The sequence below is a fragment of the Ornithorhynchus anatinus genome, chromosome 10, assembly GCF_004115215.2.
Source record: "Ornithorhynchus anatinus isolate Pmale09 chromosome 10, mOrnAna1.pri.v4, whole genome shotgun sequence".
Lineage (NCBI taxonomy): Eukaryota > Metazoa > Chordata > Mammalia > Monotremata > Ornithorhynchidae > Ornithorhynchus > Ornithorhynchus anatinus.
In genome coordinates this window covers 20485097-21638529 of record NC_041737.1, presented here as the reverse complement: position 1 = coordinate 21638529, position 1153433 = coordinate 20485097, and the positions used below count along the sequence as shown (strand labels likewise).

The window sequence follows — 1153433 nt, the reverse complement described above, 5'->3', positions numbered from 1 at the left end:
TGAAGTCTTAGAATTTCTAAATGGAAATGAAATGAACAAGGCATGTTTTCTGGATGATCAAGTTGTAACCAGATGGTATAAGCCATATTTCATAGAGCCTATTTTATTTTTTTAAATCTAGTCTTTAAAGAAAAGACCAAAAACATGTATTCTAAAAGTTACTAATTTGCTATTGATTTTGATAAATTGAACATTAAAATAGAGATGTTTGTTTAACTTTCAAAATAGAGCATGGTTTTGAATGTGGTCTCAAACTTTTCTGTAATTATGAACTTTGCCAAGTTTCAACAGTATGTGGAAATGTCATCTTTTGTTCAATGGCAGGATAAGATTGGATCAAAAAATGACTGTGAGAGGGCACTGTTTGAGGGGGAAGATTACTAATTGTACCCTTGTAGTAATCCATAACTTGTTCTAGGAAAATCTGTATATATTTACTCCCATTTAGTTCTTGCAGTTAGGTAAGACTGAGTGCACCCTGAAGCTTTGCTGATTTGTTGATAATATCCATAACAGTTATGTTTCTATCTTTACTGCCATTTAGTCTATTACTCAAGGGATCAATTTTTTATAGTTACAAAGCCTAGGTTGCTATACTTTTTTTATCCTATTTAACATGCTTTGACTTGGTTTAGTGATTTTTATTTTCCAAAGTACTCTCATGTCAACCATCACTTATCCATGCAATATCCCTATGCGGAAGGTGTTGTATTATTCACGCATTGTATGTGAGACACCAAGAGGAAAAGTGCATTTCCTAAGGTCACACAGTAGTCTAGTAGCAGAAGTGGAACTAAATCCCAGTTCTCTTAGCTCCCAGATCCATGCTCTTTCCACTTTCCCTATGATTTTATCACTGCCTAATGTTTTGGGAATTGAAGGGATAAAAGAGGCTTTGGAAAGTTATATAATCTAACCATTGCCTGCCTATTGCACCCTGCTGGATGAGAATCTCTTCTGTTTGAAATTTCTTCTTGAGAGATACCACAATGCCCCATAATAAGTCCATTTGAAAATAATTAAACAACAATTTGTGATATTTAAGTGCTTCCTGTGCTGGACACTGTATTAAGCACTGGGGTGGATACAAGCAAATAGGGTTATACACAGTCCCTGTCTCACATGGGGCTTAGCGTCTCAATCCACATTTTACAGATGGGGCAGCTGAGGCCCAGAGAAGTGAAGTGACTTGCTTAAATCACAGACAAGTGGCAGAACTAAAATTAGAACCCATGACCTTCTGAATCCCAGTCTATGCTCTATCCACAATACCATGCTGATTCTCATTTCAGTGTCTAACAAGCCATCACTGTCCAAAGTCCTTCATTGGCCAGATTAAAAAAAAACACACCAAAAAACACTCATGTGATGGATCTGCTCTGTCTGCTTACATTAGTTCTATTTTAAGTGGAGCAGAGAAGAGTTGGTCACTATTTTTAAATTAAGGACAATTTATACACATAATCCTTCCATTCTTTAATTACAATTCCTTTAACAGCAATGATAATAATTGTAGTAATCATGGGATGCCAAACATCATGCTAATCACTGTGGTTAATCAGTTAATCAGTTTGGGCATGATACCAGCTCCACATAGGCTTTACCATCTAATAGGATTGAGACCAGGTGGCATTTAACCTATTTATAGCTGAGGAGACTTAGGCACAGATGTGACATGGCTAGCTCCAGGTCACCCAGAAAACAAGTAATGGGGCTGGAATTTGGACACAGATTTGCTGACTCCAGTCCTAGTCTTAATCATGTTGTTTAACTATCAGTCTATAATCTTTCTTTTTGCATCTTAATTCTAGAAATTATTCATCACATTGTAAAAAGAAAAAATGATCCCTTTGAAAAGAGTATGATTTATGGTTAACTTGTTCTCACTGTAATTCTATTGTAAATGTTTTGATCAAAAAAAGCAACTTATGAAACTGAATTGTCAATTCAGATTGACTTGAGTTGGTTTAATGAATGGTGTTCCGTGCTGAGATTAAAATGTTTATTTTTGTAACTAATGTAAGGTGATTAGAAACTGGGCTGGTTGATGATTGCACTTAGGAGGGCAGCTTAAAAAGCATCTTTATTCACAGTTCCTTGAAATTGTTAGCTTGCTCTCAAATTTTCATCTTATCCATATTTACTAAAATTACTAAATTGCACTCACAATTCAGTGTCAGCTAAACTAACTTCTTTTGCTTATTTTTTTATACACTTTTGTATTGTAACTGCATATGAAATATATTGAAACTGGTCGTATGGTCTCATGTAAAAACATTACTTTTTGCTGCATATGACAGACCATGCACCCTCTTACTCTTTTATTTAGCGTAATGCAACCAATAATGCATTTTTAAAGTGCTCTGCATATTTTGAGAAAATGTTCTTGAAGTCTATTTTTAACACTTAATTAACATTTATTGAGAAAATGGCGCTTAGCACTGTTCTGGACACCATGGGGTTTTCAGAGTGCAGAGTAAACATGAACCCTATCATCAAGTGGCTTGGGCAGATGCTTTACTAAGTGAAATGTGGACCTCAAAATTTTCATTTGCTTTATTAGGCCATTTAATTGGTGAGGGCATGCATGTGGCACCTATATCATTATTGTGGAATTGCTTTCATGTTGTTACCTCATCACTGCTTTGTAATAACCTTGCTAAAAAATATTTCATGGTATTATGACTAAGTGCCTGCTGGTCTTTAACAAAAATAAAAGTGATTTGAGGATTAGAAGCAAAATGAATGTGAAAAAAAGTCTACATATTGCCTGTCTTCCTGTGAAAGGCTCCTGGGGTTTAGATGCAGAAAAGGCAGCTAGAATAACTGCTTCTGGTATTTCAATTTGAGCAAATGTTCCTAACATTAATAATTACTCAAAAAGTACCCCATCTAGCATAAGCATATGCTTTTATTTTTTAGATGTAGTAATTGGAGTATTTGAGTGTTGATTTAGGGCAATAAACTGTACTACATGCTTGGGAAGTGAAAAACAAGTGCTATGTTTTTAAATACTGATGTGGGAGGCATAATAAAGGTTGTGGCATTGAAGTGGTTACTATGTAGTTGCCTGCACTGTATTAAGCAATATGGTTATAAGCAAGAAAATGTTTACAAATAGAATGGTGAAGATGAATGCAATATTTTATAAATTTACACAGAATAATTCTGAGAATGGGGAGAATTAAGTTCTTTATGGTGTAGAAAAGGCTATTTGTGTGGTTTAAATGGCTGGAAATTGAGAGGATTGCTGGAAGAGTTGCGATTTTTAAAAAAGCTTTAAATGTGAAAGCTCGGGGTCAAGGGAGGGAGTTTCAAGTTAGGGCAAGAGTGTGCAGTGTGATGGTCAGGAAACTCAAGAATAAGGTATAGATAGAAAATTAGTATAGGAGGATTGAAAAGAACAAGCTGGGGAAATTAACAAAGCAGAGAGGTGAGGTGATGGACAGTTAATGGTGAGGGTATCTTATGTGATGCCAAGATACACGGGAAGCTGCTGGAGGGTTTTGAGGTGAGATGTAATCTGAGTGACACTTCATGAAGATGTATGCATGAATGGATTGGAAGGGGGAGATGCTAGAGGCAGCAAGACAATTTCTGTAGTTAGATTAATAATTTATAATTTTGATTATCAGGTCTCTATTCAGGAACCAATTAACTATTTGTAACACAAGGTTATTCTAACTTAGAGGTGTTTATTCACCTCCATTTAAGAACCATTTGTGTCCTATGTCAGAGGACTGTTTAACTTTACCAATATGCATATTTTGCATATCTATTTTTTCAATATTAAACAAGAGTATGCTCTGTTCAGAGTTACCTTAAAGTTAGACCGCTAGGATATATGTAGTTCATTTACAGAGAATTCTATCTTTTTTTCAAGGGCTATACAGACATAATTTTATTGGTCTTGAAATGCAATAACAAATAATTGGATATGATTGGTTCTAATTAAATAACTTTTACATTCAGTATGTATACCACATTGAAGATCATAAGCCTGGGTGTCACTGGGTTTCAAACCCAGGTCTGCCTCTTCATGCTATTTGCCCATAAGTCACTTAACTTCTCCATGCATCAGTTTCCTTATCTGTAAAATGGCGAATGCAATACCATTCTCCTTCCTACTTAGTTTGTGAGCCCTCTGATTGTTTACCTTGTAGCTACCCCAGCATTTATTACTGCACAGGGCTTAGTGGAAAGAGCACAGGTTTAGGAGTCAGAGGTCACGGGTTCTAATCCCGGCTCTGCCATCTGTCAGCTGTGTGACTTTGGGCAAGTCACAACTTCTCTGGGCCCCAATTACCTCATCTGTAAAATGTAGATTAAGATGGTGAGCCTCGTGTGGGACAACCTGATTACCCTGTATCCACCCCAGTGCTTAGAACAATGCTTGGAACATAGTGCTTAATGAATACCAACACTATTATTACTCTCCATGTAGTAATTGCTCAACAAGCAGTACAACTGTCATCATTATTAGTAATTGGGAATAATCCTGATCCTTCTAAATTTCCTAATTCAAATGTCAGAACTGAAATGGAATGCTGCTATTAATTATTCAGACATCTCATTAATGTAAATTTATCGTGCCTTATACTCTTCCATCATGATGCTCCCACTAGGGCCATGGATGTAACAAGCGAGTAGATGAGGAGGAATGTGGTACATTGTGAAGTGTGCATCAGAAATTACAAACAAAACATACTTCTGGCCAGAATGGCCACAGCATAATACTGATACTCCTGAATATTTTTTTTAACAAAAACACCTGAACTAGCCCTTCTCTACAAGATTAGAACCTGTATTATTCCACTAACTTCTTAACTATAGGCAGACTATCAGTCTTTGAGGCATGACTATGGTCTTAATGAATATTTTTAGAGTACCTTTTTAAATGATGTGGATTTTTGTTTTAGATACATAAAAAATATGCTTGTTGCTTGCATTGTCTCATACCACTCTCTCAGGCCATTATCCTCTTGTTTGGGTTCAAGGTTGGTCAAATGTAGTTGAGTCTAGTTAGTAGGGGAAGAGATTGAAGAGACAATGGTTCAATAAAACAGGAGGTATTTCCTTTACTAGCATTTAGGATGACAGATGGGAAGCCTGATTTTTTTTTCCCCCCCCATTAAACCAAGATGATTAAATAACTAGATTTACTTAGTTCATTTAATTTTGTAGATGATCCTCTTTGTTCCTAGCACAGGTGAAATTGAGTCAAGATCATTCTTTTTTGTGTGTGTGAAAAGGTGGTAGAGTCAGATTCTAATTTAAAATAATGCACTTAAATTGAAAATTCCTAAAGGAATACTCACAACATAGGGTGAGTAAAGAACCTTTAGCGAGAACTGTTTGGAATCATGAGATAATTTTTAAGGTGACTCCCAGAATTGGACTTTGACTTCAGCCTAAAATATAACTTCCAGTGTGTGATACCTAATTCTTCATTCTGATTAAGGCTAGAAAATAGAATAGATGAATTGGGAAATAAGACTGAAGTAATATGTAACAAATGTGAAAATTGAGAGAATTTGAAGAATTTGGATTGGGAAATTTAAATACTTGTTTTACTAAATTTGTCTCATATTTTGAGGTTGACTGAATTCTGGAATGGGATTACTTTGTTATATTTAGAGGTTAGCTCTGGGTAAAACCTATTGAAAATTGCTCTCAGTTGAGTTTTAATGCAACCTTCACAATAAATCAATTTTTAAAAAATAACCAGATTTATTGAGAGCCTTAAAACCAAACCAAATAACCTGGCTTTATTCGGGTCATGTATAGATATGAAGCTAGAAATAGGTTTTTAGAATAATCACAAATCAGCCACTGAACACAAATAAGGTTTTCACCATATGTGTTTTATTGAACTAGTGATGGATTTCCATGGTCACTTTTAACAAATTTAAGATTTTCAAAATACTACACTGATTAAAATTAGGCATAGTCAGGAGCATGATCTGACCTGTCATGCACCTTAGTTCTCTTAAAATTGATGTAAACAATTTGCCAATGTATATTTCCAGTCACTCTATTGAATGAAGATTGATTTTTTTCATTCTGAAATGATTTCATTCATATAAATGGCTGAACATTTGCAGTTCCTTAAGGTATGCTGCAAATTAAAAGCTTATAAATGCACATGACAATGCGGAGGAATCATTTTATAGTGTAGGAGGAAATAGTACTTATGTAGATTCCATTTCCTAAAGAGCTCTTTGAATAGCTAATGTTTTTTCAAAGGTTGAAGTGGTTCTTGGATTCTGATGCAGCAGATTGGTGTTGGATATCAAATAGATTTCCTTCCATATCTTGAATGACTGACTACTTAAAGATATTTAAGTGCTCATTATGTCAAACAGTATTCGAAGCGCCAGGGTAAGTGCAAGCCAATCACATCAGTCACAGTCCCTGTCATACATACCTGTTTTGCAGATGAAATAACTGTGGCACAGAGAAGTGAAGTGACTTGTACAAGATCACACAGCAAACTGATGGAGCTGGGATTAGATCCCAAATCCTTCTGACTCCTAGGCCTGTGCTGTACCCACAAGATCACACTGCTTCATAGATTGAAGATATTAGTCCTTCTAGTGCCAGTGTATTTTCGGTACAGATTAGTTTGGGATTTTTTTTGTCTCTGAATGATGTATGAACAAAATTCTTACCATAAAGTATACAAAGTGTGAGGGACTATTGGACCACTCACTCAGTCTAATTTTATAGTTCTGATATTGCAAATGTGTTCTCCCCTGTTACAATACAAGCAGGTTTTTTTTCCTCTTCTAAGTCATGTCATGGCTTTGAAATTATCAGGATCTTATAAAACTACAGTTAGAAAAATATTTTTTAAAATCTTAACTGAAGATTAACAGGTTCCTCCCAGTTGAATGATGACCTAGATTTCAAAGTCCATTTGGAAAAGCAGGCCAGTTAACATAATTTAGTCACTTTCATTTTTTAAAATTGCTTCCTTTATTATAATTAAGAATTATTGAGTATCACCTATGCAAAGAGCACTCTACCAGTTGGATGAGAACATACAATAAAAGTAAAAAATGCAGTCCCTGTCCTGAAAGAGTTTATGGGGGAGCAAATAAATACTACACAAGTAGTATATATTGGACATTCAAGGGAAACCTAGATACGACTAGCAACAACATAAGTAAAGAAAAAATGAAGTAAATGCAATAAAGTCAACATATTCATTTATTCAAATATATTTATCGAGCCTTACTGTGTGCAGAGAACTGTACTAAGCGCTTGGAAAGTACAATTCAGCAATAGAATGTTATGTGTTAACTACATTATATGAGGTGACAGTTTTCAAAACCTTATAGTGTGCTAGTTGCTGCCACAAACCTACAGAAAACCTAGCCCACTTCATTAATCAGTACTCTGTTAGAAGTTTAAAATGTTTTTCCAAGAATGGGAAGGGTACATAAGTCACATTAATGGAATAATATTTGCCAGAAGCTGAATAAATGTTTAGTCCTATGTTTAGCTATGTGGTGACTTAGCTCTGGGATGGAACAAATGGCAGAATTGATTTGTGGGTTAAATCTCCTTTTACCCTTTACAAACCTTAGAATTTATGTATTTGACCCCCTTCTTATTGAGCTATGGAAAACTAGTCCTACCTCCAAACCCATTCTTTCCCTTTTGTCACCTCATCTTAGGTTAGTCCTCTAACTTCTGCTGTTGCTTCCACCATAGATGGGGGGAGAAACCCTTTATAACTCACTCAAACACACACACCCCCCAACACCCACCCACATCCCAACACCCACCTACCCACACACCCCACCTTTCTTTGAGAACTAAGTTTTCAAAATGTATGGAAATTGACAAACGATACCAATTTCTATAAAACTTCAAATTAAGCCCTGGAAAGGAATTTGTATTTGCATTGTTTTGTTTTCTGAGTTTTCATATAGTTCCACCCAGAGTTAGTTCATTCTGTGTCTTACAGTCAGGGGAAAGAAGTTGGTAATGAAGTGCATTTTACAAGGCAAGTAGAGGAGACTGAGCTTTGCACAGAAAAAATAGAAAATGGTTAAGTCATACAGATAATATGGAGAAGGTGTATATAAACTAGATTTATAATCAAAATATATAACTTAAAAAATCACAACCTATGTCATAGACATTTTAAATAATTCATGTGAGGGATCAGAGTGAAGCAACTCCAATTTGCTGTAGTCTTATTCTTGTATAATGTTGGGGAGTGATTCAGTTAGTGGTCTCATAAATATTCATCTATTTTATTACTGTCAAAATGAGTCTCTGAATAGACATTGGCCACAGAAGCTCAAGTCTGTCTTGCAGTGTCCCTCCTATTGATATTCCAACTTCATGGCAGAAGTTGACAGTACAGAAAAATGAAATGCACAGTCCTTTCTCCTAGAATCTGGAGGTTGTGTTTTTTGATGAATTACACGGGAAAGAAAATTCACAGTTTAGTACTCAACCCATGTCTGACTCTCTGCATGTATGTACAGAACATTTTTTTTCCAACAAGGTGTTGCATTCTATCTAGTCAGAAGTGCATTGTTAGAATAACATTTCCATCTTGTGGCATGCTGTTCTATCGGTACATGCTGTGAAAGCATACATTATGGAATTATAGACAGTGTGTAACCAGAGAGGGGGATAGTTTTGTGTGAAGCAGGTGAGGAAAGAGAAGCAGATTTCTAAGAGTTTATTTTGAGCAAAGGATTATGCAAATACTGTTGTGAAATAAATGTTTACCAGAACCTATGTAATGTCCCAAAGACTGGGACAGAATCAATGAAAGATTGTAGGGAAAGACAATGTTTACTGACAAATTTCTGGAAATTAGTATTCTGAAATGCAGTTGTAAAAAAATACCCTGGAAAGACATGTCAATAGAGTTGCCTAGTGTTAGTTGAGGGGGTGGGGGAACAATAACACAGCTTTTTCATGTGAGTCTTCCAATCAGTCATATTTACTAATTGCTTACTGTTTTCAGAGCATTGTATTAAGCTCTTGGGAGAATACAATATAATAGAGTTAGTAGACAGGTTCCCTGTCCAAAGCAAAAGTGATGATATTAAATGCATCTGAAATCACATCAAGGCTAGGTAAAACAAGGATAATGGGAAATGGATGAAACACTTCATGATAATTAGCCCTAGTGTAGTAACAAATACTTGGAATGCTTTTCTAAGTATTCAAAACATCATAATCCTTCACTAGTCAACCTAGTAATCTCAAAATGTCAATTTTTGCACAAGACTTGAAGTAGGACTTTCCTTAAAGACTGTCAGGGAAAAATTGCAGAAATAAAGTAATTGTGACATTGTTATTCAGGCTACATAGGACTGTTTAAAACTGAAACATAAAATCATCACAAGATTTTAGAGTTTCCCTGACCTCTATATCAGCCTTGCTCCTGCTCTGCCCTTGTTCCATCCATGACACCTGGCCGGGCTGCTCTTGCCTTATTTGCATTCCAGTCAGATTTTTACCCCAACCTTAGTCTGCAGTGTGGGTTGATTTTTCCCCAGTAGTGCTCTGCCCATTATTTGAATCCATCAACTTCCCTTTTCTTTTCTGTGATCCTAAACTGTGAGTTGATCTTTTTCTTTAGTCCCTGCTCCTAGGCTGCACACAATATTGTCCTCCTCCTCAAGGTGGACTATTCCCACCCTGGCCAGTTCCTTGGAGGGTAATGTTTTTGTTCTACTTTTCTAACTGTCTCTATTTTGGTCCCACTTGCTGACTCTATACCAACAGAGGGTGTGTGAGGATGCTCATGCATCAGAGCATAATAACCCAAGACCAGAAATTGTGTGCATTTATCATGACAGGTAATGATAGTCTGGTATTCATATAGTTTAGTGTTTTCAGTGGACTAAACTGTTTTAGTAATCTGTAAATGTTAATGTAATTTACAATATTGTTTAAGCAATAAGCAGGAAATGTTGAATACAATCCAACCAAATTCATAAGAGGGTCTCTCTCTACCTTAGCTATCTTGAAGGCCTGCAAAAATTTATGGTTTTATATGTAAATTGGTCTGCAGATTTTAATCCAATCAATTCAAGAAAAGACTTACTCTATGTTCACACAAAATGAGAGTTCTAAAAAAATATGCACAATGCATCCATTTTTCTTAAATTTTTCACTTCACAAGTAGCGCAGAGGACAGTTCTGTGCTGTAAAACTGAATAGTTGTTTTTTGAGAATATAGGAACTTAATATGTTCAAATTTGACAGATTTCTTACTGAATTTTCATTCCATTAATTTGCTGTCCCAAACTTATCATCATCAATTTATCCATTGCTCATGTACACTTGGCATTATTAGTTCAAAATAAATTTAACCTGAAATTCATTTGATCATATTTATTGAGCACTTACTGTGTGTGTGTGTGTGGAGCAGTGTACTAAACACTTGGGAGAATTCAGTACAATAATAAAATGGCACATTCCCTGTCCACAAGGAGCTTACAGTCTGCATTCTCTGACCAGTTTATATTCTAAATGTAAGCCACTTGCAATACAGATAAACACACATGGTAACACTTTTGATCCCAGAACACAGAGAAGTAGAAAGGGAAGACACTTTTAAAACATTAAGAACAATCTTCCAATTTTGCACTTATTTTCTATCAGTCATATGGAGTTGGTTGTGGTTGGAGGGAAGAATAGATGAGCTTCTAGGCAATTTGGTAAATCTGTGAGCATCTAAGTGAGATTGATTGGCATGTAAAGATCATCACACTCTGGGAAAAGAAAAGCAGCTGGAAGAAGCAAAGATTTGAGGATATAAGGAAAAGGAAAAAAACCAGTAAAGAAGAACTGTTAATGACTTTACTCATTTATACTCTGAAATCAACACTACTGAAAGCATCGCTTCTTCTCAATAGCTGAAACTTATGGCTTTTTGATTTACAATTCTGCAAAATTAAGATTGGAAAATAATCGCAAAAGAATAGAAATGGATAATTTGCAAATCATTCATTCATTCAATAGTACTGAGCGCTTACTTTGTGCAGAGCACTGTACTAAGTGCTTGTAGTACAAATCGGTAACAGACAGAGACAGTCCCTGCTCTTTGACGGGCTTACAGTCTAATTGGGGATAACAGACAGACCAAAACAATAGCAATAAATAGAATCAAGGGGATGAACATCTCATTAAAACAATAGCAAATAAATAGAATCAAGGTGATGTACATTCATTAACAAAATAGGGTAATGAAAATATATACTGTTGAGTGGATGAGTACAGTGCTGAGGGGAGGGGAAAGGGGGGACAAGGCTTAGCTGAGGGGAGGTGAAGGGGGGGTAGAGCGGGAGCAGAGGGAGCAGAGGGAAAAGGGGGAGCTCAGTCTTGGACGGCCTCTTGGAGGAGGTGAGCTCTAAGTAGGGTTTTGAAGAGGGGAAGAGAGTTAGTTTGGCGGAGGTGAGGAGGGAGGGCATTCCAGGAGAGTGGGAGGACATGGCCCAGGGGTCGATGGCGGGATAGGCGAGAACGGGGGATGGTGAGGAGGTGAGCAGCAGAGGAGCGGAGCATGCGGGGTGGGCAGTGGAAAGAGAGAAGGGAGGAGAGGTAGGAAGGGGCAAGGTGATGGAGAGCCTTGAAGCCTAGAGTGAGAAGTTTTTTGTTTCGTGCGAAAGTTGATTGGCAACCACTGGAGGTTTTTAAGAAGGGGAGTGACATGCCCAGGGCATTTCTGCAGGAAGATGAGCCGGGCAGCGGAGTGAAGAATAGACTAGAGCGGGCGAGAGAGGAAGAAGGGAGATCAGAGAGAAGGCTGACACAGTAATCCGGCCGGGATATTACGAGAGCCTGTAACAGTAAGATAGCTGTTTGGGTGGAGAGGAAAGGGCGGATCTTGGGGATATTATAAAGGTGAGACTTCGTCCATTCCAGTCGAATGGAAATGGAAAGAAATGGAATTTCTTCCATTCCAGTAATGGAATGGAAGAAATGGGACTGATTCGAAGTGGAGTAAAATACTTTACTGGTGTGTTAATTCTGGATCCCCTTGTAGCTTCTGATAAGATGAAAGATGGATGATAGTATTTGAATCTGCTGTCTATCAGGAATCCAGCAACTAGACTAATTAGACAACAGAAGCTTTTTAGAATAAATGCTAAATACATATATCCCTGCCCTTCATTTTAAAAGATGTTACTAACAGCAAAATCCTATCCATTCATGTAAATATAACTGAAAAGGCCTATGAATTACCAATGCTCTTTTCTACTATACATGTACAAAGATAGATCCTTGTTGTGCTAATCAGTTTGTCCCATATAAAGTAGGTTCCCATTACTTGGAACACCAATCTCCATAGAACCTCTCCTCAAGGAGGAAAACCAAATTAGTCCATTCTTGACATTTACTGAGAACCTGTGTGCATCTAGGTCACCAGACTGAAAACTTGAGTGAATTAATATAAATTAATATTCATGATTCCAGGCATCAAGGAACTTAAAATCTAGCATGGAGACAGGCACTTAAATAATTTACATATAGGAGGAAGTAAGAGTGGCTGCAGTCGGGAAAGATCAAGTGGGGAGATAAGAGGTTAATTAGAGAAGACATCCTAGAGGAGATGTAATTTCAAGATGACTTCAGAGTTGGGGAGAACTGTAACTTCCCAGATGAGAAGGGGGATGGAACTCAAGGCAGGAAGCAGACAAAAGCAAAAGATTGGTGGTGGGAGAGATGAAGGGGAGCACAATGAGTAGGGTATCTTGAGAGGAACAAGAGTCCCAGCTGGGGTATATTAGGAAAAGAGAATGGTTAGCTAGGAGGTAGAAAACATATTGAGTGTCTAAAACCTGGGGGTCTGAAGTTTCAGCTTTAATTGTAGATCAATAGATAACCACTGAGATTTGAGGAATGGGGATATGTGGCTAGACTGTAAGCTTGCTGTGGGCAGGGAATGTCTGTCAGTTGTATTCTCCCAAGCAGTTACTATAGTGCTTTGCACACAACACTCAAATGTGATTGAATGAACAGCCTTTTATAAAGATAATTTGTTCAACACGTAGAAATATGGACTAGGCAGTAAGGAGACTAAGGCAGTGATCAAGCCAGAGTGGTGGCTGTTTGGGGAGGAGAGGAAGAAAAGAGCTCTGGAAATGTGGAAACTGACAGGATTTGCAAGTAGGAGGGCTCAAAGGCAAAGACAAAGATAATTCCAAGGTTTGGGGCTTGAGAGATTGGGAAGATGGTAGTATTGTTGGAAAGAAGATTGGGGCAAGTTTTTTTTTGTTTAAGTTAAGGGATCGGGTAGAATGTGCAGGTGAATAGATTTTTTTTTTTTCTTTTGGCAGTGGGTGGGAGCTCTCTGAAGTTTTTCAAGGAAGAGAGAGTGAATATGGGGGTAGCAGAAAAGAGTTTAAATTGTAAGATTTTAACAGGCTTATGCCTGTTGACAAAATTAAAACCATCAAAGTAGTTGTAGATAGGTTATCAGTGTTGAAAAGAGGGAAGAGGAGGAAATGGGTAATTGGGAATTTCAGAAAGAAGTTAAAGGTCAATCAGTGGCACTTACTAAGATTCACTGAGTGCAGAGCACTCTACTGACAATAGTGAGAGCAGTGGGCATAGGAGTTGATGAGGGAGTAGAATCCCTTTCCCAATTGTGGCCTGCCAAGACATTCTGTCTTGTATGGTGTTCTCCCAACTAACCACAGCTAAGTGGCCTTATTTGAGTTTGATTCACTACTTCTATAAAGCATTTGTTGGAAATGATTTATGGAATTTGCTCAAAAAGAAAGATGCAGACTGACAGAATGAATGGCTATCGAGACAGAATTCAGCATTTACTGCTTTTTCCATGTCTTCCATGTCTTCCTTGCTCCTCTAATGCCAAACTATATACTTTACCTTGCTCTCATATATCTTGCTGTCAATCTCTCTACCACATCATGCCTTTGGCCTGGAACACCCTCTCTCTTCACATCTGATAGACAATCACTCTCCCCATCTTCCAAACCTTATTAAAGACATTTCCAAGAAGTCTTCCCTGATTAAACTCTCATTTCCTCATCTGCCACTCCCTTCTGCCTCTCTTGCACTTAGATTTGCACCTTTATTGACCTCTTTCTCAGCCCCACAGCACTTATGTGCATATATATATATGCAATTTATATTAGTCTGTCTCTCTTGATGTAGACTCCTTGTAGATGGTGAATGTGTCTACCAATGTTATTATATTTCACTCTCCTAAGCACTTAATACAATGCTCTGCAAACAGTAAGTGTTTAAAAAATAAGATTGATTTAGTTGATATAATCTGTTCCCACAAGGAACTTATGGTCTAGTGAGGGAGACAAATGAAATGAATAACAGGCAGAGTATAAGGATACGTACACAACACAAGGGCTGAAGGTGGAGTGACTATAAAGTAAGTTTATCCTCTTGATTTAAGCTCTTTGGTGGAAAACATTACTAGTTATAGTCTATAGCTTACTAGTTACTGTAGTAAGCATGCAATAAATATGACTGAAGTACAAAGAAGATGCAAAAGTGAGAGTGAATATGGAAAAATGAAGGTTTAGTCAATGTAGCCTTTTGGAGATGACCTTTTAGAGTATAGAGGATGGTAACCTGTTGGATGTGAAGAGGAAGAGAGTTGCAGGCCAGAAGGAAGGCATCGGTAGTGAGACAAATGAGTTTGAGAAATAGTGAATAGTTTGGAGTAAAATGTATGGGTGAGGTTGTAGAGAGTGAGGTGAGAAAGGAGGAGGGAGAACTAATTGAATGCTATAATCGAATGGAAGAAAGTTCAGTTTGGTGCAGAGGTGGATGCCCAAGCTGGACGTTTTTGAGATTGAGATACAAAGAGTAAAGTTTTTTTTATAGAAATATGACCTGACCTTCAGAATGAGTGGGGAGGAACAAAATGCAGGAAGATCTGTCACTGGCATATAAGTGCTTGGATCATCAACTTTTATGAAGAGGAAAACGTTAATTCTAGAGATATGAAGATGGAATTGACAGGTTTTGGTGACACTGAATATGTGGATTGAAAGAGAGAGTTCGGGGAAACAGTGTGGCTAAGTGGAAAGAGCAAGAGCCTTGGAGTCAGAAGACCTGGGTTCTAATCCAAGCTCTAACACTTGCCTGGTGGCTGACCTTAGTGCTTCATTTGCCTCTTTTGTAAATGGGGATCCAATACCTGTTTTCTACTTAATCTGAGCCCACTGTGGATGGCAAATGTTACTGACTTGATTGTTTTGGATCTTTTTCAGTGCTTGATACAGTATTTGGCTCATGGTGATTATCAAATACCAAAATATTAATATTAAATGATGGCTTTAAGGAATTTAAACAAAACGGAAACAGGAAAAGGCCTGCTTTAACATTTTAACACTTTTCTCTATTCCAAGTTAGTTGTCCCTCTTTTTTTTTTTTTTTTTGCTTCTGTTCTTGCTCCTGAGTTAGAACAAAGAAGGACCTGTTCACTTGTCTGAAAATTATTAGGTGACTTGTGTTCATTCATAAAAATTTGACCAAATTAATTTTCCTGAGGGGGCAGGAAAGAATCTAAATTTTTTGGAAGAAAAATGACATGGAACTTTTATGCTATTTAGTGAATGGTTTGGAAACATTTATTCATAAAAATATTCTACACACAACAAAGATGAAAACATTGGCATAGTGAAATATTCTACACACAACAAAGATTAAAACATTGGCATAGTAACACAGTTTATATAATTTTATAATTTTAAAAATCATGACTCAGATCCCAGGTTTGGATGTCATGAGAATTTTGAGATTAGTAAAAGCCGAAGTGGGACACTCATAAATCGCATATTTTCAAATCCAGGGTAAGTAAAGATCTTATTTCTGCTTCAAAACCAGTTGAAAAGGCATATTTCCAGGGGGAGAAAAAAACACATACACTATTGCTAATCATAGATACTTCATGGAGAGTGAGAAAAAAGCATCATTTTTGTATTAATAATAAAATTCATATTCAGAGCATCATTTGAACCCAAGAAAGTAATGACCTCATGATTATATTCCTGCTACATGGTGTTGCAGTATATTAAAGCCTTCCTTATAAATATATCTGTTTGGAGGAATGTTCCTTTCTATGTAACCTTTTTTGCAGGTGATGAAGGAATTGGGTAAAAAACAAGAAGTATATGTAATCACAATACACCTGTTCCAAAATGTTGATTAGGATATTCAATCCCACTGATTTCTTGTTCTTCTATTAGTGTTTAATCAGACAAAGTATTGAAAAAAACCGCCACTGAGAGCACAGTCTGATTGCAGGGTAACATGTCCAAAAAAGGATGTTATGCTATAACTATCCTATCTCCTTGATTGAGGACAGTATTTGAGGTCAAAGTAGTTATCATCTAAAAATGATTCAGTTAAAAATCTAATGGGAGCTATGTGAAATGAAGATGTTTCCCACAGGCCTCAGTATTTCCAAAGTTGTAATCTATAAAAGACTTCTAGTCTCCAAAGTAAAATGATAAAGGCACAAAATTGCCAAAAAGATTTGGATATATTCTCCTGAGGCCAGCATTTCAACTGACATTACCTTTTTAAATCAATCAATTCTATTTATTGAACACTTGGAAGAATACACTGTAACAGAGTTGGTAGACCTGCCTACCACATGGTTACAGTCTAGTGTTGAATAGGAACCTGTTGCTTTTTATAAGCAACAGTATAAAATTTGAACTTCACTTAGTTGACCTTAGCCTCAAAATATGAGACCCATGTGTCCCAAAATATCCAGGACCTGGAAGTAGGCAATAATCTGTATGAAGTTTATTATTTATTTCCTTCAAAGTTTTATTGTTGGCACTTCACCTCCAGGAGGCTTTCATTTCCTCCTTTTCCACTCCCTTCTGTGTCACCCTGACTTAATCCCTTTATTCACCACCTACCCTTCCCAACAAGCCACACATCCCTTATGTACATATCTGTAACTTTATTATATTAATGTCTGTGTCCTCCTCTAGACTGTAATCTTGTTGTAGGCAGGGAATGTGTCTGTTGTTGGGTTGGACTCTCCCAAGTGCTCAGTACAGTGAGCTCAATAAAGGCAATTGACTGATTCAACATGACCCTAAAAAACTATGCACAGTTAGGTCCTTACACCCTCTTGTTAGTCGATATTAGTTGTTTTCCAGGAATATCAAGTTCATTTCCCTTAATATTACAGTCTCTGAATGCTGGGTACTGATATTGTAATATGACAACCTCTAAACCTAGGTTTATCCTTGACTCAGTACCACCTTCACAATCTCACTAAAATCCACCCTTTACTTTCCATCCAAAAATACTACCACATTAATACAATCACTCATCCTATTCCTCCTGGATTACTGCATAAAACTCCTTGCTGACCTCCCAGCCTTCTGTCTCTCCCCACTCCAGTAATTCTGCTGCCCGGATCATTTTTCAACAAAAGCATTCAGGACATGTCATCCCACTCCTCACAAAACTCCAGTGGTTGCCCATACAACTCTGCATCAAAGAAAAAACTCCTCACCAATGGCTTTAAAGCACTCAATCAATTTGCCCCTGTTTACCTCACCTTGTCACTTTCCTATTACAACTCAGCCTGCATGCTTTGCTCCTTTAATGCAAACTTGCGCTCCTCTAATGCAAACTTTCTCACCGTGCTTCTATATCACCATCGACCCCTCATCCACATCCTGTGTCTAGCCTGGAATGCTCTTCCTCCTCAAATCTGACAATTACCACCACCCACCGATTCCCCCCTCCCTCAGCCCACCCCATCTTCAAAGCCTTATTGAAGGCACATCTCCTCCAAGAGGCCTTCCTTGCCTAAGTCCTCACTTTGCTGTTTTCCCACTCCCTCCTGCATTGTCCTCACATGTTCCCTTTGTTCTTCTCCCCCCACCCAATCCAATAGCACTTAGATTTATAGCTGTAATTTATCTATAATAATGTCTGTTTTTCCCCCTCTGCATTGTAAACTCATTGTGGGTAAGGAATATGTCTGTTTATTGCTGTACCATGCTCTCCCAAGCGCTTAGAGTGCTCTGCACACAGTAATTGCTCAATAATTGCTCAATGAATACTGTCCATTTAGTCACAGTAATTTTTAAAATTTCATATTTATCTTAATGACTTTATAGTTTTTATTACTCCAACTAGCAGTATCATGATTCAAAGAACCAATTCTGAAGAAATAAATCTACTTAAAACTACTCAAACTTAGAAACTGGAGCAAGAAATTAACCTCATTGTGGAAGTTAAACTGAATATTTAAGATAAACATCAATACCTTATTTTACCTTCTTTTATTAACGCTTTGAAAAGTCACTTGGGAAATATAGATCATTTATGCAAACCAAAATATGTTTTCCTCATCATCTAAAACTCATATGATAAAATGAAATCAGGTATTTATTTTCTTTCTTTGCTGTCTGCTTGGCCAAGATCAAGAATAAATTGGTTTGAAAACGAGAGGCTTGAAAAGACAAACATATCTGAAACCCTTTATAGATGACATTTTCCCCCAACAACATATATTTTGTAGCAAGCATATTGATAAAATTGTCACTTTAAAAAGACTCATTTTAAATAGTTATATTTTACACCTTTCCAGTATGCTTTATAAATTTCTGATTGTGTTTTGCTACTGAAGAGAGAAATATGATTCTAGGGAACAGAGTACTGGACCAACTGCAATTGTAAATTTCATTTCTGGTGTTTTTATTCAACACAGTATCATCTTTGCCCCTTAAAAAAGCATGTGATAACATGTGTGGACTCCCAACTTGAAAGACATTTTAGAAATTAATGTGATCAAATGGCTGAAAAGCTTTCAACCTCCTTGGGGAGCGGGGGGTGGGGGGAAGCATATATTTAAAAAAAATTTAAAAAATCATTATTACTTGACTCCAGTCCATTATTACTTGGATTTAAATTTACAAAGAGTTTTATTGATTTGGAATACAAACTGTGTAAACCCATGAAAATCTGTACTGTGGGACACAACCAAAATAACTTTCTGAGTTACTCTGGGAAACTCCTATTGTAAATCATCAGCTTAGACCTCCCTCACTGATTTTAGGTTCCTATGGTGATAACTTCTCTGTGCCTCAGTTACCTTATCTGTAAAATGGGGATTAAGACTTTGAGCCCCACATGGGACAATCTGAGTTCCCTGTGTCTACCCCAGCACTTAGAACAGTGCTCTGCACATAGTAAGTGCTTAACAAATACCAACATTATTATTATAATACTAGTGCTAATAATAATAATGGTGTCTTTTAAGGCTTTATTAGGTGCCAAGCACTGTTCTAAATGCTGAAGTAAATACAAGTTAATTGGGTTGGACACAGTCCTTATCCCACTTGGGGCTCACAGGGAGAATAAATATGGAATCCCTATTTAACAGTTGAGGAAATTGAGACCCAGAGAAGTTGTGATTTACCTGAGGTCACACACAGGTAAAGATCAGAGATGTGATTATAAACTGGGTCTTATTCTCAGGCTTTCATCTTGTCCTTAAGCCACACTGCTCCTCAGTGAAATCTTTATGACCCTTAGTACATTTAGGAATGAATATTTGTCCTTCAGTGGAATCCTATTATTTAGTTGTTTGTTTCATGCACATTATGTAGTAATAATAAAGACTCAAAACCCAGTGAGCATGTAGGTAATTTCCATTTTAGAGCTTCATAATTGGTATGAAGAAAAAACTTTCCTGTTTATACTGTGACTGAAATTTATTGGCTTCATACAGATTATAAACATATTTAAGATAACCTAATTCAGTGTTTTCATACCTGTGCTGAAATAAAATTCATACATTCAGTTGTATTTATTGAGTGCTTACTGTTTGCAGAGCAGGTGCTAAGTGCTTGGAAAGTCCAATTCAGCAACAAATAGAGTCAATTCTTGCCCACAAGGGGCTCAAAGTCTAGAAGGGGGGAGACAGGCATCAACATGAGTTATACAGGCATCAATAGCATCAATATAAATAAATGGAATTATAGATATGTACATATGCACAAGTGCTGTGGAGGGGAAGAGGGGAGTAGAACAAAGAGCAAGTCGGGGCACTGGGGAGGGGAGCAAAGAAAAAGGGGGCTTAGTCTGGGAAGACCTCTTGGAGGAGATGAGCCTTCAGTAGGACTGTGAAGGCGGGGAAGTGTGATTGGCAGATTTGAGGAAGGAGGGCATTCCAGGCCAGGGCCAGAGATCGATGTCGGGAAGGGTGAGAATGAGGCACAGTGAGAAGGTTAGCACCAGAGGAGCAGAGTATGCGGCTGGAATGTAGAAGGACAGAAGGGAGATGAGGTAAGAAGGGATAATGTAATGGAGAGCTCTGAAGCCAATAGTGAGGAGTTTTTGCTTGTTACGGAGGTTGATAGTCAACCACTGGAGATGTTTGAGGATGGGGATGACATGTCCAGAACATTTCTGTACATAGATAATCCGGCAGCATAGTGAAGCATAGACTGAGGGGGTAAAAGATAGGAGGGTTCAATAAATTTCAATAAAATTTGTAATTCTAGTTAGAGACCAATTAATCAATGGAGTCACATTATGTATTAATACAAAAATGGGTGAATCTATCAAGGAAAGAAATAGCTGACCCATTGAATTGGGATATTGGGAGGAGAAAATTCTTCCGGGGCTAGTAACATTGCAGTTATAAGTAATTTTAATTGGACACTAAGACTAAGCCAACTTCAAATCCTGTGTATGTCTTACAAATAGGGTTTATTATGGCCTTTACATTTCCTCTGAATCTTATGGAGATTTATACTAGTAGTTAGCTGCTTTGTCTGAGCTATAGAGAATATTTAATGGTTTTACCAGGATTAATGAGCAGAAATGTCTCAACACATGATCTTCAGTAATATATATGCTGTAATCATTTAAATTTATATTTCTAACTCTGAGAAAAAGAACAAAAGCATATTCCCCCAGTATTTTGTGCCTCATATTTTTTGTGAAATCGTTATCTGATCTACCATTTTAGCATAAGATGAAAAAATCAATCAGTGGTATTTATTAATGGTCTGCTGTGTGCACAATAATGACCAAAGTACCTGGGAGTATATAATAGAGAAGAAAATATGATCCTTCTTCTGAAGGAGTTTATACTTATATTTGCTTGCTTCATGGTATTTTCACATAGTACCATAACTTCAAAATAATTTTTAAAGCTTTTAAGCATCTTTTATACTTAGAACACTTGATTCAATCTATTTGTATGCTCTCTATAAATCTATATAAATCTGTAAATCATGTGAGGTTTTTTCCCATTAGTTCTCCATGTTGAAAAAGAGCTTATGGAGACCACTTTGCAGACATCCCCTCCATACTTGTATCCATAGACAGGGATACTGTCTAATAGGCCACTCTTCTTGGTTTAAACTGAGAGATGACCTTTTTTATGGTATTTGTTAAGGACTTACTTTGTACCAGGAACTGTACTAAGCACTGGGGTAGATACAAGCTAATCATGTTGGGCACAGTCCATGTTCTACATGGGATATACTTTACAGATGAGATAAATGAGGACCAGAGAATTCAAGTGACTTTCTCAAGGGCACACAGCAGACAAGTGGTGGACCAGGGATTAGAGCCCAAGTCCTTCTGACTTCCAGGACAGTGCACTATTCACTAGATCTTGCTGCTCTCTAAGACCACAGGCCTGGGAGTTAGAAGACTTAGGTTGTAATAACAGCTCTCCACTTGCCTGCTGTGTGATACTGGGGAAAGTCACTTAACTTCTCTGGTCCTCATTTTCATTCAATCAGTCAATAGTATTTACTGAGTGCTTACTATGTGCAGAGCACTGTACTAAGTGCTTGGAATGTACAATTCGCAACAGATAGAGACAACCCCTGCCCATTGACAGGCTTACTGTCTCATCATCCTCATCTCTCCTCCCCACTGTGAGACCCATGTAGGACAGCAACTGTGTCTGACTTAACTTGTATCTACCCCTGCTTTGTTTTGGCACATATGAAACACTCTATTACTAATAATGAAGGAAAAGGACTTAGTGTCATAGACTGGAAAGTTCTGTCACCTGTCTTTTTTTTTTTTCATAGCCTCTGTATTTTCTCCAGTCTTCCAAGATGTCATAGTGGGGATAAAGGCAGGATGTTTCTGGACACTTGCTGTAAACTTGGTCATATTTCATGAAGTCCACTGAGAAACAAGGGATAACTCATAGCCTTAGTCCCTTTTGGAATTGGGATTTCAGAAGGTGGGCATGCATAGGAGTGTCTTCCCAATCAATATCATATGAGAACTTACAGTCATACACTCATGGTTCTTTGTGGTAAATCAAGCAGTGTTTCACTTCATTTTTATAGAAATAAAAAGGGCTGAAGAATATGCCTACCATAATATTGCCTGGCAGCTAAAGGAAGACCTATTTGAGAGAGTTTTTGAATTGAAGAACTATATATATAATTATATAGGAATGCTATATGCATACATGAAAGAATATTGTGCAGAATTAAATGGAGGAAACGTTTCAGAAGATCAGAAAGTATTATGGTTGAAATACTTCACATACAGATTCCAAATGAAAAGATGAAGCAAACTAAGTACAGTAATAGATGCTGATGTCCATGTATTGACATTAATTCATGAGTTTAAATGGTACCATATTGCTTTGGTGACCCCATATTGTTACTAATTAATAGCTTTTCAATGCCTAATTACCACTTAATGCAGGCATGATTATTTGAATACTGAATTTGCAAAAGATAACAGTAGTACATTGCCTTGTTACAATACACATAGGAAAAAATCTAATTGAAAAACTATTTCAAAAGGTAATGTTTCTTAAGAAAGAAGTGTCCTTGGTCATTATTTTGGGTCACTTTTAGAACCTGGTGCTCTTGCCCAATCATCTAAGAGAATCAGAACATGACTTTCTTTCAACCTCTCACTTTATATCAGTGCTGTTTTCTGAGAGGAAAAAAAAATCTTAAGCATATTAAAGTAAAACAAATCAAGTGCCAAATTTCTTCCAAAATATTTATTTTCTACTGTGTACAGAGCAGTGTATTGGTAACTTGGAGCCCAACTGTTGATGTAATGGAAAGAGCTGTTTGCTGGGAATCAGAAGACAAGGGATTCTAGTCTCAGTTGTTCATATAGCTAGCTGACATGGGTGAAGAGCATGCATTTTCTTTGCAGTATGTTGTATGTTGTGCCCTTGACTACCTACTTACTGCACTCCATTTCCCACTGGGACTGTAAAAGAGGAGATTGCCAGGGTGGGGGCAGGTGTTGGGTAGAGCAAGGGGGAGAGAGACTGCACTCTCCAGTTAGAATCACTGCAATATATTTTGTCCATGCAGATATCAGTCCTGAGGTCTCAGAACAGGGTCCTGCCCTTAATTCCTGATGGAAACCACAGTTATTAGTGATCAGAAGTTTCTACTACTACTTATCTGTTTTCTTCCTCCTTCTCCCACTATTTAGAAATAATTTTATTTAGAAATAATTTTTGTTAGTCTGTCTCCCTTGTTAGCATATAAATACCTTGAGGACTAGGAATATGTGCCCAGCTTTTACTTTGCTCTCCCAAATGCGTAGTTCAGTGCAGTTGGGCCTGTACAGATCGATACAAGAAAAAGAATGTATGGCATTATGGGGTGTAAATTTGTATTCACATATGTCCACACATCATTCCTTCTGTTCAGGTCCCAGAAGGGTGTAGCAGGGTTACTGTGTCAGAGTCATTTGTGAAGGAAAACCTAGCATTCTGTCAAACTCTATCTGATAAAGATAGGCAGGAGTCAACCAGGGAGTCAAAATGAGGGTAGAGTAGGAAACACTTATCTCTAGAACAAATACAGATAACTCTATGGCAAATAAGAGGGAACCCCTAGGGATAAGACTGTCCTTAATTTAACAACTGGATGAAAGATTCTGTGGTAACCTTGAATTTCTGATATCCCCAAACTTTGGTCAAAATAAGTCCAAATCTATTTAGAAAATAAAAGTGCAATGCAAGGATGATTGTATATTCAGTAGTATCTATTGAGCACTTACTATGTGCAGAGCACTGTACTAAGTGCTTGGAATGAACAATTTGGCAACAGATAGAGACAATCCCTGCCCAATGACGGGCTCACATTTTGTACCTCATAATACCTAGATAAAATCTGACTAATTTACCCTGCTGAAATTTGCCAGTATATACAGAAAGGTTTTATTTGGCTGCTCTTCAAAACCGCAGGCACTGTTGCTCTGTATATTCTAATTCAATTGTGTCATAATCTACTTTTAAAGTAAGTCATTGATACCCTTCTCATTTTTGAAAGAACAAGAGGTGATCTGTTTTATATGAAAATGTGTTGATAAGTGCTTTGATTATATTCTTTAGAGACAGTTACATTTTCACTGCTGTACAGAACGTATATTTGAAATGGGAAGATTCAATGCTGATAAAATAATCTCAATATTCCATTTCTAAGTAGCATGGTCTCATTTTCATGTTTACAATATCACAATTTGGTGTTTAAAAATTGAACAGTGACATAGGTTACCTTCACTTATGGAGGGGTGGCTAAAATTTTCATATTGTTCAGTCTGCCCTCACCTTCAAATTTAGCTGGAAGTAAATCTGAGGCCATATGTAGTTGTGCATAATTATTTATTGAATTTGCAGGGATTAAGGGCAAATCTGTCTGATTATCCAAATGACTGCTCAATATAAAATTTTCTCCTGAGGTTCATTCAAAATAATAATAGGAAAACCAAACTCTGACTACAACAATATTTACTGAGAGCTTACTTTAGAAACAGCATGGCCTAGTGGAAAGGTCACAGGTCTGGGAGAGGACCTGGGTTCTAATCCCAGCTTCACCCCCATATACTTGCTGTATCACCATGGGTAAGTGACTTATTTTTCTATGCTTCACTTCTCTCATCTGCAAAAGAGGGATTCAACACCTGTTCTCCTTCTCCCTTAAACTCCATGTAAGACTTCATGAGTTCCATGTAAGACATGATTATCTTTTATCTATGATATCTACTCCAGCACTTAGTACAATACTTGGCACTTAGTAAGCACTTAACCAATAATACAATTGTTATGTGCAGAATACTATACTAATTGCCTAAGAGATTACAGTAGAACTGGTATTCAGGATCCCTTCTCTCAAGGAGTTTACAGTCTAGCTGGGAAAACTGTTACTAAAACAAATTATAAGTAATGGGAAACAACAGAGTTTAAAAATATGTAAATAAGTGCTGTGACAGAAAGTGTATAGCAGATAGGGAAATTTAGGACTAGGTGTTCAGGTGACTTGTCCTGAAGTGGCAATAAGAGGAGGGAAATAAGTTGAGGAAATGAGAGATTTATGCATTCAATCATATTTGTGGAGCGCTTACTGTGTGCAGAGCACTGTACTAAGCATTTGGAAAGTATAATTCAGCAATAGAGACAATCCATGCCCACATAGCCTTACAGTCGAGAGGTGGGGAAGGACAGATATGAAAACAAACAGGTATCAATATAAATAAATACATACATATGTGCTGTGGGGGAGGGAGGGAGAAAAGGAAAGGAGCGATTCTAGGTGACATGGAAATGAGGGGGAGCTGAGGAAAAGGGAGGCTTAGTCTGGGAAGGCCTCTTGGAGGAAAAGTGCCTTCAGTAGGGTTTTGAAGCGGGGAAAAATGATTGTTTCGCAGACTTGAGGTGGAAGGGTGTTCCAGGCCAGAGGTAGAACATGGGCCAGGGGTCAACAATGGTACGGTAAGATGGAGGCACAGTGAGAAAGTTAGCACCAGAGGAGCTATTAGACTGTAAGCCTGTTGATTAGACTGTAACCCCGTTAAAGGGGACTGTCTCTATCTGTTGCCGACTACTTCATTCCAAGCACTTAGTACAGTGCTCTGCACATAGTAAGCGCTCAATAAATACTATTTAATGAATGAATGAGCAGAATATGTGGGCTGGGCTGTAGAAGGAGAGAAGGGAGGTGAGATAAGAAGGGGCAAGGTGATGGAGAGCTTTGAAGCCAATAGTGAGGAGTTTTTGTTTGATAATCAGGGAAGGCCTCCTAGAGGAGATATGATTTCAGAGGGCTTTGAAGATGGGAAGTAGTGATCTGCTGGATCTGAAGTGGGAGGGAGCTTCATGACAAGGGGAAGGCATGAGCAAGAGGTCACTGGCAAAAGAGATGAAGACAAGGCCTAGTAAATAGAATGGCTTGACAAGAGCAAAGCATGCAACCTGGGGTATAATGGCAGAGGAACCCCTGTAAATAGGGGGAAGCTGGGTACCTTGATACTGTGTGCCTTGGTCAGAAGATTTTCCTGGATGTGAAGAGAAATGGGCAATATTAGATGATATTGAGGAGTAGAGAGAGAGAGACATGCCAAATAATGATTTTAAAAAATGATCTGAGCAGGAACATGAGATATAGACTGGGGATTCATTCATTCATTCATTCATATTTATTGAGCGCTTACTTTGTGCAGAGCACTGTATTAAGTGCTTGGAAAGGTACAACTAAGCAATGGAGAGAGACAATCCCTGCTCAGTCTAAAAGTGGAGACAGACATCAATACATATATCAATATATACATCAATACATCAATATACATCATACATCAATATATTTATGTCTGATATAAATATAAATAAACATATAGATAAGCATACATATAAATAAACTTACAGATATACATTAGTGCTGTGGGCTGGGGAGAGGGGGGAAGAGCGAGTCAGAGTGATTCAGAAGGGAGTGGGAGATGAGGAAAAGTGGGGCTCAGTCTGGGAAGGCTAAAGGAGTAGATGTGCCTTCAGTAAGGTTTTGAAGGTGGGGGAGAGTGAGTGGTGGATTTGAGGAGGCATTCCACAACAGAAGTAGGATGTGGACCAATGGTCAATGCAAGACAGGAGTGGTCAAGGTACAGTGAGAAGGTTAACACCAGAGAAGTGAAGTGTACAGGCTGGGTTGTAGAAAGAAGTGATAGGGGTGTGGGGGAGGGAGGCAAAGTGATGGAGAGCTTTAAAGTCAATGGTGAGGAGTTTTTGTTTGATACAGAGGTGGATAGGGAACAACTGGAGATTTTTGAGGAGCCGATGAGAGAAACAGGAGACACGAAGGTCTGTGAGAGGCTGATGTAGTAGTTGGTGAGTGTTTGGACCAATGGAGTGGCAGTTTTGATGGAGAGGAAGGGGCAGATTTTGGAAATGTTAAGATAGAACTATCACTATTGCTCCCTGGATGAAATGCAACAAACATTTCTTGAAATAAAATATGCTGGAGATGGGGCACATCAAATTAGAACTATTTCCATAGTCTTAGAGAATTTTGAAATGAACCATGCAACCATTGCATATACTGCTATTAAAAGGCAAAAATGATGAAGGAAGTATTGATTGAGACAGTGAATGTGGAGGAGATAAGGGGAGAGTAGGGAGATGTTAGAAAAACCATCAATTTTAAGGTAATAAGCAATATGCTAGATATCTCACTTAAATATTGTTTGCAGTTCCTCAGAAAATGTTATGCAAATTTTCATCTTTAATATATGAATATCTCATTTCTACAGCGACAATAAAGAGCACAATGGGCTCCTTCACCAGTCTGGAGATAGTTCAGTGCTGATTAAGTGCCTTTCAAGCCATGCTGCTGTGCACCACGGCATGCTGCTCACTGCTGTGAGAATGTAACATAACCTTGGCGAGTCATTCATTTCATTACCTTGAATGGAATGAAAGTCATAGAAACCATACTGATTCCATGTTAACCTCATCACAGTACATGGATATTCAGGAAGCTATGTGACATTATAGTGTCACTATTCATTATGCTACAAATAGTGTCTGTCAGCAATGCCTATATTTATAGATTTATAACTTGGCTATGAAGCATCAGCTTAGGTAGAAAAATTGTATTCAGGAATAATTTTGCTTTCTTCAAAGTTCTGTGTGAAACAAAGCAGATCGTTCTCATTTTTAAGAATTCTATTCAGGCTTCCAGTTAAATTTGCCCTTGGGGAAACATTCATACTAAGTACATTTTCAAAACAAAGGCTGTCTCCAAATGCACAAGGATATTCTATGCCCTTTCCACACCTAGCTTCTTGTAGGTGACTCCGGTTCCTAATCACTGATCAATCAAAGCAATGTGGTTTTTGTGTGGTTGTGTGATGATACCAAACAAAAGATTGGTTTGGAGAGTATCGGGTCTCATTGCTTCAATTTGCAGCCCCACAACATATACTCTTGCAGCCAGCAAGACATAAAGAATAAGCTAATGTTGTCCATATTCTACTTTCCCAATAACAGTGAAGCTCAGGGTGTGGAAAAAATGTGTAGTCTCTCCTAGAATCAGCAGCACTGAGGATCATGTCTGTTCTTTATCCCGCATTGCCAAAGTGCTCCAGTGGATCCCATGGCACAGCTGAGTTATGTTTCTTGAAAATGTCAATCATATTTATTGAGCACTTACAGTGTGCAGAGCACTGTGCTAAATGCTTGGGAGAGTACAGTATAACAATGTGGTTATATTGTGGAGTATATCTTAAGCAACTGAGTCATGGGTCTGGTAGGAGCACTGCAGGGAAAGGAGCAAAAGAACCCTGCCCCATCTGTCTAAAGCAACTGGAATATTATGTAGCACAACCTTACCCCCTCCTTCAGAAGCTTTGGGAACAGTTTGGGAAGAAACTGGCTCTTCCAGTCCTGGGGAAGCCTCACTCTCACATACGTATGGCTGAGTTCTCCTGAAGCAGAAGCTAGAAGAATTTAGTACTTAATTTCCTTGGGTTATGTACTTCAGATTAGCTCCTAGTTGTAACCACACTCTCAATTTCCATCTAGTAAATTACTTATATCTTAGGTTATTCCCCAGAACAAGAGGGAAGTTAGGGAGAGTTAATTTTAAAGTTACTTTAGACTAAACTCTTCTTCCAACCACTTCCTCTCCATTCAAACTGCTACTCCATTGGTCCAAACACTCACCAACTACTATATAAGCCTCTCACAGACCTTTCTGTCTCCTGTGTCTCTCATCCCCTCCTCAAAAATCCCCAGTGGTTGCCTATCCACCTCTGTATCAAACAAAAACTCCTCACCATTGACTTTAAAGCTCTCGAGCCAAACACTCACCAACTACTATGTCAGCCTCTCACAAACCTTTCTGTCAAAGTCTTCAGGCAGCCTCATGGCTGAGGCACTTGATTTCTTCAAATAATATCACCAAGACTGGCCCATGAAGCTTTGAGCCATAGTGACTGTGCATAGAAATGCTATGGCAAGATAATAGATGACAACTGCTTCCCTATCACAATGGGTCCTCTGGTCATTTTCAGTTGATACCAGCAAGTCTGTTTCAGTATTGTCTCAAAGACCTGTCCATCTTTGCATACAATCCTACTATTATCTTGGGGAGCAGGTACTCCTAGAATTGAAATGCATCGTGGCCTAGTGGGGAGAGTATGGGCTTGGAAGTTGTAAGGACCTGGGTTCTAATTCCGCTTTGCCACTTGTCTGCTGTGTGACCTTGGGCAAGTCACTTAACTTCTCTGCACCTCAGTTACCTCATCTGGAAAATGGGAATTAAGGCTGTTAGCCCCAGGTGGGACAGTGACTGTGTCCAACCTAATTTGCTGGAAAGGGATTGTCTCTATTGCCGAATTGTACTTTCCAAGTGCTTAGTACAGTGCTCTGCACACAGTAAACCCTCAATACAATTGAATGAATGGATCCACCCCAGGGCTTAGTACATTGTCTGACACATAGTAAGTGCTTACCAAATACCATAAAAAAATTTAAATGGTGTCCCATCAAATATTCCTTAACACTAACTATTCCTTTCCCAAAGTAGTATGAATATACATTTTCATAGTATTCTCCAGATGAGCCATTTCCCTTACATGAAGTGTTTTCTCACTCCCTTTGCTCCACTCTTACTTGCTCCTTCATTCATCCTCCCTCCCATCCCCACAGCACACACATATCAGTATATATCTGTAAGTTATTTACTTGTATATTCATATTAATGTCTGTTTCGCCCTCTAGACTGTGAACTCATTGTAGAAAGGAATGTCTGTTGTACTCTTCCAAGTGCTTTAAACTCAATAAATACAATTGAATGAATGAATGAATGTTTAAATGTTACACCAGTTTGGTGTATAAAATAATATATATTATATCCCTAAAATAGTTGTACTGAAGCATGTCTGTATCCAGTGGGGAAATAAATACCATCTGAGTTCCTAAAACACAGAGATCAACTTCATGTTGTTTTGCATGGGATTTATTCTTGACATTTTGCAGCCATACCTGATCCTTTTTTTAAAAAAACAACAACATTAAGGCTTAATTTGCTCATTCATTCAGTGGTATTTTTTGAACATCAACTAGATGCAGAGCCCAGCAGTTGGGAAAAGTAAAATTAAAGATATGGTACCTACTCTCAAGAAGTTTGCAATCTAACGGAGGAAACAGAGACACAAATAGTATAAACCAGTGGGAGCTGGAATAAATTTGTAGATTGCATTTCCTTTAGCCTTTCATGTTATTGCACAACTTTGTCATAAACTATTATAATATTCAGGAAATAACCATAAAGCTTTTTGCTTTTAGAAAAAAAACTATTCCCTTAAAGTGAAAGAACCCGATTTGCCTTTATCCACCCCAGCACTTAATACAGTGCTTGGCACATAGTAAGCACATAACAAATACCACTATTATTATTATTATCATCATTATTAAGTGATAAGTATAACTGCTCTGAACAGAGAGTCCGTGAGAGGCAACGAGAATGGAGGGGGAGAGGCTGAGTGCCTGGAGTGATGTTTTCATCCACTTTACTGTTGCTGAACTGATGCCCATAATCACAGACCTAGATGACATAAGCACAGAAACCAAATGAGGAGGGTGTGTAATTCAGTAGTGTCAGACACATCAAACTTAAGTCAGGCTAATTAAGTCAAGCTACCCAAAGTGTAAAGTGTCATAGATATCCTCTCATTTTTAAATGAATAGAAATGAGAAGCTTGGGTGATGATGTCATATACGATACTGTGGGAAAATCGGCCGAGTCTGCTTGGACCTAAGAACTTTTCCCTGGTGGTCCATTGATACCCACCAATTTACTCTAGAGCCCTTATGTACCCTTCCCAGTACCCTTTGAACTTGTATACTGCTTCCTGGCTATAGGATGCAGTAACAGGAACCAAGGGAGGAGTGGTGCGGACTAACAACCTAAAAATACTGCCGCCATATCTACTCCATACAGGCAACTCACCAGTAGAATATGGACATTTCTTTGACTTTTTCCATTACCTCTAGGCAGCAGCATCATCCTCCCTGCCTGACAAGCCAGAAAACTTGGTCTTGTCTTTGCCTCATATCTTTCATTCAACCCACATATTCAATTTGTCAACAAATCCTGTGGGTTTGTCCTTCACAACATAGCTAAAATCCACCCTTTCCTCTCCATCCAAACTGCTACATGTTAATCCAAGTACTTATCCTAACCTGCCCTGATTACTGCATCAATCTTCTTGCTAACTTCCCCGTCTTTCCCCACTTCAATCCATACATACTTCCTCAGCATTTATGTGCATATAAATCCATGATTTATTTATATTAATGTCTGTCTCTCCCTCTAGACTGTAAACTTTGTGGCCAAGGTAATGTGTTCACTTACTCTTGTATATTGCACTTTTCCAAATACTTAGTATGTTGCTGTGTACACAGTAAGTGCTCTGTAAATAAGATTGATTGCATCATTCATTCTGCAGCTCAGATCATCTAGCTTCAAAAAGTTCAATACATGTTTCTCCACTGGTCAAGAACCTCCAGTGGTTGCCCATCCACATGTGAATCTAACAGAAATTCCTTATTGTAGGCTTTAAAGCATTCAATCACTTTGCCTCTTACCGCACTACTTTCCTACTACAACCCACCCCTACACTTTTCTCCTCTAATGCCAATTTACTCACTCTACCTTCATCTCATCTATCTCACCATCGATCTTTCTCATCCCACTTCTGGCCTGGAACACCATCCCTCTTCATATCCAAAAGACAATCACTCTCTCCACATTCAAAACCTTATTGAAAGGACATCTCCTCCCAGAGGTTTTCCCCAACTAAGCCCTTATCTCCTCTTCTCTCACTTGCCTCTAGATCACCTTTGCACTTGTGCTTGCACCGTTTTTTAATCCCTCCTTCAGCCCCCCAGCACTTATGTATGTATCTGTAATTTATATTAATGTTTGTATACATTTCTAGAATGTGAGCTCATTGTAAACAGGGAATGTGTCTACCAACTCTGTTATAATGTACTCTTCCAAGAACTTAGTACAGTGCTCTGCACTGTGGTAAGTGCTCAATACATACGATTGACTCTGACACAAAACTAGATAAATGGTCACCCTCCACTTCTAAACCTTCCTTCCCAAGTGTTCAGTTACTTCTACTACTTTTCAGACCCCAGTCCTTACTCATTACTCATACATACCCTAGTATTTATACCTTTTCTCCTCTGGTCTGACTCATTTGCATTCTAGAGTTTGAAACATCACAGTCACTCTAAATTATTCCTCATTTATAGAAGATAACTTATGGACAGGAAAACTTGGACTAATATTCCAATAGTTTTTCATTTTCACCTTTTTTTTTTTACCACAGGGTCTTTGAACAAGTGGTGAAATGATATACAGTTTTCCATTATGGCATTACTTGAATGGCTTTTTGGAAAGGGGGAAGAAAATCCTGATTTATTATTATAAAATCCCCAAATATGCAGTCAGCAACAACAGTATTAACTTAGTGAAAGCAGGCTTCTCCAATGAAATTCCACAAAGACTCTTAGGATCATAATTTGGAGCAAGACACAGAAATGCGTAACTGTCTCAGTGAAAGATCTCACCTACAGAAGATTTAGAGCAGTCATCACTGGAAGGTTGCACAGTTTTAGGAAATGAGTCACAGTTTAGCTCCCCTATGACTCAGAGTTTAAAGTGAAAGAAAAATGCAGAGTTTACAATTGATTTTCTTCATGAAGTATCTAACATTTTCATGGAATAACGTAAGCAGCCAAGATAATGGATGGTAGAAATTAAAAATATGTTTTGGGCATTTATTTCCACAATTATTCCATAAAATAGGTCTTAATCACAACATACAATCAAAATTGCATTATAATAATTGCATGATAGACTGGTATAGAGAAGCAACATGGCTCAGTGGAAAGAGCACGGTTTAGGGAGTCAGAGATTATGGGTTTAAATCCTGACTCCACCACTTGTCAGCTGTGTGACTTTGGGCAAGTCACTTAACTTCTCTGAGCCTCAGTTATCTCATCTGTAAAATGGGCATTAAGAATGTGAGCCCCACGTGGGACAACCTAATCACCTTGTATCCTCCCCTGCATTTAGAACAGTGCTTTGCATATAGTAAGTGCTTAACAAATGCCAACATTATTATTATTAAGAGGCCTTCCCAGCCCGAGCCCCTCTCTCCCTCTACTTCCCCTCCACACTGTGCTCATTTGTATATTTTATTACCCTATTTATTTTGTTAATGAGGTGTTCATCTCCTTGATTCTATTTATCTTGATGATGTCTTGTTTTTTTGTTCTGTTTTGCTGTGCTGTCTGTCTCCCCCGTTTAGACTGTGAGCCCGACATTGGGCAGGGATTGTCTTTATCTGTTGCCGAATTGTACATTCTAAGCACTTAGTACAGTGCTCTGCACATAGCACTCAAATACTATTGAATGAAGGAATGATTATGTTATGGCCTTCTATATAAATGAGACAGTATATTCAAAAATGTACCACCGTGCATTTAACAGAAAAGTATACTTTTCATATTATTGGATATATTAAAAGGGACTCAGTAGTGTAAATATGTAATTAAACATTTAAATATTGAATTTAACATGTTTCTATTTCCACAGAGAAATAGAATCCACAGAGAATATTTTAAATGCCTACATTTATACAACTTGACAAAATTCAGAACTGGAGTGGTTTCCTTTCACTTGCACTAGATTTGATTCAGTGGTTTTCTCTAAATTACCACAGGACCAAGAGATAGTGTACAAAGTAATTTGTAATAAGCACCTAAAAATACACCAGTTCAGCACAAATAGGCTAAGCATCTCATGATGTATCTGACTGGTTTTATAAATTTCTTTTGAGGCAGGCAGGGGATGTGGTACTCTTAATATAAACACTATATCATTCTGGTAAAAAAAAAAAAGTCTACTGATGATGCAATTTCCATGACAGTCCAACTGACCTGTGTGACCTATAATGAACCACAATATCAGATAATATTACTTGGAGCACATTTAATTTTTGAGTGAATCTATTTCATAATTATAGAACTGGGAAAAAACAGTGCTGATCACATTTTAGATAAATTATCATGTTTTTCTCAATCACAAACTGCTTTATTATTTTTTATGGTTTCCCATTCTTTTTGACTAGAGCCTACACTTGCATAAAATGTTTGCTTTAGGGAAACTGAGGCACCAAGGGCTAGAATTTTACTTGACTTCCTGCAGGCATGAGAAGAAATTATTTGTTCACATAAATGTCTATCTCCCTCTCTAGACTGTAAGCTCATTATGGGCAAGAAATATGTCTGCTAATTTTGTCATATTATATTCTCCCAAATGCTTAGTACAGTGTTCTATGCATAGTAGATGCACAATCAAGGCTATGGATTGATTGAAGAGGGGAATTTATATATGCTCCAAGTGTCCTGAGCCTCCCAGTTTCCAAAATCAGTGACTGACTGCACATGCTCAGCATAATTTCTAAATATGGTAGAATTCTGAAACCATAAGCTTCAGAAACACATCGTTTCTAAACTGAGTATAGATATGCTTTGCCATATCTGGAGAGTTGTGCGGTGATGAGCATTGCCTCAGTGAGCATTTCTTGCTTTGTCTTCTTTCCATGTGAGTTAAATATTAAGGTATATCTTTATGAAGCAAACTATTATTTGGCTTTAAACATTTTTCTGCCCAAGAGAAGAACATATGCATACACAAAAATGCAAAGAAATATAGTAAATAATGTGTTTTCAACCAAAAAATATGAGATGAGAGATTAAAACTTCTGCCACATCCTTAACATGCTGGTCCAGGCTTAGGTTTTTGTCTGCAGTCTGTGACTTTATGCATCAAATTCTAAAATGACCATTGACTGCTCACCCAATATTCAAGATATAGGGCTAATGAACCATCTGGGATATAAACCTTCCTTGTAGACTATGTAATACTGAACCAATGTATCACTAGAAACTTTTACTATGTGCCAAGCACTCTTCTAAGCACTGGGGTAGATACAAGGTAATCAGATTGTCCCGCTTGGGGCTCACAGTCTTAATCTCCATTTTAGAGATGAGGTAACTGAGGCACAGAGAAGCTAAGTGATTTGCCAAAGTCACACAGCTGACAAGTGGCAGAGCTGGGATTAGAACCCGTGACCTCTGACTCCAAAACCTGTGCTTTTTCCACTAAGCCCTGCTGCTTTAGTAGCAGCAGTAATATTTGAGTACCAACTAGTACCATACTCATCACTAGGTGTTTGGAAAGTACTGAATAATGAAGTGATGTCTTTCTTGCCCACATTATAGAAAAAAGTAAAAATAGTAGCATTTATTAAGTGCCCATTTAGTGTGGTGCACCTTATGTACTAGGTGCTTGAGAATTACTGAGTATGTTCCTTGGCCATATTAGAAACATAAAAATATTTCAACCCGAAAGATCAAAAGTCACTTTGTAAAGTGGACATATATACATGAGTGTCAAGGAGAAGGTAAATTAGATCTTAAGTGTTGGAAATGACTCAAAGGAAATTAACTGGGGAAAGGTTATTGAAGGAAATAGGATGTGAAGGTGGGAGAGCTGTCTTATTGCCTTCTCTGTTATGTTGCACTCTTATGAGTACTTAGTTCAGTGTTGGTTACATAAGTAAATGCTCAATAAATACCACCGGTTGATGAAACTACTACCTAAAAGCTATATTGATGAGAAAACTAGTCTTACTCCTTGTCTCTTTGCATTCAACAAAACTCTTCACCCTTGTCTTTAAGGCTCTCCATCTACTGGCCCCAGATTTATCATCTTTCCCTTCACCTACTATTACCCATCTCATTGTCTTCATTTCTTCCAATCCAACCATCTCATGGTACTCTACTCCTGACTCTCCTACCTCCAACTCCACATTGTTTCCCCAGTTTAGAACTTGTTCCCTCCCAAAATCAGAAATAGGTGAATATCACTGTTTGAATGTGTACAGTACAACAATAATCATATTTATTGAGTGCTTATTATGTGCAAAGCACTATACTAAGCCCTTGGAAAGTACAATACAGCAATAAAGAGAGGCAATTCCTGCCCACAACAGGCTTACAGTCTAGAGGTGGGGAGATGGACATCAACACAAGTAAACAGGCATCAATATAAATAGAATTATATATATATATATATATACATAAGTACTGTACTGTATTTTCCCAAACACTTAGTACAGTGTTCTGCACACAGTAATCACTTCAATATGATTGAATAAATGACTGAAAAAATTCCCAGGTGGAAATTAATCTCAGTCCCTACCCCTTGGGGACCACATTCTAGGAATTTAAGTGAGAAGAAAGGGTTGGAGACAAGTATATCAGGACTGATTAACCATTAAAATACAAAAGGAATACACAAAATAGTCTCCAAGCCTCAGCAATGATGGAAGATTCTTAGAGCACACAGAAACAGCTGTATTCCCATTCTGGTGGTAAAAGGACATGCTGGAAGCAGGTATCCTCAGTGGGAGGAAGAAAGTGATGGTTGTCAAAGTGCTTTTCTCGATGGAGCAGCTCTATCCCCATTCTGTTGGTACTCTTTGTACTACTAAGACAAATAATGGAAATAACCTGACTATGTAGGCAGCCTAGCCTAGCATAGAATTGGGAATCAGGAGATCTGGGTTTGAATCCCAGCTTTGCCACTGGTATGTTGTGTAACTTAGACAGGTTACTTAAGTTCTTTAGACATGTTTGCTTATTCATAGTATGGGATACAATAGTTGGTCTCACTACTTTAGACTGTTATCCCTATGTGACTGAGGGACTGTTTTCAATCTGATTATCTTGATCTAACTCTGGTGCTTAACACAGTGCTTGATTTGGACTAACTGGTCAATCACTACCATAACTACCAAACATATCCATTTTGCTCATTTTTAAATAAGATGCTCTGTTGAAAACTTTTTATGTTTTTAGCTCAACCAAATATGGAATCCTGAAATTTCATGTAAAGACATTTTATTTTGTGACATCCAAAAATAAGATAAAATATTTACTTGAGATATTAACAATGCTTGTCTATTAAACATTATTGTCCATAAGTTTCAATAGAAGAAGAAAGTAAAATTTTTAAGTCAATTTTAAACTAGAATAAACAGTTTGAAGAAAGTAATGGAATAACCCAATAAAAAATAATCATTAGGATTTTTGTATTCAATGATTTTTTTGTACATGCTATCTCAGTTAGTGTTTATAACTTTTAGAAATATTTATAGTACCAGAAACAATTTAGAATTATAGTTTCACTTTGGAGTTGTATCCTTTTCTCTTCTTAAACTCTAAATTACACGTAATTAATATTATCAGCCAGAAGAGATCAAGTACAGTTCTTCAAGGTCTAAATTAATCACATGAATAGTTATTCTCTAAGCAGATATTGCATCATACATGTCCAACAGCCTCTTAAAGTTCTCAAAATTAATAAAGCAGAGAAGACATTAATCAGAGATGGTGAAATACTGATTTGCATAAATTAATTATATTAACAGTTACTGCACCAAACTACACCTGAGGAAAGTAATCCTTGCGCAGAAATGAAGTAGCAGGCTAATACAGCTAAGAGGGAGATCATCTCTAAATACACATCAAGGTCATCACTTGCCTAACCTAAGTGACTCCACACATCCAAATCAGTATGATTCATAGCCTATACAGAGAGAAGCACACCAGGAAAGCACAAAGAAAAGAACTGCAATATGTCTTTCTCTTCGTATGGTCTCTCAGTGCTTCATTTCATAAAGTGATATTGATAGAAGAAGCTTCCACTTTGGGTCCAGAAAATTATTTATATTTATGTCAGTTCACATCACCTTTTATTATTATATTTTTTAGTTAAGAAATTAGGAAAAATGTAGAGTTTATTTTGTACAAGATGATGGAACAGAGATTATGCTAGAGTGAGAAAAATTGATGGATAAGGTTTCCCTGTATAAGAGAAATACAAAAATCACCAATTCTACTGTGCCAAAAAATTTCTGACTGTGGTTTTGCTGTGATAAAAATACCAGATTTGCCATCTTGGCCACTGGATTGCAGTCCTGCTTCCCCCTCCCTCTCACCATATAATCTTTTGGGGTTTTGGTGTGATTTAGAGAAAGAAATTATAATGACCCCCATGATGGGTAGGGACTGGTCACTCCCCTTTTGGAGTGAGCAGCTCTAATTCTAGTCCCCCTAGGTTTAGGGCATCCTAGGAAGGAATCTGTGCACATCCCCCTTAGGCCATTAGAGATCAGCAGTCTCTGGCACTCTCCCAGATGATTGAGGAAGGAATGGCCTGCCTAGGAATGGACTTTAAATCACCTCCGACAGTGGACACCATGGGGCTGTACCTAACCTTGTGCGAAGCTTCTAGAAAGACAAGTATGGACATTCAGAGTAGCCCAGGAAGGCAAAGTAAAACTCAATTTTGATTCTCTGTGTGATGATTTGCATGTGGGTCATGTGGTCATGTTGCCAGTAGTCCCAGTGGCTGGAAGAGATTATTGGAATTTACATTGTCCTAAATCTAGACAGAACCGGGAAAAGAGATGGATGATTTCTCTTGCCTAGTCTTAGAGGATCAATTTTTTAATACATCATCTTTGTGCACCTTCCTGGATATATTGCAACACAGCCAAAATGAGGCGGTGTAAAGAACAATTTTTCGGGACTCTGGGACTGTAGTATAGGGGCACTGAGTATAGTAATGGCAATGTGCAGTAGTGAAATAGTCCAATAAAGAGGCATGAGGGCTCACAGAGATTGTAACGCTATAAACATTGCCTCAAGCTACAGAGATAACTACCTGCAGTTAGGTGTGACCTCTAAAGGAGACCTGTATCTTTAACATAGAAATGTGTTATCTCTGGGGCTTTAAGATAACCATCTGCAGATTTGGCTCATGGACATTCAATATGTAGTCTGGCATTTGGACTTTGGAATATTCTGGGGCCTTGAATTTTTCATATTCACCCACAATATATATTTTCTTCACCCACTTGGCTAGTGGATTAAGATTTTTAGATTCCATCAGGAAAGTTTGAGGATGCTTCTTCAGAAGGATAATAATACTAGTAGTAAAACAGTAGTATTTGTTAAGTGCTTACTATGTTCCAAGCACTGTTCTAAACATTGGGGGAAATACAAGGTAATCAGATTTTCCCATGTGGGGCTCACAGTCTTAATCCCCATATTATAGATGAGGTAACTGAGGCACAGAGAAGTTAAGTGACTCACCCACGGTCAACAGCAGACAAGTGGTGGTCGGGATTAGAACCCATGACCTTATGACTCTCAGGGCTGTGCTCTATTCACTATGCCATGATGCTTCACTATCAGAACTATCGCTAGGCGCCTCTTGAATTGTGCTGAAATTCCATTTGTTTTGGATTCTAATTGAGTGGGCTTGATTGAGTATGTAAATACAGAGAGTTTCCTAAGTGGACAATTTAGGGGAAATAATTTGAGGAGCTACTTTGAATTTTCTAATCATTTCCTGTAATGGAAAATTTATTAATTCTCTAAAAAATTAGGTTAGAAAATGATTAAGCTACATTATCATCACTCTACTTTTAGAAAAACTATTTTCCAAAAGAATGTGGTAATGTGGAATACCTTTTATGACTTGTGGAATGTTGCTATTTTAAAGATTAAAAATTTATATGAAAATGAATAATTAATACATCCAAAACTTCTAAAACTAGATCAGCTATTAGGTTTGCTAGAAGTTTATTGTTTTGCAGCCAATAATAAATATGGTAGGTAGGTAGTTCTCGTTCACCCCACACATCCTATCCGTTACCAAGACCTGCCGGTTTCACCTTTACAGTATCACCAAGATCCGCCCTTTCCTCTCCATCCAAACGGCTACCTTACTACTACGGGCTCTCGTTATATCCCAGCTAGACTACTGTGTCAGCCTTCTCTCTGATCTCCCTTCCTCCTCTCTCGCCCCGCTCCAGTCTATTCTTCACTCCGCTGCCCAGCTCATCTTCCTGCAGAAACGATCTGGGCATGTCACTCCCCTTCTTAAACAACTCCAGTGGTTGCCTATCAACCTCCGCTCCAAACAAAACCTCCTCACTCTAGGCTTCGAGGCTCTACATCACCTTTCCCCTTCCTACCTCTCCTCCCTTCTCTCTTTCTACCGCCCACCCTGCACACTCCGCTCCTCTGCCACCCACCTCCTCACCGTCCCTCGGTCTCTCCTATCCCGCTGTCGACCCCTGAGCCACGTCCTCCCGTGGTCCTGGAACGCCCTCCCTCCTCACCTCCGCCAAACTGATTCTCTTCTCCTCTTCAAAACCCTACTTAAAACTCACCTCCTCCAAGAGGCCTTGCCAGACTGAGCTCCTCTTCTCCCTCTACTCCCTCTACCTCTCCCCCTTCACCTCTCCGCAGCTTAACCCTCTTTTCCCCCCATTTCCCTCTGCTCCTCCCCCTCTCCCTTCCCATCCCCTCAGCACTGTACTCGTCTGCTCAACTGTATATATTTTAATTACCCTATTTATTTTGTTAATGAAATGTACATCGCCTTGATTCTATTTAGTTGCCATTGTTTTTACGAGATGTTCTTCCCCTTGACTCTATTGCCATTGTTCTTGTCTGTCTGTCTCCCCCGATTAGACTGTAAGCCCCTCAAACGGCAGGGACTGTATCTGTTGCCGACTTAATTCCAAGCGCTTACTTAGTACAGTGCTCTGCACATAGTAAGCGCTCAATAAAATACTATTGAATGATTAGCTATATTCTGTTGACCACTTTCTCCTATAAAGGATTTGAGAGTAGCTAAACAGCTCATTCCATAGATCTTTCTACCCAAATCTAAAATGATAAACTACCAGACCTGATTTGCTTGAAATTCTGCCATATAAAAACTAAGCTACTAGTTGATAATATTGTATTACCTTGTAACGCTACAAATGTCTCTAGAAGTCTGTTTCCAAATGATGAGATTATGGAACTATGGACTTGTTTGTTTAGTACAATAAAAGAATTAAATATTAAGGGAAGTGACAGATACCTTCAGTTATATTAAGCACCAACACTGCACAGAACACTACTCAATTCTAGGGACAAAAAAATACCATATTCTAATTAGACATGGTTCCTATCCCTCAGAGAATACACAACCTAAGAGTAACAGAAGAAGGAATTGGCAATGAACACCTAAGGAAAAATAAAATTCAAATGATAAAATCAGCAAAACAGGGTTGGAGAAACCATGGCCATGTGCTGATGCTTTTGAGTTTTGCTGCCTGCTTCCAGGAGAATGGTCTGAAGCCCTCATCATTAATGATACTTTGAATTTACTGTGTGTAAAGAGCATGCATGGTATTGGGAAAGTGCATGGGAGAGCACTATATGACAGAGTTGGTAGGCACAGTCCCTGCCCACAACAAGGTAACAGTTAGAAGGGGACATAGATATTAATACCAAAATTTCTAATACATAGTTTGTAGATATGTGTACATAAGTGCTGTGGGGTTGTGATTGGGGAGAATATCAAATGACCAAAGGTCACAGTTCCAAGTGCAAAGGGGAGCTGGAACAGAGTAAAAGATGACAATTGGAGAAGACCTCCTGGAAGAGATAAAACCATATATTAAGGCTTTGAAGGTGGGAAGAGTTATTATCTGGCATATGTGGAAGGGAAGAGAGTTTTAGGCTAGAAGGAGAATGTGGGAAAGGGGTCAACAGCGAGATATACGAGATCGGGATGGAGTGAGTCAACTGGTGCTAGAAGAACAAAATGTGATGGATGGGCTTTTAAGCACTTAATATGTGCCAGGTACTGTATGCACCTCTAGGATAGCTACAAGATAATCAGGTTGAACACATTCTTTCCCCACATAGACTCACTGCCAAAGTATTTGGGATTTAGGTGGAAGATGTTGGGGGATAGCTCTTTGTGTGGTCTGTCTCGGCACTTGGTGGGGAAGTCGAACAGTTGAGACAGAGTTCTATCCTGATTACTTTTTGTCACGCTGCACCTCTTTTATATTAAGTTTGCCAGCTCTGAGTTAATCAGGATTCTAAGATTATTCTACTCTGATATACATGTATTGTTATTAGAATGGCTCTAGTCCGATCTTTTCTCAGTCCTGGAATTAATCAGGCCTTTGAACCAGGTCCACTTCTGTTAAATCTATTATATGCAGTGCTATGCTTATTAAAATGCCCAGTTTGGGTAAGTCTTCCAATTTAACATTCTAAGAATTCCTTGAATCACTCATGCAGGAGTGGCTCAGTGGAAAGAGCACGGGCTTTGGAGTCAGGGCTCGTGAGTTCGAATCCCAGCTCTGCCACTTGTCGGCTGTGTGACTGTGGGCAAGTCACTTAACTTCTCTGGGCCTCAGTTCCCTCATCTGTAAAATGGGGATTAAGACTGTGAGCCCCACGTGGGACAACCTGATTCCCCTATGTCTACCCCAGCGCTTAGAACAGTGCTCGGCACATAGTAAGCGCTTAACAAATACCAACATTATATGCTGTACTCTGGTATACATACCTGGATGATTAGAGACTGCTTTTCAAAATCTGCAAAGGCCTGTTGCCAGACAATAATTCTGAAGGTTATGTACTAGTTTACCCTTGTCAAATTCTACACAGCCAAGTGTATTTCCAGCAGCAGAGAGCTTGTAATTGTCACTGAACTATGCTAGGTAGACAGATATCTTGGCAGTTAGAATAGAAAGCGAAGTCAAAATGGAATCAATAAAATCAGAATGCTTTTAGAAAACTAACAGTGGAGTCAGGATGGAGTCAAGATTCAGATTAAATTTATACTCTATAGATCAAAGATAGTTTTACCTTCTGTAAGATCTGTATCTACCATGGATGGAACCTACGGTTTCAACAGTTCTTCCGTGAATTTTACCTATGTGTTCTATTTAGAACCAAATGGCAAGACAGAATCATAAGTAGTGATTATAGTGATAGTAAGTCAAACAATCAGGGATATTTGTGGAGTGCTTACTGTGTGCAGAACTCTGAACTAAGTGCTTGGGAGAGGACAATGCAATAGAGTTGGTAGACATGATCCCTGCCCTCAAGGATCTTAGTTGGATGTTCAGACCATCCACATCGAAGCAATGCTTAGCAAATTAAGCCTTTGCTCAGGAAATTTAGAGGGTAATGAGTGGCAGTAGGATCCCCATATCACTGCTGAATGGTGATATGAATTAAGGCAATTGAAATAGCCAGGTGATGAGCCAGAGCAGTGGATACTTGAGAAAAAACAGCACAGCAGTAGGGTCTTCAGCAAATGCTGTCTTAGAACAGGCATTTTGGAAACACACTGATCCAAAGAAAGAAAAAAATGAGTGATGCCATTACTGTGGTAGCAAATGAAAAAGCAGCAAGAAGCAAAGTTTGTGTGGTGTTTGGAAAAAATTGTTAATCTTTACTATACACACTAGTAAACCTATTTTGCCACATGAACATAAGCATCTCTATCAACTCAAGTTTTTTTCCCAAGCAGCTAGTACAGCGCTCGGCATGGAGTGAGCACTCAATAAATACCATTGATGAGTAAGGAGTTACATCATGAGCCTATAGGAAAGAGGCCATGTATAATTGTTTCTTTGTTCATTGACCACATGTTACTTTTGCTCCATGAATCATTAATAATATTGATCCCAATGAAGCACTACAATTGTTAGCTCCTTAGCAGGGAACATGTATTTTGCTCTTGTTGTATTTTCACAAACACTTAGCACAGAGTACTGAATTGCCTTTGAAGCAGAAATAGTTCGTTTCAACTGGTAAAATCTCACTTTGGTGTCAGTTCCCTATGGTTGGATGTAGATGGCAGAGAAGAGTAAAATCAGTGGCCATGAAGGTAGTCTGTCACACCCACACTCTGCCTTCTCAGTATGTCAACTAAGTGTTTCTATAAATTATTGTTGTTCACAATAGGAAATGGATGCATTTACTCTTTTTAACCAAAGTTGGTTTCTCTACAGATGTGTCAAACTCCAGCTTCCCACACACAGAGGGAAAGTAGGGCTTATAAACTTTAATGGTAATTATAAAGAGAAAAATTCATTTGAATGACTTTGTATGTGCTAAATTTGGCCCAATTCCAAAATTATGTTAATACCAGTGCCCTAGATAAGTTTATAATACTGTTAAGTAGTCATTTTTATAAAATTAGGCTAGCTGAGAAACTAGGGAGATTCTACTGTTGAATTGCATTTCATTATCAAAATATGACATTTAAATTTGAAATATTTCCTTTTTATCTGAAATACTGGTGATTAGTTTCTTTTAATTGATGATCTTATTTTCTGTATATATGTCTGTATATTTTTTTTTTAATGGTGGACATGTTTCCTATATTTATGTTGACTTGAAATAGCCCAAACCTATCTATTTTATAATTTACTATGAAGGAAGGTTATACTTATCTTCAGATGCAGCTTTTTTACATTTTGGGAGTAATTTTTCATGGAGAAAATAATCGACTTTCAAAGTTAATGTGTACTAGAAGTGGCTCCAATGGAAATTTATACTCTGATGAACTTTGTAAAGTTTTACTTATCCATATTGCAGTGTATATTACAAATAGAAAAAAATGAGTGCCTGAGGCAATCTTGCTGGAATTATCCAATAGTGTTGACTGTGCTGCAAAAAGGGACTACCATTCTGCACACTATTTAGGTATGAAATCTAGAATAGAATCCTAACTCCAGTCCTTGATGCTTTCTGCTTCCCGGTGACATCCATTAATATACAGACTAATTGTGCAAAATAGCAACCACTCCAGGATTTCCAGAAACAAAAATTAACCAGCATCCACAGAGATTAGATGTTTTCTAGAAACTGAGTTGATCAGGTCTGCAGAATTTTGAGGAAACTCCCCTCAACAGTCACTTATTAAATACATGTTAACAAAGCAACTTTATGGAAACTTCTCATCCAAAGAGTCAGAGGACCTGGGTTCTAATCTCGGCTCCACCACTTGTCTGCTGTATGACCTTGGACAAATCACCTAATTTATCTGTGCCTCAGTTACCTCATCAGTAAAATGGGGGTTAAGACTGTGAGCCCCACGTGGGACAACCTGATTACCCTCTATCTACCCAGTGCAGAACAATGCCAAGCACATAATAAGTACTTAACAAGTACCATCATTATTATTATAGCTTTCAATTCAAATAGAAAAATTAAAGTCCAGGTAGGCTATTGACCCCTATCTATCCATTATTTCTTTCTAGTAAGTTTTTCACATAGCTATGAATCATTCATTCATTCATTCAATAGTATTTATTGAGCGCTTACTATGTGCAGAGCACTGTACTAAGCGCTTGGGATGAACAAGTCGGCAACAGATAGAGACAGTCCCTGCCATTTGATGGGCTTACAGTCTAATCGGGGGAGACGGACAGACAAGAACAATGGCAATAAACAGAGTCGAGGGGAAGAACATCTCGTAAAAACAATGGCAACTAAATAGAATCGAGGCGATGTACAATTCATTAACAAAATAAATAGGGTAACGAAAATATATACAGTTGAGCAGACGAGTACAGTGCTGTGGGGATGGGAAGGGAGAGGTGGAGGAGCAGAGGGAAAAGGGGAAAATGAGGGTTTAGCTGCGGAGAGATAAAGGGGGGATGGCAGAGGGAGTAGAGGGAGAAGAGGAGCTCAGTCTGGGAACGCCTCTTGGAGGAGGTGAGTTTTAAGTAGGGTTTTGAAGAGGGAAAGAGAATCAGTTTGGCGGAGGTGAGGAGGGAGGGCGTTCCAGGACCGCGGGAGGACGTGACCCAGGGGTCGACGGCGGGATAGGCGAGACCGAGGGACGGTGAGGAGGTGGGCGGCAGAGGAGCGGAGCGTGCGGGGTGGGCGGTAGAAAGAGAGAAGGGAGGAGAGGTAAGAAGGGAGGAGAGGTAGGAATCGAGTTTAACAGATTAGTTCCTTATAATAACAATCAACCTTAGAGAGAGTAACAAAGGCCAAAGAAACTGCTTGAAAATAGATAGAAGTCACAGAAGAATGGTAAACGTATTACAATATTTTTGAAAGAATGAGCAGTAAAACTAAGATCATGTTTGTATTTTTTTTATATAAATGAATGTCAATTGACAATATTACCGCAAGTTCATTTGAGATGTCATTTTGATTTGGAGTATGCCTTTTTCTAAACACAAATATCTGGATAATTTGCATTTACCATATAGGGAGAAAGCATTACACACAATTCTGGTTTCATGCTTTCATTATATGAGTGGATATAAGTAGGTAGAAGAATAGAGAACATTCCTCATAAGCCCGTGTGTCTGTTTTGATTTAAGACATTCTACAAGTTGCTGCATGTACAGTTTATATAGAAAGAGACGATTGTATGTGATGTTGGTAAAGGCTTGATGCTGCTGCAATTCCCACTCTCTTCCTCAGCTTTCTCTACTATGGGGTATTTGTAATAAATAATAATGTTGGTATTTGTTAAGCGCTTACTATGTGCCAAGCACTGTTCTAAGCACTGGAGAAGATATAAGGTCATCAGGTTGTCCCCCGAGGGGCTCACAGTCTTCATCCCCGTTTTACAGATGAGGTAACTGAGGCCCAGAGAAGTAAAGTGACTTGCCCAAAGTCACACAGCTGACAAGTGGCAGAGCTGGGATAAGAGCCCAGACCTCTGACTCTCAAGTCTGCGCTCTTTCCACTGAACCATGCTGCTTCTCTCAATAATAATGATGGCATCCGTTAAGCGCTTACTATGTGCAAAACACTGTTAATAATAATAATGTTGGTATTTGTTAAGTGCTTACTATGTGCCGAGCACTGTTCTAAGCGCTGGGGTAGACGTAGGGGAATCAGGTTGTCCCACATGAGGCTCACAGTCTTAATCCCCATTTTACAGATGAGGGAACTGAGGCACAGAGAAGTTAAGTGACTTGCCCACAGTCACACAGCCGACAAGTGGCAGAGCTGGGATTCGAACTCATGAGCCCTGACTCCAAAGCCCATGCTCTTTCCACTGAGCCACGCTGCTTCTCAGCGTTGGGGGGATATAAGATGATCAGTTTGTCCCATGTGGGACTCACTGTCTTCATCCCCATTTTACAGATGAGGTAACTGAGGCCTAGAGAAGTGAAGTGATCTGCCCAATGTCACACAGCTGACAAGCGGTGGAGCCTGGATTTGAACCCATGACCTCTGATTCACCAGCCCGTGTTCTTTCCACTGGGCCAAGCTGCTTCTCTAATGCGTACTTCATGTATACTTGTGCTTTTTTCAAGTTTACAGCATCTAATACAAAGAAGTAACAAATGAAAAGCAGCATGACAGAATGGATAGAACATGGACCTCAGAGTCAGAAAGACCTGACTCTGACTTTCAGGACAGTCACTTGTCTACCACTTGTCTGCATTGTTTCCTTGGGCAAGTCACTTAATTTATATGTGGCTCTTTTACCTCTTCTGTAAAATTGGAGATTGACTGTGAGTCCTATGTGGAAATGGACTGTGTCCAACCTGATTAGTTTGACTACCCTAATTAGTACAGTCCTGGCACATAGTAAGTGCTTAATAAATATCATTAAAAAAATGGCAAAGGATGTGCCATTCTGCTAGTGGTTTGTAGAAAAATACTATAGGTATGTGTACAAAAAAAAGTCAAGATGGTAACTTTTAAACGCCCTGACATTAATTCCCACTTAAAAAAGCAGGAAATTCTTCAAGAACACAACTCTTTGTATTGCCAACTCTCTGAACTAAATTGGGTGGATCCCAATTTTCTTCTTCTATTGTTTTCAGTTCCGTTGAAAGAGTAACCATTCGTTCTGACTGATTTGAACCATTTCCTTTTGACTGGCATTTCATTCTCGTTTTCCTTGCCTGTTGTACTTTTCCCATTATCAGTTTACTCAGTAGGGTTGATTTGTCTTGAAATGGAAGTCCCAATCATCCTCTCACCACCCAAGCAGGAGGTCATAATCTGAAAGTAATTTTCTTGAGAAAAGATTTTTGGATGAATGAGGGATTTCCTATATAACTTCTAGGGAATTTTCCCCAGGGACAACAAATACTGCAAAGGTTACGTTTTGTTTTTACAAGCTACTGTTACTGCCTTAGATTTTCAACTTTCTTTTTCTCTTGAATATAAATGTGCTTAATTTTTAGACTCTAGTGATTAAGTTGACAAGGTCTGAAATCCTTCCATCATTTGATAGTAATTTTTTTATCTTATCTGATATCCTGCTTCAAGTCCTCAAATCAATATCTTTCACTGAAGCTGTTTATTAGAGAGAAATTCATTGTGAGTAGTACATCAATTAAATGAAGGGTAATTTGGTTATTTGAGCTTATTGAAATTCTTTAGTAGGTTAAATTACTGCATTCATTTTCTTGCATGAATAAATCAGTCTTACTCTTGGCTACCTAACCCTAACTGACTTAACCATAGATGAGTTGATTTGTTGATACTTGAACATTGAATATGATTTTAGATGATTCGTCATAGTATTTTGCAATTATAGCACTGCAACTACTAATTCATTCAATGCAAAATATAATATTTCAGGAATGAAGGACAAGGAAAGAGACTGGGAAAGCCTGTCACTATCTTTTCACATTTTTTTTATTTTGGAAATTTTATTTTTCCCTTATTTAACCAAAATCAGCCAACATATGGTTGTCTGAAACCAACACCTAATTAGCAATTTCATCCTATATTGTGAAAGGATATATCCTCAAATTGTTGGTATATTTTTATTTCGATGAGTGCGTTTTTTTCCAGTTTCTTAGCCTCAGAAAATCTTTTTTATTGCCACATTGGATTTGGGGAATTGCTTTTATTTTCATCACGATCTCCAATATCTTCCATGAAATTTTAATTTCTCTCTCGCTCTCCGTGTGTATGTGTGTATTATATATGTTTTATTCCTCTGAAACTGCTGGGGTTATTTTCTGGCAGCCAGTTATAGAAAAATTCCTCTCTGATCTATGTAATGGACTGTGTTCCAACTTAGAATGTCAAGTATATTTAAATCAACTAATTAATGATTATTGCACACTTACTATGTGCAGAGCATTGTACTAAGCAAACACTAAACATTTACTAGAAGAAACTATGAGCTTCATTAAATAGTTTTAGGTAGTTCATACTTATAAATGGAAACCAATAACCAGTTTTATAACTTCAGGGAAATGTGAGGGAGATTTTTTAAGTATTAAAAAGTCACTTTTGCATTTATAACAATCTACCTATACACTGCTTTTCCCATATAGTGTACACATGCAGACACATGCACATATATGTATATATACATATAGTTACATACATACTCCAGAAGTACTATGCATTTATGATGTAGACACTGCCGTGAAATCTAAAGTTCTTTAAATTTTTAGACATGCTTAGTAATTGCCAAAGAGCATTGTCACAAAGAATAATGGAATATATTGATGTCATTTTATCAAAATTAATAAATTTTGAAGATTAAAGAAATTAGGTAAAACATTTTAAAAGCATTTTATTTTGCTTAAATATAGAAATATCTATTTTCAGACTGTTCAAATATTGCTTTTGGGGAAGAGCAATTTAATTGCTTTTGAAAATACAAATGTTAAAATATTCAGGAATATGGGAAAAACAAAAAACAATGCTATGTACTGTGTTCAACACAACAGAGTTGGTAGATACGTTCCTTACCCATAATGAAGTTACAGTCTAGAGAAGCTTACAGTCAGCTTCTCTAATCTTATATTTTGTCCTCTAGATCACAGTGTGTAATCTATTATATTTCAGAATATCTGAGAACCTGGCAGCAGTTCCTGCTCATTTTGAACATTAGCATTTAAAGTTTTGCAAACATGATTAGTCTCTTAGTGACCGAATAAAAGGGGAAGTTTAGATGAATAAAATGATAATTAACATTCTACTTTAAAATCATCTTGGATTGATCAGTATTAGGAGTTACTTATAAATATAGCTCATATATTGCACTTTTTTAGAATCCATAATCATCGGCATTTGTGGAGAGCCTACTGTATCCAGGCCAGTGGGGATCATCCAAAAGAGATTCCTGCCCCAGCCATTCCACAATCTGAAAGAAAGTGTAGCAAAAATTGACTAATATGTTAGACATACAGCCAGGATAGGAAATCTACCCCTCATCTCTTGCCCACCATTAGAGCACAGGCCTGGGAGTGGGAAAGTCAAGAGTTGTAATCCCTGCTCCAGAATTAATCTGCTGTATGACCTTGGGAAAGTCACTTAATTTCTCTGTGCCTCAGTTTACTTCATCTATAAAAAAATGAGGATTAAGAGATGAGCCCAATGTGGATTAAGGACTGTGTCCAACCTTATTAATTTATATCTATCCTGGTGCTTAGACAGTACTTGGAATATAGTAAGCCCACTTAACAAATACCGTAATCATTATTAAAATTAACTTTACTGGGTAGAATACCTATCCCACTCCCTCAGAGTGGGAGGAAGCCTTAAACACAAAGCTCTCATAACATTCAGAGGAGACAACTAAAGAACATGTCTTCCCATCAGTGAAAGGTTGTGGAAGTTTGGATTTCAACATCTGCCTTTTGAGAATGGTTCTCCCTTTGTTTGTATTTTGAGACCTCTGTTGCCCAAACAAGACAATGGATGGATTAATATTCTTGCATGTGCTTCCTGTTCTTGGTGCAGTCTTTGAGTACCTGGCTCAATATACATTTTTTATGAGTGCTATGAATCCATTTATGGCCAGCACCTACAGATTTTGGGATACTTACACATTACTTCTAACATTTACTTGGAGGTGAAATTGTTCCCAGGTGCTTGGTGGTAGAGATTTGTTGACACATTTATTTATTATTATAGGACTCCCATTTTTATATGGACCACTTATACAGTATTTTCTGTCACCTTTGGGATAAAACTGTACCCATGTGCCTTTAGAAAATTTTGAAATAAATTCACAATTATGTCTTGGTGATATATGAAAAAAAGCCTGAAAATTTATTTTTTTCCATAGATAATATTTATAAAGGTGCTCTCACAGGCACTACATATCTATTTTAAGTGACTTAGAGAATAGAAATAAAAGTATATTTATAAGTCACTGACAGATTAAATAAGTGAATGCTGAAATACCCAGAAAATAACCAGAAAGGTAGCAAGATATGTCAGGCAATGTACCTGGAGGAAGTAGCTTCTTTAGAAGAGGCTGAAAGGAAAGAAGGATGTGTTTTGGGAAGGTGTAGAGTAAATGGGGAAAAAAAGATATGAGCAATGAGCTGAAAGTAAAAATTGATACCAAAAGATAAACAGGGAATAATAAAAAATTAATAGCAGTAGCTGGGATGTAGTGAGAGAACAACTGATGTTCACTCTCCCCACCTTTAAAATCTTAACAAAAACACATGTCCTCTGGGAGGCCTTCCTTAGCTGTGCCCTTATTTCCACTTTTTACATTCCTTCTCTGTCACCCTTGCATTAGGATTTGCAACCTTTATTCATCTCTTCCTCAGCCAATAGCAGTTTTTTGCAATTAAATGTAGTTATATTAATATCTGTCTCCCCTCTAGAATGAGAACTCACTATGAGCAAGGAATGTGTCTACCAACTCAGTTGTATTGTACTCTCTCAAGTGCTGGACTGCTCTGTTCAATAAATATGTAAAAAGGAGATGGAAGATGGAGACCTTTGTAGTTAATTCTGAGTTTCATTTCATGCAAGCAGCAAAGATGAACCATCAGTGTATTGTGAAAAAGGTTCAAATAAAATGTTATTGATAATGAGAAGTTATCAGTGCATGTTGGTGTGGCTGATATAAGTAATGCATGAATGATAATCCTTTCTACATTTCATGCACATAAAGATCACCTTTAGTCATTGATTTACTGACTCCCTGCAGGGTATAACTCTGTTTCATTTCTATTAATGGGTGTCATAGATTTTTTTCAAAGCCTCTAGTCTCAAATATTCACTCCATTTCTAACTGCCACAATCTGATACTCTTCCAGCTATGCAAAACTGTCACACTTTCTGAAGTTTTCCTCATTTCTTTAAAAAAAATTCCCTCTGTCCACAGTGTTCATAGTTCTTCCTACCACAACTAATGATACAGAAGTTATTTACCTCAATGTCATTTCCTCACATTCCAGCAAAGGTGTGATGTGAGAAACAATGCTATTAGGATGATTGCATTCAGTGCCTTGTTGTTTCTGATCCTGTCTTATTTGATATTAGCTGTGACACATGGATAAGACTTGTGAAACTAGATGGTGACATTTGTGGTGAGTAAAGCTCTCCTAGTTACCTAGAAGACTGAGCACAAAAATTGCTCTTAGAGTCTCACTTTGGAAGCTTGATGATATGCTACTGTCACAGTCTGTCAATCTCCCAAAATACATCAAGTTACAGTTTTATAATTTTTAAATAAATTCTTCTTGTCTCTGTGGATCATGATCTGTCTCACCTTGCAGAATTCATCCTATCATCAATGTCACCAATGATTGGTAAACCATAGCAGGTTCCAGATTCTGAAGCAAGTTTTACAATCATCCTCTAGGGAAAATTACTTTATGGTACATTCATAATCTTCTTGAAGTCCTTCTAGGCTGTGATTATAAATTCAGGAAGGAGTGTGGCCTAGTGAAATAGCACAGGCCTGGCAATCATATGACCTGGGTTCTAATCCAGAATCTGCTACTTGTGTTGAGTGACCTTGGGCAACCTCACTTTACACATTGGGAAGCAGCATGGCATAGTGGATAGGGCCTGGAATCCAGAAGGTCATAGGTTCTAATCCCTGCTCTGCCACTTGCCTGCTGTGTGACCTTGGGCAAATCACTACATTTCTCAGTGCCTCAGTTCCCTCATCTGTCAAATAGGGATTGACACCGTAAATCCCACATGGGACTGGGACTGTGTCCAACCTGATTAGCTTGTATCCACCTATTGCTTAGTACAGTACCAGGCACATAGTAAGTGTAATAGTAGTATGGTAGTAGCAATACCATAATTATTATTTACTTCTGTGTGCTTCAGTTTCCTCAAATGTAAAATTGGGATTAAATACCTATTATTTAGACTGAGCCCCTTGTGGGATACAGACAGTGTCCACCATGATCACCTTGTACCTACCCCAGCGCTTAGGATAGTCCCTTAACAAATACATTAAAGAAACAATAAAAAAAAAACCAGTCCATGACTGTGGAACTGAATATTTCTGTGTAATTTAACTTGTTAATGTTGATGTGGCCAAAAACCACTGGGGTCTTCACTAGTTACAGTCTCCGTTAAACTCCTTTATATTGTAACAAACAAATTAAGATGACATAAATCCCAGGAATAGTTCTTCTAAGATTAAGTTTTTAAATGAGTTATCTCATACTAATAAAGAAAGAAATAAACATGAACAAGTTCCACTTTAAGAAACCCTACAGTTTTTATACTCTGGAAATAACTGGAAAGGAAGCTATACGCAGAGTTATGAAAGTCCACAGAGATTTAAATGCCAATTTACTGAAGCAGAGGAGAAATTTGCAGACTATTAAGTGTGCCTTTATTTTTTATTTTACTTGTGAATCATCCCGTTATTGTAGCGTTTAAAATTCATCCCTTCTTTATATGTCCTTAGACTACTAGGAGAAAAGTCCTGCTTGGAAATCAGCCTACATTCCCTTATCAAAAAAAGATTAAATCTACATTTTGGTACAGTTGCTATGACTTTTGATATTTTACTCCATAATTATCTGCATTTTTTTTTCTCTTGATTAAGCAAAGGATACTTTCAAATCATTTCAATCTTCTCTGAGCTTACGTCATAATACAAATTGATGCCTTACTATTTTTCACTGGCATATTTGAAATACAAATATTCCCCGAAAATTTAGTAAAACATACTTTTAGATAAATTGTTCAGATGAATTTCTTTTGCTTGAAATATCCAGATTATTTACTACAAATATGATTTGTGGCCTAAGTTATCTGGATATCCTTGTTTAGATCTACATTCTCCTTTTGAAAGCATAAATCTAGATAGAATTGTGTTTGCAGCTAGTGAACAAACCATCCTAAATATGAATGTCTGTAGAATATGAATTTGTGCACATATATGGACAGCACTTTGAGGATTAGAGTGACTTTTGTAGCTGGTGTTCTGCTGATACAAAGTAACATAGAACAAATAAAGGTAACTTGAAGTTGGATCACATTCTACTTCAATTATATTTGTGGAACACTATTCTTAATAGCTGTTTAAGTCAAATTTTATATTGTTTACTGTTCCGTCAATTAGCAATAAATTGTATTTATTAAGCACTTACTGTGTGCATAGCACTGTACTAAGCTCTTTGGAAAATACAATATAGTTAGTTGACACATCCCTGCCCTCAAAATCTAGCAGAAGAGGTGAAAAAAATAAATGTAAAGAACAAATCCTGTAAGAAATAACAAAGTGTATATGTGAATGGAATTATTTCATTTCACTTTTTCCTTCTAAGGTAAATTTCTTCATCACTTTGATCTATTTCACCTCTTGTTCCTCATGACTCTCCTCCTTTCCATATTCTACTATCTCTCCCTATCTCTCTCTCTCTCTCTCTCTCTCTCTCTCTCTCTCACACACACACACACACACACACACACGGGATTGGAATAGATGATAAGGAAAGTTTTAGCATGACACCATCTACACTTCATTACAATTATGGAATTCAGTCTTGTGTGGTCCCCAGTGAATGCTAGTTATATTTTGAAAACTACTTGTCTCACCTAAAAAAAAAAAAAACACTATACATCCTACATCTGCTCCACCCTATTTATGGTTCCCTTTTGAGGGAAGCACAGTATATTTTGTGGATAAATTGGCAATGGATAGCTTTTCTTGTGACCTGAATCTACATGGAGCAAAGTTCACTCTGCACTAAGCTTTTCCCTTGAGATGCTAACTGAAACCTATATGCTGCTTATATTAAATCTGGGAATAATCGGTAAAAATTCTGGTCACAAATAAGATACTTTCAGATCACTGGAAAGAGCTAGTTAAATTTCTGCTTACATGTGTTTGTAATTTTCAGCTATTAGATATTCTCTTACTGTCATATTGTATATGAAGTATAAACAAAGTAGTAATTCTAATATTAGTCATTGTTTTTAGATATACAACATGATTTCAAAGTTATAGAACCAAAGCCTCACTCAAAATCCTCCAAAAGTCAGACATTTATCCTAAGTGATTGTATTTTTAGAGATAAAATGATTTGGGGAATTTAAATAAGTTTAGTTACATTGGGCCAGTTGTATAACCTGAATAGTTCTTAATGATAGGTTAATTCAGTGAAGCTTCATTCTGCTTTTAAAATACATGCCAAAATAGTTCTCCGTGACAATTTTATTCACTTAATAATGTTATCTACTTTTTATTTTATAGCATAAAAAAATTGAAAATGACCATTGTCATCAATTAAAAGGTAACACCTTATTTAAGCCAAACCATGATTTCATTACTAGTATTAATTATTAACACTAAGGAAATAGAAATATTAATTTCTTAAAATTAAAGCAGCTATTAAATAGTGTAAATAATTGTTTTCAGAATGGTAAATTTTTTTTTCTACCATCAAGAGAATCTCAGGTAATTGTAAGAGAAAATTATCCCAAATAATGCCTAGAGTCAATGTCTTCTTCTTTTCTTTTTTTAACAGCTATTTGATGATCTAATTTTCCTTCATCCTTATTTTCCCTTTACGGCACATCACATTCAATCCCTCAGCCGGATGTAATTAGTCATGAATGCCCTTCATTCTCATGTATCCTTAGCTCAATAGTCCAATATGTGTCATTCTTAGACCTTATAAAATTCCTTTGTGAAATTGACCTTCCTCTTGAGAACTTTATAATAGGCGAATGTTAACCAACTTCTTGCTATGTCAGGTTAAAAGAAGAAAGAAATGAGCCTTTATTTCAGTCAAAAAGGAAAGAAGTTTTCCTCACACTATCAACACACTTGACTCATTGCTCACAGGTTTCTTGGATATTGTATTATGCCAATCATGTATTCCTTTCATTAGCTCTCCTTTCATTTTTTTTCTCTATAGATATGTGGACTTAATTAAGTAGAGACAGCCCTCTCACATTTTCCCTACTTTTGCTAAAAATTCAATCTGTTTCTCACACATATTCATTCTCCTCTGGACCTGCTGTTTTCAAAAAAGAGGAGAAATTTAGTAATTCTTGGGGAACTGGATTAATGATCACTTAATTTTCAGTTTTTATTATACTACCAAGTAGGACTCTCTGTGAGGGCAATGCTGTGACTGGTATACCTTAACCTTTATTTAATTTGAAGAGAAACAGGTTTCCTTTTGTCCAAGCAAAATTCTCTATTGGTTCCAACAGATTGTCTGGAGGAAGGAGATCGCCTGTTGTGTATGGAGTAACCTAAAATTTTGAAATCGTTGCCTAACTTTTTTTCCTCCTGTTGTAAATTCAGATTTGTACTTTAGTTTTTCAAGACTGACTAGGTGCCATTTGGTTATATGATAAGAGCATTTGCTGTTTAAGAGATTTGAGTATTTTTTGAGGGAATTTTTTATGCAGAATGAGAGAAGTCTAATGATAAAATATGAAAAGAATATTTATTGTTAATCCTTTTGGTCAAACATTTTATTTCCTTCAGCAAACATGTGCATCATCCCAAAAGTTCAACTATTACTTTGTGCCTACAGATTATTGGGTAGAATAGCTTGGATATTTGTGATGGATGTGAAGGAGATGAAGAAAATTCTTATATTTTGGAAATACTTGATAAGCTTACTCTTCTGATATGTGGATGAAAAGAACACTTTAAACTCATAGATTTTTTAAAATGAATTTAAGGGATCAGAATTAAAGTATATAAATCATGTATAAGCATTTCTGGTTAGTTTGATAATGCTAATGTAATTCTATTGCATTGTATTCTCACAGAAAGCACTGATACCACTGACTGGTGAAAAAAATATTTCATTGAGTATTGAAATGGAGTTGTAACCTTTGGACATTTGGTATTCACCTCATCCTATCTAGCTCCACCCCACTTATCAATCAATTGTATTTACTGAGCACTTACAGGGTGCAGAGAGCTAAGTGCATGGGAGAGTATAACTTAATAGACTTAGTGGACATATTCCCTACTTACAGTCTAGAGAGGGGAGACAAACATTAATATAAATAAATAAAAGATATGTACATAAGTGCTGTGGGTCTGAAGGAGTGATGAATAAAGAGTGCAAATTAAAGTGCAAAGGTAATACAGGGGAAGAGGAAATGAGGGCCTAATCTGGTAAAATTTATTGCATGCCTTTGAAAAGACTTTGGAGGTGGGTGGAGTGATCATTTTGGATATAAAAAGGGAGGAAACTCCAGAGGTAGGATGTGAGATAGAGGTCCAGTGAGTAGATTGGCATTATAGGAGTGAAATGTGCTTGCTAGTTTGTATTTACAAAATGTACTTAGCTGTAAACTATATTAATGTCTGTCTCCATCTAGATTTTAAACTCAATCTACCACTCTCTTATTCTGTATTGTCCCAAAGATTTAGCTCAGTGTTCTGCATACAGTAAGCACTCAATCAATACCATTGATTGATTATTTGCCTTGTTGTAACACATTTCATCTAAAGAAATTGAAAAGCTTTCTAAAATCCAGTCAAGAAGATATCACTGAAACTATTCAATCTTATAGGCCTAGACTGTCAGCTACATTTAGTGAATATTGAGTGAATTAAGATGATATGGAAGGGGGAAATGATACTTAACTGGCTTTAACCTTGGGCACTCATATTCCGATAGAACAGTTACAAGAACAAAACATTATAAACATGCAACTATTCCTCTTTGATTCAGTGTAGACTTCTTCTGTGGTAGTTCTTTGAATTTTAATTTTGGGATAACTTGCAATGTCCTTTTTTTGAGTTATCATTGTATAGTGTATGGCCTTGGCAATTAATTCCTTCTTCTCCCTTAGAAATGATTGACTACCTTGAATACAGTACTTATAATTAAATCTATTTAGCATAGATTGACATATTTGTTTTTATGGGGTGCCTTTTGATGAATAGGATATCAAAAAGCAACATTTTAAATTTAATTTTTCACATTGTAGAAAAATGCAATTGAGAATATTTTGTTACCGCTGAATATTTAAATTGATATATCGTGGACTTTTATCGTGGTTTTGTCACCAATTTGAAATATATTTTTACTGTTTTGGTCACCTTTTGGGATCTTAGAAACACAGCAACATAATTTATTTTTCCTCCGTTTAAACACTCGGTCCCTATTCAATTGAATTAATTGAGTGCTCTCTGGGATACATGAATGCACCAGGTTAATACCATCCTAAGGATAGAAGCAGCATTAGTTGATGCCTTATCCTGAATGACAGTCATACAGTGATACAACCATCTCAGGGTGGCTTTCAACTTGCACTGTTCCAGTGGCATAACTTACTGTCTATACTCAGCCCATGAAATGGCAGGAGAGGATCAAAAACACTGAAGTTCTAGAACAAAGTCAGTCTCTTAATATTAAAGTTATGCTTACAACAACAATCTCACCGCATATAACACATGAGGACAATGAACAACATCAGTCAGAGGGACAACTTTCCCTTTTGAGCATGGGAGAAAGAAAGGGGATAGGGATTCTTGGGACTCTGAAGATGAGGCCTGGGAGGAGACAGGCCTCCAGAGCTAGTAAGTCAGAAAGCAATGAGCTTGTGTGGCTTTCAGCCAATACTGGAAACTCTCAGGTCTTACCTGAAACCTGGGATGAGCAAGTCAGTTCAGAGTACAGTGGAGGTTATTGCTCCAGTTGCCTCTGTGGAGTGGGCATCTATGACAGCAGGCTACTTGTGAAGCTAATGTATGGTGAAATAGAGAAACCAAAGGAAGGAGGATAAAGAGGTGATCTAAGGATGCAGTAATCATTAGCAGATTTTGCATCCCATCCAAAATCTGGGAGTCAATTGCTGCAGATAGATCAACATGGCACACTGAAATGAGGGAAAGACTGTTGGAACAGACACTCCTTAAGGACTGTGAAACAAGGTAACAAAAGCATAAGAACAACAGGTTTTGCGAAGAATGAATGGACAGCACAACAAAGTAACACAGTAAGTGCAGAGGGTTCTGCATGGACCCTTTTGCTCATTCCTATCCAGAATGGTTTTAATATTTATTGTGCTGTTCTTTTCTTGCAAATTTTCTATTTTTATCAACATGTTAGTGTCATTTAGGTCCACTCAAAATGTTGCTTTCTGTGCAATATTATGCCATATTACAAATCACAGTAAAATAAAAACGTTAAACTTATAACCTTTCAGAAGTTTTTTGTTTTTTTGCAGGGGGGTTGGGGGTTTTTTGTTTGTTTTTCAGAGTTATTGTTAGAGTGTACAATGACTTACTAAAACTAGCATGGCCCAAATGCAGCATGGGTCATAGAATGCACATGTTCTTAAGGGAAATACATTTTTATTCCCAAGTGCAAGGATTGTATGTGTGTGTGAATATATATATACATATATATATATGTATATATATATATGTATATATGTGTATGTGTATGCTTGTGTATATATATATATAAAGATAAGCTATATATGTATTTTCCTGGTTTGGGCCAGATAAAAGGCATCCAGTTTCTGGCTTTGACAGAGAAAGCAGTAGGGGTGATTCAGTATACACCAAGCTCTGGATTACAGTTCTATACAAAGTTCCAGAACAGAAACACTATTTCTAGAGTTGAAAGAGCATGCAACAGTTACTACAGTAAATTAAAGATGCTACTGATGAAAGTTGAGCCAATACAAGTATGTGAAGGACAGATAGAGAAAGTTATGTGTGTGTTTGTGTAAAATGGCATAACACAAAGTTATCAATAATCCCTGAGGTAAGTCAATAGTCTAGCCCAATATTCACTCTCTAAGTGGCAACAAAATGCTTGAAGGGGACAAGTGGGGAGTAGGACATCCTGAACTTCTGCCCACTGTTTAGGAATGAACCTTCTAAATTCCCAAACATTTCCTTTTTATATCCCTGTATTTCCTTCTAATTTATGTAACTTGTCCATTATTTAGGTAAAAACTCTTCAATTCACTGAATCATTATTATTTTTTTGCCTTCACACCTTTCAATTGCAACACTTGAGATGGCTATCCAAGGAGTATTCAGTCTTGCCCCAGGGATTGTTGAAGCCAGGTCTAGGGAAAGTGAGGAAAAAAGCATGTATACTAAGCATCCACATTCTCAAAAACACTTGGAAAAGCTGTCCCTCTAGCACCCACATGAAAATATCTTGTGTTGATTTGACTGTTGTTGATTGCCTGGGGAATGAAGAACTAAAATTTGACAGCCTGCCTGTGTCCAAATTTATTCATTTTTAAGAATCAGTTTTTATACGCCAGCCCATAAAATGAGAGGTGTGGGAAGGTGCAAAGAGAATATCAATTATCCTTTTAAAGAACTTGTTTCCATTGGAGAAGTCCTACACATTAATTTGTGCCTTGCAGGTAGAATACAGAACTAACAGTTCCTGAATCTTTCAGAAATATTGTATAATTTTCTATTAATATTCTGGGCATTTACATGGAACTGAAAAATATGGATGATTTTATTCTTTGAATGTTTATCATGAACAACCTGACCTGGGAAGGTAAACATTCATTTTTTTCCCCCTAATTCCTAAGTAGCTCTAATTCCCATATGGTTTTCAGAGAGCAAGAAATGTCTTCCAAATCACACTAAAATGTGAAACAATTTACCCCTCCACTCACATTTAACTAATCTTTAAGGAATTTAGTCATTATTTGCATTATTGTGTGTGTTTTCTGATCTGAGAATTGTCTATGAACTAACATGACCAGATACTTGTTAGTTCAATGTGACCCTGGGAAGGCAATGTAAAAGAAGCAGAGCGTGGTGATTATTAATAATAATCATAATAGTAGCATTTCATAAATGCTTACTATGTATCCTAGCACTTTCTACTAAGCACTGTATAGGGTACAGTAAAGTAGTATCAAACACAGTACTTGTCCTACATTGGCTTAAAGTTTAAGGGAGAGTTACAGGTATTTAGGACACCATTTATAGATGAGGGGACTAATGAACAGAGAAATTAAGTGACTCATATCAGGTCACTGAGTAGGTATATCTGCAAACTAATCCAAGTGTCCTGCTTCACTGTTCTCTCCAATGACCACACTGCTTTTCATCAACACCCTTCAGTGTCTAAGACTGAAAAGGTAGGAAAATTGTTGAACCAGGGATACAGATGAGAAAAAGATATTGAAAGAGACAGATATAGAAAATTACAGAGAGTGGTAGAGACGAGAGCAAAAGACAAGGGGATGAGAGAAGGATGAAACAAAGTATGGTCTACTGGAAAGGGCATGGAAGAGTTGGGTTCTAAACCTAGCTCCACTACTTGCTACCTTGGACAACTTCTGTGTACCTCAGTTTCCCCATCTGTAAAATGGGGACTCAATAACTGTTCTCCCTCCTACTTAGATTGTGAACCCCTTGAGGGGCAGGTGCCTGTTTTTTCAACTTCAGTACTTTGCACATATTAAGCACTTAATAAATTCCACATTTATTAGAGAGCAGAGGACAAGAGGGAGATAATACAGTAGGAAGGACAAACAAAAGACAAAGACTGTGAGATAGAGACAAAAGGGAAGACAAATAAAATGGGTTTGGAGGAGGAAAGTAGCAATAAGGCATACTCAGGGTTCCAACTCACAGACACAGATGCATATACTGAAGCAGCCCATGCAAACACAGATACACAGATTCATATAATGTATCCAAATGAAATATTCTTTCCCATTACTCATGCCAGAGCACAGCCTGAGACCTTACTCACATAAACAGGGCAGGAGCAGAGAGAGGTATAATGAAGGAAAAGAAAGAAGTGATGATGTCTGAAGAATACATTGGCCAGTGTTATTATTATCATGTGCCTGGTAGTGGTGCAGGTCTTGGGGTCATAGAAAAGGTTGGACATCTCTAAAGCTCCATAGACCTTTAGTTTATCCTAGAACCTGTTTCCTACTGCCATCATTCAGTTGGAAAATCTCTGATATAATGTGCCGTCCTTCTTGATTCAGTTATTTACTTCCTTGTCTCTCAGCGCATCATTGGTCAGTTTTTTGTGTTTTGGTCTGTGTTGTCAAAATGGATTTTTGGTTGTGTTTACAGTTTTCCTGTGGCAAGCTGATATATCACCTCTGTGGCTATAAAGACCTGGATGATTTGATGAAAGAGTTTACAATCACTTTGCAAGTCTTGGTGTGTGTGGGCCTCTCAGAAGACATCTGCATACAGTCACTCAAAACAGAATTCTTTAGGACTTTAGAAAGTGCATGAAATCTGTTGTGCTAGAAGAAGTGTAGAAGCAAAGTCTAACACCTGCATCTCTTGTTATCTCCTAGCATAGCTGCATAGAATTAATTGAACGGGAATAGGTCAGTCAATTGTATTTACTGAAAGCTTTCTGTGTGCAGAGCACTGTACTAAGCACATGGGATAGTATAATAAATGCAACAAACAGACCTATTCCCTACTCGCAATGAGCTTTGTCTAGATGGGGAGACAGACATTAATATAAATAAATTATGGAGTTGTACATAAATGCTGTGGGTCTGAGAAGGGGGACGAATAAAGGGAGCAAGTCAGGGTGATGCCAAAAGGAGAAGAGAAATGGAGGGTTTAGTCAGGGAAGGTTCACTATGCCTTCCTGTTTTATCAGATTAGCAATTGGGAATGGATCAGACATGGCATCCTCAGTCTTAACCTGAATAGCCTTGCTGTGCTGAAGTAACTCATTATCTTGGTGGTAGTGGTAGACCAAATTCCAGGGTGGTTAAATTTATTCTGTAATTTCTCAGATATACCGATGGTTTCAGTGCTTTGGTAAGACCTCTGAAAATTGTAAAGAAGTCTTCTTGCTGCTCCCTGCCATTTCTTCTGTATCTGAGGTGTAGCAAAAATCAGGCCCACTTTGCCATGTTATGATATGAAACCACACTGTGACTCCAAGTGTCTTCAATCGAGGAATTGTCTCTATTTGTTGCCGAATTGTACTTTCCAAGCGTTTAGTACAGTGCCCTGCATACAGTAAGTGCACAGTAAATATGATTGAATGAATGACAATATCTTAGCAGCTGATCAAGGAACACTTTGGCTAGGAACTTTCTAGCAATGAAAAATAATAAGATACCTTGATAATTCCAGCAATCTGATCTTTTGCCTTTCTTCTTGAGGGTGGCGATGGCATCTTTGAGATACTGCAGCATTTTCTCAGTGATCCACAAGTTGAGGAAGATTTTGTGCAAGTGCATAATTGTAGTAGAAATAATAATATGTATTATATGCTTACTGTGTGCGGAGCACTGTAAGCACTGGGAGAGTGGGAATTATTTTTATATTGTGAGTCCTGTAAGGGACAGAGACAGTGTCTAAGTGGGGAGAATGATTGGAGACAGGCATAAGGAGTGATAAAACATTAAAAGACAAAAAATACTCCAAGTAGCTTAAAGAAATAAGAAGAAGGACCTTCATTGGAGGGGAGGAAAGACCATCTGTTACCATGGTCCTTTACTCGATGGTGAAGGAGTAGTCTTGGAGCATGCAGAGATGGCTTTTATATCTGTCCCATACTCCTGGATTATAAAAGAGGCAGGGACCCTGAGTGTCAAGAGGAAAGAAAGCAGTACAATGGTGCTTTTATAGGTAGGGATGGAGTGGGCTGAGACAGTGGGATCAACCCTTATCCTCAACCCAACACGCCCAGAACATGCAGGATTGGAAGGAAGGCAGTGGGTTAAATGTTGCTTTTCTCAGTGGGAGACAAGAGTATGAGGTATGCAAGAGCAGTTTCATCCCTAACGCAACATTTCCCAGAGGATTCCTAGAGCAGAGAACCTAAGGGATGAAATGGTTACCATCATGCTTTTCTTGGCAGAAATGGAGGAGTTTAAGAGCATGTGGGAGCTCCCTAATTGTAGATTTAGCAGGTAGGACATTGGGTCCCATAGCTTTTCCATTTTTCATGGCTCTGATTGCTGCAGTGACCTCAGTAGTTGGTCAAGTGCCTTGTGCTCATCTCCAGTAGTAGAAAGTGTGTTGAGAATAGCAAAATATTCTTGCCATCTTTTTTAGTATTCTCTACTTGCCTTCTGATAAGACTAGAGATATCTTCAATCTTCAACAGTACCGTATGTACAGGTCATATAATGTCTTCATTGATGTGTAAAGGATTTTGAATTCTGGCACCTGCATAGCCCTGGATCTCCTCTGCCTTAATTTGGTTTGCAAGCCACAATGCAGATTTCTGAAAGCTTCTTTATATATGAGTTCAGGTCCTGGAAGATGCCGCTGGTGTGATTGTTATATTGTTTGTAGCACACAAGATTTTTACTTCGGAGTCATTTTTTGTTGAACCAGTTATGGGGCCTTCTCTTGGTCGTGTCCAATGTATGTACATTTTGTAAAATATAATATTTCCAAGAGTAACATTTGAAGCTGGATTGATATATATTTGTCATTAAATTTATTATCTTGCTGTTATCTATTTGAACATTTTGTTTTTACAAAGTACACTAAAGTTCAACCTGTTCATAGGCAGAACCAAATTTGTTGGGTGACTTGGGTATGGAGATGGTATTTTTCTGAATTAATTTAAGGGTAAGAAATAACTCATTTGAAGGAATTGACACAGTCTTGAAGAGCAGGTGGTAGTAGTAATAGTATATATTAAGCACTTACTATATTCAGAGCACTGTACTAAATGCTGGGAAAGTTTATTCAGGTGGGAATTTGGACTCACCATCTGCATAGTTGGTGGGGGCAGAATGAGAGGTCTGGAAGAAGACATGCTGGGAGCAATGACATACAAAAAAATCAAAATGGCATTAAATGACAAGGAAAGATACACACAATGAAAACACAAGTCATTAGGAAGCTGTGGCTAGAGGAGTTGAATTGTTCCTCGTGATCCAGACAAAGTCCAGAGCAATGGCTGCACTTTCCTGAAGTTATATGAGGCCTCGAGTTACAGGTGTTGATCTTATTCCTGCCAAAGCGGTGGAAATCAAGATGGATTGTTGTCATCCCGATGGTGCAGACGGTAGCTGGTGTCGGGCCTGAGGCAGAGTGGAAAGGCATTTTGCTCGGCCACAATGAGGGAGCGCCGAGAGTATGCAGGGAGAAAAGGCTGCAAATGCCAGATGTTTTGTTCTGCTCCTTAGCTTCTTGGCACAGAGAAGTCAAGGTGGAGCCACAGCTTTTAGACTGGGCCTGGCATGCACAGAGTATGCTGGGGAGAGGCAGAATGTTCTTTATCCATGATGGGTAGGCTGAGGGTGTACAGTGCATGCATTTTGTTGATGGAAGGGAAGCAGAGTGGCCGAGTGGAAAGAGCCCGTGCTTGGGAGTCAGAGAACCTGGGTTCTAATTGCCACGCTGCCCATTGCTTGCTGTGTGACCTTGGACAAGTCACTGTACTTGGGCAAGTCACTAGAGAAGAAGTGTGGCTTAGTGGAAAGAGCCCAGACTTGGGAGTCAGGAGTCATGGGTTCTAATCCTGGCTCTGTCACATAGCTGCGTGACTTTGGGCAAATCCCTTAACTTCTCTGTGCCTCAGTTACTTCAGCTGTCAAAGGGGGATGAAGACTGTGAGCCCCACGTGGGACAACCTGATTATCTTGTATCTACCCCAGTGCTTAGAACAGTGCTTGGCATATAGTAAGCACTTAACAAATATCATCATTATTATTATTATTATACTACTTTGTGCCTCAATTGCCTTATCTGCAAAATAGGGATTAAATCAGACAGTGAGCTTTATGAGAGACTGTGTCCAACCTAATTAGCTTTTATCTACCCCACTTAGAAGGGTGTTTGACAGATAGTAGCACTTAACAAATTCCATAAAAAAAGACCAAGGAGGCATAACAGCAGGTGAAATGGTGTATTCTAGTGATGAGTACTATTAGGGATTGTCCACACTGTTTATTCCTGCATGTAAAACTAGTAGTACTAGTAGAAATAGTAGTTTTTAGTGAGTTCCCACTGGTTTGCAGTGCTCTGAAAGTACAAACCAAGCAGGTAACATATTTCCTGTCCACGAGGGGTTTACACTCAAATGCGAAAGACAGATATAAAGTATTTACAGTGTAACCAAACTAAATCATGGAATGTAAATTGAATAAACATATAAGTGTGGAGGATGGTTAAAAGTAGGTAGTAGAAGGTAGCTGAGTGCTAGAGGTGGTGGATGGATTTATTATATGATTTGGAATTCTGGGAATTGCTTCAGAAAAGCTTGTTGGAGGCAGTAGACTATCAGCTGGGTTTAGATTATTTAGATTATTTAGATTATTAGGTCATTCTCGGTCTCCTTCGCTGGAGCCTCCTCCCCCTCCCATCCTTTAACTGTTGGAGTTCCTCAAGGGTCAGTTCTTGGCCCTCTTCTGTTCTCCATTTACACTCACTCCCTCGGTGAACTCATTTGCTCTCACGGCTTTGACTACCATCTTTATGCAGATGACACGCAGATCTACATCTCCGCCCCGTCCTCTCCCCCTCCCTTCAGGCTCGCATCTCCTCCTGCCTCCAGGACGTCTCCACCTGGATGTCGGCCCGCCACCTAAAACTCAACATGAGCAAGACTGAACTCCTCATCTTTCCTCCCAAACCCGGTCCTCTCCCAGACTTCTCTATCGCCGTGGATGGCACGACCATCCTTCCCATCTCTCAGGCCCGCAATCTCGGTGTCATCCTTGACTCGTCTCTCTCGTTCACCCCACACGTCCTATCCGTTACCAAGACCTGCCGGTTTCACCTCTACAATATCGCCAAGATCCGCCCTTTCCTCTCCACCCAAGCGGCTACCTTACTGTTACAGGCTCTCGTTATATCCCGGCTAGACTACTGTGTCAGCCTTCTCTCTGACCTCCCTTCCTCCTCTCTCACCCCGCTCCAGTCTATTCTTCACTCCGCTGCCCGGCTCATCTTCCTGCAGAAACGATCTGGGCATGTCACTCCCCTTCTTAAACAACTCCAGTGGTTGCCTATCAACCTCTGCTCCAAACAAAAACTCCTCACTCTAGGCTTCAAGGTTCTCCATCACCTTGCCACTTCCTACCTCTCCTCCCTTCTCTCTTTCTACCGCCCACCCCGCACGCTCCGCTCCTCTGCCGCCCACCTCCTCACCGTCCCTCGGTCTCGCCTATCCCGCCGTCGACCCCTGGGTCACGTCCTCCCGTGGTCCTGGAACGCCCTCCCTCCTCACCTCCGCCAAACTGATTCTCTTTCCCTCTTCAAAACCCTACTTAAAACTCACCTCCTCCAAGAGGCCTTCCCAGACTGAGCTCCTCTTCTCCCTCTACTCCCTCTGCCACCCCCCCTTTACCTCTCCTCAGCTAAACCTTCTTTTTCCCCTTTTCCCTCTGCTCCTCCACCTCTCCCTTCCCATCCCCACAGCACTGTACTCATCTGCTCAACTGTATATATTTTCATTACCCTATTTATTTTGTTAATGAACTGTACATCGCCTTGATTCTATTTAGTTGCCATTGTTTTTACGAGATGTTCTTCCCCTTGACTCTATTTATTGCCATTGTTCTTGTCTGTCCGTCTCCCCCGATTAGACTGTAAGCCCGTCAAATGGCAGGGGCTGTCTCTATCTGTTGCCGACTTGTTCATCCCAAGCGCTTAGTACAGTGCTCTGCACATAGTAAGCGCTCAATAAATATTATTGAATTAATGAATGAATGAAAGACTATGATAAAGACAGTCTTCTGGCAGGTTGGGGAGGGAAGGAGTTTGGTTCTGGAGGGATAAGTATGTGGGAGGGGTCAGATATGGGAGAGGTGAGGTGCAATTACCAGGTGAACTGAGAGAAATTCAGAGAGTAGATTTATAAAGTGGAGTGAACTGGTTGAGAGATAGAGGCCAAATGTTACAATCAATCAGTGGTCGTTTTTGAGCACTTATTGTATACAGAGTACTACTCTAAGGACCTGGAAGAGTACAGTACAACAGAGTGGGTAGGCACATTGCCTGCCCACTAGGAGTTTACACTCTAAAAGTAGAAACAGATATTATTATATAAATTACTATATTATATAACAAAGTAATTTACATAAATTACATATATGTACACAAGTGTTCTGGTACTGAGAGTAAAGTGAATATCAAGAGCTTATAAGGTACAGAAACTTTTGCTTAATGAGTGTTCCTGAAAAGAGAGCCAGTGTAGTGTTTTAAGGAGCAGAGGGATGGATGCCAAGCAGTGTTTTAGAAAGATAATCCTTGCTGCTGTGTATGATATAGATTAGAGAGGGTGAGGCTTGAAGCAGAAAACCACAAAACACAAGACTTAATCCAGCCACCATTTTGTCGGGTTGGGTTGCAACTAAAAGTTTAAAAAGTTTTTCCTTGCTGTTATAGTAACATGTAAAATGATAAATCTTTTAACACCTTAGCCTGCAGCAAGAAATGCAGTTGCCTGGAGGAAATCTTAAAAGCACTTTTAAAGTGCAACTTTGCTAGTAAATTGAGATTTCCAAATTTCAAACTCTGAAGCTCTGTCAGAAATATGTATCAGTTAAAGTGTGATGCTCCCCTGGAAATAACTGAGATTCTGCAAAGAAACTAACTGGGGGATTCAGGCAGAAAATGTTAGGCTTTTGAGAAAAAATGCAAGCTCCAAAAAAATCCCTTTCAAAGGAAAAGAAAAATATTCCTTCTCAGCTCTGAAAAGTTTTGCGGTTCACCCATGCAATTTTGCATTCCCTAAAATGTTGGTTCCTTTGTCTGGCCATCTTGATTTGCCTTCATTTTCTGTTTTTGTTGTTTTTCAGAAGAAATCCTGACTCTCAGCCCAATAATATAGTAATCTAAATTTAAAACTGTACAGTCAATTGTCTCAGAAAGGCTGACAAAGCCATGGTCAACTTGAATCTTTTCAGAGACTAGGTACACTGTGTTGTTTCTCTTTTGATAAAAAATAGAAATAAATGTAGACCCTTGTTTGTTTTCTATTTTTAATCTATTTCTGTCATGTTCTTTGTATACAAAGTGAATTCACCACATATAGGATTTCCTAGAGAAAATTTATTATTGTAATTTGAAATAATGAAAGTGGGTGAACTGCCATTAAATTGGTGGTAATTGCTTCACTATTCCACCACAGGTGTTTCCGGAACTCCAAGACTGTCCCACTGTCCCTATCCCACTGCTCACCTTCACCAAATACAAGTCTTACCCCCTGCAGAAACAGACAATGGACTAAATAGAATCCTTCCACCTCTGGGCCTTCAGAGTCGCAGCAGCCTGTAGCCTGAGGTTTCCCAAAACTTTCATGCAGCACTAGGAAAGAAGTCCTGTCCCTCACATCCTGAACACTGGGAAGGTTTTGACGCTTGACTTGAGCAATGAGGATCCTGGGGAGTTAATACAACAACAATAACGATATTTAAGTAAAGTGCTTACTATGTGCCAAGCAGTGTATTTGGTTCCAGGATACATATATATATATATATGTATATATTAGAGAGCTAGGTTGGCCCCAGTCACTGTCCCATATTGGGCTTACAGGCTAAGGCTAAGAGCTCATGGGCTAAGACTAAGAGCACAGGTATTAAATCCCCATTTTACAAATTAAGGAACCGAGGCACAGAGAAGTTAAATGACTTGTCCAAGGCCACACACTAAACTTGTGGTAGAGCTGAAATTAGAACCCAGGTCCTCTGACTTCCAGGTCCATGCTCTTTCCACTAGGTCATGCTTCTGAGAAATGAACTGTAATTTGTTGTTTTACTGCTTTTTAATTGTTTAATTTATTCTGGATTTTCCCTTTCTACATTTCTCATTTCATGGGCCATTTTTGCCACGGCCCATTATAAAATTAAAATCCATTAATTAATTCTCCCCTTTACTTAGTACAGTTTTTTTGCAAGTTGTGAGTACACAATACATTTTAAATGATGCATTATTATTGACAACACTTACTTGACACTGGGATTAACAATGAAATGGATTATAAGGCAAAGAAGTGATGGGAGAAGCAGCACGCATGGGGTATTGGATAGAGCACAGGCCTGGGAGTCAGATGGTCATGGGTTCTAATCCTGCCTCTGACATTTGACTGCTGTGTGACCTTGGGTAAGTCACTTAACTTCTCTGTGTTTCAGTTACCTCATTTGTAAAATGGGGATGAAGACTGGGTCCCATGTGGGAAAACCTGATTACCTTGCATCTATCCCAGTGGTTAGAACAGTGCTTGGCACGTAGTAAATGCTTAAATACCATTATTATTATTAAAGGTTGGTCTCAGCCTTTGTATGTATTAAACTCCATATTAGCAATGTAGAAATATGAATTCTTGTATGAAAGAAATAAACTGAATTTTCAAATATTCACCCATTAATAGCAACAGGGCTGTGTCTCAGTAGTATTATAATTTTAGGGTTAGAAGTGATTACAGGCTGTGGTGTGTGTGTGTGTGTGTGTCTGTCTGTGTATGAGAAAAAGAGAGAAACTTTAATAATGGTTTGATCTTATCCTGTCAAGTCATCTCCGACCCATAACAACGCCATGGACACATCTCTCCCAGAATGCCCTACTTCCAACTGCAATCATTCTGGTATTGTAGCTATAGTTTTCTTGGTAAAAATATGGAAGTGGTTCACCATTACCTTCTTCAACATAGAAACCTTGAGTCTCTGCCCTCGACTATCCCACGCTACTTCTGCCCAGCACAGATAAGTTTTGACTTGTAGCAGATTGCCTTCCACTTGCTAGCCACTGTCCAAGCTAGGAATAATAATAATAATAATGTTGGTATTTGTTAAGCGCTTACTATGTGCAGAGCACTGTTCTAAGCACTGGGGTGGACACAGGGGAGTCAGGTTGTCCCACGTGGGGCTCACAGTCTTAATCCCCATTTTACAGATGAGGGAACTGAGGCACAGAGAAGTTAAGTGACTCGCCCACAGTCACACAGCTGACAAGTGGCAGAGCTGGGAGAATGGGTATGCCTCAGCTTGATAATGATAGTATTTGTTAGACATTATGCACCAAGCACTGAACTAAGCAATGTGATAGGTTCAAGATAATCAGTTTGTACAGTGTCCAAAACTTAATCAAAGTATTTAATTCTCATTTTACAAATGAAAAAATGGAGACACCTAGTGGCAAGAGCACAAGCTTGGGAGTGCGAGGACGTGGATTCTAATCCTGGCTCTACCACTCTATAACCTTGGGCAAGTCACTTCAATTCTATGTGCCTCTGTTCCCTCAACTGTAAAATGGGGATAAGGATTGTGAGTCCCACACTGGACAAACAGATGACTATCCCAGTGCTTACAGCAGTGCTTGGCAGGCTCTTGGTAAGTGCTTAACAAATACCATCATTATTATTAAGTGACTTGCCCGTGGTTTAAACTGAGGCACAGAGAATTAAGTGACTTTTCCAGGTAGCAAAACTGGGCTTAGAAACTAGGAGCTCTGACTCCCAAGCCTGTGCTCTCTCCACTAGACCATGCAACTACTCAACTTGTGACCTATATGACCATAGACTAAAGGTCACATCTATTTGTTTATGGTCATAGTGACAAACTATTCTTGACCTTATGCTCCTGCCAAATATTGTCACTATCCAGTCTAATAATAATTATGGTATTTAAAGATTTACTATGTTCAAAGCACTGTTCTAAATTCAGGGATAGATACAAAGAAATCAGGTTGGATGGAGTCCCTGTCCCACATGGGGCTTACAGTTTCAGTCCCCATTTGACAGATGAGGTAACTGAGGCAAAGAGAAGTTAAGTGATTTGCCTAAGATCACATAGCAGTTGAGCCGGGATGAGAACCCTCAACGTCTGACTCCTAAGCCTGTGCTCTTTGCCACTAGGTCATGATGACTGAATACTCCATTTTGGACACCATTTGAATCTTTGTTACTCGCATGGTATCGTTAAATTAATGTACAAGACAAACCTCTCTTTCTTGGGGCTAATTACTGGGTACTCCCCAACACCTCTCTTGGTCTGAGAGCATGCTTTGTGGAAGACCCCATTCTGTCTTCTGGGTCTCGCCAAGATTGGCCCAACACCAAAATACTGGAGAATCTTAAGGAAACTATGTTTGGGAACAACTACAGTGCCTTCAATGCAAACCTTTAAAATCTCCATTTGGAAGTAATATTTAAAGCTTTGTACTTCTCAATTCTTCTCTAATTCTCTGCTATGTCAATATGCCCAAATACTCCTCTAAGTGGTTGACTCTTCTAAGTGTATCAATTATTTCATATAGAGCTAACAGAGTTTCAAGAGCTCATTCTCTTGAAGTGAAAATGGTTAGTTGTAACTAGCCCTATTGGAATGCATTCATTATCAACATTTTCTTGAGTAGTTCCTGGGAGTAAAGAACAGAAACACTGTAGACAAGCAAGAGGCATGGTCCCTGCCCTCGGGGTACTTACAATTTATTGGCATAATAATTTCTTAAATCTAAAGTGACCTAATAGAGTTTGTGCATGCTGGATTGTTACTTCTGTACTCTACTAGGATCCAGGGAAAAATTGTTTATGAATTTTACCAGGAAAATCTTAGCAGCTTGGCTTAGTGGATAGAGCATGGGCCTGGGAGTTTAATCCTGTCTCTGCCACATGTCTGTGTGTGATCTTGGGCAAGTCAGTTAACTTCTCTGGGCCTCACATATCTCATCTATAAAATGGAAATTAAGAGTAGGATCTCCATGTGGAGCAGGGACTGTGTCCAACCTTATTAACTTGCATCTACCCCAGTTCTTGGCACATAGTGAGTGTTTAACATAGATGATTATTATTATTTAATAAGTGGAGAATTAGGGAGGAAAGAGGGAAATTTAGAAAGAGCTCCATCCCCTGACTGCTCCCAAATCTGATTCATCCTCCATTGGTCAGTAATGCAGTATGGGAGGATCCCACAGCCCCACTGGGTTAGTTTGGTCCAGGAGGATAATTCCTGACAAGTTAACAATGCAATTTCTTCAGTGAATATCTCACTCGGTTAGTATATATTTGAAGTTTATTCAGACAGTTTTCTCATGAGGTATGTTTTCACTACAGTTTTTGGTCAGAGAATATGATGGAGGAATTGGAAACATTCTTATTGAAGTTCTATATGGATACAGATTGACCTGAAGAAATGGCTAGACTATCTCATGTGACATTAGACACAGTCTAAGTCCTAAAAGGCACGTTTTCCATGGCACAAGTTTCGGAGAGAACCCAACCCCATATTGTAGGATAAATGATTGTATTTAAAAATAAAACATCCAAATGGGTCTGTACTTGCCCAAAATATGAACAGATTTTATTGACATTAAATTACCTTACTGTAGGACTTTTTGATCTCATTTGTAAGCATCTTGCTATGGAATTATTGAAACTCAAACTAAATGCATGACTAGATAGTGAATATGCCTGGCCTAGACTAGTGGCAACACTTTACATTAAAGCTTAATCCTAACACTAATTGTATTGTTTAAATCGAAATTGCATTTTTAAGACTTTCTGATCTAAGTTTTAAATCATCTTGCTCTAGAATTATTGAATCAAAAACCCAATACATGAATAAACATGGCCTAGACTAGAGGCAACACTTCCAGTAAAGGCCTAATTATTAGTAATTCCTTCAGAATTTCTTATTATAACATTAATCATGAGGTATTCATTTGGGATTAATTTGAAAGCAAAAAACAATATTAAAGTCTTAATTAACTGGACCATTATTCTGAAGTGTCACCCTGTTAATGTTAAACTCAAGTACAGTAAAAGACACGCATTTTTAAAAACTCAAGGGGTTTTGTATGTGAATGCTTGTAAATTTGGTGAATTTCAGTCATCCAGAAACAACATTAGCACAGTGATAAAGCGTATGGAGCCTCTGAAGGATCTACTTGTGATGATTGATTGATCATTCTAAGAAAGTGACTTTTCATTATACATTTAGAAGAATTCTAAAAGTGAAGAGGTCACCAGAAACAATTTTAGAGGAAAAAGGTCTATGGTCCTTTTAAGAGTAGAAGTGAGAAAATGACTATTCCATGAGGAGTACCTCTTAAGTAGGTTACTTTAAAAATAAATTCTGGCTTTTTCCTAATGTCTCATGTCAATTTTCAAGGGTTTTCTTTCTGGATCAATATTATTTGATCAAATTAATTTTTCATTCGACCCTGATCATGGAATCTAGTTAGCCTTCTTGGAATTTTTCTAGACTGGAGTTTGCCCTGGGCTGACGCCTAAGCGAACATATTTGACCTTGGACATAGAGGGTTAAATTCTCATTTTCTCTAACATTCCATGTAGAAGGGGACTCCCCTTTCCCTAGAGATTATCAGGGTCCAGTGGATACCATGACAATTGAACTGATTTCTTGAAAGCGATTGTCCTGTCAAGCTAATTTTCAGAAGAAAATTGGCTTCTGGCCTCCTTTTCAAAGCTACATGAGATTGGCTTCAAATCTTCTTACTAACTGCAGGTGGGTTGGGGCAGAGGCAAATAAAAAAAAAGGAGTCTCTTGAAATGGATATCACATTCTGTCCTTGTACACCAGGGCTATCCCTCACTCTCCTGGGTCATATTGATTCTCTAATTTAAGGACTCTTCTGTTGCTGCTCCCTTCTCTCACTTCTCTCTCAACCCTGGTCTTTCCCAGAGACCTTATAGTTGTTAACAGTTCTCCCGTCTCTTCTGGCTGGGGCTGGGGCTGAAGCTGGAAGGGGTCTGGGACTCTGGAACTGTGTTTGGAGCTGGGAAAGGGGTTGTGTTGGGGCTGTGGATACACTTGGGAGTAGATCTCTGGCTAGGGTCAAGGACTTTGGCTGGGGCTTTGACTGAGACTGTGATTGGCTCTCGGACTGAATTTGGGGCTAGGATCGACACTTCCCATGAAGGCCACAGGTAGTCCGAGCCACTTGCTCAGCCATAACCATGCTCCCACTCCCACCCCCCAACTACTGAACTGTGACTCGGTACCGGCCTGGATGAAAGCTGCCGTCAGGCCCTGGGTGGTCGGTGGTTAATATTGACAGCCGGGTTTCTACCCTCAGTATAAAATGGGAAAGGCAAGGCAGAGGAAATCTATCCCCTCAGAAAAGGGTAGCAGTTGAAGAGGGAAACTGCCAATGTGATGGAGCCAGCGACCCCCTGACCCATCTGCGTGACGTCACCTCCAGGTCTGAATGTTTTCCTTCCTTTTTCCCCATCTGATTATTCCTGATTCCAGGGCCCTGTAGCCAATAAATGAACAATTTTACCATAGACTTAACCAGGCTCTCTCAGGGCTGATAGTCCTCAGGGTATTTGATCCCCATCCCTAATCTCCTTCACTGTCTTCCTCAGACCTAGTCAGGCCTCTGGGGTCAGCAGAGGGCTAGAGAGCCCGTGTTCATCGTCCTCAGCACCATAAGCTATTGAGGGTCTGATATGCAAAGTAGTGTTAACAAAGTGGGTATTTACCCCTGTCCCAAAGTGCCTCAGGAGGTAACCACACAGGACTGTTTTCCCTAGAGCCAAAGGGTCTAGCCTGGGGAACTGATCAGAGAAGGGGGGAACAGAGAGAGAGAGAGAGAGAGAGGAAAGTCCGCCATATAAAATAAGCATGTTTGGCCACCAACCAGATAGGCCAATGGCAAATGAAAAGTCCTAGATGATGTGGATCACAAACCAGTGTTTTTCCTTAGTATCTTTTCACAAAAGGCAACAAAAAAGTCTTTTATTTCCCAGGGAATCAACATTTTTTTAAGATGCCAGGCTTGTGCATATATGCCCAGTATATACTGAAAATTCTGGGCTGTAAGTATTCATTTCTGCTTAGCCACATTGGGTGGGTGTACATTATTCAGAGACTGCACCATGACCTCAAGTACCTAAAATTTTCATCAGTAAAAAAGGCCTGAGTGCAATCTAGAACTGAATAATGAACTTAACTTGCTTCTACTTTTGTGCTGATGATGAGGATCAAATATTCATCACTTTTTCATTACATACAATGGCACTTTTTTGTGGGTTTCCTTTGCCTTAATTTTGTTTAATTGGATTGTTCTTTGGCATATATGACCAATTAGGTGAAACTAAAGTTCATTTTCATGTCAGATGATGAAGCTCCATCTTTTATTAATGGGAAGCCAGTGTGGCCTAGTGGAAAAACATGGGACTAAGAGTCAAGAACAGGTTGGATTCTCAGCTCTGGCACTGACCTATTACATGACCTTGGACAAGTCCCCTAATTTGTCTGATCCTCAAATTCCTAATCTATAAAATTAAGATAATACAAATTATAAGCCCATTATGGGATGGAACTATGTAGAATCTCATAATTTTTTATATGCATTAGCACTGGGGGCAGACCATCATTATTGCTATATGGAAAATTTTGTTTGGGTTTTTGTATATTTGACTTTTAATGTATTTCAAATGGACTTACCTATTAGCTGAGGAAATTTTAAATATTCCAGAGCACCAAGTGGGACAGGGACTATTTCTAATTTGTTTGAATTGCCTCTACCCCAGCATTTAGTACATGTTTGGCTCATAGCAAGCACTTTACAAATGCTATTATTTTATTATTGTAATTATTATTATTATAATTATCATGACATTTGATTTTTTGTGGAAATAGTGTAACTCTTTGAGAGTACAGTTTAGTGTGGCTCAGTGGAAAGAGCCCAGGCTTGGGAGTCCTAGCTCTGCCGCTTGTAAGCTGTGTGATGTATGACAAGTCATTTAACTTCTCTGTGCCTCAGTTACTCATCTGTAAAATGGGGATGAAGACTGTGAGCCCTATGTGGGACAACCTGATTACCTTGAATCTACCCCAGTGCTTAGAACAGTGCTTGGCATGTAGTAAGTGCCTAACAAATGCCAACATTATTATTATCAAAATTAGATTAAATGGATTTTACTTACATTTGCTGGTAAAACTAATCTTGCATTCTGCATGGGATTTAAAGGAATTTTAGCAGTCAGCCCTTATGTTAGCATATAAATGGCTTAAGTTAGCATGCCTTTCTTTGATGGCATTTCTACTGGATTGTGTAGTACTGGAAGGGGAAAATCTTTTCAGAATATTGGAAGGGACACTGTCACTTTTTCTTGCTAGATTCTAAACACACTTCACATTTCCTCTTGCTGCAAATGTCTCTAATATTCCTCATTAGTGTTTTCTTACTATTTTACTAAAGCAAGACTTATTCCTTCAGACTACCAAGAGTTCGGAATTTCAACCAGAACTCCAAAATTAATCAAGCTAGAATTAGAGAGACCAATTATTTATGAAAGTGATATCCTCCTATAATTTCTGAAAAGGTAGTGTGCATTTGTCCATCCTCTCTTCAAGGATTAGCCTTTGAATTCAGAACAATGAGATCAAACAAAATGCTATTTTCATTTAAGAAATTATTCAGTTTTAGAGGTAAAAGAACACTTTTTATGGCATTTAAAGGCTTACTACACTCAGGTAGATATAAGCTTATAAACTAAGATATAAACTAAGAGAAGCAGCATGGTCTAGTGGCAAGAGCATGGGCTCGGAGTTGGAGGTCATAGGTTCTAATCCAAGCTCTTCCACTTGTCTGCTCTGTGACCTTGGGCAAGTCACTTAACTTCTCTGTGCCTCAGTTACCTCTTCTGTAAAATGGGGATTCAGACTGTGAATCCCATGTGGGACAACCTGATTACCTTGTATCTACCCCAGCGCTTAGACCAGTGCTTGGCACATAGTGAGCACTTAACAAATACCATCATTATTATAAGCTTATCGGGTTGGACACAGTCCCTGTCCCACATGGCGCCCAAATTCTTAATTCACATTTTACATATGGGGGGGGAGGGGCAGAAAAGTTGAGTAAGTTGTCCAAGGTCACACAGCAGACTGTCAAGCCAGGATGAGACTACAGGTCCTTCTGACTCCCAGGCCTGTGATCTATCCATTAGGCCATGATGCTTCTCGATTAACTTAAACATGTAGGCAGGTTATTTTTGCCCAAGTCCAAATCTTACTGAAAATAGTTGTTTGGTGTTACTAGCAGAATTTTCGATGGCAATAAAATGCCTATTCAAAGGAATCAGTACCATTTGAACAGCAAGACCTTCGGATTGTCCTCTTTGGTGGTGAGGACAATCCATATGAAACCATTTCAACATCACTCAGCTTAATAGCACAGTCTTTCATTGCTTTTTTAACAAGCGGTTCTAGTGCCAGAAACTATTCACGCTGACAAATATTGTCAAAATCCCTTGGAAAGAAAGAATTTCTCGTATACTTAACATGATTACGTTAGTTTTAGTGATGCCAAGACACATGCTGATTGTTGTTTATTCATCATATACTATATTCCCAGGAGTGATTCCATAAGATATAATATGTCTCATTGAAATAATGCAAGAATGTGAATTGAAGACATCTTCAACTAAAACTTATTTATCATGAACCATTTGCTTTCCCTTCAATATTTATTGAGCAATAACTGTGTGTAGAGCACTGTACTAAGCACTTGGCAGAAAGTACAACACAACAATATAACAGATACATTCCCTGCCCAAAACAAGCATACAGTCTAGTAGAAGATTTCATATCCTTGCTCAAAGGACAGATAAGGGTGGGTATGAACACAAGTCCATAATTCCCACCCAAATTTCATATATTTTACATTGTTCATGATCATATATCATACTAGCAAAGTTAATATAGTGGCAAATACCTGAATCCTAAGTTGATCGAAATCTCTTGAAGCAAATACTAAATTCTATCAAAACCAGTGTCAATTGGAATTCAAGATGTTTTGAAGCTACTAAAAGTCCTGTTTTGGAAATATATGTAGTTTTAATATTTAATATTTTCCCTATGGTGCTGCCATTCTGGGTGGACAAAATAAGTTGGAACTTTATAAATAAAAGGGGTAAGAATTTGGAGAGAGTAACGCAAGCATTTATCACTTTGAGTGACTGCTCTGCCCTTCATCTCTCCCTTCCCAATCACCTTTCCTTATATAATTTCCGGGGCTCCCAGTGCTAATGGAATTTACCTGGAGAAACAAAGTGCTACAGAATTATAACCCTGATTTCCAGATGTAGGATTCTGCTATTATCAGCTTTCAATTTTTGAACTTTTTTTCTTTCCAGATGTTAACCTGGCATATGATTCCATAAACATTTTAATCTGGCGAGGATTATTAGCTTGAAGAGTATGATAAATTCATTCTTGGCAAATCTACTTCAGCAACTCTTGAAAGCAGGACTGATGGTGACTGGAAAGGAAAAACAGTATCTCCATTGAGTTAAATACTAGTATCATAATTCATTAATACCTGATAGAAGATTGGTATTATACTAGTGTGCTAAAAAAAATTCAGAGAATAAGCTTTTAAACAGTAGGAATTTTTGTAAAATATGCAGAAAACTAAATAATATATTCTATCTGAAATTCTTGATAACACCAGGCCAGAAAATCAGAAAGTGGATTTATTCACTTTTGCATCTCTTTTACAAACCAAATCAGATACTTGTCTTTTCTTTTTCATTTTCTACTTCATCATTCTCACCGAAAAGTTTTAGATTTCCATGCTTGTTAAAAACAGTTCAAACAACTTATTTTTGAAGAAAATATCCTGGGGAAAACTCTTTATTAACTATCAGCTCAACTCTCTACAGGAGCAAGATAATGAGTCTCATTTGAAATTTATTGAGGATTGTGCCAGTTGGGAAGCACTAGCACTTCTGAAACCAATGACCCACCCTGGAAACTGGGATCACCTGTATCTTCACCTGTTTGCCAGAGAAACTTGTGCTGCCCATCAAAAAAACATTATTTCTCTCCAAAAAAAAATCTGGGTAAGCAGGTATGTAAAGAGGAAGGGTGGTTTTTTTTTTCAGGTTTCTGAATTAACTCTTTGTATTATATCCCCCTAAGCATTTAGTACAGTGTTATGCACACTGAGCATCGTGCTCACTAAATACAATTGATTGATTAATTAATCAAACCGTGTGCAAATAGGTCACATTCCTGGCTTTCTATTTTATTATAATTGTGAGTGACAAAATGTACATACATCTTCTAACAAATGGAGCCAAAGGAAAAAGAAAATATTGTCCATTAATTTTCATGCTGCTTTGTGCACTCTTTGGTGCACAGTACTCTTTAGATCCTTCTCTTCTGTATCTTACATTTTGGAACATTAGACACAAGTTAAGTAATTGGTCAATCAATCAATTAATGATATTGAGCCCTTACTGTATGCACAATGCTGTACTAAAAGCTTGGGAGAGTACAGTACATTTGGTAGACATGATCCCTGCCCACAAAAATCTCACAGTCTAACCAGTGAGAAGATCTTTTTTTGGTTGTTGTCAGCAATCAAATATGTTACCTAAATCCAAGCATATTAAATTTTCTTTGGAAAACTCCTCCTCTCATTCCAAGCTTCAGACATTCTTTTTTGCTGAAACTCCAATTGATTTAAGATCATTTCAACACTCGTGTTTTCTAGTTGCATGGTTTTGTCAATAGAGAATGCATATCTTCTTTGAGGTCCATTACCTTCTTCTAAACTTCACTCTTGATCCACACTGTCTGTTGTTACTCTTTATTTAACCTGCCCTATCTTTCCTAGAAATGTTCCAATTCTGTGTAATTCCCCCACTGCATAATGTGGAGTTCAAAAACTCAGTTCAATTCGAAGTTCACTGAATTCAAAAACTCTGATATTTTGAAAGGCTATCTAATCCTAACTTCCTCTCACACTGCCCCTATTTTATTTTATAAGAGCTCTGCTTAAACAGACATCAAAAAGGACACACAAACTTTGAGAACTTGAAATTATGATCCCATATATAATCAGCAGATATTATAAACAAGTAAGCAATTAATGATGGCCATGTCATTTTGGAGGAATTTGGGAAAGCTGTTCATTTCAGAATATATTTTCTGGAAAATATTTAGGGTGCAACTCATGTTTTGAATCATCAGTATGTCTCAAAGCAAAACTTCTGCAGTGAGACCACTGAAAAGTGTAGAAATTATTTTTAATTTGTAGTTGTAATTTAATTGCAGTAGAATTTTTGAGATTTTGAGATTTTTTCAAAGGTTAAAGTCAATTTGAGATTGTGCTCTATTTTATCCGATTTCAACATGTAGGGTTTTTTTTTCCCCCATATAACCAGTTGTAAAAGGTTAAGGAAAGTAAGAAGTAGTTTTTTTAAAGAAAAACATCTATTACTAATTTCTATGTTTACAATAGTCCAGTGGTGTCCCTATCAAGGAGACTTTTGAATATGGCAAAAGTTTAAGACATCATACCAGACTGATTCATAATTATTCATGATTTGTGAAGAAATTACTAACATGCTCTTTTAAAATTCTTTTGTCTCGTTATTAAGGACAGCTGGGCTTGTTGATTAAGAAAGCCTTGTGGGATGACTCTTTTCAATGTCATACAAATGAAGCTGTATGTTTCCCAATAAATCTCTATAGATCAAAGAACTTTGTGGTCAGCAAGGCTGCAGTTAATTCTTTTTTCATTGTTTTAAAGGGAAGCTTAAATGTTGAAGGGTGAGACACTTGCTTATGTTGGAAATTGTAATGTACATTTTCTTTCCTTTTACTACTTCAAATAATGGATTTGTACTGCTGTTGAAGCAATAAAGCTAGGTGATTCAGAAAAGGCAATTGTGAATAAAACTTTCTCTATCCAAATCAGGGATTATTAAAATTTCCAAGGCAAATTTCCAATACAAATGTTATGGAATTATATTTAAAGAAAATCTATCTTAATTGCTGTCTCTATTTCTAGAACAGTACTTTTGACTCATTTTAAAATAGCCCTCTTGAAGTATCAGACATCAATCAAAATGTCTGGAGCAATTACTGAAGTCTAAAATTAACATTTTTGTGAAGAGCTTGATTTAGGAATAATAGTAAGCATTCTGAGCAACATACCAAAAATGTATAGAGTTGTTGCACTCAAAAAATTTGGCCATTACAAATTAAATAAAAAGACTTGTGGGTCAGTAAGAATTTTAAACAACCTTTGGAGGAGGTTTGCATAAGAAATACTAATATCATTCACCTAATAATTATCTCAAAAGAGATCTCATTTTTTCCCATTGGCTTTCCTCTCAGTGTAGACAATACCACTATCTCATAACTATGGTACTATCCTTGACTCATTTTTCTCATTCAATCCCCATATTCAGTGTGTCACTAAATCCTGTTCTATTTTCACATCTCTCTCTGCTCTTTAACCAAACTGCTATCAAAGAGTTCAAGCACGTATCATATCCAGCCTAGACTTCTGCATCAGCTTCTTGCTTACTCCTGACTACAATTTATCCAAATTCCACTCCAAATTTCACTCTGCTGTCCAGATTATTTTTGTAAACAAATATCATTTGGCATGAATATCCCCACTCTTCAAAAACCTTCAAACATTTACCTGTGCTTCAAAGAGAAACTCCTTTTCATTAGTTTTAAGGCACTCAATAGCCCTTCCCATCCTACCTAACCATGCTATTGTCCCACTGCAATCAATCAATCAGTGATATTTATTGAGCACTTACCATGTACAGAGTATAATACACAGAAGTGTATTGGAAGAGTACAACAGAGCTGAGACACATTCTCTGTCCATTGTGAGTTTACAGTCAAACTCAGATTAGAAAGACACTGATGTAAATAAAGAATATTTATGTACATTTAAAAATACAGACCAAACTATTGGGGGGCTGAGAGTGGGGTGAATATCAAGTACCCCAAGTCACAGATCCAAGTGCTATCAAGTACCCCAAGTCACAGATCCAAGTGCCTGCCAATGCAGAAGGGAGAGGGAGCCAGGGAAAAGACGGCTTAATCGGGGAAGCCCTCTTGGAGAATATGTGACCTTAATAATGCTTTAAGGAGGTGAAAGTGATGGTGTGGCATATATGGATTGCGGAGGAAGGAGTTCCAAGCTGAGGGGAGTACAAGGGAAAGGGGTTGGTGGCAAAATAGAAAAGATTGGCACACAGTGAGTAGACTGCCATTAGAGGACTGGAGTGTAAAGGTTGGGATGTAATAGGAGATGAGTGAAGTGAGATAGAATGGGTGAGATGATTGAATGCTCTAAAGCAGGTAGTAAGGAGTTTCTGTTTGATGCGGAGAGGTGGATGGGTAGCCACTGGAGGTTCTTGAAGAAGGGGAAACATGGACTGGATGTTTTTGTTTAAAAATGATCTGCACAGCAGGATTAAGTATGGTTTGGAGTGGGAAGAGAAAGGAAGTCGGGAATCAAAGAGGAAGCAGGTGCAGTGGTGAAGGAAGGATAAGGGTTTGGATCAGCAGGGTAACAGTTTGAAAGGAGAGGGTGAATATTACCATCGCTGCGAAGGTAAAATTGACAGGATTTGGTGACAAGGGGAATGAGAGAGATGAGTAGAGGACAATTTCAAGGTTGTGGGCTTGTGACAAGTACAGTGCTCTGCACACAGTAAGCACTCAATAAATACAATTGAATGAATGAATGAATGAAAAAGCATAGTAGTATCGTATACAGTGATACAGGGAGAGGACAGGAATTGGGTGGTAAGGTTAATTCATTTTTGGACTTGTTTAATTTAAGGTGTCGATGGAACATCCAGATAAAGATATCCTGAAGTCAGGAGGAAATACAAGATTGAAAGAAAGGCAGGATTCATTCATTCAATCGTATTTATTGAGCGCTTACTGTATGAAGAGCACTGTACTAAGCGCTTGGAATGTACAATTCGGCAGCAGATTGAAAATCTCTGCCCAACAAGGGGCTCACAGACTAAAAGGGGGAATCAGACAGCAAAACAAAACAAGTAGTCAGGCATTCAAACCATCAAAATAGATAAAAAAACATAGCTATATACACATCATTAATAAAATAGAGTAATAACTAATATATGCAAAAATACGCAAGTGCTCGGGGGAGGGGAAGTGGGTAGAGAAGAGGGAGGGAGTAGGGGGAATGGGGAGGGGAGGAGGGGCAGAAGGAAAGGGAGGGCTCAATCTGGAAAGGCAGGATCCTGTGTTCGGCGTGGACGATGCGAGGGGTGGGAAAGCGGTTGGATGGAAGTGAGCTGGTGGGGGCCAGTGAGGTGGAAGAGGGATAGGGGATAGGGCTGGGTCAGGGTGACATGGGGCTGGGGCGGAAAAAAGGAAAAGTCCGGAGCTGCGGTAGTTGATCTGCAGAGCAAGGGGCCTAGGCAGCTTCCACAAGTACTTGCGACTCCGCCCTTCCCAGCTAGGGGCAAACCGCAGACCACAACCTCTGACCTGCGATTAGCAAATCATTCAAGCATCTGTCCGGAGGGAATGGGCGAGTGCTATCAAGTCATTAGTTGTGATGGCTGATTGTTTACACATACTTATCTCTTCTAACACCAAGTTATTTACTGAACTTCAGTCTGGTCTTTCTTGCCACTGACTCTTGCTCATTACCACACCGGACTGAAACTCCTTCTCCCTTAATTATCTGACATTCAAAGTGTACTAAAATCATATCTCCTCCAAAAAACCTGCCCTGACCAACCTCTCAAATACCACCATTATTATTAGAAACGCAGCGTGGCCTAGTGGAAAGAGCTCGAGCTTGAGAGTTAGAAGTCTTGGGTTCTAATTCCTACTTTGCCATTTATTAGCTGTGTGACTTTGGGTTAAGTCGTTTAACTTCTCTGTGCCTCAGTTACCTCCTCCGTAAAATGGGGTTTAAGACTGTGAGCCCCATGTGGGACAACCTGATTACCTTGTATTAACCCAAGTGCTTAGAGCAGTGCTTGACACATAGTAAGCGCTTAACAAATACCATTATTATTAGAGAAGCAGCGTGGCTTAGTGGAAAGAACACGGGCTTGGGAGTCAGAATTCGTGGGTTCTAATCCTGGCTCTGCCACTTATAAGCTGTGTGACCTTGGGCAAGTCACTTAATTTCTCTGGGCCTCAGTTACCTCATCTGTAAAATGGGGATCGAGACTGCGAAGCCCACCTGGGACAGGGACTGTGTCCAATCCGATTTGCTGGTATCCACCCCAGCGTTTAGAACAGTGTTTGGCACATAGTAAGCGCTTAAATACACAGTGCTCTGAACACAGTAAGTGCTCAATAAACACATTTGATTGATAATAACTGTGGTGTTTGCTAAGAGCTTACTATGTGACAAGTCCTCTACTATGCTCTGGATGGATACCAGCAAATCGGATTGGACTCAGTCCCTTCCCAGGTGGGGCTCGCAGTCTCGATCCCCATTTTACTGATGAGGTAACTGAGGCACAGAGAAGTGAAGCGACTTGTCCAAGTTCACACAGCAGACGTGTCAAAACGGGATTAGAACCCATGACTTTCCGACTCCCAAGCCCGTGCTCTATCCTGTACGCCATCTTGCTTCTCCGATTAAAATGGATATAACTATTGGCTCCTCATTAAGTGGGCTACTACAAGTTTAGCAAAGAGAATCTGATTGAGCTAACTTCTGAGAACAAATATTGCATACATTGTTTAATATTATCCCCAATTTCTCTGAAATGATTCTATCTTCTGACCTAGTTCCTAGCACACATTACTGTACCACCACTGCTTCTGCTGTTTTGAGGCACACGCCACTAATCATAACCTGCTGTTTGCACCAAGTGGAAAAAGGCCAGTTCTGGGAATAGGAGTTCTTTATCTAATCCTGGTCTCCATAAATAGGACATGCCTGGCAGGGGACACTATCAGTGGTGAGGTTACTGACCATAGAATGACCTAGGATAATCTATGAGATGGCCAAGCCTAAAAGAAATCCTGAAAAATTAATAATAATAATAATAATGTTGGTATTTGTTAAGCGCTTACTATGTGCAGAGCACTGTTCTAAGCACTGGGGGAGACACGGGGGAATCAGGTTGTCCCACATGGGGCTCACAATCTTAATCCCCATTTTACAGATGAGGTAACTGAGGCCCAGAGAAGTTAAGTGACTTGCCCACAGTCACACAGCTGACAAGTGGCAGAGCTGGGATTCAAACTCATGACCTCTGACTCCAAAGACCATGCTCTTTCCACTGAGCCACGCTGCTTCTCTAACTGCTAACCTCGGTGGAAAGGTCGGTAGCAGCTACCACATTCATTCATTCAATAGTATTTATTGAACGCTTACTATGTGCAGAGCACTGTACTAAGCGCTTAGAATTTACAATTCGGCAACAGATAGAGAATCCCTGCCCAAAGACGGGCTCACAGTTTAAACCGGGGAGACAGCAAAGCAAAACAGAACAAAACAAAAACGAGACAACATCATCAAGATAAATAGAATCAAGGAGATATACCACAGCTTGCTGCGTTATGGCACCAGGACGCAGAATAGCACTACTATAAAGTTATGTCAGGCGTAAGTGGGTCTTGTCTGGAAAAATCCTTGACCTGTACTATTGGAATATATTTTTGTTTACCTACTTGCTTGTTTTACTCCCTGCTTCAGCAGGAATGGGCTTGGGAGAAATGAAGAAGTTGGAGTAATGCTGTGTATATCACTGTAACTATAATGAATTCCTCCAAGCAATTCCTCTATCTTGATGCCTCTAACCTAAAGCTCATCTGTTGTTCTTGATAGGGAAAGGATCACTATCACCATCATCTTGTGTAAAAGGAGGTTTTTGTTTTCAGTTGGCATTTGTACTCAATGATGTAACCATACTTTTTACCTGAAATTCAGTTCCATCTTGCTCATGACCTGCACATTCATCATTTGATGAATTGATCAATCAGTGGTTTTTACTGAGTGCTTACTCTATGAACAGCATTGTACTAAGTGAGTACATGCTTTCTGTCCATAAGGAGCTTACCTTCCAGAGCAGAAAACAGTCAGTAATATAAATTATGGCTTTTCATTCATTCAATCATATTTGAGCGCTTACTGTCTTCAGAGCACTCTTCTAGGGTATGTATGCACATAAGTGCTGTGGGGCTGAGAAGGATTAATGTCAACATCTACTAAATGCACAGAGCACTTGGGTTCTAGAGAAGCAGCATCGCTCAGAGGAAAGAGGTCATGGGTTCAAATCCGGGCTCTGCCACTTGGCAGCTGTGTGACTGTGGGCAAGTCACTTAACTTCTCTGTGCCTCAGTTACCTCATCTGTAAAATGGGGATTAAAACTGTGAGCCTCATGTGGGACAACCTGATTACCCTGTATCTACCCCAGTGCTTAGACCAGTGCTCTGCATATAGTAAGCGCTTAACAAATACCAACAATATTATTATTCCCAGCTCTGCCAATTGCTTGCTTTGTGACCTTAAGCAGGTCATTCAACTTCTGTGTCTGTTTCTTCATCTATGAAATGGGGATTAAGTGTCTATTTTCCCTCCTACTTAGCCCCTGTCCAGCATGGAGCTCACAATTGTGTGTCCAATCTGATTGACTTATATCTGCCCCAATGCTTAGGACAACATTTGACACAGAATATGTACTTAACAAATGCCATAATTTAAAAAATGAGTGATATTCAATATGGGTGAATTGACTGATTTAAAGTTGATGGTAGAAATTTCTGTTTGATGTGGAAAAGTGTGAGCAACCACTGGAAGTCCTTGAGGAGTGAAGAGCTGTGGAATGAACTTTTTTTTTTTAAATGATCCAAGTATCAGAGTGAAGTATTCACTGGAGTTGGTAGAGAGAATGCAGAGAGGTCAACGAGGAAGTGGATATAGTAGTCAGGCAGGATATTATCAGCTTAACAGCAATTTGGACTAAGAGGAACAGGAAGATATGGTGATGTTGTTAAGGTTGAAACAACAGATTTGATGACAGATTGACTATGTGGGTTGAAATGAGTGGGGGATAATTCCAAAGTTATGGGGTTGTCAGAGAAGGAGGACAGTGAGTGATGTTGTCTATAATGATGGGAAATACAGGTGAGAATAGGCTACCCATTCCTAAAGTCCCCATTCTTTTTTACTCCTCCTTCACCACTCACTTCAGCAGACCTGGCATTCTCATGAGGGAGTTCCAAAACTTATTTTCCAAGGAAAAAAAAAATCACCAGGGGCAATGATAAAGATATTTGAAGCATCCAGAAATTTTAAGTGATATATATATGGAAATTACCTCTCCCAGGAAATAGCTTTGAATTCCAAGCAGGTATTAGTGTTTAAAGGCTTTAGAGCTTTGAATTTAACAAGTAATGGGTAGCTGCTCAGGATTTCCTTCTCTTTCAAATGCATGTGTGCTTGAGGCTAAGACCACTAAATAGAACAAAAGAAATGCTTGGGTCACTGTCTCTATTCAGTAATCTCTCATCTTTTTTCTTATTGCTCCAGCAGGGACAACAACAAAAAAAAGATCTAAACATTGTCATTTTTTCTAATTCATGAAAATGTAATATTTTCCATTCAATCCACTTGTAGACCTTGTTGCAGGAGGTAATTAATTGAAAAGGAAAATTGTATTTATTGAGATTCCCTCCTGCATATCAATACTATTTATTTATTGGGCAGGCAGATAGCAGTGACTAATTTTCTTAGGCACCCATGTATGCAACTTCTGACCTGACCTGGGGAACTCTGAGGTTCTGAGTCCTCACCGGGCTGGTCAGTGAGCCACTGCTACTCTTGCACAGTGCCCCAGCATCCACTGGGGTGAGTCATCCTCTTCTGTGGAGGAGAGTTGCTCCTCAGCTCTTCTCCCACCCTGTGTTTTACCTGTCCCTCTTCCACCACAGGGCAAGCAGGAATGACAGGCAGGGTAACATAAGTGCAAGGACTGAGAGCAGGTTCCCGGTCTTGTGCTGTATCTACTGGACAGGCATCTGCATGCCAGGCTGGGTAAATACAGATGCTAACCACTGCCTCCTCATGCATTGGGTCTGTCTGCAAGACCAGCTTCTGTCTTTCAATACTGATGCTCAGCTATAGTGAGCTAAGTGACAACAACACAGCCAGTAGGATAAGGTTTCATCCAATCAATACTTATATCCCCTGTGTAGAGAAAATTCAACTAGACAAATGGTGTCTGGTAATAGTGATGCAGTGCCCTTTTGAAAATAGGTGATTCTCAATGCTGTAGAAGGCTTGAGAACTGAGAATTCATGCAAAAGAATTGGCTATTAAAGAAATGAGACTTAAATTCAATTTTATTTTACCTTCACTCCTCTTTTTTTCCTTATTTCTTTGTCTTTATCTTCCTTTCTATCTTTTTCTCCCCCTTATTTTTCTATCCTACTTTTTTCTCTGTTCCACTTGCCTTTCCCTTAATTCTTCCATCTTCTCACCATTTTTCACCTTCTACCAGCCTTTTTTATTTTGCTCAACTCACCCCTCAAAGATCACCCATTCAGTGTTACATCCAAAGTTCATGTTCCTCTAAAAATGAAAAGTGGGCATCCTTGGTTGTATTAGGCATTTATTGCACATACGAAAGAAATAAAAGTTGCAATCTCTGATCTCAGGAAATTTAATCTTAAACGCAGAAACTAAAAGGCAATAATTGACTAACATTTCTTAATTTAGAGATTATTATAGTGTATACTGTATCACAATGATTACAACATTTAAGTGCTTACTATATATTAAGTAGTAATGTAGACATAATCTATGCTGATCAGTCAGTCAACTGTGTTTTCTGAGAACTTACTTTATGCAGGCCACTCTCCTAAATGCTTCGGAGAGTACAATATAACAAATGGACATAATCCCAGCCCACAACGAGTTTATAGTCTAGAGGGGGAGACAGACAATAATATAAATAAATTACAGTTATGTACAGAAGAGCTGTGGGGCTGGGAGTGGGGAATGAATAAAGACAGCAAGTAAGGGCTACACAGAAGAGACTGTAAGTAAAGGAAAAGAGAGATTAATCAGGGAACGCCTCTTGGAGGAGATGTATTTTGGGGTATGAGGAGGGAGGGCAGAGGTAGGAGTGGGTGAAAGGTCAGCGATGAGATAGGTGAGATTGCACAGTATTAAAGGGGAGAGAGACATGGTACTTAAATCTGTATTTTGTAGATGAAGAAACTGAGGCACAGAGAAGTTAAGTGATTGACCTAAGGACATGCAGCATGTAAGTACTGGAGCCAGGTTTAGAACACAGGTGCTCTGAACTTTATCCACTTGCTCTAATAATTTCACTGCATGAGTTATAAAAATACATCAAATCTTTCTCTGCAAGATTGTCAGAAGTAGTTTTTCATGAATTTTGCTTGTCTTATATTAAACTACCAAATGCTTGTTATATGTATTTATAAAGAAGATACAATCATTCATCATATCCCAACTGGATTACTGCATCAGCATCCTTTCTGATCTCCCAACCAGACAGGAATCCCTCCCCATTTCAGTCTATGCTTCACTCTGCTGCCCGGATTATCTTTCTACAGAAACGTACTGGGCATGTCACCCCACCTCATCAAAAATCTCCTGTAGTTGCTTATCAACCTCCATATCAAGCAAAAGCTCTTCACTAAAACTCCTTCAAAGCTCTTCATCACCTTGCCCACTCCTACCTTACCTCCCTTCTCGCCTTCTAGAAGCAGCCCAGAAGCTGCTCAGAAGCAGTGCGGCTTAGTGGGAAGAGCACGGGCTTGGGAGTTAAAGGTCTTGGGTTCTAATTCCGACTCTGCCACATCATCTGTGTGACTTTGGGTAAGTCACTTAACTTCTCTGTGCCTCAGTTACCTCATCTGTAAAAAGGGATAAAGACTGAGCTCCACATGGGACAACCTGATTACCTTCTATCTAACCCAGTGCTTAGAACAGTGTTTGGCACACAGTAAGCACTTAACAAATACCATCATCATTATTCTACAGCCCAGCCTGCACACTCTGCTCCTCTGGTGCTAACCTTCTCACTGTGACTCGTTCTCGCCTGTCCCCATCAACCTCTGGCTCACATCCTACCTCTGGGAGATTTGAGGAGGGAGGGCAATCCAGGCCAAACTAGCTCATTTCCCCACTTCAAAGCCCTACTAAAAGCTCATCTCCTCCTGGAGGCCTTCCAGGACTAAGCTCGTCTTTTCATCTGCTCCCCCTCCCCACCCCACAGCACTTGATTATATATGTACATATTTATAACTCTATTTTATTAATAATAATAATGTTGGTATTTGTTAAGCGCTTACTATGTGCCGAGCACTGTTCTAAGCGCTGGGGTAGACATAGGGGAATCAGGTTGTCCCACATGAGGCTCACAGTCTTAATCCCCATTTTACAGATGAGGGAACTGAGGCACAGAGAAGTTAAGTGACTTGCCCACAGTCACACAGCCGACAAGTGGAAGAGCTGGGATTCGAACTCATGAGCCCTGACTCCAAAGCCCATGCTCTTTCCACTGAGCCACGCTGCTTCTCCAATTATTATTATTAATGATATGTATATCTATAATTCTATTTATATTAATGCTATTGATGCCTGTTTACTTGTTTTGATGTCTGTCTCCCCTCTTAGACAGTGAGCCCATTGTGGGCAGGGAATGACTCTCTTTGTTGCTGAATTGTACTTTCCAAGCAAATAGTATAGTGCTCTGACCAAAGTAAGTGCTCAATAAATAAGATTGAATGAATGAATGAATGTATGAAATGTAACTCACAAATGAACTTTACTGAATTACACTTAATTCTAAGGACTCTCTCTTTTTGTATGGGTGTATGTGTATGGGTGAAATCAGTGTAACAAAAAGCCACTCTACCACCTTTAACAGCTAATTTTTTTTTTCAGTTGAGCACTTACAGTTTGCAGAGTACTGTGCTTTGTGTTTGGGAGAGTACAGTATAATAGAATAAGACATTAAATGTAACAATTAATCACTCATATTTATTGAGCACCTCCTTTGTGTTTAGTACAGATCTAAGCATTTGGGAGACTACAATATAACCTTCTTAGCAGACAGGTTCCCTGCACACAAGAGGCTTAGAGTCTAGAGAGGAGACAGACTTCAATATAAATAAATTACGGATATATATATAAGTGCTGTGGAACTGAGGGTGGAGTCAACAAATTGTGGAAATCCACCTGTAAGGGTGATGCAGATGGGAGTGGGGGGAAGAGGAAATGAGAATTTAGGGAAGGCCTCTAGGAGGAGTATTTTAATGGGTTGTCCTCAAGGAACTTCCAATCAAGAGGAGGAATTTACAATCTAGCCTTTAATAGACTCTCAGGTAGACAATAATTAATTGCTGCTTGACCTTGACAACTGACACTGAACAGATTATCTCCAGGCAGTGTCTACAAGTGGAATAAACTGAGCTCTCACAAACCTTCCCTATCTGGTAGTTTTACGAGTGCCATCTGGGACTCCAGAAATCTACAACCTCCTACGTCTGTTGCAGGTTGCTGCAGTTTATAAGGGAATGCTAGTTATTGTCACTATGTAACCAGAGTTTTGGTGACTATGTTAATAATTGGGATTGTTATAAAATAAAACTCACTGTCCAAGTAAATTAAGCTGCAGTGAAGTCTTTATATTTTCCAAATCATCTGTAATTGTATTGGAGAGGTGAAGTGGCTGTATAGGGACCTTGTTAAATGTGCTTCATCTTTGCCAATCAGAGATGACATTGAGAACAGACTCACGGTGGTCCCAGACAAGACAGAGATAGCTGGCAGCCATGGAGTAGTAGATTGTTCTAAGCATCAGAGCAGAACTGGCTAAAGAAATAAGGTTGTCTATGGCTCAGAGGAAAAACACAGAAAGGATCTTAACTGGAGTTAAGTGAACGTGATAATAGTGGGAGATGAGCTGGGGCTCTGGGGAGAACATGACAGTCTGGAACGTTCTAACCGTGCCATCTGCAAGTGAGATTAAGAAAGGATTGAATGAGGAGACAAAGAGACTACTAAGGAGGATCATGTATATTATTTTCCTTTCATATAAATATGGGAGACATAAATGATGTCATATAAAATATGGGACAGATAAATATATGCCTCTATTCATATATATATATATATATACACACATATATATCTTTTTAAGATCATTCACTCTAAGCAGCGTGGTTTAGTGGATAGAGCAGGGGCCTGGGAGTCAGAAGGACTTAGGTTCTACTCCTAGATCCACCATAGGTTTGCTGTGTGACCTTCAGCAAGTCATTTAACTTCTCTGGGCCTGTTACCTCATCTATAAAATATGGGGATGAGAGTGTGAGCCCCATATGGGACAGGGACTGTGACCAACCTAATGGACTTGTATCTACCCCAGAGCTTACTTAGAACAATGCTTGGGACATAGTAAGTGCTTAACAAATACCATTATTGTTATAATTGTGGCCTAAGAGAGAACAGACCTGGGAGTCAGAGGACCTGGATTTTAATCCCAGCCCTATACCTTCCCCCCCACCCCACTGCTATTTGTTAAGCATTTACTATGTGCCAAACAATATATTCAGCTCTGGGGTATGATGCAAGCTAATCAGGTTGGACATAGTTTATGTCCCACGTGAAGCTCAGAGTCTTAATTCTTATTTTACTGATGAGGTAACTGAGACACAAAGAAGTTAAGTGACTTGTCCAAGGTCACATAGCAGACAAGTGGCAGAATAGGACTAGAATCCAGATTCTCTAACTCCCAGGTCCATGATCTTTCCACAAGACCATACTGCATTTTTTATTCATTCATTCAATTGTATTTATTCAGTGCTTGCTGTGTGCAAAGTACTGTACTAAGAACTTGGGAGTGTACAATGCAACAACAGGCACATTCCCTGCCCACAATGGGCTCACAGTTTCTGCTCAATTGTCTGCTATGTGACCTTGGGCAAGTCCCTTAAAATGGTATAATGGGTAGAGCACAGGCCTGGGAGTCAGAAAGTAATGGGTTCTAATTCCTGGGCTGCCACATGTGCTGTGGGACCTTGGAAATGCCACTTCACTTCTCTGTGCTTTGGTTACCTCCTTCGTAAAATAGGGATTGGGACTGTAAGCCTTATGTGGAACAGGGACTGTGTCCAACCTGTTTTGTTTGTAGCAATCCCAGCACTTAATGTAGTTCTTGGCACATAGTAAGAGCTTAATCAATACCATGATTATTACTATTATTATTCTCTGTGCCTCTGTTTCCTCATCTGTAAAACTGTGATTCACCCCGTGTTGCTCCTGCTACTTAAATTATGGAACAAGGAAGGACTGTGTCCAACCTATCTAATCCAGAGCTAGATAGATAGTAAGCACATAATATAATAATAATAATACCTATTATTTCTATATACATAAATATATACAAATGTTACAGATATAACATATATAAAGAAAATCTAATACCTGTCAATTAGATTTATGGAGCTTGTACTGTCTCAGAATATTGTACTAAGTGTCTGGGAGAGTATAGTGTAACAGAGTAGGCAACAATGTTTCCAGCCATTTACTCTAGAGTCTACTTTCATATATATATGTATAGTATGTATACATAATTGTATTAATACACATAAATATAAATCCATATAATCATGGTATTAACCACTTACAATATGCCAAACACTGTACTAAATACAGCACTGGAATACATACAAATTAATCAGGTTGGGCCCAGACCCTGTCCCACAAGGGATTTATATAGTTTGAGAAGAGAGAACAGGTGTTTTTGGATAAGGGACTGGGTTACATAGAAGTGGAGTGAAGGGAACACAGCAAGCTAGTGGTTTTAATCAGAATCAGAACCAACATTCCCTAATATCTAGTCCCGTTTGCATTCAGCTAAGCAAGGCTGCTTCTCTTATATACAAACACACACAGCTTCAGGCAAGGCCCCTTCACTAATTCAAGACAAACTTATTTAGCAAGCATTTTCAGATGCTCTGGTCTGGGACTAAAGGTATTAAAGGTAAATTTTGATTTTGTGTGTATGTAAAAGATGAGCATAACTAGGTCTAGAATTTTTTATCTAATTTTCCCATTCTTATGAAGACTAGTTAGGTTTATGATATGCTATTTAGTGCTTCAAGGGCATCTCTTAGTTGAGGCTCTCAAAATGCCTACGCACCAGAATGCATTTTCATAATACTGATGTAAATTGCTTGGAAATAGTAGCTGTGATTTTCACATTGCAAAATTGATAAATGTAGATTAAGTGATATTCAAAGTTACAGTAGGAGGCAGCGGTAAAGACACAAATGTAATTTTCAGTGCCTTTCTTCTAATCAGCATTAACCTCCAGGGTATTTCACATGGCAGTGTTACTGATAACTCTTCTTGATATAAGGTTGAGAAAATAGCACTATCTCATAGCTCTGTCATTCAGACTCTCCATTTGTATATTATTTTCCTGGAGTCACAGAGTAATGATGTTGCCCTAAAGTTTATTTGTTTGTTTTATCTGTTATCAGTTGAATTGTATTTTTCCAAGTGTTTAGTTATTCTCTGCACACAGTAAGTGTAAAGTAAGTGTAAATTTCACTGATTGATTGTTTCTCTAAAGTACCATTCAAATGATCTAGTAATAGAAAATGAAAGGGCTTAATATAGATATCAGAAGTGATTACTTTTCTACAGTTCCTTTTCAACATGTGTGGTGGGGCACTTATGAAAGCATTTTATGATTCTATGAGAACTTACTCTACATCAGTTGTGATTTTTCAAACAGTGATCCCTTCCATTACTGCTTTCTGGTATTACTATTCATAAGGAGAGAGAATTGGCTACTAGGTTGAGAAGGCAGAAGAGATGTAGCTTATCTTGAACTGGAAGTGAATTTGAGAGTGTTTCCAGACACTAGGCAACAACTGGATCAGAAAGAAAACATTTCATTTTTTGGTTAAATTGCTTTAAATTCACCCTTTTCCTGAGATTTCTTACATTTTGGGCGTGTTTCCAATCATTCCCAGGCATGATTATATTCCACATGCTTGGTCCAAATAGGAATCAAACAATTCAGTATTTTACTAATGACCTCGAGGAAAGAGCATGGGCCTGGAAATCAGAAAAATAATAATAATGGTATTTGTTAAGCACTTACTATGTGCCAAGCACTAAGCACTGGAGTGGATACAGGCAAATCAGGTTGGATATAGTCCCTTTCCCCTGTGGGACACAGTTTCAATCCCCATTTTAAAGATGAGTGACGGAGGTACAGAGAAATGAAGTGATTTTCCAAGGTCACATAGCTGATGTGGCGGGCCAGAGATTAGAACCCATGATCTCTGACTCCCGGGCTCATACTCTATCCACTACACCAGGCTATTTGAGACCTGGGTTCTAACCTTGGAACTTCCACTTGCCTGCTATGTAACCTTGGGCAAGTCACTTTTCTAGACTTCAATTTTCTTATCTGTAAAATCGGATTTATTACTCTTTCTCCCTCCTACCAAAAAAGTGTGTGCCTTGAAATTTTGTATCTGCCCCAGCACTTAGTATAGTAAGTACTGAACAAATATGACTAAGTTCATTGTTATTACCTCCTTTAAATATGGAAGATCACCTATCACATCTTGTGAAATCTTAGTGTACAGATGCTAGAATTTGCGACTTTAAAATATTTTCTTTGGCTTTAGACTTAGAGCAGATTGGTAGTGTCACAAGCAGAGAAGAAATGTATTTACCCTAGTAAGAATGTGTGGGTCACCAGAGCCCCCATTTCATAACTATAGTACTTCTACTTAAATGTCATTCTAGTCTCTTCTTTTTCAAAGCATAGTTCCTATTTTGCAATTTTAACTGTGATATATGAAGTCTCTGCTTAATAATGCATTTCAATGTTCAATTTGTTAACCTCACCAAACAATCTAAGATATGAAGAGTGAATCAACCTACACATTATGGCACAGCAGTAAAAACTGTGGTGATACTGGACAGACCACAGTTAAGAAGAGGATTAAATGAAGTCCTGTTTAACTACACTGATTGTTCCCAAATTTTGTTGGGGGTGATATGCTCTTTCAGTAAAATCTCTAAATATGCTGCCTGAAATTATGGGGGTAAACTGATCTTAGTAGTTTCTCGTAGGTTTTTTTTTAAAGTTATTAACTGTGCCATTGAAGAGATTTTCAAGACTCTATCCAGTTTGATATGCTAATTTGTTACAGAAAATTTGATTTAGCTTTGTGCACAAACTCTTAGGGCCCTATTCATTAAACAGTTAGGCTATTTCCTGGATGCATTGAATTTTGCTTATGAAAATGTGCAGTGCCCCAGAAACTAGAAGTCTGGGATAATTATATTCACATAAACTCTGTAAATGGCTAATTTACCAGGGCAGACTAAGGAGTGCATAAAGCATTTTATCTGGAATACTACTGAAATAGAGAGCATTTAGTGAACAATTTATGTAATATGCAATTAAAATCATTCTATGACAATTCTATTCTCCCAGCATATTCATACTGCTACTAAAAGCCATCTATTTGCTATTTTACAGAGAGCTAAATCCCATAGTACAAATGCTTCTATCATTTTTTGACATGTCAGAGGAATAAAGTTCTTTGGAAATTTTTGAAATATTTGACCTTTTCATGCTATATACCTGTTTTATTTTATCCTTTTCTAATATTTTTCAACTGAAAGTATTTTTTTTAATAGCAGGAAGGTTTTTCTTCTCCTCTTTTGTATGGAGAAGAAAAGCTACATATTGCATGGAGAAAATAGACTCTTGGTATAAACAATAAAATAGGGGATATGCTTAGAAAAGTAGCTTTCTGAATATGGCATCAATTTTCAAATGAAGCAGAACAGCTGTTTGTTTAGGTCTGTTCCAAATCTTTGCTTGTAAATGAGCTTAAATTCCCCATTGTACCATTATTATTGACAGTTGAAAATGGTTTAGAGAGCACAATTTTTTGAAAAATTTTAAGTTTCCTTCCTTCCTCTTTTTGCATAATAGTTTATATCCTTCTTGAATATTTTATGCTTTCACATTTTCAATAATAAGAATGACTAGAATCTCACCAAAGACATTTGACCAATTTCTGATTTTATGACATAAAAACAGTAATTTAAAGGCAAGGTTCAGAACCCCTAGTAGGAATCCAAGATTTACTTTAATTTCAAATAAAATGCTTCTCTTTCAAATGAATGGATCTAGTCAAATCCTAAATGTATTTTGCATAAAGATGACCTGTCTTTGTTTCAGAAGACTTTCTTTTTGCCTTTGGTCACAGTCCTTCTCTGCCCCACCTTGGTAAAAGATAAAAAGTTCACTTTAATGGATTTATGATATTTTTCAGTATATTTACAAAGGATTTTCAAAATAAGAATACCTATTTGGTGTTATTTAATGCTTTAACATATTTTAATTTTGTACAATTGAAGAATTAACTTAGATTTTATGCCCTAAGTGGGACAGGAACTGCATCCAACCTGATTGTTATATCTAGCCTGATGCATAGAACAGTGCCTTACACATAAGTGCTTAACAAATCCCATAATACTTATTAGTAGTATTTTATTATCAACCAATCTGGCATCAGTTGAGCATTTACAGTGTTCAGAGAACATATAACCTCAACGGTCAACTCGATGCTGATGACACCCAAATCTACATCTCCAGCCCTGATATCTCTCCCTCTCTGCAGTCTCACATTTTCTTCTCCCTTCAAGACATCTCTACTTGGATGTACTCTAATCACCTCAAACTTAATATGCCTAACAGTGAACGTCTTACCATCCAAACCCCAAACAACCAACATTTAAGCTTCAGTGAAATGTGTGATCTCCCAACATTTTTTGAAAAAACACAGCCACTAAGAAAAGTTTGAATACCACATAGTGCATTATGAGACAGATGTAGTGATAATGTGAACCAGTAAAAAGAAATACAAAGTAAATTCTGGCACAGTATTTTACTTATCCAATGCACAATCCAAAATTTTCCTTGCAAGGGCATTGAAGGTTTGTAAGTCCAACCACTGTATTACTAAACACCCTCTGAATACTAAATCATTAAAACATTAGAAATGTTTCAAAGAAACTGACACCTCCTTTATGAAAGATGCCTAAATTAGAAGGGACTTCTAGAGTACCTGGAAGGAAAATATGAAAAGACTCAACAGCATTTTAGGTAGTGAAAGGAATCTTACCAAGAGAAGAAAGGGAGAAAGGATTCCAGGTTGAGGAATAAATAATAGTCATGGGTAAGGGACAGGAAGCAATCAATTAATATTTATGGAACACTCAGTCTGTGCAGAGACTATACTAAGTACTTGGGAGAACTAAGTGACACCAACTCCACTCTCTAAGAGCTTCCAGACTAGTGGAGCACACCTTGTTGATTTGACCACTCTAGTCAAGCTTGGCTAAGTGTGAAGAAGGAAGCACTACAAGATAACTGGCTAAATTGGTCATGATCAATGGCTGCTAATAGAAAACTGGAAAATGTAGATTCTACCATCGTTTCATTTTCAAGTTCTTAATGATGGCATTTTTTAAGCATTTACTATTTGCAAAGCACTGTTCTAAGCATTGGGGGGTGGATACAAGGTGATCAGGTGTCACATTCCTAATCCCCACTTTACAGATGAGGGAACTGAGGCACAGAGAAGTTGTGACTTGCCAAAAGTCAGTTGATAAATTGCAGAGTAGGGATTAGAACCCATGATCTTTGACCCGTGTTCTTTTCACTGAGCCACACTCACCTCATTAACAGGCTTCAGAATTGGGAAATTCTGAAGCTTGTTCCTGTGGAAAAGGTATCCAAAAGCACAAGCATGTTTTAACTATGGTAAAAATCCCCTTCTGTTGACTGAGTGAAGTCCATTAACACAGAGGCACATCAAGCTAGCTCTGGATAAATAATGCAGAGAGCACTGGAATTCAGGACTTATTGGCACTCATCAGTGAAATCCCTGTCTCCTATGCAAGGTGTATCTTTTTATCTTTTCAAAAAGATATAGAAAATTGGATGGTATTTGCAAGAGTCTCTCCACTGAAAACTGTCAATAATGTAATCATGTTGAGACAGAACATGGAATTGACTTGTTGGGGGTTGGTTACAGCTGCAGGATAAAATGTGTATCTGATTATTATATATCACTGAGTTCACAGAGGAGGAATTGCAAATGCAGCCCAGAGTCACCAGGTCATGCAAGAAAACAGCATCCAGAGAAATGGATAAATTCCGCAGGTAGATTTCGAAACTAAAACTCCAAATCCTATATATTTAGGCAAAAACAAGCAATAAAAAATAAAGTTTTCCCAGGCTATTTGCATTTGCTGATTTCCCTTTAACCCAATTTCCTCCTCCCAGTGTATAATGAGAATGCTGAGAGATCAAGGCAGGTCATCCTGCTTCCTCTAAACAGTGGATCACCTTCATTGTACACTGAATTTCTGCAAACTCAGCAAGTTAGAGACTCATTCCAAGTGCTTGATGCCTGCTAGGGAAGCTTCATTATGCTGCAGGTTTCTCCTGCCTTGTTTCTAGGCTATAAATCCAAACTGTACAGCTTTGATAAATAAGATCATTTTTCACATTAGTTTTTCCTCACTTTGTGACTCTACTGTAACACTCAGTGTACCCTCATGAGTCACATGTTCTTGTTCAAATTACTTAAAACAATTATGAAATATCCTTCTATTAGAAATTTGGATATATTATAAGGATATTATTATGACACCCAAATCTACATCTCCTCCCCTGTTCTCTCCCCCTCCTTTCAGGCTCGTATCTTCACCTGCCTCCAGAATGTCTCCACCTGGATGTCTGCCCACCACCTAAATCTCAACATGTCCAAAACTGAGTTCCTTATCTTCCCTCTCAAACCCTGTCCCCTTCCTGACTTCCCTGTCACTGTGGAGGGTACGTCCATCCTTCCCGTCTCTCAAGGCTGCAACCTTGGTGTCATCCTTGACCCCGCTCTCTCATTTATCCCACTCATCCAATCGGTCACCAATGCCTGCTGGTCTCACCTTTACAATATCGCCAAGATCTGCCCTTTCCTCTCCATCCAAACGGCTATCGTAATGGTACAAGTTCTCATAATATCCCAGCTGGATTATTGTGTCAGTCTTCTCTCTGACCTCCCTTCCTCCTGTCTCTCCCTGCTCTAGTCTATTCTTCATTCCACTGCTCGGATCATCTTCCTGCAGAAACGTTCTCAGCATGTCACTCCCCTCCTTAAAAATCTCCAGTGGTTGCCCATCAACCTCCGCACTTAACAAAAACTTCTCACTCTGGGCTTCAAGGCTCTCCATCACCTTGCCCCCCTCCTACCTCTCCTCCCTTCTCTCTTTCTACTGCCCACCCCATGCACTCTGCTCCTCTGCCATCACATCTTCACCGTCTCCTGTTCACGCCTATCCCGCCATCAACCTCTGGCCCACGTCCTACCTCTGTCCTGTAATGCCCTCCCTCCTCACCTCTGCCAAACTAATGCTCTTCCCCACTTCTAAGCCCTACTGAAAGCTCACCTCCTCCAAGAGGCCTTCCTGCCTGAACTTACCCTTTTCTCTCTGCTCACTCTCTGCTCCCCCTCCACCCTCTGCTCTTTCCCTCTTCCCCCTTTCACTTCCTCTCAGCTAAACCCCCTTTCCCTCTGCTCCTCCACCCTCCCTTCCCCTCTCCACAGCACTGTGTTCATTTGTATATATTTTTATTACCCTATTTATTTTGTTAATGAGGTGTACATCCCCACGATTCTATTTATCGTGATTATGTTGTCTTGTTTCTGTCCGTCTGTCTCCCCAATTTGACTGTAAGCCTGTCATTGGGCAGGGATTGTCTCTATCTGTTTCCGAATTGTATATTCCAAGCACTTAGTACAGTGCTCTGCACATAGTAAGTGCTCAATAAATACTTTGAATGAATGAAAAATGGGGATTAACAGTGAGCCTCACGTGGGACAACCTGATTACCCTGTATCTACCCCAGTGCTTAGAACAGTGCTCTGCACATAGTAAGCGCTTAACAAATACCAACGTTATTCTTATTATGAAAGACATCACTGACAACACTAGCAGTTATTTTATTAGTTCATCTCCAAAATGGGTTTCTTGAGTGTATGTTACAAATAGGGAAAGGGATTAGAGCCTAGATTTACTTAAAAATGAAATCCTTTCTTTAGCAGTATTTTTCCTATCACAGTAGTAATAATAATGATGGCATTTGTTAAGCGCTTACCATGTGCAAAGCACTGTTCTAAGCATGGGGATAGATACAAGGTTATCAGGTTGTTCCATGTGGGACTCACAGTCTTAACCCCCATTTTATAGATGAGGTCACTGAGACTCAGAGAAGTTAAGTGACTTGCCCAAAGTCACACAGCTGACAAGTGGTGGAGCCAGAATTAGAACCCATCACCTCTGACTCCCAAGCCCGGGCTATGTCCACTAAGCCACGCTGCTTCTCAGTAGATTTTGATATATTCAAATGTTTCTTGAACTGTTCTTTTTTATGCATTTCAATCATTTATCAATCAGTGCTAATTATTGAGAATTTACTCTCTTGCACTTGGGGAGTGCAATAGAATAAGTGATCTCAAGGGACCTTGGGCTGTGTGACCTTGGGCAAGTCGCTTAACTTTTCTGTGCCCCAGTTTCCTCAGCTGTAAATGAGGATTAAATAACTGTTATGCCTAATTCTTAGGCTATGAGTCCCCTATGGACAGGGACTTTGTCTGACCTAATTAACATGAATCTACCCCAGTGCTTAGAAGAGTGTCTGATACTCAGTAAGCACTTATTTAACAAATACCATAAAATAAAACAATAAAACCAACAGCAGGAGAGATAGTATTATTGTTGTTATTGTTAAGTAGCATTCTAAGAACTGGGTTAGAGACAAGTTAAGCAGGTCAGACACAGACCCTGTCTCTCAAGAAGCTCAGAGTCTAAGTAGGAAGGAGAGCTGACATTAAATCCCCATTTTCTAGATGAGGAAATTGAGGCACAGAGAAGTTAAGGACTTGCTCAAGATTATACAGCAGACATCTAGTAAAGCAGGGACTAGAACCCAAATTCTTTGACTTCTAGGCCCATTACTCTGTCCATTAAGGCACACTGCTCCTCTTGTAAACTCATTGTGGGCGGGGAATATGTTTACCAACTTCGCTGTACTATACTTTCCCAAGCGCTTAATACTGGGCTCTGTATACTGTAAACACTCAATAAATACAATTGAGAAATGTAAACAATTAAAGTGAATTGCAGGCATATTTGAATGAAGACTTTAAAATATAATTATTCAAAATAAGTCTTGTAACCATATATACATTTTCATTATTGAATTTTTTTTAAACTCTGAAAATGTGGCATGATTTTCCAAAGTGTATATATTCAATTAGTTACTGGGAAGGAAAGATGCTGTGTGATGTGGTGAGTCCACAACAAACTGCCTTATCAGTGACAGATTGTGATTCTGCGAACAACAAGGAAGAGACTGGCAAAGGCACTGATGGGCTCTACTCAAGGCAGGTGATCGCTGGCCTGTGAGGGCAGAGCATGGAGGGAGACATGGCTTTCTCTCTCCTTTCTACCGAATTATGGGCTTGGACCAATCAGTGACTGCTACCCGCTACATAAAGCCACAGCTGCGACACCTAAGGCAGATCAAAGGTGCTAGTTTTGAATCACAGGGAGGCAGTAAGAGAAGAAGAGGCATACAGGAAGCATGCTGAAGCATGCAGAGGGATGCACCTGGATGCACCTGGAGCAGAGGTAACACAGAGAAGCAAGCATTGAAGAAGTGAGCAGAAGCAGCAGCTGGAGACCAGCACTCAAAAGCAGCAGAAGGTAGCAGCACTTGGGAATCAGAAAGAAACATTGGCAGAACTGGTTTCCTTGACCAGCAGACTGGTACTGGACCCTCGGTGGAGTGGAATGAGTGAGTGAGAATGTGTATGTGTCACTCCCTTGCACAGTGGTAAAACTAAGTGAAAAAGAAAAACTTTCCACAGAAACCTTGGTGATCAGAGGTGTGGTTTTGACTCTACTATGTGTTACTGAGGCTCCCCAGTCCAGGAAGGTCCTGGATGGTACAAGCTGAGAGGGCTCGTAACATATTATAATCTGATCTGAAATGCCTGTTCAATAGGTCTTATGCAGGATAAAACATGGGAGAAGTTGACCTTGCAATGTGGCCTGGATTAAGATAATGGGGAGAGCTGCGATAATAATTATCTTCATGAATTTTCTTATAAGATTAGGAACCAACAAGGATATCTGGTAGGAATGTAAAGTATTCCACTTCCTTTAATGGAAGATACAAATTGGAGTTATCATGAGGATCGGTCATAAGTTTTAGACCTCTACTCTAACTGAAGTTTAGAACTTGTGCCTACTTGTCACCATTCTGATCTGTTTTCACAACTGCTTGTGAGTATGGGCAGATTCTTAGAGTTTGAAAAGAATTTGGTGTAGTTATTCTTTTGTATTTTTTTTAAATGGACATTTAAATTTTTTAAAATGTGGGTGACTTTCTTGGCTTTTGATTCACATTCAATAATATCTTCATAGCACTTCTTCAGCAATAGCACACCCAATTTTTCAAACCAATAGTCAAATGAAGGCTTAATATTAGAGGTACCTGTTCATCTGCATCCTAATTTTAAGACAACTTTGTTTAAATGAACGTCAGATCCATTATCAATCCAAAATGTTACCCTATTGGAATGTTGGTTTGAAATGAAGATGCTATATTAACGGGGAGACAGACAGCAAAACAATACAGAATCCCTCCCTACCACTGCTCTACCCTCTTCCACTTCCCCTCCCTAAAGCAATTGTGTACATTTGTACATGTTATTTATTAATGATGTGTATATGTCTATGATTGTATTCATTTTGATGGCATTTATGCCTGATGACTTGTTTTGCTGTCTCCCCCTTTTAGACTGTGGGCCTGTTGTTGGGAAGGGATTGTCTCTGTTGCCGAATTGCACATTTTAAGCATGTAGTACAGTGCTCTGCCCACAGTAAGAACTCAGTAAATACAACTGAATGAAGAGAAATGTAAAAATGTACCAAGAATCTCCAGATTCTTGACAAGATGGAGAGAATAATAATAATAATGTTGGTATTTGTTAAGCGCTTACTATGGGCCGAGCACTGTTCTAAGCGCTGGGGTAGACACAGGGGAATCAGGTTGTCCCACTTGGGGCTCACAATCTTAATCCCCATTTTACAGATGAGGTAACTGAGGCACCGAGAAGTTAAGTGACTTGCCCAAAGTCACACAGCTGACAAGTGGCTGAGCCGGGATTTGAACCCATGACCTCTGACTCCAAATCCCGTGCTCTTTCCACTGAGCCACGCTGCTTCCCTAGGAACATTTCTATTTAAAGATACCCTTACCTTCCAGATAATTACATTATATTACATTATGATAGGCATTATCATCAATGACATTTATTGAGCACTTACTATGCGCACAGTATTTATGGGAGAGTACAATACAACAGAGTGGGCAGCACATTCCCTGCTCACAGTGAGCTTACAATCTAGCTGGGGAGACATAAATATAAATGGCAAAGATATTAACACTTCATATCTCAAATGGACTAATTTATGTTCAGTTTTTGCAGTGAAATACCAACAGAACCCTTACCAAAGCATTAATTTGGGAAAGGTTTAACCTGAATTTTTTTTAAAAAAATGGAGGATAGCTAATTATGCAGATGCCTAAAAATACCACAGCTATAATTATGATGATCAGTATCCTATTTTCCTATACAATATTCTATAAAGTAAAACTGTAGCACTCGAATGAATGAGAAAAATCTTCCAATGGCTCTGTGTTACATTTTCAGCTTCATTTCAGTTCAAGGTCTCCTTATCCGACAAGTTTTTTGCCACAACTGTGAGACTGATTTAGTCTAATTGACCTATTTTATAGTGGACTTGCGTTGCATGCCGACTACACAGGCTTCTGCTGATTATACTCCAAACCCCAAATCTGGTCCAGGTCCATAAAAATTGGGATTCCTGGGATTCAAGGGTATGAACACATAATGATCAGTGACCTATATAAAACTATCCAGGAAAAATCAGCAGAAATTAAAGCAAATGCGAGCTAAAGGCATAAAATCACAGGAATACACAGAAGGACTTTTCAAATTGATCATTTTAAAATCTCCGTTTATTCCAGAATTAATTCATGAACTATTTCTAGTTGGTCATGAAATAACTTTTTAACAAAACATCTTTGCAAATTTATTATTGTTACACACACTGATGTGATATTTAGGAATTTTTTCACTCAGATTAGAAGGTAGGGAGATCCTTGATATGTGAGATTTATTTTAAACCAGTGAATTTTTTCTGACTTCATTTCATTTCATACATTATTTCCCTTGTTGGCCCATTAAGTATGCAATTGAGCCAGGAAACTGTATATGTGTATATATGTATATATATTTCCATGACCTTGTCTCGGATATGATACCTGGATATTTTTACATTTTAGGGATTGTTAATCAGTGTGTATAATTTTGTCTAAAATTTCTTTTTTTTTCATCTTGAAAAGGATTTGGCACTAATAAATGCAAATTATGATAAAATAGTTTTTTAGCCAAATGTATCATCGTGCAACCAGATTCAAATACTTATACCTGCCAACACTCTCCATAAGCCTCTGTTTCTTACAAAGCCATTTGAATTGAAAAGCTATTCTAGCATAAATTCAACACATTTAAATGCTGATATTCAGATGACTTTGTTCTACCTTCCAGGATAATTTAGAGAATATGAATGTGTACAAAAAATAGGGTTTTAAATTATGAAGTATTGTCATTTTTTAGGTCCCTACAAAAGTGAATTTTATAAGAAAGTTCTACATTATAACTCAAGCTTCATTGGGCTTGCAAAAGCTGAGTAAAGCATTCCCTAATGGGCCTAGCTCATAGGTCTGATATATTGTGGTGCTACCTTAAGCATTTATGTTTATATTTAGGAAGCTCTTGCTTAAAAAAATATTTCTTGAAACCTTTATGCCCCTTAAAACAGTTTGTCTCTTTCACCCATTCCCACCCATAACCTTCATATTATGGATAATATTATGGATACCAAAATAATATAATGTGATGCAAACCATGTGTATGTATTTCCCTTCATGTTTGAAGATGTCCCTATTAATGGTGCAAGCCAATCCATGTATCCAAGTGGGATTAGAGAAACAGATGTGGCCAATATTTCCTTCTTAAATGTTACGCTTTGTTGTTCCATTTAATTTGACCAATACAGATCTTATCTTTTGTATACATTTGTGTGTGCAGATATATGTACATATATGTATATATATGTGAGCATGTATATAGTACAGTGCTAAGTGGTTAGTACAGTACTCTGCACACAGCAAATGCTCAAAAACAATTGAATGAATATATATAATGTTGGTATTTGTTAAGCGCTTACTATGTGCAGAGCACTGATCTAAGCGCCAGGGGATACAAGGTGATCAGGTTGTCCCACGTGGGGCTCACAGTTTTCATCCCCATTTTACAGATGAGGTCACTAAGGCAGAGAGAAGTTATGTGACTTGCCCAAAGTCACACAGCTGGGGTGTGTGTGTGTGTGTGTGTGTATATATATATATATATAGAGAGAGAGAGAGAGAGTAGTATATATATATATATATATATATATATATATATATATATATAGTGTGTGTATATATTTAGGATTTAAGTATTAAGTTGTACAAAGTACATGTCCCACATGGATCTTACAGTCTTAATCTCCATTTTCCAGGTGAAATAACTGAGGCATTGAGAAATTAAGTGTGTGCTTCAATGTCCTTCAGTGTGCTTCATTTTCATTGCTGTTATTGTTAATGCTTTGTAAGATTAAAATTTATCAGGGATAGTCTCTTGTTTAATCAGTGTTATTTTGGTGAGGTAGGCAAATTTTTAGGAGCTTCTCTTTTTTTAGTCTCTTTCCCACTTGAGAGTAGATGCTCACATCCATATTGTCACCAAATATTGCTCTTGTCCTATCAATACTATCAGGTAATATCCTGATATCAATCTTCCCTCCTTATTTTGTAAGTGGTTAAGGAATTTATTTTTATGCTTAAATTTCTGTATACTCTATCACTTGGACTTAGGCAACACATTGCATTTATAGTATTTTGGATATATGCATGACCGAGTTTAGCTAAGTAGATAAGCATTTGAGGAAGTTGAATCTAGAAAGTACCCCCGAGATGTCTTAGTTAATTGTTGAGCTTAAAAAACCCAAACAAGCAAAGAAAGAAAAAAAAAAGGGCTTCCAGAACCTGATATAGCAGCATGTCATTAGCGATGACATTTCCAAACTTGATGTTACTGATTGGGGTTTTATTAGTTAATTAAGTGTGGATAAATTACATGCACTGTTGCGAATAATGTAGAAGAGGACACTGCATGGTTCACTGCAGCTCAATTTCCTTTCCAGAAATAATCAATTCCAACATGCTTAACTTTAAGTAGACCACCTTCATGTTTCATAGATTTTTATGCTTTATGACAATTCTTCAAAAATTATCATTATTGTCAGTATTGTACAAAGAATTATGAATCCTCTAACTTTTTTTTTCATTTCACTAAAATATAACAGAATCAAGTTTCCTTTAAGCTAGTATATGAACTTGCAAATAAGTAATAGTTTATACAAAATCTCACTGGGCTCTTGCCTCTCTTTAAAATGTTCACGTGACCTTTTGCTCAGATAAAAGTAGATGTTTGGATGACAAGAATGATTCCATTGGACCATTATGGAACCAGCTTAAACACTATCCTACTGTTTGAATGATAAATTATTATATAATTTCATTAACCATTCATTCAAACCAGCTGTTCCCTACATACCAGATGTTATATTATTAATTTAAACTATTGGTTATTCTCAATTTGGTTAATTGAAGCTCCATATTTTATGATCCCTGACTTTCCAAATTAAGGGATTTTCTGTAGACACAGAAGGGCCAGACATTTTATTTTGCTATGGAATCTAGCTGGTACCTAGAGGTTAGATCAAGTCTTTACCTATTGTCTCCCTACATTTAAGGGATGGTCAATAAGAGTTTGTACTAGCCAACAATCTGTTGTACTCCATTTCTTTATCATTTAAGCAGAGTTGGAAACCCTAAGAATTTGTTCTAGTTTCCTTCAATCGGTGACATTAGAAGTCCACATTCAAACATTATTGTCACTAGAGATAATTGACAGTACTTTAGAATATGAAAGTGTCAGCCTTATAAAAGCTAATATTCAAAAGCTTCAATCAATCTTTTTTCTTAATATTTCAAGCATTTAAATTATCATCATTAAACACCTATCTTCCAAGACAGGGTATTTCCAGGATATTTCAAACAACCTTTACTCATAACCTCCTCTACTGATATTGATTGATAGATGATTATGAAAATTGTTGTAATTATATTTTTAACAATACTGTAGATATTACCCTAAAACCAGCAGAGAACTTCTTTTCAAATTATCTTAAATGACACACATTATTTTGTCTTTCTCTGGCAGTCCTTCAATCGTACATGTAGTCTCATCTACAGTTGCTTGAAAATTATGGAAGAGACCATGTAGCATTCATTGTTTAAGAAAGTTGTGACTTCAGCGAAATGAAAACTCTTTACAACCACCAATGCATAGTATTTATTGAACACCTATCATGTGCCAAGGACTGCATGAAAAACAATGTGGCTCGGTGGAAAGAGCTTGGGCTTGGGAGTCAGAAGATGTGGGTTCTAATTCCGGCCCTGCCACTTATCAGCTATGTGATTTGAGCAAGTCACTTCACTTCTCTGTGCCTCAATTACCTTATCTGTAAAGTGGGAATTAATATCATGAGCCCCATATGGGACAAAGACTGTACTTCTCTTCTCAAGCTCACTCCTGGACTTCATTTCCATCTCAATGTGGGTTACTCACAGATTTATCCTGATGGCCTTGTCCTTTCTCTTTCTCTGCAATCTCATGTCTCTCCCCTGGGTCACGTCCTCCCGCGGTCCTGGAACGCCCTCCCTCCTCACCTCCGCCAAACTGATTCTCTTTCCCTCTTCAAAACCTTACTACTTAAAAATCACCTCCTCCAAGAGGCCTTCCCAGACTGAGCTCCTCTTCCCCCTCTACTCCCTCTGCCATCCCCCCTTTACCTCTCCGCAGCTAAAGCCTCATTTTCCCCTTTTCCCTCTGCTCCTCCACCTCTCCCTTCCCATCCCCACAGCACTGTACCCGTCCGCTCAACTGTATATATTTTCGTTACCCTATTTATTTTGTTAATGAATTGTACATCGCCTTGATTCTATTTAGTTGCCATTGTTTTTACGAGCCCTTGACGCTGTTTAGTGCCATTGTTCTTGTCTGTCCGTCTCCCCCGATTAGACTGTAAGCCCGTCAAACGGCAGGGACTGTCTCTATCTGTTGCCGACTTGTTCATCCCAAGCGCTTAGTACAGTGCTCTGCACATAGTAAGCGCTCAATAAATACTATTGAATGAATGAATGTCTACTTCTGCCTCCAGGACATCTTTACATGGATGTCCCACCAGCAATTTAAGAGCAATCATTATGCCCAAAACTGACCACCTCATCTTCCCTCTCAATTCCTCTCCTCTTCCTAACATTCTATCCATGTTGACAACATCACCACCCACTCCATTTTTCAAGCCTGTAACCTTGACATTATCCTTTTTTACAAATTCTTTTTCAACTACCATATTCAAGTTGCCACCAAATTCAATAACTTCTTCCTTCACAATAATCCAGGATCAGCCTCTTCCTTTCAGTCTGAGCAAGTACCATGATGATCAATGTTCTTGTCATATCTCTGCATGACTACTGTATCAGCCTCTTTGGTTATCTCCCTGCTCCTAGCCTCTTCAGACCATAAGTCGCTCTGCTGCCTGGATCATTTTTCTAAAATGTTATTCTGCACACATTTTGCTACTCCTCCAAAACCTTTAATTCCAATGTCCATTTCTGTACTTATCAAGCTGAAACAACTGATAATAGACATTAAGGCACTCAACTCTTCCACTCCTTCCTATTCAATCCATTTTTTTCTTTCCATTCATTTCAATTCTCACTCAACTCAATCTAAATAATTCCCTGTCCTCCATTGTTTTATCTTGTGCTGCCCTCTTCCCGACACTTTCTTCCTGCCTTGACTTCCCTCCTCATCTTCAAAACCCTTCTGAAGTCACATCTTCTCCAGGAGGTCTTTCCTGATTAATTCATAATATCCCCAGGTTATATTGCCCAACTGTCACATCAGCATTTCTGCGCCACTTAGAACTGAAGTATGCACAAGCTTCTTTAGGACTTTCTGAAATATCATGTACATGTTCTATTTATTTTCTCTCATCTATAATTTATTCAAGTGTATGGCTCTTACTAGATTGTGAATTCTTCGAGGGTAGGAATCTTACCTTTTAATTTTGCTGTACACACAGCAGGCAAGTGTTGTAGGTGTGATTAGAACCCAAGTCCATTTGACTCCGAGGCCCATGCTCTAACCATTAGACCACACTGCTTCTAAGAAGGAAATGGTCCACAGTTCCAAAGGCCGCCAAGAGGATTGAGAAGATTAGAATATAATGCATTAGATTTGGCATAAAGAGATCATTGGTGACCTTGACAAGAAAGTAAACTTTGTGAAGCAAAGGTATGGAAACCATAATGAGAAGGGTAAAAAAGGGAGAAGGAAGACAATGAAGTAGTTTTAGGCAACATATTTAAGGAGTTTGTTCAAATATTGGTGGAGGGAGATGGGCTGATAAGTAGATGTTGAGGTTCAGATTTTTTTTTTAAGAATATGGTAAACATCAATTTGAAGGTGGAAGAGAAGAAGCCATCAGAGTCAGAGAATTTTGCACTTGCATTAAAATCCCAAACTTGCATTGTCCTCCATGTTCCTAGAAAAAATGATAGAATGGTTGCTATAAACTCCTGTAGAGTATTTGAGATCACTAAAATTTGTGTATAAACAGTATACTCCTTAGAGAGCACTATTCCCTGTTTCACTGCCCTCTGAATTATAAATAGTTACCTAGTAGCGTTCCATGGTTAAAGTGTTCTCCGATATAAATATAGATTGAAGTCAGGCCTGCTGTCGACATTTCTGTTTGACAAAACATAAAGTTATCTTTTTATTTTTATTCCTTGAGCAAGCAGAAGTTGAAGACAACCTGCTAATTTGACCCTTTCTTGTTTAATTAGAAAACATGGTTGGGATGTACTATAGCATGTATTCATTCAGGGAAAAGAACAAATTAACTCGAAAGGATTGTGAATTACATTAAATTGATTTCTGCTGCCAAATTTGATTATTATGGATTGTGAATGCACCTTTAACACAATGAGAGAGAAATTAAATCTGTATTGGTATTATCAATTTGTAAATCTTACTTTACATTTCCCTCACTAATATTAGATGTAACAGAATGTTGAAATTCAGGCCATTCCATCTTCATAACCTTTCTGAAACCTTATTTGCCCCAGTAAGCCTCTCCTGATTAATCTCTAATTTCCCCCACTTGACTAAATTTATTGTATTTTCCCAATTGTTAAGTACAGTGTTCTTGAATGCAGTGGGTGTTCACTAGGTGTTATTGTTTTTTTCCATTTTCATTAATAGATGATCATTTGTGCCAGCTACTTTTTCCAGAGATGTTTTCTTTTTAATAATTTGGAAGGGTTCACTCAGTGCAAAATCTAATTCAAGAAAGATCACATAAATTATCTAGTGAAGCTTGCATAGGATAAAGGATATGTGGTTTCTATGACATACAAAAGACAGTTTTCAACCACGTGGAAGATGCAGAATACAGTTTTGTTGAATGTGGCACATTCCCTGGGAGTTCCAGGAAATTTTGTCTAATGTGCTTATCCAAATTCTTAGCATAGGAACAAAATCGATCTACCAATCAAGGGGTTTGTTGAGCGCTTGCTGTGTGCAGAGTACGATTCTCAGCACTATGGAGAGTATAGTATGACAGACTTGGTATATTTTCTTTCCACAATGAGCTTACAGTCTAGAGGGGGAAGCAGACATTCATATAAATGAATAATTTATAATAAATTTATAGATGACACAAAAGGGGGGGAGCTAGGGAAAAAATGGGCATAATCAGGAAAGAACTTTTGGAGATGTGACCTTAAGGTTTTGAAAACAAAGAGTATTGACCTGGCATATATGGAGGGTAAGGGAATTCCAGGATAGAAGGGGAATTTGGGAAAGACAAAATTAGGACACATTGAGAGTAAGCTGGTGCTAGAGAGCAAAGTGTGCAGACTGGGCTGTAGTAGGAGATCCTTGTAATAATAATCTAGGAAGGGAGGAGCTGATTGGGTGCATTAAACCTATGGTAAGGAGTTTCTGTTTGATGCAGAGATAGACAGCAAAAATAATAATTGAATCATCAGACCTACGTAGAATCTGAAAATTTGGGTTGGTTTTATTGGATAATGGTATTTTTTTAAAGCAGGTGAGATGGAGGAGTTGTTAAAAACTGGAATAAAAATAATACATCAAGTTCTCTTAGAGAAGCAGTGTGGCATACTGGATAGAGCACAGACCTGGAAGACAGAAGGTCATGGATTCTAATCCAGGCTCTGCCACTCTTCTGCTGTGTGACCATAGACAAGTCACTTCACTTCTCTGGGCCTTAGTTATCTCATCTGTAAAATGGGAATTGAGACTGTGAGCATGGGACAGGGACTGTGTCCAACCCTATTTGCTTGTATCCACCCAGTACTTAGTACAGTACCTGACACACAAGTGCTTAACAAATACCACAGTTATTATATGAAGCTTGCTTTCTGCAGAAGAAAATTTCATGCTATAACTCATTTCAAATGCTTAGTATTATGTGCCCTAAACATATTAAATCCTCAACACATACCATTGTATTTGACTGATTTTGTGCCTTTTATGGCATGCATACTAAGACAACTGTTTCTTCTCTCACCACATTGCGAATGTACGAGGACTTCTATAATTTCTACTCTAGGACTTCCACTGCTTAAAGGGTACCCACTTCATGTCAAGCTCAGGACAAATCCTGAAGGCAATATCTTCTGTGCTCCATCTTGAAAGTGGGGGCTAAAGGAGCTGATCTACTAGAGTGGTAGGTAGTTCTGGTGCTAAATTCCTCTACCTCCCAAGTAGGATAGTTTAGCCCAGAAATATGCTGTTACTGAAAATTGTATGCTGTGCTAGCTGAAGAGTATATAGAATAGTAAGTATTATATAGAATAGTAAGTATGCATGCTCAAAAAATCTGCTTGGAAAATACTGGTTGAAGAGGGAAAGCCTGTACTATTTATGTCCAACAAATTGTTTTCAACCATTGGATGTTAAGGTATGAATAATAATCGGTACCTAAGAGTAATAAGTAATAAATATAATTGGAATGAATTTCATATAATAGATGCTACATAAATTGCTTAATAATGCATAGCAATGCCCAAATGGCTTATCCCTAGCCTGTATGTGGTAGGGACAGGTATATAATTATGAGTCAGTGTAATTTGAATCACTTATTTCATTTCATTATAGCTGATTTTCCACAGTTGCTTTGCTTTATTAATGACACTGGCTGTTTCAGCTCCAATGATAGCATTTCTGTCCAAAGATTCCAAATAAATTTCTCCAGTTCAAGGTCATGAGAACCAATCAAGTGAGAGAAATGTATAAAATAAATATCTAAGGCAAAATTCAGCATTCAGAAATCCACTGGTCAAATTTCCTTGCTGGAAATTGAATTTCTTAGTTTGACACACATTGAATTCTTCCATGATGTTATTTACCTTCAGAGAATATGGTAATGAGGTTTCCATTGACTGAAATATGAGATGAATAGGAATAGTTCAATTTTAACTGAATAATATGTCAATTATTTTGTTTGTGGCAACAGGATTATTGAATAGCTTATGCCATAGTATAGCTGAAAAGCCAAGTGTTGAAATATGGAAAAAAATGAGTAACATAATCCTGTTTGCACATTATTGCAACATAGCATGATCTAGTTAGTCAATGATGTACATAAACTTGATAATTGCTTCAATAAGAAATAGGATGGAGATGTGCTTTATTTCCTGTTGGGTGTTTTTTTCTCTCTGCAGCTGCAGGGTATGATGACTTCTTGCACTCTAATTTCAAATGATTGTTCATTTTATGGAATCTGTTATAATTATGGAATACAGATTTCATACCAAAATGTAAGTGATTTTATCATACTACTGGAAAATGATAAATCAGCAAGGAGCAATATGGCCTACTAAGATGGATAATGGGCCTGTGAGTCAGAAGGACCTGGCTTTTAAACCCTGCTCTACCACTTGCCTGTTGTGTGATATTGGTCAAGTCACTTTTGTGCCTGTTGCCTCATCTGTTAAATGGAGATTAGAACTGTGCACCCGCTGTGGGACATGCCTCTAACCTGATCATCTGTATCTACCCAGTACTTAGTACGGTGTCTGGCACATAGTAAGTGCTTAAATATGATAAAAAAATAAAATGAGCTTACCAAATTTGAAGGGTCTGGGCATTAGGGAACCTGGTTTTGCTTATTTCTGCTAGCAATTATACTGTGAGTGACAAATAATAATAATAGTGGTATTAAGTGCTTATTATGTGAAAGCTGTATACTAAGCTTTGGAGTCGATAATAATAGCCTTAATAATGAGGTTGGACAGAGTCCCTTTCTCACACAGGTCCTTCATCCTCATTTTACAAAGGAGGAAAGTGAGGTACAGAGAAGTTAAGTAACTTTCCCAAGATCACACAGTATGCAAGTGGTGGATCCAGGAGTAGAACTTAGGTCCTCCCACTCCCAAATCAGGCCCATACACTTTCCACTAGGTTTCCCTTGGGGGTGTTATGTCATTCTTAATATTGGAGGCTGTTTGGGGTACTCTATTATAAGATCCAATTTATTGAGAATAGGAAATAGTCCCGACAGTTTATGACTAGATGGCCTGTAAATAGGAATAAATATACTGATCTTTAAAATATATTTCCAAACAATGATCAGGAAAGGAAATCAGCACATTTAATTTCCAGGTAGAGATGCTGGAAATGTTTTTTTCCCACAATGTATCTAAAAAGGGAGTTACAGGCTGGTAGTCAACTCATAACTAGAAAATCATTCCTGAAGGACACAAACTGTGACTTTTACTCATGTGTAATTCTGCTGTGACCAGACAGATGGGTTACTATAAACAAAGAATCGTCTTATTCCCTTCTGAGACATATGCAGCAGTAGCTTTCCTCCGATATACTGCCATGGCAATGCACACAATTAGCTACAGAATATTAACTACCCTGCTGAATGCACCAACATCTTTCCATATAGTATATAGTGGTGCAAACGTGACATTAAATCTATCTAGCATTGTATCCAGGCAGTGTAGCATCATGCAAACCCAGCTGTTATTGACTTTGTTTTGCACCGGATGAGAATTTTTGTGGGGGTGCAGTGAGTGGACTGACTTAGGTTTCTTAGTAATGAACCACAAGTTAATGTTTCTATTTTTTTATCTTCCCATATAAATGCAAAAGCAGGCATTTTAGGTTTTAATGATCCCTTCATATTGACCAATTTTCCTGACACTTCAATCTAGTCTGCCTCTGGATGTAATAGTTTCGCAGTGGATTTTGTTTGAAATTGAAGGTTAGCATCAGAGATACAACTCAGTTTTTTTTCCCCATCAATCAATCAAAAGTATTTGATGAACACTTACTATGTGCAGAGTACTGTACTAAGCGCCTTGGAAAGTACAATATAACAGAGTTGCTACATGGGTTCCCTGTACACAAGGAGCTTGCAGTCTAGAGGGGTCATGGACATTAAAATAAATTTTTGGATATATACATAAACTCTGTGTGATTGAGAGTGAGGAGAATAAAGGGTACAAAACCAAGAGCAAAAGTACTGCATAAGAGAGGGGGGGTAGGGAAAATGAGGGCTTAGATAGCTAAGGCCTCTTGGAGTAGATGCAATTCTAAGAAGGACTAGAAATTGTTCTTGTACTCACTTGTTAAACTTGAAGAGGAAATGAAAAGAGAATTTTACAAAGAAAAACAATCAACCATCGGTATTTGAGTGCGTAACAAGTTCAGAACAATGTTTTGTCAGAACATGACTCCTGTCCTCAAATTTATAATTATAAGAGGTTGATAGATTCTCAAAGGTAGTTTAGGCGATCGTTCTTTTGTGAAAATGTTATTTTTATATCTAATAAGCAAGTAGGTAAGCTTAAATGAATAAAAATGCTATTTACAAAGAATATTAAAATCAGACATGTGGTAGTGGAGAAATATTAGTAGAGATTTCCAGTTATTTAAATAAATCATTACTTTCAAAATTATGATAGAGGTGCATGCTGGTTTGAGATTTAAGTGGATTGTAAATCTGAACCAGGAATAAAATATGTAATTATCCAAGAAATTCATAAAAATTCTACTTTTGTGTCTATCAAATATTTTTTTATAAATTCTATATGGTTATTAAAGTTAGATTTACAGAACTATCCATACAGAAATGTTTGGTTGTTTTCCCTTCTCTCTTACCCAGCCCAATGATATGAACTAATCCAATCAGGAAACCAGGTTTTGGCTGGAAAACATCCTCAGGATAACAGAAACAAATATTTTAAAATAAGGTGGCAAATTAGTAGAAACAGCTGCTCTGTGGCTATGGATAGTGTGATGAATTGCCCTTAGTGCTGTAGCATGGTAGACATGGGTGGTTGTTCCTATAGGTGGGCAGCTGGGTCCAGTCAAGGACCCCTATCCCCACTTAGCCTCAGTGCAGCTCTACCTAATTGGGCATCACACACTAAAAAGAGGAGACGAAAAATAACAACAAGCAAAGGGATGAATTCATAGCTAAACACAAAATGCAGTGCTCCACTCATGTCAGAACTGCCTTTCTAATGCTCCTTGCTAAACATAGGATGCAATGTTGTGAATTTGCTTGTGTTACAGGCATGAAAGTCCTTCTCATAAAAGGTTGACTTCTGGCCTGCCACTCAAAAGAAAACTGGCAAGACTTTGAATTTTGGCTGATGTGGAGAGAAGGAATTTGACACCCAAAGGAGGCAGATGAAGTTGTTTGGGGGAGAATTTGCCCATTTCTTCAATTCTTGCAGTGTGCAAAGTACAGTACTAAGCACTAAATCTGGATGGAAAGTGAGAAGGGAGTTCCAGGCTAGCATGCTCCTTTTCGACAGCAACAGCTCTTCCTGGCCATGTAGACAAAGGAAGCAGTAATTGAATGTGCCCCCTCTTTCTATCATCTTCACTCCCTTTTCATTTAATTAAATTAATCAGTAGAATTTATTGAGCATTCACTAGGTGTAGAGCATTCATTCAATCTTACTGTGTGCAGAGCTCTGTGCTGAGTACTTGGGATAGTAAAACAATGACCTTCCCTGCCCACAATGAGCTTAAAGTGTAATTGGGATGGGAGTGTGGTGGGATGGAAGGGAGCAATCTTCAGCCCCTGGAAAGTGGGGTGGTCTAGGATTAGATCATTAAAGCCACCAAATGAAAGATGTAGTTTATGCATAAAGAGGGAAGAAAGGAGTGAGAAAAACTGGCCAACATAATCAGACAATGCTGTGGAGATGTGATTCATGGGTGTGGGTGTGACTGAAAACCTTTTTGCACAACTAGCTGGGCCTTACCACCCGGTGCTTGATGGGGTGCAGATTGATTTTGCTGTTGCAGTTTGCTCTTTCCAGATCCTTTGGGAACCCATCCCTAGTAGTACAAACAGGATTTGGCCTGTCTAAGGGCACTTTTTTTTTTTTTGAAGTTTCTAAGTGGCTTTGATTTCTCTCTAAATTAATAATAACTGTGGTATTTGTTTAGCCCTTATTATATACTGAATGCTTAGTAGAGTTTGATATTAGTCAAAGACCTAGTTCCTATCCTTATGGAATTTATAATCTAATGGGGTTACAGGCATAACTTAGTAGGAGGCAAAAAGAAAAAATACAGCTGGTAATAACAAAAGAAAGGACATATGGGTGGGTGAACAACAAATAGAGTACATAGATGAATTTTCAGTAATTTCTGCTATAACATATTACACAATTTTGGATATACTGTGTAGAAAAAGAGGACAGGTTACTATACTTTGGTTACTATAATGTAGCTAACTTGCTGTGTGAATTGGCTGGAAATTTGTTTCCTCAGTTACCTAGTTTCAATCATTTGGCAGGACTGTGTGGAAGCATTATGATTAGTTCTTCATCAGTACTTAAAAGGGAATTAATTTCGAGTCTTTAAAAATTGTTGTTTACTAATTAAGCAGTGTAAATTGGTTTCCTAAGGGGATGCTAATAACTGTCAGATAAATGTCAGAGAAGCAAGTGAAATATGGTTTAAGTTTTAAAAGGCTAAACCTTGAGGTGAAATGACCTTTTTCATTTATCACAATCTTGCTGAAGTTCACCCGTTGTGATAAAAGCCATGTATTTCAATTGTCTTAGAACCATCTACCTCTAGATCCTCATTTCCCATTGTATAGTTGTCTTCTGTATTAAAAGAAGACACCATTGATGGTAAAGTTCACTCACAGGTGAACTATGAGGGAGAGTATTTGTGTGGCTGACAAGGCCAAAGCAGGAACCACAGTCTAGGCCATATAGAAAATATACAAGATTGTGCCTTGTTGTGTTATTCTGCTTATAGTTTGCAGCACCTGACACTTTTACCCACTGAAACAATTGTTAACCCAGCCCAGTTTTGGGATAATGCATCTACAGTATCTTAGGAGAAATACATGCATTACTGAAACTAGAGTCTATGAGGAATTCAGAGTCATCCAGCAGGAATGAAAAATGCAACTTGCTGGTGAGACTTCAAGACTTAGAACCTGCTTTTAGGAATTTTTTATAGTGTTAATGGCTAGTGCAGCTCCACTTGCGCTCTCTCATCCCTGCCATTCACTATGGGGAACAGAGGTCAAGAAGCAGTAGAGGTGGAGCACATTGAAAAGTATATATGCAATCTTTGCCCATGTCAATTCATTCAGTTGCATTTATTGAGCGCTTACTGTATGTAGAGCACTGTAATAACTGTTGGAAAGTACAATTTGGCAACAGAGAGAGACAATCCCTACTCAACAATGGGCTCACAATCTAGAAGGGGTCAATCAGCATCAGGACCAGAATCTGGCCTCCTGATTCCCACAGCAGGATGCTGACCAGTGAACTAATACAGGATTTTGGCATATAAACATAAATGGTTAAGATCACATGTCCAGAACAATAGATTTGCTTTCACATAAACCTAGTGGAAATCTCCTCATTTTTAATTGCCTCTTGGGTTTCTAATAATTATAGTAATAATAATGGTGTTTGGTATGCACTTGAGATGTGCCAAGCACTGTACTAAATTATTAGGTAGAGCCAAGATAATCACAGTGGTCACAATCTCTGTCCCACATGGCATTTACAGTCTAAGGGGGAAGGAGAATAGTTATTTCACACCTTTTTAACAAAAGAGGAAACTGAGGCACTGAGAAGTGACTTGTCCAATATCACTTTTGCCCATCTACCTCCACATCCAACAGAAACTCGTAAGAAGCAGCGTGGCACAGTGGAAAGAGCATGGGCTTTGGAGTCAGGGCTCATGAGTTCGAATCCCAGCTCTGCCACTTGTCAGCTGTGTGACTGTGGGCAAGTCACTTAACTTCTCTGTGCCTCAGTTCCCTCATCTGTAAAATGGGGATTAAGACTGTGAGCCCCACGTGGGACAACCTGATTCCCCTGTGTCTACCCCAGCGCTTAGAACAGTGCTTGGCCCATAGTAAGCACTTAACAAATACCAACATTATTATTATTATTATTATTAACATTATTAAACTCCTTACCCATTGACTTTTAATCAACTTGCCCCCGCTTACCTCACCTCATTGATTTCCTGTTATAATTCAGCATGCTCACTTCACTTTCTTTAATGCCAAACTACTCACTGTACCTCCATCTCTTTTTATTTTTCCATCAACAAATTGCTCACATCCTGCCTCTGGCGTGGAAATCCCTCCCAGCTTCATATTCAACAAACCAGCACTTTTCACTTTCCAAGTCTTATTAAAATCATCTTTTTGCAAGAGTCCTTCCCCAACTAAGCCCTCATTTCCCCTACTTTTCCTGCCTCTGTCACCCTTGCAATTGGAATTGTACGCTATATTCACCACACCCTCAATCCCAAAGCATTTATGTATATATCTGTAGTTCATCTTAATGTCTGTCTCCTCCTCTAGATTGTAAGCAGGGAACATGTTTACTAACTCTCTTGTACTCTCCTCAGTCCTCAGTTTAGCTCTGCTCACAGTGAGTGTTCAAGAAATATGGTGGATTAATTGTTCAATCAAAAGGCAGCCAGAAGAGCCAGAATTAGACCACTAGTCTTCTAACTTTGCAGAAGGCCACACTTCTTCTCAGTTCCCTTCTGCCAACCTCCTCAGATTACAGTCCTATCCCTTCATCCTGAACTCAAGACCTGTCTTCCAGAATCTGTGGATCCTGTCCCAGTTCTCTCTCATTCCTTTAACTATTATTTTTCTTCTACAGTTGCAATTACTAGTGGGTTCCAGCAGGAACCTCATTGCAGCCACTGCCATTACTTCTTCATTCCATGGCTTATGGCCTCAATCCACAAAGCCTGGAAGTTGGATCTAAGCTGGGGAAGGATGTAATCAGTCAGCCTGTGGATGAGAGGGTGAGGAGACAAGGTCTGAGGCAACAGTGAAGGAATAGGAAAGGACTGCAGAAGGAATAGATTTGAGGAAGGGGAAATAAACATTTAAATAATCAAATACACATCTCCATTAAGTCTTTGAAAATGTAATGATCTAAATTATTTAATCAGTACCACTTCGGGACAATAAAGCAGAATGATAGTGACTGAGAATATAGGTAAAGGTGTGAAATTTCAGCATAGAACAAAATAATTTGAATAAAAGTCAATGTAAGTGGGCAGTGACAATGCTATGCAGATTCTACATGAGACATCCAATTACTAAAACTGTACTAAGTGCTTGGGAGAATATAACAGACACATTCCCTGCCCACAAAGAGTGTACAGTCTAATGGGAGAGAAAAACCCTAATATGAATAAATGTTTTGTATATGTACATGAGTACTGTGGGGATGGGAGGCAAAATGAATAAAGGGAACATGTTAGGGCAATGCAGAAGTGAGTGGCAGGGAAAAGGAAATGAAGGTTTTAGTAAGGGAAGGCTTTTTGGAGGAGATGTCCTTCAATAAGGCTTTGAAGATGGGGAGGATAATTGTATACCTACAAGGAAGGTTTGTTTTGGTTCAGATACCAAGAATTCAGGAGTATAATGATGTAGCTCACTACAGAAAAATCAGGAAAAAGTTGGAATTTGGGTTCTTTAATTTTGTAACATTGAGCAGTAGATCATCTCCCCACGATGCAGCCCCTGTCACCCTTATGTACCCTACAATTTTTTGGGTAATTTATTTTAGTGCTTATCCACCTTGCTGGATTGTTAGTTCCTTGAAGGCAGGGATCATAACTACTAACTCTACTGAACTTTCCAAAGACCTTAGAAAAGTGTGCTGCCCAGAATAAGCACTTATTAAATTCCTTTGATTTAATTGATTATCATCAGCAGCAGCATTTATTGAGCATATTTTGGGTGCTGAGTTTTATCTCCAGCAATTGGCAGCACACAACAAAAGCCAAAGAAACAGTTCCTGCACTTATAGGCCTGGAAATTAATATGATAAAAGCTATTAAATATCAGTGGACAACAGTTGCTTAATAATACAGCATCCCCATTCAATTTTGCATACATTGATTTCCCCTTACTCCTGTTTAAATATGGTTTTATTACTGGTTCCCAGAAAAAAGTTACATTATGATACCAAATCATTAGGAATCTTTATATAAACATTCATCTTTGTATTCATGTCTCAGTGGAAAGAGCATGGGCTTTGGAGTCAGGGCTCATGAGTTCGAATCCCAGCTCTGCCACTTGTCAGCTGTGTGACTGTGGGCAAGTCACTTCACTTCTCTGCGCCTCAGTTCCCTCATCTGTAAAATGGGGATTAAGACTGTGAGCCCCACATGGGACAACCTGATTCCCCTATGTCTACCCCAGCGCTTAGAACAGTGCTCAGCACATAGCGCTTAACAAATACCAACATTATTATTATTATTATTATGAGACTAGAACACACAAACATAAAATAGAGGATTTGACTTAAGCCATCTCTTGTAAGGAAGAAAAGAATCCCCCTCCATTTCTTAATTTTGATAGTTTTTTGGCTAATTCTTGCTGAGACATTGATCACATTACAGTTTTTGAAGTCACTTTTGAGTTACAGTCTTCTGTGGGGAAGCAGCGTGACTCAGTGGAAAGAGTCTGCGCTTCGGAGTCAGAGGTCATGGATTCGACTCCCAGCTCTGCCACTTGTCAGCTGTGTGACTGTGGGCAAGTCACTTAACTTCTCTGTGCCTCAGTTACTCATCTGTAAAATGGGGATTAAGACTGTGAGCCTCATGTGGGACAACCTGATGACCCTGTATCTCCCCCCAGCACTTAGAACAGTGCTCTGCACATAGTAAGCGCTTAATAAATACCAACCTTATTATTATTATTTTGAGAACAAATACAGTGGACTGGATCTGTGAGTGGACTACACAACCTTCCATTCATAAGCAGTTTGTCAGTTAGTGAATCCTTTTTAATTTGTTTCTTACTCCTTCTCACACTAAAGATTTTTTTTTCTGGCCCCCATAAATTTAGAATACCTTTCTAATGTGCTAACAGACCTAATTATTCATAAATTATTGTTTTGAGATCATTATTTTGACTCAAATGAATGAACTTTAAAGCCTGGGCTCTATATTTGGAACACATAATGGCAAATAAGCAGTGTGCTTAGGCTTAAGTGAACAGAGCATTTAAAATTTTTAAAGGACATTAATATGACATCAGAGAGTAAAATCTAGGGAGAAGAAAAAGCAAGTACTTTTACTTCCAAGGAATGTTATTTTGGGGGACAAACACTAAAATGTATATTATTAAATGAACTAGTGAAATCTCTATTACATTTCTTGTGACCAAATAAATGCATCAACTATAGGAAGTATTATGAAGCAGCATGAGCTTAGCTATGGAAAAGGGTACAGGTCTGGGAGTCAGAGACCTGGGTTCTAATCTCAGTTGTGCCACTAGCCTCATGCTTGACTTTGGGCAAGCCACATAATTTGTCTGTGCCTCAGTTTCCTGATTTGCACAATGTGTATTTAATACCTGTTGTCCCTACTACATAGATTGTTAGTCTGATAAAGGACGAGTCCATGTCTGACTCGTTTGTCTTATCTACCCCACTGCTTGACAAATAAGTGCTTAACAGATATTATTCTTATTATTAAGTTAATTCTCTGAAGAAGAAAAGCTAAAGTGTTATATTCACCGAGTCCTACCAGAATATAGGTTTACAACATATACAACATTCTTCTAATAATGTGTCGATTGATGAATAATGTATGGAATGATTAATGGCATCAAAGTACTATAATATAATTTTTCCCTTACTCAAAGTTCTTCAAAAGCACTCTAGGCTTCAAGGCTCTCAATCACCTTGCCCCTTCCTACCTCTCCTCCCTTCTCTCTTTCTACTGCCCACCCCGCACGCTCCGCTCCTCTGCCGCCCACTTCCTCACCATCCCTTGTTCTCGCCTATCCCGCCGCCGACCCCTGAGCCACGTCCTTTTGCGGTCCTGGAATGCTCTCCCTCCTCACCTCCACCAAACTAATTCTCTTCCCCTCTTCAAAACCCTACTTACAGCTCACCTCCTCCAAGAGGCCTTCCCAGACTGAGTTCCCCTTTTCCTTCTTTCCCTCTACCCCCCTTTCAGCTCTCCGCAGCTAAACCCTCTTCTCCCCCCTTTCCCTCTGCTCCTCCCCCTCTCCCTTCCCATCCCCTCAGCACTGTACTCATCCTCTCAACTGTATATATCTTCATTACCCTATTTATTTTGTTAATGAGATGTACATCACCTTGATTCTATTTATTTCCTATTGTTTTAATGAGATGTTCTTCCCCTTGATTCTATTTATTGCCATTGTTCTTTTCTGTCTGTCTCCCCCGATTAGACTGTAAGCCCATCAAAGGGCAGGGACTGTCTCCATCTGTTACCGATTTGTACATTCTAAGCACTTAGTACAGTGCTCTGCACATAGTAAGCGCTCAATAAATACTATTGAATGAATGAAGAGCACAACTACCATATTACAGGGTATTTGACTTTTATATAGTCAGAATTAGAATCTGGTATCCTAGAACTCACTGAGCAAAAAAAAAATATTTTTGTCTCACAAGAAGTACTACAGAAAATAATACTGCTGGTTTTATTAAATGTATCCCTATGATTAGACAAAAGAAACCCCAGAATATTTATACATATACATGATAGAATATGAAAAGCAATATGCATATCAATCCTACAAGTGGTTGTGACCACATATGTGTTCAAAGTGGTTCAAAAGGCTAAGAAAAAGGAGGTGGGATTTCAGAAGGACTTTGAAGATGAAGAGAACTGTAGCCTGGCAGATCTGAAGGGAGAGAGACTTCAAGACAGAGGGATAGGCATAAGCAAGGTCAGCGGCGGGAGACTCAAGAATGAGGCACGATTTCAGTAAATTAGCTTGGGACTAATGAAAAGAGTGATCTGGAATGTATGAGAAGAGAATGGATAAGTGAAAAGGAAAAGATCTAAAAGAGTGTTTAAAGCCACTGTTTTGGAATTTCTGCTTGTGGAGAGGAATGGGTAACAATTGAAGGTTTTTGAGGTATGGGGAGATGTGTGCAAGATAATTTTTCTGAATCATGATCTGGTCAGCAAACTGTGTGGATTGGGTAGGGTGGGAACTCATTCACTTCCACAGCTTCAACTACTATCTCTATATGGATGACCCAAATCTACATTTCCAGGGCTGACCCCTCTCCTTCTATGTAGTCTCACAGTTCCTCCTGCCTTCAGGACATCTCTATTTGGATGTCCTGCCAACAAATCAAACTTGTACAAAACAGAATTCCTCATCTTCCTACCCAGACCCTATCCAATCATTATAGACAGCATCAGTATCCTCCCTGTAACACAAGTCCGAGACTGGTAAGCTCATTGTGGGCAGTCCATATGCCTGTTATATTGTACTTTCCCAACTGCAGTGTTCTGCACACTAAGTGCATAAATAAATTGATTGGCTGACTGGCAAACCCTAAAGTTGCTATAATCTTACAGTCATCTCTTATTTAAACCACATTCTCAATGCCACCAGTTCTTATTGGTTCTACCTGCACAACATTACTAAAAACCTTAATTATCTCTCCATTGAAACTGCTACTATGATCCAAGCACTTATGCTATCCCACTTTCTTGCTGATCCCTGTCTCCTGTCTCTCCACCTCAGTCCTTGTTTCACTGGAAGGCCCCGATCATTTTTCTCAAAAAACAAAAACAAACAAACAAAAACAGGCCATGTTTCCTTAGTCAAAACCTCACTAAAGTGGTTGTCCATCCATCAAGCAGAAACTTCTAACAATTGGTTTTAAAGCACACAATCAACTCTCCCCCACTACCGTACCTTGCTTATTTCCTACTACAACCCAGCCAAAGCACTTCACCTTCTAGTGCCGATTTACCCACCTCCATCTCTTCTATATCATTGGTGGCCGCTTACTTCTTTCTTCTGGCCTGGAGAAGAAAGAGAGAGTTCTCTCTCCCTTCAAAACCAACAAATCCACCTTTAAAGCCTTTCTACATGTATACCTCCACTAAGCCTTTACTTCACCTACTCCCTCTCCCTTCTGCATCACCTATGTATTTGAATCAATTAATCATATTTATTGAGTGCTCACTGTTCTAGAAGCTTGGGAGAGTGCAATATAACAGAGTTGGTATCTCATTCCCTTCCCACAAAGAGTTTACAATTTAGAGGGGGGACACAGATATTAAATTATAGATTTCATCTGGTCTAATATGATGCATTGGTTTTAAAATTCTAATATGTTTAAATACCTAAAGAGCTATGTAGCTGTAAAACCTTTGAAAATGAGATAGTAAGCAAATTAAAAATAGCAACGCATGGTAATTATTGTTCAAAGTAAAAGGTTGTACATAATTGAAGATTTCTTTTAATCTGAAATGGGCATAGAAGATATTCTATTTCCCTCAATATAACAGAAACATAACATAAATGAAACAACTCTGAGGAGATAACAAAGACTTTCATTCTAGGCCAAACTGTAGGTCCAAGTAGCCTCCAACATGTTAGATCCCAGTAGATGATATTTCAGAGCAAATAAATATTCAATATATACAGAATCCTCTTCTGACTCTACTACAATTAAGCTACAGGCTGTAGGCTTCTATCTGGGCCAGGTTCCTACCAATATGCAACTTGGCCCCATGGGCCTGCAAGCTACCAGCAATCTCTATAGCTCAAGGGCATTGCTGTTCCTTATCAGAAATCCCAGACCTGAGATATAGGGATTTCTGATGACAGCGCTTTGGATATGGAATTGGAAGCCAGATTCACCTTCCTCCCACAGGAGTATGTGTATTACATTGTGGGGTTCTCCCCAGATCCTCGACCAAGACCTGAATGGACTTATTACTATAAAAAATGTCACAACTTTGGTGAGTGATGAGCATTTCAATCACTGGAGTTTACCTTGGGACTTGGCAGAACATTCAGAAGAATGTCCAGTTCCTGTATCCTTCTTGTCTTCCACAGTCAGTGCTGCTGCTTCTGGGGTAAATTGGTGGTATCTGCTCTGGTTGGAAGATCGTGATAGACTCAGTATCCCAACCCCAACTTACTGGAATGGATGTGATCTCCCAGTAGCTAAAACCTTTTATAGGAAGGAAGTCATCAATTTACGGATATTTCCTGGACCTAAAGAATTTGATCGTGTTCAGATTTTTGTAATTGCTGCTTCAGAAGTCATTCAAGCTACCCATCCCCACCCTGGAGAGATGGCATTAACCATTACTAGATTCCTAGACAGACAATTGTGAGAAGAGTCGGAATACTTTAGCCATGGGGCTAGGGCACCCACAACAACTACAGGGGCTATTCCTCTAGCACTGGGCTTCAGGTCCTGAGATATTCTTGTGGGGCCTGGCCTCTCAGAGATACAGTAACTCCAGAAATACAGGAAATATGGAATATTATGAAATTCTTCTCTTGGGATCAACTGTATTTGAGTGCTTACTGTGTGCAGAACACTGTACTAAGCACTTGGGAGAGTACAGCACAACAATGCAACAGACATACTCCCTGCCCACAATGAGCTTACAGTCTAGAGAGGGAGACAGTGATCAATTTCGTGCTGATAGGGATGGACAGGTGAACTGCTGATGTTTTCTTTTTCTCTCATCTGTATGCAGTTAAATTCATTTAGGATACTTTCTGCTACTATGGTTGCTGAAGTTTCAGACCTAAGGCAATGGGTTCCAATAAGATATATTAGGTAATAATAATGTTGGTATTTATGAGCCAAGAATTATACTAAATTCTTGGTGAGACATAAGATAATCAGGGTGAACACAGTCCGTCTCATGAGGAGCTTGTAGCCAAATGGGTATTTAGACATAAAGAAACTGAAGCACAGATAAATTACAGTGACTTGTCCAAGATAATACAGAAGGCAAGTGGAGGAGCAGAGTTAGAATTCAGGTCTTCCGATTCCAAAGTTCTCTTTCCATGAGGCCAAGGAACCCCTTTAAAAGGTGGGAGAGACTTAAATAGGTTTTGCACTGAGCTACAATTTAATCTAGTAGGTGTTCCTACTGAGACATCATGTTTTCATGATCCACTGTTTCAAATTCAGTACATGTTAATAGAAAACAAGAAAATCTTTCAGAAGAAATTATCACCAGTTGTGAATGAGTGATGGTCTTTAAAATATATGCAGTCATTTTTATTTATGTTCTCTCTCATTTAAACTCCACAGAACACTTGCTTGGGTATTTTAGACTGTGACTACTTACACTGTGACCCAAAATGGGACAGAGACAGAGTCCGAAGTGATTATCTTGAGTCATCCCAGGGCTTACTATGGTATTTGGAACACAATAATCACTCAACAAACACCATTATTATTGTTATCCTGATAATAATAATGGTATTTGTTAAATGCTTACTTTGTGCCAGGCAATGTACTAAGCGCTGGGGTGGATACAAGCAAATTGAGTTGGAAATGGCCTCTGTCCCATGTGAGGCTCACAGTCTCCATCCTCATTTTAACAGATGAGGTAACTGAGGCCCAGAGAAGTGAAGTGACTTGCCCACAGTCACACAGCAGACAAGTGATGGAGCTGGAATTAGACCCCATGACCTTCTGACTCCCAGGCCCGGACTCTAGCCATCGCTCCATTTTGCTTCTCATATCAATCAATGAATTGATAACAATCAATTATATTTATCAAACACTTGTATGAAAACCACTGTATTCAGTGCTTGGGAGAGCACAAATATAACAGAGTTGGTAAACATGTTCCCTAATGACAATGGGTTTGCAGTCTGTCGTCTATTCCGTTCATATGTCTCAGGATGGCCTAGTGAATAGATCATGGGCCTGTGAGTCAGAAGGACCTGGGTTCTAATCCCAGCCCCTTCACTTGTCTCCTTGGGCAAGTCACTTAACTTCTCTGCATCTCCATTACCTCCTCTGCAAAACAGGGATTAAGACTGTGAACCCCATGTGGGACAGGGACTCTGTCCAAAACAATTTGCTTGTAATCACCCTAGCACTTAGTATAGGGCCTGGCAAATAGTAAGTGCTTAACAAATATAATTATTAGTATAAGTCCTACACGGCATGGATAAGGATTTCTTCAATGCTATTGAAGTGACTGCATTCCAGATCCTCATTTTTTGTCTTGACTTTGATAAGAAGTAGAGAACATAGGATGCATCAGTGGAAGTGCTCTAGAAGGCAGAAACCACACTGCCTGAGGTTTGTCCAGACATCTTAGTCATTCAGAAGATTAGGTACTACGATTATTTCACTTTGGCAGCTTGATGTTTCATTGCAGTGTCATGTTGCAAGTTTCTAAGAACAGATTGTCTTTCTTGGTTGATTTTAAAAAATGCTTTTATTTTGTTTCATTTGAAAACAGTCTGAATAGGTAGCAGCTTTCCGTGACAGTACCCAACTTTGTGTCAGCAGTGGAAAATTTAGGTGGAAAGTAAGACATGAGAGATCAACTTAAGTATGGTTGGACTAATTATCAGTTCATAGAGGTTCCCTCATTCTAAAGGGGGTTCATAATCATCTCATTATTTTCTTGCAAGGTGCTTCTCAACCATATACATCAGAGCATAAAACTCACTTTTATATGATGGTGGCCTAAGTCTGCTGATTTTTGAAATAGTTTACCATGGAGATGGAATTGTTTCTAGATCACTGTCTATAAATTCCTACTGCATCCTTAAGTGTGGCTGCATAGAATGGGTTGAGCTAGAGTTGACCTTTAAAAGGGGAGGAAAACATCAGACAGGGCCTCTTCAAATTTAATACAAGAAATCATCATGGAACAATTTGAGAATTAGCGCCTCAGAAATAGCAAATATTGTTAGAATTAATTTATACCATTAATTGCATGAAAAGTATCTTATATTACAATATAAATAAGGATCAAACTTGTATCCTATATACAGTATTCGATTTTATAATTTATGCACTACAATAAATAAGAATAGTACATATACTTATTTAAATATATAAAATATGTTATGCTGGTAATACACTATGAATATAAAATATGAATAGGGATTGTATTTATGCTTCTTCTGTAAAAAGCACCTCGCATCTACTAAAATGTTCTGCATATTGTAGACATCCAAAAAATGTCCTTGTTGACAAGGATAATGATGCAATAAATTTTTTAAATATTGGAGTACCATGTTTCCAAAACTGGCAAGTTAGCTGTGCTTCATAATAATAGTGGTATTTATTAAATGCTATCTGCTAAGCACTATACTAAGCCCCATGGTAGACATAAGATAATTGAGGGAGAACAGGAATTGAATCTCTATTTTGTAGATGAGGGAACTGTCCATCCCGGGCTCTTTCCTTTAGGCCATGTTGCTTCTTGCTACTTCATAAAAACACATCCTGCATTTTCAAAGATGAAAGATGTTCCAATAGCTAATACAGTATTTATATGGGATTTCCATTATTCAATCAATCAGTGGTATTTATGGAGTGCTTACTGTATGCAGAGCACAGTAGTAAGTATTTGGAAGTGTATAATATAACGGAGTTGGTAAATGCATTCCCTGTCCACCAAGAGCTCACAATCTAGAGAGGGAAGAGATTATTACCTAAAAGGAATTACTTTTTTTAATATATGTTGTAATTTTAAGCTACTTAATGAAGATGAAATGCTACAATTCTGAATCCTATGAAATTCACTTGTACAGACTGAGGAAAAAAGTCATATAAATGAAAAATTGGAATAGAAGTGAATTAGAATGAATACATGAGAATTGAATTAATAAGCATATGAATCCTTATAAAACACATTTAAAAACAAAGTAATAATGTAGCAATATTCTTTGCTATAGAAGTGAAATAATCTCCATTAGATTATATTTTGAGAGGGCACAGTAAGTGCTCAATAAAAATGACTTATTCGTTGAATATCAATATGAAAATTGAAATAGGTGGTAATTGGGTCAAAATTGAATTCTCTGGTAATGTGAACTTTAGCTTTGCAGGTTTTAGAACACATAATATTGTTAATGTGCTATATTGTACTCTCCCAAGCACTTAGTTCAGTGCTTTGCACACAGTAAGAGCTCGCTATATGCGATTGAATTGAATGAATGAATAAATGAAAAAGAGAGCCTGAGATTTATAGAGATAATTAATTGAAAGATTTGGCATTAACTGCCTCTGGATAGTAATTTATCAAGAGTTCTGTCTTTGCCTCATTTTATCCTGCAACAGGCTCAGACAGTTTACCAGCAGCTGCAGACTGTAAATCCGTTATGTAAGAGTCACAGCTCATCTACTCTTCTGTAAATGCTTCTTTCATTAGATGTTGGTGCTCATTTTGTTGACATGCGGAGAAAAAAGCAAGAATGAACAGAAAGTTGGTGTATAGGCCTGTTTCTTTGGCTTAGTCCCTCTACAAAAAGACAAACTGACTTCTCTGTTTCTACTCTGGAAGTGTTACAAAGCTACAAAGAATCTGGAAACGGTGTTTCTGGCTTTGAACATTTCCTAAAAGCCTGAGGAAAAAATGTTTCTGACTCTGGCCACAAAAGCTTTCAGGAAGCTACTATTAGACTAAATAATTCATTCAACCAACTTTCCAAGAGTAGTTTTCGGAGGTAGCAAAAATTCAAACAATTTAAACTATTTCTGTCCTTATTCTATAAAAAATAAGTCCTGGAAATACCATCTTCACTGAGGACACAATATGAATAATACTTTACATGCAGCATAGTAATATGAAGAATAGTAATCACATAAAATATAAGGTGATTGTGGTGGTGAATGATCAGAAGGGCCCAAAGTTTTATGTGTTTGTGAAACAGATTCTCTAGAAGAATGGTTGACTGCCACCTTATGGCTCACAGATTAGTTAATTCTTTTTTGCTGGTGTAATACCATAATTGGTAACGTCCTTTTAACGGACTCATAGGGTAAATAATAATAATTTAGACATTGTTATTTTGAAGCTCCAAGTTCACTAATGCTTATTGTGGAAGAAGATTGGGGAAAAATGCCTTAAATAATTTTAAAGTAAAGGCATTTTTGAAGGTGGATATATATGTGGTAGTTTTAATTTCAAGTGTGAATTTTAAACATTAGCATATAGTGAATAATTATAATGCCCATTGAAGGATGGAAGAAATAGCAATTCATCATCATTTCTTCAGTTGAAGATATTAGACAACAATGCACTTGAGGTTTGATTTTCATTTCATTGGAAACGAATGCACAATGATGCCAACTTCAGTTATGAATCTGATCATCCAGTGTTAAAGCTTAGTCAAAATATTACTTGAGTAACTGTCTAGTGCTCGCATTCTGAAGTTCTGAGAGCAGAACCATGCACTTTCATTCTGACTTTTGAAAATGGAGGTTATTTACTGATTTCTAAGAGGTGGGAAAAGGTATTGAAAATATAGGCAAGATAAATGTGGAAGTAGAGACCCATTCCCAAGGTTCTTCCTTCAGAATAAAGTACTTGGTGATTTCACTGGAGAGATCTTAGCTCGTTACAAAGACTAAATCATTAATCATCACAGTTTCCCTGAGAGGAAGAGTTATTTACCCTCCATCTTAGAGATGGAGAAACCCAAGCTGAGGGGAAATGAGTTGCCCAAGGACATTTTATGAATCACTGGTAGAGCTGAGGATAGGACATGGGTTTTTCCTTCTACCACTAAAATATTTTGTTCTTTCTCCAATACAAAGCAGAACGTCTGTGAAAATCATTTTTCAAAATTAAGATAAATTAAGAATTTAGTTCCTGATCTTTTAGATTATGACATTCTCATGGTTCTTCTTTATCCACACATTTTTCAATCAGAGTAAATAGTGCAGTACCAGCTCCCATTACCATAAACATGCCTGCATGTGGGAATTGTGGAATGGGCAGTGACACTATCAATTTTTAATATACAAGAAGAAAGGGAAAGTTAAGCAGAAAGAGAGAACATGACAATACATTGGCCAATGGAAAGAGCATGGGCCTGGTAATCAGGGGGCTTAAGTTCTAAATCTGTTCTGCCACTTGCCTTCAGTGTGACCTGGGGGCAATTCACTTAACTTCCGTTTGCCTTAGTTTCCTCATCTGTAAAATGAGGATGAAATGTCTGTTCTCTCTTCTCTTTAGACATGTGAGCCATATGTGGGATAGTTTCTGTGCCCAATCTGATTTGATTTCATCTACCATAGAGCTAGGCTCATGGTAAGCACTTAACAATGGCATAATTCATAACATGTTCCATATGTGGAAATGATGCTTCTGGTCGTCAGAGCCTATATATGTGTGTGGGTAGAGCTAGATGAGTTCAGCAATCCATTCCTTAGTGAGTACATATCATAGAAGTCATTTTGCTATACTGAAACTTTGGCCACTTGCTTTGCCCATCACTAATTTCAAGCCTCCTATAGACATCCCAAAGCTTCTGTTCAAGGAAGCCTTGTGAAATTATGCCTCATATTATGTTTTAAAAATCATTTGCTTGTCCCCTTAGTTCATATTACCCCATATTACCCCATGTGGATGTTTCTGCCATCCTCTTATTTTACCTCACTGTTTTTCTACTACAGTGTAGTAATGTAATAATATTAATGTTGGTATTTGTTAAGCACTTACTATGTGCAGAGCACTGTTCTAAGTGCTGGGGTAGATACAGGGTAATCAGGTTGTCCACATGAAGCTCACAGTCTTAATCCCCATTTTACAGATGAGGTAACTGAGGTACAGAGAAGTTAAGTGACTTGCCCACACTCACACAGCTGGCTAGTGGCAGAGCCAGGATTCGAACCCCTGACCTCTGACTCCCAAGCCCGTGCTGTTTCCACTGAGCCACGATGCTCCTCTGCGTACACACTTCGCTTCTCTAGCACCAGCTTACTTACTGTGCCCCAATCTCATCTATCTCACAGTAGTCCCTTTTCCCATGTCCTCCTTCTAGCCTGGAACTCCCTCCTCCTTCATATATGCCAGATCACCACTCTAACACTTTGAAAGCCTTATTAAGGTCACATCTCCCTAGCTCCCTTTACTTTTTGGGCCATCTGTGCCATTGGATCTGTGATATTTGCCCCATTGTTAACTCCACAGCGTTTATGCACATATCTATAAATTATATATTATACATTACATTAATTTTTGTCACCCCTCTATACTGTAAGCTCACTGTGGGCAAGGAACATGTCTACCAACTCTGTTGCATTGTCCACCTCTAAGCACATATTTCAGTGGTCTGTACACAGAGAGCACTCAAATACAATTGATGATCCACCATTCTCCTCTGAATGAAACTATTAGAATGAGCATTGCCTCAGGGCTTTTACCTTTCTTCTCAACGATAGTGATCACAGTGACATCAATAGCATGTTTTCATCATTTTATATAATGACAGGAGCCTTTTCTGATTTATAAGTGTTAGATCTTTCCCTGCTTATAGATTTATAAGTGTTAGATCTTTCCTTGCTTATAGATTTCTGAGAATCTATATGGATTTGCTGTGGCAGTAGTTTTTTCAAAAATTGAAGTTAGGGTTATGCCTTTATGTTTTACAGATTCTCTGTCTTTATGGCTGTCTCATTTTTTAGGGTGGAAGGCTCATTTAGAAGATGATAGAACTATTGTTTTTAGTTCTGCTGGATTGCCTCCTGGGGTCTGATAAAGGGTGGAGCAATCTCTATTGGTCATGGTGCTGTTTCAGAGATGCTGAGCTGGGATGCACATGTGCACAGACAAAATAGATTAATTTGTTTTCTGGAGATCAGCCTACCCTACCTCCGTTCATCTTTGGCATAGTTCCTCATACCTGTTCTTTTAGCTGAATATACATATCATAACACGGACCTCTGAAGACCTCCCTGATAAAATCCTGAGGAGCTAAAAGATGTTGATGATGATTTCCCACCTTGCTATAAAGTTGTACTTTCTAAGTTACTTTTAATAACTCTTAGGATTGTGACCTTGATATGCCCTTTGTCCTGAGGTTTCCTTGTTAAGTAGTCTCTCAGTGAAATTTTTCTTCACTATTCCTGTTGAATTTCCTGCTGTAAGAGGGCTGTTTTATGACACTGAACTTCTTGAGCCTTTATTCTGCAGAATATCAACATCCATAGTTTATTTGTGTTATATTTGGATTATCTTGAAAGAGACAAAGTCCTAATTTATCTGAGAGACACTAAAAATTGTAGTGCTAATATCAAGCTTGATGTGCAGCGTGGTGCAGTGGAAAGAGCAAGGGCTTTGGAGTCAGGGCTCATGAGTTCGAATCCCAGCTCTGCCACTTGTCAGCTGTGTGACTGTGGGCAAGTCACTTAACTTCTCTGTGCCTCAGTTCCCTCATCTGTAAAATGGGGATTAAGACTGTGAGCCCCACGTGGCACAACCTGATTCCCCTAAGTGTTTACCCCAGCACTTAGAACAGTGCTCTGCACATAGTAAGCGCTTAACAAGTACCAACATTATTATTATGTGGGTAGGGAATATATCTGTTTATTGTTATACTGAACACTTCCAAATGCTTAGTACATTGCTTTGCACACAGTAAGCACTCAATAAAAACAATCGAATGAAAGAATGAATCATCATCAGTGGTATTTATTTAGGGCTTACTATGTAAAGAGCAGTTTACTAAGCTCTTGGGAGAGTATAATGCAGCAAGAGATAGTAGGCACATTCCCCAAAGGGGGAGACAGACATTAATATAAATAAATTATTTCTAATATATAACTTGCATGTACATAGCAATATAATTAATAGATATTAATGTCTGTGTGACCTGGGGCAAGTCACTTAACTTCTCTGTGCCTCATCTGTAAAATGGACATTAAAACTGTGAGCCCCATATAGGTCATAGACTGATTATATTTAGGGCTTAATATAGTGCCTGGCAGATAGTAAGTGCTTAACAAATATCACTGGAAAACAGATAGACTAGTACTTATTTGAGACCTGTTGAGAGCCATTTGAATCATCACAAAGCTACTTCAATCAAACATTTTGAGAGGAAACTCACAGATAGAATATTTACCAAAAATTCTTTTTCTTAGAGGATCGACATTCAGATGAAAAACCAGAAGCTCAATTCTCAAATTGTAGATATGTATTTGCCCAATTTAAGCCTTTACCACAAAGCATTAATGTGGTAAATGGACGACTTTACCACCACATCACTCTGGGTCCTCCACCTCATCCTGACTTGCTCCAATCTGGCAGGAAGTATAGTATAACATCTTTACTGCATACTACTATATTCATTCGGCTGTATTTATTGAACGATTACTGTGTGCAGAGCACTGTATTAAGTATGTATCATCTTCTTAAAATATTGCTCAAAATACATCTTTCCACTCTTCAAAAACCTCCATTGGTTTCCTACATCACAAGACTTTGTCTTGCTTCTTCTTAGACCTGTTCTCTTTACCATCTCCTCTGCAGCACACTCTCAAGCTAAAGAGTTGCACCTCTCAAGCTAAACTAACTGTACCTCATCTTTTTCTTTCTCCATTATCTCCTTTCCCACAACGTTCTCCTGTTATTGGACTCCTTTCCCAAATTTTATAGCCCACAATGCTCCACATATTCAATTCCCTCTTAAAATCCCACTTCCTCCAACAGTCTTTCTCCAATTTTTCTCCAATTTGGGGTGTTGGAGAAATCATATAAATCATATAAATCCACCAGTCATTTTGCAGCACATATGAATGTATTTTTCCACCCTGAACACTTCTGTATGTATGCTATTCAATTGCTTTAGTTGCTGCATTTTAAAATATTTTCTTGACTGTCTCCCCCATTTAGAGTATAAATTCCTTATGGTTAGGGAATTGGATTGTACCTCAAACAAGTGCTTAGAAGTCTACACTGCAACCGGTGTGTAATCCATAGAAGCTATTAATATTGCTGCTCTAGCTACTACTATTGCTAAAACAGCTTTTAAAAATGTAGGGGAGGCTGTGGTCATTCAAGTTTAGAACTGAAGACTGAACCCTGAAAATTGCAGCCCAGCTATTTATTTTAATATTGTGAATGATTGTTCAATCTTCAATTTACTCTTATTGTAAAATGTATTTGCTTCCAATTTGTGCTTAGTTTTCTATGTTTCTATTTCCCATGTTTGGATTATGCTCCTTTTGGGGCAGGAAATGTGTCTAATATGCCTGTATTTCACCCAAGTACTTAGTACATTGCTTGGCGCATAGGAAGCTTATAAGAAACTATTCTCCAAAAGGCCTTCTTGACAGCCCTCTTTTCTTTTTCTTTCACTCTCTTCTTTGTCACCCTGACCTGCTCCCTTTATTCATCTCCCCACCCAGCCCCACAAATTTCATATGTGTAATTTTATTTATATTGTCTATCTCCCCTTCTAGACTATAAGCTTGTTGTGGGCAGGGAAGCTTGTGGGTTTCAAGCAGTGTTGATAATGATAACAGGAAGAATATTTAAAATATTGATGATAATGATAATTGAAGTATAGCTTTTTGGGGTTGTCATCCCTCTATCTCTGCCTACATTCTGTTGCTGATTTGTCATCCCTGTCTATCTGCCTACATTCTGCTGCTGATGAGTGATCAATCAATCATAATATTCATTGAGCACGTATTGTGTGCAGAGAGCTGTACTAACTGCTTGAGAAAGTACCATACAATAGAGTTGGTAGAAGGTAACCTCTGCCCACAAGGAGCTTGCTTTCAGAGTAGAGAAGGGCATTATCATGGAGGAGGGCAAATTTGTCATGTTTTCCTCGCAACAAGTCAATTGTGTGGTCTCTAAATCTTTCAGAAAGAAAGCATGATTAAGCGCAAGAAATGATGAGGTACTAGAATCAGTATGGTCTAATGAAGAGAACATTGGTCTAGGAGTCAGAAGACCTGGTTTCTTATCCCAACTCCACCACAGTTCTGCTGTGTGACCTGGGGGAAGTCAATTAACTTCTCTGTGCCTCAGTTACCTCATCTGTAAAATGGGGTTTAAGACTTTTGAGCCCTATAAGTGCTTAAAAATAAGAGAACTATTCATTCATTCAATAGTATTTATTGAGCGCTTAGTATGTGCAGAGCACTGTACTAAGCGCTTGGAATGAACAAGTTGGCAACAGATAGAGACATTCCCTGCAGTTTGATGGGCTTACAGTCTAATCGGGGGAGACGGACAGACAAGAACAATGGCAATAAATAGAGTCAAGGGGAAGAACATCTCGTAAAAACAATGGCAACTAAATAGAATCAAGGCGATGTACATTTCATTAACAAAATAAATATGGTAATGAAAATATATACAGTTGAGCGGACGAGTACAGTGCTGAGGGGATGGGAGAGGGAGGGGGGAGGAGCAGAGGGAAATGGGGGAAAAAGAGGGTTAAGCTGCGGAGAGGTGAAGGGGGGGGTGGAGTAGAGGGAGAAGAAGAGCTCAGTCTGGGAAGGCCTCTTGGAGGAGGTGAGTTTTAAGTAGGGTTTTGAAGTGGGGAAGAGAATAGTTTGGCAGAGGTGAGGAGGGAGGGCGTTCCAGGACCGCAGGAGGACGTGGCCCAGGGGTCGATGGCGGGATAGGCGAGACCGAGGGACGGTGAGGATGTGGGTGGCAGAGGAGCAGAGCATGCTGGGTGGGCAGTAGAAAGAGAGAAGGGAGGAGAGGTAGGAGGGGGCAAGGTGATGTAGAGCCTTGAAGCCTAGAGTAAGGAGTTTTTGTTTGGAGCGGAGGTTGATAGGCAACCACTGGAGTTGTTTAAGAAAGGGAGTGACATGCCCAGATCGTTTCTGCAGGAAGATGAGCCGGGCAGCGGAGTGAAGAATAGACCGGAGCGGGGCGAGAGAGGAGGTAGGGAGGTCAGAGAGAAGGCTGACACAGTAGTCTAGCCGGGATATAACGAGAGCCCGTAGCAGTAAGGTAGCCATTTGGGTGGAGAGGAAAGGGCGGATCTTGGCGATATTGTAAAGGTGAAACCGGCAGGTCTTGGTAACGGATAGGATGTGTGGGGTGAACGAGAGAGACGAGTCAAGGGTGACACGGAGATTGCGGGCCTGAGAGACGGGAAGGATGGTCGTGCCATCCACGGTGATAGGGAAGTCTGGGAGAGGACCGGGTTTGGGAGGGAAGATGAGGAGCTCAGTCTTGCTCATGTTGAGTTTTAGGTGGCGGGCCGACATCCAGGTGGAGACATCCTGGAGGCAGGAGGAGATGTGAGCCTGAAGGGAGGGGGAGAGGACAGGGGCGGAGATGTAGATCTGCGTGTCATCTGCGTAGAGATGGTAGTCAAAGCCGTGAGAGCGAATGAGTTCACCAAGGGAGTGAGTGTAAAACTATTGCCTTGGTTGCATTAGTCAGTAAATGAGTTATTATAGTTATTAATCCCTACTTTATTAATATGGTGATCAGGCTGTTATGTTCACCTTGTGAACTTTTGTAATTGTGCTGCCACTTTTATCATTAAATGCATTTTTTTCCTCTCATAACTCCATGAGCTCAAATCCTACTCTGTTGGCCCTATTTGAAGAGAGAGTTCCCATGAAATGAAAACTTAACCTTTGAATTTATAGTGTTGAATAGTTTTCCTATCTACTAAGTAAATAGTTTGCTTGAAGTATCTTTCTCATGTTTTTATCACTTCATATCTTGATGTGCCCTTTCTAGAGCAATTTTAGATAGAGGACTCTTAAATTCCTTTTTAACTTTTTCCATTTCCATGATTTAAAGAATAAAATTCCATCCTTCTTTAGGCTTGTGCAAGGAAGTGTTGCCCAAGACTTACTCATAGGCTTACCAATGATTGGTGGCAGCTAGAAAATACTTATATTGATGGCTCTCTGAAGAAATGGAGGAGCCCTTGTGAGTGAATTCTCAAAATTTAGAATGATAAGGCCATCATGGAGAAGTAAAGATGAAATTGCATTAGACATTTAAGCCACTTGAAATAGCTTCATGTTTGGAAACCCTTTTATAAAGAAATGAACTGCCATACTGTGTCCTTAAAAATCTATACTGGTGTGATTTGTAGAACTTATCTACGTATCTTTTAGCAGACAAAGATAATCTTTTTCTTTCACTTGGTTTCTAGGAATTCTGACCATGGAAATCAGAAAATCTGGAATATGCTGATGGGTGCAATTTATATACACTTAAAAAAAACCTTCTTAGGGGGACTTCTTCTCCCCTCAGAGTAATATAATTTAGAAAAACATGTTCTAAAGAGATGTGTTCTCTTGCATCTATGTCCTCATAGAAATCCCTTGTTGTAATTACATTTAGAGTAGCAGATGGCTGAACCACTATTTTATAGAAACAAGGGATTTATTATTCCTCCTTAACCTTATGCTTTACTTCTTTTTCTTTAAAAGCAGTCTCCCATTCTGGGGTGTGTTTTGTGAGCCAGAGCCATGAATTTGTGTTTGAGTTGATTCATATGTATGAAATTCTTTGTTGCTGTTTGGCACCCTGAACTAGGTAATACTTTCAGTCCCAGCAAAGGGAAGGAATTAAATGGTTACTTTATTGGGAGGATCCATCCCCTCATTTAGTCAGTCAACTCCTATTATCCTTTTATTATCCTGTAATTTTCAGGGCAAGTTAAGAGAATAACTGTAGAGGCTATTAAGAGCTGTCAAGGAAAATTTATCTGTCATTAAATAGAAGGTAGGAGTGAATCTCCTTCAGTGCAGATAATTCTTCTTTTTTAAGCTTTAAAAACTCTGTTTATTGTTTCCCTGAATGTCTCCCTAGACTATTCAAACACTAGCACAGATGATTCTGACTTTTCTGCTGTAGTCAGGAATACAATTTATAGAAGTGTGGCCCATGGGAACCAATCTTGTCTAGTGTTAGAGTCTACACTAATAGTCTACAGCTAGGGTCAATAGTAACTTGCAGAAAACATGGTTAAAAACCACCCGGCTCTGCAAAGGGTAAAAGGTCTGGAATTTTTTTCTCCCCAAAAGAGAAATACCTTTACTCATGAAAGAGATAGAGTAGGCAGATGGGAGTTGAAAAGGTGTCTGTCTGGAGATGATAATGATGCCTGGAGGTGACATAATTCCTCAGACAGTGGGAGTGTGGTCCAGCAAGGTAGGCAAAAACTGGTGATTCAGGTGATTTGATTTTCTAATACCATTTTTGCTTCTATTCTGCTGTAAAACCTTTTTTTTTGTGGCCACAGAAGGGATTATAAAACATCATTTATGGGTTATTGTATGAATAAACAATAACTAGGTTCACTATAAAATCTTTTATAAGCACTTTTAATTTATCCACAAATGTAGGTACAATTTAATTCTAATCAGAGAATGCTTTATTTGGGTATGTTTAATTTGGATCTGTATATGTGTGTGTGGAATACATTTTTCTTTCTAGGTTTTACTATCTAAACTCTATCACAGAAAAGATATTGATATCTTTATATAATTTTTTGTTTTGCCCTGATAGGAGCAAGTATTTGGATAAGGTATGAAGGGATGGGGTCGGATGCACAGGTGGAGGGGGTCGATTTTGCAAGAAGGCAGGAGATCTCCTCTTGATATACTGCTGGATAGGATGGGAGGGTTGAAGAAGGGACAGGATGGGGAGAGGGGGAGGGGAGATTTTAGGAAGATCATGTCTGATAGTTTCAATTTTCTCAATAAAGTAGGTGGCCAAGTCATTAAGGGCATGGAATGGGGTAGTTGGGGAGGCAGGGAGTTTGAGGAAGAAGTTAAACATCTAGGAAGGAGTTAAGTGTATTAATATTGCATCTTTATTAAGTCACTCTCAGTCCTCAAAACCTAACCTAGGACTTAGAGGTATCAATCAATCAGTCATAGTTATTGAGAACTTACTGTGTGCAGAGCATTGTACTAAACACTTGGAAGAGTACAATATAACAGAGTTGGTAGTCGCGTCCTCTGCCCATCAGGTCTCTAAAGAGTGCATATAAAACATCATATTTAGCTCCACTGGAGGGTATCTATAGATGGGCAACACTTTCATCACAAAGGGAAAAGAAATGCAAGAGATGGAAACATGGATCTACCTACTCAACAGCCTACCACTATTAATAATAATAATAATGCTATTTAAGCACTTACTTTGTGCCAAGCACTGTTCCAGGTGCTAGGGTAGATACAAGGTAATTAGATTGTCCCACATAGGGCTCAAGTCTTAATCCCCACTTTATACATGAGGTAACTGAGGCACAGAGCCATAAGTGACTTGCCCAAAGTCCCACAGCTGACAAGTGGCAGAGACAGGATTAGAACCCACGACCTCTGACTCCCAAGCCAGTTCTCTTTCCACTAAGCCTCTCTGCTTATCACTATTTAGCATGTTGCTCTAAAATAATAATTTCCTTGCTAACCTGTGAAGACAGAGCTTGAACTCCAACACTTGATGAAGACACCACTGCAGACAGAGTCATGAAGACTGGCAAGCTCCTAGGTTTAATATTTTATCAGTTGTTATGTAAAAGCAATGAGGTATCATGTTGCTTAGTCACTTTACATAGGAAACGTTGAGGAAATTCTACAAGGCTGCAAGAATACTCCTTCATCGTTACTGTATTCAGAAATAAGGGGAAAAAGCAGGGTGAGAAAAATATTGTGGGATATCCCTATTCTCTGCTGCTGGTGAGAATAAAAAAAGCTAGAGTCGTCTTTGACCAACAATTAAAAACCAAACCTTCCGCCAATACACGGTGGAACACTGCACACATGATCTTTTCTTCCAGGTCAGATAACGATGGAATCTTCCATCCTAAACAATAGATAAGCCTTGGTCTTGTCACATCCAGCATGTTTTGAGAATCACAAGGAGGCCAAAGCACAAACAACATGGATGACCACAGACTGCTTACATAATTCTAATTTTTTGCATAGTGCATTTCTCCATGGCTGTAGCATTGCTTGTGTTCTCAAATGACTGAGCAGCCAAGTGGCTTATTGATAGTAGTATTTGTTAAAAGCTTACAGTGTGCCAGACACTGTTCTAAGCACTGGGATGGTGGATACAAGCCACATGGAACTCACAGTCTTCACCCTCATTTTACAGATGAGGTAACTGACAGAGAAGTTAAGCAACCTGCCCAAGGTCTCATAGCAAGCAAGTTGTAAAGCAGGGTTCAGAATCCAGGTCCTTTAGGTTCCAGTTCTCTGCTTTATCAGCTAGGCCATAGTGCTTGCTGGTGGCCCACCCTGCCTCCCGTGAAACAAAGTTGATAGGTAGATGTTGATTGGTTAATGTGGTGTGGTTCATGTTGATTGGTTGATGTGACCAGTACTGTTAAGTACTACAGAAACATTCTGAATACTTCTCTGAATATCTTTCCCATTAGAAGGCTAGAATAGAAACTACACATCTGATTGCACACTTAGTCTGGCAATGGCAACTGACTTTATTAATTGATCCCTTTGAGCTTCTAATTGCTTTTTTTTTTTTTTACCCCTGTGTCACCCTGGACTTATTCTGAAATAATGGAAATCTGTTCCAGGCTCTTAAAAGATATTTGCACAGGGTGCAATTGTTTCTCCTTCTATTAACTCATCAATTTTGTCTCAAGGATCCTCTTGACTATTGATTTTTCTCATTTAACTAATAGTTCTCCTAATTTGCTGAAATCCCCAATGCAAGAGTTAAACAATTCAGAAATGATTATATGAACTGCTAAGGGAGTCCCAGCTTATACACATTCTACTGGATCAGAGAAAGAGCTTTTTGGTATGGCCAAGCTAAAGTCCTGGATGGAAGGCAGGAATTAGGAGGGGGTAGGGTTGGCGATATCTGTATCTGAGAGAGTATTTAATATTTACTAGACTGGAAAGTGGTCTAGGTATGAAAGCAGTTTAAGAACTGTAAAATCTCCTTCCACGGATTTTGAAAGGACACAAAATGACAATCATATTAAGGTTCCACTGTGTCTGAGATTTCCTTCTGCCGAGGTGTCTCAGCTGGCCAGGATATCGAACATCAGAAATGCTGCTTACAGTACACCTGCCAGTACAGGTAGATCTCACTCCCGAATTGTTGTGGCTGAGAAGTGGCCATTCCTTCATTTTCCCTCTTTCTGCAGTCAAGCCTGATATTCAGTGGTGAACACAAAACAAAAGTGGCTGTCTTGCACCCTGCTGATGACTGTATTTTTATATATCAACAGCTGCTTGCCTTCACATAGTAATAATAACTGTGGTATTTGTTAAACACGTACTGTGTGTGCCAGCCACTGTACTAAGCTCTGGAGTGGATACAAGTAAATCAGGTTTACACAGTCCCTGTCCCATGTGGGCCTCACAGTCTCAGTTCCCATTTTACAGATGAGGTAGTTTAACACAGCCCTCTGTCCACTCTTAAATAATTTAACTCTTCATTCTCAAGTACTCAAGGACCAGCATTCATTTCAACAACTTAATCATTGATCTATCAGATTAAGCAGTTATTGCTGTTGACAGCCTCACTTACCCTTAAACTTCTCTGACCCCATCGTGTAACCCGAGTCACTGTTCCCCCTCATCATTCCTGAAACCCGGCTGTCCCCATATGACACTGTCTTTCCTGTTGCTCTCTCCACTGGGAGCCTCATCTTCTCCCATTCCCCAGACTCACTGGGAAAGGGGGAGGAGTCAGCTTCCTCCTCACTTCCCAGCACCACTTTCACATCATTCCATCTGCCCATACCTTTTTCCCTTCCTTTGGGTCTTACATCCTCTACCTCTACCACCCACTCCAGATACTAGTCACAGTCATCTACCACTCCCAGGCTCTACCTCTAACTTTCTGAACCATTTCAATCCCTTCTCACTTTTCTTTTTCTCCACACCTTAATTAATTCTGAGGGATGTTCCTGATGACTCTTCCACTGCCTTTCTGTCACTGCTCAACTTCACTGACCTCCTCCTCCACTTTGCCTCACACGTTCATCAACTTGGACACACATTCAATCTCATCCCCTCTAGTCACTGAATAATATCTACCCTTACCAACTCTGAAATCCCTCTTTTCAACCCCAGCCTCCTCACCTGCCTTCTCTCCCACACATTCCAACCTGTACATTTGTCCTTTTCTCCCAAGGACCACTTTTTCTAACTCATCATGACTCATTTAGTCTCCATGCCCAAAATACCTTCCTTTGATGTTTAAGTTAACATCCTCAACACCACCCTCCCTACTGAATTCAACTTCTCTGTCACTTAGATGATATTGTACCACTAACCTTCAGCCCAGGACACCTGAAGGTTCTGCTTCTTTCGCTCCTGTGCACAAGTCACAGAACATTACTGGCAGAAATCAGATATCAGAGAGATCTCATCCACTCAAAGTTCATCCTTGCGTGTTTTAGCTCTACCATCTCTGTTTGGTGACATTACTTTTCCATCCTAGGAAACACCCATAACCATTGCCCTCTGCAGTTGTTTCAGATGTTTACCTCACTCCTCAAACATCTGCCACCACTTTTAAAGCATTCAATCACTTAGCCCTGTTGTACCTTAGGTCACTGATTTCCTACTACAATCTAGCCCACACACTTAGCTCCTCTAATGCCAACCTACTCACTGTATCTCGATTTCATCCATCTTGTTGTCAACCTCTCACCCACATCCTGCCTCTGGCCCTGAATGCCCTCCCTCTTTATATCTGACAGTTGATCACTTTCCCCATCTTCAAAATCTCGTTAAAAGCACATTTCGTCCAGGAGGTCTTCCCTGACAAAGCCATCATTCCATTTTATTATTTTTTTTTTTATTTAGCGCTATGTGCCAGGCACTGTAGTAGGTCTTGGGGAAAATGCAAGCTAATCAGGTGGGACACAATCCATTTCCTACATCAGGCTCACAATATCAACCCCTGTTTTATAGATGAGGTCATTGAAGCACAGAGAAATGAAGGGCCTTGCCCAAGGTAACACAGATGACAAGGATTAGACTACAGGTCCTTCTAGGTCCCAGGCCCGTGCTCTATCCACTAGGCCACACTGCTTCTGCCTTCTCCCAATTCCTTCCGTGTTGCCCTAGCACTTGGTTTGCAGCCTTTATTTACCTTTCCATCACCCCACAGCAAATATATACATATCTGTAAAATTATTCATTTATTTTAATATTTGTTTCCCCTTCTAGACTGTAAACATATTGTTGGCATGGAATGGGTCTATCAACTCTGTTATATTGTACTCTACCAAGTACTTAGTACAGTATTCTGCACTCAATATATGGTCAATTAATCTTATTGATATCTGAATTAATTTCAGTTGTTGCTGTTTAGTTCAGTAGCTCACTATCAATATTCCATAGTAGGTCTGTGGTATTTGGAAATTCATCATAGTGCTCTGATCTATTTGATTTCTTGGTGCTGGTAAATGTATGCAATTAAATCAAAGATAGGAACATGCCCTGGCAGGTGAGATGCATTCTGAAATGATGTTACCTAATTTGGTAAACTTGCAGTTACATACTGCCAGAGGTCTGGAAGCAAATACACTCAACCTCAACTCTCCTTAGGAGTTTTTTTGTTTTTGTTGTATGTTATGAATTACCTAACACAGTACTCTGAATCCAGTAGGTGTTCGATAAATGCGGTAGGTGTTGATTATTGATTGACTTCTGCAATTCCTTTTTAGGACATTATCAACTTGATGAAAGGATATATACTCTTACTGCTTAGTAGATCCAAACCAAAGCAGGTATTTTAATTACCAGGATTATTGGTACAAACAACTGACTAGATTTGAAAAATAGAACTTCAGTTAGTGTATTTTCCCTGCCCTTTTGTGATTTATTTTCTTGATTAAAATCACCATACATTTGATCTTCTGACAAACAACAGGAAAGCCTATAAATTTATTTCTCATTGGATTAGAGAGTAAATGCCTTTGCTCCTGTCTACTGTGTTCTTAGGGCAAGTTGTTTACTGTTGTGCTGTCTCTTCTCCCAGTGGGTGCATTACAGCTGTATCAATCTATGCAGTATGGCTCCAGGAATGCTTCAAGATGTGTTGAAAACATGCATCCTCTAATACTACAATGGGGACTGAAATAGAGATAGTTGGCAGCTAAAGAAAAGCAAGCTTACCACTTATAGACAAGATACTAGATTCAAAGTGTTGGCTCTTTATAGTTTTGGAATATTCTTCTTAATAAATATTGGTCACGTTGTAGTTCTAGAGAACATTGTCTAAAACATTAAGAATATGTTTCATACCTCATACAAAGATGTAATTATGCTATGTTTTAATGGGCGCTTTGGCTTCCTTTCCCAGGATTAATTATTTAAACTTTCCATGGAGGTGTATCATAGAGTCTGACAGCAGTCAGACCTAACTACGATTTTGTGAATTTTCTCAGTAAATATAGATCTGGATTTTCTCTCAGTTAGGAGATCACTACTAAGCTACCTCAGAATTCAGTGCTGGTTTTCAAGTGGATGATTTCAATTTTTATATAATTAAACACAAATCTATCTTGGTATTGACTGAATGCTGTATGCATATAATTATACTAAGGAGTACAACAGAGTTTGGTAGACACCTTTCTTGATCACTTATCACTTTCCAGATCACATCAGATCACATCTTCTGATCTGGAGACTGTGTGTACAAATGGATAAATTATAAAGTACATATTTTTGAGTATATATATATAGCTAACACTTTTTTAGACTTGGGTAGCAGTATTGAATTTTAATAATCACATTTATTGAGCATCTTCCATTTGGAAAGCACTGTACTAAAACTGGCAAAAAGTGCATGGATGAGGCCTAGACACAGCCCCTGGTCTTCGTGGTGCTCTGCTTATTGATTAGGGTGGAGGGAGTACTGAGAACGGATATGTAAGAAAATATAAAGCAATAAAAAATAGAACAACATAAAAGTATAAGAAAAAAATAACTACAGTGCATGTACAAAAATGTTTGGCTAAAAGAGAAGTTCTGTGTTCCTCACTACTCAGCAGTTACAGCCCTTCCAGCACCAGTCCAGTGTCCTAAATGTTTGGAGACTTCAGGCTGCTATAGAGTCCTTATTCTGCTGGACCAACTGCCATAAAGCATAGCTTCTGAGCATTATGAAAGTGGAACTCAATCAATGGTGGTACTTACTGAGTGCTTAGCTGACGAGGAGCACCCTAATAAACACTTTGGAGAGTTGAGTAAAATGGACATGATTCTTACCCTCAAGCTGCCAACCTAAGACGAGAGACAGACATTAAAATAGAATTCAAATTATGGAGTTTCACTTTAGGGTTGGGCAATTTGCAGCCTAGGTTTTGAAGCTAAAAGTGGAATAGGGGACAGGGGTAGGGCTGAAAGGCCTGAAAGAGCTGACATGACAGGCAGAGAGAAATAAAAAGAAGAAATTAAAAGAAAGAAAATGGGGAAAAAAAGGAAAAAGAGAGGGAGGAAATTGGACAGAAATCTAGATCAGGAAGACTATCCTGAAATCTGGACATGCTTAGTCCTTGGCTCCAGCAGCAAAATCCTCCTTCCAGTCTTCATTTCTCTTTCCTCTTACCTACTCTGTATGAAGCGATATTCATGATCACAAATTTCCAGCCCAATTTGTTTTCTTCCCTCTAGATATCTGACCTTGATCGCTTTTTTTCCTCTGGATTTATTGGACCGTTAATGTTTCTTAAAACACCTATATCAGGAAGCAAAACGGTTCCAAAATTTTGAACTATTTTACTTAAATGAGGACATCTGATCACGTTCTGAAGTGGTGATGGTAGTGGTTGTGGCTGCTATGCAGTGAGGAGCATAGAAACTTCTCCTGTAGCCAATCTTATCTGTATACCATTGTCCTTATTTGTTTTCCTGACTTTTCATGTTGCTCTTCTATATTTATTGTTTTACATTTTCTTATGTTTCCATTGTCAATACTCCCTCCACCCTTATTCATAGAGTTTGAATCACTGAGGCTTCAGTCATTATAGTTTTTGGGGTTTTTTTTTATCTTGGGGGAACTAATCAATGCTTAATAAGAAATCAATTTTGTAAAATAAGCAGAGTTAATTTAAGCTTAGTCATCCTTAATGTTCCATTCTTGTTAACTGTAGGAGCTTTATTTTCTCCTGCTTCTATGATCTCTTAGGCTGAATGTTAATGAATCTTTGAAACTGATATACTTATGTAAAGATAGATAAGCACAAATATGTACTCTTTTTTTGGAACCACAGTTTTAAAAGTTCATTTTAGTATATGCTTAATTCTTCCATTTTTTAAAATATATGACATTCCATTTTCTGTGTGAATTCATTTAGCTAACAGCTATCGTTGACCATTTGGTTCATATCTGTTTTGTGATTTTTATATTTCATTTTTATTAAGTGGAGTTTTTCTTAATGTAACATTTTCATTGTTGAGTATTTAATAAATTATACAGAAGAAATGCTTTGGACCCCACAGAGTAGTACTTACATAATGAAGTTGGCTGCATTTCTAATTGTGACTTGAATATGTTCCTAAGAGACAGCACAACTGCTGCCATGGAAGTCTTTATCTTGGATAAAACTTGTAAACATCATTTGGCCACAAATAACTTCAAATTTGTAGCAAATGTTACACTTTGTAGCAATGGAATTCTTCTGTCCCTCTTAGAAAACAATCCGAATTTTTGCATCCCAATTTTTAGCAGTTATTCAAGCAGAAGGTTAAAGAAGAAAAGAGCAAGCAATGTTCACTCTGCTGCCTGGATCATTTTTCTACCAAAACGTTCAGGACATGTCATCCCATTCCTTAAAATCTACAGTGGTTGCCCCTCCACCTCCACATCCAACAGAAACTCCTCACCATTGGCTTTTAAGTCTCTATCATCTTCCCCCTTCTACCTCACCTCACTTCTCTTCTTCTACAACCCAGCCCACACACTTTGCTCCTCTAGTGCTACCTTCTCACTGTGCCTCGGTCTCACCCGTCTTGCTGCCAACACTTAGCCCATGTTCTGCCTTGGTCCTGGAATGCTCTCCATCCTCAAGTAATGCAGACAATTACTATCCCCCCTTTCAAAGCCTAATTGAAGACACATTTCCTCCAGGAGGCTTTCCTCGACTAAGCCCTACTCTTCCTTATCTCCCACTTCCTTCTGCATCACCCTGATTTGGTCCATTTGCTCTTTCCCCATCTCAGCCCCACAGCACTTATGTATATATCTGTGATTTTATTTATTTGCATTGATGTTTGTCTCCCCCCCTAGAATGTAAGCTTATTGTGGGCAGGGAATGTCACACTGTTTATTGTTGTATTGTACTTTCCTAAGTGCTTAGTACAGTGCTCTGCACACAGTAAGCACTCAATAAATGCAAATAAATGAATGAATGGAGTTCTTGCAGTAAGCAGAGTGCAGCTTGGACACTACAGCACAATAGAGTTGGTAGACATGATTCCTGACCTCAAGGAGCTTAAATCAGATAAACCCTGGAAGACCTGAGATCCTGAGATATTTTGGGATCAGAGGCTAGGAGCAGGCACTTGAATACACCTAGAAAGAAAGATAGAATATAAGCTATGCCCACCTGCATAATCTCCCATTTATAAATGGAGAGGTGGCTCAAGTAAAGGACTCAGTATCACTATTTTCAGCATAATTATTTCATAATTACGTCACTAAAAAGTGATATCATTTCTGTATTAATGTTTTGGCTGAACTGTTTGTGCTGGGTTGGCCTTTCCCATTGCTACTTGGAAAAGAAATTTAAATGAAGTTGTAAGTAAATTTGGACTTGGATAACAGATGGTTGTCGGATGGTATGCTCCTTTATGTATTATAGATATAAAATTTGAACATTTTAAAAAATTTTCTATGGGCAATGGATTTTATCAACCTTTCCCAAAATACAGAAAGCAGTCTCCAAGAACTTCATGAGTTTTCAGTTAGCTTCTAGAGAAGCTCTGCTTGGTAAATTGTTTTCAAACATCTGGATTGTAAAAATTTCCAATTTTTAGCCCTCAGATTTTCATCCAGAATCTAACTCCCAATTATAGTGTTGCCTAGTCTCCTTTTCATCAACATGACCTTGTAGTTCTCCCCTTAAATGGCTAAAAATACAACACCTGCTTATGGTGACCAAGAGTCCCATTAAAAGAAATAAAAACAAAAATAATAGGAAGAGGATTATTTTTATTGATTTAGCTATACTTTAGGGCCACTGCCTGATTTGAATTGGGTCTTTGAGTCATGATTTATATTTTCAAGCTCGAAGGACTTAGTTTGGGAATTGGGAGTATGTTCCTGACAACAAAACCTATGTTGATTCACGATATTTTGAATCATGCACAGCATTTCCTCTTGTGGCCATGCACTGACTTGGCCCTGATTCACAGAGCCCAGAATGAATCCTTAGCATTATTGCTTCAGTTTCGAGTCTGTGGCAGTGACTAATGCCGACACCTTTGTTGGACTCTTTCCCAAAAGATCACTCTTCAAGTGATCATTTTCCAGGTGGTGTCGCTCAACCTCCTTGCCTCATCATTACCCACATTGACAAGCCAATGTCCCACAGCAGTAAGGACATATGGATTACTACAACATTATCTGACTACATCCATTAGCTCCTTGGCTTGGAAACTATCTCGTCTGTAGCACTGCCTGTCAATGTGATTTTTTTCCAGTGGGTGGATACACGTGAAGCATGATGAGCTGTTGATTGAGGAATGCCCGTTTTATTGCAGACTGGCACAAAGCAGCAGGTTGCAAGATCATAAGCAATAGAAGTTAAGCCCTGCCTCTCAGACAACTGTATAGGGTATTCAGCATTTTTGATCAATGTGAATTCCCTGCACACAAGACTGGCCTTTTCAGATATCTTTGGTATATATGTTGGAGAAAAAAATGAATAAAAAACTACTGATGCTCAGAGAAGGAAACCTATCCTAAAATCAGGAATCAACATCTATATTTATTGAGCCCATACCCTGGCTAAGGATTCCAGTTTCACCTTTACAATATTGCCAAGATCTGCCCTTTCCTCTCCACCCAAACGGCTACCTTACTGCTACGGGCTCTCGTTATATCCCGGCTAGACTACTGTGTCAGCCTTCTCTCTGATCTCCCTTCCTCCTCTCTCGCCCTGCTCCAGTCTATTGTTCACTCCGCTGCCCGGCTCATCTTCCTGCAGAAACGATCTGGGCATGTCACTCCCCTTCTTAAACAACTCCAGTGGTTGCCTATCAACCTCCGCTCCAAACAAAAATTCCTCACTCTAGGCTTCAAGGCTCTAAATCACCTTGCCCTTTCCTACCTCTCCTCCCTTCTCTCTTTCTACTGCCCACCCCACATGCTCTGCTCCTCTGCCGCCCACATCCTCACCGTCCCTCGGTCTCGCCTATCCCGCCATCGACCCCTGGGCCACGTCCTCCTGCGGTCCTGGAACGCCCTCCCTCCTCACCTCTGCCAAACTATTCTCTTCCCCTCTTCAAAACCCTACTTAAAACTCACCTCCTCCAAGAGGCCTTCCCAGACTGAGCTCCCCTTCTCCCTCTACTCCCTCTACCACCCCCCTTTACCTCTCCGCAGCTTAGCCCTTTTTTCCCCCCATTTCCCTCTGCTCCTCCCCCTCTCCCTTCCCATCCCCTCAGCACTGTACTTGTCTGCTCAACTGTATATATTTTCATTACCCTATTTATTTTGTTAATGAAATGTACATCGCCTTGATTATTTAGTTGCCATTGTTTTTACGAGATGTTCTTCCCTTTGACTCTATTTATTGCCATTGTTCTTGTCTGTCTGTCTCCCCCGCTTAGACTGTAAGCCAGTCAGACGGCAGGGACTGTCTCTATCTGTTGCCGACTTGTTCATATCAAGTGCTTAGTACAGTGCTCTGCACATAGGAAGCACTCGATAAATACTCTTGAATGAATGAATGAATGAATGATTTGAAAACATGCAATAGAAGTTAAAGTTATGCATGGTTTTTGTCCTTGATAAGCTGACAATCTATCAAAGGATTTGAGGCAAAGCATATTGCAAATGCAAGGCAGAAAACAAGAGTAAGAGCATAGATAAGAAGGCTAAAAAAAAGCAGGAACTTACATAAATACATAAATTAAATGTATGGGTACATTGCTAAGGGTAAGGTGAGTAAGACTTGGTGGATTTGAAGAAAGAGAGAATTACATCTTTGGGGAAAGACATGAGCATGGGTTGGAGATGGGCTAGTAGCCAGACTGAGGAATAATCATGAAGTAATTTCAGGAGTGAAGAATTTAAACTACAGTGTAGCATGAGAAGAGAGCAGGAAGGGAAAAAAAGGAAAGTCTTAAATCCACGTTTAGGAGTTTTGTTTAATGTAGAAATTTCAGAAGATGAGGGGGATACACTCTGAACAGTAATTTAGGAAGATGACCAAAGAAATAGGCCAAAGAAAGGAGAGTTGAGTATAGAAAGTCTTGTAAAGGAGGCTAATGCAGTAATTTAGTTAGGAAGGGATGGAGCTTGAACAGTGGTGTCGACTATAAGAATGAAGAGAAAGGAGAAGATCCAGAAAATGTTATGAGGGAACCAGCAAGATAGAGGTAGTGTGAATGTGATAGAAAAAAAAAGGCAAAGATGATTCATTCGTTTATTTAGTTGTATTGATTGAGCATTTACTGTGTGCAGAGCACTTGACTAAGCACTTGGGAAAGTACAACAATAAACAGTGATATTCCCTGCCCATAGTGAGGTTACAGTCTAGATGTGGTGGTGCGTCTGGGGGAGATAGACATCAATACAAATAAATAAAACTACAGTTATGTACATATGTGTTGTGTGGCTAGGAGGGGGAAAGAGCAAAGGGAGCAAGTTAGGGGGATGCAGCAGGAAGTGAGAGGTGAGGAAAAATGGGACTTAGGGAAGACCTCTTCGAGGAGATGTGCCTTCAGTAAGGTTTTGAAGGAGGGAGAGTAATTGATGGATTTGAGGAGGAAGGTCGTGGGCTAGAGGTTGGCAGTGAGACAGTCAAGATTGAGGCACAGTGAGAAGGTTAGCACTAGAGGAGTGAAATGTGCTGTCTGGGTTGTACAAGGAGTGAAACTAGGTGAGGTGAGAAGGGGCAAGATGATGGAGTGCTTTAAAGCCAGCGGTGAGGCTTTGATGAGGAGGTGGATGGGCAACAACTGGAGTTTTTTGAGGAGTGGGATGACATGTTCTGAATGCTTTTACAGAAAAATGATCTAGACAACTGAGTGAAATATGGACTGGAGTAGGGAGAGACAGAAGGCTAGAAGGAGAGCAAGGAGGCTGATGCGGAAATCCAGCTGGGATAAGGTAAGTGATTGTATTAATGTGGTAGCAGTTTGGATGGAGATGAAAGGGCAGATTTTAGTGATGTGAAGATGGGACTGATATAAATTAGTGACGGATTGGATATGTGAGTTGAATGACGGAGAGAAGTTCATTCAGTTGCATTTATTGAGGTCCTACTCTATGCAAAGCACTGTACTAAGGACTTGGAGGAGAACAATATAACATCAGACCCATTCCCTGCCCACAACAAGCTCACAGTTTAGAGGGGGAGATGGACATTAATGCATATAAACAAATATATTACAGATAGATACATATATGCTGTGGGGAAGGGAGGGAGGATGAATGAAGGAACAAGTAAGGGAAGGCTTCCTGGAGGTGATGTGCCTTCAATAAGGTTTTGAAGTGGGGGAAAGCAGTTATCTGTCTGATATGAAGAGAGAAGGCATTCCAGGCCAGAAGTAGGATGTGGGTAAGAGTTTGGCCACAAGATAGATGAGATCGAGGTACAGTGAGAAGGTTAGCATCAGATGAACGATAGTATTTGGTTGGGTTGTAGTAGAAAAGTCATGAGGTGAGGTAGAAGGGGGCAAGGTGATTAAGTGCTTTAAAGCCAATGAGGAGCTTTTGCTCGATGCGGAGTTGGATGGACAACCACTGGAGTTTTTTGAGGAGTGGGGAAACATGGTCTGAATGTTTATGAAGGAAAATGATTTGGGCAGCAGAATGGAGTGTGGACTGGAGTCGAAAGAGACTGGAGTCAGGGATGTCAGCAAGGAGGCTGATACAGTAATCAAGTTAGGAGAGGATAAGTGCTTGCGTTAATGTGGTAGCAATTTGGATGGAGAGGAAGGGGCAAATTTTGGGCATGTTGTGAAGGTAGAACTGACGGGATTTGGGATGTCTTGAATATGTGGGTGGAATGAGAGCGGAGTCAAGGATAATACCAACGTTATGAGCCTGTGAGGCAGGAAAGGTGGTGGTGCCATCTACATTGATGAGAAAGTCAGGGGAAGTACAGGGTGATACCAGGGTGGCAATCTTTTGGAACAGGATAAATGAATGGTATTAGTTTTGAGAGTGATGGAAAAATTAAAAGAAATAGAAGTACAGCTTTTGACAATTTACTTTAAAATGATAGTGAGTTTTGCATAAGATATCCTAAGGCCGGAGGAAAATTTAAGTGGTAAGATGTTGAGGTTGGTGAAATAGATTTGGGAGACACCCAACGATTGGGTGGATAGAACAACACCACTCAGTGGGAATAGATGTGTAAAGAAACACACAAAGCAATGGGAAAAAAGAGGCCAAGAGAAGGGACAATAGTAACAGTAGTAGTATTTAAGTGCTCAATGTGTAGAGAACACTGTACTTATGAGAAGCAGCATGGCTCAGTGGAAAGAGCCCGGGCTTGGGAGAGGTCATGGCTTCGAATCCTGCCTCTGCCACTTGTCAGCTGTGTGACTGTGGGCAAGTCACTTAACTTCTCTGTGCCTCAGTTACCTCATCTGTAAAATGGGGATTAAGACTGTGAGCCTCACATGGGACAACCTGATGACCCTGTATCTCCTCCAGCGCTTAGAAAAGTGCTCTGCATATAGTAAGCACTTAACAAATACCAACATTATTGTTACTATTATTACTAAGCACTGGGAGATAATATAGAGGTGGGAATTAGACATAGTCCCTTCCCCCCAGGGCTCACAATTAAGGAGTATTAAATTTGGAGAAGGGGCTGGAGATGCAGCGTGGCTTAATGGAAAGACCCCGGGCTTTGGAGTCAGAGGTCATGGGTTTGAATCCTGGCTCTGCCACTTGTCAGCTATGTGACTTTGGGCAAATCACTTAACTTCTCTGTGCCTCAGTTACCTCATTTGTATAATGCATACTAAGGCTAAGAGCCCCACGTGGGACAACCTGATTACCCCAGTATCTACCCCAATATTTAGAACAGTGCTTGGCACATAATGCTTAACAAATCCCCCCAAAAAGACATCAGGATTGATAAATCAATAAAATACTAAAACAGCATATAATACAAAGACAAATACACAGATCAAATTTGTCACTCCCATTGGAGTGTAAATGACTTGTGGGCAGGCATCTATGTTGTCTATCATTTAGCTGTGCATCCCTTGGCACTTTGATAAGTCAGCCACATAGTATTTATGTAAATATTCCCAACTCTACTATTTCCATTATCCCTAACCCAGTTTAATGTCTGTCTACTACCATAGACTGTAAACTAAATGGAAAGCTTTATATGTAGATGGCTTGGGGCTATTTCCTGCATTTTTCCCATATATTTTTATGACTTGGAGTCAAGACCATGAATGCTGTACCATATTATGATCTGAAGCCAGATTGTGATCACAGAATGTAGTATAGAGGTTTTTGGATTCGTGGCAGCTTTCATATCACTGGATTTCTCTGACTTGTTTAACAATCAGTGAGCATTCAATCTGTAGTATAATTGGGACCTTTCTTTTGTCAACTTCTGTGTAGAGAATATATTTAAAACTTTACTGCGGTATTTCTTATCCTAGAAGCAGTTTGGCATTTAGTATTTGGAGACAGTTATTCTACATTGCCATCTATACAGCTTTGTTTCAATTTTTATGGATGTTGCAAACAGTAGAATTGTCCTGCTAAACTCAGTAGTCATTGTCCTTAATTTGATTTACCTATTGTGAGGCAAGCTTCTGAAATCCATTGTCAAGCAGTACATTGATGGCGCATGATATGACGGTTATTTTCTTTCTATTCTTTTGTTTTCCATTCAATATTGCACCGCAAGATTGAAGGTCACCAGGCTTGGTTATTGAGTGAGTCGATTTGAGGAAGGCACTGTTTAGGCCACCTTTTCTAACCCCTTAGGGTGAAAAGTGCATTACTAAATAGGACTGCTCAGGCACTACCCAAACGCATTTGTTACCTCATCAACTATTGATGTAATTGACATAGGGAAAAGAGTATCCCAACATCAACAGAACTTGAATTTAAGATATTTTCCCAATAGCTATGTTGATTTGCGTTAAGCCACCACACTCTTTTACCCAGTCCCCTTACATCGAATGGTAAGCCTTGAAAAAGGTTGGTTAGAGAAAACACCTGGGCTATTGAACAGAATATCATCAGGACCTAGTGGAAGAGCACAGCCCTGGAAGTCACGAAACCTGGATTCTAATCCCAGCTCTGCCAAGTGTTTGCTGTGTTACCTCGGCAAGTCATTTTACTTCTCTCTGTCTCAGTTTCCTCAACTGTAAAATGTGGATTAAATATCTGTTCTCCCTCTTACTTAGACTGTGAGCCCCATGTGGGTTGGGGACTCTGCCTAGCCTGATTAACTTAATAACCCAACATTTAGAAAAGTTCTTGACACATAGTAACACACTTAACAAGTACCATAAAAAAAGAAAAAAAATGTGTCCTCTGCAGCAACAGATACTGTTTAATTGAGTGAGAAATACAGCTTTTCCATAAAAACTGTTTGGATCTTTTCTGATCTCCCACTGAAAATGACAGTTGTCCTTCAACCCTATCACAAAGGCAAGTGGACTGAGATCCTGTGCAAAGAAAAAGCTTTTGTGTATTCATATTCTCAGATCCCTTCCAGTCAGGTTCCAATGGGCCATAGAACACGACAAATAAGTAGAAGGCAAGGGTGCACTGCAAAAACTTTGAGTAGAACCTATTTATGGCAAAGGTGACTATAGTGTACTGTCCATGCTGTGCCATAACACCATGAATTAGGGTTTTTCTACTTACCAAAGGATTATAACTAACAAGACTCTTATCTGTGTTTGTATATACCAGATAAGACACAAATTACACTATGCGTAACTGGAAAAAAATTGTTTTCTGAAAAACTGAAGATGTTTAGAAAGGGTGGGAGGGGACTGAGAGGAAGAAAGATGGGCAGTTAGCAAGAGACTGATATTCTCAAGTTGGGATAGGATAAGTGTTTGGATTAGCATGATAGTAATTTTGATGGAGAGGAAAGGACAGATTTTAGGGATGTTGTGAAGTTTGAACCAATGTTGAATGAGAGATTTGTGGAGGATAACACCAAGGTTACAAAGAGGGTGGTCTAGCTGTCTACAGTTATGGGAAAGTCAGGGGGAGGGAATGGTATGGGTGGAAATCTGAAGAGGTCTGTTTAGTTTGAGATGTTGACTGGATATCCAAGGCATAATAAATAGTGTCTTGAATGAAAAAAATGTAAGATATATTATAATAATAATCATTAATTGTTAAGCATTTGCTGTGTCAAGCACTTACCAAGTGCTGGAGCAGATGCAAGATAATCAGGTTGGACACAGTCTCTGTTGCATGTGGGGCTTATAGACCAAGGGGAAGGAGAACAGATATTAAATTTCCATTTTACAGTTGAGGAAATTGAGGCCGGAGAAGTTCAGTGACTCTCTTATATAAATATATATTGCTGCTTTATTGGTTTCTTCTTATATTTGGCAGTTGCAATAAAAGTTTCAAATATTTAATTTTTTGTCGTGCAATCTTCACAACTGTGTTTGTGTTTATACATTTGCATCATGCTGCATACAAACTGACAAGCCTGTAATATACTTCTTGTTTATCCTTGAAATTTTGGCTTTAGTAAAGAACTTGGTAATATTGATTTGCATATATTTTAGTGCCTGTAAAATTTGGCCAATTCTTCTCCCTTGGCTCAGATGAAAAACACTTCCCTAGTTATAAATTTAATATATGGCAAATGTACATCCAGAGTAAATCACAGCAAGTCAGTATATGCTTTTCAGATTTTGATATTGATGGAGGAGACTTATTAGGTTATTTTTCTCAAATACCCAGATTCCACTTTATTTGAGAAGTTACATTCACTGCTGAATAACACCACATAGAGGTGGTGTTATATTTGTTAAATGCTCATTATGGACCTAGGAATTTACCAAGCACTGGAATAAATATAACTCAGTAAATTTAGACATAGTCCCTGGTTGGCCTGCTATCTAAGTGGGTGAAGCAAGACACATTTAACCATAAGGTATATATGATATATTCAATAATGAGCAAGGTAAATTGCAACAATCCAAGATATCATCATTAAAATTGGTAAATTTAACATTACTTTGAGTAGGCATTGCTTGGTGACTTCCAGGACTTAGCAGATAATCCTCAGTGAGATACCTGCAACCTGCAGCAAGTGTTATGCCTTAGTTACTAAAGCAAGCATGACTCCTGCAGACTGTAAATCAGTGTATTTGTTCTGTGCAGAGCACTGTACTCAAGTCCTTGGAAGATTACAATTAAACAGTTAGTAGAGACACTTTCCCTGCCTATAATGAGCCTAGAGTCTATTAATGTTGACATCTTTTGTACTCTCCCAAGCGCTTAGTACGGAGCTTTGTACATAGTGCTCCATAAATACCATTGCCAGTTTGTTTGAGAAGAATGAATACATTAAGGATATATACATGAAGCCTTGTGCATGAGGTTGGGGTGAATACCAAGTGTCCAAAGGGTACAGATTCAAGGGCAGCCAAAATTATGGCAGATCAGTAGATCTGTAAGGATACCATATGGAAGCCCAGATGAGTCCTCAAACTAAAGCAGTTTGTGTAGGAGAAACCCCCACCTATCCCTATTCCTTCACAGCTATTGCATTCTCTTTCCAAGTCCCAGTTAACACAGGTGCTGCTTTGACTCTGGTCACATTCTTTCAGTTTTTAGCTGGTGCCCTCTGCCATTTCCTGAGGTGGATGCTTACATCCCGTTTCTGCCTAGAAGCCCTCAGTGCCCTGTTCTTCACTTTAAGAATCAGTCATTTGCTGGGCCAGTTACCTTGGAGAATGAAAAATATGCATCTTATACCTGTTCATCATTTGCAACTCTCCCAACATTTATTCTGGGCCTAGAACACTTTGGCTTTTCCCCAAACCATTACCTAGTCACTTAATTCATAAAACATTCAAATAAGTAACAGTTACTCTCCATTCATCACTGAAGCGGTTCCTGAAAACACATGCTTCTGCACCTTTGGCAGACAAATGGGAAAGGAGTGAAGCTCTGGTGGAATTCAAAACATGAAAGAGAGGATAATGCAAAAGATGCATGCTACACTGTTCTACTGACTCATTGTAGAGACATGTTTGCATATCATAGTCTAGAATTTATTATGTAAAATAGTGCTTGCAATCATAGTACAGAAAGCAGAAAACAATGGCATGAGGAAATGTTTATTTTATTTAATACGTATTTTTTTTCCAAGGGCCTGATTCAATTTTGGTTGATTTTGCTAGATTTTTGTTTTTGTTGTTGTTACATAGCCCTGAGGGTAATGTCAAGTTACTCATAAAGAAGAGGATTTTAATGAATACCCTTGAAAGATTTTTTCTTTCTTATTTATTTTGGTGTCTTCCTTTCACTAATTACATTCCACATAGTAAGTCTCTGGAGTACAACATGATACTGAATCAGTTTTTTATTGCTTTTCAATTCTTCCTTGACTTCTCATACTAAGAACTGTCATGCAGAAGATCAATGTCCTTGCAGCGCAATGCATTTGTTCAATGAGCTTCTGTTTCAGGTTGAATTCCATTTTTGTTGAACTACTTCCTTTCTGAAATAAAAATCTGAAGTGAAAACTAGACCACTTTTCCAAGATATTATTTGAAGAGTCATTGACAAATGAAATAGAATCTGGAAAGCTAGTAGTTTGCCAGGCTACTGAGAGGAGAGGATGAGATTTGGTTTGAATTAGACTATTTACATATGATGAAGTAAGGTATGAATAATTGCACACTCTCTTTTTCAAGGCTTATAGCTAATTTCTAGAGTTTGTGCAGAGGTACCAAAACTTTATAAACAGAGACAGATACATGACTCTTTACCCCTATCAACATATGTACATTTATTCAAATACAAAATGTTGATTAACTTTCTCAAAGGAGAGGTGTAACTCATTCTTTATGCTTCTCCCCTGGACATTATCCAGTGTTTACTTATTTTACTTGTAAATATAAACTACTCAGAAAGTCTTTCCTGACTACAAAAAGGCCTTTGCCTACTGTAGTGTAGTATGGGAAAATGAAAGGTGACTAAAATGTGGGTGGGAAAGAATTTATCATTTTAGGTATGAGATAGAATTTAATACTGGAGAGTGAGATGAAGGAGAACTAAAAAAAAACCTTGAGAACATATTGCTCATATTGTTCATAATTATGGGAGATTCAGCTTTTTCCCAGGGTTTGAGGAGGCCTGGATTTGTTTGCCCAGAGGTCCTGCTTGCAATCTGACTGACCTTGAATTGATTTGAGCTTTCTGGGTTTTCATTACTGTACTTGTAAAGGAAGGCTAGCAATAATAATGCCCTTGTTTATGTATGTGCAATCTTGTGGTGATTAATCGAGTTATATCTAAAAGTAATTTGAGTTTCTTAGAGAAGGTTGCAACAATGAAAAAAGGCAATTAATCATAACAAACTAATGTGAATATTAAATTGGACCAATTTGTATAGCAAATATGTATTCCTTTTGAGGAGAGAAAATGAATTGCAATATAGACATATGGCCTATACTTAGAAAAAACAGTAGCTATAAAATACTTTGGGACAAACAACAGTCTCCATCTTAAAATCCATTTTATTATCAAGTAATTTTAATTAGAAGTTCCTCACTATATTGTAAAATCCTCAAGGGAAGGGTCTGTGTTCTGTACTTGTACTATATGCTCCCAAGTGCTTAATGGAAAGCTTCACACAGAGTAGACTGTCAATAAATACAGATGATGTATTGTACTCTCTCAAGTACTTAGGACAGTGCTCTGCACACAGTAAGCACTCAAATACAATCAATTGATTGATGATATGATGAGGTAGTACCCCTCATAATTATTTCTGTGACATAGCATTCAGGAATCTGGTAAAACTCCTATTGTGCTCTTGACCTCAGTGACCATAACTCAACACCTTCTTTTAATAAAGAAATGACCACGATCTTTCCTGTTCTGGATTAGCTTGTTAAAGCTCCTAAACACTTAGTTACAATGCTCTACAAATAGTGGGTGCTCTATAAATACTACTGATTGATTGATTGGTTCCATGAAAATAGAGTAAAGAGTGCTAAATCAAGTAAAGTTTCCTCTACAAAATTATTCAAACCAATTCTTGCATTTCAATTATCCAAAAGATACAGAATAACATTGATATACATTTAATAAAGTGTTAAAAGCCCACAGGCTCCAATACATATCAATTTACATGATCAAGTAGTAATAAATTAATTTCCAATATATTTTAGCTTATGTAATCAAATAGCAATGTATATTTGTTTCAAAAATGGAACTTTTAAATGATTATGAATTGAAACATGTTATAATTGTCCTCACCTTTGATCTTGCATTGATCCATTCACTTTCTGAGTATAGGGACTTCAACACAACTATTTTAATTGCCAGGTTTTATCTGTTTTATGTGCAACACCTGATTCTGGTTTCAATTCTTCAGAGTGGTATCCTTCCTTTTCCACCCAGCTATCTGCCTGGGCAAACCAGGCTACATATCCCAGTTGCTGTCCAACAGGCAGCTACTATGTGGACTCATTCCAGAAATTGTATTGGTCCACCACTATAGGAAATGATAAAGGAAATTGACTTTGGTACCTTAAGCTGTGTGTAGTGAAGAAAGTTTTTCTAGGTTTGATATAAATCAAAGGAAACCAAAATTAATCGTGACCTTGTTTCTTACTGAAGATTTCCAAAAGCATTTTTAGGAGTAAGAAAAAGGAAGTTAGATAAATATACTGCCCTTACAGACATTGGGCCTTACGGGTTGTGGTCACTCTGGTGACACTTGTGGCTTAGAAGTAAGGCATCACCCCAGAAACAGTTACCATACCATCCTGATCATCCCTATCATTTGGGCAAATATACCTCTCTAACCATCTGAAGCTGTGCTTTCTAACATTTACGGAGACTTTTGGTGCTCTGGAAGTGACTTTGTTTGAAAAGGCATGGCTCTTAAGAAGAATGCTCCATCACACTGCAGCTGGAGGTGAGTGGCTGTTTCCTAAAGATCCAGAAGAGGAAACAAGGTCCAATGTTAACTTATGAATAACTTTCCAGTACCACAATACTCAGGGATGAGATACAGAAATGTAAATTACTCTTTTATGATTGTTGATTATGTCTTGAATACCCATTTCAATATCCACAAGTACAGGGCCATTCAGGAAAAAGGGGAAATCAGAAGTAAGAACAGTTTCAAGTTGACTTTTAAGCACCACTAGGCCAGAATGTTTTTGGAAGAGTCATTCCTCTCACTATAAGAGCACCCTCATTGAAGCCTAATTTGATCAAAATTCTTGAGTTAAGGCTCATTTAATTTCCAATTCTTAAACAATATGTTCACAAATAAATAGCTGATAAATTAACTGAGAAAATGATAGCCTAGATGGAAATTTACAAATAAATTCACTTTTAAGGAATATGGAAAAATTTAAAATTATTTCTAGTAGTATAATTTGATCACCTGTATTTGTGTGACTTTTCAGCTTCTTATATATGTCTTTCCTTAGTCATATTAAAATTGGACTCCTAATTATCAAAATCAAATTATATCCTCACTTGGACATATAATAGAAATGAATGTGAAAACAAATGTTAACTTCAGACTACCCCTCAACTTTCTCATTATATTTTTTCTCCCACAACAAATCCATAGTTTTCCCACCTATCACTAGCCTTAATAACATGATTACTAATGGAAGGAAGCATCATTAATCATCATCTAATATGTGCTATATGTCTTGTATGTTCAAAGTTCTATATGGCACTAGTGCAACAGCCAGTTTCAAGAAATTGTATGAATGATCTTCACATTCATGATTATAGCATATAAATCAGTAAGAAAACTCCAGTGCACTTTGAGACCAGCTCTTACCTGCCATTTTGTGGAATTGATTAACTTGCTCTTTTTCTTTTCAGAGCCCAAACTGTCTTTTTTTCTTCATTTTATGACCTCCTTAAATTCATATCACTCAATTCTTAAGTCTTAAGCTTTTACAAGCAAGATTATTGTATGTGGTAAGCCTGCTCAATCAATACTTCTATTTCAAAATATCAGAGAGCTCTCATCAAGATTCATATGGTTACCATAAAGAGTAACAGGAAGACAGTCAATGTTACACCTGCATTGTAAAAGAAATATTTTGAGGTTTGGGATTTCAAGTTTAAAGAAGAATGGACCTTGAGGCTTAATTGAGGCTAGTCATATAATAGTTGTACTTAAACCAAATTACTCTATCAGCTTCTTGACAGAGGTACCTGTTACAATATCTGACGTGCATCCTAGGGGGTAACATATTTCTCCTTTCTGTAGAGTTTCATTTTGGAAAGCAGTGGATGAGGGAAATCAGTGTGTATTCTCCTTTTTGGGTGTTGCATCATGTTGTGGAATACCAATTCAATGCCACTGGTATCTATAATTTTGAAAAGTAACACTAAATCAAAATTGCTTGCAGGTTGATTTTACCTATTGCTAAATTAGATTTTAAAATGAACATAGAGTGAAATTGGTTTGCTGTTAGGAGGAAGATGGAGAATTAAATAATTTAGGAGCATCCCCTGCCCTTCGCTTGGAGTGGTGTTCTTTGAATAATAAGGCATTCAATGATGTATTTTAAAATCCCTGATGAGAAAATTTATTTGGATTTATCCTGGTGTCTAGTTCACTCCAGTTAATTGCCTATTGAATGGAAACTAATTGTCTATTGAATAAGAGCAAATGAAGAGCAAAGAAAACTGGTAAGTTAACATGGCTGTCTATTATTGTCGGATAAATGCTGTTGTCAGGCTAAAAAAAGTGAACATTATTGGTGGAGAAAGTGGTTATACATTAGCTCAAGCACCTGATGCAGAACAGTTATTGAAGTGGATGTTTAATGAGGTTTGTTCAGATTACTTCATATACGTTGAAGATGATTGATTTTCACGGTCTAGCTAGTATAACATTTTTATACAGACCTACAGATGCAATTACATTACCATTCCAATATGCTTAATTTTTTCAACATTACATTGTAATGTAATCATTGAGCCTCTTACGACTGATAAAATTAGATTTAATTGCATCTTGAAGTGTCTGTTCTGGGAAATTCACTCTTATTACTATTTTAGGAAAGAAAAGCCCTTTGGCCTTTCTTCATCTCCCTTTCTCTCATTTGAGGGACCTGAAGAAAACAATGAAATTTTTGCCACTTGCAGAGAGTTCAAGAAGGGCATTAAATAGAAAATTTATACCATAATTCATTTATCAGAAAATCTACAACTAGCAAAATTATCAAGCCTATTTAGTTTAATAATCGATAATCAACATCTCTGAATGCATAATATCAAAGTTGCATTTATGATTTGAATTTTATAAATTCAAATTGAATGTACATGAGAAATTTGACAGTTTTAAAAGATGCTTTATGCTTCATGTACTTTCTGTATATCTGTTGCAACAAATGATTAATTAAAAATAATTATTTACATATATATATATATATATATATATATATATACATGCCTATATACCCATAGCAATTCTTCATATTTGAAAATGAGTTCATATTGAACTGTGCTTCTGTCACTATGTTGTTGCTCAACTTTTATAACGTAGTTGTGTTTATGCCTTATAATAACTAATCCTGTTTTCCAATCTGCCTTCTGGTGTCCTAATCTTCCAGAAGATGCTGCTTACAATGTGTGGGCCCTCTTGTGATTGCTAAATATTAATTAGGCAAGTGTGTCGGCAGAAATTGGCTAAAAACATTTAATCATATTTATTGAGCACCTACCTTTTGTAGAGTAATATACTAAATGCTTGAGAGAGAATACAGCATAACAGAGTTGGTAGATATGCTCTTTGACCACAAAGAGCTTATGTTCTAGAGGGAAGGCAGACAGTAAGGTCAATTACAGAAGTGTACATATGTTTTGTGCGACTGAGAGTAGGTTGAATGAAAGGTACGAATCTGAATACAAGGTTGATGCAGAAAGGAGAGGTAGTCAGTGAAATGAAGGTGTTGTCAGGAAAGGCCTTCTGAAGGAGATGTGATTTTTAATAAGGTTTTGAAGGTGGTGTGTTGTATATGAGAATTTCAGGAGAGAGGCAGGACATGGATGAGGGGTTTGTGGTGAGGTAGATGAGCTCGAGATACAGTGAGTAGTCAGGGGTTAGGAGAGATAAGTGAGAATGCTAGGTTGTAGTAGGAAATAAATGAGGTAAGAATAGAAGGGGCCAAGTTGATTAAGTGCTTTAAAGCCAATTAAAAAATTTCCTTCTGATATGTAGGTGGATGGGCAACTACTTGAGATTCTTAAGGAGTGTGGAAACATGGACTGAACATTTTTGTACAAAAATGATTTGGGGAGCAGAGTGAAGTATGAAATGGAGTGGACACTGTAATTCATTACGACTATATATTGTTTCCTATACTTCAAATATTTTTTACCCAACCTCCTTCAATAATTGACCTTTAGTAAACATTGCTGATGCTAATTCCCCATTCCCTACTTATTTCCCCTCTACAAAAACTGGAAATTCTGAAAATCCTGGTACCATTCATTCACACCCAGGAGTAAATATTGCCTCATTTCTGGATGACTACATTATAAATTCCTCGAGGGTAGGGATCATGTCTACTACCAATTCTATTCTATTGTACTCTCTCAAGGGCTATGTACCATACGTAGTAACTGCTGAATAAATACCATTATTGATTGATTATATTTCAGGACATAATTTTGCATTTAGTATACATTATATATGTGGAACCAATTAAACTTTCCAGGAGCCAAATGGTAAATCCAGTTCTTAACACCATATATGAGGTAAAGACACTTCCACGGCTTTGTAGATCTTTAGTTTGTAGGATCCTTGTCACTACGGTTTGTCAATCTTCCCACTTATTGGATAGAGAACCACATGAGAAGATGAATTTGATGACCACTTCAGACCTTGTGGTCAAGCAAAACTTCTCACTGATGTAAGATTTTCCTGTTGCAGACTATTGCATAACCGTGGTCGTCTGGATTTACAAAGACTCAGACTTCTTCTATGTCTTGAAAGTCATTTTCAAAGTCTTTCTGCGTAAGTGCTTCCTTAGTAAGATTGTCAGCATACATCTGTTCCTTAAGGATTACCTCAAAGTCTGTCAATGCAGTCCAAAGCTTGTTGATTTGGAAGATTTTCTCAGTGGATCATAGCATACTAAAATAGTCTCTAATTCACAAGCTTGGCAGCACAGAAAAGGTTAAGCAGGTTTAACGCCCAATCTATAAGATGGAGGAGCTTTTATAAGGGTGAGAGAGAAGACATTTTCAACTCTAACTTGTTGAGAAACTCTATCATGATCAGCCAAACCTTAAGATATTGACCTATTCAAAATATCATATTTGTTTAATAAATAGACCAAGCATGTGTTCATACTTTTGTAATACCTTTGTATACAATATAGAGGACTAGTGTTGCTCCCTTCACTTTTCCTGGATCTATTTCCCTCAAATATTGACCATTCATACTTAGTATTGTAAATGTAATTTTGGTTACCATGGTATACTTCAAAGTAACCAAACACTTAGTACAGTGTTTAGTACATGAATTATTAGAGTGATATGCTCAGCAAGTGCCATTGATTGATAAGCGGGTAGAAGAATTGGAGGGTTTTTTCTGGACTTTGTTTTATGATAAGTTAATGAGTGTGATGCTTTGAGATGATCCCATTAAGCAGTGGTTTATGGTATCACCCCACCAAACCTTAGCAAATTTGAATTATAAGGTTGCTGGACTTTCCAAGCAGGGACCACTGTCGGGAAAGAGGGAGGCTGGGCTTTGAGCTGAAAGTCATGTGGTACAATCCAGGCCATCTGTCATAGCAGTTCCTATGTTTGGGTGGTGAGCTGGGATCCTAGAGGAAGAGTTTCACACTGGAGATAAGATGGAGGTGAAGAAATAAGTGTGAGATAGTAGGGAAGTGGAGAAAATAATTGAAGTAGTTTTTTCTTTGTTTTTCTGGATTTTTTCATTATTCTGAAGGTCTTCTGATTGCCTTAGTGAGCAAAATGGAGGCTGAAGTTGTTTGTGTGAGAGAGAATTAACAAATACAATATGCCTGTCTCCCATTTTCAGTTATTTAGGATTTGCCTTCTTTGGACTCTCTCTTTCATCTCTCTGAAGCATGAGTCACTCAAACATCAATTTGTGCTGCATACTGTCCCAGGAGCTGGAGAAGATGGCTGTGAATTGTAATGTCCTACTCAAACAGTATGAATTCAAGTAGTTGTTTTTTTTCTGGACCTGTTCATTATTCTGACCATCTACTGTCATGCCTGAACTTGATTTATTTGCTTTAAGCCAAATCTGGCTGCTATACATAAAATTGTTTCCTTTAAGCACTTGATATTCCACACCTCCACAGCATTCTGCACTTATGTACATATCTGTGAAGTATCTCTGTGTCTGTCTCCCCTCTTAGACAAACTCCTTGCCTCTTTCTTGCCCCTTGATTTTATCTCACTGCACCCCAACTAGCGACCCCACTGCCACATCCACCCACTGACTACTTAGGATATATTCTCCTCTATATAGCTGGAGGTGTTGGATGCAAATGTTTAATTGTCTAAAGTTACTTCCCACCAGCTGCAGAATTTTCAGCATCCCAACATTCCTAGCTATACAGAGAGGCACAATCACTGGTAGGTCACTTGGTAATTTTGTTTACCATTGAGAAGGAACATTGTATGTCCTAATTAATTCTCTCAAACTTTCCAGAAATTATTTTCAGGGTTTTTAAAAACTTCTGGGATGTAAATATAGGTGACCCTCTTCACAATAAATATGATTCAGAGTTCTGGAAGAGGCAGGGAAGGTCCATTATCATGGAAAGTGCATTGCCCTGCATCTGAACTGCTACCAAGTATTCATCATTTCCTGCCTTGACTGTTCCTCTTCTCTTTATACTTCGCACTGCTGCCTGGATCATTTTTATGAAAAAAACACCCAGTCCATATCTCCTTACTCCTCAGAAACCTTAAATACCAGCGAATGTAAGTGGCTGCACATCCCTATTAAACAAAAACTCCTTGCTATTGGTCTAAGGCACTATTAGTCAGCTCTCTCCCTTCTATCTAATCTTGCTGATCTCCTACTACAATCCACACATTCTGCTTATCTACACCAACCTATTCTCTCTACCTCAGCTTTGTCTATCCCATCACAGACACCTATGCCATCTTCTCCCTTGGGTTTGGAACTCTCTTCACTTTATATCTGATAGTCCACTATAGTCTCTACCACTCAAATCCTCCCAAAAACACCTCCAAATGGATTTCCCAAATTGAGGACTACATTTCCCTAATTCAGCCTCCCCTCAGTGTCCACTATGCCTTTGGCTGTGTACTCATTACCAATACTCACGCCAGTTCCATGCTTTTACTCTTCTAGTTCACCTATCTGTAATCTCTTTAAATGTCTGTCCTGTAGACCATAAACGTCTTATAGGCAGGGATCATTTCTGCCAAACTTGTTGTATTGTGCTCTCCCAAGCACTCCCAAGAACTCTGCACACAGTAAGAACTCAACAAAAACCACAACACGAGCCTTCCTTGTGTCTTGCTTTCCCCAAAACACAGCTGAACTCCCTTTCCTCCAAGAGTAAATCCCTTCTCTCTGATTAGCTCAGCTAAGCATTTTCTCTTCCCCACTGAGTGTGGGGGTCAGCTGAACTGGCTGTCACAGTATATGTTAGGAAAACACTTGAAGTATTGTCATCATTTTTCTAGGATTCCCCCATTTTCTGCAATAAGTACCATGGGACTGTGGCAGAATGGATAGAGCATGGGCCTGGAAATCATAAAGTCACTCATACGTTCTAATCCTGGTTTGTCTGCTTTGTGACCTTGGGTAAGTCACTTCATTTCTCTGTGCCTCAGTTACCTTATCTGTAAAATAAGAATTGAGACTGTGTGTCCCACATGGAACAGGGATTGTTCCAACCCAATTTGCTTGTATCCATCCCAGTGCTTAGTACAGTGCCTGGCACATAGTAAACACGTAACAAAGACCATAATTATTATTGGTAAAGAGTAAATGAGTGCACTGTAAGTTGGTGTGGGAAGCATAGTTCTAGGTATTTTAAGCATTGAAAGAACAGGTTCCTTAGCTTGAGCAGCCTGCTATATTACAGGTTTTTGAACATCTTCCTAGTTGTGAGAAGGTGCAAAATGTTTATAAATTTCTGATTTATAGAAAGTAGTTTTAAGTTTGTTTTAAGTTTTGTCAGTTTAACCAATCTAATCTGTATCATGTCTCTTGCCATGAATGTGTACTATTGATTGTGCCCCTGAAACTTGATGATTCTTTTAGATACTATCTCTGAGAAGTATCCATCTTTTTTTTTTTTAAATGGAATTGCTGCTGGAATTCCTCAGACAATGAATTTCTTTGTGTTCACAACGTCCCATGTAGATCATTTTCAGTATGATTGATATTGAACTGCTGTAAAAGTCTGAATACTATTCTTTGTTTCATTTGCTTTATTTTTGCCACAAATGTAGAGGCCTTGGTCAGTCCAGGACTCAGCACTTGTAATCTTTTAAGTCCTGTTGCCAAATAATGATATAATCGGTAGGCCATGTGTGCTTCCATGATGTCTTCTTGCATGTTAGAGTTGAGTTTGGTAGTTGGTAATTGCAACCTGATGTTTGGTAACATTAGGATGTAATTAACTTCTTTAACAAACAGTAAATGTCTGTGACTTGGTGTTGAACAGAGTAGTCCTGGATATCATCAACCTTGGTATTTTACCAACTAGTAGCACATGTTCCTGAGTTTTAGGATGTATTATGTTTTTGTTTTGTGTTGTCCTCCCTTTGGTTTTCATTGTGAACAAACTGCAAGCTGTAGACTACTGTTGTTTATCTTTTCATTGTGAACAAACTGCAAGGTTTAAGTTACTGCTATTTATCTTTTCACTTCTGTGAGCACTAATAATATAACTTAGTATTCAATGAGTGGAGAAAAAAGGCATTTTTTATATCATTTTTCCTCTCACTTTTCACATTCTCATCCATCTCTCCACTTTTTTTTACTTTTTTTTTGTTTTGATTCTCTTCGGGTTCCTCCGTACTTATGTTCAAGCTGTTGGCTCTCTATGCCTTCTGTCATATCTCTTCTAATGTCATCCCTACTTATATTACCTCAGCTTTTATCCTTTCTGAATCCTACCATAGTGGCATTGCCATGTCTAACCCCCTCTACCTTTGTTTCTATATTTCCAAAGCTTAACTTAAAAAAATGCTCTTGAATTATCTCTGTCTCTAAAATATGTCTGTTTGGCTTTGATTTCCCTTTTATATTACTGATTCATAAGTTGTGTATTGATTTTATTAGATTCAAGGAAGAAAGAATGATCTAAATCAATTTTCGGACAAGAACTCCTCTTTGGTTCCTAAATTCCATGATACTTTTTGTACTTCTTGGCTCTCACCTGGTATTTCACATTGTTTCTTTCCCTTCTCAGTATCTTAAGAAACCTGCTGGTTTCCAATCTCCTTCATTGTAGTGTTACTCACTAGGGACAGTTGTAACATCTGAGAACTGTTTTTTGGTGGAAAATTACTTTTCTGACAAGAATCAGGAAAGGTGAATTTCAACTCTTGTGCCAATATTGTATTTCCAAATTCTCATAATGGGCTATAAAGTTAAATTAAGTTAAATAAAGTCACTATATTTCATTTCCAGAAACATACAAAGTTGTACATTCATTGTAATGAGTTATGTATTAACAATCTTAAAATTAAATCTTGAGGGAGAGAACTCTATACTAAAAAAAATTGTAACCTATCTTACTCTTTCAAAAAAGTATTTGGTACTGGTGTTAGATACAAGGAAATTAAGTTGGACACAGTCCTTATACCACATGGGGCTCACAGTCTAGGAGGGGGTAGGAATTCATTGCCATTTTGCAGGTGATGCAACTGAGGCATAGTAAAGTTAAGCAACGTGCCCAATATAACACCGCAGATAAGTAGCAGAGCCCAGATTAGAACCCAGGTCCTCTGACTCCCAGGCCTGTGCTCTTTCCACTAGGCCATTCTGGTTCCCTAGGTAGCTTTCCTATAGGAAATGGCCGTCTGAGAGAAAATTTGATTCCTTTCTTTCTGAAAGGAAGCTTTCTCATACTCCTAATGGAAAGATAACATTTTGGTGTTTTGACACAGGTTTATATGGGCATGTCACTCCCCTTCTTAAACACCTCCAGTGGTTGCCTACCAACCTCCGCTCCAAACAAAAACTCCTCACTCTAGACTTCAAGGCTCTACATCACCTTGCCCCGTTCTACCTCTCCTCCCTTCTCTCTTTCTACTGCCCACCCCGCATGCTCCGCTCCTCTGCCGCCCACCTCCTCACCATCCCTCGGTCTCACCTATCCCGCCATCGATCCCTGGGCCACGTCCTCCCGCGGTCCTGGAACGCCCTTCCTCCTCACCTCCGCCAAACTAATTCTCTTCCCCTCTTCAAAACCCTACTTAAAACTCACCTCCTCCAAGAGGCCTTCCCAGACTGAACTCCCCTTCTCCCTCTACTCCCTCTATCACCCCCCTTCACCTCTCCGCAGCTTAACCCTCTTTTCCCCCCATTTCCCTCTGCTCCTCCCCCTTTCCCTTGCCATCCCGTCAGCACTGTACTCGTCTGCTCAGCTGTATATATTTTCATTACCCTATTTATTTTGTTAATTTTGTTAATGAAATGTACATCGCCTTGATTCTATTTAGTTGCCATTGTTTTTATGAGATGTTCTTCCCCTTGACTCTATTTATTGCCATTGTTCTTGTCTGTCTGTCTCCCCCAATTAGGCTGTAAGCCCGTCAAATGGCAGGGACTGTCTCTATCTGTTGCCGACTTGTTCATTCCAAGCACTTAGTACAGTGCTCTGCACATAGTAAGCGCTCAATAAATACTATTGAATTAATGAATTATATGGCAGCACAAATGGAACCTACACTTTAAAGATAATGGGTTTCTCTTTTAAAGTCTAGTTAGGATCCAGGAGCTTATTTTAGGCTGTTTTCATCAATATTATCTTTTTTGGTTTTAATTAAATTTGTTTATAATGCAATCTCACGTGTACACATAGACACGTTCATGGATATGTGGCTGTATGCGTGCCACACACAGTCGCATATAGCATCCCATTATTTTGAAGATGATGTTATGGACTGTGAATACTGTATATGTGTACAGGGATGGGATTGTGGAAGAGTCTGATGCACAGCCAACATTCCTTTCTATATCATGTCCTTTATATATTATATAAGACAGTTCTTCCTAAAATGATGCCTTTACCCTCCAGAAGTTTCATATAGCTATGATAAGCTGCAGGGCACTCAGTTACTTATTTTCTCTCTATCCTCACCCTAGTCCTTTCCTACTATGATGAAACCTAGACACTTCTCTTCCCTAATATCAGACTACTTCCTGAGACTCACTCTTGTCTCTCATGCTGTCAACCATTTCCTGATACTACCTTCCACTTTGTAACCAATAGGCCATGACTCAATTGATCTTCAAAGGCCTACTAAAATCACATCTCTTCCAGAGATTCTTTCCTTGCTAATTTCTTCTCGCTCCACTCCATTTTCTTGACCAACTGCTTCAACAGTGTACTCAAGTCTGTACCATCTAACACTTTGGTACTCACCACATTTGGCCCCTCTGCACTTATTTACATATCCTTATACTAGGTTGATTTATTTTAATGTAATCGATTTTGACTGTCTCCTTCACCAGATTGTAAGGTCCTTGGGAACAGGTATCAAGGCTACTAATTCTATTATACTCTCTCAAGCATTTAGTAGAATGCTCTGCACAGTGTAAATGCTCAAGAAATTTATGGATAGCAGGAACATCACATGTGTTCAGTAATGGTGAATTAGCTCCACTTTTGTCCAAGTCTAGCTTTTGTATTTTCACTTTCCATTATTACTATCATTTCTGGGATAGTAATTCAATGATAGCTTGTTCTAAACACTCATCCGCATATAGGTTGCTAAGAACAACAATCTATTAACGCCTTATGTAAAGATGAAAGTTTGAATAGATCCTGATTTTAATCTAATATAGTCTTTTGGGCAGTTTTTAAAGTAACATTACTGTTCTCGTATTTAGGATGATTAGAAATACCTTGCACTCTGAACCACAAGTGGCCTGAAATTCTGCTCACCTACCCACAGTACCCTACTGATTTTTGCTTTTTTCAGTGTGATAATAATTTATGGTACTAGTAAGTGCTTAACAAATACCATCATTATTATTAATTAAGCTCTTACTATGTGGCAAACACTCTTGTAAGCTCTGGGATAGATGCAAGGTAATCAGGTTGTCCCACGTGGGACTCACAGTCTTAATCCCCATTTTACACATGTGGTAACTGAGGCAGAGAGATGTGAAGTGTCTCTCTCAAGGTCACATAGATAAGTAGCGGAGCCTGGATTAGAACCTATGTCCTCTGACTCCCAAGCCCAGGCTCTTTCCACTAAACCACACTGCTTCTCTAAGTTTGAATCAGTGTATATGTCCTTATCTTTTATGTTACATTAGTATTTCATTGTTTCACTGCTCCTCAGTGTCTTTCTCCAGGTTCCCTCATCCTGACTTATATTCATAGGTTGTAAGCCCCTTGAGGGACAGGGACCATGTCTAATTCCCACTGGTGCTTAGTACAGTGTTGTGCACTCAATAAGCACTACTACTACTATCTGGATGGCAGTGGAAACCTTTCAATCAAAATAGGGATAACCATCCTCATCAGTCTTTCTAAACTGTTGAGTGAGCACCAGATTGTTTTCTCTGACTTCTAAAATTAGAGCAGAGTGAAACGACAAAATGAAAGTGAGAGGAGAGATTTGAGTTACCCAAATCTGTGGCCCCTCAAGCCAGAGGTGGGTGTTTGATCAATTTGTATTGACCCTCCCTTATAGTGCTACATATTTTCTCGGGACTGATATATACTTGCTTGCAAATTGACAGGTTCTATTAATCTTATTTTCTGTATTTCCTCTTCCTGGCTCCCTCCCCACATCCAAATTTGACTGCTTTCTCAGGGGCCAGGAGCATCAGTGGATGAAGCAGCAATGTTAAGTGAGAAAAGAATCAATGGAATACATGAGTTATGTATGGAACTTTAATTTGGGTAATTATGCACAAACACCAGGCATCCATGTTTCCTCCCTACCCCACCAATATTCCAGGATGTTGGGTTTAATCTGTTTCCAACAAGGCACTGGAGTTTTATTAAATATATATATATATATAATTTGAGACTTGTATTAGTCAGAAAAGAAAATCATCCAAAATGTATTTCTAGGTGTGTCTGCGGCAAAATATTTGAGATTTTGAAAATTATTTAATCCTGTTGTTGAAATGCTGAATAGCAAATTAATTCTTCAACCATTATTTGAGAAAAGATTTTATAGTTGTCTTTATTAAGTGATATTTGGAATCTTCATAAATGAAGTAAAGTAGAAATTCCAGCAATATATTAAAAAAAAATTTAGAAGCTTGAAGATCATTTAAATGTGTGGGAAATTCAAGGGATAGATATAGACTGCTATTTAGCATTTACTCTGAAGATCATGAAACTATGTGTTTTTAAGAATACAGTAGAATAGGTAGATAATAATAATACCAATAATACTAATAAATGTCATATTTAAGTGCTTTCTATGTGTCAGGCACTGTACTAAATGCTGGGGTATGCGCAAGCAAATCAGGTTGGACGCAGTCCCTGTCGCGCATGGGACTCACATTATTAATCCTCATTTTACAGATGAGGTAACTGAGACACAGAGAATTAAGTGACTTGTCCATGGTCACACAAGAGATAAGTGGCGAAGCTGGGATTAGAACCCATGACCTTCCGACTCCCAGGCCCATGCTCTATTCACTGCAAGATGCTGCTTCCCAAGGTAGATATGATCCCTGCCCTCAAATATTTTATAGTCTAATGAGGGATAATAATATTAATAATAATATTGGTATTTGTTAAGCGCTTACTATGTGCAGAACACTGTTCTAAGCGCTGGGGTAAACACAGGGGAATCAGGTTGTCCCACGTGGGGCTCACAGTCTTCATCCCCATTTTACAGATGAGGGAACTGAGGCACAGAGAAGTTAAGTGACTTGCCCACAGTCACACAGCTGACAAGTGGCAGAGCTGGGATTCGAACTCATGAGCCCTGACTCCAAAGCCCGTGCTCTTTCCACTGCGCCACGGTACAAAGATACAAAGATTAAAATAAGTTACAGATAGGAGAAGCAACTGAGAGTAAGACTGTGTATATAAATGTGCAAGGATGGGGTGAGTGGCAAGTGCTTAGTGGGATACAGACTCAAATGCAGAGGTGATGCAGAAAGAAATAAAAATAGGTTTGGGGATGAGATATTGATTAGCTAGGGAGGGGCTTCTTAGAGGAAATTCAATTTATTCCTTGAGTTTCTAGATCCCCAAATTTGCATATGTTTCAAAAAATAGAAGTTGGGTTAGTTATAATGATTTGGATAGTTTTAACTGAGGGAACAATTTGAAGTTGACCTAACTATAAGAAATATCGTAGACTAAAAGAATACCTGTACAGTTCCCAGTTAAGGAGCTGGTTGGTAATTCCTTATGGTTTGCTCTACCATAAATTGCCAACATACTACACTGAGGTAGAAACTCTTACTAAATGACACCGTAGACTCCTGCAAGTCACTACATCATCCAAAATGTTCTTCTCTTACTTTCAGTGAATAGTTTAAGTGATGGGCAAATCAGGTCCATCCTTTATCATTCTAACTTAAGAAATAAATCAGCTGTTCTTGAGTACAGTGCTTTGCAAACAGTAAGCTCTCAATAAATATGTTTGAATGAATAAATGCTCTGTAAAGTGCTGGAGAGTGACAAATACTTGTAGAACGGAAATACATTTTATTCTTCCATCTTTTTTTCTTGTTAATGTGCAAAGAAGAGGATTTGCTAGGTCTAATGTGCTCCTTGGATTTGGTAGTTTTGCAGTTACATTGACTTTTTTCAGGGCACAAAGATACCATTAAATCTTTGCAGCAGTAATTCAAACCAAATTGCCAAAGGAAAGTCATTTTAATGGAAAACAAATCTTCCTGAGGAAGAAAGCTATCCAATAAGTTAGTTCAAGTTAATGAGTATTGGCCAGGACCTCTAAGAAAAACTTAGGAATGCTATCAGAGTGTTCCTTTTTTTAAACAATTTTGATCCTTGGTGTGTTAATAATTTAGTGCTTTGGAGAGGTGCATATGTGATCGAAAAAATATGGCAATACTCTTTAAAATGGATTTTGAATATTTAGTCCCTGGAAGAAAAAACATTTGGAATCTTTCAGGCTAACTGCATATTTAGCAATATTAAGACCTCATTTTTAAATCATGATTCCAACTTCTACCAGCCCTTAGAAATTCAGACTCCTTCAAATTCAAACTGTTTTGAGAATCTCAAAATCAAATTTTCATTTTTTGATCAGGAGCAACAATTTGTATTATTTGGAAGATAATCAAAAGCACAATTTTTACTGTAGATTTAAACATATGATAGAACTCTGGTAAATTCATCCTTTCAACTACCTTGTTACAACTGTAAAGTAGCATTATAGAAAATGGAGCTTTTTCTTTTGAGAAAAATCAGGTGCCAGAGTATAGATGTGTAAGAGGAAGAGCACTGTCAGATAGAGTTCATCAAACAAACAGCAATTCCCTTCCTGCTGCTTCACTCTACCAGGCATCTCAAGCTCCAATTTTTCTTTCTGTCTCCTTAGAGACAGATCTAAATCCTTTTTACTGTAATATTGTTAAAAATACTATCCTAGATTTAAAGCTCCTTTACGGCATACACCAAATAGTTTTCTGCTTAGACCCAAGTAGAGAATAGAAACATAACTTTTATCACCTAAAGCTTTCCCCCCCCCCCACCATATGAGCTTTAGTTCATATTGTTAGCTTCTTTTTATTAGTACCCTGTGCAGTTCAATAATCCTGTTCCTACTAAACATAAGTGAATAATTTGTTTACTGTATGGGACAAGTCTATCTCACAAAACCGTAATAGAAAATAATGTATCATATCTTTCTGAGAAGATTTAGTAAAACATAAGTATAATTAATATGGCAATGGTTTTTTAAATATTCCACAGTCATAGCCTCTTTTCTAACTCATGGGGGGTCTTATGGAGTTCTTTAAAACTGATGATAAAATGAAGAGTCTTTCTCTCCCCTGAAAACTATTAATGTCAATTTCTTAAACCTCTTCAAATCCTGTGGGCAGCAAACAAGATTGATCTATAATGTTTGATGTTGGTCAATCAATTATATTTGAGCAATTACTGAGTACAAAGCACTGTAGGAAGTGGTTGGGAGAATATAACACAACAATATAGTAGAACATTTCCTTCCCACGATGAGCTTACAATCTAAGCAACAGACACTAATGTAAATAAATGAATTATGGATATATACATAAGAGCTGTGGGGCAGGAAGTGAAGGATGAATAAGAGGAGCAAGTCGGGGAGACACAGAAAGGGGTGGGAAAAGAGGAAATGAGGTTTTAGGGAGGGCCTCTTAAAGGAGATATGCCTTCAGTAAAGCTTTGAAGGTGGATAGAGTAATTGTCTATCAGATATGAAGAGAGAGGGCATCTCAGGCTAGAGGCTGGATGTGGGTGAGAGGTTGGCAGTGAGATAGACAAGATCGAGGTACACAGTGAGTAAATATGTATGATAGGACCAAAATGTTCAGAATGGGTTGTAGTAGGGGAGTTCTGAGGTTGGAGGGAACAAGGTGATTGAGTGCTTTAAAGCCAAGGGTAGGGAGTTTCTATTTGATGTGGAGGTGAATGGGAAATCACTGGAGATTCTTGATGAATGTGGAAACATGGATTGAATGTTTTTATATATAAAAAAATGATCCAGGAAGTAGAGTGAAGTGTAGACTTAAGTGGGGAGAGGCAGTAGGCAGGGCAGCCAACAAGGAGGCTAATCAAGGCAAGATAGGATAAGTGCTTGGATTAACATAGTAGCAGTTTGGATAGAGAGGAAAGGGAAGATTTTAGAGATGTTGTGAAGGTTGAAACAAAAGGCTTGAAGGGATGGATCGAATATGTGGGTTGAATACATTCTTTCAATAGTAAGAGGAGTCAAGGATAACATCAAGATTACGGGCTATGAGACAGGATGGATGGTGGTGCTGTCTACAGTGATGGGAAAAGCAGGGGAAGGACAGAGTTTGGGTGGGAAGATAGTTCTTATTTAGACTTGTTTGAGGTGATAGCAGGACATCCAAGTAGGGATGTCTTGAAGACAGGAGGAAATGAGAGACTTCAGAAAGGGAGAGAGATCAGGGCTGGAGATGTAGATTTAGGAATTTTTTGCCTTAAGGTGGTATTTGAACCTATGGGAGAGGATATAGATGGAGAATAGAAGGAAACCCAGAACTGTCAAGTAGGAAGTTACTTTGTTGGCAGTTCAATGATGCAGGATCCTAAGTTACACTTTCACTGTTGGCCCATTTTGGAGAATAATAATAATAATGATGGTGATGGTATTTGTTAAGCGCTTACTATGTGCCAAGAACTGTTCTAAGTGCTGGGGTAGATACAAGGTAATCATGTTTTCCACGTGGGGCTCACAGTCTTTATCGCCATTTTACAGAAGAGGTAACTGAGACACAGAGAAGTCAAGGGACTTGCTCAAAGTCACACAGCTGGTCAGTGGCAGAGCCAGGATTAGAACCCACAACATCTGACTCCCAAACCCAGTCTCTTTCCACTAAGCTATGCTGCTTCTCTAAGCTTTGATCAGGTAACCCAACAAGGATTTTGTGATTCAATCTGCAGTGGTTGGACTCTGGAACATTCAGTCTGATGATCTGAACTGCTTTCAAAAGTAAGCTCGAGCAGTATGCTAAGAGCTCAGAAATCATATCTGAAACAAGTATTCTCCAGTCATATCATTCTTAAGGGTGACATGAAGATTTTGATGTGTTTACAGTGATAATATTTTAAGGAAAACTTCATAAAATTGAGATATCACCAAATGGAAACACCAATATGTTTTCACAAACAATTCTGTTTAGTTGGAAATTTCTTAAAGGATTCAAAAGGGATTTCAAAGGCCCACTTTATAAAGTTGTCAGATTCTATGAGAATAGTGTTCCTTTGGAGGGGACATATTTAACCATTTTAAGGGTAGTATTTCACTTTGAAACTTTTACATTTTAGTTAAACATTTTCAAAGTAAAGGCATAAAAGTTAACAAAAAACCAACTCAGATCCTGTGTGTGCTGTGTCTTTTATGTTTTTTTTTAATGTTAGTATGTGTGAAGAGGTTGCATTTATGGAAACTAACTATAAAGGAGATTCTTTGAACTTTGAGAGTTTTTGAAGTGCAAAAAGGGAGCAGGAGAAAAAGTTGTTAGGCTAGAGTTGACAACAGGTTTGATAATGGGGCAAGAAGAGAATTAATGATGCCAGCACTGTCCCAGAGATGATAAGAAATTACTGGGGAAGCTCTTCCACTGGAAAGCAAAAAGAAGGCAGAGATGAGAGACTAAAGACAAGATAGAATGATATCATTAGCACAGATTTGAGGCTGTAAATGTGAATGTAGATTGGGACTCTCCAGAGCGTATTATGTGTAATAGCACAGTGTGACACTTAGTCATGATGGGCACAGTCAGTATGAAGTCAGTAAGAATTGTACCTTACAGTGTCAAAAATAACTTAAATTTAGTATGTCACAAAGTACTATAGGAAAAATGTGAAGCTTCCTTTGAAAGAAGTTAGCTATTTATACAATTTTATGGTTTATATCAAGCAGCTACAAAACACTGAATCATTTCACTTATGAAAATAGCCTAAGGAACAGCTTTATTAAACTCTGAATGGGAAATATGATTGTCAGAGGGAAACAAAGTATTGTACTGTAGTTCAGGAAGTAATAAGGGAAATGTGTCCAACTCTTAAAAATGCTGTAGGACTTGTGACACTATAGGTGTAGGTCTTGTGCAACATGGGCTTTAGAATTGGGGTATAAATTGGAACTCTTTGAACTCTTTGAACTCTTTTCCTAGTCCAGCCATTCTACCCTCAAAATATATGATGGGGAGAATACCAAGTGCCAGAGTGCATTGCATTAATCTGTTCTGCAAATAGAAAATATAGAAATGCAATACAGCAATATTCACTGTAAAAAAATTCCCATAATAATTTCCCTCCCTGTTCATAACACTCTTCTAGTTCAAACTTCTAATATGCAATTTTTTCAGTTGCACTCTTGTGATCCCAAAGATCAAGTATTTTCTTAATGCCTAACTGAAACTATATAATGTTATGTCACCAAATGAATCTCCCCAAATATTTATTTGCACTCAAATTGTGCATTCTTGAGTTTGCATCTCATCCTTTATAGCCTTTCATCATGTGACCTGATTAATGTGGCCACATCATACTGTTGGTTAATTGATCAAATCGCTCTCTCTCCTCCAGGAGTTTACAATCAAATTAGAGAACAATATATCAAGCGAAATCACAAAACGTACCTATGACTTAGAAGTGTTTCATTGCCTAACATAAGAGATTTTTACTGTATAGTCTTGGCTTTGTATTGGTCCTTAAAGGCAAGAAGGGAGGCTGTTTGGCAAAAAAGAACTTAGCCCTTCCAGGTGTGTGAAACTTTCAAATGAAGTCTCAGCACTGGAAAAAAATGTAGAAAGATGGTTACCATGAAGGATGAGCTTCACCTATATACACCTATTGTCAGAGACAGAATACTAAGCTTGACTGTTGGTCTGATTTAGTGTGTTGATATTATGCTCTTGAGGTTTGCTCAGGTTCATGATAGGCTAGATACATTAATTAATCTCTGACATCCAAAAAAATGAAAGACTTGGAGTAACCTATCTTTGGATTTCTTCATTTAGAACACTGCACTATCCCACCACACCCAAATACACAATTACAGTGTATATTTGTGTCACAAATGCAAACTGATTTGTATTCAACTCTCCTGATTTTTGAACTCGAAAGGGTGGGTACAGTGAACACTCATCACCCACTGCAACTTATTTCTCATGGCAGCATTCCATTTCTCAGTGGTTATGACTCTGCTCCTATGCTTTTTTTGTAGCCAAAGCAAAAATTCTGAAAAAGGGAATGTCAAACTGGGGAGGGAGAGGTGGAGGTGGAAGAGGAAGAGTCTAAATGTTATTGCTGAAGTTAAAGGTGGAAGGGGAGAGTGTGTTTTTCTCTCCTTACAAGTCTGGCAGAGTTTCAGTATCTGCAAGTACCTGGGAGAGGGAAAAAAAACTTTCCAGACCCCGTCCAAGGATTCGAATGGGGTACTTTTCTCCTATTTCCCTGTGAAAAACCCACAGCTTTCATCCTTGTTGGAGATAGAGTGGCAGTGGAAAGATGAGCAGTCAGGATTCAGGCTTCCAACTACAGAAATGTTGAAGAAAATTGGTGGACACTGTTCCCATGAAACTGGGGATAAATATGTGGTCTCTGCCCCAGTAGACCAAGGGTTTTATCCTGCGTCCATCTTCCCTAGCAATTCTGAGCCTTAGTAAACTTGAAAAAGGGATGAACTACTTTGTAAAGCCACCTATAAAATTATCAATATTGTTGAATTTTCTAATATTTCATTAGCCTGCCTATACAGTCAAAAAACTTTATGATATGGTTTGCTACTTGAATAGAGCATAGCTTTGGGAATCAGATGACCAGTGTTCTAAGCTTGTCCTGGCCACACGTCTACTGTATGACCTTGGACAAGTCTCTTAACTTCTGTGTTCCTCACTTTCCTCATCTGCAGAATGGCAATTCAATACCTGTTATCCCACCTACTTACACTGCGAGCCTCATGTGGGGGCTGAGGATTTTGTATCTATCCCAGCACTTAGTATGGTGTTCGGCACATAGTAAGCGCTTAATAAATAACACAGTTGTTACCGTCATTATTATTGGAAGAATAATAGTAGTTGGCACACAGTTGTAACAACAGTCATCATCAATTAATGATATTTTTTGAACATTGCTCTGTGTAGAGCTCTATACCAAGAGTTTAGAGGAGTACAATGATCAATAGACAATCTAGTATTAATTGAACACTAATTGTGGGCAAAGCACTGCACTAACCAGTTGGGAGAATATGATACAGTAGAATTGGTAGACATGTTATCTACAAGATCCCAAACCTTGAGATGGGGAGACCAACAAAACTACAACTAGGAGAAAGCAACAAAGTTTAAGTAGATATACATGCAAACACACTACACAGAAGAGTTGGGGGAAGAGTGAGCTGGTGCATGTGTTGAAGTGGTAATAGGAAGGGGAAATAAGGTGGGATGAATAATTAGGGAAGGCCTCTTAAAGGAAAGGGGGTTTCAGAAGATCTTTGAGATGGGAACAGCCTTTTATGAAGAGGAATGAGTTAAACAAGAAGTTTGTGGCAAGAGATGAAAAACAGACCCATCAAGTTGATTGGCTTGAATTACACACTTATTATGTAGAAAGATATAAGGGTAAGAATTAGACGTGGGGTCTGGCCTTCTAGGGGCTCACAGTATAAGAATTTAAATAGAATGATGCTAAGTCCGCAGAAGTCTTAAGGCTCTCTGCATTGTCCCTAGTTTTTTAAAATCTGAAAGGATAATTGTACATTCACATTTAAGTATTTTTGAGATGAAAAAGAAAAATTTCCAGGTGGCTAAGGAGGAAATAGACTATGTTGTGCTTAGTATAGGGTTTACCCCAGAGATTTATATAAGAAATGTTGTTAAAATGTAATTGGACACAAAGTATGGATATGGGCAAACTTTAATGATATAACTTTAATTTGTGTTAACTGATTAAAGTGTTTAAATACATACCATTACATAATGCAGCTTCAGTAAACCCGTAGCTTGTCAGGATGGCAATATTAATTTTTTAAATGATTCCCTTGCTAAAAGATATATTAATTTACTACCTAGCAGGAACTAGCAGTAAATAAAAGCAAGGCACAGCTTGTCAGTATTTTGTGGAAACAAAATGAGGTAGAAAATTAAAGATATTTATCTCCATTATTCTCCTTTTAAATTTCTTATTAACTAATCTGCAAACCAAAGGAGAGTGATAAACTATTGTTCAAATTCTTTGAGTAATAACTACAAAAACAAAGAACATCTTTTTTTATCTTTCTGTTGGACACCAACTACAAAAGGAAAAGTTGTTAATAGATATTGCTCTTTATCATTTAGACAGAAAGAGAAGTTTACAGTGCATCTTTTTTTCGCATAAAATTCTCAAAGTGCCAAAGACCATGGGAGAAATTCATGGATGCCCCCAAATATTTTGGATAAAAATTATTGTAACCCCCATCCTGCACCATTTCTGGCTTCTAGCCCTTACCTGAGGATCTTTTCAAGGCTTAGAAAGAGTCTCCACCCAAAAATGTGGATGAAGACTATATCCCATGTGGTTCAGGGATTGGGTCTATCCTGATATGTTGGAATGTACCTTGGGGTATATACAGAGCTTGGAGCATTGCTTGACACATAATAATCACTTAACTAATTGCATAAACAATTGGATAAGAAATTAATACAGAATAGGACCAATCAGAATCCTCAGAAATTCAGTCTGTCATAAGAGGATTGTTAGGGACGTTACCCAGATCTCCAACATAACATCACCGAAAAGATTGGATAGTTTCCCATACATATGTTCATACATAGAAGAGCTAAAAAAGGTTTTCCAGATATTTCCAAATGTTTGTCCAGGAAAATGCAAATGGTTTTGGTTGTGCAGCTATGAGGCAAAGGGTCAACAGCATGATGAAGCCTTCTCAACTTTCAGAGCATTGGGAAGGATGTGCCTTGTATTGTTTCTGTGAATGTTGGACTTTGAACCAATAGGAAACTGATACTCAGATCCACTACCCACAGTGCCCTCTTACTTTTGTGGTACATTATTGTTTTTTCCTATTGCTTTTATGGTTTTACTGTTTATCCTTCTTAATATGGCTGCAACCCATCCTGTCTCTCCTTCCATATTTTTAGATTTTGAGCACCATGAGGAATAATTTTCACCTGTTTGCATTGTTTTTCCAGCACTTTGTCCTCATAGTTTAGCTAACTCCTTGAGAGAAGGAGAACCACTGCAGCTCTTAGTTTGTGAATTAGGAACAAGTTTTCCTGTTGTCATTTTGGTGGGCCTCCTTTAGTCGCTTCTTTGTTCCTGAAGGAAAAACCTATTCTTCCCAATCTGCCCTAAGTGTTCACCTTCATTCATTTAGAATAGGCAGTTTACTCGACTCATTAACCACTCAAAATTACTAGTTTGCCCTGACTCTATTCTACCCACATACTTTAGTAATGTAGGTGGGTTAATACAGTACAGAACTTTATGCAGTTAACTGCTGCTCAGTACAGCCACTGAAAAATTTATTACAAAATGCTAAAAATGTCATGATTGGGGAAAATGGCAGCAGTATAGAAAGGATAGATCAAGGCAGAAGGTGGAGGTATGTATATAGTAGACGGTACTCTTGGTATTGGTCATTCATGGTCCTTTTGAATAGACTTCTATTGTATATTACTGATACTTGGGAACTTTGGAGTGAAATAGATTGAGGTGAGTTTTTATAAACCTGGAACGTATCATTCTCCCTTCAAATGAATTTTGACTTGTTATTGGAGGTGGGAAAATAATACAATTTTCTGCTATTGCATATTTGTATGAAAAATAAATTTGTTGACACTTGAGTGTATAGGTGATCTATCTTAAAAACATAGTTTAATTTTTATAGTTTACCTTTCAAACAGTCCAGAAGGTGTTCACTTCAAGTTTCTTTTTTTCTAAGCACTGAGGTTATAACCTTATGTATAATCAATACATTTAGTATATTCAATAGTGGCTTATAAAACTGCTGTGGGAACAGGTGAGTCCTGCTATAAAAACTGAAAAAGATTTTCTATTCATTATCAGTATGAATTCCTGCCAGGCATCTCACCATGCATGTCCTCATTTATGTTGATTAGGCAAGCGGCTTAGCTTGAAGTTGGCTCATTACAACCTTCCAACAGTTGCAAGCACTGTAGGATAATTCCACATCTCACTTTCTTCCTGGACATTACACTGAAGTCTAACACAAATAAACTTAAATAGACATAAATAGGGTGCCCCAGAGTTGCTGTTGCTTGCTGAAGAGACAATGACACTGAAAGAATTATGGAGATAGATAAAATACTCTTTATCCTTGTCCAGTATGGAAGACATTGACCAGTATTGACCCTTGAAAATCACCATCAGCTGTGTTGTCTTTGAAAACACAGCGTAAGAAGCATTTTGTCCTGAATAATGATTTCTTCTACATCTGTCCCCAAGCACAAGGTCACAATTACGTGTGAAGGGCTCTTCAGTGAAAATGTTAACTGTACATGATCAATTGCATTCAGAATAATTTTACATGAACATAATCTCTAAATCAAGAATTAATTATTCCAATTCCATAGGATATTAATGAGACCTAATCCAAAATAAGCACGGCAGCTATTCTTTAAAGTAGGAAGAGGTTTGCAGAAATCTAGAAAACATTCCTTAAGGATAAAACTCTTGTTAGTGATTGAAATGTAAAATAAAGTTTTGGAAAATATTTTGTAAAGTTATGATAAAGTGTTTGCTAGATATTTTTTCCTGTAGATATTTTTCCTCTAATATTTAATGCTTTAGTAAGACACTGTTTAGAACATTAAATGCAATCCTGAGTACCAAAAACAGAGCAATAGGTCTGTGAATCATGGTTCTCTGAATTTAACTTTTTTCCATGGGGTTGCAAGATAATATAAAGAGCAATTAAACTCAAACTAGGCCTCTGCAATCTAGTGGGGATGAAAGAGTCAACTAAGGACCTTGTCAAAGAGATTTAAAAGAGCCTGAATAGAAAGGAAGAAACCAAAGAGAGGCTGCCAAATAGATGCTTCACAGGCTATGTGAATTCATTTGAACATTAGAGATCCCAGGCAGGAGTTGAAAGGGGAACTAATCAATTCAGGAAATGCATATAAAGGCTGGAATGGATGTGGCTCACTTCACTAAGATAAAATTCAAGTGTAAAAAACATTTGTGCATCATTTCAAATGGAGCCAGGGTACAGTTGGGTAGGAACTATTCATCCTCTATCTACTGTTGGAAATTGGACTCACAGGTTAATACATATGTAATCACCACATTGTAGGAACCAGTTCTCAGCATTATATTAGCATATCAATTTAAACTGAGAGTTAAGCTGTATGCATGGTAAATATAGAAGGTGACACTTGAATGAATTATTTCACACTGCAGCAAGCCCCGTAGAAACTTCTGTAATTGTTGTACAGTGAAAGGATAATTGTATAAATGGTACTTAAGCATCATTACAACATTAACACTAAAAAAGACTTCTAATAATCTCATTCTTAGAATTAATATTGATTTTACTTCCATGCTATATTTTTGTCTTCATAATATATAATAGTCTTCTTACAGAGAGCTAGAATTTCCTGGGTGGTCCAAATTTAGTGAAAATGTATCCAAACTTCATTGGAGAGCTGTATATCGGTGAGTCTCAAGAATGAAGCGGCGTTTTAGGGCAGTGATGAATTATATGTGGGTCTCAGCGGTCTACCCCCATCAACAGTGAATAATGATAAATTCAGCAGGAGTGGAAAACAAGGATATACTAGCTTGTGTCACTTTTGCCTGCCCACTACCATTATCCACAACCTGTTTGGCGCTGAAACCAGTCAGAATAGCCCTTGTGAGGCTCTGCTTAGGCTTCAGTCACCCCAAGGGATAGGAAGCAGGAGGTTTAGTCAAAATAACATGGGCCTGGGAGTCAGAGGACCTGAGTTCTAATCCTGGACTCTGTGTGATGTTGGGCAAAAAATTTAACTTCTCTGTGCTTGTTTCCTCTTCTGTAATGGGGATTCAATACCTACTTTACCTAACACCCACAAAGAACGTAGCCCCACGTAGGACAGTGGCTGTGTCTGACATGATTGTGTCTATTCCTCCAGCACTTGGTACAGTAGTTGGTAAATAATAAACACTTCCTTTTCCTTGTCCAAAAGGCACTTAACTTTACTCACAATTACAAGTCCATGGGGATAATGGTTTTCTTCAACTCCACTCCTGTAAAGTTGGCAGTAAGATGGCTCATAGATACTTCTACTCTCATAAATTTTGCCAATTTTGTCATTTCTGTTTACCACATATTTTAAGAATAAATTGAAGCTATTGGCTAAATCAAATTGTTAGCTAAATCTAGCATAGCACTGGCAGACTCAGAAATGACCACAAGATAGTTCCAAAGAATGTGTCTGGCAAAAGCTGATAAGGATAATTTGGATGCTTCTGTAAATATTAGAAAGCATTAGTCTGATTATCCATCTCCATGGAGAACAGAACAAGGGAAAACTGAGTTAAGTTGTGGCAGAGTAGCTTTGGGTTATAAATAAAAAAGATATTTTGCAAGTGTTTCAAAGCAGTAGAAAGTAACTTTCTTTTCTGAATTACACTGTAAAGGTAATAGCTATCTATTGATTCAGCATGGCAATAGAATTCAAGTGTAAACAACTCCCATGGTTGGCTAGTCAGTCCCTTAACCCAGGAGGTGCTGGGCAAAATCTGGCATGGAGTCAGCCTGGATGGTTGTCACCAGTCATTGTGGCATGGCTTCAAGTATTCTCCCTTGAGAAAGAGGGCTAAAGTGAATTAAATCGCATGTTTTTACTAGCCTTATCCTAAAATTTTTTGGCTATTTAATGTAATTTCCAGAAATTTCCTTGGACTTCAATTATTCAGCACCTCTAGATATTCTGATTCAATTCTGAGACTTACTTTGATATTGTCAGGTGCTATGTATAACCTGATAACGTTTGATTTTCATTAACTGTCAATTAAAAATTCCTTTATTAATGAACATGGTTCTATAGATTAAAAAAGAGAGGCTTAATACCATCGCTAAAAGAAGTTTAAAATCTTGGATGAAAGATTTCAAACCAGAAGTATCATTACTGCACTGTTCTTTGGCATTTGTTAATAAGTTGAAATTTGATTTCAGCTAATGGTATTATGAGCTGTTCCATTCATGATTTTTTCCATCCTCAGAGAAAATTACGGATGGATTTAGGTACATAGATGCTTACCCCTCAAAATTCCTAGCTATTGCATGTAATTATGAGCACTAATTTGCCATAGTAAATATTTGTGTTTTTGTAAAAAGTAAAGTAATGACAGACATTGGCAGTAGACTGAAAGACACTGTTTTCTTTCCATTTCTGAACCATTTGGTTATTTCAAGAGATAATTAAATATAAAATAGTGACTTCTCAAGACTAATGATTCTGGTAAATCAATATTATTTTGCAATGGTCTGCAGCTCCTGAAAATGCCAGATTGGCACTTTTTTTGGTTTTTGTTAAGGAGTCACAGTATTTCTGATGACACATAGTGTGTGCATTTCATACTAGTCATTTAAGGAAAATCTGAAAGGTGTAAAAGGTGACACATCATCAAATATTGTACAATCTAATAAGAGAGACAAAATGTATGAATTAATGAACTTAAGGGTTAGTGAATAGAGATGATAATTATGAATTATTTGCCTAATTATAAACTGTTTCTCCAATTATGCCTCATTTGCATAATTATCCCTATAGAAACTCAGCACTGTACTTTGAACAGATATTAGGTTTGAAAAATATGGAAATTGTGTAAGAGTTTACACTTGGGAAACCTTCTCACAACCAGTTATATTCATTAACAACAGAGAGTACCATATTGTCAGAAAATTTGGCTACTTCATAGTGGTAATGGAGGCTCCTATGATGATGATGATGGGCATTGGTTAAGCACTTCTACTAACAGCTAGACACTGAAGTAAATGCTAGTGAAGATGCAAAATGATCTGATTGGCCATAGTCCTTGTTCCACAAGGGATTCACAGTCTAAAAATTCCCCATCAAGAATGACAGAATTTTGTTTTGAATCATACTCAGGATCAAGAGCTTGTGCTAATAAATTGATTACAATTCTGATGATTTGTGCGGTGCCAATGAACTCTCTGGTGCCTGCCTGTTTTGTTTTCTCCTTCTGGGGAACAGTGTGTAGTAAGAAGGTAGATGTACAGGATGCTGCACGTTATGAACTGTATGCAAGATTTCTAATATACAGAATCCAAAATGACTAGGACGTATATTGATGCCATACTTCAGAGAAGTATAAGAATATGTACACAAGAAATGTGGGGCTGGGTTGGAGAGAAAATTAAAGTCTAAATGGGTACAGACAGATTCAAGTGCACAGACAACACAGAAAGGTGGGGAAATGGTTTGGGAAAAGAAGTATTAGGGAAGGCCTCTTGGAGGAGGTATAAATTTACTAAGGGATTTCTAAGGGCTTGAAAGTGGAGAGATCGGTGGCTTGTTGGATATGAATGGTGTGGGAGTTACAGGCTATAAGAAGGGCATGAGCAAGGGGTTATTGACAAGACAAAAGACATTTAGATACAGTGAGCAGGTTGGTAATGGAATAGCAAAGCACATGGCCTGGGTTGTGGTGGGAGCTGATCAAGTGCTTTAAAACTGATGGTGAGAAGTTTCTGCTTGGTGAGGTGAATAGGCAAGCATTGGAGTTTTTTGAGACATAGGGAGACGTAGACTGAACCTTTCTTTTTTTTTTAAGAAAGTGTCCCTGAAGCAGTTTGAAGTATGGATTATGTGGAAAAACACTGTTTGCAGGGTGGTCATAGAGGAAGATATTGCAGTAGATGAAGCAGGATACAGTGGTAAAGTTTGAATGGAGAAGAAGGAATGAATTACAAAGAAGAAAGAAATGACACAATTCAATGAAAGAGATGAGACAAGAACAATGAAGGATACAGCCTTATATAGGGAGGATGATGGTGTTGTCTACAGTAATAGGATAGTTGGATTTAGGTTTGAAGATGAGGAATTCTGTTTATGGTGTGCTAGGTAGAGGTGTCTGAGAGATATTCAAGACAAGCTATCCTGAAGGCAGGAGCAAATTTGAGGTTGCAGAGAATGAGAGAGGTCAGGGCTGGAGAAGTAGATTTGGGAATCAGCTGCGTAGAGAGGGCAGTTGAAGCTATATGAGTGAATGAGTTCTCAAAAACAATGGGTGTAAATGGAGAATATAAGACCCAGAATGAACCTACAGATACTCTCACATTAAGGGGGTGGGAGACCAAGGAGGAGTCAATAAAATAGACTGCAAAGAAGCTGCCAGGGAGAGAACCAGAAATGGTAATGTGAGTGAAGCCAAGGTTAGTTAGTATTTCCAAGAGAAGGGGCTGGTAGGAAATGTTGAAGGCAGCTGCAATTTCAAGGAAGACCAGGATAGAGTAGAGGTCATTTTCTTAGGTAAGGTGGTCAGTGATGAAAGTAGGATAATTTCTGTGGAGTGAAAAGGGTGGAAGCCAAAATTCAGGGGAATCAGCACTGGGTAAGTAGCATTAGAGAGTGAGCGATTGATGGTGGTGGTCAGTGAGGGAAGAGGTAGGGGACTTGAATTTGAGAGATGGTGGAAAATTTTCTTCTGAGATACTGCTGGGAAGAATAAGAGTTGAAAAGGCAGCAGGAAGTGGGAAGGGCTGGAAAGGTGGAGGGTAGTATTTAAAGAAGTCTACACTGATGGTTTCAATGGCATTGTCATCAAGAAAGGACAAGAGATGCGGAGGAAGGGAATTGGGATTTAAGGAGGGATTTAAAAGTTTGAAACAGCTGGTGCAGGCAATGGCCTTGGGAGTCAATAAGGATGGAGAAATATTGCTGCTTAGGAGGAGGAGGAGAGGGCAGAGTTATAGCAGATGAGAATGGGTTTGTCCAAGTTAGGTGAAGTGGAGCAGGAGGTCAGAGTTGAGATATCAGAAGGTCATGGGGAACATTCAAGTGGATATTGAAGTCCCCAGGTATCACTGTTGGTACAGAGAAGGAGAAAAAGAATATGAGAGAGGGATTGAAGGGCTGAGAAAGTTGCAAGTGGGAGGTTACAGCTACCGGTAATAGATGGTAAAGATGGAAGATAGCTTCAAAGAATGCAAAAGAGTGTATTGGCAGGTTGATAACACCATTGGGTGGGAGGAGGCGGATGTAAGAAGAAAGTTCACTCCTCTCTCTTTCCCTGTGAGTCTTGCAGAGTGGGAGCAGATAAATCCGTCTAAACAAAGAGAAGCCACACAAGAAGCGAAAGATGCATGACTTTAAGGACTCTTCAAGTTGAATGCAAGGATATCTCATTTTCCTCCCAAATCATAGTTGCAGTGAGAATTTGGCTTTCTCGTTGAGTTTTCTACTAGTCCCATGTTGAACTATTTTCATATCCAGGCTGTGCCATCACAGGACTAGGTGTTTGGACAATACTACTGTTTTGAAGTTTTTCAATTTAACATAAATGTGATTGGCTTGATCAGAGGAAGTTTGACTTTCCATAGACATATTGGATTTATTAAATGTCTTTTGAGGATGTCATCAAGGAAAATAAGACATCAGAAGGTATCTTAAGGTAAGATATCATAAGAGTCACAGACACATTGAGCTGTGTGTTGCTGTGTGTAGAGATAGATAATACTCTATCTGAAGAAAGGTTTCGCTGATGGAGATTAACACTTAAACTCTGTCTACTTGAATTTTACTCAGTCCATAATATTATTTGACTTAAGCAGATTAATCTATTTTTTTTCTACATATGTCTTAAGACAAGTGGACATTATCCAGCTATAGATTAACAGTATAGTTAAACAGTGTACAGTCAAGAAAATAGCTGAATGAAATATGATACTGGCATGTGTCTCTGTATTAAAAGCCTCTAAAATATATTTATTTATTGAAGATTTAAAAATATTATTCACTGTAGCATCATTCCATAAATAGTTCATAGTTTATGGGTTTTCATTCTGGATTTGGATTCTTATATTTTAATGCAGCCAACTAATTTGTGTAAAAATAAGAATTATACAATGTGATGACTCCAATTTAACAAATGGCATGCCCTTTTCCAGGACAAACAAATTTGTTTTGCACATGTAATTTATAAACTGAGTATTGTAGATGTTCCATGGATAATTTATAATATTTAGCTTAAGTAGCAATAACCAATTTCCCTCAGTTCAATATTCTTATTGATTGATTGCTTTATAATCTTTCTTCAGTGTTACCTATGAAAATGAATACTCTTTTGGATCATGCATCAAAAAACTATGGAAAAAAAATAAAATGAGTTCTTAAATTAGAGTTTCCTAAAAGCATGGCCTAATGGAAAGAGCATGGGTCTAGGAGTCAGAGGACCAGGGTTCTAATCCTGCCTCTGCCATTTTCTGCTGGGTAACCATGGGCAAGTCACTAAACTTCTCAGTATCTCTTGTATCAACTGAACAGTGGAGATTGAAGCTGTGAGCCCATAAGGGACATGGACTGTGTCCAACCTGATTTCTTTGTATATACCCCAGTGCTTAGTACAGTGCTTAACATGTAGTATAAGCACCACAATTATTATTATTAATCTGTAGTATTTATTGAATGTTTTATCTGTGCAGAGCACTGTACTAAGAACATAACTGGGAAAGTACTGTAGATTTAGTAACCATAATCTCTGACCTCAAGTAGTTTACATTTTAAATGAGAAAATGAGGAAAGAAGACACTCAGAGTTCTAGGACATAGGCATAGTAATAAATCAAGTTACAGTACTCCACTTGATTTGTCGCTGAAGTTTAAAATAGCAAGTGATATGATAAAGTGTACACAATGCTGCACATCTCTTTCTGTATTCAGATTGAGAGAATTACATCTATTAGCCTTGGCATTAGTGAATGATCTAAAAATAGAACTAATCAAGGATGTACATTCCTATGTAAGTGTATCCATTTAACTCTCAAATCAAATTTTATTATGCAGATTTTGAGTTTGAACCAAGGAAAGTAATTATTTCTCTGGATCTATGTGAATGTGACTTTTGTTCCCACAATTTGCTGTTAGTGCTTCATCCATCCTCAAAGTGATTTCAGAAACACTGACTCACAACAATGCCATGAGACTCAATAGATGAATGTTTATTAAATAAATTTGAGCTTCTCTACAAGGCATTATTTAGAAAAAAGTACTCAAGTTCCTCTGAGTGGCCCTTTTTATGGTATTTAAGTGCTGCCTATGTGACATGTGCTGTTCTATTAAATGCTAGGATAGATAAACAAGGTTGGACAAAGTCCATACCCCAACTGGGGTTTACAGTCTTAATCCCTATTTTGCAGATGAGGTAACTGAGGCACAGAAGTTGTGACTTGCCTAAGGTCAAACAGCAGACAAGTGGCAGAGCTAGAATTAGAATCCAGGTGCTTCTGACTCCCAGACCTGTGCTCTAACCATTAGCCATGCTGCTTTTATTCTGATACATGGAAATGTATCAATCACGATGTTTAACAATATTCTCTGTCTCAATATTTAAATTATACTATCATCTGAGCTTTCTCAGATAGCTAACTAATTTTGATTGCCCCAAATTATATACTGGATTATGACAATAGTGCCATATATGTATTGTTTTAGGAAAATGGCATTTAAAAAAGATCTAATGGTCTGTTATGGTGTTCTGTTTTTAAGAGACAAGCAATTTGGGATTGGAAATGCAAGAAGAATGGGTAGAATGAGTTTAGTAGAATAGAGAGAAGCCAAAGACAAAATTTGGGAAGCTTATTCCTGATAGTCTCAATTTTACTGACAGAGTGGTTGGCAAGATCATCAGGTGTCAGGGCTCCTCAGGAGGGAGTAAAAGGTCAGTAATGCACTTGAATTTGGATTTGTACTTGGGCTTTTACCTTTTATTCACCTCTCCCTCAGCTCCATAGCACTTACGTGCATATCTACAATTTATATTAACCTCAGTCTTTCCGTGCAGACTGTAAACTCATTGTGAGCAGGGAATATGTCTACCAAATCCATTATATGGCACTCTCTCAAGCAGTGCTCTGCACAGAGTAAGTGCTCAGTAAATGTGATTAATTGCTCTGTACACAGTAAACTTTCAATAAATATGTCTGATTGTTATTGTTTGCTGGGGATTATGAGTTCTGGAGTCAATAAGGGACACCCAGCAAGATCTATATGCAGGAAAGCAACTATCACAATGTTCCTCCAAGAGTCTTCTAATCTCTCTTAGATACAGAAGGAAGGGGTTGAAGGAACATTGTTCTTACCCTATAAAGGTTTCCTTAGGTTCTTAGTACCCATAATATTATTTCCAACTATTTTAAACATTGGGTAAATGGGATTACCTTGTCCCACAACTTCAGAGTGGAAATTTAGGGAGAATTTAGGGAAATATTGACTTCCTTTAGTTCTCATATTGTTCCATCATCCACTCTCACCATCTCTTTTGTGTTCCCCTTGGTTTTGTTCTTATCTTCTCAGGGAAATTGTTTGAGTATCTTAAGATCCAAATAGCTACAATATAGTATAAGCCAAAAAAAGAATGTGAAATGTTTAGAATTCTTCATAGGAGCTTGCCTAAAAGCTTCTCATTGGAAACTAAAAAGAAGCCTTTCTTATTTTCTTTGTCTAAACATACAGCAAATATGGGATCAAGAAGCAAAAATAGTAATACCTTAGGGCAAAATCATCATTTGTCTCTCATTTAAGGCTGAAAGTTGGTGTAAGTAGCATTCTAGGTCCTACAGGAGTGCCAGTGAAAGAGATCTCCTTGAATCATCACTGTACTTCACTGTTGTTAAATTCTTGAAAGTTTGTAACCCTGCAGAAATCGAAGGGGCACTACCTCCATTTCTTGTACCTCTTCATATTTCCTCTGTAGAAAACTGTAGCACCATTAAAATGCAGAAGTTCTGGACCTATAAAATCTTTCCTCCTTTGCTTCACTAAACCCTTTAGGCAGAAAATACATAATTCCATCTTTAACTGGGAGGTAGTCAGTACTTAACTGACCTGTTCCTTCTCTGCAGTCTCTCAGTTTCTTCATCTGTGAAATGGGGATAAAAAACTCTTCCCTCCCTCTTAAACTGTGAGCCTGCTGCAGTATTTAATATATCTGACCTGCTAATACTGTGTTACTCCAGTATATAGTGTGTGGTATATAGCAAGCCTTTAATATTATTAAGAATTGAATTGTGTATACGTTAATTCTGTAGGACAAGAGTGCAGCAGAAAAGAAAGAACAAAGAGCTAGCCTATACATCATAAGATCCTAGTGGAGAAATGATTTCCCGCTGATCTAGTTTTGGTAGTAAAGCAATGTGTCAAATACCAGATGCTCCAGCACAAAACTTATTAATGCATTTAATTATTATTGACCTTTTCCAGTATTCATAATGAAGCTTCAAATGAAAGTGTGCTTCAGAGAGAGTACAGTTAATCCTGCAGAAAAATAGACTATCTCAGCTGGGTTTATCTTTATGCTAATATTAAAAAAAGTAAATGCTTTTCTCTGGACAGCTTCAAGTAGTGATATCATTAACCAAACAGCAATATTTCATGTTACAAGAAACTTCATTAGGCTGTGTTTGGTCTGAGGTGATGACTATTGTTACATGGTTGCTGTTATAACAGAAATTGCTTTTTCAGTCATGCCCCAACCTATTTATTTACCAGAAAAAAAGATTTTTTCCAACCAAGCATAGTAATAACTACTTTTCAGATATCACTAAATACTTTTTCTGGATGTTATACTCAAGAAGAGGATGCAAGTAGGTTTTTCCTGTGGTTAAATGAACAATGACACACTTGTATTTTTCAATTTCCTTGATTATACACAACAGAGGTGTACCCCATGATACAAGCTTGATGTGTTCTTCTTAAAACAATGATAGGGAATGGGTCTGCTAATTCTGTTGTACAGTACTCTCCACAAAGTAATCTCTCACCACTGATTGATTGACTGACTGAAAAACACTGATGTATTAGGAACAGCAGTGTAGTAGGGCATGTTCTCTCTTTTTTATGGAACTTTTATGGTACTTTCACTCCCTGTAAGTGCTCAAGGAATACTACTGCTTGACTGATATGCTAGGCACTGTATTAAATACTGAGTAGATACAAGGTAATCAATCAAGTTGGACAACACTGTCCTTGTCCCACATAGGGCTTATAGTCTAAGCTTAAAAGCGATAAATTGGGATCTATTCTAAAGCCTCTGGAAAAATATGCAGTTCCATGATATGCTGTATATACTGTTACATTACTCATTAAAGCTATTTTAAATTTTTGTCAAATTTATTGAACAACCCATTACTATCTAAGAAAAGACAGTAATACAATTATGAAATTTTGTAGGAATCAGCAGAGGTAGACGCGTATTCTGCTGATTGCATTGTTTATTTAATATAATATTTATTGCATTTACTACATATTATGCACTGTTCTAAGCTCTGGGATAAATACACATTAATCAGGTCTGAGAGTTTCTGTCCCACCTGAGGATCACAGTTTAAGTGGGAAATGAATTACCATTTTACTGATGAGAAAATTGAGGCACAGAGAAATTAAGTGACTTGTTCACGATCACCCAGCAGCCAGTTGACAGGGCCTGGATTAGAACCCAGGTCCTCTTAGTCTCAGGCCTGGGCTCTTTCCATTAGCTATGCTGCTCCTGTGGTGATTTTTTTCTACTTTATTGAACTTTTTTTTCCCCCACTTCATAAGGTTGAAACAGTCATTTCCTTCTGAAGATATCACACCTGTGAACACCTCTCTAGGTTATGGTCTCCAGTAATTTGTAGTTTTCATATATTCAAGTGTTCTTAACACCAAAATCTTAGCTGATAGAGGAAAAAACTAACTCTATTATATTGTATACTTCCAAGTGCTTAGTACAGTACTCTGTACATAGTAAGTGCCCAATAAATATGGTTGATTGGTAATGGAGCTTATTCCAGCTGACATGGTTAGTAGAGGGATAAGGGCTAAGAATGCATAATAGTTCCTTGGCCAACCATATTCAGATCTGTGGAATTTTAGCTTGTGGCATTACTTACTCTCCTCCTGAAAATAAATATTCCAGTAACAGCACCATTGATCATTTGTAACCAAGTGTGCTTAATTTTCCACTGCTAAAAATGTTCATTTATAAAACTGAGTGGCACACGTAGAACACAACTTGAAAGTGGGAACAATGGGACCTTTAATAAATGTTTACTCTGTTTCTATATTAGAAGAAATGAGCATGCAGTGGTTTCAAATTGGCAAAATTAATCAACATAATATCATCTTTGTGGAGAAAAATTAGGTTGCAGGAATATTTCCCATGCAAAACCAACTACACGAACAAGAAAGAGATGGAAAAAGTCTGAATAACCAGTTAAGTTATGGAGATTTCTACTTCTATTTGAAGAAGATTTGCTTTATATTAAGTCACTGTCATTAAAATTTCCCCAGAGAAATGGAGTCTTGCCCTAAGTTTTATTAGGTAGCTGAAAAGCTGAAATTTAGCAGACCATCTACTTTTTAAAAAAGAAAATAGCAGTTCAGAGAAGCATAATGGCCTCGTGGAAAAAGCATGGGCCTGCTACGAGTATAGGAGACCTTGGTTTTAATTCTGGCTCTGCAACTGTATGTTTGCTGGCTGACTTTGAGTAAGTGACTTAACTTCTCTGTGCCTCAATATCCTCACCAATAAAGTGGGAATAAATAGTTTTTTCTCTCCTACTTAAAAGGTGAACCCCATGTGGTACAGGGACTGCATCCAACCAGATTATCTTCTATCTGTCCCAGTGCTTTTTTCAGTGCATGACACATAGTGCTTAACAAATGCCATTATTATTGTTAATATTCTACTTCTTATTGTTTCTATTATTACAACTAAGTCTTGAATTCTGCTTTACTGATTTTCCCCCCTCTTCTAAATTTCAGGAAGTTTGGAGTTGGCTGTAGATACTGGTGAATTTTTAGGAAGGAAGTAGGGAAAAAAGAGAGTGCTATGGGTTCGAGGTCCCAGGCCTGAAGTCCACTCTTGGAGGGATCCTTTGGGGACCACTTTTAACAATCACTATGGGATCCCTTGAATGACACTGGTCATGAAAACCTCCTGACTATAGGGGATGACTACAGTTAGCCATCTCCTCATCATAGAGCAGAAAATCCAACTCATAATTACTGTACTCTACTGATGCCAAACTCAGCAATTGATGTCACTCAGATGCCATTTGTAGAGAATTCAGTTTGACCTGTAGGCTTCCCACGATAAGCCCTAAACAAACTTCAGCACCAGCTAACCCTAAGACACTTTCCCTCTTTGCTCACACCCCGTGCTTTGTTGGCATTAGCACTGAGATCAGAATTGAGGATATTTCTCCATGGTCCTAATATCTGGTCACATTATTACCTGTTAGATCTTGAAGGTTAGGAAGAAATCAATTAAGTCTTCTTCATTTAGGTGGTAAAGGGACAGAAAACATTTCTCTTGAAATTGTGTTTTGTTTTTCTCCCACCGAGGGGTTGATTTCCTCAAATAAAAAAAGATTCGTAACTTATCAGGTGCAGAATGTGTCAATCAACTCCATTTATTGAAAGACACTGTGTGGACAATCTTGAGTGATGTACTCTAAAAGACCTATACATAATAAAGGAGATCAAACTTGAAAAGTTCTTAGGTAACTTATAAATTGAAGAAAGTTTTTTTGAGAAATCTTGATCACAAAAAACATACTGTTTTATAGTAGATACAACATATAAAGAGTTCTCTTTGGCAAAAGTATTGCAGAAAAGACTAGTAAGAAAGAACGAGAGTATGATTGCATCAACAGAAGAATTATCACATTTGAGAAAATGGCTGGAAAAAATGATACACTAAAAAGGTTATTTTTCTTCTCTAGATTCAAATATTTTTCAGTTGTAACAATGTATTTGTTGTGAAATTTGACTTATTCTTGTCTTCTTCAAAGTAATACCTTTAGTATTTAGAGTATTATGTTGATGCTGAAAGAATTATTTTATATGCAGATATTAAATGATGTGATTTCCTTGGTAATTACTTAAGGTCAAGTGCCAAATTCATTTTAATAATATTTTTCAGCACACTTTTTGAAATAAAATTCTCAAATTAAAAAAATGCATAACTACTGAAATTGTTGAAAGAGTGACTGCCTAAAAAAGAATTTATAAAAAGTTATTTTTGAAATTATAAGTAAATTGCATAGTTGTTTGATCCTTGAAATTGAAACAATTAAGTAAAGCCTTGTAAATTGGTCATAGGAAAAAGCAAGGAAGTGCAGGATGCAGCTGTGGTCCAAAAGCAGCACAGGTCTATGCCACACAGTGTTTGCTTTGTTTATCTCAGCTCATGTGGGGAAATGATTATATTAGGGACTTTGTTAATCTCTTTTTGTGGTTTTCCCTAGTTGATATTTTACCCAAATGTGTGATTCAACATAGATCTCACTCAGAGTTTGGTCTACAATATGTTATGCATATTCTATTTCAGAATAGACTTCCCAAAGATTTCTAAATATGTACTTATCTCTCTTAGTTATGGTAATCATGATCAGAACATGTGAGGAATGAAAGAAGCTTTTTCCATAAAATTAATGTGCTTATTTAATAATAGAGATTGTTTAGCTCCAGTCATTTTATCCTTCAGGACCTTATAGAATGCTAATTTCTTCTCTATTGTAGAATTTAAATTTAAAGTTAATGGACACTCTAACATGTAAGTACATGACCTTAATTTTTCAATCTTGGGATCCTAAGCAAGATTATATTTAATTTAGAGCCAAATTATGTTGGTCTTTATGGCAGAATCCTCATCTGAAATAGTAGAATAACTTTCAGTGGGTCCCCAATGGCACCTTTTTCTAAAACGCACAAATCTGTGTGACTTTTTTTTTTTTAACCAAAGAGTGTCTTTGTTTCTTATTCATTTAAATCACTCTAACAGGCTTTCAGCTATGAGTTGCTGTCATTTTGATGGATTTCCCAACCTTGAGAGGCTACAGTGGTTGAGCTGATGTCATTCTGTGCCTGTTCTTTTTTTTCTTTTTCCTTCTTAGCAAGGTACCTCAACCCTGAATGAAAACACCAGCAGTACTGTCATTTTCGAAACTATGAATTTTCAGTTGCTGTTATGTCCTGTCCTTTAGTGAACTAGAGGTTCAAGTATGAGATCCTATAATGTAACATTTAATCAGCCATATAAGTTTCTTCATTCTTTCTTCAAAATTCCCCATAATATTAATTTTGAGCTCTATCTAGTTATCTATTTTTAAATTGGGTTTTCCAATCTTTACACTTGTTTATTGGAACATCCTAGTTGCTCTATGTTTTCCTTTGTTTTCATGTAGTCTATCATCATAAATGTTCCTGAATAGTTGAATAATTAGGTTGAAGTTGTTAATAATAATGGTATTTATTATAAGTGCTTACTAGACCCCAAGCATTGTGTTTATCACTGGTTAGATATTAGATAAGCAAATCAAAGACAATCCCTGTCCCACAAGAAACTCACAGTCTAAGAGGGAAGGAGAAAAAATTTTACTCCCATTCTATAGGTAAGGATACTGAGATGCAGAAAGAAATTAAGTGACTATCCCAAGGTCATTCAGCTAGCGTAAAAGGAGACAGGGCTAGTTGCTGCATTTCCTGATTCCTAGTCCAGAACTCTCTCCACTATGCACAAACTCTACAATATCATTTTGTGTAAATAAACACAATATGATTTTTGTTGGGCATAATGACTTCTGAAAACTGACTAGCTTTGTGCTCTAAGATGAATCTTTATCCGTGTGATTGTCAAACTGGCAAGTCATGAATGACTCAATTAGTTCCTGTGGTCCAGTCAATTCTCTGAAACCATATCACTTTTTTTTTTTTAATGAATGATCAAGTTTTTCAGATCCTAGTTATTTGTTCATTTTTCTCCTAGTTCATTTGTGGCCAGTGACAGTGTCTGTCTTGAAATACGGGTTAAAAGACCCTGGGTTGTTTGGATTCTGAAGTACTGCAGATGTGAGATGGAGATGCAAAGACCATAATGCACACATTATGGTTAAGCATTTGGCATTATAATAGTACTGCCACAAGGATGCTAGAGGGATTCGGTGGGGTAAATGCAGTCAATCCATATACACATAGTTAAGAAAATAGATCACAAAGGGATAGGTATAATACCATAGTGTCCTTTTAGCTTGAGGGAGACCCAAGTTCTCAAGCAGACTTTATGCTGTCACACTGCCTTAGGTTGCCATGGTGTCAGCTTCAGCTTTTCTGGACCCAAGGCTGAGGCTCACTTCCTAGGTTTTCTGCGGTCACTCTGATATACCCTATGACTGTCTGACATATGTTCATTCAAACATATTTATTGAGTGCTTACTGTGTGTAGAGCACTGTACAAAGAGCTTGGAAAGTACAATTCAGCAACAGATAGAGACAATCCCAACCCAACAATGGGCTCACAGTCTAGAAGGGGGAGACAGACAACAAAGCAAAACAAGTAGACATCTTGGCCTCCAAGGCTTATCAGTTGATAAACATCTCTTCTTTCTTGGACCCATTGACTATATGCAGAAGTGGTAAGTGTTTTTGTTTACATCCACAAATCAAAGTCTTATGTAAACTGTGTTTTGGGCACCCAGGATGTGTAGCACAGCACCTCACATTCCTATGGTTAACCCAATATTTTCCTCCTCATTTGCACTGCTCTTGTGAGAGGGTGTCACCTACATAGAGTGTACAATAAAACACAGTAATGTATTGATTCAGATTTATTGTTAGTTCCTTGAAACTGGGATTGCATGTCCTTACAAGTGCCTAATTCAGTGCTCTGTGCATATTAGGCACCACTAAAAATGCTTGATTCAAAATCTTAAGACTGCTTTGAAATAGGTTTATTGCAAAATGTATATTTTTGTTTTGTTTTTATGGTATTTCTTAAGTGCTTACTATTTGCCAGGCACTATACTAAGAGCTCAGATAGATACAATTAATTAGGTTGGACACAATCCCAGTCCCACATAGGGCTCACAGTCTTAATCCCGATTTTATAGTTGAAGTAACCAAGGTCCAGGGAGGTTGTGACTTGCCCAAGTTCACACAGCAGACAAATGGTGGAGCTGGGATTAGAACCCAGCCTTTTGACTCCCAGACCTATGCTGTAACCACTAGGCAAAGCTGCTTCTCACACTGCTTCTTAATATTGTAAGAGTGATAAATCATCATAAAATGAAACCATTGTCAATCTGAGGTTGACCATCAAAGGCTCTTGAATTTACCAAGAAGGAGAAATTGAACACATTCCATGAGTTCAGCAAGCCATAATTGTGTAATGTAATGATGTCCTATGTGTCATTTTTGTGGAAGTATACTTTTAGACAACTTTGACCTATAGATTAATTCTGGGATGGCCCTGGCCCCAAAACCGCTTCAGAGTCTCGTTGTCTGTCTCAAGTTCCTCTGATCATGGGTGTCATTTCTGATCTGTGATACGCAGTGGTAGATGCAAGATGGCCGAAAGCTGGGCACTAAAAAAAAAAAAAATCCTAGACATAAAGGCGTCTGAGTCAGACTCTATGCCACATAGGAGATGGGCCAGATGTAAACCAAACTACGCAATATCATCATCATCATCATTATTAGGTTCACACTATGTGCAGAGCACTACACTTAGAGTTGGTAGACATATTCCTTGGGGAGAGGGACATTAGTATGTAAATAATTCATAATACATAATATAAATATATGTATGTAATTGCTGTGGGATTGAGAGTGTGGTGAATATCAAATGCCCAAAAGTCACAGATCCAAGAGCAAAGATGACAGAACAGAGAGGAAATGAGGCAAAAATGGGCTTAATCACAGAAGGCCTGTTGGAGATGTAAACTAGTAATGTTTTGAAGGTGGTAGTCTGGTTGTGTGGTACATATGGAGGGGAAAGGAATTCCAGGCTAGGGGAGATATGGAAAAGATATAGTTGATGAAATAGACAAGATTGGAAAACAGTCAATGTGATGCTTTCTTGAGAATAGTATTTTGCAGTCTCTGTTGAGACTTTTATTGCCAGTTGTATTTCAGGTAATCTTGTGACAGTTTGTTTAAGGCACACTAGGCCAGTAATGTTTTAGTTTGAAATCACCATCAGAGTCAAAGCTTTTAAAAATAGTATATGGAAGGTTACTGTTCAAGACAAAGCTAGAAGGCAAAAGTTCTTTGTGTGTTGGAAAGGTTTTCAGTTGTAGGGAAGTGTATCTTTCTACTGATTTCCTCAACTCTTAGCTCAGTCTTACTCACAGTTTTCTTTATTTATCATGAGTGGTACAGAATTCTCCCAAATTCTCAAACTCTAGGGAGAGGCTTCAAGCCACTTTCTGAGCAGGCTACATTTAGAACAGAGGCTTGCAGAAGCCATCCTGTTTTAAAAATAATGTTGGAAATATCCCAGAGATGGATGGATGCTGAGAACAGGCGTAGGAGCAGAGGGAAACTCTTTAAGGAAGAGGAAAAATCACAAATGGTTGGACGTGGCTTTGGGATATTCATCTTTCAAAGAGATTATTTTGGAGGATGATAATTATAATCAGTGTGGGTTTAGATCATGGATTTGACCAGGCAGAATTCATTTTTCAGAAATGATTAAAGTTCAACTCTCTGCTTTAGTTAGTATGCCCAAGAATGATCACTGCTCCCTTCTTCATCATTTAGCCTTCTGAGTTTCTGCAATGAAGCCATTGAAACTGGGTGCTTACAGCACATGCACAGCACTGTACTAACTGCTTGGAAGAGTAAAATACATATTGGAGATAAAAATGGGGAGAGGAGGCTTACACCGAGTGTGGCCAGGGCTTCTGCTACTGCTCCTGCTCTGGTGGTCAGTGGGACTGTGGTAACAGCTCTTTTAAATCCCTGTCCTACCACAATTAGAATTGATTTTTATCTTCACTACAGAAGGTCATCTGAGAAATTTTCTATTAGAAAAGTATTTTCCTAGAGAAAACTAACTATTTTCAGCAAAATACTAAAAAAAAAAAAAGAAAAAGAAAATCTTGTTTTTGTTTTTTTGTTGTCAGTTTTACTTTTGGTGAGTATCAGTCTTCAAAGTGCATTAAAATAAGCTACTCGTAATTTAGTTGATACAAATACCCACTGTAGACGTATTGAATTGACCAACCTATTCTGGACTTCCATATGGGAGGACCTTAACCTCTCAAGTTACATTATTTGGAAGCTCTATCTGCCAAGAGAAGGATATCATACCTACAGACATATACTTTGTCAGCACATTATGTCAGTAAGCAAAGTATTGCACCAAGCTTTTTAATACTGTTAGACTTGTTGGATCACCGTTAATCTCATGTTGTTTTGATGACTGATTAAATGTTAACATCTTGGTTGATTTCTACTTCACTGAGTGTTCACAGACTGAGGAAGGAGTCTACATTTGTGAGCTTAATGTCAATTTTCAGCTTGATTCTTATATTTATTAAATACATCACCTTGTAACAATTGTTCTCACATTGGAAAGCTGACCTTGAAAGCATAACGCTTTCATACAATTCATTTCTTTTCTAAAACTGCTAATATATCAGACTAATTCCATGCACTGAGTTGTAAATTGTCTTTTCACCTCTATCAATTTTTACTGTTAGATTTAAACAAGTTCTCTGGGTTAAACTCATGCAGTTAGTTATATCTTGGAACTGGTTTCAAATTCAGAGAAGCTGCTTAATTGATTTTGTTATTAAAATTAATTTCAATTCTCTTTACATTTCTATTGGGGCATACCAGCTTGAGAAAGAAATTTTAGGCATAACTTGAAACAGTAAGTATTCAAGTAACAATAATTGTCTCTTTTAAACTTGGCAATACTGTATAATACTGCACAAAGGAAAATAAAAACCCAAACACTTCCCAACCATATAAAGAACCTCATTCCAGCTGGATGTGGGCACAGCAGTTATGTAAGAGTTTTCCTTTGCTTTGAAGGTAATCCTGCTGATGGGGAAATTGTATCCATTGTTATATTTTTCCCACTGAAAATCTCATGAAGTTAAGCATTGGGTTCATAGAAATGGAGTAGTGCATCTTTCCTAGTCTCTTGTTTTTTTTAAAAAACATCAAAAGCAACATCCTACCTCCATTTGAGATATGTCAGTCAATTGTATTTATTGAGCACTTATTATGTGCAGAGTACTGTACTGAGCACTGGGGAGAGTACAATCTAACAGAAACACGCACATACACTGTAATGACCTTACAGTCTAGAGGGAAGGCAGATGTTAATATAAAAAAAAAAAATTACAAGATGTGTACATATGTGCTTATGGGGCTAGGAGGGGGGGATGAATAAAGATTGCAAGTCAAGGCAGAGCAGAAGGGAGTGGGAAAAGATAAAGGAGGGCTAAATAAGGGAAGGGGTCTTGGAGGAGATGTGCCTTCATTAAGGCTTTGAAGGTGGGGAGAATAATTATTGGGGATAAAGAGAGAAGGCATTCCAGGCCAGAAACAGAATGTGGCTGAGATTAGCAGAGAGAGAGACTAGATTGAGATACAGTTAGAAGGTTGGCATTAGAGGAGTGAGGTGTGAGATCTGGGTTGTAGTAGGATAGTGACAAGGTGAGTTAGAAGGGGGCAAGGTGATTGAGTACTTTAAAGCAGAGGCTAAGAAGTTTCTGTTTGTTTAAGAGGCAGTTGGGAAATTACTGGAAGTTCTTGAGGAGTGAGGAAACATGGCCTGAACGTTTTTGTAGGAAAATATTCCAGGCAGCAGGGTAAAGAATGGATTGGAGTGGGGAGATACAGGAGGCAGGGAGATCAGTAAGGAGACTGGTAGAGTAATCAAGGTGGGATAGGATAAGAGCTGGGATTAACATGGTAGCAGATCGAGAGCAAAGGGCAGATTTTAACATTGTGAAAGTTGAACCAATAGGATTTAATAATGGATTGGATATGTGGGTTGAATGAGAGAGAAGAGTCAAGGTTAGTGCTTAGGTTTGGGGTTGTGAGACAGGAAGTATGGTGTAGTCTTCTAAAGTGATGGGAAAGTCAGAGAAGGACAGAGTTTGTGTGGGTAGATAAGCTGTTCTTTTTAGACATATTAAAATTAAGGTGATGGTGGAACATCCAAGTAGAGATGTTTTGAAGACAGGAAGAAATGAGAGACTGTAGAGAGGGAGCGAGATCGGGGCAGGAGATGTAAATTTGGGAGTCATCCTCATAGAGATGGTAGTTGAAATCATATGAGTACTTGAGCTCTTGAAGTGAGTGATGTAGATGAAGAATAAAAGTGGGGACCCAGAATTGTAAGTGAAGCTGGGTTCGGTTAATGTTTTCAGGAGAAGGGGATGGTAGACAGTATCCACAACAGCTGAGAGAACAGGGAGGATTAGGATGGAGTAAATACCATTGGATTTGACAAGAAGGATATCATTGGTGACTTTTAAGAGAGGGTTTCTTTGGAGTGAAGAGGATGGAAGACAGATTGGAGGGGTCAATGGGAGAAGTGGAGGAGAGAAACTTGAGACAGCAGGTGTAGGCAACTCGTTCAAGCAGTTTGGAGGGGAATGGTAAGAGGGAGATGGGGTGGTAAATGGAGGGAGCAGTGGGTGTTTTTTTTAAGATGGGGAGACATGGGCATGTTTGAAAGCATTGGGGAAAAAGCCATTTGAGAGCAAGCAGTTGAAGATGGAGGATAGGGAGGGGGCAAGAGTTTTGATAACGTGCAAAGTGATGGTTAGATGCGCAAGTGGAGGGCATGGATTTTGAGAGAAGGTAGAAAATCTCCTCTTGAGATACTGCTGGGAAAGGTGGGAGACTTGAAAAAGGGTTAGGAGGGGAGAGGGACAGGGGAATTTTAGGGAGATCATGCCAGATGTTTTCAACTTTCTCAATAAAATAAGTAGCCCAGTCATTAGGGGCAAGAGATAGGGGAAGCAGGGGGCCTAGGGGCTTGAGGAGGGAGTTAAACATCTGGACAACTAGTGAGAACAATGGGCATGGGTGTCAAGAAACATGGAGAAATAATTTTGCAGGGCAGAGTTAAAGCACGCAAGGAAAGACTTGATGTGGATGAGGTCTACCTGAGAAGCAGCATGGCATATGTGAAAAGACCACGAACCTGGGAGTCAGAAGGTCATGGGATCTAATCCTGGCTCTGCCACTTGTTTGCTGTGTGGCCTTGGGCAAGTTACTTCACTTCTCTGGGCCTCAATTATCTCATCTGTAAAATGGAAATTTAGACTTCGAGCACCTTGCGGGACAGGGACTGTATGCAACACAATTTGCTTGTATTCATTCCAGCTCTTATTTCAGTGACTGGCACAGTGTAATAAGCACTTAACAAATACCGCAATTATTATTATATCCAGATTTCTGCCCCAGTGTTCTGCGGCTCATGTGCAAGGAAGCTGATTTGTGGAAGTGATCCAGGACTGTGGGTTGGTGGTATGAGATCGAAGGGAGAGGGGAGCTATTGAGTTGAGTTCATTACAATGGGTGGTATGGAGAGCATCAAATTGATTATCACGCGAAGGTAGTTTGGATATGGAGGCTAAATGGGGCCTGATGACTTGAGAAAATTGGATGGGGTCAAAAGGACAGAGGTTACTGTAGGGAAGCAGCACAGATTTGCAGGGAGGAGGTGTGTAGGTGAGAAAGCAGATGAGGAAGTTGTGGTCAGATAAAGTGATTTAAAGTCTGGTGAGGGTAGAGATTGGGTTTTTCTTGTTGTCGTAGTAGTGTCTGATAGTTTGAACAGAACCATCCCACTCTCTAATTCAGTCCCCTTATGACCACTGGGACACATTGTGAAATGTTGAAATGGGTGATAAGGACAAGAGCTATGGTCTGTTGTAACAGAAAAAACATATCTTTGATACCTCAAGAGTAGCAGACAACATAGAGTCCTCATTCAATAGTTATTTTTTCCAGATATTTCTCTCTTTTTTTAATTCAGATTTTATTACGGTACTTATTTTGAGTTTTCAATTTGTGACTGTTCTATATATTTTTAATTTTGCTTGCCAGCCTTTATATTTATTGGTTGAAATATCTTAGTTTCTCTGTAGGTTCCTTAAATTTGATTGTTCTCTACTACTCATTCAATAGTATTTATTGAGCGCTTACTATGTGCAGAGCACTGTACTAAGCGCTTGGGATGAACAAGTCGGCAACAGATAGAGACGGTCCCTGCCGTTTGACGGGCTTACAGTCTAATTATGAGTAGTTCATCTTCTAATCCTAATGGAGTGACGTTTATATAATTACACTGGCTAAGAACTTAAACTGTAGTAAGTGTTTGGGAGAGGAAGTAGAGTGGTATTTTAGATATATTTCCTTGCTCCCAGGATGCCTATAATTGAAAAGCTATGAATGGTAGTTACTGTCAGGGGAAACAGGAACCCTGGAGGAAAAAAAAAACATGGTAAATTAGGAAAAATGAAGGCAGCATAAAAGATACAGTCTTAAGATATTCCTGCCATAACCGTGTGGATATTCTAATCACAGAGAAGGTTTATTTTTAGGGTTCTACTCAGAAAGCAAACCACTGTCCCCAGGGTTGGCTTGGAAGTGAAGGTTTTTCTTCCTCTTCAATACTGATATAGTTTCTATTTCCCTGGACTGTATATTTCCAACCAATAATAATAATAATGATATTTGTAAACCACTTACTATGTGTCAGACACGCTGGGTTGGTACAAGCAAATAAAGTTGGACAAGTCCCTGTCCCAGCTGGAGCTCACAGTCTCAATTACCTCATCTGTAAAAATGGGGGTTAAGACTGTGAGCCCTATGTGACTACCTGACTACCTTGTATCTACCCCAGTGCTTAGTACAATGCTTGGCACAGAATAAGCACTTAACAAATAACATAATTATTATTATTACAGTGGGGGATACAGACGTCAATATAAATAAATTACAGATATGTACATAAGTGCTGTGGGGCTGGGAAGGGGGGAAGAACAAAGGGAGCAAGTCAGAGTGACAGAGAAGGGAGTGGGAGAAGAGGAAAGGGGGATTTAGTCTGGGAAGGCCTCTAGGAGAAGATGTGCCTTCAATTAGGCTTTGAAGAGGGGGAAAGTAATTGTCAGATTTGAGGAGGGAGGACATTCCAGGACAGGGACAGGATGTGGGCTTGGGGTTGGCAGTAAGCTAGGTGAGATCGAGGCACAGTCAGAAGGTTAGCATTAGAGGCCGAAGTGTGCAGGCAGGGTTGTTTGTAGAAGGAGAGAAGCAAAGTGAGGTAGAAGGGTCAAGGTGGTGGAGTGCTTTAGAGCCAATGGTGAGAACTTTTTGTTTGATGTGAATGGGCAACCACTGGAGCTTTTAGATGAGTAGTGTGACATGCCCTGAACATTTTTATAGAAAAATGATTCAGGCACAGTGAAGTATGGACTGCTTTATCACTACAAAACAAACATACTCCATTACCTATATAGCTTATGTTGAGGGTAGTTCTTCTGACTTGGACCTTAAAATAGCCACACATTTTTGCAGATAAGGCAATAAACTATTCCAATCATAGCACATCTAGAACTGTTCAACCTTTTGATTTTATGAAAAGTTAAGATAGGACAACTGAAAGTAACTTATGAAACAGGTCCTAGTTTTCCTGTTATTTGAAAATGAAACTTAGAAGAAGGCAAGTCAGAGAAATAGGGTAAAGTGTGTGTTTAAACTAAAATGCCTAATGTCAATTTATCATCATATTTCTGCACATGGCACATGATTAGATAATCTGGCTCTTTATCCTTATATATTAGCGTGATTAGGTAACAAAATTCAAGGACAGTTTTTTGTAAACCTTTGGTTCAATGTATGGATTACCTATATAGTGCTGTGATAACTATAACTATGGTATTTAAGCACTTACTATGTGCCAGGCTCTGTACCAAGAACCAGGATAAATACAATATAAGAAAATCAGAACTTCAGAGAGATGAAAAAGGCTAGCATTGATTTTGGCAGATGTCATAACAGAGTATGAGAAAAATTGAGTCAACAAATTCCATGCCATGTTAAAAGTCTAGAAGTTGGTGTCCAATTTCCAATTTGAGACTTGGACCTGCTACAGAAGACACATCAATCTTTTATATCAGTTTTACCAGTGGCACTTTTTGTCCTTACTCAATAACAAATGGCAGGACATACAAGATTGCCAACAATGAAATCTTGGGTACAGTCACATCACCGGCATTAAAGCAATACTCCTAGTAAAACACAACTTGTGAAAATAAATTTGCCCAACAGCCACTTAAGTACCCTCACCTAAACTCATCTTTTCCCTGATTCCTTGTCCCCTAGCACTTATACACATATATTTGTGCTCTGTGACTTCCATCTACTTGTAATTTGTTTTGGTTATACTCTTCTACTAGATTGCAAGTTTGCAGCATGGCCTAGTGACAAGAGCACGGGCTTGGGAGTCAAGGTCTAATTCCAGCTATGTCTGGGTTCTAATTCCAGCTCTGCCACTTCTCTGCTGTGTGACCTTGGGCAAGTCACTTCACTTCTGTGTGCCTCAGTTACCTCATTTGTAAAATGGGGAGTAAAAGTGTGAGCCTTCATGTGGGACAGGGACTGTGTCCAGCCTGATTGCCTTGAATTTACCCCAGTGCTTAGAAAAGTGCTTGACACATAGTAAACAGTTAACAAATACAATTATTATTATTGAAGGCAGGGATTGCATTAATTAATTTTCTTGTATTCGTGCAAGTGCTTAGTAGAGGTGGAGCATGGCCCAGTGGCAAGAACACAGGCTTGGGAGTCAGAGGTCATGGGTACTAATCCTGTTTTTGCCACTTGTCTGCTGTGTGACCTTGGGCAAGTCACTTAAATTCTCTGTGCCTCAGTTACCTCATCTGTAAAATGGGGCTTGAGACTGTGAACCCCACGGGGAACAATCTGATTACCTTGTATTTACCCCAACGCTTAGAACAGTGCTTGGCACATATTAAGTGCTTAAAAGTATTATAATTATTATTAGTATTATTATTAGAGTGCTCTGCACTATTCACTGAAGGGTTAAGTTGTTGCTGTGTGGAAAACTGAAAGAGGGACTTGCAAGTCAGAAAAAAGAATGATATGAAGATGTAATAAAACAAATAATAGGCAACCTGGTGTTTGGGTAGCCATCAGGAGAGGGAATCCCCTTCATCAAAGGCTTTAAAAAGATTAAGATACAAAGAAGAAGACTTAAAAACAGGGCCGGTCCCTGAATAGAAAAGCCCATTATCCCAGCATTGGACTATCCTTTGGACAAAGAGGGAGACAGGGTGTGTTGCTAAAGCATCCATTTCTTTTAAATCTTCTAGCATGCATGCTCTTGTATCTTCTTCAAAGATAGAGAGCTATACTGAATAGGTGATCCAAGCAAGTCAGAACAGACAGTTCCAGTCGTCTTACATCCTAAAAGGAATAACTAATAATGTAGACATACACAATACCTAGTGCACAAAATATTTCTATTAGGTGAAATAGGGCTTGTAGTCTTTGGATTGGGATCATAATCAGGGAGCAGAATGAAAGATGTGAAATGAGTATTCCTGAAAGACCAATGGATAAGCCTACCCTAAGTTAACCTTAATGAACAATTGAGTTTGGGAAGGGATGACCATATTTGATAAAACTATGCATAAAACTACGTTGGTTTCCAAAGTTAATTTGCCTTTAGACCATGTTTTTTCTGCAGCAAGTAGCTTGAGAGAAAATGAAAACTGTCTTCCTTGTCTGAGAAAATAAGGGCAAAGGGCAAATTATCACCTGCTATGTAGTTGAATATTTTTTAAAAGCTGTAAACACCTTCCTTTGCCTTGAGGAGTTTTGACATATAGGTAGAAATGGCTAGAAGATGTATTGTCATCTCTTTGGATGAAATTCAAACTACTATTTAATAAGAATCCCATTGCTCATCAGTTGGAGAAAAAAATCTTTCAGGAATTGCTGTACCTATGGACAGAAGAAAGAGAATGATAGTATTAAGAGCTCTGAAAATACCTGTTCCAATCCAGGCTGCATAAAAAGCAAATGTTACTGACATAGCCTCTTTTAAATTGACATTTCATTCACATTCATTCATTCAATAGTATTGAGCACTTACTATGTGCAGAGCACTGTACTAAGCACTTGGAATGTACAATTCAGCAACAGATAGAGACAATCCCTGCCACATAAAGAAGCCAGTAAATAAAGATTATATCTTTAAATTAGTCACTGTACCTTTTTGAATGCTTGTGAAAGAATTTAAAAAGTCATATTTAAAACATTGTTATCTTATTTTAAAAAGACTAAACTTCAAACAAAATAGTTAATTAACATATGTTTGGATTAGAAACCCACTTTTTAAAAGACTGAAGAAAGTGTCCTTCATTTTAATGTTATAAAAGGTTAAAGAAAGAAATCTTGGGAAATAGAAAATGAAAGACATTAATGAAAGACATTAAGACCTACCTGAGCACAAGCTTATGGTACAGAAAAAGGATGGTATCACAGTAGAAAATTTCTGCAACTCTACCTTACCAGATCTAGTCAATTCTTCCACAATGGCTTTTTTTCTTTATGTCTTTTGAATAGTACACAGTTAAGAAATTAGGGAATATTCTTCCAACAGCGTTCATCTGTCTGCAAAGAATGTGATGAAATGCAGAAGACATTACTTGTGTGTTATCAGTTAAAGCTTCCCTAGTAGAACGTGAGATTTTCTTTAATGGGGTGAGGGGTCAATGTAAAAGAACCCCCAGCCCTGTGTTATGCAAGAAGACATTACTTGTGTGTTATCAGTTAAAGCTTCCCTAGTAGAACGTGAGATTTTCTTAATGGGGGTGAGGGGTCAATGTATAAGAACCCCCAGCCCTATGTTATAGGAAAAGTGATTGTATCTGTGAATTCAGATGAAATGAGATCATTCTAATTCTTCTTTTTCTCACTCTTTCTGGTGAAGCCATGTTTCACTTGTGATCTTGCCTCACCTTTCACCCCTATCAGGTAAATATCCCATTCATGATAATTCAACATGTCGCTGATTACTAAGCATATCACTGCTCTCAGAGTTTGCAAAGTGTCACCCACTCATGGCAACAGGTGCTTATTTAGTTCCATTTACAGTGTGCATTAGAGCCATCTAATAAATAAATAATAAATAAATTGATTTCATTTAGCATAGTCATCGAAACTCTTTAAACTCTCATGAAACTTTCCAGGAAAAAATAATCAGATGATGATGGTATTTGTTAAGCGCTTTGTATGTGCCAAGCACTGTTCTAAGTACTGGGTTAGATACAAGGTAATCAGATTGTCCCACAAGGGGCTCACAGCCTTAATCTTCATTTTCCAGGTGAGGTAACTGAGGCTTGCCCTAGGTCACACAGTCGACAAGTGGTGGAGCTGGGATTAGAACCCACATTCTCTGACTCCCAAGCCCGTGTTCTTCCCACTAAACCAGGCTGCTTCTCTGTTATCAGTTCCACTGCATTTTTAAAATAACTTTAATTTCACTTTAGAAACAAAAATACTTTGTAAAAATCTGTATTCTGTAATGTTACAGCTGTGAATTTTTTATCAAAAACCTGGAATAGGAATCACCTATGCTTGGATCCGTAGTTACAAAAGGGTGAGGTTGGGAGGTGGGAAGAGGAGTTGTTGCCAGAAACAATGGAATCAAATGTTTTCCAGAATATAGTGTCGCTGTCTCAGAATCATTGCAGCAGCAGAAGCCAATCATTAACAGTAGGAAATCTATGAAATTAAATATGCTAATGACACTTATTTGGGTTATGATGCTTGTTTGATTTAGTTGAGGCAAGTAAGGCTATGTGACTCAAATACTACCCCAATTAAGTGGAAAGGATAGTCAGTCACCTATGCAACTCTGAGGTTGTGGTGGCCTTAGTATATTGGATTTTCTTTCTTGACCGTGAAGCTTTATAGCAGTTCATTGTTGCAATCTCATTAGTAATTGATTTGGGGCATGACAATCTATACCAGTGTTGAGCTTTGTATATTAAACCAGAGTCTATCTGAGGTCCTGAAATGGTGACAGCAGTAATTAATTGAATCACATGCTAGAACATTACTTTTATAACATACTTTAAAAAAACAATAAAAAACTGGTCAATTAGTGGTTTGCTTTATTCATAATCACAGCTACACCTTTTAAAATAATTGTTGAGATGAAAGTCACAGCATTTACTGGGGACATTTATCAGGGATATTCACTGTCCCTCCCACCAAAAACATAGAAAAGTCAACTGCACAGAATCTATCGCCAAATGGAGCAATTTTGTACATTCACCACACATTGTCAAAACACTGTTTATTTCCTTTACTTCTATATTTAACCTTGTCAGAAAAATGTTTCTCTAGCTAAGCGAAGCATGTGGGCATGTTTATGAATGAATCTTATGAATCATATTAAATAATATTATCTTTGTCCTTTGAACTATAACAGAGGATATACATAATTTAGCAATACATTCAAGTTATCCTAACTGAAGGTAAGTTTTTAAATAGAAATTCTTCAGGTCTTATCACTGGGCTCAGGAGAGGATGATTACAATAGACTTACACTTTTGAAAAATACTTCTAAATATCAAAATATCGTGAACACCAACAGAGTGAAAGGATATTGAATCTTAGTTTGGAAAACATTTCACAGCTTAAATTTCAAAGATGGGACATAAATGTTTTGGAAACAATTATATAGAAATCTCCTTCTTAAAGATGGATTTTTTTTAGTCTCCTAGTGAAATTGTGCTCTAAGGTTAAGGTGGTACCATCCACTTTCAAAGTACGTAACACAACCTCTAAATGAGAATAATTAAAGCACTAATGGAGTAAGCTCTTTAATGCATACACTGGCAGAGTGACTGAGAGAATACTGAATATCCCATGAGGCACAAGGGAGAAAATGCATTTAAGATGCTAATGTTTGTCAGTTGAGTTCAAAGTAAACTAAACCAACATTTGTTAAATAAGCACCCCATATATGGGAAGGGCTTTGGATTAGTTTAAACTAAAAATGAATTTTGGTTTGATTCACTGTTTCGTTTGTACCAGAATAGGGTTCAGAGCTTTTGTTGCCCACATTTCTTCTGTTTTCATCAATTTAGGAATGGTAACCCGGATAGGTGGTGTGGAGAGGTTTGAAGAGCAGAAGAAACAGGGAGCTGTACTCTCTTAGCACTAATCTTCCTGATCTGGTACAAGGTCCTAGAATATGCCTAGGATATACCTAGATAAATGGAGTCATTCATTCAATAATTCATTCAGTCATTTATTGAGCACTTAGGTGTGCACAGAGCTTGGAGAGTACAATACAACAATAAACAGATAAATTTCCTGCCCACACCAAGCTTACAGTCTATAGCTGGGGAAGCAGACATCAATACAAATAAATGAAATTACAGATATGAACATAAATGCTGTGGGGTAAGAATAAAGGGAGCAAGTCATGGTGACCCAGAAGGAGTGGGAGATGAGGAAAAGTAGTGCTTAGTCTGGGAAGGCCTCTTGGAGGAGATGTGCTTTCAATAAGGCTTTGAAGTGGGGAGAGTAATTGTCTGTTGGACTTGAGGAGGGAGAGAGTTCCAGGCCAGATGCAGGATGTGAGCTAGGGGTCTGTGGCAAGACAGGTGAGATCGAGGCATAGTGAGCTTTGCACTTAAGATGTGAAGTGTGTGGCCTGGGTTGTAGAAGGAGAGAAGTGAGGTAGGTGGGGGCAAGGTGGTGGAGTGCTTCAAAGCCAATGGTGAGGAATATTTGTTTGATGTGGAGGTGGATGGGCAATAACTGGAGTTTTTTGAGTAGTGGGGTATCTTGTCCTGAACGTTTTTGTAGAAAAATGATCTAGACAAGCAGAGTGAAGTATGGACTGGAGTAGGGAGACACAGGAGGCTGGGAGCTCAGCAAGGAGTCTGATACAGTAATGCAGGTGTAATAGGGTGAGTGATTGTATAACTGCTAGCACTTTGAATGCAAAGAAAAGGGCAGATGTTACCGATGTTGTGAAGGTGGAACCAACAGGATTTAGTTGACATCTTGAATATTTGGGTTGAATGAGAGAAAGGAGTCAAGAATAGCACCAAAGTTATGGGTTTATGAGACACGAAGGATCGTGGCACCATCTACAGTGATAGGAAAGTCAGGGGGAGGACAGGGTTTGAGTGGGAAGATAAGAAGCTCTATTTTAGACGTGCTAAGTTTAAGGTGACAGAAGAACAACAATGTAGAAATGTCTTCAAGGCAGGGAGAGATGTTAGCCCGGAGAGAGGGACAGAGATCAGGGGTGGAGACATAAATTTGGGTATCATTAGCATAGAGGTGGTAGTTGAACCCATTGGAATGAATGAGTTCTTCAGTGGAGTAGTTGTAGATGGAGAATAGAAGGGGACCCAGAACTGAACCTTGAGGAAATGTATCAGCAACTCTATTATTTTGGACTTTTCCAAGTACAGTGCTCTGCTCTGCACACAGTAAGTGCTCAATAAATATGAGTGACTGACTAACACTGTTTTCCTAACATTGTTGTATATTTGTGTGGGGGGTGCACACATACAAACATGAATGTGTATATGTACATATTGATATGTGTATGAATGTTTTAAAGAGGTTTCTATTGATGGTGAAATACTATCCATAATTGTAGATGAGAAGGCCAGTACATTATAGACAATCCATTGCACAATTTGTGCACAAAGCTTGTTCTCATTAGTCTTGACATGGAGGTTGTGTTTCTATAGAACCTGGCTTTACTGAAAAGGTGGGCTACAGTATTCACTTTGACCTGTAGGCACAAAGCTGTTTCCTCCAACTCCACTCTGCATTACAACAGGCATTCTGGGCAAGAGTAGTCAATCATTAGTATATACTGAGCACTTACTGTGTGCAGTGTACTAAGCTCTTGGGAAAGTCCAAAATAATAGAGCTAGTAGATACATTCCCTGCCCACAAAGTGAGATAGTGTGGTCTAGTGTATAGAGTAGGGACCTGGCAGTCAAAAGGACCTGACTTCTAATCCTGGCTCCTCCACTTTTCTGCTGTGACACCTTGGGCAAGTTACCATTTGCCTCAGTTACCTTATCTGTAAATCTGGGATTAATACTGTGAGCCCCATGTGAGACATGGACCGTGTCCAGCTTTATTAGCTTGTGTCTACCCCAGCTCTTGGTATGTAATCAGTGCTTATCAAATAATACCATAAAAAAGAACATACAAACTACAGGCAGAGACAAACATTCAAATAAATTGCAGATAGGGAAAATTGTAAACTATAAGAATATTTATATAAGTACTGTGACACTGGTGTATCAAAATAATTCCGTAGTATTCTATCCAACACATAAAAATGGAGTGTTTTCTAACTTTCTAACTTCTAGCTTTTCTAACTTGCCTTGCCTGTTAAAATTTTAAAATCTGCTTCCTGTATAAACATCTTTCTCATCCTCTGCTTCAGGAGCACTGCCCTTTTCCCCCATTTGTGAAAGAAAACAGGCTTATCTATCTGTGACACCTATCTCTCAACAGTGCCCTCTTGCTGCTTGATATTGTTTCAATATAATGTTCTGTTCCACTTCTCCAGAATTAAATCCCAGCAGGTGATAATTCTCCTAAGAGCTATTAATGGATGAATGAAGTATGAATTTCAGGGTACTTTTCTAGTGTTATCCTAAGTAGAAATGTTCACATACCAGAGTAAGTACAAATGCTGCTTTTGCTGTCAATTACTGCAAAACTCGTATCCAGGACAGTGAAATATATAGGGACTTTTCTTAGGGTTAGACAAACTATTCTTTTCAGTTTAGCTGAGATACACTACAGTTGTGTAGGGTGCCCTAGATGGTTTTAGAAAAATCTAAATATTCCATAACTGGGATTATTTGACTAAGACTAGCCAACCAATTTGGAGTGACCTGTAACAGGCAAGAGCATTCCCAGTATATGCTAGCTTTCAGTCTCAGAGAATTTTGGAATTTGCAGGGATAACACAGTATACCTGTGGAAGACTATACTGCTGCCTGGCCTGTTTTCTCAGGCTTCTACAATAAGGGGGACAGCCTAGTAATCTTCTGTTAGTGTCCTATTGTCCTTCATAATCAAAGAATGAGGTCATAGTCCAGCGTCACAGATTTTAACAAATGTCATATAGATATTCTAGTGTTCAGGAAATAAGTATAATGGGAACATACTGAGTTGTCTTACATTTGAATTGTCAGGAGTCCAAATTATACTCAATTATCTAGCCTTCTAATGGCTTTTAGAACATGTTGCCATGTTAACATGTTATTAATGATTTTTTGCCTTTTGTTAAGCACTTACTGTGTGTCAAACATTGTTCTAAATGGTTATTAAGTTGTATGCAGTCCCTGCATGAGAATTTCATTCATTCATTCAATAGTATTTATTGAGCGCTTACTATGAGCAGAGCACTGTACTAAGCGCTTGGAATGTACAAATCGGTAACAGATAGAGACAGTCCCTGCCCTTTGTTGGGTTTACAGTCTAATCGGGGGAGACGGACAGACAAAAACAATAGCAATAAATAGAATCAAGGGGATGAACATCTCATTAAAACAATAGCAAATAAATAGAATCAAGGTGATGTACATTTCATTAACAAAATAAATAGGGTAATGAAAATATATACAGTTGAGCAGACGAGTACAGTGCTGAGGGGATGGGGGGTGGGGACGAGCAGAGGGAAATGAGGGGAAAAGAGGGTTTAACTGCGGAGAGGTGAAGGGGGGCAGTAGAGGGAGTAGAGGGAGGAGGGAAGCTCAGTCTGGGAAGGCCTCTTGGAGGAGGTGAGCTGTAAGTAGGGTTTTGAAGAGGGGAAGAGTATTAGTTTGGCAGAGGTGAGAAGGGAAGGCATTCCAGGACCGCAGGAGGGCATGGCCCAGGGGTCGACGGCGGGATAGGCGAGAACGGGGGAAGGTGAGGAGGTGGGCGGCAGAGGAGCAGAGCGTTCGGGGTAGGCAGTGGAAAGAGAGAAGAGAGGAGAGGTAGGAGGGGGCAAGGTGATGGAGACCCTTGAAACCTAGAGTGAGAATCACAGACTAAGTAGTGGGGAGGACAGGTATCCACATTTTACAGTTGAGAGAACTAAGACACAGAGTAGTAAATGACTCACCTAAGGTCACGTTGCAGACAAGTGGCAGAATCAGGATTAGAATCCAGGTTCTTGTGACTCTCAGGCCCGTGCTCTCTCCACTAAGCCACGCTGCTTCCCATGGTTATTGACTAGCATATGTCTCTGCTCAGCATTCTTAGCAGCGGACACCACTGTGACTTCATTTGCTTCATATATTGTTGTTGGATGTCTCTCTCAATGCTCATTTTACAAACTGATGCTTTTTTTCCACATTTTTTTTAACTGATACTGGTTAACAGAAAACTGGGAAAGTGACCAGCAGAAGGATGGAGAAAATTGGGGGTTAGGAGGAAATAAGTTGGAAAATAAAGGAGGGGGAGTAGTAAATGCCAGTGATTTCCCCAATAAGAATTGTTCGTGGTGGAAAAGTCACTGCAGACTTCCAACACAGCATAGAAAGCCACATACTATAGAAAAAAACACACCAGTGAAAGTGACAGAGAGGCATAGTAAAAAAGTTGGTAATAAAGGAGTGAAGTTAGTGGCCTGAGTTATAGTGGGAAAGAGCTAATTGAACAGCTTGAATATGATGGTGAGGAATTTCTGCTTGATGTGGAGATGATGAACAACTATAGGCCATTTTATAGGTAGTTCAACCTATTTATACTCAGGGAAGACATAAATCTATTAATCTATTGATAAATCTATTTTATCTATTTAGAATATTTGTAAATTTTTTTAAATTTCTGTACAGTATTTTATATTGTTTTCCCCATTCATACTTCCCAAGCCCTTCTCCAAATAACAAAGGAATCTCCCTCAGGTTTCCAGATATCACTATGTTGAGCATAGTGATTTCTACTTGGAAGACAAAGAAAAATGTTATGTGATCTAAACAAATTGTAGAAATAATCACCCATAAAGGTTGCAATGCAACTTGGTGGTGCAGTTAAGGCAAAAACAATTAGAGGAAAGACTATGTAGTTGGACATATAATAGAAATAATGACTATGAATCAGCAATTTTGTGCCACTAAATTGCATGGACTGAAGTAAAAATAAGATGCACTAACAAATAATTATTTTACTACTCCCTGCACTGGACAATCTTTTAATTAGAATTCAGGGAATTGCTTTTGTCACCCAACTTTCAAAAATATGTGAATAAACTCTGAAGAATATGAGAAGACAAAAGAAATGAGCAAAGTGTTGAAACATAAGGAAAAGAGATTCATAAGAAGAGTATAAAAAGTTAGGATTCATTTCCAAGAGAAGAGAACAGGTAGCTGAATATTTCCTTCCTCTTATCCACCCACAGTCAAATAAGGGAAAATGGGCTTAGATTGAAGTGGGAGATAATTTGATTTAGCAAATACAATTTCTTGACTCAAAGGGATCCTACCTTAGAACAAACTACTGCCAAGACAATGGACTCTCCATCTGTGGAAAATCTTTAGAAAACAATAGACAATTGTCTTGGATGTTTTGCTACTCACTTGACAAAGGGCATGAGATTTGTTCAAGTGACCTTGACATCAAGAAAAAATTTTTTCTGAGGCATTGCTTTTTAACCCAGTTTACAAAAGATAGATGATCTTGAAATCCAAGAAGACTGTATGGTTTTTCTAGTTGACAGATTATGTGAACATAGTAAAAGAATAAAAAAGATTTAATGGTTATTTCTAGATCTCTCATTGAATTTGTATTTTCAAACATGTTATTTTTAATCATGCTTAAATATTTACAAGTGTGTTTACTACAGTGTCAGTGAATATCAACTGTCCATACTCCTATTTTCAGTTCTAGCCTAGATAAAAAGAATTGTAAGTGCATGGTTATCAATCAATTTAAATCAAAGACTGATCTCCTTCATATGTTTTTGCTCTTTTCAGTTTTTTTGGAAATATCTCAACTGTTGAGATTTAATATAATTAAAACTTTTTGCTATTCATTTGTAACTGACTAAATTATTGTTGATGGTCAATTTATATTTAGCTACAGCTACAGCTCAATTCAATGAATAATATATTTACTATTGTTTCATCTTGAGCTATTGAGAAAAATAATTGGTATCTGTGCTCAGAACTGTATGGAGCTGGTTGGAGACCCAAGGAAGTGATGACGTTCCATTCCCAAAGATAATATTATGACATTACTACGCTGTGGAATAGAGTGGTTCCAGATCTTGAATCTGCTTTCTTCACAAGCTACTTTCAACAGAGTTGAGTTCTTCTAAGGAGGTTGTTTTGCCTGAGACTGGGGACACCAGGAGGCCATGGCAGAAACTTTGGTTTAGGTGGGGGTAGCATCTGAAAACATACAGGATTTCTCCCCCCAACCCCAACTCAAGGACAGAAACCCCAACCTGGGTATGATTAATTGACTGTGGGAAATGGTCTCAACAGAAAACAAAATAGTCAAGGACGAGGAAGCATCTTACTAATGAGTGAGCGCAAGCCTGGGAAATAGAGGACCTGAGTTCTAATCTCGGCCATAATGCTTGACTGTTGTGTGTGACTTTGGGCAAATCATTTAAGATCTCTGTGTCTCAGTGTTCAATATTTGCATAATGGGGATTAAATATTTATGCTTCCTCCCTACTTAGATGGTGAGACCTGTGTGAGAGAGGGACTGTGTCCAACCTGGCTATTTTGTATCTACCTAGTGCTTGACCCACAGTAAGTGCATACAGCTACCACAGTCACTATTATTAGATGATTAAAGCCTTTTTAAACCACTATAATTTCCCACGTCAGGATGAAAAATGCATGAGGAGAAAGTTGAAGCAGCATGACCTAATGGATAGAGCATAGGCCTGGGACTCAGAAGGACCTGGGTTCTAATCCCTGCTCTGCCACTTGTTTGCTGTGTGACCTTGGTCAAGTCACTTCACTTTTCTGTGCCCCTATTACCTCATCTGTATAATGGGGATTGAGACTGTGAGCCCTATGTGGGAAAGATACTGTGTCCAATATGATTAACTTGTATCTACCTCATTGCTTAGTGCAGTGCCTGGCACATAGCACTTAACAAATACTACTACTATCATTATTACTTTTATAATCATTAAATAGTAGGCTATCCATACAACCAAAAGGAGAGAATGCAGGACTCAGTGTTTTTAAAGATACAGTGAATAAAGTGTCAGTGTGTGTTATGGAGTTATACTCCTGGAAAGTAACAGAAACAGACAGCTCAGCCTTACCAGAAAAAACAGCAGTCCAACAACATCATCTAGGTCTGCAATTGTAAAAACAGGATCATAGTAAGCAGCCTAGCCTTCATCGTCTACCTGAGGAACTAGATTGTTGAAAACCTCCCTTGTATAGCATCAACTTGTAAACAAAAGGTGCGAGTTAAATTTATTTACTAAATAAGCCAGTCATATTCCTCTCTGAGTTATTACAACTTCAGTATTTAATATCTCCACATCATTTTGCTTATTTCAACACCATAATTTCAATGGTGTCTCATTTAGGGCAGATATTATGTCCAACCTGATTATCATTCAACTTTTCCTAGTGTTTGATAAATACAATAAGCATTAAATACCACTCATATTCAATCAACATGAAGCAATTTAACACACAAAATATATAGTGTGATCATAATTTATTAGCAAAATTAGTGACTGAAGTTCATCCTGCTTAGACTGTGAGCCTGTTATTGGCCAGGGATTGTCCCTATCTGTAGCCAAATTGAACATTCCAAGTGCTTAGTACAGTGCTCTGAACATAGCGCTCAATAAATACTAATGAAGGAATGAATCTTTTGAACTGAAAAACAGCCTGCTTTGTTGAACAAATGAAACAAACTGAGTATAAATGAAAGTGAACTTGTAAAGGATTTTAAAACCATCCCAAGGTTTTGTTTCAAAAAGATCAAATGCTTAGCAGGGAAGAAATTAAAATGCTTTCATTTTGAGGAAATAACCAAATTCTTTCTTTCCTCACGTTTAGATACAGTACTTTCAAATCTTATTTTTCATATTTAGTCAATAGAATTCAACAAAAATCTATTTTTTATTTTAGGATAGAATCACTAGGTTTATGAGCTTTGAGTTAACTCAAACTGAGACAGTTTCCCTTAAAACCACAAGTATAAGGTTAGGTGCAAATCTATAATGATCTTCAAAAAGTATGAGTAACCTATTGAACTTTCTCTTTTGTAGTGTTCAAAACACTACTTACGGAGAAAGATTAATTCATTTTTAATGTTGGAAAATATGGTTGGTCATTAAAAAGCCCATAATCTAAAATGCCAAAAATGCTTTTAACATTACAAGAAGCCTACTTCTTGACTAAATGGCTCACTACTTTAGGAGATGTAGAGGTTCTGGAGTATTAAATATTAAAATAAAGGTTGCTTTTAAAAATGCAGTGTTTTTATCAGAAAAAAGCAGTTTGAACAAGTAGTGCTGATGTATAATACATAAGGTTGCTAATAAGGTAGTCTTAGGAGAAGCACTTCTTATGCTTTGAAAATGACTAGCATTTTGTAAAACAATCACTGTTTCCTTCATCACATTCCTCTAAATGTATGAAGGAACTGTTAGGTCATGTGCATCTGTAGAAAACTGCAAATAATACTTTAAGGCTATTTCTGTCAAAAAAAATTAGACTAAATTTAGAGCTTTATTTGTAATGTTTGCCTCTTGACTTACTCTGAGTGCAAATATGTGAGTGGAACCAGTAAAACACAAACAAAAAAATGGCCATTATTTGTGTAGCAGTGGCCACTACTTTCTGTGGCAAGAAAATGACCAGATACATAGGAAAATAGAAGCTTTAGAAGTGAACTATTCACTTCTTTCTTTCATCTTAGCACAGTGCTATTTTGTTTTGACAGTGTAGAAAGTAGCAACAAATAATTCTGTATACAGTCAACCCAGAAGCTAAAAATGAAAGTTTTCCCAGGTGATTTTTTTTTCTCAATAATAGGCAACATTTGTGTAGGAAGGTTTTCAATTTGTTCAAGTCTGCTGAATGCAGGAAATTTGCAAAACCCTGCCCTATCCAACCTTGCTGTAAAACACTTGCCAAATGTGCTCATGAACATCTCAGAAGAAGGTCTAGTTCAGTAAAAGTGTGGTGTATAATCAGATTATCTTGGAGAATCAATCATCCATATATATTGAGTGGTTACTGTGAGCAAAACTCTCTACTAAATGCTCTATACTAAATGAGTTGAAGGAAACGTTCCCTGGCCACACTGAGCTTACAGTCTGGAAGGGGATAAAGACATTAATATAAATAATTGAATTACAGATTTGTACGTAAGTGTTGTAGGGCTGAGGGAAGTGTGAATAGAAGGTGCAAATCGAAGTGCAAGAGTGAGGCAGAAGGGAGTAGCAGAAGAGGACATGAGGGCATGAGGGCTTAGCTGGAGAAGGCCTTTTGGAGGAGATGTGCTTGACTATAGGAAACGTGATCATCTGTCAGATATGAAGAGGTAGGGCATTCCAGGACAGAGGCAAGATATGAGCTTTGGGTTGGCAGTGAGATAGATGAGATTAAGGAACAGTGAATACGTTGGTATATTGTATTCTCCCAAGCACTTAGTAAAATGTTCTACCCAAAATAAGTGCTCAGTAAATGCAATTGATTGATTGAAGCTCATGTTTGAAAGCAGTGGGGAAAAAGCCACTGGAGAGTGAACAGTTGAAGATGGTGATCAGGGAGGGAAGAAGATGGGGAGACATCCGTGATGGGTAGGGTTCAAGAGGTGCAGGTGCAGCAGGTAGATTTGTGAGGAAGCAGGAGAGCTGCTCTTGATATACTGCTGGGAAAGATTGGGATAGTTGAAAGACAAGAGGAGGGAGGGACTGGACAGGAGATGGGATTTTAGGGAGGGCATGCCTGATGGTTTCAATTTTTTCAATAAAGTATGTGTCTAGGTCACTGGGGCAAGAGAAGGGAAGGGGGAACCAGGGAACAGGGGATTTAGGAGGGAGTTAAACTTCTGAGGGCAGTGGGCAGAGGGAGTCAATTAGAAATAGAGAAATAATGTTGCCAGGTGGAGAAGAGGTCAGAGTTAAATCAAGTAAGAATGAAGTTGAGTGATGAGGTTGGCCTGATATTTTAATTTCTGTCAGCACTCTGCATTCACAGGGGAGAAGGAGGTGGACTGTGGTGATGATCCAGGGCTGTGATGAGATTGGTGAAGGGATAGGGAAGTGAGTTGATTTCAGTAGAGAAGGTGGTGTTGAGGACATTCAGTTCGGTCATCAAGGGAAGGTAGTATGAGTATGGAAAATAAATGGGGCATGATGACTTGAAGAAGGAGAAGGTTGCTAAATATCATTGCTGCCCATAAATATGGCACTGTTTTGTGGAACTAACACAGAGATGGATGGATAGGCAACCACTGGAGATTTTTGAAGAGTGGGGAGATAGAAAGGACTAGACATTTTTTGGAGAAAGCATCAGAGAGGCGGAGTTAAGTATGGACTAGAGAGAGGAGAGAGAAGAGGTGGAGCGGTCATAGAGAGATCTAATTCCCTCCGTCTCAATTCTAATCCTATAGTCCCTTCCTTTTTTATTGCTTCTCAGACACTGAATCTCTTTCTGCTCCACCAGCTCTAGAGTAAGAGCAGAGGTGTAGGGATCCCGGGAATGAAACTGATTCTCTTAACTCTGATTAGAGAGGGGTTAGGAATTATGGAACTCTACCTGTCCTTCAAGAAGGGATCTTGTTTAATAGTTCTCCTGGGTCCATATGGTTAGTCACATTTTGCTCTGAACTATTATTCAAAGTCCTTAAAGATGAGATGTTGTTAATTGGCATTTTTTAATGGCTAGTGATCTATCAATCTCATAGTTTGAATTAGTAGATCTCCCAGTCCTCAGACCAGGAAGTGACACTGGGGAAGAGGGAGTCAGGACATTCCATGAAGCCCAGGAGGAAGAAGCTATTGCAACTGCCCATATATTTTTCTCCACTGTCCCAGTTCATTTGCCTGGGCTCTGAAGTGGAAAAGAAAATTCCTCCACTGTCCCAGATCAATTCACATCACATTTAAAATGCTCATATATGTTTTGATGTTCTCAAAAAATGCTAGAAAAGCCATGAATATTTGCAAAATTCAATCTGGAGCCCACTGAGGAACCACAGTAGAACTGTGCAGTCTGTCAATCACAAATTGAAATTATTTCTGCCTCTGATTTGTAACTACAAAAATAAATTTGTCAGCATGTCTTTGGAAATGACACAAATCAGATTTCACATTTAAAGTACCTGAATTACAGGCACTGGAGGGTTTAGGTAAAATGAAATGAATTTGATTCAGCATCATACCTGTTTTGTCAACCAGTGGTCTTATTTTGAAAGATTTCTTAATTGTTTCTAAACAGCATATTATGCAACTGGTAAATGATGAAAAGAGATACACTTATGTGTTTTTAATACCATGTTTTTGTGGAACACAATTGCAGTATTAATTAGAGAAGTTTCCTTTTGAAAACCTGTGACTTTTTGGGTTCAGCCCTCTGCTTTACCTAAGAAACTGTTTTTATCTACACATTATGACTTCCCATATTGTTTCAGCCTCCTACCAAAAGTGGCATAAATGGCGAGGAGTGTTAATGATAATAATAATAATGTTGGTATTTGTTAAAGTGCTTACTATGTGCAGAGCACTGTTCAAAGTGCTTCGGGTAGACAACAGGGGAATCAGCGTTGTCCCACATGAGGGTCAACAGTCTTCATCCCCATTTTACAGATGAGGGAACTAAAGCACAGAGAAGTTAAGTGACTTGGCCCATTAGTCACACACCTGACCAAGTGGCAGAGCTGGGATTCGAATCCATGACTCTGACTCCCAAGCCAGTGCTCTTTCCACTGAGCCATGCTGCTTCCATTGCCATCTTGAGTCACCTAAACTCCTAGGGTTAACATCAGGTTCTCTGCTTATATTGACTAGAGCAGAAGCCATTGTTGCTTCTATACAATTGTGGGAAGTTTCTTACTCATTTTTTATTCTAGCACCTCATGTTGTCTAGTGTTAGATTAGAAATACTTCGTCATAACTGTGAGCCTGTTGTGGGGAGGGATTGTCTCTGTTGTTGAATTGCACTTCCCAAGAAATTAGTACAGTGCTCTTCACACAGTAAGTGCTCAATAAATATGACTGAATAATTGTCATCTCCTTTTTAGTGGGTCTAATGCTAAATTTCTTTTCTAGATATATCCCCCTAGCATCTAGTGTTCAATAAATACTTTGGATGATGTGTATGTTGGTCTTAAAGGCTAGGTTTCCTGCCACCTTGGGTATATTTCTAAAGATAGATAACACAGTATGTAAATTTGATCTGAAATGTGCAAAATGGTACAGCTTTATACAGTGAAAAGTTGCCATTTATAAGACTGTCATGGTGGATATAATTAGAAACAATGATGGGAGAACAGGTGAGCTGAAAGAGAAAACATTCTAAGAGATGTGATCCTTAAACCACAATTTTTAGGGTGCATGAGATGATGTTTAATGCAAAATGGGAGGAAATTGTTTCTTGAATGTAGAGAACTGCAGTCTTGGAGATTCTAGAGAGGAGAAGGACCAGGTGTTTTGGGGAGACAGTGATTGATCATAGGTGTGAGAGAGTTTGCAAATTGAAGAGAAAGAACTGAGTGATCTATTATACTACAGCCTTGTCCTTTGGGTTAAAAATTGTGATTTATTTTTGCAAGAAAAGTTAGCTCAGACAACACTTTTTGGGATGCATCCAGTTGATCAAGAGAAATAAATGAGACATATGAATAAAGGATAAGTCTATGAAGTCATTACTGGAAAATGTAATTTACAATGCCAGCCAGATAAGAGTTGCTTTTTTGAAACATTGATATGTGAATGTCAAATCATACATTTCTGAGACAATTTGTTTTCTTTGGCAACACGGACATTATTAGTCATGTCTGATAAGCAAAGTTCTTTTCATTACCACCTGTGGCTTTTGTCATCTGTCTCCTAGGAATGTGAACGTATTTTGAAAACTAATTAGCATTTTGCATGTAAAGAAGATAGATTAGTGAGTATCTTTCCACATGTCTTACGTTTTAATTTCAATGAAAATATTTCATAATGTTTAGTTTCCCTTTTTTTCCAATGGAGACATTTAGAATTTTAAAAATATTTATTTTACTTTTATTAGTATTTTGGTTTTATATTTGTATGAATTTTATTCAACTACAAGTGAAGTTTAAATTTGTGTTGGATAGTGCCTTGAAGCTTAGCATTCCCCCTGAGAGTGAATTTTGATGGAGGGATAAAAAAAATTAAAGATTATGATATTCTTTTAGTTTTTCAATACTCACATCATCATAACATAATGTGACTGCAGTGAAAAATCCAGTTGTGACTTTTTTACAGGATTAATGAGAAAACAAGTATGATTTACATTTTAAAAGTCAGAGTTAATCTGACTCTATGGGAGGGAATTTTGAATTTCCCAGATGTAGCAGTTTGAAAGCATTAGATTTATTGTAAATGTAAGCTTGAATTAATGGATGTAAAAGTAGCTAAAATATATAAAACACAACAGGAATTTTTTTTAAAAATAGAACAATCAGTTTCAAAAGCAAGCCAGCTGATCAAGGAACAGAAAACTGAGGAAGATTTATAGATTATCTGGAAGATAAAACTGAGGAAGATTATGTGGAGATGATTTTCTGTGTTTAGGAGATGGAAATACACTTGCATAAAGGTAGGCTCTCTTATGGCCGGTGTTCTTGTGGCCCTATTTCATTTGAACATGTAAGTGTTCAGCACTGGTTGCATATCATATCTTTTCCACATTCAAACTATAACCACTTGTTACTTTAATTGAATTTATAGCATAGGGGATGGTAGAGAAAAAACAAAAGAGAATTGGAACAAAGGGAGGAAGAGGGAAGAACTGAAAGAAAAAAGAAAGAATATAAGATCAACTGTAAAGAACTTGGAGAAAAGGAAGAGGAACATAGAAGCTATATCAGGGAATATATAATATAATGGGACCAAAGCCAGGAAGATAGGAAAGATAGCAAGCAACTTTTCTGTTAAAAAAAAAAAAGGAGGGGGGAGAAACTAGAGGACTGGAGACAATGAGGTCACCACAGTTGAGTAAAATAGGGGCCCAAAAAGAGAGTGGTGTTGGGTATACGGTATTGTCCTTTGTTATGTTAGCTCTAAGCACAAATTTATTACAATTACTAAGTACTTGCTTTGGCCAGGGCACTGACTGTAAGCTTGTTGTGCGGAGAGAATGTGTCTAGTATATTTTTATATTATACTCTCCCAACAGCTTAGTACAGTGGTCTGTACACAATAAGCACTCAATAAATATTGATTAAATGATTAAGTGCTGGGAAAGTACAAAGATGTGGAAATTACATAATTGCTGGCACTCAAGGAACTCATGATCTATGATTACATAGGGAGGTTAGTTAAAAACCATAAACACTGCCATCGTGGGTCAGACCTGTATTTCACAGGGAAACACCATCACCTAGTGAAAAGAAAACAGCCCTGAGAGTCAGGAATGTTTCTGCCAACTCTTTTGTATACTGTACTCTCCCAAACTCTTACTTCAGTACTCTGCATACAGTAAGTGCTCAATAAAAGTGCTCAATAAATATGATTGACCTGGTTTCTAATTCCATCTCTGACATTTGCCAGCTCTGTGATCCAGGGCAAGCCATTTCACCTCTGTACCCTCTCCAATCTATAAATGGGCATAATATATCTTTTATCCCTTCAATTTAGACTGTATTCAACCCAATATCTTGTATATACCCCAGCACTTAATTACAGTGCCTGGAACCCAGTAAGTGCCTAACAAATATCACTATTATTATTATTATTACTATGAGGGGCTGAGGGACTGTGTCTGACCAAATTATCTTATATCTTCCCTAGTGCTTAGTAAGTGCTTATGAAGTACCGCAATTATTCCCATTATGTTCATTCTGCCTACTGTTCTGTCTTTGATAGTGATGGTAAATGATGCTTGGGGAAATAATGTAAGGTATTTGGAAAATAGTGAGTCCACAACCTGGTAAACTATTCATTCCACAGTTTAGAAATACCTGCAATTGTTTGAGCAAGCAAGACTGGAGACCACACTATTCTTTTTTGGTTTTTAAAAAAAAACAGCCAGCCAACCATTTATTTTTATGAATACGTATTAAATTTCTTAACTCGAGGCATTTTTTATCTGGTAATTTTTGCCACTTATCTAGTAACTGATTTTGTTTTATATTCCAAAGAGACTGGGGAAAATACTCAGGGTAAATTGGTTAATTAGCCATGAATATTTTGTAAACATTTTGATTGGTCACATGAAACTAAGTTGGTACCAAATACTTGCTTCATTCTTTCCGAATAACTATATATAGTTAACTTATTCATTCAGTGTTTTCAAGGCTACCACACCATAGGCAATCCATATATTTTTAAATAGCTCTGGTATCTAGTAGTACTCTAGGTTCCATTTGTAAGAACTGATCTCATAGACAATTTCTTCTGACTGAGAAGCCTATGAAGTGAATTGGTTCTGACTTATGGAACTTTCTGCACTTGCAGGCTCAGTATTTGTACTGAGGAAAACTTTATGTAAACAGAGTTGTCAGTGAAATCCATCATCAAAGTGCTTTGCTGTATATTTTCAAAAAATATTTTGGTGGCATAATCAATCAGTGGTATTTATTGGGTGCTTACTGTATGCAGAACACTGTACTAGGCACTTGGTTAACATTGAACTATTCTGAAATCTATCAGCCATATCTGAAACTCAATTCTGAGTTGCTGTAGAGAACATTGTTTTTATTGGCAATAATAAATGTGAAGATTAATCCTACAACTTGCTATTTTCTGATTAGTTTTTTTGAAGTTATATGGCTACTACAATAATATGTTACTCTGGTCTGAGAAGAGCTTTGATGAATAACCACCCCCTTGAAATTCAAATTGTTGCTGATTTGCTGTTGCTAATTGCTGATTAGTGTATGTATCTGTTTGCATGTTTTAGCATTTGTGGGAAGAAGATAAATCTCTCTTTAGTCATCAGTAATGTTATGATGATTGTGATTATACTGGAAGCATTCAGTTTTCTACCTGGAAACAATGTTAGAGATATGTTAGGGTTAAGGTTAGGTGGTTAGGGTTCTAGGAGGTTATATAGGGTTATATGTTCTGACATGGATCTTTTGGTCCAAATCCAGTCTTCACAAAACATTTAAATAGTTTGTTAACAGAAACTGTATATTTTATCTATGTTGCCTATGGTTATCCTGTTTAGAAGCTTTGGTTCTGATTCTGCTTGTCTTGTTCAGCATTATCTCAATCTCACGTCCTCTTTCAAGTTAACAGGGTTGAGTATACTTTTGTCATTCTGGATAGAAAATGATGCTACTGATTGAAAGTTTTTTGGCTTGTGTAACTGAGGTTATCCCAGCATATGAGTGAGGTCAACTCAACATCTGTCTAACATTCCGTTCCATATCATGGGCTTGTAAAGATCACCCCTTGCTTGTTGCATTTGTTACCCATAGTATCCAGCATCAATTTTGTTTCTCCTTTTTGGAGTGAGAATCTTCTTAAAGTCTCAAAGACAAATCAATTCTTCTTTGATGCTTATTTGCTCCTATATCTCTTTTAAGGCTTGGCAGAAAACTTTGTTTTTATGGTATTTGTTAAGCACTTACTATATTTCAAACACTATTCTAAGTGCTGGGATAGGTATAAATGAGGTCAGACACAGTCTTTGTTCCTCATGAGGCTCACAGCTCAAATGGCAGGAAAAGGGCAACGTCAAGAATGTCCAGTCAACGTTCCATCATTGTTGCTGCCTCTGCTATTACTCCTATCTTGGAAATCACAAAGAGCTACATATTTCAGTTCCTTCAGTCATACTTACTGAACACTTACTGGGTGCAGAGCACTGTACCAAGTGCTTGGAAAATGCAAGACAGCAATAAAAAGAGACAAGACCTGCCCAGAATGGGCTTAATTTTTAGAGTCATCACTAAGTTTTCCTATTTTCTGAAGAACTAAAAATGCTATGTCAGATTTTTTGGAGCTTATATTCTTTATTTTAACTACATTTTATATTAGAGAATCAACCTGTTAAACAAGAAAACAAGTTTATGTTCAAGTTCTTAAGCTCTGTATTTTAGCACAATATTTTAAGGACTGAAATATAAGAATTGCAAATATGCACATAGGAATGAAAAGATTACAGTTTGGCTTAATGTAACCAATTGACAATAGTTCCTTATTCCTTTGAATATTATTGAAATGTATCATATTTTAAAACATAACAGGTTTATTATCTTTCAGCATTTTATAGTGTGATCACTATATAACGTACCCATACAATCCCATTTTACATGATGCTTCATAAAGTTACTTTTAATGCATTATAATAGGAATCACAGATATCCACAGGCAAAACTTCAATTCTCCTTTAAATGCAATGTTGCGTCTTTTTTAATGGTGTTTTAAAAATTACTTTGTAGTTAGAAGAAAGTTTCTAGGCAATGCTCAGGGAATAATAGCTTTCTATTTGTATTATAATAGTCTTAGGACTTTTTTCTTGAGCAGATTTTTCTCAGATTTCTAAAGGCTAAAATATGAATTTAATAATAATAAAAAATTAAGTGTTTTTTGTTAGATGAGTTGTAAACATACCCTTTGTTTATGTAACTGTAGTTTTTCCCACATGGGGAATGCACTTTGAACATATTATACTGACTTTTTTGACTGATATCAAGTTAAGTGCTGGTGTACCTTTGCAGACATGATCTAAGATTCTTGAAATGACAGAACTTAAAACTTCTACTTATGATTTTAAAAGTTGTGAACACTTTTCTTTTATATTGTGCTTTAGTTTACTCCCCCAAATAACTGTATACTTAATTTTTGCAAAATATATCATATGTCAGCAAATTTAGAACTGATTTTTTGCAACCACATTTGTTTCTTTAGCATGCCAGCTTAGGCGATAGCTTTTTGAGTTTGCTTAAAGACATAGGTGACCCAGCTTTACTAAAGACAACCTGCAGTGGCTAACATTAACCTTTGGGGTGGGTTTGGGTATGGTTCACAGATGGTAAAGACAAAATGGAAGTGGAGAAGGATGTGACAGTGGCAGTTTAGATTTATAACTATTTATTGATTCAGTTTGTTTACTCCAAATAAAATGAATTTAAGTATGAAAAAAATGAAAGCCTCTGGGACTGAAGAAACCCATATATGAGCGTTTAAGTAATTTCAGAGGATGCCGTAGTATTTATATAGAACCTTTTCATTCTTTATTTAAGTTCAGCTTACTGCCTTGTAAATCTCCCAAAATTTATTTCTGTCAAGCTAGTTTAGAACTAGATATCTTTCATTTTGAATGAGTGTGCTCTTTATTTTTCTCATTTCATCTATCCCTACTAAATCTCATTTGGTTAGTTTCTATTTCTATTTGTCAATATTTTCATTTCTAATATTATTCTGGACATTCCTCTCTTTCCCCTTGTTGTTATTTGCAAATGTAATTAGCATGGTAACAATTTGGGTGATTGCCTAAAATACAATAGTACTAGAAGTCACGCACAAAATAAATGTGTTCTCCTCAAGTGATGTGAACAGTTATAGAGCTTTTTGACTATATCCTTCCAACCATAAATGCTACTTCATAGTATGTAAATCATATCTTGTCAGTTTTTTGTCTATCATGCATGACAATCCAGAATCTTGGTAAACTGTCAATGAATGACCAAACTTGACCCTGTATTAGCTCTGTCAGTGTAGAGAAATCTAAACCTGGAATTCCTTTTAACGATTGCTTATAGTTTGGTGCCTTAGATTTAGAAGCCCATTACTTCCTTCACATATATGATGTGTATAATGCTACTATTGTGTGTCCGAATCCACATTATCCAGGTGAAGCTGGCAGCCTGGACCTTCTGATAAGCATGTTACAAACCTCAGAACCTAGGTGGTTTGTGAGGCAAAGGGAGTTTAGAGGTCAAGAGGTTAAGGATGCTGTAGCACTCCTCAATCAGGATCAAAACATAAAATAAGCATTTGAAGACTCTTCTGATGCTATAAAGCCAGAGGAAACACTTTGCCAACAGACACTGCAACCTGTACAACTGTCAAGTCTGGATTGCTACCTACAATAAATTCAGTCTGTGTATCCTGGCACACTGATCACATTGTCCCTCTTGCAGTTAATGTAGCTATAGTTAACTATTTGAGGAAAAGAAATGCTTAGCCTAGTTAAGTGCCTTACACTGTCACTGACCCCGTGTTACAAACTTGTATGTATATTGTTTTTTCTCATGAATGAATTCCCTTAGAATGTATGAATGCATGCAAGCAGCATGATGTAGTGGATAGACCACGGCCTTAAGATTCAGAAAGTCGTGGGTTCTAATCCTGACTCTGCTACTTGTCTGTTGTGTGACCTTGGGTAAGTCACTTCACTTCTCTGAGTCTCAGTTACCTCATTTGTAAGATAGGGATTGAGACTGTGAGCCTCACATGGGACAGGGACTATGTCTAACCCTATTTGGTTATATCTACCCCAGGGCTTAGTACAATACCTGGTACGTAGTAAAAAGCTTCACAAATACTACAGTTATTATTACTGAGTGAGAACAGTTATCCACCCAGCCTAGTAGTTTCTTCTAGAACAGTGGCACTAGGCTACTCTGAGGACAAATAAGATGGCTGCCTTTGAGGAACTGCATGATGGTTGCCTCCTAAACATCCTCCTTGCTATTTTGAGAATGTACCATTTAATATTCCACAACTTTGACCTATTCTCTCCTTAACCTTTCTACAACTAAGCCATTATAGGAGGCGTGGAGGTGGATGGGGCCCTCCACTGGTAAAGCTTGTAATCACATGAAACCTCTTCAGGATCCAGAGTCATACACCAGTTCTATGCCTCCAAAGGTTGCTGTAGCTCAGCCAGTAGTTGCCACTGGGAGGTATCATTCTTCTAACCAATCTAGAACCTGTTCCAGGTCAGGATTTCCACCAACAGGTGGAAATGTCCTGTTAGAATTGAACCTATATTTGTACTAGAATGGTCTGCAGTGATAGTACAGAGCTCTGGATGTGCCCTTCTCTGCAATAGATAATACATCCTGAAATAATTTCATAATAATAATAATGGAATTTGTTAAGCACTTACTATGTGCCAAGCACTGTTCTAAACTCTAAGGTAGATAAAAGGTAATCAGGTTGTCCCATGTGGGGCTTACAATCTCAATCCCCATTTTACAGATGAGGTAACTGAGACATAGAGAAGTTAAGTGATTTGTCCAAGCTCACACAGCAGACTACTGGTGAAGCTTGGATTAGAACTATGACCTCTGATTCCCAAGCCTGTGCTCTTGCCACTAGTCCATCCATGCTGCTTCCCCATGGTGACTTCATGGTGCCTCTCTGACTTCATGGTGCTCGAGTATTGTGGCATGCTGTAATCAGCCACCAAAAAACTAAGAGTTTCACAGTATTTTCCCCCAAAGAGTCTTCTTTTTGAATACCAGAGTCTGCCGTGGAAATTAGAAACTGTTATCTCTAATTCCACACTGACAAGCTGTCCAACAAAATTGCAAAAGGAAACTAAATGATGTTTTTGGTGACACATTTACTGTGAAGATTAAGACTTTGCATTAAAGAGATTGGGGCCATGGAAGCACGTAGACATAGTTTAACAGCATCCTAAACCTCATTGACAGAAGGTAAGCAAAAGGAATACTGATGTGGGTTTAATTACTGTGACCAAAGATGTGCAAAGACATCTGAATAACTACAGAAAAGCATAATGCAGCCAATGAAGGATAAAGCCTAATGCAGCCAATGAAGGATAAAATGGTGAAGTATTGTCAAAAACACCTTAATCCATGCATAGGAAAAACTTCCTGCTGCCTCTCTGACTACTTGTTTTAGCAAAGAGAGTGTATGAGATGAAAGAGGGTAGACAAATCTGGGTCCAAAAATAAAACTATTTTCCTCTTTCCCCATCAGGTGTGAATCAAATATGGAAACAGATGTAACTAGAATTGACAGTAGCATATCACTCAATTGGTCAATCAGTGGTATTTATTAAGCATTTACTATGTACAGAGTACTGTCTTAACTTCTTGGGATGGAGCAATATAGCAGAGTTTGCAATATAATAATGATAGCATTTGTTAAGCACTTATTACATGCCAAGCACTGCTCTAAACACTGGGAGGGGAGGGATACAGGGTAATCAGGTTGTCCCACATGGGGCTCACAGTCTTAATTCCCATTTTTCAGAAGAGGTAACTGAGGTACAAAGAAGTTAAGTGACTTGCCCAAAGTCACATATCTGACAAGTGGCAGAGCCACTTAGAACCCATAACCTTTGACTCCCAAGCCTGTGCTCTTTCCACTGAGCCTCGCTGCTTCTCTGATCCCTATATGATCCCTATCCCCAAGGAGCTTGTCTAGATGAGAATACAGGCATTAAGATAACTACAGATGGAGAAATGGCAGGATATGAGGATTCTTATAAGTGTTCTGCAGCTGAGGGTGGGATCTCAACTGAGATCTAAGTGAATAGTCAATGCAGAAGGAAGATCCACTAATCCAGGTGAGATATGAAAATCACTTGGATCAGTGAGGTAGCAGTTTGGATGTGGTGAAAAAGATTCTAGGGACATTCACCCAGAATTCTGACCAACTGCCAGCTTCATTTCTATTCTCCATGGTGTTTTTTTTAAAGAAATTAGAGCCTGGATTAAAATTTTCCAGCCAGCTAGTTAGATGTGATTGTGAAGATAAAAATAACTTAACTCCTCCACTTACGTGCAAACACCCATAGACAGGACTAGTTTAATAATTTTTATTTTATCATTATAATATATATTAATAATGATAAATTATCATTCATAATTTATAATCAGCTATTTTCCTGCCAACCTTTTGCCCATGTCCTGCCTCTGAACCAGAACACCCTCCTTCTTCATATCTGGCAGACAGTCACTCTCCCCTCATTTAAAGCCTTATAAAAGGCACATCTCTTCCAAGGGGCCTTGCCTGATTAGTCCTTCATTTCCTCTTCTCCCACTTCCATTTGCATTAGCCCTGCACCCTTTATTCATCCTCCCTCAGGGCCACAGCACTTATGTACATATCCATAATTTATGTAATTATATTACCGTCGGTCTCCCCACTCTAGAATGTAAGCTTGCTGTGGGCAGGGAATGTGTCTACCAATTCTCTTATACTTTCCCAAGCATTTAGTAAAGTAGTCTGTTGTACATTAAATGCTCAATAGCTATAAATTATTGATTATAATTTCCAAGTTGTTACTGCCTGTGGGAACATGTTATCTCACTGTTCCCCTTTCTTCTGAAAGATAAATCTCTCTGGTCCTTGAACCACATTATATTTATATTTTACATGATATATATTTTAATGAGTATATTCACACACAAGCACATATTTAATCAATCTGTCAATCAATCTTTGGTTCTGGCTCTGTCCTACCATGAGAAAAAGATAAAAAAAAATACAGGTTGTTTAATGTTGGAGGAAAAGGCATCATTTTACTTTCAATTTGCATTGAACAGTAGCCTAGAGAATCAGTATTCATATTGTGTATGAATGGCTCCTGTGAAAGCAAATGCAACACTATTGTCTTTGCTGTAATGCGATGGAACTTGTCACCATGCTTTATGAAGAGCAAAATTTTAGCTTAGGGAGCAGCCAGGGGCAGGCTATAAAATAAAGGATTATAGAGCAAAGGTATTAGTGGAAAAGAAGCATCAGCACTTCTTGCGGTATTTAAGTCAAAGATGATGAGATCTGCCTGGAGAGTTAGAGTATTTAAATGTTTGGGCCAAAGCCAGTAGGAAATTATGCTTCACAAAAGGACAGTCTAATGAGCTCTGCATTGGTTAATCCTCTCCATTTAATATGGAGTTTGTGGTGATTTTTTTAAGAGTGAAAAGAGACTAAGAATGAGGTTTAAGTTAAAGGCCACAACTGTAAGGTACTAGGCTCCAAAAGAGAATCAATAACAATACGTTACAAGAACTATTGAGGCTGCAGCACAGAATGTGTCTTTTCCACAGAATGTGTCTTAGTAGACAGCCATGCATCACAATCCACTTCTGCAGTATTTGTGAATGAAGAAAAAGAGGGATAAAAGCCACAGAGACATAGGTCATCAGACATTCATAGTGCAAACCAGTTAGGTTTGATCTTCTGGCATCGTTGTACACTCCTGCTGGCTTGCCCACTCCCTGTGATTCCTTTTCAGCCAAGATCCAAAACCAGGGAGAAAGTATCCTCTGTTAGGAGAAGCAGTGTAGCTCAGTGGAAAGAGCACAGGCTTGGGAGTGATTTGATTTGATGCCCCACTTGGGGCAACCTGATTACCTTGTATCTCCCCTAGCGCTCAGGAGAGTGCTTGGCACATAGTAAGCTCTTAAATGCCATTATTATTATTTTCTCTCTCCCTCCTCTGCGAGTCATGTACCCTCTGGGGTCTGAAGTGCATTGAGCAGACAGGCAACAGGCATCTCACAACTGTGAAGGACATGTGCAGGTTACATAGCTATGACCAGAACCAGAAACAAAACCTCAGTTCACTATTACTCAAAGCTGTACTCTTTCTACTTACTAGACTAGCTGCAGAGCAAGTTAGTAAAAATTATAACAGCTCATATATTAGTATTCAGGCAAATTGATAAATTGAACTCTAAGCATTATTGAGGAGTCATAATATGGTCAATAACTTCAAAAGGAGAAAAAAGGAAAGGCAACAATGCCAGATCAATTTCTAGTCTTTGCTGGTTTTTTGTTTGTTTTTTTTTAAAGCCTATCCCTCAAATGGATGGCAGATAGATTTTATTGGTAATATACCTACTCCATAATTCATTCTTTGATTTGAAGGACAATTGACTTAAAGGAATCAAAACATTTTAAATTCTGGTTACATTTTCGAAATAACTGTCACATTATTTTAAGGAAGGCTCAGAGTTTAACACTGTCAGATGTGTTTTAAATACGTTAAACAGTGTCTTCAGAAAATAGAGTGTAGTAAAGTACTGATGAAAGCAAAATAGGATTTTTTCTTCATGATTTCTTTTTGAATTCACTGTAATGCCCTGAATGTAATTTCATCAAGTCTTGATTAGCAGAGTGCAATGAGAAATATTTTAGATTTATTGTATATTTAAGATTGTGAATAGTGGTGAATGTGTTTTAATGCACATAAATATGGATATTTTCATTGAACATATGGCATTTGGAGGTCCAAAGACATGTTTATTGCTTTATGGTTGGTTTAGTGCAATCTATCAGGAAGAGGATAATCCTAGTCTTCACTGCAATATTAAAGGTTTTTACAAGGTAAAGATTGAAAGGATATGGGGAATTCTGATTTATATCACAGCTACATAACATAACATTCTGTCTTTTGATTTGACCTTTCATGAGTTTTTTCCAACTCTTGCCCTTGAGCAAGTAAATGATTTTGCCAAAGTCACTCTCTAGGAATCTAGGAATCTTCCTGATTCCATCTAAGGAAAGCAAGTATTTCATTATTAGGGAAAAATATCATTAGGGATAGTGTTTCTATCTCTTGATTAACATTATTTTAAGTAGCATAAAGGGCTTAGTTGTAATCATAGCAGTGGTGTTCCGTAAGCGGGTTGAAGGGCATATCATTTCTTTTCAAAAAATAGACTAATTTTCTTAGAAATAACATCTTTTTCACATTGTGTTTATTTTTGGCAATCTCTCATATACACACAGTTATTCATCTCAATCATCCAGATTACTTAAAATGATAGCAAATTAGTAAATATAAGGATACAAAAAGAAAACTCATGAAGGGATAAATTAAAAAACAATTTAAAGGGAATGTAGAGGGATCATCTTGGTGACTAACAAAAATAACAGAAAAAATGAGAGCAAGTACATTCACTTCTTCCAAAAGACTTTTTAACTCCTTGGATAGAATGCAAAGCATAAACGGGATGTTCTTCTAATGTTGCATAACTATTTGAATGTGGTGTGTGATATGGTGCCACAAATTATGTGACCATGTACATAGAATCCAACATCAAGGCAGACACTACAGTGTGAGTTCTCTTAATGCAAGGAGTTATAGGAGCTGAGCGTAGGAAATTTCTGAAATTTAATGAAGATGATAAGGTATTGAGATAGTTTGGTTAAACTTTGTAGAGTTTTGAGTGTGTGTTTTCCCACATTTGGGAAATCAAAAGTGTTCATGGCTTAAGTTAAACCTCACAATTAAATTCCACCCACACTAAGCATTCCTTAAACAACAACAAAAAACTCCTCTTGGAGACATTATCTGATTAATCCCACCATCCCATTAGCCAATCTTAGTACTTTCACATTTTGAGATTGATTTGTCCATTTATTCCTTTTTTGTTGACTTTGTTCCTTTTGATTACCAGTTGTGTCCATTTTTTCTTTCATTACTATTAGTTATGTACTATCTATGTATATTCTCTCCCCATTATATTTTAAGCTACTTGAGAACAACAGCTGTTTTATACTTTTCTTGTCTATTCTTCATTGCTAAGTATGCAACATGGCACATAACAGACACTCAATAAACACTGATAAGAATCAAGGATGTGTCTTCTTCATTCTTGATCACTAACTATCTCTATTGGATCAAATATTCCGTTTTTTCTGTGATCAGTAATGAGAAAAGCTTGAATTTACAGAGCACCTATATTAGTGAAAGCTTTCCAGTATGCATTTTGAATTCTGTACTGCTGTGTTTATGCAATATTTTTAACACTTTCTATTTAGGTAAGCACAAGCTGAAGTCTGAATAGATATTGCCTGTGATGGCACAATAAATTTTTACAGGAAATGAGTAATGATGGTTTTAGGTTAGATAATAAAGGTCTGACTAAATCCATTAGGCAAAGATGATTCTGAAAGTGATACTGACAGCCTTCTGAGATTCATTTTTGAAGGCTCTCTTGGCACCTAAAACTAACATATCAAAAACAGACTTCACTATCATTGATGCTACAGAAGCAAGCTACTATTGCAAATGACATTCAAAAAAGTAGATAAAACTTGGTAGTGTAGACATCACCTTATATGTCTTACTGAAGCAGTATGGCATAGAGATAGAGCTTGGACCTGGGAATCAGAAGGTCATAGGTTCTAATCCAAGCTCTTTCATTTGACTGTTGGATGACCTTGGGCAAGCCTCGTCACTTCTCTTTGCCTCAGTTACCTCATTTGTAAATTGGGGATTGAGACTGTGAGCTCCATGTGGGACAGGGACTGTGTCCAACCTGATTCGCATGTATCCACCCAGTGCTTAGTACAGTGCCTGGGGCACATTATAAGCTCTTAAATGCCATAATTATTATGTCCAAATTTTATCTATCATCTTTTTAATGACACTGAGCCACTTAATTACCAAGGCAGCAGAATGAAAATAAATGAAAATGAAGAGTGATTCTCTCAAACAGTTTTCAGCCTATCAAAGATAGCTTGCTAACCATATTTTTTTGTATGCTTTGAGCAGAAGCTCCTAGCCTGGGGTAATCCAGCCTTAAATGTTTCAATGTTATTGTTCCCAATTCATTTCACAATTGCTAGTAGTAAGATTCCCAATCCTTACCCATTGGAATTTGATGCTACTTGGAGAAGGATTATTAAGAGCCCAAAGCTCCTCTGAATAAGGATTACACTTTAAAGAGATAAGCTCTATTGACATAATTTACATATTTAGTTGAAACCAAACCAATCAAATACAGCTTGGGAATTGTGTTTATATTAAAGTGTTGATTGCCTACTGGCTATGTTCTCCACAACTATAAGTCATAGCTATCCATTAGTCTTTGCCTAGGAAATTGTCCTCTTCTCTTAACTGAACATTTAAACTCTTAATTTGAAATAAGCAACCTATAAACTTTGTTCCTATTCTGTTTCTTCTACCTGACATCTTCCTTCTCTTCCATTTGAAAATCTAACTCCTTCATGACACTTCCTGGATTGAATAGAAGGAAGATGAGATAGCACACAAACTCAACTCCTCATTCAGCAGAAATTTTCCCATATGAGAAATTATATAGGCATAAAATATAAATGACAAGTAGTCTAATATTTTTGAATTCTATTTTCATGAGTTTTTTTTAAATGAATTGGATACATCTTTAAAATATGAGTTTCAAAAAGACCGATTCCATACTTCTGGAATAAAATGATATGTTATTGGTACCTGGTCACGTTCAAAAGATTGATTAGAAAACCTTAGCAATACTGAAATAATTTCTAACCAATGCCACATGTTGTGGTGGTGTTATATATAAATGCACGCACACATAGCCATCCTTCATTTTCCAAGATAATGGACTGGCGGTAATATTCTATCTATATGTTCAAGTAAGACTTCACAGGCTGAGTGACTAGCACTCCCTGCTGCATTGTGTGCAAGTAAATATAGATTCTTGCTGGGTAAATGAATTTACTCTTCACAGAACTTGTCTCTGTTTTTGAGCCTGTCTTAACTCTTTGTTCTTGATCTTTGTAAAACCTATGCTCAAGAGAGCCACCCCGACTCTTAGTTACTTCAAACTAGGCTCATCTGTTTTTGGCAGTGGTCTCACAACAACTTACTGCTATTTTGCACTGTTTGAGACTGTGCTTTACTTTGTCCTTTCACAGTATTTATGGGCCCTCCAGGCTTGAAAGCATCCTCTCTCAATTCTCCATGTAAAAGCTGTTTGGATATTCCAGTAGAGCCATGCTGCTTGAAGCATTGCTATAGTAATAATAATAATAATGCCATTTTGTAAATGATTACTATGTGCCAAGCAATACACTAAGCACTGGACTGCCCTGCCCCACATTGGGTTTCACAATTATTTAGGACGACAGATATTGAGTCATTTTACAGATGAAGAAACTGAGTCACAAAGAAGTTAAGTAACCCATCCAAGGTCACACACAGCAGGCAAGTTTCGGAGTCACTTCCTCTGTCTTATAAGTTTGTGTTCTTTCCACTAGCTCATGCCTTTTAAGTGCTGGTGAGCTGACTGGTTCCAGGGCCTCACTGTGGTCACTTGACCTGCTATTTGATAGAGCTGCTATAGAAGCTGGATGTTTTGTCACTAATAGGTCCAGTTGTCACAGTGCTACTGCATAACCCAAACTAAAGGAAATCATGTGTTGTGAAATTTACCCTAAGCCAGACACCATGTGTATGCACACAACCCTTCCTGTATTCAGACAGATGCTTATTTTCAGAAGAACATTCCCTAATTCTGCTACACACTCTATCCAAAGTTCATAGTGAAAAAATATGTCTGGCAGAACTTGGTGTATCTGTTTCAATCATTTTTTATCAAGATCTGATTATACTGGTTTTTGAGTTCAATAAGTGTGTCCATCTCCTAAATTCTTTAGAGAAACCTGACATGGTATAGCTCTACTTTCACCAGAGTTCAGTGGAGTAACAGGTTTTCCTTTTGTTTGCCATTTCCTATTTCTTTAGTTGTTGTCATGTTGTATAATTTTAGCTGTCAGGCTTACTGTAAAGTATTTTAGGATTCAGTTCATTGTTGAGTTCTTGTTTCATTTCATTTTTCTTAGGATTAAAGTTAAACTTTGCTGACTTTTTCAAGGTAGAATTTTGAAATCTACATAATTCAATACTGGATTTGTGTGTGTGTGTAAAACACTTCACCTTATATGTGGCAAGCATATGGAATTTATTATTCCAAGAAACTACATGAACTAAACATGTTAGTACATTCAGTAGCTGTTTGGGTAAATTTGTGAACATGAGGTTTATAATATCTCACCTAAGGGAAAAGATAGGCAGATTAGAAGGTGAATATACTTAGTCATTAAGATGAATGTCAAGGGGGGCCAACCATTACACAGTTCCTCCAAACATCCTGTTGCCACCATTTAAGACAGAATACTTGCTTGGATGGACCAATGGTCTGAACCAGTATTTGCTTGATTATGTTTGTTTGCCCAGTGGTATCCACTTGAAACTCTCTGCTCCTTTCAGAAAACTGAGTCTGCATGGGATGCAGCAGGTGTCAAAATGCCTTTTTTGTACTAAGGTTTCCTCCTATTAAAGAATAAAAGACCATGTCCGTTTCACTCCATTGCTGTCCTGGATGAACAACAAGAGATTTTTCTGGATAGTCTCTTCCAAGATTTTGAATATTCATTCATTCATTCAATAGCATTTATTGAGCGCTTACTATGTGCAGAGCACTGTACTAAGCACTTGGAATGAACAAGTCGGCAACAGATAGAGACAGTCCCTGCCATTTGACGGGCTTACAGTCTAATCGGGGGAGACGGACAGACGAGAACAATGGTAATAAATAGAGTCAAGGGGAAGAACATCTCGTAAAAACAATGGCAACTAAATAGAATCAAGGCAATGTACAATTCATTAACAAAATAAATAGGGTAATTGAAATATATACAGTTGAGTGGACGAGTACAGTGCTGTGGGGATGGGAAGGGAGAGGTGGAGGAACAGAGGGAAAAGGGGAAAAAGAGGGTTTAGCTGCGGAGAGGTAAAGGGGGGGTGGTAGAGGGAGTAGAGGGAGAAGAGGAGCTCAGTCTGGGAAGGCCTCTTGGAGGAGGTGAGTTTTAAGTAGGGTTTTGAAGAGGGGAAGAGAATCAGTTTGGCGGAGGTGAGGAGGGAGGGCGTTCCAGGACCGTGGGAGGACGTGGCCCAGGGGTCGACGGCGGGATAGGCGAGACCGAGGGACGGTGAGGAGGTGGGCGGCAGAGGAGCGGAGCGTGCGGGGTGGGCGGTAGAAAGAGAGAAGGGAGGAGAGGTAGGAAGGGGCAAGGTGATGGAGAGCCTTGAAGCCTAGATTGAGGAGTTTTTGTTTGGAGCGGAGGTTCATTCATTCATTCATTCAATAGTATTTATTGAGCGCTTACTATGTGCAGAGCACTGTACTAAGCGCTTGGGATGAACAAGTCGGCAACAGATAGAGACAGTCCCTGCCGTTTGACGGGCTTACAGTCTAATCGGGGGAGACGGACAGACAAGAACAATGGCACTAAACAGCGTCAAGGGGAAGAACATCTCGTAAAAACAATGGCAACTAAATAGAATCAAGGCGATGTACAATTCATTAACAAAATAAATAGGGTAACGAAAATATATACAGTTGAGCGGACAAGTACAGTGCTGTGGGGATGGGAAGGGAGAGGTGGAGGAGCAGAGGGAAAAGGGGAAAATGAGGCTTTAGCTGCGGAGAGGTAAAGGGGGGATGGCAGAGGGAGTAGAGGGGGAAGAGGAGCTCAGTCTGGGAAGGCCTCTTGGAGGAGGTGATTTTTAAGTAAGGTTTTGAAGAGGGAAAGAGAATCAGTTTGGCGGAGGTGAGGAGGGAGGGCGTTCCAGGACCGCGGGAGGATGTGACCCAGGGGTCGACGGCGGGATAGGCGAGACCGAGGGACGGCGAGAAGGTGGGCGGCAGAAGAGCGGAGCGTGCGGGGTGGGCGGTAGAAAGAGAGAAGGGAGGAGAGGTAGGAAGGGGCAAGGTGATGGAGAGCCTTGAAGCCTAGAGTGAGGAGTTTTTGTTTGGAGCGGAGGTCGATAGGCAACCACTGGAGTTGTTTAAGAAAGGGAGTGACATGCCCAGATCGTTTCTGCAGGAAGATGAGCCGGGCAGCGGAGTGAAGAATAGACCGGAGCGGGGCGAGAGAGGAGGAAGGGAAGTCAGAGAGAAGGCTGACACAGTAGTCTAGCCGGGATATAACGAGAGCCCGCAATAGTAAGGTAGCCGTTTGGGTGGAGAGGAAATGGCGGATCTTGGCGATATTGTAGAGGTGAAACCGGCAGGTCTCGGTAACGGATAGGATGTGTGGGGTGAACGAGAGGGACGAGTCAAGGATGACACCGAGATTGCGGGCCTGCGGGACGGGAAGGATGGTCGTGCCATCCACGGTGATGGAGAAGTCTGGGAGCGGACCGGGCTTGGGAGGGAAGATGAGGAGCTCAGTCTTGCTCATGTTGAGTTTTAGGTGGCGGGCCGACATCCAGGTGGAGACGTCCCGGAGGCAGGAGGAGATGCGAGCCTGAAGGGAGGGGGAGAGGACAGGGGCGGAGATGTAGATCTGCGTGTCATCTGCGTAGAGATGGTAGTCAAAGCCGTGAGAGCGGATGAGTTCACCGAGGGAGTGAGTGTAAATGGAGAACAGAAGAGGGCCAAGAACTGACCCTTGAGGAACTCCAACAGTTAAAGGATGGGAGGGGGAGGAGGCTCCAGCGTAGGAGACCGAGAATGATCGGCCAGAGAGGTAAGAGGAGAACCAGGAGAGGACAGAGTCCGTGAAGCCAAGGTGAGATAAGGTATGGAGGAGGAGGGGATGGTCGACAGTGTCAAAGGCAGCAGAGAGGTCAAGGAGGATCAGAATGGAGTAGGAGCCATTGGATTTGGCAAGAAGGAGGTCACGGGTGACCTTAGAGACAGCAGTCTCGGTAGAGTGGAGGGGACGGAAGCCAGATTGGAGGGGGTCTAGGAGAGAATGGGAGTTAAGGAATTCTAGGCATCGATCGTAGACGACTCGTTCTAAGATTTTGGAAAGGAAGGGTAGTAGGGAGATAGGACGATAACTGGAGGGGGAAGTGGGGTCAAGAGCGGGTTTTTTTAGGATGGGGTAGACGTGGGCATGTTTGAAGGCAGAGGGGAAGGAGCCCTTGGAGATCGAGTGGTTAAAAATAGAAGTTAAGGAAGGGAGGAGGGCAGGGGCGATGGTTTTAAGAAGGTGAGAGGGAATGGGGTCCGAGGCGCAGGTGGAGGGGGTGGCACTTGCGAGGAGGGAGGAGATCTCCTCTGAGGATACTGCAGGGAAGGATGGGAAAGTAGGGGAGGGGGTTGTTGGGGGGGAGGGGAGAGGCAGAGGGGTGACTTTGGGGAGCTCAGACCTGATCGTGTTGATTTTCGTGAGGAAATAGGTGGCCAGATCATTAGGGGTGAGAGATGGGGGAGGGGGAAGAACAGGGGGCCTAAGGAGAGAGTTAAAGGTCCGGAACAATCGGCGGGGGTGACGGGCATGGGTGTCGATGAGGGAGGAGAAGAAGCTTTGCCTGGCGGAGGAGAGGGCAGAGTTAAGGCAGGAAAGGATAAATTTGAAGTGTGTGAGGTCGGCTCGGTGCTTGGACTTTCGCCAGCAGCGCTCAGCAGCTCGAGCATAGGAGCGTAGGAGGCGGACGGAGGAGGTGATCCAGGGCTGTGGGTTAGTGGAGCGAGAGCGGCGGAGGGAAAGGGGGGCGAGAGAGTCGAGATGAGTAGATAGGGTGGAGTTGAGAGCGGAGACCTGATCGTCGAGAGTGGGAAGAGCGGACAGGGTGGCAAGGTGAGGAGAGATGCTATTGGAAAGACGGATGGGATCGAGAGAGCGGAGGTCTCTGTGGGGCAGTAGCGAAGATTTGCAGGGGGAGGGAGTGTGAGAGATGAGGCAGGTGAGAAGGTTATGGTCAGAGAGAGGGATTTCAGAGTTGGTGAGTGAGGAGATAGTGCAGCGGTAGGAGATGACGAGATTGAGGGTGTGACCGAGTCGGTGAGTGGGGGCGGTATGGTGGAGGTTGATAGGCAACCACTGGAGTTTAACAAGGGGAGTGACATACCCAGATCGTTTCTGCAGGAAGATGAGCCGGGCAGCGGAGTGAAGAATAGACTGGAGCGGGGCGAGAGAGGAGGAAGGGAGGTCAGAGAGAAGGCTGACACAGTAGTCTAGCCGCGATATAACGAGAGCCTGTAGCAGTAAGGTAGCCGTTTGGGTGGAGAGGAAAGGGTGGATCTTGGCGATATTGTAGAGGTGAAACCGGCAGGTCTTGGTAACGGATAGGATGTGTGGGGTGAACGAGAGAGACGAGTCAAGGATGACACCGAGATTGCGGGCCTGAGAGACAGGAAGGATGGTCGTGCCATCAACGGTGATAGAGAAGTCTGGGAGAGGACCGGGTTTGGGAGGGAAGATGAGGAGCTCAGTCTTACTCATGTTGAGTTTTAGGTGGCGGGCCCACATCCAGGTGGAGACGTCCTGGAGGCAGGAGGACACGCGAGCCTGAAGGGAGGGGGAGAGGACAGGGGCGGAGATGTAGATCTGCGTGTCATCTGCGTAGAGATGGTAGTCAAAGCCGTGAGAGCGAATGAGTTCACCGAGGGAGTGAGTGTAAATGGAGAACAGAAGAGGGCCAAGAACTGACCCTTGAGGAGCTCCAACAGTTAAAGGATGGGAGGGGGAGGAGGCTCCAGCAAAGGAGACCGAGAATGACCGGCCATAGAGGTAAGAGGAGAACCAGGAGAGGACAGAGTCCGTGAAGCCAAGGTGAGATAAGGTATGGAGGAGGAGGGGATGGTCGACAGTGTCAAAGGCAGCAGAGAGGTCAAGGAGGATTAGAATGGAGTAGGAGCCATTGGATTTGGCAAGAAGGAGGTCATGGGTGACCTTAGAGAGAGCAGTCTCGGTAGAGTGGAGGGGACGGAAGCCAGATTGGAGGGAGTCTAGGAGAGAATGGGAGTTATGGAATTCTAAGCATCGATTGTAGACGACTCGTTCTAGGATTTTGGAAAGGAAGGGTAGTAGGGAGATAGGGCGATAACTGGAGGGGGAAGTGGGGTCAAGAGCGGGTTTTTTTAAGATAGGGGAGATGTGAGCATGTTTGAAGGCAGAGGGGAAGGAGCCATTGGAGATTGAGTGGTTAAAAATAGAAGTTAAGGAAGGGAGGAGGGCAGTGGCGATGGTTTTAATAAGGTGAGAGGGAATGGGGTCCGAGACGCAGGTGGAGGGGGTGGCACTTGCGAGGAGGGAGGAAATCTCCTCTGAGGATACTGCAGGGACAGTGTATATTCCATTTTAAGCAGTGTATATGTAGCAGTGTGGCTCAGTGGAAAGAGCACAGGCTTTGGAGGCAGAGGTCATGGGTTCGAATCCCGGGTCGGCCACTTGTCAGCTGTGTGACTTTGGGCAAGTCACTTAACTACTCGGTGCCTCAGTTACCTCATCTGTAAAATGGGGATTAAGACTGTGAGCCCCACGTGGGACAACCTGATTCCCCTGTGTCTACTCCAGTACTTAGAACAGTGCTCGGCACATAGTAAGCACTTAACAAATACCAACATTATTATTATTATATGTATGTTTAAAAAAGTCACCTTATTTTTGAGACATAGCCTTTCAGATGCTATAATTTTCTTCCACTGGTTCAGAGGAATTATTTTCCCAAGAATTCTCCAAACTTATTTTCTAGTAGCCAAGAAAAGTATCTTCACAGCTTAACTCTTAAAATTATATATTTAACAGGAGCATTAGTACATAATGATTCAGAAATTATTTTAAAATCATTTGATATTTAACCACATTCAGATTTCATTCTGGGGCTGAGAATTACCAGGTGTTTTTTTTTCAGCCAGCTTGTTCACACACACTTTAATTATTCTTCTGGCAGGTGTGGCCGTGTGTTTAATTTGCCACTGCTAGTCCCCACACTGAACAGTGACTTGGAAATATGTCACCTCTAGCACTGCCAAATGTAATACACTTTCTTATTAACCCTGCCCCCCCACTTTCATTTTGAACCTATTCCTTGCTATTTACTTTAATCAAAATCTATTTGAAATGAAAACAAATGAACTAACCATCATCACTTTAAGGGAGCAAGAAGTGGAACTAATATAGAAGACATGGGAGGGGGCAAAATAAACTGAAATAAAATCCTTTAATCCTGGAGATTTAAAACAGCGAGGAAGGCAATGTGATCAATCTGATAGTGTGTTAACTGTGAGCAGATTAAAGTGAGCTTGGCTCTACTGTGCAAATGCCAGAAGCCCAATCCAGACAAGATTTCCCTATTTATATTGCAAAAACCCCCAACCCTATTGGGGTTTTGCTTTCATTTTCTAGGTTATTATTGTTATGAAGACTGATGCTGGATAACATGATAAAATCACACGGTGGACTGCTGAGAACTTTCCAAATAACCAAGTAACTGCTGCTAATTTTCTCTGATATTCATTTTATTGAAACATGAAATGAGAGATGAGTGGGGCAATAAATCAAATGAAAGGAGTTTAGAACACATCTTACAGATCTTTCTTTTCATTTAACTGTAGTGTGAAACATGTAGCACCTACATTCTTCTTGTCAACCATAGCTATCCAAACTAGGGAAATTTTAAAATACTTCCTCCAAAAATACAGACAATATAGTCTAAACTTATCAATGAAATAACTGGTGATATTTAAGAGGTTGGGAGAGCACATAAGACCCATAAGGAGCTTACAGTTTTTAAATCTTTTTTGCTGACAATATCCTGCCCTTGTCTTCTCTCTGGTCTGAAACTTACAGTCCTTTTACATAAGATAAACCACTATTCTCCCCATCTTTAAAGCCTTACTAAAATTACAACTCCTCCAAGTGGCCTTGTCTGACCAAGCTTTCACTTCTTTGTCTTAGTCCTCCCTTCTGTGTCACCTATGCACTTGTCTGTCTAGGAGGCAGGGAATGTGTCTACCAACCACTAAATTTATTGTACATTCCCAAGCACATAGTACAATAATCTGCACACAATAATCACTCAATATATACCATTGATAGATTGAAAAACAGTGATAGCTGGATTAGTTGAATATCTAGTTAAAGGACAATGGATCAATTTAAGCAATAGAAGTCTGGAGACTAATCTCATGAACTGAAGAAATGGAGATTTTTTAAAAAGTCCCTTTACTAGAATGATGGACAGGTGTTTTGGAGACAGAGGAGGTGGTGGTGATGCAGCAGTGTTCACAGAACCGGACACCTTTCCAACCACAGATTGGGCTGGAGAACAGTACCCTGTATTCTGCTGCAGCAGTGAAAAGCAAGTCACAAAGTATATGATGCCCACCATGAGGAAGGGTTACATGTAACTTGTGAGCTGCAGTTTGACCACTCTTAGACTAGGTTATATTATATTATACTATATATATTGTATTATATTATATTATGCTATATTATACTAGGTTATAATAGGACTGGTCTTTTTTTCAAAAAAAAAAGAACAGGTTAAAATACATATCTGGATAATTTAAATTTAGGATTTAATAATCATATAGAAAAGTAAAATTAATTTTCAAAGTGATAACAGAAATTTACCTTTTTTTCCTCTTACCACAAGAGGTAAACTTTATCTGTGAGTGTGATTGAAAAGGCTAATGCAGAAACTCACAGTCCTGGCCACATTGGGCACACAGGCTTTTGGTGGCTGTGTTGTAATATTTAATGATTGCTGTACCTGGCACAGTTTCTTTTTTCTTCTTGTATCTTTGTTACAAAGTCTGTGCACCATTCTGGTCTGTCCTCAGCAGTTGTTCTAGTTTTCAGTTTTGATGCAGCATAGCCTGAGGCTTCGCTTAACCTTGCCATTAAAATATTTCCTCTGCTTTCCTTGTTTTGGTTTCCCAATTTCAGCTCACTAAACAACACCTGTTTGAGTATCTTGCTGTAGCTCCTTTTATTCACATATCCTATCCGGTATAGCTGTATTGAGGTGAACGTAGGTTGAAATATATGAAGAACTTCATTTTTTACTATCTTGCCTTGCCGGTTAATATTGAGTTTGGCCAATAAATGATGTTGGTGGAACTGCTCAAGGAGCCGGATGTGAATTCTGGTTCAGGTCTCATAGCTGAAGGGAAGATTAGAAAATGTTATAGCTCTAGAAACCTTTAGTTTGGTCTGAAGCCTGATAACTATGCTGCTGCAACTCTGTAACAGTCTTACCAAGTATGTGCTGACTTGATAGCTCCTCCTAGCCAACTCTGTTTTATTGTACTCTCTCCTGAGCACTTCATACTGTGCTCACACATAGATACTGCTAAAAAATTTGGTTCATTGACTCAGTTTTTTTGCTGTTTTCTTGCCTATCAGTACTCACTTGTCAGTTTGCTATCTAGGTAACAGAATTCTGTGATAGCATTTAGCTCTGTGTTGCCAACACAGAATTTTTGTTATATGGATGGCTTCTCTGGTTCCAGCTTTTATGTCACCAGGGTTCTCTTTTAATTTATCATTAGTTTGTAATGCCTGGCTAATTCAATCAGTCATATTTATTAAGCACTTACTTTGTTTAGAGTACTATACTAGGCACTTGGGGAAGGATAATATAACAGAGTTGGTAGACATATTGCCTGCCCACAGTGAGTTTACAATCTATGTCTCTGTGTGTGTGGACTGTCAGGGCAAGGCTATTGCATACAGAAGTACTTGAATGGACAATGCTAGGATTTGGGGTGAAGCACTAAGTGAGTTGATTTGGAAGAGTCCCAAAAAATGCTGAAGTGAGTTAATATCTGCAGTCAGGTGTCTTGTTGCATCTTCCATCGTAGCTGCCTGTTGGAATGCAGAAAAAGTTGATCATGATCTGTCCATCATGCATTCTTGCTACATTACATTGGCAGTGGGGCATAGATCAGACTGAACAACCTTGGGTCTGACCCTTCCAGCTATGCTAATTGTGGAATTTTGTCAAGTGCTTTCTATGTACCAGGCACTATACTAAATGCTGGGGTAGATACAAGCAAATGAGGTTGAACACAATCCCTGTTCCACATGGGGCTCACAGTATCAATCCCCATTTTACAGATGAGGTAACTGACGCCTAGAGAAGTGAAGTAACTTTCTTAAGGTCTCAGAGCAGACAGGTAACAGAGCTGGGATTAGAACCCACAACCTTCTGACTCCCAGGCCCATGTTCTACATATTATGCCATTAGCCCCATGTGGGGCTATTAAGAATCAGGCTCAAATTTCTGATGAAGTTTTCACGGTAGCCAAATTTACTATTAATTCATAGTTCATATCTACTGATCACATTGATAACACATATTGAGCATTTACACATGTGAAATTTATTTCCTATGTTATAATTGACCAATCTTCTGTAGTTCTACTTTGAACATTGTCATTACTATGAAATAAAAATATTTTCTAAAATCAGTGTCACATATTAAAAACCTAATCTTTCTTCCAAACTGTGCATTCCAACCTGGAAATATTGAATCCATTTGCATTGACTGAATATTGTCCAGTTAATAGTGTAAGTGAAACAAAAAATAACTCAATAGGAAATTTTATGTTTGGTATAGAGGTTATTCAGTTATAAGGGTTTTGTATAATTTGGACTTTGTCTTAACCAACCTTCTTAACCAACCTTTATTTCAATCTCATCTATCTCTCTGCCGACCTGTTTCCCACATCCTGCCTTTGACCTTTAATGCTCTCCCTCTTCATAGTCAATAGACAATTACTCTCCCCACTTTCAAAGCCTTATTAAGGGCACATCTTCTTCAAGTGGCCTTCTCTGACCAAGCCCTACTTTCCTCTTCTCCAACTCCTTTATATGTCATCTTGACTTGCTCCCTTTATTCGTTCCCCCACTCAGCTCCAAAGCACTTAAATACCTGTAATTTTATTTATTTATATTAATGTCATTCTCTTCCTTGAAACTATAAATTTATTGTGGGCAGGGAATGTCTCTGTTGGGTTTTTTTGGTATTTGTTAAGCGCTTACTACATGCAGAGCAATGTTCTAAGTGCTGGGAGGATACAGGGTCATCAGGTTGTCCCACATGAGGCTCACAGTCTTCATCCCCATTTGACAGATGAGGGAACTGAGGCCCAGAGAAGTGAAGTGACTTGCCCACAGTCACACAGCTGACAAGGGGCAGAGCTGGGATATATGCTCTGTTATATTGTACTCTCCCAAGCACTTAGTACAATGTTCTCCACACAGTAAGCACTCAAATATGATTTACTAACTGATTTACAGACATATTAGTAAAGAACATTCCACTTCCCCTATCTGAAATGGGTTGTGCAGTGTAGAGTATGAGTCTGAAGAAAATAACTAAAAGGATTTACCATGATTACTAGTCTTATGCATAGACGCTCTTCTCCAAAATGTTAAATTTAGGAGTTCTAAATAAGAAGTAAGCCATAATTCCTAAAGCACTCAGTGAGACAAATTCCTCCAATGCCTAAGTTATTTTCTCAAAGTAAATTAGGGATTTGGGAAATCTGCAGTAAATCTTTTGGGCCACCAAGGTGCCATTTTAGCAGCAATGTATTAAATTCTTCCCCAATGACCTCATAAACAAGACCTCTGGGCAGACAATTAAGAGTTCTGTGTTTCATTTATAAACTCGCTGTTTCAATTTAACTTTCTCGGCTCAAACCTTCCCTGTCCAAGGGAAGGAAGAGGTCCATGTGAAAAACTATGTTTTGTAGAGCAACACGTTCATTGTTCCCAAAGTGGTTTTTCTGCCAGAGAAAAGCACAGTAGTGATACTAAGCAGGCCATGACCATATTATTTGCTCTACCGGAGAAGTAGGATGCTCTGGATGTGGCAAGCAGCTTCCAGGCTTTCCATCCTGTTCCATGAACTTAGTCCTGCTCCATGAACTCAGGCAGCATAACTTCCTTATATTACCTGCGAACCATGGGGGCAACATGGCTGTAGAATCTTGTAGGGGATACATTTATGAAATGTTGTGAAACTGGCCAGAGTGAACTGGACAAGCACAAAGAACTAGACCTTCCTAGTGAACTCCAGGGCATAGGAAGAAGTTTGGTCTCATGGAAAGAGCCCAGATATGGGAGTCAGAGGATCTGAGTTCTAATCCTACCTCCACCACTTCTGTCCTGTGTTATTTTGGGTGAATCACAAGTTCTCAGTGCTTCAGTTCCTCATTTGTAAAATGGGGACAAAATACCTGTTCTACTTCCTGGTTATACTGTGAGACCCATGTGAGACTATGTCCAACCTGATTACATTGTATCTCCCTTAGTGCTTAATGTTTGGAACATAGTAAGTACTTAAATACAGAGTGATTAATCATTATTCTGAAAAACGGGGTCTATCTGCTTTGAAAGATAAACCGTCTCTGATTTGACTATCAGATCAAACTAAATATCTTCAGAGCTGTAATGTTGTCTAATCTTCTCTGTGGCTTTAATAATAACAATAGTAATAATTATGGTATTTGGAAATTGCTTACTGGTTGCCAAACTCTCTTCTAAGTGCTGGTGTGGTAATCAGGTTGTCCACATGAGGCTCACAGTCTTAATCCCCATTTTACAGATGAGATAACTGAGGCACAGAGAAGTGAAGTGACTTCCCAAGGTCACACAGCACACAAATGATGGATCTGGGATTCAAACCCATGCCCCCAGTCTCCAAAGCCCATTCTCTTGCCACTAAACCATCCTGCTTCTCATGACCTGAACCAGAAATCATATCTATTTCTTTGAGCAGTTCCAGCACCATCATTTACTGGCCAAACTCAATAACAAATTGCAAGACTCTTCACATAAAAAAATAAATTCTGGGGTATTGGTTGGGTGGACAAAGGCTATTGGCCAATAGTGATTGGTATGGGTTTGATAGAAAAGCTTCAATAAATCAATGAAAATAAAAAATTTGATCTCTACACATTCTTAACTCATTTATGAATCATTTAAATGGCAGAGTATCCCTAGGGGTTTCTAGCTTTGAGTGACAAGACTTGGAAGATTGCTTTGTCAGAGGACCTCACCAACTGCGTGGTATGTTTGCAGTGGGGCATGATAGTACAAAAACAAGTAGCTGACCTTCCTAGTTGGTCTAGTTATGCCACTAATGCCAGTCAGAATGTACTTTTTCTGCCATTCTGACATATGTAATTGCTTTTTATCATTCAGTTCACTCTATTCAATATTTTTCTATGTTAAAAAACATTTAAAAGCTCTTCATCTCTGAACTTTTGTACTATGATTTGCTATAATTCTGGGAAGAAGAGTAATAAGAAGTACCAATGAATGAAAAATACATAATATTCAAATGCAAAAGTTGAGTAGTTTTCAAATTGATTACAGAAACATATAGAATGATCCTTTGAATTTGAAGAAGGTACTACAGATGGCAAAATTAACTTGGGTGAGTGAAGCTGAAAAGCTTACCTTTTGACCCCAACTTTCACTATTCTGATCTCCTTGTTCGCAGGGCAAGTGTCTACCATCTTTATTGTGTTATTCCAAGTGCTTTAGTACAGTGATCTGAACACAATAAGCACTCAATAAATACAATTAATTGATTCATAGCATACACAAATACATGCAGAAGCATATCATAAGTTGTTGCTTAAAAGTGAATTCAGGTATTTACACTATTTTCAGTCTTTATTCAATTTGGCACAAAAAGGGTCCTGTAATTTTGAAGAAAATCTATCCATTTAATGAATCTCAGTTTGTACAGTACCTAGCATGTATCTGTTTAAATTAAAAAAAAAATGTAAATCAATGTCATAATAAGTAAATTATTAGAGATGCATGCAGCAAAGGGTCCAAAACATTAATGGCTATTGTTTATCAAGAAAGTCATCTTCTAAGGCAGTAAAATCATACTTAATTAAAGGATTTAATAAGTATATAAAATACAGTACATTAAAGGTTATCATAAGTGTGAAAACGTTTTAAATATTCAGTGGAAAATAGTTATGAATGAATAGTTGGAAGATAGAATAACTGGAAGATATTGTGGGTAAATATATCTAAGGGATGAGCATGGCTCAGTGGAAAGACATGAACCTGGGAGTCAGAAGGTCATGGCTTCTAATCCCGCTTCCGCCACTTGTCAGCTGTATGACTTTGGGCAAGTAACTTAACTTTTCTGGACCTCAGTTACTTCATCTTTAAAATGGGGATTAAGAATGTGAACCCCTCGAGGGACAACCTGATCACCTTGTATCCCCCCAAGGCTTGGAATATTGCTTTGCATATAGTAAGCGCTTAACAAATACCATTATTATCATTATTATGAGAGTACTACTGCAGAGCATAATTAGGCATTTGCTAGTGATCTAAGGGTAAAAAAAAGTCCTTTATTACACTTTTCCCAAGGAAGGCAAGGGAATAGCTCCTGGCGTTTCTTCTTAGAGACATCACACAGAACATCAGCAGCCTCAAATTCAAGAAGTTATATCAGGTAGTAAGTACTACCATGTGTGGCATTTGTTTTATTTTGCCATAAGGTAGTTGTTTACAGGGATTCATCCTTTTACCATTGGAATTCATTATCTGCCTGCTATTACACTGCCATATTTAACATAGCCAAGGAGAAAATCAACGCATTTCATTTAACTCCATGGCAGGTTTTTTACTACTAAAAATCTATCTAGAATATGAGTTAAAAAGGGGTATTTCATAGAGGTAAATAAAGCACTCAAATAATTTGTGCTTATTCATATAGATTATATTACAAACTCTCTGAAAAGATCTATTGAAAAACTCTGGCAACTTTGTTAATGTATAAATATACCCTTTATGTTACCAAGGCAATCTTCAAGTAAAGCTCTAGAGTGGCATCTTTGAAAAGCAAGACTAGTGAAAGACATGCAGGTGCTTGCCATTGAGGAAAAAAAGATCATCAAATATTCATGAAATGCCTGCTATTGCATTTTAATTTGCTTTTGGAAATTGCCTACTTTGTTATTCATTTTTGTTTTGCATAATAGTTCCGACAGCTCAGATTGGTTTCTGATTCTAAGGAGGATCTGCAGATGCAGATATTTCAGATTGCACAGCTACACACAGATTTTGTGTTGAATCATAAATTGGATTCTTTTCCTGACAAGGTAATTTACACTTGGGAAGCATATTTTTTGGCTAATAAACTGCATTCCTTTGAAAGTGTTCCCTCTCTGCTATCCTGAAATCATGAATGGAGCAAACCATATTTTTTTTTCTTTCTCTAAAATATTTCTGAATAATTTAGCTTGGGAAGGGGAGACATGCACTACTCATTTGGTGAGGTTATGTGGTTATTCTTAAGTGGATCAATTTTAGAAGGAAATTAAATTTGCAGCTAAATGGTAGGTTGTTTCAAAAACTGACATTATCCAGATGTCAGACAAAAACATCCTGGTATTTTCTTCAGAAAAAAACAAACAAACAGGTGTCTACAATATCAGACATATATTACCAAGTTAAGAACAGTGCATTTCCTTTTTTAAAAGCATATTTTTTAGAATTGGATTTTAAAAAGCTATTACAATGTAAAATGGCCACTTAGTTTGAGTAAATTAGCTGTAGTAGACTTTCATAGCTGATATCTTTCTTTTGATGCCAAGAAAACCTACATTGGTTAGCTATTACCCTTAGTGAGACTAGCTGTAATTCTAAATTAATGCACAGTGCTCTGAGGTAGTGGAAGACCATTCATTTTCAATTGGTCCCTCACTCACAGACTGACTGAGACAATTACAGGGAAATCAGGCCATGAGGACCTCAACCATATCTTCTATCTGGAAATTGTATTGCTTGCCCTTGTCAAACTTTTATATCTGGGCTTTGAAGAATTTGGACCTTAATTTTCTCTCAGCCAATCTTTGAAAAACTCTTCCTTGCACTCTCATTCAAGTGCAAGTTTTCTCATGTAGGGTTGATTTGTTTGGTTTTTTAATGGTATTTGTTAGGCTTGACTTTCCTAGAGTTGCAAGTTGAGGAAAAATAGATGCGTGATGATTTGAAGTGATCAAAGAAAAGAAGCAACTTAAACACAGATGTTCATGCCAAGTCAGGGGTGACTTGATTATTCAAAATATAATTCCATTTACATTACCTTAAGGAGGTTTGGATACTACAGGAGTTAGAGAATTTCCCAACTATCTCATTAAAACAACTACAGAAGGCACTCATTCACCTAAGCTAACCTTCAACATTGAGGAAATGGGTCTCCACTGAAATAGTATACCCAAATGTACTTACACTTCTAACTTCTCTGTGCCTCAGGTACCTCATTTGTAAAATGGGGATGAAGACTGTTAGCCCAACGTGGGACAACCTGATTACCTTGTATCTACCCCAGCACTTAGAACAGTGCTTGGCACATAGTAAAGGCTTAACAAATACCAACATTATTATTATCTTTCTAATTTCTTACAATTAGAATGATAATATATTTTGCTGAAAAAACACCATGAGAACATCATTTTAAGTTTATGCCCCTTTCCTCTCTTGGTTTCATAAAGAATAAGAGATAGTGGGAAAGGATTCTTGGATATTAGTGCCAGCCCTAATCATTCAGTCATCAATATTTATGGAGCACAGACTCTGTGCAAAGCCCAGTATGGAGTACTTGAGAGAGAACAACAGAAACAAAAACAAGACATATGTTCCCTGCCCTCAAGTACCTTAAAATATAATAGCAGAGATAGGGCCCTAAAGGAAATTTACAAGTAGGGAAACAGATACAAATAAATAGAAGTACATGAGTGTTGATGATGGGGAAAAAATAGTGGCTGTTGGGATGACATAATCAGGACACTGTGAATTGATTTGGTAATCAACTGAGTACAGAAAAGCTAATTAGAACAAGGTCATTTGGGTCTGTATTGGGTGGAAGTTGGAAGGCTCAGTGGAAAGAGCACGGGCTTGGGAGTCAGAGGTCATGGGTTCTAATCCCGGATCTTCTGCTTGTCAGCTGTGTGACTTTGGGCAAGTCACTTAACTTCTCTGTGCCTCAGTTACATCATCTGTAAAATGGGAATTAAGACTGTGAGCCCCACGTAGGACAACCTGATCATCTTGTATCCCCCCCCCCAGTACTTAGAACAGTGCTTCACACATAGTAAGCACTTAACAAATTCCATCATTATTATTTTTAATTATAACTGCCAGTCTCTGAGTTCATAGCCTGTTCAATATTTTCTGAATCACACACACTATTTTCTTGAATACAAATTTTGAGGTGAAAGCAAAGACTTATACTTCAACAAATTGCTCAAAAAAGCATGTGATTAGGTTAAATGTGTGAGAAATGGTGCCTTCAGGGCCTCAGAGATCAGTGCTTGGTCCAGTTAACTGCAGTAGCACTGATAGCTCCAAATTTCAGCATGACAGGCAGGGATTTAATCCCTGTAGAGTGTTTAAGTTGATATTTGCATTCCTGCTTGTTCAGTTAGCTCATTTTCTGCAGTTCATATTTACATCTGTCTCACACTCTGTTCCTCCAGATTAGGAGAAACAGAACCAATTAGTTAGATTTACTTGTTCATGTACTATATTACAAAGGAATGATTTCATAAAAATAATGAATTTCAGTAAATGCATTAGTTTTTGTTTTGCATTAAAAAGTTTATGAAATAGGCTTTTCTCATTAGGATTTAAGTTTAGCGATTATCCAGAAACATCAGTTATATTAATGCTGGGTTTTAAATTCTGTGTGGTAGTAGATCAGATTAATTTTTCCTTGTCTATAATTCATGGCAGAAGTGGTCACTCTGTCCTAAGTTTATTGGCTTTTTGGCCTAGTTTTTTTAGTTGTTTTTGTTTTTATGGTATTTATTGAGGGATCACTATGTGCCAGGCACCGTACAAGGTGCTGTAGTATTCATTCATTCATTCATTCATTCAATAGTATTTATTGAGCACTTACTATGTGCAGAGCACTGTACTAAGCGCTTGGGATGAACAAGTCGGCAACAGATAGAGACAGTCCCTGCCGTTTGATGGGCTTACAGTCTAATCGGGGGAGACGGACAGACAAGAACAATGGCAATAAACAGAGTCAAGGGGAAGAACATCTCGTAAAAACAATGGCAACTAAATAGAATCAAGGTGATGTACAATTCGTTAACAAAATAAATAGGGTAACGAAAATATATACAGTTGAGCGGGCGAGTACAGTGCTGTGGGGATGGGAAGGGAGAGGTGGAGGAGCAGAGGGAAAAGGGGAAAAAGAGGGTTTAGCTGCGGAGAGGTAAAGGGGGGATGGGAGAGGGAGTAGAGGGAGAAGAGGAGCTCAGTCTGGGAACACCTCTTGGAGGAGGTGATTTTTAAGTAGGGTTTTGAAGAGGGGAAGAGAATCAGTTTGGTGGAGGTGAGGAGGGAGGGCGTTCCAGGACCGCGGGAGGACGTGACCCAGGGGTCGACGGCGGGATAGGCGAGACCGAGGGACGGTGAGAAGGTGGGCGGCAGAGGAGCGGAGCGTGCGGGGTGGGCGGTAGAAAGAGAGAAGGGAGGAGAGGTAGGAAGGGGCAAGGTGATGGAGAGCCTTGAAGCCTAGAATGAGGAGTTTTTGTTTGGAGCGGAGGTTGATAGGCAACCACTGGAGTTGTTTAAGAAGGGGAGTGACATGCCCAGATAGTTTCTGCAGGAAGATGAGCCGGGAAGCGGAGTGAAGAATAGACTGGAGCGGGGCGAGAGAGGAGGAAGGGAGGTCAGAGAGAAGGCTGACACAGTAGTCTAGCCGGGATATAACGAGAGCCCATAGCAGTAAGGTAGCCGTTTGGGTGGAGAGGAAAGGGCGGATCTTGGCGATATTGTAGAGGTGAAACCGGCAGGTCTTGGTAACGGATAGGATGTGTGGGGTGAACGAGAGAGACGAGTCAAGGATGACACCAAGATTGTGGGCCTGAGAGACAGGAAGGATGGTCGTGCCATCAACGGTGATAGAGAAGTCTGGGAGAGGACCGGGTTTGGGAGGGAAGATGAGGAGCTCAGTCTTACTCATGTTGAGTTTTAGGTGGCGGGCCCACATCCAGGTGGAGACGTCCTGGAGGCAGGAGGAGATGCGAGCCTGAAGGGAGGGGGAGAGGACAGGGGCGGAGATGTAGATCTGCGTGTCATCTGCGTAGAGATGGTAGTCAAAGCCGTGAGACCGCTAGTAGATACAAGTGGTCATATTGGACAACGTCCTTGTCCTTCTAAAGCCCTGAAGGCACTATTTCTCACACATTCTACCTAATCATATGCTTTTTTGAGCTATTTGTCAAAGTATAATTTTTTGCTTTTACCCACATTAGGCTTACAGTTTTAATTCGCATTTTACAAATGAGATAACTGAGGTACATAGAAGTCACACAGCAGATTAGAGGCAGAGCTGGGATTAGAACCCAGGGCCTCCTGACTACCAGGAAACACTGCTTTCTTGGTATTTTCTCATAATAAAATGGGTGATTTTCCTAAGAGAATTCAATTCTTGGAAGAGTTGTAGATATTTAGATTGTGTGGCCTGCTGGATTCATGATGAGTTGGATGATAATTTGTCCATGCAGCAGGGTACTGCTGCTTTTATTACTAATTATTATTTTTTAACTATTGGTCTTGCCCTGAGTACATTTTCAGTTTCCCCCATTTTGAAAGTGACCCCTTATGGGTCAGAAACACTATCATTGTGCCTTTCCTAGTGCTTAGAATTATAATTTGCACAATTCAGCTGCTTAACAAAAATTATAAGTGATGATGATACTGGCATAAGGATCAGTAGAAAAAATGAAAGTAGATTTCTTATGACTTTTACTTAAATTTTCTAAGTAATTTTATCAAATTGCCAATAAACAGTGTAAAAAGTAAACCATTCATCTGCATTAATTATAATGCAGTGCTAAAAGAAATCTTAATTGCCAGGTCAGTAATTTTGTTTTAAACAGTTTACAATTTTGAGATCAATCTTTTGAGTGAAAGTTGAAACTGAGAACCATTTCCTTTCAGTTTTAGCTGATGAGCCCCATAAATTAAGTGTTTTTTGACATAGACAAATTTTCAAAGCATTTTCATTTGGGGAAAGCTCATTTAAAGACATTCTGAACTTTGCTTATATAAACATTTTTATCTAGGACTTTTGAGAATTAGATTATAAAGGTGTGACAGTCACATTGATGTAAAGGATTTTACAAAGTAGACGTGAATTCATTCAGTATCATAATTTATTGAATCCCTTCATTTCTGCTGTGGAATGAAAGGATCTACAGCAGGACCCGATTTCTAGAAATTGCTTTGTTTAATAAGATAGCAGAAAACAGTGACCATTTGATTCTCACAGGTCCTACTAAAGCATTCTGTACACAGTAGCTATTCAATAAATATTGAAGACTTGGCAATGATCATATACCATTCATTTGTGGCATTAGCATTTCAGGAATCTTTTAAAAACATAGATGATGAAGTAGAGTTTGCCTATTTGCAATTATTATTAGGAGCTCACCCAACTGATCCTATATTAGTTGAGAAGCAGCGTGGCTCAGTTGCAAGATCCCGAGCTTGGGAGTCAGAGCTCATGGGTTCAAATCGGAGTTCGTCAGCTGTGTGACTGTGGGCAAGTCACTTAACTTCTCTGTGCCTCAGTTACCTCATCTGTAAAATGGGGATGAAGACTGTGAGCCCCTCGTGGGACAACCTGATTACCCTGTATCTACCCCAGCGCTTAGAACAGTGCTCTGCACATAGTAAGTGCTTAGCAAATACCAACATTATTATTATTATTATTATTATTTTGCCATTTTATAGTTTCTATTAAAGCCACTTCAGTGATGATAGGAAATATGCTTTTAGCACCACTTTTCTGATAATGTTTATTATACATCTGAAAAGAGTTCTTTGATGTGGTATTAGTAAGAATATAAGATCACATTAAAATGAGAATGTGAGAAGCATAAGCAAAGTTCTTGGTCATTCAGACTTTGGTGGAGGCTTAGATGATCCTATCTTAACAAGTTTAATTGAATTCCTTAAAAAGGATGCAGTGAAAATTCTACTAAATAAAACTGAAAAAATAAAATCTTAAATTGCATTTAGAATTAGAATATATAAAAATCTAAACTCGCTCAGTGTTCTGCACACAGTAATTGCTCAATAAATACCATTAGTGATTGGAATAATGCTGATGATAATCATGGTATTCGTTAAACACTTTACTGTGTGCCAGATAGTCAGTCAATCATATTTATTGAGTGCTTACTGTGTGCAGGGCACTGTACTAAGCACTTGGGGGACAGTAGAGTATAACAATAAACAGAAACATTCCCTCCCCAAAATGAGCTTACATTTGTATTAAGCATTCAGGTAGATACAAGATATTCAGTTTGGACCCAGTTCTTGTCCCACATGGGCTCAGCCTGATATTAGAAGGGAGAATATCTTCAAACCCCATTTTACAGATGAGGAAACTGAAAGACAGGAGAAATTCAGTGACCTGAGCAGGGTCACACAATAGAAAAGTGGTGGAGCCGGTAGGCAAATCCATGTCCTTTGACTCAGGCCCATTCTCTTTCCACAAGGTCACACTTCTCTTCAGTCAAGGATAGATTAAAGTGATTTAAATATTGTTCCATAAATATTGAACCTCAGTATTTAAATTTATTAAAAATAACACCAGATCATCCAGGAAAAGTACAGTTTCCAGTTCCTTAAAGCTTTGACACAGAGCTTAAAGAAAAGAAAAAATCTACAGCTGAAGCATTTCTTACTAATGTGAAATATTACAGCATTGTCCATCCGAAAACAGATAGTTCAGCTAGTTCAGATTATTGGTTGCCTGCCAACTTGCAGCTCTGCCTTAGCTTTCTCTAGTGAACTTGATATGAGGGCTAAGGTCCTTGTAAGGTTACATATTGATCAATATGCTTAACTACAAGAAAACCCATGTAAATCATTTGTTCAGTATAAAAATTGTCATTTGAAGGTATTGCTTGACTACAAAGGGTACATACTATATAAATTAGAACATCTTCTCATGGATATCAGAGTTTTCAGAAACTTTCACTGGAAAATTTCCACCTCAGAAAAATAAATATGAGAAGGCTTTTATTGATGTTAAATTCGGGTTTTTCTCATATTCATTCAGTAGTATTTCATTTCAATAATATTTATTGAGCGCTTACTGTGTGCAGAGCACTATACTAATTGCCATAGTGGTATTTGTTAAGCATTTACTATGTACCAGTCACTGTACTAAGCGCTGGGGTGGATCACATTCTTATTCTCCATTCTACAGATGAGGTAACCGAGGCACAGAGAAGTGAAGTGACCTGCTTAAGGTCACACAACAGTCAAGTGGTGGAGTCGGGATTAAAACTCATGACCTTCTGACTTCCTAGCCTGTGGTCTACCCACGACGCCATTGCTTCCTGTGTGTAGATCACTGTACTAAGCACATGGGAAAGTACAATACGATAATGAACAGTGACATTCCCTGCCCCAAACCAGAAATGTCCAGGTGTATTTGATATCAAATTTTTCTACTTGAAGTAATTGGCATACAACATTTGTAGTATTTTTGCAGGGTCTCAAGCCAGAACATTTACGTACATAATTTGTTTGCATTTCCACCTAATTTCCCCAGGTGGCAAAATCAGGTTGATAATTAAAAGGGATGCAACAGAATGAAGGAGGGACATTCATTCTAGCTCCATGCAAGAGGCACAAAACTAGAGGTATTACTGATTCACAGAAACATAGACTCTTCATTCCCCAGGATTCTGATGTGTTGGAGATAAAAAAAAAAAAAACCTATGCACTTGAATCTGTGCCCTTTGGGCTTTTGATTCTCACCCCAACCTCACCCCATAGCTCTTATGTACATATCTTTAAATTATATTTAGTAAATAATTTATATTAAGGTTGCCTCACCCTGTAGACTGTATGTTTGTTATGGGCAAGGAACCTGTCTGCTAACTCTGTTGTACTCTTCCAAGTGCTTAGTACATTGCCCTGCACAGAGTTAAGTACTCAAATACCACTGATTGAGTCACTGACTGACTTTTTTCTCGATATGTAGATGTCTTCTAGTTTCAGGCTACTGCTGCTCAGTTGAGGTGAAGCTCTGTTTCACTCTATTCATGCTGGGAAAATGCCTCTTGCCATCAGTTAGTTCCTGATTGAAAATGTTCATCTAGCAATTTGCCTCAGAATGTGTGTGTTTTTCTACCCAGCTTTTGCTGCTGCATATTTTTCTGTCTCTCTCTAGTGGGATTTGTAAATTTTAAAAATTGAAAGGAACATTCTTATTTACATCCATTTCCATAGTCTATTATTTAACACCGGTGCAGTATTCTCTAGAAGATATCACTTTAGCAGTCTGTTCATATTTATATTTGTCTGAGTGGGAGATAAGTGGGAAATAATCCAGAAAGAAGGAATAACACCTAGGAACTGCTCAATAAATGTTGTTGATTCAGTATCAGATCGAATACCTTTGAAACCACAATTATAGTATTTTTAGTTAGTTAAATACAGAGTAATTCGTTATTTGATACTATCATACTATGAATAGAAAGACTAAATCCATTCATGCAAATTCAGATGAAAAGTCCAGTATTTCATCGTGAACATGAACGTGAAGGCAAATCTTTAATTCATGAATAGTGTTTTCCCATATAGGATGGGGCTCGATTCACTGTCTTCATCAAACTTTTACTCCTTTCCTCATATCTTTTCCTTTACTGATATCAAAACACTGGCCCAGGGCAGAAATCTGCCCGAGGACACCAAGACCTCTCAGCCAGACCAGTTTATTGAAACCACTGCTTACGTGAGCCTCACGTGGGACAACCTGATTACCTTGTGTCTACCTAAGCTCTTAGAACGGTTCTTGGCATACAATAAGCACTTAACAATTACCATTATCATCATTAACCCAGTGTGGGCTGTGGAACCCCCGGCTCTATCATGAGGAAGCTTCCTTCATCCTTTACCTGTTTGTGACACTGCGACCACTTGCTACACTGAAACCTGGCTCTCCCAGACAACATTGTTGTCTACAGGATAAGCATAGATGTTCTTGATGACCCTTCTGCTACCCACCTTCTCTCACTCCTCAATTCCTCTGACCTCTTGCTCCACCCCACCTCTGTACATCTTTCAAGTTTTGAGTTTCTCTGGTAAACAATGATATAACCCTTGAGATATCAGAAAATTAAACACTGTTTATCTCAGGTACTGTTTAGCAGAAATGAATGGTTCCAAATCATCTGCAAGGAAAGCTGGCAGGCAGTTCAAAGAGATTTAGAAATCAAATGAGAACATCTTTTACATCAGTTTTAGGCAGAGGAGTTCTTCAGGTTTCTGAAAATCTAGAAAGATTTATCAAGTGGAGGAAAAGATGTCAGAAAGTTCTATGTATGCTAAGTTTAATGTACTCAATTACAGAGATGTAAAAATCACCAAAGCATTTTGAACATGTTTGCATATTTAAATGTCAGCTACTTGGGCTTCAGGACTACTCCTATTTCTGCGCAATTAATGATTTTAGAGTCTAGGTGACTGAAATGGGCAAGTGCCTCTCTACAGACTGTTACTTTTAAGCCACTTATATAGGGAAGAAGATAATATAATAATGGCAATTACAGTACTCCTTAGCACTTACCATGTGCAAGCACTGAAGTAAATGCTGAGGTAGATACAGATAATCAGGTCCTACTTGGAGCTCAAAGTAAAATAGGAGGGAGAGCAGATATTGAATCCTTGTTTTTTAAATGAGGGAACTGAGGCATAGCAAAGTTAAGTGGTTAGCCTAAGGTCACATTGCAAGCAGGCAGATATGGGATTAGAATTTAGATGCTCTGACTCACAGTTCCATGCTGTTTCCACTAGTCTATACTGATTTTCACACCACTCCTTCGTTTATCTCCAATGGTATCATGGTGATTATGAATTACATTGCTTTACATTATATTAGTGAAGTCATAAAATACACAAAGATGTATTTCAAGTGGATGCCATTTTCTTCAGGATAGCTTCGGAATCTGAAGAAAGAGAACATCATCTTGGCAAATATAGTAGTTTACTTTTCTACCTCAACACTCCTGGGAATATTTTTCTCACCTTAGATTTACTGAATTGCTGTCAAAGCTAGGTTTTTGCAGTTATTTACTTTTTTAATCATACAAGGTGGAGACCCATTTTGTAAGCTGTGCTCATCGCTTTGTCCAGATTTTCAGCTGAACAGTCACTGAAAGATAAATACCCAGTGCTCCATCATTGACAAATCAACTATTAGATATTCATTTTTCCAGAGCTTAGTTGACAGTGAAACCAGTCAAATCAGTAGAGTAGAGGTTGAGAGAGGGGGCTATTTGGAGGGACACAACTCCCTCCATTCAATCATCTGAGCTGTTAATGTTTTTATAAGGTTTTTTAATCTTTTATTTAATTAAAGACATCAATATTCCTTTTCCTCCAAAGAGTCGCTTCTTTTGCAAAAGAAAAACAGACATCCTAATCAGCAAAAGCCTTTGTGTCCCATTGAGTTGAAAATTTACCAAAGTGGAATCTGATATGGTGAGTGACCTGATTTAAGACTGGGACCCTGCAACAGCAAAAGGGTAATGAGAGGCTTTTGAATAAAATGGAAAGGCAAAACCCATACTTGAATATATATATTGTCCTGAAAGAAGATCATATGCTAAAGGAATTGTTCTGATCAGAGAAGCAATTCCTTTTGAATGGATATATGCACCAGATATACATTTCCAGATGATATCAGTAATCTTTGAATATCCTGTTAGTTTCTAATGGAGCTTTCCCTTTGTCAGTTGTGAAAATAATGCTTCACCTCATAATGGAAGGTTGATGCTTAACTGTTAAATAAAGGTTAATACATATTTATCTGATGGAAAAAAGTGATATTGAAAGCAATCACCCTATTTTCCTTTATTTCAATTGAGAATAAAGGTGGCAGGAAATGATGGACTATACAGGGAAGGCCCAGTGGGAAAACATTTGCTATTCTCCAGATGACAAGATTCCAGATTGTTGCTAGAAGTAAAAAGCCACATAAACCAGAAATAATTTTGTTCTTGTTCCTTCACTCTGAAGCAATGAGGTTTAGCGAAATCATTTTTGTGAATACATGTGAAGTTACTAACGTGGATATAGAAAGAATACTAGTAGTACATACAGTTCCTGGTTTGATTCATGAAACAAATCTCAGCTGAAATATTTATTATACCATTTTCATGATGTGACCTGTGGCTGGGCATTGATTTTTAAATGTAAAATGGCTTTTAAGTTTTTAATTATTATTATTATTGTTACTCTGCAGCCTGGATCATTTTTCTACAAAAATGTTTAGGACATGTTTCTCCACTCAAGAACCTCCACTGGTTATCCATCCACTTCCACACCAAACAAAAACAACTCACCACTGGCTTTAAAGCAATCTATTAACTTGGCTCTTTCCAACCTCATCTCACTACTCTCTTACCACAACCCAGCCCACACACTTCGCTCTACTAATGCTAATGCTAACTGCTGCAGAAGTACAGGGGCAACCACTGGAGTTTTTTTTTAATGAGTGGGGTGACGTCCTGAACGTTTATGTAGAAAAATGATCCAGGCAGCAGAGTGAAGTATGGACTGGAGTAGGGAGAGGCAGGAAGCTGGGAGGTCCCCAAGGAGACTGAGGCAGTAATCCAGGTAGATAGGGTGAGGGATTATATTAAGTTGATTGTGGGTAGGGAATGTGTCTGTTATATTGTTATACTGTACTGTGTACAATGCTCTACACACAGTAAGCACTCAGTAAATACAATTGAGTATTATTCAAAAGAGGCGAATACTTTGGGGGGCATATTATTTGGAAAAGAGTGGTACTGTCAGAATAATAAGTGTCTTTCAAATCCATTTTAGGCATTCATTTGTTTGGAGGAGTGTGATTCAACTAAATGATCTCTTGTCTTACGGCCTCTCTTACTTCAAAGATGCACCAGTAGTTCTCATCAGAGTCAATTCTAAAATGCTACATCTAATGCAAGATTCTACAAATAATTCTCTTTAAAATATCATTGTGTATTCACATTAATTTTTTCCATGAAAAAAGATGAATGTATATATGAATATATGAGTCTTTTATCTAACGCAGATGTAGTCATAGGGACTTTATTGGCTAAGGCATTGATATTGACATTTTTAGGTGTGGGGTGAAGAAGAATCCAATTTTTCATATTTTTGTTAAACCTTTTAATGTCCTGACCCAAACCTGGAACAAAGATGTGGGTGACAATCAGTTTGTGTTAGATAATTCAAAGGAGTGAAGAATAGAAATACAGTTAAATTCCTGAATATTGACTTGAAAGCACTCTATCAGCATCTCTCACATTTGTCAATTCTGATCTACTCCATCCCACCTCTCACTTGCTAGCTCACCTAGCTCACTTTCTTACTGAGCTTTGCACCTGACTCTCCTATCTACAACCCCTGAATCATTCATTCCCTTACTCCTGCCTGTAACATCCTACCCTTTTAATTCTTCCAGCCCTCAGCTCTTTCTATCTTCAAAATCCTACCAGGAAGCTTTCCCTGTTTCATCATTCTTCTCCGCAGGTCACATGATCCCACCTATTATAGTCACACTTTAATGTCACCTCTGCACTTTTTTACTAACACCTCTTGGATGCCCTTTCCCATTTGTTGATTTACATACTTTCCTGTGTCAGCATCTATTCCTTCTATTTGTGCCTGTCTCCCCTGTTAGAACATAAGCTTCTTGTGGGTAGAAAGTGTCTTCTACTAACCTCTCCTAAGACACAGTGCTCATAGCGGGTGTTCAATTAAAAATATCCAATTTATTGTCAATTCATTTCAGTTATGAAATTAATTATAATTATTGAGCATGTACTGTCACTTTGTGCAAAACACGGTAATAAAAGCTTGGGTAAACACAATATAACAGAGTTGGTAGATACATTCCCTGACCCCAACAAGCCTACAGCCTATATTAAACATTAATGTAAATGAATAAATTACAGATATGTATATAAATCTTCTTGGTCAAATGGCTGGAGGGGTGAATAAAAGTTGCAAATCCAAGTACAAGGCCAATACGGAAGGGCTTGGGAGAAGAAACAATGAGGGTCTAGTAGGGGACAGGCCTTTTGGAAGAGAAGAGCCTTCAATAAGGCTTTGAAAGTGGTGACTTGTTTGTCTAGCTGATATGAAGGGGAAGGGCATTCTAGGCCAGAGGCAGGATATGGGTGAGAGGTCTGCACGGAGATAGATAATGTCAAGATACAATAAGTAGGTCAGCATTAGAGAAGTAAAGTGTTCAGGTTGGGTTGTAGTAGGAAAGCAGTGAGGTAAGGTAGAAAGGAGCAAGCAAGGTTATTTAGTGCTTTAAGGCCAACAGCAAGTATTTTCTGTTGGATGCAGAAGTGAGTAACCACTGGAGGTTCTTCAAGAGTGGAGAAACATAGTTTGAATGGTTTTGTATAAAAATGGTCCTTGCAGCAAAATGAAGTATGGACTGGAATGAGGAGATACGGAAGGCAGGAAGGTCTGCAAAGAGGCTGACAAGTGATCAAGGAGGGATAAGATAAATGCTTGAATTAACACAGTAGCACTTTGGATGGAGAGGATATGGTGGATTTTAGCAATGTGGAGATTGAACCAACAGAATTTAGGGACAGATTGAATATGTGGGTTGAATGAGAGAGATGAGTCAAGTATAAATCCCAAGGTTACATACTTGTAGGACAGGAGGGATGGCAATGCTGTCTACAGTGAAAGGAAAGTCAAGAAAAGTCAGCAGTTGGGTAGGAAGATAAAGAATTCTGTTTTGGATATGTTAAGTTTGGCTTGTCAGCAGGACATCTAAGTAGAGACTGCCGAGGATGAAAGAGATTAGGCCAGAGATTTAGTAAATCACCCACTTAGAGATAGTAGTTGAAATCATGGGAGTGATATGTGTTCTCCAAAGGAGTGGGAATAGATAGATGGAAAACAGAAGAGGACTTAGAACTGAAACTTGAATTCCTCCCACAGTTCTCTGTGGGTGGGAAGCAGAGAATGAACAGCCAGAAAGATAAGAGGAGAGCCAGGAGAAGACAGTGCCAGTGAAGGCAAGTTGGATAATGTTTTCAGGAGAAAGAGTTGGTTGACATTGTCTAAGATTTAGAATGGAACAGAAGCCATTGGGTTTTGCAAGAAGGAGATCATTGGTTGACCTTTGAGAGGGCCGTTTCTGTGGAGTGGTGGGGGCTGAAGCCAAATTGGAGTTGGTTAAGGAGAATTAGAGAAGAGGAAGTGGAGACAGTGGGTGCAGACAGGTCAAATGAGTTTGGAAGGGAATGGTAGAGGGGAAATAGAGCTGTAACTGAGAGAGTCATGGGGCAAAGGAAGGGATTTTTTAACTGATAATGTAAATTTGTAAAATTTGACACTATGGTGTATGAGAAGCAGCGTGGCTCATTGGAAAGAGCACGGGCTTTGGAGTCAGGGCTCATGAGTTCGAATCCCAGCTCTGCCACTTGTCAGCTGTGTGACTGTGGGCAAGTCACTTAACTTCTCTGTGCCTCAGTTCCCTCATCTGTAAAATGGGGATTAAGACTGTGAGCCCCACGTGGGACAACCTGATTCCCCTGTGGCTACCCCAGCGCTTAGAACAGTGCTCGGCACATAGTAAGCACTTAACAAATACCAACATTATTATTATTACACATATATCTGCAGACATCGAGAGTTAGGATTTGGCTGAGGAAGTGAGCTGAAACCCAACAGGACTTCAATTTTTATTAGAAGTTATGAAAAGAAGGAAAGCTTCCTAGAAATGAACAAAGAATTTAAGCTATTTCTATAGAAACGTGTTTTTGTAGTGGTCATTGTGCACTGTCAACTGATATGGAAGCTCTTTGAAACAGAAAGCATGGTTTCTGGTATTGGCTCTCTTAAAATTGAATGAGTGTCAATCTCTCTGTAGCTACTTCCATGATTTTATAAATATCTTTGTTTCTATTCAGCCCAGAAACCTTATCCCTCCTGAGATCTTATGGCTTAGAGGGCTCAAACTGCCTCATGTAGAAAAGAGCTACCTGCTAACTATTCTTATGTTAGACTTTCCTTAGTGTTGGCATCCATGCTACTTTTGACACTAGATATAGCTTTAACCAACATCTTAATTTGCAGAACAATACTGTTTCAGAAACCCAGTTTTGTCTAAAGTTAGAAATAAAGTTATGCAAATTACAATTTTTAGGAAAAAATCTACTAAGAAGCAAATAATGGGGCAATAAAGTTAAATTTCTAAGCAGCTAAACAGTTAATTATCTCTAAACACTGTCATTTAGTAGAAGGCAGTTTGGTGTGTGAACTTGCTTAGCATATAAACTGATGTTATTATATCTTGTGATTCAGCATAGCAACATGGAGCTTTTTGTACCAATATGCCCTATATTTAAAAGAATAATTACCACTCCACAAAACATGTATAAAGTGGAAAGGAGGTGGTAAGAAACATTTTAGGAAGTGTAAATATGAATGACATAGAACTTAAAGTACACATTTCTAGTACTTTAACTTTAGTCTACCCTGAACGGCTGCCAGTATTCATGTTAAAATTAATCCTTTGGATCCAGCCTTCAAAATTCCTGGATTGATTCCACTTTTTCCAGCACATACAACATCTTTCAGAGCATATTATCAAAATAAAAATTGATTTTGGAGGACAAAGGTGCAAGAATTTACTATAATCCCCAAGAGAAAGCAAACTAAAAAATACTACAAAGTACTCTAATAGGTAACGGAACTACACAATACTAAATCATGGCCCTGTTTGCTTTTTAAAGTGAATTAGGAAACGTGTCAGTAACACACCCTGAGAATAGCTAAAGATTCTTTTCACCTACTGTGCTGTCCAATTGTCTAATGTTCTGCACTAGGATAATAAAATCTGAGAAAGGGAGAGCCAGCCATCTTCCAGAGTTCATTCAATAGTATTTATTGAGCTCTTACTATGTGCAGAGCACTGTACCAAGCGCTTGGAATGTACAAATCGGTAACAGATTTATCTGGTTAATCCCCATTTTACAGATGAGGTAACTGAGGTAAAGAGAAGCTAAGTGACTTTCCCAAAGTCACATACCTGACAAGTGGCAGAGCCAGGATCAGAACCCAAAACCTCCAACTCCCAAGCCCGTGCAGCTAATCTGGTAAAGCTCAAAGAATGCACCCTTAATAATAAACAATTTTATATGAGTGTTTACTTCATGCAGGACACTGTACTGGTCACAGATGATAGGTTTGGTAGGCACTTCACTGAAGAAGTTTACAATCTAGAGGGGGAGACTGAAAGGGAAAGCAGCAGAGTTTAAAGACAAGTACCTATGTGCTATATGTGGGGATAACAGCTAAATTAAGAAGTACTAGCATGATTTAGAAATAGTGAGGAGACAGTAGGGAGTGGGTAATACTGAGAGGAAATAAGAGATTAATCAAGGAAGCCCTCTTGGAAAACATATGATTTCAGAGGGACCCTGAAGATGATAAGAGCTGTGGTCTGAAGTATATAAAGAAGGGAGAGAGTTCCAAATAAGAAGGAGGGAGTGGGCAAGAGGTTGGTGTCAAGAAAGATGAAAGGGAGTGGGAAGATTGGTTTGAAAGGAATTATCATGTGATTAGTGGTGTGATTGGAGAAAAAATGCTTAATTGTGCTATTTGTTAAGGTCACACAGCAGGCCAGGAGCAGAGCTGTGTTTAAAACTTCTGACTCCCAGGCAGGTGCTGTTATATGCTTAGAAAAACTGAATTTGTTGAGGAAAAAGACAATAGGATTTCCATAAGTGGAAGTAACACTACACAAATCTCCAGAGTTCTTCAAACAGTGAAGATGAACCAGAGGGACATGCTAAATTTAGATTTTCCAAAGACTTTTGACATGGTTCTGTATCAAAGGTTTTAAACTAATTGTGCATTCAGATAACTGGAGGAAATATTTGTCATGGATAGAGTGTCTAAGAAGAAAATAAAGGGTAAACTTATTAAGCACTTTTCTGAAAACATCTTAGGGAATAGGTCAAAGAACAATTAATTTAACATTTTCATTAATGATCTGGAAGAGAGAGGACACAGAGACAATTGCATATTTGTAGGAACTTTTCAATCTCTCAATTGGTAAAATGTGCCAGTGGGATAAGATGCAGGAAGCTCTCATGAAGCTAAGTTACAGGACAGTAGTCAAATGCTAATGACTTTCAATGTGAGCTATGATAAATTAATGAATTTGACATCATTGACATCAATCACAGATTAGCAAAGTAGTCTTGGAATCCTTGTTTTCTGTTCATTTGCATCTCTAATATTGAGATGTCCACTAAAGGGTCAGTGAAATGTTTATAATTATTAAGATATAGAAAATATGGTGAATCATGAATTTCTAGCTTTAAGGTAAAATCAAAGCATTTCCCAACTGATAATCTTCATGCAGTTCAGGTTGTTACATCTTGGAAAGGACAAGGGACATTCAGCAAGATGATTATATGACTGGAGAAACTTCCGTATCAAAAAGGTTGGGAAAGATTAGGATGATATCTGTGTGGGAACCTGATCGAAGTTTTCACAATTAGAACGGCCATGAACGGAATTAACAAAGAATTGTTTACCAGAACCCACAACAGAAGGGTAGGAGGCATTCTGTGAAGTTCAGAGCAGTAGGTTGAAATCTTTTCACCTAGAGTGTGTAAGCATATTGAATTCATTATAACTGGATGTTATGCTAATAATTTTAACTGTGGTATTGAAGTGCTTACTGTGTGCCAAACACTAGACTAAGATATAGAATAAAAACAAGATTATAAGATAAATTGCAATCTAACAGACTGTACTGACACAAAATATTAATAAGTTCAGAACAGGATTGTAAAATTGGGATGACGGGTAGACAATAGTATTTTAGAGGCAACATTTAAAGATCTTAATAGGTAAGCTCGTTATGAGCAGTAATGCGTCTACAACTCTTTTATATTGTTATATTCTCTGTCCTAACAGTGGAACCCATGTGATCCATAATAAAAAAGGCTACTCTTCTTGATATCCAATGTTTATTTATTGAGCAGTTACTCAAATGCTTAGGAGAATAAAATACAAAATATAACAGAGTTGGTAGACATGTTCCCTGCCCACAAAGAGCTTACAGTCTTGAGGGCAATATAGATACTAATACATTACAGATAAATGCACTAGTGCTGTGCAGCTGGGTAAGCTGAATAAAGAGTAAAAATCCAAGGGCAAGGGTGACACACGAGAGTGGGAGAAGAAGAAATTTAGGTTAGTTGGAGAAGGTATCTTGGAGGAGATATGTTTTTTAATAAGGCTTTGAAGATGGAGAGAGTGATTGCTTCTCGGGAATGAAGAGGAGAACATTTCAGGCCAGAGTTTGGCATGGATGAGTGGTAGGCAGCAAGATAGACAAGAGTGTAGTGTGCGGACTGGATTATAATAGGAAATCAAGGAGGTAAGGTAGGAAGGGTCAGGTTGACAGTACTTAGAAGCGTATGGTAAGGAATTTCTGTTTGAAGTTCAGGTGGATGGGTCATCACTGGCCATTCTTGGGGAATGGAGAAACACAGCTTAAACAGTTTTGTAGAAAAATGATGCAAGTAGCAGAGTGAAGTATAGACTGAAGTAGGGAGAGATGGAGTCAGGGAAGAGAGAAAGGAGGCTAATGCAGGAATCACTACAGGATAGGATAAGTAGTTGGATTAGCACTAGCACAGTTTAGATGGAGAAGAAAGGGTAGATTTTATCAGTGTTCTGAAGGTTGAACTGACAGGATTTGGTGAGAGATTGAATATGTGCGTTAAATGAGGGTGATGAATTACACCAAGCTTATGGAGCTTTTGAGACAGAGAGCATGGTGGTGCTGTCTTGAGTGATGGTAAAGTTGGGAAAGGACAGAATTTGACACATACTGAGCACTTAACAAATTCTATTAAAAAAAAAAGGAAAAGGTCTGTTTTGGAAATGTTAAATCAAAAGCCGTTGGCATGACATCCAAGTAAAGATGTTCTGAAGGCAGAGAAGGAAAGAGACCAGGACTAGAGATAAAGATTTGAGAGTCATCCACATAAAGATGGTAGCTGACGTTATGGGAGTTGAACAGATTCTTCAAGGATGTGGGTATATATAGAAGGGATGCAGAACAGATCCTTGAGAGACTCCCACAGTTAGAGAGTGGAAGACAGAGGGAGGAGCCTGTAAACGAGACTTAGAATTAGAGGCCAGAGAAATAGGAGGAGAAGAGGTCAAGGAAGATTAAAATGGAGTAGTGGCTGTTTGATTTGGCAAGAAGGAAATCACCGGTGACCTTTGAGAGTCCTCAAAGTTTCTCTGTAGAAAAGGAATGAAAGTCAGATTTGCCGCCTTCTAATCTGACGGCAAAGGCCGAATTGGAGGAAAGGAAGTAGAGCAGCAGGCATAGCCAACTTGCTCAAAGAGTTTGGAGTGAAATGGTTGGAGGGAGATAGTGTGATAACTAGAGAAATCAGTGGGGTCAAGGGAGGGTTTTTTAGGGATATGGGTGCATGAGCATCTTTGAAAGTAGTGGGGAAATAGCCACTGGAGCATAAACAGTTGAAGATGACAATCAGGAATGGAGAACAGAGGGGGTAAATGTTTTGGTAAGGTGCCGAGGAATGGTGTCAGAAACACGGATGAGAGAGGTAGATTTTGACAGAAGGAAGAAGATCTCCTCTTGAGATACTGCTGGAAAAGATGGGAGAATTAACTAAGGGGCAGGAGGGAAGGACTGGACAGCAGCAAAGAAGACTTTAGGGAAATCACACCTATGATTTCAATTTTTGCAATAATCACATGCCCCTGTCATTAGGGGCAAGTGATAGGGGAGGTGGGGTGACAGCGAGTTTGAACGTCTGAAACAACTGATGAGGGTAATGGATATGGGAGTCAATAAGAATGGACAAGTAAATATTGTTGCTGGGCAATTTGGTCAAGGATGAAGTTGAAGTGGATGAGGTCAGTCTAATTTCCACCAGCAGTGCTCTGCAGCTCATGCACAAGAGCGAAGGGGTTGGACTGTGGAGGTGATTCAGTGCTAAACACTTAGTAACTGTGCTCTGCACACAGTAAGCACTCAATAAATACGATTGAATGAATAAATCAAGAGTTGTGGATTAGTGGTGTGAGGTTGGTGACAGCATAGGGGAGCTAGTGAGTTGAGTTTAGTGCAGAGGGTAAAGTTGAGGATGCCAGTTTGGTCCTCAAGGAAGGGGGTAGGCGAACAGGACAGATTCGCAGGGAGGGAATGTGTGGGAGAGATGTCAGATGATGAGATTGTGGTCAGATAAAGAGATTTCAGAGTTGGTGAGGGTAGAGATTGTACAGTGATGAGAGATAATGAGATCAAGTGTCCAGGTTGGGGAGTGGATGAAGTGGGGTGGAGCAGGACATCAGTGGAGTTAAAGATTGTTAAAAAGTGGGCTGTGGAAGGATTGTCAGGAATATGCACTTGATTATTTTATTCCCCAAGGATAAATGTAAGAATGGAGAAAAAGAGAAGGAATGTGGAAAAGGGATCAAAATAGTTCATCAGGTTGGAGATAGGGCTCTTGAGGGTGAAAGATGACTGTAACTACTATCTGGAGTGGGTGGTAGTGGGTGTATGATTTGGGATTCTGACAGAGGGAAAGACAAGGATGAGAGAGGTGGAATAGTGCTAAAGCCAACTCCTTCCCTTTCCCCATCGAGTCGGGGGAAATGGGAGAAGATGAGACACCCTCCCCCCCCCCCCAGAGAGAGCAGCAGGGGAGACAGTATCATTTCAGGGGAGACAGTATCATTTGGGGAGAGCCAGTTGAGACTGGTCAGTAATAGTTCAGTGATGAAGGGAAGCTCTCCCATGATGGAGCAGGAATTTCACTGGCCACACTTGGGTGAAGTTGGGGGGTGGGAGGGGAGAAGGAACGGCATGGGGGCGGTGGCGATTTGGAGGGGTTGGATATGATTGAGTTGATGGAGGCCGGTGCAGGGACAAGAGAAGGAGTGGCACTGAGGCAGGAGAACAGGGTAAGTGTGTGAAAGGAGCTGGAAGTGGAACAAGGGATTATATAGAGGGGTGCAAGGGAAGGTTCTGGGTTAGAATGATATGGATGGGCTGAATGAAGGGAGGGGATTAAGGGGACCTGGTAACTTCAGAGAAATTTAAGGATTATAGTTGAGATAACGGTAGTAACCGGTTATTCCAGTTCTTCTGTATGAAATTGCTAAATTGAATGCAGGTCCTTTGGCCACTACACTGAAAAATCTTGGAAAAATATGTGATTATGTAGTAATGGTAAACTTTTATACTTGTATACTTGGAAACAAGTATATTAAGTGCTGTGTTTTAAGTAACAATTTTTATGGGAAAAGAAGATTAGTCACTCAAAGTTTCAGTGAGATTAGGATTAATTGCATGAGAAAATATAAATTATTTTCATCATTCAATTCTTTCAAAACAGCCCCACTGCAGTGTATTTGTTATAAAATCATTATATATGAAACCTCTATTTTGAATCCTACCAAAGATGAGGAAAAGGAATAAAACCCATAATCTTATTAGCCATTGATCCCAGAATTAATCAATAAATGGTATTTTTGGGTGCTTGCTTTTTGCAGAGCACTTTACTTAATGTCTGTAATATTATAGTACAAAAGAGTTGGCAGACATGTTCCCTGCCCACTAAGAGCTGAGATTAAATGACTATTTTTATGGAGATGGGTTGCGCCCAGAAAAAGTATTTTGGGGGGGGGGGGGTGGTTTCTGAAGAATTTGATTCTGTGCTCATTCATTCTTTTTGCCATTATTTTACTTGTAAATGGGATTATTTCTGTTAGAAGTAGGCCCCATTCTTTAATTTTCTTGCCTTTCAATTTCTTTCTCTTCGTTTTCTTTGTATCTTTTAATGTTTTCCATGTTCAATTCTTTCTTCTATATACCACTTCCTTTCTTAGTGACTCCATCCATGTATCATCATATATCACTGAAACTGAACCAGTGGTCACTGTTAACATTTTCAATCTCAAAGAAATGCAGGGCTTTACTACATAGTGGACTCCATACTATAAATATACTGGGATTGAATTGTTAGTTACAAATACTTAACACAGTGAGTTGGAGAAAACTGTGTTTATTTATGTACGTTTTCAAATGTTTTACTGAAAATTAATAGTTCTGCCATTCTAATTGTGTAGTATATTCAAAAACGTGGACTCTGGGTTTTGCTGTACTTGTGAAGGGGGAAATAAAATTATATATTTAATATTTCAATAATTTGCCAGCAATCCTTAATACTTTGAATTAAGTTTAAAGGAGGCCAATTGGTTAGACTTATACAACAGAGTCCCAAAGGCAAAAAATGCAAGTCAGCATTTGTGGTGAAAAACACAGTGCCTAGATGAATTAAGAGATCATGAATACTTAGATTATGAGCCCCGTGAGGGATAGGGACCATATATAATTCCCACCTGTGTAGTCTCTCCCAGTATTTATCGCAATGTTTTGTACACAGTGAGTGCTTAATAAATACTATTACTATTGCTGCTGCTCATCTAATGTTGGCTAAATCTGGAATGTGACTCTGAAAAATTATCTGTAATTTATTTATTATTTTCGTAATTTATTCATTATACCTGTAATTAATTAATTTAATGTGTGCCTTCCCCTTTAGAGTGTAAACTCATTGTGGGAGGGAATATCTCCATTTATTGTTATATTGTACTCTCCTGCATGCTTAGTTCAGTTCTCTGCAGACAGTAAGCACTCAATAAATACAATTGACTGACGATTGACCAACTGACTAGACATCTACACCGGTTTCTGGAAATGCCTAATGAAAAGAGGAAATTCTTAGTGTTTCATATACCGTACCATTCCTGATACATTGCCAATTAAAATGTCAAACATGCTGATAATCCCAAAGCAAGTAGTATCTTAAATATGAACACTGTTGCAACTAAAAAAACAGTTGGTTTGCAATATAGTTGTGAGACCCTGAGTAACTTGATACTGAGACAATATTACAAATTTCCAGTGGAAAGATAATGTCTAGGGAGTCTCATGGAGAACTTCAGCAATGCAACCAATGTGTAATTGCTTCCAATCTGGGCAGACTTGGTATCCTTGAGGAAAATGGGCCTAAAATCAGCAAAATTTAATGATATGAGTGTTTACAGTTTCACAAGAAAATACCAGCCAGCTGTTCAGTGCTTGCTGTAATATTGCTGCAGAAGCAAATATAGAATGGAATTGCTGAAATGAATAAAAATAAATAGATAAAATGATTAGGAATTACTCCCAAGTGTCTTTTTCTGGCTTTATAGTGGATCTCAGTATTAGGTTTTCCTTGCTCTTGACTTTTTTTAATCTCCAAGAGAAATTACACATGGCTTTCATCTCTCTTAGGCTATGCTTCCCCTCCTGCCCAGAAGTCCCTGCAGTCCAGTTTAAGAAGGACCAACAGAACTGGTGTCACTGTTGGAATCCCCAGCCTCACCACCCTCACTTTCCCAAGCAACAGCCACTCTAAAACCACACAAGATGTGACATACCCTTAGACTCATTTTATAAAATGTAATTTCCAGTACAGCAAGGCCAACATTTAGTCCTGGCTATATCCCAATTTCCCATTATGCTTGACCACAGAATGCACCATTTCATGCATAAATGCTGGATAAGGAGGAGGGGGAAGTAAAGGAGATTGGGTGACTTCCTTCTCTGTGATGTTGTTACCACCCTGTCTACCACAGCAGTAGGCTGATGGTGTTTCTTCTCACTGTTCCAGGCAAAGGCAGGGCCTATTGGCCTAGTGAGAGATGGCAAAATCCCAAAATTCCTGACCATTCCACTGATTTCAGGACATCTGGTCATATTACTCTGGGAAGCAGCTGCCTTAGTGGAAAAGGAGAGCGAGGCCTGGGAGTTAGAAGTTCTGGGTTTGAAAACCCAGATCAGCCACTACTTTGCTGAGTTATTTGGGGCAAGTTGTTTAATTGCTTTGTGCCTCTGTTTTCCCACTTGTAAAATAGGGATTCAATATCTGCTTTCCTTCCATTTAGACTATGAATCCCTTGAAGGACAGAGATATGTCTGACTGGTTACCTTGTAACTAATACAGTGTTTGACCCAAGTAATCACTTTACAAACACTGTTATTAGAACAGCTGACTCTTTTAGCCATCCTGCTTTTAGGTAACTGCAGTGAGCATCATTAACAGTAAAGCAAATGGTTCTTATGTTTTCTTCATGACCCATGGTTTGACAGATATTCTATTAGTTTCATGGGAGAAGTTTCTGTGGGGTGGTGGTTTTGAACAACTTTTTCAATTTTTACAAACGATAGTCATAAAAACATGGAAGTCACTGTTAGTACTTTGCTCCCAGTGAGTGATAAAAGTGATAGTGAAATAATGTTCCACTTTTGGTCCGTAGTGGCCTGTCCTTCAGGAAATGAATTGTAGCTTGGCTATAGAATATTTATTATTTCTAAACGATGGCATCTTTACCCATTGGGATTGTTGGAGATTAAGAAAACAAATTTATCAATTTGGGATCTGTTCTGATTCATGCTACTGGTTTTTATTTCTTCAGGTTGGGTCTAATCTGATTCCCTTACTCTAGTTAACATCTGGTTAACAAGAAGTTCTTACTATTTTAGAGGGGTACCTCAAATGAAAAAGACAATCTGGTACACATCACCTAGGAGATCCACAAAACCTAACCAGAAAAAGGTACTATCTCCATCTATTGAGCTGTGAGTCCTGTGTGGGGCAGGAACTGGGTCTGACCTGATTAAGTTGAATCATCCTAGCACTTATTATAGTGCTTGCCACAGAGTAAGCACTTAACAAATACTACAATTACTATTATTTTATTACCATTCATTATAGACTAGGCAGACGCCTAACATCAGCAGATGCCTGATATCAATTTGAATCTAGAAATTAATTTAATTTCTTTAAGTTGCTCTTTATGGTGAATCTTGCTGTTTTCCAATCTGAATCGGCAGTGTTCCTGCTAGGGAGAGATTCATAGATTAACCCAAATGGATTATAATCTAAATTGTAAAATGCTGTTTTTTACCTGCTATGTCATTTTTATTCTGAGAAGTTTAATAAAGTCCTTTTATAGGATTTCATTATAGCCTCATAATATACATAGGAATTAGGCAAATATTTGTACATGCCAGGCTGATTTAATGATACCTGCTATTACCTACCAGCAGATCTCCTCCTGGGCAGCAGTAAAATGAATCAGCATTCTAAGGTGCTGCACAAATTTAATAAATACATTTACCATTTGTTCAACATGAATCATTCTAGCCCCTGGTGAGTGGCTTGCATAAAACTGAAGTAAATAAAAATTAGTATTTTAACAGTGGCATATGAAATATTGAGAAGTGGTGGGAAAATTTCAATGGGCTAATGGTTGCTATTTTCCTTTCTGTTTTTTCTTTCTAAATTAATGAAAGGGTGTTTATGGCTAGCAGTGACTCTACAGTTATTTCACGTTTTAAGCAGCACTAAAATGAAAAAGAGCAGCATATATTTTGTTGTTTGAGAGAACCAAATAGGATAGAAAAAGAAAATAATAAGCTCTGCTTTGAAAAATAAGCTAACCAAGATAGCAGTAGTGAAAGAGTGGTTTTACATACATCGATTACAGTGAAAATTGCAGCACCTACATTAACATAGTCCTTTCCAAATTCAAAGTGTTACTTCTGCTTAAACAAACACTGACTCTTAACTAAACAGAGACATTTCACTACCAGACCTTTCAAACTGTGTGACTTGTAAATCAATAATACCACTGTCTAGGTCTTGTGATGAGAAAACCAGATGACACATTTCTCTCACTTTCCTCACCCTGGCATGTAGAGGCTCTTTGATGTGCCATTTTCACTGGTTTGAGTTATTCATGAACGGGAACAGATTTTAACAGGTTTGGCATAGAAACTTTAGGATCAAGTGATGGGATGACTCTGTCAATTGAATTCTTTTCTTTCCCCTTTGAGTATTTTCTGTTACAAAAGGCAATCCTTCTGCTTTGAACTGTTAAATGGAGTCTATATCTCATATATGATTGTAGATGATTTTCATCATTTCAATTCAATTTGTTCTTATCAAATTGTTTTTTATATAATTTATTTGATTCTCTCTGTCTCCCTGCCCTAATCTCCTGTAATTATGGAACAAGAAATTATTATTCATGTTTACAGTAATGAATAAGTAATTTGAGGTGTAAAGCTATTTGGGGACTTATTTCTCATACTTGGATGGTTGATTTTCCTTCCATAATAGAGCCTAACATTTCTTATAGAAACAGTGTTCTGCATCAAGGAGAAATTCACATTTCATATAACACAGCATTTTAATTTCATGAGTTAAAGAATTGGCTTCAACTTCCAGATTGCATTGAAAAAAGCAATTTTTTCAGAACTGCCAGGGAACATCAAAAGATAGATCTGTTGAATTAAATGAGACTTTCTTTACCTTTTACATTGCCTTTTTGTCCAACATAAGCTTTAATTAAACTCTTCAGTGCATTCTTCCATTCTGTAAAGCATTTTCTGGGTTTGACAAGAAATGTACACCAAGGGAAATGTGTGGCATCTGAGAACTGCTAAAAATGCCCCTGAGCAGAGAGCATTCAGTCAGAGCGAGAGCAAAAGCAAGGAAATATCTTCCTTTCCTACCCTTTCTGACTTACTAACTTTGGCAACACCACTGAAATACCTATTTATTCTGTTTGATGTTTTCAAGGACTAAGAGCAATAAAATATTACTAGTCTTGTCACCAAGTATAACTTGGTACATCTCAAATGAAACCAAAATAGCAATAATCTCTTGAACTCCTTAAGTATTCCTCCTGCCTGAATGGAGACTTGGAGAGAAATGCCAATTTTAGCTACATATAGCTGTGTCTTTCAATACATAAACCCAATAAATACATAAAACCAATACAGTGGAATTCTAAAACTGATGTAGCTCACAGAAGCAGTTAGCACCAAGGAGAATTTTAAGTTTAAGGAATTGTATTCTTTGAAAGACAATTGTGACCCTGAACATCTGCTTCATTATTTTTGATTATGTCTATCTTATTTTCTCATTCTAGGGGAACACTTGCGCATCTGTCCTCAGGAATATACATGCTGCACCACAGAAATGGAGGACAAATTGAGCCAGCAAAGCAAATTGGAATTTGAGACCCTCGTAGAAGAAACAAGCCATTTTGTGAGAACCACCTTTGTCTCCAGACACAAGAAGTTTGATGGTAGGTGGGGTAGTTTTTAGCTCATTCCTATGAATGTTGTTAAATGTTCAGTTTAAGCAAGTTCCCCAGATATTGGGAATAAAATAAAAAAACTTGAACAATGACATCAGATTTTCGAGTGGAGATGGGGAATACCCTTCATTTAGAAATTTGGTAGCAATAAGTAATGATATATTTCCAGAAGTGATAATAGCTTTTCCTGTGTAATACTTATTAAATGCTGATTCAATTTTTTAGGATTGCTTTTCAATCAATTCACACTGTGGGAAAAAAAGGAACTTTGAATGGCCACAGATAAATCATGGCCATAAGTAAATTCTGAGTAGTATGGCATTATTTTTCATTACCGTGGTAGTCTTGAGTAACATCTGAAGGAATGTCAGATATTTTGCATGGTAGACTCTGTGTAAGTTTCAAAAAAATGCTCTTCTATAGTATTCATTAAGCACTTACTTTGTGTCATTCATTCAATAGTATTTATTGAGCGCTTACTATGTGCAGAGCACTGTACTAAGCGCTTGGGATGAACAAGTCAGCAACAGATAGAGACAGTCCCTGCCGTTTGACGGGCTTACAGTCTAATCGGAGGAGACGGACAGACAAGAACAATGGCAATAAATAGAGTCAAGGGGAAGAATATCTCGTAAAAACAATGGCAACTAAATAGAATCAAGGCGATGTACAGTTCATTAACAAAATAAATAGGGTAACGAAAATATATACAGTTGAGCGGACGAGTACAGTGCTGTGGGGATGGGAAGGGAGAGGTGGAGGAGCAGAGGGAAAAGGGGAAAAAGAGGGTTTAGCTGCGGAGAGGTAAAGGGGGGATGGCAGAGGGAGTAGAGGGAGAAGAGGAGCTCAGTCTGGGAATGCCTCTTGGAGGAGGTGAGTTTTAAGTAGGGTTTTGAAGAGAGAAAATTACTATTACTATTTGTGTCAATTACAATTTGACACAATAGTGTCAATTACTATTTCTAAGCACTGGGATAGATTCAAGTTAATCAGGGTGGACAAAGCCCCTGTCCTACATGGGGCTCACGGTCTGAGAAGGAGACCAGGAGAACTGAGGCCCAGAGAGGTTAAGTGACTTAAGTGAGTTAAGTGACAAGTCACAGAGCCAGCAATTTGCTGAGCTGGGATTAGAACCCCAGTTCTCTGCATCCTACCTCTGTGTTCTTTCAACTAGGCCATGCTGCTTTTTGCAGCAGTTGATATAGTCTTATTCTCTTACTTATTAATCAATCAAAATTTATTCAGCACTTAATTTTTTCAGGCCACTGTACTAAGTGCTGTGGAAAGTACAATATAACAGAGTTGGTAGACATGTTCCCTGCCCACAGGGAGTTTACAGTCTATAGGAGGAAACAAAATTATCAGATAATTGCTGTCCATCACTTCAAAGCCTTATGGAAGGCACATCTCCTCCAGGGAGCCTTCACTGACTGAGTCCTCCTCTCTTCTCCCATTCCCTTATGGCATATATGGATCTATCTGTATTTGTCTTTAATTTACCTACTTATTTATATTAATGCCTGTCTCCCCCTTTAGACTGTGAGCTTGTTGTGGGCAGAGAATGTGTTTGATGTTATATTATACTCTTCCAAGTGCTTAGTAAAGTACTTTCACACATTAAGCACTCAATAAATATGATTATTAGTAATAATAAAATGGACATACATAAATAAATTATGGATATGGACATAAGTGCTATGAGACTGAGAGTGGAGGGAATAAAAAGTACAACTCCAAGTACAGATGTAATGCAGAAGGAGTGAGACGAGAGTCAAGGAAGGTCTCTTGGAAGAAATGTAATTTTAAGAGGTAAGCTCATCTCTAGACTGTAAGCTTGTTGTGGGCAGGAAATGTGTCTGTTGATTCTTATATTGTACTCTCCCTAGCACTTAGTACAGTGCTCTCCACACAGTAAGCACTCAATAAATATGACTGAATGAATGGATGAATAAATAAGGCCTTGAAGATGGAGAGCGTCATCATCTTCTGGTTATGAAAAAGGAGAAAGTTCTAGGGCAGAGCAAGGTTCTTGGTAAACGGTTGGATATAAGGTAGACAAGTTTGAGGTATAATGAATTTAGAGGAGTGAAATTTCATTAACAAATCAGAGAGATAAGGAGAAAGAGCATTGCCTAATGGGCCTGCGAGTCAGAAGAATCTGAATTCTAATCTCTGCCCCAGAACATGCCTGCTCTATGACCTTGGGTAAGTAGCTTCACTTTACTGTGCCTCAATTACCTCATCTGTAATTTGGGGATTGAGGCTGTGAGCCCCTGGTGAGACAGTGACTATGTCTAACCTAATTTGATTTTTTCCATGCCAGTGCTTAGTACAGTGCCTGGCAGACAATAAGTGCTTAACAGATACCACAATTATTGTTATTATTGTTATTACTATTAAGCTGATTGAATGCTTTAAAGCCTACAGTACAGACTTTGTCCTCGATGATGAAGTAGATGGGCAACCACGGGAAGTTCTTGAGGAGTGGTGAAACACGGAGTGAACATTTTGTAGAAAAATGATCCATGCAGCTAAGTGAAGTAGGAAGCATGGAGGTCAGCATGGAGGCTGACACAGTAGTGGTCAAGGTGGGATAGACTAAGTGCTTGTATCAACATAAAGAGCTTTTGATGGAGAGGAATGGGCAGATTTTAACAGTGTTGTGAAGGTTGAATCTACAAGATTTAGTGTCAGATTGAAAATGTATATTGAATAATATGTTTCAATAATCTGGTTCTCTAATCTGGCAATTGTAAGTAAGAAAGGGTCAATCACATACATGAGCACTCACATGCATATATGCATGTACACCCAACCCCACACCACTCATATTGAAAGTATTAAAGGGGACATACACACAAACACACATAAACACAGAGAAAAAAGAACTTTCCCTCATTTGTAAAGATATTACTCTGTCAGTGAGATCCTGTGAGTGGGCCTGAGCCAATACTCTCTTCCCCATTATTTGTATATAAAGATGAAGTCTCACTATTTTAATGGGGGTTTATCTGTTTTTGAGGCTGTCTCTTAGTATCCGGATCTTCACAAAGTCCTTTCTTGTGGAAAGCAATCCCTTTCCCAGACCTTTCTTTGCCTAATTCCTCTTTTCTCCATAAATACACCTATTCCAACTTTAATTGCTAATGAACATAGACTATTTTATAATGAAAATGCCAATAATGTTGTTTTCTTGAGGATTGGATGACATGGATTTCAAATAGACTGACAGCCACTTGTGGCTCTGATGTGGAGTTGAAATGGCAGCATAAGTTTGACTTAAATTATGCAAAACCAGTTAAGCCTTGTTAAGAGCTGCTGTTTTCAAGCTCTTGAAGAATTTGGAAAGTGTCATTTGTATATTTTATTAGCAGTATAAAAAATATGGATTATTACAATATCACAGAGGAGATGGTGTCAGGAATGTTCTTTTGTGAGATATGTTGTTTCTGGCTTTCCCTTCTTTCATTAATGCAAAAAGCAACTAATAAGATTTTTTTAAAGCTTAATAACCTTTGTGTTATTGTATGCAGGCCTTTTCACAATTCTATAATTAACATTTAGACCACTATATCAGTTTTGGAATTCTAAAGAATCAATTTTATTTATAACAAGCATTCTTTAAATCATATTTAGAGCACTTACAGATACTGTCAGTCAATTTAATGGGCCACTGATTTTGCTAACCTTCAAGATTCAATTGGATATCAAATGGGATGTGGTCTTTCTATTTGATCATCTCATCAAAATCACATTGGATTCAGGGCATAGTGGAGGGAGAGAAATTTAAAATTTTAAAGGGTTGGTATAAAATGGCATTTTTCATTTAAATCTGCTCAGGTAAATTTTAATTATAGACTCCTTCAGCTTCTCTTAAATGGCAGCTTCCTACAAGGGAAACAGGAAACTGATTTAAAGAGTCCAGAGGGACATAACCTAACCCATTGCTGAAGTGATCAAATGAAATCTTCCATTGCTAATATATCAAACAGGTCAATCACCAAAGACAGCCATATCTTCGAAAATAGAAGGCTCATTGGAAGATGAAGAGAAAAAGGCCATCAAAAGGAGCAAATTGGGTGTAATGGGACACTAAAAGTGCTATAATTACAAACTTATAGTTAGGTCTTTCTTTGATAACCTTATTAGGTACATAGCTAAGGAATCAGTGAGACCACTTGTTAATCATAGTGCAAAAGAGCCCTCATAGATTAAAAATCGAAAGCTTAATTTATTAGCCTATGCACACATATCATACATTTTATATAGTATTTTAATTGTGATCAGACTACCTGCGCTTGTATTGATTGTTTGCACAATCAGAGAGGTATTTTCTATCAGTTCCTTTCAAGGAAAGGATTAAGGGTTTATTTAAACATTCTTATTTTTTCAATCATCTGAAAGTTATTTCACTAAGGAATTTAATGCTGTGGCACCAATGCTTGTGAAAAAATCAACAAGTCATGGGCAGTGCTCAAAATCTTTGCCAACAGTTATATTGATCTCATTTTGGGATTAGTTAAATTTGTTCCAGACCTTCCAAATGCTGGAGTTATTATTATCTCTAACGCTGATATACTGGCAGATTGGACAGTCATTCCACTGCAAGTCTACAGTAGCCTATTTGATAAATTTCAGATGCTTCCTCTTACATGAGGAAAGTTTGCACAGAGTAAAATTGATTTGACCACTTTATATGTCTTGTCCCTGAAGCTTTGAGTGGGAATTATACTGGCCTCTATTGTCTAGGACTTAACCACTGTATGAGGAAGACAGGCCCAGTTGCAGGAAGAATGATGATGACAGATAGTGATAATTCAATTCTTGGTAAGAGGGAATCAGATATAGAACTAGGCTAGGGATCGGGGGTTGGTCTGCAGATTTTGATCCATGAAAATGACTACTTTGTAGCTTGTTCAGGATGATCTGCAAAGTGAACCTTTTAAGAAGACAAAATGTTATAATGTTTAAACCAGTTCATGCTTATAGTGTATGAGATGAGGAAATGAACATTCAGCTCACCTTTCAAATGGAAAGGGGTACTTAGAATTCATTCTTACTAGAAAATCATCAAGGCTGGTTAACTGAAACTGACTCAACTTAAATGAATACTCAAAGGAAATAGATCATTGCCAATACCCCAAAATGTTTCATGATCATTACAAAGCAGAGAGCTATACAAAACTTGTGATGGGATAGACAGTTTAAAATAAGGAACCTGGGACCTGGAATTCCAAACAGGGAGAGATTCAGCAATAGCTGACTACAGCCAATTTGAAGACTCATGAATCACAAAAGAAGTTCCATGGTGATATATATATACCATTTTAACAACATTGTAGGCTGTATATGGAACCACAATACATCACAAAAAGGAGGAGAGAATTCTATATACATGGAGAGAAGAATGTAAATGGAGTCCTTAACACATCTACCAATGTTCTTCTAGACCAACTGGCCGGGGTGTGGAGGCATGTCTTCAGTACTGTCAATGAAGAGGTAACTTCCATAATTAAAGCCATGAAAAATGGAAATGCTCCCAAACATAATGATATTCCCACATAAATACCCAATCACACAAGGGGCATAATGTTCATATGCCTGCATAAGCTTATTTGCAACATATTAAACACCAAGGATGCCACAAGACTTCAAAGATGCTATAAAAAAAATCATTCTTCTGAAGGAGTCATGGGAGAACCGACTGTGGAAGCTCTTCAGTTTCCATTACACATAAAACATTACCCAGATTTTGGTACAGTTTATTAAAATATGCATAGCAAATCATAATGTAGCTTCAGACCAAAGCCCAGCCACCAAAGCCCAGCCCAGCAGATTTGATTTCTTCAGCACAGAAGGAACAGGAAAAGTGCTGAAGACAAGTCTTCCCATCTAACCTAACCTTGCTAATTTCCCCATAAAACTCATCACTTCTCTAATGCCAACCTAACTGCCATACTTCCAACTTGTCTCTCTTACTACCAACTCCTAGCTCACATCCTCCCTCTGACCTAATACTCCCACCCCCTTTATATTCAACAGACCATCACTGTTCCTATTTTAAAGCCTTCCTAAACTCATGTCTCCTCCAAGAAGTCTTCTCTAACTAATCCCTCATTTCCTCACCCTATTCTCCTTCCTTTCAGCTTAGCCTGTGCATTTGAATCTATACCCCTGAGGAATTTTCACACTCACCCACAGTCCCGCAGCATTTTAGTCCATCCTTATACCCTGCTGCTTCCCCTGACTGTAAATTATCTCATGATCTATCACTCCACTAGATTGCAAGCACCCTGAAGGCAGGGATCATGACTATCAATTATATTGGATTTTTACTCTCCCAAATGTTTAATACTGTACTCTGCTCACAGTGAATGCCCAATAAATACCACTGATTGACTGACTGACCTCCAAGACTTCTATGACCTTTTTTGACCTTACCAAAGCATTTGATCCTATCAACAGTCCAGTGATCTGGAAAGTGCTAATTCTGTTCTACTGAAAATTAATCAAGATCCTTCTGATGAAATGATTGGTTGAGTTAAAATTACAGTTTGAAGGTGTCCAGTTTGATCCTTTTCCCATCACCAATGGAGTGGAACACTATTGTGTAGTAGGACTAATCCTGTTATATGCTGTCCTGCTTAAAGATGGAGGTATTTGCTAGATCAAATAAAAATACAGTTTCAATCCATTGGGGACCTCTTCCAGATGAATATTTTCTGATCATCTTTAGAAGTCTTTAAGACAGTGATTTAGGGAGTTGTTTTTTGCAGTTGACTGTGCTCTAGAGGCCTTCACACAGGAATAGTTAGATGGATGGATCTCACCTGGTCTCTTGGATAAAAGCGGTGTGCTCTTGAACTCTAATCTAACAAGAGAACTTAGTGAAGGAAAAGAAAAAAAAATCCCCTAAACACTGCAAAATTTAGAAACAAGTGTCTTTGCAAATGATTCATGGAGTCCACAGGGGCCTTCTGGGAGGAGTTTTTCTTCATTTCAAGAGGTGAAAAACTGAACCTATTATTGGAGTGGAACTGTGACAGAGCTGTTACCCAGAGGTACAAGCTCTTGTGCCCATCTAGCTGCCCATCTCTGCCAACTGCTTTTTGCTTGCTGCTCTCTGCTGGCTGGTTTCTCATCTATTCCTGCCTGCCCTAGAAAATGAAATTTCTGTGGTGTAGAGCCTGTCTGGAGGCATACTGAGGTTTTCTCTTTCTGTTTAATCGATAACTATGGTAAATTAGACTGTTTTTTTTCTTGCACAACATCTTTCAGATCCTTCTCTTCCTTTCCACCCAAACTGATGGTCTTGCCTTGAATAGACTACTAATTAGCTCTTTACCCAAGTCTTTTTCCCCTTTACGATCTATATACTGCCTGCTGCTGCGTATATCACTGGATACATTATAGTGCATTGGGTAGACGAGGGTTATAGTATTCCTTGTCCATTGTAGGTCAGTAAGGCAACAACAGTCTCACAAATCATAAGGGAGGCTAAGATAGCAAATTATTAAAGTTACTATGCAGATTCAGCAGAGCTCAATGAACTGACAATAAACTTGAAGAAAAAGAAAGTCAACTTGAAAGAAAAAGAAAGAACTCCTATAAATCCCTTTTTCATCAACAACACAAGTTGTCACCCAATTCTGCTACCTTGTCCCTACACTGTTTGACAATAGGAAACTAAATAAAGAGGCCATTGTGGCTTTTGGTAGACTGTGAGAATATGGTGATAATAGGGCAGAGAATTCCATAGCAATTGAAGTTCTTGAAAGTTATTTTGGCACCCAACTTCCGATTTGCTTGTGAAACCATGACCTAAGACAGAAAATACATCCGACTTTAAATTACTTACACTTTTGCCACATCCATACTCAATATTAAGTGGCAGAACAAGATTATCTACAATGAAGTCCTTGAATTCAGTCAGCTCACCAGCATTGAAATTGTCATGACAACATAGCTCCACGGGGCAGGTAACACAGTTCAAGTATTCTGCTGTATTGTGTTGTCACTCATGTGAGGAGAACAGACAATGGCAGGATACCAAGCAGCTGATGTCTGGTAAGCTGAAAGTTGGGAAAAATACAACCAGAAAGGCAGAAAAAAACATTATTGGCATACTGAACCATAGTCTCAAACAAGGTAAACTAACAGTGAACTGGGAGATATCACTGCAGTGAGCAGTCTGGCTTACAGACCAATGATCTTTGAGCTAAAGCTTCACAGAGATCTATGAGACAAACATATTAGGTAAAGAATCTTTAGTGCAAATAATGAGGTAGGGTATGTCAATGAGTGCTGACATAAAGAATGCAAAACATTTCCTAGTTAGATTTTTCCTTTGACAAGGCTACTTAAAATAAGCAGGCAAGATAATCACCAGATCTGATGGACTACCCATCCCATTCTAATTATTGAGCCCCTTACAGCACACCTCAGAGCAGCTTAAAATATATTTTGCTCCCAGACTAGTTGTAATATTATCATTTTATTATCACCAATTCCCGTGAATAGTGGTTTCAATGAACAGCTGTTTCATAGAGAAGCCAATTTCTTTTAAGTATTGCTCTATCAGCAGCCAAAACCAATCCTACTAGAAGGATTCTCTGTCATGAATGTTAACGAGCAGAAAAGAGTCTTTTCGGAAACATTGTCTGTCTCAATCCTTAGAGTGACTATAGGCAGAGTACAGAAAATCTTATTTCAATTAAATATGTTAATGATTAGAGAGAGTTGACATTCGTTCAGTACTCTGTGTAGCCTTAGGGATTGTGTAAACATGTTCACAGAGAAAATTGTACACATATAATCAGTTCTGAACAAGATGTCAGTAGATTTAGTTTTCGTCTTGAGCCTGCGACCTCTGTTAATTTCACCCCCACAAACTTTTCTCACCACTTCTTCTCTCTCTCAGACCCAAATTCTGAGTCTATAATCAATCAGTTAATGGTATATACTGAGTATTTAGAACACAGAGCTAAGAGATTGGGAGAACAGACTGCCTCAGATGATAAATTACATGTAGGGGAAAAGCAATAGAATTTAAAGGTATCTACATAAGTGCTGTGGGAATGGGAGTTGGGTGATTTTATAAGTGATTCAAGGCTGAGGACTCAAGTCCACAGATGATCCAGAAGGTAGGGAAATAAGGTGGAGAGAATCTCCTGGTCTGCCCTTGTCCTCTACCATTTGAAACAAACTAAGCTCTCACACACAAACTCATTTACAAGTGAGGAGATGCAGCAAGCTTTGAATGACTCACGGGCTTTTACTCTTCCCCGACAGAATCAGGACCTCTACGTTCTACTGACTTGGACACCTATCTTCATCCATCTTTTGGTGTCTTCCAACACCATGAGGGAAGTAAAGGGTAGGATGCCCACTGTGGCCTCTAAAAAAGCAGGGGATTGGTGAAACACACTGGATCTTATCATTCATTCAATCATATTTATTGAGCACTTACTGTCTGCAGAGCACTTGCTATCCTTCATCCCATCAATGCCTACCCCACCATAATTCCAACTTGAAAAAAATAAACTAATGAGAAGTAGAGTGGTCTAGTGTATAACAGTATAGAAGGACCTGGGTTCTAGTCCTGCTTCCGCTACTTGTCTGCTGTTTCACTTTGGGCAAGTCGGTTAACTTCTCTGTGCCTCAATTACATCCATCTGTAAAAATGGGGATTAACACTGCGAGTCCCATGTGCAACAGGGACTGTGTCCAACCAGATTACCTGGTATCTATCCCAGCTCTTAGGACAGTGTTGGGCACATAGTAGTAATAATAATAATGGTATTTGTTAAGAACTTAGTATGTGCCAAGAACTCTTCTAAGCTCTGGGGTAAGTACTAGGTAATCAGATTGTCCCACATGGGGCTCACAGACTCAATCCCCATTTTACAGATGAGGTAACAGAGGCACAGAGTGACTTTCCCAAGATCACACAGTAGACAAGTGGTGGAACCAGGTTAGAACCCATGACCTCTGACTCCCATGCCTGTGCTCTTGCCACTAGTCCATGCTGCTTCACAAATACTAGGAAGTAGGGAAAGGTAAATATGGGATGAGGCTCAGAGGAGAACGGCAGATTCGTCCATCTGAGTTTCTGGGTGCTGACTTGAAAAGGCCTGGAGCATCATAGCCTTACCCCCTGCATCTTCTCCATATCGCCTCTCCTTTCTGCACCATTCAGAGAGAGAGTGATTTGACAATAGGTAACATCTTTAGTTTTAGATTCAGGAGACAGAATGGGTGTCAAACTGGTCTGTGAGATTTGAAGAGAAGCAGACCAGTTCTCTCTTCAACATAGAAGGGAAAAATAGGGGAGTTTTTGTTCTTCAGACATGACTGATCTCAAATCTCCAAGTTTGGGAAGAGAACTTCACTTACCAGAAGAGATATGGGCAGATGATATTCTCCTGGGTCCCACTTTCACCTAGTGGTGGCCTGCTTTAGGCAATACCTGTGGCCTTGCACAGTGGGCTCAGATATCCAGTACTTTGAGGAAAATTTAGTTGATCCTAGTGTTTTTATTTTAGTTCTCAGTAGTAAGTTTTGCCATAGAACATTCAGTGAGAACAGTAGGACACTTTATGGAATCATTTCTCAAAAACATGAAAGTGTTTTTCTCATTTCAGATGTGAAAGCTTGGAGCAGGACACACTTTTTTATGGTATTTGTTAAGCACTTACTATATGCCAGGCATTATACTAAATGCTGAGGCTCAGTCCTAATCCCCATTTTACAAAAGAGGTAACTGAGGCATAGAGAAGTTGTGTGATTTGCCCAAGGTCACATAGCAGACAAGCGGCAGAACCCACATTAGAACCGAGGCCCTCCTGACTAGGCAATTGCTTTGTTCACTAGTCCATGCTGCTTCTCACGTTCTTCCCACTATATCTACTTTTTAAGACCTATTTCACATGTGTGCTCAAATATTAAATACCAATAGTGCAGGTTGAAGATGGCACTGGTAAAATGTCAATTTTAACATTCTTTGTACTTACTAAGAGATCTTGGCTCCTGACTTGAACCATTGTCTTCCAAAAACATAAACCTTAGGTGGACTAACTGTTAGAGTGGTGTAAGAATGGTCACATTACTATGTCTTGTCTATTTTCTTGGAGACCTCAGAATACCTAAATATGAGAACTTGGCTCCAGAGAAATGAGAAGAAACTCAATTTTGTGGCTATATATCTATTTAGTACCCATTTTGCTATGTGCTCACTCTTCTGAAAATTTTTACAGAGTCTCTATCATGTATCTGGGAGCATTGAAATAATAGAATTAAAAATCTACAAGAGCTTTTCAGTCCTTGAAAGACCACCAAACTCAGTCATGTACCTCTGGACAATTAATAAATCACCCAGGAGAACTGTGTATGTCTATTCTTTTCTTAAAGATTTTAGGGTATAGATCCCCTACAGAACTTCCTTGGGAGCTTCTTTAGGTCAGTTTTTCTCATGCTCTTTGGCTAGTTTTACCTCTGCCTCCCTTTCCAACCACGGGCATCCCTTAAAGCTTTCTTCTGGATTCCTTTCTTTCCTCAATTTACACTTGCTTTTGGAAGCTCAACTGCTCCCATTAATTTAAATACTTCCTCTGGGTTGATGAATCCCACATCTACCCAACTAGCCCTGACATTTTTCTTTCTCTGAAAATTTGCACTTTTTCCAGCCTACAGGACATCTCTTCGCAGATGTTCCATGGACATCTTTAATTTAATATTTCTGAAAATGAACTTATAATCAATGTTTTCACATCCTCTCCCTACCTAAAATTCCTATCACAGCTGACCACACCATCATCCTCCCCATCTCTCAAATTTGTAATTTGGGGTTATCCTAGATGGCTCCCTCTTTCAAACTTCAAACTCAGTTTTTTACCAAATGATGAAAAAAAGTGACAACTGTATTTAAGTACTTGCAGTATGCCATGCACTGAAATAAATGCTGGAGTAGTTAAAAGATAATCAGGTCAGATACAGTCCTGTCCCACAGTCAAAAGTAGGGGCAAACCAGTGCATAATACCCATTATAAGGATAAGGAAACTGGCACAAGAGAAGTAAAATGACTTGCTCAAGGTCACTCAGCAGGTAAGTGGCAGAACCACATGAGAAGCATATGGCTTTGTGGCTAGAAAATGGGTCTGGGAGTCAGAAGGACCTAGGTTCTAATCCCAGCTCCACCATTTGTTGTGTGACCTTTGTGACTTAATTACTACTTCATCTGCAAAAAAGGAATTAGGGCTGTTAGCCCCATGTGGGACATGAACTCTGAGCAACCTGATTAGCTTGTATCTAGCCTAGTGCTTAATTTATCTAGTGCCTGGCACATAGTGCTTAACAACAACAACAAAAAAAATTTAAATCAGGATTAGAATTTGGGTCCTCTGACTTCTAGGCTCATAATCCTTCTACTAGGCTATGTTGCTTCTCAAATCCTGTCAACTTGTCCTTCACATTTCAGAAACTGTCCTTTCCTCTCTATCCTTGCTGGTCCAGTTTGTCATATCCCAGTTAGAATAATTCATCAGCTTCCTCAGTGTTCTCTCTGCTTCCAGTATCACTCATCACCAGTCTATATTTTTACTCTGATGCCCAGATCATTTTTTTTTTCTGTCATTGTCTACTAGCTTCTCAAAAACCTCCAATTCCTTTCTGCATTAAGCAAAATCTCCTGACCACTGACCTCAAGGCCAAAGATGTGTTCTTTCCAACTTGTTCACTCTCTTCTCCTACTACACCCCAGATCTTGCTCTTCATTCCTCTCAGACTAACCATTCACTGAATTTCACATTTGTCTGGTCTACTGTTGATGTCTTGTTATGCCCTCCTTTCTTCCCAGAACTCCCTTTCCCTTTACATCTGATGGACTATTGCTGTTTTAAGTACATCTAAATCACATCTTCAAGGGTCCTTCCTGAATTATTTTTAATCTTCCTACTTAATATACTTCAATTCAATTCTATTATAGCTTCCTCTAATCAGTAATTTATTTTGGTTCCTGTCTTCTCTGATATATGGTTAACTCCTTTTAGAGAAGGTATCTTTTCTACTAATTCATTGTACACTCCAAAACAGCTACTAAGGGCTGAATAAATACTATTGATTCTTTAATCTCCTTGACAGATAGATAAATTCTTCCTTATGACAATTCAAGCACTCTCCTATTTTAAGTTAAGCCTATTCCACTTGTTTACCTCTCAGGAGACATGGTGAATAACTGGAGAGCATCTTGCTCTTATACTTGAAGTTAGTTATTAAATCACCCTTTAACCTTTTCTCCAGGCTAAGCAACCCCAATTCCTTGAACCTGTCCTTATCGGACCTATCATCCATCCCTTCAGTCATTTTTATCACTTTTCTCTAAACCGTGTTAGGAGTGAAGTATGGATTGCTATCATGAGGTCTTCATTGTGTAACTAAACAGATAGCCTTCTATTCAGTGAAAGGTCAAAGATGGCATTTCTAGCAATCTCTACTATCTGTGCTTCCAGTTTAAGCAATCTCCCTAACATTGACTCATAGGAGTGTTGTTCTATGCAACATACTAGGCTCAAAATAGAACACATTGTCATTAGAAGTTGGAGAGCAGTAGTCAGATCAAAAAATGGTGATACTATTGTATGATTTCAAAAATAAAACAACCCCAAATTAAAACAAACACATTTTTGTTCTTATTTCTGAGGGTCTCTTTAAATAGCTCATTATGCTCCCTGTTGGACAAATATTAATTTTGAAATTAACCTCTTTAGTAATAATAATAATAATGATATTTTAAGTGCTTATTTGCCAGGCACTGATCTAAGTGCTGAGGTAGATAGAAACTAATCAATTTGACACAGTCCATGTCCTACATGGAGTTATGGTCTTAGTCACCATTTTACAGATGAGGTAACTGAGGCAATAAAGAAATTAAATGTCTTGACCAAGGTCACATAGCAGACAAGTGGTGGAGCCAGAACTAGATGGCAGCACCCTCTGACTCCCAGGCCCGTGCTCTGACCACATTATCTTCTTATTATTGTGTCCTCCTGTAGTACTTTTACTTGTGCCTAAACAAGTTGTAAATAAAAAAATCAAAAATTTAAAATGAGAAATGGTGAATAAGGCCCAAAGTAGTTGAATATTGAAATATAACAAGAAACTTCCATGCTGGTCTCATTCTGAATAATCAATTTCCTGTGTGACTGTGTTCCTTTTTCAAACAATATTACTTACACAGGGCTTTCCTCCTTTGTTTCAGGCTACACGTAACTGTGTCAGTTATTTCTAAAGTAGGATCTCTGATGTAAAGGTCATCATAGTTCATACTGTGGGAACCTATGAACTCAGAATCTCTGGAAATGGAAACTAGGGAGACTGCAACAGGGTGAAGCCAAGGATTATGTCTGAAGTGGGAAAGATTGGCCAGACTGCCCTTCCAAGGAACATTTATTTGTTCAGATTTTTTCTTCGTTCATTCATATTTATTGAGTGCATACTGTGTGCAGAGCTCTGTACTAAGCACATGGGAGAGTACGATATAACAATATAGCAGACACATTTCCTGCCTACAGTGAACTTACAGGCTAGATGGGGGACAGACATTAGTATGAAGCAGTGTGGCTCAGTGGAAAGAGCACGGACTTGGGAGTCAGAGGTCATGAGTTCGAATCCCGGCTCTGCCACTTGTCAGCTGTGTGACTGTGGGCAAGTCACTTAACTTCTCTGTGCCTCAGTTACTTCATCTGTAAAATGGGGATTAACTGTGAGCCTCACGTGGGACAACCTGATTACCCTGTATCTGCCCCAGCGCTTAGAACAGTGCTCGGCATATAGTAAGCGCTTAACAAATACCAACATTATTATTATTATTATTATAAATAAATGCATTACAGATATGTATATAAGTGCTGTGGTATTGCTTGGGGTGTGAATAAAGGGAGCAAGTCAGGGCTGTTCTTCTGACCCTTGTTTACTAAGTGCCTCTACTGTCCCTGCACTATTATCTGTTGCTCTTTCCTAAATTTATATTCCTCTACGCCCCCACTTCCACAACAATTGTGAACCCTTTGTGAAAGGGAGACTGTCTAAATTTGCTAATATTGTACTCCTTCCAGATCTTGGCACCGTGCTCAGCAAAAAGTAGTTGCTCCATCAACACTGTTACTTCCAATATTCCTACTATCACTGTTATTATGACTGCATGAGATTTATTTAAGCAGTGATGGAATGGGGGCTTAGAAAAGGACTCTTGGATTCTTGTAACTTCTTCACCTCAGGGCCATTTCACTGCCAAACAGTGAGACGAATTGTACTTTCCAGTTGCTTAGTAAAGTGCTCTGCACACAATAAGCGTTCAATAATATGGTCAAATGAATGAATAATTGCCATCCTGTGTACACAATTAACTGTGTACTGTTAGATACTGTGATTGACTATATTTCAGGTATGGTAAAAATAAATCTTCAGTCCACTTTGTGTAGTTAGGTAAAAATATGAGATTTTAAATGTTAGTTGCTACTTGAAAAAAGGCTTGTGAAAAGTGATTTTCCTATTTTCTGGGGAATCCTCTTTTGAGATATTGTCATGGAATCTAAAACTTCCTATCTTTTTTACGGTTTAACTAATGTAGTGATAATACAGCTCTGGAGATGATTGTGATGTCATAGGGGATTGAGATTTATTGGGAAGAAAAATTAGAGGTTACAAATTACAAATAGAGTCTCCTGTGGAATGAAGATTCAATTTACATGGTGTGTTGTAAGTTCTTGTAGTTAAAACTAGAAGGGGAAAATATGTATTCTACAGAAGATTGTTTCTCAGAAAACAAAAATATACGACAAGGCCCCAGTTTCTTTTTTTACCTTTTTACCTTTTCTAAAATATTTCTCTTCCCCTGTTTCATGGACTATTGCCTGTCTTTAGACCGAGAGCATGGGATAGGTTCATTTTCTGATCTGTCTTGTTTCTATTCCAGTACTTAGTACAGCTCTGAAAGTATAGTAAGCATTTAACAAATACCATAATTATATTTTAGTGCAGGTTTTGTAGTGCTGCAAGCCAGAGGTTGGATATCAATTCCAATTCCACCCTTGAGGTGTTAGAAGGCCCAACATGTCAAGTTCTAGTTCCATTCCCATTTTCAGATTGGAATTCTTCTAGACCGTACTGGCGAGGAGGCAGGGTGAACTATGAGTGCCTAAAAAAGCCTAATAAGGCCAAGAGGTGAGTTACCTCCTATCACCAAGAGCTCCTCTCACCAGCCATCTGAAATGAACTCCAGATTATCTCTGAGCAGCAGTCTCTAAGAGAAGTGGCAGTTGGAAAGACTGAACAGTATGGAATGTTTCCAAGAAGGAAAACCATCTTTATGAATAAGAATCCTGCTATTTGGTGAAGTTCTGAACTCCATTTACCTTCCAATAAGGAGCTGGGATGAAGCCACTTCATTTTTCCCTCCTCCTTCTCTTTGTCCAGGGTGTGGTGAAGGTATGGGTTTATGGAAGGAAATTACAGTTTGTGCAGATACATTGGCTGTGGTAAGGGAGGTGGGGCAGGGGCTTATGGAAATGAATAGCAGTCAAGACCACCAAGCACAATGCTAAGACAATTCCCCTTAGCAGGTTTCTATATATTTTTAAAGGTCCTTATTTTTATATGAGCATAGTTTCAATGCAATTTTTCTTCTGAAATAATAAGTGTCCCTACAAGCTGTCAAGCTCAAGGAGTGCTGAAAGAAAGCATATTGACACACAAATACTTCCATTTCAGCCCAGGAGAGGCATATGCTGGAAAGCAGACCTATCCCTTCCTGTCTATACCATATTCAAGAGATCCAGGCTCCCCAAATTCTGTGTCAGATCTGGACCCAAATCCAGGACTCTCTATTGGATTGGTAATTAAGTTTGCCATCAAGCAATCCTCTTAACAGGTGAAGTATGCTCAAAGAAGGTCGCCTGGGAGCACCCGGGAAATAATCATGTGCATTTTAGCAAAGGCGTAGGTATCGTATACCCACTGGAACCATTTCTCTACTCCATAAAGAACACACAAATGATGTAATATGCTATAAATCACATACTTAATGTATTTTTTCTATATACTATTTTACAAAAATAATCCAGATTAATCATCACACAGAGTTTCCATAGGAAGAAATACATACCTAAAAATTATGAAATCAAGTAAACAACTTCATCATCATGATCACTAGTTAATATTGATTTACAGTTTTTAACCTGATACTATACTGAATCCTTCATGGTTTTTCTTTAATTTACTTCTCACTTAGGTAAGGGATTTTGGTGTCTCTAAATCAACTTCCGTGTAAACCTAATTTCAATTTTTATATCGATCTAGTTTTAGCGTGTTACTGATTAGACATCTGTGTGGTCATTTTCAATGAAAATCATCCTATGTAGTGCATTATGGGAAAGTATAATCTGTATTTTTTTACAGTATTTTAGGTCTAAACATCCTTTTATTTGTCTATCTATGTTAACAAGGCATTGATTGGCTTAGTTAACTGTAGTGCAGGGGCAGTGAGCACTGGCATAAGCATAACAGTAGGTGGCCATGTGGGAAACTGGTCTGAGCCTTTGCTATAGGCACTCTTTGTGGAATTTGTCATCACTGCAGAACTATATCATCATTCCATTGACCGCTTTTATTAAATTGATGTTGCTCTATCTTTAGAACAGCACCTGCCCTATGTTAGTATTTAATAAATGCCTTTGGATGATGATGAAATAGAGCAAGTCAATAATTTCCAGTAAAGCTCGTCATAAAAATCTCACATTCTATGAAATAGGTTTGCTTCTAACTGAATATGAGTAGCATACTAAGTTTCCCCTTGAGAAAAACATAATTGGATATTAGGAAATTTATTTTATAGTGCATGGAGCAGACTACATAGGAAAAGAATCTAAATGCAATCAATCAATTGATTTAAACCCTTATTCTCTGCCACTAGTATGAGAGCTCGGGAGAGTACAATAGGGTTATTAGACATAATCCCTGCAGTGGTCGTTAGGGAAAATCGGGGAACAGGACAAATTTGAGGAACCATCATAGTGAAAGGGGGATTTCAAAGGAGTGTGGAGAGTGGCCCTGGGGCAACTGGAGATGGAAAAGAGTGTATCCAATAAGCTGTAGACAACTGTGGTAGGAAAGGCTGCCAGAGAAAGGAGGAGGAGTCAGGGAACTATGGAACAGGCATAATGAAATGCACTGAGAGCACCAGGACAGGAAGCCAGAGAGAGCAGAGTTTATAATAATAATGTTGGTTTTTATTAAGCACTTACTATGTGCAGAGCACTGTTCTAAGCGCTGGGGTATACAAGGAGTTAGGTTGTCCCACATGAGGCTCACAGGCTTAATCCCCATTTTACAGATGAGGTAACTGAGACCCAGAGAAGTTAAGTGACTCGCCCACAGTCACACAGCTGACAAGTGGCAGATCCGGAATTCGAACCCATGACCTCTGACTCTCAATCCTGTGCTCTTTCCACTGATCCACGCTGCTTCCCATGACAACTGTGCAAATCCAATAAAGTTGGTGCATTTAGATAAGCTTCTGGATAACCTTCTTTTTAGTCTATCAATTGACAGAAATTTCTTTATGGTTTGCCCATAAGCTGTTTCTTTTGGTTTCATAGGCAGGATCTGATTGGCAAGAACATCTACCAATATGATCAATTTCTAGATCTGATTTATTAAGCTTGGGGTAGGACACACAGACAATATACTATTGGTGGACACAAATACTGTTCTGACTGCTGAAATGCAATTTTAATATCTGACTCAGAAAGTTGGGTGTTGGGAGGACACGGAAGCTTATAGGAGTTTGGGAAGAAGGCAAGTTAGAGAGAGGGCTAAAGGGAAGCCTCTTCTTGAGTCTTTCTGCCTGCCTCTCCCTTTCTACTAACTGTCTATGGTCATACCTAAGTGCTTAGTACAGTGCTCTGAACAAAGTAAATGCTCAATAAATACTATTGATTGAATATCTGTTCCCAGATTCTTTGCCACTTCTTGAAACTTCCCAGGGCTAAATTTTTCCCAGTGGGGAGCCTTATTAGGCAACTATATCTGCCTGTTTGTACGAGTTTCTCAAAATTAACTAATTTCTTTGCTGCAATAATGCAGTAGATATAAGCAGGAGTTGGATTCCTGTTACGATGGACAGCTGTGGGAAAACATGCTGCCCTTTCTAAACTGCAGTGTGTATTTGAGCTATAGTAGAGTTTATGTTCCTTTTTCTGATCCTCTGAGATTTAATGTAAAAAGGTCTCCATAAGTATATGACACTATGCATGGTTTATTACTATTTATTTCAATATAGTCATTTTTTCTTAACACTAAATCATTTCTGGAGACATTCAATTTTAAAGAGCCCATACAATCTTCAACAGTATAAGTATATTTGGATCAGTTCAGATACTACATAGTCAGTGCATTCACCTGGAATAATTAATCAGTCAATCACATTTATTGAGCACTTACTGTGTGCCAAGCACTGTACTAGTGCTTAGGAGAGTACAATATAATAGCGCTGGTAGATACCTTACCTGCCTACAGTGAGAAGCATCACTAAATATGCAATATTATTTTGATATCTTTAGGTTCTCTGACAGTGATTTAAATTGGTCCTAGTCAATTTATTCTGGGTCCTTGAAAGGCCAAGTTTTTTTAAATTCCTCAGATAGACACTGGCCATGCAAACTGAAAATCCTGAAAGACTAAATAGATTGCTTGCCACAGACTTTCGATGTGAAAATGTTTTTGTGCTCCCCAGTAAAGCCTGTTCTCCTTTGAGGTTACTGAGATTTTCTTGACTACAATCATTCATTAGTTCATCAACATAAAACGCACTCCAGGACTTCTGGCCCTCCCATGTTTTATTACCACTGGGGGCATTATGAGCAGGCACTATGTAGCTGGTTGAAAAAAATAAATTGCCCTAATTATTGATTTCCTTCATTGCTTCAGATTTTGTCAGTAACAGTGTTCTGGTCATGTCGGCACTTACTATTGAGAATAATACTGAAAGCCAAGCTGTTAATTACTGCCTTAATATTTGATGAGTTGAATTCTAGCAGTCTAGTGAGCTGTGTTCTCTGGCTATTTGTCTCTTAAGTTGGGGAGCAATCAGTTAATACTATTTACTGAGTAACTTCTCTGTGCAGAACACAGAACTAAGTGTTTGGGAGACAGTGAAGTTAGTAGGAATGATCTCTGCCCTCAAGAAATTTTCATACTTGTGGGTGGTTAAAATAACATTGTTATGAAATGTAATCTTATACACTGTTACCCTTTCTGCAGCTCAGAGGTCTCTCTAAATAATAATGACAATTGTAGTATTTATGAAGTGCTTACTGTGTGCTATGCACTGAGGTGGATACAAGCCAATCAGTTAGAATAAAGTCCTTGTCCACTTTGGGGCTCATAATCTCAATTCCCAATTTACAGATAAGGTGACTGAGGCACAGGGAAATGAAGTGATTTGCCCAAGGTTACATAGCAGACAAGTGGTAAAGCCAGTATTAGAACCCATGACCTTCTAAATCCCAGCCCCTTAATCTATCCATTAGGCCATTCTTCTTCTCATTTAGAAGAAATACATTTCAGTAACCTTTAGGAGAGTGCAGGAGATCCAAGGCTGATTTCTGGTGGCAATACTCTTGAATCTTAAGACATAAAATAGATGGAAGGTAGGGATGTTCCATAAGGCCTATGTTTTAAAATGGATTGACTTTTTCCAAGTACAGTATGTTAACCAAATCATCATTATTATTTAAGATAGATGTAAGGTAAGGGAAATATCTTTAGGAAATTAGGGTGAATTCTTCTGAATAAACATTTTAGATGAGTTATTCTCACATATATATAGCATTTTGATAGTACATGTATAGATGGGTATACTGAATGTAAGGTCATTGTAAAGTTGATATAAATCCACACATGGATTCTAGGAGGTTCCTGTTTTCTCACTAAGCACCTATAATTCTGTGGTCATTGTCAGATTAAATATTTAATTGATCCTGAATTACACTGCAGGCTTTTATTGTTCTTGTGTCAAACTGGCCTTTGGTAAAGATGAAAGCCTTGTAGCTCATTTTAACATCTTTTAAAAGGCCTTAATAGGATCCCTAATTGCAATTGCTCTCAATCTCAGATTTCCTAATAGACTGTTTATGGACAATTGTGGCAAGGTTTGTAACAGCTAAAAGGTTTTCTCTTCAGCCTTTGTTTGTACAAGATGCCTGGACTAATGGAGTATCATATTTGTGGTGCACACAGCTAGGTCATGCTATGTGCTTATTATATAACAGTGAAGGATGTCAATCTTGCTTCCTCCACGTTTTTGTTTTTTCTAATGGGAGAAAATTGCATGTTTCCCCAATTTAAATTCTCATTAAATTCCAGCTGGCAACTTTAACATCCTGCATTCCATTAAGGGGTAGAGGTCACAGTCTCCTGCATTAGCACCTTTGAATAAAGTATATGTCACTTACCCCCTGGAAGGTTGATATCTTTGAGTAACCAAGAAAGACTCGTAAGAGAGAATTGAGATGAGAAGGAGACCAAGGGAACGTTCAGTGCATTTACTGTTGTGTCTGAGGTCCAGATGCTGCTACTTCTGTCACTCTGTGGATCGGAATCCCACTGCAGTTGCTGGTCCTTTGTCGATTGAATTTTGAAATTTTGGATTTAATAGTATGAGATCTCCCGATCACTGAAGTCTTGAAGAAACTGCATTTTCTGAGCTGATTTATTTTGATCCTCTTATCACTAGTCAGTGTGTATAACCTGACTTTTCCATTGAAATGCATGTTCCTCTTTATAGACTGTAAGCTCATTGCTTGGTGCCGTGTTCTCCACACAGTAAGTGCTTAATAGAGATCATTGATTGATATAACTTTTTTTGCATATACTTTGGGCAAAAATGTCTTTTTTCCCAACAGAGCATCATTAAAAGTAAAGAAATTTCCAAGCCTGAGGTTGAGAGCTAGCTGAAGAGCTATCCAATTTGGGAAGCACAGGCACAAAAATGGAAATCCAGGAGTATAGAGACATTCCCCTTTGGGAAGGAGAGGTTAAGGCCAGAAGACACTCCTACAGAAAGGAAAATAAAATACAGCCAATGCTGGGAGAGGTAGCAGGGTAATCCAGTACAAGTTGCTTCATCTTTTAAAGCCTGTTAGAAAATGATGCTTGACTGAATTCCATACCTGGATCCTGATTTCCACTTCAGGAACTCAGAACAGACACCAGAGTTTCTACTCAGCTCCGTGTAAAATGTCAATCATATTTATTGAGTACTTAATGGGTGCAGAGCACTGTACTAAGCACTTGGGAGAATACAATACAGCAATAAACAGACACATTCCCTGCCTCCAACTAACTTACAGTCTAGAGGGGACTGTTGCTAGATGTGTTCCCTGACCACCCTTATAAAATCAGAGAGCATTTTTGAGAGTTATTTCCTTAAAATATTTGTGTATGTGTTTCTTGTAAATTCAGTTTTTAGATATATGAGATTCTCAATTACACATATTGAACATACTGACTACACCAGTATTACCTAGTTACTATAAAGCAATTAAACAAAGCAATTCAATTGCCTTATTATTTTCACGTAGTTGAAAAGTAATTATGTTCATATCTAATTCAAAGGTAAAACATCTAATCCAGAGATACTTGATCAAATTTGGCTAACACATACCCACATTGGTCCTCCCCCTTCTCTCCACCCTTCCAGAATGTTTTGAATAATCTGGGGGCAAACAAATTGGTGAAAACAGTTAAATGTATTGATCTCCCTAGCCTTAAGGATAGAGTGGAACGCTGAAGGGAAGAAGGGCTAAAGAGTTTGCTGTCTTTCATTGAGAGCTGCAGGTAATAAAATAATTGTAATAATAATAACAGCGATATTTGTCTAATGTCAAAGCATTGTACAAAGTATTGAGGTAGATTTTTAAAAATCAGGTTTTACATGGTCCCTGCCCTACATTAGACTCACAGTCCAATTAAGCAAGAGAACAATTATTAAATCCTCACTTTACAAATAAGGAAACTGATGCATGCCCATTTTCACACAGCCGACAGGTGGCAAAGCAAAGATTAGAACCCAGGTCCTCTGATTTTTAGGCCTGTGTTCTTTGTACTACTCCATACTGCTGAGGTTTTGATACCTATCTTGAGAAACTCCAGGACTTTGGTAATTCATTTGTCTCTCTCCAACATCTGGGGTGAAATGGGAAATTACTGTCAGTTAATTATATTATAAGCTTCGTTAGTGAATAATTTCAGTTTAATTTTAGATTTTCAGGAATCTCTCAAACCTCTTGGTCTTCAGTCCATGTCACCTATGGATTGACACTGAATCCTTGATAAAGAGTGTTAGTCCGAAAATCCTTTAAGAGTTATAGATAATTATAATAACAATAATGATAATGATAATGTTGGTATTTGTTAAGCACTTACTATGTGCAGAGCACTGTTCTAAGTGCTGGGCCAGATACAGGGTAATCAAGTGTCCCACGTGAGGCTCACAGTTAATCCCCATTTTACAGATGAGGTAACTGAGGCACAGAGAAGTTAAGTGACTTGTCCGCAGTCACAGAGCTGACAAGTCGTAGAGCTGGGATTCGAACCCATGACTTCTGACTCCCAAGCCCAGGCTCTTTCCACTGAGCCACGCTGCTTCTCAATTATCTTGTGATCCACCTCATTCAGTTCTCTGGGTTTGTTTATCTGTGTTCAACATCAAACCCTTCTTGAGTGTGACGTTCAAGCATGTTCTGTGGAATTTGTAGTGTTCTTAGTGTAATTATGGGTGAAATTTCATGGTTTACACCTTGGCAAGATGGCTGGGATTAGTCCTGAATGACAAATATATAATTATGTTAACTCCCCTATTCTATCCAAAGAAAGCCTCTAACTTTTCCTGAAACATTAACAGTTTTAAACCAAGTTTTAAAAGGAATTACCTACATACAAAAAAAATCACGAAGGAAATTCTAAAGTTGCAGTGAAAAGTGTGCTACCTACCTTTAGAAACAAATAGTGAAATAGATGATTGGCAAATTGTCAGTAGAGATCCTAATTATTAGAAGGTTATTAAAAATGGGAATTCAATTTTGTCACATGGAAAATTGATGGAATTAAAGTAACCTAAATCAGTTTATGTAAATGCAAATTTTAAAATATGAACTATTTTGAGAAAATACTGAAATAGTATTCTACAGTCTAGTAGAGAAGAAGCATGGCATAGTGGATAGAGCACAGGACCGGGAATCCGAATGTTGTGGGTTCTAAACCCACCTCTGCCATTTGTCTGCTGTGTGACTTGGTGCAAGTCACTTAACTTCTCTGTGCCTCAGTCCCTCTGTAAAATGTGGATGAAGACCATGAGCCCCACCTGGGACAACCTGACTACCTTGTATCTCTCCCAGTGTTTAGAATAGTGCTTGGCACATAGTAAGCATTTAACAAATGCCATCATCATCATTATTTTTACAATGCTCTGAACAAAGTAAGCACTTAATAAATAGCAGCCCCATTACAAAACTAAGTTGAAGAGACAGAAAATACCTATAGAACAAAAAATGTTAAAGGCTTCATGGCAAGAGCAGTTCATTAAGGGATGTTAATTAAAACATTAAGGATTCTGTAATGACCAAGAAGTAAGTGTTAAATAGACAACTTGGGGGAGTTGCTAGAGGGAACAGTTAGGGCCATAGGAAGATACCTCCCTAATCGTGAATATGTAGTTATGGGCAATCATTATACTCTTTCTCTACCATCCAAGCTGCTGCCATTTGTCCCCACATGACAGTAAGTTCGTTAGATCACCCACCTCCTCACCGTCCCCTGTTCTCGCCTATCCTGCCATCGACCCCTGGGCCACGTCCTCCCTCGGTCCTGGAATGTCCTTCCTCCTCACCTCCGCCAAACTAATTCTCTTCCCCTCTTCAAAACCCTACTTAATGCTCACCTCCTTCAAGAGGCCTTCCCAGACTGAGCTCTCTTTTTCCCTCTGCTCCCTCTACCCACCCCCCACCTCTCCGCAGCTAAACCCTGTTCTCCCCACTTTCCCTCTGCTCCTCCCCCTCTCCCGTCCCATCCCCTCAGCACTGTACTAGTCCGCTCAACTGTATATATCTTCATTACCCTATTTATTTTGTTAATGACATGTACATTGCCTTGATTCTATGTATTTACTATTGTTTTAATGAGATGTTCTTCCCCTAGATTCTATTTATTGCCATTGTTCTTGTCTGTCTGTCTCCCCCGATTAGACTGTTAAACCCGTCAAACGGCAGGGACTGTCTCTCTCTGTTACCTATTTGTACATTCCAAGCACTTAGTACAGTGCTCTGCACATAGTAAGCACTCAATAAATACGAATGAATGAATGAATGAATGAATGAATGAATAGATCTCTGGTCTGGCCCAATATGGTATTTCTCATTTTCTTCATGTGTATAAGCTCAGGGTTGTCTTTTTTAAAAAAATGCAGCTTCGTTAGGAAATAGGATCAAAGTTATGTGTAGCCTAGTTCCCTGATTGGTTCACAGTTGGGATTCCTAGGCTTTGAGAAAGCCAAGATCAAACAGGAAAAAAAGCATGGAAAATGAAAATAGGAGTTAACAGGATGGAGAATTGGAGAATCAGGAATTCCTGAATCTGTTGAGTCTGGGTCCTGAGGAACCTAACTCTAGCAAAGAGAGAGCATTGCTGGTTGTGTGGGTTGTTCAGAATCAACGCAGGTTAGTGAGACAGCAGAAAGCCCCACTGCAGACCAGATATTTACACTAAGGAGTGAATAACATTAAAATAACAAGGTGGGTTTGTGTTACGAGCCCTAGGCTACAGATTATTGTCAAGAGGAAATAAGCTCATGATTCATCACTTTTTTATGGTATGTGTTAAGCTCTTACTGCATGCCAGGCATTCTACTAAATACTGGGATAGATAAAAACTAATCAAATGGGACACAATCCATGTTCCACATGGGACTCACAATCTCAATCCCCATTGTACAGATGAGGTAACTGAGGCACAGAGAAGTGAAGTGGCTTGCCCAAGGTCACCCAGCAGAGAAGTGGTGGAGCTGGAAATTTAACCAAGATCCCTCTGACTTCCAAGATCCTGCTAGATCCACTAGGCTATGCGTACAAAATGTTTTTGCGTAACAAAATGTAGCATAGTCCATATACCTCTATCTAGATTGTAAGCTTGAACTCTTGATTATAAATTTGTGGTGGGCAGGGATCACGTCCATCTACTCTGTTATATTGAACTTTCCCCAGTCCTTAGAACAGTGCTCTGCACACAGTAAACACTCAATAAATATGATTGAATCACTGATTGAAATCCATCTGTATTTTAAAATAGTAATAATAATGATGGTATTTATTAAGTACGTACTATGTGCCAAGCACTGTTCTAAGCGCTGGGGTAAATACAAGATAATCAGGTTGTCTCATGTGGGCCTCACAGCCTTAATTCTCATTTTACAGATGAGGTAACTGAGGCACAGAGAAGTTAAGCAACTTGCCCGAAGTCACACAGTTGACAAGTGGCAGAGCTGGGAGTCGAACCCATGACCTCTGACTCCCAAACCTGTGTGCTTTCCACTAAGCCAGGCATTTTTATTGTAACAGGTGGTGATGACCATAAGCATTTTTCACTGTGTGTTCCCACTGACACAGCTGAGAGACACTTAACCATTGCCACTATTCTTGTCATGAAACATTTAGTTCTTGTGACTCCTTCAGTAGCTCTCATTATGCAAAATTCATACACCTTTCATTTGGAACTAGTAGTTTAACCTTTCTCGGAGCTGACAAGTAAATATTACATTATTATAAGGCTATAGCATTTAATGACTTATTTTTATATTTTCTAATCTCTGGAAACTGTATGAAATGTTTTAAATGATCATACTTGTCAGTCTTGTCTTGACTTTTGCTCTTACAGTTTTCCTAAATAACTTTCTGGGTTTTCTTTCGCTAGTATCTAATTATAAGTAACACAGGCCTGGCAGTCATAGACCCTAGATTCTAATACTGGCTCTGATAGTTGTTTTTGCTGTGTGACCTTGGGCAAGTTACTTAACTTCTCTGTGCCTCGGTTAACGTCACATGTAAATTGAGGATTAACACCTCCTTCCTCTAATTTAGACTCTGAGCTTCATTTGAGACAGGGATCGTGTCCAGCTACACATATTTGTATCCATTCATTCAATTGCATTTATTGAGCACTTACTGTGCACAGAGCACTCTACTGAGCGCTTTAGTAATAATAATAGTGGTATTTGTTAAGCGCTTACTATGTGCAAAGCACTGTTCTAAGTGCTGGGGGGATACAAGGTGATCAGGCTGTCCCACATGGGGCTCACAGTTTTAACCCCCATTTTACAGATGAGGTAACTGAGGCACAGAGAAGTTAAGTGACTTGCCCAAAGTCACACAGCTTGCAAACGGTGGAGCTGAGGTTAGAACCCATGACCTCCGACTCCCAAGCCTGTACTCTTTCCACTGAGCTACTCAAATATTAAAAAAAGGCATTTAACCTTTGTGGCTCATCTTTGAAATGAGCATTAAATATTAAATTAAATTCAATACTTCTAATCTTCATTTTAATTTTTAAATTACATTAAATTAAAATTTAAAATTTAAATTTAATTAAATGACATTAAGTTAAATTTACTATTTAACAGTTTTAAATATACATTTTTCCCTCCCAAGTGGGCAAGAACTATGATTAACCTGGTTATGTTGTATCTATCCCAGCACTTAGTATGCTTTGAAAAGAGTGAGAGCTGAACCAGTAGCACCATTATTCATTTGATAGTATTTATTGAGCGCTTGCTGTGTGCAGAGCACTGCACTAAGTGCTTGGAATGTACAATTTGGCAACAGAGACAATCCCTGCCCAACAATGAGCTCACAGTCTAAAATTGTCTCTAATATTATTACAGTTCCCTGATTAGATTGCAAATACCTGCGGCCTTAAATATGTATCTGTTGTTTCTCCTAAGTGCTTAGCTTAGTACTATGAAGTATATATTTTAAAGCATTTATTCATATTGATGTCTGTCTCCTCCTCTAAACTGTCAACTCACTGTGGGCAGAGAATGTTCAACCAACTCTATTGTACTGTACTCTTCCAAACATTTAATACACTAACACAGTAAGTGCTCGCTAAGTACAATTGATGATTAGAATGATGATAATGCTTTGTATTTGTTAGGGACTCAGTAAATAACATTGATTGGCTTAATTTATCCATATGGCTAGGTCTTTAGCTAACCAAATCACTTGAGTAGTTTACCCCCGCTGCCTCCAATTCCTCTCCTTCAGTTTTCTTCTTGATTCCATCTAGTCTTCCACCCCCTTCACTCCACAGAGACTATGCCCTCAAAGGTTTCTAATGTTCTCCTTGCCAAATCCAAAGGCCTCTCTCTACCCAATCCTAAACTTTCTTGATTTTCCTCCTGTCTCTCTGGCTGTCCATTCTCAGTCTCAGTCTCTTTTGAGGTCTCCTTCCTGTCTTCCACCCCTAAATGTGAGGGTCCTTCAAGTCTCAGTTCTGATTCCTCTTTTATTCATCTATACCAACTCCTTTGGAGAACTCATTCACTCCTATGGCTTCAACTACCCTTTCTATGTGTATGTTTCCAAAATCAATATGTCCAGTCCTGATCTCTCTCCTGCTGGATAATCTGACCTGGGATACATACACTGATACAGATCAAAGTACATAGGCAATGCAGAAGGGAGGGAGAGTCAGAAAATTTATGGCCTAGTTGGAGAAGGCCTCTTGGAAGAGATGTAATTTTAGAGGGAGGCTTCTGAAGTAGAGAAGTGTGGCTGGTCTCATGTATGAAGGGAGTGGGGATTCCAGGTGAGAGGGAGGTTTTGAACAAGGGGTCAATAGTGGGATAGATGAGACTGAAGCAAAGTGAATAAACTGATGTTAGAAGAGTGAAGTGTGCAGGCTGAGTTGTAGTAGGAGATTATTGAAGTGAGATACAAAGGAGGGAAGCTGCAAAGTGGTATTATGACATGCCAATTGCACTTTTCTATCATCAAGCCAGAAGTAATGGAATGCTACTACATTAGTAGCTTATTTGAACCGAGTTGGTAGGATCCTATCTGATTCCTACAGAAAAGTGTGCAGGTCCTAAACCCTTGTCTCAACTAACAGTGTTAGTATTTCTCATTAACCATCTCTTCAATACAAAGAATAAAATGGAAAGGAAGTTGAACTTTCTTCTCTTTTATGGTACTGATGTTTAATTTGTATTTTTACTTAAAAACCCAGAAAGCCTCAGTTTCCACGGATGTTATTTAGTATTTTTCTAAGTCATTAAGAATACAGAAAACATATTTTGTTGCTGCTGCTGCTGTTAGTAGTAGTCGTAGTAGTTGCTGTTAGAATAGTCAAAGTGTTAATATCGATAATAATACAGTGAATTTATATGATATTAAATTGTTTTCAGGTACTTTCATCATTATCTTATTTTGTGTCACAGTATCCCCATGAAGTTAAGAGAAGCAAGTGTTAAGTGTTTCCATTTTACAGATAAGAAACTGAAGTGTAGAGAAGTGATTTGGCTGATCTCTTAAAAGTCTAGAAGCAAAACTGGCACTATAGCCCAGGTCCCGTAACTCCCAATCTGGTCCCTTTCCACTAGACCATAAAAATATTGTTTTACAAATCCCCTTTCACATGATCAATTAGTACTAGGCATACTTGTTTTATGGTGATAAACAATCAATGGTATTTATCGATACATACAATACGGCAGAGATAGATAATAATAATGATGGTATTTGTTAATTGCTTACTTTGTGCCAAGCACTGTTCTAAGCGCTGGGGTAGATACAAGCGTGGCTCAGTGGAAAGAGCACGGGCTTTGGAGTCAGGGCTCATGAGTTCGAATCCCAGCTCTGCCACTTGCCGGCTGTGTGACTGTGGGCAAGTCACTTAACTTCTCTGTGCCTCAGTTCCCTCATCTGTAAAATGGGGATTAAGACTGTGAGCCCCACGTGGGACAACCTGATTCCCCTATGTCTACCCCAGCGCTTAGAACAGTGCTCGGCACATAGTAAGCGCTTAACAAATACCAACATTATTATTATTATTATTACAAGGTAATCGGGTTGTCCCTCGTGGGGCTCACAGTCTTAATACCTATTTTACAGATGAGGGAATTGAGGCACAGAGAAGTTGTGACTTGCCCAATGTCACACAGCTGACAAGTAGCAGAGCCAGAATTAGAACCCACGATCTCTGACTCCCAACCCCTGGTCTTTCCACTAAGCCATGCTGCTTCTCTAGATGTGATCCGCCCCACAAGGAACTTACAGTTTCCTCTAGTTTATTTCGATTCATGGAGAGAAATGTTTATTTGAAGAACTGTTAAACTAAGACATGGGAGTTTCACGGGTTATATTAGTTATTGCCAAATATTGGCTGGGATCTGTACTTATATTTCAGCTGTTCCCAGAAGAATGGTGTTTAGTAGGGCCTGCAGCTCTAACCAGATCGTTGCAGTTTCCATCAATTCATTGCTGGAAGAAGGAACCCATGGGATCTGATTATTGCAGTTACTTCTCTAACAGAGTTGCTCTTGCAGAATCCTGTATATGATATTGGCAGGGGTCTTTAGAGGTCTGAATTCAAAGACATGGTTTTCCCACCTTATATCTGAACTTAGGTTTCAGACTCAAGTCCTCATATATTTGAAAATGTGGGTTTTTTTGGCAGGCTGAATCCTGGTTGTACTTGCATTGTTCTTCAAATGAAATAACCCTGAAATTGGGATCTCAACCTTTGTCACTGAAGGGGAAAAAAGAAAAAAAAAGCTTGAATTCTTCTTTTAAAAACATTTTAGTTTAGAATTGGAGATGCAATGGCAATGTGTATGCGTGAGATGGCAATTCCTGTGTTTCCAGGCTTAAAAATCAGTTGACGGATTATTATCCTGGCACTTGTTAAATGCTAATTATTTGTTAAACACTGCTCTAAGTGCTGGGGTAGATACAAGTTAATCAGGTGCCAAAGTACACAATACCTTAAGGACCCCACCCTACTCAGTGCTAAACCTTAAACTAAAGTCTCCCTCTCTAGATTGTAGGTTGTATGTTCACTATGGGCAGGGAATGTGACTGTTTATTATGTTGAAATAATAATAATTATTATTATGGTATTTGTTAAGCACTTACTATGTGCCAGGTACTCTACTAAGATCTGGGGTGGATACAAACAAATTGGGCTGGATACATCCCCTGTCCCATATGGAGCTCACAGTTCTCAATCTCCATTTAACAGATGATGTAATAGAGGGTCAGGGAAGTCAAGTGACTTGACCAAGACTAGAAGCAGCGTGGCTCAGTGGAAAGAGCCTGGGTTTGAGAGTCAGAGATCATGGGTTCTAATCCCTGCTCCGCCACCTGCCAGCTTTGTGACTTTGGGCAACTCACTTAACTTCTCTGTGCCTCAGTTACCTCATCTGTAAAATGGGGATTAAAACTGTGAGCCCCACATGGGACAACCTGATCTCCTTGTATCCCCCCCAGCGCTTAGAACAGTGCTTTGCACATAGTAAGCACTTAACAAGTACCACCATTATTATTATCAAGTGGTCAAGCCAGGATTAGAACCCATGATCTGCCGACTCCCAGGCCGAAGCTGTATCCACCATACCATGCTGCTTCGCTTTCCCAAGTGCTTAGTATATACTGAAAGCCTAAACAGAGTGAATTTATAATTATAACTAAAGATTTCAAACATTCATTTCCTTCATTGTTCAAGTTTCCAGGCAAAGAAAGAAAAAAAAACATAAAATGAAATTGCCTTTTGTATATGTAAATTATCTTTTTGTAACAGTTTTTTTGTATTAAAGATGTATATTATTCAGACATATGGTCCTTATTTTCTCATGAATTCCCCTGTAAGAATTAGTAGGATTTTAATCATTGTTTTTTCTATGTGTTAGTTGTCTTTTCTACCAGTGGAATTTTAAATGACTGTTTTATGTAGTTGATTTACACTATTCAGAAGGACACAGTAAGAACAGGATAATTCAAACTACAACTGGAATATGATGAAATCAAGGTGCACAAAAAATGAATTAGAATATTTCAATGGTGGGCAAGATGAGAAACTGTTTATTTAGTGAATTTAGTGAATAGCAGCTATTCACTAAAGATATTATCAATATGTTAAGCTTTATAAACTTAGAACTTAGAGAAATTGTCAACCCTCCACTGTCAGTTTCAGAATGATATATCTTTGTCATGTATAATATCACTACAAAACCACAGGTTATTGTGTTCTCATTTAATCCTAGCATTTAGAAAAATGCAACTAATGTTTTTTTCTGCAAAATGTTGCCAATTGCAACTTTCTGATTTGGCCATCGCTGCTAAAACCAAACATTATTTTTTATGCTTTTTAATATAATATTTAGAGCCAGAAACACTTTTGAGGTAGTAAGACTATTAATTAAGTGGAAAGAACAGTGGTCTGTCAGTTATGAAATGGAAGGGAGTTCCAGGCATGAGGCAGGATGTGGACAAGGTGGGTCAGCAGTGGTAGGTTGGCATTGCAGAGAAGCAGCGTGGCTCAATGGAAAAGAGCCCGGGCTTGGGAGTCAGAGGTCATGAGTTTGAATCCCAGCTCTGCTACTTGTCAGCTGTGTGACTGTGGACAAGTCACTTAACTTCTCTGTGCCTCAGTTCCCTTACCTGTAAAATGGGGATGAAGATTGTGAGCCTCACGTGGGACAACCTGATTACCCTGTATCTACCCCAGCACTTAGAACAGTGCTCTGCACATAGTAAGCACTTAACAAATACCAACATTATTATTATTATTATTATTGCAAATTGTGAAGGCAGGGATGTAACAGAAGATCAGTGAGTGAGATAAGAGGAGAGAGCTGATTGAGTGCCTTAAAGGCAATGGTAAGGAGTTTTTGTTTGATGTGACATTCATTGAGCAACCAAAGGAAATTTTTGAAGAAGACATGGATTGATCATTTGTTTTAGAAAAATGTCCAGTCAACAGAGCGAAGTATGGACTTGAGAGAAGAGAGAGCTAAGGTGGGAAGGTCAACAAGAAGGCAGGATATGATTAGTTCTTGGATCAGCACCATCTTTCCTATCACCATAGACAGTACCACTATGCTCCCTATCTCACAAGTCCATAACCTTGGTGTCCGCAACTCATCTCACTTAGTCTAACATATATTCATTATGTCACCAAATCCTATTCATTCTACCTTCACAACACTGCTAAAATCTGTCCTTTCCTCTCCATCTAAACTGCTAACATGCTGATGCAAAATTTTATCCTATCCCACCTAAACTACTACATCTGCCTTCTCACTGACCTTCCTGTCTCCTATGTCTCGCCAGTCCAGCCCATTCTGCACTCTGCTGCGTGGATCATTTTTCTAAAAAAAGATTCAGTCTATGTCTCCCCAGTCCTCAAGAACCTCTAATGGCTGCCCATCCACCTCTGTATCAAATAGAAACTCCTTACCATTGATTTTAAATCAGCCCGCCCTATCCTATCTCACCTCTCTCATCTCATACTACAGTTAGCCTAACACTCCACTCCTCTAGTACCAGCTTACTCACTATGCCCCTATATCTTCTATCTCATCACTAAACACTTTCCCATATCCTCACCCTAGCCTGGAACTCCCTGTTCCTCCATATAAACATGGCATAGTGGATAGATCATGGGCCTTGGAGTCAGAAGTTCATGAGTTCTAATCCCAGCTCTGCTACTTGCCTGCTGTGTGACCTTGGGCAAGTCATTATACTTCTCTGGCCTCAGTTATCTCTAAAATGGGGACAGAGACAGTGAGCCCCACGTGGGACAGGGACTGTGTCCAACTTGATTTGCTCGTAACCACCTCAGTGCTTAGTATAGTGTCTGGCACATACTAAGTGCTTAACAATGCCATTATTATTATCACCACTCTCCCCACCTTCCAAACATTTTCCAAGAGGCTTTCCCCAATTAAGACCTCTTTTCCCTGGCTCCCTCTCCTTTCTGCGTTGTCATTGCACTTGGATCTGTGTGACATGTGGGCATTTGATATTCGACTCACTCTCAATCCCACAGTATTTATGTACTTATCTTTAAATTATATATTATAATTTATATTAATGTCTGTTTCCCCCTATAGACTGTAAGCTCGTGTGGACAGGGATGGTGTCTGCTAAGTCTGTTTCATAGTACTCTCCCAAGCACTTAGTGCTCTGCACATAGTAAGCGCTCAATGAATACCACCGATGGATTGATTGATCAGCATGGTAGCAGTTTAAATAATAATAATGTTGGTATTTGTTAAGCGCTTACTATGTGCAGAGCACTGTTCTAAGTGCTGGGGTAGACACAGGGGAATCAGGTTTTCCCACGTGGTGCTCACAGTCTTAATCCCCATTTTACAGATGAGGTAACTGAGGCCCAGAGAAGTTAAGTGACTTCCCCACAGTCACACAGCTGACAAGTGGCAGAGCCAGAATTCGAACCCATGACCTCTGACTCCAGAGCCTGTACTCTTTCCACTGAGCCATGCTGCTTCTCCAATGGAGGCAAAAGGGTGAATTCTTGAAATGTTACAAAAGAACTGGCAAGATTTTGTGACAGATTGATGGGTTGAATGAGAGACATGAATTGAAAATAATGCCAAGGTTATAAAACTTTTTAAACGGAGGACAGTGATGCTTTCAACATTTTGGTAAATTCAAGGGTGAGAACAGAGTCTAGATGGGAAATTGAAGAATTGACTCACACGTGTTAAATTTGAGATGTTGACAGTACATCCCAATGGAAATGTTCTAAAGGCAAGAGGAAATTACAAGAGGAATTGCCAAAGAGGAGAAAGTGGAAAAAACAGGATGAGGCCCAATATCATGGGAAAATGATGGCTGCAGAATGTCTTCCTGGCTGCAAGTCTTTTGCTCTGTTATTGGTAGCAGTCTGGCTTCGTGGAAAGAGCACAAGGTTGGGAATCAGATGAGCTGGGTTCTAATCCACAACTCCACCACTGTTGTGTGCCGTGTTAATTTGGGAAAGTCACAACTTCTCTGTGCCTGAGTTCCCTCATCTATGAAATGAAGATTGAATACTTCTTCTTCTTCTTCTTCTTCTTACTTAGACTTTCACTGGAATGTGATACAGAGCTTCTACCTGACCTGATTGCTTTAATCTATCCCAGCATTTAGTACAGAATGCTGCATGGCTCAGTGGAAAGAGCTCGGGCTTGGGAGTCAGTAACAAATACCAACGTTATTATTATTATTATTACATTGCTTGCCACAGAGTAAGCATAAAACAAATACTAGCATTGAGAAGCAGCATGGCTCAGTGGAAAGAGCACGGGCTTTAGAGTCAGAGGTCATGAGTTTGAATCCCGGCTCTGCCACTGGTCAGCTGGGTGACTGTGGGCAAGTCACTTCACTTCTCTGTGCCTCAGTTACCTCATCTGTAAAATGGGGATGAAGACTGTGAGCCCCACGTGGGACGACCTGATTCCCCTGTGTCTACCCCAGCGCTTAGAACAGTGCTCTGCACATAGTAAGCGCTTAACAAATACCAACATTGTTATTATTATTATTATTATTACTCTACTACAATTCAATGGAGAAAGGATGGGTCCAGTGTCATGAGGGATTGGCCACTGCGACATATCTTTTAGTCTGGAAAGTATGTGGACGTGACTTGTCTTCACCTTGCTATTGTGGAGTAGTCTTTATTTTCCCTTGCTTGTGAAGACACCTAACACCTGAAATGCTGGCTTTTTTAATGTTTTATATCAGTAATAAAATAGATGTGTTTACATATCCAAATAGTCCCTCTAAAATTAAAACACGAAGAATTATGTAATAAGTTTAATGAATGGATAAAATCCATCACAGAAAATTACAATTTTTAATTTCTTCTAAGTAAAAGATGATTGAAACAAGAAATGAGGGGAAAAATGGAATGTTTCTTCTCATCTTGGTTATGCATTTGACTATTTTAGAGTAGCCTGCCTAAAACAATGAGAGGAATAAAATGGAAAGGCATTGGGATATGGTATTTATTATATACTTGTATTCTGATTTGATTTTTCCACTGATATTTTCTGAAAACATTGAAACTTCTGACATTTTGGGGGAATTTAAAGGGAGAAATAGAGAAGACTGATCATCCCTATCCCAGTTGTTGAAGAACCGACTCTTGGGCGTTGACAGAAATTATGACAGATCCTCTCTTTCTATTTTGTGAGGTCTTCGCAAAGTTGGAAGAGGTACTTATGTAGATCCAATGACCTACATCTTGTGTAAGTCAATTTTAATATTACCCAAGCATAACTCTCCTTGAATCTTATAACCTTCCTGAACTTTCCTAATACTTCAATGTGAAACCTACACATAAATCATTCTAACTGTTTCTTCAAATTATTGATAATTCTGCTTACAAACTTTAAGGTAACAATATATTTCCTATTATGACCACACACTGTGTGAAGTAGCATCCTCTTCTGTTAGCCTTAAATCGACCATCTTGAATAAGTTCTCTCTTGCTATCACTGTGGGATTTGGCAAACAACCATTCTGTGATACTGAGTCTCACGGCCTTCATGATCTTGTAAACTTCAATCATGTCTCTTCTTAATCTTCCTCCACCCAGCCTGAAAAGCCTTAATCTTTTCAGTATATCCTCATACACCAGCTGTTCCATACCCCTGAGCTGTCTGCTCTGAGAGATCCTAATACATCGAGTATAAAATGTGTGGCGGCTTTATTCTCTTCATCCTCTTCACACATAGATACCGCTGACTGACAATATCAGGGTCCTCTTATTTCCATTTCCATCAGTTTTTGACTGATTTTCCCAGTGTATTATTGCAAGTTAAGGAGATTACCTGCTCTTAACCAAGAGTGGATTTTAGCTCAAGTTGAGCTTATCAAGGTTAAAGGTGTGATAATTATCTTTCTTGCCTTCAGTAAAATATGAAGCCACCAAGTAGCCTTGGGTTTCAGACACAGTTCAAATAGCAGCCAGCTTAATATCATCCATGGACCACTTTCTTTCTCTTGCCTGTGATTATTTTCTGGTCTATTGTACTGTTGTCTCAGGCTGCCTAAGCAGTCAAATGATGCTACTGAGCCTTGTTTCACAATAGCTTTAATTATTTCGGAAAAGGTCCAGAATGATTGGTGACCATGAAAAAACACCCCAGCCTATTATTATGGGCGATTTATTGTTACTATCATTGTTATTCTCCCTATGTATTGTGTTTGTGCTAAGGAATTGATAGATCATATATTTTGTGATTCAGTTTATAAGATGACTTAGCCAGCAGCTCAATCCTACTGTCATATCTTATCTCAGTGGTTATTATTGCTGGTGATACGATTCATTCCATTTTCTGAGAGGAGTGCTCTTCAATACAATACAGCTTGCAAAATGAACCACACTATTTATTCAAATGAGATCCTTAACACACATTTCCCTTTAGAAACTAGTTTGGAAGTTTCCATTCAATTATGTAGTTGAGAAGCAGCGCGGTCTAGTGGATAGAACTTGTGTTTTGGAGTCAGAAGGACCTGGGTTCTAACCCCGACTTTTCCACTTGTCTGCTGTGTGACCTTGGTCAAGTCATTTCACTTCTCTGTGTCTCAGTTACCTCATCTGTAAAATGGGGATGAAGACTATGAGTTCCATATGGAACAGTAATTGTATTCAACCTGGTTAGCTTGTATCTATCCCAATACTTAAAACAGTGCTCGACACATAGTAAGTGCTTAGCAAATGCCATCATTATTATTATTATTTGTCAGATAGTACATGCTTAACAAGTAGAGTCAACAATCATTAAACTCTAACAAGGCACAACCTCACCATTTATGAATCCCCAAGTAGGTAAGTCAAACTCTACTGTGAAATACCCAAAGCAGTGGCCTGCCTAATGTTGAACAGGCTATAACAACATTAGAAGTGGGCAGTGAGTTTTGGAAGACACTACCAAAATGGGAAGGGGATTTCTATTTCCCGATGGTGGAGTCCAACTCTGGATCTTTTGGTGACTAGATAGAAATTGTACTTTCCAAGCACTTAGTAGAGTGCTCTGCACTCAGCTCAATAAATGCAAGTGAATGAATAAATGAGTGAATGAACCTCAAAATTAGACTGTAAGCCTGTCACTGGGCAGGGATTGTCTCTATCTGTTGCCGAATTGTACATTCCAAGCGCTTAGTACAGTGCTGTGCACATAGTAAGCACTCAATAAATACTATTGAATGAAAATTGTGAACCAGCAAGGCAAATATGATGTGAGCTATTGTCCTAGAAACCGCTGAGATTGATTCCAGTAGGAACATCAGTCTCACTTGAGCTGACCTCACTACTTGACTTCCTGACACTCCCACCCTGATTTGGGCCAAGGCCCCTTCCATGGCTACTTCTAGGATAGTAGCTTATAGAAGAAACTGGTGCTCAAGAGTTTTGGTTTTTTTTCTCCAGAATGGTTGTGGGTTTTTTAGGGTTTTTTGCGGGAGGATTATTAAGGAGGGAGAGGTAGGGACTATTAAGAGAAAGCACATATAACCGTATCCATTCCTTTTGTACCTTTCATAATTCATTTTTGTAGTAATGATTTTTCTATTTGTGTTTTTTCAGTAGTTTTCCAATGTTAGAAATCAATGTCTATACTCACAAGGAATTCACTCGATTAGAAAGCATATCCTGAAAGTTCTCAAAGAGATATAATATATTCATATAAAGTTAAAAATAAGTAAAAAGTATGTTTCATTCTTTTTTAAGAAGCAGTGTGGCATAGTGGAAGAGCATAGGCCTAGAAGTCAGAAGATCTGGGTTCTAATTCTGACTCCACTGCTTGTCTGCTGTTTGATCTTGGACTAGTCAATTTCTCTGTGCCTGTTTTTTCACCTGTAAAAATTGAGATTCAAGACCTTTTCTCCCTACTACTTAGATTGTCAGATATGTGCGGGACAGAGACTGTGTCTTACCTGATTATCTTATATCTACACTAGTGCTTAATATTGTGCTTGTAAGATAGTACATGCCTAACAATTGGAGTTATTAATACCTTAAAGATGACAAACATCAAAAAATCAAATAATCAAAATATCAAATAATGAAATCATATAACCCTGAGCTTTATTATATATATTTCAAATCCTAAAGTAAATACAAAAAATGAAATTCTGAATCTGTTATAATAATTTCTAGATTGTATTTACTATTTAAAGATTTTATTTCATTTGACACACCAGTTAAGTAAATTTATAATCAACAGAAGAATACTGTAGTTACTCTATTTCTAGAACCTATTTCTACTCACCTAATCAGTCAAATAATTGAGGAGAATATTTTTCTAAAATAAGAAAAGTATAGAAAATGACAAAGTCTCTTTTTCTGGGAAATGTCAGGTTCTAACTTACCTGAGTCCTGTTACTTTGGTATTGCCCACCCTTCTCCTTCCCCACCAGTGGTGTCAACTTTTCATTTTGAGTGCAGACATACTTCTAGGTCTTCACATAGGGTGTTCATGGGAGGTGGAAAGGAAGGATCCAATGGAAGAAGAAGAAGAAGAAGAGTCAGAGAAGTTCACAAAAGCTGTCCGTCTTCTCAAAGGGCTTAAAAATAAAATCTATCAATATGAATTAAGGACAACAAGGGTAGATAAATGTTTTATTGAATTAATACAGAACTCTGATGGGCAAATGAGAATGCAAGGTTAGTCAAGAAGATTTAAGTAGCAAACCACAATTACATAGGAACAAGTTTTTTAAAAACTACAGATAGAAAGGAACTGTAAAGACAGCGTAGTGTCAAATGAAATGTTAACAAACATCAGTCAGTCAATGGTATTTCACCATGATTATTCTATATCTACCCCAGTGTTTGGTGCAGTGCTTGGGACATAATAAGCACTTAACAAATACCACATATGGCATAATTATTTAGTTCTTACAGTGTGCAGAACACTGCACTAGGCACTTAGGACATGGAAATGCAATAGTGTATATTCTCTCCCAACACTTAATAGAGAAATACTTTAAATACTACTGTTATTATTACTAATATAGTTTGTAGGCATTTGCACTTTAAATGGGGAGACAGATATTAAAATAAATGACAGATACAACTAAAGTCTTTCCAGTTTATTATACGAAAGATGACATCTTGGGAAAGAGCTGCCTTGGAAAGCCAGATATTTCCCTGAGTATTGGGAACTGGCATATGTTTTACAGATTGGTATGCTATTTATAAGTTGCAGGCTGGTAAACTTAACATTAGTACATAATCAGCACATAAATAAAAAATCAAACTGATTAAAAACCCCAGAACAAGCCAGGATTCTTCAAACTGCTTTAACTGAAATATTTCTTGGAACATACATGTGCTCTCAAAGAATTACCTTAACTCTTTATAAACTTATAGATAGCACACCACTATCCACACTAGAAGTATTAAAAATCAAAATTTTAGTTTTGATTCTGTTTCAATTTGGTAGGTGCCCTCTGCATCCACTCATTTTTTTTTAATAACTGCACTGTTTAACCAGTGCTCTTTTACACAACTACACCATCAGCACTCCAACTACACTTAGTGGAATAGTTCTCCCTTGCAAACACTAAAAAGCAAAGTAGTGCAGCCTAGTGGAAATATAAATAGTACTGGGCCTGGAAGCCAGAGGAACTGGGTTCTAATACTAGTTTCACCACATATCAGCTCTGAGGCCTTAGACAAGTCACTTAACTTTTCTGTGTCTCTGAGGGCAAGACTCTTGCTTACCAACTGCATTGCTCTCCCGAAGTGCTTAGTATAATATTCTGCACAGAGTAAGTGCTGAATAAAATACCACTGAATGATTCCTGGCCCCAGCCCCTTCTCCACCGGCCCCCATCCATCCGCCGGCCCCACCGGTCTCACCGACGATCTCAGTGGGCCTGGGAGGGATGGGGACCCAAGAGCTTGGTACAGTGTTCTGCATACAGTGAGCACTCAATAAATACTACTGGACAACTGACTGACTATCCAGGAAGGCTGGGAACAGCAGGGGTGGGATTTGGGAAGTGCAGGCACTGTGCTAATCGCTGAATGCTTCTCACGTGCTGAGCCCTGTACTATTCACTCAGGAGAGGGCAATACAACAGTATTAGTATTGAGTGAGCTCCGTGGGGGCAGTGCATTTGACTAAGCTCCCGGGAAGGCCAGAATGGAGCAGAGACAGGTTTTGACACCAGAGCTGGGCTGGGTGACTGTGGTCACCACCACTGCTAGGGCTGGTCGGGAGTTCACTCAGTCATATTTATTGAGCATTTACTGTGTGAAGAGCAGTGTGGCTCAGTGGAAAGAGCCAGGGCTTGGGAGTCAGAGGTCATGGGTTCTAATCCGGACACCGCCACATGTCCGCTGTGTGACCTTGGGCAAGTCACCTAACTTCTCTGGGCCTCAGTTCCCTTATCTTAATCTGGGGATTAAGACTGTGAACCCCTTGAGGATAACCTGATTACCTTGTATGTACTGAGCCACGCTGTGGAGAAGCAGCGTGGCTCAGTGGAAAGAGCATGGGCTTTGGAGTCAGGGCTCATGAGTTTGAATCCCAGCTCTGCCACTTGTCGGCTGTGTGACTGTGGGCAAGTCACTTAACTTCTCTGTGCCTCAGTTCCCTCATCTGTAAAATGGGGATTAAGACTGTGAGCCCCACGTGGGACAACCTGATTCCCCTGTGTCTACCCCAGCGCTTAGAACAGTGCTCGGCACATAGTAAGCGCTTAACAAATACCAACGTTGTTACCCTAGCACTTATAACAGTGCTTGGCACATAGTAAGCACCTGAGAAGCAAATTATGGAAAAAAAAGAAATTTCATAAGATTGTTGAGAAGAGATTCAAGAAAGCAGTGTGGCTCAGTGGAAAGAGCACGGGCTTGGGAGTCAGAGGTCATGGTTTCTAATCCCGACTCCACCGCTTGCCAGTTGTGTGAACTTGGGCAAGTCACTTAGCTTCTCTGTGCCTCAGTTACCTCATCTGTCAAATGGGGATTAAAACTGTGAGCCCCACGTGGGACAAACTGATCACCTTGTATCCCCCAGCGCTTAGAACAGTGCTTTGCACATAATAAGCGCTTAACAAATACCACAGTTTATTTAAGAAAGAAACCAGTTTGGTAGAGGAAGAGCAAATTATGATAGATACCTTAATTTCCTTTTGTGAGAGTGCCAGACCACTTAGTTGAGAAACAATTTAGCCAAAGAGCCATATCAGATGATTCCAAAAGTGTTCTGTGAAGTCTATTCTTCAATTTTGTATAACAGTTAACCCTAAACTGAAAGAAGAGTATTTTGGGAGAAACAGTGTTACCAAGTGGAAATAGTATGGGGCTGGGAGTCAGAGGATCTGGGTTCTAATCCTGACTCTGCAACTTATCTTCTGTGTGACCTTGGGCAAGTCACTTAACTTCTCTGTGCCTGTTACCACCTCTGTAAAATGGGGATTAAATCCCACTCCCTCCCACTTCAACTGAGCCACATGTGGGACAGGGAGGATATCTGTCCTGATTAGCATGTATCTATACCAGAGCTTAGAACAATACTTAATAGAATGTGCGTAAGTTTTGTCTGAAGCTGTCGAGTCATTTCCAACCTGTAGCGATGCCATGGACACATCTCTCCCAGAATACCCCATCTCCATTTGCAATTGTTTTGGTAGTGTATCCCTTTATAGGAAAGTGGTTTACCATATATTATCCTCTTCCATGCAGTAAACCTGAGTCTCTATCCTCAACTCTTTCCCATGCAGCTGCTGCCCAGCACAGGTAAGTTTTGACTTGTAGCAGATTGCCTTCCACTCACTAGTAATTGTCCAAGCTAGGAATGGAATGGGTATGCCTCTGCTTGACTCTCCCTCCCTTAGCCAAGACTAATAAAGTATTAGTAAAGTTTCCAATACTCTCCAGGTGAGATCCTGAGAGGGGACCTAAGAAGGACCATACTTATCATTATTATTGTTAAGCAGGTTCATCATAAATTGTGAGCTCATTGTGGGGAGGGAATGTATCTGTTGTTATACTGAGTTCTCCAAAGCACTTAATGCAGTGATTGCACACAGTAAATGCTCAATAAATATGATTGAATCTCTGAATCATAATGCATATCAGGCTATTCTACTCTTCAAATTGAAATAAGGTCTCTTAATTCTGAAGAACATGAGACCCGCCTAGGTTGGGCCAAGGTGAGGTATGAGAAGAAAGAAGCAGTGGACCTCTCTCTATTCTTTTTGGATCCATTCCACTCTGTGTCCCATTATCAGCTGTGTTGGCCATCTCGGGACAGCTTCTGAGGCTAGCATTGGCAGGGGAAGCTCATGGCCAAACTAAACAAGGTAATGGTGGAGAAAAGAAATAGGGATCATTCCCTTTTCTGAAAGTAAGCACATGAAAAGTAACAGTAATGAATGCATGTGACCCTGAAGTAGATTCCTTTTTTAATTGTATATATTATTTAAGATTTTTATTTCAACTCTAAATATTGAATGCCACACAAGCATCTCACACTTAGAGTCTAAATGGAAGTTTTCTTTAAGATTGATAATGTAATATTCATGGTGAATTGTGTGCTGTGGAAATGATTTAATTTAGCACCTAGTTTGAGTTTTCTGAGTAGTCTCTTGTCAAAAGTGGTTTACTAGGCACAGCTTCCTCATGATTTCCATGGACAGTCCATGATTTTGTGTTGATTTTTGTACTTACTGTACATGCACATGGTAGTCAACAGTTACTTTGTTTGCTTTCCTTTAAAATGAATCGTGATGGCATCATGTGGAGATAGCTAGAACATTTAAAGGGATAAAACACTTATGCCTTAAGGGTTCTTTGATTCAGACTCATTTCTACAAACTATTTGCTGCCTTCTTCAGTGAAATGGATTCTTGCTGTTACTAATGTAAAAACCTGCTGTTAAATGCTTAGATTGAACGTATTAGCCAGCTGGTGGTTGAATTCTTACCACTGAACAGCCCAGAATTGGAATAATTAATTTTCCTGTAGAAAGTACATTGTGTTGTACCTTTCTGAGTTTGTCACTATAATCTGTAATCACCAGGGAGTTTGTGGATTTGCAATTAAACTGGAGCTGGCAATTTATAGTAAAGATAGGTACTTGCTAAATAGAGACTGCATTGCTGCTAGTTTTCCATTAATAGGTTTCTGATCCTTTTTAAAGCACCCAAGTTGCTAGTAGCAAAACAGTTAGCTCAATAGTGTGTTCATGTTAATCTTATCTAGTGAAAGCAGGCCCTCATGAATTTACCTCCTGAGTTTTCTTTTTTCCTCCCCAAATGGTCTCCATTCATTTGTAGAGTGCATCTTATCTTAACAATGTAGGTTGTAAACAATGGTATTTACTAGTATATGCAAGCAAAGACATACACATGATTATAAACTTTTTTTCTGAGTCTGCATCTGCTCATTAACCTGAAAAAAGACTGAGATCACTTTCCAACTTTTTTTTTTATGTCCTGGGGCTTGACCAAAATTATTCATCAATTACAAGGGCTTCATTCATTCATTTATTCATTCAGTTGCATTTATTGAGCACTTACTATGTGGCAAGCACTGTACTAAGCACTTGGGAGACTACAATATAACAGTAACCAGCCACATTCCCTGCCCACAATGAACTTACAGTCTAGAAGGCTTAAATATTTTCACTCCATTCTGCCATTTTATGGAAAGTGTCCAATAATGAAAAGATAGACAAAGGAGTACAAAGGTGAATAAGAATGACAGACATTTTTTTCTGGCAGAACATGACATGTTTCAGACAAGCCTGCAGATTCATAGAATAGCTGTAGTGTCCCACCTGTATTTGCATGGAAGCCATGTCTTATCCTAGAAGAGTTCCAGCAGTATCACCTATGTGCTATACATAACACCAAAGAACAAGGAGGATCATGAATAATGAACTCTTGGAATAAAGAAAGACACAATATTGAAGGAATGCTTATCACATTGGCAGGACAAGTCAAAAGAATAATTAATAATAATAATAATGTTGGTATTTGTTAAGCGCTTACTATGTGCAAAGCACTGTTCTAAGCGGTGGGGTAGATACGGGGTAATCAGGATGTCCCATGTGAGACTCACAGTCTTAATCCCCATTTTACAGATGAGGGAACTGAGGCCCAGAGAAGTTAAGTGACTTGCCCACAGTCACACAGCTGAGTGCCGGAGCCAGGATTTGAACCCATGACCTCTGACTCCCAACCTGGGCTCTTTCCACTGAGCCATGCTGCTTCTCTAATTAACAACAGGATATCCAAATAACTCATGCATGGTGGCCTAAATAGGAAAAAAAAACCATAAATGAGAAGGATAAATAAAGGATTTTGAAAATATGATCAGGTAGACTTCAGATAATTTGGCAGCTTCTGGTAGGCAAGAGACTCCAACCAAGGACATATCATCCCAGTAGACAGAACTGGAAATGGAATAATTCTTTGAGTAAAGCTTTCAATAAGTTCTTCAGAACAATAGGTAGGAATTAAAGCAGCCAGAAATTGCATTTAACAAAAGTAATAACAGAACAGTGGCAGTGTCCTTATATATACTATACAGAAGAGAGGAGAATTATGCATCACTAAAGGCAATCACACACACATATATATACACAGAAAAAAAGTAACCATCAGTATCACTGTCTTTGAATTCCAAATTACAGTGGAGCCATCACAGTATGGAATTGGCTATCAAAAATATTCAAGGGACTGCTATCCTGATAAGTTACTTAGTCATATCTCAAGTCCATATAATAGATGCCAATAGAAATCTTCTGGAAGAAAATATTCATAAAAAGGAACACTGGATAAAATTTTTTTTTCCAAAATACAAGTCTAAGATAATGATGATATTGGAAAATCTTGGCATCTCTGGCATTATCCTTCTTGCATGTCTCTCATTCAATTCACATATTCAATCTGTCCTCCAAATCTTGTATCTAAATATGGCTAAAATCTGTCCTTTTCTCTCCAAACAGCTACTGCGCTAATCTGAGATTGACTTATCATAACCCTTCTTGACAACTGCATCAGCCTTCTCGCTGAACTCCCTGATTCCTGTTTCTTTCTTCCAGTCCTTATTGAGCACTACTTCCCCTATCATTTTCTAAAAAAATTAATCCTATGCCTCTGCACTCCTCAAGAATCTCTAATGGTTGCCCATCCACTTCCACAACCAACTCCTTACATCCAGCTTTACAGAACTTAACTCACTGCTTCCTTACTGACTTCCTACTACAACCCAACTCACATTTCATTCCTCTAACTCCAATTTACCTGTGGTACCTTAATCTTTTCTATGTCTGTGTTGTTAGTTTTTTAAATGGTATTTATTAAGCACTTACAATATGCCAGTTATTGCACTAAGCACTGGGTAGATACAAGCTAATGAGGTTGGACACAGTGCTTGTCCCTCATGGGACTCACAATCTTAATCCATTTTGCAGGTGAGGGAACTGAGCCACAGAGAAATTAAGTGACTCACCCAAGGTCATACAGTAGACATGTAGGGGAGGTCCTCTGACTCCTACCTAAGCCTGTGCTGCCAACCCTTTGCCCCTAACCCCCAGTGGCATGAAACTCCTTGTCCCTCTTTCCATCCTCTCCATCTTGAAACCATTATTAAAAATTACATCTCATTCAAGGAGTTATCCCAGATTTAGTCCTCTTCCATTACTCTCTCCTTTATTTGTAACATGTGCATTTGGATCTTTCCTTTAAAGCACTTGATTTCATCCCACCTTTGGCCCCACAGCACTTATACTTGTTCTGTTTTGGTTTGTTGTCTGTCTCTCCCTTTTAGACTGTGAGCCCATTTTTGGGCAGGGATTGTCTCTATCTTTTGCCAAATTGTACATTCCAAGTGCTTAATATAGTGCTCTGCACATAGTAAGTGCTCAATAAATACAATTGAATGAATGAATGAATTCATAATGTATCTATTTTACTATCTGGTTTTTCCCATAGCCTAGCTGCAAGTAAGCTACTTGCCAGCAGGGAACAAGTCTACCAACTCCGTTGTCTTGTACTTTCCCAAGGGCTTAGTATGTTGCTCTGCACACAATAAGCATTTAAAAAATACCATTGATTGACTGATAAAGCCAACAGTGGAAAAATTAGGATGGATTTACATATAGACAAGTCCGTCAGGGGAATCAAAACATTAATGAAAACCTAACAATTTTTTTTTTTAATTGGAGGTGAGTTTAACTCCAACTTAAAAAAAAAAATCAGTGGGTTAGAAATTCTAGAAAGTCAGGTAAAACCTAAATGTTTGTTTCTCTTTCTCTCTGGAAAAAGTTACTGGCTGTGAATTGTTTGTTGCATATGTTCTTAGGCATTGTATTAGGCTCCCAATTTAATCCTCACATTATGTCAACATTTTAATATTTGAAATTGAGAATTATTCAATAAAAAAATTAAACTTGCATGATGAAATGTAATATTTTTGGCACTAAAATCTCCTTAAAAATGTACTCATATCTGATACTTCATTAATAATATTTTATTTAGCTTCAATTAGGGTTGATTTTTATTTCAAATAATATGTCAAGCAGGGATTTTTTAAAGCATATGAACATATCTTGCTGAGATATTTTGGAAGGTCAAATTCAAGTGTTTGCTCTAAAGCTGATAGAGGAGTATTTTTAGTGTAAATAAAGCTGTTCAGGCAAGCATGAAATTGAGAGAATTCTGAAATCCAGTGGGAATAGAAAATACTAGCACTATAGCTCTTTTGACACTCTGTGTTTGGTGATTTGTCTAAAAAATGGAGAAGAGGAAAAGGAAATCAAGAAATGGCTATTATATAGACCTTTTCAAGTTCTCTGAACATTGCTGAGACGACTTGTGAAATATAGGGTCAAAGACATATTGATGAGGCAGAAAGCACTGTGGCAGAAAAAAGTTTCAGTCATGTGGACAGGATCCAGAAAATGCTTCCAAAAAGGTTTTTCTCGAGTGATAAAAATGAAAATGTCAGGATGACCAGTGGTTTTAATTAACAATTTCAGCTTATTTAGCAATCGTATCAGCTCAGTTCCATTTCAATTCTTTATGAGAATTAAGAATAAGAATAGAGGGGAAAATTAGCCCTTTTCAAATTGTCACATGCCAAGTAGAATCCATCCTTTATAGGAGCTATTTATTGTCTTCTGAAAATGTCAACTGTTTAGAGAAGCAGCGTGGCTGAGTGGAAAGAGCCTGGGCTTGGGAGTCAGAGGTCATGGGTTCGAATCCGGACTCTGCCACTTGTCAGCTGTGTGACTGTGGGCAAGTCACTTAACTTTTCTTGCCTCAGTTCCCTCATCTGTAAAATGAGGATGAAGACTGTGAGCCTCACATGGGGCAACCTTTGACCCTGTATTTACCCCAGCGCTTAGATCAGTGCTGTGCACATAGTAAGCGCTTAACAAATACCAACACTATTCTGTAAAAAAAAAAATTTTAGAAATGCCACCATTCATTCATTCAGTCATATTTATAGAACATTTACTGTTGCAGAGCACTGTACTAAGCACTTGGGAGAGTGCAGTATAACAATAAACAGACAAATTCCCTGCCCACAACAAACTTACCACAAAGCCTATCCCTGTGGGAAGAAGTAATACGGGAAAAATTTTAATAGACATAATGGTTTATGGTTCTTTTTATGTACCATTTCTGTTCATTTATGGAAATCTCTGGGTTACTAGATCAAGGGGCCAAACATATCTGCAGAAAGAACATTTGACAAAGATGAATGAGGAGCAGGCCTAGGAGTCAAAGGACCTGGATTTCAATCCCAGATCTACCAGTTGCTCACTGTGACCTTGGGCAAGGCATTTAACTGCTCTATGCCTCAGTTTCCTCATCTCTTAAATGAGGATATAATGCCTTTTTCCTTCTTACTTATACTGTAAGCCCCATGTGGGACAGGGACTATGGCCAATCCTATTAACTTGCATCTACCCAGTGCTTTGAACAGTACTTGACATAGTAAGTGCCTAACAAATAAAATAATAATGATGACTGCAGACTATAAGAGGTTTTTCTGCTTTCATTCCACTTCCATTTCCCTCTGTAATAGCCAAATCTGTGTTTCCTATCCCCACAAAAGGAGCTATTTCATCAAAAATTACCTATATCCTCTATCAATTTAAGCCCTGTGTACTTTTAGTAAATATACTTCAGTCTGTTTTCCCCACAGAAGCAAATGCTTTGTGAGCAGAGATTGGGTTTTGAACATTTTTTGTATTTTCTAAAGTACTGTGAATTGCACACAGTGGGCCTCAATAAACGCCATTTCTGCCAGGCAGTATTGCTACTCTGACCAGCAGTACTAATACTGGTACCACTACAAAATGGCAACATGAACCTGAGATTCTGACTTTGGACTAATTCATTTTAAAAATAATAGCAATAATAATGATAATTATGGTATTTGTTATAGTGGACTCCCTGCTGAACTTTGAAATATTTTTCTTTTTTTCTTTTCCAAGTTTAGAGATAGTAGCGGGTGGGGAGTTGTAAAATCTTAGCAAGTTGCAGCCATTATGAATGTTTTTTAGAATGAAATGCAACACTGAAGATTTTTCATTTTTTTTTATTTGGGAAGAAAATATACAATGAAATGATTTTTTTCCCCAAGAGCCATTAGAAATCAATTAAATCCTGTTTATAGTCTCCTATTTGAGAAAAATATACTATTCAGGATGAATGACTCCAAATGCTGAGACAAAACTACTCTTTTACAACCTACAAAGCTTCACATCAGCTCTGAAGAACAGTTTTAAATGTTCTTCATCAGAATCTGGCAAATAAAATTTTACGTCTGAGCTGCAAAATTGAATTGAGTATGAGGAACCTTCAGTTGAACTTAACTGAATCATGCAAATAAAATGACAGATTTGTTATTTGATTGTGTTCTTTGCTTCTTTTTAGTGTCACACCTATCAAATGAACTGTAATGAGACATAATGTTTGGGTTCATGTATTCTACCTAAAAATCCCCCCTTTTATGTAATATTTGCACTATATGTGCTATTTCATGCTATGTCATTTTAGAGGACTTACGTTAATGAGAAAAAGAGAAAAATAGCTTTCAACTGAAATGAATTGTCAATATAATAATGATGGTAATGATGGTATTTTTAAGTGCTTACTATGTGTCAATAACTAGTCTAAATAAAAGGATAGGTGTAAGTTTATCAGGTTGGACTCAGTCCCTGTCCCACATAGGGCTCACAGTCTTAAAGCCTATTTTACAGTTGAGGGAACTGAGACCCAAAGAAGTGAAGTGACTAGCCCAACATCACCCAGAAGACAAGTGGAGGAGCTGGGATTAGAACCCTAGGTCCTTTGACTCCCAGGCCCATGTTCCACCCAGTAGATCAAGCTGCTTGAAGCATGCTGGGTTTTATTCCTCTTCAATGTCAGATCAACAAAGAAATATTAAGGCATGCTATTTAAGTTGTATACTTCAGTCATTTTCCTGGCACATTTCTGGGAGTTGTCACTATTCTTCTTGCTCTAGAGTTCCATTTGGACTAACTCCCAACGTTCTCTGGACTCCTGCAATTCCACTTTGCCCACCTGTGCCTTCGATCATGTAGAAAGAGTGTAATTGTGTCATGAGAGTAAGGAGTGAAGGCCCATAGCTAGGAGGGTCAAATGCATCCCTGAGCCAGGAGAAATAATGGAGCTCTTTTACAAGCATAAAAAGCTGTCAATCCAGACCTGACCTGCACCTTTTCCTTTTCTCTGTTGAACCCTCCACAAAACGGTTTCAGAAACCTAAATGTAATTTTTTCAATGTCTCATTCTATTCACTTCTGTTACTTAGGTACACAGTGATCCCAGATGTCTTAAAATAAATGAACATGCCTCCTAGTTAATCTGGGAAGATATTCAGTCACAGGATGAAACTCCAGTTTGTTATATAGGAAATTATTGTTTTAACATTCCTTATGCAATATATCAATTTGGCATACAACCTAGCCTGTGATCTTTTCTTCTCTGATGAAACATCCAAACTGTACCTCAAATTTCTAGCTCTATGTCATCCTTTTTTTCTATTTCTCTTCCTCCTCTTCCGATCGTCATCTCTCTTCTCCTTCCATTTCCCCTCCTTTTCCTTCTGTCTCTGTCTCTCTTTACTTTACCATCTTCCACCATTCATCATTCTTTCTCCACATTTAAGACACTCTCCTGACCCCAAATAAAGTGTTCCCTGATTAACCCCCTTTAGCACACACCTTCTGATTCATTCCACCTTAACACTCCAGTATCTACTTTTGTTGTTATTTCCTCTGTGGGTGCACTCTGGTGTCTTTTTGTAGGCTCAATATTTGTAGATTTAGTTGGCTAAAATGTTGCTGGTTTTCTGAAGAGACCTCTGGATAACAGGCATGCATAGTATTCCACTGAGTATACTTTCCTTTAAAATATTGAGGTATTTCCCAGCCTTTTAAAGCAGTATGAATATTCTTTCTTTTGAGAAGACTATTGAATAGGGATGTATCTTTTAAAGACTGCTTTTTCCTACTGCTTTTTCTTATTCTTATTTCCTATGTCTATAGTTATGGAGAATAAATATTTATTGCATCAAAAAATGAAGGGAAAATAATCTGCAAATAATGAATAATATGAGGCAGCTACCTTGGCTGCACAAAGAAAATTAAAGTCCAAGTCTTGGTAACACCTTTCTCTCTTGTCAATGGATTCATAATATGACCTTTCCTTAATGCCTCTCCTTTTTTTTCCATCATTTCTCTCACAGATATAAGTTGCCGTTGGCTTCTGGTACTGCGACTTTCCTGACTTCAGGACTGTTCTGGGGTCTATGTTATTCGCAGTCACTCTGGAGCTTTCCAAAATTGGAATGCTTGAAACAAATGCCTTAACATACCATTATATGTTACATAAGCAGCGTGGCTCAGTGGAAAGAGCCTGGGCTTGGGAGTCAGAGTTCATGGGTTCGAATCCTGACTCTGCCACTTGTCAGCTGTGTGACTGTGGGCAAGTCACTTAACTTCTCTGTGCCTCAGTTCCCTCATCTGTAAAATGGGGGTCAACTGTGAGTCTCACGTGGGACAACCTGATTACCCTGTATCTACCCCATCGCTTAGAACAGTGCTCTGCACATAGTAAGCGCTTAACAAATACCAACATTATTATTACTTCCTGCAGTCTTCATGGCCAGAGGAGACAACAGAGCTAGTTGTCTGAACTTTACCTCTCACAATGCCATCCTCGCTTAATTCCCCACTCCTCAAAAGACCAGTCTATGGAATTTTTAATTATTTCTAATTTTTGGTTTTCTAATTGAGCAACAACATATGAACTTTGTACAATATTTAATATGGAAAGTCAGATTCTTGGTCTTCAGAAAATTCCCATTCAAAAAGAGTGCTAGAATGAAGGTGGAGGTCAAGAGCATGGTCTTATAAGTTCTGAAAGAATTAACACGCTTTGCAAACTTTGTAAACATAATCACTAGAAGATGAATATGGTCTATTTGTCCCAAAAGGAATCATGCATATTTTTCTGATAATAGAATTTTATTAAATAGTCTATAAGTTTCTATGTGTAAGTTCATGTGTGGACCTATGGATACTGTAAATTCCCATCTGCCTTTACTGATTTGTTATCAAATAGGTTTTACTGCTGAAATGAAACTGTCAATGTAAATTATTACAGGGTGCTATAATTTTGTCAAATGTAATCAACTGTAACTTTAATCTTTCTTTTTCACCTTAAAATCTGAAATGCATGCAAGTCAGAGACACATATGGCAGTGAACAGATCTTGTTACAATTTGTTAAAACAAAATGACAGATGTACCTAGAAATAGAGTTTCAGGTGCACCTGAAGGAAAATTATTACGTGGTATCAGACTATGTCCAGAGACAGCTGGTGCTATTTGGAATCTTTTCAAATGAGAGTTAACATTTTAATATTTTTTTTCATATTTGAAAACATTTTCTAACTAAAATTAATATAGACTCACTGTAAATTGCCTACAGAGAAATTATATGCCTTGGTTACATTAAAAAAAAATCTTTGTGTGTACTTAGTAGACCCTGAGATAGAAAGATAACAGTAGGATTATTCACTATGGAAGGGAATGTGTCCCTTATATTGTATTCTCCCAAGAGCTTACATACAGCTCTTTGTATGTAGTAAGCACTCAATAAATACAATTGATTGTTTGATTGTTTGACTGATTGACTGATCATTATTATTATTTTCCCAAGCATCTAGTATAGTGTTTTGCATTTAATAGGGGATCAGTTAATACTGATGATGATGATGATAATTATGATTCAGGGTCCAAAATCTCACCCTGGGATTCTTAGAGGTTTAGCAATGTTTTGTAATCCCTCCTTATTCAAAAAATTGAGGGCACCCCATGAGTCTTACCTGGGCTCCACTAGGAGACCTTCAGGACAAGGACTTCTCCATCTGCAGATCCTCTGAGGTGATGTGGCATAAGCTGGGCTAGTTTGAAGCTCAGAAGACTGGTTCAGCCCAGGTTAGATGTCTCTGTGGGCAGAACAGTAACAGATAGCACTTTCGACTCCTTGAAAAGTGGGATAACAAAAAACAAAGTCCAAGAATGAAGTTAGTCTACTAAAAATTAAGCTATACTCAAAACAAATGCACAAAGGGAACTGATAAAGAAAATAGACAATAGCAGGATATTCTTTCAGCAGATATGTGGTGGGCTAAAGTTTGAAAATCAAATGTTAAATTTACCCAAGATGATCCTAAAGTTAAAGAAGGCCCCTACATTCTAGCAATGAAGCTCTGTTAAATCTTTCCTAGGGCTGTCCATAGTCTTGTCTTATGCCGCCGAGTCATTTCTGACCTATAGGGACACCTCAGACACGTCTCTCCCAGAACTCCCCGCTCTCCATCTGTGATCATTCTGGTAGTGTATCCATAGAGTTTTCTTGGTAAAAGTATGGAAGTGCTTTATCCCTTCCACCTTCCATGCCATAAACTTAAGTCTCGGCTCTCGATTCTCTCCCATGCCGCTGCTGCCCAGCATGGATGATTTTTGACTTGTAGTAAATTGCCTTCCACTAGCTAGCCACTGCCCAAGCTAGGAATGGAATGGGTAGGCCTCTGCTTGACTTTCCCCAACTTAGCCATGGTTGGTAGAATACTGGAAACTCTCCAGGTGTGACCCTGAGAGGGGCTGTCCATAGTAACAAATAGATAATAGGTAGATTATCGATAAATGGACACTTTGGTTTTGAAGATGGAGCTCCTAGTGGTGGGACCCTATCAGTATTCAATTTTTTCTATAGTACGGACGTGGAAAGATATATTCATTTGTCCCATAGAGGGCCTGTTTCTGTTTTGAGCTTGATTCTTAATATCTTCATCTTTCCAAAGCCTCAACTCAAGGAGATCATCTACTATCTAGGTTGCTTTCCTCCATCTGCTGCATTAGGTTTCCAACATTCCACTATATCATTGCATGGTTTACATATTCTCCCTTTCATTTTAATGCATAGCAGTTGCTTGGGTATCCATTCTCCTGTATTTCAACCCAGGCAAGTTGTGTTGCTGTGAGCATCGCTGTTGACAACATTCCTAGTCCATACTGTTGCTTATTTTGTCCTGTCACTGAGTTTTGAGTATGATTTGTAGGTGATGTTAAAGAAATTGTTTAAAGGGTTGTGTCTTTAGTAGATCCCTCAACCACCTGGAATACCGGACCCCCATTCTGGTCTTTAGCTTGGTATGGAATTTAATTCCCTGTTTTTGCCACATACTGAGTCAATTGCTAAAAGTGACTGTCTTCCATTTTCTGTTTTCTGCTTCCACTTTTATGTACATTCATTATTGAATAGATACCCTGATCTTAATTTTTCCCAGTTCACTGAATGTAGATGAGAGATATGAACCTAAGAAGTTGATGGAAAAATCTCTATGCATTTGTATTAGAATGTGATACTAAATAAGAGGATCCTGGCCAAATAGTTCAGACATTTTGCTGACCGGAAACTAAAAAAGGAACACAGATCTTTATTGATGTTCCTGGTATCTTAATCAGAATTATTCCTAGAACATTTGCAAAAAAGTTAAATGATTATGGGGATCTGGCAGAGGAGGTGAAACAAATGTGGAAATTGAAGTACCAAAAGTCAATTTATCATCTCAGTTTCTAAAGTGATTCCACGTGTCCTTTTGAAACATATTAAGGGATATTTTGAACATGCTTTCAATTTAGAATATTGGTATTAGTCAACAAATTTACAATTACCTATCATGGTATGGTGGGTGGGAAGAATCTACGTCATATATGCTAAATTACTAGGAGATTTATTTTGAATGCTTAAGTCAATTTATCATCTCAGTTTCTAAAGTGATTCCACGTGTCCTTTTGAAACATATTAAGGGATATTTTGAACATGCTTTCAATTTAGAATATTGGTATTAGTCAACAAATTTACAATTACCTATCATGGTATGGTGGGTGGGAAGAATCTACGTCATATATGCTAAATTACTAGGAGATTTATTTTGAATGCTTAAATATGTAAGATAATTTTTATTTGAGAACTGAAGTCAAATTAAAACCAAAATCATTATAAATGTCTTAAGTTTCTATAGCCTCTTTCAACTTTCCTTAAATCTTACAATGGCACTCTGAAATAGGAGAAGCTGCTGACTGAGTTTTCAGAGCTGTTGCATAAACAATAAAAATTGAAATTGTTTTTCAGGTGAAAAAGTCATGTAAAAATATTCATACAGTACTAAAGAATATTGGGGGAATGTTCATTTAGAAGGAGATGTTGCAACTCTTCTCATGTCTTGGGTTATTTGTGCCATGAAAAGATATATAATGTTATTTCTCAGGAATAATAATGTCACAGCTGGAATAATGTGCTTTGATTAAATCTTACTTTGCACTGGCAAGAATACATATACTAGATAGACATCAGTGTGGTAGTCCTTTGATGTAAAGCAGATCTCTGCAGTTTCAAGATCTGCTTTGACTGCCATCTTCATAAACTAGGGATGCAAAATCCTTTTGTTGCTGCTATTGCAGTGAGAACCAAAATCATGAAGGTGTTTTTACACAATAAAGGAATCAAAATATATGTGTGTGAACTTTCTGGATGTACTTAAAACAGTAGTTTTTATTTTCAGACTCTTTTGTCAGCCTTTGTTTAACAGTGTGATAAATCTCAAGCATCCAAGGCTTTAGAGCTGTGAAAGAGAACAATCATTCAGAAATACTGGGGAAGTGATTTCTGCTATAAAATAGGGTGGCCTGAAAATTTTAAACATTACAGCTTTAGTTATATACCATGGTTTATCGAAGTTCCTGTGAAACTGTGTACATAATATTGGTTTAATGAATTTAATAATCCAGCAGGGTTCAGAGACTTTTTCTCAAATTAATCTTTGCTATTTTAGAGATTCAGAGACCCAGGTGTATACACACTCTCTCTCTTCAATCTCAAAGAAGACACAGTCACAATTTAAGTTCACCAGTGCATTTTACGTGGTAGGGAAGCCATGTGCAGGTCCAGATAATTTGTTTTGTCTTTGTTTCATTTCTTTTGGTAGTTGGAGACCACATTTCTCTGGGAAATTTCATCAGTGTCAACACCAACGTTAGTCATTGTTCTTGATGTCTCCAGTTAGACACTGATGAAAGATTTAAAATGACAACAATAAGATTCAAGTTCTTACCTTTATATCCCATTTGAGTCACTCAGTCATTCCAAATGTATGCTTTTAGCTTTCATTTTTCTCAACTTTTTGTAAAGTTAGACAAGACAAATACTTTGAAAATCAAAGCTGCAATGTCACTTCTCAATAGGCTCACCAAATTACATTTCAGAATCTCTTTACCCTCCTTCCCCTCCAAATAATGACCTGCCATGGAGCAATGTTTACCTGGTAGAAACAACAAAGCTGTTAGTAATATTTACCCTATGAATACAACAGGAAATGTTGTAGAGATGGTTTTTTATATTTTGCACTGCTTTATAATTCAACAAAAACTGTTTTGCATGCATGCTGGAAGTAGGCAGAAGACGAGTACTAATCCAATTTTTGATATTGCTGAATTTTTCTTGGAAAAATCAGATTTAGTTTCTGCCAGGTCTACAAGTGATTTGCAAGATCTTAAATTTTCAATGACTCTTCTAACTTTATACTTAGAGTTATTAATTATCAGTGTCAACAAATTCATGTTAAAGCTTTAAATATGATTGCTGTGAACAGGAAAGCACTGACTAAACTTTTAGAGGAGTCTAGTTTAGAAATGTTTTGAGGTGGGCATTAAAAGTGAATATGCTCAAATGATGCTGAGTTACAAACATATACCTTTTTCAATAATTGCCTGATTGTGGACTGACTACTCATTGGAAGTTAATTGCTACTTAATGCATAATTTATAGTAATTGTTCATGTCATCAAGCTCTTGGATGCAATCATAGAACTGAGTAATTGTAGAGTTAAATCTCTTTTATCTGGGCTGCCACAGGAGCAAGGTTCTACTTACTGAAAAATCTTCAATAACTAAATCAGGGATGAAAGCTCAGGGTTACATAGGTGAACCACTCCCAGGAGGGCCTTTACAATGAGCTAGAAGCCTAAGCAGAAGCACACTGTTAGAGACACAGTTCCATCTGAAACCTGTTAGGTGAATTCTGGCCATTCTGTGCAAGAAACTCTAGGCATTTACCAGGGCTGAAACTTGTGTTAGATCAAGAGCAGTTTGTAATCAGGTTAGCAGAATACTTAGTTCCCTTGTCTCCCCACCCCAGCATATGTTTGCCTAGGTAGGCCTTTCTAGGGAGACCTTTCACTCAAGGCTAGAGGACACCTGAACACAGTTCAATTTAATCAGCCTCTTCTCTTCCTCAGCCTAATTCTGAACATGATAAAGTCCCTTATTTTCACCTATCTGCTCAGTTCTCATCATTGACTATGCAGTTGTCTGAGTATCCCTAAGCACTTTGATGCTCATTCCACCCTGACAGCACTTATGTGCATATTCCTTACACTCTTATTTCCCCTATCTGCAATTTGTTTTCAAGTCTGTCTCCCCAGATTGTACAATGACTACAGATAATGAGATCTAGTCTGTGTTCAAATTGGTGAGTCATCAAGGGGAGTTGGAGTACAAGATCAGTGCAGTGAGTTGTGGAGTGATAGAAAATGGTCAGTGGGAGGGTCAACAGGAACATCTATATGTATACTGAAGTCCCCAAGGACCAGTGTTGGGGTTGGAGTAAGAGAGAAGGAATGTGAGAAAGGGATAAAAATTACTCAAAAAGTTTGAGATGGGGTCTAGGGGAGGATGCTAGATGACCATGACTAGTATCTGAAGTGGGTGGTAGAAGTGGATAATATGGGCTTCAGAGGAAGGGAAAGAGAGGGGTGGGGGAAGGGGGAAGAGAGTGAAAGCAGCCCGCGAGAGCGAGAAAGGAGCCAACTCCTCCCCCTTTCCCACTGAGTCTAGGGAAATGGGTGAAGATGAGGCTCTCTCTAGAAAGAGCAGCAGGGGACAGTGTCGTCTGGTTGTTTCAATGATGGCAAGAAAGAGCACTAACTGGATTAGAAACAGATCAAACCCTGTCCTGCACTTATTTTCCCATCACTCTTGATGGCACCACCATCCTTGCTGTCTCACAAACCCATAACCTTGACATTATCCTAAACTCCTCTCTCTCCTTCCATCCACCTATTAATACCATTACTAAATCTTGTCAGTTCTACTTTAACAACATCGGCAAAAACTGCCCCTCCCTTTCTATCCAAACTGCTACCATGTTATGGAAGCACTTATCCTTTCCTGCCTTGAATATTGTATCAACCTCCTTGCTGACCCTCCTGACTCCTGTCTCTCCCCACTCCAGTCCATACTCCATTCTCCTGCCCGAATTCATTTTCTTTCAAAAACATTAAGACCATGTTTCCCCACTCCTCAAAAAACTCCAGTGGTTGCTCATCCACTTCTACATAAAAAAACAAAAACCTCCTCACCATTGACTTTAAAACATTTAATCACCTTGACCCCTCCAACTTCACCTTGCTACTCTCCCACTACAACCCAGCCCACATTCTTTGTTCCTCTAATGCTAACCTTCTCACTGTACCTTGATCTTGCCTTCCTCTGGCCTCCCCCCCCCACTTCAAAACCTTATTGAAGGTACACCTCCTTCAAGAAGCCTTCCCTGACTAAACCCTCTTCTCCCACTCACTTCTGAGGTGCTCTTACTTGCTCCTTCATTCATCCTCCCTCCTATACCCACAGTGAATATGTATATACCTGTAATTAATTAATTAATTAATTAATTAATTTATATTACTGTCTGTCTTCCCCTCTGTGAGCTCACTGTGGGGAGGAATGTGTCTATTTGCTGTTATGCACCAAGCATTTAGTACAGTGCTTTGCACACAGTAAACAATCAATAAATATGATTCAATGAATGAATGAATCAATGAATCAATCAAGGATGAAGTGAAGCTTCCCCACAATGGAACAGGGATTCCACAGGTTGCACTTGGCTGAGATTGAGTTTGGGGGTCTAGGGGGAGGGGATCCCATGACAGGTGGGGAATGGTTGCATAGGAGTAAACTAATGGGGGCCAGGACAAGGGCTTGAGAGGAGTTGGGTGTATGGGGGAAAGGCACAGGTGCTGGGAAGAAAGGAAAAGGATAGGCTGATTAGGAGATGAGGATTGAGGGGGCTGATTAGAAGGTGAGGATTGAGGGGGTCATGGTTAGGGTCAGAGAAGTTTCAGGATTGTAGATAAGGTTATCAGTAGCAATGCTGGCTTAACATGGTGGTTCCATGATCAAATTACTAAATTGTAGGCATGTACTTGAGTCCTTTAACATGGAGATGTGAATATTTAGGAGTGAAAAGAGGGCTGTGTTGATGTTGCAGCAGGCATCTCTTGATAACAAAAAATCTGGATCATTGTCAGCAGGGTGTCAGACAGTCAAGCATGTTCTGTGTTCTCCACTATGTATTCAATCCTGGCTGTGTAGAGAGGGTAGGTGAAAGAATGGCCAAAATCATTAGGGGGAAATCTATATATCCTGGCAGGCAGACTGTAGGCAGTGGTTCTGATTTTCAATGACCTGGACCAACTGAAGCAGCTCAGCAAGGAAAGATTTCATTGCCTGCTGGCAGCTCTCTGAAATGTTTCAAGGAGAAAGAGGTGGTCCATGTTGTCAAAAGCAGCTAAGTGGTCTCTAAATATTAAAATGTAGTAGAAGCCATTGCACTGTGGGAAGGGAACATCTCTACTATATTTTTTTTTGTTACTCTCCCAAGACTTAGTACAGTGCTCTACAAACAGTAATTGCTCGATAAAAATGATTGATTGATTTAATAAATGATTGGATCTGAGGGAAGAATGTCATTGATGTTTCTGAGGAGTCACCGCTTTTCCACCCTTCCTATGCATTCCTCACATCCAAGACCCAATATCCCTCACCACTTTATCATTCTCTCCCCCTACACTTTTCACTCATTCTATGTGCTAGGTTTCCAGAATCTTACTCTGCCAAAGTACTCTTGGGGCATGGGATTGAGGGACTATCTCACTTGTGAGTGCCTTAAAGCTAATGGTCTGCAGGATCCATTTGATATGGAGAGTAATGGACAGCAATTTGAGATTTTTGAGGAGTTGGGGGACATGCTTAGAATGATGTTTTAGGATAATGATCTAAGTAACAGATTGAGAAGGGAGAAGCTGAAGGCTGAGATAAGGCTGAGATACCAATGAGGAAGCTGAGAAAGCAACCGGAGATGTGATGAGTATCAAATCAGGCTGTTGCCTAATTTAATTCAATAAGTCATATTTATTGAGTGCTTACTATGTCTCCTAGGTCCAGATTCCAAGAACCAACATGGAGGAATTGTACATTCTATCCTTCTCCTTTCTCCTCTTCTACTTTGAACTGTTTATTTTTAAAGTAGTAATTTTAAGAAGTTAGGTGCATCTAGATTGGGGACAGATAGACAAGCATATGAATCACTCTTCCTTACCTTAGCATTATAATAAATTTCAGTTTTTGTTTGTAGACCTGGTAAATGTGACCCAACAATCAGTAATGGCTGCAAAGCAGTGCATCTGAAGCAAATGGGAGGATATGGGAGAAAGGAAAAAGGAATTTCCAGATGGTTAGATGTATCTCAGCATACCATCAATGCTGTTCCAATCTGCAGCATATTTACCAGACTTACTTACTATCCACATAAACAGATTGCGTGTTTAACTAACCTTTTCCTGGAGCCTCTAAGCTCTGCTGAGCAGAGCTAAAAGACTACATCCAGCAAAGATGATGCAAATGGCTTCTTCTTTGTAAAAAGCAGTGTTTTTTTTAAGTAATTGTTTTAAGTCAGGATTCAAAGTTAAAAGCTCATTATATAAGTTATTATATAAGGGACATTTAGAAGGGAAGAATACCGCAAAGTTAAAGGTTTTCTGGTTCTCCTGCCTGTTTATTCTTTTTCTATAGCTGCACAACAATTAACCAGTCAGTAAATCAATCAGCCAGTGGTATTCACTGAGTGTTTACTATGTTCTGATCACTGTACCCAGCACTTGCCAGAGTAGAGAATTAGTGAATACGTTCCTTGCCCATAACAGATCTATGCTTGACACTCATTCTATTTCTTATAGGAGTGGATGCTGTGCCATCCCACTCATCTTTCCACATAGGAGTGTTTTCTAGATCAACTAGGCAGAAGCTACTGATTGATTGTATAGTGAGTTTTATTCATTATAATGGTAGGGATGGAAAAAAATTAAAATTGGGTTATGCAAAAATTAATATGAGGATAGTCATCTTTTTACTAAATATTAGAAAGGCAATACAACCCTCAAGTCAGTGTAGAGATATTCCCATCATCATTTCAAAATCTTTCCATGTTCATCAACTTTGCAACCTCATTTCATAATTTCAATGAGCCTGGACTGTCGTTACCACTATAGTGGTTTCCAACTTGATCCCTTATCTATCCACAACAAAGTCAAGCAAGGTTGTGCAATTCTCCCAGCTGAAATCACAATCCTGGTTGAGGTAGTAACAAGAATTCTGGGTGATAATTTTATAAAATGTTCCCATTCCCCTGGAAAATTATTTAATAATAAAGTTACAAGTTTCAAAGACAAATTCTTCCTTGAATTTTTAGCAGTAGTACACAAATAATAATAATGATGGTATTTGTTAAGTGCTTACTATGTGCCAAGCACTGTTCTAAGTGCTGATTCTCACTGAATTCTTCCATAGAGAAATTTTTAAAAAATCAAGAAAATTGCTTTGGAAGGCTGTCACAAAAGTGTGATTTTAATGTGGAATCAAAACCTAGTTCAGGCTACATGTTAGAGAATTATTGTTGTGTCCAACTTTCCATATAGCCATTAGACCCACCCACCTGATTTACTGACAGGAGGCTCCATGTAGGAAAGGAAAGTTCTCTCTTCTTGCCATTTGTAGATTCCACTTCAGGATATTTTGACATCAATCAATTTATGGTATTTATTGTGTGATTACTGTGGGTTGAACACCTTAGGGAGCGCTTGAGAGATAATGCAATAGAGGTGGTAGATATGTTCCCCATCCACAACAGACTAGAGTCTAGATATTGCCCTTATTTTAAGAATTTACTAACTTCAACTTATCTAATCACATTATGCCAGTTCTAAAACACCTCCAAATGTTCTCACATTTTTCAGGATCTCATAATAAGAAATTGTAAACCCCATTGTCAGCTATTTGGCACACTTTGCCAAGCACTGGTTATGAGATTCAAACTCCCTTTTGAAGTGATTTTTTTGGATTGACTATGGAAGTGGCATTGGTTTAGGATTGAAGTTTAAAAGCAGTCAATCTTTGCTTTTGAAATGTATATTAAAAATTCATTTGCATTGAAGTTTTTTTTAATTTTCCATTTTAATCAAGTACTGATGAATAAATTAAGAAATCACCTACTTAAATACACTTGGTTAACTTGTTTATGCTCATAACAGCTGGGGTTCAATTAATAAAATAGTAGTCATCATGTCTTAGCATTCATACAAATCATATGTGGCATAAGGAATGTAGTCTCAGCACAGATTCTGTTCTTTGATATTTCAAATCCTCAATAAAATAACATCTGTTTCATTAAAACTAGGTTATGCTTTATCCACATTGAGAACACCTAAGAGAAGTCCAGTGAATCCCTTCTCTACCTAATATAAAAGTATTTTGTCTTGCAAGTAAGAACAAAAATCACTTGTTTTTCCATATCACTTGTTTTTCCATTGGTTGACACCAGAGGTTTATATTGAGTTGTGAAAGCAAACGTAGAGCTGTCTTATTTAAAGATGCACAAAAATCTACCTCATATTCCACCTTCATCTCAATTTTTCACATTGAGTACCAGTAGTGGTTTTTTTCTTTGAGTTCACTTAATTACTATATGCTCTCATCTCACTGCATATAACATATTGATCAATCACTCAGTAGATCAGTTATACTTATTGAACATTTACTGTGAGCAGAGAATTCTACTGAGCTATTGGGAGAGTACAATACGACAAAGTTGGTAGACACATTCTACAGTCAAAGGGGGAGACAGACATTAATATAAATAAATGAATTATGGATATGTAGATAAGTGGTATGTTGCTCAGGGAGGAGTGAATAAAGAGTGCAAATCCAAATGCAAAGACAACTCAGAAGGTAATGGGAGAAGGAGGAAATGAGGGCCTAGTCAGGGAAGGTCTCTTGGTGCCTTTAATAAGGCTTATTGATTTGGTGCCTTTTCTATTTTGGGGGAATCACTTTACTATTAATATCCCATTTATTCCCATTGGAACTCCATTCTTCTAAGTGAAACAGTGATCCTTTGGTGCAATTCAAAACATCAATCTTGGACATTAACTTTCCCAGCTACCAGTAGATATTGGTGACCACATATGACAGTTTGTTCATATGAGCTCAATATAAGATAGAGAATCTAAGTTCCTGTCTGGGGCATGAAACCATGATTCTACAGGAGGCATAGATTTTAGTTTTTGGCTTTGCCACTCATGGTTTAGTGGAAAGAGCATGGGCTTTGGAGTCAGAGGTCCTGGGTTCTAATCCCAGCTCTGCTGCTTGCCAGGTGTGTGACTATAGGCAAGCCACTTAACTTCTCTGTGCCTCAGTTATCTCATATGTAAAATGGGGATTAAGACTGTGTGCCCGACGTGGGACAACCTTATTACCTTGTATCTACCATAGCACTTAGAACAGTGCTTGGGACATAGTAAGCACTTAACATATACCATCTTTATTATCATTATATTTTGTTACCTTATGTGGCAAATGTAACTACCTTTTACTTGAGTTTTCACCTTGAAAATGTCTGTAAAGTTTTCTTCTTCCTCAATCAAAAGTATTTTTGTGAAAATCAAATTAAATATTGTATACTTATATTATGAGAGCAGTACAGGATATTTGTTAGATTTGATCTTCCTGAAACATAGAACTTTTTTTTAATTTAGTAGGCAAAGCAGTTTATAACTATGGTATGTCACTAATTGTAACAGAATGGATAATGAGATTTTTATTAGTTCATAAGGGAGTGGCTAGTAAGATTTTTGAATGTCTGATCTTCCACGTAAAAAGACTGCCCTTTGCTGCTCCGATCTTTTACTAACCAGAGTCCCTGGTTCTGTTCTGATTTTCCCTTTGCATCAGAATTTTCCCTAAGCATTCATCCATACAAACCATTTTCTTATGGTATTTGCTAAGCACTTACTGTATGTTTAATCCCAATGCTGGGATAGATACAAGGTATCAAGTTAGACATAGTCCACATTCCAAATGGTGGTCACAGTCTTAATCCCATTTTACAGATGAGCTAACTGAGGCACAGTGAAGCTAAGTGACTTGTCCAAGGTGACACAGTGGACAAGTGGTGGAGCTGGGATTAGAACCCAGGTCCTCTGACTCCCAGCATGCTCTTTCCACTAAGCCATACTGCTTTTCTGTTAACCTTGAGGTGTTGACAGCCTATCCATGTAGAGATGTCCTGAAGGCTGGAGAAAATACATGACTGTAGAGAAGGAGAGAAATCAGGGCTGGGGCAATAGATTTAGGAATCATCTGCTTAGAGGTGATAGTTGAAGCCAAGGGAGTGATTAAGCAGGTAATCACTCTGAGCCTTGAGGGATTCCCACTATTATGGGATGGGAAGCAGAGGAGGATGCCATGGAAGCAACTGACAATGAGCAATCATAGAGATAGGAAGATAACCAGGATAGGACAGTGTCAGTGAAGCTATGGTTAATTAATGTTTCCAGGAGAAAGGCATGGTCCACAGAGTCAAAGACAGCTGAGAGGTAGAGAAACTCTCAGTGAAGTAAGTAGGATGTAGTACATGTCATTGGCTTTGGCCAGAAGGAGATCATTGGTGACTTTTGACAGAGCAATATCCATGGAGTGAATGCGATGGAAGCCATATTGGAGGGGGTACAGGAGAGAATTGGAAGACATGAAGTGGAAACAGCAGATGTAGACAACTTATTCAACAAGTTCAGAGAGGAATGGTAGAAGGTAGATAGGGCAAGAACTGGAGGGAGCTGTGGGGTCACATGAGCATTTTTATTTTATTATAGGGGATGTATGAGCATGTTTGAAAGCAGTGGGGAAGAAGCATTTGGCAAGTGCAAGGGGAAGCTAGGGAAGTAAGAAGTGTTGGGACAAATATTTTGATAAGGTGAGAGGGATGGGGTCAGAGATGCAGGTAGAAAAGGTAAATTTTGATCAGAGAAATGAGGTCTCCTTGAGATACTACTGAGCAAAATGGAAGAATTGAGGAGGGTTAGGAGGAGGGAGGGACCATAGATGAAGCATGGGGAACTTCAGCGAGATTACCCCTGATTATTTCAATTTTACTGATAAAGTACGTGGCCAGTTCCTTACGGGAAGAATATTGGAGGAATGGAACAAAAGGTCTGAGAAGGAAGTTAGAAGTCTCAATCTACTGATGAGGGCAGTGGCCATTGGAGTCAATAAAAGTCGACAAATAATGATTCCAAGAGTCAGAAGGTAGAGGTAAAGGAGACAAGGATGAAATTGAAGTAACAATGGTAGCCTGATATCTTGATTTTCACCAGCAAGGTAATATCTTGATTTCCATGACTTGTGCACAGGAACAAAGGAAGCTGGCTGTGGGCAAGTGGTACAAGATTGGCCAAAGGATAAAGGAGTGAATGAAATGAGTTCATTAGAGAGAGTAGGTTTGAGGGCATGCATCAATTATTCATCAAGGAGAGTAGTTTTGTGTATGGAGACTAAATGTGAAATGATGACTTCAGAAAATTGGGTGCAGGTTAAAAGATTAGAGATCTCTGTGAGGGAACAAGGCAGATATTCAGGAAGCGAGTATGTGGAGAAAAGGTGAGGAGGTTGTCATTGGATAGTGGGATTTCAGAGTTGGTGAGGGTAGAAATTATAGTGATGTGAAATGATGAAATTCAGTGTGTGTCCAGGTTGGGAAGTGGATGAGGTAGGTGGAGCAGTAGGTCATCAGAGTTTAGGAGTAGGATGAATTGAGCAATGAAAGCGTTGTCAGAAACATCCACTTAGATATCGAAGTTCCCGAGGAGCCATGTTGGTATGGAAAAAGAGAAAAGAAATGGGATAATGGCATCTAAGTGAGTAGAGTGCGGGGCAGTAGATGACCGTGACTCATAATGGTCAAATTCTTCCAATTCTGGCATGACCCACCATATCATTGTATCATAATATTGATAAATTATTAGGGTCTATAGTGGTTCAGATGCTTTTGTAAAGCTTATGAGTAACATATAAAGGTCTTTTTAATTAGTTTCTACTCATCAAAATGCAGCAGACCCTATATTTGCTTGATGCCACTGGGATTTTAAAATCATAAAGTCCCAGTGACATTTTAATCCATATTATTGATAACAATAATAATAATCATGTGGATTTGTTAAGCTCCTTTTGTGCACAAAGCAATGTCCTAAGCATAAAGGTTGACAAAGTAGATCTGAACAGTCCCTTGTTTCACATGGAAATCACAGTCTAAAAGGAAGGAAAAACAGGCATTTGAATCAGATCATGTAATTGAGGCACAGAAAAGTGATTTCCCATGTCTACACAGCAGGCAAGTGGCAGAGCTGAAATTAGAACCCAGTTCCTCTAACTCCCAAGTCTGTGCTCCTTCCATTAGGCTATACTACTTCTCACATTGAGAGTCTGGGAACTCATAGATAGGAATGTTCCTCATAAATTAATTTATTGGGTCCTTACTATGTACAGAGAATTACACTAAGTGCTTGGAAGAGTACAATACCACAGAGTTGGTAGGCACATTCCCTGTCTGAGTGATCTTACAGTCTACATGACATTGTCCAGGAAGACCCTGGCTAGGACTTGCCAGAAATTAATGAGATCCTACTACAGTTTATGTAATTAATCTATCAACCTTTTACCTTGAAGACAGTGATTATAGTAGTATCTTACAAACTCTGCTAATGTTTGGAACACTGGAGATTTTGAAATGATTATTGCTACTTTTATGAATACCGATATTCTCATCTACTTCTATAAGGTGGACAATTCAGGTAAGGAAACATATAGGAAACATACTAAGATGCACTGCATGATTCAAAGACTATTCCTTTGGCTTTTCTACTTTTCTTATTTAATTTAACAAAATGCATTGAGCCATAGATTGGTCATGTTTTATTTCCTTTCTTTTTATACTTTGCATGTCAGTTGTTTTCTGAAAGTGGACATTTTCCTCTTAGCCCTCTGGTGTTCACATTATTTTTCAAGTTGATTTTCTTCAGGTTTGAAAAAGAGAGGATGTTTTCTTTCTGTTGAATTTACTTTCAAGTTAAATGTTTTGGAACACACTACAGCAGATCCAAGATAGTATAAAGTGCTCAAAATCTGGCAAAAGAAAAAATGCTTTTCCAAATGAAAATATTCTTCAGCAACAGTAAGAGGAAACATCTTTACAATGTAGTTTAAAAGAAAGTTCTCCATGTCCTCCTAAGAAATATTTGAGAGCTTTCACATGTCCTATGGACAAGTTACTGGATTTTGCCATAGCTTGTTCAGTGACAGCAATTAGCAGCATCAGTAGAGTTGGTAGGCAATTTCAAAATTGCTGATCTCTCCATTTTTGAGCCTTCGGGGAGATTTTCACATTTCTTGTAGCTTTTGTAAAATAAAATCATTGAAGGTGAGTGATCTTCATATTCTCTCTCCTTATCTGGAACCATACAGGGTGTAAGTGTCCAGTTGTTTATTTAGCATTTAAAAGCCAATACTCCTTGTTTCACTTTAAGAAAAACCTACAAATAGAAGTGTTTGGTTTCTATTTTCAGTGTTGGTCTCTAGTGTCATGGAAACTGGAAGCAAAAATTAGAAGTAAAATGGGGAGCCTCGTTCATACCCTCATAGTTAAGATCATGAAAGACTCACCTGTTTCACAAAGATGGCATCAATCTATTGGTCGATGGTATTAAATGAATGCTTACTATGTGCAGAGCACTGTATTAGAGCTCAGGAGAGTGCAATACATCAGAAGTAGCAGACATGTTCCTTGCAATGGTTAATTAAACTATTTGGCTCACTGTAGGTATAATGTTCCTGAAAGATTTGCCTCAGATTTATATAAGCTTAGAAATATACCATTCCCAGGAAATTATAAACTAAAGACCTTAAACTCACAAATAGTCTTTGGAAGCTAAAGCAGTAGACATTACTGTTAGTATCCAAGTACAGTGAATCATAGAAGAGCTTAAGTGTGGAAAAGGGGTAAACAGATATGCAGTTCCACCTATTAAAATAGTGAGGATCATTTAGCAAAGTCCTTTTAATACAGCCTAAATTGGAAAAATATATAGGAAATTACTGGGAATCCAGAGCATGTATGTCAACTAAATGCACTGTAAAAGATGAATTTTTGGAGCCAAGTTTGGAAAGATTTTGATTGAGAAATGATTGATAAATATTTTGCTTGTAAAAGAATGATCTGAATTTGAGTGAGAATTTAAGGATAGATATTTTATAGAGTAAGGCTTGCCCAAAGTGACTGAGACACAAGCCTGTGAGGGAGGAAGAGAGGAAAGGAAAGATAAAAAAGTCTTGAGTGGACAGAGGAACCAGCACTCGAAGTTAAATCACTGTGCAATAAGGGTACATATGCCTGGCACACAGTAAGCACTTTACAAATTCCACAATTATTATTAATATAATCTCATTTCTTTACACAGTGAACAGAAATCTAATGATTACTCAAAGGATGATTTTTTGGGAGATTTGAATAGGAAGGAAGATCAGGGTGACAATAATATATTAATAATAATTATGGTATTTGTTAAGCGCTTACTATGTGCCAAGTACTGTTTTAAGCACTGGGATAGATAAGGGTAATCAGGATGTCCCATGTGGGGCTAACACTTTAATCCCCATTTTACTGATGAGGCACAGAAAAGTTAAATGACTTGCCTAAAGTCACAAAGCAGACAAGTGGCGGAGCTGGGATTAGAACCCATGTCCTTTTACTCTCAAGCCTGTGCTCTTTCCACTAAGCCACGCTGCAGTTAGGATTTCTAATCAGTATTGAGAAAGATTCTAGTAAATGATACTCACATAGACTGGAAAACAGTGTGGCCTAGTGGAAAGCTCACAGGATTGTGAGTCAGAGGATCTGGGTTCTAATTGCAGATCTGCCACTTGTCTGCTATGTGATCTTGTTCAACTTCTTGGTGCATCAGTTCCTTCATCTGCAAAATGGGGATTCAATACCAGTTCTCCCTCTAACACTGTGAGCCTAGGTACAAGATTATCTTGCATTTACCCCAGTGCTTGGTACAATGCTTGGCATATAGTAAGCACTTAACAAATATCAGAATTAATTTGTTAATGTCTGGTTCATCTTCTTGTTCTTAATTTCACAACCATTGAAATTAAAAAAACACAATTCAAAAAATGAGATAGTAGGAGAATGGTTACCTAAACTATTTACTTTTACCAGTGTCAGTTTCTGTGTTTCTCATAATAAGCATACAGTGACTACTCTCTGGATTTTCAGTAATCTGCAATCATTTTGGAAAGTCACAGCATTCTAAATCCCTTGCCAGTTTCTCAGTGTACGTATTTGGAATAGAGTGGTTTCCAGCACACAGCTTCAAATATTTGAGCTCCTAATGCTAAACCAGAAATGGACTTAATGGTAATTGGAAACATCTTTTTTAATCAATGAAAACACAATTTTCTCATTTACTTTCAAAAGACTTCTTATGTCTTAGACTATCATAGGTGGAGTTTAGAACATTTTCTAGGTATGAGAATAAACCCTGAATGGGAAACAAAAAACAAAGAAGGAAATTAACTGAAATGAATTAAATTGTGAAATTATTTCCAGTGTAAATTATATGAGCAATAGCTGTTTCATATGTATCTTTTCTTGACTTAGTGCCAAATAAGACCATCAAATTATCTTAAGTAAATTACAAATCAGCCATATGTTGCAGTGAGAACCATGTGTTAATCACTTAACATTGGTTCCGTAGCGAGAAATAAAATAGTTGCTTTATAGCTTTCTAGAGACTTGGATGTGTAAAATAGAAGAATATGAAGACAATTCATCTTGGTATAGGAAATCTTATTAACTGTTCTTTTGAAATTCCAGTAAGCTATAGAGCCTGGCAATATAGAGCACTCTGCATAAAAATGCAGGGTTTAAAGAGCTATTAAGACTTTCAGAATGACCTGATAATGTAAGTCAGCAGTTTAGGAAATTTGGAAATGATGAAGTTATCACTTTTTATGTGAGAATAAACTTGTCTCCTGATAATAACCTGCTCTATCTCCTAGATATATATAAACAATTTGAAATATTTTATATGAATATTTAATCTAAAGTCAAGCTTTGGATCTGTCGATGAATCATTCTGAAAAATAAGGATATTGTCAGACCCCATTTTAGGAAGACGGCATAAATAGTTTAATCTCATTGTATGCCAATACATGCTACTAGTAAATGGGTGCTAATGGAATTAATTGTATATTTACTGAGAATACTATATGGGCCAAGGATCTTTACAGAACCCACAAAAATTGCACCTGCAGGTAGGCCTTTGGAGACATGACCAAACGTATATAAAACTATCTATTTCCTATGTATGACAGGGGGATGATTTGGGGATGATCATTAGATTAATGTTGGTGTTTGGGGGAATTGGGTTCTTTCCTTGACACCAATTTGATTTTATGGAGAGCTCTGAATGAGGAAAAGAAGAATGTTTGCTGGATAGGAATTGGAAGGTTGCTTATGTGTAATGTTTCATTATCCTGTAACCGGAAAAGGATCCTTCACTGGAAACAAAGAGCTGTCACAAATTATTTTAGTTTGGTTTAAATGTTATATGTCATCCAAATTCAGAAAAGACAGAGAAACAATAAACATTTCCCTAGCTTAGCTGTTAGCAATTGGAACATAGATTTTAAGGTACTATTGTCCTTGAAAATTGCATTTTTTTGGTCAAAGTACTGTTAATTGGAACCAATTGACTCCTAAGAATGATGTTATAAAAATGTTGAATTGATTCCCGCACCCTTTTTGCATAATTGTCCAGCATTTCTGTATTAATTTAATTATAGATGCAATATATACCCACATTAATGTATTTATATTGAGTCAGAAGATTCTACAGTGATTTACCTCTCCTATACTTCATCAGAAGTCAGATCAATACGTTGTCTTCCTCTGGTTACTTGAACCCCCTAGTACATCTCCCACTTAAATACTCCTCAACTTTTGCTAAGCCTTCACCCCTTCTGGTGTGGTAAGATCAAAATTGATGTATTATAAAGTTAAAAAAGCAAGTTCAATTAGAAACATTTCAAGTGCCATTCATTATACCTCAAAATGTTTTTAGTGTGTATTTTATTACCTTGCCTATATTTTCATGTGTGGGAAGATAGATAATCCTTTTTACTTTTTATTGCCTTCAGAATAGTTTTCTATTATTAGAAATTATATTACAATATTATCATCTATAATATATGGTATTATTAAAATTAATATATTAATAGTTTGTTAACATCTAATTTCAGGGAAAAGAGAAATGTTTTCCAGCAATATTAAACTCCTAGATATGTATAAGATGCCCAAATGGATAGAAAAAAGGAAGTAAAATAAGTATGCAATTAAAAATAATCTGGAATTCAGAAGTGTAATGGTCTAGTGAACAGAGCATGGACCTGGGAGTCACAGACCTTGAGTTCTAATCCCAGGTCCGCTACTTGCCTGCTGTGGGAGTTTGAGCAAGTTGCTTAGCTTTTCTGTGCATCGGTTGCCTCATCTGTGAAATGGGAATTAAATCCTTCTCCCTCTGACAGCCTGTGAGCCCTGTATAAGACAAGACTGAGTCCCAGATATTTACCTCAGTGCTTAGAACAGTGTTTGTCACAGAGTAAGCACTTAATAAGTGGCACTAAAAATGATTGAATCATTCTGAATGCCTTTTCATATTCATTGTTGACTGTGATTAGTCTAGTGGAATAACCTGAACTTGACACTGGACTCTACAAGCAGGGATGTCTGCTGTGAAGGTTTCTATCCTCAGAACTATCTGAGGTATTCCATAAAGTGGACTAGTCTAGCAGAAATCCTGAAAAATGATTGGTTATTATGATTTAAAGGCAACCTGTTGGGTTATGGTACAATGTCATTGGCTCTATCCCGTGTATACTTGTATTTTTTAACAATATTTCTACACTTAGCTCAGGGCGGGACTGGGTGGATTGTACTTCAGTTGATCAATTGATCAATTATATTTACTGAGTGCCTACAGTCCCAGCCCTCAACAAGCTTACATTCTAGAAGAGGAGCATACCTATCCACATTGTGGACATTCAAATGCCGAAGGCAAAGAATGAAACAAATTTGAAACTATAAACTAACTGTGTTTATTTAATGGAACAGTACTAGATGATACAAAGCAGCACATATGAACCATAAACAATATTGCTGAAATAAGGACCAATTATTTTTTAATCTTACAGAGGTAATATAACCTAGAAGTACATTTCATTTTTAAAAAATTTATTCTGTAAGACTTAAAAATTTAACAAATCCAAAGAGGTGGTTAAAATGTGCAAACTATGTTAAATTTGTCTAATCATGTTAAGATTAAAGCTTACTTGTAAGTGTTGCCAACTATACATTTCCAAGTCATTTGAGCCAAAGTATAATTGGAGAAATTTAGGTTTATTAATGTTCCTTGGACATCTGTTGGTTAAGCTCTTGCTTTAAAGCCTGATCTTTGCCTCTATAATTACACCACACATCAAGGAATGTCCACCGCTATTCTTTAAGCCCCTGAAAAATTCAAGCCAATTCTTGTCCTGGAAAGTGAGAAAGTGTGTTTATGAGTGTAGGTTGATTTCCATCCCAGGGTATACATAAAGGCCTTATTAATTTATTTAATATTTAAAATGCCCTTTTAGAATTTTCAACCTTACTTTACATGAGCCTTAATCTTTATACATTAGTAAGATGAAAAAATGGAAAACTGTTTCATCTATTTAATTCTTAATACAAACATAAAGTTAGATTTACAACATACTAAAAAGGAAAATATGTTTATAAGTTGTATATAAAATGCCAGACTAAACAATTGAAAGTGCACTCAGAGTTGGACATGAAATCAAATTGTCTTAATAAACCCATTAAAAAAAGACTTCCTTATTTTCCACATAGAATATTTTTTATCTCATGGGGAATGTATACTTCCATGTACCCAGTTACTCACTAACTTTCAGACTGACAGGTACAGGACTTTCAAGAACTAGCTAGAGTTTCCATCGTTTTAACTTAACTCATAGTTCACATCTATTGTTTATAAATGATAGACTTCATCACTCATAGAGACAAACTGGGATTCTTGTTACTGATTTATAATTTAGATCTCAACTCTCTGACTGTGATCCTTCATTGTTTGTGAACTTTTGGGTGGCTCCATTCAGTAAAAGAACAATAAAATAAAATGGCAGCTTAGAAAATCTGGTAATGTAATGTTTCTCTATACACATTTATACCCATAGTCACACAAATCATTCATTCAATAGTATTTATTGAGCGCTTACTATGTGTAGAGCGCTGTACTAAGCACTTGGAATTAGTACATTGATGGGTTTACAGTCTAATCACAGAATATCTGGTCACTGCTCAGCGATGTGCTCACCTAGGCATAACCGATTACAAGGCTAGAGTTGATGAAAGCATTAAATATTTCAAGGACCCTTGCATGGCTGCCTGTATACACTTGGGAGCAGTGTGCCTTAGGAAAAGATTGCTAATGCTGCCACTTTAGGGAAGTAGCTTGGCTTGGTGGAAAGAACTAGGGCTTGGGAGTCAGAGGTCGTGGATTCTAATCCACTTCACTTATGTCACTTAACTTCTCTATGCCTCAATTACCTCAGCTATAAAATGGGGATTAAGATAGTGAACCCCATGTGAGACAGGGACTGTGTCCAACCTGATTTGTTTGTATCCAACCCAGAGCTTCATACAGTGCCTGGCACATAGTAAGCACTTAACAAATACCACAGTTATTATTATTATCCTCATTATTATTATTCTAGGCTGGAGGGAAGATCTGTGAATGGGGTTGGTGGCGAGATAGAAACGATCGAGGAACAGTGTGTTGGTTGATATTAGAGGAGTGGCGTGTGGACTGGGTTGAAGTAGGAAATCCGTAAGGTAAGATATATACATAGAATTGCACTTTATAATAATAGTAATAATAATAATGGTATTTATTAAGTGCTTACTATGTGCCAGGCAAAGTACTAAGCTCTGGGGTGGGTACAAGTAAATTGGGTTGGACACAGTCCCTGTCCCTCGTGGGGCTCACAGTCTCAATCCCCATTTTACAGATGAGGAAACTGAGGCCCAGAGAAGTGAAGTGACTTGCCCAAGGTCACACAGTAAACAAATGGTGGAGCCAGGATTAGAACTCATGACCTTCTGACTACCAGGCCCGTGCTTTATCCACTGAACAGTGCTCTGCACATAGGAAACGCTTAACAAATACCAACATTATTACACCATACTGCTTCCCCTGATGGAATACTTTAAAGCTGATGGTAAAGCATTTCTGTTTGATGTGAAGGTGACTAAGTAGCCAGTGGAAGTTCTTGAGGAGTATGGAGTCATGGACTGAATTTTTTTAGGAAAAGAATCCAGGCAGCATGCTGAAGTAAGACCTGGAGTGGGAAGAGGCTGGAGTTGATGTTATAGGAGGGAAGTGTGAGGGCTGGGTTGTAGTGGAAGAGGAGCGTGATTGGGCAGGGGGAAAGTTAATTGAGTGTTATTTGAGAGTCATTATTTTGAATTTACAGATACATAATTTGAAGGATAATCCAAGCCACTCTTTAATATATATGCTTAGTACAGTGCTCTGCACACAGTAAGAGCTCAATAAATATGATTGAATGAATAAATGCTTTATGAGTTAATTACATTAATCTGTTTGGCTCTGGTTATAAATGTTAGCTATCAATCTATTAGTTAATCCAGCTGGCAATCCCAAGTGCAGTCTAGACCTGTCTGGACCTGTATATAGGGCCATTTCTACATGGAAACATAATTTAGCCAGGGACATATCTGTTCAAATAGAATTAAATGGAATTTTCTTACTTAGGATTGACAAGACAGGTTGTTTAAAAACCCCACTCTCAATACTCTTTCAATTCTCTAGACAGGTAATGTAGACATCAATTTCAAATGTATTTTCATTGTGAAGATGGAATAATGATAATTTTTCCAATTTGCCAATACTGAGACATAAAAAAGAAAAACACCTGATCATTATTGAAATTAAAAATACCTTTTCTAAGTTCAGATGAGGCATTGTTTCCTTTTGTTATGTAATCATGAGCAATCAAATTTTTTTCTGTCCTTAATAAAATTAATGATTACCCAGAGTTAAAATATTTAATGGGAAAATGAAGTTAAATTAAAAGTCCTTACCATTTCCCACAATTCTTCATAAATCTACTTTCAGTTTGCTTGGAGAAATTGTGGTTTGTTTTTCTTCTACTCTACAGGGGTTCATAAAACAGATTTTAAGAAAACAGGTCTCATTTTAAAGAATGCCTAATATATGATTTAGTAGAAGCAGTGTGGCTCAGCGGAAAGAGCCCGGGCTTGGGAGTCAGAGGCCGTGGGTTCAAATCCCCGCTCCGCCACTTAACTGTGTGACTGTGGGCAAGTCACTTCACTTCTCTGGGCCTCAGTTACCTCATCTGTAAAAGGGGGATGAAGACTGTGACCCTCGCATGAGACAACCTGATTGCCCTTGTATCTACCCCAGTGCTTAGAACAGTGGTCGGCACATAGTAAGCGCTTAACAAATGCCAACATTATAGTTCCCTCTCCTGCATACGCTTTGTTGCATTGAAAGCAACGATTCTTTGTATATTATGACTGGTTATGCATTTTTAACTTGTTAGTGACAACTTGAACAAATGCTCAATTATCCAAACCAAAGTCAACTCACTGAAAACAGACTAATAGTGTTTTTACTCTTGCTCTTCTCTGATTTTTCATGGGAGAGAATTGCAGGAACCACTTAGCCCAGAAAGTGATTTGAGTAACCTCAATTTTTCTCTTGGGCAAATCATGCATGCGTGGTCACCTTCTGTGGTCCTCGCCCACAGATAAAAATTGCACTCAACTCTGGCATGCATGGACTTTGCAACTCCCAACTCAACTATAAAAAGCGTGATTATGTCATTGAGCTTATGGAATTGTCATGCTTTCCAATGACTACTAAGTACTAAATATCTTTAATCCAACCTTATTGGTTAACCCATCAATGCCCAGATCATCTTTCTACAAAACATTAAGGGCATGTCACCCCACTCCTCAAAAATTTCCAGAGGTTTCCTATCCACCTCTATATCAAACAAAAACTCCTCACTATTGGTTTTAAAGCACTCCATCACCTTGTCCCCTCCTACCTCACCTTCTCTCCTTCCACAACACAGCCTGCATTCTTCTCTCCTCTAGTGCTAACCTTCTGACTGTGCCTCAATCTCGCCTGTCTCACTGCCTGCCCCTGGCCCATGTGCTGCCTCTGTCCTGGAATGCCCTCCCTCCTAAAATTCGACAGACAATTACTCTTTCCCCCACCCCCTTCAAAGCCTTATTGTAATAATAATGATGGTATTATTTGTTAAGCGCTCATTATATGCTAAGCACTGTTCTAAGTGCTGGGGTAGATACAAGGTAATCAGGTTGTCCCATGTGGGGCTCACAGACTTAATCCCCATTTTAAAGATGAGGTAACTGAGGCACAAAGAAGTTAAGTGACTTTCCCAAATCACAAAACTGACAAGTGGCGGAGCCGATATTAGAACCCACTACCTCTGACTCCCAAGCCTGTGCTCTTTCCACTAAGCCACACATCTCTTCCAAGAGGCCTACCCAGACTAAGTGCCACTTTTCTTCATTCCCACTCCCTTCTGGGTCATCCTGACTTGCTCCCTTTGCTCTTCCCCTACCTACCAGCCCCACAGCACTAATGTATATATCTGTAATTTTATTTATTTATATTGATGTTTGTCTCCCCGCTCTACACTGTGAGCTTATTGTGACCAGGGAATGTAATTGTTTTTTGTTGCACTGTACTTTGCCAAGCACTTAGTACAGTGTTATCTACACAGTAAGTGTTTAATAAATATGATTGAATAAATGAGAGAATGAATATTATTTACTGAGCACTCACTTGCACTTAAACTGTGGGATGGGGGCTATGACTGACCTATCTTGTATCCATCCCAGGGCTTAGTACAGGGGTTGGCAGGTATAAAAACTATTATTATTATTATTTATCATTATTACTGAGCAGTGTAGTAAGTGTTTGGAATCATAAATAGAGTTAGAAGACATGATTACTTCACTCATGGAAGTTAACCTCTACCAGAGAAGACATATACAGATAAAGAAGAGAAATAAACCTGAGTATTTAGTTAAGTTCAGTTTGAAGTGGTAGATTGCATAAGTGCATACTTAGCACAGAGTGCTTAGACTGTTGAAGGGGGATTGGACCTGAGTTGAATAAAAATTAATCAGGAAAGGCCTTCTGCAAGATATGAGATTTCATAAGAGCTTTGAAGGAGGAAAAGGAGTGGACTGAAAGATATTAAGTGAAAGGTTATTCTAGGCAGGTGGAAAAGTATGAGCTAGGGAGAAACAAGAAGGAGGCACAGTGAAAAGAATAGCTGAGAGGAGCACAGAGTACAAGTAGTAGTATAGTGAGAGAAGATAGACAAGTGAAAAGGAGAAAGTTGATGGAGTGTCTTGGAACCATGGTTAGGAGTTTTTAATTAATGCAGAGAGGAATGGGTAATAATGAAGGTTTTTTAAGTCTGAGGAGATGTGCCCAGAACATTTTAGAAAGATAACTCAGATAGGGGAGTGAAGCATTGATGTTAGACATTAGGCAGGGAGACCAATGAGGAAAGTTATGTGTTCTTCAACTTGATGTGCACAGGTAATTGAAGGAAGTAACATTTTTCTGAGGCCTGACTAAGGGTAGGTTTTGTGGGTATAGATGAAACAATCAATAATCTCACTTAGCAAATAACTACAAAAAAATCACTTTCACTTCAATTTGTGTTTAGTAGTATCTTAGATGCAGACCTTTTAGTCAGTTAATAATTTGCCTTTAGTATATTTTTTGGTGACAATTTAGTCCCAAAGAGCCAGAAAATTATAGGGTTGTCTCATAATAATCAGATATCACTTTTGAGATACCTCCTGATGGACTGGTAGAGAAGCTCAGCTGATTGATAGCTACTCTTTTTGAATGCTGACAGTTCTACATTTTTTTACCTTTCTTCCTACCAACAATCTTCCTGAAATCTGAGTACCCTTATGAGGCTCCCCCTCACAGGATGAAAGGATGATTAGGAGGGACAGGCAAGTGATAAGTAAAAAAAAAATCCTAGAATGCAGTCTGTAAATATGGGGGATGGATTCATGTTAGGTTCCTGAGAAGGATCCTGAACAAAGACTAGAGGTTAGGAGCTTTAAAAACACTGACTCCATTTGGATATTCCAATCCCTTCTAATGTAAGGTTAGGGTTTAGGAGAGGTGTGCTTCAGTTCATACAGTGCTTAACCAACCCAAATCTTAATAATGTGGCTGTAACACCTTGGAATTAAATTATGATTTATTTCATTGTAATGTATGCTACTACCTTTGAGCCAATGGTGGGAGTAAACATGCATCTAATCTTATATCATGTTCCCTGAATTCTACATTCCTATATGGTGCTTCCAGTACTATATCATTGTCTAGAAGTGCAATTTGAGCTATGTATAGTTAAAATAGCTTAAATACATGTTCAAAAATGGCAGAGGTGGTGGAAAACATACAGCAAAAGATGGGATCATTCATTGACCAAATGCTGGAAATTCTGATGTCCTGCTGTCTTGTACTTCCTAAGGAGGCACTGGAGGAGAAGATAAGATGTGGGTAAGAGGACTGCCAGAAAAGGGAGCTGGGACAGAAACACTATGCAGCATAATAAATTATTTCACCTTTTAACTCCAAGAACTGGCCTGAAACAGATCAACTCTGAGCCTGCAGCTCACCTCCCTTTCTAAAACAGGGTCCAGATTGGTGTTTTATGTTGAAATGCAAAATGTCAAAAACTGAACTCTTCATCTTCCCTCCCTTTTCCTCCTCCAGACTTTCCTATTGCCGTTGAAGATGCCACCATCTTCCCTGCCTCACAAACTGACAACCTTGGAATTATCCTTGACTCAGCTCTTTCAGTGGCAAATTCATTCAGTCACTAAATCATGTTGGTTCTAGCTTCCTAATGCATAGAGAAATGTTATATTGAGATTTGTTCTTACTGCTTGACTTTTAAAATCCATGCATGCCACTGGGATTTAGATTTCCTCCATACAGAACTGGGACCCAAGTATGTTTTTTCATGAAAACATTCTCCTAACATGGCACTTATCCTTTGAGAAAGGCAATTGGTTTCTTACTAGTAATTGTAGGACTGGTCCTATAATTGGACCTAGATTGGATTTAAGCATAAGATAGATGAGTATAATTAGTTCTTTAATAACATATATGTTCACTGTTGGCTTTGAATAAAATGTTTTGGGGAAATTAAGTAATGATCTTTCAACAAGATGTGTGGATGTGCACAGAGTGAGCCAAAACATGAGTATCATAAGATGAGTTATGGTATACTAACCTAACACTACATTCTAGGATGATAAATTCCAAAAAAAACTTAAGGCAAGAAGACTTTTAGATGTATTTCTTATTCTTTGAAGCCATCTTCTTTCTCACTGAGGTTAAAATTAATTGAAATGTAAGAAGATAGTGGATATTGGAAGAGTAAAACTGGCCTGGGAAGATCAAATGCCATAATCATAGCTCTCGAGTTGTCAGCTAAAGATACTCGAGACTCCATTGAAGAATATAGATTCAGGTCAGACAATCTCTAGATGGTATTTGAAACTGTTTTGGTTCTGTAAGTTTAGTTGGGTAATTCCTTCTTCATATGTCTGAAGCAAATATATTATTTGTTTCAATATGAAAACAGAACTTTTCTAGTTGCTTCATTGGTTGCAGAGGGACTCTGGAGCAAATATGTTTGCCATTTTAAGAAATCAAGAATATAAAAAAGGGTCCTAGAGTGTATGAGAAGTTTCTCTAATTTCATGCATTTGTCAATACACAGTTTTTGCACATTTCATAATGATAAATGGAGTTGTTTGTGTGTGTGTAAATTTAAATGCAAAATCCTTGAAATCATTTTATTCAAGAATATGTAGATTAGCTCTGTTTTGTAACTTGGAAAATGTTTGCACTTTTTATGTAATTTGTAATATTGGTGGGAATATAAGGAATCCTCAAATAGAAGTTTTGGGGTTCAATGTACAAAGTGAATGAACAAGAGACAACATTTAATTTTATGAGGAAAATGCATTATAAGTTCATTATATTTCCAAATATATACCTGAACATATGCCCTCCAATTTTTTTTTATAGGACTGATAAAAAGTAGTGTGAGAAAAGGGCTTTCTATGTCCAGGCTTCTTTGGATCTGTCTCTGGTATTTCAGGATTTGATGTTTTTAAGAGTGTGTCCTACCAGATATATACACCACCTAATCATAAAGATAAATGAAAACCATGGTCCCTGCCACCAACTTACATAGGTCAGACACTGGACCAAACTTTGTCCTGGAAAGGCAATCAAAGACTCTGGAGACAGTGGGAAGAAAGGGTCTAATTACAGGAAGTATGTGTTCTTCTGGAAATGGCACCCAAGATTTCATGTTAGACTGTCCATAGAATGTGTATGATGTAATAAGTGCCCTTTTCTCCATATTTGAAGACAAACATCAGTGGTCATTCTAGATCTAGATACTCCAGTTCAGAAACTATACTTTCACCTTTAGGTCTCACCATTCGGGGTGACTACTTAAAAAAGAGAACGTTTGAGAGAGACCAGTTCCATTTGCCACCACACTTAAAGGAAGGCAGAGGAAGTCAGGAGAGTCACTCCATGGTCTTCCTTCCTGGAGGAAGTATAAATAAATATATAGCCAAGCCAATCAGAGGGAAGGATTGGGAAGCCTATAAAGGGGCTAGGTAATTGGACAAAATCTTTCACCATCTTGAGGTGAGCCATGGTAAGTCATTGTTTTGGAGAACAGAACTCAGGAAGAGCCCCTGATGTGCATCCTGATCAAGCAGATAGATATAGGGTACAGTATCAGATATGATCCTGGGTTAGGATTCAAAGCTTTGGAGGGTTGGTGTCCAGATTTAAGACTTCAGAAGAGCAAAGCTCCTTACCCTGAAGGGGAATAAAGATGCTAAGAGGTACTGTTTCCAAACAACTCAGAGGGTGTGACTGGATCCTAGGATGTCCTAGGGGAAAGGATCAGAGGACTATGAACTCCAAGATACCTAAAATACAGTACAGAAGGTTCATATTAGATCTGTGGAAAGACAGTTTGAACTGGATTTGCTTTCATTATTACAGAATTAAGAACCCATTAAACAATAATAATAATAATGTTGGTATTTGTTAAGTGCTTACTATGTGCAGAGCACTGTTCTAAGTGCTGGGGTAAACACAGGGGAATCAGGTTGTCCCACGTGGGGCTCATAGTCTTAATCCCCATTTTACAGATGAGGAAACTGAGGCACAGAGAAGTTAAGTGACTTGCCCACAGTCACACAGCTGACAAGTGGCAGAGCTGGGATTTGAACTCATGAGCCCTGACTCCAAAGCCTGTGCTCTTTCCACTGCGCCACGCGCAGTACTAGATTTCAGGTCTTGGTGCCTCCAGAGATGATGTAGGTAGAGCACAAGTTCCAGTTGCCTAGAGACATGTAGATCTGTGTGGAATAACTTTCTTTGTGAGCTTCCTGTCACCAGCCCTGGAGAAGGAATTTAGGCTAGTCCCTGATAATACCGCCATAGGATAGACACCTGGGCTTCATTCAGAAGGATGTGTAACCTTTTTATGGGCAGGGAATGTATCTGTTAATTCCATTATAGGCTTTGCACATAGTAAGCTGTCAATAAATACATTTTATTGATTGATTGATGTGGCAGTGATAGGTGTTTAGTAACTGAGTTACACTGAGACCAGCTCCAGCAGACTTGCATTAGAAGAATAGAAGACTAGGAATCTTTTGGACCCAGCAGATGCTGACTGGGGCCCAGTGCTCCTAAATTGATTTTGGAGGTATTTCTGCTGGGATTTGGGTGGGGCTGAAACCTCCCAGTAACGTGGCCGAAGTATAGATGGATATTCCGGAGGACACTGTATTTATATATGTGTGTTCCTTTCTTTATGCACTTGAAAGAGAAAGGAATTCAGTAAAGTAAAGGGAACAATGGGTGGAGGTGGTTGACGTTCACATTCATGGTGAAAAGCATCATTTGCATGTTTAATTATAGGAATGAAAAATGTACAGATGAATCAAGTAGGAAAATGGCTCACCATTCCTTTAATTTTGGGGATATTGAATCATTTCTGTTCAGGCTCATGAGATCTTTGCCATTTTTTCTTTGATTTGCACAGTGCAATTCTCTTATTATAATTTTGAAGAAAAATGAGCAAACCCATTTTTAATAATGTTTTTGAAATTTGTGATGGCATTAACTTTTAGTTTTCTAAGTTTAAATGTACCTATTTGCAATAATTCTTCAAATATACTGTATTTAAAATTAGCAGAAAGACAGGCATTTAGCAGTTGACCACTACTGCATTTCAGAATTACTGATTAGAGACTAATAATGTGAATTTCAACACTGGTGCTCACATTTTCAAGATATACTGCAGGCTATGGAGCTTAAACAGGTCACCATTAATTTTGCTGATTTGTGGAATGTTTTCTATTTAACACAACAGTAAATTTCCCATGTCATCATTTTAGTGTAGTTTTAGTTTGGCAGGGCTACTGAATGTTAGGCATAATCACAATTGAATTTAGGAGACCAAAAATGATCAAAACTGTAAAAAATTTGTGCTGAATAGTTAAGGTTCTAACAGACATACTGTATACCTCTTAGGGGTTTTAGTTGTGCCTTTCTTCCACTCTTCCTTCAATCCATCAAGGATTGATTGTATTCATCAAGTGTTTGCAGAGAACTGTACTAAGCACTTAAAAGAATGCACTATGAGTACAAATGAGCTTGCAGACTAGAGGGAAAGGCAGACAATGTAAATAAATTATGAAAATGTACATAAGTGCTCTGGGACCGAGGAAGGGGGTAAATAAAGAATGCAAATCCAAGTAGTAAATCCACGCAGAAGGGTTTGGGAGAGGTGGAAATGAGGGCTTAGTCTGGCAAGACATCTTGAAGGAGATGTGCTTTTCATAAGGCTTTGAAGATGGGAAGAGTGATTGCCTGTCAGATATGAAAAAGAGGGCATTCCAGGACAGGTGGGTAGGGGATGTGAGTAAAGGATTGGATACAGGATGAGATTGAGGGACAGTGATTAGGCTGGCATTACAGGAATCAAGAGGGTATGCAAGGTTGTTGTAGAAAATCAGGAAGATAAGGTAAGAGGTTGCAAGATGCTTTAAAGCCTCTTGTAAGGAGTTTATGTTGGACTTGGAGGTAGATGGGTAACCACTGGAGTTTCTTTTGGAGTGGGAAACATAGACTGAATGGCTTTGTAGAAAAATGATCTGTGCAACAGGATTGAAGTAGGGACTAGAGTGAGGAGATACAGGAGGCAGGGAGTTCAGCAAAGACACTGATGCAATAATCAAGTCAAGATAGAAGTTCTTGGATTAATGTGATAACAGTTTGACTGGATTGGTAATGTTGTAAAGGTTGAACTCACAGGATTTTGTGACAGATTGAATGTCTAAGTCCTGTTTTCCTTGCCTTGCACCCTTGGAGCTGGTCTAGGGGAGGTGTGGCAAGGATGGTGTTCACTTCTGTCTGTCTTCTGTCCAATAGTGCAATATTGCAGTAGTCAATGCAATAGTCAGGTAGCAGTGACAAGAATGGACTATGGGTCCCCTAACTCCTTGACTTGGGTTCTTTCCAATAGGCCATGTTGATCTTCATAGAAGAATCTATGACTTAGTAAGTAAATAAGGGTATAAAACATGTGGAAGTAATTGTGTAAGAACCATAAAACATTAAATAGGAAATCCAGCTAACTGAATGCTGTCGTCCTAGAAAAAGCTGTAAAAGGTAGTACAGTGGTTAGATCAATGTGAAATGATAGCTGGATAGAGCTCATGCTTGATAAAGGTCAAGGTTCTTAGCAAATTACATTAGGGGCCACATTTTCAATGCATTAGAGAATAATTCTGTTTACCATTTAGTCTCCATTTCATTAATGAGATGAATGTAAAAGTACTGTAGCCAAGAAGGCTTTCACTCCCACTCCCTTTTAAAACTGAAATAATCAGTAAGAATAGTTTTAAAGAAAGCCCCCAGAACTATACCCTTAAGACCACATGAATGAGAAATGGAATTGGACAAAATTATTCTACTTTCTTCAGAAAGTAGGTTGCTGTTGATTTGGGATTTCTTCAATAGTTTTTTTAAGCTGTCATTTAATATGGACTTCATCGAGCTCAGAGATTTATAAATTGTCTTAAATCAATTCATTCATTTATCAGTCGTATTTATTAAGCACTTACTGTGTGCAGAGAACTGTACTAAATGTTTGGAAAGCACAATTCAGGAACAGATAGAGAAAATCTTGCCCAAAATATATTCAAATATATTTATTAAGCACTTCTCTGTGCTTACCACAGTACTTGAGAGCATACAAAATAATAGATTTGGTAAACATTTTCCCTGCCCACAGTGAGCCTATGGTCTAGACTGTAAACTCACTTGGGGCAGGGCATGTGTTCATTATTTTATTGTACTCTCCCAAGCACTTATTACAGTGCTCTGCACACAGTAAGTACTCAATAAATATGACTTACTGACTGACTCTACAGAACTATAGAATGAGACTCCAGGCACTTTGTCAAAAAATTACTATTTAGAAAGGAGCCTAGAATGGATTTTAAATTATGCAGTCCTTCCATACAGAGTAAAATCTGCTTATATTCAGACTGATCAGCTGGCACAAGCTGGTTTTCTCTTCTTTCCCACTTCCATAGGGCTTTCCCTTCCTCAGAAGCTGGTTTTGGTTTGGATTACCTTGTGACTTAGTCAGTTTCCAGTGCATCTGAACCAAAGAATATGGGTGTGGAAATTAAGGATGCTTTCTCTTCTTTGTTTGGGAGAGTAGTCAGGAAGAGCCAAGTGACATTGACTTAGAAGTCAGAGACCTGGGGTTCTAATCCCAGTCCACTTTTTGCCTGCTGTTTGACCTTAGCAAGTCATTTAATATCTCTATGCCTCAGTTTCCTCATCTGTAAAATTGGGATCAAATATCTATTCTCCCTCTCGGTTAGCCTGTGACCCCTGTGTGGGGCAGAGATTATGTCTTAGTGTACTGAATTGCATTTACTCCAGCATGTCAAATGGTACTTGGCATGTAGTTAGTTCTAAACAGATACCACAGTTGTTGTTACGTTATTATTATTAGTGTTATTATTAGGTACCATTTTTATTAGGTCCAGGAGGGCTGTGCTGCCCTCCCACCTCCATATTAAATTATGGCTGTCCAGCTGGGCAGCAGGGCAGCAGCATAAAAGAACAGTTGGCAGATTTTGAGTCAGAGTGAAAATTCAAAGCTTTTTTGATACCTTCCTACAAGTGGATGTTATTAAAATGAACTTGTCAGGCTTCACATAGTGTCCCTCTTTCCTGACTCCTCCTCTACAGTTATGTAAGATTAATATAGATCACTGAGGCTTGACCTGAATGGCCATTTGTGTCCTAACTGGTGGGATGATAAACAAAGATAAAATGGGGATGATACTGCTTAAACCTGGCACAGGGGCAAATGGTATTTTGCTTGATGGGTAAAAACTCACTCCTGCAAGCCTGTGCATTGCTAAGGACATGAGGAAGGAAGATAGAACGACTAATTTGAATGCAGTGTTGAGGACTGTGGTGAGAAGAGTCCTAGGTTTTTTTTTCTTGTTGTTTGTGGGTGAGGCAGTAATATTCTAGGTAACTGAGAGAGTCATACAGGTTTGAACTGCTCATAACAAGGATGTAAATCATTAATTGATTGACTAGAGACCATTTATTGGATTTCCAAACTCTTCTCCCACAAAAACACATAGAAAAATAGTGCTTTCTTTACAATGTTAAAAGGGGTGTTTGTTGCCCAGTTGTGTTGTCTGCCATAGTCAAGCCTCCACAAAACCCAAAGAAGACTGGTTGGTGCCTAGGTGTGTCCTGAAGTCTGAGCCCTGAGGATTGTGAAAATCCACTCCTCTAGTCACAGCACCCTCCTGATTTTGTTTTAATTCTGATATTTGTCTGTGTTGTGTTAACTGTTTTGTCAATGCTGATTTGTCTGTCTCCAGTCCTCTCTGCCCACTAATACTCTTAGACTATGAGACCCTCAGAAGACAGGATATAATTATCTCCTGTCATTCTCTCCCAGCACTTAGGACAGTGTTATGCATACAGTAAGTGTTTAATGAATACACTAAATATCACTACTAGGAAAAATGAATACCTTTTAAGATTGGACAGTCTCTATCCCACATAGGCCTCACAATTTAAGCAAGAGGAAGAACAATTATTTAATTCCATTTTTACAGATGAGAAAACTGAGACAGATCATTTAAATGACTTGCCCGTAGTCCTACAGCAAGCAAGTAGTGAAAGCCAAATTTGAAACCAGGTTGTCTGACTCCAAGGTTCAAGCTCTTTCTATTGAGCCACAATATATCTCACGTACAGAAAGAATAATAGTGTCACCTTTAAAAGTGAAGATAAACTATGTGTATGTATTGATATAGTTATACATTTTTAAATGTATGTTCTTAGAATAAGATACCATATACAAATACCAAAATGAAAACTATTATTTTCTACTTCTGAAGTAGATTAATCCTTATTTTAACATCTGAAAAGAGAAGTAAGGTACGAGGTTATAACCAGGTATTTCAGTTGAATATTTTGAATAACTGGATTGCTGCTTAAGTGATTCTGAAAATAAAGCAGAACAAACTCAAGTACTATTTTTTCTTCAGCCTAAAGGAATGTCTGAACTACTAGAGTAGTCATGGTATTGTACCTGCTTAGGTAATGTGGAAGCTGACTCATGAATTTAACAATGTTACAGAAAAATAGTTCCATAAAAAAGAAACCCTCTTGTTAAGACTTTCATTCCTTCCCTATACACTAGGTTATGTCTGTGCTGGGTTTAACGTACAATTGGAGAAGCAGCGTGGCTCAGTGGAAAGAGCATGGGCTTTGGAGTCAGAGATCATGGGTTCGAATCCCGGCTCTGCCACTTGTCAGCTGTGTGACTGTGGGCAAGTCACTTAACTTCTCTGTGCTTCAGTTACCTCATCTGTAAAATGGGGATGAAGACTGTGAGCCCCACGTGGGACAACCTGATTCCCCTGTGTCTACACCAGCGCTTAGAACAGTGCTCTGCATATAGTAAGCGCTTAACAAATACCAACATTATTATTATTATTATTGTAGAATGGAAAATAGGTACCAAACACCTAAAATGTTATTTGATTTGAAATGTATATCAGATTTCATGATAAATTGCAAAAAGACTTTAATTTTTTTTAGAAATAAGACAAAGGGGCCTAGAAAATGATAGATTTTGCTTATCTTAGATAAACTGAAAGTTGATCAATCAGTGGTATTAACTGAGCACTGCCTGTGTGCAAAGTACTGCACTATAAAGTTCACGGCAGAATACAATGCAACAGATTTGCTAGACACATTCACTGCCCACAAGGAACTTACACTCTAGAGGATAACAATAATTTCTCACCTGTTGTTCACTTTCTTGCTACCCCTAGTAATTTTTAAGACTGGCTGAGATTCCTAGAGTGGTGAATTATGCTTCACTGATGGATAACAGCTAAATGTCATGGTAGTTACTACAGGCTATTTTCTCAGCTTATTGAAAATGATATATAACAACTCTTCAGTGTTCCATTGATTCATATATTGGTATATGCATTGCCTCTAAACTTCTAACTAAGGATACCAATATCATAAATTCCAGAAGGTATACCATTTGCTTTGACTGCAACCACTGTATTATTTCTTCAAAAAGCATTATTAGGTCTCTTCTTCCACAGTATAATCTATTTTGTATGAAGTAAGGGTTAGCTCAACATGAATTACAACATTACTACATCTTGAGGAGCACATACCAAGCAGAGGGTTTGCTCATCCTTATGGAAATTCTACTAAAAACTAAAGTTTCTTCCATTTATGCATTTCAGAGAATTTCATTATACTGTGAGGTCTTAAGTATTAAGGAATTTCTCCTTGGCATTCTTTTAAGAGTTCTCAAATTGTATTTTGGAATAGAAATGATGTGATACACATGTATTTAGTTAACTAGCAGAAATGTTTGAAGAATTGAAACCTATTTACTTGAGGAAATAGGAAACTTCTATATGTGGTTAAAATACAATATTTCAAATATCTTGAACTTTTGGTTACTAATTTACTACACAGTATGTTTCAATATCAACCATATAGTTGTGATAAAATGGAAGACCATTTCTAAAGACTTATAGAATGTCATCGTATTTTATCCAGTATTCAGGATTATATGATAATCTGCACTCTATGAATGATAGTAGAATTACTTGGAATTGAAATTTATGTCACCAGAATTCTGAGTCAAGTGATTGATTACATTTTATTTATTTGTTTTATTTAAGAAAAATAATTTCAGAGAAAAGTCTAAATTATTACTAACTTTAAAAATGAAATTTAAAAAAGTTTGTTTTTAGCAATTGCACTGTAATCAGCACCAGAGAAAATAACTGTTAGGAAAGTGGCAGAGGATACTGTTCCATAAGACCTTTGGAAAATGACTTTCCACATTCACACAAGAAATATAAAGTATACACAAAAAGCCTTGTAAAATGAAATCACTGTTCAATAAAATCCAAACCCTGTAGAATACCCAACAAATCCAATCCTGTTGACAGAGAATAGATTAGTTTGGGGTTGTTTCTCTAATAGGTAGATTCAATTACTAGAGTTTTTTATTATAATTATATTCATTGAAACCTCCCAGATTTGGACCCCAGTAAATCAGTTGAGGATTTAATGGCTGTTTGAAAAATGCAAACAAGAGGTTGCAGGAGATAGAAATGAGAATGAGGCAGCAAGTAGTTGGTTGGAGAGGAGCAAAACATGAGAACTAGGGTATAGTGGATAAGACCGACTGATGGTAATATCTTAGCTATAGTATTCCTAATCAGCTATTGAAGAATACTGTTGACTGCTGATTACTGGAATCACAGTGTAGCTTTAGATCACAATATGACACAGCTAACATGGCTGTGTAGCACTGAAAAAGCTTGAAAAATAAAAGAAATGGCCCTGAGCCATCTAGACAGTTTTCATCAACCTTATGACAACACTGTCACTATCAGTAGACATGGGGTCTGTTAACTGCTTAGAAAAATTGACACTACTGAGAAGTTTATTAAGATTTTGAGACTATTCACTGAAGACCTAATTGGTTGTACCAAGGCTGAACATTCATTCTCTGATTCATTCCCCACTATTCCAAAGATAAAATGGAGTCATACAAAATGTCTAGCCAAATTCCATTTATTTCCCTCAAACATGTCGGGGGGGATGCAACAAGGGATGGGGCACTGACACTGTGAGCTCCCTGTGGACAGGGAAAGTTTCTCTCAACTCTGTTGTTTTGTATTCTCCCAAGTACTTCGAACAACATTCCACACACAGTTAGCACTCAAAAATATGATTGATTCCAACCCTCTAGGTAAATCTTCCAACTCATCAGGCTACATACATCCATGAAAGCCATATAGATTAATATTCAAAAGTTGCTATATGCATATGACTATACCCTAAAGATAGATAATTGTGAACTCTGCAGGACCAGTCTAGGTGTGTAGACTGATGGTATAACTGAAAAAAGTGAGGTAAATACATCAACAGCACCAGGAAGACCTTATGTAAATACAGGATCATCAGTGGCAGTTGAAACCAAATGTAGTCACTGAATCCTTCCACTTAAGCAATAGAGTATCCATATTCAATAATCTACTGGATCTGTGAAACTGAAGTAGGCCAGGATATCCTTTGGCAGATTGTTAGAAAGAGGGACAATGTGGCATCAATATCTAAATATTGATCTATGATCATCAAAACTCCTTGGGCAGTTACATAATCACTCAATCATATTTATTGACTGCTTACTATGAGCAGAGCACTTTATTAAGTGCTTGGGAGATTCCAATACAATAGAGTTGGTAGACATTGTTCCCTGCCCACAAGGAGTTTATAGGCTAGACTAGGAGTTCATAGTTTTATAATCTAAAGTTACATAGTTTACAGACTGACAGAGCAACAAACTCCTCTGAAAAGTCTCTAATGACCCTCAGGAAATTAGGCAAACCAGCCTCTATATTCCCTGGGTCATGAAGTTCTGCTAGTCCTTCCCTCAGATTTTCTTTCCACCTTTAGGTCTGTTTTTAAAGGGTTGAAAGCACACACTTTAGCAGTGTTCCTGCCATCTAGCAGTAGTAAGTAAATGTACCATGTAAAGCAAGTGAAGTATAGCTTCTAAATGTTATTTCTTAGAGAAGAAATGTTTTCTCCATACATGTAGTATTAGAGATTCATTTGGACATCACTGGCAAAAAATAGGGAAGCAGCATGGCTTAGTGGAAAGAGCATGGGCTTGGGTGTCAGAGGATGGGGTTCTAATCCCAGCTTCTCCACTTGTCTGCTGGTGACCTTGGGCAAACCACTTCACTTCTCTGTGCCTCAGTTATCTCATTTGTAAAATGGGGATTAAAACTGTGAGCCCCACGTAGGACAACCTGATTACCCTGTATTTACCCCAGCACTTAGAACAGTGATTGGCACATAATAAATGTTTAACAAATACTATTATTATTATTATTAATAAACATCACTAGACAATCCAGATATTCAACTGCATTATAGATTCTAAGATCACCATTTAGAAAGAAAAGATCCAGTTTGTGAATTTTTTTTAGACTATGGTCTTTTAGACAGTCATTTTACTAGCTAAAATTATTTTCAGTTGTTTAGTTATATGATTAGACATGTTTGTAAAACTTCTTATTTAACTAAAAACTCAGAAAATGAAAACTGTGGCATTGGTTCTGTAGTCTTGGCCAGTTAGATGACTGAATTATGACTCATCTCAGGCATGCTGAGTTTAGCAGGGAAATTCTGCTGTTTCCAACAAGGGTAAAAATTGATGTCCCTCTTGAAACAAAGTGGTACAGATGGCAGTGCAGTATAACTGTCTGCAAATACCAAATGCCAAACTGCTTCTATGATAAGAAGGACCACAATAAAAATTTTAATATGTTCTCTACAACAGAAGTCAGCAGAAGACAGATCCCATTTATACTGCACATGGAATACTCACTGATTTGAAAAATTTTACACTCATAAATGTGAGCATTGCAAACCCAAGGAAAATATACAGGAAAGGAAAGAATGTGAAAAGCACCCATGAAGCAAGGGTGCATATTAATGAATATATAAACTCTATAAATTTGAATTAGGCCAGGATGTTGTTATTCTCCATTTAAAAAAGGTTTTGCTGTCAGCATCTGCTATAAGCACTTTACTTTTCTGTCTAAAAGTTTGTAGCCTATTGGCTTATGAGACTTTTAACTCACAAAATGGCATCAATTTTATTGAGAAAAGAGTTGAGGCCAAAGAATAAATTTAAAGACACGATACCAGCAACTTCAGGGGAGTAACAAATCATATGGCATATGGCAATATGCTTGTATCCACCCCAATGCTTGGTACAGTGCCTGGTAACAGTAGGCACTTAAAAAAACCACAGTTATTATAATTTTAAGATGCCCTGAGTGTGCAGTGGACATAGGATGGAACAAGACCCAGGAACATTCAGTCACCGTCACATAACTGTGATTTTCATTAGGTGCTTATTATATGCCAAGCACTGTACTAAGCACTGGAGTGGATACAATATCAGAAAGTACCAGATGAAGCTCACACTCTAAGTAGAAGGGAAACCAGGTATTGAATCCCCATTTTCCTGATGAAGGAACTGAGCCACAGAGAAGTTAAGTGTCTTGCCCAAGGTTACACATCAGGTAAGTGACGGAGCCAAGATTAGAACCCAGGTTTTCTGGATCCCAGACCTGTGGTCTTTCCACTAGACTATGATGCTTCTCTCTCACATAGATCCAATATGAATGTTACCATCAATAACATCACATTTTTCCTCTCCCTCCCCATCTCTCAGCCCTTATTCCTCCTCATCCCATCAATTTCTCCTCCTCCTTTTCCCTCCTCTTAAAGGGTTTCCCTTGAACCTCTTAAATAATCATCAAACATCTCTTGGTAGAAAGTATCATTCATAATTCAAAGCAATCTATGAGAATGTATTTCCATTCTGAGACACTTTATTTTAGTGAATCATTTTCATCATGTCAACAAGTAGCCCTTGGTGAGTTTTTCCATCATGGTTTCCTGAAGATATGTGTACTGACTCTTGGTTTTTAATGTTCCCTGATTTTTATATATGCCTAACTATAGAGAAAAAAGTTTTTCACTAATTTTCTGCAATAGCAATTTCTCAGCAAAGCTCCAGTATATCACAAAATATATTACTTTGTTCTGTAATTTCTATAATATATGCTTCCCTGAATATGTCCAACTCAAAACTACTTTCTTTGCAGACATCATTTAGTAAAAATCTTAATTCAGTTCCAAATTAGTATTTGTTGTGCTTTCACTCTGTACAAAACCCCAAATTTAGCACTTCAGACTGCAAACTTGTTATGGGCAGGGAATGTGTATGCTAGTTCTGTTATGTTGTATTCTACTCTCCCAAGTGCTTAGTACTGTACTCTTCCCATAGTAAGTACTCAATAAATATGATTGATTGATTTGGAGAATACGATAGAGTTAATGGGCATGATCCCTGTCTTCAAAGGGCTTTATTTTAGCAGTGGAGTCAAATATTAAAAGATGTTACATATAGTTGTTAGAAATAGAGTATGAAGATACATATATATGCGAAGGGGATGTGCGGAACATGAAAAATGATAGATGATGCAGAAGTGCTGAAGTTTCAGGATAGGAAGAATAATATGAGGAAATGAATCAGGAGAAGACCCCCTTGGAAAAGATATGATTTCATAAAGGTCTAGAAGATGGGGAGAAAAGTGGTCTGTCGTATATGAAGGGGGAGGGAGTCCCAGGCAGAAGGGAGACAGTGAGTAAGAGGTTGTGATAAGGGACAAGTGAAGTATAGTGACAAGGTTGGATGTGAGCTGGGATTTATTCCAAGAGGGGCAAGAATAAGTAAAGGGGAAAGAGCTAACTGATTGAATGAAAGTCAATGATCAGAAGTTTCTGCTTGGTTCAGAAATTAATGGATAATCATTCCCAGTTTGGGAGAATCAGTAAATGGTATTTATTGATTGCTGACTGCATGAAGAGTACTGTAGTAGGCACTTGTGTTAAAGCAATACAACAGAGTTGTAGATATGGTCCCGGCCTACCAAGAGCTTACAATCTAGGAGAGTGGGAAGATGTGTGGGGAAAAAAAAAGAGGTCATTCATATCCCTGATCCATGCATGGTTAAGAGAAGCCTCAATTTCTATCCTTCATTGCCTATGAATGCAGTAAACCTTTTTTGGTTGTTTGAAGTTCAAATCCTTAGAAAAGACCAATGAGCTATTCTATTAAAATGTTCATTGCTTCTTTTATGGGTCTGGTAATGATTAAGGTCTCTAATATGTATTATTCCATTCTCAGCTATCAGAAATGCGCAAATATTCCTTAAAAATTTACATTTTAAATGATCTTCATTTTTTATTTTTTATTGGAAAAATTTTCAAATTTTCCATGGGTATAATTTCTGTGATTTGCAAACAATTGCTGATCAAGAAGATCTACTCAGAATGCCACACATATTAAGAAAGATAGCAGATGGTATTATACTAGAGGGGGAGCTTTGTTTTGGATGTGGGAAGCACCAAAGTTTTGGATACAAATGGAACATCATCTGCTAGTGATTAATTCCAAAGTGTAAGGTTATTGGTGAGTTGAGTTGTAGTTCACATATTCTAAAAGACAAGAATCAATCAATCCACTGTATTCATCAAGCCCTTTGGGTGCAAAGCAGTGCCCTAAGCACTTGGAAAGTACAATAGAAGAACGAAACACAATCCTACCTCAAGGAGCTCACAATATAATGAGGGAGATAGACACAAAACAATTTATGGATAGGAGTATGAAGATGAGGATAATGGATTTGAGGTAGATATGGTCAAAATGGCAGATTTATTTTATGATTCTGTGGTAGTGCTTTCCAGTTGAAAACCTGCTACCTTGTGCCAGCGGAGGGCAAGGAAGGCCTAATTCAGTTTTGAAACTGAAACAGGCATAGAGTGCTCATCCATAATTTAAGTGTTGGTTTTTGAATAAGATGATAGGATTGGATCCTGGACAAGATAATTTTAAAATTACAGATAAATTTTACATGACTGTAAAAGGTTTTTACTGAATCTTTATATAAGGTTAATGGTTACATTACTGAAAAATGAATGGGAGTTATAAAGGTCTTTTTTAATGCATGCAAAATTATTTGTAAATCTGCTTTCTCACCAAGGTTCAAGTATGTTTCTCATTGTTTCATAAAAGTGTAACAAAGCAGGGCTAATCTTTCTTTTATAGAATTACTAAGGAATGCCATATGCTCATGTTGTTAGATAAAATATAATATTATGAACCCAGTTGAACATCAAATATTCAAATATACATTATCATTGAGCCCTTTCTCCTCCAAATATTGGAGGAAAATACAAGAGAAACATTGAGTAACAGGAGAGAAAAGAGATATTAATTATAGGCAAATAATGATTGTGTTTAAATTAGTTTTGCATATCCTTTTAGTCAAAATTTATACATGTGCCCTTGATAATGATTGGCTGTTACTTCAATATTCACCATTATGGTTTTGGGAATCATCATAAAAATATTTAGCTTGACAAATCTTATGGTTTCTGTGCACTGGTAAATGGATAAATGGATAAATGGATAAACCTTTGCCTTTTGCCATCTATTAAACTGGATTGAAATACTAAGGGAGGTTTTGATATGTACTAAAATAAATCTTATGACAAAAATAAAAGATCATTGTGGATCATATTTTTTTGGTAATGTATGTTCTATCACCTTGAAATAACTAAAATGACCACTGATTTTTTAAATGAATAAAATTTTCAAAGATAGGAATCTCAGCCCTCATGCTTAGACAAGACTTTGGCTGCTGAATGTGCACATGGACACATCTGCAGGTATTTGATTTGACGTGATTACTGAAAGTTGTTAAAGTCAGGGCCAGAACTCTACTATGAAGAAACTGACTGTGTGACTATCCCATACAGTGTTATTTTTATGAAATCAGTATCCTAAGGAAGAGAAAATAAGAATATTATTATAAGTATTGCTAGCTATTACTTCTGTTACTGTGGTTTATAGGGAATAACACAACTACAATTCCTCATAGATCCACTCCTGTTCCTGAATTTTCCCATTCTTCTTATGAAGTTGTCAGGAAAGAAGTTACTGGATTCAGGGTAGAGCAAACTTTCTTAAGGGCCTCTTACTGTTTAGAATTGACCCCAATATTTTGGGAATCTGAATTCTTTGTATTTTGTGAGCAGTTTAAAAAATAAGGTTAAAGTCTTGATCCCTCTTCCCAATTAACAATTAAGAAGAAAAATGTACTCATAACCTAGGAGGGGTATGGTCAGACTCCATGGAAAACATTTGGGCTAGCACTGTCAAGACTGACCCCCGCTCCATCCTGCCTCATTAATTGCACAGCACCGGCATAGTGCCAAACCCGGGTGGGAGGAAGCTGGACCTGCCGGAGGAAGGAGGCCCCACGGCAGAAACAAGACCATATGGTGAACAACTGCCAAGGACATACGCCTTGCGAATCTTGGAGCCCCAGAGATATCTGGAAGGGAACATCAAGCCAGGTCGTCGATGCCCCACCACCCCACCACCATACAGGGTCCCCTTTGTTCTTGGCACACCAGAGGGGATATAAGGCATTCCGGGGTGAGGGTACGGTGTGATGTCTCCAAGTCCACCGGCCACCATGGACTGTTCTGTGGGTAAGCCCCCCCCTTGATCCACTCTAAATTAGCTATCAACCTGGACTTATCCACCTCTTTCTTCGGTATTCCGTTATTATCAATATACAGGGGATGAGCAGTCTATGCAGACTCCAGTCCTGCCCTGTACAGGAGGGAAAGCACCATCCGTCCCCATCATGGAACAGGAAGGTCAAATTCAGAGCATGGAGAAGTTGCCTTTAATCTCCATTCTCATCAAAAGAGGGTTACTCTCAATGAAGGAGAACACCGTCTTTGCACTCTAAATAGTTCCTTCATGCACATTCTTCTTATTTTAAAAGAGAGAGTCCATCATTTATGTACCATATGTGGGATTTTCTTTACCACTTCTCACTATAAGAGAGGTGATTGATAATTACAAGATAGAACACAAATTCCTTGAATGTTATCTCAACTCCAGTTCAGAGACAGAGGTGCATTTAAATCTTTAGGGAACAATTGAGAACTGAATTACATTGTGGCTTAATGCTATACTATCTACTGACCTATGACTCAGTAGATTTAATTGTGGAAATATTGACTTTTAATTATTCATAATAATTTATTTGAATAATTGATGTTAAAAGAGTGAATACTTCAATATCTACTTTAGGGATAGTGAATATTATATTAAAGAATCTTGCAATTATTCATTTGGATTGTGAATTGATCAATTCATGCTATTTTCAATGCTTTTCATTCATATTCAAAATTTCTATAAAGTATGTTAACATTAAGATCATATTAAGGTCTGGACTTTTTGATGTGACCTTAATGATTTGTTCAAGTACTTGACTGATTTAACAAAAATGGAACACCAGATCCTTTCCTATACTGAGAAGCACTTTCATAGACTTACCTCTTTTATTTCTATGGCTCCCTATTGCATTAAAGATCCCAAGAGATTTCTTTCTAACTTCAGCTTTGTTTTAATGTGATGAAATGACTCACTAGGTGCAATATGACCCTCAGTTTGATATAATTTAGCATCATCGTTATTGAATGTGGCTGCAAGAAAAACTCTCATCAGGGAGCCTTCCTAAAGAAATCTATCAGTAGCATTTGAGTCTCTCCTGAGTGTTAGGTTCTCTACTATGCATTTGGGAAAGTACAATATTAGTAAGACACAGGTTCTTTGCCCTTAAGGATCTTATGCTTTTAATGGGAAAGACAGACTGAAAAAAAATACCTTACAGATAGTGAATGTAGAAGGAAGCACAAGGATAAAGGATGAGCAGAAAAATCATAGCATAATATAGTTGAATAAATTATTAAATGTGTGCCTGTCTGTGTGAGTATATGTGAGTGTGTGTGCTTATGTGCATACACCCAAACCCCAAGGATGGGAATGAAAAACACAAGTGTTGTAGTTGAAATGAGATGGCTGGAGTTATGTGAATTAATCAGTAAAACCTTCTAAGGTTGGACCTTAGAAGGGTCTTGAAAATGGAGAGAGCTGTTGTCTGGCAGATTTGGAACAGGGAGAGGTAGTGAGGAAGGTTGGAGTTTGTCTGGGAGAAAGTCATTAGGTACAGCATAAAAAGTGTAAAAGTTAAGAGAGAAGAAAAGATTGAAAGTGAGTTTGGAAAGAGAAAAGAAGCTAGCTGGAGAAGAGTAAGTGAAATCTGTACAAAACATGAACAAAAACTGCTGTTATTAACAGTATATGTTAAGGCCTTATTATGTGTGTTAAGTCCTGCATAGATACAAGATAAGCAGGTTGGACCCAGTCCCTATCCCTCGTGAACTAACAATGATATTGATAATTTTGGTCTTTGTTAAGTACTTACTGTGTGCTAAGTGCTAAAAGAAATAGAGTTCAATTGAATGGGGCTCACAGTTTTAGGAGGAGGGTGAACAGATATTGAATCCCCATTCCACAGGTGATGAGGCTGCATCATTCTCCCCCACAGCAACAACTTCTATCTCTACATAGGTAATTCCCAACTGAGAAGTCCTGTTTTGGACATGTTTAGTTTTGAGTTGTCAGTGAGGAATCCAGGTCACCAGCCCTGACCTCTCTCCTTCCCTGCAGTCTCTGTCTCCTTCTGCCTTCAAGAAATCTCTTCCTGGATTCCCCACTCACAACTCAAAACTAAACATGTCCAAAACAGGACTTCTCATTTTCCGACCCAAACCTTGTCCTCCCCCGTCATTTTAGGCAACACCACTGTCCTTCCTGTATCCTGAAACCTTGACATTATTCTTGAGTCATGTCTCTCTTGTTCAGCCCACATAATCATTCTCTCACTAAATCCAGTCAGATCTACCTTAACAGCATCACTAAAAGCTGCTCTGTCCTCACCATCCAAAATGCTAGTATTCTAATCTAAGCACTTATCGTATCCTCAACTACTGTGTCTGTCTCCTCACTGACATCCTTGCCTCCTGTCTCTCCCAAATCCAGTTCATACTTTAGTCTGCTGCCCAGATCATTTTTCTATAAAACATTCAGTCCACATTTCCCCACTTCTTAAGAATCTCCCTGTATTTGCCTATCCACCTCAACATAAACAAAAACTCCTTATCAAGCAGCGTGGCTCTCAGTGGAAAGAATATGGGCTTGGGAGTCAGAGGTCATGGGTTTGAATCCCAGCTCTGCCACTTGTCAGCTGTGTGACTATGGGCAAGTCACTTAATTACTCTGTGCCTCAGTTACCTCATCAGGAAAATGGGGATTAAGACTGTGAGCCTCACGTGGGACAACCTGATTACCCTTTATCTACCCCAGTGCTTAGAACAGTGCTCTGCACATAGTAAACGCGTAACAAATACCAACATTATTATTATTTTCATTGGCTTTAAGGCACTCAATCATCTTGTCTCGTCTTACGTCACCTCACTGAATTTCTACTACAACACAGTATGTGTATTTTCCTCCTATATCACCAACTTACTCACAGTACCTCAATCTCTTCTCTCTCACCATCAGCCACTGGCCCTCATTTTCCCTCTAGCCTCAAGCTCTCTCTCTTTATATATAAAACCCCACCTCATTTCCCATCTTTAAGCCTTATTAAAATCACATCTCCAAGAAGACTTTCCTGAATAAGTCCTCCTTTCCCTTCTCAGTAATCCTTCTCAGAAATACTCTGTCCTTTCTGCATCTCCTATGCACTTGGATCTGTTTTCTTTGAAGCACTTTATATTCACCCCACCGTCAGCCCCAGAGCACTTGTATATCTCACCATAATGTATGTGTCCCCTTTAAATTGTAATCTTACCAACATGCATATCAATTATGTTGTAGTTTACTCTTCTAAGTGTCTATTACAATATTCTGTACACAGTCAAAGCTCAATAAATACCACAATTGATATGGCAATTATTGTACAAAATAGCCTGCAGGATATTGTGACATTGAATGGGAGAAATAAAAGGTGATTAGAAATGAAAAATGACATCAAGATTTTGAGCTTTAGAGACTAGGAGGATGGTAGTGTTGTTAAATTTAGAGGGAAAAGTTAGGAGAAGAAGTAGTTACAGGAGGCTTTGGTGTTAGCGATATTGATTTTTTGGTGCCCGCAGGACATTCATGAGGATAATGTCCTGGAAGCAAGAAGGAAATGTCTATGTAGGTCTGGAGAGGGATTGAGTGAAAGAGATAAATATGGAAAGTTAAGTTTATACATGAGCATAACAAAACAGAATCTTCACTCCACATAATGTGGGCATAGATTGTTGCTCACACACCAGTCTATAAGACAATGGCTGCAAGCACGGATAGAATTAGCATAGCTATATGCCTCTATTATAGGCTACTGAGAGGTAGATATATTTTATTTCCAAATTTCAACCAAACTCTTTTCAATCAAAAAGGCATGGTTAGGAAAATAAAAGGAAACTTAAACTTTCAAAATGTTTTTCAGTTATAAAAATGATGTTTTTTTAACAATTGTTCCTATGACTTCTGGAAAGTAATATTTCTAATTTCTAAGATATCACATTATCTAAAAGGGTACTTTCTCTTCAAGTTCTCCATGAGCAGAAATCAGCCCCTACGTGGAGGAATGGGAAGGGGCTTTATCATTATTGGCATTGGAGCCATTCACCTTAATTCCACTTGCTTCCAGGAGTGGTGGGGTGGATGGAAGAGGGGAGAGGATGAGTTGTGCTTTAATACCCATCCTGCAGTTCTCCTGTCAGGCGTTGCCCAGTTGCCTAACAATCACTACAATAAATGACAAACATGACTGTTGATCTTAGGTGGATTTTAGTTTCTAATAGGAGATGTTTGGCTTTGATTACCTGTCCTTTTTATTATTCCCTTTATAGTTTGAGTCATAGTTGTTTACCAAAGCACACACTCTATCTAGGTATGAACCAAAATGTGTTCAGCAGGTGATCCATTAAGAGCCTGAGTGCAGTCAAGTCTTCCTTTGGGACATATACTTTTACAGCCAATAAAACTGGACTTACTGGCTTCTAGTCAGTCAGATTGCCAGCTAATAATAAAATCATGTAATGTAACGCAGTGATATCCAGTAGTGCTGTAACTTCACTGCCAGGATTGCCTCTGAGAAGAACTATTAAGGTGGTAGGGGATTAACTTTATAGTATATTTGCCCATTTCTAATTCAGTGAGAACTCTTACCCTAAAGGGTAGGGCTGTATTTTGAGGCCTATATGTCCAAATGACTTCATTTCTATAGCTATTTTTAGGATTTGAAAAAGAACATTTGGTGGTTTTGATATTTAATGTACAGAATATTAATATTATAGTATGGCTTACTTGCAAGCTCATCAAAAGTTATGTTTTCTAAAATATAATGCACCTCACTTTAAAACCAATTCAGTATTAAAAGAAGCATAACCATTTCTGAGTGACGATTTATAGTTGGATCAGTAGGTATAAGAAATTAGAGCAACCAAAACAAAAGAATATTGACTCAGTTAATTTGAAATAGAACAAAGTATTGATATTTTAAGTGGCTCCCACTTTAAAATTGCCCTTAGTGTAGTGATACTTGAATGCTCAGTGGAGGTCTTTTTGATCTCTGCTTCTCATTAGACAAATGGGCTGGGTAGTCTTTGGAGTCTTTCATGCTTTTGAGACTGATGCACTTGTAAGTAGTTGGATCAGTATTATTATAGAGTCTGACATATAAAGAAGTATTCATCTTGCACTCTTATATTTTTTGCTACTGGACAAAATTTTACCAGTGAAATCATGCTTATCTAGTATTTCCAGAACACTGGCTGGTATTCTGGATAATTGTGAAATGACTTGCCAACTTTACTGTTAAATAATTTAGGTCTTTATGATCTGTAATTTATTGAGGTGGTATCTTCCGAAGTTTGAGCCCAATTTCATGAAGAGAATCCTTCAGAAGCTTAAAGCTGCCTTCCATAAATCAATTAAAAATCATTGCCTATAGGTAGTTGTTCTTTATGCTTTCCTGAAAGTGTATTTTCTTTAAAAAGGAAATGATAATGATATTGGTAATCTTCATCATCAATTTTGTCATGATCTTTGAATTTATGCTCATCAATAGCTAGGGGTGGTTTCTTCTTTGAACACACTGAAGCAAGTACATGTACAAATCATGAGTCCTGTCTTTCAGTCTCTGATAATATGTCAGACATTTCAGGAGGAGCATTTAGCTTTTCAGATAACTTGTGGGTTGGGGTGTTTTAGTGACACATGGCACATTGTTGCTAAATTGTATTTTCCAATCCCTGTTGGTTTAAACAGAGTTAATATTCCTCCCAAGTGCTTAACGTTTAGCAATAATAACTGGGAATAAACTTTGGCATTAAGAGACCTAGGTCATTATTTGGTTAGAACTGTTCCATCTGCAGAATAGGAAGATATTTTACATAGTAAGCTATTTGTTTTTAGTCATACGTTTCTTATTCAGTGAAGTAAACTTATCATTCAGTAAGCAACAAACTAAAGTATGTTTTCTGGTGATATGGAGAGTTATAAAGCAAAGCAAGGATAGTGAAAATTGGATTTCTGCTCTAAGAGAACACCCAAGATGTTCCACGCCCGGATTTTCTATGCTAAATAAGATCCTCTAGTCAATGCATTGAAACATTTGATAAGAAATAATACAGGCCCTTTCTTAAATTTTCACATCTGAATATAAATGTACATTTTTCTCTACTCTATTTTGAAATAGCAAAATTAGAATATCATTCAAGTTAAGCAAGTATAGTCAAACTGTGTTTGTTTTTTAAAAAAAGTGGTTAGTGAGGAAAAAATGAAGATCTGGATCCTACTCTCTTAGAGGTAAAAAGAAGATATACAGGCTGAGCGAACCCACAACCTTGGTATTAGCCTTCGCTCACATCTTTTCTCCAATCCACATATTCAGTCAATCACTAAATCATGTCACCTCTACCTTCAAAAAATATCTAAAAATGCATCCCTTCCTCTCCATCCAAACAGCTAATACATTGGTCCAAGCCCTCATCTTATGCTTCATTCATTCATTCATATTTATTGAGCGATTGCTGTGTGTAGGGCACTGCACTAAACACTTGGGCAAATACAATATAATAATAAACAGTTACATATCCTGTCTCTACTACTCCAACAGCATCCTTGCAGAAGTCCCTGCCTTTGTGTATCCCCCTACCTCCAGACCACATGTCACTTCGCTGCCTCTATCATCGCCATACTCCTCAAAAACTTCAAAGATTTCCCTTCCTTCTCCACATCAGGCAGAGGTCCCGCCATCAGATTTTAAGACACTCAATCACACTTGATTTCTCCTACCTTCACTCTTCTCCTGGAATCTGTGAGCTCCACTGTTTGTACTGTACTCTCTCAAGCACTGAGCACACTATAAGCCAACAGTGAATTCCACTGATTAACCAATTCCCAATCACACTTGGTTCCTTTCCCCAACATACTCCCTGTCTATTGGTCTCTTGGTCAAACCCTTATTTACTCACCCCCTACTTCCCGGAATTCCCTTTCCCTTTATATCCAAAAGACCACCACTTGTCACATCTTCAAAGCCATATTTAGATCACAAGGAAGCCTTCCCTGACTAATTTCTCATCTCCCTTCCTTATTTTCCCTCTCTACTGAGTAACCCATGCCCTTGAGCTTTTCCAAGCACTTAAGTGCACAATCTCCTGCCACTCGCAGCACTTATATTCTGTGCTTTCCCTCGCTGTAATTTATTTTAATGTCTTTCTCCCCTGGTAGATTGTAAATTACCTGACGGCAAGTTTGTGTCTACTAGTTCTATTGTGCCAAGCATTTTTTATAGCACTCTGCTCACAGTAAGGAGCAAGAAATGGATGGATTGATTGAAGTATATGCATTGCTACAGATTATATACAGTTCAGTATATGAAGTATGAAGCATGTGGAAAGTGTATTCAGAGAATTCATTATTAAATTGTATTCACTGACTACCTACTCTTTGCAAAACACTCCCAAGCACGTGTTTGGGAGAGCACAACAGAAATGGGGCATATTTTCCCTACCCTCAAGGAGTTTACAGCATAAGAATTAGAAGACAGGTATAAATGATTCACAGTGAGAGTGTGAGGAAGACGAAGTCTATAACAGATGGAAGTACAGATGTACATAACAAATAGTGCAGAAGCAGTGGCATAGTGACCTGGGTTCTAATTCTGGTTCTGCCACATCTACTGTGTGATGTTGGACAAATCACTTAGCTTTCCGGTACCTCAGGTTTTCTCATTTGTAAAAAGGGCATTAAATATGAGTTTCCCCCATCTTAAAGTGAGCATCCCATTAGCAACAGGGTATATGTCAAACCTGATTCCTAACCCAGCACTTAATACAGTGCTTGGCACAAAATAAGCACTTAATAAATACAACTATTATTGTAATAATTATATTATCATTATTATTATTATTTTGTAGTAATTTAAGGGAATTCCTACTGGGAATTCCTATGCTATCAGGGGTAAAGATTTTGAACCAAAGATCTATCTAGGACATTATTCCTATTGGGCAAACTGCAAAGGAATCCTGGAAATAACAGGCTAACATGGTGGTGAAGATGACAGTGTTGCTGGTACACAACACAGAATCAGTACTATGCTTTAGTCACCTGGAGCCTGTTTACTCCCTTGTTGCACTCTGTTCCCCATCAGGAACATGGTTGTCAGGGATGTGAGTTTGAGGTTGGTCTACACAAAGTATAATTGATTCCCTTTTTTTCAGTATTTAATAAATGCTTCCTATTTGCCAGGCACTGTACTAAATTCTGGGTTAGATGCAAGCAAATCAAGTTGAATATAGTTCATGTTCCACATGGGATTCACGGTTTATATTATTCCTCATTTTTCACAGATGAGGTAACTGAGATACAGAGAAGTTAAGTGACTTCCCCAAGGTTGCACAGCAAACAAGTGGCAGAGCTGGGATTAGAACCCAGTTCCTTCTGACTCCCAGGCCTGAGCTCTCTACACTAGGACATGCTGCTTCTCAATTCCTTTATCCAGGTTCTGAAAAGCAGGACTGAGGTTCAGCCATTGTATTTTGATGGGAGACTCCATCAGCTCAAATGTGGCATGATGAAATAACTGAGTACTTAACTGAATGTGTATACACAATTAAATAGTCAATTATGGAAAACATTGAAGCCTAGTGAAATGATTATGGGCCTGGAAGTTAGAAGTGCTGGTTCTTATCCCAGTCCCACCACTTGTCTGGTGTATGACCTTGGGCACTTCTCTTTGCCTCGTCTATAAAATGATAATAAATCCTACTCCTTCCTACTTAGACTGTGAATCCCTTCTGGAACAGGATCTGTGTTCATCCCAGTGCTTAAAACAGTTCTGGACACATAGTAAGTACTTAAATACCACAATATTAACAATATTACATATAAAGATAGGTCCATATATGTATGTATATGCTAGAGAGGACTGAAATGGATAAGTGCCAAGAGTGGTTGTTGGATTGATGTCACCAGAGTGTTGTGACAATCAGCAGAGGCTCATTATTCAGTGCTTACTATAGTCTAATCCCTAGATACAAGGTTATCATTCCACATGGGGCTCACAAACCATTTTATCCCCATTTCACAGATGAGCAACCGAGGCTCAGAGTAGTTGTTACTTAGCAAAGTCATGCAGCAGGTTGGTGGCAGACTAGAAATTAGAACCTAGGTCCTCCTTGGTCCAGTGCACTTCCCACTAAACTTTCCTCCTCTGGGTTATTATAGTGTGGCTTTGAAAATGGGAATGATATGTTGGATTTGGTAGGGATGGCCAATAGATAGAAAAAGAGCTTTAAACTTTTATTTTATATAAAAATCTCCAAACACTTTAATGACTTTGCTTGCATTTATTTTCTATTCAGAATAAAAAGTTAAGATAATAATAATAATAATGGTATTTGCTAAGCACTTACTCTGTCAAACACTATTCTAAGTGCTAGATACAAACTAATCAGATTGGACAGAATCCCTGTCCCACATGGGGCTTACAGTATTAATATGTACTACTTCTTAATTTGGCAAATGTGTCATAGATATTGCTTCCATGGGAAAACATATCTCCTACTGTTATTTTGCTACACACAAACTGTATTCATTAACTTTAGGTATGGGCTCATTTTTAAAAATTTCATTTTTTGTTTTATTTTTATCATATGTGGAAGAGGGAAAGAATACAGTAATACCTTCTACAGGGTACTTACTAATTCTACAGACCCACTGGTCTGAAAATGAAGCACTAAATTGAAACCATCTTGGTTAAAAGCATTTACAAGGCACAATTCAGACGTTTCATTGTATTTCCATTCTTGTTTGTCAGCAAAAATTGTAGGCACAGTCCTCCTTGCTGTTTGATCATTCTATTATCGAGGGAATGAAGAGTGTTTGAGACATACATGCTGATTTAGTGTTGTGTTGATGAAACCATTCAGTTTGTGTGATGTGTCATTTTTCACTGCCTTCTTATCAAGGTGTTTCAGCTGTGCCTAAACCAGCCCTTGTAATTGCTTTAGATGCTCCTGGCAAAGTTATGTCAATGTCAGTTACTAAGTAACTTTTGACTGCTTCATGTCACAAACCTAAGTATAGAAAGTCATGGGAGTAAGATTTTTTTTTAAATGTGTATTGGGGTGTTTGTTTATCCTCCTCTGGACAAGAATACTTTTCCCCTGAACATAACAGTATATGAGGGCATATTATGTTGACAAGGAAAGAAAACAAGAACTATTTTAAAGTTATCTTTGAAATAATATCTTCCATTAGCACATTGATAACCTTTCTGCTGACTTTCCAGTTAAAGACGGGATTGTCACCTGAGTTAACTTTTGCCTCCATATACAATGAAAAATGAAATAGGAGGTATGATGTATTATGTACTTACCTTAGCTAAATGAGCAGTCAACAGAACATCTTAAAAAGAACTTAGTTGCCCCGGATTTTTTTGGTTTTCATTTTTCCCTTGTGCAATACTTTAAAATACAGTATACTCTATTTGAGAATTTGGCTGCCCTACAAAAATTGGCATTAAACAGCTCTTTAAAATGTATTGCTCCAAGTACTGAAATATGTTTCAATAAATACAATCAAAAGCATCTATATTTTCAAATCAGTATCACTGAATTATCTGGTTAGGTTGTCATCATGGAAGGAACAAGTCATCTAGGTAATTGCTCAACCCCTTTCTTGTGATTGATACAAGGTTTGGGAATCAGTATGATTGCCTTGGGACTCCTACAGAGCAGTAGATAAGCAACCAGAGAATCTAGAAGAATCCATTTACTCACTAGACTTTAAAATCTTCCACTAGACTGTACAACAGTACTGTAATCTCCCAAGTGTTAAGTGCTGTACTCTGCACACAGTAAGTGCTCCATAAATACCGCTGATTGCATGATTGATTACTGAGCGAAAACCAGGTCTTACCTGAAACCATTCTTTAGAGGACCTCACCTAATGATCTCACATAACAAGGACTACCACTCTTCCAAATCAACAGACAAACCTGGATGCATAGGATGAGATGTAAGGGGAGCCCTCCATCCCTTTCATTCATTCATTCAATCATTCAATTATATTTATGGAGTGCTTACTGTGTGCAGAGAACTCTACTAAGCACTTGGAAAGTACAATACAGCAATGAAGAGTGGGGAAAGCAAAGGGAGTTAGTTGAGGCTACATGAAAGGGTGGAGGAGTTGAAAAAGGGGCTTAGTCTGGGAAGGCCTCTCAGAGAAGGTGCACATTCAGTAGTACTTTGAAGGGGGGAAGAGCGATTGTTTGGTGAATTTTAGAAGGGAAGGCATTCCAGGCCAAAGGCAGGACCTGGGCCAGAAGCCAGTGGCGAGACAGGCGATATTGAGGCACATTGAGAAGGGCAGCACCAGAGGAGTAGAGTTTGCGGGCTGGGATGTAGAAGGAGAGAAGGAAGGAGGTAGGAAGGGGCAAGTTAATGGAGAGCTTTAAAACCAATAGTGAGGAATTTTCATTCAATACGGAGGTTGATAGGCAACCACTGGGGACTTTTGAAGAGGGGATAACATTCCCTGAATGTTTTTGTAGAAAGATAATCCGGGCAGTGCAGTGAAGTATGGACTGAACTGGGGAGAGGCAGAAGGTTGGGAGGTCAGAAAGGAGGCTGATACAGTAATCTAGTCGGGATAGGATGAGTGAGTGTACTATTGGAGAGCTTTGTATGGAGAAGAAAGGCTGATCTTGGCAATGTTGTGGTGAGACCGGCAGGCTTTGGTGATGGATTGATATGTGAGGTGAATGAGAAAGCGGAGTCAGGGATGACACCAAGGCTATGGGCTTGTGAGATGGGAAGGATGGTTATACCGTCTACAGTGGCAGGAAAGTTTGGGAAAAGGCAGGGTTTCGAGGGAAGATAAGCTCTGTCTTAGACGTATTGAGTTTGAGGTAGTGAGACAACATCCGACTAGAGCTGTCCTGAAGGCAGGAAGAGTTAAGAGCCTGGACGGAGGGAGAGAAAACAGGGTAGGGGGTATAGATTTGGTATCATCCACATAGAGATGATAGTTGAAGCTGTGAAAGCAGATGAGTCCTCCAAGACAGTATAGGTGGAGAATAGAAGGGTACCAAGAACCTACCTTTGAGGGACCCCTACAGTTAGGGGATGGGATGGAGAGGAGCCTGGGAAGGAGACTGAGAATGAAGGGCTAGAGAGATCAGAGGAGAACCAAGAGAGGATCAAGTCAGTGAAGCCAAGGATGGGCCAATTCAAACTGTTATAAGTCCATGTTTACATACCAATCTGCTCACTGTACCTTGATCTCATCTGTATGACCGTTGACCCCTCCACCATAACCTGCCTCTGTCCTGGAACTCCCTCCCCCTTAATATCTTCCTTCAAAGCCTTATAAAATCATATCTCTTCCCAGAGGTTGACCCTGTCTCCCTAACCTTCTGTGTTACCCTTCCACTTGGATCTGTACCCTGTATTCACCCCACCCTCAGCTCCATAGCACTTCTATGCTTATAGATTATTTTAATACCTGTTTCTCCTTCTAGCCTGCAAACCTCTTGATGAGAGGTTTACAACCTCTTTACAACATCAAGCGCTTAATATAGTGCTCAGCATATAGTAAGGACTCAATAAATTTGATTGATAGATTGAATAAACTGTTTTAGTCTGTCCAGTCCTGGTGAAAAACGAATGGGTGGATGTTCACAACTAATGAAATCTAGAAAGAAGTAACAACATATAAAATTCATTGCTGGTTAAATTCAGAATGAAAGCACAGTTAACATCACCTCTTTCTTTAAATGAAACCTTGCCAAAAAATCACATCCAGCATGCTCCTTATGCTGAATATGCACATCTGCGTTGTAACTGAGGTAGTCACTTCTACTAGAGCAAACTTAAGGACAGCAAACCTCAATCTGTTTGATTCAGAGGCTTGGATTTACACTGCTAATCTTAATATGTTGGCCTATTTTGTTATGATGATAACTACATATGGTGGGTTAAGAATTCTATATTCTGTTCGAGACTTACCCTCTGTTGATAATGCTCTTGAGTCAATTACTTAGCATCCCTGCAATTCCATATTGAAATATTTGTTTTGAAAGTTACCATTTATCTCAAATATTGAAAGAATTAACACAATAATGTTTCAACTGTTTGAGTCCCTGGCAAAGATCAGTCAGTGCCACTCTAAAAATTCCCATGCAGGAATAATCCAGAATTCTTAAGCAATCCCTTTCATCAGGATCCTCATCAAGATCCAAAACCATCCTGCCTTTTTATGTTTATTGCTACTCAGCTCATGCAGTATTTTAGTAGACTTTATTTTTGCCTACCACCTTAAATAACACAACTTTCATTTTCACCTATATACCTTTTTATTGGGTTTGATTTGAAGAAATGTTGCTTTTTTCATTGAATAAAATTGCAAATGAAGTAAAATATAGTATTGGATGAAAAATAAAGGCATAAGTAGTATTTAATAAGAAAGAGAAAGATAAACATATCCATAATTGTTATAAATTATAGAAGAGTATATTTTTTAGTCACTGCAGAGTAGGCATACATTAACAGTTATTCATTACAGAGTATTAAAATTGTCATGAAAAGGTGTTAGGCTGACAAAAGTGATAAAGGAAAGGATTCATTACAACATCTTACACTATATTTTAACGGGAATCCAAAGCTTTACAGGATTTTGCCGGGATTGGGAACTTAATGCATTCTTATAGAGATTTGACACTTTAAATGAGAGGTGACGGCAGTGATCCCCTTTTTTCTATTTTTAGTAATTCATTTCACGTATTCACAATCATGGTGATTTTAGAACTTCTAGGGAGAAGTTAATTGACTATACTTATGAGCAGATTCTTCATAGCACTACCAAGTTCAAAGTGTACGAAACACTTTTCCAGTCGAAGATGGATTGAAATAGCAGTGCCCAAACTAACTTCACTTTTCCTTTTTGGTAACTGGAAAAATATTAAATGAAATATGAGGTTTTGCAAATTAAAATTCTTTAGGAAAATAAGTAAACTCCATTTAAAAGAGTGTTTTCCAATGCAATTTGCTATCCTTGAATACCAGAGTTGCTTATTTTCATAAAGCAGGATGAAGCATCATCACATTCTGTGATCTCAGTTGAACTATTCATTTAAATTCTGAGCCTTTTCTGATATGTCATAAATTTAAATAGTTTAAGCATTTACATGTTGTGCTTCTCAGCTACTTTGACATTGTAAAGTGGTTCACCATTGCTGAAAGAAGAGGATAAGTGTGTCAGAGAATTTTGAAGATGCTCATATGTGGTTGAGTTGTAAGAATTTCCCAGATGATGGGAGGTTTATAAGGTCTTCAGCTTTAAGATCCTTTGAGTCAACCTCAAGCATGGCAACAGAGATCATATTGAACAAAACTGGACCTGACACCAGTCCTAATTCTTTCACAGTGGGGAAAGGATCAGAAAAGGAACCTTCAACTCAGGTACCAACCATTTGGTCATGACATGAGGATATTCTCATGACAGTCAAATTTGTTAATTTCCAGAGGTCTGTCCTATTTATGATTTCAAATAGTTTTGTAAGTTTAATGAAAACAGTAAAAAAAGTTTTGGTATTACTTTCTGCACTTTTCCTATATCTGTCACCCTGCAAAGATCATATCCACTTGGCTACCCTTAAGGTACATATCTTTATTGTTATTCATCCAGTTCCCTGATGGACTTCAAGGTTATTGTTTTCTGTTGGTTTTTTTTTTTATTTTATTGATTTTCTTCAAACCAATGTTAATGGGATCTCTTTGTCATACCCATACGTTGGTGGCTACCACACAGGATGATGTCTCTGAGATAGACCCAACTCAATGCTTGTCTTGCCTTCCTTGTTCCAATAGAGATGGATATTTAGCCTTCTACACTGTTTGGAAGTTGGTTGCAATAGCTATACTGATGGCTTGAGAATAGCCAGACCACAACTTGGCCCCTTAAATGGTAGCATCATCCAAACATCTACTGAGCCCACCTGTCCAAAAATAATGAAGTCTGTGGAGGTGGGAGCAACAGTCAGAAAGACCCCTGTCATGAGTAGGTGGCATTTCCTGAAGCTTTTCCCCTCTCCACTTCCTAAGTCTTGCACTTCTTTGAGCAAAGGTGACTGCAAGAAGGACAGGTGGAAGAAGAAAGTTCCTTTCTTCCATCCCAGTCATAGTGGCACTCCACAGCACAGTAGGGCAGCACCACAAGGAAGAAACACACACACATACACACATAGCAATCAATCACCATTTTATTGAGACCTTATTGTGTATGCAGCACACTTTAATGAACACTTGGGAGTACCATATTCATTCATTCATTCACTCAATAGTATTTATTGAGTGCTTACTATGTACAGAGCACTGTACTAAGCGCTTGGAATGTACAAATCGGCAACAGATAGAGACAGTCCCTACCCTTTGATAGACAGTCCCTACCCTTTGACGGGCTTACAGTCTAATCGGGGGAGACAGGCAGAGAAGAACAGTGGCAATAAATAGAGTCAAAGGGAAGAACATCTCATAAAAACAATGGCAAATAAATAGAATCAGGGTGATGTACATCTAATTAAACAAAATAAATAGGGTGATGAAGATATATACAGTTGAGTGGACAAGTACAGTGCTGAGGGGGTGGGACAGGAGAGGGGGAGGAGGAGAGGGAAAGGGGGGAGAAGAGGGTTTAGCTGTGGAGAGGTGAAGGGGGGGGGTAGAGGGAGCAGAGGGAAATAGTAGGGAGCTCAGTCTGGGAAGACCTCTTGGAGGAGGTGAGATTTGAAGAGGGGAAGAGAATTAGATTGTCGGAGGTGAGGAGAGAGGGCATTCCAGGACCGCGGGAGGACGTGGCCCAGGGGTCTACAGCGGGATAGGAGAGCCCGAGGGACGGTGAGGAGGTGGGCGGCAGAGGAGCGGAGCGTGCGGGGTGGGCAGTAGAAACAGAGAAGGGAGGAGAGGTAGGAAGGGGCAAGGTGATTGAGAGCCTTGAAGCCTAGAGTGAGGAGTTTTTGTTTTGAGCCGAGGTTGATAGGCAACCCCTGGAGGTTTTTAAGAAGGGGAGTGACATGCCCAGAGCGTTTCTGCAGGAAGATGAGCCGGGCAGCGGAGTGAAGAATAGACTGGAGCGGGGTGAGAGAGGAGGAAGGGAGATCAGAGAGAAGGCTGACACAGTAGTCTAGCCGGGATATTATGAGAGCCTGTAGCAGTAAGGTAGCCGTTTGGGTGGAGAGGATAGGGCGGATCTTGGTGATATTATAAAGCAGAGTTGGTAGACACATTCCCTATCCACGATGAGTTTACAGTCTAGAAGGAGAAGTAAACATTAATATAAATAAATGAATTAGATATATGTACTTATGTGCTGTGGAGAGGAGGGTGGGGTGAATAAAGGGTACCAATTCAAGTTCAAGGGTGATGCAGAAGGGAGAGGAAATAAAGGAAATGAGAATTTAGCTGTGGAGGAACTCTTGGCAGGAATATGATTTTGTAAGGCTTTTAAGGTGGATATAAAAGGGGAAGGAATTCCAGGACAAAGGCAAGATGTGGGTGAAGCATCAGCAGTGGTATGGAAAATATCAAGTTAAGCAGTGCTGGGATAACACAGTGACCAAGAGGACTGTAGTTCAGAGGCTTTGGGATTAGACTGGATTCTGCTACTCTCAAATTCTACACCCTCACTCCCCCCAGTGCCCACTCTCAACCTTATCAACATGGCCCCTGTTTGGGACGTTATGAAGATTGTGTCCTAGTAGACCTTCCTTAAATAGTCACCAGTCAGAAAGTAGCGGCATATCTGGGTCACTCCCCTTTAAGGTACAGGAAATGGATAGAACAAGAAATAATTCTCTATGTCCAAGAAATCATCGCAGGAGGATCTGCTTTAAAATCCCAATGCCTCCATCTCCTCCTCCAACCTTCAATTAATGCACAAATCGTTCATTATCCGCCACCCACCCCCCCCAAAAAAAGAAAAATCCTAGCTATTGTCTCGGTGTTTGAGAAAGGAGAGTTATAGATCTCCTGGTTATGAGAAACAGCTGAGCAGATAATGGAAGGAAGAGAGGTGGAAGGTGTGTTGGTATTTAAAAGGCAGTTTGGAGATTAGGTGAGCTGCCACGTCAAAAATTTGTCCAGAGCAGTGGTAACTTAAGCTGTGTTATCTACACCTGCTGCCGCCTCTTTCTCTCCCCTAATTTGCTTCATGATCACATCTAATCTGCCTTTCATCCCCTTCACTCTATGGAAACTGCCCTCTCAAAGGTAACCAATGAACATCTTCTTGCTAAATTGAATAGCCTCTACTCCAACCTAATTTTACTCAACCTCTCAACTGCCTTGTATAGTATGGACCACCCCCTTACCCTGGAAACATTATCCAACCTTGGATTCACTGATGTTGTACTCTTCCAATTTTCCTTCTTTTCTCTCTGGCCAATCATTCCTGTGTCTTTCAGGGGCTACTCTTCAGCCTCCCACCCCCTTAATGTGGAGGCCCTCAAGAGTCAGTTCTGGGTCCCACATTTTTGTCCACCTATACCCAATCTCTTTGAGAACTTATTATTTGAGGCTTAGACCTTATTCAGGTGTAAGTGCTCAAGGAAATCTTGTCTCTTATGTGGCAACCCAAACCTCACAGCCATAGAAAACGTTAGTCACCATTACAGCTTTGTAGAGCTTCAGTTTGGAATGATTTTTTTTTTAAATGGCATGTTGTTAAGCGCTTACAATGTGTCAGGCACTATACACTGGATAGATGAAAGCTAAGCAGGTTGGACATAGTCCATGACCCAAGGGTAGCTCACAGTCTTAATCTTCATTTTACAGATGAGATAACTGAGGCACAGAGAAGTTAAGTGGCTTGCCCAAGGTTGCATAGCAGACAGGTGGTGAAGCTGAGATTAGAACCCATATCCTCTGACTCCCAGGCCTGTCTCTTTCCACTAGACAACACTGCTTCTTATGGGTAAAGTCTCACTGATGCTAAATGCTGTCAATCTGTATTCACATAATTATTTATTTCAATACATTCTACTTTATATTGGGTAATGTATGGTGTAAGTTGCAGAATTCAGTAACAGCATTATGTTCTAGGGTGTGTTCTGGTACTTAACTTTAAGATTTATTGTTAGTCCATAGAGCTCAACTGCTACATGGAATAATTCATAATCATCTTCACATCTTCTTGTGCAAGCAGCTTAAAAGCACAGTCAATCACATGAAAGGTTTCTAAGGACTTCTGGTTAATTTCCTTTTTTTCTTAAGCCTCTTGAGTTGGAAAATTTTCTGCGTTTACTGCGTATAGTTTCAAGTCCTAATTTTGCATCATCAGACATGGCAGTATGACAAAATGACTCCAACTTTGGAAATTAAAATGCTTACGAAGAACTGTCTCTAGAAAATGATAAAACCTTAATTGGCTATCTTATTTTCTTTATATCTGTCACCTTTAACGTGCAGACCTAGGGTGTCTGAAAAGTTGTTTATGAGAATGAAATTGGTTGAGGATGACTAATGTAGTATGGGTTGTTTTCCCCATTATTAATAAGGAATCAAAGGCGCCAGTGAAAGGAAGCAAAGGTAGCAGTGTATAAAATTTGTTCCTACCACAAGTGAAAAACATTTTGTTGTGACAGTGACTTTCAATTGTTGTTTATCAATGTGGAATCAAAGCCTATGTGGTAAAATGCCATTGAAACTCTTTTTTTAATAAAGTTTCCTTTGGATTTCCTTTCATGAGAATCATGTGTTAATGTAATGTTTCTATAATATAAAGAGTGAAATACTTTTATTGACTCTATTGCTCTGGAAGTACAATCGTCTGTAAATTGTAACCTCTGGGTTTAATTCTTGAAGCACGTACCCTGCTTGCTAGAAGAGTAACCTCAAATGTACCTTTCTAAATTAACTGTATGGGGATTGTATTAAGTATATTACTAGGGCAATTAACAATATTTCAACTGAAGGAATCTGGAAATCCCCAAACTATAATTTAGAAGAGATCCTGCAGATCTTTTTATGGATTTTGGGGCTTTTTTTTGTTTATTTGTTTTTTTTGAGGGGTGTGGTGTTTGTGTGTTTTCTAATTGCACCAACCTATCACTTGGTTCACTTCTTGGGTAGCTGGAGATAAAAATTAATGTCAGATCAATCACTTAGAAATATTCTCATAACTCATAGACTGTTCATTCACAGATTTATTTTGTTTGTTATTTCCTAGTAGAATTCAAGCTGGTGGTGTGCTTTTTGTCAGATAATTTTCAGAATTATTTTCCTTACCTCTGTGAGATTGAAATCATGTTCATCTTAGGAATGAAGAAAGTAAACTTCTTTGTTTCTTAACTCTTCCAACACCCTTCCTGTTTTTCTTATTGATTCAAGTCCATTAATGTTTAACTTTTACAATTCATGCATAAAAGCCAAATGTGGTATAATATTTTTCTGCTTATTTGTACACACCCCAACATTTCTAAAAGGCCTAATAGGTCTGGTTGTGACCTATCTTGTGGAGGAGCATGATAGTTACCACCCGTTTCAACAATAATTTTTCAACTATTTTTTTCCTTATATTTCTGGAATTAAATCTGTTTTGGACTTTGATGTTATTCCATCCCATCCTATTCATTAATAATCCTGTTGAACCTCTGAAGCTTCTTTTCATTAGAAAGGGTGAAACATTATTTTCCTTTCTCTTCCACAGCAAAAAATACTTTTTGTGCTCTTTTGTCTTTTTTCCTTAATGAAAGTTATGTTTTAGTTAATATTATGTTTCTTCCATTTTCAACACAACTCCTAGTTTTAGCAGTTTCTAATAGTTTTCTGCAGTTTTTTATTCTTTACATTCTTCTTCTGAAGCGTTATTTGCATCTTTTGCCAAACCCCAATTTTTCCCACCATAGGTTTTAATATTCCTTTCAGAACTCGTTCTCTCATTTTCTCTATTCACAACTCTTCAGTAGCCATTCTTTAGCTCTCCACTGCCTATATTAGGTAAACATTGCCAATCGACAAGAGATGACTCATTATAATAGTTCACCAAGTAGTTCAACCATTTAATGGAGCCATCCAGTCATGTCCTCACAACTGGATACCAAAGACACAGACATAATGTATTTTCTAGCACAAGTTTTCCTTAATGTAGGGTTTGTCAGAACTGAGTAACACTGAATTACATATCCTTTTTGAACTTTCAAAAATTCATTACCTCTTCTTAAATTTTCTTAAATTGACACAAGTAAAAAATCAGTGGATGGCCACTGCAAACTGTTGAATTATAGTGACCCAAACCACCTGCTTTTTCCCATATGAAGACCTGGGAAACAAAAGAATCAGTTATTTTTTCGGAATATAGTGTTCTACTCTTGTAGCACAGACATCATCATCTTTGAAGATAGTGAGGAGTGTATGTTTGAAATGCTGATGCTATCCTGGATAATATTCTAATTATCTTGCCTATTATTCTAATTGGAATTTGGTGATTATTACAGTCTCCTTTCTTCTTTAATAGGTTAAAGGGTAGAATTAGAATGTTTCATGGAATTTGATTCACAAATCAGTGGAACACACATTTTTTTCAATATCACAACTTTCTTATATCACAAACTCCCATCCCTGTTTTTGATGGTCTACCAGGCCATCTGTAATCTTATACTATTTATAAAAGAGTAATGTTGAAGTGGGCCTGATTTTCCATTTTTTCCCTTTTCATTGTTAATTTCTTTGACTGGACAAGGCAATATTTTCTACTGAGGATTCAGTAAACCATGCAACAGTCTAAGTTACAGTGCAGAGCTCTTCATTTTAAAAAAATGTGACTTAGGTGGGATGTAAAGTTGATGAAAATACTTTTCAACACTATCTTCATTCGTGGATTTAATTTGCTTTGAGAGGTTTTTTTCTGTAAGGTATTAATCTGTGTAGATTTTAAAATTATTTGCCCAAGTCAAAACATATGCTCAAAAATATTTTAACATCTCCTAGTCACAAAAGCTCAGCACCCTTTCTGCGAACAAAGTCTTTCAAATTATATAATATTTTGATATTTCAGGCTAAAGGATGTCAAAGACATAAAAGCTAAAGTCCAAAACATCATCTTCAGAGTAAATTATAATTCTCACACAAATTATGGCCTGATTTTGAATTTAGAATTAGCAGTAAGAAGTGTGTATGTGTGTTCGTGTCTGTGTGTGTGTGAGAGAGAGAGAGAGAGAGAGAGAGAGAGAGAGCACATGGGTGTGTGTGTATTGGATATGTGCATGTATATGTAGTGGGATTGGGGAATTAAGTGGAGTGAGGAAGAAGAAATGTAAGACCAAAAATTACCAGCACACAGGATGACCAATCTACTAGTAAACCCCATACAATTTCTAGACAAGGCTTATGCTGAGCATTCTCAAGCCTGGATGTAAATTCACATGCATAAAGCCAAAGGGAGCAACTGGGGATTGGTGCAAAATATTTCAACCAGATTGGTTCAAATCCTTAAAGAATATCTACCTCTATTTCTGAAATTAAAAGAGATGGCTTCCAAAACCCCAGACCATCCCAGCCAAGCTGTGGGATAAATCGTGTAAAACTTTTCATGTTAAAAACATTTCAGGAGGGCAATAGTAAAACTATACTGATAAAAAAGAACTTTTAACTTTTGAAGAAATTAGAAGTGCCTTGACAAGATTCTCAGAATGATTAATCAAGCTAAAATTTTCAAAGCAATGAGGTGCCAAATAAGCATTACATACTCATCATTGTCCTAACTTCTAGTCACTGAAATGGAACTAATTTATTTCTAATTTGTGTGGAAAGGGAGTAGGACCCGATGACTCTTGGGATACCAAGAAAATTGGTAGGTCCAGACCCATGTATGTCTGGGTTTGGCTCCAAGCAGCTATTGACCTGTACAGAACTCAAAGCAAGCAAACCGTGTTAATTGGATCCGAATAGCTCCTTACTTGCTTGAAGCTCCAAGTTTTGAATAATCAGTCTCGGGCAGAATTATATTGTTGACTCTTAAAAAGCATGTCCATAGGGAATTTCAAATTAGAGGGAAACTGTTCTTTTTTTTAAAAAAAATGTTACTAAGCCTCCCTTTTTCTAAAAGCTCTAAAAAATATTGAATAAAGGAGACAATTTTGTGCTCTCACTATAATATTAACACAGACCTTTGTTATACTGTACTCTCCCAAGCTCTTAGTACAAAGCTCTGCACACAGTAAGCACTCAGTAAATATGATTTATTGATTAACAAATGAGGAATGAAGTTCTGTTCTAAGTTCAGGTAAGTGCCCAATAAATATGCCACTGAAATTTGCAGCTTTCACATATCTGTTTTGTTCAAGACAGGTGTTCCTCATTTGATGTAAAGTAGTTTACTTTTATTTCCTTCTTGCTTTTTGACATCCATTAATCCCTATGAATTAAATTGAATGTACAGTGAATTTGGGCACAGTGTTAATGGGTCTGCCAGATTCCTGGAGGAAAAGGAAGCATTCATTCTGAAATATTGCATTAACATGAGAAACATCAATCCCCTTAAAAAAGAAGGAAAAAACAAAATATTTTTGTATTTTCGGTGTTCTATAACCTTGAGTTTATACTTTTAGAAGGTTTGTGTTGAATTTTTATAAGCAAAGGTTGAAGAATGATTTAGGCATTTATAACCTTTCTCTAAAGAATGTTCAACAATTAAGCACTTTCCTAAAGTTGTACTACAGTTAATCATTTTATGATTCTCTACACTCCCCCATGCCCATCATTCTGATCTTTCAGGATATTTCCGAGCATAAGTAAGGATTTCCTTTGATTTCCATTGAGATGAATAAGAGTAGATGTAGTAGTAATAAATTCAATTATTGCTTTTAATAATGTTGGTATTATTAAATTATAATGTTAATTGGAACACTGTACTAAGTGCTGGAGTAGATACAAGATAATTAGGTTGGACACAGTCTCCTGAGCATGGAGCTCCCAATCTAAGTAGGAAGAAGAGCAGGTATTTAATCCCCATTTTACAGATGAGAAAACTGAAGCACAGAGAAATTAAGTGACTTGCTCAAGGTCACACAGCAGGCAAGTGGCAGAGCTAGAATTAGAACTTATGTCTTGAGTTCCCTTGCATATGTTCTTTCCACTAGGCCAAGCTACTGTACACTGTACCAAGCTCTTACTGAGAAACAGCATGACATACAAGATAGAACTTGGGTATGGGAGTTAGAGGAGATGGGTTCTGATCCTGGCTCTGCCACTTGTCTGCTGTGTGATCTTGGGCAAATCACTTCACTTCTTTGTGCCTTTTGTAAACAAGCATTCAAACTTTACATTCACAGCAGTTGCTTTCAATATCATTCCTAAAAAAACTTTGTCTCTGCATCTCTTCTCATAGTCTTTCCAATTTGTAACATTGATTGAATCTTAACTTTGGCTATTAGTCTATTTGGGAATCTTCTTCAACCATGATTACTGGTGTCTTTGCAGTAATAGCAAATATGTCTGTCCAACATACACCGCACTTGTTTATTCTGAACATCAAAGGGCATCTAATGATTTTATATTCAATCTTTATTCAGTATAAATCAGGTTAAGTGTTATATCAGTATCTCAAAGCAAATATTTCTGAGTGTGTCATTTCTTTTGAGTATGGATTTATCTTCGTTAAGAGTTCAAACTGAATAATCAACCATTCGTTAATAATAATGTTGGTATTTGTTAAGCGCTTACTATGTGCCGAGCACTGTTCTAAGCACTGGGGTAGACATAGGGGAATCAGGTTGTCCCAGATCAGCAGCCTCACACCCTCTCATCTGGGCAACTATTTGCTATTGTACCTTTATATATAAACCTCCAGTTTTAATGCTTTATTCAGTTTTTGTCATTAATCTGCCTACTCCCCATCCCCAGCCTTATTATCCACCTACTTGTTAAGTCCTTGTCTAAACCTGGCTCTTCAAGCCAATTTATCTGTAAAAAGGAGATTCAGTATCTGTTCTCTCTACTTCTTAAACTGTGATTTCCATGTGGGAGAGGGACTATGTATGACTCGGTTAACTTTATCTACTCTGCATTTAGTACAGTGATTGACACATAGTAATCACTTAAAACAATAATAATAAACTTTTCATATAAAAAGTAAATGATTTCATGCTAGTTACTTTGAGAACAAAGAGATGTTTTTACATTAAATGTAGTTTGTTCCATCATGCTATAGAGTGATTTTCAATCCACAGCAGTCCATGAACACAACTCTTCCACAACACCCCGCCTCCATGTGCAGTCATTCTGGTAGTGTAGCCATAGAATTTTCTTGGTAAAAATACAGAAATGGTTTACCATTGCCTTCTTCCATGCAGTAAACTTGTCTCCAACTTCAACTCTCTCCATGCTGCTGCTGCCCAGCTCAGCTGACTTTTGGCTTGTAGTAGATTGCCTTCTACTTGCTCTCCACTGCCTAAGCAAGGAATGGAATAGGTATGCCTCTGTTTGACTCCCACTCTCATAGCCAAGACTGGTAGAGCACTGAAAACTCTCCAGGTGCTATCCTGAGAGGGGAAATGAAGTTGAGGACCTTACTTTTTCTTCTTTTTCTAAGTAGTTCCCCTGGACTAGTACACTTTACATAATACATGTTAAATTTAATATAATAATCAAAAGATAGATTAAACAAATGTAACCCTTTCAGTGATACCATGTGCCTTAATTAGGTGATTGGATTATAAAATAGAAGAATTATGAATTTTTTTCATAACCAAATTCTGAGTTTAATTTATAGATCCCACCAATTTATTGTGTTATAGCCAGTCAATCTTGGCTATATCAGACTTGTATAATTTTAAAGCATCCAATCAGATCTTTTGTTGTAAGTAGGCTAGGGAATGGCAGAGAAGTAAAGAGTAAAACTATATTTGACAATAGTTAAAGGGGTTAATTGTTCATGTTTCTTAGAGCCACTGGGGAATTCTTGGAGGAATTCACTTCCACTGCTAGGGATGGAGTTTACCTTTTTGAACACAAGCCATGGTAAGATGTTTTGCAATCCTGAAAGGACTGTCTTCCTTCTACTGGTCCTGTTGGGGTTCTCTCTGTTACCACGGTCTTGGAATCACAGTGCCCTGCAATTCCAGTGCTTTGTAATCTGGCCTACCACATCATAAGAAGGGTCTCTATCACTTTGATGGCAAAACAAATCATAGGCTTTTAGTTTGCACAATGTGGCACACTTGTAAATGAATTTCACCATCAGAGTCACCATCTTCAAGTACAAAGGACAACTGTATATTTTTTGAAGGAAGTTTGTCATTTAAATCTGTTAGCTTTTGCATTTTAAAGACAAGACTTTCCGACTCAAGTATAATTACTGTGTTTGGAAGTATACATTCACAGTGTCTTACAGCTTTTCCAAGGGCTCCTTCTTTTGAATATCTTTGACTAGTTGAGATTTTTATGTTGGTCCTGTGAAATTTGATAAGATTGTGCACTGAGTCTCCACAGAATAACATTATCAGCAAGCTAGCACAAGTAGATTTTGTGTAAGAAGAAACGATCATGTGTTCGGGACATTAATCAAGATGTGATGCTGCAACATTTCACAAACCTTTATCTTCAGCCTTATTGTAATGCAATACTTAGTACTTCATGATGTCTTGAGTATTTGCAACTTGATATAGTGAAATAGTACTTCATGATGTTTTGAGCTTTTGCAATTTGATACAGTGAAATAGCAATTAGTGGAAAGCATTTTATTAGTAGTAGATATGAGAATAGACTGTAAGCCCATACCACTAAACTGTAGGCCCGCTGTGGGCAGGGATTGTCTCTCTTCACTGATTTATTGTACTTTCCAAGCACTTAGTTCAGTGCTCTGCACACAGTAAGTGCTCAATAAATACAATTGAATGAATGCATGAACAATATAGGAGTTTTTGTCTGTTACGGTAGTATCTTCATCTATGGCTAACCCACTAAAGCCCATTGAATCAATGGCTTCTGTAAAAGAATTTTCCCACGTTCATATTTTAAAAATACAATCCCTGAATTATATTAACTCCCTTTTTTGTAAACATATTGAAACATTCATTTTGTAATTCATTGCTTGCTTTTTTTTTATGGGTTCGTGAAAATGTTTGGTATTTAGAAAGAGAAAATGCTTCAAAATAACTCCAGTATAAAGGAAAGTTGACAAGAATAATTGGAATATGCATGGTACAAAAGTTTGGAGCAGCATTGTTTTATTCGCTAAATTTATAAAGTATTTACAGCTAGGTTTATTCATCCCATAAACTTAAAAAAAATTGTGGGTCATAGAAAGGAAAACAACTTTAAAAGACCTTGTTAAAAGTGTATTCCTCCCAAACAACAAGTAGTGATTAACAGTAGAAAAACAAATTTACAAGGAAAGATGAAAAGAACTATAAATTTATTTAACTTGGCCGAACAAAGATTACAGGGAGGCATGACTAGCCACAAATATTTGAAAGTTGTAAACACAATGACCAGGAGAGCATTTTAGTATTGTGAGTAGTAGGGATGGAAATATATTTAGTACTCGGAATTAAGTGAAACAAAATAAAATTTAGAAAACCGTACGAGAACATGATGGGGCAGAAATCTATGTCTTAGGAAAACAACCTTTGAAGAGCAACGGAGGGATAAACTCATTAGAGATTCTGAACATAAATCTAAATTCTTGAAATGATGCTACATGGGAGGATTCTGCTCTGCTCAAATAATAGATGACCCTCTAAGCATGCTTTCCATGTCTTGGCTTTATGGAACACATAACAAAACTACTTTTCTGCAGCCAAGCCAGAATGTTAGGCAGATATTGCAGTGTTGATTGAAGGACTTTATTTAATCTAGAGCAAAAGTGCAAGGACTCTAATACTGCTCAAGAAGAGTATTCATTTTTGATAATTAGAATGCAATCAAGCAGTACTATAAATTGTCTAACTGTCCCATTGGCCAATGACTCTGGAGGCTGTGTTTTACAGTAAACAGGTGTAAACAGTCTGATCTTAACCTTCTCCCTGTATTTCTTCTCTTCCATATGCCAAGTGATCTCTGATCTCTTCACCCTTCTTCCATTAGAATTAATGATGAAAAATGTGGAAATATCTGGGGTTAAGTAGGATTGGTCTAAGTATATTATATAAAGTATAAAGAAGTCCTTGGTGTTTCCTGGGGAAAATATGATTAAAATACACCAAGAACTATGCAAAATAGGAAGTTAGGCAGTCATTGAACAGACGATGTCACTGTACATAAAAATTCATGATGTTCTGCTCTTCTATCTGTTTGTTTCTATTCTAGAGTTCTTTGTTTAGATGCTTCTATTTCTCTGGCATTCATCTAAATCTTAAGACATATCTGTTCAGTAGTTTCTGTTGTCCTGTCATGCACCTGCCTAACTCTTTGCCCTATGTCTCACTTCTTTCATCAAGTGATGTATAGAGGGTTGGTCCCTGCTCAGTCTGTCAATCAATGATTTTTTTAATGGTATTTGTTAAGTGCTTACTATGTACTATGTGTTGTACTCAGCACTGGGGTAGAAACAAGCTAGTCACATTGAATCGAGTCTAGGTCCCATATGGGCTCACAGTCTTAATCCCCATTTAACAGGTGAGGTAACTTTGGCAAAGAGAGTTAAGTGACTTCCCCAAGGTCACAAAGAAGCTGGAATTAGAACCCAGCTTCTTCTGCATCCCAGGCCTGTGCTCTATCCACTAGTCATGCTGTTTCTTGTATTTTTTTGAGCTCTACTGAAGTAGCATGGCCTAGAACCTGGGCTTGGGAGTCAGAGGATCTGGGTTATAATCCTGACACCCCCACTTGTCCACTTTATGATCTGGGCAAGTGACTTATCTTCTTTGTGCCTCAGTTCCTTCATCTGCAAATTGGGAATTCAATACCTGTTCTCTCTCCCACTTACACTGTGAGCCCCCTATGGGACCCAATTATCTTGTATCTACACCAGCATTTAGTTACAGTGTCTGGCACATAGTAAGTGCTAACAAATTCAACAGTTGCTATTATTGTGCAGAGCACTGTGTGTACTAAGTGTTTGGAAGAGTACAGTATATCAGAGTTGGTAGGCAACCCACAAACTGTCCATTGAGTAGAGGCCCAGAAATATGGATTCTGTCTGCTCACCAGTATAGAAATTGAAATGTCACTTCCAGTCACCAGTCCTAGTCTTCAGTCCTCTTTTCTAGCCCAGTTTAGGAAATGGTATCTATCCCTCAAACTCTACAAACCCACCAAGCAGTTCTGTGAAGGAGGCGAGCATTTGGATACCTGTGGGGGGCCAGGGTTGGAACAGAGGAAAGCATCCCTGGAATTAGCATTCTGGAATCATAAGCAGGGAACCTGGTTTTCTTTCTTGTCCTTCCCATTCTCCCCTACCTTTCTTACAGCATCATTTCCTCTGTTCCTCTCTTCTCATCATCCACCAGACATCAGGGGCTAGGGAAGCATCCATAGTTGCCCTGGGAAGCTGTCCAGCAGTCCGGTGAAATACTGGTAAGAGGAGGTACCAGGAATTGGTCTGTTACCACTCTCACCCCTCTCCTGTCTTGCCTCATCCCATAAGGCTGCTCTGGCAGAGCCTCTATTCTTATTTAAACTTCTTGTCCAGATTAGGCCAATATAAAACGTAGACTACAAAACAACTTCAGTTTGCAGGATCATGTCTCCAAAGTATGATATCTGATAATTAGGTATTTTAAAATCAGTGACTATGGCTCAACTTTGCACAAATAAATTCTTCAAAATACATAATGGATGCCAGTCAGGGTAAGATTCCATGGGAAGGAGCATAGTATGATGGACAGAGCACAGGTCTGGGTCCTAATTCCAGCTCCACCACTTGTTTGCTGTGTGACCCTGGGCAAATCACTTCACTTCTCTGGGCCTCAGTTACTTCATCTGTAAAATGCAGATTGAGACTGTGAGCCCCATGTGGGAAAGGGACTGTGTCCAACCCAAATTGCTTGTATCCTCCCCACTGCTTAGTACAGTGCCAACACATAGTAAGCACTTAACAAATATCATTATTATTGTTACTATTATTTTACAAAAATATAATGTGACCAGTGCATTTGCAATCAATTTGATAAAACCAGTTTTGACATACAAATTCAGTTTTCTTTTTCCTTCTTCCAAAAGGTTCTGTTTCCCTGACAACTGCTTGTCTTACACTTTGTTCTTCATGTCTTAAATTCCTTTATTCAGCTGCTTGTCTTACTCTTGCATAATAAATATATGGACTGCAATGCGTCTGAAACTTTGGCATTCAGGACCTATTTTTCATAATTTTTGCATACCAAATTTCCTATGAATAGAAGTTGATAGCATTTTCTTATTAAATAATCCCAAGTCATTTTACTTAAAACTCTCATCCAGCATATTCCAGTGCATTCAGTTGAATTATGTGACAGAGTCATGAATTCAAGATTCAGTATCTGTAAGTAATTGGGAAGTTTAGTGAAATTTTGCACAAACAAATCAACAACAAGCTCTTGAAAATATAAAAATAGATGTGATAAAAAATGCCTGAATCAATATAAGATCTTCCTTGAATCAGCTATAAACACAAATTAATGACTGTGAATACATATAAGACAGAGAAATGGTTATGAACACTTGTCAGAATGAACAGAATCCTGTGAAATGACATCTAAACAATATTCAGATTGCACCCTACCCTCCAGCTGGTAAATATACAGCACATAGCCAAGGGTCCCCATTAGTGATAGTAATGTAAGTTAGATAATAGCAATGTATTCTCCTACTTAGGCAGCACAAAGGCCTTAGTCAAACTTTGAATCAAATTAAAGGTCTTTAATGCTAGTGCTCAAACTTCTCCATGACTCCATCCTACTTCTAGAACACTTCCATACATGCCACCTTAGTGTCATTCTTTATATCAAGTGACTAATCAGAATTTCAAACCATAAGGTCCTGAAATTTAGTTAGGGCACCTAATTCAAAGTTTTATCTTACCCATTGCAGCTTTGCTGGCTGAAGTATTAACTAGGATCTTCTAAATATTCCTTTCATTACATTACATTATATTTAACAGATATAATTTCACTTAAAAAAGAAAATCAAAGGAGTTCACCAGAGAGAATTTGAGGACCAAGATATTAGTTGTTTCAACACTCATGCACAGCATATTACATACATTTTGCTATATGCAATCAATATAGCAATGACTTTTACTCGTTCTCTAAAGTAGTATGCAATACACATGGAATAAAATGGAAATACAAGAATGATAACTATTGCTGAGCTTGCCTAAGTCAGAGGAGAATGAAGCTCAGAAATGATCTTTACTACATAATCTAAAAAATAAGGTAGGGAAGAGGCAGGAGAAATGATCAAATAATATACAAAGCATTATGAAATACAAAGTTCAGAGGCTAAGAAATGGATGGTAAAGAGGATCTGTAGGTGTCTTAGGGTGCTGTTATGCAAATAATTAAAAGTCCAATCACCAACTTCCCCAGATTTGAAAATCTATAGAATTAATAATAATTTTGTGGTATTTGTTAAGCACTTACTCTATGCCAAGCACTGTTCTAAACACTGGGGTAGATACAAGGTAATCAGGTTGGACACAGTCCCTGTCCCACATGGAGCTCACAGTTTTCATCCCCATCTTACAGATGAGGTAACTGAGGCACAGAGAAGTGAAGTATCTTGCCCAAGGTCTCACAGCACTCAAGTGGCAGAGCCGGGATTGGAGCCCACATCCTCTGACTTCGAGGCCCGTTCTCTTTCCACTAGGCTATGCTGTTGCATAAGCTCGCTGTGGGCAGGAAATGTGTGTTTATTTTTGTAGTGAACTCTCCCCAGCGCTTAGTATGGTACTCGGCTTTCAGTAAGCACTCAATAAATACTGACCGTCAGACTCCTCAGACACTGGCCACATCTAGTACGAGGCCACTGGTTGTCAAGGTGAGGAAATCATGGGTTCCAGTTGTGCTTGACGGTTGATGGAGAGAGAAGCCATGTTGCAGCTTAAATTCCCCAGAATCCCACATGTATAGTGAATCTGGGGAGTGAGAGCTCTGGTGGCCCTGATGGAGGATGCCAGAGACAGTGCTATACATTGCAAATTAATGCCAGCGAAAAAGAAAACAAAAGCAACAGTACACCACAATTTGGGGCTGAGATCATCATCCTAGCAGGAATCATACTCAAATGAACAGTAGGAATAAAATAAATAAACCAACGAGGAACCCTCTGCATATAATTTATTTTCTTTTTACTTTTAAAAATTCCTCATAAAAATTCCTATATTGTTTTGAAGTATCAGAGTTAAGCACTCCAGGAAACAAATACCTTTGATCATACTCCAAAACTTAATGCTGTTAGGCTTTGATATGAAATGGTTTAAATTACTTTTCAAAGATAGGTTTAATAGTGCATTTTTAAAAACAAAGTATTTACATTGTAAATCTTTCAGGAAAAAATAAATGGATTCTTAATGCATCCTCCTTCATTTTCATCAAATATAAAGTTGAACTTTTAAGATTGTTCATGTAACCGTATTCCCATAAAAAGTATTTTTAAAGAGACTTGAAAATAACATAGCAAAATCTCAAAATAGGACATAAAGCCTGTTACCCAGTAGAAAACATGGCAGCTGTGTGAACAGAGTGTTCATAATCTTAAGCCTATAGTAAAACATTTTAGGAGTTAGTTCACCCAGGTGAATAACATTATAGTGGAATAAATTTAGTGGTCAAGGAGCCTAACCTGTGGTTAGAATGAAAAGACTAAATAGAGAATATATCTTTTCTGGAGTATTTGCCTTTGCACTTTGACTTGTATTCCATAAGGAGCCGATATTAGAACCTAGTTCTTTGTGAGACTCAGGCCCATGCTCTATCCTCAGCACTCTCTGCCATTCCTCTGCTCTGAAATTTGTTCTATTACCTACCTCCCCTCTAGAATGCAAGCTCCTTGTGGATAGTTATGGTATCTACTGGCTGTATTATGTTGTAAACTCACAATTGCTTAGTGACATTTCTTGGCAACATTAAGGCTAATTAAATACCACTGATTGATATTTTTGTTATTGTAGTTTAAAAGGTAATTGTCAAGTGTTTACTATATACCAAGCTCTGTTTTAAGCTCTGGGGTGGATGCAAGCTAATCAGGTTGAAAACAGTCTATGTCCCAAATTGTACCTTGACTGTGGGGTTTAACACTGTAACTCTTATGTACAACCCGATATGGAAAAAACATAAAGTTACAAGGTTTTTAGGAAACAAATGGCTTTTGCTACTGATGACTTTATCTTTCTTAATGTAGATGGATCAGAGTGTCTTAGTCAGCTGTCAATGATACAGCAGACTACAAACATCATAAATATTCACCTCCTTGGTGTAAGTAGGTGACATGTTTCTATCATCGTGATTAACAATTGTACTTGGAGGGTGTCTACTGTGAACATGACATGATACTCATAATTAATATAACTATATTAATAAGGCCATTTACAAATTAGTGGACCAGACACTTGCACAACGAAATCTTTCCACTGGGCGATAGGTTCTGCATTAACTCCTTCAGGTTTCAATAGTACTATTTAGCAGATTACAGTCTCATCATACTACCTATCATATAAAGATAATGAAGAATTTAATAAATTCAGTAGTTCCAAATGCAGTAAATTATGCTACAATTTTTGTTTCTGATTATGATTTAGTAACAATATGAAAGTATAAGTAACTGTTCTTCCCATATCCGAGTAGATTCTGTGTAGGAAGAAATGGTTGTGCTTGTGGAGACACTCAAGGTGAAATGCTACTATGCCTCCTGGACTGTGCCTCTTCCTTTCTGTACAGTTCCACAGAGTATTTCGTGTTTTGTTTTAACTTTGCAATAATACATTATTTAGTATATTAAAATAGTAATGAGTGGCAAGAATGTAAAACAACCTATAATGGTGAAATTGACAGTAGCATAGGAATTTGTAACAAATGTCATTTAGATATATTTGCTTTCTAACCCATTATTTCCACTCACTCAGTAGTTACTATAATATGATTTTCTCCATAACAAGCTTTATGATATTTATTGCTATCATTATAAAATGATAATTATTACAATAATTATTATTATAAGTACTTTCTATGTGTCAAGCACCATTCTAAACACTGGAGTAGATAGAGTAAATACAAGATAAACAGGTTGGACACTGTCCATGTCCCACTGTGGAGCTCATAGTCTTATTCTCATTTAGTATGTGGGTATAAAGACTGGGGCCCAGAGAAGTTAAGTGAATTGCCTAAGGTCATCCAGCAGATAAGTAGTCAAGCCTGAATTAGAATTCAGGTCCTTCTGACTTTAAAATCCAAGCTCTTTCCACTAGGTCACACTGCTTGATCCTCAACATGGTTTTTGAATAGCACAATTACTGCAGAAGCATTTATAGTATTTTAAGTAGTGCACAATTTCTGAGATCTCTTATCGCACCCATATTTTCTTACTATACTAAACAGAAGCAATAATTTGCAACTAATTTCTCTTAGTGCCTGAAAGAGTTAATGCCTCTCGCACTTTGCCTAACTTTCTGATAGGAGATTGTTTAGCTCTGAAAAATGGCTTATTGTATTTCTGCAATTTTAGTATTTGAGATACATAATTAGACAAATTATTTTTATTTCTGAATCACTATGAGAAGCCGAGATCTGAATTTTCCATTTCATTGATGATTTTCTTTGGTGTTTCTTGGTCTTCTGAGGGGAAAAAATATTGCCAGATACCTTCTGAGGTCATATAATTCAAAACAATTTCAGGATCAAGTTCTGGACAAGAGGCCTGTGTAAACTTTAAGTAAAAGAAAACTTGTTCTAAATTGTATTGGATTAAGTATATATATAATAATAATAATCATTATGGTATTTGTTAAGTGCTTACTATGTGCCAAGCACTGTTCTAAGTGCTGGGGTAGATACAAGATAATCAGGTTTTCCCACGTGGGGCTCACAGTCTTCATCCCCATTTTACAGATGTGGTAACTGAGGCACAGAGAAGTTAAGTGTCACACAAATGACAAGCAGAGGAGCAGGGATTAGAACCCATGCTCTCTGACTTCCAAGCCCATGCTCTTTCCCCTAAACTATGCTGCTTTTCATGACAGCACTTAGTACTGTGCTCTGCACAGAGTAAGCGCTCAATAAAAATGAATGAATGAATTAATGCCATATATGACTCATGTTCTTCCTTGTTTGAATAATGGAAATTATTTGCCTATAGTGTCACTGAAATTAAAGTTGAAATTCATATATCTTTGGGTCTGCTGCATTGTACTCCCCAAGCACTTAGTTCATTCGGTGCTTTGCACACAGGTCTCAATTAAATTAATTTTTTTTTGCATTGGTTCTATTGGCAATCTCACTCAGCATTATTATTTTTCAAACATAAAGTTATACTGTGGCTCTCTTCTGTGATATATGTTTTTATTTTTGACTCTAGCTATTGTCCTTTTAGTGTTCTCCTTTAGGTAATAAACAGCTTGTGCTAAAATAATTGCCTAGTTACATGATTATTTCTCCTAAATAACTTAACTACCCATAAAGTATGATTTTTTTTGGACTAATAAATTTTGGAAACTGATTTATAAGAAAGTAAACAATTTCATAACCAGGGACAGCCCAATGGTCCATCCAGTCTGGCACTCCATCTTTGACAGCATCTATCTTAAAATTTAGGAATGAAACATCATCATCATCGTCAACAATAGTATGCATTGAGAGCTTTCTAACTACCAGAACACTGCACAGAGCACTAGGGAAAGTACAGTACAACACAGCTGGCAGATGGGTTCCTTGGCCATAACGTCCTTACAATCTAGAGAATGAGACAGTCATTACTATAAAGAATTTTTTCACATCCCTAGCTTTTCCCCTCTTTGGAGAGCTGAAATAGAATTTAAACCATTTTAATTTTGATTCTTAGTTCTTTTTGGAGTTATTTTGTGGAATATTATCATTTTTTCATGTATTTTATTATATTTTCATTCATCTTTTATAACTACCCAATGTTTTTAGATAATTTAAGAAAGGGTAATCGCACTTAGTCAAGGTTTGAGAATCACATTTAGGTATTCCATTAAAAAATTAATTACCAGTTTTGTTACAAGAGCAGTCCTGTTCAAGAGCAGTCCTGTTTAGGCTCTACCTGAGGGATTACTTAAACTAAATCTCTGAGCTCTGCTGCTGACTGATTCCATGTAGTCTTATTCATGTTATTGAACCAAGTATACATTTCACCGATTATAATGATCATAATAAGGGAACTGATTTACTCATACTTTTTCATTCTATCCTCTTTGTCCATCTCTTTGTTTCTAATAGGTCTTAAAATTCTGTCCATAAGTTCCTAAAAATACGTTTCAGTAGTAAAGACTAAGATAATACTGGAAGCAACTTTTCACTAGGTGACAATTTGCCTTTGAGACGATAACCAAGCTCGTAGTAATTCATTCATTCATTCAATAGTATTTATTGAGCGCTTACTATGTGCAGAGCACTGTACTAAGCGCTTGGGATGAACAAGTCGGCAACAGATAGAGACAGTCCCTGCCGTTTGACGGGCTTACAGTCTAATCGGGGGAGACGGACAGACAAGAACAATGGCACTAAACAGCGTCAAGGGGAAGAACATCTCGTAAAAACAATGGCAACTAAATAGAATCAAGGCGATGTACAATTCATTAACAAAATAAATAGGGTAACGAAAATATATACAGTTGAGCGGACGAGTACAGTGCTGTGGGGATGGGAAGGGAGAGGTGGAGGAGCAGAGGGAAAAGGGGAAAATGAGGCTTTAGCTGCGGAGAGGTAAAGGGGGGATGGCAGAGGGAGTAGAGGGGGAAGAGGAGCTCAGTCTGGGAACGCCTCTTGGAGGAGGTGATTTTTAAGTAAGGTTTTGAAGAGGGAAAGAGAATCAGTTTGGCGGAGGTGAGGAGGGAGGGCGTTCCAGGACCGTGGGAGGACGTGACCCAGGGGTCGACGGCGGGATAGGCGAGACCGAGGGACGGCGAGGAGGTGGGCGGCAGAGGAGCGGAGCGTGCGGGGTGGGCGGTAGAAAGAGAGAAGGGAGGAGAGGTAGGAAGGGGCAAGGTGATGGAGAGCCTTGAAGCCTAGAGTGAGGAGTTTTTCTTTGGAGCGGAGGTCGATAGGCAACCACTGGAGTTGTTTAAGAAGGGGAGTGACATGCCCAGATCGTTTCTGCAGGAAGATGAGCCGGGCAGCGGAATGAAGAATAGACCGGAGCGGGGCGAGAGAGGAGGAAGGGAGGTCAGAGAGAAGGCTGACACAGTAGTCTAGCCGGGATATAACGAGAGCCCGTAATAGTAAGGTAGCCATTTGGGTGGAGAGGAAAGGGCGGATCTTGGCGATATTGTAGAGGTGAAACCAGCAGGTCTTGGTAACGGATAGGATGTGTGGGGTGAACGAGAGGGACGAGTCAAGGATGACACCGAGATTGCGGGCCTGCGGGACGGGAAGGATGGTCGTGCCATCCACGGTGACGGAGAAGTCTGGGAGCGGACCGGGCTTGGGAGGGAAGATGAGGAGCTCAGTCTTGCTCATGTTGAGTTTTAGGTGGCGGGCCGACATCCAGGTGAAGACGTCCCGGAGGCAGGAGGAGATGCGAGCCTGAAGGGAGGGGGAGAGGACAGGGGCGGAGATGTAGATCTGCGTGTCATCTGCGTAGAGACGGTAGTCAAAGCCGTGAGAGCGGATGAGTTCACCGAGGGAGTGAGTGTAAATGGAGAACAGAAGAGGGCCAAGAACTGACCCTTGAGGAACCCTCAAACTCTTATGATTTAGGTGAAACATACTAGTGTGCTTACATTTTGAATCTCTGCGTTAATGTTCTAAGCCATAATGCTTCCTCTGTTTTTCAGACTTATTGTTATGACTATTTAGGAACTTTTTGCTTTTCCCTAGAAGGGCCCATTAAAGACCATGAGGAGACAGGATTAACCTGGAAGAATTCTGATCTACTTTAACCAGTTCTTTCTCTATAATCTTTGAAGGAAAAAAAATCATCAAAAAATTCACCAAAGATATTAGTTCAATAAAGGAGCCAATACCTCTGATTAATATGCAAAAGAATGAACAGATGGTCTTTATACAGCTGGAAGTATCCAAATGCACTTCATGCCAAGTCAGTAAAAAGGCAGTACTCTGCTTCAACAAAACACAACCTGTGCACCGTTAACTGTGGTTTTTATTTATTGTTGTTTCTGCAGTTAAATTACTTAACTGTCTTTCAGTCCCCACTGGATTTGTCAAAGTAGTCAGTTTTGGATTATTAAATATTAATCATGCTTTTTTCACATGCATTCCATGAAAGCTGTAAACTATGACATCCAAAGTGATCATTTTCAGGCTAGCATCACGTGGTTAGACAGTGGGAAAAGTGGAAAAGGGAAATAATAAATCTCTAGGTGACTAGAAAGACTAGTCACCTTATCCTAGTCTATGTTTAAAATAGAAATGAAAATGATTAGTAGTTAATTAGGGAATGGGAATTAGGGAATTTGTTAATGGGAACTGACTGTGAGGCCAGTGTGGGACAGGGAAGGTGTTCACCTGATTGCCTCGTATCTACCATAGCATTTAGAAAAGGGCTTGGCACTTAGTAAGTGCTTAACAAATACCATAATAATAATAGTAATAATAATTAAGGAACTTATAGCCTAGTAGGGAAGACAGTCACTAGTTAAATAATGAAAGGGGAAGCAATAGAGTTTGAGGGTATAAATGTAAGTGCTACCAGTGGTGAAGATAAGACACAAATCACTTTAAGAGATGCAGAAGTGCTGAAGTGTAGGGTAGGTTGATGGGAGATCAATTAGGGAAAGATTCCCAGAAGCAGAGTACTTTCAGAAAAGCTTTGAAAATGGGAAAGCAATGCCCTACAAGATATGAAAGTGGAGAAATTTCCAAGAATGAGAGACTTGAGGGAAGCACAGTGATAGGTTGGTACCTAAGGAGCAAAGTGTGTTGGATGGAATATAGTGGAAGAGAAGTGGGAACAAGAGTTGATTGATCACCTTAAATCCTATGTTTGGAAGTTTCTGTTTAAATTCAAAAGAAATGGGCAACCATTGAAGAACTTTGACGAGTGTTAGATATGAGCAAAATGATCTTTTAGAAAAACAATTTGGCAGAAGAACGGAGTTTGGAGGTAGGAACACTAGTAAGAAAGCTGTTTTAGTAGCTGAGACAGGATATAAGAAATTTTTGGATCAGCATGCCAACAGTTTAGAAGTAAAGAAAGGGTCAGATAATGAGAAGAAAGAACCAGATGTATTTGGTGACTGATTTTCTGTGCTTTGTAGTAAAGCTGCATGGCGTAGTGGATAGAGCATGGGTCTAGGAGTCAAAAGGTCATTGGTTCTAATGCCAACTCTGCCACTTGTCTGCTGTGTGATGTTGGGCAAGTCACTTCACTTCTTGTTTCTCAGTTAACTCATCTGTAAAATGGGGATGAAAACTGTGACCCCCACATGGGACAGGGACTGCATCTGACTCAATTTGCTCATATCTTCCAACTCTAGAGAAGCACTATGGCCAAGTGGATAGAGTACAGGCTTGGGAGTCAAATGACTTGTCTGCTGTTGTGACCTAGAGAAGTCACTTCATATCTCTGTGCCTCAGTTATCTCATCAGTAAAATAGGGATTAAGACGGTTAGCGTAATGTGGGACTGGACTGTGCCCAACCTGCTTATCCTGAATCTACTCCAGCACTTAGTGCCAGGTACTGTTGAAAAAAAACCCCCAAAACCTTATGTTATGCTCTCCCAAGCACATAGTACAGTGAACTGCACACAGTAAATGCTCGAAAAATAGTATTGATTGATTTAGTGGAGTTGATAGAAGGTTTATTTGGGGGTTTTGGGGTTTTTTTTTAGCTTTGGAGACACAAGGGTATGTTTGAAGGTAGAGGGCAAGTAGGCATCAGAAATGCTAACTTAAAAATAGAGGTCAGGGAAGCAAGAAGAGTAGTATAAGTGTTTTTATATGATGTAAGGAAGGACAGTTGGAGAGGGTTGATTTCCAAAGCAGAAGAGAGATTACCCCTTGCAAGATAACCGGAAAAGATGAAAGTTCCTAAAATCATATTTCTTCCAAGACACATTTTCTCACTAAGTTCCTTATTTCCCCTATTCGCTCTGCACTCTGCATCAACTATGCATTTGGGTGTGTACCCCTTAAGCAGTTTGATAGTCATCCCAGCTCCATAGTACTTTTTTAAATCAATTAATCATTGATATTTAAGGAGTATTTCTTGTGAGCAGAACACTGTACAAAGGCCTGCACTAAATTAGAACTCTTTATTTTACTAATTGAATTAGTAAATTAGAGCCTTTGATGAATTATTTCCTAATTTTTTTCTAGTAAGAGTAGATATAATTCAAGGAGCAAAGTCACCAAGTAGAAAAGAACACGGAATTTCTAACTTTTGATAACAGTGAAATCATAGCTATTAACAGTGAATCAGAGTTCCAGTTTTTAAAGTAAAGTACACTTAAACATTTTGAAGTCCTTCAAGGCTGGAGAGAATTTCCATACTGCAAAATTGTGTTCTCATAATGTGAAGGCAGTTTTGGAAAGAGTTGAACATTAAGTATATTCATCTGCTCAAGTAATCCTATGTACTTTGCTGAGATGTTCTGTTTTTTTGGCAAATCAAATTCACATGTATACTGAATGCTATTTTTCTCGTTGTTGTTTTCGGGTTCTATGCATAATTTAGTGACAAATTTACGTCTATGCTTTTGTGTCAAAGCTTTGATGGAACATTCTGCCAAAAGCTTATCCAACTGTTTCACGTAATGTTTTTGTCAGTTTCAATACACACCCATAAATAAATCTAGCTTCAAGTTTAAACTTCGTTAGAAACTCCACATATATTAACCTCCATACCCTGACCAGATGGGAAAAGTTCTTGAAAACATGTTTTCCAAAGTATTGACCTCTTTTTTGTGTTGAACTTAGAGGTCCATATAATTCCAAGGAAAACATAGGGGGAGGGAAGGTCCTATCTTGCTCTCATCAGCTGCTCCTTCTCATTAAAAGAAGTCCCAGAATTGAACCACAGCACCTAAAAAATATACACCATTTAATTTTTTGGTAACATGGAAACCAGCCAGCAGCCAAAATCCAGGAATAATTGGTTGGCAAGACCTCTCCTTCTATGTCATAATTTTCCAGGAGCTGACATACTCATCTCCTTTCTGCAGTGATCCACACAAAATGACTTTAGTCTTCCCATTCATGAGAAATAAAGCTGTTAAGAGTTGAAGGATGCAGTCCCCAAAGGGCATGAATTCAATTACTTCCCTTTGGACAGGAATATTTAACCCTGTTCCACTGAGATTGTCCTAAGCCTGCATCGTCATTAGAAATTTCATTCACGGATGTGCCCAAATGAATCCTCTTACTTCTTCATTTAAAACTGAATTTTGTGACAGCCACTTTTCACTTAGAAGGTAGGCATTAGATGCTGGAAATCAAATTTAAGAGAGTTTATTTGAGAACTGCAGTAGGAACAGAGAATTTGCAGGGAACTAGTGGTAACTGACACCCAAAGAAACACAAAGGAGAAAGGAAATGTTTGACCTGTGGCAGGTGAGTTTTGCATTTATGGCTTGTAATAGATTGCTGCAATCAGGGAAATGTGACTGCCAAGATGACAGTAATAACATTTGGACTAAAAAAAGACCTTAATGTATGTAGATTGGAATCATGAACCTTCTCAACACTGAATTCATTTAAGCAAGACTAAAGAGCTTCACTAACCTATTAGTTTACTGATAAACGTGAAGTATTCCTTTGAGTTCCTACATTTTCTGCTTCCCATGGTACAGTTTGCTATTAAAAAGGAACTAGTAGAATGAAAATTGATGAAAGTTGCTTAATATATAATTGAGAAAACTTGCTAAATGTCTTAGGTTTTGCTTAAGATTTTTTAGCTTGTACATTCCACGAGAGAAAGCAGCAAATAGATTCTTGAAACCTCTCCAACACTCTCTCATTCTGGCAGAAATAGGACACCATTCTCAGAATTTGAGAAATGATTTCATGTTACCCATCTCAGAACATGCCAAAGTTGTCGAAATGAATGGCTTCGGATTGACTTCTGAGATCTAAGTGGGCCCTGCAAGACTGACTTGGGCCTAACTCTTCCCCGGAATGTGCAGTCTGTAGTCCTAGAAACTAGACAAACAACATTCATCCTGCAAGGCTGCAACAAAGAGCACCACACAGAAGCTAGGAAAGTTAAAGAAAGAAAAAAAACGACCTACAGTTACTCTCTGATCTTAGTCTGTTTTTATGGCACCAGCCAATATAATTCCCAGAACATTATACCCAGGATACTTAGGAGCAATAGATGGCAATTACCATTTTTCTGTTTTAATACCAGTCTGGTTTTCAGCTGTTCTATCCCCCCCATCCCATCCAGACATGGCACCAGGAGCTTTCATGTGCGATAGTTAAAGTTTAAGCATCCATAATCTCTTTGCCTCAGCTCATGCCAACCTGCTCAGCAGTTGGAAGTAGTATCAGTATTCACAAGGACTAGGAAGTAGAACAAAGCAACTTTGGGGCAAGAGGGTAGGTCAGGGGTCCTCCAGGAGAAGTCCCTAGATTTGAACAAACATTTGCAGAATGGTCTGTATAATGTTATTACATTACACTGAGGAATCAGAGTCAAACACGTAGTTTTATAAGGATCAGGGTCAAGCTGGATTTATGAAGAAGCTCAAAAGCTTAAGCTTAGGACTTCATGTTTTTAGGAGCCTCAGTCAACCCCCCAGATTGTGTCCTTTCTTGGCCTTGCCAACATAGCTGCTGCTTACAGGCATTATGAAGGTAGTGTTCATTTCATAACAGTCACAGCCTGTGCAGTCATTTAAATGGATGCTGCCCTTTAAATTGCAGGGAATAGGTAGCAGGTGAGAAAAGTCTGCATGTTACTTTAAATCCTTGCTGCCTCAATCTCCTTACCCTTCCCAGTTAGCTCACCTGCTGCGGCAGTGATTATGAGAAGCAGCGTGGCTTAGTGGAAAGAGCATGAGCTTGGGAGTCAGAGGTTGTGGGTTCTAATTCTGGCTCTGCCACTTGTCAGCTGTGTGACCTTGGGCAAGTCACTTAATTTCTCTGTGCCTCAGTTACCTCATCTGTAAAATGGGGATGAAGACTGTGAGCCCCACGTGGGACAACCTGATTACCTTGTGTCTACCCCAGCACTTAGAACAGTGTTTGGCATGTAGTTAGCACTTAATAAATACCAACATTATTAAGTCAAATGGGTGCTAATCACGCTCCCCCAGAAGAGCTCTCCATCTTTGGATCTCCAGGAAAAATCTTGCTGATTTCTTGAATAAAGAGGACATTTTTTAGAGTTAGAGGCAGTTGGTTGGGGTTAGGTGGACAGTCAATTGTACTTCAGGGTGTCACTGTGACTAGGAGGGAGAAGGGTGTTTTTTTTCCACCAACTCTTTGCTACAGCTGACTTCCCTTTAGTAAGATGAAATCTCAGAGTAAAGTGTGGGGAGAGCTGAGGGAAGAAAAAATAATAATAATTTCCCCCCTAGACTGTAAGCTCTTTGTGGGCAGGTAACATGTCTACCAACTCTTTTATTGTGTACTCTCCCAAGTGCTTAATAAAGTGAGTGCTCTGTACACAATAAGACCTCCATACATACTATGTGCCAAGCACTGTACTAAGCACTGAAGCAAAGCATGAGATAAATCAGGTTGGTCATAAATTTCTATTCCATGTGGACCTCAAATGGAGCTTCAGGGTAAGGGAGAACAAGTTCTGAATCCCCATATTACAGATAAGAAACTGGAGGACAGAGAAGTTAAGTGATTTACCCAAGGTCATATAGCAGGCAAGTGTGAACCTGGGATTAGAACCCAGACCCTCTGGCTCCAAGTCCCGTGCCTTTTCCACTAGGCTTCTACTTGGTCAGAGCGGGAATCTTCTTTTCCCTGGCTCCCTCCCTTTTCCCTCACCTCCCTTGGCTGGTGTGCCACCAATGTCCCTTTCATCTCTGATGCAACTCTGGCTGGTGCTGTTGTTATGATGTCCTTGGGTGGAGAGGGGAAATGAGGGCATTCTGGGCCCAGATTTCAGTTGATGAGGCACTAATATGGGTACCTTGTGTTCTCAAATATTTTCATTGGATAGTCCTAGTAGAAGATGGGGACAAAGAGTAACAGTGATGAAGATGGGAGCTCAGCCTCTGAAGGGGCAGAGGTAGTCTCACTTCTCTGCATGGTCTTGGGACCTGGTCTGTGCCTGCAGATCCAGGAGAACTGACTTAGCTCCACAAAGCTTCCTGGAAGGAATGCCAGATTGACACCATCCATGGCATAATGAGTAGCATGGGCTAGAGCACAGAGTCAAAGTAGGAGATGCAGAAGGAGATCTGGTGGAAGAACTGTAAGCCCCTGTTTTAAGCCCATTAGGTGGCAATAACTATTTTGACTTGAATTTTGAAAACTGGAGAGGAATAGTTGCTTTGGGTTTGGGGTTAGGCTCTTTGAGTTTATTTTATGGATCTTCGAATGAACTAGTATTTTCCTCTAAACCCCTGCCCTACTGCATAGCCAAATGCTCAGTATCCCTGAGATTGTAGATGTCTAGGTTTTTCCTTTAATCCTTCCAACAGATGGCAGCCCAGGAATAAATAGCCTTGTGGAAGAGAGCCTCCTGGAGCTATTCTGGCTCCCTTTCTTGTGTTTTAGTGCCCAGCATGGTGTTATGACTTATAGCATCATCATAAGTGGCAGCCTGTCCTTAAACAGTCAAATGTGCAGAATGTTTGCTTTGAGTGGGTTATTTGCACTAGTAAGGGAGTAGAATCTTTTCTACACATTTTGGAGTGGACACATTTTGAACACATGTTTACCCACGACCTGGGGGATTGTAAGGATCAGTCCCATTAAAGGTCTTACATTTTGTGAACCAATGGGACTTCCTATGCAAGAAACAATAACTATGAATTATGTTGTGTTCTAAACATATGCATCACATTCTGAGCTTAACAGCCCTGACAGAAGTTGCACTGGCAATCTTGAACATTGGAGAATGAACCACAAGTCAATGTTCTTGCACCTTTTGTGGTTTTCTGTCAGAGCCCAAATAGTCCTGCAAATTCAGATTGGGATGTATGCCAGCCTCTTCTCTGGATTAGGCATGATTTCAGCAGTCCTCCAGTGGATACAACTTTTCCCTAGGAATGTTTGCAACTGACAGCCCTATTAACAACTCCCGCTTATTAGGACCACAGCAACAACCAAAAGCAAATGCTAGAAATGAATAGAAGACAGATGATTTTGTTTATCTCAAGTGAAAAAGACAAGCAAAGGGACCCCTGGGAGCATTGAAATAAGAAACTTCTAAAGCTAATTGAGATATGATTAAAAAGATTGCTCTGTGTTATTGCCAAGTCATTTAGTGTTGTCATTAGGGTCCCCAGTGTTGGGGCAATCAAACCAGTTATTACAATTTTAGTAGGCAGCAAAGTACCTTTTAGTGAATACATTCTCAACAAAATGATAAGTTATTAAGTGCATAAGCAAAGCTTCTGAAATAAATTCAATAACTATATTTTCCAAAATAGCTCTCCATGGTATTGTTTGTTCTACACTCAACTTTGTCTAATTTGGCTCAGGATTCTTTCAGTTGCAAGAGCTGCCTCTCTCTTTGGATGCAAGAGGTCATTTGGGCAGAAAATCCTTTCAGTTCCACCATTTAAAAACTAAAATACAAAAGCTTTATATGTTTAGTACCAGTGCACATTGCTTGGGGTGGGGAGAATTGCGTTTTCTGCTGATACTATGTTGGGTTTTCACTCTGCAGCAATTTCATAGCAAAGAATATTCAGTTTTGATTAGAATGAATATCAGAGCCAAATGAAGGAGAAAATAAGCTCTGGAAATTCATGTGTTGCCATTAACAAGCATTGCTTATTAATTTTAAATTTCATTCACTATATCAATCATGTCCAAAGTCAGCATCCTTATTGCTTTTAGGCAATACTATCCTGTCTTCAAGCGATTTGTTTCAAGGTATTTAAATTGCAAAATCTTTGTAACTCAGAGACTCAATGGACGAAAGCAGTATTCCTTCCTTCTCTCATTGAAGAGTTTTATACCACAAAGAGAAGATCCCCTCTATAGCATACTGTATATAAAATTACTATTCATCATCTTAAATATTTTTTATCAATATTGTTGATACTAATTGAGCAGCTCCTGTATACAAACCCTGAAATAGGTCTTGGGAAGACAAACTAAAAATTCAAGTAACTGTCAAGATGAATCATGAAGATTGGCTTGAATAATTTACAACTTTCTCTCCACTGGCTTTTCACCATAAATTTTCCTTTTAGAATTTACCAGGAGCAAACTCAGGTCCCAGTCATAGAAGACCCTGAGAAAGTAACAACTTTCTGTGTATTTGAAAACTATTCCTCTCAAAGTATAACAACAGCATCAGTAATTATGCTATTCTTAACAAAATTCATATGCATGCACACATTTTCCCCAAGGGATGCTCTTGCGTCTCATAAAAGGCATTGCTGTATATTTCAAACTTGTGAGCTAGCATCGAACTGAATTTAAGTACAGTAGTAAGCTGTTTTCTTGTGTGGATTGGGTATCATCCCATAAGGCAAAAGTTGAGACATGAATCAGAATCATCCATCTGACTCTTTGGGGGGCCAGCATATTATAGCCCCCTTGGGCTTGTGATGGGAGTGACTCCATTGCCTTCACCACCAGTTTTGAGGCCAGAAAGGGTAGCAAGTTCTTGAATTTGAAAAATAGACAAAAAACCAAGATGATGGCTCCACTTCTTACCCTTGAATAATGAAGCTGGAGTCCTCGTGAATATCATGGAGTCCTTGCGATACGTCATGGGGGCTGGGGCTTTGGCAGCATAAGCTCCAGATGCTGAGTGCAATTTGGAATCTTCATAATGTGAGTGGATATGAGTGAGACTAATAATAATAATAATTATTATGATATTTGTTAAGCGCTTACTATGTGCCAAGCACTGTTGTAAGTGCTGGGTAGACACAAAATAATCAGGTTATCCCACGTGGGGCTCAGAGTCTTAATCCCCATTTTACAGATGAGGTAACTGAGGTACAGAAAATATGAGTGACTTGCCGAAGGTCACACAGCAGGCAGGTGGTGGAGTGGGGATTAGAACCCACATCCTCTGACTCCCAAGCCCGGGCTCTTTCCATTAAGCCACGCTGCTTTCATCCCTTGAGAAAGGGATGAAAGTCTAGAGCTGTAATTGCTGTTGTAATGATGCTTGTGTGGTTCTGTGGAAAAGACAGTTGTGTGAGGATGAAACAAGTGAGTAGGGGTGAAGAGGGTCACTCATGTCTGGCCTGGTGCATATGAGTGGTGAGATGTTGGAGAAGGAGATGCTTCTTTTGATCTTTTATTTCCTCTCTCCTCTTCTTCCCAATTCTGTTCATTACCTTTCTTCCTCCTTTTCCATCTTGGCTTTTCCACTACCCTCAATGCCCCAACCTCCAAAAACTCTACCCCACCTTCAAAATAATAAGTTGATAACTTCCAAGGATCACTGTTTTATTATGAATATGAAAACATCAACAATACCACCCAGGTCCAGACTAGTTGTTCCTCTAGCCCAGGACACTGTCTACAGAAAACATTCTAAATGTCACTTTGTGGGACAGTGAAGTGGTTGATCTCCCTGACCTCCAATTTTATCTTTAAGAATTTATCCTCTAAAACCCATATCTTTTCCCTCCAGTTCCATGACCACACAAATATTTTCACAACTTCCTATTGTAAAGAATTCTCGTGTTTATTCCCCACTGTATAAAATTTCTAGTTTGAGTGTATTAGACCTTTAAACTTCAAAGTATTGGGTGCTTTCTGATTCTTTATTAAACAGCAGTTTTGTGTTAACTCAGTCCATACATTTAATGATTTCATAGCTGATGACTAGGTTATCCCTCAGACTTAACATTTCCAGTCTCAAAAGCTCCAAATCTTTTTAGTTTTTCTTTGCTCTATCCCACTGTATATTTAATTTTAATTTATCTGGGCCTCTTCTAGTCCTACTGTAATCTTCTTAAATTTCAGCAAAGAAAATTGCAGTGGCAGGCATTCCATGGTAATTATATGTAAGAATTCAAATAATTATGTGCATTATGAACCTTGGGATATATTTGCCCATAGATTTAAATAATATAAATTAGAATTTATTCCAGAACTTCTAGAAAAATAATATGAAATTCCTTATATTGCAGTGGCAAAAATCACTAAACAATTATTTTAACTCTACTAAAGTGATTAAAAGTGAACTATCATAATATTTACATGTAGTTGTAGAGTGATTGAATCCTTCCAAGAGGGAAGAGAATTAGAAGGTTTTTTTTCTAATGGATGTGGTACTGGTTTCAGAAGAAATAGAAGTTTGTTCTATTGGCTGTGGTAGTGGTTTTTCAATTTCAGTTCAGAATTTGTCCCATTTTAAGTGAAGAGCAGCCATATTGCTTTTCTCATAAAGCTACTGTGGCAGGTTAACTTATTGCAAGCACATCCGTAGATATTGGAACTCCTCCTACCAGTAAGGTCTTCTTCTTTAATCATATTTATAGATTCATCTGCACTCTTGGAAATTGAAGCAAAATCTTTGAATCCCCAAATATTGCTTTGGAGTGAAGAGACTAAAACTGCTACTTCTATTTTCACTTCTCACAACCATGCATCAGCTTGTCAAATTCTGTTGGGCAAGAATTTCTCTGCATAAGACAAATAGGACATAAAATGAGACTCAGTGTAAGCAAATGTGGACTGTGTATGTCTGATAAGCAATTTTGGATTTGGGTTTGCAGCTGTCAACATAATGCCTTTCTACTCAAGTTGGGTGGAAAGAGGCCTGTCCTACTCAAATATTTCTTGAGGTTAAACTAGGAAGTGGCTAATAGCTTTAGCTTCTATCTCAGATTGATTTATTAAATTGAACTTTGACTTGTGCCCTGACTTTCAAAATAGATGAATGAAATAGCAACTTGAAAGAAGATAGAGAAATTACCCAGTGTACAGTTCTGTAGAAATAACCTTTTAAAATATAATGTATAACTCATTGCCACATATGAGTTGTCCTGAGTAGTAAATGCTTGAAATAATAATTCTGTGATGATTTCACTCACTTTCACCAAAAGAGATGGCAAAAGACTATCAAAAAAGAGAAAATGTTTGCTGAAGGTGAAATTCACACCCAAACCACAGACCAATATGAAGAAATGAAAATTAATTACAAAACTCCCTTAATTGGGACAGTAGAAAGAGCTTGGCAATTCTTCTGATATTGAAAGCAAGTTGGTAAGCCCCCCAAAACAAAAAAGACTGATTTTGTTACTGTTTTTAAATACAATTAGCAATTCACTTAAACAGAAATTGTGAGAAACACTAGTATTATCTGATCTGAAAAGTCTGAGTTTTTTCCTCCTTCCTACTCTCCTTCAACTTTCTTGCAACTCAAGAATGAAGGACATTCCATCATGTTCTGCCTCTTGGGAAATTGTAATTCCTCTCTAAGGACCTCTGTCAACACTCTCATAACCTTTCAGAACTGATTCTGAGGGTAAAATTACACTCCTTTTGTCTCAAACATCGAAGTTAATTAGTTTGAAAAGCAAGGCAAATAAATCAATTTAGTAAAGGGATACTTTGGGATATGTATTACAGTGCATACATGCTTCTGGTGTGTCAATTTAATCTGATGCCATAAAAAATCCTAGGAATAAATGCCCTTGGAAACAACTGCTATCCTAATTCCTGGCCATATTGGAAAATGTTCTAGCAGAGAAATTAGTTGAGAAAATCTTTATATGGAGCAGGGAAGTGTGGAAATGGTGTGTGTCTGCCAACTCCATTGTGTTGTACTGTCCCAAGCATTTAGTACTGTGCTCTGCCAATGGTAGGTACTCAATAAATACCACTGATTGATTGAATGTATGAGCCAGATGACCATCTCAGAAAATTCTGAAAGGAATTCCCTGCTGCTCCTCCAGCTTGATACACAAAAGCCATATATCTACCAAAATTACCCAGAAATGGAGTTTCAAACTTATTTAGTTGTAGACAACTAATATATTCATGTACTAGTCAGAGAAGTCCCGTTGTTGAATAGACAACTCCTGTTTCATCACAACTAAAATGGAGTAAAATCACTTTCATCCATTATGACTTTCAAAATGATTTCACCTGTGGCTTTTTGCTTCCATTCCTCACCGCTTGGGCTCTCCAGAGTTAGTACCCTTTTGAAGACTAGTGTTAGTACTGTAAAGTTGAAGCTAATGTGTTATAAAATGGAATCAGGGCATGAATGTCCAACTGTGGGAAGTGAAGCTCATCAAAGCTAGAAATGTCTTAAATCGAAAACTGTCTATATGATTTGTAGTGGGAATAGCTGTGAATAATTGACTTTACCCACAAATTAAACATAGTTTGAAATGACTGAAATTATCATTCACTGTAGAATCAGTAGCTATAATTTGCAGAACTCCTGGGACCCATAAGGAGCCCCAAGTCATGGTTGAGAGGAACCGAATGTGCAGGATATTTTAGGAAGGAGTATAGATTGAACTAAGAAACAGGGAAAGGAGAATTGAGTGCAGGGAAAAAAATAAAGAGGATAACTTTGGGTCCTGTGTAGGGTAAGACAGGAGCTTAGGTGTACCAGGAACTGAAATCCATAAATCAATCCATTATATTTATTGAGCTCTGTGTTCAAAGCACTGTATTAAGTGCTAGGGCATGTAAAATATAACAGAGTTGGTAGAGACGTTCCCTGCCCATGACAAGCTTACAGTCTAGAGGGTTTGGCGAGGCTAACAATGCTTTGAGCAGGAAAACCACAAAATGACTTTTAGTTAACTGTTCACAGCCTATGCCCTGTAACTAAGAATACAATTATTGGAATATTTATTTCATAAAGAGCAGCGTGGCTCAGTGGAAAGAGCCTGGGCTTCGGAGTCAGAGGTCATGAGTTCGACTCCCGGCTCTGCCACTTGTCAGCTGTGTGACTGTGGGCAAGTCACTAAACTTCTCTGTGCCTCAGTTCCCTCATCTGTAAGATGGGGATTAAAAGTGTGTGAGCCACACGTGGGACAACCTGATTACCCTGTATCTCCCCCAGCGCTTAGAACAGTAAGCGCTTACTTAGAACCAGTAAGCGCTTAACAAATACCAACATTATTATTAAGATTTACAGTACACTATAGAAAAATATTTTTGTTCTCACATGCAATGAATGCACATAAATAGCTATATACAAACATACACACATACATGCACACATACTTTTCTGTACAAGTTAATACAGAGTACTCTTGCAACACTAGAAGCATTAACAAATACCAACATTATTATTATTAACAGTAAACAAGAGCATTCTGGCAGTTATGTATATAATAATGGTAACACAAAACATAAGAACATAAGTAATATCATTGCTGTATCAGGTTGCTGATTCATCCTCCTCAGAATTTGAAAAGGGAAATGAAAAGCTTGAGGAATAAAGAGATATTTTGCTACCTAGACCTTTCTCTTAAATGACAATCAGCAGAATTTTTTATGGTATTTGTTAAGCACTTATTATGTGCCAGGCATTGTACTAAGTGCTGGGGTAGGTACAAGTTAATCAGGATGGTTACAATGCCTATTCCACAGAGGGTTCAGTCTTAATCTCCATTTTTCAACTAAGGTAACTGAGGCATGAAGAAGTTAAATGACTTGCCCAAGGTCATACATTAGAGAAGTGGCAGATCTGGGTTTAGAACCCCGGTCCATCTGACTCTCAGGCTCATGCTCTATCCAATAGATCACACTGCTTTATTTAGTCCCTACTGTGAGAAAAGCACTGTACAGCACACTTGGGAGTAGACAAAATCCCTGCTCTAAAAGAATTTACCATCTAGTGGGGAAGACAGAGAATGAAACGACATCTAGCATTGACCTATCTAACAGCCCTAACTTTTCTCCCTCATTTCTTAACCTTTCTTTCCTCTTCATCCCTATTTGTCCATATAGTGTTTAATCATAGGTCTTCTCTATAAATCTACCTAATCCCTTCTTGATCCTGTCCATATTTTCAGCCTGCATAACTTTTTGTGTTAACAAATTCCATATATTTGCCATCTACTGGATGACCAAGTTTTTATTTCCTTGGTGAAAAAGTGGTAACGTAAGTGTCTAGAAAGACCAATTTTCACTTCTGCTACTTTGGAAAGAAGAAATATAGGACTCAGCCATCTCCCTGCAAAACAGTGGAAGAAGAAACTAATCAGCTTCTATCCTCCTTTTTCTGCAAAGACAAAGTCATTTGGTTGGCTATATCAACAGTAGTGGCAGAATCTGGGTCTATCTTTCACTGTCTCTTGTGCTTCTTGGGGCTTGAAGAGAGAGCAAAATTAGGTGATGAAATAGAAAGAGTCGGGGAGTGAGATTGGGAAGAAAAAGAAGGGGAAAATATAACAGGAAAAGAAAGGAGAAAGGTGGGAGAGAAGAAAGGCAGTGAGGAGAAAGCACTGAAAATTAATAGATAAAATTTCCTTTGCAAATGTTAAATTCATAAAAAAGTTTGGCAGCAATTTTAATTGCTTCAAATTACTTGATTAAAAAAAGCTTGAACTATGACTGAGTAATGGAACAGTATGATGTTTATCTGATTGTTATACTTATGTATTTCTATATTTAATGCACTGCATTGTATTTTCTGTTCACAATAGCACATACTTCTACTTCGTGATGATGGCAATGAATGGAATATTGATTACAAAACATATTGAATTACAGGCTTTTGATGGTGTGAAGGAGAGGTGGATTTTGCTTCCTTCATCCTTGTATAATAATTACAGCTTTGCCAGCTAGGAAAATATATGCCTCAGTGAGATGAAGAAAAACTGGCAAATGTACTGATGGCAATGCTCCATTATAATGGTTTTCTTCTAATGCTTTTGCTCAATAAAGTACATTTTAAATCTGGTATTCTTTGCAAGTACACTTGCATTTTGTGATAGTGCTCTGAATTTGCTGTGCATGTGAATGTGCGTATGAAGGCTAGTATAAGGACAGTGGATGAGACAGTGATAGCTCAGACCAATGAATATTGCAGAGGAAAAATCAATAGAACTTGGTGATATATGGGATGTGAAGGTTGAATTAGATAAGGGGAGAGAGGGAGAGGTGGAATGAGGCACCCAGGATATGAGAATTGGACAGGATATATGGTTTGCCAAAAAAAGGAAAGTTAGGAAAAAGGGTGCTCCTTGGTAGTATGAACATTTTTTTTTTTGAGCAATAAATATCACTCTGGTACGTCATACTGTGACACTAAAATTTATATTAGATTAACTTTATACACTTTAAATACATACTTTATTCTTTATTTGTTCTCAAGAAAATATCTGGAAGTGTTTACTGTTCTATGTTGATGCCAATCATTAAGAAGCAGCATGGCCTAATAGAGCAAGACTGGGAGTCAGTAGGTCTGGATTCTAATCCCGGCCTTTGGCAAGTTACAAAAACTCCCTGTGCCTCAATTCCTCATCTGTAAAATGGGATTAAATACTTGTTCTCCGTCCTTCCTCCTTAGACTTTTATTCCCATGTAAATCAAGGATTCTCTCTGATCTGATTTTACAGTATCCACCCTGGTGTTTTGTTGTTTTAATCAGTATTTGTTAAGCACTTACTGTATTCCAGGCACTGTGCGAAGTGCTGGGGTGGACTATGAGCTCATTGTTAGGTAGGGATTGTCTCTGTTGCCGAATTGTACTTTCCAAGCACTTGGTACAGTGCTCTGCACATAGTGAGTGCTCAATAACTACGATTGAATAAATGAATGAACAGTGTTTGACACACGGGGAAGCAGCATGCCTCAGAGGAAAGAGCCCAGGGTTGGGAGTCAGAGGTCATGGGTTCTAATCCCAGCTCTGCCACTTGCCAGCTGTGTGACTTTGGGCAAGTCACTTAATATCTCTGTGCCTCAGTTACCTCATCTGTAAAATGGGGTTTAAAACTGTGAGTCCCACGTGGGACAACCTGATCACCTTGTATTCCCCCCAGTGCTTAGAACAGTGTTTTGCACATAGTAAGTGCTTAACAAATACCACCATTATTATTATTATTACATAGTTAGCACTTTCCAAATACAATTTTCAATAAAGCAGCCACAAAGGAAATGAAGATAGAAAATATCCTAGCCCAAGAGTCACACAGCATCCATATGCCTGCTGTGTCATTTTAGGCAAGTCACTTAATGTATCTGTGCTTCAGTTACCTTATCTGTAAAATGGGGGTCAAGACTGAGAGTCACAAAGGACATGGAGTCTGTCCAACCTGATTTATTTGTATAAATCCCAGCATTTAGTACAGTACCTGGTACATAATAAGCATTTAACAAATAGAGAAACAGTTTTCTAGTAGCTAAAGTAGAAGTAAATGAAGAAGTGCCTTGGAATCAGAAAAACCTTAGTTCTAATTCCAGTTCCTCCACTTGTCTGCTGTGTGACCTTGAGCAATCACTTATATTTTCTGTGCCTAAATTATCTGTAAAATGGGGATTCATTCTGTGAGCCCCATGTGGGACATGGACTGTATCCAACCTGATTAACTTGTACCTGCCCCAGGGTTTAGTACAGTGCCTGACACATAGTAAGCACTTAAGAAATGTCATAAACAAGCAGCAACAACAATAAAACAATTAACATTTCTTTTAAAAAATCATGTAAAAATAGTGGTGTTAAACGAGGCACTCTATTTCACTTGTTTCCTTCAAATGGCCAGGAATCGATTCCAGTAGTTTGATTAAATGGCTACAGTACATATCTCCAAGACTTCTTGGGGTATATAAGAAGTTCTTTAAAGGACTTCAATCAAAAATTGAATTTGCAACATTTTTCCCAAGAGAACTATGATCCTACCCATCAAATACTTGGGAGATTTAGAGATAAATGATCATTCTATTTGGAAATATTGTATCATAATATTAGTCACTCATTTGTTTTCACTTGTTTCTTTGGAAGTAATTTTTGAGGATATATAAGATGGAATTTAAAGCAATCCATTCATTACATTTATATTTACATATGGAAAGTTTCCAGAAAACCTAATAAAAAAATTAATTGACAAGCATAAGATACAGAATGAGTTTATTTTCTTTTCCTTTTCTGTAAATTATTAATGATAAAAGCCATTGAGATATTTAGAACTACCAATAAATTGGTTACAAAGTACTTTCCAATTATGAGATGCTATGCAGATAAAGTAGTAATAGGCAATGATCTGCACTGTATTATTCAATTGTAACTATATTTGTGATTCAATGGCAATATAAATTTTTAAAAGACTATTGAAAGATCAAAGACTTCCAGGAAAAGCAACTTTAAATGAGAACAGTACAAAATGAGTAACCCACATAGACCAAACCCAAAGCAGCTGAATATAGCTGAAATAGAAATATTTAACTTAAGAAGAAAAATTTCATCTGTCAAAATATAATTTAGAGAACAGGCCATCCATAAGTATAGTACAGCAATTACGGTGCAAAGACCAAGAAAGTCAAGGTCACAAAGTATCACGTAGGGCTTTGACCTACATTAAATCAGCCTTGCTTGGAAGTACAGTATCACTTACAAGATCAGAGGAATAAGCTGAGTATGAAGTTGATAAACAGTTTAATATTACAATTGTTCTGTTGTACCCAGTGTAGTGTTACATTTAGTAAACAATGCAGATCCTTTATAAGATAAGAATGGCCTGATAATATGTTGTGACTAATAGTAGAAGGTGGCAATATAGTTTCCCAATGCATTGGATTTAAATGGATTGCAGCAGTCATAATGAATACCAAAAAATGAATGATAAATTCAACTCCAGCTTTAAGCTTGTACAAACTCACATTTGTACATTAACTTATGTAAATGAAGTATTTTTGAGAGTATTTTTTCAAATGGAAACATTTTCTTAAAATGCATCACTATAAAAATAAAAGCATACTGATAAAATGATCATGTGTCACATTGTGACAGTTTCCTACTTTTTCACCATTATTGATTGTTGCACTAAATTTTGACATAAATAGTAAAAGCCATTCAGTCAATAAATTCCATTGATTGAGCACTTACTATAATAATTACTAATGATTGTGGTATTTATTTAGTGCTATGTGCCAGGCACTGAATTAAGCTATCGGGTAGATGCGAGGTAGATAGGTTGGTCACAGTCCCTGTCCCACAGAGGACTCACAGTCTTAGTCCCTATTTTACATATGTGGTAACAGGTGCAGAAAAAGTTCCCACTGCAGACAAGTAGTGGAGCTGGAACTGGAACCCAGGTCCTTCTGACTCCCAGGCCTATGCTTTATCCACAAGACCTTGCTGCTTCTCTGCATGCTGATTACTGTATTAAATATTCGGGAGAGTACAGTAGACATAATCCCTGTCCTCAGGATAAGAAGGAATTATGAAAATTGCAGCATAGTAAGAACAACTTTAAACTTCTGAAACAAATTTTTGCTCATCAAAACTATATTTTTCCAGGCCTGCACATACGCACCCAAACACTGATAAACCCAAGCCTTACCTAGAAAGGAAAGAAATAGAATTATAGGATTAGAAGATTTCCTGACCCAGTAAATATTATTTATCATTCTACCATTAGGAAAGCTTGAAAAGACACCATCTCTGGGCTCCTATATTTGGGCAATCCTGGTGATTAATCAATCATGGAGAAAAAATTTACTGCATGTGAATCCTCCTTGAAGATGAAAATTCCCTATGCATTTGCGTAAAATTTCTGCTAATCTAGCAAACAATTTTAATTCACTTTCCAGTTGAATTCAATTACCTATTATCACATAATTTTTAAATACTCTTCCTTAGGCTTCCATTCTACTTGTCTGTCATGCATCATATCCCTTGTATGGCTATCCATTTTGGGATAATATGATATCCCCTTTATGGAGGTCCTAATTTTTAGATAAGTGGAATTTTTGACTGCCCCTGCTGTTCCTCTAGGATACTGCCGTAAAAACAGTTTATGTATTTTCATAAACAGATTGTTTATGAGCATATTGATCACTGTATTGGAAGATCACTCAATTTTCTGCTTTCATTATTCATTCTCCATTGAACCCACTAGCTTTGGTTCAGAAAAGAAAGATGAAGTTTCTTGAAGGCATGAATCATGCCTACCCAATATATTATACTCTTCCCAAGATCCACACTGAGTAAAAGGTCAGTAAATACTATCAATTGATTGAAGTACATAAGAAGGCTGTACTTCCTGTTCAGAAAGTACCCTCCTGATTGAAAGATATGATAGTCATATGACTGCTTGGGAAGAGCAATATATATAGAGATTGCTCTTAGCTACTCAGTTGCATTTGTTGCTTACACTGTGTCTGGCGTCATTTTCATTTCTCCCCTTTGAGTTACAATCCTCTTACAGCTTCTATCCTAATGAAGTGATCTCATTTTAATTGCTGATTCCAGGCTACTCTGTCTTATGTTGCTGCAACATTGTCTGAAGTTTTACTTCTTTGTGTTCATAAAGCATATTTTTTGCAAATCTGGCTGGAAGCAGCACAGTTTAGTGGAAAGAGCACAGGCTTAGGAGTTAAAGGATGTGGGTTCTAATTCCGAATCTGCCACTTGTCAACTGTGTGACCTTAGGCAAGCCATTTTACTTCTCTGTGCCTCAGTTACCTTATCTGTAAAATAGGGATGAAGACTATGAGCCCCACATGGGACAAACTCATTACCTTGTATCTACCCCAGCTCTTACAACAGTGCTTGGCACATAGTAAATGCTTAACAAATACCGTAATCAAGTGCTTCATACAATCCTCTGCACACAGTAAGTGCTCAGTAAGTATGATTGAATGAATGAATTTCAGTTCACTACAGAGCAGCTGGTGGACATATGACTATTGTTTAGTCTTTTCATATATCTCGTCCAGTGAAGAAGTGATGCAATAAGCATTGCCTTCCTGCTGGAAGAGTAATTGATTTTTAATTCTTATTGTTTTCATAATGATTTCCACTTAGTGTTCAGTATTATACATAAGTGAAATGGTGAAACTACTTTAGAGACCAAATGTTGCCCCTGTAGTAGATCGCTCTGGAGCCCTACTCTTTCTCCTGGAATCCTTGATGCCATCTTGATGGCATGCATACTGGTTACAATATTCTGCAGCAAGCCATTTGCGATTTTTAAAGCACTTTGAGATTTTATTTAGTAATTAATGATTGTGGTGTTTATTAAGTACTTACTGTGTCAAACACTTTACTAAGCACTGGAGTAGATACATGATAATCAGGTCCCACATGGGGTTCATGTATGTAAGTGACTTTTGTCCAAGGTCACATGGCAGTTAAGTGCAGAGCCAGGATTAGAATGCAGTTCCTCAGACTCCCAGACCAGTGTTCTTTCCACTGGGCCATACTGCTACTTAATTCTCAAATCCATGTCTTGACAGATGCATCAAGCAGTCTGATATTTATTGAACACTTACTGTGTCAAGCACTGTATTCAGGACCTGGGAGAGTACATTACAATAGATTTGATAGTCATAATCCTTGTCTTCATGCTGCTTACAAAGTAGTTGGGAGATGGACATTAAAATAAATTAGAGATAAGGGAAGCAACGGAGTATAAGCACATAAGGGCTGTGGAATTTGGGTTTGGTGAGTTTCAGAGTGATTAAGGGGCACAGATCTAAGTGTAAAGGCGATGCAGAAAAGAACAAATATGGTGAGAAGTTAGAAGATATTTTCTTGGAGATAGGATACATTCATTCATTTGTATATATTGAGCACTTACTGTGTGCCAAGCATGGTATTAAGCCTTTGGGAGAGCACAGTACAACAAGATGAACAAACACATTCCAGGCCCCCTGCTCACAGTGAATTCATAGTCTAGAGGGAAAGTCAGACATTAATATAAATGAATGAATGAATGAATGAATGAATAAATAAATAAATAAATAAATAAATAAATAAATAAATAAATAAATAAATAAATGACATATATAGTCATTGTGCAGTGGGAATGAGATAGAGGATGAATGAAGAGAGCAAGTGAGGGCGATATTGAAGGCGGTGGGAGAAGAGGAGAGGAGGGCTTAGGATAGGCTTCTTGCTGGATTGTGGTTATGTTGAAGTTGGGTTTTAGTGGGGTTGAAGATAGGGAGGCTAGTGATCTGTCAGATACATAAGAAGAAAGAATGCTAGACCCAATGATCTATTGATTACGGGATCAACAGTGAGAGGAACAAGATCAAGGTAGAATAAGTAGGTTGGTGGTAGATGATTGAAGTGTGCAGGCTGAGTTCATAGTGGGAGGAAGATGGAAACAGAGCTGTTTGTCTGCTAGTTCAGGACTCTTCCTATGTTAAGTGTTTTACTTAAAAAAAGGAAATATGACAATTTTTTGACACTGGCAAATATTCATTTGTACTGTGGCGCTCATTTCAGGCATTATTCATGCCATGTTAAAAAATCCCAGCAGGCTCTTTTCCTGAAGAGAGGCAACCTGAAACGTTACAGGATTTGTGCCCAGACAATGACATTATATTCACACAAAAGATGAGCTATGGCCTCTGCATGCTTTGGAAATTAAAATAATAATAATATTTTTTAAAAGCTTGCTTATAGTTCCAATGCATTTTACCAGAGTTGCAGCTTAGTTTCATATTATACTTGATCATTGTTCTTCTTAATCCATCCATCATCTAATTGATATTCTGTGAGAGGATTTGATTGCTTTGCTGTGCATTGCAACCACCTGACAGTTTCTTCATTGCAGAGTTGCAGCCTTGAAAGGGCACCCGTCAGTTTTGGTGAGCAATTCCAGATTCATGTTCCCTCCCGCCATCCCCACAGGACCTATAGACCTACAGGCTTGTCTCATCCTCAGTGATGGCCAAGGACAGTTATGACCTAGGCTGCATGTCTTTTAGTGGAGAGACAATTACGAAGTAGTACTGAAGCATGACTGAGCCTGTGGGCATTCTAGCCATCACACCTACCGCTGAGGTTTGTGAATTAATGATCAGATGAATACAGCAGGTTGTACAACATTAACTTTAAATTGTCAGCTCCCTGTGAGTGTTGGACACTCTTTTAAATACTTTCCTCAGTTCTGAGTTTAGAAGAGTAAACAACTTATAGGGTTGCTTGCCCAACTTTTAAGGCCAGGAAGAAGTTTAAGCCGAGGGCCAAGTATTGTATATGCTGCAATTCTAAACTTAGCTATAATATTTACCCCCCTTTCTCTCTAGAACATCTTGTAATTGATTCAAATTTATCCACAGGTAAAATAGAGCAAACATAATGCTTCCCTCCTTGCCAGCTAATGTTGGAAGGATTATTGGCTTCAGTATCATCATTGACTCTTTTGACTCTTCTGTGCATACTTCATGCACAGGCCCAAGTAGGTAATAGGAGAGTTTGTGCTTCTGCTGCTATCATCAGCTCATATTATTTTTGTATCATCGACTAAAGCATGCTATCTTTATTATTGTCTTAATCCACAGTGCTGCCTATCTGTAGTAACCCCAAAAAGTAAGTAGTGGTGACATCTATTCCTGCTTCTTAGAGAATGTGACATTGAGCTCAAGGAGGACTAAACTTGTCAAGAAAATAAGGAACAGGAAAGGATGAGAAAACATGTGGACATTAGCTGTTTCAGCCCTTCCTTAGCAAACTGGATGCTTACTTAAGTCTCTTCAAAACATTCAAAACATTTATAACATTTTGCCTTTCAGGCTGATTTTCTCATGCTAATGTGAAAACATGTTCAAGATAATACCTCTTCCTTTTACTTACAGTGATATCTTTGTACATGTTTAAAAAAATTCTATGTTTTAACCTAGTGTATCCAACAATATCTATGACAGTGGGTGCAACCCCGAGTGAACTATATTATGCAAATATACACACTTTTTTAGGTTTATCCTTATAAAATGCATGTTCCAAAATACATTTAAAACCTGTGATAACAGAAAGACTGAAATTCCAGAGTGTAAGAAAATGTATTTTTTTATTCTTTACCTCTGTGAACTCTTCTCTCAACCATGCACAACATTTTATAACTTAGTTACATCTCTTTCCCAATTTTCCCTTTGGCATTAGAATTAAAACAACTTTATCCAGCTAAAAGAGATTAATAATTGATCACTTATTCCCACGGGGAGAAAATGGTACATATGGCTGATTGGCAGGCGGACATTTAGAGAACAAGCTGTCGAAGGGCACTCTTTCCTCCAAAATGCTAAGGGAACACTATTTTCCTCTACAGTTAGAGTCAAAGTGTCAGCAGGGTAGTAATATCAGAAGCAGTGATGGTGCTGGACAGGAAGAGAAGTCTGAAAGGGCATAACACAAAATTCTTTTGATATAAAAAGGCCTTGTCAGTAAACCAAGTCCTATAAGTAAAATAAACATGCTTCCTGGCACCATATGATCCTGGCACCATATGAAGAATACCCATCCAGTTCATTCAATCTGTCATGAGTATTTATTGAGCACCTACTGTGTCTTAACTTCTACAGTAAATGCTTGTGAGAGAACACTGAAAGTAAAAGAGCTAGTCTCTGCAGGCTGCAGAACTGTTGGTTAATCTGTGAAGGAGTGGAAAAGGCCTGGCATGATTTTAAAGTGGGTGAAGTTGCCACATCACAATTTAGACCTTTGTCTTGAAAGGGTCTTACCTCATCTTCCTTCATTCTGAGGGGATCCCTCTTGTTCAAGAACAAACTCTGGATCCTGAGCTTTACAAAAAAATGCAGTATTCTATACATAGGGTCCTGAAGAGGGGAAGAGAGCTAAAGAGTTCAAGATTCCAATAGAGCCAATGGAGCTTTCCGGCTGCAAATGGCTCTGTGCCTCACATCCAAACCCAGCATTTGACAAATCCAAATGTACTCCAACTTGGATGAGCCAAGTTGGGGAAATGAATAACATTTTTTGAATCCAATCCATTTTAGAAATTGAAAAGTAAAGTTGTGAGAAATCAGAACTCTTTAAACCTGTCATGCTGCATAGACCATTATGTATTCTTTACTCCATTAGTATTCCCTGGCTGATTGCTAGGCTAAGACCAAGAAAGCAAAAGTAGCCTGAATCTATTTTAAAATGGTGATTAAATTTGTGTTCTCTCTCATCTTTAGACTGTGAGTTCCAATATGGAACAGGGGCCATGTCTGATCTGATTTGAGAAGCAGCATGGAGCAGTGGAAAGAGCCCGGGCTTGGGAGTCAGAGGTTGTGGGTTCTAATTCTGGCTCCTCCACTTGTCAGCTGTGTGACCTTGGGCAAGTTGCTTCACTTCTCTGTGCCCCAGTCAAATGGGGATGAAGACTGTGAGCCCCTCCTGGAACAACCTGATTACCTTGTATCTCCCCCAGCACTTAGAACAGTGCTTGGCACATAGTAAGCGCTTAACAAATTTTAACATTATTATTATTATCTGATTGTATTGCATCTGTGACAGTGCTGAGCAAAATGCTTATGATGATATTTAGGCGTCCTTAGAGGCTGCTCATACATAGGTTTTATTGAGACCTACCAGGAAGCAAAATTTCTGACCAGAAGAGCATCCGTCTCTTTTGGAACTGGCTCCCAGTTTCTCTATGCCACCTTCCTCTGATTCAGATATGCTCTTTTTCACCCATCAGTAGGCGTTAAACTGGCTTCTAGATTCTTCAGTCCTGTACAAGTAATGAGAACAAATCAGTGCCTCATAAGATTTCTGTGAAATTCCAGGAGTCAGTCAGTATCTTCATATAACAGGCAGATATGCTCTAGGTTAGCTCAAAGAAGGGCTGAAAAGTCTCCAGAGTTCACAAGTCATGTACAATGTGAACCTGAAGCTTCAAGTAGATCCGAGGAAAACAGGCAATAACAAATACAGTGCCAGATGTCACAAGTAAGCACACCTACACAAAACCAGATGATCTTTGTGGGTGCATAGTGAGATCAGATATATGGATGCTACATTGGCCATAAAAAGTTGATTCATGTACATTTTTAATCTCTGAATGTCAAGGATACCATGGGGCTAGTATAGTGCTATCTGTTTTTATTCTACTAAGGTATCTCTGTGGGATTCTCAAGGCAGCTTAATTCACATCTAGCTTTGCAAACGGTGTCTCTTACAGAATCACCTCGAACTTGATAGTGCATAAAATGAGTCATTTAACTGTTAGGAGGTTTATATAGGATAATCAAAATGAGGCAAAAGACAATTGAGAATATGGTGGAATGTAATGATCTTTGTCTGGTTTATGAGAAGCTGCTTGTATTTGACCTTGCGCTAGGTTACAGGCAAGCCCTTGCCAGACCAAATCAAGTGATCCTAGAACTTGCCATGTGTGTGAATTAATTTGTTCACTTTTACTTCCAGCTTGGCAGTAATAGGAAAACCTGATGTAGTCTGAACTCACTGGACACTAGATGTTTTTATGAGGAGAAACAAAAAAGCACTTACAGGAGATATATGAAGGCAGAAGAGCCAAACAGTTTAATTTCATTCTGATTATTTGAACTTTGGACTGCAATGTATGTAGAACTGTAGTCTCCAAGTGCTAAATACAGAAAAGCACTAAGTGGATATACATGGGCCTAGGAGTCAGGAGGTCATAGGTTCTAATCCCAGCTCTACCACCTGCCTGCTGTGTGACCTAGGGCAAGTCACTTCACTTTTCTGTGCCTTGGTTCCTTCATCTGTAAAATGGGGATTGAGACTGTGAGCCTCACGTGGTACAGGGACTGTGTCAAACTCAATTTGCCTAGTACAGTAGCCAGCACATATTAAGTGCTTAACGAATACCGTTATTATTATTATTACAGTGAAAGATGCCCTACCCTTCCTTTCCCTTTGAAAAAGTTTCAGAGTTTTTTCCAGCTGTCTTATCATTAAAATCTGCCAGAGAATTGATATCAGCTGCTTTGTGTTTTAGCCACTGCATAGAGCAAGAAAAGAAGATTAAATACTGCTGGCCACAAGCACAAGTACTGTCCCTTGGGCAAATAAAGAAAGGCTCTTCCAGGAGAAAGATAAATTGTCTTTCTGGGTTTAAGTTCCTCGGCAGAACTAAAATGATATGTAAGAAACAGATGTCATGAAGCTAAAACTGCTTGCTTTGTTGTGAGCTGATTTAAGAAGATTCTGGTGAATTCATGTTTTCACTTCTTCTGGGTGGGCCACTTGCAGGTGGTCATTTAATTTCTAATTAATAAAACAAGAAAAAAGATTTCACTGATTCCCCAAGTGTAGATTATAAATTACTGGATGCCTCTCAAAATGACCTCTTTCCCCCGACACTCTTCCTAGATTTATCTTAATTTTTGTAAATAATGATTTATCAAAATAAAATGAACTTTAAAACTTTATTTTTCCCTTTTAGAAAATTTTCTACACATTTGAGTAGGTAGAGATATATTCCTCATATCCTTTCTCTTTGTGTTCTCTATTTTTCTATGGGATCTGCAGTAGAAACAGTATAAAAATGGATGACGCAGAAATGCAAAATGATATGACATCCCTACATAAATGTCTCTGCATTCCAGACATAAGTTAATATGCCTCTAGGTATACTCATTTTTAGGAAAGGAACTCTCCGGGACAAAGCAGAGATAACTTTACACTATTTCTTATTCTCTTTGTAGGAAAAGGTCACCCTGGACAAGAAAATTCAATCCTGTGTTCTCAATTTCAGGAGAAACTGTGTAAGGAGAGCACTGGAATCAGCTGTCTTTGAGTTGCTAAGAGTATTGACTATTTCTCTTTTGTATGATCATCTTGGCATTCTCTTCCTGTCTGCTTGTCGGTCTACTGCATGCTTTATGATTTCATCATATCAAACCAAAATGTTGTGTAAATTTTCAGAGAGGTTAACAAAAATTTAAATATTTTTTGATCATCTTTTTCCATTTAATTTCATTCTTATTTTTCGTTGTCACTACTGATTAAATTTATGGTTTACAATCAAAGTAGGATAATCAAGCCTATATGTGGAAGTTCAGAACAGGGAAGGGAAAGTAGATAGGAAGATGATGAAAACAAAGAGTCTCAAGCAGTATTTGTGATTGTCAAGTACATGAAGTTCTTCAAGTGAATACATAGCTTATCTATATCTCTAGTAATGAATCAGGCAACAACCCTAATAATAATAATTATTACCAATTATGGAATTATAGTATTTCCTATATGCCAAACACTGTACTAAGCTCTAGAATAGATACAAGAAAATCAGTCAGACACAGCCCCTGTCCACATGGGACTCACAATCTAAGTAGGAAGAAGAGCAAGATTTTAATTCCCATTTTACAGATGAGGAAGCTGAAACACAGAGAAGCTAGGTAACTTGCCATAAACCGAGGGGATAATATTCCTATGTCATTCCCATTAAAGGATGCATAACACTTCTCTGGGCTAAGTTACCTTATCTGTAAAATGGGGGAGTAAGAGTGTGAGACCCATGTGGGACAGGGACTGTCCCCACTGATTAACTTGTATCTGCCTCTAGTGCTCAGAACAGTGCTTGAAAACATAGTAAGTGCTTAACCAGTACCGTCATCATTATTATTATTATTATTTTTGATAATAAAATCTAAGTCCACCCCTGCAACAAAAATAAAGTTGATAAATCAGTTTTCATCCCTATTCATATTATTCTGAACACTTAAAAGCACTTAAAAACATCTAGGCAATATATCCTCAGATATATCCTGAATGCAGACAGATGCATATGGCATCACAGACCTCAAGCCAGGCATGTAGGGAAGTATAATAATATTGTATGTACTGCTCTGTAGTTTGTACCAAGTCCACCAAATTGAGTGCTTTTTCTGGTGGGATTCTGTCCTCCTGCCACCCTCCACCCCTCCCCATTACTAGTTCCAAAGGCTTAACTTTCTCTTCCCAGTTCTCTGTGAGCATGGATGTCACTGCAAGCCACGGGAGTCAGTGTCAGGAGCTTATACCAAAGGAAGGTCAGAGGGTGCTTAAAGTAAATATATCGTGCCTTGTCCTTACTGAACAGAAAATAGACCATCTTGGGACAAACAATCCAGTATGAAATGGATGCATGGTCACTGGTTACTGTATCAATTCGACCCCATTATTTGAGCATTTAAAGTCTGTGAAGTATTTCATAAATATTGTGATGAATGGTGATATAATATGTATGATATTATTGTTACATATGCATTTTCCATGTGTACAATGATTAATCATGTAAAGTATAGAATCCATCTGTTCGTTATATGAACCCTTTGAAAGTGAGACAATTATATTTCTAAACATTTTCCCTCTTTTTTTTTTTCTGTTTTAGAATATAATTAGCACCATGAGTCTTGCATGATTTAAGAAAAAAGAGAGATTGGCAGAGGCAGCATGGCATAGTAGGTTCCACTACTGGCCCCACTTTTATGTCTGCTCTGGGACCTTGGAAAGTCACTGAATTTCTCTGTGCCTCAGTTTTTTTTATCTATAAAATACTGTCCTCTCTCCCTGTTAGATAAGACACAGGTATCGGCTCCAGGGTTTAGATCCAATAAGCAATCAATCAATAAGTGCCATTATTATTACTATTCAGTTCCTGTATAATCTACTTATATTAAAACATATGAAATATTTACCTTTCTGTAAGGGCATTAAATAATATGTGAATGGAAGATGTAAATGTGGATTTTCTGATAGAGGGTAAGTAAGAAAGATAGTGAAGGATATAAAATCAGAGACCTCTGAGACTAGTTATAAAACGATTCTCTTTCCCTCACCCAAAAGCACTATTTTTTTATGGTGCTTTGTTCAGTGCTTGTTATGTTCTAGGCACTGAACTAAGCACTGGGTAGATAAAAGATAATCCAGTTGGACAAAATTCCTGTCTCATATAAGGTCACAGTCTTAATCCTCATTTTACAGATAGGTAACTGAAGCACAAAGATGTCATATGATTTGCCCAAGGCTATAGAGTAGACAAGTGGCAAAGCCAGGATTAGAACCCAGGTCTTTGACTTCTAGGGCCCAAACTTTTTTCCACTAGGTCACTCTCAAAGTTTGAAAATTGTTTATTTGGGGAAAAGATTCCAGTTGTACTCAATGTACTGGCCAATGGAGTAACTGAATTCCAATTTGTATCTTACCTTTCCCACTGAAGTCAGGAATGACTACTTCCACGACTGCTCTGTTCCGAAGAGGCCTTGCCTAGGAAATTTGGTTTGCAGTGTTGTTTCTTGTGTTCTGCTTTTGGAACACTAACCACAGGTCTCTCAGGAGCCTTTCAGTCAGTTCCCACTGATGATTTGGTTGATAAATGCTATTTGACCTGTGGTCAGTGTCGAAGAAAGACTCTAGGGACCATAATCTGTACTCAAGATTCCTTTGGCACTGATGGATATGAGCTTGCAAAAGAACAGAAAAAAACAAAAAGACAGCAAGAATTACATGTTAAACAGAATAGGAGGTTTGGGGCCAGGAAGAAGGATTTGAGTAAAAAAGCTACGCTTGAATTAGAAATCACTTTAGGAAATAGCTAGGAAATAGCTAAAAGTCCTTTTGCCATCTATGTAAGCTCATTATGGTCTGGGAACATTTCTACTAATTCTGTTGTATTGGATTCCCAAGTGCATAGTAAGTGCTCTGTACTTAGTAAAGCACTCATTAAATATGATTGATTGATTGATAGATGACTGGGCTTTTGTTGTAGGCATCATCAAAGACAGTCTGTTTATTGCTTGTAGAATCGGCCAGGATTACTAATTCCAATTCCAAAATGTCACTCACACATTTATGCAGTTGCAGAGTGACCCTAAACAGAGGTAATTGTGAAACTCTGCATCAGTGCCAAATAGATATTGCATAAATCCTTCAGTTGAGGTAGCACTGACAGTTGGTGACTAATGGGCTGTTCCTTGAAACAGGATTTATATTCAAAGCCCAGTTAGTAAATGTCTTCCCTACTTCTTCATTTCTCAATAACTGACTGGAACTGAAGCACTCAGTTATTCACAAATTCTGTTTAGTTGATAGGATAATCAATAAGCACATACGATTAATTTAGAACCACTCAAATCTACTAGTGCTAGACAGTTTTAACTATGATATTGATTACTGTCAATCAATTAACTTATAGGAAGGATGCCAGCTTAAGACCAGACTTTTGAAGGTCATCAGTATCTTTCATTTTTAATAACTCATACCTACAATTAACACATTTTTTATTTAACCCCTTGTCCCTCCTTTCTGTGCCCTACCATCAGGAATAATAAATGAAACTATAATTATTTCACTGATTATATCCACCTTTTCCCTTTCTAAAATTGAAGGGTCAGAAAACAAGTCCTTAAGTAGAAAATGATGGTCAGCTTATCTCTCCAGCTTCAGAATAGGAAAGTGGGATTGGGATATGTGTGGTCAAGCTTTGGCCTTTTCCTTATTTTTCTTATTCATCCAAGACTATCAATTGCTGTAATAATGTGTTGCGTAGAAACAAGTGGCCTAGTGGTAAGAACATGGACCCTGGATTCTAATCCCCACTCCACCTATTGCCTGCTGTGTAACTTAACTTCTCTGTGCCCCATTTGCCTCACTGTAAAATGGGAATAAATACATGTTCTCCATCCCCCTTAGACTTGTTAAGCTCACGTGGACAGGACTGTTGTCTGACCTGATGTTCTTGATCTGCCCCTGTGCTTATTACACTAAGCTGCTCAAAATATCACAAAATTAAGACTTCACAATTATTATTCTGGAAGGGAGTTTTCCCAAGTGACTTGTGTCCTCTTCTCCTGGCTACGGCCAAAGCTGCTAGCTAAATTATGGCAGGGGCGTTTGGGTGAAGTTGATGCGCATCAGACGAGTTGCTGTCCATGCTGTTCTCTTGAACCTCCCTGCACAGTGAGTGTACCCCAACTTATAGGACTGCGAAGGGGAAACACTTTGTGTGCCTTGGTAGCCAAAACCAAATGACCATGCTGTCAGCATGACGTGGTCTGGGGATCAAGTTGCACTGTGAATGAGCCATCATGTTAGATCGTGCAGCTTGCAAAACGTTAGCAAAGATCCTCAGATCACATTTACATGAACTTACAATTTTTAAACTTTCATGTTAACATCTTTACAGGCATAACAGTTTGTGGAATTTATTGAGCATTGATATATTAATTGTACGTAGACCCCGTCGAGCTCCAGAAAAGAGAGGTTTATTTGATATTGTTTGGGAATAATTTTAGATCATATGAAACTAATCCTAATTTCATCATTATCTCTAGGTAATTTAGGAAACTGTTAGATTGTTTTTAAATAAACACAAGTTGGTTATCGAAAAAAATCAGCTTCATTTGACCTCTAACTCAGTACATTTCTCTGTTTTATTTAGAAATAAAATGAAAGTCCCTAGTATGAAATATAGCTCCCTTTTGTCATCATATGGGACTTTTATTTCTATAGTACTATCCTATCTCTTCCTATGGGACTTTTATTTCTATAGTACTATCCTATCTCTTCCCCTCTCAGGGTCGCACCTGGAGAGTTTCCAGTAGTCTGCCAGTTTCGACTTCAGGAGGGAAAGTCAAACAGAGGCATATCCATTCCATTCCTAGCTTGGGCAGTGGTGAGCAAGTGCAAGGCAATCTGCTAAAAGTCAAAACTCCCCTGTTCTGGGCAGCAGCGGCATAGGGAGAGAGTTGAGGGTGGAGACCCAAGCTGACTGCGCGGAAGGAGGCAATGGTAAATCCTTTCTGTATTTTACCAAGAAAACTCTATGGATACACTGCCAGAATGATTGCAGATGGAGATGGGACATTTGGGAGAGATGTGTCCATGGCATCGCTAAGAGTCAGAGATGATTCGACAGCATAAGACTATCCTATTTGCTTAGAGAAGCACCATGGACTGACTAGAGCAAAGAGCACAGATTGGGAGTCAGATGAAGCTGTGTCTTAATCCCGGCTCCTCTGTTTACCTGCTGTGTTGACCTTGGGGTAAGTCACCTAACTTCTCTGAGTCTCAGTTTCCTCATTGGTAACATAGGTATTCAATACCTGTTCTCTCTCCCCAAGGACTGTGAATCTCATGTGAGGCCTGATTTCTTGTACTACTCCTACATTTAGTACAGTGCTTAACCATTTAGTAAGCATTTAACCATGATTATTACAGCGCTTTGCTCCGTGTCTACCAAAGTCACTATATCCCAGCATATCCCAGCCATTTTAAAAGCTTTTTTGTAAGCATTAATTTAAGCAGAAAATTATTTTAAGGAAATCAGAAATCCAAACCTTAGACAACTGGAACTTCTGCCTTGGATAAATGTGCTAATAAAATCATTCATTTTGAAATGGTTAACTTCCTTCAGTACTCTACCACCTGGATTCTTGAATTAACTGGAAAGTTTTATTAGATACAGCACAAAAGACTAGCTATAGACCAGATTTTTTTTGTGGGACAAATGAATGCAAATGAGATGCATTTTGTAGTATAGGAAAATATGTATATAAACAAAACAGCTAAACTTACATACTTCTTGCATAGTGAGTGACTAGTATTCTAATCTACAGTTAATAATAAAATAATTGTTGGTATTTGTTAAGCGCTTACTATGTGCCGAGCACTGTTCTAAGCGCTGCGGGTAGGAACACAGGGGAATCAGGTTGTCCCACGTGGGGCTCACAGTCTTAATCCCCATTTTACAGATGAGGTAACTGAGCACCGAGAAGTTAAGTGACTTGCCCAAAGTCACACAGCTGACAAGTGGTAGAGCCGGGGTTCGAACCCATGACCTCTGACTCCAAAGCCCGTGCTCTTCCCACTGAGCCACGCTGCTTCTCAGCGTTGTGGCAATTAAATGGTTCTTTCATAGTTTGAACCCTGACCCTGCCTGTATGATACTGAAAATATTTATGATTCTGCATCAATTACCACAAATGTTATGCTCCATCCAGATGAATAAAAATGGAAGCATAAATAATCGTATTCTATTGATTCCTACAATGACTCTATGAGCATTTGATAAAAACTTTGGTACAACGTGTGTAAATTTCTGTATATTTGTGGGCATATGTATACTATAAATGTGCTCATAATATACAGTAAAGTGCTTCTACATATAGTAGTGTATGTGTTTAATTTTCTATTATGTATTCATTATATATAATATAATGAAAACTAAGCACATACACTATTTCATAAACAAAACAGAATTATTGGGAAACATTCTAAATCTTATCAGAATAAACTGATTGCAATTAAACAAAGACTCTGATTACTAACTACAAGTTACATCTTAAGGAGTAACATCTGGCAGAATTTAAGGAAAATATGCTGAGTGCAGAAGTGTTTGTTCCAACTTTCAATTCATGGCATGTATGAACACAGATGAGGAAACATCCATGTCCTTCAAATTCCTGTCGCTAACCATGTGCAGTTCATCGTGAAGTTCAAGGATCCTTATTACCAATGGCCTATCTAGATGTGAAGGAAATTTGATGAGAAGGAATTATTCCCATAGTGACTTCCCAGGGTCCTTAGCTCTACTTGATCTCAATCTCCTCTATCTCCATGTCGTCTATCTTGCCACAGACCCTCTCGCCTACATCCTGTCTCTAGCCTGGAATGCCCTTCTTTTTCACATCCAACCAATGATTACTCTCCCCCAGCTTCAAAACCTTGGTAAAGGCACAGCTCCCTGACTAAGCTCTCATTTCTTCTTTTCCCATTTCCATTTGAATCCCCCTTGCATTGGATTTGCAGCCTTTATTCACCCTTCCCTTCAGTCCCACAGCAACTTATGTACAGTTCATTTATATTCAAGACTGTCTCCTTCTTTGACCATAACCTTTTTGTAGACAGAGATTGTCTATGAACTCTGTTTATTGTACTCTCCAAAGTTTCTTTGTACAGCAGTATGCAGTAGGCAGTAAGCTCTCAATAAATTTAACTGATTGATTAAAGGATTTATCTAGACAGTCGTATCTAGAAGAAACAGTGACAATTTGAAGGAGGTACCATGCAGTAGCAGATTGGAGAAGGAGTTTGCCCTAGTGGAAAGGACATGGATTAAGGAATCAGAGGATCTGAGTTCTAATCCCACTTCTGACACTTGTCTGGTCTATCACACTGGGCAAGTCACTTAACTTCTCTAGTCTCAGTTTCCTCATTTGTAAATGGGGATTCAATACCTTTGCTGCCTCCTACTTAAGTGAAACAGGAACTCTGTGTCCACTTCCATTATCTTGTATAATGCAGTGCGTTAGTATAGTGCTTGTGGTGCCTAACAAATACCACAAAATAATTAACATAATCAAATCCAGAGGCCTGGTATGAAGTTGGATGCTATTGCCCATCACGTTCTGGGATAGATTATGAAACACTGAAAATATCATGTTACTAAAAAGATCAGACCGGGCATCACATCAGCCTTGAACTGGTACTGGGTGCTTCATTTCTCTAAAATATGGAGGACTTAAAAAATAGAAATGCTTTCAACCCAGGGGCTGGGGGAGACTATAAACTCCTCTGCTGTTCCTTGAATAAAATGTATACAGAATTCTTTTAGGATGTGCTAATGGTATTTCTAAATAAGATCAGGACTCATCAGTAAACAACCCACCTGTATCATTCATTGTGGGCAAAGAAAGTCTACTAACTCTGTTACATTGTACTCTCCCAAGCCCTTAGTACAGTGCTCTGCACACAGTAAGCACTCAATAATTATGAGCGATTGATTGATCTAAATTGTGGGATATGGGTTTATTGCTTCTACACATTTTCTTCAGCACTGAGTATAGTGGTTTGGTGTATTTTTGAGTGTTGTAGAATGACTGAATCCAAGACGACAGGCTGTTGTATAAAGGGTACTAAAAGACCATGCAATAAAATCATTATTTTGTCCTACTGTCACCTTAACAAAGAAACCTTAACAAAACTTCCAGGTGAAAAGAAAAAAGACCAGATATTAAAACAAGAAAATAGAACTGTCAACACAGAGCTGAGGTCTACTGAAAAGAAATATGACAGTGAAAAAAGGAACAAGCCAATCAGTGACCTCTCTGTCCTCTAGCATCTATCCACTGGCCCAGGAATATACCTGAGTTAACAGATTGAGCAAGTAGGGAGAAATTGTAGTCCTGACGGCAGCTGGGAAATGAAATTGACAACAAATACTCAATAATTGCCCCTCAATTAACCTATGTAAAGCAAAAATTAATTACCACCATTGGAAAAGTTCAACTTTGACTCCCATTCCAAGATTTCTCTTACACTGAGTGTTCCTTGGGTGATATTAAAAGTGATCCATTGTATTTGATAACTTGCTTTCCCTTTTTCATTTAAAAGGGGATGATCCTTTTATAGGACAAAGTGAAATCAAATCAATCCAAGAGCAGTGTTCTAAAACCACTTACAAGGACATTGAAATTTACTAGTGAACACAACAGTTCGGGACTGATCATGTTAGTACAATCACTCATGTTATCCCGACTGGTTACTGCATCAGCCTCCTTTCATAACTCCCAACCTCCTGTCTCTCCCCACTTCAGTCCATACTTCACTCTGCTGTCCGGGTTATCTTTCTATAGAATGTTCAGGGCATGTCACCTCTCTCCTCCAAAATCCCCAGTTGTTGCCTATCAACCTCCATATCAAACAAAAACTCTTCACTGTTGCATTCAAAGCTGTCCATCACCTTGCCCCTTCTTACCTCACCTCCCTTCTCTCCTATATCTCAGCCTACACATTCCACTCCTCACGTGCTAACCTTCTCTCTTGCCTCTTTCCCCACCGTTGACCCCTGGCCTGCCACCTATCTCCTGCCTGGAACACCCTGCCTCCTCAAATCCCCCAAACAATCACACACACACACTTTCCCCCTTCAAAGCTCAACTGAAGGCTCACCTCCTCCAAGAGGCCTTCCCAGACTAAGCCCCCCCTGTTCCTCAGCTTCCCCTCCCTTCAACTTTGCCCCGATTCTCTCCCTTTGCTCTACCTCCCACTCACAGCCCCACAGCACTTGTTTATATACTGTACATACCTAAAATTCTATTTATTTATATTGATGCCTATTTACTTGTTTTGATGTCTGACTCCTCCCTTCTAGACTGTTAGCCCTTTGTGGGTAGGGATTGTATCTCTTTATTGATGAACTATACTTTCCAAATGCACACAGTAAGCGCTCCATAAATATGATTGAATGAATGAATATGAAGCAGCTTGGCTCAGTGGAAAGAGCCCGGGCTTGGGAGTCAGAGGTCATGGGTTCAAATCCCAGCTCTGCCACTTGTCAGCTGTGTGACTGTGGGCAAGTCACTTAACTTCTCTGTTCCTCAGTTACCTCATCTGCAAAATGGGGATGAAGACTGTGAGCCTCATGTGGGACAATCTGATTACCCTGTATCTACCCCAGTGCTTAGAGCAGTGCTCTGCACATAGTAAGCACTTAACAAATGCCAACATTATTATGAATGAATGAATGCTGTATGGGTGCAGTTTGAGGAATCAGCATTAGTGTTTCAGCTTGTGGGCTGTTATGAAATAAATGTTGTGCAGTTTTACAATTAACTTGGCAATTAATACAAGTACTTTAATAAGAAAAATACATGTCCCAATGCCATGTTTCATGTTCAAAATATATTCTCTTGGTTAATCGAAAGATGTGTATCTCCCTTAGACCAAGGATCATTAACATGTGAGCAGTCCTGTACTAACTGGCCACTGTATAAAGTAGCTAGGAGTCACCAGGTGCTTAACTTCAATTTCACACAAAAAATGTTCATTTTTGCTCAAGCATATTCGCGTGGTAAGTAAAATGAAAACACATTGGCAGCCTACAGGTTAAATAGCAGTAATAATTTTCTAAGCCAACATGCCACAAAGATAAATAAGAAGATTAATGCATATTTTAAGCAATTGCTAAGCTATCCCTGTGGCTAGCTCTTCGCAACAGAGATGCATCAATGTTTGGGGGGAAGGTTATCTTTGTACATGATTGACCTTGTAAATTTGTGTGTGGGGGGCAGGGGGGGGGGAAATATTGGCTGGAATATAACTTTAGTAAGACACTCCTTGCATGTTTGTTTCTAGCTTTTCCTCCCTAGGTGTAGAGCCTGATACAGGGTTGGAAGAGATAGTTCTGTGAATCCTACAGGCAGGACCACCTCTTTGATAGACCAAATAAAGCAATTGCATCCATTCAGCACAGTAGGGAGCACAGCATGCCCTAGTGAAAAGCAATAATATGCACCCACTTCATTGTTCTGTTTATAGGATGTACTCAGTAAACATTATGGATGATAAGGCAACAAAGGGAATGGGAGGACCTGAGCTTAATTCTGGCCTGTCTGTTAGGTGACTTTGTGCAGATCACAACGTTTCTCTGCCTCAGTTTCTTCAATCATAAAATGGGGATTTAATGCCTATCTTTCCTATTTAAACTGTGAGACCCAGGATTGGGTCCATCTTGATTATCTTGAACCTATCCCAGTGGTTATTAGAGTGTTTGGCACATAATAAGCACTTAACACATACAAATATTATCATGAAAATTATTACCTCTCTATCCACTAATTCTTGCTCCTCTCCTCTGGCAACCCAGCTCAATTACTTTGTTCCCTGCAAACCCAAAAACTCACTGCACCTCGTCTTATCTCTCCAACCATCGAACTCTTGTTCACAGTCTCCTTTCTTGCTAGAGTGCTTTCTCTCTTCACATATGGAAAGCTACTGCTCTCCACATCGTCCAAGTCCTTCTAAAATCATATCCCTTCTATATCCTCCCAACCACTTCTGCACTCTTGCATCACTTAAGCACTCTTTTACTCATTATCCCCACCCCATAGGACTTATGCTCATATTGTTAAAGTTTGCTGCTTCTGACTATCTGTAATTTATTTTAGCTTCTGTCTTCTCTGCCATATTTTGAGCAATTTGCCTTCAAATTGCAAGAATCATGTCTATTACTTTAGTCTCCCAAGCATTTCACTGCTCTGTATGGAGTAAATGTTCAATAAATACTAAGATTGATTGATTATTAAGCAACAACTATGTGCTGAATAATAATTATGGTATTAAGTTCTTGCCATGTTCCAGGCACTGTACTAAGCACTGGGATAGATACAAGATATTTGGAACTGTTCTAAATGGGGCTCACAGACTTAATTCCCATTTTACAGATAAGGAAACTGAGGCATAGAAAAGTTAAGTAACTTGCCCAGGTCTCACCACAGCCAAGTGGAAGAGTAAGATTAGAACCCAGACCCTCTGATTCCCAGTCCCTTTTTCTTTCCATTAGGCCTTGCTGCTTCTCTCTCTAATTCATTCATTCATTCAATAATATTTATGGAGCGCTTACTATGTGCAGAGCACTGTACTAAGCATTTGGAATGTACAATTTGGCAACAGATAGAGACAACCCCTGCCCATTGACAGGCTTACCATCTAATCGGGGGAGACAGACAGACAAAAAAAATAGCAATAAATAGAATCAAGGGGATGTACATCTCATTAACAAAATAAATAGGGTAATAAAAATATATACAAATGAGCGGTGGAGCACAGTGCTGAGGGGAGGGGAAGGGAGAGGGGGTGAAGCAGAGGGGAAGGGGGGAAAAGGGGGCTTAGCTGAGGGGATGTGAAGGGGGGGCAGAGAGGGAGCAGAGGAAAAAGGGGAAGCTCAGTCTGAGAAGGCCTCTTGAAGGAGGTGAGCTCTCAGTAAGGCTTTAAAGAGGGGAAGAGAATTAGTTTGGAGGAGGAATCTTTGATAGTTCAATCAATGGTATTTACTGAGCAGTTACTGTGAGCAGAGCACTGAACTAAGGACTTAGAAAACAGTATGTGTAGAAGACATGATAGACATGTGTAGAAGACATTGTAGGCTCCTACAAAGATCTGACAATCTAACATCTGTAATACTTTACGGGCATGATGAGGAAGTGCTTAAAAATTAGAGAAAGTAAAGTGATGTGTAGAGAAATGCAATGGAAACTTGCAAGTGAAACTGTTAATCTGATAGTTGGGCGGATGTAAACTGGGAGCATACTTAGTGGGAAAGGTAAAGTTGAAAGGAAAGGAGATCGTGAGCTGGGGTGTAGTAGGAGAGGAGAGTAGCTTAAGGGTGACACTTCTATGCAGGTGTTTTGCTGTACTGGCAGCAAGTTTTCCTCCTTAACCCCTTCCTCTCTGTCCTATTTCCTTGAAGGAGGGAACCTTCCCTGAGCATCCAACTTCCCTAAGACCCAGTCAATTCTTAGGTAAAACTTGACCTCCTCCTCTGGAGTCACTCTATCAACTGCTAGAGGTAATAAATGCCTCTTCTTAAATCCTGATTATACCCAAGATGGTTTTTCTCTTGTTTGAGTATCCAAAATACTGTGTGATTGACTGGTGATTAGCAAAAGTGAAATGTTTGTATTTATCAATATTGATATTATCAGAAGAACAAAGATAGGCCTGGGTGTCAAGAAACCTAGGTTCAAAGCCCAACTCTGCCATTTCCCCACTGCATTACCTTGGGCAAGTCATTAAACCTCTTTACCTCACTTTCTTCTTCTGTAAAATAGGAATAAATACCTGTTCTCCCTCACCTTTAGACTGTGGGTCCTATGTGGGCCAGGGACTGTGCCTCATATATATCTACCATAGTGTTTTGCATATATTATTTACTTTAAAAATATCACATTTATCATTATTGATAGCATTATTTTTCCATGCAGTGCAATTGTATTTTTTCAACATAATTGTCTATATATATATATATATATATATACACACATACAGTGAAATATCTTAATTTTGATTGCCTTATTAAATAGTGGTATTTCTGAGATATACTTGTGTGAATCCAAATAGAATCTTTCTCTTTACTGTTGTCAAGTATTTGCATATGCTTCTCAGTAGGGTGACAACTGGTACTGCTAAATAGAAGTTTGTGTGTGTGTGTTTGTATGTGTGTGTGCATTTGCAGCTATCTTTCATTATTGATGAAAGATGAAAATATAGATATGATCTCCCCACATGTATAAATGTGGATAAACAATTGATGCACTTTGATTAGTTACTGCATTCTTTGCCCTTAAGGATAGATCTTGTTTTTGATTGGGAGTTCTTTTTGGTATCCAGATGTTTGCAAAAGTTTTATTTGAGGAAGAGATTCTTCTCCTGATTGCTGCCCACTGGGCTGGTCTGTCCATCTCTCTAAAATCTCAATTGTATATATATAATATTCTATTTATCTTGATGATATCTACTCCAGACTACTTATTTTCTTTTCTTCTGTTTTGCTTTGCTGTCTCCCCCGTTTAGACTGTGAGCCCGTTATTGGGCAGGGATTGTCTCTATCTGTACATGCCAAGCACTTAATACAGTGCTCTGCACACAGTAAGTGTTCAATAAATACAATTGAATGAATCGTTTCCCAAAGGAATGCTACTACTTCATATTGTTTGAGATAGCCCTTCACTACATCATACCTATTTATTCTATCCACTCACTGGGCTTACATTTTGTCCTTTTCAGTTAGTTGACTGTGGAGAAGCTGCTTAGTTATCCTACTTTGGTCCATTCTTCCATTGAACCATTTGAGTGGGATCATGATTTGTGCATAGGTGTCTGTTAGACAGCAAGATTACAGCCACAACAGGCCTGGAAGGAAAATTGTAGAGAAGGGACCACTCGCCTCTTCTCACTACAGAAACAATAGGAACATTCTGGGGGAGACTGACTCCTCTGCCAAAACTGAGGAAGTCCCAGCCGCTCAAAGTAAGGTTGAATTTCCCATGAGGGAACTCAGAACTCAGAAAGGAAGTTCAGTTTTGGCTTCCTGTGACTTCTGTAGTTTATGGTCTTGGTAGGTAACTAATCCTAAGAATAATTTGCTACGGTAATATATGTCCACGTAAACTGTACCCAAAGAAAAAAGTAAATGAGCTAAGGTAAACTTTTCTGTCTGGACCCTCTTTCCAACCACTCCAAGACTAAGCCTTCAGATAGCCATGTGGCCGACTGCATGTTGACTGGTTTCTGGAAGACAAGATATCAAGTTTGGCACTTGCAGCTGCATCAAATATCATGTTGCAAAATTTTTTTTTGTTTTTCCATACAATTTGTAAAAGCAATTTGTAATATCTATACAATTTGTAAAATCAACCTCTGTCATTATCTTGCTTGGTTCACTAGTTTAGCCATGATTTCTGGGGTCCTCAAAGAATTATCAACCAGATCCTGGCTGGAGTATCTAACCCCATGTCTCTTCGGATTGTTCTAAATACAGAGAAGCTGTAACTTTGATCCTGGTTTGTGACATCTCAGCTATGCAGCTCCAATCTCAATTATATGAAGCATAGCTTTAGGCTCTTAATAGTGACCAAGATGAAGTTGCTTTAGAAACTGGGTATAACTAGGCCTCACAGCCAGGCCAAAGGTTGGCTACCACAACAGCACTAGAGATTCTCATTTTGGAATAGGGTTTGATGCCTCTGAGCCAGAACAGCATCCTGGGTAGGGAAAAGAAAGAGAGCCTTAGAAATCTAATTAGTACAACTTGAATCTATAGCTGAGTATTTAATTGAGCAAATATGCTTCTCGTCTTAATGATGCTCCTTGGTTGAAAGCAAGGACATCCCAAACGCATTTCCAAAATGTACAGATACCATTTCTGGGGCTTCCTTTTTGTCTGATAATCTGTTTACATCTCTGTTTATGTCTCTTCTTGAACTGAAATTCGCTCTTACAACCCAATGAAAATATTACCAGGTATAAAATTTGAAATATGCCATAGTTGAAAGACTGGTATTTTGAGGGTTTTCTTGAGCTCATTTATCACCAGTGACTCCTTTGTGTTCACGTGAGAATACTTTCCCTTTGAATTTATGTTCATTCTTTTGGATGACAAAAAGTGGAGTTTCGTATACCCAATTTTGAACAATGAAGAATGATTTGAAACATATACTTATAAATATTCTGTTTACTAGCAAGTTTCATATTGAATATCCATAGGAGGTGAAAGAATAGAGTTTGTTCGCAGGGTTGAGTGTTGAAGAGCCAAATCAGGTGATGTAAGCATATATGACCAGAAAAGAATACTCCCTTGTGTTTTCAATTAGCAGTGGAGTGAAAATGAGACAAACAATCATGTATAATTTAGAGGATTGCTTTTCTAGCTCTTCCTGTTGTGGTAAGCCTTTCATTAGGAAGGAAGCATGATCTAGTTCGCAACCCAGGACTGGGAGTCAGGTATCCTGGGTTCTATTTCTGGCTGACCTTGCAGAGGACAGTGTCTTATGGGGATAAATGAATTTATTATAAAGTGTCTTGAGATCCCTAATTGACAACAAATGTTTGCAAGAAAGAAAGAACTGCATTTAAATATATCAAGATACATTCACTTCATGATGAAATTATGATGCTAAAATACTTGTTAATATGAAAACACTTCCTCTTTGTACATTCATAAGCTCATATTAAATCACTAATGGATAGTTCAGATTCATAGTCAAATATAGAAACTTTGAAAATTAAAAAAAAGTGAGCTGCAAAATACAGGTCACTTTATGGGCATGACGTGACAAGTCTGAGTCTCTAAGTTGATTTTATCTACAAAATGTCACTGGCTTTCATTATCTAATGTGTTAATAGGTAAAGAAAAAAAGCAAGACATTTTCAGTAATGAGATATTTTTAAAGGGAAATCTAATATAGCTAAAAAAAATTCAGGCTATCTACTCTGTGGATATATAAGGATCTGTGAAGCTTAATTATATTCGAAGACCATTTTGAAAGTGCCTTTCTAAGAAAGAACATGACAGAGAACTCTGTTGAGAAAAAGAAATCCTCTGTAAGTTTCAGAATATCCTAAATGAATATTTGGTCAATGCAAAAGAATTATTACAAAAAAGCCATTAGGTATAAATTGTTGTGTATTGATTTTTTTTAATCTTTCAAGATATACCCAATCTAAGGTACCACAAAGTTATTTACATCTGACCACCTAAATTATCATTAGGCATTTTAAGATAATGAATTCTTAATAATGGAGAACTTATTTTTCTAGTTATCTCATCACTGAGTTTTTGGTATCTGTTGATCATTAAAAAAATCAAATGGTAATCAATATTTTAAAATAATATACTTTAAATAGAATTAATAAAGATATATGAGTTCTCACTGGGTGCAGTGCCCCATTCCCTGCCAACAGGTAACTTACTTCTTTACTATTTGAAATTTGGGCTTTATGAAATTTCATATTGGGAAGATTTTAATGCGAAGCCACAGTTTTCATCCTTATATAAATCAGTTCATTACTGAGTAAGTTTTAGCCCCACCTTTGTTTCTTTTACTTTGATTTTTATATTTCCTTTTAGATGTTTAGCGGCTTGTCCTTTTTTTATTTTTTTGTACATTTTATGCTTCTAGGATTAACTCCTTCTTCACCATTTCTAAGACCCTCACCCTTGCCCAGGCATCCATTATAATCCTACTCATTATAGCCTTCTCATTGGCTTCTCTGCCTCACACTCCTTTCCCCTCTCTAATTCATGCCACTTCCTGGTTCATTTCTCTAAAATTTAATTCTATAAATGTCTCTCCAATTTACCACAACAGTGATTGAGGAATTCTGGAGGAATGGATTCATAGACAAATCCTGACTGTTATCTTTAGAAATCCTGACTGTTATCTTTCAGAGACAGAACCATCAGCAATCTCCCTTTTATTTATCAGTTTTTATCTCTAGTTCACATTCACTGTTTTCCTCTAGCTAGACTCTCAGTTGGCCCTTGCTCTTAAATCTCCTGCTTTCAAGCCTTTTCTCATGACTATATTCCTGTCTGAAATGCCTTCCCCTATAAAAATCATCAAATCCTCTTTGTATCTTCAGTCTTCCTAAAATTCCACCTTAATTTTTCTTTTCTAAAATCAATATTCTCCCAACTTCCACTTCAGCCCTCTCACAGCCACCTGCAATAATAATAATGGTATTCATGAAGTGCTTACTATGTGTCAAGCACTAAGATAGATTTTTAGTACTAAGTGCAGATGAAGATACAAAATAGGTCCTAAATGGGGCTCACACTCTAAGTATGAGAGAGAACAGGTATATATTCCCCTTTCTGCAGATAAGAGAACTGAGGTACAGAGCAGTTAAGTGACTTTCCCAAGGTCACGTAACAGAGCTGGCAGAGCCAGAATTAGAACCCAGATCCTCAGTCTCCCAGGCCCATTCTCTAACCACAAGGCCTCACTTCTTCTCAGCAATACTCCATTCAATCCAAATCTCTTTTCACAGATATCAACAAATAAACACATGCTCCCTTAATATAATTTTTAAAAATTCATATTATACATCATTAAAATGCAATAAACATATGGAGGAAGAAAATCTTTGTTCATTCAAATATAGAAACTAATGTAATAATTTCAAATGCATGTACTTTAAAATATTTTAAAAATCTTTGATGTACTTGAGTGCCCAGCCTTGATTAGACTTGAATAGTAACTATAAAACTGCTGGAAATAAAGAGTTAATAGTGGAATGCTGCTGAAATCTTAGAGGATTATTGATTTGTACAAGTAGAAATTTTTTTAATATTTCCTCCTTGGTTAAATTTATGAAATCTGGCTTCTTGTACCTTTTAGCTATTTAGATGGAATAAAGGTGCGATACTTTCATTTCAGCAAATTATTTTCCTCCTTGTACATTTTAATGTGTTTGCAACTCTGAAAATATCAGATGTCATAAGATAACTCATCATTTTCAGTTATCTTGATAGAAACCACAGCATTTGCTGTAACTATTCAGTTAATACAGAAACGACATAAGTATGTTCAACCACATCAGCATGAGATATGATTAACCGTTGACAAAGGTCATTGGCTTTTATTTAAAAAAATTTGAAGATTATATTTCAAATGTCATATAGAATGTTATATGAATATACATATTAATTTCGGAACCAAAAAATGTCTGTACTCAATTTAGAAAATCTGTGATAAAGAAATGCATCATATTGAAACCTTCACTGAAAATACTCCATGTCAAGTATTTTTTATGATATATAGTGAAATTAAAACACCTAATATATTGCTAAACATTTACTGAGTCCCCTAATCTTGGTAACGCAGTTTGATAGGGATTTGGCACAAATTAATGTTACTTCAAAATGAAGAATTTTCCAAAGCATTTTTGTTTTCCAAAGAGTTGGGCTCTTTTTGTAGACATAAGTGACATATTGATTCCAGTAAGATAACCTAGACACACAGATATTCAACTCTCACTATACCTCTTTCTCATTTCTCTCACCACCCACCTCTTGCTCATTTCTATCCCCCATTCCTGGAACTCCTTCCCCTTTAAAAAACATCAGACCACTGCTCTCTCTATCTTCAAAAAGCACATTTCCTCCAGGACAACATCCATTTTATCAAAGCAAAATTTTTAAAATTTTAGTTTTTTAATTTAATTTAATTTTTAATGGTATTTGTTTAGCACTGGGGTAGTCCTGGGGTAGATTACAAGCTTATGATGTTGGACACAGTCCTTGTCTCAGACGGGGCTTAATTCCCATTTTACAGATGATGTAACTGAGGCACACAGTTAAGCGACTTCCCAAGGGCACCCCCAAGCAGACAACTGGTGAAGCCAGAATTGAAACCCAGGTCCTTCTGACTCCCAGGTCAGTGCTCTATCCACTAGACCATGCCTCTTCCGTGACTTCTCAGGAAGGCATATGAGGATAGGACATAATAGACATGATTGTATTCATATGCTAACCCTATTAGTCTTTACCAAGAGCTTAGTACAATGCTTTATGCATAGTAAGTGCTCATTAAATGTTTTTACCCCTACCAAGTATACACATATACATCAATCAATCAATGGTATTTATTGATTGGTTTATTGTTGCAAACGCACATGTTCTACTTGGCAATGAGGACTTCCGCCCATTTTCCGGAAAGAACAGCAGGTGAAATGGCCAGAAATGGAATTGACATTGGAACACCATATCACAGGTGGCAGATATATAGAATTCCTTCTGCAGAATGACATCTTTAAGGAATTACATTGCAATTAGACAATTACTTCCAAATGTGTTCAGACATATTAGTGACCCACTGATGATTCTACACCTGCTTCTAAAACAAACAAAAAATACTTGTTTTTTTTTACACCTGGAAGCAGCGTGGCTCAGTGGAAAAAGCACGGGCTTGGGAGCCAGAGGTCATGGGTTCGAATCCTGGCTCTGCCACCTGCCAGCTGTGTGACTGTGGGCAAGTCGCTTCGCTTCTCTGTGCCTCAGTTACCTCATCTGTAAAATGGGGATGAAGACTGTGAGCCTCATGATGACTCTGTATCTCCCCCAGCGCTTAGAACAGTGCTCTGCACATAGTAAGCACTTAAATACCAACATTATCATTATTATTATTATTACTTTTTCATCTTAAACAGTACATTTAATAATGATGGTATTTATTGTGGCATGTACTGTGAACTAAATAGATATAAGTTAATATCATCAGACTAGTCTCTGTCCCACAAGTCAAAGAGGGAGGGTAAACAGGAAATTGAGGCAAAGAGAAGTCATGACTTGCCCAACATCCCCCAACAGGCAAGGGATGGCCTGATTCCCAGTTCCTTCCCTTTTCCTCCTGGCCATGTTTCCTCCCTTCACAAAATAAAATGTTTTGAAAACATTTAAACGCATATCATTAGTACTTTACCTTTGGCAAGGTAATTATCAGGGTAGACTTTAGCACTTGTGATGTTAAAACATGGGGAAAAAAAAACAGCTACTGGGAAGCCTGGGAAGAATGTACAAAACATGAGGTTTTGATCACTGACATAAAATTTTAACCGGCTAAATAAAATAAAGATTCCCTTCTTTTGCTCAAAAACTTCCAATTCTCCCCACTGTCTCTTAAATGAAATAAAAAATCCTGAATTATTGGCTATAGAGCTCTCTTTGAGCTTTCTCTTTCTTACCTAACTGCTCTGTATGCCCGTTGCATCCCAACTGTCAAGCACACCATCTAATCCTCATTCAATCTTGACTACCTGCTATTGAGTCTCTGCAATTTTCTTACCTGGTACACTCTCTTCCCCTCCCTGTCCCGCAACTTCCCTCACTTTCTTCAAATATTTTTCTGAAGAATGACCTCCTGCACTGTGCATTCACTGACTAATCCCTCAAAGTCTTTGTCATATAATCCCACCAGCCACATCAAAATTCTATTTGTTGTTGCTTTATTTGCTTTTGTTTATTTTGCTATTTCCCCACTTTTTAAATTATTATTTATTCCCCAAACTTGAATAGAGTTCTATAAGAAGTTATATAAAAGTTATATGAGATGCATTGTGGCTTAGTAGAAAGAGCATGGGCTTGGGAGTCAGAGGTCATGGGTTCTAATCTCAGCTATGCTACTTGTCAGCTGTGTGACTTTGGGTGAATCACTTAACTTCTCTGTGCCTCAGTTACCTCATCTGTAAAATGGGAATTAAGATTGTTAGCCCCATGTGGGTCAACCTGATTACCCTGTATCTAGTGCTTAGAACAGTGCTGGGCACATAGTAAGAACTTAACAAATATCATCATCATCATATAGCATGATGATAAGGTATAGTAGAGGGAAGGGACAGAAATTCAAAATCACAGACTCAAATGAAAGATATCTTTGACCCTAATGAGAGGCTTGCTCTAAATCCAATTTCCTTGGCCTGAAATTGTGAAAATTTGCTCAGACTGTTCTACAGTAGATGTGACCTTTATTGTACACATGTTGACTATGACTATGATAAATGGTTATGAGAAAGTTTATTTTTAAAATTATTCATGGGTACACTATCCCAAGAACAAACAAATAACTTGAGTGCCTTCAATAGGCCAAGTCAATCCAAGTTAGAACTTTAATTGATATAGCTGTCATCCTTATAGAAGATTTAGGACAGGTATGATGAAGTAATTATGGGTTTGATTTCTGAGAAATTGGAATATAACCATCAATTAGCATTATCATTTCTAAAAACCTACCCATCAATGTTAAATATGAAAGAAAACCCAAACATTTCCACTTTGAAAAACACTCTTCTGACCTAAGCTACCATTTTTTTACAGTACATCTAAGCTTTAAGATACATTAATGATTCCCTTGTTTGTTTAGCTACAATATAACAAGAAAGGTCCTGCAGTGTTCTGAAGATGCTATTTTTGAATGGAGTTCAAAATGACTGGGTTGAAATGTTTTTATTTTAACATTAAAAAAGAAAAGTTTTTAATTTCAGAAATATTTTTTTTCTTTCAAGAAATTAGAAATTAACTATTCATTCAATAGTATTTGTTGAGCGCTTACCATGTGCAGAGCACTGTACTAAGTGCTTGGAATGTACAAATCGGTAACAGATAGAGACAGTTCCTGCCCTTTGTCGGGCTTATCTCCCTTCTGAGATGTGTATATATTGCATAAATGTTCATACATTTGGTATTTCCCAGAAGTTTTACTTGAACTTAAAATATTGTAAGCCCCTTGAGGGCAGGAGTGTGCTTTTGGCTTCTGTTGTTCTCACCTAAGTGTTTTTGTCCTCAGTAAAAAATGTTCACTAAAATGAGTTAAAAGTGGTTGGGGATCCTCTAAGATATGGGGACTGCAAAGAAACAGGCTAACAGGGCAGAAAACACCATTTAGGCTATTGAGTCTGAATAGAATTGAATTTCAGGCACTGGGATCCCATGAAGTAAGCACTCAAACAATGAGTGGCATTTATTGAATCCTTACTGTGTGCAGAGACTGTGCCATGCACTTGGCTGGTTATAGACAGGGAATGTGTCAGCTAAATCTGTTGTACTGTTCTTTCCCAAGTGTTTGATTGATGGGGAGAATGTAATTTTAACAGAGTTGGTAGATGTGATCACCAACCACAATATGATTGCAGTCTACAGGGAGACAGTCTTATGATTATATCTTTAATGTATTGATTTGTATTCATGTCTGTATACCCCTCTAGACTGTAAGATCTTTGTAGATAGGGAACATGCCTATCGACCTTGTTATATTGTACTATGCCAAACACTTAGTACAGTCTTACTTAGTACACAGTAAGTGCTCAATAAATACTATTGATTAATGGTTGAATAACTAAATTGTGTACCACCCACATATCTCCCCTCCCTACATTAATTAATCAATCAGTGGTATTCAAGGGCTTGCTTTGTGCCAAGCACTATACTAAGTGCTTGTGCTCATCCTTCATAACTTCCTTGGCTTGGGGCCTATAAAAAAATGCTGTCTGTAATTGCCCCGGAACTCTTCTAGTGTACCACTAAAACACAAGGTGAAAGGTTCATCTCAAAAGGCAACAGTTTAAAGTGTTGGACTCAAGCATCAAAGATAGCAGTGGTGGTGGCAGTCCAGAAATTTCCAGGAAATTGATGAACATTATGAGATTAAAATGCACAGCTGACTTTGTCTAAAGATGCAGATTTACCCCATTTGCAAATAGGACCTTTGATTAAAATAAATACTGATTAGGAATTTGTTTAAAAAGGACTCTGATTGACCTACACAAATACCAAGAAAATATCCCTGGCAAAAGAAAATCAGAGATGGATATTGAAAGATGTATAGAATTAAAGTTTGTCAAGAAATTCATGGTTCTTTTCAAATAATGCTGATATGAAATTCTTTTGAAAGTTTTCGCATTCCCACAGGATAGCTCTTGTTTCATAATGTAAATGTGTCCTGAATGGAGCATCATTTCACTAAGCCCAGTTAGGGTAGAAAACTGCCAAAATCTGACCAAATATTTTGATATATGTTATTGATCAAATGTAATTTTGATCACAGGTGAGTTTTTCCTTTTTGTATTGTTCCCTATCTAGGAAATTTGTACTATTTCTTTATTTTTTCTCTATATTTCACTAGAGTTTTAGAATAATGTCCCATCTGTTTAATGGACTGGTATGTAGCAGATGTCTCCTCATTGTTTGCTGAGTCTTTCTGCCTGACTTTATTTGATATCCTTATTCCCAGTATTTTATACTTTGGAGAAAAAGGAAGTAACAGACAGTAGCAAATTTTAGTAAACATAGAAAACTAGAATGGAGCATCATATGAACCCAAAAACATTTAAACACATTTTTAATTGATTTGTTAGAAAAAGAAGTATGATCCATTGTTCTACCTATCTTTTTACAGATATCATTTTAGAAAATTTCTTTACATCTAGATAAAAGTATTGAGTGAGAAGCAGCATGGCTTAGTGGAAAGAGCCTGGGCTTGGGAGTCAGAGGCCATGAGTTCGAATCCCAGCTCTGCCACTTGTGAGCTGTGTGACTGTGGGCAAGTCACTTCAGTTCTCTGTGCCTCAGTTACCTCATCTGTAAAATGGGGATGAAGACTGTGAACCTCATGCAGGACAACGTGATTACCCTGTATCTACCCCAGCGCTTTGAAAAGTGCTCTGTACAGAAATACCAACATTATTATTATTATTATTATTATATTTCTCTTTGTAAATAAATATCTGGCCAAAATCTATCCTTCCTCTCCCCCCAAGGAGGAGGAATAGCAGGGGCCAAGGAAAGCTGGACTTTTCTTCACCCTCCAGTCTTTCTACTGGAAGCTCCACTGGGCTATTTTCTTTAGTTGCTCTTTTTTGGTTTTTAAGTGGTAATTTGCTAAGCACTGGAGTAGGTACAAGCTAATGAGGTTAGACACAGTACCTATCCTGCATGGGGCTCAAAGTCTGAATAGAAGGAAGTTATTTAGTCCCCATTTTACAGTGATAAAACTGAGGCACAGACATCTGAAGTGGCTTACCAAGGTCACAGAGACGTTTGGCAAAAGTGAAATTAGAGCCAGTGACCTTCTGACTCCCAGACCCACACTTCCACAGTTTAGCCATCAAGGTTTTACAATGTATTTCATGTGAAATGCATTTCCGTAAACTTTCCTAGGCAATAGTTTGGGGTCCTAGGCATAGGAGAAATGTTCTGTCTTTCATGGCAAGATTGATCCCCTCCATAATTAAAAGTTAGATAAGCATTATCACCTGTCTGCATGTGGCACCATTCAAAGGGAATTAAACATTTCCAGTCCATGTTCTCTACAAATTTACCTCATATTTATAATTCATTTTACTACTTGTTTCATGTGCTTAATCGAAAGATCCTTGAGGGCTGGGATCATGATATTAATTATCTTAAACTCTCTCAAATGCTTAGGATAGAGTGCTCTGCACACAATAAGTAGTCAATGAATAACAAGATCATTAGCTTGATTACAAAGGCAAGTAATGCTTACCTAGGAGGCAAACTGGATCTAGAATTAGAAGGAAAATAGATAGCTATATTCTAAATATTTAGAATATAATAATGATGGTATTTGTTAAATGCTTACTATGTGCCAAGCACTGTTCTAAGCACTGGGGTAGATACAAGGTTATCAGGTTGTCCCACGTGGGCTCACAGTCTTAATCGCTATTTTACAGATGAGGTAACCGAGTCACTGAGAAATTAAGTGACTTGTCCAAAGTCACACAGCTGACAAGTGGTGTAGCCGGAAGGAGCTTACACTTTACATATTGAGAAGCGGCGTGGCTTAGTGAAAAGAGCACGGGCTTGGGAGTGAGCGGTCATTTCTTCAAATTGGGAAAAATGCTTATGAATGCATTGTAGTGTTAGTGAATTCAGAAATATCATATCATTATACTCCTTAGGTATTTTAAATAAACTAAAGAAACTTCATTGGAAATTGTAATAACAATAATAATAATAATAATTATGGTATTTGTTAAGTGCTTACTATGTGCTGAAAACTGTTCTAAGCACTGGGGAAGATACTGGGTAATCAGACTGTCCCACGTGAGGCTCACATTTTTTAATCCCCATTTTTACAGATGAGGTAACTGAGGCACAGAGAAGTTAAATGACTTGCCCAAGGTCACACAGCAGACCAGTGGCAGAGTCAGGATTAGAACCCATGACCTCTCCCAAGCTCGTGCTCTTTCCACTAAACCACACTGCTTCTCTAATAATATGTAATTTGTAATAGCCATATAATCAAAAGTAATGAGTAAACTTCACATCAAAGTACTTAGTTAAATTTCAGACATAAGATTTGGACAGAAAGCATAGTCACTTGGGTGATATAGAAACAATAATATGCCTTACAGGGTAAAGTATAGAAGAACTACTTTGCTAGTAGCCAGCCAGCTCTTTGTTTTTGAAGGGACAGGAGAAATATCAAAACAGGCTGAAAAATCTGTAAGTTTTCCCACAGGAAAGACATAACCTTTTCTATTCTTCCTTTGATAATATAAGCCAACTGATGTTAACCTTTTCTGGGCATATCTAACAGGATACTATGAACTTTTTTTAAGACCTAACAAGTTTTACATAATTTCAAAAAAGAACAACAATCCGTATGTGAACTTTTGGTGCAGAGCCAGCATTTGCTTTAGGCTTAGTTACCCAGAGAGAAGTTCAATCATTTTTTATCTTAACTCTCACATATCATCTTAGTTTAAAATGTATGAGATTTGTCCTGATGTGCTACTGCATCACTTTCTGGTATCAACAGAATCAAAATGCAATACTTCCTCAAGCACCCAGAGATGAAATATGAATAAAAGGTGAGTTCCAAGTGTACATTCCAACAAGATGAAGAAGTTAGGCCCACTCAAGAATTTCTTTCATAAAATGAAAACCCCAGCATAATATTTTAGTTTGGGCCATTAAGGTTCTTATAATGAAGAATGTATAATGGCCAATAGGTTCATAAATGCAAAGCTACAAAAATTCCCTCACTATTTCTGCAAACATTTTTGGTTGCCAAATGAACATTTCTTATAAAAATGTGACATCTTTGCCTGGTGACAAATTCCATGAAATTCTGCAATTTGCAGAAAAATGTGTTGGTCTTGGAATGGGACATAAACTCAGTGCCGTGTGTGTGTGTGTGTGTGAGAGACAGAGAGAGAGACAGAGAGAGAGAGAGTTAGGGAGGGAGGAATGGGGTCCAAAAAGGGCATTACCCATCCGGTGAGAACCTGAGACAAAAGTATTTCAAAATTAAGCTCTATAATTGACAATCAACAATGATGACCTATGAACTAATGTAGTAGTAGACAGCTAACTAGTAGACAGGCATCAGTAGCATCAAAATAGGTAAATAGAATTAGAAATATACACATCATTAATAAAATAAATAGAATAATAAATATGTACAAATATATACAAGTGCTGTAGGGCAGAGAAGGGGGTAGAGTAGAGAGAGGGAGTAGAGGAGATGGGGAGGGGAGAAAGAGTAGAGGAAAAGGGGGGCCTCAGTCTGGGAAGGCCTCCTGGAGGAGGTGAGCTCTCAGTAGGGCTTTGATGGGATGAAGGGAGCTAGGTTGGTGAATATGAGAAGGGAGGGCATTCCAGGACAGGGATCGAAGGTGGGACAGGCAAGAACGAGGCACAGTGAAGAGGTTAGTGGCAGGAGTGGCATGTGGGGGCTGGGCTGTGGAAGGAGAGAAGGGAGGTGAGGTAGGTGAGGTAGGCAAGGTGATGGAGAGCTTTGAAGCCAATAGTGAGTTCTTGCTTTGTGTGAAGTTGGTTGACAATCACTGGAAATTTTTGAAGAGGGTGGTGACATGCCCAGAGCATTTCTGTAGAAAGACAACCCAGGCAGCAGAGTGAAATGTAGACTGAAGCGGGGAGAGACAGGAGGTTGGAAGATCAGAAAGGAGGCTGATGCAGTAATCCAGTCGGGATATGATGAGTGATTATACCAACAAGGTAGCGGTTTGGATGGAGAGGAAAGGGTGATCTTGACGATGTTGTGAAGGTAAAACCGGCAGATTTTGGTGATGGATTAGATGTGTGGAGTGAATGAGAGAGCAGAGTCAAGCGTGACACCAAGGTTGTGGGCTTGTGAGACAGGAAGGATGGTAATGACATCCACAGTGATGGGAAAGTCAGGGAGAGGACAGGGAAGTTAAGGAGCTGATAATGATGAGTGAAGGTTAAGACAATTGTGGTCAGACAGTGATAAATTTAGTATAATTTTGCACTTGTGTGTATATGACAATATTTTGCAAATTCTAAATGTGTTGAATATAAGTTGAACTGGAATCTTCAAAAATGTTACCACTAATTGATGTTAAATTTATAATGGATACAGCATCTAGGAAATCAATTACTAGATTTTAGAGATGAAAATAACATGCAACAGGTCACAAAACTACCCCTAAAGGTCCATCAGAGGATCAAAGTATTGGGATTTGAATTTTATATTGTGTAAAATCAAGTCAGCTAACCATATAAAACTAATATTAATACGCACTAGATGGCATTTTAGTTCCGATTTTATAGTAAAGGCCACGATGTAGGCAGTGCAAAATACACTGGTGTGAAAGGCTAAATTGATCACTCTTGTTGCAGTCATACAATATCTCATTTTGCTAAATAAACTAGGCTTAACATCATCATTTAGACTAAGTAGTATATTGATACTGAAGATCCTTCAGTGATGCATCCTGATATGCTTATGTATGTGTGAATTAGGTTGGCAAAAAAAACCAAATTATAGTAACATTTGAACGTAACTGTGATTGTGCTTTAGGTAGCTAATTCATAAATTGGAGGGTTGCAGTTAACAGTTTATTTTGTGCCATCAACAAATTGCTTTATGAAAGGATTTTCTGGAAGATAGGGACATGTAGGAAAAGATTTTGTGTGCTAACACCAAAACAACCCTCACATTTCAAAAATTCAGTTTACAGATCAAATAAATTACATTTTTTGTTTCTGTGTTTAGTTAGCCAATTACTGTTTTAGCGTAGACATTTGTGTATAATAGCCACCTGGAGGTGTCTAAATATTACTAGCTAAAATAAAATCAAAGAAAACACTGCGTCTACTCTATATGGGTTTCAGAACATTAAGTGGTCAACACATGTTACTTCTTTTTATCTTTTCAAGTATGACAGACTTTCTGGACTACAGCGTCTACATTTAAGCACATCTGGGGCTGATTAGGGCACAAGCAGGGCACTTTGGTCAAAAAGTCCTACATCTAAATTTTGCCGACCATGCTACTTTCTACCTTAGAACACAGAAAGCCTACTCTCATCCCTCTCATCGATATGCTCCAGCAATTGTAACCCAAAATGAGAAAGGAAATGCTTCCATCCCATGCCTTACAGATTTGACGTTTCTGTAAAGGTGTGAAAATTTTGGAAGACTCCCTATCCTTCTCCAGTCGGGGTGGGTCAGAAAGGAATTATTGAATCCTACCTCCTTGACCCTAAGTTAATATGGTTCATATAGCGGGGTCTCCAAGAATGCAAGCACACAGAGAACCTCTCTATAATTTAATAAGATTAAAGGTATTTATATAGATAAAGCAAGGTAGTTATTGTATTAATATAAATATTTCCATCAAAAATATAACATGCTTTTATAATAAACTTATCTGAAAGTCATAAACAGCCTCACCATTAGGGACATACTAGGTATTGCCACTCATCAGAACCAATATCTTTGTGATAACATTCCACTTGAGTTTTCCATCACATTTGAAAACACCTCCATTCTACTTGTTTCTAAAGCCCATTACATTGTCTTTATTCTTGACTCCTTCCTCTATTTCAATCCCTTATTCATAACTGCAAAACTGTGTAAATTCTTCCTCTACATTTCCCTACTCCCTCCCTTCTTCTGCATCCAAATTACCACCATACGGGTTCAACAGCTCGTATCATGATTTGTGGTATCCTCCCTAGCATTTCTTCCTCCATTCTCTCCCCTCTTCAGTCAATACTTCATTCTTGTGTACAGATCAGCTTTGTATACTGTCATTCTGCTCACATCTTCCAGGTCTGCCCAAAATAGAGCTTCTATTTTGCCCATTCCTCTCCTCATCTTGTGCCACTGCCTGCTGCATCACCCTGACTTTTTTCCTTTACTCACCTCCCTGCCACCAACCCCATAGTATTAATGTCATTTCCATAATTTAGTTATTTATATTAATGTCTGGCTCCCTCTCTATACAGTAAGCTTGTTGTGGGCAGGGAATGCGTCTGTTATATTGTTGGGTTGTACTCTCCCAAGTGCTTAGTACAATAAATACCTTTGATTGACTGATAAAGTAGAAATTCCTGACCATTGATCTCAAGGCACTCAACCAGCTCTTTCCCTTCTACTTATTCTACTCTCTTTTCTACCTCACTCTAGCCCACAAACTTTGTTTCTCTCAAGCTAGTTTACCCTCTGTGGCTCAGCCTCATCTCCCCATAACAGACTTCTTGCCGATAACCTCTTCGGCCTGAATTTCCCTCTCCCTTCACATGTGAGAGATGAAACATAGAGTTCTATTTCCATAGAGCTTCTAAAATCATATCTCCTCAGAAGGATCTTTGCCAATTAATTTCTAATTTCTTAAACCCTCTTACTGACACTTCAGCCTTTCTAGTACCAAGAGTATTTATTAAGCACTTGATGTGTACAGAGCACTGTACTAAATGCTTTCTCTGCACTAAACACTTGGGCAACCTCATCTCTCTACATCACTTATATACGTTTCTGTTGCTTCTTCCTACCTTTAATTTGTGTCCATGCCTGTATCCCCAGCTAAAATATGAGCTTCTCGAGGCCAACCATCATATCTTCTAATTCTATTATTCTTTCCCTGGTGTTTGGTACAGTGCTCTGCCATGCAATAAGTACTCCGTATATATTACTCATTGACTGGCAGCACATTAACTCTGCTCCTTTGGAGAGCATAAGAGGAAGTGAACAAGAAAGAAAAGTTTCCCAATAGCAGCGTTTTTATTTATAGTATATTATCGTACTTGAAACCTACATTGTCTAACAAAATAAACCTACTCAAGTGACTTTTCCATTAGTATTCAACGTGGCTTCTGACAGATTTTTAAAATAGGGCCTGCTTGCTTGCCCGTGAAATAGAGAAAAAAAGTGTTTGTTGGCCTTGTCTGCTATCAAGTGATGCCGCCAAATGGTAAAATATTAATTCTATTGCCTTGAATGCATAGACGAGAGAACTAGAAGCAATTACCCTGACTTTAATCGCTCTATAGATGAACACAGTCATGATGTTACACTCATTCTGTCTGTATTCTCGGTAAAAAATAACATTCACAATAGTCAGAAATTTCATTTAAAAGTAAACCTTACCAATAGTGAAATATATTAAAGCAATAAACTGAGAGATTAAACTTTCATAAACAGTAAGAGCTCATTGTTTTGTAAATTAGTGTATAATAATATCTTTGTAACTCAAATGAAACCGTAAAACTGACTGGGGGCCTCAGTATTTTGGCAAACTTTTGATTTATCTTTTTAATCTATTGCTTGCATTGCAAAGCAATTAAAAACTGAAAATGGCTACAGCCTTCTAGTGACATTGCTCTGCTCCTATTTCATTTTTGTTATTCCTTTTATAATGACAGGCAATTTAAAGGTGCTAGAAACAATTAGAGTATAAGTGTTTCTCACTGTACAGGTGTTTTGTCCTAATGAATAAAAATGACTGTTATACTAGGAAGGTAAGACTTACTATAATAAATCCTTAGGATTTTGTGAATTGTATGGTCTGGGAACAGAAAATAAGGAAATGGTCCCAAATGAGCCTTCTGAAAACATTAACAAAAGCAAAGTTCATAAGTTGAGAACTAGTTGGATCTGTTCTATAGTCATCATTCCTATCAATAGCTTGGCAAGAGAAGGTGCAGAAAACACAACTCTCTTCTTTTTGTTTCCTTATTGTTGTGTATTGGTTAATGACAAGGATTGCACCTCCCTTGTTAATTATCAACATAGTTCATTTTAATTTACTTTGCACACATCACACTATTCACATATTCCATCCTTGGAGAATCATGACTGTAGAAACAAAGGTTCAAGGAAATTGTTATGTCTGTGTATCATATAGTATATGCAAAAAACCAATGTTCTCCTACTGAATTTACATGTTATTTCTACTGAAAATGTTATTTTCATGTCATCAGTTAAGTATCTACTAGTGCATAGCAATGAGTTATCAGAAGAGACACAGTCCTGTGCCACATGGGACTCTCATCTATTTTACCACCATTTTATAGATAAAGAAACAGAGGTCCAGACAGCTAAAGTGGCTTGTCACCCACAAGATAGTGGTAGAGGTGAGACTAGAACCCGGGTCTCACATTTCTGGTGATGTCAGTCTTGTAAACAGTATTTTTTTTAATAAAACCTCTCATTTATTGGAAGTCTGGAATAAAAGGGACATTTGTGTATCAAGTATCCCATTAAGACAAAGCTTACTTTTTATGTGAGATAGAGGAGAAAAAGAAAAAATAATATTAACCATAAAATGATCCTTCATCAATAGTGCTTTTGAAGCACTGAATGGGAGAACTTTACTGAGAAACTTTCAATGTAATTGAGATGCATGCTGACACAAATTTTTATAAATAGCCCCAGCCTTCCCTCAGTCAGAGCTTCAACCTCAGCCAAATATATGGTTTCAAGGTGGGGGTGCTGCAATTGGTGGGATGGGCCTTCCCACCCAGCACGCCTTATTTTTCCCCAACCAGGACAGAGTGTCATCAGTGCGCAGCTGAATCATATCATGGGCAATGGGGGTTTCACTTGATGCTCACCTTATAAAAAACATCGCCCCTGCCCTCCTCCCTTCCTTAACTTCTGTTTTTAACCACTCAATCTCCAGTGGCTCCTTCCCCTCTGCCTTCCAACATGCCCATGTCTCCCCCATCCTAAAAAAACCCACTCTCAACCCCACTTCCCCTTCCATTTATCGCCCTATCTCCCTACTACCCTTCCTTTCCAAAATCCTAGAATGAGTCATCTACAATTGCTGCTTAGAATTCCTTAACTCCCATTCTCTCCTGGACCCCCTCCAATCTGGCTTCCGTCCCCTCCACTCTATCGAGACTGCTCTAAGGTCACCCATGACCTCCTTCTTGCCAAATCCAATGGCTCCTACTCCATTCTAATCCTCCTCGACCTCTCTGCTGCCTTTGACACTGTCGACCATCCCCTCCTCCTCCATACCTTATCTCACCTTGGCTTCATGGACTCCGTCCTCTCCCGCTTTTCCTCTTATCTCTCTGGCCGGTCATTCTCGGTCTCCTTCGCAGGCGCCTCCTCCCCCTCCCATCCTTTAACTGTTGGAGTTCCTCAAGGGTCAGTTCTTGGCCCTCTTCTGTTCTCCATTTACACTCACTCCCTCGGTGAACTCATTCGCTCTCACGGCTTTGACTACCATCTCTACGCAGATGACATGCAGACCTACATCTGTGCCACTGTCCTCTCCCCCTCCCTTCAGGCTCTCATCTCCTCCTGCCTCCAGGATGTATCCAACTGGATGTCGGCCCGCCACCTAAAACTCAACATGAGCAAGACTGAGCTCCTCATCTTCCCTCCCAAGCCCGGTCCTCTCCCAGACTTCCCTATCACCGTGGATGGCACGACCATCCTTCCCGTCTCTCAGGCCCGCAATCTCGGTGTCATCTTTGACTCGTCTCTCTCGTTCACCCCACACATCCTATCCGTTACCAAGACCTGCCAGTTTCACCTTTACAATATCGCCAAGATCTGCCCTTTCTTCTCCACCCAAATGGCTACCTTACTGCTACGGGCTCTCATTATATCCTGGCTAGACTACTGTGTCAGCCTTCTCTCTGATCTTCCTTCCTCCTCCTCTCTCGCCCCGCTGCAGTCTATTCTTCACTCCGCTGCCTGGCTCATCTTCCTGCAGAAACGATCTGGGCATGTCACTCCCCTTCTTAAACACCTCCAATGGTTGCCTATCAAACTCCGCTCCAAACAAAAACTCCTCACTCTAAGCTTCAAGGCTCTCCATCACTTTGCCCCTTCCTACCTCTCCTCCCTTCTCTCTTTTTACTGCCCACCCCGCACGCTCCGCTCCTCTGCCGCCCACCTCCTCACTGTCCCTCAGTCTCGCCTATCTCACCGTCGACCCCTGGGCCACGTCCTCCCGCAGTCTTGGAATGCCCTCCCTCCTCACCTCAGACAATCTAATTCTCTTCCCCTCTTCAAATTCCTACTTAAAACTCACCTCCTCCCAGAGGTCTTTCCAGACTGAGCTCCCTCCTTTTGCCCTCTGCTCCTTCTACCCCCCCTTCACCTCTCCACAGCTAAACCCTCTTCTCCCCCCTTCCCTCTCCTCCTCTCCCTCTCCTATCCCACCCCCTCAGCACTGTACTCGTCCACTGGACTGTATATACCTTTACCACCCTATTTATTTTATTTTGTTTAATGAGATGTACATCACCCTGATTCTATTTAGTTGCCATTGTTTTTATGAGATGTTCTTCCCCTTGACTCTATTTATTGCCATTGTTCTAGTCTGCCTGTCTCCCCCGATTAGACTGTAAGCCCGTCAAATGGCAGGGACTGTCTCAATCTGTTGCCGACTTGTTCATTCCAAGCGCTTAGTACAGTGTTCTGCACATAGTAAGCCCTCAATAAATACTAATGAATACTTCCACCCAAGAAGTGCAATCCAAATCCTAATTGTTGCCACAACTCTCTTCTCTCTGCTGCAGTGGTCTCCTAAAAGGCCATTAGGCCACATTATTTGAGACAGTGCTTCATTGTGTCTTTAAATAATATTTTCTGCTCTCCCAACCCAGCTTACATATGCTCTCTTTCAGTTCACTATAGAACAGCTGATTCCTTGGATTGTCCTAGAGCTTCACAGCATTGAATATGTTAAATAAAAGTGGACTACCAATAGGACCTGCTTTATTCCAGACAGCAGGAAAAAGATCAGATCAGATCCTCTATTATCATATCATCAAATAGTAGAACCTTAAGGTCTTGAAATTTTTTTTTTGATCAGCCAAACTTATTACTAGTTTCTAGAAGCCAGATGTGTGGATGATGTCATATGTTTTATACCCCATACATCCAGGATACACAATTTTGTGTGTATTGTGTTCTAGCACAACACAAGGATAGCATTAGGACAAAATATCAGGAGAAAAGGGACTTTTCCAAATGCTTTGACTGATATAGCTTTAAGTGATTTAATTGTATGTTTTGGGCTTCCTTGACACTTAGGTAGGTTTTTAATGCAGATGATAAGAGATGGCAGTTCCTTCTGTGAGCTAAAAGCTAGTTGATCAATTGTTATTGTGTTGCACCCCAGGGGATATATTGTAATTAAACCACAAGAAAAGACATTAAGGAAATGCTAAGAGTCTGAGTCAACACCACAAAAACAAAGAAAAGCAGAATCGATGCTGAAACTCCAAGGAACAGTTCATATCCTAGACTGTGAGGCATATTTTGTTCTTGGGGAAAAGATGAGGTACAAATATGGATGGAGTTTTGTACCTGAGTCTTGAAAACTACATTAAAGTAGAATTGGCAACAAAATCATGCTTTTAATTTCAGTGATTATATTTAAAAGTCTGCATTACTGTAGAAACTCCTGAGGATGATAATGGAGTCTTTCTCCTTAAATGATAGATGAGACTTGTTCCACTCTTGAAGACATTAGAATGGAGAGTGTACGCAAAGGAATTGATTTTGTTGTTAGTGGTATGTGCCGTGTCACTGCCACTTGCATTCTCTAATCCCTGCCAGCCACTAGTGTAACAAGCAAATAGGCAGATAGAATATGTAATAAATTGACATATTAAACACAATTTCACCCAAGTGACTATAACAAAGTGATGATGCTGAACAATAAGGGCACAGAGCAGCAGGAAATTGCCCATAGAGCCACTTTTGTGATTGGTCTACACTTCACCACTCACATTAGCTAGCTATTTTCAGGATTCCTGCTGAGCCTGTCCACCATGTGAAACACCCCATGTGGTTTTTGATCAGAATTACTAACCACTGATGGTATCATCCCAGCAGGCTATTTCCAACTCCTGGCAGTTTTTTTTTCCCCAACCACAATGAGATGTGGGTCACTTAAGGACAGTTCATTCTGATTTCACTTGTTATGATTTATGGAAATGAGATCCAAATTCATGGACTCATAGGCCCTCAACAATATTGAGAAGTGCCTCTTCTATCCTCTTACCACTTGTTTCATATAGTTACTGATCAATAAAAATTGTTGAACAAGAAAAGGATAGGAATAATTCTTTCAAGTCACATTAAAATGGAAATTTCCTACTCTTAAAATTATCCAGGGATGAAGACTTCCTTTGGTAATGTATTCCAGCATTCACTATCCTTTTGAATAAATTGTTTATTTTTTGTGGTTGTATTTATATTTCAATCTTCTAGATTGTGAACCCATTGTAGACTTTGAGCCTGTTGTGGACAGGGATTGTCTCTATTTGTTGCTGAACTGCACTTCCCAAGCGCTTAGTCTTGTGCTCTGCACACAGTAAACCCTCAATAAATACGACTGAATGAATGAATCTTTATTCATTATATTGCACTGAGGAACTCATAGAGGAGTAGCATGATCCCAGATAATGGGGGTGGGGCTGGGGGCAAGCAATGATTCCGTCTCCACATTAAAAGGAACAAGGACATTCCTAGGAACATGTGCCTTCTTAATTATCTTTCAAATCTTCAGCCATTAATTAGACAATCAGTTTGCAAGAACCTAAGAGCATTGCTAAATATTTCCTAGAATTCAACCTAGATTAATCAAAAATAAATAATGTCAAGCCAATAAAGCATTTCTCTTTGACAAATAACCAATTGTCTAGAACAATGAATATGTTAGTGAGGTTATCAATCCTGCCTTGCAGAATCTAGCATAACCTTGTCTGAATGAAATACAAAGTGTATGTGGTGGTCAGGAAATTACTTCTATGTAATAGGAAAAAGGTTAATTGTGTAGTGTCCATTTGGAAAACCATTTAAACAGTAGGATCCAACTGCTGCTGCCCTATTATTTGTGAAAAATTGTCTTGATGGTGTGGTTCCAGTTTAAGTTTGAAAGGGTTACTAAGCCTGGGGAGGGTAGGATATGTTTGAAAATAATTTCATGATACTGGAGGCAGGGGTAAAATTAATTGTCATAAAATTCTATGAAAAATGCAGAAAATATTCTAGGGAAGAATTCATAAAACTTACAGGCAAAAAACAGGAAAACCATTGAATTGTGAGGATTCTGCCAAGCTACTCCTGGGGTCCCACCACCTCCTCCCTCTACCAGGGGTTTATCAGACCTCCTCTTCTTGGGGTGACTGGTCTCCTAAGTGAAGAAAGCAAACAGCAAGCAACTGCTTGAAATAGAGAAGACGAGAGTTATGGCAGGCAACGCATCTCTGATTTAATCCACAATCCCTGGAGGGTCACAAGAATCTCCTTCAACTTCACAGGGAATCCTGGGATTAAGACTGCTCTGCCATCTTTTTTACCCCAGAAAAATCACTAAGTTTGCTTGTGCACAGTTGTGTGAGGAAACTGAGCTTCCAGGAAGACTTTTGTAGTCTTGCATACTCACTGCCCAGTGGTAACCCTCATGTTGCCCCAGAAGTCCTTTCTGGCTGCAGGTCCCTTCTCCATCAACAAGCTGGTGGTGTGAGGTTAAATCCTGGCTGCAAGTCTGAACAAGTGCTCAGAGTTAACACTACCCAAGAAAGGAGAAAAATGAATAAATAAATCAAAGAGACATAAAATTATTAAGGAAATAAAATGTCCATTTCACTTTTGATTGATCTCACTTGAGTGCTCACACCATGGAACTCAGATATAAAGAAGCCCAGTTAAACATTAAATTATCCATCCATCCCTCCTATATGCTCTCATATTCAGTATCTAATTTGGGGATGCAGACTGGGAAGTGTCACTAGAACAAAGTAGTGTAAAGCAATTCTGAAATCAAAGCACCTTGGCCCCTTACTATAAGGGAATAGAGCCTGAGTGATAGAAAATATAGTGGTAGAGTCAATTCTTTAACATCCCAATCCCTCTTGTCTTTGATATCATGTTTAATTCACTGACTTGTTAAACCACATCCTTCTCCCACTAAGCCCTTTGTAACTACTTGACCAAGAGGTCTAGGCAGATGTTGTTATCAAAGAAATACTATTAGTTGAGAAGGATAGAAAGGTCTAGGCAGATGTTGTTATCAAAGAAATATTATTAGTTGGGAAGGGTAGAAAGCTACGTATAAATATATTGCTATATAGAAATGTAACTGTAGATATATACAAGTATACATACACAAACAGACACACACACATATGCAGCACCATGGCTTAGTGGAAAGACCATGGGTTTGGGAGTCAGAGGTCGTGGGTTCTAATCCCAGCTCCACCACTTGTCAGCTCTGTGACTTTGGGCAAGTCATTTAACTTCTCTGTGCCTCAGTTACCTCATCTGTAAAATGGGGATTAAGACTGTGAGCCCTATGTGGGACAACCTGATTACCTTGTATCTACCCCAGTGCTTAGAACAGTGCTGTACACATAGTAAGCCCTTAACAAATACCAACATTATTATTAGATTTGTCATACATTGGAAGAGAGATTGCTGACTCTGAAATTCACCTCTAAATCTTTTGTTGTTGTTGTTATTGCACAAAAGGCTGCATTTTACACACAAAACACACTGTTCTTTGTTGTGTAGTCAGGTTTAAGGTTCAGAGAACCTCAAACTGTTTTCTCTTTGACTTCCTTATCTCTCATTCCTTAGTAAGTTTTTATTACAAAAAAGCCACTCCTTTCCATCAAACATTCAAAAGCAGCGTGGTATAGTAAATAAAGCACAGTGCTGGGGAGTCAGAAGAGTCATGTGTTCTAAGCCTGAATCTGCCACTTGTCTGCTGTGTGACCTTGGACAAGGCACTTAATTTCTCTGTGCTTCAGTTACCTCATCTGTAAAATGGGGATCGAGATTGTGACAGGGACTGTATCCAACCTGATTTACTTGTATTCACCCCAACACTTAGTACAGTGCCAGGCCCATAGTAAGAGCTTAATAAATTCCATTAATACCATGATGGTGGTATTAATTGAGCATTTACTGTGAGCACTGAAGTTATCGCTTGAGGAAGTACAGTACAGTGGAATCGGTAATCATGTTCCCTACCCACAAGGAATTTAGAGTCTGATTAGCAATGTGCTTAGCAATTGGTTCTCAATTTTCAGCTGGGAAGCAGCCTTTTCTAAAACTTTCTTGCATCATTTATTCTTTTCCTCTGTTCTCCTTGAATTCACTCTCCCAGTTTCAGCTTTCTATATAGTAGCCGATTGTGTCATCTCATATTCTCTGCACATATCCCAACCAGTGTAGATGTGTGAAGGTGTGCACAGCTTTAGTGCTGGAAGATTAAGTTCCAGAACTTCATTGTTCATGATATTATTGCCTTATGTTTTGATATTCAGTATGGCTTGTAAATAAAGCTGATGGAACTGCTAAAGTTGCCAGAAATAGGACTCTGAATGTGGCCCAAGTCACTTAGAGTCATTGAGACACTTAGGTAATGCTACAACTCTGTATACCTTTAATTTGGTCTAAGTCTGAAACCGTGCTGCGCCACATTCTGCTTAACAGTATCCCAAAGTATGTGCTGGACTACTGGATTTGGTTTTCTACTCATTGCATCTCTAGTCAGTGTGCTGCCTAGGTAACAGCTAAATACCAGGATAATACTAGTAAATCACAAAAAAGCATGATGCAATACCACCATATACAGGAGCAACTGGGGATCAGTGTTAACTCCTGCAGTTCTCCTGAATGGTTTTCCCATTAAGCCATTCTTTTGTGCCCTGATAATGAGTGGCTTCTTTCCAATATTAGGGAATCATTTAGCTCATAAGAGACCACTTAGTATCCAATACTGGGGGGAGAAGTTCATGGTGTTCCTAATCAGATTATCTGTGACAAATGCAATAATTGTCAGGTTGTTGAGAAGCAATCAACTTTCTTAATATAAACACATTAATATTACCTATTACCTAGTCGCTCTGGGGAAAATTTTGCCTATAGGCTTAGTTTGAACGTATGTTCATTTGAGATAATGTGGTAATGGCCAGTAGTACTAGGATAAGAGTTCCTAGTAATGATACCTGAAAACCACCCAATAGTTTGTGGTGGTTCCGTCTCAAAAGCTCTTATTTGCGTAGACTCAGGTATAAACTATCTTAGAAATGTTAAATAACTCATCTCCTCAGTCTCCTCAAAAGACTGATATTTGAGCTCGTCTCTAAACTGTGAGTTCATTGTGGGCTTGGAATGTGTTTAATGTTATATTGTACTCTCCCAAGCACTTAGTACAGTGCTTTGCACACAGTAAGAGCTCATGATTAATAATGAAAACATTATTAATGCCCTTAATTTGAATTTTAAGTAAACGAAACAAAAATACCTTTAAAGTACTCAAGCTTAATGTATTGAAATGTTTAAGAAGTAATTATTGTATCTAAATAGCATTTTGGATTAATAGTTCCAAGTGAGTAGTTACTAAAATGTGTGGGGGGGTTTTCATTAAATTCTGTAAAAGTAACAAGCACTTTTTTAACTATGATAACAATGTTGATCCTTTGTTTTTGGCATACCAGATAATTTTCTTCTAAATACTGTGATCATTTGTTTTTCAATTCTTAGATTTAAAATGAGTGAACATATGTAATCCAGAACCCAATCTTCACAGCTGTTCAAAAAACAAGATTTATCATGGAAGTTTAGGTGAAAATATTTGAATGTAAAATGCAATTGCATTAAAACCAATTGCCCAGGAAAGTTTTTACTAATGAAGAAGTTTTAGCTTCTTCTCCATATGTGTTTTTTCTAGAGCTTCCACAGGTAAAGTGAAATGGAAATTTGTACAATTATCTGGTAGATTTAGAAACTTGAAACATCCAATTTGTATAATTATCTTTTCTGTTCATTTCACACTTTGCTGGTATTTTCTAGTTACTTCTAAAGCCTACACCAGTAATGGTGTTTTGCAAACTGAATATTTCAGTGACAAGTATCTTCTTAGCAATGGTTCCATATGGGACAGCCTGGAGCTGGATAGATGAAACAAACGTTAAGAGAAAACATGCTGCTCTGTTTATCTTCAGCACTAGCCCAAGGCTCTTCCAGCAGCAGTCTGCCCTGTTTTATGGGATCAATTTGAAGTTTCCTTTTTTCCATGTGTCCAGCCCAATATCCTCAAGGCCTGACACTACATTGTGTCCCAAAATGACTGACTATGAATCTCCCAGGAAGTATGGAATACTGCAGCAAATAAGCATATGTATCTCTTCATCATTAATTGAATACTTTTTCTAAACAGGCACTTAGTACAGTGCCCGACACATAGTAAGCACTCGATAGCACTGTTTGTTTATTGATTGATTGATCCAACTGCAGGGCAGTTTGCTCAATCCATATAAAAAGTTTACATTCTCCCAAAAGGCTTCTTTCCACTATGTTCTGTGGAAATATTTTATAAGGATATTGCATATAAAAATGGGATAAGGTAATGAGAATGGCCATCACATCACACATGTCTTATTTTTCACATGTATGGAAGACAGGTACTTTTCCATTTAGATTCACAGAGAGAAAGCTGGTCAGAAGAATATTCCCTAGTTCCCCAGTATCATGCTATCCAAAACACATTGTGAAAAATTGTTGTTGGTATATAATCTTCCTAGGCTGTACATGTATCCTTAGCAGTCATGAAAGATATCTTCTTACCTCAAGAGACCAATTTTATTTGTGGTGTCTATTAAGTGCTTTCTACATGCTGAGCATTAGGCTAAGTTCAGAGGTGGAATGATAGCAAAAAAGCAGTTTCAGATGCACTTTCCCTCTCACAAGGGGCTACAGTCTAAGTGGGGAAGGGCAAGGAGATAGAATTAGGAACAACCTGTAAACCTCAGAGTATTGAGCACTCTCTTTATGCAAAACTCTGTATTAAGGGCTTGAGAGAGTACAGTAGAGTAAAATACAGAGGGTTTCTTCAGAAGCATCATCGCTCCAGGCCATGGTCCTTAGCTGTGAAGTTCTATCAGTCAAAGAGGTAGGCTTCTGGATTAGCCATTCTTCCTGCAGGAGGTGGAATTAGTCACCCACAGTGGTGGTTGGGAGGCTCAGAACTTGGGGCAATTCCTATAGACCCTTGAGCAATTTATGGGGTGGCCACTCTGGTAATAATCCCTTGTTATCATGGGGGGGGAGCAGGAAGAAGGGGGTGCTCCATTCAATCTTGCAAGGGGTGGGGAGAGCCTCCCACTTTGGTGGTCATAAGGCAGATGCTGCTCCAGACATGTGGTAGCATACAAGGACCCCACAGCTGGTGATAGTGTGGTAATTCTACCACCTGAAAGATGGCTTGTGCTCTGCTGTTGTGGTATTTCCTCTTGCAAAGGACATAATGCAGAGTTAGGCCATCTAGAGGAGTAGAATCAGAATGCCACAGTCAGGAATTAGAAACTGAGAAGATAAGAACCACATATGAGTCTTAGAAAATGATGAATATTTTTATTTGACTTATAGAATTAATTCCTGTTGGTCCTACACAGATATTAAATTTGTATACATTTGTACATGAATAATCTTCAGTGGGAATTACATTGTAAAATGATGCAAATTAGACCATCTATGTGTTGATAGTATATGTTTAGAAATAAAAATCTTCAAATAATACATTTTAAATTCATAATTACTAATCATAATGTTGCCAATAAGGTGAGTACTTTGTTTCCAACATTAGTAATTTTTCATTTTAAAATGGATTATTTCTGGATTTTTTTGGTTTAGGTAGTATTTGTCTCCTATCTTCAGAAATTACTTTATTTACTACTACTTTAAGTAAAAGTAGCATCTCTTTATGACATATCTTTAATGTTTTACACATTAGTTTCAATATCCCCATTTTCTCTTCCCCATCTGAGCTTTGTCTCTCTCCATCTCTTTTGAAATCCTGACTTTTGGGGCCCACTTAATTTGAAATCTTTGATACGCTGTGCTGAAGCCAGGCTCAAAAGGACACAAAAACTACATTGGCAAATGATCTGTCGAGTGACCCATGAACAAATTCGAGATTGAGTTGCCCTTTGAAATCAACCTATTTGAATTTTATTATCTCCAGAGTACCTTGTGTGTCTAATCTTGTGAAAGGTTAGTGTTCCATCCATCAGACCAAGATTAGAGAGCTAGTTGATGTCTGTGCTTGATGATAACTGAGTGCCCCAGGTGGGCCTTGAGGAAGAGGATTCATTAACATCAGCAATTCAAAGAAAGAGTAGGTAAACAGGTACTGAGGGTAGAAAGTTTATAATATAGACTAAATGTACCCGTAAATCAGAAACTAAATATTGAAAAGACTTTTATGTCATTAAACAGATTTGAAGCAGTAGCCCCCTCCCTCACGTGGCCCTCTCCTTCCACTCCACCACTAATCCTTGCCTCTACTCATATTGTCAATGACCTATTGAAGAATTTTGCTGCTACTGGAAAACAAACCAGTGTTTTTAGACATTGGCTAAGAATAGAGAAAAACTAGGTAGAATACAGTTTACTATAGTACAGTATAGCTATCTTTCATATGTCTCTACAGATGATGGTTTTACTCTTAATGTGCAGATTCATCACAATCACTGGTATTGATTGAGAGTTTACTGTAATAATAATAATTATGGTATTTGTTAAGCACTTACTATTTGCCAAGCACTGTTCTAAACTGAGGTAGATATAAAGTAATCAGGTTGTTCCATGTGAGGTGCTCAGTTTTAATCCCCATTTTACAGATGAAGTAACTGAGTCACAGAAAACTTAAGTGACTTGCCCAAAGTCACACAACTGACAAGTGGCAGAGCCAGGATTAGAACCCACATCCACCTACTGCCAAACCCATGCTCTTGCCACCAGGCCATGCTGCTTCAATTATTACCATGTGAACAGTACTGTCCTAAGTGCTTAGAAGAGTACTATACCATAGAATTTGTAGACATGATCCCTACTACAAAGGAGCTTACAATCTAATGCCAGAAACAAAGTTTAAAATGAATTATAAATGGTGGAAGCTGTGGGGCTGGGTGAATATCAAAATGTTAAGGGGTATGGACCTAAGTGCTTAGATGACACACAGGAGAGGGCAGATATGGTGGGAAAAAGAGGATTTTGTCAGGGAAGGTATTTGGATTTAATTTTAATAACACTACAAGTTCTATTACAGTCCTTCAGTCCTTCAGACTGTAAGCTCCTTGTGGGCAGGGAACATGTCTTCCTACTCTATTGTATTGCATTTTCCCTAGTGCTGAGTTAGGTGCTCTACACAGAGTAAATGCTCCATAAATATCACTAACTGATTAAAGATGGGCCGATTGCTGGTCGGGAAAGCAGCATGGCATAGTGGATAGAGGACAGGCCTGGGAGTCAGTAGGTCATGGGTTCTAATCTCTGCTCCACCATTTGTCTGCTTTGGTGGCCTTGGGTAAGTCACTTCATTTCTCTGGGCCACAGTTTCTTCATCTGTAAAATGGGGATTAAAACTGTGAGCTTCATGTGGGATAGGGACTGTATCCAACACGATTTGCTTGTGTCCACCCCGAGGCTTAGTATAGTGCCTGGCACATAGTAAGTGCTTAACAATTTCATAATTATTATTAGTTATTATTATTATTATTATTATTATGTGGGGGGAAGGAGTTCCAGGAAAGAGAGTAGACGTGAGCAAAAGGTCTGTGATGAGACAGGCGAGGTATAAAGAGTAGATAGTATTAGAGGAGTGAAGTGTTACAATAGGAGATAAGTAAAGGCATTAGAGGAGGAGAGCTGAATGTTAGAGAGCTGATAAGGACTTTCTGTTTGATGTGCAGATGGATGTATTTGCAAACATTGGATTTTTTTTAGGAGTGGAGAGATGTGTCCAGAACTTTTTACAGAGAATGATCCAGGAAGCAAAGCAGAGTATGGACTGGAGTGGGGAGAGACTGGATGCCAACCAAGACGATGATGCAGCAATTGAGGCTAGATACTATAAGTACTTGGCCCAGTTTGGTAATGGTTTATATGGAGAAGATGGGACAGATTACCTGGTAGGGTTGGATGATAGAATGAATGAGTTGAGTTGAGGTGGGCTTGTGAACCAGGACGGTTAGTGGTGCTGTCTATGAGTATGGAAAAGTCTGGAGGAAGATAGGGTTTGGTTGGGAAGATATGGAGTTCTGTTTTAGACAAATTAAGTTTGAAATGTCAGTGGAACATCTAAGTAGAGCTGTTCTGAAGGCAGGAAAATATGTTAGGCCTCAAAGAAGGGTCCAGATTTGGAAATCATCTGTGTAGACTTGGTAGTTAAAGCTAAAGGAATGAATGAGTTGTCTGTCTCCCCCCTTCTAGACTGTGAGCCCATTGTTGGGCAGGAATTATCTCTATTTGTTGCCAAATTGTACTTTCCAAGAGCTTAGCACAGTGCTCTGCACGCTCCAAGTGCCCAATAAATATGATTGAATGAATGAATGAATGAGGCCTCTGAGAGAGTAGGTGTAGTTGGAGAATAGAAGAAGACCAAGATCTGAGTCTTAAGGGACTCCGTAAGTTGGGTGAGGTGAGAGAGAGATGTGACTGAAAGACTGGTATGGGTTTTATACATCCTCTGGCATTTTTCAAGTTAGGGTAAATTTGTGTGCTTGCACATGGGGCTCGTTTCTACTTTGGACTTGTCTCCTTTAGATCCTATTTTCTGTTTCCGAAACAATCCCTCTTTAGATTTCTGACTCCTAGGTTCATATGTCCACTGTGGATATGCCCACAGTCCACTGCCATGTCACTTTCCTTTAGACCGTTCTTCACTATGTCTATAAAATGTTCCTTCTATCCTCCAGGATTCATGTTTTCAGTTTTAATTCCCCTGCATACATTTTGATATTGTGCTTTGATCCATTTTTATAACATATCCAAATTTAGTGAACCTGCGTGACCTGGGTTACACCTCCACCACATGTATGCTGTGTTACCTTGGGCAAGACACTTCACTTTTCTGTACCTAAATTACTCCATCTGTAAAATGGGGATTGAGGCTGTGAGTCCTTGTGGGCAGGAACCGTGTCCAACTTAATATTCTTGTATCTATCCCAGCGCTAAGTACAGTTCCTGGCATGTAGTAAGCACTTAACAATTTCCACAATTACTATTATTTCATCAGCATCATAATCATTAGCATTTATTGAGCTCCCACTGAGTACATGACACTGTTCTAAATGGTTGGAAGAGTGCAGTAAGGTTGGTAGACATGATGTCTACCCTCAAGGGGTTTACAATATAGCTCTGATGCCAAATGCATTTCAGGTCCCCATTACTGGTGATTGTTAATATTTAACAATCTATTTATTGTTTAGCAATTAAATTTAGCAATTTATTATTTAAAATGTTTCATAAGAGATGCTGATGAAATCGCTCCAGAAGCTGAATGTGCCATCTGGATTAAGTCCAGGTCTCATCCACATAGGAGGTTGAACACCACAGCAGTCTCATAGACATTTTAATTTGTATGGAACTTGATGTCCTGTGGTCATCATACTGTGCCCAGCTGAATTCTAAAGCCCCTGCTGGCCTTTTTTATTCTCTTTTCCATTTCTGGAACACAACATATGCCTAATTGCCCAGGGAAATAGTTAGAAACCTACCAAAAATTCACACAACTGAAAGTTCAACAGCATGTAGTTTTGACCCTGTAGCTGATTTTGTATGGCCAGGTGAAGTAGCAAGTTGTTAATTATATTAGTTATTTTGCTTCATTAAACAAGTTGAAATGATTACTTGACTTTCTGTGAGGAATTTTTGGCCTGAATGATCAAAATGAGTATCATGTGTTTCTGTTTGTTACATATTTTTAAAGAGTAAAATAATTTGAAGTTTTAAAAATAATGATTCCGAGGCCGCATACTTACTTTATAATTACTTAGATTTCATCCTCAAGCAAAATAAAAGAAAAATTCAGTGTTTAGAGGATTTTCTACAACACAAATTTGAAACAGACAATAATTATCTGGCAGCCATTAATTTATGCCTCGGTTTTGGGTATGGAAATTGTCATAGGCAGAAAATGACAAAATATGTGGTGTAGTGAAATTGCCAAAATCTTCGTGAATTGATTGTATTCAGAGAAAAAGAAAAATATTCCTGTTAACTTGGGTGTAATAATTACAAGCTAAACATAAAGTCAGTGGGAAACATTCTACACAGTCGATATACAGTATATACGAGCACCTGTATATTTTCAACATATGTTGAAATCCCACATTAGGTTGCTAATAGTAGTTAGTGATGCTAATAATTATCATTACAATGCCACATCAATCAATAGTACTTACTGAGTGCTAACTGAAAGAAGGGCACTGTACTAGCATAAGTCACAGTGGTACCTGAAGATAGAGTTCAGTATTTTTTTAATTCTATGATATTTTATCCTCATGGGTGTCTCCTGTTTAGAGTGTCAGCCTGGCCTTGGTGGAAAAAATCCAGAACTGTAGGAGATCAGGACTCTAATGCCATCACCACACATACTTGACTGCTATGTGATCTTCTGCACATAGCTTATTTTCTCTACGAATCACTGTCTCCATATCTGTAAACTAAGGGTTGAATATGTGTAGACTGCCCCCTCAGACTTATATAGACTGTTCTTGATCTGATAATCCTGTATCTAATCCCAACATATAACACAGATCTTGGCAAATAGTAAGGATTTAACAAAACCCACAATTTGACCCCTGCTACTTGTGGTGCTGTGAAATCCTTGCTACTCCCATCATGTCCCATCATCTGAGTTCCCTCCACAGGAACAAGTTTCACTGTTAAATTTCAAAATGCAGCCTGTCAATCAGGGATCCCAGATTGAAGGGATCTTAAATCTGGATGAAGCAGGGATATTGGTTCAAGTCTCAGAAAGTCCTTCTCTGTGTGGTAAAACCCTCCCAGCTGTAATGTTGGCTCTGAGCAAATTTTTGACCAAAGTTGATTTTTCATCAGGAAAGCTGTTTTCAAAATGTATTTTATTCTGGGATTTCACTTAAATAACCTCAAAGATGATGAACAATAAAAGCTGCTTTTTATTCAGTAATGCAACAATAGTAATTAAGATCAACTATCAGCTGTTTCGTCAAATATGAAGACGACACCTGTCCTTTTTTTCATAAAATGCCTTACAAATGGATAACATGTATATCGTCTTTTGAGAGTTCCTCCAGTATCTGTTTTTGTAATCAAAATCAATGTACTTATAGTAAATCTGAAATTCTACTTCCTGGTGTTTTTTCACTCCTATGAACTCATGTTTCCAGTTTTCCATCTATAAAATAGAGGCAATACATGGGATTTCCTGAATTACCATGCACAAATTTAAAGTTCCCAAATTCTGAAGCAGAGCATCTTTCTTCATTAACCTTTTCCTACAGATTGCACTCTTCCTTCCCCTTCCTGTTTTGGTCAGGGAGGGGATGAGGGCAATGGGATACCTAAGTTAGAAGACATCTGGGAAAATGAGCTTCCACATATGTGAGTGAAAGGAAATCTGATGTCCAGTGGTATACCATGAAAGCTCTTCCACAAACTATACAAAGATAGAAAGATATTTCTTTATATATACTTTAATAGCCCTAAAGAACTAAAAGTATTAGTTGTATCTCTTTCCCTTCTTTTCAAAATTATTCCTTTCTTTTATCTGTAGATTTTTCTGTGAAACATTGTTCTGTAGTTTTGGTCAAACAGCTTTTTTTGCTGCAGCAGATGAAAACTGTCAATAGAGAAAGTAAAAATCTACTTTTTAAACATAACCATTTAATGTCAACCATAGGCAGAAGGAAAATTTAGAGGTGGATTTCAACTGTGTACTATTCTTATATTTTTTTCAGATAAATTCTGCTTTACCAATTTGTTCATCTTGAAGCATACTTCTTTGCAGTTAGATGTCAGCAGTGTTTTTGATCTCTTGATCAAAGCAATGCTTTCTTGTCATGGCCCCTTTATCTGTGGGCATTGTACAGACTTTCTGCATCGCAACTTCCTGGTAGAGGAAAAATATATCATTTAATCTCCCATTGGTCTATAAAAGAAGCTATGCATCTCTATATAGTGGTTTATCTAAATAAGCACACATCCTGTCATTGAAACGCAGTCTCTTTCACATTCAACACAAGAAATACAACTGTATAGTCCTTCATTCAGTTGGGGTGAGCATTACATTCGTAACTGAGCCTGCTTGTACACCACAGATGTTGCTATCTCTTTAAAAACCAGAAGACTAATGTGGTGCTATCTACCTATGCCTTTGATTTGTTTTTGCCACAGTGGTGATGGGTTGCTGGTCCAACCACTATGTGATCACTATGAAACCCACAACACACATTTGAATGCAGCTGGCAAAATATCCCTGTGAGATACTGCTTATTAACCCATTACGTTTGTATGCTCCAAACCGACCGTTGAACTTATCTGTTTTATCAATCAATCAATCATATTTATTGAGCACTTAGTATGTGCACAGCAGTATAATAAGCATCTGGTTGAGTACAGTATGACAACAGATTTGGTAGACATTTCGTTTCCCCACCCCCATCCCCCACCCACCCAGAATGAGCTCACAGTCTAAATGGTGAGCGCTGTGTGGACAAGGACTATGTCCGAGCATGGGCTTGGGAGTCAGAAATCTTGGGTTCTAATCCTGGCTCCACCACATGTCAGCTATGTGACTTTGGACAAGTCATTTAACTTCTCTGTGCCTCAGTTACCTCATCTGTAAAATGGATATTAAGGCTGAGTCCCACGTGAGACAACCTGATTACCGTGTATCTACCCCTGTGCTTAGAACAGTGCTTAGTACATTGTAAGTGCTTAACAAATACCATTATTAGTATTATTATCATTATTAAATTGTATCTACCCTGGTGCTTAGAGTAGAGTGCTTGACACATAGTAAGGGCCTAAAAAAATAGCACAATTATCATTTGTCACATGAAAATTGAAATCAGCCATAAAACTGGACCTGATTTTGAATTTATGATCCCTACTTCAGCTGCCTTCAACACTGTAGACCACCTTTCCTTACTGAAAGTTTGCCCAACCTAGTCTTCACTGACACTGTCCTCTCTTGTTTCTCCTCCATCTCTGACCAATTTCAAACTACCACATTAAATAAAAACCAGAGATATAACCTTCACTAACTGCTGACATAGACTAGGATCCAAAATCTCCATCCTGCATTATGCCCAATCACTTCAGGGAATTTAGTTCCATTCCTACCTATTACTTCCACCTCTTCCCTAAACACATACTGAAAGTTAGCTTCCTAAGCTCTATCCAATTAGTACAGAATTGTAATGTAGTGAAAAAGGCTATCTAAAGCCAAAATAATAATAATTGAGGTATATTTAAATACCTATGTACCAAGAACTGTACTTAGTGCTGGGATAAATAGAAGATAATCATATTGGACACAGTCCCTGCCCAACATGGGGCTCCCCGAATAATAAGAGCAGTAGTGTGGTTTAGTGGAAAGAGCTTGGGCTTGGGAGTCGGAGGCTGTGAATTCTAATCCTGGCTCTGCCACCTGTCTGCTAGGTGATGTTGGACAAGTCATTTTAATTCTCTTTGCTTCAGTTAGCTCATCTATAAAATGGGAAGCAGAGGGCACCGTGGCTCAGTGGAAAGAGTCTGGTCTTGGGGGTCATGGGTTCTAATCCCGGCTCCGCCGATTGCCACCTGTGTACTTTGGGCAAGTCACTTAACTTCTCTGGGCCTCAGTTACCTCATCTGTAAAATCGGTTTTAAAACTGTGAGCCCCACGTGGGACAACCTGATCACCTTTTATCCCCCCAGCGCTTAGAACGGTGCTTTGCACATAGTAAGTGCTTAAATACCACCATCATAATTATTAAAACGGGGATTAAGACTGTGAGTCCCACGTGGGACAACCTGATTATCTTGTATCTACCCCAGTGCTTAGAACAGCGCTTAAAAAATACCATTATTATTATTATAATGGGGAGGGAGACCAAGTATTTAATCCCCATTTTACAGATGAGTAAACAGAGGCACAGAGAAGTTAAATTTATTCATTCAATTCTAGTTATCGAGTCCTTACTGGGTGCAGAGCACTGTACTAAGTGCTTGGGATGACTTACCCAAGGTAACATATCAGGCAAGGGGCAAAGCCAAGATCGGAACACTTGGCTTCTGATTCCCTGGCAAAAGTCTACTTTTCTATCTCACCTTGATCCTATGTTAATGTCAGATGATAAAGAGAAAGCTCTCTCTCCAGCAACAGAGGAGGAGGCTTATGCTGCCTCTAAAGCATTTGTCTTCAGTAAAGTAGAAGAATTTTTTTAAATGTTTGAAGAAGTCCCTGATACACAGAGACATAATAAGGTGTGTGGAAATCAGTCAATCAATAAATCTTATTCATTGAGTGCTTACTTTGTGTGGAGCACTGTACTAAGTGCTTGGAAGAGTATAATATAACGTAGTTGGTAGACATGTTCCCTGACCACAAGGAATTTACAGTCCACAGGGTGAGACAAACATTAATATAAACAAATAAATTATAGCTATGCACTTAAGTGCTATGGGACTGAGGAGATGATGAATAAAGAGACCAAATCAGGGCAATGCAGAAGGGAATGGGAGAAGAGGAAATGAAGGCTTAGGCAGGGAAGGGTCCTTGGAGGAAATGTGCCTTCAATAAGGCTTTAAGTTGGGGAGAGTAAGTTGTCTATCGAAAATGAAGTGGAAGGGTGTTCCAGACCAGAGGTAGCAAGTGGGCCAAAGGTCAGTGGTGAGATAGGTGAGATTGAGGTACAGAGAGTAAGTTCATAGCAATAACATGGTAACAGTTTCGATCGAGAGCAGGATGGATGGAGAAAGGGCAGATGTTCAGAGATGTTCAGAAGAATTTAGGCGGGCAAAAAGGTGCTTTATAAAGAAAATAAGCAAGTGTTTGTTCAATCTACATTAGATGAACTTTATCATTAAAGTTGAAGAACCACTTCCACAGTCAGTAAAACAAGCTTTTTCAGTCTCCTGCAAAGAATTATAATCATATTATCACTCATTTAGCTGATGTTGGAATATGCTTTGAATTGCTTTAATATTTAAATAGAGAATAAACAGTAGTGAAGTGGTTTCAGTATATAAAATATTGTATATTAAAGTACTTCTTACATAATTACAAGGGTCCAGGATCAGATCACAGTTTATAACATTCATCTGTGGAAAAACACGATTGACAATAGAGTTGTTCATGTTTGATTCATGTTATAAGGGACATATAGCTGTATATCATTGATCATTTCTGTGTATGTCTATATTTTACTTATTTAACATTGCCATTTTTTCAGGAAAAATTAGAAAATAATATAAAAATGCATAAGGAAACAACATTATTTTATTATACTGTGATTATATCTTTGGACATTTCATAAAATTACTTTTTTATTTTTGAAGCTCTACTTTTTAATATAATCACGCAGGTGGATAGTTACTTAGCACACACTTTGGCTCTTGAAAACAGTAAAGAAAGAAATCAAAGCATTTTTTGAAGACTTTATTTCCAATACAAGCACCATCTCTGATAATAAAATAGAATAACAGGCATGGGGATGCAAAGCCTTAAATATATCAGTAGTTAGGAATCAATAAGACTGTGAGCCCCACGTGGGACAACCTGATTACCCTGTGTCTACCCCAGCGCTTAGAACAGTGCTCGGCACATAGTAAGCGCTTAACAAATACCAACATCATCAAGTTCTGAAACTATTTCACTTCCTGGTTTAAGCAGAATCAGTGGCACGTTTACCCATAATTGAATAATATGATAGTTGAGAAAAAATCATCCAACTTAGTGTCAGTGGAAACTAATAATAGTTGACATAGTGAATGCGTGAAATATTAGCTTTTAATCACTCTAATCAGCCACCCAAATTAATGGTATGAGTGCAGTAAGGGTAAAATCATCACATTTCAAATATATCATCATTTTACGTCAAGGCAGTGATGCACTAATTGTTTCCACTGTGTGAGTTGCTGAGCATTTTCAGGTTCATGGTTCATATGCACTTAATTCTGCCAATTCACTGAAAACCAGTACCTACATGATCAAAAAGACTAAATATTAAGCTCCTGGAGTACAAACAAGTCTGCTAGGCATTTTGTGTGAAATCTCAGTAGCCTTACTGGAACAAGAAAATCTAGCTACAGGTGACTATGCTATGAGCCTATGAGTGTTTCTCAGAAACACTAGCATCAGGCGGCACTCAAGACTGAGACTGGTGAGAAGACACCATAACCAGACTTACTAAAATGACTTGGATTTAAACCTGAGCTGCTTTAGAGAAATAAATGAATCAACAAATCCTTGCAGAACCTCGTGATCATAACAAGAGAGGGCTGCAAAAGCATGTGATGGACATTCAAATCAAGTTAAAAATATTTGTGACCACTGGTGGAATGCCAAAGCTGTGGGGAATCCAGAGATATGCTCCTTGCCACCAAACTATGGACTTTTACTTATCTTTGTCCCCCACACAAGGCTATGTTAACCCCTTATTTGCATGGGGATAAATGAGTACCGGAGGGCATCCCCATCCAACATGATGCGTGACAATGTGATGCCAGGGCATACTGTGTGTGATAATATTGGACCTGGTTCCCTGGTTTAACTAATAAAAGTCCCTATGAAAAAAGCGTAGTCCCATACCACTCTCCCAGAAGACTGATTTTGTATTTTGCCATTCACCATCCTAATGCCCCTTCAATTAGGATGTGCTATGGGAGCTAGCATTTTAACCCCAGGACAGATTTTTTAAGTCTCTGGCCACAGCTGGTGAGACTCCTTTTCGGTTAGATTCTTTGAAGAAGAAAAAAGGTTGTTGAAGTAGATGGGAGGAGACGAGATGAGGAAGTGATTGAGGGGATGATCCTCAACCCCCATTTCTCTCCCTCTTAATAATGTACTTGTTAAGGGCTTACTATGTGTCAAGCACTGTTCTAAGCGCTGGGGTAGATACAACTTAATCAGGTTGGAGTCCCTGCCCTACATGTGGCTTACACTCTTACACTTACATTTTACAGATGCGGTTACTGAGGGCCAGAGAAGTTAATTGACTTGTCCAAGGACACACAGCTATTTGGCAGACCCAGAACTAGAACCCAGATCCTTCTGAATCCCAAGCCCATGGTTTCTTCTCTAGGCCACACACCTGTTGTTCTGTAGATTCACCCCCTTCCCGATTTAATGAACCTGAGCCAGCATCTTCTGAATCAGATTGACTGGAGATGTATGCTCCCCACATATCTCTTCCATACTATTCCCAGAATGAGGCCAGAGCTGCAGAAGGACAAGAGAACTCCAATCTTTTGATCTTTTGATCCCATCCAATTTTCTCCATTTATCATGCCACATTAGCCTCCATACCCAAACTACCTTCCCTTGATGACCAAACTGACTAACTTAACAATACCCTCTGTACTGAACATAACTCTCTCACTCCCCTGTGCTTTTATCAGTCTTGTACCACAGCCCTAGATCACTTCACAGTTAACTTCTTTCACTCCTGTGCACAATCCACAGAGCGCTGCTGGTGGAAACGTCAACTTGAACTCATCCTTATGCTTTAACTCCACCCTGTCCTTTGTCTGGCAAAATTATTTCTTCAACCTTATTGACCACTCCCTGTTTCCCCATCCATGCCAATCTACTATTTTTGTTTATATTAACTCAAGTGATATCAGTGTAAGCCCTTTATGTGTCACTAGTCCCCTTCTCACTTGGACCCCATCCTCCAGCCCTAGACATGGGAGTGGGGAAATAGGCAGATTGGAACAAGATGGTGTCAGCAGCTATTTCTGTGTATGTAGCTTCCTGCAGCTATTCCTGTGTATGGGCCATCCTGCCCCACTCCCCATCTGTTTGGTTATCAACAGCCAGGGCTGTTGGGGCAGAAGTGAACTGCAAACTGGGAAGAGAAAGAGAGGGGTGTTGCAACAGTATTAGCTGTCACTTTTACAGTTCTGACAAATGTTATTATGGAGAAGTACCCAGAAAAAAATACTGAAGCATAGAGCCAAAGTGGAGGGTTATTGAGGAGACTAGAATGGAGCTGGGGAAAGGAGAACTTCTAAAAATAGGAATGGGGAATGGAAAAAGATGGATTAATTGGGAAAAGGTTTTACAGAATCAGTCTAGACCCAGTAGTACTGCTACCAATTGGGAAGAGGTTTTACAGTATAATTGGTAGCAGTACTATTGAGTCCAGGCCGATTCATGATAGTCACGTTTTAGAGGAACATAACATGGTTATTACCGTGGCATATTTCTGTAACTATAAAATTTCTATTCAAGCAGTAGACTTGACCACCTTTCACTCTACTTCTCACAATGATCAGAAACACTCAAATTGGACAATCTATTAGTCATATAGTAGATTATAAAGTGCTATCTGCAGGGGCTTTTCTTTTATATAGCTATATTAGAGTCCTGATTGTGAAAAAATCTTGACTGATTTCATTTAAATGAGTTTTCAATTGAGGGAGGTGATATTGATCTTTGTAGTGTATTGATTTTTTAAAAAATGTGTATTTGTGATTGTCAATTGTTTTATGCAGTTCTATTAAAGCTGTCTTTGTAAAATTATATTTGATTACATTAGCTGTAATGGAAAAATTTACAGCTATAATGTTGAAGTAAATTGGCTATTGTTGAATCCATTCTTTATTCTTGTGTTTCTCAATAAGTTGGTTTCATTTCTGAATTTTTCCACAAGAACAATGGGGCTATTTTTCATTGTATTGAATACCAAAAACACTAAAAGGGTGGACAGTTTTGGAATTACAAGGTGCAGCTTTCACCCTCTAAATCTGAGAGGTGCAGTGCTCCCTGATTTTTTTTTTCATTTTCTCCAGTCTTCACACTGGAGCCTTTGATATCTGCACAATCATTCAATCAGTTTTATTTATTGAGCTCTTGCTGTGTGTATAACATTGTACTAAGGGCTTGGGCAAAATAAGCTTCAAAACTGAAGAGTCCTGTCACTCCACTTCAAATGGTATTTATTGAGCACTTACGCTGTACAAATCACTGTGACGCTTGGAAGAGTACAACAGATTTAGTATTTTTCCTGCTTTCAATCTAGCTTGCACTCTAGCAGGCACAATCCTAGTGGGACACATATAGTCAAACAGGGAAGCAAAGAAATAAAAAAAATACTTTCTCCTATTGCCTATAGTAAAGACAAAATGACAGGGTACCCTATATGAAGACTTCAGTGTCCTATGCTCATAACTTTCTCAAGATAAATATATATATTTTGAAGGGGCTGAAATAGAGGCAGGATAATAAACACACATTATAGCTAAGAGGCTTGCTGAGGAATGTGGTGGGGAAAGCTGATGGAGAAGCAGAGAAGCAGCGTGGCTCAGTGGAAAGAGCACGGGCTTTGGAGTCAGAGGTAATGGGTTCGAATCCCGGCTCGGTCACTTGTCAGCTGTGTGACTTTGGGCAAGTCACTTAACTTCTCGGTGCCTCAGTTACCTCATCTGTAAAATGGGGATTAAGATTGTGAGCCCCAAGTGGGACAACCTGATTTCCCTGTGTCTACCCCAGCGCTTAGAACAGTGCTCGGCACATAGTAAGCGCTTAACAAATACCAACATTATTAAGCAGAGACTAGCTGAGAGAGATATGGGATCTAAATAAGGGGAAGACAGAGGGAGAAAGGCTTTATGTATATGTGTATATAATCTATAATTCTATTTAAATTGATACCTTACTTGGTTTTTTTTTGTTTACTTGTGGTGGTTTACTTGTTTTTATGTGTATATACTTATAATTCTGTTTGTTTACATTGATGCCTGTTTACTTCTTTTGATGTCTGTCTCCCCCCTTCTAGACTGTAAGCCCGTTGTGGGCAGAGATTGTCTCTATTGCTGAATTGTACAGTGCTCTGCACACAGTAAGTGCTCAATAAATACGATTGAATGAATGAATGAAAGTGGTAAAGAATAGAATGAGAAAGTGAAATAGAAAGAGCAGAAAATGGAAGAGGATAAGGAAGGAGCATTTTGGAAGGATTGAAGCAAAGATGATTAATGGAGGTGGGGAGATAGAGAGGGTTAAATGGAAGCAGTAAGGAGCAAATGTCCTCAGGTGAGTGAATCAAGAATACCCAATTATTTACCCTTAAAAAATTCCATTCATAATAATCAAGTTATACAATATCACTTTAAATTCTGGCTTAGTTTGGACCAAAAAGTGCATTTTATCTTTAGTGGGATTTAAACAATTTTTATAGAATGTCACTAGACACTGCACCTTGCTGCTGAATGAACATAATTTAAATTAAATGAATGTGTCTGCATATGAAAACTTCTTCAAAATATATGTTGCATTTTGTGGTGGTGTATTTATAGCAAGTTGCATATGTCAGTAATTTAAGAACTGCTTCAAACTTTTGATGCTTGTGTTCCTGGACATAGGACATGATGAGAAATGTGATGTGTCTTAAATTGCTGTATCTTAAATTTATCCCTAGGAGAATGGTTAAAAAAAGCATTTTAGTTAAAAATAGTTCACGGTGGTTTAACTAAGAGGAATGGAATATGACTTTTCATTTCCTTGCTGGGTGAAGATTTGTGCATTTGATATTTATCACCACATTCTTTTAAGTAACATCACATTGATAATAGATCTGGGTTCAAATTCTGGTTTTGATAACCAAGCTATGCATTTTTTTAGCTATTTTATTAAAGTCACAGATTTGGAAAGAACCAAGAATCATGAGAAACCAATTTGATAGCATATTTCTGTAATAATAAATCTTGTTGAAAACCAGTAAATGAGGTAAATGAGGAGTGAGGAATAGAAGTGGGGATTTCATGGAAGCAAGAGAAAATACAGGATTGATTTTCAGATGAGAGGTCAGGGCTAGAGTGATAGATTTTGGAGCCTCATGTATAGAGGTGGTAAATGAATCAATAGAGGGGTTGAACAAGAGAATGTGTATAGAGGGAACAGAGCAAAGGATCCAGGACAGCACTTTGAAGATGTTCAGGGTTAGAGGATGAGTGGTCAGAGAGTTAGAAGGAAAATCATATAACTAACAGTTCTGTGTGTATGCTCAGTAAGGGCAGAGAACATGTTTACCAATTCTGTTGTATTGCACTCTCTCAAATATACAGTGTTTTGCACATAGTAAGCCCTCAATGAATACCATATAGATTGATCTTTTAATTGATAGGTTACCAACTTAAATAAGTTCTCATCAAACACAGTGATGCTTAACTCTTCAAAAAAAGTAAATAACTTGCTTTATTTTAAGTGATGATAGATTAAAAACTCCCACATCTTCAGCTACCATTTTATTAGATGACTCCCAAACCTTCCTCACCAACCCTTAACTCGCTCCTCTGCAATTTCATACTTCCTTGTGCCTACAGGATACTGCTACCTGAATATTCAACTAGTACCTGAAACTCATGTCCAGAGATGAACTTCTCATCTTTCCCTCCAAATCCTCTCTCTGCCTATGTTTTCTAGCAAAGTTTGGTTCCACCAACATACTTTCTACCTTTCAATACCACAATTATCGTCTACTCCTCCCTCTTCCAATCCCCATATTCAGTATATCACCAAATGCTATCAGTTCTTTCTCCACAATGATTCCAGAATGTACCCCTTCCATTTCATTTGAATGGCCACCACACTGGTCCAGGTACTTGTCATATGCCAATTTGACTATTACATCAGTCCTCTCATTTATTGACTAGACTCAGTTGCTTGCTATCCTCTCTAGTCTAGATTGCACTCTGCTCCTCAGATTACTTTTTCTAAAATATGTCTCTACATCTTTCCCGACTCCTCAGAAACCTCATTTCTCTTCACATTAAGCAGGAACATTGGAACATTCAATCAACCCTGTCCCCCAATTTATCCACTGTTTTCTCCCAATACACCTCTGTTTATACTCTTTTTCCTCTAAAGTTAACCTACACATTTTGCCTGGTTTTCTTCTCTCTTAGAACTGACTTTTTGCTGCACCATGCCACTTGCCAGGAACTCCCTCTCCTTTTAAATCTGATATACCACTGCTTCAAAACTCTTCTGGAATGGTATCTTCTCTTGGAGGCTTTCATCATCTGATTTCTCATGTCCCCTACTGCCATTTCTACACTTTCATGCCATCTAAGCATTTAAGTATTTACAAGGCTATTATATTTACTTACGTATTGTTATAATCTGTCACTTCATCTTATTTCAAATTTATCTTGTCTGTCATTTCTTTTAATGCTCTTTGTTAAGCAGTTACTATGTGCCACAGGCACTGTATGTATTGAGTGGGGTCAATAACTAAGTTCCTTGAGGTCAGGAAGCCTGTCTAATCATTTTCTTGTATTCTCCTAAAGGCTTTATCCAAGTTCTTTCCTCTGCTTACAGTAGATCTTCAATAAATGTAATAATAAATTGTTGATATATATATACTTGTTGCACTCAAGGTCCCAGTGAAATGTAAGGAAGCAGAGTTGAGAAGGTGTGGCTTAGTGAGAAGCAGCATGCCTAGTGGATAGATTATGGCCCTAGGATTCCAAAGGACCTAGGTTATCCAGATCCACTCCACTTCACTTCCCTTCTCTGTGCCTCAGTTACCTCATCTGTAAAATGAGGATGAAGATTGTGAACCCATGTAGGACAGAGATTGTGTCCAACCTGATTAGCTTGTATCTGTCCCAGTGCTTAGTACAGTGCCTGAAACATAGTAACAAATATCAGTGTTAAGCAACATTAAAAAAAATAATTCAAGTAAGAAATTCTTTCTCACAGTTCTTGACCCCGAATTTTCAGGGTGAGGCTCATCTATCATTGTTGAATCAATCAGTGGTGTTTATTGAGCACTTACTGTGTGCTGAACACTGTTCTAAGTGCTTGGGAGAGGACAGCACAATAGAGTTCCCTACCAACCAGTAGCTTACAGACTAGAAAGGACCTTACAGGAAATTTTGTCAGAGAACAATTTGTAAGTCAGTATCATGAACATCCATTTTTTTCTATAAGGCAATATGACGTTTGTTCTTAATCCTTAAAATTTGCATAGAGTTTCAGGTGATAACTGTGCAATTTTCCTAAATGTGGATAAGCAGCAGCCAGATATTTTTTGGCAGGAAAAAAAAAACCTCTTTTCCCCTCCATAACCCAGGAGGTGCATTCTTGGGCCCTCTGTATCCCAAAGAGTTACAATTTAGCTCATCCTCAGCCAAATTTGAGCAATTTTAATTCGTCTCCTGGGTAGATTTTAGGCACCAAATGCATCCAAATATTGGCATAAAAGTAATGTTTCTATTATTGTTAGCTTTCATGTTCTTCAAGATCTCACTTATCACTCTGTTCCATACCACAGAATAATAGCTATAATCCAAATGTGATTTGCAGCGTGGCTCACTGGAAAGAGCACGGGCTTTGGAGTGAGAGGTCATGGGTTCGAACCCCGGCTCTGCCACTTGCCAGCTGTGTGACTTTGGGCAAGTCACTTAACTTCTCTGTGCCTCAGTTACCTCATCTGCAAAAAGGGGATTAAGACTGTGAGCCCCACGTGGGACAACCTGATTCCCCTGTGTCTACCCCAGTGCTTAGAACAGTGCTCGGCACATAGTAAGCGCTTAACAAATACCAACATTATTATTATTATTATTTGCGAAAGGAATTCAGTCCTTGATAATGGAGTTACATATAATAGCTCCTGGTGACTCCAGATGATTTCCAAATCAAAAGAAGTCATAGAGACTGGAATACTTGTTTAATTTATAGGGAGAGAAAAACATGATGTGTTTGGTCTAAGCACATGTATCCAGGCTTAGACATTTATAGGTCAAACTAGAATACCATGAGGAAACATACTGATGAATAACAAGTGGGAAGAAGAAAGAATAGGGTTAGGAAGAGAGATGGAGAAATAGTACTTCCCTTCATGTGTTTTCAAAAATCATGTTTGACTGATAGTCTTCCAAACGTCTATTGCCCACCCCTATCTTTTCCCTGAAAGAATCTAGTTCACAAAGGGTTCTAGGAAATATAATCCCATAACGGAAAGGATTACTTGAATAAATTTCCGTCTCTTTTTGTTTAGGCATAGATTTGACTCCCAAATAAGATTTGAATATTTATATGACCAAGCTTGTCAATATCTATATCCCATGGCAGAATAATAACATTACTTATGTAAGAACGATCTATTGGACAGATGAAGTCTGCTTCTGGGAGTCCAGTTCTGTTTAAGTAATTCCCAAATCAGAAAGATGAGTATTGTTGCTCAATAAGCTTTGTGCCATGCTCAAATTACAGCGCTCCATTAGCTTTTAGGTAGGACTAAATTATGTTAATAGATTTTGCCCATTAAAATAGAGCTAAAAGATTAGCACCTGGCAAGCAAGGAAGTGACAAAAATAATTAAAATGTAGGTTTGCATCTAAAACCCTCCTGACCATCATCATTTCCCTAGTAGCAAATAAGTTGTTTTTATCACTTTAAAATAAAGTCACTGAAAACTCATTGTTGATAAAAGAATCATTATGAAGATTGCACAGGTAATCAGATGTCATTTTAAATATAAACTGAGTAAAGTAACACAAGCCTTGGAAATATAAAGGAAAAGTAAGGGTAGTATTTAATGAGTAATTTTGTTATTTTGCTTCATTGGTTTCCATACATGGTTGTTTTCTCAGGCATGTTGTGACTTGGTGATAGTAAATTAGTTTATAACGTAGCATCTCAGTCCGGTTAAGAGTGGCCTAGGATCCTAGTATATCATTCCTGATAGCATATTATTGCATAGGTTTTTCAGTGGAGTTTAGGGCCACATAACTTTTAAAATATTACACTGTAAATTACACTGTAATCACCATTGTAATTATTACTGCATTTTTAAAATGAATTAATTCAATCCAGATAAAAGAAACCTGAAATATTAAAGATCATGGCATTTTAGTTCTTGCTCTTGAGAGAAAACATCCTTCTGACTAGAAGAATGGTAGAATAACAGCAGGAGCTGAACCAGGTGTGTCTTGTCAACACCATAGCCCTGTTCAGAACACAACTCTTCTTAACTTATTAACACCATAACATGAGTTGTAGAAAACTACATCCAAGACAGTGTACAATAGTAGGAAATTTATAGTTATACAGTATATCTTACAGTTAGAGGCTTTACTTGGCTTAGAGCCAGGCAAATTTGATATATTTTTTTCATCCTGCGATATCATTTTTGTTTATGAAAGACCTTTGTTGAACAAACACAGAATAATCAGTGCATAATACATATAAAAATATATTAGTCATTTCTATTGATGCCAACAAAGACTGGGTGAAAGTTACTAAACATATTTCTGACATTCTGAAGGTGGAGAAACTTGGCATGTTATAATAATAATAATTATGGTATTTGTTAAGGATTACTATGTGACAGGTACTGTACTAAGTGCTAAGGTAGATACAAAATAATCCAGTCAGACACATTCCCTGACCCACCTAAGGTTCATAATCATGATTAAGCTTCTTTTCTCCCTCTTTCCATATTCAACTCAATAGCCTGTTATTTCTTACCAACTTCATACATATCTTGACGACCTTTCCAGTTAGAAATCTCATCCTCAGATAGATGTAGGGAGACTAATGTGATTTTCTGCCACATGAGCTAGTCTACTATTGAGCAATAGATGTGTGCCTATGTATGTGCTGCATGCACAGAAATGTTCCTAATGCTATTAAGGGCAGAAAAAGGCTCTTATGTATTTAAGGTATATTTGAGCCCAAAGCAAATGCTTCTGCTGTATGCTTTGTGATTAGAGTTGAAAAAAACAATCAGATAGCACCTTCTTCAGGGAAAGTCTACTTTGTTCAGATTTCTGTTTATTTGTTACCTGATTAATGCATAAAGAATGCTTGCAACATTATTGAGAACCCTGACTTGAGGAAAATCTCTGGGTGCTAGGGAGATATGTGGCCTGAGTAAATACAAATGGGGAGTAATCCTTTTCCCCATGAGCTTTCTCAAACCAGCCACAGGACAGGGGAGTGGGCTAGTGCCCAAATGATCCCCTTACTTTCAGGAAGACTTCTGGGTATGAGACAAGGGGTGGTAGCAGTGATAGGGGTGCTGGGATTTGGGACTCACTAAGAACAAAGGTCATTGACCCAGGAAGGAAAAATCTGAAGGACTTTAGGATCTAGAAAAGGCTAACAAGTTTTCAGGCACTCCTAATGTGGTGCCAGGTGTTATTTCAGCCTGGGTTTAGGGCTGAGGAACCCCCCAACCATCACAAATCGGTTTGTACCTATTCATTCCTTAAACCAATTTAATTTTGGTCTGTAAAACCAGAAACAAGTGCTAAACTTTTTTTCTTTGAGTGGAGACCAAGTTTGGTTCCAATTTCCATTGTTTGTATTTGAAATTTAGTTGAAAATAGAAGCAATTAAATTACCTCTAAATTCTCTAGGTTTTTCATTCAGATGATCAAAATGATTTATTCCAGATTAAAGTCTTCAAAGAGTAAATGCATGGTGAAGATGAAATGAACACATTTAGTTTTGAAGGGCATTAGCTGTATACCACAGCATCTTGAACTGCGATCAATGAAGTGTAAGGATGAGGCATCTGTCATAATTGCCTGATAAATTAGTGTCTTCCAACACCAAATATTAGCTTTGATTTTAAGCTTTCTAAACCTAATAATGATTATATACAGAGAGTAATGCTTGCTATTCAAAGATCAGTGAAGTTGAAATGAAACTTCTTATCCTCAGTAACCAGTTGGATCAACCAACACATATACACATCTGTATTCAAAGACAAGGTATTCATTATAAGCATCCTTAAAATCAATTAGCATTGCCTAGTGGAAAGAACATGGCCATGGGAGTCAGAGGATCTGGGTTCTAATCCTGGCCCACCTCTTATCTGCCATGTGACCTTGGGCAAGTAACTTCACTTCTCTGTGCTTCAGTTACCTCATATTCATTCAATAGTATTTATTGAGTGCTTACTATGTGCAGAACACTGTACAAAGCGCTTGGAATGTACAATTCAGAAACAGATAGAGAGAATCCCTGCCCATTGATGGACTTACAGTCTAATCGGGAGACACAGACAAAAACAGTAGCAATAAATAGAATCAAGGGGATGTACATCTCACTAACAAAATAAGTAGAGTAATAAAAATATATACAAATGATCAGATGAGCACAGTGCTGAGGGGAGGGGAAGGGAGAGGCGGAGGAGCAGAGGGAAAGGGGGGGAAAGAGGGCTTAGCTGAGGGCAGGTGAAGGGGAGCAGAGAGGCAGCAGAGGGAGCAGAAGGAAAGGGGGAAGCTCAGTGTGGGAAGGCCTCTTGGAGGAGGTGAACTCTCAGTAGGGCTTTGAAGAGGGGAAGAGAGTTAGTTTGACGGAGGTGAAGAGGGAGGGCATTCCAGGACAGTGGGAGGACATGGGCCAGGGGTCGACGGCAGGATAGGTAAGAACGGGGGGATGTAAAATAAGGATTAAGACAGTGAGCCCAAGTGGAACAGGGACTGTGTCCAACTTGTTTGTTTGCCAGAGCTTAGTGTAGTGCCTGGCAAGAAGTAAGCACTTAACAAATACACAGCTACTATTAAGTCTATTTTCAAAATGTTTATTTTCCCTTCCCTGTTTCCATGAGCCCTATTAACTATGGGTTAATCATAGTTAACCCTTTCTTGATCTCACAGTTCCCTCCACTTATTGCCCCATATCCTTCCTATCATTCCTCTACAAACTCCTTGATTGAGTTGTTTACACTCACGGCCTCCTCTTCCTCTCCTCCAAGTTACTCTTTTATTCCCTCCTATCTGGCTTCTGACCCCTTCACCCCCCTTGCCACTCCCCTGTCGAAGGTCAACAGTGATCTCCTTCTTGCCAAATCCAATGGCCTCTACTCCATCCTAATCTTCCTCAACCTCTCACTTGCCTTTGACACTGTCACCATCCCTCTTTTCCTGGAAACATTATGCAACCTTGGCTTCACCAACAGTGTCCTCTCCCGGTTCTCCTTTCTTCTGGCCAATCCTTCTCAGCTTCTTTCAAGAGTTCCTATTCTGCTTCCCACCTCCTAAATATGGGAGTCTCTCAAAGCTCAATTACATGTCCCCTTCTATTCTCCAACTTCACACACTCCTTTGGAGAACTCACTCCCTCACATGACTTCAACTACCATCTCTATATGGATGATTCCCAAATTGCCATCTTCAGCCCTGATCTTTCTCTTTTTCTGCGGTCTCTGATTTATCCTGCACACTTCACTCCTCAAATGTCAAGCTATTCAAGAACCCCGGCTCTGCCACATGTCAGCTGTGTGACTTTGGGCAAGTCACTTAACTTCTCGGTGCCTCAGTTACCTCATCTGTAAAATGGGGATTAAGACTGTGAGCCCCACATGGGACAACCTGATTCCCCTGTGTCTACCCCAGCGCTTAGGACAGTGCTCGGCACATAGTTAGCGCTTAACAAATACCAACATTATTATTATTATTACTTTGATCTCACCTATCTCACTGCTGACTTCTCACTCATTTTCCGCCTCTGGCCTGGAGCACCTTCCCTCCTCATGTTCATTCATTCATTCAATTGTATTTATTGAGCACTTACTGTGTGCAGAGCACTGTACTAAGCACTTGGAAAGTACAATTCAGCAGCAGAGACAATCCCTACCCAACAACAGGCTTATAGTCTAGATCTTATGGACAATGACTTTTCCCACTTTCAAAGTCTTATTGAAGGCACATCTCCTCCAAAAGACCTTCCCTTTCCTTGTAACGTTTTATCCTCACAACATGTCTTTGCAGTACGTAGTGATATTCAGGAATTACTATCCCCAGTTTAAACGCAAGGAAACTGAAGCATAGAGACACTATGTGACTTTCTCCAGCGTCACATAGAAGACAAGTGAGAGAGGCACGATTTGAACCTAGAATTCCTGACTCCTAATCCTGAACTCTTTCCACTAGGCTGTGAGTATAACTTTGATTAAAGATAGTGTAGCTGATTTGTAATTTAAGGCTCATTAGAACTCAGTACTGAGTGTTCCCCTCTAGAGTGTAAACTCATTTTGGGCAAGGAGTGTATTGTATTATGCTCCTAAGTGTTCACTATAGTGCTCTGTACACAGCGATCAACAAATACCACTGATTGATTGAAATTCTATTTTGCTCTAAACAGCATGTTCATGGAACACTTCAATTATTTATCAATCATAATAAACTTCACTATATGGGAAAATGGAACAAATGGGTGATATAATAGTTTGGCTTCAGTCACATGACTGCAAAGTTGCATAAACCAAGTCTCTTCAGAGTTTTCCATGAAAATGAGAATTGCGGATTGTTTCTTAGTGTTCAAAGTATAAAATGGTGTTATTGCTTCTAGAGTAATAACTAACTGCCTTTTACAAACCTGTAAGGAATATGGATTGTTAGCCTCAGAGGCAAGATCAGCAAATGACCCACATTAAACCCTAGATTGTTTGTCTTGGAAGCAGAAGGTTCATGAGCTAGGGGCCACTAGCTGGTACCAAACTAGGATTAAAAATGACCATCTGGTACTCAGAGCAATTCAGAGAAATACTGACCAAGATCCATCTGCAAACACCCAGGAATTGTGACTGAACCAGATTCTCAGACAGAATAATTGTCAAATGGTCATATAAAAACAGCATAATAGTTAAAACCACTCAGGTTTAAAGCTGTAAATGCAAAGCTTGTTTACCTGATTTGAAGGCCACTCAACTAAGTTCTCGTTCACATGGATAGCCAAAGACTTCTGCTTGGAAAAGTGGGGGTAACATGTTAAAATAGTCTCAAATTATGTTGCCATTTTACTACAGGCATTGACTAAGCAAGGAGAAATACCCCACCATGTGGAGCATTTTTCTAACTGGATTCTGGGGAGAAGAATGAAAGAACGGAGTAGCACACCAAGCTAACTCAGGCTTTTTCCAAATTTCTCTAAAAGGAAAACTCCATTTGCCTGCAAGAGAGAAGCTAAGCCTGTCCCAACATCTGTCAGCAGCATGGCTTAGAGGAGAGAGCACAGACTTGGGAGTCAGTGGATATTGGTTTTAATTCCAGCTCTGACACTTGTCTGCTGTGTGACCTTGGGCAAGCCACTTCACTTCTCTGTGCCTCAGTTATCTAATCTATAAAATGGGGATTAAGACTGTGAGCCCCACGTGGGACACCTCTATTAGCTTGGATCTACCCCAGCTTTTAGATCAGTGCTTGGCACCTAGTAAGTGCTTAACAAATACCATTATTATCGTTATTGTTGTCTTGTGGGTGGTATAAGTGAAGTTAGACCCTGGTACACTCTGAGTTTAGAAGTTCTTTATGTCCTTTCTTCCTCTGCAATTTTCTTGTGAGGTCTTTCCAGGCCTGCTTGACCTGGATTTAAAGGATACTGCTTTGGCTGTGATCTAACCATCTAACAGAAATGCAACTTCTCTGTCCTCTTCCAGCTGTACAAACATATGCTTACTCTGTCTCTCTTTTTTTCTTTCTTTCTCTCTCTCTCTCTCTCTCATTTATTACTGACTGTCCAAGCTTAAGGCATATGTCAATATTCTGTGATTAAGATTTGTTTTATGGGAATAGCAAATAATTGATTTTTTAAAATGAAATTAAAAGGCTCAACTAGGATATGATTATAATTCACTTCCCAGTCTAATTTTGTTTGTATTTTACAAGTGGAAAATTTATTCTTCTTGTCATCCTTCATTCTAATCACCTCCCACAGCCCTCACTGTGATCAAAGGCCAAGTCATTATGTCCATGTTTTCAAAGTTTGAGTATTGTACTGATGAAACTTTACTGCAAGTGCACAAAATAACTCTAAACTTTTAAACTCTATAAATAACTCTATACCTTTCAGAGTTAACTTATATTTTGAAAAATGTTTTCACCCAACATCCCAATTACTTTTATATATATTATTTCATTCATCTTCAATTGGATAGGATAGGTTTGTATGATTTTTTCATATGGGGAAAGCATTTGAGTCTCAGATAGGTTGAATATGTTGCTTAGCATGGCAATAGTGAACCAGAATTAAAAGGCTGAACATCAAATTTTGGTCTCAACCCCAGTCTTTTAGATTTGAGGAAAAAAATCACGTTCTCCAGCTTTTCTGGGAGTGTTGCACTATTGTGTCTCCTGGCAAATCCAATAGCCATTTGGGTGAAGAAGTTGGCGCTCATATAAATAGCAGTAATTCAGGGAGAAATTATATGTGAATGCCACTGGAAGTAGTACCAGGACTCACCTGGCTCACTGGGAACTTGCTAATGCTCGCACTCTCTGGGAATCTTCACATTAGACTACTCTATCTAAGATGGAATTTAAACTTGGCATTGCTGAAAAACGTATATTCCATAATGACAAGGGGAGTCTGAACAAAACTTAGTTTAGCTTCAGGATTTTCATTGTATTTTTAAATTACAGAATAGCCAGTATTTAAAGACATAATTTAAATGTTTGGTATGAATGGGTCTACCAATACTTTCATATTTAATTTGGCCACAAGAAGAACTTTGGTTAGGATTAGAAATATCAATTGGATGAAATGATTCTATCGATAAGCCATCGTTAGACATCTTGGAAATAGTTTTGCAATAAGTTCCAGGGATCTAGACTTTTCCTAATGGTTTATTTCTAGCAATGTACCTCTGATTAAGGGAATGGTATCTTGAAACAAGGTAGCTAAGATTTTGTGAAAGGTGGAGGTTTGGTTTTCATTTGGAGGCTTTGGAATTTGAAGCAACCGTAAAATAGTCAAATAAGAATATATTAGTTGATATAATGCTATTCAATTCATTAAAGGATCAATTTATTTTTTTGTACCTGCTATATGTGGTATTATTTGTTATAAGTGGTAGACATTTCTCTAATAAAGATAGAATGGAATGTGTTTATAGAGACTTCAAATGTACAATTTAACTTTTAAATGATCTATATTTAATCACTGCACTTCCATGGGGGAATCCCATATTACCTCTCCATTTCTCTTCATTTACAAAAAAGCTAATATGCAATTCAAATTTTATTTGGTTTTGCTATTACAGCTGCAAGGGCAACACAGTCAGTTGAAAGCATTTTCTGTGAAGATATTGAACTTGAAAGCAGCTGCTTTTAGAACTTGCTCAGGTTTTCTGACTTTTCTTCATTCTGAATCCCCCTCTTTATTATCGCCATAGAATTTTTCCGAGAACTCCTGGAGAATGCAGAAAGGTCTTTGAATGACATGTTTGTCCGGACCTATGGAATGCTGTACATGCAGAATTCAGAGGTGTTCCAGGACCTCTTCACAGAACTCAAACGGTACTACACAGGAGGCAATGTGAACTTGGAAGAGATGTTGAATGACTTTTGGGCCCGCCTGTTGGAGCGAATGTTCCAGCTCATAAACCCTCAGTATCACTTCAGTGAAGACTACCTGGAGTGTGTGAGCAAATATACAGACCAGCTCAAACCATTTGGGGATGTTCCCAGGAAACTAAAGGTCCAAGTCACAAGAGCCTTCATTGCCGCTCGAACCTTCGTCCAGGGGCTGACAGTGGGCAGGGAAGTTGCGAACCGAGTTTCCAAGGTAATTGAAAACAACTACTATATTTTTTCTTTGGTTTAGAGTTCATATTTTTCTTGAGATTCTTTTTTTTTCATGTGGGCCTATATTTTAATACTCATAATAATAATCCTGGTATTTGTTAAGAGCTTACTATGTGCCGAGCACTTTTCTAAGCACTAGGGTAGATACAGGGTAATCATATTGTCCCATATGAGGCTCACAGTCTTCATCCCCATTTTACAGATGAGATAACTGAGGCACAGAGAAGTTAAGTGACTTGCCCAAGGTCACACAGCTGACAGGTGGCGGAGCCAGGATTAGACCCCATGACCTCTGACTTCTAAGCTCAGGCTCTTTCCACTGAGCCACACTGCTTCTCGCATAACCGGCATTGCTTCTAGATTTGCGAACTCGGTCGCCAAGTTTCGTTCTCTCTGGGGAAGTGCTTTTGAGTGATAGCAGTATTGGAGAGAGTTCTATATTGACAACTTGTGTTAGTAAATCCAGCCTATGTTATTCCTTTCATCTCTATCAGGTTTATCTATGTAGTGAAATTCCATAGTGGTGAAAGAAAGGCCTAATTCTGACATCTTCAGAGATGCATACTAGAAATAGTAAATTTAGATTTTCTATTTAGACTTAGTATTTGGTTTTGTGATTCAGGTGGGCATGCATTTAAAAAAAATACCAAGAATTATTCCTGCTACACTCCAAATCTTCCTGTACATCATAATGTTATTAGCTGGTCTCTACGGATGAAGTCAGAGAGCAGAGAGATATTGAGAGAAAGAAGAGGTAAATAAGAGAAGGAATTGAGCCAAATTTATAAAGGGTAAGCTCCTACTCTTTCACTTGCATTTGCAAGACAGGAATTTCTGAATTTCATCAATGACAAGTTGATGTAATGGAAAATTACAAGGATCTGAACTTCTCCAATAGGTTAAAGGTTTTAAAATCTGTAACCCTCATTAAAAGCCAATACCATGAGTACCCTAAATCAACTGGAACAGCCAAGAATCCACTACTTTCCCTTTTCCTAAGAAGAGTTGGGCTTACCCTCCCATCTGGCTTCTGGGGGCTGATGAAAACAATTGTTCAGTTTTGTTCACTGAGCACTTACTGTGTGCAGAACATTGTACTAAGCACTTGGGAACTATGCTGAGCTGAAGGGAAACTGAATTTATTCCATTGAGCACTTATTAAGTGTGTAGAATAGGCTAAGTACTAGGGCAGTTATAAGATAATCAGAAAGTCTCACATTCTAAAATGATGGGAAAGCAGGAAATATATCCACATTTTAACTGAGGAATTAAAGAAGGGAATGGAGGCACAGAGAGGTTAAATGACTAAATGTATCTAAGGTCACACAGTGAGCAAGTGGATATGTAATTCTTATTATTAATAATAATTATTATTGTGTGATTTCTTATAGTACTTGCTATATGCCAGCCACTGTACTAAAAGCTGGGGTATATACAAATAACCAGATCAGAAACTTTCCCTGTCCTACAGTATCAAATACTGATCTCCTGACTCCCAAATTCATGCCCTTTTCCCATTTCCATGTTTGAACCAGATGAATGCCTGTTTCAAGCAGAAAATTACTTTCATGACAGTTCTGCACCATATTTTCCCTTGCTCCTGTCTCGGCAGGAGTGCTCTTAGAACTGCAGTGACAAAGATTCAGAGATGTGCACGAAGCAGCCAAACTCCTAAGATAAAAGGAAAATCATTTTCAGCATGTTTTTACTGTTCCAATATGCAAAACACTCACAGATCTAGCTTATAGCTCAACATCCATGCTCTGCACAGGAAGAGAGATGCAATCTCCCTCTGCCCAAATCCTCCCTTACTATCACTAGCATTTTGGTAAGGATCTGTTCAGCTTGACTAGTTATTACTATTGTGGGGTGACCGTTATCTGACCTTAAATATAATGTATTTTTTTTTATTATTTTTACATGTCTTGTCCTTAAATGGCAGACAGTTATTGTCTGGAAAAATGTATGTCTTATGCCTTGACATTTAACTGAGCTTCTAAGCATGGTTTAACAAATACCCTGAAAGTTGTTTGCATTACAGGAAAATAAAAGGTGATAGATTAAAAAAACATAACTTTCATACCCAAAGAAGGTCATATTTGATCAAAGGTTATAGCCAAAGTACTGCCATTTTACCTTACAGTTGTGACAAAGGGCAATTCTATGGTTGTCGTTCCAAATATTGATTTCCAACGTGCTTTCAAAGCTGAACTGCATGATCTCATACTTGCCATATATGATTTTCTTACAGTGAATCAGTCAATGTCAGTAAATACTTAAGGGTCAGACTCTCTGATGCTATAACACTGCAAAACAAGAGGAGTTATTTCTTTTGGGAACCCATTTTTAGTTTCTGAGTATAGTGTAAAGGGGACCCAAAATTTTATACTCATATGAAGAAAGATAAGAGTATGATTTCATAAGAAATTTTTTCTAAAGACTCTCCAACAGCCAGAATAATGAGAGTTAATTCCTGGATTAAAATGTTCAGGAAAACAAGCAAAGAGTCCCCAAGAAAGGGGAGCAAACGTAGCTTGGTCCAAAGGGACAGGAGCAGTGATGTTCATGTCACTAAAATGCTAGCATTTCCTTCCAGGGCAAGAAGTAAAACAAGGCCCTCGAATCCCATCAGAACACATTAGTGCTCTCAACTGTTTCATGAAGACTTCTGTGTCTGTGACAAAGAACCAGTTTTCTGGTCACGAAAGTTGGCTCATGCTCTCTTTGCAGTTCACTCCTGCTCTTGTCTTCATTTAAGGGTTCACAAATGATCACAGTTCTTGGAAGCAAAGTTGTTGTGGCTCTATCCTGGGCAAACAGCCTAGAAATTTATGTGCATACAATAATAATAAAAACTGTAGTATTTTCTAAACACATATTATATGCCAAGCACTGAAAGAGATATAATCGGATCAGACACATTCCCCGTCCCACATGGAGCTCTCAGTCTATGCGGGAGGGAGAACAGATATTTAATCCCCATTTCACACTTGAGGAAACAGAGGCACAGAGAAGACTTGCCCAAGGTCACACAGCAGGCAATTGGCAGAGTTGGTTTTAGGTGAACCCCTCCTGACTGTGAGTACTGTGCTCTTATAAGCTTATAGATTCAGCAGGTTGGATTCAGATGAACCCAAATAGCCTCCTGTCTTTGGCCTTGGCAAACTCCATTGTGAGGGAAAGAACAAAGCAAAAAAACCCAAAAAACAAAAACCCCAAACTTGAAATGTTTGTGTTGAGGGGCAGGATCTATGTTTGACAGAGAGAAGGGCTGTACAAAATAGCTCAGAAACTGCTCAGAAACACAGAGTTTTATCTTTCAGTTTGAGAGAGAGCTAGATTGTTCTACTGTCCCACAAAGAATCAATATAACTAATTAGATGGTGGTAAGAGGATTGCATTAATATGCAGACATGATGGTATTATATTGTGAGTCCCTTGAGGGACAGGTGTCTAATGGCCACCTATTTACTCTTGCCCAATGCTATATACAATACACTGCTTACAGTAAGCATTTAATAAATACTATTACTGCTGCTATTACTACCTGTCAGGTAGAAATCAGGATCACCAAAGGGTTTGGTTTGAGTGAGGGCAGGTGGAATGATCCAGGCAGTGCAGAAAGTGAATCTTAAGATAAACCTCAGTCTCTCAGGCAGTAGAGATGAGAGACAGAAGGAACAGCTGAATGGCAGGTCAAGGAATATAGCAATCTCTGAAGCCCGGGTTCTGTGTCTGGTGATAAGGCCCATTTCCCCGGGCTCTACTTCACAGAAACCAAAAGTGCCAATGAAAAAGAACAAGGAGGAGAAGTGGTTTTTCAAATAATTTAAATGTTTTCATTGACAAGCCTTGGTTCCAGCTGCTCTCCTGCTACCTAGGTCAGAATTGAACATACCTCTACCTCAGAAACATCCGTGACCCAGAAAATCATATTGTCTTGTGCACCAAAATATTCCAGAGCCTGACTGGGGTTGAAAGAAAGAAAAGGGGGAAGAGTATGTCAAAATTAATTAAAATAGCATAAAAGCATTATTTATGAAAATGTGAATTTAATCATATTTATTGTGCACTCACTGTCTGCAAGGCACTGTACTGAGCACTTGGGAGAATACATAACAGAGTTGGTAGCCCCTCCACCCACAATGACCTTACAGTATAAAGAAGAAGATTAGAAGATGGAGGACAATGCAAATTTAGGATTTTGGCAAGTTTGTAACTTTCCACAGTCTTATCAATGCAACTGCCTACATTGCATTTAATTAGCTGAACTAAATAAATGAATCTTTCTTTGAGAACTCCCATCACAGATCTGGACATCAACTCCCATTCTTAGCCAAAATGTTGTGATTTAGTACTTCCCTGGATAATTTTGGAGATAGTGGGCTGGGGACATATGAAACAATAAGGATTTTTAGGACATTACCTTTCTCCTTCAGAAGATGTCTCCAACAAAAGTGACCGGTCCTCTACAATGTTTGTTGTGTAGTTAGAAATGCGACAATGAGACATTGCATTTTGCCCTTTGCGTGGTTATCACTGTTTTTGAATTAAATGTTTAAGCTGGTGCTTGTACTTGAATAAACAACTGGATATTAGGAATAATTTATCATCAAATCTGATCAAGTGAAGGCAGTAATATGAGTTCATTTAGGCTTCTGCTGTTCATAATAGAACATACTATTTTTCAATAGTCTTGTTGGTTTAAAGCCCCCAGGACTAGAAATGATACAATGTTTTTATTTTGCTATGGGTCTTGGGGAATGGGTTTAGTTATGAAATAGGATAATTTATTGCTGAGTATTATAGTATGGATTTTTTAGTTTGTGCCTCCTGGTGATGCACCGTCTGTGTTTTAATTAGGTAATGTTGGCAAAGTGCTTTGAAAGTGAAAATCACTAAACAAGTGGGCAATATGATCAATTTGGGTCTTAGTGATTTCAACCCCTTTTAAGTTTTTTTTCCTATAGTGCAATACATACTTATGGCTTCCCATAAGTACAAGTATGTCCTCATACTTGAATGTATAAATCAATATCCTTAGTCTTAAAGATTAAAGTTTTCAACAATATGTGTTTAGCATGGCTAAGACCTATTCTTGAATGATAATTCCTTGCTCATCTTGTGCTTGTGAAGGTTGTCTTTTGTTGTCCTATTGCATTTACTCCCTGCTGTGTCCAGTGTTGCTTTGATTCTGCCGCTGAGTATCGTAATATATTTGAATCTCTTGCAGTAAATGGTGTAACTCATTTCTAATTTCCACATATTGGAAGTGCCTGTCCCTCAAGGCAGTCTCCAAACTGTCCATTGCTAGACCACATTTTCTGAGTTTTTTCTCTGCTATATCTGTATAATTTTTCATCTGTCTCATCTTTTAATTGTTCTCTGACTTTAGCTCATGTACACCATTCTGTCCTCCTTCTCCTTGCCTGTGTTCCACCTATGTATGGCATGGCACAGTTTCTCACATTCCTATAGGGCTGTTTGTCATTTGATTTTAAATATGGCTTTTAAGGTTACCCCACTTGAAGACATCAAGGAAATTAGCTGTGGAAGTTAGAGCAGGCTACCCGATAGGTTTGCTTTGTCTTTTGACATCTGAAATCTACTATCATTCTGGACTTTCAGCTGACTGAAGCTCAGTGTCATAGTCATATTTTGTCAGTTTCCCATATAACATACTGGCCTTCCTTTAATTGGTTTCCTGTTTTTTTTAAATTAGAAAATTTCACTGATCATGGTAATGCCTAGTTAGTAGAACAGTGCAAACATGCAATTCTGTATTCCCAGTTGCACATAAAGCTGAATGCCGGTGTCCGGATGATCCTGGACTTGGGTTCTAATCCTGATTCCACCACTTGTCTGCCGGGTGCCTCAGTTACCTCATTTGTCAGATGGGTTTGAAGACTGTGAGCCCCATGTGGGATGTGGACTGTATTCAACCTGATTAGCTTCTAAAACCCCAGTGTTTAGAGCAGTGCCTGGTGTATAGTAAGCGCTTAACAAATACCATAAAACAGAATATACTCAGAGTTAAAATCAATCCTTCAATGGAATTTCAACCCAATTAAAGCAATTTAAGTCTTGGTAAAGATAGTAGTGGACAAAAAATAGGTTAATAGGTCATACCATACAGGGCCTAAGGGTAATATATTTCAGTTCCTTATTGGGGAGGATGTCTCTCTGAAGGGATCAAAAATCTTAGGTTGGCAGGTTTATTCTGCTGATTGACCTGGAAGGTTCCAGCAACCTACACATCTTTTGTAGCTTGATCCTTTGTTAAGAAAAGAGCAAAAAGAGGCAAACGGAGGCAAATGGCCAGGAGAGATCAGAAATAGCCCCAACTATTCTCAAGGCAGATTCAACTCTTTGCCACCTGCATTGTCAGTCTTAGATAAAGGGCATTAGAACAGCTCATCTTCCTGTTAGAAATTATATAGCCCATTCTGTTGTTGTATTTATTTATGAGGTAGTCGCTAAGATTTGCATTTCTCAAAATAAATATGGCATGAAAAGCAGAGTGGCTTAGTGGATAAAGCACAGGCCTGGGATTCAGAAAGACCTGGGTTAATAATAATAATAATAATGTTGGTATTTGTTAAGCGCTTACTATGTGCAGACCACTGTTCTAAGCACTGGGGTAGACACAGGAGAATCAGGTTGTCCCACGTGGGGCTCACAGTCTTAATCCCCATTTTGCAGATGAGGTAACTGAGGCACAGAGAAGTTAAGTGACTTACCCACAGTCACACAGCTGACAAGTGGCAGAGCTGGGATTTGAACTCATGACCTCTGACTCCAAAGCCCATGCTCTTTCCACTGAGCCATGCTGCTTCTCATCTCATCTCCACCACTGGTCTTATGTGTGATCCTGGGCAAGTCACTTAACTTCTCTGCCTCAGTTACCTCAACTGTAAAATGGAGATTGAGATTGTGATCCCCATGTGGACATGGACTGTGTCCAGCATGATTAACTTGTATCTAACAGAACAGAAACTCTTTACCATCAGCTTGAAAGCACTCAATCAGCATGCTCTATCTTTTATCACCTCACTAATCTCCTATTACAGCCCAGTCCATGCACTCTACTCCTCCTGTTCCAGTTTACTCACTGTTCCCCCATCTTGTCTATCTTACCACCTACCCCTTTCCCACATCCACCCCCAAACCCGAAACTCCCTCCTGTGGACATATACACCAGACAACTACCCTCTCCACCTAAATTCATTCCAACTAAAACTTCATTAAGGTCACATCTTTTCCAAGAAGCTCTCCACGATTAAGCCCTCTTTTCCTTGGCTTGATCTCCCTTCTGTTTCATCTATGCACTTGAATCTATGACCTTTGGACATTTGCTATTCACCCCAGCCCCACAACACTGAAGTACATATCTTTAAATTATATCCTCTAAATTACTTATTTATTCTAATTAATGTTTGTTTCCCCCTCTAGACTGTAAGCTGGTTAGGGGCAGGGTAAGTGTCTGCTAATTCTGTGGTGTCTGCTAATTCCGTTGTATTAATAATTATGGTATTTGTTAAGCACTAATATGTTCCAAGCGCTGTTCTAATTGCTGTAGTATAAAAGGTACAATTAGGTTGTCCAGCGTAGGGCTCACAGTTTTAATCCCATTTTACAGATGAGGTAAATGAGGCACAGAGAAGTTAAGCGGCTTGCCCAAGGCCACAGAGCAGACAAGTGACGGAATCTGGATTAGAATCCACGGCCTCTGACTCCCAAGCCTGTGCTCTTTCCACTAAGCCACGAGCTTCTCTTGTATTGTGCACTCCCAAGCTTTTAGTAGAGTGCTCTGCACATAGTAAGCCCTCAATAAATATGACTGATTGATTTATATCTACCCCAGCACTTAGTACAGTGTCTCACATTATAATAAGTGCTTAGCAAATACTATTAAAAAACAGCTCTGATTTACAAGGATGTTTTTCTGATAACCCAGTGCAATGAGATATCTTTGACATGTTGGGTCAATATAAACTTTACCACAGTGTGTCTGTCTATTTTTGCTTATAATTTTGGTAGAAAATGGAATGAAAGAAAAATGTAAATATATCAAAAAACAGGGATCATAGATTTAATTTTGTGTTTATTTTGTTTACTCTTAGATGAACAAATGGGAACCTTCAAAAACCTGAAGGACAAGCCATTCAAAATGAATAGCTTTATCTGAATTAAAAGTTTTAAGAATTACTCATTTTTGATGCACATCATTTAAATATCTAATTAAGGGGTAGGCCTTGGTCAAGACCATAGTGTAATCAACAGGGTAGCTGAATGAATTTGGTTGTGGAATAACTACGGGTACTAAATGACATCCATTTACAAGTGGTTCCTCTTATTCATTCTTCATTTCTATTTTTGCTTCTTTTTCTTCTGCTTAGCCTTTCAAGGTACTAGATATCCAGGGAGGTTATTTTAGAGCCTATTGGCAACAAGCAGTAGCCATAACTACAGGAAAGTACTTTTTCCTAATGCTTCTATTTTTGACTTTCATTATCACAGTCTCTTTACTTCTAAGTGTAGTTCCTTACAGTAGGTTCCTTAATGTCTCTTAAAACCCATGTCAAAGTGTAATATATTCTATGGACCTTTTTGCCACTGTACATGTACAAAATGATAAGCCTAGAATAAGCAATGAGCTTTTTCTAATGGCAACCCTTAAACATAACATTTTCATATATTTTTCATTTTTTTAAATGAAGTTAATCTACAAAAATATATGAATACACAAATATATGTATGTACATACACAACTATATATCAAAGCTATACAAATGAAAAAGCAGACTGAGACCATTGTAAATTTTAGTTTGCATTACACATCTTGCCACCACATCTGTTAACTAAGGTTTCTATGAAATTGTCCTCTGCAGCTTTTATTTTATCTGAGCTATGTATCTCTTTAATGGTTAACTCTCTCCTTATTAGGATATTCAAAAGGAAGAAATGGAATTATACCCATGTAGCGATCACATATCCTCCCTCAAAATGGTTCACATAACATGTTGTCAGAAAAATAATCAAGGCACCATATCATAGGCTGGTCTTAAAAGTTTGAAGCAGAACAGTCTTTTTTAATGTCCCATATGCAGAGATTCACTGCTACAGGGACATTCCCTTAGGCCACATCAATACACTGCAGAGGTTTATGAGCCAAGATACACATCAAAAATAATTTTAATAAAGCTCAACAGATATATTGTGTTAATAGTGCTGTTGTAGTGGAGTAGAACCAATGGCATGACTAACACATTATTTTTGTTGGATGAGTTATGGCATTCTTTGATTTGCAGAAATGATCCCAAAGAAAATATTGAATTACATTTAACCAGTAGATGATATTTATTGAACACTTACTGTGTGCAGTGCACAGTATTAAGCGCTTGGAAAAGTACAGTGCAACAGAGTTGGCACATATCCTGTCTACAAGGAGCTTACAGTTTGTAACATTGTTTTGCCAACTTTTGTTATAGCTGCATAATTATATTCACATACCTATTCTCTTCCTGCATTGTGCTATTCTTTTGAGTTTTGATAGCAGCATTAAGCCTGATAAAGTGGAATAGGTCTTTTTCAGGTTTACAGAAATTACTTCTGAAGTAAATATTCTTCTTTGTTCCTATTTGAGTCTTGTCACACCATTTTTAAATATGATTACCAGAACTGTACCTCACATTCCAAGTAAATTCTATGGCTTTACAAGTGGTAAAACTAGGATTTTTGTTTTGTTTGTAATTTTCTTCCTATCGATGCCTATTCTAAAATTGTAATTTTTCATTTACTTTTGTCTATATATTGTCTCTATTTACAGGAGAAGAAGCAGGCCTCATGAGGAGTAGCTGTGTTGGCACTGCATGGTCTTTGTCAAGAGAATTCAGTCCAGTTACTTATAGGCAGCTGTCTATGGGTCATTAATGCCATTAAGACATTCAATACTGGTAGTTTCAAAATACTGTGGATTTTACAGTAGCGTAATGCATGGTCCTTTACCATTCCTAAGAGTTATTCTCCTTACAGTGGATAAGATGAGGAAAGGTGTAATTCAATTTTGTATTCTGACCAGAAATTTCAGTTTAAGAAATAACCATTCTTATCCACTGATAAGGAATAGAGAGTGTCAGTGTGTGCAAGGACAAAATATGCTATCTAGGGAAAATTATGCCTTAAGATGTTAGGCTAAATTGTGATTCATAAAATGGTCTTGGCATTTTCATGACTTTTATTTAAAATACTTAGACCAAGGGCCTTTTGAAAGGCGCATCAATATTCTGGGCATCATTAGGAAGAAAATTACAAACAAAACAAAAATCCTAGTTTTACCACATGTAAAGCCATAGAATTTACTTGGAATGTGAGGTACAGTTCTGGTAATCACTTTTAAGAATGGTGTGACAGGACTCAAATAGGAGCAAAGAAGAATATTTTTTATGGGGAAAATTAAAATATAGTCTAGAAAGACAATGATTAAAAAGGAAGTAATTTAAATCTTCAAAAATCTAGAGGATTTGGGTACAGGATGAACATAAAATTGTCTTTCCACCAACCCATAAAACAGAATTATATACTTCATAGAAGTAGAATCAACTAAATATAAGAAAGTAATTTCCATACCTAAATCTACTTATCTTATCAAATTAACTATTTGAAAACTGTCTAATAGGCCAATCGCAAATGCCATAAAACCAAGGGTATCTGCAAATCTCATTTGTATTAAATGCTTATGCATAAATTGCCTTTTGCAGACCTTGCTATATGCAAGGTTTTTCTGGTAAATTGAATAGGTGTTCAGGATAATTTCAAGATCTCCCAATATTGATGGTATTTTAGTCAAAAATATCACCAAAATCTAAAAAGGCAGAGCAATTCATTACAAATATTTTCATCATATAGCCTTGGATAGTTGCATTTAAGCAATCTGTAGATGTTACATTTGATTCACTAAAGGAATTTTGTAAAAGCAGTGGTTAGTCAAATTCATTTGAATATTATACTGTGCATTTGCAATGAAATAGTCTTTTAGGTATGTCCTAATGCTTTAAATAGTGAATCTCCATTTGGGGTTCTGCAATTAAGATGGAATCAAATTGTAATATTTGGGATTATTTTTTAATAGATGCCTTTTATTTCTCCTTTCAGTCAATCCATCAATTATATTTATTGAGTGTATACTATGTGCAGAACACTGAGCTTAATATTTGGAAAAGTGCAGTAGAACAGAGTTGGTAGACATTTTCCCTGTCCACACATGTTCCTTGTCCACACATGTTCCCTGTCCACATGAGCTAACAGTCTAGAGGACTTTAACAACTCATTTGGTCACTTGTCTTTAAGTTAATTATTTACAGTTGGCTTGCATGGTGGATATTGTATTTTCACGATAGGGGAACACTGCTGATCTATCTCAAGATTCTTCATTCATTCAGTCGTATTTATGAGTGCTTACTGTGTGTACTGTACTAAGCGCTTGGGAGAGTATACTGTAACAGTAAACCAACATATTCCCTACCCAAAACCTCTTACAACATAATGCAACCCAGTTCTCTGCACAGTCAGTAATCAAGAAATATGGATTTGAATGATATGAATGATATTTCCCTTAATTTTATCTTATTTCTAAAATTTCAGGCACATATTCCTTTCAGGAGAGTTTTCTCACTGCTAGGAGCAGCGTGGCTCAGTGGAAAGAGCAGGGGCTTGGGAGTCAGAGGTCATGAGTTCGAATCCCAGCTCTGCCACTTGTCAGCTGTGTGACTGTGGGCAAGTCACTTAACTTCTCTGTGCCTCAGTTACCTCATCTGTAAAATGAGGATTAACTGTGAGCCTCACATGGGACAACCTGATTACCCTGTATCTACCCCAGCCCTTAGAACAGTGTTCGGCACATAGTAAGCGCTTAACGAATATCAACATTATTATTATTATTATTTTCATTTAACATCTGATATTCCCCCCTACTGGAAAAAAGCTGGCATGTTCTCTGGAATCTCTAAGCATCTTAAACTTCCTTTGTCCTTCCTGTGTATTGAGAGAAAAGTCAATGACATTCCTGAATTCCTCTTGAAATTCACAAAACCCCCATCTCATTTAACACAATCATATAATCACTTGGGGAAAATGAAATATCTGTTAAGTACTGTCAGATGTCAGAATTACTTTAACTATTTCTATACATCACTGTGGGACTACTATCATTATAATATAATTAATGGCACTTCATGTTGTGAATCTTATTACAACCACTAAATAAAGGAATAAGAAGAACCTCCATTCATGAACACCTTCCATAAAGTGCTGCATGCTGGACAAATTACTATAATTTGATTACTTAATAGAAATAGATGATTGAACACAATTCATCCTAAATTCCAGACACATGGCATTATTTTTCCTAGATGTGCAGATTCGTTTAAGTTGTTTCTTTTCTGTCACAACTGAGCAATCATTTTTATGCTTCCTGCTTGAGACAGAGAAAAGTGAATTTTCTCCTATTACTCTACTGATTCATAGTAATCTACATCCTGGTTTACTTTTCCCATTTATCTCACCAAACAAGTAACTGTTTAGATCCTTAGTTGATTAGGTAATGCTGAACTGTGGATTTAGCACAGTGAGGAATTGGAAATTAAGGTACTTGAGAAAGACCCTTTCAAATCTGAAACAAATGATGCCATGAGAAAGGTTAAAAGTAGCTAAAAAAACAATTTTTAAATTTCATTTTTTTCCTTCACATTCAATAAATCTGACTTAGAAATTGCCACTTGAAACTGCATATCATATATTGAAGTGCTTGCTTCTTCTGATAACAGTAAAACCCACTACTGTAGGCTCAGATCCGAGATGCCCATTATCCCCAGACTTAGTTGAGTGTGAAAAAAGGGACTCTACTTTATGTGTGGCGACTGTATTTAAGTAATAATGATAATAATAATAGTGAATAATAACAACTTTGGTATTTGTTGAGAGCTTGCTAAGTGCCAAACACTGTAATAAGCCCTGGAATAGAAACAATATAAACAGAATGGACATAGTTCCTGTCCCGCATAGGACTGAAAGTCTAAGGGGGATGGAGAAAAAAAGATCTTTTATTTCCATGTTATAGATAAGATGACTCAGCACTGAGAACTTAAATTAATTACTCAGTGTTACACAGCAGGCTAGTGGCAGACTAAAAACCAGGTCTTCTGGCTTCTAGGATGATGTTCTTTCCACTAGGCCACAGCATGGAAGAGCACATGTGTGGTGCTCCAAACCCCCAACCCTGATGGGACCTGTTTAATGCATGTGGCAATTGTATGTGGCAAAAATTATAAACACACACAAGATCTCCATTATACCCCTCTTTCAGGAACCAAAAGAAGGTGTTTCTGTGCAAGAGGTCCCACAGACCACACAGACAGTAAGGGAAATATGCTCATTTTTCCATTCCTTCTAGGAGTACAGAAATTAAAAAGCTAATCTGGCAGAGAAACTGAGGCAGCCAATCCCTTGCAGAGGCAAAAGGGAGAAGCAGCATGGCCTGGAAAGAGAATGGGCCTGAGAGTCAGAGGATGTGGGTTCTAATTTCTGCTCTACCACTTAGCTGCTGTGTTTCTTTGGACAAATCTTTAAACTTCTCTGGGCCTCAGTTACTTCATCTGTAAAATGGGGATTAAATCCTCTTCCCTAGAAATTAAACTATGCCATATGTGGGACAGGAACTGAGTCCAACCTGATAAACATGTATCTTAGAGCAAAGCTTGACACATAGTGAGCACTTAACAAATAATATGAAAAAGAGAGAATTGAGCTGAATATAACCAGTTGGCTGAGGTACTGAAATGATGTTTTCTGTTAAAGATCTCAATCCTATGGCCAAGGATGAAAGTCGGGATGTTGGAACCAGATATGGGATTCATTTCCTCCACAAAACGATCATTTCCTCCGGTTTAGGAGCCAATGTTTCTGTGCTCAAACTGGATTGTATTCTCCTCTGATTTGATGCTATAAAAATCTATTTTCTCTGGTTTCCTGAATGTCTCCAAAAAAGATTATAGATCCCTTTTGACAATTCTACCATTTCAAATATGTTTTAGAATGCAAAAGAGCACTTTTTAAAAATCTTCATCACTGTCAGGCAATATGGATTGACCATCCACTCTAAATATTACATTGTAAATAGCCACTAATATCTCCGTGCACTGTGAAATATAAAGTCTTTTTTGACTCTGGTCATTGTGAGGGACATTACAAAGCATTACCCCTATTGGAAACAGGAAAATATATAACAATACATTGCAAACACCTCAGGGAGTTGACTCATAAGCAGCAGGAGAAAATCAAAGCAAGTTTTCATGTAGAAAGAAAGCAAAAGGCTATAGCAAGGCTCTCTGTTGGAGACTGCAAACCATAAATGTATCAGAGCAGTTCTGAAGTATTTGAAAATAGTAAGCTCTGCTATATCTTGGTGAAATACTGTAGATAGGATAGGATTTGTGTATGTGCTATGCAGAGTAAGAATGTCAGATCTTGGTTTATCATAAAGGGGCATAAAATGGTGAAAACGATAACAAGGAAAGGGTTTCATAGCAGATAATTTTTATTCATTGGGCACTAACATGTCTCTCTATCTCTACCTGTCCCAAAGGCAGAAGGATTTAGTCTTTTTTCCACATTCATTCTTAGGAAGATTATGCTGGGAGGACAAGATAAGCAAAAGTCAAGGGAGTCAATCTTAGAAAGAATAATCAACTATCAAAGCAATTTTTTCAATTGTTTGGCATATATTCTACTCGGTTACACAGATAAGGGAGAAATATAATTAATAGGATATTTCTTGGACTATTTCCTATGGCAGAATTGTTAGATAAATCTCAAAATTTGGTGAATAGAAATACCTACTGAGCTTGAATAAATTTCTTCAGCCAGAACTACAGCCCTTATCTGGTCCAGTAAAAATTGATTCATCCCAATAAGTATTTGCTCACTTATCCATGGTGGGTCTTCTTCTATATAGTTATATTCAATATTTAAAGATGATGCTACTAATAGTGATTGATTTATGGTCTGGGCAGATGTAGCCAAAGTAAAAGGGCAAAATAGTCTCTTCCACAGTCACCTTAGAAGCAAGGTACATTAGTTTGTGGCTGCACTAGGATAACGTACTTCTTATAAATGCGTAGATTTTAAAAATGCTGATAATGCCTCAACTGAGATATATTCTATATACAGGTCTATCAAGGTGCACATTTCAATAGATACCCTTCCCTCCATGCAGCAAAGTATAATCTGTTTCCCAAGTCTAAAGGATCTTTCAGTGTTATTCTTCTTTAAGTAACCTATTATCCTTTCCTCTGCTCATCAAGCCTTTTTGTTCCCTTAATTATTCTGAATATTTTTATGCTATCTTTGAATAATGCCTTCATTTGTATTATCTTTTCTTGCAAAGATTTTCTTTCTCTTCTCCATCTACTTTTTTTTCCTTTTCTCTTCTTCTTATTCATTTAGACACCCATCTATTTGATTCCCTTAAACCTAGACCAAAGATATTTCATCACTCCACACCATATTCTGTAAGTAACTGAGGCACAGAGAAGTTAAGAGATTTGCTCAAGGTCACACAGCATATAGGTGAAAGATCCAGAATTAGAACCTAGTTCCTCTGACTCCCAGGCCTCTGATCTTTCCATTAGGCCATGGTACTTATTATTATCATCAACACTTTTGTGAATGTCTGTAAGCTATATACATTAGTGGTTATGACACCGTTCCTCATTCTACTGAATCTCCCAAAAAGTGGAATCTAGATTGTCATACACTTTGGTTCTTTGTACATACTATATTAATATTATCAGTGGAATCTAGAATATGAAAATTATATCTTTTCAATATTAAAGAAAGAAACCTATTTTAGGATGTTGTCTAAGATGCAGAAAGTCTTAGCATATTTAGCAGGAAGTGGTATGCTCTACACTTATGGAATGATAATTTAAGGCATGCCTAGAGCACAGATTCAAACTTTAAGGACCATTCATTCTTCTGACTTGTGTTAAATGTGTTGATGGCTTCTCTCCTCTCACAGCTGTCTTTACTAGGGTGGTTGGTGCTCCATGTTGGGGCCAATTAAGTGACAGATATCTCTGGACTGACCAGTTCAGCATAGCATACATAAATGTGATTCATAGAGAAGCCTCAACACAACCACTGCATTTTCCCTTTCCTTGGACCTCTTGACCAATACCATTTCTAAGTGTGATAGACTTTTGTCTTGTATAAACTAAATGCATTCTGTTTGAAGACATTTGTATTCATGAACTTCTGATTAGTTTGTTAGCCTCCTATCTGTCCTTTTAAATACTGAGGCATCTTCATCATCATCTTTATCATTATCATCACTGTCACTATCAATCCAGAGTTAACAAACCCATCCATCCCTGCACTCTTACTGACAATGTGAAACAAAGATTAATTTCAACGTTAGCAGACAATCCTATTCATTCAATAGTATTTATTGAGCACTTACTATGTGCAGAGCACTGTACTAAGCGCTTGGGATGAACAAGTCCGCAACAGATAGAGACAGTCCCTGCCGTTTGACGGGCTTACAGTCTAATCGGGGGAGATGGACAGACAAGAGCAATGGCAATAAATAGAGTCAAGGGGAAGAACATCTCGTAAAAACAATGGCAACTAAATAGAATCAAGGCGATATACAATTCATTAACAAAATAAATAGGGTAACGAAAATATATACAGTTGAGCGGACGAGTACAGTGCTGTGGGGATGGGAAGGGAGAGGTGGAGGAGCAGAGGGAAAAGGGGAAAAAGAGGGTTTAGCTGCGGAGAGGTAAAGGGGGGATGGCAGAGGGAGTAGAGGGAGAAGAGGAGCTCAGTCTGGGAACACCTCTTGGAGGAGGTGAGTATATCCTACTGGTATACTCCTATCAATATGGAATAATACATGGAATTTTGGGGGGGGGGAAACACACTTTTTCTGTGATTTTCAGTGTTACAGTAATAGTAATACTTTACAAGCAAAACCACCAAAATGTATTTTGTTTTAACTCATGGAAAATACAAAAATAAAAAATAAAAAACTATTTCCAACTATTTCTACAACAACGAGAACTATTTTTTTGTTCTTTTTCACTCTATCATTTTTTTGTCTTTCTAGTTCAAAGGAGTAGGAAAGTAAAATAGCTCTACTTTCCAGTGATTTTTTTCTTTGTACCAAGAGTCTATTTCTGCTGAAGGTGGCAGTTAAAATTGTTTATCACACTTTATCTCAATATGGCTAGTAGGAGGAAATCATGTATCCTAGGTAGCTATTGTGTATATATCCTCTATCTCCATTACCTTTGTGAGTGGGTGGCACTTGTAGTTATAATAAACTTCCCTTTCATCTTTTCAAGGTCAATATAACTGACTGACTCCTGGCTGACGTCTTTGCCCAATAAATGTGTTCAGTTCAAAATCTGCAGAAAATATACAGGCAAATCTTTTGTTCTAATTTTGTTGGATCAAGTACTACCACTTATTTAATTAGGAACGCCATAATTAGAACTCACAAAACTGATTTACTTTCACTCTGGGATGACCTCCATCTGAAACCAAGGTCATTTTAATAAAAATATATATACATTGGTCCTAGCCTTATGTAGGTGCCTCACATTCTTCAGTATGACTGTGTAAAATATCACTGCAGGAATAATGAAATGTAACCACTTCTTCAAAATTATTTATTTAAGAATTATTATAGCTAGATAAAATATCTACCATATTGACAGCAACAGTGTTGAATATTCTTCTGAAAATTACTACACATGAAGTAGTTAATCAGTGTTTATGGGCAGGAAATGTGCCTATTAATGTCCATCCAAGTAGAAATATCTAACAGTGACACTAGCAAGATATCATTGTGATGGAGACTGGAACTAAAGTCTTTCTTTGCAAGGTATACTTCATCTTTAATATTATGCTAATGAAGGTTTTTGTGTTTTAGTTTTAATGAAATTACTCATTAAAACCAATCTTTTTCAAATAAAAGATTGGCTGTTATTTCCCAAAGCTATCTCTCATGTACCTATCTCTGTCACAGACACAACTCCAACCAATGATGCCATCACTCTCCTTCTACCATCCACTCTGCCTAGACACCACTCAAACTTCCCCTTCTGATCACTTTCCTCTTTCAGTTCTACCTTACAGCTCTGACTGCTGCTTTTTATGGAGGTTTTGCTACCACTGCCATGACTTTCCTTAACTCTTTTTCATTTCTTAAAATATAACAATTTTTATCCACTTATAGGTTTCCAGAAGCAGGATGAACACCACCATTTAATTACGAGTTATACAGCTTATTCAACTCTGAGCCCCATGTGGACAGGGATTATGTCCAACCGACAAATTTGTATTTAGCCCAGCACTTAGCACAGTGTTTGGCACATAGTAAGTGATTCACAAATACCACAATTATTATTATTATTATTATTGTTATAATTATCTTTGTCTTGAATTTGCCCTTGATGTCTTTCATTTACCTAAGCCCTAATTTTCAAAGACAATCTACTTGTTTTTTTCTGTCGTTTGACAGCTGGAATTATCCCATTTTGTCTTCATTATTATTGAAATTGGGCATCAGGCAATAAAGTCTAATTTGAGGCATGGCCTAGTAGAAGTATCATGGGTCTGAGAGTCAGAAGAATTGGGTTCTAATCTAGGTTCTGCCAATTGCTTTCAGTGTGACCTTAGGCAAGTCACTTAACTTCTCTGTGCCTCAGTTACCTCATCTGTAAAATGGGGATTTAATCCTACTCCCTTCAACGCAGACTGAGCCCCAAACGGGACAGAGACTTTATTCAAACTGTAAACTTGTATCTATCCCATTGTTTAGATAACTGCTTGGCATACAGTTAATGCTTAATGAACACCATTAAAAAAATTTTTAAATAACCTTTTTTTCTTTCTAGAGAGCAGTCTGTTCCATTTTAAATAAGCAGCTTAGTTCTCACTCCATTTAGGCATTTATAAATGGTTCTTGAATAACATGAGACACTCAAGGGCCTAGAATTTTATCAGGATTAAATAAACTGCTTGAGGCCAAAGAGATGGCCTCCACCTAAATTTTGCTTTTTGTTTGTTTTGTTTTGTTTATGTGATATTTGTTAAATGCTTAATATGTGACAGGCACTGCACTAACCTCTGGGGTAGATACAAACTAATCAGGTTGAACACAGTTCCTGTCCCACATAGGACTCACACTCTTAATCCCCATTTTACAGATTCGGTAACTAAGGCACAGAGAAGTTTAGTGACTTGACCATAGTCACACAGGAGATAAGTGGCAGCAGAGCTGGGATTACAATTCTAGTCCTTCTGACTCCCAGGCCAGTGCTCTGTCCACTAAGCCACACTGCTTAAATAAGTCATTTCAGTAGGGTGACAACTGGAGGAAGATGAGCCGAAGGGCATATTATGCTTTCAGGTGATAACTCACGAATGCAAATCATCCTGACAATACCAGCCATTGCCTAATTAAGCTATTTTTTCCCTTCATTTACCTGGTTTCTCTAGCTCCAGTGGGAAAACTTAACACCTTCCACTGCCCCATGACCTCTTACCCTGCCCTCTTCTCAGTCTTTAAACTTCTATTTCTGTTGTTCTTCTGCTCTATTTTATCCCGTTTCACTGAATCCTGAAACTTATAACACACCTTCCAGCTCCCTTTTCTCCACCTGATCTCTATTTACCCCTGATGATCAGATTGAGAATACACTTCGTGGAAGACAAGAAAGGAACAAAAGTAGCTGTAGTAGAATAAATTCAGTGGCCTAAAAAGATGTGCAGTTGGGTTTTGTGTGTGTGTGTGTGTGTGTGTGTGTGTGTGTGTGATTTATTCACTCTAAACTTCTATCAGCCATAGGCAAGTAGATAAATAGCTATTTTCAAAACGGTAGAACTCTGTCTCATTAATGTTCAATAGTAAATACATTGGAAGGGTTCCCAACCTAATCACAGTTGTGTGGTATTGAATGAAAAACGGGCTTTCAGGGATGAGGATGGGTATTTATCAATAAGACCAGAATACAGAATTGCCTGAAGTTGACTCGGTCCCTTGAGAATCCTTAGTTCATTAAGAGCTAGAGGCCGGTGTTGGCCTAGATGATAAATCCACTGTGGGCAGATAACGTGTCTTTTCTTAAGCACTTAGTTCAGGAAGCACTCATTCTAAACCATTGCTACCATAATCAACATGGTTCCATGATAAAAACTTGATAAGGACTATCAAGGATCTCAGGAGACATGTTAGACTGCAATAGTGCCCTGCAGCAACCAGTCTTTGGTTTAGTTGGGTGATTTTAATAATTCAAACAGAGGTCTTGTTGGAGGTGTCAAGGAAATTGTAGGGAACAAAAGAGGAAAACTATATTTCCCAGTAGGCAAAGGGGTGGGATTATTAAATTTCTCAATAGTAAGGGGGTGTCTGGGTAAAGCAAAGTTCTAAAAGTTATTTGGAGAGTTGTGCAGGAGAAAGGCCTGTCTCTCTGTCACTGGCCCTGGCAACAGTGTGCTACTATGTTCTGAGTCTTGGTCCCAACCCGTGGCCAGTAGGTTTTTCTTCAATTGATCAATCAATGCTAAAATACAATCTCTGCTATCAAGGAGTTTATAGTGTTAGTCTGTGAAAAATTTTAAAGATTATAAGGGAATTACTCATTTGTTTTTCAATGCTTTGTTCTGCCGTTGATTATAGTGTGAATCTCCTCCTGCACTCTTCACTTTCCTCTCCAGTTAAAATATTATTGTTAACAGACATGTTCAATAAGACTTTTATAGTTCTTCCAAGCACTCAGGCAGGATTACCTTATAGGATTTCTCTCTATACCTTTAGAATGCCCAGATTTGTGAAGAGAGGTTCTTTAGCATCTCCTTCGAGTTATTTAGGCAGGGTGGCACCTGTCTAAGAAGGTAAGTGACTATATGGGATGAGATTTCAGATGGGAAAAGCAAAGAGGAAAGTAGTAGTCTGAAGTTGTTTTCACAAGTATTTGGGTGGAAAAGTGTGATATAGCAAGAATTTTGGACAACTGACTAAAATGGGATATTACCTAGTTTAATAGACAAATCCCTCAGGCTGAGAAGATTGTGCATCTCACCCATTGTTGAATTTTATCAACTCTTCTTCCCTCTTCAAAGTTGTGAAATATGCTGATTTCTAAAATGTACTGCAGTCCAGGTCAAGCCTGTCAAACTGTGTTAAAAAGATTTGAGACCTTTAATAAAGCAAAGGGAGAAAAGGTTATACATATATAATTGTCCCATATTTTGAAAAATCAAACCTACAGCAGTAAAGTTTGCTTATGATGGAAGGTGTGGCTAAAAAGCCTCATGCAGGGCTCAACCACACCCTGTACATGCAAAGACTCTTTCTTCAGCCAGCCTTTTTTGTGATTTTGTGGTGACTGGCCCTGTTTAGTTTTTGCCTCATAGAATCAAAATTAGCTTTTGTTTGAAAAGAGCGAGGCTTTTCATTTTTGTCACTAAGTGAACTGGGCTTTCTGCCACAGTAGTCTCCCAGTTGGAGAATATATTTGTGGAGTATTTTGTGGGTAGTTCCAGGGAAATGTGGCATATGCCAAAATTTGGGAAAATGAGGAAACAAAACAGTTTGAGCAATAAAACAAAATAAACAAAATTAAACTATTTGGTCAGTTTCTAATCCTTTTTTATTCACAGTCCTGTTTGTAAAGGATCCTTCACACATGAGAAACTTGCAAAGCTGATTTGTTTATTCTGTAACTTAAATTCCAAAAGATGACAGGATTGAATCGACATAAAATACAATTTTTTCTCAATTGGTGCATAGAGGGTCTTTACATTGAAAATAGCTTTAGAGGGTCTTTACATTGAAAATAGCTTGTACAGTTCTCACAGCATGTCAGAATATAGGGCTGTCAGTTTTATCACCCCTTTCAGTTGTCACAGCTAAATGGGATAGTTATGGGAAAAAAAATCACTACTACTGCACTGGTATAAGATTACCATCATATAGAAGGAAATTAAAAATCAAGTATATCTTACTGCTGTTTCTTTCAAAACCCATACATAAGAATCCAAGTGCTATTTAAAATGTTCTCATAAAAGTACACAATAATCAAATCAGAAATCGTACTTTGGCCAGCAGTCTCAGTTGGGTTTTTTCTGTCATTCCTGCTCCATCCTGTAAGTCACAGTCATCTGGGCAATTTGTCATTTTCAAAGGATGGCACTCTAATTTCTCTACCATGTTATTCATTCTTATATTTGCTGCTGCACCTTCAGCATACCGATAGGTTCCTATGGAGCAGTGAGATCACTGTGTTTTATTCACTATCTCTATGATCATCCATGTTCCATTAGTTTTTTTCCAGGAAGGTGGCATGTGAAGAAGTTGTAGGAATGTTCAGAAGGAGGTGAAAATTCACCCAGTTTTGTTATGAATTTCAGAGTGGAACTATTTTTTTACTGTAAAATTCTGCTCACTTCAGCTTAACATAGTCATTTATGATTCAGTGAATATAATTTAAAATGAAAGTATTTTGGATTTTCTTAAAAGATCTGTGGTGTTATTTAAATCTTAATTATTTAAGTATTGTTTATTTCCACAAAATTGCTATTTATCTTTTAAAATAATTTCCATACTGGTATGAAATTCCCCATTCTGATTCTCAACTCAAACAATTCTCACAACAGTATAATGAATATTTCAAGCGCATTTGTGTCATTTATGGTTTTAAAAGTACAAACTTCATTTTACTTCCCCAAGTCTTTTAAAAATAAACCTATTTTTAAACTGCATTCTTATGGCAAATTTATGGCAGAGGTAAAAGGGCAGACTTCAGCTTTAGCTGATGCTGTTTAATGCATATCTGGCACCTAATACTATCACCATTATTAATTATTTAATTATCCCTGGATAATTTTAAATTTCACTTTGCCAAATTAGTTTACTCTAGTTATGTATTTGGTTTCAAATGATCCATAAGAAAAAAAGAGAGGGTACTTGGGTACTTTATAGCCATTGTTGTGTAAGTGCCTCAGCCATAAACCTACCTAAAAGAGGATCATCTCCTATTGCCTAGAGAGCAATTCTGAGCCCCCACAAATTTTCTAAAAACAATTTAAAGTTCAGGATGCTTACCTATCATCTAGACTGTAAGTGCATTGTGGGCAGGGAACATATCTACCAATGCTGTTATTATTGTACACTAATAATAAGCACTTAGTAAATATCACTGACTGATTGACCTGGTCTCTAACCTTATATTATTACAATGTGTACCGTGCTAGTACAACAGCACTTCACACCCTCTGTGGCTTGTCCAACCAACAATGATTGAACTCTGCATCTGGCCAAGAGTGGATATTCATATATCCAAATGTCTTTTTCTATCACGGGATATCTGGTCACCAGGCCAATGAGGAAATCTTGCTGACTCCTCGCTGCTTTGGCCCCTCAGGTGATTAATGCTGTTGTTAGGATAAATGACACTGTTCATGGAAGGATTTATCTTTTGGGCATTTCTCTAGTTGAAATCAATTGATCGATTGATCAATGGTTTTTATTGAGTGCTTATTGTCCAGAACATGGGACAAATGCTTGGGAGAGTACTGTACAGTAGAATTAGTAGGCAAAATCCCTATCTACGTGAGTCTAGAAGAGAAGGTAGACAATAAAATTAACTCTAGGTAGGGAAAGCAACAAAGTGTAAGGATATATGCCTACATGCTGTGGAAATTCAAAGTGGGGTGAATATCAAAGTGCTCAGGAGGTACAGATCCAAGTGCATAAGTGATATACAGGGAGCACAGGCAATGCAAAGGGTGTCTAGGACTCTCTTAATGTTGGTCTTTTCTATAAAGTGGCAAATGATTGTGCCTCTAGATGAAATAATAGGAGTTATCTTTTCTCCATGTGCTAGCGTCTTCCTCCTAAGATCATATATAATTTTCCTCTTTGTTCATGGATGAAAGTTGAAGGTGACATTATCCCTGAGTGAGAATGAGCTAGGAAATAAAACTGAACCAAAATCTTCCTACATGGAACCCATGAAAAATCTCTTGTTGGGATTGTAGCTGTATGCTGTTATCGACAAAAATTAGACAAATTAGAAAGGGTTCGTTTAGTCGATGAAGAGACGAAAGACTCCAAGAGAACGGGTCAAAGAACAGGACAGTAGGAAAGTGGCGAGCGGCCCGTTCACCCCAGTGGGGTACGAGTGACCGCAGCGCCCCGATCCCGGGCCACCCTGCCAGCTTTATTGGTACGGCGAAACCCCCTGCACTGGTACAGGGCACCCAATCGGGGCTAGGCACACCTAGTAACAGTAACCAATCAGTAAGCACTATCGTGATCCCGTGACACCCGACCGGTCCGCGCCAGAGTGGCGCACCAAGTTTGAAGTGGCACATGGGGGAGGAGTTTCACGTGGCGTGGCCATTTTACAGTCCACATGGCACAGGTAATGGCGCAGGCATTTTACAGCAATGGCGCAGATTCCATGACATAGGCTTGAGGCTGGCCTCACCATCGCCATCTTGAGGCGGTCCGCAACAGTCCCCCCTCTGCGTCCTCCGGGCCAAGAGGCCCCCGAGAGACGCACCAGGGGCCCTGGCTGTTATCGGGGCGAGGATGGGCAAGCAGCCGGAACCTGTAACCCACCCTAGAGTGCCCTGAAGACGACACAACCAGGAAAATACAAAAAAAATATAACCAGCACAGACAAGGAAGCACAGCCCATCCTGACGAGGATCGACGAAGACGTAGAGATGGGACACGGGAGGCCTGCGGGGACGGAGGCATTGAAGGAAGGCACAAGGCAGCCGGCGGCATGGGAGGTGACGGCACTGGTCCTCCGGGAGCCGTCCCAGGGACGTCCACAACAGCTGCTTTCACCTGCGAATGATGGATCCACGCCGAGCACTTGGCAACATGAATTGCAGAGGAAGTGGTTAAGAGAAAACACAATCAACCACAAGGACAGTACAGGTCCTTGCGGGGAAAGCCTCAACTCAGCCCGTCGGGCATGGCAGAAGCCCTCAGCTCAGGGAAGGGTAATAAAATCAATTTGGAGCACCTCTAAAGGGAGATAAACCTAGGGATGCCCTGCACAGAGTGGAACCAGAGGATGGGCCTGATGAAAATGAAACGGCAGATGGGACATGTCTCTGTGACTCGGCATAGCAACGGGTGAATGCCAGGGGCAAACCAGCAACAGGGGACCATGTCGGCTAAGGCCCCTGCCCCAAAATGGGAAGACTGACAAATGTAGATCAACTGACAAACAGTGAACACGGCTGAACGGGGGAAGATGGGGAGCCAGAAGTACCCATCCCGCTCAGTAGCCTCATACTTGGTCCGCAACAGTCCCAGACCTTCTCCTCAGCAGTAACAGGCAGGGCGGTAGTCAACAGGGTCGCATCTGCATCAAGCATAGCCACTACCATTTTGTCTCGGACAGGGTCCCAAGCAGCTGCCAAAGCGGTGTGCTCTGCCCTGGTGTTACCCAGGCTAATAGCATCTCAGGACCTTGTGTGAGATCGGACGTGAATGACGGCCACTGCAGCAGGTTCTGCCAGAGCCTGAAGCAGCCCCGCAATGAGGTTGCCGTGGGCAATAGGCCATCCAGCTGAAGTGACCTAACCACGGGCTCGCCAAAGGGCCTCAGTAGCATGGCAAACTCCAAAGGCATAGCGAGAGTCTGTGCAGACATTCACATGGCCGCCTGCAACCAACAGGAGCACCCGAGTAAGAGTGACTAGTTCCGCAGCCTGAGTGCTATAGGAAGGAGGTAAGGCGGTCAACCAGAGGATGCCAGGGGAGGTAACAACTGCGGCCCCAGAGGACTGGAACCCATCGTCCACCTAGGAGGAACTAACTGTGAAGAGCTCAAGGTCAGGGTCCTGGAGAGAAACGTCCGTTAAGTTCGGCCAGGCCATGGCCACTGTTGAAGCAACCTGGACACAATCATGTGGTCCCTCAGCTGGATCCATCGGGTCTAACGACCCAGCTTCCAGGAGGGTGGCGGGATTTAAAGAACCGCAGCGCTCCACAGTGATAGTGGGGTTACCAATCAAGGTGAGCTCATAAAGTGTCATACGGGCAGCAGACAATGCCTGTGTGGCCCTTGAACGACGAGGCATGTATGACAACCCGGTGCCCCAGAAACAAGTCCTGGGCGCCATAAAGGATATTACAGGCGGCTACAATGCAACAAATACAGGGGACCTGGGCTTGAATAACAGGATCCAATTGTAGGGAATAGTATGCCACCGGACCAAGGGAAGGGCCGAGGTCCTGGCAAAGGACCCCACACGCCACGCCAACCCGCTCAGGGACAAACAGGTCCTGGAATAATCAGGTTTTGAATAATCAGGGAGCCCAAGGTCAGGGGCAGTTCCTAATGCAGAACGTAAAGGATCGAAAGCTTGCCGGGTCTCGGTATCCCATGGGAGGGGCTCTGGGGTCCCGGCTGTCAGAAGGGCATAAGTTTGGTGAGAAGGCCGAGTTCAGGGATTCAGGAGCAACAGAAACCTAACGCTCCCAGGACATGGAATACCCTACCCCACCTCAAAGACAGAATTGCTGAACCCACCTTATCAGAAAGCATACCCACACACATGAAAATTACCAAACCTTTCTTCCCAAACAGCTTTTTGTACAACTACAAAGTACTGCAGGTTAAGATACTCATCTTTGCCTTTCAAAAATTATCCAGCTTTGCATTTCAAGAATTTTCTACCACCACCACATGAACTTTGTTTAGATTAAACTAAACGCTCTGTGGTAAGACTATACATTTCAAATTTACAGTAATGCTTAATGCAAATGCAGTTTCTCTTTGTGAATATTCCACTAAAGACAGTACCCAACCTCTTCCTGAATAAACAGGCTAGTCAGAGCTCAGGAAGTGAAGATTTTGCTATACAAACAACTTGAAGAAACTGAACCTGCACCTTTAAAAAAAGTATACAATTTCAATCAACTCCTGTACTTCCAAAGGTTATAAAGTTGGGAACATTTACATTCGATTAGTTTGGTTCAAAGAGGAAGGTCAAATGATAAGATTCTGCAATTCCAATTTCACCCCATTGTTTTCCCAGATTGGCATATCAGACCTAAGTACATTTAAAAATCCCATATACTTTTCTTATTCCCATTGTTTAGGATAAAATTTCATTTGGCACCTCAATTGAACTTACAAAAAAACCAAAACCAAACTTTCAGCATTACAGTTTTAGTTACAAGTATATTAACAGTGGGATGAGAAAAAAAAAGACAAAGCCAAGGCTATATGCCGTCAACTACTATCGGAATACCAATTACAAAATATGCAAATTAAATTTTGCTAGCTTTGTTATTAAATAACAATTCTGTGCTTAAATTTACAACATTTGACTGTCTCTTAATTCAAAAGGCAAGGATCATGTACAAATTTTGGTTCTAAAATCTTGTGAATATTTCAAATTTTACATAGAAAAATTAAGTCACTTTCCTTTGAGTATATTTACCCACCAAGTTAGGCGAAAGGGGAAGGAGGAATGTCTACCTCATAAGGGGTTGCCTGGTACCTTAACCCATTGGAAAAGAACTTTTACTCATAGGTCAAATACCTGTTTTCTTATCTTCCCAATAATGCATTTCCCGAGAAAGATGAACTGTTCTAAAAGGGAAGTTTTTCCACTTTCCTGGACAGAGAAGATTAGTTAATAGAAATATATTTTTTTTCCCTCCAATTCTTCCTGAAAACTAAAGAGTAGTTAGTTCTTAAATTGAATGAGACTTTTGTCCTCAAAACCCCTGTAAGGCTGGTGATTTGTTTTGCCCTTTTTTTTTTTCCAAAATTTTTTAATGACAATTTTGAATTAATAGCCCTATTAACAGTGGATCTTTCAAACAAAAAAAAGCTTTGGGCGCGGTGGGAAGGTGGAATGCCAGATGAATTCTCTTTAGACCCATCTTAATCTCACCACAAAATTCAGAGGCTGCGATTACACAGTAAAGAAAAGAAAAGGAAAGACAAAAGATAAGAGGTCCATGCCCCCAGGATCTGGGCAGCTGGTTCCACCATTCCCAGGTTCAGAGGCTGCGACTTCACAGCAAGGAAAAGAAAAGACAAAAGAGAAGAGGTCCATGCCCCCAAGAGTTGAGCAGCCAGTCCCACCATTCCCAGGACAAGGCCGGGGCAGCTGAGGCAGGCAGCAGCAGGGGGGGCGAGCAGCCAGTGTGGATAGCCCTCTCAAAGCCAGCCGACTCGTTCTGGTCATTAATCGAACGGATAACCGGGTCCATCCGAGGACCGAGACAAGGCCACACCACAACACGCTCCACGTGGAAAATTCGGGCCCGAGGGGCCAAGAGACAGGAGACCCCGCAGACCCAGAAGAGCAGCGGCGGGCGCAGGGAAAGTTACGAAGGGGGGAGAGAAAGGTAAGAAGCGATTCTAGGGCCGAGGGGTCAAAAGTACCCCCCTCTGCCCAAAAGTAAAGACCCTTTTCATCGGTTAAACGTTTCCAGTCTGGGCAGCACCAAATTGGTTTCTGCTTGGTCGCTGCTTTTTTTTTAAAAAAATTTTCTTTTTTTTTCCTCTCTCTCTTTTTTTCTTTTTCCGTGGTCGCCAAAACTGTTATCGAAAAAATCTTTTTTTCTCTCTCTCTCTCTCTCTCTTTTTTCTTTTGGGGAAGGCAACCCGTCTTCCATGATTCCCAAACACGGTAATGCAGCGATCCGGCTCGGGGTGACTACTCCCCATTTCGTCCAGACAGCCCTACCGATGAGGACTCTTGGACAGTCCCACTGGACAGCCGCACTGGGGCTCTCAGTATTCCATGTCGGCCAGGGTCCGCGACCCTCCTCGACTCCACCTGCGCAGGAGTTTTCCCAACGTCCTCCCGGGTCCTCGACCCCTCGACGTTATCCAACGTCCGTCCGGGTCCTCGACCCCTCGACGTTACCCAACGTCCACGCGGGTCCTCGACCCCTCGACGTTACCAAAATTTAAATTTAGGAGCCTCCCCACCGAAGGACTACCAGGGCTTCCCTAAAAGCGGGGTTTGGGTTTAGTCGACTAGTCTTCTCCCTAGTAGGCGTTCGTCAGAGCGGGGATAACTCACTGTCCCACGTTCTCTCGTGCGGAATCAGTCAATCAACATGACAGGGTCCCTTCGTCGCCAAAACTGTTATCAACAAAAATTAGACAAATTAGAAAGGGTTCGTTTAGTCGATGAAGAGACGAAAGACTCCAAGAGAACGGGTCAAAGAACAGGACAGTAGGAAAGTGGCGAGCGGCCCGTTCACCCCAGTGGGGTACGAGTGACCGCAGCGCCCCGATCCCGGGCCACCCTGCCAGCTTTATTGGTACGGCGAAACCCCCTGCACTGGTACAGGGCACCCAATCGGGGCTAGGCACACCTAGTAACAGTAACCAATCAGTAAGCACTTTCGTGATCCCGTGACACCCGACCGGTCCGCGCCAGAGTGTCGCACGAAGTTTGAAGTGGCACATGGTGGAGGAGTTTCACGTGGCGTGGCCATTTTACAGTCCACATGGCACAGGTAATGGCGCAAGCATTTTACAGCAATGGCGCAGATTCCATGACATAGGCTTGAGGCTGGCCTCACCATCGCCATCTTGAGGCGGTCCGCAACAATGCCTAGTGGATATAGCAGGGACCTGGGAGTCAGAAGGGCCTGGGTTCTAATACTGGCTCCGCCACCTCTCTGCTGTGTGACACTGGGCAAGTCACTTCACTTTTCTGTGCCTCTGTTACCTCATCTATCAAATGGGGATTGAGACTGTGAGACAGGGATGTGTCCAACCTGATTCGCTTGTACCAATTCCAGCCCTTTAGTATGGTGCCTGGTACATAGTAAGCAGTTACCAAATAACCACCATTGTTATTATTACTAGATGCTATTTTCATAATAATAATGAATAATTTTCGTATTTTTAAGTGCTTACTATGGGCCAAACACTGTTCTAAGCACTGCGGTAGATACAAGGTAATCAAGTTAGACACAGTTTCTTTCTCATGTGGGAGTTACAGTCTTAATCACTATTTTACAGATGAAGTAACTGAGTCACAGGGAAGTGAAGTGACTTCCTCAAGGCCACACAGCAGACAAGTGGAAGAACCAGGATTAGAAGCCATAACCTTCTGATTGCCAGGCCCATGCGGTATCCACTACACCATGCTGCTTCATCAGTTTCAATCAATCACTTGGTTTTATTGAGTGCTTACTGTTCACAGAGCACTGTACTAAAGAGCTTGGGATAGTACAGTATAACGGAGTTGGTAGACATGCTCCCAGCCCACAACAACTTTACAGTCTAGAGGGGGATACAGATATTAATATAAATAAAGATATTACAGTTACACACATAAGTTCTGTGGGACTGAGGGAAGGGTGAATACAGGATGCAAGTCCAATTGCAAGAGTGACATACAAGGGAGTGGGAGAAGAGGAAATGAAGATAAAGAAGGCCTCTTGTAGGAGATGTGTTTTTAATAAAGTTCTGAAGGTGGGGAGAGTAATCGTCTGTCAGGTATTTAGAGGGAGAGTGTTCCAGACCAGAGGGAGGATGTGGGGGAGAGGTTGGTGGTGAGCTAGACTAGAATGAGGTATAGTAAGTAGGTTGGCATTAGAGGACCCAAGTGTATGGACTAGTTCATACTAAGAAGTCAGGGAGGTACGGTAGGAGGGAAGAAGGTAATTGCGTGCTTTAATGCCGATTAAAAGGAGTTTGATGCGGAGGTGATGGGCAAACACTGGAGGTTCTTCAGGAGTGGGGAAACAAGACCAGAATGGTTTTGTAGAAAAATGATATGGTCAGCAGAATGAAGTATGGATTATAGTGGGGAGAGACAGGAGGCTGGGAGGTCAGCAAGATTGACACAGTAATCAAGCCAGGATAGGATAAGTGCTTGGAATAATGTGGTAGCAGATTAGATGAAGAGAAAGGGGTGGATTTTAGCCATGTTGTGAAGGTTGAAACAATAAGATTTGTTGAGAGATTAAAGATATAGGATGAATGAAAGAAAGGAGTCAAGGATAATGCTGAGGTTATGGGTTTGTGAGACAGGGAGGATGGTGTGCTAGGGAAAGTCCGGGGAGGACAGGATTTGGGTGGAAGATAAGGAGTTCAGTTTTGGACATGAAATATCTGTCCTTACTCAAACTCATGGACTCATCTCCAAAATGCATTCTTAGTGTGAATGGGAGATGCAGGTATGGCACTTTGCTTCCCAGAATTCCATAGCTACAGCACAGGACTCCAAAGAAACTAGAGAATGGACTTTTCTACAGGATGACATATTTCAGCCCTAATTTTATGGTAAATTTGGAAAAGATGTCATTGTTATGGAGACCTGAAGGTATACTTTCATCTTCAGTATTGTGCTAATGAAATTTTTTACATTTTATTTCTAATGAAATTACTTATTAGCACCATTTGGCAGCTAAAGCACTGACTACTTCATATGAATAGTCATACTTAAATTTATAATCTCTGAATTAAAATGAGGTTGATTTTTAAATATATCTAACTTTCTTTAATATTTTTCTTTGTAAATATTAGAGAGTATTTGTCATTGAAGAAATCCTAAATAATATACGTGGATGTTTCTAAAACATTTTTCAATTAGACTGTAGACTGCAAGCTCATTGTGGCCAGGGAATGTGTCTGTTAAATCGTTATATATGTACTCTCTCCAGAACCTAGCATATGCTCATCATACAGTAAGCGCTCAGTAAATTTGTCTGACTGAATTATGTATGAACAGAATACCATTTAAACATTGAAACTATTGAAAAACAATTCCATTGATATATGCATATATATCATATATACATATACACACACACAAATGAACATGTGTACTTATTGAACAACACTTTTTTGTCTCGAAAGTGAACAACAAATGTGAATAGTACAGACATCCTTTTTCAACCAGTAAAAGATAATATCCTGAAATTGTCTTGTAATAGCATGACTTCAAAACTGTTTCTCTAAATTGCTTTATTTTCATAGCTTCCATTTCTAGCCACATAAAAGTTCTCATAAAATTTGGAGCATGAATGTTCCAACCACAAAGACATGGTTCTTAGTGATGAAACATCTCTGGCTCTGTTTAAAGCTGCTCATAATAGTGAAGTTCAACATATTCAGCTCTCACATATTTTTGAAAATGACTGTATAGGTAAAGATATACTTTTCATGATTATCACTGTGGGTAAAAACACTGATGCTTGTGTGCATATAAGAATAAATTATTGCAACTCCAAAGTTTATGCCCCACACAGAGAAGTACTGTGATCTATCTGATAGAGCATGGGACTGGAGTCAGGAGACTTTGAGATTTAGTTCCAGTTCAGCCACTGAGATTTCATTGTTTCCTCTAGGAGATTTTTTTTTTGTTCATTTTGGATAGAAACTCATATTTTTCCCTCTGTCCCTAAATCCATTTCCTTGTCTATTGTTTTCCAAGCTATTGGTTAGGTCTTTAAAAGCACTGGAGTGTCTAATACCTATCTGGAGTAATAGATATTCTTCATAGTTTTCAGAATTTCAAATATTTGAATCTTTGGTGATAACTTTTTACCCCTTCCTGTATTCATGGCTTGTGATACAGCATCTTAATATAGAATTGCCTTGCTTTGGAATAGAGCAATATTAAAACTGTCATCAATTGGAATGAACACTTTCTTACCTAAATTCCAAAATACCCAGGATCTGAGAAGGTATTCGAAGGATTGTATCATCTTAAAATCACCAATCCATGAAAGTGTTTTACTAGAATTTGACAAGATCCATCTTGTCAAACCATTATGCAATTAGGGGGGCATTGAAAGCAAAATCTTCAATATTTCAGAGCAGAAAATATCTGAACCATTCTTTACAGATTGCCTACCTTTTTCCAATGGAAAATTAAAGAGTGTTAGAGTCGAATTTGGATTGACTCAACTTTATAAAGTTACAGGTGTGTGTGGAAATTTTAACCAACTCTTCCTAAAAACTGCTGTTTAGTATTCATTCATTCAATAGTATTTATTGAGCACTTACTATGTGCAGAGCACTGTACTAAGCGCTTGGAATGTACAAGTCAGCAACAAATAGAGACAGTCCCTGCCCTTTGACGGGCTTACAGTGTAATCGGGGGAGACAGGCAGACAAGAACAATGGCAATAAATAGAGTCAAGGGGAAGAACATATAAAAACAATGGCAACTAAATAGAATCAGGGTGATGTACATCTCATTAAACAAAATAAATAGGGTGATAAAGATATATACAGTTGAGCAGATGAGTACAGTGCTGAGGGGGTGGGACAGGAGAGGGAAAGGGGGGAGAAGAGGGTTTAGTTGCGGAGAGGTGAAGGGGGGGGTAGAGGGAGCAGAGGGAAAAAGGGGGGAGCTCAGTCTGGGAAGACCTCTTGGAGGAGGTGAGCTTTAAGTAGGGATTTGAAGAGGGTAAGAGTTAGATTGTCGGAGGTGAGGAGGGAGGGCATTCCAGGACCACGGGAGGACGTGGCCCAGGGGTCGACAGCGGGATAGGCGAGACCGAGGGACGGTGAGGAGGTGGGCAGCAGAGGAGCGGAGCGTGCAGCGTGGGCAGTAGAAAGAGAGAAGGGAGGAGAGGTAGGAAGGGGCAAGGTGATGGAGAGCCTTAGTATATTAAAGGAATTTTAAATAACTCCCTTCAAGGTGAAAATTACTAAAATAATATATTACTATGGAGACTTCTTGAAAATTAAAGTAAAAAATTTTAGCTTTCTTATGTGATTGATCAAATCTCTTTGGAAATCTTTAATAGAATTGCTCTGAGGCACCTTTAAGTCTGTGAAAAGATAATAGAAAGCAAGATATTGGACTACTTTTAGAGCAAAATAAGTGATTTAATTGTACTTTAAGGGATGAACTGGTGCTATCATTTTGGTTACTGCACATCAGTTATGGAGAGGTTTAGGGAACAGTATTAAGACATTTCTCCAGCATTTCACATCAAAGTTTCCAGTTTTGAGATCTTGTTGCCCTGAGAAGTTTTTACAGATTGTGACTCTATGCCACACCACCAGGATTGACAGTGAATGAATTATTCATTAGAATATAAGCAGGACTGTGTTCAATTATTTTACACTGTGTTGATCAAGAATGCAGCATGGAATCTAGAAACTGGTGCTAATTCAATTTCAATCCGCTGCAAAATTCAACCAAAAGGCTGGAGCTTTATTATAATTACTTAATTCAGGTACACAGGCGTATTCTCGTGCTGATGTCTTTGCCTTGAGACCATAGAAAAAGGAAGACAAATGGATGACAAATTCTCAAAATTATCCAAGCACTTGGTATAGATTGCCCATTAATCCAGTTTTCAGCTGGACTGTACCCCGGAGGTAACAAATTTTGTACTGGATGCATTCATGTCTGGTATTTTTATTTTAATGTCCCTAATTTTCCCATCACAGCTATTACCAGGGAGTCCCATCCTTCAGAGGCAACAAATGAGTCTACATGGACTTGGGAAGGAAATGCACAAAATGAAGTGGGTAGGGCTCCTCTGGGATGATACTCTAGGTTTGGACCAACTCTGCAGATAGGGTGTAGAAGATCCAATCATGTCTTGTCAACTTTTGCGATTCCCAGGAAAGTTCCAAGGCATAAGTGACAGCCTTTCCTTTGGGATGTCCAGCTCTCCACCAATCTTCAATCCTCCTCCATTTCTTCCTGCCTTTAAAGTGCTCAAATAATAATAATAATAATGTTGGTATTTGTTAAGCACTTACTATGTGCAGAGCACTGTTCTAAGCGCTGAGGTAGATACAGGGTAATTAAGTTGTCCCACATGAGGCTCACAGTCTTAATTCCCATTTTACATATGAGGTAACTGAGGCATAGAGAAGTTAAGTGACTTGCCCACAGTCACCCAGCTGACAAGCGGCGGAGCCAGAATTCGAACCCATGACCTCTGACTGAGATTCCACCCGTGCTCTGTCCACTGAGCCACGCTGCTTGCCAAATGATGGGGCCTGCAGCACAGTCTCCAGTCACTTAGCCACTGGGACTCAGACTCCATGCAGGAGAAGGCTCCTGAGCCTTAAGCTGTGGTGATAGTGAAGGCGATGTCTATCCTGCTTCTCCAGCAGCCTAGAAGACAGTCAACCTAGGAATTTGTCAGTTCCAGGGGAAGCAGGATAGGGATGAGGGAGCCGGAGCAGTGTGGCAGTTAAAAAGTTCCCATGAGCTGTGGTGAGCATGATTAAGCAGTGGCCACAGAGGAACCATGGCATCATCCCTCTTCCTTCATGTGGAAAAGCCAGTTCCTCTAATTTGCTAGGAAATGGAACCAGGGTTTTTTTGGAAAATGTTGCCTTCACCTCTTTCCACCACAATCTCCTCCTGCTCATTAATTACAATATTATTAATAGTTGCAGTGTCTGTTAAATGCTTACTACATTTCAAGTACCATACTAAGCACTGGGCAGATACAAGATAATCAGCCTAGACCCAGGCCTTTTCCCACGTGCTGCTCAAAGTCTAAGAGGCTGAAAAGGTATTTAAGCTCTATTTTACCAATGAGGAACCTGAGTAGTATTAGTAGTAGTAATACAAATACCACGACCTATTAATGCAGAGTATGGTATTGAGCAGAGAGAGAGAGACTAATAATAATAATAATGATAATGGTACTTGTTAAGTGCATACTAAGTTCCAGGAACTGTTCTAAGCACTGGGGTGGATTCAAGCAAATCAGGTAAGACATGGTCCCTGTCCCCCGTGGAGCTCACAGTCTCAATCCCCATTTTATAGATGAGGTAACTGAGGCACAGATAAATGAAGTGACTTGCCTGAGGCCACACAGCAGAAAAGTGACAGAACCATGGTTAGAATCCATGACCTTCTAATAATAATAATGACAGCTATGGTATTCGTTAAGAGCTTACTATGTGCCAGGTACTGTACTCAGCACTGGGGTGGATACAAGCAAATTGAGTTGGATGCAGTCCCTGTCCCACGAGAGGCTCACACTCTCAATCCCCATTTTACAGATGAGGTAACTGAGGCACAGAGAAGTAAATTGATTTGCACAAAAGGTCATACAGCAGACAAGTGATGGAGCCAGAATTAGAACCCATGACCTTCTAAATCCCAAGCCCATGCTCTATCCACTACACCATGCTGCTTTCTTAAAGGGTACACAGGTGGGAATTTTAGACATATATCCTGTCTCCAGATGGTGTCCCAATCTATTAATATAATTGGGGAAAAGGCATTTCTAGAAAAATGAAACAATAAAACAATAAACCAGAATAAGAGATAAAAAGAAATATAAAACAAACACAATTAAAAAGAAAGTTAATAGAATGCTCTAACCAGTGGAGCAGTATTTCAGGCTTCTGATAGCTGAGTCCAAGGCACATCTCATGCCACATCAACCACTGCTATAACCACTGCTACTATTCTGAATTGTCTGTCTCCAGACTTTTCCCCAATTATATTAATCGACTGGTAGCCTCGCGGGAGACAGGGTACATGTGCAACTTTCACTTGTGAGGGTTTATGGAGACGTCAGCAACTGTTGTTCTCTTTCCCAATGGGATGGTGTGTGGAAAGCAGCATTAGAGAAGATCTCCTTGATGATGTGGAGAGGAATGGCCTAGAGGATAGAGTGCGACCTGGGAGTCATAAGGTCATAGGTTCTAATCCTGGCTCTGCCACTTATCTGCTATGTGACCTTGGGCAAGTCACTTCACTTCTCTGTGTTTCAGTTATCTCATCTGTAAAATGGGGATTAAGACTGTGAGCCCGAAGGGGGACAGGAACTGTGTCCAACCCAATTTGCTTGTATTCCTCACCCCCCAGTGCTTAGTACAGTGCCTGCCACATAGCGCTTAATACATCCCATTATTGTTAGTCTTGGTTTCCAGGGAGATAGCATAGGAAACGCACAGTGCATGTTCTGAGTAGCAGAGGAGAGAACTGCAGTTAGTGGATGTTTCATTTGGGTGTGGTGCAAAGAGTCCAAGAAGGTTCAGCAGCTGCTTTCATTAAAAAAAAACACTTCCATTCCCTCGGCCTCATTGCCCATAAAGCATGCCAAGGGCAGGGGACCTTGCCAAGGTCACACAGGATGTGAGTGGCAAGAGCCAGGACTAGAACTGCAGTTTACTGACTCTCAGAACTGGGCTATTTTCCATTAGGCCATGCCGCTTCCCACCATCACAGTCTATTTCCCTTCCTCTGCTTCTGTCTGTGGGAGAACAGTTAAAGTCGTTGTATTGTCTGACCATCTTTGGAAAAGTGTCCAGAATGGGTACTTGATAGACTGGGCTGCAGGCAAGCTGAAGACTTGTAGAAAGAAATGTAGCTAATTCTTCATCGCAGAATGAAATAAAAATCGCAGCTGAAAAGACCTCCTGTCTGGAAAGTTGAAAGGGCCAGCATAAGAGGCAGAATCATTATTTAGCATGGATCAAGTGCCAGCTATATGCCAGTCATTATACAGAACATTGTGTTGTAAGGCCACTGCTCAGTAGGTTATCAGTCTTTTGGTTTAGGCCTTGTTAAATCCTGCAGTGAAACAATCTTGTTTTGTAGTTTCAGGGCCGAACTGAGAAGTATTTCACTCTGACCTTCAAAAAGCTCGAGTGCCCAGTATTTTAATGCAGAATCTGTTCCTTTCTGTTTTCTTTATAATGATAGTAAGCAGCACTCAAATATACTAGAGCACAGATTTGAACAAAAGCAGAGATCCATTTGATTGTCTGTCTCAAGTTATGGCATCATTGTCAGATGTGTATTTTATTGTAGTATATTATTTATATCTGTATTTATTTCTCTGCCCCTTCATGTACCTTCAGTGAGGGATATGTGTTCAGTCTTTGCTAGTATTCTATAAACTGCTTCCCTTTCACCTTCTTTCCAAATGATATTTCTCAATAAACACACTCACTTCTGAATTGAATTTAGAATACTCCGTTGTGAACATTCAGTCAAATTCTTATATATGACAGTGAAATCAGAAGAAAACCTTGCCTCCTGCTTAATCCCGCTTGTCCTCTGGTATTTTACATTATATTCACAGTGTCACACACTTTGAGCTAGAAGTTCCCAAGTACAGCTCCTTAAACTTAGAAGAACTTTCCAACGGATTGTTTTTCAAGCTTTTATTACAGATTGGCATGTGGCCTAGATCTATTGTTTCTAATTCCAAAACAACCCAGATAAATGTAAGTAATCTTTTCAGAGTCTGGTTTACTGCTTGAGTGGCAAGTCAGTGTCCATCAAGGAGACTTCCCTAAAATACAGCAGTAATTTTTATTTATATGCTTCAGCCTGACAGCTCTGATCTTTGAAGCAAACAGACAAAAGACAAGTGCAAAGAGCAATAACATGTCATGTATACTACTCCGCATAAACATGTGACATCATCAATAGGGCTGGGATCCATAATATGCTAAACAAATTAAGCTGACCTGACAAATTTCCAGGGTGCATAGACTATTTCACTAAGGGCAGGTTAGTTAGATCATAGTTGAAGAACTCTCTATGACCCTTTCCTCATCACTGTCAGAGTGAAGTAGGGCTGTATGGTAAGTTCAGTACTATTCAACCAATTTCTGTGTTGCCTCACTTAAGCATTCAATGTGAGAGCTACAAGCTGGAGTCGGAATGCATTTCTGATCCACTGGGAAACTCCTCAAGTTCAACAGGCAGTGAACATCATCAAAACTCTTTGAGATGGTGGTTCAGAAACTGCTATATGATGATAACTGTGCTCTAGAGGCACATAAGCAATAAGACAAGCAAATGATTATGAATTTCTTTGCAGATTCAGTTGCGTGATGTGGTCTAACAATATGTCTAAAGGATACACACATATCCTCCAGTCTATACCTGAGAAACACTTCCAGAAAACCAATCAATCCAAATCCATTAGCACAACAAGGATTTATTCTTTATAAACAATGCTAGAAGCTGTGTCAATTCAAATTTTCAGCTATGATCCCATAAATGATATTGTACAGTGAGTAGTAGTATCTTCAAAAATAGTCAACTATATATATAAAAGCACTGTGGCCTAGTGGGACAAGCATGCAACTTGGAATCAGATTCATATCCCGACTCTGCCATCTGCCTACTGTGTGACCTTTGACAAGTCACAACTTCTCTGTGCCTCACTTTTCTCCTTTGTAAGAACAGGGATTAAATACTAGTTCTGTGTCTCAGACTGCGAGCTCCCTCTAGAACAGATATTGGGCCTCTTCTGCTTATAGTGTATCTGCTGCAACACTTGGTACAATACTTGCCACATAGTAAGTTATTAACAAATACTACTACTATTATTATTACTATTATTATTAATGATAAGTACTTAATGATAATAACAATTGTCATTATTAATTGTCCTTTGCATTCAAAGGAGACATCACTAACGGATTCGTTCACCTATTAATGTAGGTATGACTGAAAAGGCCAATGTGAATCCAAAGTCCTAGGCACATTAGACAAATGACAAAATTGTCCCTTGTTGTTAGTGTTTAATGTTTGTATGATTGCCTTATTTTCTCTTTTGCCTCCTTGTCTCTCTTTTGAGTCTTTAGCTCAAAAAGAGTCACTCTCTTCCTGAAGGAGTGCCTGGTGCATGCATTGTGGCTTAGTGGAAAGAGCACGGGCTTGGGAGTCAGAGATCATGGGTCCTAATCCCTGCTAGCCACTTGTCCTCTGTGTGACTTTGGGCAAATCACTTAACTTCTCTGGGTCTCAGTTACCTCACCTGTAAAATGAGGATTAAGACTTTGAGCCCCATTTGGGACAATCTGATTACCTTCTATCTACCCCAGTGCTTAGAATAGTGCTTGGCATATAGTAAGTGCTTAACAAATACCATCATTATTTTTATTATGTTCTTCCTCATCAACTGACTTCCAGTTTTCAGCTAGTTGGCAGTATTGTTGGAGTCGTTGTTTTACCATGTCTTTAAATGTTTCCTGTGGACCCTTAGTCATGAGAACCCTGAAATTTCCCTCTTCTTGCCATAATGCCCTACTGACCTTTCTTTTTTATGTCTTTTTTTGTATTAGTATTTTAGTTTTTCTCTCCTTATATTCTATCACCATTTTTCCCCTCTCACCACTTTTATTTTTAATTTGTGAGCTTCCCAAGGGACAGAGACAGTGTCTAATTTCCACCTGTGAGTTCTTTTCCAGCCCTTAGTTTAATTCCCTGCCCAACATGAGCACTATATATATATATATGTGTATATATATATATATATATATATATATATGTATAAATACAGTGTTGCCTAGTGGTAAAACCACGGCCCTGGGAGTGAGAGGACCTGGGTTCCAATCCCGACCCTGCCATTTGTCTGCAGTGTGACCTTGGACAAGTCACTTTTCTTCTCTGTGCCTCAGTTACCTCATCTGTAAAATGGAGATTAAGACAATAAACCATCTGTAGGACTATTTTGTATCTATCCTAGCTCATAGTACAGTGCCTGGCACGTAGTAAATGCTTAAGAAGTACCACAGTCATTATTATTACCATTATTATTGTTATTGACTGAATATGCAGAATGTAGTCTGTTTGATGTGTGGAGGACCGGAGTTCCAAGCTAAGAGAATTGCATGAACGAAAGGATGGAAGTGGAAGAGTTGAATGAAAGATGAAGGCAAGCTAGAAGGCGAGCTTGGGAAGAATGAAGAAAAAGAGTTTTGAAATAGAGGGTGAAGAGAAAGTATAGGTTAGGTTCAATGTTGGAGAGCTTTGAGCTGATGATGAGTTTTTGTTGGACACAAAAGGACACAGAGAGTAAGTAGGCGATTTTGTAGATAGGAGTTGTTGGGTACTGAACCCAAGTCATTGTAATGCTTTTAATGTTCATTCATTCAACTGAGTCGTGGAGCACTGTACTAAGCACTTATCAAGAGGAGAAGTTTTCACAAAGTATGTTGATGCTTTGTTGTTCAGAGGATTTAACTAATACTAAATTATCAAAGCATGAATATGAATAAATGCATTAAACATATACATTGTCATACCTTGATGGGCTTCAAATTTCTGGGGACATTGAAGTCCCTATAAGTGAATATGGTGTGGAGTGCAGCGTGCAAATTCACTGAAAAAAAAATTTCCTTAATCAGTCAGTGATATTTGTTTTGTGCTTATTTGTGCAAACAGTGGTATTAACCGTAATCAAAGCGGTTGTAAAATTATTTAACAATTGAACTAAAGAACAAAAATCACAAACCCACTGCCCTCTCCATCCAAACCCACTACATCACTAACCCATTCCACTTGCCGTCCCCCTCCCACCCACATTATAATCCTATTTTGCTGTGGCTTCTGGATTCTATCATAGACCAAATCTCATTCATTTTTGACCTACTATTGCCTTGATCACTCCATCATTTCCACGTTATTGAGAGATGGCACAGTATCATCACTTTGGCATAATCCTGCCAGTGTCTCTGAATGAAATAGTGCCAAGCACAATCCAGTGTGTGCTTCAAGAATCATGATGTGACTTTAGAACACATCTACTGCTACTAAAGATTTCAAGGTAATTGCCAGAAAGGGTTGGTTAAAATTCTGAATTATTATATGGTTCAAATATGTTGCCCTATGATCTTGGGACTCTTACATTTTATGGCAATTGCTGATTTTTATTGGGGAATATTTTTAAAAGACACTTCCATATGGACTCTACTGCATTAATATCTTTTCCCAGGGTACAAGTATCATGTTTTTCTAATACTGCTTTGTCACAGTCTCCAGATAGTGCCCTCTAACTGAATGGGGGGTAATGCATCTGCTTGAGAGGTAATGTGATTTGTTCTAGTTCATAAAATGTGGTCCCCTGTGGATTTGATTTGGGGATAAAGTTCATTTATGAAGTTGACAAGGGCACAGCAACTCCCGAACATAATTCTTTCTAAAGAAATGCTTATAGTTTCTGAACATACAACCCATAATTAGAGTAAATTACTCCTGATGGAATAAGTGTTCTGCTAAAGGAAAAAAAAAAAGAATGAATTTAATTTCCTGGAGCCACAGGGAGGTCTTGACTATTCAAAACTGTCTTGAAATGTTAGGAACTCTGCTTTGGAGTGCTAAGTTAATAGACCAGAGCAGGATGTAAGCAAGATTAGCATTTTGTAAGTAATTTTGAGTACAAAAGATATATTTACAATAATCATCAAGACTTATTATCTACAATTGAACTTGACACTTCTGAAAGGAAAAAATAAATTGAATCCATTAAAATGACATCAAGTAAATGATGATATCTTTTTTCTTGTACGTTGCTTATCACTTTTTAATTTTTATAAAATATGGTTAGATAGCTCCAGATAGAGGAGAGGATTAACATAAATTTTGATAATTAATAGAACATTTATATATGTTACTTGTTGCTCTTAATTTGTATAACAACATTTTCAGTGGTACTTCACTCTGATACAACATGTCAATTGGTGATATGTATAATGAGAAGGCCTGGAGAGACACATTGAGTTATTCTGGAATGATTTAAAATCCTAACCTCAGGGTAAATTTCTGAAAAAAATAATTTACATCTTTTGACTTTGCATAAAGAATGGATAGGGTTTCTGCTTATATGAATACATTTTTGGCTCAATAAATCTAGACACAGTAATCGGAATAATACAATAGGCTATGAAGAAGCAACCTAGTTGTTTTCTTGTGGTTATTTGGCAGTTAGTGGTGAGAAGTTCATTTTGGAAGTAGAAAGGACTTTCCTTTCGGACAAACTGTAAAGACAAAGCCCTCCTGGACAAAGAAGCACTCAATTAATGTGACTGAATGGTTGAACAAATGAATGAAGGTAGGAATATTTGTTCTGCTTCTTGTGAGACTTTCTGTGCCACTCTTTCAGGGAAGCAAAGCAAACGTTCTTTATTCATAAGCACTTACTCCGGTGTGGAATATTCAGTGGGTGCTCACAAGCTCGATGTATTTATCGAGCACTTATTATGGTGCAGAGCATGTACTAAACACTTGGGAGAGTACAATAAGAAAGAATTAACAGATGTTCCCTGCCCGTAATGATCTTACAGTCTAGAATACTAATGCAATACTTATTATTAGGAGGTGAAAAGACCCATCTACAATCTTATAGTTGTTTTCACATCTAGGAATAATCAATTCTAGGACATTATTTGTGGGCATAGACCCAATATGCACATCAGGGTGAGTGCCAGTGCCACCAAAACCTTCAAGACATGGACTGGCCCTTGATGACATCAGCTCTGGACTAGAGAGGATGCAGTCAAGGCCAGCCAGGATAGAGGAAGAAGACACTTCCCCCCATCTGTGCCAGGGCAGTGTCTTTAGAGATCCCTAGCCTGAGGTTCACCTCAGTTCCAGACCACTACTAGCGCTAGGGGCTGCCCGACTTGGGGAAGAGTTTTTCCATGGCTGTAGCAGTCACTATGGGCTTGTTTAGTAAATGGAAAAGTAGACTGTGAGCCCATTGTGGGCAGGAATTGTCTCTATTTGTTGCTGAATTGTACTTTCCAAGTTCTTAGTACAGTGCTCTGAACACAGTAGTGCCCAATAAATACAATGGAATGAATGAATGAATGAATGAATGAATGAAGAATCAAAACCAGGTTTTTTGGAGAGGTTATTTTAAATAAAAAAAGACTTCTTATTTTGTCCCTCACTGGGATGCAGTCTGCAACCTGTTAGATGGGGGCAGGTGAATCAGGTACCCACATCTCCTCTATCCACCCCAGAGATAAGGCTAGAGGGGAGAGAAAAACAAGACTACGGATGCCTCTTCAGCCCCCAAGCTAATGAGTTGGGAGGTAGATCTCCATCCTCCCCCACCCCTGCCAGTATAGCCTCTCTATCTCCTAAAGTGGCACCCCGATCTTTTCCGGGGAGCCAGAACTTAGCCACTTGGGTTTCCACCTGCCTCCTGGTCCAGCGAATGAAGCCACACATGTATGTCCCTGATGGACAATCCGCTCTTTGTGTGCACAGCCCTGATGGATACTAAGTGGCACCCAGTCTGTTCCAGAGGAACAGTACATGTGCATCCCAGGATACAACCCCTCCAGAATATACAGCATCTCCAATCTGTGCACCCACAGAGGAAGCACTTAAAAACGCATTATCATCATTATTGCCATCATTATTGTCACTAATAATAATGTTAATATCAATCAGTCACTGATATTTGTTGAGCATTGATTGTATGCAAAGCACTGTACTAAATACTTGCAGGAATTGGTTGTCTGCCCACAAGGAATACACAGTGTAGAAGGGAATACAGACATTTACATAAATAAATAATAGATATGTACATAAGAGCTATAGAGCTGAGCATGGATGAATAACAAGAGTAGTAGTAATAGCAGTAATGATAATAATGATAGACATCTTTGATTTGGTTTTAGGATAGGCGGTCTGTTGGTTCTTTTTAGTTGGATTAGAACTGCAATTTGCTAACAGTCTGAATATCATTGACAGTGCAAACAGTTAAAGCTTTTGTTCAACCAATCAGACAATCAATCAGCAGTATTGATTGAGCACTTAATGCATGCAGAGCAGTGTACTAAGCATTTGGGTGAGTAAAATACAACAGTATATTCATCATCCAAGATGAGTACTCTCATATGCACCTTTTGGCTTATACTCTAACGTCATTTTTATGCCAAAGTGAGAATAGCAATTTTTAAAAATATGAATTGTAAATTGAACCTCCACTTTGCAAGCAGTAGCAAATACTTAAAACACATCTTGATTTTGCAGTGAAGCACAAGTTTATGATTTATGAATCGTTTGTTCTCAAATATTTGTTTACTCCAACATCCTTTGGGCAATATTCTATAGTTATTCAATACATATGTAGTGGTTTATCACCTCCTTAGTATGAGAGAAACATTTTCCTTCAAGTTCTCTTCTACACCAAAACATCATGACAAAGTTTTATATATAAAATTTGAAGTACTCAAGATTTTTTACTATCCACAGCATGCATATAAGACTGAGCTGAGCAATCACCTATCCAGGTTTATGAGGTAAATAGTTTACAGAAATATGGGAACATTACAAATTTAATCTTCCCTCTAGGAATCACTTCATTCTATCTATCAATAGTGCTATGTTCTAAAAGATCCCTTATATATAATAGAAATCCTGAACAAGAATTTATACTTTTGAATTTTTCCTATTATAGGAATTTGTTTTCCTTTTCTTGGCATGTTATGTAATATCAGATAATATTTACCATTGAGTGTGACTCTGGTGAACCTATCCACATTGGGATAATGCCTGATCATCTATCTTCACGTGAAATGTAAATAGTAAAGATAATGTCAATAGTTATCTTTCCAACCCAAAAAATAATGGTACTGTGTTAGAGCAGCAAAGATGATGGTTTGGTATTATTCATTCAGTCATCTTTATTGAGCGCTTATTGTGTGCAGAGCACTGAACTAAGCGTTCTGGGGAGTATAATACAACAATAAACAGACACATTCTCCGCCCACAATGAGCTAAAAGTATAGACTGAGGAGAAACAGACATTACTATACATAAATAAATTACAGATATATACATAAGTGTTGTGAGGTTGGGAGGGGGGAATTAACAAAGGAAGCCAGGCAGGGCAATGCAGAAGGGAATGGGAGAAGAGACAAGGCTTAGTCAGGTAAGGCCTCTTGGAGGAGATGTGCTGTCAGTAAGGTTTTAAAGTGGTGAAGAGAAATTTGTCTGTGGGATTTGAAGAGGGAGGACATTCGAAGCCAGAAGCAGGATGTGGGTGAGGGGTCAGTGGGGAGATAGACGAGATCATGGCACAGAGAGAAGGTTAGCATCAGAGGAGCAAAGTGTCTAGGCTGATTTATAGTAGGAGAGTATACGGTGAAGAATAAGAGGGCAAGGTGATGGTATTAGCAACTGGGATACAGGTGAACTGGGATCAACAGTTCAGAGAATATTAGGAGAGAGCTGGCAGGAAGCAGTAATGATAATTGGGGTATTTGTTAAGTGCTTTCTATATGCCAGGCATTTTTTTAAGTGCTGAGGTAGGTACAAGATAATCAGGTTGGACATAGTCCCTGTCCCCCAAACTGTCATGCTTTTTTTTGATCTTCTTCCCATCACTTCTGTTGCAACAAATGCTATCAATACTCCCACAACTCAGTGAATCAATTAATCAATGAATCATATTTATTGAGTGCTTACTGGTGGAGAGCACTGTACTAAATGCTTGGGAAAGTACAGCATAATAGAGTTGTAGATATAGCAGAGTTGGGCACTTCCCGTGCCCACAGCAAGTTACAGTTGAGAGGGGGAGACAGATATTAATATAAATGAATAAATTACAGATATGGATATAAATCCTGTGAAGCTGAGGAAGGTTGAATAAGGGTGTACATCCACATGTAAGGAATCCACAGAAGGGAGTGGGAAGAGAGGAAATGAGGACTTAGGCAGGGAAGGCATCTTGGAGAAGATGTGCTTTCAATAATACTTGGTAAGTGAGGAAAGTGATCATCCGTCAGATAGAAAGATGGAAGGCATTCCAGGCCAGAGGCAGGATGCAAGTGAGAACTCAGCCGTGAGATAGACAAAACTGAGTTGTAGTGGGTAGGTTGGCATTAGAGGAACAAAGTGTGTAAGCTGGGTCATAGGAGGATATTAGGGAAGGAAGATAGGAATGGGCAAGATGATTGAGTGCTTTAAAGATATGTTAAGATTTTCTGTTTGATGTAGAGATGGATGGGCAACCACTGGATGTTCTTGAAGAGTGAGGCAACATGAACTGATCAGTTTTGTAGAAAAATGATCTAGGTAAGGGTGAAATATGGCTTAAAGTGGGAAGAGACAGGAGGCGGGGAGGTCATCAAGGAGGCTGATGCAGTCATCAAGGTGGATAGGATTAGGGCTTCAAGTAGTGTGGTAGCAGTTTGGATGGAGAGGAAAGGGCAGATTTTGGCAGTGTTGTGAAGATTGAACTGACAGGATCTGGTGACTGATTGAAAACGTAGGTAGAATGAGAGATGAGACAAGGATAAGTCCAAGGTTAAAGGCTTGTGAGACTGGGAGGATGGTGGTGATGTCTGCAGTAATGGGAAAGTCAAGATGAGGACGTAGTTTGGTGGAATTCTTCCACTTCTATGTCTTGACATCAATCACTCAATCAATCATTCAGTCTAATTACTGAGTGTTTATTGTGTGTGGGGAATTGTCCTAAAGTGCTTGGGACAGTACAATACAACAAAGTTGTGAGACCAGTTCCCTGTCCACCACAAGCTTACAGTGGCATTTTATTAGACCCTTTTCCTAGATGGCTCCTTGAAGATAGCACTTAGATAAATGGTGAAGCAGGGAAATCAGCCATGAGAGCAGCAATCTGGGGGTGGTGGATGGATCAGGATAGGGAGATATATATGGAATAAGAGAGGAATTGAGTAATAGAGAAGAAGAAAACTAAAAAAGAAGGGGAAGTAAGATATATATCTGCATATATATATATAAATATATATGCATACACACACTATATATATATAGACAGAGGAAAAGTGGAACAATAGGGGAAAAATATAAAGGGAGAGAGAAAAGTGAAAGGGGAGAAATGGAAATAGAATATATGTGAATGAATTAATCCAAGAAAGAAAATAAAAAAGGAGAAAGGAGGAAATTGATAGAGCAGTGGAGGCAGGGCCCAGGACTATTGAAGGGATATGATTCAACATATGGAAGCTAGCAACCATGGAAAAAGGTGCATAGGAGACACAAGGGTTAAGCTGATGCAATCTGATCTAGGGGATTAGAATACTTTGAAGACTTACTGTATTTTGGATTACAGGGAGCAATGTGGGCTAGTGAAAAGAGCCCCGGCCTGTGAGTATACTTGTGTTCTGATCCAGAATCTGCCACTTGTCTTTTGCTTGACCTTGAGCAAGTCAGTTTACTCATCTGAAAAGTGGGGATTAAGAATATGAGGTCTGTGTGGGACATGGACCGTGCCCAATCTTGTGCTTACCCCAGTGCTTACTACAGCGACTGCTTTAATAAATGCCATTTTAAAAAAGTAAAAGTGATGAAATGCAGGGGCAAGGCAAAGTTCAGGGACAGAGGAACATGTGAACAGAATTGATCATTCAGGGTAAAATTGGTAATGTGGGAGTGTGAATGAGAGGGAAAAGCCTGGAGGTGTAATAATCTTGCCTTCAGCTCAACACAAATACATTTCATTTGCACTCAGTAACACTTTAGAACTACAAGTGATGATCTTTGGAAAAGAACTTTAGTTAGAGTGTTCATCAAGCACTTACTACGTACAAAGCGCTATATGAAGCACTGGGAAAGCAATATAGATGAGAAATATACATGATCCCTGGTCTCCAAGGAGTTCACAATATAATAATAAGTGGGGGGAGGGGGGTTAGGAGGCAGACATAAAAGAAAGGGGGAACAAAAATATGAAAGGCAAAGAAGGTAAAAAATATGAAAGGAGCAGCAGGATTTCAGGCTCTTCACGCTTCAGAGCAAGTCACAGAAGTCACAACTGCAGTTATTGCGGTGACCTTATCATCCTGCTGGTTGAATCCTTTCTGGGCTGGATAAGGGATTTATGGATGTCCCAGTGTTATAGAGATAAGGCAATGTCAGGATTTGGGGCTAAGGGAAGCATTGGATGGCTCATGCTGCTATCTTTTGAAGCTGCACCCCTTAAAGTAATTTGAAATCACTATGAAAATCATGCTGTAACTTTCATTTTACTGAATTTGCTGTTTGATTTAAGCATTTGTTCATTTTAAAGGTAATTTAAGAATCTTTAGATACCGATTAAAAATCATTATTCCATTAACTTTCAGACCTAAACAAAATTAATGGCTTCTTGAATCATAATTAAATCTTTTAGTTTAGGACATACAAGCAGCCAAACAATCAGCAGATCTTCTTGGCACATTACTATCTATTTTTCAACTTACTTCCAAGTTGATGTAGATCTTCAAGGTAGGTTTATTTGTTCTACTTCCATTATACATTCTTATGTGCTTAGTACAGTCTTTTGCACATAGTAAGCACAACCCAAGCACTCAGTGAATGCTGATGGTGATGATGATGATGATCTCTTTGCCCCTTTGGCCACTTGAAGTTTATCATTTCATGTTCAGACTGATATATCAGTATCCTCACTTTTCACTCTGGTTCCAATCTCTCGGCTAGTTCAGTCTCCACTGTGTAACTTTTGAATTTACTATAAAATAATAATAATAATGATGGCATTTCTTAAGTGCTTATTATGTGTGAAGCACTGTTCTAAATACTGGGGGATACAAGGTGATCAGGTTGTCCCACTGAGGCTAACAGTTTTAGTCCCCATTTTACAAATGAGGTAACTGAGATAACTGTGTCTCAGTTTCAGAGAAGTTAAGTGGCTTGCCCAAAGTCATACAGCAGACACGTGGCGGAGCCAGAATTGGAACCCACATCCTTTGACTCCCAAGCCCTTGCTATTTCCACTAAGACATGCTGCTTCTCTGACTTAATAAGACTTTGAAGGTTGGAAGAGTGATACATATAGAGAGGCAGAGGGAGTTCAGACCAGAGGGAGAACATGGGAAAAAGGTCAGCAATGAGATAGATGTTATCTAGATACATTGGGCAATTGGTTGAGTAAAGTATGCAGGCTGGGCTGTAGGAGGAGATCAGTGCGGTTAGTAGTGGAGCCATAGGTAAGAAGTTTTATGTTTGAAGTGGATGGTGGATGGGCAATCCCTGGAGGTTCTCGGGAAGTGCAAAGACATGGACATACATTTTTTTTTAGAAAAATGATCTACACATCAAAGTGAAGTATGGACTGGAGTGGGGAGAGACAAAAGTCATGGAAATCATTGAGGAGGCAGATAGTCTAGGTGGGATGTGATAATTACTTGCATCAGGGTAGTAGCAGTTTGAATGGAGTGGAAAGGGCAGATTTCAGTGATGTCGTAAAGGTGAAACTGATAGGATTTTGTGACATTGAATGTGTGTTTGCAGGAAATAGAAGAATCGAGGATAATGCCAAGCTTATGGGTTTGTGAAGCAGGAAGAATAGTGATATTGTCTACTTCCGTGGGGAAGAAAAGGGGAGGACAGGGTTTAGGTGGGAATTTTGTGTCAGCTGGACATCCAGGTGGAGATGTCCTGAGGCAGAAGAAGAGTCAGAAATGGAGATAGAGATTTGTGAATCACCTGCATAGAACAGTAGTTTAAACCGTGGAAGCGAATGAGTTTTCCAGTGGAGTGGGTATAGATGTAGAATAGAACCCCTGAACCTTGAGGGACCTCCTTTAGAGGGTGAGAGGCAGAAGAAATATCTGCAAAAGAGACTCTGAATAAACTGTGAGTGAGAAAGGTGGAGAACCAAGAAAGGACATTGTCAGTGAAGTCATGGTTGGATAAAGTTTCAAGGAGAAAGGGTGGTTAACCGTGTTTATTCTCCACAAGCTAGCTTATTAATTAGCCTTAGCCTTTTCGATACATTGCTTATACTGAAAGCTTAAGGTCATCAGCAGAAATATTTTAAGGCAGTGAAAGTATTCAGCTTCCTTCATGGCCAGAGATGCATTTAATATTTGGAAACACATTTTGATGTATTTATGAACCTAGATTGTATTATTTTAACGAGTTGATGCAGCCCCATTTTGAAGAAACTTGTGTGGTAAAGGTGAAATCTTGAATGTAGGACTGATCTCTGTCTGCTTACAACAGCTATGTGGAATTGCAGGAGGAAAGGTACATTTTCATGAACACTTAAATACAGAAGAATGGTTATTGCTTTGTTTAAAAGTTCAGTACTAAATCTCCAAATCAAATATAGAAAATCAGTTATGGCCTGCTTTAATGACAGATTTATTTTCTGTGAAAGAAAATAAAAGAATACTGAAACTAAATTAAATTAAAATTATATTGCAAAAGATACAGATTTATATTTTGAACTTTTTTTGCTACAGAGCATTTGGTTGACGTAGATTAAGTCATTTTTAATTAGAATACAAAACAATATCATATAACCTCACAAATCCATCTTCCAAGATAGCAGCATTTTCAAAAACATGAAACTTAAAAATTTAGCATTGTATTTAAAATGGCTCCCAATACAATATTAAAGCAAAATACTGAAAGGTGTCTTAGACAATCCTATATGTGTCTAAGTGCCATTGATTTATTTATCTTTATAATTATGTACTTACATTTTTGGTAATTTGTGGTGTTTTCAACATCATAATAAGAACATTTTCTTAATTGAACTTTAAAAATACCTTAGAGCTAGGATTCACCATGGAAACACAAAGTCTCCCAATGAATAAATAATAATAAATAAGTAAAATAACTAGGAAAGCTTGAAAATAAGCAGTCCAGCTGAAGGAGCTATGAGAGAATATGGCTATTGATAGTTCATTGTGGATAACTTGAACCAGAAAAATGGATTACTGAAATTTTATGCTAATAGTGACATATGCCTAAAGGCAAGTGAATAGCCATAAAGTATTGAATGAGGCACAAGTAAAATACATTGTTACACTTCTGTTTGAGTGGTTTCAGGAGTGACATAGTAAATGATTACCTACTTCAGAGTCAGTGCTGATACACCAAAAAGCAGCATTCTGTAATGCCTGGGAAATTTCATCTCCCCACCTTATTCTCTCTGCTTTCTGCATCATCTATGCACTTCATTCCAAACCTCAATCAATCAGTGGTATTTATTGAGCACTTACTGTGTACAGAGCACTTTACTAAGCACTTGGGAGAGTACAATACAGCACATTTAGGAGTCATATTCCCTGACAACAACCAGTGTACAGTCTAGATGGGGGATACAGGGATCAGGTTGTTATCCTAGCTTCACCATTTGTCTGCTGTGTGAACTGAGGTAAATCACTTAGCTTTTCTGTTCCTCAGTTACCTTATCTGTAAAATGGGGATTTAAGAGTAATGAGTCAATCAATCAATCCATCATATTTATCGAGCACTTACTATGTTCAGAGCACTGTACTAAGTGCTCAGGAGAGTACCTTCAAGAGAACTAGCAGGCATATTCCCTGCCCATAATGATTTTACAGTCTAGTCTCCTAAGCACTTTGATAATCTCCCCAGCTTCACAACACCATAATCTCCCCAGTCTCACAGCATTTATGCACATATTTCTATACTCTTTTGCTTTCCTTATCTGTAATTTATTTTAATATCCATTATCCCTGCTAGACTGTAAACTTCTCAAAGACAGGGATCATGTCTATCACTTCTACAGTTCTCTCCCAAACACTTACTACAGTGCTCTTCACACAGTAAGCAGTCAATAAATACCGTTGCTTGATTGGGATTATGTCTGTGCTGGTTCTGTTGAAAATGGTTTTAGAACTGGGTATGAGAATTATTAACTGTTGAAAACTTTTTGCCAATTCGGGGACATCTGAAGAATTAATTTATTGAGAAATTTGCCAAATTATGGATTAAAACCTTATTGGTGAACAGATATATAATGATGTAGTGGGGCTATTTTGGCAATATCTTATTCAGAGCCCACTTGCAGCTGGAGATAATGCTTTGGTAAAGGGCCAAAAGAGTCAAACAAGAGGCTGTTGATGTTTGCTTGGACAGCAGGAAACAGAAATGTAATTAGTGGCAATTGGTAAAAGTGCAGACTGTGTGTTTTAATGGCAGTAAAGCAATTCTCTATTCACTACTGCTCAAATGAACTCAAGTATGAGACCTTGAGGATAACTTCAGACTGATTTGACATCATTTTCTGCCAAGTAGGCACACTCTACATCTAAGGGTCTAGATTAAAATTTAGAAAATACTATTAGATAACCAGCATGTTGACATATACTTTTTCTTGTTTTATTTTGTTTTGTTTTAAAACAGTCTGACCCTGTTTTCATTTTTTTCCTCTTGTTGCATAACCTTCCCAAAGCCTCTGCACTAAAACAGCTATTCCATTTTGGATCCTTGTATACCAGGCTTTCATGTCTTCTGCTATGTCTCCCAACTGTCAATCAATGGTATTTATTGAGCATTTGCTCTGAGCAGAGTACTGCACCAAGTACTCAGAAACTGCTAAGTAATAGCTTTTGAAATTTTGGTTTATTGCATGTTTTCTTCTGTATTACTGATTATTAACCCATTTCAGTTCACTATGCAATCATTGTTTGGGTATCCTACAGCAAACTATTCCCCTCTTGGGTCACACACAGCAAAGCTTTGATATGATGAGCATTGCTTCTAAACCGATTTTCCCAGTGCAATAATGAACCCCTTTGTTAATAAATATGAATTGTTACTTGATGTTAAGCATTGGATCTTTAAAAAGTGATCTATAAGTGGAATGTAATAACTGATGATTTTGTCCTTTTATTTAATGCTGGGCATTTCCTATATGTTAAAAAATATCTAGAACACACTAGATCCCAAGGATAGCAGTTTTTATATGGATATAAGCATAGTATAATGTAGCACATTATAGCATATTAAATTATTCATCTTTCAAAAAACCTCTATAGCAGTGATAATAGTTAATATTAGTAATAGTAGTAGTGTTTATTGAACATCCACTTAGTGCTGTGAGAAGCAGCATGCCTACTGGATAGAGCACAGGCCTGGGAGTCAGAAGGACCTGGGTTCTAATCCTGCTCTACCACGTGTCTGCTGTGGGACTTTGAGCAAGTCACTTAACTTCTCTCTGCCTCCATTACCTCACCTGTAAAATGGGATAAGAGTGTGAACCCCTTGTGGGGCAGTGACTGTGTCCGGCCTGATTAACTTGTGTCTACCCCAGTGCTTAGAAAAGTGATTAGCAAAGTAAGCACTTTAAAATACCATAATTATTATTATTACTATTATTATTAATTACTTGGAAAGTAAAGAATAAATAAATGATGTATTACCTACCCAAAAGGAGCTTATCAATCAGTCATATTTATTGAGCATTTACTATGTGCAGAGCACTATACTGAGCACTTAAAGGAGCACAATACAACCAAATTGCCAGGCAAGATACCTGCCCAAATAAGCTTATATTTGAGTGAGAGAGACAAATAAACATATTTACATCTAGAGTGGCTCAAAATAAATAAGAACACACACAAATGTGTTTGCTAAGGAGAGTGTAAATAAATTCTTAAGTGCTTGAGATGCTGAAAGGATGATTTGTCTCAGAGTGCTGGAAAAACAGTAAGAGAAAGCTAGTTGGAGGATTTGGAATTTTAGGAAAGTTGTTTTGTGCTGTATTGTGTCTGATCAATCAGTCAATCAGTGGTATTTACTGAGTGTTCTGTGTGCAGAGTACTGTACTAAGCACTTGGGAAAGAACAATATGACATAGTTGGTAGACACACTATCTGCCCGTAACGAGCTAACAGTCTAGAAGGGGAAACAGACATTAATATAAATAAATAAATTGCAGATATGTACCTAACTGCTGTGGGGCTGAAGGAGGTGTCAGCTACACAGATGGTGACTCAGAAGGGAGTGGGAGAAGAGGAAATAAGGGCTTTGTCAGAGAAAACTTCATGAAGGAGATGTGCTTTTAATAAGGTTGTGAAGGTGGGGAGAGTGATCATCTCTCAGATATGAAGAGGGAGGGTGTTCCAGGACAGAGCTGGAACATGGACGAGAAGTTAGTGATGAGATAGAAGAGATTGAGGTAGAGTTAGTAGGTAGGCATTACAAGAGTGAAGTGTGTGTTCTGGATTGTAGTAGGAAAGCAGCTAGGTAAGGTGGGGGGGGCAAAGTAATTACTTTGCTTTAAGGTAAATGGTAGGGAGTTTATGTTTGATGTGGAGGTGGGTGGGCAAGCACAGAATGTTCTTGAGGAGTAAGTAGGGAAACATGAACTGAGTTTTATAGACAAATGATCCAGACAGCAGTGTGAAGTATAAAGCAAGAAGCAGCATGGCTTAGTGGAAGGAGCACAGGCTTGGGAGCCAAAGGATGTGGATTCTAATCCTGGTTCTGCCACTTGTCTTCTGAGTGACCTTGGGCAAGTCACTTAACTTCTCTGTGTCTCAGTCACCTCATCTGTAAAATGGGGATTAAAAGTGTGAGCCTCACATGGGACAACCTGATCACCTTGTATTTACCCCAGTTCTTAGAACAGTGCTTGGCACGTAGTAAGCAATTAACAAATACCTTGTATCTATCCCAGCACTTAGAACAGTGGTTGGCACATAGTAAGCACTTAACAATACCGTAATTATTATTGCCTATCTACTTGTTTTGTTTTGCTGTCTCCCACTTTTAGACTGTGAGCCCATTGTTAGTCAGGGATTGTCTCTGTTGCCAAATTGTACATTCCAAGCGCTTAGTACAGTACTCTGCACACAGTAAGCACTCAGTAAATATGATTAAATGAATGAATGAGAGACAGGAGACCAGGAGATCATCAAGGAGGGAGTTACGAAGAGGGATAGGATAACTGCTTGGATTAAAGTGTTAGCAGTTTGGATGGAAGGGAAAAGGTGGATTTTAGCGATGTTGTGAAGGTTGAACTGACAGGATTTCTTGACAGTTTGTGTGAATCAAGGATGAGGGGTAGAAAATATTCCGTAGCTAGAAGGTTAACTTAGAAGGAATTATCACAGCACACTGGGGAAGAATGGGTGAAGAAGCAGAATGGGAAGGGAAGGTGGAGTCTTGAAGCCAATTCTCCAGAGATTTTGTTGTATAGACAGAGGAAATCAGTGGGGGGTTTTGAGAAGGGGAAAAATGTGGGTCGAATGATGATTTATGAAGATTATTGATTTGCATGCAGTTTAAATTGGAGGGGAAAGATGAGGGGATGACATAGACGTTGCACAGTTTCTCGGAGAGGAAAGGTGGGAATGCTATTGACTGAAATTGGCTAATTTAGGAGTAACTTTCGTGATGGATTGGGGGGGAAAGTGAAAGCTTATTGGCCTAAGGAAAACTCACCTAAATAGTGTGGAATAAAAACCATGGCTATGTGGATGTAACTATGATCATTTGGAGACAGAGGTGGAATGAAATTCTCAATGACAACTGAAATCTTTCCGAGTGTAACACAGGAATTGCCAAGATTATCACTAACTCCAGTGCTGTAACCCTAGGGATTCAATAGTACTATTTTATGTTTTACCTTAGTGAAAAAAGAGGGTCAAAAATGTTCAGAGGTAGAGAAAGAAATTAGCTGTCTAATAAAGTGCTTTAAGAAGAATATGGTTATCCAGCCTAAATTCGTTAAATTATCTTCTAGAGGTGGTAAGCCACTACCACGGTCATCAGAATAAGTTTCTACTTCTCCTACAAATAGTCATTATTACAATGAAATCTTTATTAAATATTCTGATATTTGCTTTGAATTACTTGAATAAAGATTCCACCATTGTTTAGTACCCTTTATCATTATTACATATGGCACAAAAAGGAATTTCATGTTAGTTTCCAGAGGTTCTGGAAGAGATTCTGATAACATGCAAACTATGGGAAAATGTATTCCTTGATAGAATCATTCTTAATCAACCACATTTAAAGGGAACTAACCTTCCTATATCATGGGATAAATTTGGAGATATTTGCCCTTTCTAGAGCTCTGCACTAAACTGAGAAGTGAGGGAAATAGAGGGAGAACAGCAAGTTGATTAAAACAGCAATCCTCTTCTAGTCCCAACCTCTGCTTACTCCTAGGAAGGGGAAGAAATGATGTCTGCCCCACTGGCAGTTCATATGACATGGCAGCTCTCCAACCTCAGAGTTCCCAAGTAATAAGCATTACTTTCAGCTCACACTCTCTCCGATTTTCCTCTTTTCCCACTCCCTTCTATGTCACCCTTGCACTTGGATTTGTTCCCTTTTCTACCCCTCCTTCAGGACCACTTTATGAACATATCTGTAATTTATGTATTTACATTAATGTCTGACTCTCCCTCTGTGCTGTAAGCTCATAGTAGGCAGGGAACATGTCTAACAACTTCGTTTTAGTGCTTAGCACAACTCAGCAACTCAGCAACTCAAGTGCTTAGCACAGTGCTATGCACACAATAAATACTTAATAAGGACGATTGATTGATTGATTTCCCATCACTGCTTGGAGAAGAATCTGAAAAAGCCTGAGGTCACTAAACCAGGAAAGACCTATATGTTGTTGCAGATTTAATTGGCAGTATAAGGGCAAAAGCTGCACTGCATTCCCCTGCATTTATTTCAAGTATATAATGACTGACAAAGTAGAAAACCGAATCAAGAAGACCAGCACGTACTTAAGGAATCTGTCAGACATAGTTTGAGTCTAATATAAAACCATTCCCTTGACCAAAGTGGACATCTAGGAGAAACATACAGACCTTCCATATGCCCAACCATCTGAATGGCTGTCACAGTCGGACTGATGCCAGGCATCACATTCTAACTTCTTGAGCAATCTTATCCATGCTATTGTTCCAGCCATATTTAATGATAAATGATAAGGCAGACTGTCAAGAATGAAATCCTCCAATGAAGTCATCATTGAAATTGAAGTAGAACTTGCTACACAACTTGCTGGACTAGGTGTGGGTGGAAGATCTGCATCACCTCTGTTGTACCAACTCTGTTGTATTTTACTCTCCCATGCACTATACACTATACACAAGTGTAATGTTCTGCATGCAATAAATATGATTGATTGATTGTCAGCTGGATAAATAGGTAGTTAAACTGTCTGGGGACCTGAAGTGGAGTTAGTGAAGCAAGGTGAGCAGAAGAAATAGTTTCAGGTCTTAGCAATGCAGAACTTCACATATAAGAAGAATCTAAGAACATAGGCCCTGTTACTGCTGATTCAGGCCATGCACCATCTATCCAAGATTCTGTCTCTGACAGCAGAATTCTTGGAGGAACAATGTCCTTGAGGTCGGAGAGTACCAACTCTATTGTACTGGACTCTACTGAGTGCTTAATACTGCCTTCAGCACACAGTAAATGCTCAAAAGCACCACTGATTGAACAATGTGATCTTTTCTTTCCTTGATAGTCATCCTTGTGGCACCTCCTGAATGATACAGTACATGTGCCATCTTACAATCCTTTGTTTGTGAGAGATGTTAGTGGGTGTGTCTGAGTAAATACAGTTTGTAACTGGAAGCTCGCTGTGGGGGAAGAAACATGCCTAACAGCTCTCCCAAGTTCTTAGTACAGTGCTCTGCACACAGCAAGCAGTCAGTATATACAAATGAACAAATGATTGATTCATTGGTTGATTGATTGGGAGGCAGTTGGGGGACCCTCTTCTCAAGTGAATGATGCTTTTGTAAATTTGAATAAAATCACCAGGATTCCTCCTCCCTAACCCAGGCACTCTTATTACCAGTTTCCCACACTCCTGTCCCCATATTCAGAGATTACCCACATGTTTTTCCAGTTTTCTCCCACTCATCTTAGTTCTTTCTATACATTCTTCTAATTTTTGTTCAAGTTTTGTACAACGCCGATACTGCAAACCTGTAAGCCCTGACCATCTAAGGGCTATTGCAGATGGAGGAAGTGGAAGAAGAGAAGGACGATGGCATGGGGGAGAATATCCAAGGTTCTCCCCATCACCCTTTCTCCTCTAATATTTTCTTCTCCTCTTCCTCCTCTTCTCTATGGCCACTGTCCCCCGCTCTTCCCTCATCCAGGTGTCACGGAGGCAGAAGTGGCAGCAGCAGTAAGTTCCATTGTGTTGGAGCTGTAGAAAACAATAAATGAAATGTACAACAATAAAATTAGTCATGCAGGGGAAGGGGTGGGGAGGAAATAAGGGGTGAGATTTGCACTCAGGAAGGAAAGCCATGGAAGCCCAGGAAGGGATAAATCAGGAGGTTCATTACCCAGAGGAAACCGGACTGCTACCTTTATGTAGCTCAGCAGGAAAGAAATTGTGTAGATGATTCTTAGAGCAGAAATATCAAATTATCTGACAGGCTATTGGAAAGATGTCTGTTACCTTTTGTTTAAGTCCCTGTGGGGCCTTCCCATTGGATCCTTTATGGTCTCCTACTTTGTCTTTTTCTCCTCTTTTCTCTTTCAGCTCCCTCCTGTCCTTTCCTCTACTATATTATTTACTTTTGTCTCACCTGGGTAAAGCCAAGTTCTTTCTGCTAGTGAGTATACGTAATGTAGCATAGATTGAGAGTATATGAAACAATTCCTACTCTTGGAATGTGAATGTGAATAAAGGGCGGCAGGTGTACTTTAACTGCTCTACATAAGGGAACAATAACACTCTAAAATCTAAGGAATAAATGACAATATTCAGAAATAAATATGGGTATTATAATGCATGAAGATTTTCCCTGGGTAGATGAACATTTTGTGCATTTTATCACAGCAGTTTTCAGCACATTGATTTCTGCCCAAGGGTAAAGGAAGTTTAACCAAGTAAATCTAAGCAGCTCAAACAGTAATGAAGTTGAAAGAGCAAGAAAGAAGTCAACTGCAGGTTTGACCAATGCCTTTGGTTTATCAAGGTCATATAAAGAAGAGAGTATGAGTAGTTATAATTTAGGATAAAAACTGAATTGATACTGTTCTATAAAGCCTATATGTAAACTATCCCATTCTGAAAAAACAAAATAAAAAAAACTACAATGTCCTTATATAATACACTAATTGAAAATGATTGAATTATCAATTATCAATTAATCATCTTAATTGAGTGCTTACTGTGTGTGCAGAACACTGTACTAAGCACTTGGGAGAGTACAATATAACAGTTGGTAGACATATCCCCTGACCAAAACAAGCACACTCCAGAAGATGAGCTTACAATCTAGAGGAAATTGATACAACTGATGCACAAACACACTCTGTAAGTCATCCACCATCTTCATCAATATCATCTTCATTGTTGTGATCTTCAATAGCATTTGTTGAGTGTCTTTTGTGTTCATAATACTGTACTAAATAAGTACTCGAGATAGTAGGAAAGAGAGAGAACATTCAACAGTCCCAGATGCTCTTTGATAATATTGGGAGATGGGGGTAGAGAAGGTGAAATCCAGGGCAAGATCAAAAAAGACAAGAAAAATATAATAAAACAAAGTCCAGCAATAGCAATTAGAAGTTCAGCTGTCCTCTGCAAAAAAGGGAAGTCCCAAGATGGAAATCCTCAAGAACATTAGAATAGGACATATTTAAATAAGTAATAGTGGTTGCTTAAGGAAGAAGCACAGACTCACGTTTCTATCCTCTGGGCAGATACTGGAATTTTTTTTATTGTATTTGTTAAGTGTTTACTATGTACCAGGCATACTTCCACTGAGGTAAGAGTAGAAATTCTTTGAATGTAAAGATACCCTACTGCCAGCTATGGTTTCGAGGAAAAGTGCCTCCAAAATAAATTGCATCCAGCTTTTTTCTCAGTTAGTGAACCTTCCCTATGCTAATCGTGATCACTCTGTGCCACAATACAGACTTCATACTCAGCCAGCCAAAGTGCTGTAATTGTGACATATACTTTATGTGTAATTAATATTCACCTTCCACCAATGTAACACTTGTAAATAATGGAATAGTGTGGAAAAAATACTCTACCAGTAGTTCTGCCTTATTTATGAAACTATGAGTTTCAGTCTTTTAGCCACTCCCAAGAATGTTCTAAAATCACCTGCAACTGATACTATAAGATGAGGGCTACCTCATTTCAATATCAGTGGAGATGAGAGTTGTGAGAGCTATGAGAGCAAGATACAATAAGAAGGTAGGGCTAGGAGAAGAGAAGAGAAAATGTTGGGAAGTAGCAGATGGAGAATTCAAATAAGAGGAAAGCAGATGAGACACTTGAAGTAAATGTTAAGAATTTCTGCTTGATGCCCACTAGATAGTAAGCTCTCACTAGTCACTCGTATTTATCCAATGCTTACTGTGTGAAGAGCACTGTACTAAGCACTTAGGAGACTACAATTTAACAATATAACATAGACTTTAAGCTCTTCGTGGTCAGGGATCATGTCTACCAGCTCTACTGTATTGTACTCTCCCTAGTGCTTGATACTGTGCTCTGCATATAGTAAGCACTTCATAAATACTAGGAATTGATTGATTGATGAAGAGGAAAATAATTATCCATTAGAGGTTTTAGGAGTGTGAGGTGTCAGATGGCATTTCAAAAAGATGGTGGCATGAAGTCTGGTGTGGGTTGAATTGAAGTCAGGAAGACCAGAGAGGAGAGATAAAATGCCATTTGACTGAACCTTTGATATCTCAGGAGCGTTATTGTCAGCTTATTCTTATTGCTTATTAAACTGCTCACACTGAAAGGTAAAGGATAAGAAATAACATGTATTTTGACACTCTTAACAGCAACAATCATAATGTAAAAAAATTTATGGTATTTCTTAAGTGCTTACTATGGGCCCAGGCAATGTTCTAAGTACTGAGATAGATACAAGCTAGTCAGGTTGGACATAGTCCATTTCCCTCATGGGACTCTCAGTTCTAATACCCATTTTATAGGTAAGGTAACTGAGTCACAGATAAGTTAAGTGTCACCAAGTTTGCACAGCAGACAAGTGGATGAGCTGGGTTTAGAACCCAGGTTCTTCTGGTTCCCAGGCCTGTGCTCTTTCTGTTTCTAGTAGTCTCACTAAATCAGTTTCATAATATCTGTGGATGCAGTAGGCTGATTCTGACCCAGAATTCAGTGTACAAGACATACATCTTCTCCTGTGACAAAATGACTATAAGGAATATGTTTTGAGTTTTGGGTGTCGGGTCTTATCGTCCTCCAGGAAAGGAATTGTGTGGTCCATGCAGGGGTTCTGGGAACTTCCAGCAAAGCATTCAGACCTGTTAGGTGTAAATTGACCCAAAAGGGAACAAAGGAATTGCTATCCACTCCCTGTGGGTTATTATTATATACATTTCATTCACTTTACACTACTAATCTTCATACAGATGAAGGGAAACAGCAAGGGTAGGTGACTTTCTGCTCTTCAATTTCCCCTTTCCTGCCTTCCACCCCTGCCCTTTGAGTCTTGCAGCCAGGATGCAGTTTACTGGGCATAGAGACTAAGAGATGCACAGATTCAGTGCTCAACCTTCTCTCCCAGTACAAACTTCTCCCTGCTGAGTTTCCTTTATGAACTGCCTGGAATAAAGACTTAGCTCAGTTCATGGCAGAGTAGAACGGCTCAACTCAGAGCATAGCAGGAATATGTCTTCTTTCTGGCACGTTAGCAGAGGGCAAATGCTTTGTTCTCCCCTAAGTGAATATAGCCTTTTGCCTGAAAATAGAGCAGTGCCGGTGTTACCCGGGCAACAGATCCGTATCCAGGAAAAGTCTAGTTGTGGCAGATAAAATTCCATGAATCAATCATCAGGGAACAGGAAAGGGTAGTTGTTACAAGAGTAATACCCTGATAATCATTGATAAGGTGTGGTGAATCAATCAGTAGGGAATTAGCTGAGCATATGTTTTGATTAATCAAGATCTGATCAAGAGGGACTGTGAAGCAGTGAGAGGCAGTCTGCCTTAGAGAAAAGATGATAAACTAAACCTAGGAGTCTGAAACCTGGGTTCCAATCCCAGCTCTGCCACTTGCCTGCCTTGTGACCTTGAGCAAGTCAATTAATTAAATTAGTGCCTCATTTACCTCATCTCTAAAATGAGGATTAAATCCTCCTCCCTCCTATTTAGATTGAGAGCCTCATGTGGGACAGAGACTGTGTCCAACCTGATTATTTTGTATCTACCCCAGCACTCAGTACAATGCCTGACAAGTAACATTAAAAAAAAAAGCAAGCCAAGAAAAAGAAAACCCAAACAAACTGTAATGTATCATCAAGAGCCTACACACTTTGCAGAACCCTGAACCGAGTCATAGGGAGATTATAGTAGTTAGGAGGTATGGTCCCTGCTCACAAATCACTTACAATCTAGAGAAGGAGGAAGACTAACATAAATTACAGATAAGAAGAAGTGATACTATATGAAAATATGTGTATAAGTTCTATGAGGAACTATTTGTACAGCTATTCCACCCTAATATGTCTGCACTCCCTGCTTCATCCTTGTTGTTTTTCCAACTTCTACTAGCCATAGATTATTTTTTACACTTGTCTTGCATATTAGACTGCAAGCTCTTTGAGAGTAGGGAATGTGTAGTTACTCTTGGCCCTCATAAACTTCCCAACTCAATGCAGTGTCTCATAGTCAGTACATGCTCAGTGGATTTTACATATACATATATATAGCTATAATTGTATATCTATATTTTACATATATACATATATATGCTGTATTATAAGTATATATGTAGATGGCAAAAAGAGAATTTCCTTTCTGCAGGAACTGTTTTCCTTCAGTAGTTATTTAGAAGGAAAGCTGTTTGGCTCTTCATGACTACTCATTGCTATACTAATGTTACACTGGAGGAGAAAAAAATCAAAATTCTGATGCTTACTTTCCATGAGAAACTACTGTCATTTCAATAAGTACAGAGGACCAGCTGACATTGTGCGTTGCAGTCTGCTGTTGATTCAGTGGTAATAAGGTGTCAGACTTGCACTGTGCTTGCCAGATTGTTCAGCTGGCAGATGCTTTAGGAAGAAGTGCCATAAAGTCAGAAATGAGCTACGAAAGGGGCTATAAGTGCATATGAAAGTGAGCTTGTTCCATTGGTTTGGCTCTCAGAAAAGCAAAGAGGATGGGATTTGAAGAGTAGACAAGTTATGGGAAAACTTTTTATGAGTAGTTGGGGAAATGCTTGAATAGGTGACTTTTAAAATTGAAATATGGTATTTCATTGGAAAATAATATGAATCACTCTGCCATGAACCAAGAATGAATGATAAATCTTAAATACTGGTAGTTCTTCCATTATAACCACCTCAATTGCAAATTAATTATAGCTGCTTGTATACATCATAAACCCATTCTACCATTTTTTTTCCTTTTCTTTTAAATCAAGTTAAGCCAAGTTCTGAATTGTTTGTGCTCCTTCTAACATGGAAATCATATTAATTTTTAAAATATCTATATCCTTTTAGAAGAAGGTATATTAACTCTTTACAGCATCTTTCCAAGTGCCAAGCTATTAGAACTTGTCAGAGGAAGGGAACCCAGAAAAGGAGAGGAAGAGTAAGGGAAGGAAAAGAGGGATGGAAGAAAATAAGAGGCAGGATGAAGAGAAAAGGAAAGGGGAGGAGAAGGAAGAAGAGAAGGAGGAGAGGTTGGGGGAGAAAGTGTATGATGATGATGATGATGATGTAACTTCTCTGGACTTACTAGACACAAAGATGCAAATAAAGGATGTTGGTGGTGGTGGAAGAGGAAGACAATGAAGAAAATGAGAAGAAAGAGGTGGAGGAGAATAAGGAGAGAAGAGGGAGGAGAATAAGATTGAAGATGATTGTGGTATTTGTTAAGCACTTTCTATGTGCCGGGACTGTACTAAGTGCTGTCCTAAGAACTGGAGAAGATTCAAAATAATAAGGTACCACATGGGGCCTACAGTCTAAGTGTGAGAACAGGTATTGAATCCCCATTTTAGAGATAAGGGAACTGAGACACAGAGAAGTTGTGACTTGCCCAAGGTCACACAACAGGTAAGTGGTGAAGTTGGAATTACAACCCAGGTGCTCTGACTCCCAGGCCCAAGATCTTTCCACTAGGGTATACTGCTGATAAGCCATGCTATTGCTGCAACTGATGATAATAACGATATATACATCCCCTAAGTTACTGGCCCTTAAAAGATGGTGGTGGTGGATGAGGAGGAGTAAAAGGAGGCAGAGGAAGAAGATGGGAAGAAAAGAAGGAGTAGGAGGATGCGAGAGAAGAAAAAGGGAAAATGAAGAAGCAGCATGACTTAGTGGACAGAGCACAGGCCTGGGAGTCAGAGGGTTATGTGTTCTAATGCCGGTCCGCCACCTGTCTACTGTGTGATCTTGAGTAACTCACTTCACTTTTCACTTCTCTGGGCCTCAGTTATCTCATCTGTAAAATGGGGATTGAGACTGTGAGCGCTGTGAGATTTTGTCTAAGCCAATCTGCTTGTATCCACCCCAGCACTTAGTACAGTGCCTGGCACATAGTTAAGCGCTTAACAAATACTGTGATTATTATTATTATTATTATCAAGAAAATGAGGGGGATGAGGAGGAGGATCCTCAGTAGATGAGCATCTTCTTCCTTTTCCTCCTCTTGCACCACATCCCCACCACCAAAAACTAATATTTAAGTAGTTAAATAACCACTTGTCTTTTTCTGAGATCAGAAAAGTAAAGTGACTCATCCAAATTCTGCCCACAGAACCAAGTGGAATTTACTGCCTCGATCACATTCACCACCCCAATCCTTCCAACCAAAACCCTACATTAGCAAGGACAGAGTCTGCCACCTGAGTGCAATAGCCCCTTGACTAGACAGACCAATTAAGGCACTGGTTTTAAAACTGTTTTCAGGGTTCCTTTTCATGGCCCAAGTGAAGAAATTCTGAGTATTCATATCAAATCATTTGCCAGGGTAGGTGTTGCTTCAGTATCACACCTTTTCTCCATTTTAATATTCTGCTTTTTGGACCCAGTTTAGTGCTATAATAAAATACAAATCCCACCACTATCATCAAACATTTATTTGAGGAGTGTGTACGACATAAGATCATGGACTCAAACCCCAGAGAGGAAACATTAAAGTGAGTTTGTTTTTATATATGAACTCAGAGGTTCAGGAAGGAGAACATTTTAAAAACTATAATAAACTATGATGGATGTTCTGTAACTTCTTTATTGCAGTGTAAACCTCACAAAATAGCATTACTACCATAATTTCAGCTTCAGCGACTTTGGTCATACGCCATCTAGTAACAGCTTTTTACCTGCATAAATAGTTGTTTCCACCACCTCGTTTTTTAGTAATAGGCCAGCAAACTAACCAAATCAAGAGGTGACAATTTTAGCAATATATCAGTAACAATAATGATAATAATGATAATAATAATGATCTTCATGCATTAGCACTTTTATTCGTTCAGAGCGCCTATTAATCAATCAATCAATGATATTTATTGAGCCTTACTATGTAGAACTGTACTAAGCACTTGGGGCGGTACAGTGGAGTAAGTAGACACACTCCCTGGCTTCAAAGTGCTCACAGGCTAGTGGAAAGACACAGAGATACTGAATTTAGGGCTTATCAACTGGAAAAAGAAACATGTTGTATATAGTATTTCTCATTTGTAAGGTATTCCTGCAGTAGATGAGCAGGATCAATATGCTAATTTGAAATGTTAAAGGATAGATACTTTACATATTTTATTGTTAAAGTTTTAATTTTAAATTACAAATTTGCAAAAGAATCACTTACTATGAGCCAGGCACTATACTAAGCACTGGGGTGAATACAAGCAAATTGGGTTGGAGACGGTCCCTGTCCCATGTGGGCCTCAGAGTCTCATTCTCCATTAAACAAAGGAGTTATCTGAGGCACAGAGAAGTTAAATTCATTCATTCATTCATTCATTCAATAGTATTTATTGAACGCTTACTATGTACAGAGCACTGTACTAAACACTTAGAATGTACAATTCGGCAACAGATAGAGACAATCCCTGCCCATTGATGAGCTTACAGTCTAATCGGGAGAGACAGAAAGACAAAAACAGTAGCAATAAATAGAATCAAGGGGATGTACATCTCATTGACAAAATAAATAGGGTAATAAAAATATATACAAATGAGCGGACGAGCACAGTGCTGAGGGGAGGAGCAGAGGGAAAGGGGGAGAAAAGGGGGCTTAGCTGAGGGGAGGTGATGGGGGGTTGCAGAGAGGCAGCAGAGGGAGCAGAGGGAAAAGGGGAAGCTCAGTCTGGGAAGGTCTCTTGGAGGAGGTGAGCTCTCAGTAAGGCTTTAAAGAGGGGAAGAGAATTAGTTTGGTGGAGGTGAGGAGGGAGGGCATTCCAGGACAGTGGGAGGATGTGGGCCAGGGGTCGACGGGGGGATAGACGAGAACAGGGGACGGTGAGGAAGTGGGCGGCAGAGGAGTGAAGCCTATGGGGTGGGCAGTAGAAAGAGAGAAGGGAGAAGAGGTAGGAGGGGGCAAGGTGATGGAGAGCCTTGAAGCCTAGAGTGGGAAGTTTTTCTTTCATGCGGAGGTTGATAGGCAACCACTGGAGGTGTTTAAGAAGGGGAGTGATATGCCCAGAGTGTTTCTGCAGGAAGATGAACCGGGCAGCTGAATGAAGAACAGACTGGAGCGGGGAGAGACAGGAGGAAGGGAAATCAGAGAGAAGGCTGACACAATAATCCAGCCAGATATTATGAGAGCCTGTACCAGTAAGATAGCCATTTGGGTGGAGAGGAAAGGGCGGATCTTGGCGATATTATAAAGGTGAGACCGGCAGGTCTTGGTGATGGATTGGATGTGTGGTGTGAATGAGAGAGCCAAGTCAAGGATGACACCAAGGTTGCGGGCTAGAGAGATGGGAAGGATGGTCGTACCATCCACAGTGATAGGGAAGTCAGGAAGAGGACAGGTCTTGAGAGGGAAGATAAGGAGCTTCTTATCTTTGAGTTTTAGGTGGCAGGCAGACATCCAGGTAGAGACATCCTGGAGGCAGGAGGAGATCCGAGCCTGAAGGGAGGGGGAAAGGACAGGGCAGAGATGTAGATTTGCGTGTCATCTGCATAGAGATGATAGTTGAAGCCGTGAGAGCGAATGAGTTCACCAAGGGAATGAGTTCACCAAGGGAGTGAATGTAGATGGAGAACAGAAGATGGCCAGAACTGACCCTTGAGGAACTCCTACAGTTAGAGGATGGGATGGGGAGGAGGAGCCTGTGAAAGAGACCAAGAATGAATGGCCAGAAAGATAAGAGGAGAACCAAGAGAGGACGGAGTCCATGAAGCCAAGGTGAGATAAGGGGTGGAGGAGAAGGGGGTGGTCAACAGTGTCAGAGGCAGCTGAGAAGTCAAGGAGGATTAGGATAGAGTAGGAGCCATTGGATTTGGCAAGAAGGCGGTCATGGGTGACCTTTGAGAGAGCAGTCTCGGTAGAGTGGAGGGGATGGAAGCCAGATTGGAGGGGGTCCAGGAGCGAATTGGAGTTAAGGAATTCTAGGCAGCGAGTGTAGACGACTCATTCTAGGAGCTTGGAAAGGAAGGGTAGTAGGGAGATAGAGCGATATGTCCAAGGTCAAAGAGCACACAGGTGGTGGATACGGAATTAGAACTCATGACCTTCTGACTCCCAGGCCCGTGCTCTATCCCTCCAGTTATCGTCCTATCTCCCTACTACCCTTCCTTTCCAAAATCTTAGAACGAGTCGTCTACAATCGATGCCTAGAATTCCTTAACTCCCATTCTCTCCTAGACCCCCTCCAATCTGGCTTCCGTCCCCTCCACTCTACCGAGACTGCTCTCTCTAAGGTCACCCATGACCTCCTTCTTGCCAAATCCAATGGCTCCTACTCCATTCTGATCCTCCTTGACCTCTCTGCTGCCTTTGACACTGTCGACCATCCCCTCCTCCTCCATACCTTATCTCACCTTGGCTTCACGGACTCTGTCCTCTCCTGGTTCTCCTCTTACCTCTCTGGCCGATCATTCTCGGTCTCCTACGCTGGAGCCTCCTCCCCCTCCCATCCTTTAACTGTTGGAGTTCCTCAAGGGTCAGTTCTTGGCCCTCTTCTGTTCTCCATTTACACTCACTCCCTCGGTGAACTCATCCGCTCTCACGGCTTCGACTACCATCTCTACGCAGATGACATGCAGATCTACATCTCCGCCCCTGTCCTCTCCCCCTCCCTTCAGGCTCGCATCTCCTCCTGCCTCCGGGACGTCTCCACCTGGATGTCGGCCCGCCACCTAAAACTCAACATGAGCAAGACTGAGCTCCTCATCTTCCCTCCCAAGCCCGGTCCGCTCCCAGACTTCTCCATCACCGTGGATGGCACGACCATCCTTCCCGTCCCGCAGGCCCGCAATCTCGGTGTCATCCTTGACTCGTCCCTCTCGTTCACCCCACACATCCTATCCGTTACCAAGACCTGCCGGTTTCACCTCTACAATATCGCCAAGATCCGCCCTTTCCTCTCCACCCAAACGGCTACCTTACTATTACGGGCTCTCGTTATATCCCGGCTAGACTACTGTGTCAGCCTTCTCTCTGACCTCCCTTCCTCCTCTCTCGCCCCGCTCCGGTCTATTCTTCACTCCGCTGCCCGGCTCATCTTCCTCCAGAAACGATCTGGGCATGTCACTCCCCTTCTTAAACAACTCCAGTGGTTGCCTATCGACCTCCGCTCCAAACAAAAACTCCTCACTCTAGGCTTCAAGGCTCTCCATCACCTTGCCCCTTCCTACCTCTCCTCCCTTCTCTCTTTCTACCGCCCACCCCGCACGCTCCGCTCCTCTGCCGCCCACCTCCTCGCCGTCCCTCGGTCTCGCCTATCCCGCCGTCGACCCCTGGGTCACGTCCTCCCGCGGTCCTGGAACGCCCTCCCTCCTCACCTCCGCCAAACTGATTCTCTTTCCCTCTTCAAAACCTTACTTAAAAATCACCTCCTCCAAGAGGCCTTCCCAGACTGAGCTCCTCTTCCCCCTCTACTCCCTCTGCCATCCCCCCTTTACCTCTCCGCAGCTAAAGCCTCATTTTCCCCTTTTCCCTCTGCTCCTCCACCTCTCCCTTCCCATCCCCACAGCACTGTACTCGTCCGCTCAACTGTATATATTTTCGTTACCCTATTTATTTTGTTAATGAATTGTACATCGCCTTGATTCTATTTAGTTGCCATTGTTTTTACGAGATGTTCTTCCCCTTGACGCTGTTTATTGCCATTGTTCTTGTCTGTCCGTCTCCCCCGATTAGACTGTAAGCCCGTCAAACGGCAGGGACTGTCTCTATCTGTTGCCGACTTGTTCATCCCAAGCGCTTAGTACAGTGCTCTGCACATAGTAAGCGCTCAATAAATACTATTGAATGAATGAATGAATGAATGAATGAATGAACTATGCCAAGCTGCAAGTGATTTGTTCAAAGTCACACAGCATGGAATTGGAAGAGCCAGAATTAGAACTCAGGTCCTCTGACTCCCAAGCCTGGCCTCTTTCCACTAGTCTTTGCTGCTTCTCTAACTTCTTGAAAGAGTGATCTGAACATAGTATATAAACTCAATACATATGATTGATTGATTAATTTATTGGTGACTTGGCAGCAAGCTTGGTTCATTTGAAGAAATCTTTCTCTAGTTTGTTTATCACACAAGCAACCACCCTTGTCATATCCCATTTTTACTACTACATCAGCCTCCTTGTGACCTCCCTGGATCTAGGTTCTCCCATCTCAAATCCATACTTCATTCTGTTATCTGGATCATCTTTCCAAACAACTATTCTGTACGTTTCCCCATTCCTCAACTATCTCCAATGATTGCCATCCATCTCTGCATCATCTCTGCTTCATCTTGCCCTGAGCTCCCTTTCCACAACGTCTGTCCCTTGGGCTTCAAACTCTTCTGCGTAAACTCTACCAGAAGTTCAATCAGTGCTACTATAGGTGGCATGATCTACTAATAAGATTAGCAAATAATCCTTTCCCTTACCAACATTTTCATCATATATTTGCCAACTGATCTGATCAGCAAAAAGCATCAGAATTTATTGTTCTGTCTACTCTTTAATATAACTGAGTTTTCCTTGAGCCCCTTATTTAATTACCCAGATCCTCTTGATGTTCAGTCCTATTTCTTAGTTAACTTGAACTTTTGACAATTTGTCACCTCCAAGCATGCCGCATAACAGAGCATTTACTATAAATGGGAAAGTAATGTATCTTCATTAAGGGCAACTTCTAAATACCGAGGGATCGTCAGTAAAACATTACATATTTGGCAATTCAGTCTTGCTTTTCTGTGTGTTCCTTTTGGGAAAAGCAAATCGTTTATTTTCTTGGACTTATTAAATTTCATTATTTTTGCTAAAGTGTGTTTATCTTAAGACCTTATCTGGATTTTATTAAAAAAACTTTTTAAAGCACAAAGTAAAATGAAGCTTGATTATGTTGCTTTTCCCATTAAACATTTTTCACATTTTATATATTTTTATCCTTATACTCCCTTTCCTTCCCTAGCAAATCAATCAATCTGATTGATTGATTAATTCTTATCTTCCTTCCCTGACAACTCTTTGTATGGAAACTATAAGCAGAAGAGACTCCAAAAATGGAATATAATGGCTCACAAAATACTAACCCAGTTTGAACCAAGTTATGTGGTCAACTCTCAGAGTATGATTTATGATGCAAATTTCTTTCTAGAAAAAGACCCAGTTCTTCTATGTTACTGTCATTGCTCACAAGGTATTTCAGCCACAAATCCTTGGAATTGTCTGAGCTCTTAACTTACCTGTCTGTAGATGATACCACAGTCCTTCTTGTATCACAAGATGACAATCTTGGCATTATCCTTTGTTCATCTCACTCCTTCAACCCACATATTCAGTCCATCTCTAAGTATTACTGATTCTATCTCCAAAATATTCCAAAAAATTTACACCTTCCTCTCCATCCAGGCAGCTACCATACTTGGCATGTCCCGTTTTGACTACTACATCAGCCTCTTTGTGACCTTCCCGCCTCCAGCCTTTCTGAAAAAACATTCTGCACATTTCTCCAGTCCTCATCTGTCTCCAATGGTTGTCCGTGCATCTCCACATCAAGCAGAAGCACACTATTAGATTCAAAGCACTCAGTCTGTACTCTGCCCTTTACTTTTGCTTATTCTTCTCATTCATTCAGTCATATTTATTGAATGCTTATTGTGTGCAGAGCACTGTACAAGCACTTGGAAAGTACAGTTTGGCAACAAATAGAGACAATCCCTACCCAACAACGGGCTTACTCACTACAACTTCTCTCCCCCTTAACTATGCTTATTCTTCTCCCACTACAACTCATCCTGCTCATTTCACTATCAATCCACTCACTTTCCTTTGTTTCACTGGCCATGAACCACTTGCTCTTGTCCTATGTCTTGCCTGCAACTCCCTCCCCAAGACAGACCAGTACTATTCCCATTTTCAAAACCCTAATGAAACCATATCTCCTCCAGGAAGCCTTCCTGGACTTAGCTCTCAATGCCCAATCCTTTTCCTCCATACTGTCTTTTTCTAGCAATCATTTCCACCCCTTAATCACTTTGGTATCTCTCCCCAACCCTACTCCCTAGGGTACTTAGTGTGCCTATCTTCATACTCAGTTGCTTCCCTACCTGTGATCCATTTTAATGTCTGCTTCCCTCATTAGACTGTAAGGTCCTTGAGAACACATATTGTATTTACCAAATGTATTGTACTCTCCTGGTATGGTGCTCTGCACAAAGTAGGCAGTCAGTGAATACCATTAATGAATAGTTTCATCTATTAGTGAAGGATAATGGTAGGAGTAATTCATTCAGGCAGAAATGCAACCTGAACTGTTGGAATCCTTAAGTCCATATGGGGCTGAGAGAGTGTGGGAAAAGTGATGGGGTGTACCTCATGTACCTCAGAGGCCAACAGAGAGACATATATATATATATACACACACACATCCCACCTCTGTGCACCTGTACAGAGGCCAGTTACTGCCAGAGAGCTGCCCCATCTATCTGTTGGAAGGAGAAGTGGGATTTGTGGAGGAGGTCACCCTAAATGCAGGGAAGTTAATTTGGGGCAGGGGCACAATCAGAGAGCAAAGCCAGAAAAACAGCTCAAATACAATGTGATGTGATGATGTCATGTGTCACTTGAGAACTCTTCAAAATTGATTAGCCCTGAAGCCCATGGGGCAATTAATATAGGTCTTCTCTTGGCTCTTAGAATTATAACTTCAAAAGGAACTGGAAGCATTCAGGACTTGGCTTGTCTGGCCTGCACCCACGTGATAGTGAACCTATGCTACTGCAGATTCCATACACACGGGTCCTTCAGGCTTTCTCTTTGGTTTAAACAGAGAGCTAACATCACCTCATTTAAGTTTTCAATGACAATAGAAGTTGCACAGCAATCTTAAACTAGGTCCAGAAATAACTGATAATTGTTTCTCTTTTAAACCCAGAGGTTACTTTAAGTTTGTCATGTGTATTTGTCTTTGCCTCTAGGCTGTCCTGAAGCTTGATTATTTCATCGCTCCTGATGTATTTGCCTACATGTATTGAAACTCATAGAAATATTCAGCATAGAAGCATATTGACCTTATACAGTGAAAGAAAATATGGAATTCTTACAAATAATGAATGTGATTCTCTGGCCTCATCATCCAGTGATCCAGATGAATCTGGCATATAACTGAAAAAGTGGTTTGTGGTTCCCTGAGGGTTCTCCTCTTAATGACACATATTTCTTTTGTCCTTTTCTACTTTTAACGTTAAAGGTCTTCCAAATGGAATTAGACCACGGACTGCAGTAGTAGTCAAAGACACTGTCACTTCCTGATATTTCCCTTCTCAATGGCAGAATTTAGGTGATCTTCAAGAACTTTGACTCTTACCCTGAAAAATCCATTCTTACATTTCTCTGAAACATCTTGGAGAAGGCACTGACATATTTCAACCTCAGGTAAATGAAGCAAAAAAGCTATGTTCCAGTAGCCTGTGGTTTATAAAATGAACAGGACTTCTGAGAAGCAGAGTAGGTAGGAGAAAGAATACAGTCCTGGGAGTCTGTGGACATGGGTTCTAATCCTGATTCTGCCACTTACCTGTACTGTGACCCATAACTGCTCTGTGCCTTAGTTTCTTCATCTGTAAAATGGAGATTAAATGAATGTTCTCCCTCCCCCTAACTGTGTGTAACCAGGGAATGCACCCATTCTCATTATCATTGTAATTACACCAGTAGTTAGTATAATACATGTAGGAAAATCTTAACAAATACAATTATTAATCATATTTATTGAGTTCTTACTAAGCAGGGCACTGGGAGTACACAACACAACAATGTAAGAGACACATTTCCTGTCCATTTTCCAATATAACATTTCCAGTATACCAGACATATTATTATCCTATAACTCTGATTACTACAGAAGAAACTGTTCAAGAACGAATGATCTTAAATCTCCTATTCTTAAAAATTACATTTAGAAACAAATTCCTATTTTTAGATGCTAGAGTCTTTTTCAAGGATCAGAAAATGAGATTTATTGACATAGAAAAATGATACGAGTTGATATGAGTCCTAGGTGAGATTCTTTGCAAATAGGAATAGGCCGACTGGGGGAACCAGGATTATCCTAATCCTAAACCAAGGAGTTCTACATGGTGCTACTACCTAGTCAGTCCAATATCCAATGATTCATGGATAGACAAAGAAATAGAAATATAACTGAACAGCCCTGCATGGATTTTTGTTAAGCGACATGTGGAATTTGGTGATAATGAGACCTAAATTTTAATTCCAAATTGAAGGTCTACATAGCCTTCGACAAAGCTTCGGGTATGTTTCTACCTCAGAAGATACATCCAGCATCTTGATACTAGCATGGTGCAGTGGAAAGAGCCTGGGCTTCGGAGTCAGAGGTAATGGGTTCGACTCCCGGCTCTGCCACTTGTCAGCTGTGTGACTATGGGCAAGTCACTTAACTTCTCTGTGCCTCAGTTACCTCGTCTGTAAAATGGGGATTAACTGTGAGCCTCACTTGGGACAACTTGATTACCATATATCTACCCCAGCGCTTAGAACAGTGCTCTGCATATAGTAAGCGCTTAACAAATACCAACATTATTATTATTATGTCAGTGTCACTGAAATAAATTGACAGGGTAAAGTTGCCAACAACAATTAGTTGAAATCCAACTATTCATTGCCCCTGAGGCATTGTTCAGGGCAATATAGCATCTCTGAATGGGAAAGAATAATGGGCAATAAAAGGATTCCCAAGAAACTCCTGGATGGTAAACTGAATGGGACCACATGCAAACAAGGGAGGCAAAATTCATATGCTAAAGGCACAGAAAAGCACGTCCCAACAATATGATATAGCAATAAACCGCTGGAAGCTTGTCCACAGACAGACAAACCTAGTGGGCAACAAGAGTTTCCCTCTCTGTTTGAACTGTTTTGATACCACAGTTGCAAGGAAGGAAACAGTGAGCCAACAATTTCACAGCTGGCCATTTCTGGCTTTCCATTCAGAAATGTAAGAATGCAACCATTATGGACAGTAAAGAACTAGAATTCTTAAATGAAAAGAAGAGAAAGTGAGAGGTGACTAAGAGTCTTCAAAGATATAAAGCACTGCCATATTAAATACAGTCTCCCTCTTCATGTAAGAAAGGAACAAGTGGAAATAGACTTAAACTGTAACAAGAAGAACTTAAATTGGACATGAGGGAGAATTATTTCAAAGATGTTGATTGATAAGCATTATATTAGGTTTCTGAGAAAGGTTGCTGGCTAGCCTTCTCTAGAAAGCTAGAATGGCACCATTTCATGCTTACTGTGCACTGATGTAACAGTAATGGGAGTATATCTCCAGAAAGATGTCAGCTTTCATTAGCTAATGCACCATGCAATTGGACGCCTACTGAATGATATCCAAAATTAGAAAAGAACATTCCTTTACTGTCAAGGTGGTGGGTAGAGAGAGGGCGAGAAAGATGTGAGAGGGGAGAAATCAGTAGTAAAGAATAAGTGGATGAGTAAAAAATAAATTTTTCAAGAAAAATATTTGGTTATCATCAAATAGGTCTGAACTGTTTTGGGAGCGATGCTAGGGACAATGTTAGTCAGATAATGGGGGGGTGATTTCAGAGATCTTGAAAGGATAAATGGATTTGCCTCTCTCTGAAATAAGAATAATAGTGGTATTTAAGTGCTCACTATGTGCCAGGCACTGTACTAAGTGCTGTGGTGGATACAAGCAATCTGAGTTGAACACAGTCCCTGTCCCATGTGGAGCTCACAGTCTCAGTCCCCATTTTACAGATAAGGAACCTGAGACACAGAGAAGTTAAGTGACTTGCCTAAGGTCACATAGCAAACAAGTAGCAGAACTGGGATTTGGAATCCATGACCTTCTTACTCTCAGCCCTATACGCTATCCAGTACTCCATGCTGCTGACTGGGTAACCCTGATTAAAAACCAAGAAACTGACTCTGTGAGAGTGTATTGGATCTAAACTTTCTAGAATCTGACATCTGAAATCAACCTTGAAAGTTCACCTAATACAACTACACACTAGTAGGACCACACCGAAGCCATTTCTGATTGATGATTCTCCCTCAATTTCAGTGACCTCCAAAGAAGGTTCATGAACTCTTCCAGGCCCCTAAAGTGCTATTTTATGAGCTTGAGAAGAGGCTGTGCACTTTGCAAAGCACCTACCTTCTCCCCTGGGGAGGAACATACCATCAGGCAGAGGGCCATTGTATATTAATTAAACGGAGTCTGCATTTTTTCCCATCAAGGATGGAATTAGCTAGAAACTGTAGTTTAGAGCTTTCAATTTGCATCTTCATTGCATCAAGGCTGTTTGTGATGTACTTTTGACTTCCTGAGCTGAGAAGGAAAGAGTAAAAATTTAATTCTCTTGGCACAGAGCCAGGATTTTATTCCAGGCTAGCTGATTACTATGGTCCTATCATTCAAATGTAATGATTTGGTTCACTGAAATTATAAAGTGTGAATTGGGGTTGGGCATTTAAAGTTTTCTGTAAGAGCAAAGTGTGTTAAACTGCTCAGTGATTTTTTCAGTCAGAAGATAAGTATTGAAGCAGCCTGGCCTAGTAAAGTCAGAGGAAGTGGGTTCTAATCCTGACAATGCTATGTGTTGCAGTGTAACCCTAGGCAAGTTACTTAACTTGTGAGGGCATTAGCTTCTTCATCTGTGAAAGGGAATTCAGTATTTGTGCCTGACTTAATTATCCTGTATCTGCCACAGAACTTACACTGCTAGGTATAGAGTAAGGACTTAATCATTGATTATCATCCTCAGTGGTAATTGTGGAGCATTTACTAATCTTGGCTCTGCTACTTGTCTGCTATGTGACCTTGGGCAAGTCACTTAATTTCTCTGTGCCTCAATTACCTCATCTGTAAATTGGCGATTAAGACTGAGTCCCTCAGGGCTTCTATCTAGCTCAGCATTTAGTACAGTGCCTGACACATAATAGACATTTAAAAAATATGAAAAATATAAATACCATACTAAGTACTTGGCAATGTACAGTACAACAGAGTTGACAGATACTGCCATAACTATTCTAAAATGTTTCAGTGTAAGACTAGGCAGTCATATCAAGCAACATGTGAACACATTTGATTCTGTATTCAAATACCTACAACACCAAGATCTCATTTCTAATAACTGCTTTCAGCCAGAAACAATTTTATGATGAAAAAGGCCAAATCCTAGTCTAGTAGTTTGATATACACTGTTCTGTCTACTATATACTCAACAGCAGATTTGAACAGCTTTACCTAGAGAAAATTAATTTACATGAAAGCTGGTGTGCTTGGTGTGTTATAAGGAATAGATAAATGTTTTTAAAAGATGTGAAGAAATGATTCACCTCATTATGACAGCCTGATTATGGTTGTTTGCTCCTGAGATGAAATATAATTCAGTCTGTCCTTGTGAACCAGAAGAGGAAATTGTGAGTTTTATGCAAAACAAACTACAGATGGACTTAGTCTATTTTGAAAACTGCTGAGATGGCTAGAAAAGATTCTTTTTTTTCACATTTAACCATATCTTGTAATTCATGGCTTTGGTCACTTTGTTCTTGAATTGCGCTACAAGGATACCAATTGGGCTTGCCCACCTGTCTTTCTTTGCTCTGAAAGCACAGAGTCTAGGTTTAACCAATCTGATTAACAAGGCAGTTCTGAAATTATTTCACAAGTGCCCCTTTAGGTTAATGCTCAAGTTTTCAGTTCTCAATTCTACTTATAATTAAAAAAAGAACACCCAACAATGTTTGCCTGGTCACCTGATTGAATCTGCCCAGACTCCCCCTCCCTTATAAGGTTGTTGGTTGTGGCTGGTACGTGGAACATTACATCCTCTTCCTGTAGAACTGGGCTTAGGTGGGTACTGATTAGGAGAAGCTGAGTCTTTTGTAGTGCGTTGAGTATGTAGCTGCTGGTCTGATTCCTGACTTCAGAGATCTAGTAGAACTATTATATGAGGTAAGTTATTTCTCTTTCTTCAAGATAAGAAGGGACAGTGTGGTATAGCTAAACATCATTACTGTCATTTGTGGGTAATTTCAGCTAACCCCAGTTTATAATGGTTCCTAAACAGCCAGTTTGACCCACCACATATATCTGTCAACTTCTAAGCACTGGGGGGATTCCAAAACATGTGTTTGTTTGGGAATCCACTTAAAAAATCCTTCTAGCATAACTCTGCTTCAGTATTCTGTGCTGTACCTCTTTATGTAATTATTTAAATCCTAATTGTTTACCTGTTTTGAGGGTGCAATTCAGTCATCACCACTGAGAACTATAGAGCTATTTGAAAGAGTGGCTGGTGGGAATCCATATCTGTTTTGGATTATGTTAATTTGAGGGTGGGTGGGTTATTCATTTTATCTGTAGTTTGTTATAGTGAAACAGTTCCAAATTCACTCCAAATAGGAAACTTCTCTTTGGGGTCTAATGAGAACAGATAAAAAGAGGCTGTATGTGGTGAGTGAAATGTAGTTAGACATTGAGTTTAGAATGGAAAAAGAATTCAAGCTGAGGAGTACTGAGTAAAGAGAACAGATATGTAAAATGGTGACAGCTAGTGGAGAGCCTTGAAGCCAGTTCAGAGGCATTTCCATAATGTGGAGTGAGATGGTTAACCACTACATCATTCTTTGCAGGATAAGTGAGCGATGTGGGTACTTAGGTCTATAATTAAGCTAAACAAAGTACTATCTACTTACAAAGTATAGGGCAATGACATATTAGCCCTATGCTAGAGAGAAATGCTGGCTGTAATTTCAAGCTTCTGTTTTAAATTTCTAGCTCCCATTAAGAAAAAAATTTTTAGCTATATAAGGTATTTGTTGGAATTCCAAAGAAATCATTTGTGTGATAAAGTTGCTTATTACTGAGCTAGGATGATTGTAGCTATTTTATGAAACTTTTAATTACATTAGGTGCCTGTTCAAATATTGGTTTTAAATGTTAATCGAGTTATGTGAAAACATTTTACAGAAGGGAAAATAAAAATAAAATGGCTTATTTACTTATCCCACTGTATTGAGAACAAACTTCTTCAGGGAAATCATGAAAAGAATCACAGAGTGTGAATGACAGCAAGCCCTGCATAGAAGTCTATACCTTTAATTGAATAAACATGGAAGTTTTCAGCTGAATGAGTCACCTGAAATGACAATAGAATTTAGGTGTGCAACCAATACAAGATGGTTAAAATATATTGTGCATAAATTAGAGGTGAGGTATAGTTGGCTACCTCTTGCAACTTTGCAAAATTAGAAAACCTAATATTTAGGAGTTATTAGATAAGTGTGAGGTCTATTAATTCTAGTGTTCAAAACCCACTACTATTTATGGGTTTTAAAAATCCTGTAGGACAAAGATATAGAGGGAAAAGCAAGCAAGGGATGAATATAAGAAGCTGGCATTAACTAGGCAGATACAGATTGACACTGAATTGATGTGGCAGTACCATGTTTTGTCACTGCGTATGTTTTCTATGACAGTGATTTATTTTCTCTTATAAATGACATAGTTCAGTGACTTTGCCAAAAAAATCCAGATCCCAAATGAAATACTACTTCATTTTATACTTTTTTTTTAATCCTTTAGAAATCTCCTACATCTCAAATGAACATCTCAGCCCAGCATAGCTCCAGGAGAATAACTAAATGTAATTTTTAGTAATAATAGTGGTATTTGTTAAGTCCAAAGCACTCTTCTAAGCACTGGGGGGATACAAGGTGATCAGGTTGTCCCATGTGGAGCTCAGAGTTTTAATCCCCATTTTACAGATGAGGTAACTGAGGCACAGAGAAATTAAGTGACTTACCCAAAGTCACAGCTGGAAAGTGGCGGAGCTGGGATTAGAACCCATGACCTCTGACTCCCAAGCACGGGCTCTTTCCACTGAGCCACGCTGCTTCTACTAGTAGAGACCCATATACTCTCTTACACTGTGGCAAAAGACTGCTGATGGCATCTTATCACTGATGTCTGCAGGCAACTCAGATAATATGAATCAATCAAATTTATTGGACATTTTGAAGGATGTTTCTCCTAGATCTTTAACATTGAAGTATTAACTCTGGTTTTATTTACAGTGAGAAAAGGAGATCATAAAAAGCTACACCCTAGATAGAGGTATCCAACTATATGAAAGGAAATCTTGTATTTAAGTGGACTTTGATAATAGCTTCAAGTAAAGCTAGTCTAGAAGCCAATATGACAACCACAATGGAGGAAAATCACCTATACGGTTTCCTCCAAAAGTAACTTTAAAATTTTAATCACATTAGAATTGGAATGTAAATGTATATACAACTTCACTTTAATATTAAACAGCTGATATGAATGTATGCAAGTTTTATGTTTTAATGAATAAATCATAAGATACTCTATTAAGTGGTTTGGAAACTGAAATTTTCAAGTGGTGGAGTTTGATTCTCTGAGGTAATTTTACAAGGTGCCTAATTTACTGGATACCTGTGATATTAGAAGTTGATATTTTCATCAGGAATGTGGTTTCACCCTTTTAAAGTCCTCTCTCTTACCTTCTCAAGTTCAAAATCATAAATAGGCTTACTTCGAAATCAAGAACCCAGGAAGTGGATTGGGGTTTATTTTTCAAAAGAATATTAAATACAAATTTAAATATGCTCCACTCTTACTCCCAATACAAAAATAATGTACACATATATTAATGCATAAAATTTTACTTTTTATAGCAGTTGATACCAAGTATCTTCTATTGAACCAAATGGGAACTCTAATAATCCTTTCTTGATTTGTACCTTAGGAGTGAGATCCTTTGTTTAAAATATTTACTCTTCATAAATTCATAATGCTTCAGAGGCTTTCAACTATAAAAGAACTACTCAAATTTGAGAATTGAAATTAGGTGACTAATATAGCAAAATATATTTGGAGCAGGTATACAAAGCAAATATTTTTCAGAAACATTTGAAAAATGAAAAATTTGGGAATCACCATGAAGTTGAAACACAAGAAAAACCTTTTTTATATAAAGAGCTTAGGAGAAATATGATGCCTTCATAGAATGCATAAGTAATGCATTCTACAATAGTACAATCTATATCACAGAAAAAATGATTGGGAAATTCAACCTTTATGAAAATAATCTTACTATTAAGCAATGTCTTAAATTGTACTAAATAGTTATGGAGGCAAAAAATGTGATTTCTACTTTCACCAACATGAAAACTGACCAAATTATGAAATTTTGCTACTGACATTTGAAGCCATTAAGTGCAACACCAGAATTTCCAAAAATGATGGGTTGGATCTCTCTCATTAATATGCATGTGTGCACACTCATACATGATAAATTGTAAAGCTAATGTCTCTGGACACTCCTCACTCTCTTTCATGGGCTCCTCCTCTGACTTCCATCCTCTGTGGGAGTGCCTCAGGACTCAGTTCTGAGCCACCTCCCTATTCTCCATTTACACCCATGCTCATGGAGAATTTATTTGCTCGCACAATTTCCAGTATCATCTCTTCGTGGATGATTCCCAAATCTACCTCTCTAGGCTAACCTCTCTCTGTTTCTCTCTGCCTCACATTTCCTCCTGCCTTCAGGATATCTCTACTTGATTGTCCTGACAAACCTAAACTTAACATGTCCAAAACCCATCTTCTCACCAAAAACTGTCCTTCCCCAATTCCTACCACTGTAGACAGCGCCACCATCCTCCCTGTCCGACAAGTCTGTAAACCTTGGCATTTTCCTCCTCTCATCTCTTTCACTTAACCCACATATTCAGTTTGTTTCTAAATCGATTTTACCTCCACATCATCTCTAGAATTCTACTTCCTTTCCTAACCATTCAAACCGCTACCATGCTGATCCAGACACTTATTTTCCACCTTGAATACTGCATCAGCTTGATCACTGACCTTCTACTTCCTATGTCTCCCCTCTCCAGTCATACTTCACTCTGATGCCTGAATCATTTTTCTAAAACAAATGCAGTCTTTATCTCTCCACCCCTTCAAAGCTTCCAATGTTGCCCACCCACCTTTTGCCTCAAACATAGATTCCTTACAATCTGCTTTGATACTCAATTAGCTCTCTCTGCCCTACCTAACATCACTGATTTACTACAACCCAACCTACACACACCACTCTTCAAATATCAACTTACTCTCTATATCTCAGTCCACCTACCCTGCCATTGATCCTTTGTGTGCATCCTCCCTTGGGCCTGAAACTTCCTCTCCCTTCAAAGAAAACAGTCCACCGTTCTCCGACCTTCAAAACCTTCCTCAAATCATATCTACTTGTGAGTCAGTGGAGCTAAGATTAAATGTTTCTAAGAGAAGGGGAGTCTACATTGTAGAAGACAGCAGAATGATCAAGAAGGATTTGGCAAGAAGGAGATCATTATTAATATGGTACTTGTTAAGCAGTTACTATGTGCCAGGCACTGTTCTAAACACTGGGATAGAGACAAGTTAACCAGGTTGGACACAGTCCCTGTCCTACATGGGATGCACACTCTTATTCCCATTTTACAGATGAGGTATCTGAGGCCCAGAGAAGTGAGGTGACTTGCCCAAGGTCACACAGCTGATGTGTGATTAGTACCCAGATCCTTCTAACTTCCAAGCCCAGACATTATCCACTAAGCCACACTGATCATAGAGAGGACCATTTCTGTGGAGTAATGGGGTAGAAACCAGAATGAAGGTCATTGAGAGGTAGTGGAGGAATTGGTGAGAGGGAGATAACAGGAGGAGGAATCTTTGGAGACAAGAGGTTATCTTAGGGGATACATGAACATGATTTCAAACAGTGTGGAAGGGGCCGTTAGAAAGTGAAATGAAGATAGTTGTCAGGGAAGGAAGAAGAAAGGAGGCAACTGTTTTAATAAACTGAGAAGGGATGGAGATCAGGAGATGCTCCTGGAAGAATGGGAGAGTTGAACTGGGGACTAGAGGAGGAAGTGACTAGAAAGGAGGAGGGGATGTTATAGGGAACCTAATGGTTTCAATTCTGTTGACAGTATGTGTCCAAGGCATTTTAAGGCAAGAGATAGAGAAGGGGAACGGGAGGTTTGAGCAGGGAGTCAAAAATCTTGAAACAGCTGCCATAGGGAATGAACATGGGTGTCCATTAACATGGAGAAGTATTGTCGTTGGTGAGAAGACAGAATTAAAGCAAGTGAAGATGTATTTGAGATGGAAGCAGTTGGTCTAATGTCTGGATTTCCACCAGCAGTGCTCTGCAGGTTGTAAAAGGAGGGGAGAAAGGATACTGTGGAGGTGATCCAGGGCTGCAGCTTAGTAGGATGAGATGGGCTGAGTGAGACACATTTTTACAGAGCTAATTAACAAGGCTAGAGACCAATTTTGGACTATAATTCTAATCCTCCTCAGTGAAGAGAATGGAATACAAGCGTAAACTTTAACAAGAGTATCACGATAAAATGATCCATCACCAAATGTTTAATGAATATTATGTATAGGTGTCATACTTTGTCTTAAATAATTGAAATCTTTTAATTTCTTTAGCACTAGGATTTTGAAATCATGGTCATCCTGAAATCCGTTAATCAAGTGTAATTAATTAGTTAATCTCTGCCTACCTTACTCAAAGTATTGTAAAAGTTACTTGATTGGAAAGAATGTTTTTAAGAAAAATCCAAATGATTATGCACCAGTGAATTTACCAGAAGATCATAGAATAGTTTAAAAATGCACACTCTATTGTAAATCTTCAATATGCACTTTATATCCCAATAAATACATATTGCATTACATATCCAGTATAAATAAATACTCATGATAGTTATTATGTACAACTGTTTAAATAACAACAAAACGATGAAATAGAAACTTCGGCCCAAATGGGATTCTCTGCATCGTGAAGGGGAAAAAAAGTCAAGTCTATTATTTATCCTTGTTAGAGAACTTTTAGTAATTACTTTTAGAAAATTTTTCAGGTCTTAGAATTATACTGCTAGTTTCTCAAGTGAACCACTCATTTTAGGGGAGACTGCATTCTGAGCATGTAATATTTGGTGATAGAAGGGCATATCACATTTGACTCTATCTGCCTTTTCAATTACTTTTTATTTTATTTTAATTTAAACAGCTTGCTTAATTTGGCAGTCTTCATTATTTGAGATTTGACTGTGATCTGTGTTACTTGACAGTTCTTTAATGACAATGCTTCAGAAAAATGTAAAGTAGAAGCAATGCAGTAAATCATTAGTTACTTGATTGTATCAGAACCAGAATCCTGGTCCAAGGGTTCATTTATTCAGACCATCCCCACAGTAAAATGTTTTGAGTCCTACATGACAGGACTAAATTTATAATAGTAATTCTAGTAATAATGTGTGGTATTCGTTTAGCATTTACTGTTCACCAGACATTGTACTAAGTGCTGGAGTAGATTCATTCATTCAATCATATTTACTGAGCACTTACTGTGTGCACAGCACTCTACTAAGTGCTTTGCAAGTACAATTCAGCTACAAATAGAGACAATCCCTGCCCACAGTGGACTCACAGTCTAGTAGGGCAGATGCAAAAAGACAGTTTAGAAGGGCAGAAAGGTAGATACAAGGTAATCAGGCTGAACACAGTTCCTTTCCCACATAATGCTCATAGTCTTAATTCCCATTTTACAGAGGAGGTAACTGAAGCAGAGGGAAGTGAAGTAATAATTATGGTACTTGTTAAGCATTTACTGTGTCAAGCTCTGTTCTAGGCTCTGGGGTAGTACAAGTTAATCATGTTGGAAACAGTACCTGTCCCACATTGGGCTCACATTCTTAATCCCCATTTTTTACAGATGAGGTAACTGAGGCACAGAGAAGTAAGGTGACTTGCCCGAGGTCACACAGCAAACATGTGGCAGAGCTGGCATTAGAACCCCTGTTTTTCTGACCCCCAAACCTGGAATCTTTCCACAGGCCATGCTGCTTCAACAACCAAGTAGTTTAAGATGTTAGGCTTTTTTTATTCCTTCTCCACCATCTTTTTATTTGGAAATATAGGTATAAAGATATATTTGCCAATATAAATAATATATACATATATTTAATATTATAGGCAAGATAATCAGTTATGTTAAGGTAGAGTTATTTGATTGCTTAACGTGTTTTCTCATGGAAGTTCCATTATTCATATAGATTAATCTTGTTGCTGTGTCCATATTCAATACCTTTATTCCTACATCAAACATATTTCACTATGAATTCATCAACTGGATGCAGTGGTGACTGAGCAATTTATTTCTAAATTATTAATAGTTTTTTTTCTATTGTTGAGTATGTTTAAATAGATACCAATAGGATAAAATACACTGTAAAAGAAGAGTATGATTTAATGCATAATTTATTTGATACAGTAAAGTAATTTGTGTTGCTATTTTCTAAATGGTTATACACTTAAAACACTATACTTAGAAGTGAACACTACTTTAGGAGAGAGTGTATAAGGCAGTAAATGTCTTCTAGAACCATGTTTTGTTTTATTTATGTGATGGTAAAGATGTTTTTACAATATGCTGCACCTCTAACACAGAGCTGGTATTATTGATGAATTTGGCCTTTGCAATTTTTTTGGTTCCGTTTTTGTTTGTTTAGTGGTGGTCTTTTGACAAAATTGTTTTTCATCAGCTCTCGTCAGTCAAATGTTTTTAATCCCTGTTATACTGGCATTTCCAAGGAAGTGACTTGAAAAATAAGATTTATCTGTAACATAAGGATTCCCTGCCTTCATTTTATTGCTGGAATACTAATGACTTCTTACAAGAAAGATATATACATACTGCAAATATTTTTATTGACTTTCTGATTTTATTTTTCATCTGCTGGTGGTGCTTGGTGTGCTTGAAGCCAAAGGGTAAAAGGTTCTGGGTCACTTTGATGTTTGATTACCAAAGAGCCAGAACTCCTTAGATATGGCCCCACCAAATAATGCATAGTCCATTAAAAATACTAATGTTTTACTTGAGTAAAAAAAGTGGTCAAATAATACATTATTTTCCAAAACAAATATGTTGCTTCATTTTTTAATAAAAACTGGTCAATTGATCTTACATTACATATTTAATCATATTTATTGAGCACTACATGTGCAAAGCACTGCACTATGCACTTGGGAAAGTACGGTGAAACAACAGACACATTCCTTCCCACAATTAGCTCACAGTTTAGAGGGTGAGACAGACATTAATATAAGTAAAATAAATTACAGATATATACATAAGTGCTGTGAGATTGGGAGAGAGGATGAATGAAGGAGCAAGTAATAAGAGCACAGAAAGAAGTGGGAAAAGAGGAGAGGAGGGCTTAGTCTGGGAAGGCCTCTTGAAGGAGTTGTGTCTTCAGTAAGACTTTGAAGAGGGGAGAGAAATTATTTGTCTGCTATGAGAAGGGAAGAGCGTTCTAGACAAGAGGTAGGATATGGGCGAGAAGTCGGCAGCGAGATAGACTACCACCTACCCAGCTCTGCCTTTGTGTGTGTTTGTTTTCATGCATACTTGAATGTTCTCTCCCTGGTCCCATGCATGAGGTGGGCGTCTCATTTTTTCATGCCCCAATCACCTGAGAGAACCCTCCTGCATTATTTGTCTCCACACTCAAATGAAAAGTTGGCTTCCTTGGCAGACAGCCCCAATTGTGTGTGATTGTGTATGATGGTGGGGGTTAACTGGGACCCCCCTGAGATTCTGTCCCTGGGAGACCACTCTGCTTTGATTCCCCCCTCACCATGACCTCTTTCTTGACGCACTCCAAAGAACTGCCATGGTCAGGAGTAGGATGAGTTCAGTCTTATGGTGACTGCTCAGAATGATACTATGCTCGCAGCCAGCATGGGCTCCTTACCACTTGCCACTGAAAAAGGAAGCTGATTTCTCCTCAACAGCAACAGCTTCCCAAGGGGCAATGGCAATGGTGTGCCCATGGGAGTTCTGAGTGGGACAAGGGGGACTCATCACAGTAAGCGTCTGTCATAATAACAGGTTATGAATAAACAGTAGCTCCAAGGCAACACTAAGGTCTGAGTATGGGTTGAGAAATGTGGAGACTGAAGTTTGACCAGGAAAAATCATCTTTCATTGTGATAGGTAAAAGTGGCTCACATATCCATATCTTTATGAGATACTAGCTCTTAGTTCAGGCCTCTGCATACAGTAGATGCTCGATAAATACCATTAATTGATTGAACTAGAAAGGCACCATAAACAGGCTTCATTTCAGAAGGTAATGCCTCTGTAGTAACAAGTGGGAGGGCTTTAACACTCAGTTATAGATAATTAGTTAATGATATTTGGTTAGTGCCTGGGAAAGCATAGAATGGGGCTTACAACCAGGGCATGGCTCCCTCTTTTTTCCAGTATGATGACAGATTAATTCATCCAAAGTATTCAATAAGTGGTTACTTTGCAGAGCAAAACATAAAGCTGGTGATGAGAAAGCAAATATGTGTTTTGGGGAATTCCAGTGCTCTGCAAACCTCAAATACAAAATATGATTGTGCATGAAAAATCATTGTAAGAGTCATCTTTAATGTTATTGAACATTTAAAAATTATCAAATAGACTAAAGAAGAGGCATTTCCCAAAAGCTATTAATTTTCTCTGTGAACAAAATTTCAAAGTTGGAATTCTGTGAAAACATCATAAAACTAATTCAATAGCTAGTCATGTGAATACAAATGCATATTCCTTGCTTTTAATATATTTTATATGATGGGGTAAAATTTGTTCTTTATGTACAGATATAGAAGTCCTTCATCTAAATAGTGATTTGTAGCTTCCTTGTAATTCATTTCTATTAGTGATATTACTAGTACTCAGAAATCAAAATAAAATTGGGTTATTATACGCACCCATAAAAGTCAGCTTGCTATCACACTTGATCTGCAGTGTACAGGCTTGTTGGCTGTCACGATCTCTTGAGAGATTTAGAACAAAATGTGTGGCCTCCCTCCCACCCTGAAGACCATTTCACCCTGATTTTGAGCTTTCTTCTGGGAAGCATCAGTTTAGAGCTTTGGCTGGTATAAAGCATGGCAAAACCCCTGAGCCTGCTTAAGGTATGGATTAGGAACAGCATATGCTTATGAAACCACTCTCTCAGAACTTGTCCACTCAGGCCTAACAATCAGTGGACCTGGGTTGTAATCTTGGCTCCACACTTTCCTGCTATTTGACTTTGATTAAGTCACTTAACTTCTCTGCCTCAGTTTCCTCAACTGTAAAAGAGGGATTAAATAATCTCTCTCTTAGGCTGTGGGCCCCATGTGGGAAATTACATGTTTCACCATATATGAGCAAAGTAAGGAGCCTGCTTGAAAGGCTATGGGATGAAGATGGTGGCTACTGCCCCAGGAGACACTATTTTTCTTATAGGCAGGGATTGTTTCTGCCAACTCTATTGTACTGAATTCCTCCAAACATGTAGTACAGTGCTTTGCACACAATAAACATTCAATAAATACTGTTGATTGATTTGAATCATTTGAGGAATTGACAACAGTGATCTTTAGAGTGGGCCCATGCCTGAGGATTGGTATAAACTGCATCATCAGTGCCAAGTCCTTGTCCATCAGATTCCCATCTACTATTTTTTCTGGCTGCTGGGAACTGGTCATGACAGATTTTACCTGCCTCGTCACAGGCAGTCTAACTGATGGACATAAAAGCAGCTAATCTTTCATTGTCTGAAGCTTTCTTTAAGTTAAATTCATTTTCAAAAGTAGTTCATATTTCTCACAAAAATTTTTTGAAAGCTAGGATAGTGATCCACCAGTTGTTTTATGTTACTGGAGGAGTTCCTAACTTTAACACATTATCAGTTTTTACTCTAAAGTTGTCACTCTTGCTGGCATCTTTAAAGCTAGAAGGAGTTTGTAAGCATTTTGCTCTATTATTTATCAACTTCCTTAAGAAAAAGATAAAGTTAAGTGGTGGTTAATATCCTCATCTACAAATCAACCTATTCACTATTTTAGTAAGTTATAGAAGCTATAGAAGCTGCCACTTGTAAATAGAAATGGTACTTGATATTCTTAAACTGAATTATTTTAAATTGAAACCGTATGCCACTCAATCTATGTACAGCATTCTGTTAAATGATAAAATTGATTGAAGTGATTCCTGTCAGTTATTTTATACTTTGTCAGGCCTTAGTGCTATTTTTTTGTAGCTGTTTGATTTTTTTCCCCCCATTGGTGAACTGTTAGGTTATCTTTGGTTTTTACTTGTTTATTTTTGTCACTCAAGTGCTTAGTACAGCATTCAATAAATACCATTGATAAATTAAAATGCATTCCCATCTGCTCCCCTCAAAATAAATTCAAGCCATTATTCTCCATAGAGATTCAGTGACCAACAATTTACAAACTCGATGTTGTTTTTGAGTGTGAGAAACCATCCTTCATTCTTGAAGTTTAGGCTTATAGTAGGAGGTATCCTTTATAGGCATACAGAAGTAGCTGAAAAGACTAATACATGATCGATAGTCACTCCCACATTTTTTAAACTTTAGAATACTTCATTCATTAATGACCTTGTCCCAAACTGGAGCTGTTCTTCCTCTCTGAATCCCGATTTTGGTGAAGGTTTTACTCCAAAGAGAATAACACCTCTCCCAGTTGCTGCCTACCAGGTGTTGTAGTGAGTTCCGTTATCCCTTCTCACTTCTGAGATTGTCACACTTCTGAGATTGTTCTATACTGCCTTTAAATTTTACTCTGCCCTATCTGCCCGTGTGATACATTTTAAGCCCACCATACAGTACCTGCTTGGATATCCTGTTGTCATCCAACTTTTGCTTTCATGTCGCATCTTGTGAAGTTTGCCTCTGTGCTGGTGAACTGACCTCTTACAGTACCTAATTATTGGTAATCTCCTGACATCTCATATTGAATAGAGTACAATGGGGACTACAGGACTGCCCAAGAAGCTGGATTGTTGTTTCTGTTGTAGATCTCAGTCTCACAGCCATAGAGGGTTGATAGCACAACAGTCTTTGTAAGCTTACAACTCTCTATGAGGCTTGACTCTCCATCATTGCCACACTTTGCCTTTCAGTCTGATGAAAGTCATGATTTTTTTTGCCTATCTGTGCTTTGGTAACTGATTTTGAATATTGTTTTGGTGCTAAATATGGGCCTTTTTCCTGCTACTAATAGACATTTTGTTAAGCAAATGCTAATTTTGTGCATGGGCAATGTACTCTCATACCTTTCATTTTCTATATCATTTTGTAACTTTGGAGGATTAAAGTAAACCATCACCAATTGGGTATTACTTTTGAGTCATCATTTTTTTAAAACTTTAACTTCTCCAGAGTTCCACACCAGAGGTAACTTGTAACTTTCTACTCCAGTAAAAGAATGCCAATTATTTCCAGAAAGTCCCAATCATAATAACACTGATTAAACCCTTATTATATGCTAGGCACTGGGGTAGATTCAAGGTTAAGAAACTGGACATATCTTCTATCCATACAGAGCTCACAATTTGTCTTATTTACCAGATGAAAAAAATGATGTCAAGAGAGATTGTTTCCCAAGATCACACAGGAGGCCAGTAGGATCCCAGTGCCATGTTCTTTTCACTGGTTTCTAGGAAATAGAGGTAACAAGTCGCTTTACTTACAAGACCTGATGGGAAGTTTTGAAAGCACACTCTTCTTACTCAACTGACAAACATTTCCCTACCTTATGAACTTTGGTCAAGAGTGAAAGGTCACATCTACATAAATCCATCATTTTATTCATAGTACTTGTCCTTAAACCTCTGGCCTCCATTTACCTCCACTAAGCACTTGCGACAACAGCTTTGGATAGAAGCAGTAACTGGAATCTGGTCCATGTGTCAATAATATTAGTATTGAAAACTCGGTCTTTTCTAGTGTGACCAAAACAATTCTAAATATTAGATCCTTCCTTTTGCAGGAATTCTATTTGTTTTGCACTACTTCTGGGTGAAATGGAAATATTCTGTGTCTCAGGGACAAACCAGGTGTGAGGATTCATGTAATGCAAATTTCTTCCAATTTGCAAACTCAAATGTGCCCATGAAGGAAGTGGAAATAGGCACTAAATCTGTGGTTTTAGCAGATGTTATAAATACAAAATGCTTTAATTGCCTATATGTACTATCATGCCTCTAATAGAAGCTCCAGGAAAAATTGAAGTGCTTTGATTTTACTCTATGGCCATTAAAAGAAGTAAATAATAGGTTGATGAATTGCCAACACAGAAAGTTGTGTTGTTTTTCTTCTCCCTTTGGATCATCGCCTTTAAACAGATGGTATCTTTGTGATTGTTGTGACACTTCATTGTTGCTTCTGGCTGATGACTCACTGTAGGAAAATCCCACCATACACAGTACTAGAATATAAGATTGTTTGGTGTTCTTTGTTACATTTAATTTTCCAACAGACTTTCGACAGATGTGACAATTTCAGTGAAATGTTGTCAAAATAAGAGCAACATAGTGACAAATCAAATCTGGCTCATGTTCAGCCCTTTGGTGTTATTCTGGTTCATCTCCAGTGGCAAGGGATTTTATATCAGTGTCATCCTTGACAACTTGATCATTTCAGATGGCACATTGTCAATTTCTGGTCCTTCCTGATGACTCGTTTGCAGTGTCTTTGTAAACATATCTGGTATTATTTTCAGATAATTAATGCCACTGAAATAGTGGCTGAAATTGAACCTCAAATGGTTCAAAATTCAGGATTATCTATGCAAGATTCTGGAGGCAGTAGTAGAAAAAGAATGATCTATTGTGAAGCTAACTAAACTTCCTGAAAAATTTCTTCCCAAGTTTAGCTTCACATGATTAAGAAATAGTTCCTAACACTTGAGCTATATAGTGTCCTTGGCAAAACTTTTGACACCACCTGAGCAAATGAGGTTAACATATTGTGGTATTTTTATTTGATATCAAAAATATCATAAAAGCATTCCATTACCACAATTCTAACTGTAAAAACTGCAACTGGAACTGTAAAAATGTTATAATATTGGATTCTGGTTAAAGCGAGCTGACACAATAGAATACTGGAAATTGCTCCGTTCCACCATAGAAGATCTTTTTCATGCCTCAACTACAGTAAAGTCTAAGAAAAAGAGATGAGGTGGAATGACATTTGTGCACTGTAAATCCTATTTTACAGGGAAAATGATACTATGCTGTAATTTTCTGTAGAAAAACAGCTGGTAGAGTGTTTGGTAAACAGCGTTAACAGAGATCCTTTGACTGGCATGGCCTCATTTCTGATAATCTGCCAGAAATTCTCAGGATATGAAGTTGGAACCAAGAGCAATACAGTGACAATTCTCTGTTTCCCAGTGTTGTTAAGTATGTCTTATGGCATAGTGTAGCCATCTTAGCCTGTCATTATAAAAAGAAAAATGTGTATTTTAATTCATGGTTAGAGAATTCTTTATCTCACAGATTCACATAGAAAAGAATACTGGATAATTTTCAGAAAAATTTCCTTACATAAAGTTTTGCAACCACACAGTATTGAATGGGTTTTTTACTTTAAGATTTGAACTTTTGAAATAATCAGAATGCTAAAGACATTTGGGGATGAGACTATGCCATTGGTGACAGATCAATCAACTTCAAGGGAATGCTTACTGTGTGCAGAGCAACAGTAGTTATAGTCAATCCCTCTGCCTTCAGTGAGGCAGGGACAGACATTTAAATTACAGACAGATATGAACAAATATGTAGGGTTGGGTAACGGTGAAATGTTGGTGACATTCTGGCTATGTGCAGGTGAGATAAGGCCTCCTCAGGGCCATAACCGTGAGTTTATCATCAGGCCAGTGGATTTGATCGTTTTTCCACACCATTTCTTCCATTGTTTAGTAAATGCAGTTGTACTTCCAAGACATGGGCATTTGGAAACCATATTGAACCATTTTTTTCCTCAAAAAGTGTTTTTATCCTTTGTTTTGCCTACACAAAGCTAGAAGAGGAATAAAAAGAGGGTTAGTATAGGACCTGACTGTACTGAGCCACTGGAAGTCAGAGACCTTTGTTTGGGAATTTGTCCTAAAAACCTGGAATATGCACTAGAATTTATAGTTGCTCAATAGGTCTTTCAAACACTTCATCTTCTGGGCTCAAGAATAGTGGATGGCCAGGAAGAATGAATGACAAGCAGCCTTGGGGCCTCCTGATCTGGTTAGGCTAAGCAAAAATGCAGGGGAGTTGTTGGGTCTGGGAGACCTTTTGTCTTAGAAGAGGGAGAGAAGAGATCGAGATAGCTGGTGCCTAGAATCAAAGGAACCTCCATGGTGATTAAGTGATGTTTTCTGACCCTCCTCTCCTGACCTCTCCAACTCCAAACTTGCCTCAGTAGTTGGCTTCTGGGACAAAGGCTTTGTCTCAGCAAGTATCTTTCCTTACATTCAATCACGGCAGGAAGGAGTGCCTGTCATTTATTGGCTTTTTACCCACATTCAAAAACACAGATAGGATTTCACACAGCCATAGCATTGTGAAAGCATCTTGATAAACTTCACAAGATAGTCATATTTTTTAGAATATGCCAGAGCCAGATGTATTGACATTCTTCAAACATCAGAAAGACTGTTGATGTATTTTTATTTTTCTTATGAATCAACATGAAGTAAATATCATACGTGCCCCAATGTGGTCTGAAGCCACACATTTACCCTTGCATATCAACTCCCCACAAACCCACATATGTACAGTTGTTTTTTCCACCACCAACAAAAAAAGTAAATTGATCCATTCAATCAGTAATGTAGACCACTCTACTAATTGTGTGACAGAATACAGTAGAGTTAGAGGAAACGATCTTTGCCTCAAGGTCTTAAAATTTAGTGGGAGAGACAAATAACAGAATTTTAGTGGGAGAGACATAATAGGGGATGCAACAGAATTTTTAAAAATATGCATAACTGCTCTACTTGTAAGGAGATAGAATGAATATGTATATGCTTTAGGGGATGATGACTTAAGTGCCTAAGGGTTACAAATGAGAGTAATAATGGTTTTTAAGCATGTACCGATAATAATAATGTTGGTATTTGTTACTATGTGCAGAGCACTGTTCTAAGCACTGGGGTAGATACAGGGTAATCAGGTTGTCCCACATGAGGCTCACAGTTAATCCCCAATTTACAGATGAGGTAACTGAGGCACAGAGAAGTGAAGTGACTTGCCCACAGTCACACAGCTGACAAGTGGCAGAGCTGGGATTCGAACCCATGACCTCTGACTCCCAAGGCCGGCCTCTTTCCACTGAGCCACGCCGAAATGCACTCCAGTGGGATAGGTAGAGGATAATCAGGTTGGACACAGTCCTCTCCTACATGGGGCTCACAGTCTAAGTAGAAGAGAGAACAGGTATCAAAACCACATTTATAAATGAGGAAATTGAGGCCTAGAGAAGCCAAGTAACTTGATCAAGTTTGCATAGTGGGAAAGTACTAGAACTAGGATCAGAACCCAGATTTTATGACTCCCAGGTCCATGCTCTTTTCACTAGGTAATGTCAAGTTAAAATGAGAGAAGGGGTACTTAGAGATGAGGAGATGAGGAACTAATCAAAGCCCACCTGGAGAAGTCATTTTAGAAAGGCTTTTAAGATGTGAAGAGCCAGAAATTTCCAGACAAGAGTGAGAGTGTGAGCAAGGGATTGACAAGAGAGATGAGAACAGTAAGTGGTTTATTTACCATGTTAATCCAGCAAAGATATTAAATTATGAGGAAAATCCTGTTCCTATGTCAAAGGTTTCTGGCTATTCAACATCTTCTTAGATTATTCAATTTCTTCTTAGAATATCATCTCTTTTTAATGTGGGTTGGTATCAATAGTTAATATCAATATCAATGCAGTGTCATGCATGTGAGCTCCCAGTGTCTGTTGGAATATTTTCACCCTCTGTTACCTATGTGTAATGAAGTAAAAGACTTACAGAGAATAACTTGGTATAATTAATTTAAGTGTTTAGTTGTTAGCATAGTTTTAATTTTTCTTAGAGTCTAGGTTTGGCTTAAACAGACATTAGCTTGAGTATGGGATTTCTTCCATCTATTGGGAGGTTGAAAATGCTGTGTAATAACCTGTGATTCAGTTGTCCATGATTTGACTTCAGTTTAAACACATTTCCCCTTTCCTGAAGGTATTTCACTCTTCCCTTAGGACTTAGTTTACCAATCAATCAATTAACCAACCAATCATATTTATTGAATCCTTACTATGCACAGGAGAGTACAATAAAATAGAGTTGGTAGGCACATCTCTTGCCCACAACAAGGTAGAGTGTAGAGGGTGAGACAGACATTAATGTAAATAAATTATAGATATGAACATAGGTGCTGGAAAATACATTTGTACATAAGTTGGGGAAGGCCTCTTGGAGGAGATCTACTTTCCGTAAGACTTTGAAGGTGGGAAAGAGTGATAGTCTGTCGAATGTGAAGAATAAGGGTGTTCCAGACCAGATACAGGATGCAGGATATGTTCGAGAGGTCGGTGCGAAGCTAGACAAGATGGGGCAAGTCTTAAAAACTGAGAAGACAGAAGCGGGGGGGGTGTGTGTGGGGGGGTGTTTAGGGGGCAGGAGTAGCCAGGAATTTGTATATTCCTTATAGAATTGACTGAACAAGGAGAGAAGGAGGTCGAGAGATGAGACAAAGGAATATGTACATTTAGTCCCGCTTTGGGTGCAGAAATATCTAGCCATAGTTTTGATTAGACTGTGTAAAGTTATGAATTTTTGCTGTTAGACTATTTCTAGAAATCCTACTGACTGATCTTACATGAGGAAATGATATGGGGCAGAATAAGAAGATATTTAGGGTTAGTGATGATGCCTGCTGGTACTAGGCTAAGTGGATCCTTTACTTTTTTTATCCTGTACGACAATAAAAGGCTACCTTTTCTATTACCTTTGTCATAGTTCTATTATCACTTCTTTGCACCAATATTTAATAGAGCAATATATTCATGAATCAAGCATTTACATATATTCTACTCTCTTTATCAGCCTGACTTTACTTAAAGTCAGAAATCCTCTGAGAGCACCACTCACTGTAGCAAAAATCTTGTCTGAAGAAATGTACAATTAGTTACAAACCAACGGACATCAAATGACTTAAAAGAAATTCAGATTTAATCCAATTAAAGTCAAGCATGTACATCATCTTTCATAGCTTTTCAGCTTTTCTATTTCCTATTTAAAGGCAAAAATCCACAAGTTTTGTTTGCTTGCCTGTGGGTTGTATAAAAGTGGACTCTAAAATTTATTTTAATATGATTTATAACAGTCCAAGTGTTTATTATTTTCTCCCATGAAGTAATAAAAAAATTTTCAAGAAATGCTTCATTTTAGTGTGTGCAATCCTATCCCATTCAATCACTTCCCATGGTGAAGAGGAGGGCCAGGGCCAGCACAACCCAGCATGGAGCCAATTTGTATATGCTTGGAATGAACCAGAAAATCAGAGCACAGGCATTAGCCACCTGCTGAACCTTTTTCCCTGGTAGTAGTAGAAGGCAGGATGGAGGCTCAAGTTTCCCAAGTTGGCTTCATGACGGATTGGTGCAGTCACGTGCTATCCGTTAGAAGAAATCCTTCAAGGTGATATGATCAACAACAGTTTATAATGGTTACTGATTGATCAACACAGTTTAAATTACTAGATAGCCAGATGCTTTGAGCTGGTGATGCCAGGAAAGAAGGACTTGGAATATTCTGTGAAGTTCCATAAGAGAAGGGACCCAAGGGATCCACAGGAATAAAGATCAAGGAGGGGCCTTGCACGTGGGGAGGGGAACGGACTGTCCACTGGGGATGCAGTTTCTTCCAAAGAGACTCTGTCCTGGCTTTTCCTCGGTCCCCCCAGTGAAGTTTTGTAGGAGGAAGGGACTCGTATTGAGGACACTTGCAGACTGTCCACTGGGATGGGAGATGCACACACATTCACAGTTCCCACCAAAGTTAAAACGTGTGTACGTCACCTGCAGCTAATATCTGTGGCGGGTGCAGTGGGTCTGCATGGGGTGTGGATTGTGGAAGTGGGCAGTGGATCCAGAAGTGTGGTACGGGCAGGGAGGATTTCAGTCCAGGCCACTGTTTTCCCCACTGGGTGTGGAAAATTGCTGCTGCCGTTGCCACCACTACCTATCTGAGCTTCCAATGTCACCACAAAGAGAGGAGGGGATGGAGGAAACGCCAATGCAGTTATGCCCTGGCTCCTCTGGGAGTGGAACCACAGAAGGGTCAGGAGCCTGCTCTCCCAGCCGGATGTGGAGAGCTGCACTGCTGGTACAGATGGGCACAAGACCATCTGTCACGGACATGTGTGGGGGACAGGCCACAGGCTGGGATTAGATTGCATCTTATAATTGGCAGAGCACTGTACTAAGCGCTTGGAATGTATAATACTTGTTAATCATGTACTATGTGCCACGCACTGTTCTAAGCACTGGGGTAGATACAAGTTAATCAGGTTGGACATAATCCCTGTCCCACATGGGACTCACATTCTTATCCCCATTTTATAGATAAGGCAACTGAGGCACAGAGAAGTTAAGTGGCTTGCCCAAGGTCACTCAGCAGACAGTGGCAGACCTGAGATTCATTCATGTCAGTCATGGTCACACTCCATCCATACCCATAGATCACTGGTCTATTCTATATCCAGACAAGCTTCAGAGAACAGAAAGATTTTCCTGGAAACTGAGTCAATTCTGAGTCTCCTATAATTGGACCAAACTCAGTTTTATGAAATCTTCCCAAGCAAATTAGAAATCCCAGGAGTTAGTTGACTTCCAAATGTGGATATTTGCTAAATTATGCCAATATGCTATTAAAACTGTAGCATTAATAATAGAATTCTACAGGCTTTAAGGTATCCTGGGCCTGGAAACATCAAAGAAAATTTCCTGAATTATTCTCTCCATGCAAATTGGAGGTGTGGGACAATGCTTTAAAAGTTCTTGGCATATAATTAAAGCTTAAATACTATTGCTCTTACTGTTATGATAGTATGTATATAGCTTTTATTATATGCCATGCAAACACCCACCCACCCCTGGGCCACTGCTGCCCATCTTCTGCCTCCTTGGTGAAGTCCATTTCCAGGGCCATCATGAATTATTAAAATCCTCTCTGACATGGGCAAGGTCCTTTCCAGTTGGACAGGTGCTACCCAATACAAGCTGGGTTATTTCTGGAATGATTCAACCTACACCTGAAAGGGTTTTTGGTGCTGATGGAATCACATGCAAGTCCAGCTATGTTGATAAAGGAGAAGGGCATGAATTAATATGATTTGAAAGAGAAATGAATGATGAAGAGAACGAAGCAGGTGTAACTAGTGGAAAGACCATGGGAGTAAGAGGACTTGGATTCTAATACCGGTTTGGCCACCTGCCTGGTCTGTGACCTTGGGCAATCACTTAACTTTTCCAAGCCTATTACCTCATCTGTGAAATAGTTACTAATTCCTACTTCTTCCTACTTAAACTGTGAGTCCCATGAGGGATAGGGACTGGATTTTGAATCCTCATTTTACAGATGAGAACACTGAAACAGAAACAGGACACTAAGGCAACTGGCAAATGGCCGAGACAGGAATAGAACCCAACTATATGAATACCAGTCCTGTGTGGTCTCCACTAGGCTATAGTACTTATTCAGTATTAGGTTTCTATGTCAAGAAGACACCAGTAGCACCTTAGGGAAATAATTGTAGTGTTTTGTATTAATAGTTTTCATAATAGTATTGGGATGTATTGACCTAGACCTTGTCAGAATTATTTTCCTCTCAATATGATGAGAACTCATTTGCACTGTACCACTTCTGTTGGCATTATACTCTCCCAAGCTCTTAGTAGAGTGCACTGCACACAAGTGCTCAATAAATACCATTGATGATGATGCTACTGATGAAAAATTTCAGTAGGATTTTAGGTGAGATCAAATTTGATAGCATTTTAGGAATATCTGCAAAATGTCCTAATTTACAAGCAAAGAATAATTTCCTGAAAATCATAATGAGGCTTTATGATTGTGTTTCTCATTTTAAATGGCCACATTCTTTTAGCCTTAAGTGTTTGAAATTGCTTAGCCTTGTCCCTCATCCTTTTGGGTGATTATAGAGACAACTGAACTTTTATCCCTATGTTCAAGCACTTATTAATTATTAAAAAAAACAAGTTAGATAACAGCTAACTTCAAAATAAGAAGAATAAAGAGTTAGTGGTTAGCCTAAGCGTACAACTGCATTTGATGAAAAGATAATCAGAAGATAATCATTTTCAAGATGAAATTCTGAACCTGCAGTGAATTGCAGAGGACTAGCTAAAAATGGAGGAGCTCCCGACCCTGGCCTTGTGAGCTCATTTGTAGGACAGACTGACTTCCTAGACAGCTTCAAATGACCTGATACCAAAAGACCTCATCAGATGGTACAGAAGAAAACACAATTCAGACTTTACCATTTGAAAGCAATTCTTAGTTCAGACACCTATTTCATTAAAGGTCTGGATGTCAGAACAAGAATGTATCTGTTTATTGTTATATTGTACTCTCAAGTGCTTAGTATGGTGCTTTGCACATAGTAAGCCTCAATAAAACAGTTGATTAGAAGATTCTGAAATTTAAGATGAATACACAATGGGTATGTGTAATAGGCATATACAAATATGCATTTTTACATCAGTTACTGTTTTTGCATTCAAAATGGACTTTAGTGAGATCACAAAAGTCTTGTCTTCTGTGCTGATGGTGTGGTATTCATTGGCAGTTCAGTTCTGCACTGGAGTCTCTTGGTATCCCCATCATTCTGAAGCATCTGCTCCAGGACTATCACCCTTGGGATTGTCATATGTCAAATTAGTCTGCTGTTATAAAGCAAGATTTAAGCTGTTCTTCATTATGTCTTTAAAATTTGTACTATGCCTTGGTTGATTGCATAAAGACCAAGTCAGTCCACTTTACAGCAACTACTTGTATATTGTCATTGATTCACTTGGTACCGTTATACTATTGGAGCTGTAGTGATGAACAGTTGCCTCAGTGCTAATGAGCTGATTCTGGTCCTATTCAATGTTTACTACTCCAACCTAACATGTTGTACACAGACTAAAGTGCTAAATGTGAAGCTGATTGAGTAGCTAGATGCATTAGAGAAGGAACATGGCCTAATGGATAGAGCACAGGCCTGGAAGTCAGAAGGACCTGGGTTCTAAATCTGCCTGTACTAGTTGTCTGCTGTGTGACCTTGGGTAAGTCACTTCACTTTTCTGTGTCTCAGTTCCCTCATCTGTAAAATAGGAATTAAGACTGAAAGCCCCATGTGGGACTGATTATCTTGTGTCTACCCCAGCGCTAAGAACAGTGCTTGACAGATATAAGTGCTTTACAAATACTATCATCATAATCATCATGCTACTGTACTAATAATAAGAATTTTTGTGAACACTTACTATGGTCAAAATACTGTACTAAGCAATGAGATAGATTCAGTATGATCAGGTCAGAAGAGGAAGCAGAGTGGCCAACAGGATAGAACACTGGCCTGTGAGTCAGGAGACCTGGGTTCATTCATTCATTCAGTAATATTTATTGAGCACTTACTGTGTGATGAGCACTGTTCTAAGCGCTTGGTAAAATATAATACAGTAATAAAGAGAGAAAATCCCTGCCCACAATGAGCTCACAGTTTAGAGGTGGGTAGATAGACATTGAAACAAGTAAACAGACATCAGTATAAATAAAATTACTCAGAGGCACTTAAAAGATTTATCTAATCCTGTCCCCAATCCCTCCCTGCTGTGTGACCTTGGACAAATCTCTGGGGCTCATCTATAAAATAGGAATTAAATATCTGTTCTTTCTCCCCTTTATACTTTGAACTTCATGTCGAATAGGGACTATTTTATTTCATTATGTTGTACTACCCTAGCACTTAGCCGGTGGAAGTAGTATGGGGCAGTGGATAGAGCACAGGCCTGTGAGTCAGAAAGTCATGGGTTCTAATCCCCACTCCACCTCTTGTCTGCTGTGTGACCTTGGGCAAATAACTGGGGCTCAGTTACCTCATCTGTAAAATGGGAATTGAGACTATGAGCCCATATGGGATAGGGACTGTGTCCAACCCGGTTTTGCTTGTATCCTCCCAGCATTTAGTACAGTGTCTGGCAAATAGCACTCAAATACCATTCTTATAATTATATAGTCAAGTGATTCACAAATACCACAATTATTATCACAAGTTCAGAATGAAGCTTGATGGCTCTTTGACAAACTGCCCAGGCTGGGCCAATTTTATAGATAACTTGATTTTTCCAGGAGCCCCTAGAGTAGGCAAACTCTCTGCTCCTTAGAATAACTTACCTCAATAAGGAGTCCTATCTAAGATCAGTCCCTCTTCTGATAAAATAAGGTCAGCAAGGCCACTCCAACTGGGACTGCCACAGTTTCAGTTGGAATGTTGTTTAGGACTCTGTGTCTATCACACACAAGGAGTATTGTCCATGGTGCTATGTAGATGTTTGTTTCTAATAGTTTTTAGGCTATGGCATCAGTCAATTAATGGTATTTACTGAGTGATAGGTATGCCGAGCACTCTACTAAGTGCTTGGGAGAAAACAATGCAAGAGAATTAGCAGACATGTGCCCTGCCCATAATGAGCTTACTGTCTTGAAGGGAAGGTCATCAGCTTTTCATTATTTCCCAACAATTTTCCTCTCTTAGTAAGGTAACATTTTGGCTGTGTATTCAGATTCCTAGGTGGAGGCTAGTACATAACGTTGGTTTAGACTGTAAGCTCATTGGGGGCAGGAAATGTGTCTGTTTATTGTATTGTATTCTCCCCAGCACTTAGTAGTGTTTTGCACTCAGTAAATATGATTGAATCAATGAATAGATACTGTCAATCCACAGATCCATTTGCAGTTATCTTCATGACTTTGATATATATACACCTTCACAGGGAACTTCATCATCAGTAAGGTCGTCTTCAAATGAAAAGGACAGCTCATCAGGACATAATCAACCTTCAAAGAAGCTTTAGGATGATTATTTCAAAAGCTTTCTCTGGGGCTCATATCCTCCTGAATAAGAAGAATTTCCTTGTCTAACAGCATATTCTCTCATTCTCAAGCACAGAATAAGTTGAACAGGACTAAAGCTATCACACAGCCCTCTTTTCCTTCCAAGTTAATGAGAAAAGAATCAAATGATATTTTCAACTCTCACTTAGCCAACTTTACCATGAGGATCTTGATGAACTCTTCAGGGCAATCATATTCTTTAGCAGTTGCTCTGCTTTTGCTCTGGCCTGCCAGTGGGGTCACAGGTTTTTGTAATTATCTAACTAGATAATTGTATGATAACTGTAGATATAGTATGTAGAACTTGGTGCTGCTTGCTGCACTGTCCTGTATCTGTCAGGTCACGAGGCATCTCAGGTGCACTCTGAATTGGGGCAATTAACTACTTTGGCTAATCAACCTACTTGCATTGTGCACTGAACCCTATATATTCCAACAGTGAGGAGTTCTGTTCTCCACATTTTTTTTCCCAGGAGAGAACAGGATTATATCTGGGTATGAAGTGGTCAATAATTCTGTTGCCACTTATCATAAGCTCATTGGGGGCAGGGAATCTGACTGTTTATTGTTGTATTGTACTCGTCCAAGCACTTAGTAGAGTGCTCTGCACACAGCACTCAGTGAATACGATTGAATGAATTTTACTAGGAGACAAATGAGAAATAAGGAATATTTAGGCTTAAGGATAACATTTATAAAAGGCCAGTGGCATCTGCAATAGGAGAAACCTGAACACATAAGCAGTGAGGAGGCATTGCTACTTCCTCAGAATAAGGATATAAATCTATTTTTATCAATAGCCATCTTCCAAGCTGTACACTCTGGAATCCATTGGAAGACACTAGAAATCAGCAGCCTAGGGAGGACTAGGGATCAACCCTAGGAATGATTTAATAGGCTTCCAGGTCCCGACCCCTCCATGAAAAACTATCTCCATTACCTGTTTCTGCATTCCATGTCACCTGATGGAATACTGACTGCAGGATCTTACAAGAACTTTACCGGTCGGTATTATTCAGCCAACACCTTTCACCCAATTTGTTCCCTCCCTGCTTTCTCTATTACTTTTTTAAAATGTTAACTTTTTTTGGTATAAAATTTCCTGAGGTGTTTTAAGGACCAGACTACTATGAAAACAATAAATGCATCTATGAATTATAGTAGGGAAGCACAGTTGAAGATCCCTGTAAATTTAACATGCTACACTTTGACCTTCTTGGCAAACAAAATTATTTTATTTTTCATCTTCAGGTTTTTAATCTTTTGATGGTTTTTTGGGAATAACTCATTTATTTTTAATAAAACCTGTTTTAAAACTCTCTCAGCAGTTTATAGAACTACTGTAAAACTTTTCAAGTTTTCTTTTGGGTTGGTATTTTCATTTATCATTACAGTTGGTGACACTTACATATGACACTAAAATCTCTGGCCATCTTCATCCAAGTGCTTTGTTTACTCATTTTCTAATTCCTAAAACTAGTATTTTGCATATAAATTTAAAAAATTTATTTATCCCCAAATAAAGTCAAAGCTCCATAGTGTCAAAGTTCACATGGTAATTTCTAGCTTACCTAAGAAACCATTTTTCAAATGGGGCAAAGAAACATTCCTCTGCTATCATGACTTTTTCTTTAAATGATGGAAATGGGAACAAAACTTTAGTCTGTAAAGTTAAACTGAAATATCTAATAGTAAGAAGAAAAGTATTACTATATACTAGAAAACAATCTATAAAAAAAACTTGAAGATGTTTAAAATCATTTCAGGAGCTGTAAATGTTATATATTCAAATATAAAAACTTGAGATTGCTAGTCCTTAATCAAAATGAATATGACTCCAGGGCAAGAAGATTTCATGCAGAATATTATTTCTGTCAGCATATGCCTTTTTTAGTGTTTAGCAGCACCTGGGCCCTGCATTTCAAAGAAGCCTTTGATAGCAAAAATCCTTCTTCAAGTATGTCATAAATCTTTCCTGAATAATTAAGAACTCATGTCTCTTCACTGGAAGTATAAACTATTAATTTTTAAGAGATGATACAAAGTAAATTTCAAACCTTGTTTACATAATCAATAGCTTTGAGAAAAGCACATGCCTCAAGCATAGGACTCAGCCATTTTAAGGTTTAATTTTCCATGAGCAAATACATGCTTCAGATTGATATAACAAGAGGAACGAAGGAAAGATATAACACACAGAAACACAACAGAGACACAGAAGGATATATAACACACAGAAACACAACAGAGACACAGAAGGATATATAACACACAGAAACACAACAGAGACACAGAAGGATATATAACACACAGAAACACAACAGAGACACAGAAGGATATATAACACACAGAAACACAACAGAGACACAGAAGGATAACAAGAATTTTAGCGCATCATGGAAATGTATAACGGCTGCTCCATAGGAGCAGAGGAACCATACTGTGGAGTTGATCTAGGGTTACGTGTTAGTGGAATGAGACCTGCAGAGGAACAGGGAACAAGGGAGTTCAGTTCAGTGGAAAGGGTGGTGTTGAATAGTTTGGGTATGGACACCAAATAGGATAGGATGGCTGGGAAATATAGGAGAGAGTCAAAAGAATAGAGTTCTCTGTGGGAGGAAAAGTACAGATATGTGTGGTGGAGTATGGTAAAGTCAGCAGGTGAAGAGGTTGTGGACTGATAAAGGAATTTCAGAATTGGTGAGACTAGAGACTGTACAGTTACTAGAAATTATAAAATTGTGTACCCCTGTCAGTGAGTGTGAGCGGTAGGGTGGAGCAGAAGGTCACTGGAGTAGAGGAGCGAGAGGACAGGGACAGAGGAAGGGTTGTTGGAAATATTCACATGGATATTTAAGTCCCCAAGTATCTAAGTAGGGATGGAAAATGAGTGTATGTGGAAAAAGGTAACCCTTGCCCCACCCCGTGCCAACCAAATAAGGTATTAAGGAGCTGAGGGTGAAGTTTGCAGTTGGAGAATGGACAGGCAGAAACCAGAAGCCAGAAAGGGCCAGAAGGACAGGTAATAAATACCCACGTTCTGGGCAGCGGATGGAGACTTGCAACAGCCGGCCTTCGTGTCACTTCTGCCCTGGGTGTGGGATGGTATTTTTTAAAAAATATGGTATTTGTTAAGGACTTACTATGTGCGAGGCAATGTTCTAAGCGCTGGGGTAGATACAAGATAATGGGGGAGGACCCACTCCCTGTTCCAGGGAGGGCTCACAATTTTCCGTATTGGATAGGAGCACGGGCCTGGGAGTCAGAAAGTCATGAGTTCTAATCCCGACTCCTCCATTAGTTTGCTGTGTGACCTCGGGGAAGTCACTTCACTTCTCTGGGACTCAATTCCTGCTGGGGATTCTTGCTGGGAGAGACGTACTCTCCTGCGTGAATGAGAGGAGATCGTAGGCTTAGTGAAGAAATAAACGGACTCAAGAAAGCGAGCCAAAGAGCAGAACAGGGAAGAAAGTGGCTGTCATTCATTCATTCATTCATTCAATAGTATTTATTGAGCGCTTACTATGTGCAGAGCACTGTACTAAGCGCTTGGGATGAACAAGTCGGCAACAGATAGAGACAGTCCCTGCCGTTTGACGGGCTTACAGTCTAATCGGGGGAGACGGACAGACAAGAACAATGGCACTAAACAGCGTCAAGGGGAAGAACATCTCGTAAAAACAATGGCAACTAAATAGAATCAAGGCGATGTACAATTCATTAACAAAATAAATAGGGTAACGAAAATATATACAGTTGAGCGGACGGGTACAGTGCTGTGGGGATGGGAAGGGAGAGGTGGAGGAGCAGAGGGAAAAGGGGAAAATGAGGCTTTAGCTGCAGAGAGGTAAAGGGGGGATGGCAGAGGGAGTAGAGGGGGAAGAGGAGCTCAGTCTGGGAAGGCCTCTTGGAGGAGGTGATTTTTAAGTAAGGTTTTGAAGAGGGAAAGAGAATCAGTTTGGCGGAGGTGAGGAGGGAGGGCGTTCCAGGACCGCGGGAGGACGTGACCCAGGGGTCGACAACGGGATAGGCGAGACCGAGGGACGGCGAGGAGGTGGGCGGCAGAGGAGCGGAGCGTGCGGGGTGGGCGGTAGAAAGAGAGAAGGGAGGAGAGGTAGGAAGGGGCAAGGTGATGGAGAGCCTTGAAGCCTAGAGTGAGGAGTTTTTGTTTGGAGCGGAGGTCGATAGGCAACCACTGGAGTTGTTTAAGAAGGGGAGTGACATGCCCAGATCGTTTCTGCAGGAAGATGAGCCGGGCAGCGGAGTGAAGAATAGACCGGAGCGGGGCGAGAGAGGAGGAAGGGAGGTCAGAGAGAAGGCTGACACAGTAGTCTAGCCGGGATATAACGAGAGCCCGTAATAGTAAGGTAGCCGTTTGGGTGGAGAGGAAAGGGCGGATCTTGGCGATATTGTAGAGGTGAAACCGGCAGGTCTTGGTAACGGATAGGATGTGTGGGGTGAACGAGAGAGACGAGTCAAGGATGACACCGAGATTGCGGGCCTGCGGGACGGGAAGGATGGTCGTGCCATCCACGGTGACGGAGAAGTCTGGGAGCGGACCGGGCTTGGGAGGGAAGATGAGGAGCTCAGTCTTGCTCATGTTGAGTTTTAGGTGGCGGGACGACATCCAGGTGGAGACGTCCCGGAGGCAGGAGGAGATGCGAGCCTGAAGGAGGGGGAGAGGACAGGGGCGGAGATGTAGATCTGCGTGTCATCTGCGTAGAGATGGTAGTCAAAGCCGTGAGAGCGGATGAGTTCACCGAGGGAGTGAGTGTAAATGGAGAACAGAAGAGGGCCAAGAACTGACCCTTGAGGAACTCCAACAGTTAAAGGATGGGAGGGGGAGGAGGCTCCAGCGTAGGAGACCGAGAATGATCGGCCAGAGAGGTAAGAGGAGAACCAGGAGAGGACAGAGTCCGTGAAGCCAAGGTGAGATAAGGTATGGAGGAGGAGGGGATGGTCGACAGTGTCAAAGGCAGCAGAGAGGTCAAGGAGGATCAGAATGGAGTAGGAGCCATTGGATTTGGCAAGAAGGAGGTCATGGGTGACCTTAGAGAGAGCAGTCTCGGTAGAGTGGAGGGGACGGAAGCCAGATTGGAGGGGGTCTAGGAGAGAATGGGAGTTAAGGAATTCTAGGCGTAATCCTAGATCTGTCCTCCCGTTCACCCCAGATGGGGTAGGAGGGACTAACAGCCCGGCTTACTTTTATTAGATGGTCATTCCCCGTTGCAGCCGCGAGTAGCAACCCAATCAGCGAAGCAATATGATAATTTGTCCTTATATGGCTAAAACCTAAGAAAACTTTTGTCTGTGTGCTAGGCTCTTCCCCGAGCTCCCTTGAACTTGCCCCAAGGTCTCTGCCGGATGAGGTGCCAGGACCCATCAGGGGCTGAGGTGCAGGTGAACAGTGTATGCCTGATGTCCCGAGGTATATGTATACCCACTCAGCGCCTTTAAGAAAAAGAAGACAAAGGAAAAAAAATATTGGAGTCACTGTGGTTCAGGCCTGGTTCGGGTCTTCTCAAAGTCTCAGCTCTGCCATTTGTCAGCTGTGTGACTGTGGGCAAGTCACTTAACTTCTCTGTGCCTCAGTTCCCTCATCTGTAAAATGGGGATTAAGACTGTGAGCCCCACGTGGGACAACCTGATTCCCCTGTGTTTACCCCAGCGCTTAGAACAGTGCTCTGCACATAGTAAGCGCTTAACAAATACCAACATTATTATTATTATTAAAGTTTCCTCATCTGTAAAATGGGGATCGAGACTGTGAGCCCCACATGGGACAGGGACTTTGACTTGTACCCACCCTGGCGCTTAGTACAGTACCTGGCATAGAGTAAGCGCTTGACAAATGCCATAATTATTATTAATCCCCGTTTTACAGATGAGGGAACTGAGGCACGGAGAAATGAAGTGGCTTGACCTAGGTCACCCAGCAGACAAGTGGTGGAGGAGTGATTAGAACCCATGACCTTCTGACTCCTTGGCCCATGCTCTATCATTCACTCAATCATATTTATTGAGCGCTTACTATATGCAGAGCACTGTACTAAGCGCTTGGACTGTACAATTCGGCAACAGATAGAGACAGTCCCTTCCCAATAACGGGCTCACAATCTGAACGGGATCAGTCTAGCCCCTAGGCCATGCTGCTTCACTAAACCCATTCTGTCTGCACCAAGTGAGGGAGAGTAAGACACGTGAGTGAGTGCCCCGCCCAGCCCAGCCCTCGTGGGCCTGGAAAGGAGGAGCTTTTCCACGTGCATCTAACACTTAAGTGAATTCCTCCTGTGTCATCTGCTGAGAGTCTGGTTTCAGCCTTGGCGAGGAGAACCAGTGGCTGGGTCAGAAGCAGGTCAGTGATGGAAGAGAAGCTTTCCCATGATGGAGCAGGGGTTCCTAGAACCATGCTCTCCATATAGTAAGTGATCAGTGAATACCACTGATTAAGTCTGAGGGGAGGTGCGAGGGTTAGGAAGGGGTTGAATGGGAGTGAGCTGGAGGGGTTAGGTGCGGGATAAGGGACTCCTCTGGGACAGGATAACAGAGATGGGGAGGGGGAGAAGGGTGGGGGTGAACTGAGGAGGGCCGGCCTGTGGGGAGGGGGATGAGGAGGGTTGTTGGATTTTGGAGGGGACTGAGGGGCACATGGGGGGGGTGGCAAAGCTCAGAGTTTAGAACAGCGCTTTGCACATAATAAGCGCTTAACAAATGCCATTATTATTATAAGATTAAATCCGGAGCTGCGGATGTTAAAGTGTAGACCCAGTGGCCTGTGGCAGGTTCATCTGGAAGGTGGCGACCAGCTGTGGGAATCCACAAATTCTTAGCTGCCATTAGCGAGTCATTAAAGTGTCTGACCGGAGGGAATGGGAGAGTGCTATCAACTTGTTAGATATTGATGGGTAACTGTTGACACCTTGTTATCTCCTTGGGTGGCTGCCCTGCCTCTTTAACATAGGTTCCCGATGTGCGAACCAGTGGGGTAATAATAAGAAATAATGGTATTTATGAATTGCTATGTGCCGGTTGGTGTACTAAACCCTGGGGTAGATACAAACAATTCGGGTTGGACACAGTCCCCGACCACATGGGGTTTACAGCCTTAATCCCCGTTTTACACACGAGGGAATTGAGGCACAGAGGAGTGAAGTAATTTGTTCAAGGTCACACATCAGACAAGAGGCAGAGCTGGGATTAGAACCTAGGTCTTTCTGACTCCCAGGCCAATGCTCTCTCCACTGGGTCACGTTGCTTCTCATGGCTTTTGGAGGAATTGGCTATTCAATGCTTGTGTAGTCACTCCCAAGTCTCTGGTGAACGGATGGGGAAAATGATGGTGCGGTGTCCCATCCTTTGGGGGACTGCATTTATCTGTGGTTCTGTTCATCTATTTTGTTAGTATTGATGCCTGTCTACTTTTTAGTTTTCTTGTCTGTCTCCCCCTTCTAGACTGCAATCCCGTTGTTGGGTAGGGATTGTCTATCTGTTGCCATATTGTACTTTCCAAGAGTTTAGTACAGTGCTCTGCACGCAGTAAGCGCTCAATAAATACCGATTGAATGAATGAGTGAGCAGCAGCATAGCATCAGGTTCTAGACTAAATTTTAGGTCTACAGAGTTGTTTGTAATGTCGCCCAACCTTTCCCAAAACTGAGGCCTGACTCATACACAAGCGCCAATCCAGCTCCTTGAATAATTCCACAAGAATCACTTAAGTGCCATTCATCGGTACCAAATGGCAAGACAAGATCACAGAGAATGATGTTCTGGAAGCTATTCAGGTTCCTAGCATTGAAATTATGCTCACCTTAACACCACTATGTTAGGAGAATGAGCATCAGCCTTATCCCCAAGCACTTTTTGTTAGCAGAGCTGCAATTGGGAAATTACAAGCAAGGAGTACAGAGGAAGCATTTTAAGATCGATCTCAGCTGAAAACTGGGATTCATTTGGTGGGGATAGAGCAGCATGGCCCACTCCCCTCAATAAACTAGTGACTCTTCGAGGGAGATTCAAGAAGGAAAAGGAGGAAGCAACTCCAGGTACTGTAAACAAACATCAACAATGTGAGGGACAGCCTTTTTGCATTCATAATGAGACCGAGATTAAGGATCCCGTCTTGACTCTCTCAGACATACAGGTCAACCTCACCATCGGTGGTTTCTTATGAAATGGAGGGTAATTATATGAAGGTAGAGGAATGATTTAGGGAGGAAAGATGAGAAATACAGTTGTAAACATATTGAGATTAAGGTACCAGTATGACAACTATGTGGAAATCTCTGTCAGCAAGAGGAAATGTGAGAGTGTAGAGAAACTGAGAGATCAGGTCTAGTGAAGTAGAGTTTAGTGCTGTCCACATATAAGTGGCAGGCTCAAGCCATGGGAGAAGATAAACTGCCGAGTGAGGGTAAAGTGAGATGAGTATAGTTTTAAAGGAGACCTATATATATAATTAATGGGTGAGGAGAGGAGACTGACATGTCTTGCTGTGATAACAAGACCAGTAATTGTGATATTTCAGTGTTTTCTATGTCCAAAAACTGCTAATCAAAGGGATAGCTATAATCAGATCAGCTATAGTGCTTTTTCCACATTTTGCTCCCAGTTAAAGTGGAGAGAAGAATGGGTACTTAATCTTTATTTTGTAGATGAAAATTGAGTCATAGAAAAGTTAAGTGACTTGCCCAGGGTTACACAGTAAGTAAATGGTGGGACTGGATTAGAACCCAGGTCTTCTGACTATTTCTGTGCTTTTTTCTGTCCTCTTTCCAACTCCTCCACAGTACTTGATTCTTTTCTTTTTCTTCATATTCTAGATGTCACTGGATTTCTTGCATCTTTTAAGCTCTACTACAAGAAGGTAGTCAAAAGCATCATCTAGACTGTCAGCTCCTTTTAAGCAGGGATCGGGTCTACCACCTCTATTATATTGTACTCTCCCAAGTGCTTCATACAGTGCTCTACACACAGTAAGCATGCAATAAATACCATTAATTGATTGATGTAATGAAATATTTAAATGATATTTAACCCTAGGACAATTGCTAAGGAACTAAGACCCAAGAAGGTGATGCAAGCTGACCTATCATCAATAAAAAAAAATCACTCATTTAGAATTATTTTAAAACACGGATCCTCAAGTTCTCCATTGTAGTTTAGTATACATTCAGGCATCCTGATTGTGAAATTTGCAATGAAAAATATTTTCAAGGACAAGTGCTCCATCTATTTCAGAAAATGACTTTGAAAAAATCCAGAAACAGGGATTTAAAGCTGCATCAAGTCTTTAAAAAGTCCAAAGCAATCTTAATGAACTGTTTTGACTTAATGCAATTAATTTCATCACAGAGAAACCACTGGGCAAACTCTGCCTTATCTGCAGTTTTGTTGGTGGTTTTTTTTTCATTTTTTCAGCCTCCCTTTGGTGAAGGGAAAATATCTATTTAGAAGTTATTAACATGGTTTTGGCACTTTTTGGCATTTTTCTGTAAAAGTACCCAATTTTTGATAACCTAGGTGTGATTAGGTATAAATTAATATAGACTTAACCAGTTTTAATGTCCCTGGGTAAAAGAAATTCAATCCATTTTTCTTTTTTCTTAATTTGTATTTGGAAAAGAAGCCTTCTAGGAACAATAATCACATTTTCTCTGTATTTTTATTCCTTTTCAGATATTAAAGTCTCAAAATGTAATTACTGTTAGCAAACCCTTTGTACGAAGACTGGAATATTCATGTAACAGCTTTCAGGTCTTAAATGTAACTCTATGGTGGCCCTTTGGGCATTCAAGTCTCATCTTTGGAGCCCACCTGTTGCCCTTTTTATTCCCTAGACATTTAAACGATTAAATTAAGACATGTGTTCCTGCTTCTGACTTCTGAGATACTGCCTAGACTCTGTGGTCCAAGTGTATTAGTGAGTTCATTTGTGATCAAGCAGTTAAATCCAATATGTATTCTGATTTTGTGGTTCAATTAAAAACAGCCTGAATTACATGAGATTCTTTTTTTCTCAAAACAATGACTTTCCTATTGCTGCTTTAAAAGGCAGAAAACTTAATATGTAGATATTGGTTTTCATATTCAGTGTTGTAAGGTGGAGTAATCACCCTAAGAAAAGCAATGTTTCTAAATGGCCAAGATTATAGGTGAAGGTCAGCCTTTTTGAACTGCAGTTTCTAAGTATGCTCAGGGTACTGGAACTAAGTGGTCAAATTCCCATATTTGTTTTCTTACTGTGAAGTCTCTTCACTTCTCTTCATGGCTATCAACTCCACCACTTGACAGTGAAAATTTTCTCAAAATAGCAGCTGATACTCATCAGACTCTAGTGCTCCCTGGGAACTTATGACACTTATGACAGGACAAGGACAAGCATCTGTGGCATTACATTTGCCCTAAGAGGTTATTTGCCAATTGAGATGCTTTTACGTACTCACAGTTAGCACGAACATTTCTCCCTATTGGGGGGATGAGAGGACTTAATTAACATTTATTCCCTGAGCAAAAGTGCTCAATCCACTATAAGCTACTTTTCAAAATAGAGCAATTTCTTTTATTCTCTCCGTCTCTTGCTTCAAATGTTCAAAACGTCATTAGAATTCATGAATGTGTTCCTTTGGCCCTGACATTGGGATGCAACCTTAAATTTTCAAGAATGCTGCCAAGGTTATTTTGGTCTCAGATATTAGTAGGGTCCCTTTTGTAAGTTAGGCTGCCCTAAAGGCATGAAAAATTTTGCTGTCCCGGTGCACCTATTTCATTAGGTGTGCAGCATAGAGTAATGATATCAAATGGAATATACAGAAGTTTGTGTGCATTCATCCAAACCTCTGTCAAGAATATAATTGTAAACACAAATGTTAAATGCAGTCGACTCAGAATTCTAATTTTATAATCAACAAACCTAAGTTCTGAATAAAGAATACTTGCTGAGTTGGGGCCTCTCTGGCCTAGCGTCACCCATCTGTCCCTCTGACAGTGAGCCCTGAAGTGTTTTCATCTCTCGCTTACCCTCTGAATCTGGCCCCGCATGTGATTCATATTGATTTGTGTTTTGATCCATTAAAGGGCATTCTGACTGAAGTAAGCCAGAAAGCAGAGTACACCCTATTGAACCTATTTGTTCAAGGTAAACACTTAAAAAATACCACAAATATTATGGTTCCATATCGTCCTTTTGAACTTCAACACATTTATCTGGCTAAATCCTCCAAGATGATTAGATAAGCGGCTGCAGATTCTCATCACCTCATCCATTGTCTTTGTGGTTTCAACTACATTAGTTAATAATTATGTTATTTGTTAAGCACTTACTATATGCAGAGCACTGTTCTAAGTGCTGGGGTAGATACAGGGTAATTAGATCATCCCACGTGGGGCTCACGTTTTTTTTTTAATCCCCATTTTTACAGATGAGGTAACTGAGACACAGAGAAGTGACTTGCCCAAGGTCATAGCAGACAAGTGGAGGAGCTGGGATTAGAACCCTGCTTGTTCTCCCAAGCCTGTGCTCTTTCCATTAAGCCATGTTGCTTCTCTAGACTGTATCTTGTGTGCAGGGGACATGTCTGGTTAGGTCACTTGGTGGTATAGGGCAGCTGCCCTCCCGGGCCTCACTCTGGGGATTTGGGACATTACGGGTACTCTGTTACCTCATGGTGTTCCCAGGGACAACAGAGCTGGGTTGCCAATATCCCTGGATGGTATAAGCAAGCCTATGGCCAGCCCACCCAACAGTAGGCTTCACTGCCCTCTGGGTCCTAGTGGTGGGTCTCTTGGGCCATTGGGGTGTTCTGTACCTGAATGAGGTCTCCAGGGACAGTGAAGCCAGGGCACAAGCATTCCCTAGCCAAGAGCATGAAGTCTAAGCCATCAGGGCTTCACGGGACATCCTAGGGTTTCCCAAACACTCCCATCTCCCCATTGGCACAATCCTTCTCTCCTGTCCCCAGATGTGTTTAAGGTTTGTGGAAGTACACTAAGCCACCATGATGAGGGAAGAGCTCAGCTAAACAAGGTGCACCTTCTAGACATTTCCATTAATTATCCTTCATCAGGTCATAGGTAGTCTACCTCTACCCCCCAGTCTTCCCCAGCTGTGATCAGATTATGGATTTCTTGATGCTGATTAGCCATTGTTGGGCAGAATTGAGTTTTAGAAATTCAGTGACTTTAGCTATTGTTATGAGTAGCTGGAGTTGAAATTCTGTATTGATATTGACCCTCAAATGGAAACACTAGATTAAGAGATCTACCCCTTGATCATACTGTGCATTTACTGAGCGCTTACTATATGAGAGCAAGACCACTGTATTAGTGCTTGGAAGAGTACAAAATGACAGAGTTGGTAGACATGTTTCCTGCCCACAACAAATTTACAAACTAGAGGGAGAAACAGATGTTAATATAAATAAATTACAGATATGTACATAAGTGCTGTGGGGCTGAGGGACAGGTTAAAGGATGCAAATCCAAGTGTAAGGGTGGTGCAGAAGGAAGTGGGAGACGAGGAAATGAAAGCTTAGACAGAGAAGGCCTCTTGAAGGAGATGAGCCTTCAATAAGGCTTTGGTGGTGAGGAAAGTTATCATCTGACAGATATGAAGAAGGATGACATTCCAGACCGAAAGCACAAAGTGGGGGGAGAGGTTAGCAGCTGAATAGACAAGACTGAGGTTGACACTGGAAGAGCGAAATGTGTGGACTGGGTTGTAGTAGGAAAGCAGCCAGGTAAGGTAGGATGAAGCAAGGTGACTGAGTTCAAGTCTCACTCCCTCTCTCTCTTATTCTTTCTCTCTTATTTTCTCTCACTCTCTTATTCCTTCTCCTCTCCACACCTTCACCCTCTCCTCTCTTCTCTCTCAATCAAGTATACCAGGAAAGAGAAATGACTTTGTATTTTCCTTGTGTCAAATTCTGCCTCCTGGAAATGTTTAGGCACATTTTGATCTGCTACTGGGAATCACTGACTCCCTTTAACTTCTTAACCTGACATATAAACGCTACATTCATATCGTAATCATATGGAGATCGGTGGGTGACACTCAATTTGCATGTGTATTGTGAAACTAAGTAGAGGTTTTATAGTCAATATTTAAACCAGGCTGTGAAACTTATTCCTGTGAATGGGGGATGTTTATCTGGTTAGACATGGGCCTCTTGGGAAAAGTATGAATTACTAATACATGTTTGATAAAATCATTAGCAACATATTTAATACTGATAAATAGAATAAAATGAATTGGTGGATAGATTTTTCTTTATGAATTTCTTTCAGAAACAAAATTAATGTGTGAGGTTTCTATGGAAACAGGGTCAGTAGTCCAAGCTTGAGAAATGAGAGGAATGGAAATGAGAAAGAGGGACAGAGTCATACACATAGAAACATCCAGTGAGACAGAGGCAGAAAGGGCAGACACTCTCATACTTGCAAGCCACAAACTCTCACTTAAACTGACACATGCGCCCTCCTTCCGCGCCTAGTCTACTCCCTCCCACCTCTCTCTTTTTCTCAGGTAATTTGACTGCAGAAGTAGAGGGGAGGATGGAGAGAGAAACTGAAACTTCCCCTCCCTCATTTGCGGGGAAAAATAAAAAGGAAAAAAAAAATGAGGAACAGAATGAAAAAGACATAAAGCTTGAGTGAGAACGTAGCCTTCTGAAGAGGAGGTAGGCGATGGGGTAGCCTCAGATGCATCTCTCTTTTGTTTCCCTGTTGTGCTCCACATATCTCGGCAGGATGCAAACTCACTTATTCATACATGCATTCATTCACTTAGATGATATTCATTCATTCATTTAGACAGTGTCATTCAATCAATTCATCATACTAACTGAGCATCTGTGAGTAGAGAATAGTTTTAGGCACTAGAGAGAGTGCAATAAAACTAAAAGGTATGATCCCTTCTCATGCCTTAATTGGGAAAACAAGCAAGACATAAGTGGAACAAATATAGTCATATCAGGAGGAAACATATGAATTGGTAGTACGTAGTATATTAAATGCAATAAATGAACCATATGTGTATAAATACACATTTAGTCCATATATATAAACTACATAATAAATGTAATAATGATAAATTATTAATAATAAATTAATTACAATATACAATAAATGAACTATGTATATTCATTTAACTATAAATTAATAGGACTAAATGGATCTATCTCTGTGTACATTTGTAGTTCATTTATTGTATTATATGTGTACCTACAGCGTGGCTCACTGGAAAAAGCACGGGCTTTGGAGTCAGAGGTCATGGATTTGAATCCCCGCTCTGCCACTTGTCAGCTGTGTGACTGTGGGCAAGTTACTTAACTTCTCTGTGCCTCAGTTACCTCATCTGCAAAAAGGGGATTAAGACTGTGAGCCCCACGTGGGACAACCTGATTCCCCTGTGGCCACCCCAACGCTTAGAACAGTGCTCTGCACATAGTAAACGCGTAACAAATACCAACATTATTATTATTATTATACACACACATGTGCATTAGAATATATGCACACTGCATATATATGCCCTGGTGGTAAGAGCATAGTTTGGGAATCAGAAGGACCTGGGTTCTAATCCTAGCTCTACCTCTTGTCTGCTGTGTGTCCTTGGTCAAGTCACTTCTCTGTGCCTCAGTTATTTCATTTGTAAAATAGGAATTAAGTCTGTGAGTCCCATGTGGTACATGGACTGCATCTAACTATATTAGCTGGTCCCTACCCATTGCTTAGTACAGTGCCTGGCAGGTAGAAAGCATTTAAATGCGATACATATCTGTGCTGTGGTAGTAGCACAAATGGGGAGGTGGAAATGAGTTGGGGAATATATCCTTGAGGACACGGGTTTAAGAAACCCTTGAAGATATTGAGGACTGTGATCTTGTGGGTTTGAAGCTAGAAGGAATACTGGAAATGGGAAAAACAAGGGAAATAGGTTAGAAATGGGAGAATGGAGAGTTTGCTTCAGTAGGATTAGTTTGGGCATGTTAAGATTGCAAGGAAAGAATACCTATTTTGCCTTCTCCATTATATTTATTTCTGTTTGACTGTTTGTAAATTGTCATGAATTATGATGACATGAATTATGATTTAGCAGTATTATTCTAATCACATTATGGGAAATGTAATTTATTGAATAATGTTAAAGCTATTTACATAATTTACTGGTGTTAGGAAGGAAAAACCGATTGTGTAATAATACTATAACCAATGATATTTATTATGTGCTTACTGTGAACACAAAGCACTGTGTACAGTGTGGGAGAGTACAATAAACAGAGTTACTGTAATGCAGTTTAGCTCTGTTGGCAAATGAACTCTACCCTTTACAAACATTTAGTTTTTATTTTTATTTGGTCTTCTAGGTATCTTGGAATACTTTGTATATAAAAGTATGTAGAAAGGAATATATATCATTCATTTAACTTCTCTGTGCCTCAGTTACCTCATCTGTAAAATGGGGATTAAGACTGTGAGCCCCATGTGGGACGACCTGATTCCCCTGTGTCTACCCCGGCACTTAGAACAGTGCTCTGCACATAGTAAGCGCTTAACAAATACCAACATTATTATTATTAACATCCCCAAAATTATTGGTTTGATCTCTACCTCCTTCAGAAAGTCACTGTAAGGGAAAGCAGATGATATCTGGGAATTTTTGATTTCTAAGGTGAACAAGGCATTGCAAAATTAATGTCCTTAATAGAGAGAAAAGGAGAATTTGGGGGCTGGAGGTCCAACTTTCACCATTTTGTCACAAATCCAGTTTTGAGCTTCTGCATTTCTCCTCTCCATTTTGGTCTAGAAGTCAGTTGTCTTTTATTGCAGGAAATCAGTATTTTCCTCTATTGTCTCAACTTAGAATGGATCACTGCTGCAAAGTAAGGAATGCCTGTTTGCCATCAGTATGGCTCGAGTTAGTTCTTCATATTGTAATTTATTTATTCTAAGGTCTTTCTCCCCACCCCCCTAAACTGTAAGCTCATTGTGGGCAGCGAATGTCTCTGTTTATTGTTATAACGTGTTCTCCCAAATGCTTAGTATAGTGCTCTGCACACTCTAAGCACTCAATAAAAATCACTAAGACTGACATTTTTCCTTGGTGCTGTAAGGATTCAGTTCATCCTCTTTGAAGTAACTGAGAGGAAAGTAAACCTGGGGATCTAGAATCTAATGATTGTTTATACCCTGTGACCATTGCCCCGAGCTATTCAATACTATAGATTTTTTTTTTTAATGGAGGAAGCCAAACTCAATCGATCATTTGAATAAAAACATTTGAGAACACAATGGAAAAATAGACTTAAAGATATTTTATTGGCAACCATTATATAGTCTTCCAAGCACAGAAGGGATCCTCCTAGGATTCAACATTCTCTGGAGAGCTTATGGTTGCTGATTTTTTTCCAATAAATTACTTTTTATTTTGATTTATTACCCAAAAAAAGTGTTTCAACTGTTTATCACAAGGTAAAATAGGTGGTGCTATTGTATTTCTACATGTTTTTGTATTTCATTTGATGCATAAAAAAGACTACACAAATAATCAAGATTTTTTACAAGTTTGTCACTTGGTTTTATCCTTTTAATAACGTAACAAAATGGTGCCAACTAAACTCCAAAGACATATTAAAATGAAGATGAAAAGTCTTTCAGGAATCACACAGTAATTTTTTATATAAGATAATCATTGTCATTATATTTAAAAAAGCTCAGCACAGAGGAATGTTCAGAGCCAAGATGGTTATTTTTAGCAAGAGTCTTGTGAAGTGCACCTTGATTAAAAAATTAATGAACAACAAAAACCCTTTGCTTTCCTAAAATTCCAGGCTCTTTTCAGTTAAGAAATAAGAATTATATTTCTAATTGGATAAGACAGTGGCAAAAGGGATAAAATAATTTTTGGATATATATAAAAAGAACCAATGAAAATGAAAGTTCTCAAAAGCTGGGTAAGCATAACCACTGCCTTGCCAAGGAGGTGGGAGGGTTTTAGAGCAAACAGAAGCCTGAACATAGTTAAATTATTTGGGAAATATAATTATAATCACTGACCATGTGGGAAAACTGCTAGTACAAAATTTAAAGCTTCATTGGATAAAGGCAGCAGAACATTCAATTTCAGAATGTTAAAAAAAAAAAAACTTTTAAAAAACCTAATGTTATCAATTTAATATTACAAGAATTACCATTTTTCCTCTACAGAAAAAATATGTTCCAATAGAGAAGAGCAGAAATTTTCTAGTGGAAATAACACTTGAAAACCAATTTTAAAATGATCAAAATTATCTACAATTTAAACTGTGGAATTCCATTTTAATTTTCTTCTTTTCTCCTTCTTTACTGGCTCTGTCTTGGAGATTATGATGTACGTTCTAATGAAAGTTGCCAAAGATGATAAAAATCACATTAAGTAACAATGATATTCCATTCAAAAGTTGTTATTTTCACTGTCAGAGTGGTAGTAGTAAAACAAATAGTATTTATTGAGTGTACTTGTATTTGCACTGTTTATTCATCCCTCCCTCAGTCCCATGGCATTATATACCTATCTATAATTTATTTATTTATGTTAATGACTGTCTCCTCCTGAAGACTGTAAGTTCATTATGGACAGGGAATATGTCCACCAACTCTAATATTGTGTACTCTCCCAAGTGCTTAGTACAATGGTCTGCATTCATTAAGTGCTCAAAAATAGAATTGATTGCTTTGTTTTGTGCCTACTTGATGCAAAATACTTGTTACAATAAGTTCTTGGGAAAGTAAACATTATTTCAAGGCACATTTCCTGCCCCAGAAATTTGCATACTAATAGGACAGAAAACGTAAATTAGTTACGAAGGAGGAATGGTTTCATTTTAAATCAGAAAGAATCTCATTACACTCAGGTGACAAATTGCACATCCTGGTCAATAGGCCTATGGGTATCGTAACAGAGAATTCAGTGCTAAAGTGGACAGTTATTATTAAGAAATGTTAAGTGATACTTTTGGAGAAATAAAATAGTTATAGAACATAGCACTGGAAAAACGTTCAAAATTCAAAACACCTCTATAAGCTGAAGAATCTTCATGAGATGTTTTCCTCACATGATAAATTGATTACTTCAACAAGGAAATTAAATGCTTTTGAAACAGTGTGATGGGATAATTATATTTCCGTGAATTTGATTAAACCTCTGGATATATTTATGACAGTTTAACTTTTGCTCATCAAAGTGGTGACCTATACATGTTTTGATCCACCTAATGTAGGCAGATTTCCAAGTAAAAAATATAGGAAGGAAATTTTTTTCACTGTGTTGAGATTATATATGTGTGGATGATGAACATATAAAGATGAAACATTTAAAAAGCAACATAAAAAGACAAGAATAAATACCATAGGAACTACAGAATACTGTGGCAAAAGTAGAGTTCCATCCAGTGAACGATGTGAATAGTAATGCTTTGGAGCTGTTGATCTAATTATGTTTCAGGGTCTCATTGTCTGAAGTATTATTATGTGAAGAGTACTGTACTAAGCGCTTGGGAGAGAACAATACAACAAAATTAGCAGATATCTTCCCTATCTATAATGAGATCACAGTCCAGAAGGACACTTAATATGAATAAATAATGTATAATATATAATTGCTCTATATATCTTCTTTTTCATCTGAGTCCTGATGATAGATTAGTGCCATGCTTCTTTTGAGCTTCCCAAAGGACATAATTTTTTCTCTTGTCTAGCCTTTGAATAATTAGGCAATGGGTATCCCAGAATTAAGCATCAATATTCCATTCTCTCTCTAATGAAGAACCATGATTATATATATAATAATGTTGGTATTTGTTATGCGCTTACTATGTGCAGAGCCCTGTTCTAAGCGCTGGGGTAGATACAGGGTGATTGGGTTGTCCCAGGTGAGGCTCACAGTTAATCCCCATTTTACAGATGAGGTAACTGAGGCACAGAGAAGTTAAGTGACTTGCCCAGAGTCACACAGCTGCCATAATATATAATATAATAATAATATATTCATATGTGTTTTCTATATCTATGCTTTGAAGATGCTGGATGGTAAATAAACAGTAATAATAGTATTTATTAAGCCTGGACTAAGTGCTGTGAGAAAAAATGGGTGAGGAAGCATTAGACATGATCTCTGGCCTGTGAAAAGTGCACATTTGAAGAATAAAAGTAGGAGCACTGATGATGGATACATAAGGAAAGGTGAAACATTAAAAAAGCAGCATAAAAAGACAAGAATAAATACCATAAAAGTTACAGAACTTTGTACCTGAAGGAGCAGTTTCAAGCTCCATACTGCCCTGCCGGGCTTTTCAGAGTGGTGCAGACACAACACCTACAGAGACTCTCAAATCCCAATGTTTTAAGTGTGGAAGACAAAACTGCTGCGTAATCCTCACTCACCATGCCACTAGAGGGAATAGGACAAGTTCCAGTGACACAGTGGAATAGTGCATGCCAGATGACTTCTCACTGTCCCCTTGTCATTACTCTGCCACGATGGAGAGAACAGGATGGGATCCATGAGTAGACCATCATAGTTTAGCTAATCCTATGCTGTCAGCAATTCTTTTTTCCACATTTCAGTGTCACTGTCCACTTGTGTTTTAATGTATTTCCCATGAATATCAGTTTAATCCAACTGTCCGGACCTTTAAACCTTTCTGTTGCCTCATGCCCGCTTTTTGTGGCCTGGTCTTTTGGTCTTTTGAACATAAGCATAAGATCTTAAATGTTCACCAATACCCCCAGACAGATTTAGATAGCTTGACACCAGTGTTTGTCTAATTGCAAAGCCCATGAAACCTCACATGGAAGAGGGAAGGCTTCTTCAGGGAAAGAATATCTGGAAACTATTTTTGGTAAGCTTTCCTTCATCAGGAAATCTTGTTTCATTCAGTTGCTGCTTGTTTCATTCAGCTGCCAAGTTGACTCTGCTTCTGGCTAGCTCAAGTGCAACGAATACCATTCAGATGATTGCTGTTCCCATTATAACTTAACATTTTAATTTTCTGTGACACAATCATTGCTTTCCTTGTGTTTGGTAGATTTTTGTTTGCAGTTTGCATTCTAGGTTAAGGCTCACCAACTGCTTTCCTCTTGTGTATTTAATACGGGGAGACACACAATATTCATAAATACTTTTTCTAGTATCCCTCCCTGTTTCCAGGTACCCAGAGTGCTAATGAGAAGACCTCCAGGCCCTTCAGCAAGCAAACAATCAATGCCTTGGTCCACTTCACTTGCATAGAACTTTTATTTAGATTTTTCTGCAATCAGCAGTTTTTTCCAGTATCAGTGATAGATTGCACTGAGCCATCCACACTTTTGCCTGTTTTTTGGTTTTGTTTTTTTCTGTGACCAATGGCAGACATTGCAATAAAGTACACCAGGTTAAATGTCATTTTGTGGAATAGAGTATTTATGCCTACTGTTCATCAGGAACTCACATTATTCTGCCTTGGTCTATTTTTTTCCACCATGTCTGGCACAGATATTCATAGTTTAAAGATCAATGCCCAAACTCTGGACTAGATTGTAAGCTCCTTATGGGCAGAGAACCTGTTAACTAATTTTGTTGTATGGTACTTTCCCAAGCACTTAGTACAGAGCTCTGCATAGAATAAGCACTCAATAAATACCATGGATTGAATATTATTTTCTGTAATTTTGTGGTTCAAATGAATTCAGCTAAGTGGTACTGTATGGAGCAGAGTTGGCATAAGCTAGAATGCAGTGGTGATTTAAGTATGTTTGAACACTCTGTATCACTGAAGCAAAGTAGAATATGAGATAAAAGCAATTGTTTCACCTCTCCCTTGACCCCAAAGACTTATGTATGGATTTTATAATGTATTCACTTATATTGATGTCTCCTTTCTCTAGACTTTAAGCTTTCTGTGGGCATGGAATGACTACCAATTCTGTTATATTGAACCCTCCCATGTGTTTAGTGCAGTGTTCTGCACACTGAAAGCACTCAATAAATATGGATTGTTTAAGATTTATTTTTCTTTGGTAAAATTGAAACGGTTTTGATTAGTTAGAAACCATATGTGAGTGTTCTTAATATGAGTACCTTCTCTAAAATATGGTTGCAATTTAAATTTGTTGGCCAAATACTATATTTCATAAAATTGATATGTATTTTGAGTGAATATGAAAGATATTATATTAGCTAAAATAATGTAGGTAAAATAATGGTACTGCATTACTTAAGTATAGGTACTGTAGTTTTCTGAAAGTCATTCTTTCATTTTAGATCATAGCCAAGACTGACAAGAAATCTCAGAGTTGTAGACACATATTAATGTTCCATAACTGTGTTTACCAAATGCCTCAGGCTTTGGATAGCATTCTGGATCCTTTTTTCCCTGGAATAAAACCATACCAGTATTTGATATGCGTGATTCCTAGGAAAGAAGTTGGTATGACGTGATTATAACGTTCACTGAAATAATTTTTCATCTTAATTTTGGCACCTTAGCCCATTTGGTGATATTTCTAAAACGTGGTCTTACCTAGGCTATCATGGATCAGCCATTACCTCAAATTAACATGCCCAAAAGAGAATTCCTTATTTTCCCATCCAAACCCTGTCCTACTTGTGACTTTCCAATCACTGTAGATATCACCACCATCCTTCCTATCTCACAGGCCTGGAATCTTGGTCTTATCCTTGACTCCTCTCTTTCAAGCCACATATTATATCAATTGCTAATCGTGTCGTTTTGAGCATCACAACATCGCTAAAGTCTATTGTTTCTTCTCCATCCAAACTGCTACCATGTTAATACAAACACTTATTCTGTCTTGATTACTGCACCAGCCTCCTTGCAGATCTTCCTGTTTCCTATGTCTTCCCATTTCAGTCCATACTTCGCTCTGCTGCTCAGATCATTTTTCTATGAAAACATTTAGAGCATGTTTCTCCACTCCTCAACATCCACCTCCACATCTAGCACAAACTCCTTAACGTCAGTTTTAAAACACTCAATCACCTTGGCCCCTCCTACCTCACTTTACTACTAGCCTACTATAACTCAGTCCTCACACTGCTATTCTCCAGTGCCAACTACTCACTGTACCTCGATATCATCTGTCTCACTGCTGAATTCTCACCTGCATCCTGTCTCTGCCCTGGAGCGACCTCCCTTTTCATATCAGACATATAATTACCCTCCTCGCTTTCAAACCATAATAGAAGGCACAGCTCTTCTAAAAGGGCCTTCTCTGACTAAGCCCTCATTTCCCCTTTTCCCACTCCCTTTCACATTGCCCCGACTTGCTACCTTTATTCATCCCCACCCCTCAGTCCCACAGCACTTATGTCTTTTCTTATGCCATCGTGTCACTTGGTATTCATAGCAACGCTATGGACACATCTCTCCCAGAAAGCCCCATCTGTGATTGTTCTGGTAATGTATCCATAGAGTTTTCTTGGTAAAAATATGGAAGTAGTTTACCATTGCTTTCTTCCGTGCAAAAAACTTGAGTCTCCGCTCTCTACTTCCCATGCCACTGCTGCCCAGCACAGGTGAGTTTTGACTTGTAGCAAATTGCCTTCAACTTGCTAACCACTGCCCAAGCTAGCAATGGAATGGATATGCCTCTGCTTGACTCTCCCATCCATAGGTGACACTAATAGAGTACTGGAAAACCTCCATGTGTGATCCTGAGAAGGGACAGCACTTATGTACATATTCATAATGTATTTATATTAATGTCTGTCTCCCTTCTAGACTTTAAGCTCACTGTATGCCGGGAATATCTCTGTTAATGGGTTGCTTAGTACTGTGCCCTGTACAGAGTAAGCACTCAATAAATATAATTGATTCATCTGTTTCATGGCTCATACCTGCTTCATAGAAAGTTGAATAATAGTTCTGTGAGATGATCCATAAAGGTGGTTGGACTTTAGAAATCCTTCTACAAATTCAGAATAAAGATTATAGAAATAGTCACTGATGCTCTTTGAGACCAATAGGAAATGGAAAGAGGCCATTTAGGAGCTGCTGGAGAATTTCCCAAAGCACAACCCAATAAAAAATGCTTAAATAGCTCACTTTTTCAACATATCAAAATGGATAATGGATACCAGTATGAGGGTAATGAAGCACATCCATATAAATGACATTTTTCCCCAAAGTAGAAGGACTATCTGGTCCCTTGGGCTTTCTCTACATTTCACTTGCACTTGGGTGGAATGTCCAATCTTAGCATTAACATATTTTTGAAATTTGAATAATATCTTCTCCAATCTCTTTATTACTTTAGACCTTAAAACACCTTATTTTGTAGCAGAGTTGCTCCTTTGGAGAAGTATAATTTCAAGTCAAATCTAGAACTTCCTTCAAGTGTGGAGATGCTTTGGGGTATCTAAATCATATTTATTCACTTTTTAGAATATTGGTTTGGTGTGTTAACTCATTCTTTGTAGTATGAATATGTTAAACATATGGATTAATTGTTGAAGTAATCTACAAATATTCAGAATGTAAATGGAAAAATTGATTTGGACAGAGTCCTAATATATTCTTTACTAGTTTTCATTAATGGAAGCCTTTTTACTAAGGCTTGTACCAAAGGTGTTGGCCAGTACATAGAATTTTTGCTGAATAAATAACATTTAATAGTGTAGCCACAGAAACCTTTGAAGAAAGGTTTATCTGGAAGAGAAGACTTTCTTTGATCCTATTTTAAAGCTAAGGTTATAGTCAAGGTTAATTTATGGTGTCAAGAAAGTGTGACAGTGACAAGATTTAGTGATGGCGTAAGGACAAATTAATGCAGGATCAGTGGCCTAACTATTGATTCTTATCATGGAATCTTGCTGAAATGAAGTCATTATTTAATTAGACTTTTACTTATACTATGGATAGTTCCCAGAATAGATTGTTCTTTGCTTTGAGGTCTGCGGTTCCATCATCACTTAAGAACATGAAAGAGAAAGTGAATAGAGATTCAGGAGAGAACATTGAATAATGACATAGACCTAACTTGTTTAACTTCTACCTCTGACCTTTTTCCCCATATAAGAACAAACCTTCTTCTGTCCACTCACAACTCTCATTAACTCTTAGATCTCCTTGTTGCATATGCAATTGCCAGAACACATTTGACGAATTAGGTAATATTCTTCCAAATAACTTCATCTCTCTGGATAGAATGCCGTGTTGGAAAAAAAACTATAATGCAAGTACTATGCACAAGTACTATGACATGATTTCTGCTTTACACAGACTTTTTTGAAATACAACTTTCATTTGTAGAGCATTTGCTCACAGCTATCAATTCTGTGAACAATTCTGTGATGACCAGTCCTCTAGAATGTAGCTCACTCTGGGCAGGGAACATGTCTGCCAACTCTGTTGTACTGTACTCTCCCAAGCACATAGTGCAGCACTCTGCACATAATAAGAGCTCAGTAAATATCTTTGATTTGATTCTGTGAAGATAATCAAATCTGAATTTTTATAGCTGTGAAACGTGTTTGAACTATTTATATACAATATGGAAGGAAGAGATCACTGATTTTACATATATTTGATGCTTCAGAGCTCATGAAGATGCTTTATAGGGGCAGTTGAAAGCTCCCTTTAAACCTATGATTTAACAGTTGCAAACATATTATTTCCTGAGAGTAAAAAGCAATAGCTTTTCATTGAAATCACTGGGGTTTTCTGCTTTGTCCTATGTCGCCATTAAAAAGAAGAGCAACAATAAAAATAAACCAGTGTCAGAAGAAAGGTTGTTAGGGGCCTTTACATGTATAACGTACATATATAAATATAACCATTGAATCATTTGATATTAAATTCCATAATTCTTAACAGGGATACCAGATTCTCTAAGAATGTGACCTGGACCTTGAAACATTGTCATATTGCACCAACTATCACTGTTTTCAAATTTTCCTCTTGTTAGCCTCATCACTTTGATTCTTCAGTTCAAGAGCAGCAATCCCTTTCCTGAGAGTCATGTTTTAGGTTCCTATCTCCTTTATTGTTATATCCCAACAGTCTGTGGCTCTGTCACATTGTTGGAGTCCATGTGTCATTAATTCTTTAAAAGGTTTGTTCTCCCCACTCTGCTTCTGGATGCCCCATTTTGGTTCTCCTTGTACAGGTTGTTTGGGTACCCCATTTTGGTTCTTCCTAAACTAGGTGTCATCCATTATTGCCACATGGCCTGCCCAATAGAGCTCTATGGTTCTGAGCAATAGCTCAATGATTATGAACTGACTGTGACTCAGGCAGGACTTGTTATTGGTTCTTCTGTTTTGCTATTTGATTCTATTTGATAATGATGAAACTGCTTGAGTAGCTAAATGGGCCTTTAATGGTATGTCTGTCTTGCAACCCCATAGAAAAGTTTTTATCTTTGTCCAGCTCTATTGATTTATAGAGTCTATAAGTCTTGACACCACACTCTGTCAACTTCCCTAGGGACATGTTGGTCTTCTAAATTTGTCTTCTTCTTTATCTCTGAATCACAGTGCAGTATAATTTCTAGATAGCAAAATTTTGTGTCATCATTCAACTCTAAGGATAATGAGAATATTTGTATGCACGCATGGTTTCTCTGATAAATAATGTCAATATTCAGGCCTCTGCATTATACCATCTCTGCTTAGTGGCTCAGAATCAACTGTTTATCTTCTTGAGTAGGTGCCCCTGGAGCACAGTCAGTAGTATATGACTACTAGATGATAATCTCATAAACCTTGTACCTTAGAACAATTCTTAGTGGATTGGAAATATTTTAACTCTTTCTTTCAAGTCCCTTTCTCCATCTTTATTAATTCATTCAGTAGTATTTATTGAGCGCTTACTATGTGCAGAGCACTGTACTAAGCACTTGGAATGAACAAGTCGGCAACAGATAAAGACAGTCCCTGCCGTTTGATGGGCTTACAGTCTAATTGGGGGAGACAGACAAGAACAATGGCAATAAATAGAGTCAAGGGGAAGAACATCTCGTAAAAACAATGGCAACTAAATAGAATCAAGGTGATGTACATCTCATTAACAAAATAAATAGGGTAATGAAAATATATACAGTTGAGCAAACGAGTACAGTGCTGAGGGGATGGGAAGAGAGAGGGGGAGGAGCAGAGGGAAATTGGGGGAAAAGAGGGTTAAGCTGCAGACAGGTGAAGGGGGGGGCGGTAGAGGGAGTAGAGGGAGAAGGGGAGCTCAGTCTGGGAAGGCCTCTTGGAGGAGGTGAGCTCTCAGTAGGGCTTTAAAGAGGGGAAGAGAGTGACTTTGGCGGAGGTGAGGAGGAAGTTTATTCTAGGACAGCAGGAGGACGTGGGCTAGGGGTCGATGGCGGGATAGGCGAGAATGGGGGATGGTGAGGAGGTGGGCGGCAGAGGAGCGGAGCCAAGGGGTGGGCAGTAGAAAGAAGGGAGGAGAGGTAGGAGGGGGCAAGGTGATGGACAGCCTTGAAGCCTAGAGTGAGAAGTTTTTGTTTCATGATGAGGTTGTTAGGCAACCACTGGAGGTTTTTAAGAAAGGGACTGACATACCCAGAGCGTTTCTGTAAGAAGATGAGCCGAGCAGTGGAATGAAGAATAGACTGGAGCGGGGAGAGACAGGTGGATGGAAGATCAGAGAGAAGGCTGACACAATAATCCAGCTGGGATATTATGAGTGCCTGTACCAGTAAGATAGCCATTTGGGTGGAGAGGAGAGGGCGGATCTTGGCAATATTATGAAGGTGAGACCAGCAGGACTTGGTGATGGATTGGATGTGTAGGGTGAATGAGAGAGCTGAGTCAAGGATGACACCAAAGTTGAGGGCTTTAGAGACGGGAAGGTTGGTCGTACCATCCACAGTGTTAGGGAAGTCAGGAAGAGGACAGGGCTTGGGAGGGAAGATAAGGAGCTCAGTTTTGGACATGTTGAGTTTTAGGTGGCAGGCAGACATCCAGGTAGAGACGTCCTAGAGGCAGGAGGAGATATGACCCTGAAGGGAGGGAGAGAGGACGGGCAGAGATGTAGATTTGTGTGTCATCTGCATAGAGATGATAGTTGAAGCCATGGGAGCAAATGAGTTCACCAAGGGAGTGAGTGTAGATGGAGATCTTTAAATATGTCGACAACTGCAACTGGTCCTACACCACAGGGCACTCTGAATTCTGAGTCATTTGGCCATCATCTTACCAACTACTCTTAGGATCTTGGTAAACTTCTCAATCTTTTTGCATTCTAGCTACCAGAGTCCACATAATGCCAAATATTATTATGAGGTCTGCTAATCTAGGCATGATGGTTTTGCTTCCTGAACTTTTCTTGTATCAGTTGGACATAAAGACATTGTCTACTGCGTTGGTCTGATGTGGTTTAGTGAGTGTTTTACTAATGAACTTATTTCGTTAGCCTATCCAGAGGGCTATGGCTAAAAATACTCTTGGCAGTGAAGTACTGTCAGATACAGCAACAGTCTTTCTTCTGTGAATTCTGTTATGTTTCTTCTTCAAGATAATGATTAAGATCACATCTTTGAAGCCCTGTGACATTTTCTCATTGTGATCCATAGATAGAGGAATAGCTTGTACAGACGTCTAAACATTAGGCTCCCCCTTCTCAATTTCTGTAGAATTACATCAGCTGCAGGTGAATAATTATTTTTACAGTTTTGATTGCCACTGACTTCTGAAATGATGGCATGAAGATCAAGCCTTCATATTTTAACAAGTCCTCCATCCCTTAATGGGGAAACCCATGTGTAGAAAGTCACTGGCTCCCTACTTGTCTGCATGGGTAAGGTGCAACTCCATGAGAGCAATAGGGCCAATTGGCCCCAGAGCTTTTTGAACTGAAATCCCAGCCTCATTCATCCCTGGTCTCTGACAAGACCTGAGCATTTCCAAACAGGACTGAAAGGTTACAAAATGATGACTATATGGTCTGTTAAGTCATTTGAAACTGGCTGCCCCTTTCCACTCTCCATTCCTGTTAAAATCCCTGGACCACTTTGTGCCCTCTCACACAAAATGAAAAGTTGACCTTTGTAATATTGAAATACATAAAGTGCAGTCCTCTGAGCCTATTTTGATTTAATGTGGCAGGAAATTTGGGTTTGAGGTAAGTGGCAAGTTCTTAAAATGTATTACTCAGTCAATTGGTATGTCACTGGATGCTGCTGCTCCTTCAATCATCACATAACCAATAGCTGGACTGAATACTCACTTAGGAATTTTTTCATGAAAATATTGTATGGGTGGCCCAAGCATCATTATTTTGAGCTCTCAGATTTTGAGATCCTTGTTCATAATAAAAATGACTAAAGATACTAGCCTCAAATGTTATATACATTGATACTCCCATTGAATCATAACCATAAAGATGTAACTAGGTAGGAATTATAAAGTCCATGTGTATTCAGAGTAAAGATATAATTTTTTTTCTCATTTTTATTTTGCTTTTTGGTCTAATAAGCTTTGGGGAAATATTTATATTTTTATAATGGGATGAATAGAGAAGGCTTTGGGTAAAGAAAGTAGATATAGGCAGGGGGTTAATACGGATGTATCTGCTTTTCAGAATATGGATTTAGCAAATCCATAGTTATGAAACCATGACAGTGAAATTCTTGGAACATGGTTTGAATTATATGGGATATTTTCAGTGTATAGAATCCATTTATTTAGAAAGTCTCACAAAACTAGCATGGTGCAAACACAATATTTACATTTAAATGGGTTTTCGAATCCAACAGAATTCCGACTATCCAATGAAGAGAAAGATCTTTCAAATTAATGAAGCTAAGATTGACCCTGTTCAAAGAAACAATGGAAAAAAATATAATTGGAATAAAAACAAAAAAATCTTCACATAACTACGTTTACAGCAATCTATGCCCAGGATTGATAATAGTATTTTCCTAATTCATTTTTTTAAAATAGTATACCAGTATTATTCTGGAACAAGTATGTACTTAATTTTTTGGTCAGTAGCATCACATTGAAGCATTACTGTCATCTATATATATCATATGCATTTAAATAGTGTCACTTTCTTTTTTTCCTTATGACTGGTAAAAAAAAATTATTTTGGTTTGATCAACTTGTCTTCCATACAGCTTTTGTTTGGATTTATTTTTATTATTTGTAGATCTAATCCTACTTGTCAGTTAAAACAAGACTATAGCCATCAGCCTGCATTTCCTTACTCAAAGTATATATTTTATATGGGTTATTAATAACTGCTAATTACAGTTGGGAGAATGTTTCCTTAGCATAATTTAGAAGATCCTCCTATGGTTCTGAATAGGAACAAATGGGTTTAAATCATAGCAAGAACAACCAGAAGCTGTTTTGTGTTGGGTTTTTTTTAAGGAGTCTTGGCAGTTACTGAAAATTTTAGTTCTGGAAAGCTGATTTTCAAAATCCCACTGTTGGAGTTTTATAAAGAAAGGAATTTGTCTCATTTGAATTACTTTATCAACAATGAGGATTTAGGTTTAGGATTTAGACAATATGAAGCTCAGAGCACAGTTTTCAAGTGCAAAAATCTGTGGTCAACCCTCAGGTTTCAGTGAGCGATTATGCCATTGGTATGGCAGAGACCTTAGTTAATCTTTTTGTATTTGAGTTAACATGAATTGCATTGCATCAAAAAATTGCTGTACAAGCCAAATGTTAGACAGTTCGGAATTATGTACAGATGTGACAAGCAGGGGCTCCAATTCACCAGTTTGATAAGTTCCCATCTTGCTTTTGTATAGACCATGTGTAACTTACTCTATAAAACACCTTTACCACTTTTTCTAAAAAAGAAAAAAAAGTTCTTATTTTGTGGCAAGATGGCCTTGTTACTGGGACTTTGAAGATGATTTCTTTGACTGACACAGTCAACATGATTGATGTGGCCTAGTAGAAAAAGCACAGGTCTGGGAGACAGATGATCTGAGTTCTAATGCTGACTCTGCCACTTGTCTGCTATGTGACCTTGAGCAAGTCACCTAAGATCTTTTTGTCTATTTCCTCAACTGTAAAATGAGAATTCAATACCTGTTCTCCTTCCCACTTAAGACTGTGAGCCTCATGTGGGCTGGGGGAATTTGTTGGACCTGATTATCTTCTATTTCCCCCAGAGCTTAGTACAGTGTCTGACCAATGGTAAGTACTTAACTAATATTATTATTATTGTTAAAATATGTCTTCAGGTGTATCTTCAGTCTTGATTACATATCTTAGTTTTCAAGAGTCTTGTTTCCTTCCTCATCATTGCTTTCCAACATCTCGAACCTTCATTTTTATTACATGAATCAGTGTAACAACCCAATCTAGTTATTTCTTTTTTAAAGGTAGGGAAATACAAATATCTCAGTATTTTGCCTCAGAAGCCCAAGTAGAGATGTAACAAAAATGATGATGATAATATCTTTAAATAAGTAGAGCACTTTCATTTTTCATTTTTCCAAAATGCTTTCTCATACATTATATCATTTTGTCTCTAGCAAGAGGAGGTTATTAATGCCTCCATTTTATAGATGAGGAAATTGAGGCCCAAAGAAGTAAATGACTTTTCTGAGATCATGTAGCAGGCCAGGGGCAGAAATGGACCAGTGATCCCTGAATATCCTAACCCTAGAGCCATTATCATATCACTAGACCAAGCTGTATCACTAGTACCAAAAAAAAATTGTATTGACCAATATATTTCACTAGGTACTATGGCACACACAATACTGGTAAAAGGAACAGTGTCTGCCCTCGAGGACCTTACAAGTCAACTGACTGTAAATATGATTATCCAAAAATTAATGGACTAAATATGTACTGAAAAAATTGTCTTTTATGTGAAATTCTGTACTTCAAACTTTGCCTCTGACTTACTGGGAGAGGCATATGTTCCTTCACTTGGCCTAACTGCACCCACCTGCACAACCTAATCAAACAGAAGAAGCCAAAACACACAAACTTATATCCCCCTTTCCCTCACTTTTCCTAGGTTTACCTTGATGATGTGCTGCTTTAATAATTTGTCCCCAACCCACACAGAGTCTTTGTAGTGGCAGTGGCCTGAAGTCGAATCAAAGCTTCATTTCTCCCTCCACAGTAACACTCTTCCTGCGGCATCTCAGAGTTCTTTCTTGATATCTCACACAAGTCTTTTCTCTCCTCTCTCTGGCTATGCTGCAGCAGCAAACAAAATAGTCCTTCCATCAAATGTATATTCCATATTGAGAATGGTAGTTAAGTGTTTACTATTTGCTGAGTACTAGGATAGATACAAGATAACAGCTCAAGCACAACCCCTTTTCCATGGGGTCGCAAACAAGAGGTAGGGAGAGTAGATGCTTTTATCCCCATTTTGCAGGTGAGAAAATTAATGCATGGTAAGGTTACATAACTTGCCCAAGGTTCATACAGGTCAGTTAGAGATATTGGATTAGAACTCTACTTTTTACATATTTGGCCATAGTTCTTTGCTGTAAATGTGAATATGAATTATGAATATTGAATTTGTTTCCTAATTTGTAAAAGCTACGTTTAATATTCTATCTGTTAAATGGCCATTCACTGTCTGTATTCATAGCTTGTGTATTAGACTGTAAGATCCTTGAGGGCTCGGATTGTACCCACTAACTTTATTATTTTCTCCCCACTTTATGCTCTGCATAAAGTAAGCATTCAATAAATACCATTGATTGAATGATTGATATTGTTTTGGAATTACCCAACCTCTAGGGTATCAAAGTGCTCCATTTTGCATAAGAAATCCCAGTGAATCAGAACTATGTAAGAGGTATGTTTTCATTTGCCTATGCACAGAGTAATACTGAATTATAGTAATCATAGAGTTATTATAGGAATCATGATGCATTGGAATAGAGGCAGATCTTCAGAGAAAAGTTGGACTTGCAACACAGGAGTAGCACGTAGGCATTTGCACATAGGGATACTGCAGTCCAACGTGATTAAGTGATTGTGTGAGGTCACAGATTAGCAACTGCATAGAACTCAGGATTGCTGACAGTCTTGGAAGTCTTTCACAATCAATCTATCAATCAGTGGTGTTTATTAAGCACTTACCGTGTGCAGAGCACTTGGGAGACTATAACTGAGTTAGTAGACATGTCCCCTCGCTACAAGGCATCTCTTTCAAGAGAAGCAGCATGACCCAGTAGAAAGAGCACTGGCCTAGGACTCAGAGGACCTGGATTCTAATCGCAGCTCTGGCACTTGTCTGCTTTGTGATCTTGTGCAAGTCTACCATTTAACTTCTCTGTGGCTCTGTTACCTCACCTGTGAAATGGGAATTAATAACAATAATAATAATGGTATTTAAGCGCTTACTATGTACCAACCACTGTTCTAAGTGCTGGGGGAGATACAGGGTCATCAGGTTGTCCCAAATGGGGCTCAGTCTTAATCTCCATTTTACAGGTAAAGTAACTGAAGCACAGAGAAGTTAAGTGACTTGCCCAAACTCATGCAGCTATGTGATGGAGCCAGGATTAGAACCCATAACCTTCTATCCCTACTCCACCGCTTGCCTTGTGTGTGACCTTGGATAAATCACTTAAATCACTTAATTTCTCCATGCCTCAGTTCCTCAACTGTAAAATGAGAATTCAATCCCTGTTCTACCTCCTATTTAGACTGTGAACTCCATATAGGACAGGGACTAAGTCCAACCTGATTTATTTGTATCTGTCCCAGAGCTTGACACATAGTAAGTGCTTAGTTGCATAAAACAAAAACAAATAAAAAAAGACAGCCCCAACTTAATAATAGTAATAATAATCATAGTGATATTTGTTAAAGTGCTTGTTATGTGCCAGGCACTGTACTAAATTCTTGGTTAGAAACAAGATAATTGGGTCAGATACAGTCCCACAAAGGGCTCAAAGTGTTAATCCCTATTTTACAAATGAGGTAATGGAAGCATAGAGAAGTGAAGTGATATCCCCAGTGTCACATAGAAGGCAAGTGGCAAAATTGAGATTGGAGACCTTGAAATGTGTTTTACCTAGAACATCCTGGACTCATTGAACATTTGGCATGAATTTTCCAGTCCATTAGGATTTTGCAGTTCTGACACCAGCAGTCCATTTTCTCTTGGCTGTCTTTTTGCCAATGAAATAGTGTTTTGGGGATACCATAGACAATGGTAGTTAGAGTGGGTTTTATCAGTGTCCTCAAATTTCCCACAACAAAGTTGATTACTTTATGTGAAAATTATACTCTTGGGGGAAAAAAACACAGGGATTTTCCATGAAAGAATGAATCCTGGAAAAAAAATTATGTATGTGATTTGGCTGATATACTAGGTTTCAGGATGGTAAAATGCCATATAGAAATCATAGTTATTTGGAGAAAAATTAAAGAGTGAACTGTGTTGGCCAGTCTTGAATTTTAAATTCCTGCCTCTTGATTTACCTAACACTTTGCTCATCGAAAGAGAAGTTTGTTATGCTTATTATTTTCCGGTGGATTCATTTGTCACCTATTTTGTTTTTAAAATATTTAGACTGGGAAATATAGTAATGAATCAAAGTCAAAGGAATGGGTGGCTAACCTGCTAGGAAACAGCTTGCAAAGTGAATTATAAATAGTACCTTATATAGTTGGAGTATTCACTTTGTGGTTTCAGAATCCATTTTACAAAAAGAATGAATCTATTTTGTCATCAGTTGTAGGTCAAAATACTGGTATTAGTTTAATATAAATCATTTTGTGGCATGCAATCAAATGCTTTAACAGAATTAAGATGGATAGCCACAAACCAACCTAACACAATATCATTTGAAATGAGCCTGGACAGAATCACTGTTATATTTCCCCAACGTAGTCTTAATTTAGTATTTAGTATAACACCTATGACACCTTCAAATTTTTGGTGTAACTGCTGTCTCTTTTCTAACAAGAAAATAACCCTTCCCCCATCAAAACAGTTAAACTGGACCCTTCATTATTCCATCAGGAATTTGAAAAGCTGCTGAGACCTTCTGTTGAAAAACTCGTAACACTTTAGAATGTGCATAATCCGTGCCGACTGAGTTAGAGAATCAATTTGTAAACAACATATCTGGGCTACAGGAGTATGTTCCAGAAGATTTTAAGGGTGCTATCTCATCTCAGCAGTTCAAAGAAGTGTTGAGTGATGAAAGTTTTATGTCAGAACATTTTTCCAAGTTGGCAGGCATACCTTGTAAGTGTATTTTCTTGAGTTTTATTCGTTTTTGTATCCCTCCTAAAGCATAACACCATCATGATTGCACAACCTATTTTACTGGGCTATTTTTGTTGTTGATTTTAATTTATAATCAAGAACTCTTCCAGCCTCAAATTGATTCCTTTAGATTGTAAATGCTGTGAGGGCAGGGTCCAAGTCTTCTACTTTTACTGTATTCTCCAACCAGAAGTCACTCGTTAAATATGATTGACTTAATCTATTAGCTTTCTTAAGAAGGAGATTGCTTTTACGGACCTTCCTTTGCATGGCAGACAAAGCCCACTACTAATTTTTTTTCCTCTAGCTAGTATAAAGGATAGAGTCACTGGCCACCCACCTGGTTATGTTATTACTGGAAAACTGGGGTGATTCAGACTAATGTTTGTCTCTTTATGGGACTGCACCTGTAGAGTACAAACTGAGTGGGAGAGGCCATCATGATTTTTTTTTGGTCATAGTGTCCAGATTTCAGAGTCCATTTTCTTTGGAAGTATGGAATTAATAGGGGACCTCCTAGTGGGTAAAGGGATGGAGAGGAAGAGGAGAAAGGAAGGGAGAAAAGAGGAGAAATGTGGGGATGAAGTGGGGTGGAGAAGAGGAAAGAAGAAATACAGGAAAAAGGAAAAAAAAATGAAGGGGAGGTGTGGGAGAGAAGGGATAAAGAAGAGGAAGGAGAGTGAGAGATTTACCCTCTGATGCTGCCTCCAAGTCCTGACTCATTTGTTTGCTTCTTGGAACTTGGAAAATGTTGCTTAATTTCAACCTTCAATACTGATTGTCTTTCTGAAGAATTGTAACACATTTAAAGATTATGTTATAGGGAATGGGCAAGAAAACTGTTAGAGGTGCCAGCTTTTAGGAGCATGCTATGGTATATTGAAACATCCACAAAGGAGACATGATAGGTTTTCCTGTGAGCTGTATGACTTCGTCATGAAGAGATGATCACCTTGAATTTATGGAACACTCTGTTAGTTAAAGGAATTTCAAAGTCATATTCTGAATGATTTTACAAATAATTGCTTGGCTCCAAACCAAAAAGTAGTTTCTTTGGGAAGCAGCATGGCCCAGTTTAAGAGCACAGAACTGGGAGTCAAGAGGCTGGGATCCTAGTCCTGACTCAGATATTTTTCTGTTGTGTGACCTTAGGCAGGTCACTTAACTTCTCTGTGCCTCAGTTTTCTCATCTGCTTTTCTCATTCCCTCTTATACTGTCATTCCCTTGTGAGACAGGGATTGTGTCTGATCTGATAATCTGGTGATATTTAATCTATTGTTCAGAACAAAGTAATAGTAATTGTGGTATTTATTAAACACTTTCTGTATGCCAAGTTCTGGGGCTGACACAATATAAGAGGATGGATACAGTTTCTGTCTTACATAGGTTGCATAGCCTAAGAAAGGGAGAACATATATTTTATCCACATTTTACAGATGAGGTAAATAAGGTGCAGAGAAATTAAGTGTCTTCCCCAAGTTAACATAGCAAGCAAGTGGCAGAACCAGGATTAGAACCCAAATTATCAGACTCCCATGTCCATTCTCTCTCCAGTACTTTGAATAAGTAACATTCTTCCTTTCGTTTCTACATCTCCAACAGGGAGTTCTGTACTGCTGCTGCTTCTCTTGCCATACCAGCCCCTTTCAGGCTGGTGGCCCCTTGCCTTCTGGGGCCATAAAATTAGAGTAGGAGCAGAGCTGACAGGAAAAGTGGCAGTTTAGGAAGTGGAGAAAGAGAAAAAGAGAAGGAGGGTGGGGCAGGGGAAAATCTCAGACTTTCTCCCTAAGCTCTTCACACTTCCCTTCCTCCTCCTTCTCCTCCTATATCATCACCATTTTCCACTGGTAGGAGGACAGTTACTTTCCCTCTGAGCCATCTGTCTGAGCCATTGGCAAGGGACCAAAAATGATAAAATGTGAGTAGGAGAAGAATGATCTCTTATTAACAATTCTGACTCATGAATGCAGTGTCACTATCAGCAGCACTGCTGTCAAACTGGAGGACAACTCTGCCACTAAATAGTAAATAATGCCATCTGAGAAAATGGCATGACTCTGGTAACTAAAAACAGCATGAGTGGGTGACTTGAAGAAAGCTCTAAACCTAGGGTTTCCATTCCAGCACTGTAGAAACCTCAACCAAATAAATTGGATGTTCTGACCTGGCTCCCAGACTAATCCCCAGCTGATATATAGCTTTAAATAGAATTCTGGGCAGCTCTGGTTGAGACAGCTAATCATACTCATGGGCAAATTGTTCTCTCAGGAGATGAGGGTCATCCTGACCTATCTCCAGTCTCACACACACAAAAAAAACTTTTTGAAGTCATTTGGTTACAGAGAAATTCTAAGGTCCCTTTTGAGAACACAAAGGATGCTTTGAGAAATATATATACATATATGTATATATATTATGTATATATGAGTTGACTTGGTGAGTTGTGCAAGTTGGTAGTTGAAGCTTGAGTAAATATGCTGATGATTTTAAAAGAGATTGAGTTGAGTTGCCCACGGATGCCCAGACATTGAAGACCACTAAGGACACTCTTCCAAGTACTTCATCTTCCAAGCACTTAATATATTGCTGTGCACACAGTAAGCACTTAAATTGATTGACTATAAACACATATTGAAGTTGAATATATGAAGGACCCACACAGAACTATTGCTGGTCTAAACCAAAAGTGTCACCAAAGAGTGTTAGCTTTGAATAGGAATTTTTTCATATGCAGTGTGTAAATGAGCATAAATATGAAAGCTTTATTTCTCATGGGCATGCAAGTTTTTCTCAGCATCTTTTCAGATATAGTTACCAGAGTTGGGGCAAACTATTCTTTATTCACCATTGTTGGCCCTCAGTGGACTTAAGATGGGGTAGAAGCAACAGAATTTCCAGCTTTACTTGGATTTTTTTTTTTTTGGTAGGGGAGTGGTGTCAAACAAAGTTTAAAGATCCTAAAGAGCTGCTACAATCTTTGGGCAGGGAGCAGACCCCAGATGTGACTGCAGTAATTACTTAGGTGTGGAGAGGAGAACTTTCTGTCTGGCCATTTGGAAGTGGGAAGAAGAGACTGTTTTTCAGAAATGTTAGTACAGAAAAAGTGAATGCTGAGATGCTCATGGTGTAGCATTTACCATATTTACTCATACTCATCACAATTATTACACTTATTACTACTTCCCCACGCTGCCACCCCTCACACTGTTTCTCAATTATCTCCCAAGGCCATACAGTGGGGCTGAACTCTTAGGGAGAAAAGGTAGGAGCGGTAATTCCCCTGAAATCCATCATTCCAGGAACTCTGTCTTCATCTCTCTCTCTCTCCACCTCTGTCCCAACCACCCCCCTAGTCTATTAAGCAGTTGATTAATAGACATGGATGAGAAAAAGCCCTCCTTAAAGTGATAATTAGTTTTTCAAGCCACCATAATGTCACTGTTGGGGAACCATTTCAGCTTGTAGAATTTAGAAATACTTTGACCTAACCAGTCCAGGCACTAGGATATCCATCTTCTCTTGGCTCCTTAAAAATTTCTAGGGAGGGAAACACAATCAACTCCCCTGTAACCTTAATAATCTCCAGTGGAAAAATAAGGTCACTGGTACAAAAAAACACAAAATGACACTAGGAAGAGAAATGTTTGCAAGGCCTATGTTAACAAGAATGCTCTGTGAGTGTGCTGCTCTATTGAACTGCTCATCAGAGTGGAAACAAATTATTTTCTAGCATAACACCTGGTAGAAAACAAGGTGGTGACTTGTAAAGAGGGTTCAGGATTCAGGATCACATATTGTAAATACTTAATAGTAACAGCCCAAACTGATTTGAATTTATTTATTATTTTTTGCTATCATAGTGAGACTCTGTATTTTCTCCTTTTCTTCTCCTGCTTCTTCTAATGGCATCTATTGAGCACTTACTGTGTGTCAGGCTCTTGAGTAGATTCAAGCTAATCAGGTTTGACATAGTCCATGCACCACATACAACTCAGAGTTTTAATTGCCATTTTACAGATGAGATAAATGAAGCACAGAGATGTTAAGTAACTTGCCCAAGGTCACACAGCAGACAAGTGGTAAAGCTCACCACTCATAAAAAACAGGTCATTCTGACTCCCAGGCCTGTGCTCTATCCACTAGACCACACTTCTTTCCCAGTTGCAGCTGTTTGGATTGTCCTCATTACCAATGAGCATAAATGAAATTCATAATACTCCTGCTAAGCAAGATGAACACAGATCTTTCAGGTGACAGAATGCTGAGCTCCTGAAAAATGAATAAACAATAAAGAAATTAGTCAAAATCAATGAGTCAGTCTTATCAGGGCAAGAAATTTCATCTGCCACACCAAATCATTCAGTGATTAGGTGCCTCTATGAGATTCTTAATCCCCATTTTGCAGATGAGGTAACTGAGGCACAGAGAAGTAAAGACTTGCCCAAAATCACACAGCAGACAAGTGGCAGAGCTGGATTAGAACCCAGATTTTTCTGATTTCCAGGTCCATACTCTATCCAGTAGACCTCGCTGCTTCCCTTAGTGGCTGCTGTATCTGTGCGGGCCACTGGGGCTGCAGCTGTGACTGGACTCAGAGTCGGGAAGAACCAAGTCTCAGGACTAAACTGCTTTTGTTTCATTTTGTTCTCTTGTTCATTTTTTGTCTATTTATCCTTGACCTTTTCTTAAGTTGTTTTAGTGCTTTTATTGTTTGATCTCTCCTTATGTGTGTCTCTGGTTTCCTCTCCTGTTTATACTTGTTTTAAAAAACAAACAGGGACTAGGCATAATACCTACTATATATTCTTTCCCAGCCCCCTCACAGAATATCTCAATAGCTTTTCTCAGGAAGAAAGGGAGAGAAGGAAGGTGTGCTTTTGCTCCTTTCCCTGCAGGTCTCCTGCCTGGACTGTTATGGCTGTGAGCTTGTTGTCTAACACTCCCTGTTAGGGTGTAAGCTCCTGTGAGGCAGAGAACATGTTACCTCTATTTGGGAACTCCCAAGTGTTCAGTACTGTGCATCGTACCCAGTGGAAATTCTAATAAATAGCATCAGCGCTACTAGTCCTTCCCAATAGCAGGCACTGTTTAGGAACAATGCCATGTGATGTCAGACGAAATGATTATGTGCATGATTGCATGCTATAATGTGTTTTCATTCACAAATGGTTTTTCAAGAACATAACACCTTTATTGCATATGTGCAGGTGCATATTACATTACACATAAGTGTGTATGTTAATGTGCATTATACTACATTTTATGTGCATATGGCTGTGTATGCTATTTGGCTAAAAAAAGAGACTCTCCATTTCTTTAGTATAAAAAAATTAACATTTTTTTCCATGATTAATCTGAGCCCTGAATGGGGCATATCGTTAGCAAAGCCACTTTGTAGAATCTGATGATGAGCTTCTTCAACACATGTGGTAATTCTATTCAAATCCTGAAAAACTGAAAAAGGACAATTATAAAGTACTTTAATCTTTTCTAAACATCATTGCAAAGCACTAATGAAAAATCACTTCCCACGAACATTTTTCCAGATTGCGCTATTGTTTCCAATACAGATTGTTAAATGAAATCCACTGTACCACAGTCATCATGAAAAGAGGCAAAGACTGACAAAAGGAAAGTGAATAATTCACACCCATCTGGGAGCAAATTGAGCTGGAAAAGAAGAAATGAAAGGAGGACGAAAGTCATCCCTAACTGAGCGGCGTAATGTTTTTTCCCAGTGTTGGAGACTCAAGTCAATAATGAGTCACTGCTAACTGAGCTGCATGCACTTTTTCCAGTGTTGGCAACCACAGTCGATAATGTGTAATTGGAACTCGCTGGGATGGTAGTGTGTCAAAAATGTGTCTAATCACTTAGCTGACTCCTGAAGAGCCTGGATAAACATTGAGCACGTACACTAGTTAAAAGTTCAAGAACAAAGAGTTTAGATGTTTTTATTATGTATTGGAGGTTTGGAAAACGGTAACTCATATTCTTTTCTTGCTCAAGTTCCTAATGGACACGTGTCAGCATCACAAGCTTTATCATGGTGGTTGGCAAGCCATTAATATTCCTGCTAAAGGAGGGGCAGGAGCCCAGGACTGTTTTAAGGGAGTACAGCTATCCTAGGAACTAACTTTTGTGGAGTCCTTCCTGGGCAAGTATTATTTATAACCTCGGCTCCCACCCTGCCTCCACCATCAATACCCAAGCACCGGATAGTATTTTAGTCTAGATATGCTTTCCGGAGTGTACTGCTAACCCCACCCTATGGCTCACAATCTCAGTGTCAGTGTTGAAGTGATTTTTAAAAACATTTATTAAGTACTAGTTTACACAAAGCACCATGCTAAGCGTGAGCAAAGGGTTCAGGTAATTGTTTCAGGCATGACTCCTGGCTCTGAGGACACTCATGGTCTCAAAGGTTTGAGGAGGGAACACACACACACATAGGACAAGAAAGAATAAGGGCAACTTAGTGACTACAGCAGATTAGTAACAACAAGAAAAGGAGCAGTAGTATCATTACCTGTATCTATTTCCCTGTGAAGATAATATTTGCTGGACCTTGCTTTGGTCATAAACTACCTTCTACCTTTTTATTCAAAGAGTACACAGTTAACTGTTTCTTCAGTATCTTCATGTTCTGACTAGCTTCATGTTCTGACTAGAATCTAACCTGCTGTGGAAAGCAGGGAAAGCAATCAGGTTGTCCCACGTGGGGCTCACAGTCTTAATCCCCATTTTACAGATGAGGTAACTGAGGCACCGAGAAGTTAAGTGACTTGCCCAAAGTCACACAGCTGACAAGTGGCAGAGCTGAGATTCGAACCCATGACCTCCAACTCCAAAGCCCATGCTCTTCCCACTGAGCCATGCTGCTTCTCATGATTATGAGATCATCTTTGAAAGCCAGTAGGGAGGAGAGGAGCAAGGAAATAAAGGGGAGGTGACAGGAAGATGGAGTGAGAGAAAGAAGGGGAGAGGGGAATGAAGGACAATGACATGGGAAGACTTATCTAGCCGCCACTTACTGTCCTCTTCATTCATTCAGTCATATTTATTGAGTGCTTATTGTGTGAAGAGCACTATACTAAGCACTTGGAAAGTACCAATTGAGCGATAAAAAGAGACAATCCCTGCCCAATCAACAGCTGCTTCAGTTGCCATCTTCACTATTCATTGCCTGCCAGTCCTACTGGTCTCAACACCACTGTCTTTCAAAACAAGTGGTGACATATCTGTCTGGCTGAACATGCTGGAACTGATCCTTGCTGGTCATTGATTAAAGTTGAAAGTGCAAAAAGATGGTGTCTTTTCAAATACTTGTGTTTTTTTAAAAAAAGTATTCTTTATTCAGGGATTCAGAGAGACAGAGCAGTCTTATCTCCCCTATTTGGGTCAAACTGACAGCATCAGCTTCTGCCTCCACTTTACCTGGACAAAGCTAGTTCAGATAACCAGTTGAACAATGGTATTGAACACTTACTGTGTGCAGAGCACTGTAACAAGCAGTTGGGAGAGTACAATACAAAAGTTGGAAGGCACATTCCCTGCCTAAAGTGATCTTACAATCTAAGTAAATTCTATCTTACAATCTTAGTCTACATTCTAAGAGAGATGTTGTGGTTTATATGCCTAAGTATCACAGGTCCTTCCATCGATTTCATCATTTCCTCCTCAGTGCTCTGTGATGTATATAGAGATAGTGAGATAGGTATGGTTTGTGAATCTCCAGAGAAGAAGAAATAATAGTAATAATAATGGTATTTAAGCACTTATTACGTGGCAGGCACTGTTCTAAGATACAAGATAAGCGGGTTGGACAAAATCCCTGTCCCACACAAGGCTCACAGTCTTAATCCCCATTTTACAGGTGAGGGAACTGAGGCACAGAGAAGTTAAGTGACTTGCCCAAGGTCCCAGAAAACAAATAGTGGAGCCAGGATTAGAATCAACACCCTTCTTTTCTGAAAGTAGTAGCAAGTAGCAATAATAGTATTTATTGAGTACCTAGTGGGTACAGTACACAGTTCTAAGCACTTGCAAAGAACAAAAGTGACACATTCCCTAAACACAAGTAGGTTACACTCTAATAGATAGATTCTTGATTCTATTTAGTTGCCATTGTTTTTACGAGATGTTCTTCCCCTTGACTCTATTTATTGCCATTGTTCTTGTCTGCCTATCTCCCCCGATTAGACTGTAAGCCCGTCAAACGGCAGGGACTGTCTCTATCTGTTGCCAACTTGTTCATTCCAAGCGCTTAGTACAGTGCTCTGCACATAGTAGCACTCAATAAATACTATTGAATGAATGAATAATGGAGGGGCACTGACATAAACAAAATTATAATTAGATCATTTTGGGAAGCTGCATAGCCTAGTGGAAAGAGCATTGGTCAGGGAATTAGAGGACTGGAGTTCCAATTCCAGGTCTGTCCCTTGTCTACTGTTTGACCTTGGGCAAGTCCTTAACTTCTCTGTCCCTCAGTTACCTAATCTGTAAAATGGGGATAAAAATGTGAGCCCTATGTAGGACATGGACTGTGTCCAATCTGATTAGCTTGTATTTATCCCAGTTCTTATAACAGTGCCTGGCACATAGTAAACATTTGACTAATACCATTAAAAAATTAGGATAGTCAAAGCAAGTTACTGAATGTAAAATTGGATAAAATTGGATTTATGCCTGTTGGAGTGCTGAACATTAATTGGGGAAGATGTGTTGGAATAGGTCATATTTTAGGGTGTCATTAAATACGTGGAATACTGTAGGTCTATTGGATTTGGAAAGCAAAAGAGTTCCAGGTCTAGGGATTATTGCTAGTGAGGTAAAAAGAAAGGAGTGATAAAAGCAAGCCGGGGAGAAGTGGACAAAGAGATCATATATGTAAGATAGGATGAGTAAAAATAGGTAATATGAGAGTCTTGAAGCCAATTAGGAGGAGTTTTTGTTTGTTGCAGAGGGACACAAGATGCAAGAAAAGTATACCAAGCAATGCTCCCAGAAGACGATCCATAAAAGATGTAATCACTCAGTAGACCCAGGGACAGGGAACTGAGCCAGATATACTTTCTTTGTCTGTATCATCTCTAAGGTACTCTGATTCTCTGTCTGATCCATGTTTTACAGCAGTAAAAGCTGAACCCAGCGAAGCAATTAAATTGTCCAGTGTTGCTTGTATTTTATCAAAATTAGTGCTAAAACCCAAATCCTTTGACTGATATATGAGTGCTCCATTCTCCAAGTCAACCAAGTTGTTTTTCTTTCTAGGATTCAACCCAAAGTTATGATTTTTAAAATGATGATGTAATTAATTATAAAACTCCCTTGAGCCTTCATGGCCCCCAAATTTTAAAATTTGTACATTTGAATGTTTAATTTTGCTGGAAGGGATTTCTCTTTAGCATAACATTCAAGAAAAGTTCATTTTATCACTAATAAAATTTGCCATACAACAGCACCTGCCATCATTACAAATAATGGATGAGATCGTTTTTTCTAGCCCTGTATGATACATCCATGGTTTCGCCTTAGCCAAATTCCCTTAAGTAAATTCATCACCATCCATTCCAGGTATACTAACCAAACCTCTATAGTTCAGTCTTCTCTTTTGCCTCTGTCCCTTATTTTCTAATAAAGGAATCACACTGTGGTTAAGGCTCTCCTTCCTGACCCAAACCATGAGTGTCAGCAATGCAGTAATAATCTCCTTGTAGGCAAGGAATGTATTGTAGTCTCTCATGCACTTAGTATGGTGTTCTTCATGTAGTAAATGCTCAATAAATACCATTGATTAATTGCAATTTTAGGAGGGCATTCACCCCTCCCTCTCCTCCTGCCCCCATCCTGATTAACTCATCTGACCTAATGAGTTGTGCCAGGTGGGTTATTGAAGTCAGAGCTGGCTTTTGCTGATTCCTGTAGTGTGGAGGTGTCACACTTCGTTAGCTGGTTGAGCAGCAAAATCATATAAATAGCATGCGTAATATCACTGCTGCCTTGGGCCATTTCCCCAAACATTAATGATAGTCAAACTTTTCAGATTATCACAAGGGAAAATAGGATGTTGACATTTACTAAAGTATACTAGCACTGTATAATGGATTGAGGATAAAGTGAGAGATCTATCACTATTTAAATAACAGTGTATGTTAGCACGAAGAACATAAAGGAGTAATCTAACCTGACCCATCAAAGTAGATTAAAATAACAATGATTTAAAGAGAGATGTTTTGCGGAATGCTAGAGGTTTACCACCTGGCTAAGTCTGTCATTTGCTCCCAGCATATTTAGAAATGGTCAAATATTAAAGAGATAAATGAAATGCTGTTCTATTCATAAAGGGCCTATAAAAGATAAAGGTCTGCTGAGGATGGGCCATCTTTCTTTGCTCAATCTAAAACTCAGTGTGAATACAATAAGTCCCATTTCCCACTTCCTTTGACACCATATCTGATAGACTTCTCTGAAGAAGAGTACTTTGCTTTATGCAAATACCACACTTAGATTGATTTGTTTTTCAGTTCCTTCCATATTCATCAGAAAAAAAAGCGGACAATTCTGACAATTCTTTCCACAGCCAACAAAAAGGACTTGATAATTCATGTGATACTGGAGATGCTCTTACTTGGAATACACAATGATGTACAGGTTCTGATTTCATGCAAGTGAAAGTATCTTTTGATAGGAGATTTTTTTAATGACTTAACATTAAAACTTTGTTCCTAGCCAGCAACTGATTTTACAAATGTGACTTTTTACTTTTAGAACCTACAAAAATTCCAACCAAGCAATTCACACTGTCACAATTTTTGTAGGAAGTGTCTTTTTAAGTGAAGTAATTTTAATGGCCTGGAAACCCTCACAAAAATGTTTTCCCAAAAGAAAGCCACATCCTCAATTAATTTAATGTTTAGTCCACTAAACAGGAAGTTTGAACCATCTAAAATTTTATGAAACATTATAGAACAATTCACAGAGTGATCCACTGAAGACAAAGTAATTGAAATTGCAGTTTCTATTTGTCAATTATCTCACTGCTCTAATATATCTAACTTCTTCTGAAATACAATTATGATCAAATCTCCATTTAATGACAATGTAATTGAAACATATGAAGAATCATATAAAATATGTTCTTCAAGATCAGAAAACAAGATCTTGATTCAATTACATTTATGCTGAATCTATTTGTTTTGCTTCCTGCCCTTAGATTTGGAGAAATTTTTGAAAGAAGCTAGTACCAAAGTATTTTCCAAATGATGATGCTTATTTAAAATTATTCTTTGAAAATGTAGTGCATACAGATAAATAGAATAGATAGGACAAGGTTCCATTATATTTTTGAGTGTAGATCTTAACACTCTCCTCATCATCAACAAAGAGGACTTTTGTAGGCAGAGTACTGTACTAAGCACTTGAGAGAGAATACAATACAACCAAGTTTGTACATATGAAGCAGTGTGGTATAATGGATAGAGCATGACCCTGGGAGTCAGAAGGACCTGGGTTCTAATTCTGGTTCTGCCACTTGGCTGTTTGACCTTGGGCAAGTCACTTCACTTTTCTGTGCATCAGCTACCTCATCTGTATGGGGATTAAGACAGTGAGCCCCTTGTGGGATATGGACTGCGTCCAACCTGATTACCTTGTATCTCTCTCCACTATGGGCTAAGGAAACTATTGTAATGATTTATTTTAATTGCCTCTGTCAATTAACTCACTGTGTCTCTTTCTCATCTACCTTACCACCGATCTCTTGCTCATACAGTCCCTTCTGCCTGGCAGTCCCACCCCTTAATTTCTTGTTGATCACTGCTCATTATATTCAAGGTTCTTTGGAGAAATCACATTACTTCCAAGAGGTCTTCTCTGATTAAGCAAATGGTCATCTCCTCACTGTATTTCCCATTGCCATTTCAGAATTCTCATATCACCGAAAAACTTGGGTGAAACCACTTGGAGTTTCACATATGTACATATCTTGATATTCTACTGCTTCATCTTACATGCAATATATTAGTGTCTGTCTCCCTACTTGACTGTAGGTTCCTTGAGGGCAGAGACCATATTTACTAATTCTGTGATCTCTGCCAAGCTTTTAATAATCAGTTGATCATTCATATTTACTGAACATTTAGGGTGTGCAGAGCACTATACTAGTGCTTGGGAGTGCAATATAACAGAGTTAGTAGCCTAGTTCCCTCCTCACAAGAGCTTACATTCTAGAGGGAACGAACAATGCTAATAGAGTGTTCTTCACACAGTAAGCAGTCGGTGAATGAATAGTGAAAGGCAGTTGCTAGAATCCCACCAACCGTAGCTTCACCTTTTAATAGAAAGAACAGCTACATGTATCAGGGCTAATACTAGTAACATTTTTCTTAACCTTTACAGGAGATTGGGCACAGTTATAGTAAGTAAGAATGATTTTGAAGTGGCCAAAGTCAACCTAGTGCTTGGATTTCCACCAATAGTGTTCCCTAGCTTGAGTGTAGAAATGGTAGGAAATGTACTGTGAGGGTCATCCAGGGTTAGAGTTTGGTGGTGCAAGATTAATAGAGGAGTGGGGATCAAGGGAGTTGAGTTCAGTGGAGAGGGTGAAGTTTAGAATGTGAATTTGTTCTCTAAACAGCAGAGATTGGGTAGGGATAGAAATTGGGTAGGGATTCCCAGGGAGACATGATGAACTGGAATAAATGAAGAGATCAAAGGTCTTGGTTGCAGCAGAAGATGCTGCCATTTGCAGGATGAAGATAATGATTTAAAATGATTTGGGAAGTACAAACCTTTGGGGGAGTGCATCACTTTTTGAAAAGTATACTCTAATGGCAATATAAGGCAATGAGTGTTCAGTTCCATTTTGCGAAGTTAGAATGGTAACTTTGAAATTTGAAATTTCCTATAAACATTATTCTAGTCTGCTTTGCACAAATGTGCACAAGTTACTTTAATGTAACTTGCTAATAATATTGATTTAATTTTATGAACTCAACAATGCCACAGTCCTTCAACTTAAAGGTAGGAATTCTGCAAACATTTTAGTACTGACACCCAAGAGTCAAATTTCATGGCTTTTGCCCAAATAGACTTTTCTCTTTGATGACTAACATTTGAAAGTCACCCCTGTAATCTGTTTCTTCTAGATTAAATAATGTTCATTCTAGAATTTCTGAATGAGGAAGATAAATGCATCTTAACAAGACTCTTAGGAATCTTGTTGTACATTCTGTATTTATTTAAAAAAAATCTACATGTAAAGTTTAGGTTGTCAAACACACTGACTGTCCTAATGAAGTAAAAACCAACACTATGGGAGTAGAATTATAAGGGCTCCTGTTCCACAAGGTATACAATGTTACTATTAGTTTGATCTGTTATACAATTGAAAGGACATTTGAAATCTAGATTCACAAGTAGAAAGAGTCACATTACTCTTGGGGCAAACTATCCATTTTCATATGTACATAAAAATATAGTTTTTTTCATAATTGGATAGATTCCAGTTTAATAAGTGAATCATAAGCTTCAGTTCATAAATTTTGATGTAGTTTTATTTTTTGAGATAAGGAAATTAAATATTGAAAGTGGGTTCAGAAAACATTGAGCTTCCTATGAAATGAAAAGTGTCAGCAGTTCAGAGCTGATGCAAACGTTAACTATCCTTTCAAGGAGTTCAATACAGACTTTTAATATCATTGTTTTGCATCACAGTGTTCCAGAGCATAAATGTTTAGACAAGTTTTTGTGATTTCTTTCATACTTAAACATTTGGGAACATTTTTCTGCCCACTCCAGCAAAGTTTTTTTTACTTATTTCTTAACTCATTAAAAAACTAACAAATGAAGCTCCTAGTTGACTTCTTTGCCCACTACTCTATATTTAGGTTAACATTCATTTGACAGACTCCCTGCTTTCAACAGGGGATATTTTTCTTTTCTTAACCTTTTCAGTCCCCAAGCATTTATGAAACCTGGATCCAGATGAAGTTTAGAGCCCTTAATGAAAAATGATGAATTAGGCCTCTGAAATTCAAAACATTTAATCAAAGTTCAACATTTGGGCATACACTTAGAGATGATGTTTCCCTTATCACATTTTCCCAAGTCCTGTTCTGACTAGACTGTTATATTTGAAGATTATACAATTAAAGAAGAATTCTGTCTATAGACCTCAAATTCTCATGATTTTCACAAGTGTAGTTTTGGCTATTTTCAAGGGTGTCTTCTGCCTTTTATTTAGGAAATACAAAGCTTAGTTAACAAATTGACACTTCTAGAAGATTGGGAAGTTGAGGCAGATTCAAGAACAATGAAAGGCCCTGCAAGAGGCAAAAATACCAAAGCCAGCTAATAATAAGCTTTACATGCTTACAAGACCCACTTTTTTATATTGGGTGAGTCGTGGACCCAAGCCAGACAGGCTCATTAGGATATTAGTGGAGGTAAATATAGGGTTATGAAGGGCTCCTTGTTGACTCAAAGATTGGTAAAGAGGCATGCGAATCAAAGATTGGTAAAGAGGCATGCGAATGGAATTCAGAAATCCAGGAGTTTCCACTCTTCAAGTCGCTCTCCCCTATCCACTCCTTTCTCAGGCATGCAAACTGGGAGAAAGTTAACCAACAGTGAAACCACGACATGTTTTTGCATTCAGTCTAGAATTCCTTCAGAAATCCTCAGAAGACATGTTCCTTACCTTGAGCATTTTCCTTAGTATCCTGTCAGAACCATGCTCAATAGCAAATGGATCAATGCTATGATCACCAACAGTGAGATTTGGAACAGGGTCTGAATGCCAGTATTGCTCATCACAATTTAGCTTGTGTTGGCAGAACATGGGGATGGAATGGATTTCTTCTTGTGTGTGTGCATACTTCCTCCACATAGGAGCATCTCTATGAGTGCAATGATGTGTTTAGTGATTTGAGTTGAAAACCAGAGGGTTGGGATTGTATTTTCATGAGCTTTAGTATTGGACTGTGGAGAGTAGGGGAATAGTGTGTAAAGTCCAGTTGTATTCTGTAGGTAATGGGGAAATTATCAGACAAATGGGAAAATAGACAAGTTCCAATTCAGATTTGGAAAACCCTGATACTCTGTATACCACTCATTGTTCTACTTCTTAAATTGGATGACATACTTTTCTGATCAACTGCTTAATCAATTAACATTGATTTTCTAAAAAACACAACTTGTTTATTTTATTAAGAGATTCTGGCTAATGAATGAATACTGACTGCATAGAATATGCCAACAAGGACTTATCTATTTGGATGTGGAAAACTCTGATCCTTTGCAGATCACTCATTGTTCCACTTCACAAATCATATGACATATTTTCTGACTGATTGCATAATCAATTAACACCATTTTTATTAAAAAGAACTAATTTATTTTATTACGAGATTCTGGTTCATAAATACCGCATAGAATGAATTCAGAAAAATGGGGAGGCCGTTTATATTGGTCCCCTTTTTTACTTCTAGATTCTTACACTGTCTCAGATTTCGTGGTCTTTTTCCTTAGTTTTTTTCTCTTAAAATGTTCTATTTCAGAGTTTCAGAAGAAAAGGAATTGGTGCATGGTTTCCAGAGACCATCATTGATTAATGATTTCCTGTCCAGAATTCTATTAGAACTCAATGAGGCTAGGAGACTGGTTATGGATATTTCCAAAGTAAAACCACACCAAAGTAATATAGACAGGTGCAGCACAAGTGGAAAAGAGTATTAACCTTTTTCTAAACCCAAATATACAACAATTAAATTCATATATTGTAATTCAGAGGAACTTCCTTTTCTATTTTCTCTTTGTAAAAATTTCAAAAACAGAAGTATAGAATGGAGATTTTTTTTTCTTTTCCAACTAAGCATATTTTTTTTTAATCATGAAAAATAGCTCTACCAAAGTCAATATGAGAATACAGAGGTCTCAACTGGCATCACCAGTGTCAATCAATGAGTGGTACTTACTGAGTGCTTATTATGTGCAGATCATTGTATTAATTGCTAGGAAGAGTACAATAAAACAGAATTGAACCAAGAAAGAGGTTGATTAAAATGAAATAAAACATGAATGTTTTCCCCAAATACAAAAGGTATCAACTATTTAAAATTTTCCTATTTATAAAATTTGATCCATGAGCAGATCAAAAAGGCAAAGAAGTTTGTTCTTGGCTTCTGGAGAGAGACAAGGCTAAAACCAGCACTAATATTGAGCAGCATGTCAGCTGAAAATATATGCAAACTAACTTAGTTGAATCAAGCTCTAGAGTCACTTGCCCAATCATTGTCTTTCCCACATTGTCAAGGGGTAATTTAGTCAATAGCTCTGTCCAGAGAGATTGTATCAGCCAGGTAATGGCTTAGAAGGGACTTTCTCCCTGGAAATTAACTCTAACATTCTATTAACTTGCCTAATGAGAAAGAAAAGAATTTTCTGGAAGAATCACCCAAGTGAGACTTCCAAACAACAATCATTGGTTGTTTAGAGTAATTCATCTTCTCAGTGGGGGGAAGAATTTGTAGGAATTCAAGTTTTTCAGAAACCATATTAGTCTTGTAAAGTGAAATTGTTCTAAGGCAAACCCACTTGAGGATCCAGGAACTCCCTGGAGGTTAATGACTTGAGCACTTAAAACCCCCATCTTTGTGAGACCGGGGTCCACAAGTATAGAAGTATAAAAATTAAAAATAATGGAAAAACATATGTACTTAAATATTGAAAATAGCAACCTGGAGTGTGAATTAATTGAGAAAGACTTTCTGGAGAAGGTGAAATTTTAGAAGGGCTGAGGTCTGACTCTTGAAGATGAAGAGCATTCCACATGAGGTCAACAGCATGAACACTGGGCCATAAGTGGGAGAGTCAAGAGTGACATATAGTTAGAAGACAAGTTGAGAGGGTGAAATGTGGAACAGCAGATGAAATGAGTCTATTTTTAGGATAAAAAGTGCTGGTGGGAAAGGAGCAGCCATTAGAGATTTTGAAAGAAATGTAACAAATGATATTTCTGGAAGTTGATCTGGACAGCAGTTCCAGTATAGACTGAAGTTGACTTGGGGGTTGTCTAGGCCAAACCACAGTTCCATTAGAGTGTGGGATCTAGTACCTTCTTTATGGCTCTATGATGAAAGCTTTACGTAGGATAGAATAAAAGGAGGCAGTGAGATCAGTGAGGAGGCTAATCCAGATTCCAGCCAGAGAGTGGCAAGTGCTCAAACCACAGGGGTGTCAGTAAAGATGGAGGGGAAGGGCTAGATAATGTTGGTATTTGTTAAGGGCTTACTATGTGCAGAGCACTGTTCTAAATGCTAGGGTAGATACAGGGTAATCTGGTTGTCCCACATGGGGCTCACAGTTAATCCCCATTTTACAGATGAGGTAACTGGGGCACAGAGAAGTTAAGTGACTTGCCCTAGGTCACACAGCTGACATGTGGCAGAGCTGGAATATGGGAGGACAGAATGTGGGAAGTGAAAAAGAGCAATAACAAAGATGACACTAAAGTTGTAAGCTGCTGGGATGGGGATGATAGCTTGTTATTAAATGTGATTGAAAAGAAAAGAAATAGCCAGTATTGCAGTGATTTTGTTTTGCTTCTTAATAAAACAGACTCCTCATAGTATCACATCCCCTCAACCGGTAATTACTGTCCCAACTCCCCTCCATCCCCATGCTCCTCCTCCTGCCTCATCTCTACCTCTCCAGTTTTTGACACATTCCCCCTCTCTCACCTATACTTGTTGTCTCTCGCTGCCTGAGTCTCTCTTCTCTTCAGCTTTCTTATCCACTTCACCTGACACCAAATGGACCTTCTCCTCTTCCAGTTCAGGCCAGAACCCATCACTGGCCATACATTTGGATTTTTATTACTTTTATTAAACTTGAAAGAAAAAAAATGTGCCACTGCCCATACCACATCCTGTCCCAGCTTGCAGCCCTTTTGACCTTGGGACCATCAAAGCTTCTGAACCAGGGATGAGCTGGGTTTTGGGAGAGCCCAGTCAGTAGCAGGCAAAGATGTCTGGGATAGAACTATTGGTGCCTCTCTCACAACATGCAATCCAGCTCTATCCTCATGGCTTTTGAAGTCCTGGGAAGTAGGGCTGCAAGCCAGAGAAGGGCAGCATGGATGACACTCTGTTAAATGTAAAACAAAAGAAAATTTGAACCTGCAGTTGGTTACAGATTGAGGCTGTCCTATTAGAGGGGGAGGAACAATGTGAAGAATGGGGAAGAACTGCAAATTTGAGGTTGGTTAAATAGGGGAAGGGATGACATGGGCGATGAGGTTCAGAAAACCAAAGGATTCAAGGGCAAGGGTGTGGTCTCCTAAAATGTGGTATTTATTAAACACTATGTACCTGGTACTGTACTAAGTGCTGGGGTGGATATAAGAAAACTGTGTTAGAGACAGTCCCTCTGCCACATGGGGCTCACAGTCTTAATCCCCTTTTTACAGAAGAGGTAACTAATGCACAGAGAAGTGAAATGACTTACCCAAGGTCAAACAGCAGACATGTGGCAGAGCCAAGATTGGAACCTAGGTCTTTCTGCCTCCCAAGCGCATGCTATATGCACTAAACCACATTGCTACTGCAAAAGAATGGGAAGGGTGGAGCAGGGATCAAGAGGACTGGGCCAGACATAAATCATTTCATCAGGAAGTGAAATGGGTAGGCTGTCTTGGAACTGGAGGAAGATGAAGACTTTGGGTTTTGCTATATTGTGTTTAAAGTGCCATTGGGTCCTCCAGTTGGATATGCTCTGAACCGATTCCAGGTTGTGAAGCAAGTGAAAAGTTAGGACTGATTGTTCAGTTTGAGAATTCAGACATAGAGTGGTTGGCAGCTGAAACTCCATGAGTGGAAGAGCTCTGTAAGGGAATAAGTACAGAGTGAAGTGAGTTGATGCCCTACGGTACTCTCACAGGTTAAGGGTGAAGGAAATATGAAAAAGCAGCAGATACAAGAAGTGATTAAGTAAAGAGAAAACCAGGAGAGTCCCATGTCAGTAAAGCCAAAAAGCTTCAAGGGGAAGGTTTTGATTCTCAGGAATAAGATTCTGAGCATTGGCCTTGCTCACAAGTTATTCACTTGTCAGTGTACATTTTCTTACATGCCTCTGATTGGAATGTTCATGTGGCCAACCTTCAAGGTGACCTTGGTCTTAACACTATTTGTAATGGTCAAACCCCCAATATCTTCATCCACCTAACATCAATCTTCTATCTTTTTTTGCCTTGAGGTTCTGTAAGTCTAACTTTGAAACTGAGTTAAGATAAAAAAATCTCCTAAAACAGCTCTACTTCCCATTATTTTCTATGGCATTTAAGTGCTTACTATGTATCAATCACTGTTCTAAGCACTGGGGTGGATACAATTTAATCAGGCCAGATACGGTCCCTGTTCAACATGGGGCTCATAGTCTAAGTAGGAGGGAAAATGGGTGTTGAAACCCCATTTTTTGCACTTGAGGAAAATGAGACATAGAGAAGTTAAATGATTTTCCCAAGGTCACACAGCAGGCAAGTGGTGAATTGTGAGAAGCAGTATGGCCTAGTGGATAGATCAGGGGAGTCAGAAGGATCTGGGCTCTAATTTCACCACCATCGCCTGTCTGCTGTGTTACCTTGGGGAAGTCACTAAACTTCTCAGTACCTCAGTTACTCATTCTCATCTGCAAAATGGGGATTAATATTGTGAGCCCTATGTGGGACAGTCCCTGTGCCCAACCCCATTAGCTTGTATCCACCCCAGCGCTGAGAACAGTACCTGGTACATAGGTGTAAGCGCTGAACAAATACCACAGTTATTATTAAGTGGCAAACCCAGGATAAGAACTCAGGTCCTCAGGTTCCCAGGACCATGCTTTATCCACTATGCTGCTTTCCCACTATTCTGGTTCCTTCTAGAAAGCTCATAATGCCAAATCTATCAGCCTTTTGCATTTTATTTTGTTTCAATATATCCTCTTTTGGGTGCATTTTTTTGGATGCTATGTGGGATACTCCAAGAGGCCTTCCCCAACTAAGCCCTCATTTTCTCTTGTCCCACTCCCTTCTTTGTCACCCTTGCACTTGAATTTGCACATTTTAGTCACCCCTCCCACAGCACTTATGTGTAGATCTGTAATTTACATTAATGTCTGTATCCCCCTTTAAATGGTAAGCTCATTGTGGGCAGGAAACATATCTGCCAAATCCATTGTATTGTACTTTCCCAAGTGTTTTTGTAGAGCTACTGAGAGATGTGATGGTCTCTATTTTCTAACTTCTGATGAAATAAATTAAAAGTAAACTTTTAATAATAATAAAATAATCCACATGCGCCACAGATAAGCAGCCAATTTTACATCTCTGCTTGTTCTCAAACCTAGGGCACTGATGCAGCAGTTAAAAGGAAAGCTTCCTCCTCAATAAAGTGTGTTGTCACAGATTAGGAGTTCATTGACTTAAACATCATGAAATAAAATAAACTGAGAGTGACACTCATTTGGGAGAATGTTTCCCAAGACGTGTGTAATAATACTAGGGTTTACTCTGTGTTTCCTTGGTCCCTCCTGGATGCTTGTTCCTTTTTGAACTAAATTCAGAGTATTAAATTTAGTCTTCAAAGCCCTTAATGATTTATGGCCAATTAGTTTAACTTCTCTTCTCATTCACACTTCACAGAAGTTTTTATCAGAATTATTAGCAGTTGCTTTCCATCTCCAGATCTCTGATTCAGATTTGTATTTGTTTTCATATTTCTTAATGTGATTCCTTGATACTCTTCTTGGATAATCACACAATTGGATCTCAAAAGGTTACTGACCTTTCCCCATCTAGATGCAGGATAGGACTTGACACATTTAGATTGTAAGATCTTTGATGGGAGAAATTTTGTTTTTTCTTACTGTTATATGTTCTCAAGTGCCTATTCCATCCTGGGCACAGAAGATATTCAACACATTCTGTTGATGGGGAAAAAAAAAAGTCCCAGACAAGCTAAGCGTCTTTACATTTTTGAAAACTCTCCAAGGTCTGTAATACATAAAAAAAAAGGGGGGGGGGGGGAGAGTGACTTTTTTGTAATAAGGAGAAAAATAATTGTGATATTTGTTAAATATGTACTGGGCCAATGTAGTAAATGATAATAATAATAATAATAATGTTGGTATTTGTTAAGCTCTTACTATGTGCCGAGCACTGTTCTAAGCGCTGGGGTAGACTCAGGGGAATCAGGTTGTTCCACGTGGGGCTCACAGTCTTAATCCCCATTTTACAGATGAGGTAACTGAGGCACAGAGAAGTTAAGTGACTTACCCAAAGTCACACAGCTGACAAGTGGCCAAGCCGGGATTTGAACCCATGAACTCTGACTCCAAAGCCCGTGCTCTTTCCACTGAGCCACGCTGCTTCTCGGCATAAATAGAATAGAATCAGATCAGAAACAGTCTTTACTCGGCATGGGGACACAGTATAAAGGAGAGAGAGATGTTATTTAATTCCCATTTTACTGATGAGAAAGCTGAGGCACAGAGAAACCAGCAAGTGGTGGAATTCGGATTAGAACCCAGGCTTCCTGACTCCCAGACCTGTTCTCTTTTCACTAGAGTAAGCTGCTTCAAACCTTGAATTTTAATAACAGAAAATCCCCATGTTGTATTTCATACAAACTTGGGGGTTAGAGGGAGTGGGTGGTGCAAAATTGGGGGGCAGGGAAAGAGTGTTCTGTAGAATCACCAGCAGTTCCTTTCCCTGTTGCCTGAGATCAGGAGGGAGCCTGGGTTTAAGTTTACCATCTTTAGAAAGATGATTACCAAATCTACATCTCCAGCTCTTGCCTCTCTTATTCCCTGCAATCTCTCATCTTCTCCTGCCTTCAGGACATATCTATCTGGATATTCGGCCAACACCTCAAATTAAATATGTTGAAATCTAAACTCCTTATCTTCCCACCCAAACCCTGTACTCCCCTTGTCTTTCCCATCACCGTAGACAACCCAACTAATCTATCTATCTCACAAGCCTGTAACCTTGGCATTGTCCTCAACTCATCTCTCTCATTCCACCCACATACTCAATCTGTCATCAAATCTTTTTGGTTCTACCCTCACAACATTGCTAAAATCTGTCCTTCTCTCTCCATCCAAACAGCTACCACGCTATTCCAAGAATTTATCTGATCCCATCCTGATTACTGCATCTACCTCCTAGCTGACCTCCTGGCTTCCTGTCTCTCCCCAGTCCAGTCCTTACTTCGCTCTACTGCATGGATCGTTTATCAGCAAAGTTGTTCAGTCCATGTCTCCCCAGTCCTCAAAAACTTGCAATGGCTGCCCAATCCAGCTCCGCATCAAGCAGAAACTCCTTACTATTGGCTTTAAAGCATTCTATCATCTCTTCCCATCCTATCTCACTTGACAGCCCAGCCCACGCACTCAGTTTCTTTAATCCCGGACTATTCAGTGTGCCACTAATCCCTTCCCAACGTTATCCTTCTAGACTAGAACACCCTGCCCTTCCATATCTGACAGACCACCCCTCTCTCCGCCTTCGAAGCATTTTAAGGTCATATTTCCTCCAAGAGGCCTTTCCCAATTAAGTCCTGTTTTCCCCATCTAGCTCTCCCTTCTTCATTGTCTACATACTTGGATCAGTGATCTTTGGACATTAGATATTCACCCCACCCAAACCCCACAGCTCTTATGTATGCATCTTCAAATTATATATTATAAATCAGTGTCTATCTCTCTAAACTGTAAGCTCCATTATGGGCAGGAAATATATATGCTAATTCTGTTGTATTGTGCTCTCCCAACAGTTAGTATAGTGCTTGGAGCCTATTAAGTGCTCAGTAAATACCACTGATTGATTCAGAGTTTACTACCATACCAAGCTCTTCCTAGCTTGCCTGCCCTACTGCTGGGCTCATAGTGTAATTGGCCACAGTTTATGGGAGCACTGCCCAGAGGGAGGTTACATTAGCAATGATAATAATAATAATGGTATTTGTTAAGTACTTAATATGTGCCAAGCAGTGTTCTAAGCGCTGAAATAGATACAAAGTAATCAGGTTATCCTATGTGGGGCTCACAGTCTTAATCCTCATTTTACAGATGAGGTAACTGAGTCACAGAGAAATTAAGTGACTTGCCCAAAATCACACAGCAGACAAGTGGTGGAGCAAGGATTTGAACCCATGTCCTCTGACTCCCAAGCCCATGCTCTTCCAACCCAAATAGTCTTCCCACTCTTCCCACCCAAATAGCCTACTGTGCAGATTTACCATGAGCTTGTATTTTACATGCCCTTATAGGGTGATCCTGTAAATTAGTCCCTTGTCACCTAAAAATTATCATTTTGACTTCATCGCAGGCAGGGAACTTATCTACCAACTCTAATGTATTATAGTCTCCCAAGCATTTAGAAAAGTGCTCTGCATAGAATGACCACTTAATAAATACCACTGACTGATTTGTGCATGTTCAGTTGTCATGGTGATAATACAAGGTCAACTTCACTGGGGTAGCAGTGGTCTTACTGAACTCTCACAGGTTCCTGGTAGTCACTCCTTATCAATTTCCAAGGGCTCTTTGGCTCACTCCCTGCCAGTGTCCTGTGGTGGCTAATTATTCCTACTTTGCACTTTGATGTCTGCTATCTGGACAGTAGTGAGGTTGTTTTAGGAATGCACCTTCCCCATCAGGGGTGCCTCATTCCCCAATATAATAAATTATGGGAGTCTGTTAGGGTAACAGTGTAATTCCGGCTCCTGCATTTGTCTGCTGTGTGACCTGGGGCAAGTCATTTAACTTCTCTGTGCTTGTTACCTCAGCTGTAAAATGGGGATTAAGACTGTGAGCCCCATTTGGGACAGGGACATTATCCAACCTGATTACCTTGTTATCTACCCCAGTGCTTAGAACAGTGCTTGGCACATAGTAAGCACTTAACAAATGCCCTAGTAATAATATCTTCTAAAAATCAGTTGTACTTTTGTTAAACTGACATAACTAATAAGTCTTGACCAGTCTCCAAAGAGATGTTAAGGATGATATTCCTTTACATTTAACACATATTTTAACATTATTATGTCATTCGGGTTTTTCTGGAATAGCAATTTGATCTATTCCTATTTTTTCTCCCCCTTCTTGTATTTCTTTCCTTTTTTTTTTTGTTCCAAATAATTTCACAGGTCAGTCCAACCCCAGGGTGCATTCGTGCACTAATGAAGATGCTCTACTGTCCATATTGCCGAGGACTTCCCACTGTGAAACCTTGTAACAACTACTGCCTCAATGTAATGAAGGGCTGCTTGGCAAATCAAGCTGATCTGGACACCGAATGGAATCTGTTCATAGGTAAGAAGCATTTAAATGGGCCATGGACCAAATTGTTGGGAACAGCAAATATATGCAATACTAGAAGGGGAGTTTTTGGAAGGATTGTGCCTGTGTTTCGAAGCTTGAAGGAGGAAAGAGATTTTTGGTGAAGGTATTTCTAAGCTTTAGTACCTAACTCTTACTCTTCTTTCCCAGAACAATTCTTATTAACTGGTTTAAAGGTGCCATGTGATGGGGAATTGACCAAATAACAAAGAATATTAACATATTTTGGTTGCAGAAGTGAGTTCATGTGGTTAACTGTGATATACTGCATTAGGAAAGATGTTTTTTCTTCAAATCATCAGTGCAATTTTCTTGGTCAAATTAGTATCTCCTTCTAGATACCCCAATCATCCTGTTACCTTAAATTAAAGTACCAAAACAATGATTTTTAAAAGTTGATGTCTTTATCCTAAAGCTACAAGGTCATAAGTTTTATTTTTAGATTAAAAGTTTATATATTTCATATCATCTCAGTATTTTTATGAATAAACATGATAACCTCTCCTTCATCCTCTGAAAGAGAAACCTTTAAGCAACTCTGAAATGTTTTCCCAAGTTTCGTAAACAGGAAATTGCAAGGAAGGAATGAGAATCTCAACTTTTTCTTGAATTGTAGAAATCATTCAGTGGGGTATACTGCCAAAAAACATTTCCCAAATAGCAATCCAAGGATAAAAAGGACACATTTTATGGGCAGAAACATTTAGCAAAATGCACAATGCCTGATACTGGCAAATGTTTTCCTTCCCCTGCCACATGCCTTTCAATAAAAGTCCTTTCAATTGTATTTTCTGCAATTACCTGGGGATGAGTGTAACATTGGGCAAATTATAGTGGCATATTTCAGCCACTAATGTGCCTCATCATTTATGCAAACCTCTAAGTCAGATTCCTAAAACCAGAAAATCATGTGATGCATCGTAAATACAGCGCAGTGCTTAATGGAAGTATACCAAGGAGAAGGTTTCAAACATTCAAGGAGAGAGTTCCAGACTGGGGGGATAAAACAAAAACAAAAAAACTAAGTGGATTTTCAGAAAAAATGTTGTGTTTGTAGTAGATGAGAGAACTTTGAAACATTTTATTTGGTAGTTCCTTTGAGCTATGATAATTTCTGGGTAAACATATTGGCTAATAAAAGATTATAGAAATTTCATTGAGTGGCTCCCAAGAAATGACCTTTATTGTCTGGACTCAGGGATCAATTCTTCTGCAGAACAGCTTAACTCAGTCCCAAACAAATAAACTCACATGTATGTCATTTAGAAATAGTTGCATTCAACAGGATGAGTTTCCAGCAGGAAGCAGAAATGTCTTGGGGGTTATTTTTTGGAAGGCAGGTGAATTTTTTATGCTCCTCATCTGTTGGAGGATAAAAAATGGCATTAAGGTGTTTAAAATTACTCATATTTCTGAAGAAATGAGCATATATGAAGTTACAGCTGCACTGAGTTACAGGAGGTGTAGCAAGGAAAATTCTGGTGGCTGCTTTAACATATACAAAAAATGAATGTGGAATCTTGATGTGAATGACTATGCCAATGTACCCTTAGCTAAATTTTTGGGATGCAGATGAGAAATTTGAGTGATGAGACAAGTTTATCTTCATATAAAGGACACATGTTTTGGCATTAGATTTTTTTGTCATCTTTTTAAAGAATTTCCACCTGAATAATAACCAAGAATTACATCCTCCAGCTTGAATAAACCGTAGGTATTTAAAAATTCAAATGAATATCAAAACATCATGGAGGACATGTTTTATTGAGGTTCAAAGAGTGAAAGTAATATGCTTCAATTCACCTAGCAGCTCACTAGTAGATTGGAAGAAGTGCTTACTTGAGTGTTAGAACTATACTGGCTAATGTCGACCTCTCCAGTTTGAGACCTCTGAAGAAAAAGAGAAAATGCATCTTTGTCTTGAAGTCAGGTGAAAACCTTCTTAATGGAGATGGCCTTTCTTGATTACTGGTATATAAGTTGGAATGACACAGTGCCCATACTCTCAATTTTCAAACTGTCCTTTGACTGAAAGTTTCCTACATTCATTTGAGTTGAGATAAAATATTTAGATAATCTTAAAAAAAATTAGATAATCTTTACTGGCAATGCTTTGAGAATGTAGTGAATATATCAGCAACAGAAATGTACAAAACTCAGGAGTAACTCGTTCTTTGATTCCCATGTGACTTACTCTTACTATTTCAGGAGTAGTATTACTATGGCTAAAATTCCCCCTTTCCTCTCAATCCAAACTGCTACCACATTAATCCAAACTCCTATCCTATTTTGCCGTGATTGCTCATCGGGTTCCTTTCTGATGTCCCTGCCCTTCTCTGTCTCCCTACTCCAGTCCATACTTCACTCTGCTCCCCAGATAAATTTTCTACAAAAATGTTCTGTCCATCTTTCCCCACTCCTCAAAAACCTCCAGTGGTTGCCCATCCACATCCAGATCAAACAGAAACTCCTTATTGTTGGCTTTAAAGTACTCAATCACCTTGCCCCCCACTACACTTCCGTGATCTCCTATTACAATGCACCTCACACACTTTGCTTCTCTAATGCTTACCTACTAATTGTACCTCACTGTCGTCCGACTTGCTGTTGACCTGTTGTCCCTTTTCTGCCTGGAATGAATGCCCTCCCTCTTCATATCTCTGAGACAGTTACTTTTCAAACACTCCTCCAAGAGGCCTTCCTTACTAAGTCTTCATTTCTTTTTCTTCCACTCCCTTCTGCACCACCCCCCCACTTGCTCTTTTTATTCACCAACCCCCTCCAGCCCAACAGTCCTTATGTACGTATAAGTAATTTGTTTATATTAATGTCTGTCTTCCCCTGCAAGCTCGGTGTGGGCAGGGAATGTGACTGTTATATTATTATATTGAACTCTCCCAAGCACTTAGTACAGAGCTCTGCACACAGTAAGTGCTCAAATGTTTGATTGCAAAGACAATTCAAGTGCAAAATTAGCTAGTGGTAGGACGTGACTTGCATCTCTTAATTGCTGCTGTCTAAGCCGGATTCATCCAAATTACAAGAGACCAGAAAACTTGAAATATTATATTTTCATAAAAAAAGTATATATGTGCCAGAGATACTGTCTCAAAATGCTTAGTCATGAAAGCAGGCTCACCATCAGAAGTATCACCTTTGAAGTTCAGGACAACTGTACTACTACCGTTACTACTATGATTTAACCAACTTTTCACATTTCTCCTTTCCATCTTCCTTCTTTCCAAATTATCTCAATTATCTTGGTATCTATTTTTAATTTTTCAGTCTTTTTGAATAGAAAAATGACTTGAGACAGTTCTCTGAGTTCCATCAAAACTTGTATTCATTCAGTTTCTTTCAGCATAAAATATCGGTGCTTGTATTAGTCAAATGTGACTACCCTCTTAGATGTAAATAAGGCCAACAGCCCCTTGAAGCTTGACTTCAAATCAGTTAATTCATCAATCAATAAATCACTGGTACTCATTGAGCACTTATAATGTGCTTGGAAGAGTATAAGGCGATGTTTCCTGTGTACATAATATAGGATCTGGTTATTCTTTTTGAAACTTTTAAATGAAAGAAAATTCAGTGATAAATTACAGTTTTGGATGACCAATAATTTTAAAACTCAACCACATCCCACCTACATCTGTGAAGCTCTGTGAGTTAGTCTACATGGTTAGAAATCATATCTAAAATTATATCTGATGTATTTTCAGCTACAATTTAACTGGAAGTGATTTCCAGGCCTAATAAGGAAAATCTGACAAAGCCAGAAAGGTATTTTCTCATTCTTTTGCCAAATCATTGCATATTAAGCTACCAATATCTTAGGGTGTAAAAGAGGAAAAGAAGAGCAACTCTCATCTTTTGGAAGAACATACCATCTTTTAGAGAGCAACTGAGACCTTTACAAAGCGTGAAATTTCTCACCTTTTTTGAGGATTTATAATATAGCAAGTGGCCTTACGAGAAGCTGTGAGGTATTTTCTAATAACATTTGGAATTCCCTCCATAGTAAATTCAAAAAAGTTTCCTCACTCACTCAAAACTAGTGGCTGCTCAAAACCCTGCTGAGTTATTAAAGATTGGAAAAAAAATGTTTTTTCAGCCCTATACATAGTACTGGCCTAGACTCTGCTTCCAAATCACCTCAGTCACAAAATATGTCATTAAGTCATGCACTAATTGCTGAAGTAGCCCAGGATCATCAAGCCCCACCTACCATAAAGTCTAATCATTCTAGCAAAATGAATTCCCTCCTCTTCCTCTCATCACACTATTCCGTTATCAATCAGTCAATGAGATTTTAGAGTGCTTTCTGTTGGAGTGCTCTGTGCTTCAGACAGTACAACAAAACAGATTTGGTAGACACTTTCCCTGCCCATTAGGAGCTTATGGTCTAGAGGAAGAGACAAGCATTAAAATAAATTATGGATATATACATAAGTGCTGCAGTGCTGAGAGTGAATATCAAGTGCTTAATAGAACTGACAGGATTTGGTGAGATTGTATATGTTGATTGAAAGAGATGAATCAAGGATAATACCACAGTTATGGGCTTGTGAGGCAGAGAAGATGGAAGTGTTCCTAAGCTTCTCTGTTCTAAGCAGTTTCTCTTTCTCTCCTGATTCCCTAACTTAACTCCTTCCTGTCTCCCATCTCCCCCATTTACCCAAAAAAAAAAAAAAAAAGCCAAGTGGTGTCTTAATCAGGATGTGCTAATAGGTTCTAGGAGTTCCTGTTTATCTTTAGCCAGAATCAGCACCATCACCATGGAGACTGGGGGAGTGATTCATCTGTAGCTGAGGAAAATTTTAAGATCCTAGTTGAGGCAGAGAACCCAGGCCCGTGGGAAATGATCTTGGGCCATTTTTACTTAGCTATAAGGTTTCATCATCCTGTTTAGATTGATTCTGTATAGAGCCTATTCAATTAGGTGTAAGCCCATAGGAAAATATACAAATAATCCAGATTTTCAGTATATCACTGTATTTTTGAGGAACATATCCAGTGGGGTATGCTTATCAGAAAGTAGAGGAAAGAAATAATGTTGTGCATTAATAGTCTCTACTTTGGCAAGGATCCTTAAAATTTTTGTATATTCAAATGCAAAATACTACCTATATTCTTCCTTGCTTACATGTCAAAGAAATTTCTTGAAAATAAGTACAATAAAAGGAAAGAACTGTCCAGGATTATTTAGTAACTACCCAAGAACAATCTGTGGGAGAGTCAGTCTTTCAAAACATATCCTGGATTATTTTAATACCCCAACTCCCAAATAACAAGTATTGATCTCTTTCACATATATCATGTTACAGGTTACCCCTAGTTTATAAGCACAAAAGTAAAGGCTACAGTTATATTTGTATGAAGTAATACGTTTTGCATCCCCTTTCCAAACTAAGAATTGAACAGCAATCCCCAAACACCTGATACTTTTAAAGTTTCTATAGACTGTGAAAAACTAGCAAGAAGAAAGAGCAACTGTGAAAATAAAAAGGTTGATTCAAGTTTTCTATTTGGTTTCACATTAAATTACATATTTTATTTTATTCCAAAGGTATTTCAGTTTTCATAATGTATCTGGAGAGTCAGGTGAGTTTCAACTTGAGGTGTCTTTTTTAGAAAGGTAAATATAAACTCATTTCCTTCAAAGCCCCTACTATATATACTAGGAAGAAGCAGCTGATACACTGTAGAATCATCCAAATTTATTGATCTCTTACTGATAAATGAAGTTTCTTCACAGTGAAGCCAAGCAGAAGTGGCTATTTTTCCCCTCCCAACTCCTTTTAACCCTCCCCAGATATTCACAGACACTAAAGAATAGGATTTAGCAATAATAATAATTACATTTAATTGCTTACTATTTGCCAGGATACCCACAATCAATCAATCAGTTAATGACATATTTACCGAGCTTTTACTGTGTGCAGAACATGGTATTAAGTGCTTGGGAAAGTACAATACAATATATAGACATTATTCCTGCCCACAAGGACCTTACATTTTTACAGGTAAAGAAAATAGTGGAGTATGATGATATGTACCTAAGTGCTATGGGACTGGAGTGAGTATCCAAGTGTTGGAAGGGCACACAGCCAAATGCACAAGGGACGTAGAAAGGTAGAGTGGGTATGGAAAATGGCTCAGGGAAGGTCACTTTGAAGAGATACATCTCAATAAATACAGATCCCTAGACTCCATTAAGCATCTAAATAAGCCAAACTATTTACTTCTATTTTAAATAATCAGTTGCATATAAAAAGTATATTAGTGGATGAGTTTTTTGGAATCTAATCTATAGAGCTGGGCATCCATTTATCACCCACTTAATCTAGAAAGCTTTCTGGAAATTCCTGTGGTAAATTTCTCCCATAGAAAGTTAATTAGGCATTTTGGCTGCTGTCAAGACACTGACATTAATTAGTATATAGCAGGTTCAGTACACAAGTGATACCTATGTGGCTTGAGGGAATTAAATCCACTTCCAGAATTACCCATTTTACAGTCCTGCAGTCATTTCAGTTTGGAAGATTTTACATTTTTCTTTATGTCCAAAGCTTGGCTAATTGTGGACAACTCAGTAGAGTTTCTATTGTTTAAAGTATAAATTCAGTCACAAATATCGTACTGTCATTTTTGAGTTTTCGATGTGCACAGTACTGGTAAATGAATCAGGCATTGAGATAAATTATGAACAGCCTCCAAATAGATAGACAAAGCAAATATTAGAATTCTGATTAGAATTTCTTAAGCTTATCTCTAAAGATTTGGCCAACACTACTGTAAATGACATCTGATTGTAAACTGGGTTTCATGGAAGGCAAAAAGAGCTAAAGCTACATGTCATTATCATTTATTTACATTTCTAGCTGTAAATATTTTTGTGTCTAGACTCTCCTCCCCCCCCACGAGTTTTAATCTAAACTTCTGGAAAAGGAACATATCACTTTGTTTTATCCTTCCCAAGCATTTAGAACAATGCACAGCATCGAGTGAGTAGTCAATACATCTACAAGTATAATGACTACTATTTCTTCAAAACAAAAGTTTGTGCAACCTGAATTTGGAATATTATTTTCTGAGAGGAAATGTATAACACAAATTTAGATGTTTCAGCAACACAACAGATATTTAGTGGACAGCAATGGCTTTTGTTCATATTTTCATATAGAATGACAAAATATTCCATAGTAAAACTCAGACACATTGCTCTCAAACTGAAGAATAAACACTCGAAACATTATTTATGAATCTACACTGTTGGAGAAAAGCTTATTTCTCTTCCCATGCATAACTAAAACACCAAGGAAGAGAAATAAAAACATTCTGATTCTTATCTCCTGGAATCTAATCTCTCTCTTTTTCTCATTGGTTTTAGTATTTCTTGTTGACACTTATGTCTCCTGTTCCCTCTGGAATGCATTCCCATAGCAAGCACTACCTCAAATTCCACTGAAAAGCTAAGAGTCATTTGACTGGTTCCCAGTGGTGTTACAACAGAGTTTTTTGTCAATTTCCTCACTTTAGAGAGCAATTTATTATAACTGATCATGCTTTATTTTTTAAAAAATCATGTAAATTTCTCAGTACTAGACAGCATAGTTATTCAGTAATTCCAAATACTGACATTTTCATCACTTGCTACTATTTTATTCTTATATTAAAGGAATGAAAAATAGCTCATATGAGGAAGGAATAAAAGCATTTCTCTGAAGGAAAGGTCTGGAGGTGAATGAAATGTCTTATAGTCAGTTAAGGGTCATAATCGGGAGGATTCATGCTAATTACTCTTCCTAGGCTTAAATTAAACAGGAAGATATTTGCACTGGAATTGTGGAAGTATTTCATAACTGTCAGAAAGATATAGCAGTGCTTCAGCACACTGAGGGCTATGGAATCCCCTTCCCTGATGGCCTGTAAGCCAGGTACAACAACTATCTGTCCTGGACTGTTTAATCATTTAGGTGCCTGAGCCTGGACGAGATGATCTCTCAAGATCCCTTCTAGTTCTGATATCGTTCAGGAATTCAGTCAGAACAGCCATTGGTTGACACTGCATTCCCTCTTGCTGGCAAAATGAAAGCTTCAGTAGAGGTTTTTTGTGGTTCTGATTTAAATGTCAAAGCTGCATAAATGTTGACTTATTATACCTCAAGCAGTAGGTAATCATGTTTCAGCCTAATTGTACTGTTTCTCTTTCTCTTTCTCATTCCATTCCTTTCCCCTATACCCTTCCTTGTACACAAAACTCTCCTGAAGTATACAGCCCTTGAAAGGGTTGTAGATAGAGGGAGGATTCCTGGAACAAATTTTCTGCTGACTCTTCTGTAAGCATGGACATGCCTTTATCTCTAGGTGAATATTGCTCAAACACAAAATTCTGCTTCTGTCAGCTAAAAGTTTCTTTTCCACTCTGACATAAGCCCAGGCTATTGGAGAGAATGTGGGAATGTGGAGGGAGAGCAGGAAGGGTTCCCTTACCTACAAACCAACAGGGTATATCCCCAATGATTTCCTGAACACAAGGATGTGAGTATAAAGTACTGAAATGAAACCGAGGTAATAATAATGTTGGTATTTGTTAAGCGCTTACTATGTGCCCAGCACTGTTCTAAGTGCTGGGGTAGACACAGGGGAATCAGGATGTCCCACGTGGGGCTCACAGTCTTAATCCCCATTTTACAGATAAGGTAACTGAGGCACAGAGAAGTGAAGTGACTTGCCCACAGTCACACAGCTGACAAGTGGCAGAGCTGGGATTCAAACTCATGACCTCTGACTCCAAAGCCCGTGCTCTTTCCACTGAGCCACGCTACTTCTCTACTTCATCCCTGTAGAAAATAAGATTTAAATAGGCATTATTCTGACACAAGCCTACCTCCTTGAAAATGGTGGCACTGAACAAGCTTCAGTTACAAGATACTGAAGAATTATCTTCTACAGAATGAAAATTCACTTTTAAAAAGTTTCCTCAGTGGTCCGGATAGGACAGAGAATAGGACTGCAGTCGGGAGGGGACCCTCCATTCATTCAATAGTATTTATTGAGCACTTACTATGTGCAGAGCACTGTACTAAGCGCTTGGAATGAACAAGTCGGCAACAGATAGAGACAGTCCTTGCTGTTTGACGGGCTTACAGTCTAATCGGGGGAGACGGACAGACAAGAACAATGGCAATAAATAGAGTCTAGGGGAAGAACATCTCGTAAAAACAATGGCAACTAAATAGAATCAAGGCGATGTACAATTCATTAACAAAATAAATAGGGTAATGAAAATATATACAGTTGAGCGGACGAGTGCTGAGGGGATGGGAAGGGAGGGGGGAGGAGCAGAGGGAAATGGGGGGAAAAGAGGGTTAAGCTGCGGAGAGGTGAAGGGGGCGTGGTAGAGGGAGAAGAGAGAGAAGAGGAGCTCAGTCTGGGAAGGCCTCTTGGAAGAGGTGAGTTTTAAGTAGGGTTTTGAAGAGGGGAAGAGAATCAGTTTGGCGGAGGTAAGGAGGGGAGGGTGTTCCAGGACCGCGGGAGGACGTGGCCCAGGGGTCGGTGGCGGGATAGGCGAGACCGAGGGACAGTGAGGAGGTGGGTGGCAGAGGAGCGGAGCGTGCGGGGTGGGTGGTAAAGGAAGGAAATAGGGAGAGGGAAAACAGAATAACAGGGGCACAAAAAGAGGGGGTAGAGATTTCATCCTCAGCAGTTCCTCCACCATCAACCATCATATCCTTTAGTGCCTATGCTGAGCAGCAACTGTGACAAAAGCCTTGAGGGAACAGCCTGGAAGGGCCATTGTAGCTACAGAGATGACAGAGTTAACAGTCATAGCAGGAGCCTGGCTGCCAAAGAAGGGAAGGAAGAGGAATCTGGGTACCTTCGATTCCTTTTCTCCATTTCTGATGGCAGTACCATCAAAAATGCCATCAGATTCCCTTGAGCTGCATTCTGGTCAAAGGTAGGATTACCTGGAGGCTTTCTAGGGTATCAGGTGAAACCTCCTGGAATTTGGATTGTCCTACCTAATGTGGTACACCCAGTCATATTGTTTTAGTTTAATCTGTCTCATAACCATAACCAGTATTTCTAAAATGACTGAATTCACCTTTTGTAGGGAAGTAGAAGCGGGAGGAAAGTTTCTATCATTGAAAATACTGTAAGCCCTGTAGATTTTCTTTTCAGCTTTGAAATCAAAAAGTATATTATTTATTACCCTAATTCTGTCTGATTCAAGCATTATTAAGTTCTACACCTTGCTGACTGACCTAAGCTCTCTGTGGAATTCTTATTTCCAGAAATGCAATAAATGAAATTACTCTTTGTCATATATGGTCCTAAATCTTGTTCATTTAGATGATGCGGCTGTTGGAAAAATAAGTAATTTGGGAATTTATTGAGATGAATGAGCTGCTCAGTATTCAAAACATTTACTGTGATGTGGTTAGAGTTCCAAATGCAAGGTTTTTTGTCCTAAGATGCAAAGACACTGTACATTTCCTTTTTTATCTCCATAAAACAGGTGATTTTTTTAAAAACGCAGTTGATTTTCTATCATTGAAAGTCATGCTTCCAAGATTAAGCTGCATGTAATAATAGGACTGTCATTAGAAAAGCCTTTTACTTTCATCTTACCTTCCCCCCTGAAGTTCTGTAATGCTAAATCCCTCAACAGCCCATATTTGAAAGAACCAGTTTGGATGAATATTTGTGTCTCTATTTCTCTTCCCTTTGTCTATCCACCCAGAGTAGTGGATGGAGCCTCTGGGCCTTGTCACATTTTCCTCCTCACTCCTGTACCCTTTGCTAGAACTGAGCCTGAGTTTGCAGCAGAGAACTGTGGAGCCATGAGCCACCCACACTGTAATTCACCAAGCATCTGTAACCAGTGCTTAAACACATAGAGAGAGAAAGAATGAACACAAGTATGGGGGGCTTGCCACTCCCCAAAATGGTAGGAGCTGCTGATGAGCACTTTCATGTCCACCATGGTCAGGCTGCCTAACGTTAGAAAAATGATGGACTATGGACTGGAGAAGACAGAGATTGGAGTCAGGGAATCAACAAGGAGGCAGAGACTGGAGTCAGGGAATCAGCAAGGAGGCTGATACAGTAGTCAAACTAAGATGTATCAAGTACCTGGACCAGTGTGATGGCTATTTGGATGGAGAGGAAAGTACAGATCCTTGAAAAGTTGTGGAGGAAATGCTACCAATGAGAAAGAAAGCAAGGGGAGGATTACTACTAGTTTTTAAAAAATTTGTTAGAGAACTATTTCCCCATGAATTTATTTAACAAATAGCCTACCCCACCCACAACATCCCCCCGTCATAAACGATCACATCCAGAGGGACCCCTGCTCTGGATAGCTGGACTTACTTGGTCCTGATGGAGATGGCTGGAGAAGAAGGAAGGTAAGGGGAAAGACAGTGAGGGGAGAGAGGGGGTCACTACTTATCCAGGTGGGGGTAGTTGGGGGAGTGCCCAGCTAGTACCATCTTACATCAGCTGAATAGGAGCATTACTTCTTCTCTTGGTCTCTGTAAACCAAAAAGCATCCCCCCAAAAGAAAAACAAATATGTTTTTTGATGGGGCAGTTTGCAGGGCTCAAAATCACATGATTCTGTGTATCCATTTTGACGCCCTTGCTGCAGCTTTCTTTGGACACCTTCTTGCTACTGATGGTAACAGCCTGCCTTCTTCTGCCACAGCACAGAGTATGAACATGTGGTAATACCTCTGCTCCAGCCTGCGGCTTAGAGTTAGGCTGCTCTGTAGCCACAGTCAATCCTGGAGATGTGTGTGGGGTGGGTAATGGTTCCCATGCTGAAAGTAAAACAGATTTCTAACCAGAATCCACTGGAGGGTGGGCTTTCAGGGGCCGTGGAGTAATTGATAGCAAGCAAGAAGGCTTTCTGCATTGAATGGAGGGACGCCAGACTACCACTGAAGAACCTGAAGAATCCTCCAGGCCGTTGGGGTGGAGTAAAATGACAGTGGCAGGGACCGCAGCTGTTGATGACCAAAGAGATGGTGATGGGATGGAGGTGGAGTTAGGTGGCGTAGCCACTTTATGGACCAGGCTCACAGTACCAGGCCCAACCCTTGCTCCTGCATAAACTTGTGGCCAGGGAATGTGCCTGTTTCTTGTTACATTTACTTTCCCAAGTGCTTTATACAGTGCTTTGCACATAGTAAATGCTCAATAAATATGACCTAACGACCTCTCTATCCCTACCTCCCCTACTGTCCCAGAACAACCATTCAAGGACTTGAATACCCCAGATTATACCCCTTCCTCCTGCCCCAGTCAACCAGTTTTGAATTTATTGGATTGGATTTATGAGTAGCAAGTTTCTACCCATATTCCCATACCAGACTCCCCAGAAGAAAAATAATCATTGTCTTGTGGCCTTAGGGTCCTCACTTTATCACAGAATATTCAGAACATTCACATATCATCTTTGTAATGAGGATCATGCATATGACATGTAATTTTTAATGACACTATTAAGTGATGAGCTTCTGGCCTGATTGGATTCAAATAAGAAAAAGATGGTGCAGTGGGACCATGGCTGGTATGGGCTGTTATATCGGAATCCTTTGTGCAGAGCTTAGTAAAGTAGCAAAGTAGGTAAAGAGGGCTTGATATTGGAGCAGGGTCACTTCATGCAACCAGTGAATCAATCAAAGTATATAAGTGCTTACTACCTGTTGAGCACTGTTTTAAGTGTTTGAGAGAGTACAGTACATTAGAGTGGTTTAGATATGATCCTTGCCCAAAAGTAGTTTACAGTCTAGGAGGAGACAGACACTAAAATTATAGATGGGGAAATGGGAGAGTAAAAGAATATGTACCTGAATGCTGTAGAGGTGGGGAATATCAAGTGCTTAAGCAGTCAGATCTGAGGGCGTAAGTCATGCGGAAGGGAAGTCAAATAGGATGAAGAAATGAGGATGAAGGAACTTCTTGGAGAAAATATGGTTTTAGGCGGGCTTCGAAGTGGGGGCGGGGGGAGAGAGTGGTGATAGGTCAGCTATGAAGGGAATGTTCCAGGTCAGAGGGAGGGTATGGATAAAGGATCAGAAGCTAGACCAAGGAGATCGAGCTATCATGAGTTAGTTGGCAGTAGAGGAGCAAAGTTGTGGGTTGGATTATAGTTGGATATCAGTGAGGTAAGGTCATGTGGGGAGATCTGATTGTTTGGCCACATATTAGCCAAACAGTGCTTGATATGTCTGTAGTTTGTTTCTAGAAAGAGAGAATGAGAGTTGTCCTTCATAGCGAAAGAAGACGCCACTGCTGGTGAAATTCATATGCAGGAAAATGTGTGACTGAAAAGGCCACTGTGGGACCCACAGTACCACCCACATTGTGCAGCACACTCTCCATGACAATTGCCTGAGATTCAGAAGACCTGGGTTCTAATCCCAGCTCTGTTTCCTGTTTGCTGTGGGACTTCTGGCAAGTCACTTAACTTTTCTGTGCTTTAGTTTCCTAATCTGTAAAATGGGAATGAATACATTCCTCCTCCTTCTTAGACTGTGAGCTCCATGTATAACAACGACTGTGGCTAATCAGATTATAGTTTATCTACCGCAGCTCTTAGTATTTTATACGAAGTGCTTAACAAATACCACAATCATTATTACAGTGCAGTAAGGGCAAAAAGAAAACTATTTTGTTAGCAATTAAGAACATTCGTGATCACTGCTAATTAACAGGGTAATATTTATCTGGGAATGTGTGTTATCACTGTGGCATTTATTAAGTGCTAATGCATATTCTATGCTCTGTGCTAAACACAGGTGGATTCACCATAAACAGAACACGGTAGGCTCATAATCTAGGGAAAGATGAGCGTGTGCACGCGTGTGTGTGTGTGTTTTCAGTCAGGGATGCACACATTTGACATAATTCTTGAATTTTTATAATCTTTACTCTCTATTAACCCTAATCCTCACCACACACACACACCTTTTGGGAAAAGGACCTTTGGAGTCATTGCCAAAAAAAAAAGGAAGGCATAAATAGGAATGAAATTATTTGGAACTATTGGTTCTCTACAAAGTACATAAAAGGATTAATCATCATCTTTACATGCAATTTATTGCCAGTTAATCCAGAATATTTAGGCATTGTAAATTCTGTTGAGTACAAGCGGTATTGTATTTTCCAAATGAAAATTTTGTTGATGATGGTGATGGTATTTGTTAAACACTTACTATGTGCCAAGCACTGTTCTAAGCACTGGGAGTGGGATGCAGGGTAATCGGGTTGTCTCACTTGGGGCTCACAGTCTTAATCCCCATTTTTCAGATGAGATAATTGAGGCACAGAGAAGTTAAGTGACTTGCCCAAAGTTACACAGTTGACAAGTGACAGAGCTGGGATTAGAACCCACGACCTCTCACTCCCAAACCCATGCTCTTTCCACTACGCCATGCTGCTTCTCAAAAAAATATGATCCCCTTGTAAATAGGATTCTGTGTACAGCAGTGTTAAATTGAATGTAATCTATTATCAAGAATATAGGTTTGTACTATTTCTAGGAAAAAATAAAACCCCAACTTTACAGCTATCACTGGCTTTAGTCCAGTCTAACTGTATGTGTTCCTGCTTGCTCTGCATGTCCCTTTGAATCTGATGAGCAGTATGTATGGTAAACCAACCCCCAAATCATGAATAAATAGGAGAATTTTATGAGAGCTGAGGAATTTTCATCTTAATCCAGTGGGATGATATACTAGCTTCCACTGTCTTTTTGAATAGCTCAAGGAATTAAAAGTTTGTCGATGACATTCAAATACTGGAATAAATGAATTGCAGCAGTTCATAACATCAATATCTTTTTTTCAAAAGATCTGAGACTAATTTGGGCTTCTTAACAAGATAAAGTTTAATATAGGGCACCAGACAGACCGAAATAGAAATGGGTACAAATTGGAATTGGTGGATGAGCAGTGAATAATGCATATAGCTTCTTCTGACATGGAATCAAGGTCTTATGCTGAAGGAAAGAGCTAAAATCACTGTACTCTGAAATGCAGCCGGGAAGAAGCAAAGTAACCCCAAGTATTCCGGTCAGGGAACATTCAATGATTTATTGTGATATAAATACATGTTGACAGAAGAAGTCCCTGCCCTGACTGCTTGAATTGTTTTGTATGTATTCTATACCTTGTCAACTTTCAACAGGTTTTCTCCTGGTGGCAGCCTAAAACTTTAGGGGTTCAATCTGTGTGTGAACAAAAACTCCTCACTATTGGCTTTGAAGCTCTCCATCACCTTGCCCCCTCCTACCTCATCTCCCTTCTTTCCTTCTGCATCCCAGACTACACACACCACTCCTCTGGTGCTAACCTTCTCACTGTGATTAGAAGTGTCTGTCTGTGACAGTGACAGTGTTGCCTGCCTCACTGCCAACCTCTGCCCAGCGTCCTACTTCTGGAACGTCCTCCCACCTCAAATCCGCCAGACAGTCACTCTCCCCCATTCAAAGCCCTACTGAAGGTGCACCAATTCCAAGAGACCTTTCCAGACCAAGCCCCACTTTTCCTCAGCTGCCAATCCCTTCCACATTACCCTGACTCTCTCCCTTTGCCTTCCCCTCTTTCTTCCCCAAAGCACATAGAGAAGCAGCATGGCTCAGTGGAAGGAGCCCGGTCTTGGGAGTCAAAGGTCATGGGTTCGACTCCCAGCTCTGCCACTTGTCAGCTGTGTGACTGTGGGCCAGTCACTTCACTTCTCTGTGCCTCAGTTACCTCATCTGTAAAATGGGGATTAACTGTGAGCTTCACGTGGGACAACCTGATTACCCTGTATCTCCCCCTGTGCTTAGAACAGTGCTCTGCACATAGCGCTTACCAAATACCAACATTATTATTATTATTATATATGTCCATATCTTTAGTTCTATTTATTTATATTGATGCCTCTTTAATTGATGCCTGTCTACCCTCCTCCATACTGGGAGCCCATTATGGGCAGGGATTGTCCCTCTTTATTGCTGTATTGTACTTTCCAAGTGTTTAGTGCAGTGCTCTGCACACAGCACTCGATTAATATGAAGTACGATTGAATGAATGAACACATCTACCCTATTGATGCCGTTGTGGCTCAGGCATTCTGTAAGAGGTTCCAGGACACTATTCACAGGTTTCATGGATCTTCTCTGACAGGACCATGAATGTATTAAACCTTCGAGTCATGTCACCTAGACTTCTTTAGACTTCAAGCTCGATTTTCAGCGAACGTTTCTACCAACTCTAACATTGTACTCGCCCAATCACTGAGTTCAGTATTCCACCCACAGTAAGAACTCAATAGTCCCCCCTCTCGACTGTAAACTCGTTGTGAGCAGGGAATGTGTTTGTTGTTACATCATACTCTCCTAAGTGCTTAGTACAGTGCTGTGCACATAGTAAGCACTCAATAAATTTAATGCCATTTTACAGATAAGCAAACGGAGGTAGAGAGAAAGTAACTTGCCCACGTTCATAAAGCTGAGCAGTGACAGAGCTTTTCAGTCAATCGTATTTATTGAGCACTTCCTGTGTGCAGAACACTGTACTAAGCACTGGGGAGAGTACACTATAACAGACATTCTCTGCCCACAACAAGTTCAAGAAATAAAGCAAATACAATGGCCAATACATGCACTGGCTAGATTCAACAGTATCCTGATGTAGCTGGAGCATCATCCTTGGGACCAAGGATGAGGACTGTTCACATCCATTAAACAGGCAGCAGTGAAGGGTGCGATCCCCTGGAACTGCCTGATACTCAATCATGTTTTTTCAACCCTCCCATTGTCAAAAACAATGAAAGAACAAGGTAATTTAACTTCTCATTCAAATCTACAGAAGAATGTTTCCAAGTTAGTTAAAAGTTCTAGTTAAATTTTATATTCTTTAATTTTAGTTTTCATTTGAATCTCTGGCTTCCATGCCTTCTACAGCTTCTGACAGTTTAATTTAGTAATTACATTTCTTATTCCATTTAAGCTGCAAATGCTTCTTGCATAATTTTCTTTGCATTTTAATTGGCTTAAGCATTCATATTCTTCAATATAAAGCTTCTGGTTATGCTTATGAACAGGCTTGAGTGGGGAAATATACCTATCAACCAGGCCTGAGTTAGACGACATGGCTTTCTAATCCCAGGCTCGGTCACTTGCCCGCTGTGTGACCTTAGCAAATCAGAGAAACAGCATGGCCTAGTGGATAGAGCCCAGGCCTGGGAGTTCAAAGGACCTGGATTCTAATTCTGCCTCTGCCACACATCTGCTGGGTAACTTTGGGAAAGTCATTTCACTTCTTCTGAGCTTCAGTTCCCTCATCTGTAAAACAAAGATTAAGTCTGTGTGCCCCATTTGGGACATGGACTGTGTCCAACCTGACTAGTTTGCATCTACTGCCGAGTTTAGAACAATGCCTGTCACATAGTTAGTGGTTAACAAATACTAGAAAAAAAACAAAAACACTTACCCTTTCTGTGCCTCTCTTTCCTCATATGTAAAATGGGTATTCAAAACCTATTCTCCCTAGTACTTGGACTGTGAGACCCATGTGAGACAAGGTCTGCATCCAGCCTGATTATGTTGCAGCTACCACAGCGTGTAACATAGTGCTTGGAACATACTAAGTGCTTAGAAATTATTATTACTGTTGTTATTGTTATTATTATATTCCAGTACTGAACATTTAGCCTGACTCCTTCTAGGGGATGAGCAGACTCTGTAGGTCCTAGTTTCTGACACCGGGTTGAGATTCAAAGGGCTCCTTTTACCCAAGGCACAGGCTTAGACATTATCATCCAAGGATTCCCCTCCTGACTCCCTTGAACTCTTTAAGGACCTAAGCATTAAGGAAATGTCTTGACACATGAAAAATAAACCAGTTGCTCTCATAAACATCAATCTTTTGAAGTATCCATTTTAAAAGAATATAGAAGCTTGTCAGTTGCAGAAAGTAAAGAATGCAAATGAAATGAAGTCAATTGTTAAAGAAAACTTTAAGCCACACAACTACTGGCAGATAGTAAACATGTACTAGTCCCTAGGCTATTTAATCATAACAAATTCCTTCATGCAGTGAATCTATTCAATAAAGCAAGAAAAGGTAAACACCTGTGGTATTTAGAGGATTTTAGAATTGCTGATGTCATTATATTAAAAATTCCAATTTTAATCTCAACCTAAAACGTTGCAAATATTGAACTGATTTATGTGAATGTTATAATATAACAGAGGATGGTTCTTTGCTTTGGTTATGCCGTTTTACATATGACTTGCTGTGCACTACGAATTTGGCTAATTTTTAACATCTTATGTTCAAAGCCTCTGCTGTCTTAGAGTTTTAGTAGGTCTTGAAATTTGTTTTTTGCTTTCCTAAAGGCATTGTTCTTTCATTTGTTTCTGTAACAATTAGGATAGAGAGATTTTAGAGTCCTTGCCACTTCATCTTGAGAGATTTGTATGGTATGAATATCTCTCAAAGGGGATCAAAATAAAGATTGGGTCAAAGAAAATGACTGCTTAGAATTCTGCTGATGGCTAATAGTGTATTTTCATGCCTTTCACTACAAAAAAAGCATTCTTTGAAATAATTTAAACCTGTAAGGAATTTTATGGCATTTAACTTAACTTTTTCAGCATACATGAATATATATTATGAGCTGAATTATCCTGTTGTGGATGTTCTTGAAATTAATGTACACTCTCTCCAGTATTTCAAAGCTCAGGTGCTATGTAATATATCTATAGATTAATATAAATGGAATGGAATTAAAATAGAAACTAAATGGGTCAAAAATTAAATAAGGCTAGATAATTCAAGTCTAATGTCCATTCTAGAAAGCTAATGAAACTGGATGATGAAAATTCTGTGCCAATAACAATTATATTTAAAATTGGATCAGGAAGCAGGAGGGTAGCAGATTCATTCAATAGTATTTATTGAGCACTTACTATGTGCAGAGCACTGTACTAAGTGCTTGGGATGAAAAAGTCGGCAACAGATAGAGACAGTCCCTGCCGTTTGATGGGCTTACAGTCTAATCGGGGGAGACGGACAGACAAGAACAATGGCAATAAACAGCATCAAGGGGAAGAACATCTCGTAAAAACAATGGCAACTAAATAGAATCAAGGCGATGTACAATTCATTAACAAAATAAATAGGGTGACGAAAATATATACAGTTGAGCGGACGAGTACAGTGCTGTGGGGATGGGAAGGGAGAGGTGGAGGAGCAGAGGGAAAAGGGGAAAATGAGGCTTTAGCTGCGGAGAGGTAAAGGGGGGATGGCAGAGGGAGTAGAGGGGGAAGAGGAGCTCAGTCTGGGAACGCCTCTTGGAGGAGGTGATTTTTAAGTAGGGTTTTGAAGAGGGAAAGAGAATCAGTTTGGCGGAGGTGAGGAGGTGAGCAGATAGGGTAAGTGCCCCCTCTATATGTTTTTCTTTATTGTAATAATATTAATGATAATTGTGGTATTTAACTGCTTCTTCGTGCGAATTGCTGTACTAAGGTTCTGGGGTAGACTGAAGTTATTTGGGTACAGTCCCCATCCCACATGGGGTTCACAGTCTAAGAGGGAGAATAGATATTTATTACACATTTTACAGATGAGGAAACTGAAGCTCCAAGGAAAGTGACTTGCCCAAGGTAAGATAGCGGTTACTTGGCATCAGGATTAAAACCCAAGTCCTATGATCCTCAGACCTGTGATCTTCCCACTATGTCTTGCTGCTTTTTTTTTTGTTTTGACATAAGTATCTCTCCACTGACTTAGCCTAGGAAAAAGGAGGGGGCTTCCCTTAGTCATGCCTCCTGGCTAACAGAGTGTGAAATTCCACATATGCTGCAGGGTACACAGACTTCCCAGATCTTCAATTCATTTAATGCTTTTCCCAGTTTTCACATTCAGCAACTGTTACTTCTACTCCCAATCCCCTTTTGATTGTACATTGAATATGAGAGTCTTATATTCTGGACCCAGGTGTCAGGAAGACAGTAAACTGGGCAAACCATTTTTTTATTAATCAATTCTTCCAGTGGCCCAGTCCAGAAAAAGGAATACCTGGTTCCTTTCTTCCTAGCCTGTGTGGGGCAGAGTGTGTTTTTTTTCTTTCCCACCTACTCCTTCACTATCTAAAAATGTCACTGGGTTATCCTACTTCAGATTGACTACTACATGACAATGAGAATTCATCACCCAGAATGTGTGGCACCACTTGTAGCCCAAGGATCGGCCAATTAAAGCATCATTATCACAGTCCTGGATGAGATCGGATTGTCTGATGAAAGATGGCAAATGGAGAAGGGGGGTCTGAGAGAGGTCTCTCTTCATTGAAATGTTAGAAGATGGGGTGGGAAGGGAAGGTGGAGTCAGGCCTTCCAAAACAATCCAGAAATAATTGTGTTGGTGATGATGCACTGCTGGAGGCCCAAAACAACTACTTTTCCACCTGGCTCTGTATTAACCCATGGTGTGCTCTTGGGCAAATCATTTCACTTCCTAAACCTAATCTGCAAAAAAGGATACCTGCTTTCCCATCACTTGAATTATGAGTCCTGTATGGGTCATAGGCTGTATAATACTAATTATGGTATTTGTTAAGCGCTTACTATGTGCCAGCCACTGTACTAAGCACTGGGATAGATATAAGCAAATCAGGTTGGACACAGTCTCTATCCCCATTTTACAGATGAGATGACTGAGGCACAGAGAAGTGACTTATCGTGTCCAAGGTCACACAGGCAAGTGTCGGAGCCAAGATTAGAACCCATAACCTCTGACTCCTGGGTCTGTGCTCTATCCACTATGCCATGCTGCTTCTCTAAGTCTAGTCTGATTATTTGAATGTTCCACAAAGCTTAGTGCAATGCTTTGGCAGAGAAAATTCTTAATAGTCACCATAATGCCCTTTCTGGTCCACTGTTTCAAGATCTAGACTATCTAGTTGTGGAGAGAGCAACTTTAATTTTATTCTCTTTTTTCCTTCTGGTTTTCACAAGAAAGTGGTAAAGACCACTCCAAGTCTTATTAAGTCACTCAGAATATCATACTCCAAAATAGCTTTCCAAATGGATAAGGGCATTGTAGTATCTGCTGCTATTGCTATTTTGGGGATATTCTGTTCTGTGTGGGTTGGAGATCATGGAATAAAAAGATATAAATGTAGAGAATCTTGAAGCCAATATTCTGCAAGGTTTCAGTTGCCAATGGTTAAGGATTTTGCATTGTTCCAAGTCACACCTTGCCTTTGCATTATTTTAGAATAGTTTATTAATAATAATATTAGTGGTATTTAAGCACCTACTATGTGCCAAGCACTGTTCTAAGTGCTGAGTTAGATTTAAGGTAATCAGTTACCCCATGTGGGGCTCACAGGATTAATCCCCATTTTACAGATGAGAAGTTAAGTGACTTGCCCAAAGTCGCACAGCTGATAATGTTGGTATTTGTTAAGCGCTTACTATGTGCCAAGCACTGTTCTAAGCACTGGGGTAGATACAAAGTAATCAGGTTGTCCCACGTAGGGCTCACAGTCTTCGTCCCCATTTTACAGAAAAGTCTCTGGGGCACAATGAAGTTAAGTGACTTGCCCAAGGTCACACAGCTGACAAGTGGTGGAGTCAGGATTTGAACCCATGACCTGTGACTCCCAAGCCCGGCCTCTTTCCATTAAGCCAATCTGTGATAAGTGGCAGAGCTGGGATTAGAACCGATTACCTCCGATTTCCAAGCCCATGCTCTTTCCACTAAGCCATGTTGCTGCTTCTTGCTCATCCTCATTTGTCTAGGCCTGTATGGAAAGTCAGTCAATCCTCTAGAATGTAAGCTTCTTGTGGGCAGGGAATGTCTGTTTATTGTTATATTGTACTCCCCCAGTTAGTACAGTGTTTTGCACACAGTAAGAGCTCCATAAATACTATTCCTAGTTGAAATAAATATGATCCTGGGTTTCCTTCTGCTATCCACATTTGAAGATCTAATAGTTATTAAAGTCTAAATTTCAGTTTGATCACATTTTTTTTCATGTTCAGTGACCTTTATGGAAGTAGCCATCTCTCATTTTAAGAGCAGTTAAGAGTTAAGACAAAGAAAGGCAAAGCTTCTTTGTGAACAAAGGAATTGGTGGCAATGTAAATAGCTAAATCTTTGATCTGAGCTGTATTCAACAGGCCCAAATTGGAGGGAGGGAGGAAGGGAATTGACCCCTGTTATTCTTATGGTCCATTTCCTAGGCAGTTAAGATAACTCAGTGCCCTTCTTCCTACCTCTTTAATCAGATAACAATTCATTGCCTCCAACTTCAATTGGCTAAGCAGGAAGCATCTAACATGAATTATAATAGAATTTGTGAGGATATTTATAATCTGATACATGGCTGATTTCCTGCCAAGTTAAACCAAGATTCAGATTCAGAATGTTTTAGAACTGTGGATGACGGCAACAAAACTGGAAGTGACATCTCACTTGATGGAAGCGAAGATGCTAGGCCTATTCCACTTATCCTACCTGCTGCCACCACTGATTCACTATCCTTTCTTTTAATCTTTCCTAGGAGCAGTAGTCTAGTCAAAAGGGCTCCATACTGGGATTTAGGAGCCTTGAATCCTAGTCCCATTTCTGTCACTGGTCTACTGGGTTACCCAAGGCAAGTCACTTAGTAGTAGTACTGCTATTGATTTAGCACTTACTGCATGGAAAGCATTGTACTAAGTGCTGCGAAATAGTACATAGGTGGTAATTAGACATAGTCCTTGTATTTGGCCTCTTTGTGCCTCTTTACTGCTCCACCACGGTTAAGTGCTCAATAAGCACTATTAATAAATTGATTGATGATGATGTTGATGGTATTTCTTAAGCACTCACTATGTGCCAGGCACTGCTAAGCACTGGGGTAAATACAAGCAAATTAAATTGGGCATAGTCCCTGTCCCTTATGGGGCTCACATTCTCAATCCCCATTTAACAGATGAAGTAACTGAGACACAGTCTGCCACCATCCCCACTATCTTAGCTACTGTTCCCTGGCCATCTACCTGCCAAATGATAAAGGGGAGAATTAATTGCATTGTCCAAAATCAAGATTTAAAAATACACATATAGAAACTTCATTACAAAATTTTAAAATTCAGGTAAAAAGTTAGTTAAATGCAAATAAATGCTAGGTAGCCTCATCTGTAATCAAGAATAATTAAGCCTATGATTCTGGCTGTGACCCATGGAAGGGATTTCAAGGAATAGCTTGCCTGAATATATTTATGCATGTAATGTATGTATGTATAATATATTCTATTATTGATTCTATTTATTTATTCTATATATTTGCCATTGTTTTTATGAGATGTTCTTCCCCTTGACTGTATTTATTTGCACTGTTCTTCTCTGCCTGTCTCCCCCTTGATTAGACTGTAAGCCCATCAAAGGGCAGGGACCGTCTCTATCTGTTGCCGATTTGTACATTCCAAACGCTTAGTACAATGCTCTGCACATAGTAGGTGCTCAAGAAATACTATTGAATGAATGAATGAATGAATACGTAATGTGTATATTTATATAATGTGTGTATACAAGTATGTGCACATACTTTTATTTTACTTTATTTTATTTTAATAGTAGTGATAGTATTTATTCTGCACTCATGGCTGCAGAATACTGAATGATAATAATATTGCTGGTATTTGTTAAGTGCATACTATGTGCAGAGCACTGTTCTAAGCTCTGGGGTAGATACAGGGTCATCAGGTTGTCCCATGTGAGACTCATAGTTAATCCCCATTTTACAGATGAGGTAACTGAGGCACAGAGAAGTAAAGTGACTTGCCCACAGTCACACAGCTGACAAGTAGCAGAGCTGGGATTCGAACCCATGACCTCTGACTCCCAAGCCTGGGCTCTTTCCACTGAGCCACAATGTTTCTGCACTAAGCGCTGGATGAGAATTAGACATGGGGACTAATGGGTTCACAGTCTAAAAGCGTAAGTTAGGAGAAAGGGACTGGAGTCAGCTGAATCAGGAATGATGAAACAATAACACACAACACAAAGACAAATACATAAATAGCAGTATGGCCTAGTGGATAGAGCCCAGGTCTAGGATCCATAAGGACCTGGGTTCTAATCCCGGCTCCATCACATCTGCTGTGTGACCTTAGGCAAGTCACTTGACTTCTCTGTGTCTGTTATCTCATCTGTAAAATGGGGATTGGGACTGTGAGCCCCATGTGGGACGTGAACTGTGTTCAACCATATTACTTTATATCTACCCCAGTGCGTAGAACAGTGTCTGACACATAGTAAGCACTTAACAGATACCATAAAAAAACAAAATCAATAGAAATTGTGGCTAGAGGAAAAGCATCTCAGGCTTCTTGTGGCATGAAATCCAGGGCAGATTCACACTCAGAACCACAGTGACAGAGCAATGGCAGGTGTCATGCTATGGACTCTATTCTCTTTCCCGCTGGGGTTGTGGAAGGAGGAGTGGATGAAGTGTCCTAAATGACATGGAGGAGGTCTGGTGCTAGTGCCTGAGAAGACAGCATAGCTGGCTGTCCACTGAGGAGAAGTCACCAACAATGTACATTAGCAAATTTTATCCCAATCCCAGTATGCATGGGGCACTCCAGGAGCAGGAATCTTTGGGGGTGAGAGGGAAGGCAACTGTTATTGTTCATGTTTTGTTTTTATAAATGAAGATGCATTGGGAAATACTATGCATGGGCACTGATATATTGTGCTTTAAAGTTTTCTTGTTCTTCATGCTGTCCGGTTTACCAACCAAGGGGTTTTGGCCATTGTAAATTAGGATTGATTTATGGAATAGTCTCAGCATCAGAATATTTTTTGTTTGCCAAAGAATAGTGCATTCATTATTTATTCAACTACAGCAATCCCCAATGCTGCTTCCTAAAATGTGATCTGTTTCTGTTTTAGAGGTGTTATGATGGATTCTTTTCTTTAGAATATTTTGATCCAGCTGAAATAGTTTCTTTAGCCTAGAGATTTTACCATATTAGAATAAGATAGAAGTCTTTATTGCTATCAAGATTTCTTTAAAAGTTTTCAGACATCTTCCTAAATAAGTGGTCTTATTGTATTGGGGTAGCAGGCACAGTTATAGTTAAATATAGAATTAAATAAGTTAAATATAATTAAATAAGTTAATGATAATAATAATAATAATGTTGGTATTTGTTAAGCGCTTACTATGTGCCGAGCACTGTTCTAAGCGCTGGGGTAGACATAGGGGGAATCAGGTTGTCCCACGTGGGGCTCACAGTCTTAATCCCCATTTTACAGATGAGGTAACTGAGGCCCCGAGAAGTTAAGTGACTTGCCCAAAGTCACACAGCTGACAAGTGGCTGATCTGGGATGACTTATAACATTGCTCAGACATGAGGTTAAGGTAATGACTGCAGGGGTTGGGACAGAAGCAATCTACTTTTCACTTCCTGGTAATTGAAGATTATTAGGCCATTTTGTACATCTCCACAAATTTTGGAACAGAGTGGTCAAACAAAATGGTTAAGCTTGCCCTTTTCTGCTGACCAGAATATGAAATGGATGCTGAAGTGTGACATATCTAAAGCCAAGGTCTTCCTTATCTTGGATGTGCAGACCCATCTTCCCCCACCTTAGGTGATAATGGAAGTCAATCATATTTATTGAGGGCTTACTTTTCAGAGCATTGTTCTAAGCACTTAGGTGAGTACAATATAACAACCTAACAGACACATTTCCTGCCCATGATGAGTTAACAGTCTAGAGGAGAATGGTATATCTCTCTGTCATTGTTTGTGTGTTTCTCCCTATCTCATTATTGTCCTCTTTGCCTTTCTCTGTCTCTATGTCCATGTAAGTCTGTGCCTATTTCTGCTTTGTATGCCTTAGTTCCATCCTCTCTCCTGTCTAGCTCTGTCTGTGCCCCTTCTTCAGATCTTTCTCTCTATCTGTTTCTCTATCTCCTTTCCAGATCTGTTCTACTGTTTTGATTTCTTTCTCTCTCCTGTCAAGATCTATTTCCTTCTTTCCCTCTCCTCTGCTTCCTTCAGGCATCTGTCATTTTCCATGTTTTATCCCTCTTTCTTTCCCTCTCTGTTCTCTTTTTCCCCTCCTGTCCTTTCTATGTGTGACCTGAGAATGTCTAAAATTTCTACTGGTTCTCTGAAAATGCTTGAGCTATAGTTCAATCTTGAGAAATAAGCCTAAGCATATTAAGAGTACTACAATTACAGCAATTATGGGAAAGTAATTTACTGGTTGCACAAATTGAACAGATTTCAAATAGACTGGAATGACCATAAAAACAAGCTGGATATTGAAAATAAATATTTTGGGAGCCAGGCAATTGCTTGTTAAACACACATATGAAATGTAAATGTTTTACTAACATCTCTGTAATTTGGTTTTTGCCATGAACCTGGTTTTTTCATGATAAAAATCAAATAGATGTGGAAATGTAAGGTTTTATGCAGATGTTAGATTTCCTTTTACTTAACTGGCATATTTTATAATATTTAACAGGAAAACTTTGATTAAAGCTTTGTTTCAATTGAATTGAAGATTGATTTTATGAGGAACGATGACTTCAACATAAGTAACAGAGGTTGGAATGTCCTTGTTGGCAGGAACCATATCTTTTCTTTTCATTAAGCTCTCCCAAGTGCCTAGAATAATAATAATAATAATGTTGGCATTTGTTAAGCGCTTACTATGTGCAGAGCACTGTTCTAAGCACAGGGGGAGATACAGGGCAATCAGGTTGTCCCATGTGAGGCTCACAGTTAATCCCCATTTTACAGATGAGGTAACTGAGGCACAGAGAAGTGAAGTGACTTGCCCACAGTCATACAGCTGACAAGTGGCAGAGCCACGAGTCGAACTCATGACCTCTGACTCTGAAGCCCAGGCTCTTTCCACTGACCCACGCTGGATGCTCAATAACTACTCATCAAGGAATGAATACATGAAATTTAAGGAGTTATCAGGTCTTCTAGGGGAGGTGCCCCAGAGGCAGAAAAAAAAACATACGGGGCCAAGGAGCAGGTGAGAGGGCAGGGCACGATTGGGAGTCAAGAGGCTAGAATTGGAAGTCTAGAAAGTTAATCGAAACCATGTGAGCTGATGAGAGAGTAAAGTGACATGAGAAGAACTAAGGGAAAGCAAAAAGAGATCAGAGCTATGTTCTGCAAACCTATAGTTAGAAAGACACAAGAAGGAAACTAGCAAAAATTAAAAAAGTAGTTGTAGATAATAATAATAATTCTAGTATTTAAGTGTTCACTATGTGGCAAGTACTGTACTCAATCCTGAGGTAGGTAGGATGTCATCAGGTCAGACACAGCCCCTGCACTGCATGAAGCTTACAGTCTAAGAGGGAGGGAGACAGGCATGAATCCCCATTATTCTACAAATGAGGAAACTGAAACCCAAGGAACTTGTTACTTGCTGAAGGTCATAAAGCAAGTGACAGAGAAGAGATTAGAGAACCCAGGTCTCCATACCCCCAGGCCTGTACTCTTTCCACTAGACCAAACTGCTTCAGAGAGGTAGGATGAGAATCAGCGATAATACTTGAAAAGGCAGTTGATGACTTCATTGAAAGCAATGAGAAGCTAAGGATAAAAAGAGTAAAGAATGGACCTCGAGATTTGGCAAGAAGAAAGTTTTTGAAGGCTTGAGTGAAGAGAGCAAATCACAGATTGTAGGAGATCAACAAGACAGTTGAAAGTATGGGGAGAAGGCACAGACTATCTGTTTGAAGAGTTTAGATAAGACTAGAAAAAAGACAATAGCTGTAATAGGTGGTGCCTCAGGATGCTTGGTTTGGTTTTTAAGTATCTGGAAAACCTGTTCAAAGAGATGGGTGGGGAAGGAGTCAAAAGAGAGTGACAGATGGAAGAAAAAGATAGTAGTACAGAGGAGACAGGAGAGTGAGAAAATGAATGTTGTCAAGACAGGGGAGATGGATCCCAGGGAGATAGAGAGATCAGCTTGCAAAGCTTTGCTGGAGAGTTGGGAAAGGACTTGCTAGAAGGAAATGGAAAATATGGATGCTGGGGAGGAGAACAATAAGAAAGCACACAGGGAAAGGTTAAGAAAGAGAAGTATGGAAGAAAGGGAGTCACAGAGAAAGGAATCAAGATTGGGAAGACTAGACAGAAATGGGAGACTGAATCCACTCATTCTCACTTATTGGTACAGTTGCACACATGCACCCACACACTGCCTTTAACACACTGAGGCAGTGTGACTTAGTGGAAAGAGCATGAGCCTGGGAGTCAGAAGACCTTGGTTCGAATTCCAGCTCTGCACTTGTCTGCTGTGTGACCCTGAGCAAGTCACTAACTTCATTTTTCCTCAGTTCCCTCATTAAAAAATGGAGATTGACTACCTATTCTAACTTCCCATTTAGTCTGTGAGTCCCATATGGGACCTGATGATCTTACATCTACTTCAGCACTTAGTACAGTGCTTGGCACACAGTAAGTGTTTAACAAATCTGTTCCACATTCACAAACACTTTCCTCCAGCCCCTTGTAGATCTCTAGACAAGAAGCAAATTGAATGTTCCTCTGCAGGCTGGATGGGTGTTCATAAACCAGGTGATAATTGACAGGATGCAGGGATAAAAGGTGTAACTGGAGTTAGGGCCTCCTCATTCCTCACTGAGAAGGTGGGGTTTAGTTACTACTGCTAAAATTTTAGTTTTAAGAATAAAGATAGAATATTTGTGCTCTTTAATAGAGACCTCAAAGGATATACTGAGTTTGTATCTCTAGGAACACCCAACAGAGAAGAAGGATGGGCTGAAAATAACAATATTGAGATTTTAACAGTTGAGTGGTGATCCCAATGATTCCTCTACCTCCCTGGGATCCATCTGTGTGACTTTGGGCAAGTCACTTAACTTCTCGTTGCCTCAGTTACCTCATCTGTAAAATGGGGATTAAGACTGTGAGCCCCACGTGGGACAACCTGATTCCCCTGTGTCTACCCCAGCGCTTAGAACAGTGCTCGGCACATAGTAAGCGCTTAACAAATACCAACATTATTATTATTATTATTATTATCTCCCCTCATCTCGTCAACATTCATTTTTCCACCCTGCTATCTCCTCTGTACTACTATTTTCAACTACAGGGAACTAGGACAAAATCATGCCAGGTAATAATAACTGTGGTAATTGTTAAGCAACTATTACATGTTAAGCACTGTACTAAGCACTGTGTAGATTTAATATAATCAGATTCACTGTCCCTGAACCATGTGGGCTAGTGGATTAAGAGTGAGTGAAAGAGTTATCTTATGCAGATGAAGTAACTAAGGCACAGAGATGTTAAGTAACTTGCCCAAGGTCACACAGTAGGCCAGTAGTAAGCCCCGGCACCAGCAGTGCTCTGCAACTTGTGCACAAGAGCAGAGGAAGCTTCCTGTGGAGGTGATCCAGGGCTGTAGCTTAGTGGTACAAGTTTGGTGGACTGAGACACAATTTTTACATAGCAAATTAAAAAGGCTAGAGACCAATTTTGGGCTGATCAGGCAATTTTGTTCAAGTGCTTACTGTGTGCTGAGCACTGTACTAAGTACTTGGGAGAGTACAACATAGTGTAACAGACACATTCCCTGCCACATGACTTTATAATCTACAGGGGCAGACAGACAATAATATAAATAAATAAAATTACAGATGTGTACATAAGTGCTGTGGGGATGGAGAGGAGGATGAATAAAGGGTGATGCAGAAGAGAGAAAAAGAAAAGAGGGCTTAGTCAGTGAAAGCCTTCTGGAGAAGATGTGCCTTCAGCAGGAAGAGAAATTATCTGTTGGATATGAAGAAGGTGTTCCAGGCTAGAGGCAGGTCATGGACGAGAAATCAATGGCGAGATAGATGAGATCGAGGTACAGTGAGAAGCTTAGCATTAGTGGAGCCAAGTGTACTGGCTGGTAAGAGAATAGTAAGATGAGGTAGGAGGGGGAAAGGTGATTGAGTGCTTTACAGCCAATGGTAAAGAGTTTCTGTTTGATGTGGAGGTGGATGGACAGCCACTGGAGGTTCTTGAGAAGTGGGACAGTATGGCTTGATCGTTTCTGACAAAAAATGATCTGGGCATCAGAGTAAAGTATGAACTGGAGTAGGGAGAGACAGCAGGCACGAAGGTCAGCAAGAAGGCTGATATAGTAATTAATGTGGGATAGGATAAGTGCTTGGATTAATATGGTAGCAGTTTGGATGGGGAGGAAAGGGCAGATTTTAGTGATGATGTGAAGGTTGAACCAACAGGATTTGGTGACACATTTAATATGTGTGTTGAATGAGAGAGATGAGTCAAGGATAATGCCAAGGTTTTGGGCTTGATGATGGTGCTGTTTACAGAGGATAAGGTTGGAAGATAAGGAGTTCTGTTTTGAATGTGTTAAGTTTGGTGTGTCAGTGGAAAATCCAAGTGGAGATGTCCTGAAGGCAAAAGGAAATGAGAGACTGCAGAGAAACAGAGATATCAAGGCTGGATTTTGGAATCGCCCACATAGAGATGGTAGTTGAACCCATGGGAACAAATCAGTTCTTCAACGGAGTGTGTGTAGATATAGAATAGAAGGGGACCCAGAACTGAGCTTTGAGGGACTCATACAGAGGATTAGATTGTAATCTCTTGTAGAACAGAGATCTTGTCTTTTCACTTTTTTTGGAAGCTGTTACGTTACATGCAGGGTTGCATTTTTGCAAAAACCCATGCTAAGAAGAACTTCTACTGTAGCGCCTACGCTTTCCCTCACTGTGTCCATTCATGCAAAATGTTTCTACAAACACTTTGTCGTGCTGCATCTAAAACAAACTTACATTGAAAGAGAAACATTTCCTAATTTCCTCACAGTGTGTGGACAAAACATGAAGTGAAAACACACATTTAGGCAGATCTGGTTATATCTCCCAAACACCATGTACAGTGCTCTTCATTCAGTAGGCACTCAGTGTATCCTGTTGAAAGAATAAATGAATGATCAAATGGATAAAAGAATGAATATGTAATTGAAAGAATGCATGAATATAGTTAGACAAATTGTTATATTGTCTCACCTCTATCAAGATTTTAAGAATATTTGTGATCTTGGATCCTGGAAAGCAATTTTTTAGATTCTAGACATGTTCTAAGCATATGCAGAGAACTATACTCTCTACCTTGCCCCTACTTAACAGTCGGTTGTGTAACATATTTTGAATATCCTATATGTGCACACAATACTTTACTCATGCTTGATTCATATTACCCATTCATTCATTCAGTTATATTTATTGAGCATTATCTTTCCTATTATTCCTGCTGTTGAACACCTGGCTTGTCCACAAGTCCTTTCCAAGAAATAGGTGATGGGTTTTTCTTTTTCTTTTTTTTTTTCCAATCTTTTATTGGAAAACTCTCTGGACAAGAGGTTAAAAAAATGATACTATCTGTTTTCCTTTCTCTTTTTAGAAATCTAGCTACATTTTTTTCTGTAAACATCAGGTGAGATATAAGTATCTTTCAGAAAATGTCATATGTGGAGAGTGTGGTATGATGAAAAAACCTGAGAACCATTGCTCTGTAGAATGTCCAACTATTCTATGATGAGAAATTCAGAAATGGCTTCTAGATGAAGTAAACATACAAAAATGCTATTTATGGGTTTACAATAATTTGCAATACCATTCTGCTGTCTTTCCAGGTGAATATTCATTAATTTTAAGTAACTGGATTTCTCTAATCCTTTATGTACACAAGCAGTATCCTCTGTTTTTAAAATTTCTGAGTAAGCTATTAGAGCAGGATGATTCTAGAGTATCAGATTAGATTTGCTATAGCTAACATGCAGGCAGGGGTGGTGCTTTATTTGTATAGTCCTGGACAAGCTGTCCTACATAAAACTTCAGGCTTAATTGGTGTGGAGAGGGTGTTTCAGAGGTGAACCAACTTGCTGCTATTGTAGTTCTGCTCCTTAAACTCTCCCTGTCCAGACTGTATCCATGGCACTTGGCTCCATCTGTCCTGAAGTGTCCTTCAACTATCCACAATCCAAGAACCCCGCTGTTAAGTCCGGGTTGGGGGAAAAGAGAGGCACATTCTTAAATTGTTTATGTAGAAAAGAGAAAGGCCAAAGGTGCAGCCCTAGGTGGCCATTCTCAGTTCATCCATCTCTAATACCACCTATGTCTGCAGGCTAGGGACATTATTACCGCAGGTCTGGTGGACAGACAGTTAATATCCTGTTTGGCAGCCTTGCTTATTTGTCCACATTCACAGTGAATGACCAGGGGAGTCAGCGAAGACCAAGGGAAATTTAAAAATCTAATTTGGAGAGTCTCTTCCAGTTACTGGTATTTTCATTAATCATCAGTGGTATTTATTGAGCACCTACTATTTGCAGAGAGCACTGTGCTAAATGGTTAGGAGAGTACAGCACAACAAGGTTGGCAGATATGTTCCCTGTCCAGAATGAGATTATTCATGTAAAATAATTTTATTTTCAAAATTCAAGAATAGGGCTTGAACCACATAGTGATGATAATATTCTGGAGAGGAGAAAAAAGTTATGAAGCACTGAGTCTAACTCTTTCTTGAACCAAAGTAAATATTCATACCAAACTTTCCTAGTGACTACAGTGGCAATCATGTATTCCCATCCCCAATCTCTCCTGCTTTGAATGTGGGAAAAGCTGTAGTCTGAGGATTTGGGAAGGGAGGGAATTCCAGGCACAGGGAGCAGCATGAGTGATGTACAGAGGCAGAAAAGTTGATTAGAAAGTTAAGTAGAGAGGACTGAAGAGAATAAACTGGGATCATGGGTAAAGAGGAAAAAGATAGTGATCCACTTTGCAGATTTTCAGCTATGCCCTGAACTCCAGGGAGCAAGGAAGTGGAGTTTGGGGTGGAAGGCATTTCAGGTATTAAAGATCAGGATCTTTCTGGGATTGCAGTGATTATCATGCAAACTTTTGTCATGGTGAAGACTTCTGATTAAAATGAATAAAGTAATTCCCTTTTCGCAGAGTGGGTGAAAATAATTGCACAAACCATTTTTCTTTCCTCTTGTAAAGGGATAATTTGATTAATGTGATTAAAAATCAGAACTGAATGGGTATATATCTGAGATTGTACAAATCTTCTATTGAGCCATTTTAATCAAGTTCAGCAGTATTATCTTTTTATTTGCTTTAATGCTGCCTGCAGGTGCAATAAAAGGAAAATACATAAGCAGTGGAGCATATTTATAATAGTAGTCAAGGTGCCAGGTGGGCTGTAAAATAAATGCAGTTGTTTTCAAAGTATTGAACCAGATTAGCATGGATTAACACATTCATTTTAAAATCCATCAAAGAAAGTATTCTAGACATTCAGCACATGAGCTCCTCTTACGTCTTTAATATCCTTGCTAAATTCACCAAAGTAACTGCTGCAGAACACAGAGAACATTTTAACAATGTTCATTTTCTCATTTTCATATGAAAGAAATAAAATGTATTAGACAAGAAGGCGGCCATCTGCCAGATTGAAAGCCAGATTTGCAGTGATTTGTGTCCTGGATTTTAACAGCTGTACATTCGTGGCAGACATGGAAGCCAGAACTGTAGCTTCTATAAATATTCAGAACTGTTCTTTCCAAAGGCAAGGAAATGGTGTCTCCATTTGTTGCAGATGGTTAGCAGTGTGTGAAGCAGGGTCAGATTATCAACGCAGACCCACACTTGAACCTTCCACCCTGGGCAGATGAAATCTCTTGGCAATAGGCGTGCTGGACTTGTTGATTATTTTGTGAAATTTTTTGACTAAGGCGAAATAAGACTAACAGTCTTGCAGATGCCCTCTGCTTGTCCTTCACCCCACCTTCTAACCTCAGAAAACATACTGCTAGAGAAGTTGGGTAGCCTGTTCTTGGGGTGATGGTTTGAAGCATGGAGAAGAATCAGTAAAGAGCCCCACTTAATCCAGAAGACACAAACTAAAGCTAAGTGCCGAAAAGAACATAAGACTGTTTTAAACAAAATCAAGCAGGAGCCTTTTTGAGAAACAGAAAGTGGAGCTACAGGCATGTAATACACCCCAAATCCATTATCTTCTGCTGGATGTGGGTGTTGTTTGGGGTGTCCTGAGTATTCTAAAACATGTAAGCATTTTTTTTTTTAACCCAGTGATCCATCTATCAAAGAAGAAAAGTGACACAGAAGGGTTGGGGTAACAGTGTTAAATGTAGACCCAATCAGTAGACATTTTGGGGAAGGGGAGGTCCAACATCTTTTTAAATCTGTCAGTAAATCAGTGTGGTATGAATTGAATGAGTTCAGTCTGCACAGCACTTAATAAGTGTTAAGAGAGTACAACTGAAATAGACACAATCCCTTTCCTCAAAGAGCTTATCAATTAATAAATCAGGGGTACTTATTAAGCATTTATTGAGCACTGTACTAAGCATTTGGGAGAGTGCAGTATAAGAGATTTGGTGGAAGCGCTCCCAGCTGACAGTGAGTTTACAGCCTATAGAGAGTTTATCAGGTAGGGGAGGCAGACCTTAAAATAAATGATAGGGAGGGAAAGCAACATTGTCCTGAGGAGGGGCCAGAGTTAAAAGCCACACAGATAATGTCCCAGCCACCACTTTGAAGGTAAGATTCCAAGATATATCATTACCTTCCATCAAAAAAGAACACTTCAGAAGCTGCTGTAGGGTCATCAGTTATTCTGTGTGGGGTCAGGTGCCATCTCTTCATGGTTGTATGTGAGCTGCATATGATCCCATATCCCTGCTTTCAGAGTGCTCTGGAATGAAATAAGGAATTAGCTCAGGAATGAACTTATCCATTCCTTGAGCATTTCTTTCAACAGTGATTCTAGCTTTCCTGAGCAGTTTCAAATCTGAGATTTGAATAATAATGTTGGTATTTGTTAAGCATTTACTCTGTCCCAAGCAGTGTTTTAAGCACTGGGATAAATACAAGATAATCAGGTTGTCCCACGTAGGGCTCACAGTCTTCATTCCCATTTTACAGATGAAGTAACAGGCACAGAGAAGTTAAGTAACTTGCCCAAGGTCACCAACTGACAAGTGGCAGAGCCGGAATATGGAATTGTTCTTCTAGGAATTTCATTTTCAGATAGTGGTTTCTGTTTCTGGCATATCTGGAGAGGAGTAGGAGGGTAATGTATTAGTTTGCCTTGAGGAAGAATAGTGGAGAAATTTCCTGCCTGTAGGTTATAAAAACATGAATGATTTAAAGAGCCAGTTTGTTTAGAGGGCTACAGTTCTTTCCACACAGTAAGCACTTAATAAATACTATTACTAAAATAGAGTTACTAGAGTAACGGGGAGCAGTGTGAGAAATAACATGACCTAGTAGAAAGGGCACAGGCCTGGGAGTCAAGGACATGGGTTGTAATCCTGCCTCTGCTAGTTGCCTGATGGTGACCTTGGACAAATCACTTAACTTCTTTGTTCCTAAGGTTGCTAAGCTGTAAAATTGGGATTCTATACTTGTTTTCTTTCCTACTTAGACTCTGAACTCCGTGTGGTACAGGGACTTTGTCCAGTCCAATTTACTTGTATCTACCCCCATGCATAGAACAGTGCTCCAAAAGCCCTTAACAAATGCAATAATTGTGCTAATAATGATAATATATGCAAGCCATCCTGCCTTTTGCTCCTAATAATTGGTTTTAGATTGATATAGTACAATGTCTTAATGTGTGGTATTGGCATTAATATCTATGTGTAGTAATTAGTGAAAAAGACAAAATGGTGCCTGTTGACAGTGAAATTGTTAATACTGCATTCCATACTACCTTCTATATTTCCACCCTGCAGCTGATGGTCACTTAGGGAAACTTGTTAGATGGTGCTACAATAGATTAATCATGCACTGTTTTTCCCCAGTCATTTTCTCAGAGAAAAACTGAGAATGTTTTTTTCTCTTATTGATACAGAGCATTCAATTTAATCTCTTTGCATGAAAATCATTGTATTGGAAAATTCTGTTTGTATTTTCAGCTAGCTTCTTCTCATTTTAATTTGATGAAAAGGAAGAGACATTGTAAGCAGCCAAGTGGGATACATTTGAAACATTTTTCCCTCTTTTCCAGGGACATTGTAGAATTGTAACATTTTGAAATGAAAGTTATCTATCAGCTCACCATATTCAGGGGCCCTGCAGGCTTGTTATTCACAGTTGATCCATAGATATTTATCTTAACTGCTTTTAAACAACTCAAGAGAGGTTATTCCATTTTGGTTCCTTGAACTGTGGAATAATAGGTATCATTGTCAGATGCATGTCCTTGATATTGAGCCTTATTTTTCCTAGTTTCTTTATCAGCCTGTTTTTCCAGCCTGCATAGTTATCTTCTCCCCTTTTGCTATCACACCAGTCATTGATATGATATCCCTTCTATATGCTTAGTGACTCAGAATGCATAAATCACTGTTTAATCATTCTTCATAACCAGTCAGTACCTGCAGTCCCTGCTCATTGCTCTTCTCTTCTCTGAATTTCCTAGGTAATAAAGTGCCTCACACTAAATGAAATAATGCAGGGGAAAGCCTGCCCAATTTGTTTTCTGAAGCTCTCATTGTTGCTTTGTGGTATTTTGCTGCCACCCAAATTTATATTTGTCTTTTATTTCCCCCATGCATTACAAATCCTTATGTATGTGAGATTCGTTGTTGCCCATTTTGACCTCTAATATTTTCCCTTATAAAGCCATCTCAGGTTTCCTTCTCAGTGAATACACATTGCAGGTTTTTTCAAGTAGGCATTTTCCGTATTGAACCTCAATTTGAAATGCTCTGTCTAAAACATCTCAATGAATCATTTTATGGATTCACATTCCAAGGAAGTAAGTCGGAATTTCTCCAGCCTCTCCATCTCACTTGTCACTGTGGATTCCTTTAATGTACTGTTAATCTGCACTTTCCCGTTTTAAAGAATGTGTTAAATAAAACTAAATGACTGGTGTGTTTTATTAGTTGCTTCCTCCCAGTCTGATTCTTAGCTGTTTCTTATTAACTTTTGGATTTTTTGCTCTTAATCCAATTTCCCACTCATGTGACAGAGCTTGGAGACTTTTGTAGAGCTCAATGAATTGAGAGACAATCTGAATTAATTTTGTGAATAAAATTTTATGAGACACTATATCAAGTACTTGAGTAAAAACAGAATTCATTATTGCATCCATTTCAGATTTTCATGTACTAATCTTATAATTATATAAAAACACAATTGAATTTGCTTCACATTATTATCTCTTGGTTTACCCCATGCAGGGTGTTGGAATGTGATATTTAAATTTTAGTTTATGTTAGTTCATTGCTTTACTGGAAACAGAAATAACAGTGGTGATTTCCAAGATTCTTCTACATAGTCTTATGAAAGTTTGTATCGTGCTTACTCTTTCCCAGTGTTTTAGGGCAGAGATCTTTACGTTGTGCATCACAAGCAGGTAGGTTAGAGACCAGCAAGGAGAAAGAGAAAAGAGAGAAGCAAAAGAAAGGAATATAAGAAAGGGTTCATCTAGAATACTTGAATGTATTTTGGACTGATTCCAAGTTATATTTGCACCCTTCAACCTTAGAAACACTATTTCACTCCTCTGACACCAACCCACTCACTGTATCTCAGTCTTACATATCTCACTGCCAGTCTTCTAACCACAACATCCCACTGCCCGGAACCCCTTCCCTTTCATATACGACCGGGTATCACTCTCCTGCCTTTCAGAGCCATATTAAAGTCACATTATCTCCAAGAGGTTTTCTCCGACTTAGCCTCCATTTTTCTTGTTCTCTCTCTCTTCTGTGTCACCTGTGCACTTGGATTTGTACCCTTTAAGCACTTGATATTCACTCCAATCTCAACTCCACAGCCTTATGTATGTTTCCATAATTTATCTTAACATTCATCTCCACTCTAGACTTTAAACTCTTTGTGGGCAAGAAAAGTGTCTACCAACTCTATTGTATTCTAAACTATGAAGCACATAGTACAATGTTCTGTGCTCAGTGTTTGCTCAAAAAATACCATTTATTGATTGATATTTACAGTGGGCCATATTGCCCAACTGGAGGGGCAGGGACAGATTAATGCAGGTGTTAACCTGGGCTTCAGCTCTGGGCCTCTGGTTTAAGGTGGCCTAGACTGACCCCAAAATAATGCCCCCTCTCTATCTTACAATTAGTTGAAGCTTGGAACACTTTGAAGATGGTGTCTTTCAAATAGCTTCTAAAAGATAGCCCATGAAAGTATGTCTAACTTGTTAAAGGGATGGTGCTCTTTGATGGTGGATAAAGGGCAGCATGAAAAGTGAGCTTTCATGACCTGGAACTGTCCCTTTAAAATCTAGACTGCCTCACTCACCTTCCCCTTCTTCTCTGTAGCCCTTAGGTAGAGTACTGATTAACAACAATTGGTGCTGATCTCTGACTCCTTCACCTCCACCGATTCTTCATTCACCTCACTCCCTTTTGGAGGAATCTTTTTTGATTTATGGGTTGGAGAAGCTTATTAAGCATACAGTGAATCTAAAGGGGAGAAGTGGATTTGATGTTTAAGAAGCAGTTTGGTAATTAGGTGACTGGTAAGTTAGAAATTTCCACGTGAGCAAAGGTGATTTGTGCATGTGTGTCTGTGTTTGTGTTTACTCATCAGGGTGCTGCTCCACTGCCCTTTTGATGTCACTATGGTGGTGGGGGATAGCAGACTTTCCACCAACTCTCTTTCTTCCTCACCCACCCCATGCCATGTAGTTTCCTTTGTTTTCAGAAGAGCAAGCCACAGGAAGAAAAGTGCAGAGATCAGGTTGGGCAAGAAGTGGCATATCAAATAAATGCCACTTAGTCTTATTGGGAGGTCTTCTTAAAACCTGAATTATGTCTCACTCTCATTCAGTCAGAAGGTCCTCGGTTATAGTCCTGGCTCAGCCACTTGCCTAATGTGTGATCCTGGGCAAGTCACTTAAATTCTCTGGGCCTCAGTTACTTTGTCTGTAAAATGTGGATTAAGACTGTTTCCAACCTTAGTTTGTATCTACCCCAGCAATTAGTTTATATCTATCCCAGCATTTAGAACAGTGCCTGGCAGTAATAAACACTTAACAAATACTATAATTATTATTAGTATTATTATCATTATCACCACCCCAGTGGGTGTTCCCTCCCAATGTGCATACCTGATCTCCAATGCTTTTCATAGCTTTGCTGCCTGACTGCACAGCTTTCTTTCCCTACTCTGCTCCCTGCATCATTTTTCTAAAAAGAAATCAGGTCCATATTTCCCCACTCCTCAAAAATCTCCCTTGGTTGACTATCCACATAAAGTATAAACTCCTTACTATTAACACTTTAAAGCATTCAGTCACCTAGACTGCTGCTTTTTGTTTACTTGTAATTCTAGATAGTACCCTGTAATGCTAAATGTCCTTACACATATTCTCAGAGTTAATGGGGTTACTAAACAATTTATAATGTATAAACATAGAGTTATTTGGGTTTGGAGGTAAATTTAATTAGTAACTGAAAGAGGGGATGATTGGGATGTCCTTATTGGTGCTTAGGCAGGATGGACTTTAATTTGCATTTGTCAAGTGATCTCATCTATTTTTTTCTATTAAAAATACTTTTTATGTTTTCATTGTTTTTTAATTAGGGTCACAGCTCTGGTTTCTTTAGTTTGGGGAGTGATCTCATTCTTAAATACATAAATTTAATAAATGCTAAGCAATTCACTAACCACTAAGGGTTGAGAATTTGGGTGGCAAAACTATTACTAGAAAATGTAATGAGAGTTTAGAGAACCACTAGATTCCTTATAAATCATGGAAATGGCCCTTGTTGAGCACTTATTTTATCCCAATAACTGGGTTAAATATAAGATAATCAGATTGGACTCAGTCCCTGTCCCTCTTAGGGCTCAAAGTGTAAGTAGAGAAGCAGTGTGGCCCAGTGGAAAAAGCACAGGCCTGGCAGTCAGAGGACAAGGATTCTAATCTCGGCTCCACCACTTGTCTGTTGTGTGAGCTGCCCATACTCGCTCTACCTCAGTCACCTCATCTGTAAAATGGGATTAAGACTGTGAGCCCCATGTGGGCCATGGACTTTGTCCAACATGATTAGCTTGTATCTATCCTAGCACTTAGCACAGTGCATGGTACATAGTAAGTGCTTAACAAATACCATTAAAAAAGAAGTAAGATTCAATACGCGTTTTACAGATGAGGAGAGAAGTTTAGTGATTTGCCCAAGATCAAACAGCAGACAAGTGCTACCACCTGAATCCATTTCTTCTGACTCCCAGGTCCAATGCTCTTTCCACTAGATCACATTGTTTTCTTGTGGTAAGGGATCATATCTACAAATTCTACTGTATTGTACTCTCCCAAGCACTTAGTACAATACTCTGTAGGATGTGTTTAATAAATGCTGTGGATTAGTTGATAGAGAAGAAGCAGAATATTTTGCTAAAAAAAAGTGAATGGGCTAATCAGTCTGCTTTTAAGTGTGTGAAGATCAAGGGAGGTGGGCATGGATCACTTATCAGGACTAGAAGCAAATTATCAGCTCCTCAAATATTGACTCTCAAGGTACAAACAGTACAAGAAGTCAATCCATTGATTTGTCCTGCTTGTCAAGTGTAAGTGATTAGAACCCAAGTTCTCTGACACCCAGCAGGTCTTTGCTCTTTCCCCTTGGTTATGCTGCTCCAAAGCCTAAGGGGACAGCATGGCTTAGTGGAAAGAGCACGGGCTTGGGAGTTGGAGGTAGTGGGTTCTAATCCTGGCTCTGCCACTTGTCAGATGTATGACTTTGAGAAGGTGACTTCACTTCTCTGTCCCTAAGTTACCTCATCTGTAAAATGGGGGTTTAAGACTGTGAGCCCCATGTGGGACAACCTGATTATCTTATAACTACCCCAGTGCTTTGAACAGTGCTTTGCATATAGTGTTTAACAAATACCATCATCATTATTATTATTAAAATTGCTTCAGGCTTCTCATTGCTCAAGCGAGACCATCTCTAAACCAAAAGAGCTTGACTCCCAGAGGGATGGACTAGGAGGGGATGGGACATAGTATCTCTCTCTAAATTCCGGGACGAGAGTAAAGGAGAAGCACCTACGTACTTGGCCACCGATCAATCGGTCATCTTTATTTAGTGCTTACTGTGTGCAGAGTACTGTACTAAGTGCTCAAGATAGTACAGTATAACAACAGACGCATTCCCTGACCACAACAAGCTAAAAGTCTAGAGAGGGAGACAACACCTCTTGTCTATAGAGACACAGGGAGAAGATGGTGGAAAAACTCCTTCAGTTAATAATATTAATAATAGTGATCAGAAAAGGCTCACTAAAAGTTGGGTATGCAAGATGCAAAACAAATAACAGTAAATATATTTTCAGCCAGCAGGTGAAAGTGTTTGGAATTGGCTACCACAGTTGTGCAGATGGAAAATAGTAGACTCAAAGGGATATGGATAAATTTATTGATGAACACTCCATAATATATTGCTAGAGGAAAAGTTACAGGTATTAGATAATACATCACCAAGTACTAGAAAGGATCAAGGAGGGCAACTAACACGTTTCCTCCAAGCATCCTGTTGCCACCCTTGAGATTGAATACAGAGGCATTAATGGACAATACATTCATCTGGTGTAGTAATAGCATGATTTAGGATTTTATGCTTAGCATTTTAATAGTATTGCCTTCCTATGATACATTTTGTTCTCACTTGTACTATCACAAGTGATGCGCAATATCAACTTGTAAGATGGAATCTTAGTGCAAAATAGAACATCAGTGGATAGTATTATTATTCCATTGGATGGGATTAAGGAATCTTTGCTGAGCTCCATATTTGCCTCTTGTAGTACCAAGTATAATTGAATACTATAGCTGAATTGCAGCTCTAACATTTTAATGATGAGTGATATTTGGGTAAATGATTTTTAAAATTAATTGAGAATGATAAATTTATAGACTAGAATAAAGATGTAAAATCTATTATACCCCTTGTAATGATTTGTGAGTTACTTGATTAAGGATTGTAATGCACAATCACTGAAATTTGTTCATATGAATTTTAGCCTAATATTTGACCATTTAAATAATTGAAAATACATATTTCTTAGTGCTTTTGGAAGACTTTGGTGTTTGACACTGCCCACCTTTTGTTCTTTTCTAAAGGTTTTCCTGGCTTAAGCCAAGTGAATCAATAGAAAAGCCCAATTACAAATGCATTTTGACAATCAGAAGTCCGCATCTTAAATTTTATCAGGAACTTCAATGAGCATGATAATGAAGTTCTTTAGACTAGAATATAAATTTGTACATACACTAGAGTCCTGTCCTTGGTTTAAACCTTTACTGCTAAGAAAAGAAAGACAACAAATCTTCGATGGCTTCTTTGAATTAAGAAGAGAAGCAATGCATCCGGGAATTCATCCTAATCAAGCCTCTAACTCTTTTTAATTCATATAAAAGGACTACTTGGTAAATGATGATTGGTTTTGTTGAACAGCCACAGAGAAATAGACAGAGACAATCACCACTGTGATTATTACTTCAAAGATGAGCAAGATGGTCAAAGGTCTGACTGACCTTGACAAAATTACAGGGGTCATATTTTGATATGGATGAACTCTTCCTGAACATTTTTTCCAGTCCATTATCCACAGCTTAGCATTTATTCAACATCAAAACATGGTTAAATGTATTTTTCTTCCACTGGTTTTACTTTTAAAATAGATTACTTTGACCTGCCCTGTATTAAACTCTGCTTTCTCTAGACTCTTACTAAATTTCCATAATAGGGCAGGGTGATGCAGTACACAAATTGAATTGGGATACTTGGATTTTTTTATCGATGATGTGGTTTTGTTTAAGGCTACAATCCAGATTAGTGAATAAGATTCTAATACTATATATGGTCATACACCATTTATGAAGTATCAGTAAGTTTTGGGCTTGGATATCATTAAGAATCTGCTTTCAGTACTCCATTTGTGATGCAAACTGTCCTTCCTCCAAACTGTCATACCATCACTCTTGATGGAAATACCCCATCTTCTCTTGTCTGCCTAAGTCATTTTCTCTTCTCCTTGTTAACTCTGTTCAATCCTGAACTTCAAGAAGCTTTGCCTAATAAACTTCATTGGATTACAATCTCACCAGTAGCTTAGCCCAAGTTTATAAATTTTCCTAGATACTTGACCCTTAAGTGAATACAGCTGTACAGATAAAATTTTGTGTATGTTAATTTATTTCTATCACTTGTGTCTCTAGGCATTTATTTGTGTTTCATCTGCTAGCTCAATGGCACATAAGCTCCTAAAAGACAGGCATTAGGCCTTTTACTTCCTTTATACCTCTCCCAAAACAGTTTGTTCTTAAAAAGCCCAATTTTCCCTGTAAATCCAAACCCTCCAGTTTCTTACTCAAGGAGGGAGAGCCATCTCTCTTTCTTCCCTTTAGATTTAAAACAGTGTTATTCAGCCTTGCACTGCCAGGATGAACAAATGCTGTTAGGCTGGCTATTTGCCTTTGATATGGGATAGGGGTCTTATTAGCTGCAAATGAGGCAGTGTGTGTGCTGTTAGGGTTCTGGAAGAGTAGCAGTAGACTTTATGTACCTCTTAGCACCTGTGCCCAACTGGGCCCACTGGGGAACATGTTCCCAGTCCTATAAAACATTCCAGGATCCTCCTTTCATCACCACATCAAACAGAAACTTCTGATCACTCCATCAGCTCTCCCTTCTTATCTTATCTAGCTATTCTCCTAAAACAACCCAGCCCAAACACTGGCTCCTCGAATGCCTCTCTGTTCTCACACCCAATCCATTCTTCCTTCTGAGTTTGCACTTGGGTCTATATTCCCTGAGCACTTTAATCCTCATCCCACCCCCAGCCCCACACTATTTGTATGCATATCCTTACATAATCTACTTCCCATATCTACAATTTATTTTATTTAGATTACAAGATCCTTGATATTGTATCTATCAGCTCTATTGTACTGTACTCTTCCAAGTGCCTAGCTCAGTAAACACCATAAGCCCTCATTAAATACCAATGATTGATAGATGGATTGAGCACTTTGGAGCCTAGCTACAGTACCAGTGATGAGCTGAAGTGAGTTAAAAAGCATATTACCATTACAATCCTTGCCCTTGCCAGTTATTTAAGATGTTTAGCTCCATCATCCATCACCCTTGTCTCCCCACCTCTTCCATCTCTTTCCCCTAATGAACTGGTCATGTACTTTATTGATGAAATTTAAACTATCACGTGTGAGCTTCCTAAAGTCTCCCCTATTCCTCTCTAGTCCCTTCCTTTTTCTTCCCCTTCTTCAACTCTCCCATCTTTCCCAGGAGTATCTCAAGAGATCTCCTGCCTCCTCTCAACTCTCCCACTCTATCTACACCTCTGATCCCATCTCATCACATTTTAACCAAGTGCTTGGCCCTTCCTTTTTCCCTCCCTGAACAACATCTTAAATTGTTTATTCTACAGTGGGTTTCTTCCCCACAGCTTTCAAATCAAGCTCATGTCCCCCTGTTCTACAAGAACCTTTCAGTTATAGCCTCTTGCTCTTACCATTCCTCTCCAAACTCCTTGAGTGAGTTTTATACATACACTATTTCCACCTCCTCTCTTACAGTTCTCTCCTTGCCTCCCATCAATCTGTCTTCCATTCCCTTCACTCCACTGATGATCAGTGGAGACCTCCAGTGGGCCAAATTCAATGGGCTCTACTCCATCGTAATTCTCCTTGACCCCTCAGTTGCCTTTAACCTTGTTGACCACCCTCTTCTCTGGGAAACATTATCCAGTCTGGTCTTTACTGACACTGTCCTCTCCTGCTTCTCCTCCTATCTCTCTGGTCATTCCTCTCAATCTCTTTTGTGGACTCCTTCTCTGCCTCCCAGCCCCTAAATGTGGGAGTCTCTTAAGACTCAATCTGGATCTCCTTCTTTTCTACATCTACACCTACTCCATTGGAGAACTAAATTTTCTTTCCATGGCTTAAACTACCACCTCTATGTGGTTTATTCCCAAATCTACATCTCCAGCCCCAAGCTCTCCTTCTCTGAAGTCTAGCATTTTCTCCTGCCTTCAAGACACCTCTACTTGGAAGTCCTAACGCCTCAAACTAAACGTGTCCAAAACAGAACTCCTTTTTCTTCCCACACAAACTCTGTCCCTCTTTGACAATTCCATCACTGTAGACAACATCACCATCTATCCTGTAGCACAAAAGCCCATAACATTGGCATTATCCTCAACACATCTCTCTTTTTCAAATCACATATTCAATCTGGCACCAAATCCTTATGGTTCAGCCTTCACAACGTCACTAAAATTCACCTGTTCCCCTCCACCCGAACAGCTACCTCATTAATTCAAGCACTTATCATGTCCCACCTTGGTTACTATATCAACCTAATTTCTGACCTTCTTGTTTCCTCTCTCTCTCTGCTCTAGTCCATTCTTCACTCAGCTACCCAAAATATTTTCTACAAAAACATTCAGTTCATGTTTCACCCCTCTTCAAGAACCTCCAGTGGTTGTCCATCCACCTCTGTATCAAACAGAAATTCCTTACTATTGACTTCAAATCACTCAATAACCTTGCTCCCTTCTACCTTACCTTGTTGCTTTCCTATACTGCACTCCTTTGATGCCAGCCTGCTCAGTGTACCTTGATCTTATCTATCTCATCACCAGCCTTTCACTCACATCCTACCTCTTGCCTGGAATGCCCTTCCTCTTCATATTCAACAGGTGATCAATCTCACCACTTTCTAAACCTTATTTAAAAGCACATCTGCTCTAAGAGGCCTTCCCTGACTAAGCCCTCATTTTCTCTTCTCCACACCCTTCTGCATGACCTTTGCACCTCAGCCTCACAGCAGTTATGTACATATTCATAATTTATAGGTTTATATTAATGTATGCCTCCTCCTCTAGATTGTAAGTTTGTTTTGGGCAGAGAATGTGTCTACCAACTCTGTCACAGTGTGCTCTCCCAAGCGCTTAGTACAGTGTTCTGCACATAGTACTCAGTAAGTTTGATTGATTATTCTGACCCAATATTGTCAATGTTATGTGACCTATTGCATGGCATAGTGGATAGAGCCTGGGTCATGGGTAATCCTGGCTCCACCACATGTCTGATGTGTGACCTTGGGCAAGTCACTTTACTTCTCTGTGCCTCATTACCTCATCTGTAAAATGGGGATTGAGACTGTGACCGCCACGTGGCACATGGACTGTGTCTAACCAGATTTACTTGTATTGACCCCAGTGCTTAGTACAGTGCCTGGAACATACTAAGCACTTAACAAATACCATAATTATTATAATTATTATTCAAACTGTGGGCCACAGACAGCAGAGATTTCCAAACTGCCATTTTCCCCACCCCTGCTCACTGGCACAATGTGTACAGAGGGAAGAAAGGAGAAGAGGAGAGAGGGAACGCAACATCAGAGTATGCAATGCCCCAAATCCACCAACATCTCTATGTGACTTGATCCATTAATGTCTTTCTGAGATTAAAAGCAATGTTGCACGTAGCCCCAAATAATAATAATTATGGTATCTCTCTCTCTCTCTCTCTCTCTCTCTCTCTCTCTCACACACACACACAAATTCTAAAATATTTCCCACCTCTGTCATCCCCTGTGCTTTTCCTTCTTCTGTTCACTTTATCTTTCTTCCATGTCAGGGTGTTCCAGCTTTCTAGTTCCTTGCCAGGATTGCATTGTTACCCTCTGTAGGTGATGCCAGTGAAGCAAAGCTTGGACTGAGGAGCTATGTTTCTTTAAAAGAATGGCGCAATAAATGGTACATATATATGTGTATATGTATATCACAGCACCATAAATATATAACTACATTAGAAAGCATTTAGGGCGAAGAAACCAAAACAATTAAGATAATTAACTTATGAGAAAAGATTAAAGGGGTTTATACTCAAGCTCAGGAACAATCTAAGCAAGCTGAAGGGGAAAGCACCAATTAGCATAACAGAAGGGTGAGTGTTAGGGGTAATGAGATGTAATTTACAAAAAAAAAATGAAGAATGAATGCATGGGAAAGTTTTCTGAGAATGCAAGGAGAATCAAAAATTAGGAAAATTGAGGGAATGTCTACTCTTAAAGTGTTTAAAAATTCCTCCAGGGTTTTTATGTAGGGAATGAAATTGTGGATGAGAGGTACTTTGGTTGATCTTGAAGGTATTTATCCCGTATTTGTGTTTCTGTGATTATATAGCATTAACCTACATGTGTATATCTAAATTATTGAAAATATGAGAATAAATACCTTGAAATTCATTGCTACGCTGTTGTTATAAAAATGCTTTCCATAATGATGTGTGAAGATTATTTTGAATGAGCTGTAACCATTTTATGAATTTTAATGCTGCAGTAATCTGAAAACATAATTAGCACATTCAAACTATAGCCTTGCAAATGTATTTTTCATATGTTTAATGTTTTCCTAGAAATATTTTGCTATCAGGCTGCATGGAAGAAAGAGAGTTCCAGACTAAATTACATGCTTCTTTCTTTCTTGGGTTATGTGACTGCAGAGAGCTGGAATTGGTGGAAGGGCCCTCTGGGATGCAATAAATGACAGCTATGATTGACCTTTCCCAGATTATGCTCCCCAATAAGATCTCATTTGTGGCTATGGGAGAGGGGAACTGAAGGAGGAGACCAGCTTAGGAAGGATGAGGGAAGATAGTTTGATCTAATAATGTTGGTATTTGTTAAGCGCTTACTATGTGAAGAGCCCTTTTCTAACTGCTGGGGTAGTCACAGGGGAATCAGGTTGTCCCATGTGGGGCTCACAGTCTTCATCCCCATTTTACAGGTGAGGGAACTGAGGCACAGAGAAGTTAAGTGACTTGCCCACAGTCACACAGCTGACAAGTAGCAGAGCTGGGATTCGAACTCATGACCTCTGACTCCAAAGCCCAGGCTCTCTGATTATCTTTAGTAGTTCCTATAAATAATGTTCATTTTTAGCACTTCTAATTTTCACATTCTAACGACTTCAAATGTTCTAATGAGAGGAGAAGCAGTGTGGCCTAGTGGAAAGAGCACAGGCTGGCTCTACCACTTGTCTGCTATGTGACCTTGGTCAAATCACTTAACTTCTCGGTACCTTAGTTTCCACACCGGCAAAATGGGGAATCAATACCTGATTCCCTCCTCCTTAGACTGTGAGCCTAATGGGAACCTGATTGTCTTGGATCTAACCAGTGCTTAGTAAACAGTGCTTGACACATAGTAGGGACTTAACAAATACCATTGAATTATTATTTTGATTGTTGTTTTCCATGACTCGACATGCCTCCCATCCCCAGTTTACCTTAGTTCTTCTCTCCGCTGGTTTTAGTGATGTCCTCAGAATTTTTGTGCGTCTCACATGTTTGTCAAATGTCTGCTCCAAGAAGAGTGTCTCACCAAAATTTTCTGTTACACAGTGAGAATACATGTGCTACCTCTGCTGGATGTCTCTTAATGAGCTGTTAGCCTCATTGGCACCAGCTAGTGAACCTGGATGGCTCAGTACTACCCATCGCTAATGCTGGCCTGTGCCCATTATGCCTCTTCTGGTTTGGAGCCACATTACAATTACAGGAGTGTGTGATTAACAATATTATTTAATAGTTGGCCATGGAACACCCTTCCAGGAGCAGTTCACCAACAGTGGAAGGCAATAAAATACCAAATTAAGTCTACAAAATAACTTTGCCACCAAATTTGGGTCAGGAATCCTCCGTAAGGTTTGGCTACCCTGAGAAATTTGTAAGAATTTTAGATCCTGCAATAATAAGGCTGTGTTAGAATTAGAGGAGCCTTGCCTGATTCAGGCTGGGTATTAAATTAAGTCTTCTTTATCTTCTATGATGCCATGCTCAAGATAGAGCTCATGCAACAGATGACTTGGAAACTGGTTTAGAATTTAATTCTGTTCTCCTGTAAAACTCTTTCAATTCAGTAGGCTGGGAGGATACTTGTAGTAGTAGATAAAGCCTTTTAATTATTCAGATAGGAGCTGATAGACACTGTTGACTTTATTTTGGAAGCATACAGGCAATGAATCCTGTTATTGGAGGAGATGTATTTGGAAAGTTAGGAGCCTTGCTTTTGAGTAGATAGGTAGGTATAAGTGTAGTATAGCAGTGTAGTAGTGAGAAGCATCATGGCCTAATGGCAAGAGCACGGGCTTGAGAATCAGAGACTCTGTCCCTCGGCTGCCACTTGTCTGCTCTGTGACTTTGGGCAAATTACTTAAACTTCTCTGATCCTGTTACCTCATCTTTAAAATGGGGAGTAAGACTGTGAGCCCCATGTGGGACAACTTGATTGCCTTGTATCTACCCCAGTGCTTTGAACAGTGTTTGGCACATAGTAAGTGCTTAACAAATCTATAATTAGGGAATGATAAAGAGACTTTAGGAAGTTCAGTCCTGATAGTTTCAATTTTGCCAATGAAATAGCAATTAAATTATTCATACTTTTGCTTCCTCGTGTGCTACTTAATCAAATTTTATATGTAAAAAAATCTACCCTGAGATAGCATATGTAGTTGATTGAACTGATTTTAGTCTTGTTATATTCTCTGCCCAGTTAATGCGGTAAGTGAAATCATACGGAAGGGCTTCTAAAAGAGGAGATCTCTTGACTGGAAGTTGATTACTGGAGAAGGTAGCCTTTAAGTACGGTCCACTGCTCCTGTAAAGACACTGTGTATTCACTTATCTTTTCATTAGGTAATCTCACATCTTTCAGACTTTCAGCTCTCCCATTAATTTATCTTTCAGATAAGAGGGAGTTACCTTATAAAATGATGATATATCACTTTCATAGATACATTATTGCTGAACAGCATGGAAAATGAGGGGATTCTGTATTTCAACTCCAATTATATTAAAAGCTGCAGAAATAACCCCTCAAAATGTAATCCTGATAAAAACTTGGTTTTTTTTAAATAAAAATTTTCTCAGCAAAGGAAGTTGAAGAAGTTCTCTTGAGACTCACCTTTTTTTAATTAAAGGATTTTTCTAATCAACAGTTCTTATTAAAGGGAGGACCGATTATTTCTCCATGACAGACTGCCTTATTGGCCTCATCGGTAACCGAGAATAAGAGCTGTAATTTTGGGGGGGTACAGAGAAGCTGTTTTTTGTGGACATTCTTCTAAAATATACCCTTCTGGGGAAAACTAGAAAAAAATATTTTTTACCAAATAAGGAAAATGACTAAATTTAATCAAGAACATTTTTAAGGAGCGTTATGAAGGAAAAGTCCAAAGAAAACTCAGAGATCCATTGCATTTAAATATTTGGTTAATAAATGAAGGTAGATTTCAATATGAGACTTTAATGTTGAAAATTATCTCACTGATGATATGATATATAGATATCTTATATGGAGAGTTGGGTACAAATATGGACTTGCCTCTGTCATCAAGAAATTTCCAGGTGAGAGGGAAACAGAATGAACACAAATTAATTAAACATAAATAGATTAGAGGCTACATCAATAATCCATATGGATTATATTTAGATGGGTAAATCCCACATAAATGTGTATATATATATATATATGTGTGTGTGTGTGTGCATAATATTCCTTCAGTATCCTAAGGTACTGCTGAAGATGGAATTCACCCATCAATACCTGAGTGGCTGAAAAAAGAGACTAAAATGATAAAAACTGTACAACAAATTTTAGCTGAACTATTCCCAAATGCTAAGTAACTATGTTTAAACCATGAGATGAACTTTATTGAAAACCAGAAATAAGGAAAGCATATGAAAGGGAATTTAAAATTTTGGATAATATTTTCATACATTTAGGAAATATCCGACACCAACAGTGGACCTGCATTGTGGCAGGTATTATCAATTTTGTCGCCCTAGCAAGGTCTGCAAGATCCTTCAACAAATTCCCAATGGCAAAGTCAAGTTTTTTAAAGTTGATTCTGCAGATACTGGAACCTTTTCTCATCACATTCTATACTCTGTTGGTTTGGTCATGTTTTAAGTAGATTCACTTGAACACACTACAGTGGAGATGAAAGCTGGTGTTAGAATATATTTTCAACCTACTGTCAATTTTCCCAACTCTTCTGGCTTTGAGCATCATCAAAAATCTTTGACCCAATTGTCCAGCAACTGTTGGATACTAATGACTGTGCCCTAGAGACACCACACAAGAAAACATGAAGGGAATTTTTAAATAACTTCAGGGTTGCAGACTGATAATAAGCCTGAAGAAGTCTTAGGTAAGGTACTAGCCAGAACTTGGGAACCCAATATGCAGTCACAGGTTTTTATCAGCAATACAGTGTTTCTGGCTGTGTCCAAAATCTGTTAAATAATGTACTGATAAGATCGGAAGAGCATCAACAGAGCAAGAGAATCATTTGGAAGTCATAATAATAATAATGTTGGCATTTGTTAAGCGCTTACTATGTGCCGAGCACTGTTCTAAGCGCTGGGGTAGATACAGGGTAATCAGGTTGTCCCACTTGGGGTACACAGACTTAATCCCCATTTTACAGATGAGGTAACTGAGGCACCGAGAAGTCAAGTGACCTGCCAAAAGTCACACAGCTGACAGGTGGCAGAGCTGGGATTCGAATCCATAACCTCTGACTCCTAAGCCCATGCTCTTTCCACTGAGCCATGCTGTCATATTCATTCATTCAATAGTATTTATTGAGCGCTTATGGACAAAGCATCGTAATAACCAGACATCAAACTTCAGACCACACCATAACGGAAGTGCCCAACCTTCTATCTTGATATCTTAACCTAACACAGAGGTGTTTCCACAGGGTGCTTGTGAGTTATTCTTAACATCATATGACAAGACCTAATCAATAAGATAATAAATCATAGTCATTGATCATTGAATGGGTGGCTTTGCAACAGTGTGTCACACAACTGAAGGAAAGACCTATGTATAGATTGGTTGGGGGGGTGCAATATCCTAGCACCTATTGCATGACTGACCACAAGCAAAGTGAGAAAAAGAAGAAATTTAAGTTATCAGTTAGAGGAATATAATTGTTCAATAGTAATCTCAGTAGTTATGTGCATGCCTCTTTTTGCTGTCAAACCTCTTATATCTAGGCATTTCTCTATGTAAAGAACATAAGACCATCAGGCAAATACCCTGAAACTGAGACTCAATCCCTCTAGCTGACCTGATAGTCTTGTATCTACCCCAATGCTTAGCACAGTTCCTGGCATATAGTTAACAAATGCTCCTATCATCATTAATAATAATGAGGATATTTATAGGGATATTAATAATGCTAATATCTCAGGAAGTAGAAAACAAAGAAATATGTTACCTATACCCTCTCCCATTCTTTATTTTTAGATTGCATTGTCCTTGTAGGCAAGGAGCCATGTCTAATTTTCACCTGTTTATTTTTTGTCATTGCTGACCACAGTGTTCTGCACAAAGTAGTATAAGCACTTAATCATTTCTGCTACTCCTATGTTATCTGTCCACCAGGAGCTTGCAGTCTAACTGGGAGGCATACATAGAATAGCTCAAAGATAACCTAAACAAAACACAAACATAAATCAATCATATTTATTGAATGCCTATTGTGTACAGAGCACTATACTATGTGTGCTTGGGAGAGTACAGTATAATAGAGTTGATAGACATGTTCCCTCCCCACAGTGAACTTAGTGTCAGGATGGGTATTAAAAAGTGCTAGGGATGGCTGATAAATTTATATGAAGTAGAGCACTGGGAATTGATCACACCACCATAAAGTACAATCTCAAGAAATATAGTAATACAATATGGATGCAGATTATGAGAGACAGCTTATTGGCATAGCATAGACCAGTCAGAAGAATGTCTGAATCTCTTTGATCAGAGAGTCTAAGGTCATGACAATAATAAGGAAAAACAAAAATGATTCCAGGCAGTGTAGATTAAAAAATATCAAAGTACAGGAAGGTGTGATCCTTAAACGCACATGACGTGAAAGGAGTCGGTCATCCATCAATCCATGGCAGTCACTGTCATATGCACATGTTTAATATTGCCATATTTTGAATCTGAAAGCTTCATTTTCAGATTTACAAATTGTGCTTTTTTTGTATCATTTGACCAAGAAACAATCAAAAGCCTATGTTTGAAGCTCTTTGTGGAATCAATAGTATGTACTGAGGTCTTATTTGTGCAGAACAAGGTAGTAAAGCACAAGAGAGCGTACAGTAGAGTTAGCCAGACCCTCAAGGAGCTGACAATCTAGTGGGGAATATAAATGCAAAAATAAATTTCAGATAGGTGAAACTAATAAATTATAAAGATATGTACATAAGTGCTGTAGGAGGTGTGTGAGTACCTCCCAGTTGCTTATGTGATGCAGAAGAGCTACAGAGTCACTGGGGGGGATATAGAATGTGGAGATGAGAGATTAATCCGGATAGACCTCTTGAGAGAAACGGTGTTTGAGGAGGGGTTTGAAGATGGTTAGAGAAGTGATATACTTGATATGAAGGGAGAGGGTGTTCTGGGCAGTAGGAATCATGTGAGCGAAAGATGGGTGATGGCACAGTGAGTAGGCTGACTTTATAGAAATGAGTCTTAAGAACTGGGATTTAGTGGGAGAATAGAGTGAATAATTAGGAGGGATAGTTTTCTTTCCTTCCTTCTCAGCTATTACTTGGGGAATTTGATCTTTTTATTCTCATCTGCTAAAGATGCATAAGGATTAGCAAATTTGATGGTTTGGTTTCTACATGATGTCTAATTTGGGAACAGGAGAAATTCTTGGAAAGCTTGTTTGTTAAACCTGACATAGGATTTTAGCATCAGAGAATAGGGCAGGCAGAATAAATAGTAGCAGAAATAGGTGCAGCAAACTACTAAGTCTCTTAGGATCTTTCCCAATCTTGGTAACCAGGAAAAATGATTCCTCCTCCCTATAGCTTCCTGAGATCAAACTGCCAAAAGAAGTAGTAGGATAAATGATCTGGAGCTGTGGCTAGAGTGTGGAAAAATTGAATATACAGTCTGCAAATGAGACTGTTGTGAAAGCCGATTCTTGAGGTGGACTTTGAGGTGGATATGATCCCTTACTCTGAATAGAGCAAAACAGGTCCTGAAAGTTATGTATGCCCAATATATGGGGTGAAATTTTTATCCTGAAAAACTCCTCTCCAAATAACATCTGCTCCAAACATACACCGAGAGTCTGTAAAATTTACACTGATGTCAGTGCAAGCAAAGGATTGGAAAATTGATCCCACAATCTAAATTTATTCATTCATAAATGCAATATTTCAATTAAACATAAAAGAAGAAGAAAAGCCTATTTCCATGACTGATATCTGGTGACAAGTGCAGTAATAGGTCTGTGCTGCTTTATATTGTTATTTATTTTGATTGGTACCAAGTTTATAACGGTGAAACCATTTCAATGCATCATGCAACTTTACAGTGACACTAGATTCAAGCAAAGAGCTTGAGTACATTACTTCTTTCATTCTTGAAAAATGAAACAGCAAAGGGCTTTTTTCCTACTTACTCTGTTCATAGGGTAATTGGGTAGGTTTAACAGAGTTCAGACAGCCTGGAAGCAATAGTGTTGGGCAAACCAAAGATATTTCAGCTTGAATAAGCACCTGAAGCTTGAAAGCTTAATCATGTAATATGAATCTACTGAGCTTTATCACGTAATATGAATCTACTGAGTCTGCAAAATTGGATATCAGATCTTGAGAAGATGTATTTTATTCATCAAAATTGTCTCCATTTCCTGGTTCTGCTCCTAACCTAAACATACAGACAAAAAAGTACACTCCCAAAAAACACCAAATCATTTCAAGCAAATGCAAACCGAATCTGCTCAAGCTAACAGTGGTTATTATCTCCGTGTGTGTTGTGGAGCAGAAGCAGGGTTGGCTGAAGAGAACAAAGTCTCACCAAATTTCTTATCAGGGTACTTGTATTGGAAGACAGTCCTTTCCATTTACAGCTGTTGCTTGTAGTGTCACTATGACTACCTTTTTGACCTTTCCCCCACCCCTGTAGCGGCCAACCACCCACATACAGAGTCAGTATTTCAGCACTAAGCAAAACTAGGCTGGCGTGAAGAGAGTTGATGATTAGAGCTGCTCCATGACAAACTGAAATAGGGAAACTAAGCTGAGAAAGCAAAAACCTAGAAGACCAAAGTGACAGTGTGGCATCTGGGGTCCTCTCAACTTTTTCCAGGTGAAGGAACCCCAGAGTCATATAAAAAGAGGATACTTGTAACCCTGGGTCACCTCCAAGGTCCAGAGTCTTTCAGACTTTTCCCTAGCTGGAGCAGGGTGAGTTCCAGGAGTCTTTCCCATTGGTAGAAGATGCAGCACAGGATACCATTTACTGATAATAAGCAAAGTAGAAAGAAATGAGAGAAATAGTAGGTTCAGAAATCAAGGAAAAGGGTTGATTTGTAGCACCAAAGATGAGAAGGGAAACATGAGAAATGGGATGAGAAACCAGTTGAAGTGAAAAAGTGTAAATCACGGGATGAATGGATGAGCATAAAGACTAGGGTTTGATGAGAGAATGTTTGGGTCTGCTAGCAGAAAATGATCTGAAGGTACTGTCCAGGCAGTGGCTTTAAATGGCTGGAATGACATAAGGGAAGATGAATTGATGGCAACTGGGGAAAGCCACTTCTGTTATTTGTTTCCTAGTTAGCTAGGGAAACCTATCCCTGAAAGCTATGGTAACATTCCCCACCCTGTAGCCAGAAAAGCAGAACCTCACCTCTGGCACAGAAATAACCTTTACTGCTATGTTCCTCTCTTACTTTGGCTGCACTATGAAGCAGGCCACTCTAGCAGTTAAGCCACTGTTTCATGCCCCTTCCTCTTTGCTCTATCTAAACATTGGAGTAGATACAAGATAATGAGGTTAGACCTGTCCCAAGGGGGCTCACAGTAGAAGTAAGAGGGAGTAAGATTTAATCCTCATTTTATAGATTGGGAAACAGATACAGAGAAGTAAACTGACTTGCCCAAGATCACACAGCAATCAAGTGGAGGAGCTAGGATTAGAACCCAGGTTCTCTGACTGCCAGGCCCATGCTCTGTTCACTAGACCATACTGCTGTACTCTGTTCTATCCAAACTACATAAAAAAGTTCATTATGGCAAAATTGATTGCTGTACACACCATAAATAGGTCCTGAATGAATGCTTCATTGATTTGATGCTGTGGGTGATTTTGATCATTTGAATACCAATTAGTTGGCAAAGTATTGAGAAGCAGCAATACAAATTTACTACATTGTGTATTCACTTCCCACTAACAATGTATCAAAAATAATAAAACCAGTGGTTATTAATTCCGGAATCTCTTTTTCACTCACAGACTGATAAAGAGGGTAATTCAGATGTCTGTTGCTCACGGAAATGTTAAACTTCATTTATATACTTATTTCCAGCCTCTTTCTTAAATTGAGGGGACTCATTCAAAATGAGCTGGTTGGAGAGAAGCAGCGTGGCTCAGTGGAAAGAGCCCGGGCTTGGGAGTCAGAAGACCTGGGTTCAAATCCCAGCTCTGCCACTTGTCAGCTGTGTGACTGTGGGCAAGTCACTTAACTTCTCTATGCCTCATTTCCCTCATCTGTAAAATGGGGATTAACTGTGAGCCTCACGTGGGACAACCTGATTACCCTGTATCTACCCCAGCGCTTAGAACTGTGCTCTGCACATAGTAAGTGCTTAAATATCAACATTATTATTATTAATTAATATTCTCCATGTAAATAAGCATTAGGCCAAGAGCTTGAGGTGAGCCCAAAAGAACCAGACATTAGACCCATTGAAATGTTCAGTGAGATATTTCTTTCCTCTCGTTAAGTTCTGTTTGGTTTTTAGGGGAGTCCGGGACTATGTAGAAATAAAAAGGTAGGTTGCTTCCAGTATATTACTCAGTAGCTGTATCCTACCAATAGTTGCTAGAAAGCAGCAGAGCGAGTGTGGATTCAGTGATGATGGTGCTGGTAAATGGGGCTGGAGTAAAAGCAAATTTTCCAGCATAAATTATTTTTAACATTTTTCTCTAGATCTGTTTCTCTTGTGCATTCACCTTTTGTCATAACAAATCTGTTATTTGGAGGGATATGGAATTCCTCAACAGTTGAATACAGCAAACTACACAGGGCCAGTTGCACTATGAATTGAAAAGAAAAAGCCTGCTGTATTGAAAACACCCTCTATATTTTATGAGGGTTTTGAATATCTCTTTAAAGCACTATTGCATAATCCCCACTTGGAACTATTATTGGCCAAATTTAACTAAAAAATTTTTTTTTCCTTCTATGTGCCAGGGGTAGATCTGAGGGATTTATGCTTGGCTTGCTGAGTATTGAAAGAAAGAAAGTCAAGTTTCAACTGCTTTAAACTAATTTTCTAAGAGACAAGTATTTCATCTTCACAAGCTTTTTAATGCATTTTATTTCACTAAGTGTTGTTATAGTAATTGAAAGTATTAAAATGATTGTTTTTCTTGAGGTGGCATTCTCATATGGCAAAAATCCATACAATTTTCCTTAATCTAGCTACTCTATGGGTGAATCTAAACACAAAGAATAAACTAGAAACTCATGAAACTGAGTGACAGCATTAATCCTTTAGCAGTCTATGTGAATACATGAAGACTGCAGTAAAATATATTTATCCCATAAGTGAGGAAAGAATTGATTATTCTAGAGATCAAAAGCCATAACTAATTCACAGAAGTTCATTCTTATGAGGGAAATAAATATTATGTGTCATCCTGATCCATAAAATATACTGCTTTTACAACAGAATCATGGTAATAATTTATCTTAAATATCTTAAATACATATTTCCCTGTGATTTCCAGACTGCAAAACGTTGTATTCTTGTTCCTAAAAAAATGTTTTGGAGACACTTTGGAAAACAAGTAGCCTTTTTACTTGTGCTTCTGAAAAGATATATAATTTGCCATAGAATAGGTGTCATTTTGAATAGTAAAATGAAACTTGCATATAGACAGGTTGCCTGACATCCTATTCATGGCATTGCTGTCCCATTATTCAGGGATGTTTTGCTGAGAAAAAAATTTCCTGTATTAAAGAAACATGTTCCCCATCTCTCTGCAAAAAAAGAAATGAGATACCAAATTGCAGTCTGTACCCATTATCTTAAAACCACATTTCAACAGTCATACTTTAAGCATTCTTTAAATGCTAGGTAAAATCTTAAAGTGTATTCCTGAGGCTAGACTACTAGATATTGGTATTTCTCTAAAGCAGAATAGTTTTTACCCTCAACAATCAATCAGGGATTATTTACTGAGAGCTTAACTTTCTAGCTTTCTATCTTCTGTTTTTCCTCCCATCAGTTTGAAGTGGGATTCTCTAGGCTCCTTCCTTCTCGTAATGCTTGAGGATTGTTTCTGTGTTTCAAATAAACATTGAAGCAGTATGGCCTAGTGGAAAGATCAAAGGCTTGGAGTCAGAGGACCTGGGTTTTAATTCTGGTTCTGCCAATTGCTTGCTATGTGACTTTGAGCAAGTCACTCTTCTCTCTGTACCTCAGTTTCCTCAATTGTAAAATCAAGATTCTATACCTGTTTTGCCTCCTTCCGAGACTGTGAGCCCTATGCAAGTCAAGGACTGTGTCCAGCCTAATTGACCTGAACCTATGCCAGCACTTAGAACAGTGTGTGACACATAGATAGTGCTTCACAAATGCCATAGAAAACATGGAATCAGCAAAAGGAGGGCTGAAACTTTAAGACTTTCCTCACTGAATCCCACTAAGGAAGTGGAGTAGAGGCAAGATCAGTTGAGTGGGCTAGATGGTCTAAGAGGGCAGTGAAGGTGATTAAACAAATTCAGGCAGATTGAATGCATGCGACTTAGTTTAATTACCGGGGCTAAGTCAGCTCACCCCTATCTAGTCAATAATCAGGGAATCCTCAACTTGTCAATAAGTAGGGGACCAGGAAACTGGGACTAGGAGGAGTTGAAATCTACTGACTTTCCAATTCCACATCAGTGCAGGGGTTAACTGCTTCTGGTCTGTTCACCAACATTCCAACTTTACCCCTTCAGCAGCACAAGTCCTGAAATAAATACCCTCCCCCAACACCCAAACTGATTTGTACTACCACAACCTTCTTGGTAGGATCTACCAGCCTTGTCCACAGTTCTTGGCACTTCATGGACCAGTCAGACTGTCATGGCAACAGCAAGAAACAAACCAAGCACAGAGTATGGAGTATGGAGTGGAAGCTGTGAAATGCTGACAACTCTGAATCAGTGTGATGTAGCCACTTTGTCTGTTTCTTCGGTCACTACCAGCTCTGAGCCCCCTGAAACATCAGCTAGGTGTGGGGCAGCAGTAATCTGTGTATTTGTGCCAGCATTTTTGAATGTCCCAAGCAGGGGTCACCTTGGGACAGTGAAAAGCAGTTTATCAGTCAGCTCTGATGCCAGTACTTACCTTGATCATTGTCTGATGCCAGTCCAGGACAACACAACTGTTAACAGAGGCACAAAATCAGGGGAGTTAGAAGGACGTTTTTAAAGAGGGATTTTCCTGTCCTCTGGGTTTTGGAGGATCTCCGAGAAATAAATGGTTGGAAGATTTTGATTATAATTACACCAACTGATCACGTCTACTTTAGCACTTAGTATAGTGCTCTAAGCAGAGTAAGCCCTCATATATATATATATTGGATGGATTGGATGGATTGTAAAGCTACATAGGCATCTCTGTACATTTTCTTTCCATACAATAGTATATTTTGTTCTTTATTCGATTACTGACCTCAAATCTAAAGTGTATGCAAATGGCTGGCACAAATCCTTGACAGGTACATTTAATTTAAAAATTACGTTTAGACAATAAATTCTAGTCCCTCACCCTGTATTTGTTAAAGCAGAATTATACCAAATCTGTTAACAAGGAGGTAAAGTCATTTAATTTTGCCTCCACTAGTGATGTCTAACAACCAGAAGGCTACAAAATATATATTTGACATCAAAATATATCTTTGACATCTGAATAAATTGAGATTCCTGTAAATACTTTTAAGAGTAGGAAGATGTTTTGAAAGGTAGCTCTGGGTTCTGAGAGTATTCTTCTGGAAATCTTGTTATTCAGAACATACTATCAGAACGTACCAGCCAGCAGAACAAAGGGAGGCTTATTTAGCAGATATGGTATTTTGCAAGTTTCAGTATTGGAGGTCTTTATTCACAGGATACAGTTGCCTTCCTGGACTAAGCCCATAGAATAACTTCTGTATCCAAGTGGAATTAGTTCTGTAGCCTTAAAAAATTGAAATTTAGTTGAGAGCTCAGAGCTAGACACTGTTTCAAACTGAAAATATGAGAATCAGCTAGTAGAAAGGGAGAAAAGATGATTTAAGCTCTACCTCCTTTTCCTACTAATGGAATAACTAGCTATTTACCAGATTTGTGGCCAAATCTCCCATTCCACCTCTTTAATAGGCCTGTAAAGACGAGCCTTTCCACCCTTCTAAAATTCATGTTCCAGCATGTGGTTTTCTGCTCCCTCTTGCCTTTTAGTTATACGCTTATGTCTTTTAAGATGTGAGCCAAAAAAATGGTGCCCTTCTGAGTGTAAGACTAGAATAATGCGGTCTGTTGTTGGGAAAAAAAAATAGAAAAGCTAAAAAAGGCACACATACTTCTTTGGATAAAAAATAATTTTGTAAAAATGAACTTGAATTGAATCTGAAGAAAATAGAAAGGTGACCAGCCACATAATATCCAGAGATTTAAGCACAAAGTGAGGTTGGGCAAGAAGATAGAATTGATGAATGCTTTGCTTCTTTTGGCTTTAACAGTTTTTTGAAACTTGTATGAACCTCAGTATTTTCTGAGAGCATAAGTAATATCATTAACAGTATCAGACCTACCATCAAAACACCCCAATAGTTTCTCTCCCACAGAGGTACCAGATCCTTGAAGGAACTGGGTGATTGTTTTCCTGCCAACATTCATCCTAGTGGTAGGGATTGAACCATTCAACATACCTCAGTTTTCCATCTACATTCCTAGCTTTCCTTCTAGTAATCTAGTCTGGATTTCTCATACTAATAATGAAAATTTTGGTATTTGTCAAGTGCTTACTATGTGCCCAGCACTGTACTAATCAATGGAATGGATACAAGATAATCAGTTCCTCCCAAGGACTCACATTCTAAGTATGAGGAAGAGCAGGTATTAAATTCCAGTTCCACAGATGAGGGAACTGAGGCACAGAGTAGTTCAGGGACTTGCCCAAGGTCATACAGGAGATAAGTAGAGTAGCAGGAATTAGAACCTAGGTCTTCCGACTCCATGACCCATTGATTCAAACCCACTCACATTTTCAGCCTGATAACTTACTATGGAAAGAATTTCTTTCTACTAGGTTCAGTGCTTCCTTTTGTTTGTTTGAACCATCTATCCTGCAGCTTTAATAGGAACCCCCTCATTTTGGAATTATTGGATTGGGTGAAAAATTCTGTATTCACTCAAACCATACCATTCATGATTTTGTAAGTTTCAAACATGTCTCATTTCTGCTTTTGTCTTACCAGACTGAAAAGTGCATTTTTAGCCTATCCTCACTTTAATTTTTCCTCATAAAGAATCTCTATCCCAAAGGCATTTCTCCAAACATTTTGTGAAGTACTCCCTCAGGTCAGCCCTGGGTGATCAAAGTAAGTTTTTTGATCTGAAATTCTGTGTAATCTGATTCCTATTTTTAAGCCATTTGAGTAGTTCATATATTTTCCTACCATCAAAATAGCAACTCAAAACAATGAAAGCAATTCTAACCTGCAAAATACTCTAATGTAATAATGAATAGCAAAAATAGAAAGGGAAGAAGCAGGCATAAATTTGTTAAATCTCTATAGGATGTCTGGTTTGGATAGCCTAATTCTATTCTCATTCACCACCAGGAGTGTTATTTTGAAAAAATACAAAAGAAAATTGGCCTCCCAATTTCCCATTGCTGCCTATCATATCATCAAATGTGAAAAAATAAATATAGGATGGAAGCTTAATTCCAAGTCTGAAAAACAACTTCAGAGTGAAAATCTTTGTCAATTAAAGTCTACTTATTTTTTTCAGATAGGTGCACATTGGCTACTGAGCAAGCATATTTATCACTATGAGTTACACAGAAACTATATCTGGAATGTAATATAAAAAGTTAATGAAAAGTATCCAGCTTAGCTGTTCAACCTTCTTGTGAATTTGGCTCTGGATTGGTTTTCTTCTATGAAAAGTAAACAGTTTTGGTCATAGTTTAGCCACACTAGGAAACAAGTTGATTTAAGTCACATTTAGCGGACAAAAATCCTTCCAGCTCATTTAATTGTAATTTGGGCAAATTGGCCCAAAACATGTATTATACAGTATTGCACATGGAAATCATGATTACTGGAAGACCATTCTAATACCTATTCAACTATGTTAGTCTGGTGGAAGAAGTTTAACTCTTTTTGTGACATATGGAATTTTCTTCTATTTGAATTCCAACAAGGTGGTTTCATTAAAGTATGCAATTCAGTAAACCTGTTTTAATGCTTGTAAGATAGTGAAAAATGTCAGTGCGTAGACAATGTTCAAATGAATATGATCAACTCATTTTACCACACTAGTAACTACTAGTGTATGCAGTGTAAGAGTATGCAGAGCAGAGGTCTTATTGAACTTTCATTGAGCCCTCCATGTTGCTATTTCTAATTTTCATTTCTCAAAATAGACACACCAATTATATATAAATACATACAAGTGAATGAACAGGAAAGTGAAAAGCAGCACTTCAACAACTCAGCAAGTATTATATGACCTCCAATAGGATGCATAGCTTTATATTTCAAAAACTAAGAATAAGAATGTCAGCATCTATCATTTAAAGTGCTTTAAAGTACTCATTCACCTTTTCCCTTTCCACCTAACCTTGCTGCTCTCCTACTACAACCCAGCCCACACACTTTACTCGTGTAATGCCACCTTATACATTATACCTCTATCTCATCCATCTCACTTCTGACCTTTTGGCCTTGTCCTGCCTCTGGCCTGGAGAGCCATCCCTCTTCATATCTGACATATCTTCACTCTTCCCACCTTCAAAGCATTATTGAAGGCACATCTCTTCCAAGAGGTCTTCCCTAAGCCCTCATTTTCTTTCTCCCATTCCCTTCTACATCTCCCTTGCACTTGAATTTGCACCCTTTATTCACCCCTCCCTCAGCCCCAAAGCACTCAAATATGTATTGGTAAATTTATTTATAAAATGTCTGTTTCCTCCTTTAGAATGTAAGGTCATGTGATCAGGGGAAGTCTACCAACTCTGTCATATTATATTCTCCCAAGTCTTTAGTTTAGTGGCTGTAAGCACAGTAAGCACTCAATAAATAGGAATGATTGATTGATAATTGTTTTTCCTGTGGATCTTATGCATTTAATATCTTGGATATATATCCCAGGGTTTATGTTGAACTTGGTTTCTCCAGATGGAATCAAGGGTCCTGGGAACAGTAGTTCTGAATAACAATAATAATAATGATTCTGCTTTTTGCTAAGTGCTTACTAGGTGCCAGGCACTGTACAAATACAAATAAATAAAATAACAGATAGGTACGTAAGTGCTATGGGGCTGGGAAGGGGGAAGAGCAAAGGAAGCAAGTCAGGGTGATGCAGAAAGAAGTGGGAGATGAGGAGAAGTAGGGCCTAGTCTGGAAAGGCCTCTTGGAGGAGATATGCCTTCAATAAGACTTTGAAGGAGGGGTGAGAAATTGTCTGTCGAATTTGAAGAAGGAGGGTGTTGCAGGCCAGAGGCAGGACGTGGGCTAAAGGTTGACAGCAAGACGGGTGAGATCGAGGGACAGTGAGAAGCTTAGCACTAGAGGAGCAAAGTGTGTGGGCTGAGTTGTAGAAGGAGGTAAGTGAGGTGAGGTAGGCTGGGGCAAGGTGATGGACTGCTTTAAAGCCAATGGTGATAAGTTTTTGTTTGATATGGAGGTGGATGGGCAATCACTGGAATTTCTTTAGGCAGGGAGTGATATGTCCTGAACGTTTTTGTAGAAAAATGATCCGAGCAGCAGTGTGAAGTATGTACTGGAGTGGGGAGAGACAGGAAGCTGGGAGGTCAGTAAGAAGGCTGATTCAGTAAATCTAGGCGGGTTAGGATGACTGGTTATACTAACATGGTTGTAATTATTGCATTCATTCAATCACATTTATTGAGCATTTACTGTGTGCAGAGCACTGTACTAAGCACTTAACCTCTTAAAATAAAGCTTAATAAGTATCTTAGCATTAGAATGATTTTTAACTGTGGTCAAATTCCCAGATTACAAGAAGTCATTTTAAAATCCAATTTAGTTCTTAGTTTATATCAAAGAGTTTTGATATCAAGATGTTGTTTAGCATATTTACACCTCCTGTACCTATAATTTCTGAAAAAAGTTGAATTTGTAAAAACTGTATGTCTGGATATATCTTTTAGTAATGAATAATGATTTAATACTACAAAAACTAAGTATTTTATTCCTTTATGGCTCCATAAACAAAATTGAGTATCATTTCAATAATCCTGTGTTTGACAGAAATATTAAGTTATCTCTTAAAGCTATTCTTATGCAGTAATGGTTTTCTAGTATAAGGGAAGCAACATAGCCTAGTGAAAGGAGCATGGGCCTGGAAGTCAGAGGACCTGGGAGTTAGAGGACCTGGGTTCTTTTCCTGGTTCTTCCACACATCTGCTGCGTGTGGGCGAAGTCACTTCTCTTTGCCTGTTACCTCATTTGTAAAATAGGGAATAAAACTGTGAGCCCTATGTGAGACATGGGCTGTGTGTAACCAGATTATCTTGTATCTACCCCAGTGCTTAGTACAATGTCCAGCTCATAGTAGTGATTTACAAATACCATTTTGTATTTGAACAAAATGTACAGTGTGTATATATATGCACACTCATATAAATATATATATGTGTTATATATATATGTATATATATATATTCTACGTATACAAAGGCACTTCTTACAACAAACTCAGCAATAAACACTGGGTAGTTAAAACTAGGACTTTATAAATAAATACCTACATACAGTCCCAGTGATTGTGACTCATTCCTGTGTTTATTACATCAACTCTGTAATCAGATTCTGCAACCACATTACCTGGATCAATTAACCACCAATCACAGTTCTACCAAGCATCCTTAATTGCCTCTGTCAAAGAAAAAAACAATTTCTGGACATAGGATCCACATAGTGGCTTTTTTATGTTCTCATCGTTTCCTTGGTGCCAATCATCCATGTCAATCAGGGAGAATCAGAAGAATCAGGGAGAGCTCAATTAAAAATCAGTATTTAAGAAATTCTATTTTCACTTCTCTTATATGGTACATTTGGAGAAAAAAGACAAACGTACATTGTACAACATATATGTTAAATGTGTATGGTACTTGTGTAAAACTGCTAAATTTGAATTTGTATTTTTCTCCTATCCATTACTCTTTGTCTTCTGTCATTGAAAGTACTAAATATGCACTTTATAAGAACTCAAGTGTTATGCTTGTTAACTTGTTTTATTTTCTTTTACGTGAATATTAGTGAGGCTAAGAATTTCCATTTGTTAAAAGTATATATAGAATCATTGCATAAATCTCAGTGTTATTTTGAATTGCAAGTAAGCGTGGACTAACAATGCTTTGTAGGTTGAATTAAGTCACATCTTGTGCCCATTCCTAGCAACAGAGTATATGAGGCTGTATTATAACAAACCTCAATTTGAGTGATTTCTTACAACTCATTGAATTATCGATTGAAGATGATTGTTATTAAATTAATGAAATACTGATATAGCGCTCCTACCTTCCTGTTAGAATAATTGAAACACTTTTAACCCAAAAGTCATCTCTTGAATCTTAAATATGCAATATTCCATTTAAAAAAACCTCTGTTTTGACTCTTTTTCATTATAAAACCCTCATTATACCCTTGCCTTGAAGGTTTAAAAAAACATAGCGTTAAAATACTTGAGCTGGAAACCAGTGCCTCAAATAGTTGCCACTAAGTGCCATTACTTATATTAATTACTACCGTCCTCATTGCCAAATTCGTAGAATTTGTGGATTTTGTATATACTTGCTGTAATCAGCTCCTGAAATAGAGATGAAATTGGCTCCTTCATTCTGCTGCCAGTTGAATAGTTAACATAAATAATATTTTTAGTATTTTCTCCAAGAGAAATTTAAATACCTAATACTCTAACACTTTGAAAATTTTCTAGGAAATCTTCCTTGACTGCCAGAAAACTACTCCAGATAATAATCTACTTTAATTTTCCCCATTTTTAGTTATGTCAAAGCTTTGAGAAATTTACCGATGTCAAATTAAATATCCACAGACTTCAACTTAATACTTTTAAGCTTTTCTGTTCTAAATTCTGACAAAACATACTTCTATCAAATCCTGCTCCAATTAGCCAGCTAACTCAGTTGTTAGTACCATGAAGACAGGAATAATCTATTAGATGTCTCTACCTCCATTAATTTTGACTGCGCCCAGACATGACCAATCAGAGTCCATTGCATCCTGTTTCTTAACTGCCCGTGAGAGCTCCACTTTCTCTCCAACCTAATGAAAAGAGGATTGGTAGCTAGCATTTTTTCCTAGAGTTCAACCTATTTCACCTTGACAGTAGCAAGTTGAGCTTGCTAGTTGATCAAGAGTAAATTGAGCAAGTCGAGGTAGCAAGGAGGTTAGACCCAGCCCACTCATGAGTGTTTCTTTGGGTCATTTTCTATTGATCTAAGAATTTATATAATAACTATTGGTGTCCAAGGGTTATGACTGTCCTGCATTTGGCCTTGACTCTAGCAACACCCTCTTCCTACCCCTGCCAGTATCTGATTTAGAAAAATTAGGGCAGCATGATGATGTCAGGATTTCTGGGATTTTGTTTCCCCCACAGCATTCCAGATTTGTAGATTAGACTTCTCCTTTTGAGAAGATTTCAATCTTACACTTTTGCCTCCTGATCCCTAGCCATTGAGGAGGAAGGAGAAGACAGTCAAGCCTGAAGTGGTATCCTAATAAACTAGCTTTTGACATGTCAGCTCACCCACTAGAATTGTGGCTAAAATGGAAATTCATTTGGGAATAATACCTATTTCTAGTGTGTGCATGACTGTTGTGAAATAATTGCTTGTAAAGCAAATCACTTCCATGTTAATGTGAAAAGTTTCTTGGAAATGTGAATTCTAGAGTTATTGGTTTAATCTTGTGCTTTATGTACCCAGAGGCACAGACAATGGGTAACTTTTATCAATGAAAGGACTTTCACAACCCAGTTTATAACTATCATAGGACAAAATTGGAAAAATGATGAGGATCCTCTGGACTAGTGTTCTTTGAACTAATATCCTTAAATTACAGCTTAGTATCCAAGGCCTGGGGGGATGCACTTTAATGAAGTTATATGAACAGAAGGTATCCTTAACTTCAAGAAGCACTCTACAAGGAGCTCAAAGGATTGCCGAAGTGAAATAAAAAGTTAACATGTCTAGCAACTTCCAATTTGAGTGTAATCCATTCTCATTTTCCACCTAAAAGAACAAGCAAAGCATTGAAAGAGGTTTTTATAGTGACTTTTACGAGGACACTGGAAAATCCAAGGGGTCTCTTGAGGACTACAGAGGACCATATAGAACGTATGACCATTGCAAATAATATCACACACTAGAAAAAAACAAACACATAATTAGTGTGCAACACAGAAAAGAAGTGTTAGCACAATTCTCCATGCACATTTTACAAGAGCTCATTTTTTTTGTACACCAAAGTAGAACTCTTTGTGGTGCTCTCCTCAGGCTAAGTGCTCAATAAATACTATTGATTGATGGAAATATAAAGGGGACAGGCATTTTAAGGACTACAGGGAAAAGGAGGGTCTGGCTTCCAAGACCTGGTAGTCCCGAAATCATCATTTTGGGTCCTTCGGTCCTGACTGGCAACTCTCAGGGTGTTTCAGAGACCTGGAATGAGAAAGTCTGGAAGCCCAGGTCAAAAAGCTCTGAGGACAGTTGCTTCTATCTTCTCCATTCAGTGGGCACTATGATTCCAGCACTCCTTGACAATTTATTTAAACTGTATTTGGCAAAGTTTCAAATCCAACAGCTAGGAATGGAGGTCCCAGGCTCAAGCCACATGCTTTGTTGTCTTACGCCAAAGATTCTGCCCTCAGAGCAGGGTCTTTCGCTGTTGTAGCTTAACAGTATGACTTCGGGAGGAGGAATGGAAGAGTTGTCCCCTACATCTGTTATACTACAATTACAAAGCATAATTCACCACTCTTTTTTTAAAACTACATCTTCTGTGGAGCTTTGATCTCTTGGCAAATTCTCCAAAGGAGAAATTTCTTCCATGGAGAAATTTAGCAGTGGGCCTAGTGGAAAGAGAAAGGGACTAAAAGTCACTTTACTTTTCTATAAATCATATCCCTCATCAGTAATATGAGGTAAGAGGCTTCCCTCTTAAACTGTAAAGGTGACACCAATGCTTCTGGGATGGGGAGAATAATTATGCTTTGCACTCATGTGAGAAAGTTACGGGCAGGAGTGGATTTTGGAGGGAAACTGAGTCCTAAAAAGCAAATCAGCAAGTTACAAAAGGCACCTTGCATTGAAATGTTTGCCAGTCTTCAAAGTGGAGATGGCCTGGAAACAAAAGATGTGGAATTGTGGTCAGATGAGAGAGAGATTGATCCTAGAGATAGATTTGACAGTCATCCACATAGAGTTGGTAGCTGAAGCCTGCCAGTTTGTCTTCTATTGCCAGATGTTTTTGGGTCTGGGAAATATAGTCTCCTGGTGAGATTTTCCTACTATGTTTGCCTAGATCTCTCCAAAGGAATCCTAAAGGTTCCCACTAGACTGTAAGCAGGGCAGGTATCATGTGTACCGACTGTATTGAACTCTCCCAAGTACTTAGTAGAGTCCGCGGCACAAAGTAATAACTCAGTAAATACCATTGATTGATTGATTTATTGCTTCCCTTAACCAAGGTCCTGCCAACAATTTCTGTCAAGCTCTGGCCATTTCCTCTTTTACTCAAACACTCTTCAATATTCTTTACATAGTTGAAAATACTGCAGCAACCTTTCCAACTTTATCTCATTTTTATTTCATTTTAATGGTATTTGTTAGTGTCTGCTATGCGCCAGGTACTTTACTAAGCTCTGGGGTAGATAGAAGATAATTAGGATGGACACAGTCCATGTTTCATGTGGAGTTTACAGTCTTAATCCCCATTTTATAGATGAGGTAAATGAGACACAGAAGCTAAGTGATTTGCCCAAGCTCACACAGCAGGCAAGTGGTGGACTCAGGATTAGAATCCAGGTCTTCTGACTCCCACGAGCCTGCTCTTTCCACTAGATCATGCTCCTCTGTATAAATATTTTGTCAGTGTAACTTTGGTGTAATTTTAATCAACAGTTCCAAAACCTTCTGTAGCTCGGGGCAGCTCCAAGGTTGGGCATGGATGGCTGTGCTTAGAGAAAACAGTTGTCCTTTGTCATGAGAGAACTCACTGGTTATTATCCTGTGAAGACCCTCAACTGGAAAGAAACACCAATACTACCCCCTCCCACCCACCCCCACCCCGGCCCCATAGTTATCATCTGAAGAAGCTATAGAAAACCATAGAGATCTAAGAGGGGAGCCCAGAAAGTCACGAGGGTTAATGGCACTATCACTAGATTTTTAAGCTCCTCCATTAGATTGTCTAGTTATGGCAGCAGTTATGTCTTCCAATGATACTGTATTGTACTTTCATAGCACAGGCTTCTGCACACAGAAAATGCTCACTAAGTACCTTGGAATGATTGATTGAAAGAGCTGTGAGTCATCAGAAAGCTCGACCATATCTGGAAAACTCAAGTCTGAGAGTTCCTTCCCTCAATATTCTGACCCTGGAGGAAGGGCTAGTGCTGTCCATCTCCAAGACTGGACGTGTGGGTTGTGAAAGATTGGGGACTTTACATGAAGCAAGAAGGAACACATTCTGGGGTCTCATTAGCAGACTCATTAGGAAAAAAGGTGCCAGACCTTCTAAAAAGGGGAAAGACAGGTTCTAATATTGAATGTGTGGGATAGGGGGAGTTTGTGTGTGACTCAGAGCTTTTTCTGAATCATTTGATCACAATGAGATGCTGCTAAGCAGCTTGCCATTTTGAGAGGATACTGACAGGAAAGAGTGCTTGCATCTCTCTCTTTCTCTGCTGTGGCTTGGGTGTGCCTGTCCAAGAGGAGACTGTGTGGATGAGCCTGCATCTACCACACACCACAAGGCTGACATCTCTGTCATTTTCCCCACACATAATTTATTTACATATCTTCCCTTCTAGATTGTAAGCTCCTTGTGGGCAGGGATCTTATGGGCAGGGATGTTTCTACCAACTCAATTTTGTTGTAGTCTCCCAAGTATTCAGCAAAAAGTAGGTGCTCAATAAATAAGATTAATTGATTGATAAAATGTACTGTGAACTCTGTCCATGATAATTGCATATTGAATTTGAGTACTGGAGACTGTTATTGGTCAAGGAGTCCTTCGGTGGCAGTTCAGAAATCACTGCTTTTTAAAATCTCTGTCTGGTTTTTTCCTATCTTAATATGGTCTCTGAGTCTTTATTCTACCTAAAATCATTTTCAGAATTTTCTTATATCACAGTTTACAATTAAAGTTCTCCATGGCTTCAAACACTGCCACTTAGAAAATTCTAGAAAAAAAGACCTGCAATCTTGAGCTGCCCTTGGTGAGATAATGTGATTTTTCAAGAATGTCAAGAGGCAATATTCTCTCATTCTTTTCTTACTTGAGGGGCTAGAGATTGGCTGTCATGCCCTCCTAGTGGACAGCTCTAAGTTTGGATCTGGTGTAAGGAGTTTTAAAGGAACAGAAGATAGCCAGAAGTTCATCTGGGTGACTCTCAGAATGTCTCTCCTGACACTACTGCTTATGGTTCAAGAATGGCTACGGTGGCTCCTTCAAAGCTGAGTGGAAGCATGTCCTGGAGTATAAAGCATGGTGCACAAACACATGTATATAACTTGGAAGGACATTACTAAAAAGGCACCTGAATAACTGCTTGATTTATTCCATAATGTGGTAGTGTATTGCAACTACTCTGGCTTGTTATAAACATTAATATGCTGTAATCTTTATAATCATCTTTTTTTTTACTGTGATCTACTTTTAAATGCCAAGTGATAAATATTTTTATGATTAGTAATTTTCATATTTTTCTATTTGCTCATTGATTTAAAATTGATATGGAACACAAATTATTTTTTAATGAGTTCTGAAAATGCAATATCAATCTAGGTTGCAATTTTTTAATTTTGATTGGAAATCAAAATTTGATTATAAATCTTCAATAGGTGCCTTTTGTACCTGAGATAATGGTACTGTCAGTTAGCTCTTATCTACGTATTGGAAGAGACACAGTGTGGCCTAGTGGAAAGGGCCCAGGAGAGGTAGTTAGTTAGAGGACATTGGTTCTAATACCTGTTCTGTCACTTGCCTGCTTTGTGACCTGGGGGAAAATCACTCAATTTATCTCCATTTCAGTTTCTTCATTTGTAAAATGGGAATTAATTTCCTTTTCTCCATCACTTTTAAGCTGTGAGCCACTTACGGGACAGGGATTGTGTCTGATCTGCTCCTTCTGAATTTACGCCAGAACTGAGAGCAGTGCTTGACACATAGTAAATGCTTAATAAATGTAATAATTATTATGTAGTTGTGGTTAAAATGACTTATGAAACACTCCACTGCTGTATCTGTAATGGGAATACTGTCTTTTACTAAGCTGGTGATGCATTTAATGCTTGCAGTGTTTGTCACTGTTTTCAAATCTTGGTCTTCAGCTCATCCTGAAATTACTATTCCCAAAGAGGCAGTGTTTCTAATAATCATGCTCCAAACTGGAGGGATGATCTGTAGCAGTTATCTTCTAGCAGTCTACTGCTATACGATATTGTTTGAGGTGGCTCTGCATTATCTCTTTAAAATGTTTATTCTGCCCTCCCTGTTTGTATATCTCCCATTTCAGTTTAACATGGATCAATTACTTAAGTGTCTTGCCATCATTCATTTTCCACACAAATCAGTGTAGGGAGTCAGTAGTACAGAGACCTGGGAAACAGAGTGCCTGCTGCCATGAGAAGCATGATACTCATGCTTAGTGAGTGACTGCCCATTGTACCCAGCTCCCATCTTCAATCCTGAAGGAGTTTGTGTCACTGTTGTGGAGTAACCAACGAGCTATTTTCCCATCTATTAAATTATGGTGAATACTCAACAGAGAGATTTACTCTCCAATCAGATCTTGCCTGGAGCAATTGATCAGAGGAAGGGGCATGAAGGGCAGATCATAAGCCAATGTTTTAATTTGAAGAATATAAACAAGAAAGCTTTCCTGGAAATATTTTATTTGTTATGGGAATCCTGTATTAGCAAGCTGCAACCTCCTGTGTACCGTCTATATCTGAACCTGACAATGGAGGATTGAGAGTTGGATACTAAAAAGTTATAATGATAACTGGTTTTAATTAATAGAATTATAGTTTCCCACTCTTTTTTTAGAATTGTGTTTTCTGATTTTTCCATATTAATCCTCAGAGTTTCCCAGAGTGAGATGTGAGGTGGGGAGTTTTGGGGAGTGAGGTTCTGTTAATATTAAGGATATTGGTGTCAGATGACTTGCTCTAATCATATGCAAAAAGGAATAATTATTAAGGTTTTTAAATGCTTTCCTCTGTGTGTATGTTGAAAGGGAGGTGGAGAGAGGGAGGGAAAGAGCAGGAGCACTGGCAAGAAGGGAGGAGGGATATACTCCCAAATTATATTGCGATTTATTGGATGCTAATCTTATCAACATATCATTTCAAAGGTCAGTCTTACATTGTTGAAAAACAAAAATTCATTCTGATTGTTTGATTCTAATGAGCCCTGTTTATTCAGTGGGTGAAGTCAGACTAATATTAGATTAGATTTTAGACTGTTCTCATTAGATGCACAAGCTACTCTGGATAGTGCTCATCTACCATACAACAGAAAAGCTGCTTTCTATGGGTATTAAACTTATTACTTAAACAAAAAAGAAATCTAGATGCAAGGAAAATTATTGTATTAATCAAAAAGTAAAAATTATGATCAATTTCCTTGGGAAAAAAATCTTGGGCAGAATCTAATGGTTTAAAAAATATAATCCTTTATCTGCTTTGGAGGGGGTTTTTTGATACACGTTTCTGAACTGCCATTCAAACGATATTATTTACATGCTATTCCAATTATTTGATTCTCATTTTCATCCAGTTGATATAAGCAAAAGCTAATTCCTTACTCTCTTTCCCTGATGTTGATTTCCCAGTTTCCAGAGGTCAGGAGACATGAGCCAGTATTACAGTTCTTTAAAAGCCTGACAACTAGCACCACCTCATGCCCGGAAGACAAATTTCCCTTTAATTAACTGCAAGGCAGCTAGGAGAATTAAACCACAGCAGAAATCAAATGAAGAGATTAGATTCCTATCTTAAATCTGTGCTGATCTTGTGTTGCTTCTTGTTGAGCTGTTAGCCAACTCTTTAAAATGCCTTAGATCAGAGTTCCAAGACACAAGATTGTAATTCCTATCTAGGCGGAAGTCAGTGAAAGCTCACTGTCCAGGGTGAGAGATGAACAGACAAAGGAAAAATTCATAATATCTTCTGATATTGCTCAAACATTCAGAATTAGGACACAAAGGTTTAATCTAATGAATAGGAAAAGAACAAAGGAAGATAAATCAGATTCAAAGTCTTATTATACTTATATACTTATACTAGCAGCTAAAAATAATTTTAAACCCAAACAAGCTACCATAACCACAAAAGCAAACTTCCTTCAGAGCCTGAGTTCGGTCTGGTTGTACTTACAAATCAGTAAGTGGAGCAGATTTTCCGGCCAGGCTATTAAAGGGTGTACCTGCGGGCAGGAAGAGAGAATACATGAGTGGGATACCACTCTTTGTTGCACTTAGGGCTGCTAGATTTGAAGCTCTTGGCTTTTCAAACTTTATTCTGATGGCCTCAACTCTTTTGTCTTTTACTCTAAAAATCAGCCTCATCAATCAATTGATTGATTGATTGATTTTTGAGTGCTTATTATTGAGAGAAGAAGCATGGCTTAGTGGAAAGAGCATGGGCTTGGGAGTCAGAGGATGTGAGTTCTAATCCCAGCTCTGTCACTTGTCTGCTGTGTGACCCTGGGCAAGCCACTTAACTTCTCTGTGCCTCATTTAACTCCCCTGTAAAATGGGGATTAAGACGGTGAGCCCCATGTGGGACAACCTGATTACCTTGTATCTACCCCAGTGCTTAGACCAGTGCTTGGCACATAGTAAGCGCTTAGCAACTACCATAATTATTATTATTATTATCATTATTGGGGCTCAAAGTCTTAATCCCCATTTTTGAGATTAGATAACTGAGGCACAAAGAAGTGAAGTGACTTGCCCAACGTCAAAAAGCAGGCAACCGGCAGACAAGTGTTGTGCTGGTTTAGTTGACATTCCATCTAGGCTTTCCTAGATATCCTGAAAATGACTCTCCTTGCAGGGCCACTTTCTCATTTCCTCACCATCTCCTTAAATGAGTTGTAGTGAATCCACATGGGATCATATTTTTGTGATTTGGAAACTTCATACTTTCAGTGTCCTCCATTTTCAGAAGGATTGTGTAGTTTTGCACTCTGCCTGGATTTAGCTTGTTGTGGGCAGAGAATGTGTCTGTTTATTGTTATAGTGTACTCTTTCAAGTGCCTAATACAGTGCTCTGCACACAGTAATCACTCAATAAATACAATCGAATGAATGAATGAACTTGCCTTTGGCTATATAATCTGGTTGTGCTCTATTGTAGCTGGTGCTGCTAGGCTGTGGATTCTCTGTCTTCACAGAATGATTGATTGTAATGAGAATTCTTCAGACTAAAGTGTATGAGTGGATTGTATTTTCCTTCTTGTAGAAGAGACAAATACAGTTGTATGGGTTGTAAAGAGAAATATTGAAGCTTGCTACCAAAATATGAAATATAAGCAAGTGTTCATGCTCACATACACAAACCGTCTGAGGAGAAGATAGGTCCCAGGATAATTAAAACAACTAGGTTACTTTAAGCCATTATGTTAATACCAAAAAGTGCATTTATTTGGAAGGATGAAACAGTTGTTAGTTGAATTCAGTGGAACCTTAATAATTGCAAACAGATTGAAATTTACAAGAAGAAATTTATCTTAAAAAAAGAATCCTTCATTGATTGTAGGAGTGTCTGTGGCTCATTATTTGTAGGAATTTCATAAGCAAAGAGAGTGTCTTAGAAATTGAGTACATTGAAGATTAAGAAGGTGAATACTTTTGTTTCTTTAGACAACTTGGATGAACAAAGAGCACTGACTTTCAAAAAGGATGTTCTGTAAGATGCACATCTATCCAAAAGTCTCCTGATTTAATGAGAGTGGCATTTTACAATATATTGAATTACCTGTATCTAAATATGGGGTGTTACAGTTTAGGATTTTAATTTGGGATGCTTTTTAATCTGTAAAACAGAGAACAGTCATTCAGGCTACACAGTAATATTTGCAGTCTTGAAAACACTCGGGATATCAAAATCTAGTCCTGTCAGTCATCCTCTCAATGGGAAATTTGGGGATGGACAGAATATGGTCATGGTAAGCACGCAATAACTTTGATTGATTGATTGATTGAGAAATGATTGAAGTTAACAGAGAGTGTTAGTGACCACCCCATATCTGTCACAACAGGTGAAAATTGAGATTTGTGGATAACAAATATATTTTTCAAGCTTGTTTCAAGCAATCTGCCTTAGGTAAATTGAGGATTGTGCTTCTTTTGTTCATTAAAATTTCAGGAGAGTTAAAAGTTTATATTTACTAAAAACAGCAAGCATTGAAAAGTCAGAATTTGTTCCATGGACAATCCTAATAAACTAGTGCTAAAGGTCACTCATTTTTTCCTGCAGAGCCACGAGAGTTCAAGTTCAATTCAAGGTCAGCCCGTGGCATTTTCTTCCCCTATTCTTGCATTGCATTCCATTCAAATTATTCACAAAAGGGTCAAACTATGGCAAAGGTAAATGTTTCATTAATTAACCTGAATATAAGACTATTTCAAGTAACTGGGTTTTTTTTTTTACCACCTATTTGCCATAAATGTGTAATAAAAGCCCAAATGTTGATTTGTCTTGTGGAAAAAAAAATAAAGCTATATATTGTTTACTAGGGAAATTAAAGATTTGTGTATCCTTTTCAAATCACTCAGTTGAAATTGCCCATTCTAAACTTTAAAAAGCTTGTTCATTCATTTAAAGTTAGTTGAAAATATTATCAGATTCCCATCAAGGCTTCCAAAAATTTTTGAGTTAAACTTACCTTTTTTATGGTATTTACTAAGTGCTTACTTTGTTTCAAACACTGTTCTAAGCATTGAGGTAGGTATAAGTTAATTAGCTTGGACAGATTCCCTATCCCACATGGGGCTCATAGTCTAAGAAGGAGGGAGATCAGGAGAACTGAAGCACACAGAAGTGACTTGTCCATGGTAACATAGCAAGCAATTGTCAGAACCAGAATTAGAACACAGGTCTTCTGACCCACAGGTCTGTGCTCTTTCCACTAGGCCACACTGTTTCTTAATTACCTCCATTTAATTTTTCATTAAAAAAAGTTAGATGGTATTTGTCCCAGTAATTCATTATTCAATTTAGTTTTGTTAATTGTTTTTAAAAAACAGGAAGCTCTCCAAATTTTTGTGGTTTATAAGCATCAGTTGTCATATTTAACAAAGATAAGCTCTCCAACTGCTCCCTATTTCTCTAGGATGAGAAAACAAGAATAAACATCCATCTGTGGTACATTTTTGAAGGTTCTCCACAACAGATCCTTTAGAATGGTCAACCAATAAGATTTAAAGGAAATACATTTCTTTCAGGTTCACTACACATTCTTTGGAGTTCCAAAAAATTTCTGCATTCCTTTAGAGCTGGATCAAAGACCAATGCTCCTCAGTGTTGCAGTGTAAGTAGTGTGCCTTGTTAAAGTAGAGTAGGCTCTATTAAATGACAAGTAAAGAGAAAATTCAAATGTCGAATGATCTTCTGGTTCTGCCATAGAGCTTTTACTTAGTTATACTTTGGTCTTTCTCTACCTCCCACATCAAGTATAAGAACTGTAGTAGTGTTAGAAAGAATATGGGCTTGCTAATTGAAGATCAGTAGTAGTTGTAACTGCAGGAGCAGCAGCACAGTGATAGTAGAAGAAGACTACTAACGAGGGACTCTCTGTTCAGTGGTCTTAATTGGTTCTATTACAATAAGAATGTTATTTGAAATTGTCCTAAATGAAAAGGCTTCTCCCATCCAACTCATGTGGAGATGTTGCTTTACCCTGCCTGTGACTCTTCAGACCCAAGTAAATAACCTCACTTCTTCCAAGACTATTATCCCTGGCCCAATAGAAAGAGCATGGGCTGGAACCTGGTTTCTAATCCTGGCTCTGCCAATTGCTTGCTCTGTGACCTTGGGCAAGTCATTTAGCTTCTCTGTGCCTCACCTTTCCTGTTCTCCCTCCTACTTAGACTGTCATCCCCTTGCGGGACAGAAAATGTGTCCAACCCAATTGACTTGTATCTACCCCAGATAGCTTAGAACAGTGTTTGATGCATAGTAAATGCTTAAATACCATAAAAAAATCCCTGTTTACTTCCTCTGTCACGTGCTGGCAGAAACATTGCTTTCAACTGTGCCTTTCAACACGAGGAAAGGAGGACATAGTGTTATTGTAATGTGAAAGTGTTATAAAAAGTATTGGCATTAAAATTTAAAACTCCCTTATAAGTGTTAGATTGGAAGATTTGTACACTAGTGTATTACATCCACTAGTAATAGGATCTTTCAGTGTGATGAGATGTAATGAACTAAACACTGGGTTTAATACTTGGATATTGATTCAGGTGCACAATTTAGTGGAGAAGGGACAACCATCACACAGTGAATGACATGAAATACAACAAGAATATTAATAGTGCAACTCATTATCTCACCTCGATAGGAGAAGGAAACAGAAGTAGGGGAATCCTACTGAGACTATGTCATTCATCAGTGGGGAAGGTTTCTGTCCAAAGAACCACTTTGGTGGTCAGATTCAGAGGGTATCCTTGAAAAAAGCTGACTACAGTATGCAATGAACACTATTCAGCTTTCTAGTGATTACCTAAGTAACTCTCACTCATCTATGGTGCTCTAGCACAGAATCAATACTATGCTATAACTTTAGCCAGAGTTAGGTTTTATACAAAACATTATTGCCAACATATTTGCAGGAACACTGCAACATGATATGCTTGCCTACTCTTGTGTTATACTTGCTTATTGTGGTTTACATGATGGTCAGGGACAACTGAGTATAAGTGAAGAAGTATAAGCCACTAGCACTAAAACCAGTTCTTTTGTGGAAGTTCTCTATCCCGAGGTCTCTGTGGATGTAAAGAAGTTCATTATGATATAGTATTTATTAAGTGCTTACTATGTTTATTCCTTTCTTTGTTTTATCTTACTTGTTAAGCACTTACTGTATGTCAAACACTGTCCAACTAGGATAGGTACAAATCAATTAAGTCGGGCATAGTCCCTTTACTGCATGGGATGATGGACTTAAGTGGGAGGGAGAACAGGTATTGAATTCCCATTTTACAGTTGAGCAAACCAAGGCAGAGAGAAGTTAAGTGATTTGCCCAATGTCACACAGCTAACAATTGGCAGAATCAGGATTAGAACCCAAGTTCTCTGACTCCCAGGCCCGTGGCCTTACTACTAGGCCACGCTGTATTTCCCTATGTATGAAGCATTGTCCTAAATGCTGAAACAGATATAAGATCATCATTATCAGATTCAGTCCAATCTATTATTTACAATTGAGATCCCATGATCATTCTCATCACTTTGGGCTACTTATTTGTCCAGGAAGGGTCATTCTTAGCCTAATACTCCCCAACCTTCCCTCATCATTGTAAATGCTGGGAGAAAGTAGGGGATTTGGCCTTCCACTACTGAAGAGGTTACTGGGTCTCTTCCTTTTCTCAAGCATAAATCCCAATGCTCCAAATGTTGTAGGAACTATAGGGACTAGGGATCTGATCCTTCTTTTTAGGGGTCAGGGAAAGAAAGGATATTGCATTCCTTTCATTGCCATCACTATTCTTGTTATGAAACGGCTTCCAAATTTGTTGTTTTCTTTCTCCACTGTCTCTTCCTAACGTCCCATGTGAATCCTATAATGATGTTTCCTTAACAAAATCGCTACGTAAGTGCAGAGCATATTTATTTTGAGGTTAATGTTGATTTAGAAAATCCAGATTTCAGTGATCCTTTTGCAGCATGATGTAGGGTCCATTATTGAATACATGTGATTGTTTCCAGAATGTGAAATAAATTTGGGGCAAGAAAACAAAGACTTGTCCTTTCTGCTCAGGGGACATCAATTTCTGAATATTTCGTATGTTGTTTTTGTCCAAACCTGGACCATGACCCTTGGAAAGCAAAAGCCATTGTGGAGAGTTTGAAGCACTGAAATACTGCAGCCTGACAAGATAGCTTTGACTTCAGGGCCCCTGTTCCATGTTGTCAGCATGGAGCCAGGTTTGGGAGCTGGGTTTTTTTTTTGTTTTGTTTTCTTTTTTATTTTTATGGTATTTGCTAAATGCTTTGATTGTGACGGGCACTGTACTACAAGTGCTGGGATAGATATGAGATAATTGTGTGGTACACATTCCCTGTCCTACTTAGGGCTCACAGTCTTAATTGAGGCACATCAAAATTAAGTGACTTGTCCAAGGTCACACAGCAGACAAGTGGCGGAGCTAGGGTTAAAACCCAGGTCCTCTGATTCCTAGGCCCCCCTGCCCTTTCCATTTGGCCATGCTGCTTTTCTCAAGTGTTATGGCTCCGTGCCATAACACTTGGTCCAAATACCCACCGCTAACCTGAAGAAGTTAATTAAACTCGACCCCAGGTTTTCACCTCCATAATGTGTTGCCAGTGTTCAAGTGAATGCTGAATAAGAAAGGGTTTTGAGTTTTTTAAAAGAGCGTGCTGTAACAGCAAGACTTTTCTGACTTTCTAAACATTAGTAGGGGAGATATAAGCACACAGTACATAGAAGAATGTTGGTCTATCCTTCACAAAGACACTCAGTTTTTGGCTGGGACACACCATTGTCTGACACTGTTGCATCAGCCCTATATCTTATCAGTTTCCTAATTTCAGGTCTCCATAAAAATAGTTTTGGTGTCCTGCTGCTGTTCATTAGGCTAAGGTATGGAATTTTAATTTGGATACAAAGTATTTAAAGCATTTTCTATAGCTTTTTAAATTAATATTCTATTCATTTAAGGGTTGGAGCAGAGCAGGGAGGGAATGGAGACATGGATCCACTGTGTAGTAGGCATTCAGAGAGAGTTGATCTAAGAGAATTTGGGAAAGGAAACAGGAAGGATATTGAGAGAAAGTGGTATGAGGAAATTGGAGAAAGATAAAGGGAAGAAACTGTGTTTCTTTCCTCTCATTCTAATGTCTTCCCTTTGCTTGTCTGATCGTTCACCTCTGCCTCTTCTCAGGAGGAACAATAAAATGGCTTTAAAGACTTTTAAATTCATGATATAGTCTCAAGACTTTTGACAAACAACTAACATTTATGCTGCTGAAATATTGTATATTTTAAATGAATGTAAAATGTGCATTAGTCTGGGCAATGAACTGCATGTGAAACATTTGCAATTTTACAATAACTAGAATGCAAATTCGGTTGCCTCAGATAGATTGGAACTTCAAAAGTTTGTAAATATGCTGAGCATCATTGTTTGGTCTAAAAAGTGGTATTTGTTTTAGCCCCAAACTGTCACTATAGGTTTATTCATTCTTTAGTTATTCCATTGGTACCATAGAAGGGATAATAGATAATTTCATGATTAAAAGTTTTAAAAATTACTTGGAAGCAATGGTTGTAGTACCATTGGAGTTGGAGAAGCAGCATGGCTCAGTGAAAATAATAATAATAATAATAATGTTGGTATTTGTTAAGCGCTTACTATGTGCCGAGCACTGTTCTAAGCACTGGGGTAGACATAGGGGAATCAGGCCCTGATTCCAAAGCCCATGCTCTTTCCACTGAGCCACGCTGCTGAAAAGAGCACGGGCTTTGGAGTCAGAGGTCATGGGTTCGAATCCTGGATCTGCCACTTGTCAGCTGTGTGACTGTGGGCAAGTCACTTAACTTCTCCGTGCCTCAGTTCCCTCATCTGTATAATGGGGATTAAGACTGTGAGCCCCACGAGGGACAACCTGATTCCCCTCTGTCTACCCCAGCGCTTAGAACAGTGCTCTGCACATAGCAAATACCAACATTATTACTACTAGAATTGTGTATATGATGTGATTTGGTGTTTGATAATAGATATGAGTGAAGAAATATAATCAGCATGGGAGAAGCAAATGAAAAAGGTTTTTCCTAACTTCTTGTCAGTCCCCAATTTCTGTATTTTAATTGCAGAAAGCAAGTCCCAGCAAATTGGCATCTTGTTCCTTATTCTCAAAACTGCTTTCATCTTTGTCTTTGTCATCTTTGGTCTTAATTAAAGGTCTTCTCAATTCAGCATAAGACTGGTCTGTCCTTAGGGTAAGATAGCTAGAGAAGGTATTTGAAAATACATCTACACCATACTGAAGTAGAATGGTGAGGAGAACTGCTACTAACTCTGTTTTTCTGATGAATTAACTGAGTTGCTGGAATTGTTTTATATAAAGAAGCCAGGTGATAACATCCAAGATTAGAACACAGCTTTCATTATTCTGAGTCTTCCAAGCTGCTCAGTCTCTGAGTGGCCAGTTCAACATGAAAGCTTGTCTGATGGGCCTTTTCCACTGGGAAATTTATCTGTGGTTTAATGATCAACAGGAAATACCTCTGACCATTTTTCTGCCAGTGTCTGATTTTTTTTTCCAGTTTAACCCTGTTTTCTTCACTACCCCAGCTCTTCTCCTTTCAAAGGCTGGCAATAAATCAGACAGCCCAACAGCACAGTTCATTAATGTTAGCTCCTCGTCAGGAGGATATGTGTCTTTTGCTTCTGTTGTATTTTCCCATGTGGACACTCAAGAAATATTGTTTCTGTTACCACTACTATACCTGAATCATACCAGGCCACGAATTGGATCTTGATGCCTAGACCAATTCAAATGCAACCAATGAAATGTTTGAATGCCTTAATATCCCCAGGAACCCTAATAGAAGCCATTGGGCTTGCAAGATAGAACTTCAGCTCCTAGAAACATTTGGTTAAACTGGAAGAAACTGACTTGCTTCCAATATGAGACATCCCTACTATTCCAGGTCTTTATAAATCTGAAGAATGATCTGATAAACCTATCCAACATTTCATCCACAGAGCATTAGACCTTGAAATTCCCCACAATTCCTTGTGATAAAAAGCAGTGGGAGTACGGAAAAGTTTTAATGTGTTTGCATTTACACTGTCAACGAGTAGTAAATTCTAACCAGTATCTCATATGAATGGGTATTATAACATCTTCACAGATTGTTTCCTTAACATATGGACTGTCAAGTGTTTCTGAAATAATTTGTTTATTTTTGTACCTCCTAGTTTAATATAATGAAGCATCTCTGAGGTGAATAACTAGACAAGAAACTCCTTAGCTATAGAGAATTATATGTTAAATTAATGAATTGCAAATTGTAAGCCAATCCAACTCCCATAAATATTATGGAAAAGAAGTATTGGTTCTACCTACACAAATATTCAAGGCAGAAGTATTATGGGACTAAAGAAAGATTTAAAGCACAATTATCATTCCTAAAATATTAAGTACTTACGGGAAAATTTACCATATGTTTAAAATGATCTTTGATGGCATTTATGATCTGAGATAAGTGCATATATTTTTGGAATACTGCTCTTTCAACGTTTTCTATTTAATTTTTATGACATTATTGTGCAGTTCACCTCTAGCAATTTATAATAAAGCTTTAAAATTCAAATTATAAAGAGTTTCATCCCGTGACTCTCAGTAGTAATTTCATTTTAACATAAAAGCATTACCTCACCACAGTTAAAATACAAGTAATAAGTAATGACAAATTGAATGTGCCACATTCTGGGAACATTTGTTTAATGTACATCTTTGATGATAAATTCCAACTCCTAGCCTAGTGTGCAAGTTGATTCAGGTAACAGAGGAGGGTGATAGAAATATATTTTAGTAGGTTATTAGACTTTAAGGTCTGTTTGCTGGAAATTACATAAAAATTTCAAGCAGCCAAAAGTATTTATTTAGCAGTTGTTCTGTGCAGAGCACTGAACTAAGCACATGTTAAAAATTGATATTGGTATGTTATAAAAGGACATGAAAAAATAAATCAGTGACTTAACCCAATGAAATATCTGTCAGTAATGGTACCAAAAAACTGTTTTTTACCATTACTGACATTTATTCCAATAATTAGGGAAGTACCATTCTAGATCCCAAATATTATTCTCTACTCTCCCTGACATCTTTTCAGAAAAACCGTAATGACCATTTGATCCATGAATTTATGCAAACCCTGTTTGAACCTATTGACATATTCAGTTTACACAACTGACAAATTACCCCAAATTGTTTCCTTGTTCTTGTTTTAAAATGTAATATAATGAAGCATCATTGAGTTGAATCATTAGACAAGAAACTCCTTAGCAATAGAGAATTATATGTTAAATTAATGAATTGCAAATTGTAAGCCAATCCAACTCCTATAAACATTATAGAGAAAGAAGTAAGTTTCAGTTCAAACTTTTACAGGTTTTCCTTATTTTTTCTGTAAGATTTGGCGAATATAATTTAACCCTACCTCTATGCTGCAAGATTTTGTAAACTTCATTCTTGACCCTGTTGTCTTTGCAAATTAGATTTTCAGTCTTATACTACTACTAATCCTAAAGCAATAGTATTTTTTAGTGCTTACTATATGCCACACACTGAACTAAGAGCTGGGTAAATACTAAAAATCAGTTGAGACATAGTCCCTTTCCCAAACAGGGCTCATGATCTAAGTAGAATAGATACTGAGTCCCCATTTTACAGATAAAGAAACTGAGAGAAATTAAATGAGAGAAGCAACATGGCCTAGTGGAAAGAGCTTGGGCCTGGGAGTCAGAGGACCTGCATTCTAATCCTGGCTCTACCACTTGTCTGCTGTGTAACCTTGGGCAAGTCACTTAACGTCTGTGTCTCATCTACCTCATCTGTAAAATTGGTATTAAAAACTGTGAGCCCTATGTGGGATGGGTACCATGTCCAACCTGATTGACTTGTCTACTCCAGAACTTAATACAGTGCCTGGCACATAGCAAGTGCTTAGCAAATACCATTAAAAAAAAGTGCTTGCTGAAAGTCACAAAAGAAGTGAGTGGCTGAGTTGGGATTAGAACTCCGGTCCCCTAACTCCCAGCTCAAGGTTTTTTCCATCAAACTCATTCATTTTGTTGTTCAATTCTGTTATGTTTTTCCTTAGATGGCTAGCAGAGATGCATGAAGTTGTGCTCTATTGCTTTTCCGTAGTACTTTTTTGTATTGACTTCATTTTCTCTACTGAGGACACCGAGGGTTTTATTGGACATGTGATCCCTCCACCAGCTGGAGCTATGATTTCAAGGGCTGATGGTCAGTGATGACTCCAAGACCTCATTCCTGATTGATTACTTAATCAATCAATCAGTCATATTTATTGAGTGTTTATTGTGTGCAGATCACTGTACTACTAAGCACTTAACTAAGAATTTATCAAGTTCACCTTTGCTCCCAAGCTAATTGATCCATTCAAAGCATTCCAGTAGATTATTGACATGTGATCTCTCCTTGGAGAATCTATGTTATCTTTGATTTCATTAAAACAAATTTATCAGTGGGGTCTAAAACATATTCATATTTTCAGATGAGTAAGCTGAAAAATAAATTATTTCATGTAAGGTCAAACTAAATCATTAATTTAACCTTCCTGCTAAATCCTTTTGGATCCTCCTTTTAAATGTGGTCCCAATTTCTTTTACCAACTTCCTAGTATTTGATGTTATTGAAGAACTTTCTATTTATTATGTTCCTCAAAATTATTTTAGGTGAATGTTTCATTACCTATATGTTTCTGGTGAGGTTACTATTTTTTAAATCAGCATGAAAAGCAGCATGGTGTAATGAATAGTGCATAGGCCTGGGTGTCAGGAGGTCAAAGGTTCTAATCCTGGCTCTGCCACTTGTCTGCTGTGTGACCTTGGGCAAGTCTTTTAACTTCTCTGTGCCTCAATTACCTCATCTGTAAAATGGGAATTGAGACTGTGAGCCTCACATGGGACAGGAACTGTGTCCAACCCGATTTGCTTGTATCCACCCCAATGCTTAGTACCTGGCACAGGATAAGCACTTAACAAATACCTTATTATTATTATTATTATCAATAAAAGAATGTTTTTTTTCCTCTGATGACCTCAGTCAGGCAGGATATCTGTTTTTGTGAACTTTTTATGTTTATTTTATGCCCTTCTAATATGACATTTTTAACACATCTCCAGTTTTCTTGTTGTTTACTTGTTTTTTAACCAGTTCTTTCAACATTTTTTTTTAGATTTCCTAAAATGCAATGTTCTTGTGTTATTTTTTGGCCTTCCCTTGCCAGCAAGAATGATAAATAAAATTGTTATTGCTAGTGCAGTATAATGCTATCATAGATGCTTTCTGCCCCAGGTTCTGATCAGTACTTGAAGTTTGTTTTTTTATGATGTTTGTTAAGCACTTACCATATGCCAGGCACTCTACTAAACACTAGGATAGATACAAGTTAATCAGGTTGGACACAGTCCCTCTCCCACATAGGCCTCACACTCTTAATCCCCATTTTACAGATGAGGTTACTGAGGCACAAAGAAGTTAAATAACTTGCCCAAGATCACACAGCAGACTTGTGGTGGAGCTGGGATTAAAACTCTAGTCTAGTGCTCTAACCACACTTTTAATATTCTATAATAGGGCACAATTTTCATATTCTAGAATTAATTGTTTCTGGGTTCTAGTATTATTTGTTTGAAAAAAACATGTGTATCTCATGCAAATGCTTTACCTCCACCAAAAACTTTCCTCCACTTTTCATCCTAATCATTTACTGAGCCAATTTCTATGAGGAATTCCACATTTTTTCCCCAGTTGTACCTGGAGTTCCTTACTCATTTTTCTCATGCTGCTCAGGTGATCTGGTATGAATCTTGCGTTATTAGTTTTTATGATGTCCCTTCTCATCAATGCCAGTTCTCTTCCTATTTGTTCTCCTCTAGCTTTCCAAAAGACTTTTACAGGCTGAAACACTTTTTTATGGTATTTATTAAGTGCTGTCTATGCGTCAAGCACTGTTCTGAGCACTGGAGTAGGTATAAGTTTATCAGGTTGCACACAGTCCCTGTACTACATGAGTCTCACAGTCTAAATAGGAGGGAGTAGGATTTAATCCCCATTTTACACTTGAGGAAACTGAGGCACAGAAAAGTTAAATGACTTACCCAAGTTCACACAACAAACAATTGGCAGAGCTGGAATTAGAACCTAGGTCTTCTGACTCCCAGGCCCATGCTCTTTCCACTAGGCCACACTGCTTTCAACACTAATTCCCTTTGGGGTTTTTTTCCTTCACCAGTTTTCAGCAATGGCCAATCAAATCGATTCTCACTCTTTGCCAAGAATTTTCACCTCAGCCGATTTATTTCTTACATTTTGTGTGTTAGCTTGAAAGGTATTGTACATCTGACCTTGATTTCCACATCTGTAAGCTTCCTTATTTGTTAAGCAATCTGATTTCACCTATTCATTGATAGCAAATGCCTTTTCCGTTTCCCTTTACATCATCCTCAATGATACTATGTTCTTGTGAAATTATCGACTCTTCCCAGTATTATAGGTCTTATCCCAAACACCAAGACATCATATAGAATTGTGCAAAGTAACTATATACTTGCCATTCAATGAATTGGGAAAACGTTAGGGAAAATGCAAGAATCCTCGGATGTCAGGAAATTGGGAGGTTTGGGGAGAAGCAGTTTTTTGTTTCACATATGGGTGTTTGTAAAGCTTCAATACTGTCTCTGAAGACAAAGGAAAATGTTGTTAGGCTCAAAGGGCAGCAAATGCAAAGTACAACATAATGTAATCTTCATTAGCATCTAGTCACACATTGGCTTTATTAACCACACTAACACAGTCCGATACATTTTCAACTGCCCGGGGCTTCATCCTTTAAGACTTGGATCAATCAATCAATCCATGGTACTTATTGAGCACTGAGTGATGAAAGGAGAGGTCAGAAAAATGGGAGAAGAACCCAGAGATGACAGTGTCAGTGAAGCCAAAGCTTGATAAAGATTCAGGGAGAAGTGGATGGTCTACAGTTAATGAAGGCAGCTGAGATACCTAGGAGGGTTAAGATACAGTAGAGGCTGTCATATCTGGTGAAAAGAAAGTCAGTGGTTTCTTTAAAGAAGGCTGTTCCCATGGAGTGAAGTGGACAGAAGCCATATTGGATGGGATCAAGGAGATTATTGGGGGAGAGGAAGTAGAGACATGGAAGTAGAATAAACCACTCTATCAGGAAGAGGAATGGTAGAAGGGAGATGGGGAAATAACTGAAGGGAGCCATGGGATCAAGGGATTTTTTTTAGAATAGGAAATATGTAAACATCTTTGAAAGTGCACTATAAAAAAAGCTTAGTTATCAGATTTTCCTGTAATTTTTAAATAAAAGATTCCTTATTTCAATTATTTGAGGAAGAAAACAGTAAACCTAAATTACCTCCCTCAAAATAAATATGATATTGAATTACTTGGATAATCAAAAATGCAAGATTTCTGAAGGAAATTTGGAATGATGTTTAGATTTCATGTAGAAATCAGCCATTTAATGAAATTAGAATTTGAAATTCTCAATTTAACTCTGTTTTTTCCTTGCCCAGTAAAGAGCAGTAGACATCTAGCATACAAAAATATACTTTTTGCTGGAACCCAAGAAAAAAACTACTTAAGAGAATATGCATCAGCAAAAGATGCCATGTTCCATTAGTACTTGGAAAATGTAAATTACGCAATCAATATCAGTTGCAGAAGATGCTATAGTTCAACAAATACAACAGCTGTGAAAATCATCAACAAAAAATATTTCCACAAAAATATCTACAAAAAAGTTTAGTAAATGCAACAAGCTAGAATTAGCTAATTTGAAATGCTGATTACTTTCAGAAATTAAAACAACTTTTTATGCCCAATAATAATATACAAGCTAGTTCCATAAATACATAAATCTGGTAACTGCCCTGTATTGTAGCTGTCCAGTAGAATTTCATCCCTTGAATCTATTGACTTCATATTGCCTCTCTGAGTCTTGCTTGATTTTTCACATGTTTTATTTTCATAATCAGGACTTTTCATTTTACCAATGTATCACATTATTCATAAATGCAAGATATTTTACTCCTTAATATACTTGGGATTATAGTGATATATTACATTGGATGTTTATCACGGAATAATGTAAAGAGTTAATCTCTAAAGGAAAACTAAATTTATCATCATAGCTGAGTAATAATTGTTGCTTTCTCCTCTTCACATGAACGGTAATTTAGAGGGCGTTTATATTCAGGAGTTGATGCCTCTACCAAAAAGTAATTTCTAGGTTGCCATTTTCCTGAATATCTTACATCTTTCCTGTACACTTCATTTTCTTGTGAAATTGAAGGCGAGCCATAGACATGTGATGCTCAGTAATGTTTTCACAACCTAAGAAAATACAGTGCTTCCTGGGAAATAATATCCCTTGAGATCTTGATTTTTAGTTTCTCATGTTAGCTATTCAGCTTTTAATTTAGAAGCCTGAAAGTGACAGTGATTACATCATTCCACTTGTCACCTACTTTAATCAGAAATACAGGCACTAATTTATATAGAACTGTCTTTTCCACTCAGAAGTCATTTAGACTGTGAATCCGTCGTTTAGGCTGTGAGCCCTTCTTTCGGCAGGGATTGTCTCTCTCTGTTGCTGAATTGTACATTCCAAGTGCTTAGTACAGTACTCTGCACATAGTAAGCGCTCAATAAATACTATTGAATGAATGAATATAGAACTACTATATTAGCACTTTTCTGCTTTCCTTGTCAACATACATTACAATGCATCCACTGGATATTTTGCATGAAGTGAATTATTACAAAATTATGATCATATTTGTGGTATTTAAGTGCTACTCTGTGTCAAGTACTGTACACAGCCGGTATGTGGCAGAGCCAGGATTATAACACTGATTTTCTGACTCCCAGGCCTATGCTCTTGTAATGCTGTGGTATTCAAGCATTCTGACACCATGCACATGTCCACATACATAAGCCGTTACTTCTGACCTCATCGTACCCTGTATATAAACAGGATCACATTGTCACATAGATGTTCCCTAATTCACTAACCATGCCAAAATTCACCTTGAAAATAAGTGTTATGGCCAAACTCAGTGAACCATAATAAGTTCTTGAGCTGCACTGTTAGAATAGACAGAAACATCAAGAATAGAAAGGTCTATACCTTTTAAATAAATAGCAGTTTAAGTAGAGGAAATGGGTTAAGGGACTGACAAAGAAATGTTTTGAATCAAATGATACAAAGGATAGGAGGATTATCTTAATTTTAATACACATTAGAGTTTTTACAACTTTCTTTTCTTAGTAACTAGTGGTGAAGATGTGCATTTTGTGTCTGAGGTAAGCTGCTATATTCAGTCATTTCTGCTATTCCATAGGAGCATGGTCTTGAAAACCTTCATGCTATAGGAAAATCAGGAATATAGAGTTAGAGTGAAACTTCAATCCCTCAACCCCTCAGGACCTGGGCCCAGGAATCGGGCCGCTAGAGTTCTTATCTAGGCTCTGCCACTAGCTTCTGTCACTTATCTTCTATCTGCCTCCGTTTCCTCATCTGTGAAACAGGGATTAAATACTCTTTCTCAGAAGGTGAGCCCTCTCAAGGATTGGGACTGTGTGTGTTTGTATCATATCTACCCAGGCGCTTACCCAGGTGACCAATCTGATTATCTTGTATCTACCCCTGCACTTAGAACTGTGTCTTGCACAGAGTAAGCACTTAACACAACCCAATTAAAAAAAAGACAGATTCCAGTCTCCTTGAGTGCCTGAGAGCTGGGCTTCAGTCAGGTCTTGGAGTTGAGGATTTAATCAAACCTCAAGGGAGCATCAATTTTTCAGGCTAATCAGAATTCTGGACTATTTTGTAAAACAATTATTGCAAATACTAAAATTAAAATTTTTAAATTTTCTGAAAAAGGAATCTATTGAGCATTCATAAAATAAGCACCTTCTTTCATAAGGCTTGCCCAAAGATAAAACTGTGATTGATGATGATGAAGCTTTGCACCACCTCTCTCCAAGAGAGCTAAACTAAATGTGAAGTTTGGGTGTATTAGTGCTGGCATTTCAAGGTTTCTTATTAGGATCAAAAAAGAGGATGTGAGGAAGACAAAATAGCAGAGAGTGAAGTGAGTCAAGAACTGGCAGTAAAATAAACAATCGGATCACGAAGTAGCATGGACTAAAATTGATCCAGACAAAAAGGATTAGAAATAAACCAGAAAAATCCCTGGCACTTTAGTTTAGTTCAGTGAATACAGAGATAATGCCAGCTGTGACATTTAAACATTTTACACCCAGGCTGCTCAGAGGTAGGCTATATTGATAGTATTAAAGCAGGCGCTGCTAGGCATTCTTTTAGATGATGTTTAAAGCCCTTTTCATATTTGCAAACAGGTAGACAGTTCCATTAAAGATAATGTACAATAATGGTTCTCTGCATCTTTAATGCTAATGCAATCATATTTTCCTCCAGGAGACCCCTTCTTTTCACTATCAGGATCAGATTAAAATTTTAACAACTTTCAGTTGTAACAAAGCTGAAGCTATAAATTAATGGAATGGGTAAGGGAGACATGATATTCAGCTATATCCAGTTCAGGTTGGCCTTGAGGCAATTCTAATCTTTACACTGTTTTCTGAGGCAGAAATGTATACACACACAATGGAACTTCATCAGGGACTCAACTTCTGACTTCATAAGGGAAGTTGCAAACAGTGTGTAAAAAGAACTAGAAACATGCCATGGCACTTCAAGATGATAGGATATCTAAATCTGAATATTGTATGTAACACTAAATGGATATTTAAGCCATCAAGCAGCGTGGCTTAGTAGAAAGAGCACGAGCTTGGGAGTCAGAGGTTGTGGATTCTAATCCTGGCTCTGCCACTTGTCAGCTCTGTGACTTTGGGCAAGTCACTTAACTTCTCTGTGCTTCAGTTACCCCATCTGTAAAGTGGGGATTAAGACTGTGAGCCCCAAGTGGGACAACCTGATTACCTTGTATCTACCCCAGCGCTTAGAACAGTGCATAGTAAGCGCTTAACAAATACCATCATTATTATTCTTTTTATTATCAAGTAAAAAGTAACTTCTGATAAGTGAAAAACTTGTGTAGCTAAACCTCTCTATCTCTAAGGAAGGCACTCCTACATACAGATAGGCCATCCTTTCTTACTTGCTGATAGAGAAAAAATCTAACGAGCAAATAACATTGCAAGACTATCCTTAAATGTTAAGGAAAATAGACTGTTATAAACATTCTTTGAACCTCAAAGACAAATACTAACACATGCATACACATACATACACACCCACACACACTTACACAAACACCAGAGTCAACTGGAGAGCATTCAGTTAATAAAGCAACTCAATTATTTGTGAATTAAATTACTTTATATTACCAAATTACTGAATTAGCAAGGTTGGTTTTTTGCTTACTATTGTTAAATGAAAAATATTTAGTCTAAAATAGAGTGGGAGGGGGATAGAGGGAGAAGAAAGAGGGAGGGAAGAGAGAAAAAAAGGAGAGAAAGGGAGCTAGAGAGAAAACATGCAATGAGTAATATGGAGAGAAAAATCATTCCAGAAGAGAGGGACTGTGGGGCTAGTCAGGGGAGGCAGTCATAACTCAAACATATAGTGCCACAGTAACTCATTTGTAAATTTTCACTCTGCCTAACCTCAAGGAAGTTTCTGGTTAAGTTTGTTCTGCCTAATTCCATTATTTCAAACTTTGCTCAAAACACATGGGTTATTGGCTAGCACTTGTAAATATTTTCATCCCAATGAAATTTCATTTTAATTGAACTCAGTTTCATTTTTCCAATTTTATGAACTGATTTAAACATTTGACGATTAAAAGCTAACCTTCTAGTCACAGCAAATGAAATATCCAATCACTGATCACAAATCTAGTTTAACCAATCCAAAAATACTATCAAAATAAGGTAAACCAATTAAAAGTTTATCTGGTTTGTTATGGTATTTGTTAAGTGCTTACTATACTATACTTATGGTACTAAGTTAGATACAAGTTAATGGTGTTGGACACAGTCCACCATGTTTTTCCTATTGAGTTGGACTCTGTGCATCACGTTAATACCATCACAGCATGCCAAGGCATTTATTTAATGAAATAAAATTTGGATCATCCCAACTGATAAATGTCACTTAAAATAAGGACACCTCCCTAGACTGTAAGTTCCTTAAGAACAGGGATAGTACCTACCAACTCCCTAGCACTCACTACAGTGCTCTGCACACAGTAATTGCATAATATTTACTGGTTTACAATCCTAAATTGGTTATGGACAGGTAATATGCCTGCTAATTCTCTTGTACTGTACACTCCCAAGCACTTAGTACAGGGCTCTGCACTTAGATAGTACTTAGTAAATACCATTAATTTGCCTGAAATACCATTGATAATAAGTGATTCTGGTGGTTGCCAGAATTCTCTAGCATGTGCATCTCCTAAAGTTATCCCGAATAACTCAGGATTTGACGAGGCTTGAGTTTAATAAAGAAGACTGATTTTTTATTATGCCTGAAATAATTATTCCTATCACAAATCAGCCAAGCCTCTGGGGCTGGGCCACATCCATTCATTAGAAGAATTGCTTTCTTTAGATTTATTTTTGTATCAACGCAGTGATATACGTGAATAGAAATCTGAGTGTAAAAATTGATGTTTTATTAGGCTGCAGCCTAATTCAATCCAATTTCTCCCAAAGGATTACTTTTCCCCAACACATTTAACATTCACTCAGCACAGGATCCACTTGGCCCTTAGTCTTCTCTGCATCTCCCTTGTCTGCCTTGTCCCTTTGTGCCTGCCCCCTACTCTGATTTCAGTGACTCATCTGATCAGATTTCTCCTTTACCTTTCATTTACTTCTGATTACCTTTAACTTCCATGCTGATCTTCTTGTAGAACAATCTTTTCAAATTGACTTGATGAAAGTTGGATATCTGGAAGAGATCAAGCATATTTTACTAAGAAGGATTTATCTACTGGAAAATATATTTGTGGCTCAAATTTGCATCAAAGAAATCTTACTTTGAACACACAATCTCTGAATCCCTAACAGCCAAAGTACATTTTCAGAGGATACAATCTCACCATGCTGAAAATCCCCATCTGCCTTAGCTAAACTTAGTGCTTTGAAACCGCACATTTCCTGGCCCAATAGTCTTTTTTATTGTTCATTAGTGATTTTAAGCTCTTATCATGTGCCAAGCATTGTGCTAAGTAATGGAGTATATATAATATAATCAGATCATCCAGAGGTCCTGTCCCACAAGGAGAGTGTGGTCTAAAATGAGAGGGAGAATAGGTAAATCATTCCCATTTTACAGATCTAGAACCTGAGGCACAGACAAGTTAAATCTGGGTCCCAAAAGTCAAAAATCATGAAAAGCAGTATGGCTTCATGTAAAGAGAATGGATGTCAAAGCTATAGGACCTGGGCTCTAATTTTGGCTCTGCCACTTACCAGCTGTGTGACCTTGGACAAATCACTTAACTTCTCTTGCCCTAGTCCCCACTTTGGCATAATAGAGGTTCAATACCTGTTCTCTCTCCTACTTAAAATGTAAGCCCAAAATAGGACCTGATTATCTTGCACCTATCCCAGCACTTAGTAAAGTAGTTGAAATATTGTAAATGCTTAACAAATACCATTGTTGTTATGATGATGATGATGATGTCACACAACAGGTAAGTGGTGGAGCTGGGAATAGATGTAAAGTCTGTTGACTCCCAGTCCTATGTTCTTTTCAGTAGTCATGCCCTTCCAATAGTCCTGCCTGGGATCCTGCCCAAGTAATCCTGATGTCAAATCTGGAAGTTTGATAGTGAAGATTTCAGGATTTCCATCCACTAACTCCATCCTTCAGGACAAGCTTTTCCATCCATATTCCCTATTCAAATATCTATGAAAAAAAAGGACCCAAATTGATTGCAAAGGATTTTGGATTCATTCATTTATTCAGTTGTATTTATTGAACACTTTCTGTGTGCAAAGCACTGTACTAAGTACTTGGGAGAGTGCAATATAACAAATTTCCTATTCACAATGTGCTTACAGTCTAGAGGTGGAATCAGGACCTTAGCTCAGAAGAAATTAACTAAATATAAGTAGCCCATTTTTTCCTGTACTGAGAAGAGGCAAGATGGCAGTGAGTGGAGACAGGAGTAAGAGTATAAATCTATTAACCTGGCAGAATCCCGTCAAACCTTAATGCGTGTTCAACTGATACAATCTCACCATGCTGAAAATCCCCATGTGCCTTAGCTAAAGACAATGCTTTGTAAGCCTACATTTCCTGGCACAAATTGCCCACAAATTAGCTGGTTAACATGTCAGCTACTAAGCCATTAAGTTACCCAGGAATTTCACAACACATCTTAACTTACCAGTATTTATAGCTCATGTATAGCAGAAGCAGGGCACTTCACCCTTTAAACTTCAACCTTGATGGACTGTGTGTCTTCTCTAAATGTGTCAGAAAGTATCATAGTCAACATGAATGAGTCACTCATAAATCACCTTAAGCGTCAGCTTACAAAACTTTTAAACATATAGAGCACTATATAAATGATTGAATATAATGCAAAGTGGATTATTTGATTAATTCGTTGAAAACCTGGTTCACAAATAGATGACTAACCCACTTCCTTGCTCTGTCCCATGATCTTTTATCATATTTGGGAATGAGGGAGGAGCCTTGATGTAATCCACAGTTGTAGTTGCTTTTTCATAATTTGAGGGCTAATATTTCAGTTGTTGAACCAAAGTGCAGGGAGAGGAATTTAAAATTCACTCATTGCTGCTTCCATTACAATAAAATAGTTAAATATCGCTCATGAATGATGCAGTTATTCTTTTATCCTTTGAGACAAGCAAAATAACCTTTAGGTCATTTCCATGCTCAGACATTTGTTAATTTAATCTCCAATTCCCTGAAAACCTTAGGCTGATTTGCCGATGTATTTTAAATTCTGTGATTCAACATTCAAGGATATTTATAAGTGCCACCTGACTCAACTCAGTGGGGATATCTGTTGCTAACCTGTCTCCTTCTGCATATTAAAAATAACTCAGAGGGCTGATTTTTTAGCACAAGCAGTGGCCCAGCAACCATCTTTGTAACCACAGACACACTGCCAGCAGCTGAAGATGCCAAAGACAATGTAGGGGCATCTAGGTTTTTATTTGTATCATCTCAAGTGTTCTGTTAAAAAGAATGTAGCCTGACAACTATTTCTGGAGCTCATTTGTAATGTTTTGAAAAATGCCATAGCCTAAATTTCACTTAGTCATTTGTCAAAAGTGTGTTGGCCTCTGATTCTCTCTTGCTTTACATTGGGATGTATCTATGAAGGCAGGGTATTCTGAATGTGCTCAAATCAAGCACATTTTTACAATAAAAAGAAGTAACTAAGCAAAATACCCTTTCTAATGAGTTGGTCCAAGCAACTGAAAAGTCTGACCTGGTGGCTAACTGGCTCATCCATTTCATCTCAGATATCATCTGAGAAGCAGCATTGATTAGTGGATAGAGCACTGGCCTGGGAATCAGAAGGACCTGCTCTGCCATTTGTATGCTGTGTGACCTGGGAAAGTTACTTTATTTGTGTCTCAGGTGAAATTCCTATTTGTAAAATGGGGATTAAGACTGTGAGCCCCATGTGAGACATGGATTGTGTTCAACCTGATTAACCTCTATGTACCTTCTGCACTTAGAACAGTGCCTTGCACATAGTAGGTGCTAAAAACATACCATTAATAATAATAATAATAATAATAAACAAGACTCTGGACTCTTTAGGTCCCTGGGAGCTTGGTTTAAGTCAGGTCTGGAACCTGGGGGTTTAATCAAACCCCAAGGGAGCATCAAGTCTGAGTCAAGTCCACTCATAAATCCCCAGGTGGAGAGTCCCAATTTCCTGAAAAAAAATGTTGAAGTTTTGTAGAACAAAAGGTACACTGCAAATCCTTAGATAAAGAAATTATTACCAAGCAAGAGGCCTCAAATCTCATGAATTTAGCATTCTGTTTTGGCATTCTAAGTCAAAAAATGGACCTTTTGACCAATAATTGAAGAAAAAAACCTTCTGTCTTACAAGTACATCTACTCTGATGAAATCTATGGGTTTCTCCACCCAGAACATTTCCTGTCTCATAATTCAGCTCTGGTATTTCCTCTGGAGTTCTGAGCCATAGCTTTGAGGAAATAACCCCATCCATTACCTTTAATAGATTAGACCTTGAATAATTATGCAGCTTGTACCACAGTATATATAATGAACTTTCAACTCTGAATTACAAGATCTAGTCTGAAGATCTTATTTAATGTAGTATAAGTTCTAAAGCAACTGCATTCTCCCAAGAACTGTAAATGGCTTACCTATAAATCTTAAAAACAATCTGAGAAGATAAAGAAAATGCAGATGCACCCATGTCTTGTGATGGGAACAAAATAGATTAAAGTCCATGACATAGATACCCCTGATTTAAGCTATTTGATTAAAGGGAGGTTGAGTCCAATATAATAGAACCTCATTTTGAGAGGGTGAACTTGAGCTTTACTTTTCTTGCAAAATATTAGAATATATAATGAATGGTTATTATCTCTATTGCCAACTACTAAGAGAGAAAAGTCAATCTCCCAGTGGAGATTAGTAGCCCCTTTGCTGGTGCCTTACCATTACAACTCATTTTTTTTAAATAATTGTTATCTTGAAACAAATCCAAATTAAATTTTATGGATCAAGATTTAAATTATGTCCCTAGTTTTGGACCTTCCTAGAGTTGTAATTTTTATTGAAGTATGAAGGGAATTGACTTGATTCATCTTGGAAACACTGCCTTCATATTTCAAATACAGTTAGCAGGTTGTCAACACATATTACTATGGATTGCAGCTATTTTCTTATTCAATTATTTTTGCCAGAAAAATACATTACAGGAAACATCTTGTTTACATGAGTGTCTTGGGGATAGCAAATGGAATGCAACATTTTACATTGTATTATAGAGATAAAATAAGTAAATCCAGTAGAACAAATAAAACATATTGTAAAAATCAAGAACAATTTTGTGATCCAAATACAATTGTAGCATACTGCAGAGAGATTTTTATAGCATGTAAAATATTAGAAAATCATCCATTAAAACTAATGTGAGATTCCAGGATCTTTAAAGTGTCTTCAATCCAGGTTCCACACTATAGGACTGCAATTACAATCCATGCATAATCTGTGATGCTGATCCACCAGAGCAATGTTAAAGGAATGTGGGAGAAATGCATAGTTGTTGTAGGCATTCTCAAACTCCTACAGGAATTGAGTATAAATTCAGAAAAAAAAAGAGAAAGATATTTCAAATCCAAATGTTTATACTATTCCAATAATGCTAAGTTTCAATGAATACATAAACTTTAAAAATAAACTAGCAAACTTCTAAAAGTACCTAGAAACAGTTCTGTGAAATCTTGAGCTTCCGTGGGTCTGAGCATATTGCTCATAATTAACCCTCCAGGAAAGTGAGTTAGTGAAAGTTTAGAATAATGTCAAGCAGACTGTAAGCTTCCTGTGGGCAGGGAACATGTCTACAAACTCTGTTTTATTTTACTCTCCCAAGCACTTAGTACAGTGCTCTGCATACAGTAAGTGCTCTATAAATATTGTTGATTGATTGAACATGTCTAGCAGCTCTCTCTTATTGTACTCCCCCAAGAACTTAGTAGAGTGCTCTGCACAAAGTATTGTGTTCAATGAATACCTTTGATTGACTGATTAATTGAGGAGAGTGAGGAAGAAGAAGCAGAACCTATTAGACTGTAAGCTCATAATGGGCAAAGAATGGGTCTGTTATATGGTACTCTCCCAAGTGCTTAGTACAATGCATTGCACATAGTAAGCACTTAATAAATATGATTTAATGACTGACTGACCCTTCCTTCCCTAAGTTTAAGAATTCACCCAGTTTGCTGGTTGGATCATATAGGACATGAGATGGTAATGGGACAGGATTAGAGTTCATGGGCATGGTGAACATGGAATTGTTCCACTACATGCCACAACTCTAAGATACAGGGGTATTTATTTAAGTATGAAGATGGAAGATTAAAAATTAAAAGAATAAAATCATTTCATACAGTGAGTGGTAAATATAGGGGATCCATTATTACCAGTAATTGTGTAGGTTGAAAATAACAGGAGCTTCAAATTAGGTTTGACTAAATTCATTGACACAAGATCCATAGTATGTATCAATTTTCTGGAAAGGAAGTGGCATTGTTAGATGTTCCATCCCTATCCTTTAGGATATAATCAAGGGTGGAAACCATCATTCATTTCCTCCAAGTACACGTTGCTATTGTTGGAGAGAGAAAACTGAACCAGAAGGACCATTGTTCTGATTGAGTGATGTTCTTAGGTTAGATTGGTAAGAACACTTTGAAAAATAATCATAAAACCCATAAAATAAGTGTATATAGTTTAGTAGGTCCAATTTACAGGTAGGTTGGAGACACAGATAATGTATATATCCTTGATGTTGTGCCGAGCCAAAGATTCACTGCAAGTGTAACTCAGAAAATTCCAACTCCCAGTACAATATTGCTCCTGTTTCAAAAGCAAAGTCTTAAGGAAAATAAGGTGCTTTAGTAGAATGGGTCTATTTATAGAAATTACTGCCAGAAAGGAGACAGACAGGAGCCTAACATTCCTTTTTCTCTTCTTTGAGGGACTCTGCGTTGCTTTAATCCAGACTTGTGGGTTCAGAGTTCCTGAAAGTCAGTATTATATTATAAAAGAACCTTATGTTTTAAACTTGGTAGTAGAGGAAGTGTTTAAAAGACCATTCATTCATTCAGTTGTATTCATTGAGTGCTTACTATGTGCAGAGCATGTATTAAGCACTTGGAGAGTACAGTATCACAATAAAAAGACACAATCCCTGCCTACAACAAGCTTACAGTGTAAAGAGGGATATTCTGATATTTCTGACCTGATACTCCTGTTACTGTTGACAATCCGATGAAAGGTTTTGTGCAATATTATGGTTGTCTAATACAGCTTCTTTCGTAACTAACTGGGTACCAAAGAAGCTGGCATTTGAAGGGCCGTTGTGTATAAGACACTGTTGTTATGAAACAAACTTCTGTGGCTGTTTTGGCTCCACTGTGTTTTCTTTTGCACTTGGAAAACAACAAAAACAAAATCAAAAAAAATATATTCACCTTCCCTAAAAGAAAATTCTACAAACTAGTGACAACTCTGAGGATCCTTCCATTGCCAATGAGGTTGTTCCTTTAATATTTCTCATGTAAAGTCAGTGATATTTTCATTAGATCTCATTGGAAGGCAGACTTGTGCAGAGGCTCCAATTCCAATGATTTATGTTCAACTCACTTCAAGATGAAGGAACTTCAGTCACTCTCATGAAATTGGAAGAGTGAAACAAAATTTCTCGGTTTTTTTACTAAGCATGAACCTGCAAGGCAATCTGTGATACACTCTCCACATAGACAAGATCTCATTTTAGCATCTCAGTTCAGAAAAGGCACGCAGAAGTGAAGAAGTGTGACTACTGCCCCATGGAATTTGAGCATGAGTCTTAGTGTGTTTAAAGAACTAAATGGAGTTTCTTGGACTAAAACTTCTAGAAACACTTGATTGGAGTATGAGTATTTGAGCATAAATGATGATTAGATAGTCCTACCGATAAAAGATTTTTGATATGATTTCCAAGGCCAGGACTGTCTCAGAATAACTGTTTTTCTGCTTGTTATTTTTGAAGATGATAGTACTGTAATCTCATCATGGGCATTTTTATTGATATTTGTGCAAGTTTGGTTGAAAGGACTGATGCATAACCAATACTCCTTTCAGCACTGTTTGCATAAAGATAAATCCTGTCTGCTCTCACATGTTTATCCCAAACATAGCTTTCTGCTGTTTGTAAAGCTGAATCTTAGTTTGCTGATTTATGTAAAGGCTCAAGTCAGAGAGAACAACCCCATTCCTGATTGCTGCCTGTCAGACTGGTGTGTGTGTTGCAGTGGTCTCTCAGGATTCCATCGGTTTGTAGGATGCTTTGAGGCTATGCTTTCCTATGCCTTTGAACTGTTTATCGTGCTCTCCTGGCTTGTGCCTATGCCTTTTCAGTTAAGTTATTATTATGGTAATAATAATGGTGATATGGCAATGTGACATAATGAACGGGCAAGGACCTGTGAGTCAGAAGACTTGGGTTCTAATCATGGCTCTGCCACTTACCTGCTGTGCGATCTTGGAGAAAGTCACTCAATAATAATGTTGGTATTTGTTAAGCGCTTACTATGTGCAGAGCACTGTTCTAAGTGCTGGGGTAGACACAGGGGAATCAGGTTGCCCCACGTGGGGCTCACAGTCTTAATCCCCATTTTACAGATAAATCAAGTCCTCAGTTTTTTCACTGGCAAAATGGAGACTCAGTATCTATTCTCCCTCCTACCTAGGCTGTGGTCCCATATGAGAACTGATTACCTTGTATCTATCCCAGCGCTTAGAACAATGCTTGTTGTCGTAAATGCCTAACAAATAACCATCATTATTATTAATAAAAATATTTAAGCACTTACTGTGTGCCAATCATTGTACTAAGAGCTGGGCTAGATTCAAATTAATTAAACTGGACATAGTCTGTGTCTGAAATGGAGCTCACAGTCTAAGTAGTATGGTAAAGACAGTTATTGAATGCCCAATTTACAGATGAGGAAACTGAGACTCAAAGAAGTTAAGTGACCTGCCCAAGGTCACACAGCAGGCCAATGGCAAATCTGGGGTTAGAACTCGTGACCTCTGACTCCCACGTCCATGCACTAGACCCTGTTGCTTCTCAGTGGTATTCATTCATTCATTTAATCGCATTTATTGAGCAGTTACTGGGCTCAGAGTACTATTTTAAGCCACTTGGGAGACTCCAATACAACAAATTTAGTAGATAATTGCCTTCCTGCAGTGTGCTGTGTTCATAGACAAATTCATTCATAATTTAACCCAAGTACCATATTTTGATGGCATTGTGGAATGTACACCAAAAATATATAGCTGTCTACTGGTGAGCATCTGTGTGACTGCTGAGTTTTGAGGTGAGATATAGCTGACTGGAATATTTACCCACAAATTTTAAGATTGGCTTCTGTTCCATTCTGTGTAGCAGAAGACAGGAATCCAAATCTTAATGCCAACTGAATCCATCCTACTTGGTCTTTAAAATATTTTCTGACAGATTGGAGAATGGAATTTGGTTGCGTTCATAACAGGAGTAAGTAAAATGCTTAACTCTGTCAATTCATGCTGCTTTAGCTGTTGCTTCCACATATGTCACTGTTGCTACCTCTATATCCAAAGCTATGGTGCCAAATTCTCAGAGAAATGGATAGCAGGGAAAGAAAATGGTTTCGATTTTCAAAGCTCAACTGAGTGAGCGCCATTGCCACCCACCTGAAAGAGGGAAAATTATTCAGGAACAACCTCAATCAAATTGCAAGTGTCATTTGTTGGGGTATTAACCAAATAAATATTATCAATTGATTATGGCTTCAGAAGAGAATCATATTTTCCAGGTAAACAAGATTGGAGGTGGAATGACATGCTCCATTCCAGAGAAAGTGTAAAAAAAAAAAAGTACTGTTTATCTTAATATGCTTGTGTCAACTATTCATTCAGAAATTTAACTATTTATGTACAAATATTTTCCTTTTATCACCACTAAAGTAAGCCAGATGCTAAGAAGCTGTAAATGAGTGTTTCCCAATCTAAGTGGTCTATCTGCTATCCAGTATCATGGGGAATTTTCAGTAAGTTGATTATCAAAGGGCTTTGACTAAGGTACTACATATCCAATGACTCATGTGTGTGTGTGTGTGTGTGTGTGTGTGTGTATCTCTTCTATTAATGATGAATGCCTTCTCAGTGAGGAAATAATGAGAGATTTTCGACCAGCCAACTTCACTAGGCTGTGGACACATAATGCCAGTTCTTTATTTACCTCTTACACTTTTACCTTCCATTATGCAATTATTATTTAATTCTGCCTCTTCATTTCATTTTATGACTTTTCCCAAAAAAAGATCCACCTGTTCTGGATTGTTGTGGCAGCTAACCCTAGCACCAAACCTAATTGTGTCTGTCTATATTTCAGAATCCTAGTTCTCCTCTGTGGTTCTTCTGTCCTCTGTGCTTACAGCTACTCCTTTTCAATCATATATCCCAGATGTGTGTGTGTGTCCTGCTAGGGTCCATTCTTCTGAAACATTCTAGCCAGTGAAGTGATGTTGCCACAAGCTCGTTGATTGAAGAGTGTAGATTGACTGTAGTTAGACACATAGTTATTTGTGGATTCTGTCTCATTGTGATTAAATTCAACATGTCAGTGAAGTAGATGGAATTAGTCGAGACAATAGATTTGTGCCCAGGTCCAGGTGATTCAATGATGTAGAATCACTCAGTGATGTTTATTGGGCACTATTTTGTGCAGAGCACTGTCCTGAATGCTTGAGAAATATTGTGACTACTTCATAGACCTTGTGCTGCTCTCAGTTCTGTGTTGCCAAGGTGAAAGCTTGGGTTGTTTTAAAGAGTTTCTCTGTGCTGATAAATAGCCTTGATTATCTTCAAATATAACGTTAATCCTCATACCTTTTGCTGATTCTGAGAAGCAGTTCATGATCATTTGCTCTGGGCGTGCTCCCTGAACATAGACATCAAGGCAGAACATCTCCTTTATGATTAATTCAAGTGAATTTTATGATGCCTGTAGCCAATTTAGTTGGGTAATTTTCCCAGTTAACCAGATATGTGTTTTTAGGGCAATGCATAGGTCACTTGTTGTATCTTGAAGCAAAGCTAAAAAAATGGCATGAATAAGATCAGACCTAATTTGTAACTCTGCTTGACTTGATTAATGATGGGGAATACATTGGTCAAGGTACTTTCAAACCTAATATGCATATCAAACTTGATATGCAGGTAGACCAATGAGGAACATTATTTTACTCAGGCATGACAGAGACCAGGTAAGAATCTAAAAGTAAACAAAAGGAAACCATAGCATACCATCTTTTTCTTTTAAATTCACAATTCTTACACAGGCTGGACCTGTCCTGTTTTGACAAATCTCTGTAACAAGAGGCATTCTCCCTGATGAAACTGAATTGATATTCTCTGTTTCCCAGAAGCTGACTTTCTTCATGCCCAGGAGAAAAGTTGGGTAATAAATCATATTACATGCTCTGTCAGAAATATTGATTTATTCAACAGAGTCGGAACCCTGCAAACTATGCCCTTTGGGTAATGTGACAGTTTTAATTGATCAGTTAAGGTTTTTGTTTAAGGTGTTTGTTCAACGAATCACACTTTATTATTTCATAATATTCTCACGTCTACTACTGAATCAACCCTCTTTTAAATCTTTGTTAAAAAGGAAAAATAAAACATACAAAATAGAACACATAACAGAAGTTTTTTCTCCTGCTGTCTTTTCAACAGCTGATTGCTGTCCACCAGAGTTTAAAGAATAGATGAGGAATCCTCCAGGCATATACTGTACCTAATTCTGAAAAATCTGTCATTTTCAATTAATATGAGAAGTGAGTAAGTTCATGAATCAAGCACTGAGCTTGGTGTATTCAAGCATCTTCCAACTGGCTCAGTTTGTTACAGGTTTAACTATCAAAAAGCATTTGTATATGTTGACTATACAATAGCTCAAGAGTTTCAGGTCCTATAGTCAAGTGATCATGAGAAGTGTTAGAAATGTCATTTTCTACACATCATGGAGACCATCCCTATAGAGGCTAAGAATTTTGTAGAGCTGGATTAGATGGAGAAGTATGAGGAGTGAAGTCATGGCAAAATAAAATGGGAAATTATGTTCCAACTGCCAAATGGGAAACAATAGCATTTGCTATTGATCAGAGTGATTAGATGGTGTGAGCCCTTATGTGTTTCATAAGACCTGGTGGTAGGCATGTATGTGGACATGCAGAGGGCATATTGAGCACTGGCACCATGTACTGACCAGAATCAGGAGAAAGGAGTGAGCTACTTGCCAACATGTTAACTTCACTCTTTGTATTTCTGGGAATTCCACCATCTTTCCCAAATTTGGAGCCCCCAGAAATTGATTACTGGTGGCATAAGTGGGCACAATCTGTGGTGAGGGTTCTGTGTAGTTGCCTTGATGCCCCTCCATGCTTGTCCTGTCCCTGGCATAAGTTTAGAAAACTATGTTTATGGTTCAGCTCTCCAGTGAAGGAGAGTAACTTTTCCCACACCTGGTGGAGTGACTGTCCACTTGGCTATTTTGTCTAAGTGTTTACAGAGCCATCCAGTCTACTTTTGGAAATTTTCCTCTACCATGAAACAGGGGATGAGGAGTGGAATGGGTAAAAAGGAGTTATGACCATTTTATTGTTCAGACTATACAACAGAGCTCTTCTTTTTTAACCTGGAGCCTGGCTGAAGTGGTGCCTAGCAGGAACACTGCAGGAGTCTCCACACCTCACACTCTAAGTAGGGAGACATAGGGAACATTTTCTCCCTTTCACCTCAGGAAGGCACAATGCTTGCATCTTCTCCAAGCCTGGAGGGAAGAATCATTCTCACTGTGCATGAAATGCTTTGAAATCCAACGATGAAATATCCTATTATTGTCCTATTTCACAGTCAGAACTCTTCATGATAGAGTTCTGAATATTTCTTTCACTTGGGAGAAAAAACATTTGTTGGATATTTGAGCTTCTTTGATAAACAGTCTGAATGTAGGCAATTAGTAATGTTGCTCACAGGACCATACCAAGGTCTTAGAGCTCAGTGGGCATTCAACATGCTGGCTGCTCCTTGATCTTTGGCTCATTGACCTTTGGTGTTGGATTTAGCAGTGTGTCTCTGGACACTTTTCCTTTTCTACATGATATCCATGCCCGTGGAAGATGCTTGATACTTCTGTGAAAGATTAATGGTCAGGCAACACATAACTGGAAATGTTCCATCAACGATTAGATGAAACTGAGAACAGGCTTGTTAAGTTTGCAATGAGGCCAAATTGAGAAGCTCTGTGGAAGATTTGAGAATCATTCTGAGTAGACAAGTTGGGAAAGTTGTCAAAAAAAAAAAGCAGGATGCAGTTCAACATGGACTAGAGAAAAATGAACTAGATGGGGACAAGATGGAGAATGACTTACGCCTGTTGTGCAGATATCCAATTGAGTCACTGGATGTTTTGTTATGCAATAAATAACATGTTTATTAATATGATATAACTATGTATAAGAATAGGCACTAACTCCATGGGGAGCTAGTAGCAATTGTTTTCCCAGAATGGGACTGATGGTACACATTGTTCAAAAACATGTATCCCAGTAGCAATTTCTCGAGCCGGCTCGCTGTGCACATTAATTCTCAGATTGCATCTTTCTCAGAATTTAAGAACAATATGAGCCTGGAGGATTGTTTATATATGCCTCAATCTCTGTGGATACTAATCATCTGCTACACAGATAATTTACTTTTTTTCTCTTTTTAACCAAGAGTTGAGAGAGGGATGCTGAACATAAAAGGAAAGTTGTGTGGTCTAATGGAAAGTTCATGGGTCTGGAGTCAGATGATATGGGTTCTAATACCAGCACCACTAATTGCCTGCTGTGTGACCTTGGAAAAATCATTTAACTTTTCTGTGGCTCAGTTCCCTCATCTGTAAAATGTGGATTCAATACATCTCTTCCCTCTTTCTTAGACTGTGAGCCCCATGTGACCAATCTCAATATCTGGAATCTACCCCAGTGCTTAGTATAGTGCTTGGTACATAGTGGGTGCCTAACAAGTATCACAGTTACTGTTAATAATAAAAACTATTATTAAACTTTATATATAAAAACACAAGAAATGATATTAAGGCATCAGACCAATGGTCCAGTCCAGTGACAGTGGCAGCAGGATTCTTGCTGGGATGAATCATATCATGGTTGACCTCCTGGATCTCCATCCTAACTGACCGTCAAGCAACCCATTATCTACTACTCATCAATTAATTTATCCAAACTCCCTTTGACCTATTCATATTTTCTTCCTGCCCAATGTCTGACCACTCTCCCTGGGGAATGGCAAAATTTCTAGGGAGAGAAGCAGCCTGGGACATCTCCAAGGAGGGGTGGTAAGGGAAGCAGCCCAAGATAACAGCAGTAATACTATTTATTGAGCCCCACCGAATGCAGTGTGCTGAATTAAGCAATTGCTAAAACGGGGCGGAAGGCCAGGTTACCCAAGCTTAAATTGGGTCCTAGATTTCCTGCCTCCCTTCCCTCAAACCTCCCTGAGTTGCCTTGAGGATAGGAATCATACCTATCTCCCAAGACCTTAGTACAGTGACCTACAGAGAGTAAGTGCTCAATAAATTCTGTTGATTGGTTAATTAGCACTCTTTTTGCATTGCCAATCCCAGTGACCTCTAATCCACCATAATCCTCCTCGACTTCTCCAGTGAGCTCAACACTTCTGACCATCCCCTTCTCCTGGAAGCATTATCCAACCTTGGTTTCACTGAAACTGTCCTCTCTTGAGTCTCCTCCTATCTCTTTGGTGACTGATTTTCACTCTCATAGGCTTCTTCTCTTTCATCCACTCCTTTACTGGGGAGTCCCTCAAGGCTCAGTTCAGGGTCCCATTCCATTTTTCAACTACACCCACTGCCTTGGATAACGCATTTGCTACCATGACTTGAATGACCATCTATATGCAAATGATTCCCAAGTCTACAAACAGAAGTCTTTTCCCTTCTCTGCAGTCTTGTATTTCTTTTTGCCTTCAGGGCATCTCTACTTAGATGGCCCACCGACACCTCAAATTTAACATGTCCAAAATAGAACTCCTCATATTTCCACCCAAACCCTGACCTCACTACGAATTTCTCATCACTATAGACAGCATCACCATCCTCCCTGTCTCACAAGCCCATACCCCCAGTACTATCCTCAACTCAACTCTCTCATTCAACCCATATATTCAATCTGTCACCAAATCCTGTAGGTTCAACCTTAACAGCATCACAAAAATCTGCCCTTTCCTCTCCATCCAAACTGCTCCCACGTTGATCCACTTTGACTGCCTTATCATCCTCCATGCTAACCTCTCTGCCTCCTGTATCTCTCCACTTCAGTCCCTACTTCACGCTGCTGCCCAGATCATTTTTCTATAAAACCACTCAAACTATGTTTGCCCACTCCTCAAGAACTTCCACTGGTTCCCCATCAAGCAGAAGCTCCATACCATTGGCTTTAAAATACTCAATCACCTTGCCCCTTTGTACCTTACCTCTCTGATACCTCTATCTTGTCTATCTCATCACCGACCTCTTGCCAAGGCCTGCCTCTGGCCTTGCACTCCTTCCCTCTTCATTGTCTACTCTCTCCACTTTCAAAGCCTTTCTAAAATCACATCTACTCCCAAGAGGCCTTTCCTGACTAAACCCTCATATCCTCTTCTCTTTCTGCATTGCCCTTTCTCCCTTAGGTCACCTTACCCTCAGCCCACAGCACTCATGTACCTATCCACAATGAATTCATTTATATCATGTCTGTCTTCTCATCTCGTTCTTTGAGGGCACGGAATGTGACCAACTCTGTTGAATTGTAATAAAAATTGTGGCATTTAAGTGCTTACTATATGCCTAGCACTGTTCTAAGTGCTGAGGAAGATACAAGATAATCAGATCAGACACAGTCCCTATCCCACGTAAGGGGACACAGTCCCTCTTATGCTGTGGGCAAAGTCAATGCCCAGATTTTCCCAACTACTGAGTGGGGTATATTGCTACCAAAGTTAAGGGCGGGGGGTGTAAGGGGTGTGTGTGTGTGAATAATAATGGGGGAAGAAGAGTGATGAGGCAAATGCCACTCCTGGCTCTGTGCAGGAAGCTAGTTCTGACTTACCTAGGACTGAGAAGACTCAGGGCCCCTAATTCTCTAGATGGGTCAAGCCTCCCTGGCACTAGAGGCCTGTCTGCAGGGTCACTGAACCACCTCACTCTCCAGAGAAGGGACCCTCCTGAGCTCAACGTTGAAGTTTGTGGGATAGTAAGAATAATAATAATAGTATTTGTTAAGTGCTTGCTGAGTGTTCTAGGCACTGGGGTAGGTACGGGATAATGGGGTCGGATGCGGTCCCTGTCCCATATGGGACTCGTGGTCTTGATCCCCATTTTGCAGAGAGAGAACTTGGGAACAGAGAAGTGAAGTGAATTGACCAAGGTTGCAGAGCAGACAAGTGGCGGAGTGGGGATTAGAACCCTCGTCCTTTGACTCCCAAGTCCATGTCGTTTCCTCTAGGCCATGCTGCTTCTCTGCTGTGTGGCCTTGCGCAAGTCACTTCACTACTCTGGATCTCAGTTACCTCATCTGTGAAATGGGGCTTGAGACTGTGGACTCCATGTGGGACAGGGACTGTGTCCAACCCAGTTTGCTTGTTTCCACCGGAGCGCTTGGTGCAAGTGCCTTAGCAAATACCACAACTGTGATTATCATCATCTACCCCCTCCATGCTAACACCCACCCACCGCATTTCAGTACACAAAGTGCAGACTTTACAGATGTGCTCATAAATATTGCAGGGCAAATAGCCAATATCCAAAGGTTATTGGATCCTCTGCATCCAAGGGTGCAGAGGATGCAGAAGGGTGAAGAAACCAGGGGAGAAAGAGGGTTTTATCGGAGAAGATATCTTGGAGGAGTTGCCACCTTAATAATGTTTTGAAGAGGGGTAAAGTGGTGATCTGACCTATTTGGAAGGAGAGGGAGATCCAGGCCAGGGGGGAGGCCTGGGGAAAGGAGTCAGGGCGAGCTAGAGGAGCTGGAGGCCCAGGGAGGAAGCCGGCGCAGAAGGAGCAAAGTGCCACCAGGAGGCGATAGAGAGGCGCAGCCGCCCAGAATCACCATCTGGGAGGGAAACAGCGCCTCCTGGTGGCTACAGCCCGGGCCTGCGCGTCAGAAGGACCGAGCTCCTAATCCAGACCCCTCCGCTGCTCTGTTGGGTGACCTTGGATAAGTCACTTCACTTCCCGGAGCCTCAGCTGCCTCATCCCTAAACTGGGGATTAAGCCTTTGAGCCCCATGTCGGACGTGGACTGTGTCCAATCTGATGAGACTCTCTCAATCCCAGCGTTTAGCACCTAGTAAGTGCTTCACAGTCACCGTGAGAAAAAAAAAAACATCATTGCCAGCTGGGAGTGATAGAAAGGCGCAACCTCACAGAACGTTGACTAGTACCATTCGTTCATTCATTCAATCGTATTTATTGACTGCTTACTGTATGTAGAGCACTGTGCTAAGCACTAGGAAAGTACAATTTGGCAACAGAGACAATCTCTCCCCAACAATGGGCTCACAGTCTAGAAGCAGGGAGACAGACAATAAAACAAGTAGACAGGCATCAATAGCATCAAAATAGTATCACTATGGGTTCTAATCCTGGCTCCACCACTTGTCTGCTGTGTGGCCTTGGGGAAGTCACTTTACTTCTCTGGGCCTCAGTTATGCCATCTGTAAAATGGGGATTGAGACGGTGAGCCTCAGGAGGGACAGGGATTTAGTCCAACCCAATTTGCTTGTATCCACCCCACCACTTAGTACAGTGCTTGTCACACAGTAAGCATTGAACAAATACCACAATTATTATTAGTATTATTATCATTATTATCATGGGGCTATTGAGAAGGGCAACCTCCCAGACCAAAGCCTGATGCCACCAGGCGGTGGGGGGAGGGGTGATAGAGAGGTGCACCTTCCCAGAACAAGCTTACTAGAGAAGCAGCATGGCTTATGGATGGAACATGAGGCTGGGAGGCAGAAAGACCTGAGTTCTAATCCCAGCTCTGCCGCATGTCTGCTGTGTGACCAGTTCCCTCATCTGTAGAAGGGGGGAGAGGACTGTGGGCCCTGTTTGGAAGAGGGACTGTGTCCAACCTGAATGACCTGTATCTGTCCCAGTGCTTAGAGCGGTGCTTGGCAAACAGTAATCACTTAAAAAGTATCAGAGTTTGCATTATTATTATTATTATTACTGAAGTAGGGATTGTCTCTATTTGTTGCCAAGTTGTACTTTCCAAGCACTTAGTACAGTGGTCTGCACACAGGAAATGCTAAATAAATACGATTGAATGATTATAGGGCTCACACTCTAAGGAGGAGGAACAGGAATTCAATCCCCATTTTACAGATGAAGAAACTGAGGCACAGAGAAGTTAAGTGACTTGGCCATGGTCACACAGCAGCCACAAGGCAGAGCCAGGTCCTCTAATTCCCAGGTCCATGCTCATTCCACTAGGCCGAGCTGATCCTCACTTTACCCTCCCAAGTACTTAGTTCAGTGGTCTGCAACACAGTAAGCACTCAATAAATATGATTGATTGATTCCCACCTGCCCCCTTCCTTTACTCTGCACAGTCTCTTTCAATGAAATCTAAAGATTAATCTCTATTAATTAGGAGTCTGCTGTGTCTTATCTGTTAACTTTGCAACTTCATTAATCACACTATATCTGTTGGAGGGCAAAGATATACTGAAGGGATGCAGTAAGAAGTGGAGCAGCACGACACTGGCCTCAAAGAGAAGACCTGAAAAGTCTTCCTATCACTAGTAAATAGTTTAATCACATAAATAAGTTAATGGTTTATTCTGTAAAACCTGTAGTGATTGGCCTATTTCTTAGACAAGAAACACAACACTGCTCCCCAAAATTGTAAACCTCTGCATTGTTAGGCCCTGATGGGAGTGCTGTGGTAATTTGTAAAAGCCAGCATGAATTATCTAGTTTGGAAAACTATCATCATTTTTGAAAATAGTTGCTCTGAGCACAATTGACTATGGGATGACAATAATAATGTTATGTTGCTGGCGCAGCAAAAATAACCGCTTCTCTTTGATACAGTCGTCTTCTATTTGACCTCCATATGGTGCATATACAGATATGTATTTTATGTAAATGAATAAAGTCATGTACAGTGAACAGTTTGCAGGCATAAAATGCTTTCCATATCTCCTGTAGTGTAAATCTCACTGCGGATGGCATGCTAAATTTCTTCTAATTGATTTTGGACAATTTTGCATGATAAAACCTCCACCCAGAAAACAGATGTAAATGTGACACCTGTCTTTTGGTAATAGGAATTTTCCTTGAATCATGGGATCAGATAATGGAGTAGTGCTTGGTTATAATCTTTTCCGGGTTGAATTTTGTGATTTCACACTTCATAATAAGAGAATGTTACTTTAAAATGCATTAAACTGCTAAAGATAGCAAATAGCCTTTTGGGTAATGCATTTTAAATAGTCCTAGGTTTCAGAATTTTAAAAAATGTACATTTTATAGAATAGCATAATGGCCTTTAAAGTATATTGTACCCCATGGTATTTCAGAGTATTTTTCCTAGGATTTGCCTTTTGCAGAAAAAGAAATCAATTCTGTATTTGCAAATCTGTTTATATAATAATCTGCACCTGGTTCCCCATCCCCATAATAGACCTGTATCTCATCCTTTTTCATTTTTATGACTCTCATGGTCAGTGGGACTGATTGGATATTGTTTAATATGTATGGGCTTTATAAATAGCTTTCCTGCCAAAAAAAAAAAGCTTGAAAATAAGTCTTCCAGATAAATTTTGGCAATCTGTTTTGTAATCATTTTGACAAGAGAAGGGGGAGTACCTTATGATATAAATCATCCCTTGTATGTATGTAATACATATTTTAATATCCAAAAAGCCATTAAACACAGTCTATTTTTGTGAAAGCCTGCTGATATCAAAAGTTACAAATAAAAAAGATCTGAAACCCGATCACTGTTAGTGTTTACTTATCATTTATTCTAAAGGTTCAATATTTTGTAAGTAATTTTCTAAAGACTACAAAAACTTTATTTTAAAAGTATAATATTTCCAGTTATTTTGATTGAATTGATTATTTTTGAGAATAGTACTACTGTCATTTTGTTTTGACTGGACTTTCAATAAATTCATTGATTGACAGATTAGCCGTGAGATCCTACCTGTGCTTGACGGTTCAGTGGCTTGAATTCCTTTCCCGTCCACTTTGCAAATAAAGATACATTTTTGCTGGGTTATTCAGTGTTTATTTTCTATTTGATATAATACCACAAGATTTAAGTTCTATAAGCTAGGCCCAAAGTATTCTAGTTTTGAGGTAATGAAGGTGAGCAATATTTATGGCAATTTCCTAATCCTTCCCCTATTCAGGGTGAACGCTCCTAAATAGAACTGCTTGAGGAGTAGCCATATACCACTGCTGCCTCATCAATGATTATGTAATCAATATTCCAGATATCTTCTTGACTGGGACTTTTGTTTATGGTAGAGAAGGGGGAAGGATTTCCACCATAATTGCCTCTTTTTTTGCCAGTAATAGCATATGAACAATCAATGATATTTACTGATTGTTTACTTTTGCAGAGTACTGTACTAAGCATTTGTAAGGGTACAAGTGAAGCAGCGTGGCTTAGTGGAAAGAGCACGGGTTTGGGAGTCAGAGGTCATGGGTTCTAATTCTGGCTCTGCTTGTCTGCTGTGTGACTTTAGGCAAGTCACACTCAACTTCTCTGTGAGCTCTAAGTGGGATAACCTGATTACCTTTCATTCATTCAATAGCATTTATTGAGCGCTTACTATGTGCAGAGCACTGTACTAAGCGCTTGGGATGAACAAGTCGGCAACAGATAGAGACAGTCCCTGCCGTTTGACGGGCTTACAGTCTAATCGGGGGAGACGGACAGACAAGAACAATGGCAATAAACAGAGTCAAGGGGAAGACCATCTCGTAAAAACAATGGCAACTAAATAGAATCAAAGTGATGTACAATTCGTTAACAAAATAAATAGGGTAACGAAAATATATACAGTTGAGCGGACGAGTACAGTGCTGTGGGGATGGGAAGGGAGAGGTGGAGGAGCAGAGGGAAAAGGGGAAAATGAGGGTTTAGCTGCGGAGAGGTAAAGGGGGGATGGCAGAGGGAGTAGAGGGAGAAGAGGAGCTCAGTCTGGGAATGCCTCTTGGAGGAGGTGAGTTTTAAGTAGGGTTTTGAAGAGAGAAAGAGAATCAGTTTGGCGGAGGTGAGGAGGGAGGGCGTTCCAGGACCGTGGGAGGACGTGACCCAGGGGTCGACGGCGGGATAGGCGAGACCGAGGGATGGTGAGGAGGTGGGCGGCAGAGGAGCGGAGCATGCGGGGTGCGCGGTAGAAAGAGAGAAGGGAGGAGAGGTAGGAAGGGGCAAGGTGATGGAGAGCCTTGAAGCCTAGAGTGAGGAGTTTTTGTTTGGAGCGGAGGTTGATAGGCAACCACTGGAGTTGTTTAACAAGGGGAGTGACATGCCCAGATAGTTTCTGCAGGAAGATGAGCCGGGCAGCGGAGTGAAGAATAGACTGGAGCGGGGCGAGAGAGGAGGAAGGGAGGTCAGAGAGAAGGCTGACACAGTAGTCTAGCCCGTAACAGTAAGGTAGCCGTTTGGGTGGAGAGGAAAGGGCAGATCTTGGCGATATTGTAGAGGTGAAACCGGCAGGTCTTGGTAACGGATAGGATGTGTGGGGTGAACGAGAGAGACGAGTCAAGGATGACACCGAGACTGCGGGCCTGAGAGACGGGAAGGATGGTCGTGCCATCAACAGTGATAGAGAAGTCTGGGAGAGGACCGGGTTTGGGAGGGAAGATGAGGAGCTCAGTCTTGCTCATGTTGAGTTTTAGGTGGCGGGCCGACATCCAGGTGGAGACGTCCTGGAGGCAGGAGGAGATGCGAGCCTGAAGGGAGGGGGAGAGGACAGGGGCGGAGATGTAGATCTGCATGTCATCTGCGTAGATATGGTAGTCAAAGCCGTGAGAGCGAATGAGTTCACCGAGGGAGTGAGTGTAAATGGAGAACAGAAGAGGGCCAAGAACTGACCCTTGAGGAACTCCAACAGTTAAAGGATGGGAGGGGGAGGAGGCGCCAGCGAAGGAGACCGAGAATGACCGGCCAGAGAGGTAAGAGGAGAACCAGGAGAGGACAGAGTCCGTGAAACCAAGGTGAGATAAGGTATGGAGGAGGAGGGGATGGTCGACAGTGTCAAAGGCAGCAGAGAGGTCAAGGAGGATTAGAATGGAGTAGGAGCCATTGGATTTGGCAAGAAGGAGGTCATGGGTGACCTTAGAGAGAGCAGTCTCGGTAGAGTGGAGGGGACGGAAGCCAGATTGGAGGGGGTCTAGGAGAGAATGGGAGTTAAGGAATTCTAAGCATCGATTGTAGACGACGCGTTCTAGGATTTTGGAAAGGAAGGGTAGTAGGGAGATAGGGCGATAACTGGAGGGGGAAGTGGGGTCAAGAGCGGGTTCTTTTAGGATGGGGGAGACGTGGGCATGTTTGAAGGCAGAGGGGAAGGAGCCCTTGGAGATTGAGTGGTTAAAAATAGAAGTTAAGGAAGGTAGGAGGGCAGGGGCGATGGTTTTAAGAAGGTGAGAGGGAATGGGGTCCGAGGCGCAGGTGGAGGGGGTGGCACTTGCGAGGAGGGAGGAGATCTCCTCTGAGAATACTGCAGGGAAGGATGGGAAAGTAGGGGAGGGGGTTGGTGGGGGGGGGGGAGAGGCGGAGGGGTGACTTTGGGGAGCTCAGACCTGATCGTGTTGATTTTCGTGAGGAAATAGGTGGCCAGATCATTGGGGGTGAGAGATGGGGGAGGGGGAGGAACAGGGGGCCTAAGGAGAGAGTTAAAGGTCCGGAACAATCGGCGGGGGTGACGGGCGTGGGTGTCGATGAGGGAGGAGAAGAAGCTTTGCCTGGCGGAGGAGAGGGCAGAGTTAAGGCAGGAAAGGATAAATTTGAAGTGTGTGAGGTCGGCTTGGTGCTTGGACTTTCGCCAGCAGCGCTCAGCAGCTCGAGCATAGGAGCGTAGGAGGTGGACGGAGGAGGTGATCCAGGGCTGTGGGTTAGTGGAGCGAGAGCGGCGGAGGGAAAGGGGGGCGAGAGAGTCGAGATGAGTAGAGAGGGTGGAGTTGAGAGCGGAGACCTGATCGTCGAGAGTGGGAAGAGAGGATACCTTTACCTTGTAGAAGATACCTTGTATCTACCCCACCGCTTAGAACATTACTTGGCACATAGTAAGTACTTAACAAATACCATCATTATTATTATTACAATACAATAAATTTGGTAGACATGATCCCAGTCTTCAGTGAATTTACCATCTAGTAGAGGACCTTGTAATCTAATTATGAGTCCTTCTTGCCCTCTCACTCATTGTGATACAGCTGATGAGATTTAAGTGCACATTTCTGTACCCCTAGGACAGAATATGTATATGATTACTCTGCAACAACAGGTAATGCTGAGCCTTCATCTGCCTTTGTCATGTTGTCAAGCATAATCTTTACAGTGACAGACACAAAAATATAAGGAACAGCATCTACAACTCCCAGTCGGTGAGAGTACTAATCGCCATGCACACTTCCCAGAGTTGTGGCTGCTGTCCCTGCTTCACCTTGTAATAATATTAATGACATTTATTAAGCACTTGCTATCTGCTAGGCACTGGCATAGATACAAAATTACAAGGTCATATTCAGTCCCTGTCCCTTGTAGTGCTCACATCTATCATATGGCCACATTTTACAGATGAGGAAACAAAGGCCTAAAGAGATTAAGTGGCTTTACCAGGATTATACAGTAAATCAGTGAACCATTTGGGATTAGAAGCCACATCTCCTGACTCATTGTCCTGTGCTGTTTCCACTAGGCCACAGAAATTACCTACCTGGGCCACTCTGGAATTTGATTCTTTAAATATAGGAATTTATGCAGATAGAGTGCCATGTGGTATCCCAGTGTTGGCATAGGTCTGTGGAACTCAACCTGAAATATCATAGAGAGACGTATGGGCAGGAATGTGCTGAGGCTCTGGAAGCCCAGCTGTTGACGTTTGATTGCAAGTGTCAGTGGTTCATATTTAAAATATGTTCATGTGTTCATATTTAAAATTAAAAAAGACAGCCAGAGAGAAATATATATAAAGTAAGAAAAATAAGTGTCTTGGGAACAGAACCCAGAGAGACACTCACAGGAGAAGTTGAAAGAAGAGCAGGGGAGACTGAGGAATGATCATAGAGGTAGGAGGAAAAACAAGAGTTATGTCATAAAACCAAGGTAACGGCATTTCCAAGAGAAGGGACTGGTCAGTAGTACCAATATATCAAAGAGGATTAGTAGATTTATTATTATTGGGAAAAAATAGGTCATTGTTGATCTGGGAGACCAGAGTCTCAGTGGAGTAAAGTATGATAAGATCATAATGAGTCTAGAAGGGAATTGGAGGAGAGGAAGTGGGAGTTTGGACAGGGAGAAGAAAGATGGCCCAGAAAGTGTGTGTGTTTTGGCAAGGAGTACAGTGCAATTCAGAAGTAGCTGATTTAATATAAGGGGAGACTTGAGCATGTTTGGAAGCGGAGGCGGAGAAACCGTGAGACAGCAGTTAAAGATGACAGCTAGGGAATAAGGAAGAAGCAATTTATTTTAAAAGGTAGAGAAAATAGGTTAGAGGGGCTAGATTTTTCCAAGCATGAAGGAAACCTATCCTTGAGAGAGAAGATGAAGGGAAAGACTGAGAAAGGATAGGGAGAAACTGGGGAGTTGAGTTCAAAACATTGATAGTTTCAGTTTTATGAACAAATAGTTGTCATGAGCAAAGCACAAGGAGATGGGAGCACTGGATACTTCACAGGGGACTGAAGTAATTAGTGAGGATGGAAGTTGAGGGAGGGGGAATAATGTTGCTGAGTAGAATGGAGGACAGAACTACAGTGTTAGACGAGAGTGAATTTGAAGTGATAGAAGTTGGCCTTTAATTGCAAGTATATACGTCTTTATACTTTGTCGCTTCCTCTTCCTGTTTTTTTTTAATTTCTGTCTCCCCGCACTAGACTGTAAGCTCCTTGAGGGCAGATATTATGTCTCTCAGTACTGTGTTATATTTTCCCAAGGACTTAGTTCAGTGTTCTGCACACAGAAAGTTCCCCAAAAAAAATGCCACTGATCAATTGACTGATTCTTATTGGTCTAGTATACATTTGGTAGAAGAAAAGAAATGAATGTTTATGTGACTTTGAATCAGGGTTTTATGGTCCCAAAACTCTTTCTCCCTTCTTTTGTCTATATTTCAGCTATTTCTTCCTAATGATTTAGAGGGGAAGTAAAACTGAAAATCGTCCAATTTAACTATTGGCTATGAGTTCTGAGGAATCAATCAGTCGATGAATCAGTCAGTTGTATTTACTGACAATAGTCTTGTTATGAGAAAAAGGTAAAGGATACCATAACAAATGGCTCTGGGCCTGTTATCCTTTTTCATTCTGACCTCCAATATTCTAGAAAATCTAGCATCTGCTGTAGGTTGAGGAACCTTTTTTCTTGGAAATTATTTATATTAATTAACTACTCCTATCCCTTGATTGTTTTAAAGCCTTACAACTTTTGGAGCATTAATGATCTCATCTTGAAGAGCTTAAGTCAAAGGAGCACAGGTAATCAGTAACTCAAGTGTATTCAAAGTGCTTCTTTATTTGAAGGTATCCCACAGCTAGGTCTTTCTATTATGGAGCAAAAGATATATTTACAAGAAATATAGCTTGCATTAACATTGAGTAGTGTGATCATGTTGAGAAGTGAACTGAGCACTTAGTTTCTCAGATCTGAGTGGTTTATAAATGGCTGATAATAGATTATTCTAGTCAGTAATGGGCAATAGAGAAGGAAAAATAGGAGTGGCTAAGGGGTTCTTGTTTTAGCTAATTCTTTAGCATAAGAGTTATTGTTCAATTCTCTGTGGTGTGAATCACATGTTTAGCCTTTGTCTCCTCAATGTTTAATCAGGATTTTTTGTAACAGGTTCCTGCCATCTAAGCTTTAGGTATATTTAATTATTTTTAAAATCTTTCAGACCAAAACTGTTGTTGACCATTCTTTGCAGGAATTAATGTGGGTTTCTTTGAAGCAGTTGTCAATTAAAAAGACCTTATTTGGATACATTCTATCATTGGAATATAGGGAAAAGAAATCACTCAACCAGTAGTATTTACTCTGCACTTACTGTGTGCAGACCACTGTAGTAAGTGCTTAATAGAGTACAATAGATGGATAGACAGTACCCCTGCCCTCAGAGAGCTTATGGGTCTAGTGGGGGAGACTGACATTGAAATAAATTACAGTTAGGGGAAGCAACAAAGTAAGTAGTGTGTCAATATCCAGAGATTAGTTACATAAAAGAAGGAAAAAGAAGAAACTAAGAAAGCAATCCACAAGAAACTATTACAAAAATAAAAGTATAAACTGGAGAATTCACACACTAATCAATTTCAAAAGCCAAATATTGATAGGGAGAATTAAGCCCTTATCTTTGTCATTACGGATTCAATTATCATTAAGATGAAACCAATCTAATTTCTGAAAGTGAGAATGCAAATAAGTCACTATCTACTATCAATTAATGGTATTTATTGATCACTTATTGTGTGCAGAGCCCTATACTCGTAGAGTACAATACAACTGGGCTGGTGGACACTTTTCCTGTGCAACGAGATCTTACAGTCTATTTTAAGTGTGATATTACAATAAAGTGATTGAGCCTGTAGCACCATGCTAGGAAGACAGATCTTCCCAGAGATCACTGGGAAGGATTCATTCAGTCATTCATCCAATCGCATTTACTGAGCACCTACTGTGAGCAAATAACTACTAAGTGCTTGGGAGAGTACAAAATAACAATAAACAGACATATTCCTGTGCACAAGGAGCTTATAGTCTAGAGTGGGAACAGGGAACAGTCGAGAGGATTGAACAGACAAGTGTGTGGCATTGAGATTGACTTGAAATTGAAGTAATTAAATCCATTGGAAAGCTAACCACAAGCTAGAGGCATTAACAGAGAAGTTGTAAAGAAAATGGAGATAATATTTATGACACTGTTTTTGCCCCTTTGGTGTTCTATCTGCATTTGAAAATGTTCTTATGATTTCAAGGGCAAGTACCTCAAGACTCTAAAGTTGTCGAAAACTATTATTTAAATTAAAAATTAAATGAAATGAAAAACTTTGAAAACCTGAAGACAAGGAAGTCAGATGCATAATAGTTTTCAGGAAATTAAATTTGTTTAGGCAATTTCTAAGTGCTCTCTTTTGAGCACATTTGAACTATTGAGTCTAATTGGGCTGTTTAAAGATGATAAGAGTTTGGAGAGAGTAGAAGTTTTCAGATATTCTTTAACCTTTCTGCTTTGTTTGCTTGTCAAGCTCTAAGAAAAAGAGTTTGAAAAGATGTCTATGATTTTAAATGCAGATTATTCATGTTTCAAGATAGTGCATGACTGCTAGCTATTGTAGTTAGTCTTGTAGTTAGTCTATGAATTAGATTGTAAACTCCTGAAGATCTGAAACTGTGTCTTTGGCTTTTATTGTATTTTCCTAATGGCCTAATGCAGGACTCTGTGCTCAGTAGGAATCCAAAAAATTCTAGTTATTGAAAGTAATAATAATAATAATAATAATGGTATTTGTTAAGCGCTTACTATGTGCCGAGCACTGTTCTAAGCGCTGGGGTAGACACGGGGAATCAGGTTGTCCCACGTGGGGCTCACAATCTTAATCCCCATTTTACAGATGAGGTAATTGAGGCCCAGAGAAGTTAAGTGACTTGCCCACAGTCACACAGCTGACAAGTGGCAGAGCAGGGATTAGAACTCATGACCTATGACTCCAAAGCCCGTGCTCTTTCCACTGAGCCATGCTGCTTCTCATAAAATAATAATGTTGGTATTTGTTAAGCGCTTACTATGTGCCAAGCACTGTTCTAAGCACTGGGGTAGACGCAGGGGAATCAGGTTGTTCCACATGGGGCTCACAGTCTGCATCCCCATTTTACAGATGAGTAACTGAGGCACCGAGAAGTTAAGTGACTTGCCCAAAGTCACACAGCTGACAAGTAACCTTGGACCACTGTAATGAGCCCTTCAAATTTCACAGTACCCTCACCTAAGCAAGTTAAGAGTGGGCCAGAAAATATAAACTCTGTGTGGCTTATTGGAAAGAGTCCGGGTTTGGGAGTAGAGGTTGTGGATTTTAATCCCAGCTGCACCACTTGTCAGCTGTGTGACTTTGGGCAAGTCACTTAACTTCTCTGTGCCTCTGCCTCTGCTACCTCATCTGTAAAATGGGGATTAAGAACTGTGACCCCCACCTGGATAGCCTGATAACCTTGTATCTCTCCTAGTGCTTAGAACAGTGCTTGGCACATAGTAAGCACTTAGCAAATACCATCATCATCATTATTATAATAAACTCTACACTATTATTTTATGCTTTATTCCATTTTGCTTGGTTTTGTATATAAGGATCTCCCAGTGTAACATTCTTTTTAAGGCTCTTTTCTAGTAGTGCTATTGAATTTTGTGTTGGCATCTCAGGCAGCACTAACTCATTTTGAGATAGCTTTCCAAAGTTTATCCTGACTGAAATACCTCCTTTAGCTCTCCCTCAACCTTACAGTATTTTGATTGACTTAAATAAAAGGTTTAAAGCCCATTTCAATGTAGCTTGAGCTAATACCAGATGAATTTAGCATAACTAATTATCCATATCTAACTTGTTAATCCAAGATGCCTTTTTGCTGATGAGTATGAAAGATAACGCTGAAAATAATCTATCAATGATCTTTTGAGTACTTATGTTGTGCAGAACACTAGTCTAAATGCTTGGGAAAGTACATTATATCAGAGTTGATAGACATGTTTCCTGCCCACAAGGACCTTACTTCCTTGAGAGAGACAGTCATAAAAATGATTTATAAATAGGTACATAGAAATATTATGGGACTGAGGGTGAGGTGAATAAAGGATACAAATCCAAGGACAAGGACAATGCAGAAGGGTGAGATAGTAGGAGAAATGAGGTTTTAGAGAATATCTCTTGGAGGAGATGTAATTTAAATAAGGATTTGAAGGTAGGAAGAATGATGGTTTTGTCAGATATGAAGGAGGAGGGAGGAGCAGGCCAGAGGCAGGACATGGGGTCAATGACAAGATAGAAGAGATCAAGTTATAGTGTAACTTGGCACTAGAGGAGCCAAGTGTCTATGCTGGGTTATAGACGGAAATTAGAGAAATAAGATAGGATGGAGCAAGATGACTGAGTACTTTAAAGTCAAGGAAAGGAGTTTCTCTTTGATGCAGAGCTTGAGAAGAGCATGGCGTAGTGGATAGCGCATAGGCCTGAGAGTCAGAAAGTCATGGGTTCTAATATGACTCTGTTGCCTGTCTGCTGTGTAACCTTGGGCAAGTAATTTCACTTCTCTGTGCCTCAGTTATTTTATCTGTAAAATGGAGATTGAGACTGTGAGCCCCATGTGGGACAGAAACTGTGTCCAACCTGATTTGCTTGTATCTAGCCCAGAGCTTAGTACAGTGACTACCACATAATAAGCACTTAACAAATACCATTATTATTATTATTACCCTTATTGTTATTATTATTGGCCACTGGTGAAAAATGGAATGAAACAGTTCTTTAGAAAAATGCTTCAGGCAGCAGACTAGGACAAGACAGGAGACAGGGAAATCAGTAAGGAGGCTGATGCAGTAGCCCAAGTGAGATCAGTTTGAATGGAGAGGAAAGGGTAGATTTTAGCAATTTATAAACCTAAGCAACATCTACATAAAAATATTTTATGAGAGCTACAATCAATCATATTTAGTGAGTGCATACTATGTGTAGAACACTCTACTAAGTGATTGGGAGAGCAGAGTAAAACTGAATTAAGAAATGTTCCCTGCCTCCTGTGAGCTTACAGTCTTGAGAGAAGAAAGATCTATAATTCTATTTATTTCTAATGATGCTCCTGAAGCCTGTTTACTTGTTTTGATGTCTGTCTCCCCACTTCTAGACTGTGAGCTAGTTGTGGGCAGAGATTGTCTCTATTTGTTCCTGAAATGTACTTCCAAAGCATTTAGTACAGTGCTCTGCACACAGTAAGTGCTCAATAAATACGATTCATTGCATGAATTAATATTCATATGAATAATAATTGATATCCAAAGTCCCAGATAGAAGTGCATAGAAAATGCAGAAGGGAGAGAGATCTGGGGAAAAGAGCACTTAGCAGAGGAGATGTGATCCTCTCTAGTGATCCACCCTAGTGATGCTTTGAAGGTTGGGAGAGTGATGGTATGGTGTATATAGAGTGGGAGGGAGTTCTAGGGTAGGGGGAGGACGTAAGAAAATGAAGATTAATGAGGTGAAGTAGGATGGGCCAAGCTGATTGAGTGCTTTAAAAACAATAGTAAGACATTTCTGTTTGATGCGGAGGTGAATGGGCAGCATTTGGGGGTTAGTGAGAAGTAGGAAGAGATTAACTGAATGTTTCTGTTGATAATATATGCAGCAGAATGATGTATGGATTGGAGTGGGGAGAGACTGGAGGTCGGGAGGTCAGTGAGGAGGCAGATGCAATAGTTAAGGCGGGATAGAATCAGTGCTTGGATCAGCATGGTAGCAGTTTGGATGGTGAGGAAAGGGTGCATTTTGGCAATGTTGTGAAGGTGGTAACCAACAGGATTTGCAGACAGATTCATATTCTGATTTAATCATATAACTATAATGTACATGATTTTATCACTGTTTTAAAAATATTTTTATGCTGCTTTGCTTAATTTTAGATCTTAGGTATTAATGCACTTTGCATTATTTTCTAATGAAGCTACTACCTCTTTCTAGTGTTCTTTTGCTCAACCTTTTCTTTTCATAGATCTAGATAAGAGCACTACCTGGGTAATTGCAGTATATTAAAAGGTGACCTGAAGCACAGGGAGTGTATGAATGAAACAAGGAAGTTGTTGCATTTGCAGTATAGGAACATCCAGAGGGAGTAGATGTTTACAATACAGGCAGATTAGTAAGAGCTTCTATAAAAGTGGGGATCTAATTTGTCACACTATATGTCCAAAACAGAACTCTTTATCTTCCCCCCCAAACTCCATCATCCCCATAAGAATGGCACCACCATCCTACCTGTCCCCCAAACCATAACTTTGGCATTATCTTTACTCCCCTCTCTCACTGAACCTACATATTCAACCCAACACTAAATCCAGTCGGTTCCATCTTGACAACATCATTAAAATCCACCCTTTCCTCGCCATCCAAACTGATAGATACCACATTAATACAATCAGTCATCCTATTCCACCTGGATTATTGCATCAGCCTCCTTGCTGACCTCTTGCCTCTCCCCACTCCAGTCCATACTTCACTCTGCTGTCCAGATCATTTTTCTGCAAAAACATTCAGAACGTTTCTCACTCCTCAAAAAAATACAGTGGTTGCCCATCCGCCTCTGCATCAAACAAAAACTCCTCACCATTGGCTTTAAAGAAGTCAACTAGCTGGCTCCCTCCTACCTCACCTTGCTACTCTCCTATTACAACCCTACCCGCATACTTCACTCCTCTAATGCTAACCTTCTCACTATGCCTCAATCTCATCTGTCTCACCTCCGACCCCTCACCCATGTCCTGCCTCTGGCCTGGAAGACCCTCCCTCCTCAAATCCAACAGACAATTTACTCTCCCCCACTTCATAACCTTATTCAAGGCACATCTCCTCCAAAAGGCCTTCCCTGACTAAGCCCCACTTTCCTCTTCTCCACTACCTTCTGCTTTGCCCTGACTTGCTCCCTTCATTCTACTCCCCTCCCAGCCCCACAGAACTTGTGTACATATCTGAAATTTATTTCTTTATATTAATATCTGTCTAGACTGTAAGCTCATTGTGGGCAGGGAATGTGTCTATTGCAGTATCATACTCTCCCAAGTACTTAGTACAGTGCTCTGCACACAGTAAGGGCTCAATAAATACAGTTGAATGAGTGACATTCAGAAGAACAAGCGTTTAATCGATTAAATTACTAAGGAAGGTAGCTACAGCAAAAGGTAAAAATTGGGAATCACAGCTATAGAAAGAAATGAGTGAAACTGAAAGAAGTTGTATATCAGTGAATGAAAATGATGTAGTACCTTTTCAATTCTAAGAACGAAAAGCACTGCACCATATTCAATGTTTTCTTCCTCACCCTGACCCTTTAAGAACAGTGACAGTGAAGGTTGAAGTGGCCAGTTTTGTCAAGCACAAGACAAGCACGTCTCACTAAAGAAGTTCAGGATCAGAGCTATATTATCTGGAGGAAGCAGGCATGGAGAAAAAAGTGGGGTGGATGGTGGACTTGATGAATAGACCCTCTTCTGTAATGTTTTGGGAGGTCAGACTGTGTGTGTCCAATGAAAAAGGGGCAGAATGTCATACATCAGTTTTTATTTTCTGGACAATTGTTCACATGAAAACTAGCACCATCAGCAGCCCCTTTTCAAGCATGAAGGACAACTAAATAGGTTTGCTTTCAGAATTACAGCCTTGACTCTCAAATGGTTTGCTTTAATTAAATGCTAAAAGCGGCTAACATACGAGTGGGCTAAAAGCTCTAAATGAAAGAGGCTCAGAGCAGTAACTATTTTCCTTGTAAAAATAAATGTCTTCCGTCCTCTGTTGGGTTATTGGAAAAGTACTTTCACAAGTGCATCTCTTCTAGCCAGTTTTCTTGGTATAGCCTTGGGCATTTGACTAAGCACTCGGGACAGATGACAGCAAAAGTGGGTCTGCAAGTTATAGACTGCAGAACAGCCTAGGATAAGGTAAAGTGTTTCTCTAGGGGTTTAGAGTTGGCATGTGTCAGGCCGGATGAGGCACCTATTTTGCAACCTGAGCATCCACTTAAAGGCTGATATCATGATCTCATAATTCATTATTATTATTACTATCATCAAAAACAATAATGATCATAATAATTGTAGTATTTGTTGAGCTCTTGCTTTGTGCCAGACACGATTTTACATTCTGGCTTATATACAAGGTAATGGGGGAATGGGTGGGGTCAGTGGGGGAAAATCGACTATCAGAATGGATGGGTCATATGCCCTAGTATTTATTTCTATTTAAATGGATGAATGGGGCTTACCAGGGCTTTTTAATATTCTCTTTCTTCCAACAGAAAGCATCCTTATAATTGTGGTACCTAGGTACAGCAAATGTTTTGCAAGGAGGAATGGGAAAGTACAAATTTGTAAAGTTCCAGGAACAATGCCATACTCTTTAGCTATGTTGGTTCTTAAGGACTACCTCAATAGACTTCATCGATGAAATGATACCATTTTCATTTTGCTCTAGGTTTATGTTCATGGAAAAGCTCCCAGTTGCATGGGATCGTAACTCTCCATAAATGAATGGCATGGAATAAATAAAGCATGCACTTCTTTTGATTTGAAAGCAGGGTTCATGATTGCTAAATTATGCATTACTTTAAAGAGGGAACTGGAAAGAAATCAATCCTTGGCTAAGCTTGTGGGCAGGGAATGTGTTTACCAACTCGGTTATATTGTACTCTCCCAAGAGCTTAGTATAGTGCTCTGCACCGAGTAAATGCTCAGTAACTACCATTGATTGATATTGATAGAATATGATTGAAAATGGCTGGGTGAAGGACCTCTGTACTGTAGTTCTAGTAACCCAGTTTAAGTGGTAATTAGGACATGAGATCAAATTAGAATGTTGAATAGGAGCTAGGCAAATTTTAGAAGAATGCAGAAATTGCAAATAGAATACATCAACTGAGCTAAAGGACACAAAGGGGAAATGAAAAACATCCAAAGATAAATTAACGGAAGCCCCTGGGTTATGCATGTAATTTAGCTATAAGTATACCAGAAATAAAAAGACAAATGTAGGTGAACAAGGAAGTACAAGATTAGTAATTCATTGCTATAAACAAGATATGGTTTTAAAAAGTGCAGCAAAACAAATGGCCAATGAAGTGAAGTTAGGAAAACACATCTTTTTATGAACATACTGCTTTTGTGAAACAAACTCAAAACACTTCATAGAGAGTGCTTAGGAGGTGTAGAGAAGTCAAACATGATTATAGTCACTGTATGTTCCAGAAAACAGAGACTCAGGTCAGGGCTTCCAAGTTCAAGCTATGCAACTGCACTCCCTTTCCAAATTACACATATTTGCCAATTATCAGTATTTATTGTACGCCTGATGTGACCACAACACTGTATTAACACTTTAAAACATAAAATTTAGATAGAAAATATGGTTCCTGCCCTAGAGGAGTGGCCAGCCCAGTGGATCTGGAACTACAAAGCACCTTTCTCTTTGAAAAAATATTTCATTTGCAAATCCAAGTTGACTGTTATGTTTACTGAGTATATGAGGCTCATATGAAGGAGCCACTATAATTTTTGGAACTTGAATCTGGCCACCTCCCTTAAAATGACTTCCAGAGGCAACTACCTAACCAACAAAACTTAGGAAAAACGGAGGGAGAAATGGAGGAAAAAAGACTAATACAGTGGGACATTGGAATTGGTGCATTCGTTTGCATTCACATGGCAGGCTCAAACTATCAATTGTATTTATTGAGTGCCTACTACGCTCACAGAGCACTGTACTAAGCTCTTGGAAAAGTGCAACAGAAGTAGCAGACATGTTCCCTGCCCATAATGTTCAATCAGTCCTTTTACTCAGCTAAACCCAAAGAGATCAGTTCCACTGAAACCCTGGTTGTATAGAGTTTGGCAGTGCTATTTCTTGGTTCCTTGTTGCTAGCTTTTCAACTGGTGTTATACTTCCGTCATCTCTCACATTCAATCCACATATTCAATCTATCACTAAATCCGGTTGGCTCGACCTTCACAACATCATTAAAATCTACCCTTTCCTCTCCATGTAAACTGTTACCATGTTAATCCAAATATTTATCTTCTCAGCCTCCTCTCTAACCTCCCTGCCTCCTGTCTTTCCCCATACCAGTCCATACTTCACTCCGTTGCCCGGAACATTTGCCCAGATCATTTTTCTGTGAGCCTGTCATTTACACTGTGAGCCCATTTTGGGGCAGGGATTGTCTCTATCTGTTGCCGAATTGTAATAATAATAATAATGTTGGTATTTATAAAGGGCTTACTATGTGCAGAGCACTGTTCTAAGCGCTGGGGTAGATACAGGGTAAGCAGGTTGTCCCAAGTGAGGCTCACAGTTAATCCCCATTTTACAGATGAGGTAACTGAGGCACAGAGGAGTTTAGTAACTTACCCACAGTCACACAACTGACAGGTGGCAGAGCCGGGAGTCGAACCCATGACCTCTGACTCCGAAGCCCAGGATCTTTCCACTGAGCCACGCTGCATTCCAAGAGCTTAATACAGTGCTCCACACATATAGTAAGCACTCAATAAATATGATTGAATGAATTTTTCTACAGAAATGTTCAGTCCATATTTCGTAATTCATCAAGAACCTCCGGTAGTTGCCCAACCACCTCCTCATCAAACAGAAACTTTATACCATAGGGTTTGAAGCATTCAATCAGCTTGCTCCCTCCTACCTCATCTCACTGATCTCTTGCTACAACCTAGCCAACACACTCCCACTCCTCTAAAACCAACCTACTCACTGTATCTTTATCTCACTTATTTCACTGCCATCTTCAAGCCTACATACTACCTCTGGCCTGGAAAGCTCTCTCTCATCATATTCGAAAGACAATTTCCCAGTCTTCAAAAAGTCTTTTTGAAGTCATATCTCCTCCAAGAGGTCTTCTTTGATTAAGCCATTTCCTTTTCTCTCACTCTCTCCTGTCACCCTGTTTTGCTCCCTTTATTCACTCCCCACCCCTCATGAATTTATCAGTAATGTATGCAATTATACTAATATGTCTCCCTCTCCAGACTGTGAGCTCTGTGAGCAGGGAATGTACTTGTTATATTGTTATATTGTACTCTGCACACAGTAATCGTTCAGTAAATATGATTGATTGATACTTCCCTGTTAAATTATCAAACAAAGGTGTTTCACCGAAGAGGGAAACAGATATTGGCAAGAGAGAAACAAAATTTTAAGTAAATCAGATTGCCATTGAAGCAGCATAGCTTAATGGAAAGATCATGGGCCTGGGAGTTAGAAGACCTACGTTCTAATGCCAGCTGAACCATTTGTCTGCTGTATGTGACCTTTGCAAGTCACTTCTAGGCCTCAGTTATCTCATCTGTAAAATGGGCCCGTGAACACACGTGGGACATGTACTGTTGTCCAACCTGATTAACTTGTATCTACCCCAATGCTTATTGCAGTCCCTGGTAGATAGTAAGAGTTTAACAAATATTTTAAAAATATCATGTGTTTTCATGACAGATTTTTGTTGGAATGCAGTCAGGAAATAAGGTAATTAGGTAACATTGTCCAAATAACACACATGAGTCTAGCTAAAAGGTGATACAATGTTGCAACAAATGGCTTTTGTCATGTGCACAGACTCAGTCGAACATAAGTCCTGTGTACAATGTGAGTTTTCCTTAAGTCTAGGTTCTCTAAGAATGTAACTTGCCTTATCAGAGAATTGACTGAACACACTAAAGAGAACAGATGTCAACAGAAGCAGGTATATGTTTCTCAAGGATAGAAGGAATACTTAATGAAATCAGGAACCAGATCATATAAATAACTGAAAAAGGAGGTTATCTGAAACTTTGAAGAACTTCTGAGTGAGTTGTCATTGATCTTCAAATTCTATGAAATGGGCAAAAGTTAAAGGGGAAAATATCAACTGATTTCTTGTGGAAAAAAAAAGATAAATGCCAGTGACCCATAAACTCACAAATACAGAATCATAAACTCACAAATACAGGATTTGCCTTAGGGAGGTCTATTATCTATATGACTATTATATATAGTGATTTTCTAAGTTACTTTTTTTTAAAAAAGTAGGAATGATTTAGCTCAAATATAATTTGCTCTCATGAGAAAGTGATGACAAGTTATCATGATATCATCTCTTCCCTTACTGAGCCCCAACCTGTTTGTTTACAAAGGAAAACCATTCAGGTATAGATTTGTGGCACTCAAACTGCTACATTTCTTGTACTGTCAAGATACCTACTCACGGTTTTCAGCCCTGGGACAAACCAAGAGAGAAATAAAGGGCTTATTTGCATTGGTCAGACATAGTTTTGGGAGATAATTTACAATACAGAGCCCCACTTAGTATCAGCTGCCAATTTAACATTAGAAGGGATTGTTGCAGGCATAAAGGAGGTCTTAGGAGGTCCCAGATCACTTTTCCTGCTTCCAGGCCTGATTGATGAATCCAATCATGAGTTCATTTGTCTTATTTCCAGCAGCAGTTAGAGACTTTCAAATGCTGCTTCAGGGCAAGCCACCAAATCCAGGAAAACTGATGGTAGGTTAAGGGTAGGGGAAGCCCAAAGCCAATAATAGCCCTGGGAAGCAGATATCAATCAACCAGGCTTCTGGAATAAGTCAGAGGCAATATGTTTCTCAAGAGGAAACAACATCACCTAGTAGAAAGAGCATGATTTAGGGAGCCAGGAGGCTTGGGTTCTAGTCCTGCCCACTTTGTAGCCTTGGTCAAGTCACTTAATTTCTCTGTGCCTCAATTTCCTGAAAGTGAAAATGGGAATAAATGGAGACTGTATTTAATATGATTGTTATGTATCTATGCCATTGCTTAGGACAGTGATTGGCACATAGAAAGTGCTTAATTGTGTTATTATTATTAATTATCACATAGACTCAAATTAATCAAAATTTACTGTAATAATAATGTTGGCATTTGTTAAGTGACTATGTGCAGAGCACTGTTCTAAGCGCTGGGGTAGATACAGGATCATCAGGTTGTCCCACGTGAGGCTCACAGTTAATCCCCATTTTACAGATGAGGGAACTGAGGCACAGAGAAGTGAAGTGACTTGCCCACAGTCACACAGCTGACAAGTGGCAGAGTCTGGATTCGAACCCATGACCTCTGACTCCCAAGCCCGGGCTCTTTCCACTGAGCCATGCTGAGCTGTACTGTATCTTATTTGTGTCCAGCCATGATTAATTGTTGAGGTTACAACAAATCTTTTTATAACTAGGTAGAGCATATACATATATATATATATATATATATATATATATATAACATGTAAACTACACTTTAGCTATCCAGATTCAAGACCTTTTTTGAACCTGTTTTCTGGATTGATAAAAAACAGAAGAGGGCCAATGATTATAACTGGCAAGAAAAATGTTTCTCTTAGTTATTGTTATGGAGCACATAGCACTTCAAACTATACTAATTGAGTCAAAACTCTAATTCCTGAATTTGAAAAAGTTTAATAGGAACACAATTCCCTTCCCAATTTTTACTGGTGTTTTCCTTCCTTTTACTCCAGATTTGTTACTACATACAACCACTACCTCAATTTTCTCTAAATCTTTTCTAGATCCTTTGTAACCTGACAGTCCTTGCTTTGTTTCTATGGAAACCAGTTTCATCCATGTAACAGATGACCTTCCCTCACCAGGTTTAGAGACTTCTCTCTCCTTAATCTCTCAGTGAATTTGCAGTTTTAACTCAAATGATTACACTATTTGTTGAATTGATCTTCATCCTTAAATTACTAGTTCCAGTTTGAAATTTACTCTATTTCCCCTTTTCCCCTTTCTGTAATTTCTTTAAATACTTATCTTCTTCTGTAGACCATAAGCTTCTCGCTGCCTAGATTGCATCTACCATAATATTGTACTTTCCTAAGCTTTTTTACAGTGTTCACAAAGTAAGCACTCAGGAAATAACCACTGATTGGTGGATTCATTTCCTATTTCTCCCACATCTTCTGTTACTTTTTGTATTTCCTCTTCATTTCCTCCCTTGTTTCCTGTGATAATCCCTTCAAAGTTATGATATTTTTCTTAGGTTTTTTATTTTTTTTGCTATTCATGTTATATTTATCCACTGTCCTTCCAGTAACTGCTAGTTTGCATTTAACATTAATATCACTGTCGAAGTTTAGCATTTCTTTCATGTCAGACCAATCAGTGGGACTGGAAGTATGTACAGGATTTGTTCTGGAACAGACTGGCAAGCCTTTATTTTAGGAAAATCCACAATTGAGTAGATAGGTTCTGTATCTGCTCCAGAAATTCTGACCCTTTCTGTAAGTCTGTTTCCATTTTTTCAAGTACAGAACATTGGCCTGGACAATTGTGGCTGGGGCCCAAAACACAAATCTAAGAAATCTGAATCAGCTGAATGTCAAATCCTCACAAATCTTTAGCAAATAAGGGCAAACAGAATTAGCACCCCTGGGTATCAGATGCCAATCAGGCAGACTCTTAGTTCCCTAGAAACCAAGCCTACAAATATAATATCACCGGCAGGAAAAATTGATCTGTATAACCTCATTCTGATGCCTTTCAGTCATTGTATTTTCCTTTTTTTATTGGTTTCAAAATAACAGTATAGTATCGGCACTATTGAAGAGCTGTGTGGATTATGAATTGCTTTTACAAATGACTTAGTTGAGACCTTACCGGCCCAACTATATAATCACTGGCCAAGACAAAATACTAAAAATTTACCATGAAAAGTGATCAATCTATTTTGCATGGTGTTTTATGGTGGTGTATATTCAGCATGTGTTAAGCTTTCATGCTTTCACAGAATCTAAATTCTTAAAAGTCAGAGGCAGTGATATACATATAACCATACAACAATTGTAATGATGTGGAAACTCCATAATCATTAAGTAATAATAAGACTTCATAGCTCAGTATTCCTGGTCCAATTTCTAAATATCTAACCTAGCTGATTTGCATTACTAAGAATTAGTAGACCAGTAGTTAATTGTCATTTCTGAATATTTTGTCTACGATTATCAAATAATGGTATCATCAATGAAAAAGAACTGTTTGCACTAAGTCCTTTTTTATTAGACATGATAATGCAAATGGATTCAAATTTTAAGGCTTCTTATATGTTCAGAAGATTAACCAAAGAAGGCAAATAAGTAAATCACTTACTAAATCACTACATAAAAAAATTATTAAAGTAGAAGCTGTTGGAAGAAGAGTATGTGTGTAATAATGTTCATAAAAGGGATAATACTGTGAATGACCTTGACATTCAGTATTTTGTTTACTTGAGAATCAACTTTTATTTGCTTTAAAAATTTTAATATTTTCACTGAGAATATGTTTTAAAATTCAGTTAAAAATAGAATAAGATGGATTATGTTCCCTGAAATAAAGTTCACAAAAGGCAATTGAGATTCCATCTGAGAAAAGAATAAAGAAGTGAAATAAAGACAAATAAGGACAGGGAGGCAGAGTTTGTTAGGCTAAATGTATAACGGTATGATGGAGGCATTAACTCTGTTGATACAAAAGAGAGATCAATCAATCGATGACCAAGTGCTTAATACAGTGCTCTGCACACAGTCAGGGCTCAATGAATATGATTGAATGAATGAATTCATTGAGCACATAGTGTGCACTGCACTGTAGTAAGCACTTGGGAGAGTACAATTCAACAGAGTTGATGGACATATTTCCTGCTTAGAGGGGAAGATGGGCATTAATATAAATAAGTGAATTAGAGATATGTACATAAGTGCTATTGGGTGGGGTGACTGTCAAGTGCTTAAAGGGCACACATCCAATGCATAGGTGACACAGAAAGGAGAAGGGTAGGAGAAAAGAGGGCTTAATAGGGGAAGGTCTCTTGGAGAAGATGTAGTTTTAATAAGGTTCAAAGGTGGGGAGAATGGTGGTTTGGCATACATGGAGAGGGAGAGAGTTTCAGGTCAGAGGATATGGTCAAGGGTGCAGTGGAAAAGATGGATGAAATTGAAGTTCAGTGGCATAATGACATCAGAAGAGTGAAGTGTGAAGACTAGGTTTTAGCAGGGAATCAGTGAGATAAATAGGAGGGAGCAAACTGATTGAGTGGTTTAATGCTGATAGCAAGCAGTTTCTGCTTAATGCGGTGAGGCAGGTGAAGAGGCTGTGGTCCAATAGTGGAATTTCAGAATTGGTGACAGTGGAGTTTGTACGGTGATTAGAGATGATCAGTTCTAGAATTTGTCCAAATTGGTGCATGGGTGAGGTGGGGTAGAGTAGGAGATCATTGGAGTTAAGGAGAGAGACAAAGTGGACAGTAGGAAGATTGTCAGGGACATCCATATGGATATTTTAATCCCCAAATTTTGATATAGGGATGGAGAAAGAGAGAAGGAATATGAGAAAGGGGTCAAAATGGTTCAAACCCTGCAAGGAGGATTTGGGAGGTGGGAGATGACCATGACTAGTAACTGGAGTAGGTGGTAGAGTCAGATGATATGGGCTTCAAAGAGAGGGATGGGATTGGTGGAATGGTATGAAAGCTAAAAGTGAAGATGTAATGTTGTCAGCTAAAGAATAACATTTCATTGGTAAAAATGTATCCCATGGAAGTAGCATGGCGTTGTCGATAGAGCATGGGTCTGGGAGTCAAAAGGTCATGGGTTCTAATTCCGGCTCTGCCATGTATGTGCTGTGTGACTTTGAAGTCACTTCACTTCTCTGGGACTCAGTTACCTCATTTGTAAAATGGGGATTGAGACGGTGCACTCCATGTGGGACAAGGGACTGTGTCCAACCCGATTTGTTTGTATGTAGCTGTCCCAAGGTTACCCTGGCATACCCACCATCTCAAGGTCAAATGCTGTCTCATGACCACCTGAGCAAGCAGGCAGAACACAGTAGCGTGGGTGGAATACCACCCCCACAACCAAACCTGCAAGATTAACAGCCCAAACTGGGAATACAGAAGGTGTCCCTTGCCCCCCGTGCCAATCAAATTAGCTATGGAGGAGGGGGGAGAGCAGAGATTTGATAAACTGAGGCCAGAAGCTGGAATGGCCTAGGAGCACAGGTGATAAATACCTACAGCCTCTGACCTTCTGGGCAGTGGATCAAGACTTGCAACAGCCGGCTGCAGGTCACCTCTGCCCAGAATCTGAGATTCCCGCTCTGCCTGCACCAAGTGAGGAGCCATAGGATGGTGACTGCCTCGTCCTGTTCAACACTAGTGGGGTTGGAAGCCAGGCACTTTGCCATCGGTGTGTATCATATAAGTGGAGTCCTTCCCAGTGGGAAGTGGGTCACCCATGACCTCCTTGCCAAATCCAATGGCTCCTACTCCATTCTAATCCTCCTTGACCTCTCTGCTGCCTTTGACACTGTCGACCATCCCCTCCTCCTCCACACCTTATCTCACCTTGGCTTCATGGACTCCGTCCTCTCCTGGTTCTCCTCTTACCTCTCTGGCCGGTCATTCTCGGTCTCCTTTGCTGGCGCCTCCTCCCCCTCCCATCCTTTAACTGTTGGAGTTCCTCGAGGGTCAGTTCTTGGCCCTCTTCTGTTCTCCATTTACACTCACTCCCTCGGTGAACTCATTCGCTCTCACGGCTTTGACTACCATTGGAGAAGCAGCGTGGCTCAGTGGAAAGAGCACGGGCTTTGGAGTCAGGGCTCATGAGTTGGAATCCCAGCTCTGCCACTTGTCGGCTGTGTGACTGTGGGCAAGTCACTTAAATTCTCTGTGCCTCAGTTCCCTCATCTGTAAAATGGGGATTAAGATTGTGAGCCCCACGTGGGAAAACCTGATTCCCCTATGTCTACCCCAGCGCTTAGAACAGTGCTCGGCACATAGTAAGCGCTTAACAAATACCAACATTATTATTACCATCTCTACGCAGATGACACGCAGATCTACATCTCCGCCCCGTCCTCTCCCCCTCCCTTCAGGTTCGCATCTCCTCCTGCCTCCAGGATGTCTCCACTGGATGTCGGTCCGCCACCTAAAACTCAACATGAGCAAGACTGAGCTCCTCATCTTCCCTCCCAAACCCGGTCCTCTCCCAGACTTCCCTATCACCGTGTATGGCACGACCATCCTTCCCGTCTCTCAGGCCCGCAATCTCGGGATCATCCTTGACTCGTCTCTCTCGTTCACCCCACGCATCCTATCCGTTACCAAGACCTGCCGGTTTCACCTTTACAATATCGCCAAGATCTGCCCTTTCCTCTCCACCCAAATGGCTACCTCCTTGACCTCTCTGCTGCCTTTGACACTGTCGACCATCCCCTCCTCCTCCAAACCTTATCTCACCTTGGCTTCACGGACTCTGTCCTCTCCTGGTTCTCCTCTTACCTCTCTGGCCGATCATTCTCGGTCTCCTTCGCTGGCGCCTCCTCCCCCTCCCATCCTTTAACTGTTGGAGTTCCTCAAGGGTCAGTTCTTGGCCCTCTTCTGTTCTCCATTTACACTCACTCCCTCGGTGAACTCATTCGCTCTCACGGCTTTGACTACCATCTCTACGCAGATGACACGCAGATCTACATCTTCGCCCCTGTCCTCTCCCCCTCCCTTCAGGCTTGCATCTCCTCCTGCCTCCAGGACGTCTCCACCTGGATGTCGGCCCGCCACCTAAAACTCAACATGAGCAAGACTGAGCTCCTCATCTTCCCTCCCAAACCCGGTCCTCTCCCAGACTTCTCTATCACCATGGATGGCACGACCATCCTTCCCGTCTCTCAGGCCCACGATCTTGGTGTCATCCTTGACTCGTCTCTCTCGTTCACCCCACACATCCTATCCCTTACCAAGACCTGCCGGTTTCACTTCTACAATATCACCAAGATCCGCCCTTTCCTCTCCACCCAAACGGCTACCTTACTGTTACAGGCTCTCGTTATATCCCGGCTAGACTACTGTGTCAGCCTTCTCTCTGACCTCCCTTCCTCCTCTCTCGCCCCGCTCCAGTCTATTCTTCACTCCGCTGCCCGGCTCATCTTCCTGCAGAAACTATCTGGGCATGTCACTCCCCTTGTTAAACAACTCCAGTGGTTGCCTATCAACCTCCGCTCCAAACAAAAACTCCTCACTCTAGGCTTCAAGGCTCTCCATCACCTTGCCCCTTCCTACCTCTCCTCCCTTCTCTCTTTCTGCCGCCCACCCCGCACGCTCCGCTCCTCTGCCGCCCACCTCCTCACCATCCCTCGGTCTCGCCTATCCCGCCGTCCACCCCTGGGTCACGTCCTCCCACGGTCCTGGAACGCCCTCCCTCCTCACCTCCGCCAAACTGATTCTCTTTCCCTCTTCAAAACCCTACTTAAAACTCACCTCCTCCAAGAGGCGTTCCCAGACTGAGCTCCTCTTCTCCCTCTACTCCCTCTGCCATCCCCCCTTTACCTCTCCGCAGCTTAACCCTCTTTTTCCCCTTTTCCCTCTGCTCCTCCACCTCTCCCTTCCCATCCCCACAGCACTGTACTCGTCTGCTCAACTGTATATATTTTCGTTACCCTATTTATTTTGTTAATGAATTGTACATCGCCTTGATTCTATTTAGTTGCCATTGTTTTTACGAGATGTTCTTCCCCTTGACTCTATTTATTGCCATTGTTCTTGTCTGTCTGTCTCCCCCGATTAGACTGTAAGCCCATCAAACGGCAGGGACTGTCTCTATCTGTTGCCGACTTGTTCATCCCAAGCGCTTAGTACAGTGCTCTGCACATAGTAAGCGCTCAATAAATACTATTGAATGAATGAATGAATGAATACCTTACTGCTACAGGCTCCCGTTATATCCCGGCTAGACTACTGTGTCAGCCTTCTCTCTGATCTCCTTTCCTCCTCTCTCGCCCCGCTCCAGTCTATTCTTCACTCCGCTGCCTGGCTCATTTTCCTGCAGAAACGATCTGGGCATGTCACTCCCCCTTCTTAAACACCTCCAGTGGTTGCCTATCAACCTCCGCTCCAAACAAAAACTTCTCACTCTAGGCTTCAAGGCTCTACATCACCTTGCCCCTTCCTACCTCTCATCCCTTCTCTCTTTCTACTGCCCACTCCGCACGCTCCGCTCCTCTGCCACCCACCTCCTCACCGTCCCTCGGTCTCGCCTATCCCGCCGTCGACCCCTGGGCCACGTCCTCCCGCGGTCCTGGAACGCCCTCCCTCCTCACCTCCGCCAAACTGATTCTCTTCCCCTCTTCAAAACCCTATTTAAAACTCACCTCCTCCAAGAGGCCTTCCCAGACTGAGCTCCTCTTCTCCCTCTACTCCTTCTACCAACCCCCTTCACCTCTCCGCAGCTTAACCCTCTTTTACCCCCATCTCCCTCTGCTCCTCCCCCTCTCCCTTCCCATCCCCTCAGCACTGTACTCGTCTGCTCAACTGTATATATTTTCATTACCCTATTTATTTTGTTAATGAAATGTACATCGCCTTGATTCTATGTAGTTGCTATTGTTTTTACGAGATGTTCTTCCCCTTGACTCTATTTATTGCCATTGTTCTTGTCTGTCTGTCTCCCCCGATTAGACTGTAAGCCCATCAAACGGCAGGGACTGTCTCTATCTGTTGCCGACTTGTTCATTCCAAGTGCTTAGTACAGTGCTCTGCACTTAGTAAACGCTCAATAAATACTATTGAATGAAAGTGCTCTTGGGTGGGAGCACTAACCGCCTCAACATGTGCAAACAAACCATAAGTGAAATCCTCCTGGGTGGGACCTGAGGGTTTTTACACACGTGAGTAGCACATAAGTAGATTCCTCCCGATCAGGCAGCTCTAATATCATTAAATAATCATTTCTCTCGAAAGAGAGGTTCAATTCGCTGCATCTATAATAACAAGTAGTTCAAATCACCACATCCAAAATAATCAAATAATTCAGTTTGCTTTGTGGAATACATTTTATATAAAACTCAGCCTTTCCATCCCTGATCTCTCTCTCTCTCTCTTTTGCCACACCGATTCCCGAACAAATCCATCCTGGGTGATGGGTGACACACTACCCCACCGCTTAATACAGTATCTGACACATAGTAAGTGCTTAGCAAATATCATAATTATTATTATTATTATTGTCCCTAACAGTCCCGTATTAATTCAGTAGAGCTTTTGAATGGAATCTTTTCTAAAACTCACTGCTCTCTCTGATACTCAGGATTGTTAGAGCATATTGCAAAGTTATTAACTAATTATGCTATTCAGACAAAAGTAAGATTGATTCCACTCTAATTTTACTTCAACAAAATTTAAATGGTAGCTCTTCAGGGTCCAGTTCTGCTTCACAGCTAGAGTGGTCATGCATCCAGTATTACACCAGTCAGTTTGGTTTTCAGATATTCAGGCCCCTTTCAAGTTCTGCCCAATAAAGTACTGGGTGGCTTTATGTCCTGTGTTTTTACTTTAAATGCTCAACCTTCCTCTGGCTTTGTTCTTACTGCCTAATCCTACAGCTCAATGGTTCCTCTATTAACATAGGCATCAAGGATTCCCCAGATGATGTTCCAAATACTGCATATTTACGTAAAGAACATTTGTGTGTGTACACGTTATATATTGCATTTGTAATACACCACACCACATAACCTACATGACAAATGTAATGTAATGTACAAGTTTCTTTTGAATTGGCAAATAGATTTCAGGTATTCATGAGTGGCATCAGTGGCTTCCCTACTCACAACAGATTTCTGCAGTTCAAATAAAAGTGTATTTCCAACAAATTGGGTGTTAAACTGAAGGATGCCAGATCAAGGGTTACATATATGGCTAATAATACTTCTCCATTAACAATCCATTTGTTAAATTTTACTATAGATGAGTAATCAATCTAGATCAAGGGTTACATATATGGCTAATAATACTTCTCCATTAACAATGCATTTGTTAAATTTTACTATAGATGAGTAATCATTCTAGATCTAGAGGTCCCTAATATACCACTTTTGAAATGTGCTTTTTTGTAAAAATGCATCTTGGAAATACCATTATCCTGGATATAACACATGCTAAGCATTTAAGGTGCCCATCCAGGCAAGATTTACAGGTTGACCCATATATATGGATATATCCCTTGTTTCATTCCTTTTCCTGAAGAGGTCCCAATAGTTCACTGCGTTTGAATATGGGTGACCCAAGCCATATCATCCTATGGCAGTGAGAAGTAGATAGAATAAGTCTGTAATCAATAAATCAAATTCTCTAAACAGAATCTAAGAACCCAAATCCAAGGTCAACCTACCATGTATGTGATGGAATGTGGACTTTGTTCTGGGAGTGAGAAATGAAATGAAAATTGTGAATGCAAATAAATTTAGCATCACTACTCCCTCTCTCATGCCCTTCTCCTTACTCCTGTGAGTTCTTCAGGAATTAAAAGGAATATTCCACCTGACACTGTTCTCTTTATGTATCAGTGACCTAGAAAAAGGATTGTGCAGTAACGTGAAACCGTCTGCTAATGATGTTAAACCAACCAATAAGGCAGTGACCCAAAGAGGAGAGCAGAGCAATTTAAAACAACTTTGAAAGGCAAGAACTTTTGTCTTTCTTCATGCAATGCAGGGTAGATTTTGCAGTCAGAAAACATTGAAATGTAATGTGAGATTAACAAACAAATGTGGATTATTAGATAATGCTTCCTACACTGTTTTCAGCCTAGTTGAACATCCACTTAAGTGGCGGAAGATATCTCCATTTACTTTTGTTGTCTGTTTCCCCTTCAGTGTTGACAGTCTTCTTTCTGGCAAGGACCATGCCTCACTGCTAGTACATTCTCTCAAATTCTCAATATTTGTTTTGCAGGCAACATGCACTTGGTAATATTAGTGATTTTAAAACATAATCTTGTCCTAGGTATTTTTAAAACTAGGAAAAGGGACAAAAATGAGAATTCTGGATATTGGAAAATTTTTGTCACAATAAAAATAAACTTATAATTTTACTGTACCTAAATTGAGTCCTGACCATGGGTAGCATTAATTGGATGCTGTAATTGAGGTACAGATTTAGAGATCTATCAGGCAATTAATCATATTTATTCAGTGGTTACTGTATGCAGAGCACTGTACTAAGCATTTGGGAAAGTACAACACAAGAGTTAGTAGACACATTTTCTGCCCACAAGGAGCTTGCAGGGAGACAGACATTAATGTAAATAAATAAATTCTGGACATGTACATAAGTGCGGTGGGGCTGAGGGTGGGGCCAATATTAATTGTTTAAAGGGTACGGTTCCAAGTGTAACAAAAGGGAGGCTGAATTGATGAAGGTCTCTTGGAGGAAATGGGATGTTAATAAGATTTTGAAAGTGGGGAGAGTAATGGTTTGTGTTGTATATGAAGGGGGAGAGGGTTTGGGGGAGGGAATTCACGGGAAGGAGGATGTGGGCAAGTCGTTGGGAGTGAGATAGATCAAGGTGGTGTGGGTGAGTAGGTGAGAGGAGTAAAGCATGTGGGCTGGTTTGTAGTAGGAAATCAGCATAAGAAGCAAGCTGATTGAGTGCTTTAAAACAAGTGGTATGACATTTGTTTGATATGGAAGTGGCTGGGGAACCTGGAGGTTCTCAAAAAGTGGAGAAAGTGGACTGAATTTTTTTTTAGAAAAATGATTCAGGCAGCAGAGAGAAGTATGTATTCAAGTGGAGCGAGACAGAAGGAAGGGAGATCAGCAAAGTAGGCAGGATATGATAAGTGCTGCACCACCATAGTAGCAGTTTGGATGGAGAGAAAAGAGCAGATTTTAACAGTATTGGAAGGTAGAAGCAGCAGGATTTGGGACACTGAATGGGATGAGTCAAGTATAATGCTAAGGTTACTGGTTTGTGAGATATGGAGAATGGTGAAATAACTACAGTGATGGCAAGAGCAGCATTTGGGTGGGAATATGAGAAGTTCTGTTTGGGTTATGTTAAGTTTGACTAGGGATGTACTGAAGCCAGTAGGAAATGTGAGACTATGAAGATGTAGATTTGGAAATCATTCATGTAGAAAGATGTTAGTTGAAGCTCTGAGAGTGGTGAGTTCTCCAAGTAAGTGGATGTAGATGAGAATAGAAGAAGACCCCCACAGAGGGTGAGAGGCAGAGCAAGAGTCTGTGGAAGAGATAGAATGAGCGGTAAGAGAGACAGGAGGAGAAATGGAAGATGATAGTACCAGTGAAATCAAGTTGGTTTGGGTCTCTAAGCCAAACCACAGTTATCTCTTTCCAGGGGAGAGGGTGGTTGTCAGTGTTGAAGGCAAATGAGAGGTGAAGAAGAATTAGGTTGGAATAGAGGCTATTGGATTTGGCAAGAACATACCACTCTATGTCCACAAGAGGCTAATCTTTGTTCACAAATGTAGCAGTCTGAGATTCCTGTCCAGATGATAGCCCCCAACAGTTTTCATCGATTTCTCTCCATCTGAAAAATAATCTTCCTCAGCTCTGAATGATCAACAACCCAAAAGAACCGGCCAATCAGGTCTCTCTGTCTCTGTGATTCATGGATTACAAGGTTATAAATATTTACCTTATTTCAACTAAATGTCTTTCTCCTAAGAAAGACTCTTACATCGTTGTCTTTCCCACCAAACGGCTGTAACAATTCTTCCTGCAGTAAGAATGCCTTATGGAATTATCCTGTACTGTGTATGGTATTTTGGCACTCAGCATGATTGTAGTCCAGCCTTTCAATCTTTCCCACATAGTACACACCAAAGTTTGTGGAAATAGGTGAGATTTTTCAGACAGTAAGTGGAGACCACCTTGTCACATAGGATTGTAGAAACTTTGCCCACCCTCACTCAGGAGAGTGCAAAGATATCAGGGACAAGAAAAGCACACATGCTACTGTAAGTTTCCTCTCATTGGCTGCTGCTTTTCATAGTTGGTGAATGCCATTCACTGGGTTTATATGCTGTAGGGCAAGAATGTCAAATGATATATTAACCTTGTGAATGAAAAGTAATAGAGATGGTGCCTCTATATTTTGCCCTTTATTGTTTTTTTTTAATATCATGAAGGCTTTAAGGGAATCTAAAGAACATTATTCCAAACCAATATGATGCAAGTGAATTGTAGTTCTGGTCACTTAATCTAAAAGGGCTGCTATGGGGGAAATAGAACTGGAGTCACGCAAGATCTAAAATAATATGTTATATTCTCCCTCGGAAAGACAGGTAAAGACTTTTTATTGGATTTATTTCGGTATGTGTAAGTCTCAAAATGAAGATGGCATGCATAAATATGAAGATAAAAGGGTATAGTAGGCACAGCTGGAAATTAATTTTATCAGCCAATAGAGTCACGGAATTGCAGGCTACACCCTTAAATTTTCTGGCCCATAAGCTCGTCAGTCACCCAATATTTGTTAAAGGTCTATAGAGTGCAGAGCATTGTTAACATCATGACTGCACTGGGAATCACTTTCATTCAATAGTATTTATTCATTCATTCATTCATTCAATAATATTTATTGAGCGCTTACTATGTGCAGAGCACTGTACTAAGCGCTTGGGATGAACAAGTCGGCAACAGATAGAGACAGTCCCTGCCGTTTGACGGGCTTACAGTCTAATCGGGGGAGACGGACAGACAAGAACAATGGCGATAAATAGAGTCAAGGGGAAGAACATCTCATAAAAACAATGGCAACTAAATAGAATCAAGGCAATGTACAATTCATTAACAAAATAAATAGGGTAATGGAAGTATATACAGTTGAGCGGACGAGTACAGTGCTGTGGGGATGGGAAGGGAGAGGTGGAGGAGCAGAGGGAAAGGGGGAAAAGAGGGTTTAGCTGCGGAGAGGTAAAGGAGGGGGAGTCGAGGGAGTAGAGGGAGAAGAGGAGCTCAGTCTGGGAAGGCCTCTTGGAGGAGGTGAGTTTTAAGTAGGGTTTTGAAGAGGGGAAGAGAATCAGTTTGGCGGAGGTGAGGAGGGAGGGCGTTCCAGGACCGCGGGAGGACGTGGCCCAGGGGTCGACGGCAGGATAGGCGAGACCGAGGGACGGTGAGGAGGTGGGCAGCAGAGGAGCGGAGCGTGCAGGGTGGGCGGTAGAAAGAGAGAAGGGAGGAGAGGTAGGAAGGGGCAAGGTGATGGAGAGCCTTGAAGCCTAGAGTGAGGAGTTTTTGTTTGGAGCGGAGGTTGATAGGCAACCACTGGAGTTGTTTAACAAGGGGAGTGACATGCCCAGATAGTTTCTGCAGGAAGATGAGCCAGGCAGCGGAGTGAAGAATAGACTGGAGCGGGGCGAGAGAGGAGGAAGGGAGGTCAGAGAGAAGGCTGACACAGTAGTCTAGCCGGGATATAATGAGAGCCTGTAGCAGTAAGGTAGCCGTTTGGGTGGAGAGGAAAGGGCAGATCTTGGCGATATTGTAGAGGTGAAACCGGCAGGTCTTGGTAACGGATAGGATGTGTGGGGTGAACGAGAGAGATGAGCCAAGGATGACACCGAGATCGCGGGCCTGAGAGACGGGAAGGATGGTCGTGCCATCCACGGTGATAGAGAAGTCTGGGAGAGGACCGGGTTTGGGAGGGAAGATGAGGAGCTCAGTCTTGCTCATGTTGAGTTTTAGGTGGCGGGCCGACATCCAGGTGGAGACGTCCTGGAGGCAGGAGGAGATGCGAGCCTGAAGGGAGGGGGAGAGGACAGGGGTGGAGATGTAGATCTGCGTGTCATCTGCGTAGAGATGGTAGTCAAAGCCGTGAGAGCGAATGATTTCACCGAGGGAGTGAGTGTAAATGGAGAACAGAAGAGGGCCAAGAACTGACCCTTGAGGAACTCCAACAGTTAAAGGATGGGAGGGGGAGGAGGCGCCAGCGAAGGAGACCAAGAATGACCGGCCAGAGAGGTAAGAGGAGAACCAGGAGAGGACAGAGTCCGTGAAACCAAGGTGAGATAAGGTATGGAGGAGGAGGGGATGGTCGACAGTGTCAAAGGCAGCAGAGAGGTCAAGGAGGATCAGAATGGAGTAGGAGCCATTGGATTTGGCAAGAAGGAGGTCATGGGTGACCTTAGAGAGAGCAGTCTTGGAGGGGAGTGGAGGGGGTCTAGGAGAGAATGGGAGTTAAGGAATTCTAAGCATCGATTGTAGACTACGCGTTCTAGGATTTTGGAAAGGAAGGGTAGTAGGGAGATAGGGTGATAACTGGAGGGGGAAGTGGGGTCAAGAGCGGGAATCACAAAGACTGAATAACCCCAATGTTTGATGCAAGAATGTAGTGTCATCATCATCCCCAAATAATATGCTTTGAGTGTCCTCCTGATAGACGCTCACACTATAGATGCTTATAAAGAGAGAAGGAGAGCATAATCCCTATCTTCACAGATCTCATGTTCCTCTGTAAAATTATTTATATAAACTTTGGTCCCTGTAGTTTTTGCAATATAGGCCAGTTTTTATCTTTTTTTACATAGAGATATTTTGGGGGTTACACAGCTATATTAGGGGCAGACAGGATTCCACCCTATACTTCAGATGAATCCCTCTGGTCTTTCTCCTCTCTCCAATTTCTATGGGTTCATGAAGGAAATAGTGGCTGCCTACAATGTGTCAAGTCATTTCTGGACTGTCTTGCTTTACACTTCATAGCTTTGGAGTTTGCCTGCTATAACCAAAGTTATGCTGTCTTTCACCATCCTCACTGTAACTGTACTTATTAACCTTTGACATATATGACAGAAGAGTTGATAGTTGGTAGTGTGAATATTTTACCTGGAATTTCCAGATACATTTCTTATACTCTCAGTTGTTCCAGAATACATGTTGTTAAGCATTTACTATTTGCCAGGCACTGTACCAAGCTCTGGGTTAGATACCAGGTAATCAGGTTGGATACAGTCCAAGTCCCATATGGGACTCTTGGGATCAACAGAGAAGTTAAGTGATTTGCCCAAGGTCACATAGCAGAGAAGTGGTGGAACTGGGATTAGAATCCAGGTCCTTCTGACTCCCGGGCCTGTGCTCTATCCACTAGGTATACTGCTTCACTATTCATTTTGAATAGAATGTGACAGCAGAAGAACATATTCTTCTAAATACATCTATTGCCCATTGGAAGAAACAGTTGGGCACACGTAAGCTACACTGCAGATTTTCCTTAATGTGGACTTTTGTATTCTTCCAATTCTAGGACAACTGGGTGTAGTTTCTAGCCCTAACAGATTTGATCCTTTATTTATTTATTTTTTTGGCAGGACAATGTGTGCAAAGTTCATAGCTCTTTTGAATTGGTTTTAACTTCTAATTTCAGGGCAGTGGTGGTAATGGGACATATTTAAAAACATTTAAAATTGTCATCAATCAACTGATGGTATTTATTGACTGCCTATTGTATGCAGAGAGCACTGAACCTAATTGCTTGGAAAAGTAAACTGGACAGGAAATATATGATCTCTGCCCTCAAGAGCTTTTGCCCCAAGAAGCTCTCCATCAGGGAGATGGCAGACAAATTATCTGCAAGTAGTGGGTGCTGGAGGAAAAACATAGGTAGACTGATTAGTAAAGTACACTGGTCTATATAGATATATAAGTGCCAAAGTGACCATTTAGATGATCAGTAAATCAATCAGTGGTAGTGATTTAGCTCTAACTAAGCCCTTAGGAGAGAACAATACCATAGAGTTGACAGGTACAATCCCTGTCCACAAGAAGCTTACAGACTTGAGGGCTGGAAAAGGAAACACACAGGAGAGTGCATAGAGACATCAGATGATGCTGGATGAAGAGGTAGAAATGACTTTGTGTATGCTTCCTGGAGGAGGAAGGATTTCAAGAGTATGTTGAAGCTGTTAGACTTGTGGTCAGTTGTATAGGAAATGGGGAATATATTATAGGCAGGAAGAAAGACTAAAATAAGGAGTTAGAGGTCAGAGACACAAGAGTGAAGCAGAAGAAGCAGGTAAAGGGAGCATATCTACAAGAAAGAGAAAGCTAAGGGACAGCCTGGAAGCCATGGTCAGAACTTTCTGCTTGATACAGAAGTCTCTGCTTGATGACCACTGGAGATTTATGAATAGTGTAGAGATGTGTGCAAAGTGATAGCAGAAAGGGCTCAAATAGACTGAAGAGGAAAGTTTGGAAGCAGAGAAATCAATGAGAAGGCTAATGCAGTAAATAGTTGGGAAATGACCCAGGTTTGAATTAGAACCCAGGTTTCCTGGTTCACACCACTCAGTCATGATTCTGATCAGTCCTTAATTTGTCATCATTACTGAACCAGAAGTAGGCCACAAAGTGACCTGGCATCAGAGTCCTTTCTGTAACCTGCTCACTAGACCACTAGTCTCTTATATCTCCTAGGATGTACTAAGTCCTACCTTATTTAGGACTAAGGAATCCACTGATGGCTCTCAACATCAAGACTCCCATGAATCCACATGTATTATTTAGCATGGAGTGTAATGAAATGACATCATTTGCTCCATTTTGTAGATGAACACTGAATTTGCCCAAAACAAGAGTGGGGTGATGGGTCCTCAGCCTTCTTTTTTGCTCTTCAGCTTCTGCATTCCCCTCCTAGGTAGGTCTGTATGAACACTGGCAGCACTTCAAACTGTGAAACCTAGCAGTAAGACCCAAGGATTTAAAATGAAAACACCAGGCATAAAGGTGTCCAGGACTGAATCTGCACAAAACAGCTGAAAATCATACTACTTGGCCAAAAAACTGGTCAGGTATTTTAGGATGTGTCTGAAGTACAAAGAGGTTAAGTAACAGCCAAGATATGACAAATAATCTGTGGGAGGAAGAAATTAAATCCAAGTTCATGAGGGCAATGAAATATCTAATTGACTATGCAGCAATTTACTTGATATGTTTGACTTTACAAGTTTATGTACATATGTGTGTGTATTTCTATTTAACTATGCTACCTAGAGACTTCTCTATATTAGCCCACAAATCTAATGACCATAATTAAAAAGAAACCATAATTTGGTGTTTGTGTTTTTTTGTAGGAGCCTGCTGCTGTTTTCTAATAGTTTGTGCAGCTTTTAATGGCATGGACAGTTTGCAGGAGCTTTTTGGAGAGTAGCTCTGTCACCATAGGAGCGATGGCAAATGAGTGTTATTTAATTACAACCACAAAAGATGAAAAATGTAGCATTCTTTTAAAAAGCTGGTGAGGATCAAATTCGTAGAAGCTGTTAATATAAGATAGAAGATGCTAGAATGAATCTCTCTTCATTTTTTCTTTTCCTGAACAATATAAAATGGAAATGTTACGAAAAAGTGTTTTTTATCAAAAGAACACAAAGTAATTTTAACATTTCTCAGATCAAAAAAAACATAAAACCTGTGGTGTACTAGGAAATGAACAAACAAAAAATTAATGAGGAGCAATTCAGTGCATTTGTATAATGCATGGATAGACCCTTTTGTAAGTACATCAGTAAAGAGGAAGGCAGAAAGAAAAATATGATCACTAGCTAGCAAATGAGGTTTCAGTTATGTACTTTCTGCTGAGGGAGAGCAACAGAATGAGACAAATAAGAAATTTCCGTTCACCCTTCTAATAAAATTCCATCATTCCAGTGTCTAGAAAGCCTGCAATCATTGGAAATGAACAAACAATGTTTTAAGAGCTTTGTTCAAAAACAAATTTCTGACAAGATGTTCAACAACCTCTGATATTCTCTGATGAACATAGAAGTAAACCCCTCTAATTCATCAACTTAAAGTCTGATTTCACTTAAACAGCATTTAAGAAATCATTCCAGAGATCTGTGGGAAGTATTACTGAAAACACATAGGAGGCCTTAAACCAGCATTTCCTAGCAAAAATATTGAGTTGATTAAAATTCTTCTTTGGAAAACATTGTTAGCCAACAGCATTATTAGGTGAGTAGATGTTTGGAGAAATTTCTGTGTATTGTAATTAAGATGAAGACCAAAGCCTCAAATTACCATGAATTCCCAGAATATTAATATGTTACACCAATATCTTCAGATTATGGAAAAATATCTTGGTAGCTGAAAAAAATACTAAAACAGATATTTTCTATTTTCTTTTAGTGTAGATCTTTCAGAGTTAGTTGTACACTGCATACTGCATTTCTGTGGTAATTTGGGTGTAGATTTGTGTGTGTGTGTGTGTGTGTGTTAAAAGGTATTTATGTTTTAGAAAATAATTCCATTGACTGTGATATCTATCCATGAGTGAATATGTCTGAAAAGACTGATGGCAACAGATAATCCATTCCACATCGAGACATATTGAGAGAGTTCCTAGTAGACTCTAAGCTTCTTGTGAGCAAGGATTGCACCTTCCAACTATGTGGAATTGTATTTTCTCGGGTCTTAGTCCAATGCTCTGTACACAATAAGCACTCAGTAAAGGTACCTGCTGGATTGTACAGCACTTTGGTTGTTTTCAAGCTTTTCCCTTATTATCCTGATCTTTCTTAAGCTTCTGTTTAAGTAGTGCCATTGCTGCTTTCTCCCTAACGTCTGCTACTATATCCCTTTTATTGAAACTATGCTTTACTATGACTTGAAACCATGTGTTCTGTCTTCCCTGCTTGGATTTGTCCCCTTCCAGTAGGGAACAAAGCAGAAAGTAGATAGTATTTAATTGGGTGTCCTGCTGTCATTCATTCTCCTTACTTGTTCCACCCAACAAAGGAGGGTTGCAGGGAGCATTTCAACATGTTTGAACTGACTGGATTCTAAGACCTCAATACCAGAAATGTTGGCCCTTTCATTTAAGGTGAATATGGCTTGTTGGTAATTCTGATGAAACTGCTTGAGAAGTAATATGTGTATTCTGTGGTCGATTCATGATTACAGTAACCCTGGAAGTTGGGCATCAGAATGGGTTATTTGACTTTCAGTGTGGACATCATGAGGTTTGATGTCCAATTTTTGAGCCACCAGATCTCTTAATCTAGTAAAAGTCACATTGTCCTTTCTTAATTCATCTTACTATTTCTTTGCCTACCCAAACATTGTTGTATCATGTCCTTGAGTAGTAGAACTTAGTGACCACATTACTGATTACTGTATGACTTGCTGATCTTCCAGCCTCCTGTTTCCCCACTCCAGTCCATACTTCACAACGCTCCTCAGATCATTTTTTCTACAAAAACGTTCAGGATGTTTCCCTGCTCCTCAAGAAACTCCTGTGGTTGTCCATCCACCTCCACATTAAACAAGAACTCTTCACCATTGGCTTTAAAGCACTCAATCAATTTGTCCTCTCCTACCTCACCTTGCTCCTCTCGCACTACAAATACACTTTGCTTCTGTAATGCTAATCTTCTCACTTTACTTTGATCTTGTCTGTCTCACCGCTGACCCCTTACCCACATCCTCCCTCTGACCTGGAATTCCCTCCCTCCTCAAATGTGACAGAATTTACTCTCCCGTACTTTAAAGCCTTATTGAAGGCACATCTCCCCCAAGAGGCCTTCCCTGACTAAGCCCCCAGGTCCTCTTCTCCAATTCCCTTCTGCATCACCCTGACTTGCCTCCATTATACATCCCCCTTCCCAGCTCCACAGCACTTGTGTACATATGTGTACTTCATTCTATATCGTATTGATGTCTGTCTCTCCCACTATACTATAAACTTGTTGTAGGCTGGAATTGTGCCTGTTATAGAGTACTCTCCCAAGTGCTTAATCCAGCAAACGGTAACTGCTCAATAAATATTACTGGATGACTGAATGAAGTTACAATTTGCAGATAAAAATCACTGGTTTTATGTAGATCTTCCTAGGCATATGCTGGTACAAACATAATTTTCTCTTCAAAGCACTTCATAATAATATTTTGGGGGGAGAAGTATGTGCCTCAAGAAATCATTATTTCAGGTACCAAATAACTCTTTCAAGACTTTCTATTGTATAGTCAAGCTTTGTCCAGAATGAGTGGAAAGGAATGTTTCAAAGAGATTTATACTAGGTTGCAGCAAACAATAACATTTTATTTTCAGCAGCATCTTTGAACGTGGAAAGTCATTCACCACATTCTGAATATATACGTTATACTTTTATTCTTAGCAGCTGTCATTTATTTGTACTTTAGAGATAATAAAATAGAAAAAACACATTGTCATTATTACTGCAGTATTTATTGACTTAACTGTTAACTTTGTGCAGAGTACTAGAGAAAGCTGATTAGAGAACAGTCTGATGTATAACATGCAGTTCCAGCTCTTAAGAAGCTTCCAATCAATGAGAAAACAAGCACACTTAGAACAGTGGGGATACAATAGAGACTGGAATGGGATAAAACACATGTGAGTTAATAAATGAATAAATAAATATATTCAAAAGGTTCACTCACATGTTTTAAAGTTGTCAGGTTTGGGCTTGGATAGGATTAATCATGAGATGGCTTAAGCTTTCTCGATCTGTGAAAAGAGGTAGAATAAAGTTGGAGGAAATTGACAGGCTGTTGCTGACACAAGGAATGGCAAGAGCTACAAATCACAAGGGAGGGAGTCCAAAATCAGGGAATCTTATGAAATCTGCATGAGAAGAGCAGTTAGCTGGCACATGAAGGGAGTTCAGGGTTATGCTAAAGAGTTTTGAAACAAGTTGTCAGGTGCTATTGGTTTCTGGGAGAAGCAATGAGAGCCAGCCATTAGGGAGGTTTGAGGAAAAGAGTAAAGTACTCTGATTGGAATTTATAGAAAAGATTTGTGAAAATTGACTGAAGAGTAAGCAGTATGAATTTCATTTTGAAGAGAGTGGGTGGTTTGGGACATTAAAAACTAACGTTTTACTCTAAAGCCCTAGTCTTGCATTGTATACAGTCTTTCCCATTGAGGGTGTAAACCTCTTGGTTCAAATTTCTGCTGTAATGGGGAACAGTGAGCTGAAAAATTTCACTGCAGAAATGAGTGAACCATCCTTCAGGAGGAAGAAATTATTTGATGAGGGAAAGTGGGAGCATGGAAGAAAGTGATGAAGCTGAAGAAACAAAAATAAAGACTGAACACTGAGAAGCAGCATGGTCTAGTGGAGAGAGCTGGCCCTAGGAATCAGAAGAACCTGGGTTCCAATCCCAGCTCTGGAACTTCTCTGCTGTGAGACCTTGGACAAGTCACTTACTTTCCCTGTGCCTCAATTTCCGCAAGTGTAAAATAGAGATTCCTGTTCTCCTTCCTATTTACACTGTGAGATCCATGTGGGACAGGGACTGTGTCCAACCTAATTAACTTGTATCTACCCAGTGCTTAGAACAGTGTTAGAACAGTAAGCACTTAACAAATACCCTAAAAAGAACAATCCATGATTTGTAAGATTGGAAAAGAGCTTTCTATAAAAAGTAGAAGTTCTCTTAAGACTGTAATAATTAAATGAGCCACTACAAGATGAGCCACTCAGCTTTCTCATTCACTGCACACATCCAATCCATCACCATTGCCTGCCAGTCTCACCTTTACAATATTGCCAAGATCCGCCCTTTCCTTTCCATCCAAATGGCTATCGTGCTGTTACAAGCTCTCATAATATCCCGGCTGGATTGTTGTGGCAGCCTTCTCTCTGATCTCCCTTCCTCCTGTCTCTCCCCACTCCAGTCTATTCTTCATTCCTCTATCTGGATCATCTTCCTACAGAAACGCTCTGGGCATGTCACTCCCCTCCTTAAAAATCTCCAGTAGTTGCCTATCAACCTCCACATGAAACAAAAACTCCTCACTCTTGGTTTCAAAGCTCTCCATCACCTTGCCCCCTCCTACCTCACCTCCCTTCTCCTTTTCTACTGCCCACCCCTTACAATCCGCTCCTCTGTCGCTCACCTCCTCACGGTCCCCCGTTCACGCCTATTCCGCCGTTGACCTCTGGCCCATGTCCTACCGCTGTTCTGGAATGCCCTCCTTCTTCATGTCTGCCAAATTAACTTTCTTCCCCTCTTCAAAGCCCTAATGAGAGCTCACCTCCTCCAAGAGGCCTTCCCAGACTGAGCTACCCCCCTTTTCCCTCTTCTCCCTCTGCTCCTCCCCCTTCCTGCCTTCACCTCTCCTCAGCTAAGCCCCTTTCCCTCTGCTCCTTCCCCTCCCCCTTCCCCTTCCCCTTCCCTCAGCACTGTGCTCATTTGTATATATAGTTTTATTAACCTATTTATTTGTTAATGAGGTGTACATCCCCTTGATTCTATTTATCATGATAATGTTGTCTTGTTTATGTTTCGTTCTGTTTTGCTCTGCCATCTGTCTCCCCCGATTAGACTGTGAGCCCGTCATTGGGCATGGATTGTCTTTGTTGCTGAATTGTACATTCCAAGCGCTTAGTACAGTGGTCTGCACATAGTAAGTGCTCAATAAATACTACTGAATTGAAATGCTATTGAAGATGAAGTCCCTGGTAGAAAGTATGAAGCAGAGACCAGTTCCACTTTTCCAATTAATCAGTTGGTCTTATTTATTGAGTGCTTACTGTGTGAAGAGCACTGTACTAAGCATTTGGGAGAGTACAATATAACATAGCTGATAGACATGTTCCTGTCCACAGTAAGTCTAACTATAATTACTGTGAGCCTGTGATCTGCTGAATATCTATATAGAGATGCTAGCTTTTTTAAAACCCTTCAGTCTAGCATGCAGTGATTACAATGTTTTGACAAAGTTCACATTTACCTTCAAAATTGACTGTGTTATTGTAACTACTTCCAAGGATTTCTGTTAGAGCTTTGATTCACACACTACTGACATAATTATGGTATTTGTTAAGCACTTATTATGTGCCAAGCACTGTTCTAAGCACTGGGGCTGGTACAAGGTAATCAGGTTGTCCCACATGGGGCTCACAGTCTTAATCCCCATTTTAGAGATGAGGTAACTGAGGCACAGAGAAGTTAAGTGACTTGTCCAAAGTCAAACAGATGATAAGTGGAAGTGCCAGGATTAGAACCCATGACCTCTGACTCCCAAACCTGTGCTCTTTCCACTATGCCACGCTGCTTCTCTACATAGTTCTGACATAGTTCTTGCATTAATTCAGGTAAAATCCGTGTATTCACTCAAAACTATCCTAAAAGTCATCACAATCTTAAGGCCTGCATGAAATAGTGTAGAACTGTGTCTGGCACATAGTAAGCACTTAAATATCATAGTTAATTAATTAAGAATCGGGCAAGTATACTTTAGTGAAGACATAAGCCTATCCAGAATTATAGTATTGTCCAAGAAATACTCACTTAATACTTGGTTCTTGCATCTAGGGGCAGTTGCATAGAGTAGCGCCAATGCCCACAGCCCCTGTCTTAAAAGAAACTCCTAGTTACAGGAGCTATTTGGCAGATAGAAATGCTTGTGTATTTTGCCTTTTGTACTTCCCCCAGACTCTGTGAAATCCTAAACCACAAATGGTGAGCAAATGATATTGATTGGGATAGGGCCTCAGGTTAACCTGGAACCCTCGTGGACTTAGAGGGACCCTAGGTACCCTGAAGCTTCTGTACTCTGAGAAAAATTCATCTATTTCCTCCCGAGAGTTGGTAGCCTTCTAATTATCTGCTTCCCGTCTCCTTATATTTGCATGGTTCCCAGAAAACTCCTCAGATGGACCCAGGCTCCCCTACAGCACCAAAGTTCTGGCAGAGGATTGACTAATTTTGTTAAATTTTATGGGTTATAAGGTTCTTGGGGAATAAATTTCTTACATATTTTCCACCATCATAAAATTGGTCACCAAGAGCAGCCTAGTAAATAAGCAAAAGCATGAACCAGAAATTCATAAAAGGCACATGTCCCAGGTATTAATTTAAAAACAAAGGTATGTATATTGCATATATTCATGTAATATATGTTATACTATATTGTATATATGTATAGCTATATATATTCACTTATATACATATGTGTGTATATGCATGAGTTTCCGTAGAGACCCAGTGGAATATTTTTCCAATATCTCTTTTAATGAGAGTGGAAAAAAGTATTCAGTAGAGGTTCAGGTTATGAACAACCAACAACAAAGCAAGATGTTCAGAAAGCAAACAGCTATGTTAGAAGAAGATAAGAGGATATGGAGGAAGAGAAGGAGCATTTAGAAACCATCTCTGTATTTCCAACAGTCTTCAAGACCAATGTGGGTAATTATTCCACTCCCTTCTCCTTCTTCTAGTAGCTCTTCCTTTCATAAACAGCCCTAATTCCTATTAAATATGTTCTGCTAAATATGAGTCCTGGATTTTCAGGTCCAACGCTTTATTTTGTTTAAAAACTCCCAACACTTTACACTCACATACTTCAAAACACCCATGTGCGTGAGTATTGACGTAAAGATTCATTTGAAAATGATCAAGCGTCAGTGCCAAATTTTGACTGGGAGTTTCAGAAAATGGTTTTTGGTAGTACTTTAGAAACAATGGTTAATAGAAAAGAGTAGCCAGACTCTTCCACACATTCTAGACTGTAAGCCCACGGTGGGCAGGGATTTTTTCTTTTTATTGCTGAACTGTACTCTCCAAGTGTGTAGTACAGTGCTCTGCACACAGTAAGCTATAATTGAATGAATGAATGAGTGAATATAGATGCTCCGGGCATAAGAACTGATATGGCAGAGACAGAAGAGCTGCAGTGAAGGATGGTAAATGAGTTTGCCTAGGTAGAACTAAGGTTATGTGCAGGAAGGTAGCTGGAAGTAAGATGAATGAGGCAAACAAATCATTTTTGAAGTGTGGACCTGAAACATGGCATGTGGGAACTATAGTAGAGTTTCAACTGGGGGAATGATGCACTGGAACAGAATTCAATAAGTTAATTTTGGAGTGAGAAGAGGCTGAACATTAGGGAGAGATGGAGGAAAAGTTGATGGTAATAGTCAAGGAGAGTGTCCCTGGAGACTGAATAAGGGCCAACAACAGTGGGAAAATGGAGGAAGGGACAGATCTGGGCAGGAAGGAACAATGTACCTTTACAATCATGTGTACAGCTAAAATTAAATCTCACTTCCCAAGGAATCAATGAAGCAAGCAGTCAGCGGTATTTATTGAGCACCTACTGTGGTCAGGGTACTGGACTAAATGCTTGGGTGAGAGCAGTACAACAGAATTGGAGGGTACGTTCCCTTGCCACAATGAAAAAACATTGTAAAGCACTGAGAGAAGCCATGAGAAACTTGTGACCTATGAGACTGTAAGCCCGTCAAATGGCAGGGACTGTCTCTATCTGTTGCCGACTTGTTCATTCCAAGCGCTTAGTACAGTGCTCTGCACATAGTAAGCGCTCAGTAAATACTATTGAATGAAATACTATTGAATGAGGTCTAGAAATGACTTCAAAGATGTGGCAGGGAAAATGTTGACACCACTTCTTATTCCATATGACCTCATCATGTTAAGGCACCATTCTGTGTGATGCTACTGATTGTGTTTGCACACACAGTACAATACAGTGATATCATGAAGCCTGTTTGATCTCCCAAATCTACCCTGTTTCTGGGAGGCCTTCCAACCTGTCACCCTTGCCCCATAGCCATTGAGTTCTCCTCCCAGGTTGCCGTTAATACAGACATCTCTTCTGACTCACTTCAAGACTTGAGAACTTTTAACCTTTGCTCTAGGCAATGACATTGCATTCTCACTGCCACCACTGCCAAGCTAGTTTGCTGCCCCTCTGACAATATGCCCTGAGGCAGTTGCTTACCTCACACGCCATCTGAAATCAATCTGGGGTGCTGATGTGGCCTGGCACATCAGCTGGCCACATAAGAGAAACAGGAAGAAGACTTAAGCACCTATCTGCCACCTTTAGCAACTCAGTTCCTAGCCCTTGGGAAATAATGACAATAATGATATTTATTAAGCAGTTACTATGTGCCAAGAACCGTACAATATACTGGGGCAGATACAAGATAATCAGGTCAGTCACAGTCTCTGTCCCACATAGAGCTCACAGTTCGAAGGGGAGTAGAACAAGTAATTAAACCTCATCTTATAAGGCAACTAAGCCACAAAAAAGTAAAATACCCAAAGTCACACAGAATCAATTGGCAGAGCCATGCTGCTTCACACTACAAGCTGGTATTGCTGCAGGAGAAGCAGCGTGGCTCACTGGAAAGAGCACAGGCTTTGGAGTCAGAGGTCATGGGTTCAAACCCCGGCTTTGCCACTTGCCAGCTGTGTGACTTTGGGCAAGTCACTTAACTTCTCGGTGCCTCAGTTCCCTCATCTGTAAAATGGGGATTAAGACTGTGAGCCCCACGTGGGACAACCTGATTCCCCTGTGTCTACCCCAGCGCTTAGAACAGTGCTCGGCACATAGTAAGCGCTTAACAAATACCAACATTATTATTAACATTCTCTAGAGTTTCCAGTGCTCCAGCAGTTGCTCTCCATGTAGTCCTCACAAGCTAGAAGCCTGGTAGCATAACAGTAATAATGATAATAATAATAATGGTATTTGTTAAGCGCTTACTATGTGCAAAGCACTGTTCTAAGTGCTGGGGGTGGGGAGGATACAAGGTGATCAGATTGTCCCACGTGGGGCTCAAAGTCTTAATCCTCATTTTGCAAATGAGGTAACTGAGGCAAGAGAAGTTAAGTGACTTGCCCAAAGTCACACAGCTGTCAATCGACAACAGTGGTAAGGTGACAGTGGCAATGGCATTGTCAAATATGTATTCACAAACTCTGAGGACGGGCATAAGTAAATAAATACACGTTCAAGATAGTGGCTGAGGCCTTGATAAGAATTGGAGTGTTCACAGTTAATTGAGGATGGCTTATTGGAGGAGGTGGGATTTTAGGAGATTCTTTAATGAGGCTGAGGGAGCTCCAGTTTCTGTAGCAAGTATAATTTGCTGCCTTCGGGTTTAATTTGATCTTAAATCCCTTTATAGGGATAAAGACATCAGGGAGGCAGGGAGCAGACTATGATACATGGCTTGACAAGATGCTGATCCTGATTATGATTCTGGTGAAAATACGGAATCATATACTGAACATGCTGACAAGAATTGATGAGGAGACAGAAAACAGGGTAGTGGGGTATAAATAGGAAAGAACAGAATGATCAATAGCACTGTCTAACTTTGGCTGGAAATCTTAAAATAGGAATTGGACCTTTGTGAAGTACCTAGCGTGATCCTGGACGTCGCCCTAACAAAGTCAGCATTTGGTTCCTTAAGCAGCTGAAAAGCCTAGACCCTCTCACTTTTACAAGGAGTTCTCTTATAAGAGGGGTTGGATTCTTGAAATACCTCTTGCTAAGGGAAAAATGTATTAAAGTAACCACTGATTGAATGTGAATGAATGGGTTATGTAGGGAGTGGATAGTTTGAAGATACTTCTATTACTGACATTTTTCTGTGCAGGTTCTTATTTCAGTATTCAGTCCACCAGCAGTAGAATGCTTTACACCCTCACTATTCATTGTTTTACTGTATTAAAAACTGCAAAGTGGCACAAAGCTAAGGAAACACAAATACCGAATGGCTCAGTACAGTAATACTGAGTCAGAGTCTGGAACGTGTAGCAGCATCACACCTTGACCAACATCACATACTTGCACTCAACCGTTTCTTCCTACATATAATCCATTTGCACCAGTTTTTGGATTAGTTTATATCCAGAACAGAGTTGTGTTGTGAGAACATTCTCTAATTTGTCCATTATGTTATATCCAAATCATATAATCATATAATGTCATAGCAGAATTGGGTGTATTAGCAGTTAGTGAGAAATGAGATTGAAATTAAGCAGAAAAACTTCTGTTACAGATATTATCCTTCCCAGACCAACATAGGAATTGTTGGTCTGGGAAGGATGATGTCAGATCTTTAGTTTCTTGATTATTCATTTGACCATATTTGGAAACTTGATACTGAGTAAGCCTGACTAGTTCACAAACTCCATCATCAAGTTGGAAACACAGAAAAGATGAATGCACCCAAAATACAGGCATGGGAGGTCCCCTGGCTTTTCTGGGGTAAGGGAATATCCTGAGACCTGGTGCATTATTCTAAGTGCCTCTGGCATACCAAAAACTACTGGGAATATATCTGTGCAAGGACTCCTTGGGTCCTTGGGTCACTTGGGTCCAAACTTGTTGAGCATGTTTTTAGCAGGCATCTTAATCTCTCATAAGGGCCAGTGTTCCCAGTTTATATGTTAAACTGAAATTGAGTCTCAGAATGGAAATCTTGTGGAGTCTAAATAATTGAAAATGAAATCAGTAAAAGAGCTATTAAATTCACTTCTGTAGAGATGGTAAAGCTTCATACCCTACTTTTTACAATTATCCCAAATTTGTGGCTTTGCTATTGTTTTCCCAAATTTCCAGAAAGAAAGAAATTTTGCATTTCATTTAATCTCTCAATTCAGAATTCATCCACAATACTGAGACATACCATACTCTGGGCATTGCATTTCATTAAAGAAATATTCATTTATTTGAAACTTAAGAGGTTCAGACTCTCTAGTATGTCACAGGTGATTAGTTCAAGTGCATTATGGATAAAGTCTTTGCTTTCTCAGCTGTCTGTTATATATTAAGGGTTTATTGTGAGCTGACAGTGATACTAGCATCCTCTTATTACTCTATCTACATATGCTATTTGGAAATTGTCCTGGGGATTTTGAGCTGACTTTTAAATCTTATTTAAATCACTGAATTTGAGACCTTCATGGAAGAAGTTTACTTTTGCTATTAGATGGAGAGGTATTTGCTTTCATAAAGAAAGAATGGGTGAAAAAGAAAACATTGAAAAGTCAAGTAAATCCTATCAAATTCTAGATCCAGAGTTCTGAATACACAAAAAGCATACTGAGAAAGGGGAAGGGGACTGCTCACTTGATGGCAAAAGACAATATGTAGACGGAGCTAATCCTCCCAAGAATCCATGCAGTCTTCAACAAAAAATTCCATTTGGCTTTTTATTTTGCTCTGGACACTGTGAAACAGAAATGTTTTCTAAATTTTGGAGTATCAAGGTGTGACAGCTTTAGCAATCCCAAATAAAGCCAACAAAGAACAAACAAACTAAATCTTTTCTCTTTACATGATGTTACTAAAACTACTCTGAAGAAATGGCAAAACCTTTGAACAAAAATTGTAGTTTGTTCTTCGTGGTCTGATTACTTTGCACTTGTCTTTTTGTTGTTCATGTGAAATTTTTCTCATCCATCCAATTTTTTTAACCAACTTTGAAAATTTGTTTTTCTGGCAAATTTTAATTTCACCTGAAATAGGGGAATATGGCTTGAAGGATTTACACCAGCACCTGGTCTTTGAAGTACAGTACATTGTTCAATATAACTTCAGGAAAAATTTTAACTAGATGTAACTCAGTGAGAAGGCTGCATGCGTATGGTAAAGGGGAAAGATATCTATACACTTTTCGTATATTTTCTAAAACTGTCAGTAGTTTAGCTTACCAATATTTCCATTCAAAGGGAGTGTCTGACATGTTTGTTCTTTTGCTTTGTTTTGGTTTTTTGACTCCATGAACTAGGAATTAAAAAGGCGTGGAAGTCAAAAACTTTTGCCACTGGATCTGGTCAAAATAATTAACCTTCCTTTCCCATTTATATTTTTCTCAACTATAAAGTTGGGAATAAAACATTAATCAAGCACACAGGAGTTGTAAAAATGAACTGTTCAGTGCAGTTTCCAAAAGTGCCTAACACCCAGGCATGGGAAGCAAAAACTGTATTAAGCCACTGACAAGACCAGTCATTGACAAGAATAACTACCCCCATTTTACTGAAAGCAAAACCTAGTCCCAGAGAAATAGAATGACTTGCCTTTGGCAAGAGAGTAATATAGAGAAAGAATTGTGGCCTGAACTCTGGATTCTTGATTCCCATTGCAACGCTCTACCCATTAGACCATATCCATGATTTATTTGATGGAAGTTGCTGCCAGCACTTAATAAATTATAGCGATGATGTTCCAGGGTGTCCAATTAACATGAATTAACAAGATATTACCCTAGCCTAAAATGAAATTTAAATTGGTATTGTTCCTGATAAACTTAATTGAAAGCTTAGCTCTTGGCCATCATAGTATTTTCTTGAATATTCAATATTATTGAATATTCAACAGAAACTTTAATATTTTGATCAATTTAATGAGATTTGCAGTAAGACTTTAATATTACCAAGTGGCCATTGAAATTAAATTAAAATTGAAGTGCAGTTGTTTCATTAAAGGAAAGAAAAAACAAAAAGATCAGAATGGTTTGTGCAGTGAACAGGAATGCCACAGTGAATAATGGTGGAAAAGGCTGGTGAGGGCAGAGAGCAGCCTTGAAGTATGTCATCCCACAGATGTAGACTGGACCCCAGTCCTGAAGGTTACAGGAGGACAGGGAAAGGCAATGTGATTTGCTCAGCACAAACCGTCATCACTTCTGAAAGAACAAGTCAATTGCATGCCCTGATAATGGCATACTTAACCCTCAATCCTAAACAAAAATCCTTTGCAAGTTGGAAGTTTGATGACTAATGAGGCAGCAGTAGCCTTCGGCAATATCCTTTTTAGCAACCCTATTTAGGAATGCAGTGTTTACCCCTAAAGGGAAAGGGGCTATAGAAGGTGCCTTAAACATGATGCTCTGAACACAGCCTACATTTACCAAGCTCAAAGCTGGTTTACCCAGAGGAATCTCCCTACTGAACTTCAGTCATGAAGAGCCATAACAAATGATTGCAGACATGAAAAGAAACACAGGTCCTGTATGGGACAACCTCATAAGCACAGCAAGAACTATCTTTACTTGTAAACAATACTGTAGGGTCTGTCCATCACCCTTTGGTCTTAATCAACTAGTCATACTAACAGAGAATTTCACTGCATTAAATGCTTAGGAGAATACTGTGAAGTAAGTAGGCATGATCCATGACCTCAGGGAGCATACTATCTAGCCGGGGAGAAGAAGAGAAGGAAGAAGTGGGAAAAATGTGACTTTTCAGCCATGCTTGCCTGCATGAATAGGATCTTGCCATTTGTGGCACTATCCCATTCATTCATTCAGTTGTATTTATCGAGTGCTTACTGTGTGCAGAGCACTGTACTAAGCACTTAGCACTAACCTGTAAGCTCCTCTAGGGCAGGAATCATGCCTATCAATCCTGTTGTACCCTTCCACTGCTCTACGTACGGGAAGCACTCAATAGCACTAGTGATTGACTATGTTAAAAATCAAAGGGCAGCTCTATCTCTACGTTTTGTTGGTTTTATTCATGTTGTTCACTATACAGTATAGAGCTTAGTGCCAGGAGCCTGTAGGTTTCAATACGTGCTATATGATGACATTTTTGCTCCTTTCCAAGTTCTTCCAATGTAATATTCTTTATATAAGAACAGACATGAAAATGTTTTTTCTCTTGCCAGTCAGCTTCTAAACCTAACTTGTTGCCTGATCAGCAAATGATCTGTAAACTCTAAATAGGATTATTTATGTAGGTTTACTTGTCAGAAGGTTTCAGTGATTCTCTTTAAAGAAATCCAGATAAATTTTGCCTGGTTTCACCTGGTGACAGAATAAAGTGTCTCCAGCCCTATGTTGCAAAAATTAAAAGTGGATCTTGGTATAGCCAGCTTGCACAATTGGAGCAGTGACAAAGGTTTCATTTGTGTCTGCTAACTGGGGTTCTGGATGTACTCAAAGGCCGTAAGTTGCTGAAATGATGACTATTCAGTAGGCAGATAATTTTTAGGAATTTATTATAAATGAAGAGTGTTAACTGATTTCAGAAGTGTATCCTTGCTTCTCTTTACTCTAGGCACATTTTTAGGGCTAGTATAAAGCAGGGGATCATGGAGCTGAAGCCCAGGGACCCCTAACTAAAAGGGGTTGGGAGTGAGGTGCCTCAAAATAACCCACACTGCACCCTTGAAAAAATCCATCTTCAAATGAGGCTGGATGAGGCTCACCTTCAGTGGAACTACAGCCTTTCCCTACATCTCTGGATGGTTGCTGGAGACAACCAGCATATCATTGACAGGTAGAGCAGCCTATGCTTGAATGGGAGGCTGTTTAAGTGGGGAGGAGTGGGGAGAGGAGAATTTGAGAGCTCAGAGTGGGTTTGGGCACTGGAAAGAGAAGTGGATGACATTTGTGAGAAAGGAAGCAACAGAGTCTATGTGTTGGCAGCTCCAATCATGTCTACGGGCAGGGTGAATGGATAAGAGGGAGAGAGAGCTAATAGAGTTACTTAAAGCTGACAGTCAGCTTTACCCAAGCAAAGAGAACAAATCAAATATTCTCTTAATGTAATGCAGAACAACCTTAATAAATTGGCCCAGCAATGGAAAGGCAATTGAAGCAGACCAGCCAGCCTGGTGGATACCATCAGGACTGTAGACTGTAAGCTCGTTAGGCATAGGGAACTTGTCTATCGACTCCATTGTATTGTACTCTTTCAAGAGCATAGTACAGTGCTCTCACACAATAAACACTTAATAAATATCATTGATTGATTAATTGAGAGGACCTGTCCTCATGAAAGAGGCCCATGGAAGAGATAGATCAATCAATCAATTAATGGTAGTTATTGAGCACTTACTACATGTGGAGCACTGTACTAAGCACTTGGGAGAGTACCATGCAACAGGATTGGCAGTCAAGAGACCAGGAGGTGTTCGGTGCTGCAGGTAGAAATACAGCAGATTGACAGAGGATAGTATTTACAGTCAGGGTGTTTAATAGACTGGTGGACACATGTAAGACTTTTCGCTATCAAGCATAGTTAGGCTCTCATCACTAGCATTATGTTCAAATCCATAGGAATTTTTTTCCAGGAACATTTACTTTGTAGTCCTACTAGAAAGTGGCACCAATTAATCAGTGGTATTTACTAATCACATAATGTGTGCAATCAATAAGAGCCCAAGATTCCTCATGACCAAAACAGTGATTAAAAGATTTGGATCTAAACTTCAGAAGCTGGAAGAAATAATCTCACATTCTACTCATTTTGAGAGGAACAGGAACAAAAAGGACAAAATGGCTTCCTTTATGATGATTACTATTGTTCATCCTGTGAACTCTAAATTCTTTCTATCAGACTCAATATTCGGCAACCCTACACAGTGATGAGACAGTGTAACTAATGGGGCTGCAGAATACTTTATAACCCAACTGTCACAGAAGTCTAGGGATTGATGGCCTGCTGACACACTTACTCAAAAAAAGATATAGAACTTCACATCGGGTTGCAAATAGCCTCTAAGTTACCATTCATTATTGTCTTTTTACTTTCCCTTTTGATGTTATTTTTTTTTGACTTTGTTTTTAAATGAGCTTGGTAAAAGCCAATTTCCAAGAAGGAAGATTCAAATACTGTAGTTCACTTTTGCCTACCTATTATTAAGAATACAGGGCTAAGCTTTAAATTCAGAGGTTTGGCCACAATTGAAAATACATAACATGCAAAGGGGTGCTGGTGTGACCAGTAGTCACCCAGTTTTTTTAGTAATCTGTTCATAGTATTGTAGCCATTGCCAATTATATACCAAATACATTATTGCAACTCTCCTTAAGATTGGAATATAATGAAACACATCAGACACACATCAGACAAGTGGTGGAGCCAGTATTAGGACCCACGTCCTCAGACTCCCAAACCTGTGCTCTTGCCACTAGGCCATACTGATTCTAAAAAGACACATCTCCTGCCCACAATGATCTTAAAATCTAGAGGGGACAGTTATCTGTAACTACACAGAAAACTTGGCATTGAAGAGAGTCAAAATAAGAAAAAGTTGATTGGGACTTCATTCTGAGAGGAAGCCATTGTCCTGTATGATTGCTTGCCTGTGGGTCTCAATTAACCAGTCAATGGTATACAGTGAACACTTTTTGTGAAGAGCACTGTATTCGCTTGGGAGAGTATAATACAACAGAGTTGGTAGACATGATCCCTGTCCAGAGGAACTTACAGTCTGAAGGTGTAGACAGACATTAAAATAAATTACAGATATGTGCTTTAGTGCTATTCGGCTGAGGGTGCATTGACTATCAAGTGCTTAAAGGGTTCATATCCAAGTACAAGTGTGATGTAGAATGGAGAGGTAAATGGCTTAGTCGGGGAAGGCTTCTTGGAGGAGATTTGATTTTAATAAGGCTCTGCAGGTTGGGGGAGTGGTGGTTTGCTGTAAATGAAGGGGACGGGAGTTCCAGGCCAGAGAGAGAACATGGGCAAGGCATAGGCAGCTAGATAGACAAGATCAAACTATGATGAGTAGGTTGGGTTTTAGTATGAAATCAGAGAAGATGGGAGGGGTCAAGCTGATTGAGTACTTTAAAACCAATAATACAGAATTTCTGTTTGATGTGGAAGTGGATTAGCAACCCTCGAGGTTCTTGAGAAGTGGGGAAATATGGACCAAATTAAAAAAAAAAAATGACCCAAGAAGCAGAGTGAAATATGGATGGGAGTGGGGAGATATAAGAGGCAAGGAATCAGCAAGGAGGGTAGGAATCAGATTGCAGTAGTTAAGGCAGGATATGATTAGTGCTTGGATCACTGTAGTAGCAGTTTGCATGGAGAGGACAGAAGGATTATAGGAAAGAAAAGACAGGGAAGTGGATAAAGGAAATAAAGTGGGAGGTCAGAGTGTCATAAATGAAACTCATAGGTTGATAAATGAAACTCATAGGTTGGGAAATGAGGGAAGATGAGAAAAGGTGGGTCGTCTGAGAGAAGGACTCTAAAACTAGGACTAGTTCTGAAGAAATAAGAGGACCAAAGGGATGTGGGATTCTTGAGTTCATTCATTCATTCAATAGTATTTATTGAGCACTTACTATGTGCAGAGCACTGTACTAAGTGCATGAAATGTACAGTTCGGCAACAGATAGATACAATCCCTGACCACTGACGGGCTTACAGTCTAATCAGGGGAGACAGACAGACAAAAACAATAGCAATCAAGGGGATGTACATCTTATTAACAAAATAAATAAGGTAATAAAAATATATACAAATGAGCAGATGAACACAGTGCTGAGGGGAGGGGGAGAGAGAAGGGGAGGAGCAGAGGGAAAGAGGGGGAAAACGGGCTTAGCTGAGGGGAGGTGAAGGGGGAGCAGAGAAGCAGCAGAGGGAGCAGAGGGAAAAGGGGAAGCTCAGTCTGGGAAGGCCTCTTGGAGGAGGTGAGCTCTCAGTAGGGCTTTGAAGAGGGGAAGAGAGTTAGGCAGAGGTGAGGGGGAGGGCATTCCAGGTCAGTGGGAGGACGTAGGACAGGGGTCAACGGCGGGATAGGAGAGAACGGGGGACGGTGAGGAGGTGGACGGCAGAGGAGCAGAACCTATGGGGTGGGCAGTAGAAAGAGAGAAGGTAGGAGAGGTAGGAGGCGGCAAGGTGATGGAGCCCCTTGAAGCCTAGAGTGAGAAGTTTTTGTTTCATGCGGAGGTTGTTAGGCAACCACTGGAGGTTTTTAAGAAGGGAGTTTCATGCCCAGAGCATTTCTGCAGGAATAATGTTGGTATTTGTTAAGCGCTTACTATGTGCAGAGCACTGTTCTAAGCACTGGGGTAGATACAGGGTAATCAGGTTGTCCCATGTGAGGCTCACAGTTAATCCCCATTTTACAGATGAGGTAATTGAAGCACAGAGAAGTTAAGCCACTTGCCCACAGTCACACAGCTGACAAGTGGCAGAGTCAGGATTCGAACCCATGACCTCTGACTCCCAAGCCCAAGCTCTTTCCACTGAGCCACGCTGCTTCTCTTGTATGTGTCTTTCCAGTTAATTTTGAAGTAAGGATGTCTAATTTTGGGCCAAGTTAGCCAAAATTACACTGCATAGCACAAAGTCAAATGCTTACAGTGCAGATAGTCAAAGTGATTTTACCCTCCAGAACTTATCTGATTCAGTTTCATTTCCCTTGTAATTATGCCGGCCCCTAGCACAGTGTTCCACACATTAATAAGCACTTAATAAATATCATTACTACTACTATTTCTGTGGGTTTACTCAGCCTAGTTTTCAAGCAGTAAAGTTTCAGGAAAATCAAATTATTATAATTTGTGAGTGTGGTTTGGGGGGCAGGATTAGTTTGGGATATATTTGGCATTGATTAAAATATGATAGACCCTCAAGACAAGGAACTTCAGAACAAGTGCTAAAAATAGCTATTCTCTTGCTTCTTCCCATTTTTTAAACAATGCCTTATACCTTAAATGATATCTTTGCCCAAGTGCTTTAAGAAGTTTAATTAAATGTATCTCTTCCAATAAATTCCTTGGGCAAATAGGCTACCATTGGGGCATATATAGAATGTGAACATTAATTGTGTTTGAGATTAGTACTATTGAACTCAATTCACACACAGTGCTACCCTTTGTTCTTAAGTCATAAATATTAGTAGTTTATACTACCAGTTATTGACATGTTTTCTGAGAGAACTCCCACTAGACCATAGGTTAAATCAGAGAAATGTCTCATCTACCTAATGAGAGATTTCATTTTAAACACATCCAGAAGAGAACATGGACTTTACTGATAAAATGACTTTTTTTGGCAAATAAAGAATTCAGGTAAATATATTTTTTCCAAAGATCTTCTTTACTTGATCATTGCAGTTTCAAACTAAATTACCTATACAATACTCAGAAAAGTCCAAAAAAGGCAAAGCAAAGCAACTAAATGAAAAAACTTAGCTTGCTAAAATAGATTAGTTAAATTCCCTTTTCACCCAACCCTGACTGATTCTTTCCCATGAGGAAGAAACTGAAAGATGAATTTGCTAATTAATGTTAATGCAGGAAGGGCACAATTAGAAGCCTCAGCTCTCAACAGAAAGAGCATCCCTGGGTGACAGAATACAAGTAAGGTGGGGATTCCTCCAAATTGTGCAGAAGATTTTTGGAATGGAACCATGGAAATTATATTAAATTTGGCCTACAAATAACAATGACTGATGTTCCCTTACACAGTAAAATGTAAATCAAATATGAAATTGCTGTAATTTCTGATTATATTTAACCAGTCTAATGGAGTCACACAAATTCTCAAACTTTAAGGGTCTCACAATGCCCTATACACTGAGATATTTACAAGACTATTTTGAATCCTTCATTACTTAAATAGACCAGTGTGCATTTAAAGAATGTGTTATGATTTATTTAGTTTATTACAAAGACACCTACATTATCAGCAGGGTCAAGATTTAGATACACTGAAGGAAGAATGATCCACAGTGGATTACTAAAGGGTAAGTGAGGACTGTAGATAGCAAAGATGTGAAATAATATATTCTTAAACATTAGGATAGGTGTCAATGAAGTAACCATCACCCACATAATTGTACCTTTGTGTTTATAGTTAGCATTATGGATAGTGAAATTCTATCAGTGCAAATAGTGTAACTGAAAATCCTATCACTGGCATGCATGTACATGGAGTGTGTGTACAAATGTCACTTTAATGTGTTTATTGTTTATGTGGGAAGGGAGACATTGTGAGACATCTGCCCATAGTCTGCAGTGTGGCCTTAGGAAGGTAATGACTTCTCTGGACTGTTTCCTCATGGGAACAATAATAACCTCTCCCAATCCCACAAGAATCCTGTAAGGATAGCATTAGAAAATGTGGAAGCACTTTGGAATAATAAACATGCTATATAACAAGGCGTTATTTTTGTTTTCTTTATTTTTCATATGGTTACAGAAGTGATGTTTATTGAGCACCTGCTGAGTGTAATGCACTGCACTGAGCACATGGGATGAGTTTATAGACTAAGATAAAATTGTTTAAAAATAGTGAAATCAGAATAAATTATTGAATATGCAATTAAATATATGTGTGTGATAATGAATATAAATAATTTTCTAAGTGCTAGATGTGACTGTTGGGTTGATTTAACTCTAGGTGTAAGACATTATTCAGGGAAGGCTTTCTGGAGGAGGTGAGATTGTAAGAGGACTTTGAAGGTGGAAAGGGCTGACATCTGGTGGATTTGTTGTTTCCAGGCCAAGGAAATCACATGAGTTCAGAGGCAGAGCAGCACCAAATTAGCCTTCTTATGGTTTCCAGGACTAAAGGATTTTTCAGGGCCCTCCATTGTGACATCAATCAATCAATTGAAGTTATTGAGTATATACTGTATGCAGAGCACCATGCTGAACAATTGGGAGAATTCAGTATAACAGAATTGGTAGAAATTGTTCTCTGCCCATAATGAGCTTGCAGTCTGGAGAAGGAGACCGACATTAGTTTAAGTACGTAAATTGAATTACAGCGATGTACATAAGTGTTATGGGACTGAGGGATGGTTTAATAAAGGGTGCAAATAATGCTGATATCAGTGATGATGATGATATCATTGTCATAATGCTGTGTGTGACCCATTGGACCCATCTCCCTATCTTCACTTTGATACTGCCCACAATCCAGTGTCACTCTCTGACCCCATGACTCTTCCTCCCCAAATCTTCCCACATATTTGCACACACATGTGTAGTGTGCCGGCAGAGGATGACTTTTGGTCTGCTGAGGGCAGTCAAGGATGGATATTCAGTGTACTGTGATATCTCAAGTTTGACACTTGGGGAGTAGCTTTCCCTATCTCCAAATTGACTTCTCCACCCTCTCTACCTCCCAACAGAATCTGATCAGCTCCAAGAACAAATGTGTCCCCTCCTGGGAGCTGGTTTACTGTTCTCTGGCTGGGGCACAGTGCTGGTGGTATATCACTCTGAAAACAGTCCCTTACACTCTCTATTTTATCACTCAGGTACCACACTTGCATTCCTTCTTGCATTGCTTCCTTCTACCATTAGCATTCACTAATTCCCAGATATCAGCATTCTCTTTTCCCTCAACCTTTAGCATTAACAGTGGCCCCTATCATTAGCGATAGCTAATAACCCCAGCAATCAGAATGCTAACTTGCCAGTGGGATTGGGCATTGCCCCCTTGGTCTCCCTATAGACCCCAGTAACCGAACCCTCTGTCACACCCAAGTCTTTTGGAGCAAGGAAAATGGGGGAGAAGAAGGTGAAGAGGTTATCCTCTACTACTTTATCTTTCCCTAAATGTCTTGGACTACCCACTCCGCTTCTTGGCATCTCAAGAAACAGAAAACAGAGACCTGATTAGACTTAATGAGAAAACTTATCTGTTACTTCCTAAACTGAGTTGAGAAGGGCTGTGGTCCGCATGACTAGAGACTTTGGTTTTGGCTCCTGTAGGTTGTAGGGTGGGGACTGTGGCTGCCTAGGCTCTTGGTTTCCACATTGCTGGGGTCAGTGGCTCCTCACATGGCTCGAGTCTGTCTCCTGCATGATTAGAAGCATATGCCCTCCTTAACCCGGGGCCCTGAGCTGCAGCTCCTAAACCAATGGATTAATTCCAGCCCTGGGTCAGGTCAAGGCAGGCAAGGAAGAATATGTTATAATTAGGAGGGCATCTGAAAGGAGAGTGCAAACTGAGGAAGTGTGGATAAGGAGAGAGGGCATGTGAACTTGAGATTGCTGGTGGAAAGCCTTGAAGCCAATGTTTCAAGCATTTGTTGATATGGAGAGTGCTGTTGTGTCATGGAAAGGCAGGTGGTGGGGGAGGTTTCAGGAAGGTGGTACAAATGACAGTGTGGAGTGTACAAATAAAGAGGCTGGTGATCGTGAGGAAGCTACTTCAGTAGTCTAACCTTGGTCAGTCAATGGAATTTTTTGAGGGCTTACTGGATGCAGAGTACTGTACTAAGCACATATCACTCTAATAAGTTCATATTACTGTACTGATATGATATGAAGCATCTTTAAACCAGGCTGTTGGCTGTTTCCTAGAGAGGTAGGGATGGGTGCAGGAATTATTTGGGAGGAAGAATCATTAGAACTCACTGTTTTCAAATCCACTTCTTGATTTCCCAATCCTCCTTTTCTTGGGGGAGGGGTGGGGGAGGGGTGATATTTCTTAAGAGTTTACTATGTGCCAAGTATTGTACTAAGTGCTGGGGTAAATACAAGACACAGTCCATGTCCCACATGGGGCTCACAGTCTTAATCCCCATTTTCATTCAGTTGTACTTATTGGTGCTTACTGTGTTCAGACCACTGTACTAAATCCTTGGGAAAGTACAATACAGTAATAAACAGACACATTCCCTGCCTACAACAAGCTTACAGTCTAGAGGAATGACAAATGAGATATTTGACAGATGAGATAATTGAGGCACAGAAAAGTTAAGTGAGTTTCCCAAGGTCACACAGCAAACAAGTGGCAAAGCAGGGATTAGAACCCAGGTCCTTTTGACTCCCAGGTCCATGCTCAAGCTGCTTCTCAAGCTGCTTCTAAAGTTTCTTCTCCTTGAAAATGTCCTTCTCCCACTTGCCACACTTCTGATTAATCTGCCTTTTGCTCTTTTCTCTCGAAATTATCAACTATGGTTGGTCAGTAAAAGCTCCAGGCTTATGTTTTTAACTTCTCGGGAGAGAATTGTGAGGTGAACAAAAGCCTCAAGCAGTCTTTTAATTTCACTGTGATAGGGAGGCATGAGGAAAAAAAAATCCTGCTTTAAGTTACAGCATGTGAACTTGGAAAGTTTTGTGGTTGTGCATGCAGCTACCTGCTGCTCAAAGTTCAAAGTCCACCCTTTGGTCTCTTTTTCACTATAAGGCTGGGACCTGGGGAACAGGCTTTGAAAGGGCTGTGGAATATGGGAGTGGAATGGATGGCAAACATCCCGCTGAGGGAACTGGCAATACTTAAAGGGCATCCCAGCTGTAGTGGAGATGCAGATGGAAGTTTCTAAACTGAGGGACTGGTATAAGGGACTAAAAAATAGTATGAAAGTTTCATCTTGGAACTCTCTGGTACTCTTCAGTGAAAGGTCACCCTGAATCAGACATTAGACATAGCTATTAATTGTGCAATCACTGTTGATTGCTTTTGTTTCCTCTCATTTTTGCAAGTAACCAGCCCATTTTGCGGTGATCTGGAAGGCCCTTATCAATCAGTGTTAGTTGGAGAATTCCCATATGCTTTCCTTTGAGGAATATGAGCCAACTACCTAGGAACTTAGTAAGCAAATGTCAGATGGAAATCCATAAGTGCAGCACTAATTATATTTAAATTGTGATCACTCAAGTCCAATGATTTTAATGCTTTTCACCAGCATCTCAAAAAGCCACATTTATCATAAAGTACTAGGGTGTTTGGGCACTCAATAAATGTTTACTGTAATTAACCACAGCATTAAAGTTATTATGCGACATTAACATTTAGTATTGGAAGATCTGGAAACATTAAATGACTTTCCGAAGTTCACATACTAGTGAATAAGTATTTCAATAAAGAGTGGATTTCAGGACTCTGAATTCTCACTTGATTATAAAAGCTTCTAGAGCATATTTCCTTCTAATTGTCTAAGCTGCTCATACATATTGATGAAAGAAAATGAATCATGAGTCAATTGAAACAAGACTCTTAAAAGGAAGAGCTGATAGCTGATCAGTCCTTCTTAGCTATTGGGTCATAGTGAGGGAATAAGGGATTTCTGTCAAATAAAGAGAAAAAGGGAAAGGCTTCTTGCTTCAACTAGTGGTCAACTCACAAAATTCACAATCGTGGGGATGAAATCAACAGAGCTGACTAATTTTTGAGTTAGTATCATAGTGTGTTAAGTGAAAAATCAAATAATACATGTTAGAGGAATCACTATAATTTACTAACAGTCTTGGTTAACCTAGGGAATATATGGGACCAAGAACATGTAGGTAATGTTTCCATATGTAGGAGATTACTCAATGTCAAGTAATATTTTGAGTCAACTTCTCTAATAGTGGAAAAACTCCTTTCCTGGAAGATTCTTGTACTCTTTCAAGCCTCTAGGATACTGTATTTAGTATTAAATATCTATACAGATCACTATAGGACTGATACATCAAAGAAAAAGCAAAAGAGCCCCCTGGAATACATAGACCTAGTCGCACTTTATGATAAGCAAGTATTGTTAGGACTACATATTCTAGAAATGGAAAGGAAAATGACACAGGACCTTAATACATTTATCTCCATTAGCATTGACGAGAGTTTCAGCATCAGGAGAACTCACAATGGTAGGGGAGGGCATCATAACATTTATTCAGTGCTTACTATGTGCTAGGCATTGAACTAAGAGCATTGCACAAGGAGAGAGCCTGGTTCCAATGTACTGATTGAGCTTCTCCTGCAAGAGTTCTGGAGTAAATGTAATAATAATAATAATGGTATTTGTTAAGTGCTTACTATGTGCCAAGCACTGTTTTAAGCAAAGGGGATAATAATCCAGTCAGGATATTATGAGAGCTTGTACCAGCACGATAGCAGTTTGGATGGAGAGGAAAGGGTGGGTCTTGGCAATACTGTAAAGGTGAGACCGGCAGGTGTTGGTGACAGATTGGATGTGTGGGGTGAATGAGAGAGCTGAGTCAAGGATGAAATAATGTTGATATTTGTTAAGCGCTTACTATGTGCCAAGCACTGTTCTAAGTGCTGGGGTAGATACAAGGTAATCAGGTTGCCCCATGTGGGGCTCACAGTCTTAATCCACATTTTACAGTTAAGGTAGCTGAGGCACAGAGAAGTTAAGTGACTTGCCCAAAGTCACACAGCTGATAAGTGGCAGAGCCAGGATTAGAGCCCATGACCTCTGACTTCGAAGCCCTCACCTTTTCTGATCTGCACTGCTAAATGCTCTGGAAGAAGAATGGAATCAAAATTTTATGCTGTATCTAGAAAACTAAAATTATCATTCCATCAGGCTTACTGATCACAACCACCTTAGAAGTCCCTTTCCTGATTGTAAACAATGAATCTGAAATCCTTGACCTTTGAAGAATTGAATCTGGAGAATGTGAAAACAGAGCTCTTTTTTCTGACAAAACCCCCGATTGTTTTATGATTCTCTTGTCTTTGATATTATGTAGCAAATATTAAAAATATGGCCCTGTTGGTGAATTCATCTGTTGGTGTGTGTGTGTGTGTGTGTGGCTGAAAAGACTAATCCAGTTATTCACACAATACCAATCACATTGTGCACAAAGACCTTCTATTTTAGTGGTGTCATATGTGTTGTTTGCAATTCCTGGTGCTACTTTTATGAATTTGTCTCATAATCTTCTTGAAGTTTCTGCTCAAAAATTGCCACTTTATCTTGATTCCATACCTGCTTGCTGATTTGTTTTCATATGAATAGGCCAAGTTTTCTGGGAGGAGTGGGTTGTGGGATTTTTTTATGGTATTTGTTAAGTGCTTACTTTGGGTAAAACACTGTTCTAAACACAGGGATAGGTACAAGTTAATTAGGTCAGATACAATCCTGAGTTAAATATACTACAATTCTTTTATTAGGATAAGAAAAGACATTTAATTCAGCAACTATATATCCTGTATTAGCAGGCACAATTCCAATTGTTTATAGGCTGACCCAACCCATTTTAGAAAAAAAATATGCAAATATCTCATATTCTCCATTTACTTTGCACCCATCCCTAGGTGAGTTTTCTCGTTTTCAGTGTTTGGGTTGGAGGGTGCTCATTTGGGGTGGTAGAGTGGACAGCATTCAGAATTATATTCAAAATATCCCAGAATGCTGGAGGATTTAAATCCCATGCTATGCAATCTTCCCTGAGTTTTACAGATACTGAGAGGGAAGGGTAAAGAGCACAAATTTGGAATGAACCCAATATCTTGATTTTCAACAAAAATAATGTGGTCAACCCATACCTAAGGTTGAAATGAAATACAAAATATATAAATCTATTTCTTTTTTATCCTTAAAAATTTTCATTACAGGGTTCTGCACACACCGGTGATCAATAAATTCCATTGATAAATAACTAGAATTTAGTACCTGACAATTAATATCAACCTGGAACCTTGCAAATGATTGAATCACTAAGAAAATATATTTTATATCAAGCCAATATAGTATTATTTGGTGTGTGGGAATCAACTAACATCACACAGTGATGTGCTTGGGACATAGTAGTCGCATTTGCAAGGATGGTCCATTTGTTATGCAACACAGGGGGGATCAGTGGCATTGAAATCAAGCCAATGGCATCATCTTCAAATGCTAAGGACAATGGTAATCATACATAAGCTATTAATAAATGATACCATAATAGAACAAAGAAATTAACAAAACTTCCAAATTTTCCAGGTGACATAAAAGAAATAGCTTACCCATAAGGCAACAACTCAGAATGAACTACGCTATTGCACTGTTGTGATAAAGGTGGTTTTATTTTTTACACAGGTTGTTATCTTTCCACATTTGTTTTATAGGGAATTAGAATTTAAGAGAAAATAAATACATATCTTCCTAATATGGTTTTATTCCCTGAGTTACTTCTAAAATAATTTCTCTACATAAAAATCTGAGATGTCTATAAATAGTGGTCATAAAAAGTCCCCAGCATTTCCAATTTAGAAAGCACATTTGGCCTTCCTAAAATGCTGCTACAGTTCCATGCGGAGGTGAAAGAATCTTTGCCCTAAAACTGTAGTGCCATATTGATGTAACCTATAAATGATAGTGTTACTGAATTTCAGCAGTTCTATATTGGGATTCCAGAAATGTAAATATCATTTAAATGGAATTTAATTGGTTTGTAGTTGGGGTCCTTTTTAATAAAAGCCAGAACAGAAAAGGAACTAATTTACCTATACAACGAGTGTTTTATATTCAGAATTGTGTTTTTCTTAAAGTGTTTTACTATGCATTTCAATTCTAGCATCAAAGTATATTTGTTACCAATCGATATGGCATTAACTAAATATAGATTGACTCACAAAGTAGACAGAGAGGAGCCTTGTTGGACAATTGAGTAAATAATATCTGTTTTAACAAGTTGATAATTATGTATCCATTATGTGAGATATTTCATAATGGTTCCAGAGGAACCATTTTCTGATTATTAACTAAATAATGTACAAAACAGAAGGTCTAATAGTGCATTAAGGAAAGCCCCAGGATTTAAAAGCTAACAGAATTAAAGGAAACAATAAAATGACTACACTTTTCATATTTAGTTTGAATTGCATTTATCATAGACAAATTTTTAATCTTCTGTAGATGGTTTAGTATGACAAGAATCTTATTAGATACCAAGAAAGCCTAAATAAGACATCATGCAGAAGATGGTAAAGGAAGAACAGTTATAATGGTTGAATTTAGTGATTAAAGAGAAAATACATAATATTTACAGATTCTGATCCCATGAGATGGAAGGGAGTCGGAAACAAAACAAGGACTAGAAGTGGAATAATGGGAAAAAATGGAGAGGGGAAGAAATAGAGAGTGGAAAGGAGAGAAATAGGAAAGGGGGTGGGTGAAATTGGAATAAAGAGAAGGGAAAATTTAAGAGATGAAGACGACGTAAGAGAGCAGAAGGAAAAAAGAGTGATAGTTTGGACCATGCCAGTAAGATTCCTGCCACCAGAAGCTTGACATGCTGACATGCACTGATAATGGGAGGTAGCTTTCCTTTAATAGAGGCTTCAGGAAGTTAACAATGTCAAGAATCAAATACCTCCCATAGCACTTGCATTCATAGCTTACGTACCCTAATACTTAAGTACTAACTTTTGTACACATCCCTTTACTGTCATCCTTCCATCTCTCTCCTCCATTATATCATCAGCTTCCTGACTGCAAGGATCACATCTACTAATTCTTTTGTATTCATAAGCTTCAGTGCAAGGCTCTGCACACAGTAGGTACTCAAGGAATACTGTGATTCTAATTGGCCTGAATCTGATTACTCCAACCATTTTACACACCCAAATCCACCCTCAGTTCTCTCCTTGCAGCTCTTGAGGCTGCAGCAACCCATGGTTGAGAATATAGGAAGTGGTCTTTCCCTCCTCTGATATTCCATTTTTCCAGGTTCACATTTGGTTTGACTTCAGAATTTCTCGGGCTTCTCAGCTGCCCACAGTGCAACAACCTACATATGACATACCTAGAATCTGAAATCGTAACAACCATACCCCATTCAGATTGCTGGCAGTGAGTGCCCACATCCCCATATCTGGAATATGCCATTATTTACTAAAGAGACATTTGTCTATCCCCACATTATCATGCATAGTGAGGCAATGACATCTCTCACCAGATTTATGACAATCCCCATTCTTAGGAAACAGTTGAGATCAGGGTTTCTTATTTCAGATCAAGTACCTTATTCAGTGCTATGCTCTAGTCAATAAATGTCATTTATGGTCGTGATTTAATACAATAATGACTCCACAAAATAGATGATCAATATTTTATTCAGTATATGACTCCATAAACAGTACGATGGATGGAATAAACTGTCATCACAAGGAATGGAAAGACCCCTCAAAAGCTGCAGGCAGAAGATGGACCAGATGGCCACAGAGCAAGAACACATGTCCCAGAACCTAGAGTGCAACCATTGATTTTCAACACCGTCATTTGCTAGTATATCACTGAGTGTTTGTGACACCCCTTAAATAAAATTAGAAAAACAATTGAAAGATAGCAGGAGAAAGACACAAACAGATGGAGAACAAAAGAAACATATAATATAAACTTCTAATGCACTAATTTATTTTCACAACATTTTTAGCAGTCTTCAAATCACTTCAAATTCAATTCAACACCTTGCAACTTGTGTATAGTGAATCTGAAAATAAGGTTATTCATAACATGACTATCTTCTCTTATTCATAACCTTTAGCTTGTGACCTAAGCTGCAGATTTCAGATATCTCAAAAAAGAAAGCAGGTTTTTTGTTTGTTTTGTGTTGTTGTTGTTGTTTGTGGGGGGTTTTTGGTATTTGTTAAGCACTTACTATGTACCAGGTACTGTTCCATGTTCTCAGGTTCAGTTCTAATCCTGGCTCTGCTAATTGCTTACAGTGTGATCTTGACCAAGTCACTTAAATTCTCTGCGCCTCAATTTCCTCAACTGTAAAATGGGAATTAAATACTTGTTCTCTCTCCTACTTAGACTATGAGTCCCATGTGGAGCAGGGACTGTGTCTGATCTAATTAACTTCACCTACCCCAGTATTTAGAACAGTGTTTGATACATAGTAAGTGCTTAACAAATACCATAAAAAGTGGTGGATCCAGGATTAGAACCCAGATCCTCTGCCTCCAGGCCCATGCTCTTTCCATTAGGCCAAACTGCTTCTAATATAGGCAGGTGAAGCTTTTCCCTAAAGTTACCCTCATGCCTCTACTGCTGTGCAGTTGTTGTTCGTACTAATAGTAACAATAGTATTTATTGGGCATTGACTGAATACTTGGAAGCCCTTGGAAGAGTACAGTGGAAACAAATGACACTCTCCTTTATCACATGCAGCTTATGATCTAACTGGGAAAATACACCTACAAAATATTATAAATAACGAAAGCAGTAGGACAAAGAAGGATAAGATGGGAAGTAGAATCAATATGCCAGGATCACTTAACAAAATAGATGATCAAATATACAACTGAATATACATATGTACCGCAGTGCTGAGGATGGGTGAGAAAAGATAAATATTAAGGGTGGATATGAGGTTGTTACCACTCAAGATTCTGGAAAGGCTGTATGGAATAAGTGAGAGTTAAGAAGGACTTTAATGATAGGGAGGGCCTATTTGACAGAAAGGGATTTCCAGGATGATTAAAAAGTCATTCATTCAATAGTTCATTCATTCATTTAATAGTATTTATTGAGCGCTTACTATGTGCAGAGCACTGTACTAAGTGCTTGGAATGTACAATTTGGCAACAGATAGAGAAATTCTGTTCAATGACGGACTTACAGTCTAATAGGAGGAGACAGACGGGCAAAAACAAGACAACATAATCATGATAAATAGAATCAAGGAGATGTACACCTCATTAACAAAATAAATAGGGTAATAAAATATATATACAAATGAGAACAGTGCTGAGGGGAGGGGAAGGGAGATGGGGAGGAGCAGAGGGAAAGGGGGCTTAGCTGAGGGGAAGTGAAGGGGGAAGGGGAGGGAGCGGAGGGCGGAGGGGGAGCAGAATGGACTGGGGAGGACTGAAGATTGGGAGCAGGGTAATAAAAAGAGAAGATAGTCAATATGTAAACTGGAGAAATCTGAAGAAGAGTTTTGAAGCCAAAGACAAGGAGTTTTTATTTGAGATAAATGGGCAGTCATTCAAAGTTTCGGTGGAGTGGACAGACTTTTGTTGAGACATCAGAAAGAAAATCTGGGCAGCAATGTGATGTATGGACTGAATGAGAGTGGGTTGTGTCAAAAGCTTAACTAGGGCTGTGGCCTTTTGGGTGGAAAGTAAGAACAAGATTGGGAAAATGTTTTTGTAGGAAGAATTGGCAGGATGTAGTAATGGACTGATTGTGACAGGTGCAAAGCAGTGAAGAGTGAAGGATAACATCAAACTGTTACATCTTGACATTGGGTAATGTTTGCATATGATATGCACATAAAGCCACATTCCATCATGGATAATGAACAATATTTATTACTTTGCATTTTTTTAGAAATGTGAAAGTGTTTATGTGGTGCCATTGAAGGAAAATATTTGCTTCCTCATTTTCAAGGGACCTAATTGATACAATTCCTGACACAACAAACATTGGGCAGCACTTTTCCTTGCAAAGGTCTAGTACCATCACATAATGCACAGTGCTTGCAAGGAATATTTTAGCATTTCTTCCTATCTAGCTATCTACCTGCCTCTTATTCATCTACCTACAATTCTTATTAACTAGAATTTTCAGTGCATTAGTTTTTGCATTCATTGGGTTTCAGGTCAGTCTTTTTAAAAATGAAGTAATAGTGAAAATCCAATGATAAGATACTAAAGGAATCATTCTTTTTCAGATTGAATGGATAGTGTGCAGTGGTGAGATGCTAATCGAATCAGGGAGAAGGAATTGATTATAATGACAGTGCTGGGCAGCCTCACTTGCAGATGTTCTTTCCTGCCAGCTGTGTTCTCACTGGTTAAAGGAATGCAATGAGCCAATAGGTGGTAGGAGTGCAGCAGATTGTGACGTGTGTGCAAATAGATTTTACAGACAGGAACCATTTGCTGCCAAGGTGACTACAGCCGAGTATTGTTGCTGTGCACAGCATCATAACCCAACAGGTGTTTTTAACCTGATTGTTGGCAGCTGCCAGGATCCAAAGAGGTGTGGCCAGATAGGAAGAGCCAGTGGGAATCCAGGGATACCTGCAGGTCCCTCCTGTCCATCCCACCTGCCCATCATTTCTCCAACAATCCAGGGCCTTGAAGAGAGATGGGGCAAAGCTGAGAGAGTGGTATGGGGGAAACAGAATGGGGATGAGGGAGGAACTCTTTTCTGGGCATGTGAGTTGGAGCCCCACAGTGTTAACTGGTGGCTTGTTCCCAGGGCACAGGAGATTGCTTACGGCAAGGAACACATCCTATGTGACCTTGGGGAAATCACTTAACTGTTCTGTACATCGGTTTTATCACCTCTCAGATGGAAATTCAATACCTGTTCTCTCTTCTGGGTACACTGTGAGACTAATAAGGGATGGACAGAAATGAGTCTGACCTGATTATGTGCTAATAAGTGCTGAACAAATACCATTATTATTTTATACATAACACAACATAATGACACCATCATATTATACTATAATCAATCAATCAGTGGTATTTATTGAGTGCTTCTATGTGCAGAGCACTGTGCAAAGCACTTGGAAGAATACAATGGAATTAGTTCCCTGCTATAATGAGCTTTCAGTCAATAATATGCCATAATGGCTTCACCTGGTGGGGAATCCACAAGGGCTTAGGGCTGACAGGGAGATAGATCCAGACCACTTACTGCCCACATGAGGCAGCTGTTTTTCTGGATTTCTGTTGGGGTGTTTCCATTTATTCATTCTTCAGTCATATTTATTGAGTGCTTGTTGTGTGCAGAGCACTGTACTAAGGAGAGTACAGTACAACAATAAACAGACACATTCCCTGCCCATATCGAATTTACATCCCTCAGAATGCCCTAGGTGTTACTTCATTCAGAAACTTCACCACTGAATCTCTGGGACAAAAATCCAGGTCACCTGTTTCCCAGAGCCCAGTTCTTTCCCCTGGAACAGCAGGGTTTGAGGTGCTAATGACGAGATGCTAATTTAAATGTTTTTAAAGCCTTGTGGTATTAACACCAACTATAAATATCTCCCTCTGCTCATTATAATCAAATTGTGATGAATTTAAAAGATGTCTTCTCAACCTGATGTTTTTCTAGCTATTACTTCAAAAGGCTACCAGACTCAAAAATGTTATTCCGTTTTAACAAAAATTTCAACAGTACTCAAATGTTAAGGATAATGCTTAATCCTAAAGTAGCAAGAATAGTTTTTTTTTAACAATTTATTCCTTTTATTAGACAAAAAAGAAGAGAAATCCAATAAAAAACTTATTTTTAATCATTAAAATGTATAAAATCAATTTATGATAGACAATTTATATCAATTAAACATTCATTATATCTAGTAAATACATTACAGTGTAGACTCCATGTCTTTAGAGGCACACCTTACAAGTCAAACAGGTTCCCTTCTTTAAATTGTGGTAATAATAATAATAATAATAATAATAATGTTGGTATTTGTTTAGCGCTTACTATGTGCAGAGCACTGTTCTAAGCGCTGGGGTAAACACAGGGGAATCAGGTTGTCCCACGTGGGGCTCACAGTCTTAATCCCCATTTTACAGATGAGGGAACTGAGGCACAGAGAAGTTAAGTGACTTGCCCACAGTCACACAGCTGACAAGTGGCGGAGCTGGGATTCGAACTCATGAGCCCTGACTCCAAAGCCCGTGCTCTTTCCACTGCGCCACGCTGCTTCTCAATGTAGTCTCTATGTAGACTTCTCAAGTAGTCTCTATGACTACTTCTCATGGTAGTATCATGAATGTTTGTATCATGGGGTACATTTTCCCCAAAATTTACAACTTATACATTCATATCTGTTCCAGAACCTGTGGAAAAAGAATATAAATTCCTTTACTGTAATGACAAACATTATTACAGTAAAGAGGAACTCAGAGAAAGTGTCACGCTTCCCTTCTGAAAGTAGTAGTAGTAACAGTCATAGAAATAATTGTATTTACTTAACACCCACTAGATGCAGGTAAATAGCATGATCTCATAGAAAGAGCACTGGCTTGGGAGTCAGAGAACCTGAGTTCAATTCAGGCCCAAATCCCAGCTCCATCATTTGTCTGCTATGTGACACTGGTTGGTCAAGGCACTCACTTCTCTGTGCTTCAGTTCCCCCGTCTGCAACATGGGGATTCAATACCCGCTCTCCCTCTTATTTAGACTCTGAGCCCCATCAAATAATCATATTTATTGAGTGCTTAATGTGTGCAGAGCAGTGTACTAAGCTCTTGGGAGAATACAGTATAACAGAGTTGGTAGAAGCATTCCCTGCCCACAATGAACTTAGTGGAAAGAGCCCGGGGTTAGGAGTCATAGGTCATGGGTTCAAATCCTCACTCCACCACTTGTCAGCTTTGTGACCTCGGGCAAGTCACTTAACTTCATTGTGCCTCAGTGACCTATTCTGTAAAATGGGGATGAAGACTGTGTGGGACAACCTGATTACCCTGTATCCAGCCCAGTGCTTAGAACAGTGCTCTGCACATTGTAAGCGCTTAACAAATACCAACATTATTATTAGAGAAGCAGCGTGGCTCAGTGGAAAGAGCCCGGACTTGGAAGTCATAGGTCATGGGTTCGAATTTCAGCTCCGTCACTTGTCAGCTGTGTGACTTTGGGCAAGTCACTTAACTTCTCTGTGCTTCAGTTACCTCATATGTAAAATGGGGATTAAGACTGTGAACCTCATGTGGGACAATCTGATTCCCCTGTATCTACTCCAGAGCTTAGAACAGTGCTCTGCACATAGTAAGCGCTTAACAAATACCAACATTATTATTATGATTAGAAATGAACTTAGAGTTTAGAGATGAGCTTACATGTATCTTGTATCTACTCCAGTGCTTAGTGCAGTGATGGACAAATAAAAAGTGCTTAACAAATGCCCTTATTATTATTACTGATAATAATTACTATTATGCAATGCACTCTCCTATACTGTTGAGAAATACAAAACAGAGATGTGTGGTGTAACAATTGTGGTGTTCGCTAATCACTTACTTTGTGCCAAGCACTGTTTTAAGTGCTGTGGTAGCTACCAGGTAATAAGGCTGACAGTCTTTATCCCCACTTTACAAATGAGGTAACGGAGGCACAGAGAAGTGACTTGCCCAGGGTCACACAGCAGACATGTGACAGAGCCTAAATTAGAACCCACATTCTCTGACTTCCAGGCCCTTGTTCTTTCCACTAGACCATGCTGCTGCCCCACTTATAAGGGGCTTTATTCCACACTAGTAGGCTTAGTAGTATTTATTTAAGGAATTATACTATAAATCAATAATATTTATTGAGAGCTGACTTTATGCAGAGCATTGGACTAAACATTTGGAAGAGTACAGCACAACAGAATTAGAAAAACATGCCCTGCCCACTTTTAAAACTCCAGTGGAAGATTCAGTTACCCCTCTCAGGATCACAACTGGAGTTTGCAGTACCCTACCAGTCTCAACTACAGGAAGGAGAGTCAAGCAGAAGAATATCTATTCCATTACTAGATTGGGCAGTGGCTAGCAAGTGGAAGGCAATCTGCTACAAATCACAACTCACCTGTGCTGGACAGCAGCAGCAGCAGAGAGAATTGAGGGCAGAAGCTCAAGTTTACTGGATGGAAGAAGACATTAATAAGTCACTTCCATACTTTTACCAAGAAAACTATGGATATACTACCAGAATTATTGCAGATGGAGGTGAGGTGTTCTGGGAGATTGTGTCCACGGAGTCACTATGGGTCAGAGATGACTCAACAGCATAAGACAAGATTCAATCATGAGTTTCACAGGAACCAAAACTTACATTTCCTGTGCACAAGGTTGGAAAGTAGGGAAAAAGACACAAAAAGTGACATAAAGATAAGCGCATAGTTAACACAAACAGCAGACTTAGTGAACCCAGAGCCAGATGGAGATAAGGGAGAAGGCTTCATGGAAGAGGTTGATGTTTAACAGTATTTAAAGCAGCAGAATGGGTGAGGTGAAGAGGAAAAGTGAGTCTAGTTAAGGCAAAAAATAGAGTGTGACTCACGGGTGCTGCCACATATGCTGTAACAACCAAGGCTTGTTTTCAATTCAGATCAATATTTTTATTTAGAATTTCATTGATTTAGGTCCCCTTTGGCTATGTTGTAAGCATAGTATCGAGGTTTGATGAGATTGTATCAAACATCAAAATTATAAGTGTAACCATAAAACTTCCAGAATCCACTTTACAGACACTGCGTCATTTTACATTGATTATAGGAGAAGTATCTTTTTGTGGGTACCAATCCTATGTATGACCTGCACAAATATAACTTGGTAAGTAGCTGAGAGAATGAAGGGAAGTTCCCTGGATACCATGAGTCACTGATTGAGGAAAAAGAAACTGAATATGAAGCAGTAATAAGTTACTTTGAATTGGCTTTCCTTTGTCTCTCTTTCTCATTCATTTGAGTGCCTTATTGCCCATTAACCTTAGAGCCTGAAGAAATGTATGTTCCCTACTCCACTCCTGCTGTCTCACAGAACGATTTCAGACCTATTATTGCGAGGAGAAAACAGCATTATAAATCACAAAGTAAACTAATAAAATATTAATTATGGATTGATTTAGTTCAATTAGGGTGAGTGAATATGTTTGTGTGTTTATGACTATCTCTTAGTAAGACCCAGAATTATAAAGGAAGGAAGATGAGATTTGAGGGCTGACTGTAGTAAGATATGGCCTCCCTTACCGATTTAAGTTTAAATTCTTGTTTAAATCAAACTGTAGTGATCTCATCTCACTTCTTAGTTTAGAGTTTCTTATACTGTAAACCATTTGACAGTTTAGCTTCCGTCGTTGAAGGAGAATAAATCTTCTCCATCCAACTTTCAGCCTCCTGAAGAGAATACCAATACCCAACTTCTATATGGACTTTTTCAGATCTTCTCTTCCCCTCTCTGTGATCAAGAAAATAGGATAGATTGGCCAAACCTCTTATGTAAATAGCAGTTTTAACTGGACTTAGCAAAAGTTATTCTCTTCTCCTGTTAAAATTGCCCTATAAGTCACTTTTTAACCCTGCATTTCATAAGGGAGTGTTGAGCACTTTAAACGTGTTGTAGCTTTATGATGTTGCAGCTCCTCAACTTAATCAAACTATTAAACATCTTATTAGTACAGTGTTCTGCACACAGTAAGTGTGCAATAAATATGATTGAATAAATAATACTGCTCTTTTCCCTTGAGTCTTTTTTGGACCAAATAAATATGGTTCTTGATTATGACCAGTCTCCCTCTATTTATTATGCAAAATAGCATGAGTTTAACAGATCATTCGTGGGAAGGAATTTACTATCTGCTATTTTGTCATCCCAAAATACTCAGTTCACTTTAAGCAAGACAGAGACCGACTTCCCACTCTCCTGGTCCTGAAAGGCCCAGAAAAGGCATGTAGGCAGGCACACTGGTTATATTACACCATCAAAGCTTTGTTTCTTGGCCTGAAGGGAAAAGAAGGTGCCAGTTAATCAAAAATTCATGTTATCTAAAAATCAGAGCTACCCAGCAAAGGGTTTTGCATAATCACACAAGCCATGCAAAGTCCTTCTGGATTCAAGGTTGGATTCACTGTAAATGCAGACAGACAGGCAGCATAGTGAACTTTGGCCATGCTTTATATTCAGTAGCCTGGGGATCAGACTAGAGGATAATGTCCTCTGAACTCTCAGTTAGTGGGAGAATACTGTTTGCTAATTATTAGCCAAAGAGCAAACCCTACTGGCATGCTGAGAATAGCTCAGATGTAAGTGGGAGAGCTAAAACTGTTTGCTAATCAGATTAGCAGAGAGTTTATGCAAATGCAAGAAGGAAACCACGTAACCTCGAAGGTGTCAAACCCTGAATATTATCTCTCCAAAATAAACTATTGGAGTAAGATCACTCCTAATATAGTGGTGGTATCAGTTATAGTGCTTCCTCTGAGTAAGGTGCCAGATAACACAGATTTTAATGTAAATTCATAAACCTATTTAAAACTTTGAGAACTACCTAGTATGAATGTTATATATCTGCAAGCCAGAAAGTGTCTAAAGAAGTCCCAAGTTCAACCATTCTATGGAAGATGGAAGACTTAGGGGACCAGTTTGTTCAATTCTATCACAATGGTCCTCAACTAAATCTTTAGCATTTAAGAATTTGGGAAGCAGCCAATGGAGAGGCAGTGGCAAATGTCCTTAATTGAAAGGAAATAACACTGAGGAAAATGATAAGGAACAAAGGCCATATTTTTAAATGTAAATTCGGACCTTTGTATTGCCAACTTGGAAGGGAAAAAAAGTGCTTTTATGTAATTTTTTTTTAGCTAAATTTATGTCATTTTTTCCTCTTTGAATTCATTTTCTAAGAGATGTTAGTTTATCATTAATAGTGTATTTCTTTCGCTATGGATTTTCCTTCCAGTGATGGAAGCATTATTTGTCTTGTGGTAAAGAGGAAATGCAATGGGAAATATAGATGATATGGTGGCATTCGAAATAATATCACTGCCTTTATCCTCCCACAATAGAAATCCATGCTCTTTTGCTTTTAATATTCTAGGTCAAGAAAACTTTAACATTTAAGGAAGAAATTGTTGGAATATAATACATCCAGTATTTACCTGCTGCCTGGTGTATTACATATACCACAAGCCATTTCTATTGACACCACAGCATCCCATATCCAAACAGGCCCAAGCTATCAGACAGACATCCCCTGATTTCCTAACAAGATCTAACCAAAACCCAAGTGAGAACACATTTTCGGAAAGAATTGGGTATATTTCATAAATTTCATAATTTATTATGAGCACGTTTAGTCTGAATAGTGCCTATTCTGTCACATGTCTGTACTGACTGTGACTGACACGTCTCTTTGGAAGAGGATTTTACTTTTACAGTACTGAAAGGAGGAAACAATTTTCAATGCGGGAATAGAATTGTTCCAAGTAAAATGTATTCATATTACTGCTGCTAAAAACACATTTGTAATGTAATTGCTAATAATTTATAAATACCATTTGCCCAAGATGGAATAAGTTATTGATTTATACCACTGATAATGAGCAAAGGTTCAGATGAGGTTCCTTTAGTTATTTCAAGGATAGCCATATCCCAGTGGAGTATACTTCGGGTTTTCAAATAAATTTCTCAGGACAGCCATACTTCATTTAGTGACTGCCAGAGGGTAGCCAGGTCTGCCGAGGGTAGCCGGTGATGTTTCCATAGTCTACAAACACCCTGTACAGGTCTTGATGTTCTTTACGGGCATGGATATCAAGTTCACTGTGTTCCTTTTCCACCTCCAGCAAATAGCATAGAAATGTTGGGTAACTAGAATCTTTCCAGGCAAAAAACAAGCTCAGTTTCAGTCTCCATGGCATATGTGAGTTCTTTCATTCACCCCACACACCCAATCTGTCACCAGCACTTGCCGGTCTCACCTTTACAATATCGCCAAGATCCGCCCTTTCCTCTCCATCCAAACAGCTATTGTGCTGGTATAAGCTCTCATAATATCCCAACTGGATTATTGTGGCAGCCTTCTCTCTGATCTCCCTTCCTCCTGTCTCTCCCCACTCCAGTCTATTCTTCATTCTGCTGCCTGGATCATCTTCCTCCAGAAACGCTCTGAGCGTGGCTCAGTGGAAAGAGCACGAGCTTGGGAGTCAGAGGTCATAAGTTCGAATCCAGGCTCTGCCACTTGTCAGCTGTGTGACTGTGGGCAAGTCACTTAACTTCTCTGTGCTTCAGTTACCTCATCTGTAAAATGGGGATTAACTGTGAACCTCACGTGGGACAACCTGATTACCCTGTATCTACCCAAGCGCTTAGAACAGTGCTCTGCACATAGTAAGTGCTTAACAATTACCAACATTGTTATTATTATGTCACTCACCTCCTTAAAAACCTCAGTGGTTGCCTATCAACCTCCACAACAAACAAAAACTCCTCACTCTTGGCTTCAAAGCTCTCCATCACCTTGCCCCCTCCTACCTCACCTCCCTTCTCCCTTTCTACTGCCCACCTCCGCTCCTCTGCCACTCACCTCCTCACGGTCCCCCGTTCGTGCCTATTCCACTGTCGACCTCTGGCCCATGTCCTACTGCTGTCCTGGAATGCCCTCCTTCCTCACGTCTGCCAAACTAACTCTACTCGCCTCTTCAAAGCCCTAATGAGAGATCACCTCCTCCAATAGGCCTTCCCAGACTGAGCTACCCTGTTTTCCATCTGCTCCCCCTCCACTCTCTGCTCCTCCCCTTTCCCCCTTCACCTCCCCCCAGCTGAGTCCCCTTTCCTTCTGCTCCCCTCCTCTTCCCTCCCCACCCCATCTCTGCTCCTCCCCCTCCCCCTTTGCTCCCCCTCTGCTCTCCCTCCGCCCTCTGCCCCTCCACCTTCCCCCCCTTCACTTTCCCTCAGCTAAACCCCCTTTCCCTCTGCTCCTCCCCCTCCCCCTTCTTCTTCCCTCAACACTGTGCTCATTTGTATATATATTTTTATTACCCTATTCATTTTGTTAATGAGGTGTACATCCCCTTGATTCTATTTGTTGTGATAATTTTATCTTGTTTTTGTTTCCTTCTGTTTTGCTCTGCTGTCTGTCTCCCCAGGGATTGTCTCTATCTGTTGCTGAATTGTACATTCCAAGGGCTTAGTACAGTGCTCTGCATATAGTAAGCGCTCAATAAATACTATTGAATGAATGAATGAATGAATGTGAGCTAGGGTAAAGTGGCAGATGCAACAGACCTATCCCAGAAGGAAATCTGGATGGGGACTTTTAACTATGATGAGTTGATGAACATTCTCAGTTTGAGGGGAGAGCAAGAATGTTCAGTTGTGTATCTGGAAGTAGCGATCATATCTACTATCCCAAGCATGCCAGTCATATTTATTGAGCTCTTACTTTGTGCAAAGCACTGTACTAAGCACGCATGCCAGTCACATTTATTGAGCTCTTACTTTGTGTAAAGCACTGTACTAAGCACTTAGTACAGTGTCCAGCGTACAGTAAGCACTCAGCAAATATCAGTGATTAATAATTGATGTGAAATTCTGAATGAATCAAAACCAATCATCCTGTTCAGTCTTGGCCCTGATTGAAATCTGAATTGATCAGATATGCTGAATGATACCCAATAAAGAGCAAAGTAACAAAACATATTAAGAGAAAACTCCTATTCAGTAAGTAGACATTTTTTGAAATTTAGTCCCACTGTCAAGAGTTGGAATTATTGATTTGGATGAGTGATTTTAACGTGTAATACTCAAATGGCTTTGGTTTTACTATATTGATATAAATAAGTGGCAAATTCCAAGAATCAGGAAGTCTATGAAGCTAATGCCACTGTACAGAGTTGGCTTGTCAGTCTCATAACTCATGTTTTCCTTGTATAAAGACCACAGGATTTTAGTTACATTGCTGCTGTGGTAAGTGTGAGGGGTTTTTTTTACAGTGTTAGTGTCATTTGTCTTGAAAGTAAAAGGGTTCCCTTGGGCAGGTAGAGCTTACAAAATAAAGTTCCAAGATCTTTATCCCTCATAACTGTCTTTGAGGAGAACTACCACATCAGCTAAGCTTACAAAATCAGTATATGGGCTATTTAGGTGATGTAGCTCAAATACTTGGAAAGCCTTTGGAATAGAAGGTATTACATCAGAAAAAAACATGCTTGAGCCCAAAGAAAGAATAAGGCAGAAAGAAGGCCACAAGTACACTGACTGAGGAATGTGCTATGATTCAACCCATTCACCTCTTAATCCTCTTATTAAGGTGAGGAACAAACCAGTGGGTACCCCAAGATCTCTGTTATATCCAAGGGACCCAATTCTGTTGATCATGTACATATCCATATGTAAGCCCACTGGGGTTTGCTTGGGGTGGTGAAGGGGTGAAATTTGGGCCACCACTATGGTTCTAGAAGATCTTTCCTAGGAAGATGGGAGACATCCAGGAACAACCTCATACTTCACTGCCTCGAAGTGAGACTGCAGGAAGAGAAGAGCATATTTATTGAGCTCTTCTTTTGTGAAGAGCACTGTGCCAAGCGCTTGAGAGAGTACAATGCAATATAATTAGAAGACACATTCCCTGCCTATAATGCGCTTACAGTCTAGAGTGGGGGGAAGGCATTAATATTAATAAATAACTAATTCATAGCATATAATTTAAAGATATGTACATAAGAGCTGTGGGGTTGGGATTGGGGTATCAAGTGTCCAAGGGACATGAATTGGTCATATACTACCTATGCCAGTTGCCTGCAGTAGCATAATTTCATATCCCAGGAAATCACAGATACAGAGGGTTTAAGCCTGATGTGGGACAGGGACTCTGTCCAATCTGATTGTTCTATATCTAACTCAGTGCTTAGCACATTAAGCACTCAATTAATATTAACCCTCTGGTAAGAATAATATATTTAGACCATCATTTGAAGAGTGGTTGAAACAACTCAATATTTTGATAAAATGGGGGCTTGCAGGTATGTAAAACAAGGTAATGAGGTGAGCCTATCATTTCCATAAGGTGCATTATCGAAGTTTCCTTGACTAGAATTTTTATTTTTCAAGGAATGAGTGCCTTCTTTTTTGACTGGAAAAGTACATGAGAAATGTGTAAGTCTATAATAAATGTCAAAAACATTCAGAATTACAAGAATGTGTCTCTATGTGGACTGAAAGGTGGGATAAGGCAGGGGAAAAGCAAAGCAGAATGGTGGTCATATATTGGGAAAAGAAAATCACCTCAGCTCATCTCCCAATAATCTTTTCAAAAGAACAAAGCATCACCTACAGTCAAATTTATTTTCCAAGATATAAGAGCATGTTTAAAATTGGCTTCGGTAACAGACTACCCCCTAAAAATCCTTCTTTCATAACACTGTGTTTAGTTTAGACCTCACTTTTTATTATAACAGAGAGTAGAATTTGTCTCCATTCGCTTTCTTTCAGTCCAAGTATAGCTTAAAAAGGTGTTTCCAGCACACAACATCTAAATATTTGTCTAGTCTTTTGCTACCCTTCACATGAATGACACTGACATCAGGATTAGGCAATGGTGTTTTGGAGAGGATTGTAAATTGTTTTTAAAGGAAAAAAACTCATATTTTGGCAAAGGAAATTCCTTTTCCCAGTTTTTTTTCTTTACATTCTCTACGTAGGAAGGGCTGAAGTTAATTAACTTTAGTTTGGTTTATACCATAAACCAGTGTGAAGTAAATCAAGGGAATGAGTTTGGGAAATTTGTCACATTTAGCAATTAAGAACCAAGTATGAAATTCTTATTATTTTGCACAACATATAATTCTGCACTAAAACTATATCGCTGACTGTCTGCTCCATAGGTCTCAGAAAGTTGGGAGCTAGAAAAATATGTTACATTTTAATGAAGCTTAAAAATCTGATTTATCATCAAAGAGAAATGAAAGGCCCAGTGCAATCTAATTTAGTCCAAAGGGGAGCCAAATCCAAAATTGGCAATAAGCCTTTGTATTTGGTCAGTGTAATTAGCAAAGGTTAAATCAGGCAGGTACTCACAAAATCTGATATAGTAAATTCTGGCTGGAAACCCAGGAATGAAATCGGTTCAAGGGCTCTTGCCTTTCAGGGATGCAGAAATTTGAAAGATTATTTTGTGATAGTACGAGGGATGCATGGAAGTGCTGAAGTGGCACTCGGGGAATGTGAGAAATAGATTGGCCTAGTAGAGTCAGAGGACCTGAGTTCTAGTTCCGGTGCTGCTATTCGCCTGTTGGGTGAACTTGGGCAAGTCATGACTTCTCCGTGCCTTAGTTTCATCATCTGTAAAATGGGTGTTCTCCCTCTCTATTAGACCTTGAGCCCCATGTGAAATATACAGACAGGAAACAATCTGATTGTCTTTTATTTATGCTAGTACTTGGCACATAGTAAACATTTAAGAAATGCCACAATTAATGATGATTATATAAAATCAGGGAAGGTCTGATTTCAGAAGGGCCCTGAAGATCGGGAAAGTAGTGTTCTGCTGAATTGAGAAGCTGGGGGAAAGGGCAGAGAGCTCCAGGCAGAAGAGAGGACATGAGCAGAAACAGAATTGTGGAGATCAAGAAGGGAATGGAAGGAGACAAAGTGGAGGCAAGCGGTGATACCCCCACTTCATTGCTGTAAGAGAGAGAGTGTAAAAGAAAGAAGAGACAATTGTTTTAATAATAATAATAATAATGGTATTTGTTAAGCACTTACTATGTGACAAGTACTGTTCTAAGCATTGGTGTAGACTCCCTCTACCCCACCTTCACCTCTCCTCTGCTAAACCCTCTTCTCCCCCCTTTCCCTCTCCTCCTCCCCCTCTCCCGTCCCACCCCCTCAGCACTGTACACCTCCGCTCGACTGTATATATCTTTATCTATCACCCTATTTATTTTGTTTATTTTGTTTAATGAGATGTACATCACCCTGATTCTATTTAGTTGCCTTTGTTTTACGAGATGTTCTTCCCCCAGACTCTATTTATTGCCATTGTTCTTGTCAGCCTGTCTCCCCCGATTAGATTGTAAGCCCGTCAAATGGCAGGAACTGTCTCTATCTGTTGCCGACTTGTACATTCCAAGTGCTTAGTACAGTGCTCTGCACATAGTAAGCGCTCAATAAATACTATTGAATGAATGAATGAAAGGTTGGCCCACAAAGGGCACACAGTCTTAATCCCCATTTTACAGATGAGGTAAGTGAGGCACATAGAAGTTAAGTGACTTGCCTAAAGTCACACAGCTGACAAGTTGCAGAGCCAGGATTAGAACCCACCACCTCTGACTCCCAAGCCTGTGTTCTTTCCACTAAGCCATTGGTGATTTGAAGCTGGAAAGCAGTGTAGCCTAGTAAGGAGCACAGGCTGGAGAGTCAGAGAACTCGGGCTCTAATCTTGACTCTGCTTTTTGTCTGCTGTGTGACCTTGGGTAAGTCATTTAACATCTGTGCCTCATTTGCCTCATCTGTAAAATGGTGATTAAGTCCTACTCCTTCTATTTAGAGAGAGACTGTCTAAGCTGATTATCTTGCAACTGCCCTAGCACTTAGTGCAGAGCTTAGCACATAGTAAATACTTGAACAAGTGCCATTTTTAAAAAAATTATGCTAATTAATATTAAGCATTTAAGAATTTCTGAGACATTTGAAGAAAATGACAGTGCTTTTGAGAAAGGTTGGTGCTCAATAAATAGTACTGACAGACTAATTAGGTAGTCTCGCTCAAATCTTATGGTCCCTTTCATTCTGCCCATTCTCCCAATAAGTGTCAGTCATGATAGAAAGATGTGGATTATATTAATAGCACAAGATTTCAGTTTTCAAGGAAGGTTTAAGGCACTAGACTGATCTGGCAGTCCTGAGATGAACAATTATGTGCATTTGATATATTATATGGCCTCATAACCTTTTATACAGATATTTTCAAAAGCAAAATATATCTGGTACTTGTTTCCATGAGCTCTTTCATTAGGGCACTGATGCTATACGAACTAATCCAGGTTATCCAGGATAACTTTTTGTAACAATATCCATTCTCCTTGTGCTTTTCACTGTAATTGGCTTTTTTGTTTGGGGAGTTTTTGTTTGTTTGTACTAGCCAATATCTCTTAACTTTGGATTATTAAACAGTTATGGTAGGTGTAATTTGGGTGAGGCAGCGAAAGCACAAGGAATATTTCAAATTTCCATTTGATGGGTAGCCTAAAAAAAGTCAATCCCCCTAGGTTCCCTATTAACTGCATTACTACTTCATTAGACCTGATTCACACACTCAGAAATTCTCAAGAGGAGAATCAGCTGATATGCCATAACAATCATCCCCTTGACTTTAGGGAAAGTTCTGATTAGAAACAGTATTTTGAGATAGGAACTCTGATTAGTTCATGTAATAGATATGCCCTGGAATATTTCTTGATTAGTTTCTAGTATTTTTTCTGGAGATAAATGGCTTTCTGGCCGAGCAAACCACAGATGTTTAAAATAATTTACTGATTGCTTTTTCCTGAGTTTAGACCATCTCTGGGGGAAATTATTTCTAGTGGAGCTTCCAAGGAGTGGGACTTCACAATTGGGAAGAAAATGGAGCAGTCAATAGGCCAAATGGATGCAGGGAGGCAGGGGGAGAAGAAGACAAGGAAAGAAAAGACCTGATAGAGAAACTTGAAAAGGCCAACAGTTAGTGAGCTGATCAAGAAAGAGATACACCTCAGATACCCATTCATACATGTAGGAGAGACACACACGAGACATTAGAAATAAGAAACAGAGCCAAAGAAACCTTATTTTGTGTTATTTTACAAAGCATGAAATGGGAAAGGCAAAAGTTTATAAGGGTAGGAAAATGGCCATAGGGGTAGATATTGAAAAAAAGAGAGGGAAAATAAGAGACAAAAGAGATGTACAGAAATATGAATTGAAAACAGAAAGGCAGTGGCAGAGTGGAAGAGGGAGAAAAAGAGAGAGAGAGACAGAGACAGTCCTGGTGTCAAAGGTGACAACCCCCATATCTTCTTGGATACTTTGACTTTCAGACAAGTAGACTTAATTCAGGGACCTCCTTCAGGTTCCAGGTTCCTACCCATCCTGTCTGGAAATAAAAGAGCCTCCCAATCTCAGTATTCATTCCAAACTATTCAGATATCCATGGTTTTTGAAGATGAAGTCACTAATAGTGAGGTTCTGTCCATAAGGCAGAACAATGCTTAGATGATTAATGTGTAACTGACTCTCCTTTCTGCATTTTAAGGTACTTACATAGTTAGACTTCTTCTTTGTTCAACAGAAGAGTACAGATGAAAAGGGGAAGTTTCAGTTTTCACCCACCAAAATTGGTCTCAGGCATAATTTATTTTAGATAGGAGGTTACTCTCTCAAATCAGGACTATTCATTTTAATTAGCAAAATCTCAGCAGTTGCTAAGATTAGAGGTGAAAAGGGACCAGTCTTTAAGAAAGCATTCCCAGAAACAACCTCTAAATTTTATCCTACTGGAGAAATATCATATAAAGTTACATGGTGTGATGTGCTCATCCATGATGCTAGATGTTCTACTGTGACTTTTGAGGAAAATGGAATATATTCTATGAATACATAAAAGCTTTTTGATTTCTTGAAGTATCAATTGTTATTTCAAAACCTGGACATATAAAATGTAAAAAATGAATTATCCAGGTGATTCTCTGTCCTATATCACTTGAGAACTTTCTGCCTTTACATATTTAGATAATATCGTCGCAAAGGACTACTAGGCCACTCCACTGGTCCTTCATTCTGCAATGACAAACTCAACTCTTATGGCTGAATTCAACCTGCTCAGATGAGTGCAAATACAATTCTAAAAGGAATTCAAATTGGTAATACTGAATAAAGAATGTTTCACTTTTGGTAGTGGATTAATTGCTGTTTTCCCTAAGTCCACAAATCTCACCACTATAGAATTGTAGATCTTCAGGGAAAACTCCAGCATGGCAATGAATTGGAGCAAGATAAAGATCTTTTGTGTACTGTAATTCTCTTCAAAATTATTGCTCGTAGAAAAAGATCAAAACCGCATTTAACATTCCTAAGGATTAGAAACAGGTGTATGAACAAATTTCAGCTATCTGTGACAGAAAAACAACAGGATTGTCAGAATAGATCTTCTATTTCCTTTGTCACTCATTGGCAAAATTCATCACATCAAAACAATTGCCCTCCTGAAATTTACCTACTCATTTCAAATAATTATAGTTGACACTCCTAGTTTGTAAACTACTAAGAAATACCTCACAGTTTTTAATTATGACAACACTGAGGAGAATATTAAGTGAGCATCAAGATCCATAGTGTACAACGTAAAATCCTCCTGTCCTTGACCTGCTTTTTATGTCCTCATATAGGGCAACCAAACCCTTTTTAATCCATCATTTATTCTATGAAGGTAAATCTGCTGTCAGATTCTGTAGAACAATATATAGTGAGTTGAAGTAGCAGTAGGCTAGAATGAGAGGCCTTCAGTCTGGCCAGAGGCTAGATTAAATCACTGTGGGCCTCATTTTCCTCAACCATTTAACCAAAAGACTCACCAATAAAAATTAGAATGAAACCTTTTTCTAAATGGAGACCTTTGCGGGTGAATAATTTTCATTTACATTTGCATTTTTTATGTCCAGGGAACTCTTAAAAAGATTAAACAACCTTATCAATTTCCAGGTGAGTTCAAAGGTAATTGCACATTGTTGAAAAAGAAGTAGAGGGTTTGGAATAACAATTATAAAAATGTTCTCAAATCAGAGACAATGAATAATATTCATCACATTCTCTAATATTACTAAAAATGTTAATACTTGAGACACTGAGATAAGAAGCTGATTCTCACTTATCCACACTGATGGGCAGGGAACGTGTCTATCAACTCTGTTTTAGTGTACTCTCCCAAACACTTACTGCAGTGCTCTGCCTACAGTAAACACTCAATACAATTGGTTAATTGATTGAAGAAGTGACTTTGATTAGAACATATAACAGATAATATATAAAACTGATGGTGGCTTGAAGGGAGGAGTTAGGTGGGTCAGTGTGAGGATACATTATTGTTGCAATATGAAAGAAGGTAAAAGAAAAGCCAGGCAAATCTTAAATCCTTAGTGAAGGTATATATTTGCAGAAACCTAAGTTAAATGTAGCAATATTACACTAATTTATGGGTAAAGGGTAAGAATATTTCATGAACTGAACTTTTATTTTTATCTCATGAGACAGTGGTAAGTGACTTAATTTACAATAATTGGGTTGCAATATTGTCAGGGTTGGAAGAGGTCACATACATTTGAATGAAATAAGGAATAGAGGCTAAATTAAGAAGTGAAACGAGAAAATTCAGTAGCATTGGAAAGAGCCTGAATAGTTAAAGGAGGAGGCTGAGGACTAAAAATGTGCTATGAAAATAATAATTATGATATCTGTTGGGCACTTACTATGTGCCAGACACTGTACTAAGCACTGGGAGGGATACAAGCAAATCAAGATGGACTCCCACATAGGGTTCACAGTCTCAATCCTCATTTTACAGATGAGGTAACTGAGGCCCAGAGAAGTGAAGTGAGTTGCTCAAGGTCACACAGCAGACAGATGTCAGAGATTCTGACCTACCATGACTTTCTGACTCCAGGCCCATGCCCTATCCACTAAACTATGCTGCTTCTAAAAAAGTGTACATCAGGGTAAATACTCAAGCCAAATCAGGATAAATGCTCAAAAAATGAATGACACTAACACAGCCGGAATGACGAGATTAATTTGGCAGTCATGTGTGGATGTCATCTTATAGATGGAGTGGGCATCTTCTGGATAAATGACTAAAGGAATTCACCTTAATTTGACTTTTGCAGTTGAGGTGATGAAATACTTGCTGGATGAGATATCAAAGATTTAGCATAACTGGCATTTTGAACCTTAATGTCCCCATTTTCCTAGAATTTTTCTCTTGGGTTATGTGGCAAGAAAACCTTCATTTCCTATCACTCTTACGATGCATTTAAAATTCATTTTCCAAATTATCTAAGGAACTGAATGCTAAAAATAAGTGTAAAGTGTCTTGTCAAGTGCTGCATAAAGTGACCTTCAGACAGGACCCCCTCATCACCAGAACAATTTCCATACAGCTGCCAATATGCCCGTGAGCATTTTCAAGCCTAAAAAAGATAGATTTATAAATTATTTTGACTCAAAATCCCCAAAGTAGAAATATGTTCTCTCACACACAGCCAGGCTGTTACTTGGTAACTAGCACCTGAGGATAGAGAGATGGGATATTGAAGTACTATTGAATCAACTTTGCACAGCTACCACCTGTGGGTAATGTCTGGCAACAGTAGCCTGGTGATAGCCAGTGCTTACTCCATCATTCACCAAGTTGCTGATGAAATTGATTTCAAATAGACATTACCGTTTTACTACAACTGTGAAATTTAGCCAGCACATTTTTTCTTCTCATTCTGTCATGAACCTGCTTCCTTGAGAAGCCTACTGAATCACACATTCTTCAGGGGATGACATTCCTTCCTTTACTTAAGATGTAATGGCAAAATTAGTATCTTAACTGGAAGGGCTACTTTATTGAGTATGAAATTTCTACTCACTGAATTTCTGGATTTTCTTTTGTCTGATAAATTTTTTTGTATCATCAAACATCATCGCCAATGTGATTATTGAGCATCTAACTGTGTTCAAGTCATGCTAGTAGGTAAAATCCCACATACTGACAAATATACAGTAGGTAAACAAGTGAGACAATAGAATCGAATTAACACATAAATTAAGCAATAACAAACAGATAAATGCCTGAGTGCTAGGTAAACAGTACAATGCATTGCTTATAGTAAGCACTTTTTAAATGGTATTAAGTGCTTACTATGTAATAAAAATGATGGTATTTGTTAAGCCCTCACTATGTGCCAAGAACTCTTCTATGTAGCAGGCATCATACTAGGCACTGGGGTAGATACTAGCTAATCAGTTTGGACACAGTCCATGTCCCACTTGGGCTCACAGTCTTGATCCCCATTTTACAGATGAAGTCACTGAGGCAAAGAGAATCAATTAATCAATCGTATTTATTGAGCACTTACTGTATGTGAAGTATTATACTAAGCTCTTGGGAGAGTAAAATATAATGGAGTTGGTAGAGATGTTCCCTACCCACAATGAAACTTTCACTGCAGAGGAGCTGATTTGTCCAGGATCACACAGCAAACAAGTAGCAGAGTCAGGATTAGAAACCAGGTCCTCCTGATGACCAGGCCAGTGTTCTATCCACTAGACCATGATGCTTCCCTATTAATATAAGTAAGCACCCAAGAAATACATTGATTGATGAATGATGAAGTGATTGCTTTGAAAAGGAAACGTGAGAATTACTCAGGAAATGCTTCCTGGAGGAAATGGTTCTTAGAAGGGTTATAAAGGAGGGGAGAGTTGTGGTTTTGCAAATGTGAGTTGGGAGAGCATTCCAGGAAAGGGGAAATTCTGAACAATTGGTTGGAGAGAAGAAATACAGGAGAAAAGATTAGTTAAGAGGTTTCATTTGGAGGAATGACAATCACAAAATGGGTGTAAGGAGAAAAAAAGAGGATAAGTAAAAGGCAAGACTATACAAAGTGGCTGGTAGATAGCCTTGAATCCAATCATTAGGGAAGCAACTGAGAGTTATGGGAAATTTTTGAAGGTATGGGTGTTGGGGCTATGTATGGTGTTTTAGAGATATGATAAGATAGATTGAAGGGAGAGTGTCTCCCTTTTAATTTTTAGCAGGACAGAAAGTTCATGATACATGCCAAAGTTTCAGTCAAGATGTAAACCAAGGATTACTATTATTATTATTACTATATTATCACTATTATTATTATTACTATTATTATTATCACTATATTATTTGATAATAGTGAAATTTGTTAATCAATCCATCAATTGCAGAACATTGTAGTAAGTGCTTGGGAGAGGACAATACAACAGAGTTGGTAGAGAGTTTCCATGCTCACAAGGAGCTTATAGTCTGTAGGGGGAGTCAGACATTAATACAAAGAAATAAATTATGGAAATATACATACATGCTGTGAGGCTGAAAGTTGAGTGAATATCAGGTGTTTAAAGGGCACATATCCAAGTACATTAGTGACAAAGAAAGAGAGAAGGAGTCAGTGAAAAAGGGGGCTTAATTGGAGAAGTCCTCTTGGAAGTGATGCAATAAGGCTTTGAAGATGAGGAGGGTTTTTAAGGAAATAATAATAATAATGGTGGTATTGTTAAGTGCTTACTATGTGCCAAGCACTGTTCTAAGCACTGGGATAGATACAAGGCAATCAGGTTGTCCCACGTGGGGCTCACAGTCTTAATCCCCATTTTACAGATGAGGGAACTGAGACACAGAAAAGTTAAGTGACTTTCCCAGTCACACAGCTGACAAGTGGCAGAGGCAGAATTAGAACCCACCACCTCTGACTCCCAAGCCCGGGCTCTTGCCACTAAACCATGCTGCTTCATAGCAAGCACTAGATCGGGATAGATACGAGAAAATCAGTTGGACACAGTCTTTTTCCCACATGGATCTCACAGTATAAGCAAGAGGAAGAATGGGTATTGAATCCCCATTTGACAGAGGAAGAAATCGAGGCACAGAAGAGTTAAATGCTTTGCTCAAGGTCACACAGGAGGCAAGTGGCAGAACTGGGATTAGAACCCAGATCCTCTAACACCCAGACCTGTGCTCTTTCCATTGCATTTTAGGTTTCTACAGCCAGAGAGAAACAAGAATCAAATGGTTAAACTCAATTAATCAGCCAATATAAGGAACTGAATAAAATGGCAAATTGGCCTTTCCTGGATATAGACTTATATTGATCATTTGTGGTGTCTAGAGTGGTCCCAAACATTGTGAATTTAAAGATGTTCACTCTGGAAAACACCAGGATCTATGGTGCAGGGAACATCTGAGGCATGAGAATCATATTCTGGATAGGTGTTTAGAAAAAAGTGATTTTTATCATAGAGTCTATTTAAGGGCTAATGAGAAGAATTTTGAATTAATGCAGTTACCTTAGCTTGTCCACTTTGTTTCTTCCAAACAAGTTATCTTATTTTGAACCCTGATTTGAAATTGAGGGAAATGGGTGCAAGGTATGAAGATTTCACATTTTGCAATTTGCTTTTCCTCTCTAGTCTAATGGAGTTCTGGTTTGTTGACTCTGAGATCTTCACTTAAGATCTATAGTTGCATTTTGGCTTTGTACAGTGAAGAGAGCCTTACTCGCCTTTTTAGTAGTGTGGCTGTCTGTTTAACTGCTGCTGGGTTTAATTCGTATTCCTTTTATATTCCTACACATGATCCCAAAAGTCTTCAGGCAATGGAGCATTCTGAATAAATCACATAAATAAAATTGCAGTGGAGAAGGCCGCTTCATTATGAAAATGCTGGCGCAACATAGCTTAAAAGAAGGCTCATTCAGTAATATTAACTTACATTTCTATAAGGCTTTTTTTTCCCCCAAAGCACTTATACTAGAATTGCCTCACTTATCATGGCAGCACTGCAGTACAACCACCTATAGAGGAGTGAAGGCTGGCTATTTTTCAGGGCAGATTAAACTACCCAGTAAGACAAGAAATGAAGAAAAGTTTTGAATTGAGCTGGAATGGTAGGGAAAGTTAGATAGGCAGAATCCAATTATTCAGTTGGAAAAAGGCCAGGCCACTGAGTCTAGCAACTGCATGTTTCTGAAAAGTGCTATGGGATGTTTATTGAATATATACATTCAGGATCTATGGCCAAATTAATTTTTTATATCAAGTGGTGGAGTCGTCATTAGAACCCAGGTCCTTCTGTCTTCCTTATAATGCCTTCCCTCCTCAGAGTTCTGTGCATTTCCAGACCTCTTTGCTGAGCTCTTTAGGTAAGCATGCTATGATCTGTCCCTTGGATTCAAGAGAGGGTTCAAGTCTGATGTGGTTTATCCTTAAGGTCTGTCACCCTCTTCCAAACTACAAAAGTCTAGAGTGGACCACAGCTGGATTCTGGTCATTTAAGCTTAGGTTAAATCTTTTCTGGTTAGTTTAAAATAGGTCTGAATTCTTAATTAAAGAACTGTAGATGATTTGATATTACATACTTAATTTTTCATGACTTATGATCTCTTACATATACTTATGTGCTTCTGTACATGCCTACTTTTTATTGTGTCCATCTATCTGTAATTTTTGCCAGTATCTTTCTTCCTTGCTAAATTTTAAGATCTCTTAGTGCTCCTTTCTAGAAAATTACTAAGGCCTAATGGAAAGAGCATGGGCTAGGGAGTCAGAGGACCTGGATTCTAATCCTGACTCTTCCTTTGTCTCCAATGTGACCTTGGGCAAGTTACTTTAACTTTTCTGTACCTCCGTTTCCTCATCTGTAAAATGGGGATCAAAAACTGTTCTCCCTTCTCATTAAAATGTGACCCCCATGTGGGACAGTGACTGTTTCTGACTTGATTGCCTTGAATATACTCCAGCACTTAGAATAGTGCTTGGCACATAGTAAGTGCTGACCAAATACTGCAATTATTCTCATTATTATTAATTATTATGATTAAGGCAGGAGTCACGTCTACTAAATCGATTATACTCTCCCAAGTACTAAGTAGAGACTCAGCACACTGTAAGCACTGAAGAAAAAGTATTTAATGATTGATTGGTTTTATGATTTCTGCTTTGGAGTGTTTAGTGAGTTTTAAACTAAAGAGAGGTCAGTTGTATTTCTGAGATAACTTGGCTGCAGCTCTATCTTCAGGTAGGAGATTGAACTAGGAGAGTTCATAAATACTAAGTCCTTTCCAGCCACATGATTCAGTGGTTTCAATCGAACCCCTTCCAACAGTGTTAGTATTCAAGACGTTGGACCATAAACAAGAAACTTTGACAAGAGAGAGTCTACTGAAATACAAACAAGCATCATTAGAAATTAGTCAACTGAGATATAATGATTCATTCATTCATTCAATAGTATTTATTGAGCGCTTACTATGTGCAGAGCACTGTACTAAGCGCTTGGAATGTACAAATTGGTAACAGATAGACACAGTCCCTGCCCTTTGACGGGCTTACAGTCTAACTGGGGGAGATGGACAGACAAGAACAATAGCAATAAATAGAATCAAGGGGATGAACATCTCATTAAAACAATAGCAATAAATAGAATTAAGGCGATGTACATCTCATTAACAAAATAAATAGGGTATTGAAAATATGTACAGTTGAGCGGACGAGTACAGTGCTGAGGAGATGGGAAGATGATGCTTGTGCCCAGTGGACAAAGCATGAGGCTGGGCGTAAGGAGATCTGTGTTCTAGTTCTGCCTCCTCACGTGACTGCTCTGTGAATTTGGGCAAGTCATTTAACTTCTCTATGCCTGTTTCTTCACATAAAAATTGGGGTAAAATTCCTGTTCTCCCTCAGCCTGATGTGAGACAGAGACTGTGTTTAATCTCATGATTATCTGAATTCTAACCAGCACTTGACACATAGTAAATACCTAATAAATACGACCATTTTTTATAATTTTTTAAGGTATTTGTAAAGCTCTTATTAAGTGCAGGCACTATACTAAGCCCTGGGATAGATACAAGCTAATCAGATTGGACACAGCCTATGTCCTGCCTGGGGCTCACCATCTTTATCCGCATCTAACAGGTGAGGTAATGGGGGCCCAAGGTCACAAAGCAGGGAAGTGGTGGAGATGGGATTAGAACCAGGTCCTTCTGACTCCCATTTAATGCCTTCCCTTCTTAGAGTTCTATGCTCTTTCGTATATATCAATTAATCCGGCTAACATGGAGGAATCAATCAATGGTATTTATTGAGGACTTACTGTGTGCAGAGGACTGTACTAAGTGCTTGGGAGACTACAAACAAAAAAGTTGGTAGACATGTTCTCTGCCCACAAGAAGCTTACAGACTAGGCCGGGAATTACAGTTTTATTTCCATCTTGCAGATTGGGTCACTAAGGCTCAGAGAGTTTGTGACCCATCAGAGATCATACAATTAATTAATAGCCAAGTTGGGACCAAAGTCCAAGGATCTTGATGCTCAGCACAGTCGTTTGTTTCCTGGGTAGCTTCCCAGGTTCATGTAATTTTACCATTTGCATAGAAAGCCAGGCCAACAGCAGTACTGTCTCTTCTATAAGAACAATAAACTCCTCCAGACCATAAACACTTCCAGGTCAGGGATTATAGCTATTACTCTCCCAAACACTGAGTGTACTATGGTCTGCACACTGTTAGGACTCCCTAAATACTATTAATTGACTGTTTGCCTAGTCAAGACTTTGTTTAGGACAAACCTGATTTGGATTGAATTTCTTTTAACTCTGAAATACTAATTGTGGTGGTATTTGTTAAGTACTTTCTATGCATTAGACACTGTACAAAATTCTAGGGTGGATACAAGCAAATTGGGTTGATGCCTAGACAAGCAGAGAATAAATCAGAGGCCATTTGTCTAATTACTGCCTGCTTCACTCCAAATACAAAAAACAATTACAAATGCTCCCCAAATATAATCTCAAAACACACGACATAAACTCAGCAATGGAGCCTTCTCTGCCCTGTATGTATTCCTTGTTCCTGTTCTCCTGTTCTGCTTTCCCCAACTGGGTCTCCCCAAATTTTACATTTCAAACCCCCCAAGCAGAGCTGTCTTTGTAGGTTCTGGTACCCCAGCTCTCCATGAAGACATTTTACAGTTCATTCCATTAAGAAAACTCTTGGGAAGTGTCAAATCAGCAGCAGTAACTTCGTTTTTCACCCATTTGTTTAACCAACATAGGAGTTTCCTCTAGATTACTTGTTGCGTTTTTGAAAGCAAGCCACCATACTGTAAATTTATGGGAAGCTGCAGCATTTCTCTCGGGCAGGCTCATAGGGGCCGAGATCCCTGAATCCCAAAATAAAACTGAAAGGAAAAAATGGAATTGATTTCCAAGCCCAATGCTTAAATACCTAAATTACTACTCTTGATAAGCTTGTCTGCATTCCCAGGGATCGCTGGGTGTCAAATGGATCCCAGATCAATCCAGCTGACTGGATTAACCTATTTATTATTGTGACATCCCTATCTGAAATAGAGACAAGGGCAATTTCTCTGTTTTTTGTCTGGCTTGGCTAACTGTATTATTGGCATAAAAGAGAAGAGCTGATCGATAGCACAGATTCTGTGGTGTAAAATCCTGTGCGTGATCTTTTCAAAACTCCTTTTAGGTTTCTGTAGTCTTTTGATGGATTTACTGTAAAAAAAAAATGGCATAAGGCACCTTAAAATGAAGGAAGAACAAAGAACTACTCTTGAGTCATCCATGTATGCTGAATGTATGTTTTCTGTTTTCATCCAAATACACACTTACCTGACTCAATACATCCTGGACATGAACTCCACCCTTTTCAGAAAGACTTCTCTCTGCTTGGATTTCTCTCTCACAGAAAGATTTCCCTCAACCTCAGATTACTTGAGCTATAGATTAAGTCTTGATGGTTCTCAATATGTACCATACACTTTCCCTTCCTTCAGTGTTTATTGGGCCTGGTACTGCTGGAACTGGGAACTACGTGCCTAGTACCACTTGTGCTGTTTCACCCCCTTCCAGCCCCAGGAGATTCCTGTTTAAGTGAAGACCTGGTTGTCAAGCAGAGGGTGTCAAAAAGCTTGTCCGAGCTTAGAGAGGAGCAGGAACGGAGGAAAGAGAGGGAAAGGAAAAGAGACAGGAATTGGAGGAAGGGGCAACAAGGGGAAAAAAGAAAGGAGGAGGAAGGTGGAAAAAGAGGAGAAAGAAGTGCTTCCCTCTGATGCTGTGTCCATCATTGTCACTGCTAACATCCCATTAGCCAGCTCTAAGGGGTGTGACTGCCAGTCCAACTGCCCCCCCCACCACAAACTTGTGAAAGAGTGTAATGTTTCCAGGTGTTCCCACCCTTAAATTCAGCCAGTAGAGCTTCCAGGGTCACCTTTGGATTCCTGACCTTGGTCAACCTCCTCTAGGTCCTACAGCCCTTCTGTTCTTCCTTTCTTGAAAAGTAGGTTTGAGGACTTCTGCTCAATATGCTTCCCAAGTCCCTGTACCCTGTTCCTGCCACCACCCTTTGACTGAAGCCCAGGCATCTCCTCAGAGATGAAGGATCATTGGGGACTAATCTATTACCACACTCCCAGGGCTGCCTACAAGAAACACAGAGAATGTGCTCCCTCCCCTTTTCACAGTTCCCCAGATCCACATGTCTCCCTAGCTTCCAGTACTTCTCCCTTAGCCCCGCTTTATGTAGGCAGGCACCAGTGTCTCAATTTGGTCACAATCTAAATAATGCTGTTTTAATTGGCATTTTCTTATATCTAATACTTTTCTCCCCAGGATTCTCGGGAGTTTCTTGTAGGTGTCCCAGAGCTCTCATTTCTCCACTCTTCCCTTGGGGCATCCCAGGTTCCAGTCTTGCTCTCTACAAGTTGTTCAGAATTGAGATCTCTCAGTGTCCTTTCTCTGCCTCAGGAGTAAGAGCCTCATTCCTCTTGAGTCCTAACTCTGAACTCTAAACCTCCAGGGTATCCTAATCCTCACCTGGATCATCTCTGATACTTCCTTGTATACTGTGACCACCCAAGTTCACAACCTGAGCATTTCCTGCTCTTCCAGGACCCAGGACTTGTATCCTTTCCAAGATGGTGAGGGTCTTGCCTTCCTCTAGCTGATTCTCCTACTTCCTTCTCAATCCTGCCCTCAGCTGGGCTGAGCTCCAAATCTTGCCATGTATGGCATTAATTACACTTCCCTCTTAGAGTAATTCTCCTGGCCCCCTCTTCCCCATCCTGAGAATAGGTTGCTAATCATACAGGACATCACAGAGTATTCTCCTATCTCGTCACACCCAGGGCACACCCAAGGAACTGGGTGGCCCTAATTGGGGAAATGACCTGAATCCCCCTTTAATTCTGCCTGCATTTATGAGAGGAGGGAGACAACTGCCCAAAGGATGCCAAATTCTTGATGGGTAGGGTGACACTGTCTTCGGTAAGAAGAATTACTGAAATATGCTAATCTTCATCCCAGTCACCTCCCAGCCTCACAAGACACTAATTTTCCTTCCCTTATTAATCAGACCTTGTTGAGCTAGCCAGAAGTGAAAGCAACTGAGGTGGGACAAGAAAGGTTCTTACAGGTATATACAAGAGTCAAACCAACACCTATTCTTTCCTCACTCAACCTTTCCCCATAATTCACACAAACACAGTGGAAATACACACAATGGATATCTAACAGTAGGCTGAAAAAATGTCACAAGACTTCCCTGTTATTAAATGGCACTAATAGTGTCTGACTCATTAATCAGCTAATGAAGGATTTGCTGCTACTCGAGTATTGCTTTTTGTTGTGATTCAGTTCAAATGATTCTGAAAAGTGACAGGATGAAGGGAAATTTTCAGGGGAAAATTCAGTTTGCAGCCTGAATTTGTAAGGGGTGAGACTGCTACTAAAAATCAAGCCAACAGTAGCAGAGGTTTGACCAGCCTGCTGGATATCTCATTCAGGAGAGCTTCCCAGAAGAGACTGACCCTGGAAGAAGGAGATGGAGGTTGCCTGGGAAATGGGAAGTAGACAGCATCAGAGTGGAGGTGGTGCAGTTTCAAATCAAGCATGAGAAAGACATATGCCAGTATCTCCACTTGGAAGCTGTTCCCCAAGAACCCTGATGTCCGTGAATGTCCCTGACTGGCACCCAATAGTTCAAGCTATTTTACTCCTAGGATCTGCACCACTTAGAAGAGCCATTAGAAGAGCCTCATAACTTGCCATAGTTTGATAAAGACTTTTGACACAATTAGGGTTTGCTAAAAGCAAAGGATAATATTGAATCAGTGAAAGAAAATATCATTAGTATATCAATCTGTGAGCTACTTGCCTAATAGGCTAATGTGAAAATTAATGACCTTTAAAATGAAACAAATGCACATATATCAATCTAATTGGAAAAGATCTGATATTTCATCATTTTCTGGTATCTATCATGAAGGAGAAAGATAATGAAACTTGCTGATCAATTACTGTGTGCGAGAACCTTGGCATCATTCCAGTTCTACAAATATTTTTTTTTATACCGAAGGTTAGGCTGCTAAAGTTTCATACAGGATGTAATAAGACCAATATGACTTCTTCTAGATGGGTCAGTGAAGTTTACAAAGGTCTGGGGGAAAAAAAGTGATAGCAATCCATTCTTATTTTCACTCAGTGCAAATTAATGCTGAAAGTAGAGAGAATCTCAAACACTTGCTCTCCTTTTTAGTTTACTTTTATGAGATAGCTAAAAATGATACATTTTTCCCCCCAGATTGCCACTAATAAGCATGCTACATATAGGACTAAATGTACAGATGAATTTAATCTCTTCCAGTTTAATTTCTCATCACGGAATTGGACCTAGTATTTTACCATGATTTTGTTTTCTACTTTTGAATACTTTTCTGAAAAGAAAGAAATCATTAAAAAAATCTCTAGAAAATAATTATTTATTTTGGCATTTCCTTTGGTTGGCTATCATACACATTATCAGCTGAAGAAGAATCAGAGCATGTAATCTGGGGAGAGGTCTGATGCAATTAGATTAACTAACCTTATTAAAGCTTAGTGTTGTTGCTTTAAAGATCAGTTTAGGCCACTTATCGTCTCATCATCATAAAAGCCATTTCTCCTGATGGACATTTTTCCTTGTTTGCTGGGTGACCTTGGGCAAGTCACTTAACTTCTCGGTGCCTAAATTACCTCATCTGTAAAATGGGGATAAGACTGTGAGCCCCATGTGGGATAAATTGATTACCCTGTATCTACTCCAGTGCTTAGAACAGTGCTTGGCACTTAGTACGTGCTTAAAAATACCATAATAATAATTATTATTATTAAATGATTTTGGACAGACCATAGGCCTTCTTGTATTTGCTTCTTCTGGCTCTCATTTTGAGCCTCTAGAAACAATTGTGTAATCTTAACTGATACAGTGCACAAACCCAAGGGTGCTTACATAAAAAAGAAGAAAAATCCAATATTTTGAAATTAGGGCAGAGCTCTTCAGAATGGACTTTTCTGAGTTTCTGCAGAGGAATAAACCACGGAAGAGCTTGGATCCTTCTATTTTCACCCGTCTTTGATAGTTATTCAAACCAACACTGCTTTCTGTGTCTGTTCCATTAAAAATGTATGCCACTTAAAGCTTATCTCTATTTTCGTTTGATGGCTTACATCAGGATTCTTTTCTGCATAGAAGGAAAATTCCTGATGCCACTTGGACCAGGTTTTTCAATCTCAATCAATAATGGAATTTGTTTCATTAAATATTTCCCCCACCAGAATGACCAGACATATGGTCATTGCAGAGATATTTTGCAGACAAAAAATGCATAGAATCAGAGTAGGGTGATGGTGCATCTTGCTTTGGGTGGGACAGTCATGAAAATCTATCCTTTGGGGACAATTCAAAGTAAATGTCAGGGCACCCCCGCCTAGATCAGTGTTAATAATAATAGTTATGGTACTTGGTAAGCGCTTATTATGTATGAAGCACTGTTCTAAGCACTGGGGTAGGTACAAGGTAACTAGGTTGTCCCATGTGGGACTCACAGTCATAATCACCATTTTACAGATGAGTCATTAGGCATAGAGAAATTTGGTGGCTTGCCCAAGGTCACACAGCAGACGACTGGCAGAGCTGGGATTAGAACCCACGTCTTCTGACTCCTAAATCCATGCTCTTTCCACTAAGCTATGCTGCTTGAAGTTAGCTGTTTCTGTTTGAGAGAAAGCAGGCAGTTCAGAGCAGTTGGTAGGAGGATTATATCTTGCAATGACTTGTGGAGCCTGGAATTCTCATCTAGAGCCCATTCTGTTTTGGGCTAGAGTTTTCAAAAGCAATTAGAAAAATTGTGACTGTCAGTGTACCTTTAAATGGCCCCTTTTTGCTCACCCTGCTGGCTGATCATATGGTCAGGCTGTTAAAGAACAGAGAGTCACTGTCTGAGGCTCTTTTAAGTGTGTACATCTCCTGACCGTATTTTCCTTCCTTAGGTATTCACCCCATTGCCACAGCACATTTCTACCTATCCCTAAACTTAGTTGTATCCCCCATTTGAACTTCATTTTAGTATCCGTCTCCCTACTAGATTGTAAGGTTCTAGAGGACAGGGATCATTTTTACTAACTCTGTATACTCCCAAATGCTTAGTAAGGTGTACAATAAATAGTGGAAAAGCAGCGTGGCTCAGTGGAAAGAGCACGGGCTTTGGAGTCAGAGATCATGAGTTAGAATCCCAGCTCTGCCACTTGTCAGCTGTGTGACTGTGGGCAAGTCATTTAACTTCTCTGTGCCTCAGTGACCTCATCTGTAAAATGGGGATGAAGACTGTGAGCCCCATGTGGGACAACCTGATTCCCCTGTGTCTACCCCAGTGCTTAGAACAGTGCTCGGCACATAGTAAGTGCTTAAATACCAACATTATTATTATTATTATTATTATTCCTGGAATTGGTTAATAAATCATTTTGCAGCTAGAACTCATTTAAAAACAATCAAGTCATAGAAAGAACCTGATTGGTTCAGAATCAAAATGATAAGGCTTGAGAAAAAAAGATATTCTCAGACACAAAAGTAGCAAATCCTTTCCTATTACAGAAAAACTAGAGGAAATAGGTGCAGAATACTGACGACCACCCAAAGAGCTTCACAGAAATCTGATTCTCCAAATGTCAACAGTTCTACATTTGTTAGTATAGCCAGAGATGGCCAGGTTTGGGCTGGGGAACAAATAAATTGTGTACAGCAGACTTAGGCCTGAGATGTAAGAATGTGTAACAGAGATTAATGTTTTACAGCTGCTAAATTGGTCTGGTATATAGACACAGCTGATGGGCATTGCAGCAGGAAGATGAAGATAATAGCAAGCAAAGAGACTGTTATACCAAATCAATGTAAATGTACACCAATGAAAAAGTGTTTTAAAGACTTGAAATTTCATTTTCATCATAATTTTCATTCATCTTCTTTACTCTCGGTTCACTTCCTACTACATATCCCATCTGACTAATAATTCTTTTTTGTCTCCAAACAATATATTTCATTTCTTCTGTTGCTATTCCATGGCTTTTTCATAAGTGCTTACGCTCTTCACCTCCAATATTGAAAATTAGATTTAGCTATTTATAAGGGATTTTGAAGCCCTTCATTGAGAAGACTGAGTCTAATTTGAATTTTATTTTTTGTATGTATCCTTACAATGGACAGTTACTTTTCCTTTCTTTTTTTCCCCAAATTGCAGTTGTTATACAGAAGGGGCAGTGGCCACCCTACTCCAGAGATTAATGTGTTGTGAATATGTACCTAAAGGTTCAGACTTCAGTAAGGACAGTAGTGCCTATGAATAGTCAACTTCTTGGAAAGTCAATCTTGTTCTACTAGACTGTAAACTCCTTGAAAGCAGAGATTGTGTCTTAAAACTCTATTGTACTGTACTCTCCCAAGTGCTTAGTACAGTTCTCTGCAGTCAGTAAATGTTCAATCGATACCCTTTATTGGTTGATATGGAAATCTTAGAGGAGGCACAGAATCTGTTCCCAATTTATCCTTAAGAAAACTTTCTCCACCAAAGGCCTGGAGTTATGGAATTTCTGGTACTAGACTTCCAACTCATTCCTAGTGCAGTGACATACAGGGAGCAAACTAAATCCAATGTCTTTTGTTTAATTCTGGACTAAACTTTCAGGGCCACATTTTAGCCTCAAACAGACCATAGGTTCTTCCAGGTATCATTCTAGTAATCTGAACTGTGTTGGTTTAGGAATATTTCTATAATAGTCTCTTAATGTCCCTGAGGTCTTAGTGGGACAAAGGTCTCCAAACTGTTGATTCTCAAATAAAATTATGCTGAAGCCTCAACCCCTATTCCTAGATTGTAAACACTTTGAGGGCAGGTTACTGTCTACCAAATCTATTGTTCTCTCTCAAATGCTTGTCCCTCTCTCCCTCCCTCTCCACTCTTTCTCCTAGGTTGCACTCTCTCTCTCCCTTCCTCCTCTCTTACCCCCAACTCTTCCCACCTCTCCCCTCTTCCATTCTCCTTCCCTTCTCCATACTTTCCTCCTTTCTCTCCTCCAACTCTTTCTTTTCCTTTTCTCTCTTCTCTCCCCCCAGCTCTTCCATCCTCTTCTCCCCTCTCCCTATTCTCTCATTTTCTTCCTCTACCCCATTCTTTGCCACTTTTCTCACCCACCTCTCTTCCCCTCACTCTTCTCCCTTTCCCCCCATGTTTTTACATTCTCATTCCCACACCACATTCTTCCCCCATCCTTTCCCCAAATCTTTCTCCCTTTTCTCCCCCTTCTTTCTCTCCTTGGCATCCATAAATAGTGTTTCAGGTTCTAACTTTCCTTAAATTCCTAGGGAGGAAGAAAAAAGCTGGCAGAGTTAGGGAAGCTGGACAGAGAGAATAAAAATAAATGATGTTGAGAACAAAGGCAGGAACCACACTTCCTGCTCTACAATGATGCAATATGCCAAACTCATTAGGAAATTCCCAATAGTTAGGATTTTGCACAGACTTGGCCTTGATGCACTAGAAGGGACCCCTAAGGAAGAAGAGCTTAGAGGCTGGAACAGACAATTAAGTCTCAAGATGCTGCAGCCAGGGAGGGATTCATTTACCTTATATCACCCAACTGTCACCTCAGCCTTCTGCGTCACATAAAAATTTGAGTTTCCACAACCCCCAAAACTCTTTTTTATGGTCTTATCATACTTTGTTATTTCTTCTATTAATGTATAGAAGTGTCTCTTTCTCCAACGACTCTAAGCCTTTGATGTTAACCTGGGTTAATTTTGCACATATTAGGTACCCAGGAAATGTTATTGATACATTTGTCAAAGAGCTAACTTGAGTGAGCTCCCACTTGCTTCTGTGTCACCCTAGCTCCCTTTATTCATCCCCACATCACTTATGTACATATCCGTAATATATTTATGTATTTATATTAATGTCCATTTCCCCCCTCTAGCCTATAAGCTAGTTGTGGGCAGGCAATGTGACATTTGTTATATTGTACTCTCATGAGCACCTAGTACAGTGTTCAGTAAATGTGATTGGAGGAATGGGTCATTTCCTCAAGGGGTTCTTGGCTGCCGCTCTGCCCATACTACCCCATGCCCTGTTCTTTTTCATTTCCTTTGTCTCTCTTCCATCTCATCCCCTTACCCACTGTAAAGGAGAACTCTTACTTGGAATATGCTTCCTTCCCTCGTAACAACCTTGTGTCAGCTCAAATGTCAGTATGATCTACCAATGTTTAGGTTTTCAGGTCATAGTTCTGCCCCAAAGAACATGTAGTGAAGTCAGCACAGACTCTGACATTTTGGCATTCTACAGTCTAAATTAGTATGTCTCATCACCTCAGGGAAATAGAAATCTTAGGGAAGGAAAAGATAAGAATAAGGGAGGAAGGGAAAAAAGGAAAAGGAATATAGCGGAAGAGAGGATAAATCAGTAAATCAATCAGTTGTACAATTGTCCATGGAATGATGGTTTGAAAGTCTACATGTATAAGTGTTTATGTTTGTGTAAGTTATAGGCAGAGTGTTTTATAAAGAATTTTAAAAGCTGTCCTTACCAAAAAGGCACCAGCTGTTATAAAACATGTGGGATAGTTATTGAATTGTGCAGGGGAGACGATATACCACCTTTCTATTTAGGGAAGAGTTTACCTATGTTTTTGAAAGAGTACTTGGTGAACTTGGAAGAGTATAGGAAAAGACATATGAAAGCAGGAAGTTAGGAATAGGATATTTAAAAGGCATAGGAATCCAGAGGAACCTAATATAACTGAAGTATTTGGGTCCTAGTATGGATTTATAAATCACCTTGCTTCTCAAAAGTGCAAGAACATTTTCATATATTATTTCACCTCCACAATATATTCTGTGAAACAAGTTCAGGCAGAGATCATTATTTCTATGTTACAGATGGACAAATTGAGTCATAAAGAATAGTTATGCAAAGTTCCTAAGAAAAGAGAGGAGATTAGAAATAAAGTTTTCTGACAGTCTTTCCAGTGCTCTATTTTCTAATTTCCCCCATCTCTCTGGAGCATGCATGTTTTTAAAGCCACTGAATTTGAAGAGGTTGTTCAAGAGGGTAAAAATAACTGACGATTATGCTAGCAGCAGTGGCGATCCCGTTTATTCAAGGTGGATGCTAGTGTTGTAGGTACAGGGATTGGAGCCTAGGAGAAAAGTTAGTAGAAGAAAGTTGAAGAAAAATGGGAGTGGAAAGTCAAGAGAATACCTTGTCTGTTAAAGAAATAATCCATTATTAAACTGACTTTATTATGCAGAGGCTTTTGTTCTCTAATTCATTTTTTTAGATAAAATAAATATCAAATATTGGAAAACTTAGAAAAAAATGAGATACCGGATAAGAAAATCTCCATTATTTTTCACTTGTACCATATTTGAATATTTGTCAAAACCAAAGGGTCAGATTGATAGACTGGTACAAATGATTTGAATATTCCAAGCTGCACATGACATAAAAAGAATTATTCATATGAGGAAACAGCAATAAAAATTTAAATAAAGGTCTCAGCAGGCAGTATACACATAAGTATCCATCAAATTCATGATTTACAAGGCATACTCTCTCTGTTTCATGATGGGATTATTTAAACATTTCAATGAGATAATGAAGCAATGAGACCAAGACGATGTGAATGTATTGGGTTTTTATGAAATACAGTGTTTCATCCTACTAAACAAAAATCACAGATTAAAACTTTCTTCGGGGCCTAAGTACCATAACTTCTATATTCTGCTATGCCTAGAAGATGTATTTTTTTCAGTTTATTTTCTTTTGCAATGCTGAACCAAGATAGGTTTCTTTATTTGCCCAAGCTTCAGAATTAAATTAGTTTATGCATTTGTTCTCGCCTTCTCCTTGGATTTGGTTTCTAAGTAAACAGTTATTTTCATTAAATTCTCTTTTATTTGGTTTAAAGTTCTTTAGTTACTGGAATTATTCAGTGTAACTGTACCAATTTCATTTTACTTTCATTTCAAAGATCTGTGTCGTGTTTTAAATTGGATTTAATTGGTTTACTTTCATTTTCTTTTCTTTACCTCTTAGTTCTATGCTACCATTTCTTTGGCTGAGCCTGACTCCAGCCCAACTCTGCTAATTTTCAAAGTATTTTTATAAGCTAAGGCATCTTGAAAAATTGGCAGCACAAAACAAATGTTCATTGATTTTATTTCTAGTGAATGGAAGCCATTTACATTGGGGAAAAAATAGCAAATGGCCTTCACCAATGTGTTATTGTCACAGGCTAGGGGCAGCCTGGGAATTTGGAGGAGAAATGGCAACAGCCTTCTTTGCTTTCAGACCTAAAATGATCAGCAGTTCTTGGAAGCTGATCGAAGAGCCATAGCTGGCAAAGAGAATCAATACCAATTTGGGGGTTTGTTTTACAAACCCTTGAGCGGAAACAACTGTGGTCCTTCAAAACCTCCAAAATATCACACCCACTCAAAAGGAAATATTGACATGGTCAGGTAATTCTTTCAGTATGTAGATCCTGGGGGTATGGTCAAAGGAGTATCTTATTATTATTGTCATTATTATTAGTAGTAGTATTATAATAATTTTGGTATTTGTTAAGCACTTACTATGTGCCAAGCACTGTATTAAGCGTTGAGGTGGATATAAGCAAATTGAGTTGGACACAGTCCCTGTCCCACAAGAGGCTCAAAGTCTCAATTCCCATTTTACAAATGAGGTAACTGAGGCCCAGAGAAGTGAAGTGACATGCCCAAAGTCACACAGTAGACAGGTTAGAGCCAGGATTAGAACTCGTGACCTTCAGACTCTAAGACCCATGCTCTATCCACTATGCCATGAAGTAGTAGCAATAATAGAACTTATTGAAAACATATTTTGTGGATAATATTGTATTAGTCTCTCTTCATCTTCAAATGCCATTGAGTCACTTTTGATCCATAGTGATTCCATGGACACACCCTCTCCAGAACATCCCATCTTCTACCATAAAATAGTCCTGATATGTGTATTCATGAAATTTTGTTGGTAAAGATACGGAAGTGGTTTACCACTGCCTTCTGCTTAGCAAAAATTTGAATCTCTGCTGAGGTCTGTGACTTGCTCTGTGCATGACACCTGCAAAACCCTCAGGGATTTTTGAGAGGCATTTGCCCCCAGAGAGCAGAGTCCCAAAGGTAGTTAATTCCCAAGGTGTGGGAATTGTTCGAGTGCTTTCTGTCTCTGAGGCAAAAGATTCTTTCTGAGGAGCAGCGTGGCCTAGTGGAAAGGTCATGCTTGCTGGATGATCTTGAGAAAGTCACTCAACTTCTCAGTGCTTCAGTTTCTTCATCAGTAAAATGATGACTTAATACCTATTCTCCCTCATTCTTAGATTAGGAGCCCTATAACGAGTCAAGAACCGTGTCCCACCTGATTAACTTGTGTCTTCCCCAAAGCTTAGAATAAACCTTGACATATCTTTTTTTTACAAAAGTGTAGTGGATCCAGAAAGAGTAGCACAGCCCAGCTGCTAGTGAGTTAACTCATAGAAAATTTGGATTACAGTGAGGATCCAGCACTAATTCAGGTCAGCTGTTAGAATGAGGCATGGTAGAGTGGAATCTCATTCTATAGTTTGTCCCTGTGTATAAGTAGGCATCACCTATCCATTTGCATAATAATAATAATAATAATGTTAATGTTATTATGAATAATTGCGGTACTTGTTAAGTACTTCCTTTGTGCCAAGTACTGTATTAAGTGCTGGGGTAGCTACTATATTATCAGGATAGGCACAGTCCTTGTTCACGTGATGCTCACAGTCTAAGAGGGAGAGAGAATAGATATTAAATCCCCATTTTGTAGGTGAAGAAATTGAGGCATGGTGAAGTTAAATGATTTGTCCATGGTCACACAACAGGCAAGTATTGGAGCCATGATTTAGAACTCAGGTCCTCAGATTTCCATCCCAATGCACTTTCCATTCACCCACAATGAGCTATGCATCAATCAATCAATAAATCAATTATATTTATTCATGGGGAGAACACAGTGGCCCAGTTCTCTTCCTTGGCAAATTTATGTGAACCGGTTTTGGTATTTGCTTTTAATCAAAAGACCTTTTACAAAGGCTTAAAGTGAGAGTGTAATATCTGGTGATAAAATAGATTTTGTAAATCCCTATGGGAACAATATAGCTTCCAAGCCCCATTTGGCTATATTATATTTGAAAAACTTATAGAAGTAAATGACTTTAAGATCTTTATGATATGGGAAAAATCAGGTTACTTGTCCCCCAATTATAATGAAAGCTAGCAGGATTGTTAAAATTATATATTTCATATTATTATTATATTTAAGAAGTGTTTACTGTGGTAGTTACAAATTAATCAGGTTGGACACAGTCCCTGTCCTACTCAGGGCTCACAGTCTAAGTAGGAGAGAGAACAGGTATTTCATCCCCATTTTACAGTTGAGGAAACTGAGGCACAGAGAAATGAAGCCCAGAGTCACCCAGCAAGCAATTGGCAAAGCCAGGATTTGAATCCACATCCTCTGACTACCGGACCTTTGGTCTCTCCTATAGGTCATGCTGCTTAAGAATATAGATATAGATATCTTGCAGTGGTTGTTTTCAAAAGTGATATTATTGATAGTGGGATCCCAACATTTGTGCCTGGTCTGGCTGAAAAACCCAGTGTGACACTGACAATCTGTATTCATAAAAAATAATCCTTGTTAAGCTGGTGTGTTTGCCCCCTCAGTTCCTGTCTCTCTTTCAGAACTTGTCTCTTGGTATCACTATCATTGGTAAATTGATCTCTCTCATCACTGTAGACAGTACCACCATCCTTCCTGCCTCATAAGCCTGTAACTTTGGCATTATCCTTGACTCCTCTGCCTCATTCAACCCACTTATTCAATCTATCACTAAATCCTGTTGGTTCCACCTTCACGACATTGCTAAAATCCATCCTTTCCTCTCCATCCAAACTGCTACCTCATTAATCCAAACACTTGATTACTCTATTAGCTTCCTTGCTGACCTCCCTGTCTCCCGTCTCTCCCTAATCCAGTCCATAGTTCACTCTTCTGCAGCAGCGTGGCTCAGTGGAAAGAGCCCGGGCTTTGGAGTCAGAGGTCATGAGTTCGAATTCCGGCTAGGCCACTTGTCAGCTGTGTGACTGTGGGCAAGTCACTTCACTTCTCAGTGCCTCAGTTCCCTCATTTGTAAAATGGGGATGAAGACTGTGAGCCCCACGTGGGACAACCTGATTCCCCTGTGTCTACCCCAGCGCTTAGAACAGTGCTCGGCACATAGTAAGCGCTTAACAAATACCGACATTATTATTATAAATTTATATCTCACCTCTGACCTCTCACCCACATCCTGCCTCTGGCCTGGAATGCCCTCCCTTTTCATATCCGACAATTACTCTTACCACCTTCAAGGCCTTATTGAAGCCACATCTTCTCCAAGAAGCCTTTCCTAACTAAGCCCTCATTTCCTCTTTTCCCACTCCCTTTAGTGTCACCTTGACCTGCTCCTTTTATTCACCACCCTCTCCACCCAGCCTCACAGCAATTATGTACATATCCATAATTTATATATTTATATTAATGTCTGTCTCCCCCTCTATAAGCTCACTGTGGTCAGGGGAATGTGTTTGTTATATTGTTGTGCTGTAGTCTCCTAAGCATTCAGTACAGACCCCAATATGTACACAGTAAGTGTTCAATAAATATGATTGATTGATTAAACTTCTGTTCCTTGAAAGTGATTTTTCTGTCAAATCACAAGAGTCTACCACTATATCATACTTGTTGCTTGTGATGGTGCTTAGCTAGGTCTTTAAAAGAGAAAGCTACTTTAATGATGTGATCTTTATGTATCCTATTCATGGTCTTTATCATCTTGTCAAAAACCTGAAAATATATTATCACACTTGACAACACTACCATCCTTCCCATCTCTCAAGCCCAAAACCTTGGCATTATTCTTGATGGCTCCCTCTCTTTCAACCACTGTATTTAGTCTGTCACCAGTCATTGGCATTTATTCCTTCACAGCATTTCCAGAATCCACCCCTTATTTTCCATCCAAATAACCACTATTCTGGCCCAAGCACTTATAACGACTGCATCAGCTTCCTCGCTGATCTTTCGGTCTCCAGACTCTCCCCTCTCCAGTCCATACTTCTCTCTGATGTCCAGATCATTTTTTTCATTCTGTGCACATCTCCCCACTCCTTTAAAATGTCCAGGGGTTCCCCATGTCATCCATATTGAGAGTTTAGCTTTATCCCTCCTGCTTATAACATTCTCTTCTTCCATCCCAGCATTCACTCTTAGTTCCTCTCAAACTAATCTATTCCCTGTGCTTCATTCTCATTTTTCCCTGCTCTGATCTCTTACTCAGACCTGCCCAACAACTTGGAATTCCTGCTCCCTGCTGAAATCACATTTACACCAGGAGGCCATTACCAATTATTTTCTAATTTCTCCAGATTATATCCTAACCAACTACCACTTCAGAATTTACACAACCCCTAAACACTTAAGTATTCACGACTTCCTGGAGCAACTATTTATCTATAATTTCCTTCTATGCTTAGTTCATTTAAGTGTCTATCTACCCTCCTGGATTGTAAAGTCCTAGAGGGCAAGAATCACAGAGACTAATCTAATCTTGCCGTACTAAACATTGTCACTCTTTGTACCAAAAACACACCCATCTTATATCATGGCTCTCCAGCCAGGTCTGCCAGTTGCTGTCAACTACTGAGCCATATTCTTGATGAGGTGATTAGCTCGTTTTGTCAATATATTATCAGTTTGGTCCTCCTTTCATAGGAGTGGGGCCAGGTTGTCCACAGCCACCCAATCAATCCATCACAAGTACTTATGGAACAGCTACTTTGTACAGAGCACTATAGTAGGTCCTTAAGTACGATAAAAGACATAGTCCTTGAGTTCAAAGAGTTGCAACATAAGGTAAGATGAGCAGACATAAAATATATATGTTCAGTTGGAATAGGAGGGAAAGCATAGCTATAACTGTAACATCTGAAGTGTAGAAAAATGAATACGGGAATCATTCAAATGACCTGCTTCAGAGGAGTCAGAGGACCTGGGTTCTAATCCTGGCTCTACCACTTGTCAGCTCTGTGACCTTGGTCAAATGAGTTAACATCTGTGGGCCTCAGTTATCTCATTTGTAAAATGGACATTAAGACTGTGAGCCCATGTGCTGCATGGACTATTTCCAACCTGATTATCCTGTATCTATCCCATTACGTAGCACTTTGCCAAGCATAAAATAAGCACTTTATGCTTACATAAGTACAAATTCTATTTTAAAAAAGATGAAATAGAGCATATCCATTGATATATGAATACAAACCAAAGGTAGTTGCCATGATGCCATGATCAGAGATAAAGGACATTACAGGGGAAAAGAGTTCTGGAGGAGGTGGGTTTTCAGGAGGGCTTCAAAGTTGGGGCATGGCATGACATGGTCTGGTGGATTTAAACAGGAAGATAATAACAGAGAGAGGGAAGGGTATGAATGATGGAAAGTCAAAAGCGAGCCATATTAAGAAAGTTAGTTTCCAAGTGGTAAAGGATACAAATTAAGAAATGGCAGCTGAAGAGGGAATTACATAAGAGGAAGTGAGCCGGTAGAGAACTTTGAAGGAAATGCTCAGAAACTGATGGGATATTTTTAAGGAATGAAGAGATGGGGACTGAGTAACATTATAAGAGATGATTTGGGCAGCAGATTATACTTTAAACTGCGGCGGGGAAAAACTGGCACCATGGACACCAGTGAAGAGGTTCATGAAGCTAGATAGGTGATGACAAGAACTTGAGCTATGATAGCAGCTGCAAATGTGGAGAGGAAGAGACAGATCTGGGAAAAACCTGGAAGGATTTTGAGACAGGTTAACATAAAGGTTAAAGGTTTAGAGGAATTGAAGATCACAACTAGATTTGTAGGCTTATGTGACAGAGAGCACAGAGGCATTGTCTGTTCTAATAGAAATTTTGTGGGAGGATTAGATTTAAGAGGGAATGTGAGGTTTTCCAGTATTGAGTCCAAGATACCTGCAGGTGCAATGTTCTGGAGACAAGAGAAGCAGTGTGGCCTAATGGAAAGAGCCTAGGCCTGGAAGTTAGACGAACTGTGTTCTAATCTTGGTTCGGTCAGTTATCTGCTGTGTCATCTTGGGCAAGTCACTTAACATCTCTGTGAATCAGTTACTTCATCTGTAAAATGGGGATTGAGACTGTGAGCCCAATGTGGACAGGGACTGTATCCAACAGTGTGTCTATCCCAATGCTTAGTACAGTGCCTGCCACATAGTAAGCACTTAACAAATACCATGAACCATCCTGTAACTTTATATGGTAAGAATCTGAGGTTGGACAGATAGATTTCAGAGTCATCTGCAAAGAGATAGTAGCTGAAAAGATGTGAGTATAAACTCCCAGAGAGAATGAGTGTTTAGAAAAAAGACTAGAGAAGCCAGAAGAGAGGATTAAGGATTACCCACACTTTAAAGATGAGATACTAAACAGAGCCAGGGCATTTGCATCGAGAGAGAAGAACTGACAGGGAATAATGGGAGCCATTATTACTCTGTTTTATTAATGATGTGTATATGTATATGATTCTATTCATCTATTTTGATGGTATTGATGCCTGTCTACTTGTTTTGTTTTGTTGTCTGTCTCCCCCTTCTAGACTGTGAGCCCGTTGTTGGGTAGGGATTGTGTCTATCTGTTGCCAAATTGAACTTTCCAACCACTTAGTACAATGCTGTGCACATAGTAAGTGCTCAATAAATACAATTGAATGCATATAAATTGGGATAGGTGGAGATAGACCAGAGGTCTCGATAGAGGCAGTTTTGGGGAATGAGATTATGAGAGTGCAGGGGAAAGATAGGAAATTATGATCATAGAGTGATAAATCTGCATAGGTGTGCAGTTACCATTTCTACCTGATGCAGAGGTGAATGGGCAGCCATTGGAGGTTATTGAAGAGTGGGGAGATATGGACTGAACTTTTTTTAGAAAAATGATCCATCATCAGAATGAAGTAAGGATTGGAGTTGGGAGAGATAAGAAACAGGGAGGTAGTCAAGGAGATTGATGCAGTAGTCACGGTGGGATATGTGAAGTGCTTGGATTAATGTGGTAGCAGTTTGGATGGAAAGGAAATTAGCAGAGTTAAGTTGTATGTGGAAACAGATGGATTGTAGGTAAGTGGATCAGCACTGTGGATGTGGAAGTCCCTGAGAATCAGTGTAGCTGAAGGGAATGAGAGTTGGAAGAAGACTAAGATGTTAAATTTGTCACAGAGATTCAGAGGGCCCCAGAAGGGCCATATTTAATGGTTACCAGAAACTGTAAATGATGGGAGAGGAGATGATGTGGACCTTGAATGATGCGAAGGTGAGAGATACAGGGAAGAAGATTATTTGAAAGTTTTATTGGAGGGCAAGGAGTATACCATTTCCTCCAAACTTACTTGTGTGTCAGGAAAGTGGGAGGAGAAGCATGGCCAAGTGAATAGAGCATGGACCTGGAGTCAGAAGGACCTGGGCTCTAATCCCATCTCAGCAACTGTCTACTGTGTAACCTGGGCAAATCACTTCACTTCTCTGTGCCTCAGTTACCTCATCTGTAAAATGGGGGTTAAGTCTGTGAGCCCCAAGTGGAACATGGACTGTGTCCAACCTGATTAGCTTATTTCTACCCCAGTGCTTAGAACAGTGCCTGGCACATAGTAAGCACTTAGCAAACACCATTAAAAAAAGAGAGAGCAATACAGAGCAAGTCAGGAAGCCACCCTGAAGGGAGCATGGATAGACAAGTTAGGACAGACCCAAGTGCAGTGACTCTGACTCCCAGAGACTGGAGGGATTCCCCAGCCTAGACCGGAGAGGAAGCAATTCCAGTGCTCTATTAATCACAAGAAGAGAGTCAAACTCTAGATTTCAAGCAGACCAAATTTGATCTCTGGTTATATTCAGTCAGTGGTATTTTATTGAGGGCTTATTGTGTTCAGAGCATTGTACTAAGCACTTCTTGCTGTAAATTACTGAAGTAGAAATATTTTAAGGCCCCTTGGGAGAGCTTGAAAAGGTTTAACGGACTGTGATCTCTTCAGTACCATGTCCAAGAGGTAACCCAAGATGGTTCTGAAATTACATTCCTTCCAGGAGATTTTTCCTGATCAATCTCTCATCTCCTTCCTTATTCCCCACCCTAACTGCCACTTCAGGACTTCTGCATCATAATAATGATGATATTTTGTTAAGCGCCTACTATTTGCCAAGCACTATTCTAAACACTGGCATCATCTAAGCACTTGGGTCCTGACAGCCTCTACTCTTGTAGTACTTAACATTCATATTTTTATTTTCTTTTGACTTCCCTTACCTGTAATGTATTTTAGTATCTATCTCTCCAGCTAGATTATAAACTCTTTGAGTCAAGAGATCATGTCTACTCTCTCTATCCTGCCAAGTGCTCAGTATAGTGATCTGCATGGAGTAAGAACTCAATAAATGCTACTGATTGATTGGCATATCTGCTGCAATCACCTTACCTAGAAAAAAATTCCTTTTGATGGGATGTGAAAGATAATATAATGCAGTCTTCTAAGTGAGAACTCCTTGGTGTTTTGGCAGATGCTATGCTGCTGGTAGCAGAAAGGTTAGAGGGGCCATTCAACATTGAGTCCGTCATGGATCCTATCGATGTCAAGATCTCTGAAGCCATCATGAACATGCAAGAAAACAGTATGCAGGTCTCAGCTAAGGTATGTGGCAGTTATCCATCATCTATTACTAAATTTGCTGTAAAATAACTGGCTCTACATCTAATCTGATGGATTCCAGGCAATGGCCAAATCACTAAAAGTGGTATGTCTTTTTCCAGCTAATTCATTGACTGGTTGCAAATTTCCTAGCTCATCACAAACTTCTAATGTAGTAGAATTAAAATGAGAAGCCACCTTTTAATTAATTACTGCTCAACTGTTAAGAATTTGGGACTGTTCAAAAGTTTAAGAAAGCCAGACTGTAACTATTGTATCTCATATGGAAGCACTTTTGAGAAGTTGCTCTTCATTTAAGAATCTTGGTTCAGGTTTAACCTTTTTCTCTTTTCATTAATTTCTAATTATGACTTCAATTGCACAGCCCAGGCAAATATGCAACCTTGGGAACATAGGCAATGAAACATTATAACTTCCTGATATGACCACTCAGAAAATGTATCTCTCTTCCCTAGCCCCCAACTTGGAATATTTTATTCTAGCAAAGTAACTGGATGAACTGGTAATTAAGAAAAGCCTTCTCTCCTAATTTAAACAGTATTTGTGCACGTATAGAAGTAAGTACAAAGAAGACAACAGGATGTGTTGGTCTCACAACTGAGATTTCAGCCACCCAAACAGATATTTATCTTGCAACCAATACTGTCATTTTCAGAAACAAAGGAAAACTATCTATAAACACTTATTTTTGATATGGCTTATAAACATGAAAATCAATAGACGTTTGTGTTGAAGAAAAAATTTATGTTGAAATCAATAGTATTTATTGAGCTCTTACTGTGTGCTCAACACTCTACTATATGGTTGGAATATAGTAATAACAATAATAATAATGTTGGTATTTGTTAAGTGCTTACTATGTACAGAGCACTGTTCTAAGCGCTGGGGGAGATACAGGGTAATTAGCTTGCCCCACATAGGGCTCACAGTCTTCATCCCCATTTTACAGTTGAGGTAACTGAGGCACAGAGAAGTTAAATGACTTGCTCACAGTCACACAGCTGACAAGTGGCAGAGCAATTCCAACCATTGAGTAGGTTACAATCTCTAAATCAAGTCCTTGGATTCTTTTATGTTCATACTCACAGAAGTAAGTGTTCTTTGCAGAGTAAAAGCATTCAGCCTTCTTAAGGCAGGGCCATAATGTCCATCCCCTACATTATCTGTGGCTCCATCACATCATGCTTTTTAATTATAGCATAAGGATACCATCAATCAATCAGTAATATTTATTGAAAGCTTAATGTGTGCAGAGCACTGTACTAGCACTTGAGAAAGATGTTGGGAAATATGGACCCTGCCCAAAAGGGGTTGATGGTCTACACAACATTTTGTAAAAGCATTTCTCTGCCACCCTTTTTCCTTGCCCTTTGACTTAATGATCTAGGGCAGCTCTACTCCTAAAACTTGATTTGCACCCTAACCTCAACAGTCACTTCCAACCTGCCACCATCTTTGGGGGAAAAAAATTGCATAAGTGTTTGTAGCCAGTAATAGATTTAAAAAAAAATTAAAAAGACTATATATTTTGGAGACAGAGAGCTGGGTGCTGAAGTTTCCCAGTGGATCCTGGAGGAAACACTGACTGGAAGATGCATCAGGAAGCCACACATCATAAAAGCAACATTCCAATGCTCACACAAACACAACTCCATGCTAGCCGCAAATATTCCACAGTCATCAGTGTTTTGGAATTGCATTTTGTCCTTTCATTTGCTGAAACTTTCACTGAAAGCTTGTCTTGCTTTCTCCTTTCACCAGTATGAGACTACTTTCTGATCACATTCAGGAGCTACCCTTCATCTTGCACTTTTCACTTATTTGCCTCTTGCATAAACTTTCCATATGGAGAAATGTTTTTGAGGTTCATTCTAAAACCACAAAAATAGTCCATCTAAGATTTAACACTTTCTTTCATCCTTGGAAAAATCTAATTTCATTGTCTATTTGAACCTTATACACAAAACAATTTATTAGCAAGAGTAAAAATCCTCTCACTTTTTCTACAAAATAAATTTCCATTTGGAAAAAATCCTTAATCACCATAGATAAACACCCATCCGAGTGTGGCTGTCTTTGCAGCTGTTTTGGTTTTTTTTAACCCTTCTATTCCATAGAATTGGAGTCAGGAGCTGCTTACTAATTAGGGGCTATACAGACATTCTGGAGCCCACAGTAATAAGATAAACCTCTTCTTGAAACCATTCTTGTATAGTTACTTTCAAAAATAATCATTCTGTCATTTTTTCAAAAGAGAAGAGACAATGCATTCATGAATATTTATCTTTATAAAGCAATAGATCGAAGTCCTCACAATTCTGGAAAAGTGCTCATGGATTCCTTTCTAGTGATTAAATAGAAGAATAAAAGGTTTTGCTCCTTCAGGATGCTGAACTTCTAGATCAGAAGTCTACTGAGAGTCCACTGATTTAATCTCACTTCCTTCCCAACCTAAAGAAGGTATCCCTTTCATTATCAAATGAAGGTACAATTCTCTACTAGCGAAGTTAACTGAGCAAGTGTAAATGAAATTTACTTTGAACCAAAATTTTTCTATTTCACCTATTAATCCCAACGTCTTACCCACTTAAACATTTATCGTAGCAGTTAGCAAGGAAAAAAATCTATTGGTCTGAGTTTCACCTTTTCCTCTTCCCCTACCTGATAAGGATCGCCCCTTAATAATTTGGTTAACTTTGTACTCCAAACTTGAACAGCTCACAGTCAATAGATGACATTAATGGAGGTCACATTAAGAGGCATTAAAAGTTGCTATAGGCTGCCAGATTTTTCCAGCCAATCTAGGACTTCTTGACCTAGACAGAATTATCAGCCAAACTAGAACAAAGCACTTTTTTATGGGTGATGTATGGTTTGCAATATCCTTTTCTTTAAAGAATCTAAAAATGGGTTTTTTCTTTGTACCTACTACAACACTGAGCCACCCCCAAAATAATAACAATAATTAATTGTAATATTAGTTCAGGTCTATCCAAGCACTGGGTATGACAACCAGTTTCACTGCCCTCCACACTTAGGAAAGGGAGGAGAAATCCAAGAGAGTCATTCCTTGATATTCCTCCATGAAGTGTAAACTGAACCAATCAAAGAGAAAGACTGGGGAGGAAACAGAAGGGCCTGACTGATGCTGACTGAAGCAGTGTGGCCTAGTGAATATAGCATAGAGAGGTATCAGAGATGATCCCTGGAGGTTTAGAGTCCACTACCAGGACTCTGGAGGAGCTAGGCTTCTGCCCATGAATGGGAAAGAGCTTGGAGGTTTGTGTGTTGAGGGGGGAAGATGGGGGAGGAGAGAGAGTGAGTTGGGTGCCCCAAAACTTGTAGTTAGAAAAATGAGAAAGCTGGAGGGTTTTAGGACCTAGCAGAAGCTGGCCTTGATCCAGGACTCCTAGAGTGACTCCAGAGTCTCTTTTGGCCAAGATATAGGGCTGAGAACCCTGGCAATTCTCTACTGGCCAAGTTAACTGAGCAAGCATAAATGAAATCTACTTTGAACCAAAATCTTTTTATTTCACCTATTAATCCCAAACTCCTACTCACCTAAACATCTAATTATCCTGTATCCACCCTAGCACTTAGCACATGAAGCTCACAGTCTAAGTGGAAGGGATAGAAAACAGGCATTTAACCCCCATTTTACATATGATGATGATGATGACGTTGGTATTTCTTAAGCGCTTACTATGTGCCGAGCACTGTTCTAAGTGCTGGAGTAGATACAAGGGAATCAGGTTGTCCCACGTGGGGCTCACAGTCTTAATCCCCATTTTACAGTTGAGGCAACTGAGGCACCGAGAAGTTAAGTGATTTGCCCAAAGTCACACAGTTGACAGGTGGCAGAGCCAGGATTAGAACCCATGACCTCTGACTCCTAAGCCCATGCTCTTTCCACTGAGCCATGCTGCTTTTCTGTGAGTAAAGTGAGGCTAAAAGTGGTTATGCCAAGGTCACATGGCAAATGGTGGAGCCAGAACTAGAACCCAGATCTCCTGACTACCACTCCTGGGCTATATTCACTAGGCCACACTGCTTCAGTCAGCATCATCAATTCTCTCTGCAGGAAATATGATGAAAGGAAAAAGGGAGAGAAGAAAAAAAAGAGGAAAAGAGGGCTCAGAAGCAACCCAGTTTGGAATAAAGGGTGTCAATATTTGTTTACTCTCCTATTTTGAGTCACACATATTTTGGGGAGTTACAGTGTCCAGAATATCCTACGGGGTGCTTCTCCTACTCCTAAGAGTAATCTCACTTAGAATTGGGGGTTTCAATAATTGAATGATGCTGAGGACTGATGCTTCCTTGCACCTGAAGTCTCTCAAAGAAAGTGAAAAACAGCAATCCCTGATGGTGAGCCTATAATTCTTAGGAGTCTTGATATTTCAATTCTTTTGAATAAATCCTTCCATCCTAATAAGAGAGATAAATGAAGCTGATTTCACTAGATGTAATTTAACTACATTAGGAAGAATTTCAAAGTTAATCCAGAGAAATATTGGTTTGTCAGATATTATCTAAATTAAGGAGGACAACTTATTAAATTCCAATTGAAACTACCCATTCAATTAATGATTATTGCAGACAGAGGCAGAGCCCATTATAGAAAAGCATAATGGCTTTCATCTACTTAATTTTCTCCAGACAATTCCTCATGAACTTCACACCATGGTCCTACTGCAGAAGCAAAGATTAAAAGACCTTTGAGACCAAAAAGAGCATCCAGAACTTTTCATTTAATCTCCTTCCCTTCTCTAAATCTGCAAGCTTGTTAGAGTGCAATGAGAATGTCTGTTCTCTCCATGTCACTTTCCTCTTTCTTTCCACCCGCAGGAGTAAAACTGCCTATGCAGTCTATAACCGAAAGAGATTTCCTCTTACAGTTGAGAAGGCAACAGTATAAAACTGCAGGGAATTTCAATAACCTGAAATGGAAAGAGCCCAATTTGACCATTGAAATTTAACTGAAAAGTTCTAAGTGCATTAACTTTATGGAGTTTATTTTCAGAGAGTAAATGAATCATCATACTAGTCACAGTCCCTGTCCCACTTGGGGATCTCAGTGTAAATAGGCGGGAGAATAGGTATTGAATCCCCATTTTGTAGTTGAGGAAACTGAGGCACAGAGAAGTTAAGTGACTTGTTCAAGATGACACAGTGGACAAGTGGTGGAACTGGGATTAGAATGCAGGTCCTCTGACTGTCAAGCCCATGCTCTATCCACTGTTTCTTGACTGTGTAATGGGAATGATAATGCTTTCTTGTCACTAAGTCAGGTACGGATCAATTGGGGGGATAGAGTCCCTGGCTGAGGCCCAAAAGAGCTGACCTTAAAATGGCTCTGGCCCATGTGGGATTACTCTCGGGCTAGGGAGGTGGAGAGCAGAGACAGAAATGGTGGCTTTGGCCACAGTGGCATGGCTCGGGGGCTGAAGCGTACTAGGGAGTCCTCTAGCACCAGAACTGTTCTCTTAAACCTCTTCACCACCTCTGCCCTCAATGCCACCGCTGGAAACCAGAGCTGATCTGGGGTTCAGAGATGCCTTGCATCACCAAAAGGCCCTCGTCACATGGTCACTCAGAACCAAGTCACGATTTTTCCTTCTGCTTCCACCCTCAGGCTGTGTTGCCCCCGGGTGACACCCCAGGTCTGTGCTGGAGTGGTCTTTGGAGAAGCTGGTGGCATTTGGAGGATGGCGAGAGTGCATGCTCTGAGATTAAGGGAGCCAATAGCCCTAAGGATAGGTTCAAATGTTCAGAGGTGGCAGATGCTACTCTCCTGATTGTTGTTCCGTGGCTCAGTGGAAAGAGCCCGGCCTTGGGAGTCAGAGATCAGGGGTTCTAATCCCAGCTCTGCCGGTTGCCAGCTGTGTGACTTTGGGCAAGTCACCTAACTTCTCTGGGCCAGTTACCTCATCTGTAAAATGGGGACTGTGAGCGCCACGTGGGGCAACCTGATCACCTTGTATCTCCCCAGCACTTAGAACAGTGCTTTGCACATAGTAAGCGCTTAACAAATGCCACCATTATTATTATTATTATTATTGTTCAACTGTGGAGTTGGTAGCATTCCCATCACCTCTGATGGGAATTTGCTGGGTTCTGGCAAGTAACACGATGGGGAAAGTGGTGGTAATCTGAGCAAGTGGAGTGATAATGGCAATTTTTTTATGGTATTTGCTAAGTGGTTACTAATTCCAGGAACTGTACTAAGCGCTGGGGTAGATACAAGATAATTGGATTGGACACCATCACTGTCTCAGATAGAACTCTCAGTATTAGTCCCAATTTCATCGATGAAGTATTTGAGGCACAGAGAAGTCAAGTGCCTTGCCAAAGGTCGCACAGCAGGCGAGTAATGGAGCGAGGATTGGAACCTAGGTCCTCTGATTCCTAGGACTGTGCTCTTTCCACTAGGCTTCTCATTGCAATGTTGGAAATACACCCACATTTGTATCCCTTCCTTCCAGATATCCCCTTCACTCCCAGACTATCACTCCCTTCCTCCTCCTCAGAAGTCACTTAACTTCTTTGTGCCTCAGCTACCTCATCTACAAAATGGGGAATAAGACTGTGAGCCCCAGGTGGTTCATGGCCTGTGTCCAACCTGATTAGCTTATGTCTATCCCAGAGCTTAGTACAATGTCTGGTACATTAAAAACTTAACAAATACAATCAAAATTGAAAAGTAAAAATAACAATATGAATGACACCTAAAACTGAAATGTGTACTTGTGGAATTAAAAACCTTCCAAAAGTACACTTTCTCCAGTAACATTAGAAGAAACTGATTTTCCTCAAACTAAGAACTGGGAACATATGCAAAGAATGTTCTAGATACTCTGGAATTAGACTGTTCAGAATTTAGACATGAATTGAGAAACCTCACCCCTGACCGGATGGTTGGCTTTTTGGAACTGAAGTCAGTGAAGGCTGGCCAAAAGCAGAACTGACGACTTGATGAGATCTCATTTATGCCAAAACCCTCTCAGCAGAATTTTGGAACCAATGAGCCTCATAAATAACTCTGCCAGGAAGCTTGGAAGAGAAACGTCATAATCCTTGAAGAAACAAAAACATGAATCAGATTTTTCTACATCCTTTTTGTTATTTAATGAAAAGTATGGTCACTTCCTGAGATCAACGGATGACATTTTAAAATCCTTATTCCAAAATTGCTACCTCATTGTAATAAAATAATTTCGGGTATTAGCCTGTTTTCAGTGTCCAGATATCATTTAATTAAGAACCAGCATGGTGCAGTGGATAGAGCATGGGCCTAGGAGTCAGAAGGTCATGGGTTCTAATGCTGCCACTTGTCTGCTATGTGACCTTGGGAAAGTCACTTCACTTCTCTGTACCTCTGTTTCCTCATCTATAAAATGAGGATCAAGACTCAGCCCAGTGTAGAACAGGGACTATGTCCAGCCTGATTTATTTGTATCCACCCAAGAGCTTAATACGGTGCCTGTTTCAAAGTAAATGCTTAACAAATACTTTTATTGTTATTATTATTTAATAAACCCAGAGTGATGCTGATATTTTAGAATAGTTCCTGAACATTATCTGGACATTAGGTTCTAATGCTGCCTCTGCCACTTGCCTGCTGTGTGACCTTGGGAAAGTCACTTAACTCTTCTATGCCTTAGTTTCCTCATCTGCAAAATGGGGACTAAATGCCTGTCCTCCCTCCTTCAGACCATGAGATTTGTGTGGGACAGAGACTGTGTCTTACCAAATTTTCCTGAATATATCCCAGGGTTTCATACAGTTTGAACAACCTTATACAACTCTACTGCAGTTATCAACAGGAGTTGAAAATGTTAGCGGAAATTGTCTACTAGGGCTAGGAATGCTGTTTCTAGTGTGAGGGTGGTCAGTAAAGACAGTATTTTTATTCCTGATGAAATGTCTCACACTGTAATTCTTTGAGAATGAGTCAGTGGAATTTGAAAGTGGAGTGACTAGGATTTGATTATCTTCATAATTTTCGTCCACATTAAACAGACGTTTTAAGGCTTCTCTGTGGATTCTTATGTTTATCCACATAAAAAAAAACCCAAAACGTCTTCACAATTGGGTTTAGCTGGGTTTCCTTTAAACAATATGCTCAAGCCCCAAATTAATTAAAATTGAAGCAGTGTGGTCTAGTGGATAGAGCATGAGCCTGGAAGTCAGAAGGACCTGGGTTATAATCCCGGCTCTGCCACTTTTCTGCTGTATGACCTTGCAAAAGTCATTCACTTCTATGCGCCTCTGTTCCCAAGTGAGGGACAGGGACTGTGTCCACCCTGATTTACTTGTATCCACCCAGTGCTTAGTAAAGTGCCTGGAATATAGCAAGCACATAACAAATACCACAGTTATTACTATTATCAAAGGCAAGTCTTGGGTAATGCCAACAACAAAGAATGGGTTGTTGGCAAGATAAATGAAGTCAGGAATTTTAAACACTAAAGGGACAGAGTTGATAGTATGCATAAAGACAAGTAGGAAGCATAGAAAGCAGTGTAATCTAGTGGAAAGAGCATAGGCCTGGGAGTTAGAGGACCTGGGTTCTAATCCTGACTCTAACACTTATCTGGTGTGTGACATTAGACAAGTCATTTAACTTCTCTGTAAAATGGGGAGTAAGACTGACTGACACTTGTAAGCACTTAACAAGCACCATTGTCATTATTAGTAGCAGTATTTGAAAAATGCTAACTCCTCAAATGGCCATCTGAAAAGTAGAGTTAACTCACAAGCCTCATGGTGCCAATAAAATTGATAAAGGAGAGACTGATTATTCCAATTTTAAGACTGAGAGGTTTCCTTGGCAAAATAAAACAGGCTTCTTTGTTTATGTTTTAGATAAAAGATCAGAGTTTGAGTTCTTATTTTCTAAATAATGAGCTGGTTTGAGTGTCATCTTTTCACCACACTCAAAATACCACTAGGTAGACACTGATAAGGTAAAGTAAAATTGTCCAGTGTTAGAAAGAGGATTTATCCTCAGCCACCTTGCTCAAGTTCAGTAATAATAATAATAATAATAATGGTATTTGTTAAGCACTTACTATGTGCCAAGCACTGTTCTAAGCACTGGGGGAGTTACAAGGTAATCAGGTTGTCCCAGGTGGGGCTCACAGTCTTAATCCCCATTTTACAGATGAGGTAACTGAGGCACAGAGAAGTTAAGTGACTTGCCCAAAGTCACACAGCTGACAAGTGATAGAGCTGGGATTAGAACCCACGACCTCTGACTCCCAAGCCTATGCTGTTTCCACTAAGCCATGCTGCTTGAGAATATGTAACTAATCCTGTGAAAAAGAAAATTAAATAGTTTAACCAAAGGGCATAGAATTGAGCAAAAGCTTTCAGAATTTTCAGTCAATCAATAGTATTTATCAAGTGCTTACTTTGTGCAAACACTGCAGTAAGTGCTTTGGTGAGTGCAGTACAACAGGAGTTGATAGGCACGTTCCCTGCCCACAGTGAGCTCAGAGAATTCATTCATTCAGTTCAGTCATATTTATTGAGTGCTTACTGTGTGCAGAGAACTGTATTAAGTGCTTGGGAGAGTATGATATAACAATCAGCAGATGCATTCCCTGCCCACAAGGATCTTACTGTCTAGACAGGGTGACAGACATTAATATAAATAAATAAATTACAGATAGTATAATAATAATAATGATATTTGTTAAGTGCTTACTATGTGTGAAACACTGTTCTAAGAGCTGGGGGGATACAAGGTGATCATGTTGTCCCAAGTGGGGTTCACAGTCTTAATCCCCACTTTACAGATGAGGGAACTGAGGCACAGAGAAGTTGTGAATTGCCCCAAGTCAGAGAGCTGACAAGTAGGGGAGCTGGGATTAGAACCCATGACCTCTGACTCCCAAGCCCAGGTTCTTTCCATTGAGATCTAGAGAGAGAAGCAGCATTGTCTGTGGATAGAGCATGGGCCTGGTAGTCAGGAGGACTTGGGTTCTAATCTCAGGTCTGCCACTTATCTAATATGTGACCTTGGGCAAGTCACTTCACTTCTCAATTCACTTATCTGTAAAATGGAGATGAAGACTGTGAGTCCCATGTGGGACAGGGACTGTGTCCAACCTGATTAGCTTGTTTCTACCCCAGCACTTGGTCTAGTGCCTGGCACATAGTAAGCACTTAACACATACTGTTAAAAAATGAACTTACATTTTACAGAATTTGAGTAAAAATAGAAAGACTTGCATTTTAAAGAATTTGAGTAAAAGTACAGTGCTTAGTACAGTGCTCTGCATATAATAAGTGCTCAAATACTATTGAATGACTGAAGTACATAAACTTGAATTTTAAAGATTTTGAGTATAAGGACAAAGACTTGGTGTGCTGGTGGTGAGTTGTGGAAAAATATTTTTAAAGTACTGAATGGGAAGGGAAAAGAGAATGATACTGAGTTTATAGTCTCCTCAGCCTTCTCAAAATAAATTGAATGGATACTGAGTTAATGTGTCCTCAGCCTTCTCAAAATAAATTGAATGCTTTAGAACACCTTAGAACACAAGAATGCCATCCTGGAGCAGACCAATGTTCCATTAAAAGCCCTAGGATGTATGGAGTTCATTCATTCAATAGTATTTATTGAGCGCTTACTATGTGCAGAGCACTGTACTAAGCACTGTACTATGGAGGAACCATATAGCAGTTTCTTTCCTTAACATTAATCTTATAGGCTTCAGTTGGACCCATATAACATTCCTAACCTTTTCCCCATATCCTTAGTTTTCCTTGTAACCCATTATTGAACCTCTCAGGTATGTTTCTGAATTTGCCCAAATCTCTATCAATCTCACTGCTAATTTTCATGATGCACAGCACCCTGTAATAATGGTAACCCAAAGCAATACCGTCTGATTTTGTACAGTACCGTTTTATTGGCCTGGACCTCCTCTGAGTTATTTATGAGGAAATTCGAATGGGCTTTCACCAGTGGAGTAGTCGAGGGAAGTGATACAGTTGTGCTTCTACTGAGCTCACCCAGCCTGGCAGCCGTAGTTCCACAGTGCAGAGAGTAATCCACCCACTTTACCTCCTCCGTGGGAAGCTGGAAACTGTAGTGGCAGGGGAATATGGACCTTTCTCCCCAATGCAACCATTCCTACTTTATCATTTAGGGGATCATTCAGGGAGTGAGGGTCAGGACACAGCAGTAATGGGGGTGAACCTAGCCATGTGACCATCCAAAGAGGACCCAGAATGGCTACTGCCAACTACCTGCTACAGGGGTGAGCTCCGGAGGAAAGGTTCACTGCCATTTTATCCCCTTCCCCCACCAAGCAACCGCACTAATCCAATCCTGTCTGTGGGAACCAGTCAGAACAAGTGACCCATGAATGTCCAGACAAGCAATCCTTTCATCTGGAGGAATACAGGCAAAGAAGGACCCCTGGGGATCAATCATTTCTTAGGTCCTTCAGACCTTAGCAGGTGGCTATTTACCATGTACTCGTAACAATTCCATATGTTTTTCCATCTTCAGTTACACACTGATTAAAATTTTACCATGAGTAGATTCACCTTCTAACCCAAACTTGAATTCAGAAATTAATATCTAAGTTCACTATATTTGAGTTAAGTTAACTGAATGTAAGATATTTTCTGTAGAGAGCTTTCATTTCTGTGAGCAAAAGCTCTTTGATGACCTTGATGATCTGAGCTCAGATTTTAATTTGAGATTTACTTAATATCAGTTATTGAAATAAGACTATGATTTCAGCATATTTCAGTGTTTAATACAGTTATTTACAGCATATTCTTTGGGTCCTACTCTTATGCCTGGATTTCTACATAAGGGCATCTTTTAAAACAAAGAAGTTAAGATCACACGCTCATTTGTAAGTTACTTTGATAAGGGCATCCGCTCTCCCTAGTTCTTATGAACTCTGTGAACCTCATTTGAAACAAGGACTGTGATCAATCTGATTATATTTTATTTACCTTAGTGCTTAGTACAGTGCTTTGGCACATAATGATGATGGTTATGGGGCCTCCACTTAGAATGACAGATGAGCTTCAGTCAGTCAGTCAATCAGTGATATATACTAAGTGCTTACTAAGCACTTGGGAGAGTGCAATATTACAGATTTGGTAGACATGTTCCCTACCAACAAGGAGCTATGCTCTAAAGGGGGAGACAGATATTAAAATAAATTAGGGATATATGCATAATGCGGTGGAGCTGAGGGTGGGTGAATAAAGGGTACAAATCACAAGTGTGAGGGTGATGCAGAAATAAGAGGAAATAGGGGAAATGAGGACTTAGTTGGGGAAGCCCTCTTGGGGTTGTGATTTTAATAAGACTTTGAGGGTGGGAAGAGTCAAAGAACCTTGGCAGAGGAATTGATTGTAGAGGATTGGGGAAAGACAGTGTTGCCTAGTGGATAGGGCAAAGGCCTGGGAGTCAAAAGGACCTGGGTTCTACTCCTGGCTCTGCCACCTGTCTGCTGTGCAACCTTAGGCAAGTCATTTAACTTCTTTGTGCCTCATTTACCTCATCTGCAAAAAAAAAATGTTGGTATTTGTTAAGTGCTTACTATGTGCAGAACACTGTTCTAAGCACTGGGGGGGATACAGGGTGATCAGGTTGTCCCACGTGAGGCTCACAGTTAATCCCCATTTTACAGATGAGGTAACTGAGGCCCAGAGAAGTTAAGTGACTTGCCCAGAGTCACAAAGCTGACAAGTGGCAGATCCGGGATTCGAACCCATGACTTCTGACTCCGAAGCCCAGGCTCTTTCCACTGAGCCACGCTGCTTCTCAAATGGGGATTAATACTGAGAGTCCCCTGTGGGACAGTCCACTATTAGCTTGTATCTACCCCGACACCTAGTACAGTGCCTGGCACATAGTAAATGCTTAACAAATACTACAGAAAAATAGATTATAATACTAGTGGTTGTGCAGAAACATTTGCAATCTCTCTCCTTGTCAGTCATGAAACATTGGAGCACAGAGTGCAAAGGCAAGTAGGTGGTCAGGTGTGCAGCACAGCATGAAGGGTATGTGCCACATTAGCCAAATTCAGGCAGAGCCAGGACTAGAACACAGGTCTCCTGATTCCCAGACCCAAGCTTTTACCAGTGGATCAACAACAGAGCTGCCACAGTGTTGCACATCTAAGTTAGTTGCAGTGGTCTCTGCAAATCAGATGAGTGTTCCTTGCAGACACGTGCTTTACTTTGTAATTCTTGCAAACACCTGCTTTACTCTATAATTCTTGCAAACATCTGCTTTACTCTGTAATTTAACTTATCTTTACCCATTTTGTAATGTGTATGGGTTCTTCCAGGTGTTTCAGGGGTGTGGCCAGCCCAAACCAGCCCCAGCTCTAAGATCTTCCCGCTCTGCTCCTGAAAACTTCAATACCCGCTTCAGGCCATATGACCCCGAGGAGAGACCCACGACCGCTGCGGGAACAAGCCTGGACAGACTGGTGAGTAACAGTTGGTGGATGAGAAGGATTAAAGGCGGAAGTACCTTTTCCCCTTAGTTTTCCCCAGGGGAGAAAATCAATAGCGCAAAGTTGAAAAGTCCATTTCCAAAGTCATCTCATTCTCATTTGAACCATCGCTTAAGGTTTGAGGTATTTGTCTTCCCTCATATGAATTTTTAAAAGTTAGAGGATCTTTCTTTAAGGCCTTGAATTAGATGATTCAAGACAATGTATTCGTATCAATCGGTTCTTTCTCTGCCCGGATTTCCCCCACCGTGGCTCTTTTGAAATATTAATCTGGAGATTCGCCTACCAGTTAGTCCTTCAACAGATACAATTATAATAGCACATCTCTTATTCATATGCTTCAGGACTTCTCTTAAAATGGCTGTTTATTCGATTAGGGTACAGTGAAACTCCATTATAACTTTTGTCTCGGTTGAGGATTGATGATGAAAAACCCTTACTACAGCCCCCATGAGCGTTACCATCAAGTCATGCTTCCAGGAGAACTCCTGGGAAAGCACAGGGCTTCATAAACGTACTTAAAACCACAGATGCCATTATGTGGGTTGGAGAAATAGACCCTCTGATAAAGGATATGCCCAGTGTTCCTGTAGCTGCCTATACTATGTCTGCTCTCAGTATTTGAACTGGAGTTGGGGCCAGAGCTGCTGATGACGAATCTGCCATTCAAGCAGCCTCATTCAGGATGTCAGACTTCTGACTGGTAGGAGCAATGCTCCATGAGATGTGTGATTGCCACTTCATTTTGGGAAAGAGTTTTAGGGGCTTTTACCAAGGGATCCAGGCTTGTCAATCAAGTATTTCCATGAAGAAGGTGCAAAAAGACCCATACTTGCTTCAAAGATAGGAAAGTAGAGCAGAGGAGACAAAGCTATGAAGCATCGTATCCAAGATATGCTTAGCTGCACCCCGTTATTTAACCCAGAAAGCTGGGTATGCTTTTAAGAAAATGGTGGTCCTTTAGGGAAAAAAAGGATCAGCTAAGTAGTTGGTAAACACTGTTCTGGTTCACAATTTCAATCTGTTCAGTGAAAGCCAAAAGTCCATCATCTTAAGACAGTGCTATTTCATAGCATTTCACAGCCTCATTTCTGCTGTTTCTAGGTTTATAAATAATATTTATGGACATCATCTTTAATGTTGTTAATATTGCTGAGGCAATTATCTTGATGTAAAGTTAACAGATAAAAGCATTAAGGTCGTAAAGTACTTGAACCGCATCTGATTGCATCACTTTAGTCCAGAACTACAGCATTGCTTGCTGAAAACACTTTTATTAGACACCTGTTATGACTTACTTCATCATTTTAGTTAATATCATACTGTAATATAAAACCCATAAGAGTAAATTGGCTGCATTTTCTTCAGACACAGAGACTGTATCTATAGAAGTCTATGAGCTGGATTCTCCAACCTGGAAATCCACAGAAACCATAGGGACTTTATTTCTCTCTCACCCAGCAGAGAACACAGACACTTTTCTGAGGATTCCTGCATATGAGGACAGACCATTCTCATACCTTGAGATTGGGGCTGAGATTGGGGTTGACAGTAGGCCCAGAGCACTGCAACAGCTATTACATCAACTCTCTGAGGTTCTGTTGCTGTTAGCTGCAAAATTCATGATAAGGATTTCATGTTTGAACTAGGAATAAGCTTTGTTTGAAGGAAGAAATTGGGGAAATCAGAATAAGGGACAGCTTCAGAGTGGAGAGAATAGGGGCTACTTATATTTCCAAAGAAAAATTTTATAACAGCAAACTGGTTTTATCTGCAATGCATAATCGATCCACATTTATTAATGAAACCAAGATGTCTGGGATCACTCATTCAAATCTCCCCACTCAGTATTAGGTTATTTGATTTTCATTTCTGGATAATTATCTCAGATCCCAGTTCACTTTGCCATTTAGACTCAAATGAAGAGTGGTCTCAGTTTCATATCATTACCTAATAGTCTCTAAATTACAAAAGTCATTTTTTTCAAATTGGTCAGAGTTTTACATTCTATTTAATAGTCAAAAAATGTATTTACTGCATTCTTTAATTTGATTTCAATCAGAGGTGTTCAAATCTGAGATGCCTATGGTAAATATTTTTACTAAATATAATCAGCCAAATAAAGTGACATTAACAACACAAATGACAACTTTACTTTTTAAGCATTGAAATAGTGTTGATCAGTTAAAACAAGGGAGAAGGAGATGTGTAAGAAGTCACATTTTAGAAAATAAAAGAGAAAATACTTACATCTCCCTGTATAGTTTTCCTGCTTTAGTCCAGGCTAAATCAGAAGTCTGAAATGTGTAAACTGAAATCTAGTACTGATGTTGCCATTTAATCAGTGGCAAATAAAAAGTACCAACAAATAACGAAAGATAAAAGGCGCATAAACTTACCATTTAAATGACTTCTGGTTTTCTTCAACTACCATAATCTGAATAAAGGTCATTCACTAAATAAAACACATACTTTTTTTCTTAAAATTGCTTCATTTTGGAAGCAAGTGTTGGGCAGAAGGATAATCAAAAACTTGTTTCCCCTATGTGGAAGTTAAGCCAGTGACAGCATTGCAAAATTCCTTTCTAAGAATTCTCAGTAGCTGATCAGTTAGGTTCCTTTCATACAGCTACTAGCTATAGCTCTTCTATGCTCTCCAACTCTGCCAGTAATTAAGAATCTTTAATGAATGGGACCCTCTCCTGAGTGATGTGATGACTACATCCTTGAGTCTCTCTCAAGCCCAGTCAACTGACCCTTCTGGGTCCAGAAATGAGAAGAGCCTCAGGAGTTTCGGTAATATTGTCCTTCCCTTGCCCCTGCAGCTGAGACTGGAATCTTCTCTTCTTCCCTCCTCAGGATGGTCGCTGCCACCTTCTTCTCCTTCTCCCTGAAATTTGGAGATCAATGGGCCCAAGCTTTCTCCAGGCTTTTTGCCCACGGTCTCTGCCTGGCAGTCTGTCCTGCTGTTGCCCTGGGACACTTCCCCTAGCCATGCCTGCTCCAGAAAACCCCATCCTGGAGGTCAGGAATCAGGTGTGGTAGTTGCTGTACTTAGGGTCCAATCTGTTGTTTCTTCCCATCACCATCCTAGAGCCTCATCCTAGCATCTCATCCCGTGACCTCAATCCTCTGTTGTGTTCCAGGAAGGGGTTGGAGCAGGTGGGACCTGGGAACAGGCAGGGACAGGACAATGGCATAAAAAATTGAGTGAATTTGTTAAAAAACTACTTGTGAGAGTGCTTCTTTTCATTCCCAGTAAGGCCCATTAGCTGGAGGGAAGACCTTAGCCACTAACATCCAAAGGAGGAGCAAGGAAAAGGGGGAAACTGTGCTCCTGCAGAGGAGAGCAGGCCAGGCTGCCAAATGGATACCAGATTGGACGTTTCAACCCATTCATCAATCAGTCCCTCACCATGTGCCACTTTAGGCCAATGTAGCATGGTATGCCCATGCATAGGAGAACTGAGATGCCAGCATGCGGTTGAGATATTTCCTTCACTACTACAGAGTAAGGCTTGTCGAATCAGGCCCATTACTTTGAATCTGCAACCTTGTAGATACTCCACCACCACCACTCTATTGGTAAATTGTTTGAAGGGACAGCTTCTTCCAGATAATGGAATTTTATTCCTCTAAAGAGAGGTGCCAGGTTTGAAATCCTGTGTCATTCCACCCAATTTAAGGAGTATTATCGAGTAATCAAAGTTGATCAGTTCTATTACATTCCTTCCTTATGTCTGTCTTTCACTCAGGTCTGTACTGAACAATTCAGACTAAAAAATAAGACTTAGTTATCCAGATATTTTAGAAGAAAGTGTTATTTTCATCCTGTTATTCAATTGGAAATGGCCAGTTTCCAATAAAGGAAAAGAAAATGTTTCTTAATAGCTTTCAGGAACAAGATGTGTATTTTTATTAGAGGAGGATTGTAAGAAAGCAGTGTCAGTTGCCTTAGCCTGACCAAGTGGTCCAACACAGCCTAATGTCAGAGTATTCATTTCGGCATTGAATTAGTGACTGAAGAGTTTTACAGAATCATTATTGTCAGTATCTGTGCCTCCTGGAAATATGTTGTAATTGTTAAAATGGCATTAATGCTAATTTTTGTGGACTGATGAAAATGGCATTGTTTCCAAAAATGAGTCCTTGTACTCGATCTAGGTAAAATGATAGCTGAAAGTCAGTGGAAAGTATTAATTAAAAGGGAAAACACAGCTTTTAAGAAGTGTGTGTACTGATCTAAAAGCTAAAAGCTCATGTCTTTATAAAAGCAGCAGCAAACAGAATTGGATGCATGTGCTTCTTAATGTAATTTATTTTTTAAATTAATTTGTAAGGACCTAGATATTAGTTTGATGGCCACCTCCATTAGACTTCAAAAAACGCTGCACATTAACAAATATATTTGTTTTAGCCTGGGCTGCATATAGAAAGCCCAATACATCGCAAAATGCCAACACCATTTTCTGACAGCAGTTCTGCCTCATCAAAGAGGCTGACGCCACCATCAAACTTAGTTAGAGAGCAGTTCATCACCACATGTCAAGTGGTCTAATAGTGACAAGCCTCATTAATAACCACATGCCCTGTGTCACTAGAGTCATTTTTCATGTTTCAATTGAATCATCAATTTGCACCTAAAGGAGAAAATTTGAATATCTCACACTCTGACTTTTACATCCATTTTTTTCTATGCTAAACTTCCAAAGTTAAAATGGTATCAAAGCTTTCCAGTGTTGGGCAGTGATGTTTAAGTTCCTAATAGAGGAGAAATAGCATAAACATTAGCCAATAAGAAGTCATCAAAAATATATTTGATTTAATTCATTCAATTGTATTTATTGAGCGCTTATTATGTGCAGAGCACTGTACTAAGAGCTTGGAATGTACAATTCGGCAACAGATAGACTACAATCCCTTTCCAATAACGGGCTTACAGTCTAAACGGGAATTTGCAAAGGTGAACAAATGTTTTCAGATTTGAATTGTCTGAAAAAGGGAATTAAACCTTTAAATTGCTCAAGTGTAAGCTTTAGAGACCAAGCACATTGTGTAGTATAAGTTTCTGTTACTTGTACCAAGTTGATTCATAATGTTATAGGGAAATGCTTTTGAACAAGGGGGAAAACAACCTTTATGGATAACTATGGTATTAGGTATTTCATTTTTAAGACTCGTTGCTTAGGTTTGTTAAAATAATGTCAGAAACTAGATTTTGCATTCAATGGCAGTAATGTACCTCAGCATGCATATTCCATACAAATAAAATTTAGAACAAGGTCAACATGCTGATTCATTACCACTCTATCTGGCCTTTAGGGATGCTTAGTACTTTGATGAAAATTCCAGTGCATGAAAGCATGATGTTCATTCTACAATACAGTAACCTGTTTAGAATAATCACCTTTCTTCTTTTCTTCTTCAAATCTGTTTTCCTCTTGCTTCTCAGAGGACTATATGGAGGACGATGCAGCATAGTGTAAGCTCTTCTCTTTTTATACTTTACTCTCATTCCCATTTGTTTCATACCTTCAGTCTGGACAGTTTCTGCTCATATCATCTCCATTTTCTTTTTCTAATTCAGCTGTAGAATGCATGAGCCGCCCTACTGCTGATCCAGTGGACAGAGCACTGTTCTCAAAATCAGGAGACCCGGGTTCTAGATCCAGTGCTGTCTGTCACTGGCTAGCACGAGTGCTGGCACTTGGCAGTATGCTGCATCCCTGCCTGCCTTTTTGAGTGTTACACTCTGCACCCCAGAGGGTAGGTGTCTGGCAGAGCTGAGAGAATGAAGGCGCATTGCCCAAGCCAATAGCACTGTAACCATTTCCTCTCTATGGTTTCTTGGTCCTGTAGGCCCAGAACTGAGAGTCATCTGTTGTTCCTGATGGGAGAATGAAATAATAAAATACCAGTAAAGCTAAGGTATTTCATCTGACTCGAACAAATGGCCATTCTCAACATCCTTCTCCAAAGTCGAAAGTTAGCCATAAATCTGGGTGTAAGGCTAGCTAGACCATTTGGGAAACGGTTTTGATTCCTTTCCAGCATTGTGACTGTGTATATGGATGGGCTGCCTACCTGGAAAACCAGCTCTCAGACTCTTTTCTGCACAAGTTTGAGTCTATTGACTTTTTCTTTCCCTTATGCCAGGTGAATACTCAAGTCATAGTAAGTGCAAGCCAACTGTAGTGAAATCATTTGGAAGCTGGTGACTGTATGAGATGGAACACTGAGAACAAAATGAGATGAATAACACTTAAGAGTGTTGAACTTGCTTTCTTCTCAGTTCCTGCTACTCAAATGAACTGAGGCATTTCTAATAATCAGAGAGGTCTTATTATTCTAAATAACACTGTAGATGAGATTCATTATGAAGTTTTCTTATTTCCACCAAATAAAATGTTTACAGCCATTTCTCCACTCTGAGGAAGGTTCCAGATGAAGGGAGAGCATCCTTCAACTGCCCTAATATAGTGGTGGGAGGACCTTCCCTCTCCCAGTCATAAGGAACAGACCACTTCTCAAATGGAACCCTTTCCAACTTGAACTTATACTCTGCTATTTTCTGTATTTATAATTTATTTTAATGTCTGTCTCCCCTTTAAGACTGTGAGCTCCATATGGACAAAGATCAGGTCTACCAACTCCATTGTATTGTACTCTCCCAAGCACTCAGTACAGTGTTCTGCACACAATAAGTGTTCAGTAAGTACCCTTGCCATTCCATTCCTAGCTTGGGCAGTGGCTAGCAAGTGGAAGGCAATCTGCTACAAGTCAAAACTCACCTGTGCTGGACATCAGTGGCATGGAAGAGAGTCGAGGGTGGAGACTCAAGTTTACTGCAGGAATGGAGGCAATGGTAAACCACTTCCATATTTTTACCAAGGAAACTCTACCACCTGAAAATGATTGAAGTTGGAGGTGGAGCGTTCTGGGAGAGAAGTGTCCATTGCATCGCTGTGGGTTGGAAATGACTCGACGACATAAGTACCCCTGATTGACTGACTAAACCCTATGCACCAGGGTGGGTATATTGCTTCCTAATCAGTAAATCAATAATATTTAATGAGAGCTTATTGTATACAGAGCACTGTACTAAGCATTTGGGAGAGTAGAGTGTACTAGCTGGTAAACATGGTCCCTGCCCACACAGAGTTTATAATCTAGATAGGGAGACAGACATTAGTGTAAATAAATGAATAATTGGAATGTAGGTAAGTACTATGGGTATGAGAGAGGGGTGAATAAAGGGTGTAAATCCAAGTGCTTAGTACAGTGCTCTGCACACAGTAAGTGCTCAATAAGAAAAATATGACTGAATGAAAGTGCTTAGGGCGACACATGACACTATGAAACTTTCGTTTTTCAGTTCTTCCAATTCATTCATTCAATAGTATTCGTTGAGTGCTTACTATGTGCAGAGCACTGTACTAAGCACTTGAAATGTCGTTTAAGAACTGCCCCTCTCACCCCCTCCTCTGATTGGCTGTTCCTGGCAGAATATGATTGGTGGAAAAATCTTCTAGTTGAGTCACCTATGCCAGTGATGCAATGTTCTCTGGTTTTGAACCCAAGGTGAGTATGGCGAGCACTTAGCACCCACTATAATCTTGCTTCTTAGGGCAGAAGGCACTTCGCTTCCCAGATTTCCTAAATACCTGAATGTAATCCCTGGAGTTTGGGGTGGGAAGAGAGAGAGGTATTTTCTTCAACCTTCTACACCTGGGGAAGTTTCAAAGCCTTTTGAAGTCCGATATTGAACTGCAAAACAATGAAAGGAGAAGCAAATATATTTTCTCTGGCAATTTTTCTCCTGCTTCCCCATGAATCTCTGCAAAGAAACTGAGCAGCACCTTGACCCATCCTGCTTCCTCCCCACAACCCTTCCTCCCCTTTTGCCCAAACTGAGCTTATCCTGACTTCATTTCCAGGAATTTTTTGTGATGACAACAGTAAATTCCAGTCAGCCTTGCAAAGCAGGAGGAAAGTACAATTAAACTCCCAGTTCCTTACATGTTTAGTCATTGCTACTGGGCCTCTTCAGGAAACTACAGCTAGAGAAGCATCATGGCCTAGTGAAGTGAGCCTGGGTCTGGGAATCATAAACCCTAGGTTTTAATTTTACCTTTGCAATTTATCCGCTGTGTGACCTTTGACAAGTCACATACCTTCTCTGTGGCTCACTTTTCTTATCTGTAAAATATCCATTCTCCTTCCCTCAGCTTATGAGTCCAGTGGGATAGGTGAACTTATCTGATCTGACTACATTGTATCTATCCCACCGTGCTTGGCACATAGTAAGGGCTTAACAAATATCACTATTGTTATTATTATTACAGAGGGTGGGCTGTCATAACCATCTTTCCATTTGGAAAGACAGTGATTGGTGAATACATTTTTCAGTTCCTACTCATTGGACATTGGCCTGTTTTATGCTTACAGCAAGCTATCCCTTCAAGCCAGTGGATGAGAAGCACAAACAGGGGGAAATAAGAACTGCCCTTTCAGCACAGGCCCAGGCTTGAAGTTCCTTTTCTCTGTGTGGGAAATGGAGAAGAAAGAAGAGTAATTATGATTTCTGCCTCAGATGCCTCATAGATAAACAAAAGCCATGTTGCATTATGCTTTCAGCCCTGTTAAAGGATGATGTACGTATATACAGTTGTCCTTTGTGTTCAAAGGCAACACTGTTGATGGTGAAATTTCATCCTTGGGCTTGATGCTGGTCAAAGGACAGTCTTTTACACATTGTCATGTATAAAAATAGTAGATTATCTTTTGAGTCCCTTGTCTGAACAAAGTGGTATTTATTAAGCACTTACTATATGACAAGCACTGTTCTAAGCACAGGCATATATGCATAAAATCAGATTAGTCGGACACAATGGCTGTCTCACGTGGAGCTCACAGAGTGAATTGAGAGGGAACTGGTATGAATCACCATTTTACAGATGAGTAAAGTGACGTTCAGAGAAGTTACACCCCAGCATCTGTTACAAAGCATGAAGGTGGCAAAGTTGCACTTAGAACCCAGGTCTCCTGATTCAAAATCCTGTGTTCTAGACCTCCTTGCTCTTTGTGAGACATCTATTCTGATATATATTATAAAATATAAACATATAATATAAAGTATATTATACATATATATAAACATAGTTGTCCTTTGTACTTGAATTCCACTGGAAGTGAAATACACCTACGAGAGTGTATTACTGTAAAAGCCAATACAGGACTCACAACATCAGTCACATTGGACATATAAAAAGGTCATTGCTTGTTGCTTAATGTTGCTTGCTTGCTTAATGTTTACAGTACCTTAGACTGTTTTGTCTTTTGCTCCCCATTTCTTATGATGCTTCTGCTCAAAAAGAGCACCATTTAATTCTATGAAGAGCAAAAATATAGTTCATGAATCGGTTGCCAATCGCTGTGCTAATCCAGCCACAGGGTTCATGAGGCAAACAGTTAGTAAGTGTTATCTGATATCCTGCACAAGTAGCAAATGCAGTCTGCGAGTAGGGAACAGAAATCTATGGGAAGTTTCCTCAGAAACAGATGCTGCTGTGCTTTCACACATTTTGTAAGTCATTGCCTAAGTATGGCAGTGATCCAACCTCTTTAATTGCTTCCTTACTGGTCTCATTGCCTCAGGCTCACCTTTAAAACATTTCTGCCTGTATATTTGAAAATGTCATTTAGAACACATTTCCTTATTAATAAGTAGTGTTTAGTGAGTGTCTACTGTGTGTGGAACACTATATTGAGGTCTTGGGAAAGTACAGTAGAATTAGTAGACGTGTTTCGGACCCTCAAGGACTTGACCATCTAGAAAGCTAGTTACTCTGAATTAGTTTACAGTTCACTGAGGAAATTCACAATATAATGGAAGTACAGTTTCTTGTATCTTGTGTTTTATTTTGAAAAAACCTCATTGCACCTCTTCATAGTGGACTGAACTAGACGGTGAGCTTCTTGTGGTCAGAGAACTTGTCTATCAACTCTGTGGTATACTGTACTCTCCTAAGCGCTTAGGACAGTGCCCTACACACAGTACTACTCAATAAGTAACGAAATAAATATAATTGATTGATTGCTTAAATGGACACTTCAGTGACTTTTATAGGTTCCCCTATAATTTTGATGTCAAGGAGTTGTTATTGGATATAGGCAGTGTTCCACTGGGGAGAAGATTTTTTTTTCTTTCAGTGGTACCTGTTAAGTGCTTATTATGTGCCAGGCACCATACTAAGGGCTGGGGTAGATACAAACTAATCCTGGTCAGACACATGGGTCTTGCTGTCTTAATCCCCATTTTAAAGGTGATTCCTCAGACAGATAATTGCTCTCCCCCATTCAAAGTCTTATTGAAGGCACATCTCCTCCGGGATGCCTTCCCTAACTATACCTTCTCTCCTTTTCTCCCACTCCCTTCTGCACCACTCATAAGTGGTCCTTCATTCATCCTCCTTCCCTTCCCCACAACATATATGTATATATCTGTAATTTATTTATCATTTATTTATTTACATTGATGCCTGCCTCCTCCTCTAAACTGTGAGCTCGTTGTGGGCAGGGAATGTGACTGTTATATTTCACTCTCCCAAGCATTTAGTACAGTGCTTTACACACAATAAGCACTCAGTAAATATACAATTTAATGGAGTAACTGAGGCACAGAGAAGTGAAGTGACTTGCCTAAGGTCAAACAACAGACAAGTGGCAAAGCCTGGGTTTATCTTTAATGTACTCTATCACCTTGCCCCCTCCTATGTCACCTTGCTACTCTCCTACTAAAACCCAGCCTTCACACTTTGCTCCTCTAATGCTCCTTCTTACTTTACTTCATCTCATCTATCTTGTCGCCAACTTTTCGCCCATGTCCTGCCTCTGGCTTGGAATGTCCTCCCTCCTCATATCCAAATCATATCCAAATCTATATCATTTTCCCTGCTTCAAAGCCTTATTGAAGGCATATATCCTCCAAAAGCCCTTCCCTAAGCCCTACTTTCCTCTTTGCCTACTCCCTTTCCTCTTTCCCATTCTCTTCCCTGATTTGCTCCCTTTATTCATTTCCCCTTCCAACTGAAGGCACTTATATTCATATCTGTAATGTTGTTATATTATACTCTCCTAATCACTTAGTATAGTGTTCTTCACACAGTAAGTGTTCAGTAAATACAATTGACTAACTGTTTCTCTAATACCTAACTTATATCTAGGAACTAAGTAGGTTAAACAGTAAAATGCTTCACTCTCTCCTGAAGAATTCACAGTAACCAGTGCCCTTAGCCACTTTTCCAACTCTACAATATTTACTCAAACTCTTCTCAACCTTAAACTATACCTTTCCATAAGGCTCACCCTTAGTCATAAAATCCATTATCTGTAACTACAGAATAAACTGGAAATAGTAGCTCTCCTGCTTTGCTACTAAGATGATGCTCCAAATATCAATACTATGCCATGCCAGCCATAGCCACAGCATAGCTCCCAACTGGGACTGCTGGAAAGAATCCTAACTGAATGAGACGGCTAAGGAATAGGAGAGAAAATTTACACACCAGCAGCCTTAACTAAGGTAGCATAATTCTTTCCCCACAGTAGGAAACTACTGAATGTAAAATCACACAACATTCCTGACCAATCAGAGGGTACATTGGTGGGCCTCTCTGGATGATTAGTCAGATTTTCCTTAACTCTCCAGAGTAAATGGAAATTCAACCTCTACCTTCTAAAGATTGGACAGTTACCTGGTTGCCTTTCTGTGTTCCTAATGGTAGTAGCTTGTCAGCTGTGTGACTCTGGGCAAGTCACTTCACTTTCTGTGCCTCAGTTACTTCATCTGCAAAATGGGGATTAACTGTGAGCCTTACGTGGGACAACCTGATTACCCTGTCCCAGCGCTTAGAACAGTGCTCTGCACATAGTAAGCGCTTAGCAAATACCAACATAGGATCAGCACAACCCCAGAGAACAACTACAAAAATGTGAAAAATTATCTCTGTGTTATTTTCATGTGCTGAAATAATGCAATATAAGACTTTTACTAAAAGAAGACTCTAAAAACATATTTTGTCTCTCTGTTTGGATGGGCTAATACTACTTCTAGCCTGTCTTTTAGACTAAAACACTCACCATCAAAACTCTGGAACTGGGCCACTATATTCCCGACCATGTCACTAAAATCGATCCTCAATCACTCTAAACTTTTGCTGTTCCCTTTTTCCTCTCCTTCCCCTCCCCACTTAACCCTCTCTGCTGCTATCTCTCTCACACACACACACAGACGCACACACACACTCACACAAAGCATCCTCTCTACAATTCCTCTGAACGTAAACACAATGAGTGTTGTATGTGTCAATTATAGTAACCTAAATGTACTTTCTTAACTTAATGTTCAAACCTTATGCCTTTAAATATTTATATTAGGACAAGATTCATTGACATAGCTCACATATTAAATCACTGAGCAGCCAAAAGTACCTTTTCCTTTTAATAGGAAATGTGCAGTTATTTTTGCTCCTGACTGCCTGTGATATTAGCATCAGTGGCCCCAAATGTGATGTTCACTTTTAGGACATAAAGTGCCAAAGAAGAAATGTGATATGCCATAAATACCATTTTTGATACATTTGGTGTCTAATCAATCAGTTCTGAATCGACTCAGGGGCATATGGAATTCATTTTAAAGCCCTGGGAATTTTGCAATTCCCCTATCACACTTGGACACACTTTACTGCCAGCAATAAACCTCCAGCATAAACAGTGTAAGCCAGATGAAAAGAAACCAGTTTGGGTGAAAATTGACTTTCCTTTATAAATGTTAAAGACAGAAAGATATACAGTAATTGAATTACCTCAGTGAATTTGGCAGCCATTAGACACAGTATGTCATTTCACATACAAATGATCGGCAGAACCATAAAGTGTTGGGTAGACTTACAAGTTGAAAATGCCATCTTCTTCTATGATGAAGAAGTACAAATAAGATCTGGGAAATCAGGTTTTTGTGATAGGATTGGTGCCAGTTCATTGAGACATGAGGGAAAGGCAGAATTTGAAAGTAAATAAATGAAATCTGTCTCATCACCTTTTGTAACCTTGGTACAGTTCTTACAGGAAAAAGGAACAGATGAGGTACAAGTCAAAACCCCAGGAAAGCAGACTTGTATGTTATGCTCAGGGCCAGAGTGTTTGGGCCAGAGGCCTAAGGGGTCTTGCAAAACTCCCATGTGATCTTCGATGTGATGACATCACGCATATCATCCAGTGGTGATGTTACATGCAGTTAGTCCTGATTACCATAGCATCCCTGGTCCCAGCTCACATGCCTGTGGCTGCCACTGGGGCAGTAGAGATTCAAAGTCATGTAGAAGGAAAAAGAGAGGTTGGAAACACACAAGGTAAGTGACACCACAAGTGCCACTTCTTTAGTGGGATTTTCTTAGAGTCATGATGCAGTGGCACTGGGGTCCTCATGAACCCTCTTGAGCCCAGGATCCAGGGCTAAGTCTCAAGATCCCTCTGGTAATCTGGCCCTGGTTATGCTGTGTGGCTGATGGGTATGAGCTAGCCAAATTGACCATTTTAGAGGCATTTTGAAAAGTTGGTAGCTTATGCTGCCTTGGGGAGATAGGTGATGACTCTAGCTACATTAAAAGTGGAGGGGTATTCCCTGACTGAGAAGGCAGTTTTTACCTTGAACCAATTGATTTTGCACAGTTTCAAATCCGGTGCTACTTCCACCAGGAAGGAAAATGACTTAAGACCTTTAGGTAATACTTCAAATTCAGGCTCCAGCTGCATGAAGAATTAGTCAGAATGACAAATATAATGGTGTAAAGTGAAAAAGGTAAAAAGACAGAAACAGTTTTTATTATCATTATCAAAATGTCTCCCTGATTCAGACAATATATTTGTTAATGAGACTTTGACATATACTATAATATGTGTTCCTATAAGGCTCGCATGTCAGGTAAGTTTACAGAACATTTCTGCACTCTCAAATTTGAGTTGACCTCTGAGACAGGTGGTTTTTTTCTCTTCTCTTCCTTTCTTCCATTCTTTCTCTCTCTCTCTCTTTCTATATATACTCTCATTCTTACTCTCTCTTTGTCACTCTTTTTCTTTTCATCTCTCTGACTCTCATACATACTGTTGTTTAGAATGACCCAGCATTTTCATTTTGGAACCTGCAGAAGTTTTCTTTTAAAATGGATATTTATTTCAGGCTTGTGATTCCTGAAGGAGAAATATAATGACAAGCTTGTCATAGCCTAATCAGGGAAATGAGCTATTTGATACCTAAATAAACATGTTGAATTCAATGAAAGTCATGACATGTTAAATATATGCCAGTTCATCTGGAATTATTTAAAACTATATGTAACCCTTTTTCATTCAGAGAAAAATTGCCTAGAAATCCATATATAAATCACATATCTACAATGAGCCAGAATCCCAAAGAGTTTATCGGTTTGGCTCTAATGCACTAAAAAGCTATCAGCCATAATTTCAATGAAGAACACTCATCATTACACTTGAAAAAGTTAAGTACTTCTTTACTAGGCTTCATGAATCCTTAAGTGGTGAGGAAAGAACCAAACAGAAGACCACAAGAGATGCTTTGGAAAAAAATTGTATTAAGCATCAAACTCATTTAATTGATCTCTTAGTAAAAAACTGGAGTCAGCCTTTAGTGTGAGACATGTGAGGAAAAAATATTTCCAGTCCATTATAGAAAATAAAATTCTCATTACTCAAAAGTCCTACAAGGAAAGAAAAAGTGTTATAGAAAATGCTCGACTTAAAAAATCCTTCCAGTCTTCAGGAATTTTTTTCTTTATATGACTTTTGTGGGGAAACGTAGAAACAAAATTAAATAATATGTGACAGGGATGAATAGTGAAAAGTGAAGGACAGGGATAATCCTCTGAATAATCAAAATGAGTACCTTTAACATTTCATTGTCAGTAAAACCTTGGGCAGAACATGTCTACCAACTCTGTTGATTGAACTTTCCCAAGTGCTTAATATAAGTACTCTGAACACAGTAAACTCAATAAATAGCATTGCTTGAAGGTATTTTCTTCACATGTACACATGCACGCATGCATACAGAAAAGTTCAGCTTGGCCAGATAACTGGGGAAGCAAAGCTAACTTCAAAGCTTATCCAAAAGCTCAATCAATTTTCAGGTTTGGTGTCAACTGGAAAAATTTTCCACAAGGATCAGTCCTGGGACCACTTCTATTCTGGGTCTTTATTGATGGCCTGAACAAAGGAATGGAGAATATACTCATCCAATTTACAGATCTTAATAAATTACACTGACTTGCCAAGACTTTGGAAGGAATGATTTCAAAGTGACCTTGATGAATCAGGAAAATGTTACTATAAAAAATGAATGAAATTCAAAAGCGAAAGGTAGAAGAAAGTAGAAAACAAACCAAATTCAGGCAATACAGGGTGTGGAAAGACTAATCAGGCCCCCAAAATCTGGGAGTCACTGATGAATGAAAACTGATGAGTCACCACTGACAAAACCAACGTGGATTGAGATGTGTTAAATATGACACTAAAGGGCCAAACAATAACGTTTTTTGAGTGTACATTTTCCAGACCTCTTTTAGAGCCTTATTAGTGCCCAGATTTGGTCATTGCTTTTAATAGAGTGAGGAGAAACTGAAGGAGGACCCCAGATGAGGAACAGAAGTGATTAAGGAAATGAAGATTCTATCCTCTGTGGAATCCTTCAAGGGATTGAGAATTTTAACCTGGAATAGAAAATGCTAAGGGAGGAAGTTAATAACTATCTCAAAATGCAAGTGGGGAATTTGGGGAGGCTGCTGAATAATTATTTTGCTGTATAGCTCTTTGTGGGCAGGGAACCTAACTACCAACTCTGTTATTTTGTACTCTCCCAAGCACTTAGTACAGGCTCTGCACACAGTAAGCACTCAATAAATACAATCAATTAATTGAATGATTAATTAATTTCCACTGTATTAAAGAAAAAGTGTTCAAGAGAAAATGGACTTAAATTTTAAGGTTAATTGCTGAAAGAGAACTCAAGGTCATCTGCTTCAGCTCCCTGCACTATGGGAAAGTGAACAGCTAATTTTCCAGACAGATGCTTGTTTGAACTTCCTTAGTGATTTCTAAGGGTAGAGGTGAAATCTCAACTGGAATTAAGGTAAAATCTCACATTCCAATGTTTTCACCATCTGATATTCAAGGAAGTTCATCTGTATATTCAACTAAAATTGTTCTTGCTTTATTTCAAGCTATTTTCTCTTGTTCGCCCCACTGAATGCTCTTCAAATACCAGTGCCTCTCTATTAGGAAAAAAACAGATTTGTGCGAAGAAAAGGAGCTGAGGCCATGTAAGAGGAATACAGCACAGCTGGGATTCTCAATCAGAGACCAGCAGTGACTCTCAGACACGAATACTGTCTGCCCTTCCATCCACTGTGCTGCCCTTTTGTATTCTCATGTTCTGAGAATAAGTAGCCTCAGTAGTGTCCACTGCTCAGCTAAGCTACAGCAGCAGCTAATTGTAAGATTTTTCAGTAATTCAGGTGAGTCTTAGCTTGGAGCTGAAGATCTGAGTTCATCTCTTTTTGCCTCCAGGTCTGGGCTGCATATTCCCAGAAGTCAGCTGATTCATCTTGAATTACTTGAAGGGATGGGTCAGGATTTTTTGCTATGCCTCCAGGACACCAGTTGGGAGTAGAAAAGTGCCCCCATTCCTGCTGCTGATATTCAGCACTATAATGAAAAAACGTTGCACTGAATCTACTCTTGGAGACAAGCCTGCAACCAAGGTTAAAACATTCCTAATATGAACAATTCGACTGCTGATATGAGATTCAGGAAAAGTGCAGCTTAATGGAGAGTGAAAACTAACCGGGAGGGGCAAAGCATCCTTTAGAATCAGGATAAATCAAAGACTCTGGGGAGTCCGTTTCTAAAGGTATTTTAATGCTTGTGGCTTCCCAACAATACCCAGAAACATTTACTTGAAAGCTTTTGTGAAATATTATTTTTAGATCTACAGAGACTTCTAAGTTTATGACCCAAGTCTATTTTGTGAGCTATAATGGATCGCCTTCCACAGCATACAATAACAAAAATATCTTGGATATATATGTATTGCCTTTCCTCCAAAGAGTACAAAGGACTCTCATAGATTTTTGTCTCATTTAATGCTGTTGTTTTTTTAACACTTATTCAATGTTGTCAGTGCAAGAGGGCATGCAGAAAACTTACACACCACCCAACAGTCTCTTGTCTCAAGGGGACTATATTCTGAGGATAATATACAACTTGTATGTAGCTCACTTTCCTTCACTTAACTGCTGGGCTCATGGCTTGAGAGTGCCTGTATTTGACAAAAGTGTGATTGGTAAGACCAAGGACTTTTGGAACAAATGGGGTTGGGACCTTACAACTTCAGTCACACTGGGTATAGTTCATATTTTAAAATGATGCTCACAATAGACCATTCACATAAAATGTTGACATGGTTTCTGCTCATGCTGGAAAATCCAACACCTCCACTTCGTTTTCCAGAGCTTCACTTTCCTTGCTTCCTTTATGAATTGCTCTTTGACTATTCCATCCCATACCCATGATTAAGGCAATACAATCAGAAGAAATATATAGAGCCTCATGATTGGATCTTGGTGTTGGATTGCCAGGAATGATAGGGGGTGACAATGCAGTCAGAGCTCTGACAACTTCAAAAGGTAAGTGATGGTCTGTGTTAAGCCACCATTGAAAAATCTTATTATTTATAACTGCTTACTGTGTCAGCCAAAATTAAGTACATCAAGTAAGGATACACAAAGCTATGAATGATAAGGGAAACCTATCTAAAATTAGTATGCTAATCCCTTTTTAAGGTTACTTTCATATTTAGATTTTGATTGATGCTTTTCTCTTTAGGATGTATTTAAACACACTGCATGATACAAAGTGGACATCATTGGAAAGGGTCTTTTCATGAACACAGAAAGTGAAGAGAGCCCTTTATCCCTTAGCCCTTATAATAATAATAATAATGCTGTGTGGAATTTTTAACCACTTATGTGTGTCAAGCACTGTATGAAATGTTGGGGGGATACAAGTAAAATGGACAGAGTCCCTGTCCCATGTAGGGCTCACAGTCTCAATCCCCATTTTACAGAATAGGTAACTGAGGCACAGAGAAGTGAAGTGACTTGCCTAAGCTCACACAGCAGACAAGTGGCAGAGCAGGGATTAGAATCCACAACCTTCTGACTCCCAGGCCCATGTCTATCCACTAAACCATTCTGCAGCATCCAGCACAAGAATTTTAGTGTGATGCTCAGTGAGGAAATAAGTTGACTTGGAAATGAGAAGTAGCAGGCCTCCAGAACATAAATGTTCCACCTGCACTTTAAGCTCAATATGTCTAAATTGGGACTCATCTTTCCTCCTAAATCCCCTCTTCCATCTACCTTTCTCATCATGTTTGGTATCGCCACCAGCCTCCTCATCTCCTAAACTCAATCTTAGTATTATCCTTGATACTTCACTCTCTTTCAGAATCATGGTTTGAAGAATTTAGAAAGTCATTTAAGTTATTATAATCAACTCATTTTAAAACAGTGACTTGCATTCAGAGGCGGAAATTCAGAGTAGACTGCATATAAATGGGGTAGGAATGTTCAGGTGAAGGGTATATTCAACAGAAGCTCAGAGTAGAAAAAGAATGATGCACCTCACAAAAAATAAAATTTTTGAAAGATTTTGAATTCATTCATTCAATTTTATTTATTGTGCACTCACTATGTGCAGAGCATAGTACTAAGCGCTTGGTTGGCAGTACTCATAGTAGTAGTAGTGGTGATAGTAGTAATAGTAGTAGTGGTAGTAGCAGAAGTAATAGTTTTTGTTGAGTGTCCACTAGGTACACTGCACCACGCTAAGCAGATGCACTTCATAAAGTACAATAGAAGCACAATACGTACTCCCTCCCCACAAGGAGCTCGAAGTGTAAGGGAGGAGATCAATATGAAAATAATAATAACTGTGATATTTGCCAAGTGCTCATTATGTTCCAGGAGGTACACTATGCAGTGGGATAGATACAGGCCCAGTTCCACATGGGACTCACAGCCTAAGGAGAAGGGGAAAAAGATAGCAAATCCCCATTTTGCAAATTAAGAAATTGAGGCATAGAGAAACAAATGGTTTGCCTAAGATTACAGCCAGCAGGCCAGTGATGGAGCCGGTATTAAAACCCAGGTCCTCTTACTCCGGGGCCCACACTCTTTTCACTAAGCCACTTACAGAATGCATAATTGAACATACAATTGAATATGCATGTATTCACAAGAGTTAAGGACGGTATAAATAAATATAACCTAGAGGTGGCTGCCAGGTTGCTATTATTCAGGATGTTGGAAATTATTTAGGGAAGGCATGTTGGAGGAGGTGGAATTTTAGGAGGGCTTTGAAGATGGGAAGATTTGGGGCAACAAGAAAGTATATAATTCTAGAAAATTGTAAGGAAACATTAGATGACTGTAAGGTTCGGGTAGCCAGTGTCTCAGCTGGATCTTGTCTGCTGTGTGACCTCAGGCAAGTCACTTCACTTCTCTGTGCCTCAGTTACCTCATCTATAAAATGGAGATTGAGACTGTGAGCCCCTCATGAGACAGTAACTGTGCCCAACTGATTTACTTGTATTCCACCGCAGTGCTTAATACAGTGTCCGGCACATAGTAAGTGCTCAACAAATACCATAATTATTATTTTTATTATTATTATTATTATCTTAGTCTGTAGAGTTTGCAAGAAGAGATAGTGTTTTGAGGGTATTTTGAGATAGACAAGGCAGCCTTTATTATCTCCTCTTTATGTGGTGCAATTAAGGCACAGAGAAATTGAGAGACTTGAATAAAGTCACCTAGCAGTGACTCCAGGAGTAGGTGCCAGATATCTGACTCATTCTCCAGTTTTCTCTAGACACAGACTGAAAATACTGAGGGGACCCAAATTGGGCCATATTGTACGCTAACCCCACTTAATGATAAATAGTTGTAGGTACAGTCCCATGATTCAGAAATAATTTAGGACAGAAACTTGACACAGGAGTGCAACTTTGCAGATGATACAACACTGTAGATCTGGTTCTTGAAAGAGGCCCAGAAATTGAATGGTGATTGAAGGAAAGGTTGAGAATTTCAGAGAAAAGACAGGAATAACAGTTTTGTCATCAAAGGTATCTTTGCTCCTTTGGGTTCCAGTTTTTCTTTCTTTCTTTTACAATCCCCCAAGCACATACAATCTGGGGATATTTGGAAGAAAGTTAGCTTCACCAGTGTTTAATTTGGGGTGGGGCTTGCTTGGGGTCAACCCCAGAACCTCTACAACTGCCAGAACAGAGTTCCAGAACCTCAGCATTCGGATCTTAATAGCCCAATAGTATTACTGTCACTAGTAATAATACAGGAATGTCGTCACATACTCAAAAGTTATTCCAGGTGACCTAATCATTTCACCCTGGTATCCCTATCATTAAAAACTAAGACTGGTTACATCTAACTGCCCAGAGAAATGCTGTTTTCCTGGATTTCCAGGATTGAGGGACTGTCAGTCAATCAATGGTGTTTATTAGGTGCTTCCTCTGTGTAGAGCATTGTAACTAAGCATTTGAGAGAATACAACAGAGATAGTAAACATGATCTCTCTGCCCTCAAGGAGCTTGTAATCTAATGGGAGAGACAGACACTAAAAGAAATAATAGGTAGAACTATTTCTGTTCTCATGATCTCAAGGAAGTTGTTCTTCTTGGGTCAATGAGATTTAGAGAGGCTTTTATTTATTTGGAGGTTTCTTCCCCCAGAATCTTCTACTAGGAAATCCTTCAAGTAATTCAACTTCCCAGCTTTTTGCCTGGTGTGTTCTGGAGAAGAGCCAGGATTCTATCCTATTACAATCGATGACAGGCTTGGGGCAGTTCCATGATTTTGTGTTTTGCCAGTGCACAGTTTGTTTATGCTTGTTGGACTCCAACCTTGATTATCCCTTTTGAGGCATCATATCATTTTTACATTGACTTCTATTAATACCTTCTTAATACTCTATGTTCCCCAAATATTCCCATAAAATGAATATGAGGATTCAGGTACATCCCCAGTGGAGAGGAATACTACAAATTGGAACCTGAAAGGAGGGGAAAATATAGACGATTGACCACCAAGTTAAATGTTATTATGGGAAAGAAAAGACCACATCCCCAAGGAAAAGAACCAATTGAATTACAGTTTAAAATTCTCATCAAATTTGGCCAAGAGGTAATAGCAAGGATTATTGAACAGTGCCAGTTGGTAACATTGTGAGTAATGTTTCGGGAAAAGTTGCAAAAGGAAACATTAGTCTGAGCTGTCTTGCTTGGGGCATCAGGCACTATGTCACATTAGAACTCAGGGAGACAAGAAAGGTTTATCAAAATCTTCCAACTTATTATCATTTGTTACTATCTAGTAAGCATTGTTGATAATGTCCACAGTTAATGTGGGAGGCAAGAAGATTCCAGTGACTCCCCTCCTAACTCACCTCGTTGCTCTCCTACTATAATCCAAGCCACACCCCTTGCTCTTCTAATACCAATCTACTCACTGTATCTCGATCTCATCTGTCCCTCCACCACCCTTTCACTCAGATTCTGTGTTTGGCTTGGAACTCCTCCCTCTTCACATTCAACAGACAATTATTCTTCCTACCTTCAAAGCATTACTGAAGGCATATCTCCTCCAAAAGGCCTTCCTTGGCTAATCCCTCTTCTCCCACTTCCTTCTGCATCATTCTGATTTGCTCCCTTCCCTTAGCCCCACAGCACTCATGTACATATCTGTAATTTATCTATTTATATTAATGTCTGATTCCCCCTCTAAACTGTGAGCTCACTGTGAGAAGGAACTGTTTCTACCAATTCTTTTGTATTGTATTATCCCAAGGGTTTAGTATAGTGCTCAGCACACAGCGCTCAATAAATACAATTGATGGATTAATTGGTATGGACATAAGCCTGGAAACCTGGTTTGCCAAGAAGTGTTTGTGTTTCCTATTTTTGGATGTACAGAGAGAAGCAGCATGGTGTAATAGGTAGAGCACGAACTTGGGAATCAGAAGATCACTGGTTGTAATTCCGACTCTGCCACTTGTCTGCTATGTGACTTTGGGCAAGTAACTTTACTTCTCTGTGCCTCAGTTACTTCAACTCTAAAATGGTGATTGAGACTGTGAGCCCCTCATGGGACAAGGACTGTGTCCAATTCAATTTTTGCTAGTATTCATCCCAGCGCTTAGTACAATGCCTGGCACATAGTAAGTGTTAAACAAATACCATTATTATTATTATTACTTCCAGCACCTTTCAGAAGATCCTTGAGAGTATGGGATCCAGGGTCCCTTTCCCTGGACCCATAAATTAGCATTTAAAGCTTGAAGAGGATAGGTTTACATAGTCACCACCAATCATCTGTAAGAAATGGCTAGGTTTTCATGCTTATTTTGCAGTAAATTGAGACCCAGAGTAAGGCCTTTTTATTATTGAATGGATTGTCGCTCAATGACATAACTTTGGTTTGATGGATCCTTTCATATTTGCTTAACTGGCTTCCTGCACTTTATTTGCTGTGATTGTGGAACTTCATTATTTACATATAAAATAAAAGGTGCCTTTTTCATATGGAGGTCCTGTATTGAAATCTATTGGAAGTGATTCCTCTCTGTGGAACCTTCAACAGCTGGACACAGATGTTAAACTGTCTTCAATTTAGGGAGTGCAGGAAGTTTAATTTCTCAGAAAGCTGTTCCCTATTTCTGTTTCTCTCCTGCTTGTTTCTTTAGCACTCAAATTTTCCCCATCTCTATCTATCTATCTATTTCCTTGGTGAAAGTCAAGTCTACAACAAAAGCAAAAAGTGTTTTCATCTCACAGTTAATTTACTGCAGTCTGAGTAAAAACAGAAAAATGCCAAGAATTTGAAGAAATATCTGCTTTTGTAATTGACTTTTCTCTGTTGACCTCTGCATAAGTTTCAAGGTTTACAACTATGATATGAACACTATCTGGTCACACTAAGGGAGATTAATATACAAAAAATATTTATTTTGGCCTTCTAATAACCTTCACTTCTTTGTTTTCCCATCTTCCCTCTGTGTCTGAATATTTATATACTCAAATTTAGTTTGTTAGGTTAATATGTGGTAAAAGTGAAAATGTCACATTACAACAGCACACTTTTTTTGAGCGATTTGTAAAATGTTCCATGTGCCTCTGATTTGCCTTTAATAACTTTAGGCCTCTGCAGTGTTCTTTTTAAGGGATTTCAGTATATTTTGGAGGACACCCTCCTATTTGCACACAGCTATAATCCCTCTTGAGCAGGCTGGGGAATAAAGCTCCTCTAGACTATCTTCCCCTGGCTTCATGATTGTTCTCTTTGGACAGCTGGAATGGGAGCCCTTTGCCCAGAACTATACCATCATCAAGGGAATGTAAACTGTGGGTGCCCTGCTGCTGGAATGGCTGATAAGTGCAGACATAATCATGTCAGCTATCCTTTGGTTTGCTGTTTTCTCACTACTGTGCTTGTCCACTATGCCAAAAAGATCTGGCAACCAGTGCAGTAAAACCAAAATCCTATAGAATGATCAGCTTCAGTGACCTTATAATATGTTTAGGGAAACCCTCCAACTTTCCCTGGAAGGGGAGAATTGTGTGTGGCAGCCAATTCATTCATTCATTCAGTCGTATTTATTGAGCGCTTATTGTGTTCAGACCACTGTACTAAGTGCTTGGAATGAACAATTCAGCAACAGATAGAGACAATCCCTGCCCAACAACGAGCTTACAGTCAATAAATCTGTATTGAGTGCATACAGAGATCTTAGTAAGAGATAGACTTTAGACAACATACCTGGCCTCTGCCTTCAGGAAATAGCTGTTTTATCCAGGTGTGTGTTTACAGCATTTTTTAATGGTATTTGTTAATCACTTACTATATTATCAGGTACGGTACTAAGCACTGGGATAGAGACAAGATAATCAGGTTGGACACAGTCAAGATGGACACATTGAGCTCACAGTATTAATCCCCATTTTACAGATGAGATAACTGAGTCACAGAGATGTTAAGTGATTTGCCCAAGGTCATATAGTAAACAAGTAGAAAGTAGACAAGTGGTGGAAGTGGGATTAGAACCTAAGGCCTTCGGACTCCCAGGGCCATGTTCTATCCCCTAGGCCATGCTGCTTCCCTAAATATAAATCACTCTGCCTCACTGGATTTTAAATATTAAAATTGCATGTTATGTAAGATGCATAATGCATCTAATTTATATAGTTCGTAATTCATCCCACATACCTCATACCCACTTTTCTTCTACATTAAAATAGTGGGCCCAAGTTACATTTGCTCCCACAATACAGAACAAGGTGTTAAGTGACTGTAAGCCCATCAGTGGGCAGGGATTGTCTCTATCTGTTGCCGAATTGTACATTCCAAGCACTTAGTACAGTGCTCTGCACATAGTAAGCGCTCAATAAATAGTATTGAATGAATGACTGAATAGGTGAGGTCATTATGACCCTCCACCCTCCAATCAATCAATCAGTGTTATTATTGAGCGCTTCCTGTGTGCAGAGCACTGTATTAAACTCTTGGGAGAGTACAACACTTAGTTGCATTCATTGAGCAAGTACAGTGTGAAGATCACTGTACTGTGCTCTTGGGCGAATACATTAAACAGACACATTCCCTGTCCACAATGAGCTTACAATTGGTAGACATGTTCCCTGACTACAAGGAGTTTACAACCACCACCCTTGTATTTTCAGGGATTTTAGGTTGAAGCCCCTGAAAGAAAAACAGCTCAATTAGAAGGCCTAGCTTTACGCAGAATCAGGGGTTTGAGTTTTGTTTCTCTTCATTTCATCTTACTTGGTCTGCGGGGTACTTTTTTCAGGTTCCCAGTCCTCCAGTGGATCCATTTCAATGGCAGCAGGACTGTTCCTGGCCTCAGTAAATGCTTTTGTTCACAAACATTCACAACAAGAGTGGAATCACAATTTCTTTTTGGATTTAGAGCATTTCAAAATATGTAGCAAAATACTAAAGTTCTTTAAAACATTTTCCTGAGTGAATTAAAGGTAAAATGAAGAAGCATGAAGTAGAATTCCTAGTCGAGTACATAGCATTTCTAAATTTCACCAGAGTCTGCATCCTACAGATTCCCTACATGTGAATTTACAACCCTGAATGTTCTCCTCAGTAACCAGTTGCTTAATCTGGGTGACATCCATTGCCTCTCTCAATAGAGAATCTCACATTCATTCAGCTGCTCAGACCATTTCTCCGGTACATACAAACCAACATCTTTAGCACAGGAGAGTTGTTATTCTCAGCTGAGCTAGGATGTGTCTGTGGGCTATTTAATGTGGATAAATTAATGAGCTATATGTAAATCTATCTTCTTAGAAACAGAAAGTAATTTCCCAAACGAAACCCCCAACTCTTAATGATTCTCAATTCAATGGAATTTTGGAAGTTTTGGTTTGTTCAAAAATTTGACAGAAAACCTTTTTCTTTCCATCTGTAGTTTCAGACCTTAGTGGAAGTAGAAATTATAAATTTGAGCCATTACAAAGATGAGCTTTGTTTTCATTTTCAATAACGAAGATCCAGAAAAGGATTTAAATAGTAGGTGTTTCCAGACAGCCTGAGCTCCTAACTGGCAGATTTCAGTGATTCAATTAAAGGAGCTGAAGGTGTTGCACATTTCAGAACTCGAAAGTCTCTCTTTGAAGCTCTTTAACTATGTTGCTTTCATAAAGAAAGAAAATCCATAAGAGGAGTTTCCACACTGGGGCAAATTTGAAATAAGGGAACATTTAAAGAAAAGGCAATGTGTTTTGCTACCACTTGAAGTGCATTTTCTGTATTAGTAATAGTGCCCACGCTCACACTAGATCAGTTTACTCTTCCATCCCTTCCATCAAGCGGCCAATTGCAATTCTGGACAGTCTGGTTTTCCTCTGGTCTGTTTCTAGCTCTGTATGGGTGGAGTAAGTGCTCAATAAATTCCATTAATTGATTGATTGAGTGGACATCCATGAACCTCCTTTTCATCTGTAATTTCATACCCTAGTGGAAGCAGAAATTATATATTTGGACCATTAGAAAGATGAGCTTTGTTTTAATTTCAGTCCCTGGAGATCCAGAAGAGGATTTAAATGGTAGGTGTTTCCAGACAGCCTGAGCTTCTAACTTTGAGGCTTCGGTCAAGGAGTGAAGAATACTTGCTCCAAGTATCCTATTGCCACTATCTGAAAAAGAATACTCGATGGACCATTGATCTGAGCCAGTTACAGCACTGTTCATGGTTTCTTGTTCCACCTCGTCCCCTCCAACTTTCCCTACCTTCCTTCTGAGCTTCCTTCTCATCTACTCTCTCTTACCTTTAGTACTCTCCAAGCCTCCTCCTTCTCACTAAGTTCCCTTGGCTCCTGCAAACTTGATCCCAACTCCTTTCCAAGCTCCTCTCCCTTCCCCCAACTTCCTCTAATCCTCTTCCCTTTCACATTTTACCTCTGCCTTACCACTCTGTGTATATCTGGTTTTTTCCTTCATGAATGGATTTGTGGATCCTTGCACTCAGTAAATACTGACTGACTGATTGTCTATGCGTATCTGATCTGTTTGTCTGGTATTTTGAATGTGTATACCTCTAATGTTGTATCACTTTGTGTATGTATGTCTTTGTATGTCTCCCTTTGTGTCTTTGTGTCACTGTGATGCTGGGTGCATCTTTCACACCAGTGCAGAACATGGATTTTGGGGGGCTGACTTGTTTTTGGCTAACCTGGTTTCTAGGAATTTGTATGCATGCCATATGTGATGTGATTTTTTCCTACAGGGAGTTGATAAAGGGCTTGTAATGAAATCCATATGGGTACTATGAATGAAAAGGATTTCAAATCTTTAATATGCTACATGAACTCATATATGTGTGTGCTACATTTTATGCCATCATAAGATAAGAACAGAGGGTTCTTAAAGTTCCTGCAATTTGGCTTTATAAAATCTCATTCTAATTTCATCTATATCCTCCGTTCATTTTATTTTCAAATTTTTGATATTGCTCATCTTTATACATGTTCTCATTATTCCTCTCTTCTTTCCCCCCATTCCTCCCACACACACACCTCTCTCTCTCTCCTTCTATTTTGTGTTAACTGCAGGCGTAGTCATAAATCTCACTTAAGGCTAAAGCAGTGTATCATCTTATTGTCAGTATTCAAGAACACCATTCTGCATTTACAGGCTCTGAGCTCTAATCCCAGGATTCTTAGTCAGTCATAAAAACAGCAGCCAGAGGTTTTGTCTTGAAACACCAGGATAAACCTGAGCTCTAGGAGGAGGAAAAGGCTTGTCCTCTCTGGATCTATTAATTCAAATGGTTACCAATGGAATATACTGTAGAGGTCTCATTGAAAATCCCTGAAAAGTGGTTGATGCTGATGTTCTTAATGCAGACAAACAATCACATGCAAAAAACAAACAAATGAAGAAAACCTCTGGCTTATGGGTTTGAAGCCCTGTCAGAAATAAGCATACACTATAGCTGTCTTTCAGGATCGAAGATGGCACAACTAGTCCCCTAGCCTGGAACTTTCACACCTCCCTAAGACTCCAACAGTTCACAGCTCTTCCTATTTTCAAAGCCTTCTAAAATCCCACTTCTTCCCAGCAAATCTAACTCAATTAATTTCCATCACCCTGAGTTGATGCAACCCAAGAGGCAATTATGCATTTATTATACCATCCTCAACATTTGATATATGTATATGCAATTCTATATCCAATTATTTATTTTAATCCTTATAAATATTTTCATATTATAGGTATTCATCCTCACTTCCATAGCACTTATGTACATCCCTTTAAAGTCTGTTGCTTCCCCCTACCTGTAATTTATTTTAGTGTTTATCTCCCCCACTAGACTGTAAATTCCTTGAGGGTGAGAATCATGCCTGTCATGTGAGAATCGTGCCTGTCGTACAAACCTGAGTACCTAGAATAGTGTTCTGCACAAAGACAGTGCTCAAGAAGTACTTCTGATTGATTAAGCCTGTTGCAAGCACATAGTCTGTTTCGTGCTTCTGCTGCACTTTTCCAAGTAACGAGAAGTTATGTGGTCAATGAGAAGGAACATGTAGCTGGTGTTGGTGAAACTACCTTATAAGTCAGCCCAAGAGATAATAAGGTTGGATATCTCAATTGCACTATAGAATTTTAGTTTGTAATTTTCTGCCATATTGGCAACACACATAATCTGTCAGTCTCCGTAAGGACATTTGAGCCTCTTCGTTCATCCTTACTGCCAGGTAGCAGAATTCAGGGACAGCACTCAGCTCTGTATTGTCAGTGAAAATCCCAAGTTGTGAAAGTTTGCCAAGTACAGATCAGCACATAATTTTTGGTGTTCTTTAGACAGATTGTCAGTCTTCCAGCACTTCCAACACCTTGCTCCTCTAACACCAACTACTATATTTCAACTTTGTCTATTTCACTGCTGATTCATTGCCCACCTCCTCTCTCTGGTCTCGAACTCCCTCCCTTTTATCTATGACAGACCACCACACTTCCCACCTTCAAAGACTTTTAAAATTTCCTTGTCAAAATGTCCTCCAAGAGGTCTGCCCTGGTTAAGCCCTATTCCCTCTTTCCTGCGTCACCTATGCATTTGGATCTGTATTCTTTAAGCAATTGATATTGAGTCCACCCTCAGCCTCATGGCACATGTATATATCTGTAATTTATTTATAGACTTTAGCATCTGTCTTTCCCTCTAGACTGTAAGCTTCTTGAGGGCAGGGAATGTTTCTACCAACTCCGTTGTCTTGTATTCTCCCAAGTGCTTAGTACAGTGCTCTGTATACAGGACACTCAGTAGATATCAAAGATCAATTGATTGATTAAATGATTTGAATATATTGTGAGATAGTTCATAAGTGTCTGTATGAGTTATTGAAAGTGTGCTTTCAGAGCACCGTCATCAGCATTTTGCACATTTATGTGGGTAACTGAGAGACTTTCAATGATGCTCCAATCTGCTGAAGAGAAATCGTTATCATGCTGAATAGAATTACCTTGAAAGAAACTTCACTAATTTAGGCCCCATAATCTTATCCCTAGAAACCCTAGAGACAATAGACATATTGCCCTATTTCTTTTCTTGTGAAAATGCAAGAACTGTACATGTCCTTATTCTCTTCCATTTCTTCTATCTATATTTTATTTTAATGTGTCTTCCCCTCTAGACTGTAAATCCTTCTGGGCAGGATTGTGTCTACCAATTCTACAACTCTCCCAAACGCTTGTATTCTCCAAAATGCTTAATACAATACTCTGCATACATTTAGCATTTAATCAATAGCATTAATTGATGATTTACCTAAAACAAGGGCATGTTTGTGTGAGTGGGTATTTTCTTCTTAGGAATTAAGGCCCTCACTCTACATATAAATTATTAATTCCTTACAGCACTAATGGCAATGAAAGAATGTGTCTACTATAATTCACTCAGAAAATTTCCCTGCCCAAAGTAGCAATGTCTTCCTAAATAATTTTAACCACTCAAATTCAGATCTCTCTTTCCTTCTTTTCTAATCTTATTGGTCATCTGCATTGAGGGTGGGGGGGTGGTCAACTAAGTCAGCTCTGTGACTAACTGCTGATTGGGATTTTTTTTTGGTAGCAATTAATCTGTATTATGAAATAATTTTGTTTGCCACACTCCATTTAAGCATTTGCTGGTGAATGATGAAAACTGCTTGGAACTAAATGGAAATATAGCATATGGGCTTTGGGCTTTGGGCTTTGAGAGATCCTATTCCTTGTCACTGATTCCTTTACTCTAAAGCCTTTGCAGGAGTATTTTGCCTCTGTTATTCCCCTTCTAGCTGTACTGAAAGTTCCCAACCCAAAGGAACAGACAAAGCTGTTTTTATCAAGGCAGTCTGTGCAGCCTTTGGATATATATCAGTCGAAATGTGAATTTAGCAGGGTGTGAACTAGCTGAAAAATATGCTGATTTCCAGATGTTTTTTGTCTTCTATAGTACACTGATTGCCCCAAAGACTCCCTGACTTAGTTGATGCCAGTGATTACTCATATTTCTTTCCTATGATCAAGGCAATAATTTTAAAGCAACAGCAGAGTCTTTCTCATGAGCCTCTGTCTGGGTCTTGTCTGGATCATATATTACTGTTCAGGGTGAAAATTGCAGAATCTTGCTGGATTGGACTATAAAGTGTGTTTTTGATTTGTTGCCTATCCCAAGATAGAAAACCTTTCAAAAATTATGAATGAAGAGTTAATGTTTACATAGTGACCTTCTTGAAGGAAAGGTCATCTTGACTTGAAATGAAAATTAGTGAAATGAAAAGAGTAGACAGTACGAGGAACCGGTAAGGATCCAAAACCTTCAATTTACTAGAGACACCATTATCTTAAAAATATTTTGAAATATAACTTTATTTTTGGCTTTACCAAATCTCAGTATATTCCAGGGCCCAAATGATCCTCTGGTATTGCACATGTAGTGGCTTGAAAGGTTACATCGTCTCAATGTATGATATTCATATTTACTTCTATATTACATTCTCCACTATATTTGATTCTTATAGGTAGGAAAGATTCTGGGATAATGTCAGGGACTGCAGTTCTATCATTGTCTTCATTGACGCTATGCCCCGGGGTTCATGTTTCCCAACCACAAAAGATAGGGTAGACCATGTGGTGGTTAAAAAAAAAAAAGCAATGAATAATGTTTACCAAACTACAAGACAAAAAATGCCGCTTTGACTCCTTATGCAGTTCCATCAGCATCATTTAAAGTTGTCCTCAAAATCAAATGGCAAGACAAGATTACATACAGTGAAGTTCTAGGCGGAAGTTTGTCTGCTAGCACTGAAGCTACAGTCACCTCACCACAGTTCATTGGGTGGGACACATGAACATGAAAGGCAACTCCATTAAAAAGGTTCCAGACCTTGATATTTGACAAAGCTGAGTGTGGAAAACCATCTCAAGCCCCACTCAACGGCCTTTATGTTAACCAAAGGCCTCTGAAAAGTGTGTAGGTAAACTGGATTATACTAAATTACCCAATCATTTTCTCAATACAAAATAGGAGCCCAAATGGAAAAGTTTGGGAGCTTTTGCCAGAGGATCCCATCAGTTCGGTCTGTGTGAAAAAGCTTTTTAAAGGGCTCTCTAGTGAATGGATGATGCACAGGCACAATTTTCTCAGTGGAGAAAGCAAAACAAGAATTTATGCACGGCAATTTAGTAGCCTATTGAATCTGATGATCTCCCATAGTCTTGTGTAAAATCCACTGAGTTTAAGTTCAGGTTGATAAATGCAGGGTGTTCTCACTTACAGTCATTTTAGGGCACAGAGAAGTAGCCTATCAATATTGAGTGTGACCTTTCACCCTAGTGTGGTTGGCTAGGGGCAGGGTAGGCACCAAGTTGAAGAGAGAGTGCAGTGTGAGGAGAATGGGGAAAGGAGATCAGGGCCTTGTCTGAAACAAGGGAAGCTGACCCAACCCAGGAGATAAACTCATTATGTAGGCACCTGGGCAATTCCAAACTGGCATCAGTTCCCTGCCCACTTCCCCTGCATTTAACTTTGGACTTCTGTTTTATTTCTTTGAATCTGGAAAAGCTGCATTTAATAGGATAAAGAGTGTCTCTCTTATTCCTTCATGCAATTTCTTTCCCAGAGAACATTTCCTGGCCTTTTGTTAGAAAGCTGTTCAATTCTTCCCAAGAAGTGGCTGAGAGTCCAAGGGCATGTAGGGCATATGCTTTGAGGAGACTGGAGTGTACTGTGGCACTCCCACTTCTTCTTGTAATCAGATTACTTTACATCCTTCAAACAACACTGAGGCCAGAACCAGTTGTGTGCTTGACACTGACTGGGGGACAGGTCATCGAGGGAATCTGCTGATGTCCCCGAGATGTTTTTGACCTTAAAACTCTGCTTGTGAGCCTTTTGTCTTTTCACAGCTTCAGCCCAAAGGAGTAATGAAGCTACAGACTGGATTTTGATGTCAACCGTTTATGCTTCTCCTGCCAATACAGCTAGGCAAATCCTACACAATTAGTTTCATTCAGGGGTGCTTTTTTTTCCTCTCTCCTCTGCAGTGTAATACAAAACTTCAGAATGCAATTCATCTTCTTTTTGACTACTCACCAGGTGCCTGGAAGTAGTAGTTCTAGTCTATGACAACAGGGAGCTCTTTGCTGAGGAAAGCACTTGTTGAATATGTGAAAGGTTTGTACTGTGAGGCTTACATTCAACTGGCACTTTGAGAGCAGAAATGAATGGAAACTGGTTTAAAGGTTTAAACTGTTTGCTCTTGGCAGCTCGAAGGGGTGGAATGAAAATGAAAATGGGATAAAAAAGGGTTAAGAGTGAGATTCTCTAGGGCCTTCTGAGAGGAAAAATCTGGGATAATTAGTCAGTGGCACTGCTGAATACACTGAGTCATTCATTCATTCAATAGTATTTATTGAGCGCTTACTATGTGCAGAGCACTGTACTAAGCTCTTGGGATGAACAAGTCGGCAACAGATAAAGACAGTCCCTGCCGTTTGACGGGCTTACAGTCTAATCGGGGCAGATGGACAGACAAGAACAATGGCAATAAATAGAGTCAAGGGGAAGAACATCTCGTAAAAACAATGGCAACAAAATAGAATCAAGGCGATGTACAATTCATTAACAAAATAAATAGGGTAATGGAAATATATACAGTTGAGCGGACGAGTACAGTGCTGTGGGGAGGGGAAGGGAGAGGTGGAGGAGCAGAGGGAAAGGGGGAAAAGAGGGTTTAGCTGCGGAGAGGTGAAGGGGGGTGGTAGAGGGAGTAGAGGGAGAAGGGAGCTCAGTCTGGGAAGGCCTCTTGGAGGAGGTGAGTTTTAAGTAGGGTTTTGAAGAGGGGAAGAGAATCAGTTTGGAGGAGGTGAGGAGGGAGGGCGTTCCAGGACCGTGAGAGGACGTGGCCCAGGGGTCGATGGCGGGATAGGCGAGACCGAGGGACAGTGAGGAGGTGGGCGGCAGAGGAGCGGAGCGTGTGGGGTGGGTGGTAGGAAGAGAGAAGGGAGGAGAGGCAGGAAGGGGCAAGGTGATGTAGAGCCTTGAAGCCTATAGTGAGGAGTTTTTGTTTGGAGTGGAGGTTGATAGGCAATGACTAGAGTTGTTTAAGAAGGGGAGTGACATGCTCAGATCGTTTCTGCAGGAAGATGAGCCGGGCAGCGGAGTGAAGAATAGACTGGAGCGGGGCAAGAGAGGAGGAAGGGAGGTCAGAGAGAAGGCTGACACAGTAGTTTAGCCGGGATATAACAAGAGCTCGTAGCAGTAAGGTAGCCGTTTGGGTGGAGAGGAAAGGGCAGATCTTGGCGATATTGTATAGGTGAAACCGGCAGGTCTCGGTAACGGATAGGATGTGTGGGGTGAACGAGAGAGACGAGTCAAGGATGACACCGAGATTGCAGGCCCGAGAGACGGGAAGGATGGTCGTGCCATCCACGGTGATAGAGAAGTCTGAGAGACGACCGGGTTTGGGAGGGAAGATGAGGAGCTCAGTCTTGCTCATGTTGAGTTTTAGGTGGCGGGCCGAAATCCAGGTGGAGACATCCTGGAGGCAGGAGGAGATGCGAGCCTGAAGGGAGGGGGAGAGGACACGGGCGGAGATGTAGATCTGCGTGTCATCTGCGTAGAGATGGTAGTCAAAGCCGTGAGAGCGAATGAGTCATTAGAAAGTCATAAGAAAGTCATTTCTTTACAAGTGGCACAGGCACAGAACTTCTCCAAGTTGATAAAGAAGAAAAATGGTTTATGCCTAGAACAGCTTGAAGGGAAGTGAGGAGACAACATAATATGGCTCAATTCCCATTTGGACTTTTGTTGACAGAAAAAAAAGTCCCATTTGGACTTTTGTCTCCCCCCCACCTTCAAAGCCTTATTGAAGGCACATCTCTACCAAGAGGTCTTCTCAGACTGAGCCCCACTTTTCCTCCTCTTCCATTCATTCATTCAATTGTATTTACTGAGTGCTTACTTTGTGCAGAGCTCTGTACTAAGTGTTTGGAAAGTACAATTCAGCAACAGAGACAATTGCTACCCAACAGTGGGCTCCCACTCCTTTCTGTGTTGCCCTGACTTTCTCCCTGTGCTTTTCCCCCTCCCGTCCCTTCCCCACAGCATATATATATATATATATATATATATATATATATATCTGTAATTTTATTTATTTGAATTGTTGTCTGTCTCTCCTCCTCTAGACTGTGAGCTCATTATGGGCAGGGAATGTCATTGTTTATTGTTGCATTGTACTTTCTCAAGTGCTTAGTACAGTGTTCTGCACACAGTAAGCACTTAATAAATGCAATTGAATGAATGAAAGACAAGAATTTTTTTTCTTTCTTATGGTATTTGTTAAGGATTTACTATGTGTCAAGCACTATTTTAAGCCCTGGGGTTGATGCAAATTAATCAAGGTGGACAGAGATCCTGTCCCATATGGAGCTCACAGTTTAGGTATGAGGGAGTAGTATTTAATCCCCCTTTTGCAGATGAAGAAACTGAGGCATAGAGAAGATGAGACTTGCCCAAGTCACAAAGCAGACAAGTGGCAGAGCTGGAATTAGAACTCAGGTCCTCTGACTCCCAGGGCTCACAAGCCCTTTCCACTAGGCCACAAAATTGCATTCATAACTCTGCTGCTGGAAGAGATGAAACAAGGAAAATGTTTATTCTTTTATTATTACTAATAATAATTTACCTATCATCCACTTCAGAGAATATGGACTTCAGTTAGGAGTTGTAGCTTTGGCACCATCTGCTCTAGAGATCCATGAACCTTATAGGAACTCTCTGAATCTCACTTCCCTGAAAGTCTGGTGTTATCTCCTAATTCTTTGTAATGGTTTCTTCATTCCCTTTCCTCTCTTCCCTAGATTGGGATGTCCTGGTAAGGCAAATTGCTAGAATATAGCATTTGAAAGGGTAAAATGTGAAATGATACATGGCCTAGCAGATAGAGCACAGCCCTGAAAGTCAGAAGGACCTGGGTTTTAATCCCAGCTCTGCCACTTATCTGATGTTTCACCTTGAGCAACTCACTTCACTTCTCTGTGCCTCAGTTACTCATCTGTAAAATTGGAATTTAGACTGTGAGCCCATGTGAGACATGGACTGTGTCCAATCTGATTAGCTTGTATCTACCCTAGCCCTTAGAACAGTGCCTGGACTATAGTAAGTACTTAACAAATACCATTATTTTTTTTTAATGGTAAAAACTTGACCTCAAGAGCAAAATTCATATCTACAGTATAGTAGTCACCTCTGAAATGAATACTTTAATTTCATTTTTGAGCAGTTTAATCTCTGTGCTTCAGTTGGCCATGAGCCTATATGAAATCAGGTCTTGGGATAGTGAGCATGTTCTAGGGTTCTGAAATCAGTCAGCAACCATCCACCACCATTACAGTTCTTAGAGTTCCTAGAGCTGACAGAACTGAACAGCCAAACTTACCCGAAGACATCAAATTAGATTCCTTTTGTGGGATTCATGTATTAAGTAAATCATTTTGCTGTAGAAGAACTCACTAATTGAACAGGGAATGTGATTTAGAGCAAAACGCACATGGACCATTCATTCAGTGGTATTTATTACTGCGTGCAGAGCACTGTACTAAGTGCTTGGAAAGTATAATTCAGCAACAGAGACAATCCCTGCCCAAAACAGGCTCACAAATCCAGAAGGAAGGAGACAGACATCAAAACAAGTAAACAGGCATCAGTAGCATCATTATAAATAAATAGAATTATAGATATATACACATCATTAATAAAAATAATAATAATAATAGTATTTGTTAAGCACTTACTATGTGCCAAGCACTGTTCTAAACACTAGGGGAGATACAAGGTAATCAGGTTGTCCCACGTGGGGCTCATAGTCTTAATCCCCATTTTACAGATGAGGTCACTGAGGCAGGCACAGAGAAGTTAAGTGACATACCCAAAGTCACACAGCAGACAAGTGGATTAGAACCCATGGCCTCTGACTCCCCAGCCCGGGCTCTTTCCACCAAGCCATGCTGCTTCGTTAGAATTATAATTAGGACTGAGGGAGACACCGATCACTCCTGCCTGACACTTTCACTCTGAGGTTACTAGCCAGGGAGAATAACGGATTTAGGAAGCACTGATCAAGGGTACTCTGGGATGCTTCTGGTTGGCCTTGAGGTATATCTCAGTGGTCCTGGTGGAAAATGTCAGAGAAGCCAACAAAATATTCATCCCCATTCTCCTCCATGATCCCAAGTCATTCCACCAAAATGAAGGGAGAGGGCTAACCATTTCAACCTGTAATGTGCTCTCCAATGAATCAACACCTTATCATGGCAGGAGAGTTTGAGTACGCTGATGAAGCTTAAAGTTATGCCAAATAGGGCTACCCATAGTAGAAAGGTCTAAGCCAAAGTGTCTATGTGGATTCACTTGTGCTGGGCAGCAGCAGCATGGGAAAGGGTCAAAGACGTCCGCAAGTGATCAAAACATTAATCAATGACAATAGCAGAGACTCAAATTTTTACTGCATGGAAGAAGTCAGTGGTAAATACCACTTCTGTATCTTTACCAAGAACACTCTACGCATGCGCATACCAGAGAAACTTTATGACAGAAGATGGAGCATTCTGAAGAGGGTGTGTTCAAGGAGTCTCTATGGGTTGGAAACAACTCGATGGCATTTGAAGAAGAAAGAATGTAGTTTAATTGGGATTGTGCCTCTAGCAACTCAATCCACTAATTGATTAATTAGTAGCTCTCTCTCACTTGCCCTTCAAATTCAGTCACACCCAATCCTAAAGATTCTTTATTTCTAAGGCATATTTCACAAATCTCCCCTTTCCTTTCCATTCTTAAAGTCACTGAACAATTTCCGGTCCCAAACCACCTCAAGCCTGGATTCTGACAACCGTATCTCTCTGAATCTCTATCCAGAGTGAACTCTACCTCCACCTGTTGCTCCACCAATCTACACACAGCAAGAATGATCCCACATAAGGTCAGGCCAACCTTTAAATTTCCCTCCAAAGGATGCTCCCAATTGCAACTCACCTAAAACTGAAATGGCAATATCAGTCTTTAGAGTCTTCCACCAATCACTTTTTCTGGATCTAGCATGCCCATCTTCCTACTTAGAATGAATTTTTTCCTCTTCCTCTCCCTGCCAAACCACATCATTCTAAGTATTTATGGAGTAGCTTCAACAGATGCATACAGTAAAAATATACAACCTTGTTCTACCCTCAAGGATCTTACAATCTAATACAAAATATGGTTCTCTAAGAGGGAATTATGGACATCATGTCCCTGTGCCCCTTCAAAAACTACTAGATTTCTCCCCTCTGCCACAAGTGATGCTTTGTAAGACCAATATCATCTCTCTGATTAGTCATTCTAATTGTTCCATCTTCCCTTGTTTTCATTTATGCCTTAATATTTTTTCTGCTTCTGAGACAAGTGAAACATGCATAAGGAGTTCCATGGTTGCACTGCAACTTTATGCCACATTTCTCTTTGACCAATCTTCTCTCCCATAATTCCCAGGCTCTACCACCAGTTCCTACCGCACTTTGTCCTGCTTAAGCCAACTTGTGTCTCCTTCCTGATTTCCTCAGGGAACAGTCTCAATTTAATTGCTACCTTTCCCCATTTCCCTAAGAGCCTAGGTTTATATCCACTCACTCCACTATCCTAATTTGCATTCTCCCAAGCCACATGTGCTCATTTTACAGATTTCTCTCTGCCCTTCACCCTCCTTGCACACATATACCCATTGCTGCCCACATTCACTCATTTCATGCTGGATAGAATCAGTCTATTAGTAATACTGCTCTTTTGGTTGTTTGTATTCATGTCCTTTTTATGTTTTATATTCACTCTTTATATATATCTACATATGCCTATATCTACATATGTACATAGAGACTACACCTGTATTTGGGTTCACCCTGTTTCCTCCTATTAGATTGTAAAATTTTACTGTTTTAGTAATTTCCCCAAATAGTGCTCTGAACACCAGCTAGATGAATAATCATGTTGTGATTATTAATAATCGCACTTGTATTTGTTCAGCACTTACCTGTGGGCCAAGTAGTATGCTAATAACTGAGGTAGATGCAAAACAGTCAGATCAAACACACTTCCTGTCCCGTATCGAGTTCACAGTCTTAAGGATATCAGGGATCCCTAAATTGAGAAAACTGAGATGGAGAGAAGTTATGTTACTTGCCTAAGGTCATGCAGCAGGCAAGTAGAAGAATTGGAATAAGGACCTGTGTCTACTGAATCCCAACCCTGTTCTTTTAGGCTATACTGCTCGTTATTTGATGAAGGAGTGATTACAGCAATAAAGCCTTGCAGAATTGAACTTTGTTCAAAATCATGAATCTTGGGCAAATTTTGCTTTTTATGACATTTATTATGTGCTTACTGTGACTTAAGCACTTTTAGAAGCACTGGAGTAGATACAAGGCAATTAGGTATGTCATAGTCCCTCTTCCACATGGAATTCACAGTCTAAATCAGAGGGAGGAGGATTTAATATCCATTTAATACCCAGTCATAGAGAAGTTAAGTGACTTGACCAAAAACACACAGCAGATAAATGATAGAGCAAGGTTAGAACTCAGGTCCTCCGACTCCCAGTGACATGCTCTTTCTACTAGGTCATGCTGCTTCTCAGTTGTAGTGCTATAATATCACCTTCATGCAAGAGTTATATTTTGCACCAGATTCATCCATACCTCTAAAGTGTTGTAAATGATCGAGATGGAAACAATCAAAAGATGTTTAAAAACCTACTGCCAAAAGCAAGTAAGCATATGTAAAGGCTAAATATATAAAGGCTAAATTCCAGGTTCACCTTATAATCTTGGATTAGCATTATCTCCCTAAAAAGATAAGGTAAATGTGAATACATATTTATTGTTTTGAGTTCCGGCATATTACTGAATTTAAATTCAAGCTTAGTACATTTTTATTTTTAAAAATTTCAGTTATGGGTACTAACAGTTTAATAAATTGCCAGGAAGAAAGTTTGGATTCCTTTGTCTTCATGAGTGAAGAAGTGCCACATATATAATACATATTTGCAACCCAGGGATAGGCATTATGTGTCTTTGTGAGCATTTTTAGAAGCCTCCTGTCATAGTCTCTAGGCATGTTTTGAAGAGAAACATAAAATATTGTTTTGTTTAAACATTCTGATTCAATGGAAATTACACAGTTCGTTTGGCTATTTAATGATAGTTGCTTCTCCCTGCCAGGAGCTCTCTCCCATTAAATTCACCAGACCGCAGCTCTCCCCATCTTCAAATCCCTCCTGAAAACCCTTTTCCTTTAGGAGGAATTTCCCCAAGTAACATCCATTCCCCTAATTAGATCATTTCAAAAACTACCTACAGTCTGCATATATGAGAAGCAGCGTGGCTCAGTGGAAAGAGCACGGGCTAGGGAGTCAGAGGTCATGAGTTCAAATCCCAGATCTGCCACTTGTCAGTTGTGTGACTGTGGGCAAGTCACTTCACTTCTCTGTGCCTCAGTTACCTCATCTGTAAAATGGGGATTAAGACTGTGAGACTTAGGTGGGACAACCTGATGACCCTGTATCTACCCCAGCGCTTAGAACAGTGCTCTGCACATAGTTAGCACTTAACTAATACATACATTATTATATATGCATTTATCCTTAATGCTAATCAATTAGTGGTATTTTTTTGAACACATGCTGTGTGCAAAGCATGGTGCACTTGGGAGAGTATGGTAGAAATGAAAAGCACAAGTCCCTACCCTTAAGCAGTTTAGAATCTAATGGAGAGATGAGCATGTAAAAATAGTGGGAGCAGGTTATGCCCAACCTATGTGGCACAGGGACTGTGTCCAAGCAGACCCATCGGGGAGAGGTCTCAGGGGTCCAGTGGCAGTGCCGAAGATAGCAACAGTGGCAGTGACCGGAGGGACCCTCCCCCAGTAATGTGACATACTGTGGCCAACCTGCCTCACGCCACCTACTTGCCTGCTGCTGCATTGAGCACCCCTAGGCATGTAGTGACCTTCACTAAGCATTGTCTGCCCAGGAACTGGTGATCTGGTGTTGGGCGGCTGCAGAAGCTTAAAGACAGTTCCCAAAGTGCCTTCCTATCACCTCATATATCCCACAGTACTCATGCAGATTCATGAAGAACACTCCACTGATCCAAGCACTTTTCATTTCCCACCTTGATTACTGCATCAGCCTCCTGGGTGACCTTTCGTTGTCTTGTCTCTCCCCTCACTAGCCCATACTTCACTCTGCTGCCCAGATCATATTTCTAAAAAAAATTCAGTCCATGTCTCCCCATTCCTCAAAAACCCCTAGTGGATGTCCATCCACCTCTATATCAAAAAAAAAACTCCTTGCCACCAATCAGCACTCAATCAGCTCACTTCTTCCTTCCTAACCTCACAGATGAACAGTAAAACATTGTGAATAGAGATATTCCATCTTTTCAGACAAGTTTCTGTGACTTTGTAAACCTGGGAACATTCTTAATAGTTAGTATTGGAGTTAATCTCTAGAGGCAAAAATTTGTTTTCTGGGAGATAAGTCCTGGGATCTTGCTCCTGCCTGAGTTGTGGTTTCTTATCTCTTAAGGTTCTTTGATCCTCCTTTTTCCCATCTTATCTCATCATTCACTGCCATTATGGTGTCATCATTTTCCCTGCCTTGGCTCCACCTTTATGTTTGGATTTCCTCTTTACAACCTTCAGAAACTTAATCATACACTCTCCACCTCCCTCCCTTTTTCACAGCTGTTGTCTTTCCTGTTGGAGGAGCATGGTTGTTATTTTTTCTGTTATTTTTGCTTGTCACTGATAGTGATTTTGTGAGATTTCATCATTGATGAGTGGACGGTTTTACCCTTGAAATTTCATTCTGGTTATTAATTTAAGAACATATCATCGGAGAGCTTCATGTTCTACCAGAACTGATTAAAAGTGGAAAAGGTACAGGATAAAGTAATACAAAAGTGATACATGTCATCTTTGCTGGGTTACATTTTTCCCAAGTAGCAGCTACACTGGGTCTATTACTCTGAAAACTCTCCAAATGAGAGGGCAGAGCAAGTTAAGGTCATTTAGGTAGCTATTGATTCCAGGGCTCTGACATTACTCTTGTAGATATCAGTTTTTAACCTACTAAAAAGAGCCATGAACTGGAAATGACTTTTTTTTAATCCATGGTACCCTGTTCTTAGGTCACAAAACACTAGATATGGGGTCTCTTTCCCCAGCTGCTTCTAATGAAACAGACTGCAATTTTTTTATGCAGACAGAAGAACCTCAGCCTATGTTTTCCTCACAATTTGATAAATGAGTATGTGGCCACACTTTATGTGAAGCAATCCATCAGAATTTTAGAGGAGAACCCCAGATTTAGAAATAATTATATATGTAAATAAAGTTAAACTGTTCTTTTTTCATGAAACTCTCCTTTGAACTCAAAAATTTAAATGCGTGACTGGTGTCTATCAAGTTTCCCTAGATGATTTCAACATTTATATTTCATTAACTTGTGTCTTCCTCATTAAGCACCCTGAGAACAAGAATCATCTCTGATAGTTCTTCTGTATCTTTCCCAAGTGTCTAGGGCAGAGCTGAATGTGACAGTAAACATTATTGATTATAACAATTATGATAGTGTCCTAGACTAGAAATTCAATCATCTGGGAAGTTTTCTTCTGTTACTGGCATCTACCTGTTTGGGCATTTAATTAGAGATCGATCATCGAGCACTTGGAGTACCTCAGAAAACTTCAGTACTGTATGTACTGTTATTATCACAGAGATAAGAACAGTATAGGTATTATTATTATCATTATTATTATTATTATTTGCCTACCAAGGGAAAAACAACCCTCTCAGGGTCGCCCCTGGAAAGTTTCCAGTACTCTACCAGTCTTGACTACAGGAAGGAGAGTCAAGCAGAGGCCTATCAATTCCATTCCTAGCTTCGGCAGTGGCTAGTGAGTGGAAGGCAATCTACTACTGACAAAACTCACCTGTGCTGGGCAGCAGCAGCATGGGAGAGAGTGGAGGTCGGAGACTCAAGTTTACTGCATGGAAGGAGGCAGTGGTAAACCACTTCCTTATTTTTACCAAGAAAACTCTATGGATACACTAGCAGATCGATTGCAGATGGAAGTGGGGCATTCTGGGAGAGATATGTCCATGGCATCGCTATGGGTCGGAGCCACCTCGACAGCAAAAGACAAGTGAAAAATGTATTAAGGAAGCAAATCAATTAAGATACATTACTAATTCACAGACAGGTGAAGGGGAGTCACAATCTAAGTTAGGAAGGACAGATATAATAAAACAAAAGAAAGACAACCAACACAAAGAAAACAGGCTAATATTCAATAGTAAAAATAAATATCAGTGAAAATGTACTTGTAGGGGACAGTCCTCTGGCCCTCTCCACTTTTCATTCATTCATTCAATAGTATTTATTGAGCGCTTACTATGTGCAGAGCACTGTACTAAGCGCTTGGGATGAACAAGTCGGCAACAGATAGAGACAGTCCCTGCCGTTTGACGGGCTTACAGTCTAATCGGGGGAGACGGACAGACAAGAACAATGGCACTAAACAGCGTCAAGGGGAAGAACATCTCGTAAAAACAATGGCAACTAAATAGAATCAAGGTGATGTACAATTCATTAACAAAATAAATAGGGTAACGAAAATATATACAGTTGAGCGGACGAGTACAGTGCTGTGGGGATGGGAAGGGAGAGGTGGAGGAGCAGAAGGAAAAGGGGAAAATGAGGCTTTAGCTGCGGAGACGTAAAGGGGGGATGGCAGAGGGAGTAGAGGGGGAAGAGGAGCTCAGTCTGGGAACGCCTCTTGGAGGAGGTGATTTTTAAGTAAGGTTTTGAAGAGGGAAAGAGAATCAGTTTGGCGGAGGTGAGGAGGGAGGGCGTTCCAGGACCGCGGGAGGACGTGACCCAGGGGTCGACGGCGGGATAGGCGAGACCGAGGGACGGCGAGGAGGTGGGCGGCAGAGGAGCGGAGCGTGCGGGGTGGGCGGTAGAAAGAGAGAAGGGAGGAGAGGTAGGAAGGGGCAAGGTGATGGAGAGCCTTGAAGCCTAGAGTGAGGAGTTTTTGTTTGGAGCGGAGGTCGATAGGCAACCACTGGAGTTGTTTAAGAAGGGGAGTGACATGCCCAGATCGTTTCTGCAGGAAGATGAGCCGGGCAGCGGAGTGAAGAATAGACCGGAGCGGGGCGAGAGAGGAGGAAGGGAGGTCAGAGAGAAGGCTGACACAGTAGTCTAGCCGGGATATAACGAGAGCCCGTAATAGTAAGGTAGCCGTTTGGGTGGAGAGGAAAGGGCGGATCTTGGCGATATTGTAGAGGTGAAACCGGCAGGTCTTGGTAACGGATAGGATGTGTGGGGTGAACGAGAGGGACGAGTCAAGGATGACACCGAGATTGCGGGCCTGCGGGACGGGAAGGATGGTCGTGCCATCCACGGTGATGGAGAAGTCTGGGAGCGGACCGGGCTTGGGAGGGAAGATGAGGAGCTCAGTCTTGCTCATGTTGAGTTTTAGGTGGCGGGCAGACATCCAGGTGGAGACGTCCCGGAGGCAGGAGGAGATGCGAGCCTGAAGGGAGGGGGAGAGGACAGGGGCGGAGATGTAGATCTGCGTGTCATCTGCGTAGAGATGGTAGTCAAAGCCGTGAGAGCGAATGAGTTCACCGAGGGAGTGAGTGTAAATGGAGAACAGAAGAGGGCCAAGAACTGACCCTTGAGGAACTCCAACAGTTAAAGGATGGGAGGGGGAGGAGGCTCCAGCGTAGGAGACCGAGAATGATCGGCCAGAGAGGTAAGAGGAGAACCAGGAGAGGACAGAGTCCGTGAAGCCAAGGTGAGATAAGGTACGGAGGAGGAGGGGATGGTCGACAGTGTCAAAGGCAGCAGAGAGGTCAAGGAGGATCAGAATGGAGTAGGAGCCATTGGATTTGGCAAGAAGGAGGTCATGGGTGACCTTAGAGAGAGCAGTCTCGGTAGAGTGGAGGGGACGGAAGCCAGATTGGAGGGGGTCTAGGAGAGAATGGGAGTTAAGGAATTCTAGGCATCGATTGTAGACGACTCGTTCTAAGATTTTGGAAAGGAAGGGTAGTAGGGAGATAGGACGATAACTGGAGGGGGAAGTGGGGTCAAGAGCGGGTTTTTTTAGGATGGGGGAGACGTGGGCGTGTTTGAAGGCAGAGGGGAAGGAGCCCTTGGAGATTGAGTGGTTAAAAATAGAAGTTAAGGAAGGGAGGAGGGCAGGGGCGATGGTTTTAAGAAGGTGAGAGGGAATGGGGTCCGAGGCGCAGGTGGAGGGGGTGGCACTTGCGAGGAGGGAGGAGATCTCCTCTGAGGATACTGCAGGGAAGGATGGGAAAGTAGGGGAGGGGGTTGTTGGGGGGGAGGGGAGAGGCGGAGGGGTGACTTTGGGGAGCTCAGACCTGATCGTGTTGATTTTCGTGAGGAAATAGGTGGCCAGATCATTAGGGGTGAGAGATGGGGGAGGGGGAGGAACAGGGGGCCTAAGGAGAGAGTTAAAGGTCCGGAACAATCGGCGGGGGTGACGGGCATGGGTGTCGATGAGGGAGGAGAAGAAGCTTTGCCTGGCGGAGGAGAGGGCAGAGTTAAGGCAGGAAAGGATAAATTTGAAGTGTGTGAGGTCGGCTTGGTGCTTGGACTTTCGCCAGCGGCGCTCAGCAGCTCGAGCATAGGAGCGTAGGAGGCGGACGGAGGAGGTGATCCAGGGCTGTGGGTTAGTGGCGCGAGAGCGGCGGAGGGAAAGGGGGGCGAGAGAGTCGAGATGAGTAGTGAGGGTGGAGTTGAAAGCGGAGACCTGATCGTCGAGAGTGGGAAGAGAGGACAGGGCGGCAAGGTGAGGCGAGATGCTATTGGAAAGACGGATGGGATCGAGAGAGCGGAGGTCTCTGTGGGGCAGTAGCGAAGATTTGCAGGGGGAGGGAGTGTGAGAGATGAGGCAGGTGAGAAGGTTATGGTCCGAGAGAGGGATTTCAGAGTTGGTGAGTGAGGAGATAGTGCAGCGGTAGGAGATGACAAGATCGAGGGTGTGACCGAGTCGGTGAGTGGGCGCGGTATGGTGGAGGAGGAGGTCGGCAGAGTCGAGGAGGGATAGCAGGCGGGCGGCAGAGGAGTCGTCGGGTACATCCGTATGAATGTTGAAGTCTCAGTCTTTGGTCCTAACTGTACAGCTTTCCTAGAACAGGGCATTATTCCACACACAGCTTCTGGTGGGAATGGGGTTTAACTCCCAGTGCCAACTGGGAGCAAGGAAACTGTACAAGTGCCAGGCTAATTCCCAGAGTCTGGTAACAAGGCCTCTGGGTCATGTGGTTGCAAGCATCTATTCTTGTAAGGACATGAGTTCTAATCCCAGCAGGGTCACCTGCCTGCTGTGTGACCTTGGATAAGTCACTTATCCCTTAAACCATGAGCCTCATGTGGGACAGGGACTATGTCTATCTTGTATCTAACCTTAGTGCTCATTATAATCCTTGACACATGTTAAGCACTTAAATACCACAATTATAATTATTATTATTATCTGTGCCTCTGTTTTCTCATTTTTAAACTAGGAAATAGATACCTGTTCTTCATTGACTTTAGTCTTTAAGCCCTACATGGGATGGACACTGTGTCCAACCTGATTATCTTGTATATACCCCAAAGCTTAATACACTGCTTGGCATATAGTAAGTGCTGAACAAATATCACAGTTATCATCATTATTACTCTATGAGTAAAATTGATTATTGGATTTTAGCATATTGAAATTTGTTAAAAGCAGGGTAAATAAATTGTTACTATATTCATAAACATTTTTAAAAACATGAAATAAAGCTTGATAAGAAGAACCAATATAAGGATTCTGTTCTCCTGTTCTCCTGCTATTTTAATGGGTAAGAGGCAAGAGGTAGCTTTGAGTCAGGGGACCAGGTTTTGAATGTAAAATTGAAGTACAAGTAAGAATCTCTCTGAAGCAGTCTTAGCAACACTAAGGGAATTGGATTTAATCCACAGACTTTCTCTGTCCTAGAAATCTTTGGAGTTAAAAGGGTACTGCAATTAAATTTACATGCAGTTTTTGCCAGTTGGTACTCAGAAATTTTGTGCATCTAACAACTTCATGCTGATAACAATTATCCACATAATTGGTTTCTTTTGCTCCAAATTATGAAGTGGCCAGTCAGCTTGTCACAGAAATGAAAAAAGCCTATCTGATCTCTCATCCATTTTAACATATTCAGCCTCAACCATGAACTGAGCCACTGCTGTGCTGTAGGATTTTTTTTTCATTCAATTGTTTACTGCCATTCTTTCTAGTTCTTAGAACTGCCCAAAGGTTTGGCAGAGAAGGAATTGGGGGTGGAGAAGGGAAGAAAGGAAAGCAACAGATAGGACTATCATAAGCAAAAGTAGTCTAACATGAAGTTGCTCTAAAAAGTATGAACCATTTGTTTCCATTTGTGTGAAAAATATTTTTACCATAAATCACCAAAATAATCACAAAAATAATAATAATATTAATGATAATGATATTTGTTAAGCACTTCCTATGTGCCAGGCACTGTACTAAACACTGGGGTGGATACAAGCAAATCGGGTTCCATGTCCCATATGGGACTCAGTCTCAATCCCCATTTTACAGATGCAATAACTGAGGCACAGAGAAGTAAAGTGACTTGCCCATGGTCACAAAGCAGATAAGTGGTGGAGCCAAGATTAGAACCGATGACCTTCTGAGTCCCAGGCCCATGCTCTAACCATTCTGCCATGCTGTTTCTGCAAGAACAAAGATATCAAAAGCTTATTGTGATGATGGATGCCATTAGGGTGAACCATGTGGGTTAACTGTATAAGGCTTTCTTTTGTAAACATGCAAACATACACCCTAACATATATTTTTCAAACCTGCACCCAGGGCATCCAGGCCAAAAGTTCATTAACTTTGAAAATGATAGTAAGGTACGCACCTGTACCTACTAAGAGACAGATCTTCAGCCCTTCCCAATTTCATTCTCCAAAATCTCAAGTTCTGCATCAGCCTCACATCAAGGAGGATAAAGGGAGGATAAAGACATCCAAGCAGAGTTCAGTATTTGCACATCTTGGTGCACCCATAAACTCCTGCAAGGCTCAGTAAATATTTGTTAGTCAACTGGCTGATTGAGAATTTCAGTTATCTCCCTTTACTCTGCTCACTTCCTTCTCCTCCTGGAAACCCTCCAAGACTTTGGCTTCAGAAATCTGTTTTCCTGTGGGTGAATCATCTTGATTAGCAAAGGGAAGAGAATTCAACTTGAGGGATGGGTCGGAGAAGCAAGCAAGTCAGAAACTGAACCCAGTTGGCATATGGCATTCTGCTTGCCATGCTGAGCCTTGCCTGCAGAGCTGATGGTTAGGATCATCTAGCCACAGTTCTAAACCACCAAACACCCAGAGAGCTTGAGGTTGGCAAGGAGGAGGAGATGAGGCAAAACAGATTTTGATTCTAATCCAGGCACTTTTATATACATAAAGTTCTCTGAATTCTATATTCTGAAAATGTTCGTACATTTCAGTTTGTATTGATATGCATGGTTTTAGCTTTCGGTCACTGTGGTTTTTGCTTACATTTCTGTATTTGTAACTGTCCCATCTACCTATTAGATTATGAAATCTCAAAGGAATGAGTCTCTTTTTGGTCTTTAAGTCTCCACAATCACCTAGCTTTATACAGAGTGCTTCACTTAGTAGTGTTTGTCATGCAGAATATTGCCTCTCAATGGCATTTCCATTCTCTTTAAGGGAAAATAACAAGCTCTTCTTTCATTTAATGGGTAGCACACACCTAATCTAAAGGTGTCCTGATGGTTTATACTAGCATCACACAAAATATCACCAGCTGGGTTAGGGATAGTCATCCAGCAATTGTGGCAAAATCAACCTGTCAATGTTGGCTAGGAAGAGAATGTCACATTTTCTGCTGAAGGGCACTCATTTAAGTGCAAACTACCTGGTGACAGAGGCTTTAATCTCCCTGCACTCAGAATGATGTACTGAAGCATGTTCAGAAATGGAACGCCTGTGAGGAACACCAATATTTCTGTGAGGCTGGAATCTCCCAGGGAAATGAATGACTGTGCTGGAACACTACTGCTGAGACCAGGTGTGGCAGCAGTAATTGGATCAGTGCTGCCGGGTTGGGCCTGAGACTGGTGTAGCTGGAGGGAAGAGTAACAAAATGGAGTTCAGGGGCCATGAGACAGGGGCCACTGCTTTAAATTCTCTCCAAAGATTGAAGAGCCATAAATAGTAGAGTTCAACTGAAAAGAAAGAGCACAAGGTATGAATGCTCTGTGTTCAGAGACACAAGGAATGGAAATCTCATATCTGCTCTACATCCTACACATAGGATCTAGTTTTTCATTTCCCCTGTCAGTTTCCTGACCTAGCAGCATAGTGCTAAAAGGATTGAGCAAAAAGCACCAGAGTATGCGTAATTTTCTCTTTTTTTTCTTTTTGGAATGCGTGGTTTATTTTTATTCCTTTGTCGATCTCTATACAATGAGTTCACAGAGCAGATATATGATACTATAGCTGAATATTCAATGAAGCCAGCAGAGGACTTCTGAGTTACCATTCCTGAGCCTTTTTGTTGACCGTACAATTTCATGCTTCCTTCCTTCCCCCCTACACCTCTCATAGCCTTCAGAGTATCTTGCCATATTTGCTCAGAAAAGACTAAAGAATTAAGGGAAAAATCCACAGATCTGTATTTATGAACCATCACAATGAACTTGGACAGAAAGACCCTCTGGTGTACTGCCAAGTACAGCTTCTCACATGTTATTTGCCTTGATGGACAAATGAACTATGATAGCCCAAGGCAGGTTTGACAGACTTTGATTGCAGTCTGCATAATTTGCTGTCCAAACTTTTCAGGGAAATGCTGAACTAAAGCTTCAGTGACCAAAAAAGACATATGAATTATAGCATAATCATCACTGAGGATGATGACTAAGTACTAAATTAAGTTTATCTTTAAGGTATAATAATTTGAATGAGTGCTTTTTTTTTACGATTTTAACTCTTAAAATGTCATGAAGCAGTCTAGTGGATGCTCAGGACAGTTGAAGGATTTAGTTGATTCATAGGTAAAGGAAGGTCTAGGTTGTAACTAAGGCCCATATATTCTGCATTCTGCAAACCTTGATTTTACTTTCCATTCATTGTATCAGAAGCTTTTTTGAGAAACCATTCACATCTGTTATGGGCAGCATTCATCATGCTGCATTAGAACTAACTCTGCACTCTTGTTGGTTCTATCTCTCTGACAAAAAATTACTATGGAAGATATTCCATTTCCCGATGACCCGTAAATCATGATATCTAGACTGTAAGCTTGTTGTGGGCAGGGAATGCGTCTGTTATATTGATCACACCCAAGCACTTAGTGTTCTGGAAACAGTAAGCACTCAATAAATATGACTGATTATTGCTCCATTTAGTTGTCTCAGTAATTCCCACAACTTAAGGCCCTTAGCGTTTGTTGTTAATAATAATAATAATAATAATAATAATAATGGTACTTTAAGTGCTTACTATGTGCCAAGCACTGTTCTAAGTGCTGGGGTAGATAAAAGCAATCAGGTTGGACACAGTCCCTGGCCCACATGGGGCTCATACTCTTATCCGCATTTTACAGATGAGGTACTGAGGCTTAGAGAAGTTAAGTGACTTGCCCAAGGTCACAAAGAAGTCTTGTGGTAGAGCAGGGATTAGAACTCAGGTCCTTCTGACTCCCAGGCCCGGGCTCTATCTCCTAAACTGCTTTTTCTGTTGCCTGGGGCATGGTAGATAATGAGTCAGAGTAAAAACATCCATAGTATGGAGAGTGTAACAAATGATGCAGGCCTAATCGTTTGGATTGAAAAACACATTTTAACGAAGACAAGGTGTCAGTCATCCCTGTAGTGCACAAAGTAGCTTTCTGCCTGGAGTGTTGAAAGTGGTGGGTGGACCAAAGATGCAGAGTCAGCCCCTTCCTAAGGCCTGATGACCGCCTCACCACACCCACTGGGATTCCCTGACCCTTTCTGATTGGTTACTAAAAGCTCCTACATCAGGAGTCTCTGGCCAATCCACACTCATCTGACCCTCCTTCTAAGGAGTGATAGAAAGGCCAGACATAGAAGGTTGTCCTGGGAGAGTTTCTGAGAAAAGCCATCCTTCTCTTTGCTTCCCACCCTAACCTGGCCACCGGATCCACCATGTCTACTGTCACTTTCACTGCTGTTCCTGCTGCTGTATCCCAATATTTAATGAGATTTTGTATTAATAATTAATAATAATTATGGCATTTGTTAAGAGCTTACGATGTGCCATGTACTGTACTAAGCTCTGGGGTGGACACAAGCAAATTGGGTTGGACGCAGTTCCTGTCCCACGTGAGGCTCACTGTCTCAATCCCCATTTTACAGATGAGGTAACTGAGGCACAGAGAAGTGAAGTGACTTCCCCAAGGTCACACAGCAGACAAGTGGCAGCCAGGATTAGAATCTGTGACTTTCTCACTCCCAGGCCCGTGCTCGTGCTCTATCCACTAAACCATGCTGCTTCCCATTGTGCTCATAAGTTATTACAGCACCTTATCTCTTGCATACAAGTTTGCAGTTGATTGATGTCAGTGCATTTAGCACAACAAGCCTATTTGAGCAAAAGACTAAAAACTTCCATTGCTAAAAGGACATCATAGTGGCTATCATGTTGATGCATTTTTTGCAGCGGGTTGAACAGGAAGATTTTAAACTGAGTGAATACCTGGGTTTTATTCTATCTAAGCTCATTTATACAATTCTTACAAGTTCATCTTGATAGCAAATCTTATAAGAATGCATGGTATTATAGAATTTCAGAAGCATCCTTGCAAATCAGGAGGAGCCAGGAAGAGTAAAAGATAATAAAAGGATAAATTATATATGTTTACTTTTCCCAAAGTTAAGACAAGACATCATAGAGTGATGAAAGCACCAGACCGTCAAGGGTCTGATTTATCCAGTTTTTTAAAAAGTCAGACTACACAGTTATCCAGATTAACGTGAGGTGGATATTTGCAGAACCTTTTCTAAATAATTTCAAAACTGTTCTAGGTTGGATTTCTATAGTCATGGTAATAGTATTTTGTAAGCACTTATTGTGTACTAAGCATTGTATACTAGATGCTAGGAAAGAATATGTGGATGAGAATTAGAGACAGGACTTAGCCCATGCACAGTTCAGAAACTTAAGGAGGTCAAGAAAGGAAGAGGATTGGTGAAAGACACACAAGGAAAGATAAAATAATAAATCAGAAACAACATGAAAGATGAGAGTGGAAAAAATGCAAATTGTAAAAATGAATTAGAACTGTGTAAGCGTCCAAATGACTTAAATGAGGTTCATTCATTCAATCATATTTATTGAGCACTTACTGTGTGCAGAGCACTGTACTAAGCCCTTGGAAAGTATAATTCAGCAATAAATAGAGACAATCCCAGGCCATCTCTATACATCAGGCTTAGCTATCAGCCTTTGCTGTTGTATCCGTATCCTCCTTCCTGACTACTACTCCCTCCCGCTTCACATCCAGCAGACCATTGTTCTCTCTATCTCCAAAGCTCTTTTGAAGTCACTTTTCTTCCAGGAAGCCTTTCTTGATTTATTTCTCATGTCCCCACTCTATTTGCCCCTCCCTCTCCCACTATTGCTACTTCAGCACTTATTTTTTCCTTTAGTTCTCTGTTACCTAATCACTTGGATACCCACTCACTTCCCTCCCCTCCATGGTAGCACTTACGAACATATTTTAGAACTGTTGCTTTCCTCTCCTTGTAATGCATTTTGTGTTTGCCTCGTCCACTATACTGTAAGATCTTTGAGGACAGGGATCCTTTCTACCAAATCTATTGCACTTTCCCAAGTGCTTAGTAAAGTGCTCTCAGTCAATCAGTTGTATTTACTGAACACTTACTGTGTACAAAGCAATGTATTTAGGAGTGTACAATATAACAATATAACCATCACATACCCTAGATGAGAAGCAGCATGGCGTAGTGCATAGAGCTTGGGCCCAGGAGTCAGTTGTTCATGGGTTCTAATCCCGCCTCCACCACTTACCTGCTGTGTGACCTCAGGCAACTCACTTAACTTCTCTGTGCATCAGTTACCTCATCTGTAAAATAGGCATTAAGACTGTGAGTCCCATGTAAGCCCATGAATGGGCAGGGATTTTCTCTATCTGTTGCCGAATTGTACATTCCAAGTGCTTAGTACAGTGCTCCGCACATAGTAAGTGCTCAATAAATACTATTAAATGAATGACAGGGACTGTGTCTAACCTGATTAGCTTTTATCTCCCCAAGTGCTTAGTACAGTATTTGACACATCATAAGCGTTAAAAAATACCATCATTATTATATTCTCTATATAAATTTTTTATGGTATTTGTTTAGTACTGGGGTAGGTACAAGATAATCAGGTTCTAATCCAGGCTCTACCATTTCTCTCCCATCTGACCTTAATGTCTCTGGGCTTCAGTTTACCTCATCTGTAAAATGGGGATTAATACTATGATCCCCATGTGTAACATGGACTGTGTCCAACCTGATTATCTTGTATCTAACCCAGCGATTAGAACAGGTGCCTGGTAATCAGTCATATTTATTGAGCACTTATTGTGTGCACAGCATTTTACTAAATGCTTGGGAGAGTAAAATGCAACAGTTTATCAGACAAATTCCCTTCCCACTAGCACATAGTGAGAATTTAACAAATATCATTCAAAAAAAAACAACAAAATAACCTTATTTAAAAGGAGCAGACCAAGAAACTCCTTTCTCTGAGTATGAATCCAATTAGTCACTCTTCAAAGACACCAGCTTTCCCACAATAAGGAATTATAAGAATTAATGATCATCAACAGGATAGGTCAGTAAAGACTTTTCCTTCTTTCTCAGTGACAGAAGGACCACAAGGCCATTAGAAAAGGGAAAGGAAATGAGGTGGCTATGTTGGTCTCCATTTGGGTCATTTTCTTTCACTGCTCTCCTGCTGGGCCACATTATATTTATGACATTGTCCTTTTTAGCACATTGTACTTTCAATTTACAGAACATGGAACTAAAGCTTAAAAATGAACACTGCATCTATTGCCTTAAAAACTGTGTCATTGTTCTAACCCAAGACCTAATTTTTTAAAAAAAATTTAATGTTCTAACAAATCATATGTGTTTGATGTAACTTGAGATTGCCTTATCCTCCCTGCTCCCCAGGCCTTCATGAAAATGAAATGCTTCTCTTTGGGGGATTTTGGAGAAAATATAAAACAATCAGGATCTAGGTCAGCAGAAAGTAGGAATGTTGAGTGAAACAAAGGCTCTCAGATAATTAACTCTTTTCTGACAGAAAATGGTAAAATGAGGAACACATATTTTTGGCTTTCAAGATGGTACTCTTTCAACCTCAGTACAGATATAAAGCACTCTTTTATTTGGAGCTATCTTGCTGCTCTTTAAAAAAAAACAACAACAGAATTTAGCAAAATCCTTTACAATAGTAAAATCCAGTTTACCAAAACCAATGGACAGTACTGGGGAGGGAAGACAGTGAGGAAAACAGGGAAATTCCTAGTCACATAAAGGAAATTTTAATGATTGGGCTAACCTTGACATTATGAAAATTTCAGAACACCATAAGAAGAGTCAGAAGGAGTTAGTATCTCCACTTTGAGGCTCTTTTGTTTATCAATCAGTGGTATTTAGTGAATTTTTACTGGCATAGTAGATAGAGCATGGGCCTGGAAGTCAGAGGGTTATGGGTTCTAATTCTGACTCTGCCACTTGTCTGCTGTGTGATCTTGGTCAAGTCACTTCACTTCTCTGTGCCTCAGTTACTTCATCTGAAAAATGGCAATTGCGACTGTGAGCCCCATGTGGGACAGGGACTGCGTTCAATGCAATTTGCTAGTATCCACCCCAGGGCTTAGTACAGTGTTTTGCACAACATAAGTGCTCAATAAATATGGTTATTAATAGAGGGGGAGACAGACATCAGAGTAAATTATGAATACATACATAAGTGCTATGGAGCTGAGCATGGGTTGAATATCACATGCTTAATGGGTACAGATCCAAGTGCATTGGTGATGCAAGAGGGAAAGGAAGTAGGAGAAATGAGGGCTTAACTGGAAGGAGATGAGATCTATTGGAGGAGATGAGAAGCAGCATGGCAGAGAGGAGAGAGCATGCCACTTGTATGCTGTGTGACCTTGGGCAAATCTCTTCACTTCTCTGGGCCTCAGTTCCCTCATCTGTAAAATGCGAATGGAGACTGTGAGCCCTACGTGGGACAGGGACTGTGTGTAACCCAATTTGCTTGAATCCACCCCAGAGCTTAGTACAGTGCCTGGCTTATAGTAAGTGCTTAACAAATACCACAATTATCATTATTATATAATTTTAATAAGGCTTTGAAAGTGGGGAGAGTAGTGATCTGTTGGAAATGAAGCAGGATGGAGTTCCAGGCCAAAGGGAGGACAGAGGCAAAGGGTTAGCACTGAGATAGATAAGACTAAGGTACAGTGAGTGGGCTGGGTTATAGTAGGAAATCAGTGAGGTAAGGTAAGAAGGGGGCAAGCCGAAAGCTTAAAAGCAATGGTAAGGTGTTTCTGTTTGATGTGGAAATGGATAAGCAACCACTGGATGTTCTTGAGGAGTGGGTAGATGTGGAAAATGAAAAAAATTAATAAGTATTTTTAAGCACTCGCTATGTGTCAGGCACTGTGATAAGCATTATGATAGATGTATTTAGCTAGCACACAACATCTGTCCCACATTATACTTACAGACTAAAAGTGAGGGAGAACAGGTACTTAATCCCAAATGTACAGAAGAGGAAGTCTTGGATCAGCCCAAATTCACTTCAAAGCCTTCTGTATTGTGAGTCATGAAGTAGTCACAAAACATACTCACTCACCTGGGTAGCATTGACTTCTCTAATCTTGGGAGATGATGAACTCAAATAAGTCGTGAGGAAGATGACATACTGTTGTTTATTGTTTATCTGGATGTAAAATTCATTCTTCACTGTTTTCCCTTTAGGGCCAGTTTCTTCTTGGGGATATTTTCCTTTGGAAGTAATCCACAGGGAAAATATTCAAGAAATCATTTTAAACTGGAAAAGACACAGAAAGAAGGGCACTGTCTTCCCTTTCCCCTCTCTCCCCAACTTCTAATTTCATGACAGCCCAAGAATGGCAGAGTGTATGTTGCCATTGGCTTGGGGATGGTGAGCTGGAATTCTGGCCACTAATTCAGGGATTCAGAAGGGACGTGACAGAGTCACTTCACTTGTCATCTTCTGCTACCACACAATAATACAAATTAAACTAGTTCATAATTAACCTAGTGCCCTTGTCACCTATAACATACTATAAATCAATTCCCACATTTTCTTCAAGAAATAGCGATAATGATGGCCTCATTTTTTTCTCTCCCTAAAGAAGAAGTTAACAAAATCCAAACCCTTGTTGTTTCTTACTTCCCCTAATTTCATCTCCACTAATTCAAAGCAGGTCAGTAAGATCCTCCTTAAACAATGAGACAATTGCCAGAATACCCATTTTCCCTAATATTGAGCAAAGTGATTGCTAGCTGGAACTCTCTGGAGAGTAGACAGCACATGCTAGATAAATGTCAATGAGTTAAAGGAAAATGCCAATCCAATCCCTGGGCCTGCCAATGTGATAAAATCTAGGCCTTGATATGATCATAAAAAGGGAAAAATTCAAATTAGGAAAGTCAAAGATTCTGTCCTCCTGCAGGTTTCTATAACATGATTTCAAGCAGATGCCCTTAGACTATCTGTGAAGGAAGGGGAAGATTAAGCACACAGTGAACAAGGAGTAGCCACCACCAATTGTACCTGAAAGCCAACTATGTTGATCTATCCATGGAGTTCTGCCCTTTTCTTCTTTGATGAGAAGTAAAGTGAGTTAAATTGCTGCGGAAAGGCTCGTTGGCCATCTGGCATTTTGAATCCCTGGTGCTGCTGAAAAGAGAAATTCTAAGTGAAACTAGTTGGGTCTAATGAGTAAATCAAAAAGTTCTGGGTCACTGAGGGCAGGAAACTAAAGTTCAGGGATTTGATAGAGGTCACCTAGTTTATCCCCTTACCTTAAAGTAGTACTAGCTCCTTAATCATCCTAAACCATTTTGGCCATTGGAAAAAGTATTTTCTGGAGTACTACACACTCTTTAACCACTTAGATAATTCTCGTTGGTTGAATGGAGAACTAAGATCCCTATGAGAAGGGATATTAAATGCCACAAGTGCCAAAACAACTCACATGGTCAAGAAATTTTTTGATGAAATCTGTTTCCTCTTGCTCTAACTTTTGAAAAATGGGAAGAATAATGGTAGGATAGACAAAATAAGCTTAATCAACATATTTGATAATGTAATTGAATAAGCTTCCCTTGTATACTAAGCTTACCTAAGGAAAGAGCCTGAATATTTCTCAAACTAGATTAAAAACAACTGAATAATAGAGCTTCTCCACACTTAATACAGTGCTCTGCTAACAGTAAGAGCTTAATAAACTGTCACTACCATTTACTACTAATACTTATTGAGAATTCTAAAAGGGGGGTTGCTGGATTTTTTTCCCAAAATAGAAAATATCTTGGGGAAGAGGCAATTTAAAGCTGTGCAAAAGCCTATTTGAATAATATTTTCTATCACTACAGTAGTATAGGTGAAGCATCTCAGCATTTTTGATTTATGAATCTGTCATACTTTTAAAATTCAGGAGAAGTATCAATTTGGAACACACAAGAAATCAAATATATGAGTCTCACTCTTGCTTTCCTAGAAGTCACAGAGGGGTTATATTCTCATCTCCATTAGCAGGGATTTACACTCAACTCCCAAAAGTCTAAATGGTAATTATGCATGGAACTCCCCATGCATCAAAGATAGACTATGCGCTTAAACCTTTCGTATGTGTGGAAAAAAGAAAGTACACTCAGCTGAACATTAATAAAAGAAAAGAAACAAAAGATTAAAGAAAATTCAACTGAATTATCATACTGCTAGCTGTTTACCTTCAAAACTATTTTCCCTAGAATCCTTGATTAGAAAGATGAAGGTTTGGTCTTAGAGTAGCTGTCTGATCTATTTACTAAAAACAGAAAAACTCCGACATTTTATCTCTAGAATTCTAATGTGATTTTGGTGCTGTTTTTATACTTATCTCAATGAAAAGAAGATTCCTCAGAGTGTGTTGGATTTTGTTGAATTTGATTTACAGCTTGACTTCTTTATCATATTCCCGGGTAGGGTGTAATAACAAAAAGAAAAGCTCTTTAAAGTCCCTTTGGATGCACAAGTCAGGGTGTTGAAAATTTTGTTTTCTTTACCAGCTCCATTTTATAAAGGAAATGCTCTCCAGAAGAGGATTTATAACATAGTTTTGTTTGATACATTCCATTAAATATGTAGGCTATACTCTCAACCTATGTTTGTAGTCTATAGGAGATTGTTCTCTTTGTCACTGTTTTACCCAAGAAGAAGAGTCAGTCCAGGCATTATTTCCAAATAAAAGAACAGAAAAAAAAGTTTTTCAGATCAGTCAATCATACGATGGTATTTATTGAGCATTTACTATGTGCAGAGCACTTTACTTAACACTTGGGAGAATACAGTAAAACAGAGTTGGTAGACTTGTACCCTGTCCACAACATTATAAAAAAAACAAGTATTTCACAGCTGCCTAGCACTTTCTTACATATGCATATGTACTTCAAAGCTGCATGCTCCATTTGGCATAGCATGTAACCCATTTATTGATAGCACTTAATGAAAAATTCATTATTATTAAAACAATACATAATAGATTCTTTTTAGCTCCATATATAATTACTGGGGCTAGCCTAATATTATCATCAGTGACCCAAATGCCCATCAGGTAAATAACCGTACTCCAAAGGGCAAGTAATAATTTATTTGGTGCAAACAAAGAAAAAATGTTGAGTTAATTTATTTTACTATTTCCATGATCCCTAGGGCAGGACAAGTTATTAAAATCATCCATAAATACTTAGTACCCCTTTGAAAGGCTGCTGTAATACATCAGGTCAGGTTGGACTGGTCATCTGACTCACAGATTACCTTTCACTCACATCAAGGCTCTGGCCTGGAACTCCCTCTCCCTTCATATTCTACAGACCATCACTCATCTCACCTTCAAAACCCTATTTAAATCACATCTCCTCTAAAAGTCCTTCTACATCTTCCTTCTCTGTAACCCTCATGCTTGGACATGCACCTTTCATTTTCACTTCTGTCAACCGTCTAGCACTTATGTATATGTCCATAATGTCTCTATTTATATTAGTGTCTGTTTTCCCTTCTAGCCTGTAAGCTCCTTGTAAGTAGGGAATGTACTTACCAACTCTGCTGTACTCTCCCAAGTGCTTAGTACAGTGAGTGCTCTGCACAAAGTAAGTGCTCTGTGAATACAATTGATAGAATGGAAGTGAGCAGGGAATTCAACTAAATAAAGGTTTGTGGTCACTGTCAGGTCTTCCCAAATTGGGGAATAGAAAAAGTTCCCCACACCAGATCCAATACATCTTGGATCAGTTCCACTTCCAGCAAGTTGTTTCCAGTCCTTTCTGGTGTAATAATTGCTATTTGAAAATGCTTTCAGCCCACCAATTTACAATGGTCCCACCCATGTTAACTATCTACCAGCTCTCCTTCTGCTCCTCAATCAGGCGGTGGTATTTATTGAGACCTTAATGGGTGCAGAGCCCTCTAATCAGTACTGGAAGGAGAATAGCATAATGGAGCTAGCTCATATCATCTGCCAACTAGAACACTTGGAATTTTGCAAAGAAACAAACTCCTATGAAAACTTGACAAATGGAAAGAGAGGTAAATTAATGAAAAATTTGTTGGGGCTTCATGATGCTTTTTCTTTAGTCACTGATTTTTTTTAGACACTTGGCATATGCTAATTTGCATAAAAGTCACTCTAAAAGCATGTAAGATTTTTGATCTAGGTAAGAGAAATTATTGTCTTTGAAGAAAATTGATGTGATACAGGAGATAGTGGGAGAAACCTGAACCAATGATTCATGCAGTTTTCGTGTATATAAACATTTGTACACCTACCATGTATTTCTTTCTTTCAAGCATTGTCTATGGTAGCTAGTTTGGGACAATTTCAGTAACTAAAATTTCACAGTCCCCATTTAGAACTGGAGCCTTTAACAATTTTGTAAGGAAATAAAGCTTAGGTTAACCTTGGATCTAGCAGACCTCATTAAAATAACAGCTTGTCAGTTTCAAGTTTAAAATAACGAGGTTGTCAGTTCTATATACAGTGGAACAATCCACATTTTTATTCTGCGGCAAACCTTATGGACGTAGGTGGAATAAATGTATTGAGCAAGTCTGCCATCTAGAGGCTCGTGCCATTCTACTCTCTCTGGCTGTTGGAAGGATGCTGTACACTCACCGCTGTAAAATTATTTGGTGAGAACCTTGAGAGCCATAAGCACAGTCAGACTTTTGCCAAAAAGAGGTAAAAGTTTGGAAAATGTTAAAATAGGTTGAAGCTAGGTTCATTTGTGTCTAACAACTATTCAGAAATCTTCTGTTTGTTTTCTTTTAAATGAGGGCACTTGGAGAAATTATAAAACAGTTGTAATTCATAGATCTCAAGTGTAAAATTAATCAATAAGCTTTCTGCTGCTCTGAAGTCTATGATCTTTATGTAAATGATTTACAGTTTTATTTTCTAAAATGCTAACAATTTCCTAATAAGAATATAATGAAATAACCAATCTGTAAATTGTTCGGCATTCACAACAATCTCCAATTGGAAATGTTCCAAGCATCCTGGAACACTTTTCATTTTCCAAGAGGAAGCCTCCAACTATCACCTGATCTCAGATTCCCTTGAACACTCAGTAATTCAGTTGGGTGATGCTCATTTCAAATGTTAAAAAGGGACAAAAAGAGCAGACATGAAGATACAGATTCCTTCCCTACTCATCTGGCTTCACTTGTCTCACTGAGCACTGATCTAGACAATGAAGAGAAAGCCTCAAACTAATTGTGCTGCTTCCCCTGTCCAGAAAGTTGAGACAGAGCATGGGAACCCCCTTAGAATGACTGACATGCCAACTGCCACATGAGTTTGTACTTCCTGTTACCTAATCTCTATTGCAGCCCAGAAGGAGTCGCTACTATAAAATGCCCTGCAGCTCTACAGAAAATCTCCGTCTCAAATCTACACCACAGAGGTTGGGTATAGCCATTCAGGTCTATAAGGCAGTTGATTTGCAAATGAAAGGCAAGAATTATTACACCCATTTAGTCCAGTCACACGGGGAAGTAACGCAAGTAAATGTTGCTCATTTCTTTGGGCCTCCTAGTGGTAAATTACCTCCCCAAGAACCCAAATAATCTCTCTCAAAGAAGCAATCTACCTCATAAGAGCAACAACCTTAAATTGAAGAGAAAGTTTATTTTGATCCCTCTCAGCCATCTGTTCCTGGGGTGATGTTCATGCTTAGTAGGAAGTTTCATCTCAAAGTGATTTAGAGAGGGATTATTTAAGTAATTGTTACAACTCAACCTGAGAAAATCATTATTAGGGAGAGTCTCGTTATCTCCGCTTTGCCAAAAAAAAAGGCAGACACATTAAACTATTAAACTATGACTCTGAAGTTAGTCAATGTAACAGAGGTATACATAGAAACCAAGTTTTCTCAATCCTGCTCCATTTTTGTTTTAGCATTAGACCACATGCCCCTATGTTTGGAAAATGGACTGCATGTTTTTTTACAAATGAAGGTGGCACTAATAAAAGTCTTCAAACATCGCATTCATTTTAGACTACCTCATTTCTTCCACATCCTGTTGACCCAAAACCTTTTAAGAACAGCATTATTGACTTTAAAAGTTAATCAATTTCTGGTTAACCCTTTGGTCAATGAAAAGGCACCACATTGTTATTCAAATTATACAACAGGCTAGGCATGTTTAACAAAAACACTTATGTGCAGCATTTTATATAGCTAAATTATCTTATTGCCTCTGCCTAAAAGAGATTAATTTCTTTTTTCCATACTCTATTTCATACATGATTTAGAGTTATCCATTATTGCTGCAAGAGTATGGCTTCAGAATTCACATAAATAACTGAATCTTGTCAGAATAAGGACTAATGGTTTTTCAGATATTAGGTTTCTTTAGAGTAAATTTAATATCTTTCCAAAAGTCTTACTTATCTTCATGGGGTCCTTCTGGGAAGAAAAAAGACACATCCATGCTATCCAACCAAGTTTGGGTTATAAATTTGTTAGTATCTACCCAGAGGAAAGATGCCCACATCAACATTTCTCTGCAAGATGAGCTGAAGGGTTACGCTCTGAATACCGTGCTGACTTTAAAGTGATTGGGTTCTAGGATAATTTAGAATGCTGATTTTTTTTCATCCTTGTTCCATTAATAATTGTTCTGCCCTGTAGTAGGGATAGTGATGTCCTGGTTCATCCCTGTTTAGTAGCTGAATAAAGACACTGTTTGGTGGCAAAGAAATAAACCAGGGAAACTGGCTGAATTGTCTGAGGATGGTGGAAGTTGATGGGGTGGGACTGTCCCTTTTGAAGAATTGTGGGTCAAGATCTGGAATGCGAGTCCAATGGGACTGCACATTCAGTGCTCAAAGCTATTTTGCATTGGCACAAATGGGCTATTAACTTTCAAATGGCAAACTCTAAGGCAGTTGGTTTGTGATCCAATTTAGAAATAGCACAGAGACTTTCCCTAAAATGCTATTATCTTGAGGGTTGAAAACAGAAGCAAAGGGAAAGGAAGGAAGACGTAGCTCTTTGTGAAACACAAAATGTTTCACCTATGCCTTATTTCATTTGATAATTTTGATATTTATTAACCACTTCATACGTGCTGGAGTAGATTCAATACAATCGGCTCAGACAGAATCAGTACCTCTCCTAAATGGGACTCAGCCTCAAAAGAATAAAATGATTTCTTTTGGTATGTTCTAGGTCATTTCAGATGGAGGACTCCTGATTAGTGTATCAGTGGTATTTATTGAGCACTTACTGTGCAGAGCACCATACTAAGCACTTGGGCAAGTACAGTATAGCAGAATTGGTAGCTACATTCCCTGCCCACAGAGACTGTATTAACTAACCCCCTTCCCCCCATCATCTGAACCCTCCTCTGGAAGTGAAATAAATAAGATTCGGGTGGCAAGATGAGGTTTGCTCCTTTCACCTTGTTCCCTCGCTCCATGCCTTCTCACAGAACGCTCCCTCTCTTTATGCCTCCTTGCTCAGTAAACTCCCCTACCCCAACTCCCACTTTGCTAATAAAATTAGGAGAGACTGTCTTGAACCAAACAGCTCCTTCTCCTAAGAGGGCCACAGAGCTGCCTTGAGCAGTGCACCAGTTTGCTGTTTGCTTATGATATTTGCCTACCTTCTTCTTTCCCCTCAAGCTTCAGCAAATGAGCATTTGTAATCACAGTTAGAGTTCACTGCCCTGTCCACTACTCACAAACGTGGCTAGGACTTCTGGAGACACTTTATTCAGGCTTTTATTTTGCAAAGTTTCCCTGCTGGTCAACTCTGACTCATGGATTAGTGGAATCTTTGACCAATACCTCCCATTTTCTGAACATACTAAATAATAAAGTGGTGGTTTTTTTTCTATTTTAATCTGGGCAATCTCAGGAATTGCCAAGAGAAATTTTAAGACATGTAAATTAAGCTATATGTCTAAAATATTCAGGATTCTCATTTTACATGTTTTCAAATATGTCTTTGTTGAAATATGAATCTTTAATTGCAATGAAATGTCCAGAGAAAAAGAATGTTGGTCACTGAAAAGGACACCCTTTTCTACAGGGGATTGCCTAATTCTATAAATCCCAAGTGACATGCTTGAAAAATGCTGGTTAAGTTCCTGGTGACCTTTATCTCATTCTGAGGCACATCTGATACATACATTTATGCACAATCTCATCTAGAAATATTTCAAAATGTATGGATTGTGAAAGGCATAGATTCAGTAAAACACAGTAGAGTAGCTTCTTGATCTAATCTAATACTATAATATATCTCAAGGAAAGATTCACAACCCGACACAGTTCTCTCCAGTTCCCATATCCCATAAAGTTGTACTATTATTTATTCAGTTATAATAAATTTAATAAAATAGACAATCTTATTTACCCTGGGTTGTGAACCATGGGCTAATGAGCTGCTCAATCAATTAATCAATGTTATTTATTGAGCACTTACTGTGTGCAGAGTATTGTACTTAGGAGAGTATGATACAAAAGAGTTAGTGGACATGTTTTATAGGAAACTGCATTGATTTGTTAATGATAAAATCCAGGTGATTGACTGTATGAGCAGGTTCCTTGTTCCTGGAAAAGTGAAAGAGGAGAAGAAATGGAGGGGCCACATTTCTTAATCCTATCTAATCACTCTTCCCTTAAAGAACAAAGTAGCATGTTTAGTTAATTGTGATAGTTTTCGACTCCTGACTATATGCAAAGTGCTATGTTAAGTGACAGAGTAAATGCAATCAGCCCCATTTGGTCACCACCATCACCACTCTGCTGAAGATGTCAGAGCCTTCCTCTCCTTCTCCACCTTCACATATACACGAGCTTTTCTAGGTGAGTGGGTCTAGAAGGGATGCAGCTGTCCCAGGTATTCCCTGGGGCTGAATATGTCCTTGTTGAAAGATTACAAATCTTACTTCTCACTCCAACCACTCTCCATACAATAACACTTGCTCCACTTGCTCAGATCCCACTTCTGCATCAACAATCAATTCACTGAGTAAAATGAGTTTAATAAGGACAGTCAAAATTATAAATGGAGAAAAGATCTCTAACTAGCAGGCAAATGCAAAATCTGAACTGGACTGCATTGCTCTAAAAATTCACTGCCCTTCCCTAGTTAACAGGGTTTCCTCTCTTACTTCCCCAAGAGATCTGTGGTCCATCCCACCTTTAGCTTGCAGTCTTCCATAAGGGTGAGAGAGATTGGATCATCTGCAGAGTCCAGTGATCCCACCTCTCTGTCTTTTTGCATTGTATTCTCCCAAGAGTTTAGCACAATGTTCTGCACCCAGCACACAATAAGTATGATGAACTGATTGATTTCCAGTTACATCCATATTTCACAATCTATACCCCTTCTCTCAAGTCAGTGTGTAGTGGATAGAGCACAGCCCTGGGAGTCAGAGAGTCATGGGTTCTAATCCCAGTTCCACCACTTCTCTGCTGTGTGGCCATGGTCAAGTCAGTTCACTTCTCTGTGCTTTGAAAATTAGAGCCCTACATGGACAGGGACTGTGTCCAACCCAATTTGCTTGTATCCACCCTAGTGCTTAGTACAGTACCTGGCAAATGGTAAGGACTTAACAAATACCACGGTTTTTATCAGTTGGTCCTCAAGTGATTGGTTCTCCCTAGTTTTTGAGTGGGCCTTAATAGAGAAATAATTAGCTCACCTTGTTAAATTACTACAGGGGGTTTGAGGCTTTTAGTTAAATTGCTTCCCCTAAGAAGCTTCCGCCTCCTAAGTACATTGTGATCTCTGGGATGGGAGCTGGTTAAACCCAAAACAAACAGACTCTTCTCTCTGTAGTATTTAAAATGAATTAGCTTGCCATTGGGGCTTTTAGTAGGTAAATTACCCCCTCCCTTCCTCTATATTGTATCAGTGTGGAACTCTCTTAATTAGTAACTCGACTATGTTAATGGATTTGGTGGACTTCTCATATTTTCTGTGTCAGTGTCTCTTCCCTATCTCCTTCTCAGTCGATCAGAACATTTTACTAAATATTACAATATTACTTTCTCACACAAGACTGACCTTAACAGTACAAAACAGCAGTTCTAATGTTTCCCACAGTTATTTCCCCTTGAGGATCAGTATTTTTAGAAAGAGACTCCATTTGTCTTAGTGAGTGATGTCCTTGATGCATTTTTAATATCTACACAGAGGTATCCAAACCCTAATTCTAGGGAGATTGGCTCTATCTCTTGAATTTTGACCAATTCCCTGTATTTTACAAGCTGAGGAGAATCGAACATTGTCTTTCTAAAGGTCTGAAGATCATTTAACTTCCTATTCAGTTTCTTGTCAGCCTTAGCCTTTCCTACAAAATATATATGTGCATGTCTGACTGTGACAACTGTACATACTATAGTAATAGTATTATTAAGTGCTTACTGTATATAAGGCATTGTACTAGCGCTGGTAGAAAATAAAAATGCAAGAATTAAACACAGTACAACTCCCTTGGGGAGCTCATAAGAAGAAGATGCACTAGCTGCTGAAGCAGTTTAGTCAGCATCATTTATGAACTTAATGTCTTCCCAGATTGATTTTTGATCTCACCACCTTATATTCCCACTTTATATCTCCAACTGCCATTTCAGCACTTCGGTGCCACTTAAAGCACTAAAGTACTCACATCCCCCTGAGCACTTATGTAAATATCTTGATAGTTTATTCCTTTCTCCTATTTGTCATTTATTTTAGTATCAGTTTCCCCACTAGTTTGTAAGCTCCCTGTGGGCAGGGATTGTGTTAACTAATTCTACTGTGCTCCCCAAAACAGTACAGTGCTCTGCATGAAGTAAGAGATCAGTAATTGCTATTAATAGAGTAATTGAATATCAAATCCCAAGACAGAATTACCCCCAAGGTCCTGGCATACAGTCAGTTCACTAGCATTGATGCAATGCCAACAGCCAAATCAATCAATGGTATTTATTGAGCACTTATTGTGTGCAGAGTTCCACTGGGAGAACACGGGAAGAGGATCAATAGCAACAGAAGACCCAAGTAGCAGGTGAATGTGGAACTGAAGGGGATACAAATAAACTCAGAGTGAGGAAAAAAAAAACAATTTAAAGACGTGGTAAAGCACAGTGTCAAGCAGTGCAAAGTAGTAATGGACTTTGGAGAGAGCACTGCAGTCAACACTCAGACCATCCTGGCAGGCAGAAACCAAGTGAGGGGTTGCCTTTCTTTAAGATCTGGATGTCAGGAGGCAGAGGTGAAAACAGAGGCAGAGCGAAGTGGGACCAAAACATTAATGCAATCAGACTGTATTGTAACTTGTGAGATAGGGGCAAACATACTTCATGGGTCTTTTCAGCCACACTGAACGCATGAATAGAATTTACTGTCAGTAGTGTCATCCTTGGAAAAGGACAATTTTCAGTAACCTGGAAGTCACTATATGAAGGTGAATAAAACATGAGGGTAGAAACAATCGTTTTCGTATGTATTAGATCATTCATTCATTCAATAGTATCTATTGAGCACTTACTATGTGCAGACCACTGTACTAAGCACTTAGAATGTACAATTCAGCAAGAGATGGAGACAATCCTTGCCCAATAACAGGCTCACAGTCTAAACAAGGGAGACAGAAAAGCAAAACAGAACAAAACAAAACAAGTAGTCTGGCATAGATATCACTAAGATAAATAGAATCATAGATATATACACATCATTAATGAAATAGAATAATAAATATATACAAAATATGCATAGTGCTGAGGGGAAGGGGGACGAGCAGAGGGTGGGAGAAGGGGGAATGGGAGGGGAGGAGGAGCAGAGGGAAAGAGAGGGCTCAGTCTGGGAAGGCCTCCTGAAGGAAGTGAGCTCTCAGTTCGGGAAGGTTGCATAACAAATCCACAAAGCATATGCAGAGTTGAGCTTGGAGACCATTTGAAGATTGGAATGGTAGGTGTCATAAAGAGGAGACATCTTTTCTTCATTGTGCTGAGGTTTGGATTGTAAAACTCTTAGGGGCACTATTCTAAGACACGGGAACCTAACTGTGGGCTCATTTCATTTCTTCAGATTTCATCTTACATCCAACAGGCACTGCAGCCTATAAAATATTTACATTGTTTTTTCACAATATATTATTTACTGTATAGTACATGAAATATTTACAGTCATTTTTCTAAGGACACTGTATATATTATTTACATTCCATTACATTGTGCGTTCAGGCAGGTAAAATAGGCAGGATGAAGCTCTCCTGAAATCTTGAGGAAACAGGCCAGCCGAGCTAACTCCGCATTATAGTCCCTCGATGGGACCATTACAGGTCTGGAACCATTGTTAAAGTCAGCCTGGAACTCACCTTCAAAAGCAGGAAATCGCTGGCCACACAGGTAACAGCTTCGAGAAAATGGGAGTCCAAAGGCAGTCATGTATCAAGATGCAAGACTAACGTTTTGCATACCTATACTTAAGCTGTTGAGAGGCAAGGACCAGCATGTTAAATGTATATATTCATTAAATCGTATTTATTGAGTACTTACTGTGTGCAGAGCACCATCCTAAGCTCTTGGGGAGTACAAAACAACAATAAACATACACGTTCCCAGCCCACAGTGAGCTTACAGTCTAGAGGATAAAACAGACATTAATACAAATAAATTTTAGATACATACATAAGTGTTGTGGGGCTGGGAGGAGGGATTTATGAATATGTGTAAGTATTTATGAGTATTATGTATACATATACATTCAAGGAGTCTAGCTAGGCAGCAAGTGAATTCAAAGCCCCAAATCAGAATTTTCTAGCAAAGAAGGGAAGCCACTTAGTTTACCTTCCTTTCGTCCTTGATCTGAAACCTACTTGAAAATGCTAAGTAGAATTCAGCATGTCATTTGCTACAGCCTTTCTTTAAGGTTTCCCAAAGAAAGCTCTCTGTGAGTGTCTGTGTAGTGTTCTCATTTTTCAGCACTGAGCATCTGAAAATTCCTCTTCAAAGGCTGGACAATCTCATTATTGAGCACCTCTCTCAGAGTTCAGTGGATCGGAAGAGCAAAAAATTTTCAGGTTATAGGTGAGCACTGTATATCTGAGGTCCTTGCTGAGAATGCTTTCCTTTTCAAAGGGAAATACCAAAGACATCATCACAGATGATAACCAGATAATTCTCAGCAGATAATGCTTCTGTGACGGTGAATTACACGTTCCCTAGAAATTCTGAATGCTTAGCTGCTACCCAACTGAATACAGAGCTGCAGTGTAAACCTACTAATGAATAGACTGACACTGGAGTTGCCTAAGGCAGACAGGTCCTCACCCAGCTGGCCATTTCTAGCATTCACATCTGGATGCAGAGTTGATGCTCATGTGGCTCTACTTTCCATGTAAATAAAAGCTTCTATAAGGTTAGCGAGCTGTTCACTGGGATGCTGTTCATTAGCACTGGTCAAAATTGTCCAAGTAGCAACAAAGAATGCCAACTGTAAGGGTTAGATCACTCTACCTGAAAGATTTCTCCAGTGTTGACCTGGGCCAAAGGGTGACTACCTTGAAACTTGGAACATTAACACCAATTATGCTAAATGGGCAAGAAACTGATAAATTTCAGATTTGGTAGGAATAATTCCAAATAGCCAGTTTTCTGACTATCTTTTTAATGGTGTTTGTTAAACAAATACTATGTGCAGGCACTGTAATAAGCACTGAGGTAGATACAAGCAAATCAAGTAGGACACTGTCTCTGTCCTACACAGGGCACACAGTCTTAATCCCCATTTTACAGATGAGGTAATTTAGGCATAGAGAAGTGAATGGATGTGCCCGAAGTCATGCAGCACACAAGTGGCGAAGCCAGGATTAGAACCCAGGTTCTTCTGATTCCCAGACCCACGTTCTATCCATTGCCTAGTGTATAGTTCTATCCACAACTAGATATTCAATGTATCAAGGAGTTTCACTGAATAGGAATCCATAATGTGTATAGTCACACATTGGTAAGAACAGTTCAGTTTCTTCGATTTTAATTGACACGTAAATCTTATTAAGTATAAAATTGGGTAGATAATTAAACATAGTTACAAATGTTATTTTAAATATTAGCTACTATGATTTAGCTACCATGTTAATATTTTCCAGAATCTCCCAGACCAATGAATAACCCATATAATCTCTGAAACCACTATTTAGCTGTATGTTAGCATTTACTAGATTGATAGTTTAATGCATTCCAAATTGGAAGTAAAAATGCACTTGAGACTGGTCCTCATGGAACCTGAGGAGGAACTCTTTTTCAAAATGGTGGAAAGTGAAATCCTTTAAAAACTCTCTAATCCAAAGGAAGGAGGAGAAGCATACCCTAGTGGAAAAGACATGGACCTGGAAATCAAAGGACCCAGATTCTAATCCTCAGGTGTGACCTTGGGCAAGTCACTTAACTTCTCTTTGCCTCAGTTTCCTCATCTGTCAAATGGAAATTAAATACCTGTCCTCCCTCCTACTTACATTGTGAGCTCCATGTGGGACAGGGTCTGTTTCCAAACTGATTAACCCTAGCACTTAGAACAATATTTGACACTTAGTAAGGTCTTAACAAATGGCATCATCATATTAATAATAATAAAATAAAGAAGTCCATTGAGAACAAAGTCAGCTACTAACTGAGAGAGCTAATTACTTACCTAGATGTCTCAGAGCTTAGGATAAAGCTATCCAGGGAAAATCCTATTCACATTGGGTCTGCAAGTTCTGTCTCTTACTCAGACATTGATAGGAAATTTTAATTGTCTTTTAACCTCTATCGGCATGGGAAAAGGTGTTATGAGGACTTTGTGGGCAGGGAACATGTTTGCCAACTTTGTTATATTGTACTCACCCAAGCATTTAGTACAGTGTTATGCAGAGTAAGTGCTCAATAAATATGATTCAATGATTAATTGACACCTTTAACCGAGACCCCTCTGTTGGTCTCTTGATCAGGTGACAGACATAAAAGAAAAACTGAAGCTGTCAAAAAAATTCTGGTCAACTTTACCGTACACCATCTGCAAGGATGAGAGAGTGACAGCTGGCACATCCAATGAAGAGGAATGCTGGAACGGGCACAGCAAAGCCAGGTGAGGCATCGTTATTAATGCCGCTGTTTGGATCATTTGGAGCTGTGGAATGTTTACCTGACTCTGCTCCTCAAGGGGTTTGCAAGGCCATTTAGAGAAGGAGGAGGTCAATGAGAGCATGGAGGAGAGAGATGTCATTCTGCCACAGCTGTTATCATTGACAAGTCTGGCGAGAACTGGGGAACGCTTATTCTCAAGGTGCCACTATACCTCAAGTTGTAGAGTCCTCATTCGAAATGCCAAGACCTTCAGGGTGAGGATAGAAAAGATGACAGATGCCAGATTGCAGACATTCTGAGATCTACAAGAGCCCTTTTATGCCTGGGTAATAACTGTCACATTGTGAAGCTATTTTTATTCTTGATGCAATTTACATTACCAGAAGGTGAAACAGAAAATGAAATTTTAGTTGAGTCACTTCTCCTTCCAAAGTTGCTGGGTTATTCCTGTTTGTGAATGTGTGCTGTGCGCACGCACGCTCACGTGTAAGCTCATTGTGGGCAGGGAATATATCTGTTTATTGTTGTATTCTCCGAAGCATTTAGCACAGTGTTCTGCACACTGTAAGCTCTCAAAAAATACTATTGAATGAATGAATGAATGAGTGGTTAAGGTGGGGAGAGCAGAGGGTCTGTGAAGAAAAATGAGGACTTTTTGTAAAAAAACAAAACAAAAAAAAAACAACAAAACTTGAATATAACTAAACCCAATATATGTGTGTCCACCTTATCCACTTGAAGGCTGTGACAGAGCTGTCCTTGTTGAATCCTGAAGGCAGGGCATTAGCAGCGTGAAGCAGCATGGCTCACTGGAAAGAGCACGGGCTTGGGAGGCAGAGGTTATGGGTTCGAATTTCGGCTCTGCCGCCTGTCAGCTGTGTGACTTTGAGCAAGTCGCTCAACTTCTCTGTGCCTCAATTACCTCATCTGTAAAATTAGGATTAAGACTGTGAACCCCATGTGGGTTAACCTGATTACCCTGTATCCCCTCCAATGCTTAGAACAATGTTTGGCACATAGTAAGCACTTAACAAATGCCATCATCATCACTATTATTATTAGCACATTGGCTTTCTTGGATAGGATGGCTTCTTAATGAGGTCAAGAGGTTAGATGTGAAAATAGGTTTGAGAACTGGCCAGCTGGTTAAGGTGTGAATAGCCGAAAATTTGAGCAGAACATTTGTCTGTAGGGTTGCATGTGGGATGAATTGGCAGTGCATGTAAAGAATCAGTCAATATTAGTTAATGAACGCCTGCGTGCAAAACACTGAGTTAACCTCTTGGCAGATTACAATAGAGTTAGTGGACAAGATCCATGCCCTCAAGGAGTTTACAATCTAACAGAGGAGACAGTAACTAAATAAATTGCAGGGAGGGGGAAATAACAGGATATAAGTTTTCTACATAAGTAATTGAATGAATGACGGGGAAGTAAGTATCCCAAGTGCTTACGTGATGCAGAACTGCTGAAATTGCAATTAGGGGAAAATAGGATGAGGAAATCAGAGATTAATCAGGGAAGGCCTCCTGGTGGAGATGCTGTTGAGCCAGTTCAGTCAATCAATCAGTCAATGATATCTTTTGAGCACTTACTAAGCACTTCTTAAAATGGTATTTGTTCATTGCTTTCTATGTGCCAGTCACTGTCCTAGGTGCTAGGGTAAATATAAGATAATTAGGTTGGAATAAATCCCTGTCCCACACAGGGCTCTTAATCTTAATCCCCATTTTACAGATGAAGTAATTTAGGCATAGAGACATGAAGTGACGTTCCCAAGGTCATGCAGCATTTAAGCGGTGGAGCTGGGATTAGAACCTAAGTCCTTCTGTTTCCCAGGCCCATGCTCTATCCCTTAAACCATGCTACTTCTCACACTTGGGAAAGTGCAGTGCAAATAGAGTTGGCCAACACAATCCCTGACCAACAGGGACTAAAAGTCTACTGGCAGAGAGGGACATTAAAATTATAGATAGGGAAAATATTATATAAATAGAGAGTCAGAGTAAGCACTCAGTTAATATGATTATATGTATAGCTAAAACTTGTGCAGCTGTGGTGAGTAACGAAGTACTTAAGGGGTGCAAAGCCAAGTGCATAGGTGATACCAAGGGGAGGGTGGGTAGGGGACATGAGCACTTAATCAGGGAAGGTGTCTTGGAGGCATTTCAATCAAATGTATTTAAGTGCTTATTGTGTGCAGAGCACTGTACTAAGAGCTTGCGAGAATACAACAATAATCAGACACATTCCCTTAAGCTTTTGATATTCATCCCACCCTCAGCTCCATAACACTTATGTAGATATCTGTAATTTTATTTATATTAATGTCTGTTTCCCCCTCTAGTCTGTAAACTCCTTGTAGGCAGAGAACATGCCTCTCAACTCCGTTGTATTATACTCTCCCAAGCACTTATACAGTGCTCTTCACATAGTAGGTGTTCCACTGATTGACTGATTGAGATGTGATTTTAGGAGAATTTTGAAGGTGAGGAGAGTGGTAGTCTGTCAGATATGAAGTGGGAGGGAGTTCAGGCCAGAGGGAGGACTTGAACAAGGGGTCCATAGCAAAGTAGATGAGATTGAGGTACAAAGTATAGGGTGAATAGGGCAAGTGGGGTCAAAAATAAAGGAGGAGGTGAGATCACTACTGAATTCAAGAGCACCTGCTGGACAGTGTGGGAAGAGAAGGTTTGGGAGAAGGTGAAGATGTGTGTTCATGCTTGCAAGTAAGGTGTACTTTAAATGCTCTTTCTCTTCTGAGTTGCACTTTCAAACCGCCTTTGATAACAACACTGTAAATAGTATGGTATGTAATAGACATAGAGTTTAGTAAAGTAGAAATCAGGTAACCATGGTAACAGCAATCTTTGGGAGGCAGCTTAATCTTGAAATCTTCAGTTTTTGATCCAAGCCTTAGCATGCAGACGGGAATACAAAATATGATTGTCATGCCTCTAATGCCCTTAAGCTTTTAACCTCCTACAAACCTTGTGCACAGAAGGAGGGGCAACATGTTCACAGAAGGAGGGGCAACATGTTCTAGCGGAAAGATCACTGGTCTGGAAGTCAGAGAACCTGGATTCTAATCTGAGTTCTGCCTCATCTCTGCTGTGTTACATTGGGCAAGTCACTTTACTTACCTGTGCCTCAGTTACCTCACCTTGTTGCTAAGAGCATTGGTTCAACATGAATGAACTGATTCTTGGCAATTTTGCCCAGGCATTTGCACAGGAGTTTGACTTAAAGTGTAGTGGAGGTTGAAAATGTTCAAGGACCTGGCTGTGCCTTCTCTACAACATTCAGATTGCACAGAATTGGTTAGAGCATTAATTTCTGTGTTGCAAATGAAAGGTCTTGGTTGCCGCATTTGTTGTGCGCAGGGAACAGGTCCACCAACTTCATTGTATTGTACTCTCCCAAGAGCTTAGTACAGTGTCTTCATACAGTAAGCACTCAATATATACAACTGATTGATTAGGCTGCTTGTTTCATGATCCAAGCAGAATAGTCCAGAACCCTAGACTGTGAGCCCCATGTGGGATAGGGACTGTGTCAAACCTGATAATTGCCTGTCTACTCCAGATCTTAAAACAGTGCTTGACACATAATACGTGCTTAACAAATACCATAAAAAACACCTTCCCATGGGAATGGGAAAACTAGTATAAGATGTCAGTCATTTCACTGAAATTACCTGGAGTAAAGCAAATCTCGGGAGGATTGGGGGCAGTATGAAGGGGGGCTAACAAGATGTAGAAAAAACTCCAGAGCTATGAGTATAGGAGTATATCTTGGGTTTCTAGAGGAAATGGGTGTGGGCAGGTGAAAACCCTCAGGAAAGCTGAGGCTTTGGTAGTTTGGGGTGTCAAATCAATCAATTATATCTATTGTGCAGTTTGTGAAGAACAGTGTGCTAAGCACTTGAGAGACTAGGCAAAAATCTGTGGATGGAGTGCTGACAGAGAGCTTCTGAGGCAAGTAAGGCAGTAAATTAAAAAGGTAGGGTAAGAACAGTGTATTGACACACAATAAGCTTAACAAGTACCATTATTACAAACTTCCCTTCTAGACATTAACCTAGACAGTAAGTTCCTTGTGGGCAGGGAATGTGTTTACTAACTCTGTTGTATTATACTCTCCCAAGCTTTTAGTACAGTGCTCTGCACGCAGTAAATGCTCAATAAATGCAACTGATTAATAGTCATTATTATTAAGGGACAGTCAGGATTAGAACCCAGTTCTTCTAACTCTCAGGCTCTCTATTTCCATCAGACCACACTGTTTCACAAAATGTTGTGTTGTAGATCAAATGTGGCTTAACCTGTTCTTTCTCACCATCCTAGAGGATGCAATGAAGGACCTGGAAGCTATTGTCAGGGTGCACTTCTGACTCACTAAGGAAACTCCTTCCTCTCATCAGGTTACAAGCATCATCAGAATTAAACAAAAATTCCATAGATAATGCTATCTATTTCTACTCATTTGTAACTATAATACATTCTAAATCCTTCCCTGAAATAGTGTGAGGTGTATGGCTAAACCAGAAAATTGTTTTTGCAATGCAGCTTCTATAACTTCTATTTCTCACTCAAATAATTTCTCAAAATAAAATGGGAGAATATGAAGACAACTCAGATGAATGGGAATTGGAAGGAAACAAATAAGTAACCGTGAAAAATCAATAAAAATTTAGAAGGCCAGAGGAAAAAATAAAATGAAGGCATGGGGTGCATATGACAAAGCTAAACCTTCTTGAGTTTCCAGCTGAACCTTCAAATCCTAGGAATAGTTTGTCATTCATCATCCAGGAGAAGGGCATTCTCTCTAGCTTAGCAGCAGGAATAAGAACAATCTATTGCATAAGTAGAAGTAGGAGAAGAATGATTAGGTCTGAGGAAGAAAAGCTTCTATAAAACATTAGGTGAGAGGAAATAAAAATTTCTGAAGTTAGCATGCAAGAGAGTGAGCTCTTTATGACGCCGTACAACAAAGAATAATAGTAATGTTCTGGTTAGCTGATTATTGTCCTACACTTAAAAAAAATTGGTTATTTTAAGGACAAAGATATTTCTAATTGAATTTGGACTGCATTTTCTTTCAAGATTTTTCTCTACCTCAGAGTTGATCTTTTTCTACAAACAAGACTCTTTCAAAAGTCAAAAGACTAGTGATTTTACAAGGTTAAGGGGAAAATCTTGAAGAACCCCTAGGAGAGCACTTCTGAGATATTATGTCATATGAAAATTATTTAACTATATGCAGGCTTGTTGTGGGCAGGAACCATATATGCTAATTCTGTATTGTGCTCTCCCAAACATTTGGTACAGTAATCTGCACACAGCAAGCACTCAAATATTTATCAATTGATTGTTTGGGTGTATGTATGCACGTATATAGAGAGAATGATAGAAGTGATAGGATAGAAATACATTCTGACTTCTGGGAGCAAGTCATTTACACACAAACCACTGTTAAAATAATGGTAAAATATACAACTCCTCCATTTTCTCAGTCAGTGAATGAACAGTGAGTCTTTATTATAATTATTGTTATTATTACTACTACTAATAACAATTGCCAAGCCCTGTGGTAGATTCAATATGCCAGTCCCTGTCCTCTAAAGGGTTAGAGTCTAAGTAGGAGGGAGTCAGGTATTTTATCCCCATTTTACTGATGGAAACTCAACCAGACTGTAGTGAGGTGGAAATTGGGTAGCCCCCTGAGGCCACCAATTTCAGTGGCAAACAATCAAGGAAAAACCATGCAGTACTTGACCCTCAGACCAAAAGCACATCATCAGAGGAGTGTGGGTCCAACAGGAGTCCTTAGCCCCTTCGCTCTCACCAAGTCCAGAAACCGGGGCATCTTCAGCCAGTAATTTGGAAATACAGAGAGTCTAAGAGGACAGGCCCAGCATGGCAGTTCATCTGATTGGGGCCTGAGACAGCTGTTTGCCCCATAAGATCTTCCAGGGACACTGGTCTTTGGAATAAGAAATCTGAGGCTCCCTGAATCCCAGCCCTGAGAGTGGTTCAAAGGGGTCCCCAGATGGTGTATGGCTAATGCCAATTGAAAGGAAGTTAGGAGAGGCCTGAATAAGCAGAAGGAACACTATCAGCCACCCCTCTTCCTACCTTCTACTGGACTGTGACCAGAACTAAGGGCAAAAGGAGACTTACTTTGCCCAAGGAGAGCGTACTTGTTCTTCTGCAAGGTTGGACTGGGAAAAGTGACTTCCCTTTCCCTGCGATGTTAACTCCTTGTACACTCATAGAGGAAGCCCCTATAAGTTTGATGCCATATTTTCCCCTAAAGGTATAGGAGTTTAGAGGAAGCAGGGCTTCTGGACACATATATGCACATATTATATATATATATATATGTATATATATATATAAATTCTAAAGGATCAGTTCACTCTATATCTTGGGATTCTTTGGTATTGTCTCAACCATTAAACTTTGAAAATATCCCAGTATATAATGCTTTTTGAGAGTATTGAGGTTTTGTTCCTCATTTTATTTAAACTGGTGAAAAGTTGGCAGGCACAGTGAGGGCTGGGAGCTCTAGGCAATCTCTTATCGTTCAGGAATATTCTGGATCCCAGGAGGTAACTCCTATGGAAGTATCACAGTCAGCTCTGATAAATGAGTATCCGATTGCAGTGCAGCAAGTACTGTGTTGAAAGAAACAGAGTCATTCCCTAATTCAACTGAGGTACATCTGCAGTGGGCATTTTATGAAATGTCCAGAAGCAACAGAACACCAGTCCTCCTTTTTTCCCTGCTAAAATGTTTTTTCAGAAAAGAATGGCATGCCCTTGAATTTGTTCTTTTCTATCACTTCTTCATTACAGGAGCCTCTAATAACAATGGCATCCAGAAAATTGAATTGCACTTTGGTGGGTGTTAGCATTTAGACTATATTCTCTTTGTTGGCAAGGAACATATCTACCAACTTTCTTGTATTGTACTCTCCCAAATGCTTAGTACAGTGCTCAGTACACAGTAAGTGTTCAGTAAATACCATGAATTGATTGATTGAAAACGAGACACAGAAATGAGACACAGGCCAACACAGATAAAGCAGTTTTACACAGAGTACACACAAATACATGCATCCTGACACAAAAATAGTGCTGTGCTTGAGGAGAAACAGAGCCGGAGGAGAAACAGACCCAGCAGAGGAGAAGTACCTGGATATAGAAGAAGGGATCCACAGAGACAGAGAGAGAGATAGATGGAGATAGAGGGAAAGCACTAATTTGTTCTGTATCCAGATCAGTAGAACCAGTTGCATTTTCTGTCATGGCTTCCATAGTTGAAAGTTGAGCCTTTGTAGCTCTCACTGGACTAGGCCTACACCTTTAGCCTGCTCCTCCAGGAAGTGGGACTGAGGCTATAGACTAAATCAATCTGTTAATCAGTTAATGGTATTTATTAAGTGCTTACTGTGTGTGAGAGCACCACACAGAACTTTTAGGAGAGTACGACAGAGCAGATAAACATAATTTGCCGTGCCACAAGGAGCTTGCAGTCTAGAAGGGGAAAAGAGTTGAAATGAATTACCTATATGTACAGAGAAGCAGCATGGTGTAATAGAGCATGGGCCTGGGAGTCAGAAAGCCATGGGTTCTAAAACCGGCTCTCCCTCTTGTCTGCTGTGTGACCTTGGGCAAGTCACTTCACTTCTCTGGGCCTCAGTTACCTCATCTATAAAATATGGATAAAGACTGTGAGCCCATGTCCAACAACCTGACTCCCTAAAATCTACCCCAGAGCTTAGAACGGTGCCTGACACATAGTAAGTGTTTAACAAATACCATAACTATTATTAATTATTATTGTAAGTGCTGTGGGGTTGAGGGTGGGGTAATAACAAGTCCTTAATGGGTACAGATCCAAGGGCATAGGCAACCCCGAAGGGAGAGAGAGAAGGGGAAATAAGGGTTTAGTCAGGGAAGGTCTCTTATAGGAGATGCAATCTTAATAAGGTTTTAATGATGGGTAAAGTTGTTGTCTGTCATATATGAAAAGAAAGTAAGTTCCAAGCTGGAGAGAGAATGTGAACAAGGGTTTGGCGGGAAGGAAGAGAAGACCTAGTTTCAGCGAGTAAGTTTGGGTTAGAAGAGGAAAGTGTAAGGAAGAAATAATAACTGTGGTATTTAAGTTGCTTACTTTATGCCACGAGCTGTACTAAGTGCTGGTGTAGATAATAATGTTGGTATTTGTTAAGCGCTTTCTATGTGCAGAGCACTGTTCTAAGGACTGGGGTAGATACAGGGTAATCAGGTTGTCCCACTTGAGGCTCACAGTTAATCCCCATTTGACAGATGAGGTAACTAAGGCACAGAGAAGTTAAGTGACTTGCCCACAGTCACACAGCTGACAAGTGGCAGAACTGGGATTCAGACTCATGACCTCTGACTCCCAAGTCCATGCTCTTTCCACTGAGCCATGCTGCTTCTCTAGCTACAAGATAGGTCCTACATGGAGTGCACAGTCTAAGTAAGAGGGAGAAAAGGTATTGAATATCCATTTTGCAGATGGGTAAACTGAGTCACAGATAAATTTAGTGACTTGCCCAAGATCACACAGCAGTCAAGTGGTGGAGCAGGGATTAAAATGCAGGTCCTCAGACTCCCAGGCCTAAGCTGTTTCCTCTAGGCTACACTACTTCTCTGGAGGTAAGGTAGCGGGGGGCGAGCTGACTGTGTGCTTTCAAGCAGTGGTAAGGAGTTTCTGTTTGATGTTTCTGTGTTGATCCAAACACTTATCATTTCCTGCTTTGACTATTGCATCAGCCTCTCCTTTGGTCTCCCTGTCTCCTATCACTCCCCACTCCAGTCCATACTTTATTCTACTGTTCGGATCATTTTAAATAAAATGTGTTCAGTCCTCAGGAGCCTCCAGTGGTTGGCTGTCCTCCTCCACATCAAACAGTAACTCCTTACCGTCAGCTTTAAAACACTAAATCAACTCGTATCATCCTATCTTACCTTGCTGGCCTACTAAAATTCAGCCTGCACACTTTGCTCCTCTAACGCCAACCTACTCACTGTACTTCAAACTTGGCTATCTCACTGCAGATCCCTAGCCCAGTTCCTCTGGCCAGACACTCCTTCCTCCTTCATATGGCAGACCACCACCTTTAAAGCTTATTCAAATCAGGTATCTTCTCCAAGAGACCTTCCTTGACTAAGCCTTCTTTTCCCCTACTCCCTCTCCCTTTTCTGTTGCCCTGACACTTGGACCTGTACCCTTTAAGCACTTACTATTCACCCCACTTTTGTACATATCTGTGACTGTGACCTTTTTATAGGTCCATACCCATAATTTAATATGTCTCCCCATATAAGCTATATGCTCCTCGTGAGCAGGGAATATGAACTTTGTTGCATGATTCTCTCCCAAGGACTTAGAACAGTGTTCTGCATACTGTAATTACTCGATAAATGCTACTGATTGAATTACTTGATGTAAAGATAGATGAGCAGCCAGAGGACAGACATCCAGGGAGCCTAAAGGGTAAAGTAACTGTGGCCCCCTCATGGCCATTTTTGGCGATCTTGATCATCCAGGAGGCAGGACTGCAACAGAGAGAATGGACCAGCCTCAGGCAATCAGAACACACAGCAATGGGAAGGACTTCAATTTCATATCAGTACATTTCTCTAGTGGATGAGAGAAATTACTAGGGATAGATGAGTTGCAGGTTTTCATTATGAGTCAATCAATAGTGATGCTTGTTGAGACCAAAGCCAAGTGTTATATGTTCAGTGAAATCAAATTAAAAAACAATCTGAAATTGGAATCAATTAGAGAATGCTCGTATATAAAGAAAGCAAAAAAATTAGTGTTTTCTGATAAAGGCAAAGAGATCATTCTACTGTGACATTTTCATAAGAATTTGGGAAGGGATATCGGCAAACATAATGAAAAAGAAATGATATTATCCTCTGCTTAATTATTTTTTATTTAGTTGACGTTGATTATATGTTTGGTGTTGTTAGAGATGTAATAGCAAATATCTTTCTTGATCAGGAGACTTTTGTTTTAATATTGGCAAACCAGTTTACATACTCATCCTCGTAATAACCAGATTTCCGTAATGAAAAGAGCATGAGCTGGGAGTCAAGAGACCTAGGTACTAATCCCTACTTTACCATTTGGGTGACCTTAGACAAGTCATTTAACTTCTCTATGACTCAGTTTCCTCATCCATAAAATGGGAAATTAAATACCTGTTCTCACTTCCTCTTAGACTGTGAGCTTCATGTGGGACAGGGCATGTATCTGATCTGATTTCAGCATATCTACCTGTACAGTGCTTAAAACATAGTAAGCATTTAACAAGCAGCATGGCCTAGTGGAAAGAGCATGGTCCTGAGAGTCAGAGGGCCTGTGTTTTAATCCCAGCTCCTCTACTCGTCTGTTGTGTGACCTTGGGCAAGTCACTTCACTTCTCTGTGCCTCAGTTACCTCATCTGTAAAATAGGATTAAGACTATCCCTGACAGGGACTGTGTCCAACCTGATTATCTTGTACCTACCTCAGTAAATACACTACCTGACACACAGTAAATTTAAAAAAAAACACAATTATTATTATCGTACAGAATGTCATTCACGATATTCAACCTCTGAAAGGTTAGTTAAATCTAAAAATGCCCATGTATTTGGGGTGCTGTGTTGACTATTTTTCTCTCCCCTTTCATTTTTTTTTCTTACTGAAAGCTTTCAAGCAAGAGATGAGATTATAGGAGAGATATGAAAGAGGTTTATGAGAGGTAATATGTGAGAAAGGAGATTATTCTCCGTATCTTTGTGGAAACATAATAAAGGACTTTGGAAGTTGCTGTTAGAAACTATTTTCAATCTAACATGAAACTCAACAGGTATAGACATCACTGAAAGTCTGCCTCCTGTCTCTCCCTGCTCCAGTCCACACTTCACTCTGCTGGACATATTTTTCTACAAAAATGTTGAGTCCATGTTTCCTCACTTCTCAAGAACCTCTAGTGGTTGTCCATTCACCTCTGCATCAAACAGGAACTCTTTATCGCAGGCTTTACAGCACTCAATCACCGTGCCCTCTCCTACCTTACCTCCCTGATTTCCTACCACAACCCATACTCATCCTGCCTCTGCTCTGTTACACCCTCCCTCTTCATAGCCGACAATCATATTTTCTACCTTCAAAGCCTTATTGAAGGCACATCTCCTTCAAGAGGTCTTCTCTAACCTATGCCCTCATTTCCTCTTCTCCCACTCCCTTCTGCATCACCCTTACACTTTATTCACCCTTTCTTAGCCCCACAGCACTTATATATCTGTAATTTATTTATTTATATTAATGTCTGTCTCCCCATCTAGACTGTGAGCTCATTGTGTGCAATGAATGTGTCTACTAACTCTGTTGTATTGTACTCTCCCACTGCACTGTAGTACAGTGCTCTAAACACAGTAAAAGCTGAAAAAATACAACTGATTGATTGAGAGGGAGAAAAAGCACAGGAGAAAAAAGTCCAGCTAATCTTTCATGTTTGGCTGCTGGCAGTGAGATAGTCTACACACTCAGGTGAATCTGAACTATGCATCAGCTTGCTTAATTGTCTCCACCATATGATTTCCCCACCCCAATTTTTGAGGAGAAAATTAAAAATTATTGTTTGTACCTCAAAACTTTAAGCAGTGATATTGGCATGCTAAAGGGGAAAAAAAGAAGAAAGATAAAAAAACATGACAGAGATTGTTGGGGGTGAGGGGAATGAATTTCTTCATTGAGATGGGAGCAATCTAGCAGGGCAAGAAGAAAAGGGAAATAATATGACAACACAGCAGAGAGAGGGAGCTAATTCATTGAGTGTTGTAGTATGCAGTGTCTAAGAGAACCCTCTTACCTTTCTCTTCCTATTCTCCTCCTTTCTCCTTCTTTTCTTCTCTTGTCCCTTCCTCCCCTCATCACTAGACTTAATTCTTACATGACCCTTGTAAATATTCCACCCATGTTTGAGTGTAACAAAAATTGTGAGAAAAAGTGAGGTGATTATGTGAGTAAATAGGGTGTTTCTTTATTTGTTCAGCCTGCCAACATCTACCAATATGCTGTAGTGGGCAGAACATAGAACTGGAAGTGACAAGGTCTGCCCCCACTTTGCCACCAGCCTGTTACAGAATCTCAGTCAACTAATTTAGTATTTATTCATTCATTCATTCATATTTATTGAGTTCTTACTGTATGCAAAGCACTGTACTAAGTACATGGGAGAGTTCAATATAACAGCAAATAGACACATTCCTGCCCACAACAAGCTCACATCTAGATCTCTGGGCTTCATTTCTTCGCCTGTGAAATAAGGATATCTTCCTTTTCTAACCTCACAGGAATGTTGTGAAGATAAAATGAGTAACTTGATATAAAGGGCTTTGGAAAAATTAAAGTGCTACATAAATAAAATTCACTATTAGGATAAAAGCTTTTATATGGATCCCTTTAGTCAAGGTCATAAGGAGCTGTAAGACATTCATTTAATTTTATTTGCTTTTCTAAAAGTAGAACTTCAATCTTCAGTCTTAGCTGTCTGGTAGAAATTATCACAGTTATATAATGTATACTATACTATTGCTGTTCACTTTGTCAGTGGAAGAATGGGAAACCACTAAGACCTCAGTGACCCCAGGAAACATAAAAAATAAAGAGCAATCAAAATTCACCAATAAAGTGTGTTTGGACAATGGTAAAGATAATGAAATTATTCACACTAACTAGGAAGATGTAGAAAGAATGGAGGAAGATGAAGATAGCACTTAGAAGAGTGCTTGGCACGTAGTAAACACTTAACAAATACCATTTTAAAAGATATCAATTTGTGTCATTTTTATGTCAGTAATTTGTCACCTAATATTAATTATAGTTACAAGACTATTCAAAGGGATCATAGGGAAAAAAATTGCAAAAAAATGGGAAGGATAAGAAGATGTCTCCAAAGAATCAATTAATCAGTCAAAGGTATTTATTGAGCACTCACCATGTGCAGAGCATAGTACTAAGTACTTAGGAGAGTACAGTACAACAGAGTTGGTAAAATTGTTTCCTGTCCACAGTGAGTTTACAGTCTAGAAGTCCAGTCCAAAAAAAAAAAAAGCCTAAAATGGTCATTTGAGAGGATGAAACTAAAAAAATGGAATCTGCCCATCTCAGACTAAAATGAAAGGAAAGAGTAAAGAATAATAATAATTATGGTATTTGTTAAGTGCTTACTACATGCCCAGCACTGTTCTAAGTGCTGGGGTAGATACAATGTAATCAGGTTGTCCCACGTGGCGCTCACAGTCTTAATCCCCAGATGAGGTACCTGAGGCACAGAGAAGTGAAGCAGCTTGCCCAAGGTCACACAACAGACAAGTGGCAGAGCCAGGATTAGAACCCATGTCCTCTGACTCCCAAGCCCATGCTCTTGCCATTAGGCCACGCTGCTTCTCAGGAAAGTGAAGAGCAGATAATGAATCCAGTGGGGAACAGGCATGGAAGGAGTCACTGTTGAGTTTGATTGAGGCCTTATAAAAGCAGGTAGTGTGTGGACCAGAAAATTAAAGTCCTAGGAGAAAAATCTATGGCCATAATCCTGCCAAGTATACCTTGGGATAAAGGTAAGGAGAGAGCTGAGGTAAGTTGGGGGAAAAAATGGTTGTGCTCCTGGGCCTGCAGGAGCATGTTTTAAATTGAAATAAAGTCATATGTGAAAAAAGTTGATAATGAGAAATAGAACTTATTATAGAGTGGTAAACATGTTGTGGATGCTTAACCAATCAAAAAAATCAAAATAAGGAAGGAAAAGGACACTTTGAGAACTGTGAAGTTTTTATCACAAGGATATGTTTTATAGGAAGAGAAGATATTTGTTTTTTATGGTATTTGTTAAGCACTTTCTATGTGTGCAGCATTGTTCTAAGCACAGGGGTAGACATAAGATAATCAAATTGGAAATAGCCCCAGTTTTACATAGGAATTACAGTCTAAATCAGAGGGAGGATTTAATCCCCATTATACATATGAGATAACTGAGGCACAATGAAGCTAAATGACTTGCCCATGGTCATACATCAGAAAAGCAGTGGAGCAGGATTAGATTTCAGGTCTTCTGACTCCCAGGTCCATCCTCTTTCCACTAGGTTACCTGCTTCTCTATTTAATATATGAAAGGAGAATAAACTCCAGAATTAATTCTGAGGTTCTGTGGGTAGTCCCAGAGGCTGTAGACTGCTCTGGAATCCAGGAGTGTAACCAGATGGAATGTCACAGTTCTGGGTCAGTGGCCCATACCATGTCCTTATAGCTTTCCCCACAGGGCACTGAACTACCATATCATAGGTCATTACTCCCAATTTCATTCAGTAAAACACTTTTTTCTGAGAAGAAAATTATCCCATTTCCTCATCTTTGAATGGTTTTATTTACTCTCTTGTTTTTCTAAGAAGTGAGCCTAATTTGGATTTATTTACTTTGTAATGATTATCACTTCGGGATACTCATTATGTTCTATATCACAGTAAAAGATTGTGAGGTAAAGACTTTATTGCTGTTGTCATTCCACTTTATAGATATTTACCTGAGATCATGAATGATGGGCTGACTAACCAGATCAACAATCCTGAGGTGGATGTAGACATCACAAGGCCAGATACTTTCATAAGGCAACAAATCATGGCTCTCAGAGTGATGACAAACAAATTAAAGAATGCATACAATGGAAATGATGTCAACTTCCAAGACACAAGTAAGTAATCAAATCGATGAAAAAATTGATTTTAAAATGTTCCTCTGTCCTGGAAGCTAAATTATGATATATGAGATGGAATAATTACAGATCATAACACCCACTTTTTTCTTAATATATCGACTTGTTCTTTTGAACCTATATTAATTGTCTTTTTCTGACTTCGAAATTGGATTTACTCTAAAGATTAAACTCCAAGGACTACAATTATAAATTCTAATCCCAATTTTTCTGCTGGTCTGCTGTGTGACCTTGGGCAGGTCATTAAACTTCTCTGTGCCTCAGTTACCTACCTGTAAAATGGAGATTAAGACTTTGAGTCCCATGTGGGACATGAACTGTGTCCAACATTAATAAAATACCCATTCTCCTTCCCTTTTGCACTGTGAGACCCATGAGGGACAGGGATTTTATCGAATCTGATTATTTTGTATCTACTCCAGCACATAGCATGGTAATTGGCACACAGTAATTGCTTAATAAATGCCATCATTATTATTTTTAGTAACCCACATTCTAATCCTGTCCCTACCAGTTGCCTGCTGTGTGACCTTGAGCAAGTCACTAAATTTCTTTATGCCTCAGTTTTCTAATCTGTAAAGTGAAGATTCAGTACCTGTTCTCCTACCTTCTTAATCTGTGAGCTCCATTTGGGAAAAGGTCTGTGTCCAGCCTCATTAACTTGTATGCATCCTAGTGCTTAGAACAGTCCTGCACCCATAGGAAGGGCTTAACAAATAAAATAGCAGTGATAATTGTATATAAAAATCATTTTTGTAGATTCAATGAAGAAATCTTATGAGTTATAATTTGTGGGTTTATAACTTTTGATGAGGCACTTTTAAAAATACCTTGCAATTTCATTGTAAGTCTACTTAAAACTCACCCTCCCTAAGTTCCCTATCTACTGGCCCAGGAGCGACAAGGAGATTCATCAGGCTGGAATTTCAGGACTTTGAAAATATTTTTCCATGGTTATTACTGTTTTTTAGGAAACAAACTTAGAAAAGTCTCTAGGAGTTTTACCTAAGAGTAAAGTGAGAATAAAAGAGGAAGAATCAGAAGTACTTTTCAGGCAGATATCTGCAAGCAGCGTGGCTCAGTGGAAAGAGCCCAGGTTCTAATCCCAGCTCCACCGCTTGACAGCTGTTTGACTTTGGGCAAGTCACTTAACTTCGCTGTGCCTCAGTTACCTGATCTGTAAAATAGGGATTAAAAACTGTGAGCCCCACGTGGGACAACCTGATCACTTGTATCCCCCCAGCGCTTAGAACAGTGCTTTGCACATAGTAAACACTTAAATACCACCATTATTATTATCATTATTATTATTATCTGTACTATATAGTAGGGTGTATATAGGAATGGCTTTTCTCAAATTGTACAGTGAGAGTGATTGGAAGAATTATGAAATTCCTAAAACCAAGCATTAGATTCTAAAATAATCCTTTTAACCTATCACATCCTCACTGAGTCATAGAAGCCATTCCACCAAAGCAGAGGTACAGAGACTTTCTGTCCCCTCTAGCAAAGGATGCCAGAAACAATGCCTATCATCCAGGCCTGTGAGACACAAGAGATGGAGCATATTTATGCCTAAAATATTAGAACTAAAGTTAGAAAGACTAAAATAACAAAACAACAGAGTTTGGAAGGATTTTTTTCTTTAATGTGGTCTATTCCCCCTCAAGATTCAGCCTTGCTGTTGGTGCAGTAGGAAGAACACTGCTCTGGGAATCAGGAGAACTGGAAATGCAGTGGGAATATGTTTAGCAGGGATGTTAGACATAAGTGATGCAGCACAAAACCCTGGCAATCTAGTCCTTTCCTTCTTGCAGGTTTTCTAGCCTGAAGTCCTCATCTTCAGTTAATTGTATTTATTGAGTGCTTACTGTGAGCAGAGCACTATACTAAGCACTTTGGAGAGTACAAACAACAATATAGCGGACACATTCCCTGCTCACAACGAGCTTACAAGTCCTGTTTTCCTATCTAGGCACTGTAAACAACACCACCATCATCCCTCTCTCAAAGATCCATAACCCTGTTATTATTCTTGACTCATATGTCTCATTCAACCTACATATTCACTCTGTCACCAAATCCATCCAGACTACCATCACAGCAACTCTAGAACCTACTCTTTGATCCCCAGCCAAACTGCTGTGACAGTCATCCAAGCACTTTTCATCATCAGCCTTCTCGCAGACTTCCTGGCCTCCTGTCTTTACCCTTTCCAATCCATGTTACACTCTTTTGCTTGGATCATCTTTCTGAAATCCTATTCAGTCCATTTCTCCCCACTCTCCAAACTTTCAATCATTGCCCATCTATCTCTGTATTAAATAGAAACTCCTCACCATTGGCTTAAGCAGCGTGGCTCAGTGGAAAGAGCCCAGGCTTGGGAGTCAGAGTTCATGGGTTAGAATCCCAGCTCTGCCACTTGTCAGCTGTGTGACTGTGGGCAAGTCACTTAACTTCTCTGTGCCTCAGTTCTCTCATGTGTAAAATGGAGATTAACTGTGAGCCTCACGTGCGACAACCTGATTACCCTGTATCTACCCCAGAGCTTAGAACATTGCTCTGCACATAGTAAGCGCTTAACAAATACCAACATTATTTAAGGCACTCAATCAACCAATCATATTCATTGAGCACATACTATGTGCGGAGCACTATATTAAGCACTTGTGAGTACAATGTAACAATATCACAGAGTTTTATCAGATAGAAACTCCTCACCACTGGCTTTAAAGCACTCAATCAATCATATTAATTGATTACTTACTATGCGCGGAGCACTCTACTAACCACTTGTGGAGAGTACAATATAATAGTATCACAGAGTTGGTAGATACATTCCCTGACCACAATGAACTTAGTCTGGGGGGAGACAGCAACATAGAGGGGGAGACTATCAACTCATTCCTTTCTACCGTACCTCACTGATCTCCTACTACAACACTTAGCTTCTCTAATGCCACTCTACCCTCTCTACCTCGGTTTTGTCTATCCTACCATCATCCCCTTGACCATGTCCTCCTCTGGCCTGAAACATCTTCACTCTTCATATCCTATAGACAAATACTTTCCCTACCTTCAAAATGCTAAAATCACATCTCCACCAAAGGCTTTCCCCAGTTTAACCCTCATTTCCCTACCCTCCCTTCTCTGTATCACCTATGCACTTTGATCTGTATCCTTTACGCCCTTGATATTCACCCCACCCTCATTCCTATATGTACATATCCTTCTACTCTGCCATTCCCCTTTCTGTAATTTATTTTAATGTCAGTCTCCCCCTGTAGACTGTAAGCTTCTTGTGGACATGGATCGTGCCTACCATCTCCATTGTATTGCAGTTTCCAGAGCATTTAGTACAGTGCCCTGCACACAGTAAGTGCTCAATAATATCATTGATTGATTGGTTGAAGTCTCAAAACTGAGGCTAATCCATTGTTCCCAATAGGCAATTCCAATTATCAAAAGGCTTGGGTTGAAAGCTCTTTGTAGGCAGGTATCATATTTACAACAGTATTATATTACTTTTCCTCAAGTGTTTAGTACAGTGCTCTGTATTCAGGAAGCACTCAATAAATACCTTTGACATCAATTGGGTGCAACCATTTTTAATCAGTCATTTTAGAAATGAGCAAAGGAGTTTGGAGATGTCAGAACAAAGAATGCTTTTTTTGAAAAAAATCTGAAGCTCAGGATAAGAAGAGATTAGCAAAAAGCATTAATTGTATCATTGTTATGTGCAACTCTACAGTTTGGTCACTGAAGCAAAATGTTATGCTTGTACACTTGAATTAATGAGACAAAAAGAGAGAAAGAAATGTTACAGATGGAAGACAGAAAGGCCTCTCTCTTTCCCAAGCACGATTTATCCCAAGTACATGTTATGCCTGGAAATATGTAGGACCTTTTTCTAAGCTGCAGTCATTCTTTGAGGCGACTGTGGTACAATTTATGAAATGACATTTTCAGAGCACTTTATAGTCTGGAAGTGAATATAGTCTACAAAAAGTATTCTTCTTGGGCCTATGGAATAATTTATTCCTGAAAGTAATTTGTCTCACTCCTGAATTCATTCAGTAGTATTTATTGAGCGCTCACTATGTGCAGAGCATTTTGTGTCTTTCATTTTCTCTCTTTTATCATTTGTTTTTCCATACTCTGACCATCACTAATTTTTTTTTCCTCCTCTTTAAACTTTGGCTTGTCCTGATGTTTATTTTCTCTACCATTGATGCTCCTAGGCCCTTAAGAAAGAGGTTAGCTGCCATAATAATACCAATAATAATTATGGTATTTAAGTGCTTACTATATGCTAAGCACTGTTCGAAAATAGAAGGTAATGAGGTTGTCCCACATGGGGCTCACAGCCTTAATCCCCATTTTACAGATGAGGAAACTGAGGCACAGAGAAGTTAACCTACTTGCCCAAGGTCATATAGCAGATAAGTGGCAGATCCAGGATGAGAACCCACATCTTCTGACTCCTAAACCCATACTCTTGCCACTAGGCCATGCTGCTCCTCTATTAAAGTGTAGAGAAGAGAGTCTCTACTAATTCCACCTGGTACAACATCTTCCTGCTTACCGCTCTATACCTATCCTGTAGTGCACTTAGAATCAGTTTGAGCGGCTCCAAAATACTCTGGACTCATTACTCTGTTTAGTGACAGGAACAGGAGGTAGTGCTTTGGAAAAAGGAGACCAAAGAAAGATGAAAACAGCTGGCAATGCCCTGTTTATTTGTGAGCAGAGAGCTTTATTTGAAGGCAGAGAGTTTGTCTACTTTTTTTATGGTAGTTGTTAAGTGCTTACTATATGTGAAATACTGTTCTAAGCACCGAGATAGATACAAGTTCATCAGGATGGACACAGTTCCCCATCCCACAACAGGCTCACAGTCTACTTATTCCATTGTACTTTCCTGAGTGCTCAGTTTCTTTGTATCCTGTACATAGTGAAAGTTCAGTAAAACCAACTAGTTAATAATAATAATAATAATAATAATAATGTTGGTATTTGATAAGCGCTTACTATGTGCCGAGCACTGTTCTAAGTGCTGGGGTAGACACAGGGGAATCAGGTTGTCCCACGTGGGGCTCACAGTCGTAATCCCCATTTTACAGATGAGGTAACTGAGGCACCGAGAAGTTAAGTGACTTGCCCAAAGTCACACAGCTGACAAGTGGTAGAGCCGGTGTTCGAACCCATGACCTCTGACTCCAAAGCCCGTGCTCTTTCCAGTGAGCCACGCTTGACTGATTGAAAGAAGGGTCTAAGGGAGGATCAAAGGAACAAAATAAATAAAGGCTCTTTTGGATAACAGGTAGTTAGAAATAACTGTCATAGCTCAATGCTAGAAGTAGCGTGGCCTAGTGGAAAGAGCCTGGGCTTGGGGGTCAGAGGATTTGGGTTCTAATTTCAGCTCTGCCCACTTGCCTGCTGTGTGAGCTTGGGAAAGTCACTTAACTTCTCTGAGCCTCAGTTACCTCATCTGTGAAATGGGGATTAAGACTGAGAGAGCCCCGTATGGGCCAGGGACGGCGTGCAACCAAATTATCATGTATCTACCCCAGCATTTAGTACAGTGCCTGGCTCGTAACAAATAGCAGTAAGAAAACGCTGCTTGCTCTGTAAAATGAAATCATTATTTCCGACTGTCCATACAGAATTATTTTGGATAGGATCTGACACTCAGAAGCCAAGACATAAGTATTACCCAGCATCTCATACCTACTGTGTATATCCAAAAATCAATTTTTTTAAACAATCCAGACCTTAAAACATTCACACACTGTGTTCATTTCTATTCCAAACTGTTCCTGTTATATCACATCAAATCTTTTGTTTCTTTCTTTCTCTGATTTTGTGGTTTGGGTCTTTCCCGTCCTAGGTGATGAAACCAGTGGTTCCGGCAGTGGAAGTGGCTGCACGGATGACATCTGCCCAACGGAGTTTGACTTCATCACAACTGAAGCATCCCCAGTGGACTCAGACAGGAGGGAGGTAGAGTCCTCAGCAGACAAACCTAGCCACTCACGCCTCCCATTGCCCATCGCCTGCCTGCTCCTCTCTCTGCAGAGACAGTGGAGATAATCCTGGATTTGGGTCCCACAAACTGCCTTTTAGCTGTAAGAACAGCCAACTTTCTTCTTTTCTTACACTCTTGGAATATGAACCATGCCGCAGATACTTAACAGTTTTCTAGGACAAGTGAGCAGAACTGTCACCTGCTCCCCATTTTGTTTTCCCAAAGATACCCGGTGCCAGACTGAACTACTTCTGATCTCCTTCCGATAGCTGTGCAGACTCCGTCCGCTCTCAAGAGAATTCCTGTTCGGATCTTTCTTACCAGAAGACTTTTCTTACCTTCATTTCCTTTGTTGCTGCAGAAGTAATGGGATCTCACAATGGGCTTTTTCTTTTGTTATGAAAGAAAAGAAAAGTAGAAAAAAAATGATTTTCTTCTACAGAAGCCAGTCCAAGATGACTATGTTCTCAACAGATAGGCCAAGAGGATGAAGACCAGCCCCCAAAATAGAAGTTCTTTGTTGGCATCCTGACCTCTCCAGGGGCTTCTCTGTAACAATTCAAATTGACGGAAAGCTTCTTGGGAGAAAGTCTGAACTTTTTTTTTTTTCTAAAAAAGACAAAGTCAAAAAATGGTAGTAAATTTACAGTATTCCTCGATGGTGAATGTCTTGCACTTCAGCCACATCCACACTGAACCGTTGATTTGAAGACACATAGCGTATACATTAGAAGTTCGCTTTTACTACTTTTAAAGCAACTCCACCAGGGCTCAGAATCTCATGTTACTTCTTATTTGGTATTTGTTTCCTCTTTGCCCAGTATGAATTTCAGCCATGGCACCATTTTATCTTAAGTGCTTTACCCAGGTTCTTCTAAGGTTTTCACTTAACTTTCTATCAACAGTGGTGAAGCTGAACAACTCAAGGTTTGGACTAAAATAATTTCTAGTGACATAATCTCCTTGCATTTGCCACAGGTTTGACAGTTATTAGGTTCCCCCACTCCTCTGCTCATTATTCTTCCAAGATGACAGTTCTTACAATGGGCTGATAAGTGATTGGACCCAAAGCAAGTTTCCAGTACTTCCTTTGTGTCAATTGGTTTCCTCATCACAAGGGCATTCTAGAAGAAAGAAGAAGTCAAGACAAAAAAAAGTATAGTATTGACATGGAGATTTCTTTCACTTTTTTAGTCTTAGTATGATCATCTATTTTTATATATATATATATAAATATATAAATCACAGATTTTAACTTCTTAATTACAAGCTCAGGGTTGACACCTTTGTAAAAAAAAAATGTTTTGTCAACCAGCTCTTCTTGTTTTCTAATGCTCAGGTAAATGACTCTTTAATGACCTGTGAGCACTAAGAATCAAGAAAGAGGACTTTTCATGTATCTAACTGTCCATTTATTAAAAACTCCAAAGTGTGCTTTAGCACGAAATTCTTTCAAGGTGAGGCCAGAGTTCTGGGGAATGTCAGGACTTAATTTTTCATAGCCAACTGGGAGCTTAAAGAACCAGTCACTTCCATAGAACCATCACCTACATGAACATGGCCCTGCTGTCTGAAATTCCTGGCTGGAACCTGGGTGTCCTCAGTTGAATCAGGGTTTTAGCCAGTGTAATCAAATAAACAAAAATCACGCTTCTCCGTCCCATCTCCTTAGGGGAAAAAAGGGCTTTTTTTGAAAATCAAGAGATATTTAGCCATCGGCATTCCTTGTATTTCTTAATTCGTATTAATTTGGAAAGGGTTCAGCCAGATTTTCAAGATACTATGAAATTTCCAGTCATGTAACAGTTAACTCATTGACAGTAATGGTATCTTAATGGTATTTTCAATCCTATTTTTCATCAAAATTATAATTAGTTATTGATTTAAGTATGAGATATAAGTAGTACATAATAGCACAATAGTAGTAGGAATACTTAAGCAGTTTCACACAAAAGGAAGGTATTTACAAATTACTCTCACTATATCATGCCTAATTATTTTAATGTAGATTTTTAAGACTCTAGATTTGAACCTGTTAAATTTAAATCTTTTAAACAATCCAACACTATTTGTCTTATTGAAAGCCATTGGTTTCCCTGACTGGTGTTGCTGTCATAACACCAACTGTGCAGGCAAGTCTTTGCACTGACTTCAATGATCAGTTCAATTTTGCCCTTTGGAGTCAGTATTACATCTTTCGACTAATTTACTGAGTTCAGTTTAAACTACAATAATCATACATTTTCCAAAAGGTTTGATCTCTAAACTAAAATTCTTTGCATGATTCTTCTTTTTTCATTCTGAGTAGTAAGAAAAATCGTGTGCCTGCCCATCTCTTGTCACACAGTATTAATCAAGGTAGGCTTACTCAACTTCTCTCCGACGTATTATGTCTTTCGATTTCAGGCTCAATTTATCAATGAAGCTCCTCTTCTGTTTTTCAGGAGCAGTTGACAGCCTTTTAATCTAACTGCCCTATTTCAGGAAATCTTTTGAAATGCAACTTCTAACTTCCATTGCTCCAATTTAAGAAGATAGTATTGTGTTCAGAATTCCCTAACTTTCCCTGATCTGCCCTGCATCTGTTTACCATGACATCCATGGCATCACTTTACAGCAATCCCTGATGCATATATGGAAAAACCAGTACTCTAGGCTTACTAAAAACTGGTAATGTGGAACTGTGCTTTTCTCTCACATGCAAAATTTTACAGGCTGTTTAATTACAATATGAATTTTCCTAATAGTCTATAGAAAAAAAATATAGTCATAAACATGTGTTGCCCGGGAGATGCTTTCAAATGATTTTTCTGGTGGCTAAAGATTTTATTTTCTAATTCAGATGGAAACTGTGGCTTCTAAGACTGATTTCACCTCCTATATTTTTCCAGAGTCATTTACAAATTTTTCTGTATTACCTCCTTGGGAACTTGGTAGTAGTGATGAATAAAAACATGACAACACCTTGACACCCTAAATATATTATGTATCTAAAAACATAGGCCTTATTTACCCGTTCACAAGAGAATAACTAGACTCTCCCAAAGTGTAACATTTGACTGATGAAATGGAAATTGCAGCTCTCTAATGTGCACTTTCTTCTTTTCCCATCTAAAATAGAATGCCATAAGGGAAAGTGTCAGCTCTGTTTAAGTTAGAGCGGAAATAATTGACTGATTATGTGAAAGGGGCTCAAATTGCCCAAGATAAAATTACCTAATACAAAAAATTTTGAATTGCTAAAATGATGCCTTTGCATTCTCATAGAAAGATTCAAATGGTATGCTAAACAGGTCATCAGTAGTCACTTTTCTAATGTTCCCTTTTTCTCACAGTTAACCACAGTTACTTTCTCTAGGATACAGAACATATTTCAAGAATGTTTTCATAAAACACAGCAAATGTGCTAAAAAGGTCTGCCTTGACTCAAAAGAAACACTGTAATTTAGTTCCCAACATTTTTCCTTTTACTTTCCCTAAAGAAATAAGAAAGAAAAATTTTAGGAAACTTTAAATAGATTCCAACTGAGAATTCCAGGTATAACACATTTATTTGAAGGAGTGGAAATTAATTATGTGAAAAATGTAAAGTGTCCTTTCAAATGATAACAAAAATCTTAAACCTACAAATCAGATCCTTAACATCACAATTTCTTTACTCCAGTATGGTTGATGAATACAGGCATGAGACAGAAATAAGGGCACAGTGTTATTCAGAAATGTGTAATCCTCAAATTTTCAATGTAACCAAATATAAAAGTGATGAGGATTAACTGTTGAATACCCCTGATAGTGTCAAGTTTCATCCAAATAAATACTCTCAATCCACTGGTTGCAGTCACATTTCCATTCTCCACAACACTGCTCATGTGATGATTATATTAGCATACACACTGATCCACCTTTTGTTGGCAGAGAAGATATTAATATGTTCAGTGTGGACTGAAGAATATGTGCTATTGCATTTGTTGTATTCCTTGGTCACCTGGAAAGTAGAATGGAGGAATAAATCTACATCCCACAAGCACTTAGTACAGTGCTTAGTACAGTAAGTGCTCAGTAAATTTGATTGATTGATTGAAACCTAAGATCAAGCAACAGTGAGAATCAAATTTCAACTGCGGTGGCAGAGAGTTATGAAACAGAGATTACTTGTTTTCTCAAACTCATTTTCTCAAAAAGGAGAGATATCTTGGCATTAAAAGGTCACATGAAAATTGAAAGAAAAGAAAACACAGAAAGTTAGGGGTAGGTGTTATTTGCAGGATAAATATAACATATTGATCTTTATGAAATAATATGTTATGGATTCATACATTCATTCAATTGTATTTATTGAATACTTATTGTGTGCAGAGCACTGTACTAAGCACTTAGAAGAGTACGAAATAACGATAAACAGTCATACTCCCTGCCCACAACAAACTTACAGTCTAGGTGGGAATTGTTTGAAATACTAATAATAATAATGGTGGTATTTGCTACTCCCTGCCCACAACAAACTTACAGTCTAGGCAGGAATTGTTTGGAATAATAATAATAATAATTGTGGTATTTGCTAAGTGCTTACAATATGCCATATATATGCTTACTATAAACACTGACGTAGATATAAGGAAATCAGGTCCCACGTGGGGCTCATGGTTTAAATAGGTGAGATAACAGTTATTGAATCTCCATTTTTCAAATGAGGAAATTGAGACATGGAGAAGTTAAGTGACTTGCCCAAGGTCATTTAGCAGACAAGTGGCAGAGCCAGATTAGAACCTGGGTCCTCTGCCTCCTAGGCCCATGCTCTTTCTCATAGGCCACACTGCTTCTCAGCATGGAATCTTTGGGAATCAATTAATGGGAACAACAACAGTAATGCCTCATGCTTCTAGAACATTTTTTACTTCAGCATCAAAGAATTTTCTGTTACCTCACTGAGCCAGTGGATATTCTTACTGAATTCTGAAATGATGCATCATGAAAACTGAAGGCTAAGGAGAATTGATTCCCAGAAAGTGCCATAAGGCTTGTAAAATGTGTCCTCGTTCCAGAGAGTCACCATGGAGCAAAGGGCTTCCCCACCACTGCCATCACCTTTATCTGTCTTCACTGATCTCCTGTTGAAGAGGAATAAATCATACTCCCTTTCTTCCTCCTGCCTTCTCTGGATTTTGGCCACCCCTTGCTACTGTTGCCCTACACCCTGGGAGTAAGAGGACAAGTTACATAAGGTGCAAGGAGGGAAGAAAATCACATTATTATTAGTATTCCAATCTTATTTCTTACTGTTCTTTGTTCTTAAGTTTGCAAACTACCCAAGGGCATTCAGGGCATCAGTTACATATGAAGGAACCCATGAATTTATGCTTCCTTCCAAACAATGCATCCTGTAAATTTGTAAGCTATAGTTTAAAATGATAGTTGATATCGGTAAAACTCTTAAATGAAAATTATTTTCTACAGCTATCATTTTAATATTGCTACTACCTTTTTCTTGTCTGCATGCAACTCTGCAGTGTTCCTTCTGCAAGCATGGGGAAAAGCTTCTTCCCAGACTAATACTCAAGAGCAAAGGAAGTTTAGGTGGTAGTTACTAATGCAGGCCATTTTAAAATCTTACCTCACTTACCTTTAAAATCTTACCTAAGAATTCAGTCTGGAAACCATCTTATTAACAACTATGTTCTACCTTGGTGCCACTGGAATAGTCCATCTCCAACAGCTTTACCCAATAGAGTTTGCCATTCCTGAATGTATAGAGAACTTTTCTCGTTTGAAGACAATGCTACTGACGCTGTGTGTGAATACATCTGGAAAGTCTTTCCACAGTGCATGTGGTTAAAGTAGTAGGATAAATTGCTTTTAGGGTGATCGGTACATCTCTAAAGAGAAATCAAGGGGATTGACTGGGGGCCTGATTACAAACAAGAGGCCAATATTTGATTTCCTACTTACCTAGGACTATAGCTTAGTACTGAGGGGCAAAGAATGAGTGTCCTACTTTCAGAAGGGAATGTTTTTGATTTAGTTCTCAGAATGGTGATGGGTTTCACTGAATCACCCAAACCCTTTCTCCAAGTCTCCATCTGACTAATAGAATGAATTGCAAGATGATATATCAGGAGCCAGTGCAGTATGTGGTGATTGAACAGAAAATCCCTCTGAGGCCTTCTCAGAATCAAAGTCTAATTTTCTTTATTATCATTACTATTGCTATTATTATTGTTATTACTAACAGCACTTAATAATAATAGTAAGCACTTACTATATACCAAACACTGTGCTGAGTGCTAGGAAGATACAAGAAAATCAAATTGTTTCCGGTCCATGTTCCTCAAGGGGCCCAGAGTCTCAGAGGGAGGGAGATAAAGTTCTTTATCCCCATTTTAGATATGAGGAAACTGAGGCTCAGGGAAGTTGAGTGACTTGCCCATGGTTACACATAAGTCAAGTGGCTAAGCTAGGACTATAATCTGAGTCTTCTGATTCTTAGTCCAGTTTTTCTGGAATGAGAACAAAAAAAATTATTGCTGAATTGTACTTTCCAAGTGCTTAGTACAGTTCTCTGCACACAGTAAGGGCTCAATATATATGATTGAATGAATGAATGAATGAAAAAAGAGTGGAGACATTAAAACCAGTGGAGTTAAGAGTTTAAATAAGTATTTAGGCAGGTGTGCTCCTTTAAATTCAGATAAACAAGAATTCTTAGCCTAGTAACAGTAATAGTCAATTACAGATCTTCCACCAGATGTCCTTGACTCCTTTCCTCTTCCAAAACTACTGATGCGTTAAGAACAGTTGAATAAAGGCCTGATTTGGGTTGGATCTATTGTCTGGCCCAGCACAGCCAGGCCATGGCTATTGTTCCATGATTCCATCCATTATTGAAGCCCTCCAGTATATTTTGAAAAGAAATCAGAGTAGTGATGACAAATCATTACTGTCCTTATGCAAGATTCATGAAAGTGGAAAGATGTTTCCTAGGTTTTAGATTTTATATGCACCCACAATATAATAATAATAATAATTATGGTATTTATTAAGTGCTTACTATGTGCCAAGCGCTGTTCTAAGCACTGGGCACTGTTGTGAGCCAAAAAGTCTGGTTGCTTTTTTTTTTTGCTATATCATATTCTGCAAGTTTCCTTTTGCTCTCCTCTGTTTTAGTAGTCCCAAAAAGCCATAAGAACTTGAACATAAGCCATTGTGACTGTGAAAAAAGAAGCAAGAGCTGAGGGTTAAATGCTGCAGAATCTCTTCAGACCGAATGTCATCCTCAGTGTCTTCTGATTTACCTTCTGTTCTCAATTATATATTAGAAATAATTAATTACCCATGGGGATTGTGCATGTGATTAATTAGATATGTCCAAATTATACTAACCAAGAGCAAGTTAGGCCCAACCATCTTTATTAAAAGCTTATCGGTGATACAGGAATTGTTTTAAAATTTTTATTTGTGTAAGGCATTGAACATCAAATAGCAAGTTAATATAGTTGGACTGAATTTGCTATGTGTTTTCAAGTAGTTTTCAAGGATTCATTCTGGACATTTATCATGCATAATAATAATAATAATTATGATATTTGAACACTTACTATGTGCCAAGCACTGTTCTAAACACTGGGGTAGAATGAAGAATTACAAAGAAATTATTTTATATATTTCTAAGATTGATTTGACAGACTTCACACTTTTATTTTAAAGTTTATATATTATTTAGAAAAGGGGAATACAATGTTTTACCTTGCCTAAGAGTTCCTGTTTTATGACACTAGCTCTTCAAATTTCAAAAAGGATTCTGCTCTCTTCATTCATTAATTCAATCGTATTTATTGAGCGCCTACTAATGTTGTTATTTGTTAAGTGCTTACTATGTGCCAAGCAATGTTCTATGGTCTGGGGTAATAATAATAATAATATTGGTATTTGTTAAGCACTTACTATGTGCCAAGCACCGTTCTTAGCACTGGGGTAGATACAAGGTCATCAGGTTGTCCCACGTGGGGCTCAGAGTCTTCATCCCCATTTTACAGATGAGGTCACTGAGGCCCAAAGTGAAGCGACTTGCCCAAGGTCACACAGCAGACATGTGGCGGAGCAGGGATTAGAACCCACAACCTCTGACTCCCAAGCCCCGGCTCTTTCCACTAAGCCACGCTAGATACCAGGTCATCAGGTTGTACCACGTAGGGTTCACAATCTTCATTCCCATTGTACAGGACTGAGGCACAGAGAAGTAAAGTGACTTGTCAAAATTCACACAGCTGACAAGCGGCAGAGCCGGGTTTAGAACCCATGACCTCTAACTCCCAAGCCCAGGCTCTTTCCACTGAGCCAGGCTGTTTCTGCAATTCCCAGCTTCCTCTCCCTTTGATTTTATTTAAAGATACCAGCACTGAGATCTGTGAGATCCTTCCAAATTTCAACTCTCCAAATACTCAAGTTAGTCTAACTGGATCTCATGTTCACCAGCTGTGTAAATAAACATAAATGATTTATCAGCCCATTCAATTTGTATCCTTTAGTCTTTGACCGCAGAAGTTCTCTGGTAGTAAAATGAGTGAAATCTGTGCACTTCCCTATTCACCTGGCATGAACTGGTTGTTCCAAAGGATGCTTGACAACCAGATTAAATTATAAACCAGCTCATGATTAATCTATAAATCCAGATACACAAAGACATAGATGAGAATCTCTAGCTCAGCCTTTTTTTCACCTCTCCTTAATGCCAGCTTGCCTGGGATGTCTTACTTAGTAAACAGGAGACCTGGTGATTTTCTGAGCAGTTATTAATAACTATGGTATTTATTAAGTGCTTTCTGGGTGCACTGTGCAATCTGCTGGAATTTATATAGGATTATCAAATAGGACACTGGCCTATCTCACATGTTGTTTGCAATCTAAACAGTAGGGAGGACAGATAACTTTATCCCCAGTTTACAGATAAGAAAAGTGAAGCCCAAAGAGGTTAAGTAACTGGCTCAAGCTTACACAGAGCAGGCCAACCTCAGAGCTGGGAGCAAAAGAACCCAGGGTCAATCCTGTACTCTTTCACTGGTTTTTGCATCTGTTTCTCTGGCTTCTATCAAACACATGTGACTAAAGCTATGAGCTAAGCTATGAAGACATCAGTTATGTCTTCATCAGCATCATCATCATCATAATTAGGGTTCTCGTTAAGTGCTTACTATGTGCCAAGCACTGTTCCAAGCACTGAGGTAAATGCAAGTTAATCAGGTTGGATTCAGACCCTGTCCAAAATGGGATTCACAGTCTATGTTTTATCTTCCTCCAACTGCTTGATCCTTGCTCTCTTCTGCTTTTGTTTTGAAAGTTGTCACCTTATATGAAAATCATGGAATTCTTGCATCCAGATCCTGTGAGACAAGGAGACAGCATATCAGTAGCTGGAATTAGGAGACATAACCTCCTCTCTCAAATAAAGAAAAGAGGGAGCACTACACAACCACTCTAGAGATGGATGGTCCATGGGCAGGTAGAGGCCCAATGTTCATAAACCTCAATCCCCTAATCATCCTACTCGTGGCAGGTTTCCTCTGTTTTAGTATTGTCTATTGTGAAGTGGGTCTCCCTAGATCATAGTATGACTGGTGGAATTTTCACCTAGAATTCTCTGAACTGTAGGCAAAATGACAAAGATCTCATAAATGCTGCATTTCCTATGTTTTTGTTTTCCATAAACAATGAAAATCTACTAAATTGAAAAAACAATATTCCACAATATATATTTATATGTATATTTTTAATGATCTGATTCCCTTCTAAAATGTGATCCAGAGATGACCAGTGTTTTTCTTTTTGTTTGGTTTGGTTTTTCAAACCTGGACTCTGAAAAATCAAACAAAGCATAATATTGATTACCAAAGCTCTTGCTCAGTCTTGAGATCTTGATAATAAGAGTCATAAACCATGAGATTGGCTCTGATTGTTAATGATATCATCAAACCCCTTCACTGAATTACAGCTTTAGAATCATGTGCTCCTTTCCCGTTATCCAGTATTCCAGAACCTGAACTCTATTACCAGAATGACGCCATAAATTGCTGCTCCAGATTCTGAATTTTCTTAATAACCACAAGTCTCTCTTTTTCCTAACTGTTGCAGGATTTTTTTTTTGGTCTGTTTTTTTTTTTTTAAGAGATCATGCTTTCAGACTCCTTGGTGACTTCAGAAAAATGTGCTTGTCATTTTAGAGGTTCTCAGATGCTACTTCTCCCCAGTCCATTCTTCCTTCATCCCTCATCTTCTAATACAGGCTCTTCCAATATTGGCCATTTTCAGAAATAACAATCATTAATGGAAATGCAATTTCTTCCTGCAAGGTTCACTCTAGGTATTTTTGATACTTGTTTGTTACATGATTTTTCTTGCCAGATATTTTACAGACTGTATGTAGAAATCACAAAGCAGCTTAGGCCCCAAAATGCTGTGCTCCCATCCATCAATAATGGACTTGTGACTGCAGGTTTGCTCTGTACTGTTTTGCATTTATATTCATTATATTTTTTTCTTACTGAGAAAGCTTTTTCCACCCATCCTGAAGACAGAGTAGACCAAACACATTTTGTAAACACAAACTCAGGTTTGGGTTGTGCATCATCTTAAAGTTTAGTGAAAGACTTTGCTTTATATCCACTGCAACCTTACCTAATGTAATGTTAGACAAAGGCAGTCTTAAAAGGCTTTATAAAAGTTTGCATTTTAACAGTGGCATTTAAGATGCCAAGCCAGACACCCCTTTACGTACTTTAAGTACACAATCGAAAGTTAAGGTCAGAAAAAAGAGCATGCTAACAGATGGAGATAATTACAATGTCCCCAAACAAAAATTACCTCCGGAGCCTTGTTGCCTGCAAAGTTGCCATAAAGCTACTTTTCCTGCTGCATTGTTGTGCATATATTAATGAATGCATTTTCCTTGACCGCAGTGTAAGACAGAAGTATTCCAGTTTTGTTTAAACAACGACTATTTCACACAGATAATAAAAGCCTATTTATATTTAAATTGACAATGGCACTGAGTAGTCAAATCAAGAGTTACCCACAGTTTCATGGGCAAAATGCTGTGACTGTTTAAACACCACATCCTGACTTTTTTTTTTAACTCGGGTAGAAGGAACCTGAAATGAAACCTGACACTCTCCTTCTCAGTATGTCATTCAAAAGACATTTCACATCTGTTGAAGTATTTGGTCCTAAACTTTCTAGAACCGCTGGGGAAAAATTTGAAGATTTTTCCTAATTAAGCAACAAGAAATAGCATAGGGTGTTGTTATGTCAAGATAATCATAAATCTAAAGCATAAAAAGGCTGAACACACAGTTAAGTACCTCTAAATCTAAAGCATCAGATTCTCTGCTGATCTGCCCTTACTGCTGTTATCAGAAGTCTTTGCAGAAAGAAAAAAATGGATATGGGAAACCGCCTAGGCTGGAAGAGATCAGTTAAACAAAAGTGCTGAGGGTCAGAGAGAAGGAGCCCAAGAGGTCAGAGATTGACACATTGTCAGCTGTAGCTCCGACGTCATTGTGAACAATCCTGCCTCTGTGGTGGATAAACAAGGTCAAAAGTTTTGTCTTGCCAAGACTGTTGTCTTTTAGAGAACCTAATCAAGGATTGGGAGTTAGATAAATTTTACCCACAATTCAAAGTCTCCTCTTTTGAAGCAGTTTCGGTAAATATTGAGAATCTTCCATATGATTCAACATTCCTTGCTAGGAAGTTGGAGAACGATGGAAGGTTGCGATTTGTTGGGGTTACCGACTCTACAGAAAATGTTCCTTCTTATTCAGGGGTCATTTTCATGGCATCATTTATTAAGTTTCTTCATTGCATAGAACAATAATAGTAATAACGTGTGAGGCAACCTTTTACACTGTTGCTACTATATTCAGTACTGTATGTATATACCTGACACCTCAGTAAAGACTTTTAACATGCCTTATTTGCCGTTTATTTTTTACAATATGACTGAGTAAATTATGTGTATTGTTAGATTGCTTTGTCATTAAAAAAATAAAATTATATCTACTCATTAACACTGTTCCATTCCTCCTTTTATTACTGTGTTAAGCAATTCTATCCATGTCACCAACTCTCCTAGTTTTGAATCGTTTCACCTTCATATTGATGTGTACTCCATGAAGGGAATGTATTCTTGTGGTTTGAAAACAAGGGATTTGGTACCCTCTGATGGACTAAAATAAATAATGGAATTAAGTGCATAGCTTGTGTTTTGTGATTTCTGATCTGTTGCAGGAAAAAAAAATGTTTTCTTCTCCCTCCCCACTAATGGTCACTCCACTTCAATCTTGAAGGAACAGAGAAAGTATAAAGATGATTCTCCGTATTATGGCGTTTTGGATGATAACAGAAATCAATTTTCAGTGATCAAGTGTCTCCTCAGAGGGATAGGTGAAGGTTAACTGCCCATATTGACTTTTTGAATCAAATCAGCTGGCCCCATGCTAATCAGGAGCTTCCGTGGGCTGAATTTAGATGATTACTGATAGAATATATGGATTTACATTTGTGTCACAAGTGAGTTTAAGGAATGGCCTTAGACTTAGAAGCAGTGTGGCCTAGAGGAAAGAGCACAGGCCTGGGAATCAGAGGACCTGGCTTCTAATCTGGGCTCCACCACTTGTCTGCTGTCTCACCTTGGGCAAGTCACTTCTATATGCCTCCATTACCTCATCTGTAAAATGGGGATTACGACTCTGAGCACTGCTTGGGACAATAGACTGTGTCTAACCTGATTAGCTTGCATCCTACCCCATTGCTTAGTACATTGTCTGGAATATGGTAAGTACTTAAGAAATACCATTTAAAAAATGGCTTGGGCAAGAGGAGAATGTCAAAGTGCCTGATCCAGCTTCTTACTGGGGCTCTTCGGAGCCAAGAGTTGAGGCTACTTCCAGATTGCCAAAGTAAAGAGTCTTTTGCTTTCTTTCCAAGAAAGATAATAATAACCATGGTAACTAGGTGCTCGCTCTGTGCCAAACACTATATTAAGCACTGGGGTAGATACAAGATAAACAGATTGGTTACAGTCCCTATACCATGGGGCCCACTGTCTAAGTAGGAGGGAAAACAGATGTTGATTCTCATTTTACACAGATAAGGAAACTGAGGAACAGAGAAATCAAGTGACTTTCCTAAGATCACACAGCAGCAGAAGGCAGACCCAGAATTAGAACGTGAGTGTTCTGACTCCCAAACCTGAGCTCTTTCTACCAGGCCACACTGCTTCCAAAAGATGGAATAGAAAGATGGAAAATGCAAATATGGAATGCTAAAAATGGTTCGATGGGATGGTGTTTCAATTGCTGGTAGGTGAGCTAATTTTGGACGGCTACAGCCTACAGGAAAGGCATTGAAAGTAGGGCTTCTTCTGCTTCATGAATATTGGTTACTTTTAACTTGAAGGCAAGACCCAAAAGCAAAAGCTCATTCAACCTGATGTATAATTCAGGAAACCAAACGGACAGTAGCAGCAAAATGAACAAAAATTTACTTTGCCAAAGGAGTCACTTTGTAGAAGCAATTTAGAAGAAAGTGGAAATTTGGAACAATGAAATGGGTGCTGACCACACAACCACAGAAGTCTGGAGCAGGGGTAGGAAATATAGAGACATGTTAAGACAGGAATTTGAGCAGATTCAATGGGATGGGAGGATTTGAGATGAAATTTGGAGAGAAGATACGTATATAGGATATTAAACGGGAGAACTAGGACTGAAACTTTAAGAAAGGAAATGAGAGGAAGCAACAGTAGGGATATAGGCTGATATAGACTGTAGCTCCTTGTGGGCAGGGAGTGTGTCTACCACCTCTGTTGTATTCTTCCAAGAGCTTTGTGCAGATCTGTGTTGTTTCTGATGCAGAATTACCTAAGAATATTTTCTCTCTTAAAGGTGTATTATCTGTTGGCAGAGCCTGATTATAAGAAAGTTCAGGTCTCTATTGAAGGTAGACCTGCTTGGGAAATACTTTTCTCAGAAGCCTGAAGTATATACTTCCCAGAATTCCAATTAACAAGCTGGGAAGCCTTTCAATTCTGAAGAGGAAACTCTTGTGCTCTTGATTCTTGCCTTCTGGAGCTTCCTCCAGTAACTTTGCCAGGTGTCTTACGACATGTGCTGATTTGAATCCACATCCTCCAACCTCTGTCTAACTGAAGGAGTTTGCTTGTATACTCTATATTGATTTGTGTGTATTCTGAATTATTCCATATTCCCTTAGAATCTGTTCCTATAGCTGAGGACATTTCCCACCAAAATAAAATAGGAAGTTCAAATAGAGTTTAATTTATTTATATTAATGTCTGTCTCCCCCTCCAGACTGTAAGCCTGTTGTGGGCAGAGAAGGTGTCTGTTATAGTTTTGTGTCGTACTCTCCCAAGTGCTTAGTATAGTGCCCTGCACACAGTCAGCTCTAGATAAATATGATTGACTGAATGATTGATTGTCAAGCATTGTCCTAAACTCTTGAGGTGATAGAAGATAACCAAGTTGGACACAGTCCATGTATCAAATGGGCTCACAGTTTTAATCCTCATTAAACAGATGAGGTAACTAAGGCACAGAGAAATTTTTAAGTGACTTGTTATCCAAGGTCACACAGCAGATAAATGGTAGAGCTAGCATTAGAATGCAGGTCCTCTGACTCCCAGACCTATGCTTTTTCTATTAGTCCATGCTGTATCACAATTCTCCTCAGTGTGGCTCCTAGGTGGTTGGTAGAACATTTGGGAACTCTCCCTCACCTCTCAAATAAAGTACAACAAAAAGAGAAATATGCCAGACATTATTAGAAAATGTAAATTGGAAATTTGCTAAATCCTTGCTTCTGAGTTGGGTGCATTTCATCTAAGAAGTAGTAGGAGCATTTATAAAGCACTTACTATGAGCAAAACACTGAGAGAAGTTAGTGAGGATAAAGAATACATGGGTGGGAATCATACATTTTCCTGTACCTTAAGAGACTCATAATCTAAGGAAAGCAACTCATTCTGAAATTTAGAAATCAAACTAATCAGTCAATCAGTCATATTTATTGAACACTTACTGTGTACAAAGCAATTACTAAGCATTGGAAATGTACACTATAACAGAAACAAAGTCCATTAAATCTAATGTTTTCAGTGTAATTAGAGTGAGCAAAGACTGGATGTTTTTTAAGGGACATTTTCTAGAGTTTAATTTAATAATAATTGCTAGAGTTTAAATTCACACAAGGGTTTGTATTTAAAAGGAAAGAAACTCATTCTAGGAGGTAACCTCTTTGTAAGTAGAGAATGTATTCTATCAACTCTGTTATATTGTACTCTCCCAAGCTCTGCAGTGCTCTGCACACAATAAGCACTTAATAAATATTTTTTATCTACCGACTGAGGTATGTCTGAAGGATATTAATTGAAGAGAAGAGGCAGAGTGATGTGACAGTTTTGCCTTCCCTAATCCTTCAGTAGAGTTGAACGTATGTTCCAGAATACTTCCCTTATGGTGACTGCCATCTGCCCTTGTACTCAGATGTCAAGAAAACCCAGAAGATTCCTCTTGAAGTGAAAGTTACTTTACTACCTCATCAGATCAGAAGAGTAAAACACAAATTGAGAGTGGCCTATCCAGAGACGAAGGTGAGTTTGCAATCAATTATTCAGTGCTATTCAATGAGTGTTCAATTATCCAGTGGTATTCAGTGTGTGCTTATGGGGCACTGAGCACTGTACTAAGTGTTTGAGAGAATACAATACAACAGAGTTGGTGGACACATTCCCTGACCACAATGAGCTTGCAGTCTACAGAGGGAGATAGTAATGTAAATAAATAAAATAAAAGATATGTATGTAAGTGCTGAGTTGCCAAGGGTAGAGTGAGTCAAGGATATTCATTCATTCAATCATATTTATTGAGCGATTACTGTGTGCAGAGCACTGTACTATGTGTTTGTCAGAGTAATATAACAATAAACAGACAGATTCTGTCCCGCAACAAACTCACAGTCTAGAGCAGGAGACAGACACCGATATAAATAAATTACAGATATGCACATAAGTCCTAGGGCTGGAAGAGGGATGAATAAAGGGAGCAAGTCAGGGCAATGCAGAAAGGAGTGGGAGAAGAGAAAAGGGAAGCTTAGTTAAGGAAGGTCTCTTAGAGGAGCTGTGCCTTCAATAAGGTTTTGAAACCGGGAGAGAGTAATTGTCTTGCATTTGAAGAGGGAGGACGTTCCAGGCAAGAGAAGGAAAATGGGCAAGGGGTTGGGGGTGAGATAGACGAGATCAAGGCACAGTGAAAAGGTTAGCATTAGAGGAGTGAAGTGAGTGGGCTGGGTTGTAGTAGGAGAGTAACGAGGTGAGGCAGAGGGGGCAAGGTGATTGAGTGCTTTAAAACCAATCATGAGTTTTTGTTTGATGTGGAGGTGGTTGGGCTGGACTTTCTTGAGGAGTAAGGAAACATTTTCCAAGTGTTTTTGTAGAAAAATAATCTGGGAAGCAAAGTGAAGCTTGGCCTGGAGTGGGGAGAGATAGGAAGCTGGAAGGTCAGCAAGGAGGCTGTTACAGTAATCAAGGCAGGAGAGGAAAAGTGATTGTATAAGTGAATGGTTATAGATCCAAGTGCAAGGACAGTGCAGAAGGGAGTGGCAGAAAAGGGAATGACGGCTTCTTCGGGGGAGGACTCTTGGAGGAGATGTAATTTGGAAGAGTATACTACAACAGAGATGATAGAAATGATCCCTATCCTCGAGGAGCTTCTTGTCTTGGGGGGATGTGGGGGACTGACATTAAAATAAATTATGGATGTGAATATGTGTCGTGGAGGTGAGAATAAAGTAAGGTGAGATGAATAAAGAGCACAAAGAGTATAAATCCCTCAGACACTCAGTGTATCATTGAAGGCGGCTGCTGCATCAATGTCCAGACCCTTCTACTTTAATAGGCCTTTTGTTTAGGGGTAAACCAATGGGGTATCCCACTATGAACGGTTTGTGTCCTTGACTTGCTTTTTGGTAGGGGTGATGGATTGCAAGATGAGCTGATCAGGTTAGTCTGGTCTGTCTTTTTGTACTCAGATGATAAAGAAGAGGTCTGTGAGCCTGAAGTAGGCTTTCTCCTGAGCAGTAGAGTGCTTTGATTGCCTCAGAGGCCCGATATCGCTGTCAAATGGCTGGTGAGCAAGGATGCTCCACAGAAGCTCCCATTTGTTTTGAAGTTCTGACAACCAGCACTTCAGCAGTATGTTCCAGGATCACATAAGGAAAGATGTTTGCAGCACCAAGATCAGCTGTGTCAGGATGAAAGTGCATCAGTGAGGAAATAGAATTGCAAAAACAGAAAGCAGAGAGAAAGAAAGAGGGCTGGCTGCAAAGCTGTAAATCACAGACTAGCATAAAAGAAAAGGGAAAAGACAATAAGAGTAGAAGAGTTTTAGAGGGAGGAAAACAGTAGAAAAAACGTGGGCTAGTGGAAATAGCACAGGGTTGGGAATCAGAGGACCCGAGTTTTAATCCCTCTCTGCCGCTTGTCTGCTGATTGACCTTGGGCAAGTCATTTCACTTCTCTATGCCTCAGTTACTTCATCTATAAAATGGGGATTAAGAATGTGAGTCCCATGTGGGACATGTATTGTGTCCACCCTGCTTAGCTTGTATCTACCCAGCTTTAATACAGTGTCTGGCACATAAAAAACCCTTAACAAATAACAAAGAAAATGCCAGAGGCTAAAACTATGCAATCTTATTGGTAAAGGGTTTGGAGTTTTGAGTCTCCAGGCCTCCTGTGTCCTCAGTCCAGAGGAATCTCTCTACCTTACCTGAGGTCTCCTCTAGAGCTGTGACTCGCTCTGCCACTATCTTCACCCATGGGGCAGACTGCTGATAGATAACAGCTGTTCTAACCTCTTGCCCCCTTTTCCTCCACAAGTCACTGCACCAGCTAAACATTTATAGTGATCCCCGAGAAAGGTAGGATACAGGGAAGACTGGCTTTCTGTGGATTCTCCAGACTTCCTCTGCCAAGAGTCCACCAGAACCACGAGTTCTCTCTTGGAACCATGGTATAGCATAGTGTTACACAAGTTCTGTAATGGAGAACAAATGCAGGGCAAGGGTCTTATCAAATCATCACTGCTACCTCCATCATCAACACAAGCAACACTGATTGAATGTCATATATGTACAGAGCACAGAATGGGTATGTCCTATGTTCCAAACAATCACAATACATAAACCCAGATATGCATCATGCACTGACTGCTGGTATAGCCCAGGATCCATGGGGTCTTGTATATACTGGGGAACCAGGAATCTAGATCATCAGTTGCAGTGCCATGATGAATGAGGCCAGAGAGCTTTCAGATCCTAGGCTAATCAGCAAGCAGCACAAAATATATCCATATTGGCAGTATGAATTTTTAGTTGTGTATATGTCTTCACTGGTGTAAGCTGATACATTTGTTGTCCATCATAGCGCCTAGTTTGATTCAGTGAAGCGATTTACAATCGATTGCATTATCTTCCTGGGTGTGGGCTACAAGGGCACAATCACCTGTTTTCCTTTGTGGTATTTGTCAAGTGCTTACTACATGCTGAACCCTATTCTAAGCCCTAGGGTAGGTACAAGTTAATTTGGTAGGACACGGTCTCTATCTCTCATGGGGCTCATAGTCTGAGTAGGCGAGAGATCGGATATTAAATACCCATTTTACAGCGAGGAAACTGAGGCAGAGAGAAGTTAAATGACTTCCCCAAGACTGCACAGCAAACAATTGGCAGAACTGAGATGAGAACCCAGGTTCTTCTGACTACCAGGTCCATGCTCCCTCCACTAGACCACACTTCTCAGAAATTCTTGAATGACTTTTTCCAGTTCTTTGCTTTTTGAAGTGTTTTGAGATGGAAGAGTTTCCCAGAGGTGCAAAAGCATATTAATAATAATAATTTTACTAAGTGCTGAGGTAGCTGCAAGTTGAACAGGTCAGACATAGTCCCTGTCTCAAATGGGCTCACACTTTATATGCATTTTGCAGATGTAGGAACTGAGGCACAGAGAAATGAACTGTTTGGCCAGTCACATAGCAGATATGTGTCAGTCAGGATTAGAACCCAGGTCCTTCTGACTCCCAGGCCCGTGCACTAACCACTAAGCCACACTGTTTCTCATTAAGCACCCAGGTATCTTGTTGCGTAATTCAACATGGCTGCATAAAACAAGCAGAACAGGACAGACCTAGTACACATCCCTCTTATTCCTGCTTTACTCCATGGGCAGTGGGAAGTGGTCCTCACAGGACAACTTCAGCTCTGTCATTGCCAGCCGTGTTGTCATGTAGCAATCTCAGGTTGCCCAGTGATATATTCAATAGTATTCATTGAGTGCTTACAATGTGCAGAGCACTCTACTAAGCACTTGGAATGTACAATTCGGCAACAGATAGAGACAATCCCTGCCCATTGACGAGCTTACAGTCTAATCTATGAAAGATCCCACTGCTGTGCATATGAAGTCAGTAAGCTAGGCACATTCTTCCCTCCCAGGCTCTACCTCTCCCAGGAGAGGCAAGAGAGGGAGTAGACTCTAAGGAGGAGAGAAAAAGGAAATAAAAGGAAGAGGAAGATGATTTGTTCAGTGCCAGTCAAGTCAAAGCAGAATGGGGTCTCTTCCTACGTCTACCATTGTACATCTTTCAAAGAGCCACTCACTGTGTCTGTTTCAAGTACCCTGGGAGGGAGTGTCTCTGGTATGCCAAGGACACAGTTATTGCTAAACAAAATAATGATGCTGGAACTGGTCCCAGTCACTAAAGTTGCCTGGTGGCACAGCTGCCCAACAGTTAGAAGAGCCCTCCACAGGTAAGAGAGGGCTACCAGACAAAGACAGAAACTCTCTGGAGCGATCACAGTGCATTTTCTCTAAAAGTATCATTTCTTCCAGTAGCCTCACTCTTTGAAAACAAAAGCCCAGATCCAGGTATAGGGAACAGTTAGGAATAATGAGCCATATTTTTCCCCAGTGCAAAAACTAATCTCTAAGAGAAAGTTAGAAGCTATGTTCCCTTTTTCACATTATTAGGGCACCATACTGAAACTTACTGTTTCAGTGTTTAGCGTGGTGGTTCCTGATAAAATTGGATAAGGGGGCCAGGTGCAGTGGAGCCCAAAGACATGAGCCCCTGCCCCACAGTTCCTTGAACCTGGCACATCAATCCCAGGCCAACATACTCGTTGCTTCATTCTGTTGACTAATAGAAGCAAATACAATTATTTAAGAGAATTTGAGAGCTGTTCATTCTGCACAGTGCCTGAACATGTAACAAATCAAGATCGTTGGTTTGGTTGGGAATCTGAGTCTATTCGGATTAACGCACATGGAGTTTCCTGGAGAGATTAGTTGTGGCCTGAGAGGTGCAAAGGGAGGAGAAACAAGATGAGGTGGAGCCAGATGGAAATGGCACATGAAGCTGCCAATTATTAGGTCCATATATCCCAAATATCTGATTGATTTGTTCCAGTTTGAACATTTAAGCCAAAAAACAGTTGTCCATGTTTAGTTGTCCACTAGGTGCAAATCAAGCAGATAATGGCTCAGTAATTGGGATGAGTAGATTCTTCTCACTCTCCCTCTTTCTCTTCATCTTCCCCTACTTTTCCCAAACTACATCTCATTGCTAAACTAACCCTACATTCCACCCTACATTAAACAACAACACCCACAAAATAATCCAGATGTGCAAAACCTGGAAAACTTGAATTTTTATTTGATTTAATTCTATTAATAAATACTACTGATTGATTTGGAAATTTTAATTGGGAAAGAGATATAGGAAATTTTCTTTCTTCATGCTGTGTTGTATCTATCTCTGGCCCTTGGATAAATACCTGACTCAGGGAAATACTTAGAACAATCAAATCCCGAGTCCTAGAGTTTTCTAATGGCACAAATACAGTTTTCATCTCTATCCAGCAGTAAATTCTGTCATAATATTTTGAGATTTTTTTCAGAGCCATTAGATTTAAACTCTTAATACATGCTTTTGTCCCCTCCACTACCCCAACCCTGATTACATCCTCTTGTTGAATCCCAATTGGCCTAGAAGCCTGAGATGATTTACATCTGCTGTCCAGATGTGTGGCATGGCCTAGGGGATAAAGCATGGGCCTGGGAGTCAGAAATCCCAGGAAATGTATGGAGGCTATTTTTCAATTGTTAATCCTTGTATCTGTTTCCCATATGCCTACCTAGAATAATGTGATGACCCCCCGGGTCCTCAATAATAATGATGGTATTTACTAAGCAATTAGAGAAGCAGCATAGCTCAGTGGAAAGAGCATGGACTTGGGAGTCAGAGGTCATGGGTTCTAATCCTGGCTCTGCCACTTGTCAGTTGTGTGACTTTGGGCAAGTCACTTAACTTCTCCCCAACCTCATCTGAAAAATGGGGATTAAGACTGTGAGCCCCACGTGGGACAACCTGATCACCTTGTATTCCCCAAGCTCTTAGAACAGTGCTTCACACATAATAAACACTTAAATACTATCAATATTATTATTATTATTATTATGTGCCAAGCACAAACTATAAGCTCATCCTCTAGACTTTAAGCTCATTGTAGGCAGTGAATGTGTCTTTTTATTGTTATATTGTATTCCACCAAGCACTTAGTACAGTGGTCTGCACATAGTAAGTACTCAATAAATATGATTGACTGATAGATATTACTGTTTAGATCATAAATAGCTTCTGTCCCACATGGGGCTCACAGCCTAAGAGAGAAGAATAGATATTTTATCCCCATTTTACAGATGAAGAAACGAAAACAGAAAATTTAAGTGACTTGCCCAGGGTCTCTAAACAGGTAACTGATGGAGCACACACTGGAAGTCCAGTTTCCTGACTGATATCCCATGGTTTTTCTACAGGCTCACACTGCCATATATAAGCAATGTTCTTGAAAACTATGCTCCCACAGCCAGGAATGTGTTCTAAAATATTTAAGATCAAACTGCATCCACGCGAAAGCTGGCTACATCTGGTTTCAACTCAGTGATCTCATTTTCACAGTTGTCCCAGAGCTGGCAACTCCACTCTAAAAATGTTATTAAAAAGGAAGTTCCACCAACTCCAACTGCGGTGTAATTACACACAGAATCTTTAACTAAATTAGCCCCTCTGTGCTCTTGCCAAATAAATGTAAAAGATTTTTGCCTTGAGGCTTAAACTGTTCCAAGAATTTTTGCTGGTGACAAATTTAAAGCTAGTTTAAAATGGAAATGCCTATAGAACCCTAATTATCTACCCAGTGAAATTATTCCGAATCGATGAGTGTTCATGGTTCACGTTAATTCCATAGAAATTTCAAAGTCTAACATCAAGTTAAATTTTTGCATCATTGGTTGTTGGAAATCGTAGACAACTATAATTGCGAAGGGAAATGTCCAACACATTTCCTGCACTTTTCTGAGAAGCCACAAGAGGGCACTTCTTACTTTATTGTAGAGCATAATTCTGCTCTTCTCGTATCCACAGTAATGATCAAAGTCTAAGGCAATTCAGAAACTCTACTGAGGCACAAAGGAAATGAACAATAAATGGATAAAACTGGCAATAAAAATCCATATTACTTTAATAAACGATATGGTGCTTAAGCATATGTTCCATTTACCGTTAGCTAGTACATATGTCACCGTACAAGTTGTCTTTTAGAGACTCTATCAGGGACAAAGTAAAGAGATTAAGGACTGAATTAGTCCTTCACCCTAAGAAATAAATTCCTTCTATAACTTATGCATTCTAGATGACATTCTGCTTTTTGGCACCTGCATCCATGCTATTGTGCCACCCCATATCAGCCTACTGTTGCAAAGCAGGCATATGAGAAGGGTGGATGACAGCAGGCAACCTAAGCAACCGCTATATGGTGACCAGAAAGGGGGCACACTGAAGCTAGGAGGGCAGAATGAATCATATAAAACCATAAGGAAGCACAGGCTCCAATATCGTGCAACAACAATGGACCACTGGTAAACCACTGAAGTGTACCGGGCAAGAAGAAATTTAAAGAGGGAGTTGTGACTTTGGGCAAGTCACTTAACTTCTCTGGGCCTCAATTACCCCATATATAAAATGGGAATTAAAACTGTGAGCCCCATGTGAGATAACCTGATTACTGTATATCTACCCTTGTGCTTAGAACTGTGCTCGGCACATAGTAAGTGCTTAACAAATACCATTATTATTATTATTATAAGCTTATTAGGGCAACAAGGATTTTAAGTTTCACCTCAGATTATATTCTAGGTTGTTTTGGCCATGTAGCAGACTGTTCTTTGCACACAGGGATAAGGTCTCACCATCAGTAGCATCATTTTTCAAAATGAGGAACAGTTGACATAAATTAGGACCCAGGGATCATATCTACCAACTCTATTGTATAGCATTCTCATAAGTGTTTAGTACAGTTTTTCACACAGTAAGATCTCAATAAATTCCACTAATTGATTGCCAGCTGTGTAACATTTTCATCTGGAATTATCCAGTAATTTACAGTCATTACAACTCGTAGGAAAATAGAATTTTAATTCAGAACTAATGCAGTTTATTCCTTCTAACCTTTGTAGAGTAGCTGCCCAGATACCGTGGGAGTGGATTGAGAGAATAAGAGAGAGTATTGGATTCGTACCCTGGATTCAAATCTTGAGGAGTATCATGGCCTAATGGAAAAAGCCTAGGCCTGGGACTCAGACACCCTGAGTTATAATCCCTACTCTACCACTTGCCTGCTGTGTGACCTTGGGCAAGTCGCTTAACTTCTCTGAGCATCAGTTTCATTCATTCAGTCATATTTATTGACCACTTACTGTGTACAGAGCATTGTACTAAGCGTTTGGGGGAGTACAATATAAGAATGAACAGACACATTCCCTGCCCACAGTGAGCTTACAGTCTAGAAGGGGAGACAGACATTGATATAAGGATTAAGACTGTGAACCCTATTTGGGATAGGGACTGTGTCTAAACCTGTATCTACCTCAGTGCTTGGAACATAGCAAATGCCATAGTATAGCATAGTTCCAATGGAACATAGTAAATGCTACAGTTTGGCATAGTTCCAAGCATAGTAAATGCTTAAAAAGTACAACAGCTATTAGTAGGCTGAGGGTCCATCCAGTTTATATTCTATTTCTAACAGTTACAACAGAATCTTGGAGTAGCCATGTGATGTTTTCCCTCCTTGACTTCTCACATTTCTAAATGTTGGGCTATCCTTTTACTAATTCTGGCTTGTCTATCACAAGTTCCATCTCTTGTTTCACTTATTGTCTGTCCTTATACCTGCCCATTGACTATCCTAGGAAATGTTTCTGACCTGCCTTAGGTATTCAACATCTTGAGCCTAATCCTGACACAGTGGCATATTTACTAGAGTACTTGCCCCTCTTTTTCATTACATTTAAACATGGGTGAGGCAATTTTAAGGCTTGTAAAAGAATGAAGTCTACAATTAGTGGATGTGAAAATATTTTCTAGAATCTTGCATACAAAAACAATATTTTCTCTAATCCTGAAAATGTCTTTCTATATTTAACTTCCACTTGGCTGCAACTTATTTCTGGCCTGATGATTCTTACAAAAATAGGGTGTAATGAATAAACAAGTTCTTAAGTTATAGCTACATAAAATCTAGATGTCTTCTGAATTGTTATTGGCTACTGACAAGTCATCTTCTTCCTCAGTAGATGGATCATTCTCTCCCCGATCAAATTGGCATTCACAAAATCATTTCCTCATCCCTTCAAGCACGTTAGATATGCCATTTTTAAAAATTATCTTATTAATGAGGTCATCTGAAATTTGGTTCCACACCTGTGCAATCCAGTGCATCCATGGTACAATAGAGGGTTTCTTAATCTTCCCTTTTGGTCCAATTCATGAGAGTGTGCACAATCCGTTCTGCGTAAAATTATCAAATGTTATCTTTGAATGGCTTATAGATGATAATTATAATAATTACTATGGTGTTTGTTAAGTGCTTACTATCTGCCAAACAATGTGCTAAATGCTGATGTAGATACAAGATAACTAGGTAGGAAACAGTCCTTGTCCCACAGTCCAAATAGGAGCAAGTAGGATTTAATCTTCATTTCACAGATGAGAAAACTGAGGCACAGAAGAAGAAAAGTGACTTGGCCAAGGTTCTCTCAGCAGACAAGTGGTAGAGGCAGGATTAGTACCTAGATCATCTGCTTCCCAGGCTTATGCTTCTTCATTAGGGCACACTATAATCAGCTAAGGACAGTTGTCAATCCCCCAAGGAACAGGGCAGAATCTGTCTTTAGTAGCTTCATCTTGTGTCACACGGCTCTAATAATAATAATAACAATGGTATTTGTTAAGCACTTGCTGTGTGCCAAGCACTGTTCTAAGTACTGGATAGATACAAGGTAATCAAGTCCTACGCAGTACTTGTCCCACATAGAACTCAAACTCTTAATCCCCATGAGATATAAAATAAAAATTTTGTTGAGTTAGGGACAGAGAGTTACTGATTGTGCAAAAAAAAAAAGTTAAGTAAAAGATATCAATGGCCCCCATAGCTATTACATTTTAAAATGTGAAGTTAGGCAAATGCAATTTTTTTTACAGAATTGGATCAAATCATTGGTATAGATTTGGATCAAACCATCCTGGAAGAGCGTATGGAAGCAAAAGAGACACTGAACATATACAGAGATAACCATTGGGGTCATGTAAAGAAGATAAATTATGTGGTGAAAAAACTAATAATACATTCCCACCTCAAAAATTGGGGTGGGGAATTTACAGGAATATATGCAGGGTATTTTGAAGTATGACATCAAGGTGAATTTTACAGAAAAAGCAATCCCTGTGAACCTTATCATTATACTTCTCTCTCTTCCTACCCCACTCAGAAAAGCAGCATGGTCTAGTGGAAAAAGCACAGGCCTGGGATTCAGAAGAACTGAATTCTAATCCTGGCTCTGCCAATGCTTGTTGTGTGCCCTTAGGCAAGTCACTTAACTTCTCCATGCCTCAGTTATCCTGTTTTTCCTCCTACTTAGACAGTGAGCCCTCTGTGGGATTGGGACTGTGTCCTACCTTATTCTCTTGTATTTACCCCAGCATTTAGAAAAAACAGTGTTTGACACATCATAAACACTTAATAAATGCCATTTTTTAAAAAAAGTTGGAAGTAACAATATCTTAGCAAGTCAGTGACTGTTCGGCAGTGCATTAGACATCTGGAAAAGAAACAATTCCACACATAGCAGAATGCTCCATTTACCAGCTGAAAGCTGCTGTCTAAAAGTATTAACTAAACTGGCTAGAAAAGAAGCCAAAAACGGGCCAAGAGGAAAATGGGTTTTGTTCTGCTCTTTAATAAACTTACTAATTCATGGAAACACATTAAACTTATTGTCAGTCATTAAAAGTATTCTGATTAGGGTGATAAAAATCTAAGTCTCACGCTGAAAGTGGACCACTGACATTAACATACTTTAATTAATGGGACATGAAATTTAAATACTTTTTTCGAATATATATTGATTCATGCACTACAGATATTGTTCTGCAGCATAAAACTGAATATTTGAACATCTGTTACTGGAGTTATCAGTTGAACCAAAGTGAAGCTGACTCAGAAAAGCTTAGATAATGGAAAAACGTTGGGTAGGTGTGATGCAAGTGTGAGGTAGCCAGGCCCTGATTTTCATTATATTTATTATCTGAACTGCCCTTTGCTCCAATTTGTTTGTGTAGTCAGCTTGCTACTACACATCAATCTCCAATTTAAATAGATTTTTAATCCTGAATATGAACATTTCAAGATTGCTTTAGTGGAAATTATCATTCCATCATAATATATGGGATGTATAAGGATATCCAAGGACTTGAATACTTCTTTCACCACTCCCACAGCACTTTAAGAACTTTCATAATATGTAAGTAAATATCAAATTAGCTTTCAAGATCAGGAATTCTTCTGACCTTATCAGAGCACATTCTTTCTTTATGATTTATTATAACACTTCCTTGAAGAATATATTCTTTTTCTATTCTGTGAAAGGAGACGATTATTTCAGATGGGTGTTTTGAGACACAATAAAACACTGAGACCACAAATGAAAGTTGCTAAATGCAAAAGCTGTTTTTAATTCTAGTCTTTATTTCAATAAAGCTTCATCTTCTGTGTAGTTTAAAAACTTCCCCAGGCATGTTCACATCAGATCTTGTGTTCAGTAGTTAGTAATTGTACAGGAATGATTTTCTTCTGAAGGTCTGATTGTTTTAACATAACATGATTTAGCGGGTTAACAATCAGTGATGGAGGTGAATGACACATCCCTGCTCTAAGAGACCAAAAAACCTCTGGCTTAGTCCCACTACCTCTTCAGCCACCCTCAACCCTCAAACCCAGGACCCCCATCCTGCTCCAAGAGCTACCTTAGGAAAGCTAGAGCAACAGAAACATCATCTCCAGCCAAACCAAACATTACCCCAGCCCCGCCCCAGCCCAACCCTATCCTAACCCCAGTCCACTTCCAGTCCAAACGCAGGCCAGCTCCAACCCACCTCCAGCCCAGCTCCAACTCAGCTCCAGCACTTCCTCAAGCAGCCAGCCTCAAGGAAACATACTGTTGTTCACACACCTTGATCGGGTGTTTCATCACAAAGATCACGGTGGTGATAAATAATAATATTGGTATTTGTTAAGTGCTTACTATGTGCAGAGTACTGTTCTAAGCACCGGGGGAGATACAGGGTAATCAGGTTGTCCCACGTGAGGCTCACAGTCTTCATCCCCATTTTACAGATGAAGGACTGATAAAGATATGTTTTAGTCAAGCAGTCTATCAACCATATTTACTGAGCACTTGTATTTATTGAGCACTTACTGTGTGCAGAGCACTGTACTAAAAGCTTGTCAGTACAATATCACAGTTGGGAGAGATGTTCTCTGCCCACAACTTTGTGGTAAAAATCCACAAACAGTCACCATCACATCTCCTGAAAGTTCAAGACCAAGTGTAATCTCCTGAGGAAAAGATATTGGACAGTAAGTGAGAGAAGGATGCAGAGGGCCAGAGTCAATAGATAGTCAATAAAACCATATAGAGTCAGGTGGAGGTGAGCTCGGACAACTGATCCCCTCCGTCCCCCAGATACTGGCCCATTTGAAGACCAGCAAGGGGGAGACTCAATTACATAACCAGAATAATAATTGTTAAATGTTTGCTATGGGCCCAGGACTGTATTAAGTTCGGTTAGATATGGTATATGCAGAATGGATACAATCCGAGTTCCACATGGGGTTCAAAGTCGAAGTAGAAGGGAGAATGGGTTTTTGCCACAATTTTGTATATGAAGAAACTGAGATACAGAGAAGCAAAGTTACTTACCCAAAGTCACACAGTAGAGAAGCAGTGTGCCTAGTTGAAAGAACACAGTTAGAGGTCCTGGGTTCTAATCCCGGCTCCACCACCACTCTTCTGTGTGCCCTTAGGCAAATCATTTAACTTCTTTATGTCTCAGTTTCCTCAACTGTAAAATGGGGTTATAATACCTGTTTTCCCTTCCATTTTGACTCGAAGCCCCTCGTGCATCAGGGATTGGGTCCAGCCCTATTATCTTGTATGTATCCCATTCATTCGATCATGTTTTTTGAGCATTTACTGTGCCCAGAGCACTGTACTAAGCACTTGGGAGAGTACAATATAACAATAAACAGACATTTTCTCTGCCCATAATGAGCTTACAGTCTAGGGGGGAAGACAGACATCAATACAAATAAATAAATTACAGATATGTACTTAAGTGCTGTGGGGCTAGGAGAGGGGAAGAACAAAGGGAGCAAGTCAGGACAGGCGAAAGGGAGTGGAACAAAAGGAAAGGGGGTGCTTAGTTTAGGAGGGCCTCTTGGAGGAGATGTGCCTTCAATAAGGCTTTGAAGCGGGGAAGAGTAATTGTTTATCGAATTTGAGAAGGGAGGGCATTCCAGGCCAGAGGCAAGGCATCGGCTAGGGGTCAGCAGTGAGATAAGCAAGATCAAGGAACAGTGAGAAGGTTCCTTTAACAAGAACACAATTATTAGTAGTAGTAGTAGTAGTAGCAGTAATAGTAGAAAAGTGGAAGAGGTGAGATTAAAACCCAGGTCTTCTGATATCCTAGAATGTGCTCTTTCCACCAAACTAAACCACTGAGTATCTTTGCTTCAAATTTGTTCCTCTTGTTGCTGCTACTACCACTTTCACTTGGACCTGAATCAAATGCAGGAGAAGGATCTTCCTAAGGTATTTTTTCAGCCACACCTACAGTGACCTTTCATCAAGCTTTATACTAGAGAGTCTAGTTTTCATTTGGCCTGTCTCTTGTCCAGTTCTGCCACTAACTACTGTACGACCTAGGGAAGATCACTTAAACTCTCTGTACCTCAGTTTCCTCATCTGCAAAATAGAGATAATAATACCTACCTTTCTATCTACCTCCAGGGGTTGTCATGAGGGTAAAAGTGAGATAAGTAATGTGAAAATACTTTGGGAATGGAAGCTCTAAACAAAAATTAAGGCATTGTTATTATTATCAACTTATATGTTTATTACTGCTGTTCTCTGGCTTGGAAGCAGCAACAAAGGACTTTATTTTAGGATCCACAGTATAGAATGGATTGTCAGTACCACTAAGGACTTTTCAGCCATATCAACACAATGGATTGGCCTCCATCAAAAGCATTATCTGTCAAAATAAAAAGCTGCAATGCTTAAGCGTACACACTGGTGTACATAAATAATTCACTACGAAGCCATGAGGTCTAGTACAAAGCTAAAAGAGCACAAGGCTAAAAGGGAATCAGGCTTCTCATCTTGACTCCACCTTTTGAGCAAGTTTCTGTGTCTCCGTTTCCTCATCTGTAAAATGGAGGTAAATTCCTGTTCTCTCTCCTTTTTAGACTGTGACCCCCATGTAGGACTCCATGTGTTTTGCATTGTATCCACCCTCAGTCCTCAATGCAGCACTTGGCACATAATAAAGACTTAACTCATACCAAAATTATCACCACTTGAGAAAAATCAAATGTTTACAGTAATACCCGCTTCCTTCATCAGCACCGGGTTTACTAAGGTCCTATTTTCATGTGAATCTAAGGATTACCAAGTACTTTGTCCATAAATAAGCAGGCAACACAGCTCCTTCATGATATAAGCTTTACTGGTTTCTCCATTTAATAGGTGAATATATTGATTGAGAGATTAAAGTACTTATCTGAGGCTACACCACCACCCAGAAAAGGCAAACTGTCACAGGCAAATTGTTTCAACCAGTTTCATCCATTGTAATAATAAAAGCTTTAATTAGGAAGAAATAGAGAACCTGTAAAAGCTAAATAAAAACCCTTAAAGCATCCTTCCTATTATCTCCTTTCCCAGAAAAGAAGTAGCTGGATTTCAATGAAAGAAATTGTCCTTTAATTCTCTGTGTTTCCATATGGTGCTTATCACTATAAGATCTAAATACTCAACTACAATTACCAAGACCTAACAGTATTCTGTTGTTGAAAGAGTATAATTTAAATGATGTGAATCCTGTTGAGAGAGAGGGAATTAAATAGTTTATGTAAAATCTAACTCACCAATGCCCAGCCACTAGAAAAAAATAGTGGCATTTATCAATTGCTTACTCTGTGCTAAGCACAGTACTAAACCCTGGGCTAGACAAGTAGATGCAGCTTGGATATAGTCCTTGTTCCATGGGTGGTTCACAGTCTAAAGAGAAGGGAGAATAGGTTCTCAACCCCCACTTTACAGATAAGAAAACTGAGGCACAGAGAAGTTGTTAGTTGCTCAAGGTCACACAACAGGCAAGTAAAGGAGCCAGAATTAGAACCCGGGTCCTTTGAGTCCCACGACTGTGCCCTTTCCATCAGTAGCAGTAGTATTAATACTAGTATTTCCTAAACTCCTATGAGGTGTAATGCACTGTACTATTAGTGTAGCACAAATATCAAGTAGAGAAAAGAGAGTTAGGAAAGAGAAGAAAGGAAGCAGAAAGGAATCTGTTTAATATGTTATTTTCTCTCTCAATTGATTGCATATATATGAAAAAGATAGATTAAAAAATTAATAAGAACACCTTAAAAAAATATGTAAAGAGAGACAGACTGTAGACCCCTCTAGATAGACAGTCTTTCCCTCTAGACTGTAAGTCCCTCTAGATCATAGACTTGTTGCAGGTGGGGAATGTGTCTGTTTATTGTCATATTGCAGTCTCTCAAGTGCTTAGTACAGGGCTCTGCACACAGTAATCATTCAATAAATACATTGAATGAATAAATGAATGAGTGAATGAGACAGAGAGAAAGGGTGGGAGATCTGGTTGATGAAGGTGTTTCTAGTTTTACTTTATATAATAAACATTGAAGTGCCTCTATAAATAAATGCTCTGTAATCACCATCACTAGCATTTATTGAGTATACACTCTATGCAAAGCATTATACAAGGCATTTGGGAACATTAAATAGAAGCAAAAAATACATAGTGACCTCATCTGTAAATTGGGATTAAGCCCTGTGACCCCAGGTGGGATAGCGACAGTGTCCAAGCCGATCAACTCATATCTCTCCCAGTGCTTAGTTCAGTGCCTGGTACATAGTAAGTACTTATCAAATACCCTTAAAAAATACACGTTGAGCTGAGGAACATTGCAAGAACAGTGCAGTTAGGTCCCCAAGGAATACATGCCTTTAATATCTGGGTAAAAGTTAAACAAATTTTCTACAACACCGCTAAGTTCTTCCTAGGAAAAGTCAATGGTGATGTGATTGGAGCTACAGGCTTCTTCCGTGTAGTTTTTGTTATTGAAGTTTGCCTTCATCAATGGGACGAATCCTTGTCTCTGTCTTCTGGGCTGAATAACAAGTAGAAGCAAAAGGACTAAAGCTAAAGCAACTAGTCCTCCTACAGCAGTTGATCCAATCAGAGTCACCCAAGTCTGTGAATCTTCCACTGACTCTGGAACTAGGAATAAGGAAATAAGACATCACAGTTACAGTCCCATCACAACTCTTAGCGGTTAAACTTCCTCAGAGGGAGAGGAGTAAACTATTTCGCAATTTGGATATATTTCACCAGCTCAATGAAATTTGAGTAGGCACTCCTACTCTTAGAATGAAATAAACTGTCCTTCGCCTCCACAACTATTAGTCAAACATAGATCACCTTTCTTTAGGATAGCAGACGTTCCATTTAAAGTACTACTTGCACTGTGCAAAACTACAAAAGCAAACACATTTTTTTAAATGGTATTTCTTAATTGCTATGCGCCTGTCACTGTACTAAGAACTGGGGTAGATACAAGATAATCAGGTTAGACACAGTCCATGTCCATGGGACTAGCTGTCTTAATCTCCATTTTACAGATGAGATAACTGAGACACAGAAAAGATAAGTGAGTTGCCCAGGGAAAACACAACAGACAAGTGAGAGTCGGGATTTACATCCAGGTCCTCTGACCCCCAGGCTCCTGCTTTTTCCAGTAGGCCATGCTGCTTCTCATTCAGTGAAAATAGAGCAAAGTAGACCTTAAACAATGAGTATGACAGGTAGTTTAGAAATTCCTTTTGGTAGTGCCTGTGTTTGGGGATAAAAGAGTTGCAAGCCTAAAGAGTAGATGATGTTCCCATTGTCCCTGGTTTTTGCAGTATATTGTCACACAGAAATGTAAAAAGATGAACTGGCAATTAGCACACATGTTAGCTGTTCAAGCAATCAATCAATATATATACTGGGTGCTTACGGTGAGCACAATACAATAGAGTTGGTAGTCACAATCCCTTAGTGTAAGGAGCTCACAGTCTAGAGGGGGAGACAGGCATTAAATTAATTACTGAAAGAGGAAATGGCAGGGTGTAAGGTTATGTACATATGTGTGTGGTGCTAAGGGAAGAATGAATATCAAAGTGTTTAAAATGCACAGACCCAAGTGCACAGATGATACTAATAATAATATTTATTAAGCACTTACTATATGATAAGCACTAAGTGTTGGGGTCTATGCAAGACAATCAGGTCCCATATGGGGCTCATAGTCTAAATAGAAGGGAGAATAGGTACTGAATACCCTTTTTGTAGATGAGGGAACTGAGGCCTGAGCAGTTAAGGTACTTTCTCAAGGTGTTACAGCTGTTAGTTGCAGAGCCTGGATTAGAACCCAAGTCTTCTGACACCCAGGTTCATAAGCTTTGCTGCTTCCTCTTTAAAGTCGATGGTAAGAGTTTCTATTTGTTGCAGAGGAGGATGGATGACCAATTGAGAATAGATGGATTAAATGGTTCTTTTTAGAAAAATGATCTGGGCAGCAGAGTAAAGTATAGATTGGAAAGGGGAGAGAAGGAGCAGCAGGGTAAGCAATAAGGGATTTGATAAGTGCTTGCAGCAGCATGGTAGTAATTCAGATGGAGAGGAAGGGGAACAGTTGCAGGAAATTATGAGATTTTGATAATCTGAGTGTATCTTTCCTAATCAGTTGATACAGTCTTGTCTACCTTTCCCAAAGAGATTGTTTCCTTCTTATCTTAACTTTTTCATGTATCTTTCCCTTTCATTTCTGTTGCTCTCTAGATTTGATGGCAGGTCTGCAGATACTGACAGGAATGGGTCTTAAGCACAAAAAACCCATCGTTTTCCAAGTCCTGGATATCACTGCACAATAGGAATTTTCTGGAAGTGCTAACAAACCATCCACTCCATCTGCACAAGATGACATCTCTTTTGGATCCTCAGATGGCCTAATTTAGTGATAGTGAATAAATTCAGGCAAGTGTAAGGACAAGAAACCAAACCCATACTGTATGTTTCCCTTCTTTACAGTACTGCATTAAAAAAAAGCCTTCAGAGGATAAATGAATCACCCTGTTTAGCAGCTGTATTTAGTTACCTGGCAAGTCAAGAGCATAGCTGTAGCCAAGATTTTCTGCGGTTAAAAAGAGTTCATCATTAGTCACAGGAGGGAAGAAAGGAACCATATTATACATTCGATTGTGACCAATGGGAGCTAGCTCCTGAGGCCAAGCATTGGCAGTGGGATTAAAACGTTTCATCCACTCATCAAAAATGGCATCAGTAAAAGAATGAAGGACCTGCAATGAAATTGAACACATAGTTTAGTGCTGGTCTGTTCCATCATGTCTCCAACTGCTTTGATGTTAAAGATCTTAAATGGAATAGGAAAATTCTAGCTGTGAGGAACATCTGGGTAAACTGTTTAAACCTGTCACAAAGATTATGCTGACAAACAGTGCAACACGAAAAGAGGCTTTAAGCTTTCATTCATGGTTTTTCAACATTTTCTTACCAGAACCACCATGATTACTAAATTCATGGGCTAATTCAGCAAAATCAAGGTTAAAACTGCTTGTGAACACAATCTTTCTGCCTGAGCCTTTATTTCCTGTGTATTGCAGCAAAAGTAAGTATATTATTGGGTATAGAGCTATTTGATATCACCCTTTTGTAAAATTGAATCTTTATGTTGTGTAACCCTGACTTAAATCCTGCTCTAGACTGAGAATTGTTTATTTAGAATTACCAATACTGTGAAATTAAGTTTTATAACTTATTGATCAATTATTCCATTCTTATCAGTTGCTTTTCCCACCATACCCCAGCCCAGGTGCTTTATTCTCTCAAATCAACCTACTCTTTGCACCTTGTTCTCATCATACTCGCTACTAACCTTTTGCTTACATCCTACCTCCTACTTGGAACCCCTGCACCCTCTCATTTGCAACCGGCAGGTCATGGCTCTCTTCATCTTCAAAATCCTTCTGAATTCACATTTTCTCCAGCAGGCCTTCCCTGATTATTCTCTCGTCACCCCAGCCTATCCCAGACTACTCCATCTGCAGCTTTGGTATTTTTGAGTCCACTTGGGTGTTTAACTCTCCCCATCTTCATTGTCCTCATGTACGTATCTCCTCTAGCACACTTGAGAATCAGTGTCACCTAGTGGAAAAAGCATGGCCCTTGGAGTCAGAAGACTTGGGTTCCAATCTCAGCTCTTTCACTTGCATGCTGCATGACTTTGGGGAAGTCACTTAACTTGTATTTCCCCTGCACTGAGAACAAATGGGTGCTCAACACATGGTAAGTGCTTAACAAATACCACAATTATATCTTTATACTTAGTGTTTCCCCCACCTATAATTTATTTCAGTGTCTGTCCTCTCCAGTTGATTGTAAGCTTTTTGAGTACAGAGATCATGTCTACAAATTCCAGTGTACACTTCTAAGCACTTGAAACAGTGCTTTGCCCCAAGTAAGTACTCAGTAAATATTGTTGCTTTGATTCTCAGTCAAATGTAAATGCCCTACCTGAGAGGCACTGTGACTTCCAGGATTATGTTAATATTTAGCTAAGAAAAAATAACCAGTCTCTCTTATCTAGCTCTCTCTCTCTGAGACGAAAACTATAAATCTAAGGGACTAAAGTAAGAAAATTTACTGTAATTTTATAACTAACATAGAGATGCAAGCAAGGAAGAGATGCAGAATGGGCTAGTGAAAAGAGCCCAACCCTCAGAGTCTGGGTTCAAATTCTGATTGTGCTACTTGCTTGCTGTGTGACCTTGGGAAAATCAGTTAAATTTTCTGAGCCTCGGTTTCCTCATCCATAAAATGGGAATTAAACATCTGTTCTCCCTGCTACTTAGACTGGAAGTGTTGTGTAGGACAGAATGTGTGTCTGAACTGATTATCTTGTATCTATTCCATAGCTTAATTCAGTGCTTGGCATATGGTCAGTGTTTAACAAATACCACATTTGTGATTATTATGATTATTATTATCACCTGCAAACATGAAGAGGGACAGAGTACAAGTTAAAGAAAACAATGGTTAAAAAAAAATCTAGTGAGAAACAATCCATTGACCTTGCAGTAGAAGATAAATGCAATGTAAAGAGTTAAATTAGTGTGTTGTTTTTAAACTAGGCTGCTTCACTCAATGAGAAATGCTGAGACCAGAAACAGTAAATCAAAGAGAAAACACCATATGACTGTCTCAATATTAATAGGGAGATAATAAGGGCATTCAAGCAAAATTTGAGTATTTATTGAACTTTAAAATGTTGCTTAAGGTGAGAAAAAGTCATCTGATTGTGGGAAAACAATCTGTTATTCAGACTTCATAAAATAACATTCCTTTTTTTCTACAAATCAATTTAGGACCGCTGGCAATATTCTTCTACCAGAGGATTTGGAATTGTAGGACCAGAATGCCACCTCAACAAGCAATCTACTCCATCTCCCAGCCCTGGTCCACTAGGTCTGTACCTAAACCAGCTCAGGTAGGTGAGTGTTTAAACCAGGGTGAAAGTCTCCCTCCCCCTGCCAAAAAAGAGACCTTGCCTGCATGCTTGTGGCATGCACAGTCAAGAAATGACATCATGGGATTTGACCATTTCCAAGAGAAAACAGGCATAAATATAGAACACATGCAGAGTTTTAAAAATCCAAGAAAAGGAGGCTCTTCGAGCTTGCACACCCTGTCTCCTTCACACAAATGGTTTGTGAGTAGAAGTATATCATTTTGGCAATATTTCACTGGGCAACCAGCAGGGAGGCCAGATTTTGATCATGGTAATGTGTCTGATATTCTGAAACACAGTAATACCAGAGACTTGTATAGGAGGAGAGAGCTCAGGGGAGCTAGAAATTATTTTAATTTTTCCTAAATCCCATCCAAGTGAGAGAAGAAGAGTTTCTTAGAGGAAGGTGAAAATCTCCTGTTTATGCAGCTGGCTTGTTAAAATTGGAATATGTATGTTCACTCAGGCTGGAGGAAACGTGTAGTTACTGAAGAAATAGTAAGTGGGAAATTTGAGAATTTATATTTTCGTTAAGTAATATTGCTGTATCTGATTTGGTTTCACTTAGTGTCGATAATTGTGCAACTTAGAATAGGACTCTGGTTGGGGAGAGTTTAACTTTCCCTCCAGAAACCCTACTACTGTGGTTTGAATCTTCTCTCACTCTCTCTTAAATTAGAATTCTTCAGAGAAATTGCCTCTACCTTCCTTTGTGTTTAGATCAATTAGCATATCTGTTTCCCTGACCTATTTTGGAGTGAAGGGAGGTCAGTAGAAAGGGTTACCACTAAATCTACTCTGTCTATGCCATTTGACAATGCCAAGGCTAATTAAGAATCTCCCCATTCCCCATTCTCTCTTAGTAATGCTTTATGGATTGTGGCAATTATTCTGTGATGTGAAAACTTAAAAATGAGATTTTTAAAAACAAAAACTCTAACACATATTAGTACTTAATTCATCATTTCCCTTATTGTGGATTAGTTTTCTTAATTTCACCATCATATGCTTGTTCTGACTGGCATTTTTTCCTAACAATTTCTCCAATTTACCACTGTCAAATGTAAATTGCCCCTCTCAACTGTAAGCTCTCTGTGGGAAGGGAATGTGTCTGTTTATTGTTGTACTATCCCAAGCACTTAGTACAGTGCTCTACACACAGTGTTCTTTCTCCTACTTAGACTGTGAGCCCCATGTGGAACAGGAACTGTATCTGACCTGATTAATTTATATCTATCCCAGTGCTTAGAACAGTGTGTGCTAAAATTTTTGAATTTTAGCCTTGATCTCTGAGATGTAAGTTACCTTTTTTAGTTTGTTTTATTCTAACTTACGTGCTTACTCGTTCTCATCATCCAAGTGATTGGTTAAAGATATAGAGTAATAATACTGTGTGTTTCTATTGATCCATTAAAAGGACAAGAATCATAAAGCACCTAATTCATTGTGAAAAAATATTAAACAATCAATCAAGCCAAGAACTCAAAAAATGAACACTTCCAAAATGAAATAGATATATTTGTAAGAATACCTACACTAGGAAGAAGCAATTTCTTTGGGGAAAATATTTCTTTCTTTCCAAATGAATTGCTCCTCTCTAATATATGAATCCTCTCTTGGCAGTCAACTGAATTATTTAATTTAATGATCAATTAGCTATCCCTTTTCTTCTTTTCCTGTCAGACATCTAAATGTAAATTGCAGATCATGCAATTTGTATTTGGGGCCTTACCTTTCTTTCCATGAAACATGTACATATTTGTTCAATTACCTCTGGATGAATTATTAGAATGTCATATGGTTTGTTGGTAGTTCTTTCTCTATTTAATCAATATTGAGATCAGATGCAATTTTATACCTTTCTAATTTGGGGAGCATTTCCAAAACTTCTAGGAAAATGCAGTCTATCAACTACCACAGCTCTAGCTTTACCAACTGAAATATTTTAAGCTGAAGTCAATATGTGAAAAATGATTTGAGACTTAACTGACTTCAGTGGTCAAACCTTGAAAGGGAATGAAAGATAACCAGAAGGACTGTAACCAAGTCTGAATATATTCCCTCCGTCCATTAGCGGTTCACTGTATTTTAAAGTCTTGTTATGTATGCAGTGAATTCCTCAGAATTAATCCTGAGAAATAACTTAAGTACATAATTGGAAAATAAAGGTCCTGGAAAAAATAGAGACAATGGACCCATCCTGCTCAGACAGCATCTCTAAAACAGCAAACGAAGGCAAGTGGGTAAACCTGGGACCAAAGTTGTAACTGCTGAGGACACTTCCAGGTAAAACGATGACTCAGTTCATGGAAGCAGGGAGCAGAGGTGAGTCATCAAAGAGAACCCATCAATCTCACTCCACTCCTGTGTATCTACATAAAATCCAACAGGGAAGGGAACTCCTGGAGAATTCTGGAAGAGGGCCTAGGGTCTAAAATGAAACCCGAATACCATTCTCTCTCAGCAGTGCCACCCTGCCCTAGGGCACACTTGTTAGTCAAAGATAAGGAAATCACAGAGGTAGCCAAACAGTAGCAATTAGGCAGGCCAAAAAGAAAGCAGGAGCAAAGAAATGAAAATATAATTTAAAATAAAATCCAGGACCCTGATTCTGCAAATGACAGGCTATTCGTGCCCACAGCTATTATGGGTGCATGGTAGAGCAAGTGTGTGGAAAAAGAAAAATGAACCCACAGATTATTTGCTCCTACCTTTAAGGTTTAAGGTTCCAATTGCAGTTTAGGATTTCATTTATATGTGGTGTCTTTGTAAAATGTTGTATACCTCAGTACAAGTTTTCCCAAAACTCACCAATGCAATCAGTTTGAGTTAATTGTACAAAAGAACATAAACTCAAAATAGTCACTCTTTTTTGCAGTGACTTTGGAACCATCCTACAAAGGAAGCTAGCCATGAAGACAAATAGCAATAAAATAGTTCATAGTGAGTTAAGCAAGTTTCTGGAAAGGCAAAAAAAGTGTCACAGAAGTTCAACAACTGAAACAATATTTTTATGTTTCTAAGCATACTTTATATTGATCTTAGACCTTCACATTGCTGGCCTTATGTCTCAGGAGGCTCTCTCAGTGAGCAACTTTCTCAAATAAATAAATCTGAGTGAAAGATGAACTTATTCTTATCCTGAAATTTACAATTCAACTGTCTATATTTCTTTCCTTAGGGAGAACAGTCAGAGTAAAATGGGCCAAGAGGTTCAATTAGAGCTCAGGTTTTCCAAATACTGTGAAGCTTCCATGTTATATGGCCATGCTCCCTTCAGACCATCTATCGGCGCTGACGCTAAAACGATTGACAAGTTGACCAATCCTTTTCCCGCTCTGACATCAAAAACAGGAAAAATTTTTCGATTCAGGAAGACTTTCTCACATGCCAGGCCTTAGTAAAAAAAAAAAAAAAAAATACTGCCTTAAGCACCCCTCCACCTCTAGTGATAGTTGAAAAAACACATACCACAAAAACAGGATCATTGGCAGCAGAATGGGGGGAAGCACTAGTCCCATTAAGGAAAGAATGAACCAAGTTGTGAAGGCTTGACCCTAGGGAATCAAAGGTTCCATTTGGTCTTTCAAACCCTTCCAAGGCATTCCTGTGTAAGACAGAAAAGACAGTTGTCACTTTGAGCCCCGTGTGGAATAGGGACTGCATCCAACCTGATTGTCTTGCATCTACCACTGTTTAGCAAATAGTAAGCTCTTAACAAATACCACAGTTATTACTAGGAGGAGGAGGAGGAGGAGAAGTACTACTACTTCCTAGCCCATATAATAATAAGCAAGAGCATGGGCCTGAGAGTCAGAAGGACCTGGGTTCTAGTCCTGGCTCTGCCACTTGTCTGCTATGTGACCTTGGGCAAGTCACTTAACTTCTCTGTGCCTCAGTATCCTATCTGAAAAAGGGGAGTAAGACTGTGAGCTCCTCAGGAATAGGGACTGCACCTAATCTGGCAATCTTGTATCTATCCCAACACTTAGTACAGGGCTTGGCACATAGTATGCGCTTAACAAATACCATAAAAAACACTGATGTGAAATTGAAGTTTCTACATCTAGCACTGTACTCTGCACCCTACCATTGCTGTAGATTTTTGCTGAGGCACTAAGTTCATAAGGCAACTCTTCCACCACCCAGCATGAATGCTAACCAATGATGCCAGCCTGAGCTCTTTCTGCCTCCAGCTAATAGCTGGCTGTTGCCAGGCCGTTGGGAAATAAGTAGTATCGGCTGAGCACCTATTAAACTCCAGGCTGGAACCTGGAAAATCTCAAAAAATGTTAGAGCTTTAGTCCTTATGAATAGAAAAGTCAATCAGTGGTATTTATTGAGTGCTGGGAAAGTACAGTACAGTAGAATTGGTTGACCAGATCACTGTCCAGGTGAAGCCTCTAATACACTAACAAGTACTCCCCACCAAACCACAAAATTTCAGAAACACTCTACCTTTCCAAAATGGGACTTCTTTCCCACCATTGCCAAGACTTTATCATTTATTCATTCAATCATATTTATTGAGTGCTTACTATGTGCTTAGCTCTGTACTAAGCACTAGGGAAAGTATAATACAACAATAAACAGTGACAATCCATCCCCTCCAGACACAGAAATGGCAGACTCTGGGTTGTGGAGGAAACTATTTCGGAATGAGTCAGGAACACTCACCTGAAGCTGAAACTTGAGTTCCGAAAGAAGGGAGGATTGTCAAACCGTTGAAGGGAGAGGCAATTCTTTACGTCTTCCATGGTTGGTAGCTGCTCATTAGGTCTTCCTAGTCGATTCCTTCTCAGTAAGCCTTCATTTGTCCCATTACATAGTGTAACTCGCTGGTTGTAGTCATCCAGGCTAATATTTGTAAAGAATTTTGATGACAAAATGAGAAAGTACATTTGCACCTTCTTCTGAACATTTGAATGGAAAATAAGACTTTGATACAGGAAAAATTATTCTATGGGCTTTTCTCAAAGCATATTTAATCCATAATATTTTGACACATTTATCCCTAGTGTTCCTTAGTCTTCATCCCATCATACAAACACACATACACACACACACACACACACACAAACACACACACATGCACTCTCACTCTTTCTCCCGGAACTGGAGACCTGAAATAAAAGAAAAGAAGAGTTAAACTTGGCTTCGAAAGAATAGCAGCAACAGAGACAGGAAGCTTTCCCAACCCCTGGGCTCAAGTGTTCTGAAGACCTACCAGGTTCATAATTGCAGTAATAATAATAATAATAATAGTAATAATAACTTTGGTATTTGTTAAGCACTTATTATGTGTCATGCACTGTTCTGAGTTCTGGGGAAGATACAAGTTAATCTGTTTGAACACAGTCCTTCTCCCACATGGATCTCACAGTTCTCTCTCACAGGAGAGAGAACAGATACTTAATCCCCATTTTACAGATGAGGAAATTGAAGTCCCAAGAAATTAAGTGACTTGCCCAAGGTCCCACCGCAAGTAATTGGCATAGCCAGGATTAGAATCCATGTCTTATCCTCTTTTCCATTTCCAGACTGTGAACAAAACAATTGGAAAACATTATTCTTGCCCTCAAAGAGTACAACAAACTGGCACAGGGTCAGAGATTAATTCCACCCTATTAAATTGCAAATTTCTTGAAGGCAGTGATTATATCCACCAACTCTATTTTATTGTACCCTCCCTAGTGCTTAGTACAGTGTTCTGAACATAGTAAGCCCTCAACAAATACCACTGATTGATAAAATGATTAATAATTTTGCAGATATACTCATATGAAGCATGGACTAGATGAAAAATATGCTGGACTTTGGGAAAAAACTTGCATGACTCCAGGAAATTACAAATGAATGGCTAGTCTAAGGGAATATTGTCCATTATAATTTGGAATAGAAAATTATTTCACATAAGTATGAGCCCCCTGAGAGCCTGGAGGTATGTCTAATTTCCATCTGGGTATTCTTTCCCAGTGCTTAGTACAGTATTCTGAAAACAATAAGAGCTTAATAAATTATATTTTACTACTAAATACATGTAGACTACTTATTTACCAAGATAGATTTTTTCCATGTCACAAGCAAAAACATTAAATGAAATACAGGTAAAATTAAGAGAGACCTATAAAATAAGAGTTTTGTCGTAGCAGTATCATGAGAGAAACTTCACTAGACTTCAGACTGAGACAGTCAATTCCTTGGTACTTGCCAAGAAAACCTTAGAATCTACCTCAGGCTGTAGGAAAGAATATGACTACAGTATTATGATTGTCTTTTCCAATGAAAATGTCATTACCTATTACACACAATTTCCCAGTGGGAGAATCTTGAATTCTGGCTAATCAGTGTAGGATCGTCTAGTCTTGATGCACCAAGAAGCTGATCTGTGCACACATCACACTCGTTCTGTCCTGTGGCAAAGTTCCAGTAAGGCAGAGCAAAAGATTCATTGCCAATGAGTCTCTGTAGTAAAAAGAAAATCCACTGAGTCATTTCACAATACCTGACACCTGAGATTTGGGGGGTGGGGGTGGTGGGGGGTGATAATATTGACTCTTAATAAAGAGCAGAAATTTTTAGTACAACAAAGGAATGAAGAAGCAAGTGAACATTTTAGAAATCATACCCATGTAAGAATTTTGACTGACCTGAAGGTCTCTTTCAAGCAGAAGTAAATGGTGCCTGTGCCACGTAACAAAGGCAGGTCCTTGGTGGGAAAAATCTATGGCTCTGAATGGACGCCCTGGGCCTGAAAAGAGTTGAGAAGATTTAGCCAGGACTGTGGCAATAGTAACCAGAAACTCAGTTATATAGATTAGAGAAACAGTGGGGGCCCTAGATTCTAATCCCAGCTCTGCCACTTGTCTTGGCTGTGACTCTGGGCAAGTCACTTAACTTCTCTGTACCTCATCTTGTAAAATGGGGATTAAGATTGTAAGCCCCATGTGAGACACGGACTGGGTCCAACCTGTTTATTTTGTATTTACTCCAGCACTTAGTACAGTGCCTGACATGTGCTTACTACATACTAACTTGCGCTTACTAACAATACTCTATACACACATACAACTATATTAGGAGCTTGGGGTATTAACTCATATATATATGAGTTATATATACATATATATACTTGGAAGGGCTCAGGGCAATCCTCAGGGTCAAGAAAGGTGAAGCAGGCAGCAGGAAGTGGAAGCAGGCAGCAGGAAGTGGCCAATGTACTAGACAGCAGTTAACAGTTGGGCAGACTCCTAGATTGACTAGGAGAACTGGTCTTCTGGGAAACACATCCTTCCTGCAGTCAATCAAACTGAATTCTCCTGGGTCCTGCCATTCCAAATTGCAACAATCTGGTATGTTCTTTCTCAACCTCTCAGACTTACCCTTTTGTTATGTGTGCTGGCTGCTGTATGTATAAACAAATATATAGATATGAGTTAATACCCCAAGTTCCTAATATAGTTGCACCACACCAAAATAGGAACTCAATAAGTGCTGAGTCCCAGGATACTGGGACTTCCTTGCCCCAAATGACCCTTATAAACCAGAGTTCCAAATAAGAGATTTATTTAGGCTCCAGGGCACTGTCACCTCATGGGAGTGGCTGTCCAAAAATTTTCACATTGATTATCTTAAACATGGTCCAAAATGATAGTTCTAGTAGAGCATCAGAAGTTTTTTATATTCTAATTATGGTATTTCTTAAGCACTTACTATTCTAAGTGTTAGATACAGGTTAATCAGATGTAGGCATCTGTTTAATTAAGTTTATTTATTAGAAAGAATATTCTCAGGGGCATGCTGATTTAAGAATGTGTTTTTATAGAGTCCAAATTAATTACCTTTTGCTTGGTAAATTCTTTGCTTTATGCATAAAGGGCCAAATATAGGAAAATCAGTAATTAGAACCAATAGCCAAAATCCAAATAGGAGAATAATTTTTTATCTTGTATCTTGAAGCAGCATGGCACAGCAGAGAGCATGCCTTGCCTAGGAGTCAGAAGGTCAGGGGTTCTAATCCTGGCTCTGCCACTTGTCTGCTATGTGACACTGAGCAAGTCACTTCACTTCTCTGGGCCTCAGTTACCTCATCTCTAAAATGTGTATTGAGACTGTGAGTGCCACATGGGACAGGGACTGTGTCCAACCCAATTTGGTTGTATCCACCCCAGCACTTAGGAAAGTGCCTAGGACATAGTAAGCACTTGACAAATACTGTAATTGTTATAATTATCTACCCCATCGCTTAGTTCAGTGCATGGCCCATAGTATGACTAAATAAGTACCATAAGAAAAGGTTAGGGTCTCACAAAACAAGACCAAAGAATTGGTTGGAGCTTCTATAATTCAATCCTTTGTCTAATTCACATCAACTCCAGGCATATTTTGGAGTATATTTCATTCAACATTTGCTCTCTTGAAAGCCTGAGAACAATCCTGTTATGCCCTATTTTTGTTTTTTTTTACTCCAAGGATATGAGGGAAAACCAACCTAGTAGTGTGTCTCTGACAGAGTAATAATGAAGCCACACGAAGAAGTTATAAATTGTACTGTTGACAATTTGAGGCTGTGTCCCGGTGGGCCCTAATAGGCCCAGCCAGTGCTGAGTGGTGATCACGTAGTCAGGGTGGATGGTGTTCTTCGCACGGTCCAAAGCAGCTAAGAACTGCTCCTTCTCCTGGGCAGACAAGGAATGGATATTCTTCCGAATAACTTGTGGTTTCCTTTGATCACAGTTGATACCCATCCAGCCAAACTTGCAGTCTCCGCAATTGTAACCAGCAAAATTTCCTAGTTTTAAAAGAAAAGATGGGTTTATACAATTTTTCTCTCACCTACAAATGCATACTTGGGTACAGAAAATGGAATTGAAATAGACCAAAGAAGTCAATTTTCTCTAACTTCCCCCCAAGATTCCATTTTCAGCAAATGGATGACAGATTGATTTCCCAAGACTATATGAAAACTAAAATTCTAGTAACCTCATAACACTAAGTGATACTGAAGTATCTATTAATGAATTGAACTAGAGAGATGCTTGTATCTGGGCATCCCTTAATCCGGGTGAAATTTGACTGATTACAAAGTCCAAGATCATTGCAAATGCATGAAAAGTTTGTAGTTGTTTTTTTTTTCTGGGATATTTACAAATTATTGAGTTCATCAAAAATCCAAGTTTCAGAAACACAGCTTAATAAAGAATACAAAGCCAACAAATAATTTACTGAAATTTTTCTCCCTTATGAAACCATCGTGTATATTCTAAGTTTTACTGGCCTGGATTTAAATTTCTTTGCTTTCTATGAATATTTTTAAGAGTAAGCAAATATTGCCAGAGTCCCCTGCCTTATCCAAAATCTTTCTGCAACTGTTCTCTTTGTGGATGAAATGGCTCTGAACTACACACCAGTTTTGCAATTGAATTCTGCAAGATGTGGTTGATTTTGCCCATAATTGTTACTCAATCCCAGCTGAATGTCCATTAGCACATGTGCCAGCAACAGTCAGTTGAGCAAGATGCTCTTCTGCTCTCTAAGGCTAGGTAATAAATTACTGCCCATTGTGCATCAGCCTTAACCTTGGAACATCTGAGTTCCAATTTCTGTTGGCAAAAGGCAAGAGAAATTTTCAAATGGCCTATGCCAAAAATTGCTGCTGATTCATGTCCTGGGTCTTGAGTTAATAACTACAGTGCTTACTAAGCCATATTTCCTTTTGGTGGCCATTAATGGCAGTAAAAAAAAAAGAACTACCTCCCCTTTAAAGATTGTTAAACCTCCTCCAGGAGGCTTTCCACAGGGCTTCTTGTCCTTGTCTCGTCATCTCTTCCAATCAGCAAAACTTAGCACTTTTCTGCATATTAGTTTATTTACAGAATGTGATCTATTTATTTTTGCAATCAATCACATTTATTGAGCTCTTTCTGTGAAAAGAGCACTGTTCTAATTGCTTGGGAAAGTACAATACAATAGAATTGCTAGGCATGTTCCCTGCTCACAAGGAGCTTACAGTCTTGCACTTTTGCTGTTACCAGTTGTACCTCCTGCTACACTGTAAATAAGCTTGTTCTAGTGGGAACATTCCTGTTAACTCTACTTTATCATACTCTTCCAAATGCTTAGAACGGTGCTCGTCACATTGCAAGCTCTCAATAAATACCACTGATTTATTCTTTCATTCATTCATTTTTTCCTTCTACAGAAATTTCACTCTGGCAAGTATAGTTGACTGCATTGAAAGCAGTGTTTAATAGGACTGGTGAATTCAAAAAGCATAGGTAAAAAGACAAAAGTTGATACATTCACAATTAGTTCAAAAATTAGTATCTACTGAGCACCTGCTGTAATAGATAGCTGAGACAATTCAATAAAAGTAAGAGACAAAGTCCCTGCTCTCAAGGAAGAGAGCTCTCTCTAAACTCCTGTGCCTGCATGTCTCCCTTCTTAGACTGTGAATTCTTCAAGAGCTTGGACGGTGTCTTCGCTCCAACTGATATTCCTGAGTATCTGGTAGACAAAACTTAATAAATACTAATAATTTGGATTTAGCAGTCGTATTAAACATGTTCTTTCAACACAATGAGTTACACTTGTGAGAGTGTAATGTCTACATATGCTCAAAATAAGAAAATTTGCTCAAGATTTAGTATGAAACAGGGCCATTCAAATCAAGAAATGTGTTTTTTCCCTCACAGTTGAAGGAAACTAAATTTCAATCCATTCATTTCACTTGAGATTTGAGTCCTAGGAGTATGCTTGTGAGCCTGTTGTTGGGCAGGGATTGTCTCTATCTGTTGCTGAATTGTGCATTCCAAGTGCGTAGTATAGTGCTTTGCACACAGTAAGTGCTCAGTAAATATGAATGAATGAATGGGCTTCAGTAGATCAAACTATACATATATATATATATATATGTATAAAACCTCTTCAGCAGGGCAGTAATGCAAGTTAAAACTGTTCTATCATTTGATTTTAAGGCTAAGGCACTAGTATTTGGGGGCAGTTTCACAAGTAAGGTAATTATTATTTTTCAACTCTGGTATCACACTTAATGAAATCTTAAACTTAAAAAGAAGAAAAGTCTCAATAAGACAGCTTTTTCAAAAGGCTTTGGGTCTCTGTTGTCTAGTTTGAATCTCTGAATTTCACTGATCTATTCACCACTTTAACATAACCTGAAACAAAGAAGTTACGAGACCTACACCTTCTTAGGGCTGGACTAGAAAGAGTAAAATAATGAATAGAGGGCATGTTTCTTCCTGTAAAATATCAATTTATCCTCAGAAGACTATTAGACTAAGTAGTCTTAAAGACTGACGATTAATGCTTTTATAAGTAGCACTAAATAGCCTATTCCTTTTAATTAAAAATTCTATTATAATAATAACAATACTTTGCACTCACATAGCACCTTTCATCTGCAGAGCTCAAAAGGATTTTACAAGCAAGTTTGCTTCATTATCCCCATTTTGGAGATTAGAAAAACTGAGGCACTTACTATACCACTTGCACAAACAAGAGTTCAGTGCCAAATGTTCAAAAAATAAAAACCACCACACCTCTGTATCCACATATTTTTTTAAACACAAAGGTACAGGTGCAATTGAAATGTTCCCATAAGCTTCAACTGCGGGCATGTTTTATAAGTGTTAAAGACCGAATGCCAAATTCTCCAGCAATTCATCTCATCACTTTTTTTTTTAATTCACCCCTAAAAGGGATAATAAGCAATTGAAAGCAGAGAGCAGACCCTAGGCTTCTGATGACTAAGTTTCTACTTTAACCATTTGACTAAAAACACTTTCCCCACCTCAGAAAGAAGAGAAAAAGATCAGGTATTTCAACCATTGAACATTGACTTGAAACACTACTAGAAAAGAGCCTTTCTGTTGTCAGATAGCAATTCATACCCTGGAAACTGTGACTACTGCCACACAATGAATTCATTTCCCCTGATCCTAATCACACTACTCACTCCAACTACCTTAGTATGATACACATATATGCTTGCGAGAGTGGTTGTTATGCTTGAATAGAATCTCTGAGAAGCTCAGGGAACCGAGGGGCCAAAAGGCAACAGGGATCACAAATGTTAAACACAGCCATGGAGCTATGGGAATGATTTTGTGTGCTCATATTGTGGAAAGAACCATAAGATGTGCCGTGGCACCCACCGTTAGGATAGACTCTCACTGTTAATAGTGCTGGCTTTCAAATAAAGAGTGGGTGTATTGATATGTCTGTTGGTTTGTTCTGGTTTTATGTTACCCATATTACCTTTTTTTTGTGTAAATTGCACTTTCATCTAAGTGTGTGTTCCTCAGTCTCCCATTACATACTATAGATTATTATTTTATATATATATATAAATATATAATATTTATATATTTATATTTACATAATATAATAACACCATCCACCCTGACTACGTGATCACCACTCAGCACTGGCTGAATTATATATATATAACCAAGGAGATAAGAAAGCACCAAAAGAGAAATGCTCCATTTAAAATACTGAAGGGTAAAAAGAGAACAGAGGGGGAACTGGAGAATAGAGGGAAATTTTAAAGTGTCCAGTCCAAAGGGGGAAAAAAAAGTTTGAAATTCAGTTTGTTCTCAGAACAGAACATAGGGCTTTGGTGCCCTTGGGGCACCAATACCCAACAGAAGGCTGCTCACAGGTACAACATTGTGTAGGCTTCCAGGGCTGTTTTGAGAATAAGACTATTAACAGAATCTGGGGAGGTAGTGAGGAGCAAATGCCCCTTGGGGAGTCAATGGAATCCATTTTAGTAAGGGAAGTCAAAGCCCATATTAAGAAGAGGTCTTAAAATTCACACTAGGAACAGTTCAACTTACCCATTGAAGTGTCTGGCATTAGAAGCTCTTTGATCGTTGTTCTCCAACTTTTCTATGGAGATGTGGCAGCACCGCTCAGCTAAAACACTTGCCCAAGACCAAACTGCATGGCATATTCTGAGTGAGAGCTTTTTGGATTCTTTTGTGAGGAAAAGGTTTTTGGTTTGATTTTTTAAATCACCCAATCTCCATTCACTTTAAACTCACTGATTTTGTTAACTTCTTCCAATTCCTACCAAAGCAAAACCCCAATTTCTTTGCATGTTAGTTTGTTGCTTTTTAAAGTATAAAAGTCTTGCTCCATTTAGCTCTCTGGAATGCTGGGAACAGGACCCAAACTACTTGACTTCTACATATAAGTCCAATTTACTAAGCCACTACTAAGGCTCTCAAGACAAAAGAAAAGCAGAGCAGGGCTTAAGAGGACAGACTACCTACTGAGCATCCAAAAACTAACTGTGATCCCTTGGGCCAACCCTCTGGCCAATAGTAGGTGAACAGAGGGCTCCCAAAATAGTAAACCTTTTGCAATAGAAAGTGAAGGGATTAATGGAGAACTTTTTCATGGGAGGTACTTTGTTTCAAGGTCTTTTAAAAGTAAATTAAGTGAAATAGAGGATTACTAGAATGAACGGGAATCTTTGTTATATGAACGTTTTACCATGCAGCAGCAGTAATAATTGTAGATTTTGTTAAGCATTTTTTATGTGTCAACCACTGAGGAAGATGATAATCAGGTCCTACATAGGGCTCACCATCTAAGTAGGAGAGAGCGCAGCTATTGATCTCCCATTTTGCAGATGAAGGAACTGAGGCATAGAGTCACAGAGCAGACAAGTAAGCAGATCCAGGATTAGAATCAGGTCTTCTGACTCCCAAGGCCCATACTCTTTCCACTAGGCCATGCTGTTTTTCTGCCACACTATTGAATATTTGTGAAAAATCATTCAGCACTGGGCATTTTAAGAAAACTAGATCTTTCGCAGTGCTCACCATAGATTTTTCACCTCTAGCCAGCAAGGTGGCAGTATCAGTACATGAAGAATGTTCATAGGTTTAAGAGGTTCTCAGGAAAGCACCCCTGCCAAAAAGATCAAATAGCATTTCCCTGCTGGAGCTTTCCCTCTCTTTCTTCTCCACATGCCCTTCTTCCCCTCCCCATCTCACCTATGCACCTGCAGGTCCGGTTGAAGAACTTCTGGGGCCATTGTTCCCGGTCATCCTGATTGCGGAGAGTGTAGAGTCCACCCCAGGGCCTGCTGTCAGTCTTCAGGTCTTCACACTGCCCGCGGCCCTCCAGAGAGCCACATATGTTGGTAGGTTCCATCCCCAGAGCAGGACAGCACTCCTTGGACACCAGCAACTCCACTGTCATGCAGATTCGTGGGAACTGAGTCCGGACCACAGAGGGGCTCCAGTAACCAAGGCAAGTGAAGAGAGCCCACCATCGCAGCAGACCTGGCCACGGCTCCAAGGTCATGACTTCTGTCTCTTCCTGCCTCTCTCTCTCTCTGTCTCTCTCTCCTTCCTCTTCCTGGTTTTCACTCTTTGTTTCCCTCAAGCAGTCTCTCTCCTTGCATGAATCCACATGAAAATACAATGCACAAGTGGACTCACACACTCAGTATTTTATGTAACTTAAGTGTGAAAGAACTGGAACAACTTTGATTTAATTAGAATCCTCTCGAGCAGCTAAATTTAATGAGAGCTGGGTTCACATTGCTCTTTCTCTCTCCCTGAAATTGGGTTCTGTCTAAAGCCAGTTAATTTAGACATTGGTAAAGCCACTCTTCTTATTTGCTGGAATATTTCATTTTTGTTTTTCAGCCTTGGACTTTAATTGCTTTGAACTCAGTTCAAAAGGCAAAACCCACACTATCTTTACTCAGTAAGGCTTGCCAAGCTTTCGTGAATTCTGAGGTTTTGTAGCAGTTGGGAGAAGCCCTCATTAGGGGGATTAGCCCTGATGAGAGCCTCATGCTCAGCACATGACATGAAGAATACAATGAGGTTGAATTGGGTAGGGGATCCACATCATGTGCCCCATCAGGCTGTGACCTCAATCTTACCCCTGGAAAGCAGTGGATACAGTTGGTTCCTTTCAAAAGACCAAGGTCTCAGAGTGCAGGTTGACTATGATTCATCTCTGTCAGTTTAGGAAGGCTTCATCAAGGGGTCAGACAACTTCAGAAATAACGAAGCATTTATAAAAGCTGTGGGATAAGGAATTGCTTTAGTCAGCACTTAGGCATCGTCTCCCCAGAATCACAATCCCCTTGAATGGTGAGCTCCTCAGCATGGAGCCTTTCTTAAACTGCCAGGGCACAGATTTAGCATTATGTAAACCACATGGAATTATCTCTTTTAAAAAGTACAGTGAATTCAACAGGCTACTGAGGGTGATCTACATAGGAACTCACCATTTGCTCCTTTGATTCCCATTTGCCACTGACTGTGATTCAGCCTTGGTCTAGACATGAAAACACCCCCCTGGGCTTCTCCTCCAGTCTAGAAGAGGAGGCATCCAAGACTCAGTTTCTCTACCTTTCAGGGCCTTCATTTAGGGACAGCTTTCTCTTTGGCAGAATGGGCTGGAATGTAAGCTTGCTGTGGTCAGGAAACATGTCTGCTAACTCTGTTGTACTGTACTCTCCCAAGCACTTAGTACAGGAAAATATCCTCAGGTAAGGTAAAAAAAGATAGTGAAAACCATTTGTCAAATCAGAGAGGATCTCATTTAAAAGTGCACTTTACTTTTCCCCTGATCTAAATAGATCACCTTCCGTGTCAAACATACCCCTGCTGTAGGGATCCATGAGTTCATCATAATGTAAATGTCATACCTAGATCCAGCACAGAACCCAGATAGAAATTACAGCTCATTTAAAACAAAAATAGCAATGTGTTTACATAGCAATGGAATGTACAATCAGCTAACTTCTCGGTCCTGGTTTCTGTTTAAATGCTGCTGTGATGCATTAAAAATGGATACTAGTCGAGTTTTATTCCCTTCTTCAAAAAGCCCATAAATAGGACAGGTTCCAGGTACCACTCAAACCTCTGGAAATTCACATTAAGACTTAGCACAGCTATGTGTCCTTTGATTCTTCTGGTTGCTAAAGAAAGAAGAATACAAAGAACAATTTAAAACATGAGATATCGGATGGAGATTGCTGAGCTGAGGATGAGATAATTCCAGGATGAAATCTTGATATCATGACATCAGAACACAGCAAATCTAAGGAATGAATGGATGAGGAGAAGAGAACTGGAGGGAAAGGGGGAGGAGAGAGAGAATATCTGGGTCTCTTCGAAGGTGGGAGCTTGGGTAGAGAGACAGGGGGAATAGTAAAGGATGATGCATTGGCAAAGAGATCCTTTTACTCAAAAATGGAGATTAATTATACAGAAACCCTTGTCTTGTTAGGAAGAGTGTGTGTATGTTGGCTGTCGGAGATGGGGATTATGCAGCTGGGGATGGTAGGGTTGGGAATTAGTAATAAACCCTGAGGTCTCTCAAAATATGAGGCCTGAAGTGGTAGTTCAAGTGGTCCTAGTCAAAGGAAATGGTGAATACATTTGTAAAATAGCTTGAGAAATGGCATCTAAACTGAGAGGTGTCAGAATCAGAATGCACAGTCAGCTTCACTACTATGAGGTACACCCGAATAACCATCAATCAATAATATTTACTGAATCCCTGCTTGTGCAGAACACTGTGTTAAGCACTTAGAAAAGTAGTATAGAATTAATAGACATGATCTCTGCTCAAGGAACTTACAATCTAGTTGGGGAGATAGACACTAAAATAAATTATAGATAAGAGAAAGTACTAGAATATAAACATTTGTGCAGAAGCCATGGATGAATGTGAGTGCCAAAGTGCTTAGGTAAGCTCGTTGTGGTCAGGGAACATGTTAGGAGGCAGTTCTCCTTAGCAGCATGTGCTGGACTGTACACCCATTCATAATGGGTTCACAATAACCCATTGTGAATGTGCCAACTCTTTTGTATTGTTCTCTCCCAAGCGCTTAGAACAGTGCTCTGCACATAGAAAGTGTTCAATAAATACCAATGATGATACTGATGATGATGATCCAGGAGCTGCAGAGATGGGCATGGAAAGACTCCTGCTTCTATTTTCCCCATTAATTAATCCAGGTTCTGGGGTTGGTATTATTTTCCAGGAAGGCAAGTGTGAGCTAGTAGAAAGAGCATGAGTCTGGAGACAGAATTGTTGTAAGTACTCAAATGAAATAGTTCATTTGAAATTGCTTTGGAAAATAAAAGTTCTCCATATAAAATTCAAAATTTTATTCTTTAAAGGTGTGGAGCTCAGAGGTGAGCCAAACCATGGAAATCTGAATAGAATGAGTACAATGAGGATTATATCATGTTTCTTATATTTTACAATACTGTTCACATTCTCCAATTTCCCCTGCCCTTCTTTTAAATGGTACCTGTCAGTCTGCCTGCCAAGCCAGAGTTGCCTGTTGACACAGCGAAGGCAGCTGTCTGGTGCCATTATCCCAGCCCATCATCATCGTCATCATCTCTCCCACTAACATGGAACATGCTCCTTGTATGGCTGAAGCCAGGGAGCAAACCCATCTTATTATGGAATTTGGGGTGAGTTTCATGGCTAGGCCATTATTTGAAGATTATATTTATGATGTGAGAGATTTGGAGAGACAGGCAGGGGCCAGAAGAGAGCTATGAAGATGTGACCGATGGGTGTAGAAATAGTATTGCTCAATAGGGGAGTTTAATCCATATTTTGGAGGTTAGGTGGAAGGAGAGGTGGTTACCAAGGACCCCAGCTATGGGGGCTGGTCAGGGAGGGGAGACAATTTGTATGGTCCCCACTCAGAGGGAGAGAGGGAAGATTAACCACTACTTGCTCATTGCTTGCAGAACCCCCCAGGGCTAGTTGGGTTTCAAATACGGAGCATACAGGTCAGAACAACCTCCTGCTTCAGTGATTCCACTCTTTAAATTGCCCCTACCCTAGACTGGTCTCAGAGCTATCTTCATTCCAGAAGGCTAAACAATCTCAGATTATTCAATTTTAGATTGGCATGCTGATCAAGTTTGAGCTATTCTAGAAATAAATCTGGATCACTGAACCTGAAATACATATGTATTGACATAAGGCCAGCCAAGTTGAAAATTATTTTTTAGTCAAAAACTAATAACTTATTTTAGCATTATCCCTTCTAGATTGTATACTGTGTGGCTATTTCCTAAAGCTGAGGGAGTTTGACTACTGAACTGTTCTATTCAGTACAACTGTACTCCATATGTGTGTGTGTGTGTGTGTGTGTGTGTAAGATCTTAGAGAATATTTGTCCAGCTGCTCCGGCTTTGACTTTCTGTCCAGCATTAACTGCACATATTCTAAATGGAAATTTCCTACATGAAAATCAAGATGAAGGGATGGGAAATGTGGGAGTGGTGATGGAGACCCTGGGCATCAGTGGTGATTTCTTAGTACCATTACTCCAAAGGCAGCTAGACCTGAAGCAGGAGGTAGAAACAGGGAGGCAAGAGAGGTTCAGATCACGGAACAGAGTAGGAAAAGTAAAGATTGAGAACAGAGAGGACTAAAGAAGAAGGCATTTGAAAAGGAAGAAAAAACAGAACATTTTAAAAATTAAGTGGGAGAGTTCTTGGCCAGCTAAGTGATTCCACTTCTACTCTGGCAAGTGTGGGCCTGTAGAAGTCCATAGGGGAAGAGGGGCAATGGACCATGGATACACAGGGAACCACTTCAATCACTCAATCAATCAGTGGTATTTATTGAGGGCTTACTGTGTGCGGAGCACTCTACTAAGTGCTTAGGATAGGACAATACTATAGAGTTGATTATCATTTGTTATAAATTTCTTCACGTTTTTGAAAGTTCTTTCGAAGTGTGTATTTCTTCTGTGGAGTGGCAGGTCCTCAAGGTTTGATTATCTTCATTGCATTTTCTCCTGTACCTATTGAGAGCTGGAGGCAATATAGTGCAGGATATAATTAACAGAGATGTTGATGATGATGACTGCAGTACAAAGCCTCACACCTTTCACTGCCTCTTTTCCTGCCAACCAGGCTCCAGCCTCTCCCCTTTCCAAGCTGTGATACATACTGCTGCATGGATCATCTTCCTGGAACATTGCTCAGCCCACATCTTTTCTGTCCTCAAAACCTTCCTCTGGCTTCCTATGGCCCTGTGCATCAAACAAACACTTCACACAATCTCCTTCAAGGCTTTCTGCCATTCAGCACCCCCTAACTAATCCTCAACAATACCCCAACGCTCTGTCATAGTCTTCCCACACCAACCTTGTAGTTGTATCTCATTCTTGACTCTTCCACCACTACCCCCTTACTTACTATGCTTCCCTGACTTGTAGCCCCCGCTTCCGCACAACAGACAGACCCCAGTTATCCCCACATTCAAAGTCCTCCTAAAATCCCACCTCCTCCATCCTATGAGTTCTCCCCAGTTAATTTCCCAGCACCCTGGGACAGATCATCCCTTAATCCAACTCTAGCATCTTTCATTTACTCCCTCCTTAGCACCCCTGTGTGTCTGCTAAATGTATTTAGTCTGATCATCTGAATTTGAAAGCCTTTTATGTTTGTATCAAGATCTTTATAGGCAGGAAATGTGTCACCTCTGTACTTCCCAAGCAACTAGTACAGTATTCTGTATAAGTGGGTGCTCAGTTAAATGCTACCATTATTAATACTACTATTTTTTATGGTATTAGTTAAGGACTCATTATGTGCCAGGCACTATACTAAGTGCTGGGGTAGATAAAACTTAATCAGGTTGTACACAGTCTCTGTTCTACATAGGGCTCACCGTCTTAATCCCCGTTTTATAGATGAGGTAACTGAGGCACAGAGAAGTTAAGTGACTTGTCCAGGGTCACACAGCAGACAAGTGACGGAGCCAGAATTAGAACCCAGGTCCTTCCAGGCTCATGCTCTATCCATTACTACTATTACTACTAATATGTCATCAGCAGAGCAAACCAGGCTGTAGTGTGCAACAGAAAATTGAGCATAAGGAGGAGTGGAGCCTAGGGGAAAGTGCACAAGCCTGAGAGTCAGAGGTCCAGGGTTCTAACCCCAGCTCTGCTAGTTGTCTGCTGTGTAACCTTCTCCTCCTATCTCTCTGACCATTCCTTCTCTGTCTCTTTTGCTAGCTTCTCCTCTGCCTCTCATCCCCTAACTGTGGAAGTCCCTCAAAGCATAGTTCTAGGTCTGAGTCAACACTTACTATATGCCAGACACTGTTCTAAGAGCTGGGATAGATAGAAGGAATCAGGTAGGACACAAACCATGTCCCACTTGGGGCTTACAGCCTTAATCCCCATTTTACAGATGCAGTAATTTGTCACAACATCTCTGTGCAGCAGTTTCTTCATCCATAAAATAGGGATTCAATACCTGTTCTCCTTCCTACTTAAAATGTGAGCCCCATGTAGGAGGAGAACTGTGAACAGATTAGCTTGTATCGACCCTAGAGCTTAGAACAGTGCTTAGCACATTGTAAGGGCTTAACAAATGTAATAATAATAATAATAATAATCCTGTAGCATTATGGGACAGAAACTAACCTGAATAACTAGGGGAAAGATACTGACTAGCCCAGAAAGGGGAGGAGCCTAGGACTCCTCAGAACCTTGGATGCATTGGATTTCAAGATAATTCCCAATAGATTTTGCACATTTTACAACAAATAACAAGCTTATCATTAGTTGAAATATAATTAAAAAACAAAGGGGTGGCAATATCAATGCCAAAGTAATCAATCCACCCTGGCTCTTGCTCTTGCCATGCTACGGTCCAGTAGTTCTATTTCCACCCTGGCAGTAAAGCTGCAAATAATTTCTATTCAAGTCTGATCCCATTTAGCTTGTCACAGATTATAATTCCCATGTGATCCTATGATAAAATCCTTTCCAGATATTGTTTCCCAGATGGTACCCATACAATAACTCTCTCCCTGCTTAGTCCAATAACTGACGTGTACTAGTATTTCTAACAGAACCTCTGGTCTGAACTTTGCCTGTCTGAATCTTTTTTAGTCATTTTGCCATTTTTGCTAGTCTGGGCCATTTTCCATTGCAGTTTGTCATTTCTGAATGTGCTTTCCCTTGTCCATTAATAATAGGTTTGCAATAGTTGAATATGATTTTGCTCATTACATTTTTAAGCAGAGAATTCAACTTCAGCCCTGTATACCTGGCATACCTGCCCCTTCAGAGCCTAACACAAGCAGCAAGTGGGTTGTATGGCTGTAATAAGCTTTGTTAGAAGCCTATACACACTAGTCCTAATTCCCTGGCCCACCTGCTATTATAGGCTCCTAGCAACAAAAACACTTATGGAGCTAAGGCTTTTGAAAATAATGCACTTCACTTTGTCACTGAGGTCACATCCATATGGCTGATTTTTTTACAGTTTGAGCTTTCTCTTCCACTAGCTTCCTTTGACACAAGAGATTTGCTCTATGGATGTTAAGATGGTGTTCTTTCCCAGTGAGTTTTTGGCATGAGGTATTTTTACTCCCTCTCATCCCCACACAGTCAAGTGAATGGTCTGCACAGGATGCCAGTAAGGCATCTGGCCTGACTTTTTGAACTTTTCAATCAATCATCAGTTAGTAGTATTTACTGAATGCTTAGTATATGCAGAGTATTCTGAGTCCCTGGGAGAGTACGATATATATTTGTTAAAGTATTTGTTTATGCCAGGCACATTTGAATTAAGCACTTGGTAGATCCAAGACAATCGGGTAGGATATAGATACAGTCCTACATAGGGCTCACGGTCTTAATTCCCATTTTACAGATGAGATAACTGAGTCACAGAAAAGTTAAATGATTTGCCCAAGATCACGTAGCAGCCAAGTGGCAGAGCCGGTATTAGAACTCGGAACTCAGAACCTGTGATTTTCAGGCCTTTGCTCTTTTCATTAGGCCATGCTGCTACTAATGCTATGTTAGTACACATGATATCTGCCCACAATGACCTTATAGTCTAGTGAAGAAGACAGACACTAAAATAAATTACAGATAGAGAAAGTCCCGTAGCCCTATCCCGAAGAAGCCCCTGACACACTGCAGTGGAAAATGAGTCATCCCACACACAGAGCCTTCACTAGAAAAGCAGAAACCCTGTGTTGTGGATATGGCATATTGTTATCAAAGAGACATGCTCATGAAGATGAACATTTTATCCACAGAGTCTCTGTCCAGTTGCAGCATGAAAAATATTCCATAACCTCTGATTACTAGGCTCCCTTTCTGCCATCTTCCCCATATGCCCACCCTTTGGATGAAAACCATCACCTTTCCAGACCTAGAATCCAGGTGGTGCCTTCAGATTTTCACCACACTTTAAATGGCAGAAGCTTTTGATCTAGGCTACAAAAGAGTTTCTGGTTCCCAGATCCTTATCTGATTATATCAAAGGGCTCCCTGCTTTTGAAGATCAGGTAGAATCCTTATTTCTTTCTTATTGACCATTCTTACTTAAATGAAACCGACACATTAGTTCTGGCTTAATTAATCTCTCCTAACTTTTATAGAGTCAGGAATCTACAGGTTGTAGCCTTTGTTTACCCCATGAGTAATGAGGTGAATATGCTTGTTCTTCAAAATCATTCGTAATGGAAGAACAAGGTGGATCAAGAGCCCTCATCTCTCCTAATTTTAGACACCATTTTGCATGTATTTGATAAGGCTAACCCAATTAGCCTGAACATCCATATTTTGCTCCTGTTCCTTGCCCAGCTGAATTGACATATTGTAAACCCATAGACAGATATTTCATTAGAAAATCAGGACTCCTTAAGCACTCTGATACTCAACCCACCTACCCACCCCAAGCACTCGTGTATATTCTTATACTCTCCTGTCTTCCCTAACTGTAATTTATTTTAATATCTATCTGTCCCACATGATCGTAAGCTCCATGAGGACAGAGATTCTGTCTACAACTTTCTTGTATTCTTCAAAACACTTATTACAGAGCTACACTCACAGTAAGCATTCAGGAAAAACATTGGTTGATTGATTAATTGATTAATCCAGTTATCAACAAGGTTGTCTGCTTTCTGTTCTTAGCAACTGGGTGAGAGAAGCAACAGGGTATAATTGAATTAGCATGGGCCGGAAGTTAGAGAGCCTGGGTTTTAATCCCGGCTTTACCAATTGCTGGGTGGCCTTGGGCAAGTCACTTAACTTTTCAATGCCTCAGTTGCCTTATCTGTAAAATGGAGTTTGAATATCTGTTCTCCTTTCTACTTAAACTGTAAGCCCCAAGTGGGACAGGGATGGTGTCCAATTCAATTAGCTTACATTTACCCTAGTACAGTGCCTGGCACATAATAAGTGCTAAACAAATACCTCAATTATTATTACCAAAGCATGTTCCCTGCCCACAACGATCTTACAGTCTAAAAGGGGAGACAGATGTTAAATAATTTATAATACTGTATAATTTATAGATATGTACATAAATGCTGTGGGATTGAAGGTGGAATGACTATCAAGTGCCCAAAATTCACAGATCCAATGCATCAGTGATGTAGAAGGGAGAGGGAACCGAGGAACTAAATAAAAATGCCATAATTAATTAATTAACGGCTTCCTTTCTGCCTTATCTTCCATTGTGGTATTTGTGAAGTATCTACTATGCACCAAGCACTGTGCTAAATACTGGGGTAGATTCACTGCTGTCAAGTAAGGCTCAGTCATGGACCCATATGGAGCTCACAATGTAGTGGGATAGAAGAACAGGTATTTCATATCTATTTTATAGGTGAAGAAAATGAGTTCCAGAGACGTGACATGGACGGTAACATAACAAGCAAGAATAAAAATGAAGATTAAATGCCTGCTGGATAATCTTGGGCAAGTCATTTAAGTTCTCTATGTCTCCCTTTCCTCATCTGTAAATTGGGGATGAAACCCCTGTTCTCCCTCACTCTCAGACTTTGAGCTCCATTTGGGAGAGGGATTATATGTGACACCTGGTTATCCTTTAGCTTCCCCAGTGCTTGACACATACTAACTGCCAACTGAAAAATCTTTTCCCTACTTCTCAAGAAGTCCAGGCCTAAAGTGTCATAAATTAGTAGTGGGACAGTTCAAAGATCAGAACTCAAAAGGCCCCAAATTATATCTATCGGACAAACGTGCTCCCCCAGCTCTTGGGCTGCACTGGTGTCTAATAATAATAAAAACAATAATAAATTTGTTAAGCACTTACTATGTGTCAAGCACTCTACTAAAGCACTGGGGTAGATACAAGGTAATCAGGTCTCCACATGGAGAAAGAACAGGTATTGAATCGCCATTTTGTAGATGAAGGAACTGAGGCACAGAGAAGTGAAATGACTTGCCCCAGGTCATAACAGACAGTGGCAGAGCTGGTGTAACAACCCATGTCCTTTGACTCCCAGATCTGTTCTCTTTCCACTAGGCTACGCTGTCCAACAGTTCAAGAATCATTGGTCTTTCCTGCCCAGATCAGTTCTTGCTAATGGAAGCCTTGCTTTAAAAGTTCTCAATTTTCTGTGCTCTGATGGAGCCTTCAAAGATGAAGCAATTGGACATCCAGTTCATCAGAAGGTTCCAAATAAAATGCGGGATTCCTGATTCAATTTCACCACTCTAACTGCAGTTCAAAACCCTATTCAAGATACCATACCATCTGTCCTGATTTCTTAAGAGGCAATTAGGAAAATCCACTGGAAATCTGAAAATAGCTGTCCTATGACTTCAAATGCTTTTTAGAGGTCAGGGATGAAGAACAGGATCTCAACAGCCAGTTTTTTTTCCAATTAACATCCCCAGGAAATTACTTTGGAATTACCAATATTGATAGAATGCATTCTGCAAAATGAAAATGAAAATCAATATAAAGCATACTCAATATGTAAAACAATTCCAGGCTTCAATTCAGTATGAAGTTTCACTTCAGCCATAGAATAAAAATAAAAGACAAATCTTCATTCTTTTCATTCTACAACGTGTAAATGGCCTTTTGGCCCAAATAGGTTCTCTAATCTTTAAGTCTTAATTAGTTGCCCACAGTTCATAGAACATCAGGAATTAAAGGGCTGATATCTTGATCTCCCAGGAAATGACACACAATTAACCTCTTTTTTCTGGTCAAAAGCTGAAATTGAGAAAGGGTAATGAAAAAGTTAATCTGTTCCCAAGGCAAGGACTATCACAGAATGGGACACAACTCAAAATCCTATGGTAGGATAGAAAGTCCTAAAATGAACAAAAAACCACAAATGCATTTTGGTAGACTTTGGTATTTGTAGCATGTTACATCACCCAATCAGATGGATCACCAATACCTGGTAAAAAATGTCAAATTGTTCTCTGTACTTTATTAACCTACCTTCCTGTCTTCTCTCACTTTTTCAATGGATCGTATTTTTTTCAATCAACTGAATTTAGTGGGCTTTTCCTGAGTGCACAGTGCTTAGTAGCACTTGGGAGAATAATAATAATAATAATAATAAAAGTATTTGTTAAGTGCTTACTATGCGTGAGGCACTGTACTAAGCTCTGGATAAGAGTTGGTAGACATATTTCCTGACGACAGTGGAGCTTCAATCAGTAATGTAATGAGAACTACTGTCAGGATCTTCCAGAATCTCATTTTTCATATTATCCAGTTACTTTGAAAATGCAGGAAGAAGAAACTGGGAAACATCCCCCAGAGAGCCCTGAGATCCTTAATGGCTAAAACAGTGAATCTCCAAACCTACAGCTGGGAGGACCCTCAAGAAATCAACCTGTGGAACTATCTGCTGGGATGAAAAACAGCTCATCAGCTGGATTGAGCCCATCCGATCTGGTAAGGGCACAAAACTGAAAACAAAACATTTCTCCCTGGGAAGAACTGAGTATAGTATAGTGGGAAGCATCATGGCCTAGTGGTAAAAAAAAAAAGGCCTGGGGATCATAGGACCAGGGTTCTAATCCTGGATTAGGATTAGAAGGTCCTGGATTCTGATCTGACTTTTCCACTTGTCTGCTGTGTGACCTTGGGCAAGTCACTTCACTTCTGTGGTCCTCAGTTCCCTCCTCTGTAAAATGAGGATTATTATTAGTTGGTAGTAATGATAATAATAATGAAAATTATGGTATTTATTAAGCCCTTACTACATGCCAAGTACTGTTCTAAGACTAGAAGCCTCATGTGGGACAGGGACTGTATTCAACCCAATTAGCTTGTATCAACCCTAGCACTTAGTACAGTGCCTAGCACATAGGAAGTGCTTTAACAAATGCTATAAGAAGAAAAAATCCTGTCTCCACCACTTGTCTGCTATGTGGCTTTGGAAAAGTCACAATATCTCTGTGCCTCAGTTCGCTCATTGGTAAAAAGGGGATAAGATTCATTCATTCAGTAGTATTTATTGAGCGCTTACTATGTGCAGAGCACTGTACTAAGCGCTTGGGATGAACAAGTCGGCAACAGATAGAGACAGTCCCTGCCGTTTGACGGGCTTACAGTCTAATCGGGGGAGACGGACAGACAAGAACAATGGCACTAAACAGCGTCAAGGGGAAGAACATCTCGTAAAAACAATGGCAACTAAATAGAATCAAGGCGATGTACAATTCATTAACAAAATAAATAGGGTAACGAAAATATATACAGATGAGCGGACGGGTACAGTGCTGTGGGGATGGGAAGGGAGAGGTGGAGGAGCAGAGGGAAAAGGGGAAAATGAGGCTTTAGCTGCGGAGAGGTAAAGGGGGGATGGCAGAGGGAGTAGAGGGGGAAGAGGAGCTCAGTCTGGGAACGCCTCTAGGAGGAGGTGATTTTTAAGTAAGGTTTTGAAGAGGGAAAGAGAATCAGTTTGGCGGAGGTGAGGAGGGAGGGCGTTCCAGGACCGCGGGAGGACGTGACCCGGGGGTCGACGGCGGGATAGGCGAGACCGAGGGACGGCGAGGAGGTGGGCGGCAGAGGAGCGGAGCGTGCGGGGTGGGCGGTAGAAAGAGAGAAGGGAGGAGAGGTAGGAAGGGGCAAGATGATGGAGAGCCTCGAAGCCTAGAGTGAGGAGTTTTTGTTTGGAGCGGAGGTCGATAGGCAACCACTGGAGTTGTTTAAGAAGGGGAGTGACATGCCCAGATGGTTTCTGCAGGAAGATGAGCCGGGCAGCGGAGTGAAGAATAGACCGGAGCGGGGCGAGAGAGGAGGAAGGGAGGTCAGAGAGAAGGCTGACACAGTAGTCTAGCCGGGATATAACGAGAGCAGTAGCAGTAAGGTAGCCGTTTGGGTGGAGAGGAAAGGGCGGATCTTGGCGATATTGTAGAGGTGAAACCGGCAGGTCTTGGTAACGGATAGGATGTGTGGGGTGAACGAGAGGGACGAGTCAAGGATGACACCGAGATTGCGGGCCTGCGGGACGGGAAGGATGGTCGTGCCATCCACGGTGATGGAGAAGTCTGGGAGCGGACCGGGCTTGGGAGGGAAGATGAGGAGCTCAGTCTTGCTCATGTTGAGTTTTAGGTGGCGGGCCGACATCCAGGTGGAGACGTCCCGGAGGCAGGAGGAGATGGGAGCCTAAAGGGAGGGGGAGAGGACAGGGGCGGAGATGTAGATCTGCGTGTCATCTGCGTAGAGATGGTAGTCAAAGCCGTGAGAGCGGATGAGTTCACCGAGGGAGTGAGTGTAAATGGAGAACAGAAGAGGGCCAAGAACTGACCCTTGAGGAACTCCAACAGTTAAAGGATGGGAGGGGGAGGAGGCGCCAGCGAAGGAGACCGAGAATGACCGGCCAGAGAGGTAAGAGGAGAACCAGGAGAGGACAGAGTCCGTGAAGCCAAGGTGAGATAAGGTATGGAGGAGGAGGGGATGGTCGACAGTGTCAAAGGCAGCAGAGAGGTCAAGGAGGATCAGAATGGAGTAGGAGCCATTGGATTTGGCAAGAAGGAGGTCACGGGTGACCTTAGAGAGAGCAGTCTCGGTAGAGTGGAGGGGACGGAAGCCAGATTGGAGGGGGTCTAGGAGAGAATGGGAGTTAAGGAATTCTAGGCATCGATTGTAGACGACTCGTTCTAAGATTTTGGAAAGGAAGGGTAGTAGGGAGATAGGACGATAACTGGAGGGGGACCGGCTCTCCCTCCTACTTAAACCATGGGACATGGATGGTGTCCACTTGATTATCTTATATCTACCCCGGTGCTTAGTACAATGCTTGAACAAAGTAAGGGCTTAACAAGTACCATATAAAAAGAATGTTGACTCCACACCTTTCATTTGAAAGAGCCTTAAATTTAACAAATGCTCATGCCATTGGGAAACATCAAGCAGGTGAATCAATCATTCAGTTAATCAATGGTATTTATTGAGCGCATAGTGTGTACTCTTGAGAGAGTACAATAGATGAATGACTAAGCCATCCTAAACCACTGTTTATGTTTTCTGTTCATAGCGATCCTGAGGTTCTCCAGATCCTCTAGCATGTAAATTCCTTGTGGGCGGGGAATGTATCTATCGACTCTGTTGTATTGTACTCTCCCAGGTGCTTAATACACTGTTCTGCACACATTAAATGCTTTAATAAGTACCACTGATCAATTGATTGACTGATTGACCTGGAAGCTCTTTGGAATGAACCATTTTGTCCCGGCCAGTATGAATAGAAAGTGGACAGAGTGGATAGAGTGATGCCTGGGATGTCATTTATGTCACTGGTTCTTACAGGATGATTTGGAAAATAGAACAACAGTCCTATGTATACTGATATGAGTAATGTTTAATTTCTAGATCAGTTCGCCCAAACTTTGGAGGTTCTTTCAAGTACCTGGAGTTCCACCAAGGACTCTGACTGTAAGTAAAACTTCAGATCAGTCCTTCCTCTCCTTCTGCTTACAGGGAGAGTTTCTGGGAAATGAAGTCTCACAAACATGGGCCAGAGAGCAATCTAGGGGCATTCAGTACTCTAGGACATCCCATCCCTGAAACAATCAGGACAGCTGTTGTGACACAAGACTGACCCAACAGCAAACAACTGTGGCAGCCAGAGCCACTGCTAACCACGTTTCCTAGGGCTGGAGGACTTTTGTACCTTTGGCATTGCAACTGAGTGGGACAGTGACTCAGGTGACATGTACAGTTTGGCAAACCCAATATTCACAGCTCCTGGATGTCACACAGTCTATCTGTCCCTAGTTCTGGCTGTTAGGCAGCAGAGTGGTGCTTTGCTTTGGTTTTCAATAGCTTTGTCTCATGCAATCCCTTATAATTAAACTTTATGCACCCTTCAAAATGGGAAGAAATTACTTAGCTTTCAGGTGGGACTTCATATTAGCAAAGGGCTTTATTTTTATTAGTTTTGCTTCATATCATCCCTCTGATCAAATCTGTATTATTATAAAAATCCTTTTATATACCCAGATATGAATGGCATAACTAAAAAGCTCAGCAAACTGAACACAAGCAGTAGAATAAGATACCCTAGTGTGGGAAAACAGAACAGCCTGGTCCCTGAAAAGATTGCCATCAGATTTGTAAAGAGGAGCTCCAAGTGGTTGGCCACCTTCTTTGTTAATGTGTAGAATGCAAAAAAAAATGGTTCAGGGTCCTTGGGAAAAATCATTGCTATCAAACAGTACAGTAAATGGGTTGGACACATAAAATTTTTTGCTGTTTCCCTATGTCTGACCCAGTGGCTGCATTCCTTGATCCAGAAGGGACAGCAGAGCACCCATAGCAGGGCAAACCACATCCACAATAATTAGTCTCTTCACACAAAATCCCAACCTGAAGCTGCAGGACCTAGTTTTTCCACTATTTTCAACAGGAGACTCCATTATCATCATTTAACCATCATCAGTGTGTAGATTATAATTGCTTTATCAAAGAACAATAACAATATGTTTAACAATACCAATATGGCATTTTTTAGCAGGAAAACTTTATCTTAAATCTTGAGGTTCATGAATTGGAACTTTCAACAATAATAATAATATTGCTACTATTGCTATTGAAAGTTTCAGAGTGTTTTGCTGATTTACATAATGCAATTTTAATATTTTCTGTATTAGTCTTTCTCCCAATTTTAATAAAGCAAAATATAATTTTCATTTACTTATCCATTCCTGTATTTAAGCTCTGTCTGAAATTATGCCTTCTAGATCTCTGCTAATGGTTTACATAAATAATCAATTTCCATCCCAAATAACTTTATGGATTTTTAATAATATAAGCATCCTTTAGGTATTTTATTATTTCCTCCTATTTTCTCCAATAGTCTCTTGATTAAGTTCTCTGCCATTGATTTTGATGCACTATTATTGGATAAAATGTGTCTTATTTTATTTGGCAGAAATATGCAGTCTGGCACTTTTCAAATATGCCAGATTAACAACTCTGGGGAAATGTGCTGTGATTTTGGAAGTTTCTAAACATATTAATCAAGGGCTGTAAGGTATCAGATTCTAGAATCATTCTGAAATATAAAATATCTCCAGGATTTGATAGATGAGTTTTTTAAACTGAAATTGATTAAAGTAAAAGTCACACTAAGTAATCAGGATGGCTCAAAGCTGGGAATGGAGTTTTTCAACCATACACTAATTTCCCAACTACCATGCAGCCAACAAAATATGCTGAAAAGAAGGGATATCTTAACTTCTCTTTGTCCCTTTGTGCTCTCATGTTACTTCCTTCTGGTATTAAACACTTACTCTGTGCCAAACACAGGGGCACATACAAAATAATCAGTCACTGACCTACAAGAGCATGTTTTACCCATTACCACTCTTCCTCCATAATACTCCATAATAGTAATAGTGGTATTTGTGGTGTAGTGTGGTATAGTGGTATAGTGGTAATAGTGGTATTTGTTAAGCATTTACTGTATGTTAAACACTGGGGTACATCTAATATAAACAAATAGGACTCTGCCCCATCCTACAGAAGACACGGGAAAACAGGTATTTTATCCCCATTTTTGCAGGTGAAGAAATTGAGGCACAGAGAAGTCATGACTTACCTAATGTCACACTCCAAGTAAGTGGTAGAGCTCATCCTATCCCGACTGGATTATTGCATCAGACTCCTTTCTGATCTCCCAATCTCCTGTCTCTCCCCACTCCACTCTATACTTCACTCTGCTGCCCGGATTATCTTTCTACAGAAATGTTTTGGGTATGTCACCCACCTCCTCAAAAATCTCCAGTGGTTTCCTATCAACTTTCTTATCAAGCAAAAACTCCTCACTATTGGTTGCAAAGCTCTCCATCACCTTGAACCCTCCTACCTCACCTCCCTTCTCTCCTTCTACAGCCTAGCCAGCACTCTCCACTCCTCTGGTGCTGCTAACCTTCTCACTGTGCCTCATTCTCGCCTGTCCCGCCAAAGTCGACCCCTGGACCACATCGTACCTCTGGCCTGGAATGCCCTTCCTCCTCAAATCCACCAATCACACTTCTCCCCTTCAAACCTTACTGAAGGCTCACCTCCTCCAGGAGGCCTTTCTAGACTGGACTAAACCCCCCTTTTCCTCTGCTTCCCCTCCCCTCCCAATCGCCCCACTCGCTCCTTCTATTCTATGCCCCTTCCCTCCCCACAACACTTGTGTGTATATATGTACATATTTATAATTCTATTTATTTTATTAATGATGCACATAGATCTATAATTCTATTTATTTATAATGATGCTATTGATGCCTGTTTACTTGTTTTAATGACTGTCTCCCCCCCTTCTAGACTGTGAGCCCACTGTGGGCAGGGATTGTCACTATTTGTTCTCTGTGCCTCAGATCTCCATCCTACTTTTACAGTGAGCCCCATGTGGGAGAGGGACTGTATTGTTTAGTGGATAAGAGCACGAACGTGGGAGTCAGAAGGTCATGGGTTCTAGTCCCAGCTCTGCCACATGTCTGCTGTGTGTCCCTGGTGGGCAAGTCACTTTACTTTAGTCACATCGAGAAGCAACGTGGCTCAGTGGAAAGAGCACGGGCTTTAGAGTCAGGGCTCATGAGTTCGAATCCCAGCTCTGCCACTTGTCGGCTGTGTGACTGTGGGCAAGTCACTTAACTTCTCTGTGCCTCAGTTCCCTCATCTGTAAAATGGGGATTAAGACTGTGAGCCCCACGTGGGACAGCCTGATTCCCCTATGTCTACCCCAGCGCTTAGAACAGTGCTCGGCACATAGTAAGCGCTTAACAAATACCAACATTAACATTGGTTCTCAGTTATCTCATCTGTTTACAGATACACTTACTCTGTTTACAAAATGGGGGTTGAGACTGTGAGCCTCAAATGGGATTGCCTCTATTTGTTAATGAATTGTACTGCCCAAGCACTTAGTACAGTGCTCTGTACACAGTAAGCGCTCAATAAATATGGATGGATGGATGGATGGATGGATAAATAACCCGATTTGCTTGTATCCACCTCTGCGCTTAAGTACAGTGCTTGGCACATGGTAAACGCTTAATAAATACCATTTTAAAAAAAGATAAAGGAGAAAGAAAGAGAGAAGGAGAGGGGAAGAAAAAGGAAAGAGAGCAAAAGGCAGAGAGATGGGAGAGGGCAAGTGAGAGGAGGCGAGAGATAAGTCATTTTTCCTCTGTGTAAACCAACTCCTAATAACCAGTAATAATGCTGGTATTTGTTAAGCGCTTAGTATATGCCAACCACTGTTCTAAGCGCTGGGGTTTATACAAGGTAATTAAATTGTCCCACATGGGGCTCACAGTCTTAATCCCCATTTTACAGAGGAGGCAATGAGAATTTAAGTGACCTGCCCAAAGTCACACAGCTGACAAGCGGTGGAGGCGGGATTAAAACCCACTACCTCTGACTCCCAAGGCCGTGCTCCTTCGGCTAGGAAACGCTTCTTCCTTCCTCCGCTTTCCTCAAATCCGCCAAACTAGCTCACTTCCCCCTTCAAAGCTCTGCTGAAAGCTCACCTCCTCCAGGAGGCCTTCCCAAACTAAGCCCCCCTTTTCCTCTGCTCCTCCTCTCTTCCCCATCGCCCCGACTCCCTCCCTCAGCCCTACCCTCTTCCCGCCCCACAGCACGTGTGTATATATGTACATATTTATTATTCTATTTGTTTTATTAATGTTGCACATAGATCTATAGTTCTATTTATTTATAATGATGCCACCGATGCCTGCTTGCTTGTTTTGATGCCCGTCTTCCCCCACTTCTAGACCGTGAGCCCGTTGTGGGCAGAGATCGTCTCTACTTGTTGCAGCATCGCACTTCCCAAGCGCTCAGTGCAGTGCTCCGCACATAGTAAGTGCTCAATAAATAGGATTGAATGAATGCATGTCTGCACTTCTCTGCAGTTTTCTGCAGTTTCCGATCACCTCCCACGCGGGTTGTCCAGGGGCTGAGAGTGTCTGAAGGTTTATGCGGGAGGGACCTTCACCGCCCGACCAATTGTCAAAATTTCAGGCTTGGAAAGAAAAAAGGGGCCTGCCGAAACCCGGGATCGAACCAGGGACCTTTAGATCTTCAGTCTAACGCTCTCCCAACTGAGCTATTTCGGCTTCGCACCAGCCTTCCTCTTACAGCCTTCATCTCATCCGCCCCCTGGCGTTTCTCAACTTTTGTTTGCCTTTCCTTTTTTCAGTTTTACCAATCGCTTCGTATTTCCAAATAGCTTTTACTTGGCAACATATAAGAGGGTCACTCGAATTCCTGAATAGTGGTGAGGCTCTGAAATAGGATTCTTGTGAAGTTCTGTTGTATTGTACTCTCCCAACGCTTAGTACAATGCTCTACACATAGCAGTCGCCCAACAGATACCACCGATTGATTGAAATGGTTCTAAATATTTCCATCTGAATGTTCGGCATCTCTATTAATAATGTTGGTATTTGTTAAGCGCTTACTATGTTGTAAGGATGTGTCTTCCTAACCGTTGGTACAGTGCTTGGCTCATAGTAAGAGCGTCCAAACACCACTACTCGTGGTGGTAGTCAGAGTTAGAGTCACAGTAGGAATTGCTGCAGTAGTGGTAGTGATAATCCCGGCTCCGCCACTCATCTGCTGTGTGACCTTGGGTAAGTCACTTCACTTTGCTTCAGTTACCGCATCTGTAAAATGGGAATTGAGACGTATACATTCCAAGCGCTCAATAGACACTATTGAATGAATGAATGAGACTGTAAGCCCCACGTGGGACAGGGGGACAAGGACGGTGTCCAACCCAATTTGCTTGTATCCACCCTAGCGCTTAGTACAGTGCCTGGCACATAGTAAGCACTTAACTAATACCATTATTATTATCTAGTGCTTAGTACAGTGCCTGGCACATAGAAAGTGCTTAACAAATGTCATAATTATTAGTAATGGAACAATAAGAAGTAATAGTGATGCTCTTCATGGGCAGGGAACGTCAGCTAATTCTGTTGTATCATACTCTCCTAAGCTTTTAGTACATGTGCTCGATAAATACCATTGATTGATTGATTGATTGATTATTGCTTGCTACCATAGGTAGTTATTTGTTTGAAGGAACACCAAACAATATAATGTCATCATTCATTCATTCATTCATTCATTCAATAGTATTTATTGAGCTCTTACTATGTGCAGAGCACTGTACTAAGCGCTTGGGATGAACAAGTCGGCAACAGATAGAGACAGTCCCTGCCGTTTGACGGGCTTACAGTCTAATCGGGGGAGACGGACAGACGAGAACAATGGCACTAAACAGCGTCAAGGGGAAGAACATCTCATAAAAACAATGGCAACTAAATAGAATCAAGGCGATGTACAATTCATTAACAAAATAAATAGGGTAACGAAAATATATACAGTTGAGCGGACGGGTACAGTGCTGTGGGGATGGGAAGGGAGAGGTGGAGGAGCAGAGGGAAAAGGGGAAAATGAGGGTTTAGCTGCGGAGAGGTAAAGGGGGGATGGCAGAGGAAGTAGAGGGAGAAGAGGAGCTCAGTCTGGGAACGCCTCTTGGAGGAGGTGAGTTTTAAGTAGGGTTTTGAAGAGGGAAAGAGAATCAGTTTGGCGGAGGTGAGGAGGGAGGGCGTTCCCGGACCGCGGGAGGACGTGGCCCAGGGGTCGACGGCGGGATAGGTGAGACCGAGGGATGGTGAGGAGGTGGGCGGCAGAGGAGCGGAGCGTGCGGAGTGGGCGGTAGAAAGAAGGGAGGAGAGGTAGGAAGGGGCAAGGTGATGGAGAGCCTTGAAGCCTAGAGTGAGGAGTTTTTGTTTGGAGCGGAGGTCGATAGGCAACCACTGGAGTTGTTTAAGAAGGGGAGTGACATGCCCAGATCGTTTCTGCAGGAAGATGAGCCGGGCAGCGGAGTGAAGAATAGACCGGAGCGGGGCGAGAGAGGAGGAAGGGAGGTCAGAGAGAAGGCTGACACAGTAGTCTAGCCGGGATATAACGAGAATACCCTTTATTTGTATTGTGTTAAGGGTATATCATCATATACCCTTAACAAATACTTGTTATCCCAGACGGGAGAATATATACATGAAGCCATACAGGAAAAATCTACATAAAACCATAGCCCCTTTTTATGGAAAAGACTCTAGAGACATTGTGCCTTTTGAAAAATATGAAATAATGTTTAGTTTCTCAAGCCCCACGTCTTGTGCACTTTGGAGCCGCTGACAATACGGGGTCTATTTGAAGTTGTTTCTCCCACTCTAGTACTTCTGTGAGACACATGGCAAAATTACCTACACGGGGCTTAAACCTTTTTTTTTAACCCACTATTAATTGTCGTAGGGCAGTATGTTTTGCATCCTGGGGTAAATTCCAGCATACTGGATTAAGAATAGCAGAGAAGTAAATGTCTCAGGAGCCTTTGAGACGATTCTGAGAAAAAGCTAGATGTAAGGGAAAGAGATAATAATAATGAGAAAGGGAGAGTGTGAAAAAGGAAGGAAGGCAAGACAAGTGCTTAGTACATACAGAACACTGAACACAATAAACATTTAACAAATACTATCGACTAATTTATGAAGGTCAAGTTGAACTACCCAGGTGACAATTTTATAGTATTGGTTTAAAATGTACAAAGTTTTTTTTAACTAATCTTTCATTCATTCATTCTATCGTATCTATTAAGCTCTTACTGTGTGCAGAGTACTGTACTAAGTGCTTGGGAAAGTATAATACAGCAGTAAAGAGTGGCAATCCCTGCCTACGACGAGCTCACAGCCTGGGGGAGATGGGGCGGGGGGGAGTTAGAGGGGGTGGGAAGATATATCAATACAAATAAAAGACATCAATATAGATAAATAAAATTACAGATATATACATAAGCGCTGTGGGGATGGGAGAAGGGAGAAGAGCAAGGGGAGCAAGTCAGGGCGACGCAGAAGGGAGTGGGAGATGAGGAAAAGTGGAGCTTAGTTTGGGAAGGCCTATTGCCTTTATGTGCCTTTATTAAGGCTTTGAAAGGAAGGAGAGTAATTATCTGGCTGATTTGAAGAGGGAGCGCGTTGTGGGCCAGGGGTCTGCGGCGAGAGAAGTGAGATCGAAGCACACTGAAAAGGTGAGCAGTAGAGGAGCGAAGTGTGTGGGCTGGGTTGTAGGAGGAGAGATGCAAGGTGAATTAGGAGGGGATCAAGGTGATGGACTGCTTTAAAGCCAATGGGGAGGAGTTTTTGTTTGAGACGGAGGTGGATAGGCAACCACTGGAGATTTTTGAGGAGGGAGGGGTGGCATGTCCTGATCGTTTTTGTAGAAAGATGATCCGGGCGGAGGAGCAAAGTATGGACAGGAGTGGGGAGAGGCAGGAGGATGGGAGATCAGAAAGAAGGTGGCTGATGCAGTAATCTTGACAGGATAGGATAAGCGATTGTATTAACGTGGTAGCAGTTTGGATGAAGGGGAAAGGGTGGATTTTAGCGATGTTGTGAAGACGGGAGCTTTAGCTGGACTATTAGTACTGCAAAATGTATAAGCTTCAATAACACTAAAAATAGTGGTAGAATCCTGGGCTTTTCAAGAAGTCCAGCACATCTTAATGTCACTGTGTTATGGGAAGAAGTAATATTCATGGCAAGCCCAAATCCATCAGTACGATTACATTTAAAAATACCCTTTAGCATGAAAATCTTCTCGCTTATTCTCAGCCTCCATTTAGACCTGTTTTTGTAGCTGTGGTGACTAGATATGTCTGCATATAAGATAAATTCTTTTGAAATTCTCTGTCACCTCTATGTCTCTATATTAAAATGATGACTTTGGTAAAGAATATAAGCAAAATAGCATGTGTAGAAGGTTGATCCAAATATAATTATATATAGATCATTAAACCACAAGTTGATAATCTCATGGTTATTGTTATGTTGAATCATAAAAACACGCTTTTGGGCATGTTTACCAGGCCAAAAACAATTAACTAAATTTTAATTATGCTCCAGATCAACCAACCCAGCTTTCCATAGCCAATTCTCCCACCTCCATTAAGCAAATGCCTGTGAACCTTGCACAATGCCCTAAAGGCTGAGAAGCCTGACTGTCAAATGAAGAGGATAGGTGAGTTCCAGAGCCATGGACTTGGCATTCTTCATGCCCTGGCTCAAGTCTCTTTTCTTCCTTTTGATCAAGGTCATCGAACCCACATATCCACATAAACTCCTCCTAATAATTAAGAGTATATCATGTGTCAAGCACCGTGCCACACACTAAGGCAAATTCAAAATAATCCCTTCTAATGAGAGAGATTATTGAAGCAGCATGGCCTAATGGAAAGAGCCCAGATTTCAAAGTAAGAAGATGTGGGTTGTAATCCCAACTCTGCCACACATCTGCTGTGTGACCACTTCACTTCTCTGTGGTTCAGTTACCTCACCTATAAAATGGGTATTAAGGCCGAGAGCCCTATTTAATAGCATAGGAACTGTGTCTGATCTTATTACCTTGTATCTGCGCCAGCACTTAGGACAGTGCTTGACATAGTTAAGTGCTTAAGGTATACCACAGCTATTTTTAGAATTAGGGAGGGAGAACGAGTATTTTATCTCCATTTTACAAGATGAAGAACAAAAGCACGGAGAAGTTAGGTGACTTGCCCAATGTGATAAACAGAGCCAGGACTTTTACCCAGGTTTCCTGATTCTTGGTCCTCTGGCCATCCCACTTGGCCAAATTGTCTAGCAAACATCTCAAAGAGGACTGCTCCTACAAAGGAGTATACAGGGACTTAATGGTTAGAAATCCTGGAAAATCCTACTCCTCTCTACCTGCTATGGCTGCCCTCTGAACGCAAGAATTTCATCCTAGATCATTTCAGATCATCCTCAATGTTATTTACTAGCACTTCCTATGTGCAGAGCACTGAACTAAGTGCTTGTGTTACCAGAGATGGTGACACCTTCTAGCCTATAATGAGCTTTATGGACTAGGAGTGAGGTTACAGTCCAAAGGTGAGTTTACAGTCTCAAAACTCAGCCCGAACCACTTCATTTTGGCCAGAAGTTTTACAACCAAAGAGCTCGAGAGTTATTTTGGTGTATAAACACATGGATCTCTGTCAGGATATCATGGGAGGCCAGTTCACTCCCTGTCCTTCCAGCACTCTATATCCTGCTTAGGAAAGCAGTCTTCAACCTGGGAAACTGAGATTTACTGCCTTCCAAAGGGAAGATGTAGTAGTAGCAGTAATATTTATTGAGCCCCCTCTGGGCACAATACATTGTATTAAGCACTTCAGAAGTACAAAACAAGTGACTCATCCCCTACCCAGAAGGTACTTACCATCTAATTGGGAAGGCAAACATGAAAATATTTACAAATGGAGTAATTACAGTACAATAGCATATACACAGTAGTGCTCAGGATGGGTACACAGAAGGGCATTACTGCTTGAGTTGTATGGTGAGTGGCAGTAGGATACCTGAGATAGAGATATCTTTCAGAGTAGAGGTGTGTTGGTGAAAGCGGGACCAGGAGCACTGGAAAGGCAGCATATTTTGAGGAAGAAGTATTTTTGTGAGAAGCAGCTCTCCTGAAAACATATCTCAGAGGAATCGTTTTCAGAATTTTTTCAAACAGTAAATGGTTATTTAAAGAAGATACGTATAGAGACCATTGTTAACAGATGGATAAACATATTTCCAAAATGGGATCATTAATACCTTAGGTAGACCAGCAATACAAGGAGAGTCTGACATTGGGTAAAAATTGTTCAACGTTAACCAAAACACTGAAAGTTTGCTACTTAAACCAGTCCTCCTTTTCTGTCTAAGGAGAAGGATGGTGTCTGTCAGTCGACATTTCAACACTTCTCTGAATATTCCCTAGTTAAGAATTTCTCTTCAGACGAGGATACAGCTTAGGCACAGCCCACTGGGACTGCTTCTTTTAAGAACAGGTCCTCACCACTGTCCATACAGATCTTACGCTATTCCCCAGGCATGCCAAAACCTAATGAAATCATATAGTTGGGAGAGACCTCAGCTCCCTCCCTCAGAAAGAACCATACCTCAAAACCAACCAGAAAGGGAAGAATCAGTCATTTAAGGAAGACTTCTGTAAGGTGCCTCCAATGGTTGCCCAACCATCTCTGCATCAAGCAGATATTCCTCAGTCAAAACCAGGCTGTCTCTCCCACTTTGCTCCTCTAAAACCAACCTACTCACTCTCATTCTCACCTTGCCCTTTCTCCTATTTGAACCCCATCCACCAACATATCTGATATCACCCTCCCAATCTTACAAGCCCTACTTAAATCATATCTCCCACTACCTTCTGCATTCGTCTGACTTTCTCCCTTTGCTCTTCCCCAACCTCCCAGCCCCACAGCACTTATGTAATTTTATTTATTTGTACTGATGTCTGTCTCCCCCCTCTAGATTGTGAACTCATTGTGAGCAGGGAATGTCAGTAACTGTTTACTGTTGTACTGTATTTTCCCCAAGCACCTAGTACAGTGCTTTGTACACAGTAAGCACTTAATAAATACAATTGAATGAATTAATCTTCTCCTGGAAATCTACCCAACTAGGCTCTCTCCTCACCAACTCTATTTTCTCTCCCATGTACTTAGTCCCACCCACAAAGCACCTGGAGAAACCCCTTCACCTCTACCTCCACAGCACTTAGGCATACATATCCTTATATTTAGTTGGTTCCCCTATCTGTAATTTATACACACATCTGTCTTCTCTGTCTCTTTTGTTGACTTCTGAAAAAAAGAAAGAATGGCAAAAGTAATGAAAATTTTAACTAGAAAAATCATGTTTTGGCCTGGGGATATGGCCTCCCTTCCCAAATTTTTTTCTTGAAAGAATACAATCAGACTTAAGAATCAGACCCATATTTCTGATTATGGTGAAAAGCATCATACAACTGAAACAACCACATGCTTAATTTCTTTAAGAAGTTGAGTCCTTAGTACCTGGTATTTAATTTCTTTGTGGATTCATTCAGACCTTTAGTTCTGACTTTCCTCAGCACTAAGAAAAATATGATTACAGAAATTAGAATACTGTAGTAACACCAAGTAGAATATTGGTTTGACTAGTCCATTAGCATCCAAAATCCAAGTCAACTCTAGAGAATTTAAATCCACAGATTAATTTATTCTTAGCTATGTGATCAAATATATATATTCATTCAATCACATTTATTGAGCGCTTACTGTGTGCAGAGCACTGTACTAAGCGCTTGGAAAGTACAATTCGGCAACAGATAGAGACAATCCCTACCCAACAATAGGCTCACAGAATAGAGGTGGGACTTCCCAGCATTTTCTATGCAAAGGGAATTTACCAGCCCACATAGCTTCTCTGACAAATTTTCCAGCAATGTTGACAGTAAGTACACTGGGCAAAATTAACACTGCTTGTAAAATTTAAATGGAATTAACTACAGTTGAAGATATAGATTACAAGGAAGTCAGAGAACTAAGCTGGTTCTTATTTTTAAAAGCAAGTTTAAGTGATTTTCCTAAACTGCAGAAAATAAAATTTTGAGAAAATGAAAATATAAGGATTATTCATATGGGGAAGGGAAGATGGAGTAACTGCTGCTGTTACTACCTTTTACAAGTTCTATTTAGTTGATCCAGGAAGTCATTTAGGAAAAGACATTTGAAATGCATCATTAAACAAATTCCATGTTCTGGAAGGCTTCTATTCAGCTTAATAACTATCCTCCATACAAATACATTAAAGGCAGGAGCCACATTTAATTTAAGCTTTGTAAAACCTCACTCTACTCTGTGTCATGCAACCCTTTGACTATTAATAAATATAATAGTAAATCCACTTACAAGATAATATTTTTAAATGCTTTAATAGAGAATTTTATATGAAATTTAGAAATTAAAATATTAAAATGTTACAAGAAAGTACCCAACTGTAACTTCACCAAAAATATTTTAAAACAGTAAAAATACAATTTACAAATAAATCATTTAATATAAGGGAATGTTGTTTTATGATCAAAAATTATCCTATATATATAATTGACTTTGGTTCCTATGGAAGATTTTCTTCATCCTACTTAGACTACAAGTCTTGTGGGATAGAGGCTGTGCCCAACCTAAGTTGTAACTCCTCCAGCGCTTAGATCAGTGCTTGACACATAGTAAGTATTTAAGTACCATAATAATAATAATAATTAAATTATATTTTATTTTTCTTTTCATGAGTTCATTATACATTTATAACTAGACCATTAAACATTCAAGTTTTCCATCCTATGCATATTTAGTAGAGCATACTGTATATTTCAGTAAGGAAAAAGTAAGCAGAAAATATTCATTGAATCGTATTTATTGAGCGCTTACTGTGTGCAGAGCACTGTACTAAGCACTTGGAAAGTACAACTCGGCAACAAATAGACAATCCCTGCCCAACAACGGGCTCACAGGTAGCTGTACACACCCCAATTGTAGTACATTTGTAGTACATTTTTTATATTAATAAACTGTAAGACAACTGATAGTCTTAAAAATTAAAATTATGCAAAATGCTATAGTTTTTCTCTCATTCAAGGTGATCAAATTTTAACATGATATGTGTAGAGCTAAAAAATTGTTTTGAAAATGTAAAAATATTCTTGTATTCACTTTGAATTTATGAAAAACATCACTTAAGAAAAATTTAAAAAGCTTCATTAACATTACAGAAGTAAACCAAATTGTTAATAATCAATTGAATAATCAATTGAGTAATCAATAATTGAAAAGATACTGACAACTCCACTTGTTCTTGTACACACTTCATGTACTCCTAGAATTCCAGAGACCACTCTGTCTTTGAGTATTTGTACAAAAAGACTTGCATCTCCTTCCAACAAGAGAAACAATGGTTTGGGCGACTCTCGGGTGCAGGCGTTCATCTTGAGAGGTAGAATCACTTGGTTTTTCCCCAAGTCACTCACTGGATGAATGGTTGTGTGACAGGAAATGGATCCAAAGCTTTTTCTGCATTCTTCCAGTTGTGAAAATTCTCCCTATACCATTCAACTGATTAAAAAATAATAGTTAAATTAGGTGACATTTTTGGGGACTCTTCTTGCTCAAGAAATAAGGTAAACTACAACAGCAGTTTGCTAAGCATATCCTTTTAAAAATAATACAGACTGCTAGAAATACATTGATGTATACTTATACATTTAAGAATACTGCATGGAGACCTTTCTCTCCATTAACAAGGTACTAAGCAGAATTTTGGTGGATTATTCCTGTCCTCAGTATAATCCTCTCTGTTGCTGTGTTTTAGGCATTTCATATCACAACTGTCCCAAAGTAAAATCCACATTATTTAAAATTTAGACTAGTTGCTCTGAAAGAAAATTGGGGATTATCAGTGGATCACATTTACCCACGATAGTCCTCCCCTACTGAACAAAGAAAATGGAGTTCCTCATTTAGTCTGATTTGCTTCCCAAATTGTTGATTAAAGCATTAACAACATGTGGTGTCCTAGCACTTTCTCATCTCAAGTGGTTTGATTACATACAAGTGTACAGTTCTTTTAAACTATCAAAAACTATTTACCATAGTGCCATTAGAATGAGGGAGTTTTATAAATATTTGCTGCTCTTCCTAAGGATGAGTTTAACAGACCATTTTGAAACCAAAGAGCAAAATTCCTTTGGCTATTTCCATGACTCTCCACTGAAGTTCTATTTTTAAAATAAGCTGCTTTGCCTTATCTTTCAAATCTCCCCACATCAAAATGGTATCCATTAATTTAAAACATACTTGTTTTCTTTATTCCTTCTTTCCAAGGCACCTTAGGTCTCCATCCTAATCCATGCATTTTTTCAGATTTCATCGGGTATCTCATATCATTGGACGGTCTGAAGAAAAGAAGAAAACTTTTAAAATTAAAGTTTCTGGTTGAAATTCCAAGAAACTGACTTCTCATTAAGCAAAGAAAAAAAAAGCTAGATCCTTGCATTTTCAACCAATCTGGTTCTACATCAGGCCGAAATCAGACCTTCTTGAGGTGACTAAAGTTTGGATCTCCAACCCCAGCAAATTTCCCTAGAAGTACCTCTGCCCAATCTTTCCAAGCCCAGGCCTCCCCCATTCACAATGTTTCCCAGGCTCCTCACCCTGTCTCCCTGATTCTCTCCCTATTATATATCTAATTTTGTAACTTTATATTTTGCCATTTATATATTTTATAATATATATTCTAATTTTGTAACTTTATATTTCGCTCCCCTGAGCCTTTCCACAGTGGCAAGTCCTGACTCCTCCCCAACTCACACCTTCCCCCAGCTCCCAGGGGCTATGAAAAAAGTCTGAGCACATCAATTCTTCTCTTCTCCATTCCACTCCAGTGCACCCCTCCCCACCAGACACTGGAGAAGCAATGTGGCCTGATGGATATAGCACAGGCCTGGGAGTCATGAGGAACTGGGTTTTAGTCCCAGCTCTTTCACTTGTCTGCTGTGTGACTTTGGGCAAGTCACTTAACTTCTCTGTGCCTCAGTTACCTCATCTGTGAAATGGGGATTAAGGCTGTGAGTCCTATGTGGGATAGGGACTGTCTCCAACCCTATTTCCTTGTATCTACCCCAGAACTTAGAACAGTGCCTGGCACATGGTAAGTGCTTAACAAATACCACAGTTATTATTATTGTAGGTGGCTTACAGGTGTGGTCTGGAAGTAATGTACCAGAGGTGGGGGGTGGGAGGACGGGCCAGGGAGACGGGGGACTGGGGAATAGGAATTTTTTGGATTCTTTAAGTCAAAGTGTATAAACCCATGCTACTGAAAGAGGATGGTGTAACCCTTCAATTTTTTCATCAGTTACTCACCTGTCATTAACAAAATCAACCCAGTTTTCAGTTTCAGACTCCGTACTGGTCTCTTTTATCTATCCAAAAAGAGATTACTTTTAATTCAAATTGAAGCATAAATGGCATAAAAGCACAAAAGACTGAACACTTTCCCCAAAACTGCAGAAAAATAATCCAATCAAAATTCCATCAAACACTTTTCTAAGTCATTTGAATTCAGACTAAAAACCCAGCTGTTTCCTCTTAGCTTCATAATAGAAAGGAACATACATTGTGGTTCTTTTTATCTGTTCATGGTTTTCTGTTTATTCACTCTCCACAAGACCATAGGCCACGTCTTCTATCTTCCTTAGTAATTTCCAAAAATCTTTAATATACCAGATTATCTGAATTAAGGAGATACTTGATAAATACTGATAGCATTTCTGATTGAATAGGCAAAGTAGAAAAATGACAGGAAATTGTGAATTCAAAATTCCTGGGTTATTTAATAGTTGAGCAAAAAAATAATTTCTATTCTGAGATCTTTGGAAAAAGACATTAAGTCCAAAGAATTACTTTGATTTAGTTTCTTATTTTGATCACTGAAAAATCCAATTATGATTAGTAGGGAAACTACTGGTATAAAATTTACAGGGTGCCTAAAAATACTATTTTCCCTTGCATCACTTTTAATATAAAGAAGAAGAATGCAAGTAAAAATTGCCTAGAGAGTGCCTTGAGGAAATGAACAATCCAACAATGTTTCATTAAACAAAAAAGACCATACCCTGATCTTTTTTACTCATAAGGATAGTTAATAAAAGAGAAAAGTTTTTGACAGAAATCTTGGATCACTTTCTATCACTGCAGCAAAGGAGCAAAACATTAAGTATTTAATCAATGGTATTTACTGAACGTTCATTAAAAAGCATGGTGTACTCTCACACCTAAAAATACTGTCATATATACCAGGGCTGCAATAGTGTTTGAAAGATGATATGCTGCATGATCTCCAAATAAACACACCTTGCATGGTGTTGCATATAGATTAAATAGCTGAACTGTAAAACAGCCTGCTAAATTAGTTATCTAGAGGCACAACAGCTGCCTATATTACTCACTAATTTTGAACCTATAATCATGGGCTGAAGCAGATTTATCAGGAAATGTGGTGAAGGATGAGGGGAAAAACAATTTTATGTTCATATGCAACACAGATGACATTTACTCCTGAGATGCTGTTATTCACAGATGCTGTTAGCATTTTCTACAACTGAACCGGGGGGTCTAATGGATAATGTGCGAGACTGGAAGTCAGAAGGACTTGAGTTCAGATCCTGGCTCCGCCACTTGTCCGCTCTGTGACCCTGGGCAAATCACTTAAATTCTCTGTGCCTCAGTTACCTCATCTGTAAAATGGGGATTAAGACTGTGAGCCTTATGTAGGACATGGACTGTGTCCAACCTGATTACCTTGTTATCTACCCCAGTATTTAGTAGAGTGTCTGGCACAGAATAAGCACGTAAATACCACAAAAACCCTCTAATATAATTATTAGTTAGAGTGGTTTTCAAAGAACACTTACCAATTGGATTAACTCTTTAGCAAGTTGCATGATTGACATCTCAAAATTGGTTCCAATGTTATAAATTTCACCTGGCTTCCCATTTTTTAAGACAGTGAGAAATGCTTCCACTACATCAGTGGCATAAAGGAAATTTCTTTTTTGAAGCCCTGAACCATGAATGCAGCTAAAGAGATTAAACACACTTTCTGTCAAATATAAGTAGCCAAATAAATTGTTCAGCCATTAAAGTGTTTTGTAGGACAAACAACTCAATTCTACAAATCAATTTTTTCATTCCTTGATAAAGTTAAACTTTATGCAAATATATGAACAAATTCTGATAGTATTATTCAAGGAAAAGTTTAATTTAAATATATTTGAAAACTAAATTAGGCATGAAGGAAAATAATTAAATGGGAAATTTTATAACAAAAACATCAGCAACAATAATCAGAAACAGTGACAAGCCATTATTAAAGACATCACCACCAATAACAAACACTAATTAACACTGAAACTAAAGGATTGAAAAAACATACCATTTCCTGTTGTGCTGTAATAGGGATATAAATTTCGGAATAACCTACGAAGAACATTTAGAGGTTATCACAGATTTGACAAATATTCAGGCCCTTTCCTCTTTACAGCTCCTGGCCTAAGAATCAAGAGGCTCTCTACAATTCCCCTGTAAGAGTTTTACAAGCAAAGATTCACTAAAAATATATTGGACTTTCATTTTACTTTGAGAAAAAGCAGCATAAAATGGATCAGCCTAAAATGAAGCAGTCAGTGGTCAAGGGATGGATGGGTTCCACACCATAAATAAGCAGCTTAAGTCATATTAAAGATGCTTAAAGCAAGGTCCTAAGAGTTTGCTAAGGTAACCAAGGGGAAAAAGTCAGCCCCAAAGCTCTCAAGTGCTTCCCCACTGCTTGCTCTTGAAGAGGGAGTGTAAAAATTGAAATGCACTACTAAATTCATAGGTCGGATATATCAGTATACCTCACAATGTGAGAGACTACTTGGAAGGCAAAAACCTTAGCAAAATACAGTCTTATGGCATTAACTATGAGAGAGGATCTCAGTTCCAAACTCCCCTTCATCCAAAACTCCCCTAGAAAAAGTGTGTTATTGTAAAAATAACTTTTATAAAACAGTGGACACCAATTAGTACGTTCTAACCAGACAGAATATATTCTAGTGATTTTAAAACAGTGTAAACTTTAAAAGTTAAAAAAAACTTACCACTATGTAATAAAAAACAGACATCCTCGAGGCTCTATACAATATAACATCTTCCTAATAATACTCTGTGGATCTCACATTCTCATAAAAGATGTCTAGTACCTCTCAAGCTCTCAAGTCTAATTTGAGACAGCTACACTACTACAATGAAGGAATGGCAATGGAAGAATTCATACTTTTCGGGTTTCAAAGGATAGCTCCATCAGCCATAGCTTACAAGTATCATAGGTTTCAAATGTCCCTGAAATCATTCAATAGTTCAAAAGACTAAATACAATTAAGACCAAGTGAAAGACTGTTCAAATTCTACTTTAGTAATGTTGCATGGGTTACATTTGTTGAGCAAAAATTTCCACACATCGGAGTTTCTGACCAATCTTATGTATTATAAACTATTAATTTATATTAATGTCTGTCTCTCCCTCTAGAATGTACGCTCATTTTGGGCAGGAAATGTGTCTGCCATCTCTGTTGTACTGTAGTCTCCCAAGCGCTTAGTACTGTGAATCAATCAATCAATATCCATTTTCCCAGGAAAAAGCCAGCCTGTGAGGGAGCTTCCAGAGGAACAGCAGAGAGTCTGGATCAGAATGGTTCCCAGGGGCCAGGCCCAGCTTTCCTGCTTTTCCTCCTTCCTCCTCCTCCATTCTTCAGGCTGGCTTTCTCTGGCCACTTCCTCTTGCCCTTCTCCAATGCTGCCCTGTCCTGCATGATCTTCTTAGACTATGGGTCTCACAATGGGACAGTGACTGTTCAACCTGATTATGTTACATCGGCCCCAGCACTTAGTACAGTGCTTGGCACACAGTAAGCACTTAAATACCATAATTATTATTCCTGTGATTCTGATTCTTATTTGAGTATTGCAGCTATGTTACCAATTATGTCGAGTTCATCTGAATATTAAAAAGCAAAACACTCCTGAGAATGTAATAAACGTGTTTATATATATACACATATATATACATACTTTTTCTGGATATTGATGTGGTCCATAAACATTACTGCTTCTTGTGATGACAACTGGAAACTTAAAATATGAAACTTTGAATTAATGGCCAAGATAAAATAAACCTTAGTCTCAGGATGGCAATAGACGTGTAAAGGTGTGCCTGATTAGAAGGCCAACTTTGTCCTTATATCTTTGCACATCTATTTTTTTCTTTTTCATTTCTAAAAAACAGTCATTTACTAGAGTGTGATTTACAAGGCTTCTGCATCCAAATGGCACTTCTCTTCCTGTTTAATCAAAGGGAAGTAATTTATTTTTATACATATGGAATTTAAAGATGGCCCATAGACTGTAGTAAGGATTACCATCTACATGTATTTTAAGACTTTCAGCTTTAAGACTTTATTTGATGTCATCTAATTAATCTCCCTAACTAATTTTCTTAGGTTAAATGTATAATTTCCCTATCAATTCCCAATATATCCTAATTTCAAGTGCTTCTAAAAACATCTGGCAGTTGTAGAACGGAATATATTGCATCTCAAGGAAATACAAACTTGGGAAATCTATTTTTAAAATGCCATTTACATCAATGCACATGAAAGCACTCCAAATTTGATTACATTTCTATTTAAAGGACTATCTCTAATGTCTCAGTCCCAAAATGCATTCTACCTGTAATGCTGCAATATCATTTCTTCAACAGACAAGCATCTTAGTTACTGATTTAAAACAAAAACCTTATGAACTTGATATAGGTGGACCCTGAGTTTGCCTTTGTTTTCTCAGAACTCGCTTGAACCCAATCTTCTCAGCATACTTTTCCCACTTCAGTAGGAGAAAGATTAATGGTTACTATTGCAAATACAAAAGGACACACCTTATATCTTTCCCAATAAGACTGAACAAAGCATTCTGCAGCTGCTTTAGATGATGCATAAGGATTAGTAGGTTGTTTGGGTGAAGACTCATCAAATTCCTAGTTGTTGTTTTTTAAAGAAAGACATAAAAAAGACATTAGAAAAAGACATAGTTTTTTCTACATGGAAATTTTAATTCAAGAGAAGTCAGAAGTGTGCTACAAAATCACAACGTTTGGTAGAATCAATCAATGGAATTTACTGAGTGCTTATTACTTGCAGAGCTCTGTTTTAAGCCCTTGAGAGAATACAACAGAATTGGTAGGAATGTTCCCAAAAGGAGCTTACGATCTATTTAATCAGAACTTTGGTCGTTAAAAATGCCTGCTGTCAAACCAACTGCCACATACTTCACTGATAAAAATAACACCATTAGGCATGTTCTCCTTAAAATCTCCCCTGCTCATCTCCAATCTCATCCCCACTCGGCCACTTGTCAGCTGTGTGACTTTGGGCAAGTCACTTAACTTCTCGGTGCCTCAGTTACCTCATCTGTAAAATGGGGATTAAGACTGTGAGCCCCACGTGGGACAACCTGATTCCCCTGTGTCTACCCCAGCGCTTAGAACAGTGCTTGGCACATAGTAAGCGCTTAACAAATACCAACATTATTATTATTATTATCCCCATTTAGACTTTGAGCCTGTCATTGGACAGGGATTGTCTCTATCTGCTGCCAAATTGTACATTCCAAGCACTTAGTACAGTGCTCTGCACATAGTAAGTGCTCAATACATACTATTGAATGAATGAATCCTCAACCTGCTCCACCTTCAATTCTCCCATTTTACTCAGAAGTATCGCTAAAAATCTGCTACCCCCTCTCAAAATTTCCCTCCAACTGTGCCTCCAACCCCATTCCTTTCTCACCTTAATCAAACCACTTTGGTAAATAGCATTTAATAGGCTAAGTGCCTTCCAATTCATACTGTTCGAAAAAGAATTATTACTTTAGCTTCTATGAGCATCATATTTGTCACCAAATTAGAACTATAAATTGAAAATGTTATTAAAAAGAGTTACAAAAAATAGTTCAGAGAGTGAATTTTTCCCCCACTCACCTGATCAAGGCTACCTCCATATACTTCATCTGTGCTGACGTAAATAAACTTCTCCACTCTGGCTTCATGCGCAGCACTAACCAAAACGTGGGTGCCATAAACATTCACATAAGTAAACTCAAGAGTGCGAACAAATGAGAGATCTGAAAAGGTATACAGATCAAAAACGTTATGAGATGAATGTGGAACCAAATAGTATCAAATCTCTCAGACTTTAAAGGGTGTGTAAGTTTGGCCCTATGTGGTTAGCAGGTCACATTGGCAGGAGGAAGGACCTACTTTCCAAAGGAAAATCTAGGGGAAGGGTGAAGACCAGCAGCCAACCTGTACCGTGAATCTTCAAGTTTTGTAACTGATTAAACATAGCCCAACTAGAAACCCATGGTGGTTTGGATTTACTAAAACACCTTTGCCTCAAGCAGTCCCATAAAAATGAACTTTCATGGCCTAACGGAATATTCTATTCAGTCCATATACACTCAATTTGGTCACAACACACGTTTTCAACATGAACTTTGGCTAGATTGCAATAAGGGAGCATTCAGATAATGCAATCCTGTTAGGGCTAGGACTTTCATCTAATCAAGAAACTGCTTGGGTGTGTCCATTCAGAGTGGGATATTAAAGAATTAGCCCTAATGTAAGGCTTTGCAGGAATACCATCCTCACTTTAAGACAAATGGGTGTATGACGAAAACCACATGAGGAAATAATACAAAGGTAAATGTGATCAAAGTGAGTTAAATAAAAAGTAAAGAGAAAGCTAGCTGATTGCTTTTTCGAAAATTATTTTCATTTTCTGGGTTATTTTCTGCTTATAGTGCAAATCCACGATATGAATTATTAAAAGCCACAATTTATAGAATACCCTTTTATGCAGCAAAAAACTCTCTTCTAAAGTTAACAGCTTGTGTATCAAGTCCTAAACGAATACCAAAAAACGAAAAAAGACAACTTTGAATAGCATAACATGGACTGTACTTTTCTTTAAAAAAAAAAAAAGCCTTTTTAAATCCAAATCTGTTTATTAAGTTCCCACATTAGCAAGTTCTTGTGCTGAACTTACCATCGAATTCTCTTCCCCTCTTCATATCCCTACTTAAAGCTCACCTCCTCCAAGAGGCCTTCCCAGACTGAGCTCCCCCCTTTTTCCCTCTGCTCCCTCTACCACCCCCCTTCACCTCTCCGCAGCTAAACCCTCGTCTTCCCCCTTTCTCTCTCCTCCTCCCCTTCTCCTGTCCCACCTCCTCAGCACTGTACTCGTCCGCTCAACTGTATATATCTTCATCACCTTATTTATTTTGTTTAATGAGATGTACATCACCCTGATTCTATTCATTTGCCACTGTTTTTATGAGATGTTCTTCCCCTTGACTCTATTTATTGCCATTGTTCTTGTCTGCCTGTCTCCCCTGATTAGACTGTAAGCCCCTCAAAGGGCAGGGACTGTCTCTGTTGCCAATTTGTACATTCCAAGCGCTTAGTACAATGCTCTGCACATAGCGCTCAATAAATACTACTGAATGAATGAATGACCTCAAGGGTTTAAATCTCAGAGATACAACGACATACAAAAACAGGGCATACCGAAACACATTCCAAGGGATATATAAATGAACTGCCAAAACTCATTTTAAAAAAAACAACCCTACACTGCTACCCTCAAAAAGATGCACATATTTGGACCTCAAACTATTCAGAAGAAGAGATCTCTGGGAAAACCATAGTGTGGGAATGCTTTCCAAGTTGAACAGAATGTCCAAAGAAGATGTTGGAATCTACAGGCCTTCCCTGAGACTTCTGGCCTAATCAATGAATCAATCAATTTATTAACCACATTTGAGTGCTTACTGCAGAGCACTGTTCTAAGTCCTTGGGCAAGTACAATAACAGAGAGCTGGTAGACTCATCCCTTGACCACAAGGAGTGATCAGTCTAGAGGGACCTAGTACTGTTATGGTCCACCCCAAGTAGATGAGAATTCCTGGGACTAGGAACTATATTTTGCTAGAATATAAAACCTAGAATGCTATAATATACTCACACTGCTGTGATAGGGACAGAATAGCGCTGGAGATGGTAGAAGGGGTAACTGAACTGCTCTGGAAGCGTTTTCATGAGAATCCACTAAATGATTAGAACTCTTCAGTCAAGACACATAGAGGCTAAAAGGGAATTTTTAAAGTTTGTAAAATTTACCCAGGGCTTGGATAAGTTACAACTACTGTTAGGCAAATTGCACAATAGGCCAAGGGAGCAATATAAATCATATTTTTGAGTTTAAAGAAGATATGTTCTAGGCAAAGGGAAGCACCCTGGCACACACTGAGCAGGCAAAAAATATCTGTTGTTCAAGACAAGTCTAGATAAATTAATGGACATGGACAAGAGATTTACAAGAGAATGCCACAGGGAATGGCAGAGTTGTAAAAGAAAAAGTCAGGGATGTTAGAAGTCATCTGTTGTACCGGTTAGAAATAGTTTAAGATGGACAATCATACTATCTCTACATGCCTCAATGTATCCCATCACCACAACTGGAGGTACAATGTACCAGTCACCTGACCCAGTAATGATATTTCTTATGTATTAGGGTCAGAGACTGTGCTTGTTACTGAACAAAGTGCTCAATAAAGACAACTGAGTGACTGACTCAGTTGTATCAAATAGCAAGGCAGATCCTCTTTATACCCTTTTCAACACAGTACTAATGAAAGCTATTATTGTATTGTACTTTACCAAGCGCTTAGTACAGTGCTCTGCACACTAAGTGCTTAATTAATGTGACTGAATGAATGAAGATAGGCAATCTGGACCACACCGTATTGATTTTTCAAGCTACTTGATGCCAAGGTTCATGTCGACTAAATACAAGTGTCAAATACAATAGCAACAAGAATATGAAATGCCATACTGATAAACCCAGTGGTCAATGTAGCCCAGTAGGACAGAATATTGGTATAATTCAGTATGACTTTTCTTACATCAGTGGCATCAGGGAAAATTTAGAAAATCAGTGTTAATAGTTGTCGCCCTTGCCAACTATCCCCAGAGCCTCTTGTACTCCCAGCTTTTCTCCTTTAATAAAGTTCTATTCCCCATTAATCTATTTAAACATTTTTTGAGCCTTATATCCTTAACTTTCCCCTCTACTTTTTTTATAAACGTATCAATTAATTTACCCAAACCCTTCTTGAACTACTGACATTTTGTATCTGTACAGTTTCCCAAAGTAATGAATTCTATGTATTTTTTTTGTGGTTTAAAAAAGGTTATTCTATGACAGCCTTTGGTTTGTTTCGAATCTACTATCTTCAGACTCCCATAAGTGTGCTCCAGTTTTGGTGTTGTGGATTTAGAAAACAATTTCATATTTGCCATGTCCACACCTTTCTTCAGTCATGAAAGAGGAGTGGAGGAAGGAAGAGTCAATTTAGGGAGTTCTTTGCATGTTATGTGCTTTTTGGGAATTCCCTGACAGTATCTCAAGGTCAAAAATTCAAAAAAGACATAGAAAGGTATGTGACTTTCAAATACTAAATCATGGTCACATTTCAGGTAGCATGAACAGGCATGATATGAATTCAGTTATAGCAAAATGGGTGTTTTCACTATGGATTTGCTCTAGAATATGGCTGCAAAATCAGGGAACTTTCTTGAACTTTCTTCCAACAAGAGCCTACCTGAACACAGCATGAGGGGATCCTAGAAGAAACAGAAGGGCACATGCATACAGTTGTGGACGTGGTGAATACAAGTCAAGTTGTTCTTAATGCAGGGTTTTTCAGGAACGCAAATTCAGCACTCTAGGAGAACTGGGCACATAAGGACAGAGGGACCAAACAACACAGCCTCAGACTTTACGGAATTTTTCACCTCATATGTTTATATCTTACATTTGGATCGTTCTTTGAAAAGTGTTCCGTGGTTGAGATGATATTCATTTTAAGCCCAGAGTTTTTTGTAGACAAATTATAAATGGATTTATAATGGATTAACCACTAAATGACTCTGATCATAGAAATATTATCATAATTTTAGAAAACTTTGGTTTTTGAATTAGCACAAAAGGAGAAAAAACCCATTAAATATTAAGTTGGTAATGGGACCGCTGTAAAATAAATATAATTTACAAATTAACAAGGTATTACCCAACATTGCTCACCTACATGGGTTTGTGCCGCAAAATGTAGTACTATGTCAATTTTCTCTGTTTCAAAAAGATGTTTTACAAAAGGAGCTTCACAAATGTCACCCTGAAAAAAAACAATGATGATGACAGTAATGAAAATCGGAACTTCTTTTTAAAGATCACATTCACTATAACTTATTTTTCTTTCATGTGAAAAAATCTTGATTACGGTTAAATAAGATCAACTCTACTATACTAGAAAAGTCAATGTATGAGTCATGATACATATAAGTCAGCTGTGTAACTTTTTGAAACCACTCACACTGAATCCAGTATTTGGGCTTTCTCGGACATAAACAGTGTCTTGTGAGACATTCCTCAGCTAAAACAAATGAAAATATATTGTCACAAGACTCTCACACAAGACCAAATCAATGAAGTTGGCATGAGTTTTCTCAAACCACTAAGATCAAAGACTATCCAGAAGCAAATATGAATTTTGGGGCTGTTAAAAAAATACTTCTGGCCCAAAATGAAATAGGCAATTTACTGTGAAAAATAATATCCACAACATTAAAATTAATGTAATATACTTTTAAGGTAGAAAAATTTGAAGTTTTTTTTGAAAAGTACATAGTTTTTTATTTTTAAAGTTAGTGATTTTTTTGTGGTTTAAAAAGTAATATTCGTTCAGCATTTAATCATCGCTCTAAATAAAAAGAAAGAAATTGTACATTATAAGATACATTTGCAATCAATTTTTTTTTCACTATAATGGAAAAGTACTCTAAAATGCTATTTGTAAGTTTCCAAGCAGTAGTCTAAAGAATGTTAACTAGTTGAAGGCCTCCCTCCTTCTACCAAACCTTCTGAACCTTTACACTCTTTTCCACCCATTATAGGCCCTCTCCATACTCCAGTCTCCCCCTTTCTTGCCTTTCTCAGATAGTCTGAGTCCTCTTGCTCTGTTTATTTTAATCTAAACTCTGACTACATTTACTTTAATCCAGACATTCTCAGGTAAGGATCTTTATTTTTTCTCCCTTTTCTTTCCACTTTCATGGCATTTCCAGTGGTTGTAAGAGAAGGTTTGTTCCACATTACCTATACGTGTAAAGAGGCACAAACAATATTGTGAATCCAGATACTGCAAGAAGGCTATCTTTCACAGGTCAAGGGACCTGCCCTAGAATCGATTTGACTTACAATACACTTGTAGTGATGGAACTATATCTGCAATAACTTTATATCCAAGAAAATTAAGTACATTTTAACATGGGCATGCAGGGACATCAACAACAGAATAAGCTATTAGTTCTTGACAAGAGAGCGGTCACCTTTGTCCCTCCACTAAAATATCACCACTGCAGGAACCCTGAAGCTGCCGGGGTTTAATTAACAAGCAATGGCTAAATTTTTTGGCACCTTTAAGAGTGGCTTCTTGATCTAATGCAAATGTTGGCTAGGTCCCTTGGCATACATTTCAATCAGATTTCTTTGAAAAGTCAGTTCTTCCATTACATAAGTTTCACTATGTGTTTTAGATAAAATAACGCTGGGGATTTTGAAGAACGTTCTTCTAACAACATCTGCTGTTAGTATAGTGCTCTGCATACTGAAAGCACTTAATAAATACCATTCAAGAAGTTTACAATCCAGTGGTTCATTCATTCAATCACATTTATTGAGCACTTACTATGTGCAGAGCACTCTACTAAGCTCTTGGAATGTACAGTTCGGCAACAGATAGAGACAATCCCTGCCCAACAACAGGCTCACAGTCTAAGTGGTCTGTACTTCAAAGTAAAAAAAAAAATCCATAAAAAATGAGCAATTTACTATAATACTTAGAAAGCTTTTTACCTTTATAAACTTGTAGTTTTGTTTGTTAGATATGGTTTCAAGGTTTTTCAGACTTGCACAATAGTCCAGCTTAAAAGAGAAGAAAATAAAAATCACAATGAAAACATAAACCACTTAATATCAACTTCCTGTGAAAATGCAGTAGTGAATACAATGAATCTAAGTAAAATGTCTTACTTTAGGAAATTCTGATATTCACAGAATTCTGTGCCTTAGAAAAAGTACAGCATAGATTCATATGTCTAGATTTGCCTCCATTACTCTAGGATACTTTAAAAAATTCTAATACAGACTAGATTTAAAGCTAATGAAGATTTCATTCAGAAGAAAATGTCATGGACATACAGATTAAACTTTGAACATAAATTTTCACTATAGCTTATTTTATTAAAGAATTAAATGGAATTTTTTTTTATCTCAAGTGTAAACACTCTCCTTATGAATTTAGGACAAAAAAGAGGATAAGGAAGAAAAACCTTTGCCACTGTTAAAATTAAATCCAAAAGCTGAATTTAAAGAAACAGTACAGAAGCATGAAGAGCTATGAAATCACTTCAGTTTATTATAAACTGTAGCTACTTAACTGGTAGTGTACTAAAGAATTTTATGCTCATTTTACTGCTGATGTACACAACTTGATAAATTGGTTCAAAAGAACTTCAGAAATACCATTATGCCAGGATGGCATTTCTGTGCTCAGTATCATACCACTTCACATTTTTTTTTTTTAACAAAACTTACCTTATCTAGATTTATGATGATATAATTAGGGTAATTTTCTACTAGAGACAGAATTACATGTGATGCACTGCAAAAAAGGAAAAGAACTTTTAAAACAGAACTATAGGAAATATAAACAAAAAAAGCAGTCCGGCCTACTCAGCTCTTGGAGGAAAGAACATCACTCAAAGGTTACTTTCTGACAAACCTAGTATTCAATGAGCAACTCTGTCCATTAGTTTCATAAGCAGTCCGACACTCCTCCCATTCTTGGCACTTATGGCCATACTCTTAGACTCTGTTGCCTCCCCTAACTGTAATTTATTTTATCTGTCTTGCCAGATTGTAAGGTTTTTGAGGGCAAGCACTGCGTCTACTTCCTCTACAGTATTTTCTCAAGCGCTTAGTTCAGTCCTCTGCAAACAGTAAGCATTCAATAAATGCCACTGATTGACCAATGAGGAAAGCTCAACTTACTCTAGGCCTCAGCCTCTCCATCTCTCTCTCCATCTTCTGCTTCTCTCCATCGAGAAGCAGCATGGCTCAGTGGAAAGAGCACAGGCTGGGGAGTCAGAGGTCATGGGTTCAAATTCCGGCTCCGACGCTTGTCAGCTCTGTGATTTTGGGCAAGCCACTTAACTTCTCTATGCCTCAATTCCCTCAACTGTAAAATGGGGATTAAGACTGTGAGCCCCACATGGGACAACTTGATCAACTTGTATCCTCCCTAGCACTTAGAACAGTGCTTTGCACATAGTAAGTGCTTAACAAATGCCATCATTATTATTATCTGATGAAAGACTAATTATCTAAAAAAATTATTTGGATAGCTTAATGTTATAAATTGCTTCAAGATTCTCAAATTACAATGTACTGCAACTATGAACACTATTCCTGAGAACTACCATTGATTGGTTCACAACTGACCTTTTATTTTTGCTTGCTAGGTGTTTCTGAAACTCAAAGAGTTTATGACCTCTCCTTGGGCTGTATTTCCCCACACTACACTTCTCACGCCCTCTAATTCAAGCTAGTCAGACAGTTAAATCACTCAATCACACTTACTGAGTGTTTACTATGTGTACGGCTCTATACTAAGCGCTTAGGAGAGTTGGCAAACATGTTCCCTGCCCACAGGCTTACCGTCTAGAGGGCTTACCGCTCTTTGCACATGACTGCAGTGCCTCCAAGCCATTTCACATGCCTGTCATGCTTCCTAAATCCTTAATATATCAGGTCTTCCCTATCCTAAAAAAACCCTCCCTTGACCCCATGGCTCCCTCCAGTTATCACCCCATCTCCTTCCTACCATTCCTCTCCAAACGCCTTGAACAAGTTGTCTACACACACACTGTCTCCACTTCCTCACCTCCTTTTCTCTCGTTGACCCCTGCTGATCTGGCTTCTAACCCCTTTACTCCGCAGAAACTGCCCTCTCAAAGGTCCCCCATGATTTCCTTGCCACATCCAATCGCCTCTACTCCATCCTAATCCTCTCAGCTGCCTTCGACACTCTCAACCATCCCCCTTCTCCAGGAAACATTATCCAAACTTGGCTTCACTGAAACTGTCCTCTCATGGTTCTCCTCCTATCTCTCTGGCTGCTCACTGTCATTCTCTTTTGTGGGCTCCTCCTCTGCCTCCCACCTCCTAACTGTGGGGAGTGTCCCTCAAGGCTCAGGTCTAGGCCCCCTTCTATTCTCCATCTACACCTGCTCCCTCGGCTTAAACTACCACCTCTATGTGGATGATTTCCACATCTACATCTCCAGCCCTGGTCTGTCCCCTTTTCTGCAGTTTCGCACATGGGGCTCGCAATCTCAATCCCCATTTTACAGATGAGGTAACTGAGGCACAGAGAACTTCAGTGTCTTGCCCAAGGTCACACAGCAGACGAGTGGCTGAGCTGGGATCAACCTCCGCTCCAAACAAAAACTCCTCACTCTAGGCTTCAAGGCTCTACATCACCTTGCCCCTTCCTACCTCTCCTCCCTTCTCTCTTTCTACCACCCACCCCGCACGCTCCGCTCCTCCGCCGCCCACCTCCTCACCGTCCCTCGGTCTCGTCTATCCCGTCGACCCCTGGGCCACGTCCTCCCGCGGTCCTGGAACGCCCTCCCTCCTCACCTCCGCCAAACTGATTCTCTTCCCCTCTTCAAAACCCTACTTAAAACTCACCTCCTCCAAGAGCCCTTCCCAGACTGAGCTCCTCTTCTCCCTCTACTCCCTCTGCCACCCCCGCTTTACCTCTCCGCAGCTAAACCCTCTTTTTCCCCTTTTCCCTCTGCTCCTCCACCTCTCCCTTCCCTTCCCCACAGCACTGTACTCGTCCGCTCAACTGTATATATTTCCATTGCCCTATTTATTTTGTTAATGAATTGTACATCGCCTTGATTCTATTTAGTTGCCATTGTTTTTACGAGATGTTCTTCCCCTTGACTCTATTTATTGCCATTGTTCTTGTCTGTCCATCTCCCCCTATTAGACCGTAAGCCCGTCAAACGGCAGGGACTGTCTCTATCTGTTGCCAACTTGTTCATCCCAAGCGCTTAGTACAGTGCTCTGCACATAGTAAGCGCTCAATAAGTACTAATGAATGAATGAATGAACTGACTCCCAAGCACATGCTCTTTCCACTAAGCCACACACTGCTTCTTGCTCTGGACACAATAACTGCTCAGTCAATCGTATCGATTGAGCGCACAGCACTGTACTGAGCGCTTGGGAGAGTACAACACAACAGACACATTCCGCTCTCACAACCAACTCAGACTTAATTCCATTGCTCGACTGAGTGGTGTAGCTGCCACTCATCCTCCTCTCGTAGTCCCTCTTACCCTCCTTGTGGGCAGGGAACCCATCTACCAACTCTGTCGTACTCTACTCTCCCAAGCCCTTCGTGGAGTGCCACGCTCAATAAATACCAGTGATCGATCCCCTTCGACCTCCACTCTTCCTTCCAGCTTGGCCTCGTCCCTACGGTCCACAGAGAACAATGTGGTCTTTGACTTCTCGACCACATGGCAAGGCTGCCACGTCTTATTTTGGCAGAGGCAGCGGGAGGCCCGGGCGGCCACGTACACGGGTGAGCAAGGGAGAGGAGGGGAGGGGAAAGGGGATGGGGGACGATATCACAATAATAATAATACTGGTGGTATTTAAGCGCTTACTATGTATAAAACACTGCTCTAAGCCCAGGGGGGGAGGGGATACAAGGTGATCAGGTTGTCTCAAGTGGGACTCACAGCTTTAATCCCTATTTTCCAGATGAGGTAACTGTGGCACAGAGATGTTAAGTAACTTGCTCAAAGCCATACAGCTGGCAAGTGGCAGAGTGGGATTAGAACCCATGACCTCTGACTCCCAAGCCCGGGCTCTTTCCACTGAGCCACGCTGCTTCACCCAAGACAGTTGGCCTTAAGGGCCTGAAGAAGAAGAAGAAAAAGAAGAAGAAGAAGGGGTCACTGGGCTGGGACTAAACCCGCGGAGGTCACTTGGCCAACAGCCAGGCCAGCCTCGGGGCCGGGCCTGGCAAGGGCAAGAGGAGGAAATAATATCAACAATAACGGTAAGCGCTTACTATGTGCCAAGCGTTGGGGGAGATGCAAAGTAACCAGGTTGTCCCACGAGGGGCTCACGATCTTAATCTGTAAAATGGGGATTAACTGTGAGCCTCACGTGGGACAACCTGATTAGCCTGTAACTCCCCCAGCGCTTAGAACAGTGCTCTGCACAGAGTAAGCGCTTAACAAATACCAACATACATTAATTAATCCCCATTTTACGGGTGCGATAACTGAGGCACAGAGAACTTGAGCCACTCGCCCACTTAAATCACACACCTGATTACAGCCAGGATTAATAATAATAATGATGTTGGTATTTAAGGCACAGAAACGTTAAAGGACTGGCCCACAGTCACCCAGCTGACAAGTGGCAGAGCCGGGATTCGAACCCATGACCTCTGGCTCCCAACCCCGGGCTCTTCCCACTGAGCCACGATGCTTTTTAAAAAAAAATGAGAAAGGAAAGGAAAGGAAGAGGCGTCTCCGGGCTTGGAAACTCCTAGAGACTCCCGGGGTCTAGCGTGCTCTCCCTCCCCAGCGCTTAGCATAAGAGAAAGCGCTCGACAGATTCCCCCGAGTGTCTGGGAGGGAGCTGGAGACTAAAATGCCAGATTGGGAGGGGGTAGGAGAGGCCGATACCTACATGAAACCAGCACCACCCGTCACCAGGACCCGCTTGGCAAAGCCGCTGGCCAGCTCGGCCGACTCCGCCGGGGAGGCCGACATGGCCCGAGGCCCATCGGCTCCGGCCGTAAAGCGACGCCGCCCGGGACTGCCGTAAACGGACGCCCGCCGCTCCCTCCTTTCCCCGCCCTGACGCTCGCTTGACGGCGGTCCCCAGTGACGGACACGTCACCGCGGCAACCGGCGGCGGACGCGGCCGTCCGGACGCTGGGCCTGTGCGGGAGTTGGGGTTTCTCATTCATTCATTCATTCATTCATTCATTCATTCATTCATTCATTCATTCATTCATTCATTCATTCATTCATTCATTCATCCATCCATTCATTCATCCGTTCATTCATTCATTCGTCCATTCATTCATTCATCCATCCATTCATCCATCCGTCCATTCATCCATCCATCCATCCATCCATCCATCCATCCATCCATCCATCCATCCATCCATCCATCCACTCATTCATTCATCCACTCATTCATCCATCCATCTATCCATCCATCCATTCATTCATTCATTCATTCATTCGGATTTATGTGCAGAGCACTGTACTAAGCGCTCAATAAATACTATTAATAATAATAATCGTATGTTAAGCGCTTACTATGTACAAAGCGCTGTTCTAAGCCCTGGGGGAGGGGGGGATACAAAGTGATCAGGCTGTCCCAGTGGGGCTCCACAGTCTTAGTCCCCATTTTAATAATAATAATGTTGGTATTTGTTAAGCGCTTACTATGTACAAAGCGCTGTTCTAAGCCCGGGGCGGGGAGGGATACAAAGTGATCAGGTTGTCCCAGTGGGGCTCCACAGTCTTAGTCCCCATTTTAATGATAATAATGTTGGTATTTGTTAAGGGCTTACTATGTGCACAACACTGCTCTAAGCGCTGGGGTGGATACAGAGGAATCAGGTTGTCCCACGTGAGGCTCACAGTCTTCATCCCCATTTGACAGATGAGGGAACTGAGGTCCGGAGAAGTGACGTGACTTGCCCAAAGCCACCCAGCTGACAAGGGGCGGAGCCGGGATTAGAACCCACGACCTCTGACTCCGGGCTCCTTCCACTGAGCCACGCGGCTTCTATTGAGTGAACGACCGTGTCCAAGCCGATCGGCTTGTATCCACCTCGAGCGCTCAGTACAGTCCCTAGCACATGACGGCTTAGCAAATTCATTCAATTCATTCAAGAGTATTTATTGAGCGCTTCCTATGTGCAGAGCACTGGACTAAGCAAAATACGACAACTAGACTGTGAGCCCGTCAAAGGGCAAGGGGTTGTCTCTCTCTGCTGCCGAATTGTCCACTCCAAGCGCTTAGTCCAGTGCCCTGCACGTAGGAAGCGCTCAATAAATATGAATGAATGAATGAATGATTATTGGACGATGCTGCCCCGCCCGCCTCGGGCTCTGAGCCTCCCAACTTCTCAGGTCCTTTGTCTAAAGCGGTCGGGACGAGGGACCCCATTCCGGTGATGGCCGAGCAGCGTCCCGCACAGTCCCCTTCCCCGGGAACCTCGCTAAACCCGCAGCCGAGGCTACCGTCGGCCTCCACCCCGCCGAGCTCCCATTGCGCATGCGCGGAGACTCGTGCGCACGCTCCGGCGGTTGGCCTCTCCCCCCCCCCCCCCGCCGCCCCCACGCGCTGTGAAAAGGCGGGAGCCAACGTTCATGGGAGCCCCGCCCCCCTGCCGTCCTCTGATTGGCGGGCCGCCGCCGCCCTCCGCCCGTCGGGGCGTCTCATTGGTGGAGCGTCTGTCAGTCCCCAAGCGGTCCCCGCCCTCTCCCCAGCTGTCTACGTGGGGGCTGGCGGCCGGGGAGGAGAGGGCAGGACCGGCCGGGGCCCACGGGCCGGGGTAGACGGGGCGGGGGACGCGGCGCGGGGCCCACGGCACCGGCCATGCGGGCGCTGCGGCTGCTGGCGATGGCTCTCCACTGCTGCTGGCTGCTGCGGGGCGCTCAGGCCAAGACCCTGCGGGGCAGCTTCAGCAGCAGCTCCGCGCGGGAGACGCGGGGCCAGAGCATCGGGCAGTTCCAGTTCCGCGGTAGGTAGCCTCGGCAGGACCGGCCCGGCCCGGTCCGGCCCCCGGGGGGTGGCAGCGGGTGGCAACCCCTCCCCCTCCCCTCATTCAGTAGTATTTCTTGAGCGCTTACTTACTCTGTGCAGAGCATTCGTTCATTCATTCAATAGTATTGAACGCTTACTCTGGGCAGAGCATTCATTCATTCAATAGTATTTCTTGAGCGCTTGCTTACTCTGGGCAGAGCATTCATTCATTCAATAGTATTTCTTGAGCGCTTGCTTACTCTGTGCAGAGCATTCATTCATTCAATAGTATTTCTTGAGCGCTTGCTTACTCTGTGCAGAGCATTCATTCATTCATTCAATAGTATTTCTTGAGCGCTTGCTTACTCTGTGCAGAGCATTCATTCATTCAATAGTATTTCTTGAGCGCTTGCTTACTCTGTGCAGAGCATTCATTCATTCATTCAATAGTATTTCTTGAGCGCTTGCTTACTCTGTGCAGAGCATTCATTCATTCATTCAATTTTTATTTGTTGAGCGCTTATTCTGTGCAGAGCATTCATTCATTCAATAGTATTGAGCGCTTACTCTGTGCAGAGCATTCATTCATTCAACTTTTATTTATTGAGCGCTTATTCTGTGCAGAGCATTCATTCATTCAATAGTATTGAGCGCTTACTCTGTGCAGAGCATTCATTCGTTCAATAGTATTTCTTGAGCGCTTACTCTGTGCAGAGCATTCATTCATTCAATAGTATTTATTGAGCACTTACTATGTGCAGAGCACTGGACTAAGAACTTGGAATGTATAAATCTGCAACAGGTAGAGATAGTCTCTGCCCAGTGATGGGCTTACAGTCGAATCGGGGGAGCACTAGAAGCAGCGTGGCTCAGTGGAAAGAGCCCGGGCTTGGGAGTCAGAGTTCATGGGTTTGAATCCCGGTTCTGCCACTTGTCAGCTGTGTGACTGTGGGCAAGTCAGTCAACTTCTCTGTGCCTCAGTTACCTCATCTGTAAAATGGGGGTAAAGACTGTGAGCCTCACGTGGGACAACCTGATTCCCCTGTATCTCCCCCAGTGCTTAGAACAGTGCCCCGCACATAGTAAGCGCTTAACAAATACCAACATTATTATTATTATTATTAGTCTAAGTGCTGGGGGAGATACAGGGGAATCAGGTTGTCCCACGTGAGGCTCACAGTCTTCATCCCCATTTGACAGATGAGGGAACTGAGGCGCAGAGAAGTGAAGTGACTGGCCCACAGTCACACAGCTGACAAGTGGCAGATCTGGGATTCGAACCCATGACCTCTGACTCCCAAGCCCGGGATCTTTCCACTGAGTCATGCTGCTTCCCATCTGCCTGGGCATCGGGGACGGGCCTCATCCTTCTGCTCCCAGACTCGCCCCCTGCTCATCCCTCGCCCCCCGGGACCCAGGACTTGGAGTCATCAATCAATCAATCAATCATCTCTAGTGAGCACTTACTGTATGCAGAGCCATCCCTGTGAGCTCGCTCACCCTGATGATGATAATGTGTGACTTTGGGCAAGTCACTTAACTTCTCGGTGCCTCTGTGACCTCATCTGTAAAATGGGGATTAAAAGTGTGAGCCCCACACGGAACAACCTTATTACCCTGTATCTATGCCAACGCGTAGAACAGTGCTCAGCACATAGTAAGCTCTTAACAATTACCATCATCATCATGATGATGGTATTTGTTCATTCATTCAATAGTACTTATTGAGCACTGACTATGTGCAGAGCACTGTACTAAGCGCTTGGAATGGACAACTCCATAAGAGAGACAAGCCCTGCCCAACGACGGTCTCACAGTCCAATTTGTTAAGCGCTTACTATATGCCAAGCGCCGTTCTAAGCGCTGGGGGAGATGTAAGGTGATCAGGTTTCCCCAGGTGGGGCTCACAAGCTTCATCCCCATTTAACAGATGAGAGAACTGAGGCACAGAGAAGTGAAGTGACTTGCCCAAGGTCACACAATTGACCAGTGGCAGAGGCGGGATTAGAACCCACGACCTCTGACTCCCTATCCCGATCTCTTTGCACTGAGCCACGCTGCTTCTCACATGTCCCTCCCATCCCCATCCAAACTCTAGGCTCATTAGAGGTAGCAAACTTGTCCGCTAATTCTGTTACATTGTCCTCTCCCAAGCGCTTAGTACAGTGCTCTGCACGTAGTAAGCGTGCAGTAAATACCAGTGCCAGTAAACACCGTGGCTGGAACCTGGGCTCCGAAAGGTTTGAGAAGCAGCGTGGCTCAGTGGAAAGAGCACGGGCTTGGGAGGCAGAGGTCGTGGGTTCTAAACCCAGCTCTGCCACTTGTCAGCTGGGTGACCTGGGGCAAGTCACCTCACTGTGCCTGTTACCTCATCTGTAAAATAGGGATTAAGACTGTGAGCCCCAGATGGCACAACCGGATTACCTTATATCTCCTTCAGCGCTTAGAACAGTGCGGGGCATGTAGTAAGCGCATAACAAATACCATCATTATTATTTGAGGCCCAAGCCTGAAGGCCCAGGGCCATTGAAGGCAGGGGGAATACATTCAGAGCTGTAGAGACTCCCCCAAACATTTCAAAAAGTAATTTGGCTATTTCCACTAGTCCTGTTAAGAAGTTAAATTCAGAATAAGCATGGCCAGTTTCAGCATTTTTCTTAACTTCTTGTTGCTAGGGTAAATTAATTTGGTCACTGTTGATCAGTTCTTGAATCATGTGGATAAAAATAACAATAAAGAGGCCTGCATCTGAATTTACCTCACACCGAACAGTATTTTTTGAGCATTTAACTATGTGCAGAGCCCAGTATGAGGCTCATGGAGAAATACAAGACAAATCAATCGATTGATCAATCAGTCAATGGGAAACCCATCCCCAAGGTGCTTACAATTAAATAGGGGATATGGCAGACAAAATAATGAACAAACAATAAAGAAGTGATAGAGTCAAATAATAGGCACACATTGTACTTTTCCCAAGCACTTAGTACGGTGTTCTGCACAGAAAGCACTCTATACCATTGATGATAACAAAATAAACAGGTAAATAGTTGGATTCTGAAGTGACTAACCAGGAAGGGAATGAATCAGGGAATACTGTAATGACGTAACCTTTTAGGAGGGATTTGTAAGGAGAGATGTGGTTTAATGAGGTTAAGGAGGGAGTCCAGGGAAAAAATTGAGCCCTCCTTCAGAAGTGGCAGACACAGTTCTGCTAATTATACTGTCCATTCAAAGGCTCTATTTTTGCTTTTACTGCATTGGCAAAATTCAGATACATACTAATGAATTATTTAGAAATCTGTAAATTTGCAGGCCTCCAAGTGAAAGCAGATATTAGGAGCAGTACAGGAGACCTATACCGTACTCATCTCCCATAAAGTCCAGCGTTTCCACAAATGGAATATGGAATGTGTGTGTATATAGTATAAATATAGTTTCACATTTTATATTTCATTATCAATATCCTAAAAGTCAATTAGGTTATAACTAGACTACAAGACCTTTGATAATGAAATATAAAATGTGAAATTATATTTCAAACAAAAAGTATAGACTACCAAAGAATATTGAAGAGAATCTGTTTCTAAGGAATTCCCAAGTCACTCTAGTTGATAGAGGAATGATTATAGTTATTAATTAAAACTGGCTGTTTTAATCAAATTCTTCAGCCCCTTTCCCTGATTTTGAACTTCAGCAATCATTACATGAACACATTTGTAGTTTTTTACAGGTTAATTTTGTTTTCTTCCCTTGTGTCTTATACCCAAATAGTACAAAGAAATGAAGATAGGATAATTAAACGTTTTTATTCCATTCCACTGGCAGCCACCTCTGACTGTTGGAGTGCCTGACTTTTCTGGGTTTAACATTGGGCTAAGCATTGGATCTGGAAAGAACTGAGGAATGTGGCAGGGCTAGAGCCAGAACTAGATTCATTCATTCAAGAGTATTTATTGAGCGCTTACTATGTGCAGAGCACTGTACTAAGCACTTGGAATGTACCAATCAGTAACAGATAGAGACGGTCCCTGCCCTTTGACGGGCTTACAGTCTAATCGGGGGAGACAGACAAGAACAACGATAATAAATAGAGTCAAGGGGAAGAACATCTCATTAAAACAATAGCAAACTAGATTGTGAGTCTCATGTGGGAGAAGGGCTGTGTCCCACCTGATTCACTTGTTTCTACCCCAGTGCTTAGAACAGTGCTTGACACATAGTAAGGGCTCAACAGATCCTATTAAAAAACCAACAGGCAGCTAGGTAAACTATGCAGTGCTCTAGAAGTGTGGGGTGATGTGGAGATGGAGACATCTCAAGCAACGCTCACACCTGCTTTCTGATATATTGTGGGTTCTTGAGAGAAGAATCATGCCCATTGCTATATGTGCTTCAAAGCCTAGTACAGTCTTTGGCCTTCAATAATAACACATTATTTTTTCTAAAGCAGTTGCATATTAGTAAGCTCATTTTACCTCACAATATCAGAGATGGGGAGAGGCAGTTATTATTTACATTTTACAGATGACAGAACTGAAGCCCAGCAAGATTAAATAACCTGCCTCCAGCTGTATACTTGGGGCTAGAACCCACAATTCCTGCTTCCCAGATCTGTATTCTTTTTACCTTATTTCCTTGCACCTGGATTGACTGCCTTCTTGCTTGAATATTTGTCTATAGTTCTATGAACAGGCCACTGGAAACCATATATCTTTGATAATTCAGTCTTAATGGTTTCCAGTTTCTCAATTCCACAGTTGACTCTAGGCCAGAATCATTTTCTCCAACTCAGTGTAGAAAAAACAGCTTCTGAAGCAGAGTTGGTATATCTAAAATAATCATTCCATGAGCAGCATGAATTTGCTTGGCATGGAAGATCTTGGTAACAAGTGCAATTGGAACCTGTGTGATGTCTCAGATTCCCAATAATTCTGGCTTTCAAGCCTGCCAAGACCTAGGGAGAAAGCAGCTCGTAGATATAGGCCCTGCATCTCATGCCCCACAGCATTCATGTACCTATCATTATATTTAGTTGCTTCCCCTAGTCGTAATTTCTTTTAATGTCTGTCTCCCCGGTTAGACTGTAAATTCCTCGAGAGCAAGGATTGTGTCTCCCAACTGTATTGCATTCTCATATGCACTTAGTATAGAGCCCCTCACTGAGTGCTCAATAAATATTATTGTTGCCCATTCTTCAGATTTCACTCTAGAAGAGACAGGGGTCTGAGAAAAGATCTCCCTTAACAGTTAGTGTCTCTCCACAACTCAGAATAACAAGCCCTTTGAGCCACAGGAAATTTTGAATGAGGCACCCAAAGAGCATTTCCAGCAGCAGATTGGCATTTAACAGTGGCTTACGGTGCTCATAGCCACTCACTACCCTTTGGAAGACTATGTATTATGCATTATGGACTATTTAATCAAAAATTCATCCATTTATAAGAAAAAAATGCAAAACCTGAATGGAGTAAAAAGCATTCTACAGGAAAATTCCCATTTGTTGCCACCATAAGAACTATAAAAGGCCTACTGTACAACTGTGACTGGGCAGGGGACATAACTGCTAATTCTGTTGTACTCTCCCAAGTGCTTCCTACAGTGCTCTGCACATTCGGAGTGCTCAATAAATACTATTGATTGATATTAAAGTTCATTTGTATTAAAGAGTAAGGCCAAAAGTGTTTGTCCCAGCTGTGATTCAATGTGCATATCCTACTGTATCTTTCATTAGCATTTGAGGTTGGTATCTTTTTTAAAAAAATATATCAAGGTGATCATCCTCTGTGTGTCGGAATCAAGAACATAGCAAGAGCTGTTGGAAAAAGAAGCTAAACTTTACCTATTCCAAGCTGTGTCTTTCATTAGTTTGGAACCAAACTAGTTAATATCTTTTTTTAAAAAAAAAAAATCTAGGTGACCATCCTCTTCTGTGTGTCAGAATCAATAACATAGCAACAGCTGTTGGAAAAGAAGCTAAACTTTACCTATTCCAAGCACAGGAATGGCTAATGCTGCAGGAAAGTACCCAGGATTATAGCTGCACAGAAAAATTATCCAAAGCTCAGCTGACTGGTGAGTTCATTTTTGATATTGTTTTCTCACTACTTTATGCATAGTTATGCTTATTATGTGTGTGTTTGAAAGAAGGTGGAGGCTCCCAAGGGAAGGGAAAAGCATTTGCCAGATGATAGGTTTAAGAAAGCTGCTATAATTATGAAATTGTACTCCTTGATAAAGTGACAGTTTTTTAAATTTAGCCTTCAGTGGTCTAGAAATCATTCTCTTTTAATGTTCCTTCTTCAAACTTTTAACATCATCTTTTTAAATCATCCCAACAAAACCGTGTTTCTTAACAGACTTGCAGGCAGTCTACAGTCATATAATTGAAAGCCTTCATGCCAAGTAATGGTGTTACAGCATCTAATAATGAAGTTTAGGAATCCAGCCTCCCCACAGATAAGAAATTCTCATCCTTTGCAATATAGATGTACTCCATTGGTTAACTAATGAAAGTAGAAAACACCACAGTTACTATGGGGAGATTCACTATCCGCTGTTCATTTTCCTCCAGTGAGGGAAAAGTCTGAGTTGCCTAATGGAAGAAAGGTAGACTAGGTTCTAATCCTGGTTCTGCCACTTGTCTGCTATGTGACCTTGACCAAATCACTTCACTTCTCTGTGCCTCAGTTACCTCATCTGTAAAATGAGGATTAAGACTGTGAGCCCCATGTGGGACAGGGACTGTGTCCAACCTGATTACCTTGTACCTACTCCAGCGCTTGGAACAGTGCCTAGTGCATACGGTAAGTGTTAAACAAATACTGTAATTTTCCCTCTAGACTGAGCTATTTGGGGGCAGGAATGTGTCTTTTTGTTTTATTGTACTCTCCCAAGCGCTTAGTACAGTGCTTTGTACAGAGTAAGCGTGCAATAAATATGATTGAATGAATGGATAGGTGCTCCCCCCCAGGCTCAGATTTAGAGCCCTATGTTAAGGAACATGGCTTAAGTGACCAGATTTCTCTTCCTTCCTTTCCTTTTTTCTAGCCCCACCCATTTCCTAACAGATGAACTAATAATTATTATTATTATTTTATTTGTTAAGCACTCGCTATGTGTCAGGCACCATACTAAGTGCTGGGGTAGATAAAAGATAATCAGATTGGACACTGCTCTGTCAGCGTGGCTCAGTGGGAAGAGTCCGGGCTTGGGAGTCAGAGTTCATGGGTTCAAATCCCAGCTCTGCCACTTGTCAGCTGTGTGACTGTGGGCAAGTCATTTAACTTCTCTGTGCCTCAGTTCCCTCATCTGTAAAATGGGGATTAACTGTGAGCCTCATCTGGGACAACCTGATTATCCTCTATCTACTCCAGTGCTTAGAACAGTGCTTTGCACATAGTAAGCGCTTAACGAATACCAACATTATTATTATTATTACTTGGGGCTCACAGTCTATAGCAGGGAGAACAGGTCTTGAATCCCCATTTTGCAGGCAAAGAAACTGAGGCACAGTGAAGTTAAGTGACTTGCCCAAGGTCACCCAGACTTCAAGGCAAATTTGGGATAATTTGGGATTAGAGTCCATATCTTCTGACTCCCAGGCCCATGCTCTTTCCACTAGGCCACGCTACTTGGTCAGTAGTGCTCTCTACCAACCAATAGCTTCCAGATTTATAGCCCCGTCAAGAGAGCTGCCAGAGGTTGTCAGAAACATAGGGAAACTCTGAGGCAAGGAAAATTTGGAGGGGTTTTGGGAAGACCACCTGAATTTAAAGTCATGAGTCTGGTAGGAGAGCCAAGGAAGCGACTTTTGAGAGCCCAGAAAGAAGCACATCGATAAGCCTAGTGTACAGAAATCAGGAAAGAGGTCACCCTCCTTGAGTGAATGTTTTGGAAAGATCAAGATGGATGGAGGCAGCTTAAAAACCAGACAGGCCCATTATAGTACATGCTATAGATGTCAAAATGTGGCAGATAACTTAAGAAGTTAATTCTGCAATTAAATGCTCTAGGGAGTTAGAGCAGTAGCTGATGCTCTTGTTCCATGTAGATTGAGTACCCCTTATAGAATTGACTCTCAAATTTTGCATTTCTTCAAGTTGTTTGAACGGCGTACCCTAGTGGAAAGACCACGGACCTGGGAGTCACAGGATGTGTGAGTTCTAATTCCAGATCTGCCACTTGTCTCCTGTGAGATCTTGGACAAGTCACTTAACTTCTGGGCCTCCATTTCCTTATCTATAAAATTGACTTTTTACAGATGGCAGAGTGTACTTTTTACAGAGCAGCATGGCCTACTGGATGGAGCATGGTCATGGGAGTCAGAACTGTCTGGGTTCTAGTCACAGCCTCACCTCTTGACTGCTGTGTGACCTTGGGCAAGTCATTTCTCAGGGCCTCAGTTACATCATCTGTAAAATTCATTCATTCATTCAATAGTATTTGAGCGCTTACTATGTGCAGAGCACTGTACTAAGCGCTTGGGATGAACAAGTCGGCAACAGATAGAGACAGTCCCTGCCGTTTGACAGGCTTACAGTCTAATCGGGGGAGACGGACAGACAAGAACAATGGAAGTAAACAGAGTCAAGGGGAAGAACATCTCGTAAAAACAATGGCAACTAAATAGAATCAAGGCGATGTACAATTCATTAACAAAATAAATAGGGTAACGAAAATATATACAGTTGAGCGGACGAGTACAGTGCTGTGGGGATGGGAAGGGAGAGGTGGAGGAGCAGAGGGAAAAGGGGAAAATGAGGGTTTAGCTGCGGAGAGGTAAAGGGGGGATGGCAGAGGGAGTAGAGGGAGAAGAGGAGCTCAGTCTGGGAACGCCTCTTGGAGGAGGTGAGTTTTAAGTAGGGTTTTGAAGAGGGAAAGAGAATCAGTTTGGCGGAGGTGAGGAGGGAGGGCGTTCCCGGACCGCGGGAGGACGTGGCCCAGGGGTCGACGGCGGGATAGGTGAGACCGAGGGATGGTGAGGAGGTGGGCGGCAGAGGAGCGGAGCGTGCGGAGTGGGCGGTAGAAAGAAGGGAGGAGAGGTAGGAAGGGGCAAGGTGATGGAGAGCCTTGAAGCCTAGAGTGAGGAGTTTTTGTTTGGAGCGGAGGTCGATAGGCAACCACTGGAGTTGTTTAAGAAGGGGAGTGACATGCCCAGATCGTTTCTGCAGGAAGATGAGCCGGGCAGCGGAGTGAAGAATAGACTGGAGCGGGGCGAGAGAGGAGGAAGGGAGGTCAGAGAGAAGGCTGACACAGTAGTCTAGCCGGGATATAACTAGAGCCCGTAACAGTAAGGTAGCCGTTTGGGTGGAGAGGAAAGGGCGGATCTTGGCGATATTGTAGAGGTGAAACCGGCAGGTCTTGGTAACGGATAGGATGTGTGGGGTGAACGAGAGAGACGAGTCAAGGATGACACCGAGATTGCGGGCCTGAGAGACGGGAAGGATGGTCGTGCCATCCACGGTGATGGAGAAGTCTGGGAGAGGACTGGGTTTGGGAGGGAAGATGAGGAGCTCAGTCTTGCTCATGTTGAGTTTTAGGTGGCGGGCCGACATCCAGGTGGAGACGTCCTGGAGGCAGGAGGAGATGCGAGCCTGAAGGGAAGGGGAGAGGACAGGGGCGGAGATGTAGATCTGCGTGTCATCTGCGTAGAGATGGTAGTCAAAGCCGTGAGAGCGAATGAGTTCACCGAGGGAGTGAGTGTAAATGGAGAACAGAAGAGGGCCAAGAACTGACCCTTGAGGAACTCCAACAGTTAAAGGATGGGAGGGGGAGGAGGCGCCAGCGAAGGAGACCGAGAATGACCGGCCAGAGAGGTAAGAGGAGAACCAGGAGAGGACAGAGTCCGTGAAGCCAAGGTGAGATAAGGTATGGAGGAGGAGGGGATGGTCGACAGTGTCAAAGGCAGCAGAGAGGTCAAGGAGGATCAGAATGGAGTAGGAGCCATTGGATTTGGCAAGAAGGAGGTCATGGGTGACCTTAGAGAGAGCAGTCTCGGTAGAGTGGAGGGGACGGAAGCCAGATTGGAGGGGGTCTAGGAGAGAATGGGAGTTAAGGAATTCTAAGCATCGATTGTAGACGACTCGTTCTAGGATTTTGGAAAGGAAGGGTAGTAGGGAGATAGGACGATAACTGGAGGGGGAAGTGGGGTCGAGAGCGGGTTTTTTTAGGATGGTGGAGACGTGGGCATGTTTGAAGGCAGAGGGGAAGGAGCCCTTGGAGATTGAGTGGTTAAAAATAGAAGTTAAGGAAGGTAGGAGGGCAGGGGCAATGGTTTTAAGAAGGTGAGAGGGAATGGGGTCCGAGGCGCAGGTGGAGGGGGTGGCACTTGCGAGGAGGGAGGAGATCTCCTCTGAGGATACTGCAGGGAAGGATGGGAAAGTAGGGGAGGGGGTTGGTGGGGGGGGAGGGGAGAGGCGGAGGGGTGACTTTGGGGAGCTCAGACCTGATCGTGTTGATTTTCGTGAGGAAATAGGTGGCCAGATCATTGGGGGTGAGAGATGGGGGAGGGGGAGGAACAGGGGGCCTAAGGAGAGAGTTAAAGGTCCGGAACAATCGGCGGGGGTGACGGGCATGGGTGTCGATGAGGGAGGAGAAGAAGCTTTGCCTGGCGGAGGAGAGGGCAGAGTTAAGGCAGGAAAGGATAAATTTGAAGTGTGTGAGGTCGGCTTGGTGCTTGGACTTTCGCCAGCAGCGCTCAGCAGCTCGAGCATAGGAGCGTAGGAGGCGGACGGAGGAGGTGATCCAGGGCTGTGGGTTAGTGGAGCGAGAGCGGCGGAGGGAAAGGGGGGCGAGAGAGTCGAGATGAGTAGAGAGGGTGTAGTTGAGAGCGGAGACCTGATCGTCGAGAGTGGGAAGAGAGGACAGGGCGGCGAGGTGGGGAGAGATGCTATTGGAAAGACGGATGGGATCGAGAGAGCGGAGGTCTCTGTGGGGCAGTAGCGAAGATTTGCAGGGGGAGGGAGTGTGAGAGATGAGGCAGGTGAGAAGGTTATGGTCAGAGAGAGGGATTTCAGAGTTGGTGAGGGAGGAGATAGTGCAGCGGTAGGAGATGACGAGATTGAGGGTGTGACCAAGTCGGTGAGTGGGCGCGGTATGGTGGAGGAGGAGGTCGGCAGAGTCGAGGAGGAATAGCAGGCGGGCGGCAGAGGAGTCATCGGGTACATCCATATGGATGTTAAAATGGGGGTTGAGACTGTGAGCTCCATGTGGGATAGGGACTATGTCCAACTTGATTTGCTTGTATCCACTTCAGAGTTTAGTACTGTGCCTTGCATATAATAAGCACTTAAAAAATGTCATAATTACTATTTAAAACCTACTCTCTTCTACTTAGACTGTGAGCCCCTATGTGGGAAAAGGGAATATGTCCAACTGAATTATCTTGTATCTACCACAGCTCTTAATACAGTGAGTGCTTGATAAATAATAAGCTATTAACAGATACCATAATTACTATTAGTAGTAATAGCAACCCAAGGATGCTTTCACGCCAGAGGTGAAATATGCTAGTTGATCTTCTAACTCATCCCCTTATCTGAAGTAAATTGTACTTCTTTTGAGGGCAGGCCATATCTTGCACTGCTTGAATCAAATTATAAGGCCCAGTGGGTAATGTTATGGTTTTAATATAATAGAATATGAAGAAATCCATTATCTATTACTAATAAGCTAAGTCATTTTGGTTCCCAAGTTGCACTGTGACCTGGTATGTTGTGTGTGATAGATAACTCAAATTAACCCAGCTGCTTTTGTGCATTAACTTTTACACTAGATTTGCAATCCAGGCATAGAAAACATTTGTGGCTTTTTTTGTTGTTTTTGTTTGGGTTAGCATAAAGTTGTGTACACTAATAATGACCACTGATATTTGTCAGTATCATTACTGAATTTTGTTTTTTGTTTGAGTTAGTGTAAAGTTGCATACGCTAGTAATGACTGCTGATATTTGTCAATATCAGTACTGCATTTTGTTGTTTTTGTTTGTGTTAGTGTAAAGGATGTGATTCAGGCACATACTAGTAGTAATAATAATAGAAATAGTAGTACTTATTAAACTCTCTGTGCCAAGTAGCATGCTGAGCACCGGAGTAAAGATAATCAGATCAGACACGGTCCTTGTTCCACACAGGGCGCACAGAAATACTTTCTAATTAAACCTCAAGTTATCTATATTATGACTCAACTGAGATAGGAGGAGAGTCCTTACCATATTCATGTTGCCATTTTACGAGACTAAAGATGCCTATAGTGTATTTGCTTTCTTCTAGGCTTTCTTATTTAATAAACCTCATCATATGCATTGCACTTCTTTTTCCTTCTAAATGGTCCTAGGAATTTTAATCTTTTCACATATCAAAATTTTATTCCTTTTCACTTCCCTCTAATTAATAGATTAAACCGTGACTTTTAAGAACAAAGAGTTTGGGAAAGATGGTTAAAGTTTGGAAGAGTAGTTCCATGCCCCTCTAAAAAAAAAAAATTGGGCAGCAAGACCTAAATAAAGGGAATACAACCATAAATGGAAGATTTAATTCATACCAATTTTTCAGGCAGTTGCTGTTATTATTATGGCATTTAAGCTCTATGTGTCAAAGACTCTTCAAAGTGTTGAGCACTATTCTGAGAAAACTACTTGATAGCCATAATTATTTTTCATGTGATTTGATACTTATCTCATTTGTCTTGCATGACTTAGTCAACTGCCCCACTGAGCAAGGAGCCTAAGCCCCACCTTTATAGAATCTGAAATTGTGGCAGCTACAGGCTTTACTGACTTTCCTTCTTCTTCTTTATTTCTTTTAGAGTCCTGGGCCTCTCCTCTCTGGGAAGTAGTGTGAGCCAAGTGAGGGGCAGAGTAGCCCTGGTGGTGAGCTGGGTTTTTTTGTGGTATTTGTTAAACGCTTACCATGTGCCAGTCTCCGTACTGAGTGCTGGAGTATTTACTTACAAGCTAATCAGGTTGGACACAGTCCTTGTCCCATATGGAGCTCACAGTCTTCATCCCATTTTACAAATGAGGTAACAGAAGCACAGAAGAGTTAAGTGAAGGGAAACAGTGTTTCCTAATGGATAGAGCATGGACCTGGAATTAGAAGGACTTGAGTCCTAATCCCAGTTTAGCCACTTGTCTGTGGGTTGACCATGGCAAGTCACTTCACTTCTTTGGACCTCAGTTTCCTCATCTGTAAAGGCCCATGTGGGATATGGACTGTGTCCAACATGATTTGCTTATATCTACCCCAGGGCTAGTACAGTGCCTAGCACGTAATACTTAATAAATACCTTAAAAAGAAAAATTGATTTGTCCCAGGTCACACAGTGGACAAATATCCCAGGTCCTCTGACTTCTAGGCTCGTATTCCTTCCACTAGGCCATGCTACTTCATACTGCGTAGTACAATGTTCTGCATAGTAAATGCTCAAAAACTACAATTGATCCAGAGGCTTTCAGAGCATATTTCGAGCTCCATGCAAGTCCAGAATCCACTTTCTCCACTCTCTTTACCGTTTGCAGATTGTACTAAGAACTTGAGAGAGTAGAATACAATAGAATCGGTAGGCAAGATCCCTGCCCACAAAGTTGTTTTTTTATATTGGGGTTTTTTTATGGTATTTTTGTTAAGCATTTACTGTATGTTAACCACCATTCTAAGGGCTGGGGTCCATGTGAGTTATTCAGGTCAGACATAATAATCCCCACAGGGAGCTCACAATCTAAACAGGAGGGAGAACAGGTATTTCATCCCCATTTTACAATTGAGGAAACTGAAGCACAGAGAAGTAAAGTGACATGCCCAAGGTCCCACAGCAGAGAAGTAATGGTGGAGGTGGAATTAGAACCTAGGTCCACTGACTCCCAGCCCCATGCTCTTTCCACTAGACCACCCTGCTTCCCAGAGTGTACAGAGACACAGAGACAGACAGTCTACAGGAGACAGACATTATAGAGAGGGGAAATGGAAGAGCATGGACATAAATGCTATAGGGAGGAGGGTAGAGTGAATATGTAGTGCTAAGGGGGTACAGCTCCAAGTATATAGAAGATATGGAAACGAGATTGAGTAGGGAAACAGAGGGCTTAGTCAGGGAAGGCCTTTGGGGAAGATGTGATTTTAGTAGTACTTTGAATGTGGGGAGAGTGCTGGTCAACCAGGCCAGAGGGAGGATGTGGACAATGGATCAGAGGCAAGAGGATGAGATCAAGTTATAGTGAGTAGGTTGGCACTGGAGGAGTTAAGTGTGTGGGCTGGATTTAGTGGTAAATCAGTGAGGTGAGGTAGGAGGGGGCAAACTAAGTACCTTGCTGATGATAAGGGATTTCTGTTTGATGCAGAAGTGGTTGGGCACCAATTAGCGGTTTTTTGAGGAGTAGGGAGACATGGGCTGAATGTTGTTTTAGAAAAATGATCCACATAGGAGAGTGAGTAATGGACTGGAATGGGAAAAGACAGGAAGGAAAGAGGTCAGCAAGAAGGCTGATGCAGTAGTCAAAATGAGATGTAAGTGCTTTGATCAATGTGGTAGCAGTTTGGATGGAGAGGAAAGGGAGAATTCTAGAATCATGAAGGTAGAACCCACAGGATTTGGTGACAGATTGAATACGTACATTGAATGAGACAGATGAGTCGAGGATTATGCCAAGATTATAGGATTGTGAGATGGCAGGTGGTGGTGGGAAAGTCAGGGGGAGGACAGGGTTTGGGTGGGAAGTTGAGGAGTTCTATTTTGGACATTTCTTTTGAGGTGTTGGCAGGACATCCAAGTAGAGATGTCCTGAAAGTAGGAGGAAATGTGGGAATGCCGAGAAGGAGAGTGGTCATGGCAGGAGCGATAGATTTAGTAATCATCTGCATAGAGATTGTAGTTGAAGCCATGGAAGTGAATGAGTTCTTCAAGGGAGTTGGTGAAGATGGAGAATGTAAAGAGTTTATATACTAAAGAGGGAAACAAACATTTAAATAAATTACAGTTAGGGGAAATGGCAGGTTTTAAGGATAAATCATTAAATAAGCCTACTATAGCCCAACTATTTTATGTCATTATCATTCACATCCTTGAAGAGAAATAGTTTTTCCTAAACTTTAAGAATGTATTTAAAGAACATTATCCTGAGCATCAGGGGATAAAATCCTTTATATGTTTAAATGCTTTAAAATGGTTTAAGTATTACTTGTAATAATTCTTCAAAATAAAACCAATTTCTATCATTTCTTTGTCTTGTAGAAATAATGGTTGAAATTGTTTCATTGGTAAAAGCTTATTTCTCATTTTGCTTTTTTTCCTAGTGGCCATAAATTACACAGAACATAATCTAACTTTATCCCAGATTCCATATCCACAAACATGGTATGTGTTTTATGTGGACAAGTTTACATGCAAAGAAGACCATGATAATTCTGAGTTGGAAGATATCCCATTTGAAATGGTGTTACTAAATCCAGATGCTGAAGGGAATCCATTTGATCATTTTAGTGCTGGAGAATCGGGTAAGAGTTATTTTCTTGAAATCATCGAATATGTATTATTAAAATAGGTAACTTGAAGGACTGAAGGTGATACTCTTTCATCATCCCTTATCTGATCTAAGTTATCCTCTATAATCAGAAATCATTCGTGTAACACATAAGACCTAGTGGAAAGAGCATGAGCCTGAGAGTCAGAGGACCTGAATTGTAATCCTGGTTCTGACAATTCCTTGCTGTGTGACCTTGGGCAAGTCACTTACCTTCTCTGTGCCTGTTTCCTCAACTGTAAAATGTAAAATAACTATTCTTCCTCTTACGTGTACTGCGAGCCCCAAGTGGAACAGGGACCGTGTCCAACCTGATTAACTCGTACCTACCCCAACACTTAATACAGTGCCTGGCATATAGTATATATACACTTAACAGATGCCATTTAAACAAAAAATTGCTGATTAATAGGATGTAGAAACTAAACTTGTCTATTCGGTTTTCATTCCTTCAGAAAGATATCAGAGCATCCTAGAGAATCTTGAATTATGTCTATGCTTACACAGTGGAAAATCAATATTTTGTTTAAAGCATAATTCCCTGAAGATAAGTTTAGACTTTAGTTCTAAGCAAAATAGCCAGATTTACCTAATTGTTATGTCCTGTGTACAGTGGATGTTGCCAATCAAAACAGTTAATTAGCAGCTAATTAAGATACTGCCATCCTTATACTTGCCTTTGCAAATAGAAATCTGTCAATGGGATGCATGAAGGGGATGCATGAAGTAACAAGCTGAAGGTAAAAAGCCTGAGGCCACTAGACCAGGGAGTTAGAAAGACTTTAAGAAAAGACTCACTCCCTGACTTATTTTTAATACACTTACTAGCTCAGTAGAGACAAACAACATGGAGAGTTAATTAATCCAATATAAGAAACATCTGTCTGTCTTTTAACCCTGTGAGTGACTAAAAGAGCAAGGAATGATCTAGAATTTCTCATTTTGTTAATACTTTATGGAGCAAACACTTCCAGGGTTTTAAATTTGATGTGTAGATAGGTTTGGGATTTCAGGTTTTAAAAACTGAATGGAAAAAATATTGGGGTGCTTTGCTTTTAGTAAGCTTGGCTAAAAATTATGCTTCAATTTTTTTAATTGCAGGTTTTACTTTAGCTTTTTATTTTTCTATTTCGTGTACTCCACCATACACAAGGAAATCATATCTTTGGTAATGTTTACTCCTTTTCAACAATTATAAATAATAGTGGCCAACAAATCCTCAAAAGCTTCTTGTTCTGGCTAATCCAGCATTTAATCCCAGATTTAACACTATCCAATCTCGGTCTTCAAATGAGGGCTGTATATTCAAATGAGAAGAATGATAACAAAAGAAAAAAATCCAAATTGGCCTCAGTTGTCAGTTACTCAATGAAATTCCAGTTTCTTACAGAGTGGGGGGAAGAAGGAAAACCTCTCAAAAACATTTTGATGCAATTATAAACAAACCTTTCAAATATTTATAAAATAGATATTGATAGTGACTATAAAGGCATTCATCACACATGCCCTAAATCATTTTTTAATGATATTTGTATAGTGCTTACTATGCATCACCACACTGATCTAAGCGCTGGGGTAGGTACAAGTTAATTACGTTGGACACAGTCCCTTTCCCACACAGGGCTCACAGTCTAAGGTAGGGAGAAGAGGTATCCCCATTTTACAGTTGAGGAAACTGAGGTACAGAGAAGTTAAGTGGCTGGCCCATGATCACACAGCAAGAAATTGGCAGAGCTGGGGTTAGAACCCAGATCCTTCTGATTCCCAAGCCCATGCCCTCTCCACTAGACCATGCTGTGATAGAACAAAGTTGGAATCACAATTGACTAGTCCATTTTGGCATCCAAAATGGTTAAGAAAAAACTCAAGTTTTTAAATATTCAATTTTGAGGGGTTTTTTGTTTTACCTAGTTAAAAAAAGATTTGGGGAATTACAAATTGAATATAATATAGATTTTTTTTTAATTTTACCATATATATATATATGGCTAGTATATGCAGTGCCCATTCCATGCTGCACAAAGATAAAGAAGTAGAAATTTGAAGCACAAAGGTCAGCATGTCTTTTAGCAAATCTCAACAATGAGACAAACAGCCTTGTGCAAAACTGAATATCTAAAAAGCTGGAATGCTGCCCCATCCTCTATATGGCTAGACCTGGACTTACTCCAGAAGACGTATCCAGCTTGAGTAGTTTCACCAACAAACCCTACTCAGCAGCAAGTGGCCAGGTAGTATTCTCAACTAGCTCCAGGAATGCAGACAACTGAGCAGCATTGAAGCAATGCTCACAGCTCCACAGCTCCACTGGGTGGAACATGTGAGAATGGGTGATACCCAAAACTGTGAACACATGCAAACCAGAAAGGTAGAATGGGTTAGTTAAGCACACTTTCAATCAATGTGACAAAGCAGCTGGTTGTTTAGACACCTCTGCAGCACCCAGGCCAGCCGGTCAAAAGGTTTGTGCTTCTCATGCTAAAAAAAAATCAAGATAAAGAGGAGTTCAAAAACAGAATTAATAGCTAAAATAATATTGATGGCAAAAGTGATCATTGTGTGAGTTACAAATTGGTAAACTGGCTAGGTGCTATGTTTTTGGTTGGGGGAATTGGCTTCATATAGAAGTGGAAAGATGTTTGTAAAAAAGAGATACTGATCAACTGGAAAACCTTACTCTTGACTTAATAACACAAATAATACTTATTAGTAATATGGAGTTTACATAGCTCCTTTCTTCCATGGCTCATGGCTGTTGATGTATTTTATTTCATTCATCGTTACCAAATCATTTGAGGTGGATATTTTGCCAGTTTAGCTAGTGATCTAGTAGCTAGTAGACTACAACTCTTGCTACCTAGGGGCCAGCCTTAGCATCCCTTCCTTAAAAACTCTTGTTAATACTAAAAAGAAAAGAAAGATGGACATGCACATGAATCTGCACCTCTTAAGCACTTAATACCCACTTACCCCCAGCTCCACATCTCTTGTGTAAATATCCCTGTATTCTCCCATTCCTTTATCAGTAACATTTTAATATCTGTCTCTCTCTCAAAAGTGATCATGTCTGTCAACTTTCTTGTATTCTTCTCTCCCAATCCCCTTGCAGAGTGGTTTGGCACACAGTAAGCACTCAATAAATACCACTGATTGATTGATTCTGAATTCTGAAGAGATGCTGGGTCTTCTGTGAGATTTATGAGTTTCTTCTGCATCCTCCCAAACATTTTAGTAATGTTTTAGTTGTATGGAATAGTAGTAGTAATGGTGAGGTGCAAAAAATGTATTTTCTCATATTCTGGAACGTGTGCCTCCATTCATTCAATAGCATTTATTGAGCGCTTACTATGTGCAGAGCATTGTACTAAGCGCTTGGAATGTACAAATCGGTAACAGATAGAGACAGTCCCTGCCCTTTGACGGGCTCCACAGAGTTACCTTCTTTTTTTCCATTTCAGAAATATATTCTGGGGTATATTTTTCTTAGCCCACTTCACATTTCTGTCTGTAAACTGGACAAATTGGCTTTCTACCATTTTCTAATGAAAGTTGACTATTAACACATGTAATGAGAAGAGCTTTGTATTTGAATGTCCTTAAGCAAATATTTGCAATTAAGACATTTTTCAATTCTTGCAAAGTGTCTTTGTATTATTTTATTTCAAAAAGATCATGGCATCTGAGTGGACAATTTACCATATCTTGTGTATTATGCAGCTTAGTCTCTGAATAAGAAACTACTTGCAGCATGTCATCTTATTCTAATACACAAGTTTTTCTTGATCATGAGCATCATGTCAAAGAGCAGAATAAAATTACAATGCTCCAAAAGAGTCAGAGGGGTTAACATTTAGTTGAATTGAAACATGGTACATAAATAGGTACACTTTACTGTAAATAGGTCCAGCTATATGGTTGTATTTGTGGAGCAATATTTCCTAGTGGAAAGAGCACTGGCCTGGAAGGAAAAGGATCTGGCTTCTAATCCCAGCTCTATCATTTGCCTGTTCTTTGTTCTGGGGCAAGTCACTTAACTTCTGTGTGTGTAAAATGAATTTCCTCATCTGTAAAATGAGGTTTAATACCTATCCTCCTTCCTTCTTAGACTGTGAGTCACCATTATAAGAAGCAGCATGGCTTAGTGGAAAGAGCATGGACTTTGGAGTCAAAAGACGTGGGTTCTAATTCTGGCTCTGTCACTTGTCTGCTGTGTGACCTTGGGCAAGCCACTTAACTTCTCAGTGCCTCAGTTACCTCATTGGTAAAATGGGGATTAAGACTGTGAGCCCCATGTGGGATAACTGGATTACTTTGTATTTACCCCAGCGCTTAGAACAGTGCTTGCCACATAGTAAGCACTTAATAAATACCATAAGTATTATTATTATTATGTGGGACAGGAACTGTGTCCCACCTGATTAATTTGTAGCTACCCCAGCCCTTAGAAGAGTGCTTGACACATAAGTGCTTAACAAGTACTGTAAAACAAAACAATATGTCCTTTCTCATAAATTCACTGACTAGGTAGTATAGTTCCACAGACAAATATATACAGTTATTTACATGATGAGGAAGCATAGTCATAATTAAACCCAGCCTCAGCATGTGGCATTGCAGTTGTTATATGGGGAGGGTGGGGGGGGGCGAACCAACAGACATCAGTCCAGCCCAGCAAACCAAAGTAAGGACAGAGGGGCACATTTCGGGAAGAGACTTCAGAAATTAGGCCAGAAGAAATGTTTCAAGGAGTCAGTAAAAGCAAATCCAAGAGGTTTTCCCTTCTTACAGGCATACAAACCTCTACCTACCGGTAATCATTTTGGTAATCAAGGTTTACTATTGGAATATGTGAACTCACCAAACCTGTAGCTAGTTTGTTCAGGAAGAATGGGAAATGACGGAGGGAGAACAACAGCTCAAGAACCTGGTTAGAAACCCTATGATAGATTCTAGGATACTGCCCTTCTTGGTGCTGACCCGATGAAAAGCTGCAGCAGCCTTCCAGAGGTACAATTGATAGTTGGCTTGATTAGTTAGAATTTTTAAGGTTACAATGGGGGTTTTTTACTCTTCTGAGGAAGAATGGCCTTTCATGAAATCATAGTAAGCTGAAAAGAAAATGAACGAAATGATAACCTACAGTGGGTTTTTTAGAATTGTATTCGCTCCTGAGATTATTGAATCAAAAACATGATTTATTTTTTAAATTTCTTGTATGGAATTAAGGCAATAATGATTTATGCAACCTGTAGTGAAATTGTATTTTGTGAACCAAAAGCTCCTTAAATGCCACATAAGCGATTCCCAAACTAATTCACTTGATACTTTGCACACTCTGAATACTTTCCTCTGTTGAATATAATCACTTTACGTGGCGGCTTTGCCATTCATTCTGAAAGTTCCCAATCCTTCTTTCATATACTTATTTAAAAAAACCTTTTCAGTTATTTCTAAAATATTAAGTTAATAATTTGGAGACTCTAATTTTATGGCCTATAATACAAGTTAATGAAACACAACTTTATTCTGTATTAAAATTATTCTGAATAAAATACGTGAGAAATCTAATATAGTATTTTAATACATTAATACTAAAAAAAAAGTGAAAGTTATCGTTTAAATTTTAAGAATAAAAACAGGTTTTAAAAATCAATCCCAAAACCTCATACCATTTTTTTTCCCATTCGTTATAAATAGGTACAGTTGTACTAGTGCCCAGTTCAGACCCTTGTCCCCAAAAGCATCTGGTGTGGGGCTACTGCTCAATAATAAAGCTCAGTTCTTTTCTAAGTCCAAGCAGAGTTTTTCCCTAGTGTAGTTAATTTCCACAGAAAATGGACGTTGTATTTCATAGTATGTGAAGCGATGGTGACACCCAGTGGCCAAAGTGTCAATTGAATTTTTTCTTTTTTATTACTCTGTCATGGATTTTTTATGTATGGCATTTGTTAAGCGCTTATTATGTGTCAAGCATTACTCAAAGTGGTGAAGTAGATACAAGTTAAGCAAGCCATATACAGCCCCTATCCCACATGGAGGTCACATTCTAAGTAGGAGGAGAACAGGGATTGAGTACCCATTTTGCTGTTGAGGAAACTGAGGCACAGGGAAGTAAAGTAATTTGTCCAAGGTTACACAGCAGGCAAGTGATGAAACCGAGATTACAACCCAAGTCCTCTGAACTCCCAGGCTCAGACTTTATCTACTATGCCACGCTGCTTCTCATGGTTAAAATAATTGGTTGAATCATTTATTGAAATGATCCTTTGCTATTCATTTTAAGTTACCAATAATTAAAATAAAGTTATGCAAATAAGAAACATAACAGAAAGATTGGGAACCTTCCGAATGAATGGTACACCCGCCACATTTGAAACTGAAACTTTGGGTTTTGTTTAATTTTAAAACATAATGTCATGACATATTTTAAGAAAATATCAAATTTTTCATAACAGGTGAGCCCTACCTGATTCCCAGATATCTGATTACCACCTGTGTATTCTCTCCCAATACAAAGAAAAGCGTTTTACAAACAGTAAATGCTTGGTAAATACTGCTGCTATGAATTAGCCAACTTTTTCCTGGTGAAAAATCACCAGGCTCACCAAGTGGGAGGTGCCACCATAGTGTCAGATCCAAGCACTTTTTCCCTCTTCGCTTTCTTCTCCTGAGCATGTGCCAACTCCCAAACCCAGAGGTTTTCCAGGGAAAGATTCATCTGCAGCTCCAGGCAGGGGAAGGAATGTGGAGCCACATGCAGGAGAGAGCAAAAAACTAGCCAACTTTGCTCCTAACCCAAACTACCTCCCTCTTTTCCTCCATTTTACACAATTCTTAATCAGACATATTCATTGAGCACTTTTGTGTTCAGACCACTGTATTAAGTCCTTGACAGAGTTTGTAGACATGTTCCTGCCCACAACGAGTTTATAGTGTTTCCTTTCTCATATCTCCCACTCCCATACTGCTTCTTCTCATCCTGTTGCCACCCCACCCCACCCAAGAGACTAGGTCTTCCCCACCATTTGTCTTACCTTCTTCGCCTCCCTGCCTTTCTCTCTTCCAGCTACATTCACATTCTTTTTCTGTCTCCTTTTACAGTATCTCAATTTGTCTTCTCTGCCTATCTTCCCCCACCTCTCTGGCTGTACCTCAGCTTTCCTGTCTTTCTGACTTTTCTTCTTCACCTCCACTTCAGTCCTCCCTCTGTAAAACAGGAGTCACATGACTTGCAAGGGACACGCCTCTCACTAGGCTTCCCATCCCTCTTCCTATAGATACAGCAAGAGTTTGACTCTTGCTTATAAATGTTACCAGGGTGTAGCAGAGAGGAGAAACGGGGGGTGGCGGGGGGGGGGGTGGCGGGAGGGAAGTCCTTACAACTCCTAGTGGTTGGGCTAGTGAAATCTTTCCTTGGGCCATTCTTTAAGAGCATCAGTTTGCAACCCAACTTTTTCGCGTGCCATTCGAAAAGCTAAACTTCTTCAGAAAACCCTATCTGGTTAGTACATAATAACAATAACAGATTTTGTTATATGCTTACTGTGTGCCAGGCACTGAACTAAGCGCTGGGGTGGATACAATCAAATTAGGTTGCATGCAGTCCCTGTCTCACATGGGGCTCACAGTCTCAATCCCCATTTTTACAGATGAGGTAACTACTGAGGCATAGTGAAGTGAAGTGACTTGCCCAAAGTCACACAGCAGACAAGTGACAGAGCTGGGATTAGAACCCACGACTTTCTGACTCTTAAGCCCGTTCTCTATCCACTACGCCATGCTGCTTCTCATAAACTACCTCACTACTGCCCAGAGTAGACCCTCAGTAAATACTATTGAAAGGGCATAATGAGGTGGAAAGTCCTTGATGAAGTCCTTGGATGGGGAGGTCCCGGTGATCTTCCCTGCACCAGGCATTGTCTCTAGTTCCAAACTGACATGGCCTCCACGCAGTCCAACATTTCTGCAGGCTGTTGCCAGTTCTTGGCTCCCAAAGGAGGGACTAGGAGGGAGATGGGGCCTGTGTGCTCTCAGCAACCTCCTTGGGATGTGAGCAGCCTGCTACAGACCCTGATGCATACGTGACTTGACAGGCACTTCTAATTTCCAACTTAAATAATGACGAAGCATTTTTGAAATTGAAAACCGGTATATCTCGACATTAGCAGCCAGCTGAATTTCATACTGGAAGCATTGTTCTCATTAACTTTCAAGTACAAAGCTGCATTATAGATTTCAGTATTGCTAAGGCTGGTTGGTTCTTTCCAGCCCAACTGTATGTATCCAGAGTAACGCCTGTCTCTATCACAGAAGTGAAAAGTCTGCTCTGCGTTTTACAATAGATACTTAGTCCCTAAGTAGAGAAATGATTTCAGTTTAAAAACTTTCCATTAAATGGCTAACAGTTCGGATTTTACAGACATTATTCTGGGAGTTTAATAATAATAATTGTGATATTTGTTAAACACTTACTATGTGACAGGCACTGTACTAAGCGCTGGGGTGGACAACAGCAAATCGGGTTGTCCCACGTGAGCTTCCCAATCTAAATCCCCATTTTACAGATGAGGTAAATGAGGCACAGAGGAAGTGAAATGACTTGCCCAAGGTCACACAGCAGACAAGTGGAGATGCAGGGATTAGAAGTCATGACCTGACTCCTCGGCCCACGCTCTATCCATTTCGCCACGCTGCTTCTTACCTCGCCATGCTGCTTCTCAGTTAGTTTAGTTAGCATCGAGATTTCCATCATCAAACTTATGCATCTTTTTTTCATTTCAAACCGATCACCAGAGAAGTTTTTGATGGGCTTTTTCTAATTGGCTTACACCTGACTTTGTTGTACTGAAATAGACTGCCTTTTCTTCTTTTTACAGGGTTACATGAATTCTTTTTCCTCCTTGTCCTAGTGTACTTTGTGGCTGCTTGCATTTATGCGCAGTCACTGTTGCAGACAATAAAGAAAGGAGGACCCATGCACACAGTTTTAAAGGTTCTGACAACTGCATTGCTGTTACAGGCTGCTTCAGCTTTTGCTAATTACCTTCATTTCTCAAGGTAACAACATCACTACAGTTCTGTTTAAATCATTAATGCTAGTTAATCTTTCAAGATTGTTCTAATATAATTGTTAATAATGTGTTTCCTTTTTATTATTTTGTTTTTAAAACTAAAACAACCTTCTTCAATTTTTCAGTTACTCCAAAGATGGCATAGGTGCTCCTTTTATAGGTAGTTTGGCAGAATGTAAGTATCTTGTATTGTACTCTCCCAAGCACTTAGTACAGCGCTCTGCACATAGTAAGCACTCAGTGAATACTACTGATTAATTGTTCTGTCTTTTCTCATCTTCAGTGCCTATTTTTACAACTCAACCGTACTGTCAATTTTTGGTAATAACTGTTTTAGTTGGAATTCTTTTGAAAAATGTTGCAATGTGGGATTTATTTGAAAATGGATCAAAATATTAAATAAGTCCCATACCATAACAGATTTTCAAAGGTGTCCCACCCTGAAGATTTCATATCCCAGAAGGCACTGGATCTTCAGTAAAATCCTGGAATAGATTATTAATGGGTTGCTGCTCTTCTTCCTAGAGGCTTTTGTCAGGAACTTGGTCCAAGTTCCCAAACCATGATTTGTCTTCTGTATTAGTACCAAAAAAACTATTTAGTTCTTGTTCTAAACTTCACATTCTGAATTAGGTAACTCCCTTAGGGGTTTAACATTCTTTCCATTTCCAAGGATTCCATCATTTTCCCCAATACAGCCAAATGGAATATAGCCCATGATTTCCTTTTCGGCTGTCTCTATGCATTACCTGTCTGGGTACCCATTCTGCTGATGATCCTTCTGACTATTGTTTCTAAAATACAGTGAGTGTGATTTTCCTGTAAATAGGTACAAAATTGGTTGCTCTCCTCTCTCTAGCCAAGATAACTAGGATACTATTTACAGTCACCTCTTTTAGTTCCTAGTGGTTTTAATTGTGGGACTAAAATCAAAGATCTGCCACTTTTGATTCTCCTTCTCCAAACTGCCTTTTTGCCATCCAACAGCTAGGCTTTTCCCTTTTTTAAAACATCCATTCCAGTATCAGTAATGATAGCAAGTTGAAAGGATAAGATAATAAAATATTCTAATTATTTTTGCAAGCCACATGAAACTGGTGCTATATTTTTAGGTCAGAAATATCAGTTTTCAATAAACTCTGTGTAAAACTTGCAGTATTCAGTGCAGTTGAAACTGTTTCTGAGGGGCTTGGTCTGAACAATGCCTTGAATATGAGTTTTACTTCTACAACGATCTACTTGCAGCTTCAGGGAATGACCTCTTGGTGGCGCAGCATACCAAGGCATTGGGATTTTATTTTTCTTTGAAACTTTGAAACTGGATGAAGCTTCCTAGATTAATTTAGAGTATCACATAAAATGGTCATGAGACTCATTTCAAAAATATTTCATAGTCATTCTTTTGTTTAATTTTGCCCCGAAAAAGGGAGGCCATTATAGCCAGCTGTGACTAGTCAGTGCAGGACTAGACTAAATCATTTCTGAATAGCAAATTGCAGAAAGGGGGAAATCGATTGAGTAGAAAGCGTAACAATTAATTCAACTAAACCCACACAGGGTCCTCAAGTTGATTCTTTTAAAGATGATCTCTGGACAGTATTAAAACACTTTTTTTGGAGGGGGTTTTGGGAGCTTTTTTAACAAAGAATAGGATCATTATGCCTATCCTTTTTGTGGAGTTCATAAAATGAAGAAAGCTAAAGACCCCAGGAAACTTTTCTGAGACTACCATTGGTGTTTCTGTTTTTATTAACTTTATCAGTGTCTTTTTAAAAAGATCCAGATTTACTTTCCATAAAAGGTTACACTAAAACACAGAACTAAAAAAAATAAATAAATAAATAACCCAAGGATTGGAAAAGATGCATTTTTTTCCATGATGGTAAAATGAGCTTTTGGTATGTGGTAATGATGAATTTATGAGCAAACATGTTTAATATTAGCAAGAAAATGTTGGAAATAATCGATTATAGTTATTAGTATATATAGACATACTATGTATGTTGTGATTTGTGCTGAGTGAAATGATTCAAAAGAATTACATTTACTCACAAATTAGTGTGTCATTAATTTGGTCATTGTATTTGTCCAGTCCTTTAAAGTAAGGAATATGCTCCCTCTGGGCTGTAAGCTCTTTGTGGGCAGGGACCATGTCTACCACCTCTATTGTTTTGTACTCTACTAAGCATTGAGCTTAGTGCTGTGCACACAGTAAGCACTCAGCAATTACGATTGATCGATTGCTTTGTTTATAACTCTGTAAACTTACTTTTGTCTCCTATCAATCAGTGTGTGACATAGCTTCCCAGATACAGATGATGTACTTACTGCTGAGTCTGTGCATGGGTTGGACAATAGGCCGAATGAAGAAGTCTCAAAGTAGGCCTCTCCAGTGGGATTCCACGCCAACGTCCACTGGCATAGCAGTAGTCATTGTCTTCACACAGGTCTGAATTGATGCTTTTTTATCTTGCTGTCTGAATTGAATGGGACATAAATACACAGCACTTCAAATTTTTGAATAGTTCACACACTGTACTTCCAAAGGAAAGAAGGAGTGTAGCCTAGTGGAAAGCACATGGGTCTGGGAGACAGAGGCCCTGGATTCTAATCCCAGATCTGCCTTTTTTCTGCCATGTGTTGCCTTGAGCAAGTCCTTTAACTTCTCTGTGCCTTGACACCTTGTCTGTAAAATGGGGATTAAATCCTATTCCCTCCTATTTAAACAGTAATCCTTATATTGGACAGGTACTGATTATCTCATATTCCCCAGTGCTTAGTACAGTGCTGAGCATATAAGTACTTAAGTAGCATTAAGAAAAAAAAAATAATCACAGAAATGTGTATTATGAGTTTTTTTTAATGTGGGATTCTGAAAGAGAGCAACCCTTGCATTATAAAGAGAATTGGGTATGCTAATGAATTATACATAAAATAGAAATGAAAATATGTATCTGAGAGTGGCAGTGAGCTGAATGTTCTGAGATTGTGTATGGTGCTTATGCATTAATTAGAAAAGTGTATTTTACAATATGGATTTGAGGCTCTATCTTAAAAAGTAAATGTGATAGTCAAATAGAGAAGTGGAAGCAGTCATATCAGGCAGGAAAAACAGTTTGAGCAAAGGTTATACAAAGGAGTAGTGCTATTTAGTCTGTCACCAAATCTGTCAGTTATTCCTGCATATTTCCAGAATCCACCTCTCCCTCACCAAATAAACTTTCATCACACTGGTCTGTGTCATATCCTGGCTTGACAACTGAATCAGCCTCTTGGCTGATCTATGTACTTGTACAAAATTGTGGAAACTCTCAATAAATATCTCCCTCCCTCCATTCTTTCTCTTCTTCAGTCCACACTCCTCTCTCCTGCCCATTTTTATAAAACATTGTTGTACATAGGCTTCCCAACACCTCAGGCACCTCTAATGGTTTCTCCTCCATCTCCTCATCAAGAAGAAAGTCCTAACCATCAATTTCAAAGGACTCAATCAGTTCTCAACCCATCCCTTCCTATTATCCTCGCTCTTTTCCCACTAGACCCCAATTTGCATACTTGGTTCCTCTCATTCTAACCTACTCCCTGTGCCCTGTTCTCAGATCTCTCGGGAATTTGCCTCTTGTTCACACCCTTCCCTTTGCCTGGAACTCCCTCCCCCTTCATATCTGGCCAACCACTGCTCTCCCCATCTTTAAGGCCCACCTGAAATCACAGTTTCTCCAAAGGGAATATAATTCTAATCTATAATTAGTTATCCATTGTATTCTATTTTCCTTAGTATACTGCACACCATAGGAACTCCATAAATATTGATTGAAAGGTTTGTGTATGGAGAATGGCGAACATATTTTTCTGAAAGGAAGTGCTGTGTAGTAAGTGTTGGGCACACAGGGGCCACTCAAACGATGTTGATGATAGGAGTGGTGCTTGCAGGTTTGTAGCAGAAAATAGGAGCTGTTATGTATGCAGAGGCTGTTGATGTGGTGCCCTGAACCCTGAGAAAATGAGATTGTGCTTTATCCAAAAGTCAGATGTTAACTTCCTGAGGGTCTTTAGCTGTTAGGAAGGAAACATATCTTTGAGCTCTTGTGGATAATTCTATTCAATAAAACGTCTCCTTTTCTAGTTCATCACATCAGGGCAGGGTCTGTACGTTATTTATTGATAGACCTAGTAGGTCTGCCTGATGTTTCAGCTTCCTGAGGAATGTAAACAGAAGTGAGAAGCAGCGTGGCTCACTGGAAAGAGCACGGGCTTTGGAGTCAGAGGTCATGGGTTCAAACCCCGGCTCTGCCACTTGCCAGCTATGTGACTTTGGGCAAGTCACTTAACTTCTCGGTGCCTCAGTTCCCTCATCTGTAAAATGGGGATTAAGACTGTGAGCCCCACGTGGGACAACCTGATTCCCCTGTGTCTACCCCAGCGCTTAGAACAGTGCTTGGCACATAGTAAGCGCTTAAATACCAACAACAACAACAACAACAACAAGTCGTAAAAAGATTAATTTAAGTAGGAACAAAATTTGTGCTAATGTAATTTGTTGTTGTTTTGCAGAGCATCTTGCTGTTTTGGGAGCAATTTGAAGATACCAACCACCACAGCTACCATGCAGACCACAGCTTAGCCGGAACTCTTCTCATCATTTTAAGAGTTTGCTTAGCATTGTCACTGGGAGGTGGTCTCTACCAGATCATCATGGTGGAAAGAAGTACACTGAAAAGGGAGTTCTACATTACATTTGCCAAAGTGAGTTCCATATGCAAAATAGCTTTTCATTAGTCATTGTCTTACGATTCTGGTGGGTAGCATCTGTTGTGGCAGGCAAGAGACATGGGCACCTCTGTCTTTGGTAGTGCTACTGATTAATTCTGTGGCTTTGGGAGAAGATAATGTCCAGGCCGGAGAGTTTAATTCATTGCTTTCCAAGCCCAGTCCATTTAAATGATCTTCTGTGTTGAGTTGGCACTGGCCTACCCTGGGTTTTTCCCCCAAGGTGTCCTACCTGTTGAAAATAGGCTCAAGGGCTGCAGGTGGCCTACAGCCTTCCCTGCTTGAATTACCCTAGGAAATCAAGTCCATTCCAAGTCATCTGAGTCACTCACTTTCAGAAGGGCCATGGTCCACTTCAGTGCAGATGCCAGATGTTTCTCTGATTCCCTGAAGCAGTAGCCTGGCTTCCACAGGAGGCCCAGAATTGACCTAGGATACTCAAGGCAGCTGGCCTATAGACCAGTTCCCTTCCCCAGCCCTGACAAGATTTTAGAAATGCAGTTGGTTGAGCAGCAGTCAGCAGACTGGGAACAAATCTTTCTGAAATGAGGGTATCACCATCTCCTGTCCTGCTGGAATGTAGTAAGTCCCCAAGAGACATTTAATTTAAGAGGTTATAAAATGCTTTAGGCTTCTCAGTCAAGAGTACGTACTGATTTCCTGCCGAATACAGAACACTGTACTAAGCGCTTGGGAGAGTAAATATTTCAATTGTGAGCTCTTACTGTAGGCAAAGGAAATAGGAATAGGAAAGAGAAGCCTGTAAATTAATCAATCATATTCACTGAGCGCTTACTATGTGCAGAGCACTGTAATAAGTGTTTAGGAGAGTACAATGCAACAGAATTAGTAGACACATTCCCTGCCCATAACAAAATTGTAGTCTAGGGAAGTGAAGAGGAGGCTGTTGCTCACATTCTTCTCCTGCTGTTTCTCTTGCTTCTCTGGCTTGCGTCTTTCAGTAGTTGTAGTGTAGGTAGCCTAGTCTCTCATCTGCCTCCAAGTCTAAGTTCTGTACCATGAGCATTTCATCAAGGTTGAAAGCACATACATATGGGTAATCCGGTTTGTTCCTCAGAGTATTTAACCAATGCGTGCCAAGGCCTAATTCAGGCTAAGACTCCCTAACTTCCCATATTGGGCACTACCTCCAGGTCTATCAGCAAGCTGCAAAGGTGTCAAACAGAAGGAGAAGTTGGGAGTCGCACAAGGGGAAGCTTCACATCAGCTAGCCAATCAATCAGTAGTATTTATTGAGAATTATCCATGTGCCAAGCACTGTACTTGGCTCCTGGGGGAGTACAATACAATGCAGTTAGTAGTTATGATCCCTGTCACCCCAGGAGCTACCAGTCTAGAGGGGGAAAAAGACTATAATATAAATAAATAGAATGTTAAGTGAGAGTTCTTCCTGGAAGAAAACTCCAATTTTGGCCCCTTTGAGAATTGTTCAGGAATTTGATAAACTGAAATGTATCATTCTTTCACCTGATTCTACAAAACAAAACCAAATTTTGAAGTGTTGAGAAGGTTGACTCCAGACAAGAGTTTAAAAAATAATAATGCACTAGTTCACAGATAATGTGAGAGTTGCATTCTTGAAGAACCCTGATTAAGGAAAACTAGCATCGCAGATCACAAAGGCTGATCCACAGCACATGTGTGCATTTAACTGTCTCCTACATCTCATTGCATTCTACCCAAACTGATTCATTTTCCCTAACTTTCTATCTAAAATGCAAAGAGAAATCTAAGTGTAATCTATTCCTACTGATTAATTTCTTAATAGCAGAAGAATTGAATATTGGATTTGCTAGTTGAAATGGTTCAAACACATATTCATAATAATCAAATGTTTGAGCCTAAGAGAAAAACTGGAATGCTTTTCTTTTCTTTCAGGGCTGCCTCCTATGGTTTTTGTGCCACCCAGTTCTTGCAGCCACAGCTCTCATTTTAAATGACTACCAAAGAGAAAAGGTATGTTCAATCTAAACTATTTGTTTAGGAAGACCATTAACACATGAATTCTGAAACAGTTCCACTCACACCTATTTGTTGGGATATTTCCAAGTTTTCAGAGTAGTTGGGAGAGGTGATAGGAATCCTCTGGTTGAAGTTCTCTAGACTCTAAGTGCCTTGTGGGTAAGGATCGCATCTGTCAACTCTATTGCATATTTCTCTCCCAAGCACTTAGTAGAGTGCTTGGCACACAATAAGCACTTAGTAAATGACATTGCTTCATTGATTGTTCGTAGAAGGTTGTTTGGAATAAGAATATTATAGCATTATAACGAAGCAAAAAAAGGTTTCCTTAGCATTTCAAATTTAGACAAAAAGGAGTTTTCCTAGATTTTTTTCTCACTAATTCCTAAATCGTTATTGAAATAAGACGAAGCTAGAAGACACTTGTGTACCGTAGCTAAATAAAACTCCTCTCCAAAATCCCCAGGATAATTCATTCTTCTGGTAAAGGCCAAAATATAGTGGATTTGCATAAAACTGTCCTATTGCTTTTAACATGCTGTAGCTGAAAGAGACACAGAGAGACCTGCCCTACTCAAGTATGCCTATTTCTATTTGTGTTGATACCTTCTCCGGTGAATAACTCCATCATTCCACAGTGGAGTGTTGCCAGGAGCTCTCTCTTTACAAGCAATGTAGTGTGTGCATGAAAGCACAAATGTTTTCTGAGCCTGAGGTAGTCTTTAAAGGGTAAGTAGGTAGAAAGGTAGTCTACAAAGTAGAGAAGCGGCCTGAACATTTGAAAGAGCTTTTAAAGTACTGTCAGGGTTTAGGTAGGAAGTTTTATTCCTAATGCTGTATTTTCCAGGAACTCATTTTTTCCCTCTATGTGTAGAAACTCTTTATTATTGGAGCATTTCTTCCCTGAGAAGTTGGTCTAGCTAATTATTCCTTTGTGCTCCCTTGGTTGTGTGCAAATACACTGTTAAAGTATTTGGGTTTTGTTTTTTTTACTTCTGAGCAAGTGCAATTTTAAGCAGGTAGTATTTTTCTTTTAAAATTTGCTTCAGTAGAATATTTTCTTAATGCAGTTTAAAGGGGGTAAATAACATTTTAAAATTACTATGTGAAAGTGGCCTGATTGAATATTATTTCTATACTAATGCATGCAAAATGTTTACCTTTTGTTCTATGTTAAAAAAAAAAAAGACTGATTTCTTCTTTTCCCTTCTTCTAGGTTATTACCATGGGTGTTATCCTCTGCCAATCTGTTTCTATGGTTATCCTCTACCGACTTTTTCTGTCTCATAGCCTATATTGGGAAGTTTCTTCACTGTCTTCGGTAACACTACCACTGACAGTAGCATCTGGACACAAAAGCCGACCTCATTTCTGATCTGTGGTTAAGGGCAAAGTAGATTCATTTGACAGGAGGGGCAATAAGGCTCTCTTTCACCATTCTGCATTCACTCTGTGAGAAAGCCGAACAATAAGAGCAGAGTATGCTATTGGTTCTGCAACTGAGCAGTATCCAGAATGAAAAAATCCAGTGGAAGAAATGGAGTCATGAAGTGTATTTAAAATGGGAACTTTTAAAGAGACATTGTTCTTCAATGAGCAGTCATTTCTGAACGGAAACAATGGAGAAAAAGAACTGTTTACAGTTTTGTTTGAGATTCTTTTCACTACATGCTTCTTCATCTTGTATCAATATAGCTGACTCAGGTTTGAAGATTTTATAAAGAGTAATCAGTTAAATGATTACCTGCTCAAACATGTCTAAATTGCCTCGTTATGAAATCAGTGTAATGCACTGAGGAAGAGTTGCTTTCTTTCAGGAAATGCAGTTTGTGTTTAAGTTTGAAGGGCTTGGAAAAGAAAATCACTTCAGGATATGAATGTAAAATGTTCACAGATAATGGTTATAAGCCTGTCTTTGTGCAATGGGGGAAAAAAAATCACACTTTTTCTACCACTATGAGCTGTGGTTCTTTTCTTATGACAAATAGTTTTAATAAAATTAAATTTTTAAATATTATATGGATGAGATAGACTAAATGCTCAGAAGAAAGCTTTTAGTAAATTATAACACTGAGCTGAAGAAAACAGCAGTTGGCAAGTTTGAAAAGAAAAAAGGAAAACGAAATGTGTGATATGGTACTAGAATTTTAATCCTGATATAATTCATTTCTCTTACATTGAATCCTCAATCATAATTAAGTCATATACACAGATTAAATTAACAGAAGCATTTCACATAAATGTGGGTTTCAGTCATCAACTAACCATGAATTCCTGCCCAAGGATACTTAATCAGGATTAAATTTTCTATGAATAATTGAAAAACAAAATACTCACTGGATTTCTTATAATCCATGTTGGCACTGTGTTCTAAGTAGTTGCCATCTTGAATCCATTGTAATAAAGCCATACATGTGTTGCCTGAGTTTTGAGAATGCCAATTTAAAAATATACTTTAGAGAAGTATCAGTTTATTGGAAGTGTGATTAAATGTTTGACAATTGATAATCTCCGCTCTACAGCATGCATGTTTCCAATAATCGTTGCAAGGTTGTTGGGTTTTTTTTCACTTTTCATTTGTCAGATGATTCAGACGTTTCATTTTCAATCTTCTGGATATTACTTTGTAAGGATTGTATTTTCTAGTAAAGGTATTGCATTTTTAAATAAAAAATAGCAAATTGACCATGTAATTAATATTTTTGTATTAAAATGGTTAATGATAAGAGTTCATTTTAAGAATAGCCATGGCTTCGTCTTTGTTAGATTTTGACCTCAATCCTAGCCTTGGTCGAAATTAATAGTATTCTGTTTAAAGGGTAGAATATTATGACTAAGATAAAATGGCAACATGACAAAGGCCAGTATGCTCATTAAATCATCTCTTTAGCAGTTCTTTGTAAAATTCATTTCATAAATGAGAACTGCAGGTTGAGGCTGGAAAATCTGAGTTGTTCGAGTTTCACAAGATCTGCGGAACGGTCACAGCTTTCTTTTATTAGAGTCACAAATAACCACAATCGGTTTCTTTAGCATGAACTACAGGTAAATTAGCTTAAATAAATCCAAGAAGTGAAGCCACTTCATAGGCATTGCAGATCTCTAACCATTGTAGGTATCACTTTAAAAATTTCTCCTACAAAGAAAAAATTACTGCATCTGCAGATAGTGACCAAAAAAACACAGTTGGATGCAGTGTTTAAAGCTTTTTTAAAAAAAATCATCATCCTGAATTGGGAGGAGGTCATTTTTCTACTTCTATAGTATTATTTTATTAATGTATTTTTGTGATTTGGGGACCCATTGCTTAACTAAAGAAAAATTGTTTAATATTTGCTGTATAACGTACTCTACCAAGTTCAGAATTCATTATAGGTCTGAGTCAAAAAACTTATACCTCTAACAAGCAAGAGCATTCATCCCAACTTTCACCAACTCACTTAAAAGCACAAATTTATCTAAAACATATTGTTATGGTAACTAGGCCTTTTAAATGTACTTGCCCACTGAGGGAACTATTACAAAAAATTGAAAACTTTCTCTGGCAGTTAGATCCTGCAATTCTCTGGTTAATGGTGCCTTTCACATAAGAGTTTTCTTACCAGGCTTGGACCGAGTGGTTCCTAGCACTGTACTAAGCTCTTGGGAGAGTACACTATAACAACAAATGGACACATTCCTGTCCAAAACAAGCTTACAGTCCAGAAGAGGAAACAGACATCAATATAAATAAATAAATAAAAATAAAATAAATAAATATCCATGAAAATTAGCAATAAGCATGTTTGGAGCTTCAATATATTTCAAGGTTTTTTGTGATGCCATATACAGTGCTCTTTTGTAGCATGGGAGTTATGGGCTTGATAAGCCCTACGTTTAGAAAGACTCGAACTATTGGATAAGCGCCTTGACTGATACTGCAAGTTGGCATGTGACTATTTCCTTTGACCCTCCATCATGTTTTATCTAGAGAGTTGCTCACTGTTGGCAGTTCCCTATCAGTATTTTCTATTCAAAATCTATAGTTCACAAATGTATCTGTGGAAGAGCGGGTTGTATTGTTGCATGTCACCTGAGATTTTTTTTACACTACTATGATAGAAACAGCCAAAGAGTGCACGGGTTTACAGTTGTCCATATTGCACCATCATGCAAAAATGTCACATGGTTTTAGCACTGTAAGTAATGCAGGCAACCTGAGAAACATATTTCCAAAGTCTTTGCCCAAGTTTGTAAGCCAAAGGTGAGAATCTTCATCCCAGTCTTTACAGTAATAATAATAATAATGATCATGGTATTCAAGCACTTACTATTTGCCAAGCACTGTTCTAAGTGCTGATTCCCACCCTACTTCCACAACCATCCGGGCCAACTGATAATTCAGTAGCTGGATGATTTTGCAGCTAAAGAAACTCAGGATTGGAGCTGGGCTAGGTCTCTGGGGGCCAAGCAGGAGCTGGGGTGCAGGGCCTAAATGTTGCTCCCTCCCCTTGGCTCCAAATAGCACCCTTCCCCTTCAGCAGTCAGGAGGAATTCCCGCTGATGTGAGCAGCAGGAAGGGGATGAACTGGATGGTAGGTGGGGAAGTCGCATGAAGTAACAGCGAGGGACTAATGAGTAATAATAATTGTGGTATTTCTTAAGCACTTACTGTGTGCCAAACACTTTATTAAGCATGGGGTAGGTACAAGACAAGTTGGATACAGTCCCTGACCCACATGGTGATCCTAGTCTAAGTAGAAGGGAGAACAGATATTGAAACCCCATTTTACCAACTAAGGCTGAAACTAAGGCTCAGAGAAGTTAAGTGACTTGTCCAAGGTCACGTAGCAGTCGAGTGGAAGATCCGGAATTAGAACCCAGGTCATCTGACTCTTGAGCTTGTCGTTCTCGTTCCACAAAGTCACACTGCTCCCCCAAAAAACAGGGAAGAAGCAAAAAGAGGGGACAAGTATGGGGGAAAGTAAGTAATATGCCACAGAAAGCTTCTAATAGGGAGATGCTGTAAGGTCACTTTGCATAAGAAATGTTTCTACTATTTCTGTTGTAGTGTACTTTCCCAGGTGCTTAGCACAGTGCTCTAGAAATAACACACTCAATAAATAATATTTGTTAAGCACTTACAGTGTGCCAAGCACTATACTAAGTGCTGGGGTAGCTACAAGATATGTTAGACACAGTCCCTGTCCCACATAGGGCTTCACAGTCTTAATCCACATTTTACAGATGAGGTAACTGAGGCACAGAGAAGTTAAATGACTTGCTCAAGGTCTCACAGCAGACAAGTGAAGAAGCCAGGATTAGAATCCAGATCTTTCTGACTCCCAGGTCCATGCTCTGCCCACTAGGCTACACTGCTTCTCAACTCTTTCCTGTACAGCCCTAATGGCTGCAGATTAGGAAACAATTCAGTTTTATGAAATGCACTCTCTCCGTGAAACAGGTACAGCCTGAGCAACATGACATCATAATCGTCCCCTTTAAAATGTCACCAGCCAGAAAGCTAAAAAGAATCTGGAGCTACATTATTTTGTAGGGTCCAAAGGTAAGGTTGGTTAATGTATTGAGTCCTCTTTATTGTCCAATTTCAGTGATTTCAAAGTTGGCTATAATTGACGATTAAAGGTGATGGAATTTCCTGAATTCAATTTGAAAGCATGAAGGCATGAAGTCCCTAAGCCTTTAAACAATCCTCCAAAGAGCCATCTAAAAATTAACATTGGTTATCTAGGTCTGGTATGGAAAAGTCTGGGTTTTACTCACGCTAACATTTGGAAGGGGGCAGTCAGCTGAATGGTCTGAAAGTATGATGGCCAGCTGTATTGGTACCTATATGCCCTCATAACTTTATGGGAATAGTCATGACAATAAACATAGTTCTTGGTTCTTTTTAGGCCAAATGTAAGAGAAAGAATTGTAATAAATTTTGAATATGTGATCAGTAAATCTGGTACTTTGTGTATGACTTGGTGCCATCAGATAAACTTCTAAATGAGTGTAGTAGAAGCAAGGAAACTTCTGCAGTCCTAAATATTGTTTTTAATCTGAGGATGTTTTTAAGTATGAATGCATGCTTTTTTAGGGTCCCGCTAACAAAAATTCACCTTTGTGCAAGTGTGTTACTCTTAGAGGAAGCCCGCCTAGGGGAGAAATAGAACATGGAAGCTGAGAGACTCACAAAGAAAAAGACAGGGAGGCCTGAGAGGTTCTTGCTTCGTTTGGCTCCTGGTGCTACTGCCCCCTCCATTGTGACTGAACGTATGGGACCTTTTTGGGTGTTTCAATCCTATTTCCCCTCTTAGGGGAGGTAAACCAGGGTGGTAGTTGCATCAAGCTGATGGGTAGCTGGGGAGGTAACTGTCATGCCTGCCTCCCAAGGCCATTTGGCCAGAACTCTGCGTCCTTCAGGAGCGAGAACGGTGAGAAGGGGAGATCTCAGAACATAGGGAGTGTAATAAAAAGTGTGTGTGGCAGGAAGACTATTTATTTTTAAAGCATAGCTTACCTATGTGGTTGAAAAGAAAGTAGGTGTGATTGGAAAATGTTCAAGATTCTAGCTAATGTGCACAGTACTGCATTCCAGCTTACTCCCACACAAAATAAACATTTAGGTTACATTTAATAAATCTTCTGCCTATTTTCCAGGTCACTCAAGCATGGAAAAACATGTTTGGGTTTTTTTTTTTTAGTACATGAACAACTTCCCAGAGTAAATTTTTATAGCAATTGCCATTTAGAGATGTTTAATTGACTATTTTAAAATGTGCAATTTAATTGCTATGCTTTAAGTTCCTTATAATCTTTGAGCAATGTGAAGGACACTTTGTTCACTCTTTTGTGTATGCTACTTAATACTCTTTGAAATGGCCTATGTTCTCAAATGAAAGTTTTTTTATGGCACTTGTTAAGCACTTCTGTGCTAGTCCCTGTACTAAGCAGTGGGATAGAGGATAATTTGGTTGGACACAGTCTCTTTCCCTCATAGGGCTCAGATTAATTCAGTCTAGTTCTCATAAAATTCCATATGTCTTCCCTAAAGAGCAGCAAAATCTTCGGGGAAGCTGATGCACGTAATGATGCGGGGAGAAGAGTTTAGGAGGGATTTTTAGGGAATAACAAAATTTAGAAGTAAAATTGGATCTGTTTTTCAGGGCCTCATAGAACTCTAAACTTCTAGGTTTACTCTTCACCTTCACTGAGCTGGAGTGTGCAAGTGCTTCTCGCTCTTCCAGCTTTAAGAAGTTTAACTCCCAGGCCCTGGGATTTTCATTCTTGTCACCATTCATCACCGTTCTCTGCAAACACTCTTTCAATTCTAAAATAATTATTTTGAGATCTTTGATTTAGAAATTCTGAACTCCAGACTCATTTCTACTGTGAACTGTGTGAGCAAATTCTTTCCCTACCCCTTCCTTTCTCCTTATTCTCCTTATGAACCAGCCCTAGTCTCATCAAAATGCTGCTTACTGCTCAGAGTTCTTGATGCTACACTGGTTTATTTGCTGTCATGCTCAAACTCCTGCTATGAGTTTCAACAGCCATGGCATGTCTAAACTGCATTATCTTTAAAGTGTTGGCAATACTGAAAATTGAAAGGAGCCAAATGCATAAAACAAAACATTTCAAAGGGTTTCTGAGGATATGTTCTGAAACCAGGAAGTGCAAGTTGGATTGAGTGAGTATGTGTGTCTGTGTAAACAGTGGCTCCCATTGCTGCTGTATTTTCTCTCCATGCATAGTAACTATTTATATGTGCTTCATGTGAGCTGTGGGATCTGATTATTATAACTCCAACGGCACATGTAAGGTGTGCTTCTTTGCCTATAAATCAATAAGTTTATAAAGTGATTTATGATTAAACATTTAGGAATGAAAACTCAAAACAATGGGTGTAGGACCCAGATATAATGGTCGGTTTTATGGAGGAACAATCGGAATATAGTAAGTGCACATTCTAATAAGGGTTGAGGCACTGCAACAGATGAAAAGAGAACACTGTCTTTAAATGTCATCTGAGGCTGTGCAGAGCTGGACACAAACGGTAAAGGGTTTAAACTATTGTACGCTTCACAGTGTCAGAGGGTAATAAAATGAGAGATTCTACCGCCTTCAAGTGCCAAGATGACTTTCCATTTATAAGATCACATTACTGTTTTAATACTTTTCTTTTCAGTTTGATCTTTTTATATGGAGGAAGGCTTCAGGGGATTTGAAAAAACTCACCTCCCTTGTCTTGTTACTTTTCAAAGAATTAAATGCCATCTTCTGCAGTATCTCACACACTATTAGAAATTAATGCAATTTTTTTTGTTTTTCACCAGATCCTATACTAATCCCCCACTAGAGATCAATTCTGTATAGGGAAGAAATGTTTATGGTAATACTGCTGGGGAATTTTGTAATATCTGTCATTTGAGAATCTTTCAGAGCTTTATGAAAGTTAAAAAGCCCTATGAGAACTCCAAGATGTCAATACTGTTTTCTGGTTGATCCCGGTGGTTCAGATGAGAAAATTAAGAAACAGAAATGTGAATTGTGACTTACTTAAGGGCTGAGATTTCAAAGGTTAAGCCAGTAACCCTCAGCCTTCAATAATAGTAGTGACATATATAGCAGCCATTCATGCTGAAAAATATGGGTCAAACTGAGTGCTATAACCCTGAAAATCACTTACTAAAAGGTCTGGAATATACTAGGGCTGTCTGTGGCACAATCTGAAGAATTATTGCATAAAATAATTTTAGCTCTTGAGTTATTTTTTTCCCCCCTTGAACTCTTTACACTTGTTGCATTCAAAGAAATCCTCACCCCCAGCAGGGTTAGAGGGTAGCAGTAGGGGTAGATGAAAACCTGTTCTGCTTCAACACTGCTTCCACTTTTATTACTAAATAATTTCCATCCATCACCGGTCACTACAGTGTAAGACCCTTGTGGGTAGGGGTTGGATCATTTCTTCTGTACTCCCCAAAAGCTTACTGCAGTGCATTATTCATTCATTCATTCAATTATATTTATTGAGCACTTAATATGTGCAGAGCACTGTACTAAGCGCTTGGAAAGTACAATTCAGCATTAATGCTATTATTAGTACTGTGGTCATTGTGGAGCGGTAGTGTGGAGGCTGTAGCTATGCAATTATGGCCTTTGGTTTTTTTAACGGCATTTTTAAGTGTATTTGTTATGTGCCAGACTCTGTACTAAGCACTGGGGTAGATACAAGCTAATCAGGTTAGATACAGCCCTTGTCCCATGTGGGACTCACAGTCTTAATCTCCATTTTACAGATGAGTAACTGAAGCACAGAGAAGTCAAGCGACTTGCCCAAGGTCACACAGCAGACAAGTGGCAGAGCCAGTACTAGAATCCAGGTCCTGTGATTCCCAGGCCCTTGCTCTTTCCCATAGGTCATGCTGCCCTACTGTCTTCCACATCTGACTCAAGCTCCTGAGCCTCACATTCAGGGTCTCCATCAGCTGCCTCCCCTTCCTGGGTCCCCCACCCCCAACACTAAGCCTGGCTAAAAACACTCTATCTTAGCCATTTGGTTGAATTTTCCCTAATCCCCAGGAGAGAACTGCATAAAATATGTGCAAGGCATATATCTTTCAAGCTAATGACAAAAGTCATTAAGCCAAGCACATTACAGAGATCGCCACCCTAACTGACTTGTTTGCTGAAGAATTCAGAAGAAGAGCTCAGTGCAGCGTGGTGAAGACATGGAAGGAAGAGAGAAAGGGACTAGGGGGCAGAATGGTGTAAGGAGGAAAGTTCAAAGATGGAGAGGGAACGTTTTCAATCAATCATTGATATTTGTTGAGCACTTACTATATGCAGAACATTGTATTAAGTGTTTAGGAGAGTATAATACCACAGAATTAGTAGACATTGCCCTGCCCATAACAAGTTTTCCTAGAGAAGGTTTATTAAGGGGAGTGGAGATTGCTGAAGGAAAGAGGAAATTTACAGAAAGGAGAGGGTTTGGCTGAGGGGAGTGGGGACAAGGTTAAGCTTCACTACCTTTCTGGTGTCCCACTGAGTTGCTTTCTACATTGTGTGAATCTATTTAGGCCAGTCTATGTGTGGTATGTTTCTGGATGGGTCTCTGCTTGTTCATGTCTCTAAGTGTGTGCGCCTCTGCTCAGTATCTTTCTTTGTCTCTGTGAATATGCTTGGGTCTCTGTATCTCTCATGCAGCTCATATATGTGTCTGTGTATTGTTATATTTTACTCTCCCAAGTGCCTAGTATAGTGCTCTGCACATAGTAAGCACTCAAGTAATACAATTGAATGAATGAATGAGTGAATGAATGAACGAATGAGTGGCCAAATGTCAGAACCCGATTCTCCCTGGGGGAGGGCAGCCATTCACCTCTGGAGAAGAAGAGTGAAGCACACCACATTCTTCATTATCATCATCATCTTTCTCCTCCAAAGCAGCATTTACAGTGCATGCAGGACATTGTGATAGTGAACCACCCAGAAAGGGTGTAAGACAGTCCTCAGCCTTGAGGTGCCATTCTAGGGTCAGTTACCAAAGCAGTGAGACACCTGCCTCTGCCATTAAACTGTGGGAGTTGGGAGAGCTCCATCTGCGGGACCCACACTGCAGCCACATGGCATTGGCCCAGCCACACTACATCGGCATTGCAGCAGAATTGGACGAGCCCCTGGCTGTATCCTTGCCCCCCATGTTAGCTCAGGATTTGACTGGGACTTAAGACTGGGTGGGATATATAAAGGCGTGCAAAGCCTCATGTGGTCAGGGACTTTGTCCATTTGGGGGTTTTTAATGGTATTTGTTAAGTGATTCCTATGTACCAGTCACCATATTATGCACTGGGGTAGGATATGTCCCAACTGAGGCTCAGAGTCAATCTCCATTTTACAGATGAGTTAACTGAGGCACAGAGAAATTAAGTGACTTTCCATGGTCACACAGCGGACAAGCAGAGCCTTATTAGAACCTAGAACCCAGGTCCATCTGACTCCAGGCCTGTGTTTTATCCACTAGGCTATGCTACTGCTTGCACAGTGCTTGGCACAAGGCAAGTGCTTAATATAACCGTAATTATCATTATTATTATTACTATTATTGATATGTGGGTCAGCCCACCATTTAGGGAATTAACATAAAATCTGCCAGGGCTCGATGCTCTAGAAGAGGAGAGGCATGAGGGGACAGCCCCAGGATGAGCTCCCCACTCACCACCACACAATCACCCCTCTTCCCCCTCCTCAAACTTCTCTCCCTTCTCCAGGCCTCCCCTACCAGAACCCAGCACTGCCCTGGGCAAGGGACCTCACATTTGGCCCCCTCAGCATGACCAGCTTCTGAAACCTGGGCTAGGAAACCACGGTCACGTGTCCTGGCTTCCCTGAGGTGGCTTGGTTGGTCTTATTACCAGCCATGCATGTCCCTGTCCCCTTTGCAGCTCCCCCAGCCCCTTGCTCTGGCAATCGCTCCCTTACATCCCAAAGCTCCCTGGCTCCTGGAGTAAATGAAGCTTCTCAGAAATGCTGACGTTTTCACCATTTTAATTCTTGAAGGAGCAAGCTGCAGGGAAGTTTGGGGGGTCTCTGAGCTCCATTCCAGACTGAGAATCCAGTCCACCTGGGTTAGCCTGTCCAGGGAGAGGCGGGCTTAAGGGGGATTGTGCAGAATCCCCAGGCAGACCCACTCAAAGGAGCTTGCCTATCCTGTGACCACCACCACCAAGATTCTTTATAATCATTTTAATTTGAGGGATTTAATAAAGAAGAGAATGTTTCACCAGCAGAGAATGCTAGGAAAATTAATCATCCTAAGAGAGTTGTGGTGCTTGCACAACATCTGAAAGAATAGTGTTGCGGGGACTAGAACTTAGTTCCAAAGCTCCACCCCCTCTAACGCTTCACATGCTCAGTGGTCATCTTAAGTAGATCTGGTACCCCAGGTCGCCATACGGTAGCCATCTTGGAGGGTCAGAAGCCATTTGATTACCATCAGAGCCAATCCTGAAGGGGTGGGTCCTTTGCCTGAAGCTCACGGCTTCAGCCTTTTAAGCCCCCTCCTTAGTCCAACCCTGCAAGGGGAGGAAGTTGCCTAAGGAAAATGGAAGAAAAGCTGGGGCCAGTAGTGGGGAGAAGTAAAAGGAGATGAGGTGGCTCAGTCTTGGAAGGTTTTCTTGCAGAAAATATACCTTGCCGAGATTTGAATTATCATCATCGCTGTCATCATGTACTGGGGACTTCAACTTTATTGGAAATCATTTTAAATGGAAAGGGGAAAAAAAAAACCTTTCCTAAACTGATCATTTATGAATGGATCCAAAATTTCTTGAACCTCCTAACATCCCTGACTTTTTCCTTTAATCATTAGAGACTTTCCCTTGAACTTTTGATATTTTGCACCTGTGCAACTTCCATGAAGTTCATGCATTTACCTGACCACTGTGGCAAGCAGTGTTTCCTTTCTTTTTTTAAATCTACTTCTTTCAAGTTTCATTGACTTAAACCTTGATTGAGGGGTGAAATCTACTGAGCAACTTCCAGTTTGCCCTGTCCTCACTTTTCATGATTTATTAGATGAGAACCATGTCCTTTATTTAACTTTGTCTTTCCAGATTAAAAAATCCTAATCTTCTCAGTCTAACCTCAGTGGAGCCTATTCCATGCCCTCATTCATTTTAGCCACTCATCTTTGTACCTTGAAAATGAATTATTCTGTCCTTCCCAATATGTGGTGACCAGTACTTCACACAGTAGTTCAGAGGAAGGGTACCATATTTTATCCCTTTACTGATGGCAGCTGCTATGTATTGGAGTGATAGCATGAAGAAATGGTCAATCGGTACTGACCATTATTGGTCAGTAGGGACCAAAATCTCTTAAAAGCCAATAATTCAGCCCATCATTGAGTTGTTGCATTTGGATCAATTTCCTTCAGACGTATTTCCTTTCATTTGCTCACACTGAACTTTATTTGCTACTTTTCGCCCACCTTTTCAGCTTTATTATGTCTTTTCGCAGTCCATCCCCATTAACAGTGATTCACCACTCAGGAAAGCTACCTGTTATATATTTTAGTGCCTGTCTCACCCACTAGATGCTAAGATCCTTGAGCATAGGTATCATGTCTAATTTCACTATTGTGTTCTTCCAAGCACTTAGTATGGGGCTCGGCATGTGGTTAGTCCTCAATAAGTACTATTGATTGATTGCTAAGTGAAGACGGAGATTTCACTGTGCTCTTAGTCACAGGACTGGGTGACAGGAGACCCAGGTTCTAGTCCTGGCTCATCCATTTTCCTACTGTGTCACCCTGAGCAAGCCACTTAGCTTCTGTATCCTTCAAATCCTTCCATCTGTAAATTGGAGTTAAAAATTCCCCCTCCTTCTTCAACTTTAAGCCCCTTGAGGAACAGATACTGTCCCTGATCTGATTAACTTGATCTTTCCCAGGGTATAGCACATTGCCTGGCACATACAAATCACTTAAATACCATGAAAATGTTAAACAGAGCCAGTCCCAGCACCAGTCATTGGGTGAGCCCATTATTTACACTCTCCATTTTGCTAAATGGCCCTTAGTTCCTTCTCTTGGAAGTAGTGTGGCCTAATGCAAAGAACTCAGAACTCAGGGACAGAGAATCCCAGCTCGGCAACTTGTCTGCTATGTGACCTTGGCCTCTTAACTTCTCTGGGCCTAAGTTTCCTCATCAATAAGATGGGGATTCAATACCAGTTTTCCCCTCCCATTTAGAGCATAAGATGCATTTGGGACAGAGACTGTCCTATCTGATTAGTGTGAATCTACTCCACTGCTTAGTATAGTGTTTAGAACATTAGCAAGCACTTAAATACAACAATTCTTGTAACTTACTATTCCCTTGTCACTCCATGAGACCTCTCCACCCACTTCATCCCTTTGCTGCCTCTCACATCAGCAGGAATTCCTCCTGACTGCTGAAGGGGAAGCCATTGGTGCGCAGGAGAATGGACCCTCGACTCAGTTCAGAAAAACAGAGCACAGGCCTGGAAGGCAGGAACACCTGGGTTCTAATTCCGGCTCCACCACTTGTCCACTGTGTGACTTTGGTCAAGTCACTAAACTTCCCTGTTTTTCAGTTACCTTATCTGTGAAAAGGGGATTGATACTGTGAGCCCCATGTGGGACAGGGATTGTGTCCAACCCATTTTGCTTGTATCCACCCCAGTGATTAGTACAGTGTCTGGCACATTGTAAGCGCTTAAATACCACAATTATTATTATCTCTCTCATTCAATTCACACATTAATTCTGTCACCAAATCCCATCATTTCTACCTTCGTAACAATGCTAAAAATCCATCTTTTTTTCTCCAGCCAAACCGCTAACGTGTTAGTCCAAAGCCCCTATGTTATCCTTTCTTGATTATTGCATCAGCCTCCTGGCTGAATCCCTGCCTCTTGTCAATACTTCGCTCTGATGCTCAGGTCATTTTTCTACAAACATTCAGTTCAAATTTCTCCACTCTTCAACAACCTTCAGTAGTTGCCCATCCACCTCCACATCAAACAGAAACTCCTTACCACAGGCTTGAATCACCTTATCCACTCCTTTCTTACCTCTACGATTTCCTTCTACAACCCAACCTGCTCACTTCGTTCCTCTGATGCCAACCAACTTACTGTATCTTAATATCATCTATATTGCCAACAACTCCTCACCCACATCCTGCCTTTAGCCTAGAACTCCCTCCTCCCTCCAAATCTGACAGATCATCATTCTCCCCACCTTAAAAGTTTTATTAAAATTGCATCTTCTTCAAGAAGCATTCTCCGATAAAGCCATCATTTCCTCTTCTCCCACTCCCTCTTGCATTGCCCTTGCACTCTTCACTCACCCCACCTCCTAGCCCCACAGCACCTATGTACATATCTATAATTTATTTATATTCATGTCTGTTTCCCACTCTAAACTTTAAGCTCCTTGTGGGCAGGGAACTTGTGTATCCTGTTGTATTGTACTCTCCAAAGTACTTACTACAGTGCTCTGCACAGAGTAAGTGGTCAATAAATGTGATTGATGGATTGACCCTGTCTTTCAGTTCCTCCTCCTCCCCTAGAGGTCTAGCTAAACTCCAGTCCTGAGTTTTTTAGACTGTAAAATTGTCCAGCTACCAAACTATCAGTTGGCCCAGAGGGTCTTGGGGAGTGGGGTGGGAATAAAGAGTGGGATAAAGGATGTTCTCCTTCCTACTTAGACCAAGAGCCCTATGTGGGATAGGGACTGTGTCCAACCTGATTATCTTGTGTCTAACCCACTGCTTAGTATAGTGCTGGCACTTAGTAAGCACTTAACAAATACTACCATAGTGATTCCCTTCATTCTCTGTAATCGAGCCAGTTTGCTTTCTATGACAAAAAGTTTCTCCAACTCCATGGTCTGCCAGTTTTCTTGTAATGAAATGACACATTAATAGTAATTAATAAAACAATAATTGTAGTATTTGTTAAGCACTTACCATGTGTTAGGCACTGTTCCAAGTGCTGGAGTGGGCACAAGCAAAACAGGTTGGAAACTGTCCCTGTCCCACATGGGACTCACAGTCTAGCATCTCGCCTCACCTTGCCGCCCTGTCCTCTCTTCCCACTCTCGACGAGCGGGTCTCCGCTCTCAACTCCACCCTCTCTACTCATCTCGACTCTCTCGCCCCCCTTTCCCTCCGCCGCTATCGCTCCACTAACCCACAGCCCTGGATCACCTCCTCCGTCCGCCTCCTACGCTCCTATGCTCGAGCTGCTGAGCGCTGCTGGCGAAAGTCCAAGCACCAAGCCGACCTCACACACTTCAAATTTATCCTTTCCTGCCTTAACTCTGCCCTCTCCTCCGCCAGGCAAAGCTTCTTCTCCTCCCTCATCGACACCCATGCCCGTCACCCCCGCCGATTGTTCCGGACCTTTAACTCTCTCCTTAGGCCCCTTGTTCCTCCCCCTCCCCCATCTCTCACCCCTAATGATCTGGCCACCTATTTCCTCACGAAAATCAACACGATCAGGTCTGAGCTCCCCAAAGTCACCCCTCCGCCTCTCCCCTCCCCCCCCAGCAACCCCCTCCCCTACTTTCCCATCCTTCCCTGCAGTATCCTCAGAGGAGATCTCCTCCCTCCTCGCAAGTGCCACCCCCTCCACCTGCGCCTCGGACCCCATTCCCTCTCACCTTCTTAAAACCATTGCCCCTGCCCTCCTACCTTCCTTAACTTCTATTTTTAACCACTCAATCTCCAAGGGCTCCTTCCCCTCTGCCTTCAAACATGCCCACGTCTCCCCCATCCTAAAAAAACCCGCTCTCGACCCCACTTCCCCCTCCAGTTATCGTCCTATCTCCCTACTACCCTTCCTTTCCAAAATCCTAGAACGAGTCGTCTACAATCGATGCCTAGAATTCCTTAACTCCCATTCTCTCCTAGACCCCCTCCAATCTGGCTTCCGTCCCCTCCACTCTACCGAGACTGCTCTCTCTAAGGTCACCCGTGACCTCCTTCTTGCCAAATCCAATGGCTCCTACTCCATTCTGATCCTCCTTGACCTCTCTGCTGCCTTTGACACTGTCGACCATCCCCTCCTCCTCCATACCTTATCTCACCTTGGCTTCACGGACTCCGTCCTCTCCTGGTTCTCCTCTTACCTCTCTGGCCGGTCATTCTCGGTCTCCTTCGCTGGCGCCTCCTCCCCCTCCCATCCTTTAACTGTTGGAGTTCCTCAAGGGTCAGTTCTTGGCCCTCTTCTGTTCTCCATTTACACTCACTCCCTCGGTGAACTCATCCGCTCTCACGGCTTTGACTACCATCTCTACGCAGATGACACGCAGATCTACATCTCCGCCCCTGTCCTCTCCCCCTCCCTTTAGGCTCCCATCTCCTCCTGCCTCCGGGACGTCTCCACCTGGATGTCTGCCCGCCACCTAAAACTCAACATGAGCAAGACTGAGCTCCTCATCTTCCCTCCCAAGCCCGGTCCGCTCCCAGACTTCTCCATCACCGTGGATGGCACGACCATCCTTCCCGTCCCGCAGGCCCGCAATCTCGGTGTCATCCTTGACTCGTCCCTCTCGTTCACCCCACACATCCTATCCGTTACCAAGACCTGCCAGTTTCACCTCTACAATATCGCCAAGATCCGCCCTTTCCTCTCCACCCAAACGGCTACCTTACTGTTACGGGCTCTAGTTATATCCCGGCTAGACTACTGTGTCAGCCTTCTCTCTGACCTCCCTTCCTCCTCTCTCGCCCCGCTCCAGTCTATTCTTCACTCCGCTGCCCGGCTCATCTTCCTGCAGAAACGATCTGGGCATGTCACTGCCCTTCTTAAACAACTCCAGTGGTTGCCTATCGACTTCCGCTCCAAACAAAAACTCCTCACTCTAGGCTTCAAGGCTCTACATCACCTTGCCCCTTCCTACCTCTCCTCCCTTCTCTCTCTCTACCGCCCACCCCGCACGCTCCGCTCCTCTGCCACCCACCTCCTCACCGTCCCTCGGTCTCGCCTATCCCGCCGTCGACCCCTGGGCCACGTCCTCCCGCGGTCCTGGAACGCCCTCCCTCCTCACCTCCGCCAAACTGATTCTCTTTCCCTCTTCAAAACCTTACTTAAAAATCACCTCCTCCTAGAGGCGTTCCCAG

At 39.3% G+C, this 1153433-nt stretch overlaps 4 protein-coding genes and 1 non-coding gene across 7 annotated transcripts; 2 read left to right on the top strand and 3 right to left on the bottom strand.

Annotated features, from left to right (window-relative positions):
- Positions 1-286391: 286391 nt before the first annotated feature.
- GPC6 (glypican 6) lies at positions 286392-1005978 on the top strand. The gene is made up of 10 exons (XM_039913281.1): positions 286392-286476; positions 286921-287079; positions 516239-516630; positions 677328-677493; positions 900449-900579; positions 913935-914078; positions 919558-919587; positions 984241-984377; positions 998982-999157; positions 1005069-1005978. Exons 1-10 carry the CDS (start codon positions 286392-286394, stop codon positions 1005269-1005271), a joined length of 1623 nt encoding a protein of 540 aa, XP_039769215.1. The 3' UTR covers positions 1005272-1005978.
- A 30983-nt stretch (positions 1005979-1036961) lies between these two features.
- On the bottom strand, positions 1036962-1056336 carry DCT (dopachrome tautomerase). The gene is made up of 8 exons (XM_007667964.3): positions 1055636-1056336; positions 1050100-1050399; positions 1048259-1048359; positions 1047907-1048073; positions 1046286-1046465; positions 1045080-1045215; positions 1039179-1039380; positions 1036962-1037260 (listed from the first exon to the last, which is right to left on the bottom strand). The coding sequence occupies exons 1-8, from the start codon at positions 1055946-1055948 to the stop codon at positions 1037040-1037042; spliced, it is 1620 nt and encodes a 539-aa protein (XP_007666154.2). The 5' UTR covers positions 1055949-1056336; the 3' UTR covers positions 1036962-1037039.
- Positions 1056337-1074946: 18610 nt separating this feature from the next.
- On the bottom strand, positions 1074947-1075019 carry TRNAF-GAA. The gene has a single exon. It is a non-coding gene; the product is annotated as a tRNA-Phe (tRNA).
- Positions 1075020-1082735: 7716 nt separating this feature from the next.
- Positions 1082736-1102483, bottom strand: TGDS (TDP-glucose 4,6-dehydratase). Of its 2 annotated transcripts, none has more exons than XM_001512089.4 (12): positions 1102372-1102483; positions 1098184-1098250; positions 1097443-1097511; positions 1095613-1095703; positions 1091448-1091590; positions 1090347-1090445; positions 1089485-1089544; positions 1087809-1087852; positions 1087288-1087453; positions 1085738-1085796; positions 1084670-1084767; positions 1082736-1083928 (listed from the first exon to the last, which is right to left on the bottom strand). In XM_001512089.4, the coding sequence occupies exons 1-12, from the start codon at positions 1102452-1102454 to the stop codon at positions 1083840-1083842; spliced, it is 1068 nt and encodes a 355-aa protein (XP_001512139.2). In that variant the 5' UTR covers positions 1102455-1102483; the 3' UTR covers positions 1082736-1083839. The 2 variants fall into 2 exon arrangements, with proteins under 2 accessions (XP_001512139.2, XP_028930004.1); XM_029074171.1 differs by having other exon boundaries at positions 1087288-1087397; positions 1089485-1089537.
- A 1799-nt stretch (positions 1102484-1104282) lies between these two features.
- Positions 1104283-1138530, top strand: GPR180 (G protein-coupled receptor 180). Of its 2 annotated transcripts, none has more exons than XM_029074050.2 (9): positions 1104283-1104448; positions 1110367-1110525; positions 1119741-1119941; positions 1128877-1129024; positions 1129164-1129213; positions 1131328-1131485; positions 1133593-1133784; positions 1135708-1135785; positions 1137008-1138530. In XM_029074050.2, the coding sequence occupies exons 1-9, from the start codon at positions 1104304-1104306 to the stop codon at positions 1137164-1137166; spliced, it is 1290 nt and encodes a 429-aa protein (XP_028929883.1). In that variant the 5' UTR covers positions 1104283-1104303; the 3' UTR covers positions 1137167-1138530. The 2 variants fall into 2 exon arrangements, with proteins under 2 accessions (XP_028929883.1, XP_028929882.1); XM_029074049.2 differs by having other exon boundaries at positions 1128844-1129024.
- Positions 1138531-1153433: the final 14903 nt, after the last annotated feature.

Excerpts from the sequence above, each read along its gene's own strand:
- GPC6 (XM_039913281.1), top strand. The coding sequence starts at position 286,392 with ATGTACACCAAGGGAAATGTGTGGCATCTGAGAACTGCTAAAAATGCC. Across the intron at positions 677,494-900,448 it reads CGAATGGAATCTGTTCATAG|ATGCTATGCTGCTGGTAGCA; the intron begins GTAAGAAGCATT and ends GTGTTTTGGCAG. Across the intron at positions 900,580-913,934 it reads GTATGCAGGTCTCAGCTAAG|GTGTTTCAGGGGTGTGGCCA; the intron begins GTATGTGGCAGT and ends GGGTTCTTCCAG.
- DCT (XM_007667964.3), bottom strand. The coding sequence starts at position 1,055,948 with ATGACCTTGGAGCCGTGGCCAGGTCTGCTGCGATGGTGGGCTCTCTTC. Across the intron at positions 1,045,216-1,046,285 it reads AACTCAAGTTTCAGCTTCAG|GAATGCCTTGGAAGGGTTTG; the intron begins GTGAGTGTTCCT and ends TGTCTTACACAG. Across the intron at positions 1,037,261-1,039,178 it reads CTATGCTCTTGACTTGCCAG|TTCCAGAGTCAGTGGAAGAT; the intron begins GTAACTAAATAC and ends CCTTATTCCTAG.
- TGDS (XM_001512089.4), bottom strand. The coding sequence starts at position 1,102,454 with ATGTCGGCCTCCCCGGCGGAGTCGGCCGAGCTGGCCAGCGGCTTTGCC. Across the intron at positions 1,098,251-1,102,371 it reads ACGGGTGGTGCTGGTTTCAT|TGCATCACATGTAATTCTGT; the intron begins GTAGGTATCGGC and ends CCTTTTTTGCAG. Across the intron at positions 1,095,704-1,097,442 it reads AAAACTACAAGTTTATAAAG|GGTGACATTTGTGAAGCTCC; the intron begins GTAAAAAGCTTT and ends GTTTTTTTTCAG.
- GPR180 (XM_029074049.2), top strand. The coding sequence starts at position 1,104,304 with ATGCGGGCGCTGCGGCTGCTGGCGATGGCTCTCCACTGCTGCTGGCTG. Across the intron at positions 1,110,526-1,119,740 it reads ATCCAAAGCTCAGCTGACTG|TGGCCATAAATTACACAGAA; the intron begins GTGAGTTCATTT and ends TTTTTTTCCTAG. Across the intron at positions 1,129,025-1,129,163 it reads AATTACCTTCATTTCTCAAG|TTACTCCAAAGATGGCATAG; the intron begins GTAACAACATCA and ends TCAATTTTTCAG.